Genomic DNA, 1,056,960 nt, shown 5'->3' with positions numbered 1-1,056,960 from the left:
ATTGAGGAGGTGGACTTTGTGAGCAAGATATATTATTTTTTCCCCTTTCCCTCTTTTTGTGAGTGTGTATGTGTATGCTTCTGTGTGAGATTTTGTCTGTATAGCTTTGCTTTCACCATTTGTCCTATGATTCGGTCTGTCCGTTTTTTTTTTTTTTTTTTTTACTTTGAAAATATTTTCATAATAATCATTTTTTATTTTAATAACGTTATTTTATTTTATCCTACTTTATTTGATTTTATTTTACTTTATCCTCTTTCTTTCTTTCTATTATTCCTCCTTTTTATTCTGAGCTGTGTGGATGAAAGGCTCTTGGTGCTCCAGCCAGGAGTCAGTGCTGTGCCTCTGAGGTGGGAGAGCCAACTTCAGGACACTGTTCAACAAGAGACCTTCCAGCTCCACATAATATCAAATGGTGAAAATCTCCCAGAGATCTCCATCTCAAAACCAACACCCGGCTTCACTCAATGACCAGCAAGCTACAGTGCTGGACATCCTATGCCAAACAACTACCAAGACAGGAACACAGCCCCATCCATTAGCAGAAAGGCTGCCTGAAATCATAATAAGGCCACAAACACCCCAAAACACACTACCAGACATAGACCTGCCCATCAGAAAGACAAGATCCAGCCTCATGCACCAGAACACAGGTACTAGTCCCCTCCACCAGGAAGCCTACACAACCCACTGAACCAACCTTAGGCACTGTGGACAGACACCGAAAACAACGGGAACTACGAACCTTCAGCCTGCAAAACGGAGACCCCAAACACACTAAGACAAGCAAAATGAGAAGACAGAAAGACACACAGCAGATGAAGGAACAAGGTAAAAACCTGCCAGACCTAACAAATGAAGAGGAAATAGGCAGTGTACCTGAAAAAGAATTCAGAATAATGATAGTAAAGATGATCCAAAATCTTGAAAATAGAATAGACAAAATGCAAGAAACATTTAACAAGGACCTAGAAGAACTAAAGAGGAAACAAGCAACAATGATGAACAACACAATAAATGAAATGAAAAATACTCTAGATGGGATCAATAGCAGAATAACTGAGGCAGGAGAACGGATAAGTGACCTGGAAGATAAAATAGTGGAAATAACTACTGCTGAGCAGAAAAAAGAAAAACGAATGAAAAGAACTGAGGACAGTCTCAGAGACCTCTGGGACAACATTAAATGCACTAACATTCGAATTATAGGGGTTCCAGAAGAAGAAGAGAAAAAGAAAGGGACTGAGAAAATATTTGAAGAGATTATAGTTGAAAACTTCCCTAATATGGGAAAGGAAATAGTTAATTAAGTCCAGGAAACACAGAGTCCCATACAGGATAAATTCAAGGAGAAATACGCCAAGACACATATTAATCAAACTGTCAAAAATTAAATACAAAGAAAACATATTAAAAGCAGCAAGGGAAAAACAACAAATAACACACAAGCAAATCCCCGTAAGGTTAACAGCTGATCTTTCAGCAGAAACTCTGCAAGCCAGAAGGGACTGGCAGGACATATTTAAAGTGATGAAGGAGAAAAACTTAAAACCAAGTTTACTCTACCCAGCAAGAATCTCATTCAGATTTGATGGAGAAATTAAAACCTGTACAGACAAGCAAAACCTGAGGGACTTCAGCACCACCAAACCAGCTTTAAAACAAATGCTAAAGGAACTTCTCTAGGCAAGAAACACAAGAGAAGGAAAAGACCTACAATAAGAAACACAAAACAATTAAGAAAATGGTAATAGGAACATATATATCAATAATTACCTTAAATGTAAATGGATTAAGTGCTCCCACCAAAAGACACAGACTGGCTGAATGGATACAAAAACAAGACCCGTATATATGCTGTCTACAAAAGACCCAATTCAGACCTAGGGACACATACAGACTGAAAGTGAGGGGTTGGAAAAAGATATTCCATGCAAATGGAAATCAAAAGAAAGCTGGAGGAGCAATTCTCATATCAGACAAAATAGACTTTAAAATAAAGACTGTTACACGAGACAAAGAAGGACACTACATAATGATCAAGGGATCGATCCAAGAAGAAGATAAAACAATTGTAAATATTTATGACCCAACATAGGAGCACCTCAATACATAAGGTAAATACTAACAAGGATAAAAGGGTAAATCTACAGTAACACAATCATAGTAGGGGACTTTTAACACCCCACTTTCACCAATGGACAGATCATCCAAAATGAAAATAAATAAGGAAACACAAGCTTTAAATGATACATTAAACTGGATGCACTTGATTGATTTTTATAGGACATTCCATCCAAAAACAACAGAATACACATTTTTCTCAAGTGCTCATGGAACATTCTCCAGGATAGATCATATTTTGGGTCACAAATCAAGCCTTGGTAAATTTAAGAAAATTGAAATCGTATCAAGTACCTTTTCTGACCACAATGTTATGACACTAGATATCAATTTCAGGAAAAGATCTGTAAAAAATCCAAACACATGGAGTCTAAGCAATACACTACTTAATAACCAAGAGATCACTGAAGAAATCAAACAGGAAATCAAAAAATACCTAGAAACAAATGACAATGAAAACATGATGACCAAAAACCTATGGGATGCAGCAAAAGCAGTTCTAAGAGGGAAGTTTATAGCAATACAATCCTACGTTAAGAAACAGGAAACATCTCAAATAACAAACCTAATGTTGCATCTAAAGCAGTTAGAGAAAGAAGAAAAAAAAAAAAACCCAAAGGTTGGAAGAAGGAAAGAAATCATAAAGATCACATCAGAAATAAATGAAAAAGAAATGAAGGAAATGATAGCAAAGATCAATAAAACTAAAACCTGGTTCTTTGAGAAGATAAACAAAATTGATAAACAATTAGCCAGACTCATCAAGAAAAAAAGAGAGAAGACTCAAATCAATAGAATTAGAAATGAAAAAGGAGAAGTAACAACTGATACTGCAGAAATACAAAGGATCATGAGAAATTACTACAAGCAACTCTATGCCAATAAAATGGACAAACTGGAAGAAATGGACTAATTCTTAGAAATGCACAACCTGCCGAGACTGAACCAGGAACACAAAATACGAACAGACCAATCACAAGCACTGAAAGTGAAACTATGATTAAAAATCTTCCAACAAATAAAAGCCCAGGACCAGATGGCTTCACGGGCAAATTCTATCAAATATTTAGAGAAGAGCTAACACCTATCCTTCTCAAACTCTTCCAAAAAATTGCAGAGGAAGGAACACTCCCAAACTCATTCTATGAGCCCACCATAACCCTGATACCAAAACCAGACAAAGACGTCACAAAAAAAGAAAACTACAGGCCAATATCACTGATGAACATAGAGGCAAATGTCCTCAACAAAATACTAGCAAACAGAATCCAACAGCACATTAAAAGGATCATACACCATGATCAAGTGGGGTTTATTCCAGGTATGCAAGGATTCTTCAATATATGCAAATCAATCAACGTGATACACCATATTAACAAATTGAAGAATAAAAACTATATGATTATCTCAATAGATGCAGATACAGCTTTCGACAAAATTCAACACCCATTTATGATAAAAAACCTTGCAGAAAGTAGGCATAGAGGGAAATTTCCTCAACATAATAAAGGCCATATATAACAAACCCACAGCCAACATCGTCATCAATGGTGAAAAACTGAAACCATTTCCACTAAGATCAGGAACAAGACAAGGTTGCCCACTCTCACCACTATTATTCAACATAGTTTTGGAATTTTTAGCTGCAGCAATCAGAGAAGAAAAAGAAATAAAAGGAATCCAAATCGGAAAAGAAGTAAAGCTGTCACTGTTTGCAGATGACATGATACTATACATAGAGAATCCTAAAGATGCTACCAGAAAACTACTAGTGCTAATCAATGAATTTGGTAAAGTACCAGGATACTAAATTAATGCACAGAAAACTCTGGCATTCCTATACACTAATGATGAAAAATATGAGAGTGAAATTAAGAAAGCACTCCCTTTTACCATTGTAACAAAAAGAATAAAATATCTAGAATAAACCTACCTAAGGAGACAAAAGACCTGTATGCAGAAAATTATAAGACACTGATGACAGAAATTAAAGATGACAAAAATAGATGGAGAGATATACCATGTTCTTGGATTGGAAGAATCAATATTGTGAAAATGATTCTACTACCAAAGCAATCTACAGATTCAATACAATCCCTGTCAAACTACCACTGGCATTTTTTCACAGACCTAGAACAAATAATTTCACAATTTGTATGGAACCACAAAAGATCCCGAATAGCCAAAACAATCTTGAGAAAGAAAATGGAGCTGGAGGAATCAGGCACCCTGACCTCAGACTATACTACAAAGCTACAGTATCAAGACAGTATGGTACGGGCACATAAACAAACATGTAGATCAATTGAACAGGATAGAAAGACCAGAGATAAACCCATGCACATATGAACACCTTATCTTTGATAAAGAAGGCAAGAATATACAGTGGACAAAAGAAAGCATCTTCAATAAGTGGTGCTGGGAAAACTGGACGGCTACATGTGAGAGTATGAAATTAGAACACTCCCTAGCACCATACACAAAAATAAACTCAAAATGGATTAAAAACCTAAGTGTAAGGCCAGACACTGTCAAATTCTTAGAGGAAAATATAGGCAGAATACTCTATGACATAAATCTCAGCAAGATCCTTTTTGACCCACCTCCTAGAGAAATGGAAACAAAATCAAAAATAAACAAATGGGACCTAATGAAACTTCAAAGCTTTTGCACAGCAAAGGAAACCATAAACAGGATGAAAAGACAACACACAGAATGGGAGGAAATATTTGCAAATGAAGCAAGTGACAAAGGATTAATCTCCAAAATTTATAAGGAGCTCATGCAGCTCAATATCAAAAATATAAAAAACCCAATCCAAAAATGGGCAGAAGACCTAAATGGACATTTCTCCAAAGAAGATATACAGACTGCCAACAAATACATGACAGAATGCTCAACATCATTAATCATTAGGGAAATGCAAATCAAAACTACAATGAGATATCAACTCACACCAGTCAGAATGGCCATCATCAAAAAATCTACGAACAATAAATGCTGGAGAGGGTGTGGAGAAAAGGGAACACTCCTGCACTGCTGGTGGGAATATAAATTGATACAGCCACTATGGAGAACAGTATGGAGGTTCCTTAAAAAACTAAAAATAGAATTACCATATGACCCAGCAATCCCACTACTGGGCATATATCCTGAGAAAACCATAATTCAAAAAGTACGAAAATGTTCATTGCAGCTCTATTTACATAGCCAGGACATGAAAGCAAGCTAAGTGTCCATCAACAGATGAATGGATAAAGAAGATGTGGCACATATATACAGTGGAATATTACTCAGCCATAAAAAGAAACGAAATTGAGTTATTTGTAGTGAGGTGGATGGACTTAGAGTCTGTCATACAGAGTGAAGTAAGTCAGAAAGAGAAAAACAAATACCGTATGCTAACACATATATATGGAATCTAAGAAAAGAAAAAAAAGTCACGAAGAGCCTAGTGGTAAGATGGGAATAAAGACACAGACCTACTAGAGAATGTACCTGAGGATATGGGGAGGGGGAAGGGTAAGCTGTGACAAAGTGAGAGAGAGGCATGGACATATATACACTACCAAATGTAAAATAGATAGCTAGTGGGAAGCAGCCGCATATCACAGGGAGATCAGCTCGGTTTGTGGCCACCTAGATGGGTGGGATATGGAGGGTGGGAGGGAGGGAGACGCAAGAGGGAAGAGATATGGGAACATATGTATATGTATAACTGATTCACTTTGTTATTTAGCAGAAACTAACACACCATTATAAAGCAATTATACTCCAATAATGATGTTTACAAATATACATATACATATATATATATATACACACACAACTGAAAAACAACAACAAAAAACTGAACTCAATCAAAAAACAGGCAGAAGCCCTAAATAGACATTTCTCAAAAGAAGACATACAAATGGCCAATAGGCACATGAAAAGATGCTCATCATCGCTAATTATTGGAGGAATGCAAATCAAAACTACAATGAGGTACCACTTCACACCTATCAGTATGGCCATCATTAAAAGTCTACAAATAACAAATGCTGGAGAGGGTGTGGAGAAAAGCGAATCTTTCTACACTGTTGCTGGGAATACAAATTGGTGCAGCCACTATGGTAAATAGTGTGGAGTTTCCTCAAAAAACTAAAAATGGAAGTGCTATATGGAGGAGAGGAACCAAGATGGCGGAGTAGAAGGACATGCTCTCACTCCCTCTTGCGAGAACACCAGAATCACAACTAGCTGCTGGACTATCATCAACAGAAAGACACTGGGACTCACCAAAAAAGATACCCCACATCCAAAGAAAAAGGAGAAGCCACAATGAGATGGTAGGAGGGGCGTAATCACAGTAAAATCAAATCCCATAATTGGTGGGTGGGTGACTCACAGACTGGCAAACACTTATACCACAGAAGTCCACCCCCTGGAGGGAAGGTTCTAAGCCCCACGTCAGACTTCCCACCCTGGGAGTCCGGCAACAGGAGGAGGAATTCCTAGAGAATCAGACTGTGAAGCCTAGTGGGAATTGATTGCAGGACTTCAACAGGACTGGGGGAAACAGAGATTCCACTCTTGGAGGGCACACACAAATTAGTGTGTTCATTGGGACACAGGGGAAGGAGAAGTGACCCCACGGGAGACTGAAGCAGACCTACCTGCTAGTGTTGGATGGTCTCCTGCAGAGGTCGGGGGTGGGAGGGAGGGCTGTGCTTACTGTGGGGACAGGGAACTGGTGGCAGAACCTCTGGGAAGTACTACTTGGCATGAGCCCTCCCAGATTCTGTCATTAGCCCCACCAAAGGGCCCAGGTAGTCTCCAGTGTTGGGTTGCCTCAGGCCAAACAACCAACAGGGAGGGAACCCAGCCCCACCCACCAGCAGTCAAGTGGATTAAAGTTTTACTGAGCTCTGCCCACCAGAGCAGCAGCCAGCTCTACCCACCACCAGTCCCTCCCATCAGGAAACTTGCACAAGCCTCTTAGATAGCCTCATCCACCAGAGGGCAGACAGCAGAAACAAGAAGAACTACAATACTGCAGCCTGTGGAACAAAAACCACATTCACAGAAAGAGAGAGAAGATGAAAAGACAGAGGCCTATATACCAGATGAAGGAACAAGATAAAACCCTAGAAAAACAACTAAATGGAGACAGGCAACCTTTCAGCAAAAGAACTCAGAATAATGATAGCGAAGATGATCCAGGACCTCGGAAATAGAATAGAGGCAGAGATCGAGAAGATGCAAGAAATTCTTAACAAAGACCTAGAAGAATTAAAGAACAAACAGAGATGAACAGTACAATAACTGAAAACTACACTAGAAGGAATCAATAGCAGAATAATTGAGGCAGAAGAACGTATAAGTGACCTGAAAGACAAAATAGTGGAATTCGCTGCTGTGGAACAGACAAAAGAAAAAGAATGAAAAGAAATGAAGACAGCCTAAGAGACATCTAGGACAACATTAAATGCAAAAACATTCGCATTATAGGGGTCCCAGAAAGAGAAGAGAGAGAGAAAGGACCCGAGAAAATATTTGAAGAGATTGTAGTCGAAAACTTCCATAACATGGGAAAGGAAATAGCCACCCAAGTCCAGGAAGCACAGCAAGTCCCATACAGGATAAACCCAAGGTGAAACACGCTGAGACACATAGTAATCAAACTGGCAAAAATTAAAGACAAAGAAAAATATTTGAAAGCAGCAAAAGAAAAATGACAAATAATATACAAGGGAACTCCCATAAGGTTAACAGCTGATTTCTCAGCAGAAACTCTATAAACCAGAAGGGAGTGGCATGATACACTTAAAGTGATGAAAGGGAAGAACCTACAACCAAGATTACTCTACCCAGCAAGGAACCCATTCAGATTCGATGGAGAAATCAAAAGCTTTACAGCCAAGCAAAAGCTAAGAGAATTCAGCACCACCAAAACAGCTCTACAATAAATGCTAAAGGAACTTCTCTAGGTGGGAAACACAAGAGAAGAAAAGGACCTACAAAAACAAACACAAAACAATTAAGAAAATGGTCATAGGAACATACCTATCGATAATTACCTTAAATGGGAACAGATTAAATGTTCCAACCAAAAGACACAGGCTTGCTGAATGGATACAAAAAAAAGACCCATATATATGCTGTCTACAGGAGACCCACCTTAGACCTAGGCATACACACAGATTGAAAGTGAGGGGATGGAAAAAGATATTCCATGCAAATGGAAATCAAAAGAAAGCTGGAGTAGCTATATTCATATGAGATAAAATAGACTTTAAAATAAAGAATGTTACAAGAGACAAGGAAGGACACTACATAATGATCAAGGGATCAATCCAAGAAGAAGATATAACAATTATAAATATATATGTACCCAACATAGGAGCACCTCAATACATAAGGCAACTGCTAACAGCTCTAAAAGAGGAAATCGGTAGTAACACAGTAATACTGGGGGACTTTAACACCTCACTTACACCAATGGACAGATCATCCAAAATGAAAGTAAACAAGGAAACAGAAGCTTTAAATGACACAATAGACCAGATAGATTTAATTGATATTTATAGGACATTCCATCCAAAAACAGCAGATTACGCTTTCTTCTCAAGTGCGCATGGAACATTCTCCAGGATAGATCACATCTTGGGTCACAAATCAAGCCTCAGTAAATTTAAGAAAATTGAAATCATATCAAGCATCTTTTCTGACCACAACACTATGAGATTACAAATGAATTACAGGGGAAAAAAAAAAACCAGGGCTTCCCTGGGGGAGCAGTGGTTGAGAGTCTGCCTGCTGATGCAGGGGACACGGGTTTGTGCCCCAGTCCGGGAAGATCCCACATGCTGTGGGGCGGCAGGTCCTGTAAGCTATGGCCGCTGAGCATGCCGTCCGGAGCCTGTGACCGGCAGCAGGAGAGGTCACAACAGTGAGAGGTCCGCATACCAGAAAAAAACAAAAAAAAGTAAAAAACACAGACACATGGAGGCTAAACAATACGTTACTAAATAACCAAGGGATCACTGAAGAAATAAAAGAGGAAATCAAAAAATACCTAGACACAAATGACAATGAAAACACGATGATACAACACACATGGGATGCAGCAAAAGCAGTTCTAAGAGGGAAGTTTATAGCTATACAAGCCTACCTCAAGAAACAAGAAAAATCTCAAGTAAACAATCTAACCGTACACCTAAAGACTCTAGAGAAAGAAGAACAAACAAAACCCAAAGTTAGCAGAAGGAAAGAAATTATAAAGATCAGAGTAGAAATAAATGAAATGGAAACAAAGAAAACAGTAGCAAAGATCAATAAAACTAAAAGCTGGTTCTTTGAGAAGATAAACAAAATTGATAAACCATTAGCCAGACTCATCAAGAAAAAGAGGGAGAGGACTTAAATGAATAAAATTAGAAATGAAAAAGGAGAAGTCACAACAGACACCATAGAAATACAAAGCATCCTAAGAGACTACTACAAGCAACTCTATGCCAATAAAATGGAAAACCTGGAAGAATTGGACAAATTCTTAGAAAGGTATAACCTTCCAAGACTGAACCAGGAAGAAACAGAAAATATGAACAGACCAATCACCAGTAATGAAATTGAAACTGTTATTAAAAATCTTCCAACAAACGCACGCCCAGGACCAGATGGCTTCACAAGTGAATTCTATCAAATATTTACAAAAGAGATAACACCCATCTTCTCAAACTCTTCCAAAAATTGCAGATAAAGGAACACTCCCAAACTCATTCTATGAGACCACTATCACCCTGATAGCAAAACCAAAGATACTACAAAAAAAAAAATTACAGACCAATATTACTGATGAATATCAATGCAAAAATCCTCAAAAAAATACTAGCAAACAGAATCCAACAACAGATTAAAAGGATCATACACCATGATCAAGTGGGATTTATCCCAGGGATGCAAGGATTCTTCAATATATGCAAATCAATCAACGTGATACACCATACTAACAAATTGAAGAATAAAAACCATATGATCATCTCAATAGATGCAGAAAAAGCTTTTGACAAAATTCAACACCATTTATGATAAAAGCTCTCCAGAAAGTGGGCATAGAGGGAACCTACCTCAACACAAAAAAGGTCATATACGACAAACGCACAGCAAACATCATTCTCAATGGTGAAACACCGAAAGCATTTCCTTTAAGATCAGGAAGGAGACAAGGATGTCCACTCTCACCACTATTATTCAACATAATTTTGGAAGTCCTAGCCATACCAATCAGAGAAGAAAAAGAAATAAAAGGAATACAAACTGGAAAAGAAGAAGTAAAACTGTCACTGGTTGCATATGACATGATACTATACACAGAGAGTCCTAAAAATGCCACAAGAAAACTACTAGAGCTAATCAATGAATTTGGTAAAGTTGCAGGATATAAAATTAATGCACAGAAATCTCTTGCATTCCTATACACTAATGATGAAAAAATCTGAAACAAATTATGGAAACACTCCCATTTACCACTACAATAAAAAGAATAAAATACCTAGGAATAAACCTACCTAGGGAGACAAAAGACCCGTATGCAGAAAACTATAAGACACTGATGAAAGAAATTAAAGATGATACCAACAGATGGAGAGATATACCATATTCTTGGATTGGAAGAATCAATATAGTGAAAATGACTATACTACCCAAAGCAATCTACAGATTCAATGCAATCCCTATCAGATTACCAATGGCATTTTTTACGGAACCAGAACAAATCATCTTAAAATTTGTATGGAGACACAAAAGACCCCAAATAGCCAAAGCATTCTTGAGGAAAAAACACGGAACTGGAGGAATCAGACTCCCTGACTTCAGACTATACTACAAAGCTACAGTAATCAAGACAATATGGAAAAAAAGACTAAGGACGGAGAGGGGGAAGATGGCAGAAGAGTAAGACACAGAGATCACCTTCTTCCTCACAGATACACCAGAAATACGTCTACACGTGGAACAACTCCTACAGAACACCTACTGAACGCTGGCAGAAGACCTCAGACCTCCCAAAAGGCAAGAAACTCCCCCACGTACCTGGGTAGGGCAAAAGAAAAAAGAATTAACAGAGACAAAAGAATAGGGATGGGACCTGCAACAGTGACAGGGAGCTGTGAAGGAGGAAAGGTTTCCACACACTAGGAAACCCCTTCGCGGGTGGAGACTGTGGGTGGCGGAGGGGGGAAGCTTCACAGCCGCGGAGGAGAGCACAACAGGGGTGCAGAGGGCAAAGTGGAGAGATTCCCACACAGAGGATCGGTGCCGACCAGCACTCACCAGCCTGAGAGGATTGTCTGCTCACCCGCCACGGCAGGAGGGGCTGTGACCTGAGGCTCAGGATTCGGTTGGAGCGCAGGGAGAGGACTGGGGTTGGCTGCCTGAACACAGCCTGCAGGGGGTTAGTGCACCACGGCTAGCCAGGAGGGAGTCCGCGGAAAAGTCTGGACCTGCCAAAGAGGCAAGAGACTTTTTCTTCCCTCTTTGTTTCCTGGTGTGCGAGGAGAGGGGATTAAGAGCACTGCTTAAAGGAGCTCCAGAGATGGGCGTGAGCCGCGGCTAAAAGCATGGGCCCCAGAGACGGGCATGAGACACTAAGGCTGCTCCTGCCTCCACCAAGAAGCCTGTGTGCGAGCACAGGTCACTATCCACATCTCCCTTCCGGGGAGCCTGTGCAGCCTGCCACTGCCAGGGTCCCGGGATCCAGGGACAACTTCCCCGGGAGAATGCACGGCGTGCCTCAGGCTGGTGCAATGTCATGTTGGGCTCCGCCGCCGCAGGCTCGCCCCGCATCCAAATCCCTCCCTCCCGCTGGCCTGAGTGAGCCAGAGCCCCCGAATCAGTGGCTCCTTTAACCCCGTCCTGTCTTAGCAAAGAACAGACACCCTCCGGCTCCCTACACGCAGAGGCAGGACCAAATCCAAAGCTGAGTCCTGGCAGCTGTGTGAACCAAGAAGAGAAAGGGAAATCTCTCCCAGCAGCCTCAGGAGCAGCGGATTAAAGCTCCACAATCAACTTGATGTACCCTGCAACTGTGGAATACCTGAATAGACAATGAATCATCCCAAAATGAGGAGGTGGACTTCGGGAGCAAGATTTATTATTTTTTCCCCTTTTCCTCTTTTTGTGAGTGTGTATGTGTATGCTTCTGTGTGAGATTTTGTCTGTATAACTTTGCTTTCACCATTTGGCCTAGGGTTCTATCTGTCCATGTTTTCTTTTTTCTCACTTAGAAAAATTTTTTTTCTTAATAATTATTTTTTATTTTAATAACTTTATTTTTTCTTACTTTAATTTTCTTTTATCCTCTTCCTTCCTTCCTTTCTTTCTTTTTCCTTTCTTTTCTTTCTTTCTATGTTTTCTCCCTTTTATTCTGAGCCGTGTGGATGAAAGGCTCTTGGTGCTCCAGCCAGGAGTCAGTGCTGTGCCTCTGAGGTGGGAGAGCCAACTTCAGGACACTGTTCAACAAGAGACCTTCCAGATCCACATAATATCAAATGGTGAAAATCTCCCAGAGACCTCCATCTCAACACCAACACCCAGCTTAACTCAACGACCAGCAAGCTACAGTCCTGGACAACCTATGCCAAACAACTACCAAGACAGGAACACAGCCCTACCCATTAGCAGAGAGGCTGCCTAAAACCATAATAAGGCCACAGACACTCAAAAACACACCACCAGACGTGGACCTGCCCATCAGAAAGACAAGATCCAGCCTCATCCACCAGAACACAGGTACTAGTCCCCTCCACCAGGAAACCTACATAACCCACTGAAGCAACTTTAGCCACTGGGGACAGACACCAAACACAACGGGAACTACGAACCTGCAGCCTGCAAAAAGGAGACCCCAAACACACTAAGACAAGCAAAATGAGAAGACAGAAAGACACACAGCAGATGAAGGAGCAAGATAAAAACCCACCAGACCTAACAAATAAACAGGAAATAGGCAGTCTACCTGAAAAAGAATTCAGAATAATAATAGTAAAGATGATCCAAAATCTTGGAAATAGAATAGACAAAATGCAAGAAACATTTAACAAGGACCTAGAAGAACTAAAGATGAAACAAGCAACAACGAAAAACACAATAAATGAAATTAAAAATACTCTAGATGGGATCAATAGCAGAATAACTGAGGCAGAAGAACGGATAAGTGACCTGGAAGATAAAATAGTGGAAATATCTACTGCAGAACAGAATGAAGAAAAAAGAATGAAAACAACTGAAGACAGTCTCAGAGACCTCTGGGACAACAATAAATGCACCAACATTCGAATTATAGTGGTCCCAGAAGAAGAAGAGAAAAAGATAGGGACTGAGAAAATATTTGAAGAGATTATAGTTGAAAACTTCCTTAATATGGGAAAGAAAATAGTTAATCAAGTCCAGGAAGCACAGAGAGTCCCATACAGGAGAAATCCAAGGAGAAATACGCCAAGACACATATGAATCAAACTGTCAAAAATTAAATACAAAGAAAACATATTAAAAGCAGCAAGGGAAAAACAACAAATAACACATAAGGGAATCCCCATAAGGTTAACAGCTGATCTTTCAGCAGAAACTCTGCAAGCCAGAAGGGACTGGCAGGACATATTTAAAGTGATGAAGGAGAAAAACCTGCAGCCAAGATTACTCTACCCAGCTAGGTTCTCATTCAGATTTGATGGAGAAATTAAAACCTTTACAGACAAGCAAAAGCTGAGGGACTTCAGCACCACCAAACCAGCTTTAAAACAAATGCTAAAGGATCTTCTCTAGGCAAGAAACACAAGAGAAGGAAAAGATCTACAATAACAAACACAAAACAATTAAGAAAATGGGAATAGGAAAATACATATTGATAATTACCTTAAATGTAAATGGATTAAGTGCTCCCACCAAAAGACACAGACTGGCTGAATGGATACAAAAACAAGACCCATATATATGCTGTCTACAAGTGACTCACTTCAGACCTAGGGACACATACAGACTGAAAGTGAGGGAATGGAAAAAGATATTCCATAAAATGGAAACCAAAAGAAAGCTGGAGTAGCAATTCTCATATCAGACAAAAGAGACTTTAAAATAAAGACTATTAGAAGAGACAAAGAAGGACACTACATAATGATCAAGGGATCAATCCAAGAAGAAGATATAACAATTGTAAATATTTATGACCCAACATAGGAGCACCTCAATACATAAGGCAAATGCTAACAGCCATAAAAGGGGAAATCGACAGTAACGCAACTACAGGAGGGGACTTTAACACCCCACTTTCACCAATGGACATCATCCAAAATGAAAGTAAATAAGGAAACACAAGCTTTAAATGATACATTAAACAAGATGGACTTAATTGATATTTATAGGACATTCCATCCAAAAACAACAGAATACACATTTTTCTCAAGTGCTCATGGAACATTCTCCAGCATAGATCGTATCTTGGGTCACAAATCAAGCCTTGGTAAATTTAAGAAAATTGAAATTGTATCAAGTATCTTTTCCAACCACAATGCTATGAGACTAGATATCAATTACAGGAAAAGATGTGTAAAAAATACAAACACATGGAGGCTAAACAATACACTACTTAATAATGAATTGACCACTGAAGAAATCAAAGAGGAAATCAAAAAATACCTAGAAACAAATGACAATGGAGACACGACGACCCAAAACCTATGGGATGCAGCAAAAGCAGTTCTAAGAGGGAAGTTTATAGCAATACAATCCTACCTTAAGAAACAGGAAACATCTGGAATAAACAACCTAACCTTGCACCTAAAGCATTTAGAGAAAGAAAAACAAAAAAACCCCAAAGTTAGCAGAAGGGAAGAATTCATAAAGATCAGAAATAAATGAAAAAAAAATGAAGGAAACAATAGCAAAGATCATTAAAACTAAAAGCTGGTTCTTTGAGAAGATAAACAAAATTGATAAACCATTAGCCAGAGTCATCAAGAAATAAAGGAGAAGACTCAAATTAATAGAATTAGAAATGAAAAAGGAGAAGTAACAACTGGCACTGTAGAAAACAAAAGATCATGAGCGATTACTACAAGCAACTCTATGCCAATAAAATGGACAACCTGGAAGAAATGAACAAATTCTTAGAAATGCACAACATGCCATGACTGAATCAGGAAGAAATAGGAAATATGAACAGACCAATCACAAGCACTGAAAGTGAAACTGTGATTAAAAATCTTCCAACAAACAAAAGCCCAGGACCAGATGGCTTCGCAGGTGAATTCTATCAAACATTTAGAGAAGAGCTAACACCTATCCTTGTCAAACTCTTCCAAAATATAGCAGAGGGAGGAACACTCCCAAACTCATTCTATGAGCCCACCATAACCCTGATATCAAAACCAGACAAAGACGTCACAAAAAAAGAAAACTACAGGCCAATATCACTGATGAACATAGATGTAAAAATCCTCAACAAAATACTAGCAAACATAATCCAACAGCACATTAAAAGGATCATACACCATGATCAAGTAGGGTTTATTCCACGAATGCAAGGATTCTTCAATATACACAAATTAATGTGATACACCATATTAACAAACTGAAGGAGAAAAACCATATGGTCATCTCAATAGATGCAGAGAAAGCTTTCGACAAAATTCAACACCCATTTATGATAAAAACCCTCCAGAAAGTAGGCATAGAGGGAACTTACCTCAACATAATAAAGGCCATATATTATAAACCCACAACCAACATCGTCATCAATGGTGAAAAACTGAAACCATTTCCACTAAGATCAGGAACAAGACAAGGTTGCCCACTCTCACCACTATTATTCAACATAGTTTTGGAAGTTTTAGCCACAGCAATCAGAGAAGAAAAGGAAATAAAAGGAATCCAAATCGAAAAGAAGAAGTAAAGCTGTCACTGTTTGCAGACAACATGATACTATACATAGAGTATCCTAACCATGCTACAAGAAAACTACTAGAGCTAATCAACAAATTTGGTAAAGTAGCAGGTTACAAAATTAATGCACAGAAATCTCTGGCATTCCTATACACTAATGATGAAAAATCTGAAAGTAAAATCAAGAGAACATTTGATTTACCACTTACCACTGCAACAAAAAGAATAAAATATCTAGGAATAAACCTACCTAAGGAGACAAAAGACCTTTATCTAGAAAATTATAAGACACTGATGACAGAAATTAAAGATGATACAAATAGATGGAGAGATATACCATGTTCTTGGATTGGAAGAATCAACATTGTGAAAATGACTCTACTACCCAAAGCAATCTACAGATTCAATGCAATCCCTATCAAACTACCACTGGCATTTTTCACAGAACTAGAACAAAAAATTTCACAATTTGTATGGAAACACAAAAGACCCCGAATAGCCAAAGCAATCTTGAGAAAGAAAAACGGAGCTGGAGGAATCAGACTTCCTGACTTCAGACTATACTACAAAGCTACAGTAATTAAGACAGTATGGTACTGGCAAAAAACAGAAATATAGATCAATGGAACAGGATAGAAAGCTCAGAGATAAACGCACACACATATGGTCACCTTATCTTTGATAAAGGAGGCAGGAATGTACAGTGGAGAAAGGACAGCCTCTTCAATAAGTGGTGCTGGGAAAACTGGACAGGTACATTTAGAAGTATGAGATTAGAACACTCCCTAACACCATACACAAAAATAAGCTCAAAATGGATTAAAGACCTAAATGTAAGGCCAGACACTATCAAACTCTTAGAGGAAAACATAGGCAGGACACTCTATGACATAAATCACAGCAAGGTCCTTTTTGACCCACCTCCTAGAGAAATGGAAATAAAAACAAAAATAAGCAAATGGGACCTGATGAAATTTAAATGCTTTTGCACAGCAAAGGAAACCATAAACAAGACCAAAAGACCACCCTCAGAATGGGAGGATATATTTGCAAATGAAGCAACTGACAAAGGATTAATCTCCAAAATTTACAAGCAGCTCATGCAGCTCAATAACAAAAAAACAAACAACCCAATCCAAAAATGGGCAGAAGACCTAGACATTTCTCCAAAGAAGATATACAGACTGCCAACAAACACATGAAAGAATGCTCAACATCACTAATCATTAGAGAAATGCAAATCAAAACTACAATGTGATATCATCTCACACCAGTCAGAATGGCCATCATCAAAAAATCTAGAAACAGTAAATGCTGGAGAGGTTGTGGAGAAAAGGGAACACTCTCGCACTGCTGGTCGGAATGTGAATTGGTACAGCCACTATAGAGAACGCTATGGAGTTTCCTCAAAAAACTAGAAATAGAGCTACCATATGACCCAGCAATCCCACTACTGGGCATATACCCTGAGAAAACCATAATTCAAAAAGAGTCATGTACCAAAATGTTCACTGCAGCTCTATTTACAATAGCCCGGAGATGGAAACAACCTAAGTGTTCATCATCGGATGAATGGATAAAAAAGATATGCCACATATATACAATGGAATATTACTGAGCCATAAAAGAGACGAAATTGAGTTATTTGTAGTGAGGTAGATGGACCTAGATTCTGTCATACAGAGTGAAGTAAGTCAGAAAGAGAAAGACAAATAACATATGCTAACACATATATATGGAATTTAAGAAAAAAAATGTCATGAAGAACCCAGGGGTAAGACAGGAATAAAGACACAGACCTACTAGAGAATGGACTTGAGGATATGGGGAGGGGGAAGGGTAAGCTGTGACAAAGTGAGAGAGTGGCATGGACATATATACACTACCAAACGTAAAATAGATAGCTAGTGGGAAGCAGCCACATAGCACGGGGAGATCAGCTTAGTGCTTTGTGACCACCTAGAAGGGTGGGATAGGGAGGGTGGGAGGGAGGGAGACGCGAGGGGGAAGAGATATGGGAACATATGTGTGTGGGTGACTGATGCACTTTCTTATGAAGCAGAAACTAGCACACCATTGTAAAGCAATTATACTCCAATAAAGAATTAAATAAATAAATTAATTAATTAATTAAAAAATGAAAGACAATATGCTACTGGCACAAAAACAGAAACATAAATCAATGGAACAAGATAGAAAGCCCAGAGATAAACCCACACACCTATGGTCAACTAATCTATGACAAGGGAAGCAAAGATATACAATGGAGAAAAGACAGTCTCTTCAATAAGTGGTGCTGGGAAAACTGGACATTTACATATAAAAGAATGAAATTAGAACACTCCCTAACACCATACACAAAAATAAACTCAAAATGGATTCGAGATCTAAATGTAAGACCAGACACTATAAAAATCTTAGAGGAAAACATAGGAAGAACACTCTTTGACATAAATCACGGCAAGATCTTTTTTGACCCACCTCCTACAGTAATGGAAATAAAAACAAAAATAAACAAATGGGACCTAATGAAACTTCAAAGCTTTTGCACAGCAAAGGAAACAATAAACAAGATGAGAAGACAACCCTCAGAATGGGAGAAAATACTCGCAAACGAATCAATGGACAAAGGATTAATCTCCAAAATATATAAACAGCTGATGTAGCTCAATATTGAAAAAACAAACAACCCAGTCCAAAAATGGGCAGAAGACCTAAATAGCCATCTCTCCAAAGAAGACATACAGATGGCCAAGAGGCACATGAAAAGCTGCTCAACATCACTAATTATTAGAGAAATGCAAATCAGAACTACAGTGAGGTATCACCTCACACCAGTTAGAATGGGCATCATCAGAAAATATACAAACAACAAATGCTGGAGAGGGTGTGGAGAAAAGGCAACCCTCTTGCACTGTTGGTGGGAATGTAAATTGATACAGCCTCTATGGAGAATAGTATGGAGGTTCCTTAAAAAACTAAAAATAGAATTACCATATGATCCAGCAATCCCACTACTGGGCATATACCCAGAGAAACCTATAATTCAAAAGACACACGCACCCCAATGTTCATTGCAGCACTCTTTACAATAGCCCGGTCATGGAAGCAACCTAAGTGCCCATCGACACACGAATGGATAAAGAAGATGTGGTACATATATACAATGGAATATTACTCAGCCATAAAAAGGAATGAAATTGAGTCATTTGTTGAGACGTGGAGGGATCTAGAGACTGTCATACAGAGTGAAATAAGTCAGAAAGAGAAAAACAAATATCGTATATTAACGCATTTATGTGGAACGTAGAAAAATGGTACCAATGAACCGGTTTGCAGGGCAGAAGTTGAGACACAGATGTAGAGAAGAAACGTATGAATAGCAAGGGGCGAAAACCGCGGTGGGGGTGGGGATCGTGGTGTGCTGAATTGGGCGATTGGGATTGACATGTATACACTGATGTGTATAAAATTGATGACTAATAAGAACCTGCAGTATAAAACAAACAAACAAAAAAAACAACTAATACTAAACTTTCCTTGGGTTATTTATATGGAAATATGTTAATATAAATGTTTCAGACATTACATGAAATTTCTAAAAATCTTATATGTTCTAAGTCATAATTCTAGTTATTACTCTAAAATGTGTATCTCAGAAATAACTAAATTTCCTTGTCAGTTGCATTATTATCAACTTTCATCAAATGTTTAACCGTGGTCATTTCTAAGTCTTTTGTCATTTACAGACAGTTCTGGATGTACTCTGATGCTTTTGCAAAAATTTTCCTATAAAAGGGTGTCATCTTCAAGGAATTCATGGAAAAGACTCTGACAAGTACAGGTTTCTGGTAACTGACTATACTGCTGAACTGAATGAATAAGCATTTTCAGAACTCTAATGGAAAACTGATGAATTCATAAAAGTGCTAACAATAGATCAAGATGAAAAAAATTAATTACATGGGACTGAGTGAACTGATGAGGATGATTTTAATTTTTGTGACTTTCTGTTTGAATAAAAAAAAATCCCACAAGGACTCAGAGGCAAAAGATATACAAATCAATTTTCACTGCAAAGTAAAGGAGCTGTTACAGGGGAGGATTACTGGACTGAATGTCAACATTATGACATAGTATGAGTGTGTTTCATGTTTGGTAATTGCAATCATTGCTTTTGCTGTGGTCATCCATTTACAATGCTTGGTGACAGTTTATTTATCCCTTGTAAAAATAAAATACAGTGTGTGTGTGTGTGTGTGTGTGTGCGAGAAAAAACCAAAAAACTAGTGTTTACAGAACAGAGCCCAAGAGATTGGCATGGCATTCAAGGCCCCCACGGTTTAGTTAGTGCCAAGTTCCTTAGACTCATCTCTCACTCTATGGCTGCCCCGACCCCACCCCATGTCCGTGCTGCAGCCATGCACTTGCTGTCATAAATGGTCAGGTGACCCATGGGCTCATGACCAAGGTTGGTCCTCACCAGTAGTCCTCAATGTGCCCTGAAGTTTCTGGCCTCCATGTCTTTGCCCAGGCTGTTCCCTCAACCCAGAAAGCCCTTCCCCATCTGCCACATGAAAATTCTACTCAAGCCTCCAAACATCGACTTAGAGGCCATCATTGCCAGAGAGGAATCCCTGTTCCTTGCGGGCACCCCTACAGCACCCGGCCATACTGCTCTCACCACCTCTCACGCTCCGCCTCACGTAAAGACATTGATGAGTTATGTGCACCCACCCTTCCCCAGCTCCCACTCACATCTGCTCTGGTGTGAGATCCTGAAGGCAGGGACCAACTCTTATTCATCTTTAGATCCCCTCCCAGCACTTGGCAGTGTCTGACACAGAGACGTGCTCAGTGAATATCTGTATAATCAAATGGATGCACAGATGTGTAACACCTGTCCTTATGGAAGGATTCTGTGATCACTCCAGCCAGGGTCAACAGAGAGCCTCGTACCTGCTTTGGCTGCTGTCCCATTACCTTGGGCTATAACTATGTATGTGTTGGTTCCCTACGTCCTACCTACCTACCTCAACTCCTGGCAAGAGAGTGTGAATTCCGAAGGTAGTGATGATGCCTGATTTATCTGTGTGTGCACAGCACAGACCCCAGCATGGAAATGATAAATGAATGAAGTCCATTAATGATAATAAATTAATCTATGTGGACAACTGTAAGAAAAAACAGAGTGCTATATGATCCAGCAATCCCACTCCTGGGCATATATCCAGACAAAACTATAATTCAAAAATATACGTGCACCTCTATGTTCATAGCAGCACTGTTCACAATAGCCAAGACATGGACACAACCTAAATGATATACACACACACAATGGGGTACTACTCAGCCACATAAAAGAATGAATTTATGCTATTTTCAAGAACATGGATGGATCTAGAAATTATCATACTAAGTGAAGTAAGTCAGACAGAGAAAGACAAATACCATAGGATATCACTTACATGTAGAATCTAAAATACGACACAAATGAACTAATCTTAGAAACAGACTCACAGACATAGAGAACAGACTTGTGGTTGCCAAGAAAGGGGGGGTTGGGGAAGGGATGGATTGGGAGTTTGGGATTATCAGATGCAAACAATTGATATATAGAATGGATAAACAACAAGGTCCTCCTATTGTATGGCACAGGGAACTATATTCAGTATCCTGTGATAAACCATAATGGAAAGGAATATGAAAAAGAAAATACATATATCTGTAACTGAATCACCTTGCTGTACAGCAGAAATTAAACACAACATTGTAAATCAACTATACTTCAATAAAATAAAATTTTTAAAAAACAGTCTAGTGCTTCCCTGGTGGCGCAGTAGTTGAGAGTCCGCCTGCCTATGCAGCGGACATGGGTTCGTGTCCCGGTCTGGGAAGACCCCACATGCTGCGGAGCGGCTGGACCCGTGAGCCATGGCCGCTGAGCCTGCATGTCCGGAGCCTGTGCTCCGCAACGGGAGAGGCCACAACAGTGAGAGGCCCGTGTACCGCAAAAAAACATAACAACAGTCTAGGTCAGTTAAAGGATGAAAGGGAAAAAGAAAAACATCACACCAGAATCCTCCTATCTTGTGCTTTTGCACAATTCAAGTCCCCTCTGTACCACATGCTACTGTGGACATCAGCAATGAAGGGGAGCAGAATATGCCACCTCCGTAATATGCTGCTTTGGCTTATTGATTATTTTGAATTAAAGTCACTTAAGAAACAGTCAGTGCAAGGACACTCTGACCCTCCTTTGTCCTCCTGAAAGCAGGAAATAAATCTCCCATGTCAAAGCTACCCTCCCTGTACCAGGAGGGCACAAGACATCCTTATCGCCAAAGACAGGCAATTTAGGGACAAGAAAGGCTATATAAGCAAATCTTTTATTTCGTCACTAATTTGCTAACCCCAAGCCCAAACCACTTTGTCTCGTCAATTCTTCACAAATTTGTTTCTGTGTCTAAAAGGTATAAAAGCTGCCTACTTTGGTCACTTCTTTGAGTCTCATATTTTTGTGAGTTCCTGTACATAGGAATTAAATTTGTTTTCTCTACTGTTAATCTGTCTTATGTCAATTTAATTATTAGACCAGCCGAAGAACCTAGAACGGAAGAAGGTTAAGGTTTTCCTTGCCTGTAGCATCATATAGCTGGGATTCAAAACACTGGGAGGAGATGAGGTTTATCAAGAGAAGCATGTGGACTGGGGAAAAGAAACGAGGATCTGAAACAGAGCCCTGAGACTGCCGGCATTTAAGGATTAGCAGAGGAAGAGCTTGTATGAAACAGAATGGAAAAGCAGTTGGAGAGGGAGGAGGAAGATGAGGACAGAGCAGTGTTATAAAAACCACAAGAAATGATCATTTCAAGGAAGGAGCTGTGAATAACCTGAAACCCCAAACGAGTTGGTGTCAGTGAACCTCTGGTGCACCAGAGTGTAGGTTCAGTGTAGCTCCACCTTCTAACATTTGAGAAAAGCCAGAAATCCCAGTGAAATCTTATTTTAAACAGTGTTCAAGTCAAAACAGATGTGACAACAAAAGCCTCCAGTTTGCAACCTCTGAGCTGGCAGACCCTTACCTCCACCTGTCTAGGTGGAGAGAAGACTTCATTTTCAAGGGACCATTTGCCAATATCCAGTTCTATACCTATTAGGGACCCTGAAGGCCTCCTCCAACTGTTGAGATTTTCTGATGGCTTAACGTCTCAGATGGTGATTATGTGGCTTTCCAAATACTATAGGTGATTGGCTTAATCAAGTAAGTCAGTGGAAAAATGTGCCTCATCCATTCACCTTCCTACAGTTCTAATGTCAACCATGGAGGTACCAGTTCAGACCTTGCCTCCATCAACTGCTCTGGCCAGAATGCTGACTCAGCTTCACCTCAACTTCTTCCTTCTGTTGTTCCTGGGAGTTCCCCATCTCCAGGAGCCCCCATCAGAGTCACATACCCACCTAGGATACCTTTATAAGTCTCTGCTCAGCTCAATGGTGATTCCCTCAAGTTCCAGCAACACTAAGAGAACTGATCCAGGTCAGCTTTCCTCTCACAGGCAGTGTGATGACTAATGCCCTCCTTGCAGACCTGATAATAAAAAGAACTGCCACATTTTTTTTTAGACATCTTTATTGGAGTATAATTGCTTTACAATGGTGTGTTAGTTGCTGCTGTATAACAAAGTGAATCAGCTATACATATACATATATCCCCATATCCCTTCCCTCTTGCATCTCCCTCCTACCCTCCCTATCCTACCCCTCTAGGTGGTCATAAAACACCGAGCTGATCTCCCTGTGCTGTGCAGCTGCTTCCCACTAGCTATCTGTTTTACATTTGGTAGTGTATATATGTCCATGCCACCTCCACTTTTTGAATCCTCACTAGGTATTAACATATAGTGGGCACTCAATAGAGGTGATTCCTTATCCATTTGGCAACGTTGTGAAATGTCAGTAATTTCATTTTATAGATAAGGAAAAATCAAATTCAGCAAAGTTAACTGGTTTGCCCAAAGCCCCAAAGCCAGTTAGATGGATCTGGGACTTGAGCCTAGATTAATCAGATTTCTATTACACAGGTTGCCTTTCCTATCTCTGTACAACGATCCATTTGAACCAAGTGTAATATGGCTGCCAAACAAGGCTGATTTAGAGATCCTTGTAAACAATGTTTTACTGCCAACCAGCCAGCCAGCAAAAGGATCTGGGAATTGAAGGTATTTGGCACTTACTGAAGGGGTGGGAATAGAAGAAGGCACTGCTTACAGATTCAGGCGTTATGGTCTCTGAGTTCGAGGATATTTATAAGAAACCCTTCCAAATGGTAGACAGGAGAGAGAGTTCTCCCTCTTTCCAAGGCAACTACTCGTTTCTCTAATCATTGGCTTAAACATTTTGTCTTCTCTAGTCAGAATGGCCAGAACTAGGAGACATCTATAAACCACAAAAGAAATTAATACAAGTGTGTTTCACCAGCTCATCACTGGACTGGGACCCCCTTGAGAAAACAGAAAAGTCTGGCCTATTCACCTTTGTCTCACTTACACCAGTACCTGGCTCTTGAAAGGCACTCACTAAACACTTGTGCAGAACTAAATGAAATACTTTGTCAATGAAAAAATTAATCATTCTAAGAGAAAGAAATGTAAAATTTTATTCGAGCCAAGTTGAAGATTATAACCCAGGAACAGCTCAGAAAACTCAGAGAACTGTTCTGCCCATTAGAAGTCAAAACACTGTTATATAAGTTTGAGACAGAGGGTTATCCATTAAATGGTATATTATTGACAGTTTACACAATCTAGCGGGTAGTGGGTTCTGGGTCATTGTGGCCCCTTACAAGATTAGAAGGGAATGTTATCTTCTAAGGAGTTTTCTTGTCAATGCTAGGAGAATGTTGCTCTTTATGGATGAGCAGATATTTCTGCCAGTGGGGAGGTTTGGTCAATGCATAATGCAGATACACAATGCACAGCAGAGGGGAAAGAGGAGGCCAAAGGGCAGAGAAATCGTTTTATGTTTAAATTTTTCCTGTCTTGCCATAAAATATGAATTTCACAGTCTGGTTCTGAAATAGTGAATGTGGGGTGTTTTGGTTTTTTGTTTTGGGTTTTTTTGGTGGTGTTGTTTGGTTTTGTTTTGGTCAGTTCCAAAAATCACATTTATCCTGAATGAGCTAGGATTTGCAATCACTGAGAAATGTCAAAGAAGTGATGTACCAGCTTTGAAGAGAGTTGTATAAAGATAATCCTAAAAATATTTTTTGCTGGAAGTAGACGTTGAAGAGAACAGGTAGTGGTCTCAGAGCTTTGGAGCCAAAAGATCTTTCTGATCATCACATCGCTGATTCTCATCCTTGGACAGAAAAGAAACAGAAGCCAGAGGTGGGAATTGACTTGACCAAGGTCACACATATCTAGGACTGATGTTGCCTTTAGGATGCAGGAAGGTTCTGGTTCTTCTGTTTCAATGACATTCCACATGCTTTATAGCCTCAGTATGTTCATTCCTTTGCAAGTTAACATTCAGCCGGTAAGATAATTACTAACTTCAGCTCTGCCCCTGAGGTGCCTTTGCAAAACTCCAGGGCTCCACTGAACACAGTTTGAAAACTACAAACTTAGACAATTTATCGCTGGTTATTTAAACTTTTAGCGCATTCAAGCTAAAATGTCTTTTAATTCCCTGAAAACTGGCTATTCTCATTGGCAGCATTTATTCTCTTCCTTTCCTGATGAATAAACCCATTAATGAAAGAATGTGCTGTGTACTTTCTTTTGTGCTGTTATCCATCTGAATTAACATGTGTGTGGGCAGAGCTCAAGTGGTGAGACCAAGATCCTCTGCTGGGAGGACCCTCTTGGTCTCAAAAACCCAAGGGGGCCCAAGCTTGCTTTGCGGTGATGGCAAAACGGTGCCCTTTAGACCTGAATCGCTGAGTCTGAAATTTCTAAGTTTGAAATTCTGAGTAAGACAGAGAGCTGCAGGAAAGAATGATAAACAGCCTGATTATCTCTATATTGGTAAAGCAGTGATGGAGAATTCTAGACTAATGAAGCCAGAGACATCTCATTTCAAGCCAGTATTTTCTGTAAAACTTCCTAATAGCTTGTAATAACAAGGATCATTTATTGGATGTTTACCCCATGCTTAGAATTTACACAACCATATGAGACAAGTACCATTATAATTCTCATTTTACCAATGAGAAAACTGAGGCTTAGCAGTTGGAGTTGTTAACTCAAAGAAACACACTCTGGCGAAGTAAAGTAGAGGTGGGGTGGAGAGATACTGGAGAGGAGAGATATCTTGAAGGGTTTTAGTGGTGACACCAAGGGGAGCTGGGGGAGGGAAGATTTTCTCAATCTTTATTATGTAGGATGTGGAAGTTGAGTATAGACTCTGGAGCCAGACTGCTGAGATTAGAATCCTGGCTCCACCCCTTACTCTATGTGACCTTGAACTGGGTCTCTCAGTTTCCCCATCTGTAAAGTGGGTATAATAATAGAACCTATCTCAAAGAACAGCTGTGTTTAAAAGCAGTTAGCTCAGTGCCATACTCACTGTGGGATCTCAACATGATAGTTATCATCAGCTAATGTATAAAGTGCTATGTACTGGGTTGGCCAAAAAGTTTGTTTGGGTTTTTCAAAACATCTTACAGGAAAACCTGAACAAAGTTTTTGGCCACCCCAATAAATGTGCTTTCAAGTCCCCTCCTTGCGTCAGCCTCTCTCCCAGCAGATTGCTGCCCTTGAATTCCACCTATAAACTCTAACTGTATTAATCAGTTCTGGTCATCACTAGTGGCAGCTGTGGCCCAGTGATATGTCCTTCAACCTCTGATTGGTCCAGGCAGAGATGTAGGGAGAGCATTCCACCAATGGAAACAGACCTAATCATCTCAATCTCTCAAAAAACACCAGAAAATATTCCTTGAAATCATAAGGATCTTTCAAAAGACAAGTATTTGGAGGATAAACAATAAGGAATGGCCTGGATTGTTTATACAGATCTCCTGTGACTGGAGACTGAAGTCATAAATTGAATCCTGGCATGAAACAAAGTACACACGAGGGAAGGCTTGAACTGGGGACATCAGCTTTTGTTTTCCAGTGTAGTTGCTACACCACGAATCCCCAGGAGCCGGCCTGCCAAGCAGGGACGCTCACTAGCTCTCCAACGCAGTCCCTAAGGCTGCCTCCTAATAAGTCTGGCAGAGATAAACAGGGTGACCGCCCAAGCAACTGCATTATAGGGGAGAACCTCCACCATGTAGAGAGGGTGGTATGACCACTGCCAGACTGTCTGAGCTGCAGAGTGCTGGCCTCTTTGCACAAGCTCTAAAACCAGAGAAAGAGCCCAAATTTGCCAAAGAGCTATATGGGAACAGAGGAAGAAGAGACATAAAAAAAAAAGATAATTATTCTAATAAAACACTAAATTTACAAGGAAAACAAAAACAAAGGTACTTTCCCAGGAATTCTAATCTCACCATCAAAAAAGGACTTTGCACAACTCATCTCCCCGGAAAAGGTAGGGGAAAGCATCTCCCTGGCATAACCTTGGGCCTTATAGATTCAGCTTGGGACATCATTTTTCCTTGGCTCATGAGAGATGCATCTTTTTTGTTTTTGTTCCTAAATTTCCTCTTACATCAAAGAACCAAAATTCCTTCCTGAAGCCTCTGGTTCCCAGAACTTGCTTAGGAAGAATTTGATGTTATAAATGCAGAACCACTTGCTTGCTTCATGACCTTGGCAAGTCACCAAACTTTGCTGAGACTTGGTTTCTCCTCTATAGAGTCCTGACTTTCTCTGCCCAACGTGCCTTCCTCCATTTTCTCCGTTAGGTGGGCTCCATCTCACAAACCATGGCGTTGCCGCTGTAGAAATAAAAGCTCTCTGCTGCGGTCTTGCTTCTGCAGCCTCTCTTGCAGCCATGGGTGAACTTATAGTTTAAATTCTGTGAGTTGGAGCTCTGAATTCCAGGCAGGATCTACCTGGAATCTATTCACATGAGAGTGGTGTCAGCCATTAAATTCAGTCTCTGGAGACTCAGTGACAACAACTGGGCCCAGGGATGCTGGGGAAAGTGGTGATGCTGGGAGGTCTATGCCCAGTATGTGTGTGTGTGTGTGGCGGGGGGAGCACACATTTTCTACTCCATGTGTTTCCATGGGGAGGAGCCTCCCTAAGGTAACACCGGTCTTGCCTCTCCATGTCACCAGATCACTGAATTGCGAGCCAACTTATCTATGGAAAACATGATTCCCAGTCTACTTTCTACTATGTAGTAAAAGGAGTCTAAGCCTATGAGGGGAGAGGTGTGTGGATGAAGGGAAGTCTGGGTTTTCCTGCTGTGCCAGTCCTGGGACAGGTAATTCTGCCTAATTCTGAAATGAGGTGTTAGCATTCCCGTATTAGTCCTAAAATCCATCTGCTTTTTTAAAAACTTCAATTTATTTCAGAAGGAAACTTTATATGATCACTAATGGAAAAAGATTCTTCTTAACATTAAGCATGCATAAACTTTAAATACATGACTGTTAAAAATAAATATACTTGTCTACCACTTAAAATCATCTTCAGATCAGTGGTATGTGAGTTTTATTTTGGAAAACACTCCATTATGCTATACTGCCTCTTTTTGTTTTGTTTTTTTAAATAGAGATAGGTCATTTTTGTCCTGAGGTAAGAAATGATAGACTGCACAGAAATGAGCCTTAAACAATACTTATACAGTCACACTAAATAGGTTCTTATGGCAATTATGCAAATTTCACTTTCTCTTTAATAATGTAGCTTTCTAGTTCGTGTTGGAATTAGGTAGTGTGAATCCTCCAGCTTATTTTCAAGATTGTTTTGGTTATATTAGGTCCTTTGCGTTTCCACATAAATTTTCAAATAACTTGTCACTTCAAAAAACAAGTCTGATGAGGTTTTGATTGGGATTGTACTGAATTGAGAGATGAAATTTTGGGAAAATGGACATTTTTAACATTGGGTCATCTTTTCTATGAACATGGCATATCTGCCCATTTAATTAGGTCTTTAATTTCTCTCAGCAATATTTTGTAGTTTTTAAAGTTTTTGCATTTCTTTGATTAAATTGATTCCTATTTTGTGTTTATGATATAAAATTGTCTTAAAGTTTTATTTACATTTAAAAAATTAATGTTATATATTGGTGCTAATATGTAGACATATGATTGATTTTTGTATATTGTTCTTATATCCTAGAGCCTTGTTAGATTCACCGATTAGTTCTAGTAACTTTTTGTACATTCCACAGGAATTTTTATGTAAACATTCACGCTGTCTGTGAAAAAATGACAACTTTTCCCTTTTCAATCTTGATGACTGTATTTCACTGTTTGGCCATATAAAACTGGCTAGTATCTCCAGTACAATGTTGAATAGAGGCCGTGAGAGTTGACATTATTGCCTTGTTCATGAAATTAGGGATAAAGTACTCAATATTTCATTATTATATGTGATGTTAGTTTTTTTTAAGAGAGGCCCTTTTTCAGGTTGAGTAACTTCTCTCTATTTCTAATTTGCTGAGAATTGTATTGTGAATAGTTGCTGAATTTTGTCAAATGCTTTTAATGCTATTTAAATGATCATGTGGTTTCTCTCATTATTAATGGTGAATTACATTGATTGATTTTTGAATATTAAACCAACCTTGTATTCCAGGGATAAACCTCATGTGATAATGATGTATTTTTCTTTTTGAATTTGACTTATTAATATTTTGATAAGACTTTTTGTGTCACTATTCATGAGAGATATGCTTTTTTCTCTTTTCTTGTATTGTCTTTAAAAAACTTCTGTGTTGGGATTATTTTGGCCTCAAAACAAGTTAGGAATATTCCCTCTTCTAATTTTGGAAAGAATTTAAGTTTGGTGTTATGTCTTCCTTCACTGTTTGTTTGATAGAATTTACTAGTGAAACCGTTTGGATCTGGAATCCTTTTTGTGGAAAGGTTTTAATAAAAAATTCAATTAAAATAACAGATATATGGATATTCAGAGTTTCCATTTCTTCTTTTATCAGTTTTGGTGAGTTGTTTTTCAAGGAATTTGTGCATTTTATTTAAGTTGTCGAGTTTATTGACAGTTGTGCACCATAATCCCTTATTATTCTGTTACTGTCTGTAAAATCTGTAATGATACTCCCTCTTTCATTTTCAGTATTGATAAATTGTTTCCTTTTTTTTTTTTCTATCAGTCTCACTAGGGGCTTAGCAATTTTATTAAATTTTTCAATTAACAAATTTTGGGTTTTGTTAAATTTCACAGCTTTTTTTCTGTTTGATTTCTGTTCTTATCTTGGTCTCATCTCTTCCATGTCTTTTGAGTTTAGTTTAGTTATTTTTTTAGTTTCTTAAGGTGGAAACTTAGGTTATTGGATTTAAACATTTCCGTTTCAGTTTCTGCCTGCTTTTAGTTTTTCTCTGGTGCCTTTGAAACAACTAGGTAAAATATTTTGTCCATAGTGTATAAGTGTTATCTTCAGAATAGTCATTCAGTATAAGCCCTTCTGCCACTGCTGAAACTGGAACTCAGTTTTGTTTTGTTTTTTAATTTTTGGCTGCACACGGGCTTCTTCTAGTTGCAGCGAGAAGAGGCTACTCTTCACTGCACTGCACGGGCTTCTCATTGCGGAGGCATCTCTTGTTGCCGAGCATGGGCTCTAGGTGCATAGGCTTCAGTAGTTGTGGCTCACGGGCTCTAGAGGGCAGGATCAGTAGTTGTGGTGCATGGGCTTAGTTGCTCCGTGGCATGTGGGATCTTTCCGGGCCAGGGATCGAACCTGTGGTCCCCTGCATTGGCAGGTGGATTCTTAATCACTGGGCCACTAGGGAAGTCCCTGGAACTCAGTTTTAAGCTTCATAATCTTGGGTAAATATTCTAACCCATGTGTCAACTTCCTCATCTGTAAAGTGGGGGTGATTTAACATACCTTAGAAGATTGTCATGGAAAGCAAATGAGAAGATGTATATGAAAACATTTTTGAAAGAATAAACATGATATATAAATTATATTATCATTAATGCAACATAAAGTTAATAAAAATAAACTCCCATGGCATGCACTTGTATTTCCACTAAAAGTTAAGACACAATACTAAGTCTTCTAATTTTCATAGCCTGGTAGATGAGGAAGATATTCATTTATCCTTTTCCAATATAGTCTAACTAACCTTGTAATTATATGCAGCTTCATATCCAACAGATACTAAAGGTCTATCATGTATATATTAGGCACGTTTATGTGCACTATCTTATTCAATTTCTCACAGAAATAGTGCCCTCCAATTTATCAACATGTGACAATAACCAAAAAATTTTCACACCTTGATTTTCCTCTTAAGAGTCTTAATGAAATCAGAGAAGCTACCTAGATTTATGTGCAAATTGCTTATTGCAGCTTTACCCATAACAAAAAAAGTGGAACCAAAATAAATGTGTATAAAGGATTTGTTAAATTATGATGCATACATATAATGTAATACTATTCAGCTGTGAAAAACATTCAGATTATTTTATCACATGGGAAAATGTATATAATATTAAGTGTAAAGTATAAGATTATTGTTTAAACATGATTACAATTTTGTTCAAAAATAGGGATTAGAAAAAAGTAGCCAAAAGGAAATACACCAGCAGATGCAAAAAGAACTACAATCCTGCAGCCTGTGGAAAGAAAACACATTCACAGCAAGATAGACAAGAAGAAAAGGCAGAGGCCTATATACCAGATGAAGAAACAAGATAAAACCCCAGAAAAACAACTAAATGAAGTGGAGATAGGCAACCTTACAGAAAAAGAATTCAGAATAATGATAGTGAAGATGATCCAGGCCCTCAGAAAAAGAATGGAGGCAAAGATCGAGAAGATGCAAGAAATGTTTAACAAAGATCTAGAAGAATTAAAGAACAAACAAACAGAGATGGACAATACAATACCTGAAATGAAAACAACACTAGAAGAAATCAATAGCAGAATAACTGAGGCAGAAGAACGGATAAGTGACCCGGAAGACAGAATGGTGGAATTCACTGCTGTGGAACAGAATAAAGAAAAAAGAAGGAAAAGAAGTGAAGACAGCCTAAGAGACCTCTGGGACAACATTAAATGCAACAACATTCACATTATAGGGGTCCCAGAAGGAGAAGAGAGAGAGGAAGGACCAGAGAAAAGATTTGAAGAGACTATAGTCAAAAACTTCCCTAACATGGGAAAGGAAAGAGCCACCCAAGTCCAGGAAGCACAGCGAGTCCCATACAGGAGAAACATGCTGAGACATATAGTAATCAAACTGGCAAAAATTAAAGACAAAGAAAAATTATTGAAAGCAGCAAAGGAAAAATGACAAATAATATACAAGGGAACTCCTGTAAGGTTAACAGCTGATTTCTCAGCAGAAAATCTACAAGCCAGAAGGGAGTGGCATGATATACTTAAAGTGATGAAAGGGAAGAAACTACAACCAAGTTTACTCTACCCAGCAAGGATCTCATTCAGATTCGATGGAGAAATCAAAAGTTTTACACATAAGTAAAAGCTAAGAGAATTCAGCACCACCAAACCAGCATTACAACAAATGCTAAAGGAACTTCTCTAGGTGGGAAACACAAGAGAAGAAAAGGACCTACAAAAACAAACCCAAAACAATTAAGAGAATGGTCATAGGAACATACATATCGATAATTACCTTAAACGTGAATGGATTAAATGCTCCAACCAAAACACACAGGCTTGCTGAATGGATACAAAAGAAAGACCCATATATATGCTGTCTACAAGAGACCCACTTCAGACCTAGGAACACATACAGACCGAGAGTGAGGGGATGGAAAAAGATATTCCATGCAAATGGAAATCAGAAGAAAGCTGGAGTAGCTATACTCATAGGAGATAAAATAGACTTTAAAATAAAGAATGTTATAAGAGACAAGGAAGGACACTACATAATGATCAAGGGATCAATCCAAGAAGAAGATATAACAATTATAAATATATATGCACCCAACATAGGAGCACCTCAATACATAAAAAGCAACTGCTAACAGCTATAAAATAGGAAATCAACAGTAACACAATACTAATGGGGGACTGTAACACCTCACTTACACCAATGGACAGATCACCCAAAATGAAAATAACTAAGGAAACAGAAGCTTTAAATGACACAATAGACCAGATAGATTTAATTGATATTTATAGGGCATTCCATCCAAAAACAGCAGATTACACTTTCTTCTCAAGTGTGCATGGAACATTCTCCAGGATAGATCACATCTTGGGTCACAAATCAAGCCTCAGTAAATTTAAGAAGAATGAAATCATATCAAGCATATTTTATGACCACAATGCTATGATATTAGAAATGAATTACAGGGAAAAAACCCGTAAAAACCACAAACACATGGAGGCTAAACAATAGGTTACTAAATAACCAAGAGATAGCTGAAGAAATCAAAGAGGAAATCGAAAAATACCTAGAGACAAATGACAACGAAAACACGACGATCCAAAACCTACGGGATGCAGCAAAAGCAGTTCTAAGAGGGAAGTTTATAGCTATACAAGCCTACCTCAAGAAACAAGAAAAATCTCAAGTAAACAATCTAACCGTACACCTAAAGACTCTAGAGAAAGAAGAACAAACAAAACCCAAAGTTAGCAGAAGGAAAGAAATCATAAAGATCAGAGCAGAAATAAATGGAATAGAAACAAAGAAAACAATAGCAAAGATCAATAAAACTGAAAGCTGGTTCTTTGAGAAGATAAACAAAATTGCTAAACCATTAGCCAGACTCATCAAGAAAAACAGGGAGAGGACTCAAATCAATAAAATTAGAAATGAAAAAGGAGAAGTTACAACAGACACTGCAGAAATACAAAGCATCCTAAGACACTACTACAAGCAACTCTATGCCAATAAAATGGACAATCTGGAAGAAATGGACAAATTCTTAGAAAGGTATAACCTTCCAAGACTGAACCAGGAAGAAACAGAAAATATGAACAGACCAATCACAAGTAATGAAATTGAAACTGTGATTAAAAATCTTCCAATAAACAAAAGTCCAGGACCAGATGGCTTCAGAGGTGAGTTCTATCAAACATTTAGAGAAGAGCTAACACCCATCTTCTCAAACTCTTCCAAAAAATTGCAGAGGAAGGAACACTCCCAAACTCATTCTATGAGGCCACCATCACCCTGATACCAAAACCAGACAAAGATACTACAAAACAAGAAAATTACAGACCAATATCACTGAAGAATATCGATTCAAAAACCCTCAACAAAATACTAGCAACCAGAATCCAACAACACATTAAAAGAATCGTACACCACAATCAAGTGGGATTTATCCCAGGGATGCAAGGATTCTTCAGTATACGCAAATCAATGTGATACACCATATTAACAAATTGAAGAATAAAAACCAGAAGATCATCTCAATAGATGCAGAAAAAGCTTTTGACAATATTCAACACCCATTTATGATAAAAAAAAACTCTCCAGAAAGTGGGCATAGAGGGAACCTACCTCAACATAATAAAGGCCATATACGACAAACCCACAGCAAACATCATTTTCAATGGTGAAAAACTAAAAGAATGAAAGAATGCTCAACATCATTAATCATTAGAGAAATGCAAATCAAAACCACAATGAGATATCATCTCACAACAGTCAGAATGGCCATCATCAAAAAATCTAGAAACAATAAATGCTGGAGAGTGTGTGGAGAAAAGGGAACCCTCTTGCACTGTTGGTGGGAATGTAAATTGATACAGCCACTGTGGAGAACAGTATGGAGGTTCCTTAAAAAACTACAAATAGAACTACCATATGACCCAGCAATCCCACTACTGGGCATATATCCTGAGATATATCCTTCAAAAAGAGTCATGTACCAAAATGTTCATTGCAGCTCTATTTACAATAGCCCAGAGATGGAAAAAATGTAAGTGTCCACCATCGGATGAATGGATAAAGAAGATGTGGCACATATATACAATGGAATATTACTCAGCCATAAAAAGAAACGAAATTGAGCTATTTGTAATGAGGTGGATAGACCTAGAGTCTGTCTTACAGAGTGAAGTCAGAAAGAGAAAGACAAATACCATATGCTAACACATATATATGGAATTAAAAAAAAATGTCATGAAGAACCTAAGGGTAAGACAGGAATAAAGACACAGACCTACTAGAGAATGGACCTGGGGATATGGGGAGGGGGAAGGGTAAGTTGTGACAAAGCGAGAGAGAGGCATGGACATATATACACTACCAAACGTAAGGTAGATAGCTAGTGGGAAGCAGCCACATGGCACAGGGAGATCAGCTCAGTGCTTTGTAACCACCTGGAGGGGTGGGATAGGGAGGGTGGGAGGGAGGGAGATGCAAGAGGGAAGAGATATGGGAACATATGTATATTTATAACTGATTCACTTTGTTATAAAGCAGAAAGTAACACACCATTGTAAAGCAATTATACTCCAATAAAGATGTATAAAAAAAAAGAAAAAAAGAAAAACTGAAAGAATTTCCTCTAAGATCAGGAACGAGATAAGGATGTCCACTCTCACCACTATTATTCAACATAGTTTGGAAGTCCTAGCCACAGTAATCAGAGAAGAAAAAGAAATAAAAGGAATATAAATTGGAAAAGAAGAAGTAAAACTATCACTGTTTGCATATGACATGATACTATACAGAGAATCCTAAAACTGCCACCAGAAAACTACTAGAGCTAATCAATGAATTTGGTAAAGTTGCAGGATACAAAATTAGTGCACAGAAATCTCTTGCATTCCTATACACTAATGATGAAAAATCTTAAACAGAAGTTATGGAAAGACTCCCATTTACCATTGCAACAAAAAGAATAATATACCTAGGAATAAACCCACCTAAGGAGACAAAAGACCTGTATGCAGAAAACTATGAGACACTGATGAAAGAAATTAAAGATACCAACAGATGGAGAGATATACCATGTTCTTGGATTGGAAGAATCAACATCGTGAAAATGACTATACTACCCAAAGCAATCTACAGATTCAATGCAATCCCTATCAAATTACCAATGGCATGTTTTATGGAACTAGAACAAATCATCTTAAAATTTGTATGGAGACACAAAAGACCCCGAATAGCCAATGCAGTCTTGAGGGAAAAAAGCGGAGCTGGAGGAATCAGACTCCTGACTTCAGACTCCAAAGCTACAGTAATCAAGACAATATGCTACTGGCACAAAAACAGAAACATACATCAACGGAACAAGATAGAAAGCCCAGAGATAAACCCACGCACCTATGGTCAACTAATCTACGACGAAGGAGGCAAGGATATACAATGGAGAAAAGACAGTCTCTTCAATAAGTGGTGCTGGGAAAACTGGACAGCTACATGTAAAAGAATGAAATTAGAACACTCCCTAACACCATACACAAAAATAAACTCAAAATGGATTCGAGACCTAAATGTAAGACCAGACGCTATAAATTTCTTAGAGGAAAACATAGGAAGAACACTCTATGACATAAATCACAGCAAGATCTTTTTTGACCCACCTCCTAGAGTAATGGAAATAAAAACAAAAATAAACAAATGGGACCTAATGAAACTTCAAATTTTTGCACAGCAAAGGAAACCATAAACTAGACGAAAAGACAACCCTCAGAATGGGAGAAAATATTTGCAAATGAATGAACGGACAAAGGATTAATCTCCAAAATATATAAACAGCTCATGCAGCTCAATATTAAAGAAACAAACAACCCAATCCAAAAATGGGCAGATGACCTAAATAGACATTTCTCCAAAGAAGACATACAGATGGCCAAGAAGCACATGAAAAGCTCTCATCATCACTAATTATTAGAGAAATGCAAATCAAAACTACAATGAGGTATCACCTCACACCAGTTAGAATGGGCATCATCAGAAAATATACAAACAACAAATGCTGGAGAGGGTGTGAAGAGAACCCTCTTGCACTGTTGGTGGGAATGTAAATTGATACAGCCACTATGGAGAACAGTATGGAGGTTCATTAAAAAACTAAAAATAGAATTACCATATGATCCAGCAATCCCACTACTGGGCATATACACAGAGAAAACCATAATTCAAAAAGACACATGCACCCCAGTTTTCATTGCATCAGTATTTACAGTAGCCAGGTCATGGAAGCAACCTAAATGCCCATTGACAGACGAATGGATAAAGAGGTTGTGGTACATATATACAATGGAATATTACTCGGCCATAAAAAGGAACGAAATTGAGTCATTTGTTGAGATGTGGATGGATCTAGAGACTGTCATACAGAGTGAAGTAAGTCAGAAAGAGAAAAACAAATATCGTATATTAACGCATGTATGTGGAACGTAGAAAAATGGTACCAATGAACTGGTTTGCAGGGCACAAGTTGAGACACAAATGTAGAGAAAAAATGTATGGACACCAAGGGGGAAAGCCGTAGGTGGGTGGGGATGGTGGTGTGATGAATTGGGCCATTGGGATTGACATGTATACACTGATGTGTATAAAAGTGATGACAAATAAGAACCTGAAGTATAAAAAGAAACAATCAAAAAAAGGAAATATACCAAAATGTTAATAATGATTGTCTCTGGAGTGATACAATTAGGGATGAGTCTTTCTTCCATTCCTTGCCGAGGTTCTAAATTCTTCACAGGAATGTATGAGTTTAGCTTTCAGTTTCTCTTTCGGATGCAGAGACACTCTGAATTGGGTTAATCTTAATTCAGTAAACAGTCTCCTCATTGGTCCATGCATAGCCATTATTTATTCACTTGTTTATTACAGTGTAGTAAGTACTCATATACACAATGCTAAATCTAAAAGCTAGGACTAAAATAAAAATTTGCATCTAGGTATGAATCTTCTCCTATCCCACTCACTACTTTTCTTTACTCAAGGTAACCACTTTCCCAAATCTCATAATTCCCTTCTTTTCCTTTTAATAAAGTTGTATATGGATACATGCTTTTGTAAAGCTATATAAGCCATATATTTTTTATCTTGGTGGCTTCAACTTTAAGAGCGTAGTATGTTATATATTATCTTCTAGGACTTTATTCACTTAATATTGCTGAAATTCATCTGTATTGACGTGTATGCCACTGGAGATCATTTATTTCGATTACTATGTAATATTCTATTGTGCAACTATATTCCTGTTCTTTTTGTATTTTAGGTTATTTCCAGACGTTTCCTGTTATGAACAGTACTATGGATATTCCTGTACATGTCTTCCCAGTGTCCCTGTATACCAATTTGGATATAAACCTGTGAGTGGAAATGCTTGTCATAGGGTATGTGAAACTTCAAACTGTTTTTCCAAAGTGGTCGCATCAGTCCATACATATTCCCACCAGCAGTGTATGAGATCCTAAGAATCTGTATCCTTACCAGCATTTGGTATTGCCAGATGTATTGCTTTTATATTCAGGAAAAGAAGGTTTCTAAAACAAACTAAGAACAAAAACAAAACTGCCTTGCCCTCCCTTCCCCCAAACTCCAGGAAAGATTCGGAGCACAGGAAGTGGTATATAAAACTATTCCTCCACTAACAGCTTTTCACCTTCTTCTAGCTCTAGAAACCCTCTTCTAGCAATGAGTTGGAAACAGTGTGGGGGTGTGAGAAGTAGGAAAACTGCAGAATTGTGTGTCATGAGGACTCTTTCCAGCAGATGGTGAAATTATTCTGAATAATTAGAATTAGAATTCTAATTAAAATTAGAAACCTCTTATTCTCTCTCTCTTTCTTTTTGTCTCTGTCTTTCCACCTCTTCCTCTTTCTCTCCCGAAATACAAACACTGGACCAGACATATCATTTTTATTCTCTGCAGTATGTTCCTAAAATACTCACCTTGCAATCCTCTGCAAATATCAGAGAACTGACCTGCTATCTAGTGTTTTCTTTTTTCTTGGCTACAGAGTAAGAACCTGCCGGTTACACTAAATGGGGTGAGGGGTCCCCTGAACAAGCATTGCAGAGAATGAGAAATTCAGAACCATAAGAATTGGAAAACCTATTTCAACAGCAGCACTGCTTGCCTCTCCCTTCAAAATTGAGTCCTAGTTTCTATCACTTTGCAGTAGCCTGTGACATGATACAGAACACCAGATGGACATGAGAATCTGTGATTTTGCCCATTGATTCTGAGAAAGGTAGGCAGCCCACTTTTAAATATACAGAAAAACAACCAGGATAAGCTTGAGGGCCAAACTGATTCTCAGCCTGGAATTATCATTCAGCCTAGAGGGCAGACCCCGGAGGCAGAGCTCCACAGCAATTTTACAAGGTAAATCAGCCTGCCTCAGGACAGTGGTTTTCCAACTAGGTTTAGCAGGGTCCTCTCAGCGCTCTGGAGAAAGAAGAGTCAGGGAGGCAGTTAGAAACCCACTTTGAGATAGAAATAGAGTAGCTTCAAAAAGTCTTTAACATATTTGGCCAAAATCAATTTTCTTATGAAAAAAAATTTTTTTTTTGGCCATGCAGCTTACAGGATCTTAATTCCCTGACTGAGATCAAACCCGTGCCCCCTGCAGTGGAAGCACAGAGTCCTAACCACTGGACTGCCAGGGAATTCCCAATAGTCCTCTATTTTAAAGGAAGTTCAGAGACCATTGACAATGTTTAGATCTTAAGGTCTAAGAGTAACAGAGGTAGAGATCTGAAACACTTTGGAACAGCAGAGTTATATGAGATGAAGTTAGACATGGATTCTATGTTGCAGAAGGCAGGTCCATGTGATTGCAAGACCAGCCAAGTGGGAAATAAGGCTTGACTCTTCTGATAAAAATTAAGGAGCTGAACATAAGACTCTTAATTCAACATGAGTAAAATTATTAGGGGGAAGGAATCTGTGCCACTTTTGTTCACCATTGTCTTGTGTGCCTAGCACAGTGCCTGGTACATAATCGGTGTTGAAAGACTTGAGAAAGGAAGAAAGAAGAAGGATGGAGGGAGGCATATCCTGTGGGCAGGACCAAGAGTCTTTTTATAAAATAATTAAGATTTTTCCAAAAAACACACACACACAGGAAAATCTCAAGTTTTTCACCAGAGAGCACAATGAAGAAAAATTCAGAATACTAATTAGCAAACATTTACCTCATCTACAGAAAAATTCTAACATACCTGTCACACATCTCGTTTTAAACGGCAATGGTTCCTTCCAGTAGAAATTGGTTGTGAAATTGTTACCGAGTCCAAGCTCATACTGCTCACCACATGACAGGCCAATAAATCGCAAGATAAATTGTTGGGGCAAGGCATAGTGACTTTATTCAGAAAGCCAGCAGACTGAGAAGATGGTGGACTTGTGTTCCAAAGAACCATCTTGCCTGAGCTAGAATTCAGGCTTCTTCTGTACTAAAAGGGGAGGAAGTAAAGCCAAACATTTCCTGGCCAGTCAGCCTCTGGAGGGGAAGTTTAATTTCTCTCTTCCTGCAGTCATTCACAGGAGGGCCTTGTCAGGATGTTTCATATGGGCTAAATGATGGTATTTTAGCTTATGTTGTTTTAGTCTAGGCAATCTGTTTTCCCATGTTCTTCCTCCTTATGGCAGCACATTGTTCCTTCCCCAATGGTGACTCCTCTCTCCGGGTTACTCACCTCCCGGGAATCCAATGCTGCTGCCCCGGAAGTGGCATTTCGTTTTGCATCTTCCTTCTGTCGCTGTTCCCTGTTGAACACTTTAAAAGCAACATCTACCCCATTGAGAAGGGTTCATTCCAAATGCATCATCTAATCTTTGCAACTTTCTCCTGAAAGTTTACCATTCTAATATTTTCAGGGGCCTCAGGATCTGCATTAGTATAATGTCTGTAGGCCTGATAAATCTTTTCCAAAAATTCAGAGGGGTCTTCGTTTTTTTGCTGCATTTCTTGAATTCTGTTCAAACTCTTTTGCTTTGGTTCCCCTTTTTAAAGCCCTGCCAAAGATGCACAAAGCAGCAGTGCCCTAATAGTGGTGTTCCTCCCTCCTTGGGGTCCCAATTTGGTTCAGCTGTGGGTACTGCCAAATGCGCTTCAGGTGTAGAGGATCCTCCCATAAGGAGGTTTGCGATCTTCCCAATTAAACAAGCCTGAGAAACCCAGGCGGCTGGTCATTTGCATTTAACCTCCCATGAGATAAAAACATAAAGGAAATTGCTCTGCCCCAGAGTGGCTCCTGGCCCAACCTGGGTGCCTTGTCAGGTCTTAGATGGCAATACCAGACCAAATCCCTGTAACCCAGGAGCTAACACAGGATTTTCTAATTGGTCCCTATAAGGAGGGGCAGTCCTGAGCCCCAGTGTCAGGAACTGGGGCTAGATATGAATGGAAGGTGGGGGAAGGAGTGGATATATCAGAGCGGCTAAGACTGCTAGCCCAGGTGGAGGAATTAAGGTTTGAAGCAACATATCCTCCCTTTCATTCCCTTCCTTACTTTCCTTGATGTAGTAGCACAAATGCTTGCATATAAAGGACTTCGTCATTCTTCCCCACTTCAGAAAATAGCTATAGAGTCATTCAAAAGCCACTGTAAAACCATGAATAGCAATTGATCATCTCTAACCATTAAAAGGATGCCCTTTTGCCTTGGCATCAACCAACCAGGCTGAATTCTGGGCTAGGGCTTTTGGTGATTTTAGGAACCAAGTAGAACTTTTCTCTTCTCCCTGGGAATGTCCCACAGACAGGTTTTTTCTTTTTTGTTCCTTTCCCCCATTTGGCATCAGTAAACGTTTTAAATATCACAAAACTGATTTGGTTGTACATGGAGAAACAGTACCAAACAAACTGAAATGAACAATCCAAAGAACAAAACAGAAAATCCTAAATAAACCCTCAAGTTTGGTCTTGGGGTTTTACGTATACCACAGACACAGGAGACTGCAAATGATGTAATTAACACAGCAAGGGTAGCAGTACACGGTGCACACGGTCCCAAGATAATCCTGCCTAAACCCCTCTGGAGATCCTGACAGGTACCGTGGCTACACATTGTTACAATAAAATAGCACCTACGATAAAACAGTATCTTCTCACTCATGGATTCATGGCTGTAATCAGATCACTTATGCAAAATGTGCCTCAGAGGACTTTTTAGGGATAGTTGAAATATTCCCCATTTTTTGAGACAGGAATACAAGACAAAACACAAACAGCACACACAAATGCTAGCATCCAAAGAAATGAACTGGTTCACAAATCAGGTAAAAGTCCAACAACCCTTCCCTCTTTCCAACAGGGTACCCCACTCAAATACAAAACAAACTTGCTTATTCTGGAGCAAAAGCCCCAAACAGAGAGAAAATAAAGTTTCCAGCTGCACACACCGGAGCGACTTACCCTAGTGTATGGAGCCTGTTGGTTCTTAAATGTTGATTCCTTGATCCAACTGCCAAGCTCTGGGGCAGGGGGGGGTTCTTCGACTTTGAAGGGCAGGTCCTCACGACAAGTGGTCCTGGCAGCTGCTAGAACCTTACCCCAAAATTCCCCAACTGGGGCCAGCTGCCCACCAAAAATTGTTACTGAGTCCAAGCTCACACTGCTCACCGCACAACATGCCAATAAACTGAGAGGCAAGTTGTTAGGGCAAGGAATTGCGACTTTATTCGGAAAGCCAGCAGACCGAGAAGACGGTAGGCTTGTGCCCCCATAGAACCATCTTGCCTGAGTCAGAATTCAGGCTTCTTTTATACTAAAAGGGGAGGGAGTAAAGCCAAACATTTCCTGGTTCCCGTCAGCCTCCAGAGGGCTCGTGTTAATTTCTTCCTGCCTGCAGTCATTCACAGGTGGGCCTGGTCAAGATGCTTCATGTGAGCTAAATGATGGTATTTTAGCTTAATGCTCATTACCTGGGAGGCAGGGTTCCCAGAGATGGGCCATTATGTATAATTTAAGCTTACAGGCAACATCCCTTTAGTGATTAACTTGTAATAGAGTACAAAGATTCTCTCCTACGACAAAATGAAACTCTAGGAAATTGAATGAGCTCACCTGCTATCTGGAGTTGTAAATAGATACATTATGTTTTCAAGGACATATGCCAAAAATGATCTGGGCTTAGCAGCAATTGTTGCTAAGTCATTCTACCAGAAGGTAGAGAGGTAGAGGCCGCACAATTGGTTCCTGATTACCAGTGCCCAAGAGAGCACTCTCTTTTCTGTTCTCAACAGCAGGTGGGAATGCAGCCATTCTTTGCCAGGATCATAAAGGGGCCATAAATCAGCACGTATTTTTAACAAAGGGCATAAAACATAACATTGTTCGATCTGGTACCACTCCTTGACTAAAAAAAGAAAATTGTGTGTGTTTTCCAGAAACAATATTTAACTGACTCCACCTCTGAAGGGGGTGTGAAATGCTGGTTCATTATAAGAACCAGTTATCAGGCTTCTATTTTGAATATAAGCAGCTAAATCCAAAAACTGATTTCAAGCTACAGAATGAAAGGTTGAGAAAAGTTCAACCTGGGGACAACAGACCATCTTACCTACTGTTCATGAGAGATTCCTGCACAAGTGGACCAAGAAGCTGTCAGTTCTCCATGGGCCTGGAATCAGGCCAAGCAGCCCTGGAAATTTCAAGCGGACCCTCACCAGGAAGGAAACAAGCACAGCATCTGGGTAACATGTTTAGCAAACGGATAGGACACTAATTCAAAGGGAATAAACTCCATTCATTGTACCGTCCAGTAGGTTCAGATTGGTAAGCAGGTTGCCTGGGACCCTACCTGGCAGAGCAGACCACAAACAGTCTCAGGTGGAAAGTCTTTATTCGAAGATTACTTTTTTTTTTTTAGGCTTTAAAATAAACTAAACTCTATGAGAAGACACGATCAAAATCCAACCAGAGAGGAGCCTGTGATCTACGAATTTCAAGACATTTGTGCTGAGCTCAAAGAGTTGAAAGAAGAAAGGTGTCTGTCTCGATTTAAGCTTCCGTGTTTACACTTGGCCAGTTCGTGCCTGGTTGATTATGTCCCAGGGTCTTACCTCATTCGTGGTTGTAATTGCCAAATCCTGGGCCTCCCACAAAGATTCAAGTTTTTTGGAGGCCATAATAAGTTTACATAAGATTTGAAGCTGATAAATCCTAAAGTGACCTCCTCTAAATTCTCTTAATCCATGATCTCAACAGTTTACCCAAAGTTTTTGTTATTGTTATTTCCCTTGTGTTGACAAACCAGGAACACGTGGGGACCACTTGCATCTCCCCAAACATGAAACACTCTGCACCTAATTATGAGTCCGTAGTCTGTACCAGGTGCTTTTCTAGGTCCTAGGCAAACAGCAATGAACAAAGTGAGGTTCCAACCCCCATGGAGCTTCCCTTCGTGTTTTAGTCAACAATTCACTATGGAGACCAGAGAGAAGCAGAACATCTCTTGAGGGACCAGACGTAGTTTTAAAACCCCAGAGATGATGTTTAAATGACCTTCATTCATCAAAAAGTCACCCAGAAGATTAGATCTTTCTCTAAAGACTTTCAGAAAGAAAGTCTCCTTCTGCGTACTGCTCTTCTTAACTACTCAATCTACTAGTTCAATGGTAGGCACCAATAGGCCCCAGTACAGCTTGACCAGGGCAAAGTGGAGGAGGATGTTGTTTATCTGACCCCAGATCATCTTAAGATAGATAAGTAGAGATGGGTTCATGATAATATCATGCTGAGACCACCTGTGTGATAAAAAGTTCCCTCAGAGAGTCCTCATTTTCAGATTCTCTGTATTAATAGATGATCTACAGAGGAGGGATTTTAGCTGCAGAAGTTGCAACTACGAGCAAGACATTTCCCAGGGAGAGTTTTAGATGCGACTTACAAACACCATGCCTTGTTGATGGATGGGCAAGTCATGAAAAATCTTGCCCATCAGCAGCAGCCTCCGGGAGAAGTAGGAGATACAGCAGCAAGAGGCTGTGCTCGGAGAAACGTCTCCAGCTAGAGTTAGTGGCTAACCATACAAGTGGGGTAGGGAGATCTGATAAGCTAAAACTGGGCAAGTAGTTTTTGGGCTTTGGCCAGAAGTTCATTCATGACACAGGAAACATAGTTCCAGCCAAGAGGTGGAGGAAAGGCCTGGATGCCACGGGTGGAGAAGGGAACTGATAATGAGGCAGCCAGGGAGTGGGAGTAGACTCCATGACGCGTGACTGCACTCACCTCCTCACTGGCTTCCTTGCCTCTCCTCCATCCTGCATACCACCTGCTCCTAGAATGCTCACACCCAGGCCCACGATCCTTCGATAGTGCCATCATCCCCTGTGCGATAAATGTCAAAATTCTTAGCACAGACATCCCATCCTAGCATAAACCTGGCTCACAGTTGTTTGCATAACTGCCAGTCTTTGCCACTGGGTTATTCCCTAACAGACTTTGCTCCTAAAGGAAGGTACCATTTCTTTTTTGGCATTTTATTCACCCTACCTCTACCCATTAGGAAACGGCACTCAACTCACATGGTTGAATGAATGGAAAAATAAGTGAGAGATGGAATGAATGAATGAAGGAATGATACCAGCACTGTCTTTGTAAGAATATGTCTCTGAGTCCCAATATGGAAGGTGAAGATAATCTTTGTGAAATGATTACCTTTCCTTTGTAAAATGTCTCGATGAGCTGGAAATAAAAATCTCTCTATAAATCCAACATCCCGTTGTTGCTTCGTCATTGTCAAAGCGTTTTATTTTGGTGGTTTGAGTTACCATGATGTTTCTTTATAATTAGACAAGTTCAACAGACGTGAAGATCTCCGACTGGAACAGGATTCTCTCGGCGATATGACAAGTGTGTCTGGAAGCACTACCGTTTAGCAAGACCCAACACATGTCTAGTTCTGTCAAACCTCCGAGTCGTGCATGTGGAATCAGCGGAATCACCAGGATGATAATTGACTTTACTCTGTGACTCCCCTGTTGGCACATTTATTTTAGCTCTTCTGGCAGAGCTGGAGACTTGCTCTACTATTTTTTTTAAACAAATTTTTTAAAAAATTTATTCCTTTATTTTTGGCTGCGTTGGGTCTTTGTTGCTGAGTGTGAGCTTTCTCTAGTTGAGGCGAGCGGGGGCTACTCTTCATTGTGGTGCACTGGCTTCTTACTACGGCGGCTTCTCTTGTCGCGGAGCACGGGCTCTAGGCGCGCGGGCTTCAGTACTTGTAGCACGAGGGCTCAGTAGTTGTGACTCGTGGGCTCTAGGCACGCAGGCATCAGTAGTTGTGGCACACGGGCTCAGTAATTGTGGCTCGCGGGCTCTAGAGCGCAGGCTCAGTAGTTCTTGCGCATGGGCTTAGTTGCTCCGCAGCATGTGGAATCTTCCCGGACCAGGGCTCGAACCCGTTTCCCCTGCATTGGCAGGTGGACTCTTATCCACTGCGCCACCAGGGACGTCCCAGTCTACCATTCACTATGACGTTGTTTTCTAATTAGGTGTCTTGACACAGCAGGCATTCCAGTATGAACATTTCTTTTGTTTCTTTAATGTGGCAGCAAGCTGTCTGACTTTTAGCTGCCTGATCTTTCAGAAATATTACCTGCCATATAAAATGAGATATCACCCGTAAGCCACCTAGCCCAGTGTGTGACACCTGAGGGGTCTCTGAGAATGTTCATTACATCTTCCTGTTTATCTCGGTCTTCTGACTTCTGGTGCTTTAGTTACCCTCGGAGATAAAATACTACCTTGGTAAGGCTTATGTTTTTCTTCATCCCGGAAGAGAGTCCAGTAAATCTATAAACAGAGACTACATGGATTCTGTAAATAAAACGGCCACAATTTATCGAGTGCTTTCTATGTGCCAAGTGTTCCCACATTGCATTGTTTTTCATCCTCACAGTAACACTGTGAGGTAGACATTTTTATTCTCCCTGCTTTTTCGAGGAAGGAACCTTGCCTGAGAAGCCAAGTAGCTGAGATTACAGGGCGGGCGAGCAAGAGAGGTGGGACGAGAGCCCACATCCGCGTCCCTCGCGCAGTTCTCGTCCTCAACCATCGCACACACTGCCCTCCACCTGCACCGTTTCAGTGGCCAGTGCAGTCTCGGGGACCCCGCAGGACACAGAGATGGAGAAGCCACAGCCCTGCTCTAAAGGCATTCTTCCTGGCTGAACAGAAATGTGACTGCCCCCAGGTGTGAGCGCCAACACGTCCGGGCCCGGAGAGATCCCCTTCCCACCCCCTTCCTCTGGGCAGCCCCCTTGGTGCCCCAAATGGAATGTGGAGGAAGAACTTCCTGGGGCGAGTGCACAGCTGGACCCCCTCCCTGCAAGCCCCCCCTCCAAGCCCACCCCGACCTCATCCCAGAGGAGAGAACAGCAGGTGCTCCCGCCGCCCTCGGTGTCCTGGGAGCCCATTGTCTGGTTTTGCTTAGCGTGGCCTGTTCCCTTCTAGCCCTGGGCATGTGGGCAGAGTACAAGCTAATTGGCAGGGCTGCTCCAGAGACTAAAGAGCATGGGAGCTGCCTGCTCGCTAGCGGGAGGGCGTGTTCCCAGCCAGCGCTCTGACATTTTCTGGTGCCCGGCGGGCGAGGCCACCTGCCTGAGGAAGGTGTAACAGGGAAAGGGTAAACACGGAAATTCAGGTCCTGACAGCTTGGCAGAGATTCCCCCAGAGGAAAGGACGCAGCTGAAATCCAGCTGCTCAAGATGCTTGGTCAGCAAGGAGGAGACTCGACCTGGCGAGAGAAAGGAGTTCCTAGAGGGACAGAGAGAGCTGGTCCTGTCCTCCATCCACCTGCCAGGCAGAAGGATCCTGAGCCCCCAGGTTCCTGGGAGACCACATGGCTGAAGAGAAGGCCGCTCCCAGCCACCAGCCCCCAATTCCCAGCCCTCAGCCCCCAGCCCCAGGTCCCCGGCAAACACCTTACCTCACATAGACAAAAACAGGGCCTGGTGACGGTTGGGGCTGCTATGCTGGAAGCAAGTCAAAGTTCCCTGACCTGGATGAAAATAAACAAAACCCTCACAGAGAAGAGGAGTCCTGCTGGAGAAAAGAAGTTTTGCAGAGTGGAGACTGTGGACTTTGTAGCCAGATATATCCATGTTCCAACCTCAGCGCTGCGGCAGCCTGTAGCTAAGCTAGCTAACCATCGTGCTAAGGGCTTTGAACAATATGTCATTTAATTCTCACAACAACCCTTTAAGGGAAATTATCTTTTAATCTTTATTTTATGAGAAACGGAAGCTTAGTTCAACATCTTGCCCATGGAGATGTACCCGAGAGTACCAGTGCCAGGCCTAGAACTTGATGCTGCCTGGTGGAAGGCCATGCTCTTGACCATTAGGCCTCCCATACAAAGATGCTTTCTGTGGCGACATGATATTTGAGACAACACCTGTCCTCATGGAGAATGAGTTTCTTAGTTTCATCATTTCTAACATGGGATTAACCATATTCATCTTTCAGGGTTTTTGTGAAAATTAGAGATAATATAAAGAGGGACATGGGAGAGTTACTTGAAGGTTAAGGGCTAGGGAGGGTCCCCGATACCTCCCTGGGCAGAGAACTACAGAGCCCATGCTCATTGGTGCTATTTCTTTTAAATTAAATCTCTTGCAAAAACATTACCTTAAATCAGAATGGAAAGATTTTCAAGACAGAAGAGAACAATTGTCTCAATTCATTTCTTTTTTTTTTTTTTTTTGCGGTACGCACACCTCTCACTGCTGTGGCCTCTCCTGTTGCGGAGCACAGGCTCCGGACGCGCAGGCTCAGCGGCTACGGCTCACGGGCCCAGCTACTCCGCGGCATGTGGTATCTTCCCGGACCGGGGCACGAACCTGCGTCCCCCGCATCGGCAGGCGGACTCTCAACCACTGCGCCACCAGGGAAGCCCCATTTCATTTTTATATTGTCCAAATTAAGATCATACGTATTATATTTTTCTCATTAAAATTGTAATACATGTTGATGCATTAATTATGGAAAATACAGAAACTGTAAAAAAGAAAATAAGAAAAATATTTACTTCCCACTATTCAGAGATGACTACTGTTAAGACATTTTTTCTTTTTTTCTGGTATTTCGTTTAAATATATATATATATTTTTTTTAAAAAAATAGAATTGGTATCGTATTGCATGCTACTGTACTATATCCCACACTTAAAATGCAATGTATCATGAACACTACCATGACACCAAATAATTCTAAAAATATATGAGAATGAATAGTTGCTTTCCAATTTTCTTCACAAAGTGGCTCATTACTTTTGTAATGGAAAAACATGATGCCTAAAAGAACTCATTGTGTTAAAAAATATATTTCTGAGCGGGGTGTGTTGCTTTGCCCAACAGGTGTAGTGTCCCATGTTTTACTTCTCACTCAGGCCAAGTGGAGGGTGATATTCTCCCAGCATAACCATGACACACGAAGTGGAGCTAGGGATAGTTGATTTTGTGAGGATTAAATGAGATCAGGTATGCAATGTCCCCAGGAGAGTGTGGGCCATGGTGAGGGCTCAGTAATGATAGAATTGTGTCAGTCCATGACAATGCAAGGAGAACAAGGTGGGCATTCCCTGGAGTGCCCTGGAGAACTGGAGGGCAGCCCTGCCAGTGGTGTGCTGGAGTCAGCTCTTATATGCTCTCAAAAGCCAATTGTTAAATACTCAGGAAATTTTCAGCCTGGCGGTAAAAGTTATAAAACCATTGGTTGCTTGAAATCTGTCACAAGGGGAGCATTTACACCACAGAAATTGGAAATCAGCAAAAGCTACAAATCAGGGTTATTTGTTTGTTTCTTTCCTTATGTATGTATTTTAGCAGCACACCACTGGTAGGGACGACACAAAGACAAGCTTTGCTGCTTCTCAAAGTGGTGGAGCCCTGAAGAAAATGCTTCTGAGGGCTCGTGTAGCATTAGTCGATTTTGCAAAAATGGAAAGGGATTAACATGAGCTGAGATCCTGGTCTGATTTCTCTTGCTTTAACTGCAAGGAGGAATAGGGAAGCTTAAGCAACGGGGAACCAAAAGGGCAAACCAGAAGAGCTTTGTTTATGCTCCTAAAACAGAAATAACTGGATTAGAGGATTAAAGTGCAGGAGATGGGGACACTTGTCAACTGGAGTGACAAGGACCTATTAGTGTAAGTGAATAAGAAGCTCACAGTTGGAGAGAAATCCTTGCCCAAGGAGAAGGCTGTGGGAAGGAGATGAAGAATGGATGCACACAGCAAGCTCTCTTCCAACATGTCACAAGGATCAGAGGCATAGGGTCTGTGTGCTGGAAGGATTCACAGATCACTGGCTCACCTCTAACCTCCTAGGAGGAGACAGGGGCTGGGAATTGAGTTAATCACCAGTTGCCAATGATTTAATCAATTGTGCATAAGTAATACCTCCTCCATAAAAGTCCTCAACAATGGGATCCAGGGGAATTCCCTGGCGGTCCAGTGGTTAAGCCTTGGCTTTCACTGCTGGGGCCCGGGTTCAACCCGTGGTCGGGGAACTAAGATGCCACAAGCCGTGTGGCACGGCCAAAGAAAATGGGGTTCAGAGAGCTTCTGGGTTGGAGACGCATCCACAGGCCAGGAGGGTGATACACCCCAAACTCTGTAGGGTCAGAAGAAGCTCCTTCCAGACCTTGTCCTATGTATCTCTTCATCTGATGTTCATTTGTATCCTTTATAATAGCCTTGTAATAAACTGGTAATAGTAAGTAAACTGCTTCTCTGAGTTCTGAGAGCCATTTATTACCGGCAAATTTTCAAACCCGAGGAGGAAGGGGTCATGGGAACCCGTGATTTGTGGCCACGTCAGATAGAAGTGCGGGTCACCTGGGGACCTACTAGTTGTGACTAGCATTTGAAGCAGTGGAATGGGGGGAGTCTGGTGGGACTGAGCCCTTGACCTCTGGGGTCTGCACTCACTCCAGGAAGTTAGTGTCAGAATTGAATTAAATCGGAGGATACCTTGTTGGTCTCCACAGAGAACTGGAGAATTGCTTGGTGTGGAAAACCCACACATTTGGCATCAGAAATGTTATGTGTCGAAACAGATCCTCAAGCGTGAATGCTGTTTTTATCATTTGTGTGTGTGTATATGTATATATTATATACATGTATATAATATAATACAATAAAACTAGTTTCATTTGGGAAGGGAAATCCCAACAAAAGCTCACACTGAGTGCTTACTGTGCAAGAAAAATTCTGAAAGAAAAGTCAGAAGGTGCTGAGAAGTGAAGGCTCTTATCACGTAAATAACCACATGAATTTGAGCAAATCATTTCATGTCTCTGGGCTCCAATTCCTCACATAAAATGGAGTTTTCCGCAAATGATCTCTGAGGTTCCTTTCCGTTCCAGAATTTGATGTATTGTTAGCTGTGAGAAAGTCAGCATGAGGTACAGAGGGGGGCCATAGGCTGTAGAATCAGACAGCACTGGGTTCAATACCAAGGCTGTTGTTACTGCACATCTTCGGGCTAAAGAGTTAAACTCTCAAAAAATGAGGTTCCTTGTTTGAAAAATGGGAAAATAAAAATTATATTATAAAATCATAAGAATTGACTGGAAAATAAACATAAAGGACTAAGCATACATACCAGCATTGATTTTTGAATCTAATGCGAATTAAGAGACAAGTTACTTTAATAAGCAAATTAAAATAATGGACTCCATAGTATTTTCAAAGCTCTGCTTTGTCATCTTAAGGTGAAACAGTTTAAAAATAGGATATGAAATTCAATGGGAGAAAATCAGCAAGTGATGAAACAGCAGAATATCTTTGCAGTTTTTTTCAGAGAATTCATTTCTAAACAGTTTACCAGTGGAACTTTTCTATTTTGGAGAGATTTGTCCAAGTTCACACAAACAGGTACTGCTGAATGAGACCTTCCTGGGTTTCAGCAATATTGAGAGGTTACATTTTCTTCCCTGTGCTAATGCACCACATTTTTCATAAAATTGAAAGAAATAAAAGTTATGAGCAGAATTTCATCAACCAGAACATTTTAGAAATGCAGAATCTGTGCTTTTGATTTTATACCATAAATCAAATAAAATGCAGGAAACCATGTTTTCCCAATCCTGATGCCATCATTTTGTACCTGCAGGGCCACATCTTGCCCTGGGAGGAGAGCTACTTCATTTCTTGACAATTGTAACATTTTCTCTGAGGAATTCCAGTTGCTGCTGAGAACCAGCCTGTCCGAGAATATCCTTCAATGTTAAGTCAGTGATTCAATCAGAATCTGAAATATTCAGATAAAAAAACAGTTAGAAAAAACAGAAAAAAAAAATAAACAGAAAAAAATCAGTTAGAAAGTTGCATCATGCAGACTCAATATTGGACCTTCAACTTCATTGTATCATTAAAGAAACAATTCTTTAAAAACTAAACACATTGCACAAATAGGTTTGAACTGGCCAAGAGTCATGTTTTGAGTAAAGACCAAGAAGGAAAATAAACAAACAAGGTGGAAGAATTTGGGATGTGATTTTTTTTTCATGGCATAAATTTATATTATTTATTATGTGCAGAAGACAGGAAAGTGTTGTCTGGGCCAGGATGACTCTCACCAGGTACCAGCACGAGGTGTGAAAAAGCAACACTCCTTCTACCCGGGAAGAGAGCTGTTCTGAACGCAGCAGGACAATTTTTTCCCGCTGAAGAACTGTGTCTTAGGACTGTCTGTATTGAACTTGCTGTAGTGGAATTTGGTTCTCAGCAATGAATTTCTTCTCCATCAGTGTCTTCTTTGTCTTGTACTCTGTTTTTAATTTGACCACCAGCATTTGGCATTGAATGAAAAGCCCCAAACTCACTCAACTGGAGGGTCACTGCATAGAAGAACAAATCATTGTTTGTTTTTAATTTCTTTCCTTTCCTGGCACAAATACTAAATTGAAATGATGTTGAAAGTATTGATCTGAAAAAGAAAAAGAAAGAATTCAAGGGATTTGCTCCATTTAAAAAAATATGTGTCTTTACTCTGAAGTATTAAGAGCAGTCGGGGCTGTGGGAAACCAGTTTCCAGCAGGTGACTAGGTGATAAGAAATTGTTCAGATTCAACTTCTAGTTCTGTTTTGTTCTTAATTTATAATAGTAATAGCTGATATATATCTGCCATGTCCAGTTTATAAATTGCTTTAGCATACATTAGTTACCTAATGTGATCCTCAAAGCAGCATAATGGTACAGATACCATCATTATCCCCATTTCACAGATAAGAAGACTGAGGTTCTGAGAGACTGACTCTACCCAGGTTTTTCGGTTAATGAGAGGCAGTGCTTGAAATCAAAGCTTAAGTGTTCTGATTTCAAATTCCTTGTTCCTACTGTTGCCTTTTAAAGACCTAAAACTATGGGATACTTGAGCTGAAAGGGAACTTAGAGATCTGCTGGGCCAGCCTTTGCCTGGTTCTACAGGATGTTAACACGTTTCCACAAAACAAAATTTGGGAAATGCCAACTTAAAGGATGTTAAGTGGGTTTCTTGACCACAGAGTGTCCCAGAGCCTTTATTTTGCAATGGATCTTGATGCCTTTTCTGATCTTATTTGGCGATGAATTTATTTTGGGATCCATCTACCTAAGAACCACATTGTGTCAGGGGTTTGGAAGGAGCTGTCCTCTCTTCTTTTTTACAGAAATAAATCCTCATTTGTTCTGGACTTTCTCAGAGTACGCTGTATTGTCACTCATACGCCACCTCAAGTCGACTTGGAAGAAAGTAGAAGAATTGAGCTTTTAATTGTTTTTCAACAGATTTACCGCTGGAAACAGGAAGTAGTAACAAAGTGGCAGATTTCTGCCCTCCTGATTCTTTTCACAAACAATTATTCATTGTGCACCAGATTCCAGGGACTGGGGGGGATCTGTGTGGAAAGATGAAGAGGACAGTCCCTGCCCTTAATGTATTCCCTCACATTCTAGAACAAGGTGTAAACAAAACTAGCAAATAATGACAAACATCTGATGAAAGCTGGCACGGGACGGGAGCCAGAGAGGGCGGCATCTTGTCCTGGAGGAGATTGATGGAGAGGGTGGTCTGCGCTCAAGTCCCTGCTCGTCTTCCTGGCAGGAGAAAGGCCACATCAGCCCCTTCACCTGCCCCACCTGAGGAGGGCGGTGACCGGGTACCCAACGGGCAGAAGGTGTGGATGCTCTCTGGGATCCATCCCAGCCCCAGGGCACCGGGGTCTGAGCTCCACAGCTTTCCTGACAGAAAGAAAAAAATAGATTGAAAACGTCTCAGCTCCACATGTCCTATTTTTAATTGATTTCCACACAGACTCTTCAATCACGGTATTAATATTTAATTGTCCTGTCAGGTCAGATCCTTCGCCATCAGACAGTTAAAGATGGTTTTGGACAGAGGAGGAAATGAGGTGGTGGAATGGCATGAAATGAGGAAAGTGAGACGTTTGCTCAGAGGGGATTGGATCTGAGGACCAAGGAGGGTCCTGAGAAGTACACCTTGCTCACTTTCTCTCTGTCACTGTTCCTCCATTGCACACATCTGTAATCACTGCAGCACTTGTCCAGAAGGCCACCGGGAGCCATATAAGAGCTTAGACAACACCAAGGCCTGAGGAGAAAGTAGGGGGTTTCTTCAGTAAGGAGAAGCCAAGAGGCTGGTGCCTGGGGAAGGGTCCAGAGGATGAAGCGTTCATATGCCATGTTTTCTAAGTTTGTGAGAAGCCTATTGGTGTTTTGACTCTGGGCTCCACCTCAGCCCGGGTGGAACCGGATTGAACGCACATTTCTTTGAGAAACCGGTGTCCCTCTGGGCTGCGCAGCGTCACAGCAGCCGAGAAAAATGGCCCGGGAACTATTTTAGGTGAACCCGTTCTCAGAGGTGGTGAATAAACGTCTCAAATGTGACTTGTTCCAAGAGGCTATTAATAGGCAGGAGATGAGAGGGATGGGAGCACTGAATTTCATTCAGGTTCGGACTCTGGCTTTATCTATACCTCCTTTTTCAACACAGGAACGAGGAGGGAGAGCTTGTCTTGCCGCGTTTCCAGGGGAGCAAGGAGAAAGCGGCCACTTCCTCCTCTCCCAAGTCAGAGGGAAAAGCAGCGCACTCACCGCGGGCCCCAGCACAGTCCTTTCTGACCATCGCCCGTGGCTTCGCTGAACACAAGCCTACCAAGTCCAGAGAGTCACAGAAAATCAAGATGAGGCGATGCCTCGATTCAGATTCATATTTGCTTCGACATCGCCGTCGCCTCTCTGTGCATCTTCTGGGTTTGAAGCAGTGGTTCTCATGGGGAAAGAATTGCTGGAAGGGGACCTTTGGAAATGCCCGAGTGTATTTGGCCGTCTTAACAGTGGCCTGGGATGATCTTACCATTTAGTGGGAAAGGGCAGAGATGCTGGACAGGCTGAAACGCTCTGGCTGGTGTCCCCAACCAAGAACTGCCCCTGCCCTGCATGACTACTTGGGGCCCCTCTGTGTATTCTCAGCAGAGGATGTGTTTGGAATGGTCTGAGAGTAAACATGAACTCCATTTTACTCATCAACATAGAGAGTATTTGTTTCATGTTTTAACGGTTGTGGAAAATCAAGGAAAGACAGACTTTTGTTTTGTTTGGGCCTTTACCAAGAGTTGTTCATCTTTTGGAAGAATCAGATCCCTGATGGCAATGACACTTGTGGTATTTGTTACCAAAACCACATACCTGTGCCGGTCTGCGTCTGCAGCTGTCAGATTTCCGCACGGGAGGATCTGACTACTTCCTGCTGGCTCCTGACACAGTCGCACCAAACCTTTACATATTGAAACACATCTGATGTTCTCCTAAGCGACTTTGGTTTTATTTTGCCTTTATATTCCATTAGGGCATTATACTGATTTTTAGAATGGTACGTAGGTGGATAATATTAATTTACTTTAAGGAACATAAAGGGGTTATTATAGAATATTTGTTATGGGGGAGGCATTGGGTCTAATCCAGGTCCTAAAACAGGGGTGAAATAACTGGTTTACATTTTAAAACAGGACAAACTCCTGAGAGAAGAGCCAGGCAAATGGACCATCAGCCACAGGACTCTCTGAATCATGTTCTGCTCTGAGGCGCAAACGCTTCTGCAAATGTGCCTGCGAGAATCAGGCAGTTCATGGGGAAGAGTACAGGGGCAGAAAAGCAAGAGCTCAAGGGCCATGGCAGGGGCACCAGCTCTCAGCCTCACTGGGCACCGTGGGGTCTGTGCCTGGCTGGGGCTCATGGCCTGCTGACTGTGGCCCTGCAAGATTGCAGGCATAGCGTTGCCAGATTTTCCATGCTTGCAGTGGAAGCTAGAAAGCCGGCATGCTGGAAATTGTATTAGGTGTGGTAAGCCTCCAACAAACAGAGCCAACAATACAACGGCTTAAGGACCAGGATATTGATTTCTTTTGCAGGTCATGATCAAGGCAGCGCCACAGCCACATGTGGCTGTCAGCCAGGAGAAGAGGGATGAGGGCATGGAGGAGAGCACGAGGAGCATCATTAAGGTCCAGACCCGGAAGCGGTGCACCTCCACTTTTACATGTTCCACTTTTACATGCCCTCTGATTGGTGGGGAAATGTCATCTTTAGCTGGGCAACCATCGCCTGGCTGTAACCCTGACCATCTCTGCCAGAGTACTTACTCCAAGCACTTAAACCAGTCCTCTGCAGACCATAGAGCTGAACTTGGCTCAAAGACTGCCTGTCCTGCTCTGCTGGAATTCACCATTTAGTTGTAGATTTAAGTTCCACACCAGGAAAAACCATTCCTAGGCCAGCCTAGGTGCTCCTATTCTGTGTGCCTGGCACAGCACCAATTATACTTATGGTTTTCCTTGCCTATTTTTGTCTTCCCATCTAGACTGCAATTATATTTTGCTCACTTTTATATCCCCAGGGTCTTGCAGAGTAATTAGTATAGTAGGTGCTCAACAAATCCTTGATGAACGACTGAAAAAATTCTATGAACAGTAGAAAACTAATGCATGCTTCTGAGTCAGTGCAAGGCACCATCACGGTGTTTCATTAAGACTAATCTGGTTATCACGTTCAGAAGGCCAGGGCCAGCAGGACAAAGACAGACTGGGTTTCTTGGCGAAGTACTCTGTGACTGAGGGTAGAGATGTCCTGTGGGAAGGAATGGGCTTCAAAAGGCTGATGGGTTGGGGGCGTCTGCATGAGGAGTGGAGAATTAGAAACTCTGCTTCTGGATGTTTCCGTCCAAGTCTAGTCTAGTGATAACAGAGTCAGCTGCAGTACCAGTCACCAAGGCAAGGCCTGAGTGGAGGAGACAGCGGTGAGTAGCAAACCCTTGAGGGTTCTATGTCCTATGAAACTGAATTAAAATAGAAACTATAGGAGAGGCTTCCTGGATGAGGGAGCATTTATGATGGGCTTTGAGACATGAGGAAAATGAAGGTCCTGAAAAAGCATGTCAGCTTCATTAATTTGCCAAGAATCTAGTGAGTCCAATCAATATTATTATGAAAGAAAAAATAAATTATGAAATGGACAGTTAGCTATGGTTTGTACTAGTCTCTTTGGAAGAATGAATGGGAGGACAATTGGGGGTTCTTCTCAAGTTGGAAAGTTTCTGTTGCTATATCAGGTTTTGGCCACTCAAGCCCATTGAAGAAAGCTGTGATCTTTGAGGAATAAGGTTCTGCTGGATGTGAGGGGGAAGTTCTGGGAGAAGTCAGGTCACCCCTTCCCTGAGCCAGTGATCTAGGAAACACCAAACAGGTGGCAGCCCCTGTGGTCCAGGATCGACCTGGATGCTGACCTTGCCTGTCACCCCAGCCAGCCAGCGGAAGCTTCTGCAGCCCCAGGGGCTGGCAGGCGGCCCCAGCATCCGCTGTCACATCCTCAGGGGTGTGAAAGAAAGCCACAGGTCTTCCATTGTGTGCAGGGGAGTGGGGCTGTAGATGGGGAGCCTCAGACAGAGCCGAGACACACTTCGGGGTGGGGGCAGGCTCCACAATTAAACAAAGGCTTGGCTGTTAGAAGATCCCTTGGGGAGTGAGACTTTGGATTATTAGGCTTGGGTTAAGGAAAGGGCTTTCTCTGCAAACACAACAGATGCCTGGAAGTGATGCTGCCCACTCAAGATGTTTGTGGGAGGCAAGGCTGAAAGGCCCAGCATGGCAGGTGGTCAGGGTCGCGGCGCTACTAAGCAGGTCTTGGGAGCTGAGGGTGAGGAAGGATTGGGCTTGGTTTTAAGTGTTGGAGGAGGCTCTGAATGTGGCTGGAGGTGAAGGTGAGACAGAGGAGGATCATGTTGAAGGAGAACTAGAGAGAAGTCAGAAGACTTGGGTTTTAATTTCAAGTTTTACCATCTAGCGCTTGACCGTAAGTCATTTTCCTTTTTTGGGGCCCTCTTTTCTACACCTGTCCTGCTCTGGCCCAGGTTTGGTGGGGGTGGGAGTAGGGCAGACGGATAGGCTTGGAAGAGGCACAGAGTCCCACACCACTGTGAAGCGCTGACGCATCAGTGATTTCGATTTCCTTGCACTTCGTAAGCACATGATGGATACTCAGTAAATATAACACAGCCACTGTTTCAGGCTCAGAGACCTCCCCTCCTGGAATGCTATTCTCTACCAAGGTCAAGGGGGCTCCAGATAATCTAAGGGAGCAATGATTTCCCTTCCTGCAGCTTCCAGGGTAGATTAGAAATAATAAAATGTTTGGGGCTAAGAATTAAAAATCGGGGTGGATCTAAAGTACTTCACCCCCAAATATCTCATTCTTTCAAAGATGATGATCTGAATAATCAAGATTCTGAATGAGATTGAAAAATGCTCTTTGGAAGAAGATTAGATTTCTTTGCAGAATAACAGATTAAGTTTTTTTTTTTAATGACTGACAACAACAAAGTTAAAATATCCAAAACTACCTCATGAATTAATCAACCAAGGAAACAGACATTTCCATTATTCAGATGTTAGCAAGACTCTAAGTGTAAATATCTCAGAAGTACTAGAAGGTCATATTTGCAACGGACTTTTAAAGGTGAATTTAGTCCAACATACACACTTTACGGGTGAAGAAACTGAGACCCAGAAAAGAGGTTACAGTAAGAAATGAAAAATGCACATGCAAAGTTTACCTTCTCCTACGCTGAATGAGGATATGATGTCAGCGTGTCCACCCACACATGGCACCTGGCTGCCTGGGACACCTGCAAGGCTGCCGTGGGGTGACGCGTGGTTTGATTTTCCTCAGCATCTCTTCCTTTGGGAGAACGCTTCTCTTATTTTCCTGGATCTGTCAGTCAAGGCGCTGTTCATCATGGGAGGACACTTGACCCGGGTTGGTCACCAGTCACAGGGATTGGTCTGGAGTGGGCATGTGATCCAAGCAGAATTCATCAGAGGCTTTTCCTGGGATTTTTATGTGGATGGATCCAAAGAAGCAGGCTTCCTTGACTGCAAAGAGGAAGCTATTTATAGTAGGAGAAAATGAGGCTATTCTTGAAGGAAGAAAACCCTAGATAGACAGACTCTAGATAAATGATGATAGATAAAGACAGATAGATAGATACACACACACACACACACACACACACACAGAAACATAGAAAGAACCTGCTCCTGCACTTGCTAGTTCTTTTGCTTGAGTTTAAGTTTCTGTCACTTGCAAACAAAAAAGTTGTGATCACTATAATAGAAACACAATGGCCCTGTGACTTTTTTTTTTTTTTTTTTTTGCGGTACGCGGGCCTCTCACTGTTGTGGCCTCTCCCGTTGCAGAGCACAGGCTCTGGACGCGCAGGCTCAGCGGCCATGGCTCACGGGCCCAGCTGCTCCGCGGCATGTGGGATCTTCCCGGACCGGGGCACCAACCCGTGTCCCCTGCATCGGCAGGCGGACTCTCAGCCACTGCGCCACCAGGGAAGCCCCCCTGTGACTTTTTAATGATCTAAAGCTGATAAGTTGGTGGTAGAAGGGAAAGAAATGTAAATAGAATCCCTTTCCTCACCTGGAATGTGTTCCCTGGGACTTGGTACTAGGAAGAGACTACGGGCCTTTCCTGTTTATTGCCCCCTCTTTTGTCTATTTAAAAACATTGACAAGGGCTTCCCTGGTGGCGCAGTGGTTAGGAAACTGCCTGACAGTGCAGGAGACACTGGTTTGAGCCGTGGTCCAGGAAGATCCCACATGCCACGCAGCAGCCAAGCCCATGCACCACAACTACTGAGTCTGCGCTCTAGAGCCTGCGAGCCACAACTACTGAGCCCGCATGCCGAAACTACTGAAGCTCGCATGCCTAGAGTCTGTGCTCTGCAACAATAGAAGCCACTGCAATGAGAAGCCCGCGCACCGCAATGAAGAGTAGCCCCCTCTTGCTGCAACTAGAGAAAGCCCACGCGCAACAACGAAGACCCAACGCGGCCCAAAATAAACAAATAAATAAATTTATAAAAATAAATAAAGTAGGTCTCTCCTGCATCCTGAAATCTTGTTACTCTATTTACATCAATTCAACATTTACTGAGAAAAAGGAGTACAGATTGTTCAAGGATGAGAAGAAACTAGCTCTGATTTCCTAACGATTGCAATCTAGGTGGTGGTGAGCTTTGGGTGTCAGTTCTGTGTTTCTCCCCGGGTTGCCCTACCAGCCACTGGAGTTGAGCAAGCTACCAGCACTCACAGAGCTTTTCCTCCTGCCTTCCTCACCTCAGATTGTTGGGAGGATTGTATTAGTCCACGAGGGCTGCCAAGACAAAACACACAGCCAGGGTAGCTTAAACAACAGAAATTAATTTTCCTACAATTCTGGAAGTGAGAAGTCTGAGATCATGGTGTTGGCAGGTTGCGATTCTCCTGAGGCTTTGCCTTGCAAATGGCCACCCCGTTGCTGCCTCTTCACATGGTCGTTCCTCTCTGCCCACGCAACCCTGGTGTCTCCCTGTCTGTCCAAATTTCCTCTTGTTATAAGGATACCATTCAGGTTGCATTACGGTCCACCCTAATGGCCTCATTTTAACTCAGTCCCCTCTTTAAAGGCCCCATCTCCTAGTATAGTCACATTCTGAGGTACTGGGGCTTAGGGCTTCCACATATCAATTTTGGGGGACGCAATTCAGCCCATAACAAGAACCAAATAAAATCACGTGCAAATGCCCAGCATGATGTCTGCCAGGCACACGGTAACATCCTACAAATTTGAGTTCCCCCCTCTTTCCTGCTAGTAGGATACTAAAGGTTTAAGACAACCACTTAGTTGGAGCAAGTATAAACTCTGGCTCCTGTGGGTATAAATTGTTACTAAATAGGGATAAGGGGGATCCAAATTCATGAGCTTCTATTAATCAAAACTGGTTTGGGGATTTCATTTTTTAAAAATTAGATTTATTGAGGTATAATTCTATATCATAAAATTCACCCTTTCAAAGTGTTCAATATATGTTCAAGGAGTTCTGACAAAGGTATATAGTCAGTCGTGCAACCACCATTACAATCAAAATACAGAACACTTCTATTGCTCCAAAAAGTACCCTCATGTCCCTTTGCCATTTCTCCCCTCTCCGAGCCCTTTGTAACCACTGATCTTTCTGTCTCTACAATTTTGACTTTTCCATTATGTCATATAAATGGTCATTTGATATTTAGTCATTTGTGATTGACTTTCACTTAGCATAATACTTCTGAGATTCATCCATACAGCTACATGTATCAGTTTCAGTAGTTATCCATTTATCAACTTTTTTTTTTACCAATTTATACCAAAGATACCACAATTTGTTAAACCATTCGCCAATCGATGGGCATTTGAATGGTTTCTACTTTTTGGTGATTATGAATAGAGCTTCTATGAACATTAAGAGTACATGTCTTTTCGTGGATGTATGCTTTCCTTTCTCTTGGATAAATACCTTAGAATGGGATTGCTGGGTGCTATGATACGGGGATGCTTAACTTTTTAAAAAACTGCAGACTGGGTATGATTTTGCACCCCCATTGGCTGAGTGTTTTACACGTATTTTATCACAGTCTGTGCCTTGTCTTTTCATTTTTCTTAACACTATCTTTTGAAGAGCAGGAGTTTAAAATTTTGATGAAATCTAATTTATCAATTTTTATTTTTATGATATATGATTTTTGTGTGTGTGTAGCTAAAAATCTGTATTTAATCCAAGGTCACAAAGTTTTATCCTCTATTTTTCTTCCAGAAGCTTTATAATTTTAGTTCTTGCATTTACTACTATAATCCGTTTCAAGTCAATTTTTGTATGTGGTTTGAAGTAAGGGTCAATGTTAGTTTTAGGCATATGAATGTCCAATCACATACCAACACAATGCATTAAAAAGGCATCAAATTACCCCATCAAACTACCTTGACACCTTTGTCTAAAATCAGTTGATTATACACATGTTGGCCCACATCTGGACTCATATTATTCCATTAATCTATCTTTCTATACTGTGTGCCTATGCTACGTGTGTGTGTCCAAATCCATATTGTCTTTATTTTTGTAGCTTAAAAATAGTCTTCAAATCAGGTAGTGTTAGTTTTCCAATTTCATTCTTCTTTTTCAAAATTGTTTCTGCTATCCTAGATCCTCTGCATTTCTATATAAACTTCAGAATCAGTCTGTGAAGTTTTACACAAAAGCCTATCCGGAGTTTGATGGGGATTACTTGTATCTATAAAGGAATTCATTTTGATAAATTAGATGAACACCATTCCTAATTTGGTCAAGCTTTGAAACAGGCTTTGGTATTTTAGAAAACTGTTCAGTTTTTCATTAGGTTGGATGTTGATTTCGAAGCCTGTGATTCTCACCTTCTCTTCTGAGTCTAGGATGCCATGGAAAGAGGCATCGCCCTGGTGACAGAAACACCCGGGAGTGTGTTTTGTCCTGGAGAGGAAAGGCAGTTTCCTCCTTCAGGTGAACTCTGTCTATGTCTGTGATAGGTAACATCTCACAACTCCAACCCCAGAGAAGCTGTTTCAAGGCATTGCCAAATAATCACCCTTCCCTCCTTTGTCAAGAGCAAAGTTCGTCTGATTTAGGAAAAGTGGTCTCGTTCACAGCCCAAGCACAGGCCCCAGGAGGAGCGTGTTCTGGAAAGCGATTGAGGAGAGGCCCAGAAAAAGCCAGGGCAGAGGCTTTCTGGAAGCACTGCCATCCCTAGCAGGGGGTCTTCCAGATGAACTACCCAGAGTAGGGGCTGTGACTGCCGCCCAGCCAGCTCCCCAGGGACTACCCTGAGAAACCCAGCCTGTCAGCAGCAGAATTGTTGCCCGTGCTTTATACTGGGAATTGTTAGCAGTCTCTAAATAGACCATTCATTTTTCCTTTCAGCACAGAAGGGTCTCACAACTCCAAATACCACCAGGGGCCTGAATGTTTCAAGTCAAAACATTCCCCAAACCACAGCCCTCGGGTGAGAGGCCGAGCTAGCCAAGGGTTTGGAGGAAAAACAACCACCTACCAGCCTGGAAACCACTGTGTACACAGGAGGCTGGTCGCCTTGCTCACAGAGGCTGGGAGACTGAGCATTTGCACTAGTGAGACTTAATCTGATAAAGCCACCTTTCCTACATTTCCCCTTTGCCGGAGGACCCAGTCCTGGGGCTGGAGGCTGCGCGTGGGGCGGGGCCGCCCGGGGTACCTGAGCCACCCCTGCCCCGCTTCTTCCTACCCGGTTGTGATAAAAAAAAAAAAAAAGCGAGCGAGAGAGAGAGAGAGAGAGAGAGAGAGAGAGAGAGAGAGAGAGAGAGAGAGAGAGGCTTTTGCAACAGTCCCGGTGCAGCATTTGATTCGGGGAGCAGCGGAGCGGTGTCAAATCTCTGCCAGGATGCAGCCAAGCAACTCCAGGAGCACGAGCGCGGCGGCGCTGCAGAGACGCTGGCGCGGGCACCAGCCCACCGGGGAAAGCCGGGATCTCTGGAGCTGTGGCTCCCAGGGCCCCCGACCGCCATCCAGCAGGCAAAAGAGATCCCGGAGGTCCTAGTGGAGCCGCGCGGTCGGCGGTGCTGCCTGCCGGGCCGCTTCCTGGGGGAGGGAAGTGCTTTGAGATCTCTGACAGGATGAGGACGCCAAGGAGGCGTTTGGCCGCAAGATCCTGCCTGAGTCGCGGCTGCTCAGGCCGCACCGGAAGGAGAAGATGTCCTTGGAGATGTCTATTCATTCCCCTCTCGCCCTCCAGCACGGAGTCGTAGATGCACGTGGACACGAACTTTATACTGGTGGTGCTGGGGCGCTGCCGCTGCCGAAGATTACCCTGGAGCCGCACCAGCGGAGGAAGGCGGCGACCCAGCCCGAGGTCCGCTGCTACCTGCAGCACATGGTCCTCGGCTGCCAGTACCCGCACCCAAACCAGGTTATTCACTGGGACCTCAGGCTGGGCAAACTCTTCCTGAATGACGATCTGGAGGTGAAAATAGGGGATCTGGCCCCGCAACCAAAGGTGAATATGATGGGGAGCAGAAGAAGGAAACCCTGTCTAAATACACAGCTCTTGAGGTGCTGAGCAAGAAAGGGCACCGTTTCCTGGTGGACGGGGGGCCTGTTGGGTGCATCATGTTGATATATACCTTGTCGGTGGGTAGATCACCTTTTGAGATCTCCTGCCTAAAACTGACCTACTTCTGGATCAAGAAGAATGTATGCAGGATTCCCAAGCACATCAACCCCGTGGCCACCTCCCTCTTCCAGAAGATGCTGCAGACAGGTCGCATTGCCCACCTGATCATTCATGAGCAGCTCAAGACGAGTTCTTTACTTATGGCTACATCCCAGCCCATCTCCCATTACCTGCCCCACCATTCCATCAAGGTATTCAATCGCTCTCAGAAGCCTGGATCCCAGCAACAGGAAGCCACTCACAGTCCTAAATAAAGGCCTAGAGAACTCTATGCCCAAGACTCCCTGGGGAAACTCTTTCCAGTGGTCCAGGAGACCAGAGAGTGCCACTGCACTCCCCAACCACTGCACCACCAGCTGTAGTGGCTGCATAGCGTGAGTGCCTCCAAGCCCTCTGAGAGGGGGCTGGTGAGGCAAGAGGAGGCTGAGGATCCCTCCGGCATCCCCTTCTTCTGAGTCAGCAAGTGGGGGACTATTGGGACAAGTGCAGCCTCGGGCATCAGCCGTGTTCTCCGATGATTGGACTCACCTCATCCTCTGGTGCCTTGGTGACAGTCTGTGGTTCATAGAGCATGGTGGTGCAGAGTTCTCCCTCGCCATGAGTTCCCATCCTAACTCCTCCATGAAGATCACTCTCCAAGTACTTCCAAAACCACACGAGTGAACACTTGCTGAAGGTGGGTACCCACGGGAAGGTGATGAACTAGTCCAGCAATCCTACCTGCCTACCTGATTCTGCAAGCACAGAACCATCACCCTGCATCCTGCAACGTCTTCCAGCACCACAGCAAACTCGTCCTGTGCCCAGCATGGCAGCTGTGACCTACATCGACTAGAAGCCGGATTTCCACAAGTACTGCCTGAATCTCCTGGAGGAGCACAGCCGCCCCAGGAGTCTGGCAAGTCAGCTCTTCTATGCCCACCCATGGTGGACAAGCTGCTGAGCTTTCCCTCAGCCAACAATCGCCTCAGGACCTCCTCACAGCCCCTCCCAGGACTACTGCCCGTCCTCACCCCCACCAGCCCCTTGGGCCCCTATGGGTTAGCCCCCGCTGTGCTGGGTTTTCTGTGATATGTCCCCTCACTCCGACCGGGTGGCTGGAAATAGAGCTATGTCTTCCTTGCAGGTGGGAGTTGCTATTAAGTTAATTTTGTACATGTTGGGGTGTAGGTTCTACGGCCTCTTCACCTTCCCTCTCAACCCCACCGTATGAATTGTACAGAATACTGCTATTGAATTCAGGACTGTCTTTTCCTTGGCTTTATACACATTATACACGCGCGAATCGTTTTAAAAAGGTGCGGGGAGCGCTGATTGGCTACTAGTTGTCATGTGCACTCAGTGGCCACCTGGCTCAGCCAGTTAGCGGCAAGACCTGAGTGCTCTGGAGGTGCTGTGCAGAGGTGGCTATATGGGCTACATGGAATGCCTGCTTTCATTGTCTCTTAGCCCAATAAGTCATGTAGCAATGGTAAACAAAGTCAGTGACAACACATTAAGTCCTTCACAAAGTGCCTTTGACAAAAGATGGTCGCCTGCTGAGAGCTGTGGGACCCTCTCAGCTGACAGGGCCCTGAGAATGCTATAGTGACCCTGTCATGGGGACAGGTCTGTCAGGAATGGTCTTCGGGGAAGAGGATGGAATTTATAAGACCTCCTTTGAATGGCCAGTGCCGACTCCGATGGCTCATCTAGCTGGCATGTAGAAAAGCTGGAAACGCTAGCCGAAAGCTTGGGGAGGCAGAGAGGGGGAGAGAGAGAGGAAGGGAGGAAGGAGGGAAGAAAAGCAAGGAACCCCCTGTGGTAGGCGCTGCGAGGGAAGGGCTGCCTGGGGTCCCTTTCGTGTGCTCACAGCAGCATATGTCCACTAGTGAGGAGCACTCCGTGGATTCGGTCCAGGAGAGACACATTGTTTCAGCTGAAGGAAGGGAAGGCGAGAGTACACTGGAAAGAAGTTCGAGAAGCTGGCTCAATGGTGGCCCAGGCAAAGAATATGACCAGACTGAGATGACATGGCACGCTGACCCAAGGCACGCATGTCAGTGGCACTATGGCCGAATGGTTACAAGCCAGGCCTCTGGGTCAGAGGACCTGATCCTGGTTCTACCACATACTGCTGTATGACCTTGGGCAAGTTACTCAATCTCTCTGAGGCTCAGTTTCCCCAACTGTAAAATGAGGGAACAGAACTTACTTTATAGGGGTTATCTGGAAGAGTATGTGAGAGAACATTTAGTCTCTGTTCCACATGTGGCAGTGACTATTAGGAGGATGGATCAGTTGGGGACCAGTTGATGGCTTTGATGTCGCACTTCCCCCCAATGATGTGGACTCTGCCAGTGTTTGGTAGACTCAGCTTCTGCTAAGAAGCTCATCTCATCTGGGACTTGAGGGAGGGAACTCAGCTCTGACTATGACCAAGTTTCAGTATGTGAAGAGATTTGCTTACCTAGGTCTTCCTACTTATCCCGATGACTCTATTTACTTATATTTTGGAAAATCTTCAAGCTTTTTCCTTCCACTTGTGTGCTGGGGGGAGGAGGGGTGGGAATGGGAAGATGTTTATGGGCCCTGGCAGGAGTCAAAGGGGGCCGTGGGGCACCAGAATCCTACTGCATTGGCAGGGGCACAAATCCTGGCAGATTATGTCAAAGATAAAAGAGGATTTAGGGTGACGATTTAAAGCTTCCTTTTCTCCTTTTTTGGGCAAGGGCCTGGGAAGAGGGGGTGGGAACTGAAAACAGACAGAGCCTTGTTAGTGACTTGAATTTTCACATGTAGAATGACGGGGCTTTGGAAAGGAGTTTCTCCTTGTGTGCCCCTCCCATTCCACGCCATCTAACCTGATCTTTAAATTGGCGACTCCATTTGTATTCCAGTCTGATCATGGGAGACTCATATCCCGGTGGGCCCCAGCCTTGGTTTGTAGCAGACGGGAAGTGTTCAGGGGAGCCTTCAGCTGACACAAAAGGACTGTGGGGAAACCAGCCAGCATCCCTCCCTCCCAGCAGCCTCACCCCACAGCTGGGGCCCTGGGAAGCAGGGTGGTGGCAGGTCAGCCTTTACAACTGCTTTCTATTGGATCCTGTCTGTATTGGTTGTATTCAAGGCTCTCAGTCCCAGATATGAGAGCAAACCACAAGAACCCTGCGTCAGGTCAGTGACCAAGTGCCGAGCATATCAATGACCAGAACTCCGGGAACAATTGGAGCAAGTGCTTGAAATTCCAGCCGTGAGCCCGTCTGACCCACATGGGGGGATGCATATATCTTGGGTAACATCCCAGCCGGCAATTCCCAAACTCACCAGGCATTCAACCACTGCAGCCTCAATTTTAATCATTATAACACCACCCATCACCCCACTCTAGCTCTGCCCCACGGAACGTCCTGGGTGTGTAAATCCTGTTCTTTTTATTCAGCTGAGAGATGCTGCAGAGAGGACGAGCAGCCACTGCCCTCAGTCCCTTGCAACCAGGGACCCCGCTTTTCTGGGGGTGGAATCTGCCTTCCCTGAGGTTTGTCAATTTGCGGGGAAGGAACTCATTCCCTAGACGCTGTGCTTTATCCTGAAGGCATCTCCCAGAGCCAGGGGTGTACCGAGGGCTGAGGGCAGCTGGGTGAGGAACACCACAAGGTAGGAGCAGGCTTAGGCTTCTGCCTGAGGTCAGCGATGAGAGGTAAACCTCCTGCCCAGGATGGGTGTGTTCACGAAATTCTCTTTCTTTGGAATGGCTTGAGCAAAATTGTGTCTGGACACCAGATGAACCCTTGAGGCCTTTCCCTAGCCTGAGCTCTTCGACTTCTAGGGGTTGATTCATTCTCTTGTCCCATCAACAAGAGAGACTCACCTTCATGTGTCACTGGGAGGCCTCCACATTCCCCGCCTTTCCTGTCTCACTCTCACCATCGAGATTGGTAGCAGCTTTGAGTGCTTCCTTTTCCGGGCTCTCACAGCCCCTTGGAGTGTGTGTACAGACCCACGCCCTGCTGTTCTGTAGCTCCCTGGGGGCAGGGTTTATTCTGTCCAGCTCTGTTTGCTGGTGCCCATCTCAGTGGCATGCTAGGTGGACAAGTAGCCCGGGGACCCTCCCTGTGCCTCACAGTGGCCTGGGGAGATGCTTAAAAATGCCCAGCCCCGCTCCCAGAAACCCTGACTTAAGTGACCTGAGGTCTGGACGCTGGTGGTCTGAAAAGCTCCCCACGTGACCCAATGTGAAGCCCCTGTTGAGACCCCCCCCCCAGAGTCGACCGTTAATGAAAGCTTGTCTTAGAATGAACCAATGACGCTTGTCCAAGTGATACCTTCTCTTTTATTTGTGTGTGTGTGTGTGATCCTCAAGCCCTACTCACCCCTAGCATTCATCCCGTTAACGCCATTTGTTGGAGCCATAAAACTCTTGGGGGAACCAGGTTCGAAGGAGGGCTACTGGCAGGCATTTCTCCTCTGATGTTTGGAACTGTGCTGAACAACTCACTAAGTCTTAGGAAGTTCCTGCCTCCAGCCCGCGGGATTCTCTCTCGTCCTTCAGCCTCACTCCATACCAGCTAAACCTCTTCCTCAACGTTTTCTAGACTGCAGACCACGGTTTCTGAGCCTTGTGGGAAGTGGTCGTGGGCAAGCCTGAGGGGCCATGTGTGAGGCCCCAGGTGGACCGAGCAGCCTGGAGGGAGATGCATGTGGACAGGGTGTATTATGCAAATGGGAATTACATGAAGTGATTGATAGAGTTTCATTCAGGGAGAAAATGATGAGAGAAATCAGACCACAAAATGTCTGTCGAAATACCATACGATATCACTTATATGTGGAATCTAAAATACGACACGAACCTATCTACGAAACAGAAACAGACTCACAGCTCTAGAGAATAGACTTGTGGTTACCAAAGGGGAGGGAGATGGGGGAGGGATGGATTGGGAATTTGGGATTAGCAGATGCAAACTATTTTATACAGAATGGATAAACAACAAGGTCCTACTACATGGTACAGGGAACTATATTCAATAGCCTGTGATAAACCATAATGGAAAAGAATATGAAAAAGAATGTATATATGTATAACTGAATCATGTTGCTGCACAGCAGAAATTAAGACATTGTAAATCAACTACACTTCAATAAAAAAAAAGTTTGTCCAGTCCAGTTCTATGCGCAGCTCACTGCTAGGGGCTGTGGGACTTCAGGGGATCTGCCCTCTGTATGGGAAAACCAAAGAAGAGAACCTAAATATATGAGATGAAGCACAGATTTCCAAAGCTACCAGAGCTCTGAGAGGAGTGATGTCCATTTCCTGTAAAGCTTCGGTGTCTCATCCGTGGCTGGCGGTAGCCTCTGAGTCTAAACCAGCTGCAGCTGGTCACTGGCATGAGGTCTTTTTTTGAACACACAAAAGAGTATAGGGAGTATTTTCCAAACACACACCCTATTTCCCCATATCTGCTTCAGTTAATTTTTTAAAAGACTGAGACATTGTTAACCCTCCCCTGTGCCACGTCCCGTCCTCCCTCCCTCCTCCCTTTCTTGAAATTGGTATTTGTCTTTCCCATGTATGTTTTCCTATGCACGTTACTATACACGTAGGGCATTCATGCACAATATATGATACGATTTTGAAAGCTTTCAAACTTTATATGAGGGGCATCATACTGTATCCTCTGCATGTTTTCCACTCACTGCTCTGTTTTTGAGGTTTATTCATGTTGATACAAAATTAACTAAACTATTGTTTATCCATTCTCTTTTTTTTTTTTTTTTTGTGGTATGCGGGCCTCTCACTGTTGTGGCCTCTCCCGCTCTCCCATTGGGGAGCACAGCCTCCGGACGCGCAGGCTCAGCGGCCATGGCTCACGGGCCCAGCCGCTCCACGGCATGTGGGATCTTCCCGGACCGGGGCACGAACCCATGTCCCCTGCGTCGGCAGGCGGACTCTCAACCACTGCACCACCAGGGAAGCCTGTATCCATTCTCTTTTTTGATGGGCATTAAGAGTGCATTCTGTTTTTCCGTTAGAAATAATGCTACAACATTGTTTGTAATGTATAGTTTGGTGCACATCTTCCTTCCTCCCTCCCTCCCTTCCTTTCTCTACCTGTCTTTCCTTCCTTCCTTTCTCTTCCTTTTGAAATATAGTTGATTTACAATATTGTATTGGTGTCAGGTGTACAGCATAGTGATTCAGTGTTTTTGCAGATTATACTCCATTATGTTATTACAAGATAATGGGTATAATTCCCTGTGCTGTACATTATCTCTTCGTTGCTTATTTATTTTACGCATCTCCTTGCACACAGATGCTCCACTCCACTCTCTCCCTGAATACTCCCTCCATGACCATCACAGCTTTCAGACCTGCTACCCGCCTGCTCCGGGCTCTGCCATGGGCTCACCCTTCCTCAGTACCGGCAACTCGGCTCTTAGTGTTTGAACTTGACCCGGTTTCTAGGCCTCACCTTACACTTGGAGACCTAGTCTTACACCACAACTCTCTGTGGCTCAGGCCTCTCAGGGCTTCTACCCCCCACCAACACCTGGCCTCTGCTGAAGGGAAGTTCTTTGGCAGGAAAGATTGGCATGTCTTGGGCCATAAGACGAGGTCTCATACAAGTGGGCAGTTTTAACTGGACCTCAAAGGAAGTTCAATCTTCTGTAATAAGAAGAAATGGGAGAATTTTCCTGAGGGGAGAGAAGGAACCAGAGTAGGAAAATAAACATGGCAGGGTAGTATAGGGTGAGGACCTGGCTAAGAGCAGTGGCCAATGGAAGCTGGGTTCTGTCAGAGAGTGGGTAACATGATGTGAAGCTAGTAAGTTAAAACTTCATGTTCCTCACCAGATGACTTTGAGCTTTCAGGATGGAAATGGTGGGTGGGCAGTGCCCGTGGCAGGGGTGATGGTGGCCGGGAGACCCCTGAGGAGAAGCTCCCATCCTTTACAGCCATCTGCTGGGCCAGGCTGAGTGTGAGCACTTGTGGTCTCGTTTCACTCATTTCCCTCCAATTTGTTGATGAGCCTTTATCAAATCAGTCTTCCTCTTCCCTCCATCACTCATGTGTCACTTCCCGCCACTCCCGCTTCCAAGTAAGAGAACTCCAGGCAACCACGTGCAGGCTTCAGTCCAGCTACGACCAGTGGACTGGACGCTGACATTGCTTACAAGAGCCCGGGGAGCGGACACGAGGGGCAGTCCTGCGGTCTTCTCTGCAGCTTGACCTCTCTGTGGCTTGAGATTAAAGTAAGCTCCCAAAGTTCCCAATCAGGGCTACGGGGGACCAGCATGTGTGTATGTGTGTGGGGTGCAGTCGGGAGTGAGGTGGGGTTAGGAAACCCTTCAAGCTTGGCTGGCCTTGTGATTTCAAGCGAGCTTCTGCAGGGAGAAACAGGCTTACTGTTTTCGAAAGAACAAGCTTGGGTCCCAAGTTTCCTCTGGGCAGAAGCCTGGGCTTTTGCCTTGTTTGACAACCTGTCAGAGGCGAACAGGCTGATGCTACAGGGAAGACAGAGCCAAGAGAAACTGCTTTTGGCTTCATGCTTTGAGACTAGTGTGTGTGTGTTTCTCTCTGGTAGATCCTGGAAGGCGAGCGTAGTGGGAGAATCAATTGTTTTCAGCGTCCAGAATGTGCCAGATAGTCATGGAGTTTGAGGGTGGGGAACGAGAGAAACTCTAAGGCACATACCTCATTTTTCATACTGTTCCCCCTGCATCTGACTTTGGAGAGAGGGGAATTCTTTAATTCCTCACATCCCTGACGCCCTACTTGGGAGACCCCAGTGCCCGGCATACACTGTGCAATTAACAAATGTCAGCTGGCTGAATGAGTGCCTTTGGGAAGTGGGTGGTTGTTTACTGAGCATTTACTGTGGGATCTCCTCAGATCAAACCTATGAGAAAAGTATTGTTTTCAAGTAGGTTCAGGAAGGTTAAGTAACTTGTCCAAGGTCTCACATCTAGGACTCTGTGTGTGTGTGTGTGTGTGTGTGTGTGTGTGTGTGTGGTGGGGGGAAAGGGGTGTACAAGAGATTTGAGAGGCTCATGGCATCATTTTTTGTCATTGCTCTTTTTTGCAACTTCATCAAATCTATGAATTTATGAATTTGCAGAAGCTGATGGGACTGTCCCTGAAAGCTGATGGGACAGTCCCTGAAAGCTGATGGGACAGCTGAGCAGGCTGTCCCTGAAAGTTGGAGGCAATGAAAACAAGGTTGGGGGCTTTCCAAGTGGGTGCTTGAGGTAGTACATCTCCTGTAAAAACAGAACTTGAACTTACGTACACACAGTAGGGAAGAAGACAGAAGAGTAGAGGGACAGGAAGGCCCCAAGATCTTTTGCAGACATTTATAACAGCCCCTTCCCTGAGATCCAGGGAGAAAGAAAGGCACAAAAGAGAACAAAGCCAGGTCATCTGTTAAAAATTATTTAATAGAAAGTCCAATGTCAAAATGTAACAATAAACAAAAATACACATGTATAAATATGTATATATATAATTAGACCTGTATACTTTCTCAGACCCTTTTCAAATGAAACAGAATCATCATCATATCTTGGTGGTCAAATCAAAAATAATATTCAAGCGACGTGGACCCACTGGTGCTGTGGGAAATAATAGTACTACTGAAGAACTTTGAGGGTTCAAAGAATTCCAATCATGAGAGAGCTGGGGATATTGCCAAATGTCCTTTTCTGGAGACCCAGAGAGGGAATATGAGCAACCCCATGGCTCTGTACAGTGTACCTGATCTTTTCTTAGCACCTACAGCCACTACTGCCTAGGGAGTCCGCTCTCCTGTCGGATGGGGTTTTGAATTGTTTAAGTTTATGCTATTTGAGAGTTTGCTTGCCCTGTCTCCCAGATTACAATCTCCTGGGGATTTTGCTTTAAGACCTTCCTATTCTTCAGGCCACGTGCCAGCACAGCAGTTTGGGATGGATGCCATCAAGGTGTGAGGATTTGCTCTTGAAAAGGTGGTTGGTGTCCAAAGTGGCTGTGCACATATAGGGGGCACCCAGACCCTCAGGGCTTCAGAGTGAAAATACCAGAACCTCTGTCTGTAATATTTTGTATCTTACTCCTTAAAAATTTCTATGTTGTACGCTTTAAAAAATGTGCCTAATGTTTTAGTACAGAAGTATATGAATATATACTTTAATAAACATACGGGGGGGGATGCATCTCACAAGGTTTTTGCTGACAGGCACGTGTGGTCCAAACAGATGGGCACCCACGGCTTTACAGAATTCACGTGCATGTGGAGGGCTGGGCAGGCTTCCCTGCGGGGCTCCCACGCCCACCTGAGGAAGCCTCTGCCGGTGCTCAGAAGAGCAACGCCTCAAGATCATCTCCCAGACCTGAATGAGAGCTGATGCCTCCTGATCCTGCCGCTAGATTTTCCTTGAATGTAACGCCTTATCCTAAATAAAACACAGATGCCCTTGGGAAGCGCAAATACACAGCCACTGACACCTGGCAGGGAAGCATTTTGATCTCTTCCTGGTGATGGAGAGGGAACTGGACCAGGGCAGACAATGGGGAGAGGGTGCCCTAAGGCAAACCTGGCCGTATTCCATGACCACACCCCGACCAAGGGGACCTTCCAGGACCTTCATTTTAAAGTAGGTGTATTTGAGGCCAAATATTCTGTCAGTTTCCAGCATCGTGATTACTATAGGCCGAATTCTAATGAAAACGTCTAGGCTGGTGGGATAGTCGCGTGGGAACCACAAGACACAGAATCAGAAATTGCTCAGTAAGGAGCCAGAGGAATATCTGGGAAAAGAGTAGGTGTTTGAGCGACAATCTTTCCAAGGGTACAGATGGCTAGTGAATATGCCAGGCTGCACCCAGGAGGGCAGGTGCGGAGGTCTTGCAAAATAGGTGAGCCAATAGGTGAGCCCCAAGTCGTCCTCAGGGCCCTCTGGGGTCAGGAGACCTGAGCCCCTCAGCTAGGAAAACTGCCTTCAGCCCCCAGTGCCTCCAACTTCTCAAGGAAATTATGTTACCTATTGTGGCCTTCTCTTGAGTTTCTAGCAACCATGCTGCCTCACAGCTGGTATTTTGATTCATCTAATTCTTTTTCTTCTCCTTATAAAGTTTCTAATTATTTGTCTGGGGGCAAAGGGAAGAGAAACCCAATGCTCTGAGCCCTGAATAGGTTCTTTGGCACCGCGAGCTGTCTGCACAGAGAGACTCTGTCTGCTGTCTCTGAGCCTTCCCTGCGTCACTCCCAAAGAGCGCGGGGCTCCAGGGCCCTCCCCGTCCCCACGAGGCTCACGGCAGCTGTCTAGGCTTGCGGGTATTTTCCATGTGCACACAAACCATGTGTGCTTTTTTGTTTTCGTTTTTTAATTCCCCTTTCTTTGGCAGGACACAGGTGCACACTGCAGACACAGCAGAGGCTCGGCCACCAGGTATGACCCAACCCGGGGAAAGGCTGTGCAAGGGAGGCTGCCCTTTGGTAGAATGAATGAAGACCTCACATCCCGAGTTGGGAAGCCCTAGGCGGCTTCCCGTGTATTTATCTTAGGGTGCACCCTCATCCCGGGGTCTAGGCTGGCCTGTTCCCTAGAGGTATTTTTAGCCTTGGTGGTTCTACAGCGAGCTCAGGATGACCCAGAGCTGTCCCCTGTATGTCTCTAAATCCAGCCCAGGTTAAAGCTCTTGAAATCAAACAGCTCTGGGGGAGAGGACAAAGAGCTGGGGCAGGGGTGGAGGATACACAGGAGTAAATCATCTCGGCAAGAAACTGTGTACCTCCACAGCACGGAGGGGACTTCTGGTCCTGACGGGGATCACACTTACCTCTCTGGGTGGCCTCGGCAGTGGGCTTCAGAGGGGGCAGAGCATCACCTACAGCTCTCTTTATGCCCCCTGGGCTGGGTCACTGATTGCCCTGGCCACATCCCTCTCTTCTCCCTCCTCAACTCCTAGCGCCAGCTGCTTCTCTGCACACAGGCCCTGACAACCCACACTGCCCCTCCTTTGGCTGAGTCCCATGCTGTCCCCTCAGCCTGGAAGGCCCCTTGCAATGCTCTCCCTCAGGCCTCTGACAACCTTGAGCTTTGATGTCCCCTCTTTTAGGAAGCCCCCGATTTCCAAAGCTGGGCGGCTGCCCCTCTGAGAGCCTCCCGCGGCACCCAGTAATTCCCTACAGTGCACTTCCCACACTGTCTGCCCCACTAACGGTGGGCTCCTTGAGGGCGGGAGCTGGGCTTGGGTCAACCGTGTATTGCTGGGGATTAGCTCAGTGCCTGGAGTATACTAGGTGCTCCATATAATCTGGTGAATGAGTGAGTCCCCGACACTGGAAGAGGCAATGCTAAAAATGTTACCTCTGGGCCAACCTAGACGAAGGGGCCCCAACCCCAGCCGCTGGTGTCCCAGTGGAGCTGCTGAAGTGCTACAGTCAGAGACATACTGGCTGCGTGGGAGAGTGTGTGAGAAGTGCTGGGGTATATGGCGAGACCTGGCACGTGACCTGAGGGATGGGTCCTATATGTGCCTGGGGTTGGGAAAGGCTGCCAGAGTCCAGGTTAAAACCCAGGTGAGTGAAAGATGCTATGGCAGGCATCCTGGCACAGAGAGGGCACAAGACCAGACGACCAGCAGACCTTCATCCTCCTATTCGAGTCTAATTCAAACTTTCGTGAGAGTGATCACCAGGTTTTCCTAGTTTGGTATTATTATAATCACACTAATGCTTTCCTAGGCATTATCTTAGAGATTACAATACGGCAAAATGCAGCTCTTCCTTGAAGTACTTCAATGATAAAGTAGTTATATACTTTTTCTCCATGTATCTTTCTGTGGGGTGTGTGTGTGTTAGGAAATTGATCCAAATTTAGAGTCCTATAAGGCAGCTGCCTTGTTCTGCTCTAGGAAAATAGATACAGAAAAGCTGGCTTGCAATCTACTGCGAAACTTCCCTTGCTCACTTGACTGTCAAGAGAGAACAGTCCCTGAAGATCTGGACTGAAATGCCAGAAACCAGGGGCTGTTCTATCACTTCTGGGTCTAAGCCCAGGGGTCTCCGAGGTTCTAGAGTTATTCTCAACCCTAGGGACCCTAAGGCAGTTCTGGCTGAGTTCATGGTGTTCTTTTTACTGCCTCTAAGTCTTACCCAATCAGATGCAACGCCTTGGGCTAAAAACAACCCCTGGAAAGGAAAGAAGGGAGAATTCAGAATAGAGAGGGAAGACAGTATTAGAATAGGGCCTTTGGTTTAGGGGTGAGTCTTGGTGAATTAAAGCAATTTCTCTGGCTTCGAAGAGATAAGAGCCATTTCCTACATCATCTTGAAGGAATTTGACAGCTACCATGTTAGAAAGAGGCAGGAATCTTGGCAACGGTTTTCATAAGAAAACTGGACATAGCACCCCCTTGACACAGGAAATTCTTTTGATTCTTTCAAGCTAAGTAAGTGAGGGCGGAGGCGGGTCCCCTCTAGGCAGCACCTTTACCAGTTGCCATGGAGACATGAGTCATCTTCTTTAGAGGTTGTGCCTTTAGAAGCAAAGAGAGAAACTCTGGGGAATTCTTGGGCTCTTCTGACCTTGGAACAAATTAGTTAAATGCCTATCCAAGTCACTACCTGACTATCTAAAACATTTAAGGTCTTGAAAGAGATTCACATCTAGTTTCAATGCTTAAACTAGCCTGGAAAATACAGAGGCCCCAGTCCAAAGATCAAAAAGAGATGTCAAACCCTAGCTCACAAGAAAGGATTTCAAGTTAATGGTCCAGGCATTGTCTTTCCTCCACCTTTGGAGATCAGATTCTCCTAAACTTCTCCGGAGGTTAAGGCTTTTCACCTTAAAAAGATGCATCCTGGGATGAAACAAGCTTTGGGACCCAGGAAAGAAATCAGAGTACTCAAAAGCCTGTTCTGGTCACATCTGATACCTAACTGCAGATACCAGCCTCCTTTTCCACGTGCGGGAAGGATTCCAAGGAAAGAGATATGCGCCTAAAATCCCAAAGCCGTTCCCTTCTGGGCACTAACACCCTGCTAGCCTCTCCTGGTTTGTGTGTAGCTTATCAGATATAGGAAGGCCAAGTAAAACACTCCCCATGAGGAAACCAAGCTGGTGGTGAGCCAAGGAGAGATTCTGGAAAAGGGAGATGCCCCCAAAGGGTTGTTTTCACAGTGTCGCGTTGCAAAGGGCATAGTAGTAATAAAAAAAATTAGGAAAACACTTGAGTGACATCTTTCCTTCTTTCAACATGGCCATTTATGTTGGATATATGAATTCTACACTTAAGATACACAACTTAGAACACGGGGGTAATAAATACACTTCCCAGGATTATTGTGACAAGACAATTATAAAAATGCCTAGCACAGTATCTGACACAGAGTGAGTTTAAAAAATAAATGTTAGTTCCTTTTCCTCTTTCCCCAAGATTAGATTAGATCCCAGATAAGGTACAAGAGTCTTCTGAAAAGCATGGCATAGCTAGTGAGCGAGTCCTAAGGTCTGTGACAAAAGTAAATCTGTTTACCCACAATCCTCATTTTCTTCCACAGCTTTCGACCCTCTTCCAGAGACATACAAAAAGGTGACTGAAGTCAAGGGCATTTTTCCCCCCTTGGAAAAACATGTCCATTCATTGGTAAAAGGCAATTCATAGACCTTATCCATGAAATTCCAAAGGTCTACGGCAGGGACATATTTGCAGGGTGGAAGCCAATTGCCTCACCCGGCTTTATACAAGTGCCGGGAGTGGAGGTGGGGAGGTACAGTAATCCACCCATGACATTGAGAAGCCATGTTCCTGCTTCGAGCCACCCTTTCATTATGCCCTTAAATATATAGTCCCTGTCCCCAACCAGGCCTTATTCTTCTACTAGGGTTTTAAGCAAAACTTAGCAAAAAGTTTAATTTCTGAGACGTACAAAGAAATAAAGCTCTGAGCATGTCTTCCGGGGGAAAAGCATGCAGGGCAGATTTTATGTAAAATTATAGAGTGCAATCTGATACCTTTTTTTTAATGAAGGAGTTGGGAGGAGGAAGGAGAGAGCCTTAGATACCAATTGTTTTGCCTTTCATAAAAAATATATCAGAGTCCCGGAGTCCAAGATTCAGAGTCAGTATTTTCCTAGATTAAGAATTTGATAATTTTTCTTCCTATGATACTGACAAGACCAACAGACATGGAAACGCTCTTTTAAATTCTTGCCCAGTGTCTAAGCAGGACTTGTAATCAATATGCCAACGGGCCTCATAGGCTGCTGAGGTAAACTGCATAAGAGGTATAACCTCTGTTCTTAGCAGGCTTATGGGGAGAGTGTGGCCCTAAGAGAAAATAAGTCTCAACGAGACTGTGAGGGAGACAAAGTTATAACTCAAACTGGGACCGAAAGGGGGGCGTCATCATCCCTGGACCCGCTCCCGGGGTCTGTCAGGTTGCAGCTATGGCCGCTTCTGACCCTGGGTGAGCCCCTGACACGGAGGTGCAGGAGGCTGGCACCAGCACGGAGGACTAAGGAGCCGAGGCTCCCCAATCAGGGCATCAAAGCTCCGTCTCAGACCCTGGGCACTGCAGACGGGGAGAGACCTGTCTCCCAGCAGGCTGGTGGGTGGCCGCTGCTATGTCTGAGGGCCGACCTAGTTTTCTGTCTCCAGACTTTGTACCTTCTTTGTCCTAAATAGACCGTAACACCACCCTACGCTCCAGCCTGGGGCTAGGAGGCACCGTGAGGTAAAAGCCTCTTTCAGGCTTCTCTGCCAGTAACAAACACGCATTCAATTATGACAGCAGTACTCCGTGATCCTGAATCTCTGCCAACCAAAAGAAAGCTACGCACATACTGCTGAACTTGTACAATTCTACAACTCAGAGCCCATAAGGCGTGTGTAATCTAGCTGTAAATCTTGCCTCCAGTCTGCCCCACCCACTGGCCACTAAAGCAGCTGGATTTTGAATCGCACCGGGCGCACAGCCATCGCCCTTCTCTGTCCTAAATGCTTCTCGGCCCGTTTCTCATTCTTTTTCTATACCTCCATCCGCCAGACCATTTCCCTCCCTCCTTCCTTCATCCCCCTGAGTCCTCAGAGATGACAGCCAGCAGGAGCACCAGCTTCTGGATTATTCTTTCACTGTATCTGAGACAACGGGCTTCATGTTCAGATACACAGGGGAAAAAAAAAGGCAAATGTTTTTGCATTAGACCTTTACAGAAGGCATAAAAAAATAAAGTACAAACACAGATCCCTTGACAATTTTATGATTAAAACCAACAAATGGAAAACAGACAGTTTTGAGCGTTGCTAACATAGTCAAGTATTTCACGCCAACTGGCTCCGTCACCCCATTTCTCAGATCTGTTTCTAGATGTACCGAATGTGTCTGCAGATGACATCACTTTTGCCCATCAAAGAGGTACCCCGTGTTAAACCCGGGAGACAGAACTCCAGGTGAAAAGCCACTGGCTCACGGGCACAACACTTCAGGTGTCACGAAACCCCCAAAAATCAGATTCCCCAGAGACACGTGGTTCTGTGTACACGTGTATCATGTCGAAATGTTAAACGTGACCGTCAGAAAAATGATGTGAGCCTGTTTCATCTCCACGTGGAAGGTGGTGATTTTCTGGGAAGACACTATCTGAGACACCAAATAGAGGAGCGAAATGGAAGACATTCAGTGTTTGCTTCATTCTTGCTGGATAAGAACAAGGAATCTCGGGAAAAGGTCACCCTCGGAACAGTGAACAAGTCACTGGCGCACAAGTTTAAGGTGGGGCTTGGCAGTTCGTTTACAGTTGGGAAAAACTATTTTAGTCACTTGGCCAAAAACCATAGAAAAGGAGGGGACATAAAACCCTAGGCGACTCGAACTCTCCCTGCGTTTTTTCTGCTCGAAGCTGGATAAAAAGCCTGAAATTTTGGCTGCGTCTCTATTTATGTAACAACCACAGCTGCTCCCCCAAATAGCTGCTGCTGCCGGCTGAAAGAAGGAAGGGCTTTTGTTGCTAACGTTTGAGTCCATTTTCTCTAGTGCCTGACTGAGTTTCCTTCCCCTCACTTTTGGTGTGTGCCGGGTCTAAAAGGAGATAAGGAATCTCCCCCTGAACACGGTACTGGTGCCACCAGCTCTGTGGATGGATTTTCAGGTCAAGGCTCATCTTCACAGCAAGAACACACTAAGCTTCTTATTCTATTCTGCGGCAGGTGATCTCTCAACTACCCAGAGCGTATTAACTACCCACCTTCGGAGGGTGGCAGTGTGGCTGACGCTGAGGCCTTTCGCGTCCACAACCCTGCAAACAGAGAAACACACAGTGCTTTTGCTGTGTTTCTTTTTGTGGGCCAAACCCACACCTGGACTGCTGGCGTGGCACTGAATAGGGTGCCCTCCCCTGAAAGTAACAAAGAGAACCCTCGTCAAAGCTATCGAACGTGTTAAAAAAATACAAAAGTTATTTTCTCCTTTTGATTGCTATTTACTTGTGACAACATTTGTTAAAAATATTATTTCTGTCTTTGAGAAGAGACCATTCTCTTCATAGAATTATGGAAAAATAAACTCTACCAAACCCACAGTTCATGTTCCCCACGACTGCCCGGGGCTTTGGCTTTCGCATCTCCGAGTATCATCACCAGTGTCCACGTACTATGTTTTCTAGTCGGCAAACGCTTTTCACCACACCATCCAGTGCTGCAAGTAAGAGAAAGGAAGTGGCAAGGCCCACGTGCCATTTTGAAGGGAAGTAGGGTGGTTTATTGGCTAACAGGATGAAAGCTAACAGGGTGGTTTCAGGCCCTCCTAAAAGCCGTGGGACGTCCCCTCACCTCCTCTGACCACTGTCAGCACTGCGAATGCTTGGTGGGTTATAAATGGGACGGTAGGGAGCCACTGAGGAGTCATTGCTAAGGAGGGCTCGTCTTCCGCACCCAGGATCATCATAAAACACTGAGCTGGATGAATGGGAGAAGACAAGGAAACATAAAAACAGTAAAATGTTTATTTTCTTAGAAAAAAAAGTAGGCAAGAGGGATTCAAAATGATTGTGATCACACTTCCGTCTGCATCGGAGCAAAACTGACGCTGCAAGCTTGATCTTTGATTAAGAGACCCAGGAAATGAAACCACCTGCCGTTCGCTCCTATGTCACTTCCAGGAGCCATGTCACAACATGCTTTTAATCGACAACAGCGTCTCTACTTCTTCTTCACAGAGAAACAAGGCTTTTGCCATAGCAACCGTCCCCTCTCCAAAGCGCGACACTGCCAGTGAGAAGCAAGGCTTTGGACTGCTCAGGGGAAGGCAGGGAAGGAGGAGAGAGGGAAGGAGGCGCTTGTCTTAGAAGCGGAACCGGTCTAGGACAGAAGTTGGATATCTGAGTTCACCACTACCTTATCTTATAGAAAATAGGTTGGAGAGCATCTGTAAAACCAACAGTATCTTTAAGGTGAAATTGCAGAATTTTGCTGCAGACCTGGACACTGAGAGAAGTGAAAAGTTGCAACAAGTTTTAACTAGCAGCAACAAAGAAAGTTCGATAACAGTTTTTTTTTTGTTTTGTTTTTAGCAATATTCCTTTGCAAGTTCATTAAGAAACATTGTAATTTAATGGGGCATACGATACGGAACGATCTTCTTTTGCTATAGTGCTGTTCGCTGAAGAGAACCGACCTTTGCAAAGATTTCAACGTGGGGTGTAACCTATTTACACAGTAGTAGCTCCCAGTTTGAGTGGTAGAATTGGTGCTATGTGATATCTTCTTCTTCCGAACAGTAATCTCGACCCTTGAGAGGAAAAGAAAAGAATAAGATGTGACTGAGAATCCAAAGCAAGGCTTGAGATAGTTACTTGCAATCGGTTTTCTCTCAGTATATGTCTCCCTGCAACAGGAGCCAGGCTCCGTCATTGACTACTGAGCACCAGGAAGGTTAAGTCATAAATACGTGCTGGCTGATTTATAAACTGTATATACCTCATAGCATGGAAGTTTTACCAAGCCCCCAGTAAGCCCTTATTTTGTATTGGTAAGAACTTATACTAGGCACAGGAAAGACTCAGCCTTTCACCAAGTCATTACCAAATGGAGTATCCATTCTGGAGACCAATTTGTCATGAACAGGAGAAACCAAAATGAACAGTGAACGGAGTCCCTTTCTGCTCGGGCTGTTCACATTCCACAGCTATATCTCCAAGCCCAGAACTTATTACACTTTTACAGAGGAGGATGGCATAATCTAGGGATGTCTTAGTTTTAATCCACCCTAATGTGGTGGTTTTTTTTTTTTTTTGGCCACACTGTGTGGCATGTGGGATCTTAGTTCTCCGACCAGGGACCAAACCCTCGCCCCCTGCAGTGGAAGTGCAGAGTCTTAACCACTGGACCACCAGGGAAGTCCCTTAATCCATTCTAAGTTAAAACAGGGATTAAAAAACAAAGGTTCACTGAACATGTATAACATATCTAGGACTATGTTTGGTATGTGTGGGATGCACAAGGAAGGCAAAAATGCTTTTAATGCATCCATCCCCTAACAAAACAGGTTACTTGAGGGCTTAAGAATTATATCCAGCCGTTACTTTTGAACATATTTCATCCTCTCTCCAGCAGGTTATATACTCTATGAAGGCACAGTTAGGCCTGGGATTTAAGCTCCATGTCTGACATCACCGGGCTGTCTTGGTCAAAGCACATGGCTCCTTGGTCTGTAGTCTCTCACAGAGAGCACGGAAACAAGTCCCTGTCCTGCCTGTGTCACAGATAAAGGCTTTGTGTAAAGTCATGTATTCATACTATTTATATCCTTTGACCACTTTCTTTTTTTTTTTTTTTTAAAGAAAAAAAAAAAGAGGAATGTATTGGAAAGATACAAAGGTATCCCAAAGAAGTGAAGGTTCAGTAACCAAGGTTGGAAAGGACAGATGTGGGAACAACATGGACCTTACCTCCTGAGAGTGGCTATTAATGTGCTCTAGTTCCAGTGACTTCCAGTCTCTGTGTCTGTTTGTTGTTTCAAATTTCCTGGAGTGACAATCATACTGGCTCAACTGGACTGAGCCCTCTACTCCTGGATCACACAAGTGTGAACAGGTAACATCCCACGATGCTCAAGTTTGCCGAATGCTCTCTCCATGTTGGGTACTGTGCTTAGCACTTTTCAAGTATTGCTGATTCTGCCACCACAGCCCTATGTCTTATGTACTGTTGTGTCTCCCATTCCTCAGATGAGAAAAACAAAGCCCAGAGAGGCCCAGAAGTTTTCCGAAGTCATAAAGCTTTTACCCGACATCCAATCTTTGGCATGCCATGCACATATCTTTAACTTTCTGACTAGACAGCATAGGTGGTAGTTGGAGTTGGTCTCTGCAAACATCCCATGTTAATACCTTAGGGTTTTGCATGAGTGATCAAAGTCCACATCTTCTTTCCAACAGAAGTCAGAGCCATGTCCTGACTGTCTAAAGCGCTTGGCATCTAAGCCTCCCCACAACCTAGACAAGGGCGGGAGAAACACGTGGAGAGTAGGCTTGACCATGGCTATGGGCAGGAGCAAAAACAGCTAGCTCAGCAGCAGTGGAAGGGGAGGGGGCTGACTTCTTTCTTTTTTTTCCTCGTGATTTTTTTTTTTTTTTTTTTTTGCGGTACGCGGGCCTCTCACTGTTGTGGCCTCTCCTGTTGCGGAGCACAGGCTCCGGACGCGCAAGCTCAGCGGCCATGGCTCACGGGCCCAACTGCTCCGTGGCATGTGGGATCTTCCTGGACCGGGGCACGAACCCACGTCCCCTGCATTGGCAGGCAGACTCTCAACCACTGCGCCACCAGGGCAGCCCCGACTTCTTTCTTTTTAAATACACACTACATGTTTCAATTCTGGGGGGAAAGTTCCTTTAAAAATAAAATTTTCTTTAGAACTGGGACTTATTACTAAAAGTATCTAAAACATAAAGAAAATAATAATTTCGCATACAACTATTTCTCAAATGTATGACATGTTTCTTTGTCACAGTATCTGTATATTGGAAGTAGCTCACATTCTCCTAATATTTCAGCATCATTCTAATGCATGACGGTACCACCTGGCTGGGCAGTCATCCTGGCTCTGTGACTCACTAGCTCTGGGATTTTGATCAAGTTACCTCTCTGTGTCTCACTTTCCCCATCTGTAAAACGAAGATAACAACAGTACCAACTTCATGTGGTTGCTGAAGATTAAGTGAGTTAATAGTAGTAAAGTGATTAAATCGGGCCTGGCACATAATTTTATACATGTATGTGTGTACACATGTGTACACGTGTGTCTGACAAATAAAAAAGTGCTGCCACACCAAGAAGTCTTCGGGGCCTGCAAAAACACGAGCGTGGCCCATTCCCGTGCTAACCGGCCCCAGATTGCGTGTTCTCTTTGAATGATTCACCAATTAGCAGATTTTGGTTTCTTCTGCTATCACATCGCCAACTCTCATCCCTGCTCCTTGCAGAGTTTTTGAGCCTGGTGTCATCTCCAGGCTTGTTTTACTTGCTGCAAAAAAAAGTCTCCTGGGTAGGGAAGCTGGGTGAGCAATCTTCCTGACAAGAGAAGTGTGTCCCCAATGACACCTCCCTGGTGACAGTGTCCAAGCAGATGCCAGCTGTTGCCTTGGCCCAGACCACCCAGGAGACACTCCCTGAGCCACATGGTGGAGAGCTAGAAAGGAGACCCTCGTGGACCCTGACCGTTGGGAGTTTATTCTCCATTGTGGGCAACAGGACACATCCAAACCTATCAGAAATATATCAGATGATGCTCTCCACGTATCCGCAACTCATGGGGCTCAGACAGTAGACCTGCGAGTGGCCTCTGAGCGTCTGGCTGGAGGGGAAAGGTGGGCTCATGGAGTTTACGTTAGGAAAGGAGAGGACTTCTCCAGTGTATATGTGGACACACACACTGTTGTGAGACACTGGGCAAATCTTCGGGCTTTGGTTTCCTGGGGAGAATCATGGTCTCTGTTTCATAGGGTTGTGATCAGGATTACATGGGAAAAATACCGTTTCTAGCAGGTGGTCAATAAATATTAGCTGCTGCTATTATTACTACTACTGCTATTAAACCCCCTGTTTGTCCAGGCCCTGGCAGGAGAATAAGGACCACCTTCTTTACGGCGGTTGGGCGGGTGAGAACTGTCGTCACAAATTGTACTCTGCCAGGTGTCAGGGAGCCCTTCCTTCCACCTCAGCCTTGCACCCCAGACGGGCCAGAACCCCATGTGCTCAAATAAAGCTTCTATGGCAGACACCTCAATCCCTTCCCTTCTTAAGAAGCCTCAATCAAAGCAAAGGCCTAGGTGGCCAATGTTGGGGTTCAGAGGGCATCTTATCCACAAGGAAGAACTTGGATGCAGTGACAGACAGACACACACACACATGAACTGGTGCAATCGCTGATAAAGCGGTGTCTCCAACTCTGTAAATGAGTTATAGGGTTAAACAGACCCTCCAAGTTTACTGTCACCATAGGAAGTGCCCTCTTTTGAGGGGCAAATCTCTTGTAAACGCTCTGCGTCAACCCAAACTGCAACTTCCATTTCTCAAGCATTTGCTCCTCTGAAATTATTATAATTACTATGAGAAGGAGAAGGAAAATTGCATCAGCTGCTTTGCAGACACTATTTCATTGGTTATTCACACCAACCCTGCAAAGTAGGTAGGAGTCCTGCGTCCTGTTACTTGTGGGCAAACCTCAGAGAAGCCCAGAACACAGGGCTAATCCTTGCCTCTTTTGTTATGACTGTAGTGAGTTGATAACTGAATTCAAATCAGTTTTATTTTTGTTATCACCTGTCAGCAGCTCTGAGAAGCAATTATTTTACGAACAGAAAACTTGGAAATCACAAACAAGGAGAGTAAGAGCTCCCATGTGGCCAGTGTCATTTTTAAGGGGAACCCAAGAAAACGTACTGAAGCAGCCCCATCTCAGCATCACAAGGGCCCCACCTGCACACAGGCTCTACTGGGCCAGATAGGGAGCTTGTTTCTATAATATGACTTCACGTCTCATTGAAATTTTTAAAGAACGATGCTAAAAAGAGAACCTTAAAACCTGCAGCTGTCAGACGGCAGGAAGTGGGAGTGAGCTGGGTTTGGGAGCTACACAGCAATTCTCTTAGTCCAAAGCATGCCCTTTCCCCTTAAAGGGACTACAAAATGGAAGTCTTTGTAAAGACACTGTATGCAGCCAGCATTAGGGACTGTTAGACACAATTCCACCCTTGTGCAAAGGACACACTGAAAGCTACAGAAAGCCAGGTCCCCACGAGACCCCACGTGTGGGAAGAATGGAAACACACGAGGACGCTGACAAGGAAGGGTCGTATGAAGAACCACAGAGGTGTTTTGGTGTAGACTCAAAACATCTCAAGGAGCTTTTTGCCTACCAGTTTCCCTGACCACAGCCCTACTCTGTAGAGTTTCCATGCCCTCTTCAACTGTCTGCATTATTTTCTTGGAAACTGGAAGTTTATGTCAACTCATACATTTCTGAGGTTCTAGGGTCAGGATTTTTTTGTTTGTTGAAATGTCTAGGCTTAGAATTAGCAATATTAAGGTGTAGCAAAGGAAAGGACATTGTCCTAATTCTGCTAGTTTAAAGAGGAACAGATCAAAGAGTGACTTCAAATAAAGGAATTATTCCTCCAAAGTGCCTACAGTACTTCTTCTCCTCAAGTTTACGCAGGCAAATAGTCTAGGGCTGGCTGTCCAGTTTCAGGGGTGAGTTTATCACAGGAGTCTCTAGTACTTCTCTGTAGATGTGTGTGCATCTGGCCTAATACATACACCTCAAGCATGTAAGAGTCAGCTGTGAACTGAGTATTTCCCCAATGGAGTAGACTAGAACAAGATGAAAGTTCCAGAGAGGAAGCAGTGAGCTCCAGTTTCCCCATCTGTAAAATGGGGACAGTAAGACCTAACTTGCAGTGCTGTTGGGAGACTTAGGAGTAATACACATAGGTGTTTGGCAAAGCTTGGCACATGGTACTTAATAAATTATAGCTCTTATGATGATATTGAAAAATGAGGTCAACAGATCCAACTGTTAATAAACTGACTATGTGAGAAATTGGGCCACCACTGGATTACTCATCTACATCCAGGCCCTCAAACAAGCTGGCACCTCAGGGCCTGGATGCTTGTCCTTCCTCCAACTTCCTGGCTGGCTCCTCCTGCCTGCAGCCCTCACCCCATCCATCACTTCACATTTTCTAGACCTCTGCTCAAATGTCACCTCACTGTCTTCCCTGAGCTCCTTATATACAATAGCACTTCTTACTCTGTTTCATTTTTATTTATATTACTTATCATTATCTGACATCATTAACGTATTGCTTTATTCCTTTATTGGCTGTCTTCCCCCTTGAATAGATGCATCCAGTGGGCTGAAAGTGTTTTCTGCACTGCTGCATCCCTAGGACTTAGACTAGTGCTGGCGACATATTAGATGATCACTAAATATTTGCTGAATAAACGAAAGGAGGAACAGTATCTAGAGAGTTCTGAGATTTTGGAGTTGGAAGGGGACCCAGAGGTCTTCCTCCCCTACCTTGCATCTAATGTAGAACAGACCTCCACTGACCATATTATAGGCAGGGAGCCTTCTCTTTACGACTGGAACATGTCAGATACTTTTCCAGCTACTCATGAAATTGTTCACAGCTGAGCCCAAACCCTGCCTCTCTGTAACTCCCACAGAATGGCATGGTCAGGGCCTTTGTAACCAGAGGCTAGGTCTTCCCAGACTGATAGCATCCTTCGGTCCATTACCTGTGAATAATGAGGTTTCCACCTAGGTCTTACTCCCTTGCATGTGTGTCACTTTTCTCATGTTCTTTTTAAAGTGGAGCCGTCAAAAACATCACCAGTACAGAATAAGATATCCTGGTAATATGGCCTAAGATATGTAAGAATTAAGTATTTGACAAAGAGGGTCACCAGAAATGACAGATTCCAAGAGAAATGATGTGCTAAATCTTAATAATAATACAAAACAGACCATAAAACTGAGCTTCTGTCAAAGCTCTGGAGAAGGAAATAACTCTTAGCCTCAAAGCCATAAAAAAGATCACGTAGAAAATAAAAAGATGAACATATTTCATCATGTAAAAATGAAACTTTGCATACCAAAAGAAAAAGAATAAAACAAAATAAAAAGGCAAACCTCAATGGGAAAAATACCTGCAGCATACAATGTGTAAGTGACAAGTTACATGAGAAGCTCATATCAATAAAAAAAGTTAATGTAAGAGGATTTCAACAAGAGGGAAGGGCACAGAGTGGAAATTCATTTAGAACAAATAAAATCAGCAAACACACAAATAGAAAAACGGTCTGCTTCAGTAATAAAAAAATCCAAATGAAGACAATTAGATATTATTTAAAAATAGCGATACCCAATTCTTGGGAGTGTACAATGAAGCGCAGCTCTCATACACTGCTGGCAGCCTTGTAAAGTGGTAGGGCTGCTTTGGAAAGTAATGTGGTAATATGTATTATGAGTCATAAGAACGTTCATACCCTTCTTATAGCAATCATAGACATCAATATTAATGATAAACTCCCAAATATATGTTTTTAAAAATATATGCATTTATTCCCTGGGGCTGGAGATGGGAAAGGGGATTGGCTGTATGCTGGCAGGAGGGATCTTACTGATGTGATGAAAATGTTCTAAAACTGGAATGTGGTGATAGTCATGCAGTTTGGTAAATTTACTAAAAATCATTGAATTGTACATATAAAATAAGTAAATTTTATGGCATGTAAACTATACCTTTATAAAATTCTTAGAAGTGTACAAATATTTTCATTGCAGCATTTTTATTAGGCATGGAAAAAAACCATCTAATATCCCAAAGAAAAAATGGTTAAAACATATAAAAGACGAACAAAACAACAGGATCGGTCATCCACTGTGTCCGAAACTGGCAGATCCTTCTTGTACATCCTGCATTTCCACATATATTGCTTTCTTCTCTCATACTCCCTCCTCCCCAGACTTCTCTTAGTGGTTACTTAGTCTTACGATCTTGTTCAACATCATAATTTCAAGTGAAAGCTCTAGGGAGAATTGGTCTCTTCCCCTCAGTCATCCTTCCATCCCACCACGTATTAAAAGTAATTTTAGCCAAAATGTTTGCTTCCCTTACTACAGGGGGCAGAACAGAACATGTCTCTTATTCCCCTTTGTATTTTTTTTTTTTTTTTTTTTTTTTTGCTGATAAAGCAAAAGACTTTATTGGGAAGGGGCACCCGGGTGGAGAGGAGCAGGGTAAGGGAACCCATGAGAACTGCTCTCTCCTCTTCATCTTTTTGACACTCAATGGAATCCTTGTGTGGCCCATAGAAGTGTGCTTTAATAAGGCTTATTTCTGCCCGGAAGGGTGCCCTGTTATACTCATCATACAGCAGGCTAACTGACAAATGAAGACTTCCCCCTCCTCTCCTGAACCTCTCTGGATGACTGGGAAGCTCCAAAGGTTTCTGACCTGTGCATTATTTGAATTCTCCTACCACCTGTCTGCTTCCTTTACATGATTCATCTTCCTCCTCTCTCTTCCTGTGGGCTTAGTGAGTCTGTTTCTTGACTTAGTCGCGCCTCTTTGGTAGCCTTCTACCCTGCACTGTGGGGCAGTCTGGCTTTCTGGGCACCAAAGAACATCTTGATTAATGAAACACAATTATCCCAACAGTATTTGGTACAGACACTTAATGGGCCGTCTTGCTTCTCTGCCCACCTAACATCTTTTTCCCCAAAACTTTTCCTGCATGTATCACCATCCAGCGGCAACCTCGGATCTAAGTTTCTATGGGAGCCTGAACATTTAAACTCTGTTGAACCAGGAATACAGGGGCACGAGAGCTGCATTCCACAGCTTGAGCATCTGTGAACCACCAGCCAGAATCCAGAACAAAGATGACGAGGAGGAGGCGGGAAGAGGGTGGAAAAGTGAAATGAAGGACACCCCCCAGGGGCTGCTGTTGAATCCTCCTCCTGTAGGGCTGTGGGCCAGGAGTCAGGCGCCCTCCACTGCTTCCTCGGGGCTGCAAGTGTCAGAGCCTCTTCGGTCAGGGAGTGTTTCAGCAGCATTTTCATAACAGCACAACAACAATTTATAACAAGTTCTGAGGCAATGCCGAAGAAAAGCAAAAATAATTAGCAGTGCTGTTCAAGTCTCCTCCCCTGGCTTATTTCATTAGAAAAATCAATCAAGGCATTAATGGCCAAGCCTGTTTCTAATGAGCTTTATTCTAATTAGACTTGTGCGTTATCATTTCAGTTGGAAAAAGGAATCGTTCGTAATGACCAGTAGGGGTATGAGAGCCTCTGACTGTTTTGTTGACCATGTAGAGGAATGATCACCACGATAACAACCACAGTGACAAGAACGCTAGTATACTGGCCTTCTCATTTCCAAGAGAGAATGTATTGACTAAACAGCTTTACAACTCCCATGAAGTGTTTATTATACCCAAATCCTCATTCTACTGATTCTATCCTTCTAAGAAGGATATTTTAGAAGCTTCAAGGGACCTATTTCTCAAGGTCCTGCTTTGCCTGATGTTGGCACTCAGATGACTTCGATGATGCTCCTTTCCCCACGAGGAGGCGAGCGGGAGTGAGGACAGGGAAAAGCAGGGATGGGACTTCCTTGGCGGTCCAGTGGTTAAGACTCTGTGCTTCCAGTGTAGAGGGCACAGGTTTGATCCCTGGTCGGGGAACTAAGATCTCACAAGCCACCACATGGCAAGACCAAAAAAAGAAAAGAAAAAAAAAAAAGCAGGGATACAGAATGCAGGATGCCCATGTCTCTGGGCCATATTGAACCGATGTCCTAGAGCAGGGTTGGTGACTTTCTCTGTGAAGGACCAAAGAGTAAATAATTTAGGCTTTGCATTCTAAAGGGTCTCTGTTGCAACTCAGCTCTAGCTATAAGCATGAAGGCAGCCACAGAGAAAAGTAAAAGAACGAGTATGGCTGTGTTCCAACAAAACTATATTTGTGGACCCTTAAGTTGGAATTTCACATGATTTTTCACATGTCAGAAAATATTATTTGGCCTTTTATTTCCCCCAACCATTTAAACACATAAAAACTATTCTTGTCTGGCAGGCTAGATTTGGCCCATGGGCTGTATTCTGCCCACTTTTGTCACAGAAAATACAATTACCATCTGTAGGTTCAGAGGCTAACTTTGTCACGGGTTCGGGCCCTCTTCCTAAGAGCTCACACAGCAGAGATAAATTCCACCTTGAGAGACATTTCTCTCAAGATGGGGCCAGGGTTCTTCTCCAAAAGATTGTTTTATAAAATTGTTCTTATAAACCAAAAAACCATCGATCAAAATCAAAATTAAATTAAAAAGTTTTCTTACAACCCTGTCTTGCTAATAAATTAGAAAGTTTTCAAGTTTCATTTAAATCTCTGTCCGTATGTATGTCACTTTTATACAGTTTCAATCCTATGATAGACAACAAATTTTTTAATTTTATTTTTTTTACTTGATATTACCTTATAAAAAAATTTCCCTGTTATACCCGATTCCTTATAATGATAAAGAGATACACCATAAAATTTTGCGTAATTCTTTGCAGAAGATTTCCAGGTCATTTGATGGACTTAATTCAAAGAGATGTCTTAAATTAGTCTATTCTCAGGTATAAGAGTTAAGATTTAAATACCACCCCTCACCCCTAAGCCAGGAGAACCCACTTGGTGGACTGGAGCCTCATGGGTCTCCCCTAGGATTCACTTCCTCTAGGACATGAAGCTTCATGGGTCTCCTCTAAGACTCACTTCCTTCAGGACAATGGCTTTAGCAGGCCTGGGATTTCTATCCATATGCCTCTTGACAAAGATGTGCCTTCCAGACAAACTCTTTAGAGCTCTTTGTTCTGAACTAATTGCTTATACCCTAGAATTTATTTTGAACATGGCTGGAGGTTTGGGGAGACTAAGAACACACCTCCTTTCCTTATAGTTTTTAACTGAGAACAGTCAGTCAGATGAGAATCAGCGTTCTTGCTGGATTAGAGAACCCAGCAGGCTCTCCTTATCCCCTCTCCTCCCACCCCCCTGAGGCCTTATGGATGGTGACTGACTCACCCAGTCACAGGTGGAGAGAGTAGAGAATGCTGGGTTTGCCCGTCTTAATGCTCCATGGGCTAGCCTACCAGACAGGGGAGAATGTGACAAGTTGGTTCCTTTCCCTCCTGCCTACACAGAGGAGCAACACTGTTTGCTGGACCACAGCGCTCACCTTCCCTTTCCTTCTTCTTTGCTTTCAGAATAGCAAGCACATGCATTTGGCCAGGGAGAGGACTGCAGCTACTGATGGGATGTCCCTGCCCGCAGAAGGCACAGAAGAGTGAACTAGCTAGATATGAGGGAGAAAAGGCCCAGAGAGCAGTGAGGAGTGGGTGTCCTGGGCCCATGGTTGGGGAGAACATGTCCGTTTGGCTTCCTTCCTCTTCCAGGACATGGCTAAGGTGGGCAGGCTGCACCCTAAAAAGAGGAAGAAAAGCAGGGTCCATGGGATTTCATGATGGATCCTGAGGTTTCCATTGGCCTGATGAATCTAATACATTTCCTGGGAATTAACACTTTGGGAGGATAACAACTGGGGGAGGCCCAGAGGACATATGAGAAGCTGGGCAAACAGAACTAACTGAATTTGTGGGGACTGTTTAGCCTAATAAGTTATGAAGCTCTGATTATATTAAGGCTTGTCACACATTTGATCAACTGGCCAATAAGAACAGCAATGAATAGAGGTTAACTCCATCTGCGGCCATGACTATCAGAGCCCTTGGAAATGGGAGCAGTTTCAAATGAAATTAAAACAGGAGCACTGGGCTTCCCTGGTAGTGCAGTGGTTAAGAATCCGCCTGCCAATGCAGGGGACACGGGTTCGAGCCCTGGTCCAGGAAGATCCCCGTGCTGCGGATTAACTAAGCCCAGGTGCCACAACTACTGCGCCTGCGCTCTAGAGCCCACGAGCCACAACTACTGAAGCCTGCGTGCCACAACTACTGAAGTCTGCGCACCTAGAGCCTGTGCTTCACAACAAGAGAAGCCACCGCAATGAGAAGCCCATGCACCGCAAGGAAGAGTAGCCCCCGCTCACCACAGCTAGAGAAAGCCAGCAACGAAGACCCAATGCAGCCATCAATCAATCAATCAATCAATCAAAACAACAACAACAACAACAAAAACCCAGAAGAACTTCAGGTGACTTAGAGCATGCCTTGGTGCCCGTGTATTAGTTCCTCCTGAAGGTTTTCTTCCACCAAACTGTACATATGTGGATGCAGTGGAAGGTGTGAGCAACGCCAGTGACCACTGTGTAATCTGCTTGTTTTCCACCTGACATTTTGTCATACACATATTCCTCTTTCCATAGACTTCTCTGAATTTTGAGAAATTTAAAAGATACAGAAAAGTATAATGAATGTAACAAGCACTGCATTTCAATCACAGGCATAAGAACTAGTAACATTTTGTAACATTGCTTCTAGCTGCCACTCTCTCCCTGAAGAAATGAAAAGAAATGAAACCCAGTCCCATTCCCCTTCCCCCATCCCCAGGTACAACAATGATCATGGGTTTGGTATGATCATTTTGATACTTTAATAACTGTATAATATTCGTAATATACCAAATAAACTATACATCTTCTATATGAATGTTTACGTATAAAACAGATATAAATACATGCCATTTATAAATATATCATATAAAAACGTACTATAGTAATGTGTGCACGCACACGTGTATGTATAACTGGTGTTTAATAAATATTTGTTGAATGTCCATCTAAAAACAGTGTATGGTTTTTTAATTTGTATGGTGTCATACAATTTTTTATCATTCTGCTCTATTCCTCTATTCATTTAATAATATGATTTGAGATCTATAATTGTGGAGATATATATATATATATATATATATGCGCCTGGGTCATTTCTTTTAACTGCTGCATGATACTGTACTGTGGGTCTATAAAGGATTTTATTTATTCATTCCTTTAGCGCTAGGTGCTTAAACTGCTTCCAGGTTTTAAAAATTTTTTTTGCGACTGAGCACAGTATGTATGCTTCAGTGAACTTTATTGCACACACGTAAGAGAATTTCAAGGATACAGACTCATAACTTTAATTGATGGTTTTTATTGGTTAGCATTAATAGTACTTCCTTATATATGCTGGCTACAGATCCTTTTCATGTTTTAAGTATTGCAAATATATTCCAAACTTAGTTTACTAGAAGCTCTGCGTTTGGGAATTATGAGACTTATTAATAAGATAGATACTGACCCATGATACTCACCTGACTCTCTGTGTCTATTTTAAATTTGTTAAGAACCCAGAAGGGAGGCAGAATATGATTAAACATCTCCAAACCTCCAACAACCAATTTCGATAATATGAGTTTAAAGTATTTGGTACTCCTCTTTTGACTCTATTTAGAAAAATGGGATTAAAATGAGGGCAATCTAGAAGTGTCTACCCCAACAATGCTTTCTCTAGGAATTCTCCACAGAATTTCAAAGAGAGGAATAAGTATCCCACAAATAACAAGATATATCGGAATAAACATTTCAAGAAATGTACAAAACATAATATGTTTTATAATTCCTTCCCAATTGATATAAAGGGGCATGCCTCATTCTTTGCTACAGAGGGTTCTGTTTAGTGGGAGTTTGGAAAGTTGCGGGTAAATCAGATAAGATACTCTCTGAAGTTCCTCCCAACTGAAAACTTTATGCTGCTAGATTAGAAGCTCCCTAAAGGCAAGGACCCAATTTCCTAATTCCTCATGGTGCAGCTCCATGGCCCTGGCTCATTTCTGCGTCCAGAGAACACATTCCAGATAAGCTTGTTAAATGAATCAAAGAAGTTAATCTTACTGCTTTAATGATCTTGTTAGGGATCCCCTTTCCTAACTTTTTGTTGTTGTTATAAACATTTTAAGACTAGTATTAATGAATATTTGCAAAAGCAGGTTTTAAGCAACCCACAAGAATTAAAAAAGAATGAACCCTCCAAACAGCAAAAATACAGATAGGGATTCAGCTGTACCCGGGCCACTGACTCATGGACTCATTCTGTCATCAGCTCAAAAGCTGGTACAGGTTATTTAATGGCTCTATAAATGTTCACACGAATCTAATTCCTTAACATGTTTATACCACACAGGAGGGAGGTGGGCCAGTACACCGGAAAATATCCTGTTCTAATTCTCTCTCTACAAGGAGACATCTATACCACAGGAAGGCACTTGCTCAAGCAAGGTTCAATCTGATAAGTTCTGCATGTTCAGTTTCAGTCACCACCTCCCCCAAATCCTTCCTCTACAAATGGCCTTTATGATGTGGATACAGGCAACTTCAACCAAAATAAAAGCTACCAATCACAGAGCACATACAACATATCAAACACTCTGCTACAGACTCTACATGAATTTTCTTTAATTTCCCAGACAAGTTAGTGTTACTATCCAAAATTTTGGTGAGGAAACTGAGGATCAGAAAGGTTAAACAATTAACCTGAGGTCACACAGCTACTACTGGAGTGGGTCTTCGGATTTGCCTGGGGTTTGAAGCACAGGCTCTTTCACTTGCTCCGTGCTGCCTCTTTTCTTGACTTTTCTCAGTTCTGTTTCTTGGCACTGTACCTACTACATACCTGCCATGGGGCTCCTAACTGTTAAGAGCCCCTCCTATCACGCTGAGCCCTTTGCTACAGGAGTCTGCCCCATCACATCTCCTTCCTTCGTGTGCTTCTGCTTCTGCTAAGCCCAGTGGTCTCATGTGCCCTATTCACTCCTTCAACAAATTTATTAAGCCTCTGTTCTGTCCCAGGCCCTGTGCTAGGTTCTAGGCAAACAAAGAGACCCAATTTTTATCCTTAGGGAACCGTCTGTGTAATGCTTTGAGTTCTTTTAGAGATTCTTAAATAATAAATTAGCAGTGACAGAGGCTGGTACCCTCTGTCCCCAAGGGCCCTCTGTAGGGCTAAAACAATGCCCCTGGATGCTAAGCGCGAAGAGTGGAAAGGCCATGGGGAGGAGGGGAAACAGATAGCCCAGGAAGAGGAAGGGAAGGAGAAACCGAATGGGAACAAGACAAAAAAACGACACAAGCCAGCATCACTGTCTCTCTGCTCTGAGTGGTACCTTGGGCCACCTTCTTTTGCCCAAGTACTACACCCATGGCAAAATGACACCATTCACCGATTGTGCCCCAGGTTGCTGTTGAGTTCAGAGCACTGTCGGCCTCACTGCATTCATAAAAATGGCATGGTTTTTATTTGTATTCATGTACTCCACTGTTCTGGAACCTGGACTCTTCTCCTTTGCTACTCCCTAAGGCACCAGGCTGATAGAACCTCAAGAATTCTCTGAAAATCAAGCCCTCCAGAAAAAAGAAAGTGAGAAGAGACTGGGTGTGTTGCATTCTTCTAGGTTTGCTGCCTCCTTTATTTTCCTTGGCTGCGTGACCTATGACTAGTAGCTACATGGAATGCTGGGGAACGCTAGGATCCTCAAAGTCCATGGTGTGCACGCACTTCGCCAGTGGCTCCTGCACCAATGTTATCATAGTAACTATTAAGAAGTCACCTGCATAAAGCTATGCGGTAGGGAGAGAAACAAAACAGGGCTGGGTCACAGCCTTACCCTTGTAATTACAGCTTTACTTTGACCAGCGAATGAGGAAAGGTACGTACAGGAGAGAGAGCAGGCAAGGCAGGGGGATGATGGGGAAGGAGACACAAGGCAGGGTTTGATTATTAGCAAAACTAAGGCCCTGCTGTGTTTCCCATGGAGCAAGGAGCTGTTTAATGGAATAACGGCAGCCCAGCCCAGTTCCAAAACACATGTGTCAGCAAGAGCATCTCTCTGCCAGTGCTGAAGGCCCTGGTTGTTACGGAAATTGACAAGCTAGTGGGAGGGACATGCTATGACTTCCTCCGTACACATGGAGCAGGCCAGGTGACATTCTTCAGGATCTGATACAACAGTCCCATGTTTCTCATCACTAGCGGCACTGAGGAGACCTTTAAACGCACCACCAGAAAGTAAAACCTATCATCAACTGCAGGTGCCAAATATTATATTCGATTCTATAGCAGCTCTGCAGTTAAACAGTCTACTTCAGGAAGAGTTTATATATAGAACCAAAAATCACGGCTCATAATTACACACAAGTCACTCTCTTTACCAGATGAAAAGCAAACACCTTCGGATCTCTGACACACTGATTCATACCGTAGTTCAGACTGATCTGACATAATATTAAGAAAAGGAGCCCTTGAAATAAATTTATAAATGCAGACTTACCATGTTTCTCACCAACTAGGTTAGTTCTGGGGCCAAGGAAATCAGGCCACTTCAGGAACCCAAACATTTTCTAAGTGTAAATGATTTTTCAACAGATGTAAAGGTCTATAGATAAACATATTAAAATCAGCTGATTTTAAATCCATCCGCTGCTCTTTCTAAGACATTTCCTCAAAAGGTCACATTGAATAATTCCAGTCAGCAGAGGCGGAGTCTCAAAATCGTACAGGAATATGCGAGTCATGGTGGCACGCTGATAGCTCACCCTCGGGGGGTGAAGTACTATGAGCTATTCTCAAAGAGGAGAAGGGAGCGATGAAAGGAAGGAGAATGGGTTTTCTTGGAGTTATCTGTGCTTAGTTTCCTAATTTTCTTTACAGTCAGAGATACATATGGATAAGATCAGACCCTGACGAGACTCGTGGGTGCTCATGGGTATAGTTGGGCCCTGGATCTGAGCAAAGCCCGTAAGTGAAATGCACGGGTTCTTTGCCTGGGGCCCGAGGACAGGCTCCAGACAGTTAAAAAACTCTAAAATTTTACTTAAGAATTTTGTGTATATGATATCATGTGCATTTTTATAGGGAGAGTCTTTCTAACTTTTACAACATTCCAAAAAAATGCCCATGACCCAACAGAGCTTAAGATGCTTTTCACGAGGAAAACTAACCAGATGCAACTGGCATTGCACTGAGACATTCTTTAACATTCAGGGCTCTCTCTGAGAGAGCAAAAGACTTCTCAGTTGTCAGCTGTTCTTACATCTTCCTAAAGCAAAATATAAATCCCTGCGTTTGCCTGGGAAAGACAGTATTAATGCAGATACTTAAAAAATGCATTTACTTTTTCTGCTTCTTACAAGTACACAAATATACCGTAGAAAGCATATCTTAAAATCTGATGTGATCTGTCTTTGGTATGATATTCAGAAACTCCTCCACAGGGCCAAGTTTTAATCATCTAGATCTCTTCTTTCTCCTCTAAATATAGTGAAAGACGAGAGTTTAAAATCATTACCTTGCTCTGCAGTAAACTGTCATTTTCTTTAAGCTGTAAAATTAGGCAAATGTCACCACTTCACATAAAGTTCAGGAGCCTGTGAATTGTCAGGGACAACAACTATAGATTGTAATGGAATAATGGTTAGGTATCCAAGTGAAAAAGAATGAGGTAAAGATAAATGAGGTGCTCCCATTGTTTCACAGCATTTTTTTACTCTCCAAAAGGAAAAGCAAAAGTTGATCAGAGCTTACGATGCTCTTTTGAACTCTCACTGCTCTCCTGACAAAAATCTCTCTCGTGGTCATCTCCAGATGCAGCTCAGTGTCCTGGCTTTCTTCACGCCAGCATAGTGAAACGGTGTCAAGTGTCCAAGGATGTCCCAACTGCCTGGTTCACGGACCTCAAGTTTCAGCACTTGACCCCTGAAACACCTACGTTCAATACAGGAGGATCTGACTCACGGTGATAATGGTGTAAGGGGTGATGGAAGAAGGACGCCTCCATTGGTAAAATAATTACCTTTTCAAAGAAATCTGCATTTAAAACTGAGCTCCTCAAGTCAAGGGACTCTTTCCTACTTATTCTGTATCCCTTACTTCCTATCTGTTTTTCTATCCCGAGTCACAGCATAATGCCTGGTATGCTAAATAATTAAACGATGCTAAATAATTTAGCATCGAAAGTGCTAAATACTTTGTTAATGCATTTTTGCTACTTGCTTTTCTTTGACACCAGTAACTTCTTAGAAAACTGCTTGCCCAGCTGTGGTGCAAAAGTACACTGCAGCTCAGCACCATGATCATTTTTGATTTAGAGTAGTCCACATTAAGTTTCACTGTAAGTATTAAACCACCTAGCAGTCCTTGTTTCCTTATACTAATGGTACGTTTGCATATATCTTGAGAGAGACAGAACAGAGATTTCTCTTAGTATGGAGAGGAGAGTTGAAAGGTAAATCAAACTATGCCCCGTAGACATTCAATAAATACAAAGGATGAATCAAGGAACGGCAGGTTTAAATCTCTACAGATTCACTCAATTTTGCTTCTTGCCAACTTAAGGAAGAAAAGAGGAATTCCTGGACATTTCTGAGAAAGATTATATCTCAAAACTCAAGGCCTCTCAGAATGACTCCAATTTGCAGCATGAAGCTCTGAGTTTAGTTTTTTTTTAAATCAATCCTATATAACCTAAAGAATAGATGTGAATTGCATTTATGGTTGTCTAAATATTAGTTGGACCAAAGAAATATTTAGCAATGGTAAAAAGTCAGGAAAATGATTCATAAGAATCCAACTTCCAATTTTGATTATATAAACTATGGTGAAGACTATATTAAGCTGAACACATATATTAAAAAGGAACATTTTAATTTGGGGAGGCTTAATGTTTAGATGATACATAGGATAGCATATTCACAAAATTCAGAAGGATGAACTTTAGGTAAGAGCAGAGATAGGAAAGTTTGGTTCAGAGAAGATACAAAATTCCCTTAGAAATCTGTAACTGGGCACGTATCACAGATTATATAACAGCTAATTTTTGAATATAAATGTATTCAATATATAGTGGGAACACTGTATCCTGAATCTACAAATGCTCCTTTGTCCAAGGAAAGTTTCATCCAATAAATGATCAAGTTATAAACTTTGCTTTTGTTGTGCTAAACACATCACTGTCTACATCCTGGATGCAAAGTAATAAGGGAAGTAGAATTTCAGATGGGAACAATGAATTTCAGTTTTGAGTAACAAGATGTAGAATTTCAATTATGGAAACACACCAGAAAGAGATTAGATCACTTAAAACACCTTGTCAGGGTCTGTAAATGTTGTTTAAAAAGATAACTTACAATTCAGGTCTCAATTTTTACAGACTACGTCTGACTACTAAGCAAATATTTTTATTGCCAAAAAGCTAGTGGAGGAGAAATAATCCAGAGAAAGAAAAGATATTCACCATTACAGTAGGAACAAAATATTGCTTTTTATGCTTCTCTTTACTGAAAACAAAATGTTACTGGCAAGTTGAACAGCTTTTGAACCAATATGTGAAACCTGGTAATTATTCCTAAGATGATGTTTTCAATCTAAAAAGTCATGCATAAGCTAAAATTTCACTAAAAGTAAAAAATATATATATATACTCAAATGAGAATGTAAGCATAGCCAAGGAACACTATAGATTAAACTATTACTTTAGTTCGTTACCCATTTCTATTTTTCACATTGGTAACAGATGCTGGTCTTTTAATGGTGCATTAGAAGATTATATAATGATTCTTTCAGGAGAGGTCCACCTCAGAGAGGAGTCTGTTACTGAAGTACGGATGAATTTAAGACCTCCTTCACTATCTTCCATTGACCGATATACACATAACCTAGGACTTCATGAAGAAATGCTCAAGGGCCACAAAAAGTAAAAAAAGAAGTAAAAATTAAAGTGGAAAAATTTCAAAGGTAAAATTGGCCCGTGATGCCTTAACCATAGTCGTGATATGTTCTGAATTTAGAATTTAACTCTTCTTCAGAATAAGGTTTTCAAATTATAATTCTCAGATGTATAACTTTAGTATTTAAAATTCACTCCCTGCAGTGATAAATTTAAATTCTCTAAGCACGTAAGCCTTTAATGATTACCATATTGAACCCTTCATTCAGTTAATTCTCATATGGCACTCTGAGATCATAAGTATGGGTTAAATTTCCACATGAATCAACTTTGTGTCTTACTGTCACTGTAAAAACCACACACTTTTAGAGAAGCAACCTGGAGACTCTGCTTTGGAGTCAGACAGACGTGGGCTGGAATTCCAACATGACCGCTATTAGCCTTGCAAACCTGGGTAAGTTACTCAAGCATGAGCCTCAATTTCCTTATCTGTAAAATGCAAATATTACCGGTCTCATGGCCACTTCCCTGAGGTAAGGTATTGATTGCAACATGGTTGCAACATTTGTCAATAACTCAGAGCAACATTGGGTATGTAGTAGACAGGTACTAAGGACCTCCCTGCTTGCAGTCTGAGGTCCGAGCAGGGCACCAGGTGCAGACAATACACAGTGATAGATAGCAACGCTCTGTTTCTAGGCAAAGGCTCTTACCAGTCTCTACCTGACTTTCCACGCTTTAATGAAAGATCAGCGGTAGCCCAGGATCCTGGGAAGCTCTGTTATACATTAAATATTCTCCTAGCCACGCTGTGATGTGTGGACGTTTGTTTTAACTCTAACCATCCCCTTGTAAGAAAAGCTTTGTAACAGAAACCAGAATACTGTTACTCTAACTCATGAGGCAATATTTCCCTTGAAACATGTAATTTTACTTCTTACCTTTTCAATTTTTTCATCCAGCATTCTGAAGAATTCTTGCTGGCTTTCAGAGATGTGCATGCTGAAAAACAGAGAGTAGGTAAGTGCGTATTTCAGTGTTTTCTTAAACCTAGCTCCCTCAGATGAAAAATGCCGAGTCCCTAAACTTCGGGGCAGTCATTTATTTCTTGCAGACTTTTCCACGGAAGTACTCTGAAGTCACACTAAGGATAAATGTCATTACAGTAACCCTGCAAACATTGTTTCATAACAGTCTATCAGTTCCTATGATTTAAGGAACGCAATTTCCTTTCAACGTACACGTTATTTATAGTGGTGTTACTCGGAGGTGTGTGCCCAATTTTTGTCTTGTACTTAAAACAAAAAGCACAGGCAAGCAGTACATGGCATATTTCAACCCTGTGTGTAACCATAACAAGAAAATATATCCTAGTTATTATATTAAAATGTGTATTTTACACAGGCTGTCAGCATCAGCATGGTATTCCGCTGACTGTATAGGTGTGGGCTGGCAGCAAATGAGCCGAGGACCTGACCTGAATATCTCCTGTCCTGGTGACAGCAAATGCACCTCTTTGGAACTGAAATCCACTGGAACGTGAGAGTAAGTGAGGAGGCAAGTCTGAGTAGCCCCCGCCCTGTGTGTTTACCTGTTCTTTGCTATTTAACGGCATACTTAATGAGATGGACGTGGTTGGTGAGGACAAAACTAAGAAGGTAAGGAGAGCAGAGAGGATTCACGGACAGGAGGGAAAGGGTCTTGAATGGAAGGGTGACTTATGTATTCTCAAATCCCGATGCACTAACTGAGCTCTTTCAGATAAACTGTTATCCCTGGAGGTGCAGCAGACCCTGCCAGGTGGAGCAAACGCCCACCACGGAGATCCTCCTTACCTGTGTGTTGTCTTAGAGATGGTGTAACCAGACAGCGTGAGGCTTACTCTGCTGTTCTTCATGCGCTCCTTTCAGAGAGAAGCCCTAAATCTCTTCCATAGGGACAGAGACAGAACTTTCACTCTGATGAAGTAAATTACCCCCTATCGACTGACTCCCGCCTAGGTAAACAGGGATGCCCTCCTCTCACGTGGAAACTATCAACACAGTGGCATTAATAATAGTTCTTACCTAAGAGGGTACACATCGCACTGTGAGAAACAGTCCCTAGGTAACAACTTGATTCTTAAACCCCTTCTGATGGACAAGTTGATGATTGTTGAGTGAGGGGAGGAGATGGAAAAGCATGCTGGGCTGGCTTTACTGTCTTTCTTCAAGATTTAGGATGGGATAATTGGATTGTTTCTCATTTAGTTTATAAAGTATGAATACTAAGGGCTTCACTGGTGGTGCGGTGGTTGAGAGTCCGCCTGCCGATGCAGGGGACACGGGTTCGTGCCCCGGTCCAGGAGGATCCCACGTGCTGCGGAGCCGCTAGGCCCGTGAGCCACGGCCGCTGAGCCTGCACGTCTGGAGCCTGTGCTCCCCAACGGGAGAGGCCACAACAGTGAGAGGCCCGCGTACCGCAAAACAAAACAAAACAAAACAAAAAAAGGTATGAATACTTGATGCTAAGATTAATTAGATCTAAAAATCTTTTCTAAAAGCCTGTATGTTGGGATTTAACTACTACAGCTTAACAATTTCGGCTATTCCTATTTCTCTCTAATTACTAAAATCCCACCTTGGAAAACACAATGCTCCCCTGGAACATTTCTTTTTTATTGAGGTATAGTTGATTTGCAATATTATATTAGTTTCGGGTGTACAACACAGTGACTCAAAATTTTGATAGATTATACTCCATTTATACCCTGGAGCATTCTTGTGGCTCCCAGGGGTCCCAGCAAAGCTCTTGTGAGTTAACCCTGCCATCAGAGGCTCTTCTTTCTGTGACTTGTCAGTTTCCTGAGACTAGGGTGATGATGCTATGGAATCTTAATGACAAGTAATCAAACGAAGGAAAGGTGGACAAAAGGAGCTCTAGAGCTGAAAGATACACGGCTCCCATTTTAAGTGACTTAAAAAAATAAGCTTCCAAACAATAAACACCTAAGCTGCGAAAGTATAAGAAGGCAAGGTCTTAATTCCCAAACACTTCACCTGCAAAAATGAAATTCCATTACTCCTGACAAATCTTAGCCTAAACACAGTTCTTTTTTTTTTTTTTTTTTTTTTTTGCGGTACGCGGGCCTCTCACTGTCGTAGCCTCTCCCGTTGTGGAGCACAGGCTCCGGACGCGCAGGCTCAGCGGCCATGGCTCACGGGCCCAGCCGCTCCGCGGCATGTGGGATCCTCCCGGACCGGAGCACGAACCTGCGTCCCCTGCATCGGCAGGCGGACCCTCAACCACTGCGCCACAAGGGAAGCCCCACAGTTATTTCTTCATGATCATCATTACTACTTTTCAATTGCACCTCAGGGCAGTGGGGTAATCCTAATCCTCACAGCAGGACACACCCTAGCTAGTAGTTCATGGCTCACTTTTATTTAGTTATTTTAAAAAATAACAGTATAATAAGCACCCATGAAACCAAAACAAAAAACCAAAGCTGCGATTTTTATTTATTTTTTAACATCTTTATTGGAGTATAATTGCTTTACAATGATGTGTTAGTTTCTGCTTTATAACAAAGTGAATCAGCTATACATATACATATGTTCCCATATCTCTTCCCTCTTGCATCTCCCTCCCTCCCACCCTCCCTATCCCACCCCTCTAGGTGGTCACAAAGCACCGAGCTGATCTCCCTGTGCTATGCGGCTGCTTCCCACTAGCTATCTATTTTACCTTTGGTAGTGTATATATGTCCATGCCACTCTCACTTTGTCCCAGCTTACCCTTCCCCCTCTCTGTGTTCTCAAGTCCATTCTCTAGTAGGTCTGTGTCTTTATTCCCGTCTTGCCCCTAGGTTCTTCATGACCTTTTGTTTTTAGATTCCATATATATGTGTTAGCATACGGTATTTGTTTTTCTCTTTCTGACTTACTTCACTCTGTATGACAGACTCTAGGTCCATCTACCTCACTGCAAATAACTCAATTCTGTTTCTTTTTATGGCTGAGTAATATTCCATTGTATATATGTGCCACATCTTCTTTATCCATTCATCTGTCGATGGACACTTAGGTTGCTTCCATGTCCTGGCTATTGTAAATAGAGCTGCAGTGAACATTGTGGTACATGACTCTTTTTGAATTATGGTTTTTTCAGGGTATATGTCCAGTAGTGGGTTTGCTGGGTCGTATGGTAATTCTATTTTAAGTTTTTTAAGGAACCTCCATACTGTTCTCCATAGTGGCTGTATTAATTTACATTCCCACCAACAGTGCAAGAGGGTTTCCTTTTCTCCACACCCTCTCCAGCATTTATTGTTTGTAGATTTTTTGATGATGGCCATTCTGACTGGTATGAGGTGATACCTCATTGTAGTTTTGATTTGCATTTCTCTAATGATTAGTGATGTTGAGCATCCTTTCATTTGTTTGTTGGCAATCTGTATATCTTCTTTGGAGAAATGTCTGTTTAGGTCTTCTGCCCATTTTTGGATTGGGTTTTTTTTTTTTTTTTTTTGATATTGAGCTGCATGAGCTGCTTGTAAATTTTGGAGATTAATCCTTTGTCAGTTGCTTCATTTGAAAATATTTTCTCCTATTCTGAGGGTTGTCTTTTCGTGTTGTTTATGTTTTCCTTTGCTGTGCAAAAGCTTTGAAGTTTCATTAGGTCCCATTTGTTTATTTTTGGTTTTATTTCCATTTCTCTAGGAGGTGGGTCAAAAAGGATCTTGCTGGGATTTATGTCATAGAGTGTTCTGCCTATGTTTTCCTCTAAGAGTTTGATAGTGTCTGGCCTTACATTTAAGTCTTTAATCCATTTTGAGTTTATTTTTGTGGATGGTGTTAGGAGGTGTTCTAATTTCATTCTTTTACATGTAGCTATCCAGTTTTCCCAGCACCACTTATTGAAGAGGCTGTCTTTTCCCCATTGTAAATTCTTGCCTCCTTTATCAAAAATAAGGTGACCATATGTGTGTGGGTTTATCTCTGGCCTTTCTATCCTGTTCCATTGATCTATATTTCTGTTTTTGTGCCAGTACCATACTGTCTTGATTACTGTAGCTTTGTAGTATAGTCTGAAGTCTGGGAGCCTGATTCCTCCAGCTCCGTTTTTCTTTCTCAAGATTACTTTGGCTATTCGGGGCCTTTTGTGTTTCCATAGAAATTGTGAAATTATTTGTTCTAGTTCTGTGAAAAATGCCAGTGGTAGTTTGATAGGGATCACACTGAATCTGTCGATTGCTTTGGGTAGTATAGTCATTTTCACAATGTTGATTCTTCCAATCGAAGAACATGGTATATCTCTCCATCTGTTTATATCGTCTTTAATTTCTTTCATCAATGTCTTATAGTTTTCTGCATACAGGTCTTTTGTCTCCTTAGGTTTATTCTTAGGTATTTTATTCTTTTCGTTGCAATGGTAAATGGGAGTGTTTCCATAATTTCTCTTTCAGATTTTTCATCATTAGTGTATAGGAATCCAAGAGATTTCTGTGCATTAATTTTGTATCCTACTACTTTACCAAATTTATTGATCAGCTCTAGTAGTTTTCTGGTAGCATCTTTAGGATTCTCTATGTATAGTATCATGTCATCTGTAAACTGTGACAGCTTTAATTCTTCTTTTCCAATTTGGATTCCTTTTATTTCTTTTTCTTCTCTGATTGCTGTGGCTAAAACTTCCAAAACTATGTTGAATAATAGTGGTGAGTGTGGGCAACCTTGTCTTGTTCCTGATCTTAGAGGAAATGGTTTCAGTTTTTCACCATTGAGAACAATGTTGGCTGTAGGTTTGTCATATATGGCCTTTAATATGTTGAACTTAAGTTCCCTCTACAAAGCTGCAATCTTAACAAGAACCTAGAGGTTACTTACGTCCCACCCACGTGTGTTACTCCCAACTCAAGGGAACCATCATGCCCCTGCTTTCCTTTTACATAGCTTTACTCTATTTCTCTATGTGCTTAAAAAGCAGATGATTTATTTTAGTTTTTTTTAACTTTATAGAGTGCATTATGCTCTGTGTAATGTTGCAGGACTTACTCTTTGTTCTAGTGCTATACTGCTAGGGTCCATCCAGCGTTGTGCATTGTTGCAGTGCATTCGTTTTAACTGCTAATATTCCACTGTGTGAATACAGTGTTGTTCATCTATCCAATTTCCTGTCAAAGGGCATTTGGGTTTTTTCTAATTGTTAAGGTGTTCTTACCAAGTGTCAGACACTGTGATAAGAACCGGGCATACGTTATTTCATTTAAGCCCCAGCCCTATAAGACAGGATTTTTCACCAACATTTTTCTTGGAGAAAACTGAAGCTCACAGACATAAGGTCACTGGCCTGAGATTACAAAGTCAGTAAGAATGTGCTCTACGTGGTGCATCAAATGAAGATGTGAGCATTATCTGCCTTCATTATTAATACATCTGCCATTATCAGGTATGGGATTGTCCTTCCACTCATGGGGAAAAAGCCTCATCTTATTTTATACAGCTGCATAATAAAGAATAATTTCCTGGAACCTATATTATGTCAATGAGTAGAAAAAGTAAAATCCTTCTCTTAGCCCTCCAGAAATATTTCTTAGTTGAATTCCAGAAACCCAATGATCTGACTCACAGTTTAAAATACACACACACACGCACGCACACACGAGCATTATGCTGTGTGAAGAACAGGGGATTTTCTTCATAATTTTAATGTAAACACATGAGCCAATTTAATCAACTTCTCTGAAAGCTTCAGCACATGTGTGTCTGCAAAGCATGCTATTTCAATGTGTCAAAGTTAAGTAAGTATTTGCTTTAAAGGAAAAAAGAAATTCTCAATAGTCTTTTTCTAGAAGCATTTAAAAGGAGCATATATCTAATGGCTTGGATGAAAAGATGATTTGGTAGTGTTATCAGGTATCTGCTATCCTCAGAGGCAGATAAAATTAGTGTAGATAAAAGTGATTACAAGTGAAGTGGATTAGGTAGGTTGTGATTATAGCATGACATTTACCTGAGGGTGAAAAAAATCAGTTGTCCCATTATACTGACACTGTAAATGATAAATGGATTTTAAAATGTCCAGTTTTCTTTGAAAGTAAAAAATTCAATCCCTGAGATCATTCACCACCCCTTGAAGAGTCCTAACCACCATATCACAGTAGCCATGGCTGCAGCAGTTCCAGACACTCAGCCAGGTTAAAGTGATTATGTTATTTTTGTCTCAACCTCCTGGGAAGAACCAAAGAACACAAGTTTTTCCACTTATGATATTGATTTACATATATGTCTTAGTTAAAATTATTTGGGGATGGTGGTGACTGTGTCAGATGTACTTGTGTGATCAGCACCCCTAGGGAATTTGTTCATATTTAGGCAGAACAACACAAAAGAGGTTTGCAGCCTCTGGGATTACAGCTTCTTTGAAGAAAGGGCAGGTAACTTCAAAGTCACGCAAGTGCATTTTATCACCAAGGTAGACTCAGTTTTAGAACAATATAGAAACTACTCATTATTCTCTTTAGCATTTTAATTTAGCATTTTAACTGTGAAATACTTAACACATAGAAAAGGAAACATAAAATGTTATTTGCACATTTTCAAATAATAATAATTAAAGGAACATGCATGTAACCACCACTCAGATTAAGAGATAGAACCTCTGGTCCCACTGTCTTCTATCCAGTAGAAAGAACCACTACTCTGAATTCAATGCCTCTTCATTTCCTTGCTTGCCTTTATTGTTTTACCACGTACATATATATAATATATGGCTTAGCTCTGCCTGTTTTTGCACTTTATATGCATGAAACTGTACATAGGCAGGTACTTCCACTTACCTTACTGGTACAACCTTACATTTCATGAGATTCCTCTATCTTGATCTGGGTAGCTATTGGTCATTCATTTTCACTGATATGTAGCATTCCCATCATAAGAAAATACCACAGTTTTGTTATCCATTACATGTCTGATGGACATTTGGGTTTTATTTCCAAGAGCTTTGTTTTTTTGTTTTTGTTTTTTGTTTTTGTTTTTTTGGCCATGTCACCGCCACGAGGCATGCAGCATCTTAGTTCCCCGACCAGGGATGGAACCCACGCCCTGTGCAGTGGAAGCGTGGAGTCTTAACCACTGACTGCCAGGAAAGTCCCATATCTTCAAGAGCTTTAAGAGCTCATGTAAACAGTGCTGCTATGGACATTTCAAAATATGCCTGCTGGCACACATGCACAAGAGTTTCTCTAGGGTATACACCTGAGAGTGGAGTTGTTTTCCAAAGTAATTGTACCAGTTTATATCCCTACATTCTGGTAAACATTTTAGTATCATTAGCCTTCTAAATTTTTGCCAATCTTGTGGTGTGAAATGGTATTTTTTCATATGCATTAGCTATTCATGTTTCCTCTTCAGTCAAGTGGTTGTTTACGTCTTTAGCCTGCTTTTCTATGAGTTCTGTCTTTTACTTATTGATTCATAGAATTACTTGATATATTCTGGAAACCCAAGTATTGTTAATTATACGTATTGTAAATATATTCCATCATTTTGTGGCCTTTTACTCTCCTATAGTATATTTTGATAAACAGAAGTTCTTAATTTTAATGTACTCACAAAAATTAATCATTTTTCTTAAGATTTGCATCCTTTGTGACTTATTCAAAGTTTTTCCCTACCCCACGGTTATAAAGATATTCCCCTTCATTTTCTTCTAACTGATGTGAAGTGTCAGCTCTGTCATATATTGTGGGTCTGTTTTGGGTCTCTCTATTTTGTTCCATTAGACTAAATCACACTGTCTCAATTACTGAGGCTTTATCATAAGGCTTGGTTACATGGCAAGCAAAATGGAGCTCACTCTAAAAACATCTTTAGCTTTAAAGACAATATAGGAAAATAGGAACTAGAACTTACTTTGCTCTGGGTTGATGAACTAATCCCGGAATCTCTTTATTAGTTTTCAGTCTTACATTTGAACTGGCACTTTTTTCCTGAAACACATAAACGCACATGTAAAAGACAAGATGAGAATCAGCAATTAAACAAGAGCATAAATTTTCATCAACAAAACGTTAGATTTGTTTGGGAGCCTCTGAGGTTGGGGAGGACAAAAGTCCTTACAAAGATGTCACACAGTACAAGGAGAACTGCCGAATATTTGAACAGGGAACGTTGTCATGAAAAGAGGAATTAACTTTTATAAGAGCTATGGCTCCTTTTAGAAAATAACGTGTGAGTAATATTTGATTTTTAGGTGGAGTTACTGAAAACAGTAAGAGAATCAAAGAACAGAAGATTCTAGTGAAAAAGAACAGCGGTAGTTCAACCACAGCCATTGTTTGCTTGCCCAGGTTAAGTGACTTTGTGCATTTTATTTGTGAGAGACAACTGCAGTTACTGACACATAAAGTTTGCATAAGGCCCTAGCAGTGACAGGGACAAGAACATGACTAAAAATAGCCAATATTTTGCATATATAATGAATATTGAGATTGAATTTAATTAAATTAATGAAATCAATACTAGCCTGTATTCCAGAAATACTTCTTTGGCTTTTAGCCTGATCTGATTTCTTATTCCCAGTAAACCAGCCGCATAGGAAAGAAATACTCTCAAATCTTAAAATACAAGTATATCAGTAAGCACACTGTCTCAATACTACTACTGCTTTTACATTATCTTTAAAAAAATATTTAAGGTGCTCTAAAATTTGCTCTCTAAATATACCCCCGAAAATGAAAGGAAGGACTGTTCTAAACCTACTTAACAGGTGACTATATACACTCAAGGAACCTGAGGTGTGGCAATAATTAAAGACCTGGGGTAGGTAGGGGTAAGGAATAAAAAGTCCTGTGGGCCGACCCACCATTCTCACCACAGGCAGACTGATGTGGGATGGCACATAAACAGATGGTCCCCAAATGAGCTCTTTCAAGAGCTCATTATTTCTCCTACGATAGCAGAAGCCACGTAAATCAGTGAAACTGCAACGACGTACATGCCTGGTCGTTTGCTATTTACCATCAAACATGAGCATATCTGTATAACGTCAGTCCTCCAAAATAGACAGTAATTTTGTTTGTGATCTTCCAGGAGAAGAAACAATCATTACAGTTCTTTTGCAGTCTAGCTTACCTTATTTACCTCACACTTAACTCGAGAATGTTTTCATGAAGATTTAAAAAGTATAAAATATATACTGTTCCCTCTGCTGATGTAGTCAGTGAACAACAGATGAACCACCTTATTTTTTTACAAAGAAAGTGGGAGAACAATTAGAAAACTTTAATGCACTAAGTCCAGGAGGGCGGGACCCACACCCCTTCTTTACAACTGGGACAACAGTGCCTGGCTAGGGGCCTGGCACTCCATGGGAGTCACTCATCGAATACTGGTAGAACAAATAAATGATGTCAGCACATAATTAACTTTTCTAAACATAGATAAAAATAGCTCAGCTGTAGTCTCTCTGCAGGGCTGAAGATGTAGGTTCCCTCCAAATGAGTCATTTTCTCCCTTAAACTTTATGTGTGCTTGGATTAAGCACTGAAAATGGATGTATTTGATGTGACAGAACCTTATACTTTTTCTCTATTCACATAATTTGCTAAACTCTTTGAACTTAAATGATGCATCATAATTTTAAACATTGCTAAGGCAGGAAAGAGACTTCTAATTCTAAGAATGCAAAGACATATAATTATATTCTGTTTCTATTCAATTTATTAAACTGTACCCTTCATAACTATACTGTCTCACCAAATCTTCCTTAAAAACACATTGTGTGGTTGCTAAAAAAAGAAGGAACTGCCCCAAACAGAGACTCAATAGATGGGGAGGACACTTTAGGACATCAGGCACAGACGTGCCCTTCCAGGAAGTGAGAGTACCCAAGGTGAGGAAGAGATGGGGGGGTGAGGGCATGGGGGATGGGGAGGAAGCAGCTGGGGATTTCCTGGTTACAAATATATATATAATTACATAGAGATTTCTATCTATTTTGTACTTATAATGTATTTGTTTTTACAAATTACCACTCATCAAGATCAGTAACAACTCACCACGTTATTCTAACTGGTTGCATACATCAACTCATTTTAACGTTCACAAGTACATATATATTAATTTACTTTTATGCCCACATACCTCTCTGAGATAGGTATCATTATTTTCCCCATTTTATAAATGAGGAAGCTGAGGCATGGAGAGGTGAAACACTTACTGGGATTCTACAAGTAATAAGTAATAGCGTTGGGATTTGAATCCATGCAGAATGGCCCCAGAGTTCATGCTATTAGCCACTAGGCCAGTAGTCCTCAAAGTTTTTAGTATCAAGACCTCTTACCTATATTCTGCAAATTTTGATACACTTCATTACACAATATGAAAAAAATCACATTTGTTAAAATCAGCATCAATCTCATGAGAAAAATCTTTCCTTTTTTTAATTTTAATTTTAATTTTTGGCTGCACTGCGCAGCATGCGGGATCTTAGTTCCCCAACCAGGGATCGAAACCGTGCCGCCTGCATTGGAAGTGCAGAGTCTTAACCACTGGACCGCCAGGGAAGTCCCTCACGAGAAAAGTCTTGACAAAAGGTCAAGCTCATAGTGGTGGATACAAGTTTTCCAAAATTCTAATTTTGGTTTAATATTCGAATTTTATGACCAGCAACAAACACTGACAATTGTTTTCTTTGGAGTAACGGGCTCTATTTGGTCATTTTTGAGAAACTCTTTGCCAAATACCCAAGTCTGAATATCCATAATTTGTCTGCCAGGCACTTTTTTTCTACAGTAGAGATGGTGTCCCACAAAAAAACAGCTGCAAGTTCAGCTTGCAACTCAATCAATTGCAGAAGTGCTTTTCCTTGAGATAAAGATCTTATTAAAAAATAAAAAGATATGCATCTAAGATCTAAGAGTTAAAAACTTCAATAATTTCTACTGCTTCATTAAGGACATTCTTTTTTTTAAGAATCAATTTTATTTATTTATGGTTGCGTTGGGTCTTCGTTGCTGCCCACGGGCTTTCTTTAGTTGTGGTGAGCGGGCTTCTCATTGCGGTGGCTTCTCTTGTTGCGGAGCACGGACTCTAGGGCATGTGGGCTTCAGTAGTTGTGGCTCGCAGGCTCTAGAGCGCAGGCTCAGTAGTTGTGGCGCATGGGCCTCAGTAGCTGTGGCTTGCGGGGTGTAGAGCACAAGCTCAGTAGTTGTGGCACACGGGCTTAGTTACTCCGTGGCATCTTCCTGGACCAGGGATTGAACCCGTGTCCCCTGCATTGGCAGGTGGATTCTTAACCCCTGCGCCACCAGGGAAGTCCCCATCAAGGGCATTCTTAAGTGAAAATAGAATATATTCTTCCACTATGCTTGGTGGTGGTGACTACTAATAACTACTATTAGTACTACTAATAATAGTACTACTATGACTACTAATAAGGTGTGGTGCCAATGCCTGGATTTGTGCTAAGGCACAGGCAGTTTTACCCACCATTGCTTTTGCACCATCACTACAAATGTCAACAGCTATTTGCCTTCAAAAAGGCAAATAGCTTCTTTATTATTAGGAAAATGACTTTGAAGACTCCCTGAGAATATCTCAGGAAACTCCAGGGGTCTGCAGGCCACACCTGAATTATATATAGTGCCTTTCTATTTCTTTTGCATAGAAAAGAACTTTCAATTATTTAATTGTGGCATACGCTTTAAGAAAAAATATTTAACTGCCTTATTGAGATAAAATCTATATTCCATACAATTCCCCCATTATAAATGTATGATTAAATGATTTTAGTAAATTTATAGAGCTGTGCAATTATCACCACAATCCAGTTTTAGAACAGTTAGATCAGCCCCAAAAGTTTCATCATACCCATTTGTTCTCATCTGTAGGCCCCGGCCACCACAGATCTGCTTTCTGTCTCTACAAATTTGCTTTGTCTAGATTCACATAAATGGAATCATACAATATATAGCCTTTTGCATCTGGCATTTTTCACTTGGCATAATGTTTTCGAGGTTCATCTATACTTCAGCATATTTCAGTGTTTCATTTATTTTAATTGCTAGGTAATATTCCAATGTATGGATATACTGTATTTTGTTTATCCATGCATAACTTGATGAACATATGGACTGTTTCCAGTTTGTGGCTATTATGAATAATGCTGCTATGAACATTTGTATACAAGTCTTTGTGTGAACATACATTTTCATTTCTCTTGGGTAGACTCTAAGGAGTGGAACTGCTAGATTATATGATAAGTTTATATTTGACTATTTAAGATGTCACCAAACTGTTTTCCAAAGTGGCTGTGTCATTTTACATTCCCACCAGCAGTGCATGATGGTTGCAGTTTCTCTACCTCCCTGTCAACACTTGGTATTGTCTTTTCAATTACAGTCATTCAAGTGGGTGTCTCATTGTGGGCTTTATTTATTTTACAAATTTTATTTATTTGGATTTGTTCTTATATGTCTTTCTATCAGAACACCTAGTACCTTGCTACATGGGAGCATATATATGCTTACTGGCTCGCTGTATTTACATCAAGAAGTCAGTTTTATATTTGTTTACAAACACCAATTAACTTCTGCTTTGGGTTTGTTTGTTGGGGAAGGAGAAGTTTAAAGAGACCTGTCTTTAAAAGAAGAAACAACAGGGCTTCCCTGGTGGCACAGTGGTTGGGAGTCCGCCTGCCGATGCAAGGGACACGGGTTCGTGCCCCGGGCCGGGAAGATCCCACATGCCGCGGAGCGGCTGGGCCCGTGAGCCATGGCCACTGAGCCTGCGCGTCCGGAGCCTGTGCTCCGCAACGGGAGAGGCCACGACAGTGAGAGGCCCGCGTACCGCAAAAAGAAAAAAAGAAAAAAAGAAACAACAAGCAAACAAACAAAACCAAGAAAGGCGAGAGGAAGGATGAGACTGATGGGAGTCTCAGATGGAGCAGATCCAACAGAGAGGGCTGAGAGCCATGCCACATTTGGGGTACTCCAGGAATAGAAACAGAGAACTAAATTGGGAGATGACGGAAGAGGTAACTAAGATATTATTTCCCTTGGCAAGAAAAAACTATTTTAATGGCATTTGACACTCATAAAATAAGTACTAAAATAAACTGGGACCAAGCGGGATTAAGATGAAGCCACTGAAAGGGCCCTCAGCAGGCAGTTTGTAGAGCTGTGTTTTTATGATCCATCCATATTGGTATCAGAATCATCTAGGATGCTTGTCAAAATACAGATTCCAAGGCCCTACACAATACCTCCTAAGTGTCAAATTCTGGGATTGTGCCCAGGAATCTGCATTTTAAACAAGAGTCCTAGGTGACTCTTAACTCAAAAAAGTTTGAGGACTTTTATTTCAGAGAAAAGGTACCTTTGTACCTTAGAATTCTCCCTCTTGGCCTTCCACAGAGCAGTTTTCAAACTGAGCCCTGGGGTTCTGCAGAGCTGCCTCAGGGGTCAATAACAAGGTCTCTCAGAGCAGCAATCCCTTGAACTGTACATTCAGGGGCTTTCAACTGATGCTGGACAAAAACATCCATTTCTCAAAAATGTTTGCAAACTAATGCCAGGTAGTGACAGGTTTATTTAAACAGCAAATCAAACAACTTCTCCTTTGCTTGCAATTTTATTTCTTTATGAACAGAACACACTTGTCAGTGTCTAGAGTTAACTTATCATTCTCTTCTTAGCTTCTCTCATGTTGAAGACAGTCAAACCAAAATATATTTATTCTGCTGCTTCCAATCTCGGGGGGCATTTCCTAAAGGGAAAGTCAGAATTCCAAGAGAAACTGACAGCTTCTTTACAAAGTCCTCTTGAACTTCAGCTCCTTAATTCTGAAGGAAGCAACACAACGCATTCAGGGAGTTGAAGAAAGTACCCCACTCCCTGTTGGTGAAGGAAGGAGCTTCTTTCCTCCTATCACTTCTTTGCCTGTGTCGTCCCACTGAGTCTGGGTCCTGGGAGGTTCCCAGAGTTGGTCTGGGTTGGAAGTGTGAGGAGGAATTTCTTTTTCTTTTTTCTGGGCCCAACGGCAGGAAGTTCTGTCTTATAAAGAAATCTCAGGGGCCAGATGGATGGAGGAAGCTGGAGGCCTAGAGAAAAATAGTGGGAGTTGGAGTACTAGCTTCTGGAACCTGCTAATGAGGGGCCACACAGAGAAAAGATACAAAAGCACTAAACACGAACTCTCAGTGGGTTTTCCTCTATACAAAACTCTGTGTGTGTGTGCATTTTAACCACTGCATTTCAGAAAGTACCTGAAAACGAGAAAAGGTAAATACTTTAACTAGAATTAGGAGACTTTTGGGGGGTACACACACATTTAAAAATAAGAACACGTTCAGCTATAACATAAATAATGAGTAATCATTCCAGCTTCTGGGGAGTGTCCCATACGATATACTCTCTGAGAAAACAATCTCATTTGATGTTGTACAAATTTGTGTGATTTCCTAAGTAGTATTAACACAAGTAGGACACCACCTCCTTCAAATATAAAGGAATAGTATCTTCTATCTTCAGAGAGATGGTGATTAGCTGAGCCACATTTATTCTACCAGAATTTCTGGATGCTAGCCAATGGCAAGGCCCAAGCTACACAATGCAACTGTTGACTTGGGCCCACCGGTATCATGATTACGTGAGGTCAACATAATTATAATTACCTGTCCATGGAGATTATTAGAATTATTAGTGTTTTGTTAGAATTATTTAGTAGTGATGAAATTGGCATGGGAAGTCTCAACTTCATGGAAATTCTTTCTATAAATTAAAATATAACCATGTACCTCATTTTATATCAAGTAAATGTTAAGTGGAGCAAATCAGTTGTAAAGCATCGAGTATTTTTCACATAGTTGTTTCACAAGGTAGATTGAAAACATTTAAAATAATCTTTAAAAAGTAAACAGAGTTTTAAGAAATTGCTCAGAACAGATTTGTTTACCAACAAACCTAGAACCAAGTCTTTAAGTTAATATGTCAGGAATTAAAAGAAACAAGCTACATTCACAGAAAGATAGACAAGATGAAAAGACAGAGGGCTACATACCAGATGAAGGAACAAGATAAAACCCCAGAAAAACAACTAAATGAAGTGGACATAGGCAACCTTCCAGAAAAAGAATTCAGAATAATGATAGTGAAGATGATCCAGGACCTCGGAAAAAGAATGGAGGCAAAGACTGAGAAGATGCAAGAAATGTTTAACAAAGACCTAGAAGAATTAAAGAACAAACAAACAGAGATGAACAATACAATAACTGAAATGAAAACTACACTAGAAGGAATCAATAGCAGAAAAACGGAGGCAGAAGAACGGATAAGTGACCTGGAAGACAGAATGGTGGAATTCACTGCTGTGGAACAGAATAAAGAAAAACAAATGAAAAGAAATGAAGACAGCCTAAGAGACCTCAGGGACAACATTAAACACAACAACATTCACATTATAGGGGACCCAGAAGGAGAAGAAAGAGAGAAAGGACCCGAGAAAATATCTGAAGAGATTATAGTCGAAAACTTCCCTAACATGGGAAAGGGAATAGCCACATAAGTCCAGAAACGCAGCGATCCCCATACAGGATAAACCCAAGGAGAAACATGCCAAGACACATAGTAATCAAACTGGCAAAAATTAAAGACAGAGAAAGATTATTGAAAGCAGCAAGGGAAAAACAAAAAGTAACATACAAGGGAACTCACATAAGGTTAACAGCTGATTTCTCAGCAGAAACTCTACAAGCCAGAAGGGAGTGGCATGATATACTTAAAGTGATGAAAGGGAAGAACCTACAACCAAGATAACGCTATCCAGCAAGGATCTCATTCAGATTCGATGGAGAAATCAAAAGCTTTACAGTCAAGCAAAAGCTAAGAGAATTCAGCACCAGCAAACCTGCTGTACAACAAATACTAAAGGAACTTCTCTAAGTGCGAAACACAAGAGAAGAAAAGGACCTACAAAAAAACCCCCAAAACAATTAAGAAAATGGTCATAGGAACATACATTTCGATAATTACCTTAAACGTGAATGGATTAAACGCTCCAACAGGCTTGCTGATTGGATACAAAAACAAGACCCATATATATGCTGTCTACCAGAGACCCATTTCAGACCTAGGGACACATACAGACTGAAAGTGAGGGGATGGAAAAAGATATTCCATGCAAATGGAAATCAAAAAAAGCTGGAGTAGCTATACTCATATCAGATAAAATAGACTTTAAAATAAACAATGTTACATGAGACAAGGAAGGACACTACATAATGATGAATGGATCAATCCAAGAAGATATAACAATTATAAATATATATGCACCCAACACAGGAGCACCTCAATACATAAGGCAACTGCTAACAGCTATAAAAGAGGAAATCAATAGTAACACAGTAATGGTGGGGGACTTTAGCACCTCACTTACACCAATGGACAGATCGTCCAAAATGAAAATAAATAAGGAAACAGAAGCTTTAAATGACACAATAGACCAGATAGATTTAATTGATATTTATAGAACATTCCATCCAAAAACAGCAGATTACACTTTCTTCTCAAGGGCACAAGGAACATTCTCCAGGATAGATCACATCTTGGGTCACAAATCAAGCCTCAGTAAATTTAAGAAAATTGAAATTATGTCAAGCATCTTTTCTGACCACAACGCTAAGAGATTAGAAATGAATTACAGGGGAAAAAATGTGAAAAACACAAACATAAGGAGGCTAAACAATACGTTACTAAATAACCAAGAGATCACTGAAGAAATCAAAGAGGAAATCGAAAAATACCTAGAGACAAATGACAATGAAAACACGACGATCCAAAACCTATGGGATGCAGCAAAAGCAGTTCTAAGAGGGATGTTTATAGCTATATAAGCCTACCTCGAGAAACAAGAAAAATCTCAAATAACAATCTAACGTTACACCTAAAGGAACTAGAGAAAGAAGAACAAACAAAACCCAAAGTTAGCGGAAGGAAAGAAATCATAAAGATCAGAGCAGAAATAAATGAAATAGAAACAAAGAAAACAATAGCAAAGATCAATAAAAGTAAAAGCTGGTTCTTTGAGAAGATAAACAAAATTGATAAACCATCAGCCAGATTCATCAAGAAAAAGAGGGAGAGGACTCAAATCAATAAAATTAGAAATGAAAAAGGAGAAGTTACAACAGACACCGCAGAAATACAAAGCATCCTAAGACACTACTACAAGCAACTCTATGGCAGTAAAATGGACAACGTGGAAAAAAATGGACAAATTCTTAGAAATGTATAACCTTCCAAGACTGAACAAGGAAGAAATAGAAAATGTGAACAGACCAATCACAGGTAATGAAATTGAAACTGTGATTAAAAATCTTCCAACAATAAAAGTCCAGGACCAGATGGCTTCACAGGTGAATTCTGTCAAACATTTAGAGAAGAGCTAACACCCATCCTTCTCAAATTCTTCCAAAAAATAGCAGAGGAGGGAACACTCCCTAACTCATTCTATGAGGCCACCATCACCCTGATACTAAAACCAGACCAAGAAACTACAAAAAAAGAAAATTACAGACCAATATCACTGATGAATATCGATGCAAAAATCCTCAACAAAATACTAGCAAACAGAATCCAGTAACAGATTAAAAGGATCATACACCATGATCAAGTGGGATTTATCCCAGGGATGCAAGGATTCTTCAATATATGCAAATCAATCAATGTGATACACCATATTAACAAATTGAAGAATAAAAACCATATGATCATCTCAATAGATGCAGAGAAAGCTTTTGACAAAATTCAACACCCATTTATGATAAAAACTCTCCAGAAAGTGGGCATAGAGGGAACCTACCTCAACATAATAAAGGCCATATATGACAAACCCACAGCAAACATCATTCTCAATGGTGAAAAACTGAAAGCATTTCCTTTAAGATCAGGAAGGAGACAAGGATGTCCACTCTCACCACTATTATTCAACATAGTTTTGGAAGTCCTACCCATAGCAATCAGAGAAGAAAAAGAAATAAAAGGAATACAAACTGGAAAAGAAGAAGTAAAACTGTCACTGGTTGCATATGACATGATAGTATACATAGAGAATCCTAAAAATGCCACCAGAAAACTACTAGAGCTAATCAATGAATCTGGTAAATTTGTAGGGCACAAAATTAATGCACAGAAATCTCTTGCATTCCTATACACTAATGATGAAAAAATCTGAAACAGAAATTATGGAAACACTCCCATTTACCACTACAACAAAAAGAATAAAATACTAGGAATAAACCTACCTAGGGAGACAAAATACCCGTATACAGAAAATTATAAGACACTGATGAAAGAAATTAAAGATGATACCAACAGATGGAGAGATATACCATGTTCTTCGATTGGAAGAATCAATATAGTGAAAATGACTATACTACCCAAAGCAATCTACAGATTCAATGCAATCCCTATCAAATTACCTATGGCATTTTTTATGGAAGTAGAACAAATCATCTTAAAATTTGTATGGAGACACAAAAGACCCCAAATAGCCAAAGCAGTCTCGAGAGAAAAAAACGGAGCTGAAGGAATCAAACTCCCTGACTTCAGACTATACTACAAAGCTACAGTAATCAAGACAATATGCTACGGGCACAAAAACAGAAACATAGATCAATGGAAGAAGATAGAAAGCCCAGAGATAAACCCATGCACCTATGGTCAACTAATCTATGACAAAGGAGGCAAAGATATACAATGGAGAAAAGACAGTTTCCTCAATAAGTAGTGCTGGGAAAACTGGACAGCTACATGTAAAAGAATGAAATTAGAACACTCCCTAACACCATACACAAAAATAAACTCAAAATGGATTTGAGACCTAAATGTAAGACCAGACACTATAAAATTCTTAGAGGAAAACATAGGAAGAACACTCTATGACATAAATCACAGCAAGATCTTTTTTGACCCACCTCCTAGAGTAATGGAAATAAAACCAAAAATAAACAAATGGGACCTAATGAAACTTCAAATTTTTGCACAGCAAAGGAAACCATAAACTAGACGAAAAGACAACCCTCAGAATGGGAGAAAATATTTGCAAACGAATGAACGGACAAAGGATTAATCTCCAAAATATATAAACAGCTCATGCAGCTCAATATTAAAGAAACAAACAACCCAATCCAAAAATGGGCAGACGACCTAAATAGACATTTCTCCAAAGAAGACATACAGATGGCCAAGAAGCACATGAAAAGCTGCTCAACATCACTAATTATTAGAGAAATGCGAATCAAAACTACAATGAGGTATCACCTCACACAGGTTAGATTGGACATCATCAGAAAACCTACAAACAACAAATGCTGGAGAGGGTGTGGAGAAAAGGGAACCCTCTTGCACTGTTGGTGGGAATGTAAATTGATACAGCCACTATGGAGAACAGTATGGAGGTTCCTTAAAGAACTAAAAATGGAATTACCATATGACCTGACAATCCCACTACTGGGCATATACCCAGAGAAAACCGTAATTCAAAAAGACACATGCACCCCAATGTTCATTGCAGCACTATTTAAAATAGCCAGGTCATGGAAGCAACGTAAATGCCCATCGACAGACGAATGGATAAAGAAGTTGTGGTACATATATACAATGGAATATTACTCAGCCATAAAAAGGAATGAAATTGAGTCATTTGTTGAGACGTGGCGGGATCTAGAGACTGTCATACAGAGTGAAGTAAGTCAGAAAGAGAAAAACAAATATCGTATATTAAGGCATGTATGTGGAACCTAGAAAAATGGCACAGATGAACCAGTTTGCAGGGCAGAAGTTGAGACACAGATGTAGAGAACAAACGTATGGACACCGATGGGGGGAAAACTGTGGTGGGGGTGGGGATGGTGGTGTGCTGATTTGGGTGATTGGGATTGACATGTATACACTGATGTGTATAAAAGTGATGACTAATAAGAACCTGCAGTATAAAAAAACAAAGAAACAAAAAAACAACTAATACTAAACTTTCTTTGGGTTATTTGTATGGAAATATGTTAATATAAATGTTTCAGACATTACATGAAATTTCTAAAAATCTTATATGTTCTGGTATAATGTTATAAGTCATAATTCTAGTTATTACTTTAAAATGTATATCTTAGAAATAACTAAATTTCCTTGTCAATTGCATTATTATGAACTTTCATCAAATGTTTAACCATGGTCATTTCTAAGTCTTTTGTCATTTACAGACAGTTCTGGGTGTACTCTGATGCTTTTGCAAAAATGTTCCTATAAAAAGGTTTCATCTTCAAGGAATTCATGGAAAAGACTCTGACAAGTACAGGTTTCTGGTAACTGATTTTACTGCTGAACTGAATGAGTAAGCATTTTCAGAACTCTAACGGAAAACTGATGAATTCATAAAAGTGCTAACAAAAGATCAAGATGAAAAAAGAATTAATTACATGGGACTGAGCGAACTGATGAGGATGATTATATTATTTGTGACTTTCTGTTTGAATAAAAAAAAAATCCCACAAGGACTCAGAGGCAAAAGATATACAAATCAGTTTTCACTGCAAAGTAAAGGAGCTGCTACAGTGGAGGATTACTGGACTGAATGTCAATATTATGACACAGTATGTGTGTGTTTCGTGTTTGATAATTGCAGTCGTTGTTGCTTTTGTTGTGGTCATCCATTTACAATGCTTGGTGTCAGTTTATCTCTTGTAAAAATAAAATAGAGAGTGTGTGTGTGTGTGAGTTGTGGAAAAAATAAAAAAAAACAAGCTATAATGTTATAAATCACACTGAGAATTATAAGTTAAGGATGTTTTCCACAAGATGATTTATTTCCAGGTTTTTCTAATTTCGAAGAACCGTATTCAGTTTTTGGCTAAGATGCCGAAAAGTTAGGACAGGGTAGGTTATGCTGCAGTAAAAAACAACCCCTGGTATCAGTAGTTTAATAATATACAAGTTTATGTCTTACACCTGCTACATGTCCAGTGCAGGCTGGCAGGAGAGCTCTGCTCATCCTCATCACTCAGGGACTCAGGCCAGTGGAGGCCATGTGTTCACATGTGCTCTCATAATCACCGCGGCAGGGGCGGGGAGGATAGAGTTGAGCAAGGTTAAGTGCTCATATATACTCAGCCAAAGCATGTCACAGGACCACAGTAGTCAAGAGACTGGAGAAAGTACAATCCTACTTTTTTTTTTTTTCCGGTATGCAGGCCTCTCACTGCTGTGGCCTCTCCCGTTGCGGAGCACAGGCTCCGGACGTGCAGGCCCAGAGGCCATGGCTCACGGGCCCAGCCGCTCCGCGGCATGTGGGATCTTCCCAGATCGGGGCACGAACCCACGTCCCCTGCACTGGCAGGCGGACTCTCAACCACTGCGCCACCAGGGAAGCACAATCCTACTTTTTTGATTAGAAGGAGCAGAACTGGAATATTTACCAATAGCCCTAATGATGACCATAATGCTAATTTTTTTGAAAAGTATATTTTCTTAATCAAGAACTACCTAACATTAACCATTGTGATCTTCCTTTCTCAACAGTCTCATGTGTAAATCCATCAAGTATCTTATTTGTACTAAACATGGAAAACAATTATTGCAAGTTCTTGAAATTACTGAAAGGGCCAAAATGCCATGCAGAGTTTAGATTTCAAAACAAAGCTGAAACTAGTTGGTTAGCTGACATTAATAAATTATGTTAAATGCCACCTAGACACAGTAAGACAGAATGGAGACAAAAATCTGTGGTTTATTCCCCCACTCGGAAAATTGCACCGACACCCACACCTACACCTCTCTTGATTTTTCCATTTTTCACTTCTCCTCTCCACCCATCAAATAAAACAAAACACATAGGAATGTGAATCATAATCATTGTGATCCATAATAAGAAGACCAAAGATTTTAAGAATCCAACTATCAATGGATTATGGTCCTAAAAGATTGCATTTAAGAGCTGACTAGCCCAAAATAAACATGATTTATGCTAGATTTTTCTGGTAGGTAAAAACATAGGCAGAAAAATCAAAATCAAAGTTAACAAAATCTTAGAACAAAGAACTGTATCATCCATCACGCTTTTAATATTTTAACAAATAAAAAGCCATCATTTGTGCAGAATACCTAACCTTTTCCTGTGGTAAACCAAAATCTTGCAGGTTTTCCTAAGTTGAGAAACTGTAAATGTCAAAGCTAAAAACAAAAACTTTAAATGATCCAGTTTTTCCTACAGGCATGAGCTTTTTTCTTGCATTCACTGTGCTAAGCCAGCCCCAAATCAGACTCCAGCCTTCCTGATCTAGCTGGACATACCCACAACTCTCTTTAATTCCAAATATGTCAGTGTCCAGAAAACCTGGTGTATTAACTTCCTATTGCTGCTATAGAAAATGAACCCAAATTTAGTGGCTTAAAAGAGCACAAATTTATGATCTTACATTTCTGGAGGGCAAGAGTCTAAAAACAGTTCACAGAGCTGCCTTCCTTCTGAGGCTCTAGGAAACAACCTGTTTCCTTTCCTCTTCCAGCTCCTAGACTTCACCTACATTCCTGGGCTCACGGTCCCTTCCTCCATCTTCAAAGCATCAGTGAAGCATCGTCTCTCCTCTATGACCTCTGCTTCTTACACCTTCTTTTTCTAACTCTGACACTCCTGCCTTACTCTTTTTTTTTTTTTTTTTTTGCGGTACGCGGGCCTCTCACTGCTGCGACCTCTCCCGTTGCGGAGCGCAGGCTCCGGACGCGCAGGCTCCGCGGCACGTGGGATCTTCCCGGACCGGGGCACGAACCCGTGTCCCCTGCATCGGCAGGCGTACTCTCAACCACTGCGCCACCAGGGAAGCCCTCCTGCCTTACTCTTATAAGGATCCTTGTGATTATATTGGGCCTACTCAAATAATTCAAAATAATTTTTACAGGTCAAGATCCTTAATCTCTTTTCCCATGAAGGTAATATATTTACAGGTTCCATGGATTAGGATGCAGACATCTTTGTGGGGAGGTATTATGCAGCCTACCACTGTTCCCCGTGGCTCCAAAGATTCACACCCATCCCATATGCAAAATACATTCACTCCATCCCTAGGTACCTAAGTCTCAGCCCATTACAGTATCAACTCAAGTCTCAAGTCTAACTTAAATTTCATCAGCTTAAAAGTCCCATTATGTAATTATCTCATTACCTAAATGATCTAAATTACATATGGATGACACTCTGGGTATAATCTATCCTAGGGCAGAATTCCTTTCCATCTGTGAACCTGTGGAACTCAGAACAAGATATCTGATCATAAAATACGTGGTGGGACAGACATCAAGTTACAGCTACAGGCGGTCCTATTCAAAAAGGAAGAAAATGGAAGGGAAAAGGGAATCATCAGTCCCAAGCAATGTCAAAATCCAACTGTGCGAACTTCATCAGGTTTCAAGGCCTTGGGATAATCCTCTGTGGTTTAAGACTCTGCCCTCTGGGCCTGTGGCTCCATCTTTGTAGTTTTTCTTCCTTTTTCTTGAAGGGTAGCACAGGTTTGCAGCTGAGTTGTTTTATCAGATTGTTTCCTGCCTACAGAAGTTTGGGAGTGCAACAACCTTCTTTCATTTCACCCTCTCTCTGTTCTTTTCAGTTCAGAGAAGCAGTATTTCTGTTGGTATAACTTCCTTGAGATCCTCATGGGTCTCCTGTGTATGCCATGGGTATTCACTCCATAGCACAGGATGTTCCTCCACAGATCTTTCCTGAATAATCCTATTTCTATTCCTGGCTTCTGCTAAGATGGCTGAAGGAATTCATGCCTAAATCACATGCCTAATCTATTCAAAGAGACATCTGTGTGATTAAATGCTCTGACTTTTTAATCCTTTCCAGAAACTAGCAACATATTGTTCAGCTACACTCTTGGTTTTCTTTCCAGAGCATGCTTTCCAGAGAGTGAATCTCTTAGCTTTAGTGTCTTTTGCAATCTGGGTAGGCTGAGAATTTCCCAAATCATCAAGTCCTGGTTCCTTTTTGATTAAGGAACAGCTCTTCCCTCAATTTATCTCTTTTCTTTTGCATTTTACTATAAGCAGCAAGAAGAAACTAGGCTGTGACTTGAACACTCTGCTTGGAAATCTTAGCTAAATAATCAAGTTCACTGTTTATAAATTCCGCTTGCCACAATGCTGTAGGACACAATTCAGCTAAGCTTTTTGCTAGTATATGACAGTGGCCCCCTTTCTCCAGTTTCAAATAACATCTTCCTTATTTCCTTCTGATCCCTCACCAGCAGATTCTTTTCTTTTCTTTTTTTTGTGGTACGCAGGCCTCTCACTGCTGTGGCCTCTCCCATTGCGGAGCACAGGCTCCGGACGCGCAGGCCCAGTGGCCATGGCTCACGGGCCCAGCCGCTCCATGGCATGTGGGATCTTCCCGGACCGGGGCACGAACCCGTGTCCCCTGCATCGGCAGGCGGACTCTCAACCACTGCGCCACCAGGGAAGCCCTGCAGCAGATTCTTGAATAACCATATTTCTACTAGCTGTTCCGTGCAATCTCGGCTTTTTCTATTATGCTCTTTAAAATTCTTCTAGTCTCTGTCCACTACCCAATTTCATAGTCACTTCCACATTTTTAGGTATTTATTACAGCACTGCCATGTTTCAAGGTAACAAAATCTATATTGGTTTCCTACCGCTGCTTAACAAATTACCACAGACTTTTAGATTAAAACATAAATTTGGAGGTCAAAAGTCTAAAATCGGTGTTCAAGTCTTTCTTGCTTCTGGAGGCTCTAGGAGAGTATCTGCTTTCCAGCTTCTAGAGGCTGCTTACCTTGACTCATGGCTCCTTGATCCATTTTCAAAGTCAGCAGCTTAGCATCTCTCTTCTCTGACCTCTGCTTCCATCCTTATATCTTCTTTTTCTAATGCTTATCCTCCTGCATCCCTCTTGTAAGGATCCTTGGGATAATCCAGGATAATCTCTTCACGTCAAGATCCTTAGTTTTATCAAAGTTCCTTTTCCCATGTAGGGGAACATATTCACAGGTTCCAGGGATTAGGGCGTGGCCAAATTGGGAGGTGTGTGGGGGGGTCATTATTCAGCCTGTCACATCTGCAAAACTCAGTCAGTCATCTCAGGCCAAACAAATATCAAAACCCAGGTTCATGGCTCACAATGAAAAGTCAAACAGGGATAGAAACATATATTAAAAAATACTAGTAGAAAACTATAGTAGAGAAGCCCAATGGCCCATTCTTCACTAACTCACTATTTAATGGTACCTATGTGCCAGGCTGTACTAGGGAATCAAAGGTATGATCTTCACCTACTAAAAACAAAGCGAACAGACATTTAAAAAAATAGAAGTTGAAAAGAAGATACAAGTATGCGTGGTGGAAGCACTTGCAATGACACAACCCAGAGGAGGAGATCAGGGAAGCTTCCTGCAGACGGAAAGGCAGGATTGGGTCTTGAAGAACGTATACCTGGCAGGGAGAGAAGAGAACCAGGCATGTATAGCTGTATGGAGCCCGGGAGATCCACAGAGAGCATGGGGTGCCAGGAGGCTGTGTGAAAGATAGGGTGGTGAGGTGGGCACAGGCTGACCCGTGAACGGTTCATGTTGGGCATTTAGATTTTCCTTTGACATAAGGTGGAACTACTGCAGGAGTTTATGAAGCTTCTGTCACATCAGAATTGTGTTTCAAAGATGGAATCAGAGAGGGCTCGGGGGGTGGGGGAAAATAGGGGAAGAGGATTAAGAGGTACAAACTACTAGGTGTAAAATAAGATACAAGGGTATAACGTACAGCACAGGGAACATAGCCGATATTTTATAATAGCTTTACATGGAGTATAATCTATAAAAATATTGAATCACTATGTCATACACCTGAAACTAATATAATATTGTAAATCAACTATACTCCATTGAAAAAAAGATGGGATCAGAGAGCTGGTCAGGAAGCTGTCCCTGTAAGTCAGAAGAGATTCTCTTGAGAAGCTAGCAAGACAACAGGGGACAGCACAGCAGATAACAAGAGTATGGGTTCTGCAGTCAGACTTGCTCTTCACTTTCTACTTGTGTCACCTTGAGCAGATTATGTAACCTCTGTGCTTCAGTTTCCTTACCTATGAAATGGGGATAAAAGTTGTACCTACTTCACTGGGTTGCCTGTTGTAATAGGAAGTGCATACCAAATGCTAGCTAGCTAGTGCATACCAAATGCTAGTGTTGATAAGATAGCTAATTACTCTGGGAATTAGAGACCAGGGAACAGATTTGAGAGTTATCAAGAAAATTACTGAGTGTCCACTCTGTACTAGGCACCTTGCTAGGCTTTGAGGGTAACAACAAGAAAAGACCAATGAGATCCCTGCCCTCAGGAAGCAACTGCAAATATCTGAGAAAAAACTCCAAATGCAAAACGATAATATAAGAATAGAAAAGACTTGAGGTTAATTGAGTGTATACAGGAGATGGAAGAGGAAAAGTATAGTGAAAGATGACAGCCAGATTTTTGGCTTCGCTGACAGCAGGAAATGGTGGTGACTAAATGGGAAATAAAGGAGGTTTAGGGTTACTGATTAAAAGGGTGAAATACAGATATAAACAAGTGCTTTTACTTTCTTGCTACAAATGCATAATGGGTGGGTTGACATTTCAAGTAAAGGTATCTTTTTGGGCAAGCAACGGAAAGCTGACACGTCTGTTAATGCAGAAATGATCTGGGCAGTGGTGCATTTTTCTGGAAGGGAATGAAACGGAAGCTTGAGGGCCTGTTCCTAGATGTCCTAAAGAATCAGAATAAATTAGGAGACAGTGCTGTCTTTCTGAATGGGTATATTAGAATGCAATTATTTTTCAGATAAATCCTTTACTTATTACACGTAGTCTATCCATGTGGATCCTAAGCGACATTCATGTAGGAGCAAAGGCAGATGAGAGTGGGGTCACATCTGTATCAGAGGGATGGCAGAGAAGTACTACAGACGGACAGAACACCTGTCTGAAGGCCCAGAATTTACTGGCTTACTTCACAGGGGTGAATCTGACCTCAGACCGAAAGGGATCTAGGTGGTCAAGCAATGCTCCCTCTCTCCCTGGCTCTCATCTCTGCTTACCACCTTGGTTTCATTTTTCAAGACCCTATGGCACTCTGTAATGACCTATACGAGAAAAGAATCTTAAAAAGAGTAGATATATGTATATGTATACCTGATTCACTCTGCTCTACAGCAGAAACTAACACAGCATTGTAAATCAACTATACTCCAATAAAAATTAAAAAGAAGAAAGACCCTATGGCAACCCCAGATTCAATCCTTCCAACTCTGTGACCCAACAGGCAAGAGGGACCCCTGTTAGCTCCAGTTACAAGGATCCCAAGGAAACACTGCTGAGCCTGCCTTTCCTGGGTGCCGACCACTAGGAAAGTGGGGTGGGATCTCTTAGCAGGAGTCAGGGGGCTTGCTGGGGGAAGAGAAGCAATAGAGACCACAACATCTTTTACTCTTCTGCCTATGAACTCTTTGTATGAATTTCTTTAGAATTTCAATAGAAATTCTCTGTTGCATGTATTATGACTTTTTTTGGTTTGTTTTTTGTGGTATGCAGGCCTCTCACTGTTTTGGCCTTTATGACTTTTTTAAAGTATGCTTAAAAAATCTTTTTATGTTTTCGCATACAGATGTTTTAAGTTTCTGATTGGTGGAAAAGAACTGATTTCTTTTTTTCATTTATTATCTCTTCCTTCACTTCTATGATGAATCCTGGCTAATTCTAAATTTAGCTCCCAGCCCGTACACTCTCTCCTTTACCCTTCTGTAACCTCTTTCCACCAGAAGTCAGAGGAAATGAGGGCAAGTCGTTGTTTCAATAGTACCCCCAGCTGTCTTGCTACTATAAGCATTAGTTCTGCCATGGTACGATTATTTTACAACGTGGACACAGTCACTAGATTTTTATACACAGACTTGACAGTCAATAATCAAAGCTGGTGTTCCATTAACTGACGTACTTTTAGCCCAGAGCTAGGAAAAGAATGATTGGTCGCAGCTAGCATCTGGATTGAAAAAGCTCTTTAAAATTGAAATATGGTACTTAGGGCAATAAAGAGTAATAAGCACATCCTTTTTTTTTTTTTTTCCTTTTGGAGAAATGTGCCGCTAGAAATATCTTCATTCTAAATGTCACAAATAGAATTGATCCTGAGATGCTTTAAAAAGGAGTGTGTTTGACCATGACTGTCTTTATTTGCTTATCTTCTCAGTCTTTCGGAAGCTTTCTAGAGAAGCTCTCATTTTGATCCTTCTCCACATTTGCCCTCAACTTGGGTGTCCATTCCCATCAAACGTCAGAGCCAAGCACTTGCTATTGACGTGGGACCATGATGGGACTGGGCCCCCTTCGGCAGCCTGCCACCAAGCTGGGGAGAAAAGGTAAGAACAAGCGACCTATGTCCCCAGCTGCTGTCATTTCATCTCTCTCTGAGGTTCTTTTATTATGAGGCTTTCAAATTAGGGTTTATTAATGGTGCAAATAAGCCTTAGTTTACTAAGTCTACCTTATGTAAAATGGTTTCTGAGTGTTCGATCTATTTTCTCCATTCTTCTCACTCTCTAGATCCTCCTAGGCAAATAAGTCTTTTTAAAGAAAAAAAAATTTTTTTTTTTTTTTGGCCGTGCTGCATGCGGGATCTTAGTTCCCCAACCAGGAATCGAACTCACCCCCCTTGCAGTGGAAGCGCAGAGTCTTAACCACTGGACCACCAGGGAAGTCCCACAAATAAGTCTTAAGAGCCAGTTTGCTTGTTCCCTCATTCTTAGCCTCTTATTTAGGTGAAAATCTTTCCCTATCTGAGTATTAGGGAAAAAAAGGTAACTGGCAATGGGAGAAAAATATGTTAAAATACATGTTTAAGAGCTTTAATGAACAATACAGGCCTAAATACAAGGTGATCCCCGTTCTTCCAATTAAAATATCCTCAGAAATGTGTCTTGGAAGCTTAAATTTATAATCTTTTAGGTATGTGGTTGGAACCTTCAGGTGACTACTTGTAATATATAATTTATTAATTCGGCTACACATATATATTTAAAATCACATTCTGTGTAAAAAATCATATTAATTTAGAAATACTACTTTTTTCACACTAATATCTCAGGAATTAATTTAAACTTTTCAGGTGCATCGGACATCGGTGTTTTCACAATCAGAGTCACTAACTTTTTGAGTCTTCTAATGTTTCCATCTTCACTTCTAATTTGTTTGAAATAAAATGCATTTTGAATTTTTGTACGCTGTTGCCTTGGAAATTTAATTCCAAGCCATAAATAAACATTTAGGAGTGGTGATCGCCACATTGTTCACCACTTACTGCATGGTTCTGTCAAAATCACTGTTAAAAGGTTGTTTACAGGGCTTCCCTTGGTGGCACAGTGGTTAAGAATCCGCCTGCCAATGCAGGAGACACAGGTTCGAGCCCTGGCCCAGGAAGATCCCACATGCCGTGGGGCAACTAAGCCCGTGCACCACAACTACTGAGCCTGCGCTCTAGAGCCCGCGAGCCACAACTACTGAGCCCGCATGCCTAGAGTCCGTGCTCTGCAACAAGAGAAGCCACCGCAACGGGAAGCCCGCGCACCACAACAGAGAGTAGCCCCAGCTCACTGCAACTAGAGAAAGCCCGCGTGCAGCAATGAAGACCCAACGCAGCCAAAAATAAATAAATTAAAATAAATAAATTTTAAAAGGTTGTTTACAATGACACAGTGATTTTTTTCTCACTTAGAAGCAAAACTGATTCTGTCAGAAGATCTCTAAAAGCATCTAAAGTGATCCCTAACTAATAAAGTCAAGTGTTTTAGGCTAATATGTCTCTCTCAAACTTGGCGTTTACAACAACAAGAGAGCCCTGTACCACGTGACTCAAATACAAGGTGGCATCACTTTTCTGAAGTATAATTTAAAAAACAAAACAAACAACCCTGTTTGTACCCTGGCATATACCACAGCACTGTGGAAACACCACGTGAAGGCGATTTAAAGGATATCTTTGACCAAAATCCAAGGTTTCCTGCATTAAAGACTTTATGGGATACTGACATAAAATCTCAAATGTGAACCGATATTTTATAAGTTGCCCAAGGTCAGAGTGTTATTGGCTGAAAGGGGATAAGAACTCCGCGTATACATCTTTCAATAAGTATTTCACGTTCTTAAAAAAGCCAAATCTATATGAATTAAAGAAGGTGGGAGTAACAGTAGCTCACGCAACCTCAAACTTCCCCTTTATGTTCTAATACCTAAAGATGAGACACAGGCCTGGAAGGCACATACAATTTTAAAGACATAGGCAAGAACCTTGGCAATCCTCCCACGGCCGTGACTGAGAAACAGCATCTGCACCTCCCAGACCAAAGCAAGTCAAGGCCAGGCAAGTAATGAGAGGGGAGGGAGGCCTTGAGTAAACAAGAGGGAACAGAGGGAGCAGGTACCACTGGTAAGAACAGTCATCAGTGAGTGCCTGTCCAAAGGCACTCAAACTTAAATTTTTGAAAATGGTTATTTACGCACATAATACACACATCCAGTGGTATGCTGGAGCTGGCTCTTACTAGGGAGTGCCAACTGTTAAATATTCAGGAATTCTGTGAGTGAACTGCTGGTGGTTTGAAATCAGCCTTTGTGGGTGTATTTACACTATGGAAATTCACAAATGGTATAAATCAGGACTTTTTTCACCCAGAGACCTGGTTTACCAGCACTGTGTGTGTGTATGCATGTGTGTGTATGTGTGTGTATTTTCCCCCTAAAATAAATACACTTTATATGTGGTCAAGAGGAAACCCCAATCCAGGGGAATGTTTTAGATGGACCAGACTGGAGTGTCATCATGCTACTTTTTAAAAATTGGGTTAAGAGGACCTAAATTCTTGGCTTTCTTAGGACAATGCCATGGCCCTCTCCACAGCATACGACCTCTTCCTGTACTGATGGCAGTGAGATCCTTCTCCATCCCTATCTCCCTGTTCTGTCACCTTGGGTCCCAATCTCCAATTACCACCTAAGCAAGACCCGTTTCTATCATCATGTCTTGTAGAAAGCTCTACTTGCCCTCCCCCAAATCAGGCAGCTGTCTATTCAGGAATTTTCTCTGAGAGAACACTTTAACCTGGATATGAATTAGCGCTCTCTGTTTAACCTTCTAAAGAAAAGTTCAGCTCCAACGAAATGTGAGGCGAATGACAGAATTCAGCTAATGCATGTACAATAGGACATTCAACCCTGCTCTAGAAAATTCTTACACTTGCATTCCATGACTGAGGAGGATGGAAATGCGAGACAAGTGGCAATGGGAGCTACTGCTTCCCTGTCCAAATGAATGAACCACCACCTAGTCTTCTGCTTCTGTGTCTTCCAGACAACTCCAAATCTATCTGGACACCATGAACAGGAGCTGCAGAAGCAAGTCAAGTTGCATGGTATACTGCAACAGCCTTGTGAAGAAAGGCCAAAAGGCCAAAGAAAATACCATGACGACACCCTCACCCTTCTGGGTGGAAGCACTTCCTCTCCCAGTGTTGCTGGCACAGACTTCTGTGATGGCGCCTTGGCTTACCTGTTCACACATCTCTTCTTACCACACGAGTTCTAAATGCTTCAACCTAATAGAATGTAAGCCCCTTAAAGACAGTGCTAGTGTCTTGTCTATCCTTGCATGCAGTAAGCGACAGTGGTAGGTGTTCAATAAAGGTCTGTTTTAGGAAAGAATGAATGAACATTTGTCCTCCTTTACTTGCGTGCTACACTGTTTCGCAACATTAATCCCACTCAGAATATGAGGCTGGGCCCTGAAAAGGCAGGAGGATCTCAGGAATGAACTTTGGAGCGGGGGCATGGGGCTGGGGGGACCAAAGGGAGGAAGGAATGGTGCTTTTATTGTAGTTTTCACTAAAATTGTGGTTGGGGCCCCATGGGAGAAAAGAGCAAGGGATAACACCTGTCTGAGCACATGGGCATCATCACTTTTAAGAAGCTAAGTTATAAGAACCTCAGGAGTTTCAAAACAAATAGTTCATTACTTATTTCAAAGAAGGATAAAGAGCTTAACATACGTCATTTCACTCTAAATACCTTTGAAATATTTTCACCATAAACCTTTTGGGTACCAGCACACGTCAGCTGTTACTCTCTTAATTATAATACTGATCATGTCACGTAAGACCTACAAAATGCACAGCAAACTAGAGTAGTCAAATTCATGGAGACAGAAAGCATAGGGTTGTTGCCAGGGGCTAGGGGGAGGGGAGAATGGGGAGTTAAGCGTTTAACAGGTACAGAGTTTCGGTTTTGCGAGATGAAAAAAGTTCTGGAAATAGATGATGGTGATGGTTGCACAAAAATGTGAGTGTATTTAATGCCACTGAACTGTCCACTTAAAATTAGTTAAAATAGCTAACTTTAAGTATCTTTTACCCAATTGAAAAAAATGCACAGCCAAGTTTGGAGGGAGTTCTCACCTCCAGCCGCCCCCAAACTTCTTTAAAAGATTTTCCTGTTTGCTTCATCAAATCTATTTTATGTTCTCTCCTTATTTTTATACACTTCAAAATCAACATTAAACAGAAAACAGATTTATGTACCAAGATCTGTTAAAATATTTCCTTGTACGTTTATATAGTCTGCAATCTCAAAGGGCAACTGGTATGTCACATAATCCACTGAAAAACAATGAATCTGCCAGTTTGGCCGCACTGGGAGAAACTACACATCCTATAGAAGTTCAGCTATGCAGAAATTTTAACATTGTGTTATTTCACACATGCAGAACATTTTTTCTTTGGCCACACAGTGCAGCTTGTGGGATCTTAGTTCCCCGATGACCAGGGATTGAATCTGCGCCCCCTGCAGTGGAAGTGAGGAGTCTTAACCACTGGACCACCAGGGAAGTCCCACACACAGGCAGAATATCTTAAATGCCCTTGGACTTTGAGAACTCAGAGCAAACTAACTTTTTTTTTTTGTTTTTTTTTTTGCGGTACGCGGCCTCTCACTGCTGTGGCCTCTCCCGTTGCGGAGCACAGGCTCCGGACGCGCAGGCTCAGCGGCCATGGCTCATGGGTCTAGCCGCTCGGCGGCATGTGGGATCTTCCCGGACCGGGGCACGAACCCGTGTCCTCTGCATCGGCAGGCGAACTCTCAACCACTGCGCCACCAGGGAAGCCCCGAGAGCAAACTAACTTTGTGAAAGGCCTGTAGGTCTTGATTTGTTTATGATTCCAATGCCAGTCAACTTTAGGGGGAAACATATAACTTTCCAGGGAAAGGCAATAAAGCCAGACTAAAAACTGACAGCAGTTGAGAGGGAACTAGAATGAGTGTAATGATCTTACTGGGGAAGCACGAAACAGAGTTCAGAAAAGAGGTGCATGGTGAGGTTTGGAGAACTGGGTCTCTAGATGTGGCCATATCTTCAAAATCCAGACTGTGCCACGTACTGTCTGTAAATTTTGTACGTAAAAATTCTTAGAGCCTCAGTTACTTTCTCTGCAAAATGGGGTAACAGAATGTCTTTCATAAAGCACTAGTGTCCCATGAAATGGTAGATATTGGATCATTTTTTATTACTTTTTATCTTCATGATTTAAAGTTATTTATTACTACAGATACATTTTTTTATAATTATAGTAGTATGCATGTACACTTCTGAAAAGTAACCAGGTCAGCCTCAAAGACTTGTTCTGAAACACTTTTTGGCCTGATACTGTGGGGTATTTGGGAGCAAGGAAGCCGTGTCTAAAGGTGGTCTAATCTGTCCCCTTTAGATTGGTGGTAACCATGGGCTAGAGAGATCAGAGGATTTCGTGAAGGTCATACTATTAGTGGCAGAATTAAAAACCTGTTCTTTAATCCAGGGTTTCTTCCTCTCTGCTGTGGAACTTCCACAAGTGGCAGAGTTATAAAAGCAGGTGAATGTTCAAATCATATCTTCTAATTCTGGAAGTAGGTGAAACAAGTGGAAGGTGATTTGCTCTGTCCTGTGATGGCTGAATGCGTAACGATGCCAGCTGACAGTCACTGAGTGCCAGCTAGGTATGAGGTATACCTGAAGACAAATCCAGGGGTACGCTTGGAACATGCTAGGATTGAAGCAATGAATGGATCCTAAAACCTAAACAAACATACCTAAGAGGCCTGAATGGCACGAGCAAATGATCTGCCTCATGTACACCCCACTATGATGCACCCGCGGGGGACTGTGGTCTAGGATCCCTGACTCTCTGTCCCAGTGAAGCGTGGGACGCTAGTCCGCCGACTGGAAGTCCTGTGCACACAGGCTGGGCATGTGGACTGTGGGCTTCAGGGATATGACAGGGCTTTTTAGCTCAATAACCTCCAAGGGCAGCGTCCTTGGATCTATTTACTTGGGCTGGTAGGGATCCCAGAGAAGGCGCATCTCATCTCATCTTGGAGAGTCTAAACCTCCTTGCCAGTACCCTGGGAGCCAGATAGGGGAAGACAACCAAGGACCTTGGCATTCAGAATGCAGACTTTCACTTAAAAGTCCTGATTTCATTTTGGCATCCTAGCCCTCAATAGTGCCCGGCTGGAAGGAATGTAGAAGGGGACCTGGGAATCTGCTTTTTACACTGACTTTCAATGAATCCTCTTGTTTTCAGCCCCACTTTCGCCTCCATTTCCAGAGATATCTCTGCTAGCAATTCCTGAGCCTTTTGCTCATTCTACAGTGTAACTGGCTTTCTTGGGTTTGCTAAGTCAGTTTCCTGACTTAGCTTTCCATCTTACAGAATGTTGGTATTTTTTCCTGTTCTTAGTCATAGAGGATTATTGCTATTCTGTAGAGTTCGTTAACTGTTGCTTTATCAGTGTTTCAGAAGGAAATAATGGCTAACAGCTATGATCCACCTGTCCTACCTAGTCTAACGTAGGCACCTTGCATAAGTTGTCTAATTCGACAACTCTATGAAGTAGTTGTTATTATCATGCCCACTTAGAGGTGATGAATTGAGTTTCAGCAACTTGTCCAAGGACTCTCAGAGGGTTTGAACTCAGGTCTTTCTGATGTCAGGGCCCAAACTGTAGATCATGACCACATCCAAGCATTCATGGTGAAATAATGATAACAATGACCGTCGATCATCACTGAGCACTCATTAGGAGCTAGGTTTCCAAAGTGTTTGTATTAACTGTGGCAGCTCCCTGAGACAGGTACTATTACTATTAACCCATTTTACACAGGAGGAAACTAAGTCATGGAGCGGTTAAGTAGCCTGCCCAAGATCACAAAACTCAGAGAGTCTGGCTCCAGAGGCTGTGTTCTTAACACTTACCAAAGGCAATTAAACATACTACGTCTACCTTGTGGATTTCCACGATCTGCTTTAGGAACCTCCCCCAGCTATGCTTTTCCTCCTTCCTAGATGACTGACTCCAAAAGAAAACAAAAATCTCTTTACATCAGCCAACCAAAGCAGAGACAATGAATAGAAGACAGTCACAGTTAAAGTAAAATCATTTTGAAAATATTTGCACAAGAAATTATTCTACTAGATTACACTACCCTCTGTTTATAGTTACCTTCAGACATTCAATTCAGGAATAATGTGAAGAATGCGCCAATATAACTAGACATGTGTAAAAGACATATACTTTTTAGATAGGACATGAGAACTAGAATTTGCTTCCTAGACTGACAGCCTAAAATTATATATGCTAGGGGGTGCTGCTGAACAAGTTTAGGGTTTGCGTCCATTTGGTGTTCTTAGATTTGCATGCAGTAGTGCTATGGGCTTGTAATTTCTAATTAAAGTCTGTTTAACCTCAGCCTGGTAACTGTTAACCAACACAATATTTCACTGCAGAAGAAATTTTAAAATAAGTTATATTCTTTATATGTACAGTTAGCTCTTATTCATGGCCGAAGCATTAATCACCCATTATTTTCTTTTCCATTTGTATGTCCAAGAACTCAATTAAAAGATAATGAGATGTAGGTGTTAAACCAAAAGAAGGTGGAAATGTCTCTAGGGCATTACGCATGGTGTAAAGACTTGTGTCTTGGGGTAGTTAATGGAATCTGTGAGCTAAAGGAAGCACAAGATCAAATTAGTGGAACCAAAACACTAGAAATCAGGAAATCTTAGTTCTAACTACCTTGGCTCCACAATTAAGCTAAATGAGCTAAATACTTGTTAAATAAATCATGATGCAGGAAATACACAGGATTAGGAAGGTTAGCAAGCACAGCAGTGCTTGTGCTGAACTGATACAATTTTGGCCACATGAGCTCAGGTCTAAAATAGAAAATGTGATGTAGTTAATTAAACACATAAAAGGCCAAAGAGCATGCAGAACCACCCCCAAATGCCACACAATTAGGAATTAAGCCTATGTATAGATAGATATCCTTCTCTGAACTTTCAATTGTGGTCTAAAACATTATTTATTCTAGACTTGTGCCAAGTTCTACACAAAATAATTTTAGTAGTGGATGTTTAAATTTTTTTGAATGAATAACAATTATTCATTAACTCTAGCACATCACTCCCCCTTATGGAGTAAATGAATTGTTCTGATATTTTATGCAGCTGCTAGAGCAGTGCTAGGCAAAAGGAACCCAGTGAACACTTGCTGATGGACAAATGGTATGGACAGAAATGTGGGCTAGTTCCTATGGAGTTTACCCACGTTGATGGGAGCATTCCTACAGTTCAGGGAGAGCTATTACTCTATCACTGCGGTTTAAAGTTGGCAGTGAACAGCCTAACACCCTTTTGCTAAAAGGACCATTTATTTACCATCTTGGAAATTACTAAGACAAATGTAATTTTTTTTCCTTTCGGTTCTCAAGATAATTACTGCTCCTGATCAGAAGACCTGACAGATTTTAGAGCACTGAGGCCAAGTGGTTTTTCCTGCTAGACACAAAACCACCTGAGATACTCCATGTACTAGTATTTTAAAACTATTTAGTTTGTGCTTGAAAATAGCTTCCAGCAGCATACACAACACACAGGTCCTTTTTCAGTTGGCAACTCTGAAGCTACTATTCTGGAATATAGACTAAAAAAAGAAAACTCGAAAAGGCTTTTAGTGGGTGAAAACTGATTCTAGGGTGATTTTTTAAAAAAAGAAACTGGGGGAAATACCCAAGTGTTATATTTAAAAACATCCTAAAAATATATCTATTAATAGGCAACATCGGACTTTTGGAATCAAAAGTTACTTCTCAGGGAGCAATTTCAAGAATTTAGGAGAGAAAACATTTTGAATATGATATTGGGGCTAAGACAAGTGATCTGATTATGTCCTATAACTAACTCACACCTATTGATCCCAAAATGCCAAACTGTGGCTTCATCTTGTCATGGAATGTGTGCTGTCACCTGGGTAACATCTTATCAGACCAAGGGCCTATAGTATAGCCCTGCTCAAGGTGGTCTGGCAAGGTTTACCGCGGATCTGCACTCCCTACCCCTGCAGCCATGGAAATTGGGGGGCGCACTCGTGTCTTTGAGGAGAGCAGAGGGTTGGGAGATGGAGGCAGCTCTGACTTACATGAAAGTGCCTTCTTGTTCTGCACTGGTAGACTCCCCTTGGACTAGGCAAACCCACTGCCCGGCAATGTATTCTAAATATGGTAAATGTTCTTGTCGAGATGATCTCCACTAAAATTGGATTAGTCCACAAAGGCTGGAAATGATCTCTACTTAAAAGATTTCTCACAGAGAACAAAAATAGCATTGCAAACAAGCCATGCTTAACAAAATTAGGGAAATGAACGTTTTTCAAAAGGCCCTTAAGCAAATCAGAGGGCATCGTTTACATAGACAACTGAAGCACTAATTAAAAATAATTCCCGTTTATTCATTAAAACAGGCAATGTAAAAGCTGCCCTTAGTCACCATCTCTTTAATCTACAATCAAAGATCATTCAAGGTAAAGAGAACAATTAATGTCACGGGGGCATCTTTGCCAGGAACTGGCTCCTTTTAGAGGAGTCAGGGATCACAGCATTATATTTGAGGATTCTGGAGGTCATGACTTGTTGGTCTGGGGTGTCTGGAGTTGATGGTGGGGAAGAGGTTGGTTGCACCAGCTGGGATCTCCTTTACCTGCAGAAAAGACACCTAACAAAGACTCTTTCAGCTGGATTCTCCAGAAAGGGGGGTTACTGTAATACTTGAAAGGAAAAAGCCTGAATTTCCTTAAAAGTATTCTAATCTGCCTTTTCTTTTGGCTCGCATGAACCAGTGTAGCTTTGCTATCATTGAAGAGAAATATTACTAGAAACTCTGAGCTTATACACATCAGAGAATCTTATACATTCTAATAGGTTAATGTAACAGGTTTTTCATTTCTAGGTTTGCAAAAATCTTTCACGTCCTTTCTTCGGTTCTTAGAAGCTCCAAACCTGAATTACTCTTCAATTTCATCTTTATTCTCCTTTATTTACTCCTTTGAGCAAAATACTCCAATATCTATTAGGCACTAATGTGACAAGCACAGTGCTATACTGTCTCCTAAGGCAAAGCAAACAGAACCTTCTTTTTTGGCCTCTTCAACTAAGCAGGAAATGTGACGAATCATGATTGTTTAATGTATGTCTACCCTGTATCAGGCAACTTACATGAATTCTCGCTAACCCTTTAAAGCACTTGGCATTTGACTGCCTGCCTGCTACATCAAGTACGTGCCAGGGACTCCTTATCCACATGTTACACAGAAGGAAATCCAAGCTCAGAAAATATTAAGCATGTTCACAGAACTAGGTACTGGCAGAGTCTGAGCTCTCACCAGTCAGACTGACTCTCACCCCTCCTCTCTCTGCTACTCCAGGGTTCCACCTACAGAGGCAGCATTACCCACAAGCAGTGATTGTGCACTAGCTCTTGCCAGGAACTGTCCACAGGTTTTATGTGTGTTAATTGATTTAACACACTCAACAATTCTATGAGGAAATAACTGCTATTATTACAGTCACCATTTCATATGAAGAAACAGAGAGCTTGAGATCCTGGCCTCAGCTCACACAAAGCATCTGACAACCCAGCAACCAGAGTGTACAGCCTGGTGATTGGGAGTTTTCTCCCCTCACAGGGGTGGCAGTTGGCCGCCAAAGGACCCTGTGTTGGGGGTACTGGAGAGAGGTCCCTGTACTGTAGTAGATGGTTACACTTGACCTCAGACTGTCTTCCTGCTAGATGCTTCTGTATATTTTGACTTTGGAATTCCTGGCATAGAAAATGGATGTTAAAAAAAAAAAATCCTAGTGGCTATCCCAGGAAATAAAAGAAAAAATCTACAACTTGTCACCTTGCCAAGATCAAATGTTTGGTGAGCCTGAGTGAAATTAGCAGTCATTATTCACACAAATCAGGGCCACAGAAATCATTTATCGATGAACGTTAAGGACTGTGTTCTGCGACACACGTGCTGAAAGTTTCTTATTGGTGAGTGTTGGGGAAGCTGTGAAATGGTAGCTGAAGAGGAAAACAGAAAGCTAAGGTGAAAACTGTAAGCTAAGCTTCCACTTTAATGACTGCTAATGAATTAGTGAGAAGGGAAGGAAGAGGAGACAGGAAATGGGCTGGAACGGCCTGGCCCTGAGAAAGCTGGACCTGGGCACTGCAGCCAGCGGCCCTTAGCTCTTAGCATTCCGAAAACCAAGCGGGTAAAGCAGGACATGTGTTAGATTTTGTATATAGACCTATGCCTGAATTCGTTTAACAAACGGGCTTATCCTGATGTCCTTTTAGGACAACTGCACGTTGGTGAAGTTCCACTGCCATTCCCCACTTCATGAGTGAATGGCTGGACCCAAATCACAGTGGGGTTATTGAAAACAATGTTCCTCACTCAGAACATTCTGTGGTAGTACTGCCAAGCTACTGGTGGTGGTTTTTTAAAGTTAAAACAAAATTACTTTAAAATAATCCAAACTAATATATAATCAATGAGCACCAGAATTAATCTAAATACTTCCTAAGTGGAGATTAAAACTGCATGGGAATGATGTTGCAAATGGGGCTTCTTAGGCTAACTCAATACTATAAGAACAATAATAGATCAATTCATGACCCCCAAACTGACATTCTTGAGAGTCAGGGGGCCAAGGCATTTGGTTAAGAATTCCAATTGGATAGTGCAAAGATGGGAGCAGAGGGCAGCTCATATACATGCCAAAAAAAAAAAAAATCAGTGATAATTCATAAACTGATGTAATGTTTGTCTATGAGGAGAAGCTACTGTTTGAAGCAAGAGAAAGGCTGATAGAAAAAAAAAACCACTAACATTTTTGGGAACAGAGTGGGAGGGGAGATGACAAAAGGTTAGCAAATCTTGTGATGCTCAGGCCACTTTTATCACAGTGACTCAGTTGAACAAAAAAAAGAAATAGATTTTCTAAGCCAAGACAGTCTTCCATTCATCTCTTCCTTTCTAATATTATAGTCATCCTCCTTAATAGTAAGGACCATGTTTTTACAAAGCATGGAGTATGGTTTTTCTCCATAGGAAAGGTCTGGTCCTGTTGGGCCGTGTCACTATTCCAGGATTTCTAAGGCTGGTTCTGTCTTCCCTTCCTTCATCTTCTTCAACATACTAAATTGTTTCAAAATAAAACATAATAGCCTTTTCCGGTTAAAAGCATTATATGGGTACACAAACCTGAAAAAATAGTGAGCAGTGGTCACAGTGGTGGTGATGGTGGAAGGTTCCTTCTTTCTTGTTTTCTTTAAATAAATAGGGGGTATAGCCCCCCGATTCCCTTTCTTTGGGTTGGCCTAGCCTCTGGCAGAAGGCCCCTGCCCTCCCCTCTGCCCAGATCCACGAGAGGCACCAGCCTTCTTAGAACAAAGCCTCCTTTACTAGCAGAGGCTCTGTGACTCTCTGCGCTGGAAGCTAGAACAGGTTTCTGGATACGCTTTAAGTTGCAAGACGCATGCATGGAACAAGGTCATGCCTGTCAACAGGCACTGCATGTTCCTTTCCTTAGGTCGGGAGACTCAAATCCTACCACTGTGGCTGACCTACCCCACGGCTTATCCAGCTCTCACCTGCCTTGGTTTATTTGTCCAAGAAGCCAAATAAAACTCCGTGAGAATATATACTGTGGTGAACACTGTGAATGTCTGTGTGTGTGTGTGTGTGTGTGTGTGTGTGTTGGGGAGTGAAGGAGTGGAGTGGGCAATTATTAATAAGAAATACCATCTCTTACATATCGTTCTAGAGTACAGTCCAAAATGAAGCAGAAAGGAAGCAGCTAAGCTTTATCTCCCTCTAGCAGCCGTCCTAGCCGGGGCTAAAGTGAGTTCATCTCAGGGGTCCATTGTATCCAGATGGCCTGGAGGGTCAGCGGGCCGCTCCACACAGTGACAATCTGTAGGAGGTACCACGTGGCCTGCAGGGAAGTTATTTCTCCTGCCGGAGGCTTGTTAGCTAATGCCTCAGTGTTGAAGTGGAGCTGTGATGAATTTTTCCTCACTCAGGACTTCTGATTGAGTCAAGCCTCCCACCCCGCCTCACAATAATCTCTCCCCTTAGTCCCAATCCCTGCCCTAGGGATAAAAATAGAAAGGGAGGTTTCACCAGAACCTGAAAGAATTCAGGAGCACAAGGTGGCTCTGGTCCAGAACTTTGGGATAGAAAGGTAACAGGTGTCTCTGCAATGTGGGTGTGAGTGTGTGTGTGCTCATTCCCACACCAGCAGAGAAGACTCACAGCACAGTTCCACGAAATGGTGGACTTTGGTGAGGATTCTTCCATAATGAAAGAAGCAGCCTCTGGCTGTGGACATCAGTGCCCTCCGCTTGGGCCCTGAGGGGCTGTGTAGGTGCAGGAAGCAGCAGCAGCTCATGGGGGCTTTGCCTGGCACTCATGGCTTCCTGGGTTTAGGGCTCCAGCAGCAGGTTCCACAGGAAGTCAGAGCAGAGTGAGGGGTAGGGGGAATGGTGCTGCCACATGGTAGTGTTGGGAAAAGTCACCCATCAGGTATCTCCTGGAAAGCCCTGGTACAGCTTAGAAACCTCAAAATGGTGGGGGTGGGGGGAGTCCTCTGCTCCAACATAGCAGACGGAGGCAGAGAAATTCATTCATCCATCTATTCATTCATTGATTCTGCATAAATGGAACCGAGTAGCTCTGAGCAAGTACGGGAAAAAAAAAAAGACAAAAACCTGGTGCCCTAACAGAACTTTCATTGTAGTGAAGCAAGGGGCAATGCAAATGAGCAAACACATGGATAATATCAAGTCAGGTAGTGAGAAGTAGTAAGAAGAAAATACAACAGGATAATAGAGAGTGGGGGGTTGGTGGAGAAGACTACTCTTTAGCTAGAGGTCGCAGTCTCCAGAGTTAGAAAAAATGTTTATGTTGTTCTTAGACACACACACATAACATACACTTTTGAATTTAATAGTAAACAATAAAAAAGCTTCAATTTTTGTGTCCATTTCCAACCATCACAATTTAAAGAATTTATTATAGGCCAATTTAAGTTACAAGAAATGATTAAGGGACTGTTCATAAGTTTTATTATACTTTTATTATACTTTTTTATTATACTTTTATTATATTTTTATTATAGATATTATTTTATAAATTATGATACAAAGGAAGTGGACCATAAAGTTTAAAAATCTTTGCTTTACACGGACTTCCTTGAATTGATGTGTTTTATTCATTGGATGAGTGAATAAATGAATGAATGAATGACGCATGATAGCCCGGTTAAGCAGACAGGTTCAAAGCCATCACTTATTAACTTGACTTTGAAACCTCTATTTCTGAAAAGAGGAGTAAAAACCATAAACATAGGATTGTGAGGATAAGATAGCGCCTTTAGAGTGTGTAGCACAGAGCCAGGCAAACAGTAAACGGGCACTGATTTAAGAATAAACAGCAGGATGTCATGTTTGTGAATTCTAAACTATGAATAGTTTTTTAAAATAAAAATTTATTTAAAGACAGACTGTGAAATAACTACTGAGCCTAGGATTATTAATAGAAATCCAGCAGTCATTCTCAAGAAAAAAAATGGCATTAGTTTATTTCTCTTGGATTTATTTTTAAAGTTAACTGTTCTTTCCTAACCTAAAATAATAAAATACGTCTTCCTTCATCCTGGTACCTGTGAAAAGTCACATCCAGATTGCATGAAGAATCAAGGAGACATACACAGCAGCCTTTGGGCTCTCTGCACATGTATGAATAGAGATTTGAGATCTGAATGTACAGTGGACATTTTCTAAGTACTATGATGAGTACCAGGCATGGACCTAGATCTTTAGAGATGGATTCACTAATTTAATCCTTTTAAACTAATATGCCAGGAATATATGGAAACAACTTTCCTGAACAGGTATGTCCCTTCTCTAGGCCAAATGATAAAAATGTCTATCTTACTTTTGATACAAATATCAAATACGTCATTGCTGTTGTTTTTCTGATAACCAAAGTAACATTTTCTTTTCTTTTTTTGAAATATTTCCAAATTTCAGCCCTTTATTTTTTTTCATCTTTTAATTCCTATGGGGTTCATCAATTCTTTATCAGTTAACATTCTCATTGACAAAGACCAATTTATGTTAACTATAGTTATATATAACATATCAAGGGAAAATCAGAACACAAGACTTCATCAGCTAAATAGAGTTCAACTCAGTTTGCTGTTATGGAGACAAACAAGATAAATACATTGAAGCATAAACAAAATATTAACGCTGAGAATAACAGCATTCCAGAAGAAAACGGAAAGCTGAAGATACAATAAAGGTCTCTAATTTACAATATGTATAATTATATAATTTATTAAAATCAACACAATTCATGTACAAAATATTAACATGGCAGCCATTAAGTTTGTTAAGCACTTCAAATACTGAAATGTTAAAACAGTAAAACTACACTAAGCAACTTTTGCATCAAGGGGTCTAATCTAGCTCACTAGTTCAGGCTGAACATTCACTCCGAAGTATTTCTTCAGGCATGCAAAAAACAGGGCTAACAGGTTTAATCTGTTCTTCTCCCAAAAGTGACAATCCAGCAATTCCAAATAGAGTATGAAAAGGATCTACCATATCTCCTGGCCTGTCCGCAAATCCTCCCGTTTCTTCATCTTGACATGCTAAAATGAAACTGCGCAGTTTCTCTCTGTCAATCTAATGAAGCCTTCCAATTATCTTTAGGGAAGCCAACACCCACCAAGAATAGCATACATCTGGTAACTTCTCTGGCCTTCCATTGAGTCCACCTGATGGAAGCTGTCGTTCACAAAGCCACCAACCAAGTAAATCAGAATTTACTCGAAGCAACTGACTAGTAATAGCCAGGAATCCTGCCCAGCATGGGATTCAGAACCTGGCCTGCAACCAAATCCACCATCAAAGTTCATACATGATAAAACAAACTCGATTGCCTTTTCCACATTAATAGCATCCAGCTTCCCCAATAGAGCCAAAGTTGCCACCGCACAAAAGGAGAATCTTGTGTCGATTTCTCCCTATTATATAAAAGTAGATTTTCACATCCCATGAAGCAGCTGGTCTCTCCTGCCTGCACTGTATTCAGCCCTTATCTTTTAGACTGGCCCCCTCTGTTCCAGTACTCCTGTACGCTGATATAACTAGCACAGTGCATGCTGGAACTTCCAGCAGACCATTAACTCCAGTTAGACCAGCTGCTTAGTGGGACCCCAAATATCTCCAGTGAAAGAACCATCTTCTTTCTGTAGACTCTGAACATACTCCACAACTTTATTTACATCAATAACATTACTACTATCATAGAGAGTAAGAATCTGGACAGCACTAAGAGTGTACGAAAGATGAGGATCATGTCCAACACTAGCACTTATTCCACCACACTCGTGTTGACAAGACTTAATAAATGTCAGAATTTCTTCTCTATTCATGCGAGGTAGCTGTCCCGTGAGATCCATTACAGTATAGATGCCACTCATTCTCAAATATTCAGACACACAGTATTCATAATCATCTTTCTCTGAGCCACAGGATGCTATATAATCTGCATGCTTCTCCACTAACAGGGTGTCGGGTGCATCTGACTTGATAATAACATCCTTCTGCGGTGTGCCCATGTCTGAGACCGAAAAGAGGTAACATTTTCATTGTAGGAAATAAATACCTTGCCCTACCAAGTGCCTTAACAATTTGGAATATTTTCTTTGTTGGTTTTACATCTCTTTGTTTCTGTTTTTTTCTCTCTCTCTTCTGTTTATCTACAAAATTGGAATTATGTAAATAACATTCCTTGAACAAATGATTTTTAATGGCTTACACTATTTCATTTATTTCATTATATGGATAAATTATCAAGTAACCATTAGGTAATATTGGGGATTTAGGTTATTTCCAGATTTCTACCATTACACATAATGCTACAATAGCTATCTTTATACATATCTTTGACAGCCTTCTTCTTCGAAGAATTATTTGATCAATTTGAACATGAGCACCTATTTTCATGGCTTAAAATATTTTCATCCAGAAAGGCTGTAACAATTTACACTCTCAGCAGGATATGAGTGTCTAGCCCACTCTACCCTTGCCAGAATTGACAGCATGATTTTAAAAACACACAAAAAAAAAAAGGCATAAAAAAATGTCAATTTCCTAGAGCCAAAAATGTATCTTATTGTTTTCTTAAATCTGCTCCCCTTTTTTTTTTTGCTACTAATAAGGTTCATCTTCTTTTTCCATGTATACTACACTATTTTCTTTTCTTCTGTTTTTTTTTTTTGCAAACTGTCTATTCATGTCCTCTGCCCATTTGAAAAACTGGATTGTTCAGGATATCCTTATTATCTGACAAAACCCCTTTCTATGTTAAAGATATTAATATTTTGGGGGGTAATATTTGTTGCATTTTTTTTTTTTTTTACTGGGTGGTATTTATCTTTTAAACGTTTGCTGTATTTTTTGTTCTAAGGAGTTTCAAATTTGCATATATTAGGCATGCATCATCCCTGCCCTGCTCTGAGCCCTTTTCTGTCCAACTCACATTCTCTTCTCAGAGAACTTGCTCCTGTCCAGAGAAGGCAGTGGGTCCTCCCTCCTGCTGGCCTTGGTTGGAATAGCTGGTCCAGGGTGGAACAGCTAGCCAGAAAGCAGCAGACACTGGTTGTGTAACTGAGCCCGGGTCCAGTGCTCAGATCCCTGGTCCTTCTAGAGTAGCTTCTCTGTCTTAGCCTTGGGAAGGCCCAGCCCAATCACTGTCCTTCCCTGTGGATTAATCCAAGATCCCTTTCTAGTAAACCCTCCATTTACTTGTGGTATTCTTGGTTTAGTCCCTCACTCTCATAACTATTATATCTTTAATGAAACATGGTGAAATAAAGTAATTCTTTCACTTGTGGTTTCTTCCACTGCTCTTACATTTCAAAATATGTTCCCATCCCAGTATTGGTTAAATAGTCACCTATTTTTTTCTCCTAGATTAAAAAAAAATTTTTTTTAAACCCCACATAATTCTCTATTTCTCTGGAGTGTATTTTGGTATGTGGTTTGCTGAATAATCCATTTCTTCCCCTACTGGTTTGCTGTGTTCCAAGTGATCACCAACTTTGTGTGTGTGTGTGCGTGTGTGTGTGTATCTTTCTGTGTATTTCAGGGCTATTTATTCTGTTGCATTGATTCTTATGCCTGCAGTACATTGTTTTAATTATTGCAGATTTACTATGTATTTTGATATTTGAGATACCAAGTTCCTTTTCGTTGCTCTTTTAAAATTTTTCATAGCCACCCTGTCCAGAATTATTTGGGTTATCAGAATATATCTTTTGTGGAGGGCTGTGGGGTGGCGGTAATGGGGAGATGTTGGTCAAGGGGACAAACTCTCAGAAGATGAACAAGTTCTGGGGATCTACTGTTCAGCATGGCGACTATAGTGAATACTACTATACAATAGAGTATTGTATACTCGAAATTTGCTAAGAGAGTAGTTCTTAAGTGTTCTCACTACAAAAAAAAAAGTAACTGTGAGGTGATGGATGTATTAATTAACTTGACTGTGGTATTTCACAATGGATACATATATTAAATCACCTTGTATACCTAAGTATAGACACATCAAATATACGTCAATAGAGCTGAAAAAATCCATTAAAAAATACATGTCCTGGTCTTTCGTCATGTCACTGACTAGACTAGACTATCTCAAGCTCTCAACAGCCAGTTATGGTTTAACCAAGTCCAATAAGTCCATCTTCACAAAACTAGAAGAAACTTGACTTCTGGACGGCCAGGTTTACTGCCACAAATTCTGCTCATCGGTCCTGCAGATTAAATCCAGAAGGTAGCTAAGAGAGATTTAGGTAGCAAACGTGCTGTGGGCAGCATTACAATTTGCCTCTTTTTAAAAAGTTGGGTGAAGAAAATTGGGTAGTCGACAAAATTAAAACAAATTAATGTACTTTCCTTTCAAAAGGTTTTTAAAAACAGACGTTAACATGCCTTGCAATCTGATCTAGCACAAAATGCTTTCCTTGATATTTAAATCTTTTTGATACTTAAACATCTATTTATACCATTTGTTTTTATACAACAACATACAATAGTTACTGGTACATTAAGGAAAAATAACCATTAACATCTCCAAGCAACTACTACATTTTGCTTTTTAACTATCATTCTAAAGGCACTTTCTATATATAATTAGATTTTTTGGTGACGTATATACTTATCTAAAATTAGCACTATATGAATACATAAAACAGAATAATTTTGGGACTTTACTGATAAATTTTTCATTAGAAAGAAAAGTGATGGACTAGGGAAAAAACACCTGCCAGGAACGTCCCAGAACTGCCTAGTTGGCAGTACCATCCCTGCTGCTCCACACCTGAATTTCTACACATCACAAAAGCAATCAAACAAAAAGGCCGACAAAGATACTATCTTACATGCAGAGAATGGGTAGGGAATCCAATGTTATTTCCTTAACAGAAAAAGAGAGACTAAAATATTTTAAAATGCAACAACTAAAATGGTATAAATGTTAGTATATATGATACTTTCCCTGACTTTATATATTTAATACATATGTTTAAATACAGGTTTATTATATTTTAAAACACTGCTGCTAAGAGAGAAAACAAAAGGCAAAGAAAACAGATTTGAGGATTTTAAGTGATTTCTTAGTGATTCTACTTTATCAATTTAAAAGCAGAGTACTCTAAACAAGGCCTCACACTTTTTAGTATATAACTAGAGGGAAAAGAATAAGTCCTTTCCTTAACTGAGATTTTTACCTACTTTACCTACATCATCACTATTATTAAACCATTTTGCAGATAATGAAACTGAGGCTCAGAAGTTACTATTCTAAGGTTACACAGCTAGGGGACTGAGCAGGATTTAAGCCTGGAGCTCAAGTGCTTTCCACCACATGGGGTTCAGAACCTTTTTGTGCCATGGACCCCTCTGGCAGTCTGGTAAAGCCAATGTACCTTTTCTTGGAATTGTGTTCTGAGATTCCTAAAATAAACACATGGGGTTATAAAGGACAAAAATTATAACAAAATAGAGTTATCAAAATATTTTTAGGAAAAAAATATGTGATATAGCAATATATATTCTTTATTAATGTATTAAATAAGAAGATACACTATAGGATCTGATAACTATGGTAATTTTGAAGCAGTGATGAGCATTAATATTTCAACGACTTTAACAAATAATAATATCTACAATAACTTTAAAGTACTATGCAAACATCTGATTTCTATTGTTGAAAAGTCACAGGTAGTGCTACTGGTTTGTTGCCTACGTTCATGTGTTGTTTTCCTAGACACCTTATTTCCTTCTCCAAAGGAAGGTTCCCTACCTATTTGTCCTAATCAGAAATCTAAATTTTCATCAGAGGTTAGTGAAAATAAAGATGTTAATTTGTTTCCCTCAATCATGTCATAGACTTCCTGAATTCTGTCTACAGACCCCTTAGGAACCAGTTAAGTACTCAACGTAGATTCCATGTATACAGCACGAAGACACCTACAATGAAACTGTGATGAGGGTGAGTCAAACAAATGAACGTCCCCACCAGAACACTGAGCAGGGTCAGGCAGTATAGGTTGCTGGCCCACTTCTTTCAGGGCCAATGTAACCAGCCTCGCCTTCCCGACTAGTGTGGGCTTGTGCGTGCATATGGGTGTCTGTGTGTGTGTATGTGTGTGTGTGTGTGAGTGTGTGTGTGTTGGAGATGGGAGATGTGAGTTACTACACTTCCAAAAGGCACCTTTACTGTCCTGCCTGACCAGTGTCTGGTACCTGCCGACTCTCTCCTTCACAGTGTGCAGCTGAGGTACCACCACCAGGAGGTGTCAGCAGGTCTTTGGGAAGCACACCTTATTAGGGTACCTGGAGGAGGAGGGAGGAGGGAGGAGGAGGGAGGAGGAGGGAGGGGGAGGAAGAGGAGGAGGGAGGGAGGAGGGAGGAGGGAGGAGGAGGGAGGGGGAGGAAGAGGAGGAGGGAGGGAGGAGGGAGGAGGGAGGAGGGAGGGGGATGGAAGAGGAGGGAGGAAGGAGGGAGGAGGGAGGGGGAGGAGGATGGGGGAGGATGGGGGAGGAGGGGGAGGAGGAGGGAGGAGGAGGGGGAGGAGGGGGGAGGAGGAGGGAGGTGAGGCCCAGCAGAGAGTAATGGCCTTCATAGGGCTGTAGCAACCTCCAGCAGTGGTCACGAGGGGTAGCAGTCAGTGGAGTGGGTGCCAGAGGAGGCAGCAGGGGGCAGGTATCTGTTTCCAATCACCTGATTCGCCTGCCTTGCAGCTGCATATTCTGATGCCCGAGGTCAATATTTCAGATGGTCGTCGTGAATGTCAAACAATGTCTGATATTCACCCACACCGAGTTCCTAGAGAACAGCATATTCATTTGTTCTCCTCATAACTGATAGGATATGTTCACTTAACATATTCAAGTTAAATTAATTTAAGATGTTATCTAAAAATTTAAATACCTGAAATGCTGCCAGAGTAAAACAGACAAACACATTTGGCTTTATTTTCTCGACTTGGTACGTTGCAGAGAACATTCCTGTGGTTGCGTGCATGTGTGTATGTGTGTGTGGGAGCTGGTCATGGGGGAAGGCACAGACTTTCCTCGTGATTTCCTTACATTTCCTCCTTGGGGTTCTCAGAAACCATGTGCCCAGCAGCAAGCCCAAGAACCTGCCTTGAGCATGCATGCCATTTGCAGTTCTTTGGGAGAGAAAGAAGCATTTATGTGCCTTTAATTGGCAAGGAAGGAGGATCATAAACACAAATTGATACAAGCAAAGAAGGATTATACTTAAAGACAAAAAGGAGGCAGAATAATTCAGACCCTCTGCAAATAAAAGAATGGTACTCCAGTCCAAATTTCCTAGCTTGGCATTTGGGGCCATCCTCAATTTGGGCCTCCTGACTGGTCCAGGAAGACCCTGCCCTGCGTGGTGTGGCCTTTTCTGGCTGCTCCGGCTTCGGCTCAACCTACCCTTCCGCTCACTCTCCTTCTCTAGTCTCTGTTCCTGGAATATCCTAGGCTCTCTTGTACTTTGGGGGCCTTAGCGTGCAGTTTTCTCTGCCTGGAAGGCTCTGGATTGTCTTCCTCATCACTCCGCCCCCCTCCCCTTTGTCTGGTTAACTTAGCCTTTAGGCCTTACCCAATCCTCCAGATCAGCCAGCTCCCCTTTGGTTGGGCAGACTGTGTTCGAAATAAGGGTTCCTGATAAAGGTGGGCGAGGGGAAGGCTGCTCTACTGGCCAAATCACATGCCCTGGTACTGGGCTACACACGCCTGGAAAAAATGATTCCTTTGTGTGAACTAGAAACAGGCTCCATCTGTTGCCGAACTCTGTGCCTATACGCTTGCATATACCTGAAGGAGCTGCCTTTTAATTTGTCCACAGAGAGGGGATGGCTTTTTCTAACTTGCACAAAGACACTGTATATCCTATCATTGGCTCTGCAAGTCTGCCTACTTGACATATGCAGCTGGGCTTTTCATTCATAGCACTTATCGTCAGTCTGTAGTCATCGATCTGTATGCTTAACTCGGTAGTATCGGTCACTCCCACTCAACAGTAAGGTCGGTTCGGGGAGGGGACGTGGCTTTTTGCTTACGATTCTCTCTCCAGTCCCTAACACAGTGCCCTGGCATAGATTCGAGGCTAACTGCATATTTGTGGAATGAATTAATGAAAAGGAGAGCCATGGAGATGCTGTAATGGAAGAAATAAGCAGACTCTGGGCACAATGGAAGTACCTAGCAAATTTACTTACTCTTACTGAATAAATGAGGATTTGAAAGATAGTAAGAAGCAGAAGCTGGCAGACCAAAACACTGAGTTCGTAACTGAAAGCAGAATTTTCATTGAAGCATTTCACCCCAGGGCTAGAAAGAAACATGCTGCTTCTAGAAGAAAGCAGTCAGGCCAGTCATGCCTCAAGAGCCTGCCTCCGAAGAAAAGGAGTTTTAAGGCAGGATAGCCAGCTGGGAGGAAACCTCCGTGAGACAAAAACCCAATGATTCATGAGATTCCAGGTAGACCAGGCATCTTGGAACTTGCAAAATTTGTTCGAACAAAAATTCTTGCCCAGTTGGCTGAAGACACTGAGGCAGAAAGTGTCCACGTGTCACCCAGTCCGTGCGCCACAGGAAAACGGGCTGCAAATGAACGGCCGGGGCCAGTGTAGGAACAGTCACAGCCCAGCAACTCCTGCAGCCCTCAGGGACTTGGAAAAGCAAGATCAGTGTGGGGCAGGGCTGAGGCACTGATGGTAAAGGGGCAGGACAACAGCAGTGTTAGGGCAGACGTCCGTACCCCAATTCCAAATTTTAAAAAATTACTCATTGGGAAAATGGAGAGAGGGAAAAAGAGGAAAGGTCCATCAGCAGTAACAGTTTCTCATTCTAGAAAAAAAAGTATGCTCTACCAGATCACATACATACTTTTAAAACATTCATATAAAATATATCATCCTATAAAGCTTCCTCTACGTGAATTCTGTATTTACCTAATAGCATATTTTAAAGATTTTTATAGCTACACAGAGATCTTTTTCCTTTAACACCTGCAACACATCCTACAGTATAATGTATATTGTAATTTACGTAACATAGAGACGACCATTCAGGCTGGTGATACAGTTCTAGTTTTTGTTTGTTTTAAAGTAGCCACATGTGGTTGGCAGCCTCCAAGGGGGCCCCTGAGAATCTCCACCTCCTGGTTTTCGCACCTTGCATCGCCCCCTCCCACACTGTACCAGTGTTGGTCTATGTGACCCAGAGTCTACGGCAGAAATGATGGTATGTCACTTCCAAGATTAGGTTATAAAAGACTGTGCCTTCCCTCTTGGGCTTCTCTCACATGCTCGCTCTGTTTCTCTTGGTTCATTTGTTCTGGGGGAAGCCAGCACCCATGGTAGGAAGACACTCAGGTAGCCTGTAGGGAGGCCCATGTGATGAGGAACCCAGGCCTCCAACAACCAGGAGAGTGAGCTTGGAGAAGAACCCTCCAGCCCCAGGCGAGCCCTGGGGTGACTGTAGCCCCTGCCAACAGTTTGATGGAAACGTCATGAGAGACCTTGAACCAGAACCACACAGCTAAACTGCCCCCAATTCCTGAACTCAGAAACTGTGCGAGATAATAGATGTTTGTTGTTTTAAGCTGTTAAGATTTGTGGTAATTCGTTATGCAGTAACAGATGACTAATACACCACATACAGTCAAGTCCTAGCAGTGGACTACTTAGAAAAAAGGTATATGCATTCAAAAATCTGAAAGATATTGCCAAATTGTCTATCAAAGAGTAGTAGCAATTTATAATCCGCCAACAAAGCACAAGAGTGTTGGTTTCTTCAAACCTCAGCAGCACCAGATATGGTCAAACTAAAGCAATTTTGCTAGATTAATGGGTGAAAAATGGCATCTGGTTGCTTTGTTTCCTGAATTTCAAAATTTTTTTGGACACATACCACGCATCATCAGAAATGAAAAGGAAAAGGTGCATTGCAGAGTTCTAAATGATTTCTTACAAAATGACAGAGCGAGCCACCATGCCTCAAGCTCTAAGCCACTATCTTATCATTCAAATTTCTATTAAATGATTAATTTTATAAAGGAAATAACCACTGAAGTTTGAGTCTGGCAGTAGAAGTCAACATCTCGTTTTGACTGCTTCCTCAAAAATGCACAGAACATTAAGTGATTTCAAGACGTGTGACCTTGAACCTTAAAGCTATCAGCCTTAAATCAGAAGTGATCTAAATCCAAATATTAATTCCCTTTAATGTTGCTGAACCAGAAGTTTAAAAACAAAAATAGAGTGAGTGATGGGGATCAAATGTATCTGTATTTTCCAAAACTACTTAAAGGAAACATCATAATAGTCTCAAACCAAATATGAACTCAACTAACTCCTTCCTTATTTGGCTTCAATTCCTGGGAAGAATAAATGGTTCTGGAAAAACCTCTTATCTTTTACAAAAAACTATACAGAGGACTAGAAGTCAGTGGTGCTTGAGAATAGCAAAAATAATCCTCCTTACTAGAGAAAAGCATTTGAAATCACTACAGGTCTTCCACCACCAGCAAACTTTGAGTTTCAAAATAATGAAGACAAATACATATTTAGTTATTTTTTAAAATAAACGATATTCCTGATGACATTTCACCAAATTATTAAATACATCTATCTGTTTCTACTTCCAGAAGTCATAAAAAATTTTTTTAGAAAAAAAAAAATCTACTTCTTGTAACAATACAGTGGACATACTATACCAGGGAAATTCTAGAAAGCTAGAATTTCCCTGGTACAGTATGTCTAGAGCCAAAATATCCAGGTGTCTAGAGCCAAAAACCAAGACAAATTGGTTACAGATTATATCAAATGATCACTTTAAACACATAAATGAGCAACTCAGAAGGCCCTGAATGGTTATTAAACCAACCAGTTGACTTCTCACTTAGTACATGACAAGTAAGTGACAATCTAATTTGATTATCATTGTTGCTTCCCAGGCTACACTGGTCTGAGGAAGGAAAACCCAAAGATGTGAGTAAAAACATGGCCTCCTCTCAGGAGAGGCTCTGGGACCCCCCCCCAGGACTCCTCCCAGTTTTCCTGGCAGGGAAACCCGGGGCGGGTATTAGGGCACTAAGGTCTCCTTGCTGCCCTGCCCTGTTCCGGAGTCACCTCTAATGGGCAGCCCCTGCCCCAGCTGGCCCTGACCCGGGTCAGCCTAGGTGCTCCTGCCAAGGCTGTTGGCTCCTGTGTCCGGCTCCAGCCATTCCTCCCCATCCACCACCCCCTCTGTCAGCACTCAGGTCTGTCCTTCCTGAGGTGAGGGAGGGCTCCCTCCCCAGCAGTGGTGCATCTGGGCCACTGCCCAATGGGACTTTGCTCTCTCAGTGAGCCTCAGCCCTCATCTTCAGCTCCCACAGTAAGGTGGATGCCATGCTCTCAGTCCTCCATGGTTTGGGTGGGAGAATGTTCCAGTCATACTCCGTAGCATCATCCTTAAAGCATTCTTCCCTGTTCACAGTCTAAGAGAGTTTTGGATAAGGCCATGGAACTGCAACTCTTTCTTTCCTCCCTAAGGATGCTGTGGCCGTGGAGGCTGGCAGTCTCTGAGCTCTGCAGGACCTCAGGGTCCACTACAGTGGACATTACTCCTTCTCCCCAAAGGTCTGCTGGATCCTCAGGCAAACACAAAGACCACCAGTGCTGTCTCGTCATTGCTACATGATCCACACACGTACTCTGTAGAGATTTTCTAATGAGCTACCTATGCATAAGCTCGCTAGGGCTTATACATAACTCTCTGTTATGCAACAACTCTCTGTTATTATACCCACAAAACTCCACTAACTCTGCATATAGAGGGGATAAAAGATTCTCCTACATGAAACTGTCTCATCCAATAGCAGCTCAGAATTCTGACCTGCTTGTCCGGTAAATCTATAACCTTCTGCTGATAACAAGTAACATGTTCTGCTAAAATATCTCCTTCCGTCCTCTGCATCACTATTGATCCTATACTTTACCATCCTCTAGTGAACACTACTGTGAACTGTGATTGGGTCATTTCAAGCTACTAGAGCCAAACTGCCTGGGTGTGAATCCAGGTCCAACTTTTACTGGTTGCATGACCCCAGGCAAGTTCCCTAAGTACTTAAAATTCCTTTATCCGTAAAGTAGAGACAGTAAAAGAATCTTCTCTGTAGGTTGTTATTAGTAAGAAATGAGTTAAGGCATGTAAAGTGTCTAGAACTGGGCCCGGCACACAGTATTCGCTATTAGCATTACTATATGAATCACCTTGTGCTGTACTATACCGCAGGATCCCTACGTCTGGTGAGATCTGCAGGTGAAATCATGCAGAAGGGATGGGGTTTTCACTCCATCACTTGCCTAGCTGTAAGTGGCTAAGCTGATGAGCCTCCCAACATGTTGTGACAATAACGTGCTGACAAGCTAAAGATGACTGCACCCTGTATGGAGGAGGAATTTGCCTGAAACCAAAAACAAGAGCAGAGTTCAGGCGATTAATCACCCTCATTCCTTTTCCCCCAGAACATTCAACTTTAGCAAATTCAGCAATTACTGCACAAGAGATTGTAAAAGGATGGCTGGCCACGTGGACACGCCACACTTGCCAGAAGCCACGTGGAATGCTGTCACCTTTCCACTCAAGCTCAGCCAGTTCTGACTCAGTAACTCTGCACACCAGCCTGTGACACCCGCTGGTTTCCAGATCATTAAACGGAGACACACTCCTCGGTACACCTTTCTCAAAAAGCCAACCAAGACCATGCACTTCCCAGCTGGACTGCCAAGTCTGCTATGCTTATCACGCAAAAGAAGGAATCCAGGGCCCTGCCTTTAAAGTTTTAACTGGAGAACGCGCTGAGCAATTTAGGCTCTCTGGATCTGCAGCGTCATCAGGGGACCACAATGAGATCCCTAAGTAAATATTTAAGGATCTGATATTTTCTTCCTATCATTTTTGCTAGGGTCTGAGCACAAGATTTATATCCTTATTCTGTCACCTGAAGAGATCCAGATAGGCCACCTGTAAATGTCCTAGTCTAGGACCTACTGAAGTGAAGTCATGATTCTACCTGCTGAGATGAGAAGGGCCGGCCAGATGCACAGCAGATCACCAGGTCAAGGCTTATTCTAATAACAATGGAAGCATATTCACTTAGGATGATGCTGTAAGTTAGTCCTTTAGAGAGCTTTACTTAAAATAAATGAACAAAAACCAAACAAATAAAACTAATATTTCTGGGAGGTGGGGGGTGGTGATCACATACTGGTTGTAATTGGAAATTAGGAAAGAAGTGTAATCAATATTTCATTTGCGCTGCTACTTACACAGTTGGGCAAAATCAACAATAGACAGGAGGACTTTGGGGATTCCCAACACTCCCGCCCCCAGAGGAGGCACTGTGGATATAAAGGGAGGCTCGGGGGCCAAATGACATGGGTTCAAACCAATTCCTTCACTGGCAACTACATGGGCTTCAGTAAATTTCTTAGTTTTTCTGTGCCTCAATTTTCTTACGTATAAGAGGACTGTTATGAAGATTTAAAGAGAGAATTTGTGGAATCACTTAGAATACCTGGTGGATAGTAAACATGCAATGAATGTTAGCTATTATTATTTGTTTTTGGAGTTGGCTTTCAAATAAAATAATTTTTTTAAAGTTATCTGAAAATTTACAAGTATACTTTGATACTTGTTTTAAATGGTTAAAAAATGCTAAATATTTGGGGGAAAAACTGGTATGATGGCATTTATGTTGTTCATGGCACTACCATTCACAGGTTACAAATCAAAAAGTCACCATTTCTGCTCCAAGGTACAGGGCCTCAGAACTACAAACAGAACTTTATAGCATAAAAAGCTTTTTTCCAAAACTAGATTACAAGTCTCTATAACTCAAAATACTGAAAACTGCCAGACTCAAGGATATATATACTATGTCTGTCAATTTCTTTTAAAACCTTGGTATATCATATACCCTAAAAATTGTTAAGATGAGAGTTTAGGAATTGGCATTTACTTAAAATATTGTCACTAACTACTACGAAAAGACAACTAAATTGACTTAATAATTTGAGCACTAGTTATTAGTATTTGGGTAAAAGCTTTTAGAAGGGACAAAAAGATGTGTGCATTATACACTGGATTTTTTGGGCACTTATTAACAATAATGGGTTTTTGTTTAATGATTTCACTTTCATGAATAGAGTAGTAACTGTCCCCCACCCCCATCAGAGGTGGGGGCATTTTTTAGTTTCTATTTGTATCAGCCAGGGGGTTATGCTGTGGTAACAAACATCCCCCAAACTCAGTGGCTTATAAACAAGGTTACTTTCTATTCATGCTACATGCCCTTCACAGGTCAGCAGGGGAGCTGTTCCATGTCACCATGTCATGTCCTCACTCAGGGATGCAGAGGCAAAGTGACCAGTAAGCAAGAACTTTGTCGGTCGCCATGGCAGGCAGAATAGAATATGTAGAATTCTACACTGGCTCTTAAGGTTTTCCCTTAAATGTGACACGTATCATCTCCAACTCATATTCCCTTAGGAAAGCAAGTCACATGGTCCCATGGGCAAAGAGGTGCCCCATGGACTCAGAAGGAGGAGATTTAGCGAACATCCCCAGTGGTAAACATACACAATGTTAAAAGGAGTTCTGCAGGATCCTTTTACCTTTAAAGGTTAAACATGCAGCTGTAGCTAATTCAAACATCAGCCATAACACGTCTACCTTTACAATGCCCCCTTGCTCTATCCAGCCATATCCTGGGCTGGGCAAAGGAGGAAATCAGTAATTTGTATCCAACAGAAACTAACTTGATTCTCCCTTCTAACTGGAAACAAAACTTGGATATGAAAGTAGTACGAAGAAATTAAGGTCTCAGTTAATTTGTTTCTTGTTGAGTGATAAGGGAAGTATAGAGAGGAACAAATACGTTTCTTTGTTTTCAAGTAATCAGTTTTTTTCACACAGAGAATGTGCTCCATCGGGCTACTCTCCACGGGCTTTACAATGTCACCCTCTGCTGGGCTTTTCTCAGCCTGCCTCCCCTGTTACCAGCACTTTCAAACAGGTACTTGCAGGAAACAGACATGGTCTGAATTTTTTTCACAGGCAGATGAGAAATTAGACCTGGGACTTGCACTTGTTATCACTTGTTATCATTGTTATCATTTTATTTTAAAAATGGAAAGGACCTCAAATGTCGTGCCAGGAGACCGTTAGTTGTCCTCAGACATCTGCCCCCCTCCTCCCATATGGAGAGGTATAGATGACAACTACGTGATAGGACAGCACCTCACACCTCTCACAGCTAGCTGTGACCACATGACTAGCTGGCTGAGTGGAAGCTAGATCACGCCTTTTAGATCACGCCTTTGAAGGAATGGATGCGTCTTCCCCTTGGCCCTTTCTCTCTTCTCATTGGCTGGTATGTGGACATGATGGCAGGCGCTAGGGCAGCATTTTTAACCACCAGGGTTAAAAAGCTAATGGGAAGCTGTGTGTAGAACATAGCGCAGCAACAGGAGAGAAGGACTCTGAGTCTCTGAAACTATGAAGCTTCCGTGACAGCCCTGGAGTGTGTATGCAAGGACTATATGTAAGAGAAATACATGTTTATAATAAAGTGCCAACTATTTCCATGTCAGCTGGTTCAAATCTCCTGTTTTCTGATGAAGAAACTGAGGCCAGAGAGATTAAAAGACGTGTCCATGGACATACAGCTATCCCCTCTGTAGACTGTACATTAAAATGATGGAAAATGTCTCATCTCTCATGTTAATGGCCATGAGAGTAAAATTTCTTACAATTTCTTTTCTAATGATTTAATGTCATATTCAGCAGAGGGAACAATAGAACTTAATGCTAATAACTACATCACTTCAAGTTTCCTAGGATAATCAACATGTCCTATTAATAGAAATTATTTAATTCAATGTAGATTGCCAGGGTTCAAAGCTAATGGGAAATTCTGAAGATTGAGGAAGCAGTCAAACTCTTGGAAAATATTCTCGAAATACATTTCCCAAAGTCTACCGGAACACAATCAGTGGGTTGTATTGTATTTGTCCTTCCTTCCGAGAAGGGATAGTAAGGCTTCAGATGGAATTTGAATTTGGCTTTGATCGTGTAAGCACCCAGCTTTTAGTACACATACAAGAAACCACAAACTTAATTACCTAAACTGAAGTCCACCCATTGAACCACAGTTGCTTTCAGTTAACTTTTTCATAAGAAAGGAGGAAAAAAATGGTTCTCAATTCACCATTTCTTTGACATCTCATTTGCTGTTTTAAAGTGCCACTCAACAGGAATTATGCTGTTTGACGTGGTTTGAGCATCTGATGCTGTAAAGAGTTGCGAAATGACTGGGAACTGTTTCAAAGAGCAAAATCATCTGACCTTGTTGGTTTAAGCTTTGGATAGTTTATGGAAAATGAGGATTCTTTTTCTCCTTTGGAATATACTTTTAGGAATATACTTTTAGGAATATACTTTTGGAGTTTCTTTTAGGTTCTACTTAGTTGTCCTTGTGTTTGGATGGCTGATAGTGAGTCCTAACATCACAACTAAGACCTCAGGGGACCAGCCAAAGCCATATGGTTCGATTTTATCCACTCCTCTTTCTGATCTCCCACACAGCTGTCCTGAGTCATTTTCGCTGCTAGCAGAAATGACAGCTAGTGTAAGTGGGGTTCACTTTCCCACAACAAATCATTGCTTTTTGCTTCACTTCACTTCTTGCTCTCAAAATCTCTAATTTGGAACTCAGAATTGCTAGAAGGGAACACGTTAATATCAGTTATTTTTTAAAAATCTGATGTCACATACCTGCTTTAAAAAATATCAAGTGCTCCCTGTTACCTAGAGAATGCCTGAGCTTTACCATCACAAGACCTTCAAGTCTACCCATCCTGCCTCTCAAGCCCTATCGTCCCCCATTGCTCCTCTTTGCTACAACTACCTTGGACTATTCTCCACATCAGGGACCCATCCTTCTGTACTTTCTGCCTGGGGTGATCCCCTCTGCCCCCCCACCCATTTTTTTCTCTGAGAAGTTATCTTTTTGCTTGGCCTCTCTCCTAGTTTTTCCTACCTCTACAATATCACTGGTTTACCTGTATTTTAATTATTTATGTATCTGCACCCCCTGCTAAGTTGTGAGCAACTCAAAGAGAGGAATCATATCCTAATTTTACTCCAAACATCTGGTACAGTTCTTGGCACATAGAAGATGTTCAATATATGCTTGCTGAATCAATAGATACTTGGCAATAAAAGGAACAGAAAAGTTCCTGAACTATAGAGTCTAAATCATTAAAATGAAAAAAAACCCTAAATGTGTAAAAGAAATCATAATTTATAATAGTGTCTCTTTATCCCATCTTTTATGTTGAGAGAAAGAAGCAAAAAATTTATGGAGCAGAAAAGTTGCATGAGAGGCAATGGATGTCTTTACCCTAGGAATTAGAAGGCAGAGAGTTTTTGAGTTTCAGCCCCTTAACTCTAGGCAGTTTACAGTTATAAAATTAAAATATAAATCCCACCTCATTCTAAAAAAAACACAAAGTAACTCTCAGGCAACAGTTGGCAAGGAATACTCCTCTGATATTTTCTTTTCCTTTTTAAAATCAGTTTAGAATGGAGATGAAAATACCTGCCGTACTTTCCTCACGGCATGCAAGCTTCCAATGAGCTGGTGGCCGTGAAAGCACTCTATAAACTATAGAATGAGATGTAAATGAAAGGCGTCATTATCCATAGACGGGAAAGAAAAGGAAACAAGTACCTTTCACTCAACAATCCTCTTCAGAGTGGTTACTGTGGACCAGGCAAGGTAGCAGGTATTAGGGATTCAAAGAAAATATGGAGATCAGGACTGCTCTGGCAGGTTCTCCCCCAGACAGATCTCACCTATTCTCAGGTGTACTCACTCTATAACTGATTCAGTCCCCATGGGTCTGGGTGTCATGGTCTGAGGGAAGGTCTGGATACAGCAAAGGAACAGATGCACCTCCAAGGCCAAGACATGCACCAAATACAGAAGAAAAGGCTCCACGATGAACCACCACCAAGCACCCCTCACTTCGCAATTTGAAAGGGTATAGCAGAGCTGGTCACTTCTTACTGGAACTGAGGACTGAAATAGAAATTAATTTTGCATTTTTCTAATGTGAAAGAACCAACAGCTCCAAATATCACGTTAGCACATTTTTCTAAAATTAATTAATTTATTTTTGGCTGCATTGGGTCTTCGTTGCTGCATGCGGGCTTTCTCTAGTTGTGGCAAGCAGGGACTGCTCTTCGTTGTGGTGCATGGGCTTCTCATTGTGGTGGCTTCTCTTGTTGAGGAGGACGGGCTCTAGGAACGCGGGCTTCAGTAGTTGTGGCTCGCAGGCTCTACAGAGCAGGCTCAGTAGTTGTGGCGCACGGGCTTAGTTGCTCCGTGGCATGTGGGATCTTACCGGAGCAGGGCTCGAACCCGTGTCCCCTGCACTGGCAGGCGGATTCTTAACCAATTTATTTTTAAAATTGTTTATGAAGCATTCGTTCTTCCCTCGCACCCAACCTGGCTAAGTCTTGGATCTACAGGAAGTATTAAAAATCAAAGACTTTGCCTCTTTTAGCATTATGTTAAAGATTACGTTTATTCGTTTATCCATTCATTCATCCTACCAATATTTATTTAGCACTTATAACATGCTAGGCAGTAAGTGAGGTACTGGGGAAACAGCCATTAACAACCAGAGGTGGCCTACAGCAAATATTACACAAGCAACTTTAATTACCATTGTGGTAAGCATTACAAAAGAGCTGTACGGGGTTCCAAGCGGTACAGTGAAATCTGTGGGGAGGAAGGAAAGATGGTGGAGGAGTAAGAGGATGCTTTCCTGAGGCAAGGACCTCAGGGCTGAGACAAGGGTAGGTGGAGCTGGTCAGGGTAAGTGGGAGAGAAAGCAATCAGGGGTGGGAACTGCAGGACTGCAGGCTCCGGGTGGGAAGGAGTTTGGCCAAAGTGTGTGTGGTGGGGAGGAACCCAGAGAGGCAGCGGGGGGTCAACCCCTCCTCAGGTCAGAACCTGAGAGCAACACAAAGCCATTGGAGGAAGGGCGTTAAACACTAACATGATCAGATATGCAGTAAAAAGCAAAAACAAAAGGTGACTTTCATACCTAGGAGAGTGGTAAGAAGCATAGCGAATTTGGAGAGAGTTGAGAGTCCGGAGCTATCATGGTTGCAGGACCCCTTCATTTTATGCATGAAGACACAGCCCCAAAAGTGAAGTCACTTCACCAAGAACACAGAGGGAGAGATACTGGCAGAACTTCCTTTTTATGACTCTTGGTCCAATGGGGTTTTTGTTGGTTTGTTTAATTTTCTCTATAAGAACCACCTCTACCCTTTAACTGTGAATGTGGAGTCATAGCTTTCCTACCCTTCGAGTCGCATCTACATCATCATAGCACTGACTGCTTTCTCGCCACTTTAAACGTCATGATACTACTAAAAAGAGCAGCAGTCATTTATTAGAAACCTGCCCTGTGCCAGGCAACCTGTTAGGTGCTTTCCATATTTAATTTTCATAACAATCTTGTAAGGTGGGTATGATTTTTTACTGTTTTACAGTTGAAAAAACCTGAGGTTCAGAAATATTTTTTAAATTGCCAAGGTCACACAGGTAGTTAAGTGTGATCAGGGTCCACATCCATTTTCCTCTGGCTCCAAACCAATGCTACTATGCCACACACACTCTAGACTGTATCATTATCTGATGCCCAATTCTTGTCTTTTGCGAAAAATCAGAATGGGAAGGAAAAGATTTCCTGGTATAAATTTTAAAAAGTAAAAACACCTACAGGAACTTTTCTGAAAAGTTAACTGAGTGCATAAATAAATCAAATATATACAGCTAAATACAAGGAGTAGTAAGAACTGAAAAACTTCAGAAGAAAATTTTTATTTTAAATCTACCACACTAACGGCATTTTTAAAATGCTCCATTGGCCTGTTTCAGGAGATACATATTGGCAACAACCACATGCCGGAACAAGATGAAAAGAGACCCTTCAAATGGTCTGGTCTACAGGCTCAACTAGAATTGCAACGCTGCTTATTGAATAGCAAATGGGATAATGGAGAACAAAAGAGCACCTCTGACAGACCTGATCCCAACCTCCGAACAGGTAGAAATGAAATTTAAAATTAGCTTCCTTATAGTAAACACTCCAAAAATTGAAGAGGAAGTATAAGAAAACAGGAAAAAAAAAAAAAATCTGGCCCTAATGAGAAAGCTATGTACCCAGAAAAAAAAATGAAAAACAAGAAAAGTCTTAGAAGCAATTATCAACCCCCTGAAATAAGTCTTGCACACCACGTGAGAAATTTTCAGGGAACAGCTGTTATTCATTCTCAGGGAAAGAAAAAGAAACATCCCTATAAAGAAACAGGAACGGCAGGATGCACTCACTCCATGACAGAAGCAATAAGATCATCATTGCATAAATATTAAAATCAGTGCTGCAGAAAATTGGGTTAGTCAATCAGAAATAGATAAAAGAGGTACATATATGGAGGCTTGAAAAAGTAATTAGACATTGAAAAAGAGGGTAAGAGAAGATGGCATAAAAGAGGGCATTACAAATTAGGTGACAACCCATTTCAAAAAATAAAAATAATCAAAACATGTAAAAGAATAAACTGGCCTTGGGGTATCATTTTTATTCTTAACTAAATTAGCAAGAGTTTAAAAAAATAAAACACTCATTGCTAGAGAGGTCATCAATTCTGTCCCTTTATCTCGGTGTTGAAATTGGCAGTCTCCATTCACTGCTGGTGGAAGGCACCAGGTTATGTATGTCAAAAACAATAAAACTATTCATAATGGTCAACCCAATGATCCCACCCCTGGAAACTTATGTAAGGAAATAAATCAACAGAAGAAAATGGCTGTATTTAGGGATACGCTTACAGTGGCATCAGGTACTATATGATAATGAAAAACAGGAAATAGACTAATACCCAACAGCAGGATAAAAGCTAAGGAAAATCAATTTGAAGTACTTTTACACATCCATTAAAATTTAACACGATGACTATAAAGGAAAATGGAAAATGATATGATGCTAAGAAAAAACTGGAATGCAAAGTTACACGCTGGCTATGACTCCCGCTCTGTAAAACAACTATTACTTGTACCTGAGTGAAGACAGAAAGCACCTGACAAGAATTCACAAAATTTAAAAACGTGTTGTGATGGTCAGACTTTACATCTTTTTAAATCAAATTTTAAGATGCAATTGCTATAATATGAAATGAAACACAGGTTCCGCACTTTATTAGCTGTACTACCTTAGGCAAGAAGTTTAACTTCCCTGAAATTAGCTTACTCACGTATAAAATCAGAAAACCATATTTCTATCCCTTAGCAGATTAAATTATGTAATAAACACTTACATAGCACTTACTATGATCCTGGCACTGTTCTAAGCACTTTACAAATATTACCTTTTAAAATCATCAAAACAACATTTTAAGATGAAGCAAAAAGAGGTTCAGTAATCCACAGTGACAATAGCAAGAGAACAATAACCTTCACTAGCTTTCCGATGTCCAGGGGATCAAATCCAGCAGTAAAAGCAACTGCTAACATTGACTGAGTGTCTGCTAATGTGCAATGTGTTGTGCTAAGTGCTTTCCTTGCATTGTCTTCTATAACCCTTACAACAGCCCCTTAGGTAGGTACTATAAGTGTGTCCTCAGGATATTCAGGCTCAGAGAGGTTACGTAACATGCTCGTGAGCGAGAGAGCAAAGATTTGAACATGGGTCTGTGGGAGTTCAGAGGCTTCATCACTACATGACAGTTCGTTCCTTTTTGTTATGATGGTGTACAGTCTTTCAGACCCTGAACCTTGCCACACCTACCTCACTCCAGATCTGGGAGAGTTCTGAGTTGACACCAAGACCTTTTAAGCCCCTGGCCTCTGCTCCTACTTTTCCTCACCTGGTCTTCCTCAAAACTCCTATTCATCCCTCAAGGCTCCTACCTTCCCGGACCTCCAGAGGCACAGTTAACTGTTCCCTTATCTGCTGCTCTTTCAGTTAGAAATTTATGCTTGTAAGTCACCACGTACCATATTGTTTCTACATTTCTTTACCAGCTTGTTTCTTACAGATTATGACTTTCACAAAGGCAAAGACCATGTTTTATACAATTTGGTATACATTGTATGCCTGGCTCTCAGCACAATTCCCAGAACATGACAAGGACCGAACAACCACTTGCTGAATTAACACACACTTCCGGCGCAGAGGATATTCCCAAGAATCACCTGTAACATCAAAGCACCATATGCTATGTACAAAGGATGGAGAATCAAGAGCCCATATTTCTCAATACTCTTTTTCACAGAGCTTTGATGCTGAAGGTAGTTTAGCTAAATGAGAATATAAAAGGGACGTCTCTTGATAGAAGAAGGTCTTCTTCTGGGAGGAAGACTTCCAGATGTAGTAAGTTTGGGTTCAGTGTGCATGGTACCATGTGTTTACTCATTAGACCTGTTAGCCTGCTGCTTGGAAACTGCATGTTCACTGGCTTACCTTCTCCTTCTAGACAGTAAGCTCCTCAAGGACAGAAATGTGGGTATTCCTCATAATCTCCAAATCCAAGGACAGTAACTGTCATGTAACTGACTAAGGAATATTTGTCGAGTGACTGATTGAATGAATGGGGTTGAGACATTTTCTTTCCTTAATCTTGACAAGACAGTTCAACCTGTAGCATGCTCTATTATACCAGTGCCAGACTTTAAAAAAAATCTTCAATTTCCTGATATTCCTAAAATTTTGTGAAAAAATTAAATGAACTAAAAAGGATAAACTACTTGTCCATCTATGTTGAATCTTTCTGTACTCTCTTCAATGATTGGAAAATCACTGCGAACTCTAACCCCATAAAGGATTTATTTTTTTCTCTAAAAAATGCCTCCCACTTGAACCTTCTTTAAAGACACACAAAATAAAAAGATTCATTTGGTGGACATGTTCCCTCCTTATCCTGAGATCAGTTCAGGGCTGAGGAACTATTATTGGAAAGCTCCCAGTTGAAGAAGATGCCTTCAAAAAGGAAAACAAGATGTGGGATACTGTGTGTTCAAAGCTAATTTTAATTATACAGGCTACTAGGGTTACTGCGATATGCCAAACATTTAGCTAATTAGCAGACTCTTGAGACAAGAGAGCTGCCTAGAGCTACACAGTTTTTCCTCATTATGCGTGATGACAAATTCTAGTTAAACACCCATTATAAATTCACTTTATTTGTCCTTTCTTAAATTCCAATAACATGAGCTAATTTAAACTTGAAAATTAGTCATTAAGACTAAAATGGAGATCTTCCACTTTAAACCCAATGATCCAACATCAGCCACCACATGGGAAACGTTTTTAGGAAAGTAAAAAATTATTAATGTTGATTTTGATACTAATAAGTTCAAAGACCTGAAATTGAAATTAATTAGAAAACTTCACGAAAAAATTCTATGGATGATGTTCAACAGAACAGTAAAACCTAAGTCAGTAAACACTGAAGTGCCTGGAACTCTCTAGGAGCTGGTTTTGAGGGCATATGAAGCACATAGAAAGCAGGAAGATAGAGGTAAGAGGAAAACAGCTATCTTTCGTTAAGTGCTTAATGGTGTGCTGCAGCATACTAGGTGTTTTACAAAAATCACCTAATTCCTCAAATCAACCTGGGGAAATCGTTATTCCTACTTTACAGATGAGAGACCAAGGCTCATGCGGTCTGAGGAAGGTCATCCAGTTAGAAAGTAGCCTGTCTAGGTTTGACGCCGAAGATTGCTTTTCTTAGGCTTGTTTAGATGTCATCTTATATCTGAGAAGACTTAGGAATGATGTAACTAGATACATTTAAGCCTTTGGGGTATCTGGTACTTATAGAGGTGTTTTGCTCAGGACCCAAGCATGAGGTAGATGTGTCTCTGTCAGCTTTTCTTTTAAAATAGAAAGTAGATCCAAGGACATAATCCAGGTTTCTGAAGTCAGTGGGATTTCCCACAAGGCTTTTCACATAAAGTGGTCCCTACCCATGGAAACATCTGAACAGGCTGGTGGTTGTAGCAGATGGCAGTTCCCAAAGACGGCTGCTATAGTATCTCCCATGCCCTGTGCTCCGCAATATAACCTTGCCACTCCCACATCAAGAGGCAGAGCCTATAATTTCAACCCCTTGAATCTGGGCAGGCTCTGTGACTGCCCTGACAAATAGAATTGGAAGAAGGGCCGCTGCCTCTGGGAAGCCAGTTATCTGGTGAGAAGCATGATTACCCTCAGACCACCATGCTGTGAGAAGCCCAAGCCATGTGGAAAAGTCATATATAGGTACTTGTCAACGGCCCCAGCTGACCTCACGGCCAACATCCATTGCCAGCCCTGTGACGAAGCCCAGTTGAACCTTAGGATGACTGCAACCCCAGCCAACAACTAAGTGCAAGTGCGTGAGGGACCCTAAGCAGGAACTGTCTAGCTAAACCCAGTTGCTCCACAGAACCACAAGATAATAATAACTTGCTATTTTATAGAACTACATTTTTCAGTGGTTTGTGATGCAACAATAATAGATAATCAGAACAGTGGTGGTACTGTTTTCTTCTATGGGGTGAAGCAACTATTTCTTTTAAGCAACTGGGAGTAGATATTTGGGGGTATATATTCAAATATCATACATCCCTGCCATGGTAGCTAAGCAAATTCTCCTGTTGAGGGTTATTCCTTTAAAGAATTGAGAGACTATGAAAATGTACCTATGTGAACATTCTTAAACACAGTGGGTTCACAGCAAAATTAGATATATTTTGAGTTAGTTTACCATATGGCTGCCAAACAATTCTCATTTTTTTAAAGCAGTAATCAAACACAGTTTAGTCCCTGAACAACTTCAGGATGCCAATAACCTGATTTATGCTTGTATTACCTGCCAAATTCCACCTGAGTTGATAAGAGAGAATTCAGCACTAAATGATTCTAAAGTAAAAAAATAAAATTTTGGAAACAGAGGATACTCCAAAAATACTTGTAGGTTAAGTATAAGAGAAAATAATGTTTAGATAAAAAATAAACTCTTTTCTAGGGGATGTCAGAAGGCTAGCACAGATTTAGCCAAATCTCCTCAGCCTCTGGATATATTGTTCAGTTTTTGGTGTTTTTAACAACAACCTTAAGGCCAGGGCAAGATAGTGAATCATGAAAGAAAAATTTACTAATACTCAAAATCCTGTACTTACTAACAAAAAGAGGGCAATTAAAATATATTTCAAAAAACTTTCAATAACAAGGCAAGAATAAAGGAATGATGGTGCTTGATCGATATACTCTAAACCCTGGGCAATTTGGTTAACTCAAGTTTTCTTTCATTAACTCCAACAATAAAAATTTTAAATTATTGTCACTTTGCTAAATAATGGGAATAGTTTCACAACATTACTTTCATTGGATCTTTTAAAGAATTCCTAAAAAGTAAAGCAATTTGTCCACATGGACAAATTGTTTCTCCCTTCCTAGTTTACAAAGCCCTGAAAAGTTATAGGGCTGCATTCATTCATCTACCACACCACCTATAGCAGAATGACGTTTCCACTGGTTCTCAACTGAGATGGAAATCGGATGAACGGTCCTTTTCCCTCTTCTCACAGAGATGTGCATTTCCAGGAAAAAAGCAACTAATATTTGTGGTAGCATGAATTTTGTTCTTCTGCTGTGAATCCTTGTGTTTTAAATGCTTTTTGTATAATTTCCTTTCCCTGAGTTGTAAAAGTAATAAATGTTCATTAAGGAGGAAAACAGAAAGGAATTTTTAAAAAAGAAGAATCTTCCATAACCCTGCAACCCAGAGATACACTGCCCCCATAACTTTTTTTGTTTTTGGTCAGTTGACACAAGCAAACTTCTCTTGTGGATTCTTCAGATGCATTTCATGATCTGATCACAAAATTCCTGTGTACGTCACAACACTGATATGGCTTCTGCTTACACAATCAGAACCATAAGCCAATCTTTCTTAATGCTGATATGATTTCTTGGTTTAAAAAAAAAAACACAAAATCAAATGATGGAAAAGAAAGATGTCATGAAACAAAGGAATAAAATTATGATCCAACCACACTGAAGAGTACACTGCATAAATTTTATGAAAATTTGATGACAAATTAAGATGTTACACTGGAAGTTAATTTTCCATGGAAACCAATGGTATGAAAATAATTATTATAATAACCAAAATTTATACAAAAATAAAACAAAGGAGGTGTTAATAGCTAATGTTAAGTTTAAAATAAAAGCTATTTTTTCCATTCATCTCTGCAGGTACATGTATCTTTGCCTTAAAACAAAGTAAAATATCACTGTACTACAGAAACGTAGATGCAGAATTATTTAAGGAGTAAAAAAATTCACCATTGCTCCAACTCAGAAAATACTGTTATTGTTAGCAGGTAATGTCAATGTACTCCCCAAACTGAGAGATACCTTAAGAAGTAACTTTTGAGCATATTTTCTATGACTAAGTGAGTAAGACCAATAATATCCAGTTCAAAGAGTTCATCTCAGTTCAGTTAGCGGGAATCACATAAGTTTTTGTTTGTTTGTTTTTGGTTTTTTTTGCGGTACGCGGGCCTCTCCCATCGCGGAGCACAGGCTCCAGACATGCAGGCTCAGCGGCCATGGCTCACGGGCCCAGCCGCTCCGCGGCACGCGGGATCCTCCCGGACCGGGACATGAACCCGCGTCCCCTGCATCAGCAGGCGGACCCTCAACCACTGCACCACCAGGGAAACCCCACATAAGTTTTGATTCTCTCAGTGCACAACACTGGGTAAGGGCACTCTTCTTCAGGAGTATGAAACCTATTGAATGACTTAAATCTCTCAGCAGTCAGGGAAGCGATGCTGCCTAACCATATTTGTATGTTTAATTCAGCACTACTGGAATAACTGATGAATATTTCAAACCTGTTTAAAAAATACTGCTGTCCCAGTTCTTTATCCCAATTGACTGGAAAGAGGTACAGATGGATGGGTGGATGACTGATTCTAGAAGAAGATTTTAATCTGGGATTAATTTCACCTAATGTCATGATTCCCCAAAGGTCACGATTGTTCCCATCATATGCAATGTTCTTATTGCAATAGCCAGGATCTTGGGTAAAACTCAAATGCAGAATAATAAAGGATGGGCCAACTTAACTGAATAAGATCCAAGGAGGCCATTACTTAGGAATTCCTCATGAAGATATCCAGTTTTATAGTTTCATATTCACGTGTAAGAATAAAATTAACAAATTCTTTTCTCCTGCCTTTTTACCCCTAGGGTCCAATGAAAGGAAAACGTTCAATTCCAGCAAACATGAAACATAAGAAATATGATTTATTCATTAAATGTTTATTAGTATTATTAGTATTAATATTAGGTCCTGAATAAAACAAATAGGATCTCATCCTTGTGGACCTTACATTCTAAGTTATAAACACATTTTTAAAAGTGTCAACTCATTAGTAACTAAAAAAAAGCAAATCAAAACAAAAAGATACAGGGTAGCAACAACTAAAAGTTATAAAGTTCCCCACGTGGTAAAGGGTCAAGAAAAATGGACACTCATACTTTGGTGATGGGAAGGTAAGTTGGTAAAAGATTGTTTTAGGAGAGGGGGTAATTTGGAATACATATATAAAAAAATCTCTTTGTCTCAGTCATCTTACACATAGGGATTTATGCTAAGGGAATGACTGGAGATACAAAGTATTATGAAAAATTGTTCAGACGAGAGCACTGGAATCACAAGTAAGTGCTGAACAATCATCGACAGGAAGACACTGGAACTCACCAAAAAAAGATACCCTACATCCAAAGACAAAGCAGAAGCCGCAATGAGACAGTAGAAGGGGAGCAATCACAATAAAATCAAATCCCATAACCGCTGGGTGGGTGACTCACAAACTAGAGGACACTTATACCACAGAAGTCCACCCACTGAAGGTTCTGAGCCCCACATCAGGCTTTGCAACCTGGGGGTCCGGCACTGGGAGGAGGATTTCCAGAGAATGAGACTATGAAGGCTAGTGGGATTTGATTTCAGGACTTCGACAGGACTAGGGGAAACAGAGACTCCACTCTTGGAGGGCACACACAAAGTAGTGGGTGCATCAGGACCCAGGCGGAAGGAGCAGTGACCCCATAGGAGACTGAACCAGACCTACCTGCTAGTGTTGCAGGGTCTCCTGAAGAGGCGGGGGGTGACTGTGTCTCACTGCGGGGACAAGGACCCTGGCAGCAGAAGTTCTGGGAAGTACTCCTTGGTGTGAGGCCTCCTGGAGTCCGCATTAGCCCCACCAAACAGTCTATAGGCTCCAGAGCTGGGTCACCTCAGGTCAAACAACCACCAAGGAGGGAACTCAGCCCCAACCATCAGCAGACAAGCGGATTAAAGTTGTACTGAGCTCTGCCCACCAGAGCAACACCCAGCTCTATCCACCACCAGTCCCTCCCATCAGGAAGCTTGCACAAGCCTCTTAGATAGCCTCATCCACCAGAGGGCAGATAGCAGAAACAAGAAGAATTACAATCCTGCAGCCTGTGGAGCGAAAACCACATTCACTGAAAGATAGACAAAATGAAAAGGCAGAGGACTATGTACATGATGAAGGAACAAGATACAACCCCAGAAAAACAACTAAACAAAGTGGAGCTAGGCAACCTTCCAGAAAAAGAATTCAGAATAATGATAGTGAAGATGACCCAGGACTTCAAAAAAAGAATGCAGTCAAAGATCAAGAAGATGCAAGAAATGTTTAACAAAGACCTAGAAGAATTAAAGAACAAACAAACAGAGATGAACAATACAATAACTGAAATGAAAAATACACTAGAAGGAATCAATAGCAGAATAACTGAGGCAGAAGAACAGATAAGTGACCTGGAAGACAGAATGGTGGAATTCACTGCCACAGAACAGAATAAAAAAAAAAGAATGAAAACAAAATGAAGACAGCCTAAGAGACCTCTGGGACAACATTAAACATAATACAAATGCACAAACATTCACATTATAGAGGTCCCAGAAGTAGAAGAGAGAGAAAGGACCTCAGAAAATATTTGAAGCGATTATAGTTGAAAACTTCCCTAACATGGGAAAGGAAACAGCCACCCAAGTCCAGGAAGTGCAGAAAGCCCCAGGCAGAATAAACCCAAGGAGAAACATGCCAAGACACATAGTAATCAAACGGGCAAAAATTAAAGACAAAGAAAAATTATTAAAAGCAAAAAGGGAAAAACGACAAATAACATACAAGGGCACCCCCATAAGGTTAACAGCTGATTTCTCAGCAGAAACTCTACCAGCCAGGAGGCAGTGGCAGAATATATTTAAAGTGACAAAAGGGAAGAAGCTACAACCAAGACTACTCTACCTGGCAAGGATCTCATTCAGATTCGATGAAGAAATCAAAAGCCTTACAGACAAGCAAAAGTTAAGAGAATTCAGCACCACCAAACCAGCTTTACAACAAATGCTAAAGGAACTTCTTTAGGCAGGAAACACAAGAGAAGAAAAAGACCACAAAAACAATCCTAAAACAATTAAGAAAATGGTAATAGGAACATACATAGCGATAATTACCTTAAATGTGAATGGATTAAAGGCTCCAACCAAAAGACACAGGCTTGCTGAATGGACACAAAAACAAGACTCATATATATGCTGCCTACAAGCAACCCACTTCAGACCTAGGGACACATACAGATTGAAAGTGAGGGGATGGAAAAAGATATTCCATGCAAATGGAAATCAAAAGAAAGCTGGAGTAGCTATACTCATATCAGATAAAATAGACTTTAAAATAAAGAATGTTACAAGAGACAAGGAAGGACACTAAATAATGATCAAGGAATCAATCCAAGAAGAACATATAACAATTATAAATATATATGCACACAAAATAGGAGCTCCTCCATACAAAAGGCAAATGCTAACAGCTATAAAAGAGGAAATCAACAGTAATGCAATAATAATAGGGGACTTTACCACCTCACTTACACCAATGGACAGATCATCCAGACAGTAAAGTAATAAGGAAACACAAGCCTTAAGTGACACAATAGACCAGAGAGATTTAATTGATATTTATAGGACCTTCTGTCTGAAAACAGCAGATTACACTTTCTTCTCACATGCACATGGAATATTCTCCAGGACAGATCACATCTTGGGTCAGGATACATCACATCTTGGGTCACAAATCAAGCCTCAGTATATTTAAGAAAACTGAAATCATATCAAGCATCTTTTCTGATCACAACCCTATGAGATTAGAAATAAATTACAGGGAAAAAAACATAAAAAACACAAACACATGGAGGCTGAACAATACGTTACTAAATAACCAAGAGATCACTGAAGAAATCCAAGATGAAATCAAAAATATACCTGGAGACAAATGACAATGAAAACACCACGATCCAAAACCTATGGGGTGCAGCAAAAGCAGTTCTAAGAGGGAAGTTTATAGCTATACAAGCCTACCTCAGAAACAAGAAAAATCTCAAATAAACAATCTAACCGTACACCTCAAGGAACTAGAGAAAGAAGAACAAACAACCCAAAGTTAGTAGAAGGAAAGAAATCATAAAGATCAGAACAGAAATAAATGAAATAGAAACAAAGAAAACAGTAGCAAAGATCAATAAAACTAAAAGCTGTTTTTTGAGAAGATGAACAAAATTGATAAACCTTTAGCCAGACTCATCAAGAAAAAGAGGGAGAAGACTCAAATGAATAAAATTAGAAATTAAAAGGAAGTTACAATGGACACTGCAAAGAGTAGCCCCTGCTCGCCACAACTAGAGAAAGCCCGCACACAGCAACGAAGACCCAACACAGCCAAAAAATTAAAAAAAAAAAATTTAACAAAAAGAAATGAAAAAGGAGAAGTTAAAACGGACACTGAAGAAATACAAAGCATCATAAGAGGCTACTACAAGCAACTCTATGCCAATAAAATGGACAACCTGGAAGAAATGGACAAATTTTTATAAAGGTATAAACTTCCAAGACTGAACCAGGAAGAAAGAGAAAATATGAACAGACCAATCACAAGTAATGAAATTGAAACTGATTAAAAATCTTCCAACAAAAGTCCAGGACCAGATGGAAAGCTATACCATGTTCCTGGACTGGAAGAATCAATATTGTAAAAATGACTATACTATCCAAAGCAATCTACAGATTCAGTGCAATCCCTATCAAATTACCATGACATTTTTTTTTTTACAGAACTAAACAAAAAAATCTTAAAATTTGTATGGAGACAAAAAAGACCCCGAAGAGCCAAAGCAATCTTGAGCGAAAAAAAACGGAGCTGGAGGAATCAGACTCCCAGACTTCAGACTACAGTACAAAGCTGCAGTAATCAAGGCAATATGGTACTGGCACAAAAACAGAAATACAGATCAATGGAACAGGATAGAAATCCCATAGATAAACCCACGCTCCTATGGTCAACTAATCTATGACAAAGGAGGCAAGGATATACAATGGAGAAAAGATAGTCTCTTCAATAAGTGGTGCTGGGAAAACTGGACAGTTACACGTAAAAGAATGAAATTAGAACACTCCCTAACACCATACACAGGAATAAACTCAAACTGGATTAAAGACCTAAATGTAAGACCAGACACTCTAAAACTCTTAGAGGAAAACATAGGAAGAACATTCTTTGACATAAATCACAGCAAGACCTTTTTTGAATCACCTCCTACAGTAATGGAAATAAAAAACAAAATAGACAAATGGGAGCTAATGAAACTTAAAAGTTTTTGCACAGCAAAGGAAACCATAAACAAGACGAAAAGACAAACCTCAGAATGGGAGAAAATATTTGCTAATGAATCAATGGACAAAGGATTAATCTCCAAAATATATAAACAGCTCGTGAAGCTCATTATTAAAAAAACAAACAACCTAATCAAAAAATGGGCAGAAGACCTAAATAGACATTTCTCCAAAAAAGACATACAGATGGCCAAGTAGAACATGAAAAGCTGCTCAACCTCACTAATTATTAGAGAAATGCAAATCAGAACTACAATGAGGTATCACCTCACACGGGTTAGAATGGGCATCATCAGAAAATCTACAAACAATAAATGCTGGAGAGGGTGTGGAGAAAAGGGAACCCTCTTGCACTGTTGGTGGGAATGTAAATTGATACAGCCACTATAGAGTACAGTATGGAGGTTCCTTAAAAAACTAAAAATAAGAGTTACTCTATGATGCAGCAATCCCATTACTGGGCATATACTCAGAGAAAACCATAATTCAAAAAGACACATGCACCCCCATGTTCACTGCAGCACTATTTACTACAGTTAGGTCATGGAAGTGACCTAAATGCCCATCGACAGACAAATGGATAAAGAAGATGTGGTTCATGTATACATGAAATATTACTCAGTCATAAAAAGGAACAAAACTGGGTCATTTGTAGAGACGTGGATGGACCTAGAGACTGTCATACAGAGTGAAGTAAGTCAGAAAGAGAAAAACAAATATCGTATATTAATGCATATATTTGGAATCTGGAAAAATAGTACAGATGAACCGGTTTGAAAGGCAGAAATAGAGACATATATGCAGAGAACAAACACCAGCGGGGGAAAGTGGGGGGAGGGGTGATGGTGGTGTGATGAATTCGGAGACTGGGATTGACATCTATACACTAATATAAATAAAACATAACTAATAAAAACCTGCTATATAAAAAAAATAAAATTAAAAAAATTGTTTTATAAAGTATTAGTTAAATTATGGCATATTCAAACAGTATATCCATAGTGTGTATAGGACAGGTCCATTATTTTATACTTAAATTTTATAAGTTAGAATGGTTTAATATTTACAGAGAAGTTGTGAGAATAGTAAAGAGTTCCCATATACCTTTACATCCAGTTTCCTCTACTGGTAAAATCTTAGATTAGGATGGTTCATTTGTCACAATTAATGAACCAAACATTGAAACGATATTCAGATTTCCATAGTTTTTACTTAGTGTCCTTTTCCTGTTACAGGAGTACATCCAGGACACTACATTACATTTAGTTGTCATGTCTCCTTAGGCTCCTCTCGACTGTGACAGTTTCTCAGATTATTTTTTGGTTTTGATGACCCTGAAAGTTTTGAGGAGTACTGGCCAGGGATTTTGTAGACTGTCCCTCAATTGGGATTTGTCTAATTTTTTTCTCATGATTATACTGAGGTCATGGGTATTGGGAAGGAAGACCACAGAGGTCATTCTCATCACATCATAACAAGGGTACATGCTATCAACATAAACTTAACACTGTCACTGTTAATTTTGATCACCTGGCTGGGGTAGTGTTTGTCAGTTTTCTCCACTCTAACGTTACCTTTCTTGCCCCATATTCACAATGTTCTCTCTCTAAGGAAGTCACTGCGCACAGCCCATACTTAAGAAGTGGGAAGTTACGCTCCGCCTCCTTGAGGGTAGAGTAATACATAAATGATTTGGAATTATTCTGCATAGGAGATTTATCAATTCTTCTCTATTTATTCAATCATTTATGTGTATCAGTATGGACCCATGGGTATTTATTTTTATAATTTGTATAAAGTAAATGCATTGTGCGCTATTCCACATTTATAGCACAATCTAATACTGTATGATTAATTTTCTTGCTTCAATTCTTTCAGCTTTGACCGCTCGGAGCTCTTTCAGTTGGCTCCTGTGTCCCTGTGACATACCCCATCATTGTGTGTATATATTGTTAGCACTTCCTAATTTGGGCACCACAAAATACTCTAGGATCATCTTACATATTCCCCAGCCCTATAATAGCCATTTGTCCAAAAAGTCTTGGTTCCTTTTTTTGGAGAATGGTACTGGAAACAAGATCCGGGTGCTGGGTATGTTTGTTGCTACTGGAGTGTCATTGACTCTAGGTCCTCTCAGCTGAGAGAGCAAGAAAGTGGTGTGTGTGTTTACATGCATATCTACACCTGTGCATACATATACTATAAATACAGGTATCAACACATGTATGTACATACATGTATATAAATATATGCATGCCCATACATGTGTCTATATGTTTACACGTGTGTTTACACATATCTATCAATATTTCTACATGAATCCATCTATATCTATATTTGGCTAAACATTAATTCACACTGATATCACCAACTCTATACCACTGCCACCAGATACTTCCAGCCACCTCTCGTGTGTGTCTAACCTCTCACTCCAACAGTGAGAAACCTGCCTCCACCATCCAGCATCCACAAATTCATTAATTACAGTGTTTTCAGAATTGTTAACTCTTAGCTCCACTGCAAAAAAGAGTACAGTGCTTATGTAAAGTTTCTTTTACTTTTACAGTCTCCATCCATCATTTCCAAAGTTACTTAGGTCACCCTCTTCAGTGAGGTTATTTCATATACTTGTAATACTGTTAGATTCTTTCGTCAGTCTACATTCCATCTTGGGATCCCCTGACCTCTTAAATTTTTTTTTTAAATTTACAAACATTAAAATTCACTCTCTTTGTTGTAAAGTTCTATGCATTCTAACAAATGCATAGTGCATTTTAACAAATGCATGGTGTCATGTATCTACCATTACAGTCTCATACAGAATAGTTTCACTCCCCTAAAAATTCCCCGTGTTTCTCCTATTCAGCCCTCCTTTTCCCACAAACCTTTGGAAACCACTTATCTGTTTACCATCTGGATGGTTTTGCCTTTTTCAGATGTCATATAAATAGAATCATATCGTATGTATTGTACCTTGTTGACTATATTCTTTCAGTGAGCAATGTACACTTAAGACTCATCTATGTTTTTTCATGGCTTAGTAGCTCATTTCTTTTTATCACTAAATAATACCCCATTGTATATAGTTTGTTCATTCACCAGTGAAGGACATCTTACATGCTTCCAGTTTTTTGGTGATTGTGAATAAAGCTACTATCAACACTCACATGAAGATGTTTGTGGGATCACAGTTTTTCAATATCCTAGAAGTATGGATATTGACATTTAGCTGTTGGACATATGGTAAGAAATACCATACATAGCTCTGTAAGAAATTCAGGTCCACTTCTGTTCAGAAAAAGATTATATTTCTATGTATTTAGGCATAAAACATAAACAGCTGTGATGGGATTTATGACCAATTTTATTTATTTTTTACTCACTTCTGTATTTTCCCAGGATGTTTTTAAGTAATTCAAGCAAGCAGTACATTTATAATCAGGGGAAAATTAATTTAAAACGTACAATTAAGTAAGAGAGTAACAGGAGTAAACCAAATCCAATGGCTCTGTGTTGTTTATCTTGTTTCACTAGACCACCAGCTCCTGGCCAGCAGGGATTCTCTGATACGAGCTTACGCACTGTGACTGTTAAGGCATCACACGGCCTGTGAAGCATTTCACTGTAAAGAGATTCTCTGTTCTTTGTCTACAGCTGGTGTTTCCTGACATTCGTTTTAGGCTCTGTGTTATCTCAGACTCAGGAGAAGTAATGGAACCCTGGTCAGCATTTGGGAGACCCAGATTCCTGTCAGTGTGCCTGGACTCCACTTCTAATAAGGAACGTTCTGTTTTGTTTCTATTTTTATTTATTTTTAAATTTATAAAACCTCTTAGTTTCAGGTATACAGCTAAGTGATTCAGTGATGTGTGTGTGTGTGTATATATATATATATATATATACACACACACACACACACACATTCTTTTTTAGATTCTTTTCTATTATAGGTTATTATAAGATACCAAATATATTAATAGTTCCCTGTGCTATACAGCAGGTCCTTGAATTGTTTATCTATTTTATATATAGTAGTGTGTATATTTTAATCCCAAATCCTAATTTATCCCTCCTCCCCTTTTCCCCCTTGGTAACCATAAGTTTGTTTTCTATGTCTGTGAGTCTTTTTCTGTTTTCATTTGTATCATGTTTTTAGATTGCACATATAAGTGGTATCATGTGATACTTGTCTTTCTTCTGCCTTGTTTCTGAGACCAACCTTTAAACCTCATCTTCCAGTTTTAGTCACTAGATTCCTGTCTTGTTTCTGGTCTAAGTGCCCTCAACTGTACAAATCCATAACGTATTAAAAAAAAAAAAAAAAGGTTTGCCTCCAATCAAGCAAGCCCTCAAATAATCTACTTATGAGCAGATGTTTTGTCAGTAAATGAAAATCTGCAGTATAACATCACACTCTGACATGAACAAAAAAATGAAACCAGCTCATTAAGTTTTAGACAATATATCTGTCATTATCAGTTGTTTTAATTTTCAAAGAAGGAGGAACTTTGGCACCTATTATCATAGAGTAAATAAATTAGATCTATTGTGAATGTGAAGTAGGCAGTTACAATGGCATCTTCATGTATCTATTATAATGTTGACAAGCTAAACAATACATCCCCCCCTTTCAAAGAAGATGTATGAATTTTTTATGCCTGGTTATTTATTTCTATCTTTTCGGAATGACAGGTATAGAATCCATTGTCAAAATTACCAAGAACCTTTTAGAAACAAATCATGAGGCTGTTGAGTACTATACCTCTGTTAATACTAAGTGTTAATTACTCACAAATAAAGTCTATAAGAAGAGACACTACTCAAAGCCCAGACTCTTGGAAACATTACCACAGTTTTTGATATTCTCACCTCCAGGGCATAAATTATTAATTTTGGGTGAAGCTACCTCACTGAGTTTGCGAATCGATGAGTGAAACTTATATGCTTTGGTTTTATTTTTAGCATCACAGGGGAGATAAGAGAGAAATACGAACAACCTGCAGAAAAGGCACATGACTGTGTTATTGTTCTAGATACTCTAATCGGTGGTGAGCCTTAGGTGGCCCTCTCACTTGTCACTCATTTCCCCCACTCCACTGTTGTATCTGGGCCACTTGGGTAAAAAATACCCAGGCTAAAACAGCGAGACAAATAAATCCAATATCTAAAATGACCATGTGGATCAAACAGAATCAAGGTTTGAAGAGGGCTTCTTTCCATTGTCTATTTAAATATCATGGTATGGCTCTTGGAGAAGAGGCCAAAATTTTAAATATAAGGTATACCTTATACCTTAATATTTAAATATAAGGTATAATTTTAAATATAAGGTTTGTGTTTGCTGTACTTCCCAAAGTTAAACAGGGAAGGTTCTGGAGGATAAATAAGAAGCTATGCTTTACAGGGCAGAGGAGATCAAGGGTTACTATGTTCAGCAAATTTTAGAAAACACTTTGCATCCAAGGAAGGCATATTTAAAAGCAATCACATTTTGCAACAATGATGGGAAAAGGGAAGTCATTATCAACACCCTCAACCTTTAAATTAGATGAGCAGAGATCTGTTCTATTTATTCTGTAGCTGTAAACTGGCTAAAGAATGTGGCTATCTGTATACCAGAAATTAATGTGCTCGTTTGGAAAAAAACAGCTAAAACACACTAACTACCCAATGAACACTTCACAATGTGCTCCATCAGCCTCCCCATCCACTCACTATTCATGTCACGTCTCTGTGCTTGGCTCCCACTACCCCTTCTGCTTGAAATCCCTTTCCCCTCCTCATTTGGCAATGCAAACTGCTTTCGTTCAAGGCCCTGCTGCAGTGCTAGCTCTCTGTGAATCTCCTCAGATCTCCCAATCAGGGTCCACCATTCCATTCCCATTCTCCCAAAAGACTGCATTAGACCCTCTACTGGAGACATCCTGTGTACGTATCTGTCGCCCCTTGAGTTTCCTGAGTTACACTGGTGCCTCGTTAATCCTTTTTTTCCGTCAGCACCCAGACAATACTTAGCTGACAGTGAGAACTGAGTACACTGAAATAGGAATTTATTCAAGAGATATACTGTAAAAAAAACTAAAAATAGAGTTATCACATGATCCTGCAATCCACTCCTGGGCATGCATCCGGAGAAAACTATAATTCAAAAAGATACATGTACCCCAATGCTCATAGCAGCACAGCTTACAATAGCCAAGACATGGAAGCAACCTAAATGTCCCTCAACAGATGAATGGATAGAAAGAAGATGTGGTGTGTATACCCCCCCACACACACACAATGGAATATTACTCAGCCATAGAAAAGAATGAAACAATGCCATATGCAGCAACGTGGATGGACCTAGAGATTACCATATTAAGTGAAGTAGTCAGAAAAAAACAAATATCATATGATATCACTTATATGTGGAATCTAAATTCCACAAATGAATTTATTTTATAAAACAGAAATAGATTTACAGACATGAAAGACAAACTTATGGTTACCAAAGGGGAAAGGGGAGGAGAGAGACAAATCAGGAGTTTGGGATTAACATATACAAACTACTATTTATAAAATAAACAACAAAGACCTACTGTATAGCACAGGGAACTATATTCAATATCTTATAATAACTTATAATGGAAAAGAATCTGAAAAAATATATATACATGCATATATAACTCAATCACTTTGCTGTATACCTGAAACTAACACAACATTGCAAATTAACTATACGTCAACTTAAAAAATAGTTATGGGAAAAAAGAGAGATGCTGTACCAGGACCCTAACACCGTGTTCACCTGCATAAGGTCGTGTCAGTGTATTAGCATGGAAAAGAGAAAAAGCTATTTGAAATAGGGTTTCAGTCATGTTCTGCTATGCCTAGCTTTTGGGATGATTATAGTAGTTGCTCCAAAAACCACCTTCGATTCATTGATTTCTGTATCTGTTGGGTACAGGTATCCCCTGCTTTTTCAAAGTTCGCTTTACACCACTTTGCTTTTACAAAAGAATTAGTACCTGTTTTCGCTAACCGAAAGAAATGTGAAGAGGATTTTTGCTTTTAGGAAAGAAGGCAAAAAGCGAAAATAGCATTCAGTGTTTGTTCTGCAGGAGCCATTATAAAGGCAGTGCATTCCCCCAGCAGTGAGAGTGGCACTACCACGGCTCCTTCCCCAGAAACTACACTCAGCATCTCAGCATGAAGCTGCTGTACCTGTGAACTGTGTCTGTGCTTTACCTCAATTTATTTTGTGCATCCGTTAGCAAGACGTGTCCGAAGGTAATTGCTTCTTCACTTTGCACCATTCCAGGTTACAGGAACTTTCCTAGTAACACTACTTTCGGATAGCGGGGGGAACCTGTGTACACTTTAATATTGCCCTTTCTCCGAGAGAGAATGAAGTGTGCTATGATGATATATAAGTCTTTCTTCGAGGGGACTAGGTATTAACTCTTACTTAGAACCAGAAGAATGCTGTTCCTTAACTTTGTTTCCACCATGAAATAGCAACTAATCTCAGAAACGAATCTAAGTGGCCTTTTAACTAGTGACAACAATAACCACTATAATTCGTGTTGGACTTTATGTTTACAAAGCACTTTGTGGGTATTCTTTTATTCTCATAACATTCTGTTCCTGAATTAGGAACTCTGCTTCTGTTCAACACTTAAAATTTAGAGGGTTGATTCAACAAATCCCTCCTTCTTAGTGAATTAAACTCTACTCCTGTTCTACTCTAAAATAAACTACCACAGTGCCAGGAGAAACTGTAAGACCTTGAATGTGCCTGGCTCAAGTAACACAAAAATACTAGTTGGATGAAGAATGTTTTCCAAGATCAGTGAAGAGACAGAATTCTTCCCTCCTGTTCCATCTGTGCTGCAACAAAAGAGAAAGATGCTGCCAGAACTAAAGCTCACATGCGCTGTTTTTCTCCCCAGAAACTAAACGGTTCTGGTCAGGTAGCTCGTGTCTGAGATCCTGATGCTGTTTCTCTAATTATCTGGAAGAACCCGAGGCTGGTGCCCATGTCCTATGCATGCGAGAACAGGAAATGAGAATGAGACCACTGAGTTAAAAGCAGGGAATCTTGGGGATGAGTCTTGGGCTAAAGTGATGTTTATGAAGCTGCTCTAGGAAGAGGTTTCTCTTGTCTAAAACAGATGCTCTCAGGAGCATCTTCACCCCCTATCTTCACCTTGGTTTGGGAACCCTCAACCCAAACCAAACCAGAATGTCTGCAAACCAGGAAGTAACTCCTTCAAGTCCAAATCCCACTTCTTCCCACCTCCACAATTCATTCCAGCCCCAGCCTGAGCTCAAATCCAACCTGCACCTTGAAGGAGGGAGGGGAGGGGAAAGGAGGTGCTTTGTAGAGCTTGATCCTTTGTCTGTAATATCAGCTTTACCCTTGTCAGTTTATTTTACCTTATTCTCAAGAGTGCTAGGAATGTATAAATGACTTGGGAAACTGGGACGATTCAAAGTCATGGTCTTTTGCATTATCTGGTTTCCAAAAATAATTACTTGACCTTCCATGTGAGACGAGCACTCAAAGATAAACAGTCACTCCTAAGATCACCAAGAACAACCTTTAAACCAAAAAGTCAGTTTGCTATTATATTAGTTGCTCTGCAGAGTCATAGGATAAGTAAACACGGTCGTATCTGTTAAAAAGAGTTTAAATTGACCCTTAAGAGGGTTCCTCATTAGAGAATACCTGGACGGGAATTATATATCTTAGCATAATAAACATTATTGAGTCAAAGTTTACAATGTTCATTCATATGACTTGTTCCTCACCGGCATATTCTAGAAAGAGTGATATGGTGACTGTAGTCTTGAGCACTTAGCTTTCCTACTGACCTACAGGTAATGAGTGAAATTGCAGACTGTTCTCTGGTTTGTTTCAGGCTGTCAATCACTCCAATGCTTTGGAGAACATTAGCCCCCCTCCAGGGGACTGCTTCAACCACAGCACATTCCGTGGGTCAGAATCACTTCCCAGTTTTCACCAGCTGAATGCCACTGCTCCAAAGAGAGCTCTGGTAGGTTGCTGGAAATTTTCCTCTTATCAAAGATGTCTCCTAATCTCTAAGTCTTCATTTCTGCAACTGGATGTCCTGACATTTACTGGAAATGTAATGTACCGGAGATAGGTATAGGAGCTCTCACAAACTCAACAGGCGGGAAGAGGGTGCACCTAGAGCTTGATTCATTCTCCTTTTCCACTAAAGCCCATTAGAATGCTCTATTTCTTATCTTGTCACTTGATTGTCCTCAGGAATTGGTGAGTTAGACAAGCATGTTTCAACTCAGTCTTCAACTCTCTGGATAATACTAAAATCAAAAGCTCACCCAACCATGATACGTCTCATTTGACAGAAAAGTGCCTTCTCATTTATACAAAGATATCTGGAAATAGTGAGTCAAAAACTATTATAATACGTGTAAATCTAGGAAATACATACAAAACCCCAAACTCAAACCCCAAACCCCCCCAAAACAAAAAACCAGCATCAAATGATTCATTAACTCCTAAGGGAGGACAGCTTAAGAATGACAAATGTTAATCAAGGAAAAAATGACAATGTCTTAGCGTGTAGTGAGAGGGAGCACTTCAAAACTATGTCTTTTATTTGTCTTTGGAGAGGGAAGGGGACTGAATAGTGCCAAGACTGGAGTAATTTACCCTTAAATTACTTATATGCAGAACTATTAACCTACATAAAATGAAGCTGGATGATCCTTGAGCTTCCTTGAGCTCCTTGAGCTTGCCTGCTGTTAATCAGATATCAGAGAATGGTGAAAACCTGAGGGTATTTAAGATAATGAGAAAATGACAATCCTACTTACATTACAGATCCCCAAGTATGCAAGTAGTTACTGGAGTTTTTTTATTATTATCCCCTTTAAAAATAAATTTTAAATCACACAAATAATATACTCATATTTTCCTTAAAAAATTAAAATTTTAAAATATTTTTATAAGGATTAAAAATCCCCTAACCACCACACCCAATCTAACTCCACTGTTGACAACAGCCAACATCTATCTGCATTTTCTATGCCAGAAACTGTGCTAAGAGTTTACAGGAATATCTTTTTAATTTTCACAAATTCCTGCTACAGTGGGTTCAATTATTATCCCCATTTTGCAGAAGAGGAAACTGCGGCATGGCACACTTATGTCCCCCATTAACTCAGGTGTCCACTCTTTTTTTTTTTTTTTTTTTTTTTGCGGTACGCGGGCCTCTCCCGCCGCGGAGCACAGGCCCCAGACGCACAGGCCCAGCGGCCACGGCCCACGCGACCAGCCGCTCTGCGGCATGCCGGATCCTCCCGGACCCGGGCACGAACCTACGTCCCCTGCATCGGCAGGCGGACTCCCAACCACTGCGCCACCAGGGAAGCCCCAGGTGCCCACTCTTAGTAGTTAGGGACACATCCATCCAGGCTTTTCTATGGATCCCTGTACATTTATGAGTACTCATAGCACATGTAGGGTGTTGCTGTTTTGTTTCATTAAAAAACCTTAAATGGTATCATACTATACATATCCAATCTACAATTTGCATTTCTCCCTGACAGTTCATCAATTCTAACTCATTCTTTTTAATTGCTGTCTAGTATACTACAGCTGTAGCATTCTCCTAGTGACAAGCATGAAGGTTATTTTTGATTTTTCACTTATAGAAACAATGCTGTAGTGAAAGCCTTGTGCAAGCTTTCTCATTCACAAGGGCAGCTGCTTGGGTGGATATCAAGATATGGAAGTGCTGGGTGATGCTGAGTGCATGTTTAAATTTTAATAGATACTGCTAAATTGTCCTCCAAGATATGTACCACTAGTATGTAAATACATATTTTCCTATTACCATGCCAAAATCTGATATTATCAATCTTCAAATTTTTGCCAAGCTAAGGAATCATGTTTTAATATGCATTTCCCTGATTACAATAAACGTTGTGTTAGGCAACACCATCTGGACTGGTAATTAAATGATAAAGTGAGTTAAAGTAGGGCAACATAAAAAAATGTATATATACATTAAGCGTATTATTTATTTTAAAATACATAGATGTGCATTCCCCCTCCCATCTTTTGACACAGGAACAAGGCTTCTCAAGTAAGGGATCACTGACTGGGGCTCTACATATACTTTCTGCATTAACCACATCCTTATAATATACATCTAAGATTCCCTGGTTTGGTTTCTTAAGTGAAGTGAGAACGTAAAAGCCTTGTGAAATAATCTGAGTTCAGAATTTAATCTAATTTAACCGTAAGTTTTTAGTAATTGGCTTCATCAAGATTTTCCAAGCATTTAATTTAATTTTCACAAAAACAGCTCTTTCCACACTTGTGTTTCATTGGTTTATATATTACCTAACTAAATTACATAATTACAATGACATTCATCCAGTATAAGCAGGTTTGGAAACCATCGCACTGGCGCTTGGAAAACACACATTTAACTGAGAGAGCAAAAGCACAGAGGTATTCTAGAGAGTAGCCCACCAGCCATTCTGTGAGCCCACCCTAGACTGAAGTCAGCCTCTTTCAGAGGGGTTTGGGAGAGTCTTCTAACGCAGGAGGTTGGGTAAGAGAGTAGCCACTGTACTAGTGATGTGGAACATCTTTTCATATGCTTATTACCCAATATCCTCTACTGTGAACCATCTGTTCATTTCATTTACCTATTTTTCTAGTGGATTAGCCTTTTCTTAATTATTTACAAGTGTTCTTTAGAAATCCCAGTACTAATCCTTTGTCTTTTATGTCATAAATATTTTCTCCCAGGATGTTGCCTATCTATTAACTACTTTTCTGTAGTTATTCTGTCTTGCAGAAGTACTTAATTTTGATCTAACGAAATAAACTATTTTTCTTTCTTTTTTAAATATATTTATTTATTTATTTTTGGCTGCATTGGGTCTTCGTTGCTGAGTGTGGGCTTTCTCTAGTTGCGGTGAGTGGAGACAACTCTTCGTTGCGATGCGTGGGTTTCTCATTGCAGTGGCTTCTCTTGTTGTGGAGCACGGGCTCTAGGGCGTGGGCTTCAGTAGTAGTGGCACATGGGCTCAGGAGTTGTGGCTCGTGGGCTCTAGAGCGCAGGCTCAGAAGTTCTGGCGCATGGGCTTAGCTGCTCTGCGGCATGTGGGATCTTCCTGGACCAGGGCTCGAACCCATGTCCCCTGCATTGGCAGGTGGATTCTTAACCACTGCGCCACCAGGGAAGTCCCACTATTTTTCTTTCTTCATAGCTTTTGCTTTCTATGTCTTAAGAAAGCCTCCCCTGCTTTGCTAAGATTCTAAACATATTCTCCTATGTTTTCTTCTAATACTTCAATAATTTTATAATTCCCAGATTCCAGATGAGGAACTTGAAGTTCAGAAGTTTCAGATATTTGACGAAAATTATAAAGCTAGAAATAACCCGGGATCCATATTGATATATATTTATATATAATCTCCAAAGCCAATGCTACTACTTTATACTACTTTCCTGAAGAAGGAATTAAAGTCTGAGAGAAGTAAAGTGAAATACATGGATGTCCAACAGTGGTAAAAATTGGATGAATGCACATGTTTGTACTGAGTACATAAATGGTTGACATATAAATGACTCATCAACAGCCAAAGAAAACCAGCACAACCTCTTCCACCCACAGAAACTGTGGTCAATAGAATTTAGATGTCCCAAGTGACTGGACATCTCAATACTATTGAGCAACTACCAGGTACAAAATAATAGTTGGACCTCGAGGTCCAACTTCTCTTATTCATACATTCCTCCATCCACATTCAAGCAAACAAAAATATACTGAACAACTAGCATGTCCCAGGTAACAAGCGCCACACATTCATAGATGTGGACTTTGCTAGACTCCTTCGCATGGATAGTCCGCAAGTTCCTAAAGCTTTGCTTGCTCAAAACCAACCTCTGCATTCGCAATGTACCTTGAGTTGGGGTCATTTAGGTCACATGCCTTCTATCTGCTACCAGAAAGTGAGCCCACTAGGGTGATGAGATTTACATTATGCTCCTCTGCATCCCCCAGAGCACAGAGCCCAAGGCCCTGACAGTACAGGGGTTCTGTTACTGCAGTTCCTACACTGTCGTGTGATGGACGCTTCACTTCCTCTCTTGTGGACCACATTTGATCTTTTAAGGGTGGGCAAGAATGAGTAATGAATAATGAATGAATGAACACTTTGTATTCTCATCAAACAGAGCCTTCTTAGTGATTTTACCTTTTCACTGAGGTCACTATTTATTCTCACCACTACCGGTCATCTTTCCAGGTGTCACAGTCTTGTTATTACCATTATCTCCTGAGTCCTCTGTCTTCCTTTAATACCTATAATAAGCTGTCAAATCTTGTTGCTTCTATTGCAATCTTGCTAAACCTTTTCTATTCTCCCTGCCACTACCTTGGTTCAGGTTCACTATCTCTTGCAAAAACTATTATGAATGAGCTCCCACCCAGGCTCCCCATCCTACTCCATAGTACACCTGCTGATTCCACATAAACTTTCCTGAATCATAATCTCATTCTGACAACCCCTAGCTTAAAAACTTCAAAGGCTCCCATTAATCCACTGAATTGATTTTGGACCTCTCAGCTGGACATCAAAGCTCTGTGTATGACCCCATCTACATTTTGCCTCTAATTTCCCGCTGCTCTCCTACTGATGTCTTCTCCTGACCCCTCCCGCTCCCCAATCAAACAGGACCATGTGCTTTTTATTAAATACGTGTTAGGTTTTCCATCTCTGTTACTTCAGCCTGGGGCACTCTCCCTCATTCCATCCTTTGAGGCCCATTGTAAACACCAGCTCTTTCATCCAGTAGGTCCCGATGCCACAACAGACAAGATATCTGCCTTCTTTGATATCGGCAGCTCTTTGTGTTGTCTTCTTGGAATCAATCTTGTTTTATTTATCTAACCTTGCTTTATTTATAGTCATTTGGTACATACTTTGTTTACTGCAATACAAGCGCCTTGTGGTAAGAGTCAGTGGTTTCCTTATTTTTGTGTTTATCTGCAGAGTTTGGGACACAGCCTTGTACACAGAGGCACCCAGTAAGCTACTGGTTGACCTGAACAGTTCCCTCAACTTTACTGTAAGCTCCTTAAGGACAGTGACTTTAAGTACACAGTGTCTCTCAACCCAGGTAAGGGCCTTGTGCATAACAGGTACTCAAAACATACTTGTTTAAGTAATTTCATGGTTCCAGAGCAAGATTTTTCAAAACAGATGTAACACTGGCATTAACCTAAAACATTCACTTAAATTTCTCTCACCAATTACCGTAAAAGAAAAAGAAAAGGAACACTGACTCCAATGTTCATTATTCTTTCCTTTCGTTTTATGTGATAATGCCTAACTCTTATTAGGTGCTTATCACGTACCACGCACTGCACTCAAAGTTTTACAACAATCACCTCGTGTAATCCTCCCAAGAGCACCATGATGCACTGTCTTTTTCCCCAGTGGATGGGCAGGAGGTTTAGAGAAGTGAAGTAACTTGATCCTGCAATGAGTAAGTGGCAGAGCTGAGATCTGAATCCAGGCAGTTTCTGCCTCCAAAAACCCATGGTTGTCACCATCATGCCATATGCCTTGGTTATGTTTGCCAACCCTCTTAATTTCAACAGTTTGCGTAAAAAAAACATCTTTTAAAAAGTACTTCAAGCCACATCTTAAAATCATTCTTTGAAACATAAGAACATCTTGACTCTCAGATTATTTTAATGGACGTAAAAATAAAGAATTGTTAAGGCTATCTCATCCACCTTCCAATGTAAGCTTCAAATTTAGGAGGCTGTTTTCTCAAATGGTATGCATGGTTAGTACTTGATTATGCATCCCCCCAAATGGAGGTGACAAAGGTAACATACTTCCAAATAACTGAAAATCATTTAATTTTGGAACGCAGTCTAGAAATTTCAGAACCAAAAATAACCATTTAGTCCTCATTCTCCCTGTAAGTCTTCATATACTTGAAAACTCCTCTTGGTGGCCTGGACTCTGATTTGCTGGCAGAGTAAAGGGGTGTAGGGTTGACATAGATAATCCATGAGTAAATAGGCCAGAATTTCTCTCTTTTTGAATCTCCATTCAGTCTGCATGGAAACAGTAGCACCAATTCTGACCACAGTGCTGAAAAAGAATACACTAGCATCAAGGAACTGATAGACTGTGAATCTGAGAGAGAAGGAAAAACGCTGTACTGGCCCTAAATACGATGAGAGCAACACTGAGGAAAAACTCACAAGCTGTAAGATAAAAGTCATTGCCTTCCTTAGGATTTCAGAGATACAAGCATGTGAAGTAGAGATGGACACTAGTAGTTACATCTAAGAAAGAGCCACCAGCGGACTGGTCACGAAAGTCTCTTTAGCCTCCAATGGAAATACTATTACTAAAGATGAGATTCATAACTTAAGATGAAATTATATCAAGCAAGGACAAACTCTGTTCAATAAAATACAGTAGAAAACTGACTACTGATGTTTCAACTACTCAGATCTTCTATTTATCTATTCAAAGCAAAAAAAAAATTCATGTAAAAAGTCTGATAATATTAACTTCACTATTTAGTCATAGCTACCTTTTCTGGATTTAAGTATTGATGTTAAAATATACCACAGGTATGATGAACCTCTGTGACTTAAGGGATACCTTAAAATCCAAATCCCATTTATAAAGCAAAATTTTATCAGAGTATTTTTCACTCCTTTAAAATGATCTAAAATACTCAGTTGTTGATACTTGAGTTTTTCAAGTTGTAGATCATATGTTCAGAAAAGAATAGAGGAAAAAGAGTGAGACTGTTATGTTCATTAGTGTATCATGGAAAAATGACAGCCTTAAATACTCATGAGCACTGGTGAATATTCTGCTGACTCCCTCTGCTGTAGCAGAAATCAGAAAAACAAAGCACATAACGGAAAAAGGAGTTTAAGTCAAGTGAAAATATTTTATGACATTGCAAACTTCTTAAAAATACATTCACTCAAACATGAAAAAAATAGCAAGCAATTAATCCCAAAGCAAAAGAGAAAAACAATTCTGCTCCAACATAACTGAATAAATGCATATTCTTAACAATCTGTAATCTCTTAAGAAATCAGCTAATATGATAACTTACTGTTTGTTTAAGAGTTGGAATATTAAGGTGGAACATGTATATTGATTTGTATTAGAGAAAGAGGTTCCTAATTATCTGTTTCAGATCATTAGAATTCTCACGTTAACTCAAAACCCACAATACCTTAACAGCGCGAATGTGAAGTACAAATTTGATAAAGACCTGCCTTCAAAGTACCTTATTTTCCTTTGAAAGGCAACTTCCTTAACAACACTACGAGAATAATGAAACTTAGCCATTCACTGTGATCTGGACACGAGTTAAAGGATGCAGAGAAAAAGAAAAAAGGTAATGCCCCCACCCCCATAAAACTCATTCCTACTTTATGCTTTTTCCTTTAAATTTAACCATTCTGAAATGCTAATAATTTTGCTACATTTCCCCTGAAACATTCTCTATGAAGACTAAAGAAGGGCTTGTTCAGAAACAAACAGGATACAGGAGTACTGGTACAGCTTCCAGGCAAGCTATAAATAGCAACGGCATTTTCAAGAAATCTCATGCCAGTGTGTAAGCTGCAGTTTAAACATGCAGTGAGGATTTTATTATAATGCTGTCACCAAAATTCATTGTTACACGAGAAATTCAATGCTTACCAAGTTTTCTTGGTTCCTGGCTGCTATTTTTTGCTCCTCTTCTGCCCCATTTTTCATGTATTTGACCTCTTCCACCGGTTTGATCCTATACTCATCTGAGTGCCAAAAAAGAAAAGACATTTTATAACTTTTTTCACAATGGGAGAAAAGTGTCAGTAAGAAAAGTCCAACAGCATAATTTGTTAGAGCCCTTTCCCTGCGGCCTTTCTATGTGGTTCATTTGAAACCATCTGGAAGAAGCTTCACCAGCCTCTTTTTATGAGGCGCTCTCCTCTGTCTACTGGGCAAAGCTCAGCACCACGAAGGCAGCTAATGAAAGTGGCACTGCCTGGTCCTTTCACAGAGAGCAGATGGTGGCAGCAGAAACGGAGGTTATTCCATATCTAAAGCCTATTCGGAATTTATACGCATTAGGGCATATCGCATAATGGTTTAAGGAGATTTTTCTCCTTGAGAATATTCGTTCAAAATGCCTGTGGCAGCAACGTTATGCAGTATGTTCACACCTGAATTTCTTTCTTTTGGAAAAACAAAGTAAGACTGAAGAGCTTAACTGATCAACAAATAGATATAAACAATTGGAAACTGAAATTTTCCTGTTGGTGATCCCCATATTAAATGTGGAACAGTCTGCAACGATTTCATAGGATTCATACAGACTTTAATCTCTCTGTAAAGTCACACACATGAAGAGCCATAATATCACACGGCTCTAACTGGTAGGTATATCTATCACTCAAGGCGGGACAGTATAGTGGACCATGGACGGGACCTGGACTTTGCAACAGCCAGAGAGAGAGTACAACAAACTCCAATATCAAAACACATCATAGAACAAACTTGGGAAAACTTGCAGTTAAAGTTCCTCTCCAGGGTAGAGGTTTGGTGATGCCAATGATGACATTTTCACCAGATTTCTGTCAATAGGAAATGACTTGGGCACACTAAGGTCAAAAACAGGTGTGACTTTGAGTCACCTTTAGTCCAGTGTGTAGGAAAAATCCCAGACATTATGGAATTAGAAAATTTCATCAACCAACAAACTGATGATTGCCTAGCATATGACATGGAATAATGTCTATAAAAGGCTACCTAATAGACAGATGTCTATCACTAGGAAGTTGCAATATATTTTCTTATTGCCTGTGGTTAATTTGCTACAATGACTATATGCTTATATAATTTCTTGCCTTACTATTTATAATACCATTTCCTATATAGTTTCAGGTTTCCTCATACCATCCCTTAACACGCTACCCCCAAAGATGTTTGTTACAGTTAATATTTCTTCAAGTAATTATGCTGTTCCAATGTTTCTCAAAATTATCATCCTTATGAAAGTAATACATTTGCATATATCTGAATAAAGACTCCATGTTCACAGCTGAGCCAATTGTTTTTTCCATCTGACAATTCAAGGTAGTTATTGATTCTGCTTCTTTCTAAAGAAATTAGAAAGACTGGTATGAGGTTACAGTAATGAGTCCTTTAGGAATACCACGTCCTAAATGTATTAAGTTAATCAATGGGTTCTGATCCACAATTACAAAATACAGAATTTCACATTCCAATTTGGTACTCAGAAGAGGAAAAAATAGGAGAAAATTAATAAATTTGGCACATTTAATTAAGGATTATTTACTCAGAAGTTGGAAAAGCACTTGTTAATTGAAAAAGAAAAGATACTGCCTAATTATGCCTCCCATACAATTAAACAGAGACAAAAAATAAAGGAAAAAAATAATAGCTAAAGATGGGTCTCCCTAACTTCAGTTTGGAACATTAATATTTATAAATGATGGTTCACTGGGATAATTACTAACATTTAACTGATCTAAATTGTGATCTTAATTACTTACAGTGAGTCTCTAGTTATTTAAATATAAACACACATACATACATTATTTGTTTTAAACACAATTCCAGTGGACTCTATCATTTTGTCTAGAGGACACAAAACCTCACATGATGAGATGGCGAACGCATAACATTTTAGGACCTAAGCAGAACCTTCTGAAAGAGCCTTCCAAAAGACGGTCCTTTGCCTGCAGCACAGCAAAAGGTTTCGTCTAGAGGAGACCCACCCTTGCCTTGCCCGCTGTCCTCTCCCACCCCTAAGCCACAGCCCACAGTAGACACTCTCTAAACAGCTGAGTGATATTCAATCTTCATTCTCTTTTTATCCCTACAGGAAACACAGCTGAATTCAAAGTATCAATAGTAGACAAACTATTAATATTTTTCTAATACTTTTCTTCAATGAAGAAAAGCTGCTGGCCACATGTCTTTCAAAGCAGTGTTATCCCACATACAGACTTTTTATAATATCACCAATTTAGAAAGAGGATAGGTTTTAGCGTGTCATTAACAAACACGCCTGGCTAGCCAATGCTGTCTTTGTGGAACACGCTATGACTGGATAAAAAAGAAAAACAAACAGCCACGACTGCAAAGCCAGACCTATCATTATTACTTACATAACACACTGCACAGAATCCATCGTGGTATGAAACAAAAAAGCCAGCAAGACCCTTAGATAAACCACAATTTGTATAAAGCAAATACTTAAAAACGGTCTGTCAAGTCTCTCAAAGGCTGGTGCTGGGGATGAAGATGCCCATCTGGGAACAGACAACTCGCCAACCAACGTGTCACACATTTCCATGGCGATGCAGCCGTCAGGAACGGCACTCTGTGTGGACCAATGGAGCATTTCGGGTTATGGCAGTGACACAACCACTACGGAAATCCATTTTTCCTTTTGGTGAGGGCACAGGGGAATCCGTGTGGGACTTTAGCCCCTTCATCAGATCACACACTGGAGGCAACTGCAAGTAGCAGAGCCACTGTTACAAGCCAGAGAGCCCCGCCCGGCAACAGAACCACCTGCCAACTTAATTAAGAGGAGCCACGAGCAGACTGTCTTCCTCTGGCTCCCTCACACCTGTTCACAATTTTTCTTTTCTTCCTGTTGATCTTGTCAGGTGGCTTCTTAAAATGCACGTCAGGAGCTGTAGGCTAACACCCGGTTTCGAACCTGCTCCCCTTTCTCCCTATGTAAACAGTTGCAGGCTGTGCCAGTCAAAATAGATCTGGGGTAAAAGCACTGCTGTGGTGATATTTTTAGCATTTTATTCCTCAGATTCCATCAGAAAGGGCTACACTTTCTGTGGCAGCTCTATCATGCTAAAGACACACTGTTGCCCACCAAATCTCTGCGCCTCACGTTTGACGTAAAGTGCCTCATATATACATATATAAAATTAGGTTTTTAGAACTAGAAGGTGATCAGTTGGTTGGACTTGCTTCAGATGTTATGGAATCATCCCCATTTTCAGGATCCTGTCAATTCTTCCATTGTCAACAACTCACTGGCCCCTATCCTGTCCTCCCAAGTTTTGCAGATGGAAGATCTGCTACAAGGTTACATTCATAAACAACGGAACTGACTTCAAAATGAGTGAATTAGAAGATGAGTGCCGGAGTGAGTTCATAATGCCATAACTATTAAAAGGTTAACAATTCTCATAAAAGTACATATTAGATGGGGAAGGAGGAAGACAGGCAAGAGTTCTAGAAATGCTACTCTTTGAGGTAGGAAGGGATCTTTTTTTTTTTTTTTGCGGTACGCGGGCGTCTCACCGCTGCGGCCTCTTCCGTCGCGGAGCACAGGTTCCGGACGCGCAGGCCCAGCGGCCATGGCTCACGGGCCCAGCCGCTCCGCGGCACGTGGGATCTTCCCGGATCGGGGCACGAACACGCGTCCCCTGCATCAGCAGGCGGACTCCCAACCACTGTGCCACCAGGGAAGCCCGTAGGAAGGGATCTTACAGTTCTTTCCTAGAACGGTGAAATTCGTATCTATTGATACTTTCACACTCAAGTCTTCTTCTGATCAATGACATATGTACCAGAATGAATCTTTCCCAGGACTGTTCCGATTTCAAAAACTCTGCGCTAATGTCCTCATACCAAAACAATCCAACATCTGGGCATCTTCACTGGATTGCTTCATCATCCAAATTTTGCGTGAAGATTCTCTAGTAGACTTATTATTATTATATGCTCAGGAAAATATGAGGACTTGGAACAAGAGGTAAAAGAAGTATTTATAAAAATAAACACACCAGGGCTTCCCTGGTGGCGCAGTGGTTAAGAGTCCGCCTGCCGATGCAGGGGACACGGGTGCGAGCCCCGGTCTGGGAAGATCCCACATGCCGCGGAGCGGCTGGGCCCGTGAGCCATGGCCGCTGGGCCTGCGCGTCTGGAGCCTGTGCTCCTCAACGGGAGAGGCCACAACAGTGAGAGGCCCGTGTACCGCAAAAAAAATAAATAAACAAACCAATTAAAAGACTAAACTATTCTGCATTTTAGTGTAAACTCACTTCCCTTGGGTTTCTCCCACCGAACATCCTGTCCCCCATGCTAACTAAATTCAAGTCCCCAAATCCTGGTACGACTTCAAATTCTTGCCTAGGATCTTTATTTCTTTACTTGGTGAGGTATTTTTCAAGAGGTGAGTATTCACGGTGGCTAAGAGCTTAGCCTCTAGAGCTTGAATGACTAGCCATATGGCCTTGGGCAACTTACTCATGCTTTCTGTGCCTTGGTTTCTTCATTTGTAAAATGGGAATATTTATAGTACCTAATCTCACACATAGAGTCACATGAATTAATATATGAATACACTTAAAACAGTGCCTAGCCCATAATAAATGCTCAATAAAATGTTGGTTGCTGTTTTAGAAAAACTGTGCTGGTTCTGCAGGGAACACTATCTCTAATGCACAAAATCCATCAAGGTGTAAAAACAAAAAGCATAATGTAAACATCAAAAATTAATTTAACTGAAAATTCTGACTTAACTATGCTAACAAATAAAGTGAGAAGGGAATATTATCATCCAGGATAAGCCTTTAGCATTTTTTAACTAAATGCATGTAGTGCTTTAATTAAAATAAAACATAATTTTAAAAGAACAATAAATAACTTTTATGACAGGAAAAAGAAAAGCGATCATTATTTGAGTGAAACCAGGGTTACAAGAAAATAATGTTCCTCTATCTTCCTTTATATCGTAACTCAATTATTGCCATTGGCACAGCTCCTAGTCTCGGCCTTCCTTGAGGGCACAAGAGTGAATGCGTGAGGTTCAGCAGAGTCTGAGAACCTTCCATGGGCTGGGCTCTGTTTTAAGCAATGGAGGGGGTGTGGAGGGGGGAGACAGTGCCCGGGGAAAACCACTGTCTTGGGGGGAGGCTTATGCTCTGAGAACCCTTCTGCTCCTGGAGCACGTTCCTCAGGCTAGACTGACCGCACAAGTAGGCTGACCCTGTTCCACTCCGCCACAGTCCACCAAGACAGACTAACTCTGGAAAACCTTATGCACAAAGTAGAGACTCAGCTGAAGGACCTCACAGACCAGTATCAGTTCTCTGAGTCAGGCAGTCCCTTCACGATAATTACTATATCCTCACTTGCAGAAAGTGATTTCGCCCTTTCCAATGTAATAGTTATCATTAAGCAATTTCTAGGGTAATTATGAACTGCTCGTTCTAAATGTTTTGAATATTTCTAAAATAAGGCTTTGGTGCATTTAACACAAAATGCTCTCAGTTTTTCTCAGAGTGTGTCTCAAATCAACCTAATAAAGGAAAACTAATTTCAAAATAGGATTGTCTAATACATGAAGTGCTCATGGCCTAAAAATATAAACTGTTAAAAAATAACAAGCAGGGAAATTATGTTCTCAGACTTCATATTTGTGGAAGATTAAACCCTGGCCACTGGGTTTCCACTAGGGGAATTAGGAAGATTGTACATATTTGTACATATCCCCCTTTATGATATCTCATAATTGAAAACTGTTAATATCACTAAGAGGGCAAGTTTCATATGTCTACTGTATGCTTATTCACTAGTGAAACCTAATGCTTGGATATATTTGAAAATCAGAGATAGCTAAAACATATAGTCTTGCTTCACTCATGTAAAACTCATTTCAGCACACCCTCACTAATAAGGGGTATTATGCTTTTTAAAAATATGCAATGAATTGAAGGGTGAAAATGGTATCTAATTTTTATTTTAGTTTGATGTTTCAAAATTTACTAGTGATACTGAATACTTCCCCCTGTTTTGATCATTCATGTGTGCCCTTTGTGATATATCTCTTCATATCCTTTGCCTCTTTTCTCTAATTGGAGTTGTAGCATTTTTCCTATTGACTGTGATATGAGCTCTCTGTAAACTATACCAATTTATGGACATACTTCTGGCCCCAAAAGGTCTGGGCAAAAACACCTCTTGATTTTCATTCAGACATGAGGTGGTGGAAGGATCTAGCTGCTTTCTGTCTTTGAGGCAAGTGCTGGGCTATCCCCTGCTGTCTTTTCTGTGTTTCTTTCCTTCTTCATTTCAGCAATATTCATTGAGCACCTACTGCATGCCAGAGAACGTAGTACTCAGTCCTGGGGTTATGCCTAGGGAAGGGAAGCAGATCCTGTTCTCAAGGAGCTCACAGCTAGTAGGGGAAGATTTAAGAAAATGAGCAAATAGAGTGCAGAATGTCTGCAGCCATGAAGCAGATGTGTGGGGTGACTGTAATAAGAACAGAAGGGAGGGACCTCCCTAAGCAAGGATGGGGAGAGTCTTGGAGGAGGTGACGTTATCTCACTGGAGCGCTGAGGAACACTAGTGTGTGTGTGGGAAGGACAGGTCTAGGCAAGGGGACGGTGAGTTCAACAACCAGAGAGAGCATGGCAGACAGGAACAACTGCAAGTGGTCTAGTACGGCCAACACGCAGATTCCAGGGGGCCTCGAGGGATGTAGGGAGCAGAGGCTGCCAGGGCCAGTGCAGGAAGACCTGGTATGTGAATCCCACCAGAGGCAGGCTCCATTCTGAGGGGATACGGTCTCCCCAACCAAGGCCCAGACTGAAGCCACCATTACAGGCTAAGCTTCTGTCCTCTGGCCTGTCCTCAACCATCTCCTCTGGAGAGACCCCCAACCACCGTAATCCAAGGTTTTCTCCCTCTCTCTGAAAGAAGGTGTAGCAAAGGTGGAACTTACATGGAGCAGTGGAGGTGGACCAGTCAGGTGAGGAAGGTGAGGAAGAACACACGGAGAAGACTGGCCAAGAGCCAGAGAAAGCAGCCGCAAAGAGTCTCACGAGGGTGGAGTTTTCACCTGGAGTCAGCTGGTGGGGCACTGGTGGGGCTGGAGCTTAAGACACGACATCTGCCAGAACCTGTTTCCCGCCTCCCCGACAGGTATGCCTTCAACTGCTGATGGGGAGATATCACAGCATGCAGAACAAGGAGTGGCTGGGATGGGGTGTGATCCATCCTAGGGGCAAAGAAGCTGCCACTGAACCTGATCCCAGCTCCTTCCCTTTTGGCGGGACAGCAGTGAACCACAAGGGACAGAGCACCGGCTTCAAAGGGCCTTTCTCTTCTGGACCTGGCTTGGTGACTTCCCAGCCGTGTGCCGTGGAGGCAGGGGATAGACTTCTCTGGGTGAACGGAGTGCGTTGCGATGCTTGTGCACGGCTGCTATGGCCTCTTAGCATTCTTAGGGTCTTGTCCACGCCTCCGAAGAGGACAAGCTGAGAGGTGTCCACAGCTGCAAGGATGAGAGGGTGGTAAAGCTTCCCTCATTACAGCACCCTTAATAATGAAGACTGGACCTGCAGGCCTCATTCCTGAATCATTGCATCATTTCAGAGGCCAGATAGCACATCTCCTCCATTCATCTGAGGCTCACTCAGGGACCAGGGAACTACTGGCCAGTCATTAAGGGCCCTGGAACATGCATCTTCTGACATGCTCTGACAAAAGACATGCAATCCGAGGCAAATCTAGCCTGGACTCCTTTAGGAATGCACATGCAACCAAGGCTTTCCCATGGAGAGGGGGTTTAATTTTTGTATCATACAGTAATAATTCCTAACCAAGAAAGAGAATGCGTGGCGAGCCACTCCCAGAGAGGGAGGGCATGCATGGTGGCTCTGACAGCCATTTACCCAGCTTCTCAAGAGCCCCGCTCTGACTCTTATGGAGTGCTGGTTTTCCACCAACCACAGAAAAGCTGGAGGCCAGCTAAGTCCTCTCTACTATTCTTGGTGCGGTTCCTCTTATCCTTGATAACCATTCAAGAGAAAGCCTGCCCAGCTGTCCTCTCCCCTGCTTTGATTTAATCCTCATGTCGGCCCTATGAGGCTGGTATTATAACCCATTTTCCAGTTGCAGAGATTAGTTCTTGATTGGCTGGTCAAGTGGCAGTGCTGGTTCTAACCCAGGTTGGTTGGAATCCAGGGCCAGGCTCCTAACCACGAAGCCAGTTCTTTTTTTAAACTGCAAAGCACAGGAAATAATTACTCTGAGAAATGGTACAGGCATGAAGTATGAATGGATTCAGAAAGGATTTGGACATATTTGCAAATCACAGTGACATAATTAAAAGTTATAAAGCAACTAACATTCATGGGTAACATCAGGAAAACTATCAGAGCCTCCCTTGTCAGGCGTCTGGAGCTTCTGTCGGTGGAAGATACCATCCCTGTGCTGCTTAAGTTAGGAATTAATATACCAATCAAAGTAAGGGTTGTGAGACTTTTCATTACAATGGCGATTTGACCACCACTGCATCTAATGGAAGAAAACGGAAGCTATTCTACAGTATACAGTAAATATTGCAATGTCTTTACAAAAAATTTGTATTCTGAAAGATAACTTCCTTTTAAGCCTTCTGTTATACACTACAATTTTGATATATGATCTTAGCATTAAGACCAAGCAACAAATCTAGGATGTCTTCCTTCACTGGAGGTGGAGGAAGAGGAGGAGGATGAGAGCTTTCGTTTATAGATCCCTTTTTTTTTTTTTTTTTTTTTTGCGGTACGCAGGCCTCTCCCTGTTGTGGCCTCTCCCGTTGCGGAGCACAGGCTCCGGATGCACAGGCCCAGCAGCCATGGCTCACGGGCCCAGCCGCTCCGCGGCATGTGGGATCTTCCCGGACCGGGGCACGAATCCGTGTCCCCTGCATCGGCAGGCGGACTCCCAACCACTGCGCCACCAGGGAAGCCCCCTTATAGAGCCCTTTAAATGTCCCAGATCCAGTTCAGAAAAGCTGTTATACAACAGCCCATTTAATGCTCACAGGGCTCTAAGGAAGAGAACCGTCAATGTCTCCATCCTAAGGAAATGTTCACTCATCCAGCTAGCTATACCATCCAGTAAGTGGTGGGACTGGGGCCAGGCCTTGAACCAGGCAGTCTGACTCAGATCCCAGGCTCTTACTTGACTTTCCCACAAACGTGTAGTAAAGTTAATTTCTGATAAAAACAAAAATTCTCTTTGTTTGCTGATTTCCACTACAGAACTATTAGAAAATGTTATCACAATATGGATCCTCTCCCCGAATGGAAGTCACCTTTAAGATAAAGATAAACCTTTTCAGTCAGGCATTAGAAAATGTATTATGATAAAATAAGATCTAAAATAAATGCAAACAGTTATTTTCTTTTTAGGGGTAAACTATAAGGCACTAACAGCAATTACGAACAGATACTAAGAGAGCGGCTCACATGCCTTCCTTTGTACATGAAGTCAATAAAACTCCAATGTCATTCCACTGTCAAGAGGGCTTGAAATGAGAGTTGCTTTTCTAGGACTGGCAATAAATTTCTGTTGATTCATTCACAGTTAATCCTTCACTGCTGCCCAAGATCAAGGGTCATGAATTTGCGGGATGGCTGGTCAGGATTAGGAAATTCTATGATCATTCCAGAAACTCTTCCCATTTAATGTGGCTGCAATAGAGTAAACCAAAACATTGAACAATTTGGCCAATGGTGTGTGTGTGTGTGTGTGTGTGTGTGTGTGTGTGTGTGTGTGTGTGTGTGTGTGTGTGTGTGTGTGTGTGTGTGTGTGTGTGTGTGTGTGTGTGTGTGTGTGTGTTAAGGAGGAAGGACATTTTAATGTTGATCTGATGTAATTCCTTTAACTGGGTTCTGACTTAAGTGGATTTCTGTTAAGGAAAAGATTCTCAGATAATACTCCGGATGCTTACGCATCCTAGTCCCCTCCCCCTCTCCCAAGGCACCTCACCAGCAGGCCAGACGTGCTTGTGCTCTTTTGTGATGCAGTCTGGCGATGGGGTGAGGAGGTTAGCGGGAAACTGCAGCAGCCTGGATTTACACCAGAAAGAGCAGAGCTAATGAGAAGAATTGGGCTGGAGTGGAAAGTTTTGCAGAAGATTAGAGAGGGGAGATTTTGGAGGTAGTCCAAAGAAAGACAGACAAAAAGTCACCAGAGTGGCAGAGAGCTAGAGATTCACGGGAATAGATTTCAGTACATTGTGAAGTAGGTTTATGAATGAGATGCCTCTGGGATTCTTTATTCAGTAAAAATTTAAATTGCTTTTCAGTGATCTTTGGTGATTCTTTTAATATGCCTCTGGACTGAAGCTCACTTCTGGGTGCTACAGCCATTAGAAATAATTTAGTGGCAGCAAAATCATTAGCAAGAATAGGAAGAAATTGGATAGAGTTGTTTTCAGTTAAAGTAATTCCCAAGGCTACAAGCACTGCCACTGAATTTTTAAAACGGAAAAGCACAGCTAAAATACAATTTGTGATAAAAGAGTACAGCTTCCCTACTTATAAAAAATATTCATGACTCGACGTTCACTGCGGGTCTCCTGAAGAAAGGCCCCAGAAGGCGAGGAGAGAGCTCGTTCACATGTGCATATGAGGGGCGAGGAGGGCTCTCGCCCTCTTCCTCTCTCTCCTGCCAAGTCTCTACCTCTTCTCACAAGAGATTCATTCACATAGAACAAAAGATCACTTCCAGTTGCCATGAATCGCCAAGTTAGATTCCCCTTAGAGACTAAAGTGTGTTCTGACAGCGACAAAGAATAGCTCTTTAGGGATAACGTGTCTGGGTGAGTGGGGGGAACAGCATATTCGAGGACACTATAATGGCTAGCAGCACAGTAAACAAGAACACACCATCTTCCACACCCTGGTCGGTTTGCACGAGACTATTTTAGTAACACATTCTGCTCAATTTGTTTGTAAGAGATGGCAGCTGTTTTTTATTATTTATCTTTCGGGAAGGATTCATAAGGGCATTTGAGTGGTTCAGTTAAATTCAAATTGTGCAGTATCGCAATTGTGAGGTAGGCTCTGCAGTGCGAGCCTGAGGACACAGAGCTGATGGGTAAGTGGTCTTCAGTGACCCTCACCCACCATCTATATGTAAGCTACTTAAATGTAGATTACGATAGTGAAAGTTCTCTACGGTCCATTTTGCTTCCTCAACGGGGATGTACAGTAGCAAAAAAGAACTGCTGAATCATTTCACACCTGTTAGAATGGCTATCATCAAAAAGACATAAGAAGTGTTGGCAAGGATTTGGAGAAAAGGGGACCCTCCTGCACTGTTGGTGGGATTGTAAACTGATGCGGTCACTATGGAAAGCAGTATGAAGGTTCCTCAAAAAATTAAAAGGAGAACTACCATATATATGATCCAGCAATCCCGCTTCTGGTTATACATCCGAAAAAGATGGTGTCAGGATCTCGAAGAGATATCTGCACTCCCATGCTCACTGCAGCATTATTCACAAGAGCCAAGGTATAGAAACAACCTAAATGTCCATTGATGCAGTAATGGATAAAGAAAATGTGGCACATATAGCCAATAAAATAGTATTCAGCCATGAGAAAGAAGGAATCTTGCCACTTGTGACAATATGGATGGACCTTGAGAGCACTGCGATAAGTGAACTAAGTCAGAGAAAGACAAATACTGTATAGCACTTACATATGGAATCTAAAACAGTTGAACTCATAGAAGCAGAGAGTAGAATAGTGGTTGCCAGCAACTAGAGGGTGAGGGAATATAAGAAGATGCTGGTCAAAGAGTACAAACTTGCAGTTATAAGATGAGTAAGTTCTGGGGATGTAATGTACAGCATGGTGACTCTAGACAATAATACTGTATTATATACTTGAAAGTTGCTAACGAAATGATCTTAAATGTTCTCAACATGTGCACACACACGCAAAAGATAATTAATTATGTGACGTGATGGAAGTGTTAACTAACCTTATTGTGATAATCATTTTGCAATGTATATGTACATCAAATCGTCACATTGTACACCTTCAATTATACCTTCTATGTCAATTACATGTAAATAAAGCTGGAAATAGTAAAAAAAAAAATAAATTAATTAAATTAAATAACTGCTGTAACTTCTAAGTCTTTGAATGACTTAAATCAGACATTTTCAACACATAGAAAAGTATGAAAGGCCCACACCATTCTATACAAACAGGCCAAAGGAGAATTTGGGAGGACAGTTCACACAGAGACACAGAACAGCCACAGTTCCTCAGCACATCTTCTGTACCGTATTCTTTCAGCTACCTTTCTAAGATACTGCTTGCACCCAAAGGCCTGAGTTAGGTAAAATCTCGAGAGTTCAAAGATCTTAAAGTATAATGCATGACCTGGACATGTTCCAAAGTTTCTTTTACATGGTGTAAAGAGGCTTTTAACCTGATCAAGGCCAGTGGGTGCTAAGGTTCCCCACTGCTCCTGCAGGATCTGGTAGAGGTACACCCAACGTCTGGGTGTACAAAGTATCTGCCAGACCAGAAGGGCAAGGACTGCAAGCTCACCCCTCTTACACCACCACCATGTCAGTTTCCAGAAACAGCCGACATCACCGTTTGAGGAACCTGTTTCCCGTGGATCAAGCCATGTCACCCACTCTTAAGCGTGGGTTTCAAGCCTTGAAATCCTTTTGACCTCCCTTCAACTGGGGAGGGCCTAGAAATGATTCACTTGTCTCCTTCAGGGAGCTCTCTGGGTAGACTTGGCCTTGGCCAGGTCTGACAGTCTACTCCCTACACAGCAGCCAGGGTAAGCCATAACATTAAAACCAAAGTCAGAATACATTACTCCCCCACTCCCAAAACCCTCTCCTGGCTTCTATTACATTTAGAATAGAATCCAGAGCCCACATTTGAGCTTGGGGGCAACACACAGTCTAACCCAGCGGTCCCCAACCTTTTTGGCACCAGGGACGGCTTTCGTGGAAGACAATTTTTCCACGGACTGGGGGGGTGGGGGGAGGGGGGTATGGTGCAGGCGGTAATGCCAGCGCAGTGATGGGGGAGCGGCAGATGAAGCTTCGCTCGCTAGCCTGCCACTCACCTCCTGCTGTGAGGCCCGGTACGGGTCTGCTGCCCAGAGGGTGGGGACCCCTGGTCTAACCCCAGGCTGCCTCTCTGAGTTCATCACCCACCACTCTCCCCACCTGAGGGCCTCAGACTTTTCCTGGGAACCACCAGCTGCCCCCTCTCAGGGATTTGGCCCTGGTGTTCCTCTGCCTAAAACACTGTTCCTGCATGTTCTCCTGGCCTGCTCCTTCCTTCAGGTCTCTGCTCAACAATGTCAACTGCTCAGGCAGACCTTCTCTGATCTATGAATCTAAAATAGCCACCGCGGGGCTTCCCTGGTGCACAGTGGTTAAGAATCCGCCTGCCAATGCAGGGGACACAGGTTCGAGCCCTGGTCCAAGAAGATGTCACATGTCGCGGAGCAACTAAACCTGTGCACCACAACTACTGAGCTTGCGCTCTATAGCCCGTGAGCCACAACTACTGAGCCCACATGCCACAACTACTGAAGTCTGTGTGCCTAGAGCCCGTGCTCCGCAACAAGAGAAGCCACGCAATGAGAAGCTCGCACACCGCAACGAAGAGTAGCCCCTGCTCACCGCAACTGAAGAAAGCCCACGTGCAGCAATGAAAACCCAACACAGCCCAGAAAAAAAAAAAAAAAGCCACTGTATCACTGTCTCTTGCGTTTGTTATTTTTCTCATTGTGCTCATCCCCACCTGATAGTGTATTATATGTCTTTCTGTTTACTGCCTGGGTCACTACCTAGGATGTGAACAAAATGAGGGCAGTCATTGTCTTTTTACCTGTTACGTCCCCTAGTAAAAGCCAGTTTCTAGCAATTGCTCAATAAATATTTCTTGAATGAATAACTGTGATTTTCAGAGTTTTATCTGAGCTAAAAGCATATTGCTTTTCATTTTAATGCTTGGCAACTGAACAACTGCATTAGAGGAAATAAGGCAAGGAACAAAGGAGGAAAGCCGTGGTCAAAACTCAAGACCTGAACACTTTTTTTTTTTTTTTTTTGTGGTGCGCGGGCCTCTCACTGCTGCAGTCTCTCCCGTTGCGGAGCACAGGCTCCAGACGTGCAGGCTCAGCAGCCATGGCTCACGGGCCCAGCCGCTCCGCGGCATGTGGGATCTTCCCAGACCGGGGCACGAACCCGTGTCCCCTGCATCGGCAGGCGGACTCTCAATCACCGCGTCACCAGGGAAGCCCAAGACCTAAACACTTTTAAATAAAGAGACATTTCTGGAGTGAAAGAAGGCAATGGGAAGTAAAAGATTAATGAATAAATATTGTGTTGAACAGCTGACACAATAAAGGCCAAAATGCTGGGTGCAACATTAAAAATAAAATCCTATTTCATATATAATCTGATCATTTCTTCTTTGGTTATAGATCAAAATCAACAGTGACATTTACACAGTGAAGCATGGGTGCCTGTAGCTAGAAGGGAATTTAAATGCAATTTAGCTTGGCTTGAATGTGGTTTTCAAAATGGAAATGCAACATAATGTAAATACAGATTTGTACCACTTTGGCTTTGTTTTACAATCTGAAAAAAATTCATTAGTTTCACAGATTGGTATTTTAGCACCATGCTTTTTCACTTCACCCTTAATCTTTTACCTTCAGTTCTTAATAGCCATGCACATAGCTTTTGAAAATATATTTTAAATGAAAATGTAAATATCTACTTACATTATAACTTAAGCATGGACTATTACTTTTAAGGAAGTGAACTGCATATACTTGTCCCTCTCTCCACCAATTTCCTTTCCCAGCAATGGCCCTTTTATCTAAGAAAATTTAATTAATACATTGTAATAACCTATAATAGAAACGAATCTGAAAAATATTTATAGGTATAACTGAATCACTTTGCTGTACACATGAAACTAACACAATATTGTAAATCAACTATACTTCAATAAAAACTTTAATTATGCAACCTTTATAAACCAAAGACCATTTTTATTCATTGTTTAAAACTGTATCGTTAATTATATGTTAGTAGAATATTATTTATGCATATATTTAATATAACAGCCACAAGACTATTATCTCTTTGTTACCCTTTAGAATTTGACTTTCTATAAGTTGTGACTTTCTCTTGCTTTTTTAGAGTCTGGCTGGACCAACACAGTATAGCTACGTTAAGTCAACAACAAAATCACACTCTGAAAGTGACCAGGTTAGAGTCATCAACCTGGGAAAAGTCATCAACCTGGGAAATTAAATGTTCCCTTTTGTCTAAATTTTGTTTAAAACTATGTCCTATCATACATTTTATTACCCTTTTCAAAAGTAGAACTAACATATCCCACTACTACTTCTAACAAAACTTGACAACAGAAAGTCAGCAATACAAATCTCACACTGACCAGCACCTACACTGTACCAATTCAAGCATCGCTGCATGAAAGATAAACTAATAATCAGCCAGCCAAGATGGAACCAGGGATAGATAACACCCATATTTCCAGCTTTCTTGCCTTCTACTTGTGGTAATGCTTTGAAGCTACAGAAGATATTGGGGATAATTCTCTCTAAATTTTTAGAAGAAAACAATTATAAAGCAATCAACACTTGGTCAACTTGGGACCATAAAGCTGTTATTTGTTGACCACTACCACCATCATCATTTTTCTTAAAAAAAAACTCATCAAAACAGTATCATAGGGCTTCCCTGGTGGCACAGTGGTTGAGAGTCTGCCTGCCGATGCAGGGGACACGGGTTCGTGCCCTGGTCCGGGAAGATCCCACATGCCGCGGAGCGGCTGGGCCCGTGAGCAATGGCCGCTGAGCCTGTGCGTCCGGAGCCTGTGCTCCGCAACGGGAGAGGCCACAACAGTGAGAGGCCCGCGTACCGCAAAAAAAAAAAACCAGTATCATATATAGTCTTTCCAATGGCCCCGTGGCTCGAGAGAAACTGAGACCACAGAGTCCTGTGAACCGTCCACAGTCTGGGAAGCAGGTAAAGTAGAAACTTTGAACATGAGTGCTCAACACTCTCCCACCTAAGTTCAACACTCACTCCCAAAATGTGGAACTGAGGATGACAGAGATCGCCTTGTAGCAGCCAATCTGCAGCAGCACCCAACCACACCCAAGATCTCCAGCCACTGAGTCAAGGACTTCTCTATAAACTGGGCTTCCTGGGCCACAATCATTTGTTTTGTTTGTTTTAATAAAACCTTACGCCGTATGTAGCCCACTGTGCGCTCTAAGATAGTTACTTCTGCAAAGAATTACTTACAGTAGAAAATGTGAGAAATGAGAGACTGAGAGTCAAGTCACAAAGGATTAAGGTGGCTCAATTTCGAATTAGTAATCTGTCAAGCACCACATGACTTCTCCTCTTTATGCTATGAAATGAACAGCAAGACAAGGCCCATTAGCTAAAAATAAACTTCACAGAGGGAATTATATCATACTTATTTCCTATCTTTCAATTTATTCTCAATCTTATGTGACCAATTGGGTGCAGGGCTGAAGACAGGCAGAATGAAACCGAACTGTTTAGTGTACCAGGAGTTAGGAAAGTGAGCAATTTCTTCAGAGCCCTGGAGTTCAGTGTGATGGTTCACGGTGAAGTTGGCACTGAGAAGCATGAGACAGAAGAACTTTGCTATCAGCAATAATTCCTAATGAGGGAAAGTGCTACACGTGTTGATACTTCCAGTGGCAACAGGTATATGAAAATACAGAACTTTCTTAATAAGCCAGCATCTTGACCACATTGCTTTTCATATTTTATAACCTATGCAGGTGGTAACTTTAAGTTAAAAAGGACTTGAAGATAAAATAGCATGGCATAGTGGCTGGAGGTACAGATTTGGGGACCATGCTGATAGGTTCCTATTGGAACCTACCTCATAAGGTATTCTGAGGATTAAACGAATTAATAAATAACAAAATGCTTGAAATAACGTCTGGCACATAAAAAGTACTAAATAAACTCCTTTAAGAAAGTTTTCTAGGTTATTCTTTCTTTCATAAACAGCATATTCATCTTAAACAGTAATGGTCATCATAGCATGTTTTTGAAAATAAAATTTATTTAATTTTTCAAAAAACTTCCTTTAGAAAAGAAGGAGTAGATATTTGGAAATACAACAGAAGTGCAAAGCACCGCCTAGAGATAATCATCACTCACCTTTCCTGGTAAATACCTAGAGGCTTGTTTTCAGTCCATGACATTCTATATATATGAGTTTCATAACCAGTTTTTCCCCATTTAACATCAGAGCATCTTAATACAATGAAACGAACAAACAGAAATACCCGAACAAGGAAATGAAGCAGCAACTATAGTAAACTCTACTGTCTTCCTATCCCAAAGTCTAGAGAGTTTAAGATTAATTATTTGATACACTTAGGTTTTCATTTGGTCCAAGGAACTGCAAAGCCAGACAGAGCCAGACATGAAGATGAGTTCCCAGACTCTAAAACAGAGGTGCCCTTGACCTTACTCTGGCTCAGATGTAAGTTTCCCAGACCCTAGTCAACAGGCGCTGGCTCAGAAGCAGGGTACAATAAGAGGGGGTGTTTTCCTACCAGTACTCAGTGATTGTTTGCCAGCAACAACAAAAAGAAATTCAGTGTGAAGCATGGCGCATCACATCTGTGGAGCCCTGAAGTTCACTGTCATGGGATGATCCATGGCAGTGAAGATGGCACTGAGAGGACTGGGCCAGAGGACTGCCATCAGATCACAGGGTGAGGGCCAGGACCAAAGGGCCCCACATATATCAGGGCTCCAGCAATCAGTGCTTGATGGACAGACAGCCAGGCTGAGAAAGGAAGAGGTAGGTGATCCACGGCTTTGTTCTTCCTTTAGATTGAAAGTTCCTGGAACAGAGGAACTGTATCTTGTATATTTTTTAAAATCCCTTTCTATGACTAACAGAATGCCTTCCTTGCTTCCCCTTCATAAAGCACACATTTGTTCACTTAAGTTCTGAAACCAGACACAGCCGAGTTCCCTAGGTTAACATATTACCTGTGTAAACTTAGGAAAGTTGCTTAACTTCTCACCATCTCTATCCCCTCACCTATAAGTGGGCATAACAGCCCCCGGTAAATACTAGATATCATTAATTTCAGTTCATTATTATTGAATAACTTACATAGCGGACATTATATTATGTTAGGTAAGAGCAGTGTATGATTAAATTAAAAGCATTATCTTCAAGGAGCTCAGAGTCAATGATCATGAACTAATAACGATTTACTGAAGAGTGGCTAGATCTTTCTCTAGAAGGGAAATGTCTTTATTTTCCCATCACATTTCACTCTTCTCTCTACCCCAAATGCAGGCCTACATTAATTTGTCCCATTACCCATGGTACCCAAGGATATTCTGTGCCAACAGACACTCAGTGTAGCACTTTGCTACATATTTTCAAGTTTCTATTTCTTGCTGAATATTTCCCGTGCATAAATGGTGTCTTTTCTAAAATAAGGTAACTTCTTTGAGGCAGGTCACTTGATTCTGTTTCCTGTGTATCCACCACCCACGAGCACACAGGGCCTGTTTATAAACACTGGTTCAAGTGGAGCCATTCTAACCTTGTAACTGGTCTATCAATAGCCACTGAATGAGGATTATTACCTTAGGAACACTGAATTGGATGAAGCAATTTTCCTCACTGTTTAGAATGTGTTATCAGAAACACAATTCAACTGTGACACCGATTTATGATCACAAACTACTCAACTGGAAACATTTCACAGCTGAAAGCTCAGGAAGGCCTGGTGGGTGAATGAATGCTAGACCTACTTCTGCTCTGTCCCATGGGGATGGACCTGCTATTGCTATCTCCTACTCTGTCCCAATCCTCCCCCTTTAAAATCTGGGCAAAGATTCAGGGCTCATGTGCCACAACTTCCTACAACATGCCTCTCAAGGCAGTATAACTTGTCTTTCTTATTTCACCAGATGTGAAGAATTGACACGTGACATATGACACATATAAAATCAACTTTGGAGACATCACCAGTGTGCAATAATAAATAACTGTCATGTTCTGATCCCTGCATGGGACAAATACCACACTATCATACTTTGTCTTGGCTGGTTCTGTGATGCTTTAATGATAATACAGTCTCAACATGTATGCAAGATCATGTACTGGCATTAGTATTTCAAGGTCTGTAATTATCTAACCTGATGTGAGGCTGATCATTTAAATAGCTTAAGGAATTAAGCTATTTAATCTCCTACACTATCTGTCCAGTGTTTTCTAAATGCTCGGCCAGGGCTTCCCTGGCGGCATGGTGGTTAAGAATCTGCTTGCCAATGCAGGGGACACGGGTTCAAGTCCTGGACTGGGAAGATCCCACATACAGCGCAGCAACTAAGCCCGTGCACCTAGAGCCCGTGCTCCACAACAAGAGAAGCCACTAGAATGAGAAGCCCGCGCACGGCAACGAAGAGTAGCCCCAGCTCGCCGCAACTAGAGAAAGACCACACGCAGCAATGAAGACCCAATGCAGCCAAAAATAAATAAAATAAATTTTAAAAAATAAATAAATGCTCGGCCAATTTCCAGGTAACATAATTATGGTTCCTATACTGTCAGTGTGAGGTTTTCGGTGTTTCGAAAAAAAAATTACAGTGTAAAATTTCCAAATATTAAAATACTTGCCCTAATATGAAATTTTCTAAAGTTATTTCCCCACTGGTTTGGTAAAGCTTCCCAGTCTCCCCTTGACATGCCTGATGCATAATGTACCTCTGAGCCTTTTCACTGTCTCTCAGCCTGAAACTCCTGTCACACCTCTGTTCCTTTGTCTGTTTTTCATCGTTTGAGACCCAGCTGAGGCCTTAATCATCCTCTTTTTTTTGTAACATCTTTACTGGAGTATAATTGCAATCATCCTCTTTATGAGTCTTTTCCTACTCCTAAGATAAGAGACCCTTTTGCATTATCATCATAGGACACTGACATTTTTTGTTGAGATGCCCATCTGTTGCATCATTATCAGTTCCTAAAAGAAAGGGACCAGATTTAATCCATCTTTATAGCCTCAGTGCCTCGCACCCTGTCTAAGCCACATGAGCTACTAAGCACTTCATGGACTGAACGAACTGCTAGGTTTTAAATGAAACCAACAAGCACCACTGATCAGACTCTATTTACCTGGACAAACAAGACTATCGTTCAATCCCTGTTGCCCTGGGGCTATTCCCAGTGATAGCGCTCTCTCCTGTGGGATAGAGTTCACATTACCCTGAAAGCACAACTGAAGGCCTTCAGAAGATGGGAACATAAAATTATATTTATCAAAATAAATGGCTGTATTAATGATAAATGTTAGCCACAAAAGAGTTAAATCATACAGGAAAATACAAAAAAAGGCATTAAGCATCACCTGAACCTCCACAATAGAGAGCCTGCCATTGTTAACGCTTTGGTAAACAGTCTTCCAAACACTTCTTTTATGAACTTGCACAGAATTTTACATATATTTTAAACATATAAAATTTACAAACAAGATATGCTGTGTAAAACCCTTTACCGACATGTTATAGACCTCTTTCCATCTCAATAAATAGAGTACCTTAATCCTTAATGGCTGCATTCCATATATGTTTCATCAGTGAGAAAGACCCTTGAGCATAGCCGTTTGCATGCTTGTCCAATTATCTCCTTATGATAAATTCCTAGAAGTGGGGCTGCTGGGGCAAAGGCTGCGCTCATTTAAATTTTACATATTATATATTACCATTTGGTGCCCCAGAAAAATTGTTCTGGTTTGACATTCCTAGTTACAGCACGAGACAGATGCCTATTCCCGCCAATGTGAGTGCTGACAAATGCTTTGTTTTGCTTTGGGTTTTGGTGTGGTTTGTTTGATTGCTAAGAAGTTGAATATCTTTCTGTATGTTTATTGGCCTTTTAAATTTTTTCTTTTTCAATTGCCTGGTCACAAATTTCATCTATTTTTCAATTGGAGTTATTAGTTCTTTCCTTATAGATTTTAAGGAAATTTTTAAATAGATTTTAGTCTTTTTATACTAGTTATTTTAACCCTATTTGTGTTACAGATACTACTCTCACTCACTTTGACATTTGTCTTTTAACTCAGTTCATGGCGGGTGGTGTGTTTGTTGCCATGCAGAGATTTAAAACTTTTATGTAGTCAACTATTTCTTTTAGGGCGTTGGGTTTTGTGGCATTATGAAGACATTTTGCAACCTAAGATTATAAAAACATTCATTTTTTTATAGTACTTTTATGGTTTCATATTTTACAGTTCAACCTTTAGATTCATCTGGAAAACTCTAGTATGAAGGGATGAGTTAGAAATTCAATTTTTAATATTATACTTATGAATATAAGTTCATATAAATTCTACAAAATGATTCATATTTTAAAGAATAAAATAGAGTTGAATATGAATAAAGAATAAAACATCAACTGAAATAGTATCTAATTGGTGCATCTTTTTATTTCAGTTAGCTATGAATGCATTTATCCAATGACAATCTGTGTCTGTTGCCTCTTGGCCTCTCCACAGTGCTTCACAAAGAAATGTCCTTCCTTCTATAAACATCCTCACTGTACATGATAAACCCAAGACTAGGAAAATGCTGATCACACCATATACAAAAATACAACACACACACAAATTAATGTTTGATAAATGAAAATATGTTTGCTAACTTCTATGTTAGTACTATTTTTTAAACCACACTTTTATAGTGATGAGGCATATTATATTCACCACTCTTATTCATATACTTTAGTCTTTTGATTTAAAGACACATACACACTCACATTTTACACAGAACATAAGCTGGTCTAGATCAAAACAGAGAAAGAACAAATCACAGGGACACAAATATTCTAAAATACAAAAGAAAGAGCTAAGTATTATGTAGACAATCAATAAACTTTTAAAGTTTGGAGAATGCCACATCTGCAATAGACTGGTTATGCTTATGCTTTTTCCCCAGCACAGTCAAGGGAAACTAGGGCCAGATGATGATGATGATGATGATGATAAATGGGCTTGGGATTTTCCTGGTGGTGCAGTGGTTAAGAATCTGCCTGCCAGACTTCCCTGGTGGTGCAGTGGTTAAGAATCTGCCTGCCAATGCAGGGGACATGGGTAAGAGCCCTGGTCCAGGAAGATCCCACAGGCCACTGAGCACTACTCAAGCCCACGTGCCTAAAGCCCATGCTCCGCAGCAAGAGAAGCCACTGCAATGAGAAGCCCGAGCACGGCAAGGAAGAGTAGCCCCTGCTCGTTGCAACCAGAGAAAGCCCGCTTGCAGCAACGAAGACCCAACGCAGCCAAAAATAAAATAAATTTTAAAAAAATACATTAAAAAAAAAAAAAGAATCTGCCTGCCAATTCAGGGGACTAAGGTTCGAGCCCTGGCCTGGGAAGATCCCACATACTGCAGAGCAACTAAGCCTGTGCGCCACGACTACTGAGCCTGTGCTCTAGAGCCCATGAGCCACAACTACTGAGCCTGCATGCCACAACTACTGAAGCCCGCGTGCCTAGAGCCCATGCTCCACAACAAGAGAAGCCACCACAATGAGAAGCCTGTGCACCGCAACGAAGAGTAGCCCCCGCTCACCGCAACTAGAGAAAGCCTGCATGCAGCAACAAAGACCCAATGCATCCAGATATAAATAAATAAATTTATAAAATGCTAAAAATGAATGAATAAATAAATAAATGGGCTTCACTCAGTGCATATCATGTGGCAGGTCCTAATCTAAGGGCTTTCCACTCACTGATACATTGAAGTCCTCTGAAGGCAGTAAGTACTAGTACTGTATTCTGCATACTATACAGATGGGGAAACTGAGGCAAGGAGAACCTTAGTAATTTGTCAAGACTACATGTTAGTGAGTAGCCGAGACAGGCTTTGAAACCCATTAGTCAGATTCCAGGCCTGTGCATTCACCACGAGTGAACTTCAGGTTCACTGAAAATAGCCCTAACTACCACATTAGTCTTGCAACATCCTCATGTTAAAAAAAAAAAAAAAAAAAAAAAAAAAGCTGAGGCTGAACTCGGGCAGCCAGTTAACAATTGCTTCGTAAAGACTCTTGAGCAAAAGTGGGTTAGTATTATTTTTTAATTATTTATTTATTATTTTTGGCTGTGTTGGGTCTTTGTTGCTCTGCGTGGGCTTTCTCTAGGTGTCTAGGCATGCGGGCTTCAGTAGTTGTGGCTCGCGGGCTCTAGAGCTCAAGCTCAGTAGTTGTGGTGCACGGGCTTAGTTGCTCCACGGCGTGGGGGATCTTCCCGGACCAGGGCACGAACCTGAGTCCCCTGCACTGGCAGTGGGTTCGGATTTAATGACAAAGACAGATATCTTATTCCTGAGAGTGGAATCACCCTTCTTCAAGAGTCTGCATCCTTAATTCTAGGCACAGTCCCACTTTTTCAGTTAAGTGAACTGGCGGGGCTCTTCAGTTTCCTTTTGTATCAAGTGGGGATTATAACTGCTCGTGAAAAAGCCTTATAAACTGTAAAGTGTGAGTCTGTGCTTTTGATGCCAGCTAACAATTCAGGGGCAAAGGAAACAGCCACGTTTAAGGCTCCAGGTGCAGAAGGTAGGTACTGCGCTTCTCCGTAGAGAGCTGGGGCCTAAATGAGGTCTAAGCACCAGACAGGTATGGCCAGGTGTGCACTGCAGGTGGCTGCTACCAGGTAGGTGCTACCTGGCAGGTGCTGATGGCAAAACAGGTCCTTTCTGCCGCATCAGCCAGGATTCCAGGAAGAGGACATTGTTTTGAATTTCTGAATTCTTTGACGTCATTCAGGAGAAAATAACTCTGAGGAGAAGTGTTATGGGTACAGAAACCCTCCTACCTTCTCTCTTGTGGCTGAGTCACTTTTTTAGAACTTCCCCCAGCAGAGAACAAGCCTTGCCCACAGCTCCAGTCCCCTGTGCCTTCCACTGGATGGTACCAGGCCACCGGGAGGCACCCAGCAGCATCTCTGCTGCCTTCTCCAGGGCCAAATTCAGTCCTATTTTCTGCCTGAGGAAGGGTTCCAGGCAGCTACAGAGAAGACCAGGCACCTAGAGGGGCAAGGGAGCAATTGAAGGAAACCCTCAAGACATAAAACTGAAGTGACACCACCGAGGGCCCTGCCAGCACGTCCCCGTCTATGGCATCTGAGAACTCGGACGGTCCCTCCTCTTGCAGTCAGGCTGCCTTGTAGCAATAAGCAACAGACGGGCCTACTTTTCGGCTTACCTCTGTATATAATATTAAAAGAACACGCTCACGGTACCGTTGGCAAGGGAAGGAAAAATAGCACTTGGATTTTTCTTTCTTTAAATATATAAAGTAGAGTGCATTTCGAGACTTTCTGTCATAGAAAATTTTTCCAAACAGAAATTCAGACTGACTCTACCTCAGCTCGATTAAATCCTGCATCACGTGGCATTCCAGTGCGGGCTGTTCTGAGGTGGCAAGGGGCCAAAGGGAAGAGGCTGGGCCAGGCTACTCCTGTTTACAACTCATGCTCAGCTGCTAATTACACCCGACATCTCTCTAAGTGCTTTCCGTGGTTTGATCCTCCACACAGCCCTGAGTGGTGGATACCATTATCATCGCTATACTGTAGACAAGGAAACTCAGGCACTGACGAGGCTCCTTGTCAAAGACAACACAGGAAGTGGGGAAGCTGGAAGAAACCCAGCTGGTAGGAGGGAACTCACAATCACTGCCTTACGTGCTCACGGTTTGGGCCTGTCTCCTCTTTCCTGTCAAAGTGATAAGCACCTATCAGAATGGCCCAGGAACGATCTAAAAGCAGAAAACGAAACTAAGATACTGTGAGACCTTCTCTGAGTCAGACACTGGCCTAAGCACTTTCCTGTCGGAAGTGTGAGATGGAAACTCAGGGCCAAGGTGGGCTGACTTCTATCATTTCATTAGCCCCATGTGTACTAAAAGCCTGTAAGACCTTTCTGAGGCTCAGCTCAAGACCTTGTGGAATCTGCAAAGACTAAACCCAGGGCCAGGTTCCTCACTCATCTTGACTTAAATATTTTTCAGCTTTTATGACTGGGACCCAGCTCTATCACACACCCATCAAACACTTCTCTTTTAAGGTTCTTTACCAACTCACTGAAAAAAAAAAAAGGACGGGGGGAAGGGGAAGATGTCCTCTTTGACCTTTGGGAAATAACTTCAGAAGTCAAAAGAAGCTTCTGGAGGCCAGCAGGAAAGCTACAGGGGAGGCAGCTAGAGACTACCACTAATTAGCATTGAGAGATGAGCAAGTTAGAGTTTGCTCTACCTCATCTGCCAGGCTGGCTCCCAATCTCTGTCTCGCTCATGGTCTTGCGTGCCGCATGCACCTCCCACCTGGAGAGTCAAAGCACAAAATGAGGGCTGCTGCCTCAGCTGAACCCCTCTCCTCTTCGATTCAATAATAAGTAAACTCCAAAACTGAAACTTGAAAGGGAAGGAAACTGTCAACACCAACACTACCTTCTAATGACTTAAACTAGCAGTATCCAATAGAAATATAATGTGAGTTATGTAAGTACTTGAAACATTTCCAGCAGCGACATGAAATAAGTAAAAAGAAACCAGGGAAATTAATTTTGATAATAGATTTTATTTAACTCAATATATCCAAGATATTATCCTTTCAACATGCAATCAATAGAAAATTAGTGAGCTATTTTATACTTTTTTAACATAGTAAGTCCTCAAAATCGCGTGTGACATTACAGCACATGTCAATTAGGATTAGCCTTATTTCACATGCTTAATAGTCACAAGTGGCCAGTGGCTACTGTACTGGATGGCAGAGTTAAACATTATGCTCTCTACTACTATCTCACAAACACAAACACAGATTAATTCATCTTTAATTAATCTTCACTTTACACAACCAGAAATTATTACAGGAAGAAACAGTGAATTATTACTTTGCTTCCAACTGCTTTGAATTTCTGTATAAATCTATTTTCGCATTTAATCTTCACCATAACCTGTAAAGTTGGTCCCTATAGTATTCTTTTTCCCTATAGTATTTTAGATGGGTAACAGATTGGCATAACGCCCTCTCTCTCTCTCTCTCTCTCTCGCTCTCTCTCTCTCTCTCTCTCACACACACACACACACACACACACACACACACACCCTGCTATATGTTCTCAATTTATGTAGCCAAGGACCAGATCAGAACTGAAGCCACACAGCAATATAGAGCCCAAGTGAAAGAAAGCTTTACTGCTGCTCTTTTATACACCACCATTCCAGAAGAATTTACTCTAATAATCTAAGCACTTCCACTTAAGGGGACACATACAAACAAGAGGACCGTCTTGGTCCTTAGTCAGTCAAGGCCACCTCATCATAGGGGAGCTGGCATGGTCAGGCCCCGGCTTCTGGAAGCCTGCGTCCTCTCAAGGTCAAACAGTCCCTTCCTCCAGGGGCTTTTTGCAGCTCATAAGACAAAGGACACACACACACAAATAATGAGATTAAACATATAAGCAAATAAACCAAATACATAAGTATGTAAAAATATACTCTGGGATGGCAGGAAAGAGATTCTTTCTGAAGTTATTAGGAAAGCTTTATGCAAGTTTGGAAAAAGAGCAGGATTTAAAGAGATGAACGCAGGAGAAAGGGCCCATGCCAAGCAGAGGTCATGGTGTATTTGACCTGGAGGACACAGGCGTACAAAGCAGTCACAGGGTGAGCTGTCCCTCTGGCCGAAGAACAGGGAAACATGAGGGACAGAGTATGAAACAAGGCTGCCAAGGTGGGTAAGAGGGTAAGAGCCATAGTCAGAGGTCTTGAATCTTCACTAAGGATTTAGGATTTTACTGTCTAAGAACTGAGTGCAGGAGAATTAACATCGACAAAGGAGTACTTCAGAAAAACTTGCTACCATCTGCAAGGGTGCAAAAAAATTGAGAGTTAAAAACAAAAGCAAAGAAGCGAACAAACAACAAAGAGAGCTAATGGAGCATCAGTTCAGAGGACACTGCGTTATTCTGGGTTATGGACTTATAACAACCTAAACTATGCTGGTGGTAGGAAAAGTGATGCTAGGAGAGAGTGAGATTCACAGGTCTGGGAACTGGGAGAGACAAAGGCCTCAAGTTTAAAGCCTCTGCAAGATTAAAGTCTACGTTACTGGAAGAATGATGGCGACCTTCACGCACATAGGAAAGTCAATATAACTGAAGAGTTTCCCCCCTTGGGGATGGGCAGCAGAAGACATAATGATCTCAGGTTGGATATGAAAATTTCCCTAATAAGGCCTGAATCTGTTTTGTGCACCTACTTTAATAGTCTAAGTGAATGATGGTTGAAAGAAATCCAATAAGCACCTGGCTTTTCTTAGAACTTGCCTTACTAGTTCCTGATAACTTGAGCCTGTTGGTCACTTACTTTATGCAAGCTGGTCTTGGCAATCTGCTCAGTTGTCCTCTGAATGACCTCAGCAGATATGCTGATCACTTTTCACATCTGCCCTAACCACTGAGGGAAGGAAAATTCCAATCTGGAGATGGCGCTTTCTGGCCCGGCTTTTACTTCTGAAAGGGCCACAGAAATGAGACACAACTTTAGATCTGAAACTTTTTATGCTCCTATACTTAAAATAGAAAGAAAGTCTATAGGTCAACGTCTGTGATAAAGTTCCTTGTCAATGATCTCCTGAAGTCTATGAAATCTAGGAGTCAAGATGCCCATTTGTCAGTTAATCCTCAATGGTGGAATATTCTATAGCAATTCTGTTCCACACATTTTGAGTGGTGGGTCTCTGATACCAAGCAGGGCCCTGTGGGGCTCCTGGGCACAAAGCCTTTCTGTTTCCCCCATTTCTTTGATTACAGGAAGGAGCCTTCGGTTCAGCCTCCATGACCTTCCCTGAGTCCCAGTGGGCAGATTCAAACAGTTGTTAATTAGGGAAGGGAGGGGATGCGAGACCAGGGAGAAACAAACAGTCAAGAGAAACAACAGTGCAGCCTTGGGGCAAGGTCCTGGCTCCCCATCAAGGGATACAAACAACATCTTTGAGCTGTTTTGCAAATACTGAAACCCCCTCCAGGTGGGAGAAGTTAACGATGGTAGCTACCCACAAGCATGTAGACCCCAGACAAGTTGGAACCTGAAGGTTGATGATGCTGACTCCTACTTACCTCACCACCAACCCATCAGAAGAATGTCCACAAGCTCATCATGCCCTCTTTGAACCATTACAATAAAACTTCTCACTATCCTCTCCAAGTGGGGACACATAGTTTTCCGAGGCAGGAGCCCGCTGTGTCCCCCTTTGCCTGGCAAAGTAATAAAGCGATCCTTTTCTACTTCACCCAAAAATATGTCTCTGAGGTTCAATTCAGCACCGGTGTAGAGGGAAGCTGAGCTTTTGGCATCATCTCCTAAATAACCAAAATATCACAGAGACCAAAATGCTTCATACAAATGGAAATTACTATTTGTAAAAACACACTGCTTATCAACGCTTCCCAGCATGTCCTTAGAAGCTATGAAATTAAATTAACACTTTTAGGAAAAGGATCGAATGTGTGTATGTACACACACTCAGAGACATATACTTCAGAGCTATCCCCAAATGTGCCACCTTTCACAGACTTGGTCAACTCTTCAACAACATGTGTTAATAACGTCTTTCAAGCATTAAGCTTTTGACAAGTGAATAAGGCCATTTTATTCGGTGGAAAATAGAGGCGTGATTTAGAAAGCAGAATATAACTGTCCAGGTTGGAATACAATCCAGTCATGAGTTCTCATTGCCTCTGTCAATGGGTGTGGTAACCCATCTCCAAAGACAGCTCCCAGCAGTTCTTCCCCTCCCTATAGGCACAGACTCAACAGATGCAGAGCCTTTGTGCTCCCTTGACTCTGGGTTGGTCTTGTGACTTGCTTTGCTCAACAGAACACGGCACACATAACATTCTTGTACTTTCAAACCCAGGTCTTAAGAGGCCTGGAAGCTTCTACTTCCTCTCTTGGAAGCTAGCTGCCACATGAAAATTTGACTACCCAGAGGGAGAGAGGTCTGAAGCCATCGTGGTCAGTCGAGCCCAGCTGAGCTCCCAGCTGAATGCAGCTGCATGGCTGAGCCCAGGCAAAAAAAAAAAAAAAAAAAAAAAAAAAACAGCAGATGAACCCTAGCCACCCCACAGAATTGGGAAAAATAATAAATCAGTGCTGCTAAGTTTGGAGTCCTTTGCTATGTGATAATAGATCACTGAAACAATGGGTGACAAAAGACATCAAATGGCTAAAAGTGAGCCAGATCTACCATTCATCTGTGACCATCTGTGGTTCTATTGGGATTTTGTAGACTTCTGCTTGCAAACTAATTCAAGTGGAGAAACAGATAGGACCTTCTCTTGTCATATTCAAACTCTAGCATTCAGTAACATCTAGGATACTGGTACTGACGTTCACAATGGATTCTGACAATTCTACTCCCAGAACCCTGTAGGGCTAGGAAAACTCTCCCTGGACTGGTACATGAAGCTCTCTCCCTCCCTGTATTCCTGCTTTATCTAACACAATGCCACAAACCTGCAAATGCTGATGTAAGAGAGAGTAACAAGATGACGAATGCTGGAGTGAATGAAACTTCAGTGTGAGTACCAGGAGGATGAAGAGAAGCTGGCAGAGGCCTTGAGTGCACTTTATGGCATGGAGCCACACAGACAGCAATGACTGGGCAGGCATGGGGTAGACTGAATTATTAGCCCCAATTCTTGACCCTTCTCTACATCCATACCCTTGCCATGAATGTGCTGTGGTCAGATGGACTTCTCTGCCCCTTGTCTTTGAGCCTGTTCATGTGACTTGATTTGGCTAGTAAAATGTGGGTGCAAGTGACAGTGTGCCAGGTCTAAGCCTAAGCTTAAGAGGCACCATGTGTATCACTTATAATTTTACCCTTTTGCAAAAGAAGAGCATACCCTCCACCTTGGCTCACTGGTCCCAGGAGGAAGCTGAGAGAGACATGGAGCAGAGCCAATCCAGCTGACCAAGCAACTCGTGATCAAGAAAGACATGATTATTGCTGAATGCCACTAAGATCTTGAGGCTGTCTATTACCCAGCAATAGTTGACTAATACAAGACTCCTTTATTAGATGCTAACATTTGCAAACTACACATGGTACTTTAGAACAACAGAACGCCTTCTTAGCTATAAAAGTTGTAACCATATTAGCAAATGAATGGTTAGATGGTCTCATTGACAAGCAAAATATTAATACAATATACTGAATATCACTAAGTTTTTGCTCTCACAAATCTAAGGTTACCTTTCTACAGATTGTAATTTGGTATTCCACATTCTCCATAATTTAATAACTCTAACTTAGTTTTGTACCCAGTTCCCTCTCACTTATATTTTATATTACATTCGAACTGGATTACCTGTAATTCTTGAATATGGGTCACATCACGTCTAGCCTTTCCTCATCTAGTTCCTTCCTACACCCTTCATCCGACAGGTTAAGATTCTCCAGTCCTTTAGGGCCAGGGTCAGCTGTCACCTCTATAAGAAATCTGCTCTGATCCCACCTTTTAAGGCAGTCTCTCAACCCTCTGACTCTTATCACGATGTGTATGTCTTTTCCTTTTCTGGTATTTGGCTTATTCTGCCTCATAACACTTCTTCATCCTCTTACGAACTCCTAGAAAGCAAGGTTTATCTCTGTATCCTCCATGGCATTTAGCAAAGGGCCTGACACACCGTGTACCGGCCAGTGAATACTTTTTCGCGTTAAGGAATGACTGACGGATGGGAGGCAGCAGGAAATGACATTGAGAAAGAAATGTGGACTTTGGAGTCTGAGACATCTGATTCTACCGCTTAGTAGCTGAGTAACTCTGGATCAGTTAGTCACACTGTGCTCAGCTTCCAAATCTGTAAAATTAAGATGGCACAGATTTCACAGGATTGTTATGAAAATTCAACATGAAAATGAATGTAAATGCTTCTTGGTGTCTGACATATGGTGAAGGCTCCATAAGTGGTAGCTCTAATTACAAAAATGACAATGACACAGAACCTCACATAGAAGTTAATTTAAACAAATCCCTGATATTAGATTATTTCCTCTTAAAAGTTAAGTGTTTGCGAGTAACAGTAATGACTCTAGTTCCCATTAGCTGTTTTCCCAGAAGGTGTGGTTTCAAAGAGCTGGATTCTACTTTATTAAGATGCTCATATGTCCCTCTTCTCCACAGTTCTTGTTTCTATTGGTAGTGACCACTAGAAGCAAATTTGTTCCAGGCAACAAATACATCTCCTTAAAACAAACCAAAATGAAATCTTCCTCCGTCCACATACATGAGTCCACTTGTAACAGAGCATTACCCCTTCCACATTGTTCCCAATTCTTCCCCAGGGGACTGAAACAACCAATGCAATGGATCAAAAGCTAGAGATTGAAACACAATAGAATTCCTTGACAGAGACTGAATAGTGCAACTTGAGTTGTTGACATGTAAACATCATTGCAATGAGGTTCTTTACTGAATAAGAGATGTAAAGGTGCTTTTATGAATAAAAGTACCATGAAAATGTCAAGTCTTGGGTATTATTGTTAAAGTAATTCAGCAAAAACTGCTTCATCTGCCTGGACTAACTGGAATTTTGTACAAACCCATAGCCACCCTGCATCAGGGTAATCATTGATCTTCCAAAGGACAAACTCAAGATTAGACAAACTCAAAAGGCTGTAAGTAGCCAGGCATGGAACGTCAGTGAGTGAACTGGGCCTGATGTGCGTTCACGGGGAGGGCTCAGCCGTTTACTGGAGGCCATACTCGGACTGAACTGGCAACTGCTACCCCGTTCCACCAACTGTTGCCTAAGGAAATGGAAAATCAATGTTGTCAGACCTTCTCAAGAAATTTGGGGTTTTGTGTGAAACATCCTGATTTTTAAAGGCCGCCTTGCTTTTTTATTTTAAAATTCTCTGGGGGCCAAAGAAAATATATTTGTAAACCAGATGTGGCCATGGGTTGGTCGTTTGTGACCTCTGCACTAGATAGTCTCAAGTCACTATGAATCATCACAGGATGGTTAAAAGACGATTTCTAAGTTCACTGTAATTGTGTTTTTGAAACCGAGAATTTCTAATTCACAGAAAGAGTAATTCCTTATAAACTTATAATAAACTCCAAAAAACATGTCATTCCCTCCATTATAAATCCTTGCCCGCTTTTGTACCTCCATGTGCTCAGTCCTACAGTTCTGGACCAGGACACCCTGTGGCCACTGTCCCGTGCACCTGTTTATGTCCTACTAGTTCTTCAAAGCTTGATTTAAATGTGAGCTCTGCATAAAACCTCCATGATCCTCCTCAAAGTCTTCTAGGTATAAATTATGAAAACTGTCCAATGTAAAAGATCTGCCTTGATTTTTATCATCTCTCATCAACCCTCTACCCACAACCCCCATCACCCCTGCACCCCACCCCGCCCCCCAGCAAACAGAACACAGGAACACTGCAATTGTTCACATGAAAGGCCTGGATGGAGGGGCCAAGGATGAAACTCAACTGCACTTACCACCAAACACGTCTCCATTCTGGTAGTTCTTCCCTTTCTGGGCTTCCTCTTCATTTTGAACAGTGGCAACATGCTTCGCAGAGGCACAGCCCATAGTCTCATTCGGTCAGCTTCAGCCGGGCTGAACTGCAAAGCATCTCTACAGACACGGGGACATTTTCTTCTCTTTAGACACAAGGAAAATCCACCTTCTTGCTGAGTCGGTCAAAATGTGCGCACCTGCAAGAAGAGAGCGCTAGATCAGAATATGGGACACGAAGCCAGTGTCTCAGTCTCCGTGGTGATTCCCGCCCGACCCCGCTGGACTGGGGTGCGACCAGGCGCCGAAGAAGGAAATGCAGCACGGGTCACTCTCATCTGACCCCCACTTGAAAAGCAAGGTCAGAAGGCCTGTGCCCTGCACAACACGTGGCTGGACTTTTTTTTTTTAAATCTTTATTGGAACATGATTGCTTTACAATGGTGTGTTAGTTTCTGCTGTATGACAAAGTGAATCAGCTATATGTATACGTATATCCCCATATCCCCTCCCTCTTGCGTCTCCCTCCCACCCTCCCTATCCCACCCCTCTAGGTGGTCACAAAGCACCGAACTGATCTCCCTGTGCTATGCGACTGCTTCCCATTAGCTATCGATTTTACATTCGGTAGTGTATATATGCCCATGCCACTCTCTCACTTTGTCCCAGCTTAACCTTCCCCCTCCCCGTGTCCTCAAGTCCATTCTCTATGTCGGCATCTTTATTCCTGTCCTGCCCCTAAGTTCATTAGCACCGTTTTTTTTAGATTCCATATATGTGCGTTAGCATACGGCATTTCTTTTTCTCTTTCTGACTTACTTCACTGTATGACAGACTCCAGGTCCATCTATCTCATTACAATAACTCAATCTTGTTCATTTTTATGGCTGAGTAATATTCCATTGTATGTATGTGCCACATCTTCTTTATCCATTCATCTGTCAATGGACATTTAGGTTGCTTCCATGTGCTGGCTATTGTAAATAGTGTTGCAATGAAGATTGTGGTACATCTTTTTTTTTTTTTTTTTACTTGTTTTATATACATTTATTTTATTTTTGGCTGCGTTGGGTCTTCATTGCTGTGCACGGGCTTTCTCTAGTTGTAGCGAGTGGGGGCTACTCTTCGTTGCAGTGTGCAAACTTGTCATCGTGGTGGCTTCTCTTGTTGCAGAGCACGGGTTCTAGGCGTGCAGGCTTCAGTAGTTGTGGCACGCAGGCTCAGTAGTGTGGCTCGCGGGCCCTAGAGCGCAGGCTCAGTAGTTGTGGTGCATGGGCTTGCTTGCTCCACGGCATGTGGGATCTTCCCGGACCAGGGCTCGAACCTATGTCCCCTGCATTGGCAGGCGAATTCTTAACCACTGTGCCACCAGGGAAGCCCCATCTATCTTTTTGAATTATGGTTTTCTCAGGGTATATGCCCAGCAGTGGGACTGTTGGGTCATATGGTAGTTCTATTTTTAGTTTTTTAAGGAACCTCCATACTGTTCTCCATAGTGGCTGTATCAGTTTACATTCCCACCAACAGTGCAGGAGGATTCTCTTTTCTCCACACCCTCTCCAGCATTTACTGTTTGCAGATTTTTTGATGATGACCATTCTGACCGGTTTGAGGTGATACCTCATTGTAGTCTTGCTTTGCATTTCTCTAATGATTAGTGATGTTGAGCATCTTTTCATGTGTTTTTGGCAATCGGTATGTCTACTTTGGAGAAATGTCTATTTAGGTCTTCTGCCCATTTTTGGATTGGGTTGTTTGTTTTTTTGATATTGAGCTGCATGAGCTGCTTGTATATTTTGGAGATTAATCCTTTGTCAGTTGCTTCATTTGCAAATATTTTCTCCCATTAAGAGGGTTGTCTTTCCATCTTGTTTATGGTTTCCTTTGCTGTGCAAAAGATTTTGTTTCATTAGGTCCCATTTGTTTATTTTTGATTTTATTTCCATTCCTCTAGGAGGTGGGTCAAAAAGGATCTTGCTGTGATTTATATCTTAGAGTGTTCTGTGGCTGGACTTTTTTTTTTTAACATCTTTATTGGAGTATAATTGCTTTACAATGGTGTGTTAGTTTCTGCTTTATAACAAAGTGAATCAGTTATACATATACATATGTTCCCATATCTCTTCCCTCTTGCGTCTCCCTCCCTCCCACCCTCCCTATCCCACCCCTCTAGGTGGTCACAAAGCACCGAGCTGATGTCCCTGTGCTATGCAGCTGCTTCCCACTAGCTGTCTATTTTACGTTTGGTAGTGTATATATGTCCATGCCACTCTCTCACTTCATACCAGCTTCCCCTTCCCCTTCCCCATGTCCTCAAGTCCATTTTCTATGTCTGCATCTTTATTCCTGTCCTGCCCCTAGGTTCTTCAGAACCTTTTTTTTTTTTTAGATTCCATATATATGTGTTAGCATACGGTATTTGTTTTTCTCTTGCTCATTTACTTCACTCTGTATGACAGACTCTAGGTGTGGCTGGACTTTTTGAGGAGCTAAAAAATTTCTATTTATTTATTCAAATAAATATTTGAGCACTCCTACTTGCCACACACAAACTTAATGGGCTATATAGGTTTGCTAATGTTCCGGAATCTCAAAAAGCTTCAGAGGGAGGAAAGGACATTGATGAGATCCATCGAGTTCCAGAGGCTGGGAGAAGTCCTCCAACCTCCTCATCCTGTCCTGCACACAGGCCAGCTCTTCCTAGCTCCTCAGATTTTGCCAGGAGGAGGTGGGTTGGAACATGGGCTAGCATTTCCAGTGGGTTCCATAAATGATTCAATACTTTTATTTTACTTGAGGCGATACTGTTTGGGAAGGAAGGAGATGGGGGAAAGGACTTGAATGTACTTTTTGTCAATTTTCTGCTTAGTTAGCTGAATGCTTTAAGGACTGAGCAGATGTAGGAATATGACGGGAAGAAAATGAGGTGCTCGTCCACCTCTTTCAGAGCCTTTATGCCTCTGTTTGACCTCTACTAAAGGCTGCAAGCGCATTTATGGATAAACCACAAAGGAGATAATCCCCTAGTTAACTGGAGTGAATTTACCTTCCCCTGCCCCACTCAAGGTCACCATCCAAATTCTCAAGGTGTGTCATGCTCAGGTTGCTCATTTTTATTTATTTTTTCATCATCCTTATCAAGCCGTTCCAGTCTTGTAGATGTTCACTTTGAAACATCTACCGATGCCTTCATCTCCATCCGTCCCACTGTAACACAGGCCCTTACCCCTCACATCAGCACCCATACTCCACTACTCTCCTCTCCGCTTTAGGAACAACTGACGTTTCTCAGTGTCAAGAACAGTGCTACCCAAAGGCAGCTGCAAGTTTTCTCTTCCAACAAAATTGGTTCCCCTAAGCCCTCCTTCCTAGAGCATTGACCACATCTATGGACAGAGAAATTCTATCATTTAAACCACCTAATCTCAGCAAAGGGAAATTTTCAAATTAGCCCAATACTAAAAGATAATTCTAAATCAATCTAATAAATGAACTTAGATACCACAGGTAATGATCTTACATCAAGCCAAGCAAATACAAATTTCAACATCAACTCAATGGCTATAATACTAACCACGTCTTTGTATAGTTCTCCAGACTAGTTTCTATCACTGGTTATATAAAATCATTAACAGAAAGTATAGGGTTAGTTGGTAATGTTTTACAAACAAGGATGATTTTTTTCCTAGTTAATGCTTATCAGTTTCTCAACACTATTAGGTAACCTCATGTTAACACATTTTCCCCTTTTTAAAGCTATATGGAAAACACACACACAACTATTCTGATGATAGTTAGCAGCAATGTCATTAAAGCTACAGTATTTCCACTGATGGTCTACTCATATTCGTCTATAGAGCTCCCAGGCCAGATGGGGGAGATGTGCTGACTTTTTTTTTTAACCTACACAATACAGTGTATTAAGTGCCACGATAAATGATTCACAGGAATCTATGGCAAGGTAGAATTCAAGGAAACAGATTAAATGATGACTGGGAAAAGGCAGGAATTAAAAGAAGTGATATTCTGTAGGGTCTTAACGTTTGGTAGAAACTTGCCAGGCTGAAAGGACAGTACCATCATCCAGATGTGAAGAACTGCCCGAGCTATGACACTGGAACTTGGAAGTGCGTGGCGGATGTGTGTGTGTGTGTGTGTGTGTGTGTGTCCAGAGGGGTCAAGGTCGGGGCGGGGCAGGGAAGAGGACTGCACTGCTGATGCTTGTGAAGGCCCTGGAGGAGGCCTTGCTAACTTTATCCAACTTTAAAGATAAACTATAAAACCTCCTACGATGTAGGAAGTCCGTTTGATCCAAATTTGAGCACACTTTGAGAGACATTAAATTAGTAGTGCTGATATCCACTCTGTCGACCTACTACAGTTTTTAAAGAAACAGCGCTGAAATATGAGACAAGAAGGATAGGAGACAGGAATCAGTTCTAAAGGCAGAAGGGAGAACACTCCTCTGTAAGCAGGTGGCGGCTAAGGGTTGTTGCTGCTGCCGCTTGGCCCATCTCCCTCGTTCCCTTTCAGCACCACCACGTAAGGTGACAGGTGTGGGCTCCCAGAATGAATTCCTTACTTTTCAAAAAGGAATGTGGGAAAACCACCTCACACGTACATAGTACACCGCAGAGCAACCCGAAGTGAGAGGGGAAACCTCGCCTCCCCTCCCAGTCTGTTGCCGCCTCTTCAGAATAAACAAAGTAAAAACAGGAAAGGAGAGTGGGAAACCCTAGCAAAATCCAGAAGGACAGTAGAAATCCAGAGACAGTTTACAACCCTCCTCTCTGGGCGTCCTCTTCCTTTGCTGTTCCTCATTCCTATTTCACGCTGACAGCCTCACCATCTACCCAAGAAGTTAATGTAAGAATCTAAGACGTGAATTACTCTTTGCTATTCCCGAAAAGCACTGTGCGCTGTTTCTTCTGTTCTAGAAGTTCTGCTTGTAGCAACAAATCTTACTTGAATAAAAAAAAAGTTGAAATCACATGAAAATCAAACACACTGCAGCAGGCAAACAAAAATAAAACATAAAAAACCTTTTCAAAGGACTTCTCTATTATTCAGGCATGGAAGTGAGAGGCATGTTAATAAGCAGATTAGACGCGATTCTAATTAGACACATCCAATTCAAGTGATGACTTGAGAAGTCTTCATTTAATTATATTTTTTAAAAAGCACTATCACTCGGGGCTTCCCTGGTGGCGCAGTGGTTGAGAGTCCGCCTGCCGATGCAGGGGACACGGGTTCGTGCCCCCCGTCCGGGAAGATCCCACATGCCGCGGAGCGGCTGGGCCCGTCAGCCATGGCCACTGAGCCTGCATGTCCGGAGCCTGTGCTCCGCGACGGGAGAGGCCACAACAGTGAGAGGCCCACATACCGCAAAAAAAAAAAAAAAAAAAAAGCACTATCACTCAATGTGAGTTCTCTCCAAATCACAATTAGGTGCGGGTTTTGTTTTTGAAACACACATATTATGTATTTTATAGCAGTAAGTTAATTTTAAGAGTGAGGTTTTCAAGTTTTACAACCTTGACAGAAATATATTTTAATATTTTGCCCATTTCGAAGGAGATAATTATGAAGTTATCTGAGAGGCAGAGGATCTCCAACACTCAAAATTAACCACTGGTCACTGGGGAAAGTTTTTTACTATGTCATTTGGATTCTGCACATAAACAATTGTCCATCCATTCATTCATTTAATCAACAGATATTTATTGAAAACTACTAAACCGACAGACACGTTTTTGGCAGACACTGGGTATATAGAGATAAACAGGACAAGATACAGTGTCCTCCCCAACCATCCCCATAGAATATGAACACTCAGAGAAAGGTGATCGTGAGAAAGACCAGTTTCACAACAATGTGGTACAGCAACTGCTGGATAAATATAGGATGACAGGGTAGTTCACCCCACAGGCACCTGATTCAGCCTCGAGATTGGGAATGTCAAGAAAGGTTGAGTTTGAGTCCCGAACATAGCTGAATAAACATCATTAAAACACTTCTGAACTGCATCTCTTTTATAGCCTGATGTAATGTCAAGGTTTCATTTTTACTGAAAATTCTCTTAATTAACCTCAATCTAACTGAGACCTCAAATTGAGGAGACCTTCAGAAATGTACCCCTAATTACTGCCACCATCATCTGCTCAAGCAAGTTTCCCTTCAGTTTCTACTATCCTTCACATAAATTCGAGCATATTTTTTTAGCTTCCATTTTTCCATTAGTTTTGCTCAGCTTTTCTCTCCCAACTCCCACAACATCTATTCATTCACCTCCCTGATACCAGCCCACTTAGAGAGGTAACTGAGGGTGCAAATGAGCATGCAGAGACCGAAAGCAACAAGAAGATCTGAGTCTCCTTCTCACATATTGTTATTAACAGCATGCTATTTCTGAAGTCACAGATCACAGTGTGAGAATTAAACTGAAGCATCTCTTTGATGTTTGATGGAATCTTCTAATACCAAGTCCCACTGAGGATGATTTTTTAAAACTAAATAATCTATATGATAGGATCACTGGGCACCTCAAAAACACGGGCTCCAATTAATAGCCCACGGCTTTGTGTAAAAATCTCCCCAAGTGGCTATATGGCTATATTATCCTATATCATGAAATTAGAAGCTGTAGTCCCTTCATAATGCTATGCATTAACCTCATACAGTGCCATCTTTATAGAATAATTTTCTTGCTTTGATAAAATACATTAGCACATCTGTAAATCCAATTCAAAATTTTTCCAAAAGACTAAAAAACCTTCAACTGTGCACGTTTATCCCTCCTCTCCTTACACTATGCCTCAAGACTCTGCAGACTATTTTAGATATCCTAAGGGGAATTATTGTTCCAGGACACTTCACATTATAACCTGAGGACGTTCTTTTCTGTATACAAGTAAGTCCATTACTTTTTTATGCATGTTATATATGTGTGATACATTTGCCCTTTTATAAGAAAAGATTATGGATTTATGATGGCTTTTTTCTTTTTTTCCAGTGCAGATGGGTTTCTTTTTATTGTTTCAGCTTTATTGAGGAATAACTGACAAAACTGCAATATACTATATTCAACAGGATGATTCAATATACTATATACATTGTGAAAGGATTCCCACCAAGTTAATTAATACATGTATCCCTTCACATATTTACTTTTTTTTTTGATGCATCCACAAGTTCTATTCTTTTAGCAACTTTCAATTATACAATACAGTGTTATCAACTACAGTCACCATGTTATACCTCAGACCTTATTCATCTTATAACTAAAAGTTTGTACCCTTTTACCAGCCTCTGCCTATTTTTCCCACTCCCCAGCCTCTGGCAACCACAATTCTACTCTCTGTTTCCGTAAGTTTGACTTTTTTATTTTTAAGATTCTACATATAAGATTCTGTCTAGCTTATTTCACTTAGCTTAATTCCTTCCAGGTTCATCCATACAGTTGGGAATGGCAGGATTTCTTTCATAATCAGGCTGAATAATATTCCTCTGTGTGTGTGTGTGTTGTCTCACATTTTCTTGATCCATTCATTCACTGAAGGACACTTGTTTCCATACCTTGACTACTGTGAATAATGCTGCAATGAACATGGGAGTGCAGATATCTCTTCAAGATAATAATTTCATTTCCTTTGAATATATATATCCAGAAATGGAACTGTGGATGGCTTTTTTCTTTACCTTAACTTTTTGAACTGGAAGCATAATTTCATCAAAAAACCTACTTTTATAAAACTGGGAAGGAATAAAATATGCAAAATCTGTTTTAAGAAAAATCAAAGCAATATCTGACCTTCTTAAAAAAGGCTATGGAAAATATTTCTATTTATGTAATATTATGGATAATTTCACTTTCCACCAATTAATCATGTATTTTTTAATTTTGGATGGAAAAGCCAAAAAAACTATAGACAGTTTCCTTGTCAAGAAGGACACTTCCGAAAAATGAATTAAAAGTGATAAACTCCATAAAGAAATCCTAGGCCAGAAAGAACACGAAGACACCACATGCAGCTTGGAGGGTTGGAGAAAATCGAATTCTGATTGCAATGGGTACAGAGAGCTATGAAGTCAGCAGTTAAGAAAAGGATAATAGGCACATTATTATTAGATCAGGAGCAAAGTACCCCCTTTCTTCTTTTGATTAAAAAGGGAAATCAAGACAAGGCAACATCTAAAAATTCCTTTCTTTTATTGAAGAAAGAGCCAACATCTAAGCTTCACAAAGAAAAATATATACATATAAATAACTAATCAGTCTGTTTGCCCATCTGTTCTGCTTCGCTGTAATGAGTGTTAATACAGCAGCCCACTGGGGGGAAGAAGAAAGACAGCCTGAAAGTGATTCCTAATCTTGAAGCTTTGGTATCCTTGGGCTACTGTTAACACCATTTCACATTTCATTGTGCATGTTAAAGATAATACACAAAGAGATGTCACATTTGACGTGAGGATACTCTGGAAAAGTCAAATCTTCCTATCACCCAGCAATTGCTGGCATCACAGAAGATATTTATTCCTCGTATCACACTCATTTAGTGGCATGACAATTGACAATATGCTATTAACGCCAAAGAAACAGGAATATCTGCTTCTGTTTTCTTTATGGGAAAACGCTCACTTCCACAAGTAATAATTGTACAGAGGTGTCTCTCCGAAACATAACAATAGTAAGTCCTATGCGAGATGATACATTTTTGTTGGGTCTCCGCAGTGAGGTATGAGGACAAGGAGACAAGGCGACAAGTGGAAGGAGCACTGGAAAGGGAGTGGGGATGCTGAGCCCTGGTCGCAAGGGTTACATGCCTGCCTCAGTACCAAGGCTGGGCTGCCTCTCTCTGAGTCTCTTCCTTTTTCAATTTTTTTTTTTTTTTTTTTTTTTTTTTGCAGTACGCAGGCCTCTCAGTGTTGTGGCCTCTCCCCTTGCAGAGCACAGGCTCCGGACGCGCAGGCTCAGCGGCCATGGCTCACGGGCCCAGCCGCTCTGCGGCATGTGGGATCTTCCCAGACCGGAGCACGAACCCGTGTCCCCTGCATCGGCAGGCGGACTCTCAACCACTGCGCCACCAGGGAAGCCCTGAGCCTCTTCCTTTTATTCTATGACCTACCTGAACTTATGTCCAAGTGATGCCGAGGATGAAATTACCACTTATAAAAAGGCCATTTCTCACCTAGGCTCGGTTTATTTAGAAACTTTGTTTCAGCACTTACCCAATTAGGATATACTTGCAAATTTTTTTTTTCCCAAAATATTTCAGGAAGCCCTATGAGGTCTAAAGATTTATTATGTTTTGGCCCAAGGGTGTTGATTTCAATTGTGTATCAAGTGAAAAAATGAACAAGGCTTAGCTCTCTTATTTCCTCTTTTCTATTCTGCCTTTAATGGATAAAAATAAAAATTTTAAATGTTTCTTATAGAGAGCTGGATAGAAAAAGCTTGTGGAATAATTGTTCTTCAGCTAAGGACTTAGGAGTTTGGTGCCTTTACCCTGTAGCGGAAAACTCTATTCTTGTACTACCTATATGTGTTCACACAGTTCATGCATGGCTGACACTACTTCTGTGAAGGCAAGAGACGAAAATACCAGATCTTGATTAAAGCCACCCATCCACACCAGGGTGAACCTATGCAGAAGAATTAGGCCGTTTCTGGATTTGCTCCTCTGTGATCAAGGCCAATGGCGGCTATTCATGGACTTTTTGAGTTCTCCTTCTTTTCCCACCTCCAAGACTCAGAATACCAAGGGGATTTGCGGGAAGCTGCCAACCTGCATCAGTGGGGAATCTTCTGTACCAAGACACCCATGACCAGGATCTTTTGACAGCTGTGCTGCTGGTTCAGCATGTCACTTGGGACAAATCCATGTGATTTCCTTGTCAGTATCCTAGTAGTAACGGCTGTTTTCCTTCTTTTTTTGGATTGTTTTGAAAATCTAGGTAGATTATGAAACGCTGCGCAAAGCACTTATAAAATGCAAGGTAATGTTCTGTGCATACTCTGCTCTGCCAGATGCCTGACATTACCTATCAGACTCATGGCTTTTCAGGAGCACTGGGTAGAATCAGTTTGCCCCCATATGTGGCCCTGGAGAAAACGAGAGAAAACAGTTGGAAAGGAAAAAATAAAAATCAAGAAATGACTAGAACATGTAAATAGAATAAGTATGAGTTACTTAAAAAAGCACAATTTGATTCTAATCTAAGCAGATAAGTCATGATCCTTCCTGAATGGCCAATGAAGGACATCCTGGGCGACCTGTGTGTTGAAATGCATTGTGAAGAACAGATAACGATTCCTTGCCTTTGAAGGGCCAGCATTCAGAAACGGCTAACAGATCATAAACATAATAAAGTAAAGTAAAATAAAATTCCAATGACTAATGGACATGGCAAGGAAAATAGGGATCAGAGATGTTCTTCAAAGTCATAGCATATCTCAAGCTAATTAAATTAGTGCTTGTCTCAGCTTTATTTTATGCAACAATAAATGTAGTAACATCCAGCAAATGTGCTACTCTTAGCAGACCCTTGGAAAGAGACCGTCGGGTAAGAGACCCTCATTTACCGAGGAGGAGGACAGTGAAACAGATGTCACGTCAGTCTTGAGCAGCTGATCCCCTTTAACAACATAAACTAGAACAGAACTGCAGCTGGATTAATCCCTTGGAAATCTGGATGTTACTTTCGTGGTGCTAAGGACAAGGGTTGAATGCCACTGACCTTTGTCTGATGCACACACTGGAAAAAAGACATGGGATGTTTTCCTTACTGAATTACAAAGACTCAACTTTTATACAAGGCTACTGTAGTCCACATTTCTGATTCAATTCAATCTCTAAACTTAATGCAGAAACTTGTATCTCAGCCTTAAACTGGTTACTGTGGTAGATACAAAGAAATATGACCAACAGATACAAAAGGTACAAATTACCCAAACTAACCATTAGAAGCAAACGTGAGAATTGTATAAAAACAAGAAAAGCCTGCTGCTATTTTATTTGTGGCTTCTGGTGCTAATATTTGAGTACATGTATGTTTAGTATCCTCAGAATTATAAAAACTTTGAACGAAGCAATGTAGTAACACTTTGATAAGATGCGAACACTAGAAAAAGTGTTTCTCTCAAAATATAAACGTGCATTCCTCTTTCCTCTCACAATAACCCCTTTCCTCCTTTTTTCCCCTCCCTACTAAAACAAATGAACTCATCCATCAGAGACTGCTGCAAAGTCTGGCCTAACAGTGCTTTCTTCCTCCCAGTGCTCTGCCTCAGGCCACACAATCCCAGGTCTGAGAGGAAGTCAGCAATGACCCAGTGATTGAGTAAACCCATTACTTGCCTGCTGGACTGAGAGCTGTTCACTGAAATGAGTGTCCCTAAGGGAAAGCCTTGGCCATCTGAAATTCTGCCTGCTAGAACCTTCAAGTTCCAACCAGAACAGCTCAATTTCTAGAAGTGGCCCAAAAACGTAGAGAAAGCAAACAGATAAAACCACTTTGTTGGTGAAGGACTCAGTCTCCCTCTGTTGCACACGCGCACACACACACACACACAATAAAAATTCTAGAGATGCAAAGATTACCTCCAGCATTTTGTGATTTTGTAAAGGAAAGGAGTTGTGTGGCTTTGGGCAAGTTATTGACTTCACAGGGCCTTGGGTTCTCATATACAAGATGGGATAAGACTGCATGAATTTTGAGGGGAGCAGATGAGACGATATATGTAAAGTGCTTAGCACAGCCCCTGGCAATTAGTAAAAAAAAATCAATACATGATAGTTACTGTCATTATCATCACCATCATCATGACTTAATGGGATGGTGATGAACTTTACGAAGAAAGGGGCAGAGGCAAAAGAGACTAGAAAGAAGAGATGGAAAGAGAGATGAGAGGTAAACTGTGGCAGCTTAGTTCTCCTTAGGAACTAAACCAAAGATAAGCAGGCAGGACCGAATACAGACAGAAGCCAAGAAACAGCAGCTCTGCAGCAGGAGAGGCTCATGGCCCCACTGCAGCTCCTGCACAGAGAGCCCTGAGCAGTGCCGCTGTTTCTGCAGCACTGGGGGTGGGCAGGCCAGCCTCTGTGTGGACATGCCAGGGCTGTGAAGGCAGAGGCCGCTGTGTGCAGACAAATCGAAGGTCAGTGAGCTCTCCTACACTTTGTCACAGCCTGGATGACTGTGCCACTCACATCTTCCACTCTTAGGTGTTTATGTGTCTGTCTCCTTCACCAGACAGATTTCCAAGGTCATGACCATGTCCTAATTATTCCTCTCTAGATTTCCTCTGGCACAGGTCAGGCACACAGTAGGTCTGCAATATATGGTGAGCAGATGAATTCTCTTAGAAACCTCTTTTCACAAAGAGACATGGGGGGCTCTTAAAGAAGGGAGCTCTCACATGAAAAGCTACTCAGCATCACTAATTATTAGAGAAATGCAAATCAAAACTACAATGAGGTATCACCTCACACCAGTTAGAATGGGCATCATCAGAAAATCTCCAAACAACAAATGCTGGAGAGGGTGTGGAGAAAAGGGAACCCTCTTGCACTGTTGGTGGGAATGGAGGTTCCTTAAAAAACTAAAAATAGAATTACCATATGACCCAGCAATCCCACCACTGAGCATATACCCAGAGAAAACCATAATTCAAAAAGACACAGGCACCCCAATGTTCATTGCAGCACTATTTACAATAGCCAGGTCATGGAAACAACCTAAATGCCCATCGACAGATGAATGGATAAAGAAGATGTGGTACATATATACAATGGAATATTACTCAGCCATAAAAAGGAATGAAATTGGGTCATTTGTAGAGACGTGGATGGATCTAGAGACTGTCATACAGAGTGAAGTAAGTCAGAAAGAGAAAAACAAATATCATGTATTAACACATATATGTGGAACCTAGAAAAATGGTACAGATGAACTGGTTTGCAGGGCAGAAATTGAGACACAGATGTAGAGAACAAAGGTATGGACACCAATGGGGGAAAGTGGTAGTGGTGGGGAGGTGATGAATTGGGCGATTGGGATTGACATGTGTACACTGATGTGTATATAATGGATGACTAATAAGGACCTGCTGTATAAAAAAGAAAATAAAATTCAAAAAAAAAGAAGGGATCTATCTCTCCTCCGCCTCAGGTCCTAGGTCACCTGCGTGGTCAGTGACCTCTTTAGCGTATCACCAATAGCTATAGTTAAAAATGGTCATCTGAGCCATGAAAGACAATTTAAAATTATGTTCAGTATATACTCCCTAAAAAGATAGGAAGGGAGTTATATGTAATATTATACTAGTATAATGGAATCTTGGAAGCATCTGGCACTTGTATACTTGTCCCTAATCTGCCCAAGAAAACTGTGCTATTTATTTATTTCAACAACCATTTTTTGGTAACTTGTTTAGTTCTCAACATTTCACTAGGGACCAGAGATTCCAAAATGGATAAGTCAGCCAACCTTGACTGTGCATGTCCTGACTGTCAGTTAGAGTCTAGAGCCGCGCTTCTAAAACTCAACCATCTGAAAAATCAAGGGTTTGGTTTTGTTTTTGCTGAAATTTAAATCTTTGCTAAGCTTTCCATGACAAGGAACTTTTTAAGGACGATGTCCTCAGAGGGCCAAACAAATTGAAAGTATAAATAACCATTTTCAGGTAGCACAAATCAATGTCCCTTTAAAAAACAAAACCAAAAAAAGCACTTCAGTTCTCATGCTGCTCTCAAGAAATGCATAGGACTTTTGGGAACTTCATCGATTTTGTACAGCTCAGTCAAAAAACGCATTCTGTGTGATCATCTACTTAAAGAAAACAAACGGTAAGAAGCTGAGAGAAAACAGACCTAGGAGGACAAAGCAAAATCAGGTGAGGAATAACCACTCCTCCCTAATGTACCAGCAGATGCTGTTCTGCTCCTGACGAGTTCATTCCTGACTCTGCACTGGGCAGTCTTTCCACATACCTACCATGGTTTCGGTGATGTTTAGTGGGGTTTGAGACCACAAACACATAAAGGGAGGGTAAGAAGCTTTTCCCTGGCCTTGACGTTCATCTTCAGCCATTGAAAAGCTATTGAGGAACATCTAGGATTACAGGTTATGAGTTATTAGGACCTTGTAAATGTTACCAAAATTTGCAGTCTACTCTAAAACAGTTATTTGAAATCAGCCCAAATGTTCCCCATTTGAAGTAGCGTAATTACTGAACATGGTGTTCCTTCCCGCTTGTCCAACACAAGGTACTTAGAGAAAGAGACCAGAGGGACAAGCCTGGTAGGACCCGACAATGCAGGCAGGAGCCACACGACTGGGGCCCACCAACAGGAGACCATAGCTCAGCATCCAGACAACCTGGCCAGCACCTCTTGGCATTAACACTCTCCAAGGATCCACCTTCAGTTCCAGTCTGACACATGAAGGTTTCAAGTCTTTGTCTGAAAAAGAGAACTAAATGCATGGCTTGATGGTAAACACTTCTGTTGGAGAAAGACATGGCAGAAATGGGTTACGTTTAGGGTCTGACCCCGTTCTATTCTAACAAGGCCTTTCGCCAGCTGTCATCTCTGTGGGACCTCTAGCGGGGTCCAGGCTGAGGCAGTTTTGGTCCTGGATATGACAAAGGCACATCTGGCAAGCTGCTTAGTATTCCCGTATCTGGAAGGAAGTCACGCCCATATCGTCTCTATGACATCACTGCCATTACCACCCTAGGAATGGTACTGCAAAAATAAAAGACATAAATTTTCTAACTCCAAGATCTCCCTGAAAATGTTAAGGAATTTTTACGATTCACAAATTCAATTTTGTATTTGTAAATCGTGTTCTGAACCCTTTAAACCTCTCACCATTCATGAGCATTTTCCAGGCCACAGATTTTGTGTCTCTGCTGTTTTGAGAAAGGAAAAAGTCACAAGGCAATGTCCAATGGACATCAGGATGGTCCTATTGGCAGTTTTAAAAACATCAGAACATGATTCAAATTTTTAGTAAAAAACTGTACTTCTCATAAGTTAGTAATTATCCCATTAATTTTCTACAACTAAGACAAATTAAGATGCTTATTGCATTGATTCTGTCAAGTCCTTCCCCTGGTCCAAAACCCTCCAAGACTCACTCTGCCTCTAGGGTAAAGCCCCAGATACTTGGACTTTCAAGCTAGACACGGCCTCAAGGACCACTGAGGTCAAGGTTCTTAATTTTACGTATGAGAAGACTGAAGTCTAAGGAGCTTAGGCAACTTACTCAGGGTCCCCGAGGACCCAGACCCATGGACTCACTGTTGCCTCTTGCTACTGCTCCAAGGTAACCAGCATCCTTTTCATCTCATCAGGTGGGTCTCACAGACCACCCTTCTCCCTCGATATTCTGCTCACATGCCTGCCTCTCTACTTCTGCTTAAGTCTTTACTCTTCCAGGAAGAAGACTTCACACCATTTCATGCCTTCCTTCAATCCTCTCTTTCCTAAACTCTTACTTGTAGAGTCAATTATTTGGTGTTTCTCAGGCATCTCTCTCTAAATAGACACTAAGTACTTGGAGGGCAGAAACCATCTCCTGTACGTCTCCCCTGCTCTGTTGGAGGCCCAGCTAGACAGAGTAGGAACTCAATAAACCCGCTTCAAAATAGCCAGCAGCAGGCTGGCTTTGTCTTCCCACCTCTGCACCTGCTATCCTCTGCCTTGAAGGTTCTCCCTCCTTACCTCTGCCTGGTTGAAATTCTGGTATGAGCTGTCCCTCCCCAAAGGTCTCAGAATACCTGATAGAACCCTTCGCAGCCCTCATATAGTGCAGAATATTCTTAATTCCTAACTGCCCATCTATTGGTTCCATAAGTCTAGGGTATAAACTCCTTGGGAGACACAGATTATGAGTTTCTTGCTTCCTACTGTATCCCTAGCTTCTAACGGTGCTTAGCTCAGGATATGTGCTCAGGAAATAAATAAGGAATGAAGGCCCCCAGAAGAAAGTCTGAACTCCTCATGGAAATCAAGGCTTTCCATGCACATCTCCAATCTCATCCAGCTTTCTACAGGCATATTGCTCTAGCCAGTCTAGTCTTTAGCTACTAACCCCTGAACATACTTTCATATTCTAACCCGAACTGCCTCTGGCTCATGGTCTCACCTTAGATAGAAAGCCCTCCTGTTATTCATCTCCGCCTGTTTTCAAATTCTACCCATCCTTCAAGGTCCAGAACAAGTCTTATCATCTCTAAGAAAACTTGCTCCAGGCCACGCAGATCTTCCTCTTCTCTAAATTCATCAGCATGTGTTCACATGGCTCATTCATCGCCTGTTCATGTTGCTGCAAGTCCACAGTTATCTTTCCATCTCGGTGGAACCTGGCCTATGGAATCCCCTTTCCTCTGAAGTCAGCTCTTACCTCTCCATTTAGGACGTAATTATATACATGGTCTTGGGACATCTCCTGCACCATTGTTTTATATTGTTAACTGTTGTCTTGGTATCCTAGTCTACTTATAAATTTTTCAAGGCAAGTCATGCTTTCGATGTCTTTGATCCTCTGCAATTCTTTGCACAAAGTAGGAAATTAATAAATATTCGTTACTTGACATGTTAGCTAGAAAGCAAAGATATGCAGGAGGAGAGAACTACGAAAATTATAAAAAGTAACTTTTGCCAAAAGTGAAGTTGAAGTTTCTGATTATTAGAGGCTGTCTAATAAGGTCAAATGGTGATAGTATAATTACACCATCATTTGGTAAAATTACTCTCTGAATAAAGGTTACTTTTAAATAGAAACTTTTGTCCATATGATAAAAAATTATGAATAGAAAACAACAGAAAAGGAATAAAAAAGGAAAGAAATAAAAACATATACCCAAGATTCACACACACACACACTCCCCTACCCCTACATCAGGAGGGCTGGCTGTAGCACCCACAACTGCATCAGCTGACTTTTATGACAAGGTCTAGTTCATGACTGAGTTAACATCACGGCTTTCTACAAACGCTTGCCCAACAACTCCCTGAACATGAACAAAATAATTCTTCCAGAGTTGCAGGGAGAGGAGGGAGGAGTACCAATCTCTTTTTCCTACTTGGCCATAAACATTTCCTTACAGTAATTAGTTTTTGATGGACTGTGCCTAACTATTTATTTATTTTATATCTCACCATACTCCGCCCCCCCTCCCCACGCAATGTGTACAGCAGCTGCTTTCAACCATAAATAGCAACTTTAGAATACAAATGCTGTGTTGGGGGATCAGTAATTCAGGGTTCAGTAAGCTAGCAACAGTATGTCAAGACCTCCTAATCTACACCCTCAACTACCAAATGGCCACACACCCCCAAGACACGACGGGCCTGTAAACCCACTGTTCAGATCAGGGTTGGCTAATCACAAATCGATAGTGGCCAGCAACAGAAATATCACAAAACAGAGGAGCCTCTTTGCTGGGCTCCAAAAGCCAGGGGATAAAGGGATATAAATAGGAACCTAGGAAGCACACACACGACTAGGAACTAGAGGCCACAGAGTTGCCAGTTAGGATTTGGTCCTGGGAAAATCCAAGTTAGTCAGCATCTAGAACCCTCTAACAACCCCCACCTCACATGGGTTTTATATGCCAAAGGCTGAACACACGTTTTAGTGAAAATGAATTTTAGTTCCATTACCAGGAACGTTCTCCTAGCTGAAGACAAGAAGGAGAGAAAAGGACACTTTAATTTTTTTTCTAATAAATTAATGAAAACTGAATTCTCATCTCTGAGACGTATTACCAGAAAGAAAATGAAGACTCATGCCCTCCTCCCCGTTGTTTAGTTTGGTTTTATCATCACCTCATCCATCTCGCTTTAATGGACCTGGGGTTTCTAGAGGCATTTGTAGTGAAGGGTCCTCCATTTCTTAAAAAATATACATATTTCACTGGTTTCCTTTCTCTAGCCAATAGTGAAGGTCATGATATAGGAAAGCAGCATAACAATGTGGTTTTTTTGTTTTGTTTTGTTTGCGGTACGTGGGCCTCTCAGCTGTGGCCTCTCCCGTTGCGGCTCCGGACGCGCAGGCTCAGCGGCCATGGCTCACGGGCCCAGCCGCTCCGCGGCATGTGGGATCTTCCCGGACCGGGGCACGAACTCGTGTCCCCTGCATCGGCAGGCGGACTCTCAACCACTGCGCCACCAGGGAAGCCCAACAATGTGGTTTTTTAATCAACCACTCCAGCAGTGGCAAAAAGAGATGAAATGTGGGAGGCTGTTTATTAGTATATCAAAGAGAAAGTGAAATTCCCCATAGGGTGACACGATCATTTGTTTTCCCCAAGGAAGCAAACAAATGAAATAGAAATAAAACAGGAGGCTACCCTTCATCATTCATGGTGTAATGAGCTCTTGCGATTAACCATTCTCCTTCCTTGTTACACTCACTTCCAAAAAACAGATGTGCAATGACATCAGCAAAACAGTCAAAGATCATCAATCTGTAAGACAGGAAATGCAGCAGCTAGACTTGCATCCTCTTTAAACATGAGCTGACCCCTGGCTGGTGGCTCTGGCTCTGCTGTGCGGGAAACGGGCTCACCGATAAGAGGTATTTGGGTAGCAGCAGTGAAAAGGAGGATTTACTGGTAGCAGTACCCTAGGACAGGAAGACCCAAACTTGCCACGGCTCTCCACACCAGGTGGCCGCCTATACAGTGTGCTTAAAGTCAAAAATCTTAGACTCATTGAATCCAGTAAGAAGTATGCAGTTGGTACTTCTCCCCCCTCCAACTCAACCACCTATTATTAGAAGCTGGACACCAACAACATTCTGTCAAGACTCAAGACAGAGTATGTAAGACATGGGGAAGCCCTGTCCACTGACATTAGGACAGTCTAGTAGATGGACAAGGCTACCACACTGGCATACAAGACACACCCAGTTCAAGTCCTGATTGACTGGTGCTCCGAGGTCCTAAGCAAGAGGTCTGGCCGACAGAATGGATGATGTGGGTGCTCCTGGGTCATGGGAGCAGGGCAAGGTGCTGATACTGAGAACGCTACCCCTAGCAGTGATGCTCAGATGACGGCAGGCATCAACATTTTCTGGAGAAAAAATGGAGACAAAGAAGACAGGGAAAATGGAGATGAGTTGGAGATATGGAAGGAAACTTGTCCTCAATGTCAAACAGTGATGGAGAGCTAGGGAATTCAGGGCCCCTGCTGGCATCACAGACATAAGAACAACTGATGCTTATATACCACTTTACCACGTGTGGAGCCTTTCACACACGCTGGCTCTGTCAATCTGCCAGGGTCTTCAAGCAGATGATTCAGAAGACACTGACAACGCAACCCTAGACGCCAGTAAAGTTAATCCAGATCTAGGGCACCCCTGGCTGGAGAGGTTAGAAAGGGGAAATGCTCCCTTAGGTAAAGGGGTAGTCACCCCATTTTGATTTCCTCTGCTTGAGAGTAACAGGATTTTAGTGGAAAAGCATCGATAAGAGTATCAGAGCATATTCAATGGCATTTACAGCATCACTGACCTTGTTACCTCTTGCTGGCACCTCCGCAACTCAATCTCTATTGAATGTCTACTGAAGCTGCGTTTTACTGGGGATGTAAACATCCATGAAGGATCCTGATTCTCCTGACAACGGCAGCAGTTGCTTGAAGGAGCAGAGTGAACACTTGGACTGGGGGACACACTGCGTGACTTCCCTCCACGGCTTGCTAGTCCCCCACCCCTAACCTGTTTCTATCACTACCTACCAAGATGATTGTGAATGAAATCTGTGGCTAAGATGTCTAGAGAAAAGCAATGATGGTTTCCAGCATAACAGAGAGGAAATGCATTGTTCTCTCTAGGATGCGCCCTCGCGCTCTCTGCTCTCTTGGTTGTGGAAAGGGCTGTGCAGATAGTCCCGGCACGGAAAAGTCCTGAAGAACAGAAAGAGTTGGAGAGAAATGGGGTGCAAGGAAAAGACATGCTGAGCAGCCGTCAGGGTGGAGGAGCCTGGAAGCCACCACAGGAAAAGTGAAAAATAAGGGGATGGAGGCAAAAGCTTTTACCACTGCTTTCCTCGCAGAGTCAACTCAATCCCTAGACTCCACTCTAAGTGTCGGGTTTCTAGGAAGCCTCCTGTGATCTCTGTTCCCTGCCCCCACCGCCCGGGTGCCCTCAGCTCTTCCGGCACTTCCCACACCGCGTCCACACTGCCTGCTCATGTCTGTCTCCCAAACTAGACCATGAGGGACAGAAGCACAGACTCTCTTATTCACCAAAAAAACCCAGAAAATAATAATCTATCCCCAACTCCTAGCACAGTCACTGCTGCATAGAAGGTGTTCAACACCCGTTTGCCAAACGGTATGAATCTTAAACATGGAGATGTTAATAAACAGCGGCCGTAACAATCCCAGGGCAGCTTTGGAATCTTAAACCAATACAGAGCACAACAAACTAATAAAACCCTCATGAAAAGATGCTCAACATCACTAATTGTTAGAGAAATGCAAATCAAAACTACAATGAGGTATCACCTCACTCTGGTCAGAATGGCCATCATCAAAAAATCTGCAACCAGTAAATGCTGGAGAGCAATGTGGAGAAAAGGGAACCCTCCTGCACTGTTGGTGGGAATGTAAATTGATACAGCCACTATGGAGAACAGTATGGAGGTTCCTTAAAAAACTAAAAATAAGAGCTACCATATGACCCAGCAATCCCACTACTGGGCATATACCCTGAGAAAACCGTAATTCAAAAGGACACATGTACCCCAACGTTCACTGCAGCGCTATTTACAATTGTCAGGAAATGGAAACAACCTAAATGTCCAACAACAGATGAATGGATAAATGATACATATATACGATGGAATATCACTCAGCCATAAAAGGGAACGAAATTGGGTCATTTGTAGAGATGTGGATGGACCTAGAGCCTGCCATACAGAGTGAAGTAAGCCACAAAGAGAAAAACAAATATCGTATATTAACGCATATAAGTGGAATCTAGAAAAATGGTACAGATGAACCTATTTGTAGGATGCAGGAATAGAGACGCAGACGTAGAGAACGGATATATGGACACAGCGGGGGTGGGGGAAGGGGAGGGTGGATGAACTGGGAGATTAGGTCTGACATAAATACACTACCATGTGTAAAACAGATAGCTAGTGGGAACCTGCTGTATAGCACAGGGAGCTCAGCTCGGTGCTCTGTGACAACCTAATGGGTGGGATTGGGGGATATATGTACACATATAGCTGTTTCACTTCATTGTACAGCAGAAACTAACACAACATTGTAATAGCAATTTTACTCCAATAAAAAAAAAAAGTGAAAAAAAGAAAGTCACTCAGTCACTGGGAAATAAACAAGGAGAGCTGCGTGCAGTTTATTCAGTATTCCACAAGGCCAAATGAGGCATTTTTATAACTGGCATCAATTCCCTAAGGGTACAGGTTTCACACGTTGTACTCTTTGACCTAAAAGTGTTACAAGCAAGCTTTAAAAGTGTCTGACTAACCCTTCACCTTCCCCAGGAACAACTTATATGTTAGAAAAATATAGCCCATTCTGTTAAGGTAATGAATTTCTTAAATGTCAAGCTATTTACTAAAATAAATTACTCCCCAAACCACTTTCTAATCTACCTTTCTAGTGAAGACAGTACAAGCTGATAGGAAAAGTCATCTATCATGTGAGTGTTCCCCTGCAGAAACAAAATTATCTCATAACATACAACACAACGTGATATGCAGAAAATGCAGTCAAATAATGTTTAATATGATTATTACTAAGATACCCTGCAGGTTTTTTTTAAAACATACACTTTACTCAAGGAATGGCAAAATCTTTGATAGAATTCCCTATAAAACAGAGACACATGATAAAGCTACGAATACTACTCTAATTCCTATTTAAATTTGCCACAGACTCATTTATGCAAGAGTTAAATTTCTCGCTCTCTCTGAAGTTCCAGCATTCTATGATCATTTTGTTTCCTGACACAAATTTTAAGGCCCCTTAAATTCTGAATTAGTCTAAATTTGATTCGTTTAAAATTCTTTTTATGGCATACATTTAGACATGAATTAAAATTAATTCTGTTATGAGAAATTTCCAATCGCTTGTGATAACTGGCAACAAGCCAGATTGTTGTAAAAGCCAGAGTTGGTGTAAATAAATGAAGATGTTAAATTGAAATACTTTTGGAGCTGTTTCAAATTATAGCAGAGCCAAAACCATATCCATTTACCATTCAGTACACATATGCCAAGCATAATATATAGTTTTTTATTGCTTCAAATAGTCTAGATCTAGCAGTGTATATGTTAACTCCTTTAGAGAAGATTCATTTTATCTGTTTTCCCATTGGGACCCAACACAGATGAATGAATGACTAGAAGATTGTAACAAACCTTTTCCCCCTATCAATCTTTGGTTAAATTCCCAAAGAGAAGCAAATATTAGCAGAAGATGGACAAAAGGCCAAACGCCACTGGAACAATCTGTACTCAACACCACAAAATAGTAATAGTTCTTCTACTGAGATCAGTTGGCCACACTTTAAATACTTTGGCCCCCAGCCAAAGCTCCATGAGGGCAGGACCATGAGTCTCCTAGGGCCCAAGTATCGCCCACACCTAGCACAGGACACTCGACTCCACTTACAGAGGCAGGATGGAGCAGTTTATAAGAACCCACACTTTGGAGTCAGACAGATTAGGGAAGAAACAGGATCTACTATTTACCAGCAATGAGACCCAGGGAAAGTTAATTAATCTCTTAAACTTCAGTTTCCTCTTCTATAAAATGAATATAAAACCATCTACCTTGGAGGGTAGTTCTGAGCATTTGAAGCAGTGTCTACAAAGCAACTACCATGTATGCACTTAGTAGATCCTTATAGAAGACAGCTCTCATTATAAATAAGGGAATATGTATCAGGAAGTACACGTCATTAAATGATAAAAAAGGCTACGACTGCCTAAATGATATTTACACTAAGCTTCACCCCCATAAAAATGCCTCAGGACACTCAAAACTGATGCAATCTCACTTTCCCTTTATCTGTTACAGCCTGTAACAAATCAGACCCAAGATGGGGAAGTAAGCACACTGACAGCTGGCAAGATTCCCATCAAAGAGGCACAAAAAAGAACTATCAGCAGATGCAAGAGTCCAGCCACGCAGCACAGGGACAGCGGCTTTCAGCTGACTGAGCCCCCAAACCAGTCTTCACGTGGATGATCACAAAGAGGTCCGATTGCCTGCAGCATATTGATTCCACTTCAGAAAGCAAGAGAGAATCTACGTAAAAAAAAATATTTCTATCCTACTAGTTCGCCTCTACCACCCGCAGCTGGAATCCAGGTCTCTTTCCTTCGGGTTCTCGTAGCACTTTGCTTGCTTCTCCACCACAGAGCTCCTTACGGTTTTTCTTTTTTCTTTTTTTTTTTTTTTGATTTTTTTTAACATCTTTATTGGAGTATAACTGCTTTACAATGGTGTGTTAGTTTCTGCTTTATAACAAAGTGAATCAGTTATACATATACATATGTCCCCATATCTCCTCCCTCTTGCATCTCCCTCCCTCCCACCCTCCCTATCCCACCCCTCCAAGGGGTCACAAAGCACTGAGCTGCTCTCCCTGTGCTATGTGGCTGCTTCCCACTAGCGATCTATTTTACGTTTGGTAGTGTATATATGTCCATGCCACTCTCTCACTTCGTCCCAGCTTACCCTTCCCCCTCCCCATGTCCTCAAGTCCATTATCTATGTCTGCATCTTTATTCCTGTCCTGCCCCTAGGTTCTTCATAACCATATATTTTTTTAAGATTCCATATCTATGTGTTAGCATACGGTATTTGTTTTTCTCTTTCTGACTTACTTCACTCTGTATGACAGTCTCTAGGACCATCCACCTCACTACAAATAACTCAATTTCATTTCTTTTTATGGCTGAGTAATATTCCATTGTATATATGTGCCACATCTTCTTTATCCATTCCTTACAGTCTATTTGGTGTTAGTCTACATGTCAGGAGAACATAAGCTTCTTGAAAGCAGGTAACCATTGTTATTCATCTTTGTTCAGTAAGTGTTTGCTGAATGTGCCAATTTTCCTCTCAAGATGACAGATGCAATTCTAGTAACTTCTACGTCCCCAACAAGTTCTCTCCTACGAGTAAGAAACTCAATTCGGAACACACTGTAAATATCCGCAGCTTACTGCTTTACGCAACAACACCATCTTCTTATGGAGCATTTATTTACAATTCTAACATTTTGGCAGCCATGTTATCATAATTATAAGGCAAGGCATAACATCAAACCAAATGATCAGCATCACCTCTTCCACCAAGCTGCCCCAGATAACTTCGCTTGGTTTGGTCTTCTCTCTCCTTCCAAATGCTGCGACCGTTCATTCAATTTTTCAGTCAACATTTACTGCTGCTGTGGGCCAGCACTAGATTAGGCACACCTGGACACATATATATATCTATACAGATAAAAGTATTTGCCTCCAGTGGAGCGATTGTTAGAGAGTAAAAGAGATGAGCAAGTAAGAAACTGTGATACCATGAGATGGTTGATACGGCTAGCATAAAGCCAAATAACAAAGGATGCCTGGACGGATTCAAGAAAGACTGTGCAGAAAGTGGGATCTGAGTGGACACTCGGAGACTTTCAGCAGGAAAAATATCAAATCTGGGGCTTGTGTTATCATAATTGTTTCTAAAGGGGAAGAGTGGGAATATTTTACTATGAAAGAAGATAAACATATCATAACCTTTCTGAAGATCATCAAGTTTCTATTGCAGATGTGAACTCTTCATGTTGCCTTTAAGCTGTTAGCTATGATAATGAAATTACCTAACTTGATTAATCAAAGAGGAAGTTAAACTTAAGCAGGAAGCAATGAAAAGACATCACGTGTCAACCTGACAACTCACAGCAAGTAAGAACCATGTTCCAGTGCATGCATATACACACACACACACACACACACACACACACACACTCTCTCTCTCTCTCTCTCTCTAGTATATACACAGAGAATTATGCAGCTGCTTTTTATTTTGGTTATCCTTGGAAAGTTTATTGGAAATTCAGCATAAAGGGTTTCTTACACTCTGACCTCATCTTGTACAAGCCATATTTGTGATACAGCATACCAGGTCCACTGATCTAAACACAAATGACATGATGAAAGGAGAAACAGCCCACAGAAAAACAGAACAGAATGAAAACACTCTGATTTTAGGAAAGGCTGATACAATGAGTCTTCTTCAGTCTGTAAAGGTAAAGCTCCAAAGGGGACAGAAGGGTGTAAAAGAGGGAAAAAGAACTTGAGTAACTATACACGCTACACACATCAGAGAATTACGTAGCTTCCTGATGTGTTCCCAGGGTCTATTAAAAATTTGACAGTGAGAACCCAAAATGAAGACTCATAATATCCCCAAATCTGAATGTTATACATTCATCTAATCATAACCTCTTTCAGTAGATATTTATTCAGGGCCCAGCATAGGCCAGGAGTAATTCTAGGTGCTTGAGATCTGATGGGAACAAGAAAGACATGGAGCTTTAAGTGGTCACTGTGAAAGAGATTATGGTAAATCTTGATATTAGCAACCCCAGAAAGGTAACCATTTATGGTTGTATTTTCACTGCTTTCCCCAAAGAGAGAAAATACTGGAGCAAACACAACACCATAGGGAGAATGAATAAAAAGAACATAGATATATATGTATATGTATACCCTTATCACTTTGCTGTACACCTGAAACTAACACAATATTGTAAATCAACCATACTTCAATAGAAAGAAAGAAAGAAAGAAAAAGAGAGAGAGAGAGAGAGAAAGGAACATAGAAAGGGAGAAAAGAAAGACTGATTCTAATTTGCGGGTCGGGGAGGGAAGCTGGCTATCTCACAGCTACTTTTTAAGACTTTATTTCTCAAACTGTGATCTAGGGACCAACAGGATTGGGATTCACCTGGGATCCTTTTAGGAAAACAGAATCTCAGGCTCCACCCTAGACCTCAGAATCTGCAATTCTAACAAGATCCCCAGTGACTCGTACGCACGAAGAAGTTTCATAAGCACTGTTCCAACAGGTTTTATTTACAAGCTGAATTACAAGACAGGTCACCTTACATTTGTGGCTGAAGGTGACCTCTAAGGCTCCTTCCAGCTTTGAGACAGTACAGTGACACTGGCCCCGAAAGTCTGGAGAGGGCTCACATAAGCCTTTTAAAATGTCAGGTTAGGGACAAACCTACAAATACTGTACGCTCTTTACAAAGTGGAACTTGGAGGAATACAAAATTCTGATGACAGGATAGTTATAACAGACATACACGACCCATCACACTTCATAAATTCTAATCCCTAATGTCAGAATCTAGACCGTTTTGAAATAAGGATATAATTAACTTATTAAAAATAGCCTATATAAAAGAAATATATTTACTACCCCCTAATTCCTCCAAAGAATGTCAGTATCTGAGAACAGTCTGTTACTTGCTTGGGATCAGTAATTTATAATTCTAAGGAATTTAGGGAAACTACACCATGGTACCAGACAATGTTGAGAGATCCTGTCTCTTTCATATGTTTGAGACTCATGGGTGATGTTGCCCACTGCTGTTGGATTTACCACTAAATTTACCTCTAATTTATCTGTGACTGTAATTACTGACTTGATTTACACCAACTCTGATAATAGATTATCCATACAAAATTCAAAGTTCCTAATCTACTCAACCATATCTTACTGAATGAAGTGTATCAAATATATCAAAAATATCAAAACTTGAGGGCTTCCCTGGTGGCGCAGTGGTTGAGAGTCCGCCTGCCGACGCAGGGGACACGGGTTCGTGCCCTGCTCCGGGAAGATCCCACATGGCGCGGAGCGGCTGGGACCGTGAGCCGTGGCTGCTGGGCCTGCGCGTCCGGAGCCTGTGCTCCGCAACGGGAGAGGCCACAGCAGTGAGAGGTCCGCGTACCGCAAAAAAAAAACAAAAAAAAACTTGAAATATTCCTAGCCTTTCCTTTGATTTTCAGCTTCAATTACTGTATAAGGATTATGTTTTAAATATACGCAATTCCCTACTTACGGTCTTTCCAAAAGTAAATAAAACAAAAGAAATTCACTCTCTATATGAAATTTTTAGTGTTTTCCTTATGGATCTGCTGCTATTGGTTTATGTTTAGCATAAAGCACTCGGAGTCCCCACATGATGCATGTTAGCCTTCTATTCATACAATGCTGTGTTTCTTTTTTTTTTTTTTAATAAATTTATTTATTTACTTTTGGCTGCATTGGGTCTTTGTTGCTGCGCACAGGCTTCCTCTAGTTGCGGCGAGCGGGGGCTACTCTTCCTTGCAGTGCGTGGGCTCCTCCTCATCATGGTGGCTTCTCTTGTTGCGGAGCACGGGCTCTAGGTGCACGGGCTCAGTAGTTGTGGCGCACGGGCTTAGTTGCTCTGCAGCATGTGGGATCTTCCCAGACCAAGGCTTGAACTCGTGTCCCCTCAATTGGCAGGCAGACTCCCAACCACTACGCCACCAGGGAAGTCCCAATGCTGTGTTTCTTGTTTTTCAAGTTGAGAAAGAAATTTCAATCCATCTCTCCAACCACCAGAAAGAAAGATTAAATATAACCTTCTCTTCTCTTTCGGAGTTGACTTTTCAAAATTGCAATTTAAAAACCCATTCTGGGGGAAGCTGGAGAGCAGCCTCCTTAAACTCTAACTGAGGTAGACAAAAGCTGTAACATATCGGGCACTCGCTGTCCCTTAATCCCTGAAGTTTCACACATAAAACTAACAGCTATTTCTTGAACAGCAAGTCAAACACGGCAGCTCTGAACAAATAACCTAATAAAAAAAGAGTTTGGGTTGGGATTTCTTTAGCGATTAAAGACTAAAATAGGTGGCGATGTCAAAGAAAGTCAAGGCTTTGGAACAAAAGGGGATATTAACATCGGTAGGTTCAGCAAAAGACGGAAAAGACAAAACACTGAAACACAGACCTGTGTTTACACTGGGTTGTCTCCTTTAGGAAAACGAGACAGTAGTTTCATGAGAAACGCGGATCTAGCAAAAACGTGTTCCTTTGAAATCTTATGGAAAGCAAAGAAAGAATTGCAAAACAAAAGCAAAGCACAGGCAAAGGCATGGCTTTGGGCTCTACCTGCACTTACGGCAATGCTGCATTTACCTGGGGCTCCATGGGTGCCAGCTGAGTTCTCCCCTCTGCTCATAGAATCTCTGGAGGACCGAATGGGGCTCAGTTCTTCCAGATGAGTTTGGCTACAACACAACTCTGGCATCCTCTCCCCGAAGTGATGTGGGCTGTGGCCCTCACCACTTAAGAGACATTTCATAGTATGCTTCCCAGCTCTAAGATTTTTCTAGAAACAGGCTGTGGCTCCTCGTGAGGCAGCTTGTTTACCACTGAGGAGGGAAATGATCCTAGCCGAATAGACACCAGTGGTCCCTGGAACACAGCAATCCTCTCAGCAAAGGGCTTTATACTTCCTTCTGACTGAAAGTTTTCCACTCACTAGGCCAGGGAAAGGCCAGCCACAAACAATAGAGGTGAGGCAAAACTACTAAATTTTTAAAAGGCTTTCAAAATTGCTCATCAACTAGAGCAGTTTATAGTAAAACTGTGCTGGGCCACAAGAAAGACAGAGAGAGCTCAAGAGGGGACAGGCGGAATCAACAAGCAAGATACAGATTGTGTTCCTACCTCTTAGAACCCGAGCAATCCCACCCATCTAGTGTGACACCGCAAACAAAGTGATTCACAGACATTCTTATGTGTTATTGAGCTAGGAAAAGGCCAACCCAAGTTTGTTCTGAGCCACCAGGCACACAAACAGGTCCGTGAAAAGGAATACAAATCACAGCCCGGCTACGTGCAAACAACACATGTGGTGGTTACACCCTCTTCTGCCACCAGTCCACGCTGGGGTGAGGCTGATAATACACAAGGCAAGTATGACCTTATTTCCCAAGCAGAAAACCACAGAGCTTACTTTGGGGCAACCCTTAATGTTGCTGCTTCTGATAAACACAACATTATCCAGTGACCCACATCCGACGGTGACCCCACCAATGATGTGAGAAGTGCCGTCTCCCTTTGGACTGGTAAGACCACAATTGCAAAGATGGGGAATTTTGCTCTGCACTAGGCTTTGGGGATTCTAGAAACCAAAATCTTTCTAAAGGGGATAAGCCTTTCATAGGAGACACAGTGGTGATACCATCACTCCTGCCAACCGAACCTTCTACCTTTTGTTAATGAGAAGTAAGTTCCCTCCAAGAAGCAGTCCATAAAATTTTCACCAGGAACACTTCTGTATCACACACACACGTCTAGGCGTTTAAGATGCATTCTGTACACTACCCAGAGGGGAATTTCATTTAAGGAGTCGGCTTCGACTTCTGATTTCAATGTCACGAAATATTTCACCTTCCAGGGAAAGCAAAAGATCACTTGGGGATTGGCTGGCACTTTTATTCATCTCCAGTAACAAACTAACATTAACATCTATTTCTAAAAATGAAATTATTTATAAAGGATGTAATCACTCAATGGAGCATGTGCTCCTGAAGTTTATAAACATGGAAAACTTCCGCTTTCAGATGCTTATCATTTGCTAATGCCCTTTTTGTGAACCTGGAGAAGAGGCTTCCAGCGCTTGCAAGATACTCACTTGTGGGGTAAAATCAGCTGCTAACTTTTAATTCATTTGTTTTTGAACATACTGTGTACCCATGCCTAAGTTTTTAGAGAAGTGTGTGTGTGTGTGTGTGTGTGTGTATAGAGTTTTTTAGAGCCTCAAAGCACAATATTACAACTGTTGATGAGCAGATTGAGATTAAAACCAATGTCCCCAAATTGGGTAAAAATAAAAAATTTTAAAAAGAAAAGGGCATGGCGATTATTTTTGTGTCCTTCATTTTTTCAAATCACAGCTTTAATAAGCAATTTTTATGCTAGTGAATTCAGAAGTCAACTGACACTTCTTTTTTCTCCATCCTCACTTCTGATTTTAAAGAATAAAAGAACTCATTAGCACAGAAAAATGAGTTAGATTTTCTTCCTGACCTTTATAAAGCCTTTCATCCAGATGAAATTTAATTAAGTTCAATACTGATATGGACACAGCAGAGAGCAGGAAAGTTAAAGAAAAGGACAGGCAATTTGGTTATATGTTTATGTTGGTAACCTTTATCTAGCTATGTGTGTTTGCGTGTGTGCGCGCGTGTACACCTTTTGGGCATGCCACAACCTACCAGGTAGGTACCTCACCTCTGCTGCTTGTCACCATAAAACTCACAGATTTCTTATTCTTTGTATTAAAGCATTGTTGATATCCATTAAAATGCACATACTGTTGGGCTAACAACATATTCTACCATTAACCCTTCCCTGATTTAGTGCTCCAGGTTAACTGGTTAGACACCTAGCAAGTTCTGACTGGGGGCAGGGGGAGTCCGGGAAAGGGCGGCGATGAGCACCCTGCCTGGGGAGCATTGGGCTTGGAGGGTCCCAGAGAGGCCTGCACACCGTGTGGAGGCCGTGCTCTGCATTTCAATGACCCCAGGGAATCAAGTAAAGGGGTGCTTCTCTGATGGAACCCTGGGCAACGAAACTTGCATGCAACCTCTGTGCACCATCCCCTCAATGAATGTACCAGGCATCCACCTACGACCTCACTGTGCTGTCTTCTAAACAAGTGACTCATACGCCTGGAATCAAAGACACCACACACCCTGATCCTACCATAAAGATACCTCCCTCCATCTTGTGTTCTGTCTCACCCACACCCCACACACCAGACAGAAAGACTTTTATGTGATGTCCCAAATTCAGTGTAAGCCTTGCTTTCCTATCATGACTAAGGGCTAGCAGATCCTGCCTTCTCCACCATGGACCTGGCAGGATGAGGTTACTAAACACTGAAGGAAAACTATATGGAGATAACACAGTTAGATATAAACTCACAGCTGCTAATATGTAGGCTTATAAAAATATAAGCAATAGAGATCTTAATTTTGAGATAATGTTGTGATCATGGACAAAGCCTTTTCTGACTAAAACTGCTCTCAGAATACTTAATTAATAATTTTCTGGGAAAACGGCTCCACTATCAATATTGAGTTCAGTGGCTCCTGGGTAGTAAGATAGTTAAACTCCAATTTTCATTGCTAAAAATACTACAAAATAAGTTGAAAATAAAATTCAATCACCCTAATTCATTTTAAAAATACTTCAAAATAAGTTGAAAACAAAATTCAATCACCCTAATTCATTTAAAAAATACGTATATGTAGGCAAGATGTTTAGGAAGAGAGTAGTCTTATTTCAAACCCTTTACTCATATTTTAAAGGGGTCACTAGGAAATGGGAGGGAACAGGAATCTAGCCAATATTTTATAACAACTATAAAAGGAGTATATAACCTTTAAAAACTGTGAATCACTATATTGTACACCTGTAACATATAATATTGTACAGTAACTATACTTCAATTTTAAAAAAGGAGAAAAGAAATGGGAGAGAACAGAGGAACCTAGAAAGAGAGGGAAATAATCAAGTCACCAAAGAAAAACTTGTGCTGGAAAACAGTCTCCTACCTACCTCTCCCAGTGGCCACTCAGGACACCTCTCTCTTCAGGAAATGGGATCCAAGAGGAAAAGGAGCCCTGCGGTCTCCCTGCCAATATCTCCTTGAAAGAGCTCAAGGTGGCACCCACATGAAGGAAAGAAGGTCTCTGGGGACCAAGGCCATGCAATCAGCAATCACTTACTGAACACTCATGCCCTCATGACTGGGCAAAAGCTAGAGTCTCAAAGATGCTACAAAGGTAATAACGGGTTAGCTTATAGCCTGTAAACAATTACAAGGCAATTAAAAACAACACCACTTAATGGTAGTTTGTGCAAATGGCAGAGTGAGCATTTGAACAGCTCCCAAGTGCTCTAAGAGGAACATCTGGGATGCCTCTGAGAGAGGAGTTATCCTAACAGCTTGAAGGGTAAAGCCGTACTTCCCATGTTGATGAGTAAGGTAGGCTGGTGGAAGGGGTGTTGACCTCCAGGCAGAGTGAATATGTAAGCAAAGCCCAGGAGATCTGACGACTATGTCATGCTCTAAATATGTCTGAAGAGGAGTGTCAGGAAATCAGGCTGCTTAGGGAGAGAGGGGCTGGATAATGAAGGGCCTTGTAAGACCTTGTAAGCCACTGATGTCAACAGAGAGGTGAAACGATCAGATTTTTGTGTTAGCAACATCATTTCTGGGAACAGAAGGGATTGGGCTGAGGGCAAGAAGGTTAGTAACAAGGATTCCAATGGTAGTCTAATAGCCGGATGAGAGATGGTGCATGTCCAAATCAAAACACTGTACGGAATCTAAAGAAACAAAAGGTTCTGGGCTTCCCTGGTGGTGCAGTGGTTGAGAGTCCACCTGCCGATGCAGGGGACACGGGTTCGTGCCCCGGTCCGAGAAGATCCCACATGCCGTGGAGCGGCTGGGCCCGTGAGCCATGGCCGCTGAGCCTGCGCGTCCGGAGCCTGTGCTCCGCAACGGGAGAGGCCACAACAGTGAGAGGCCCGCATACCGAAAAAAAAAAAAAAAAAAAAAGGTTCTGAAGAACGTAGGGGCAGGACAGGAATAAAGACACAGACGTAGAGAATGAACTTGAAGACACGGGGAGGGGGAAGGGTAAGCTGGGACGAAGTGAGAGCGTGGCATGGACATATACACACTACCAAATGTAAAACAGAGAACTAGTGGGAAGCAGCCGCATAGCACAGGGAGATCAGCTCAGTGCTTTGTGACCACCTAGAGAGGTAGGATAGGGAGGGTGGGAGTGAGATGCAAGAGGGAGAAGATTTGAGGATATATATGTATGTATGGCTGATTCACTTTGTTATACAGCAGAAACTAACACACCGTTGTAAACCAATTATACTCCAATAAAGATGTTTAAAAAAACAAAACCAAAAAAAAACACTGTACCAAATAAGAAAAGGACACACACAAAAAATATCATTTAAGAGGTAATATAATAGGAGCTTGATGATTATTTAGGTGCAGATGTTCATGTAAGGAAGAAAGTGAAATCTAGGCTACTTCAGAGGTATCTGGCATGAAGAACAACTGGGTAAATCGTAAAACTATCACCCAACATGCTATCTTTGAGGTGTTAGTGGAGATAAAGAGCGGACAAATGAATGGACAGGACTGAAGCACAGGACAGAGTTGTGGACCAGTGATCAGATCCAAGCTGCGAAATGCGCAAGTAGAAGACGACTACATGAATGTGACTGTGGAGCACAGCGGCCAGTGGGGTGGTTGTTAACCTTCTAGAATCATATGGACCCTTAAAACCCTGGTCCATGCCAAGCCTAACCCCTAAAACATGCACATTTGCAAATACAGAAAAGGCACCATATTTTAGAGGAAGTTCATCTATGAACTCACAGATTAAGTATTCCTAGTATAAAGCAAGAAGAGAAGAGGGCTTAGATGGAGACAGTTAAGAAACGGGGCACAGAAGAAGAAACTGCAAGAGCTGTCAAGAAAAATTATGCCTCTGCAGTGACTGCAGATCACTCTTTCTAGAAATGTCCATGAAATAACAGGTTGTATACACAGACAGAACTGGGCTTCAAAGTAGAGTTTTAGTTTGGTGTTTTTTTTTTTTAAAGAGTTTTTATAGAAAATTTCGAACATATTCAAAATAGAGAACCGTAGAATGGGGCCCCTTGTAACCTAAGTCTGAACTTCGAGAATTATAAACTCATATCATTTCATTCCTAAATATCAGTATCTATCTATAAAAGACCACACTAGAAAAGCATAACTGTGGGCTTCCCTGGTGGCTCAGTGGTTGAGAGTCCACCTGCCGATGCAGGGGACGCGGGTTCGTGCCCCGGTCCAGGAGGATCCCACATGCCGCAGAGCGGCTGGGCCTGTGAGCCATGGCCCTGAGCCTGCGCGTCCCGAGCCTGTGCTCCGCGACGGGAGGGGCCGCAACAGTGAGAGGCTGGGCCGCGTACCACCAAAAAAAAAAAAAAACGCACATAACCATGCCAACACTATCACATCTTAAAAAATACTAATAAATCCTTAAAATCAAGTATCCAGTTAGTGTTCAACTTTCCCTAATTGCCTCATATTTTTTTCAGTTTGTTTAAATCAAGATCCAAATAAGGTCTACACATTGTAACTAGCTGACGAATCTCTTTTCATCTATAGGTTCTATGAATGTCTTTCTTCTTTTTTTTTTTTCTACCCCTTTGGTCATTTATTTTGTAAAGTTGTTTTGTTTAATTTTGCTGATTGCATCCTTGACAGATCATTTAACATTCGCTTTATTCCTCTGTGTCCTATATATTGGTACTCGAATATAGAGGTTTGATTAATTCAGGGTCGATATTTTGGCAAGCATACTTCCTAAGGGGGTGTTGAGTTCCAACAGGAGATCTACAAGCAGGATTTTGTAAAAGGTGGAGCTGACAAATCATGCTTATCTGCTCTGGCACAGAAGCCAGTGCAAAAGGTGAGGTTGAGGCACAGTAAAAAGCACAGCAAAGAAGACAGTGGATGATGAAAAAAGAAACAGAAAAATATAAAAAGCAACTGCTTCCTCTACTCATCAAGCACCACGCTCTCGGACCACTTCAAGCCGCCCTGAGCATCTCTCCAGAGCATCAAGGTAATAACTGGCACTCATCACAGTAATCCTAAAGTCATAAAGAAGAAAAGACTACATTATTTTGCATTTACTTTGATGAAAAGTGTGAAGCGTTTCCTGATTTTTAAAACGTCTATCATTAAAATTTTCAGAATTAGAAGTTTCTATGCTTAAAGAATTAATCTCTCAAGAAAATTCATGGAAGAGGGAGCTCTACCATATAACTCATATGGGTAACTATTTTTGTCTTATAAACACAAAGTCCATATAATGACATCCCTCAACCCCACAAGGGAAATATTTAGCCGATAATATAACACTGATGTAATTATTACAGTAAAACAGTAATACGGAGCAAGATCTAAGGTTATGTATACCCTTTTAATTAATTTTCACCATGATCCTCACATGACATTCTTTTCTAGGGACCAAAACTTTCATTTTACAAAATGCACCCGTAAGAAACAGATCTCCATTAACTGATGCCCCCTAAGGGACACATTCATTCTGTCAACCTGCCCTCTGGAAAATCTGTCTCATTGTCTGTGACTTTTCTCCTGTCCCTGCCTCAAAAGAACAAATTCTATTTGAACATCTATAGCAAGTATGTTCCCATTCACTGAGTGTTCCTGTGCACTATAATTACCCTGCCATTAGGAACAAATGCCAGGCCTAAATAAAAACAAAGCATGGTTTAATTTAAAGTGCAGTAGTATCAGGTTAAAAAAAGGGCCTCATATAAATTAAGAGGTTTTTCATTATAAAATTTTATATTCTGAAAACTTTCATCTGAAAACAAGCCTGCTCAAAACATTTATAAACACATTGGTGAGATTATTTTATTAGGATTAATGGACAAGTTAAAAATCAAGGAGTGCTTCTCAGATGCCAGTCCAGAGACCCGTGACAGCCCACAGTGAAATGCAAAAATACCTGGGCAACATATTAAATTCTTCATAAAACTTCACTCATCCATCATGGCTTCACTCAAACATTATCTCTGCTGGGAGGTCTTTCCGCACCTATGGTAGTACTCATCTGCCATCTTGCTATCGTCCCATATGGAGTCACATATAATATTAGAGCACAAAGCACACTACACATGACCACTGAACAAATACTGTAACCATACTAGGTGTTTACACACTGAGGATATGACAGGTGAGACGGAATCTTCTCTGCTTGGAAGAGTGCTCTCTTTATCTCCCCAGATAGGGAACCATATTACACCTTTGTACAATACTAGCATAAACCACTACTCGGTGTTCATCGTGTGTTTGTCAAATGCTTGGATGAAGCACTATCCTTAGTTTCCTCCTAACAACGTTGCGAGGTGGACGGTAGGAATGTAGACTACCTATTCATTTCTACATGAGGAAATCAGGTTCAAAAGTAATGTTCCCTAAAGTCTCACAGCTAGTAAGTGGGCCCCTGGAACCCAGTCCATTTTGAGAGTAGATAATCAAGAGGACAGATGGATGGAGGTAAAAGATTCAGAATCCTCCTTTGCAGAGACTGTGCCGACTGGGCCCTGGCATCTCTTTCCAGGACTCCCTCACTGGGAAGCAGAGCCCTCCAAAGGGATACAAGTTAAACAAATTGGGATGGAAGGTATTTTAGGAGGTTGAACCCAGGCACTTCAGGCACTGCTTGGATTTCAGTGCCTGATACCCCCATTTCAGGGACTCCAGACCAGTGGGAACCCATCCCTTCTGCAGCTCTGGGAAAGGGGGATAGTTAAAGGGTCATGATGGAATAGACAAGTACTAGGGACTTAAGTACTGTCCCTCCAAGGAAACATGAATGGTGGGAAGGAGAGATGTGTACCCCAGAGGAATAAATGTCCAACAGTGTAATTCGCAGGGAAAATAACTTGGGGTGAAGAATCCTCCCAATTGCTCCTGAAAAAACACCAAGCAGTCAAATTGTCTTTTACAGGTACGGTGTTTATAAAGGAAATCTTGCTTTGAGGGCTCCAGGAGCCCACCACTGGGTATATACTCATGATGATCGCTACTGGAGATGAAGTCTCCTTCTGAGACAGAAGGGAGGAAAGTTAACATGGTATTTATAGACTTGTTAGCCGGTGGAATATAAAATCTGGCATCCAGTGTCGAAAACAACTTTGGATTTTAAAACCAGATAACTATTCACATCAGAACAGCTATTGCACTCTCAGTTCCAAAACATTGAAAAGCAGGTTAGGTAAGATCTAACATTACACATAATAATCTCACCCAGAGCTATTTATGCAGGGCACACAGGAACAGCCCAGAGAAATCAAATAAATTTGCACGTAAGGAGTAGAAACGTTAAGTATATGATTAAGGGATTTTGCACCTAAACCTTAGGGAAGATCCTGCAAGCAGGGGAACTCCGTTCAGGAAAATGCTTTATTTAGCTGGTTTATTCATGTTTTCTTCACATTCAAAGCCCAGCATACTATTGTTATTAACTGACTTCAAACTATAGCGCTTCATATGAAGGTAGACAGAAAGGGAGAACGGAGCAGAGATCAAATAAATTAAAATGTCACACTCAGCATTGAATTATTTAAAATGTTGATCTCCATGTTAAATTCTGAGTCACAGGCAACAACCACACAGAGCACTCAATGATCCAATCCACTGATACGCTGCCTGTCACATTCCTCTGCTTTAGAACTTTTTCTTTTTCATGTACACAAATATTTTTGTTCAGCACAGAATGTATCCAGGAAGATGGAGATAAAGATCAACTGCAGAAGAATAAGAGTTTTAATGTTAACAATCAAGCAAGTGGGTTTAGGGTCCTAACAATATTTCTAGATCTAATCAAAATCATGACCCAGAGAGCAAAAATCACTTTCCCAATCAGATCATGGGATTAGAGCCAAACTGGCAAATGTCACAGGGAAACTAAGGTTCAGTGTTAGTAAAGCTCTAACAATTGTAGCTAGAGCTGCCCTGTCCCCACAGGTTAGCGGCTTAAACGAAGGAGGTCATCACCCTTTATGAGGGTTAATTAGTGCTAAACACTTTACAGATGTCACATTTCATATAATCTTTATCATAATCCCGTTAAATATTATCTCCGTTGTACAGATGAGGAAATAGAAACTCACAGAGGCTAGTGACTTGGCTATCGTCACTGCTAGTAGAAGGAGAACTGGTACTAAGTCCATCTGACCCTAAGATCCTTCTCAACTCAGAGATTCTATTGTATGATTATGACAATTATTATTCACAACTGCCATTATACTGAATATTATGTGCAAGGCTCTAAGCAATTTATGTACATTTTCCCATTTAATTTAATCATCACCATAGCAATATGAGGTATTATTATTCCCATTTACACATGAATATATTGAGGTTAGAAGGGGTGAGTAACTTGCAAGGTCATCCAAGAGCAGGGGAAAAGTTGGGATTCTATTTGACCTAAAAATCCATGGTGCCCTCTACTAGGACTGTTCCATCCATCGACCACAATATAACTGAATGGAGTACAAGAGTTTGGCTGTGACATTCACTGATTATCTACTCATAATATTACTAACGATTATCGACCCCTATAAACATCAGTACCTGCTGGACATGAAGCATTGCAAAATGGGCCTATACATTTCTTTTATTATTGCCAAATGCTTTAACAGCTTCTAAACCGAGTCAAAAAACTGAACATTATCTTGGGTTTATAGCAGCTTTAACTACACAAATAAATTTCCAACTAGCTCAGAATTGTGCCTTTACTAGACAGTATAAGCACAGTGGTTAAGATAACTAGCTCTGCCTACTCATCTATAAAATGGGGATGATATCACTTATCATAAATGAAGTCATGAATGTGCACAGCATTGGCACATAATCAGCTCACAACATTGCTACCGCCCTCTTACTTTTTAATTGGGTCTTTTAGGTCGAGTAAGAATAACAATCTAAGAAAAGAGTGAATAAATTCAAATTGTGTTATAAGACACACAAATATAAGCCTGGAATCAAACACCTGGTTTGGGGCAGGTCTGATACCTCATTTCTAGACAAACCAGATATTTCCCTCTTTTTCAAAAGGAACATAAAAAAATTAAAATATTCCTCAGTGTGTGAAGGGTTTAAGAAAAGAACTGAGGGAATTAATTAATGGAGAAAGAGAAGTAAAAGATGCAGCATAGTTAAGCAGGGAATGAGAAGAAGCATGGTAACTCACTAAAAATAACTCAATCACAAAACCAAGAGGAAGCGGCATTGAGGTAAAAAATGAATACGTATCCTGGGAATGGAAATTTCCACCAACCAAAAGAAGCAGCTTTCTTCTATCAGAAGACTTATAATTTTAAGGAGGTACTTCTCCCCTGACACTCTCCAAAGGGAGTAGGTGGAATTTCAGTTTACCCAGGATGTTGGGTCCAACCAAAAAAACATCAGATAGAACCCTTCAGTTCAAATTACAGGGAGAACTTGGTAAGATTTTCCCCCAGTATCTTTGATGTATCTCTGGCACCAACATTCAAAAGGAAATGCAACATTTCTAGGACTTGATTTTCTTGCAAAATGTAGAATCTGGCTGGTCTCTCAGCCAGGCTCCTTTAATTGAGAAAGGTAATTTTTTTTTAAACATAAATGCTTAATGCATAACTTAATACATACTTTTAAGGGACATACACTTCACAAACTTTACAAAGCACTCCCCTCTCCTTCATATATATATTTAAATATGTCTGTGTGTGTGTGTATTTGTTGTTCATATTATAGCCTTTAAAGTGTCAGAAATGTTTTCCCAAACTTACTATATTAGAATGTTTGTTCAACTTCTTAGTAAACTTCTTTCAAAGAAGCTTTTAGAATCATCAGATTTCCTCAGGGCAAATATTTAGACAGTTTCCTCTAATACTAAAAAAAGAAAATAAGGAAATTGACATAGTTTCTGGGGCTATTCATCTTAAGGCAAGTCTCAATCATGCTAATTTCTACCAAAGCAAGCAATATCTATTGTGGAGAAATCAGATATCACTTCCCACTGTCCTCTCCCAACAACCATTTTAAATCCAGCACAGTGGACCCTCACTCATGAGACTCAGCCCCAATCAAAACTGGGAAAGTAGAAGCAAGAAACAAGTCTAATATTATTTGGGGGGAAGGGGGGGTTCTTTAGATAAATTGATTTGTAACCAAGCTGAATTCTTACTTTATTTTCATTTCTTCTAAGTTAACAACCACAAAAATCTTAAGAAATCATCAGGCTCACTTCTCCTACTTTTTCAGAACATCTTTATTTTGACCACCTTTGTAACTCTAAAACATAATATTATGCCCAATAATGCATTGATATGATGACTCTCAACTGCTTTACAAATCCAGGCATTATTGGACAATATCTATTTTAACTAACCCACAAAATCTTTCCCCCAAAAATGCAACCTCTGACTTTTCCAGCGTCTTCTAAATGTGTTTGTGTTAATAAAAGAGTGACTTAGAGCAAGGGCTTTTAAGTCAGATAGTTCTAGGGTAGGGTCTGGACTCTGTCACATACCAAATAGTGTTATGCTCATTGCACAGATGAGGAAATGCCCTTGAGAGATAAAGCAATCTGCTTAGGATGGAACAGCCAATGAGTGGCAGAACTGGAACTCCAACCTGAGCAGTGTGACTCCAGGCAGCCCAAAGATGTAACTTATCAATGAGACTTATCAAGAATTCTCTGTGGTTATTTCTCACCGAAGAGATCCTTGTTGCAACCATATTCCTGGGCTCTCTCCCAGTTGTAAAGGACTTTTCAAGGGCCTAAAGTATTCAACAACTAAACACAGCCTACTTGTTAAGGGGCCCGCAATCTAGTAAAGGACTACAGTCTACCAGGAGTGTTTCCTAAAAAGATACCACCAATGGATTCTACATGTGCCAAGATACAAACCCCCTGCTCTGCGCATCCGCCCCAACCCAGGCTCCCCTTCCCATCTCTAGCCTTGAGCAACCTTGTCTATGAACCCCAATTTGCCTTGCCCAGATGATCATTTTCTACGGGTCCCGTGAAGTAGAAAAAGATCGGGAAGCAGTGCACTATGGTACTAGAGGGGCCAGTCTGCTCTCCCTGCACCAAGTCAACCAGACAAAGCACTGCCACAGAAGGAGAAACAAGGGACCGCCCTGGGTGACCTAGACAAGCTCCAAGATCCCTTCTGGCTCTCAAATCCCTGAAGGGGAAATATAATTGGCAAATGAAATTTTTTCTTGGAATGGTACCTGCTCAGGACTTCCAGGGCAACCCTGGGTTGGGAATTAAGCTAAGTTCTCTACGATATTTGTCAGAAATGAGGAGGAGAGTCAATTCTGAGAGTGCCTAAGAACGCGACCTCTTTTAGCCTTCCTGGTTTGTTTTCCTTTCCCCTACTGGAAAAGGTCCGTATAGTGACGTTATGGCTGCAAATGGAACCTAAGTTCCTCTGGGTCCCACCCAACAAGCACACAGACAACCTGGTACCTCCAGCCTTCCAGCCCACCTTCACCCTCAGCTGCGGCTATCTTTCCATCCAGGGTGTGACACCAGGGAGAAAAAGTGAAAAAGATCCTCAGGTAAGATAGGAATCAAACATACCGAGTTAAGATAGGAGGAAAAACCGAGCCAAGGGAAGGTCTGGATGAAACTTATTAGAGAAAGATTTCCTTATTTATTGTTCTTTGCTTGCCTTACTGAAACAAGAGCTTTGAAGAGAGAAGGAGGGAGAAGCGAGAGATTTCTTCCATGATGGGATTGAAACATTTTAACAATCACCTGAACAAAAATGTCAAGAGGGTTTCCTCACCCCATGCTAACACTCACTCCCACAGGATTGCTCTTTCATCTAGTCTCCTCTTCCCCACAAGGCACAGAAGATGCCCTCACCACCACCGCCAGCTTTTTCCTGCCCTTCAGGTCTCAACTCCAAGATCCTGTCCTCAGAGGGACCTTCTGAAGTTCCTTCCCCTCTCACGCCCCAGTCACTCAAGCTCACTGTCTCAGTTTACTGACTTTACGGCACTTGGTATCTGAAAGTATTGTGTGCAATTGTTGTTCCTTGATGATGGATGCTACCCCTTCTTAGAACAGTTGTTCCAGGGCCGTCATCTGCCTTGTTCACAGCTGAATTCCCAGCACACAGACCAATGCCTCCTGCTGCTGAGTGATCAATGAACGACCAAGGGAGAGCTAGAGGGGTAACGGAGTGGGAGAAGGCCCAGGAAGGGCAAAGGGGAGGAAAGGGCAGCATGTGTTCTAACAAGTCAATTCAGTGGGGCACGGAGCGGTATGGCACAGATCAGATCGATTTTTTGACCTTCAGGGAAGCGTGTTGCTAAGTCATGGGCTCCTGGGAGGTGGGTTCCAATGCCACTCTGCCTCAGACCACGCGAGTGATGACTTCTCCTTACGCTGAGCATTTCTAACGGGAAGCCAACTTTGCCACGCGCTCCCTTATGCTCCCTGTGTCTGTGCACTTGCCAACTCTCCACACTGACCACTCCCACTGCTTCAAATCTCAGATTTCCCCCGCTGCTCTCAGCTGATATTTATTACACGCATAATAAAGAAAACAGGTGCCATGAAAAGAGAATTACCCCGTCTTTCCGATGATAACGCCACCAACTTCGCTGCATCTATTCCACATACTCTGCCTTCCGGCCGGTGGCCATGCAAGTAGTATTCCTTCTGCTAATGCCAACCTCCCCTCCCTTTCTCACCTGACCAAGGCTGTCTCTCTTGCATCATCCTCTTTCTCCTGCATCATCAGCACCTCCCTTTCTGTTGGATCATCCTCGTCTTCACATCCTACTTTCTTCTCCTCATAGCCCTGTTGGGCCTTGGTCCCCAATATGCTGCTATCCTTAGATGTTTACAGTTCTTCCCATAGGTAATGGGAGCCACTGGAAGCATCTATGTAGGCAAGTATTAATAGTATGTTCAGATCTACACTTTACAAAGATAAGGGACATCACATATGCACTGTATATTTTAAATCAGTCCTTTCTCAGTCCCTTGCAAAGAGGGAATTGGGAAAGAAAGCCTTCTGCATACCTACCCTTCTCTCTGCTGGTCCAGCACTACTCTTGGTAGCCTGAGCAGAGAGAAAAAGGGTTTTCCACGGCTATGGCTTTGGACCAGAGCAGGGAAGATCCAGGATGAATACCATGCACACACATCTTACCCCAACCCACCTCCCCCTGCAAACAGGCAAAGGGCTGCCATATCTGCTGTACCACTGGAGGCCAAGAGGAGATGGTCATGCACTGCTGCCTTGGGCTGTGGCAGACATCTACCTGCCTAAGCAATGGCCAGAGTGAGGATGAATCCATGGCTCTGAAGAAAGTTCACCCACCTACGTCTGGGGACAGCTCAAAAACAGAGCACTACATATGGTTCCTCACTCTACAAACTTGAGAGAACAAAAGCATGTGCCTCTTGGGTCTGACTTGGATACCACTGATCCTGAACTTTAGTGCCAAAATTCCATGACTGAATTAAGGTTTAAAAAATATATTCTGAAACTTTTCTTGATATCAAATACAATAATGAAAACCAGCAAATTCATTATTCCATATTCTCTTTTCCTTCACTAAAATCAGGAAAAGCAAAGCAGAAGAGTCCCTAATAATCTTAAGGATTTTGCAAAACTCTCATGTTCTCCATTTATCTTCACCAAATATCTTAACTCACCAAAAGCCTATAAATTTTGCAAGAATGTAGAGCTGTAAATTTCCTTCTTCCTTGCAGAGGCACCAGATCTCAAAAGAAAGGATGATGAATGGGTATAGTTATAAATACTTCAAGGCTAATGAGAACCAAAGATGAACTGTAGAAAAATCTGGTATTTGGGGATATAGCTCCTGGCGTGTGCTTGAATTAAAAGGTCCCAACCTCACGTAAATTCCAGAGCTATTTTATCAGATAAGAAAAACAAAGCCCAAAAGTACTCATAAATTACTGTACATTGAAATTTCACCAAATATTATTTAGTCAAGAGAAGCCTATTTTTCAAAATGTAAGTAACTGACTGCTAATTGAAATATAAATTACATTTATGGACATTTTAAGGATTTTATTAGAATGGTTGTTTGTCACTTCATTAGTAGTGCAGGAAAGAGAAACATTCATCCAAGCTCCACAAACAGTAAAATGTGAGGAGGGACTGAGAGTGCAGAACATTCAGTGGAACATGAGGCAGACTTGACTGACTGAAAACTTTCTTACTATCTGATAGATACTTTTGTGCAGTATTACCTGTACCAAAATGTTCCCAAGATCACAGATTATAGGTGGATGCTGCCAGGGCTGCCAGATTTAGGCCGAAAAAAAAAAAAAAATCACCAGTTAAATTTGCATTTCAGATAAACAACAGCTCATTTTTTAGTATAAGTACGTCCCAAAGTATTCCACATGTGATATACTTACACTAAAAAAATTATTCATATGTTTTAATATACTGTATTTTATCTGGCAGGTGGTCTGCTAAGGTGCTAGGACATTTCAACTGAATATTGGAAGGACAGCAGATCCCCCTAAGTACCTTGAGTTGCCCTCAGACCAAAATCCAGTCACTCTTTCATGCCAGATGGCACCAAATGTGACTAAGCAGACATCTCAACACAACATCCATGGCAACACGTTCAGAAACTGTCTGCCTGCTTTCCTAATTTAAGTTAGAATCATACAATTACAGAATTTTAGAATTGGAGACTTGCACAGATTCCTTTTTTTTTTTTTAAAGAAAAAAATTATGTCATTCCCAAGTGCAAAGAACTTTCCTACAACCAATTACCAACGTGGGAGTGAGGAGAGTGATGTGAGCACCATATTTAACCACAGGAGAGCCAAGAAGATTCCGGTGCCTCTCCACTCCCAGAATTTATTTATTTTCCCAGTGTCAGCAACTTATTAAGGGCCCTTTTCACAACTGGTGATATAAGCCGAGGAGAACTGGACTGTGAACTCTTTGAGGACAGGATGGGTATTGAATTCATCTGTGTAATCCCAGAGTTTGGCACTTGGTGGGCACTCAGTGAATGTCTGATGAATGAATGCGTGATGGTGGATACGGTCTTGAGTCACCGAGACCAAATGTGTGTTGGTTGGGAGAGAGAGTGAGGTGGGGAAAAGCAACGCGTAGGGAAGCCTGACCGCAGGGTGATGGAAGAAGGCAGGATGACCACAGCTCCTGCCCCAAGTCCATCTTCCTAACCAAATCCCTTTGATTGTAATTCCCCCAATAATGGTGCAAAGATGTCATCACTCCCTGCATGTGGGTTTTCAGGAAGGCAACCTGATCTCAGCCCAGTGTCTGCTCAGAGCCAGCTGCCTGCCCTCTCTAGGACCACCTCATCCACCACAAGCACAGGTAGTGGCCCATAGGCTCTCACCGAACTACAGAAACATCTGCAACGAGGGGGAAAAACACTGACTCCAGAACACAAAAGGAAATTAGAACTACCAAAATTAGCAAATGTTTGCTTAAATGTCTACAAAATATTACTTTAAGGCAACAATCAAATGCTCACACAGTTAAATATAAAGGATATTTAATATAAGATATGGGTACATGTTATGAATTAGGATACACTGTGACGTATGACCAGCCCTGTCCATGCTCCTTCCTCCCTCCCATCTGAAGCTATTCTAATGTCAATGACCTGGTAGAGCACGTAGAGCAGGTCCCACAACGTTTGGAAAAAGAATCATTTCTCCTGGTCCCTCCTTGCCTCCTATCCTCTTCCTCCTCAAAGCTGCTCGCTGCAGAAATGCCCTGATTTTAAATGCTGCTTCATGCAGCACATCTGTTTACCTGTAGAGTTTTATACAGTCTTCTACAGCGAGGTGCCCTACGGGACAGCTAAAGAATTCAGTGTTAAGTTTGCTGGGAAAAGTTCTAATGGTTGAAGCACAAAAAGAGGCACAAATATTGAAAATGGCTCTTAAGGAGTGCTCCCCACGTGTAAAGTACTGTGTTCCGGGAGGGTACTGACGCCTCGCGACACCCGCTGAAGTGGGTGGGACCAATGGTCATCTTCACTGTACAGCCTAGGAAACTGGGACCTAGAGGAGGCTAAGTACCTTGCCAGAGGCCACACGCCGAGCCAGGATGTAAACTTGGAAAACCTGGTCCTGTTTTAGATACGTCATGGATTGCTCCAGTCCTGGAGTCAAGTGGACAAAGGGTCATTGCCCAAGAATGATTCAAACCTGTAAAAATGTTAGGATGGCCATGCCCAAAATGAGCGAAGTCTGGGGGGAGGCGGGGAGAAAAGAAAGACAACCAAAGAGATTTTTCCAAGCAAAGAAGATGGGAAAGATAGAAAATGTAAGATGCACACTTCCCAAACTGAAGGCAGAGCTATTGCACCTATTATTTGGGAACTGGAGGATCACTGTATTAGAAAGGAAAGCTTCCGAACGCCAGGAGCCAGAGGGAGACACCAAGTTCATTCATTTCAAACCACCCCCACACCCCGCAATTTAAAACAATGGGAAGCCAAAGCCAAGAAAGGTTAAATAACTTGTTCAAGATGGCCCAACTGAAGAGTATTCCTGCCTTCAGACTCCACTCCAGGGTTCCTTTCCCCCAACTAACTCCCTGGGCCTGCTGGTGAGAAGTGAAAGGCCAAATAACTTTAAAAAAAAAAGCAATCCAGGACCCATAGAAGATCCTGACCTCAGAGCCTCTCTAGGGAAATCTTTGGGGATCCCCAAAGACTAAGGAAAGGAGATAGAGGTGTTTTTTTTTTTTTCAAATAGGGTAGATCCAGGAAACTAAACCATAGAAAGACTCCTGTCCAAGCCATAAAGGAGTTTTAGCAGATTTTTGCAAACACTACACACTAATAATTCACTAAGAGTATCACGTCAAGTTAACTTTATATACGGTGTTTGACAGAGTTCTTGGTGAGCAGGAAAAGTCTGGTCCACTTAAGGTGTCAAGATTTAGGCAAGCTACGTGGCAGTCTGATACCTGGAGTTGAAAATGGCAAAATATGGGCTGGATTCAGCTCAAACATAACCTTCTCAAGACACCTTCGCCAGCCCCACCGCAGACCTGGAAACCCCACCCTCTCCACTCTCAGAGGCCTGTACACTCACTCTGTGAGCAAAGGTGACATCTTCCTGTGGCTTGTTTACCTGGTTGAAACCCCTAGGTGGTCTGTGAGTTGATGGATCCAAGGCCCCTGCACACAGGAGAATCCGGAGAATATCAGTCCAGTGAATGAATTCATACTTCTGTTTACAGAGCCGTGATCTATTGAGCGCCTGCAGTGTGTCAGGCATTGTGCTAAGTACCCAGTGTGCCTTGCTTAACAAGACACACAAGGTCCCTGTCCTCAGGGAACTTAAGAGTCTTGTGGGAGGGATAGGCATAAAGCAAATAATTATACAAATAATTATCAGAGTTACTAAGGGAAAGTACCAGATGCTTCGTGAGGGTGCACTTCTCTGAGGAATGACATTTAAGCTAAGAATCAAGATAGGAACTAGCAAATTAAAAGTTATGGGGAGGAACATTTCTAGAAGAAAAAAAGAGCCCTTTCCCTCTATCCCCCATAAAATCCCCAAGGTAGGAAGATACAGGGTGCTTTCAGAGAACTGAAAAAAAGGCCTGTGGGAATAAGGAAGAGTGCACAGGGCCAAGCATGAGGGGCAGGCAGGTCCCATTGAAGATTCCTGCCCAGAGAGCAAAGAGGCATGTCACTGAAGGGCTTACAGCAGGGGAGCAACATGATCAGACAGGCTTTTTTAAAAGACCACTCTGGCTATGTGTGCAGAATAAACTGAAGGGGAAAGTTGGAAGGAGACCAGCTAGGAGGCTCCTGCACTAATCCTGGCCAGTTTTGAAAGGACAGACAAATTGACAAGAGCACTGTTCTGAGGAGTCACCATTATATAACAATAACCCAAGAGTTCATTCAAGCTTGGGCAACAACTTGAAGGAAGATCTTCATCACACAGGGCCACAATATCTCCTTAGCTCCACTCCATCCATCCTTTCCAACATCTTTATCTTGATGGGAATAAGGTCAGAAGGGAAACTAGCAAAGCTGCTAGTACATAAATCTAGGAGGAATGGCTATGAACTACTATTTGACTCTCTTGTAGGCTCAGGGAAAGAGAAGGTTCATAAAGATGAGAACTATAAGGTCTCCATTCTCAAGGAGCTCTCAGGAGGCTAGTAGGGATATCTGAGCAAAACAAATATTAATACAAGGCCAACTGAGATGAGGGCTATAATGATGCTATAAACAAAGTTGTATGGGGACTTCCCTGGTGGTCCAGCGGTTAAGACTCCACGCTTCCACTGCAGGGGGCACGGGTTCGATCCCTGGTCAGGGAACTAAGATTCTCACATGCCACACAGTGCGGCTGGAAAAAAAAAAAAGAAAGAAAGAAAGGAAAAAGAAAAAGTTGTATGAACACACACTGGCAATAAAAAGTTAATTCTGGCAGGGAAGTGAGGGAAGTTTTTTTCCCCAAAATTTGCTTTTGACTTTGGCCTTCAGGGCTGAGTAACATTTTGAGGGGTTGGAGGAGGGCAGGGAGGGAGGTATTCCTGGGAGCAGGAAAAACCTGCAAGAACAGAGAGGAGCAAGTTTGCTAGAGCCCAGGGGCAAGGCAGGCCCCAATCCACGTTCTAAAAAAATCAGGATTAGCATGAACTTGCGGTTTACAATGCCCTTCCACATATACTGTCTAATTTGATCTCACATCCACACCGAGGTCAGTAGGACTGGTTGTGATTGACATCTGAGAATACTGACGCTCCACTGACCCAACCACGTGGGATAGAGCCAGCAGTCACAGCCAAGTGTTCCGGCCCCATGCATGAGCCTTGTTCCACTCTTAACCAATGAGGCCAGATAAGACCAACAGTGCAACATTTAATAGAAAGAAAAATAAAGACCACAATAAATTTTTATAAAATTTCAGAAATGCAAGGTGACCACATGCTCACAAATACTACGCTTCAGCCAATGCAAGCTTCTTTAAGATACATATATCATTAAGAAATCATTTAATAATGGCCCTTCTATGACCATGAAGTCAGAGAGCCCTCACTTTGATTTCCAGCGCTTGCACTTACGAGCTGTATGGCCATGGAGTGGAAATTACTTCCCTCTTAAGTGCAGTTCCCCCGTCTTCAAATTGAAGTACTAAACCCATCCTGTAAGGATTATTGGGAGACTGAATGGGAAAATGCAGGTAATGAGGCTGGCACGAAGCCTGGCACATTCTGTTAATGTTGGCCTTTATTAACTCTCATTACAGCTCTCTCCCAAGGTCGGAACACATTTGAGACACCTCACTCAACTTCTGGTTCCACATTCTGTGAGAGATAGTGAAAATTTATAGAATGTTTGGGAAGGGTTATCAGCAGAGAAGGTTTGAGAGGGCACTACCCTTGCAAGTATGGACACCTAAAGCCTGAGTTCTTGTCCCAGTTTAGCCACTACCTAGCTCTGTGATCTTAGGCAAGTCACAACTTAACCTGTGACTCAGATCTTACCTGTAAAATGATGAAGGTTAAGCTATAAATTCTAATTGACTTCTAAAGTCCCATTCATGTCCAAAAGTCCTTAAATTTTATAAATCCTGCCTTACGAGGACCTTTTAAAGGAAGTAGATTTTCCAAAAGAAGAGAGAAGAAGCTGCATGATAGTTTTTAAAATAATAAAAGCAGTCACATAAAAGAAGAGCACACTTAGTGTGTTTTAGAAGAAATAAGGAGAAAAGTACGACCAGTAGGAGAGAGGCTCAAAAGCAAGCAGCTTTTGGCTTAGGCTAAGGAGAAAGGAACTTCCCAACAATAAAAATTATTCAATAATGGACATTGATTATTCAGTAATGGACATGTGATCATTCAAGACTGGAGATCCTCAACGGCAGAACAATATTGCATTCACCTTGCACTCTCGTCACCTAGCCCAGTAAGAGGCACAAAGGAAACCCTTAAGAAAGGATGGATGGATGGGTAGATGGGAGGGTAGGTGGGTGGGTGGATGGGCGGGTAGATGAGTGAATAGGTGGGTGGATGGATGGGAGGAACGGAAGGAAGGAGGGGATGAAAGAGGATAGAAGGAAAGAAGGAGCTGCCTTAAGAGATAGTGAACTTCCCCTTGCTGGGTGTGTTCCAGCAGAGCTGGATGACCATCTATCTGTAAGGGGTGCTGCAGAATAGATTTCTATCCCGTGTGGGAGGTTCCACTGAAGGTCTATGTGATATTTACTTCCTCACTTTTCTCCCCACTAACTCATCCTACATATTTTTGTCAGATTAATCTTCCTAAAAGACAGTTCTGTTGATGTCACCCTCCTACTCAAAAAATTTACTGGCTCCCCATTGCTTATTCAATTAGGTCCACAATCCTGATATCTGAGGGCTTCGTTTGACTTTGCCTTAAGGACTTCTACTCATTTTTCAAAACCCAACTTGGATATATCCTCCGTCAAGAAAATGACCACTCTTCACCTTTCCCCCACAGTTTATCTGAATCGTGTCATTGTTGTATACTATTGCACACAATTATAATGCATTTGGTGACAGTTCTCTTCTATGAGGCTGTGAAGCTCCTGTGTGGGGGAGGAATCTTCACCTCTGTACTCCAACAAATAGCACAGAACCTGCCTTTCAGCAGTTATTCAATAATAGTAAAATAGGAATTAGTTATCTGAAACCAGGAATTCTGTTAAATTCAAGATATGCAATATCTTCCCTGGATCTTTATAACAACTCTATTGGCCCCATTAAATAAACAGGGAAGTGGAGACTGAAGGGAAGATAAATAATTTGCACAAGACACAAAGCAAGTAGATGGCAGGGGCTAGATTCAAACCTGGTACTGCACACCCTAAATTCCTGGATAGGAACCACTCTACAGTGCTGCTTTCTGGGCAGCAAGACCATCCATGATAGCCCAAACATGTTATCCATTTACTCATTCAACAAGCATTTACTGAGCCATTAGCGGGGGACAGGTTCTCTATGTAGGGGTCCTGCCCTCAAGAAGCTTACAGTTCAATGTGTGAAACAGACAAATCGACAATTATGGCGCAGTGCAATAATGCTATCAGAGAGGTATGTACAAAAAGAAAAACATTTCAATCAAATTGGGAAGACAGGAAATACTAATTATAGCAATGATTTCCAATTAACAAGCACCCACTGCATGCTAAACAAGGGTGCTGAAAATCACATCACAAGGCTTTACAAATAAATAAGCTGTGGCCCAGCAAGGTTACGGTGCATTTAGCGTTGAGACAATAGTTTCTGGTGTCCAAGTGCCATTGTTCTACCCTCAGTACTGTTACTTTCTAGCTGTGTGCCCTTCAGCAAGTTACTCACGCTTTTTGCCCCTTAGTTCCCCCATCTGTAAAATGGGAAGAATAGTAGTTCCTATCTCAGAGGGATGCTGTAGTGTTTAAAGACTAAACCTATGCAAGGCATTAAAAATGCCTCCTGGTATATAGTGTTACATAAATTTCACTTATTATTACAAAACTGACCAAGAGCATTGCACGTAAATGTCTGATGCCAGTACTCACATCCATTTCACACAAAGCCTGCCTCCAGAATGCACCTAAGACAAGGTGATGCTTGAGCTGGGCTTTGAAAGGCAAATGAAGGGATAAGAGCAGGGAAGGGTACGATCAGCTTTGGGGACAGCCAACATTCCACAACGCCTTATTGCTGCACTACTGCTCATTCTTTTCTCTGCCTGTCCTTCTCCAACAACCCTGACCCACTGAAATCCTATCCATCAGCCAACAAAGCCATCATATTAGACTTCTTTGATGAATGTGCCCCTGATCTCCTTCCCATGCACTTGGTTGATACCTCTCTGGTCAGGGTTAGTCTTATGTATGCGGTTGTATTTATACACTTTCATCTACACAAGTATGCACACACATGTATGCATATAAACAGAAATCTTCAAGGCTTCCAGAATGCCTCACATTCATGGAGCAGGTACTTTATAAAGCCCCACAGATAATGTTCTCAGCTCCAGTTCAGAGATATTTGTTTTACTAATTACCATTCCAGAGCTGAATTTAGAAACTACCCCCAACCTGCAGACAGCTCCACTGTAAACAAGATTCCCTAATCATCCTAACTCATCATGAATATCTCACTGATGGGGGAGGTAAACTGTGATTTATTATTTAAAACTGTGACTCCATCTAAATAGTTTAAAAAATGGACAAGGAGAACTTGAAACTAAAGAAACTTCTCTCAAATACACATTTATCTGAAATTGTCACATTTGCTTTCTTGGCTTCCTTGTAAGCTGGGGTGGAAAAAAGCAGGAAGGAATTTTATATTAAAAATTATCAGAAGCATAATAAAAATTTCCTAATGACAGTCTATGTCAAATGTTGTTTTATTTTAAAGACTGAAGGAATTTTATTTTTCTCACGGCCAACTTTCTCACCGCTGTGGCCTCTCCCGCTGCGGAGCACAGGCTCCGGACGCGCAGGCCCAGCGGCCATGGCTCACGGGCCCAGCCGCTCCGCGGCATGTGGGATCTTCCCGAACCGGGGCACAAACCCGTGTCCCCCGCATCGGCAGGCGGACTCCCAACCACTGTGCCACCAGGGAAGCCCCTCATGGCCAACTTTTGATCAAACACCTCAAGAATGCAATCAAACCAAAGTATAATAGCAGGTCAGAGGGAAAGTGCAACAAAAATGGTGAAACTGTGTAGTTAATGGATGAAATGGACAAATATGAATTTCATCTCTTTTCCCTCTTTCAGTCTAATTATAGGAGTAGGCAGATTTGTGATCACAATATAGTCAAAATAACAGAAAAGTAGTAGAAAGTTCAAGAAGATCCAAAATTAGATAATCAGCTCTCCTTCAAAGAATTAACTTGGCCTCTCAGCATTGATTAATCTCTATTTATTACAGTTTCCTTATTTAAAAAAAAATCATGGTCTTAAAAATACTTAGAAAATTAAAATTGAAGAATTTTTTTTTTTTTGCTTTGGGTTTGGTTTTTTTTAAGGCATTAGCTTATTTTTAACAACTTCAGTTTAAGCAAAAGGGAGGATAAAAGTACATTTTGATGCAAAATAAGACATATTGAGGGCTCTCCAAAGGAGAAAGACTGGGGGGGATGGAATATTGACCAAGGTTAAAAATAAAAAGGCCTAACAGGAAGGCAAGTCTACCAAACTAAGTTATTTTTTCCTCCTAACAGTCTAAAATTAGCTACCTCAGCGATGCTTGCTGTCTTTAGGTAAAAACGGTATCACAAACCTCCCTTTTTAACAGCACTGAAGTATTTTGGTTCCCCAACTTCTTGTCAGCTAACTTCACAGCTAACCAGAACTAGAGAATTTAAGTCTAATAAAATGTCACAGCCAACCTAATGAAATCTCATCTCTTATCTGAAGTATCCAATCTATAAACCCAAAGCTCTGTGGACAAACACCCCAAAAGTAATTTTAGGCTACAAAAATGCCTCAGCTTTCTATCCCCCAAAGACACATTGTTAGTAAAACAATGGAATCAGCATTTTTCTCCCCTTCTTGCACAGCCTAAAGCCTGGTTCTCAGGCAGTAACAGGATATTTGGAAGATTTCCTTCCCTTGGGGATCTCTGACACCCATGGTGGTGCAGCAGCAGACCCAGATTCAAAGGCTGAATCCAAATTCTATTCTAACATGAAGGGGTTAAAGGTGACCCCCAAGATCTATGCTTTTCATCTCCACTGCTCTCTGAGCAGCAGCCAGAGTGATGCCATTGAACCTAAGTCAGATACTGTCAGTCCTGTCCTCAAAACTCTCCCTTCACCTTCCCTATCAGAGTAAAACCAAAGCCCTACCATTGGCCTCCAGGCCACTACATATTCTGGCCCCTGTGCCCTCACCTCCTGCCCTTCCCTTTGCTACCTACTCCAGACACACTGGTCTCTCCCTGCACTGGCTGTCCACACCCCTGCCACCTGGAATGTTCTTCCCCCAAATATCTGCATGGCTAACCCTGTCACCTTCAGATATTTGATTAAATGTATCCCTTCCAATTAGATTCATTTAAAATCACATGGCTGGGCTTCCCTGGTGGCATAGTGGTTAAGAATCCACCTGCCAATGCAAGGGACAAGGTTCAAGCCCTGGTCCGGGAAGATCCCACATGCCACGAAGCAACTAAGCCTGTGCACCACAACTACTGAGCCTGCGCTCTAGAGCCCTCGAGCCACAGCTACTGAGCCCGCGTGCCACAACTACTGAAGCCCGCGCACGTAGAGCCCGTGCTCCGCAACAAGAGAAGCCACTGCAATGAGAAGCCCACGCACCGCAACAAATAGTAGCCCCCGCTCGCCGCAACTAGAGAAAGCCCATGTGCAGCAACGAAGACCCAATGCAGCCAAAAATAAATAAATTATAAAATCACATGGCCTTTAAGCTCTATTTTTTTTTCTTTTTTGCATGGTACATCACGTTCCAACAAATGACACAACTGACTTATTTATTGTTTCTTATTTATTGTCTGTTTCCCCCAGCTGAAGTAAACACTCCTTGAGGGCACGGATTTGCCTTGTTGTTCAGTGATGTATCTCATGAGCCTAGTATGTAGTAGGTCTTCAATAAATATTTGCAGAATGAACGAATAAGATCTTTTCTTGCTCTTACTGCTTACGATTCCATGAAGTATCCAGTACTTCCTGCTTGGTAAGCTGGTAACCAGTTATCTCCCCACAGAAGCCAAGCCATGAGACGGAGTCAGTACAGTCGAAAAACACTGGATTAGTTGCACCACGTATTGAGAATTTGCCATGGGCCTGATACCTTGTTTTACATGTATTTTTCTCATTTAATCTTCACCAAAAGCCAGTTAGAAAGACATTCCGTTCCTCCCTATTGTCTTATAGAGCCTAAGGAAATTCAGGCTCAGAAAGATTAAGTAACCGAAGACCATGCTGCTATGAGAGCCTCTGTTGGCCTTTCTACAGACCCAGGACAGTCTGACACCCCATTCTTCCTCCTTCGTTTTAAGATGGATTCACTTCTTCAATAGCAGCAGATAACAGAGAGACCCCACAGACGTGTTATAGAAAGAATCCAGAGTGCAGTTAATTACACAGAGAAAACCTGGACTAAAAAAAAAATGCAATAAAATTTTGTGAAAGAAACTGTACTTTTATAATAAGACAGTCACTCCTATGAAATCATTCTGTTACTGTTACAATCAAACCCACAGTAACAGAAAAAGAAAGGGAGATGGCATGACCTACTAACTTCAGCACTGGTCTCCCTGAAGACTTGTTGTGTGACCAGGATGAACTGACCCCTTCACTAAGCCTCAACTAACTGGCGTGAAGCCACCCCAGCCTAGGTACTGCCTGCAGATTTTGAAACACGATGACAAAAATCCATCTGCAGAATGAATGAATTTACAAAAGAAAAGCACTCTGTAAGTTCAATTATCTCCTGATCACCATTTCTGAGGTTGGTAGTAGTCGGTTGAGAGCCATTACCCAAGGCCAACAGAGCAAAACCTACGTCAACTCAGGCAGCTAAGTCCAGCAGCCCCCAGACAGTGGCAGAAATAGAGTAACTCTAACGGAGGCTCTTTTCTCTGAATCATCTCAGTGGTGGACCAAAGTCTTAGTTGCCACCAAGCCACAAAGGAGACAGGGTCCATAAGCAAAAGTTTCTGTTAGGGTCAGCTTCTTTTCAGGCAGAGGAGGAAGCAGTCCAAACCCACTTCTATGGCTCAGCGTAGGCTGTGTGGTTAGACAAGGCCGGAATGTCCTCCCCAAGCTACTGTCACCACCTTAACCAACTTCTGAAGTACAGACACTGGGAGGAATGGGGAGAAAGATCAACCGAGGGTTCTGCTGATTCCCACACACAGAGCATGACAATGTTTTGTCCCCAGCGAGACCTGGCCTTATTCCAACACAGTTCATTAGACCTTCTACACAGATTCGCCTGGTGGCTTCTCAGACATTCCATAAGAAAATATCTGCTTTCACCTTTCCCTAGATGTGAGGTGGCAACCTCAGTGACTAGGGACAGAAGTAAAAGGAGGATCTAGCAGACGCTGATGTTGGAAATTGTCTCATCCACATGAAATGTCTGAAACTTCAACGTATCCTATGGATAACTGAAGTTTTTCTTTCACTTGACAATTCCAAATTGTGAGCTCAAATATCTAAAATTAGGTTACACATATAAATGCCAAGAATTCCTTTAGTGATAACTGTTAAAAATCCCAAATTTAAAATGCCTGCTTAAACTGTTTTAATCAAGATGGCAATCCTTAAGTCTTAATTTTTGAAGTCTCTTATTTGCAGACTTTTTTACTTTATTAGTAATGTAAAATAAACACGCCTTCCCTAGGAAAAAAAATTTAATTAAAAGCCTTCACAAGTATTCCACAACTACTCTGAGAGCTGTCTTGACGCATGGATGTCTTTGGGGGAGGGGAGTACTTAGGCTCTAACTGTACTTGAAAAATAGCATTGTCGCTATGGAAGCAGCTCAAAATTTTGGCTGTTTTTTCTTACGCTAGCAAAGGCCATATTCTTTATATGCAATTCTTTTCACTGCAAAGGGCTTTGACAGTAATCCACCTAGTTTGTAGCAAGCCCTGCCTTGCCTAGGCAGTCACCCTTCCCTCTTACTGTTCAAGCACCACTCTTTTAGCTGAGCCACAAACATGCAGGTAGAGTACAGATGAACCGGAATATGAGCATTCACCAGCAAAAGAAAAAGGTGACTTTCATTCATCAATCATTCGTTCCTTGGAGGAATCACAGACAAGGCCTATTCAGGTTCCTGTCACTGGTGAAACTGGCCTAACTTCCAACCATTCCTTGGGTCTTTTTGGACCCATCATTGGCAACTTGTCAATCAAAATGGAGTAAGCGTGACCAAGTTTTGTTTTAAAACAAATGCTTCAAAAATGTTACATTTAAGAGTATCAGCCTTTTGGAGTGGTCACCTTTAGAAACTAGTATTTCTTCCAGTGACATGACGAAGAGGGTTGCTCAAATATGTTTTGAACTCCCATTTCAATAGCTCAGTGACAGTACACTGTCATTCTCTGAAGATGTCTTTGGGACGCAATCAACAGGCATTCCGAGCCACGCTTGTCAAATAAGGTAGGTTATCATGTTGAGTAATACTGTTTTTCATAAAAACGAGGTGTGACTGTAAAAGTGATAAAACTGGTTTTCTTATGAGGATCATAACTAGATTCTGAAGGCAAATACAAAAAATAAAGAGTTCAAATCGTGTTAGTTGATAGATATTCTTGTTTTTAAGCAGTGGCAAGATCTTTGGAATTAGTACAAAATCACCAAAGCTACTTTGAAGACAGTGTTTCCCATTCGGACACACATATATGAGTATATATAATAAGTTAAATTAAATGATTAATTTCTGCCAACTGCCTCCAAATTTAACATTTTGATTATTTTCCCAAAACTTAATTTTTTTCCCACTATCTTTCTCATAAGTTAAAATCATTCACTGACAGAAAAAAAAATTAAAGTATATGATTCTTTCAAGGAACAAGTGGATTGAATGAATAAAGAAAAGTCTTATTTAGCATCTTAGAATTGAAATGGCTCTAGAAAGCATTCACCCAAAAGATACTTACTGAGCAAATACTACCAAAGAGAGAGATGTTCAGTTTTCCGGGAATAACCATCGAGAGCTCCTTTCAGTAAATCCTCTCTTAAGGAAGATGATTTTGCTGCTGTGAGTTTGTCCCTGGCATTATTTTTGGCCTGGGACTATTATTTCCATGTTATCCAAGTTGTTTTCAATAAGTGAAAGGGAGCAGGGCTTCTTATTATATTCATGAGGAGAAGACTCAGGAAGGATCTACTTACTCTGTTATGATACTGAGGGAGTTTCCCCTGCGATGGTGAGATCAACACTTCTATCCTAGGGCAGGTCGGGTGGTACTGTCAATATTAAAACCCCTATTCCATATAAATTCACCTTCTTGAAATAATTAGTGCTCCAGGAATAAGATGAATTCCAAATCTATTTGCACAGTCAAATCAATTGGCAGAGAGCAGGCTTAATAGTTTTCTAGATTCCTGGAAGTAGGGTGCTGCTGTAACAAACACCCAAAAATGTACATAATGGCTTTCTAATTTTATTTATCTTTGCTCTACAATGCCTCTGATAATTTCTCCACTCTTCTATTTCATTTTTAAAAGCTTTTCAAAATCTACTAAATTGATTTCATGACGCATTAATGGGGCACCTCCCATGGTTTGAAAAACAATGATCTACACCAGGTGTTTCTGACAGTGTGACCCACAGACCACTTCCATCAGAACAGAATATGAAGAAACAAAAAAATTTCTGGGCTCCATCCCATACCTACTGCAACAGATTATCTGTTGTTAAAGCCCAGGACCTGTCATTTTCATAAGCTTTCTAGGTGATTCTGATGTGCAATGAAATTTAGAAACTCATCTAGACCCCAATCCAGTCATGAGTTATAAGGCAAATAGGTCCAAAGAGGCTTCATGATTTTTCAAGGTCACATTGCTAATTAGTAGTGAAGCCAACAGTGGGGATCCTTGTCAGCTGTATTCCTGGGTAGTGTTCTTTACGTACATAAAGACCACTCATGCCCATCTGTGATCCAGTGTCCCACAACTTTACTCGATGGTCACGCTCACTGCTGTATCTCCAATGCCTAGCACAGTGCCAGGTGTGGGTGGAGATAAGGAAGAACCACAGAAATGTATGTCGTATCATTTTGAAAATTAAAGTTCAAAGAACACAAGAGTGCAAAATCACACATATGGCCAATCCAACAACCAGCACATTGTTTAATAAGTACTGATCCTCATCAAATGCACCTCTGACTTACAAAACAAATTATCTCCAAAATTGAAAAATGAAATAATGGAGGCAAAAGTGCTATGCTTTCCCTCCATAGAAGTAAAAAGAAAACTTTACATAAATGATAGAACAGTGGCCAAAAGAAGCAAAAAAATGAGTAATGAGAAGCATCACTTTTACTTCCTAAATCACAAAACTTACAAATGGTTTTCTCAGATTTTAACAAAGGAACAGTATCAACAAAAAGCAAGTCAATCTAGCACACTAAAGCTATATGTAAGAGAATAAAAATAGACCATGGAATTGGAAGGTTTACTGCCAAATCCATGGTTTGGTTAGGCTTTGTGATTTTGCCTTTCTAAAATCAAATTTTCCATCTGAAGGGCTCCTCCAGTTAGTTCAGGTTTACATGGGTCAAGCTTTAGTCACAGCCACAGGAATACCTATGGCATGACCAGCGATCTCCGAGGATTCCACCGAGTAATGTTTGCTCCCTCTTCCAAAAACAGCCCAAGGATGGTTTTCCCAGAGTCTAAAATCATATTAATCCAATATGCATTTATTGAGCAACTATTAACTTCTGGGTCTAGTGTTAGGCTTTTGGAGAGTGGGAGGAGATACAACCAGACTCTGCAGCTCTCAGGTCACATATTCTATTACAAAGATTTCCCAGTGTCTGCATAAGTGTAAGGTTATTATTAATAATCACTCAAGCAGGTACACAATGGCCAACGGATTTACCTGGAAGAAAGAAGGAAGCAGCTGCAATGTGCACACAAGGGGACCTTTTTTTCCCTGGGAAATATTCAAATGTGAGGCCGAGTGACCTTCCCTTGCCCTTCCTCTCTTTCCTTCCAACTTCTCTGTCAAACTATAGGTGAAAAAAGAGGTTTGAAGATGTCCCCACCACACATACACTCATACACACAGGCCATATTTCAAGGGCAGAGAGAATTCTTCACAAGGCTCTAGGGATCAGGGCAAAGCTGACACACACTCTCACTTCATTTCCTGCGTCCCTCTCCAAGATTCCCTGCAGTCTTCTCTGTAAACTCGTGGTCGGTGAGACAGCCAACACCAGCTACAGACTCAATGACTCCCGTTACTGAGCGTTTTTCAGAAACATACTCTTCTGATAACTCAGGTCTGACCAGAACTCCTTCAGGGACTTACTGGCAAGCTCTGCAACTGGTCAAAACCACAAAGAGGGCTTCCCTGGTGGCGCAGTGGTTGAGAGTCCACCTGCCGATGCAGGGGACACGGGTTCGTGCCCCGGTCCGGGAAGATCCCACATGCCGCGGAGCGGCTGGGCCCGTGAGCCATGGCCGCTGGGCCTGCGCGTCCGGAGCCTGTGCTCCGCAACGGGAGAGGCCACAACAGTGAGAGGCCCGCGTACCGCAAAAAAAAAAAATCACTGTAATTCATTTTAATTTACGGAAATATATTCACTTGGAAATGGACTGGCTTTCCATGTTGTTTCAACACTGCACACCAAATCACAGGTTGAATCTAAGACATTTCTTGTGCCATTACAAATTTGGTCAAAATCATTCAACATGTTCAAAAGTTATGACTAAAGTATGAAATCCAAGATATCCACCTGAAAAAATCCTTAATCTTAGTATAACCCTTCCTCCCAAGACAAATTCTAATGTCCTGAAACATTTTTAACTATCCGGACACAGGCATAATTATCAGGTCACTGCTTCCAAAGCCATATTTCCTAGATAAACAAACTATTCACAGACCTTTTATCTATTACAGTTCTTTTTTTCCTTTTGCTGACCAGTACAATAAATTCTTTAAAAAGAACAATCTTGAAGCATATTATTTATTTATCATTTTAAAATTTAAGAACAGATGCTTTATTTCTATTATATTGAAAAAATAAATTTCCTACTGTCCCTACGCTTTCTTCACCATAGTCTATCACTTTTAATTCTCATAAGTTTGCCAATTTTTTATACTTTATCCTTATTCTGCTATAAGTCTTTCCCTTCCATTATACAAATTTATATAAATGGTTTGATCCCCTTGTTGATAGCTAACTCTGCAGTGCTGCTTGAGAAAGGGCATAAATAAGAATAAAGCCAACTGAGAGTACAGTTTAGAACAGTAAAATATTACTCAGAAACCCACAGAGAAGGGAAATGAAACAATGAATACCCAGAGCCCCTGGAGTCACCATAACATTTAATTCAATTCCGCATGTATTTCTCGAGGCCTGCAGTTAACCAGGCAACGTGTTAGGTAGACAGTCAGCTTACAAATTTGTGGTGGGCCAGGTGGACTGAAACCCTCACTCTGCAGAGAGTTATTAATGGGTCTGTAAAGAGCTGTTAATTCATGACTAAGAGAGTTATTTTACTTTGTTATAGATCACTTTCTTGCTCTTTCTGTTTTAATTCACCAAAATCCATTACGAATTCCTTTATTCCAATAGAAGACCTGAAAAATCTATCTGCAGTCATTTCCTGCAGTCCTCCCATCCCCCATCTCAAGCCCACATTGCACACCCCACATACATTCCATTACTACCTCATTTCATTTACTTCTTCCCCAATACTGGGAGGTAATTTCTTTCTTCAAAGGCTGAAGATCAGAATCAATTCCAACACAAGAGCCCACTCACTGAAAAGTACAAAGAGAGCAGCTTCCTGATCCCTCAGCTGTAACTCACCTGGACCAAGCAGAAACTACAGCAAGTAGTTTACCCAACTGCTGGCCTGAGGTCATCCCTACACTACAAACACCAATGGAAACTTTCTTTGAAAATTGAGTAAGAATGAAAAAAAAAGTGCTGAATAGATGGAAACTACCCATATTTCACCTTCTCAACTGAAATAACTCTTGGTAGTCTTGTACTGAAAGAACACTGACATTCAAACCCATTAGTTCACTGTGAGAATAGCCCTGTGACTAAGGAACAGACTTTGTTCTAAAATTTTCTGGTGGGTCATTGTCAGAATTAAATAAAGGATCCCAATTCACCATTTTTGTTATGCATGAGACTTCATCAGATTGGGATGCAAGAGAAAAGGTGGTGAAATCTGACCACAACAGCTTTTTCAAAGGTCATACTATCCCCAAAGGATGGTTAAAGCCTTCAGGGGAATGTGCCTTCACATTCTATCTATTTAGCAGTTCAGTGACTATTCCTATTTCTAAGCGCTTATCAGGGATTTCTCATTCCTCACAAATACCTAACATAGACAAAACATTTTAACCTACAGCTGAATTTAGCAACGCTCCGGGCCCTAGCAAATGACCCAAATAATAACCCTTTGTTGAGCTGGATTCAAAATAATGAATAATGAATTTTAAAAATCAAGGTAAGAAAAAGCCCAGTGGAGTAGTGTTTTCTCACCAATACAATGGGTCCCACTGTTGAGACACAGAAGTCTCTTTGGGGGCAGGGTTTTGCCAAGAAGCACAAACCCTCCACACCCAGGGCTTCTGCTGCTGTAGAATAAACTCACTCACCTTCTCTGTTCATTCAGCTGTCTGTCTAGTTGATGAAAAGTAATGTTTCAGTTCAGGCTTTATGTTTGATTTGGAAATAAACTACCACCAACAAAAATAAACCATTCCTGACTGTGATGTTACAATATTAGCATACATTTTCCAGTTTTAATAGAGCAATTCTAAGGTATTACCAAGTGCATCGAGTTATCTACCTACTCAGCAAGGAAATAATGAATTGCTATGATTTCTATTTAGGACATGTTTCTCATTCTTAGCTGCCCCATCTCAGTATTAATATCACTGAGTTATTAATTCTCCAACTGCTCTTTCTTGTGTTGACCGTAGGTAACAAAAGGTAGAGCCAGTCTAGTAAAAAGTGAAAACAAGAACTCTGACTTCTTGTGGCCCACTTGACGGTTTCTAAAACCCTGATAATGGAAGGTTACGGCTCCTTTCCTCACCTGATACCCGTTAGCTCGTCTGCTATGGAATCCCTGTGCCCATGCAGTACAAAAACCAGACCCTGAGTCCTCTTCATCATGACGGCCTTATCATGACTTATCAGTGCAAGGAAGACACAGAACTTTTTATTTTAGACTTCTTTACACTGGATAAAAAAGATAAATGGCCATATCAAATACAATGTTCATTGGGCATCATGAATGATTTGCTAGAGACCTGGTATACTTCCTTAAATGCCCCAGTCTTACCTCCGACCCTAAAAAAAAATGGCAATATACTTCAAAGGTAAGAGGTTTATTAGAGCTATCAAAATAACCCAAGATGATGTATTTTATTTACTTCAGAGAGAAAACGGTGTTTGTCGATTTCTGAACTACTGTGCATGCGTTTGTTTAGCAGATGCATTCATGGCACTAAGTGGAGGAGGCAGAGCACAGGATGTGACCCGTGGGGAAAGTTCTGTTCAGCTTAGAAAGAAGATCTTACCTGAGAGGTTATCTGAGTTTTTCATATTAAATGTTATCAAATGTAGCTGTAGTCATTCAATTATGGGAAATACCATTTAGGTACCTATTTAATTTTTGCGCACTCATTTTTAGACATGTAAAATGTTACAGCCACTGTTAGTTCCACATCAAAGACTCAATTCCATAGAGAAATGGGGGTGAGGGGGCAGTGTAGAAAGGAGGAAAAACCCCACTTAATCTCACGAATGCATCCAAATTTAGACCACAGCCTCTCAGAGTTTCTCTTACTCTTTCACATGCAAGCAGCTGGCCCATTAAAGCACAATGTAACAGAGTGAGAGGCTCAAGTCCTTCCGGAAGAGTCCTTTAAAGGAGCAATCAGGAAAATACAGTCTGAATGTGTTTCTGTAAATTACAAGGTTATCTTCAGGCTAGGTGGGCAAGCAGTGCTATCTGAACCGAATTTCCCTCGTAATTCTGACCCTCTTTGCCACTTAACAAATAACCTGCTACAAGTTCTAATAGAAATGTTATTTTCCAAAGAACCACACTTGATCATAAACACCACTGCTCTTTTTATTCTCTTCCAAGGCCATTTCTCCCTCACCCTCACTCTAATGCCACCTTTGTAACTGACATCTAAGATCCAAAGAAGAGCCCTCAAAAATCATTATTATAGGATCTAACCAAGTACTAGAAAACCAGTATAAATCTCACAGGCATTTCATTTTCTGGTTATACTCATTTTACTTCCTTCCTAATCATAGGAGTTTATTTAATTTTATTTGATTCCTTTTTAACTTTGTTAGTCTTAGCTATTATGCTTTTTAAAAAGTGAAATATCAAAACACATGCAAGGGATTTTATCTTCACACAGAATACCGTAGAGCTCTCATTTGAGATTATACAAAGGGCAAGTCTATTTCTTGACATTAAAACCTAAAGCAAACTTGATGCGAGTTCAAATATAATGAAAATAGAAGAAAGATACAAGGATGGCTTCAGTATCATTATAAAAACCATCCTCCTAAGGCTCAGAAAGGCACATACACATCCACAGATCACAAGATGTGATGGGGATTCACCATCTTCCCTTGTACACTGACCTTCTCATTTTTATTAAAAAAATGTTTTTTACCACATACGTTCCCTTGAAACAGCGAGTCTAATAGCCCCCAGAGAAAGAGGCTGCGTACATTTAGAAGCTACTGTCATCTCCAAAGTGAACGCACAGTAATCTAAAGAGGAATGTGCCATTGGACAGAGATTCCAAATAGCTCTGCATTTAATTTCTACATAACTTTAGGAAGTCACAAATCCTGAGTAAGCCAGGTTACCTAGCAACCAAATGCTCATTTGAATGCTCCTTCCCACCCTATCCCCTTCATCAGCTGTGTTCTCTCCTGAAAATACCAGTGGAAAGAAGGGGTAGGAATGGGGGAACTTTGAAGCCAAACATGATGTAACTTCAAAGCATAACAACAATTATTAGTGCTGGGTCTGATAATGATATGCCAAATAACGACTCAGATAAAAGACCAGGAATACGTTTCATTTGTTGATATCACAATTTGGGATACGTAAGGTAATTCTTGAAGAACCAAGAATAAAAAAAGGTTTTAAAATTTTGACAAGCTGGAGAAAGAGATGCAAACAATCTTAATGCCAGAAGGGGAAATGGGCTGCAAAGGTTTTGCACAGGCATGGTCAAGAGTGGTTTTAGGGTTCAGGCTAATCTTGGGGATGGAAAATTAGGAAAGGCTTCAAATCAGAAAACCAGCAGAAACCCTGGCAGTTCTCCCACTGCCCAGCCAATCAAATTCTTTAAGACCACCAAGTGGATAAGAGGACCGACCTATCACACAGAGGGGTAGAGAGCAACTGCTTAATGCTATTGAAGACAGCAAACTTAAAACTGATGTTAAAAATTCACAGAGGGCTTCCCTGGTGGCGCAGTGGTTGAGAGTCCGCCTGCCGATGCAGGGGACACGGCTTCGTGCCCCGGGCTGGGAAGATCCCACATGCCGCGGGGCGGCTGGGCCCGTGCGCCATAGCCGCTGAGCCTGTGCATCCGGAGCCTGTGCTCCGCAACGGGAGAGGCCACAGCAGTGAGAGGCCCGCGTACCGCCAAAAAAAAAAAAAAAAATTCACAGACATTGTGAAGAACTGCCACACTAGAATCAGGGATTTCCTTCTCCGAAATGTTAAGGCTAGAAATACAAACTTTCTGGGACAGGCCTCCACTGAGCAAAGGATAGATCAGTTCCTGAAGTTCTTAAAAAGATATTCTGGAATATAAATTGGGAACTATGGGATTTGGGGTCAGACAAGCTTTCATGAAAATCCCATCATGTATTTCCTGTGTTGACTTTCTGACAACATGTATTCCCTGTGTGGCTTCACATGGGACTATTATCTAGATTACATGAGTTAATGTACGTGTTGCATCTGGTGTATAGCATATGCTTCATAAATGTTTGCTATTTATGATGCTGTCCCTTCAAAAATATTCTCTCTGAATAAAGTTTAAAACTGGCCATGATTATATTTTGCAAAAATGGTACCCAAAATAATTGCCTGGTACCAAAAAAAAACCTGCTTCAGTGTCAAAGAACCCATGCCTCTACCCATAGTTGTACCTGGTGATGTGACAGTCACTTGTGTGTGTATAACACACAGTAACATATTTCTTGCTGCCCGACCGAGACACTAAAAGCAAACCTGTCTTCAACTGTTATTCCAGCCACTTAAAAAGTCATTGTCACTAAATGAGACATGGTAAGAGCCAAGTGTTTCACATCTAACAGAAGTTTTTGTTGAGCATAAATTTAATTATTTGAGTTTTGGTTAGCCTACTCCTGAGTCTGGATTTTTGTTGTTGTTTTGCTATGAAATAATCACATAACACATGTACAATATAATGTATATTAAAAAAATGCTTATGTAGCTACCTGCAGAACCTTACAAGCACCTTGGAAGTTCTGTGTGTAGCCCTTCCTAACCACACCCTCCCCTTTGCCCCCAGAAGTAACTACTATCTTCCTGCATTTTACGATAATAGTTCCCTTGCTTTTCTTTAGTCTTCCCATACATGAATCAATCCTTAAACAATGTATTGCTTTGGTTTAGCACTTTTTTTTGAATTTTACATAAATGGAATCACACTGTATTATTCTTCTACCTTGCCTCTCCACTCATCGTGTGCTTGTGAGATTCATCCTTATGGATACACACAGTTGTAGGTTACTCCCACGACTGTTCATCATAAATGTACCACAATTTCTTTATTCAGTATACTGCTGATTGACGTATAGGTTGTTTCCAGTGTTTTGCTGTTATGAATAGGGTTACTATGAGCATTCTTGCACATGTGTAAGTTTCTCTAAGGCACTGCCCTCCCAACCTTTTTCACCATCCAATTTATATAGAAAATGATAATATTAGAATGGCAAACTGAAGTTATTAGACAAAACTGCTCCCACTCCAGGCTTGGATCTGCTCTGCTACCTTGCTCTGCTACGCTGAAGGCTAACGGGGTCAGGGGACCATCTCACAAGGCATTCCAAATGTCTTTCAAAAATCATATACTAATTTATACTGTCATCACCATTGTATGTATATTCCCTTTGCTCCACATTCTTGCCCAATGCTTGATGTTGACAGACATTTACCAATCTACTAGGTATGAAATGGTATCTCAACATGGTTTTAATGTTAAAACATATTTATACTGCCTCTATGATTAAAACTGTAGGGTACTGGAACATGAAGTGACAAACCAATAGAAGAGAATAGAAAATGCAGAAATATAGCTAATTAATTACTTATAGCAATTAACTATAGGATAGGGGCACATCCCAAATCAGTGGGGAAAAGATGAACTTTTTAATAAGTAAGTGGCTTGTGATTTCCAAATAGCCATGTTAAAAAAAAAAAAGAGAGAAAATTGGGTCCATTCCCCAGACCATACAGCAAAATAAATTCCAATGGTCACAGATTTAAATGTTAATTGATAAAACCACACAAGTGCTAAAAGAAAATATGAGTGACTATCCTATAACTGTGCTGTCCAAAATGAGAGTCATTACCCATACATGGCTACCAAGTACCTGAAATGTGGCTAGGAACTGAATTTGAAGTTTTAATTTATTTTGAATAATTTAAATTGAAATTAAAAAACTGACACTCAACTCAGTTATTAGAAAACTTTTACGTACACTTAGAACAACTTGGTTATGTGAATTTACTTTTTCAACTGTAAATTTTATAGTCTAAATACAGATTAAGTATTTACAACGAAAATTTAGTGACCACATTGAGATGTGCTAAGTATAAAATACACATCAGGGCTTCCCTGGTGGCGCAGTGGTTGAGAGTCCGCCTGCCGATGCGGGGGACACGGGTTCGTGCCCCGGTCCGGAAAGATCCCACATGCCGCGGAGCGGCTGGGCCCGTGAGCCATGGCCGCTGAGCCTGCGCGTCCGGAGCCTGTGCTCCGCAACGGGAGAGGCCACAACAGTGAGAGGCCCGTGTACCGCAAAAAAAAATAAAATAAAATAAAAATAAATAAATAAAATACACATCAGTTCTCAAAAATTTAGCATAAAAAAATGTAAAATATCTCATTAGTAATTAAAAATGCTGATTACTTGTTGAAATAACAATATTTTTGATATATTGGCTTCAATAAAATGTTATTAATTTCACCTCTTTCTACTTCTTTTATTGTGGCTGTTAAAAATTTACATATGTGGTTCCTATTATGTTTTTATTGGATAGTGCTGCTCTACAGTCTAGAAGAAAAGTTTTTCCACATCCTGATTCAAATCCAAGAGGCAATAAAGAAAAAGACTGATATAACTAAATCAAGGAAAAACAATTTACACTAAAAAAACCATAATCAGAGGAAAAAGACAAATGATAAACCAGGGGAAAATTGTCAAATGTTAGGGATAATATCCCTAGTATATAATATTCCTAATACATAAAAAGCTTCATAAAATAAAGGGGAAAAAAAGACCTAAAATCCTATAACAATCGGCAAAAAATATGAAAAGGCAGTTGACAGAAAAAGAAATGCAAGTGGCCCCAAAACATATGAAAAAGAACGCAAGCTAGCTCATAATAAAAGAAATGCAAATTATAATCACACTAAAGTATCATTTAAATGGCAATGACCCAAAGGTTTTTACAACATGTCTACTGGTAAGACTGTGGAGTAAGAAGGCACTCTCATTACCTCTGGTGGGAATGCAAAATTGTGTAGCACCCACAGAAGGGACTTCGGCAATATTGAACAGAACTGCAAATCTATTCATCCTTTGACCCAGCAATCCCACTTCCAGGGATCTATCTAAAGATAAACGGGCAAGAATACGTACATAAATATTCACAAGGCTATTCACTGCAGCACTGTTCATTCAGCTGTCCACTGAGCTACGGAAAAATAATGTTTCCGTTCAGGCTTTATGTCTGATTTGCAAATAAAACCCCACCACCAAAAACAAATCATTCCCAATACAATGTAAGAGCAAAAGACTGAAAATAGCTATATATCCAAATGAACAAAGTTTGGTTTATTTACACAGTGGAGTCTCTGAAGTTGTAAAAGGCACTAAGAAATGTTCATATATGGCTTCTGAGTGATCTCTGAAAAACACCATTAAGTGCAAAAGGCAAAGTGTGTAACTATAGTAATGCAACCTTTTTTCTAAAAGGAAAAAATAGAGATATGTTTGCTTACATTAAATAGAAACAATATGCACATATGTATATATACATATGTCATACATACACCATGTACATACAAAAACATATCCATACACAAACATATGTATATATCTATATCTCAGTAGCTAGATATACATACTTATATATTTTTCTAACTTTGTCCACTTGAACAGACCTAGGAACAATGACCAGCCCAGAGGCAATGAAAACTACTAACACCCGTATTGTGGTATCTAAATACCATTTACCAATAAAAAGATCTGGGACAGGAAAAGTACTAGATCAGCCTGAAATACCTTGTTGTACCACAAAGTAAAGACGTCCTCAAAGACCACGAGAGTCATATCAAAATGATTCAGAAGCCAATTTAAAGAGTCTCCTACAGGCCAAAGATAATTTGAACTTCAAAAGAAATAACTTCAAAGGACTATAAACACATGAATTGTGCTAAAATCTATGAGCTCATAATGACACTTTTAAAAAAACCTCATTGGTCTTCTTTGGAAGATGTTAGAAAGTCAACTCATAATTCTGAACATTATTTAAAACAGAGGGAACAAAACTGAGCATTAATTTTCCTATATCCCGAGGTAACCAAGTAATTGATGTGGAAAATTTCTTCTTAATAGAAAAACGCCAGCTAACAAATGCAGAAGGGATGATAGAATATCATCATTTTTCAACTGTTTCTGAAATAATACATCTAAGCAATGGCCAAAGTGGTTTTTGAAGGGCCTGGGGAAGCTTTAGAATGGAAAGGTCAGGCTGACAACACCTAAATCCACCAATTAGTCTTAACCTCACAAATAAAGAAACAAGAAGGCCTCCTGATGTGATATAAGAGGAAGTACAGAAGAACACTTTCTATGAGGTACTCTTGCCAAACTACCTGATCAAGCTTCCAGTCTAGATCAAACTACAGGAAATATTGGAAACTGAAGAATACAGTGAAGAACACTAAGAAAGAAGATGCAATCAGCGAACTACAGAATGCAGGGAATCCTATAGATTAAATCCCTGTTTCTTTAACAAATAAACTGCTAGGGGAGAAAAAGAAGAGGGAAAAATAGAGAAAGGAAGCCTATAAAGAAAGACGGGGACTTCCCTGGTGGTGCGGTGGTTAAGAATCCACCTGCCAATGCAGGGGACACGGGTTCGAGCCCCGGTCCGGGAAGATCCCACCTGCTGCAGAGCAACTAAACCCGCAAGGCACAACTACCGAGCCCACACACCACAACTACAGAAGCCCGCGCACCTAGAGCCTGTGCTCCGCAACAAGAGAAGCCACCACAATGAGAAGCCCGCTCACCGCAATGAGGAGTAGCCCCTGCTCGCCGCAACTACAGAAAGCCCGCACAGCAATGAAGACCCAACGCAGCCAAAAAAATAAAAACATAAAAATAAATTAAAATAACATAAAAAAAAGAAAGACGGATCCATCTCTCAAGTGTGAAACAAAATCATTAAAAAAATGTTTGGCCCCACCAGGAAAATTTGGTTACTGACTGCATACTTGATATTAAGAAATTATCGTTAAAAGTTTTTAGGAATGATAATGATATTGTGGTTATGTTAAAAGGAAAAAAAGCTGCTATCATTTAGAGATATAATCTAGTATACACAGACAAGATGACATAGTGTCTGTGATCTGCTTCAAAGAGAAGCAGTAGGTGAGGGGAAAGGAATGTGTGTGTGGTGGGAAGGGCAGCGGGAATGGCGAAAAGACAACTGCCCAGAAGTGAATAATTAAAAGCCTGACTTTAGAGTCAGAAGGCCTGGATTCCAGTCTCAGCACTACCACTTGCTGGCTACAAGACCTTGGTCAAGGTCCCAGAGACCCTAAGCCTCAGTTCTTCTTTATCCATAAAGTAGAGGTAACAGTCGTAGGTTCTTCATAAGGTTGTCGCAAGCATTAAAGACAATGCACGTGAGGTACTTAGCACAGCACCTGGGTACAGAGTAAGCACTCAATACATGTTAGCTTTTATTGTTACTACTGTCAATTATTACCACTGATATTCAAGATCACGAAGCTAGAGTTAGGAGGTGGTGGAAAAGGGATAAAATTTGCTGAATCCAAAGCCCACACTCTTTCCAATACATTTATGATGCTGCCCCCATCTCCATCCAGGGTCTCTCAGTGGAGACGGAGGACAAGTAACAATTCACTCTGCAACAAGAGTCTCTATTTCTACCACAAACCTTTAATGACATTGCTACTCAGCCTGGCTTCTGCAACTAGCCGTCCTTTGTCACAATGTTGTCACTCAACGTGTCCTTACTGTGGATGGCTCCTCATCTGGTGCAATGTAAACACCCAAGTGTTTTAACCCCTTTATAAATCACTATGCATAATCATAAATTCACAATGATTAAACACTGTGTTATTTCATCATCCTCCCAAAACATGGCCTCAGGTTTTTACTGCACCAGGTACTGGCATAAATTATATAAGGCAAACCTCAGAATCCCGACATATAAAACTAACAAAGTGATAAAACTTCAAACTTTGCATTCAGCATGAATATAATAATAATACTAAGTACCTATATCTTGTTATCTCCCATAAGGTAAATATTTCCACTTCTATTTAATAATAGAATTACAAACTCTGAGAAAAACTCTTCAATGCCATTTTACTTCTTCATGGAACAATTCTAAGCACACACCAATTCTTGATCCGTCCTCTCTTCCTGACACCACCTGCCTGGTTCTCTTGCCTCAGTGAGGAGCCTGCACTTTTCAGTCTTCTTCACTATCCTTTCCATCCACAGCCCATAAGAGCTGGTGTTCCCTGGAACTCATGGTTCAGTGTTTTCCTTCTATAATATTTACTTTCCCTGGGCAATCTCATACAAAACCATGTAGCTTCAACTACCACAGATTCAAAAACTCTCTCTCATTCATTCATTCAACAAATATGTGCTGGGCCCCAATTGTGTGGTAGGTGTCCTGGGGACACTCTCTGTTCCCCTCCAGTCTTTTACCCACACTCACAAAGGAACCATCTATCATGCAAATTATATGCTGAACAAATTATCTCTCCCCTGTTTACAATCTCTCAATGCCTCTTATTTTGGGCAATGAGTCCAAACTATGTACTGTGAAGCCTTGCATGGTTGATCAGTCTTCTCTTGCATCGTGCTGCAAGATGCAGCAGCTCCAGCCACAATGGCCCACATCCACGTTTCTCCACATCACCGTGTGTCCTCTGCTGGAGTGCCCTACTTCATCTTCCATCTGCCCCCAAATCCCTTTATCCACAAATGCCAGTCTGTGAATTAGTCTACGAATCCATAGTAAATGAGGAAAAACAGTTAGCAAACCAATGCTGGTCCCCCAGTATTTTTGGATATGTCAGCAATACCCTAGGGGACCCTTGTGCAGCTTTCGAGTGTCATCCAGAATACCTCCTTCTCTGTGAAGCCGTCTATGACTTCTTTATGTTGGGGAATCGTATAATTCATTGTCCAAACTGGGAGACTTTTGAGGGCAAAGGGGGTGCATTAATAACTATGTTGAACAATGGGCACAGACCAGGACTGTCCCAGGGAGACAGGGTGCCGGGTCAGCCTACCTCTAGACAGAGTTGGCTGCTTTCTCCCCTCAACTTCCAAAGCACCTTGACTGTTTGTTTACGACATACCATGTGCTTGCCGATTCCCACACCTGTCTGAGAAGTCCACAAAGTCAGGGCCAGGCCTTCTTATCTGTATCTCCAGCATCTCTCCAGTGCCAGGCACAGAGATGACACAAAGTGTCATCAACAAAAGTAAATGTTTGTTTAATATATTATCTAAGAGACTAAGAGAGATTAGATGCTTTAACCTTGGGCAACAAAGGAATTAAACAATTCCCACTATCTTTTCTCACTCCTGAGAAGCTCCACTTCCTCATTTGGTTAAAGAGTTTTAAATGAGAGCAAGGTCTTCATAAAGAAAAATTCTAAGCCTCAGACCAATGACCAGCTGTCAATCAACCAACAGCTACTTATTCAGCATGTTATACTCTTAAGGCCCAGTGGGCACGACAGAAGAGCTGATAATTCGGTGGGGTGACAAATAAACATAAATGAAGACCAAAACTAATAATGAAATAAAATAAACAACAAATAAGTGTTGCAGGAGTTCGTGGAAGCCAAGGGAGAAACCACTCTGATGGTCAGAGAAGACGCTCCCTGAAGGAGAAGGGATTTGAACTGAGACTCGAGAAATGGCTTGGACCCCAAGAGGAGCCACTGAGGGAGGAAAGCTCAAGGTCGGGCAGGGGTGGGTGTTCGGACGGCCACCAAGGGTAAGCAGAGCGTTTGTTTTGGGAGCTGTACCTAGACTGTCATGGACTCCTGGCATAGAAACCAGAACACCTGAATTTTCAGTAGATGTTAAACAACTCAAAGAGGTTCCTGGATTCTCACCTCCTTCCTCAAAATAGTAATAGTATCCGCCTGAGACAGAGTTAGATATTATGTAGCTTATTCCTTTATAACCTTTTAATTGTAAGAACTGTTACAAAATTATCTTAGGAAAATTGCTTTTGGCAGAACTTTCAGATAGAGCTGCTGAAGTCACCCCTTGGCATGTATTAATTATCTGTGTCTTTGAAAAGTTCTCTGCAAACCTCAGCCTGAGCCTGCAGCATCTCCTTACTCTACATCTGGCCTTTCAATCCTCTCCTGAAAGAAACTGTAGTGTTGATATAGGCTCTCCCCTGCACTGTCAACGACATGTGTAGATCTCCTTGTCAACTGTGGGGTTCAGGGAGAAGCTTTTAGCTGTGCCTGTGATGATACACACTGCATCTACTGGATGGTTGAGTGGGTGTCACCTACTCCACCGGCATCTGTGATGATGGGTATGAAAAATGCCCTCACAACCCAGCAAAGACCATCAACCTCTCATTCTCCTCCTTTACCTGCTCAGGGAAAAACATGTCACCAAGTAAGGTAGAAAACGTCCTAATATCTGGTGTAACAATAAGCTGAAACTACTGCAAAAACCACTGCACTCAAATAAAACACAGATCCATCAAAGAAAGGGAATTCTTACTTAAAAACAATTGTCCTCGTTTAAAGCACCTTCTTCCAAAAGCCCTGGAGCACTCAGGATATTGCGTAACTAGTGCTGGATCTGCTTCTGAAGTACCGTTTTGTAAAAAGACCAATCTAAGTACGTATGCAATGAGTCAATAGGCTGTGTTTTTCCAGTAGCAGTCCTCTTTCTCCCACTGACCCTACTGGTAGGGCCAACAAAGGTTATAAATTTATAAGGGAAAGCAACAATGTTAGGTCTTAGCTAAAGAATCCTTGCTTGGTAGAAATGTGTCAAGTGAGCTTATAAAATGTTCATGGAGAGCAGAAACCACCACAAATGAGAAAAAATTTGGTTCAAATTACAGTAATGTTTATTTAACCAACATTCATTTAACCAACATTTATTTAACCAAAGGAGAAAAAAATAAGGTACTGAGGATGAAATTAAACAAACCATTCTACTTCTGTGATTAGTAAGTAGATTTGGGTGTACAGGAAAGCCTTTCAATGGTGCCATATTCTCAAGATATGTTGTCTAATCTTTAAAAATAACAATAGTCGCCTAGATATTCCTTTATCTATTATCCAACATAGGCTGTAATAGCTAAGTGAAGTGAAGAAGCAAGTGCTTCTGCTACGATTAAAGGGCTTAAGAGCCTTTAAAAGTCAAAAACATTGTGCAATCAAAAGTGAAAACAAAAGCAGAAAGATCCCCCAGCTTGGGGGTGTTCTAACTCCATTCTTCTAAAGGTACAAAGCATGTATGCGGACTTCAACTCATGAATGCTAAACACATCTGCTGAGGTGGCGTGAGCCTGTGAAACAGGCAGAGGCAGGCATGTGCTGGAAGATCTGAGGGCTTGATGGAGAGAAGTGGGTGGAAGGAGTAAGGGAGGTGTAGGGGGCAAAGTAGGGCAAGGCAGAGGGGCCCTGAGGGTAGAAAGGAGAAGTGGCTGGAAGCAGAAAGTCTACACTGGAGCAGAGAGGTGGGAGGAGTCAGAGGGAAAGCGGGCCTGGAGATGCGGTTCAAGTACTGGAAAACGTCATTCTGAAACACACAACCCAAGTCTTGCAGGCAAAAGTAAGGTGGTGGGAGAAGAAGCAGGAGAGCCTATGGATGAAAATCTGTGGGACAGAAAAACATGGCAACACTTCAGAAAGGATAGGTAGATGAAAGGGACGCTTGGCAAAGGGGCAAGGTAAAAGGCAGCCCAAGGAGAGCGAACAGATGTAGGGGCAGAGCCACAGAATGAATGCTGGCAGGTTGAGTGTGCTCGCTGCATGAGACAAGTCTCAACTTTGCTTGTTTTATTTTAGAGGGACCAGCAGCGAATAGCAATTACGGCTCCCTTGAGAAAATCCAGTAACCAAGAGGTGGGGCTACCTGTGAGCTTCCCCAGGACCTTTCCCCGACTCCCTGACGCAGGCATCTTCTGGGAGAGACCCCAGCATGGAAAGCCCTGAGTGCTATGGCTGCAGTACAATGCCAAGTAAGACAAGGGTACATGCAAGAACTCTGAAAACCATAAAGCACCCTATAAATAGGAAGCATTGTTATTCACTGAATGCCTCGGACAAAAAAAGAAAGACCACAGTCACAATCAGGAGTGAAGAAATATTTGTCAACTACGGATATTATCTATATTCCAAATCAAGATGACCCTAACAAGAAATTCCTATTTGAGAAGACATTATGCTTGGTATGTTTACTTTCCTGTCCAATACTTCTCAACATTTAAAAACCCGACCTGAGGCATAATATGGAGCTCTTGATAAACTATCCTACTGATTTATTAAAATGGAAATCCGCATCTAATGCATTTCCAAGGAGGTTTTTGACACATCACAGATCTTAACTAATTAGGTTAATTCCATTCAATTCAATCACTCATTGAGTTATTCCAAGTGCAAGGTAGTGTACAAGCCGCCATGGGGGTTGCAGAGATGAGCAAAACAGTCTGCCTCTAACTACCTAGTTCGGTTAGTTAATCTTCTCAGTTTCCATTCAGATTGGGGCAGCTGCATCTCCTCTCACAAGTATAGAGAGAAAGCAATCTTGACATTATGTGACTACCCTACAAACTAGGAAATGCATTTTCCAGGAACACAATGAATTAAAAAGGAAAAAAAAAAAAGGACTTCTTTTTTTTAATTAATTTATTTATTTTTGGCTGTGTTGGGTCTTCGTTTCTGTGCGAGGGCTTTCTCTAGTTGTGGCAAGCGAGGGCCACTCTTCATCGCGGTGTGCGGGCCTCTCACTATCACGGCCTCTCTTGTTGCGGAGCACAGGCTCCAGACGCGCAGGCTCAGTACTTGTGGCTCACGGGCCTAGTTGCTCCGCGACATGTGGGATCCTCCCAGTCCAGGGCTCGAACCCGTGTCCCCTGCATTAGCACGCAGATTCTCAACCACTGCGTCACCAGGGAAGCCCAAACAAGGGACTTCTTAATACCTGGTGACTGCGGACACTGCTGTGTGTTCATTTCCATGTTCATCCTAGCCCAGTTTACGTGCAACCACTCTTGCCCTGATTGCATAACCACAGCATGTCAAGTTGTTTCTTGTTGCAATTGTAACTTGTAAAATTAAACTTCATAACTAAGGGAGTCAAGCAAAATAATTGCCTACTTTAAAAATATGTATGTATATAATTTACATGTCACTTTAGATAAGCTCTTGATTTACGATCTCTTAAAGTCACAACTGTCACCAACTTTAAAATACAGTTTCAGTGTACAATTCTCCCTGCACACAGGCCCTATCCCTGTCTTCTCAGTTTTCCAAGTATTATATATTGATCTATTGCAATCTGCCTTTCATGGTTTTTTTTTTTTTTTTTTTTTTTTTTTTTTTTGCGGTACGCGGGCCTCTCACTGTTGTGGCCTCTCCTGTTGCGACGCGCAGGCTCAGCGGCCATGGCTCACGGGCCCAGCCGCTCCGCGGCATGTGGGATCCTCCCGGACCGAGGCACGAACCCGTGTCCCCTGCATCGGCAGGCGGACTCTCAACCACTGCGCCACCAGGGAAGCCCCTGCCTTTCATGTTTTAATGAGAGCCTAAGTAATCACAGCTTTTACTTCTTCTCCCAAGCTCCAAGCCTTCTAAAATTCCAAAGATGTCCAAAAATGCACTTGCTTGTGCCTCACAGGGTTCCAAATTCTATCGATAAGTTCACGTGAAGCTGGTGATACTTATCACACTTAAGACCCTCTGTGAATAATCTCCTGCCCTCTCCTTTTCTAATGGGTGGTACCATGATTCTTTCTCTCCAACCTGGGGCATCTCATTCCCTGACAGAAAATAGCTAGAAGAAAGGGGCCACAAGGAGCCTGGAGCAAGCCACTCAGGATGTGACAGTCAAGTCTTGCCTGGTCAAAAATCCAACACAGTGCTGAGGCACCATCAACCTGGAAATGATATTCACAATGGGACACACTACCTTCCTCCTGGGTAGAGTTTCTGCATCAGTCACAGCAAATAGTGCCAATTAATGAACAAGCTTTTGATGTGTACCCTGTGATTCTTCAAGAAGCTCAAACCACTTCAGCTGTGGCCTATTAATTCCCAGAAATCCATGCTAGATGATAAAGTGAGATCAGGGGTGAGAGGGTAAAGGGTAAATTACTAGCCAATAAAACAAAATTATCAGCTCTCTCAACCACTGAAACTGAGTCAGCTGAAAAGGGAAGCTAGAACCTCAGGATCCTTCTAGGATGAACTTTTCCTCCCTATCAACCAAGTCCAGTTTTTCTTGGGAAAAATGCCCGAATGGAGATAAGCTTGACAACAGAAGCACCCCACTCCTTCGCAGGCATCTGCTCATCCAAGTGCTGAGTCCGCTTGTCTTTGTCGCTTTTCCGAGTAGCCCTCTGGAGCTGCTGGTTCTCTGAACCCAGTTTGCACAGCAGGAAACACTAAGGGAGGTTACATTTCAATGCTGCATTTCTGATCCGTGAACTGCTAGTTTAATGCAGAGATAAATACACTCAGCTGTCCTATCACTGGCACTTACTACTTTATAAGCAGCAAAAGAAAAATAGATAATTAAGTCTAAATTAATTTCCATGCCTGATCAATGGCATTTCCAAACAGCCAACACAGAGCATGTTCTATTGATCCTACAATCCAGCTCTAGAAGTATGAAAAAGGGGGGGAAACCCCCAGATTGAGCATCTTGAACTTAAAGACCCTTCAGAAACATCACCTTCTCCCCCCAAGAAAGCTAGAGTAGCCCAGGCCCACTCTACCCATAATTTTTTTCGATCCTGGTACATCCCAATTCTACCAACTGAAAGCTTATTCCATTAGGTGGAAGGTGAGCCCAGCCCATGAAGTAAGGAAGTGTTCATAAGATCTGTCTGTGTAATGAACGTGTCATTTCCCCAAACTGCCCAACTGTTTCCTTAAAAAAAAAAAAAAAAAAAACTATTACATGGAATGTATGGTGTCAGTCCCCTTCCCAAAGTCTGAGTCAGAGTATATGTGTCTTTAGTGAAGTTCTGGGTGACCTGGGTGTATCACTTTCAGACTTGCTCCAATAGCTGAACTTAGGGCCGTCTTCCAGCCACGGTACAAAATAAGCAACTATCTATTTTAAAACAATTTTCCTACCTCACATGCGATGGGAGATACCTCATACATAGGTCGTCAACTTCCTACTGGAAAACAATCACTTCTATCGCAAACTGTGTTTGTCACCTCCCAGGATTAATGCGTGTTTATGTGTATATATTTTTATCCTTGACCGTGCAACTCTTGGAGCAGAGAAAGCCACCCCAATTTTTACCGTCGTGCCTGAGACAATTCAGAGCTTTATAAGAGGGATGAATGGGAGATGAAAGGCTCTAAGCCCATGGGCTTCTCTCACACAAACAGTAAGTAGAAAAAAAAAAATTCCCTCCGACGAGGGGGTGGGGGCAGGGTGGAAGACCGGCGAAGGACGTCAGGCAACAAACCAGAGGCAGCTGCGGCGGCCGCACTTCGCGAACTGCCTGCAGAAGGGAGTGAAATCTTTCCCCAGTACAATAACCAGGCACCCTCTGGCTGCCTCGCATGGGCACGAATAATAAATACATCGAGGTGGGCAAATCGCTGCATCGAGACAAGTCACCCCAAAAAGGTCAAAACTTCAGAAATCCCGGGGATCACGGCACCCACACAAACACATCAATCAGCCGGAGCGGGAGAAGAGACTCGGAGATTTAGCAGAGAATTCTGAATTTTGCTTTTTCTTTCAAGCTCTGGCTTGCAAAGTACGGCGGCTACAGGCAAAGCTCGAGAGGAGCAGGAAAGGCTGAGGGCGGCGGGGAGTGCGGATGGGAAGGGAGGGGAGTCGAATCCCAGACACCCAGGCCTCAATGTGACGAAAGTCGTCAGCAGCCCCAACCGCATCCCAACCCCTCCGCCCCGGCCAGCAGACGCCCCCAGCAGCTCCCCCCAACCCCAGCTTCCGTCCCCGCCAGCCCCGCAAAGGCAGCGGCGGCGGCGGCAGCGGCAGGAGCAGCAGCAGCAGCAGTAGCAGCAGCAGCCCCGGCCCGGGCCGCGCGCGCCGGCAGCGCCACGACCGCGGCTCCCATCCCCGCCGCGCGGCAGGCACCCCGCAGGCCTCCCTCACAGCCCACCCGGGCGCGCCCGGAGCGGAACCCGGGCGGGCTGCGCCGCCAACTCCCCCCGCCCCAGGTCGGCGTGGGCTCACGCTTACCTTGGGCGCTCGCGGGGGGGGCTGAAGGTGGTAAGCCTCCCGCCCCCCGCCCGGATCCTCCTCGCTTGTTTTCTTCCTCCCTTCTCCTCCTCTTCCTCCTCCTCCCCACAGTGAGTCCGGGTCTCCCCCTCCTCCCAGACGCCGGGAGTAAGAGCCGAAACCCCCGAAGCCCGGCCCGCGTGCGTGCGTGCGGGAGGCGGCGGCGCGCGGCCAGCTCTTCAGTATCTGAGCGCGGCGCGCGGCTCCTAACTAAAGTGTGAAAGAAGCGGCGGCCGCTGCACGGAACGTCCCCGTGGGAGTGGGCAGGGAGCAAGCCGGAGCTGGTGGGGAGCGAGCGAGCGAGGGAGGGGACCTGGAAAAAGGGAGGGGGAGGGAGGGAGGGGACCTCCTCGCCCAGTCACTCACTCGAGGGGCGGGGGCAGCCAGACACTCCCCCACCGCCGGCCCCTCCCCGCGCCCGGCTCCCGCGCGCGTCCAGCACCCAGCCTCGCCCCTGGGAACGGCCTGCGGAGGCCGCGAGGGTGCCGCGCACCCCGGAGAAAGGGACCAGGAGAGCGGGTCTGCCAGGGCTGCAGAGAGGGAAGGAGGGTGAGGACGGGCGTGTGTGTGTGAAAGCTGCGTCCTGGGCCTGACACCCGGGCGGTGGCGTGGAAGCCACGGGGCAGCTCGGAGGCCGGGGCGGCCCAGCTTTGCGGGAAACCCAAGCCAGCCCTTGGGCCCAGCCGCGGGGCTGCGCCTGCTGGAAGCAGAGGGAGGGAAGGCCGGGCATCCTCGCCGCGCCGCGCGGCCCCTCCCTTCGCTGGACCGGCGGGCGTTGCCCAGCAGCCCCGGCCCCTGCCCCGCTACCCTGCCCTGGAGCCGCGGCGCCTGCAAGATGAATGAAGCGTCGGCCACTGGGCAGAAGCTGCACTGGGGAGGGGAAGGAGACACCGCCTGAGACTTCGCGCCCTGCGCCCTCTCTTTGCCTCTCCGGCCTCTTGGGACTAAAGGGCGGAGGCCGCGCCTGCAAGGCGCGTTTGGGATGATTGGGGATCCACAAAGATCGCCGCCCACCATTTTACCTGCTCAGTTTTTTGTGGACACTCACAAGAGGTCAACCAGTTTCTCACCCTCTGGGAGAAGGTATTTTTTCTTCTTTTCCTGGGCATACTGGGTGTTTCGTGTGCGCCCTGAATTGATCTTTCAACATTGATAGTGGTTGGATGTCTTTTGTGTGGCTTCCCCGCGCTTCGCTGCTCCTGCATTGCCCTAGACACGTGAGGAATGCCAGGCCTCCAGAGTGAGGACACCCAAGAAAACAAAAGGGGCAAAAGATCCTCCCTGGGTCCCGTGGATTACACACAAACCGAATCATTTCTTACTTTGAGCCAAGATGAAGTTGGAAAACAGGAAAGGACACATCGGAGCTGTGACAGTGATGAGACACTTACTTGAAAAGCAAATTCATAATTTAGTTTAATGAAATGAGTTAATAACCCACCCATAATGTCTAGGAAGTTGGCCTTTTTGAGCAAAAAGAAAAAAGAAAATGGTTTTCCAGTGTTTTTACTTTTTTAATTTGAAAGGCTGGTATCACATTGTTTTTGAAACTCCTTTGTATTCCATTTTTTTTTAATTATCCATATTCTGGTTTATTTTTCTCTTTGGAACCAGAATTCTTTGTAATCTGGCCTCCCGAAGAGGAGTGGTTTAGAAGGGCTGGTGGGCCAATTAGGATTCCAGTCAGGCACTGCAGCCACCATCTCTGTTACCTTAGGTGACTTGTTATTTCTTTCAGCCTTCCTTCCCTCATCCGTAAAATGGGATTGGTGATACTAGTTCCTATCTCATAGGCATGTTGTCAAAATAAAAGGAAAATAAAATGAGGTGGCAATGCATATAAAAAACTTTGCATAATGCCTGACACATGGTAAGAACTCAATAAATATGAGCTGTTCTTTCAAATATATAGTTTAATCCCAGATTTGGTAATTTGGTAGACTTTTTTTTTTTCTCTCTTTGCATTCCTTCTTAAAGTTGGGAGTGAAAATCCATCTGCTGGGTTTATCCAAATGTAGTCAACATTTCTCTGGGGTTTTTAGGCCACTCCTAAAAACCTCCTATGGTAAGATGAAAGAAGTATATCACTAAGATGTGTGTGTGTGTGTGTTTATTTACATATAATTCTATATAAAAGAATGCTTGAGGATAACCAGGTTTTTCTCTTTCCCCAATTCTCTCCTTCCCTCACTACCACCTGAATAGACCAAGCTCTATAAATGTTGACCTGTGTTGTAATCTATCTTTTCAGGGCTCAGAACAGCGACTGGCACCATAGATTTCTTGAGAGCAAGGCAATGTAGGTCTCCTCTGAATTGATAACCTCAGAAGTACAGAAGGCCACAGAGCAAGCACTCCATAAATGTATAAGTTTACAAAATCCATACTATGAACTTTTAAAGCAAGTTTTTAATTATTCAAAATAATACATGTTCACTGTGGAAAAATTTCAGAAACTCAGCCAGGTATGAAGGAAATAAAAATCACCATAATCCTACCCTCCAGAGAGAAGTACTCAGTAAGTGCTTCAAGTATATCCATTTTCCCTTCATTTATTTCATTATTATTCAATCAGCAAACATTTGTTAAGAACCTAGTTTAGGGACCAGACATCTTCCCAGGGCTGAGAACAGGTGGTATGTTGTGTTAATTCTCACTAGAAACTACTCCTTAGAAGCAACATTTTATGTGGTAGTAAGGTTCTCAGGATAGTCACAAAAGTCCATGAAAGGAATCCCATAATTAACCTATAATGCTGACCAGAAACAATCCAGGTTTTGTAGGGTTTGAATCACTTACAATTTGGGGAGCCACTTTCCAGATAAGGAAGCTAAAAGTGCAAAAGCCCCCCGGGAAAGGCTCATGTGAATAAGGTGTCGTGGAAGTTAAACCCTTTTTGCCTCTCAGTAAACCCTGTTTGGTGCTGGTATTTCTGTAGAAATTAACTGCTCTGATAAACATTTTTTTTAATGTGAACATTCATTTCTCATTTACCTGGGATCCCTGGGGCACCTTTCCTTTCTCCCCCAAATGTGGAGGACATGGGAGTGGAGATTCCCATCACCACCACAACCATGACACACACACATTTTCTTTCTTTTTTTTGTTTTTTGGGCCTTGCCAGGGCGCATGCAGGATCTTAGTTCCGAGACCAGGGATTGAACCCTGCAGTGGAAGCTTGGCGTCTTAACCACTGGACCACCAGGGAAGTCCCCTGCACACACATTTTCTTGCACGTAGCCACAGCAGGGGCAGTGGGACCATGGTGATTCGGGTAAGGACTGCAGAAGAGAGGGTAGGAAGGGTACAGTGGGAGGCGGGGTGCAGACAGGATGGGCCTCTGAGGTGCTGCAGAGGCTTAGGTATGTACCCTAAACCAGTGGTCCTCAACCTTTGTGGTACCAGGGACTGGTTTTGTGGAAGACAGTTTTTCTGGGGGGGGGGTTGGGCAGTGAGGCAAGCAATGGGGAGCAACGGGGAGTGGCAGATGAAGCCTCAATCACTCGCCAGCCACTCACCTCCTGCTGTGCGGCCCTGTTCCTAACAGGCCGAGGATCGGTACCAGTCCATGGACCGGGGGTTGGGGACCCCTGCCCTAAACCACATAGCAGGAGTTGCCTGCACAGCTGTTTGGTCAGCACAATCTCAATCTACTATACATTTGTATTAGACTGTGCTAATTACTTCACCCCTCTGTGCTTATGTATCTTCAAACACTCTAAATACAATTTTCAAAAAAAAAAAAAATCTCTTTTGCCCAGAAAAGTTAAGTTTTAACCTTCAAAAGCACTTCTTTCATAACTGATTTTCTTTTATTTCTAAAGCTTTAACTTATAAATATTTGGCTCTATAGAACCATTTATAACACATAAGTTTGAAATTTTTGTTTATGTTTCTTTTAAGTACAGCGTTATGGATTGAATGTTTGTATCCCCGAATTCATACGTTGGAGCCTTAATCCCCGATGCTGGTGGTATTAGGAGGAGGTAGGCCTTTGGGAGATGAGGTCATGGTGGGGAGCAGGAGGCCTCATGGTGAGATTAGTGCTCTTATAAGAAGAACCCAGAGAGCTCTCCTCCACTCCGCCTCTCCCCACCCAGAACACAAGCAAACCGGGAAAAGGGCCCTTACCAAGAACTTGACCATGCTAGCACTTTGATCTCAGACTTCCAGCCTCTAGAACTGTGAGAAGTAGATATATCTTGTTTAAGTTACCCAGCCTGCGGTATTTTGTTTTAGCAGCCCAAACTGACTAAGACATATAGGGTCCCTTTATCACTGACTGTAAAAAAAGAAACCAATGAAAGTACAGGTTGATTGAATAAAAGATAGTAAAATCTATACACTGCTGCCTCCTATAATTTCTCATATGAATTTAAATGAATTCAATTTATGTGATTTCTTTTTTCTTTTTTTTTTTTTTTGCGGTACACGGGCCTCTCACTGTTGTGGCCTCTCCCGTTGAGGAGCACAGGCTCCGGACACACAGGCTCAGTGGCCATGGCTCACGGGCCCAGCCGCTCCGCGGCATGTGGGATCTTCCCAGACCAGGGCACGAACCCGTGTCCCCTGCATCGGCAGGCAGACTCTCAACCACTGTGCCACCAGGGAAGCCCTATGTGATTTATTTTAAAAAAGCTTCCAATCTGGTTAATTTTTCTGAATAATCAAGTCAAAAGTAGCTTTGGCAGGATTATTCAGAAACAAGTGATCCTAAAATAAGTACTACTCTGAAATGTGCTTTCTTTGTACTTGCTCCGTGCAATAACAGCTAACACTGATTGTCTGCTGTGTGGTAAGCATGGTATTATGTAATTCATAATGTACATGAGCTAACTCACTTCATCTTCCCGGCAAAGCAATCAGAGAGATATGAATATTATCATCATTCCCATGCAGATGTGGAAATGGAAGCACAGAGGGGTGAGTTAATTAGCACAAGGCCAAGATTGATTTTCATCAGTCAAATGCCAGAGCCCACATTCTTAACTGTTGGAAACATGTTTTCTCTTCAACCTCTCCCACTTTTATACCTCAGTCTAACTCCTACAATGGCTGAAGAACCCCAGCCTCTGAGTTTCTGAACCTTTGGAAAATCCATAGTTGCTCTCACTTGCTGAAATTTTACAGACTTATACTACTGGGGTCCTTCCATATCTTTATGGTGGCATCAAGATCAGTAGCTATTGATTTGAGACTAGATAGTTGTGTGTGTGTGTGTGTGTGTGTTTAAATGTTTAAATCTTCTTTGGGGGTACCACAATGCACATTACCCAGGTAATGGACCCAAAGCAGTTGTGGATTGAGTGTTGTTTTTGTATTTTTCTTATAATGGTTAATTCTAGTGACACCACACAGCTCCTTCTGAATGGTTGGGGCTACATCAGAGCAGGGAGTTTAAAGTCAGTGCTAACAACTTGCTAATGGTTCTAACTGGTCTCTCAACTATGTGTGAAGTACTTTGAGTAACCTGATTTTCTAGATAGGAAAATTATGATTCTTACATCTGTTTTTTTTTTTCTTCCTCTGGTTTCTCCTTAGGGTATGTATTTTCTTTATTTCATTTTCAAAATTGGAGTAGATGAAAACATGGAACATAGTCACTTGGAGCAAGAAGTGTTAGGAATCCATGACCAAGGAGTGAGATTCAGCCACAGGTCAAAGAGAAGAATGGAGCAGAGGGAGGGGAACTCCCGGTACCTGGGAGGGGTCGGCCAACCACCACCCCCCACCCCCGCCCCCAGGCTGTCTGCTTCCTCTCCTTGTTTCATGGCCTTCTCCACATAGCGGAAGTTCGCTTTCCAGCTTGGAGCCCCTTTTCTCAGGTCACACAACAGCTCCACCACTGTGGGTGTAACAGATGAATCTCCAGACGCTGAAGTCATTGGTTCTTACTGGTATCCACTAGAGTCCTATCTTGCTTCCAGCTTATATGTGCTAATAGTATTGTTATTTCACGTGTTGGTCTTGTCTCTCCAATCAACTGTAAGCTCTGTGAGAACTGAAGACCTTGATGTTCCTATAGCACTCGAGCCAGGCAGTGGGAACTCTATACAGCCTCAGGAGTAAGGGTTGCTATTAACTTATTAAGTCACTATGTGGGCTCCTCTTAGTGACAATGGAAATGAAATATTGACATCCAGAAACTTCAGCAACTGTGATATAACCAAAGGAATGTGGCTAAAGTAGAAAAGGAAATTGTGTGCGTGTGTGTGCGTAAGTGTGGGCGTGTGTGTGAAAAAGAGAGAGTAAAAACAGAAACAAACAAAAATTTTTCATCTCCGTCTCAACTTTCCCTCTTTGAAAACCCCCTCTCCTTCCCCTACTCCCTTTCAGAAAGTGAAACAATATTGAGGAGGTAAACATAAAAAGTTGCAGCTTCCTTCACCATAATTAACCAAGAACCCCTAAAAAAGCTAATAAGTCATTACCTCTCATTACACTGCAGTTCAAAAGCTATACTGGTTCTGATGTTATGGACTGATTTCAGATTCAATTATTGAGAATTAAAGTTTTTATTTTATTTTATTTTTCTGTTACAAAGTGTTAGTTTCTTTTTTATTTTCAGTTGAGATATAATTGGAGAATTAAAGTTTTTACAAGTTAATGGAAAATATTGCTGTCATTGAGATATCAACAACCTACTCTTTTCAGATCATATTCTTAAAGGAAGGAACTGAAAAATTCCAAAACAAGTGTTTCAAGTGGTTTTTGGGTGTTAGTGTATATCAAGCAGTTTTCTAATCTCCCCCACATGTTTTAACTGATTTAAGCCCCCCTGCAATGCTATAAAGGAATAAAGTTATTAGGAATATCTCCATTTTCTAGAGGCGAGATCTGAGGAACAGCAAGGTTAAGTAATATGGCCAACACCAAGCTTACCCCAACTAATAAGTGACAGAGCTGGGGTTTGCTCTTAGATCTGCTGCTTAGACTACACGTTGACGGTGGCCACTGGGCACAGAAAAGAACAATTTTATCTTCTGGAATCTGCTAGATGATAGGTAGCCTCAGTACACTTTCCGTCTTCTCCAGAGTGGTCTTTATCACTTGCGAGGGGCCAGAACAAGAAAAAAGGATTAACCCTGTCAGGCCGTGACACCTGCTGGCTAATCAGAAGCTTCCTGTGGGTTCTTCTAGCCAGAAGACTATTGACAGAGGTAGGAGATTACAGCGCAAAGGTGGCTAGAAGGCTTGAGACATGATGACATTTCTATGCTTCAGCATTCAGTTTAATTAAATCAGTCCTTGGTCCAAAATACCTCTGTCGATGAACAGCTGTGCCTTATTCAGAACGCTCAGTGTCGATGTAAGGTAAGCATTAGCATGAACATTTAAAATGCTTTCACCAGTTTGAAATGGTGGCTTTATTCTTTTCCTCCTTTCCTCCTTGCTTAGTTCTGCAACCCCAGTCCGGGCCTCAGTCCCTCTCTGCTGGACTCTTAGTCAGTCACCTTGGCTTCAGACCCTCTGGTTGAACACTATCCTTGTTGCTGTCAGAGTCCCTTCTCTAAGGCACAGATCCATTTAGCTTACATGCCTCCAGCTCTTTGATGGTCCAGAATGAATTCTAAACTTCTCCATCACGACACAAGACCTTCCATAATTTGGCCTCTGCTTACCTTTCCAGGCCGATTTTCAGTTCCAATCGCTAACTGGATGGATGATGGCCCAGCTACCCAGCTGATTTGCTGTTTCCCATTCCATATTGTGCTGTGTTCTACCCCTGTGCCCTTGCTCATGTCCCTCTGTGTAGACTACTCAAACCCCTACACATATCAAGAGCTTGCCGCTCAGCTGATCCCAGTGTTCTCTGCCACTCACTAGCTCTGTCATGTGGGGAAGACATCTTGACCACTGAACCTCAGGTTCTTCATCTGCAGCAGAGTGACCATACTATGTATATAGAGAATTAGAAATAAAGGCTGGTGTTTGGCACACTTAGCTATTTGTAGATGGCTACTGTATTATCACTTGTTCTCTGCGGTATGGCTTAGAAGTCACTCGTTCTGGGAAGCTTTCCAAAGTCCCCCTTGTCAGAATTGAGCTCTTCCTCCCCCACTTCCTATTGAAGTTTTAGGGTTCTTTTAAAGGCCTTTGAGATTTCGTTTATTTGTTATAGTACTTAACCCATTCTGACTAATACATGTCGAATACGTGTCTTGCAAATTGTACAATTCAGTCGTTCTCAGTATATCGACATGACTGGGCAACCGTCACCACTCTGTAATTCTGGAACATTTTCACCACCTCAAAGAATAGGAGGGTTCCAATTTCTCCACATCTTCCCAGACGCTTGTTATTGCCTGCTTTTTTTCTTCTAGCTGTCCTAGTGCGTGTGAAGTTGTACCTCATTGTAGGCTTGATTTGCATTTCCCTAATGACTAATCATGCTGAACACCTTTTCATGTGCTCTTCTCGTGAAGCTTGCTTATAATGGCAATTGCTATAGCCAGCACCTGGTTACCCTTTACATTTCCTACAACCCTTTGCTGAAAGCTTTGTAAATGGTGGGGCTCAAATTGTGTTTCATGAATGAGTTATTTATTCCTAAAATCACCCACTAGGTATCCTAATATGAACTGACTGTGGAGAGAAGAGAGAGAACAAAGAATGTATGGAGAGGGCTTCCCTGGTGGCGCAGTGGTTGAGAGTCCGCCTGCCGATACCGGGGACACGGGTTCGTGCCCCGGTTTGGGAAGATCCCACATGCCGCGGAGCGGCTGGGCCCGTGAGCCATGGCCGCTGAGCCTGCGCGTCCGGAGCCTGTTGCTCCGCAACGGGAGAGGCCACAACAGTGAGAGGCCCGCGTACGGCAAAAAAAAAAAAAAAAAGAATGTGTGGAGAAAAGAATAGAGCAAAAACCCCCAAAGAATACAGTGCCTATTATTCTGAGAGTATCCAAATTACATGTTAAATAATACTTTACAGCTATTAAAGATAGCCTGATATTTCTACCAGGTGATTTGCTTTCATTGCATTTTCCCCTCGATTAGTTGGGCAGATTCAATAAGGAGGTATTATGTAAAAATTAAAACTTTTTGGTTTTAAGTGAGAGAAAAAAAGAATTAAACTGGAAAATGTAATTTTCAACTCATGATAATAATTGAGCACAAGGGCTTAACTCCTTCCTGCTCCTTCAAAGGAATTTTTAAAAATAGGAGGAAATCTGTAACTATCTGAGAAACTCAATTAAGATGCTACCACAATCCAGAAAAATCTAAAAAATATTTGTTAGATACTTTCTTTAAACGAAGTGAGACCCATTTGAAAGAATAATAAAGGCAACCCTCAATCTGCTAAATGCAAAAGCAAGACCCAAGGAACTAGAAGAAGGAGTTTGTGATGGAATCTCACTGTCACCCATGCAGAGAGGCTGGAGCTAGACTTGCCAGGGAGTAGTGAATCATCCCTACAAACCTCTTGGAAGTGTACCAAACAGCCAAGGGCAGAGTCAGATCCCACTGCAGTAGTGCTCAGGGCCAGGTGGTAAGGGAGATACTGGAGAGAGAGCCTAGCCCAGGCAATGGTGGGCTACCCCACAACAGGCAAACTCCGCCCCCCAGTAGAAGGCTCCCACTCACCAGGGCTGCCTGCCTTCCTTAGAGATCCATGCTTGAGTTTCATGTCCACCTTGTCAGGTTACTGCTCTGATGGGTATAAACTGCTCCCTTCTTCCTGTGCTGAAGAAAGTGGTGGTGTTTTAGTTAGGCTTTGTTCATTGTAAGGAATAGAAGCTTAATCATACTAGCTTGAGTTGGAGGGACTAGGAAGAATTACTGTAAGACTTTAGAAAGCATCATAGGAAGCAGAGTCCTTCTGGAAATTCACGAACAGGAACCCTATAATGATTAGGCCTCGTGGACACCAGGGTAAGGAGCAAAAGCAGGAACCCACAACTGATAGGGTTCCATACTGCTCCTACATGTCTGCCCCACTGTAAAGAATTGTCATGCCTCCTAGGAATTCTCATCACAAGGAAAATATTTTTTTTCTTTTCTTTTCTTTTCTTTTTTTTGGTATCTCTGTGAGATGATGGATGTTAACTAAATTTATTGAGGAAATCATTTCACAGTATATGTAAGTCGAGTCATTACACTCTGTACCTTAAACTTATACAGTGTTATATATGTCAGTAAAACTGAGGAAAAAACAATTGTAATGCCACTGAATGAGAATGATATTATTATTGGTGATATATCAAATAGACTCTAATTCATATGTACGCCAATCACAAATTTAAATATTTTATGAGTAGTAGCAATTTACTTTTCAAAATACCACACAGTAGTTCACAGTGGCTGAGATCCACTGTGGTCAGCAAAAGAGAAAGGCTGGTATATTTCCCAAAGTAGAGAAATGTATAGGCCACATTCTTTGATGGCAGTGCAGTAAAACTGGAAATGAATCAAAAGGAGATTTTTTAAACCCACAAAAATTTAAAAATTCTATCCTTGTGTGTAATAAAGATGAAAATTCAAATAAATGGGAAAGGCTAGATTATGCTATAAATAGTGTTGGAACAAACTGGTAACAATTTACAAAATGACAAAATTAGATTCTTACCTTGAGAAATATATAAAAATAAATCCCAGATGGCTGACATTTTTAAATGTGAAAAGTAAAGTCACTTTTATATTCTTTTCAGTAGAAAAATAAATAAATCATAGGTAAATTTTTATGTAATCTTGAAATAGGTAAGGCTTATCTAAGCAGAAATCATAAATGAAAAGATCACTAGTTTTGAATGCATGAAACAATTGTACATTAGAAAAACATCATAAACAAAATTAAAAAGTAAATGACACATGGGTAATATTTGTGATATATTTGATAGATAAATGGTTAGGTCATTAATATGTAAAGAGTCCTGTAAACCAATAATAAAAATGCACAAATTTGATAGAAAACTGGTCAAGGATGTGAAGAAATAATTCATCAAAGATGAACTATAAATTACTAATAAAATAAATAGTTAAATATTACTAGTGTTTAAAGGAAATAAATTAAAAACATGATGCCATTTTTTCCCTAACTGACAAGGGTTTTTTTTTTTAAATACTGTCTTTAGAGTTAAGGAAGGTTTAGGGAAACAGGTACCCTTATATGCCACTGATAAAGTAATTTATCAATATAGATCAAAAGCATTAGAAGGTTGCATGCCCTTTGCCTTAGCAATTACTAGCCTTCTAGGAATTTATCATAAGGAAATATTCAGAGATGTATGCTAATACATACCGTGCTAAGGAGTTTTTAATGATATGGGGAAATGTTTGATACATTATACTATAAAAAAAGGATATCAAATTATATGTTAGCAAGATCATAAAAAAGTTAAAAGATATACACATATGCTCTGAAAAATATTAAAATGTTAATGATTTCTGTGATAGAATTTGGGGTGATTGATTTTAAAATATATTTCTTCATTTTTCAAAGAGCACATTTTACTTTTATAGTTAGAGAAAAAGGGTATTGAAAACAGTCTACTCCTTTAAGAATCTTTCCCTAAGAACAATTAAAGAAGTATAGCTATTGGGACTGAAAATGACCTTTAAGATTTTTAGTTCAAACCCCCATTCTGCTCACTGCAAACTCATTTAGCATTTATACTATAATTAATACGTTTTGAGATTGCTCTTTTTTCTTTAGGTACATACACATATACATTCATATATATGTATATATATGTATTTGTTTATCTAGAGTTTTCAGAGGAGTGTCGTACAAATACAAGACCTTAGTGGACAGGTAAAGAGACAGTGTTCTAAGGATGTAAGGATGAGAGGAAGGAGTGGCTGGCTATTTTAAGTCTTTGCTCCCTGGCAGGGAATATTCTGGGCATCCTTTTTTTAGGTTGATTAACGGCCTGTTAGATACCGTCTACCCGGAGATGGCTTCAGTGGCAGACATTGGGATGCACTTGCAGACCTCCAACCAGAGAGAGCTCAATTGACCAATGCCCCAGCTGTTGCACACTGAAACCCATGGCTGAGTCTGTGCAGAAGTCATACTTCCCAGTGTCTGTGCCCAGCCAATGGCTGAGGGCAGCAGGGATACTAGCAGACCCATTCCTGGGAGACACAGGACTCCTCTGACAGCCAGCTTTGCCCCCAGGACTCTCCACTCTTTGCTGAACCCTCCTCAGACTGCTCGGCAGCCTAGAACACTTCAACCCAACTTTCCCTTCCTCTCTCCTTCACTGCTGCTCAGACTTGCCCTCCCAGCCTTCTCTGGGCTTCTCCCTATTTTTTCCTCATAGAAGCATTTTCCCTAATAAAATTTTTGCATATTTAATCCCATCTTGGCGTTTGCTTTGTCAGAGGACCAAGCAAACATAACTTCCCAGCAGTTTTGAAACCCTGAATATTGCTGCCCTCCCCAATCTTTAATGTCAGCAATTAATTCAAATTTGAAATGTGTATGGGTCAGTGCTAGCTTGTGGAATACACGTGTTTGTGACTAGCACTCTCCACTGTATTTAACTCCTTTGAAGGTAGACAAAATACACTGACAAGCTAATTCGCATTAAGAGAATTAAACAAAAAAATCATAAAAGCTGCCATTTAGCCCTTTTTTTGTAGGGGGAGGGGTGGTGTCACATATTCTCCAGAGCTTGGGTTAGCCTGTGTTAGAAATATTAAAATCATGTGGTTTCAGACTATGGTTTCTTAATCTCTCTTTGTACACGTATAGTTGCATCTTTCCTTAACATTTCCCTGTAGAAATATAGCTCGATGGGGTACAACACCTTTAAATGCTTGACATAACCATTGCTAACTGAACCCATGGGGCAGAAAATGCTTATTTAAATGCAGTCATTTCAAAGTCCTTCGCACTCTCAGCTATGAAACAGCTGCAACCTTTTGTTGGCAGAGATAGCCTGTCAGGAAGTCACCTTGTGATGCACTGTTACAGCTAGACGGCTGTAACCCACACTCCTGAGGTTCAGAAGTGGCCAACAAGCTGGGGACTGAGCTCTCCATGGTGTCACTTCCCCTGAGGGTGGGGGAAGATGCACCTTATAGGTGATAATGATCAGTGGGCTTTGATACACAATATGTGCTAGTTCTCTTACCCAGCACCATAAACATTCTGAAGTGCAATCCTGTGTACCATCCAGGTTGACCACCATATTCCTATAGGTAGGGGATTCAACTCTAGATCTGGGCTCCAAGTGAGAGAAGCTGCCATTTCTACTGGATGTCATGCCTCTGAAGACAGACAAAACACAGTGACAAATTTCTGTGAGAAGCGACCAGTGTTCCCTTCACCACTGGGACTGACCTGCTGTCACCCCCTCTTGAGTCTTAAGGAGAACAGCTTAACATAAAGCTAGTCAACAGAAGATTCAAGATTTCAACCCACGATTTTCTGATTCCAAGGGTATGATTCTTTCACAATACTCACTGGATGAAGAGCCAGAGGCTCTGGCCTGCACAGATTGCCTGCACTGCTCACTGCTGTGCCACAGCCTTCAAGCTGTTTTAGATCCAACTGGGCTTGGCCATCGGATATGGGGGTGGAAGAGCAAAGACTGCAGCAGCTTATATGTATTGAGGTTTCCTGTGTCCAGGCCCAGTGCTAAGGGTTTGATCTGAATTATTTCCGTTTGATCCTCACAGCATCTGCATGGGGAAGGTGCCATTAAAATACAGACTTATATTCATTAATATAAATTATATTATATTTAACAAACATGGAAGCACACAGAAGCTTATGGAGTTTAGGTCCTTATTCAAAGTCACAAAGCTCCAGATTACAATATGGGCTTATGTTTTTTACATTTATTTATTCCATACCCTCCCAAAAAAGGATTCGAGGTTGATAAATCATGTCATAGTGATCAATCATAGAAGATATTTTTACAAGGAGAAATGACTTTAGTGGAAAGTGAGGGAAGGATGATTCAGGGCAGGCTCCAGTAAACCCGGCTACTACAGGAACCAACACATCTAGGCTAGTCTGTGTCAGAGACTAATTTAATTTAGGTTGTTAACTGTAAATTACGGTCATATTTTACTGGATTGCCCATGCTTGGGGTTATTCATCACTCCTCCCTTTCTCACACCTGTCCAATCATTTGGAACTTAATCTCCTCAAATGTGGCCCCTTCTCTGCTCTCATCAATGTTCCCTTTTCAGGTTCTCATCATCTCTTGCTGAATATGGAAGTAGTTTCCCAACACTTTTTCCTCCCTCTGTCCCTTTTTTTCTCTACACTATCACCAGAATCCTGTTGCCTTTGCTTCCTAAATGTCTACCTTTCAAGTTTTTCTCTGTTTCAACTCAGAACCTACCATGTCTTGCCGGGATAGTGTGGCTATTTAATCTGTTTCCCTGCCTTTTGACCTCACTCCACTCCAATCCACCCTTTACATACCAACTGGGAAATATCAATTCTCTGCTTAAAATTATTTAGTCCCCTTTGGTGCATCAAAGGGCACTATCAAAAAAGTGAAAAGGCAACGCACGGAATGGGAGAAAATATTTGCAAATCATATATCTGCTAAGCAATTAATATCCAGAATTCATAAAGAACTCTTACAATCCTACAACAAAAAAGGCAAACAACACAATTAAAAAGGCAAAGGATTTGAATAGACTTTTCTCCAAAGGTGATAGGCAAATAGCTCATAAGCACATGAAAAGATACTCAACATCAGTCCTTAGGGAAATGCAACTCAAAACCACAATGAGACACAACTTCACACCCTTTAGGATAGCTACTATCAAAAAACCCGCGAAATAACAAGTGTTGGGGAGGATATGGAGAAACTGGAATCCTTGTTTATTGCTGGTAAGAATGTAAAATGGTATAGCTGCTGTGAAAAACTGTTTGATGATTCCTCAAAAAGTTAAACATAGAATTACCATATGATCCAACAATTTTACTTCTAGGCATATACCTCCCAAATTAAAATCAGGAACTGAAACAGATACTTGTACACCAATGTTCAGAGTAGCGTTATTCACAATAGCCAAAAGGTAGAAAAAAACCAGATGCCATCAACAGATGAGTGAATTAACAAAATGTATGTATGGTTAGATAGATAGATAGACAGATAGATAGATAATAGATAGATAGGAAGAAAATTCAGGCTTAAAAATGAACTTCTGATACATGCTACAAATGGGTGAACCTTGAAAACATTATGTGATGTGGACTGGCACAAAAGGACAAATACTGCATGATTCCACCTATATGAGGTTCCTAGAATAGGCAAATTCATAGAGATTGAAAGTAAAGTAGTGGTTGAAAGTAGAAAAGAGTCTGGGGATAGGAGCGGGAAAGTGGGGGAATGTATGTTTAATGAGAAGAGTTTCTGTTTGGGATGAGGGTGTAAAGTTCTGTAAAAGGATGAGGGTGATGTACATACAACATTGTGAATGTACTTAATGCCACTGAATTGCACACTTAAAAATGATTAAAACGTTAAATTTTATGTTATGTATATTTTACCACAATAAAAATATTATTTACTGTCAGGGCTTCCCTGGTGGCGCAGTGATTAAGAATCCACCTGCCAGTGCAGGAGACACGGGTTTGAGTCCTGGTCCGGGAAGATCCCACATGCCGCGGAGCAACTAAGCCCACATGCCACAACTACTGAAGCCTACGCTCAAGAGCCTGTGAGCCACAACTACGGAAGCGCAAGCGCCTAGAGCCTGTGCTCCGCAACAAGAGAAGCCACCGCTATGAGAAACCCGTGCACCGCAATGAAGAGCAGCCCCTGCTCGCTGCAACTAGAGAAAAGCCACACAGAGCAACGAAGACCCAACGCAGCCAAAAATAAATAAATGAATTTATTTTAAAAATATATATATACGTTATTTACTGTCAACAGGATAAAGTCTAGACTACTTAGCATGGCCAGTAAGACCTTTCATGTCCTCACCTCTGTCAATACCTCCAGGTTCCTCTCCCACATGTCTCCCTGACTATGATAAGGTACTTGAACTATGTTCCTTTCACCGTGGGTTTCCATGCCATCCTCCTTCCTTCAAATCTCAGCTCAGACTTCCTCCTCCAGGAAGTCCCCCCCTTGACTCGTCATGTTTAACTCAGCTCCCCATATCTGCACTTTCCATATTACTTAAACAAACTTCTACTCATCCCTCAGGATGGAAATTCACTGTAGTCCCTCTGTGAAGCTCTCCTTCCCTTTCTCAGACAGGGTTGCTTCTCCCAGGGTTGCTTCTCATGGTGTTTTCCCTGAGTGTATGTCTGTCTTCAAATTTCCCCTTTTTATAAGGACACCAGTCATGTTGTATTAGGGGCTCACCCTATTTCAGTATGACCTCATCTTAACTAATTATATCTGCAAGAACCCTATTTCCAAATCAGGTCACATTCTGAGGCTCTGGGGGTTAGGACTTCAACTTATGAATGTGGAGGTCACAATTCAACCCATAACACCACCTCATTTATCCCTCCCAACAGCTCATTTAAAAATTTGTCATTATTTCCATTTCACAGAGGATGAAATTGAGGGCTGGGGAGGTTAAGCAATGAACTCAAAGTAGAACAACCAGTGGGTTGCAAAGCTCAGATTCGAAACATGGCCTGTCTGATTCCAAATTCCAGACTCTTCTCATTATATAAGCAAAATACCTCTATTTACAGTCTCTGCCTTATTTCTTCTAGGCTTAGTAAATACCTGTCAACTATATTGAGCCTGGGCCTTTTCACTATTACATAATGAGTTAGTTCCACTTCCAAATATTTACTGAGTGTCTGCTACTGTAAGTATTTCAGGCACTGAGTTCAAAGATGACTTGAAACGTGGACCAGGTTTCAAGGCACTTAAAATTTAATGGGAGAGACAGACATATAAGCAAGTCACTGTTTCATAAGGAAATATTAAGTATTAGGTTGAGATTCAAGCAACTCTGCTGTGGAAGTATTAATACTAATTAATGGGATTCAGCCAATAATTTTTGTGTCGTCGCACAGGTGACAAGGGACTGCAGGAAGCACCTTTAACCTGCAGGTTTCCTTTGCTCCAGCACGTTGTCCTCCTTCATGGGACTATTGGAGAAGCGCTATCCACTGAGGAATTAATTTCTGAAGCAGAATGAGCTTCAGAGAAGCCTGATCTTAGCGTGATGCTCCTTTCTCTCCTTTGAGGTCATTCTACCTTTCTCAGGGAGAAGGATCTGGTTCTGGAGACATTTAATCTTAGTATGAAGTGACTCACTTCTCTGAGACAGATGATGAAGTTTCCACAATAAAACAGGAAGACATTTTCTTCCTTGCCCAGGCTCACCCTGAATGTCACAAATCTGCCCTTCCCTGGGGGAAAGTACACTGGATGTTGAACAAAGCCAATCTTTACCCCAGATCCCAAAGTCAGTCTGCTGGATGAAATATTTCTGACAAAGACACTTCTTCAAAGCACTGTTATATACAGTCCCTTGCCTTTAAGTCATCCAGTAAACTAATTACTATAGAACTGACATGACCGCATAGCCCTCTTAAAATGCACACAGACACACACACACACACACACACACACACACCCCTATGCATCAGAAACTCTTAATGAGCAATGATGGAATTCTTTGGGCTTCAAAGAAAGATCTGCTTGCAGACATGAAAATATCTGCTTTTAAAAAAATATTCACAGGATCAGATCACTTAAATTCTGAAATTTCCAGAGAGAGAGAAAGCACGAGAATCGGAGCAAGAGAGGAGAGAGGGGGCACCTCATTCTTAAAAAGGGAGGGGCACTACTTAACACTCGCTGCTTTTAACTAGATGTGGCAGAAAAAGAATAGTTAGTATTTGGGTTTCTATCTCAAAAATGGAGCCTCAAATATCTCCAAGTCTCTAAATCCTTCTTGACATGCTATTTGCAAATATAGTTTATTCATGCATTCATCCAACAAACATTTATTGAACATCTATTATGTGTAGAACACGTAGAGAAGGTTTTGACAGACTGATGGTTATGGTAATGCTCAATGTCAATGTTAACAACAACAACAACAACAGATAAAAAAATGCCCGCAGTGGCTTGTTATGGCCCATCTTTCCTTGTACCTGTGTCTGGTGTAAATGGCACTACCATTCTGTTTTATGTTGATGAAATATCAAAGTCAGTGGCTCACTCAGGTCTTCGTGAATAACAGTGGTAAAGTACTTAGGGAGACATAGTCTGGTGTTGGAGACAAGCTATGTCTGTAAGGGAAGAAACTAAGAAAGGAATGAGTAAAAACATTTTTCTCCCAACAGAAAATTCCCCAGTACTAAGATGCATGTTTTTGGAGTAAGCAACCACTTACTACAAGATTCTTCCACATCTGTTTATATGGCTAACACAGATGTATTAGTTGGGATGCGTTTGGCTGTAAGAACAGCTAATCCACCCAAAGTGGCTTAGATAAGAAGGACATTTATAATCTCACATAACAATGAAATATGGAGGTCAGGTGGTATCCGTGTCTTTAATTCAGCAGCTCAGTGAGTTCATGGGGGAATGAACTCATGGGGGAATTCATGGGGGAATACAGATTCTTTCTCTCTTTCTATTACACCATTTTCACTGTGTTGGCTTTTGGTTCCAGACATATTCTCTCATGGTTGCAAGATAATTACAGCAGTGCTAAGCATCATATTTTCACAAATCTATATCCAGTGGCCTAATGAGAAACATCTTCCTTTGTGTTCCTTTTGAACAGCAAGAACTTCCCAGAAGCTCCCTCTACTCTCATAATTGTCCAGAATTATGAGTCACATGCTTATTCCTAAACCAATCACTGGCAAAGGAAATTGAATTACCACAATTTATCTAAACCGACAAGATTGAACCCTGGGGACTTCCCTGGTGGCACAGTGGTTAAGAATCTGCCTGCCAATGCAGGGGACACGGGTTCGAGCCCTGACCCAGGAAGATCCCACATGCTGTGGAGCAACTAAGCCCGTGCGCCACAACTACCAAGCCTGCGCTCTAGAGTCCGCGAACCACAACTACTGAGCCCGCATGCCACAGCTACTGAAGCCCGTGCACCTAGAGCCTGTGCTCCGCAACAAGAGAAGCCACCGCAATGAGAAGCCCGTGCACCGCAACAAAGAGTAGTCTCCTCTCACCGCAACTAGAGGAAGCCCACACGCAGCAACAAAGACCCAACGCAGTCAAAAATAAATAAATAAATTTAGTAAAAAAAAAGGCTGATGAGGAAACCCTTTTTTAAAAAAAAAAAAAAGATTGGACGCTGTGGGAGCTGGAAAGGAGGCCAGCATCCCCTGAAGAATATGGCTATCTGATTCCTGAACAAAATGGATATACCTATAGCAAAGAACACAAGGCAGTAATTGGTGGTGGGAGGGAATGGGTATAAGGTATGCAACCAGAGGGACCACCACAGAGTTTCAAAGCAGAAGTACCTACAGGCAAGGAGAAATTCCATTAAGCGAACCTTCTCTGATGAACACTGGGCTCGACCTTGCCTCACAGATGAGCTTCTCTTACAGGAATGAGTTTTGCTGATCTTTAGGTTGGCTGCTAAGGACACCCTGTGCTGTATATTCTGCTGGTTCATATTACACCACCTTGACCTGAAGCCAAGTTATGCATAAGAGTTCTAAAATGGTTTATGGCTAGGGTAGGCTAGCTGATGTCATTTGTCAAATGTGGCACTCTAGAATTATCTTACCACTATAAAACCATGCAAAGGCTTTTCCACAGAATATTTATAGGAAAATGTGTTTTTGAAACAAGAATGAAACACCCTAGAACTTACTCCACGTGGAATAATGGAGTAACGGACCCAGCCCACTGTAGTAGTGGTAAGGGGAGTGAGGAAATAGCGACCAGTGACCAGGTTTAAACCCAGTGAAAAAGGAAATATGGGTGGTGATTCTTGAGTTGGTCCTTCCTTGTAAAACTGAAATTATGAGCTTCTTTGAAATGGACAAGTTTGCTTTTCATATGCAAATTACTCAAAGGTAGATGGGACCTATTAATATACTTTAAAAAATATTCCTAGTATACCTAACATAGTGCTTTACATGTAGTATGAATAGCTATCTTTTGATCAGTGGATTGCAGTGAGATTCCTTCATAAAATTTTCAAAACAGGAAGAGACCCAAATTTACTGGCTACCTTGGCAATATCATTAGTATTAAAGCTTACTTTACAGGTGCAAAACCTATCCCCCAAGTTTATACCAGTGGTTCCCAACTCTGGCTATACATTGAATCACCTGTAGGTGATTTCAGCACCTATGCCTTGGTTGCATCCAACAGTCTTTCATCCAACAGCTGAACAACTATTAACCCCCTACTATGTGCTAGGAGAATGACATAATTTCACTTATCCCGACAACAATGCTATTATTATCACTCCCATTTTATAGCTCAGGAAATTGAAGGTCAAGAGATATTAACTTACTAGTATATAAAGCTAAGAGATGATAGAACTATGAATCAAAGATTTCTATCAACTACACTGTGTCCTAGAAAAGCTTAGAATTCTGTTTAGAAATGGATGTCTCCCAGAGTGAGTCTAAAAATATAATAAGCACTAAAAACATCTATTTTTCCCCCCAGTGGTTCAATTCAATTTGTTATTGACTGTGTTTCAGGCTCTGTGCTACAAAAATACATGCTCTATTATCCCTGCCCTCAGGGAACTTACAGTCTAGTGAGAGAAACAGACATGGGATGAAACCCATACAAAGTCAGAGGAGGGCCTAGAGACCAGAGTAGTCAGGCCAGACTTCAGAGTAGAGGTCCTTTAAGGATTCTAGTGTCCCAGATGGACAAGGCTTGGGAAGGTTTGCAAGCAGAGCAGACAGCACTGATATTCCAGCATAGGCAAGTCCCAAATGGAAGGATTTTACTGGTTTGCAGAATCTTCCTGCAGACCGCAGAGCTCACTGTCGCCTTGGCCTCTGCTGTACAAATGAGACAACTGGGCAGCTAACAGAAAAGAGGCCCCTGGCTCAACAGGCCAGGAACAGCCAGTGACCACAGCAGTTAGTGTATAACAGGAAATGTTGGTCCAATTTCAGTGAAATGAGAAACTTTCAACTCTAGTTCATGGTTTTAGGCAGTCATTTCCAAGCAAAGTCATTAAAAGAAGGGGTTATTTAAATTAATGATTAGTGTGTTGGATGGAGAGAGTTGTAAGTGAACATGAGATAATGATGTAAGGCTTGGGTTTCATAGAGCCGCTTTGGGCCAGAACAATCCGAAACCACCAATTTTATATATGTCTGATTTGCCATGTGGAGTTGAGGAAGCAGGCAGGATTCAACGTCGTTCCCTGATCTTAGTTTCAAGAAACTACTATTTTCACTTATCATTTGAATTTGTTTTTAAGGGTCGAGGTGCAGGTGAAAGCACTAGGCAAGAAATGCTTTCCTGATTGACCACTACTGTGTTCTGAGGCTACAGAGATGAGTCAAACAGAGATTTGCGACACGGAATTCTCAGCCTGGGCCGGGAGGGGAGAAGGGCACACGAATAGATGATCTCAGTACAAGGAATTAAATGCTGATGCCAGGTCAGGACAACACGAGAAGCCAGAAGAGGAACCCCTAACCCTCCAGCGGGATTCAAGGAAGGCTCCTGGGAGGGACAGAAAGCTTGCTCCTGAAGTCTGACGGGGATCCCTTTGATTATCTCTTTGTGACTGTCTGTCTGCTTTTCTTACTGCAAACAACACATCTGGCTTGACCTGGCTTTTAGTAACTTAGGTATATAGTCTTAGAGAAATTTTATCATCCATCACTGAAGTGCACCTGCACCTGGGGAGGTAAGTTGAGAACAGCTTCAGGGCATAAAACACCAGAACCCAGAGAACAACAGAGCCCAGAGAATGTACGCACCTAGAAAGAGCTGAGGGGTTATAGGGAAGCATTCTAGAATTTTTCATTTAGATCAGGCATTCCATTTTTTATTCCATATGGTACCTTTTAAAACTTGGGAGATGGTAAGGCAGGAATAAAGACACAGACCTACTAGAATGGACTTGAGGAATGGGAAGGGGGAAGGGTAAGCTGTGACAAAGCGAGAGAGAGGCATGGACATATATACACTACCAAACGTAAGGTAGATAGCTAGTGGGAAGCAGCCGCATAGCACAGGGAGATCAGCTCGGTGCTTTGTGACAGCCTGGAGGGGTGGGAGGGAGGGAGACGCAAGAGGGAGGAGATATGGGGATATATGTATATGTATAACTGATTCACTTTGTTATAAAACAGAAACTAACACACCATTGTAAAGCAATTATACGCCAATAAAGATGTAAAAAAAAAAAAAGAACTTCTCAAAAATAAATAAATAAATAAAACCTGGGAGAATAATACATGAGCTTTGGCGAAAATTTTGGAAAATGAAGGAAAAGTACAAAGAAGAAAAAATCACTTATATTAATACAACACAGAATTAATCTTTTGGTATATTTTCTTCTAAACTGTTTCTATGCATATACAGATATATAGGTTCTAGATAACTGAAATGACACTGTATGTATATCTATACACGGTTTCTTTCTGATCATTTAATATTACTTCATATGAATTTTCTCATGATTTCACAATTTCATCAAAATTTTTTCCCATGACATGGTTTAATTTAACCATTCCCTTTCTCTTTAGATATCTAGATTTCTTTCCTAGTTTTTGGCCATTGTAAATAACATGATAAAAAATAACATCATACATACAACCTTGCCCTGGTTTGCCCAGGAACTTTAAAGGTTTGGGGCACATATTGCCAAAATGCTTTCCGGAAAATCTATACCTTTGCCAGTATTAAGTATTATTATCCTTGAATTTGTACTAAAGTGATAGGTCAGATTGAGTATGTCATTTTAATTTCCATGTATTACTGTAGTGCTGACCACTTTTAAATGTTTTTCATAGCTATTTTTACTTTTTCTTCTTAAAATTGTCAATGTCTTTTGCCAATCTTTCCATTGAGAAATTACTTTTCTTGTTGATTGTATGAATGCTTTGTAAATGAAGGCTAGTAAACCTTTACATATTAATGAAAATATAGTCTTACTTTTTGTTTGTCTTTGGGTTGTTTATGTGCAGAAGAGTTTAACTTTTACACAATAAAATCTAATTTTTTCTTAATGTTTTAATGCTTAGATTCCTTTCTTAAATGTGGGCAAGATAAATACTATTCATCTAAATTTTCTTTTAGTTTTTTTAATTAAAACTTTTTTTTTTTTTTTTCTGTACGCGGGCCTCTCACTGTTGTGGCCTCTCCCGTTGCGGACGCACAGGCTCAGCGGCCATGGCTCACGGGCCCAGCCGCTCCGCGGCATGTGGGATCTTCCCAGACCGGGGCACAAACCCATGTCCCCTGTATCGGCAGGCGGACTCTCAACCACTGCGCCACCAGGGAAGCCCAAAACATTTTTTTTTAAGTTTCTACATTTATCTCTTAAATCACTCTGGAATTTTTTTTTTTTTTTTTTTTTTAGTATATATTTGGCTGTGCCAGGTCTTAGTTGTGGCATGCGGATTCTAGTTCCCTGACCGGGGATCGAATCTGGGTCCCCTGAATTGGGAGCGCAGCATCTTAACCACTGGACCACCAGGGAAGTCCCCTGCCTCTGGAATTTAGTTTTGTTTATGGTATGCGGTAAGTATCATGCACATATTATTGAGAGAAGATTCAAAACGAAGGCAATGTTCCAAAACAGGAAGGGTCTTTCATTCTCTGTAAGTGAAATTCAGTAAGAATCAAACAGCACAAAAAATCGGAATTAACAGGGCCAAAGTTATGTCATGCTGATCTGAAAATGCAAATTCATTATTTTTCAAATGCAAATTGTTTACTAGACAAACTCTTTCAAAACCTAGAGCATGTGGGAGAAAATAATATAAGAGGGCCCTTGATATTTATTTATCTATTTTTTCCTTGATATTTATTTATTCAATGTATATTTATTGAGCACTTAGGTGTACCAGGAACTGTTCTTGATTGGGAAGTGACTGACATTACAACTGCTATGTTTGAGAACACAGTACCAGTATGTGCTACTCTATGGAGTAGAAAAACATTGTCAATTTAATATGTTTCATATGTTTGCAAGATGCAATTCTTCTAAAATATAACTAATTCAGAAATATCTTATTATAGGGCATAGCAATGGTATGAGGGAATGCAATGACAGAAGTTTCTGGCAAACTCTAAAAATTACTTAAAAGGGAGAAAGGAAGAGTAATATTTTATCAGGTCTTACCCAAGGATGATAATATTTTTTGGTATTATGATCATTAGAAAGTGATACTATGTAGTGGGTTGGCAAAGTTGTACTATATAGTGGGTTGGCAAAGTTGTACTATATAGTGGGTTGGCAAAGTTGTACTGTATAGTGGGTTGGCAGTAGTTTCCCAAACGTAGAAAATATTCTGCAAAACCATCAAATTCCCTTTGGGATTATCCACCCACACTTCTCAGTAGTCTAGGTTCTTTTTTGGGTATCAAATTAGAACACATTATCTTGACCCACTATGAAACTGCCTTCCTTGAATTCTGCCTATGGCTTATGCCCTTGGCATTTACTGAGGGATAGCCTTAAGAGGTTCATTGCTGCATGTGTCACAGAAATAAGGACACTGTCTAACAACTCACTCATCCCTCGTGTGACAATCCATCCAAAAACATCCTCCCTCCCTCCCTCCCTTCCCTACTCCCTTCTTTCATTTCCTTTCTTCTTAACTTCTGAATACAGTTAATTTATATCAAGTTCTAATGACATTAACTACATAAAGCCATGCCCCTCCTCTCGTCTTGACTTCCTACTCTATAATTCCTTAGTTCTAATTTATTTTCACTTGTGTTATTTTATTTCCTAAATTTTTTTTTGTAATAGGTCATTTGCTCTGGTTCCATTCTTACCAAATAATATTCTGATAAATTATTACTTCCTAGGTATTTTGATTTTAGGAAGAATAGCCATGGCAGAAAGGTTTTATCTTGCATACCAGTCCAGAGCAATGGCAACGGTTTCCTGGAGCACTGTGTTAAGAAGGAAAGGATGCTTGCTTAATTAGCAATGTCTGCTGTGAGCATACTAGGAGAAATTGTTGACACTTCTACCAGGTATGTGACATCTATGTCTTAAACAGAATACGTGAATATTCTAATAACAAGCAAGCATAAACAAATTAATAAATGTCTTTCTGATTTATAAACCAGTGATTTGTAAGTATCATTAGCCCAAATCCATTCCCCAAAGCATGACCATAGCTATGTAAAATGAAAAAAAATTGCATTCCTAAACTTCATATAGAAATGGGCTTCTTTTCATAAATCTTACTAGCACTGGCTTCCTGAACAGGTAAAATGGGATTCTTCCTAGAAGGAGAGATTTAAGGAACCTGGTCCCTAAATCTCTCTCCCACTGGCTTTTCAATATATGAAAGTGTACAATTTAGAGATACATTTATTTAGAGTCTAAAAGCTAGCTCTTAAGGACTCCTGTTCTAAAAGAAAAGTAGTCCTATAGAAGGGTAATACTGTAGCTCTTACCAGCTAATTGATTGGTTGACTGACAGTTAAGAAGAAGATGGGAGAGTGGGGTTAGGGGGATATTTTAGGAGAGTATGAGTAGCCAGAAGAAGGAGGGACATCAGAGCTAGATTTTGCTTATTTCACCGTCTTGCCTGGTTTGTCCAACAGCTCACTTGAGATGAGCAACGAGTAAGCTTATAGATGCATCATTATTGGCCCTAAACAATGAGGCATGCAGTAATTCTCTAACAAGGAGTTAAAAGGAATATACAGGTAACCATTAATGATCAAATAATAACTTGTCATGTGCAGATGGAGAATTCTTAAGCTTTTTAGTAGATAATTTGTTATTCAACTTCTCTCAAATCCAACAGACATATTTCTGAGAGGAGCTGCTTTTTAAATTGAATAATAGGAAAAATGGACACTACCACTCATTTATTCATTCCTTCACTGCATTCTGTGAATAAGTTGATCATTGTTCCTTCCGTGCTTACAGGGGTCTGGTACAGTGCAATGCTATTCAGGATGCAAAAGTAATGGAAGACACAGTTCCTGCCTCTGAGAAGGTTACATCTGGGTTGGGAGATGAGTGATTTGTACATGAAACAACTGGCGAAAAATACCGGGCCGGATAAAATCAAGTGTTAGGGTGCTGGGTTCAGATTGCAAGCGCTACAGAAATTCAGAAGCAAGAAAGATCACAGTAGGAGAGAAATCAAAGAGCAGTCACTCTGAAAGAGATTGCAAGAAGCCACTCTTCCTGTCTCAGATGTCAGCAGTAAACTCAGCGGCTCTTATCACCCTGGGAAAGACTGAAATCAAGACTGTGTGATATTCCACACCTGCCCTGGACAATTCCAGCACACCCCACTCTGAGAACAGCATGCTAACCACCCAAAGAAGGAAATCAACCACCAACTATTAAAAGCTCAAAAATAATTCAAAAATGAAAAAAAGAAAACAATTTCTATTTCTTGGTGTGTAAGTTCTTTGTGATGAATTATGAACTTCACTATTCTGTTCTGTGAATTAAGATTTGTATCTACCACACCCACAAAGTCAGGTTCATTTTTGTTCAAATTTAGGAAACTGTTGCTACAGTTCCAAAATCTAAAATGCAGTCCATATCTGAAGGTATAAGCCAGCTGTTTGGTAGAATGTCCCTCGATTTGAGTTTTACCAATTGTTTCCTCGTAATTAGTCGTTTCGTGTTTTAGAACTCAATTTCTACTTTATGCCTCCATCAGGCCCGTCCCTTGGGTAGGGTAACTGAGGCAGTCATTTCAGGTCCAAGCTTGAAGGGTTTATCATGAGGTGCTACACTTTACTCCTGTTGACTCAGCATCATTGGAATTAAATTTTCAAAATCCCTATCTTTAAGGACGTGGGGGGGAAGGGGAGGGTGGGATGAACTGGGAGATTAGGTTTGACATAAACACACTACCATGGGTAAAATAGATAGCTAGTGGGAATCTGCTGTATAGCACAGGGAGCTCAGCTCAGTGCTCTGTGATGGCCTAGATGGGTGGGATGGGAGGGGAGGGAGGTCCAAGAGGGAGGGGCTCTATGTACACACATAGCTGATTCACTTTATTGTACAGCAGAAACTAACGCAACATTGTAAAGCAATTATACTCCAAAAAAAGAGAGTATCTCAGAGAGGCTATGAGAGGTGCTAACAGAATGGACCCTTTCAAATATACTCTCTTGGTTATACCCTGACCCCCGCTTCCTTCACCCTTTTAGGGATGGTGTCGGTCCTGTCACTACGTGGTGGTGAAGACACTCTAAGTCCATTTGGAAATGTCACCACTTTTCCCCAGTTCATGAGTGAGTTCTGGAGGCTTCTGGAGGAGCTAGGTAGTCAGGGTCTGAGGAGAGGGATCTGCTCTACAAACTGATTTCTCCCCGTAGGTGTCTACTGACCTGTCACCACCATGGTTGGTCCTTGATGCTTGGTTCATGCAGGCCACTTTGAAGATTGTCTCCTTGGTCCTTTCTGGACTGCTGGCTTTCTACTACTTTCCTATCTCTCTCACACACGGACAGCAGAAAACTTGGTGAGTGAAACTAAACCCCTGACTTCCAAGGCCTTGCTGCCTCCCTAGAGCCCAAAGCAGGCCGAGCCTTTCTCTTTATAAATCACTGACACGTGTGTGCAGTGATCACTTCTCTTCCCACCCCACACCGACCCCAACTCCTCAGTCCAGAAAATCCTTTTTTAACCTGGAGCCAAGGAAGTCTTGCACTTACTCACCTTTTTTGTGTAGACCAGTGGTTCTCAAAGTGTGGTCTCTGGACCAGCTGCAACAATAACATCTAGGAACTTGTTAGCATGCAAAGCATCTTCCCCCCTACCCAGCCCTACTTAATCAGGAACTCTTAGAGTAGGGTCCATTGATCCTTGTTTTAATAAGCTCTCCAGGTGATTCTGATGCTAGTGAAACCTTGAAAACTATTGATCTATACCTTGAGTTCTTTTTCTTCCCCTAGTGTACTGGTTCTCAAATTTTAACGTACATCAGAATGGATGGCTTGTGCAAACAGATTGTTGGGCCCCACCCACAAAATTTCTGACTCACTAGGTCTGAAGAGAGGCCTGAGAATTTGCATTTCTAACAAGTTTCCAGGTGATGCTGAAGCTGCTGGTCTGGGGACCACATTTCAGAGAACCATTGTTCCATAAGAGGTTTTAGCTCCATAATTGTCAATTCCCTTCCTTCCATCTCTCCCAATAAGATCCATCTAGTTATTACTGCTAATGTGTTAATCAAATACATTCTCTAGAAATCTACTTACATGTAGTTATTTCTAATCCAGAACCATCTATCACAAATTTGACAAGGGCTTATGCTAACATTTTTGAAAGCCAAGAGCTGATGTTAGGTCAGCAGGGCTTAAGCTTTTTCATCCCAGGTTCCTCTCCAGTTCAAGGGCTCCCATAGCTAGTCCATCTGTAGGACATCCCACAAGACTCAGAAACAGAACAAAAAGCCCGTTGTTCACCTTGTAAGATCTGTTTTACAAATAGCAGGTCAGAGCTTCATTGGTTTCTTCCCAGAACCCAGAGACTGAGAAGAATATGGCTGCTGGGTGAATACAGAGGAGACAGAGAAAAGGGAATGGACAGGAAGATAAGGGGGGGGGGGTAAATGAATGAGTAAATGCTTTGAGAGTCATTTACCAGTTCTTTGAGGTGAAGGCTTTTTGTCATGATTTGGGGCAGACAGGAGGAGCAATTTAACCTCATGAAATCTTGCAGTTTAATTTTTGGTCCCAATACTCCCAGATTTAAGGAGAATAAAGAGTGGCCACCAACTCCCTTTCCTGCTTAGTTGTATTGAAATCCATTTCCTTGCCTGCAGCATCATCAGGGTCCCCAAAGCCCCTTGATCCCATTTATTTTTTACCTGGCCTCCTGAAGAGACACAAAGTCTTTTTTGGCTTAATTACCACAGAAGAGTGATCAATATTTTTAACCTGCTGGGTACAGGCACACTCCTAGCTAGGCACACATTCCTAGCTAGGCAAGGAACCACTCCAGAGAAGTGTTTATCCTACATTTGGTCTTTTTTTTCATGAAACTCTATTTTGTTAAGTGGCCCACATGGTTCTGAAAGTACCGACCAAAAAACCTACTGAATATTAGTTACCATAATTATTTAGACGGTTCAGCATCATTTATTAATAATTCCAAGCACTGTTATTATTAGGATAGTTCTGAGGGTTCCCAGAACAGAAACTGGACTATTTCGCTTAAGGCAAAGTTGCAAAGACTTTTCTGCTGAAACAACAGTCTTATCGCCACTATAGTGATAGATGTGGATTTCTTTCTTTTCACTTGTGTTCCAAAAGAATGGGATTACTTGTGTTTTTCAGACGCTTGCTATGGGTTTCTACCTCTATCTTTTTACTCTCCTTGGCATTAAACACAGACCCTTTTTCCTCCCGGCACGCAATATTTATTGAGTTGAATTGCATTAAAATAAACTGTTGAGACTTCCAATTAAAGATTTGAATCAACGTTTCTCTTTTACTCTGCTCGATGAAACCAACAATACCAAAACAACAATAGCAAACCACAGAGAAGAATATGAAATAAGGAAGGAGCAAAGCCAGGGAACAACAGTCTATGAGGAGTAGCTGTCAATATAGTAATATGTGGACCAAATAATGGGACCCAGCAAGGGTGGGCACATACCTTGACAGACTTGGGAAGCACATGCTTTTTTTCAAAGTAGGCCATGCTGAGAGCCAAACCATTATTTACTTTCTTGTATCAGTAGATCTAGCAGGGTAGAGGTGGAGTTGTGGGAGTATCCCAAACCTGACTTAACACCAGAGAGAGGCAAGAGATGAGGGGTTGAATGATAATCTGAGTTGACCTGCCATTTCTACAAGAATAAGCTGTCAGTTTGATAGGGTAGATGAGTGAACAAGCATAAGTGACAATCAGTTCAGCTACTGATGATAATAAAATAACGAGGAACAATAATTACTAAATCATCATTTAAATAAAAAACATTGCATACTGGAGACAAGTGAACTTTCTGCTTACCCCCAAAGTGGTCCAGAACATTAAACTTTGAGAACAGGCAGTGTTGGCACGTACATGGTAGGAAAGTGTGAGAAAGTCCTAAGCCCAAGCTGCCTTCTGTCTCTATTCAGTTCATGAACCATTCCTGCACAAGCTTTTGTAAGTAATTGCTCCAGGAGGAACTGGTCTCATTCAAAGTTGAGTAATAACCAAAAAGCAGCCACAAAGAAAAAAGTACATGACAAGCAAAAATCAGGTAAAGGATATTCACCATGTGAAGACTTATGCCACAGAATGTTTCCTCCTGATCACAATTAAATTTAAAAAATGTGGTTCCTAGAAGTAAGAAACTAAAGAGGAGATAAAAGTATTCAAGTATAAGGTGAAAGGAGATGAAGAGTGAGTAGTCAAAGTTTTGGAAAGGATGAAAGAGTAAAATAAAACCATTATAGATGTAGAAGCCACAAGAGAAGCAGCAAAAGGAATCAATAATAAGGGAAGGGCTTCCCTGGTGGCGCAGTGGTTGAGAGTCCGCCTGCCGATGCAGGGGACACGGGTTCGTGTCCCGGTCTGGGAAGATCCCACATGCCGCAGAGCGGCTAGGCCCGTGAGCCATGGCCGCTGAGCCTGCGTGTCCGGAGCCTGTGCTCCGCAACGGGAGAGGCCACAACAGTGAGAGGCCCGCGTACCACACACAAAAAAAATAAATAATAATAATAATAATAATAATAAGGGAAAAGAAGACAGGAGAGAGACAAGTACAAAAGAACATAATTAAACAGACTCTGAGACAAGAAGGAACATACAGAAGATAATGGAAAACTATCCTTACTGTATTAAAGGAAAAGAACAGGTTAAGTAGGAAAAGGTGCTAAAAGTATAATAGAAAAAGCTTTGGAGGATGATGAAGACTTGAATCTCCTGACCTCACCTTCTTTAGGACTTTGCTCAAATCTCACCTTATCAGTAAGATTTTCCCTGATGGCCGTATTTCAAATACCCACCTGGCTTCTATCTCCCTTCCCTACTTTATTTTCCTCCATGCAATACCTGAAATGAAAACCACACTGAATGGGATTAACAGTAGCTTAGACACCACAGGAAAAAGACATAACTTCAAATAAAAGGCAGAAGGGGAAAAAAAAAAAACTGAGGGCAAATTGAACAAAACATCACTGTAGTGAGGCAATACCAAGCAGTCTAAAATTTGTGTAATTGGAATCCTAGAATGGAGGAGGAGAAAAAAAAAATTTGAAGTAGTAATGGCTGAAAAATGTCTAAATTTGATCAATATTCTAAAGTTGCACATATAGGAAACTCAATGAGCCACAGATTAAATACAAAGAAAGTCACACCCAGGCACATCATGACCAAATTGTCGATAAGTAGAAAACTGTAAATGCAGACAGGGGCCTGGGGGACCACAATATAGAGAGAAGAACAAAGATAAGGAAGACAACAGACTTCTTGTCAGAGCCAGAGGACAATAAAGTGGTATTTTTAAATTGTCAAAGGAAAAAAGTGTCAACCTAGAATTCTATAAACTACAAACCTCTCTTTCAAAAATGAAAGTTAAATACAAGTTTTTTAAAGGTGAGTAAAAACTGAGAATATTTATTTCCTGCAGGCTTATGCTATAAACAATGTTAAAAGAAGTTCTTCAGAGAGAAGAATATAATCCTAGAAGAAGTTTGGATCTACACAAAAGAATAGAAAGCACTGAAAATGTTAAATATGTGGTTAAACAGAGATACATTTCTCTCACGTTTAAAATCTCTTTAAAAGATAATTGACTGTTTAAAGAAAATAAGCATGTATTGTGAGGTTTATAACATATGCAGAACTAAAATATATGACAAAAATGTGTTTGAGGGGAGAAGTAGGAGTATACTGTTGTAAGGTTCTTAAAATATGTAGGAAGTGTTAGAAAATTATTGGAAGGTAGAAGATAAGAAAGATGTATGTTATAAACTGTAGAGCAACTGCTACAAAAGAAGTATATCAATAAGTCAATGGTGGATAAAATGGAATACTAAAATTTTTTTTTTAATGTAAGAAAGAGAGAAAAAAGGAGCAAAGGATAGACGGAACAGATAGAAAAAAATTGCAAAAGGGTATATTTAAACCCAACCATATTACTAATTGCATTACATGTAAATGACATGAGATTTCTACAAGAAGTCCACATTGCATAGAAAGATACAAAGAGAATAAAAATAGAAAAGAAAAAAAAAACTGATCTGAAGAATGCTGGAGTGATTATATTAATATCAGACAAAAGAGATTTCACAACAAGGAATGTAACCAGGAGTAAATAATACTTTTAAATTTGTTTTATGCTTTGGTTAATTTCTAGAGTTTGAAGTGATTGTTTTTGACAATTTTGTTAAGTTTTATTATTGTTTTGGGGGGATAGTATTTTCTGAGCTTCTCACTCAGGCCTTCTGGAAGTTCCACCCCCTACCTGGAGTGTTATAGGAATGATTGTTGAATTTATTAAATGCCTTCTTTGCGTCTTTGATATGATCAAATTTTTCCCTTTTTGCTCTAACAAATTACTTTGATAGACTTCCTAATGTGCAACAACCTTTGCATTTTTTGAATAAATCCTATTTGTGTTGTTTTATTCTTTAGTTATCCTGCTAGATTCTATTTGCTTTTTTAAAAAAGATTTTTTTGCATTTATATACATAAGTGAGATTACAGTCATCTATTTCTTCTTCAAAGTTTTGGTGTTAAAGTTGTGCAGGCTTTGTAAAATGTATCAGGAACCTCTGTATTTTTTTCTATGGCCTGGAATCATTTAAAAGATATAGGAACTAGCTGTTCTTTAAGGGTTAGATAGATTTCAGCTATGAAACCAGTAGGTAACGTTTTCAGTGGAAGATCTTTTTGACCTTTCCAATGTCTTCTGTGGTAATTGGTCTATTCAAAATTTTTCGTGCCTTCCTCTTGGGTTAATTTTGGTCATTTTTATTTTACTGAGAAATTATCCATTTCCTCTAGATTTGCAAATTTGTTGCCATGGAGTTTCATGTAATTCTGTCTCATAATTTTTAAAAAACTCTCTTACATTGTAATTTGTCTCTTTTTTCATCCCTAATTGTTCATATTTTTACTTTCTCTTTTATTTTCTTTATCAAGTTTGCAATAGGTTGTGTATTTTATTGGTTCTTTTGAAATACCAGCATTTGGCTTCATTAATCATTCTACTAAATTTTGTTTCTTATTTTGTTAGGTTCAATTTTTTTCTCTATAAATTCTCTCTTCCTAAATTGCAAAAAAAAGTTTTAATAATCTTTTAAAATTTCCTAGACAGCAAATTTTTCTTCATCTTTTATTTTTCTTACTTAAAATAATAAAGGCATTGTGACTATGCATGATTATTTTTTAACTCTGAATACATCTTTGTGTACCATAAGTTCATGTATGAAGTGTTTTCCTTTTCTATTGCTTTCTATAGAGTTTATCATTTTAGCTTTGAGATCTTCTTGACCTAATGGCTATTTAAAAATATGTTTTTACTTTCCAAGTAGTTAATATTTTCTACTTTGGCTCAACATTTCATTATTTATTCTTAATTTTATGGGTTATTAATAAACTTAATTTATACTGTTTTTGGATATTTATATTATTGATTTCTGTAAATATTTAATGGTATATGAAGACTGTATATTTCTACTTGAGATTTCCAAATTTATTCTAAAGATTTATTAATTTGAATTTGTTGATATACTGTTCAGTCTCTCCTTGTCTTTGAGTACCAGATTCTCTGATTCCGAAAGAAGTGTGCTGACTTCTCCCTCTCTAACTGCATTTTAAAAAAAATTATTTATTTTATTTATTTATTTACTTTAATTTTGGCTGCATTGGGTCTTTGTTGCTGCGTGCAGGCTTTCTCTAGTTGTGTCAAGCGGGGGCTACTCTTCGTTGCGGTGCACAGGCTTCTCATTGGGTGGCTTCTCTTGTTGCAGAGCACGGGCTCTAGGCATGCGGGCTTCAGTAGTTGTGGCTTGTGGGCTCCAGAGCAGAGGCTCAGTAGTTGTGGCACACAGGCTTAGCTGCTCCGTAGCATGTGGGATCTTCCCGGACCAGGGCTTGAACCCACGTCCTCTGCATTGGCAGGCAGACTCGCAACCACTGCGCCACCAGGGAAGCCCTCTAATTGCCTTTTAAGTAGGTTCTAGAAGACTTGCTTTATGTATGTAGCTATTTTATTAGGTGTAAGAAAGCTTTTGACCATCATGACTTCTTGATAAATATTGTGCTTTTTAACCATCACATTATATTCATCTGTATCCCGTGCAGTACTTTTAACCTTATTTTCCACCTTGCCTAATTTTAATATTACCACTCCTTTTGTTTGTTTGCTTATTTGTATGCATTTGTCTTGTAACTCTGCCAAGTCTTTATTTTTAACCTCTTGAAATCGCTTTTTTGAAACGTTCTTACCATGGGTGGGTTCCTCCTAGGGTTTGTAATTGCTCCACTGTGACAGTCGGTGTCTCTTTTGTAAATATTTTATTAAAGTATATTATATACATAGAAAAGTGCATAAATCATAAGTACATGTATTTCACAGAATTTTTACAAAGTGAACACATCTGTGACTACTACCCAGATCACAGCATAGAACAATATCAACACCCCAGATCCCTCCCTGAAGCCCCTCCCAGTCCCTGACCACACAAAGTTAACCATTGTTCTGACCCCCAAAACCAGAATTTACTTTTGCCTATTTTGAATTTTATATAAATGAGATCATATTGTATATCCCCACTTGTATCTGGTTTCTTTGGTCCAACATTATGTTTGTGTATTTTTCCATGTTTTTGTGTGTGGTAGTGGTTTATATTTTTTATTGCTGCATAGTATTCCATGATGTAAACATACTAATGTTTCTTTATCTAGCCTATCATTGATGACCATTTAGGTTATTTTAACTTTTGGCAGTTACAAATTATATTGCTATAATAATTTTTGTACCTGTGTTTTTGTGTACATATGTATGCTTGATCCACCATTTCTATTCCAAAATATATGCCTCACAAAAATTCATAGGGCTACACACCTATGATATAGAGTTTTCTGTGTGTATGTTATACTTCAGTAAAATATTCACTTAATAAAAGGTAAAAGAGAGAGAATGCAAATAAGAATCAAAATTAAAAAGCAGAAATAAGGTCAGTCTCAAGAAAGATTTAAAAAAATAAGAAAAGAGTATTATAGCATTTGAAAACCTATATGTAATAGACAAATGCCAAGAAATTACAAGATGTCAAAATTGGCACAAGAAGAAATGGATAACTTAGATATACCAGTTAAATATCAATAGTACCTAATACTTAAATATCAATAACTACTAGCTAAAAGGGTGTCTAAAAGACAAACCATCCCCTCAGATCTCAAGTACAGATGATTTTTTACATTAGTATTAGCAACATTTGGAGGAACAGTCAATTTCTATCTTATATAAGTACTTAAAGAACATAGGAAATGAATTGAGCAGATCATTCTGTGACGCCAGTGTAATGACTTTGGAAGTAGATAGGAATAAGACAAAAAAAATACACATAAGAAAATGATAGGTCTGTTTTACTTATGATCATAAATGTCAAACTCTACATAAAAGATTAGTTATCCTTCTTATCCCTGGAATGAAGGGATGGTTTAACATGAGAAAAGTTTATCAACATAATTCACCACATGAGTAGACTAACGTAAAACATTTATAATTGTTTATTAAAATATTATTAATCTCAATTGATGTAGAAAAATCATTTGATAAAACATAAATAAGTCAATACCTGTTTATGGTCAGTCTATCAGAAGAAAAGGAACTGTAGGGACTCACTTTAACTGAAAACTCACAACAAAAATTATACTTGTGGAAAAACTGAAGATGCAGTTACTTTAAAACTGGGAACAAGAAAAAAATGCTATTATTGCTACTATGTAACATAAACTGGAGGGCTTTTGCAAGCAATAAGAAATGGGAAAAAAGAGCTGCAAGCCCTGGAAGGGAAAAACAAAAAGCCTTATTACCTGCATCTTGGTGGTGAGAAAGGACTTTCTAAAAATATTCAGAAACATAAATCATGAAGGAAAGAAAGGTGAATTCAATTTTATCAAAGCCAAAAATTGCTACTTAACAAGAAATAACATTGATAAAGTTAACAGACAGATGATACTTTGGGAGAAAATATTTTCATTGTCTAACATCATTCAGCGAATTATATCCAGCATTAGAAGGGAGCTTTTGCAAAAATCAGCAAGAAAAACACATAATCCTAGTGGGAAAAATAGGCAAAGGCCATGAACAGGCAATTTCCATAAGAGGAGACCTAAAGTGCTATGATACATACAAGATGCTCAAAGTCATTAGCTATCATAAACTTTCCATTATTTGAGTGATGAAATTCAGAAAGTGGGATAATGCCTAGGTTGGCAGGAACACTGGGTCAGGGATTATGGTGCTGTTATGCATTGCTGGGGGGGGGGGACATAGGCTGTAGCCTTCTGGAGAGCAATTTGGGAGTATATTTTCAAATTAAATATACAAGATTACCCAGCCACTCCACTCTGAAATATATTGCAAAGCAATTCTCACATAAGTCCACAATAATGGGATGCTTATTGTTTGTGGTCGTCCAGAGTGGGAGCCAGGCTAACCTGGGTGTCCACTCCCCAGGGGACAGATAGTCAAAAAGTCATGGATGGACCAGAGAGTAATATACAGCAATGAGAAGATAGACTAGAGGCAACATGCAACATGCAGCATAAACGTATCTTCAAAACACAGCACTGGATTTGAAAAGAAGGAGAATGTGATTTATTACACAGTATCATTTACATAAATTAGAAATATATGTACACAAAACATCAATACACAATTTATAATAAGACATAAAAATGAAACACATTAGGAAGAGGAAGTGCAAGTGGGGAATTTGGACAAAAGGAAATAAGCCAACCAACTAACAAACAAGTGAGGGATCTATGTTGATCAAAGATGATAATACACCATGTATTAAGGAGTATGATTGACACAGCTCTCAGTTTTTGAGTTCCCCTTCCCAAACAACAGCAGCAACAATAACAAAAAAAGACAATAACAAGCAATGAGAGGTTGAAAACTGGCAGGGATGCCAGATCAAGTGATTTTGGAGGCTATAGAGAGGAGTTTAGCTCTCATTCTACGTGCAGTGGGAAGAAAGCATGGGAGGGTCTTAAGGAGTGAGCGGTACCTCTTCATAGAGACCATTATGGCCACTGCAGGATGACCAAATGAGAGGATGCAGGGCAGCCAGGCAGGAGACTCTCATCTCAGGTAGGAGGTTGAAGATGGCTCAGATTAGGCTTGTAGCAATGGAGATGAGAGAAGTAGGCAGATTCAGGTTACATTTTGGATAGAAACCTAACAGGAGCTGCTGAGAAATTGGATGTTGGTGTTGAGGGAAGGAGAGAAATGAAAAATGACACGTAAGCTTTTGTCTTTGGCAACTGGGTGGTGCCACTGACTGAGGCTGGGAAGATGGGGATAAAAAGGGGAAACCAAAACTTCGCTTTTTCTTTTTTTTGTTCCATGTGCTTTTTTCTTTAATTGAAGTATAGTTGATTTACAATACTGTGTTGGTTTCAGGTGTACATCTAAGTGATAATAAGGGTTTTTTTTGCAGATTATATTTCATTATAGGTTATTACAAAATATTGGGTGTAATTCTCTGTGCTACAAAATAAATCCTTGTGTTTATCTATTTTATGTATAGTAGTTTGTGTGTGTTAATTCTATACTCCTAATTTGTCCCTCTCCCCGCTCCTTTGGTAATCACAAGTTTTTCTCCTATGTCTGTGAGTCTGTTTCTGTCTTGTATATACATTCATTTGTATTATTTTTTAGATTCCATATGTAAGTGATATTATATAGTATTTGTCTGATTTATTTCACTAAGCATAATATTCTCTAGGTCCATCCACGTTGCTTCAAATGGAAATATTTCATTTCTTTTTATGGCTGAGTCATATTCCATTATATGTGTGTACCATTATATGGTACATATATGTGTGTGTACCATTATATGCCACACATTATATGTGTGTATCTTCCTTGTCTATTCATCTGTTGATGGACACTTGGGTTGCTTCCGTATCTTGACAATTGTAAATAGTGCTGCTGTGAACATTGGGGAATATGTATCTTTCCAAATTAGTGTTTTCATTTTTTCTGGGTATGTACCCAGGAGTGGAATTGCTGGATCATATGGTAGTTCTATTTTTAATTTTTTGAGGAACCTCCATAATGTTTTCCACAGGGGCCGCACCAATTTACATTCCCACCAGCAGTATACAAGGGTTCCCTTTTTCTCCACATCCCTGCCAACACAAAATTTCTGAGTTGGATCACTTAGCACGTTAAGTTTGAGACGTCTATTAGACATTCAAGTGGCGAGATCAATAAGGCAGTTTGATATATGGTCTGAATTCAAGGAAGATACACACTTGGGGATTGAATCAGTCTATAGAGAGTTAAATATCTGGCTCTAACTCCCAATATTTATGTCACCTTGGCCAAGATACACAATTTCTAGGTTTTAGTTTGTTTATCTGTAACATTGCAATAGGATCTGCTTCCCAGGGCTGTTATGAATATTAAATCAGATAATACATCTAAAGAACTTGCCACAGAACCTGGCACATAATAAGTGCTTAATAAAGGCCTCTGTAACTAGAGAACAGGGAAGGGAAAGACAACGTCAGATGAAAGAGGTTGGCAGTAGGGAGACCATGTCAGAATTTTTCAGCTGTGGTAAGTAGCTTTCAGTTAGTGGCTCGTAGGGGCTTTTATGCCAGGAGGGACGTGACCTGGCATTACTAATAGTAGTGGCAGATCATTTAAGCATTAGCATTCAATATTGTTTTTTCAGACTGTAGATAAAGAGTCTGGGTTGTTGTATACACACACACACACACAACCAAACAACTGAATTTAAAACTTTGATTTCAGGAGAATACACTCAGAAATTATAACAAGTGGAAGCATTTTTAGCTGAATGGCATTAGCATAGTCCGGACAATTCTTGCATCTGCAGTACCCACAAGGGCTCCTCTGCCAGTTTGGGCACAGGTCTATTCTTTACACTGAGTGTTCTTGAGTGGCAAGTGATTGGTGCTTAGGGACAGCTGGCATTTTATAGCTAAGCCCGTAGAGTGAAGCCTCAGTACTTTCTATTTATCACACTGCATTAGCACAGAGGCTGAAGTCACACATCGCCCAATATTTCAGAAAATAATCTTCATTCTGCTGCATCCAATGGCTTCTCTGTATCCAGTAAATGATGCAGTGTTTCAGAAAAGGTCACCTTTCATAGAACAATTATATAAGTATCTAGTTACTGTACAAAAGCTTGAAGTTGTTTAATTTTGGGGTTAGGAGTGCTACAGATCACCTATACCTTACCGTAAATAGAATGAAGAACCATCAGTAGCCCTAATGCGGTAGCTGAGCAGGGCGTCCTGGTGGTTCTAATTTCACATTTCTCTTTATTTATAGACTTGCTGTAACAAGTGATGATGGACCTCCATAATTCAGCTGTTCATCCTTTATTGAGCCTATGAGTAGGACAATTATAGTAGCACATCTGGAATGCTAGAGAGAGAGGTTTCCATGAAGCACTGAAAACCCCCAGCAGCAACAAAAAGGGAATAATGCCCTTCGATCAGTTTTCCAGTTAACTGCTGCACAACAGTGTACCCAAAACTTAATGTTTAAAACAATAGCTTCTGAGTTATATCTCATGATTCTGTGCGTCAGGAATTCAAGCAGGGCTCAGCTGGGCAATTCTACTGCCCCATATGATGTTGTGTGGGGTCATTCAGTAGTACTCATGCAGGGGTTGTCTGGCCTGGAGGGTCTAAGACATTTTCACTCATATACTTTGTGTCTTTTGGAGAATGGCAGGAAGCTGGGCTCGGCTGGAGCCCTCTCCCACTCTATGAAGTTTCAGGGCTCTGAGCCATGTAGGCTCTCAAGCAGGGTATTTTGGCCTCTTGTAAGGCATCTCAGAGTTCTAAGAGACCAATGTAGAAGCTGCCAGCCTCTTAAAGGGTATCTCAGAACTGGAATAGTGCCATTTCTGCTTTACTCTATTGGTCAAGGTGCTCACAGGCCAGCCCACATTCACAGGAAGGAGAACTAGACTCCATCTCTTGGTGGGAGGAGTGTCAAGGAATTTTAATTCACACAGTTAGGGACAATTGTTTGCGTTGATGGTACCTGAATAGCCCTGAGAGGCAGTATTATCTAGTGGTGAGAGCACAGACTCTAGAGTTGGACGGCCTGGTTTCAAATCCAAGCCTTATGACTTTAGCTGTGTGGCTCTGTAAATTGTTTAAAAATCAATTTTATTGAGGTATAATTTATATGCAGTGAAGTGTTCTCATTTTAAGGGTTAATTTCTACAAATTTTGTCAAATTTATATACCTGTATAACTACCAACACTATCAAGATAAAGAACATTTCCATCACCCTAAAATGCTTCCTTGTACTGCTTTCCAGTTAACCTGGAAACCTCCAACCCAAGCAATCATTGATCTGCTTTCCTATCACTATAGATTAGATTTGTCTCTTCTAGAGTAAATGGAATCATACAGTATGTACTCTTTTGTATCTGACTTCTTTTACTTAGCATGTTTCTGAGATTCATGCATGTTTTGCGTGTTTCACTATTCCTGTTCATTGTTCAGAAGTATTCCATTACATGGATATACCAGAATTTGTCCACTCATCTATTGATGGACTTATGAGTTATTTCCAATCTAAGTTATTGTGAAAAAAGCTCCTAGGAACTTTTGTTTTGTGTATTTAATAATAATAAAATAACAAATATCCGTGCGGACATATGTTTTTATTTCTCTTCAGTAAATTCCTAGGAGTGGGAATGCTGGGTGTCACTAAGTATATGCTTACCATACAAGAAATTGTGAAAATGTTTTCATAGTGATTTTTATCATATTACACCCCATATCAATAATATATAAGAGCACCAGTTGCTCAATAGCCTTGTCAACACTTAATATTGTCTTTAGCCATTCTAATGCATATGTAGGTACCTTACTATTATTTTAATTTGCATTTTTCTGATGACCAGGGTGCTGAGGATCTTTTTATATGCCCACTGACACTTTAATATTCTTTTGTAGAGTGTATACTCATGTTTCTTGGTCATGCTTTTAATATTTTCCATGCCACAGTTTGCTCATCAGAAAAATAAGATAATTGTAAGGTAATGTATTCACAGGTTCTGGGTATTGGGATGTGGAAGTTTTGAGAAGGCTATTATCCAGCCTTCCATACCAGCGAAACCATTGTAAACTGAGGTCTCACTCGTGGAGAAGCAGCCAGAAAGGGCCCTGTCAAGTAGAAAGTGGGAAATTGATTTGGAGAATTTCTGAACCTTCCAAGCCTTAGTTTTCTAAGCTAAGTTTAGTTTGGTAAATGGACAAACATGTTATTTACTGTACATTTTTTTGGCATGGGGGAATAAAATAAGAAAAATGTTTACCTATCCTACTCAAATTTCTACCCAGCACCCTTAATGCTCTTAGCAGACCACGGGCAAAGCTTGTAGCTGCAAATTTTAGTCCTGACATGTCTTTGAAGTCTCATCTGAGAAATTCATGTGAATTATGCATTATACTTAAAATAGATGTGTATTTGTTTTAATACAAAATAACATTTTAAATGTCTTACCAGCAGGAAAAATAAATTGATGCTCTTTATTCTTTGATCTTCTATTCCCCCATGACATCTATGATTAGCTCTGTTTGAGAAACAATGTTATATAAAAGGAAGCGCATTGTAAACTATAATGGGCAATGAAAATTCATATTATTAGATTCACATATCAAATATTAGATTCACATATCAAATTCACATATCAAATATTGAAAGCATCACATTCGTCTTAGCTCCACATAGTGAATCCAAGGAGAAAAATAAAAGGTATTTTCTTTAAAGTTAGGGAAAGCAGAACTCTACAAAAGTACATGATTCCTGGAATTTACTTTGTATTAATACAGTATGACATATTCTTCAAAGTATGGTGCAGTAGGCTTTTTCAGTTTGGCTGATTGCCAGGGAGGTGGGAGGTTCATTATTAAGGAGAAATATGTAAAGAGGAAGAAAAGCCAGTGTATGCAAGTGTGGGAGATACTGGGGTCTCTAGTCCCCCCATAATCTCCATAAACCTCTTAAAAATCATTTTTTGAGATGGTCAACTGATGTTTTCTCAGTCTTCTTTGAAATTTGTGCAGCTTCAAAAAGTGTCACTTTCCTTATCCAGAGCACCACTTTCTTTAGAAATTCCAGTGCCATCAGTTTTAAATCAATAAGACCAGTATTCACAAGGGCACCATGAAAGGAAGATCAGTGTTCCCTGAGACTTCTGGGTAATGGCAAAGAACTAGATGATTCTGGATGTTGGAAGCCCTTTAGAGATTTGTGGAAGACCTGGGCTGTGTTTCCTTTGCTCAACTCTTAAAGTGGCCTTAGCTCTATTAACCCTTCTAGGCAGGAAAGCGAGGGAAAAAAAGCTTTCATCAGGGGCCCCAGAATTCATTTCCATAATTAACACCACTGGGGGAATAGCTCATCCACTTACAATTTCTTTTCATCTCCTTTATTTCTGTTAGAGAGTGTAATACAGACTTGGTATGTGGCTCCTTCTCAAGAAATCCTTAAAGAAAATAACACTCCTCCCGTCCAATAATTTTTCAAATGCGTGCTAATATTGTTGTTAAAAGAATATTGTTTTAACATGTAGAAATTGTGGAGCTGTGTCACAACAACTGTATCTTTTATTGAAAAAGTTACCATATAATTTTGGCAAATAGATGAGCTAGATAATATTCTAAAATGTGTAGTCAGGGTTTAAATGGCTGAAAAATTGAAGTCTAATGAAGATTTGTTATTGAAGGAAAGGAGGAGCCTGGGGAGTGCACACAGAATTGCTAACAGCGCAGTGTCAAAACAAGCATTCATGAAGGCTGATTGAGAATCTGTAGAATGAAACAAGCAGACACAGGCTTTTGTGGGTTCATGTGATTTAACAGCGATAGGGGGATCGTCTGGTGTAAGAGACAAAGACTGCTTCAGAAGGTAAAAATGAATAGCTTAAAGCAGAAATTTAAAAATAATATTCCTGCCAAATAACCCTTGGTGATTTTTCAAAATAAGAAAAATGTTGCATGTTTGTATTCATGTCATGTGAGAAGTAAAATTCCAATTCTTTTGTCTTCTATTTTCTACTAAATCATCAGTTTGCTTTTGTTTCCTTTTGGAAAAATGAACAAGTCCTCAAATGCTATGAACTCCATCCTGATTCAAACTCTATTCGCAAACAAAAGAACCTCCTTCACTCTTTGTCCTCCAATAACCTGACCCATCTGCTATTTTTACCTCTTAACCCTGATATGACTTTAGCTCTTAATTTGAATTTTTCTCACTTTGTACATGTTTTAAGTAAACTTGGAGATGTCTGCGTTTGGTTCACTAGTCACAGTATAATTCTGGTGACCCCTTTGAGCCTCACCTCAAATTTCCATTTATTCATACATCGAATTGCTTCTAGGGGTATGACATTTTGGACGTGATTAGAAGGCCAAGTGAAAAATATTTAATGATGTCACATGACAAGGCCACTTGGACAAAAAGACTTTGTACATGTGACTTCACACAATGGGAAATCATGAACTTTTCTCACCGTGTAAGTGGCATTGTGCCAGAGCACACTAAACTTCTAAACTTAGAAGCTACCCTCTGGCACGGTTCAGGAAACCTTTTCAGTTCTGATATCTGGGGGTTTTATACAAAAATATAAATTAACATTGGGAATAATTCATTATTTTTCATGGATTAAAACCAAATCCTGTTCAAGAACACGACTCTCTTGTAGGCTATAAATCTCATTCATTATTAACATTTTCTTTGTTTACATAATATTTTGTCACATATGGGAATATATGTAAAAGATAAGAGCATACCAGAGCAATAAGAATGGGAAAAAACAAGAGAGTAGGTTTCAACTTATTGTTCATTTAAGTTAATATTGTTCTTTCAGAAAACAACCTTTTTTTTTTTTTTTTAAACTTAAAAATGTATTTCTGAGAGCCCCACGGTATGCTCTGAACTGCGCTGGTGTTATGGAGCATATAGGGCACTGACACAACACAGAACATACTTTCAAGGAGGTTGGTCTTGTAGAAAGAGACAGTGTAATAAAATTAAGAAAGAATGGAAACCTGCAGTTAAATTTCGTACGTCCGGTATTTTATGTACTTTATCTCTTACCTTCACAACAATCTTGCAAAGAAGATATTATCCTTCCCAATTTATGCATAAAGAAAAAGTGGTTCAGGATGGTGAAGCAATTTGCTTGGGGTCACTCAGCTAGTAAATTCCCAAAGCAGGATTCACAGTCAGGTGTTTCTAACTTTAGAGAACCAAGTGTTTTCCACTGTGCCCAGCTACCTCCTATTTCTAGTTTGTTTCCTAGAATGAGTCACTCAATCACTCCATGCATTAGTTTCCTATACTATAAAATACAGAGGTTTCTTTCCTGGAGTGGAATTTCACTCGATATCATCTTTAGACCAACCCATGAGGCACTGGAAGAGCAATCCCAGACAGACGTCTAGGCGGGGTCACGAGCCTCCACACTCAGGACCAGGGCCATCAGAGTGCCCTACATTCAATGGGGCACACACTGATCAAAGCATCTGGGTCCTGGAGGAAAGAAGAATTTGGATGGGCACAGAGGACACGGAGGGTTTTGTAGACTGAGAGGGTAGCCAGAGCAGAAGCATGGAGCCAGAGTCAGGAGGGATGCTGGCATGTTTGCTGGGTAGTGAGGGGATGGAGAGATTGGAGTGTGAGGGGCCTGTGTGCAGTGTGCGGAGGGGGTTTGTTGGGTCAAGATGAAGGAGAACCTTGAATGCTAGGTGTTTATGGTCCGCTTGAAAGGCTCAGAGAGCCATTTCAAGACTTTTGCCACATCCCTGTGCCACTACTTATGGCTTTAGATCTTGAACTTGATATGTCAGCTGGCTGAGGTGCTCAGACCCTGTAATAGAAAACAGAACTCTTGGAGTCAGAAGTATTAATGATTGGGTAGTGCCTGGCAAATAAAAAAGCTCACAAATTCATGGTAAATGAGTGAATAATGTCTGAGAGGCATGCAGATTTATTCAATTTTCCTGGAGGGTTAATGGATTTGCCCTGAGCTACTAATATCACCTGGTTCTCTTAGGCAAACTCTCTTAGACCCGTACGTGGGAGAGAGGGGCCTGGATGAGGGCACCTTGTGTGATTGTGAATGTCTTTCATCTGTGAGAAGTGACTGACCCATTTAGGGGCTCAGTCCGGGGCGGGCCTGATGACGGCCATGCTCTAGCCAGCCAGGCCAAAGGACCCGCAGGTGGGCATAATTGCTCAGTAGCATAAAGTGCCCAGTCAGAAAGCTGTGGAGGAGAACTAAATGTGGACCCCTTTGTTCTTTGGGATTCCCACAATACAAGGGAATATTTGAGACCAGAAGCCACAAAGACTGGAAAGCAAAAGCAAAATATTTATGTTGATGAGTTACAATGTAACTGAACAGTAGTTATCCAAGGCAACATTGAAACACAACTGTGGAGGAAATGGATCAAATCACTGCCCTCATGGAGTTTCCTTTGCAGTGGGAAAAGACAGATAATAAATAAACAAATAAAAATAATTTTTCAAAATATAAGGTCAGTTATCTCAGCATGTTATATCCTTTGCCTACTGTTTTGAAAGCCTCCTCTGTCATATATCAAGTTTCCATATATGTGCAGGTCTATAAATAAAATATCTATTCTGTTTCCTGGTTCTATTTGCCTAGCTCCGCCTACATTCTTGATTACTATAGCTTTAGAGTAAACTTTGATATATGATATAGCAAGGTTCCCAAATTAGTTTTCTGCAAAAGTGCTTTAGCTATCTTTATTCCATGTTCCCCAATTAGAATCAGTTTGTCAAATCCCATGAAAACTCCCTATTGGCTTCTGATTGGAATTACACTGCATTTATAGATCAGTTTGGGAAGAAACGACACCTCAATGACAATGAATCTTCTCATACAGGATTATTGTAAATTTCTCTGTTCTTATGTCTTTAATATCTTTCATTACATTTTTGTAATTTTCTTCCTAAAGCCCTTGCATATCTTTTATTAGATTTATTCTTTCTAATTTTTATTGCTATCATTCATGTTATTTATTTAAAAATTACATTTTCTAAAGGTTTATTACTGCTATATAGAAATGTAATTTATTTTAATATTGATATTTTTAATCTATCAGCTAACTTTGCTGAATTCAAATATTAATTCTGATACTTTTTGAGCAGATTCACTTGTGTTTTGTATGTGGACAATCTTCTCACCTTAGAGCAGTGGTTCACTCGGTGATTTTGTTCACAAGGGGACAGTTGGCCATGTCTGGAGACATTTCTGTTTGTCACAACTGAGAGTGTCAAAATTTTGTAGTCATTTACTAAGTAATTATTTAGTGAAGTCATACTTCACTAAATAATTAGGCCCTGTTTGAGAAGCTGAGTATTCAGTGGTAATCAAAACAAATATGTTCCTACCCACTGCGAAATTTAGAGTTTAGTTTATACCTTGCAAACAGAAAATATAACTTCTTTCGTAGTATTCATGGAAATACAGAAAGCACAGAAAGTAATCATATAATAGAACAGAATGAAAACAAAGCTCGAAAAGGCAAAAGTTATATAAAATTACTCTTTTACCACTATGCTATAAACATAGAACTCAATAATAAATGTTTAAACATTTAAACAAACAACTCCTTGCCAACTGGAGATATGTATCCTTAAATGATTTATGTATTTTTAGAAAAAGAATAAAAATAAGTCAACCTAAGACTTAAGAAGTTAGAAAAAGAAAAAAAGGAGCCACAAGCATAACAGAAGTAATTAATCAACATAAAGGAGACATTAATTACTTATAAAACAAAAAAACAGTGGAACTGACAAATTTTAAAAGCTCCTTATTTTAAAAACACTAAACAAAGGAAGGAAAAAGAGTAACTTTATGGTAGAGAAACTGACAAACACTACTTCAGCCAGATGATCAAGGTCAACAGCAACAATGATGGGTCATGTTGTCAATATGTATCCTTGAATGATGTGATGAGAGTGGCACTTTATCTCTGTGGTCCTTGTCCCCAAAACTCATAATCCCAGGCTAGTCATGAGAAAAACAGCTGTTAAATCCCAACTGAGGGGCATGCTAAATAATACCTGATCAGTATTCTTCAGACTGTCAAGGTCATTCAAAACATGGTCTGTCTGAGAAACTGTCACAGCCAAGAGCAGCCAAAGGAGACGCGACAACTAAACGTAAGGTGGTATCCTGGATGCGCTCCTGGAACAGAAAAAGGACACTAAGTAAAAAACTAAAGAAATCTGAAAAAAGTATGGACTTTAGTTAATAAGGTATCAACATTAATTGCGACAAATGTACCATCCTAATGTAAGATAGTAACAATAGGGGAAAATTGGATGGGGCATATGGAAATTCTGTAGTATCTTTGCCACTTTTCTGTTAATCTAAAACTTTGTGTTAGTGTCCTATTGCTACTGTAACAAATTATCACAGATTTATTGGCTTAAAATAATGCAAATTTAAGAAGTTTTGGAGGTCAGAAGTCCAAAATGAGTTTTAGGGGGGCTAAAATCAAGGAGCCGGCAGGGTTGGTTCCTTCTGGAGGCCCCAGAGGCAATTCTGTTCCTTGTCTTTCCTGGCTTTGAGAGACTGCCAGCATTCATTTACTTGTGGCTGCATCACTCCAAACTCTTCTTCTGTTGTCATGTTGCCTTCTCCTCTGTCTGATCTTCCTGGGCCGCTCTTTTAAGAACCCTGTGATCACACAGGGCGCACTCAGATAATCCAGAATAACCTCCTCATCATAAAATCCTTAATTTAATCATATCCGCAAAGTTGTATGATTGCCCTATAAGATAACATTCACAGGTTCTGGAGATTAGGACATTGACATCTTTGTGGGGCTCTTATTCAGCTTACTGCACTACTCTAAAATTAAAAGTTTATTTAATAAAAACAACAGACAAATACTTAGAAAATCTAGCTGAGACAAAAAGGGAGCACACAATTAAATACCAAAGACCAACAGGAATATAACAAAAGATATGGAGATTTTAAGACCATAAGAGAGTAGTACCTATGACGATGAAAAAATACATTTCATTATCCAGATGAAATAAATGATCTTGGGGCAACAGGGTGTTATAGAAAAAAAATATTAGGAAAAGACCCAGGCATAAATGAAAATGTTGTCATAGAAGGCTTACGGACAAGATGTTTTTATAATGACCATAGTTTCTATTTATTGAGTGCTAAGTGATGGACAGAGCTGGAATTCAAACCAGCATTTATCTGGTTTCAAAGCCCAAGCACTTTCACAGCATCATTTTGCCTCCTGTACACATATGGATCGCTCTTTTCATGCTTTCAAGGAACAGATTTTTCCTATTCTATGTAGTCTATTCCAGAGCATGGAAAGCTACCTAACTCATTTTTAACTCTTCAAAACTAAGGAGCACAGCCTGGAGAGGCAGGCTCCTCCCTCGAGCTGTATGATCTTAGCCTCAGTTCCTTATCTGCAAAATGTAGATAATGCTGTATCTCATTGGTAAATGTTGTAAGAAAATATAGGAGAAAATGTAGTGTTTGGAACATGGTATGAGCTTACAAATTTATCACAACTGCCATTATTATTATTAATAATAAAACCTAACAAAGACAGGATAAAAAGAAAAGAACTTATATATTTAAAAATTCTAGGGCTTCCCTGGTGGTGCAGTGGTTGAGAGTCCGCCTGCCGATGCAGGGGACACGGGTTCGAGCCCTGGTCTGGGAAGATCCCACACGCCACGGAGCAAGTAAGCTCATGAGCCACAACTACTGAGCCCTCGTGCTACAGGTACTGAAACCTGCATGCCTAGAGCCCGTGCTCCGCAATAAGAGAAGCCACCGCAATGAGAAGCCCGCGCACCACAAGGAAGAGAGTAGCCCCCATTCGACGCAACTAGAGAAAGCCCACGCACAGCAATGAAGACCCAATGCAGCCAAAAATAAATAAATAAAATAAAATTAAATTTAAAAAAATTCTAAATACTAGCCACTGGGACTAAAAAGAAATATTTGAAAAGAATAATCTACCATGACCAAGTAGAAACTATCAGTTTAGTTTAATATTATAATATTTATTGTTATATCATACTGAGAGGTCAAATAAAAAAACATATGATCATTAAATTTTGAAAGGCATTAGTAAAGTATTAAAATCATTTCTGATGGGAAAAATATTTTTGTTATTTATGAATAAAGGAATAATTCCTTAACACATTAAAAAATGTTTTACACTGACAGCTCATATAATTTATTGCAAAAATACCAATGGAGACATTTCCATTAACATCAGGAACAAACCAAGAATGTCTGCTATTCTCCCTACAGTTAATTATTATTTTATAAGTTTTGGTCGCAGCAAAACAAAAATAAGAAGTGTGATTACTAGAAAAAAGAGAACAAAGTTATCATTGTTTGTAGATGATATCATCATATACCTAGAAAACCCTAGAGAATCAGCTAAAAAATAATTAGCAGTGAGTTCAGCAAGATGAATGACTATGTGTCGATGGATTTCAAACGCACCAGACACAATCAGAAAATATAATGAGGGAAAAATCTCTTTTACAATAGTAACAGGAATATAAAACACCCAGAAATATAAGCTTAATAAAAAGATATGTCAGACCTTTGTCTGACATACCACAGAATTAGACAAACATAAAGTAAGGCTTAAATAAACAGGAAGCCATAGAGTGTGTCTGTGTGGACTATTATAAATATATCAAGTTTATCCACATTAAATTTTAGGTTTAATGCAACTCAATACATTCTCAATGGGATTTTCCTTTGGGAGTTTTTCTGGAAGAATAAATACATAAGAATAGCAATGAAAATTTGGAAAGGAAAGCTAATGAGGCAGGGTGCAACTTGTCCTACCAGATAGAAGATATATTGCAAAGCTACGGTAAAGAGTGGTACTTGCATAAGTATGGATCAATAAAAGACACTAGCCCTCAAAAAAGAAAGCTCCCTATTATGTACAATGGCTTGAGATGCTATAAAGTTGACCTCAAAACAAAGGAAGGGATGTCAATAAATGGAAGTCAATAAATGGAATATGGAAAATATTAGTCTAAGTCCTTACCTTATCCCATATGTCACACACAATAATCAATACCAGTGATGTCTATATAAAACAATGTATATAGCAAATAAAACAACTCAAATATTAGAAGCAAATAAAAATGACCCTCAGGAGGAAGAAACTTTCACCAAAGGACAGAATCAATAGAATCGGTGACAAAGTTTTAAATGCTGTCTATTAAAACTATCATTTCTTAAACAAAAAAGAAAAATAACATGGGAAATAATAAAATGACAAAGTTGGAAAAATGTTTGCCACTGATGATAGACAAAGAGGTAATATTTGTTTCTAGAGTTTTTATAAATCTGTAAGAAAATTACTGACACTTCCATAGAAATAATGGATAAAAAGACAAGGGTAATTTATGGAGGAATTATGAATGGTCAGTAAAGATAGGGGAAAGTTCAACTTTCCTGATAATCTCACAAATCTAAACATCATTTTATTTTAAAAAGTTTTATTGGAGTATAGTTGATTTACAATATTATGTCAGTTTCAGGTATACAGCAAAGTGAATCAGTTATACATATATGTATATCCATTCTTTTTTTTAGATTATTTCCCATATAGGTCATTACAGAGTATTGGGTAGAGTTCGCTGTGCTATTAGTTTTCTATTTTATTAAACATCATTTTACCTATTTAATTGCCAACTCAGGGTGAGAGATGGTCAGGTGGTGGATACTGTTAGGTAACCTGGAAGGAATGTCTAGTGTTACCATCTTCCTGGGGATGTATTTGGCAGTATGTTTCAGGAGCCCAAAAACCTCTGGTCACTTGGCCCAGGAATTCTTCTAGAATTCTGTCATTAGAAATGAAAAAGAGATGTGGACAATGCTTTTTGCACAGCGATATTCTTTACTTTCTATTTATAATGTCAAAAACTGGAAATAAGTTCAACAAAAATTGTATTGGAATGGTAGACTATGGTATATTGATGATTCTGAAAAATTCTGGTTTTGAAGAACTTTAATTATATGTAAATGTTCACAATATAATTTGTTTGTTTATCTTCTTTTCGGCCACACAGCATGTGGGATCTTAGTTCCCCAACCAGGGATTGAACCAGTGCCCCCTGCATTGGAAGGGCGGAGTCTTAACCGCTGGACCACCAGGGAAATCCCTGACAATATAATTTTAAAGTAAAAGTGTAGAATTCAAAAGTGCATCCAAGAGAAGTTATATCTAGAATTTAGGGTAGGCTATTTCAGTTGGAATCTTTATTTGCATTTTTAATACTTCTTGTTTTCTATAATAAGATGCATTGCTTCCATAATAAAAAAAATAGCATATGTGGGTCTATGTGTATTTAAGGTACAATATGGGTAGTCAGTATCCTCTTCAAGAAATTAATCAAACTTTGGAAATTAGAAGTAGATTTTGTTGATATTTCCAGACGTTTTTTCTTTTATTTTGAAACATACACCCTTCTCTCTCTCTTTCCAAACTTGTTCTGCTTTCACCAAGAAACATAGTCATATATGCAGTCCCTTATACTTATCCCCACTCCCCATTTTATTCTTTAAGAGAAAGGAATATATTTAAGTTTGGCTTTGATTTTTACAAGTTTGTTAACAGAGTTTAAGATTTCATTTTGCTAAAAATGAAAAGATGTTAGTGACAGAATCATGCTTTGTTGCCTAGGTAGCAAAAATGATAACAACTGTATCAAATATAGACCTATGCCTAAATTAAAGTGGTATTTCCAAATGGTTAAAGAATTAAAAGACATGGAAAAAACTGAAGAGAATCAGGTAGTAACTTGGAATGAAGAGGAAGTACTGAATAGATACTGACATGAACAGTTAATATCATACAGAAATCATAGGGATAATCCTCACTAGAGCATCTTGTAAACACAGTTTGTTAATTTTTATATATTTCTATAATACATAGAAAATCGGAAAAATATTGGAGAATACAGAGATAAAAAATGATCACCAATAATCCTACTATCTATTTAAGTGGAGTTACTTCTGATTTCTATTCTCTCTTTCTCTACCTGCAGCCTCCCCCCAGCATGTTATTTTTTATTTTTTTTATTATTATTATTTTTTTTAACATCTTTATTGGGGTATAATTGCTTTACAATGGTGTGTTAGTTTCTGCTTTATAACAAAGTGAATCAGTCATACATAAACATATGTTCCCATATGTCTTCCCTGTTGCGTCTCCCTCCCTCCCACCCTCCCCATCCCACCCCTCCAGGCTCTCACAAAGCACCGAGCCAATATCCCTGTGCCATGCGGCTGCTTCCCACTAGCTATCTACCTTACTGCATTTGTTAGTGTGTATATGCCCATGACTCTCTCTCGCCCTGTCACAGCTCACCCTTCCCCCTCCCCATAACCTCAAGTCCGTTCTCTAAGAGGTCTGCGTCTTTATTCCTGCCTTACCCCTAGGTTCTTCATGACATTTTTTTCTTAAATTCCATATATATGTGTTAGCATACGGTATTTGTCTTTTTCTTTCTGACTTACTTCACTCTGTATGACAGACTCTAGGTCTATCCACCTCATTACAAATAGCTCAATTTCGTTTCTTTTTATGGCTGAGTAATATTCCATTGTATATATGTGCCACATCTTCTTTATCCATTCATCCGATGACGGGCACTTAGGTTGTTTCCATCTCCGGGCTATTGTAAATAGAGCTGCAATGAACATTTTGGTACATGACTCTTTTTGAATTTTGGTTTTCTCAGGGTATATGCCCAGTAGTGGGATTGCTGGGTCATATGGTAGTTCTATTTGTAGTTTTTTAAGGAACCTCCATACTGTTCTCCATAGTGGCTGAACCAATTCACATTCCCACCAGCAGTGCAAGAGTGTTCCCTTTTCTCCACATCCTCTCCAGCATTTATTGTTTCTAGATTTTTTGATGATGGCCATTCTGACTGGTGTGAGATGATATCTCATTGTAGTTTTGATTTGCATTTCTCTAATGATTAATGATGTTGAGCATTCTTTCATGTGTTTGTTGGCAGTCTGTATATCTTCTTTGGAGAAATGTCTATTTAGGTCTTCTGCCCATTTTTGGATTGGGTTGTTTGTTTTCTTGTTATTGAGCTGCATGAGCTGCTTGTAAATTTTGGAGATTAATCCTTTGTAGGTTGCTTCATCAGCATGTTATTTTTAAAGATACTTATTCAATACTCTAAATAAAATTTTTTACCACAATTGCTTTTCAGAATGAACTCTCTGGAAATAACTTTGGTGTTTGCACCCTAGTGTAAATTCTTCTCCAGTCTCTCATCTGAGAATTCCCAGTGTAATCGTTGGCTCTCCGCATGGTCAGCTGCCCATTCACTCAATCTGAACGTGAATGTGAAGCAAGTCAGAAAGAGAAAAACAAATATCGTATAGTAACGTATACATGTGGAATCTAGAAAAATGGTACAGACGAACCAGTTTGCCAGGCAGAAATAGAGACACAGATGTAGAGAACAAACGTATGGACACCAAGGGGGGGAAGCGGGGGGATGGTGGTGGTGGTGTGATGAATTGGGAGACTGGGATTGACATGTATACACTGATGTGCATAAAATGGATGACTAATAAGAACCTGCTGTATAAAAAGTAAAATACAATTAAAAAAGAAAGTGAAGTCTGCCTGTTGACAAGACCTACATATGCAGATGTGGCTTTTATTGCTCCTTTCTTAAATATGAAACAAAGATTTACTTAACAAGTATTTATTAAATACCCACTTGATGCTGGGCACAGTTCTTGGCATGCAATAGTGATCAAAAAAGACCAAAATTCCTGCCCTGTTGGAGCTTACATTCTAGTGATGGAAGAGGAAAAATAGGAAATTATTCCATATTTTAGAGATTGATATGTGCTACGGACAAAAACATTTGGGTGTCAGATGGTGACATTTGAGACACTAGAGAATCACAAATTTCCTATAAAAAAAGAGCCTACTGGATGCCAAGAAGAGTTAGTGGATGATGATACACACCTAGACTTACCTGTGTGAAATTCTGGATGTGAGGTCATAAGGTTTCCCGCAGCAGGGGCAGGAACAAAGCGGTAGGAGAGAGGGCACACACAAATGGGTAGAGCCAGATTGGCATCAAAATTTTCAACAATAACAGTGTTGCTAAAGTAAAATGAATCAATGTCTTTGAAGTAGGAGGGAAATTTTTTTTTCAATCTAGAGCAGAATTCTCAACCAAATGATCAGTCCAATAATAAAACATATTCAAATATACCACTATATTGGAAGTCTACCTCTCATGTACCTTTCTTAGGAAGTTACTTGAAGATGTGCTCCTCAACAAATTGAGGGCATAAACTAAGAAAGAATACTGATGGAAAAATAAGTTTAGATGTATCCAATAGAGGAAATATAAACCTGTATGTGTGTGTGTGTGTGTGTGTGTGTATATATATATATATATATATAGGCATGCAGTGATTAAATTCGCTAAAGTGTTACGGCGCTGTGACAGAAATATGTTCAGTGTCCAGAAAGGACACCAAGGAAGAAGTGGTTCATTCTGCTTGTGGAAAGTTAAATTCCACAAACAGGAATTTACCTGATAGATAGAGTGAGATTTCTGCTGCCTTGAAGAGGAGTTGATCTTTGTATGTTCGAAAATACAATTATTCTCTTGTATGTCCAGCCTAAGGAAGTAATCTTAAATAAAAAGAATTAAGCAAAAAACAAAACAAAGAAAACAAACAAAAATCTTTTTTGGCGAATCAACTTTGAAAATATCTTACAGCATTTCTACAGCACCCCAAATTCATCACTAATATCAAATAACTCTTGAACTAGTGCGATTTTTTCATCAGTATATTGGAGGTAATAATGCCTATTTTAAGGATTATAGTGAGAATCAGAAATAGAAATAGAAATAATTCTTAGCCTACTCTCTGAAACTTACTGGATGATTATGATGGTGATGAAAATTTGTGTATAAATCTTTCCACTGGTACAGAAAATTCAAGAGTGAATCCAATACTCTGTACACAGATGACACTCCATACATGGGGAATCACAGGAGCCCAGAAAGCTGGAGCTGGCATGTGCCCTAGAGACCAGCCTCGCCTTTTCACGTTATTGTGGAGGAAACTGAGACACGCAGAAGTTAAACGATTTGCCAGAGAAGTCTGCCTGGAGCCTCAGAACCTTACATGTAAGACGCTGAAAAGAGATTTGTGTGCCTTGAGGCCAGGGACGCTGGTGAATTTGAGAGCCCTTCACTTTTCCTAACTTATTTAAATAATGTGTCAGCAAAGGCCTGCTTACAAATCAGACACAGGGTGCTTCAGGGGTCTTTTCTCTTCTCCTGAAATGAGTTATTAGGCCAACTGGTCGTAGCACCCATTGCTCTAGGAGCTGAAATCAGAATAACCAAAACTCACACCTTGGGGTACAAACACTGCTTGGATCAAAGTGATGTTTTTCTTCTTTTTAGCATTATATATTGGCATTAGGCCATTTCCTCCTATGTTTCTATAATGTACTATGCACTGCAATTGGTGAGGGGTTCACGGAGACATTAGTGGTATACTAGAACTTGTAGAAAGGAAAATATTATAAATCCTACTATCACCTTTTCTCTCGCCATATCTGACAAAGAAGGAGGAAATTAATTTCAGTCAGTATTAATTCAGGGTCTTTGAACTCATGGGCATGGCTATGATGTCATTACAGTACTGTAGTCAAAGGTAGAAGCATTCAATAAGTGTGGGTCTGCACACACATCCTCTCTGCCTTTCTCTCACCCTGTGTCCCCTTCAAGAGGAATTCTGCCTCTTGTATCACTGCCTCCTTTCTCCAATGTGCTAGAATTACTTGAGTTTACATTCTTTGAACTTGAACTTCTTCAACTCTAAGTGTGGGATATTAATATCTTCATTAGTGGTTTGCTGGGATAATTCAATTAGTTAATCTAAACAGTAAAAGCTCTTGGCCCAAAATAACGTATATAACATGTAATAAATACTATTTACCTTCCTGTCCCTCTTTCCTTCCTTCCTCCCTCTCTCTCCCTTTCTTTCCTCCACCTTCATGCCGTCCAAATACACTGATCCTACTCCTAGCATCCTACAGCGATCATGGGTCACACAAGCCACAGTTCCTACTCTTATGGCGCTACCTCTTCCATTCTGTAAACTAGAAGAGAAGCTTCCATTTAGAGGTTTGGACCAAGATCCTTCCATCTCTAAAATTCTACAATTCTTTTTATGGCTTCAAACCATTCAGTGTTTGTGGTAGACGTGTTTCTAGGGACAGTTTGATTATAAAAAGTTTTGCTTTGGGAGTTGGGCTTTAAAGACCTTCTGATCAAAATCACTCATTCCCTTTTTTAAAGAGAGAATTAGAGAGCTGCCTAGGTTGGGAAGAACACGCATTTCCCACAGTGATTTTTCACAGTGTTCTGAAGGCAAGAAACTAAGATTGATTTATATCACTGCATTTTCTAAAGAGGAAGATGGATGTTCTGTGTGCTCTTTTTACCTACAGCAGGTTTGGGGTTGAAACAATTCTTTTTTTTTTTTTTTTGCGGTACGCGGGCCTCTCACTGCTGTGGCCTCTCCCGTTGCGGAGCACAGGCTCCGGATGCGCAGGCTCAGCGGCCACGGCCCACGGGCCCAGCTGCTCCACGGCACGTGGGATCCTCCGGGACCGGGGCACGAACCCGCATCCCCTGCATTGGCAGGCGGACTCTCAACCACTGCGCCACCAGGGAAACCCGAAACAATTCTTTAAAAAGATATATGTCTTGAGGACAAACCTGGAAGTTTGGCGTAAGTGGATTGTATTTGTACCAGATTTTCCATTATTTCAAATTCCCATTAAACTATACAACATCGTTCAGCGGTATTTAGCATTTCACTATTCTCTTCCTCCTAAGATTTGGAGATCTAGAGATACAAAATGAAATGAACAAAAAAGGGAGAATTTCTTAGGAATATCTTTTTAACTAGAAAATTATTTAGTTAGGCTACTACTATGTTTCTTTGCAGCCATTTCAGGGAAAGAACATAGACTCAAATGTATCATGATAGCAAAACAAATATCTTGAAGGTGGGAAACGAAAGGGGGCAAGGGAGAGAAAGATAGAGAGGAAGGAGAGAAGGGAGACAGAGAAACCAATGAATGAAAAAGGGTTCTTTCCTAATCTCACAGCCATAAAAATCCTGAGCCATCGATAGCCAAAGCTTTGTTTCAGGAAGACTTTTAAACTCACAGTAAATATTATTTACCTTGTCCTCACAACGGGTGACTCCCTAAGTTAGTGTCGGAATAAAAGCGTGAGCTTAGGGTTTGGGTTAGACGATTGCTCTTTTCTTTTAAATTGAAGTATAGTTGATTTACAATGTCAGTTTCAGGTGTACTGCACAGTGATTCAGTTATATAGATATTCTTTTTCAGACTCTTTTCCCTTATAGGTTATTACAAAACATTGAGTATTGTTCCCTGTGCTATGCAGTAGGTCCTTGTTGGTTATCTCTTTTATATTTAGTAGTGTGTATACGTTAATCCTATCCTCCTAATTTAGGCTGTTGCTATTTAAATGATGCAAAAAATACAGAGCCAGGAAAGGATAATAAACAAAAAGTACTGAATAGTAAGAGGAGAAAGTGAGGGGGAGATGCTGAGGGCAATCCACCCCACACTAGTTTTCCTGGGCAGGGGGTCCTCTCTTCTCAAACTCTCCAACCCCCAGAATGAGCTATATACATCTTTTCTGAAAGAAGATGGTCTCCATCACATTTTTTCTGCCCAAGCATCCGTACGATCAAAATTATCAGTCCAGACGAATGTATAAGGAGAACGTGGTACATATATACAATGGAATATTATTCAGCCCTAAGAAGGAAGGAAATTCTCACACATGCTACACCATGAATGAAGCTTGAGGACATTGTGCTGAGGGAAATAAGGAATACTGTGAGATTCCACTTACATGAGGTACCAGGAGTAGTCAGACTTGCAGAGACAAAAAGTAGAATGATGACTGCCAGTGGCTGAGGGGAGAAAGAAATGGGGAGTTGCTGTGTAGTGGGTACAGAGGTTCAGTGTGGGAAGATGAAAAAGTTCTGGAGGCGGATGGTGGTGATCGTATAACGACGTGAATGTACTAAATACCACTGAACTGTAGACTTAAAAATTGTTAAAATAGCAAATTTCAGGTTATGTGTGTTTCACCATCACCACCATCACCACCACCACCATCACCACAATAATAATAATAAAAACACCTGTCCAGGCCAGAAAGAACAGCAGTGGAGAAAATTGCTTCATAGAAAATGAGCCACCTCGAGATGAACTAACACAGGCAAATGGAGTAATTTTTACAGTAAAGGGGTCCTGCTATCTCAGATATTAAGTTAATGTCATCTCATTCAGCAAAAACTCTGTAGGGCAAAGGTCATCAGGAAACCAAGGCACAGAGGTCGCTAGCTTGCCTATTCTTACAGTCTACTCTTCTTCATCATGTAAAGAATTTGATGTCGAGTCTGTCTGTGACAAAGCCCACTTTCTCTTCTACACGGTACTTTCTTTAAAGGGCTAGTTTTCACTGAGTTTGAAATACTCCTACCTCCATACGTAGGAACATCTAAGAAAAAGCAAACACTGCTCAGCTGTGGGAAGAGGAAGCAGGAAGAAACGGTCCCTAACAAAACAAGGGAGATGGATAATCTATGGTAGGCTAAGGGAGTTTCTGTTAGCTTCCAGAGATCATTTTGGGTTTCTTACTTCCTTTGACTTCTGAATTTGAAAGCTCAAGAGCAGATATGCTTAATTTATTCTTAAAGTGACAAAAGGTGAAACAGAAGCCTAAGCCAGCCTTTTCTGAATATCTAATGATAATGGAGCATTTGGCATTAGTTTTGATTTTTAATAGAAGAAGAGGTCCAATTCAAATAAAAGACAGTATAGCTCAAAATTGTGCTAAAAACTTAGGGATAAGGGCATCACCTTAGTAATATCAACTCTCTTTCTGATTGTCTTCATAAAGCAAGCCAAATACTCTGATAGAGCATTGGCACTGGCATCATGGAATGAGGTTTGAATTGTAGTTAGCTGCTTTCAGTTGTGTCACTTTGAACTCCTCTCTTAACCTCTGTGAGCCTCAGTTTCCTAACACATAAAATGGAAATAATAATGCCTAATTTACAAGATAATTGAAGGATTGAATTACATTAAAGAAGATGATGTCTGTTAGAGTGCCTGGCACACTTTGATTTAATATAAAATGATTGGTAACTTATCATGAAAAAGATGCTCACACTGTTCTCCTGTGTGAGAACAAGGGTAGGCAGGTTCAGGCCTATCTAGATCTCAAATAAAGTTACTGCGGAAGGGGAAAGTTTAATAAAAAAATTAAGCCTTTCCATGCTTTGAAGTGAAAGAGTAACTGGAATAATATTAACACCAAATGGAGATCCAATGAAGAAAATAAGATGGTGCCCTGTCATCATACCACACTTTAGGCTGGTTGTATTTTTTTTTTTTTTTTACATCTCCCTGTCTCAAATCTTTAGGAAAACTGATGGATCTTAGCTAATCATATTTATAAGAGAAATACTTTGTAGGACAAATATTTTATTTACTAGCATTCTGCATGCATAACAAGGGAAACAGTTCACTTGGCTGAAGCCAACGGGTAGTTGGGCAGATTCAGAGCACATCTGCTGAAAGTGAGATTAATAATTAAAATATATAGCCACCACTTCTTTTTAAGCTACAATTATTGGCTTCAGTGGCATGAAAATTCTCTGAGTAACTGGCCTTTATGATCTCTCATCAATTGCTTGTCAATAAATGAGGGTGGGTTAAAAATCTAGCTTTGACAGCCACATAGCACAGGGAGATCAGCTGGGTGCTTTGTGACCACCTAGAGGGGTGGGATAGGGAGGGTGGGAGGGAGACGCAAGAGGGAGGAGATATGGGGATATATGTATATGTGTAGCTGATTCACTTTGTTATAAAGCAGAAACTAGCACACCATTGTAAAGCAATGATACTCCGATAAAGATGTTAAAAAAGAAAAACTAGCTTTGAACTCCTGGTCAGAGCTGGTCCGTCAGTGTCACTTGGCTGGAGTGAGCTGGAGAATGGAAAAGTTGATGCATTTTTTTCTGCTAAAATGTGCTATATTGGTATTCCTAATTTGTACATGACCATTAAGACAGGCAGAATTGCAGATTCTGTGCAGTACTGACAGGCAGTCCCCCAGATCATTAATTATCTATCTTATTTCACGGAGGGGGAATCATGGTTGGGTTGGAAAATCATACCAAACCTGCAGAGATATGAGAGAATGGATACCTAGTTCCATAAATGCATAGCTGTTTGCATGCTTACAACCATGGAAATCATTAGCTGTTTACTGGCAATATGTTTTGTTTTGCTGCACTCTTGGAAGAAAATAACACTAGAGTATTGAAATTGTGAGGTGAAGTCAGCATTTTTAAGAAAGAAAAAGCAGGGCACAGCCCTGTATATCAATGCAAAAGTTTAGACACTTTGGACCTCTGTGTTAGAAAGTGCATTAACATTCCTAAAAGATAAAATAGCAGAATAATTTATTTTTTCTCCTTCTTCAATGAACATTTAGTATTAGTGCCAATTATAGGGGATGAACAGAAGTGGTAAATGTCCTTCTCTATGGATTACGGTGAAATTGTGATTTTTTTGTTTATTGATAACATCACTTAAGATCACCTGGAAATTTGGTAACATAGCACTGGTTATTTTTTATGGAAATATCTCAGTTGCTTTGAGTTTTGACATTCATACTTCTAGGAGTCATAGGGAGAGAAGAAAGCAAGCAAGAAGTAAAAACTGTGGGCATTTTTTTCCTGATATCTAATTTTAATATGTCAAAATGTTCTTGATAAAATCAGCCCCTCTCTTTTCCCCTCACTCCCTGACTGCTTCATGTCCAGAGGTTGATGGTAACGGTTCAGGACCTGAGTTAAATGTGATTTCTTAACTTGATCATCTAGTCATTTGGAATCTGCTGACTGCCAAAATTCCAGTGATAATTTGGCTTGTGTTAAAAAGCCACTAAATAAGGAAATAATTTCGTCTACTTCTTATTCTCCCCTTTTGCTTAACTAGCTACTCAACTAGTGGTTTGCTCATCTGTTCCCTTCTAAGACCCAAGAGCCACACCTTAACCCCACCTCTCTGAGATCTCTCATTCCCTTTTCTAGTTTATTTTCCATTTAAACAGACTTCAATGAATCCCCTTTTAGTCTCTGAAAGAATTTGTGCTTTTTTTCTTTAACATCTTTATTGAAGTATAATTGCTTTACAATGTTGTGTTAATTTCTGCTGTATAACAAACTGAATCAGCTACACGTATACATATATTCCCATATCCCCTCCCTCTTGCGTCTCCCTCCACCCTCCCTATCACACCCCTCTAGGTGGTCACAAAGCACCCAGCTGATTTCCCTGTGCTATGCGGCTGCTTCCCATTTATTAGTGAGGTGGAAGGACCTAGTGCGTCATACAGAGTAAAGTAAGTCAGAAAGAGAAAAACAAATATCGTATGCTAACACATATATATGGAATCTAAAAAAACAAACAAACGAGGGCTTCCCTGGTGGCGCAAGTGGTTAAGAGCCCGCCTGCCGAGTCAGGAGACACGGGTTCGTGCCGCGGTCCGGGAAGATCCCGCATGCCGCGGGGAGGCTGGGCCCGTGAGCCATGGCCACTGAGCCTGCGCGTCCGGAGCCTGTGCTCCGCAACGGGAGAGGCCACAGCAGTGAGAGGCCCGCGTACCGCAAAAAACAAACAAACAAAAAAACGGTTCTCACGAACCTAGGGGCAGGACAGGAATAAAGATGCAGACGTAGAGAATGGACTTGAGGACACGGGGAGGGGGAAGGGTAAGATGGGATGAAGTGAGAGAATTTGTGCTTTTAACTTGATGCCAAACGATGAAACTTAATGTCACCAGCTTTTTTTTTAATGTTAACTGCTCATTCCTTATTGTAGTTTGATATTGTTATTCAACTACTGTAAATAAATGCTAATTAACAAAATGTCAATTGACTTTCAAAGCGGCTGCAGATGGCTTTTACTTTTCAAAACATAGTTTCACTTTTATCAGCAACAGATGAAGAACCACCATATCTGACAACACAGTGATCCATTATGGCTCCAACATATGCATTTTAAATGAGGCTCAATACAATGTCTATTGAATGATATATTTTAATTGATTTAATAATGACTTATGGAATGGATTCTAAATATAGTTAAAAGGTATTTTTTAAAAGAGTCACAAAAAAAAAGGGAGAATAGCAATGGGCATTTGAACAGATTTACATAGAATTGTCTCATATTTTCCTCCTTTTGAGGCATTTTGTAATGCAAGTATAGGCTCAAAAACAAAGGACCAAGAAATAATTGGGACCAAGTAAATGTTTGCAGAATAAATGAGGAAACTCCATCTCTACACAACAGGAAGAAACTCACTAAATTAGAGAAATTTAGAAGTTAGCAGAGATTAACATGAAGCTTGATAACAAAGATTAGGAAACTATGTCTTCCCAGACATTGAACTAGAAGCCCACATCTCAAGAAACACGTGACAGATACATTCTCTTATTGAAGGTCTGGGCATATTCAGAAGCATCAACAACGTAGGGTTAACCCTAAAGTAATGAAGGCATAAGACATTTAAGTGGTATTGGAAGAAGATTCTAATGTATCGAGAAGGAATCTGGAGCCTAATTTTCTTGTACCGACAAAAGAAGAAAGATGAAAGCAGAGAAATAAAAATTTTATGTTTCTATTATAGGAAGCTTATCCTACTTCTGACTATAATGGAGTATCTCACAACAGATCAAGTCTCCTGTTGAAAACACCTAGAAAGTCCACAGAAAAGCACAAAATACACATTTTTATAAGACATCAAAGAGCAGCCAAAATACCCAGGACTCGGGGAGTCAAGATCCCAGAAGGAGAGAAACTCACTAAGGTAAGGCCAACATTCTCTGTGCCACGTTCAGGGAATTTGCCAATTTTTGGCACAGAAGGAAAAGCTGAGGATTGGACAGAAGGTAGAGGCTAAGAGGCAGCGAATCCATCTGAGCTTTCAGCAGTCTTACGCAACCAGGGAGACAAACGGTGGAGTTCAGGACTACCTGGGGAGACGGCACCTGAGGCCAAGATCTCCTGAGATAAGAGAGGTGTAGAGGATCCTCTGGTGTTCATCTAGAGGCATTGGTCACATTCTTAAGGTGTACAAGTCAAGCAGAAAGCAGGTTAAAAACAAAAAGGAGTTTGGAGCAGTCTCAGGAGGGTGAGGAGATAAAAACTGAAGCTCAGGGTCTGCTCAGGAGGACTTCTCATGTTCCAGAACCAGGCTCATCTGCCTGACGTGCAGCAAGCCAAAAGCTGAGATGCTGAGGTTTGCAACAGAGAAAAGGTTTCTTCACGAGGCAGCCAAGTGAGGAGACAGGAGAACAAACCTAAAATCTGCCTCCCTGAAGGTGAGGGGCTTGGAATATTTATGTGATGAAGAAGCAGGGTGGTCTGAGGCGTGCTGAGGAAAGGTGACTGCAGGGAAGAAAAAGGTGAGGTAATCATTCTGTGCAGGCACAGCGAAGACACATGCTTCTTCACGGGATGCATATTCAGGAAATGGCAGTGTTAGCATGTTCTGAGGGTGAAGTTTTGGTCCCTCTGACACCGAAAGGTCATGAATCGGATACTCACACATGCCCAGTTGACGGGTTGGTGGTCCCAACCCATCTTAACCAGCTGGAGCTTGAACTGGACACAGCTGACTCCAAGTTCTTGAAAAACAACTTGGGCAAACATCTTATTGTTTAGGCTGCGTGACGCTTGGAGGATATGTAAGTTTTTGTAAAAACAATTGCAGCGAGCTTGAAAATTGAAGGCAGGTTACAGTTTATTATTTATTAAGCAAGTTATAGTTTAATGGATCTAACTGATTATTACCCTCGGTTTCACCAGTAAATACCCTAGGTTCTCAGTTGATATGCCAGAGGCACGTAAAGACTAACAGAGACTACAAGTTGCTTGCTACTATAGCTGTCTGCCAGAGGACAGGATAAATTTCCTTTGGAGAAAGATAACATCATTCTGAACATCTACAATTTTTCATAAACAATGTTGTACAGTCAATAAAATATAACTAGACGTACCAAGAAACGGAATTCTAAACAAAATCTGACAATAGAAACAGATCTATAGTTAACCTAGATATTAGGATTATGAGACATAGATTTTTTAAAAACCTGATTAATATATTCAAGAAAAATAGATGTCAAGAGGGAGAATTTCATTAAAGAATTAAAGTCTATAAAAGCATCAATGGAATTTCTACAACTGAAGAACGTAATAACTGAAATTAGGATCTAAATAGGAGGTTTAATCATACATTGGACATAACAAAGGAGGATTTGTTAATTGGATGATAAATCAGTTAAAACATTCAGATTGAAGGACGGAGAGCAAAAGGTTGAAAAATGAAGAAAGTCACATAAGAGATATGTAGAACATGGAGAAAAGATCCAACGTACATAAAACGAGTCACAGAAGAAATGGAGAGAGATAATAGTGCAGAAGCAATATATGAAAAAAATAATAGCTGAGATTTTTTCCCCAAAACTAATGAAAGATATCAAAGAAGTGCTACTAATTCCAAGCTGGATAAGAACAAAAGAACTCACAATTAGGCTCATGATTGTAAAATTTCTGCAAACCAAAGTCTTAAGAACATCCAGAGAAAACTGACTCATTACCTTTAAAGGAACATCAATCAGACTTATAACTATTTTCTCAAAAGAGAAATAAAAGCCAGAAGACAATGCAACAATGTCTCCAAAGGGCAAAGGAAAAAACAAAGATGTCAACCAGGGAATTGATTACCCCGTGAAAATATTTTTCAAATGTGAAAGTGAAATAAATGTTTTTCTAGACAAATAAAAACACAGAATTCATCACCGGGAGACCCACACTAAGAGAAATGCTAAAGGGAATTCTTTGGACAGGAAGAAAGTTATACCAGAAATCCCAAAAGGAACGAACAGCAATAGGTAGAACAGATGGTAAATACAATGCATATTGACAGTTTTGTGGGGCTTAAAATATACAGAGAATTACAATTCATGAAAACTATAATACAAAATTAGGACAGGGGTATCGTTTGGACTGTAGTCTATTATTAGAAGCCAAAAAACTTAATCCTATTGATTTGGTCAAGTCTCTGTGATCCCTGGGAAGGTATCTGGGCAGAGTTCAGCCACAGTGAAGTGAGTTACAGAAGGGGTCAGAGGACCTTGGGAGCATCAGGCTAAGGGCAGTGTCCAGGGCAGTTTGACTACAGGATTACATAGCCCTCTCTCTAAGCAGTGGGACTTCCAGTGGATCGAACACTCTCATGGATAGATTTTTAAATAATTTTAGATGAAGAAATATTACATTAACACTTTTTTCATTGCTTTTTTCTCAATTACCAAATTTGTTTATGTTTGATTATTAAACACAAGGGCCCTTTGATGGGTAGCAGGCTGTCCTTTATTCATTTCATTATCTAGAACAAACTGAAACTAAAGGTAAGAACTTGAATTCCATTGTGGCAGATCAAGTGAATTTGATCACAAGACCAAAATTCCTAGGACAAAGGGATCAATGTTTTGGTGACCCAATGGGGAGTTTGTTGTTACTAGGCAGAATGGGGCTCCAAAACTGGATTGAAAATTAACAGTTTAAGGTGGGCAAGAGAAGAAGATGAGGTTTCCTCTCTCCCTTAGCAATATAACTACGTATTACTACAAAGTTGGCCACGTACTGAAAAGTTAGTGGGACTTCCAATCCAAGAAAATAAACATCACTGTTGAACACTTGCTAATTGTGGGATATTGGGCACCTCTTTTTCAAATATGGGGCTACTAATATCTGATTCTTTCTTTTAGTATGTCTAATCTGTTATTAAAAACTTCTATTAAGTTTTAAATTTTTGGTTGTTTCACTTTCCCTTTTTAGATATTCAATTGGTTCTTTAAAGAAAAATTTATGCTGTCATTTCTACGGTTTTCTGGTATCAAGCCTGCTCTTTTTTTTTTTGCTTTAAAAACAGTAAATATCCTTGCTTTCTAACCTGTCTCTGATAACTCTAATAGCTAAAGTCTTGGCAAATCTGTTTTTAGTTGACATCCTGATGCTTTAATTGTTAGCTAGTTTTCTTGACTATATGCTAGGTTCTTGTGCTTGGAAAACAGTTTGTAGGAGTAATTCAAGGCCCAGGATAAATTACATGTACCTTCTTCCAGATATGATTTATATTTTCTTCGGAAAGATGTCTGGAGGAACTATCACCTTAAACCAAGTTTGATGCTTGAGGGTCCTAGATCTACCTGAGGATGTGAAAACTACCTGCTTACTTGCAGGAAGGGTGCTTCACTTCTGGCTTTCTCTTACCCCAGAGGTTATTCCTTTGAGGTTCAAGTTTACTGTAGTGGTGATTTCTTAGTAGATTTTCTAGCTTGTACAGGCCCGAGGCTTTGATTTCTGTCCTTATCACCCCATGAAGTCACCAAAAGGAAAGTTCAATTTTGCCAGGATCAGCACATGTTATCAGGGCAAAATTTGTTTCTGTGTTTGCTTAATATTTTGTCTCCATTTAGGTCTGGTAGTCGCTTCCTACTTTGTTAGCTCTTGGGTGCTTTTAGGTTGATGCCTTTTGTATTTTCAGTTGTTTTCCATAGGATAATTGGTCTGGATAACCTATCTGCTATTCCCAGAAACTGGAAGTCCAAGATAATAAATAATCTGCATTATGTTGATATTACCTCACAGAATTTGCAGTTCAAGTAGATAACATGTACTTTCTAAGCTGAAAATAGCTGTTAAATTGTCAGTTATTAATTGTTAGAAAGTAAAAGGAAGAAACACAGTTATTGTGTGCTGGCTACCATCTCATGTGGGGATGTGTCATCCCCTCAAAACAGCTTTGGTTTTGCAAGCTCCCACTCACTGTTTAGCCAAAGAAGAAAATTTATTAGGGCTTTGCTATGAAGCAGAGGTCAGCAAACTATGACCTATGGGCCAAATCTGGTCTGTGGTTTGTTTTTAAAAATAAAGTTTTATTGGAACACAGACATGCTCGTTTATTCATGTATTGGGTATGGCTGCTTCTGTGTTAACAAGGGCAGAGTTGAACAGTTGAAACAGAACCTGCATGGCCCATGAAACATACAATATTTACTCTCTGGCCCCTACAGAAAACACACATAGCCAACCACTGCCATAAAGTATTATTCTGCCCAGGTCTTGCCTGACTAGTTTATGTGCTGGGAGCAACCCAATTATTTTCCGCATTATTTTCATGCATTTTTTAAATACAAGAAGCTTGGACTTGGTATGATAGACTCCTCAGTCACACTGAAAAATTTAAATGGGAAATAGCAATAATGAGCAAAATAAGAATATCTTTAAGTAGCAACATGGTCATTAAATCATTACTCTTAAACAGCTCAGAAAAACTTTTCTTTTTCCTGCACAGATATTAGTTCACTTAGTTTCTGCTTTTTTAGAGAATGTTTCACTTATAAAGTCAAGCTCTTCATTTTTTCATTAACCTGTGCTTCTTGGGGCTATGTGATGGAGAGAAGGCTTAGAGGAAATGGAAATTCACAAGCAGCAAAGAAAGATGAATCCAGGCACTGATCATTTGCAATGGAGGGGGATTTAGTAGATACACAGCTCTCTCCCTCTACACTGGACTAGTAGGGTTTGTGGGACAGAGTTGAACCAGCAGGGGTTGATGCCAAAGAGCAGTATACTTTCTGAGATAATTCCTGCTTCTCAGGAGTAATGATAGAGACCTTAGCACAAAAATCAGAGAAAAAGAAACTGGAAGAGGAAGTTACGTTCAAAGCTCAGTACGTGTCTTTTTGCTCAGCACCAGCTCTAATTAACAGATCCCCTGTTTCTGTGTGTGATGTCAGTTAAGCTACTGTTCTGGCTCCCAACTGCGCATGGGCTTTCTTTACGCAAATGGCGATGCTGCCATTCATGCTATCTTGTTAAGACTGCATCATTGTCACTCTGCAGAATTTTGGTTTAACAGCAAAATACCACTGAGTCTAGAAGCTGGCCAGGTTGAAATGCATCTTTCTGAGATGAATCAGGAGTCATGAAAAACGCACTAGTCCCATCGTGGAAGTGTGTTGCCAAATTAAAAACAAGGAACACAGTAATTTCCCCTGACCCAGAGCCCTGTTGGACAGATGTCTTCCAAGATGTGAAGGAGAACATGTAACAAGCATGGGATCCAGGAGTGAGGAATAAAGAAATAATGAAATCATTTCCTTATAGAAAATCGGCTGCCTTACGTGCATGCCATTTTGCTTATTAATCCATCTGAAATTCCCTGGGGCTCTGGAGCTGGCTCTTTGCCTACGGATGAATCTGTAACTCTGTGACAATTAACTGTAATAAGCATGAGAAAGGCCCTTCTAAATAACCGCCAATGTCCTGGGCTGCCAAAAGCCGCCTGCACCTGGGTGGCTGGCTAACAGCACCCCCATTTTACTCCGTTTTTCGTGTGGAATCCACTGCTCTCTGTCTTCGCTGGGGCGCCAAGACGGCTCTAAATTCCCTTCTGTGATGTGGCGTGATAGGAGAGGAGAAGCCGCAGCCACAGAAGTGGGGTATGTGGGAAAAGCTAAGGGGGTCTCTTCTCTAAGACCAGGACACAAAAAGCCCCTCTGTTCCCGACCACCTGGGCTCACCATGCTCGTTATGTGAGAACGCGAGGGTTGACTGGACAGTCAGAGGACCCAGGAGGGTCAGAGAAGGGAGCTCCTCTGTGGTCAGTTCCTGGTGGCCCGGTGGGAACTGTGTGAGTCTGCTGGTAATTTTCCGGGCTCTCAGCATGCTCCACGGTGACCCTCGCACAAGCACAATGGCCACGTGGCCGGGGAGCCAGGTGGGCTCTATTCTAGGCAAAGGCAAGAAGGGATGACAGAATCTGGATTTGCTTGGCCCCTTAGTCTTGCTGCTGGCCTCTGTCTTCCAGTGCCGGATTTACCTTTCAGCGGTCCTCAAAGGGAGGGCTCATCCCAGCTGGGTCCCCTGGAAGCTGTAGATTTGCTGATTTGCACCCTTCTTGTGCATATTTTTATGTGGGCTGGGAAAACAGATGGCTCCATCCAAGTTGCTGAAAACCCAGATGGTTATTGCTGCACTAGAATGACCTGAGTTTGGGGATCTGAGTTTTCCCTGCCAGAGCCTTGGGCAAGTTAGGAAATATGCCAGTCTTTGAATTCGAATACAGACGGATGAGGTCTGAATCGCTGTACCCCACCCTCTCCTGTGTGCTATGGGGAATACAGGCATAGTGACATTCAGCATAGTACATGACAGCTGGCACCCCTGCTCCCTTACATCCTTTTTTTTGAATTAGGCAGGTTAAAAATAAATTCAAACAGGGCTTCCCTGGTGGCGCAGTGGTTGAGTGAGAGGCCCGAGTACCGCAAAAAAAAAATAAATAAAAAAAAATAAATTCAAACAAACAAGTAAACAAACCAACAGCAGAGTCATCTTTTCTTCTCTCCCACTTTTTAAATCAACTCTGCACCCTGCCCCACATTCTAGGTAATGATGAAATAGACTTTCATAAAGGAAATTCAGAAATAATTTCAAGCCAACATTTATTGAGCACCTATTTTATTCCAGCTAGGTGTTGGAAATACCACATTGAATAATACATTTTTTTGTTTGTTTTTTGCTTTTTGTTTTTTTGCGGTAGGCGGGCCTCTCACTGTTGCGGTTTCTCCTGTTGCGGAGCACAGGCTCCGGACGCGCAGGCTCAGCGGCCGTGGCTCACGGGCCCAGCCGCTCCGCGGCATGTGGGATCTTCCCGGACCGGGGCACGAACCCGTGTCCCCTGCATCGGCAGGCAGACTCTCAACCACTGCGCCACCAGGGAAGCCCAAATACATGGTTTTTTTGATCACAGAGCTCCTAGTCCGCCTGGAAGAGATATGTGTAATACGTGTAAAAAGAAGATACCTGTAAAAAGGAGAAGGATGAAGAGGAGGAGGATGGGGGTGTAAGTGCTGCAATAGAGGTAGGTACAGAGTGGCGTGGAAACATAAAGAGGGACGGGTTTGTTTTCCTTAAGAAGAGCAGGACTCAGCCCTGGAGTGGTGATACTTGAGGGAAAGTAAGACTTTCCCTGGGGCAGAGGTGGGAAGGACAGTCCCAGCTGTGAAATATGGAGGCCTGTGTAGGACACTGGTGGTTACTACACAGTGTCTGGTCCCCTCGGTTCTCCCTTCCCAACCTCCATTTATTCCAGTGTCTACCCCTGCTCACATGACTCTGGGGAAGTCACCCCCATCCCCAGCTCCAGGGGTAGATCCCAATGGGTCTAAGATAATCATGGCAGTCACATTCCTGTGAAGGTTGGGTTTAGAAATGGGTACATGACTGTATTTTGGCCAATGAGACAGGAAGTCTTCTGTGGAATATCTAGGACATCTTCCTCCCTCCTGAGAAAACAACACATGAAGAAAGGTTGCCCTTTCTCTCACAGATGTTGCCCTGTCTCTTCTAAGCAAAGGGAGGGTGTAGAGCAGGGAAGAGATATGGTTTGATTGTGGGGTTAAGTGTAGCCAGAGCAGGAAGCATCACCGGGAGGTGGCTGGAAATATCTGCTAAAGGACCTTGGGTGCATCAGAGGTTCTGCTTCCCAAAGTAGGTGATGGGGTTATTCCTGCAGTCATGGCCGTGGCACGGCAACAGCGAAGCATCTTGACTCAAGGTGACCTTGGGCTGGGATTTTGAAAACAGTGCAGGCAGTTGAGGTGATGCAGCTCTAAAAACAGAGTTGTCTCCTTTATAGCAAAGATTGTGCCAAAAGGAAACCCTCTGTAGAAACCCTTAAGGTGCACATTTGCCTTTTCAGCCACTTTCATTATAATCACTCACCATTGAAATAATATGTGTAAGGTGCTAAGTAGAGTATCACAAACATGGCGAGTGCTCAATACACGTTAGTTACCAGCATTGTCACCGATAGCAAAAGATCCTTTTTGGATGCCAAGGATAGCAGAATAATCTACAAAAATAATCCAGAGGGGATCTTTCTCCCCATCTCTGCCAGTTGGGAGGTTGATTTGCCTTGTTGTATTATTACTTCATTTATAACTCTTATCTTCTTCTGCCAGTTTTTCCTCGTACCATTGGGCCCATTGGCGTGGTAATGCTGGCAGGGTCCTGGCTGCAGGCTGCATCTGGCTTTACTGGTCCAAATCCTCAAATTTAGATCGCTGATCCCACAAGTGTGAACCTCTTGGCTCCACGTCTGGGTCTCTCTACTTGCAGTTAGACAGGAAACCAAGGCTGGGCAATCCTCCAAGTTTTCAGATAGGCCTTCTGTTCAGATAAGCTTCCAAGGATGTTTCTGCTTGGGAACAGTAACAGCTCAAGTTCTTTCCTGGGTTTTAACTTGTGCCTCTGTGACATACCAACAGATTTAGAACTGACGTTATAATTGGAGTCAAAATGCCCACATGTGACTTGAATTAAACAGACCTCCATGGATCAGAGATGCAAGGCTAACTAATCTCAGGGTGTTAGGCTGAAATTTTCTGGGAGGCACCAAGCAATCTACCCTGTGAGAGATAAGTCTTTGGCCTCTGTGCTTATTTTTAACGGAGTTCGGTTCATGTTGGGGTACAAAGCAGTTTCCTCAGGTCTTAGAGAAGTAGCACAGTAGGGTAGGAAAATGGGCTTTAGCTTCATTCTGTCCTGAGTTCAAACCCCTTCTCCATCCCCTAGTAGATGCGACCAAGTCATTTAACTTCTCTGATCCTCAGTTTCCGGCACGTTTCTCATAGGGTTACTGTGAGGGTCAAATGAGGTCTGTGCTGAACGACCAGAACACAATCAATGCTCCATAGATGGTGGATATTATTTCTAAAGCCACAAGGAGAGGAGATTGCTATGGTACAAATTTATTTTAGAAGTTCAAAAAAAAATAATGTTAATAAAAATAATGAAATTATTAGGAATAGGCTGGTTTGCTCAAGAGAACAAATTCTTTCAGACATTCTCATTATACTTGATTCTTTCCAGATCTTTCATGTTGGTTACCCAGGCTTAAGAATTTGCCAGTGTCCCCTAGAAGCGATATATTAGGGAAAAGTTCTCCCAAGTGTCGGTAAAATTAGTAATAGTGTTTTCCAGCTCAATTTGGAAGAATGAATGAAGCCCTGGGGAAAGGAAGTTCTCATTTTACCTTTGCAATCAACTCAGATTTATCAAAAACATGGGAAAAAACCAACGTTCAAAAAAGAGATAACTACTATGCACAAAACAAAGAGAGACATTCAGCCTTTGCGTCCTTTGAAAACAGGGCAGGGATCCTCAGCAGACACGGAGCTCTCTTCATTCAGGTTTAGCTTCACTTAAATGTGTGAGGTTGAAGTATCTATGCAGATGTGTTCAGCGAAGGATCTTTGAGCACCTGCTACGTGCACACCATTGAAGGGTGATCACACAGAAAGAGGGTGTGTCTCAGGTCAGGTTTGAACTTGAGGGGCTGTAAAGTGAGGCATTTACAGCTAAGAATCTGAAAGTCAAGATTCAAAATTGCTCCATTCCTAGAAGCCCTGCATGCCCAGACCCTTTGGGCTGGTTCTCTCCAAAATGTGCCCTTGGGTCGTCTCTCACCCATTCTTTTTTTTTTCTTTTTTTTCTTTTTTTGCGGTACGCGTGCCTCTCACCGTTGTGGCCTCTCCCGTTGCGGAGCACAGGCTCCGGACACGCAGGCTCAGCGGCCATGGCTCACGGGCCCAGCCGCTCTGCGGCACGTGGGATCCTCCCGGACCGGGGCACGAACCCGTGTCCCCTGCATCGGCAGGCGGACTCCCAACCACTGCGCCATCAGGGAAGCCCCTCTCACCCATTCTTTCACCTCTCCTTGCCTTATTAGAGTTCTTCAATTTGATTTTCATTGATCAGTTATCTGAGAAATGGCCCTCACGATATAATTCATGGGATTCCGATCGGTAACACCAGTTCCTTAAAGTTTAAATGTTCGTACTTGAAGTCGGACAATAACAATACATTTTCTCCAGATATAATCGCTTGCTTGATCCTATGCTTTCAAATCCCATGCAATTTGCTCCTTGAAGCATTATTAATCTACTCCACCTCTTTCCTCATTCCCCAATACTCTACAAGGTCCTACCTCTTCCTGTCAAAATTTTGTATCTTGTCTTAAGCCCCTGATTTTAGGAGTATTACCATAAACCATAGCTAAAATAAACTTTTAAAAATTTATTAAACTATTACTCTATTCTCCCCACCAGTTTAGCTGAGGTGTTGAAATGCTTTTGAGGGAGAGCAGTTGTATGACTGCATCCTTTCCTGGTCAAATCTGTCTGAGGGTGGAAACTACTAAGAACCACTTGTCTAATCCCCTCCATCTGTCAAGATTGTCTTTAGTAACTGTAATCAAATGAGCTTCCGTGAAATGCACAGGGGAGCTGTGATGCAATTATCACTAATCGAGTTGTTCTAGTTGATATCTGGGCACGGCTGGCTTTGTTTATGGCTCAGATGAGCACATTTTAATGATCCAAAGAAAATGAACACAAGTTTCCACTTCCAGCAAATATTAAGTCTGAATAAATAAATGCAAATGAAATTTTCAGTGAAAGTGAATTCCTTTTGACTTCAGCCTCCCTGATGTACTTTTCCACTAGTGGGACCCTCTTGCTAAAGATTGAAAGAATGTTTTGTGTTGCAGATGGTGGCCGCCATTCAACTCCAATCACTTCAACTCTGGAAGGTACAAGTCGACCCCAGTTTGGGCTCCAGATATCCAACCCTCCAAGTGAAAGTACATCCTGTCCTAGCCAGGAAACACCACAGGAGAGCTACATTCTCAAAAACATGCCATTTGCTTCTATGACAACGCTGGAAACATGCAAATATTATACATTTAGCAAAATCCCACACATTAGAGAGCAAACTCCTGGCTCTCTGAGATGTTCGACAGTTTTCAGCTCTATGTGACATATTTCTTTCAAGTCTAGCATTTCAAGCAAAAAGGAAATTGGTTGCAATAGGCCAAGATTTTACTTCTCCAACATCATAAAGGGAATTATGCCACAGAATTCTGCAAGAATTTGCAATCAGGACTTTGCTCAAAACCTTTCAATGGCTTCTTTTTTCTTATAGGAAAAGTCCAAACTCTTGACGCCCAAAAATCCTGGTACAAATGAAACTTTTTACCTTTCCGATTTTCTGCCACTCCCTCCCTTTTCCCAATACCTTATGCTCCAACTAAATGGCATATAATCAACCATTTTCTAAAAACTGTTTTCCTGCACTTTCAAATTCCATTCAGTTTGCTCCTCTTAGCACTCTTACCTTACTTCACTCTTCCCCTCAGCCCCCTAGCCCCCTACTATCCTGTGAGGTTCTACCTCTTCCTTTAAAATTCCTACATCCTATATCAATGCCCTGAGTCCAAGAGCTTTTCCATAAACTATAAACCAAAATATGCTTAAAATTTTTTAAACCACTATTATAATTTTACCCATAGTCTACCTAGTGTTGTTATTACCTGCCTACAGTTTATTCATTTTGGGAACCTCTAGCTCTACCTCACCACAATGCTGGCACGTGGAACATACTCATTAAATGCTGTCATGTGTGTTCAATCAAATTGAAATAATGGTTACAGTTTACTAGGATGATGATTATTAGCATCATCTAAATAGTTGGCCTAATATGTGTCTTAATTACATAAAAAATAATCTACATGGACCAACTTTATTTTCCCCACACAAGTTCAGAGTTTGTTTCTTGGCGTTTGATAACCTTTCGACCAGACCTCTCCTAACATTCCCATCAGTCACAATGACTAAGAGATTATAACCATCAACAAGTCTGCCGGATCCATTGTGACAGGCAAAGGGAAGAACACCAAAGAAATGTTATGTATGATCTCAGAGATTAAAATGAAGTAGGGGAAAAGATACTAAAACATATGTAATATTTTGGGAACTCTAAGCAGTCATGGTACCAGCTAATAACGTAAAAGGAAACCAGGGAGAGAAGAGATGAGTGGGGACTGGAGTGATGAGGGCGGGTGTCCTGGAAGAGAGGGGGTATGGTTGAGCCTTGAAGGTAGGTGGGCTCTCAGGCATAGAGTGGAGGTGAGGGCATTGCCTGCTGAGTGAGGAACTGAACAGAGCTCCACAGCAGGCTGGTCAGAGTGAGCAGAGTAGGAGGGCGCTGGACATGCCGATGGGAGGGGATGGAAAACAACCCACTGAACTGGAGTGGACGATCTATGTTGGGTGGGTGCAAGAAGGAGAGGAGCAAATAGGTTTAGGATAAGTAGTTTGAATGAAGTCAGACAAGGAATAAAAGAAGCATTTTAGGGAAAAACAAACACAAATAGGGAGCCATCATAGGTTCTTGAGCAAAGCGCAAAGCAAAAGGAAGCCTTTCCCTTTGTGAAGATTAGATGAGAGCTGATTGCAACACTGGGTGGGGGTGAGAGAGACCTACCAAGAGGGGAGGCAAGTGAGGAGGCAATACTGAACGGAGCTGCACGAGGAAGGCGAGGAGGTCACGGCCGAGGCTCGGGGGGCATCATGTGGCGAGTCGGGGGCTACAGGGCATATTCCAAAGAAACGATGGACTTGCTATGGGAAGAGAAGCGAATCAAAGAGGAACCACCATTCCAGCCTGGGAACTTGTGTAGCAAAGAACAGTGACTTGTTTTTATTTTTAGGAGATAGAAAATGTTTTTTCTTAGAAGACTGTAGTTTTGGACGATGGCTGGACAATTATATGTTGAGTGTACATATTAATTAAAAACTTATCAAATGTCTAAAATCTGCTAAATGCTGTGAATTCAGAAGTGAATAAGCACGATATCTGTCCTCAAGGAGCTCAAATTCAGTGGTAGGTTGGTCCTATAGGGAGCAATGGTAGATATTACCAGGATAAAGCCTCCTGAGGAAGGCTTTCTGAGAGGAGGTACCTTGAAGAATGACCAGGAGATGATGAGGCAAAGAGGGTGGTTGTGAACGAAGCCTTTCAAGAGACAGAAGCTCGAACAAAGATGAATAGGGCTGAGAAACAGAGGTTTGAAGTGGGTACCGATGGTTGGCATAATAGATTTTGCAATCTGTATGCCAGCAGAATGCTTTGATAGATTGTACTCCTGCCCCATCCATCATCTAGCACCTATAGGAGAGCTGCAAAGGAATGTTAAATAACAACAACAGCAACAAAAACCCAGGTTTAAGGGGAATCAAAGATTCTGGCTCTGAAATTTGCCATCAACAGCAAGAAAGATTGCTATTTATCTCTTCTGCAATTAATCTTGAACTATTTAATGATGCATATACAGACAAGGTGAAAATATCCTGCAGTGAGAGTACAAATGGAAGCCCTTTATCTGACAGATGAGATAGGGCAGGAAAACTGTAGATGGAAATAAATTCTGTAAATCTACACTATAGCCAGTAGCCCCTATGGATATGAAATATTGATTTAGTGCTACCATCATTCTAAGTTCTGAATAAATTATCCTAATAGCATCTAAGCATCCAGTGAGCTGAAATTTTCAGGGCCAAGATCAAGAATTGCCCATCAGTTATCAAAAACATACCGAGTTCCTACTAAGTGCCAGGCACTATGACAAAATCACATTAGTTGGGAGAAAGAGCAATAAAGTGGCTATTGGGCTTCCCTGGTGGCACAGTGGTTGAGAGTCCGCCTGCCGATGCAGGGGACACGGGTTTGTGCCCCGGTCTGGGAGGATCCCACATGCCGCGGAGAGGCTGGGCCCGTGAGCCATGGCCGCTAAGCCTGCGCATCCGGAGCCTGTGCTCTGCAAGGGGAGAGGCCACAACAGTGAGAGGCCTGCGTGCTGCAAAAAAATAAAAAAAAAAAAGTGGCTATTAAGACTGACCTGCAACCAAGTTTTTTGCAGACAACTCGTTGGGGCAGATGTTCCTCAGGTACATCAGATAATTAAAGCTAATAAAAGCGTACTGAGTAAAAGCATGCTTATCATAGGCGTAACAAACATAGCATCTCCACAAGAAGAGGATTTTTTAAGGCGTGTTATATATGTTAGGGATAGGATATGATAAACGGGATTTTCTATTCCTCTGTGATTCTTCTGATGTTCTGTGTGTTTTAAGTTCATTTGCCAGTGGAAGCATATAGTGGTTCATGGTCCAGTCTATAGTGTAAGGAAATTCCTCCTGAAATCCAAGAGATCTTGATTTAATTCATCTCAGATGAAGCCTCGGCATCAGTATTCTTTTTAAAGCGCCTCAGCTGATTGCAAAATGCAGCCCAGGCTGGGAACCATTCTGACCGAGAGTACTACCAGCACTTGGACGCTGGGTGTTCACCCAGGTCAGTGTGACCATGATGCTGGGCTCCACACTCCATGCGACATGGCCCTGCGCCTTTGGATCAGACTGAGTCCCTCACACCCCAGGCAGTGATGAGTGGGAACCATAGGCTCTAGAGTTTAGTTTTCCAGCTACTGTCTCAGATTGTTCCATGTGTCTCCTACTCTTGCTCCCCAATCCATGGCTCCTCTGGAGAGAAGGAAGCAGAGCCTGGGGGCAGAATTCTAAGGCTGGTGCCATGAGGGGCAAGTCACCCTTTTGGGCTTCCTCTCCACTGCGTGCTGAAAGCAGGTAGCAGGCAGTCTCTGACTATGGGAACGTCATTAAAGGAAGGGCGAGGCTTTCCTGTAGGTGCTTCTCTCCTCTCGCTTTTACATGGATTTTGTACCCTACAAAAAAGTAATCTGTAGGCACAGATTACTGGCATCTCTTTGGGAGCAAGTAAATGACCATTCCCATCTCACCTCACCCAAGCGGAGGAAACCAGAAGCTCTCATGGCAGCATGGATTGGGTAAGGGGAAAGGGCTCCATGTGAGAGAGCTGGCTTACAATTTCTGAAGACGTGAGAACTGAAATGTTATTTTAAACAAAAACTTCAAAGGTTAGCTCTATTTAATTTTCTGAATTCTGCCCTGTTTGGGAAAAGCCCTCTACTGCATCACTTTTACTTCAACAAAATATCTGAATCTATAGTCTCAACCTTTATTCTCTTATTCTGTCTCCAGTAAGGAAGAAGATGGAGATGTGTAACAGATAGGCATATAATTAAAATGAATGAGAAAGTTATTGCCTAGCTTTCTCTCTTTCTGGACTACAAATGTACTGTGAAACCCAGGCGGTCCTGAGCGCTCAGTCAGGCCACCATTCTCATTTCATAGAAGAGGGAATGGAACTCCTCAGAGTTGAAGTGACTCGTCTAAAATGGCACAGCTAGTTGGTGCCAGACCTGTCTCCCTTATCGTTTCTGGTAGGTATTATTTCCAGCCCTTCAATCATCTTGACAACTGTCCTCTGAAGCCTGTCCAATTTCTGCCGCCCTTTCTCAACTGAAGCTCCTGGAGTTAGACACGTGACCCCAGAGGGGTCTGATGTTACCTGAGCATAAATAGAAGATTGCTTTGGTGTTCCTACATTCTAGGTATCCATTCCAATGCCATGCTTGCTCTGGGGGTTATTTCTGATGATGACTCTCTGGTCTATTTCTGACATGCTGGAACACGTTCTCCCATCTCACGTGTCTCGGGTCTGGTTTTCTTCCCCAAGTGTAATGATGCCCTTACTGAGCACACCCTGCGAAGGATAAAACCTCAGATGTTCAAAACATCTTTCTTTCTGGAAACACAAAGCACCTTTCTAAGAATACCGGCCTCCTAGATGCTTCTGGAGGAGTGGGTAACCTGCCAAATTCCAACTTTGTGGTTAGACAGATTAGTGCCCAAAGTTTAATTGATTTAGCCTGAATCACCTATGAAGACGGGCGAAGGTTATTCTGGCGGGCGGAGAGGTGACTTTATCCCTAGTCAGCACTGAGCCCGTTAGTCCACATTTAGGGCACCCCTCCCCCAACCTCTCACAACTGCCAGCCAATGCCTCCTTTTATTTACTGGTGCAGCAGTTCCTCCATATTCATTGTTCACATGCTTTCAACTCCATGGCAGCTAAGATACAAAGCAAATTCAAGATGCTTAAGCTTTGCCCTTGCAGGAGTTTGTGAGTCAGCATGTTTTAAATCCTTGGGGGAATCTGTTTATTTTCTAGATCCTACCAAGCTACCTTCCTGTAAGGCCCTCCACTGTGCTCCCTGAGCATTTTGTTCACCGTCACTGCATGTATCCCATTGTCTCATACCCACGTACCTGTCTCACCTGCTGCCCTCCTCCTCCCCAAGCCAGGCTCCAGGCTGGGAGCTCCAGAGCCTGCAGGGGGTGCCTACGGGGATGGTGCTTGCTTGTTTGCGGAATGGATGTACTCCCCGAGAAAGCCCCCTCTGCCGGCCCCTGCCTCCACCTCTGGGTGCCTCAACTCTGCTTTCCTGGGGGTGCCTCCTAGGAAAACAGAAAAGCACTGTCTGTGTGGAACTTGTGGGTTCTGCTGAGGAGTTTGGATTCTGCTTCATCCTCAAGCTCATGAATCGGCGATTGACTCTTTCAGGGAGCAGCCATCTCAGACATTTATGGCTGGAGTCTGTCCCCGCTGTCTCATGTCAGAGCGATGGGGTATAAGCAACTGTGACCACAGAGTGGAAGAGGGAGTAAGTCGGCACCGAGCTGACGCTAAGGACTGGACACCCAGCAAACTGCCGTCGACAAAGTCAGTGCCTGTTGGTGATTGTGGCGATGGTCTCCTCATGCCCTCCCTAGAAACCCTCCAAGGAAGGTTCCCATCTGCTGCTGCAATTTATCTTGTCTTGTAAGGTCTGAGACCAGACTGCTGAGGACACAGCGTTTTAAACACTGAGCTCTCTTGGGATGGTGCCCAGAGCAAGGTTCCAGGAACACAAAATATCTCTACAATCCCTGGGGTGAATCTACTGATGGAAGCAGCCGAGGTGAAATCTCAGCAGGGGGCTTGTGATTCCCCAACCTTCTACCTCTTCCCTTCCAGCAGGAATATAAGTCAAGCCAGTGGCCAGCCATCTGGAGGTCCTCCTCAGATGGACCGACGGTTCTTATTGTTGACCAAGGCCATGACCCAGTGCTCAGAACTGCCACCAGTTCATCCGTGGGAAGACAATGTTGTTAAAGTGAGCCTACGACTAGCTAACACTCATCGAGCCTTTGTTACGAGCCAGGCCCATTGCATGGGTTATCTTATTTAAGACAACACTATGAAGTAGGTACTTTTATGTCTGAGTTACAGATGAAGAGGGTTACATGGATTTCCCAGTGTCAGCCAGTTTAAGAAATTTCAGAATTGGGAATTCTAACCCAGCATAGACCAGAGGTCCACAGGCCATCCTGTTTCTCTTTCACGGCACTGCCTCTCTGACGGTTGGCAAGGGAGCTTTGGAAGAATCATGTCCAAAGGAATCACCAAGGCAGCAGGATGGAAAAGTGGCAGAGAGGCAAGAGTTTATTTGGAGGAAATTGGAACATGAATGCTTTATCCAACAGAGGCACCCGCTCCAACTCGGTGATGTGATACCAATTAAGTTTCGTAAACAAAAAAATTTCCTTGGGGAGAACCATGGGTGGGCTGCCCAGCCCTGGCGGGCTCTCCAAGAATCTGAGATGCATGTGCACGCACACACACACATTAACACAAACACACACGCCATGAAACAGACATGCAGACGCACACGATGAAGCAGAGTTCGCTGACATCAAAGGCACAGACAGCTTTCTGTTCCCTTCTGTTTTCTGGATTTCCAACAGTCTGCAACGTGTCCCAGACAGAAGAATTCAAGAGACTGAAATCGCAAAACTAGTCAATGGCAACACCCAGGGAGGAAGCTTCAAATGAGAAAATATCTGCTTTTTTCCTGGAAAGTACCTCAAGAGAAGAAACATCTTTCTTAAGCCATCTGAACCAAAATCAGAGCCAGTGGACAACCTAACAATACAAAACATTAAATATGAGAAAGGATTTTGACAACTGTCAAGAGCCTACCTGCTCCGTCTTAGAACTGACCACTCCCATCTTGGTCTAAACTGCAGCTTATAGATTCTTTTCACATGATTCCTATAATACTTTTTTGCACATATTTGTTCATATCCATCTCTCTCCTTTCAGACCATAATCTACCTAATGGGTGAGTTTGTACCTCCAGTCCTTCACGTGGTAACTACAAACATAGGAACTCAGTAGTCATTGGCTGAATTAATTTTTTTTTTTTTTGCCTTCTATTTACCAGGGCAGGTAGGACAGAGGACCTCTTCCCATACCTGAAACCTGTATTTCAGTCATCATGAACCTGAACCAGCATGAACCTAGAAGCTCTTCTTTCAAGGTGGTCATAAAATGAGCCCAGGTCTGGAAGACAGCCAATGCTTGGTTGGGGTTTGAGTCTTGGCTCTATCACTCACCTAAGGTTACTTGATTTTTCCACTCTCCAGCTAATTTGTAAGATGGGAATTCTAGAAACCTCAGAGAACTATTGCCGGGTGGAGTATTATTTTCAGCACAAGAACTATTACAGTTCTGTAAAAATATACCTTAGACCATGTCAATTGTCTGCTCAGATCTCTCCAGTGATTTATCAATTCATTCATAGTAGAAGTCAAATTCCTCCCACTGGCCTGCAAGGCCCTACAGGATCTGGCCCATTGTACTGCTCTCCTCTGCCCAGACACACTGGCCTCCTTGCTGTTCATTGGACACGCCAAGCATCCTTTCCATTGGCCATTCCCTCTGCATGGAGTCCTATTCTATTCATATGGCCAGCCTCTTCAACTGCTGCAAGTTGAAGGTGCTCGTTCTCAGTAAAGTCTGCTGCCACAAACACTAATATCGACAGCTGATTTTTTTTCTTTTTTTTTTTTTTTGCGGTACGCGGGCCTCTCACTGCTGTGGCCTCTCCCTTTGCGGAGCACAGGCTCCGGACGCGCAGGCTCAGTGGCCATTGCTCACGGGCCTAGCCGCTCTGCGGCATGTGGGATCTTCCCAGACCGGGGCACGAACCCGTGTCCCCTGCATCGGCAGGCGGACTCTTAACCACTGTGCCACCAGGGAAGCCCCGGACAGCTGATTTTAAATTGTAATTTGAACCCCACACGTAAAATCTTGGTCCATTGTACTCTGATCTGTTATTTTTCTAAAGTACTTTTCCCCTCCTAACATATTCTCTAGCTCCCTATATATATGTATATTGCCTGGAAATCCCCAGTGCCACTCTCACCCCCCAATATAGCTTCACAACAGCCAGGATTTTTGTGTGTTTTGTACGCTGATATATCTCAAGTGTCTAAAACAGTACCTGGCACACAGTGTGGGCACTCAATAAGTGAATAACAGTCCAGTGAAGATAGTTTAGTGCCTGGCACAAAGAAAGTCTTAATAATTGTAGCCATCACCACCACCATGGTCATTGTCAACATCTTCATCATCATTGGGACACTAGTGGCCCTCTTATAGGGCCCTGAGGAGAATAAAAGAGTTAAGGTATATAATACATCTAGCACAGGGCTGGTGTATATTAAGTACTTGGTAAATGTTATTTCCTTTCCTCTTCTCTTTTGTGGCTTTTTTATATTGCTCGTTGTTTATGGAGGACCCTTAGGACATAGCTGTGAAGCAAAACAAACTACCCAGCCTACATGTAAGTGTCACATAGGGCCATTTACAGAACACTTTGGAATTGCTGATTAATTATTACTACTACCATTAGCTGAGTATCAAACCTGAATTTATGTGACTTTGCATTCTCTTGATCTCGATTTTCACTATTAAGCACACTTTCTGCTGCTTTTTCTACAACTCATGAGGAAGAAAAAGGAGGAGGAAGAGGAGGAGGAGAAGAAATAAAAATGTATATTTGCTTTTATAATGCCTGGGTTTACACATATACCAGGGGGAAATATACCTGTAGGAAAAGAACATTACATTACCAGTTTAAAGTTAAGCATTCTCTAGAAAATTCTATAAGCATAAAAATGATATTGAGGGTTACAAAGGTAGATATTTCCATGCTAGTGGCTAGAAATGCCAGGCTATAAATGTTTCCATGTTAGCAGAAATATTCACTTTTTAAAAAACCTTTTCTTTTCTCTTTCCTATGTCAATGTAAAGGGAATTATTTCGAATGTTAAGCATGTGCCAGGTGCACAAATTCTGCCTCTTGATAGTTAACATAAAACACGATAATGACACCTCATTTTTCCTGCCTCTTGGAAATGCAGAGAATGCACAGAATACAGAGACCTTGGGTAGGACCAAGCATCAGGACAAGTTACTTCTGGTTGTCAAATTCAGTGTGCACCTTAGGCTGGAAATGCACCCCCATTGCCCTTCTTTCCTTAGTGCTCCAGGCAATACTATGGCTCTTTCATCTTCATAATTTTACGTAGTTTTTAAAAAATTATTTGTTTTTGGTGGGTTTTTTTGCGGTACAAGGGCTTCTCACTGTTGCGGTCTCTCCCGTTGCGGAGCACAGGCTCCGGACGCGCAGGCTCAGTGGCCATGGCTCACAGGCCCAGCCGCTCCGCGGCCTGTGGGATCTTCCCGGACCGGGGCACCAACCTGCGCCCCCTGCTTCGGCAGGCGGACTCCCAACCACTGCGCCACCAGGGAAGCCCAAATTATTTGTTATTTGAATCAAGCAGTTCTTGAATGCTGCATGGAACAGCTCCAGTCGTTATTGACAGAATTCCCTTTACTGTCAACCTGGTGTTGTGCCATTCTGTTTTTCTGTAAAGTGATTTTACAAGGAGACATGCTTATCATTAGAAAGTCAAATGACTCTTTTATAAATTCTATACTTGTTTGGAAATCATGCCCAGATGCCAACTCTCTTATTGTGCCAATAAATATATTTTCTGCATAAAATGTGAATCATCTTGACTTCCCACCTGCCACCCCCTCCCCCAATGTAGGGGATGGTCAGGGTTGGTGTAGCCACTGTGATAAAGTGTGATTTGTCAGGGGTGATTTCCTGGGACAAAGCTAGGGTGGGATTCATACCCAAGTTTAAGTACAATCAAGGTTCAAATAGTAAACAAATGCAAACATTAGTCCTACAGCTCAGAGGTAAGGCTGAAATTAGGAGCCTAAAGCCAGGAGTGGGACTTATATGCGAACAACAGTGAACCAAAGAAAAAGGGTGTAGTCCGAAGGGGTAATTATCTAAAAAACTAGAGAATATAAAAGCCAATGAGTGGGTCAGTCGATCTAGAAGGGCCAGAAGCAGGGCAGAGGTGAAAGTTGGGCAGTGTTTAAGACTGAGACGGAACAGACTTCAGTTTGTTTTTTTAAAGAAACTTATTATCATCATACAAAATGGAATAAAGACAAGCAGAAGACCTGAACCTGTTATTCTTCAGAGAAAACATAAGGGGAAAACTTCAAGACATTGCATTTGCATTTATAAACCATAAAAGCAAATATAGTCAAGTGAGATTACATCAAATTAAAAGTTTCTGAACAGCACAGGAAACAATTAACAGAGTGAAAAGGCAACCTATGGAATGGGAGAAAATATCTGCAAGTCATATATCTGATAAAGGGTTATGATCTAAAATTTACAAGTAACTACTTCCATTCAAAAGCATAAAAATAACCCTGTTTTAAAAATGAGCAAAAGACTTGAATAGATACTTTTCCAAAGAAGGCATACAAGTGGCCAATAGGTATGTGAAAAGATGCTCAACATCACTAATCATCAGGAAAATGCAAATTAATACCGCAATGAGATATCACTTCACACCTATCAGGATGGCTATTATCAACAAAACAAAACAAAACAAAACAAAAACTAAAGATAACAAGTGTTGATGAGGATGTGGAGAACTGGTAACCCTTGTACATTGTTGTTGTTGGGAATGTGAAATGGTGCAGCCACTATGGAAAACAGTATGGAAGTCCCTAAAAGAATTAAAATAAAAGTACCATATGATTCAGCAACCCCATTTCTGAGTATTTATCTAAAATAATTGAAATCAGAATCTTGAAGAAATAGTTGCACTCTCATGTTCATTGCAGTATTGTTCACAATAGCCAATATGTGGAAACAACTTAAATGTCCATCAACAAATGAATGGATAAAGAAAATGTGGTATATATATACAATGAAATATTATTCAGCCTTAAAAAAGAAGGAAATTCTGTCTATGCAACAACATGGAGGTACCTTGAGGACATTATGATGAGTGAAATAAGCCAATCACAAAAGGACAAATACTGCATGATTCCACTTACATGTGATACCTAAAATAGTCAAACATATAGAAACAGATAGTAGAATGGTGGTTGCCAGAGCTGAGGGTAGGGGGAAAGAGGAATTGCTATTCAATGAGTATAAAGTTTCAGCTTTGCAAGATAATTAAGTTCTAGGGATCTGCTGTATAATATACTATACTGTATTGTACATTTAAAAATGTGTTTAGAGGGTAGATCTCATGTTAAGTGTTCTTATCACTATAAAAAAATTGATTTTTTTCATTAAACCAGCATGATCTTAATAGTAAATCTGGAAAATATTTTAAGCACAGCAAAGAAAATAAAAATCATCCACAAATCTATCAATAATTCCAATCACTGGAGAGAGCCACACATACCAACTGAAAAATGATATACCTCTAGAGAGCAGCATTATCATGAGCATCATCGTGATTTATTGAACACCTACTATGTGCTGGACACTGATTTCATGGCTTTACATGTAATTACTTCATTGCATTCTCAAAACACTCCTGTGAGGTAGAAACTATTATTAACTCCCCTTTTGCTCACAAGAAAACTCAGGCGCTGAATTTAGGTAACATTACGACACTGGCCAGTAACAGTTGGTGGAGTCTGGAATCAAACCTAGGTTGGCTGGCTCTAGGGCACCCATGCCACATAATTTAATTCTAGAATAAATGATACATTCACATAAGTCAAAAGAATGTAGAAGGTGTATAATAAAAGGTCTTGTTCCCACCTCCATCCCCATCTGTTTCATGCCCCCCCGTCATAAGTAACCACTTTTATTAGTTTTGGGGGTACCTTCAAGAGTTTCTCATGCAAATACAACCAGACACAAATATACTCTGTATTTTGTTTGCTTATTTTTCTGCTTACCTTTTTTTTTTTTTAGTAGTTTTAGGTTCATAACACAATTGAGTGGAGAATACAGAGTTCCCACATAACCCGTCCACCCACGTGCACAGCCTCCTCCATCATCAATATCCCCCACCACAGTGGTACAGTAGTTGCAACAGATGAATCAACATTGACACATCATTATTAACCAAAGTCCATAGTTTATATTAGGGTTCACTCTTAGTGTTGAACATTCTGTAGGTTTGAACAAAGCTATAATGACATGTATCCACGATTCTAGTACCCTACAAAATTTCACTGCTCTAGAAATCTCCTGTGCCCTGCTTATTCATTCCTCCCTTCCCCTAACCCCTGGTAACCACTGATATTTTTACCTTCTCCATAGTTTCCCTTTTTCTAGAATTTAATATAGTTGAGATCATATGGTATGCAGCCTTTTCATATCAGTTTCTTTCACTTAGTTATATGCATTTAAGGTTTCTCCATGTCTATTCATGGCTTGAGAGCTCATTTATTTTTAGTGCTGAATAATATTCCATTGTCTGGATGTACCACAAATTTATTTATAGATTCACCTATGGAAAGACATCTTGGTTGCTTTCAAATTTTGGCAATTATGATAAGCTGCTATAAACATTTGTGTGCAGGTTTTTGGTGTGAACATTAGTTTTCAGCTCATTTGGGTAAATGCCAAAGAGGGAAATTGCTGGATCATATGGTAAGAGCATGTTTAGTTTTGAAAGAAACTGCCAAGTTATCTTCCAAAGTAGCTGTCCCATTTTACATTCCCACCAGCAATGAATGAGGATTGTTATTGCTCCATATCCTTGCCAGCATTTGGTGTTGTCAGTGTTTTGGATTTTGGCCATTCTAATAGGTGTGTAGTGGTATCTCATTATTTATTTATTTATTTATTTATTTATTTATTTATTTATTTATTTATTTATGTTTTTACTAGTCAGATGCTGAGGGAGAACAGCAAAGAGAAAAAACTCCTATAGGAAATACATTCATAGCATATCTCGTTTTTAAAATATGATGTTTACTACAAAATCTTACTTCTAATTCCTTGTGGAAATCTACTTCTCGTACTTTTAGCATCTTAATTTTTTACACGATTCTGTTAATTATTGTTTTAATTTGCGATTCCCTGCTGACATATGACATTAAAAATCTTTTCATATGCTTACTTGCCATCTGTATATATATGTTGATGATGTGTTTGTGCAGATCTTTTGCTCATTTTTAAATTGAATTCCTCATTTTCTTATTGTTGAATTTTTTTAGTTCTTTATATTTTAGATAACAGTCCTTTTTCAGATATGTCTTTTGCAAAGATTTTCTCCCAGTCTGTGGCTGGTGTTCTTATTCTTGTGAACATTCTTTACTTTTTATCTTTTAAAATATAAGTGGTGGCACTTGGTACACATTTTTCTGGATCTTACCTTTTCACTTAATATGAAATGTTGGACATCTTTTCATTTGAGTGTGTAGAGAGTTTATCATTCTTTTTTTCAGTTGCATACTATTCCATTGTGTGGCCATATCTTGATTTATTAACCAGTCCCTTACTGACTGGTTGTTTCCATCTGGCTAAGACAGACAAGGCTGCAGTGAGTAAGCTCGTGTGCACATTGTTTGGTATGAGTGCAGGTGTGTCTGTGGCAGAGGGTCCATGTTTCACCACCATGCTGTGCTGTGGCACCTTGGCAAGTGGCTCATTATTTATGTGTACTTAATATTGTGCAGGTGTTCATAACTGAGGTTTGCTCTCTGTGGTCATGGAAGTCTCTGTTCTTCATTGACTGCCTGTGGACCCCAGAAGAAGAACCTCAGATGCTTCTCTGAAGACACACTGACTTTCTGGTTCCTTTTCACCTCTGGGCTTTCACACAGGCCAGACTTCTTGTCTCTCACTCTTTCCCTGGCTAACTCAGCTCCCCTCAGCCTAAATGCCACCTTCTCAGAGATTTCCCTGTCTCCCCTAAGCACTATTGCTTCCCTCTGTTACTCATTCCCAAAGCTCCCTAGACCTTGCCCTTGTAGGACCTAGAGTAACCCCAATTCACGTCTGTTTATATGATGATCTGTCTGCTGTTGCCCCATGATGGCAGTGACCAGGTCTGTCTTATTCCACCGTATCCCTGGTATCCAGCCCACTGCCTTAAAAGGGGTGAGCAACTGATAAATATTTATAGAATGAATGAACTTCAGATCATTAGGCAACTGTCTCTTTGTCCCTCAGATAAATTCCATCTTTCATAAAAATGTTTTAAATTTTTAAAATCTTGCTGGCATTGTCAGGTTTGGGAAAAAGCAACCTGATTAGCTCTAGATTAGGGGACGTGATACCTTCAAACAGACAAGCGAAACATCAGCAACTGGAGTTGAGAGAGCATTAGTGTATATGTTGTCCATGGACCCTTAGATTGGCCACAACTGAACTAGTACCCGGACACTAGCCAGCCTTAGTTTCCAAACATCCTTTGCGTACCAGTCCCTTGTCCAAGTCATGGCTCAATTCTAAAGACTGGGATCACCACTTCATATTCTGGGGTTATGACTGCTAATCTCTGATAACTTCTGAAGGGATGAGTTAAGGGAGGTGAATACACATGTTATGGTATTATGGGCTGGTGCTAACAAAGATTAGGAGGAAAAAGAAAGCAATTTTGCCTCCAAATAACTACATAACTCCAGGAGGAGGAGAGGAGTCCCATATTCAATTCTTGGGCAAATCCCAACCTTCTAATAAACAGCAGAATGCAAAGCTGTAACTGTCATGACAAGCAACCTTTGATAAGCTATGTATGACGCACAAAGGAATTCCAAGAACAAAAAGGATGACTTTTTTTTTAAAAGTTCATATTTTATATTGGGAAAAAAGACCAAAAAAGTTGCTGACAAATCTCCTGTGCATATTTTCTGTATAAACTCATTTATTCTGATTCTGGACCAATGACATTTTCTTTTTCCTAAAACCTTTGTTTCGTATAAAGAAAACTGACTCATTAACTACTCCAGAAGAGGTTAATGGTTTGGTTTAATTACTTCTCCAGGGGCATGAGGAGACGCTCAGATAAGTAAAGAGATGGTTTTCTATAAGAGACTGTGTTCTGCATATGTTAACACATTACCTCTCCTCCCACAGAGGCCCTGCATGACAGAAGAGGGAAAATAAAAGACTTGTTATGTTCTGCCTTCTAATCAGCATCTGTATTTCAAAGATTAAAAAAGTGACATTATTAGAGCTCCATGGGATCACGGAACTTCAAATGAAACAAGATTTGATATTGATAAACAGTGTACTTCTTCCCCAGAAGATCATTTCAAAATGTATGAGGCTTCCTTAGCTTTGCACATGTATTCCTTCCCCATCACAAGTCTATCGAGGACGTATTACCTGACATTAAATGATGTTTTGATGACCTATTTGTGTGTACAGCTGAAGCTATTGAGTGTCCTCTATGTGCTGGGCACAGGCAGAGTCAGTGCATGGATGTGACTGAGAGCAAAGATCCTGGGGGCAGGGGGCAGGTGTGTGTCTCCTCCTGACTGGGGGAACTCGGGTCACTTATATAACCTGTCCGAGATTTAGTGTATCCCTTTGCAAAATTGCATTGTTTGCGTGGATTAAGTGAAACAAGGGCTGTAAAGTATTTACCACCATATCTGGTAAGGTAAGGTGGTAAATACTTCAGCATACAACAAACAGCAATTATTACTGTTGCTATTACAGGCCACTGAAGAGAAGACAAGGTCCCTGCCCTCAACAATCCTAAAATCCGGTAGCAAGACAAGGCATGGGCAAGTACTAGGATAAGCAGAAGTGCAAGGCACTGTGTGATTCCTGCTGAGGATTATTTGAATGAGGTAGCAGCATACCGTGCCATGAAATCTGAAAATTTTATGGAGTAGCAGATGGAACAGAACCATACTTTCATATACTATTGTACCCCCTTCTTTTTTTGATGTGTTGCTGGCATCGCTTTTTCCTAGTTAATTTCAGTTTACTGTGGTGTGGTTTGAGCCTACTAGGTAAAATGCACTCTGTTAGATGTATTGGGCATTATAAGAATAAGTTAAATATATTCAGAGAGGTGTGAGAAGATAGTATATTCATAAAGCAAGACTAGGATGCTCTGCCAGCTTCAGTCCTCAGAGAAACAGAAGCCAAGAAAAAGTAAGAAGTATAACGATGTATTGGGGGTAATGCTTATGAAAGATAAACAGGGGAGGGAACAGGAGTAGACAGAGAGAACCTTCAGTCTGTGATGTAGGTCTAACAACTTTGAAAGGAGACGGGGAAGGAAAAAGGATTGGAAAGGAAGGGCTTCCTTTCCAGACTGCAGTGCAGTCTGAGAAGGTCTCAGCCAGCCCACTGGGGCGAATGACCACCCAGGCTCTAGTCCCCACTGTGCTCAGTCGTTGCCTGGGAGCTTCCCAGGAAGTGGGGCTCGGGTTGAATGCTACAGTGGAGCCCAACAGTACTGCACCTGGAGGCGCTCAGTCAACTGCACTCCTTCCAGCAGGTTCTCCTTGAAGGGATATCTGAGCAGGGCACCTCCATAGTTGCCACAGATTGTCTACAAAATGGAACAATCAAAGAAGAAGAAAGAGCTCTCAGATATTAAATGTGATTAACGACATTAGGCATTCAACTGAAGGATTGAAAATTAAAGTTGAGAAAATATCTCAAAATGTAGAATAAGTCAAAGAGATATAAAATATTAAATATACGAAAATTTAAAATGAGACATTAGAAGAGCAATCCAAGAAAGCCATTGTCCTGTTAATAAGAGCTTCAGAAAAAGGGAGGTGAGATAAGGAAGAAAATTCTATTACAAAGACAAGAGAAATTCCTAGAACTGAAAACTGAGCACGTTCAGCACAATGAATTAAAAAAGACCTACACCTGGATACCTCTTCGTAAAATCACCGAACACTAAAAAGAGAAGATCCCCAGAGCTTTCAGAAAGAAACAACAGTTCATGTGCAATGGAATGAGAATCAGACTGTCACTGGTCTCCTAAAGAGCAGCTGGATGCTAGAAAACAAAAGTTGCGGTGCTTTAAAGATGTTAAAGAAAATTATTTTCATCCTAAAATTCTCTATCTGGCCAACAAAGGGAGAAGATTAAAGCATGAAAACACTCAGAAAATGTAATTTGTAAGCAACTTGTCTTAGTTACTGGAGGACGTACTCCAACATAATTAGAATAAAAAAGAAAAGGGAAGATATATGATTCAAGAAACAGTCAGTTCAACCAAGTAAAACAAGATGGGAATTTCAGGATATCTGCAGCAGATCTAGAGAGCTCTAGTCCTGATTGGAGGAAGAGACAAGACAGGACCAGGAGGGAAGAGGCAATGGAATAAAACATGTGATCGAGATAATTGAGGATATAATAAAAGGCTGAAATGCCCCCTCCTATCAAATAAGAGGGGGGCAAAAAGGACTCTGGGAGAAACAAAAACTCTGTAAGAAAAGTGTGGTGAAATAAGAAGTAAACCAAAATGTGGTGTCGATTTAGGCAAATGACATAGTGGAAAAAAGGAAAATCTATTTGGCTTTGATGCTAGGGACAACCTCTTGAAAGCAGCTCAACCCTGGAATTACAGAACCTATAGAAAATGAAAAGTAATCCTAATATACTACTTGGCCAAGCAGTAAACAATATTTACATTGCTATACTAATGTAAACACTAATTTTTCATTTTCAAATTTCAGAGTCAATCCATGGACACAACAGGAATATTGGTGAAATTTTAAGACAACATGTAATTGTCAAAAAACATTTGACCATGAAAAATAATATATAGCTGGTGGAAGGTGGACTGCAGGGTCCAGGGAGGTATGCAGAAGAAGGGTAAGGTCATTTTTCAAATTGGAATGACCCCATAGAAGGTTGATGGAAACAAATATGTAATCATATTATTTAATGTTACAAAAGTAACTAATAGAAGAATTAAAAATAATACAGTGCTAAATATTGGGAAGATGATGGGAAAGAAGTTACTGTGAGATAAATTTTCATTTCTCATGAGTTGATGACTATAAATGATAATCAGGGTATATATTTATGATTATAGTAACAATACTTGTGGAAATTACTAGCCAAAGAACTAAGTACAGAAACAATTAAAAGAGATGAGACTATATCCAGAGCTGGCTGGGAAACTACCAGTGTTTGTGAGTTTTTCTGTATTATTTGATTTTTACCAAGTACAAGTGTTGTTTTGATAAAAAAAAAAACAAAACTAAAATTAAAAACAAAAGAAAAGCCTTAAACTTGTATTGTTTAAGGCGATAGGGGTTGCCATAGCAATTTAATAACATGTAGTTCCTAGAAGAGTAGATTTTAAATTTTTTAGGTTCTTTGTCCCTTCAGTGAGGCAGAAGGTTGACTGACTCACATTCAACTCTTCCCCTGCTGCACCCTCCTCCTCCCTCTCCCTCTCTCTCAATCTCTGTCTGTCTCCCTCTCTCTCTCTCACAAACACACACTATATGCCAGAATGGATAAGAAAATTGTCAGGTTTCTTAAGGAGACACAAATATAGCAGTCAGTTTTTTCACATTCCAACTTAATTTAAACTGGACACTAAGTCTCAGCACATGTGCATCTTCTCACCTCCTTCATGTTGCTATTGTCTCAATTGCATCTTTATACATTTTGTATTTATTAAACTAGATTTATATATATATATATATTATGCATGTTTTAAAAAATCGTATAGTAATAAATGGGAAGCCACAAACAAAAAGAATGCTATTATTCTACATACCATTGTACAGTATAAAGTTATATATATTAGACAGTCTATTATGATGATTCTCATATTTAGCTAGGTAACTACCATTACCACTGTTGCTTATTTCCATGTATGTGTTTTTTCATATCATTGTACTAAATATATTATTTATTTTTCTTTTTATTACCCTTGATTTATTACTTTATTTTTAAAATTCAATGTATTTAAACTAAAAAAAAGTTCACCCATTTCTCCAACCCCCCCCCAGCCCCCCCCAATCTGTTGTCTGTATTTATGACCTTGGTTATCTACCTATCTATCTACCTATCTATCATCTAATCTATCTATCTAGCAATCTATCTCTTTGATTTCACATATGAGAGAGATCATATGGTATTTGTCTTTCTCTGTCTGATGTATTTCACTTAGCATAATGCCCTTGAGGTCATCCATGTTGTCACAAATGGCAAGATTTCATTCACTTTTGTGGCTGAATAATATTCCATTGTATATATATACCACATCTTCTTTATCCATTCATCCATTGATGGATACTTACATTGTTTCCATATCTTGGTTATTGTAAATAATGCTGCAATGAACATGGTGGTGAGTATAGCTTTTCAAGTTAGAGTTTTCTTTTTCTTTGGATAAATACCCCAAAGTGGAATTGCTGGATCATATGGTGGTTCTATTTTCAATTTTTTGAGGAACCTCCATACTGTTTTTCATAGTGCCTGCACCAACTTAAATTCCCACCAACAGGGCACAAAGGTCCCCTTTTCTCCACATCCTTGCCCACACTTGTTATTTCTCTTCTTTTTGATAATAGCCATTTGAACAGGTGTGAGGTGATATCTCATTGTGGTTTTGATTTGCATTTCCCTGATGATTAATGGTGTAGAGCATCTTTTCATGTACCTGTTGGCCATCTGTATGTCTTCTTTGGAAAAATATCTGTTGAGATCTTCTGTCTATTTTTTAATTAGATTTTTTTGCTATTGAGTTGTATGTGTTCTTTATATATTTCAAATATTACCCACTTATCAGATATATGATTGAGAAATATTTTCTCCCATTCAGTAGGTTGCCTTTTCATTTTATTGATGGTTTCCATTGCTGTGCAGAATCTTTGTAGTATAATGTACTCTCATTCATTTTTGCTTTTGTTGCTTTCGCTGTCAAATTAAAAAAATCATCACCAAGACCTATGTAAGGAGGTTACTGCCTATATTTTTCTTCAAGGAGTTTTACGGTTTCAGGTCTTATGTTCAAGTCTTTCATCTTTTTTGAATTATTTTTTGTATTTAGTGTAAAATAGTGGCCCAGTTTCATACTTTTGTATGTGGTATCCAATTTTCCCAACAACATTTATTGAAGAAACTTTTCTTTCCCCATTGTATATTCTGGCCTACTTCATCATAAATTAATTGGCCATAAATGTATGGGTTTATTTCTGCACTCTCTATTCTGTTCCATTGATCTATGTGTCTGTTTTTATGCCAATACCATACTGTGTTGATTACTATAGCTTTGTAATATAGTTTGAAATCAGGGCATGTCATGCCTCCATGTTTGTTTTTCTTTCTCAAGATTGTTTTGGCTATTTGGAGTCTTTTATGGTTTCACACAAATTTTGGGATTGTTTGTTTTATTTCTGTGAAAAATGCCATTGAAATTTTGATAGGGATTGCATGAATCTGTATATTGCTTTGGGTTATATGGACATTTTAACAATATTAATTCTTCCAATCCATGAGCATGTAATATCTTTTCATTTATTTGTGTCTTCTTCAATTTCACTACTGTCTTGTAGATTTTAATAGACAGATCTTTCACCTCCTTGTTAACCAAACCATTTATTTCTAGGTATTTTATTCTTTTTGATGCAATGATAAATGGAGTTATTTTCTTAATTTCTCTTTCTGATAGTTCATTATTTGCATATAGAAATGCAACAGATTTTTGCACATTGATTTTGTATCCTGTAACTTTAGTGAATTCATTTATCCTCAAGAGTGTTTTTTTTTTGTGTGTGGTACGCGGGCCTCTCACTGTTGTGGCCTCTCCCATTGCAGAGCACAGGCTCCGGACGCACAGGCTCAGTGGCCATGGCTCACAGGCCCAGCCGCTCTGTGGCATGTGGGATCTTCCCAGACTGGGGCACGAACCCATGTCCCCTGCATCAGCAGGCAGACTCTCAACAACTGCGCCACCAGGGAAGCCCCTCAAGAGTGCTTTGATGTAATCTTTAGGGTTTTCTATATATAATGTTATCTACAAATAGTGACAGTTTTACTTCTTCCTTTCCAATTTTGATGGCTTTTATTTCTTTTTCTTGCCTAATTGCTCTGGATAGAATTTCTAATACTATGTTGAGTGAAAGTGGAGAGACTGGACAGAACATCTTTGTTTTGTTCCTGATCTTAGAGGAAAAGTTTTCAGCTTTTCACCATTGAGAATGACATTAGCTGTGGTCTTGTCATATATGGCCTTTATTATGTTGAATTACGTTCCTTCTATATCTGCTTTGTTGAGAGTTTTTATCATAAACAGATGTTGAATTTGTCAAATGCTTTTTCTGCATCTATTGAGATGATCATATGATTTTCATCCTTCATTTTGTTACTGTGGTGTATCACATTGCCTGATTTGTGGATGTTGAACCATCTTTGCATTCCTGGAATAAATCCCACTTGATCATGATGTGTGATCCTGTTAATATATGGTTAAATTCAGTTTGCTAATATTTCACTGAGGATTCTGCATCTATGTTCATCAGGGATACTGGCCTGTAATTTTATTTGCTTGTGGCATCCTAGTGTGGCTTTGGTATTAAGGTAATACTGGGCTTATAAAATGAGTTTGCAAGAGTTCCCTCCTCTTTTATTTTTTAGAAGAGTTTGAGGAGGATTGGTATTATATATTCTTTGAAGAGTCAGTAGAATTTACCAGTAAAGTGGTCTGGGCCTGGAGTTTTGTTTGTTGGGAAGTTTTTGATTGCTGATTCAATCTCCTTACTAGTAGCTGATCTATTTAGATTACTGAACAGAAAATGGTAGTCACCATTTTTAATTGCCTGTCATAATTAAATTATTATTTCATGTCTGAAATAAAAATGTGCAGACATTGTGAGCATTAAGTTTGTAGTGACATAACAATTAGAAGAGCATTCTAATTGAAGATGCCACTGATCTAGACAAAATTCAGGTCTCAAGCTTATTCCTTTCCCTAATCCTCAACTCAGGGTTTTCAGGACTCAGGAAAAAAATATAAAATTTTTATCTCACTTTTGGTTCAATAGTCAACTTGGGTAGGGAAATGGCTGCTATTCTTATCATCATCATAGCACATAAAGACCATTTTCCTGTTATTCAGAAGAAGTTCACCTTGCTCCAGCTTCCTTCTGCAGCATAAATGGTTGGATCCCAGAAAATCTAGAGTATAAGATTCCCTCTGGGGCATTTGGGCTACTTGAAGCTTGACAAGCACAATGACAGAAATCTTTTCCATATCTCTTGACTTTCTAGAAGTTTGTAGAAGCCAGAAAGAAAATCCTTTGCCACACTCTGTACCAAGATTTAATCTATTAAAAGGATACTGGTCATTTTATTTTAGTCTACTGTTAAGGAATGTGTCTAAGTGCCATGCATTATGTTAGGCAATTTGCATGTATTATCTCTTTTAATTTTCACAATAATTCTAGGAGGCAAGGGCTATTACTAGATCTATTTTTCAAACATGATACTGAGACTTAGAGAAGTCAAATAGGTATTAAGCAATAAAACCAGGATTTAAAACCTATCTGCCTGGTTCCAAATCCTGGACTAAAAACAACTGTCCAGTCTACTGTCAGCCTTATTGTTTATCATCGTTCTTCTCCTGCTCTGTATTATTTAATATAAAAGATCTCTACCTCAGCAGATACTTTATCAAATGTACTGCTCTTCTCTGTTTATATCACCTTGTTTAATTCCTATAGGCTCAACTTTTCAAAAAAAATTTAGTAGAAATGACCAAAATAACATCACAGACATAGTTGGTACCATTGTTTTGTGTACTGAGACTATATCTCTTCTGTTTTTTTCTAGCACATTACTGATCATTAATTTTACATCATAAACCTCAAACAGAATTTGCCTTCATCTACAGCTAAAGCATTCCTTTGGAAGGGAAGAACTAATTGCAAACAATTATAGCTGTTAAGTAATTTAAAGCATTTTACTCCCACATGAAGTACCTTAAATTTGTCTGCATTGGATAAAATTCTCAGCATATGTTTAAAAAATGAGATGAAAGATTACATCACATTAAAAATACTGGCATTTTAATTTTTTAAATAATTCCATGAGAAACAAAATGGCAAATTATAAACACATGTTGTTTTTATAGCACTTTCATATTCATTTGTAATGTATGAATATTTTAAAAGTAAAATTTTATTTAATCTGCATTTTAACATATAGTAACAGTAATATACATAATATCCAATGGATATATGCGGAAACCAAGGCATTCTATTAAGAGATTCAATATTCAATGACAGGAGAAAAAGAGTAGTAGGGTGAATTTTGTGTGAGCGAACTTGACTAGGCTGAGGTCTGCTACTTAATAAGGAGAAAAAGGCAAATAACATATGTCATTTGAGTGTTGACAATTTTCATCTGTGGTCTAGCTCATTCTTTTACAGAAAGCAACAAAACCCAGATTTATATGAATAAAAATATAGAGACTAAAGCCATGAAAATAAGACAGAAAATAATCAAGTTAGGGTGTTTGAAGTGTTAAGTGTTACCTCCAGTGTTGTGAGTCAAATTTACATAGAAATAATTTCCATATGATAAAATATACACATTTTAAGTGAGTTTTGACAAATGCATGTGGTGTGATGAGTTTTGACAAATGCATTTAACTACCCTTACAATCAGTGCATTTCTATTATTATGAAAGTTCCCTTGTACTCCTTTCCACTCAATCTTCTCCCACCACTCCCAGCCCCAGGGAAACAATGGTCTGTTTTCTAACACTATTCGTTAGATTTGGGAGTTTTTTCTTCACATATCATACCCAGTAGTTTGATCGTGATGTGTCTAAGTGTGGTTTTCTTTATAGTCTGCCTGCTTGGAATTTATTGTGCTTCTGGGATCTGTAAGTCAATGTTAATCATAAAATCTGGGAAAATTCATGCTATTACTTCTACAAATTATTTTTTATGCACCTTTCTCACTTTCTTCTTCTTCTTTGATTTCAATTACACATATGTCAGACTGTTTTAAATTATCCTATACACCCCTGAGACTAGTGTTCTTTAATATTTTCACTTAATATTCTTAATATTTGATAACTTCTGTTAATATGTCTTCAAGTTCACTGATTATTTCTTCTGCCATCTCCGCTCAGTTATGAATCTTTTCCAGTGAACTTTTTATTTCAGGGTATTGTACATTTTAGTTCTAGAATTTTTATCTTTCTTAATAGTTTTTACTTTTCTGTTGAGATTCCCTAACTGATCACTCATTAAGACCATAGTTTATTTTAAATCTTTGAAAATATTTATGATTGCTGCTTTAGGTCTTTGTCTGCAAATCAAATATTTGAACTATCTTTTAATCAATTTTTATTGATTACTTTTTTCCTCAACTATGATTTACATTTTCCTATTTCTTTGCATTTTAAGTAATTTTTAATTGTATAATAGACATTGTGGGCAATATTGTAGATTCTTGGGATTCTGTAATATTCCTCTGAAGAGCATGATTTTTGTTCCAGAAGGTAGCTCAATTATTAGCTGAACACCTTGAATCTATATGGACTTGTTTTATGCTTTGTTATGGCAGATATGTGGAAAGTGCTAGGTGTTTTCTAAAACTCTCTAAGCTGGGTAGAGTCAACTTCCAAACTCTGTTGCCCCTACAGATCTGTTTAAGTCTTATTTTTAGGTTTTGTTAGGGTGGGTCTATTGTAGGCCTTTCTGTAGCATGGTCCTTACATCTAAAGCATGGCCTTCCTGGTGTCTCAGCTGGATACCCATGGTATTAATGAGGTCTCTACACTCTGGCTGGAGCAGCCCTCTAATATTTCCCAGCACTGCTTGATCTCTAATATTCCTTTCTCCTCTCAACCCCATAGCAACCACTCTCTGGTAAACCTAGCGTGATCTCACCTGGAACATGCACAGCCTAGTCCTTAGCCAAGGTCTCACCCAGACTTTTTTTTTTTTTTTTTTTGCGGTACGCAGGCCTCTCACTGCTGTGGCCTCTCCCATTGCGGAGCACAGGCTCCGGACGCACAGGCTCAGCAGCCATGGCTCACAGGCCCAGCCACTCCGCAGCATGTGGGATCCTCCCGGACTGGGGCTCCTAAAATGTGTGTCTATGTGTATATATGCATATATGTATACACACATACAGGTAGTTATCGATAGATACAGATATGGAAAGAGAGAGAGAGAATGGAAGGGGGAGATAGAGGGAGGGAAAGAGAGAAAAAGAAAGACAAGAAGAAAACTTTTACTTTTAAATTTATATTTTTCTGTACTGCTTAAATGTTTTTGAATAATAAGCATGAATTGTTCTTAACATCTTTTAGAAAATCAAGGGCGGGAGGTTACTTTGGCTTCAATTACCCAGACTTCAGTTACTGTATGTCTAAATGCTCTCACTATTTCTTTACCAATGAAATTGTTCTGTAGGTATATGCAGTGCAGAGCCTTGGGAAGTGTAATTCTTCCCTGAACTTCACTTTGAATAAGAAGAGCAATTGCTCTAAGGTCCTTCCCTTCTAAACACCCTGGAGGTAGGAATTTATAGACTTCTATGGTTTGAGGAAGGAAAAAGAATTTCTTCTGCATTTTTTCCCTGAAAAATTTTCTCATTTACCCAAAGGCTCTTTCCTCTGTGACAGACAACTGTGTCTGTCTCATACTGGAAACCTCTTCAACTGTGAAAAAAACTCTTTTCTCTGAGCAGTATTTAGCCAAGTTGGTATTTTTTTTGTTTGGTTTGTTTGTAAGTTTTTCATGCATGTGGCATGTGAGTGACTGACAAACACTCATTAATTTCCTTGCATTCCCTGTTTTTTGGACCTATACTTGCATCGCAGTTATTGGAAAATATGGCTTGATGTGTCTGGGGTAACCAAGGCAAGATGAAAAAGCGATATATAACTTGCATGCGTTGACAGACTAGTATTTTGTTCTGAATGTGATGACCACCATTATGTTTATTTACAAAGTCCTGGTGAAATGGCAGGAAAATTATGGTTCCTTCATGGCTACACCCTTTGAATCACTGCTGTCATCACTGTGATGGAATGAAATCCTTGCAAGTCCATATATTTCTATGTCTATATGGTACTTCTTTATTTTTATTAGTTGTAGATGTACACATTATGTAGTGTGACTGGATAGGACTTGCTTTAGGCCTTGCGGCTCAAAAACATTTCTCCATAGAATGTAAATTGATGCAGCCACTATGGAAAACAGTATGAAGGTTCCTCAAAAAACTAAAAGTAGAGTTGCCATATGACCCAGCAATCCCACTCTCAGGCATATATCCAGACAAAACCATAATGTGAAAAGATACATGTACCCCAATGTTCATAGCAGCATTGTTTACAATAGCCAAGACATGGAAACAACCTAAATGTCCATTGACAGATGAATGGATAAAGAAGGTGTGATAGACTCTAGGTCCATCCACCTCACTACAAATAACTCAATTTAGTTTCCTTTTATGGCTGAGTAATATTCCATTGTATACACGTGCCACATCTTCTTTATCCATTCATCTGTCAGTGGACACTTAGGTTGCTTCCATGTCCTGGCTATTGTAAATAGTGAGTAGCATCGACATATATACACTACAGATGTGAGGTAGATAGCTGATGGGAGACGGCTGCACAGCACAGGGAGATCAGCTCGGTGCTTTGCGGCCACCTAGAGGGGTGGGATGGGGAGGGTGGTGGGGGGAGATGCGGGAGGGAAGGGATGTGGGGATGTATGTGTGCATATGGGTGATTCACCTTTTTGTGCAGTGGAGACTGGCACAACACTGTAAAGCAATCTTACTCCAATAAAGATGTAAAAAAAAAAAAAAGAGCTCTCATGCATTGAGAAGTAAATGAAAAAACAACTTGAAAAAAAACTTATAAAAAAAGATGTGATACACACACACACACACACACACACACACACAATGGAATACTACTCAGGCATAAAAAAGAATGAAATAATGCCATTTGGAGCAACATGGATGGACCTAGAGAGTATCATACTAAGTGAAGTAAGCCAGAAATACCATATGATATCACTTATATGTGAAATCTAAAATATGACACAAATGAACGATACAGAGAACAGACTTGTGGTTGACAAGGGGGAGAGGAGGTGTGGGTGGGATGGACTGGGAGTTTGAGATTAGCAGATCAAACCATTATATATAGAATGGATAAACAACAAGGACCCAGTATAGTTCCCTGTACAGAACAGGGAACAATATTCAATATCCTGTGATAAACCATAACGGAAAAAAATACAAAAAAGAATATATATGTATAGCTGACTCACTTTGCTGTACAGCAGAAATGAATACAACATTATAAATCAACTATACTTCAATAAAATAAAAAAATATTTCCCCATAAATTCCACTTGTTGTTTAATTTGGTCTAAGCTGGCTATTTTAAAATACAAATGCCCTGCTGCGCAGTAGGTCCCATTCATACTCTTGTAAGAATTATGTAACTAAATAATATGCGCATTATAGTCTGTCTGTCCCTGCAGGCCAGTTATTTAGCCTTCTCCACCTGCTTCGTGTCTTGGGATGTTGACTTTATTGGCTACATCAACCCAGGTCCCTTGCCTTCTGGCTTGGGCAGATTTGGCCAGCTAGCAACACTGGCCAGTGGGGGGAGATCAAAGGGTGGGAGGAGAGAGAGGGCAAGGTATTTATTCCCCTAGTTCCTTCCCGGCTGGACCCTGGTTTGACACTGGCTGTCTTTCTTTACCTAAAACCACAGCCCTCACCTGGTTCTGGTAATTGCTTCCCCCAGTCTTTGCCCTTTTCTGCTGTTACTGTCTTTAGTGTTCTTTCTCATCCTTTGTTGATTCCTTTAATCCTGCCCACAACTTTATAAACTGTCCCTCCATTAAATGTTCTCCAATCATCTCTTTAGAATATGCCACCTGTTTTCTGAGAGGACCCAGAATGATACAGTAATATTGCTATGAATGGCCTCAGGAGACGGACCTCCAAGATTGTACATCGAGGTTGTATCGAGCAGTAGGCAGAACAATGGCTTCCCAAAGATGTCCACACCTTAATCCCTGGAATCTTTGAATACGTTATATTATATGGCAAAAGAGAACTAAGGTTGCAGATGGAATTAAGGTTGCTAATCAACTGACCTAAAGATAGGGAGGTTATCCTGGATTATCCAAGTTGGCCCAATGTAATCACGAGGGCCCTGAAAAGTGGAAGAAGAAAGCAGAAGAATCAGTGTCAGAGTGATGTGATGTGAGAAAGACAGACCAGCCATTTCTGACTTAGAACATGGAAGGGGCCCTGAGCCACAGAATGCATGCAGACTCTAGAGATGGAAAAGTCAAGGACACACGTTCTCCCATGGAGTCTCCAATAAGAATGCAGCCCTGCTGACACCTTGATTTTAGCCCAGTGAGACCCATATCAGACTTCTGACCTACAGAGCTGTAAGATAATAAATCTGTTGTTTTAAGCCAGTAAGATTGTGGTAATTTGTTATAGCAGCAATAGGAATCTGATACAGATTGCTAACATGTTTGGTGGGAACATAGAACCTTCTTGATGAAGGAAAATAAAATATGTATAATCCATTGTATGTTATTCAAATTATTACAAGTAACGAAGGTTGGGATGCAGTGTAGGTGGAGGGCAAGGTGTTGAAAGATCAATTAGCAATGGTCCTTAGTTGCTATGGTGACAATGGTAATTATTAAGATAGTGGTGTGAGCTGGTTCTTTCTGTCAGCTTTAAATAATGTGCACAGATAAAAGTACTAATTAAAAGCTTTTAAGGTCCAGTCAGAGCCAAGTAGAAAACCTCTCTGGCAGCTTGAAAAACGTTGCTTATCCTCTTCAGCACGTTTGATATGAGTGAGGATCAATCCAGAATCTGAGAATTGCAACATCAAAATCTGATTTGCTGAGGACTTGGGTTGTGGGATGGGAACGTTTGACAGACACAGGCAAGACCAAGAACTTTGAGCCTCCCAATTCTCTTAAAACTTTCTTGCATATAATCCCCCCAACCCAGTAGAGGGGCTGGAGAACATGGGGTTGGTGGTAAATGAAGGAAGCTATGCTTATCAACTTAGTCCTCATGACCAGCCTCAGAAGCAGGACTGTGCAGCTATGTTTTATATTAATCATTTCTTTTTTCGACTTTATTTCCCTGCTACCTTACATAAAAGGCACTGGTAGTGGCTAACATTTTAGGTGTAGGGGAGATTTTGACTGAATTCGTATCACCTACAATGAATGGTAGCTGGGGGTGCTCTGTGTTGGGGACACATGTTTTTTCACGCAGATAAAAGGATGCTCACGTGAAGCGTGTCTCCACCTTTCTCCACCCGGCTTTGTGTCCTGAGACATTGACCTCTATGGACCACATCAACCACGCTTCCTCATCCTCTGGCTTCTAGCTGGGTTTGGCCCATTCGAGGCACTGGCAAGAGACTAGAGGGTAAGCTGAGAGGAAAAGGGCAGGGTATTTATTTTCCTGACTCCCTCTTTGTGAGGCTACATTTGACTGTGTCTGCCACACCCACTATTTTAGAAACATAGCTGGAGATCCCAGCCTACGTTGGGTAGCCCTCCTTTACAGCTTGCTGAGGTTCTTCTCCTAACCCTTAACCCTGCCCCCACTTTTCTAAATAGACTCTTCATTTAACTCTCTTCAAATACTCCCTTTTCCTTGCCAGAACCCTGACTGATACCATCATCATTATCATTGTCATTATCATTATAGTAACTAACATTGCTTAGCTCTTTTTATGTCCCAGGCACCTTACATGAATTAGCTTATTTTATCTTTATCACGACTATATGAGATGCATGACTATTGTTACTCCATTTTAGAGATCAAGAAATTGACATTTACAAATTGGCACATAGCTTTCCCAAACTTACCCAGCTAGTAAGTGGCGAAGATGAGATTTAAAATAGAGCTACCATATGATCCAGCAATACCACTCCTGGGCATATGTATGGAGAAAACCATAATTTGAAAAGATACATGCACTCCAATGTTCATTGCAGCACTATTTACAATGGCCAAGACATGGAAGCAACCTAAGTGCCCACTGATAGTCCAATGGATAAAGAAGATGTGGTGTATATATGCCACATCTGAGTGGAATATTACTCAGCCATAAAAAAGAATGAAATAATGCCATCTGCAGCAACATGGATGGACCTGGAGATTATTATACTAAGTGAAGTAAGCCAGACAGAGAAAGACAAATATCATGTGATATCACTTACATGTGGAATCTGAAAAAAAAATGATAAAAATGAACTTACTTACAAAACAGAAACAGACTCACAGACATAGACAACAAACTTAGGGTTACCAAAGGGAAAGTAGGGAGGGATAAATTAGGAGTTTGGGATTAACATATACACACTACTATACATAAAACAGATAAACAACAAGGACCTACTGTATAGCACAGGGAACTATACTCAATATTTTGTAATAACCTATAAGGGAAAAGAATCTGAAAAAGAATAGATATATATGTATAACTGAATCACTTTGCTGTACACCTGAAACTAACACAACATTGTAAATTAGCTATACTTCAATAAAAAAAGAGTACAGAGAAAAAAGTAATGGTAGGTTTCAAATATGTATGGAAAGATATTGCAATATACAGCAGGACCTCTTTACGAGCGTGTGTCCATCTCTCATTTTAAGAAGAGCTTTTGCATATGAGGACATTGTCGATGCACTTTGAAAACCCCAACCACAATTTAAAAAATAAATATTTAACAAAGCAAGGGGAAAGATGTAGCATTTGAGGGAGCATAGCAAAATAAGTATAGAAGAAGACAGGTTTTGAAGTCAGAGAGAGACTTGGCTACAGATATCAATGGTGACCTGAGCCAAAACACTTAATCCCTCTGATCATAGGTTTCCTTATTGCTGAAATGGAAATTACATTGCCTCTGCCAGTTAGAGAGTCTTTGTTTGCAAGCAACAGAAACAACACTGCCCAAAATGACAGGAATCCAGAGAGTTCTAAAGGATCCAGATAGCAGCAATTAATGAATGCACTCTTCAAGGCTCCTATGTTGTCAGCTCCAACCATCTTCCATTCATGGTTGACTGTGCTCAAGACTCAAATTCCCTAGAGATGGGGCTTCCCTGGCCTCACTTGCTCATGTTACTTGTCCACAACTTTAACCAGATAAGATAGGGCACCGGGTCTGCATTCAGTGATCGAGCATTAGTTTCCCAAAGAAGATCCCTGTGATTTTACCTAGAAAGTGGGTAAGGGATGAAGGGAGGCTGTGAAGGCAAAAAGCAACTAAGCAAACACTTTAAAACCTGTTTTCATGCATACAGCAAAAAGCAAAGGAGATAATTTAGGCAGAGCGCTTGACACAGGGAGCAGGGCTTTCTCTTCCCTCCTGCCTGAGCATTCAGAAACGGGGAATTTAATAGTAGCGAGAGGAGTATATTGGAGGGAATTTATCCTCTACTAGCTGTATCTATTGTCTGCCTTCTGATAGCCTCTCGCAGGAATCTTTGATGTTTTCTTCCTCTTGTTCTGCCTAGTGACTGCCAACCCCAGTCCATAATGCCTGTGCTTATATAGATTTCCCACGCCCCACCATTGCCTGTAGGCTTCTTCCAACAGTCTGTCCGTGTACTGCCTCACCCTCATCTGGTTCATCTCATTGTTGTTCAAGGCCCTGTTTTTCTCCAACATTTCATTTAAAAAAATTTCAAACATATAGAAAAACTGAAAATAGACAGTGAACACCCATAAATGCATCATCTAGATTCTATCATTAATCTTTTAGGTTATTTGGTTTATGGCATACCTATCCATCCATGTATCCACTCACGTATTCATTCGAGCCCCTTTTTGACAACACTGTAACTTAATGGATTAATACAGATTTTTTTTTTTTTTTTACAATGAACCCAAAGCTTTGATATCAATGTTAACAAAGAACCAGCTGACAGAGATCTCAGCAACAACTGGGGATGCGTCAGTCTCTCTTGGTTAATTCTTTGAATAGAAGTTTTTAAAGGATTTGTTTCTCACAGAAAGTAACCATCTGTTCTTTTTGATGGGTTCCTTGATTCCTATCATTTCTAACTATGCGTCTAAAATAGATTTTTCGGAGAACTGCTTTTGGAATAATGGGGAAGAGTTCTTAGGGAAAATTCACTGACTGAAGTGACCCCAAACCAGAGAAGTATGTGGATGAACAATTCATAGATAATAAGAATAATAGGTTTTGAAAAATGTCCAAAATCTAATTCACAATTACCACAGAGATTTTCACATCTGATCACCAAATCTTGGAGGAGACTAAGACCCTAAGTAGGATACCTTCCATCTTGAGAAATGGATAAGCATCTCAACTCTTGAGGGCTATTTGAATACCAAAGTAATTTACATATCCCAAGTTGCATTCCATTATTACTGACTAGATTTCACTGTGAGATTTATGATTCTGGTTCAAGTCCCGGAACTTAAGATTTGGGTTCTTGTTGATTTGCTCACTTGTTGAAAAGATGTTGAGCCAGGGCTGGTCAAATTTTAGGTGCAAACGTAATGAAGTAGAAGAAACGTAACATAGCCATTTTGGAAGTATAAATACAGTTTACATCCAACTCTAAAATATGGGACATCTACTCTTGGTGCCATTTGTCTGGGTTCTGGCATGATGTTATTTCTGCATCACATCTTAATGGGTAAGTAGGGATGGAAGAGTGTGTTTTGGGATTCCTAGGGAAGGTGGGATTAGCAGGTAGCTGGAAAACTTGCTGAAAAAAAAAAAGAGATTGAGGAATAATCCTGCCAGTAGGGGAGAGAAGGTCTAATCTCTACTGCAAAAAGTAGTGGAAAATAAACAGAACCCTAGGACATGTCAAAGAAGAGGAAGTAAAGATGAAAAGTAGGTAACAGTATAGGAGAGAAGTGTGAGCAACACCTAATAAACTGAATGGAGAAGAAACATCGCTGAGTTCAGCTGGGAAATTTTTAGAAAGTAACCAGGTATGATATGAGAAGGCTTGGCCTCGGATGATAGGATATGATTGGAAAAGAGATGAGTACTAGGGACAGGTAACTACCTCAGGAGAAACTGATCTGACTCACAGCGCCAGGGATGGGTTCTCCTTAGCTTAAGCTGATCAGCATAGCCCATAACCCTAGCCACAGCCACTGGTTCAGAGACAGCCACGTGGCCTTTGTTGAAATGCTTGGAAAGAGAAGGACTCTTTCCTGGATGGTGTGCTTTATGGATTTGAAGCTTGGAACTGCAGCAACCATGTTGACACCATGAGAGAAAAGAGCCTTATGACAATGCTTACCTGAGGAAGGCAAGAAAAGCAGCTCATCAAGGACAACACAGAGCCACTGGATTAACCTCCTCTGAAGTTCAAACATTCCCCAGATTTACCAAATTCGACCTCATCATGAAATAGCTGCAAACTGATAATGGTGTTGGTGTAGCTCAGAAGGCCTTACTAGCAGAGTTAATTGTGCAAATTTTATCCCCTTATTCGAAAATGATCTCCTACCACATCCTCAGGCACATAGACAATACCCAGTTAAAATACAGGATGGAGGGGAATAAACGCATTTCATCCAATACATACTGTTGCTAAAAAACCAAGGTTAGAAGCAAAGGTAACAATGTCATGTGTTTGTGTCTGCAGAGTGGTGGTTTGGGGGATGAGGCTAGGTGACCATTAGAGGTGAGGAGTTGAAGTAAAAAGTTATATGGGTTTTTTTTCCCTCCCATTCACCCTCTGTGACAGAGATAAAGCATCTGAAGAGGTAGAAGCAGTATTCAGCAAGCAGGTTTTCTCAGCAGCTCTTTCAAATTCTATTTCTGACAGCCAGCAGGTCACAAGAGGGAGAAGATAGTATAATTCTAATTTTTCAGGGCAGAGGGTGCTACCTAAAAGGGAAAATAATATCCAGTAGTGTAATATTAGAGCTCAGTTCTGATATTGACTTTTCTAAGGAGTCACTGTATCCTAAATTGTTGCTTTCTACTATTGGTAAGAATGCTCCCTTTTCCAAAGTGGGGATAATAAACTAACACAGTCTTGCAAAGATGTTTGGAAAATTTGCACATATAAACTACTTGAGTACTCAGGTACTAACTGGTTAGAGACAAGAAATTATGGCCTAGAAGAAATAAAAACTGTGTTTTCCTTAGTCTTTATATCCAGGGTGTGTGTGCAAGGCTAGTGTATAAAGTGTCAGTGAGGGACACCCAGCAGCCCTTTCCTAATGATCCTAAACAAATTTCAGAGATCAAACAAAGCATCATTCTCGCTAATAAACGAGGTCATAAAGTGAATACTCCAATTTCCAAGCTACCTTTGTGCGTGGGGAGTGTTTTTCTTTATGAATGAAACACATTAACTTTTTTTTTTTAAACATCTTTATTGGAGTATAATTGCTTTACAGTTAGATAGCCTCATCCACCAGAGGGCAGACAGCAGAAGCAAGAAGAACTACAATCCTGCAGCCTGTGGAACAAAAACCACATTCACAGAAAGACAGACAAGATGAAAAGGCAGAGGGCTATGTACCAGATGAAAGAACAAGATAAAACGCCAGAAAAGCAACTAAATGAAGTGGAGATAGGCAACCTTCCAGAAAAAGAATTCAGAATAATGATAGTGAGATGATCTAGGACCTCAGAAAGAGAATGGAGGCAAAGATCGAGAAGATGCAAGAAATGTTTAACAAAGACCTAGAAGAATTAAAGAACAAACAAACAGAGATGAACAATACAATAAGTGAAATGAAAAATACACTAGAAGGAATCAATAGCAGAATAACTGAGGCAGAAGAACGGATAAGTGACCTGGAAGACAGAATAGTGGAATTCACTGCTGCAGAACAGAATGAATAAAAAAAGAATGAAAAGAAATGAAGACAGCCTAAGAGACCTCTGGGACAACATTAAACACAACAACATTCGCATTATAGGGGTCCCAGAAGGAGAAGAGAGAGAGAAAGGACCCAAGAAAATATTTGAAGAGATTATAGTCGAAAACTTCCCTAACATGGGAGAGGAAATACCCACCCAAGTCCAGGAAGCGCAGCGAGTCCCACACAGGATAAATCCAAGGAGAAACATACTGAGACACATAGTAATCAAATTGGCAAATATCAAAGAAAAGAAAAATTATTGAAAGCAGCAAGGGAAAAATGACAAATGACATACATGGGAACTCCCATAAGGTTAACAGCTGATTTCTCAGCAGAAACTCTACAAGCCAGAAGGGAATGGCATGATATATTTAAAGTGATGAAAGGGAAGAACCTACAACCAAGATTACTCTACCCAGCAAGGATCTCATTCAGACTCGATGGAGAAATCTAAAGATTTACAGAAAAGCAAAAGCTAAGAGAATTCAGCACCACCAAACCAGCTCTACGACAAATGCTAAAGGAACTTCTCTAAGTAGGAAACACAAGAGAAGAAAAGGACCTACAAAAACAAACCCAAAACAATTAAGAAAGTGGTAATAGGAATATACATATCAATAATTACCTTAAACGTGAATGTATTAAATGCTCCAACCAAAAGACACAGGCTTGCTGAATGGATACAAAAACAAGACCTATATACATGCTGTGTACAAGAGACCTACTTCAGATCAAGGGACACATACAGACTGAAAGTGAGGGGATGGTAAAAGATATTCCATGCAAATGGAAATCGAAAGAAAGCTGGAGTAGCAATACTCATATCAGATAACATGGACTTTAAAATAAAGAATGTTACAAGAGACAAGGAAGGACACTACATAATGATCAAGGGATCAATCCAAGAAGAAGATATAACAATTATAAATATATATTCCCCCAACATAGGAGCACCTCAATACATAAGGCAACTGCTAACAGCTATAAAAGAGGAAATCGACAGTAACACAATAATAGAGGGGGACTTTAACACCTCACTTACAACAATGGACAGATCATCCAAACAGAAAATTAATAAGGAAACAGAAGCTTTAAATGACACAATAGACCAGATAGATTTAATTGATATTTATAGGACATTCCATCCAAAAACAGCAGGTTACACTTTCTTCTCAAGTGCTCATGGAACATTCTCCAGAATAGATCACATCTTGGTCACGAATCAAGCCTCAGTAAATTTAAGAAAACTGAAATTATATCAAGCATCTTTTCTGACCACAATGTTATGAAAGTAGAAATGAATTACAGGGATAAAAAAGGTAAAAAACACAAACACATGGAGGCTAAACAATACGTTAGTAAATAACCAAGAGATCACTGAAGAAATCAAAGAGGAAATTTAAAAATACCTAGAGACAAATGACAATGAAAACACGACGATCCAAAACCTATGGGATGCAGCAAAAGCAGTTCTAAGAGGGAAGTTTATAGCTATACAAGCCTACCTCAAGAAACAAGAAAAATCTCAAATAAAGAATCTAACCTTGCACGTAAAGGAACTAGAGAAAGAAGAACAAACAAAACCCACAGTTAGCAGAAGGAAAGAAATCATAAAGATTAGAGCAGAAATAAATGAAATAGAAACAAAGAAAACAATAGCAAAGATCAATAAAACTAAAAGCTGGTTCTTTGAGAAGATAAACAAAATTGATAAACCATTAGCCAGACTCATCAAGAAAAAGAAGGAGAGGACTCAAATCAATAAAATTAGAGATGAAAAGAAGAAGTTACAACAGACACTGCAGAAATACAAAGCATCCTAAGACACTACTACAAGCAACTCTATGCCAATAAAATGGACAAACTGGAAGAAATGGACAAATTCTTAGAAAGATATAACCTTCCAACACTGAACTAGGAAGAAATAGAAAATATGAACAGACCAATCACAAGTAATGAAATTGAAACTGTGACTAAAAGTCTTCCAACAGGGCTTCCCTGGTGGTGCAGTGGTTGAGAGTACGTGTGCTGATGCAGGGGACACGAGTTCGTGCCCCGGTCCGGGAGGATTCCACATGCCGCAGAGCGGCTGGGCCCATGAGCCATGGCCACTGAGCCTGTGCGTCCGGAGCCTGTGCTCCGCAAAGAGAGAGGCCACAACAGTGAGAGGCCCGCGTAACGCAAAAAAAAAAAAAGTTCCAACAAACAAATGTCCAGGACCAGATGGCTTCACAGGTGAATTCTATCAAACATTTAGAGAAGAGCTAACACCCATCCTTCTCAAACTCTTCCAAAAAATTGCAGAGGAAGGAATATTCCCAAACTCATTCTATGAGGCCATCATCACCCTGATATCAAAACCAGACAAAGATACTACAAAAAAAGAAAATTACAGACTAAAATCACTGATGGATATAGATGCAAAAATCCTCAACAAAATACTAGCAAACAGAACCCAACAACACATTCAAAGGATCATACACCATGATCAAGTGGGATTTAACCCAGGGATGTACCCAGGGATGGGTACCCAGGGATGTACCCAGGGATGTAACCCAGGGATGGATTCTTCAATATACAAAATCAATCAATGTGATACACCATATTAACAAATGGAAGAATAAAAATCATATGATCGGGCTTCCCTGGTGGCGCAGTGGTTGAGAGCCTGCCTGCCGATGCAGGGGACATGGGTTTGTGCACCGGTCCGGGAAGATCCCATATGCTGCGGAGCAGCTGGGTCCATGAGCCATGGCTGCTGAGCCTGTGCGTCCGGAGCCTGTGCTCCACAACGGGAGAGGCCACAACAGTGAGAGGCCCACGTGTAGCAAAAAAAAAAAAAAATCATATGATCATTTCAATAGATGCAGAAAAAGCTTTTGACAAAATTCAACACCTATTTATGATAAAAACTCTCCAGAAAGTGGGCATAGAGCGAACTACTTCAACATAATAAAGGCCACATATGACAAACCCACAGCAAACATCATTTTCAATGGTGAAAAACTGAAAGCATTTCCTCTAAGATCAGGAACGAGACAAGGATGTCCACTCTCACCACTATTATTCAACATAGTTTTGGAAGTCCTAGCCATGGCAATCAGAGAAGAAAAAGAAATAAAAGGAATACAAATTGGAAAAGAAGAAGTAAAACTGTCACTGTTTGCACATGACATGATACTATACATAGAGAATCCTAAAGATGCCACCAGAAAACTACTAGAGCTAATCAACGAATTTGGTAAAGTAGTGGGATACGAAATTAATGCACAGAAATCTCTTGCATTCCTATACACTAATGGTGAAAAATCTGAAAGAGAAATTAAGGAGACACTCCCATTTACCATTGGAAGAAAAAGAATAAAAGACCTAGGAATAAACCTACCTAAGGAGACAAAAGACCTGTATGCAGAAACTATGACACTGATGAAAGAAATTAAAGGTGATACCAACTGATGGAGAGATACACCATGCTCTTGGATTGGAAGAATCAATATTGTGAAAATGACTCTACTACCCAAAGCAATCTACAGATTCAATGCAATTCTTATCTAATTACCAATGGCACTTTTTACAGAACTAGAATAAAAAATATTAAAATTTGTATGGAGACACAAAAGACCCCGAATACCCATAGCAGTCTTGAGGGAAAAAAACGGAGTTGGAGGAATCAGACTCCCTGACTTCAAACTATACTACAAAGCTACAGTAATCAAGGCAGTATGGTGCTGGCACAAAAACAGAAATACAGATCAATGGAAGAAGATAGAAAGCCCAGAGATAAACCCACGCACTTATGGTCAACTAATCTATGACAAAGGAGGCAAGGACATACAATGGAGAAAAGACAGTCTCTTCAATAAGTGGTGCTGGGAAAACTGGACAGCTACATGTAAAAGAATGAAATTAGAACACTCCCTAACACCATACACCAAAATAAACTCAAAATGGATTAGAGACCTAAATATAAGACTGGATACTATAAAACTCTTAGAGGAAAACATAGGAAGAACACTCTTTGACATAAATCACAGCAAGATATTTTTTGATCCACCTTCTAGAGTAATGGAAATAAAAACAACAATAAACAAATGGGACCTAATGAAATTTAAAAGCTTTTGCACAGCAAAGGAAACCATAAACAAGATGAAAAGACAACCCTCAGATTGGGAGAAAATATTTGCAAACAAAGCAACTGACAAAGGATTAGTCTCCAAAATATACAAGCAGCACATGCAGCTCAATATCAAAAAAACAAACAACCCAATCCAAAAATGGGCAGATCTAAATAGACATTTCTCCAAAGGAGACATAGAGATTGCCAACAAACACATGAAAAGATGCTCAACATCACTAATCATTAGAGAAATGCAAATCAAAACTACAATGAGGTTATCACTTCACACTAGTCAGAATGGCCATCATCAAAAAATCTACAAACAATAAATGCTGGAGAGGGTGTGGAGAAAGGGGAACCCTCTTGCACTGTTGGTGGGAATGTAAATTGATACAGCCACTATGGAGAACAGTATGGAGCTTCCTTAAAAAACTACAAATAGAATTACCATAGGACCCAGCAATCCCACCACTGGGCATATACCCAGAGAAAATCATAATTCAAAAAGACACATGTTGGCTTCCCTCGTGGTGCAGTGGCTGAGAGTCCGCCTGCCGATGCAGGGGACACGGGTTCATGCCCTGGTCTGGGAAGATCCTACAAGCTGCGGAGCGGCTGGGCCCGTGAGCCATGGCTGCTGAGCCTGTGTGTCCATAGCTTGTGCTCCGCAACGGGAGAGGTCATAGCAGTAAGAGGCCCGTGTACCGCAAAAAAAAAAAAAAAAAAAAAAAAGACACATGCACCCCAATGTTCATTGCAGCACTGTTTACAATAGCCAGGTCATGGAAGCATCCTAAATGCCCATCGACAGACGAATGGATAAAGAAGCTGTGGTACATATATATAATGGAATATTACTCAGCCATAAAAAGGAACGAAATTGGGTCATTTGTAGAGATGCGGATGCATCTAGAGACTGTCATACAGAGTGAAGTAAGTCAGAAAGAGAAAAACAAATATCTTATGTTAACACATATACATGGAACCTAGAAAATGGTACCAATGAACTGGTTTGCAAGGCAGAAATTGAGACACAGATGTAGAGAACAAACGTATGGACACCAAGGGGGGAAAGTGGCAGGGTGAGGGAGTGGTGGTGTGATGAACTGGGAGATTGGGATTGACATGTATACACTGATGTGTATAAAACTGATGACTAATAAGAACGTGCTGTATAAAAAAATAAATAAATATAATTGAAAAATAATTGCTTTACAATGGTGTGTTAGTTTCTGCTGTATAACAAAGTGAATCAGCTATAATATACATACATCCCCATATTCCCTCTTTCTTGCGTCTCCCTCCCACCCTCCCTATCCCACCCCTCTAGGTGGTCACAAAGCACCGAGCTGATCTCCCTGTGCTCTGCGGCTGCTTCCCACAGCTATCTATTTTACATTTGGTAGTGTACATATGTCCATGCCATTCTCTCACTTCGTCCCAGCTTCCCCCTCCCCCTCCCCGTGTCCTCAAGTCAATTCTGGGCATATACCCTGAGAAAACACATTAACTTTTACGGCGGCTGATTTCCTTCTGAGAGCCTGTGGTGTATCCCACTTATCAACTGGTGTGTACCTGGAGGTGTGTGTGTTATGTTACTAGGAAGCAGAGTTAATAAGTACAGTGCAAATTTTTTAAAGCAGCTCATGTGTGGGGAGGAATAAATGAGATAAACGGGGTGATTAAAGCAAGGAAGCAGGTTACTCAGTGCCTGTGTGCCCTGCTACAAGGAGGCGTGAGTGTAAACAGCAGAGAGGACAGAGATGAGCCCCTAAGTAAATATTGGCGACCTCTGGGGCTTAGCCCAGGAGAACTCAGGTCAAGGCTATCAGTGAAGAAATGTATACACAGGGTACATAAACAGGTAGCTGAGTCTCTGCCCTCCTGAGATTTGCACTCTGTTTAGGAAAAGGGATCACGCCCATGGAAATATGCTCGAGCATGCTCAATATTGACACTTCAGGGCTATCGGAGTTACAGTCCTGATGCTGCAGGAGCTCAGAGAATTGCTGCGGGCTTGAGTAGCTGGGGAGGAAGAGGTGCTTTTGAGCTGGGCTTTGCAGAGTAGTGCTGAATGCTTGGGTGGATGAAGATGGGTGTGAAGAGAAGTCACAGAGGTAGAGGGACAAGACAGCCGAGGTGGCCCCTGCTGATTCTGGGACATCCACAGACCCCCTGCGTGCCCTCAAATTATTCCCTCCTCTCCCTTTCAAACAACAATGTTAAAGGAAGATGATGTGAACGAAAAGCAAAAGGAGACCAAGTGCCGGCCTTCTAGAAACCCTTAAAAAGAATTCTATGGTAGTGCTAGCTTTCAATTACTTCTAGTGTATACTTGCTATGTCAATGCAGAAGACACGAAGAGAGGAAAAATGTAGGCTTTAATAATTATAGTAGCTCACTAAAGCAGCAGTAATAGCAGTCCCTTCCAAGAATTTAAGAATAGCAGTAGCATCATCACCTGAGATTTGAATTTACTTCAGGCACAAAATAAAATAGTTTTAAAAGAATTTTCTGAACATCTGCTTAGGAGGAGCTTTCAGGTCAGAAGTTACATTAAGGAATTAGGCATTAAGCACGGGGACAAATCCATTCACATGTCAATCTTTGTGGTCACCTGACATATTGCCAACACAGGCCTCACTATCGTCATGTGGACAGAAGGGAAAAGTGATAATATGGGAAATGATGACGACATCTTCTTAAGTGTCAAAGATCCTGGAGATCTTTCCTGGAATCGCTGAATGGTTTCCATCTCCTTTATGAGCAACACTTCCTTAGGAAGGCAGTAGTTGATGTCATCTGTGCGTAGCATCCTATTAAAGATGAGTTCACCATCAACTCATCTGCCTTTTAAGGAACTCTTCTCTTCATTTGAAATGTCCATGTGCACAAAATTTAAGTCATGATCTTATCCTTTTTATTTCTTCCCTCACCCATAGAGCAACCTCTACTAACCTCCCATCTTGGAGAACGGCACAGCCATCTATCCAGTGACCTAAGCCAATAGCCCAGACTCCTGTGTTGTTTCCTCCCTGTAGTTCCTGCTTCTCTCATTTCTACTCCCTTAGCATTTCTCCTGTCTGTCCCTTCCACTGCATCCCTACTGCTACCGCCATCGATCAGGTTCTCACCATTGCACAAGTGGAATATTACAACAGTCTCCTAACTGGTCTCCTTTGCTCTCCTGTAACCCCTTCTCCATGATGAATCAGGAGTTGTCATTCAAACACAGTTCTGTTCATGTTCCTCCCCTAGTTGAAATCTTTTACTGCTTCTAGAATAGGGTTCAAACAATTCAATGGGCATAGAAAAATCTTCATGATCTGACCCCTGCCTGCCTTGTGAACTTTCTCTCTTACCACATCCTTCATTTCTTATCCCACAGTCCAGCCAGGCTGAATTATTTTCATGAACTCTGAAGGCACCCTCCTCCTTCCCGCTCCTATGTCTTTGTTCAGGCTACTCTTGTGTAGAATGTTCTCTTGAGTGACCAGAACTGCCTGGCTCACCTTTAAAGGCTCAGTTCAGGAATTATCTGTGAAGTCTTTCCTATCTGCTCCCTTGAAAGTAATCATTTCTAATTCAGTGCTCCCTTCAAAGCTGTTCAGTTGTCTGGTATCACATATACAGTATTGTGCTTTCTGGTTTCCACGTCTCCCTTCCCTTCTAGGCTGAAGATGAGGGATGACACCATGTTCATCCTTGTATTCTGTTCATGTTTGTATTGCAACTAGTTCCGTGTTAGGCTCTGCCAAAGGGAAGGGACTTGCTGCTTGCTGGCCTCATGTCTGCTTCTTATTCCTGTGAGGAACAGTCCAGACATGCTTCTTCACTTTTCTGCAGTAGCAGCTGAGTCCAGTTTGCAATTTCTCCAACCCTTATGGAACCAGCCTCCTTGTGTCCCCAAAGAGACACCAGTGTGGGCCAGCACCCTCTCCTCAGAGGTCTGGGTCCCAGCCCCTAGGACCCCTGCTCCCCAGCTTCTAAGTTTTAATAATTCCAACCTTTTTCCTGGTCCCCGCATAGAAGCTGCTTCCTGCAGTTTCTACCTCCATGATACTATAGAGTTCTCCTTTTTACACTTTTAGTTACCTAGTTAACAACATATCTGGTTAACAATTCTTTTTACTAAATTTACTGTTAAAATTTTCTGATCTCACCCTGACTGATACAGTCACTGAACCAAAGAAATCCTTTAGCATAAGGGTTTCTAATTCAGAGTTCTTATAAAAACACTGATGGATTAAAAAACATGTTACAAATGTGGCACCTTCACATAAAAGCTTCCCTCCAAAACATGCACTGAATTTCCAATGTTTTTGCCCTTAACTTTATTCAGTATCCCTTCATTCACTAGGCCTTAAATGTGACATGATTGTTTCAGAGAACCCTGGCTGATTTATGTTGGTCACTTCCTGCAGGGCCTAGATCAAACTCTTTGTGACTAGTCCCACCCTGGACCAACTGGGCTCTCACTTCTCATTCCAGTCCCGTTGTGACTGGGCCCACCATCTCGAGAGTCTGACCATATTCGCTACTGGTTTTTCATTTCTAGATGTTTTCTGCCCTTTCCTCCCCAAGACTGAGAGTGGGATCGTTTCGTCTGTTCCTGTGAATCTCCCGCAGCCCAGTAAGTGCTACACAAACAAACAAATTAAGGAATAAAGTGAAAAATCAGGCAAAGACAAAATCCACTTTGCACTTGATAAATATTGCCGATTGACTGATTCACCAGTATAGCTCACGACCCCAGTTTCTCGTGAGTGATTCTGTTTTGCTATTGTTATTTGGACCTAAATCTCTTATAGGAAACATTATTTTAATTTCTATTGTTGGTGACAGAGGCAGTCATAACAGGAAGAGCATGAGTTTGGAGTCAGAAAAACCTAGGTTTAAATTCTGAATCTGCCACTCATTACCTGTATGAATTCAGGTAAGTTACTTAACCTCTCAGAGCCTTAATATCCTCATCTGTAAATTGGAGTTATAACAGTCAACACTTATTAATTGTAATATGCCAGATATGTTCTAAGTGTCATACACATATTAACTAATTTACTCTCACAATAAACTTCTGAGGTATTAACTGTTCTTACAAACAAGAAGACCAATCTCAGACAGGATAAATAGCTTGCCTAAGATCACCAGCAAAGAATTCTTGAGGTTCAGGTGTAGACCCAGGTAGTCTGGCCCCAGAACCCAGTTTTCTAACCGTCTTCTCTATTGCCGCTTTCCTTTCGTGATTACCAAGAATCTCATTCAATGAGCTAACATATGTTAAGGGCATAGTCATACGAGTGCTGCATAAATGACTCTATTCTGGCGCCTTGGAAGGGAATTCAGAAAGAGCGTGGAGTCAACAGCTTAGGTGCAGATTAGATTTACCATTGAAACGACCAGGCTAGTATGAATGGTTATTTTTGTTAGGAGCAATTTGGCCAAAACCTCTGCCTCAAATAGTAGCAGAATATTTTCCTGCCATCCTTAGTGGTCAACTTGGCAGAAGGTATTTGGTTCTGTAATGTTTACTCTGTGTTCTGTTGCTAAGGAAAAGGTGATGTAGTCAGATAGAAAGGCATGGGGATGAAAGCTGAGCCGTGTAAAGGAGGCTTCCTGAGTAAGCCATCCCTAAAAGAGCACACGCTGTCCCTTTAGCCTGCTTCATGTGTCTTCCCAGTACCTGTCACTACCTGACAAAATATATTTATTTGTTTATGTGTTGTCTGCCCTCCCAGAAATATACAGCCTCCACAGGGCAAGAACTTTACCTGTGTGGTTCCCTACTGCACGATCTTTGCCTAAAACAGTGTCCTGCTGAGAGTGGGTTCTCAGTAAGTACTTGTTGAATGAACAATGGACAGTGTCCAGTTTTCCTGTAAATACAGAAAGATTCTTCATGTGTTATTGTTCATACCCATTTCTGACAGGAACTGAGGATACAGTCTTAAGTCGTAACTAAGGGAAAGCAGGTCCAGACACAGTGCAGAATCAGAGAGTTGTATCTCCTTTAGCACTTGAGTGCAGGGTGCAGATTCATATGGGACAGCCAGAAGATGCAACGTTTGAGGACAGACAGGGATGAAATATGAAGGCAGTGTTGCCATTAATATCACGAATAAGGTCCAATTTGAGAAATCCCTTTCGGAATTTAGTACCAGGAAAAAGGTTGTCTCTCCTAAAACGCAATGAGGACAAAATAGCTGTGTGCTGTACTTTTTGCTTTGGCTGCGTGGAAGCTGAGAACCGAACTTAATACTCAGTAATAGTAGTGATGTTGGCCTAGGCTGTGGTTTTAGAATCTCTCTGCCTCTTTCTGATATATATATTTAATGTAGCTCTCTGATATATACCTAATCTGTTTCTATTTTAATAAATTTATTATAAGAAGATGTGATACGCAGACACACACACATAAACACACACACACACACACACACACACACACACAATAGAATACTACTCAGCCATAAAAGAGAATGAAATATTGCCATTTGCAGCAACATGGATGGACCTAGAGATTATCATACTAACTGAAGTAAGTCAGAAAGAGAAAGACAAATACCATATGATATGACTTGTATGTGGAATCTGAAAAAAAATACAAATGAACTTATTTACAAAACAGAAATAGGCCCACAGACATAGAAAACAAACTTCTGGTTACCAAAGGGGAAAGGGAAGGGGGAGGGATAAATTAGGAGTATGGGATTAACAGATACACGTTACTATATGTAAAACAGACAACAAGGATTTACTGTATAGCACAGGGAACTGTATTCAATACCTTGTGATAACCTATAATGGAAAAGAATCTGAAAAAAATATATATATAATGGAATCACTTTTCTGTACACCTGAAACTAACACAGTGTTGTAAACTAACTATACTTCAATAAAAATTTTTTAAAATTTTAATTAAAAAATAAAACAAAAATTTATTATATATGTTTCTTGTATTGCAAACCATTTCAAATTTAGAAAGTAGGATATAAATGTAAATACTCAAATAAAGAAAGAAAGCAGAGAAGTCCTAGAGAAAACCAGGCACAGCAGGTCAGTCTGGTGACCCTGAAAGAACCTCTCCATTTCCTAGTCCCCTGCATGACATGCATCTCTGCCGTCCTGTCTCTGGCTCTGGGTTGGCAAGCAGTGGTGTCCTTCAGCACATTTATCACCTTTCACCTCTTCTTCTATGTCACGCATACAAGCCACACATCCAGAAATCTGATCCTGAGCTCTTCTATTTAAACTTCTTCAGGAATCCCCACTGCCCAGCAGAGAAAAATCCATAGAGCTGTAGAAACTCTCAAGCCACATTCCATGTCATGTTCCACTCCACATTTAGGTTTAGCCAATGTAATTCTGTTTATCAAAATGTACTGCATGCCTACTACATGCCTGGCACTGTGTCCTGGGTTTGTAGAGCTGTCAAGCTTAGCTCTCTCTGTGAAGTCCCCTGGATGTCCTCTAGTTTATCATATCTCCCGATATCCTACCCTATGTACTGCATCTATTTCTCTATTATCAATATTTTGCTCCAATTCACACTGTTGGACAGGGACTGGCTTGGGTTTATGGTTTACTTCCTCTGCTTGACTCTGGGTTCATGGAAAGCAGGAGACCTCATTCATTCATCTCTGTATCTTCAGAGTGCAGAGGCCGGCACATAGTGGGTGTTGAGATATATATATACACAAACATATACATATATAAATATTTTGCATGTGTATATTTTTAATTGAGGAGATTAAGGACATGAGAAGCAGAAAGAATGGGCCTTTTCACATAGTATGTGCTCAATAAATATTTGTTTATTGGAAGAGAAAATGAGGTTCAGAGATACCCAGTAACTGCATAAGGGAAAGGGAAATGTTTTAGATGGTCTGCATAAGCATTAAACATATGTGTGTGAGAATCATGTGCTTTGGAAGAAGATGCAGTGACTGAACCTTTGAATGTGTGTATTTAGTTTGATTCAAGATGTTTCTTGAACATAGACTATAAATAGGAGAGCTGACTGAGCAGCTGAGGTTTGGGCAGCAAAGCGTGCGGGATGCATCCTTGTGAAGCACTGCTGCATTAATGATGTGGACTCTGGAACCAGATGAGTCCTGGGTTCAAGTCCCAGTCTCAGCTCCACCACTTATCAACTGTATAACTTTGGTCAAGTTAATGAACTTTTCTGAGCCTCGGTTTCCTATATAAAATAAGAATAAAAATTACCTAATTCACAGGTTTCATGAGTTTGAAATGAGACAAACCATGTGGTGTGTACGGTACACAGAAAGGATGCTACACATGTTAGACATCAGTACCAGTGGCCAAATAAGATACCAAAAATATGCTCCAGACTTATCTTCTTCCTCAGGAAGAGCCACATTAACTTTTCACGTAAACATAAAAATGTTTGCCAAACCCCAAAATGTTTAAGTTGAACCATGTGAAACAATCAATATTCAACTGGTTTTGACTTATTAAAATGGCAGGGCTTGCCTGGTGGCGCAGTGGTTAAGAACCCGCCTGCCAATGCAGGGGACACGGGTTTGATCCCTGGACCGGGAAGATCCCACATGCTGCGGAGCAACTAAGCCCGTGTGCCACAACTAGTGAGCCTGTGCTCTAGAGCCCGCGAGCCACAACTACCGAAGCCCGCGTGCCTAGAGCCCGTGCTCCGCAACAAGAGAAGCCACCACAATGGGAAGACTGCGCCCCGCAAGAGTAGCCCCCGCTTGCTGCAACTAGAGAAAGCCCGTGTGCAGCAATGAAGACCCAACGTAGCCGAACATAAACAAATACAATAAATAAATTAAAAAATAAAAGAAATAAATAAAATGGCAGTAACTTTTCATGGCCCAATACTGCCTGTCTGGTACAGTTGGTCAGTGACCACTCAGAGGCAAGTTCCTTAGATTTCCTCTGTTCACTCCGACCTCTTTCCTCTCAGCCAGCTTGTTCATTTATGCTTGTTTATAATGCATGCTCTGCTTTCTTCCAAAAAGGACCCAAGGAGGCTCCGCTCCTGTAACAACGAGGCTGTCTGTGCAGTTCATTTGGCAATTAATCACCAGCTGCCTTATGACAAATCCTCTGTTGCCTTGAACTGTTATGTAAATCTTTTCTTGGTCTCAGCTTTTGCAGGCCAAATGCTATTAACAGGGATAGAGAACAACCAGGCCACCTCTGAAGCAGAGTGGGGAAAGTATACGTGTGTTGTGGCGCACTGGCTTAAGAAGCTGGGAACAGGGGCTGGTGAGGAGGAGACGCAAGAGCCATGGTCAGTGACCTGTCACCGGCAGCCGGACGACGGGCCTGAGGAAGAGAAAGGACTTGTTCTATTCAAAATCAAGATGAAAGAAATAGGATCCACAGAGAGAATCTTAAGCGAGAGGGTGAGAGGTCTCTTGACCTAAGAGAAACCTGAGGCACGTTTTTGTTCCGCACCTCTGTTAAGAAGACAAGAGAGACTTTGTGATATTCAGGGGACAGCACTGCAGATCGATATAAAATGTACTTTCTGGACACTTAGGTGACCAGAAGGACATGGTGCTTCTAAAATGTTGAATACTGCTGGGCCAGAAGATGCTATATTTCCAACTCTTGCCTTGTTGTCTAGTTTCTAGACTGTTCATTCTCTAGGGGGAGGGATTGTGTTCAGTCTGTTCTTCTATCCTCCACAAGGTCTACCTAGTGATAAAAACACTGTAAGTGCTTAAAAAAGTCTGCTGGGGTCACAGATTGGCACATCCCAGTCTTTCTAGCTGACAGGGCATAATGATACAAGAAGGGCAGCAAATCCTCAGAGTTATGATAATTATGGATAATCACAGTAGCTGGGTGCCTAAGGGGTCCTGTGTCTCTTAACTTCAGCTTAAGACTTTAAGGGTATACCTGACATAGCTGATATAAAAGCACTGTCACCATCATTCATATTTGTGGAGCACGCTTTCTATACAATACTCAGTATCTCCTTGGACCCTGCATCATAGATGAGATGGTATTACCATTCTCATTTTAAGGAGGACTCAGAGGCTCAGAGAGGTTAAGGAACTTGCCTAAGGCCACACAGCTAGCAAGGGGCAGGCAGCAGTCAGCAATGGGGCCTCGGACTTCTGTCCCTGGCTTTGGATAACTTTCCTCTCATGAACACTCACAGAAAGCCATGTCCACAGAGGGGAGGAGGAGATGGGGGCGGGGAACGGGGGTGTGACTCGTCTCACCATTCAGCAGCATTTCCAGGTGAGTGCATTGCCCCCAGACTGCTCTGCGCATGCGTCCTTGCTCCCCCACCCGTCTCACAGGGCTATGGAGCAGAGGACAAGAAGGTGACCTCCGCCCAGGAAGCTTCTGATGGGATAGGAACCCAGCCGGGCTGCAAAGGGGAGTAGCAAGGAGCAGAAAGGCAGGCAAGATGATGTTACTGATTTAGTCTCAGCATCTGACCCTAGGATCTGTCTCCTTAAACCTTGAGCAAATCTCTGTTTAGCTCCGTCTTCACTCCCTCCTGTGTGGCTGCCATAGACACACATGGCCCAGAAATGCTACATATGCTCCTCCTAATTAATATGTGATGTGGTGTTTCACAGCACTTTCCAGGCTGTTTCTCTGTACAGTGAAAGGCAGATGACAAGGGAGCTTTTTGTCTTTCATACGCTATCTAGACTCTGACATGCCCCAACGGACAACCAGGCAGCAGTGGGTCTCTCCCTTCAGTGAGAGATGTGACATGTGTCAGGAAAATGAGCTGGCTTCCTCTTCATTTCAGAAGCTTGCTCCTTGTGCGAGTCCTGGAGAGTTACCAGGTGGCTCATTTCGTGTGATGAGTGGACCAAGGTGAGGCAACCCCCCCAAAGCTGACCCAGGGCAGCAGCCCTTCTCAGCGAGGTAACAGGATATTAAAGGTTTGAGCCTCCCAGTCTCAGCCTGACAGAAGATTTACCCCCTGGCCTTAAGCAAGTTGCCAAACGTCTCATACCTCTGCTTCCTCAAATATAACGTAAGTGTTAATAGTTTAGTCTGTTAATAGTTTAGTTTGTTAATAGTCCTGGGGAAGAGTTTATAAAATGAGCTGTGATCCACACCAATAAATATTAATCAAAGCTGACACTGATGGTGTTTTTGCAAATATAAAAGTGTCCTAGGAAAAGCTTGTCTGATTCTTCTGAGTGATTTCCATAAAGTTGGGCTGGCTCCCAGATAATATTATGGAACTGTTACACAAAGAAAGTGATATTTGCATTTTATTCTCTTAGCTCATCCTGCTTCATTTATATATAGATGGCTGTCTAAGGGGACACCATCAATATACCATCAGTCACAACTGTGAAAAAGGCATCTCTGTGTCAGGGCATGCCATTAATCTGCAGCATTAGTGTTGTAGCGGTATCAGCAGGGCATGCCAGCTAGGATGTCAGAGGAATGGACTTCATCCCACTGTACAATGCAGCAGATCACAAACAAGATCAGGAGCTTTCCAGTCCAAGATTCTGGGAAATCCCAGAGGCTGAATACAGCTTCTGACAACTTAAAGCAGAGATATGCTCCTTGAGGAGACACATGCACAAAATGTTCAAAGCCTTTTGTCCTCAGCTTTCTTAAAGTTCAAGGAAGCCTACTGCTTCTGACTTTCAATTAAGGAATTTTTTTCCAAGACTGAAGTTATTCGTGCATTCAGTGATCTTTTGCTCAGCACGTCCTATGCATCGTGAGCACCTCTGTCCTTAGCACTGAAGATGTTAAGGATGAAAAAGACATGATGCTTGAATTAAAGAGCTTATAGTCCAGTCAGACAAAAGATAGACAATCTAAGTATGTGCTGTGCAGATGTAAGTCCAGGGTGTGGCCCAGGTCCAGGGAGACAGACAAGGGGCCTCTATCATGGTGGAAGGAATGGCTTCTGGTTAAAGATGATTGGTCAGCCCCACGTGGTTAACTTCCCTTTCTCTCTTAAGAGATCATAACCAATATTGTAATAGAGTACAAATGAGTATAAACCCACAATGATGTAGAATGGGGAGAAATACCTTCAGACAAGAGACTTTTAGCCCATCAACGGGAGAGACAAAGTGGATGGAGGAGAGGTCCTGGGAAAGAAAGGTGGAGGTTGCAGCTGCCCAGAGCACCAGAGGTGGCTGCTGAGAGAGGGACAGGAGGGGAGGATATGACTGTGCAGTAAGGCTCAGGAAGGCTCGGAAGGTAGAGCTCAGGCCTGACAGAGTTGAGTGCTAGAGTAGGACAGGCGGCAGGAAGCGGGAGGATGGATCTAAAGCCTTTATGAGAGAGGCTCTCCATGAGACCACCTCACTCCCCACAGCAATTCAGCAGTTGAGTGTCAATCTCCAAAGTCAGTTAGGGCGTACTTCAAAGCACTGAGTGGCCCAGAGAACAGACCTGCACGTGTTGTGTTTAGAAGTCCTTCTGAGGAAGGCAGGCCTTCTCCTCCATCACCCAAATGCAGTGGTTCCCAACCGTGACTATGTCGCTCCCCAGGGGGCGTTTGGCAGTGGCTGGAGAAGATGTTTTTGGTTGTCTGGGAGGACAACCAACTTGGGACAGGGGCTACTGGCATCTGGAGGGTGGAAGCCAGCGATGCTGCTGAACACCCTACAACGCATAGGAGAGACCCACACGGCAAAGAATTATCTGGCCCCAAATGTCAATCAGGCCAAGTTTGAGAAACCCTGCTCTGACATAACACCCTCCAGTTTATAAAGCCCACACCCAAGCAGTGTTCCGTAGCCCGTTCAGCAATGTCCCCTTCCAGTCACCAGGGCCAACTTGACCAAGTGCCTGGCCAGTGCTGGACACCATGGCGGATGCTTTATGGCACATAAGGAGACAGTCATTGGTAGCATGGGGAGGGGAGGTGTTTCAGTGTTACTTGCAAAATTCTGAGTGTACAACCACATTTTTTTAAAAGAAGGAAAAGAAAACATGAGAATTGGGAAAGAGCAAAGAAAGAGCTCCTGTTCCATGCCAGGCGTGACAAAGGGTTGATCACAGTACCCACTGACGGCCAGCAGAGGGCAGCTGGGGCAACAGAGCAGGAGTAGGGGCACTTCTGCCCTTCAGGGAGGCGATTCCGTTGATGAGGATTCAACACCAAAAGTCAGGAGTTCAACTGGAAGTAACAGCAGGAAAAAGAGAAGGCAGTTGCTCACTGACTCCAGGACAACACAGATTTCACGTGGCTGAGAGATGAGACCGTGGAAGAACTGGGAACCCAGGGATGATAGGCCAGGGCGGGCATGGGGCTCTGGGTGGAGAGCCAGATCCATTGCCAGGTACTGTGCTCACAACAGAGCTAGAGGGAATCAGCCTCGGAAATGCCTTCAAGTAGCAGCTGGGTTCCGGCAGTGTTCACCTCCTCCTCTCAGCCTTCACTTTGCTTCCTATGGGTCCAGTGCCTACTATAGCAATCAGAGGACAGCTGCAAGGACTGAGCTGCAGGGCATGCAGTGATGTAAGACGTGAAATTCAGAGCTGGTGGGAAAGTGGAAACCTGGCTTTGGTTAGAAGCAGACTATTCTATGTGTGAGTTCCTGCCAAGCAGTCCCAGGATGGCCCTGCAAACCCAGCATCACACTCTGGTGCGTTTTGACTATACAAACCTCCTTTACAAGTCACCCTATAGGAACTCTTTGTTTTGTAGAAATAAAGCAAAGAAGAAGATACCTCTAAGGGTGTTTACAGGAAGGGCCTGGAGGTATTCTGGTACAACAAAGGTGAAATTCTGATGATCAACAAACAAACAGGGCCACCTCCTAAAAGTCATTTTTATTATTACTGATGACAGTTGCTTACTCATTCTCCAAGTTTATTTCATGGATATCTAAAATAGAAATAAGTCTGAATATCTCAGAAATCTCCCTTATTTATGGTATATGATGAGGAGAAGATTGAATACCCAGGTACTTGGGCTGGAGCTCTACCATGCTAAGTGGAGTACAAACGCTGACCTATTCTAGAAACCCAATAACACTGCAACACAAAATTCAAGTGTGCAACATTCTGGTTTCTTTGCTGCTTTAAAAATACTTTTTGCCTGTTATCTATCAGAACCAGAAATAACCTTCCAACACCAAAAATGTGGGGAAATGAACTACATGTTATCTGAGTGCTGGCCATTGTCCTAAGTACTTTATTCTGACGTTTAATCCTGAGAACAGCCTCTACCATGCTAAGTGGAGTACAACCTCTACGATGCTAAGTGGAGTACAAACGCTGACCTATTCTAGAAACCTCTACCATGCTAAGTGGAGTACAAACGCTGACTTATTCTAGAAACCCAATAACACTGCAACACAAAATTCAAGTGTGCAACATTCTGGTTTCTTTGCTGCTTTAAAAATACTTTTTGCCTGTTATCTATCAGAACCAGAAATAACCTTCCAACACCAAAAATGTGGGGAAATGAACTACATGTTATCTGAGTGCTGGCCATTGTCCTAAGTACTTTATTCTGACGTTTAATCCTGAGAACAGCCATTTGAGTTAGTATTATTACACCACTTCACAATGAAGAAACCAAGGTTCTAAGATATTACTATAATAACCTAACAAATTTTCATTAAGTGCCTTCTATATCAGGAACTGAGCTATACTCTGGGGGAAACAGATGAAGTAACACAGTCTCTCCCTTGCCTGTAGGATTTGCTATGCACACTGACAATTATGTATTAGAAATACTATAATGGAAGTGGGAGCTCCTGGGATCTGCCTGAAGGAGCCAGGGACAATTTCATAGTGAGGTGACACCCTCTGACTCCTGAAGGAATAGGGGTTTTCCAGTCCTCCCGCCTACCTGATGGTGCACCCTTGTGCTGTTGCAAAGTGATCTCTCCAATTTCCACGGAAACTCCCTGAAGGCTAATTAAAGCCCAGTTTATAAATTTAAAATAGGTAGAGCTTGATATTCTCTGATACACGCCAATGTCTACCCCTGCCAGTAGGATTCTGTGGCTCATCAAGAACCTTTTGGGGAATCCTCAGGATGAGAAAAGACTGTTAAAGTAGCTTACCAGCTGGCTGTTACCACCCTTTCTTTTTATCCTGCAGCTACATTCACCTGAAATACCAAATGGACAGTGGAGCCACCTAGCTCTTCCACTTGCCCTAAACTGCCACTACTTTGGGAGCTGCAGTGCCCTGTGCGCCTTCACTGGTGGTTCTCAGACCAGCCCTGGCCAGCCCACCAGTGGTCTTGTTTGAGCTTGCTCACTGGAGTCCATTTCAAGAGGACAGTCAAGGAAGAGAGGCTAACATTAGTGGAAAAGTGGGCTGGTCCTTGATGGCAAGACCTCTGCTAAGATTTCTCCAGTGATCAACATTCCCTTTCAACCATCAGTTGAAGCTAAAGGGAAAAGTCAGGGCCGTATGCGAGCAATCAGATTTTAGTCCTGGATCTTATGTGGAGACGACTGCTACCATCACAGAGCCAGATCACTACTGTGTTATTTGCCAGAAGAATATTTATTGTCACAGTTCATCTCAAGGATATTAAAGCATGCTTCTCATTCCACTGGATTACATTGAAGAAACTGTTAATTCCTAATATGTGCTCTAATTTCTTTTAAAGGCTTTGTCAAGCATTGTTGGGAAGAAGTCAGTACATGGGCAGCAGGTATGTAGTTAAAGGGGTTCATGGACTCTGGCTCCACAGAAAGAAGAAAAGGATAAAACCTCCTTGGCCTGTTTGGAGACACCTTACAGAATATTAATGTAATGAGTTCATAACAGGCAATATAGTTCGTTTTAATTAGGATTCTACAACCCTAGAAATTAAGTTGAAAAAGCTCTATTAGGTCATCTGGCCTATCACCTTCCCATCCCCTCTTCAATGCAGGATTGTTCCCTGGGGTCTGCTCACAAATGTATGGTTCAATCAAATTTAAATGACTGCAGCTATGAGGTTTACATCATTTCCCTTGGGAAACTATTATACCGTCTAATGGATTTTACCATGATTACTTTTTTCCCAGAGATTCAGCCCAAATTTCTCTTTACTTGAGTCTGTCACATTTTTCCTCATTATGTATCCTCAGATTCAGAAAAATGACAGTAAGAAAGACCAGGACTCTATTTTCTACTCTTTAGCAATAAAGATGGGAATCTCGGCCCAGGCCACTTTCTCAGTTCCACATTTGTAAGTGAGCTAGGACGTCACTAATTGGTTTTACCCACGTAAGGTACTCTCCTTTTCTCATAAAAGGAATCCACAGACTCACCAGGGTGAGGTCAATTTTGAGTTCCACTGGTGGTGGTACATTTGCCATGATTCATGCCGTCCTGCCTTGTCCGGCCCTACTCTCACATAAACAACTCTACATTTGCCAGTGTTTGAGATGCTCTCTGTGTCTGTTGAACAGAGTTCATCATTCTGGCTTTGGGGGATGGAACCTAAGACTTTACCTTCATTAGCACCCTTACCAACCAATTAAGCTACCTGGTCCATATTACATTTCCTTGGATGACACCCAAAGAATCTAAGATTTCCAAGCTGGCTGAGTGAGTAAAGAGGTTTGGATCTTCTTGATGTCACACATTTCACACGTGTGCATGTGCATGTACAGACTGAAGCACCAGGACAAGGCAATGAAGGAGAAACAGCAGCAGGGCTTCTTTTGAAAGTACACCCCACATTGATAATCTTCTATTTATAAAGGAGAATTGAGTCCCATGCATGGTGGGACTGTGACTCATTAGAACGCCTTAATTAAAGAGGAAGGCCTCCCTGGTGATGTTACTTCCTTGGGTTTATTTTGGTTATTATTATTGTTATAGTATGAGAAAGACAGTAGTGACCCGCTCTGAGAGAGGATCATTTTTCTGAGCACCACACGCTGCCGAAAAAACACTAAAATGAATTCGGAGCACAGACAGGACTGAATTGCAGCTCCTTGCTGTCCTGCAAGAAATGGTCCCTAAATGTAATTCCCCTGAATTATTATACTAGATGGCAACTCAGGCTGAGTGAGATGGATGGGGAGGAAATGACTCTCCAAGTGTGATTTAATGATAGAAGGGGCACAGCGTACGTGTGACCAGGCATACTGTATTTCCAAACACAGGCCCATTCATCCATTCATTCTTTCCATCTTCATTTATTGTATGCTCTTTTGGACCTGGGCACTGTGCTAGGTACTAGGGATAGTTGTCCTAGGCCATTGGAAGGATGTGGCAGGTCATACATCAGCACTGTAACAGCAAACCATTATACTTTCATCTTCCTTTGTGTTGGAAGTAAAAGCCAATTTTAAATCTTTTACAGTGGATTACAAAATTCTGTAAAGATGCACAAAGTGAGAGAAAATAACATAATGAACACTTGTCTGCCCACTATCTACTTCTATCAAATCTTAACATTTTAAGTGATTTGCTTTACTTTTCTTTTTTTTTTTAAATAAAAGATTACAACTATAATTGAAACCTTCCCTACAGGGAGCCATCATCATAAATTTGATGGTTATCATTCCCATTCGTGTTTTTTTTTTTTTTTTTCTTTGCAGTACGCGGGCCTCTCACTGCTGTGGCCTCTCCCGTTGCGGAGCACAGGTTCCGGACGCGCAGGCTCAGCGGCCATGGCCCACGGGCCCAGCCGCTCCGCGGCATGTGGGATCATCCCGGACCAGGGCACAAACCCGTATCCCCTGCATCGGCAGGCGGACTCTCAACCACTGCGCCATCACGGAAGCCCCCATTCGTGTTTTATATTACTCTCCACAGTATGTGTCTCATGTGTGAATCCATAAGTAACTGGTAGCACTGTTTCATATGCTTTCAAACTTTATATAAATGGTACCTTATAACACCTATTCTGTAATTTGCTTTTTGTCATTCCACATTATGTTTTTGAGATGTATCCATGTTAATGCATGTAATTCTAGTCTATTAATTTCAATTCTTATGTAATATTTCGTTGTATTATTATCCCATAACTTACCTATCCACTCTTGATGGTCATTTAGGTAGTTTCCTCTTATTTTATTCTGTTACTAACAATGTTGTAATCAGTGCTCTTCTACAAATCTCCCATTTCGTTATATACCTTTATTGTTTCATTAGATTGTATGCCTAGAAGTGCAGTCTCTGGCTCAAAGTGATTGCAACCAGTAACAAAGCAGTGTGGGAGAATTTTCATCTATCCATATCCTTGCTTACACTTTTTATGATAAGACTTCTAAAATTTTGGTCAACTTGATGAGTGAGTAATGGTATCTTTTGGTTGTTTTAATTTGTATTTTGTTAGGGGGGACCTTGAGCATCTTTTCATGTGTTTATTGGCAATTAATGACTATCATCTTACATTTTGCCTGTTTTCTTTTTTTTTTTCTTATTGAGTTGTAGTTCTTTTAAAATTCTGTATACTAGGCCTTTAACAATTATCTGTGTTTCCAATATTTTCTGCATGTCTTGGGCTTACCTTTAATCTTTGGTTATGGTGTCTTTTGTTAAAAAGAAGTTTTAGATTTAATGTTAATGTAGTCAAATCTGTCACTATTTTTCTATATTGTTTTTATTTTTTATTTATCGTCTAAGAAATCAGTCCCTAGCTCTTAAGTCAAAGATGCTTTCCCTACATTTCCTTCTAAAAATATTATGTTTTTGTAAAACATGACACCATGAAACTCATAGAAGAGAATATAGGCAAAACATTCTCTGACATAAATCGTACTAGTGTTTTCTTAGATAAGTCACCGAAGGCAATAGAAATAAAAGCAAAAATAAACAAATGGGACCTAATCAAACTTACCAGCTTTTGTACAGCAAAGGAAACCATAAACAAAAAGAAAAGACAACCTACGGACTGGGAGGAAATATTTGCAAATGATGTGACTGAAAAAGGCTTAATTTCCAAAATGCACAAACAGCTCATACAACTCAACAACAACAAAAACAAACAACCCAATCAAGAAAATGGGCAGAAGACCTAAACGGACATTTCTCCAAAGAAGACATATGGATGGTCAATAGGCACATGAAAAGGTGCTCAACATCGCTAATTATTCAAGAAATGAAAATCAAAACTACAATGAGGTACCATCTCTCACCATTCAGAATGGCCATCATTAAGAAGTCTACAAATAACAAATGCTGGAGAGGGCATGGAGAAAAGGGAACCCTCCTACATTGTTGGTGGGAATGTAAATTGGTGCAGCCACTATGGAAAGCAGTATGGAGGTTCCTCAAAAAACTAGAGTTGCCATAAGATCCAGCAATCCCACTCCTGGGCATATATCTGGACAAAACTATGATTTAAAAAGATACATGCACCGCTATGTTCATAGCAGCACTATTCACAATAGCCAGGATATGGAAACAACCTAAAAGTCCATCAACAGATGAATAAAGAAGATGTGGTACATACAGACAATGGGATACTACTCAGACATAAAAAACCTGACATAATGCCATTTGCAGCAACATGGGTGGACCTAGGAGTTATCATAATAAGTGAAGTCAGAAAGAGAAAGACAAATACCATATGATATCACTTATATGTGGAGTCTAAAATATGACACAAATGAACCTATCTATGAAATAGAAACAGACTCACAGACATAGAAAACACACTTGTGATTGCCAAGGGGGAGGGGATGTGGGAGAGGGATGGAGTGGGAGTTTGGGGTTAGCAGATGCAAACCATTATGTATAGAATAGATAAACAACAAGGTCTTACTGTATAGCACAGGGAACTATATTCAATATTCTGTGATACACCATAATGAAAAAGAATAAAAAATTATGTGTAACTGAATCACTTTGCTGTACAGCAGAAATTAACAGAACATTGTAAATCAACTACCTTTCAGTTAAAAAAAAGAAAGAAAAAATGGTATTTATCATTAAGCACATGTGGCCCATCAGTAAGAATCAAGCCAGGTGCTAGCTTAGAACCACCTATGAAACTTCAAGGAACTAATCCTAAGAAAATAATTCCAGATTTATGCAAAGATCAAGGTACACTGATGATCACCACAGTATTTTTATAAATGTTATAATTAAAATTACAAAACAAAGAGTGCTTGAATAAATTATGGTTCTTCCTCAAAAAAAAAAAAGTATTACGTTTTTGCTTTCATGTAGAGCTTTATCATGCACTTGGAATTGATTTTTGGGTGTGTGATCTGTTTTTATTCTTCTCCATATGGATAACCAGTTTCCCATCCTTTTCCTGCTTTCTCGTATCAAATCTTCACTTTGTGTGGTCTTCTGTTGCTCTCTATTCCAGTGGTCTATTCTTCTATTCCTGTACCAGTATCTGCACCATTGCTATAAACTATAAAAGTCTTGCTCTCTGGCAAGGGAAATCTCCCATTTTGTTCTTTTTTCAAAACTACCACTTATAATCCTTTGTCTTTGATCTTCCATATATATTTCAATATTAGCTTGTCAAGTACCATGAGGCAATGGATAGACTAGACCCATCACTCTAGACACCAGAGCTACTTCATCTTTGCTCTGACTGCTATTACTATAGTGAGCACTAAAGAAGTGCCAGGCACATGCTAAGTGCTATACATTGACTCATTGAAACCTAATAACAACTCTGTGAGGTAGGTACTAATTATTATTCTCTTGTTCTAGTTGAAGTAACTGAGGATGGGTAAGATTAAGTCATTTGGCCAAAGTTCCAGGGTTATAATGAGGCATAGCCAGAGCACACCCCCTTTAACCCATTCTAACCATATGCCAGGGCTTACCTGGACATTCAAAAACTTAAATAGCTACTATTAGTAGCTACTATTATGGTGAATAAAACTATAAATAGGGCTTCCCTGGTGGCGCAGTGGTTGAGAGTCTGCCTGCCAATGCAGGGGACACGGGTTCGATCCCTGGACTGGGGGGATCCCACATGCCGCGGAGCAACTGGGCCCGTGAGCCACAACTACTGAGCCTGCGCGTCTGGAGCTTGTGCTCCGCGACAAGAGAGGCTGCGACAGTGAGAGGCCCGCGCACCACGATGAAGAGGGGCCCCCGCTCGCCGCAACTGGAGAAAGCTCTCGCGCAGAAATGAAGACCCAACACAGCCAAAAACAAATAAATAAAAACCAAAAACAAACAAACAAAAAACTATAAATATTGTGACCAGAGATAAAGTCAGAAGTCAAAGCCAAAATTAAAGAGAGGAAAACCTTTCTTTTTTTCTCCTTTCCTTTCAATCCCCTCCTGCTAGAGGAAGGTAAGGACAGAGGGAACCACATTGCTTGGAGAAGAAATGCAGAGAGGCTGAGGCACAGGTGCATAAACACGCACAATAATTACCTCATTAAAATCAAAACCAGTAGGAAACAGGCTCATTCCAGATGGCAGGACCGGGCCAGTCTCCTTCCTGAGGCCTCCAGCCAGCATTGCAATCCCTCTGAGGTGTGGGCCTGGTTTGCAATCTTCCTCCAGCTCCTACAGCTCTGGAGGAGTAGGCAAGACCACCAGAGAGCCCCCATCTAATCTCTCCTGCATTCACCACCTTCCTCTAATCACTTTAGGTGCTGACTTAATGGTGCCTCATGTTAGCCTTAACAGCTGTGGCCCCATTTTAGGACCAGCAGGGCTATAATCCTACCTTAGAGACGAAGGACTAACATGTGGGGAAATTACATGATTTGCCAAAGCTTTTTTGCAATACTGGACAGTGAAAGAAAAGCAGTGAGAAGAGATCAAGTTCTCAGGCATACAAACTGTCCTTGGAGGAATCCAGAGTACACTTAGTTTATTTTGTGACTCCTTTCCACTGCCCTCCTCACCTCCTCACGTCCAGCCTTCAGGAAGCTTAGATGTCCCCAAACCCCTAGCAGGGCAAAAGCCCTCTAATAGGCTTGTGCTCTTTCTTCCAGACCACACTGATTCTCTTCCCTTAGTGAAAGCCCCCATGGGCCTCCTCTCACACAGGGCAAGTCTGCAGGAGCAGATTACATGGAAAGTAAGTAAATAAGAAAACATTGGTTAGGAGCTGTGAAGGGAGCCAAGGAGCAAAGCATGTTCTAAAAACATACTCATCAACCCAGGCTGGTGGTTGGAGGATAGACCCTATCAACAGCAGCTTTTGGTATCAATCTTGACTTGGCCAAGATTGCTTGCCAGTGTGCTTGGTGACTTGGAGCGTACTCCAGATAGCCTGGAGGTCTCTGCTCCCTTCTGTGTGAGAGGAGAACCTCTAGCCTCACTCCTTCCATCTGCAACAGATCTTCCCTGTTCTCCTTGACCCCTGGGAAACATCTCCAAGACCTGGTGGTTGCTGACCTGCCTCCTTCTGATCCAGTGCACTCGTTTTTAAAAAACAAATCAATTTTAAGTCAATGGGAAAGATGTCTATTACCCAGTGGGGCCACATCATAAGCCTACTCTCCATAAAGTAGTTTGAAGTCAGGGAGGAACACAGGGAATGGAAGTTATCATTAAAAATGTACCATGGTTCCAAAGCAAGGACCAGTCCACATAGCCTGGCTGCCCTCAAATCCTGAGCAACTGACATGGCATTCCCAAATCCTTGAGGATTCCAGAGGGCAATATGCAGCAGTAGACTCCTGGGATCCTGACAGCAGAGGAAATCTAACCAGTGACCCAGCTTCTGCCCCAAAGCAGCATCCCCTAAAAGGGGGATGTATCCGCTAGCACTAGGTAGGTCCCTGTCCTTCAGAGCGCTCTGGCCACCCATGGGACATTACACGGAGGTGCCTCCCAAATGGGTCAAAATGCCCTTGATGTCCAAAAGGATGACCTAGAGTTGTAACAGTAAACACAGTCCAAAATTACTGGATGATACCAAACTATACAAATCCCAACTCTTGGTATTTAACTTTGTACGTTATTTTCAAACTAACATTATCCATGTGCAAATTAAATCTTGACTATCTTAAATAAAAACAACTACCATGCCTACCACTAGATGGTTCAGAGGATGACCAGGTTAATCAAGGATTGAAAGGGGCTGGTGAATATTTACATTATAAACTGAAAGTATAAATTAGAAGCAACACTATAGGCCAAAGGAGGTAGGAGGGAGATATGGAAGTAGATCTTGACATTAATTAGGTTTTGACTATTTCCAAGAAATCAGCCCAGGCCAAATCTCATTATAACTGACACCATTAGACTAGAAATCTGTGTATTAGCCTAAGTGTTCAAAAGTTCTCCGTTGACCCTCTTTCTGTGTAAGACACAGGACAGACTCCTGGTGGTCTGGAGACGGGGTGATAAACTGGCTCTCCCTCAATGCTCCGCTTAACTAGCTCAAGTCCCTTCCCTGCTTGCTGCGTCAGTATTTACATCTGTCAAATGGGGACAGTACTGCTTGACCTGCCTCCTAATAAAATGAGAAAAAGACGTCACATCACTAGAAACCTAGTAAGAACTAGAATCTGTAATCACTCAATATTGATAAAGGATTTTCAGATACTTTACGCCATTTGATCCTCACAATAAGGCAGTGGTTAAAACTCTATCAGATGCTAGGCACCCTTTATAGAACAAATATTTTGTAATGTCCTCTTACTATCACAAAATGATATTAACTACAAATACAACTTTAATACGTGTAAGATTTTAAAAGATAATTCTCTATAATAAAAGGAAAATTATTAAAATTTTTATAACATGGTCATTAAACGTGGGTTCAGGGACTCAACCCAGTTCTTCTGATGCCACTGCCGTGATCTTTCCAGAATCCTCTAAAATTATTTTTAAATTAAAGACAATTAAAATTAATGTTTAAGAATTCCCTAATGCCATCATTTTTCTCTCCTCAGAAAATAGGAAAACATTGTTTTTTCATCACAGTACCCTTTCATAGTAAGCCTAGTCTTGCTGTATTGGTCAGTTCTACTGCAGTAACAGACAATCCCCAATTCTCAGTGGCATACAGTGACATTTATTGTTCACTCACATTACTGAAGGCCGAGGGTTGGCTGCCGCTCTGTTCCAGTGTGTGGCTCAGCTCCACGCTGGAAGTTGGCTGCTGGGCTGCACTTTCTGGGATCCAGGCTGAAGGATCATGAGGTGTGCTATTCCCACGGCAGAGGGAAAGAGCCAGAGAGCCGGTGATAATCCATGATGCCTCTTAAAACCACTGCTTGAATGATCCACACACAGAGTCACAAGGCAACGGTCAGGGATGTCTAATCCTCACAAGGAAGGGGAGGTGGATAATTGCCAACCGCAGTGCAATCTACCATAACAGATCAGATCCATTACGGTACTCCAGGCAGTCCTACTAGCAGACTTGAGGCAGCACACAGAAAAACTTGTTCGCCATCTTTCTCGAGACCAAGGGTCACAGGTGCAAGCACTCATAGCAAGTGGTAGGAACTGTGAAAAAGCAAACAGCCAATCCTTCACTTAAAGGAGCAGCTACTATAAGCCCCAGTAAGTGCTGCAATGAGCAAATGAAAGCCCAAGTCCTCCGATTTCTCAAGAGAAGTCAGAAAATTGGATATTTCTGTAAAACCTCCTACTTTAAAAAATGTTGACAACTATTTTCATTTTTTAAAAATAACAGTACCCTGCAGGCCAAACAAAACATCCAAAATCCAAATTTGAACCTTAACTTAATTTTTTTGTCCTTTGCTTTAGGGAAATTTTAGGGATGTGGCTAATGGGGCAGGGGCATTGCTATCCCAGTAAGGAGGGAACAGATTTTTTTCCCTATTGTGTTTCAGTAACTCAGAGAGTCAGCGTTCACCCAGCTTAGCGTCACTCAGGCTCCATGAATTGACTCGGGACTCAGGTCACGGTCTCACTCGTGGCCTTCAGTTTTCTTGTCCTGGGCTTGGCTCTATGAGCTGTTCCATCTCCCAAGAGATGCCTATCAGGCTGATTGACTTAGAGCTCAGATGGCAAAAGAAGAGGGTAATAATAGGACAAGAGATTGCACTCCTTTGCCTCTTTAAATTTTCATATGGAGTGCGATTTGTTAACAAGGGAGAGGTCCCGAGGTAGTGAGGGGCATCAATAATTCAGCAGAGGCTGTCAAGCTGCAAATAGCCCCATGGTGCCCAGCTGATGCTCCTGGTTGTGACACTGGCTACTCTCTCAAGCTCTAAGACAAAAGGTCACATTTCCGTCACCCAGCCCATTTCAGTCCTATCTTTCCTCAGCTCCCACTTCCTAATGGTACTGGAGACCATTGTACTTGAGTCTGTGACCATGTTTGGAGCCTGAGGCTAACCTGATCACAGGTGAAACAGGAAAGTTCCTTGAGAACAATGATGAATGCAGGAGCTCCCTCCCTGGTAGGATCTTTACTGTCAATATTACCTCCCAATCAGATGCATGTAGTGCCCAGGATTTAATAAACTCTTACCCCCATCCCCAAAACAAATGTCACTCTTTCCTGTTTGCAAGATCTCATTTCTCTACATCTTCAAAACCAAACTCAATACTCACCTGGACCTGGTCACTGACTTTCCTGGATTATGGCATGCTTTGGTCTCGGCAGAGGGATATAATGGCATCCAGCCTAAATATTGGAACATTTAGGCCTAGAATCACATAAATCTATATACCTCTTCCCACCAAGATGTATGACTTTGGGAAAGTTTCTGAAGTCTTTGAGCCTGTTTTCTCATCTTTAAAATAAGGATAAAAATACCTACCTCACTTAAGAATCAAATAAGACAGGATGTGTAAATGTATTATGATTATTTTTACAGTTTCTGAATGGATTTCCAGTTGGTTCCCTCCTCACCCTCTACATGTTGCCATTTAATAAGGCCAGATGTCTCATGGGTGAGACTGGACATCTTCATGCCAAAGCACCAATGACTCAGCTTCTGTTTTTCACCATGAGAAACAGAAATAGATGAAATTAGTGTCAGCCAAATGGTACTAGGAGCTGCCTCAGGCCTTTGTCCTAGAAAAATGGGTGATAACCAAACTCACAGTGTCGACAAACTCAGCCTTCTTTGGAAGTCCCAGCAAACGTCAGCCCCAAAGCGCAACGGGCAGCTTCAGGGTGGCATTCCTTTTCCATCACTGTTGCCAGGCAGACACAGAGCTTTGGATCCTACAGAGCCTCTTCACATAGCAGGACAAGCCCAACAATGTGAGAGAGCAGGAAAGGGGGCCAGTGTTAACCCAGTGGGTTCTGCTTAATACACCACATTGGCTGAGATGGATTTCATAAAACATTCGCAGTTGAGGCTATTAGCCAGCAGTAGGCCTGGGAAATGCTGTTCAATATCTTTTTCCATTTCTGAATGAAACAGAGAGCCGAGAGAATAATACTGTGTGATAAGGAAAGCTTTACTCCTGGCAGAGGGCGTGTCCTGTCCCCCCATGTTGTCCAGTCACTTGCTTGGGAAGAGGAAACAGAAGCAGAGCTGGGGATGAGGGTGGAGAGGAGGGAAGCTCTTGTCCCTTAAAGCAAGGTAAAAATATTAGTTTATAGTTTTAATTGTTTGCTCTTCTACTGTAATTCCCTTTGACTAGTTTAATGTCACAGTAAAGTGTAAAGTCCCTATATCACTTTGAGAAGTGATGTCATGTAGAATAAAGGGATGGGAAAATATCAGAAAAATTTTTTTCTTTCTTGTTCACACCTTCACTGGCCCTTTGGAAGCCGACTCTTATCCACTGGTCCAGGATCTGTAGGTAGTGAAAGGCAGTGAGGTGAATGGTTGCCAATAGCAGGGCTGAGAATGGTAGAAATCTCAGGAAAGATGGGCAATAAGCCCTATTCTTTCCTGACCCATCCATGGGAAGATAATCAACAAAGAATAAGAGGGGTAGGCAGACAGGCTGAGCTTGTGTTATACAACATAGTCACGTAAAGACAATCAAAATACAAAGGAAAAAGTACGCACGGTCCAAATATATAATGACTTTGCACTTTAAAAATAGTGACTTTTATTTCTCTCTGGAAAGTCTTCTCTGTTCAGAAATATCTCTATTGCCTGCGGTTCTATTATTAAGTTGATTCTTTTAGTTTATAAAGAACTTCTACTTGGAAAAATGTGACATGTTATTCTTGACCCACAACTAATATGAGTGGTGGAAAAGGTGGACACAAATCTCTCAATCTGTCCAGCGTGTGCATCTCCTCTGCCACTACTTTATTTTCACTCTTGCCATCTCCTTCCTAGGTTAGTACGATGGCCTCCTTCCTCACTGACCTCCTTGCCTCTGATTACACTCTCTTTTAGTCCCGTCTCCACCGAACAGCCAAAATGGTCTCTATTAAATGCTGGTCCATATCTCACTCCCCTGCTTCAAACTTCAAAGGCTTCCTAGTGTCCTTAGGAAAAAGGCTAAACTGAATGACATTGGCAGCAACAGTCTCTGCCTATCTATCCAGACTCATAACTCACCACTATCATCACCCCATTCTGTGACCTGTTGGTAGGTCGACTCTCTTGCTCCCAAGCCTCTGTACCCGCACCTTTGTCTGCCCAGCATCCTGTTCTCCTACCTTACCTGGACCAACCCTACAAAACCTCCCGGTCTGGACGTGGGGCTCTTCCCACTGATTCCCATGGAATTTTGCACAAACTCTATCACAGGACATGTATTCTCTGTTGTTATTATTATGGTCGCTTAATCATCCATACCTCCCATGAGACTGTCTATTCCTTGAATGTTGTATTCACTTATGTCTTGCTAGCATCTAGGCATGGCATAAAGTGGTTCACAGTAAATAATGTTTGAATGAATACGTTTGTTACTTTAATAAGAAAATTAATGCTCAAGGGAGTGTTGGACTTACTGAAAGTCACTCAAGCTGTTTATTAATTGGGTCAGATAGGCATCTGCAGTTTTTCTAGTAAAGATGTATCTTTTCTTTCTAAAGAAGACACAAAACCCATAGTCATGAAGGAAATGTTTGTCTACAGGACAAGATACCATTTTTGGAGTTAATATAGATGTGATGAACTGGGAGAAAACATTTGAACATAGAGGACAGGCAAAGGACTAAAAGTCATAATACCTAAAAAAAAGCACTTATGAGTCAATAAGAAAAAAATATCATCAAACTTGTTTAAAAATAGGAAAGACAAATATTCCATCTGTCAATAGGGAAGTAAGCACATAAAAAGAACTTCAATCTCAACAACAAAGCAATAATAATTTTTCACCCAATTAAATTACTAAAAATACAAAAGGTTGATAAAATGTAGTGATGGTGAAGGTATTAGGAAATGGGCTTTCTCTTATACTGGTGAAAGAATTGTCAATTGAAGATGCTATATTTGGTGAAGGCCATTTTCATTATTCATCAAATTTTTAAATATGTATTTCCTAGGACCCAGTATGTTAGTTTTCTGTGGCTGCTGTTTCAAATTACTACCAATTTAGTGGCTTAAAGCAACTCAAATTTATTATCTTACGGTCTGTAGTTCAGAAGAATGACATGGGTCTCACGGACCTAAAATCCAGGTATTGGCAGGATTACGTTCCTCACTGGAGTCTCTAGGGAGAATCTGTTTCCTTGTCCTTTCCAGCTTTTAGAGAGCACCCACATTCCTCAGCTTGTGAGCCTCTTCCTCCACCTTCAAAGACAGCAACTTCGGGCTAGTCCATCTCACACTGTGATCTTTCTGATTCTGTCTTTTGATCTCTTCTTCCACTTTTAAGGACCCTTGACCCTTGGCATTAGGCCCACTTGGCTAACTCAGGATGATCTCCCTATTGTAAAGTCAGCTGATTAGGAATCTTAATTCCATCTGCAACATTAGTTTCCCTTTGCCATGTAACCTGACATATTCACAGGTCCCAGGGATTAGGACATAGACATTTTTGTCAGGGGAGGTCATTAGTCTTCCTACCACTTCCAGAAATTCCACTTCTAGGAATATACCCTACAGAATTGCGCACACACACGTGCCACAAAATGTATGATCAAAGATTTTTATTTCAGTAGTGTTTCTAATAGAAAGAAAGAAGAAAGAAAGAAAGAGGGAAAGAAAGAATCTAAATATCATCAAAAGTAGAATAATTACATAACTCCATGTAATGGTCAATTACATGTGTCAATTTGACTGGACCACGAGTTACACAGATATTTGGTCAAACATTATTCTAGGTGCCTCTGTGAGGGTGTTTTTGGATACAATTAATATCTGAATTGGTAGACCGAATAAAGCAGGTTGCCCTTCCTGATGTGGGTGGACCTCATCCAATCCGTTGAAGGCTTGAATAAAATAAAAAGCCTAACCCTCCCCCTAGTAAGAGACAATTCTTCCTGCCTGATGGCCTTCCACCTGGCACATCGGTTTTTTCCTTCCTCTGGACTCAAACTGAAACATCAGCTTTTCCTGGATCTTGAGCCCGTAGGCCTTCAGACTGGAACTAAAGCATTGACTCTCCTGGGCCTCCAGCTGCGACTCACCCTGAACATCTCGGGACTTGCCAGCCTTCACAATCACATGAACTAATTTCTTATAATAAATCTCTCTCTCTCTTTCTGTCTCTCTAATATATACATCCTATTGGTTCTGTTTCTCTGGAGGACACTGACTAATACCTCCTCCAGAAAAAGTGCAGCCCTAAGAAACAAGAAGACAGAGTTCTGTGGACCAATGTAGAAGGATCCTCATGGGATAGAGTCATGGGAAATAGGGAAATGTATAGTATGATCTAATTTGTATAAAAATCAAAAGGGACACATAAATCTGCACATATCTCTCTATAAATGCATAGAAAAGGGACTGAAGGCTGCATATTGGACTTGTAACAATGATTATCTCTGAGACTGGAAGTGGGATGGGGGCCTCGTGGTGAAAGGGGCTTTCATGTATATTTATTTCAATTGTTTGAATCTCTTATAATGAGAACGTATATATAAATTATTTGTGCTATTTAAAAAAAAATCCATTGTATACAGGGAATTTTTTCTAAGAAACTGGCTTACAAGTTGCAATACCAATGTGTGAATTTACAAGAAAGAAGGTTTCTTTCTAGTGACTGTCAGTAACACAGGAATAATACTCAATGTCTGACACCTTACAGGATATTTTCCTAATAAAAGAATAGGTAAGAAACCAAATTATTGAACAGAAAGGACGTGTTAAGCATGAAATCAGAGCACAGAAAATCAGATGTCCTTGAGGGATGTTTTATCTTAGCTGAGGTTTTAACTCCAGTGAATTATCCAATTGACCCTGACACTTGGGCCTCTAGACACAGCCTCTCTTTCTGATAATAGTTGTGTCTCTCTGCTCTGAAGAGTCACTTGAGAATTACTAGCAAACTCTCACTCTCCCACTGTCATTTTGAGAATCTACATTAAATCTACCTTTCCTATTTGCACAAAGCACTGCACGGTGTCCACTCCCTCTCTTTTTTTTTTTAACAGATTCTGAGATTATCTTCCATCTCTTTTGGCATTTTCAGTTTCCTGGCAGAGGACAGAGGTCTTTTGCAGCCCCCAGTAAACACAGAATAGAGTGGGAAGCCTCAGGGGCATTTTCTGCTAGACAACTGAGTCCATTCATGGTGGGGCTCTTTCTTTGCTTTCCCGACCTTGTCTCTGGGTCTATGATTTCAACTTACTTTGGGGAACTGAACTCTTATTGACTATACTGAATTATCTTCCAAGGCTGTGTGACCTTGGGTTATGTCATTATTCTTCGTCATGATTGTTTCTTTCTTTTATCTAAGATAAGGAAGTCAGGCAGTTACACAGGAATAATACTCAATTTCTGCCACCTTACAGGACCATGGAGAGGTTAAAATAAGGAAACATTTACCCATTCAACAAATGTTTGCTGAGGTCCTTTACTCTGCCCAGCTCCATGACAGGTTCTGGAGACACAAAAAAAGAATAAGACAGTCCCTGCCTTCACAGCACTCACAGTCTTATGGGAAAGACACACAAACAATTATAATACAGAATAACAAATGCTAACATAGTGTGTTATGTTACACCCTGGAGGAAGTAGGGTTAAGTAAGATTTGGGGAGATATTATAACTCTTGAGCAGAATCTTGAAGAAAGAGCAGGAAACAGGACGAGGTGAGAAAAGCATTCAAGACCGAAGGGACAGCATGTAAAAATGCACAGAAGTAGGGAGAGGACTGCAAGAGTTGGATTGGAATAGAGTGTAATAGATTGAAGATAGCCCTGAATTCTTTGATACTCCCCCTTAAGAGGTGGGGTTTATGTTTGAATCTGGGTGGGCTCTGTTTGACCGATACAATACAGTAGAAGTGGCACTCTGCCAGTTTTCAGGCCCAGGCCTTAAGAGACCTGTATATTCTACTTCTTGTCTCTTGGAACCCAGCCACCATGCTGTGAGGAAGCCCAAGGAGCCTCAGGAAGAGACCCAAATGGAGAGGAACTCAGATTCCCTGGGTGAATTCCCTGCTGATGACCAGCACCATCTTGCCAGCCATGTGAGTGAGGTGTCATTAAGTCACTAAGTTTTACATTAAAAATTAGCAGTAATTACTGAAACATGGAGGTAAAAAGAGGGGAGAATCAGGATCAGACCCCCAGGTCTCCAGGTATAGGTAACACGATGGAGATTCCTTTCTCAAAGATAAGATTTAGAGGTAGAGCAGGCTTGGAGAGTGGAGGAGGTGAGAGGGGCATTGGAGGGTGATGATAAGTTCAGTTGGGGACCTACAGAGTTTGAGAAGCAAGGGGTTATCTGGTAGAGATAGATGGTACAGTTGGACATACAGGTATCTGCAACTGGAGAGAGATCTGGACTAGAGGTATGCGAATGATATTTACGGAGGGAGACTGCATGACTGCGGATACAAACACCTATGGGGAATATACATAAGTAAGAAGAGAAGAGAGCTCAAGAGGAACAATCACAATGGGTAGCAGAAAAAAGTCCATGAAGAAGCCGCCAAAGAAGTGAGAGCAGGGAAGTAGGGCAGAGAGTTTACCCTTTCTGCTCCTGGTGAGCAGTGCTTCTGATCACAGAGTGGAGGCTGTATTCAAGGCTTCACACTGAACCCGATTCAAGGTCAGGGAAGCATCCTTGATAGGCAAGCCGTGGTTCCCTGTGCCCTGCTCTGTTGCTTATGGGCAAAAATAAACTCAGGCTGAAACTGGGAGCGTGACAACCAACAAGCCAACCTCATGAAGGCTTTCACCCTTCCCTCTCGCTATTTTGGCCTTTCCTCACCTAGGTGCTGGGGTTTCTCCTGGTCCAGGAGTCCAGGAAGACAGCCCTGACTTTGCCTTTGAAAAAAAAAAACAAAACTAAGAAGTGCATTGGTGTTCTGTCTCTGAGCTAAACACGAAAAGAGGACTCTTTTCCATTTTGTGTGAAGCTTTTCTTCCCCAAGCTGCACACCTAGACAGATGGGGGAGCAATGGTTTATTGATGCAGTGGAGCAGTGACTAGGAGAGTGGATGAATATTTTATGGGCACCAGTAGCAGTTAATAAATCATGAGGCGCTGCAGACAAGTGGGTCGCTCACTCCACCCTGGACAATGGCTGCTGAGCTCTAGTCAAGTGGAATCTCCTTTTCTGGCATCTCCAATCTGTCCTGAGTGCTGTAGGGAAGCTGGCATGACATTTCTGTGGGTCTTGATTTCTCAATTCAGTATATGCAGAGGAAAGTTAGTACTTCTGTTTTTAGCTATTGCCAACTAGATGAAGCTCTTATTAGGCAGATTCAGAGGAAATTAACCTAGGAATCAAAAGATTTGGCTTCTGGTCCCAACTCTGCTGATGGCTAGCTGTGTGGCATTGGACAATATACTTAACCTCTCTGAATAATAGTTTCCCATCTCTAAAACAAAGAGATGGATGGATTGGTAATCTTGAAGCTTCCGGTCAGTCTTACGATTTTCTGAGTCAATGAGTTTCTTGAAATGACAATAAATGACTCGTGATGCTGAGTGATCTGTTTCATAAATGATCCTTAATAAAAGTTTCTGTGCTGTATGCTTTGTTTGTAAGGAGCATTGACAACCTCCCTTCCATGTCTAAGGACAAGGGTGCCTAATTTTTAGAAAAGAGAAAAAGAGAAGAAAAGCAAAAACATAGACCTACTCAATAATTAGCTTTGGAAATAAGTACAGAAATGATGAGTACCATTTTGCCAGACTCAATATTTGAGGTTGGTTTATTTATCTATTTATGATTTACAACTTTAACTATATCCGAAAGGAATTTTAGCTGATTACACCAGTAATGAAAACAGCAATGGCTGGTTATATAAACAGAAGTTTCAGCACTATTAAAATTGCCAATTTTAATAATAAAAATAATATGACCACTATTGAATGTTTACTCTGTGCTAATCCCTATATGGAGTATTTTACAAACATTATTCTAGTTATTCCTCATTAGTCCCAAAATAATGGCACACTGATAAGAAAACTGGGCTGAGAAAGATAAATTTCCTTGCCCAAGGTCACCCAATTAGTGAGTGGCTGAGATGAGATTCAAAACCAAGCCTGTCTGATTCTAAATACACTATTATTGTAATAATAAATGATAGCTAAAACTTGCATTGAACTTACTATGAACTAGAAACTAGTCTAAGCAGCTCACCCATCTGGATTCTCTCCATCTTTCCCTGCCTTTGAGCTATTTTATAACCCTGTAAATTGTAAAACACAGATAATAATACAAATTATTCATATCCATAGAAATGCAAATTAATTGATTATTGCCCTGTGGGTGGACACATCTTGCATCTATTAGTAAATTCATTTCTGAAGTCCTTATGCTCTATTTCTGTATGGTTCTTGGAATTCTTTAAACCAGTCGTAATGCCTTATTGGTTCATTCGTTTACTGAATTAAACACAATATTTGACACGTGTTCATTTTATATTTGTAGGACAGCATGATTTTACCCTTTTTAAAAAATATATCCTTCATCAGTGTATCATGCACATTCATGTGTTCTCAGAGAGGGAGAGAGTGACACAGCTCTGCAGCATGGCTGCTGCCGCTGGTGTGTGTGAGCACAGCAGGAGATGAGGCCAGGCCAGGCCAGTGCACCAGCCTTCTCTGCCTCTCACATCTGTGATGTGGTGGTCGCGCCTGCTGCTAACTAAGCTGGTTGCAATCACTGGCTTGGCTGCTCTACCCTCTGGGTGGCCTAATGACTGCTCCTACACCTCTCACTGCTGCAGCTGCTGCCAGAGCATTGCCCAGCTGCCTCCTATTTTGCAGAGTCTTTTTAGGGTCTGTCTATAGACTTCCAGAGCCCTGCTTTCCCCAACAGTGCTAAAGACAAGGGCAGTAGAGACTGAAGGACAGAACTAACCAGCTTTCCGGAGCCATCCCTCTTCTTTTCTGAAATTGCCTTTTAAACGTAAAGATAATGGGGTCCCGTTCGGTGAGCATAGTATTGTGCACCATCACAATCAAACCACTAGGATAGTGTTTCTCATACTGCGTGCCAGGGAACACGGGTGTTCCGTGAATAACTTGTAGATGTGCTGTGATAAATGGAAAAATACTTTCAAGTCTTATGATAACCATTTTATCATGATAGTGATAATTATCGAAGCAATTTTATTTCCTTACCTTTCAAGATCAAATCACTTTGTTTTTACCTTATATAACTTTGGGGATTTTGTTGTTGTCCTAAGAAAACAGTTTTTACAGAAACATCTTATATGCCTATTCATAAAAATATTATCAGTGGGGTTTCGTGATATCAAAACTTTAATAGATGTTCTGTTACAGACCTGGAACCTTCATCCTGTAACACAAAAAGTATAAGAGTTGAGGACTTTTGAAAAAAGATGGAGGTCTTTTTAGCAGCACAAAATCTAGACTTTTTTCTTACCTTTAGGTTTGGGAGCCATGAAAACCCTCCTGCCCCCTCCACTACTACAGGGCAGACCAGTGTAGGAGATCCCAAGTGCCAGTTATCAGGGGGCTGTGACATTCCACACACAATAGGTTTAACAGAGAAAAACTATGTTCCAAACAGATCTCCACAGTGGTTGAAAATAGTTGTTGAAGATGCTGTGCTCAAAATCAGAATTTTAAACAATTATAAACAGAAACACAGAATTCTCTGCAGTTGGCATTAAAATCTTGAAATGAGAGAATTACCATTCTGATGCAAACCAGCTTGAAAACAGAAGAGAAAAAACATGAAAGGGATCGACTGTTATATGTTGGTGATCTCTAAGAATCCGGAATTACTCCTCTTCTCTTTGTGGTGTGTATATTCTCTCTCGCTGACCTTCATTCACTCCCTGGACTTCAGCCACCTCCTCTGTGGAACAGAATCCCAGGTCCCACCTTAGCCCGGAGTTCTTGCCTGAGCTCCTGACCCTACTGGGGCAACTCTGTTTGGATATCTCTCACAGACACTGATGTGTTTTCTTCATCCTCCCACCTCACGCACCCACCCCTCCATCAGCTCTTTCCCTTACACTCTTTGCTGTGGAGAATGACACCATCATCCACTAAAAACATGGGAATTATTCTTACGTCTTCCTTATTCACACATGTCCAATCCATTGCTAAATCCCATCTATTCTATCTCCTAATTATGTCTCCATTGTCTTCTTTCTCTTCATCCTCTCTTGCCATTATATCAAATCAGGGCCTCAAAATCTCTTTCTTGGTTCCTGAAAGCTCATTTTAACTGGTTTACCTGCCTTTTAGTCAATTCTCACCAATGGTAGATTGATCTCTGTACAGTGTAAATTTGATAATGTCACTCTCTTTTACAAAAAATCCTTCTGTGTCTTTCCATGGCTTTTCATTATCTGAGCCCAGTTTACCAGTTCAATCCCATATTTTACCAGGCTCCCATCCTACCATAAATTTTATGCCAGCCACGCTAAATTGCTACAGATCCCCAAATATGACATATTCTCCGTTATGGCCATAGCTCTTTGTTGTGCTACTGTCTCTGCCTCTTGAACTCACTTATCCACTTAGCTAATTTCTTCCCCCACAAGGCCTTCCTGGAACCTCCCAGTTAGCCTTCAGTGCCCCTCTCTTGTGTGCTCATGACATCCTATGGGTCCACTCGGTCAAAACCTTTACTGAGCCCACTCTACCGAAATTGCCAATATAGAGAGAAAGCATTTAGGAAAAAAAACCCTATACTTCTTTCTCTAGTATTTTCTTTTTTTTTTTGAACTTTAGAATTTTATTTATTTTTTATACAGCAGGTTCCTATTAGTTATCTATTTTATACGTATTAGTGTATATATGTCAATCCCAACCTCCCAATTCATCCCACCACCCCCGCCACTTTCCCCCCTTGGTGTCCATACGTTTGGTCTCTACATCTGCGCCTCTATTTCTGCTGATACCCCTGTCCTTTCTTCCATTTAGATCAGATGGGCAGTCTCTACTCAATACCCTTCAGAGTAAGGCCACTAAGTGAAAAATTCAAAGAGCAAGAAATCAGTTAATATTAGCTTTTTGAGTTTCCGCAAGTAGACTCAAGTTGGCCGTTCATTGTTTAAAGGAGAATATTTTAAAAGATCAAAAGCCTAGGTCAGGAATGTTTTACAGCACAAAGTTCATTCTGATTTGGAAGATTTTATGGACTGGCGCCAGAGAAAAAGGAAGCAGAAGCAAGAGTGAGTAAGCCACTGGCGAGTGACTCTGAGGGTGGGTAAGGGTGGCCCAGGAAGGGAGGAGAGCTGTTTTTTCTTTTTTCTTCTTTAACTTTTTGTTTTATATTGGAGTATAGCCAACTAACAATGTTGTGATAGTTTCAGATGCACAGCAAAGCGACTCGGCCATACATACACATGTATCCATTCTCCCCCAGACTCCCCTCCCATCCAGGCTGCCACCTAACATTGAGCAGAGTTCCCTGTGCTATACAGCAGGTCCTTGTTGGTTACGCATTTTAAATATAGGGGAGGAGAGCTTCTAAGAGTTTCACTTCCCACATCCAAGAAGCAAACCGAAGGAGCTGGGAGTAAGTCGGTGGCTCTGAAGGGAACTTTCAGTGGGGAGTGAGAGGGTACAGTGTGTCCTGCATGAATTGGTCACTGAAAGTCAGATGTGAGCCCAGACCCCAGAGCAGATGCCCACACATGTTAGACAATGGTGTTCCTCCCACTGATGTGGAGCCAATGGAGTCTGAATGTAGTCCCGAGGACGAAGGGCAAGGGGAAAACCTCGAATTGTCTATCATTCTGAACTGGCTAGAAGTAAACTTCTCACTATAAGCATAATGAGAGACCAAGATAGAAATTTAATGTCGTCGTAGAAAAGGCTGTTATAATTCGTGCTGTCTTGAATCTGTGACTTAGAATTACTACTTGTGGCTCCTGTTTAATAGTCAGCTTTCTCCACTGGATTGTGGGCTCCTGGAGGACAGGGACTATTTGTATTCATCTTTGTAACCCCAGTCCAGTCATAGTGCAGAGACTCAGTAAATGCTGTCAGATGGAAAACAATGAATAAATAAGCAAACCTGGATGACGAAGGATGAGGATCCAGACAGAAGCAGGGCAGGGTAATTTCCCTTGGTCAGATGTGATTTTCCTTAATGGAATTAGAGCTGAATATCAGAAATAAAGTGTATATTATTTGTTCTTCTGTCTGTTAAGATAAGCTTGTTCAAATTAACTAGTAATTAGCTGTATTTATTTTTCACTAAGTGTGAACTTAGTCATTCTCATTTAATCTTCTTGTTGAGATTATTATGATAACTCAATTGAAGATTTGTTACATTGTCCACTTGGATGATGTCTAAAATTTACTTGAAAGTACTTTAGCTTAGTACTGTGATATAAATGTGTGTGTGTGTGTGTGTGTGTGTGTGTGTGTGTGTGTTGGTTTTACTCTACATGCTAGGGGTAGGTGATTAACATCCTAACCTGGAATTAGCTGTCCAGATGTGCTTAGTTAGATTTTAAAAGTCACACTGAGGAGTCCACACTCCAGAGTACTTTGAGTGCTTCCATTATCGCTATCTCCATCAGTAGTGAAAGGGTTATTCAGTAGCATTTAGCGGAGTTAGAAATAATTTTCAAAGACAATTTGAGTAGTGTCCAATTGTGACTAGCAAGGTACAGACATCTCCACCTGTGCATGAATCTGTCCCACTCAGCATCCTAATACCCCTCAGTGTGATGCCCCAGCCTAGAAGTCCCATTTGGTCCTGTGTCCCATCTCTAACCAGAGGATTTACTGTCGGATTCTGACTCGATGGCTAGCTGATCCCCCCAAGATAATATTTCTGTATCTGCCACTAGTGAAATTGTCCTACAGGGGGCCTAGCAGAGGAACCAAGGCAGGGAGCCAATAAGAGCACATTGTATGACTCCTTGTGTCTGTGTGCTGATAAATGTTTGTGTGTGCGTTGCAGGATTTGTTTTCTTTGTAATGGACCACTTGGTAGCAAGTTTCTTGGGAATGAGACCTAGACACTTCCTCTACCTTTAGCATTGGAGGCCACCATTATTTGCCAAAAGAACCCAACAGTTGTGAATGACTAAATTGGCTTAGATGAGCTGACAACACAGCACTTAATACAACGCACATTATCATTGCTTTTTCCTGACATTTCAGATTTCTGTAGATAAAGATATAAATACATACATCACAATGAAAAAATTTCCACATTATTTCTCTCCTTAATATCCTGACTCTAATATTTTCATAGCATGGTTGACCCTTGCATGTATCATCCACTGGAATGTCACTGCTCTCTTCATCTGAATTTCTTTCTGGCTTGTACTTTATCCTATTTATCTTGGATGCCCCTCTGAGCCTACTATAATATCTCGCCAGGAAGAATCCCTCATCATTAAATGTTTGCTGGCTGGAATGTCATGAAACAAGCTAGATGACAGTGGTATCAGAGTCGTCCTCATTGCAAAGCCCTACCACCCTCTGAGGTCACAGCTGATACTCCAAGAAGAGAAAGGAAAAAGCAGTATTGTCACGAAGGGCTGGGCCCACACCCAAAGCTGTTGGGGACAAAAGTACAGAACCCATGTGGCCATGAAGACGGAGAGAGGGCAGACCCTGATCTGATTGTAGGTTGCCTTCCCATCACTGGGTAGGCAGCAGACTGAGAAAAGTATTGTCCAGCTTTGCTGGGAGGAAGGAGACCACCATGGAGAGGGGATGAGTAGCCCAAGAGAACATCTTTACAACAACTAGATTTTTCAACCCAGTAGCCACGTCTGTCAATAAAATATGAGATTGAAGCATTACTGTTTTACTTGCCACAGATAAGACTTGTGCACAAAGCATGTCAGTCTGTCATCACTAGACTGGGGTTGCTGAGGAGAAGCTCTGACCCAGCATGAGCCCCTTAAGAAGGCAGAATAGGCTCTGAGAGAATGAATCTGACCGCAGAGTCTGGCCCAGAGGCCCAGAGGAGCGTAGGGAGGTGCAGCTTAGTCACGGGTCACTAAATGGCCGGCAGCTGGTGGCAGGGCATTGTTTTGACTAAGGCCACTTGGGTTACCAACCTACCCAGACAGCCTTAAAGCACGGAGGCAATTTGTGGGAAAGATATTGGTAGGAACTTCAGCCAGGCTACAAGAGAACACCAGGAACGGCTGTTCCGATAAGCAGCTGCTCTTTCCTTTACCGAGGGTCCCATGGCAGTTCACCTGGCATTGCTGGTGTCTGCCCAAGAGCTTCACTGTTCACTTTTGCACTATTCACTCTCTCCAGACTGGCTTGGCTTTGCTTTCTCAAACACCATGGGAATGGTTGGACACAGACTCTCATACCTGAAGGGGATGTTAGAGAGCTAAAGATGGGCCCTTGACCCAAGTCACTCTCTGGATCATTCAAACCTCCCTAATCACCACCCAACCCCATTACTGTCGCCACCACCACCAGCAGCAATCACGTCACTGGCCAGTCATTCTACAGCAGCATTCCTATACTTGCCAGCCGGACAGTCATCTGGGGCTACTTATTAAAAATACACATCCTGGGACTTGCCTGGTGGTCCAGTGGTTAAGAATCCACCTTCCAATGCAGAGGTCACAGGTTCGCTCCCTGGTCTGGAAACTAAGATCCCATGTGCCATGGGCAACTAAGCCCATGCGCCCTAGAGCCCGTGTGCCCTAGAGCCCGCATGCCACAACTAGAGAGAAGCCTGTGCGCCACAACAAAAGATCCTGCATGCCACAACGAAGATCCCTAGTGCCACAACTAAGACCTGATGCAGCTAAATAAATAAATAAATATAAAACATATATATACATCCTCAGGCTCCTCTATTGGAAACGCTGGGGTGGGGCTCAGGAAGCTCTACTTCTATTAAGTACCCCCCACTAGAATTGGGCAAGCTTGAAAACTGCACTGGAGCAGTTCTAGAATTTTATTTATTTAGCATCAGAATAGCCTGGGTGCTTATTATTAATACAAATGCAGAGTTCTACCCCAGAAGCCCACAAAAGATTCTACTTCGAAAGCCGAAAGCCCTGGCACAAGACCCTAGGGATTGCAATTAATAAACATTCCTAGGTGATTCTGATAGAGAGGTCCATGGGCCTCACAGTGAGAAGCATTATTTTAGAGAGAAGTCCCATCTAACTTCACACTCTCAGTCTCTAGCCAGTATGATTTGGGAGAAGCCATGTTCTACTCCATTCTGTGATGGGTGGGTCGAAGGAGGACTCTGGCACTTGGGGGACTCCCAGAGCCAGAGGACCAAAACCACTGGTCAGGAGGGGCAATGAGCAGAATGGTTAAGGAGATATGTCACAGCAATAAAGGTAGATCTCACAGTTAAATGAAACAGAAAAAGCTGCATTTATTTATTTTTTTAAAATTTATTTATTTAGGCTGTGCTGGGTCTTAGTTGTGGCATGCGGGATCTTCACTGCAGCATGTGGGATCTTTCGTTGCAGCATGGGGACCTTTTTTTTTTAGTTGCAGCCTGCGGACTTCTTAGTTGCAGCATGTGAACTCTTAGTTGTGGCATGCGTGCAGGATCTAGTTCCCCGATCAGGGATTGAACCCCGGCCCCCTGCATTGGGAGCACGGATTCTTACCCACTGGACCACCAGGGAAGTCTCAAAAAAGCTGCATTTAAATAAGATGTGGGTAAACCAACCTTTATGTATAAATATTCTAATAACAAAAAGACTAAGAATTGCTCACTAATATATCGAACACTTATTATGCCCTGAGCGCCTGAGGTATGCTATCTCATTTAATACGTGCAAAAATTTTAATGTTGTATTTGTGTGCCAATAAGAAACTTATCCAAACACATAGGAAGTAAGTGGCAGAGCCTAGTCTCAAATCTAGGTCTTGTTGAAATGAAAGAACATGGTTTTAATCACCAAGGTGTACTTTAGCTAGAAACGCAGATTACTTCTGAAATCAGGAAAAAGAAACCCACAAATGTAGTGTTATATATAATAAGAGAATTATGGATTAATAAAAGGGACTCTGATCACAAGACCCTTTGGTGGTAGAAAAAATAATCCATCCCCATAATTTACCAATTTTGTAAGCTCAGATTTTAATGAATTGTGTTTTATTAAAATTACACACCTGTAAGGTTGAGGACCCTAGAACTCCCCAAATGTGCCAACAATCGAAAGAGGCAGAAATGATGTAAAAGGAAACCACCTAAGGATCAGAGACTAAATCATTCCCGAGTCCTGTGGAAACGCTGCCTCAGAAATAAATCAGAGGCAGAGGCTCTGTGGGCCTCTGCCTCAGTCAGCATCACGTTCTGGAGCCTCCCGTGTTCATTGTTCAGTGTAGAGGAGGCCTCTCACCCAGGTGTCACACTGTCCCAAAGCCCCAGGGTTCAGGACTGTGTTCCCTGGTTCAGGCCTGCAATCTTAGCCAGGCCCTGGCTGTGTAGACTCCTCTCGAGCAGCAAGAAGAGACAGGGTCTAACCTCTATTTTCTGCCAACGTGCTGTGTGCTGAGAACCAATAGCTATAATCAAAATGCCTCCTGTTGACTCTGCAAAGCCTTGGAGGAGCTTACAAGTGCTAAACACATGTTTCCAAATCCTCATCTCTGAAGCAGTCCTTTAAGACATAAAGGTGCAGGGGCCTGTGAGGGGGAATGGAAGAACAAACAATGTAGCAAGGTGTGGTGGCTAAGGGGCAGAGGGAGACAAAAATAGAGGTGGATCTCCAGCCCCACTTCCTGCCCTGCCCTCCCTCCTCCACCATCCCCTCCCAGAGGATCCTTGTCACAAAAAGAGCTTGGGATACCTGGGAAAGGCCTTTATTTTGCCTATGGTCTAATCCAATCATTTGCACAGATGAGAAATAAGTGCTCTCAGGAGCTCTGAGTGTTTCCTTAAACTCTTTGAAAATGGATGAAAAAATGATAACATATAAGTAATCCCCAAACCACCGATAACCCCAAACCTTCCTACCATTAGGGAGCAGCCTGAATAATTGGTTCCTAAACAATTAAACTCTCTGGTTCTTTCATCAGTCACTTTATTAATAAGTATTTATGGGCTACCCTCTGTAAACCCATCACTGAACTGAGCAAGAATCGGAAACACAGGACCTGGAAGTGACTTCAAGAAGCTCTTTGTTTAATAGGCAAAACATTCTCTGACATAAATCGTACCAATGTTTTCTTAGGTCAGTCTCCCAAGGCAATAGAAATAAAAGCAAAAATAGACCTAATCAAACTTACAAGCTTCTTTACAGCAAAGGAAACCATAAACAAAATGAAAAGACAATCTATGGACTGGGAGAAAATATTTGCAAATGATGCAACTGACAAGGGCTTAATTTCCAAAATATACAAACAGCTCACACAACTCAACAACAACACAAACCAAACAACCCAATCAAAAAATGGGTAGAAGACCTAAATAGACATTTCTCCAAAGAAGACATACAAATGGCCAACAGGCACATAAAAAGATGCTTAACATTGCGAATTCTTAGAGAAATGCAAATCAAAACTACAGTGAAGTACCACCTCACATGGGTCAGAATGGCCATCATTAAAAAACCTACAAATAACAAATACCGGAGAGGATGTGAAGAAAAGGGAACTCTCCTGCACTCTTGGTGGGAATGTAATTTGATGCAGCCCTTATGGAAAACAGTATGGAGTTTCCTCAAAAAACCTAAAAATAGAGTTGCCATATGATCCAGCAAAATCCCACTCCTGAGCATATATCCACATAAAACTATAATTCAAAAAGAGACATGTACCCCTATGTTATAGCAGCACTATACACAATAGCCAAGGCATGGAAACAGCCTAAATGTCCATTGACAGATGGATGGATAAAGAATATGTGGTACATATATACAATGGAATACTACTCAGCCACAGAAAAGAATGAAATAATGCCATTTGCAGCAACATGAATGGAACTAGAGATTATCATACAAAGTAAAGTAAGTCAGAAAGAGAAAGACAAATACCATATGATGTCACTTATATGTGGAATCTAAAATATGATGCAGATGAACTTATCTACAAAACAGAAACAGACTTACAGATATAGAGAGCAGACTTGTGGTTGCCAAGGGGGAGGGGCAGGTGGGGGAGGGATGGAGTGGGAGTTTGGGATTAACATATGCAAACTAGTATATATAGGATGGATAAACAACAAGATCCTACTGTATAGCACAAGAAACTATTCAATATCCTGTGATAAACTATAATGGAAAAGAATTATGAAAAAGAATGTATATACATATAACTGAATCACTTCACTATACAGCAGAAATTAATACAACACTGTAAATCAACTATACTTCAACAAAATAATAAATAAAAGAAATGCATTGCTTAGAGAGAAGGTCAGATTGATAATTAGGGGACAATGCAAGGCAGTAAGATCTGAGTGCTACCTTGAGGAGAACTAGAGATATGGGCTTTTCCTTCAGAAAAAGGAAAAAAGATTAAGGTGGACCGGAGGTATCAAGGGAAGCTTCATGGAGGAGGCCGGCTTTGAACTTACTAGGATTTGGAGAGCAAAAGAGAGAAGTTCTGAGGGCATTCCAGTGGTGGAGAAGTGGATGAAAGTCCTCCCATCTTTCCGCCTATCAAAATCTTTTCAGGTCAGCTCAGGTCTGGCTTGCCCTTGTAGTCTTCCACCATGAGAACTGTGAAGATTAATGCCTGCAGGTATCTTTGAGTCTTCAGAGAAAACAAGTATATACACAGAGTTACAAAAAAGCATCAGTGGGGTTGCATTACATCAGTTGCAATTAAAGTATTCTGGACTTAAAAAAAGGTAACATCCTATATTCCTAATAGCATGGAATTAGAAAAACTAACCATCAAATACCTTTTACACATCTCTTTGCTTGGACACGTTTAAAATGTTAACTTCTAGAGGAAAACATTAATTGGATGGATAAGAGCAAACACTCCTTTCTATATGTGGTGATTTATTTCCTCCACACTGTATAAACCAAACAGCTGCATTTAGAGCAGATACATAAGATTCAATTATAGTTACAGACATTACTAACCTGCCATTTTTCTAAACATTTTGAAACACTGAAAATGTAGTTGAAAAGACAGCTTGCATCATGTTTGATCATGGAGAAGCAGCATTCCATGATGTTAGGTGAAAGCTATATCGAAATCCTACACCTGCTTGCAAATAGAATTTTAACTGGCAATTTGGCTTCTAGGTAATGTATTATGACATAAAATAAATTAATCTTTTTTCTTTCATACAGAACACAAGGCCACAATCAGTGCCAAGTCTGTTCCCTAGAATTGCTTGGCAGTGTTCCCAGATGTTCCAACAGTCTTGTAGCAGAAGCTTTGCAACCCGTTTGCTAGGCAGAGCTTTTATTTTTTTTCCTTCCATTTAACAGACTGCAATATGTCCCACCCTTCCTGGTATCACTGGATAATCGTATTTTCAATTCTTCCTTATGTCTTATTTTCCCAAACCTAAGGTCTTTCTGAAACTGACCTTGTTATTCTAGTCTGTTATTCTCTTCAAGCCTATACGGCTATATTACCCTCTTAAACAGGCAAATCCAAGCCCAAGGGGATTCAGATTCAACTTAAAACGTGTTCCCCAGAATGTCAAGTTTCTCAAGATGTTAATAGATATTCCACGAGATAAAGTGATGTCAAATAATAAAAAGAAACGCTGCAAACCTTCTAAATCTCTAGGGATTTATAAAGCACATTACTTGAGAAAAAACAGAAATCAAGCAGGAAATATATTTAACTTGGTTAAACAAAACTGATTTGACTACAGAATTCTTTCTCTCTCTTTCTCCCTCTCTCTTTCTCTTTTTTTCTATAATACTACTGGAATATAATAATTATAATCATAATAACAATAATAATAATAAAAATAGCTAACATTTATAGCTATCTCTACTCCTTTAGTGATAGTCATGGAAATTTTAACATACATAATTAACAGAGTTCAATATTAATAATTATAATCTTCTTCTGAATCATATAAGAATACTAGAATACTGTCATGCCAGTCATCACCCTCCCTAAGTTATGTTATTCTCTCTTGATATTTAGCCTCATACATTAGACATTAATTTTACCATTATACACAGTCAATATTTATCCTTTCCATTTTCATGTATTGCAAATCTTCCTTTTGACATGAAGTATCTTCATTAGAAGTTCCTTATGTGAAGATGTGTTGGTAGTAAGTCCTCAGGTTTGTGTCTGAAAATGTCTTTTTTTGCCTTGATTTTTGATAGATTGTATTAATAAATATTCAATTCTAGGTTGAGAGTTATTTTCTTACAGTACTTTGAAAATTCGTTTTCAATTCTTTTGAGTTCCACTCTCATTTCTGAGAAGTCACCTATCAGTTAGTCATTGCAGATGTGTCTCCACCCACTCCACCCCAACTTTTCCCTGTTTGGCTGCATCTGTTACTTTCTCTTTGTTTTTATTATTCTGAATTTTTCACTCTGTTATGTATTTCTTTTTACTTCTGTTGTTTGGCACTTGGGGAACTTCCTTAATCTGAAGATTGATGGTCTTCTGGAAAACACTCACTCATGTCGTTTAACACTGAATGTCCCCAATTGTCATTTCTTCTTAGAACTCAGATTATATGTATGTTGGACCTGCTAAGTCTTTCTTCCATATTTCTTAATCTCTTTTTCATATTTCTCTTTGCTTTGTCTCTGTCTCATGTTATGTGTAACTTCTTCAACTTTACCTTCCAAATAACTGTTTCTTTAACTGTGTTTAATATAATGGTAAATCCATTCATCCAGATTCTACTTTCAACTATTATAATTTTTATTTCTACAGATTCATCCAGAACCCCTTTTTCAGTTCTATATCTCTCTCTATATTAATTTATACATATTTATTTTTATTGTATGTTTGGTATCTGATAATCATAATATCATCAGTCTTTATAAGTCTGATTCTGTGTTTTGCTGTTTTTTTGAATCTTATTCATAGTTGTATGCTTTGTATGTGTGTAGAGGTATTTTGGTGAGTATATGGAACATGGAACTTTAACTATGGTATTTCTTTGGGGCTTGCTTGTCAAGTTTACTTATTTGGAAACAATTTGCATTTGTTTCTTGTAGCCAGAGACACTTGCCCTATTAGATATGATACTTATTATAAAGCTATAGTAATTAAGATCATGTAGGGTTTGGCATAAGACTAGACTAACAGAGCTGAGAAACAGATGCTCACATATATGGAAAGTTGATATATGATAGAGGTAGCACTGAGACACTGGGAAAAAGATGGTTTATTCAATAAATGGTGCATGATAATAAATAAAGAGATCCAAGTGGGACTGCACCAGGAAAATGTATCTTAATCACATCTGTTTCTTGATGAAGAGAGATTGTAAGAGAGCTAAATGAATGGCAGTCATTCTTACACTGAGACCCATATATCAGCTTCAGGACAGATATGAACCCAGATGGTATATGAAAAGGTTGCATGTATATGCATAAAAAATTGTAGGGAAAATAGGATTCTATATGCAAAAAATTTAAACTGTTTTTTAGTAATAATAATTGGTGGTGATAGTATTAGCATTGCCTTTTTGTGACTGTTATGTGTCATATGAGATAAAGCAAATGAATAACTGTGGGATGTTCTAATTGTATTTTCCCTTGTATTGTTGAGAATAAGGATTCTCAATGTGGAAGAAAGGAGATAGAGATGTAATCCAGAAGAGGTTAAATGCAAATCCTGTATTTCTGAATTTAATTGGAAATATCAGAATAAATATCATAAACATGCAACATATTCTTTCTTTGTATCAATCTACTTACTTATCTATCATCTATGTATCTGTGTATCTATCTATTTATCTACCTATCATCTATCTAATATATATATTAGATATATTATATCCACTTAAAAGGCCTTGAAGCAATGACTAACCAGTGATATCCTGAAAAACTGTATTCAGAATGTGGTCTTGAAATGCCATTTCCTATTAAAAGAAATAACATATTCTTCATATGTTTCAACATATCAGATATCAAGGAAACTATTAAAGACCACTAGGGTTATGTCAAAAGGACTCAGAAGCCAATTTAAAGAGGCTCCCACTTTATTCTATTCAATTCCATTCCATTCCATTCCTGTATTCTACTTCCAAAGATAAGACAATTTGAATTTCAACAAGGATAAGAATTGTAATGGGTTGAAACCATCAAATATTTTAAGTCCATGCATTTCTAGAGATATTTTAAAAATTGGATGATAAGCAATTGAATCATCTTGAAAACAGATTAAATAAAAGGAAAAAATCAAACATTTATCCTTGCTTTCCTTTGAGAACTGTACCACTGGAAAAACTGAATAGCAAATGAAGAGACTCTTCTCTTTATAAAATTATTCAGGCCAGTAAAATGAGAGAATTAGAATATTACCATTTTGCTAATGTCATAAAAGAACAATAACCAGATATTACGTGTTTGTTGATGAAAGAACATGCCATCCTTTGATTCAAAATACATCAAACCTGAATCTGATCAAGCCCCTGGATCCAGCTTCCAATTTGCAGAAATATATGGGTCTTGTTGAACTGCACTATGGGTAGGCAATCCAAATTATGGGAAACTACAGTTCAAATGACATAGATAAAAAGATGGCATAGATTCTTCAACAGAGGGATGGAGAAGTAACCTGTAGATTAAAAGACATTCAAAGCATATACCAAGTTTCAAAAAGAAATCAGATGTTCATTTTTGTGTCTTGCTTCTTTCACTCAGAATAATGTTTTTGAGATTTATCTATGCTGCTGTGCATTATTTACAATAGCCAAGACATGGAAAAAACCTAGTGTCCATTGATGGGTGAATGGATAAAGAAGTTGTGGTGTATATATACAATGGAATATTATTCAGCCATGAAAAGGAAGAAATCCTACCATTTGTGACAATGTGGATGGACCTTGAGGGCCTTATGTTAAGTGAAATAAGTCAGAGAGAGAAAGACAAATACTGTACGATCTCACTTATATGTGGAATAAAAAAAAAGTCAAAAAACAAACAAACAAAACCCCCAAACTCATAGAAAAAGAGATCTGACTTGTAGTTACCAGAGGCAGAGAGTAGGGGGATGGCGAATTGGAGGAAGGTGGTCAAAAGTTACAAACTTCTAGTTATAAGATAAATAAATACTAGGGATGTACGTACAACATGAAGACTATAGTTAACATTGCTGTGTGATATATAGAAAAGTTGGTAAGAGTAAATCCTAAGTGTTCTCATCACAAGGAGAAAAATATTTTCCTATTTTTTTCTTTCTTTTCTTTTTATTGTATTTATATGAGAAGATAGATGTTAGCTAAACCTATCATGGTAATCATTTCACAATACATGTAGATCAAACCATCGTGCTGTCTGCCTTAAACTTACACAGTGATGTATGTCAATTATTTCTCCATAAAATGTATATATTGAGATATACACACTGATATATCTCAGATATATACTGATATATATACACTGATATATACACTGATATATCTCAGATATATACACTCAGATATATATACTGATATACCTCAGATGAAAAAATTGATATTCATTACTATCTTTACCATCTATGCTGCTGTATATATCAATAGTTCATTCTTGTTTGCTACTGAGTAGTATTCCATTGTGCAAATATATCACAATTTGTTTATACATTCACTTGTTGATGGGTATTTTGGGTGGTTTCTAGGTTTAGGCTATTATGAATATAGTTGCCATGAAAATTTGTGTACATTGTGTACATCTGTATATTGTGAATCACGTTTTCATTTCTCTTAAGGAAATATCTAGAAATAGAATTGTTGGTTTGTGTGATAGCGTATATTTAAGTTATATGAAACTGCCAAACTGCTTTCCAACGTGGTTGTGCCATTTTACTTTCCCACCAGCAGTACAAGAATTATAGTTGCTCTACATTTGCACCAACACTTGTCAGTATTTTGGATCATTTTAGTGGATTTGTAGTGGTATCACATTGTGGTTTTAATTTTAATTTTCCTCTTTACTATTGGTGTTAAGCATTTTTCATGTGCTTATTGAGGACTGTTGCATCATTTTGATATGTGTGAAGTGACTTCAAATCTTGCTCCATTTTAAAGTTATTTTCTTCCTACTGAATGATTTTGAAAAAGTTTGTTCTTTACATATTCTGGATATAAATCTTTTGTCAGATATATGCATTGTAAATCTTTCCTCCCTGTCTGAGGCTTGCCTTTTCATTTTCTTAATCGTGTCTTTGAAAGAAGTTTTTTTTTATTCTGATAAAGTACACTTTATCATTTTTTCTTTTATGGTTTACATGTTTTGAACTATCTGAAAAATCTTTGATTATCTGAAGGCTATGAAGATTTTCTCTTATATTTCCTTCTAAAAAGTTTTTTGTTGTTATCCTTTTAGTATCTGAAGGATCTGTAGTGATGTCTCCTCTTGTGATTTCCCCCCCCTTTTTTTAATCGTGATATATCGAGCTGGAGGTTTATCAATTTTATTGATTATTTTAAGGAACTTCCTTTTGATCTCATTTTCTCTAGTTTTCTTGTATTTTCCATAACTCATTTCAATTTACTATGCTTTTTCTAGATTTTCACATTGAAAGCTCAAATAATTTATTTTTGCCATTTCACCTTTTTAAATACAAGCTTTTAAAGCTTTAAATTTTTCTCCAAGAGTGATTTACAAACTAAACAGCTAAGTGTTTTAGCTGTGTCAAATTTTGACATGTTGTATTTTCATTTTTATTCAATTTAAAATATTTTCTAAATTCTCTTGTGATTTCTTTTCTGACCCATGGATTATTTAGAAATATTTACTTTATTTTCCAATATCTAAATACTTTCTTCCTGTGATTTCTGATTTAATTCTATTTTGGACACAAAACATGGTTTGTATGATTTCTTTGCTTTTTAACTTTATTGAGATTTGTTTTATGGCCCAGAAAATGGCTTATTTTAATAAATGTTCCAAATGCACTAGAAAAGAATGTGTATTCTACTGTTATTAGGTGGAGTATTCTATAAATGTTGATCAGGTCAAGTTAATTGACAAAGTTGCTCTGGACTTTAATATCTTTATTAATTTTTATATACTTGCTCTCTCAATTACTGAGAAATTTTGAAATCTCCAACCATATTTGTGGATTTTCCTATTTCTCTTTCAGTTTGGTTGACTTTTGCTTCATGTATTTTGGAGCTCTATTTTTAGGTGCAAATGCATTAGGATTGTTATATCTTCATGGTAAATTGACTCATTATCATTATAAAATGTCTCACTTTATCCCTGGTAATATTTTTTCTGAAGTCTGCTTCAGCTTCCTTTTATTGGTTCTTGCTTGACATAACTTTTCCCATCATTTTTCTTTTTTTAAATAACAGCTTTGTTGACATATAATTTACATGCCATACAATTAATTCATTTTAAAATGTACAATTCAGTATTTTTTGGCATAGTCACAGTTGTGCAACCATCCCCACCATGTTAGAGCATTTTCATCACCTTATAAAGAAACCACATATCCTCTGGCAGTCACCCCCATTTTCCCTACCCATCCAACCCTTGGCAACAACTAATTTACTTTCTGTCTCTATGGATTTTCCTATTATGCACATTTCATACAAATGGAATAATACAATATGTAGGCTTTTGTGTCTGACTCCTTTAGCATATTATAAAGGTTCATTCATGTTGTAGCATGTATCACTATTTCATTCCCTTTGATTGCCAAATAATCTTCCACTATATGGATTTCTCACATTTTACTTATCCATTCATTAGCTGATAGATAGTTGAGTTGTTTTCACTTTGGCTATTATAAATAATGTTGTTACGAATAGTTATGTACAGGTTTTAGTGTGGATATATGTTTTCATTTCTCTTGCATATACACCTAGGGGTAGAACTGCTGATTCATATAGTAACTCAATGTCTAACATTTTGAGGAACTGCCAGATTGTTTTCCAGAGTAGCTGGACCATTTTACATTCCCACCAGCAGTGTATGGGGGTTCCAATTTCTCTGTGTTCTCATCAACACTTGTTATTATCTGTCTTTTTTATTCCAGCCATGCTGGTGGGAGTGATATGGTATCTCATTGCAGTTTTGATTTGCGTTTCCCTGATGGCTAATGATGTGGAACATCTTTTTGTGTGCTTATTGGCCATTTCTGTAACTTCTTTGGAGAAATGTCTATTCAGATCCTTTAATCATTTAAAAATTGGATTATTTATCTTTTATTATTTAGTTGTAACAGTTATTTATATATTCTCAATATAAGTCCCTTATAAGATATACAATTTGCAAATATTTGTCCCATGTTGTGGGTTGTCTTTTCACATTCATGCTGGTGTCCTTTGAAGCAGAAAAATTTAAATTTTGCTGAAGTCCAATTTATCTATTTTTTCTTCTGTTTCTTGTATCAAACCTTCTATTATTTTCCTTTAACCTAGCTGTGCCCTTATATGTAAAATGGGTTTCTTATAGATAGCATATAGTTGGATATTGCTTTTTATTCAATCTGAGAGTCTTTTAATTAAGGCATTTGGACAATTTACATTGAATGAAATATTCAGTATGTTTGGGTTAAAACTTAAAATTTTGTTATTCTTTTCTATTCACCCATCCACCACTTACTTATTTACTTACTTGCTCTCTTTCTGTCTTTTTTGTATTAATTCATGGTGTTTTAGCATTCAAACATCCAGTATATGCCCAGTAGTGGGATTGCTGGGTCGTATGGTAGTTCTATTTTTAGTTTTTTTTTTTTTTTTTTTTTTGCGGTACGCGGGCCTCTCACTGTTGTGGCCTCTCCCGTTGCGGAGCACAGGCTTTGGACGCACAGGCTCAGCGGCCACGGCTCACGGGCCCAGCCGCTCCGCGGCATGTGGGATCCTCCCGGACCGGGGCACGAACCCGCGTCCCCTGCATCTGCAGGCGGACCCTCAACCACTGTGCCACCAGGGAAGCCCTATTTTTAAGGGCTGTTCTCCATACTGTTCTCCATAGTGGTTGTATCAATTTACATTCTGTTCTCCATAGTGGTTGTATCAATTTACATTCCCACCAACAGTGCAAGAGGGTTCCCTTTTCTCCACACCCGCTCCAGCATTTATTGTTTGTAGATTTTTTGATGATGGCCGTTCTAACTGGTGTGAGGTGGCACCTCATTGTAGTTCTGATTTGCATTTCTCTAATGATTAGTGATGTTGAGCATCCTTTCATGTGTTTGTTGGCAATCTGTATATCTTCTTTGGAGAAATGTCTATTTAGATCTGCCCATTATTGGATTGGGTTATTTGTTTTTTTGTTATTGAGCTGCATGAGCTGCTTATATATTTTGGAGACAAATCCTTTGTCAGTTGCTTTGTTTGAAAATATTTTCTCCCATTCTGAGGGTTGTCTTTTCATCTTGTTTATGGTTTCCTTTGCTGCGCAAAATCTTTTAAGTTTCATTAGGTCCCATTTGTTTATTTTTGTTTTTATTTCCATTTGTCTAGGAGGTGGGTCAAAAAGGATCTTGCTGTGATTTATGTCATATAGTGTTCTACCTATGTTTTCCTCTAAGAGTTTGATAGTGTCTGGCCTTACATTTAGGTTTTTAATCAATTTTGAGTTTATTTTTGTGTTAGGGAGTGTTCTAATTTCATTCTTTTACATGTAGCTGTCCAGTTTTCCCAGTACCACTTATTGAGGAGGCTGTCTTTTCTCCATTTTATATTCTTGCCTCCTTTATCAAAGATAAGGTGACCATATGTGCGTGGGTTTATCTCTGGTCTTTCTATTCTGTTCCATTGATCTATATTTCTGTTTTTGTGCCAGTGCTATACTGTCTTAATTACTGTAGCTTTGTAGTATAGTGTGAAGTCCGGGAGCCTGATTCCTCCAGCTCCATTTTTCTTTCTCAAGTTTGCTTTCACTATTCAGGGTCTTTTGTGTTTCCATACAAATTGTGAAATTTTTTGTTCTAGTTCTGTGAAAAAATGCCATTGGTAGTTTGATAGGGATTGCACTGAATCTGTAGATTGCTTTGGGTAGTATAGTCATTTTCACAATGTTGATTCTTCCAATCCAAGAACATGGTATATCTCTCCATCTGTTTGTATCATCTTTAATTTCTTTCATCAGTGTCTTATAGTTTTCCGCATACAGGTCTTTTATCTCCTTAGGTAGCTTTATTCATAGGTATTTTCTTCTTTTTGTTGCAATGGTAAATGGGAGTGTTTCCTTCATTTCTCTGTCAGAGTTTTCATCATTAGTGTATAGGAATGCAAGAGATTTCTGTGCATTAATTTTGTATCCTGCTACTTTACCAAATTTATTGATTATGAGCAAGATTTTTAAAAACATTTCTTGTAATATAGATCTCCTGATGAATTGTCATAGCTTTTGTTTGTCTGAAAATTTTTTTTACCATATTTCTGAAGAATATATTAGTTGCATATGGATTTTTGCCCTTTTAGTATTTTGAAGATGTTAGTTCATTTTCTTCTGGTTTACACAGTTTCTGCCCAGAGGTATACAATAATTCTTATTTGTTTCTCTCTATAAACTATCTTTGTTCTTTGGTGTCTGCTAAGATTTTTCTTTTTTAATCACTGGTTTTCAGCACTTTATAATGTGCCTTGTGTGACCCTGTATGTGGGTATTTGTATGTGTGTGTGATATTTTGTTTGATGTTCTCTGAGCTCACTGGATCTGTGAGTTTATAGTTTTAATCAAATTTGGAGATGTTTCAACCTTGAGTCTTCTAATATGTTTGCTTTCCCTACCTCTTACTCTTCTTATTCTGGGACTCCAATTACATGCATCTTGGACTTCTTGATATTGTCTCACAGGTCACTGAGGTTTTGTTTATTTTTAAAGTCATTGTTCTCTGTTTCTTTTTGGATAGATTCTATCGCTATGTCTTCAAAGTCATTAGCCTTTTCTTTTGCAGTGTGACATCTGTTGTTAATCCCCTCCAGTGAATTCATTTCAAATATTTTATTTTTCCACTCCAGAATTTCATTCTCATTGATTCTTTTTTATATGTTCTATTTCTCTTCTCACTACGTTTATGTCTTTCTTTATATACTTGAATATTACATTAATAACTGTTCTATCACCCTGTAATTTCTGGCATCACTGTAATTTATGGATCTGTTTTTACTGATTGTCTTTACTCCTGGTTAGAGGACACGTTTTCCATTTTCTTGTCACATCTAGTTTAAAAAAAAACTTATTGGTTCTGGACTTTGTAAATCTTACATTGTTAAGTGTCTGGATTTCATTGTGTTCTTTTAAAGAGGGTTGGGTTTTATATTTGTAGACACTTAAGTCACTATCAGATCAAAATAATCTTTTTTTAAAAAAAATTTGTTTTACTTGTTGATTTTTGGCTGCGTTGGGTCTTCGTTGCTGTGTGCGGACTTTCTCTAGTTGCGGCGAGCGGGGGCTACTCTTCGTTGTGGTGCGTGGGCTTCTCATTGTGGTGGCTTCTCTTGTTGCGGAGCACGGGCTCTAGGCATGTGGCCTTCAGTAGTTGTGGCTCGCGAGCTCTAGAGCTCAGGCTCAGTAGTTGTGGCACACGGGCTTAGTTGCTCCATGGCATGTGGGATCCTCCCGGACCAGGGCTCGAACCCATGTCCCCTGCATTGGCAGATGGATTCTTAACCACTGTGCCACCAGGGAAGCCCCAAATAATCTTCTTGATAACTCTTTTTAAGCTTTTGTAAGTAGTGCTAAAGTAGTTTTTACTCCAGGAATATTTCATACTTACTTCTAAGGTGTGACCTCTCAGGAATCCCCACTAAATGCCCCAGGTGATCCCAATGATCCTCCACTGTGGATGATCAGAGTTTGAACACATTCATCCCTGTGCAAGCTTACAGCTCCCTACCATTCTTTGAACAGCTTTGTATAATTTCACTCTGTGCATGTGTAGGTCAGTACTTAGCAAAGATTCAAAGGGACCTTAATATAGATTTCTGGAGGGTTTCTTTTGAAAAGCTTCCTCATTTCTGGAGCTTCCTAAACATGTTTTTTAAATTCAATAAATTAAATTCATAAATGATTATCATTTCTTAAACATGCATAACAAACATACAATGTAACTATTACAGACAACTAATAATAAACCATAACAAACAACTAACTGATCATCAAATGATAACATGCATTACTATGTTATTCATATTGATAACTTACACCTGTATGCTTAAGTCAATAAAGTAAGTGAAGAAATGAGTATCATTTCTTTGGTATTTACTAACCAAGTAATTTTATTATTATCCAAGTGATAAAATATATTACCAGACTCAGCCTTGCCATATAGCTTCACACAGCTCAGTGACAATGTCTAGGTGGCAGCAGCAGCTGCTAGTTCAGACACTGTAGCTCCAGGTGCTTATTCTCCTCAAGAGCAAGCTTCAGCCCAAGCCATTTCAGGTAACAAAATATGCCTCTATCTCAGTTTGTATTCCCCAAAATCAGAATCTGAAAGAAGAATTTCAGTACAAGTAATTTACTTGGGAGGTGATTACAGGATGGACATTGAGAGAATAAGAAATTGAGTCATAAAGGGGATAAAGACAATAAATTGTGAGTTAATGAATTGTGGGTGACTGGGGCTTAATACTACTGGGGACATTCTAAGAAAATGGATGGAACATACCTGAGAACTATTCCTCAGGAGTAGGAGGAATAGAAAGCTGAATACTTTATTCACCTACTCCCATCCCTCATTGGCCGAGTGCTGCACCTGGGGCATCGGCCCTCAGCACTGTTGGCCACTCCATTCCTTAGAGCATAAGAGAGCACGGCCAAGCTTAGTCCTGCAGCTAGACAAAGCCATCAGGCAGAGTCACAGGAATTCATCAGAGTGTGTGGGAACCACAGGCAGTTGACCTCCAGGGTAAGTGGAGGGGATATGGGTGAGGCATCAAGAGATCCTCCTTTCCTTGGAAACAGGAACTCATTCAAATCTCCTGTTCTGTTTACTCTAATCAAGCCCAACCATATTAACATCAAAAAAGAAGAAGGGTAATATAAGTCAGGTGCTCTCTAATGGAAGCTTGACCCTGCACAATACTGTGGGGTGAGGAGAGAGACAAAACAGTTACTAACAGTTGCTGAATGGGCAAAGGTTAAAAAAACAGTCCACAAGCAAACCAAACTTTTGGCCTCTTCAGCAGATTCCTTCTTTTAACCTTCTGTTCATCTGGCATGAGGTCTGTGATGCAGCTGGATCTCCATGGCAGTCAGACTCATGGTTATTGTATTTACATTGGGAGTGGGTATGTGTGGTGTGCTTTTCAAAGGAAGGGACACAGTCCTAAGTCTGTTCTCAGAGAATAGCTGTGGCCATTGTACTTTCAGTTCTTCAGGTTTTTCCCCAAAGGATGTGGAGGGGAAAAAAAAAAGACTTCCCACAGCACATAGGTGGCACAAGGACTCAAGCCAAGCCAGTGGCCATAATGATGAACTCATTTTAATGCCTGAAAGAACCCTGCCCAAACTTATGCAATACAGTTACCCTTTTATCATTCATTTTAATTTTGAAGTGAATTCTTAGAGAAAACAGTACTCAGGATAGATCCATATGACGGCAGAGTTGGAGACCGCAAAAAGATAATTTCATGGATACATCCACCCTCACCGTATTTAAATCATGAAGTTCCTTGAGAGGAGAGATGCATTTATTTTTGCAATGAGAGATAAATCTTAATTGCAAGTACGCCTGCGATAGGTAACAGTCTGATTCAACATCATTCATTCATTCATTAATAGTGTCAAGCACTGTTTGAGGTGCTGGGGATATTATAGTGAACGAAACAACCGAAGTCCCTGCCTTCATGTGGCTGATAATTAATTGGGTGAGACCAACAATAAACAATTAAACATATAATAATCAAGTGGTCATAACTGCCAAGGCTCACAATAAATCAAAAGAAAGGGTATCAGGAATGCAGAAGTTCTGGATTGTTATTTATAGTAGGTGCCTTCTGTAATAAGGTGATTTTGAGCACAGTGAAAAGTAAGTAAAGTAAGAGTGGATGCCGACCATATATGTAAGAGTGTTCCAGACTGAGAGATAGCATGTGCAAAGACCCTGAGGTAGGGGCATGACTCATAATTCAAGAACAGCAAGGAAACCAAGAACAAGTGAGATAAGAGAAGTTCTAGGAGAGAGGTATTTGGGTGGGATCAGGACACTTGCAAAGCACACAGAGCCGATGAACTAGTGAAGAAATTTGGTCATTGCTTTGAGTGACATATGAAGCCATTATACTTTTAAAAGAGCCCTCTGGCTGCCCTAGTAGGGCAGGAGTGGAGGAGTAGAGTAGTTAGGATGCCATTATAACAAATCAGGCAAGATGGTAGAGGCTTGGATCAGACCAGTACAATAGTTGTGGAGATGGTGAGAACTGGAGATATATTGATATTGAACTATATTGATATCGTTGATAGTAGAGACACAGGGTTTGTTCATTTGAATATGGGATAAAGAGAGGAGCCAAGGATGACTTCAAGATTCTTGACTTAAGCAACTGGAAGGGTGGAGTTACCATTTACCAATGTGGAGAAAAGTGTATGAGAAGCAGGTTTGATAGGGGAAACCACACCTTTGGTTTTGGTCCTAGTAAGTTTGAGATGTCTCTTAGACATCCAAGTGGAGATGTTAAGTAGGCAACTGAATATGTGTCTGGACTTCTGGGACAGAGTCCTGACTGCAAGTATAAATTGAGGAATCATATTTAAAGCCACATGACTAGAAGTAATCACGAAGGGAGTGAGTGTAGTTATGGAAGAGAAGCGGTCCAATGATGAAGCCTCCAGCTTAGAGTCAGGGAAAAGAAAAGGAACCAGTAAAAGAGACAGTGAAGTAGCAGCCACTGAGGTAGAAGGAAATTCAAGAGAGAATAGTGTACCAGAAGCCAAAGGAAGAAAAGATTTCCGAGGAGGAAGGGAAAGAGTGATCAATTATGTCAAATCCTGCTGATGGGACAAGCAAAAGGAAGATGGAGAATTTAACACTGGATTTGGCTCACATCATTTGGATGTCAGTGATCTTGACAAGTAAGGGCTGATAAAGGATCTTTCCATGAAAATAGTCTTCTTTACTTATAAAAGGGGTAATTGAGCCTCTGAAATGGAGTAAAGAGGAAGAAGATGAAGAATTTATGAAGAAGGAAGTCTGAAGGCAAATAAAACCAACCTCAGTAACTATATACAAGATCCCTCACCTCACTTGGCCGCAGTATTGAGAAGGGCCAAAAGAAAGAATTGGTCTCTACCCTCAGTTTTCTCTTCTGTATGATGGGAATGTTTATTGTACTTACCTTATAGGGTTATGGTTGGGATTCAGTGATTTAAAACATGTGAAGTATTTAGAATACTTCCTGGACATAATCAGGTCTTAATGAATGTTTGCTCTAATTACTGTATCACTGTCATCATGTTTAATATTCTTATTTTCACTTCAGCTTGGAAATTTCATGACTCTATGTCATCATTATCATCTTGCTAAGAACCAACCATCCCTGATGGCTAGTTCTAGTGTTGTACTGCCACGGTAGGGTGTATCTGCTTCCTGCCCAAATATTAGTCATGGCTTCCGTGTCGACTTCTCTGTAAGAGTCCATTTTCGATCAGAGTAAAGTAGGCTAAAAAAAGGAGTTGGGAATGCTCTTTCCTTGGATGAGTGGTCCTTTATTGATACTATGGACTGGTAGATACAACAGGCTTTAATCTTAGGGCTTTAGTATTAGGTCCACTTGGCTTGAGATAAAACATTCTCTTGGAAAACTGGTCCCTGAGTTTGCTGTGGCTTTGGAAGTGGCTGCTCTCCACAGTTTATATTTTTTTGCCTGGGTGTTTTTGAAGTGTTTACACTGCTCTTTCTAGCTAAAATTGCTAGGCTGACTTTGTTTCATCTGGACTTTATATTACACTATAATGATTAATCCACTTGGTCTGGCTAAAGTAAGCTAGCAACTAAGTACCACTTGTAATTTCCACAACAAATGATGTAATTCATCCTAGTCTGGAGTTTGTACTTGATAAGTGTCCAATCCTTGTCTACAGTGAACCTGGAACCTTGGGTATAACATCATGATGGAGATTTTAAATTTCTTCCTCTTTTTCATCCCTCTTTTTGAAATTTGAGGGAGGGGATTTATGGACATGGGACTGAGACTGATAAAACTCAGACGGAAAGAAAGGGCCAAGAGAGGGTGACAATTAGTTGATCTCTCACTGAATTTGATCTGTCTTCCCTCCTCGAGGCAAGGATGGCAGCAAGGAGCTACCTCCATGCCAAAGCAGTCAATCAGTGAGGTGAAGCTGCTGCGGAGGAGGGGGTGGGAGCCTTTGGCCACCACTGTCCTGCTTCCTCAGGACACTTTCCAGAGTCTTTGAGGATGGGGTATGTGTGTATGTTTTGAGTCAGATATCTTTATTTGTATTTTCCAGATGTGGACAGTGAAGTTCACAGAGAATGTAGTACCTCATTAAAGTCACACAACCAGTAAGTAGTAAAGCCAGGATTTGAACGCAGGTCAGCCTAATTTCAAAATCTATATCCTTAAACCTTATTCAATATTGCCTCCTGATCCAATCTTACTTTTTTAAGCGTACAGTTCAGTTATGTTTAGTACATTTGAGTTGTACGAACATCACCAAAACCAATTTGGTAATATTTTCATCACCAAATAGAAACCCTGTATACTTTAGCCATCAACTCCTAAACCTACCATTCTGCCAGCCTTAGGCAACCACTATCCTACTTTCTGTCTATAGATTTGCTTATACTGGATAATTCATATAAAGGGAATCATACAATATTGGTCTTTTGTGACTGGCTTTTTTCAGTTAACATAATTTTTTTTAAAAAATTACTTTAATTAATTTATTTTTTATATAGTAGGTTAAGCATAATTTTTAAAGAAAGACTTTTTTGAGCAGTCTTAGGTTCAGAGCAAAATTAAGAAGAAGGTACGAAAATTTTCCATATGCCTCCAAACCCCACCCATAGCCTCCCCCGTTATCAACATCCTGCACCAGTGTGGTACACTTGTTACAACTGATGCCCCTACAATGACACATCACAGTTACCCAAAGTCCACAGTTCCTTTATGGTTCACTCTTGGTGTTGTACATTCTTTGGATTTGGACAAATGTATAATAATATATATCCATCGTTATAGTACCATAGAGTATTTTTACTGGCCTTAAAATCCTCTGTGCTCCACCTATTCATCCCTCCCTCCTTGCCCCCAACTCCTGGCAACCATTGATTTTTTTACTATCTTCATAATTTTGCTTCTTGAAATAATGATTTGAGAATTTATTCCAGAAAGATAAAGAAAAGAGAAAAACAAGCAATTCAAATAGCAATTGACTAAACTCAGCTGCTCGATACAAAGTAAATCTGGAAAAAAACAAAAACAAATCCCTGCAATAAACAGAACAACACCGCTCCCTTCCTGGAGTAAAATGACATTGAAAACTAAGCCTCAAAAGTTAGCAACCCAAGTTGGATTAGCAAGTCAGGAGGCTCTGGAAAGAAGAGCTTCAAGAAGAAAATAAATTTCCTCTAAAGTGTTGCAGATTCTAGATTATTATCTTAGTGAGAAAGTGAAGGCATATGACAATAATACATTATAAAAATTCAGCACCTTGCTTCCTCTACTTCTTCCCTCTTCCTCCCAGTTTAGGTATGTGCATTTCTTTTTCTACTGGCAAGGTTATATGCCATAGAATTTCTTCACTTTTTCTATGAGTCCAAACATACGTTAAAATGTAAGCTCTATGAAGGCAGGGATACTTTGTCTGTTTTCTTCATTGATCTATCCCTAGCACTTAGAATGGTGCTGGCCCAGAGTATGTAATCAATAAATATTTTTTTATTTGAATAGAATGAAATTTACCAAATAATGACTAATATTCATTTAATTAAAATAAGTCCTGGTTATTTTTAAACTTAATAAACAGCCAAAATGCAGAAGAATTAATTATATAAGAAAGTATAAATTCTATAAGTTTTGACAATGTAAAATTAACTATATGATGAACTGAAGCTGTGACATTGGGGGTAGCCATGAGGGGAGGAGGGGAACACAGGGCTATTAAATCTCTCGTCTTAGAGGGAAGTCAAGAGATACCGTCTGAAATTGATGGATCAAGAAATGGAGGGATGTACTGGGTAAAGCTATAGAAGTATGTAACAGAATAATAAAAAATGAAATACATCTGGCAGTGGTTGTTGAAGTGTAAATGAGCAAAGATCTTCATCTTTCATGAGGGGACCCATCAGATGTACTTTGAAGTTGATACATCGAAGATAAAAGGCTAATAAATTATTATTGTGGGTGTTGGTCTCAGAAGGATTAAAGTTAGAGCAATTTTAAGCTGTTACCTCTGGGGAATGCCACGGAAAAAGACCTGTACTTTCTTTTTTTTTCAAATTACTCTCCATTACCAACTGAATTGTTATCGCCAGGTAGCCATATTTTAAAAGTGATATTTTTAATTTAAAAATAGTTTCTAGAAAAGAGAAGAATTTTTAGGGCAGAAAAAACATTGCAACAGTTTGCAATTACATACTGTCTACCATCAAGGACTGTCAAACATTTTGCAAACATTATCTGATGGTGAGTGTCAGAATCTACATTTGCCAGATGGAGAAATTCAGACAAAGATGGAAGTGACTTGCGCATTTTTCAGTGCATCTGTGACCAAGCCAGTGATAAAACCCAGGCTTCCTGGATTCTGAGTCCAAAGACAGATTTGGATTGATTTCTTCTTAGAAAAACCACTGGTGTGACAATAGTTTAGGAAGAAATCCAAACGAATAGATGACATGCTCTGTGTTTAGAGCTTGGAAAATGCCTGTATTTTTCCATCCAATAATTTGGTGCCAAAATGCACATTGTCTGTCAAGAGAAAGACCAGTGCTTCTCTGAAGCACCTGATGGGAATATATATATCATTTCAAGGAGTTGTGCCTACAAAAATAAAAAATGACAATCCCTATAACAACCATAATTCATTTTTAAGTCTCACTGTATATATAAAGATTTCTGCCATTTTATGGCCAATTAGGAAACTAAATATGGCTAATTAGCTTGATAAATAATTATGATTATTCTGCCATATGCCTCTAATATTAATTCAGACTGCTAGCATAGGTGGAAAGGATAAAAAAACTTTTACTGATCTGGCATCATTTTACCTATTGATTTTACTCTTGATGTGAGTGTGTGTGTGTGTGTGTGTGTGTATCTTTTGCCTGACTTCCCCATTTGATTAAAACTCTGGAGGGGAGTCTTTAAATGATTATAGTGGATTCCTCTTGTTTTGTCAGTAAAGTTCCCTCCTCATTTATCCTACCCCCAAAACGACAAATAAACACTTCTGAAAACAGGTCTATAGCAGATAATACTGGCCCAAATAACCAAAGTGGGCATTGGACCAAAGCTGCTGCTTTGGAAGAACTTCCAGGAGAATTTGGAAGAGGACATGGTGAGAGTCCAGACTCAGTCTGGCTGGTTTCTTGACACAAGGAGAGCTGTTTTAGGTGAGGAGCTGTTGGTGGCCATGTTTTTAGTGTGTGGACTGAGAAACAGTGAAAGGAAGAAGAAAGTGGATGTATGGAGAGGAGCAAAAGTGAGGCATGAATATAGTAACCATGAATTAATCTTTCTAAAAATTGTAGTAGAATATACATAATAGAAAACTTACCATTTTAACCCTTTTTGAGTGAACAATTCAGTGGTATTAATATTAAGTACATTCACATTGTTGTACAGCCATCACCACCATCCATCTCCAGAATTTTTTATCTTCCCAGACTGAAACTCTGTACCCATTAGACAATAATTCTCTGTTTCCCCATTCTCCTAGCCCCTGCTAACTACCATTCTGCTCTCCTTCTCTATGAATCTGACAAGCCTGGGAATTAATCATTCTTACCAGGGTACTGTTGAAATTTGTGCCAGTTAGCAATTTATTGTCACTCACATCCGAATTCACCCTTCAAGGCGTGCTCTGCAATGATAGATGGAATTCCTTTAAGCATTTCTCCTTTACAAAGAGCACTTGTTAAGCTTTCTCAGTAGAGGTCACTCAAGGGAGAAGGCAGGAGGAAGGGGCCCTCCTGCTGTTTCTGGCAGCTCCATTATCAGCTGGTGGTACTCTGACCCAGTTCTGGCACAGGCCCCAAAGTCATGGTCCCTTGGTGTCCTTGCAGCCTTGGCCTGCCCTAACAATCCCCTTCCTGTGGGCTTCCTGACATGGACACCATATGCTCCAGGCCTCCCATCTGCAATGGCACTTGTACTCGCTCTGCACGCCCATGTGTCAGGCCACTGGATGTGGTTTTTCTACACCCCACTATGTCTCAGAGAGTTGCTTCCTGCTTGCCCAGTGACTGCAGACCAGCTCTGGACCGGGTGGATCAGCAGACCTCTCTGCTGCCCAGTGGTTGCAATCCCAGCCTCGGGAAGGGAGTCCTCTTTTGCTGTTGTTCCTCCTTGGGTATTCGCCCTCAGCTTTAGGGTACCACATAGAGTTCCCTTATATCTTATAATTGCTCTTTTATCAGAAAATTTAAAATATTTACATGAAATTTCTCCTATTTAAGTCACCTTGAGGTTTCTGCCTCTTGATTGGACCGAGACTGACATACAGTGATTGTGGGCAGAGTGAAAGAGTAAACCCAGGATGTTCCTACAGAAACTGAAATGTATGGTCGCCTCCTCTAGAGACGGGAGGGAAGGTCCTGACTGCATTTGAGGCTCTGGCTCTAGTTTATTTCTAGAGTACACTAGCTACCTGCCCCTGGGTTCGGAGATAAACCTGTCTCTAAAGTAAACTCTAGGGGCTTCTCTGGTGGTGCAGTGGTTAAGAATCTGCCTGCCAATGCAGGGGACATGGGTTCGAGCCCTGGTCCAGGAAGATCCCACATGCCGCGGAGCAACTAAGCCCGTGTGCCACAACTACTGAGCCTGTGCTCTACAGCCCGCAAGCCACAACTACTGAGCCCGTGTGCCACAACTACTAAAGCCTGAGAGCCTAGAGCCCGTGCTCCGCAACAAGAGAAGCCGCCGCAATGAGAAGGCCGCGCACCACAACGAAGAGTAGCCCCCGCTCGGCGCAACTAGAGAAAGCCTGCGCACAGCAACGAAGACCCAATGCAGCCAAAAATAAATAAATAAATTTGTGAAAAATAAAATAAGCTCTATCTCTTGTCTTTAAGAGAGCTCACGTGTGTTTCTGTTAGTTGAAACCAATAATAAACATGCAATTTCACATTCTCTCAAATGTGGTTCAGAAAAAAGGATGGAGGCATAAAGAAGGACTATTCCAGAAGTGCAAAAAAAAAAAAAAAAAGGGAGAGGAAGGAAGACTATGCTGAAGATAAACATGAGAGCAACTTCCAGTTTTTTAAGAATCTCAGTTGGGTTTGCTGTTGATGTTGAGGATTCAGGGTCTAGGACTCACCTCACTTATCACCAGTGGGGACTCACACAAATGGAGCTGAGTAGGGCACTGGCTCAGGGATTCTGAATGCAAGGCAGCATGGCTGGGGCCGAGTGAGTCCTCCTACTCCCATCACAGCCAGACTTTGGGATCTGGTCAGCCAGTGTATCTGAGAAAGGGGTTGGGTGTGCAGAGCCAAGCCAGGTTCACTCAGCAGCCGGCGGTAAGGAACAGAGCTGCGTCACTGCTCCAACCACAAGGTGGCAGAGTCGGAGCCTGCTCCCTGGGACAGAGAACGCTCAGGTGAAGGGAACGCACTGAACTGGTTTTGCTCAGCAGACGAAAGTCCCTGCCCATTAGGAAAGCGTGGCTTAGTACATGTCAGATTTTCACCCATCGGATTTGCCATTTTTGTCTGAGGCGGAGTAAGCAATGAGGAGCGGAGAGAGGTGGAACCTCCCGTTCCTGCACTTCTCCCCGCCCCCGTGAAGACAGCACTAAAATGTTGGTGTCAGTTGCCCCCTCCATGAGCCAAGACGGAACTTAGGGAGACAAGGAACACAAACACTCCTCCCTTCCAATAGTAACTTTCCTTACCTATCCAAGTAGGGGGTTTTTAAGACTGCACAGAGTATTCGACGCTTTATACTGATCACACAGAATCATGATTATCTTTCAAAGTGCCTTTTTTTTTAACAGAAAAAAATCATATGTCAATCCTCAATAGAGTGTGAAACCTGAGATGCTTTTGCTATGAATGGAGTGAATCTAAGTGAATCCATCCACCCTCTTCCATCTGGAAGTACAAAGTTGGATGAGATACGGTCCCTGCCTTTTAGAAAGTAGAGCACTTCCACCCATATTTTACCTCTCCTGGTTCTGCCAAGGAGAAAGAAAATTAAACTGGGCTCCAACCAATCAAAATGGAGGGTGAAACAAGAGTGGATTCTACAACCAATCAGAGCAGATGCCGCAACCAACGTCAGAAATGCTGGCTGTAAACAACTGGTCAGGCTGTACAGCATAGTACGTCCCAGTGGCCGCCAGCTCTGGATCTGTGAGAACCAGTGTCTAAGGTCAAGGGAAGGACTGTAGGAGAGCCCCTGGCTGCTCTGACTGAAGTCATATCTTCTGGTCTAACTTAATTGCATCTCAAGGTACTGAAAGAAACTGTCAGGCAGTTAAGGATTTTTGAAAAATATTTCCTCTGAAATTTACTCTTCCCATAACCTTAATCATCTCAGTACACTGCAACACAGTTTTTCTAGAGTAACTAACTGGCCAGTGCTTTGGAGTCATCTGTTTTTCTTCTTTCGTTCTATATCCTACATTTGCATTGTAGGCAAATCCTGGCCATTCCCCCTTCAAATTATGTCCATTACCTGACTACTTGTCAGCACTTCTGTGACTACTTTCCTGGCCAAGTCGCCATCGTTTCTTGCCTGGTTCACTGCAGTAGCCTCCACACTGGTCTCCTTCCCTTCTTCAGTCTACTCTCAACCTGACAGCCTGAGTGATTCCATTAAAATACAAGTCAGGCTGTGTTACTCCTCTACTGGCACCCCTCCAATGGCTTCTCACCTCAGAGTAAAAGCCAAAAGACTTACACTGGTCTGCAAGGCCCTATACCACCTCGATTCCCATTACCTCTCTGGCCTTATCTCCTACCAGCTCAATGTGGTAGATTCACGGCAAAAACCGGTCCTAATTTTCCACCCCTCCCTATTTTCACATCCTTTGCAATGTGACTTCAAGGCTCTCCCCGTGAAGAAGTGAAGTTTGTTCCCGACCCCTTGAAACTAAGCTGGTCTTATGAATTGCTCTGGCCAACAGAATGCGGCGGAAGTACCGTTGTTTCAGTTCTGAGCCCAGGGCTCAAGAGGTCTTGTGTACATGCACGCTCTCTCTTTTCTTCCCTCTCCCCACCCTGTTTCTCTCTCTCTTTCTCTCCATCCCCTCTCTCCCTTTCCTCCTGTTACGGTCTCTCCCGCTCTTCTTTCTTTCTCTCCTCACCTTTCTCCCCACCCTCCCTGCTAGGCATGAGAACAGAATATCATCTTACTGGAGGATGAGAGACACACAGGTATGTGGAGCAGAGCTAAGTCAACCCAGTTGTCTTATCCAAGTCTCAACACATGTGAGAGAGCCCAAGATCAGAGCTATGCTGGCTTGCCACTGACTGCAGAGGCATGAATGAGCCCTGCTAAGCTCAGCTCAGCTCAGCAGAAACACCCAGGTGATCTTCAGACTCATGAGTAAAACTAAGTGTTTACTATGATACAACACTGGGGTCTGAGGTAGCTTGTTACTTAGCATTATTGTGGAATAGATAACTGATACATTTTTCAGTCATAGTAGCCTTCTGGAAAAGACTAGTCACATCTCTACCTCAGAGTTTTTGTACTTGCTGTTCCCTCTGACTAGAATACTCTTCCTTGACCCAGCCCCCCCAATATCTGCACATCTTAATCCCTAACCTCCCTCAGATCTTTACTCAAATATAACCTTCTAAACTTTTTTTTCTTAAAATCTAGTTTTGCTTTGCTGACATGATTTCAGCTGGGGTAACAAAGACAAATTCATCAACAATATCTTCCAAAAGAAATTTGACGTTCATATGTATCATAGCATTTAAAATTTGAGTCTAGAATTTAGTTGTAGAATATAGGGGAGTATGAAACAGTGGACATAGTATTGACTTTGGATTCATTTTACTTGAATTTGAATGCTAATTTCTCTACTTCCACAGTGCTGAGGAAGTTGAGTTAATTTCTTTCAGTCTAAGTTTCCTCATCTGCAAAACTGGAATAATGTTTTTATTGCAGCATTTTTGTAACAATTCAATGAGGTAAAGCAATGGCTTTCAAATTTTTAAAATTGTGATCCACATTAAAAAAAAAACACCTTTTTAATCATCATTTGGAACACACACACTATGTCTATGTATACAAATATGAAAATTAAAAATTCATAGAATGATACTTATCTTTCCTATGAGAAATCATATATTTACATCAAAATGTTAATTTCAATTTACATTAAAAAATTTTACATGACCTGTCTTCTTGACCAATAGTGGGTAAAGGTTTTATTTTATTTTATTTCATTCTATCTTTTAATATTTTAATTTTATTAGAGAATAGTTGATTTATAATGTTGTGTTAGTTTCAGGTTAGTTTCACAACAAAGTGATTCAGCTATACATACACATATAGTCATTCTCTTTAAGATTCTTTTCTCATATAGGTTATCACAGAATATTTTTAAAAATTTAATTTAATTTTATTTTTAACATCTTTATTGGAGTATAATTGCTTTACAATGGTGTGTTAGTTTCTGCTTTATAACAAAGTGAATCAGCTATACATATACCTATATCCCCAAATCTCCTCCATCTTGCATCTCCCTCCCATCCTCCTTATTCCACCCCTATAGGTGGTCACAAAGCACTGAGCTGATCTCCCTGTATCACAGAATACTGGGTAGAGTTCCCTGTGCTATACAGTAGGTCCCCATTGGTCATCTGTCTTATATATAGTAGTGTGCGTGTGTTCATCCCAAGCTCCTGATTTATCCCTCCCCCTGACATTTTCTCTTTGGTAACCATAAGTTTGTTTTTGATATCTATAAGTCTGCTTCTGTTTTATAAATAAGTTCATTTGTATCTTTTTTTAAAAATTAGATTCCACATCCACATATGAGTGATATCATATGATACTTGTCTTTCTCTGTTACTTCACTTAGTATGATAATCTCTAGGTCCATCCATGTTGCTCCAAATGGCATTATTTCATTCTTTTTTATGGCTGAGTAATATTCCATTGCATATATGTACCACAACTTCTTTATCCATTCCTCTGTCGATAGATATTTAGGTTGCTTCCATGTCTTGGCTATTGTAAATAGTGCTGCAATGAACATTGGGGTGCATGCATCCTTTCGAATTATGGTTTTCTCTGGATATATGCCCAGGAGTGAGATTGCTGGATCATATGGTAGTTCTATTTTAAGTTTTTTAAGGAACCTCCATACTGTTCTCCATAGTGGTTGTACCAATTTACATTCCCACCAACAGTGTAGGATATCACCTTCTAAACTTATGGTTACCAAAGGGGAAAGGATAAATTAGGAGGTTGGTATTAACATTTACACACTACTATATATAAAATAGATAACCAACAAGGAACTATTGTATAGCACAAGGAACTATATTCAAAATTTTGTAATAACCTATAAGGGAAAAGAATCTGAAAAGAATATCTATATCTATATGTATATCTACATGTACAACTGAATTACTGTACTGTACACCTGAAACTAACACAACATTGTAAATCAAGCTATACTTCGATTACAAAAAAGTTTAATCAAGATAGGAAAAAAAACATCATCTTCTTAGTGAGATCTTGTCTGGCCATATATAATACAATCTTATTCTAACACTTCCTATTTCCCTCTTTTAATTTTAACTTTCTCCTTAGCATTTTTTGCTAACAAATATATTTTATATGTTCCTTATCTTTCTTGCTTATGATCTAAATCCCTTGCAAGCTCCTTGGGAACGGGGATTTTTGCCTGTTTTATTCATTACTATATCACCATGCTTAGAACAGTGCCTGGCACATAAAAATAACACAATACATATTTATCAAATAAGTAAGTGAATGAATGTGAATTCTTCAAAATGGTAGGGTGGACTGAAAACGTTTTCTTAATTTTTAAAACTGGCAAAGTTAAGGCTCCCCAAATTAGATTAGTTTTATCTAACTTCTCTCCTTGTCCACATAATGATCTCTGTCACAGCCACCCTGAACTCCTGTCTGGATAGTTGCAATTGCTTCCCAACTAGTATTTTCACATCTGTCTTTCTCCCTACGATCCCTTCCCTCCATCCCAGCTGGGGTGCTCTCTTAAAAGGGAAAGCCTGACTGAGACTGAAATCCTTAGCAAAGCCTAACAGGACCTGCAAGATCTAGCTCTGCTCCCTCCCCACCTTCGACTCACACACACTCTTCTCCTCATTCTCCTTGCTACTTCACTAGTCTTGCCGTTTCTTAAACTGGCCATGACCTCTCCTGCCTCAGGGACTTTACACGAGCTGTTCCCTGTGATGAAGAGCATCTTTATCATCCCTTGGCCGAGTTACCTCCTATTCATCCTCCTGGTCTCCTGGCAAGGATCATCTCCTCAAGAAAAGCCTTCCCTGAACCTCCAGGCTCAAGTTTCTCTGATACTTCGTTATTCTTTAAGGCACACCATACAGTTTATACTCCTATGTTCGTGCAATTACTTGTTTAATATCTGCCTTTCCCAACATGCTGCAAGCTCAGTGAGGACCTAAAAACTCTTCAACAGATCATTTGGCTACGTTTGGTCTATGGTGCAGAGAAGGCCTTGGTAGGTGAGAAACTTGTAGTGTCAAAAGGAAGCCTCTGAAGAAAAGGACTTTCACATAATAAGTCAAGTCTTCCAGGAAAGACTCAGTTCTGATGATATTTGTGTGCCTTTCTAAAGCCACAGAGGTCGATAAGCCACTCCTCCCCGTGACCATCACCAGCCCATTAGCAGAAGACAGTCAGAGCGAATACTTCCCGTCTAAGGGGGGTGTGTTGAAGAAAAGCACCTCTTGCCATTCTTGCAATGTCATGATTTAAGCAGCGAGGTACTGCTGCAGATGACAGCAATTAGGAACAGAACCTGACACAGCAAGAACAATAGCAGTAGTGTTGATTAACTCTAGGTAGGATATTAGTCTTCTATTGCTGTGAACAAATTACCACAAACTAAGTGGATTAAAACAACACAAACTTATTATCTTACGTTTTCCATGGATCAGAAGTCTGAGCACAGCTTTGCTGGATCCCTGCTCAGGGGATCACACGGCTGCAGTTAGGGCACCGGCCAGGCTGAGTTCTCATCTGAGGTGTGGGGTCCCCTTCCAAGCTCAGTCGGGTTGTTGGCAGAATTCAGTTTCTCATGACCTCGTAGGAATACGTTCCCCGTTTCCTTGCTAGCTGTCATCTGGGGATCACACTCAGCTCCCAGAGGACATCGGTATTCCTTGCCATGTGGTCCCCATGCTATTCACAGCATGGATGTTTACTTTCTTCCAGGCCAGCAGGAGCCCACTTCTAGGATTTCTCACCTGTGACCAGCGGAGAAAGCTCTGTGCTTTTAACCTGACTAGGTCAGGTCCACCCCATGACCTCCCTTTTGCCATATTACGTACCACAGCCATGGGAGTGGTCGCTCGTCATATTCGCAGGCTCCGCTTTGCCCAAGGATGTTAAACAGGGCATCACACCAGGGCATCCTGCCTAGCACCAGCAGCCGGGACAGCTGATGTTAATAACCATGAACCCTTGAGTGCGTATTCCTCGCCTGCACTGTGCTAGGTGCTTTTCAGCATTTAATCTTTAAAATAATCTATGAGGAAAATTCCATTGCTTTCCCTGTTTTACCTGGTTTACAGGTGACTGTCCAGTTTTATACAATCACTAGGAAGCGTAACTACATTTTAAGCTCCAGTCTTTTGATTCTAGAATCCATTCTTACACACCTTACCTCAAGACAGCTGTTTCTCCTGTAACTAGGGGAATGATGATTATTACTGTTTTATGGATGTAAACACTGGTTTGGGGAGATCAAGTAACACGCTCAAGGCCACCTGGTTGGTAAGTGATAGAGCAGCCATCAATCTAATCTTCTCTTTCTCAGCCCCAGGCTGTTGGCATCCCATGTAATAGGGGGACATTCAAATCGCTTGTCAGCGAGAAGGAACTCAGTAATGAACCCTCCCCCAGGGACCAGAAGAACCAGCATGCCTTCAGGCTCCAACACTTGATTGAATGACATGACACACGTTATCAGTGCTATTTCTTTTAACGTGCAGTGAGTGAAAGCAGGGGTGTTTTATTCCCAAGCTGAGGAAACTTACCTGAGCTAAGGGCACCTGGAATCATTCCCTCAGAAGTTTCCTGATACTTAGCACCAGAAGTCGCTCCTCCCAAGATGGTAAAAGGTTAGTGATCATTAACTTCTCTCTTCTGTGCATTTACACGTTTGAATGAAAAGTGTCCGGGGGCTGAAACAAACAATTATTCAGGAGTGAGGATGTATTTCCCTGGGACTAACATCGTCTTGTTTTCATTGCTTCCTGCAGGGAGACAACACAGCTTTGGCCCCGACCTGCTGACAAATACAATTATCCTTTGTAAATGTGATACCTCCCCCCCACATACACTCTGTGCTTTGGCAACCAGAGGTCAACCTCCACCTGAGAGCGCTGTCCACTTTGTTTCTCTTGATAGCTCTCAATACCAATAGTCAGCTTGGTGCAGAAACAGCTATTCAAAGGACATACATGCCTCCAGCACCTCAACTGTAACCCCCTGTCCTGCTACTGTGCTTCAGGTAAGAAGCAGAAAATAAAGTTGTCAGAAAAGTTTCATTTCATCTGAGTGCCCTGCCAGGTGAAGGTCTGGATTATAACTGCATTCCTCTGTCAGCAGCCACTCCTCCCGGTGGGCAGCTCTCCTCCCAGGGCTGCAGCTTGCCCAGCACCAGGAGTACCACTTTCTTCTCCTGCCCCTTCAGGACCAGGGCTGGTAACAGCTGCCCACCTGGCACTCATCACCCACCCCTTGATGGCCCACACCTCAGTGTATAGCTCCATCCTAAAAATGTTCTTAATTAACCTTTAATTAATTGGAGTGTGGCATCCATATCCTACCAAGAACCCTGGCTGATAATCACTTTAAACTCTTAATGGAATTATTGACTTATGCAGTGAGTATAAACTGGTGATAGAAAGCATTAGGCATATGGCTGATGGGGCACTGGACATTTGTATATTGCCAAAATAACATCGCATCATTTACTTGCTAGTCACATGGGGAAAACATCATGCTACAATGGAAGGATGAGACTACCTTTTGCCTTAATTGATGGTTCAATGCTAGGATCCTCAGTGGTGAGTCAACCAGAACATATGTATCTTCTGATGAAATGCAATATAAAGTCCACATCTATGACATAATCTAGGTAACAAGATTTAAATTGAATCATCATGCCTTTGCTTTTTCCTTCCAGTTTATAAAAAAATAAGTGGGTTAGAGAAACAAGCTAAATGATATTGCAAAGAAGCACCTAGTCAAATCCAGAAGATGGGATGTTCTGTAGATAACTGGCCAAATCCGTTTAACAAGCATGCTATCATGTCTATACTTGCTCTTTTTTAAAAAAGGACTTAAAATTGGATATGTGATGTACATGCTCTAATTGGCTCCTCATTGAACAAACTAGCTAGAAAGGACATTTGGGGGATGATTTAGATAATCAAATATGGACTGGTTATTATTAAGATGTATTGACATGGAAAGTTTCAGATCATTAACTGGGAGTAAATGCAACTGTCCAGGGAAGGGACTGTGAAGAATAAAAAAAGGCCTGAGGACATAGCCTTCAGAAACATCAAGATTTCAGAGAGAACACTGGAGGTGGAGAGCTGGTCGGGGACTGACGAGGAGCCAGGAGACAACAGAAGAAGCAGGAAGGCCAGGGGAGAAGGGTGTTTCCAGAAGGAGGGAAAAGTCAGGTGTATCATACGCTACAGACAGGCGAGCGGGAGGATGAAAAGGAGGCCACTGATATTACAGTAGGAAGTCCTCGGAGACTTCTGCACGTGGAAAGGCAAGTAACAGAGATGGCTCTTGTAAGAATGGTATTAGAAGGAAGGAAGAACACAGGACAGTAACTGGAGGGAAGCAACGGTGTCCATCTTTGCACGAGGAGGTGGAAGAGGAGGAGTTGCATTCAGGTTGTATCCTGGGTAAATGAAACTCCTCGAAACTACTCCTGTACCCAGAATACAGTGTGGGTGGCGCCCCCTGGAGGACGCAAAGGGAAGGGCTTATGAAGCAGGCAGAGTACACAGAGTTGTTTGGAAATGGAGAGTTAAGCAATTTGTAGACTAATTGGAAAAGGTCAGTAGGGATGCAGAGATTGAAAATCTAAGAAGAGAAGGAAGGATCACTTATGGCACAGGATGCAGAAGTTCACAGAGCAGGGAATAACGTGGCGAGCAGCAGACAAGGCCGATGAGCCTTGTGGAGGATCTCTGAATCAGCAGGAAGAGAGCCAGGACCCAAACCATGGAATTCTCACCTTCTGTGGAAGTCACCAAGCTGGTGATGATGAGCAACGATAAGCATACTTTGAGAGCAGGTTTTCCAAGTGGCAGTGTTTTGGAGTTCTGCAAAGCCACATCAGCGGTCACTAGATTATGGGGGCCTCACACTTACTGGGGCAGGGGATTGTCAATGTGATGGGACTTGAGGGGTGGACCCATCACCCCAGGAAAATCTCCCCAAAGCTTTTCATAACGACACTGTGATGGAATGAATAAACAATAAAAGGTTTTGAGTCAGCAGACGAGTTTTTGGCCCTTCTCTTCTGTCACGTACACTTTTTGAACTTCAGCTTGACTTGCTTCAATGAACTTTTACTCAATACAGGGCACAAAGGACACTGTTCTTAGTACAGCCCGTGACATTCTATTCAATCAAGAATCTGTTTGGAGAAGGGGCGGAATATTTTTGGCCTGAAATGAGAAATATAAAACGGTTCTCCATGTGCCTGGAACAGAGAACAGCCTCCCTAAAAAGTTAAGACTGATAGAAGAGGAACTAAGGTGCACTGTTTACTATGACCATTTCTTTTCTCTTTCTGTACTCTCTTCCCATCACTCCATCACTGAACCAGAAAGGGCCGATGTCTTCTGGCCTCTACTGCCCCACGGAGTCCTGCTTTGTGGCTACTGACCACACAGCAAACTATCCCCTGGTCAGCAGGTCTCAGACGTGCATGCAACGCTCCTAACCAGGGCTCTGAGGAGACCACAGCTGCCTTCCAGGGGATTCAGCAGCTGCTCAAGGTCCAGCAGCTCAGAGGCCATTAGTCAAAGGTTGCTATTGCCAACTGCTCTGCTCGCTATGTCATATGGATCTGGGACAAGCTCTTGGTCAGAGGGTTTTCTCCCTGGTGCCTCTTCGTAGATGCTCATCTTCCCAATTTATCCTCCAAACAATATCTTCCCTCACAGCTTTAGAAACTCTGGGGCTTTGCACAAATGTGTACAAAGTGTGGAGACTCCAGCCAAGAGATGAGAGTGGGAAGGAAAACTGCAAAGGGAGGGAGAGCTGAAAGGTGCCGGGCCATTAATTCCAGCTCAGTGGGGATGGGGAAGGAAACAGTAACTCAGAACGGAGCTCCAGAGCTAAAGCAAACAGGAAGGTTTTAATGAGAAAGTCCTTGAGGGGAAATGACTCAGTGGTTTGGAAAGAGTGGGTTCCGGCAGGGCTGGAGGTACCACTTGGAGCTTCATCCTTGGGGAGGGAGGGTAGCCAGTCTGGAGGAGGCCCACCAGGGAAGGGCAGGACTTTCTTTTTGGTGCCAAGACAGAGCAACCTCATCCTCCACTGGGGTTCCCCCCACCACACACATTTCCCTGGAACGGGGGTTGGGAAGGGGATCCTCAAGCAGGAGCAGCTGTTCCATCTGCTACAGGATTGAGAAAAGCATCTTAACTCTTAGTATGGAGCGGGAGGCTGAGACTGCGTGGTCAAGAATCTGTTTGGAGAAGGGGCTGGGATATTCTGGTGCTGCACCTGCAATGAGGGATACACAACAGTTCTTCCAGTGCCTGGAACAGAGAACTTAAAAATAAAAAATGCTGCTAAAAGGAAAACTAAGCCACGATGATTACCACGATGATGATAAGACATGGTGCAGAGCTTGGGGAGGGGATGCATTTTCTGATCCAAAAATCAGGGCATGGCATCTAACAAAAACAGTTTTCCTCTGGTTTCTGAATTTGCATACAGGAGATGCCTTAAAATGGTATAAAGTGAAATCATACTTAGTCATAAATGTAACAAAATGAACTTATCAGAAAAGGTGACTTTGCATGAAATTGGAAGTATGCTGGAGACTCTGGCAGGAACCCAAACTGTGTTTGAACTGAAGTGTACCTGAGAAGAGCTGGCGAATGAAACTTTACAAATCCTGACTTTATTATAATTTCTGCATGAATCAGCGACGGGTCGGGAGAGAGGGAGCGCAGGCTCCCTTCTGCGAATGTGGGTGTCAGGGGAGAAGCCAAAGTCCCTCCCGCGTATTCAAGTGAAAAGCGCTTGGGCTCTGGGGCCCGGGACCTAGAATTGAGTCCTGACTCTCTGACACCCTAGCTGTGTCTCTGGTGAATCTGGGGTCCCTGATCTGCCGAGTGAAGACAGAACTGAGCCTGCCAGGTGGCTGTGAGAATTCCAGCTAATGTCCATTGGGTCCCTGGTCCAATGTCTGGCGTGGATGGTTACGCATGATGTCAATTCCTTCCCCCTCTCCGACCCATCTCATTGAGGTAGGGAAAGATGCACCAGCTCTGGAAAGGTACCCAGTCACTGAAAACACCCTGCAATTTATCAGACGTTTGGGGACTCCTCCAGAAGCACAAGGAGGCCCTGTCCATCCCCCCCACCCCAAGCAAGTGGGTGAGGAGAGAACACGCTCAGGTCAAGCTGCCTGCTGCTCAGTGGGTGCCCACCACAAACCCACCATAAACCCGCCGCAAACCAGTAAGGGCCAGGCTTCCACTGGCTGGAAAACTGCATGGAGAGGAAGCTGTAAACAGTCTGGGGGGAAAGAAAGTTTCCTGTTGAAATAGGGGCAGCAAGAGCCTGGTGATTTGGGGTGAGCAGAAGAACAAGGACAGCAAAGAGGGGAAAATGTAAACACAGATGAACCGTGAGCCCCCGGTGCATTTTATCTGACCCGAGGAGCAGCTGGGGCAGAAAGAATGTGGGAACCTCAGTTATGCTGCAGATGATCACGAGGAACTTCCCAGCCTTAGCTGATCCCCCTGACGGCTCCTTCAGCGACTTAAAAGGGCATTTAAAAAGCCATTCTCCAAGGCCCTCCTGCAAGGGGAATGGGGAAGATTTGTCATTTCCACCCAGCTTGCAATGCTGTCACTTCTGTGCACCCTGGCTTTTTCTAAAAAGGTCTCTGCCTTTTAAATTTCATCATTTACACCACTTGCTTCAATGACTCTAAACCTGGCATGCTGCTCCATGGTTCTGCTGCTCTCTGAATCACATGCTTTTGCGTTCATTACGTAGTAGGGCTTGGAGTCCAACCTTAGAAGGAAGTTGCCAAAGCTTCCCATTCCTTTACCAAGGCTGCTGGTGGTGCCTTTCTGGAGTCGTCAGAAACCCACTCTCTTCCTCAAGGTCTTTTTTCTAATTCTAAGTTAACCTTGAAGAAAGATCCCAGGCTGGGCCATGACTACCTAAGAGCTCGAGCCAATTCTGATTAATAAATATTTAGGCACCTACTATGTGCCAGGCATGATGGGGATTCTCAGGTAGGGATCCTTAGTTTCTACTCTGCAGGGCCTTGCTGCCTGTAAAGGAGAAACATACAGGGTCTATGTCGGGTCTATAGTGGAGTCCAGCTCCTGTGGGGCTGTGAGTAGAGGCAACTGGCACAATGGAAACAGTTCACTGTTATTGTATTCATTCAAAAGATATTTGCTGAGTACTGATTACGTACCACACACTTTTCAATACCTTGGGGATACAGTGAAGAATAAGAGTGTGGGATCTGAGGTCAGGCAGAACTGAATCAAAGCCCTACTTCCAATGCAACCCAAGTCTCAAACTCACTGAGCTCCAGATTTTTCATTTTTAAACTGGTACCATAACAAGAATAATAATATCTACTTTGCAGAGTTCTTGTGAAGTCTCGAGTGGTTATGATACATGCTTAATGTGGCTGATTGGTTGTTCTAGAATAGATGAATAAATAAGGATGATGATTGGATACGCAAACAGGGGAGGTAAAGAAAATTAATTTTATTTCTTGGGCATGACCGAATGCACGGGTATGGCAGAAGGAGAAATAATAGCACATACAGAGATGCAGCATTCCAGATGAGGCTATGCCTAAAACAGTGTTGTTCCTCAAGGGGCCACAAATTTTCTAAGAGAATGTTTTACTTTTTTATTTTAAAACTAAAACTTGACGATTATTTCATGTACATAAATGCATATGTATACATACATATATATCATGTATATATAATAAATATGATATATATTCTTATAAGCACACATATTCTAAATAATCTGAATATCCAACGTATAATCCACAGTCACTGCATGACTGCAGCCTCCAGTTTGTGTCTGGGATCACGTTAATGCCAAGTAAAGCCACTTCATTTATTTTCCTCTAATGAGGAATAGAGAGAGGTGGGCTTAACATATAAATGTGTTTGCATCTGCTGGAAGCTAATAAACAGCAGGGTGCATTTTATCCAAAAGTAGGTTTAGAGGTGGTAGGAAGAGAGAAAAGCTGTGTGCAAGAGAGGATGCCTGCACTTGGTCCAGGATAATACAGATGGGCTGACTGGGAAAGAGCTGGGCTTGGACAGTTAGGACCACACTGTGCTGGGAATACAGACTTGGTTTTAGGAAAACAATATGATGTCACATTTCATTAATGTTATTAATGCTCATTTTACTGGTTTTGTGACTTTTTTGGTGTTTAGATCATAAATTTGTTTTAGTCTTATATGAGCACTAAGGTAACATGGGTTAATACTACCTAGTTTTTTGATGTACAGATTTAAATAATATATTAATAGGGCTTCCCTGGTGGTGCAGTGGTTGAGATTCCGCCTGCCGATGCAGGGGACACGGGTTCGTGCCCCGGTCCGGGAAGACCCCACATGCCGCGGAGCGGCTGGGCCCATGAGCCATGGCCGCTGAGCCTGTGCGTCCGGAGCCTGTGCTCCGCAACGGGAGAGGCCACAACAGTGAGAGGCCCGCGTACCGCAAAAATAAAAATAAAAAAAATATATATATATATTAATAAACCTAATTTAAGTCTAACCCAAGGGTCCACTAGATCTCTGAAGGGCGGAGCATTGTCCTAGGTTAAGGAGCAGCTGGGACACTCCATCCCGGTGTAGGCGGAGGAGGGGCTGACCGGAAGTGCCACTTTCTGGGTGAGGGCCTGAGTCCACAGCTTCCTGGGAACTATGAGCAGGTTCCCGGGAAAGGTGAGGTCATCACAGAAGGGCTTGGAAGGGTGCAGAGGAGCATGTGCTACGGAGAACAGATCCTCTTTCCCCAACTTTCTCCTGGCTTAACCTCCGGACTTACAGAAACCTCACCGGTTGCCTTCTCTCAACTTCCTTCACTTACTGCTGCAGATCTGCCACGTTTCAGCTCCTGTGCTGGGCGCAGGGATACAGTGTGCATGAGATGAACACAGCCCCCTACCCCCACGGAGCTTACAGTGAGAGGGACCATTGAATTCATACTTATTCTCCACTCTCACTGCTTGTCCTTTCCTATAAACTTAGTCTTTAGAATCCTACACATAATTCCCGCCCCACTTCTACAAAGAAATAATCAAACTTCATTTGATTTATTCAACTACATATCCGGAAAGGGGCAGGTACCAGGGACGATAGCAGCATTTTCTCCTGTTTTTTTCTTGGCGCTGAGTCTAGCCCAAGAACATGCAAAAAAGCGAGGGCTACGTTTTATAGAGAGTTAGAAGAGGCAACAAGGAAATGGCATGATTGGCTAGCAGGTCCGGTATTAAGGCTAGCAGGTCTTGTTTTCCAGGGTGAGGGGAGCCAGCTAAAGCTGAGTTGGAGGACTGTGACTGGTGTATGTTAGGTGTCCTTGACAGTGAGGCATTTCTTGTAAGTGGGAACTGACTTTCATTTAGATCTGTGATGTGGACCCCCGCCGCTCGGGCAGCCTCCATTTTGTGGGTCCCGATATTTGAATTAATTTTTTATTACATCTTAGGTTGGGCTCTGTGGAAGTACTGCCAGAGGTAGGGGTTTGGGAACACGTGATTTATTCAGGAAAAACTTGTAAGGGAAGAAGGGAAGCAGAAAAGTGAAGGGAAAAGAGTAAAGCGAGGAAGAAGTTGATCCCCAGAGGACTCTGGAGCATCACAGAAATGTCCCCACCATGAGGCAAGAGGGCCAGACTTTTGTGGTTGGGAGGGTGTGTGTGTGTGTGTGTGTGTGTGCGCGCGCGCCCGCTGAGCGAGGAGGTGGTCGGTGGCATAACCTCAAAGCTGAGGCAGCCCCCATCAGCTGTAAGGGTAATTTCTAGAGAAAGGGGGGAGCTGGGAGCTGTTAGTTCACCACCTCTGTGGACGGGTGCACCAGCCCAGTAAAGGGGAACTGAGTGAGGCACCAAATGAATCTGCCTCATGTAGCTTCAAATGCAGGGTTCACCTTCACAAGTTAGCATGACCGTTATATGAGGTGATCATGAAAAGCACCTGCTGCAGTAACTGTCCCTTCCTCTCCTTTCTGGCATTAGAGGCAGAAGTTCTTGACAGACAAGCCTAATCAGAAAAATCTACCTGATTCATACTCGAGGTAAGCAAGAAGCTTAAACCCATCACTGAAACCTTATTCCTCTGCCCCCCCACCCTGCGCCAACCACGCGGAGGAATCCAACCTCACCTGGTCTTGTGCTCGCCCAGTGCTTTGGCTGTTGCAACAGCCCCTCAAGAAATAGTTTCTTTCCTGTCAAGAATCAACCCTCTGGATACCTCTACCACAGGGCTTCCCAAACTCCATTGCATTAAACTCTAGTTTAATGGGGTTGGGGAATGAAGGTTGTGGTAGGGAATGACTCTCCCAAAGATGTCCACACTCTAATCCATGGAACATGTGACTGTGTTGCCTTACATGGTAAATGGAACTTTGCCGATGTGACTAAGGGCATGGATCTTCAGGTGGAAAGAACACCCTGGATTATCCAGGTGGGCCCAGTCTAATCACATGAGTTCTTAAAAGTTAAAAGTCTTCCCTGGCTGTGGTCAGAGAGAGATGAGACAGAAGAAGATGGAGGAGAGATTCAAGGTGTGAGAGTTATTCGACCTGCCATTGCTGGCTTTGAAGATAGAGGACGGAGCCATGAGCTAAGGAATTTGGGCAGCCTTTAGAAGCTGGGAATGGCCCTCAGCCAGCAAGAAAATGGAGACCTTGGTCCTATAACCACAAGGAATTCAATTCTGCCAAGAACTAGAATGACCAAGGAAATGGACCTTCCCCTTGAGCCTCAAGAAAAGGACATAGCCCTGCTGACACTGTCATTTTAGCCTGTAGAGACCCACATCAGACTTCTGATCTACAGACTGTAAGATAATACATTTGTGTTTTTTGAGCTGTTAAGTTTGTGGTGATTTGTTACAGCAGCAACAGAAAACTTGATCAAATAAATTTGGGAAATGACGTTACAGATTATAGGACATGTTAATCATTTTGTTATGAGAGAGTCATAGTAAAAACAAAGTGAGTAAAAAAACATTAATTGAATCAAATAGCAGATAACTTGTTCACTACAAAGAGAGAGGCCGACATTACCCTGATTCACAGTTCTGTGTTCCCACAGCATCATGTGTGCAAATAGAGGGCTGCTGCACAGCCACAGCATCAGCATCATGCTCCGTTGTCATAGTTACCCTCTGAAAAGGAAGATGCCCTGACAAAGACCAGATTGACTGTGGTAAGTGGTGGGAAGTTACCCTGAGGGCGGCCAGATGCTTCTACATTCATGTCAGAGATGTTTTCTGAAATTCGTATTCAGTCAGCTCTGCCCCAAATGGAAACATGGTCATTTATGTTTAGAAAACAGGAAGCCTATATTCATGATGGATACTTTCTAATGAGGAGGATTTGTTCTACCATCCTAACACCGAGGGAACCAAACACCAGCAAAAGCAATGTTTTGTGATAGATTTTGCCCCAACTACTGGTAACTTCTTATACCTCATTTCCTACCCTTCTCCAACTTAATCCCTAAATGCTAGTCACAGGGCTTCCTGTTATACCTTGAATACTCAAGTTTATCCTTCTGTAGGGACTTTGCCCTTGCTCCTCCCCAGGCTGGAATGCCTTTCCTCCAGATGTTTGCATGCTTCACTCCGTCCATTTAAGTCTCTGCTCAAATGTCCCCACCTCAGAGAGGTCATCCCTAAGCTCTTTACCTAAAATAGACACCCTGCCCCAATATTACTAGTCTTCTTACCCAACTTTATAGTTCCTCGTGGCACTTCCGTATTTATTTGAGCAGTTGTTCATCGCATCCCCACCAGACTCTAAATTACATGAAAGCTGCTGGAGCCTTGTCTCTTGTCACTGCTGTATCCCCAGTTTCTGGCACCTCATAAGTACCCAGTAAACACTTGTTGAATGTAGGAAGGAATTGCTTGGAGTCTTGATTCTCCACTGCCCTTCCAGCCCTCGGCACTTAATACTGGCTATAGTACCTCGTCCAATTTCTCCCAAATCCAAGTTGTTCCCTAGTCCATTGTCATTGGTATGGATGATTGTATCTTTCAAAGACGGCCACCACAATATATATCCCATCTCACATGCTCCTCTTACAAATGTTGATTCTCCTTCCTTTGAGGAATGTGTCTATATTCTCTCCTCTTGAATCTGGCCTGGCCTGCGACCACAATGGGAGTATGCTATGACACTACGTGACTTCTAAGGCTAGATCATAAAAGGTGATATAGTGTTTGCCTCATTCTCTTGGGTCTCTCCCTCTGGGAACACAGCTCTCTTCCTATGGGGACAGTCAGGCCCATGGAGAGATGATGTACAGCTGTCCTGACACACAGCCGAGCTGAGGTCCCAGTTCACAGCCAGCACCAACTTCCAGATACATGAAGAAGCCTTTGAAATGACTCCAGCCCCAACCATTGTCCAGCTGCAACTGAAGGAGAGACCCCAGTGAGAACCACCTAGCCAGACAGCCACCCACCAACATCCATGGGAGGTAATAATAAAATGATTGTTTTTGTTTTAAGCCACTAAGTTTAAGGGTGGCTTGGTATATAGGAATAAACAACTGAAACAGATGGGATATGGAGTTGTCTGTTAAAAGCTCTGATTTCTAATCTCTATTCTGTACCACTCACTCTACTTCCCAAGGACTCAGTTTCCAACCTACAACACCAGAGCATGCATGTAACCACCTCTTCTAACTTTCATCCTAGGGTGATTGGTCATCCTCAGGAATTGTGCTTAGAAAAAAGTACACATATATTTTGATATTTTCCTATTATAACAGTTCAGAATTTGCCTGGATTCAGCCACTCTGAAGAGAAATAAGTCACCCAGGACAGCTGGGTTAATGAACTGCACTCCACTGTCAGTCTTCTCAGCTCCGGCCCCACGCCAGTCCCTGGTAGCATTTCCTTTTCCAGCAGCTCTTGCCATCTACAAGGACGAATTCCATACATCTCTATGCACCTCTATGCAGCTGGGGCAGGCTCTCATAAGGCTGTTCAACTGCTTCCTCCAAGCAGTTCTTACTCAAGGCTGAGGGCAAAACCAAGAGCCCCCCACCTCACTGGGCTGTTTCTGGGCCCAGTCTGGGAGGGGTTTTTAGGGAAGTCAACACAGTCACAGTGGGGCTTGATAACAAACCTATGGTCAGAACCTCTCAAATACAGTTAAGCATTGATTCTGGAAAATAAGCTGCAGGTGGAAATAATATGCAAAAAATACAGTGTCTATTGCAGAGAGACTGATTGGGTAGGGGATTTAGAACTGGTCAGTATGATAACAATAGTTAAGATCATGGTCTGGCTTCAGAGAGCCCGAGCTCAGATTCTAACTCTGCAAGTCCCTAAGCCTCTCCAAGCCTCAGTTTCCTTGGCTGTAAGGTGGAACTAAGACTAGAACCTCCCTCATAAGGATGTCATATGGACGAGTTGAACTGATGCTTGTACAAGCCAACACTGAAAACTGAAGCCCTCTGTAAACGGGAGCCCTTGTCTTTCCCTGAGATGGATCACAAAGGCTGCACAGGGTTGGTTAAGGCTGGAAGAGTTTGCCCAGTGATTTATGGAGCTGGAATGGGGAGCTCTGAAATGGGAAAGGCCAGCATGTTGCCTCAGGGATGCTGTATAAAAGCCTTGGGCTTTTTACGTTTCCTCCCCCAATCCAGAACCCCCCCCCCCCCCGCCTCCTCGGCAGCTGCCACCCCTGGATCGCTTTTGAGCCCCTACAAGTGTGGACCCCTGGGACTAACACCCTGGGAAAACCCTCCCTCCATCCTCTCCCTTGTTTCATTGGAAGGTTGCCTGAAGGGCCGACTCACAACACTTAACATAAAGAGCAGAAACTCCCTATCCCACCAATGCCCTTGGTTTCCCACGAACTAGTGGTGGAGCAGTCGCATTTGCACGAAATGGCATGTACTAAAATAGGCAGTTTGAAATATTCTTGGCATATGGTGTTAAATATAGACACAGCGACAGATTGGCCCCTCAGTGCAGCTCTTCTGAGCGTTAAGAACATGCTGCAGCCAAGAAGCTTCTCTTTTCCGGAAGACTGTGGCAACAGCCCCAGGATCTCGCCATGCCAGAGAACTGCTAAGATTTAGAGAAGGGAGGTACCTCAGAGAGTGAACACTGGTACCATGGTAAGAGGTTCCCAAATTCCACAAGTGCTGGAATGAAAAAAAAACAAAGGTGCAGAGAAGTTCTGATGAACTGGAATTATTTATCTTCCTTCTGAAGGATCAACTACTCTCTCAAGAGATGTCTTCCATGAGCAAAAATTGAAATAGAAATAGAGGCAGTAGAGTACAGTGGTTAAGGTTGGAGGTTTGTGGCTAGAGTCTCAGGTTTGAACCCTGGTTTTGCCCCTTACTAGTTATGTGAGCTTGGCCAAATTATTTAACCTTTTGCTGCCTCAGTTTCTTCATATGCAAAATGGGATAACAATAATACTCTCCTGTGACGATTAAGTAATGTAATGTAGGTAAAGGCCATGCCCAGTGCCTTGTACAGAATAACTGTTGCTTGGATGGTGGCTATTTTATTTAATGGACTAGGAAGGAGAGAGAGGTACTTATTGTAAAATGGCTGAAGAGCATTAAGGCTTGGAGGAACATTTCGGATAAAAACCAAGCCAAAATTAAAAATAAAGTCAGGTTGCAAATTCTTAAGTAGTTCCTATATCCACCGAGATTGTATTTGGAATGGGCGATGCCATAAATAGCTACCCAGTGGAAAGCCATCACCGTGGGAAGGGTGCTGGTGTGTGAAAGGCTGGCTGCTGGGAGAGGAAGGAGACAATCTGGAGGGGCTCGGTCATTATCTTAAAAGGGAAGGCAAATCTATCTTTTCCTAAGGACTAGGACTTCGAACATCGTGAAATTTGCTATCTGACTTCCACGCAGTAAAACTTTTTAAAAGCCAGGAGGATTTTCTCTTAAATTGTAATGACAATACCTGCCAGTCTGTGGCAAGTGCCATTAAGGGACCTAGCAGGTGGTCCTGTGCTCTGGTTCTCTGCATGCGTGTCATGCTCCACTGTGGCTGTGCCTCTGGTTTCCTTCTATCCAATCCCATTGTCTCCAAATTCTGAAGTGAGAATTTCCGTGTATTTCACACTCTGTGTGCTGCTAGGACCATGTCCCACTGACCAAGAGAAATGTTCGCTTTGAACTGTCCTTGCAGGACTAGAATACTCCTGACAGCCTAAGTACTGCCCCCTGGAGCTAGAAGAGTCTTTTCTACAGAATTTTGTCAGGGGGATTATGGTAAAGGCAACCTCTGCAGGAGAATTATGGGACTATGTTCAGGACTCTGGCTCCAGAAATAATAGGTAGTGCATGGTCTCATGGTACAGACTTGCCCGTATTCTTACATCCTGTATTAAAGTAGGCTAACTGCTGTTACAGACTAACCCCAATGCTTCAGAGCCTTAACAGGGTGAAGGGTTGTTTTTCTCTCAAGCAAAGTCCATTGGCATTGGGATGGGGAGGAGTGGGGGTGGGATGTCCCTGCTCCATACAGTCATTTAAGAACCCAGGCTGACAGAAGCCCTGCAGTTTTCAATTTGTGGCTTTCAAGTTTGCCTGGGTGTCATCATCCCGTAGACAGAAAGGGGCATGGAGAACCACAGTGGGAAGTTTTTATGGGTCAAGCCTAGAAGAGGTCTATCTATCTATCTATCTATCTATCTATCTATCTATCTATCTATCACACATAACTTCCACTCATATTCCATTGGCTATAACTTAGTATATGACCATATAGAGAATGTAAAGGAGGCTCGGACGTGTAGTTTACCTGTGTTCCCAGGAAAGAGAGGAAAATCAAGAATTTTGGGGATCAGCAGCCACCATATTGAGCTTCTTGAAGCTATTTCAAGAGACCAGGAGACATTTTGAATTGACATTTGGAAAAAATTCTAGAATTTTTTTCAAATTTCCTGTGCTGTTTTCACTCAATTTTGAATCAGACTTGTTAAATAGTTGCTTCTAACCTACATCTCTTCCTATTAAATCTTGTAGTCAAGGAACATCACAGCTTCCCTACAATAAAAGTGGAGTTGATCCATCCCTCACAGCCTAAGTTTCTTTGTGAATGGCACAGTAACTGAGTGCCTCCTCTTAAGAAGAAAACACCAATTATTCTTTAAAAGAAAGCTTATTTTCCTCAATGCAAGACTCAGAGTTTTGCACTTTGCATTATTGTGAGTGTTTTAGAAACTGCTGATACTCCTCTAATGCTGTTCGTACCAACTGGCTGCAAAAGAGCCCAGTAGACAAAGGAATAAAAGAAAAGGAAAGAACCCTTTCATTTATAACAGGACCAGTCCTATAATGGCCACAGAATATGCTCTCCAGCATTTAAGTAAGAACTGCCAGATGCTTTCCTCATTCCTACTAAAGGAAGTTGTATGCATGGATATAATGATATTCGTATGTTTACAGCATGCTCTTACCTTTATGATCAGTTATAAGGACATTAAAATTTTCTGCAATATTAATGAAAATAAACATATTGCTAAGGCTTTAAAGACCAAACAAAAATTCCACTATAGCTGAAAATTTGCAATAATATTGTTGAGTGTACAGTCTACTGCTATAGGAAGATACAAATATAATAAAATTTAATATACACTCTACCCCATGTATACTTCTATCTGACACCTCTTACATTTTAGTATATTTAAGTTTTCACTATAAATGTTTTTACATAGAACAATAGTTCTAAAACTTTGTTGTGCACCAGAATCACACAGAGAGCTTGTTAAATATAGATTCCCAGAAACGACCCTGGACTGAATATGAGGGGGTATAGTAATATCTCATTTTGGTATTTACCTAATTTTGTATTTACCTCATTTTTGTAAATACATATGCATTGGGGCATATGTATTTTTCACAAGTTTTCCAGGTGGTTCCAATGCATACCAAAGCTTGAAAATCATGCCTGACGTGTCTTAACGCTCCCAGTGTCTGGCATATAGTAGGCACTTAACATACATTTGATGTATGAATGAGCAAAATAAATTTGTTGCTGAGTCTAAAGCAATAAAAATTCATTGGGAATTTACTGCCACTAGCATTAAACACAAAAATAAGAAATAACCTCATTCCCAGGAATGCTGCAATAATAATTCAACTTTATTTGTACAGTGTTTATCATCAAGTTTCACTGACATCAAATATTCAAATTTACTACTAGAATGCCAAAAAGCCATAGATGAATAATAGGGTAACTGGAAAGGATATGCCACACTCAGAGGGGGAATGCAAGAATTGGAATAAACTAATTTTGATGAAGACACAACATCTTAATAATGCAAAAATCTACATCCTTCCAGTGTTGCAGGTACATCTGAATGAGAACTATTTATCTAGTGTCAAGCGCAATTTCAGGACCACCTGCTTAATGATAATTTTTAATTAAATGACAGGTACTTTATTAGGAGTTAGACTCCCCCAAAGCAAAGTGTGTTATGAGAATTGCAAGCTTTCAGACAGCTGACACATACCTTCCTGTGTGTAACATCCTCCCAGTGTTCCTGTGACCTCTCTGGGTGCTCCTTCTCTGCCTTTTCAGGCTCATCATCTTCTACTCAACCATTAAAAATTAAATTCCTCAAAGTTTTGAGCTAGGCTCTCTCCTTTTATCACTCTCCAGAGCATATGATCTATCCCTATACCTTTAATTATCATACATTTATACATGATACCCAAATTGTTGTCTCTAGCTCAGACCACTCCTCTGAGCTCTAGTTGGTTATGCACACCACACAAGAACAGTTTATAAGACTTAGACCTAACTTTAATGAGTACAAGAAAAATATTAGTCAGTCTTTTATTTTTAACTGATTAAGCATATAGATATATAAAGTATCCAATACACTTCATAAATGTGAAAAATCTTGATATCATATGCCAAGGACTCAGTAAATGTTACATGCTGGGGTATTATTTTTTCTGATGTTGTTATATATAATATAGCCCTCCAAAGCAGGATAAACATAAAATTTCAAAGCTACATCAAGATGTACATCTGAGTAGATAGTGTCAATTGTGCTGAGATGGAATGATGTTTGGCTGGAATTTTGAACACCCAATCTTGGACCAGCCCCCTATGGCTAGCTGTCTCAGGTTCAGGAGGAAAAAGTGTAGGTGCAGGGGAAAGCTGCTCTGTTTGTTACTGTGAAGTTTTAGCCCCTCCTTGTCCTCTCCACTTGGAAATTAATCCCCACTGAGCTGCACAGGGCCACCTGATGCCAGGGGGATTCCTTTGCCTGGAGAAGGCCACCAAACAGCCTGGATCTCAATCAAACACAGTGGCCTAGTTCCTCAAGATCTACATCCAGTCCTGGTCCTCAAGTCCTACTACTCTGATGACTAGAAAATATAAGGAGAGAGAAACCCTAAGGAAAAACATGAGGGAGAAGGGAGAGTTTCCACCTATGGCCACTCCCTCTCAGTATTCCACTGGTATTGATCCATCACGGTTATCCTCCAGATGGTAGGGTAAGGAGTTTTGTACTTGTCCAAGAGAATAGTGGGTGCCATTTGTTCAGTGATGAGTTTATTCATCCAACAAATATTTGTGAGTGACATATGTGTCAGGCACTCTTACTGGTACTATGGTTACAGGAGCAATGAAAAATGACAAAATCCCTGCCATAATAGGACCTATATATTCTAACATATAAGTAAAATATATACAAGGTCAGATGATGATAAGTCCTATTGAAAAAAATAAAGCAGGGAGGGTGGACAGGGAGTGCTAAGCTATTACAATAACATTAGCAAGAGATGATAGTGTTCAAAAATCACAGTTGGAGATCCTAGTACTCCACTTTAAATTGATAGAACAGCTAGGCAGAAAGTCAGCAAGTATAGAGAAGACTTAAAAACACTTGCCCTCACTGATATTTATAAAACATTCCACTCAATGACAGCAGAATACACATTCTTTTCAAACATGCATGGAACATTGTCTGGAGTGGACCATATGTCAGGCTATAAAACAAGTTTCAATAAATTTAAAAGGTCCAAAATCATACAAAGTGTGTTGTCTAACTATAATACAATTAAATTAGAAATCAACAACAGAAGGAAATTGGGGGAATTACTAAATACTTGGAAATTAAACAAAACACTTCTAAATAAACCATTTGTCAAAGAAAAACACCATAAGGAAATTTTAAAAAATATTTTGAGCTGAGTAAAAATAAAATTCAACATATCAAAATTTATGGGATGCAGCTAATTCAGTAATTAGAGGGAAATATATAGCTATAAATGTCTACACTAGAACAGAAGACAGTTATTAAATCAATAACTTAAACATCAACCATAAGAAACTAGTAATAGAGGGACTAAATCCAAAACAAGAAAGAGAAAGGAAATAATGAAGAGGAGAGTAGAAAACAGAGAAGTAGAAAACAGAGAAATAGGAAACAGAAAAATAGTAGCGAAAAATCAATGAAACCAAAAGTTGTTTCCTTGAAAAGACCAACAAAATTGATAAATCTTTAGCTAGACTAACCAGGAAATAAAAAGAGGAGACATAAATTACCACCCCCCCCAAAAAAGAGGGGCAATCCTTTCCATTCTTGCAAAAAATTAAAGGATTATAAGTGAATATTATAAACTACTACTTTATATCAAATTAGACAACTTATGTAAAAATTTCTAGAAAGACATGTTACCTAAACTGACTCAAGAAGAAATAGAAAATCTGAATTGATATATAGTAAGGTAAAAACTGATTTGTAATTTGAAATCTTCCCACAATGACAAAGTCACGCCCAAATGGATTCACTGACAAAAGTTTTCCCACTAAGACTAGGAATATGGCAAGCATACCTACTCTTACTCCTTCTACTCAACATTGTACCAAAGTTCTAGTCAGTTTAATAGGGCAAGAAAAAAATTAAAAGCATACCAATTGGAATGGAAGAAGTAAAACTGCCTTTATTCACAGGCAACATGATCTTGTATGTAGAAAATCTTGAGAAATGCTCACATTAAAAGATATATTCGAGTTAATAAACACGTTTGGAAAGGTCACAAGGTACAGGATCAATGCACAAAAATCAATTATATTTCTACATGTTAGCAAGGAACAGTCCAAAATCAAGATTAAGAAATGGGGCTTCCCTGGTGGTGGAGTGGTTGAGGGTCCGCCTGCCAATGCAGGGGATGCGGGTTCGTGCCCCAGTCTGGGAAGATCCCACATGTCGTGGAGCGGCTGGGCCCGTGAGCCATGGCCGCTGAGCCTGCCTGTCCGGAGCCTGTGCTCCGCAACGGGAGAGGCCACAACAGTGAGAGGTCTGCATACCGCAAAAAAAAAAAAAAAAAGATTAAGAAATGACTTCCATTCACAACAGCGTCAAAAAGAATAAATTATTTAGGAATCAAGTTAACAAAAGAAGTGCAAGATAGGGCTTGTACATTGAAAACCACAAAGCATTGCTAAATAAATGGAGTTACATTCCATGTTCATAAACTGAAGACTCAATTTTATTAAGATGGCAATTCTCCCCAGAATGATCTATAGATCTAACACAATCCATATAAAATTGCCATCAGGATTTTTTATAGAAATTGACAAGTTTACTCAACAATGCATGTGAAAGTGCAAAGAACCTACAGTAGCTGAAACAGTCTTGAAAAAAAAGAGAAAAGAATTTATATTGCCCAATTACAAACTTAACCATAAAGCTACAGTAAGCAAGACAATGTGGTACTGGCATAGGATAATCAATAGATCAATGGAACAGAGGTGAGAGTCCAGAAACAAACTCTCACATTTATGGTCAGCTGATTTTTGACAAATATGCTAAGGCAATTCAATAGGGGAAAGGTAGTCTTTCCAACAAACAGGGCTGAGACAATTGGCACTTATATGCAAAAAAAATTGAAAATAAAAAGAATGTAGATAGTAACTTCACACCATACACAAATTAACTCAAAATGGATCATAGACTTAATGTAGAAGTGAAATTACAAGACTTCTAGAAGAAAACATAAGAAAAAAAAATGTAGTGACATTTAGATGTAGCGTTCTTATATATGATATCAAAAACAAGAAAAAAATTGATAAATTGGACATTATAAAAATTAAGACTTTTGCTCTTCTAAAAGGCACCATTAGAAAAATGAAAGGGGGAAGGCACAAACTGGGAGAAACGGTTTGTAAATCATACGTCTGATAAAGAACTTGTATCCAGATTATATAAACAACTCATATGACTCAATAATAAGACAAGCAATTCAATTTTTAAATAGTCAAAATATTTGAATAGACATTTCACCAAAGAAAATATAAGAAGAGCTAATGAGCACATGAAAAGATGCTTGACATCAATAAATCATTAAGAGATGCAGTTTAAAACCAAAATGAGGTATTACTATACCCCCACTAGAATGGCTATAATCAAAAAGACAGACAACAACAAGTATTGGTGAGGATGTGGAGAAATTAGAACCCTTATACCTGTGGGAATGAAAAACGATAGACCCACTTTGGAAAACAGTTTGGCGGCTTCTTATAAAGTTAAATATATTTTTACAACCCAGCAATTCCACATCTAGATATCTACATAAGAGAAATACAAACATACGTCCACAGAAAGACTTAAAGTTCAGAGAAGACTTACTCACAATAGCCAAAAAACTTGAAACAATCCAAATGTTGACTAACTAATGAAAAGATAAACAAATGTGGTATGTCCATGCAATGAAATACTATTCAGCAGTGAAAAGGAGCAAACTACCAGTGCATGCTACAACATAGATGAACCTCAAAGACATTATGCTAAATGAAAGAAGCCACACAAAAAACCACTACATATTGTATGATTCCATTTATATGAAGTGTCCAGAAAAGGCAAATCTATAGATACAGAAAACAGAGCAGTGCTTGGCAAATCTACAGATATAGAAAGCAGAGCAGTGGTGGCCAGGGATTGAAAGTGGGAGCAGAAATGACTGCAAATAGGCACAAAGAAATGTTTTGGGGTGATGGAGATGTTCTAAAACTGTGATGATGGTTACACAATTCTATTACTAAATGACTACTAAAAATCGTTGAATTATACATTTACAATAGGTGACTTTTATAGTATGTAATTACACCTCAATAAAAAAAGAGAGGTGATGGTGGCTTGGTTATGGGGTCTCAGAGGGTAGGTGATGAGAAGTGCTACCAGCAGATGGTAGAAGACAACATTATACTACAGGTGAGCATAATGGGGAGACCAGGGTCTTGATCCAGGTCAGATTTCTTCAGAGACATCGAACCAATAGAATATATATATATATATATATATATATATGTATCTTTAAGAGGAAATTTATTATAGGAATTGGCTCACACAATTATGGAGGACAAGTCCCACTACCTGCCATCTTCAAGTTGGAGAAGGGAAGCCAGTGGTATAATTCAATCCACCTCTGAAGATCTGAGGACCAGGGCAGCTGATGGTGTAAGTCCTGGTCTGAGTCTGAAGTTCAGGAGCACTGATGGCTGAGGGCAGGGGAAGATGGTGTACCAACTCAAGCAAAGACAGCAAATTTGCCCATCCTTCACCTTTTTGATCTATTTAGGCCCTCACTAGACTGGACGATGCCCACCCAAAGTGGTATGGGCAATCTTCTTTATTTCTTCCTTATTCAGCCTACTGATTCAAATGCTAATCTCTTCCAGAAACACCCTCACAGACACACCAAGAAATAATAGTTTACCAGTTATCTGGGCATCTGTTAGTCCAGTCAAGTTGATGCATAAAATTAACCATCACAGTCACTTAACAGATCAACATGTAGATTAAAAACAATACTTGTGCTTCATTTTCCCACCATGTACTGTTTGGGGTTTTTTAACATAAATTTATTTATTTTTGGCTGCATTGGGTCTTCGTTGCTGTGTGCCGGCTTTCTCTGGTTGCATTGAGCAGGGGCTACTCTTTGCTGCTGTGCGCAGGCTTCTCACTGCGGTGGCTTCTCTTGTTGTGGAGCATGGGCTCTAGGTGTGTGGGCTTCAGTAATTGTGGCTCGCAGGCTCTAGAGTGCAGGCTCAGTAGTTGTGGCGCACGGGCTTAGTTGCTCCGCGGCATGTGGGATCTCCCCGGACCAGGGTTCGAATCCGTGTCCCCTGCATTGGCAGGCAGATTCTTAACAACTGTACCACCAGGGAAGTCCCTGTGATGAACTTTTAATCTAGTGAGTAAACTGGTTTCCTGAGTCCTGTGTACGGTTCTAGAAAATTAATCAGACCCAAGGAAAGGGTTGAGGAAATCTCTGATTTATAGCCAGCTGGTCAGAAATATAGGTGACAACCTGGACTTGCAATTGACATCAGAAGTAGAGGGACATCTTGTGGGACTGAGCCCTTAACTTGTGGAATCTGATGCCATCTGGGTAGATAGTCAAAATTGAGCTGAACTGTAGGATACCCAGCTGGTGTCCAAGAATTGCTTGGTGGTGTGGGTAGAACGCCCACCCTGCCCTGCCCCCTGCACCCGCCCCAAACACACACAATGGAATTGGTTGCAGAACCTTTTCATAGGCAATAAAAATCATGGAGAAATTTTGAGCTCAAGAATGATATGGTTTCAATTTCCCAGAGCCACTGTAGGAAGAAGCCACAGGATGAACAAAGGAAGACAACATTAGCTTCCAGAGTGTGGTCCAGATACCACGAGGTGAAAAGGGATCTGCACTGTGGTACTGACAGTGATGAGAGTGTTGGAAGAATAAAATCAGAACAGAGAGAATTTGTGAATTTCTCTCACGGATGACTATCTAGGGAGGGTGCATTCAAAGATGGCTGTGGTTCTGAGCCTGGACTGGGAGAACAGTGTCATCAGGAACAGAAACAGTTTCATCTGGAGAAGAGAGACTTGGTGGAGAACATGATAGATTCAGTTTGGGATATGTTTGGAGGAAGGGATTCTGGCAGAGCAATCAAATGGAACATTCTAGCAGTCAGGCACTTAGAAATGTAGGCCTGGAACTCTGGAGCTCCGAAATTTTAAGCAATGATCAGCCACCTTCAACGTTCTTTAAATCATGGTACATGGATAATTAAACCAGGAAAGAGCGTTTTTAAACAAACATTCAAGTACTACCTCCTCTCTGGGCTGGCCTGTTTGTCTCAGTAACTACGCCCAGTTAAGAGGGTCTTCCAAGTCTCCTGCCTCTTTGCTCTTCTTAACCAAGGAAAAGGGAAAAAATCCAAAGAATTCTTTCGTAACAGAGAGTAAATGTAGGGTTCAGTGAGTTTACCCTTATTCTTAATAGGCTCTAATTAAATGAGCTAACTGGCCATAGATGGTTAGCATTATACTTTAATTAGTAGAGGCTTACAAACTCCTCCTTCTGTAAACCTGGTAGGCAAGTATGAGGCCTGCAGCATTTCAACAGGACTCCATCAAAGAGAAAGTTGGTTGGGAGAAGAGCAACTTCTGCATTAGAGGCCGGGGCCCTATGAATAAAGCTGTAACTATTGGGGTTTCATGGTCCCCAATCTCAATGTTTGGATCCTGTGAAACAGATTCTACGGTGAGCAGTTTTCCCCAAGCTCCATCCCTACTGTAAGTTACCAGGCTGGCATGAATTTTAATATTAGAATCAGGCTATATTGCTAGAGCTATAGGAGTAATGACTCTCCCTCTGGGTGGGATTTGAACAATCTATCCCTTTCCTAGAAAGTTCTTCTGAGATATTAACATTTTTACATTTTACTGTGAAACCAAGACATGAACTCACAGGTGCTAGGATCTTCTTAAGCAATCTGTGCCTCCGTTACTCCATTTAAAAAATGGATGAGGGCTTCCCTGGTGGCGCAGTGGTTGAGAGTCCGCCTGCCGATGCAGGGGACACGGGTTCGTGCCCCAGTCCGGGAAGATCCCACATGCCACGGAGCGGCTAGGCCCGTGAGCCATGGCCGCTGAGCCTGCGCATCCGGAGCCTGTGCTCCGCAACGGGAGAGGCCACAACAGTGAGAGGCCCGTGTACCACAAAAAAAAAAAAAAAAGGATGAAATATTATTGTATATCTCATGGGATCATGGTGAGGATGGAAGGAGTTAATTTACATATGGCATATTAGGTATTATAGTAATTTATGTATAGAAGAGTGCCTGTTTCATAGTAAGTGCTCAATAAATATTAGATTTTTAATTTTTATCATAGTAACTCTCATTCAGGGCCCTTCTCTTCTACATTTTTTCCCTGAAAATGTTAATTTTACATTACCTGCATTGTTACTTAAGAGTTCGTTTGAATGCACAGTTCTGGGCCCCAAACTATACCAATGGGATCTCTCTATCCCTGGGAATGGAGCCCAGAAATCTGCCTTTGAACAAGTTTTCTAAGGGATTTTAGTCTCGCTGGAGTTTGAGACCCACCAGTCTACTGGGATTATATGAAGTACGGATGACATTTCTGCCTTGCCTTCACGTCCTGCTGCCTGGATCAGCTATGGAAGTATTCCATCATCTAGAAACCCAAGACTGAGATGTAATTGTTCAAGGCACGGCAGAGCCTGAGTCAGTATAACGTCAGCAAGATCACTGTGAAGAGCCCCTGAGTCTTGTAAAAATTTCCCTCATGATCTGTTATGATCAATTCCTGGCCTGCAGTCTCTGGAGGGAGCCTCCCACAGACATCAGCTTCCCTAGAAGGAGATCTGTTTAGGGAGCCTGGTGATGCTTTGAATACATCTGTCACCACATCAATCAAGTCAGATCCACAACGTTCATGATTCCTGCTGCTTCCTGGCTGTGAATTATCTGATTCCCTGGCATGTCAGCATATCAAATGATTCATTTTGAATCTCAACCTCACTGGATGTGACATTCGAATTTGACTCCTCTGCGAATCTTTACCCCAGAGCAGCTACCATGTCTCATATGAGAATCTTGCCACATCATCATAGTGATCACAATACAAAATAATGTCCTATTGTTATGACTTTATGGTTGACTGTCCAAAAACTTTCACAGCTATTATCTGACAAGCCTTCGCAATGGGAGTTAGAAAAAACAGGAGTCCCTTCTGCTTCACAGGAAGCAAAACCTCAGGGAGTTTATGTGACTTACCTAAACTCACCTAACAGATTAGAGGCTAACATGACCAGCAATTCTCCATGCTCGCAGCATGGTCTTGTCCTGCTACCCTACATGGCCTCCAGCCATTGTGTCCTCAGGGTAGAGAAGAAGTGAGGAGCAGTGAATCGGAGTCCATCACTCACTGCTTTGTGATCTTGACAAAACCCACCTCACAGTGGTGAGATAAGGATACAGTGTCAAGCATAAAACTCCATAGGTGCTGCAGGTTAATATCCTTGCCAGTATGAATAACTACAGACATCACTGACAGTAAGTGATGGTGGTCCTGACCAAAATGGCTGAGAGTCCATCAGGATCCTGTCTCCCCTCTTACATATTCTTTTTGAGAAAGAGGATAATTGGTTATTATGTTCCATTTTTGTCTTCTTTTGCTTTGATAAGGTAGAGAAAACTTTTGGAACGTATTCCCCAGTTTTCAACAACTGTACACTAAATTATTAAGTGTCTTCAGGCTGAATCTTATTGCTTTCTTTCATCAATGATTGTTCTAGTTCTTGTTTCGGGTTTTAGGTTTTTTCTTTCCTAATCCCCATAGTTTTCTTATCATCCAACTCTCAGCTTATCATCTCTCAGTGAGATTTCATTGACCAATCCTGCTAAAATAGCTTGTCCAGCCTCCCACTCTTTATTACAAAGTCGAAACACCTTGGCATGACACACACAACTGCCACAGATTGGCCCCAATTTTCTCCTCCGGAACCTAGTAAACAGTCAATGAATATTTGTTGATTGAATTTATAAATAAATACAATTTATTAAAAGTTCTTTTGATTCTGTCACAGAAACCCTAGAATTGTGCTGTCCAATATGGTAGTCAATAGCCACATATAGCTATTTAAATTTAAATTAAAAGTTCAGTTCCTCAGTCTCACTGGCCACCTTTCAAGTATTCAATGCTGTATGTGGCTAGTGGCTAGTGTAACGGACAGTGCAGAATAAAACATGTCCATCATTGCAGAAAGTTCTACTGGGGAGTGCTGGTCTAAATTCTGGCCCTTTCTCTCCAACCCTACCGTGATTCCTCACCTGGATTCTTATAACAGTCTCCTAAGTGGCCTGAGAGTAGCCTCCTCCCGTGCTAGTCCATTCTCCACTCTGCCTCATTCATTTAGTTCATTTATTCATGCAGCAAATATTTAAGGAGGACCTTATACATGCCAGGTCTTCACAGGAGACCAAGCAGGGCATGAGTCAGACCTAGTCCTGCCTCTGTGAACTTACAGGCTGGAGATAATGTGTGTATGTCTTTCTCACGCTTCAAAACTAATGTTGGGTCCTCTACCAAAGTACTCTACAGTGTTGTTCCTAGAATTCTGGGCTCTGGGGGATACAGCAGACAGAGTCAACTCTGCTCTCAAGAGGGGGTTAACTGATAGAGAGGTTCCTGTGTGTGTGTGCGTGTGTGTGTGTGCATGTGTGTGTGTGTGTAAAATGGCAGGAGGGCCCATGGGCTGCACTTCTGCCTTCTAGCCCTTGAGTTGGAGGACAAATGGCCTCTTTGTGCACTAAGGTCTCAGTTTCAGCTCTCCCTTATCACTGCTCCTGCGTGTTCTGTACCTGGTCCTCTACCATATTGCTCTAATGCTGTCCCCTGTCCTCTGCATACCCTTCTCTCAGTGGGATTTTATTTCTCTTACCCTGAACTCTCATTCATCCTACCAAACCCACGTCAAGTATCATTTTCTGTGAACTCCTTCCCGGCAATCCCAGATAAGCGAGGGGATCTTTGTCCTGTGTGCCCATAGCTACTTCTTATTCATCATCATAGCCTCAATGCCTGAAATATAATAAGTCCCCAATAAATGATTTTGGACAGATGATTAATGAATGATGATTGGACGAATACATAAGTGAATAAATGTATGAATATTATGAAAGTGCCTGGCCTGTCTGCAGTTCCCTGGGAAGGATGCATTGGTTCTCAAACTTCAAAGTGGAATAAAAAGAGCATAACTATCTACTTACTCTTTTCAAAGAGAAAATGTTATTTTTCTTAACATTCATACTTTTAACCTGCTCTAAATATCCCTTCTGCTCTTTTTTCCTAGAGAAGATTTTTTTTTGTCCCTGCGAGCCTTCCTTTGTGACTACCCAAAACTCAAGGATCAAATACTTCATTTCTAAATGCCATGTGTCACAGGCAGCTCTTTCTTCTGATTGGGGAATGACCTCAGTGCTGCTAGAGTGCTTGCCATTCCTCCCAACTTTCATGTTTACGACCGCTGTCAAAACTGTCATGCGTAAGATATAAAATTTCTTCATTAAGCATTAGTACACCACTATGTGAGGGTTTTATAAACCAATCTGAAGCAGGCCTAAAATTTCTTAATTTTTCTCAGACCTTTAAAAACACAATCAAACCAAAGAGAAACCTCATGAAATAATCCCACAGAGGTTCCCTCCAGGTGCCCTAGGGTGACCCTCTGATCACCCAACCATTATTGTTATTTCTATGGTTTCTATGAAACCCCTCAACAAGCCACTTCAACAAACCAGATATTAATTAACCTTCAGTTAGCTTGCAAACATTCTGAGATTCAAATTGTTTTTCTTGATACTTCAGGATATTTTAAGCGAGCAGATTAATCTTCCTCACATCTGCCCCTCCACATGACTCTGCAGACACGTCATCTGAGATGGGAACCTGGGTGTCTTCACCAAAAGTACACAACCCCAGCTGCTTCTCACTTTCCCTAGCGGCCTGAGCTCTGTTTCTTTCATTATAGGCTGGGGAAGAAAAACTGAGTTGGAAATACATCTATAATTACCATTTCTTGGAATTACTTCAGTTAAATTTGTTAGTATCAATTACACAGGAGCAATATTTCATCCTTAGAAAATCCTAGTTGCTAAAATCTTCTACTAGTCACTTAATCAGCAATACTCAGAGAAAAAGCCACATCCAGCCCTTGCACATCTAAGATTTTGGTACACAAAATTATAATCCTTGAGTTTTTTAGATTACTTTCTGGTAAACTCCTGTTCTGATTTTATCAATAGAAATGATCCAGTAATGTGCATTGCTGCGATCAAGGCTGAGTAAAGGGGGTCAGGTGTGCGCGCGTGTGTGTGTGTGTGTGTGTGTGTGTGTGTGTGTGTGTGTGTCTGTGTGTGCTATCCTCAGGGTATCAGTACATATCACACCAGATCAATAAAGGAGTTTTTGCAAAAAATAAAGGCTTGCCAGAGGCTCTGGAATTCCCAACTATGACTTACAACAGAGGAATTCCTTCCCAGATTGTGAAAACTTTGTTGACTTTTAACTACTAAAAAGAACTGATCTTAATGTGAGGGAAATGTTATGGGTTTCTTAGGAAAAACTGTTGTGTAAATATAGTGGTTCTGTCTTATTATCTTGGCTTAGCCTGGAAAAGCAGAAGCTAACAAAGATGCATTAACCTTTCTCAAGTATAGACAGAGGTTTAATGAGGACACTGGACGTTTGCTGTCCATTTCAAGGAAGATCAAATAAGAAAAAATGGACTTAAGTTTCAACCAGAGAGAGTATGATCAGGCTTAAGCGAGAGCTTGTTGATTAGACAGCTGGTTTATGCAGCTTCTCTAAAGAGGAGCAGGGGATTTAACAAGTACTTACTGGGTGTCTATTGCATAGAAGGCTTAGGTTGTGGAGGATGAAAAGAAAAGCAAGGTACGTTCAGTCTCTGCCCTTTAGGAGGTCACAATCTAGTTGGAGAGAGGAGAGAATTACTCACAAAATGACGGGTAATATAGAATAATAATGCAAGATATGGCTTGAGACAGTATACACAAGGGCCAAGGGAGTACGGGAGTTGAGCACTCTGAGCATTCTGAGTCCAGGATAGGGAGAGATCCCCACGGGCTGAAGCAACTGGAAAATCTTGGTATTAAGCCTTGGAGGATGGAAAGGGTTTTGCGAAGAGGAGAGAAGGAGGAGAAGCAGGAAGGGTATTTCCAGAGAGGTTATCAGATATTTTGAAAATAAGCTTGAAGAACAAATACATAATTGTACTTATATAAGGTACCTAGAGTAGCCAAATTTAAAAAAGGCAAAAAGTAGAATGATGGTTGCCTGGGGGAGGGCAAAGTGGGGAATTTATTCTTTAATGGGTACAGAATTTCAGTATGGGAAAATGAAGTCTTTCTAGAGATAGAAGATGACTGCACAACAATGAATGTACTTAATGACACTGAACTGCATGCTTAAAATGGTTAAAATGGTAAATTTATATTATACCCATTTTACCACAATTTTTAAAAATTGAGATAGATTTTTAGATAGATTTTTGAGAGGATGAGTTTATATTGAACTTGTGAGGTCTCTTCTTTTATGACTCCATGTTAACTGTATGTGTGGCCCATGTGACAGCAAGTGTGAAATTATTAAATATAATCCATCCCTGGGCTGTTGCACTTTAAAGGTATTTGATGGTTGTGGTCATCTTGGTCTGTTGAGGTTGCTGTAACAGAGTATCATAGACTGGATGGCTAACAGAAATGCATTTCCCACAGTTCTGGAGGCTGAAAGACTGAGGTCAGGGCACCAGCGTGATCGGGTCCTCTTCTGGTTTCAGACTTTTCCTTGTATCCTCACATGGCAGAAAGAGAGGAAGCAAGCTCTCTCTTGAGTCTCATAAGGGCACTAATCTCATTTGTGAGGGCTCCATCCTTGTGACCTCATCTAATCCTAATTACCTCCCAAAGGCCCCACACCATCTTCTGATATCCTCACACTGGGGTATAGGTTTTCAACATATGAATTCAGTCCATAACAGTGGTTGACTACCTAGCAGCTTTTCCCCTCCTTCTTCTTTACACACAGAAGTCCACTTCCACTAGAGAGGCCAGTTACTTTCCCAGCTTCACCATAGGTAGAACATAGGCATGTGACCCTATCCTGACCCTTGATACTAAGGAGAAATCTGCCAGGGGGTAAAATTTTGGAAAAAATTTTCCTCCCTATTTAAAAAAGAGATAAAACTCGAATGGTGTGCACTTTCTCCCTGTCTTCCTTTGGATATTTTTGTGAAGACATAATGCTTAATGCTAGATGGCTAACCTACATCCATATGGGAAAGCCTAAAGAATGACAGATAAGTCAATATGGAATCTTTACTACCTTGTTACTATATTAATCACCCTCATAAAATAGATTCCTCCTTGTTTAAGTTAATATTAGTTATTTGTTTATTTGCAGCCAAGATGATTCCAATGGACTATGGTATTACAAAGACAGCCCTACAACACATTGCAGGAAATTCGTATTCAGCTGGAGATTGTTCTTCCCTTTAAAAATTATAATTTTCTTCCATTACATGACAGGCAAAATAAAGAACATAAAGAGCAGGACAAAAAGAATAGCTAGTGCTGGGTTTGGAAAGGCATAGGACCATCAGCAAATAAGCTGGTAGTAAACAAAGTAAATAGCCAGTATTTTGCCACACACTGGAAAGAATAACATTCTCCTTTGTAACTGAGAAAGGTTGTATTTAAAGGGAACATTGGGTAAAAGTATAAACAAAGACTGAGAACTCTCTGAAAACAGTAAGGGTCTAGAAGCAAGAAAGCAATAACCCAGTGCAGATCAGAGCAGGATACTAACAGTGTAGCCTAAGAAGAGGGTCAGTGGAATCCAGAAGACAAACCTAAGGTCTGCATCAGACCACTGTCTTCTCTCAGCTCAGCTCCATAGGTTTCAGTAATTCTCAACTAAGCTTTCTGCTTTTCTTAGTAAGACCCAAGTTAAAGTGCCCCTCAACATACTGCTACATATAGATACAAGGTCTGCATGGGTCTGCTCTGATTTGAAATAAAGATTCTGACACTCTTTTGTCAGATTTTTCTACCAAGATGAACATCTTCCTGGGGGTACTGCAATTTAGGTATTTATTAAGCACTTTTATTAGCTGGTGGTATTATAGCTACTTCCAAAGTTGATTAAACAGACACAGCCAAGGAAGGGAGGATGGCTCCATCTGTCCATTAATGATGCTGGCAGCCCTGAGCAAGAGATCCAGGCATGGGGCAATCTGTCACATCCCAGTTATGAATGTCCTGTGGTGCTTTTAACGGGAACCAAGGTGCTGCACTAGGCAGCTGTCCCCTAAGAATAAGACTCCTTGATCTGAGGCAACTAGAATTAAACCACTTACTTCTCCAGAAAAAAAGAAGTGGACTCCATGATATGGTCTACCTCCTTTCCCATTGTTCACACACTAGTTTTTTAAAAAGGGAAACTTGAGTTCCCCGAAAGGAAGCTGATCCTAATGTTTGGCAAAGCATTGTTTAAAGAAAAACCCACAAAACTCAGAGCTGTGAATGAATGACACAAATGTCCTCAGAAAACTGCAGCCCATGTGAAATATGGCTGATCCAACACATCAGGAATTAGCGAGTCTTCCCACAAGGCCCAGCTTGCTCTAAGGCTAAAAATGGAATGAGAAACACCAACTCATATCATCTAATCTGATCAAGGGCAGAGTCTTTGGGCTATTCTCTCAGCATTCAAGGAATGTGCTATTATTCCCCTGATAGCACACAAACTCTCCATGAGTTGCAGAGTCCCAGTGGAGATGTAAGTGTTTTGCCTCTGGTGAAAATGAACTTCCATGGAAAATGTGACACAAACACTACCTTTTGGGTCTCAAATGAATCAGATCTTATGCCAGAAAGACTTTTCTCATTAAAACTGTACTTTGGGGAAGTGGTTCTCAAAGGGCTTGTGGGGCTTCCTGATGGTCCTCCAGGGCAGGAGTGGCCCAGGAGTCCTCAACTCCTGGGCCACAGACCGGTACTGGGCCACAGCCTGGTAGGAACCGGGCTGCAGAGCAGAAGGTCAGTGGCAGGGCAGTGAGCAAAGCTTCATCTGCCGCTCCCCCATCGCTGGCACTACCACCTGAAACACCCTCCCCACCCACCCCGGTCCGTGGAAAAATTGTCTTCCATGAAACCGGTCCCCAGTGTCAAAAAGGTTGGGGACTGCTGCCCTAGGGCCTGACTGCTCCCCCAACCCCTACCCCGTGACCTGTTCTGTTTTACTCAGGTTTAAAACGGGGGAAATATAGAGCAGTGGGAAGAGTAAGGTCTGGGGAGTCAGATCTGTGATTAAATTTTAAGCTTGCTACTTCCTCACTGTGTGATATTGGACACATTCACTAATTCCTCTGAGCATCTTAGAGGGTTGATGTGAGCCAATATATGTAACGTACCTAAGAAAACACAAAGGATCAGATTGTTAAAGCATACTCATAAGAATAGATCTTACCCAGTGTCAAGCTTTACTAATAACATCAGTGAAACAGGTCATTGCAAGGTTCAGATAAAGCAATGAGTGGTCTGAGACTAATGCAGCCGCCCAGGCCCTTTTATGCCACATCAAGATATTCTCTTGCCCAGATGAACATAGAAAACCTTTAAGCCATATATACGGCCACATCACCTACACGGAAAAGAGTCATTGGGAAGTACCTTCATATTTATATTCAGATAGTTACCTAATTTACTTTACTTTTTCCCAGAAACCATGCTCAACGTATCCATAGGTTCTAGATTTGTAACAAATGAGCAACCCAGGCAGATCAGGTAGCTCCTTATAAAAGCATTTCATAGATAAGGATCCTGCAACTAGCAAATATCATTAGTATGCTTAGTTGGATGTCTATCATTAGCATGCTTACATGAAGATTTGACTGAGTTACCTTCCTTCTGTCTTTCCCATGGGCTTCCCCCCGGTAAAGAGGGAGGATGGGTTGTAGGCCTATTGTTAAACACTTCCTGCCTAGAACCTAACCCAGACTGGAACTTGACAGATAGTAGCTTTTATCACATTATGAAGAATAATAACTACAATATGACTGTGCTTACTGTACTTCTATTTCTTCCCGACTTTCCAGGTCTCGCCTAATTCAGCCTCTCTCTTTCATCTAGGCCTCACCTGTCCAATTGTGTGCAATTCTCACCTCAGCCTTTTCTCCCCTTATTCCATTCTACTGGCTCTACCCATCTTTCAAGGACAGTCAAGAGCCCCTTCCTCCTGAAAACATCCATGTCTACTTCTGCCCTCTGATCTCACCCTTTCTACCATCTCTAATCCACGACCTAACACTGAGTTTAGAGTGTCTTACATCATTCTGTTTCTTACTTTCGTATGTATGACAGTTTTCTTTCTCTAAATAGGTTATAAATCCTAGGAGAGCTGAGAACTCTAACTTGCTCTGAGTCACTTATACCAGGAAACATTGCTTGATCCACCTCCCCAACAGACGTGGTCCCACGTTATTGACCCCATCAACACCCCACTTCCCATACTGTGAGGTTATCATAATTTCTTGTAATTCCAGATTTAATTGTTTCTCTTTAAGGGCAACAAGCTCCTGGAAGACAGGGTCATGTCTCTTTTGCTCACTCTTATAAACCTAGTGCCGGATACAGCACCTGGCAAGGAGGAGGTAATTAATAAGTATTTGTTGAAGAACCTGGTTTTCTAGTGGTAGAACTAGGTGGAGCAAGGAGGTCCATTAATGTATACAGTGAACATATTGAGCACCTACTCTGGATACTCAGGGTGCAGAGATGAATAAGACATGATTTCAGTCATCTAATGTCTGGCCTGAGAAAGTCTGAGTCAACTTCTTTACCACCACTATCTGGGTCTATAGATATGTAAAAAAATGTTAAGCAGATAAAGTCAAAACCAAATCCCATTAGTTAAGCCCAATGAGTTAATGGGAAGAAAGTAGAAAAAATAGGGGAATGTAGCTCTAGAGGGGTGTGGGTGCTCTCAGGAAGACTTCCTGCTCCCACTGCCTCTTCTTCCTCCCCAATGGCCATCGTACAAGTTTTACCACTGGCCTCAATTCATGTGAAATCCTTACAGCAATCCTTAAATTGAGCTTTAACTTAGTACATAGACAGTTGTGTAGGTATACGCCAGGGCACCTTTCTGGATACCTTTTTTTTAGAATGACACAATCTGAATAGCATTCCGACTTGTTTATAGCAGATTTTGGCCACCAACGTAAAGCTACATGCTAATTAACTATATTGTTCAAACCAGATAATAATATATACTTCATTTTGTCCATCTTAATATCACCCTATGTAGTAAAAGACATCATCTTATCGTTGCTTTTCCTAAATCAACAACTTTCATAGGTTTGGTACAGGGTCAGTCCATTCCTTAGTCTTCTGAGAAATAAGGGAATCAATGAATTTGGCATTTGTTAGTTGTATCTTATGAAAGTTAAAGAGAAACTCCAGTGGACCAATCTCTCAACTCCTCCTGGGAAGAGGGGTTGGGATTATGGAATGGTGGCAAATGGATTCATATGATATTTTCTCAAGTATGTAAGGTGATTCCCTTCCTCCCTCCCTCTTTTCCATTCTGAGCCAAGTGATTACGCAGTGCTGCTCAATATGAGAAAGTTCCTTCCACTCAGGCTTTCACCTTCCGAGGCTGCTTCTTGGTGCCCAAGCTAAAGCCGTCTGCAGTCTACACCGACATCCCTAGCTGCCTTCAGCCGTATATTAAAAAGATTGATTCTTTCACAAGCAATCAGCTGGCTGCTGCTTTTTCCCCATTACATTTGCCCTCCCACTAAGGGGCTTCTCTTCTTCTTCCCTCCTGGAAGGTGAGCTCCATATCCCTTGGTACTCTCTTCAAAGCCTTTTTCCATGCTCCGTCCTCCTCTTCCACAATGTGTTAGTAATTATTTCTCTGCTCTCCCACTAAACTGGAGCTCTTTGAAGGCAGGATCTGTGTCTCATTTGCCTTAGCATATCCAGTGCCTTCAAGAGGGCCTAGCACATGGTGAGTGTTGAGTAAATGTTTGGATTTAATGAATACATTGAATCAACGTTGAATCAGAGAACAAATACTTAGCATCTGGGAGATACAAAAAGCAGTAGGTTTAATGATTCATATTCGAGTACTTCATCCATCTGTGACAGAGGAATAAATGGCAAGGGATCCTATAGGCTACAACACCCTTCTGGGTGAAGCCAGGGTCGGTGGAGAGGCAGTAGCAAGAAAGAACAATAGAAATTTGATCTGTGTCTTTTGTAGTTTCTGGGGACAGCAGGACAACACTGATTTAAAGAGAAATTTGAGGGGGGAAAAAAAAAACCCAGACAAAAGAACCCCTTCAACTGGTTTCAATTTAGCCAATGTAACCCCCTTCCCATTTATCAGGACTCAGCACTTTTTTTTTTTTCTCTTTCCACACCACTTAGAACTCTGACCAATGATCTCAGATGGTTCTTTTTTCCCACATAGATTTTAGTACCATCTCTAATGCATTCATTTGGATTAAAAATAAAGACAAAAAGAATTACAGTTGCTTAAGAGGCCTCTTCTGTCCCCTCCCCGATCTGTCCATAGGAGGTCCGAAGCCCAGAAGTCTACTTGGAGGGCCCTGGTGGAGGCGTCCTGAGGAATGTAAACAGCATTATGAAACCAGAACCTCAGAGTTTTGGTGAGAGAATGGAGTTTTGGGAGGTCCCTCTCCCTGACGTGTCCATGAGTCAGAGTTAGCTATGCTTCTAAGAGACAGAACAGCCATTAGTCAAGGCCAACTTGAAGGAAAATATGTCTTGTACTGTAAGCTCAACCCCACAATTCCTAAAATGGACCAGTCTGGCCTGCTTCCAGACTGCACAACCTAAACTAAAGAGAGAGTGGAACAAATGCAATTATCATATTTTATTAGTGCCCCCCTGTGCACTGTCCTGGTCTCAGGCACCTGGCCATCGAAGACATTCTCTTAGCTCAGCCTCAGGATGCAGACATTTGCCTGATGGATAAGTAGTTGGCAAAAGCACATTAAGTTCCTCAGAGGAAAGATGCACTCATATTATTTGACCCAAATCATTATGACTTATATACAGAAATAGGATTGGAAGATTTCAGGGAGTGTGGTTTGCTTTCTTTCTGACATCCTCAATTTCTCACTGGAAGCTTAATATGGATTTGCAACTGTTTGGTACAGGATTTCTAGAATTCTCTTTCTCTCCTAGAAGGGTGGGTATTTTATTAGAAGCAATAGTAACAGCAATAGCTACACTTAATGACTCTTCACCTTGTGTCAGGTGCCACAGCAAAGCCCTTTATGTGAGTTACTTCTGTATTAGTTTGCTAGGGCTTCCATAACAAAATCTACAGCCTGTGGGGCTTAAATAACAGAAATTAATTTTCTCACAGTTCTGGAAGCTAGAAGTCCAAGACCAAGCTGCCAGAAAATTTAGTTTCTGGTGAGGCCTCTCTTCCTGGCTTGCAGATGGTACTTTCTCACTGTGTCCTCACATGCCTTTTTTCTGTGCACACAAGGAGAGACAGAGAAAGATCCCTGTGTCTCTTCCTCTTCTTATAAGGACATTAGTCCTATTGAATTATGACCTCATTTTAATCTGATTACCTCCTATGACCTCATTTTAATGTGATTACCTCCTTATAGGGCCTAACTCCAAATACAGTCACACCAGGGCTTAGAGCTTCAACATATGAATTTTGGCGGAACACAATTCAGTTCATAATAACCTCACTGAGTCCTCTCCACAAGCTTGGGAAGTCAGGGGCATTCTCTACCTTCTATTGCTAAATAAACTGAGGGTTAAGTAATTTGCCCAAAGTCTCACTGCCAATAAGTAACTTGTTGGTGTTGGTGTTGCTTGTTTTTATAGAAGGAGAAGTGGAAATACACAGAGCTCATTGGTATGAATGTAGGGTTGCTAGTAGAAAAGTCAGAAAGGAACTGGCAGGTGGAAGCAAGAGCAAAGCACTGAATTCACTGGGATAGAGCCTTTCGCTTCAAGGCTCTGTAAGAGCAAGAAGCTAGGCCATAGGAAAGGCCAGACATGGCCTCCAGTGCTGCAGAAACTGAAGAAGGGATTAAGAACTTGGCGTCCAGCAGATCACCGCCTGAAAGGAGAATGTAAAGTGTGTGAGAAGCCTGGTGGTTCAACTGCGTGAACATGAAGACCAGGAGAGTCTCGACTGGGGTCGGTTCCAAAATACTGCTTTCCCCTGCATTCATAGGGGTTTCATAGGCTCAGGTATACACAGCACAAGGAGAAAATATATTTTAAAATGAAATATTTCTTTCTGGGAAAAAAAGAAAGATGAGTTTAGTTAGACGAGTCACTGGTCATTGTGTCTGAGCTCCGAATACTAAGACAAGAAGATGTGGTCACTATCTTCCGGGCACTCACAGTCTCGGCAGCGGTGAAGGGAGTCTTCCTTTCCGGGCCCCCTGATCTGGATACAACTGGGAAGTAGGAAATTTTCCCTTTGGGCTCCTTCCTTCTCTGAGTCACACTTTTGGGTCCCCCATTGGTGCCACTCTCCTCAGAGGCCACCTTTTCCATGTCTACCTCCAATCTGGCAGCTGGCACCCCTGATTATCCAGGGTCTTCGCTGGTGATGACTCACCCCATCAGAAATCTCTTGATATTTCTTCCACTAAAACATCTTTGATCCAAGTCCCTCTCCCTTGAGGCAAGTCTGGCTAGGAAAGGAAAGGTCATAGCTCATTTGTTCCTTCTCTTGGGTAACATCCTGACGTTTTATTGGTGGCCTCTGGAGACTGGCAACAATTTCAGGCACCACAGCAGGCAGTATGGTGGGAATTTTTTGAGGGTAGTTGAGTCTGTCAATGGGCATCAAACCCACGGTGGATGAGACATCATTCATCCTGGGCTTTTCACAAATAAGGCTATTCCTGCTACTACACAGAACTGGGCTAAAGGGTGTGTACCAGCCCCTGTCAGTGCTTCACTCCTATCTCCCAGACTTCATATTCCAGAATGAAGACGGCCATGCTGCTTCTGGTTGTCTGCCAAGGACGTCCCTGGGAGTAACCCTCAACCAATGACTCTCCAGGGATGGGGTATAAATAACTCAGCTCCCTCATCCCTTGGGTGGGATCACTTTGAGGCATATGTTTTACACTGTGACCTCACGTTTCCCTGTGGAGTTTCAGTTACTCGCAGTAGAAAATGAATAATAATATACCTATTATTGGCTGCTTCCCCTTCCCTTCTTCACTGCCAAATGGCAAATGGTGTTTCCTGTGTTTCACAAATCAACTACTTGCACTGAAGCCCTTTTCTCAGTGTCATCTTCCAGAGGGAAGCAAACTGAGAAAGGGTGGCCATCAGAGAAATGGACAGAGGCGTGCAGCAGGACAGTGTACAGGCCAGGCTCTCTCATCATGCTGTGTCATTGGCAGTCCCCTGTGGGGAGCCTTACCAGCACCCCTACTCTTCCCTCCTCTGCATGGCCATGAGAAGAGGGTGGGGAGCCCACGTCAGAGCTGGTCTCCCTGCGGAGATGTTTGGAAAGGGCAGCCCCAGCTGACGGTGTTTCCTAACTTCTCTGAGTGGAAACTTAATTGGGACTAATTCTGCCAGGGCAAGTGCAGGGCTCTGGGAATAAATCTTTCAATAGGATGCATGGGATTTGGTGTCAGAAATGTCTTGTTTGGATTCTAGGTCTACCACATATGAGCCATCTGGCTGCTTAATGTCTCTATATCCTATTGTCCTCATCTATAAAATGGGATGATAATTGTTCCTCAAAGAATTGTTCCAAGGATGACAATAATAGCCAATAGGATTCCCAGAGGCTTACATGAAGTTAATGTAGCTCAAAACAGCCTTATGAGGGTGTGTCATGGGTCACTTACCCAAAATCCTTAGAGCCAGATGAGTTTTGAAATTCAGAATTCAGATTTAATAAAGATACCATGGCACATGTAACATATATTACAGAACCCCCTCAGGGTCTTGGGGAGTCTCCTAGACTCAATCACAATATTTCTGTACAAAACTAGGAAGATTTATGCAAAGTGGGTTAAAGCTCATAAAAAATCTCATTTTGGAATTGCAGATAAAGGACTGTGTCCCAGAGAAGTTAAGCAACTTGCTTAAGATCACACCCCAGGATTTGAGCCCCAAAGATTCATGCCACAGCCCCCGCTCTAACCACTACACAGCACTGCCTCCAGCAATGAAACCCTCTCCCCAGAATGAATGAAGGTAGTTAGAGACTTGTATTTGATTCATATGGTAGATAAGAGCTGCTTTTTGTTATGATCAAGAATAAACTTATATAATTTCCCCAGAAACAAAATTGAAAATATGGTCACATTTGAAACATTAATGCTATAAAATACCAGCCTACAAAAAGTAATAGCTACCATTTCTTGAAAATGTGTTGAATAGTTTACATATATTCACCTCATCTAACCCCTATAAGGGCCCTAAGAGATAGGTCTTATTAGTACCACCCATTTTATAGATGAGCTTAAGTAATTTATTCAGGGTCACCCGTAAATAAGGAGCTGGGCAGGAGATCCAATCTGGGTCTGCTGAAGCCTGCGCCCCTTCCACTACACTGCCCTTCCTCCAAAGGACAGGTGTGTGCTGCTACCGTCATTGTGTGGTTCGCCCAAGGTCACAGGAGAGCCAGCCCAGAGCACTAACTACCTTGGCCCCGCTACCTCGGAAAGCCTTGCAGTCACTGACTTCTACTTTGGAAAGCTCCACAATTCAATATCGTTTCTTTTTTGCTGCCCACTCTTGCCACTCTGACAAAAGAACAGTACCTGGTGTTCACTAGAAGATGCAAGGGAATTGATTGGAAAGAAAATGTTATTTTATTCCAGTCCTTTCCATAGTGGTGTACCTTTCTATATTTAGATAAGTGCTCTCTGCAGCCAAAGAGGCAATAAAAGCAAGATAAAAATGTACTAGGCCCATGCCAGGAAACACTAAGAAGCTGTAAGTTCTTATTCTTTGCCCAAAGATGATTATTAAAAAAACAAGAGAGACAGGAATAAAGACACAGACCTACTAGAGAACGGACTTGAGGATATGGGGAGGGGGAAGGGTGATCTGTGACAAAGCGAGAGAGAGGCATGGACATATATACACTACCAAATGTCAGGTAGATAGCTAGTGGGAAGCAGCCGCATAGCACAGGGAGATCAGCTCGGTGCTTTGTGACCGCCTGGAGGGGTGGGATAGGGAGGGTGGGAGGGAGGGAGACGCAAGAGGGAAGAGATATGGGGACATGTGTACATGTATAACTGATTCACTTTGTTATACAGCAGAAACTAACACACCATTGTAAAGCAATTATACTCTAAAGATGTAAAAAAACAAAAAACAAGAGACAGTAAAAACAAGCAATCTCTGCAAACACACAGTGCTTTAAGATCTGGACCATCTCATAGCCTCGGGGCAGTTGAGGAGGGATGAGGATAGCAGGGTCCTCTTCTACCTTTACAGAAATGAGGCCCTAAGGAGGCAAGCTGAGCAGATCTCAGCCTGAACTACTTGTGAAGTCAGGGAAGAATGTCAATAGGGAAGTCATGGGCTGCCTGGAAGGATCCTCCAGTGCGCCAGGTATCAGCTGCTACTCCACAGACCAAACTTGAACTCTAATATCTCGAAAAGGTAAAGATGAATTTGAAAGATGAACTGAGGTTCATTCATTCATGATTCTGAGGGCTTGATGGGTAAACAAGGCCCAAGCTTCCTTGCACCCTTGAGAACCCCTTCTCTGGGCTCCCGCAGGAGGGTTGTAATTCCTCCATTATTCATAGCAACAAATATTTCAATCATTAACTGTGTCCACTACAGTCACTTGTACAATGTTTTATCCTTTTTTGTAAATTGCACTTTTGTAAATTGCCCTCTTCGAGGGCAGAGAACAGTCCCTAGTTATTTTATAACCTCTATAGAAGCTAGCATGGCATCTAGTAAATTGAGATTTTTAAATGCACCTCTTGTTCAAGCCTTTTTTCAGTCGCATCTTCTACTGGTTTGAGCCAATAAGTAGTTTTCCCTTCCAGTCCTGTGAAGCCTCAAATTTCTGGCCTCTATCTGGTCCCTTTCATTTCTGCTGTCATACAAACCAGTTCTTGCTTGAGCAGCATCTCTCTATCTTGTGATACTTTGTTAAACGCAATAAGTGATAAGCTATCTCTCACTTGGAGAAAAAGGCTTGTAAGGCACTTGGCCTGCCTTTGAAATTATCAGTAACAACAGATTTACCAAATGCTTTGCCATCACTTCCACTGGTCTCCATCTTCCCAGCCTTCACTATCAGTGTCTGTGCCACCCACCATCCAACTGCTGAGTCAATGCAACATATTTTAGGTTTTTCTTACATTCACCCTCACTTCAAAGTGCCCATTTCTAAATTCACTAAGGTAATTAACACAAGCTGCTATAATAAATAAACCCCAGAATTTCAGGGACCCAACACAAAATAAGCTTGTTTCTTCCTTATACAGTCCAACGCAGGTGTTACTGGGCGACAGACAGCTTTCTTCCAGGTGGTGATTTAAGGACCCCAAGCTCCATCTATCTTGTGGTCCCACCATCTCCTATGGTCCCTTTGTTTTCTGCTTCTAGCCAATGGAAAGGAAAAGAGAGGGGAGAAGGGACACCCTCTTCTAAAATCCTTGCCCCTGGAGTGACACACAGCACTCACATTCCATTTTCTCCATGCCATATGTCCACACCCAGATGCAAGAACAGCCTGTGAGCTGTTTCTGCCACCAGTGTCTAATAATAATAGCTAGAATATATTATTCATCTTCACTTTGCAAATTGTGTACTTTAATTATTTCATACAGTATATAAAACAGCCTAAAAAGTAGGAATTATCATTGCCATTTCAGAAATGAAAAGAACACGTAAATATGTGTATCAATCTCTAAACCTCAGTGACTATATATATATAGTGGCAGATCAAGTGGCAGGTCAAGATGTGAACTCAGACTTGTATGACACTCAAGGCCCTGTCTCTTCTTTTGCACGATGTAGCAAGAAATACACAGATCTGCTTTGAGACCAGGGGGTGGAAAGGATTAGGGACAATGACCCAAGCTGGATTTTTAAAAAATAAGTATCTGACAAGCCCAGAGAGGTATTAAGACTGGAGAATGACGTTCCTGCTTGAAGCAATATGTGCAAAGGCAGTGAGGCCTGAATAAGCATGGTATGCCTGTGGAAGACTTATTTTAAAAAGAATTATGATGTTTAGATAGTATTTATCCAAGTGTTTTAGGATTACCAAAATCATGTCCTAAACCTCAGCCATCTTTCTCCGAAACGTCCCTGAGGGAGCTATATACCCAAAGAACAATGGTAAAGGAAAGTAAGTGTCCCATTCTCAGCTAAAGTTGGGCTCTTACCCCAGCACAGAGGCTTTGTAAGCTGGGCTGGAGCACATGAGCAAGTCTGAGGGCTTAGAGACGGAACACCTTTTCTCCCTGTAAGTCCAAACCCAACTTCAGGATTTTACCACACCTCACCTGCCAAAAATGAAGACCGAAAACCAAACAAATGAAAAGGCTTCATGATGCAAGATAAGAGCAAAAGGTTAGCTGGGCATGTTCTAAGCAGGAAGGCCCTGACTTTTCCCTCATTCAAGTCACATGGAAGCAGAAAGGTGAGCTAAATCTATTGACAGTTTCTGCAGCACAGGTGAAAGAGGTACAGGAGAGCACCAGAGAGAACTCTATCTTTATTCAGGACCTCTTTGTTTAAATCAAGTGTATGGAGGTATACTTTACATAAAATAACATATACCCATTTGAAGTGTAAGTGTGACGAGTTTTGAAACTATAATCACACATGTAACCACCACAACAATCAAGATATAATCATTTCCATCATCCCTTCTGAAAATTCCTTCACGCTCTTTTGTATTACATGCCCCCCACCGCAAGCACCAAGCAACCACTGATCTGTTTTCTGTCCCTATAAATGAGATTTGCCTCTCTAGAGCTTTACATAAATTGAATTATACAGTATGAACTCTTTGGGTTCTGACTTCTCTTGTTCAACACAATGTTTTATGAATTATATATATATAAAATATATAAAAGTAGTTTGTTCCTTTTTATTGCTCAGTATCCAGTCACCTACTGATGGACATTTAAGTTGTTTCTAGTTTGGGCTATTATGAATAAAGCTGCTATGAACATATGTGTATAAGTCTTTTTGTGGACATTGTGCACAATCTTTTAATGGACAGTCCATGATCTTTTTTTTTTTTTTTTTGCGGTACGCGGGCCTCTCACTGTCGTGGCCTCTCCCGTTGCCGAGCACAGGCTCCGGACACGCAGGCTCAGCGGCCATGGCTCACAGGCCCAGCCGCTCCGCGGCATGTGGGATCCTCCTGGACCGGGGCACGAACCCGCGTCCCCTGCATCGGCAGGCGGTCTCGCAACCACTGCGCCACCAGGGAAGCCCAGTCCATGATCTTTTAATGCACCTACTGGCAAACACAGTCCAGTGTCCTAGAATCTTGCCAATCTGTAGCAACTCTGCCCCATAGGATAGGAAAGAAGGAAGAGGAATAAGGAGCACGGTAAGAGAAGCATTGTTTCTCTTCTGTAAATCTAAGGCATATAGCTCCATATCCATGGGTAATGCATGTTATGTCCATTTTATCCCATGTATTTCTCTCCTATTTTCCCTCACTAGTTTTCTTCTTGTATTTTCTCTTACCTCATTCTTCATTCAACTTAAAAAATATATATATATTTAGCCTTGAGCACTGGAAAGAGTGTTTTTTCATCATGAGACCTAATACCTTCATGAATGACTCTGATGTTTCATCCCGCTATTAAACACAGGATCTACTTTAAATAATCTGTGACCTTATTAGAGGAGTTATCACCAAGACACGGCCAAGTGCATTTTGGCTACTCCTCTCCCACCCCAATTGTGAGGCCGAAATCTGCCAGAGGAATATGCCGTTTTCTGTGTGGTCTGCTGTTTCAGGTTCCGAAAAGACTGAAGGGCCTCATTACCCCACATAGTTCTGTCCAGTTTCCAGAAATCAGGTTAATCAACAAATAGGGTCTGACCCATTATATTTTTTCTTAGAGAATCAAAACAAAAAAGCAAACACACAAAAGCAACCCACACAAAATTGGTGGTTACAGTAGGAAACATAAGTAGAAAAACACAATTAAGCGTGATATATAGACACAAAAAAGGTGTTCAGACTAATGTCAAATGCTGGTGGACTATGGGCTAGTTGGAGCCTGAAGACATGTTTTATTTGGTTTTTGGGTTTTAAATAAAATTTATCCGACATTTAAAAGTGTGAAAACTTCACACAAAAAACTCACACACACAAAAATAAGAATATCTGGCAACTAGGTCCATGTTGCCACTTCACAAAAATCTCCAGGAGGTGAGAGGCAACTGCTCCCTTTGGCCGAGTGTGTCACGCTCTCTCTGCACTTACTTCACTCCTGCATGTTGTCTACCTTGTAGGTACTTTGGTTTGCAACTCTGGCATCAAAGCATCACATCTAGCAATGAAAAGAAGTGGCTGGACACACTTCACTGACAGGAAACGTACTGTCAGAGGTGGAGACAACATACGAGGTGAACAACCACACTCCAGGACAGGAATTCTTAGCTTCTAATATCTTATCCAGACACTTTCCTTCTCCTTTTCCCCCTCAATGGGAGGCTGAGGGGTTCCTGCCTCTCTCTAAGATGACCACTTAGTGTGGCTCCTGTGGCATCTCTCTTGCTCCCAAGGAACCAGGTCAATGGGCCAGGAAAGCAGGCCCCCCAGGCCTATCCTGAGGGGCTCTGCTCCTTCCTCCTCAGCTTATTCTGCCTCCACCGTAAGCAAGTGAGAAGACTGGAACTTTCTACAGTGTTTCACAGTGGTGTTATATAGAAGGAAGAAGCGTTGTGATGATTCTACTTGAAGTTAGTTTTCTCTGCTAAGCCCGAGATCCACCCATGCAACTGTCCACGGTTATCTCCACCTCTGTCCTCCACAATTATCTCAATCAAAACTTTTCCAAATCTACATTTGTAATCTTCCCTTGCCATCCTCCCAGAACAAAATATGTTCTGTGTCCAGTATTTCCTTTTCGTATCCTCTCAATCACCTAAGCCATAAACCTTGGAATCATTCTAGGCTTCTCTGTTTTCTGACCACCTACTTTTCCACATCCAAGAACAACCCACCTCCTTGCTATCCGTATGACCAGGCCACCCAAGACGGCTGTTCTCTTGCTCTGTGTACATCCCCTGCTTGACCCGTCCTACACCCTACTCACCTGACTGACCTTCCCTCCAAATCATAGAGCCTAATCAGTAAATGCCTATGTACTTGGCCCTGGCCCCAGCCAGCTCTAATCTTTAGATCAGAACTATCTCCACTGTGATAGTTTGTCAAAGGAGTGGTGAGGGGCACGCCCACCTGCTGGTTTCCCTGGCAACGGATGAGCCAAACTCAATTCCCCCTATAAGTGGTAACTTCCCCCTCCCACCAGGAGCAGAGACTGCTGTGAGGTCCTGCCTGCTTCTGCTGCCACAGTTGGGGAGGGGGAGGTGTCACTCCAGGACCTTGCTTCAGATATGTAAGCTCCCCCTAGCCATTAAACCACTGATGTCTCCGTCACTGACTCTGGGCTCTTTCTTCAGTATTGAGGCTGGGTAAGTACTGGGCTTGCAGGCCTGTGGGGCACAGCCTAGCACTATCTTTCTTACATGCCATCTTCTCTATCATTTGTGTAACCAATCTAGTTCAATCTTTTACACAGAATATTCTAGCAGTCTCTCTACATCCAGTCCTACCTACTCCATCCCTCTAGGTTCTAACCATAGCACAGTCAGAGTGATTTCTAAAACAGACGTCTGTTCCCGTTCCTCTTCAGCTTAAACCCTTTAATGGGCCCACTGTTTGCATCATGGATTCCACCCAAGGTTCTCAATGACCTGTTCCTGGCCTGCTCTCTAGACCTGACTGTCCACTATGGTGACCACAAGCCACATATGGCTACTGAGCACTTGAAACAGGGCTGGTCCAAACTGAGGCTGTAAGTGTAAAACATACACCAGATTTCAATTAGTAGAGAGAAAAAAGAATGTAAACCGTTTCAGTAATAACTTTTGTATTGAATATGTACATGTTGAAATAAAAATATTTTGCATATATGGGGTTAAAAATATATTATTAAAATTAATTGTACTTGTTTGTACCTCTATGAATGTGGCTTCTAGAAAACTTAAACATACATATGTGGCTTGCATTATGTTCTAGATGTTTTTCTTACCCTTTATGTTTTCCATCTCATACTCTGCTAAACACCAGGCATGCTCAGTGACTAACAAAGCAAGCTATGGTATTTTATAATCTTATACAGCACACTTTAAATGAAAATTAGAATGCCCTTGAACTATCATACCCTATTCCTCCTGTGATGGCTTTAAAATATAGGCACAGATCCCTTGACACTCCTCCTTTTAAAAGGTAGACTCTAATTCCCCTCTCCTAGAGTGTGGACTGGACTTAGTGACTAAGTAAATAAATAGAATAAAGCAGAAATATCAGTGTGTCATAAAAAGTGTTGGAATTTCCTCCTCCTCTCCCCCTCCCCCACCCACCTCTCTTAGCGATGATTCACTCTGAGTGAAGCCAGCTGCCTTATCATTAAGAGATTCAATGAATCAGCCCTATGGGGAGCTCCACATGACAAGGTACTGACACCTCCTGACAACAGCCATGTGAATGAGCCATCTTGGAAGTGGATCCTTCAGCCCCAGTCAAGCCTTGAGATGACTACAGCTCTAGCCAGTGTCTTCACTGTAACTTCATGAGAAAACATGAGCCAGAATCACCCAGCTAAGCTGCTCTCAAATTTCTGAACCACAGAAACTGTGAGATAATGTTTGTTGTTTTCAGCAGCTGAGTTTTGGGATAATCTGTTACATAGCAATAGATAACTAGTACACCACTCATGCCCTAAATCCCTCCACATTTCCACCCGAGGATAGGAAAAGAAGAGAGAAGAGAAGTTGCTAAGAGCTCAAACTTAGGTTTCACTTACTTAGACATCAAGATTCACTTCAAAACCATCCCCTCTATGAAACTTTTTCTAACAAACCCCAGTAGATTCCCATATGTCTATAAAAAATTTTTTAATTAGAAATGTTTTCACACATTTTGAATTCAGTGTCTTATCCAAAAACATTTCCTGTTTTAAAATTAACTTTTTAGAAATAAAAAGTTTTCTGATAAATACACACAGAAATGTTGGAACAATCTAAAAAGAAGGGAATTTAAATCACCTGACATGTGACCTCACTGAGGAAAACATTACTGATATTTTTAATATCCATTTCACATATAATTTTACATAATAATATTATCTTGCATATGCAGTTTTTCATCTTCTTTTTCTCATGCAATGACCTTGCCTCTCAGTTCCTTGACCTCCTCACATCAGCTACAGACTCCATGGTCAGGCTCTAGACCAAACCTTTGCTCCTCAAAGTGTGGTCCACGGACCAGCTGCATCAGCATTGCCTGAAAGCTTGTTGAATATGCAAAATCTAAGACCCCATCATGCTCTCACCTCAAAACATTTGTACTTGCTGTTTCCTTTGCCTGCAAAGCTAGTCCTTGTATGACTAATCCTTGCAAGACTCATTCCCTCACTGCATTCTGGTCTCTGTTCCAAGGTCACCTGCAGAGAAAAGCCATTCCTGACCTCTCTAACTAGAGTTGCATTCCTGTTGCATTCTATCCTCTCACCCTGCTTTACTTTCTTCATAACATTTATTACCACTTGACATTATTTTAGATGTATTCATTTGTTTACTTCCTTCCACAAATATTTAGGGAACACCCACTATATGTCAGGCACAGTTCTAAGGTCTGGGGACACAGAGGAAAACGAAATAAAGTCCCTATGTCCCCCACACTAATGTAAGCAGGCTCTACAAATACAGTTTGTTAGTTATTATATCATGTTTCTTTACTTATTCATTCCTTCAAGAAGAGGCCCAATCCCTACCATCAACAGAGGGCTCCATGCCAGGGCCCATGACTTAAACCCACCCTGAACATTCCAGCTTCTATTTTGAGGGAATTTTTCAATGTGTTTTTGTGCTGTGCTGAGCTAAGTTTAACTCAGTTGTTTTCAATCCCAGTGAATTATCCCAGTACAGCTTCCCTGTAGTGGAAATTTCCCTTACTTGATGTAAGCCGCCAACTACATAGCTAGTAGTTGTCTTATTCTTGTGCAGTTTATCTGACTTCAAAGGGTTCCCCAAAATGGGACCAAAAACTTTTATCACCATCATCATCATCACCAACAGCAGCAGCAGCAGCAGGGTTAGGCCTGATAAAGTTGACAGGAGCCAAGTTTATCTTTGGTGTCCTCCTGCATCCTCTTCCTACCCTAGTGGGCACCTAGGGCCCATTCCTTGGAGGCCTGGCTCCCAGCGATTTACATGTATTCCCTCCTAAGGTGGCAACTTGCACATCAATGGGAAGTGCTTAGAGACTGCAAAGGAATGGCATACGGATAGCTCATTATGTGCAAGGCTTTGTTTATCCCCGCACAGTCATTTCATCATGCAAGGAAAATACAACCTAGAAGGACACATTTTGTCCGTCATTTTACAGATGGGAAGCTGAGGCTCAAAGAGATTACCTACCTCTCCCATGTCACTCTGGATGGTCTGAAGTCAAAGCTCTGCCCTTCAAGCCTCCTGAGCTTCAAAACTTCAAATTAGCACATTTCTCATGGTAGATTATCAAAGCCCATGATTGGAAGAACTTTTTTTTTTTTATACAGTGGTGGAGGTGAGAAGAAGTGATGAAAGTGTTGATGAAAAGGGAAGGTTTATGCAGCAAGATCTTTCAATTACAGGTGGACCAACATTTAAGACAGAATGGATCTCAGACTGTCTGCACAAACCCCTTCATTTTACAGAAGTGGAACAGTAAGGCCCAAAGTGGGTGAATTATACTCATTTAAACCTAAATTTAATTTAATAATTATGAGTAGGGAATTGCCATTTCTAAGTAGAGTTTCCAAATTTAGCAACGTTTTCATGTCTACATTCCCTCCAAAAACTGTTGGATAAGTAAAAATGCACAGGTTTGGCATAGGAAAGAATGTGTAATATTAAGTTTTAAAGAATGTGTAATATTAATAAATATTAATAAAAATATTAAGTGGATATATTTTGTTTAGAAACCTCTGTCTTGATTTCTCAAAACTACTAAGGGAAAGGATCAAAATATAATGTATCTCACAGCATAAGCATGTTTACAAGAGCATATAGCATCTTTCTTGTGGCCCATGGAACATGGGGCTCCCCTTTCTACAGGCAGTTGACGGGGCAGAAAGGCAGTTTTATCCCCTAGAATGGCAGGGATAGGACTGGGTAAGGAGCAGTCCATTTATAAACTCGAATGTGATCAAAGAAAACGTTTATTGAGCTCTTACTCTGTGCCAAGTGTTTTTTTGTACTGTTTTTGTTTTGTTTTGTTTTGGCCATGCCTGGTGGCTTGCGGGATCTTAGTTCCCCCACCAGGGATTGAACCTGGGCCCCAGCAGTGAAAGTGTTGAGTCCTAACCACTGGACTGCCAGGGAATTCCTGTGCCAAGTACTATATTGCCAATAGGTAGGGTACGGTCTGATTGGTAAGATATGATATACACTAAGGAAATTATGTAGTTCTTGTGAGTATAAATATACATGTTAACAATAATTAACACCTTCTGTTGGCAAATGTAGAAGGATAATATTTTGATGTATTAACTGAAATGTTTTCCCTTCTCAGTAATTCTTGTTACCTGTGAACCTCTTCCCATACAGTCTTTCTTGGCACACTGCGTTGGGGATGGGATTATACTACAGAACAAAAGAGGAAAATTCTTGCCTTTTGAGTTTCAAAACGTGAAATCTTGGCAAAAACAATATGTTTGGAAGAAAAATAGATCTGGGAATGGTCATAGTATTTTCCTACTCCTAAAATAAGATAAAACTAGGAAAAAAAGAAAAAAAAACTGGTGGCGGGGAGACGTGAGAGCAAAAGCAGAAGAGCTAGACCCTTGACTGGGTCACTAAGCAGAGGCCTGTACTCCATTCCCTCTGCCCTGACCCCCTCTGGCTGAGTTCCCACTGCAGAGGAGAAACAGTAGACACTCCAGGGGAAATCCTCTCATTCAAGATGAGAATCTGTGGCCAGCAGCCGTCCCCCAGCCACCCGCTGCTGCCTCCAGGCTCGGGTGAAACCTCACAGACCCCAGACGCTTATGGTCGTTCACCTAGCATTTTACTGAGACAGCAGAGAAGAAGGTCTGGCTAGGAAAGCATATCGGGATGGAGAGGACCCGAGATGGCTGAAAAGCTCCCCCCACGTGCCATGGAGTTCAGGGAAAGAACGAAATATTTTCTAAGTGCCCGAGCGTATTGAAAGAGTACTGAAAGATCTTGTGGCCAGAGATCAGGACACAGCGGTGACTGAGGTGGAATGGAAGCACTGCGGGATGATACTCAATTCAGCCAGTGCCAGCATGGACTGATGGGAATCCCTGGACTGGTGTCTACTCCCAACTTTCTCTCCCTAGCCCATGCTAACACACTCTGAAAGCCCCCTAGATCTACATGAATACCCCAGGTTTGTGATCTCATTAGATAATAATCCAGCCCCCGAAAAAAGCCCCCAGTTCCTCACAAACCCAGTCCCATCCACGCATCCATATTTAACCAGCTTCCTTCAGAAATATTCTTGCAGGGTTCAACTAAATCCCCCATGCTACCAGCACAAATACTTCCCCCCATTCCCCCATTCTTAGGAAGTAAAGACCAGACAACATAGTCTGTGCAACAGCCCATGGTGCATCAGAAGAGAGAGAAGAGTAAGGTCTACAGTGATCCTGGGTTCCTGCTACATAAAAGATCTCCCTTTGGAGCTCAGCTATTAAATCTAGAACCTGACAATAAAAGCGGGGGAAGTTTCTCTTCCAAACTCCCCTCTGCCCCTCAGCCCCTAGGTCGGCCCTTTTCCCACCTCTGTGTCTCTCTTATAAAGTCCTCTCACTATCTCCCCATTGCAACCTGAAACCCATTCACATATAAGTAAGTGACTCGGAATAGTCTGAGGTTTAACTTCCGCTCCTTCTTTGCTCCCACAGCTAATCAGTTGTTAAATTTACCTCCTTGCTACCTTTCCTCTGTTTTTCATTATCTGGGAGTGCTGTTCTCTGACTATTCCCTCTTCTCAGTCCAGGAACACAGTGGACTTGCACTTCCTCTTTCTTGAAGTTCATCATGGCCAGCCATGTGACTCGCTTTGGCCAAAAAAATGTGGGCAGGGATGACATGCTGCTTCTCCTGGAAGTATTCAATTGCTGTATGTGACACTACAGCACTTTCTTCTTCCGACCATTGGAACCAGCAACATTCTAGCTGTTGGAGGTTCTGTTGATCTGATTCCCAGTTTCCAAGTCTATGTACAAGGACTTGTAATGTGAGCAAGAAATAAACATAAGTTTAACTAATTCACTGGTTTTTACTGAATCTGTTGGAAAAGATTACAAGAGGACACGACCCCCCGTTGACCCACGAGCTGGACCAGGGCAATTGGAGGCTTCTCACCCCTCCCCCGTCCTTATAACGTATGCTCTGCCCACAGTTCCCACAGTGGGAGCCATTTTCAAGGATGCAGCCTTGAGATAGTAATGTGTTGTTGAGACCATCTGGACTGAATACATGACTGAATCCAGTTAAGGCCTCTATATAAACTTTTAAGATCCTGGAGGGTGGGTAAAGAGATCTACTTATCTTGCGGCTGCCCAAGATAAGCCTTGTATGTAAGTTCCCTTGCTTATTAAAACTGCCACCTACCAATAGAAGTGGCCTGCCTCTTTCTTCAGTCTCTCCTTGCTCTCTCTACAGGAGCCAGTTGCAGATTTCACCTGGGAAATTCCTTAGGTTGTAAACCAGCAGCATCATAATCTTGCCCATCCTAACATACCTGGGCTACTGTTGGGTTTCAGGCTCTCATCACTTCTCATCTGAGCTCTAACACAGGCTACTCAAAGTGTGGTCTGTATACAGGTGTCAATCCACAAGATATCGCTGGTCTGCAATTAGGCAAGTACAGAAATTGAGAATAAACATTTAGAAATTCATATAACAATTCAACTGAATCTGTTGACTCTCTAATAATAAATATTTGGGCTTGTAGTCCCCCCAAATCTTAGCACTGGGCCTTTCCATGGGGTCCTGCAAAAATGCTTCTCAAATTAAATTGGATCAAGGCTTCATGATTAAGAAATCGAATTACGGTAGGATTCTAAGCAATAGCAAGCATATCTGGGGGATATTTATGGTGTAAGACCCTTCCTCATTGAGTGTGAAATCATCATTTAAAAATTCCCTGAGTCTACTCTTTGTACCAGCACAAAATTTAGCTCCAACAAGCAAAGAAACTTTCTGAGCTCTTTCTCATTTAACATTAATTATTGTTTTAGGTTTGCCTACATAACAGCATTCAGATGATCGTATTTATTCTTTGGAATAAAACTTATAAATATATTGCCTATGAATATGATTTTCCAAATTATCTGCACACAGCTTGACATTTTGATACATTTGTTCAAGAGTCCAAGAGGATAATGTAACTGATCCCTAAATCACTAAAAAACTCCCTCCATGGGCTTCCCTGGTGGCGCAGTGGTTGAGAGTCCGCCTGCCGATGCAGGTCCCGGTCCGGGAAGATCCCACATGCCGCAGAGCGGCTGGGCCCATGAGCCATGGCCACTGAGCCTGCTCATCCGGAGCCTGTGCTCCGCAACGGGAGAGGCCGCAGCAGTGAGAGGCCCACGTACCGCTAAAAAAAACAAAAACCAAAAAAAACTCCCTCCAGGACTAAGTAGAGCTAATTTTTTTCTTCCCAAAGCCTGTTTGACACACATTAATATATTTCTCTGCACCATACAAGACTCTGAAAAGAACAGGGGGCTAGATATTAAGAGACCTGGCTCTAGTCCTCATTACCCACTCACTTGCTACTACATGAAGCTGTTGCTTAACCACTTGGTGCCCTAATTTCTCCACCTACTGAATAAGCATAATAAATTAATAATAGCAAGTAAATAATATAAGCTCTGTTGTGAGAATCAAGAGTACTGAAGTACTTGGTAGTGAATAAATTGCTTTACAACTATCATTTAGCATTTATATGTAATACTGCCTTGTAACATTCTCAGTTATCTTGTACACATAGATTTTCTCCTTTTAAGCCAGAAAATAAGTCTTTGAGAGGTACACTGTGTAATATTTCTCTGTAACTTGTACACATAGATTTTCTCCTTTTAAGCCAGAAAATAAGTCTTTGAGAGGTGCACTGTGTAATATTTCTCTGTATGTTCAGTCCTATGGGACAAATAATATACATACAATGATTGTTTGAAAATTGTTTAATTTACCAAAAGTTGTTGAACCCCTTCACCATTAAGTAAACCGCATAAACTTCAGACTTCATACACTGCATGATGGGTATTCCTCACTCACATTGGCAACAGTCTTTTAGAGTTTGGCTAGGAGAGTTGTAATTGGCTATCTGAGCTCCTTGAGAGCACAGGTCATATCTCATTCACCTTTGTTACTTCAGCACTTACCACAGTCATCTAAGCACAGTTAATGTCTGAAGATAAATTAGCATGTTAATAAATTAATGAACTTTAATTAAATACTTCCTTAATAGTACCTCCATTTAGTACTCTGCAATCTAAAAAGCCAATCTTTGTTTGATTTTAGTTAAACTGATTTTTAATCTTCCAGAATCATCTAAACATTTTAAAAGCAGACCTGTCCAATAAGTCACGTGATTTCCCCACACTCTTCCCTTAGTTAGCCCAAGCAAATTCTTACTCAAAGATCATTAAGCCGATTAGGCTGCTGGAGTGTCGGTGGTAAGGAATGGGACAGCTCTTGGTCTGAAAGGAGGGAAAATTGTACTGATTGTTCAGAATACGACACTACTCTGCATATGTGAACAGTCAAGGTAAAATACAGCAGATGAGTAAAGTGCTTCTGTCTAGAAGAACTATAAACTTTGGCAGGAACCACTGTGCTGCAGCAGTGAAAGGCCTCCTGCTGGGGCTGCAATGGAAAAAGTGACCTCAGAGAGGAATTCAGAACTAAAATGCTCAGAAAGATGAAATATCACGAAGTTTTGGTTAAGTCACTTGGTTCCAGGAATATAAAAGTGTAAAGCTGTTTCAGTTTTTTAAAAAACCACAGATTACATGAACTTTGTAGATTATTATTCTATTCTAGTTGTAGCTTAGAATTCCAAAGTGCCTCCACCCTCATGTTCTTCACAAGAGACCTGTGGTGTTTAGGAACACATTCTCCTAGAGGGGCCCAGGCAAGGAAGCAAAATAAGTCAGTCTGGAGTCATTGGACCTAGATCACTCAGCGTTCTACTAAGCCATCCCAGCGCAGAGGGTGCACTCACTAGGGACCCCAAAATACACAGGCAAAGGCAGCACTAGAGAGGAATCATTGCATACCCTTTCCCCCACCCTGCTCCCATCTAGAGAGGGGCTTCCCTTTAACGGAAAAGTTTATAGGTATAACAGCAGCAGTTTATGTCTCTCACCACTGGGATTTAGCCAGTTCAATGAGTGTTTCAGAGCTGGGATCTGTTGCTAGGTGATCTGCTCTTGAAATTTTATCTAATATATTGGGCTTTTGCAAGGAAAAAATGAAATGCATCATGGCATATGGATATGAACAAAACCATAATCTAGGAAAAAACACCCACCCTGGCCCCAAACAAGCTTTGATTTTTTATTTATTTATTTTTTTGTGGTACACGGGCCTCTCACTGTTGTGGCCTTTCCCGTTGCAGAGCACAGGCTCCGGACGGGCCGCTCCGCGGCATGTGGGATCTTCCCGGACCGGGGCACGAACCCATGTCCCCTGCATCAGCAGGCGGACTCTCAACCACTGCACCACCAGGGAAGCCCCAAGCTTTGATTTTTAAATATAGATTTATATTTTGAGTAAAGCATGAATCAAGTCACATATTTAATGTCAGTAGACAGCGTAATTTTAGAGTCATGCCAGAAAGAAAAAGGGAGGGGGGTATGAGCACATAAAACTTATTTATATTTTTATTTATGCTATTTCCCACAGATTGAAAATAAACTTTCAAGAGCACCACTTCTCAAGTTAATTCATTCCTGAAGTCTGAAAATTTTGTGCTTATTTAGCAGTGCCCTCTGGTGTCCAAATGGATCATTTTAGTTTGCCTTCAGGCAAAAAGTAAACCATTAAACAAGTCTACAATCAGCATTCATTCATTCACCAAATATTTATTGAGCACTTTGTATATGCCAGTTTGTGGAAGGTGGTGGGATACACAGATGTATAAAAAAAGACATAGTTTGTTATGACTTATATGTGGAATCTAAAAAATAAAATGAACTAGTGAATATAACAAAACAGAAACAGACTCAGAGATACAGAGAACAGAATAGTGGTTACCAGTGGGGAGAGGGAAGGAGGGAGGGGCAAAACAGGGGTAGGGGATTAATAAAATAAATATGTAAAATAAATATGCAACAAGGATACATGTACAGCACAAGGAAATATAGCCATCATGCTGTAATAACTTTAAATGGAGTATAATCTATAAAAATATTGAATCACTATGTTGTATACCTGAAACTACTGATAAAATATAATACTGCAAATCAACTATACTTCAATTAAAAAAATTTTTTAAAGATACAGTTCTTTGTTCTGTTCTTAAGGAGCCCATAGCCTAACAAGAAAGACAAGTGTAAATGCAATTACAAAGTTACTTGATCAGGCAAAAGAAATCACTTTACCTATTTTTCACTAAAATGAGACTGACAGAGGCGGGTCATCTCCATTTCCAAACTGTCCTGGACCATTACTCACACTAGCAGGTATCTGGCTGGCTTTGGACAGAACAACTTCGGTCAAGTACACAGGGAACATTCTGAAAAAGAGTAGACATCCCAGGACATACAGTGAGATTAAGACCTAGTTTTAAAGATTTCTGTAAGAAAGCTCCTTTCACAGTCAAGACACTTCTGGTCTTGTAGTTACATAGGGGCCCACTGGTCACCAGATCTGACACACCAATCTAACATTCATTAAGCCTTACATTTCTTTCTGAAAATGCAGACTGTTTTTCTAGCACTGTAATGAAAGCCCTCAAAAGGAATCAAATGGCAGAGATGCTAAGAACTGATCATAAACTGTTTTAGGATCCTTAGATCTGCAAATTGCTGACTAGGGTTACAGAAACCCATATTGTTCTGAATTGGTGCATCTTTGGGCCTTCTGGGGAAGCAGAGGGAGTCTGGAGTTGCTAAGACCTTCCATCAAGAAGGAAAGTAAAATTCAAAACATATCAAAGGAAAGGAGTTCAGGAACTACTATAGATCAAGAATGATGCTTTATACAATTTTGTAATTTTCCTACTTTTGGTCATTTTTCCATTCTTGTAATTGTTGTTTCCCAGCGTAATTAGCCATGACTTGCTCCTAACCAACAGAATATGGCAAAGGTGACAGGATGTACATGACTACATTACATGATATTAGGAGGTCCATCCTGCTGACTCTCTCTCCCTCACTGGCTTTGAGGAAACAACCAGTTGTGCTGGCAAGGCTCATGTGGCAAAGAGCGTGGCCTCTTACCAACACCCCACTAAGCTGAAGTCCTCAGTACAAGTGCCCACAGAGAACAGAAAGCTGCTATCAACCACATGAGTGAAAAAGCAGGTTTTTCCCCAGTGAAGCCTCAGATGACACTGCAGCCCTGGCCAACACCTTGACTGCAACCTTACAAAGGACCCAAATTTGAGATATTAAATGTGTGCTATTTTAAGTTGCTAAGTTTGTGGTGATATTAGTATGCAACAACAGATAACTAATATAGATCTCAGGACACTTTTTTATTTTAAAACATTTTTATTATAAAAGTAATACAAATAGAGAAAAACTAAAATATTGAAGAAAGACAAAGTCATCCATTTCCTGCCCTGCCATCCTATTATAACCAGTTAGTAATTTATTTTGTCATCTTTTTATTATATACTTGGTGTGTTATTTATAGCCACAGTCATACACATTCATATACTTTTGTATCTTGCTTTTTGTTACTAAATATTTTCTCATGTTTTCCGGTAATTACTAATTTTTAATGGGTACATAACACACCATTCATTAGCTATATATGTTCACTGACTATCTCCCCAGACCAGTGGTTGGCAAACTGTGGCCCTGCATTTGCAAACAACTTTTATTGGAATACAGCCATATCCATTCATTTAGATACTGTCTATGGTTATTTTTGTCCTACAAACAGCAGAGCTGAGAAGTTGTGAGAAAGCCTATATGACCTGAAAAGCCTAAAATATTTCCTTTCTGACCTTTTCCAGAAAAATTTTGCTGACCCTTGCCTTAAACTTTTAAGTCATTTATAATTTGGATTATTATATGCCCCAAAATGTCACTTGAAACATCTTTGTGCATATAATTGTTTATACCTTAGGCAACTTAATTGGGAGGTATTAACAAAAGTGGAAAAACTGGGTCTACTTAAGAAAGATGTTTTTAAGGTTAACACTGTCCCCTACTATCTCTCTTATAATATTCTAGCTTATGATACAGTACAGGTGGTGGTAATAAGAACAGAAGAAAAAGACCCAGTACTCTTGTAGGTAGCAATTCTCTGGTCCCTATTAATCTAGACATGTAATTTTACACTCTGGATGAGCATATTTTTAGTTTTGATTTAAAGTCAACCAAAGAGGGAAGTGACAGTAATTGCAACATGAAAAAACCAATTGAAAGAATACTTTCTATTGGGGATGAAAAAGCAGACTAAAGTAAACTCTCCAGGTGTCAAGGTGTACCTGAAATGCCATTCCAGGCTAGCTGTAGTGACCAAAAGGCACTGAGAGGGTTGAGTAAGGGAAAGAGGTGGCAGTCTCAACAATGTTCTACCCTTCTGAACACACCCTAGGCATAAACTTGTATACAACTATAATTAAACTGTCTCCAGATGAGAAAGTTCTAGAGCAACTACCCTATATTTCTGAATAAAATAAATTCTTCTATCTGGGAAAGTTTTATTCTTCAAAAAGAAAACTTATGGAATGGGACCAGCTAAGTCAACCCTGACTATCTCTGAGATAAAAGATGAATCAGGCTGATGGGTCTCAATCCAATCTTGTGTGAATAAAGCAAGCATCGGGAAGTATAGGTGTCATCTTCTAAGGGAAATATTCTGCAACATAAAAAAAAAAAAAAAAAAGATAAGGATGGACCTTTTCCCCAATAGATAATGTAATTTAAAAGCAAAACTAGGAAGACATGTAATGTGATTATGCCAATTATGCCAACAATATATGTAAAGAAATCATATAAAACACATTTACTTATTAAATTGTTCCTGTCAAAATGTCAACCAATTTAACATTTCCTTAAAGAAGTGTTTAAGTGTTCTCAGAACTATTACTATTATAAGCCTTTACATTCCATCCCAGTTACTCATCAAATCATTAAATGCATCATGACTTCATGAAGTACTCTGGGAAACTATGAAATTTTCTGTAGAGTAGGGAAGTCAAATTATTTTTGTGAAAACAGCTAGGAACATGTTACTTTGAACAGAACATAGCCATTTCTGAGGTATGAAAAACCAAGTCATTTTTTTTTCCTTGAATGTTCATATTGCAAAAGAAGTGATGTTTCTGTGAATGGACTGATTCACACTTAAAATCATGTCATAACTTTCTTCTTTTTTCAATGTTTACTGATAGTTGCCCCAAAACTGACCTGAGGATCTGGCAGCATAAATCCATCAGTAAGTTTGTAATAGACTATTGTGGAGTCAGACTCCACTATGGCCAAAGTAAAAGACATCGGCAAATCTGGATCACCTTGCAATTTTCGAGATGCCTTCAAGATCTCCCTTATCCTGAAAATAAAGTCACAACACATTTAGCATTCACAATCACGCAATTAATAATAAGATCAAATACTGTAAAATCTTGGAGAAGAGGTAGGCAATAACATTATTTCCATAATGCGGACTCAGGAAATGTATGAAGGCTCAAATATAAACATTTAAAGTTGTCTTCTTATACAGAAGATCTTGCAAATAAGAGCCATCTACTGACTTTCAGTCCTTCTCTTTTGTATTCACCCATCTCTCCTGATCATCATACCTGAGAGAATCAAAACTGCATTTAGGAACCAACAGAATGGGACACTAACAGTATTTAGGGCATCTAAATTAGCTAAAGATCCCGGTTACTCATTTTTCCATTTTCCAACTTGGTATCTTACAGTGGAACAATTTGGTATTCAGGTTTGTTTCTTTAAAAATAGATTATAGTAAACATTTCCCCATGTTTCTACTGGTGTTAATAATTACAACCTTTATATGGCTACATAATATTCTATTGCTTCATAATTTATCCAATCATTCCCCTATTGCTGTAAAGTCCTTTCAGGTTTTTTGTGAGGAGGAGGGTGCTAATAAAGGTAAGCTGTAATAATCATCTTTCTGCAGGTAGTTGTTTCTTTTTAAATAATTCTGTTGGGTCTTTCCAGGTATCAGAATTATTAGATACGAATATAGATATTTTTGCAGCTCTCAATATGTATTCTGTTACTTAATAAAAGCTAAAAGAAAAATATAGAGAGAAAAAACTTTTTTGTAAAATTATATATCAAACATCAATGTTATAAAGGATTTCACCTTGCTTGCTGTGGAAAATAATCTACTAAATCCAATATCTAGGTCTTCAAAACACTATTAGCTTTTGTTTACCACAAAATAAAAATCCTTATTACCTACTCAATAAAACCTGTATTCAATAATTCAGTAAAATATAATCTCCAGAGGAGCTTTCTTAAAAAGGCAAATTAAAAAATGATCAGTTGTTTTTTCATGAAGGTAACCAATTTTTCAGGAATTAGAAAAAGATTTACTAGCATATTAACATGCTACAACTGAATACATAAATAACTCAACACTATATTCTCTTTAACAAAAGTCTGATTTGTCCCTTTAAATTCTACTCCCAACCCTAAGTAAAAATTCTTGTGATTCTTCACCCAACCTACTAGCTACTGAATCTATAAAGTATCTAAAAAGAAAAGTCTCTGCTTTGAAATATTCTTCCTATAGTAATTATAATGCTTTTTTAAAAACCTGTGGTGGAGACAAGATTTTAAAAGTGATTTAAAACAGCAATAAACTTCTAGAAAAGCTGAAATTAAATTGTTCTTGCTAAACCATCATTTAGTCACTACATGTTACAGAGTGATAACTGGTTTCTTAAAACAGTCACAAAAAGCTGCTTACCTACTATCATTTAAATTTCACAGGTATGTAATCAGATAAGGAGAGAATGAGTTTCTAAGTTTGTTTCTTCATAGTCAAACCATTTCTAAAATGATCTTGAAAGAGTCAATTCAACAATATGGTAATACTGGATAAATAAAATGTTTACCTGACAAAATCTTAATTCCTTTTCAAGAGTCAGCAAAGCATCATATTCTCTCTGAAGTCTTCCCTGCCACCTTTCCCCAACCCTACAGAGGCACCTTGTGCAAACCTACATTACTGCAATCACTACCTTGTATTTATATTTACATCTAAGTGTCTGTTTTCCACTGGATTGTACCCATTTTGAGGGTCAAAGCTTTTTTATAAAAATTGTTAATGCTCAATATATAGTAGAATACTTGGGTAGAATGAATGCGGCTTTTTTTTTCCTTATAATATTTATTTATTTACTTCATTTATTTTGTCTGTGCCGGGTCTTAGTTGCGGCATGTGGACTCTTAGTTGCGGCACGCATGTGAGATCTAGTTCCCCAACCAGGGATCGAACCTGGGGCCCCCTGCATTGGGAGAGCGAAGTCTTACCCACTGGCCCACCAGGGAAGTCTCTGAATGAGGCTTTTTGAATGAAGGTTTCCATATGGCTACAACTAACTCTTCAGGCATATAAACTTTAAAATATTTCTGATAAACATTTTTCTAAAATTTATTATGCAATTCAATTACACTAAATAAAAGTTAAACGTGTCTTGACAGGTCAGGATCATCATTTTTGGTACTTATTATTGTAGATGACAGTGGTAGATGGTGTACCAAAGAAGTCCTTAGAATTTAATTTCTTAAAAGTTTCTGGGGCTTCCCTGGTGGCACAGTGGTTGAGAGTCCGCCTGCCGATGCAGGGCACATGGGTTCGTGCCCCGGTCCGGGGGCATCCCACATGCTGCGGAGCAGCTGGGCCCGTGAGCCATGGCCGCTGAGCCTGTGCGTACGGAGCCTGTGCTCCGCAGCGGGAGAAGCCACAACAGTGAGAGGCCCGCGTACCGCGAAAAAAAAAAAGTATCTGATATTTGCTTGCTTTTAGTTCATCAAAACAGTCAAATTGTTTTATCATTTGTCTCTATACCAGGGCCTGGCAAACTATGGTGACCTGTTTTCTATGGCTCATGAGCTAAGAATAATCTTTACTACATCTTTAAATGGTACCTTTTGAATGGTCATATAAATACCTACATAATAGCCTCGATTTTGCCACTCTGTCCGCAAAGCCCAACATATTTACTATCTAGCCCTTTAAGAAAAGGTTTGCTGACCCCTACTCTACATTATGAAAAAGGTTAAGGGGGCTTCCCTGGTGGCACAGTGGTTAAGAATCTGCCTGCCAATGCAGGGGACATGGGTTTGAGCCCTGGTCTGGGAAGACCCCACATGCCACGGAGCAACTAAGCCCCTGTGCCACAACTACTGAGCCCGTGCTCTAGAGCCCTCGAACCACAACTACTGAGCCCGCATGCCACAACTACTGAAGCCTGCACGCCTAGGGCCCATGCTCCGCAACAAGAGAAGCCACCGCAATGAGAAGCCTGCGCACCACAACTAAGAGTAGCTCCCGCTCACCGCAACTAGAGAAAGCCTGCGCACGGCAACGAAGACCCAATGCAGCCAAAAATAAAAATAAATTTATTTATTAAAAAAAAAAGGTTAAGAATAAAAATGGTAAGATATGATCACCAAGGCAGTGTTCCCTTTTTTTTCAATACTATTTATTCAAGAGTCAGCACAGAAGTTTTCACTTCTAATGAGGATATAAAAGATCTCAAAAGACCACCATTCCTATGATAATAAAGAGAAAACACCTGATTTGCTTAACAATATGCCATTTTTCTTTAATGCCATAAAAGAGAGGTAAACACAAAGAAGTTTAAAGGAACTAAATTCCAATGAGCAATGAGCCCTGCCAGGGTAGAGACCAAGACACGGCCATTTCCATCCCTGAGGGCAACTGCCAAGTCTGGCCACAGTGGCTGGAAGAGTAAGCCAGTCACACACAAGCAACTTCATTGGGACCAGGAGAAAAAAGCACTACTTGTAAAAATGGCACGTGAACTGGCATGGTGGAATGGAATCTTAAAAGCCACCAATCCCTCCAGTTCACCAACTCTCACTCATGGCACTTTTGCTGTGTTTAAGCAACAGCATGAGAAGCTGGGGAAGGGACTGGAAAATGGCAAGTAAGCCCTAATCACTAAGCCCTGCTGAAGAGAGAGGGCTGATCCCATTCTTAAGACATTTGAAACCAAGAAGAGAACTGAGATAACTGAAGCTGCAATTCAGCCATGATTCCTCTTGACTTCTGATTTGACTAAACTAGACACTAACTCTACCTGCCAGATAGAGGAAAGGATGAGCTCTTTGGAGGCGGGGAGTAGAATCGACATCCGTCTATCAACATCAGTCTTTTCTTCATACACAATGTCCAGCATCCAGTGAAAAACTCTAAGCTACGCGAAGAAGCAGGAAAATATATCTAATAATCAAGAGCAAAAAGTCAATACAAGATGGCTGTCAGAAAACTAAGGCTGTTGAAAAACAGATGTTGGAATTAGTAAAGACTCTAAAATAACTATAATAAATGTTATAGCATTGAGGAAAAAGACAGACAAAATGAGTGACAAGATGAAAAATATAAGCAAAAAAACGAAAATTCTAAAGAAAATGAACATTCTAGAATTTAAAAATGTATTTTCAAAGTATAGACTAGGCTTAATGGTAGATTAGACACAGCAGAAGAAAGGATTTAGTGAACCTGAAAACAGGTCACAAGAAACTTAACTGAAGTACAAAGAGAAATTTTTTTTCTTTAAATAAAACATCAGAGGCCTTTGATGCAGTATCAGTTTAACATATGTGTAAATAGAATTACAGAGGAAAATAAGGAGAGAATGGTGTGTGTCTTAGTCCGTTCAGGCTGCTATAACAAAATATCACAGAACCAGGCAGCTTATAAACAACAGATATTTATTTCTTAGGGTTCTGGAGGCTGGAAAGTCCCAGATCAAGGCACCAGCATGGTCTCATTCTGGTGGAGGTCCTCTTTGTGGCTCATAGCCAGCACCTTCTTACTGTGTCCTCACAGGGTAAAAGGGGCAAGGGATCTCTGTAAGGTCTCTCTCTCGCTCTCTCTTTTTAATAAGGCCCGCCCGGATAATCCAGGCAAATCTCCCAATCATAAGATCCTTAATCTCATCTGCAAAGTCTCTTTTGCCATAACATATTCACAGATTTCTGGTATTAGGCTGTGGGCGCTGTCAACTACAAACTGGCATTGCCATTAGCACTTGCCATCTCCCTCTACAAGGATTAAGTCATGTGCTGCTGCAGCTGCTGACTTTCGACACCCCCTGAAAGGAGTTCAGTGTGGAGAGCAGAAATGAGGCGCCCTGTGCTCTGGGAAAAACTGGCAGAACAGGTCTTCCGATAGTTAGATATTTTCAGGAGCTGATCTTATGAGCCCAATTCTTGTGTCTCCTCATATCTAGAAAAGCACTAAAATCCTTTGTGGTGACGTCTGCTCCTCGTGACTAGCAGAAACCTTCTGCAAAAAATGTGTGCTTAATTGCAGGTACTCCCCCTTCACCAAAATCACATATATATACTGACCTTTCCCCCCTACCTCTTTGGAGCAGTTTCTCAGAGCTATCTGAAATGTGAGGTCTTTTTTTAAGGCACTCATTCCATTTATGAAGGCTCCACCATCACGGCTTAAGCACCTCCAGAAGTCCCACCTCCTAATACTCAGGGTTTAGGATTTCAACATATGAAACATAGGGGATACATTCAGACTATAGCAGTATAGAAGAAACAGCTGAGACTTTTCCAAAATTGTTGTCTCTGAATGTAAAGTGTCTCTTTTACAGACAGCATGTAGTTGGATCTTGTTTTTACATACAGTCTTATAATTTCTGTCCTTTGACTGGAGTGTTTAATCCATTCACATTTAAAATTAATACTGATATTGTTGGATTTATATCTGCCATTTTGCTGTTTGTTTTCTATATATCACATGTCTTTTTTGTTCCTCTGTTCCTCCTTTACCACCTTCTTTTGTAATAAATTGATGTTTTCTAGTGTACCATTGTAATTTTAATTTGTGTTGACCCCTGAACAACACAGATTTGAATTATGCAGGTCCAATTATATGTGGATTTTTTTCAATAAATATGTACTATAGTACTACATGATCCCTGGTTGGTTAAATCTGCGGATGCAGAACTGCAGATACAGAGAGTCAACTGTAAAGTTACACTTGGACTTCCAACTGTGCAGAGGACTGGCACCTCTAACCCCTGCATTGTTCAAAGGTCAACTGTACTTTTTCGAGTTTCTTAGTGGTGGTTCTAGAGATCACTATAATATATTAGTATCTTAATTTTTCACAATTTACCTCAGATTAATACTAATTCAATTCTAAAACAAATATAGAAACTCCAGTATAACTTTCATTCCTTTCTTCCTCCTTTGTGCTATCATTGTCATATATATTATGCCTATATATTATAAACTCAATACAGTGTTATATTATTGCTTTATACAATCTTATGTCTTTTTAAAAAGTTAAGAGGAAAAAGGATAAAAAATATATTAACCTACATATTTAATATTTCTGATACTATTCATTTCTTCAAGTTAGTCTCTGTTATCTCTGATATCATTTCCTTGCTTCAATATAGCCCCATCCTTTGTGTTAATATTGTCATAAGTATTACTTCTTAATATGCTATAAGTGTGATCAGTTGATTTTTGACAAAGGCAATTCAATGGAGAAAGTCTTTTTAACAAATGGTGCTGTAATCTGAAGATAGTATACCTCTATGTCTACAAATAGGATTTTTTTAAGAATCAATGAGGTGGCATACATGAAAAGGCTTTGCAAACTGTCAAGTAGTCACTGAATACAGTATTATTATATATAGTATCTATACCAGATTTGCATTCTTGCAAAGGTAGTGTAACCACTACCTTCCCCTTAAAAAATAATTTCCACCTATGCTGAATTGTATGACAATTGGCTAGATTACTGTTCATATCAGAGGTTTACTTTAGAAAGATATAAAGCAACCATAAATATTAATCAGAAACCTTATTACACAGCACTGATGGAAAGTAACACTCTGAAGCCACTGTAATACACATAACTTAAAAATAAGTTTCTTTAAATATACCTAACTGGCAGAGTATGACGAAGACGGGACACAGACGGAAAGGGAAATAAAACCTATTAAGACAACTTTTACGTATTTTCTTTTTCTCAAGATAGGACGTGGTTTAAATCAGAAATGTACATACATACGTGTGTGCGTGTGCATGGTTGTTTTCCTAATGTAAACTGTGTGGGAACTCTAGACCATATACTAAAATTTAGGATAGAAATTTCCATCTCATTCATATTTGTTTCCAGAGTTCTTTGATATAAATAGCAAAACATTTTCAGACTTACTCAAAACACCCATGTGGGAAATGCTAACATTTGAAAATTAGCTCAGAGTTGTAAAGGGGGTATTGTCTTTGGAGTTGAGGGAAATCACTGTCCAAATGAAATAGAAGTTCCCCTCTCAGAGCTCTGTTTATCCTACTTGGTAGCGTAGGGGAAAATTACCAATGAATCCTCGCAGTAATAACAGAATAAAATAGTTTATCTGCCTCTGTTACCCAAAGCACACTTGGGAAGTCTTACAAAGATTCTTGTTCAGGATCTCTTCTAGTCAATTTTTAACATATGTTTAAAGTAATGCCATCATCTTTGCCCATTTGAGATCTGTCCTGTATGTTTCCTTTATGGGATACTAATAAACTCCTAAAAATGTTTACCTTGCCTTTAAGTCAACAGAGTGCACAATCTCAATGTAACAACAACAGGTTCCAAAGTTCTATTTTAAAAACCACACATGGTTGTAAAGATGCTGAGGACACTGAAGCATCACTAAAATACAATAGTCTCACTTAACCTCTAACAAGCTTACAGCTTGAAATCTTAATTTAGAAACCACAGAACAAAGCTTCCTTATACGCATATTTTTTAAAAGCTCAGTTCTTTGCAAAAATATTGTAGAGAAGTTTCATCACACAAATCTAAAATAATAATTTAGATAATAAAACCCTTTATGGTTCATATGTGATAGTAATACACATATGTAAAACATAACCTATGTATTAATAATAAAAATTTCAGGTTCTGAGTTCATTATATTTTAAGGGAAAAAATCCCATCTAAAGAAAGAGATAAATCAGTAATAATCATAGTTGTTCATGAACAGCAACAGAATTTGATGTTTATAACAGGTTTTTCTTTCTCGTAATTGTTCAGAGAGGGGCTCAGCATACTGAAAACAGAGTGGCTCCCAAGTTTAACAAAGCTAACTTGAGAATGTGCCAGAGGCAAACACATAGGGAACATTATTTGACTACTGCCCTTTCTCCAAGCTATTCAAATGCTTTCCATAAACCTTAGCATTCATTTTTTGGGTAACAATCCTACAATAGAGACTAAGTAATCTCTGGAGATTTGCACAGAGGACAAGAAAGTTAAAGACAACATTAATTTTAACCTCAATGTTGTCAAACTAGAATGCATCATGGGTTAAAATTATTATTAATTTCAATCCACAGAAAGCAATATCTCCTCCTGTCCTCTTCAACGTAGCCAAACTGATACACACTGTAGCTTCATCAATAAAAGACATTAACTCCCTGATCTGCCTCATTATGATATATTGAAACGACACGCAATAATGCAACTCTGAAACACAATGCAAAATTAAATTGGTGCCCACGGTGCCTTATTCATCCACAGGCTCAGTCCTGAAGAAAGTTTCAAGAATAACAGACCACCTCCTTAGCAATCATGCCGATGCCTTCCTCCTAAAAAATCAAGGCAGCTAAAAGCCCAAGGGGGTTTATTGAACAATTAAGTGCCTGTGTGGCTATTCACCCCAGTGGGAAGCCATTCTAAAATAAACTGCAAGCTTTTTTTGAGGGTAAGAAAAAAATGCTATGTCAGTTGAAAGAAGCTGCCAGAATTGGGGGTTTCACCAGAAACAGATTTCCAACAGAGGTAGTATGAGGACACACATCCTGATATGCAGGGAAGCCAAATGACAAATCGTTTTACTAGTTATTAGACTTCAGGCCTCATATAAAATAATGATCATTTAATGAATTTGTAATAAAGAATATACTTTTGGAGAGAGGAATATTTTTGATTACAGGGAAATAATAATGGAGTATCATTCAAAAAATATGTAGCTTTTCAGAGTTAGATTTCATAACTTTAAACATGTTCTAAAGAAGGAACTCAGTTCTATTAACCCTTTACTGCACCATTAATACAAGTTCTTTTTCCAAGGCACTAAGGAAAACTAAGGGTTGAAGTGGGGGTGGGCATGTTGAGGAGGGGAAGATATGGATGAAAACGAATTTAACTAAAAGGTAAGGAGACTATTCATAGCATTGGCAGAGTGACTCTCCAGATCTGTGATTGTTCTCTCTTCAGATGTATACCAGTTAGAGTTACAGTGTAAAGTGTGGGAAATAGTGATGAATTTTGCAGACATTCTAATTTTTTAGAAACTCTTGGAAGGTTGCTTGTAGCACCCTTATGGTCTTTAAGATATTATTTAGCAAGTCTCTGTTGCAGGAACTGAGTAGTCTGAGTGAGTTCACTCATACAACAAATACATATTTAACCCCAAATACCAGGTACCAGGCTAGGCACAGGGGAAACAGCAACGAATAGAACAAAGTTCCTGCTTCCATGGAGGAAGTGGGGGAAGAAGAGAGTAAACAAACAAACAAACAAACAAAAAATAACCAATATATAGTATATTGAGTAGTGACAAATGTTGTGTTATTAAAGGAAGCCCACTTCTCAGGATGCAATAGTACAGAGAGTGAGATAATAGTAGCTTACACCAGAGTGACAGAGTATTGCAGAAGCGGTGAGAAATGGTCAGATTTTGGATATACTTTTAAGGGAGAACTGACAGAATTTGTTAACAAATTAATTTGGAGGTCTGAGAACTGGGTAGACTAAAACCAATAAGAGACATAGCAAGGTTAATATATGAAAGTCAATGTTTTCCTACATACCAGCAATGAACAATTGGAATTTCAAATGAAAAACATAACACCATTTACATTAGCATCAAAAAAGTGAAGTATTTAGGTATAAACCTAACAAAAATATGTACAGCATCTGTATAAGGAAAACCATAAAACTCTGATGAAAGAAATCACAGGAGATCTAAATAAATGGAGAAACAGTCCATATTCCTGGAGAGGAAGGCTCAATACTGTTAACATGACAATTCTTCCCACTGTGATCTATAAATTAAGCAAAATCCCAACCAAAACCCTAGAAAGTTATTTTGTAGATACTGACAAATTGATTCTAAAGTTTATATGAAAAGGCAAAAGACCTAGAATAGCCAACACAATACCGAAAAGAACAAAGTGAGAGGACTGACATTACCTGTCTTCAAGACTTACTATAAAGCTACAGTAATTAAGACCATGTGGTATTGGTGAAGGAATGGACAAATAGGTTAATGAATTAGAATAGAGGGCCCAGGACTGACCCCACATAAATACAGTCAACTGATCTTTGACAAAGGAGCAAAAGCAACTCAATGAAGAAGCTGTTTTGTCGACAAATGGTGCTGGACAACTGACATTAACATGCAAAAAAATGACTCTAGACACACATCTTACATCTTTCACAAAAATTAAACTCAAAATGGATCATAGAACTAAATGTAAAACACAAAATTATAAAACTTTTAGAAGACAACATAGGAAAAAATCTAGATGACTTTGGGTTTGATGATGAGCCTTTAGATACAACACCAAAAGCATGATCTGTAAGAGAAATAATTAAGATGCACGCTATTAAAATTAAAACCTTCTCTTCCCCAAAAGACTCTATTAAAAGAATGAAAAGAGAAGCCACAGACTGGGAGGAAATATGTGCCAAACACATATCTGATAAAGGACTTGTATCCAAAATACATAAAGAATTCTCAAAATTCAACAAAAAGAAAACAAACAGCCCAAATAAAAAATAGGCAAAGGATCCAAACAGATACCTCATCAAAGAAGATACACAGATGGCACATAACCATATGAAAAACTTCTCAACATCATAGGTCATTAGGAAATCGCAAATTAAAAAAAAAAAGAGACATTACTATGCATGAATTAGAATAGCTAAAATTCAAAAAACTAACAGTACCATGGTGGCCAGGACGTGTATTGCTAAGTGAAAGAAGACAATCTGCAAAGGTTACATATTGTATGATTTCAAATATACCATTCTGGAAAACGTAAAACTACAGAGAAAGTTAAACGTTCAGTGGCTGCCAGCACTTCAGGGTCGGGGCAAAGGGATGAATCTATGGAGCACAGGGGATTTTTAGGGCGGGAAATCTATTCTGTGTGTAATGGTGGATACATGACATTATGCACTTGTTAAAATCAATAGAATTGTACAATAAAAAGAGTGAATCCTAATGTAAACTATGGACTTTACTTAACAATAATATATCAATATTGGTTCATTATTTGCAACAAATGTACCATACTAAGACAAGACAATAGTAACAACTAATAAACACTGTGCTGGACTGAAGCTTATATGCAAAACCTCTGTACTATCTGCTCAATTTTTCTGTAAATCTAAAATTGTTCTAAAAAATAAAGTATAGATAGATAGATAGAGAGAGATAACTCTCTCCAAGGTTTTGGGCCTGAGCCTCAGAATGAACAGAGTTGCCATTTACTGAAAGTAGGAGCCGTTTAGGGGACAAATACAGAATTCTTTTTTCTTTTTTTTTAACATGTAGTATTCTTTTTCAAATTCTTTTCCCATTTAGGTTGTTACATAATATTGAACAGAGTTCAATGGGAAAAGAATTTGAAAAAGAATAGATACATGTATATGTATAACTGAATCACTTTGCTGTACACCTGAAACTAACACAACATTGTTAATCAACTATACTCCAATATAAAACAAAAATTTTTTTAAAATAAGAAAAATTTTGAGCAGAGTTCCCTGTGCTATACAGTAGGTCCTTGTGGGTTATCCAATTTAAATATAGCAGTGTGTACATGTCAATCCCAAACTCCCTAACTATTGCTCCCCCCCGACCCATTCCCCCCAGTAACCATCAGTTTATCTTCTAAACTCAAAAGCTTTTGCACAGCAAAGGAAACCATACACAAAACGAAAAGATAACCCACAGAATGGGAGAAAATGTTTGCAAAGGATGCGACCAACAAGGGATTAGTCTCCAAAATTTACAAACAGCTCATGTGGCTTAATATCATAAAAACAAACAACCCGATCAAAAAATGGGCAGAAGACCTAAATAGACATTTCTCCAAAGAAGACATACAGATGGCCAAGAGGCACATGAAAAGATGTTCAACATCACTAATTATTAGACAAATGAAAATCAAAACTACAATGAGATAACATCTCACACCAGTCAGAATGGCCATCAACAAAAAATCTACAAACAATAAATGCTGGAGAAAGTGTGGAGAGAAGGGAATCCTCCGACACTGTTGGTGGAAATGTAAATTGGTACAGCCACTGTGGAGAACAGTATGGAGATTTCTTAAAAAACTAAAAACATAGCTACCATATGATCCTGCAATCCCACTACTGGGCATATATCCAGAGAAAAAGATGGTCTGAAAGGATACATGCACTCCAATGTTCATTGCAGCACTGTTTACAATAGCCAGGACAAGGAAGCAACCTAAATGTCCATGGACAGGTGAATAGATGAAGAAGATGTGGTACATATATACAGTGGAATATTACTCAGACATTAAAAATAATGAAATAATGCCATTTGCAGCAACATGGATGGACCTAGAGATTCTCATACTGAGTGAAGTAAGTCAGACAGAAAAAGACAAATATCATATGATATGGCTTACATGCAGAATCTAAAAAAAAATGGTACAAATGAACTTATTTACAAAACAGAAAGAGTTCTTTTTGGACATGGCAATTTGAGATGCCATTTAGATCTCAGTGGAGATGTCAAGTAGACAGTTAAATATGAGTCTTAGATTCATAGAAGAGGCAGAGGAAGAGACATAAATTTGGAAGTCATCAGTATATCAATGATATTTAAAACCATGGAACCAGATGAAGCTACCTAAGAAGAGAAAAGCCTAAGTTCTAGGCCTAAGCCCTAGAACATTTTAACATTTTGAGGCCAGGAACTTGAAAAGGTTCAACAAAGGAAGCTTGTGAAATAGCAAGAGATGGAGGGAGTTACTTAATCTCCTCAAATCCCTAAAATTTGGTTTTGCACTAACTGCTGGTCATTTCCTATATCCTTGCAGATTTGTATATTTTAATTGGTATCTTTAGAGAAAATGGAAACAAGCATTACAATTCCTAATACTCTGATTCAAATAATTTTCCTCCCTTTTTTTTTTTCAGGATATACCAGCATCTCCCAAAGTGGCAAAACACTTGATTTAACTTTCTCTTATCTTTGAATTCCCTAACCCCTTCAGCCTCTCCTGATGTATTGCTTACCAGGAGAAGGGGTACTTTTTCCATATTTTCTATCTCTGTCTCTCTTTCCTTCCCTCCCTCCTCCTTCTCCCATTCCCATCTCTCTCACATCAACACACACACACACCCCTAACCCAGGGCTTTCTCACCAGTTGCAGGCACGCCCTCCCTCTGCCATTACTAATACCCCGTTTTAAGGAACGATTTGCAGTTTCCATGCCCTCTCAGACCTCAATACCTTGCTCATGTTATTACTTCTGTTAGGAACATCCATTCCCAACTCCATTCCACATGGAATGCCTACACATATTTCAAATAGCTCGTCCTGCAGGAAGCTTTCTCAGCCTCCCGCACCTCCTGTACCACCAGCCAAGTTCTATCTCCTCCCTCTGCAATCCTCCTCAGTGCCTCGTACACGTCTCTCATTACATTCATCACGATGGCTATAAATGTCTGTCCGTCTCAGCTAAAGACTGTGAGCATCTTGTGATGTTTTGGATCCCTTGAGTCCAGCACACAACAGATGCCTAGTAAATGAATGAGCAAACTAGAAAATGCTGGAGTAATATGCAATTTACTTTTTTTATAATTTCCCCCCAAACCAAAACATGCTTCTTTGACTCTAGATAGTCTATAATTATATTAATATTCATTTATATTCATTACATTTAATGCTTAAAGAAAAAGTATAATTATATACGTTCATAGTATTTTTACTGAAAGTTATATTATTTTAGTATAAGAACAATAAATAAAATTTTAATTTTTCCTACACATCTCAGTGTTTTAAAATATGAGTTCTTCTTCTTCTCCCCATAAAAACAATGGTACAATGAATTTAAAAATAAACAGTTGGTCTATTTTATTACCTGGGTTACTGCTGTGATAACACATAAACAGCTAATAAAATATTTTAAAAATAATCATGACCTTTAAGAAAAGAGAAATTACTATTTACAGTCTTTAAAAACTGTATTTAGGGGTTCCCTGGTGGCGCAGTGGTTGGGAGTCCGCCTGCCGATGCAGGGGACGCGGGTTCGTGCCCTGGTCAGGGAGGATCCCGCGTGCCGCGGAGCGGCTGGGCCCGTGAGCCGTGGCCACTGGGCCTGCGCGTCCGGAGCCTGCGCTCCGCAACGGGAGAGGCCGCAGCAGTGGGAGGCCCGCGTACCGCAGAAAAAAAAAAAAAGAGTGAGCATTGAAAGACCAGTAAGAGCAGGTAGATGAGCAAGAGCATTCCTGGACTCACTTTAAAAAAAAAAAAAAAAAATCACAGGCTAGAAATCCTAACTTTGGCTCTGAATGAATTGTCTTCAGTTCTCTTAAAGCATAAATTGTACAAGAATCTTGCCAAAAGAGTTCTGATCAAACCAAATGACAAAAGTTCTTAGACTTTTAGCCTTATGGCTGCTGAACTAGCAGATGACCAATTTGGTATATGGAATGTTGAAGGCTTTTTTTTCTAAATTTCTAGAGTATTATTCAGACTGGAAGATGCTAAGAAAGAGAATATTTGGAAAAATTGCCTCTCAGATAAACTGGCTGAAGGTAACTCTTTTAGAGAGGTTATCAATCACCACACATCAAAAGAAATGTCACAAATTTGTGGAAGTGGGGTGGATAAAATGGTCATTAGACAGGCTCCATCTTCACATAAACTGTCCACTATCCTTCTCTGGCACTGAGAGAAGACAGCCATTTATAATTTAGTTGGGTTTAAAAAGATGAATGATTCACTGATATTACTAAGCAAAGTACTATGGTCCTTTGTAACAAAGGAGATTTATAGAGCATTTCAAAAAACAGTATCTTAACTGTCCCTGAATCTCATGATTGTAGAAAACACTTTGCTAAGTTTTTTTTTAAAAAACTTATGTATAAAAGCAGATAAGCTTAAAATATGGCAACTGGGGTTTCAGTTTTCAGCACATCTCTCATATTTTACCGAAGAAACTAAATTGACATTGAAACTGGAAGACAACATAAGTTCTATCAGAAAACAAACAAACAAAAAACCCCAAAACCGATAGCTAAAAAACAGAAAAACATTTTTTTTCCTCACAATTTGGTATGGGTCCTTGTGTCAGTTTATTAAGATATTTTCCCATTTGTAACTACCTATAATACTAATAATTACAGAAGCCTGTAAAACTATTATCCTAACTTTGTTGTAATATACTTCACACATTTAGGGACACTCAACAAATATCAATGGCAGGATGGTCCAAAGAGAAGCTAATTAAGCCATGTGAACATAAATTTGACTTCATTTGCTTCCTTAGCTCTGAAAAAGGCCCTTGTCTTTCATTAGCATTCCTCTGGTTGTCTCATTTTTAAATTCATCAGATCTCTCTGACCTCTGTGAATTTATTACTATGATTTTATACCATCACGAAGTCTGGGCAAACTGTAGTCATACTTCTACCGTCACTGACCAAACCTGCTACATGGATTCTTAGATTCACTTTAGTGAGAAACAATCTAGAGTACTTTCCGTATGCCATCCGAATACATAACTTACTATTTTAAAATGTAAGCTAAAGATTATTTTACATTAGCTTTAGGAAGTATTTTTAGATGAGAGAAAAAGGAGCTGTGTCTTTCCCTTCAAGAAACACAAACAACTTCACACTCCATCAACATAATTTTCCCACTAGGTATCAGATATAGGCATTTTACCAATTCTATTCTGCCACTGGAGATCAGCAAGTAGTATTAAATCAATATTTTCACAAGGGACCAGTATACATAAGACCTTCTGAGCCTTGAAAAATACGCCAAAGTGTTTTAACTATGAGCAAATATTATGCATAACTGCTTTACAGAAAACACCAATCATAAACTGTACTTTTGCTCAAAGTAATGCATTCACTCACTGCTATTCAAATACACATTTGCTCTGTAATGGAATCTGTCTGTACTCTTGCCAGAAACTATGTACATAAAATCACTAGGTCCAAAGCCTGGGAAGATAAATAGGAAATGGATACAAAAACTGTTTGGGCATTCTTAGAAACTGACGCAGATATAACATTAAATGTTGTCTAGATTTGTTACCTTTTAAGGAGTCACCAAATACATATACACCATAAAATAAACAATGGAAAGCATAAGCCTTGCAAATATATATGCCACTCTGCCGCTCAGCAGGCAAGCAGCAAGGTAGCTACTGCTGTAACTTTAAGAGCTACAGTGAGATTATTTATTGTTATCACTGGGGAAATATTTTATAACTAAGTTGTAGTTAACTATGTAAATGACAAGAGTGTGGTCCAGTATTACAAACAACAGACTCCAAAACTTGGGACTTCAATAAAGAAGACAGCTATCATGCCTTAATGTGTAATATGCCCTTTGTAGATAACATGAAGTTGCACCCGCAGCAGCTGCCAGCTCCTCTGGCTCTCAGGCTTTGTATACTACCCAGATTCCCTAGTAATAAAAACGTCATTTTAAAGTTTTTGAGGAATAAAGAGCATTAAAAAAAAAAAAAGCACTATAATCAAGCAGCTAAGCAACACAGTCTAGGACAGTGATGTACGGCTGGTTTGCTCAGGTTGGTTGTGCAGTGCGTAGAAAGTAATTTGTTTCTAACAACAAAGCATCAAAGTTGGCAGGTCATATTTTAATATAAAATTAATATTCCCCATAATATATCATCATTCTCACCTACACCCATTCTACTGTGCTTTCTTGAGTGAAAGTCAAAGGGGGAAGTCAGCACTAAGAGGTCCTGGGAACAATATATGAACCAAAGCTCTACTGTATCTGTGCTGCAGTTCAAGGGAAGTGGACTAGAATCATAGGTCAGAACAACAAGGACAACAAAGGTTAAAACCACCAGTCAAAGCTAGGCATTAAGCATCAATGCTACTAAGGTCACACAGAGAGGTAACCAGACATTATATGTTGCCTGATGAAAGAACAGACTACCAGCTATAGTCTTACTAACATGATCCAATTGCATCTAACCAAGCTGCTGGTTTCAGCCGCTAATTTGCAGAAAATACAGAGGACAGGGAGACACGCTGAAATGCACCGTGAGTAACTGACAAACCCAGATTATGGGAGAGTATGCATGTCAAACAGCCCAGGTTCTTTAACAGAAAAATTGTAAGGAAAAGAGAAGGATAGAGGCAAAACCCACAGATCAGGAGTTGGTAAACCAACGGTCTATGGGCCAAATCTGGACTGCCCTCTGTTCTTGTAAATAAAGTTATAAAAACCACACCATTTGCTTATGTATTGTCTAACGCTGCTTTCACCATAACATCGCAGAGCTAAGGAGCTGCAATAGAGCCCAAATGGCCTGCAAATCCCAAAATATTTACTATCTAGAGCTTTACGGAAAGAGTTTGCTGGACTCTACTGCAGATCAACAGAGATTTACAGGATATAACCAAAAACGTTTTTTAATGGGAAAAATTTGAGATGTAAATAAAGAAGTGCTTTATTTGTAGAAATTAAGTTGATTTTAAAATGTATATAAAAAGTAAAAGGGGCTTCCCTGGTGGCGCAGTGGCTGAGAGTCTGCCTGCCGATGCAGGGGACACGGCTTCGTGACCCGGTCCGGGAAGATCCCACATGCCGCGGAGCGGCTGGGCCCGTGAGCCATGGCCACTGAGCCTGCGTGTCCGGAGCCTGTGCTCCGCAACGGGAGAGGCCACAACAGTGAGAGGCCCGCGTACCGCAAAAAAAAAAAAAAAAAAAAAGTAAAAGGACGTTACATGCCTCCTGACCAAAGTACAGACCACCAGCTACAGTCTTATTAATATAATATAATCAAGGCCCTGGTTCCAGTTGCCAATTTTCAGAAAATACAGAAGACAGGGAAACGTTGAAATGTACCATGAGTACACCATAAAATAGTATAGCCAAAATAAAAGTTATTATTATAAAAGTAAGAATAACGGGAAAGGAAAAGGTAATGCTTAGGACAGGGCACACTCAAGTGGTTCTGGGATGGCTAGAAAAGTTCTATTTCTTGACTTGGTGGGTTACAACTGTTCAAAATGTTTGCCTTGTAACTCGATCTATGCATTTATATTATGTAGTTTTCTGTATCTGGTTTTATTCTACAGTAAAAGATTTTAAAATCACCAACAAAGTAAGAAGAACTATAGCTATGAGACTTTGTTATCTACTATGAGATCTTGACGCAACTCATTTAATCCTTTATTATCTTTTGGAAACAGTAGAGCATAAATAAAACCACATTTTTAATCTAAGCTTTTTATATGTGAAATTAGGATAAAACAAGTACCCTATATACCACTAAGGATTTTAGAGCTGATGAAACGAGAGTATACATGTGAAGGTACTTTGAAATTCTGTACCTTCTCTACAAATGCAAAATACTCTTATAACCACATGGAATAACCTACAGCATCACTCCCCTGCTTAAAGCCCTTCAATAACACCATCCATGTACCAGCAACTTTTAGAGTTCCTTCTGGAAACCTAGGACTCAACAGACATGCTTCAGGGGTAAGGAATCATGTATATTGTACAGACTGTGCCTTGCACAAGGATGCCAGGTACAAGTGCGTCTGAAATCTGATTTATGGTGCTTGCCAAACCTTGAATCCTGGTGAAGAGACTTTTTCTGTATGTCCAGAGAGAGTCCCTTTTTCTAATTCGCTCCAAGGCATGTTATGAGCTAGCTATAGCCCTGTTCAAAGATACCCCCATGTCTTCTTTTTGTCAAACAATAACAACATAAACTGTCTGAAAACTTCTGCATCATCAAGATAAACATGAACAAGCACGTCTTATATTTGTATTTCCCTGATTACAAATAGATTTGAGCATTTCAGTTCCTCTTCTATGAACTGCCTGTTCACATTCTTTGCCCATGTTTTTCATTTGGGTTGTTTTTTTCCTTGAGGCAGAGAAGTTATTTACACATTCTGAATTAATCTTTGTCAGCTATATGTCAGTAAATCTCTTCTAGTCTATGGAAACTTATATATTGTCAGTGGGATCATAAACTGATAACCTTCTGGAGAGCAAGTTAGTAATAACCAGTAAAGATGAAGGTATAAATGCTGTATGTCCCAGCCATTTCACCTCTAGGTTTCTATATTAGAGAAACGCTCATACATGAGAACAAGGATATATTTACAAGGCTATTCATTACAGTACAATTTGTAACAGCAAAAAAGTGAAAACAGTGATGGCCTTCGTGATGTAGGTAACTCTTCCAGCCTCATTTCCCATCCTTCCCTTCTTTTCTCATGAGTTCTATACATTCATTTGTTCATTAGCGGCCTTAATCAATGCCATTAATCACCTACTCTGAACTAGATTCCATGCTAGGCAGGCAGGCACATTTAACTACTTGCACTTGTCCTACTAAAACATGGTGTCTTACAACTTTCAGGAGGCTTTTTCTGTCCTTCTTTTGGGTCCTGACACAACCTAGTGTAAAGTACTTATCAGTACTCCACTACCCTTGTTATTCAATTACCTAACAATAAAATAAGTGGAGGTGGTCCCAAATTACAGTTAATTAAATCTCTGAACAAAGGACAATTCTGTTTTTACCAGATCTCATCTAACAATTACCAAAAAATGAAATAAAATTTATTTTCCAGCCAACATTTAGTGCTAGAACATTACTTTCAACAGAATGTCTTAAATACCACATGCAGATGTGGAATCACACACACACACAAAATTCATAAATACAGAGAACAGAATGGTGGGTGCCAGAGGCAGTGGGTGAAATGGGTGAAAAGAGTCAAAAGGTATAAACTTCCAGTTATAAAATACATAAGTCATGGGAATGTAGTGTACAGCATAGTGATTACAGTTAATAACACTATTGCATATTTGAAAGTGGCTAAGAAAGTAGATCTTAAGAGTTCTCATCATAAGAAAAAAATTCTGTTACTATGTATGGTGATGAATGTTAACTAGACTCATTGTGGTGATCATTTCCCAATACATGAAATATCAAATCATCATGTTTTATACCTGAAACTAATATAATGTTGCCTGTCAATTATACCTCAAAAAAAGAAAGAGGCTGTCTTGATCAACACGGTATTCCTAGCACTTAGACCACTTCCTGACACATAATTGTCTATAAATATTTGCTAAACTAAAAAGTCCAAGCAATATTATCTGACAGTAATGATATTCAAAAGTGAACACAGAGTTATTTATTTTCGTAGGTGATTTATTATCAGATAAATTAAGAGCTGTTTGTTCCCTTAAATTTTAAAAAAATGTATTTTTTTTAAGGTGAGCTACCTTCATAAATTCCTACCCAAATACTTTTAGGACTTGGCTTAATGAATTTCTTCCCTATACAAGGCTGCCAAAGCTTCAAAGTCAATAATTTTCTTTGTGTTATTAATGAAGGAAAATTCCTACATTAACAACAAACGTCTGAAATTGCAGCATCTCTGTTAGATATGTAACATTTTACATACAAAGTACACATAGAAGTAAAAATAGATAAAAGTTTGCCTACTACCTAAAAATATCACTCCTGTTAAAAACTGAGGAATGAAATCAAACAAACACACACAAATCTTTGCTAAAAGGTTATTTGCATACTTTGAGTTGAGAAAATTTCATGCCATAAAAGGCATAATAAATCTAATGTGTACTGGGCCTCATTTGTGCTATTTTGTATATTATTATTCCACTGCATAATATAATTATGAATATTTATATAAAAACAAAACACATAGACTTAAGCCCTCTGAGTTATTAAATGCAAGAGTATAAAAATGGATTACTAAGTTAACCTTCCAACTAATTCTATTTAAAGAAGAAAACGGGGCTTCCGGGAAGATGGCGGAAGAGTAAGACACGGAGATCACCTTCCTCCCCACAGATACACCAGAAATACATCTACATGTGGAACAACTTCTACAGAACACCTACTGAACGCTGGCAGAAGACCTCAGACCTCCGAAAAGACAAGAAACCCCCCCACCCACGTACCTCGGTAGGGCAAAAAAAAGAATAAACAGAGACAAAAGGATAGGGACGGGACCTGTACCTCTGGGAGAGAGCTGTGAAGGAGGAAAGCTTTCCACACACTAGGAAGGCCCATCGCGGGTGGAGACTGCGGGCGGCGGAGTGGGAAAGCTTCGGAGCCGCGGAGGAGACCACGGTAACAGGGGTGCGGAGGGCAAAGCGGTGAGATTCCCGCACAGAGGATCAGGGCCGACCGGCACTCACCAGCCCGAGAGGCTTGTCTGCTCACCCGCCCGGGCGGGCGGGGCTGGGAGTTGAGGCTTGGACTTGGCGGCGTGAACATAGCCTGAAGGGGCTAGTGCGCCACGGATAGCCGGGAGGGAGTCCGGGGAAAAGTCTGGACCTGCCGAAGAGGCAAGGGACTTTTTCTTCCCTCTTTGTTTCCTGGTGCGCGAGGAGAGGGGATTAAGAGCGCTGCTTAAAGGAGCTCCAGAGACGGGCGCGAGCCGCGGCTAAAAGCGCGGACCACAGAGACGGGCATGAGACGCTAAGGCTGCTGCTGCCGCCACCAAGAAGCCTGTGCGCGAGCACAGGTCACTATCCACACCCCGCCACTGCCAGGGTCCTGGGATACAGGGAGAACTTACCCGGGAGAACGCACACGCGCCTCAGGGTGGTGCAACGCCATGTTGGCCTCTGCCGCCGCAGGCCCGCCCCGCACTCCGTGCCCCTCCCACCCCCGGCCTGAGTGAGCCAGAGCCCCCGAATCAGCGGCTCCTTTAACCCCGTCCTGTCTGAGGGAAGAACAGACGCCCTCCACCGACCTACACGCAGAGGCGGGGCCAAATCCAAAGCTGAGCCCCTGGGAGCTGTGAGAACAAAGAAGAGAAAGGGAAATCTCTCCCAACAGCCTCAGAAGCAGCGGATTAAAGCTCCACAATCAACTTGATGTACCCTGCAGCTGTGGAATACATGAATAGACAATGAATCATCCCAAATTGAGGAGGTGGACTTTGAGAGCAAGATTTATGATTTTTTCCCCTTTTCCTCTTTTTGTGAGTGTGTATGTGTATGCTTCTGTGTGAGACTTTGTCTGTAAAGCTTTGCTTCCACCATTTGTCCTAGGGTTCTATCCGTGCGGTTTTTGTTTTGTTTTGTTTTTAATTTTTTTATTATTATTTTATTTTAATAACTTTATATTTTATCTTACTTTATATTATTTTACTTTATTTTCTTTCTTCTTTCCTTCTTTCCCTGCTTCCTCCCTCCCTCTCTCCTTTCTTTCTTTTTCTTTCTTCCTTTTCTTTCTTTCTTTCTTCCTTCCTTCCTTCCTTTCCTCCTTTCCTCCTTTCTTCCTTTCTTCCTTTCTTCCTACTTCTACTAATTCTTTCTATTTATTCTCTATTTTATTCTGAACCGTGTGGATGAAAGGCTCTTGGTGCTGCAGCCAGGAGTCAGTGCTGTGCCTCTGAGGTGGGAGAGCCAACTTCAGGACACTGGTCCACAAGAGATCTCCCAGCTCCACATAATATCAAATGGCAAAAATCTCCCAGAGATCTCCATCTCAACACCAGCACCCAGCTTCACTCAACAACCAGCAAGCTACAGTGCTGGACATCCTATGCCAAACAACTAGCAAACAACTAGCACAACCCCACCCATTATCAGAGAGGCTGCCTAAAATCATAAAAAGTCCACATACACCCCAAAACACACCACCAGACGTGGACCTGCCCACCAGAAAGACAAGATCCAGCCTCATCCACCAGAACACAGGCACTAGTCCCCTCCACCAGGAAGCCTACACAACCCACTGAACCAACCTTAGCCACTGGGGACACACACCAAAAACAACGGGAACTACGAACTGGCAGCCTGCAAAAAGGAGACCCCAAACACAGTTAAGATAAGCAAAATGAGAAGACAGAAAAACACACAGCAGATGAAGGAGCAAGATAAAAACCCACCAGACCTAACAAATGAAGAGGAAATAGGCAGTGTACCTGAAAAAGAATTCAGAATAATGATAGTAAAGATGATCCAAAATCTTGAAAATAGAATAGACAAAATGCAAGAAACATTTAACAAGGACCTAGAAGAACTAAAGATGAAACAGACAACGATGAACAACACAAAAAATGAAATGAAAAATACTTTAGATGGGATCAATAACAGAATAACTGAGGCAGAAGAACGGATAAGTGACCTGGAAGATAAAATAGTGGAAATATCTACTGCAGAGCAGAATAAAGAAAAAAGAATGAAAAGAACTGAGGATAGTCTTAGAGACCTCTGGGACAACATTAAATGCATCAATATTCGAATTATAGGGGTTCCAGAAGAAGAAGAGAAAAATAAAGGGACTGAAAAACTATTTGAACAGATTATAGTTGAAAACTTCCCTAATATGGGAAAAGAAATAGTTAATCAAGTCCAGGAAGCACAGAGAGTCCCATAGAGGATAAATCCAAGGAGAAATAACGCCAAGACACATATTAATCAAACTGTCAAAAATTAAGTACAAAGAAAACATATTAAAAGCAGCAAGGGAAAAACAACAAATAACACACAAGGGAATCCCCATAAGGTTAACAGCTGATCTTTCAGCAGAAACTCTGCAAGCCAGAAGGGAGTGGCAGGACATATTTAAAGTGATGAAGGGGAAAAACCTGCAACCAAGATTACTCTACCCAGCAAGGATCTCATTCAGATTTGATGGAGAAGTTAAAACCTTTAAAACAAGCAAAAGCTGAGAGAGTTCAGCACCACCAAACCAGCTTTACAACAACTGCTAAAGGAACTTCTCTAGGCAAGAAACACAAGAGAAGGAAAAGACCTACAATAACGAACCCAAAACAATTAAGAAAATGGGAATAGGAACATACATATCGATAATTACCTTCAATGTAAATGGACTAAATGCTCCCACCAAAAGACACAGATTGGCTGAATGGATACAAAAACAAGACCCATATATTTCCTGTCTACAAGAGACCCACTTCAAACCTAGAGACACATACAGACTGAAAGTAAGGGGATGGAAAAAGATATTTCATGCAAATGGAAACCAAAAGAAAGCTGGAGTAGCAGTTCTCATATCAGACAAAATGACTTTAAAATAAAGACTATTAGAAGAGACAAAGAAGGACACTACATAATGATCAAGGGATCGATCCAAGAAGAAGATATAACACTTGTAAATATTTATGCACCCAACATAGGAGCACCTCAATACATAAGGCAAATACTAACAGCCATAAAAGGAGAAATCGACAGTAACAGATTTATAGTAGGGGACTTTAACACCCCACTTTCACCAATGGACAGGTCATCCAAAATGAAAATAAATAAGGAAACACAAGCTTTAAATGATACATTAAACAAGATGGACTTAATTGATATTTATAGGACATTCCATCCAAAAACAACAGAATACACATTTTTCTCAAGTGCTCATGGAACATTCTCCAGGATAGATCATATCTTGAGTCACAAATCAAGCCTTGGTAAATTTAAGAAAATTGAAAGTGTATCAAGTATCTTTTCCGACCACAACGCTATGAGGCTAGATATCAATTACAGGAAAAGATCTGTAAAAAATACAAACACATGGAGGCTAAACAATACACTACTTAATAACAAAGTGATCACTGAAGAAATCAAAGAGGAAATAAAAAAATACCTAGAAACAAATGACAATGGAGACACAACGACCCAAAACCTATGGGATGCAGCAAAAGCAGTTCTAAGGGGGAAGTTTATAGCAATACAATCCTACCTTAAGAAACAGGAAACATCTCGAATAAACAACCTAACCTTGCACCTAAAGCAATTAGATAAAGAACAACAAAAAAACCCCAAAGTTAGCAGAAGGAAAGAAATCATAAAAATCAGATCAGAAATAAATGAAAAAGAAATGAAGGAAACGATAGCAAAGATCAATAAAACTAAAAGATAGTTCTTTGAGAAGATAAACAAAATTGATAAACCATTAGCCAGACTCATCAAGAAAAAAAGGGAGAAGACTCAAATCAATAGAATTAGAAATGAAAAAGGAGAAGTAACAACTGACACTGCAAAAATACAAAAGATCATGAGAGATTACTACAAACAACTCTATGGCAATAAAATGGACAACCTGGAAGAAATGGACAAATTCTTAGAAATGCACAACCTGCCAAGACTGAATCAGGAAGAAATAGAAAAGATGAACAGACGAATCACAAGCACTGAAATTGAAACTGTGATTAAAAATCTTCCAACAAACAAAAGCCCAGGACCAGATGGCTTCACAGGCGAATTCTATCAAACATTTAGAGAAGAGCTAACACCTATCCTTCTCAAACTCTTCCAAAATATAGCAGAGGGAGGAACACTCCCCAACTCATTCTAGGAGGCCACCATCCCCGATACCAAAACCAGACAAGGATGTCACAAAGAAAGAAAGCTACAGGCCAATATCACTGATGAACATAGATGCAAAAATCCTCAACAAAATACTAGCAAACAGAATCCAACAGCACATTAAATGGATCATACACCATGACCAAGTGGGGTTTATTCCAGGAATGCAAGGATTCTTCAATATACGCAAATCAATCAACGAGATACACCATATTAGCAAATTGAAGGAGAAAAACCATATGATCATCTCAATAGAAGCAGAGAAAGCTTTTGACAAAATTCAACACCCATTTATGATAAAAACCCTGCAGAATGTAGGCATAGAGGGAACTTTCCTCAACATAATAAAGGCCATATATGACAAACCCACAGCCAACATCGTCCTCAATGGTGAAAAACTGAAAGCATTTCCACTAAGATTAGGAACAAGACAAGGTTGCCCACTCTCACCACTCTTATTCAACATAGTTTTGGAAGTTTTAGCCACAGCAATCAGAGAAGAAAAGGAAATAAAAGGAATCCAATTCGGAAAAGAAGAAGTAAAGCTGTCACTCTTTGCAGATGACATGATACTACACATACAGAATCCTAAAGATGCTACCAGAAAACTACTAGAGCTAATCAATGAATTTGGTAAAGTAGCAGGATACAAAATTAATGCACAGAAATCTCTGGCATTCCTATACACTAATGATGAAAAATCTGAAAGTGAAATCAAGAAAACACTCCCATTTACCATTGCAACAAAAAGAATAAAATATCTAGGAATAAACCTACCGAAGGAGACAAAAGATGTGTATGCAGAAAATTATAAGACAAATGATGAAAGAAATTAAAGATGATACAAATAGATGGAGAGATATACCATGTTCTTGCATTGGAAGAATCAAGATTGTGAAAATGACTCTACTACCCAAAGCAATCTACAGATTCAATGCAATCCCTATCAAATTACCACTGGCATTTTTCACAGAAGTAGAACAAAAAATTTCACAATTTGTATGGAAACACAAAAGACCCCGAATAGCCAAAGCAATCTTGAGAACGAAAAACGGAGCTGGAGGAATCAGGCTCCGTGACTTCAGACTATACTACAAAGCTACAGTAATCGAGACAGTATGGTACTGGCACAAAAACAGAAAGATAGATCAATGGAAGAGGATAGAAAACCCAGAGATAAACCCACACACATATGGTCACCTTATCTTTGATAAAGGAGGCAGGAATGTACCGTGGAGAAAGGACAGCCTCTTCAATAAATGGTGCTGGGAAAACTGGATAGGTACATGTAAAAGATGAGATTAGATCACTCCCTAACACCATACACAAAATAAGCTCAAAATGGATTAAAGACCTAAATGTAAGGCCAGAAACTATCAAACTCTTAGAGGAAAACATAGGCAGAACACTCTATGACATAAATCACAGCAAGATCCTTTTTGACCCACCTCCTAGAGAAATGGAAATAAAAACAAAAATAAATGGGACCTAATGAAAGTTCAAAGCTTTTGCACAGCAAAGGAAACCATAAACAAGACCAAAAGACAACTCTCAGAATGGGAGAAAATATTTGAAAATGAAGCAACTGACAAAGGATTAATCTCCAAAATTTATAAGCAGCTCGTGCAGCTCAATAACAAAAAACCAAATAACCCAATCCAAAAATGGGCAGAAGACCTAAACAGACATTTCTGCAAAGAAGATATGCAGACTGCCAACAAACACATGAAAGAATGCTCAACATCATTAATCATTAGAGAAATGCAAATCAAAACTACAATGAGATATCATCTCACACCAGTCAGAATGGCCATCATCAAAAAAATCTAGAAACAATAAATGCTGGAGAGGGTGTGGAGAAAAGGGAACCCTCTTGCACCGTTGGTGGGAATTTAAATTGATACAGCCACTGTGGAGAACAGTATGGAGGTTCCTTAAAAAACTACAAATAGAACTACCATATGACCCAGCAATCCCACTACTAGGCACATACCCTGCGAAAACCATAATTCAAAAAGAGTCATGTATGAAAATGTTCATTGCAGCTCTATTTACAATAGCCCGGAGATGGAAACAACCTAAGTGTCCATCATTGGATGAATGGATAAAGAAGATGTGGCACATATATACAATGGAATATTACTCAACCATAAAAAGAAATGAAATTGAGCTATTTGTAATGAGGTGGATAGACCTAGAGTCTGTCATACAGAGTGAAGTAAGTCAGAAAGAGAAAGACAAATACCGTATGTTAACACATATATATGCAATTTAAGAAAAAAAAATGTCATGAAGAACCTAGGGGTAAGATAGGAATAAAGACTGTGTCCTACTAGACCTACTAGAGAATGGACTTGAGGATATGGGGAGGGAGAAGAGTAAGGTGTGACAAAGCGAGAGAGAGGCATGGACATATATACACTACCAAACGTAAGGTAGATAGCTAGTAGGAAGCAGCCGCATAGCAAAGGGAGATCAGCTCGGTGTTTTGTGACCACCTGGAGTGGTGGGATAGGGAGGGTGGGAGGGAGGGAGATGCAAGAGGGAAGAGATATGGGAACATATGTATATGTATAACTGATTCACTTTGTTATAAAAAAAAAAAAAAAGAAGAAGAAAACAAACTTAAAAAGCTAGAAAAGCAATAATCACCAGTTGGGAAAAACTAGAAATAAATAGGACACAAATTTATTCTAGACTTATGAAATGATTTGATTCAAACAGGCTATTGATTTTATTTTTTAGGATTAAATTCAGGTAAACTCTAAATGGTAGTTCCTTCTCCAAACAAATAATATATTAATAATACTAGGTAGGATGATATTTGTTAGAGTAATTAAAAGACACAAATGGAGAGATTTAAGGAGTGAATTATTAAGTCTTTTAGACAGAAGCATTATTGGAAATAATGCTAGTAAAATTGTGTGTTGATATTCAAACACACAGAAAAATCTCAGAGTAAGGAGCCTCTCAAAGAAGGGTATAAATAGCCTGATATATCAAAAAACAATTCTCATAACAAATCACACATACAAAAAATATTTAATAGAAATCTAAAAATTTAATTTTATGCAATACACACAATGAAAATAACCAATTATGGTTATTTTCCTTTGATTGATTTGGAAGGGATCTTACATGTTATCTACTGATAATCTATATCCCTCAATAAAAGACTCAGAAACTCAGAAACTCAGAAAAATTAGGTGTGTCTCCAATCATCAAAGAAAATGTTGTGTCAGTGTCAAGACCAGAACTTAGGTCTTATGGCTTTGGTCCAGTGGTCTTTCTACTAAATCAATATGCATTTATCACAGAGAATTAGGACAGGAATAGGTGTTTATCAAAGTGCTTCATGTTAGAATTTACGGTGCTCTGTCCTCTTCCCTGCGTGTAAACCCACTCAGATACACCTATGTCTTCCTCTGTCCTTTCTACCTGCCCCACAGCCTCAGTGGTTCAGGTGTTCCTCCTCTAGCTCAATATTAATCTCTTCAACTAGTCTCTTGAATCCACCACTCCCCACCTCTCAAGAATCTTGCTCCATCAGTAATTACCTTTACTCCTCTATGTTCAGACTTTCTCCAGGACAGTTCACAGGGCAGCTGGCTTCCCTCAGAACAAGCAAGTCAGAGAGAGTGCCTGACAGAAACCATAGTCTTTTTTTTTTCTTGAAGTATAGTTGTTTACTCCATATATATATATATATATATATATATATATATATATATCACTTTGCTGTATACCTGAAAAAAATATATATGTGTGGACATATATATTCTTTTTCAGATTCTTTTCCATTATAGGTTATTACAAGATATTAAATATAGTGAGTGTCCTGTGCTATATAGTAGGTCCTGTTGTTTATTTTACATATAGTAGTGTATATCTGTTAATCCCAAATTCCAAATTTGTCCCTCCCCTCTTTCCCCTTTGGTAACCATAAGTTTGTTTTCTATGTCTGTGAGTCTATTTGTTTAGTAAATAAGTTCATTTGTATCATTTTTTTAGACTCCACATATAAGTGATATCATATGATATTTGTCTATCTCTATCTGACTTACTTCACTTAATAGGATAATCTGCAGGTCCATCCATATTGCTGCAAATGGCATTATTTCATTCTTTTTTATGGCTGAGTAATATTCCATTGTGTGTGTGTGTGTGTGTGTGTGTGTGTGTGTGTACACACACACACACATATATATAACATCTTCTTTATCCATTCATCTGTCAATGAACATTTAAGTTGCTTCCATGTCTTGGGTACTGTAAATAGTGCTGCTATGAACACTGGGGTGCATTATCTTTCAGAATTAGAGTTTTCTCTGGATATATACCCAGAAGTGCGATTGCTGTATCATATGGCAACTCTATTTTTAGTTTTTTAAGGAACCTCCATACTGTTCTCCATAGTGGCTGCACCAATTTACATTCCCACCAACAGCGTAGGAGGGTTCTCTTTTCTCCACAACCTCTCTAGCATTTATTATTTGTAGGCTTTTTGATGATGGCTATTTTGACCAGTGTAAGGTGGTACCTCATTGTAGTTTTGACTTGCATTTCTCTAATAATTAGCGATGCTGAGCATCTTTTCATGTGCCTATTGGACATCTGTATGTCTTCTTTGGAGAAATGTCTATTTAGGTTTTCTGCCCATTTTTTGATTGGGTTGTTTGTTTTTTGGATATTGAGCTGTATGAGCTGTTTGTATATTTTGGAAATTAAGCCCTTGTTGGTCGCAATGTTTGCAGATATTTTCTCCCATTTCATAAGTTGTCTTTTCGTTTTGTTTATGGTTTCCTTTGCTATGCAAAAGCTTGTAAGTTTAATTAGGTCCCATTTGCTTATTTTTGCTTTTGTTTCCGTTACTCTATGAGATGGATCAAAAAAAAGAATGCTGAGATTTATGTCAAAGAGTGTCCTGCCTATGTTTTCCTCTAGGAGTTTTATAGTATCCAGGCTCACATTTAGGTCTTTAATCCATTTTGAGTTTATTGTTGTATAGGGTATTAAAGAATGTTCTAATTTCATTCTTTTATACATAGCTGTCCAGTTTCCCCAGCACTGCTTATTGAAGAGGCTGTCTTTTCTCCATTGTATATTTTTGGCTCCTTTGTGGTAGATTAATTGACCATAAGTGTGTAGGTTTATTTCTGGGCTTTCTATCCTGTCCCATTGATCTATGTAGCTGTTTTTGTGCCACTACCATACTGTTTTGATTACTGTAGCTTTGTAGCATAGTCTGAAGTCAGGAAGACCCGTATTCTGAAAACTGTAAGATGCTGATGGAAGAAATTGAAGATGACACAAACAGAAGGAATGATATACTGTGCTCTTGGATTGGAAGAATTGATATTGTTAAAATGACTATACTACCCAAGGCAATCTACAGATTCAGTGCAATCCCTATCAAATTACCAATGGCATTTTTCACAGAACTAGAGCAAAAAATTTTCAAATTTGTATGGAAACACAAAAGACCCCAAATAGCCATAGTCTTTTATAATCTAATCTTAGAAGTAACATTCCATCATTTTTGCCAAATTTTATTTACTGAAAGCAAGTCACTAACTCCAGACCACACTCCAGGGAACAGAAATACACAAGAGTGTGACCATCAGAAGGCTGGATTATAAGAAGCCATCTTAGAGGCTGCCTGCCACAGCTTCTAAAGAAGAAAAGCAAAAAGGGAGACTTGTTAACCAGATACCAGGACTTCCTATGAAGTTACCAATTAGGAAAATGTGGTATTGGCACAAGGATAAATATATTGACTAATGGAATATAAAGAGAGCCCAGAAACAAATCAGTGCATAGAGGGAGCTTTGGAAAATGACAGAGATGATATGTAGGACAATAAGGAAAGGAGGGAATATTCTGTAAACGGAGGTGGAGAAAAATGGTTATCCAAATGAAAATAGGGTTCCTAGCCTTCCTCTCATACCATTAAAAAAAGCAAACTTTAAAACTCTTAGGAAAATATAGGTGAACTTCTTAGACCTTTAGACAGGAAATAGTTCTTAAATTAGATACAAAGATATTGATTATTGAAAATGGATAAACAGGATTATATTCAAATTAAGAACTGTGTTCATCAAAAGATACCTGAAAGACAGATTTTAAAGCTCAGAAACACAACCCAAAGGATTATTATCAAGAATATATAAAGAACTCCTAGAAGTCAATGAGAAAACTATAAGCAATCCCGTAGGCAAAGGATATGAAAATACATTTCTCAAGAGAGGAAATACTAAATATAGATATAAATGTTCAATATCAGAGAACTGCAAATTAAGACCACAATGAGATAAGCCATTCAACTGACAAAAATTTCAAAGTCTGAGAATACTAAATATAAGAGACCACACAGCTTCCAAAGATCTTGTTTACATTGCAGGGGAAAGTAAATTGAGGCAACCACTTTGGAAAACAGTTTGAAATTACCCCCTGAAGTTGAACATTAGCAACACTCCATCATCAAGAGAGTAGGTGTGAAAACTGTGGTACAATCACACGATGGAATGCTATATGGCAGCTCCCCACCTCCAAAATACACAATAGATCAATGTTAGCAGTATGACATTAAGTACATAAAGTGAGCCTCAAACGATTACATGCCTTTTTATAAAGTTAAAAAGATCTAAAATGAAACAATTCCCAATGAACATGAAAAATACAGTAATACTTTACAGTAAATGAATACTTGTTAAATACTCATATTTAACTTATTCCTCAAATAACCAAAAGTAAAGCAATGATCCCTGTACCCCAAATTCCTTTTTTTTTTTTTTTTTGCAGTACGCAGGCCTCTCACTGCTGTGGCCTCTCCCGTTGCGGAGCATAGGCTCTGGACACGCAGGCTTAGCGGCCATGGCTCACGGGCCCAGCCGCTCCGCGGCATGTGGGATCTTCCCAGACCGGGGCACGAACCCGTGTTCCCTGCATGCGCAGGCGGACTCTCAACCACTGCGCCACCAGGGAAGCCCCCCAAATTCCTTTTAAAATATATTACTACTTCTACAAATGCTTTGAGAGGAAAGGAACAAAACCTCCAAATTTTTACAGTCATCGAACAGCGGATTATCTGAAAATGTTAACAATATGTGGCATTGTGAGAGGGAAAAATCAAGATTTTCAACCACATTCCTTGTTTCAAAACTTTCCAATGTCTGTCTCTACAGAATCTCTGTCATTAATTAAAACCAACCTGTTGAAGCATCTGTGATATGTCAATATTAGACAGACTATTAAGATATTTTATTTTCAAAGGAAAAGTGTAAATGACAAATGCTCTGTTTGTATCTGTATGTAAGTGTACATTGCTGTGACCTGGAGTTAACTAAAAAAGTGGAATATAAAATTTTACAAAATGTATACAAATACTATATATATATTACTACCTCTAATTTAATGATTCCTAGCACTTTATTCAGGAAAGGGACTAACCTGTTAAACAAAGATCAAAATCACCTGCCCACCTGTTATGGCTGAGGGAAGCACTGACGGGTGTAGGTACCACAGTCTGTAACCCTTCTCCTTCTATCTCAGTACCAAGAAGGCAGATGAGCTGGAGATCTGGTAATCCCACACAGTTTACTTCATGCCAACTCTTACCTGAAAGTGCATCATTGAATGGACAATAATGTTTATCAAAAATAAAAGATAAAAATTCCAAACATCTACCTAATACTCAGCTGAGCAAACATCACTTATAAAGCTATGTCTCCTTATCATTCTAGTATTTTCTGTTACCCAGTAATTCCCAATGTAAAGGAATAAAGAAATCACAACAGTGACAACATTAATAGGAAATGTATAAATGCTATATGCCAACCCAACTCCTCATCCCCCCACCACCGCCCTAATAACAAAACAATAATAAAACAAATACTTACTCTCCATGAGGTCCAGGTAAACCAAGAATGCTATATACACTTGGGTGGCATCTCCTATATCTAATTCCATCATTTCTAAATACTGAAAATCAAAATGTAATTGTCAAATAGAGAAGGAAGAATCTCTTAATATTTTCTTTCAATCAACAACTATTCATTAAATAGATAATATATAAGACTCTCTTATAGGTATAGTGGGAGTTACATGGCAATTAAGCCCTGATCCCTATCAATAAAAAACTTATGGATTGTTAGGGTAAACACACGCACACCTGCAATTGTAGGTAAATAAAAATACATGACAGTAAGTGACTAAAAACCAAGTGAGTGGAATAAAAAAACATGAAACGGGTCAAAGGAGCTCCACTCAGGTGGCTTGGTTGGTGAATGTTTCCTGGCAGAAGTGGGATGCAAATTGGGCCCTGAAGGACTTGTCGTGTATGATTTGAATAAATAGAGAAGGTAGAGTAACAGTGTGAGTAATCACACAAAGGTGGGAATAAGCAACACATATTCAAGGGCCTATAAAGAAACATATCTGCCAGGAGTAGAGACATTTTTTAATAGAACTTTTATTGGCGCATGTTAGTCGGAGCCTCTATTTCCCTGGTCTCTTATTTGCCTGTGGAGAAAGTCTGCAAGAAGACCATTCCTGGCCTCTATCCCCACCCCTGCTCACTCAAGAGTAGGGAGTTATTTAATTGTTGGTTTTTAAAGGACCAAACAAGCTGCTGCTGCTTTCAGACTTGTTGGTCAGCACTGAGCAAACATTCTTCAGGAGCCTGCCCCTGCAAGAGAAGCCTGAGGTATTCGAGCTATGTCAGTGACTAGGTGGGGAAGCAGGGACAAAGCAGAAGTGAGGCGCCAGCAGACCTGCCTGGGTGCAGATCTGAAGTCACACTTCCCCATCGGAGTCCTCCTAAGTGTGCAGGAAAAGAGGGGTGTTATTAACTGTCCTCCTCCAACCTTAAACGTGTTTGAAAATGACACTGAAAAGGCAATTGGGGACCAGGTGGCAAGGTCTTGATGGTCAGGCTAATAGTTTGAATTTTACCCATAAGGAAATTCTCTAAGCATGGGAATAATATAATCAAAATGGTGCTTGAGGATGATAAATCTGATACTGTGTTACTGGATCGACCTAAGTAATTTTCAAACTGAATAATACAAATGCAGAACTGAAAAATCAAACAACCAATATAAATAGTAACATGAAATCTAGAAGAAGTTTTTAAAATTTGTTACTGTTGTTCCACTTATTAAACACTTAGGTAATGTTTACTATATGTCAAGTGCTTTACCAATATTAACTGATTTAATCCTGTAACAACCCTATAAGGTTAGTACTATTCTTATCCCCATTTTACAGATGAGAAAACTGAGAAACAATGAGATAAAACAGCTTGCACCAAAAAAAAAAAAAAAAAAAAATCACAAAGCTGGTGACAGAACCAGGATTCAAACCCAGGCAGTCTAACTTTGAGTTCATGCTCCTAACCACCATGTTTTGGTTCTTTTACGGCACTGAATAACACCTCCATGCTAGTGTTTGTTTTTCTCACCTTGAGGGGAAATAAGGGGATCAGAGCAGGAGGATAAAATCAAGCAAGAGAAGATGAAAAGATCTTCAAATTGTTCCTTTTCTGGACTGTTTTTAGATTATTATCTATGAAATATTGCTCTCCAGCAGAAGACTGCAATTCTACTAAAGTTACTAGACCAAAGTATCTAGTCCCTGATATTCCTACAAAAACCCTTATATCCATTCACTATCCGCTCATTGTTTGGGCCATGACTGGTACAGGGCAGCAATTTGCCAAGCACAGGCAAATGAGGATTGTGCGTAAACCTTAATCATTGTAGACTACTACATCTTATCCATGGCCCACAAACTGTTTTGCTTGGTTACTGTGAGTATTAAATGAGACCATCCCCAGAACGAGCCCTAGACAGCAAAACTCAGATTAGTGGAGTGGTTACTATCTGGCCTTGAGGGGCAATGTATTCAATGTTGTTCCCTCCAGCTAAGAATTGTCTGAGGGAGGGGGAAGGGGGCGGTGTCAGAACAAGAGTTCAACTCATTTAAACAAACAAAAACAAGGTTGCCTGCAGCGAGCAGTGAGCATAAAGGATCCCCTTCGGTGAGGTTCGCGCGTAAACGGCGATCCCATGCGGTTGGGAGTCAAGGGACCAAAGGGGAGCACGGCCCGTGGGTTCCGCCTGGGGTAGAGGCCTGGACCGGCGCCCTGCTCCTCTCACGCCTCCTGACCTTAGGGTGCGTGCCCATCCAGGCGTCCTCGGGGGCCCATGAGAGGGCGCCGCCGCCGCGATCGCCGGTCGGGCGCACATCGCTGCAGCCCGCGGTCGGCTGGGACTCGCCGCTCTCCTCCATGCCCTGCTGTGCGGTGCGCCCGTGGTGCACCGCGCTGCGCTCTCCGCGCCCGGCCAGAAGCAGAGACGCGCGCGTTTGGGTTCCGCTTCCCAGTCGTCCGCTGCGCTGGCGCGGGAGAGCTCAGATGCTGGGAGGACAGTTCTCTCAGACCCATCTTCAGACAAACATAGCTAGAACCTGGGCAAACGCACTCAGCTTTCGGTCTGCGCTTATTCAAATCTGGGCAGATGCTAGCGAGAAGAAGATTCAAGGATACCCCGAGTCCAGAAGCCCTTAATTCTTCTTACGTCAGCGCTGTTTGCAACTCTGCTGAGAAAGTGGGGGAAACTTAAGGCTTCTTTGCCCTGACATGTAAGCTTAAAGTGTAGAAGTGGATAAGATCTCCAGAGAAGAAAGTGGAAAGGAGAAAGACCAGACTGCCAAGGACCTTATGTTTAGGGTGGACCGACCTTTCAGGATTAGAGGAGCAAGAGTAAACACGAGTTGTTGAAAGTAAACAGGAGCGGTCAGAAAAGTAGGATGCAAACCAGCATAGCGTAAGCATGAGACGTGGAAGTCAAGGCCGAGGAGTTTCAATCAGGCAGAGTAGGACATTTTAAGCATTTACCTAAATCCCTAAAGTGAAATGGGGGGACGCTAGAAGTTGCTCTTACGCTTTCACAGCATCCCTCTTCCTGAAGTGTTGAGAATAGACCTTAGGGGTCAAGGGTGGAAGCAGGGGCTGGTTAGGGGGTATTGCATTAACCAAGGCAAAAAGTGACTCTCCAGAGTCAAAGTACCAGGCAGGGATAGAACTTCTGCTTCCAAATATGACAGACTAAGACCCTACTGGACTATCCCCCAGCAGAAAACATCTAGAAAAATGGGACATAATACAAAAAGCAACTACCAGAATGCCCTGGAATGCGAACAGAAGCATGACTCTGGTGGGGAGGGCAAGCTTGCTTGGAGAAGGGCAGTTGAGGAACCATAAACGAAAGTTGCCCTTTCCTTGGAGTTTAGCTTGGAGCTAAGTGCAGTCCAGGAGGCAGGCTCTTTGGCAGCAGGGGTGCATGTGGGAAAACTCCCAGTTTTTCTTTTCTGGAGAACCAAAAATGTGAAGCCAGGAAACTTTGAATGCTGAAGAAATTAAGAAATCCCAAAAGGGCAGGAGCCAGAGAGAGGATCCCCTAACTCTGCTCACATCTCTGACAGATTCTGAACCACCTGAAACAGAATTAAAAAACAAAAGATCTGAACTGAGACTAGGGTTATCCTCAAAGAAACAGAGTTTACAGTTCAAATTTAGCCAAGAAAATAACCTGCTAATGCAAAGGAAATAACACTCATCATAGAAAAGTAATAGAATCCAGAACCTCCACAACTTATTATTCATAAAGTCCAAGATATGATTCAAAACTACTGACAAATGAAAATCAAGAAAGTGGATCACATTTTGTAAAATCTGACCCTGAGATGAATCAGATGTTGAAACTGACAGATAAAGATTTTAAAGTAACTATTATAACTATCCTCAATGAAGTAAAACAAAACATATTTTCAGTGAATGAAACTCTCAGGAGACAAAAAAAAAATCTCATCAGAGAAAAAGAAAAAAGAATCACATGGAAATTCTGGACCTAAAAATTAAAGTTTCAGAAATAAAAAAAATTTCACTGGTTGGATTTAACAGCCAAATGGAAATTACAGAGGAAAAAATTAAACGAAATTGAAGGTAGAGCAGTCATCCAAGAAATCATCCAAGATGAACAAGGAAAAAAATGATTTTTTAAAAATAAACAGAGCCTCAGAGACCTGCCACATGATATCAGTCAATCCAACATACATGTAAATGAAATACCAGAAAGAGAAAAGAAATAGAATGGGACGGAAAAAAATGGAAGAAATTAAAAATTCCCCAGATTTGATGAAAGAAATTTGCAGGTACAAAATGCTAAATGAATACCAAGTAAAATAAACACAATGAAGTCCATGCTGAAGTCAAACTGTTTAAAACCAGATAAAAAGCTTGAATGCATTTTTAAAAATGCATTACATATAAGGAGAAGTGCATGAAGATTCGTAAATTGCCCTAGAATGTATTACATTTGAATGAAGTCATTAACCTTTGCTTCTACAAGCAGCTGCTAAGCCCTAAAGAAGCAAATGACACTGAAATTAGTAGGCTCCTTGAAGCACTGAGCACTGACACTAATTCAAATAATCAGAGGTAAGTAGATCTTTCTCTCTCACCTAAAGATCCCAATCAGTTCAGGCGATGGTACTTATAGAAGCATTTAAGAGTGTTCTGTTCCTCATATGAGGAAAGGGGAAATTTTATAAATCAGTAAGGAGATCCAGTGGAATTAGGTACTATGTGAACAAAGCTCAGACATCTTCAAGGGAAGATTTTCAACTTCAGAAAAAAAAAAAAAAAAAAGGTATATGGGGCAGGGAGGTTAGGGAATCCCAAAAGTATACAGAAAGAACCATAAACTGAAAAAAAAAAAAAACAAAAAAACAGGCTAATGCTATCCTTTGGTAAATAGATGAAGTTCTATTACCTAGAAAAAGCATGGTATATTTAAGCATAAATATTAAATTCTTCTGACTTTTGATGTCATCATCTATTATAAAGAGTTGAAGAATGAAAATAAAATGTCTTTTGCCATTCGTACTAAACAATGGAAACATAAATAAGTCTTGGTGATTGGAAATGGTTAAGAAAGAAAACAAAATATTTAGGAACACTTAACCTAGTATTTAAAGTATAGTCAAAATGTCTGTTGTGACTATCTAGAGTAAAATCCACCAAGGACAAGTTAGAGTTTCAGCTTCTGATAGACTGAAGAATTTCTCCTTTTATAAATGCTTCAATGGTTCACTATATCAGAGAACCAAAGTGGTTAGGAAAAAAGCTAGGTAAGTAACAAGTAAAATTCCCCCTGAGTATACTGGGTGAAATCAAATTCAGTGTAATCTGGCACTTGCTCTACTGATTTCCCATGTTGATATCTGAACCAGACCATTTTATTCCTACCAAAAAGTCTGTAAGGTTTAGGCAGAGACATTAATTCAGTTAGAGTCTTCAGAGGAAAAATGAACTTTGAATTGTGATACGAATGTTTAGTGTGTGAAAAAGAAAAAGCTTTGACACAGTATTGTGTAAGACAATGATCTCAAGCTGAAAAATGTAGGCTAGCATTCTGGATCAGCTTTTAATTCACTGATTGTAAGAATGTTCTTATATATCTCGTTCCTTCTTTTGTACACAAAGCATACAATTCCCCATTCTCTGTGTTTCCAGGAGAATAGGTGAGATGCTGATACTTAAAGTAAAGTATTTAGAATGCTATGATATTTTACTATTCATATGTATGAGCATGAATGAAGAATCTCATACATATAGAAAAGAATTCAGAATAATCAAAATATGTTCTCTCCAATTTCTCATAAATTTAAGAGTGCAATCTAAATTCCCCGTTTAAAAAATCAGAATATAGTATATTTAATTTTTTTAAAATACTGCTTACCTTTGGAAAAAAACCAACAAAAATAAGGTACCTAGAATAAAAATGAGCAAACCCTTTATGGAGAACATTATAAATGTTATTGAAGCTCATTAGAGAAGTATATCTGTCCATTAATTTAGGTCTTCTCTAATGAGCTTCAATAACATTTATTGGTCAGTTTGGGGCAAATTGCCATCTTTATAATACTGATCTATAAATTGTATAAACTGTAAATTTCAATCACAGTCCCAACAGGGATTTTCTAATACTCGATAAACTGATTCTGAAATGTGGGCATAAAGGGCCCAAAATAACCAAGACCCTTCTGATGAACAAACTGAGGGAACTTATAAAGGTCTGTAATTAAGAGTATGTGAGGGCTTCCCTGGTGGCGCAGTGGTTGAGAGTCCGCCTGCCGATGCAAGGGGCACGGCTTCGTGCCCCGGTCCGGGAGGATCCCACATGCCGCGGAGCGGCTGGGCCCGTGAGCCATGGTCGCTGGGCCTGCGCGTCCGGAGCCTGTGCTCTGCAACGGGAGAGGCCACAACAGTGAGAGGCCCGCGTACCGGAAAAAAAAAAAAAAAAAGGGTATGTGATATTTCTACAGGGGTAGATAAACCGACAGAATCAAGTAGAGAGTCATACAAATATGGACAGAGATGACATTGCAGACACAATGCAGGGTTGAGGCAATGAATACATATAAGTATACATATACATAATATATATGTACATGTATATTCATATATATTCATATACATATACATGTATGTATAAAAAGAAATTGGATCCCTAATTGCACCATAAACAAAATCTGATTTCTTCTTTTTTTTCCACTCTTTTTAAATTGAGGTATCGCTTGATTTACAATTTTGCATTAGTTTCAGATGTACAGCATAATGATTCAATATTTTTATACATTATACTCCATTTAAAATTATTATAAAATAATGGCTATATTTCCCTGTGCTGTACAATATGTCCTTGTGCTTATTTATTTCATGCATAGTAGTTTGTATCTCTAAATCTCATACCCCTATCGTACCCCTACCCCCTTCCCTCTCCCCACTGACAACCACTACTTTGTTCTCTATATCTGTGAGTCTGTTTCTGTTTTGTTATATTCATTTGTTGGTTTTATTTTTTAGATTCCAAATATAAGTGATAACATATAGTATTCATCTTTCTCTGTCTGGTTTATTTCACTAAGCATAATACCCTCTAGGTCCATCCATGTTGTTGCAAATGGCAAAATTTTATTCTTTTATACGGCTGAGTAATATTCCATTGTATATATATGCCACATCTTCTTTATCCATTCATCTGTTAATGGATGCTTAGGTTGCTTCCATATCTTGGCTATTGTAAATTATGTTGCTATGAACATTGGGGCGAATGTACCTTTTTGAATTAGTGTTTTTGTTTTCTTCAGATATATATCCAGGAGTGAGATTGTCCCATTATATGGTAGTTCTGTTTTTAGTTTTTTGAGAAACCTCCGTACTGTTTTCCACAGTGGCTGCACCAATTCACATTCCCACCAACAGTGTACTAGGGTTCCCTTTTCTCCACATCCTTGCCAATATTTGTAATTTGTAGACTTTTTGATAGCCATACTGACAGGTGTAAGGTGATATCTCATTGTGGTTTTGATTTACACTTCTCTGGTAATTAGCAATGTTGAGCATCTTTTCGTGTGCCTATTGGCCATTTGTATGTCTTTTTTGGAAAGATGTCTATTCAGGTCTTCTGCCCATTTTTTAATCAGGTTGGTTTTTTCTTTTATATTAAGCTGTTTATATATTTTGGATTTTAACCCCTTATTGGTCATATCATTTGCAAATCTTTTCTCCCATTCAGCAGGTTGTCTTTTCACTTTGTCAGTGGTTTCCTTTGCTATGCAAAAGCTTTTAAGTTTAATCAGGTCCATTTGTTTATTTTTGCTTTTGTTTTCTTTGCCTCAGGCAATGTATCCTGAAATAAATAAACAACAACAAAAAAGAAATAAACCCACACACCTATGGTCAATTTAATCTACAAGAAAGGAGGCAAGAATATCCAATGGAGAATTAGAAAATGTTCTAATTTCATTCTTTTACATGTAGCTGTCCAGTTTTCCCAGCACCACTTATTGAAGAGACTGTCTTTTCTCCATTGTGTATTCTTGCCTCCTCCGTTGTAGGTTAAATTGACCATAGGTGCGTGGGTTTATTTCTGGGCTCTCTATGTGTCTTTTTTTGTGCCAGTACCATACTGTTTTGATTACTGTAGCTTTGTAGTATAGCCTGAAGTCAGGGAGTGTGATACCTCCACCTCTGGTTTTCTTTCTCGAGATTTTTTTGGCTATTTAGGGCCTTTTGTGGTTTCCATACAAATTCTAAAGTTATGTGTTCTAGTTCTGTGAAAAATGCCATTGGTATTTTAATAGGGATTGCATTGAATCTATAGATTGCCTTTGGAAGATTTGGAAGATTGTACCTTTTTTCTTTCTTTGGATGATGGTAACTTTTGACCACCTTCACCCATTTACCCCATCCCCTGCCCCAGCAGCCACCAATCTACTCTTTGTTTCTATGAGTTTGGCTTTTCAGGTTCCAGCTAGAAGAGATCATACAGTATTAACCTTTTTTCTATCTGATTTATTTCACTTAGCATAATGCCCTCAAATTTCATCCATGTTGTCACAAATGGAAGGATTTCCTTCTTTTTTATGACTGATATATATATAACATCATACACACACACACATATAGAAATTGCTGGATCATATGGTAGTTCTATTTTAAATTGTTTGAGAAACGTCCATGCTGTTTTCTGTAGTGACTGTACCAATTTTTATTCCCACCAACAGTGTACAAGTGTTCTCTTTTCTCCACATCCTTGCCAGCACTTATCTCTTGTCTCTTTGATAATAGTCATTCTAATAGATGTGAGGTGATATGTCAGTGTGGTTTTGATTTGCATTTTGCTGATGAGTAGTGATGTTGAGCACCTTTTCATGTACCTGTTGGCCATTGTATATCTTCTTTGGGAAAATATCTATTCAGGTTTTTTGCCCATTTTTAATAGGGTTATTTGGTTTTGTTGTTGGTGTTGGTGGTTGGGTTTTTTGTTTGTTGTCTGTGTTTTTTTGCTATTGCATTGCATGAATTCCTTATTTATTTTGGGTATTAACCCCTTATCAAATATATGGTTTGCAAATATTTTCTCCATTCTGTAGGTTGCCTTTCCATCTTGTTGATCATTTCTTTTGCTGTGTAGAGGCTTTTTAGTTTGATGTAGTCCCACTTGTTTATTTTTTGTTTTGTTGCCTGTGCTTTTGGTGTCATATCCAAAAAAAATCATTGCCAAGATAAATGTCAAGGAGCTTTTCCCCTATGTTCTCTTGTAGAAGTTTTACATTTTGGGGTCTTACATTTAAGTCCATTTTGACTTAATTTTTCAAGTGGTCTAAGATAAGGGTCCAAGTTCATTCTTTTGCATGTGAATACTATTTAGATTTCCCAACACCATTTATTGAAGAGAATATCCTTTTCCCCATTGAGTATTTGTGGCTCCCTTGTCAAATGTTAATTGGCATATTTCTGGGCTCTAAATTCTGCTCTATTGGTCTATGTGTCTGTTTTTAATGCCAGTACCTTACTGTTTTGACTACTATAGCTTTGTAATATAGTTTGAAATCAGGAAGTATGATGCCTCCAGCTTTGTTCTTTCTCAAGATTGCTTTGGTTATTCAAGGTCTTTTATGGTTTCATATGAATTTTATGAATTTTTTTCTATTTCTATAAAAAATGCCATAGGGATTGCATGGAATCTATAGATGGCTTTGAGTAGTATGGACATTTTAACAATATTAAGTCTTTTAATCCATAAAGATTTATAGTTCCATTTATTTGTGTCTTCTTCTGTTTCATTAATGTCTTATAGTTTACAGATCTTTTACTTTCTTGGTTAAATTTATTTCTAAATTTTTTATTGTTTTTGATGCTGCTGTAAATTAGATTATTTTCTTTATTTCTTTTTCAGATAGTTTGTGTTTAGTGTATAAAATGGCAACTGATTTTTGCATATTAATTTTGTATCCTGCAACTTTACTGAATTCATTTATTAGTTACCCCAGCAGATAAAAGAGTTTTGCAAAGACTGTGTAATCTACTCCACTGTGGAACAACTTCTGCACCAAGCTTTATCTACAGACTAATTAAATCTGCACTACATCTCATACGTATAAATTTCTGTTTTCATTTTTTTGCGGTATGTGGGCCTCTCACTGTTGTGGCCTCTCCCATTGCAGAGCACAGGCTCCGGACGCGCAGGCTCAACGGCCATGGCTCACAGGCCTAGCCGCTCCGCAGCATGTGGGATCTTCCTGGACCAGGGCACGAACCCGTGTCCCCTGCATCGGCAGGCGGACTCTCAACCACTGCGCCACCAGGGAAGCCCTGTTTTCATATTTTATACATGCAGTTATGATTAATAAAATATACATTCTGTTAGTATTTTTTAATTCAAGTATAGTTGATTTAAAATGTTGTGTTAATTCTGTTAATATGTTTTAGAACCTGCCAAGATCAGGGGAAATTCCATTCTCTTTGCCAGGCCATAATTAATTAACAGGCTCTTTTTGTAAATCAGTAAGGAGAACATTCAGAAAACTAAAATACACTCAAGAACACCAGCAACTGTCCATCAATCCCATCTCACCCCAGAGAAAAGGCAACGTCAAAAAGTCCCTATGGCCTATGCAGGGTAGTCCAAGAGACTCCTTGCACACAGTGGCTGAGGCCAGAGCAGATCATGCCATTAGGTACTTTTGGTGGTTACCAAAAATACAACTACTGTCATGTGCAAGGTCTTATCTTCTTTTTCTTTATATTCGAAAAAGGGTCTTCATTCTAAAAAGTATTAGGAACTATTGTTTTAGATAATAAAATGAAGAACTAAATGCTTTTATATGCTCGTAAGATGTTTTTATATGTTGAAAATAGAATGGTTTTTATCTGTTTAAAATAAGATATTTAACCATGTAAATTCAAAATTACTGAGTTTGAAAATTTGTATATTTAAACTAAAATTTTGGTTTTGATACTTTAATCACCTGAAACCTGCAACTGCCATATGATTGTGACCATTCAGTATCTTTAAAAACAGATGAACATTTGAAAGCACTATGTAGGCTAACTATACATCAGCTATTTAGCTCATTTTTTTCCATTTTTAACTGAATTTTTGCTTTTCTAGAAATGATTGTCTATATATGATAATTATATAAAAATCATGTAATATTCCAGATTTCTCTCTTCCCACTTCCTATCCTACCCTCCAGTCATGCTGTACTCATTGTGATTTCTCATGTGCTATGTTCTCTCATTCTTTTGCTTTTATAGTTCCATCTGCCTGAATTTCCAACCTCTCCCTACACTCTGCCCACTGGCATAAAACATGCTCCTCATTTTTCAATACTTAGTTCAAAGGCATTTCTTTAATACGGCATTTCCCAACCACCTTCACTCTCTTCCTTTTCCACCATAAGATGTATACCACTTTATTACATTTATTCGTTCATTGGATGTATCTTAATTATCCATGCATTTCCAGCACCTGTGCCTTGACACAGCAGGCAGTGAGGAAACCCTGAAACAAATAAGTGAATACAACTTAAGAAACATATCTAGTCTTTTCAAATGAGATAAAGGCATGTATTTTAAATTTGTGTAAATGTGTTTGGAATTGAAAAACATTTTCCTATGGTGACTATTATATCATTCTTGGATGCAGGCCAGAGCTTAGACAAAACTTTGAAAGTGGAACAGTTTAATTTTAGCCCTTTCCACCTTGGTCATGGCTCTTTTCCTCCCTCTACCTTCCCATATCCTTTCCCCCTCTTGGACTTGGAGGCCTCAAGCCCACATATCAGAAATCCACAGGATTTGCTTTGTCATCAAAGGGTTCCGTGCTCCAAATGAGGATCCCGTTCTGTTCCCTTCATCAAAGCTTCTTATAGTGCACCTCAGTTTAGGTACTGAGATTACGAACTCTGATTTAATTCACACAAATGTAGGAATGACAGAAACTATTGCCTAAGATTCTTCTCTCAAGTGTTTTTGTGTTGAAATTGGCATCATTGTCAATTCAGATAAATGTTTACATTGTAGGATTTTAGGCAGGTTAAGAAAAGGGAATAAAAGATCCAAGTAGTAAAAAAAAAAAAAGGTATTTCGGTGCAGGAAAAACTATCCCTGTTGATTCATCCAAGAGACTCCCTTCTCCAACTCTGACCCAGCAGGACACCAGGGCAGGACACCTTCTGCCCCTTTCTCTAGAGAAGAAGGATTCAAACACTCAACACCCAAATGATTGACACTTAGTAATTTCATAAATGTTTGTGGAATGAAGAAATAAGGCAAGCATTTAAAAATGTTTTTACATAGAGAGAAACTGATGTCCAGAGAGGTCAAGTCTCCAAAGTCACACACATAATAAGTGACGCATGTGAGACAAAAATTTAGCTCCAACTCTAAGCATCCTTTTCTCTTTCTAGTGTTACTTCTGCCCCGAAGTCATTTATTTCTTCCTCTTCTTGGCTGCTGGAGCCACAGACACCTCAAGACTCTTTCCTGCAAGAAGCCCTCTGTCCACCTCAGAGGCCCTGCCCCTGCCACAGCTGTGCTGAGAATGAGAGGCAAAGAGGTTTTTTTGTCCCTGGGGAAAGACTCAGAGGGAAGTTCCCTGGGCTGGCACGGTGTGGAGAGGGGAGGTGAGCATAAGTGCTTACTTCTAACATGCATGCAAGAACTATGGGGGACAGTCTGTTAGCAGCAGAGACAAGGAGATGCGCGTGGCTTTCAATTCAACAAGTTTTCCATGGAAAGAGCATTATAAGTGATGAATATTTTGAAGCATAGTTAGCTTTTATTTTTAAATTAGTTTTTACAAATTAACTGTTTTATAACATTGATTGTATGAGGAAAGAAAATCATCCAAGACTTGCATCACTGATTTCTAAAGAACTTGTGGCATAAATCCGTTAATAAGATGAGGACGCAACTTTCCCGGAGCTTCCCCTCTTCGCTCCCCACCCCTCAACCCCCATCTTTAAAATGATCCACTGTTACCTACCCTATCATGCCCTCAATATCCTCAGTGACTAAATGAACACTCTAAATTGACTAAAAGTTTTAAATAGGTGTTTTTCAAGGTGCATGGCTGTGAAACTTGATTTTATCTGTAGACCAGGCCGTAATTATTTTAGAACTCTGTGCAGCTGATTTTCATTAAAATGTCATTAGAGGTCATACAGGGCGCAGCACCAGTGTAGTTTTGGTGCCTCATTTCATTTTTCAAAAAAACATGGATTTGGATAAGCTTTGGTAACAGAAGTGAAATAAGACAGAAACATGGTTCCCTAGCTTTAATGCCCTGCATTTACAAATGCAGGGCATTAAACCAAGTTTTGCTGGAGTGGGGATCTTAGTCTTGAAAGATGAGGGAAACAGGCCAAGAAAGGGAAAGAAGGAAGACAGAACAACATGGAGATGGTCTCCATGGAACCTTTCGAATAGTCCCTCCAGCAACATGTCCCCTGCATAAGTGGCTGTGCCTTTGTCTGTGCCTCCAATGTGGCTGGCGTACATGCCTGTCAGGACACCTCTGACAGGTGTTTAACTCTCAGCCTGCCCTACAAAACTGAGAGTGAGGGCAATTCCTGTAGGAGGATGGAGCAGAAGGAAATGTCTGCAGGCCATTAAACATAAACGTATGAATGTTAGCAAAGAGGTTAGAGCAGGAGACAGAGATTTGGAGGCTGCAATCACCCTGGGAGAATATGTAGGGCTAGAAGAGTAGTACACGGTGAAGGGGCTTGCACCCAAGTAGACTCAGAGGAGACCAAGGAGGAGAGATGACACAACAAATCCAGGAAGGTGAGAACTGAGGATAGTTCACTGAACCTTCCAATACTGAGGTCATCTATGGCTTTGCCAGAACAACCTCAGTAAAAAACTGGGAAACCACATGCACTGTGGTAGGAGAGAAGGAAAATGAAGAAGTGGAGAAAGCAAGTGTAGAGCTCTCTTTCAAAGGGACTTGGCCAAGAGAGGGGATTGCTAGAAAGAGAGCCAAGATTTTTTGTTTTTTAATTCTTTAAGGATAGAAGATGACTGATTGAGTTTTTATTTCTTTTTTTAGTTTTCTTTCTTTTCTTTTTATTGATTGATTGATTGATGCATTGGGTCCTCATTGCTGCACGCAGGCTTTTTCTAGTTGCGGCAAGCAGGGGCTACTCTTCGTTGCCATGCGCAGGCTTCTCACTGCAGTGGCTTCTCTTGTTGCGGAGCACAGGCTCTAGGCACATGGGCTTCAGTAGTTGTGGCACACAGGCTCAGTAGTTGTGGCACATGGGCTTAGTTGCTCCACGGCATGTGGGATCTTCTTGGATCAGGGCTCGAACCCATGTCCCCTGCATTGGCAGGCAGATTCTTAACCACTGTGCCACCGGGGAAGTCCCCTGATTGAGTTTTTAGCTTGAGGGAAAAGAGCTGATGGAAAGGGACAAGTTGAAGGTTCAGTAGAGTGGAGATAAATGGAGAAAAGTCCTGGACTAGAAGGGAGAGGATGGGATCAAAAGCTCTGTCATGAATAGGCACCTGCAAGTAAGCAGTGCATTGATAGGGATATTAATTAGAGACAGGGGCATTTAGGGAGTTCAGTAAAGGAGGTGATATTCTTCTGAGGAAGGGAGGGGGTGGAAGGAGAGTGAAGAAGGTGTCTAATAGTTGTGGAGAAGTTTGGATACAACTAGTAAAAAGACCGTGTAGGGCAAGCTGGGATTGGAGGTCATCAATCCATCCTGCACACAGATAAATTAAAGTCTACACAATTCCACAGAGAAAGAACTCCAGATTTTTAAACTAGCTTTCCTCCATTATGTTCAAGATTAAATATCCTTCGATAGTGTATCCTAGCAATTTCACTTTATCTGCTAATTTACCTTCCCTCTTCCTTCCTTCTTCCTTATACTTCTCCTCCAGCATGTACAGATTTTCCCTCTCTTTGTCAGTTTGGGTCATTAAGGAGAAAGAAAACCATCTAAGCGAATCTCCTCCTTAACATGCCACCCTGTCAGGAAGCTCAGGACCCTGAGTTGGCAGGTAGAGGACCTGGCCCCCAAGGGGCTTTCTTTAATTTCAAGGGTTCGATCTGGCTCTAAAATTCTCCAAGTCTTCCAACTTGATCTCATTGGGGGTCTACTCAGTCAAGAATGAATTTAAAGAGCACTTGAGTGTGAGGAAATGCAAACATTCTGCCTTTGTGGAAGTTAAAAAACTGTTCATCATAGTAGTGAATCATTAGGTGACTTTCCATTTTAGAGCTCTACCATTTAGTCAATAAGTGCATTATGAAAAACTGGATACATTGCATCACTGTGAAGGACTTTAGACTGCGGTTTGCAAAAGCAGAATAAATTTTCTTGGAGTCGTACCGTTATGTACACACGCTCGCGCGCGCGCGCGCGCACACACACACACACACGCATTCACACGCCCATTGGCAGACACGGCCACACCTCACGGCTCTGGGGGAAGCCACAGACCTCAGCTGTACAAGCTGAGCCTGGAGTAGAGGAACTTTCCGCGGGACTCGGGACAAACAGCCGCACCGACACGACTGTCTGCGAGCCTGAGTCCCAGACGAGCGCCGGCGGCGGCAGGTACTCCGAGCCCCTGCGGCAGGGCCTGAGCAGTGCAGCTGGGGCGGCGGCGGCGGCGGCGGCGGCGGCGGGAGGGTCCCGGGCTGCCGAGGTCTTGCCAGTGCGCGCGCGCCAGCCGCCTCCCCTCCGCCCCTCGCTGCCGGCCTCGGGCATCCACGGCCGGTGGTCCAGCCGCCCGCCACGGCCCTGAACATGGCCGCAAGCCCCGCTGCCCCCCTGGCCTGGGCGCTGCTACTCCTCTCGTGGGCTCTGCTCCGCGGCGGCTGCCGGGCGCGCTTCGCTGCCGAGCCGGACTCCGAAGACGACGAAGGGGAGGCGGTAGTATTCTCCGAGTCGCCCCTGCAGAGACCCACGGTGATGGTGGCCGTCCTCGCGCGTAACGCTGCGCACACGCTGCCTCACTTCCTCGGCTGCCTGGAGCGGCTGGACTACCCCAAGAGCAGGATGGCCATCTGGTGAGCTGGCTGCGCCGGGCCGGCGGCGGGGGCGGCGCCCGAAGTGTCGCTGAGGGGAGAGGGGGCCGCTCGGGGCACGCGGAGACGAGGTGCGCACACCCCTCACAGCCGGCGTGGGTCCTGGGCGGATCAGCGGTCGGGGTGGGGAAGGACGCGCGCGTCTGCGTGCGCACCGGCTGCTAACCAGGATAAGCAGCCCGCCGCGAGCTCCCGTGGGGACAGTATGGAGCGGGGTGACCTCGTCGCTCTCCCGAACAGGACTGGGGAGACCCCGCAGGAGTGCTACCTTCTCCCCCCTTAACACTCGCGAAGATTCCTTTTCCCCCACCTCATATCCCTCGCCTCGGAGTGCGGGAATAAGGTTGCCCGTTGCCGCCTACTCGTCCGGACGCGACATGGACCAAAACTGCGGCTGGGGGCCCGGGGGGGGGGAGGGCCCTCCGGAGTGGCTGGAGTGCGCTGTCCTGGCTTCCCGGTGCCAGGTTCCTGCTCCCAACTCAGAGGCTGGAAAAGCGGCTCAAGGTTCTCCCTGGGTGTGGGGAGGAAGGGGAGAAGGGATCAGAACCCAGAGTTTGAGGCTAGTTGGGGCCAGCTGTGTCTTCCTAACTACGTCACCTGTCTCCTCTGAGCGCTCCATGCTGTCCCGGCCCTGCATCCTCCCGGGACCCCGCCGCAGATGCAAACGGCGCGGGGTGCCTTGGGGTGCCGGCGTCCTGGGGACCGAGCCGCCCCGGGAAGGCAAACAGCTAAGTTTTGTTGCACTTAGGGTAGAGACCCGGGCCTAGGCCCTGTGCTTGCTGTGGAGGTGGCTGCCCACTTCAACTTTCCCACTTGGTTCTGTCTCCACATCTTTTTATAAAAGCAGGTATCAGAGGGTGAGAAGTTGGTGGCCAGGTGAGCCGCTAAGGGGCCTGTGGAGGAGGAGGTGGGCACTGGCCAGGGGAGATAGGCCACCAGATACATGGACAAGAGGCCTCTGGTCTCTTGAGGAAGACAGAGCCCAGGTCACTCTGGAGCAATTTCTGTCTTGTGTTGATAAAGGGAGCTGTCCACAGACAAGACATCCTTAAAGCCACGGTTGGGCATAAAGGGAAAAGGAAGGATAAAGCAGTAGCTGGAGCTGGCAGCCTAATGGTACCTGGTGGGAAAGGTGCAGAGGTGAGAAAGCAAACATGAGATATAGTGCAGCACTGTGCTATACACTGCTTTACTATATACCCTGTTATACGTGACGTTTGCCACGGAGAAGGGCATGTTATGTGGAAAGTAGGAACGTTGGTGCAGTCAGATTTTAAACCAGAAAGATTTTTTTTAACCATTTCAATACCAAAAGAAAATTTTACAAATGTCAGTTCTTAGATGCTTTCTTCAAAAGAGATGCATTACAATATAGTCTTGGTCTTTATGCATTGTTTAGTTTTAAAGAACATCACAATAGTTGCTATAGGAAATTAGTGAGGGGGGAAGTGAGTACCAGGCACAGGTTTTGCTACCTGATGTACAGACATTACCCCTTTTATCATATAGTAAACTTTTAAAAGATACTATCATCCTTATTTCACAAACGAAGAAATTGAGGCTTGGATCAGTTCAATAACTCAGTCACAGAATTAATAAATGGTTAAACTGAAATTTGAACACAGGTTTGTTTCTAAAGACCACCCCAGAAAGGATAAAGGGAACATGATACAGTATAAGCAAAATGTACATAAAGCTACAAATAAGGAGACTTGAGTTGTTTTGTCACTAGCTTGACATGTAGTTTTGGGCCAGTGGCTTGGGATCCATAGACCTCAGTTTTCTCATCAGTAAAATAAGGGAATAGGAACAAGTGATTTCAAAACTCCTTTCCAGCTCTTGAATTTCATAGATTTTGTGATATGATCAGAATCACTCAGCAATGATTGTACATCCGAGTTCCCTGGATGTTCCAGATTCTATGGATGTTCTATGGATGGGTAGTATTCTCAATTCTGCTTAGACCTTAGGGATCTCTTTTCCCTTACCCTTATTCATAGTCCCTGTGACTGTACCTTTATGGTCTGTGTTGGAAAGTAAAGGAAGAAACCCAAGGCTTGGGTAAGGCCTTGGGCAGCCCCTACATTAACCAGCCACTAAAGACTCTTCTTTGAGTTCTGGCTTAGAAATCTTATATAATTTATTAGGTAATAATAATAAAATGCCAGTTTTTAAATAGTCCTTTACAGCTTTCAAAGTACTTTCATCAACTAGTTATCTCATTTGATCTTAACTACCATCCTTTAAAGAAACAAGATTATCTCCATTTCATAGAAGATATTGTGTCTAAAGTAACTAACTTACTGAAGATTATATTTACTTGTTAATTTTACAAATTTAATAATAATATTTAATAATAAGAGCTCACAGTTCTTCTAAGCACTCTACATTCATTTTCTGGTTTCCTCTTCACAATAACCCTATCAGTTATGTCTTATTATTTATACCCTTTTATAGATGAGAAAACTGAGGCACAGAGAGGTTGTGCAAGTAATGACCTTCTTTTGTGAGAATCAGGCACTATGCCAGGTTCAGGCTGGAAAAGGTTGAATAAGATGTGGCTCCTCACAGATAAGTATGGCTTTTTAAAACTAGGCAGTGTAAGGTGATCTGAATGGCATTTATAGCATTTGGGAGAGTGACAAAAGACTTCTATATAAATCAGATTGGGGCAGTTGTGTGGTCATGAAAGTTTTTTTGAGGAGAGTTGACACTTAGTTTGAACTCAGTTTTGAAGGACAAATAGGAATCCACAAAAACCTGGGAAGGAAGGAGGGTTCCAGAAAGAGGGAGAAGCATGGAAAATAAAAAGGTACTGGAACATTAACCAGAGCTTCCTATCAGGGGAGATAAAGTGAGTGGCAGGTCTAAGTTTTGCAAATCTCCAAACTCATTGCACTGTACCCTGGAGCTGCTGACTTGATGACTAGTGCTAGAGGAGTATTTGCGGGGAAGGTGATGGGTTATAACCCTCCAGGAGAGGCAGTACCTCAGTTTAGGATTCTGCAGTTTTGAGGGGCTTCTGCCAATGACTTACTCTAGTCTCTCAGTCCCAAGCTCTCCTCAACATTCCGAGATGCCAAACTGGCTAGTCTCCACTCTGCAAGGCTCGCACGTGCTGAGGTCAAAAATGGTCAGTGTCAAAAATGGCCAGAACTTCATAAAACAGAACCACGTTGGGTATAGAGACTGGGCTGCCAGCTTCCATTTCATCTTATTTTAGTAACTCTGTGCAGACTCTCCTTATTCATCTGCTTACTTCTAACGATGGCTGGAGGAGCATCTGATAAGACTTCTTTCCTGTATGAGTAATTGAGACCCTGGTTCAATGATCGTATTCAGATTTCCCGGTGGTGTGATTTTTTTTTCCCCTCACCTAAAGTTCTGGACCAGATCTGCACTGAGTGCCAACAAATTGACCTGAAAACTTTTTCAGAGGTTGAGTGCAGTTATCTCAGTATCAAGTTTATTTGGATTCAGTTGAATTAAGGAAAGTTTATATTTTAGAGATATTTTGTACCGGCATAAGGGAAAACTTATCACATTTACCTATCTGATCTCAAAACCCCACCAAACTAATTGTTTTCCTTCAGATATCACAGTTCTGTGATAAGGAACTGAGATAATCCTTGTGTTGTAATTAAAACCAGCACTGGGTTAATGGGGATCACTGCTGTGCTGAGATGAAGGGGACAGGTTGGCATTGTAACATGCGGCAGTGCGCTTGAGTGGGTTCTCTTTAATTCAGTGGAGCCATGAATAGTGGCCTTAGCAGTAGAGGGAAGGCTGACCTCATCCCCCTTCCCAAGCCTATGATTAAGGGGGGCAGTGGCAAGTAACATGATGATGGAAAATGGAGCAGGGCACAAGGAAAAACATTTGACCCAAAAGATACATTAAGTTTGTCTTTTGGAGAGCCTGCTGTTCTGTGTGGGAAGACGGTTGGGATTCATGGAGTCTGTGCAGTCACAAGGCAGTAACTATCGTGTAATTACAGAACAATTTGGGCATTTCATTTGGTAGAGTTTTGAAAAGTAATATGTATGCTAAATTGAAAACCGTCATATGGCTTTTAAATAAAGAGATGTTTCTGTTGACATAAACATTAACAATGATGAACTTCTACTTGTTCTGGGGTACGGACCCTGACATTTTGCACACAACTTTGTGGGGTGTTTGGGGATTAGCTTGGATTTATCTCTACGTTTTAATGCCCAATCAGGAGCATTTTGGTGAATGTTTAACTTGATACACTAATATAAGTGTGTTTACAAAATGTTCCAAGATACTAGTAATGCTAGTTTTCATCAGTGGTGAGAATGATGTCACATTTTATCATTACAATCTTGACATTAAGTGTTTATGTTTTCCCTCTAGTTGCAGCTCATGGCTGAAAATGTATATGGTACTTTGGTCTGCTTCTCTCCATTAGTTTATTTCTCTCACCTTACCCCCTCCTTCTCCTTATTTTTCCCAGCCTGGCAGTTTATTACGGAGGGCAGAGTATGAAGCTTACAGTCAGATAGACTAGGGCTCAAATCTCCTGTGTAATCATGGGCACATCATGAAGCTCTAAGCTGAGCTGCCTCATCTGGAGATGACTAATAATAACACCTACCTCAAAGAGTTGTTATAACAAGCAGATGAGATAAAGTATTACAATGTCTTTTACACACATGCTACTAAATAGATAATAGTTGCTATTTCCTATACATCTTTTCCTTTTTGTCTCATCTCCATTACCTTTCTCTTCACAAATGAAACTTTTAAAAAAGAAAATATGTTCAAAAGAAGCTCTGTTTATTTTCTTCCTTCCAACAAAAAGTTGTCAGCATAATGGAAACTAACATTCATGGAGGGGCTGTTCTAAACACTTCGGTGTGATAACTGATTTACTCCTGACGGCAACCCTAGGTGAGAAGTGTCATTACGCTCTTCACTTTACACAGGAGGAAACTGAGGCACAGAGAATTTACATAACTTGTCTAAGGTCACAAGCCTAGTGCACGGTGGAGCCAGGATGTGACTCAGGCAGCTAACGTCGCAGACTGAGTACAGATGCTCTGTTTAAGATCAAGAAAAGACCAGTTAGTTCTAGCTTTTGCTTCTGTCAGTTGACCCACCTTAGGAAGATAAGAGTGCCAGTGTTTTCTTTCAGAGAAGAATGGCTCCTTCTGCTTGAATGACACAAGGGACTCAGTGGCTCCCTTCCACTGTCTTGATGATTTTGTCACTTAGGCCCTTTCTAGTTACTAAACTCTGTTCTGTGTTGGTAGATTTCACAGGAACAGAACGAGACTAAATATGTGGGTTGTACTTAAATATGCAGGTCACTTGTCATGATCACAGCTATATAGCAACGGAAAGAAATTTATCACGTATTGTTAGTGACAAACGAATAAGGCCGCATTATTCATATGCATGGTGGCTGCAGCATTTTGGTAAGACAGAGGGTCAGTTTTTCAGCCTTTTTAATTAGTGGTCTTGGATTTGGTTGACATGTAAACTCAACTTTCTTCCAAATAGTCGGAGACAACTATCAATCCTCCCTCCACTGTACAATTTTAAAACACAATTGGACCTCAGAATTATATATTTCCTTTGGGTAAATACTGAAGTCACCTATCCTCTTGCTCTAGTTTAGACAAATCACTTGCGAGTTAGAATGGATGCCTAAATTGTCCTGGATCTATTTTATTAATTGACTTCCATAGGTGGGGAAACCAAAGCACAGGGCAGTTAAGGGATGTTCCCACAGTATATTACATAATAAATAAGTGTCGGAGTGAGATAACAGATTTCTAGATTTTAAACCCTATATGGCTGTTTTAATGTTGAGTATTTTATAAGGAATATAGCTCATGACTAAAGGAGCATACCAGTTATTCTAAGCAGGGTTTGGCTTTACGTACTTGTCTTCAACTCCTTTCTCCAGGTGATTCTATAGCTAGTGCGTGGTGCACGCTTATGACTCCAGGTACGTAAGCGTGCTTCCCACGGCCTTCTCCCTTGACTGTCTCGGTGGTCGTAGGAATGAACAATGAAAGCTTTGTAACCTGAAAGGCTGTTGGTTGTGCCTCGTTCCTTTTTCCAACACTTAAATGTCCTCATGGGTCCTCTCACGGTGTGGCACTGTCTTCAAGTCTAAGGCATACTATAGTAGGACCATTATAAGGCTTATATAGGGACTATAGTAGGACTATTATAAGGCTTATATAGGGACTATAGTAGGACTATTATAAGGCTCGTTTCTGCACATTTCTTCAAATAACATAACAATATACATTCGAGTTAAAGTTTGAGAGAAAATGATTAGCCTGTAGTTTGGTTCTTAGTTCTATTCCCCAGTTACCATATTATGAAGAGGTTTCACTATATGTGTTTAAAGCATAGCTATTATTCATCAGGAATTACAAAGTGTGTGTATTGTATACGTTTTGACGTTTCTGTTCTCAAAGGAATGATCTGTTCATTTTATTGCATTTACATCGTTAGCATATCAAAAATTGCCGTAAAAGAAGTTAAATCCGTCAGAGTCCTTGTAGGTTTATAGTAATTTAATTATTTTAGGCATTTTCTTTCCTGACGTTTTCTTTTTAAAATTGAAAAAATAATACTCTCCCATAATAAAACTCCAAAAAGTGTGAATGGGAATACAAAAAAAAGTTAATCTCCCTTCCACTCCATACCACCTGCCAGGGGCAACCATTGTTAACAGTTTCTTGTGTATCATTTAGAAACTTTCTGTGCATATACATATATCCTTTTAAGTGTTAACCCAAATATTGGTTGGCCAAAAAGTACATTTGGTTAATGCATATGTTGTTCAATAAAGTTCTTGGTGGAAACGAGTCTTTCATTTTTACTTAAAACAGAAAAAACTTTTTGGCCAACCTAATAGAAGTGTTTGATATCTCCTATTCTGCACAAATGTGATGTTTTTAAGTCAATCTCTCTATCCCAGGTTTTTTAAACTCTGCCATGCCACCTGTACCTATGTCCTGGCTGGCACAGTGAAAGCCAGCTTCACACAACACCTGTTCTAGGTAGTTACTCTGAACCCTCCCTGATTATACCCATCTTGCTCTCTTGTTCTTGTGTCTCTGGCCCCCAGAAATGTGGCCCTTAGCCCATTAAAAAAAAAACTTTTTTAAGAAGCATAACACACATCCAAAAAGTGCATCCATCATAAATGTATAAGTAGATAACTTTTCACAAACTGAGCATGCCAGAGTGAGCAGCACCTGCCCCACCAGGCCTGCATCTGTCCACAGCAACAAATGGTTAGCCTAGGAGCTGCTGTCCCCCGGACTTCCGTCCCATCAGGCCCACCCTCTGTGCACTTGTGACTGGTCCCTGCTGTCTGGCCCCTGTAGGCATTTGGGTGGTGACCTTTGCTCCCTGCTCAGGCTCCTCAGGAACCTTAGGACTCGAGTAGTAACTGCTTTCTAGAACCAGCAGGCTTGGCAAGCTGCCAGTGAGTGACCTAGTAGTAAAGTGATCAGGATTGTATTACTTTTCCCTCGGCTCTCCATCCCTATGGTTGGAAAGCTATGCGTTAATGTCCATAAAGGTAAAAACCATCTCATTATAGGTAGTAATTGAAAAGCCATGTAGAATATAAATAGAGTGGCTGTAATTAATTCACTGGAACTTGCTGCCGTCCAGAGCCATGAAAACGCAGCATTTGTGGTTGGTGACATTAGCGACGTCTCTTGTATGAATTAAACCTTAGATTTGGCTGCAGGGCATTTCTTTTCCTCTCTAGGAGCACTGGACAGAAATCGTTTCGGACTTAGACTTCCCGTAATAGCCTCATGACATCCTACCAGGGCTGAATTTATGATATCATAACACACTTCATTTAATCGAGGCAGTCATTGTTATTATTTAGTTGTTTGTCAAGTTCAGCAAGCTGAAACCTGTCCCTGACTTAATTGGTTTAGCTGATGAGATCGTGTTCCTCTGCAAACATAGTGCAAAGTAATCCTCTTCGCCCCAGAATTTTTTTTTTTTTTTTTTTTTTTTTGCAGTACACGGGCCTCTCACTGTTGTGGCCTCTCCCATTGCGGAGCACAGGCTCCAGACGCACAGGCTCAGCGGCCATGGCTCACGGGCCCAGCCGCTCCGTGGCATGTGGGATCTTCCCGGACCAGGGCACGAACCCGTGTCCCCTGCATCGGCAGGTGGACTCTCAACCACTGCGCCACCAGGGAAGCCCCCGCCCAAGAATTTTTGATTAATGTTTCAACACCCCTTAGAAGACGTGCATTTCAAAAACATAAATGATAACTTAAGTGATGATCCTAGACTACACACCCCTAAGAAGATGGCAGAAGGCTGTGTGTGGAACCAGGCCACTCTGATGAAGCAGCCTCATGAGTACTTGATTTAAGTGATAAATTGCCTACATTGGAAGAATTCTTTACCTCCTAGGTTTGATCACTTCAAAGTCTATTGAGGCACATGTCAGGCTGGAGAGAGGAAGTTCCTCAAATGGAGCTTTCCCCATCCACCACCCTCCCGGCAAAATTCATGTGTTGAAATTCTAATCCCTAAAGATGATGATATTAGGAGGTGGGGGGTCTTTGGGAGGTGCTTAAGTCATGGGAGTGGAGCGCTCACGAATGGGATTAGTGTTCTTATAAAAGAAGCTCCAGAGAGATCCCTCACCCCTTCCACCATGTGAGGACACAGCAGGAAGTCTACAACCCAGAAGAGGCTCTTCACCAGAACCTGACCATGCTGCCATCCTCATCTTGGACTTCTAGCTTCCAGAACTGTAAGAAATAAATTTCTGTTGTTGATAAGCTACCCAGCCTGTAGTATTTTGTTATAGCAGCCCAAATAGACTAAGATAGCTGTCAAGCCCAAGGAAACCATGAAGGTGGCCCAAAGTGCCTACCTTTTAGGCAGTAAAGAAGTAGAACTCTTACTTTCCATCCCCTTTCCTTTTTGAGACTGACTGTATACATTTTGGAGGTGGGGAGGGCAGCGGGCCACGTCAAGCTTTCCTGTTCTCACAGGGCGAGAGATGATTCTGAGAAAGGGGAATACATGGATGTATGTTGATAGACATTCTCCCTAAAAGTCATATTAAGTGAGAAATTGCCACTTTGCAGGGCCTTGGGAAAGGCAGGATTTTCTGGAGACTAACAGTGGAACTTAAATTCCTGGGCTGTCCATGAGAAATATGGTCATGGGCATTTGGGGCTATGGCATTTCCAACACAGAGTCCCTTGCTGGACTGCTGGACTGCTTTTTAGTTTCTTGGATTCCAGCCAGCCCCATAATCTGTCCAAGCTCCACACACCACAGTGATTATGGCTGAAAACCGCCAAGATACTGGAAGGTTGCTGCCAGGTGGAATCAGGATTTTTCATGTCATCACTGCAACATCGAACAGTAAGCTTATATGAAGCTCCTACATTGCTGCATTCCCTCTGCTAGAAGCAGGTGGGGTGGGAGTGCATTCAGACAGTCAGACCGTGTCTTATGTTTCAGATGGATTTTGTGGAGTTGGCCTTTAAGGCTCAGCATACTAAAATGTTTTAGAAAATTACAAATCTCCTTTATGCCTTCCCTCAATCTTGTTAGACTTTAAGATTTACTGGACACATTGATTTCTATCCTAGAAAATTCTCTTTAGCAAGATAAACTATGAATTTCTAAAGCAGCAGACTAAAAAAAATTATATGCCTCCTTTTATTTATTTGACCATCATGGATTGTCTAGGTGGATAAATTCAGGTAATCATGTTGAAATTAGTAGTTGAGGTGGCCTCAGAGCAACTCAACCCCATTGGTCGAGTTCATTGGCCATGAGTGGACGTGGCCCTCATCACTCTTCTGCTGACCTTTTGCTATAAGGCTGCTGGGCTTCTACTAGTGGTTCCTAAATACTGGTTCATGGGCCAGCTGTATCACAACACCTAGGACATTTGTTAGTTACATAGATTTCTGTGCCCCGTTTCAGCCACATTCAATCAGATGGCCTGTGGAAGGGGCCTGGGAATCTGTGTCTTAAACATGTGCACAAGTAATTTGTATACACTTCTGGGTCTGGGAACTGCAGGAGATGAGCTCCCAGAAGCCCCCATGAAAAATAGGGGGCCCTCATGGAAGGACTGAAAGCTGTATATGTGTCTGAAGTACAGGCCGTGGGATTTTCAAAGCTTGGTAATTTGGCACACACTGGAATCTTCTAAACCCCAGGTTCCAGATGCGTAAGCAATCAGGAAGGCCAAGGGGTTTCTTATTAAGAGAAGTAGTAATGTACAGGATTACAAAGAAGAGGCTCTGCCAGACAGACAGCATCTGTGTTTTTTATTGAGTCAAGCACATGTGTTTTCCCGCCTTTCAATAGCGGCTATTTAAAAAAAATAATATATATATTTTTTAAGGCCGTGCTCCAGATTACCCATTGTAGGAAGTGCCTTGCACTGGGGCTCAGTATAATGTGACACTCCCTCAAACCCTTTTCTTTGCTCAGGTATCTCACATCATGAGCTCGTTAAGCATGTAGGTTTGTAGAAGGAAGGATAGCTATTGATGAACATCTCTTAATAGACTGGAGGGAAATCAAACCAGTGCATTTCCTCCAAATAAATAGTAGTCGTGTGAACCACTTCAGTCTCCATATCCCCTCATCTTGATTCTTTTGTTGCTGGTATTTAATTTTCTTACCTTTGATTTTCTCTCTGGCGTGCCCTTAAAAACTCCTCCCCTCATTTGGGAGAAGAATAAACAGTCTACTAAATGAGCTTAGTTGAAGTTCAGCCTTAACTACATGATATTACAAAGTCTCTAACCTAGTGTCTTCACCGGTTATGAATCCAAAATAGAACTTTTGGGAAATTTTCACTATTCGAGTCCGCTGTACAAAAGATTTTTCTGAGTTTGTCGCTGCTGCACGGAGGTATGTTCAGAGTTATTGATATAGTAGCATTATTATAAGCTTACCAACAGGCAGCCTTCTCTGGGGATGATCACTGCTCCATTGATAAATCTCATACAGTCCCACACCCTCGCTTTATTGTGTCCTTTAGGTGACCGGTCTATCACAGATTCCACTGTAAATGTCCTCAACTTTATGTGTCCCATTTTCTTTTTTTTTTTTTTTTTTCGTTTTCTTTTTTTGCGGTAGGCGGGCCTCTCACTGTTGTGGCCTATCCCGTTGCGAAGCACAGGCTCTGGACGCGCAGGCGCAGCGGCCATGGCTCACGGGCCCAGCCGCTCCGTGGCATGTGGGATCTTCCCAGACCAGGGCACGAAGAACCTGTGTCCCCTGCATCGGCAGGCGGACTCTCAACCACTGCGCCACCAGGGAAGCCCCTCCCGTTTTCTTTTTAAGTCCTTTTCCTTCCCTGAAATGTGAGCTGCATTCTACTGCTAAATGCGTCCTGCCAGGGAGATAATGATCACCTGGGAAGGAAGATGAGGCCAGGTTCCCCGGCGGGGCGGGGGGGTGGGGGTGGGGGTGTCTCCGGAACTGTTCCCTCCAGCCAAAACCAGCCGCCTCCATTTTCCCCCCAGTATGCAAATGCCCTCATTTTGTTATTTATGTTGTCTTGTGAAAGGACTGGGAGGCATTGTTCATTTGCTCGTGCTGTGTCACTTAGAACAAACCCCTTATTCCCTCTGGGCCTCAGTTTCCTCTCCATAACATCAGGGAGATGTGCCAGAGTTGTGGCTCTCAAATGTGGCTGCTTATGAGAATCATTTGATGAGGTTTAAAAAAGTACTGATGCCTGGGCCCCACCCCCAGACCACTTAGGTCTGAATCTATGGGGTAGGACTAGGGCAAGTGACATATTTTGAAAACTTCCCAGGGGGTGATAATGCGGAGCTAAACTTGAGAACCTGTGGATGAGACAGATGTTCTCTCGGGTCCCTTCCCCGTCTGACATCAGTACCCCCTTCACGGAGTGAGTGGATCTAAAGAATTGTCATGAATCATAACTCTGCACGATTGATGTTTCCTGGACCCTCAGCCCAATTTTAGATCTTTTTCGGAGATCTAAAACAAAATATCTAAGTTTTCTCGGAAGCTCATTTGTAGATCACCCTGCTGTGTACTGTGCCCAGAGGTGTGCCCTAATAGTGTCGTCTCCTGTGGAAGGCCTGCGCCACATGATGACTGAACTGCCAAGGGGACCACGTGGCAGCAGGAGGGCTGGCCTTGAGGGCACAAATTGGAACTTCTCAGGAAAGGGCTGCGTGCACCAGGTGTAGAGCAGCTGTGGCCGAGGGCTTCCTTCCTGCGGTACACAGAGGCTGCCCCTTGGCTAAGGAGCTGCGGACATCAAGGCCTCTAAGCACATCCAGCCGGGCTGTGGCCGTTCAGGATTGCTCCCCAGTGTGTGTTTTGGTGTGTTGCCCAGCCTCACTTTCAGGCGTTCTGTTTCATACTGGTGTAGGGCCTCTAATCACCTCTGGGTATTGGATTTCTGATGTTACTTTTAATGGCTTTGGATTCTAGCTTCTTTTGTTTCTAAATTTGCATAAACAGTGCTGCCTTTGTCCTGTGGTCTTGACACAGCTTCAAAGCCTTGACTGGGCATCAAAGATGCACTGGATCCTCATTTCTTAGGCATCAGATTGCAGCAATGCCAGAAGGTGACTGAAGGTTACAGCCCCACTTCTGGGCCAGTTTTCTGTCTCCCAAAGATTAGATGCTGCCAAGTCCCCTTTGATAATGGTGCTGAATCTTAATAGCTTTTCCCAAAGCCTGGGCAAATACTAGTGAACTAAAGGGACACTGCTGGCATTTGTCTGTGGAGGAAAGGACAGTAACTCACTAATATTTACCGAACTCCCCTACCCCATGAGAGGCAGATTATTGAGTCCCACTGGGAAGCATGAAGTCCCAGACCCATTGGCCAGTCTTTGCTGATGTTGGCATGGTGACGGCCAAACTCTCATTTTCCCATGAGTCTTATCAAAATAAAGGCAGTATTTGAACTCTCAGTTATCCATGCATGGATTGTCTGTCTTTTGGATATACAGAGGCCAGCTTTTGATAATGGACCAGTTTGGTCCAACCATCCAGCACCCCCTTGAGCGCTCTCTCTCTCTCTCTCTCTCTCTCTCTCTCTCTCTCTCTCTCTCTCTCCCTCTCCTCTCTCTCTCTCTCTCTCTCTCCCTGTCCTCTCTCTCTCTCTCTCTCTCTCTCTCTCTCTGTGCCGCCCAATAGTCGTGTGTTTAGACAATGGAGAGTGATTTTTATCTCAGTAACGTTCCACATAAGGCATTCCAGTATGAGTTTTATCTGGTTTCTTAGCTGTTGGCTCTTCTGCACCATCTATGCCATGCCCCACCATATTTTTGGATTTTCTTGAATTCTCTACCTTGCCTTGGTCTCCTTAGCTATACCATGAGTACTGCATAGGCTGATCTTTAAAGAATTTTCTAGCCATAGCATGCTGTGAATTTGCAGTTCCACCACCGATACCATGAATAAAACAGCTTACTCTGTTGCCACATTATTTAAAATGCCACTTGGGACTTTGTTTCTTTATTTGTACTTAGATGTAACTTTTCAGTAGTTTTGCCTTATCCTTGTCTCATATCCTTGGTGAATAGACTGATGGTTCATATCTACATCAAATTATAAAAATTAAAACATTTTTTTGCCCTTTGGGATGGTTAATTTTATGTGCCAGTTGGGCTGAGCATGGTGCCTGGATATGTGGTCAAGCATTATTCTGGGTGTTTCTCTGAGGGTTTCTGAGATTTATATTTAAATCAGTGGACTTTGAGTAAAGCTTTCCATAACGTGGGTGGGCCTCGTTTAATCAGTCGAAGGCCTGAATAAAACAAAGGACTGACCTCCTCGAGCGACAAGAAAATGTGTCGTCGCACTGCCTTTGGACTTGAATTGCAACATTAGCTCTTCTCTGAGTCTCCAGCCTTCTGGGCTACCCTACAAACTCTGAACTTGCCAACCTCCATAAATGCACAAACTAATTCCTTAAAATCATTCCACCTCTCTCTCAATAGATAGATATGAAGTAGATATATTATATTGAGGTATATATTATATATATATATATAGATAGATAGATAGATAGATAGATTCATTCTCTCTCTCTCTCTCTCTGGCTCTCTAGCTATCTGTTCTATTGGTTCTGTTTCTCCAGAGAACCTTGACTAATATAACCTCTAACCTGAAAGAAAATACCATCTCTTTCATGAACAACAACAGCCAAAAGAAGGGCTGTGCTGAGAAGAAAAAGAACGCAGAGAATTATGTCAGAGGAGATAGTTCCAGATCTGAAAGCTAGGAAAACCATTGCTGTGGGCACCAGGGATGGAATAGTTGTGGCATGAGTGCATATATTGACTTTTCTCATGCGTGCAAAATAAGTAAGTGCAGGTCTTCCCTAGAAGGTCCCCCTTTTTTTTGAAGAGGCAGAAATAGGAGTTGGACATTTGCCATTGTGATGGGAAACAACATATGTGTTTGTTCTTTGCAAAAGCTGCTGGCCAGCGTGCAGACCTGTGTATTTTGCTCAGTCTACCGTGTGAGGGAATTAGCTTGCATGTGCACTTTGGGGTTAGGAGAACCTGGCAATAGAAGTCACGTTTCAGCAGGCTAATGGGCTATTGCACTGAACTGATAGCTCCTCCCCAGGGAGAGGCTTTACTTCACAGCGGTGTCATTTACCGTAGAGATGCTGAAGATTGGTCCGCACTGACACCTTCAGAGGCCAGGAGCATGAGTGCCTGTGAAAGGTCCTTGTAACATGGAGCTGGTTGGGGCCGTGTCCTTCTTTGCTGAGGCTTTAATGTAGGAGCAGAAGAAAAAGTTGAGTTTTTGTATATAGGCTCTAGAAAGATAAAATCAGGAGGGCAACAATTTTCTTTCCAAAGAGAGTTCTCATTGGTGTCTCCGACTTATATTCCTGGGGTTCAGCCTCTAAAATCAAATTCTTCCTTTTTTGAGCTCAGTAAAAAAGCAGTCCTGCTGGATCAGAATTATCCTGAGAAAGCACTGCTCTTTGGCTGCCTCTCTCAGCTCGCTCTGATCTTGGCTACTCAGCTGATACTCTCAAGCTGCAAGCTAGCTGCCTGCTTTCCCAACAATCTAGCGCCAGCTGTTTTGAGTTTCTGAAGTAAGATTTTTCTAGGATGCTTTCATTACCCCGGGGTTCAGGCATGGTAGCATAAAATGTGCTAATGAGCTTTTCCTCTGATATAACAGTAAATGTGATTTAAGGCACAGAAGGTCAATTTCTGCCTTGTAGTGAAGTGGATTTTGAAGCTTTTCCTCTCTTCTGTGTAACAAGGTGTCTGAGATTTGGTGTTGCTTCCCCTAATCTGTGTATCATCTGTCAAGTTTTAGATAGTAAATTGCACTGACATTCTGTAGCTTTGAGCTAGAAAGCAAAGAGTTTCTCTAAAAGGAGCACTTCATCTTTTTGATGTCAAAGGAGAAGCAGATAAATAAACCACAGTCTGTGTTTCACCTTCTGAAATCATTTCTCCGTAGCAGATTTTTGGGGTTCTAGTTAAATCTAGTTAGCTAGAATCTAGTTTGAGATTCCAGTTAAATCTCACTACTTTTACTCCTATTCTTACTAACATCATAGATTTGTCTCCATTTTCTCTTTTCCAATCCTTTCTTTTTCAGTTTTTCAAAGCAGCATTTTTCTAGGTAGGTCTTAGTTAGTTTACTGATGGATTGATCTGTTTATTTAAATATAGAATTAGCAGTACTAGAAATGCAAGTGTCTTATCTGAAATAATTAGGAGAAGCTATTCTTCGCATCACCTTGTAAAAAATGATTATGAATTTGAAAAATCCAGACAGATAATTCTTGTTTTCAGCAACTTAAAAAAAACCGTGTTTGCCTTCCTTGGCCTTTGATCCCTAAGAAGACCAAGGTTACCACATGGCTATGGTCTGTAGTTAATTTCACCCTGGGTGGTAAAATAATACACTGTGGTTTCCAGACCCCTGAACAATCAACTGGTAACAAGTGAGGTCATTTTTGGTTGAAGGATTGCATATGTCATTGTCTCAAAAGACACATGGGCTGCAGATCCTGTCTGGGGACCTGCTTCCAAATACTTGTGTGAACTCCTCCCAGCTCAGCTTGCACTTGGCCTTAATCTTACTTTTACACTTCAAAGAGCTTGAGTGCTGCATATCCCCAACTAAGTAGATAGTAAAACAAAACCAGCAACCTATTGTTAAATGAAAAATGAAAGGGACAACAGTAGTCATTTTATGATTCTTTTCATCTAATTCTGTTACTAAGAAGAAATTCATATATTTTTTCAGGCTCCATAGAAAAGTAGACAGCTTTTTTTTTTTTTTTTTTTTTTTTGGTACGCGGGCCTCTCACTGTTGTGGCCTCCGGACGCACAGGCTCCGGACGCACAGGCTCAGCAGCCATGGCTCACAGGCCCAGCCGCTCCGCAGCATGTGAGATCTTCCCAGACCGGGGCACGAACCCGTGTCCCCTGCATCGGCAGGCGGACTCTCAACCACTGCGCCGCCAGGGAAGCCCAAGTAGACAGCTTTGATTATTTCTTTTAAAGTGTTTTAAATATTGAAGTAATATGTAAAAATATAAGGTGTATGGGTATTTTCTTGCCTTACATTAAAGGCCTGCTTTTTTAATAGTGAACTAACTGTAACCAGTGGTATGGTAACCAACCTCCATGGTGGCCCCCAAGGGTCCTTGCCTTCTGGTACTCACTCTCCCAGTCTCCTCCCACGCTGACTCACATGGCCAGTGGCATGGGTGGAAGTGAGAGTGAGTGACTTTCGAGGTCAAATCATAAAAGGCATTGCAGTTTCTGCCCCAGTCTCGTGGATTGCTTGTCCTGAGGGATGTCCCCCATGCCATGAAGACATCAAAACAATCCCAAGGAGAGGTCCATGTGGGAAGGAACTAAGGCCAGCAACCAACAGCCAGCATCACCTTGCTGCCATATGAGGAATCCACCTAGGAAGTCAGTCTTCCAGCCTAGTGCGGCTTTCAGGTGACATCTATTTACAAGCTCATGAGAAACTTCAAGCGCAAGTGTCCTAAACACCTGGCCTACACATCTACGAACATAAGCAATGTCATTGTGTGAGATGCTGGGTGTACAGATATAGGCTCTGCATCCAGGGAGCTTCTGTTTTACTGGGGGAGAGCAGTGACAGACAAAAAATAAACAAACCAGATGATTTTAAAAGATGTGTTAAGGAGAAAGTAAAACAGGATAATGGGGTATAGATAAAGTGCTTGGACAGAAGAATACTTCATATATAAGGTGGTCAGAGAAGGGCTTTTTGAGAAGGTGATACTTGAGGCAAGCCCTGAATGATGAGAAGGAGCCACCTTGGCAACAGAGGGTAAGACGGGAGAAGAGAAGGGGAACCAGGCAGATTCCTAAATCAGAGAAAGATTACACTTGTTGGAAGGAAAGAAGAAGGCTGGTGTGGCTGATCTGTCTTGGACTTAGGTCAGATTTGCCCTCTAAATTGCATACCATTCTTCTTTGGGCTTCTTTTGGGGAAAATATGGTCAGTTTTCAATATCATCAATAATAGTATAAAGTTTTTATTTTAATTCTTCTCAACCTGTGTAACTTATACAATTATAAGTTAGTGGAAATAAATGTGCTGTTAGTGGAAATAAATGTGCTGTAAACCTTTGAGTATTACGTCAGCAAATTCTCTACTTTTTCCCTGCATCCTGATTACACGGTGGAATGTTCTCAAAAGACTTTTTTTTTCTTTTTTTCTGTATGTCACCAATGGCAATGCCATTACTAATAGGATTCCGGGGGCCGTATTCATAAAAAAATTAAAGTGCTTTGTTTTAAAATGACAAAATAAAACTAAACACAACATATAACCCCAGCAATAAATGAAGACATTCTACACAGCCATCCAAAGAGTCTAAAAAAACAAGTGAATGCTGGACATCGCCAGTTCTGCATATAACTGTTTCTTAAACCACAGATTAGGAGTGTTGAAAGAATGCACTAAGCTTAGGGCATGCATCACTGAGTGTTAGTTGCATACTATTTGCTGTACTTTGTTTTCTTGAGGCATGAAGCACAATTTTGCAAAAACACAGATCGGTGTTTTAGATCCTTCTCTGTATCTTTCCGTGGAAATCATCTGAACACAGTCCACTTTTGGTGTCCTTGGTCCCTCTGTTAACATCACAGCATATCTCATCTTGATTATAAAGAACATTTCTCAGGTCAGCTCTAGGCTAAACAGAGCAATTTGTTTTGGGTTTGCTTCAGTCTGTGCTTAATTTCTGAGTTACAACTGTGGAATATTAAACCCCTTAAAAACTGTTCTGTCCGTTTCAAATGTTTGAGGCTTTGATTTCTTTATCTCCTAAAACAGGAATGAGACCACCAAACATAAAGAATGTGAATTAAAAACAATCTGCTTTTGTTGAATATTTATTCTCTTTTTATTCTTCTACTTTGTCAATTAATGTAACCGAGAGCTATGTCAGGCTCAAGTACAGACAAAGGCTACTGATTACTGATTTAAAAAGAAAAACTCTGCAAATCAATATTTGAGTTATGTTTTCTGCATAAAGCCATTAGTTCTGTGCTGGAGAAAAGTCTCAATGGGTAATTATTTCAGACCAGTGAGCTCATAGCTGTCTGCTTGGCAAAGCTCAGCTCTGGTTTCTTCATGAAAAATAAGATAACTGCCAGGATTTTTCTGTCTCGTACCTGAGTCCTCACAAGTGCTGCCTGTCACCCCTTAAGATTTAGCTTCTTAAGTCGATGACATTTCCTCTGCCTCTCATACAGTGTAACCACGAAGTGAGTTGATACTGAGAAGCCAAAAATCAGAGCAGAGAGCAATGATTTAATTATTTCAGAAGCGAGAGGCACATTTATGGGGACTGTGAGAAAGGACTTGAGCCGTTCAAATTCAAATGTTCAAATTTAAGACGTTTCAAAATCTAATCTCTAATAAAGTAATAATTATAATCTGGTTTACTTTAAGCAGATATATGGTTCCACAGAGATCTCTTCTGTTTTTTGAAAGCTTCCCTATCTCCCCTACATTTGACATTCTTACTGCTTGCCTCTGGCAGAAAATATTTCTTCCTTCTCAGTTTATTCTGGTCCTGCTGTCTGGAGCATCTTCCAGCATAATAATTTATGACTTTGAAAGATCCCATATTTGGTTTTATAGGGGCCTCTGTGTCAAATTTGGCTTTAAAATATCTTAAGCTTTTTCACTTGGGTAATTTATGCAGTAATTCTATGTATATTTTATTAAATATCTAGACTTTGAAGGTAAAGTGAAGAATGTGTGTAGTCTGAAAAAGGATTATACTGTTCCTTGATTTTATTAGCAATGAGAAGTTTCCTATGAATGAAACCATTGTTAAGATTTGTTTTCCATTTTGTTTACTTTGCTTCTGAAGATGTCTTGAAACCTTGATTTCTGGGACTGGAATTCTTTATATGCTTCCTAGGAAAGGAAATATAACATGCCATTTAGAATAATGAATACCAGAAAAGCAACATCCTTCTTGCCCCTATAATACTTTAGTGGAACAAATCACCCATCCCCCCAGCTCAAACATAATGAGATGGGAAGAAGAGGTGTTCATTTTGTACAAGTTAAATCTCTCAGATACAATTTTTAAAAGCAGTTTTATTGTTCTCAAATACATATGGTAATTAGGGTAATTCTATTGCTATCCTTAGAGAAATCGTTAAATTAATATATGGCACTTGTCTGCTTAATATCTTTATTGATGGTATATGAATTAGTTTTCTAAATAGTTTATTATCTTATATAGTACTCTGCAATATAGTACCCTTCACTTAATCGTGAGAGCTAATATTAATTGGATACTTACGGTGTACTGAGCATTAAGATAACACTTTCCATGAGTTAACTCATTCAGAGCTCACAACAACCCCATGAAACACCTATTATTAGCCGTAGCCTCATCTGACAAAGGGGAAACTGAATTGAGACAAACTAAGATTTTTCCAGAGCCATAGACTTAGTGGCAGAGAGTGACCTGACCCAGGCCAGAGGCAGATTGACTTGGAAGTTAAGCAAGCTTAAGCTTCAGTCCCCCTGCTGGGGTCCCATTGCAAAGTATTCCCATCTGTTTTGGTAAAACATACAAAGGGAAAATATTTCATCAGCAATGGGCTAAGACCACGGAGCCAACTTGCCCTCCATCCCTCTTCCCCTTATTTCGGGTGGTGATAGAGTGGCAATGGTTGTATCTGGGATCTGGTTAAGAGGAGGTTGACTTGGGGATACACTTAGTTTGGGGATAGTGGGAAAAATGTGGTTCATAGTCACTTCCATGTATAGTTTATTACTCTTGTGGTCCACTTGACACACAGGTGAAGGACCGAGGGTTCTGCTGCGTAGCTGGTCTCAGAAGTAACAGAGGTGCAGAGGAGCAACAATAATCGAAACTTGTCTGTGGAAAATACTTCCAGTCATCAGACATGAAAATTTTTAAGTGGATGATTTAGTTCTCTCATAAATTCCTGGGCAAAACAAAACTTCTATTAGAAACATACTTGGTAATATAGTGAATACAATTGAATATAATAGTGTCCGAAGCTATTGGACACTTCCTTTTTTCTATGGGAATCACATGGAACAGAATATATCAGAATTGCTCTCTGAAGAGCACAACCAGAGGCATTGTGTCTGAGTACATGGAAGTTTTCTGCATCCCAACACCTCAGCTTGTGTTCTAGCAGACCGAAGGCATCTTGGCTTCACAAAGTCTGGCAGATCCATTTGAAATGGCATTCAAAACTGTTAGCAACACAGTGAAATGGCTTGAAAGCTTTCTACATTATTAATAATAAAAAGAAAATTCCAGCCAACCTTAGTTGAGGAAAGACTAAATTATATTTCTCTTGTCTTTATACATGAGATACTGTAAAATAATTGCCATATGAAGAGGTGATCAGAGTTTTTTTTAATTTTTATTAAATTTTTTTATTGAAGTATAGTTGATTTACAATGTGTTAGTTTCAGGTGTACAGCACAGTGATTTGGTTATATATATTCTTTTTCAGCTTCTTTTCCCTGATACAAAATATTGAGTATAGCTCTCTGTGCTATACGGTAGGTCCTTGTTGGTTATCTATTCTATATATAGTAGAGTATGTTAATCCCAAACTCCCAATTTATCCCTCCCCGTCCCTTCCCCTTTGGTAACCATAAGTTTGTCCTCTATGTCTGTGGGTCTATTTCTCTTTTGTAAATAAGTTATTTGTAATTTTTTTCAGATTCCATATATAAGCGATATCATATGATGTTTGTCTTTCTCTGTCTGACTTACTTCACTTAGTATGATAATCTCTAGGTCCATTCATATTGCTGCAAATGACGTTATTTCATTCTTTTTCATGGCCGAGTAATATTCCATTCTGTATATGTGCCACCTCTTCTGTATCCATTCCTCTGTCAGTGGACATTTAGATTGCTTCCATGTCTTGGCTATTGTAAATAGTGCTGCACTGAACATTGGGGTGCATGTGTCTTTTCAAAGTAGAGTTTTCTCTGGATATATGCCCAGGAGTGGAATCACTAGATCATACGGTAACTCTATTTTTAGTCTTTTAAGGAACCTCCATACTGTACTCCATAGTGGCTGTATCAATTTACATTCCCACCAATAGTATAAGAGGGTTCCACACCCTCTTCAGCATTTATTATTTGTAGATTGTTTGATGATGGCCATTTTAACAAAATCTAAGAAAGTAAGTTTATAGAAGTATGTCAGGTAGTTAATAAAATGTTTTTTTCTGGATTTTGGATGTTTGTGGCATTTCTCAGCCTTTGAAAATTTCTTATAATGACTTGATTATAAAACAAGTTTATTAATGTATTATAATTATTTATACAGTAATTTTCTCATTCTAAGTAAATATTCACTTTCATACTTAATTTTACATTTGGAATCTTGTATTCCTTTTCTTAAAATGGGTTCCCCCAAGTTATATAAGCTCCAAGCCCCATAAAACCTTGATTCAATCCTGCTGAAGCCCTGAGATTTCAAACCCAACTGCTGCCCTTCTGCGCACCTCTACCACTTGAGTGGTACAAATTGTCCCTTTCAAACCTTGCTTTTACTTTTGGTTGTCTCACAAACCAGCTGTTCTTTCAATTAAATTTTCATGTTAGGGCTTTCTGAATTAATGAAGTTTATCCTTATTTAACACTGAAATCTCACTACTGAAAAAAAAAATCCCCAAACTTGGAGTTATAAATAGTATTTCAACACCCATCTTCATGTCCCACAGTAAAATGCTTTGAAAACATTCTGTCCGGCTGCTTTGCCACACAGCATGGCAATTTGCAGGACGACTCACCCTACTCCAGGCTTGCTATATAATTCCCTCCTGGATCTTTGGTGTAATTCAGGGAATGATAAAAATTTTAGTGACTGATAATTTATAATCACAGTGGAAATTTTTAAATCATCTTGACTCTGAGATAAATGTAGTACCTAAGGGTTATTGAGTCCATAAAAAAACCATTTTGTCACATTTTATTAACTGTATATGACCTCAGAAACCACCATGTGCCTATAAATAAAGCCACCCATGACAATATGAGGTTTGGAGTAAGAATTCATTTTCATAGCATCACCTTTGACATCTTAAGATCTTCAGCATATTCACTGAAGTTCATATGTTGTCAAGAAATGATAATGAGTTAGAATTTCTGTTTGACTTTCACATACATCTATGATGTCTGCATCTGGGACTCAGGATATTTTCATAGTTTCACATAAATAGCCTTTTACTTAATTCACCAAATCCTCTACACACTCAGAAGGTGCCCTGAAAACAGTGTGACTTGTCATCTGCCACCGAAGCCTCACTTCTTCACATCAGCCACATGGTTTCTTCTTCAGCTTGTTTTCTAACTTTCAATATAATGACTTCACGGCCCAGGGGCGGGGACTTGCTCTGTGGATTTCAGAACTAAGAATGTTCCACATGTACCTGTGCAGGGAAAATGAGCAAAATAGTCTGCATTTCACCAAATTAGAAGATATGCAAATACATGGAGGTATACTTTTATCTCTTCATTCACCAAAGATGTCAATAATCTTTCTAATGGCAGGAATTCTGTTCTGAAAGTGAGTAAAATACTGCCTCTCTCTACTGTTTAGAAGCCCAGCATCACAAGAGAAGCCCAGGGGGTTCAGAAACAAGGCAGTGTTCTGAGGGCCTGGAGGGGCACTGAGACGGAGCTGGAGAGTTCGGTTATGGCTCCGTGTTAACGGCCATCCAGAAAAGCGCCAGGATTAGATGTGTATTTACCTTGCATTTACATAGGATGTCCTGCTCTAAGGAGCCTTCAACTCTCACTCTGTCATGCCCTCTACAATCTTATCTTTGTCCTCTGTAAGACCTCATTGATCCTACTTGCTACCAAAGTCCCTTTTGTTCTTCAGTTCCTTCTAGCCTGGCCCAGTTGCAGATACCTTAGATTTCCCTTGTCTTTTTTGTTTTACTCACCTAGAAAAAAACCAATCCCAGATCAGTCTTCCTGCAGTCTCTACTTCGGGGTCTGGTTCATCCCCCTCCTCATTCCCCTAACACACACTCATGCTAATTTTGCCACACGAGTTGAGCTCTCTACCCTCAAGTGGGCCCAGTGATCCTTCTGTTTCCCAGTTAGTTGTTCTTGTTCTGTTCTCCACTCTTGTAAGTCTACTTACTCCATCATCTCCACTGACATTTTCAGCATATCACCTTGCTTCTGAATTCAGCAAGAAAATGGAAGCCATTTGATGACCATGGTTTCAATTTCCTTGCCTCCTTTAATCCTACTGGATGGAAGAGAGATTTCATCTTGCCTAAAGTAAACTTCTCAGTTTCTTCTCTGGATCCCATCCTCTTCCTTGACTTTATCGTCCCAGTAGCCTTTATCTCATCTTCTTCCCCTTAATTTAGCATTAATTCAGTGGATGTTTATTTCTCACTTGTTATGTTTTAGACCTGGGGATACAATAGTGTTAGCTCTCAAGGACTTAGAGTCAAGCTGTTTGAGAGAATGGTCTACATTTGCCACTTTTGCATTCTCACCTGCATTCATTCCTCCTCTGGTTTCTGTAATCTGGTTTCCCTAACCTCCTCTCCATTGAAAGTTTCCTCGCCAAGGTCACCAGCATTTCCAGTCATTACATCCAGTGGCACTTTGACAACTTCTGTACAGTGATCTTTCTGCTGCATTCCATCATGTGGACCACACTTTCCTTTTTTATAAGAGTGTCTTCACTTGGATCCATAATTCCTCTCTCTTAAGAATTCCTCTTAATTCTAACTCATTATAATTTCTTGACAACATATTAACTTCCGTGAATATGCTGAGGTAATTTTCTTCTTACCTTGTTGTCTTCTCTTTGGCTTACTTCTTTCTCACTTCATAATCCTTAAAAGTGATGTTTCCCAGGGAATCTAGATTGGACCTTCTTTTCATTGGACAACCTCACCCTAAATGGTCTTGTCCATTCCTGTAGCTTCAGTTACCATATGTGTGCAGATGACTCCCAACTCTTAATTCTACCCCTGATTGTTTCTCCAGAGCTCCACACCTAGTGGCCTCCTAGACATCTTCATGTGGATGGTCCAGAGATTCCTCTAATTTGTAAATCTCACACTGAACTCACTACCTTCTCTTCCCTTTTCTCAGCCAGCTGCATCTCCCATGTTCCTACCACCATGAACCATTCCCTCAAAACAGAAACATGGACCTCTCTGCTACCATTCATATCAAGTTATTATTTAAATTCTGTCAAATCTTCTTTCTTAATCCTCCAGAGTTTTTTGGCTTTTCCCTATCCTCTCTGCCGTGTCCTTAGTTCAGGTCACTGTACTCTCCCATCTCCTAATGGATTGCTCTGCCCTCAATCTCAACCCCCAATAATCCATGACCCACATAGTAACCATCTTTCTTTAAATAAAATCAGGCTTTGCTACTTCTAAACTTCTGATGGCCTTTGAAGGTAAAGTCTATACATCTTGAAATGGCACACAATGCCCTTCAAGATAAAGGGCTTCTGCTAGTTCTCCAGCCCTATTTGTCCTCCCTCCTCCTTTATGCCCCATGCTGTAATCATGTTGAGCTGCCTTCCAGGGGACCACAACTCTCTCTGATATCTGGGTCCTTGTTAATGCTCTTTGCTAGATCCAGATTGCCTCTCTACTCTTACTTGCCTGTTTTTCAAAGTTTGTAACAGACCTTACCCTCTTCCAGTAGGGTCTCCTGGGGGCTGTGATCTGGGCAAGACCTCTTTGGTATGGTTTCATGCGTCTTCCATAGCTTTCTTGTAAAGGTTTTTAAATTACCTCTTTGCTAACAGGGCCTGTCTTCTGATCGTATCCTCGGATTCTGGCACTGAAGTGCCTAGTAGGAAGGGGCTCAATAAATATTCAGGAAAGGGTAAATAAGTTATTTTAATAGATTCTCTCATCAATATCGACTTTATTTATTTACATTTTATGATAAAACTGAGGCCCCCGAAGATAACTAATGGTTTCCTCCCAGTTCCTCAGGGGCTTATCTGGTTACAGAGTCGGGACCCCAAACTGAGACCTTATGCTTCTTTTCCCAGAAGCAGGGGAATTGGAATTCTCCTCTGTAGGATCCCGTCTCTTATTTTGCTTATGTGATGATGGAAATGGAGTGCATTTTAAAGTACACAGTGAGGATGAATTTCACGTTTATTAGAATCCCACAGCCACACTGAAAACATACAGTTTTTTTGTCATGACACTAAGTTCAATAAAACAGTGATTCATTGTTTCAAAGAGTAATCCACCCTCATTATGCAAATTAGATTCAATCTTTTTTTCTCTCTCTTAAGAAAAAGAATTTTGAAATATAATCCACTATGGTGTTTTCATTTTTCTCCTCTGATAACCCTAGATGCTGTAGGATACCACATACACAGTTTCATTTAGATTTCGTGACTATCAAAATCTCTAACGAAATAGTTTCTTTTCTTTGTTTGTATTAGCAGATAACATTTTTCAATGGTTCTAATCACTTATAAAGACATCTGCACAAAAATGCTTGTAAGGATAATGGATTAAAAATCATTTGTACTCACCATCCTAAAGAAGGAGGCAGCAGAAATGTTGTAAGCTGTGGATGTGATGGGATTCAGGAGAGATTTGGGGGAATCTCTGCTCTCTTTCTTTTCTTTGTTATTCTATTTTTCTTTCTTCTTTTTGGGGAAGAGGGTTCTGAGAAATGTGTTTTCAGAAGGCATAAGGAAGGACAAAGAAATATAATTCTTTCTCTGCCCTTTTCCTTCTCTTACATCCTTCTTGGAGATAACAGTATTCTGAATTATAATAAAGTATTTTATAATAAGAGCCAGGGTAAGTGCAGGGAATTTGTACAATTTGCATTTCCTGCCAAACTATAGTGGTCAGGTCACTTCATTATTGGTTTATATAACAATCTGGGAGCATATTGACCAACAGATCAGACTGCTGCCCACTTGTGTCTCACATATGGATTTTACACATAGGGTTTACACATTCTAAAAGTGAGACAAGACAGACAGCTCAGAGAATTGCATAAAGATACTATATAATTACATTGAGAGCTAAGGGGAGGTGTAAGATTGTGATGCCTTGGATTACTAAGAGTGGTCTCTGACCTTGTGTCAAATATCATGTCAGCCAATTGGAATGAGGAAGTTGGTTTTGCACGTACTGGCTGGCACCTTAAATAAGAGCTGATAGTAGAGATGGAGTCTGCCTAGGTTTCTGTGCAGCAGACAGCTTTGAAGGTCACTGGAGGTTGGAAAGAGACAGGAGCTTGTGAATAGCAGAATGGTCTCCAGTTTGCTGTCTCTTTCTGGATACTTTCTCTTTCCCAGTTAAGCCATCAGGGGAGCTATGTTGGAGAAGGGTGCTAAAATGAAAGCTTTACTGGCCCAGATTCCAGCTTTCAGTTAAATAGGTTCTCAAAACAAACCATGTGGCCAACACTTGTGTAGCTAACATTAACTTAAGAAGTGTTTACAAGTGTCTCTGTGTTCAGCTCTAGGTCAGAACGTGCACTAAGGAGGGAGGTGAAATATAGGTGGTATTGTTCTGACCATGGTTTGAATTGTTTCTTGAAAAGGCTGCAGTAGCTCTTGGATCTCCACTAGCTTCCACGGTAGGTTGCCGCCACTGGTGATTATATGTCAAGCAATGACCTTCTCCCAACTCGCAGCCCTTCACTGAGCTGCCATATGGTGCCACTGAGAATTAAAACCAGACCTTCCTTCCCCACTGGTCTGTTGTCTTTGCTTCCCCTGGCTGTAAGGCACCACTGGCTCCCTGCTTGGTGGCTGTGATTCATCTCCTCGAAGTTGATGATCATTTGTTTCAGTTGCCCCAAATCTGGCCAGGAGTTCTGTTGGTGCCTCTGTGACAGGTGGCCAGTACTTTTGGAGCAAAGACTGGCCCAGTTCCAAAGGAATCTTGAAGTTCTTTCCTCCAGGAGTTGGTCAAAAGCAGGGCGTTTGGCAACTCTAGCCTCAGATTTTTAGTTGCCCTGTCATTTTCCTTTCTATCCTTACATAACCACTATTCTTATGAACTAGAGTACATGAGCAAGAGTGGAATGGATATAAATTATGTCCAAAAAGTAGGGAGAGGAGTCATACTTTAAGTCACCAAAATAAACACAAATTTTAAATTTAAGCCAAAATCTTTTTTGTTTTTTACCTTTGTCACTGTTGACTTCATGGGATGTCACCACCAGTGTTCTGGGCGTTCAGAGATTGGAAAAACGTTGTGTCATCTTCTGTCAACCATACAAATATAATCCCCAAGATGATCGACTCATAAATCTCCATGTAAAGTCTGAAAGAAACACAAAAACTGATGTTTCGATGTTTAGAGAAAGGAAGGGGGATTCATATGGAGGGCAGAGTGTAAGACAAGTTGACTGAAGAATTGCCATTTTCAGTTCCTTTAGAGGTTTCTGGAATAATTGGCTAATGCAATGCATGTGGCTGAGAAAGAGACCAAGATAAGAATCACACATCTGTTAATTTACTTATACTTCACCTGTTTCCAAAAAGGATTTGAGGGAATTATGTTGATTATGAAAATGCCAATCTCTTAATAAAATGTAATCCTAGGAATGTTGAAACAGAGGGGAATTTTTTTTTTTGCTCTTAATTCACATTTAATTATGTTTAATTCTGACAACTCCCTCTCTGATCTTGACTTCATTCAGGTTCATTTCTCAGGATCTGGAGGTTAATGTGTTAGAACTCTTAACCCCAGGTTTGCAAGTTTACTTGTCTGTACCTCTCATTGGATTTTTTTTTTAGTTTAAGAATAGAGTTCTCTTTCTTTAAAGTTTAATTTATTCAAGTATGATTGATTTACAGTGTTTTGCTAACTTCTGCTGTACAGCAAAGTGATTCAGTTATACACATATTATACATTCTTTTTCATATTCTTTTCCATTATGGTTTATCACAGGATATTGAATATAGTTCCCTATGCTGTATAGTAGGACCTTGTTGTTTATCCATCCTATATATAATAGTTTGCATCTGCTAATCCCAAACTCCCAATCCATCCCCTCCCCCTTTGGCAACCACAAGTCTGTTCTCTATGTCTGTGAGTCTGTTTCGTAGATAAGTTCATTTGTGTCATGTTTTGATTCCACATATAAGTGATATCATACGGTATTTGTCTTTCTCTTTCTGACTTACTTCGCTTAGTATGAGAATCTCTAGGTCCATCCACGTTTCTGCAAATGGTATTATTTCATTCACTTTTATTGTTGAGTAGTATTCCGTGGTATATTTGTACCACATCTTCTTTATCCATTCATCTGTCGATGGACATTTAGGTTGTTTCCATGTCTTGGCTATTGTGAATAGTGCTGCGATGAACGTAGGGGTGCATGTGTCTTTTTGAAATAGAGTTTTGTCTGGATATATGCCCAGGAGTGGGATTGCTGGATCATGTGGCAACTAAGAATAGAGTTCTTTTTAATTGTGCTACAACCTTACAAGTATATGCAAAAGACTTTCATGGGGATTATCTGTTTTTTACTTTTTATTTTGAAGTAAGTTAAAGCATTACAGGAAAGTTGCAAGAATAATACAAAGAATTTTTTATACCAACATTTTGTCATATTTGCATTATCATTCTCTTTTTCTATATGTGTGTATATATGTATTATTATTTTTTGAGCTGTTTTAAGATAGTTTGCATACCTCATGACTCTGTATTTTTCCTAGGAACAAGAATATTTTCTTACGTATCTGCAGCAGTTCAGTTATCAAATTCAGGAAATTTAACACTGATACAATACTAGTTGAATTTACAATCTACATTTCCACTTCCTGAATTGTTCTAATAATGCCTTTACAGAATTTTCTTTCTTCCTTCTTCCTTTCTTTTTAAGAACAGGCTCCAGCCCAGGATCATTTATTGCATTAAGTCATTCCATCCCTTTCATCTCCTTTAATCTGAATAAATATTTAATTTCAGCCTTTCTTTATCTTTCACACCACTGAACCACTGACCTTTAAAAAACTCTACAGGCCAGTCATTTATAAGATGTCCCTCAGTTTGGTTTCTCTGATGTTTCCTCATGATTAGCTTCTGTTTAGGCATTTGGGCTGGAATCCTAAGTCAGATGTCTTTGGGATCCATCTGGAGGCTGATGTCTGCTCCTTTCTGGTGATGTTAATTTTGATCAACATGTTAACACAGGTTAATGTGTTTCCAGTTTCTCCATTGTAGAGTAGTTTTTTCCTTTTGAAATTAGTAATTTGTCTCAGTAGATTTTAAGTTCCTCGTTAGCAAGAAACATTCTGTGTTCCCCAGTGTATCTTCATTGTGGACCTTGGGACCTGGTAAGTGCAGGTACGGAGTATTTGTTAGATAAAATGGATCTGGGTATATATTCTACTTTAGTAGGTCTCAGAGATTTTGGGGGGAAAGACGAGCTAACTTTGGTAAAGGAAAGATGAAAGAAGACTAGCCGGGTGCGGCTGTTTTCAAGATATTTGTTTGAGGACCCAGGGAGTGTGTGTCCCTGGGGACCTGTCTCACAGAACTCCACACCAAATGGAGCTGTGGTCTTATTTCTCAGAAGAACCACAGTCCCAAGTAAACGAGCTTCTGTTCTTACTCTTCTTCAAGAGTGACAACAGATTAGGAAGGAAAGACCTATAAGCAGTTTAAAATAGGAGGCACGTGATTTGTTGCAAGTATGAAATATATTAAAAATTGCTTCAGTTGCTGTTAATTTAAAATACGGTATTGTATCAAATCCAAGATACACCATGATTTTATATATTCTAAGAGAAAGAAAGGAAAGCTGCAAGTTAAACTAAAACATACAGTTTTCTTATCACTTAGAATTTTTATACCATCACATTGGAGGCTAGGATGTCAACATACGAATTTAGGGGGAGCGCAAACATTCAGTCCATGACAATAGGCCTGGTGGAGGAGAAGTCCGGTGATTCATACCAGGAGTCTCCTGGGAAGTAATTCAAGTTAATATCAGCACACGGGGACCAGATCTGCATGGCGTGCACCAGCTGGGTGGGGTGGAGATAGCAAGGCAGAGTGTGGGTGGGCTGTGCAGGATGCCGAGAAAGCCTCTGAGAGAAAAATTATCCCATCAGACTTATTCCAGGCAGGAAGGGCAGGGGGGTGGAAATTCTGAGTATGACACGCCTGGTCATTTGGCAATCAACAAAGAAGTGCTATGGGCAGGGAGTGACTAAGCGGCTAGGAGAGATTAAGACGACCAGCTCACGTGGGGTTATGGGGGTCGGGGGAGCTCTACAGGAGCTAGAGGTCCTTGCAAGAAGGTGAAGGATCAAGTCAGGTAGTTGGGGGACCTGATGCTTATTGATGAGTTTGTGTCTTCAGGGAAGGCTGAAGAGGTTTGGGGCTTCCTTGATAGTCATTCATTCATGCATTCATTCAGAAAATCTTTCTGGAGCCCCCACTTTGTGCTCCTTCATGTTTTGCTATAGATCTGCCCTGGTTACAGGCAAAGGGGGTGCTGAGCACAAGCTAGCACTTTGCAGCAGCTTGCATGGGGCCCACTGTTTTTAGGTGCCTCCTGCCCTCAGTGTGGGAAATCCTTTCTTCTTAGTAGAAAAAAAAAAACTTCCTTTGGGTGGAAAATATGAATTATTCCCAATTATTTTCATGAACCTCATTATATGAGGAAGTCTTTTAATGATATTCAGAATCAATCCCTGGACTAACCACTGATCCCAACCTCAGTGAGCGACTCCCACCCCCATCCCCTTCCCGGATACATGGCTTCCTGTTGCTCTGTACTGAGATTGTTTTGTAATAGAGCAAAGTAAAATGATTTTTCTACAGAAATTCCCAGAACTAATGTTCTCTAAATGTCCAAAAAGGGCCAGTCTGTCCCTCAGGATGTTTGTAAAGCATCCATTATTCCTATTTAGAAGTTATGGAATTAGAAAATTCTGTATCATGTACTGTTTAGTTGCTGAGTAATTTTTATAGAGAACTGGTTGTCTCTTGCTACAACTCCTCCTAAAAGAGTTTTGTAAATTTAAGGAAATGGGAGGATACTTTAAAATGCTTAAGGAAGTTGTTGTAGAACATGATTAAGTACTTTAGTTGTTTTGGTTTATCATTTCTATTCCTATTTCCTAGTATTGTTTGGAATAAGTCCTCTGAGTTAATGGTTACATCCCCTTTTCTCCATTAACTTTACAGTCTGGCAAAGAGGATGGGTAAGGGTGTTTCTGTTTCTTTTCCTGTCATTACCAGATTTCAGAGCACTTGTATGAATTCTAAGGACACATGCTTTCCTGCAGTGATTGGGGAAGATGGACTTTCTACCTTTCTCATTTTAGGTTCTCACCTGACTGCCCAATGCCTCCCTTGCTTACACGGGACAGGGGCTTAAGCCCGTGGCCGGCTTGCTGTTTGGAAGATGTAAAGTGAAAGTTGTGTTCAATGTGCACCTTAATCTATGATTGAAATAATGCCATTTTAGATCCTAGGCACTAGGCTAGATGGTGGTAATTTTTTTAAATTAATAATTCATTGTGGAAAAGAAAGTGATAGAGATTTATCATAGTGAGATACTATACTTGATGAAGTTGGTAACATGTTCCCTAATTTTAAAAACTGGAATGCCTGTAATATTATCTTCATCTTCTTTGGACTTTTTAGCACATGCGCTCAATGGGGATTCGGGCTTTTAGAGTCATGCCGCTAGTGGGAGCTGGCAGGCCTGCTTGACTCTGGTCACATCTTCCTAATAAATGTCCTTTTTTATACATACTTGAAAGGTGCAATAATACATGCACATAATAAAAGAAAAATCGAAATGTTATGAAATAGCACACAGTGAAAGCTAAGTCTTTTCCCCACTCTAGATCTCCTGTCTCACTCTCCAGAAACAATCAAGGTTAAAGGCTTTATTGTAAACTCTTCTTGAAAATTTTTATACACACACAAAAAACATGCCATTACTGTGCAACCCCAAGCTTCATGACATAAAAAGACAACCATTTTCCTACGCTCACCAACTCTGTGACTCAGAGACTCAGAAAGGGCACAGCAGGGATGACTTTCTTCTGCTCTGTGATATCTGGATCCTCAGTTCAAAAGACTTGAAGGCTAGAATCATCGAAGGCTCATTCACTCCCATGTCTGGTGCCTGGACTGGGTGGCGTTGAAGACTGAGACTGCTGAGCAGAGCACCTACTTATGGCCCCTCCACGTGCTGTGGTTTCCTCACACCATTCCTCACACATGGTGACTTTGGGCTCTGGGCTTGAGCCTTCTGGTCAACAAGGAGAAAGCTGCCTCACCTTTCTGACTTAGCCCTGGAGGTCACGCAGTGTCATTTCTGCTACCCAGATTCAAGAGAAGGAGACCAGCCCCCATATCTTGATGGGAAGAGTATCAAGGTCACATCACGAGATGGGAGATATTGTTTCAGCTATCTTTGGAAAACAAAGTACATAATCTTTTTTCCCCCAAATGGGAATTTACTCCACTTGAAGATTATTCCATATAGATTCCTCAAGCTAACAGCTGCATAAAAATGTACCACTTGAGTACAAGTCATTTGCTTAACCAATCTCCTACTGTTGAACATTTAGTTTGTTTCCAGTCTTTTGATATCACAATGATGCAGTACATATTTTTGATTATATATTTTATGTACATATCTCAGTACATTTATAAGATATATTTTTAAAAGTGGGATTCTGGGTCAAAAAAATGTGGAATTTTGGTCGATAGGAAGCCTAATTTTTTGCATCAGAATTGTTTGGTTGAATGTGATTTAAAACAGAAACTCAAAATAATATTGACTTAAACACACGAGAAAATTCTTTTTCCCCGTAAAGGAATTTGGAGATAAAGAGCCCAAGGCCAGTATGGTGATTCCATAGTATCATTAGGAGCCCAGTGTTCTTCCAACTCTTTACTCTGAATCTCTACTTTCACTTAACTCAGAGACAAATGTATCCTTTGTCTTCCTAGTCCTAAATGGTTACTGGCCATATCATCTAACTTCCAGGAAGTAAGAAGGAACAAAGTCCACCCAATCCCCTTGTTTTAAGAGCACTTCATGGGAATCACGTGCAACATTTCTTATATATCATTGTATATTATTATTATATATATATATATCCCAATCTTATACATTCATAGGTGTGTTACTTAAAGGAGTGTATCCTTTTCTCTGAGTGGGGATGTGCCCAGATAAAATCATAGTTCTTATTACCAGGAAAGAAGGGGAAAATGGATACCAGGAGGTAACTCGTAATTTCTATATCATTTCTTTATATGTATCATCTCTGATTTTCATAGAGACATAGTTATAATTATGCCCATTGTTCAAATAAGAGAACTGGAGCTTAGAAATGGTAAAATGTTTGCCAGTGGGCCCCAAAATAGAAAGTGTGGAACAAGAATTCAGACCCAAGTCCTTTTTCTACTATTCTAAACTAGAAGAGGACTTCAAGTTACAAACTCAACATTTACTCAGCCTGTTCTATATTACTGCTTTTCTCTGAGATCCTAGTAAGGTGCTTTAGTACTGTTTTGTTATGTGGTGTTTGCATGGTGTACACAAAGATTAACCTTCCCACGTGATGATTATTCCTTACGTGGAGCATTCTCTTCCTGTTGCTACAGAGCAGCAGCAGCCTCTAACAGCTTCCTTTGCACCTTGATTTCAATGACTTAATCATCTCCGCAGCTTTCCTGTGCTGTTCCTTCTTTCAGATCGTCTAGCCTCCTGCTCCTCACACACAGTGAATCCTTTCATGAAGAACGGCTGAGTCATGAAAGGGAATGCAGATGGCCACGAGTTTATTTGCAGGCCTGGAGTCCAACCCAGGTTTCTCCTTGCAGCCTGCAGGGCAGTTACCTGACAGCTGTCCACTCCAGGCCCAGCGGACGATGTTCGCTGTCGGGCTCAGGGTCTCAAACGCTTGGTGGTAGGAGCACCACCTGTGGAGCTTGGGACTGGCACGCAGTGAGCACTGGGCTTCCATCCCAAAATGCTGGTGGAGGAGTGTGTGCTTCCTGCAGCAGCAAAATGGGAAAATCGTAGTCTTCAAAATGGAGTGAGGAGGAGCAAAAAGGAGCATGGGGTAGCATAGCTAGAGAGTTTAAACTTTGTCATTCAAAATCTCCAGTTGAAAGACCCTTATAAAGAAATGAGATTTTTGTACCAGAGGAGCATAAAGCCCCAAACTGCAGGCCTGTGGAATATTCCCGACTATAACTAAGGGTTTAGACTTCTGACTTGACCTAAAAAGATTGTAAAGACTGGGATTCAGGGGTAAGAAGGCTCTGGAGCAGGGCATTTCATGGGGTTTTATAAATGAGACAGACTATTTCTATGTGATTCCAGCCGACTTTCCTAATAACAAAGAGACTCATATACTAAGTTCAATAATAGCTTAATTAAAAATAACGTGAATTGAATTGGCCTGTAATAAAAGTGCTTTGGAAAAATGTGATTCTCTGTATATATGAAACTCTGAAATAGGGATGTGTGAGTCATTTGTAGAAATGAAAAAAATATGATGCTTTAACTTAGAAATGCAGACAGTATAAGAGCAGATTAATAAACTGGAATATAGAGTTGAAGATTTATCCTTAATTCGGTATAGAAAATCAAAGAGATGGAAAATATGAAGGAGAGGTTTAGACATGTGGTGGAAGGGATGAGAAGACTTAATATATGCTTGTTGGAATTCCAGGAGTAGATTTGAAAGAGAATAGGGGAGAGGCAGTATTTGGACAGAATATGGCTGAGAATTTTCAAGAATCTGTAAATGATACCAGTCTTCAGATATAGATTCCAATGAATCCCAAGCAGGGTAAGTAAAAAGAAATTCACTTGATACATCATAGTTAAACTGCAAAATATATATATATATATATATATATATGTATATTTTGTTTGTTTGTTTTTTTGTTTTTTTGGCGGTACGCGGGCCTCTCACTGTTGTGGCCTCTCCCGTTGCGGAGCACAGGCTCCGGATGCGCAGGCTGAGCGGCCATGGCTCACGGGCCCAGCCGCTCCGCAGCATGTGGGATCTTCCCGGACCGGGGCACGAACCCGTGTGCCCTGCATCAGCAGGCGGACTCTCAACCACTGCGCCACCAGGGAAGCCCTGCAAAATATATATTTTTAGAATTATGAGACCATAAAAACAACAGAGAGAAAGGATAGATCACTAAAAAAGAACAACATACTACAGCTGAGTTTTCAAGAGTGAAATCAAAGCCAGAATATCTTTAAAGTGCTGAAATAAAACTCCCCTCCTAAAATTCTTTAACTGGCAAAACTTCCTTTCAACAAGGTGAGTCAATGGAGACATTTTCAGACAAACAAAAACTGAGAGAATTTTCTACAAGCAGATACCTACTAAAGAAGCATCTAAGTTTCTGTACTTCAAGGAGAAGGAAAATGATACCAGAAAGAAGATTTAAGATGCAGAAAGCAGTGGTGAACAAGGAAAATGTTAAACATGTGGGTGAATCTTAAAAAATTATTGGCCTTGTAAAATGGTAACAATGTCTAAAGAATTAGAAAATCAAGATAGAACTAAAATATAGTATAACAATAACATTTAGTTTGGGATGTGACGTGACTGAGTTAAATCATTCTGAGGTCCTTGTATTGGTTTGCAGAGAGTAAAAATGTTTGCTAAATTAAAACTTTGTTAAGTTATATACATATATTCCAATGACAACTAATAACTATTGGAGGAGAAATTAATGAAATGAGAGGAAAATATCTCAATCTAAAATAAGTTAGGAGAGGAAAAATTAAAAACAAAAAAGAACTACTGTAGCTGCAGAACACATATTCTTCCTCAGGCACACATGGAATAGTTACAAAAATTAAACCCATATAGGATATAAAGCAAGCCTCAAAACATTTAACAGTATGGTATCATACAGACTGCATTCTCAGATTATAGCACAACTAGACAGATATCAACAACAAAAAGGTAACTCAAAAATTGCCATATATTTTGAAAATAAAAATCACAATTATAAATAACTCAAGGGCCAAGAAAGAAATAATAATGGAAATTTAGAAGACATTGAAGGTTGCATACTATTAAATAAGCTAAGCGGCGAAATTAAGTCACTAGGGAAAAAAATAGAATAAACCCAACAAGAGATGAAGGAACAAAGTAATACAAATAATATAGAAATTAATAAAATAAAAACTGAAGTAAAAAGAATAAATAAATCCAATATTTAATTCTCCTAAAATATTCTAAAAATCAATAAAATCTGGTAAGACTGATCATGCAAACACTATAAGAAATGAAAAAGAGAATATATAAATAATGATAAAACTAATGTTAAGAACATAAAAATACTATAAATGTTTATACTAATAAATTTGAGAAATTAGGTAAAATATTAAAAAATCTTAGGGAAAAGATACAACAATCTGATTCATGAAGAAAGAGAAATCCTGTATGTTCCTAGAACCATTAAAGAAATTTAGTCAGTAGTTAAAAAATCTTTCCACAAAGAAACCATTAGGCCTAGAAGATTTTCTAGATTAGTTCTACCGCCTATTTAATGAACAGAAAATTCCAACATTCTGTATACTCTTTGAGCTATTAGAAAAACAGCAAGTACTTTCCAACTTGTTTTATGAGGTTAACATAACTGAATACTAAAATCTTAGAAGGGCAATACAAGGAAGGAAAATACTGGCAAATCTTACCCATGTTTTCATAGATGTAAAAATTCTAGGCAAAGTACTAGCAAACTGAATCCAGCAATGTTAAAGAGATATTTTATCCTGTCTAAGTTGGGTTTATACCAAGAGTGGAAAATTAGTTCAACATTAGAAAAATCTATAAATGTATTTTATCACAATAACATATTAATGGAGGAAAACCATGTGTTCATTTCAATAGATGCAAAAAAATTTTGTAATATTTCACCATCTAGGAAAGCAAGAAAACTTTCTCAACCCAATGAATGCTACCCACAAACCAAAATTAAGCAACAAGAAAAACCAAACACCAAAGCAGACTGTAACAAACATGATATTTGATAGTGAAATGCTAAAGCATTTCCTTTAAAATTAGAAACAAGACAAGGGTGCCACTGTCATCACTTTTATTTAGCTTTGTTCTAGAGATTCTGGCCTCAGCAGTAGAAGTAAAAGAAGAAATAAAAGGTTAAGGATTAAAAAGGAAGAAATAAGACACCATCATTCCCATATGATATGACTGCATAGAAAACCCAATAGAATTTGCAGGTAAGTTATGAGAATTTATAGAAAAATTTAGCAAAATCCATATACAAAAGTCTGGATTTCTATTTACCACCAAGTAACAGAAAATCCATTTAAGAAAAGATATTATTTATAACAGCTACCAAAAATGTAAGATACAGAGGAACAAATCTAACAAAAATAGGTAACGGTTTTATAAAGAAATTCTAAAACTTTATTAAAATCATAAAGAAGACAATGTGGAGAAAGAGATGTTCATGGATAGGAAACTCATTAAAGATATTAGTTCTCTCCAAGCTGATCTATAGATTTAATGCAATTCCAATCAAAATCCCAAGAGGATTTTTCATGAACCTTGAAGAGCTGTGATTATAAGATTTATTTGAAATACCAAAGAACCAAGAATACCTAAGTCATTCCTAAAGCAAAAGAACTAATTGGTGGGGGGCAGGGGGGCAGACTTTTTTTTAATCAGAAAACACCAAAAAAATATTGGGAAATTATTTTTGCACCTGACAGAGGAATAGTATTGAGAATAAACAAAGAACTCCTATGAATAAATAAGAATAATCAAAGAACTCAATAGAAACAGGGGCAAAAATCATAAACAGATATTCACAAAAAAGGAAGCATGAATGACCATAAATATATGAAACTTTGTACTACCTGATCAGTAATAAAGGAAATGCAGATAAATGCCACAATTAAATATCATTTCTTACCAGCCAGGTGGGCCAAAATTTTGAAGCCTGACAACACCAAGTATTGCTGGAAATACAACAGGAGCTCACATATACTACTGCTGGGAGTATGGTTCTCTGCAACTACTTAGAAAACAGTTTGGCATTTCCTTGTAAAAGTGAATATTCTCAGTCCTCTGACCCAGGAATTCTACTCCTAAATACACTATTGGCCATGCATATCAGAGAATACATACAACAAAGGTCATAGCAACATGGTTCTAATAGCAAAACCTGGAAACACCCTAAATGTGCATTGACAGTCAATAGATCACTGAATTACAGCATTAACAATGAATTAACTATAGATATAAACATCAACATATGTGAATTTTAAAGTCAAAGGTAAGGCCACAGAAAACACACATACTATGAATTTATTTATATAAAGTTCAAAAACAGTCCAAAATAAAGTATTCATTGTGTAGGGTTACATACATTTGTGGTGAACATGTAAAGAAAAGCAAAGGAATTAATAACCAAAAATTCACACTAGAGATTACTGGCTGAGACGGAGGAGGAGTGACTAGGAAGGACACATAGGGGACTTCAAAGGTATTGATAATACTTCTTAATATTTCTTAAGCAAGGTGGAGAGTGGCACATAGGTACATTTACCACTCTTTTACACGTATGTTGTATTCACTTTTGTGTGATGTAGTTTACAGTAAGAAATATGACAATTTATAATTTCTTAGCTTTATGTAATGCTGTCCCATGAAACTTTATTTTATATTTATCTTCATAACACCTCTGTTAATCCTACAGAAAACAAATCTGGAATATAAATGTATTTGCTTGAAATTCCATACGAGGCTGGCTGGGGCCAGATCCTAAGTCTCTTGTTCTATAGAGAGATTTCTGCTGCTCGCCATTTCCCATGCCATTAATTTATTGTTCATGTATTTCCTTGTCCACCCATACATTCACTGAATAAACTGTCTCCCTTTTTGACTCAGGCACTGTACTTTTAAAATTCTCTCAAGGAGATAAAAGTCAAGAATATAAAAAGCTTAAGTACTTACTATTTTGATTATCTGAGTGCCAGTGGCCTCTGGGTGCATATTCACCCAGGTGCACAGCATTATAGTTCAACATGTGTACACACTACACAGTGATCACCACCACCACCCCCATCCATCACCATACAGTCGACCCACTTCACCCATTTAGCTCACCCCCCAATCCCCTTCCCCTGTGGTAACCACTGATCTGATCCCTGTATCTATAAATATGTTTTTGTTTTATTTTGTTTATTTATTTTGTTTTTTAGATCCCACATATGAGTGAAATCACATGGTATTTTTCTTTCTCCATCGAACTTATTTCACCTAGTATAGTATCTTCAAGGTCCAGCCATGTTGTCACAAATGGCAGAATTTCATTCATTTTTATAGCTGAGTGGTATGCCATTGTGTATATATACCATATCTTCTTTATCTCTTCATCCATCAGTGAACGCTTAGGTTGTATCTATACCTTGGCTATTGTAAATAATGCTGCAGTGAACATAGGGGTGGATATACCTTTTCAAATTAGTGGTTTTGTGCTCTTTGGATAAATAACCAGAAGCAGAATAGCTGGGTCATATGGTAGTTCTATTACTAATTTTTTGAGTTTTCCATGGTGACTGCACCAATTCACATTCCCACCAACAGTGTATGAGGTTTCCCTTTTCTTCACATCCTCTCCAACATTTGTTATTTCTTGTTTTTTTGATAATAGCTATTCTAACAGGTGTGAGGTGATATCTCATTGTGGTTTTGATTTGCATTTCCCTAATAATTAGTGATGATGAACATCTTTTCATGTGCCTGTTGGCCATCTGCATGTTTTTTTGGAAAAATGTCTGTCCAGATCCCATCTTTTAATTGCGTTGTTTGTTTATTTGTTTTTTTGCTCTGTTGAGTTGTATGAGTTGTTTATATATTTTGAATATTAACCCCTTATCAGATATATGATTTGCGAATATTTTCTCCCATTCTGTAGGTTCCCTTTTCATTTTGATGATGGTTTCCTTTGCTGTGCAGAAGCTTTTAAGTTTGATGCAGTTCCATTTGTTTATTTGTGCTTTTGTTTCCCTTGCCTTTGGAGTCAGATCCACAAAAACATCGCTAAGACTGATGTTTTTAACGTAGCGAAAACTAAGGGATACAGAAAAAGCAGTTCTAAGAGGGAAGTTCATAGCAATACAGGCTTACCTCAAGAAACAAGAAAAATCCCAAATAAACAATCTTACTTTACACCCAAAGAAACTAGAAAAAGAAGAACAAATGAGTCCAAAAATAGTAGAAGGAAGGAAATAATAAAGATCAGAATGGAAGTAAATGGAATAGAGACGATAAAAACAATAGAAAAGATCAACGAAACTAAACTGGTTCTTCGGAAAGATAAGCAAAGTCAACAAACCTTTAGCTAGACTCACCAAGAAAAAAAGAGAGAGGACTCAAATAAATAAAATCAAAAAGGAAAGAGAAGTTACACCAGATACCACAGAAATACGAAGGATCATAAGAAACTACTATGAAAAATTATATGCCAACAAATTGGACAACCTAGAAGAATGGATAAATTCCTCGAAACATGCAATCTTCCAAGACTGAATCATGAAGATATAGAATATCTGAATCGATGATTACTAGTAAGGATAATCAAAAAATCTCCCAACAAACAGAAGCACAGGTCCAGATGGCTTCACTCACATATTTCTACTAGGTCATGTCCTTCAGCCTTGCACATATTTGCTTTCTTCAGGATCTCAGACACCTTCTGTGTGTCCTAACCCATCCTTCAATTTCTCTCAGCAGGTAAGCTGCAGTCTTCTCCAGTTAACACCCTTGCCTGTGTTTAAAGAACACTGGTGCCCTGAGGTTTTAGGGCAGATAAACAGCACTCAGCTGACAGGTCCTGACCTCCAGGCAGGCCAGCCTTTGTTCGCAAGGTGGAGGATTCAGTGAGCCTGCAGGGCTGTCAAAACATTTATTCTTGTCTACGGAGAGAAAACTTGGCAGAAAATATCCTGCCTTTCTCGGAGTTCCAGAGTCCGAGGTTTGAGCTAGGTCTCCTTATTGCAACTTCATAGTTTTCTCTTCACTTGTCTCATTGGTCCTGAGTTTTGGGGTTTCTTTATTGAACACGGAAACCTAATCACTCTCTATACCTTTAAATCATTTTATGATTAGGTGGATTTATTCAGCTTCTAGTGACTTCTAAACATTACCAACTTGAACTTTCTGCATTCTGTTCCTCATATAGGTTTTCTTTCATTAGCTCAAAAGGATCACATATGTCTTTCATGGGCCCAGCACTGTATTGGGCGTTGGAGTGTCAAACTAGTTAGGATGGGGCTGAAAAGAATACTATAAGATTTAAAATAAAGGAAACCTAAGATTTGTTTCATTAGATAACACATAGATAGCTAAAAGAGCAAAACATATACGCATGTATTATAGTTGGGATTGAAGATTAAGGACAAGAAATAAGAGTAAATAATGAATAAAAAGGGTTATACTTTTTAAAGAATCATAAAGAGATTAGGGAAAGATGGTAAATTAGAAAACCCCATAAAAATACAATTAAGAGTATAAATGAAGACAATGTACTTAAATATATTAAGGTAATTGGGATATTTTTAAGTAAATTGAGATATTAAGAGAAAAAAAATTGTGACGAAAACCCAAAAGGTTTCCTTAGAAAAACAAATCGTCAGACCAAAAACAAAAAAAGAAAAAAACCAACACACCAGCTGGCAGCAAGGCAGTGATACATGAAGTCTTTGAGCACTTGCTGGCCTGACGTGGCTCTTCTCCCCTGGCCTCAGGGTCCTCACATCCTGAAGAGGGTGCCTGGGGATATCCCCCGCCCCTCTCCCCACCTTCCCCACTAGCACAAGTGAATAGTTCTTTTTCTGAGTTCTACACATTCATTGTATTCTATTTTGCTAAGGTTTTATTCAAGATTTTTTTCATCTCTGTTCATATATATTTGGAATTGTTCATTATAGATTTGGGATCCCCAAATCATTTTTGTGAATACATTAGTTTTTTTAAAGATTCTTTGGTTATTTGGAGGATTTTTTTTCCCCACTGAATCAGGGCCAAATGCCTTTTATTGGATTACACTGTTTATGTCTTTTATATACTGTATATATATACAATGTATACATCCAATTACAATGTCTTGCTACGTGTTTGGAAATTTTGTATATTCAAAAAATGACTATTGAAGTTATGCATCAGTACTATTATTTCTCTCCATTTTGTTTCTTTCTGTTAAGTTTATTCTTTCTGTATGTTGTGTCTTAGTCTTTATAACAATACAGATGAACCTACAGCTTAGAGATGTTAGGTAAGTTAGTCAGAATTAATAACTGAAAGATACCAGAAGCTACTTCAGTCAGTACACAGCTTCCTGGACAGGATGGAATCTATCTGTAGATAGTATAATCCGATACACTTGACTTTATTTTCTATTTTTTAAAAATGTGACCAAATATAAAATTCTTGATATAATGCCTGGTATTTTGTTATTCCTGCCCCTGAGATGTTACCACAAGGAAATCTCTTCTTCTATTGCTTTTGAAAAGTCATCTTTAATTTGCAGGTTAATTAGTCTTGAATCCTGCGTCCATCACCTACTAGCTTTGTGGCTGTTTTCTCATTCATAAAGTGGGGAGAATACCTATTTCCTAGGATGTTGTGAGGATTAAATGAAAAAATACATGTGATTCATTTTACCAGATCCTCATCTTGAGTGCTACCTTGCACAAAAGAGCTCCTGTTATGTCTTCGTACAAGTAGTAGTCCAGAGAAAAATTCGGTTCTTCTCAGGCTATGCTCTGCTGAAGAAACTTGGGTCAGTTTCTTCAAATCTGGCTCTAGGAATGCCTAAGTCTCTCTCTAAACATCAGCTATGTGGGAATGAAAATGAGAATGTCACCAGTGACATGTTATGAGGTAATTTACAGAAAAATTGAACTGAAAAATTGGTTAGGAGATTCTGGGGGAGTGAATTTGAAGGTTGGACCTTGTTGGCTTCCTTCCCATGATGCCACCAGGGGAATGTGGCTGCAGCTGAAGACTAAAGCTTGCCTTAGACCAGGCCTGACCTGAGGCTAGGGAAGGAAGGGCAGTGAGAGCTACCGTTGGGCTGCGTGGTCCTGGAGAAGCCACTGCACCCTCTTGTAGGTCTGAAAGGGAAGTTGCAGCCTTCTCCCTGCATCGACTGGATCTGAACTCTGTTTATGACAGTGGGTGCCAAGTCCTTTTGCTGGTTTTCTAATTCGGTTTGAGGGACACACCCTAATGAAAGCCGGGAAGAGTGATTCACCTGTTGTCATATTTACCATGACCACATTCCATTTGCTTGAACTCTTCCCTGGCCAAATGTCTCCAGGGATTGCCTTCAAAGCAACTGATGACACCTGCCCCCCTACTTCCTCCCGAACAGGCTATTGGGCTCATTGAGAGCCTTTCAACAGCTCAATACCCAATAGCATCTGACCCCAGCCTGTTTCCAGGGCCCACTTGAAAGTCAGACTTTCCAGATAAGGATTATGAAGCAGACAGGAAGTGCTCTAAAAGATATTTCCCCAATCTTGTCTGATTGTGTGTTTCATTTTTACAGTAAAGTATCCACATTTTAAATGTTTAGTGATTAAAAAGGAAGGTGGGGACACCAATCTTGCATTCAGTTATTCAGTTAGCATCCCTTTACTCAGTGCCAGTGCCAGCTGCTGTCCTGGGCTTGAAGATACAAGGACGGGCAAAGACAAACACATCTCTGCCCTCAGCTTATAGACCAGACACGAGAAATAAATTACCCAATACTATAGAAATAAATATAAAATTGCAACTCTGATAAGTACTAGAAAGAAGAGATGCATGGTACCCAAAGAACTTATAACCAGGGGATTTGACCCACGTGGGGAGGTCAGGGAAGACCTTGGAAGCCTCAGATCTGGGATCTTTGTCCTACTTTCCAAAGTCACAGGATGAAATTTGGGGCAGGCTTTTAAAAAGCTTGTGTCTCCATTGTCTTTTCTCTAAATCCTGGTGTCTCCATTCACAACAAGGGCAAAGATCCTTAAGCCTATCCATTAGAGAGGAGATAACCAAGTTAACATAAAGCTTTGAGAAACATTAAAGAGAGAAATCAATTAGCCATTGTTAAGTGCCACTTGCTCCTCAAGGCATTATTCAAAATTGTAAGCACTTGAAGATAAGAGGCCAGTGACCTCTGGGGCTCTAAAATAACATATATGCCCATGGCTACAGCCATTTTACTAATCACATAACATCTGTTGGTATATCTAGCACTTTGAAGACAAAGCTGCAATATACTCTCTACCTTTTAAAAAGTATTTCCTTCTGTTTTAAATTTTACTCCAAGTACAATTTCAAAAAAAGACTTAGGTGTTAACAAGACAATCATCTGAGTCCTGTTGTGTGACTTCAAGTCTGGCTCTCTTACTGAGTCTTGGGGCATGATGTGTCCCCTCTTGGACCTGATTTTCCTCATCTGTAAAATAGGTTGATAAGAATACTGCCTCATAGGGTTGTTGTGAGGTTTAAATGAGATGTTACAACTACAGCGTTCTGGTTCAGTGCCTGTCTGGTAGTGAGCGCTCAGCTGAGGCTGCTCCCTTCCCTGCAGAAGTGTAGCAAGTAATAAAGGTAGCAGAGACCCATTGAGACCCTATGTATTTGTGCATGCCCCCCTCCCCAGTAGCGTGTTACAAAGCCATGTGGATCCTGGAAATGTTGGGAACACAGAGTGTTCCTTCTTTCTGCGTTAGTTTTCCATAATAGAGGTTGGAAAAAATACCATCAGAATAGCCTCCTGTTTGCCTCTGACACCAGGAATAAGAGTAAAATACCTTGAAATGGCTCAAAAATTTGTCTTGGTACTCTTCAATTTGCATGAGTGAGTACAGAATAAGAACGTGGATCTAACACCTGCCAAACAGTAGTCCCTGCCTCCCACCCCTCCCGGGAAAGAAACCCCAAATGAAGTGATGTGGGGAGGCCAGACTTAGAACTTTTCAAAGCAGGTAACTTCAAGGCAAACATTTCCTCTTCTCCCTCCTGAGCTGGCCGGGTGTGTTATTACTGGAGCCAAGACAACAGGTATTGGGTAACAGCGAAGGATTGGATGGAAATTTTTCACCAGCTGGAGGCAAGTTCTCATTCTAGGTGACTCTGTGGGAAAAAAACAGCCTTGAAGTCAATTTACATATTGGACACTTTCTGTCTGTTCATGTTTCTAGCCCAACTTTTTCAAATGGGGAAACAAGTGCTATAAAGGAAAAAGTTTGATAGCTTTTGAAAAAATCAAAATGCTTTGTATGAGTTTCATATTATTCTATTTGCTGCTTTTTCTGCCTGCGTGATAGACCCTTAATAAATACAGAGACCTGTTTTTTGATTTTGTCATCAATTTATGTGAACATTTATTTATTCTCTTAGTCATTCAACAAGCACATGCTAAATGTTTATTATGCACCGGGCACAGTTTTTGAGTGAGAAATTTGGATACATGGTCTGAGGAATATAAATGAATTTATGAAGAAAATGGGTCAGCGTGTTAGACATCACTCCTTCCCCAAAAGCCCATCATATATGGCTGCCAAACCTGTGTATGAAAATGGAATAAAGTGGGCTAGCACTTCGTATGTATTTTGAGCATTTCCTTTGAGGAATTCAAAGAACAGATTTATCCTAAAGGCAATACCTGTCACAATCTAGCAAAATATATTATTTCGGATAATTATTCATTGGTTTATTTTTCCTAGTAGGGCAAGATGCCGAGGACCCAGGAAAGCGGGACACACATCTTCACTGCTTCCCACGCTTACCCCTTTCCTGAGGGACGGCTGTGTCATCCCTGACCTTCAGCAGCCACCTCACCATGTGACCTATAAGTCCTAGACCAACAAAATTACATGTAGTTCTGAAAACACATCATACTGTTTCATACCTCTCTGTCTCCACACTTACTCTTCCTCCTTCTGCAGTATTCTATCTACTGTCCACCTCCCTCTAGATATCTGCTCGTTCTTCAAATCCCAGTTCAGGCTTCTCATTATTTGCCCCCTCCCACACTTTCCCAGCCACTCTCTCCTCTCTGGTACTTGGAGACCTTGCTATACATCCACCATTGCAAATATCACACTAAATTACAGCTGTTTATTTATACAGACCTTCCCTGATTTATGATGGGATTACATCCCGATAAACTCATCGTAGATTGAAAATATCAGAAGTCGAAAATTCAGTTCACACACTTAACCTACTGAACATGATGGCTGAGCCTAGCCTACCTTCAGCATGCTCAGAACACTTACGTGAGCCACAGCTGGGCAAAATCATCTAATACAAAGCCTATTTGATAATAAAATGTTGAATATCTCATGTAATTTATTGAATGCTGTACTGAAAGGGAAAAACAGCAAGGTTGTCTGAGTACAGAATGGTTGTCAGTGTATCGGTTGTTTCCCCTTGTGATCCAGTGGCTGATGGGGAACTGCGGCTACTGACCCTGCCCAGCATCACAAGAGAGTATCTTACTGCTTATCACTAGCCCAGGAAGAGATCAAAATTCAGAATTTGAAGTATGGTTTCTACTGAACGCAAATTGCTTTAGCACCATCGTAAAACGGAGCCATCGTTAGGTCAGGGACCATCTGCACACCTGTATTTTCCATTAAACTGTGTTCTCCAGCAGGTGCTGTGGTGCCTGGCACAGAGGAAGTGCATAGGAGATGCACAGGTGTCTGTTGGACTGAGAGCACTGTACAGGTATTTTTACAGTTCTTATTAGAAGTTTTATGGGAAAGGAAACATCCAACAAATATTTGTTGAGCACCTACTGTGTGCCAGGCACTCTTTGAAATGCTAGGCATAGAGCAGTGACCAGAACAGACAAATGTCCTGCTGTCATGGTGCTTACAATCTACTCCTTAAAGCTGTTGGTCATGGGTTCAACTAAAAATTCTATTACTAGGGAAGAAGAGGAAAAACTGATATTGAGACAACTAGCAGTCTTTGCCACACTGTTCTTTCCCTTTCTCTGTGTTTAAATGGGCACGTGGCTTTTTTATTCTTAAATAATGGTAGACTGTGATAATTCTGCTTTCTCTGACTTAAATGCGTGTGTTGAATTTTGTTTATCATGCATCTTAAGAGCCTATTTAATAGGCTGTCTTATTTCTTATTTGAGGCTGTGTGTGTGTGTGTTGGGGACAGCTAGAGAGAGCCCCGTTTTCAAAGTAAGTTATCAAAAACTCCTTCACATGCCGTTGTCTCCTCACAATAGCCCAGTGAGCTAGGCATGAACAACAGTGTTATTACTCCACTTTACAGGTGGGAAAATTAGGCACAGAGAGTTCAAGTAAATTAAGATTAGAGAGCTAATTGTCAGAAGAGCTGAGTCTCCCGACTTGATACTTTTTTATTTGGTTAAGGATGTGGTTAGTTATATAATAGTGTCAAGTAACTCAGGCTCACTGGGTGACTGAAATATTTACTGTTGTTTTTAACTGCAGTTTTCTCTAGAAATGAGTGAATCAAAGTAAATCTTTCTGTATAGAACACAGACACTTCTTTCACCTTTCTTCTGATCCTCCACCCAAATGCCCACCTTTTCTTTACATTTTTAGCCCAGATAGCCAGTTTTCTTCTTCACACAGAGATTGGATCCTAGTGGTGAGTTCTCCCATCGTGCTTCATTTAGCCAGCCCGGTCCTTGGGCTGTGACTTTCTCGGTGGGGACCCTGGCCCCAGTTCATCATGACCTGTTGTTTAATGCTCTGTGTTTGGCCAGGGCATTGCCCTGCCAGGCCTGAGGACCAACTGTTTACATCGGTAGCCTTTCCCAGCTTCTCTGCTGAGAACTTGCATGCTTGTTGACTGCCGCATGTTCCTGGGTTGCATCTCTTCCTATCATATACAGTCAAGACATTCATATAGCTGAGTAAAGGGGCCCTTTTTGTTGCATTGGAACAGAAAACTGCAAGTTTCAGAAATTAAGAAAAATACTTATCAGAGATGAAGTAGAAGTGAAAAGAGAACAAGCTTTGGGAGAGAGTCTCTAAGCCTCAGATTTCTCACCTGTAAAATGAGGATAATAACACCTACCTTGAGAATTACTATAAGGGTTAGAGATATAGCTGGAAAATGCCGAGCTTAGTGCCCAGAACATAGTGGATTCCCCATAAACGGGAGAGAATAAAATAAAATCTATTTTGTTGACTTTCCGTAATATTTAAAATTTGGGCAACAATCCCAAGGGAAATGAAAATGCAGGTTGACACAAAAACTTGTACATGAATGTTCATAGCATTGTTCATAATAACTAAAAAGTGAAACAACAAACCTCTAATAACTGATCAATGGGTGAACAAAATGCGGTCTATCCATACAATGGACTATTATTCAGCCATAAAAAGAAATGAAGTACTGATACATGCTACAACGTGGATGGACCTTGAAAACATTATGCTAAGGTGAAAGAAGTCGGACACAAAAGGCAACAGTTGAATGATTTCATTTATATGCAATGTCCAGAAAAGTCAAATCCATGGAGACAGACAGAAAGTAGAAGAGTGGTTACCAGGGGCTAGACAGAGGGGAGGATGGGAAGTGGCTGCTAACAGGTACAGGGCTTCTTTTGGGGCTGACAAAAATGTTCTGAAATTAGATCATAGTAATGGCTGCACAGCTCTATGGATATGCTAAAAACCACTGAATTATACACTTTAAAAGGATGATGTTAGGTGTGTGCCTTGTATCTCAATAAAGCTCTTATTTAAAAATGGGGGCAACAGTAATTAGGCCTTAGTTGCTCTGCAAAGAGCTGTTACATATGGCATTTGTGGGAAGTGTACCCGTATGGTCAGCCCATGCCTGTATCATTGTTTTTACTTTTCTCTAATAGCAACTCTATTGCTATTAGACTGACTGAAAGAATTATTTAGACCTTGCTCAACATGTGCATGTCAATCTTTCTTTGTCATTGAAGATGCTTTCTGGGTATGTGAAAGCAGGGCAGTGATATTACTGCTATCCTCCCAACCATATATGAAATATTGAATTACTGAAACGTGTGCCCTGAACATGTGCGGATGGATGGGCAGTGGCTATTAAGAGGTGAAATAATGTGGTCTTTGTGTTGGGTCCCTGGTTTCCAGAGAGCCGCTGTCATGCTGGAATATATTCGTGGCGTTTCAGCCTAATAGGTTATAAACAGACTTTTATCTCTAAAACCTGGATATCTGGCTTCTCTTGAAACGATAGGAAAGTCTAGCATTTCTGGGCACACATTCTAGCATGGCAGCAATCAGATGGGGCCTGCGTGTGTCTATTCTTAACAGTCCTTCTCTCACACTGTCAGCTCACTCCTTTATGTTATCTGTGCTCAGCCTTTGTAGGCATTTGGGTTGAACTGGGGAAAGTCCTCTTGAAATTGTTCATTCATTCACTCATCAAGCCCGTGATTAGTGCCTGTTTTACACAATAATCTGTTAGGTGCTGGAATAGTCCTGTCCTCAGGGAAGAGAGTCAGGTAATGGAGAAAGACATAGAACCAGTTAATTATATTACAGGAGCAGGTTCAATGTTGGGAGTATGGGCAGGGAATTGATGTGTAGTTACAGGTGTGGGGGTGGGAGGTTCAGGGCTCCTGGAGAATAACACCTTTCTGGATCCTGTGGTGTTCTCTCTCTAGTATTGGTGCTTTAGTCGTTGGCCGTGCAGGAGAACATTTCACCAGTAACTCCATTTCTTCAGGGCACACCCACAAATTTAAAAACTTAATAGAATTGGAAAATCCAGCAAGGAAGAGAAAAGAGGAAATGAGGAGTGGGTGAAAAGGAGTGGGAAGAAGAATAAACAAAGGACAAAGGAGAAGAAAAACAGGAAAAAGTACGTAGGCAAACAAGAAACATACTTATCTTGTCTCAGACACTGCCACTGATGTTTTCATGGAATTCCAAGGATTTTGACTCCAAGGAAAATTATGCTGAAGGGAACTTCAACACAGCTTAAAGGGAACTAATGAATCTTCCCATTTTTCTTATTTTATTTCCTCCCATCCATTCACACTGAGATGATCCCATTGGTCATGGTGATTAACGTCTTTAACGATGCAGAGAATTCCTTCCAGTTTGACAGGTGGGCATCCACTCTCTGTGGGTGAGTGCGGTGGGGAGGGTCTGAGCTAGGGTTGGGAGAGGCACCAGAAGGCCTGAAGGAAGAGTCCAGGCTCTAACCCCCACCATTTGTGTGGCTTGAGCAAGACATAACCTCTCATCCTCAGCCTTCTCACCTATAACATGGGGAGATAAAAAGAATGCCTACCTAGCTAATCATGAGGCTCAAAATGGGACAGTGCAAGACATACAGGTGAGGGGTTCTTAACACCAAGAGAGGAAAACTAGAGCTCACAATCAAAAGTAGCAAGAAATGGCTTATTTGTAATATGTTTAATTAAGTTCATCCTGATTTTATTAAGATGATATTGGGCTTTGGAATTGACTGTTAATGGGTCAGTCGGTAAATTTTAACCACTTCTCTTTCCTGCCCTTTAGGAATGAAATTGATTACTTGGTTGATTGTATTTTCAGAATTAACATTTCTTTTTACATCACTTTTACCCAGTCTTCAGGTGTGTAACGCCTATGATTGTTTCTGGGATTAAATGGTACATACTGAGGAAGGATACTGAGAGAGTATAAATATTTATTTGTTGGTGAGGACGGTTTCATGAGAAGTGAGTTTTCCTGATTTCTTAGTTCATTAGGAAGAATTGCTACTAAGTGACTTGGTAGGACCTAGGAGAAGGCTTTTGTTGGGAGAGATCCCCAGCCCCCAGTTCGTATTTGTATCCTGAACCGTATCTATAGCTAGTTTCCACCCAACAGAAGGATTCTAGTTCTTTAAACAACTCTGCACAGTAGCCAAGAGGCAAGAGTCTATCGTCACATTTTGCCAAGTGGCCAAGCATCTCTCTTCCCACCTTGGCAGAGCAGCTGCTGGTGAAGCTTTCCGTGAGAGCAGAGACAGAGGACTTGATGACATTCCCTTCCTTGAAGATGAATTTCACTAGTTGCTTCCAAAAGTGAAATTTTATTTTGAGGTGGAACTCTCTCAAGTTGGAAATTTCATTTTTTGCCAGATCATTGGTCATGGTGTGAATCTTCCAGGTGGTGACTTTGTTGTTCATTCCGTCACAGTTCCCTTGAGCCTCTTGGAAGCATATTTTGTAGGTTCTAAGGCAGCAAAGATCAATCGCTGCACAATATTGCTTTCCTCCTGCCCCACTGACTGCAGTCCTGTTGTTCTGTAGCATCAGAAGTCTAGACTTTCTGGGGTGGCAGGGAAGCTAAGAACATTCCCTGAGAGTCAGTACAGATGGAGGTGATCAGAAGTACCATGTCATCAGTATCTGTGTTCCACCTGCTGAGACATCCAGCCTGGATCTTTTTTTTTTTTTAACATCTTTATTGGAGTATAATTGCTTTACAGTGTTGAGTTAGTTTCTGCTGTATAACAAAGTGAATCAGCTATATGCATACGCATATCCCCATACCCACTCCCTCTTGCGTCTCCCTACCACCCTCCTTATCCCACCCCTCTAGGTAGTCGCAAAGCACCAAGCTGATCTCCCTGTGCTATGCAGCTGCTTCCCACTAGCTATCTATTTTACATTTGGTAGTATATATATATATATATGTCAATGCTACTCTCTCACTTTGTCCCAGCTTCCCCTTCCCCTTCCCTGTGTCCTCAAGTCCATTCTCTACGTCTGTGTCTTTATTCCTTTCCTGACCCTAGGTTCATCAGAACCACTTTTTTTTTTTTTAGATCCCATATATATGTGTTAGCAGACTATTTGTTTTTCTCTTTCTGACTTACTTCATTCTGTATGACAGACTCTAGGTCCATCCACCTCACTACAAATAACTCAATTTCATTTCTTTTTATGGCTGAGTGATATTCCATTGTATATATGTGCCACATCTTCTTTATCCATTCATCTGTCGATGGACACTTAGGTTGCTTCCATGTCCTGGCTATTGTAAATAGAGCTGCAATGAACATTGTGGTACATGATTCTTTTGAATTATTGTTTTCTGAAGGTATATGCCCAGTAGTGGGATTGCTGGGTCATGTGGTAGTTCTATTTTTAGTTTATTAAAGAACCTCCATACTGTTCTCCATAGTGGCTGTATCAGTTTACATTCTCAACAGTGCAAGAGGGTTCCCTTTTCTCCACACCCTCTCCAGCATTTGTTTTTGTAGATTTTTTGATGATGGCCATTCTGATCGGTGTGAGGTGATACCTCATTGTAGTTTTGATTTGCATTTCTCTGATGATTAGTGATGTTGAGCATCCTTTCATGTGTTTGTTGGCAATCTGTATATCTTCTTTGGAGAAATGTCTGTTTAGGTCTTCTGCCCATTTTTGGATTGGGTTGTTTGTTGTTTTGATATTGGGCTGCATGAGCTGCTTGTATATTTTGGAGATTAATCCTTTGTCTGTTGCTTCGTTTGCAAATATTTTCTCCCATTCTGAGGGTTGTCTTTTCATCTTGTTTATTGTTTCCTTTGCTGTGCAAAAGCTTTTAAGTTTCATTAGGTCCCATTTGTTTATTTTTGTTTTTATTTCCATTTCTCTAGGAGGTGGGTCAAAAAGGATATTGCTGTGATTTATGTAATAGAGTATTCTGCCTATGTTTTCCTCTATGAGTTTGATAGTGTCTGGCCTTACATTCAGGTCTTTAATCCATTTTGAGTTTATTTTTGTGTATGCTGCTAGGGAGAGTTCTAATTTCATTCTTTTACCTGTAGCTACCCAGTTTTCCCAGCACCGCTTATTGAAGAGGCTGTCTTTTCTCCATTGTATATTCTTGTCTCCTTTATCAAAAATAAGGTGACTATATGTGCATGGGTTTATCTCTGGGCTTTCTATCCTGTTCCATTGATCTATATTTCTGTGTTTCTGCCAGTACCATACTGTCTTGATTACTGTAGCTTTGTAGTATATTCTGACATCCGGGAGCCTGATTCTTCCAGCTCCGTTTTTCTTTCTCAAGATTGCTTTGGCTGTTCTTGGTCTTTTGTGTTTCCATACAAATTGTGAAATTTTTTATTCTAGTCTGTGAAAAATGCCAATGGTAGTTTGATAGGGATTGCATTGAATCTGTAGATTGCTTTGGGTAGTATAGTCATTTTCACAATGTTGATTCTTCCAATCCAAGAACATAGTATATCCCTCCATCTGTTTGTATCATCTTTAATTTCTTTCATCAGTGTCTTATAGTTTTCTGCATACAGGTCTTTTGTCTTCTTAGCTCAGTTTATTCCTAGGTGTTTTATCCTTTTTGTTGCAGTAGTAAACGGGAGTGTTTCCTTAATTTCTCTTTCAGATTTTTCATCATTAGTGTATAGGAATGCAAGAGATTCTATGCATTAATTTTGTTTCCTGCTACTCTACCAAATTCATTGATTAGCTCTAGTAGTTTTCTAGTAGCATCTTTAGGATTCTGTATGTGTAGTATCATGTCATCTGCAAACAGTAAGAGTTTTACTTCTTCTTTTCTGATTTGGATTCCTTTAATTTCTTTTTCTTCTCTGATTACTGTGGTTAAACTTCCAAAACTATGTTGAATAATAGTGGTGAGAGTAGGCAACCTTGTCTTGTTCCTGATCTTAGAGAAAATGGGTTCAGTTTTTCACCATTGAGAATGATGTTGGCTGTGGGTTTGTCATATATGGACTTTATTATGTTGAGGTAGCTTCCCTCTATGCCTACTTTCTGGAGAGGGTTTATCATAAATAAGTGTTGAATTTTGTGAAAAGCTTTTTCTGCATCTATTGAGATGATCATATGGTTTTTATCCTTTAGTTTGTTAGTATGGTTTATCACATTGATTGATTTGCGTATATTGAAGAATCCTTGCATTCCTCGGATAAACCCCACTTGATCATGCTGTATAATCCTTTTAATGTGCTATTAGATTCTGTTTGCTAATATTGTGTTGAGGATTTTTGCATCTATGTTCATCAGAGATATTGGCCTGTAGTTTTCTTTTTTTGTGACATCTTTGTCTGGTTTTGGTATCAGGGGGATGGTGGCCTCGTAGAATGAGTTTCAGAGTGTTCTTCCCTCTGCTATATTTTGGAAGAGTTTGAGAAGGATAGGTGTTAGCTCTTCTCTAAATGTTTGATAGAATTTGCCTGTGAAGCCATCTGGTCCTGGGCTTTTGTTTCTTGGAAGATTTTTTAATCACAGTCTCAATTTCAGTGCTTGTGATTGGTTTGTTTATATTTTCTATTTCTTCCTGGTTCAGTCTAAGAAGGTTGTGCTTTTCTAAGAATTTGTCTATTTCTTCCAGGTTGTCCATTTTATTGGCATAGAGTTGCTTGTAGTAATCTGTCATGATCCTTTGTATTTCTGTAGTGTCAGTTATTACTTCTCCTTTTTCATTTCTAATTCTATTGATTTGAGTCTTCTCCCTTTTTTTCTTGATGAGTCTAGCTAATGGTTTATCACTTCTGTTTATCCTCTCAAGTTGCTGGCTTTTAGTTTTATTGATCTTTGCTATCATTTCCTTTATTTCTTTTTCATTTATTTGAATCTGATCTTTATGTTTCTTTCCTTCTGCTAACTTTGGGGGTTTTTTGGTTGTTGTTGTTGTTCTTCGTTCTCTAATTGCTTTAGGTGTAAGGTTAGGTTGTTTATTTGAGATGTTTCTTTTTGTTTTGTTTTGTTTTTGCGGTACACGGCCCTCTCACTGTTGTGACCTCTCCCGTTGTGGAGCACAGGCTCCAGATGCGCAGGCTCAGCGGCCATGACTCACTCGCCCAACTGCTCCACGGCTTGTGGGATCTTCCCAGACTGGGGCATGAACCCATGTCCCCTGCATTGGCAGGCAGACTCTCAACCACTGCACCACCAGGGAAGCCCTGAGATGTTTCTTGTTTCTTGAGGTAGGATTGTATTGCTATAAAGTTCCCTCTTAGAACTGCTTTAGCTGCATCCCATAGGTTTTGGGTCATTGTGTTTTCATTGTCATTTGTTTCGAGGGATTTTTTGATTTCCTCTTTGATTTCTTCAGTGATCTCTTGGTTGGTTAGTAGCATATTGTTTAGCCTCCATGTGTTCGTATTTTTTACAGATTTTTTCCTGTAATTGATATCTAATCTCATAGCGTTGTGGTTAGAAAAGATACTTGATACAATTTCATTTTTCTTAAATTTACCAAGGCTTGATTTGTGACCCAAGATATGGTCTGTCCTAGAGAATGTTCCATGAGCACTTGAGAAGAAAGTGTATTCTGTTGTTTTTGGATGGAATGTCCTATAAATATCAATTAAGTCCATCCTGTTTAATGTATCAGTTAAAGCTTGTATTTCTTTATTTATTTTCATTTTTGATGATCTGTCCATTGGTGAAAGTGGGGTGTTAAAGTCCCCTACTATGATTGTGTTACTGTCGATTTCCCCTTTTATGGCTGTTAGCATTTGCTTTATTTATTGAGGTGTGCCTATGTTGGGTGCATAAATATTTACAAGTGTTATATCCTCTTCTTGGATCGATCCCTTGATCATTATGTAGTGTCCTTCTTTGTCTCTTGTAATAGCCTTTATTTTTAAAGTCTATTTTGTCTGATATGAGAATTGCTACTCCAGCCTTCTTTTGATTTCCATTTGCATGGAATATCGTTTTTCATCCCCTCACTTTCAGTCTTTATGTGGCCCTAGGTCTGAAGTGGGTCTCTTGTAGATAGCATATATACGGGTCTTGTTTTTGTATCCATTTCAGCCAGTCTATGTCTTTTGGTTGGAGCATTTAATCCATTTACATTTAAGGTAGTTATCGATATGTATGTTCCTTTTACCATTTTATTAATCGTTTTGGGTTTGTTATTGCAGGTCATTTCCTTCTCTTGTTTTTCCTGCCTAGAGAAGTTCCTTTAGCATTTTTTGTAAGTTGATTTGGTGGTGCTGATTCATTTAACTTTTGCTTATCTGTAAAGGTTTTAATTTCTCTTCAAATTTGAATGAGATCCTTGCTGGGTAGAGTAATCTTGGTTGTAGGCTTTTCCCTTTCATCACTTTAAATATGTCCTGCCCTCTCTTCAGGTTTACAGAGTTTCTGCTGAAAAATCAGCTGTTAACCTTATGGGGATTCCCTTGTATGTTATTTGTTGTTTTTCCCTTGCTGCTTTTAATATTTTTTCTTTGTATTTAATTTTTGATAGTTTGATTAATATGTGTCTCAGCATGTTTCTCTTTGGGTTTTTCCTGTATGATACTCTCTGTGCTTCCTGGGCTTGATTGACTATTTCCTTTCCCATTTTAGGGAAGTTTTCAACTATAATTTCTTCAAATATTTTCTCAGACCCTTTCTTTTTCTCTTCTTCCTCTGGGACCCCTATAATTCAAATGTTGGTGTGTGTAATGTTGTCCCAGACGTCTCTGAGACTGTCCTCAATTATTTTCATTCTTTTTTCTTTATTCTGCTTCCTGGCAGTTATTTCCACCATTTTATCTTCCAGCTCACTTATCCATTCTTCTGCCTCAGTTATTCTGTTACTGATTCCTTCTGGAGTATTTTTAATTTCAGTTATTGTGTTGTTCATCACCATTTGTTTGCTCTTTAGTTCTTCTATATCTTTGTTAAATGTTTCTTGTATTTTCTCCATTCTATTTCTGAGATTTTGAATCATCTTTACTATTACTACTCTGAATTTTTTTTCAGGTAGGTTGTCTATTTCGTGTTCATTTATTTGGTCTTGTAGGTTTTTACCTTGCTCCTTCATCTGTAACATATTTTTTTGTCGTTTCTTTTTTTTTTTTTTTTTTTGATGGGTGGTGCTGTATTCCTGCCTTACTGGTTGTTTGGCCTGAGACATCCAGTACTGGAGTTTTCAGGCAGTTGGATAGAGCTGGGTCTTGGTGCTGAGATGAGGACTTCTGGGAGGCTTCACTCCAATTGATATTCCCTGGGGTCTGAGGTTCTCTGTTAGTACAGCGGTTTGGACTCGGAGCTCCCACCACAGGAGCTCGGGCCCGACCTCCAGCCTGGGAACCAAGATCCTGCAAGCTTCATGGCGCAGTAAAAAAAAGGAAAGAAAAAAAAAAGGAATAAAGAAAAAAAGGACTAGTACAATATCAAAGAATAAAAAACAAAATAGAATTAGAAAGATACAAATAATATTAGGAAAAATAAAACCATAATCGTAACAACTGCAACAAGTTAAAATAAAACCACAACAGAAGAAAAAAAAAAAAGTTTGTGAGTGGGGGAAACAAGCCAAAAGGAGAGAACAGTAACAAAGTATAAAGAATAAAATAAAATTAGAAGAATAAAAGATTTATTAGGAAAAATAAAAATTATAAAAGAATCAACAATAGTGAATCAACAAGGTAAAACAGAACCCCAGTCTAAAAGAGGAAAAAGGGAAAAAGAAAAAAAAAAAAAAGACTTGGCTATGGGGACGGAGTTTAGGTAGGGTTGGAAACTAGGCAGGCGAGGGGCTTAGGGTGGGGCAGGACCTAGGCGGGTCGGGGGTGATGTTTGAGCCTGCGGCGTGGTCTAGGCGGGGCGACGTTCAAGCCTGGGGTGGGGCCTCTGCTTAGCACATGGCCAGAAGGCGAGAGGCAGCAGGTGGAAAGGAGGGCCTCTGGAATGTGGAGTTCTGGAGTTGGGAGTTAGGGTCCTGAGTGAGGGTGTGTGGTGGGGCTTAGGCCAAGCTCATTGGAGAGGGTCTCCCTAGAGGTAGGGCCCTGGGTGGGGGTGTAGGGGCGGGGCTCGGGCTCTGTGCGGCAGGAGGGAGGCTCCAAGGGCAGAGGATTAGGCCCGGGAGCCCAACAGGCGCCCCAGTGCCTAAGTGGACAGGGAAGGAGCTGACCGCGTTCCCTTCTGTTTCTTTGCAGCCCTCCCCACTGTCTCCCCCAGGGTCTCCCCCATCCCCTTTGGACCCCTAACCGTGGGTGGGTCCTGCTGGGTGTAGGAACTCCTCCCCTCCCCCAGCCATCCCTCAGGGGTGTGGGTCCTGAGGTCCGGCCTTTACTTTTGCTCCCCCTTCCCTCCCTCCCACTCCCTCAGGACCCGCATGGCTGGAGGGGACCTAGGTGGGCAGAGGATCAGGCCTGGGATCTCAGCAGGTTCCTGGGGGCCCAAGTGGGCAGGGGAAACCTGGCCACGCTCCCTTTTGATCCTCTTCCCTCCCGGTGGTTCCCCAATTTCCCCCTTCGGGCGTGAGATCCCTTCCCCTCCCCCAGCCACCCCTCAGGGCCGCCAGTCCCATCCCGCCTCCACTTCTCCTCCCCCTTCACTCCCCCCATATCCCACATCCTACCCGGTCGCTGGGGGTCCCCCACCGGTGTCTGGTAGGTGCCCTAGTTGTGAGAAGACACGAATTCTGTGTCCTCCTAGTCCGCCATCTTGACTCCCAAGGCACCAGCCTGCATCTTTAATATGGCTCCAGTGGCCCCACACTTACCAGTGTGAGTTTAGCCCTCACAACCTCAGTAGTTCTTGTAAAAGGAAATGAGTCAGTTGTAATTATTTCAAATTGGCTATTAGTTTAGGAGCCAAGGCTGAGGAATGAAAACTGACCTTCTAAAACAGGGAGAAATGTCAGAGTGTTTAGACGTTGCCAAAGAAACCTCTATTTTATTTTTGGCCACAGCCAAGTAGGAAAGCTCTGTCATCCTGCAAACATGTTTATCTACTGGTCTGCTCCAGGGTCTCTTGCTTTCCCCTGTAACAGTGACAATGCACCTGCTGGCCTGAGAACTTCATGAGCCAAGGAGATCCCTGTACATGCTGTTGATTGTATTTGCAGTATGTGTTTACCCCTGTCCTAATGTGACTTTGAATCAGAGACTCATGGGCCTTTGCTGCCTTGCACAGCTAGGGAAGAGGAAGAGGCAAGAGGAACTAGAAGCAAAATCAGAGAGAAAGCAGATGTGCAGCTTTATGGTAAGAAGTGGCCTAGCCTCCCCCCTAAGGCCATGTGGATGTTGCACCTGTATCTGCCACCTCTTCCATTTCAGGTACTAGCTCCAAAGAAAGCCAGCAAAGACTATTGGACAAAGAGGGGACCAACCATGAGCCTCACAGCCGTATCAGGGCCACAGCTCTCCTGAGGGTGGAGGAGGGAGACCTCTTAGTGGCTGGCAGGTCCTGGTGCTCCTTAGAGATAAAGCAAAGTCGCTGTCCCGATGGGGCCTTCAAAGAAAATTAATTATGTGATGATTGGCACAGCTCAAGATCTGAGCTCTCCTTACTATGTCAGCCGGAGCCAGAGGTTTAATGTGATTTAATGTGATTCTACTCTGGTTGGGACAATTGAAGCAAAGTTTGAACAGGCTTAGCCTCCCAGGAGCCTGGTCCTCTGGCCAGTGCTTGCTTGTGCTTTCACAAACACTGGTTTTCCAGTTTGATTAGTGAAATCACTAATCACTGTAAATCACTTGTAAATCACCTCTCCAGATGTATCTTCACTTCATTTGTTTCCTTCAAGGAATCCTTTAGCAATGTCCGTTACCTCTCTGGGTGCCTTTCCTGATCTGATTGGGAGAAGGATGGCAGACTCATTTTCCACGGGAGTGGAGGGAGCTGTCAGTTTGGGAGAGAGCCCTCGGCTTCTCCTGAAGGGGTTCACACCTGCTGTGTCCTCAGCGTCCTAGCTTGATGGAAATATCCATCTTAGCCACAAAGATTTTATTTTATTTTTTTTAAACATCTTTATTGGAGTATAATTGCCTTACAATGGTTAGTTTCTGCTTTATAGCAAAGTGAAACAGCTATACATATACATATATCCCCATATCTCTTCCCTCTTGCGTCTCCCTCCCTCCCACCCTCCCTATCCCACCCCTCTAGGTGGTCACAAAGCACTGAGCTGATCTCCCTGTGCTATGTGGCTGCTTCCCACTAGCTATCTGTTTTACATTTGGTAGTGTATATATGTCCATGCCACTCTCTCACTTTGTCACAGCTTCCCCTTCCCCCTCCCCGTGTCCTCAAGTCCATTCTCTAGTAGGTCTGCGTCTTTATTCCCATCCTGCCCCTAGGTTCTTCATGACCTTTTTTTTTTTTTAGATTGCATATATATGTGTTAGCATACGGTATTTGTTTTTCTATTTCTGACTTACTTCACTCTGTATGACAGACTCTAGGTCCATCCACCTCACTACAAATAACTCAATTTCATTTCTTTTTATGGCTGAGTAATATTCCATTGTATATATGTGCCACATCTACTTTATCCATTCATCTGTTGATAGGCATTTAGGTTGCTTCCATGTCTTGGCTATTGTAAATAGTGCTGCAGTGAACATTGTGGTACGACTCTTTTTGAATTATGGTTTTCTCAGGGTATATGCCCAGTAGCGGGATTGCTGGGTCATGTGGTAGTTCTATTTTTAGTTTATTAAGGAACCTCCATACTGTTCTCCATAGTGGCTGTATCAATTTACATTCCAACCAACAGTGCAAGAGGGTTCCGTTTTCTCCACACCCTCTCCAGCATTTATTGTTTGTAGATTTTTTGATGATGGCCATTCTGATCGGTGTGAGGTGATACCTTATTGTAGTTTTGACGTGCATTTCTCTAATGATTAGTGATGTTGAGCATCCTTTCATGTGTTTGTTGGCCATCTGTATATCTTCTTTGGAGAAATGTCTGTTTAGGTCTTCTGCCCATTTTTGGATTGGGTTGTTTGTTTTTTTGATATTGAGCTGCATGAGCTGCTTGTAAATTTTGGAGATTAATCCTTTGTCAGTTGCTTCGTTTGCCAATATATTCTCCCATTCTGAGGGTTGTCTTTTCATCTTGTTTATTGTTTCCTTTGCTGTGCAAAAGCTTTTAAGTTTCATTAGGTCCCATTTATTTATTTTTGTTTTTATTTCCATTTCTCTAGGAGGTGAGTCAAAAAAGATCTTGCTGTGATTTATGTCATAGAGTGTTCTTCCTATGTTTTCCTCTAAGAGTTTGATAGTGTCTGGCCTTACATTCAGGTCTTTAATCCATTTTGAGTTTATTTTTGTGTGTGGTGTTAGGGAGTGTTCTAATTTCATTCTTTTACACGTGGCTGTCCAGTTTTCCCAGCACCACTTATTGAAGAGGCTGTCTTTTCTCCATTGTATATTCTTGCCTCCTTTATCAAAAATAAGGTGACCACATGTGCATGGGTTTATCTCTGGGCTTTCTATCCTGTTCCATTTATCTATCTTTCTGTTTTTGTGCCAGTACCATACTGTCTTGATTACTCTAGCTTTGTAGTATACTCTGAAATCAGGGAGCCTGATTCCTCCAGCTCCGTTTTTCTTTCTCAAGATTGCTTTGGCCATTTGGGGTCTTTTAGGTTTCCATACAAATTGTGAAATATTTTGTTCAAGTTCTGTGAAAAATGCCTTTGGTAGTTTGATAGGGATTGCATTGAATCTGTAGATTGCTTTGGGTAGTTGAGTCATTTTCACAGTGTTGATTCTTCCAATCCAAGAGCATGGGATATCTCTCCAACTGTTTGTATCTTCTTTAATTTCTTTCATCAGTGTCTTATAGTTTTCTGCATACAGGTCTTTTGTCTCCTTAGGTAGGTTTATTCCTAGGTATTTTATTCTTTTTGTTGCAATGGTAAATGGGAGTGTTTCCTTAATTTTTCTTTCAGGTTTTTCATCATTAATATATAGGAATGCAAGAGATTTCTGTGCATTAATTTTGTATCCTGCTACTTTACCAAATTCATTGATTTGCTCTAGTAGTTTTCTGGTGGCATCTTTAGGATTCTCTATGTATAGGATCATGTCTTTGTGTCCTGTTGCTTGTGGAGCCTCACAGCAGGTCAGGCACTGCACTGTTACATTTTCTACAGGACTCTGAAAATAGAACCTTTAACTAAAGCCTCATGTTTCCTCCAGGGAGCCTGCATCTGGGCCTTTTCTATATCTCTTTCTCCAACCCTCTGAAGAGACAAGCGCCTGCATGTTTTCATGATTACATATTCAAATGGAAACACACTTTCATAAGAGGGATTAAAAGGCAGCAGTTAGAATTATCTGCCTGGATTTCTGTTTATTTGCCTTTGCCAGGGGAGTGGAGAGGCAGGGCAGTTGGTCTTGAGGGGGGAATGTAAGCCTTCCTCAGTGGGCTGGTGTTCTCTGGGACAGTGCAGGAGACTGGCCCTGCTCATAAAAGGCCAGAGTGGATGAACCTGTGACCACAGCTGGAGGATTTGCTCATTTCCTCAGAAGCCTGAGAACAAAGAGAATCTTAACAATTTGGGGAAGTATCTGTACAGGAAATTTTTTAACTCCATCAGGACAGTATTTAAAATCTCTGCCTCTACTTTTAATTAGAGACATCTATCTTTGCATACACCAGGCAGCTAATTTCTCTGGATGTTTGTCAGTAGTGGATACTTAGGCAGAGTTTGGAGTTGTTTAGTCTGTACTCCAGGAAAGTAAATTTCATACAATGAGACCTTTGTTAAATTTAACTTTGTTAAAATGATTAGGAGGAAATGCATCAACGTCTATGGAGGACAAAGAGAATATAAATCCTGTGTAATGAAGAAACAACAGTCAAGGAAAGAAGTAGATGCTATCTAAATTTTCCTACACTATTTATAAGTAATTTGGGAATAATTTAGAATTCCTAAAACTTTTGGCTAACACTATCGTCAAGATTTTTTTGTTTTAACATACTCTTACTCATAGTACTTTGAGTGAAGAATAATGTGCATTGGAGTGGATTCCCAGTTTCAGGAATTGCTCTACACATGCTTCATACTGTGAGATGAGTGGTTTGACAATTCTAGTGCCCTTCCTGGCTATGATGCTGGCCATCATGCTGGACATTAGTGGCTTGTGGCAGTGTGTGAGAGTGGATGTGATTTTTGCTGACATGCTACACTTCTCGGCACAGTTGCAAACTGGATGGAGCCCGTGTCTCTCTCCCACATTGCTTCCTGGCCCACTTTCTCACCTCCTTGTACACCCCCATCTCTGTCCCAACGTACTTACCTGGTATCCCCCAATACCGTCAGCTACACACATCACCTCTCTTCCCTCCAGATAATGGAATGTCTGGGTGGGCCTGTGGGTCTCTCTCCCTCCTAGACCTTGTTTTGAAGAAAGGAGCTGATTCTAATCTGATTTCCAGAAAAGACTTGAAAGTAGATCAAGTGGCCATCGGCATCACCTCTTGATCTTCTGTTTTTTGAATAATGTTTTAAAGAAGGATAGTTTTCGTTCAAATATCCATTTTATGAAATAAGATTTTCAGATATTAGTCATAGACCTCTATCCTTCATTTTTCTATACCTTGTGACTTAAGTGCATACCTTCACGTTACTTGGTGTTTTATAGAAATTTATTCCCTACGTAGCATGGAGTTTCACCATGCTTTGCTTAACAATGTTTTTTCTCTTGAACATTCCTAAATATTCTCTCTCTTAAAGATTTCATTTTTTACTTTTGGAGCAGCAGTGACCACCAAAAGCTCAAGTAGGAAAAACAAAAACCATTATAGATTGGGTTTAACAAAATCCTATTTACTGAAATTGACATAAATGGAGGACATGACCACTTTTCACATCTCTTCATTTGCTCTTATCAAGGCTCTCAGGGAACCACTGCTGCTGATAATGCCAATAGCTTTCCCTCCCCGGAGGAACTGCTGAATTGCCAATAAAGTATAAGCCTTTTAAGAGTCTCAGACACCTCTATCTTCCCATGACTCTTTCTTTCCTGTTTGCCTGCCCTCCCTCCCTTCCTGTTTTAATTTTATTCAGTGTGGTTTTAAAAAACCAAGAATAGGTGTTGAATTTTGTTAAAGACCTGTTTAGCATTTACAGAGATAATCATATGATTTTTCTTCAGGTCTATTAATATAGTGAATTATATTAATGAATTTCCTTTATATTGCACAATCTTAGGCTATGATATATCATATTTTCTTAATAGGATATTGGATTCTCTTTGCTCATACTTTAGGATTTTTGCAGCATATTCATTGAAAAATATTGGCCTGTAGTTGTGTGTGTGTATCTTTATTAGGTTTAGATATCAATATTGTACTTGCATTATTAAAAGGACTTGGATTTTTTTTTTTTTTTTTTGGCCATGAGGCTTATGGGATCTTAGTTCCCCAACCAGGGATTGAACCCACGCCCCTCAGCAGTGAAAGCACCGAGCCCTAATCATTGGACTGCCAGGGAAGTCCCCTTTTTTTTTTTTTTAATGCTCTGGAGAACAAGCTACATAACATTGGAAATATCTAATCTATTAAGATATCTGGTAGAATTCCCCTATGAAACCACCTGGGCCAGTGTTTTCGTTTTTCTCTTTATTTCTTCCAAGAAAATTGTTCTGTTTAAGTTTTGTCTCTCTAATGGAGTCAGTTTTGCTAACATGCATCTTGCTAGGAAGTCTTCTATTATATCTAGTTTTTAAAATTATTTTTCATTGAGTTGCACAAAGTGACCACTTATGATATTTTTAAAAAATTCCTTCCATATCAGTCATATTCCCCTCATCTTTGTCATTTCTTATTTGTAATTTTTGTGTTGTCTTGGTTAGATTAACTAGTGATTGTCTTTTGTTGATTTTGTTCTCAAAAAAAGTAACATTTCTTTTGTTTATTAGTTCTGCTCTTTTTCTGTTTTCTACCTCATGACTTTGTCTTTATTTCTTTATGCTTGTTTGTGTTGTTGCTCTTTTTCTAGCTTTTTGAGTAGGAGTTCAACTCATTTATTTTTATTGATTTAAGGATAAAAAAACTGAATTTTTCTCTGACCACTGCTTTAATTGTATCCCCCAGCTCTGATATCTAGTGTTTTCATTATTTATATTTAGAAGTTATAAAGTTGATTTGTAGCTCTTATTTCACTCAATAGTTGTTTAATAGAGAGTTTTTAATGGAATTTTGGGGGTTTTATTTTATTACTAATTTCTAGTTTTATGACATTGTGATCAGAGAATGCTGTTTATATTATTCCAATTTATAGAGACTTTCTTCATAATGTAATTGTTGGTCAGTTTTTGTGAATGTTCCATGTGCACTTGAGAAAAAAGTATAACCTCTATTATTGTGTTCTGTAGATCCTCTATATATTTACTTTTTTCCCATTTGCACTTTCTTCAACTGAAAATGGTATATTAACATCTCTTATTATTGGTGCTTGTTTTTCCTTGCAGTTTCTATACTTTCTGCTAAATCAGGGGTTGACAAACTACAACCAGCAGACTAGTTGCCTACTTTTGTAAATAAAGCTTTATTGGAGTACAGCAATGCTCATTCATTCATGTATTGTGTATGACTGCTTTACTGCTACAATGACAGAGTTAAGTAGTTGCAACAGAGAGTGTATGGTCTGCAAGCCTAAAATAGTCACTATCTGGTTCTTAAAGAAAAGTTTGCCAACCCCTGTGCTATATGAAGGTACATGGATATTCACATTTATTATATCTTTGATGTGAATTATATCCTTTAGCATTATTAGTAGAATTACAATTTTGCTTTGTCATGTTTAATATTTTTTGGCCTGAATTCTACCTTATTTGATGTCAAGTTTACAATCCCTGCTTTCCTTCTTTCTTTTCCAATTGACTGGAATATCGGTTCATTTTTAGGTGTTCTGAATAACTTTGTTTTAGATGTATATCTTATACTCAGCATGCGTTTGCTTTGTGATAAAATTTGAAAATACTTTTGTTTTAATAAGTGAGTTAAGCTCCTTTTGAAGTGGATCAGTTTATTAAACTGTCAAGGTAGAACAGAAACAAGTTTTGTGAACATTGTTTGAAGACTTTTGAAGGTACTCTATGGTGTATAAGTGATGGTAGAGTTAATCCAAAATAGATAGGTGAAGATACCTTGGATTTTGAATTTTATACTGGGAACTGTTATTGTGACCTTCCCCTCTAGTGCATACGATTAAAGCAGCACTGGCTAAAATTTTTGTTGGACTTGAAATGAAAATGCAACTCTGAATAATTGCTTAAATTGAGGGTTGTTGTTATGTAAGTTAAAAGATAGAGTTTACATCTTGGATAACTAAAAATTCAAACAAACAAGAAACTTTCCAAGAATATTAGTTACCTAACTCTACTTTAATTCATTTTAAGTATATACTATTTTAGTACAACCACTTATTGATTCTATTGGCCAAGTCCTGCTTAAGGATCTAATGACACAGAGATGGTTTAAAGCAACATCTCTCACTTCAGAAATTCATTGTCTAGTTTGGACCATGAGGGAGTCATTTTCATACACACAATGTCTAGAACTGGCCATTCTCCTTTCAGTTAATCTGGGGTCTTTTGGTTTTCCCCCTCTTTCTTTGGATGACATAATAACTGAAATGTGTTGTGCTTTCTTTCATGCAGGGCAGCCACTGATCACAATGTGGATAATACAACAGAAATACTCAGGGAGTGGTTGAAAAATGTCCAGAGAGCCTATCACTATGTGGAGTGGAGGCCTATGGATGAACCTGAGTGAGTAGCAAGAGAACATTTTGTGAACTCATTATTCACCCTTCCCCCCTTAACCAGTCTTCCAGCCGTGTTAGGCTTCCAATCTTGGGGGCACATGTGACTTTCCCTTGTCTTTCATCTCTGTGTCTAGTAAGTTACAAAGACCTGCCATTTCTTCCTTTGACAAATCTTCATGTCTCTCTTCCTCTTTACTCCTGCAGCTACTGGCCAAGTTCAGGTTCTCATTAGTTCTCAAGTAAATTACCACAGCAGCATATATTTTTAAATATTGATATTATTTATTCATACTTTGAGGATAACCCTTTTATCCTTGAGGGAGCATAGTGAAAACTTTGTATACTTCTGACATACACCTTGCTTTTTCACTCATCATATCTTGGTAATCATTCCAAAGCAGTAGTTAAGGAGTGTCTTCCATTATTTTTATGACTGCAGAGTATCATTGTGTGGATGTATCATAATTGTTTAATCAACCTCCTACTGATGGACATTTACGTTATTTCCAGTCTGTACCATAGCAATTTCTTAGTAGCCTCCATCTTCAAATCATTCTCTATACCACACTGTCAAATCAGTCTACCTAAAATACTAGCGATATGCTGTCATTTCTCTATTTAAAAAGACTTCAGTGACTCTCTAGTACCTACAGAATGAAGTTCAAATACCTGATTTATATTTTTAAAAGATTTCATAAATTTAGCATCCCTGCGTATACACCAATATTTCCTAAAAGAAAACTGCTTCATCTGGATGTTGCTACCAGTTAACTGCTACCAAAAGCTGTTGCTAATCATTCCAGTTACAAAGATGTACCTTCTCTCAACACTTGTATTGCTTATGTCCTATATCTTCTTCTTTGACACAACAATAAACTTAACTAACATTAACTATCTGATTCATGCATTTTTTTTCTAAGTATTTTTTTAATTTCTTTGGCAGGGGCTAAAATATACAAATACTTTATATTTCACTCAGTGCTATGTTCTTGGTGGGCACTAAATTTATACTTGTTGGATGAACAAATAAGTAAATGAGAACATGAATAAATATATTTAAACTTACTACTCGAAATGTTTCCAAGGCTACTACAATTCTAGCTTAAGAAATTGTAGAAATAGGATGAATTAAGCTGCTGAAATTTTGCCCAGCATAAGTCATTTATTGGAAGCCAAATATGTATTATCATAATAAGAAGTGCTATTCCAGAACAAATTTTTGTTCTTCTAGTCTCTCTTTATATAATATTTTTATTATGTGTATGTATGTACGTATCTACATATATATCTCAAATCTCAGTATATGGTCCATATATGGAGCAAAATTTAACAACCAAGTTTGAACACTGTAAAAAATTTTGAACAATCTTTTGGAGTTCCTTGTAATGGAATTTGGCCTAATTAGAGTAGCCCAGAAAGACTCTATGTACCTCTCTTGCATCCTAGTAATTTTCTCCATTGCCAGATTTTGACTAAATATATTGTATGCCAAGGTCATTGTGAGAAATACCAGAGATGGCGTTTTTGGGGGCAACATATTCAGAAAAACAGAAATTCCACTGATTTTTGTAGAAACAGTAATTGAGGAAGGCATTCCAGAGACTTCCTGTGCAAAAATAGTTTTATTAATTTTATTTGTATGGTTACAGTCTCATTATTTTTTGCGGTTTCTCATTCACTGAGGGAAATGTACTGCCAGTGCAGCATTAAGAACTTGAAGTGGTGGCCAGTTTGGGGTGGGGCTACTGCGACTTTATCAATGACCGTACCAGTTGGGAGCTTTCAGAAAGGTTCTTGAGGGTGTGCTAACCCACCTGCCTCCATGGCCGTGGACGAGTCCTGGCCTGGCTGCTTTGTGGATGTTGATAGAGAGCCCAGCATTATGCATCCGCTCCATGATCTCACTCCATCTGGGGCAGATCAACGTGTTAGACTCTGTGGAATCGTTTACTCAGACTTGACCATGTAAGGTAAACCTTTGTTTTTCCTGGGAAACTCATATTTTGATGCTGTAACATTTCCAAATTTATTTGATGTCTAAATGTATAAGACTGTGTCTAGGAACATGAGCGTTGGGGTTATGCCTGGATTCAAATTCTGACAGTACCCCTTATTAACTGCATAATGTTAAGCAAATGATTTAACCACTCTAACCAATTTCCTCAGCTCTGAAATGGGGAGAGTGGTAGCACTTACATCACAAGGACTCAGTGAGTTCTAATGAGAACCCACTGAAATATTTCATGTAAAGAGTCATGTGTATGGGAAGCAGCAAATTACTTAATCTCTCCTTGCTCCAGTTTCTTATTGGTAATAATGGAATAATGATAGCCATAACAGTATCGACTTCCTAGGGTTACTACTGGAAGATTAAATGAATTAGTACATAGTGCCTGGAATATATAGGCACTCAATAATTATTAGCTATTATTATTATTAATATTATTGCTATCATTACTATAGGTCTTATCCTGATGAAATTGGACCAAAGCACTGGCCTGGCTCCCGTTTTGCCCATGTGATGAAACTACGACAGGCAGCCCTTCGAACTGCGAGGGAAAAATGGTCAGACTACATTCTGGTAAAAAACAGACGTTTAATTTCTTGACAACTGTTATCTAGAATGTTTCCAAATCAATTGTTGATAATGTAGGACTGTGGGAACAATCAAAACAAACCTTTTTTAGATATCTCCTCCTCAACGTTTTAATAAAGGCACAAGAAAAAATCTGGAGAACTTAATATCGGGATACCTGGATTTCATCTCAGACTCATTCCTGGTATTTTTAGTGAATAAGCAAATAAGCTCCTGAATTATTCAATCTCTTTATTGTAGTAGGCATAAGAAACTCTAATACTTTTTAGTTCATAGAGAATGCTATGGGTACAGCAATATAAAAGGTCTTGACTTTTTAGAAGAGTTTTGGGGATATGAGAAATTGATTACATAAAAAGAGATTCAAATTAACAGTTCTGAAATGCTATTATTCACTTTTGTTCCCGAGTGTCTGGAGAATGGTATCTCTTGCTTGGCTTCCTGGTTGCTCCAAATTATGCTGGACTCTCGTGGAGAATTTCTCTCCGTGAAGAGGTTCCATTACTTCCCTCAGAACTTCGAGAGTGGTCCAGAAAAATGCTGGACTTGACAATTAAGAATCAATGTTATCCTTATCCTCCAGGAACCTGTCTCAGTTGGAAAGGACAGCTCCCTAATCAGCAAGAAGCTACAGTCCCTATTCCCTTTGGAAAATTGACACAGGCTTTTCTCCCCCAAAATTTATGGGAACAAAGTTCTTCCTCTGTGGCCCCCAAAATCCATTTAATTCTTTTGGCAAACATTTTCCAGTACAACACTACAAATAATGCCAGTAAAGCAAAGCCAGTGTTGTTTCATTAAACTTATGGACGTCTGTTCTCTGTCACTAGACTCTGATTCCTAAAGGGAATACTGTTGACCTGTGTCCATCCTCAGCCTCTCAACCACAACAAAAATCAGCCCAATAGTTTATCACACACATAATTTCAATACAAATAATTTCATAGAAGTTTCAAATTGTGCTGATATTTAACGTTGTATAGCTGTTTAAATGTCATTGAAGTGTACAAGTGCTGAACCACAAAATTTTTGGTAAAGAGATTGACTATCAAAGAATGAAAGCTTCTGATTATTTACTTTGTGTGTTGCCGGGGGGAGATATACATAACATAAAATCTACCATTTTAATTTTTTTAAGTGTACAGTTCAGTGTGATTATTTTATATGATAGAAACTGTTGCTATACTGTCCCTGTAAATGAATCAGTGTTAACATGGATTTCTGGTAAGCATGGGAAATAGCTTCATTGGTTAGCATGGGTTGCTATAATGTACTTTAAACAAAAATTCTAATTGTAACATTAAGATAGCATTTATGGATCGGTTTGGGGCCATTTTGGCTTTACTATAGACAACCTGAATAGGTGTGTTCAGTTGTACCTAGAGTGGGCACTCAGTGAGTGTGAATAAGTCCTTATTTAAGGGCTTGAGAGCCATTAGTAGCTTATACTTAAACCACTAACCAAGGTGTAGGTTAGGTCCTCATTGAGTATGTGCCCAATTCATTGCTCAGTGCCTTATGCAGAGCTAAACATGTGGAAGTTAGACTAAATGTATTTTGCCTGAATGAAAGCCATCCAGCTGCAAGGGGTTTCCATAAGGAAAACACGGATAACATGGATAGCTGGTTCCATCTGTCATGAGCAAGTTTCCATGATCCTTTGCCAAGTGTTGGGTTACTCTTGTACCCGTTACTGAAAAGCACCTTTTCATGCGACGTTATCCTTTTCTTTTCCTAGTTCATAGATGTTGACAACTTCCTGACTAATCCACAGACCCTCAATCTACTGATTGCAGAAAACAAAACCGTTGTGGCCCCCATGCTGGAGTCTCGGGGCCTGTACTCTAATTTCTGGTGCGGAATCACACCTCAGGCAAGTCTTTTGGGTAATGAATTAAGGTTATGAGTTTTAACAAGGAAACCACCTGTCAACAGCCCCATCAATCTTTTTCTGATTTTCTCCCTTGAAACATGCCTGTCATTGTGTTGTTGGAGCAAGCATTTTTAGGAAAGGTGGTAAATCCAGGTCCAATGCCACAACCCCATGAGCTCTTCTGTATTGATGACTTATGAAGAAATTATTCTAATGAACTTAGCATTAGAAGCTTTCAATTCACCACCATAGCTTGCTGAAATTTGTACTTTTTTTCTCCCTGATTCAGAGATTTTCAAAAAATTAAACATTTTTTTTGCTCATCAAAACTAACATAAGAACACTATAAAAAACTGGGAAGAGAAAACCGTTTTTTAAAGAACCATTTTAATCCCTACCACTCTAACATCATAGATGACAGCTTGCATGTTTTTAACTATATCATCAAGTGGCTATAATGCAATTTACTTAACCTTTCTCTTAGTTTAAAAACATTTAAGCTAACTTTTTTTTTTTTTCGGTATACGGGCCTCTCACTGTTGTGGCCTCTCCCGTTGCGGAGCACAGGCTCCGGATGCGCAGGCTCAGCAGCCATGGCTCACGGGCCTAGCTGCTCCGCGGCATGTGGAATCTTCCCAGACCGGGCCACGAACCCGCGTCCCCCGCATCGGCAGGCGGACTCTCAACCACTGCGCCACCAGGGAAGCCCTATTTGCAACTTTTAACTATTATAATGACCATCATAATTAATATAAAATTTTCCATATTTAATATTATTTCCTTGGGACAGCTTCTGAGAGCTGGAATTAGTGAGTCAAAGAGTATTAAATATTTTAATGACCTTTGATATGTTGCCAAAATATTTCCAAAGAGATCTAATAATTAGAACTGCCATGGTAGATGTTTTTACAAAATTCGAGTTAAAAAAAATTTCAAATTTCCATCATCTCTCTTTTCCATTGTAAAATATTCGAAGTCTGGAGATCCGTTGCAGTGAATGTTTATGGCTGATTATAGTTTTTATTCTTTAGTTAATAAAATAGAGAGATAAACTGATCAATGTAGTACATATCAATGTAGGATAAAGATTCTTTAAGGGAAAAATTATATGTTAAGTGTGTTCTCATGCTCAAAGAGCTAAATTTTCAGTCCCTCTTTTATATTTGGTTTGGTTTTAGATGAAGAATGAGGCCAGTGGTGTGCTGATAAATATATAATGACTGGTTCTCTGTGGGGGAAAACCCTTGATTGGTAGCATTTACCAGTTTTCATGGTATAAGTACTTCTACCATGCAAATGTTGTTTAAGCTGAGGGAAAGGTTAAGTAAATCGCGGTACAGTCACTTGATGATATAATTATTACAAATATGCAAAGCTTGCTGTCTATGGTTTATTTACAATGGTGGGGATTAACGTGATTTTTGATTTTATGGATTTTAAGCTACCAACGTGTCAACTGACTTGCAAACTTCCTGGCTGTAGCACGCTGCTGGATGCAGCGGTACTCTTTCGTTACAGTTATCTCCCGTAGCTCCAAGAGATTTTGAATGCATGTTATCCACATCTCTTTTAGGGACAGATTAAGTTCATATTTATAAAAGCCAGTCAGTTCCTTGGGGAGAAGCTGTTATATTAAATTGAAGTTCATACACTCTCAGTTAATAATCTGCAGTGCTTCACATGGCAGAATCACCCTGGGGTGTTTTTAATGAGTTGTACATTGACACCAGCATCAAGAGTGGATTATCTTAGTAACCGCAGCCTCCCAGTTTCTGTTGTCTTATTTGCTTGAATATTAACAGCTCACTTACTCTGCACAGTGAAAGTAAAATCTAAGCAATTTAGAGGCAATTCTAATTTGTTTCTGTTTCTGGCTCTCTATCATCCCCAGTGAGGCTTCTGCTAGGGCAGGAACAGAAACAGCCGATGACTTTATAAGCTTGAGGCAGGCCTTGGTTTCCAGAGCCTTTAAACACATCCAAAACCAAATGACCTCAGTTTTATCTGGTCAATGAACCAGAATCATTACCGACAACATTCAGTTTATGTGGAAAAAATGACACATCTATTGCCTCTGCCTGTCTGCAGGAAGCATATTAAGTCTCTTTCTCTCTTTCTTTCCTTCTCTGCTTCCTTCCTCCCTGCCCCCAGGATATTCAGTGATTCATTATCGTCATGAATTTTCCAAGCTTCTCATTCTGACAATATTGTCCTAAGTAGTCTAGAACCTTGTATTTGACATGTGTTCTTAGGCAGTCCTCTGAAGAACCAGTTTTCCCTTTGTCCCTTGGAAGAATATTGATAAGTTGAAGGATGTTAAGTGATCCTTAAGTTTAAGGCTTATAATAAAATTGTAGGAATAATACTACTTCATATAATGCATTACAGTTTCCAAAATATCTTCACAGACCGTATCCCATGTGATCCCTTCTACAACCCTGCGAGATAGACAAACCAGCTTTTACCCCATTTTTTCAGGAGAAGAAACTTAGGCTCAAAGAGGTTAAGCATGGGCCTAAGATCAATCAGCTAGATGGTAAAGATGACTCTAAGACGCACATCTTCTAAGTCTTAATTTGTGATCCTTCTTCCTTACCACGTGGTCAGTGTGAGCATTAGCTCAGCTAGAACACTAGTTGAGACCCTGAAAGAAATGTCAGAGACGAGGCTGCAGTGCCTAATGTGTGGGTACTGACACCACTGCAGAAAGTGTGACCGTAAGGGAATGTGACTGATTAATGAATATGAGAGAACTTTTGCAACTACTGAGTATTGTGCCCTTCAGAGTGCTGGCCCTGTGAAATTTTACACTCATTCCATGAGCCTGCCGTTGCCTAAAATGTTTTTGGAAATGCCTTTCCAAGCTTCACATGCTTTTAAGTATGTTTTGTCAAGACACATCTTCATCTTCTCTGGAATGGGTTTGAGCTTTGGCAATAGTCAAGTTATAACTGGTGCCACTGGAGTATAAAGCTCCAGTGGTTTCTGCACCCCATGAGGGCTAATAACACTGGGGTTGTCAATTTACTGCTAAGCCTCCAGCATCTAACACAGCCTGGATTACAGTAGGCACTCAGTAGATGTTTGTTGAATGAACAGTTGAGTTTGGAGGAAAAACAAGCTGGGTTGCTCCAAACCAGTGTGTTCAAAAACCACAAAGTAAGGGCACTGGTTGTCCTGTGTGCTTGCCCAGAGGGAACTTTCAAAAGGGGAATCCCCCCAAAAGTGTGGAGCAGTGGCAGCTCCACCAGGATAGTGAATAAGTAATTGCATTGAAAAAAGACCCCATTTATATGTTTAAGTACTGCATGTTTAGTTAAAAATATCAGCCAATGTAATGTAGTCATTTTAATAATAGCCAATATTTATTGATGCTTTCTTGGTGCTAGGTACTGCTCTAAGCACTTTTCAGGTTTACCTTCCTTAATTGTTACAGACAACCCCATGGAGTAGATAGCGCCATCATTCCTATTTTACAGATGAGGAAATAGGCACAGCAAGGTTGAGTAACGTGACCAATACCTACAGACAGTAAGTAGCTGAGGTGTGATTTAACCTCAGAGAGCCAGATCCCAGAACATGTGTTCTTAACTGCTCTGCTCTACCACCTCTGATAACTCATGTCATATTCAATCATTAGTCAACACAAAGTATACTTTTATGAAACTATTAAATCAAGAGATATGCTGAAGCCAAAATTATTTCTGGTAACAGGACACTTTTAGTATTGTTTTATATGTAAATAGCATTTCCTGAGCTCAGCTGGAAATCCTTAGGCCAAGATAAGAAGAGAGAAGGTGACTTTGCTTGGGGACTTGTACTTAACCCGTGATGACTTAGGAGTCAGCCTAACAGAAGATTGGGAAAGAGGAAGCCCTCAGATCAGTGAACATAACCCAGCCATTTGTTCCTTACAGGGCTTCTATAAACGGACCCCAGACTATCTTCAGATTAGAGAATGGAAGAGGTTGGGCTGCTTTCCGGTCCCCATGGTCCACTCCACATTCCTAATTGACCTCAGGAAGGAAGCCTCTGACAAGCTGGTGTTCTACCCTCCGCACCAGGACTACACCTGGACCTTTGATGACATCATCGTCTTTGCCTTCTCCAGCAGGCAAGCAGGTACTTGTTTGTATGTGGTTGTACTGCCACCATGGAAACACTGCAAATAACCAGCTCCTTTGTTTTGTGCATTTTATTAAAAAAACACTCTTAATAAGGAAATAGGCTTCCTATTCAAGTAGTGTTAGAGGCAATTAATTGTCTGCAGTAACCATACCAGCACCCTCTGTGTTGCTGTCCCTGTGAGCACCAATGACCAAGAGCCAGGACTGGTCCCTACCCAAGAATCCACTCTCTTTTTAAAAAAATAAAAGGTGGTGGTGGTTGCCGTGGGCCTGTGATTCGTTCTTTACGGTGCTATTGCATTGCTTTGTTCAATATAGGAGTCCTTTACTTAATTAGAAAACTGTGGCAGAGGGCCAAAAGTACACTGGGGAAGACCCAGGCTTAAAAAATGGAAGTTTATTTCTTCTCAAAAAAAAAATCAGAACTAGTACAGTGGCTCTGTTCCACAAAGTTTTCAGAGACCCAGGCTCCTTCTCTATTGCTTCTCCACCTTCCATGAGGTATTGTCCTTAATCCTATGATCCAACATGTCTCATCAGTATAGATGCATTTCAGCTGTTGAGTGAAAACCATAGAGGGGAGGGCACTCTCCGGCCCTTTAAGGGTACCATCCAGGAGTTGAACACATCACTGCCATGCATAGCCCATTAGCCAGACTTAGGACATAGGACAACACCTAGCTCAGAATGTTGGGAGGCTCAAAATGTTGTCTTTATTCTATGCAGTCTAGAGCCCCAATTCTCTCTCTGGGAGGAGAAAACAAATTTTGGGAGGTAACCAGCAGTCTCTGCCACAGTCCCCCTGGAAGGAAAGGCAAAACCAGACTTCACTCTTTCATGAACCATTGTAGACTTTTAGAGGACGACAAGTCAGTAGGAAAGTAGGTTATTACTCTTGTGTCACTTGCACATGCAGTCAGGGAGGATATAATTCACTAAAGTGGTTCAACATGAAGATACACAACATTCCTAAAGCAAGGCTTTCTTCTCAGGATCATTCAGACCTTCCTGACAGAGGCCAGGTCCCATTATCAATGAGCCAGAAATGTGCCACTTAACCACTAGCAAAAGTGAGTTTAGAAACCGGGCAGATGGTGTATAAATTCATGTGGCTGTATAGTCAGGGTGGATGAGATCATGCACAGACCCCAGACAGTTGAGGCAGGTTGCTGGCAGCTGCGAATATTAATAAAATTCAAGCTACAACTTACACATCAGGCCATCCTAGAAGCCTTAGGTATCCCACTTATCAGTTGTAGATTTGGTAGGAATGGGAATATTTGGTGGAAATGTGGAGAGCTGATTATTATTTCCCTTGGCAGCTAGAACCATTTAGACCCTTTGGCCAGGTGTAGACATGTTTTAGGTCTGTGTCAGGGCAAAAGCAAGGTTGTCATACTCATGTGGATTGGAAGTTTTCATGAAGGTCCTTGTGTCAGCGTTAATGGTAACTGCTTCTTTCCACTTGGTCTGTGATTGGCTCTGATCTCTCCAGGATGGGAAGCAGACTCAGGGCCTTCCCAGTCCTTCAACTTGTGCCAGTCCTTTTGCTTAAGAGCTTGAAGTAAAGATGCTCCAAGAAATTGAGCTATTAACAATTACAATAATGATCTTTGCCTAACAAAGGCCTCCTTGATAGACATTGCGCAAGGCATTATTGTGACCCAGTCACTAAATTATTATGATATAGTTTTTAAAACCAAGAATTGGATTTGGGGCTGGAAGAATGACATGAGCTAGATAGGAATTTTTCAGCTATGCCCCCTTGCTTGGCCTGTTCACTTTGACTTCATTCTTTATTGGTCAGATTCCCGTAGGCCTACCCAGGACATTGAAAGCAGGTGCAAAGGCTCAGAGCTGTTTGATGATTCCGCTGGGAGGAGAGAGGCAGAAAAGCAAGGAGAGAGGGTCAGTCCTGTAGTCTCACCTCCCGCTGTGGCCAGTGATCTGGGCTGTGTGTCACGGCCACAGTAACCACCTCTGGCACCAGCCAGTCATCCTCCACATATCTGCCGTGAGTCAAAAGAGGAAGAGATGTGGGTGACGGGCAGGCAGAGCTTCCTCCTGCACGTCACGGGGAGTGCTTGAAAGTGCCTCCCATGCGCGGGGATGGCAATCCAGAGTGTTTACTGGTTTTGAGACTCGGTTTCCAAATCCTGGGTGGGTAGAGAGATACTTGACGTTGGCTCTTTAGGGGCAGACGTTTGGCACTAATGGCTCTTTAGCGACAGAGGTGTGACCTTGGGCAAATCACAGCTTCTCAAACTCTGAGCTTCCATCACCAAGGATAAAGGTAGGTAGATCAATCTTGCAATGTTAGGGTACTAAGTGAGTGCAAGAAAATGTTTGCTCTCTTCATAAAAGAAGTACAGGCCTTCAAGGTATAGTATCCTTCACCATTCTTTTTCAAAGAGAAAATTATTTGCCCCAGAAGTAGCTTTCACTGAGTGCCAAGTTCCTTCATAGATTTTATCTAATTACCAACACATTTTCTTTTAAATTTTTATCCAATTATCCAGGTAGATAGTTGAATCAATTCGAATAGTCCCCCACAGTTTATTATAAAATCAGAAGTCCACTGGGTGTCACCTCCCTGTACCATTTCCTTCTTTTAGAAGACAAGCACTTTTAACTCTTCTAGATGATGGTACAAGTGTAATAGTCACATCCATGTTTCTAAGTAGCATGTTTATAATACTGCTTCTTGATTTTCTGGTTTTGCTTTAGGCAAATACCTATTGACTCACTAGTGAAGAGGAGGAGTTAGTCCTCTCCCCTCCCTCTGCCACGTTCACGCAAACGCATTCTTCCCGTCACCCTGTCCTCTTGATGTAGTTACGTGGTACTTTAAGAAAGAGCCATGGTCAGTGTTTTTGCTCTTATAATCATGTGAACCTAATTCCATTTATGGACTATGGCTAGTTTTCCTTTCATATCTGACCTTTTATATTTGCTTAGTTTTATTATTACTAATGCCATCCAAAACTAATCCCTGACTGTCTAAAACTCCTCTTAGAATGGTCAGATTCAGCAGATGTTCTTTGTGTGTGTGTGTAAAGATGTCTGTCCCGGAGCCTCCTGTTGTTCTCTAACGTGAGAGGTGCCACAGCTGCGGAGCTGCAACTCCCTCCTCTTCTCTTCTGTATTGACTCTCCTGTTCACTATGTCCTGCATATTCCCTGTTTTTTGTTTTTTGGTTTTTTTGTAATCTTCCCCCTGCCCCTCTTTCTTCTCCTTCTTCTTCCACATCATCCAGTCACTGTCTGAGGAAGTGTGATGGCAAGTAAATATGACCTTGCACGTCTGAAAATGCCTTTCTTCTCCCCTCACACTTGATGGATAGCTTGGCTACGTCTCACCTCCCCTTTTTACTGAAGCTTTGGAAAATTGAATGGTAAAATTATTTACCTAATTAGGGTAGAGAGGCAACCTAAACATTAAATCATTTCCCTTCTGTTTCCTGAATTCATCACGACTTTGCAAGAGGGTCTGTTTGGATTTGAAGTTTCTCAGAAGCATTCATGTCGGCAAACAGTAGAGCTAGTGAGTCCTGTTGGTGAAGGCAAGAGAAGTGACAGTGCTTGCTGGACCAGCCCTGGTGGGAGCCGGATTCAGTAAAGGGGAGGATAAGAGCTCTTTTCTTTGTTCGTTCTTCTCTGTTAATGCCACAAGACAGCTCCACCTGATTTGGCAGGTGATGCAGCTGACTGGAGGAAATTTCATCTGCACAAAATAGAGAAGTCCCTGTGCAGGTAATTTCTCTGTCTGCAAAGCATAGGTGATTATAGAAATTAACAGATCAGAAGCTTGGACACATGGACCGGAGCTTGGCAGACTCATCCTTTTACCTAAGCAGTCTTTTCATTAGTCAGGACTGTCAGTTGCTGGATCTCTCTGAGACCCTCTGATTCCAATATTCATAGCTACCTGGTTGAACACAGGTGCTATATATAACTCTTGGAGTTAGCCAGCTGGGGCTGTGAAGACGGGTTTTGAAAACAAGAGGGCTGTGCTATGTCTCTGGTATTGTCATACTGAAGGTTCTTAACAGGACTTGAAATGCAGACTTTCTTTTGTCCCTTTCTGACTCTTTTATGGAAGTTTCATGTCTGTTGGTTGACTCCAAATCCATGCATACTAAGAGAAGAAATCAAACCATGGAGAATCATGGAAATTTTTAAGTTTCCTTTGTTTTTTATTTTTTGTTCTACATATGCTTAGAGTTAGCTTTAATAATCTGTCAGCCTTACAGGATTTTCCTGTTTGCTTTCATATCAAATGTGGCTTTTATTCCTCATTTTCTCTTTATTTCCTGTAGGTGGATTACAGTGTTCCATTCTGTTCTCTGGAGCGGGAATTCCTTGCCTCCTTTTTTGATCCCGTCATGCCTTTAGTGTTCATTTCAGGCCACAAGGATGCTTTCTCTTCAGAGAGAAAAAAATCAATTTCCTCTGAGCCGAAGAATGGCCCAGGGTTTCTATTTGCCCCAAATTCTGGTTACACTTTCTTAATAAAGGAGCATTTTTGAGGTCTACACAACCTGCCCGGAACAACTACTTGTTCAATTTCAGTGCCCAACTCAGCTTTGGCCACAGCCTAGTCTCTTTTTTCTTAGTTGTCACTGTAGAACTAAGAAGTGTATTTTCTGATTGGCCAGTTTTGTCCCTCTCTTGTGTCCTCAGGCATCCAGATGCACCTCTGCAACAGAGAGCACTACGGCTACCTGCCCATCCCCCTGAAGCCCCATCAGACCCTACAGGAGGACATTGAGAACCTCATCCACGTGCAGATAGAAGCAATGAGTGAGTGACCCAGGGGCCTGGTAGTGGCTCATGTTCCATTGCCACCGTGAACATACCAGCCACTTTTTCCCTCTCCCAGGACTGGAATCTCACAGCCATCAGTCAGCCAAGGCTGAAACATAGTTGTTCATTTGTTCATTCATTCTCAAACTTTTCCTATGTGAAATACGAATATGACAAAGTCTTAGCCTTCAGGGAGCTTCCCTTCCACGTGGAGAGCTGGGTACCCAGTAAATACATTTCACACAGTGTCCTAAGGGCTATAATGGTATTTTGTCTATGGATTTAAAATCTAACTTTGTTGCTTTCTAATTATATGACTTTGGGCAAGTAATCTAACCTCCTTAGTTGTGAAATGAAGATAAACCATCTAGGGTTTGGGGGCAAATTCCCCATGATATATGTAAAAAGTATACTAGCAAAAACAATAATTATGACTTCAACTTAATAATAGCTTATGGTGTAACAGATACCATAATAAACATGTTTTGTACTTTGTCTCGTTAATCCGTACAACAACTCAATGAAAGGTTTTATTATTGCTCATATTAAAGATGAAGAAATTGGGATGTAGAGAGTTTAAGTATCTTGCTGTAGATCATTCTGCTAAATAAATGATACATTGGGATTTGAACCAACCTTGCTATCTCCAAAGCTCAGATTCTTAAACACTGTATCATATTGCCTCTGGGTCTGGCATGATGTCAGAACTGGTAAATGCTCAATGATCAGGGACTACACTAATTATTATGTGTAATGAGCAGTGGTGTCCAAAGGAGAAAGTAACAAAAGCACTCTGCCTAAGGGAGGATGCTGGAAATGGCTACCCAAAGGAGGGAATATTTGCAATGAATTTTCATGCAGTATCTGAGAAACTCTGTTATTCATCACTAGAGCATAGGATGTGTGTATGTTGGCAGTCGGGGTGACTGGGGAGGCACAATGGGAAGCAGGGCTAGGAAGTAGGCAGGAGCCCAGTTAGAAGGACCTCTAATATATAAGAAGGTGTTTGGACTTTTCCTGAAGGGAAGGGAGATTTTAAAGAGATTTTAGCAGCGAAATGTCAGGTTAAAAGGTTGAAAGGTTGAAATGTCGGGATTTAGAAAGGTCACTCATGGTAAGAGAAACACGGCTGAAGCAGCATGGGGCAATGGGTGCTGGCCTTAGGTCAGAGGTGAAGAGACCGTTTTGGACATTACATGGTAAACTAGGCAAAAGATGGTGAGGATCTGAGCTAGGGCAGGAGCAGTGGGAATGGAGATAAACTTATGACATAGACTTGAAAGGACTTAGCCAAGAATTTGTGGATGAACAAAAGGGAGGCAGAGGAAACCTTGTAAGTTCTGACTTGAATGTCTGGAATGACTGCAGGAATTTTAAATGCATGTAGTTTAAAGGAGACATTTGCAAAGAAAAATCATGAGTTCATTTTTAGACGCATTGAGTTGCTTGTGAATATCTATTTCCTGCTTCTCACCCCCAGACAATAAATTCCTTGTTCATGTTAGTCTCAAGACATAGCCCATTCCCTGCCACCCAGTAGGCACCCAGTAAATATTTGTTGAATGAATGAATGAGTTGCCCAGTGGATAGATGGAGAGATGAATCTGAAACTTAAGTTCTATCAGGTCTAAAGATGTTGAGTTGGGATTCATCAACAAGATAATGTGATATCACAGAATTTTAAGAAAACAGGAGCATGAGATATGGAAGGAAGTTCAAGTAAGATAAGGACTGAAAAAGAGTCCAGTGGGTTTTTTTCAGCTAATTTCCATAACAAGAATGGCTTCAGAAAAGGCTGACTCAGAATTTAAAGTGTTTGAGAAGTAATTAAAAAGCAAGGACATAGAGAGAAAGCAGAATTTTTTCTTTTAAGAAGCATGGTTAGGACCAGAAGGTAAGACAATAATAATTATAAAGGTTCATCAGAAGATTCCTTTAAATAGCAAGCTCTCCTACTGTTTTTACACAGGATTGTGTTTGCAAAACATCAGTCAGCCCAGTATACCAGGGACATATTGGTGGTGACGAGCAAAGCATATCTGTAGACTATACCTGGGATGGAGAGCAAAGCATCCCTGACATTACAGCCTTTGTTGCTGATGCGCATGATAGTTTGCAAGCCACTTGGTCTTTCCCGGTCTCAATGTCCCTGAGTTTGAAAACAGAAACAAGAGAGCACTACTATTCTCTATGAGTACAGAGAATAATAGAGATAATGGAGAAATAATAGAGTATTAATGGTAGTATTAATACTCTATTAATAATAGAGTAGAATAATAGAATAATAGAGTATTCTTGGGGAGAATGAGGATTGAATAATCAGCTGGTTCACTGGGATAGTATGTCTAGGACCAGCCCTTAGGAATTTCTTTTGTGAATTTCTTTAATACATAGTGTCTCTGCCTCTTCTCTATGTTGTAGACACAGAGGCCAAGGGCAGTATCTTATTGCCTTCTATCCCAATCACCTAGCACAGTGCCTGACATATAATTCGTAACAAACAAATATTTGCTGAATGCATGACCAGACAAGTGAATGAAAGAATGAGCAAATGAATAAAAACTGTGTTGCAAAGAACATGCAACATGAAGCCAGAATAATGGACTTGAACCCAGGCTCTATCATGTAAGAAGGGAGAATCAGCCTCTCAGAGCTTTAGTTCCTTTATCTGTGGAGTGAGGATAATAACACTGACTTTGCTGGGCTGAGAGGAGCAAATAAAAGAATATACATCAACTCCATAAAACAAAGAGGTGTTGCTATTATTAGGACTCCATTTAATGCTTGGTAATGTGTGTCTCCTTATCATCCCCATGCCATGGCTTTCAATCTTGACTCCAAGTAGATGTCCCCTCAGAGAGGCTGACCAGAGCCTTGCCTTCTCTTCTTTTCCCCCACAGAACTGAGAGCATAGAAAGTTCCCTGTACACAGAAACACACACACTGTCAAAATCAATTTTAATGATTACAAATATGTACAACACTATGCTAGGCAGGTAGATTTCATTTGGGAAGAACCTGTAATTTATAGCTGTCGTTATTGATCCCCCGTACACTCCAACTCTAGTGAGAGGCACTTTATATATGGCGTTTTATTTAATTCTTGTATTTACCTTCTCTAGTTATAATTTTGTTAAAATTTTAGACCCTAAATTTTAAAAGACAGAACATAATTGGGATAATAAAATAATTGGAAAATAAACTTTTGAGGGTAATAATGCAGAAACACACACTGAAGGCCTATGTAGGATTAAGAAGAGGCTGGTGATGATGAAATCATAACTGTCAAGTGTCCTCAGGAAAGATGAACTAGACGCTAAACGCACTAGTTCATCTGGAACCCAATGGGCAGTTAATAAATGGCTGCTAATAGACTGTACAACTGAAGCATTAGAAGAGGCATAAAATTTATGTACAAACACCGAATGCCTACCTACAATGTGTGAGTCACTCTATGAGGGTACTGGGGATTCACAACATTTTACAACCAATTCTGTTTTGGGTGTTTATATTTAACTAGGGAGACAGGACAGACATTTTAAAAAGACCCCAATGATGCAGTATATTGCTTTGTGAAAGGAGCAGTTATAAGGGCAGTAGGAATTTGGAGTAAGGAGAGATTGCTGTGGGCTGGTATGATCTAGGAGAGCCTGGCAGTTCTTAAGCTGGGCTTTGATAGAAGTGTGGAGTTTAAACAAACGGAGTGTTATAGTGAGGGCACTATACATAGAGGAAACAGACTGAACAAAGGCATTGTTCGAAAAGCATTCACACCCTGGAAGAGAGCAGGCTTTAAACAGTAGAAGGCAATAAAGTTTGAGTGTTGGAGTGGTTTAATCGTTATGATTCTTGAATGCTCAGCTAAAGTACAATGCCCATTCTAAAAGCAGTAAGGATGCAAGGAAAGCTTTAGAAGAGAGCATCAGGCTATAAGTATTTATTAAACACATACTATGTTCCATGGATTGTTCATATGCTGGGGATGCAGCAGTCGACAAAACCAGCAGAAGCTCTGCCATCAAGGAATTTATATTCCAACACAGAGAAATATACAATATATCAAGGAAGTAGCCACGTGAATATGTGGGAGAAGAGTGTTTCAAGCAGAAAGAACAGCACATGCAAAGGCTGTTAGGAAACAGCCTGGGGTACTCCAAGAACAACAGGCCAGTGTGTTTGGCATGTACAGGATGAGAAGTTGAGTAGGAGATGGGGTTATGGTGGAAGAACTGTCCAGATCATGCAGAGCCTTGTGGCCACAATAAGGAATTTGGACTTTATTCTTTGGGTAACAGGATTCTATGTGGGTGGGGCAGGGAGAGTGGCATGATGTGACTTATGTATTTAGGTAAATCACTCAGGCTGGGGTGTGGATACTAGAGTGTAAAGGGACCAGTACATCTCTCCTGGTGAGAGATGATGGTGGTTGGAATGCAAATTGTAGTAGGAAGGTGATGAGAAGCAGGTGGATTTGGGATATATTTTGGGGGTTGAGCCAACAGGACATACAGAGACCTGGATGCAGCCCATGAAGGAAAGAAAGGAATCAGTAATGACTCCAGGATTTTGGCCTAGTATACCATTTAATGAAATGGGAATGGCTTTACAGGAAAAGACTTAGGGAGGGAAGTTGTGGTCATATAAGCTTAAGATAATTATTAGACATCTAAATTGAAAGGTTAGGAGATATTTGGATATATGAATCTGGAGTTCAGGGAAGAGACTCCAGTTGGAAACAGACATTTGAGAGTCATCAGCATTAAAAGGATATTTGAAGCCATGGAATAGTGTGAACTTGTTTTGTAGGAGAACGTAGAAAAGAAGAGGAGAGAGTGGAGGACAGATCCCTGGAGGACACAAACAGGCAGAAAGCTGGAAGGCAGAATTAAGAAGTGATTCAAAAAGGAACCAGATGCTGTTGAGAAGTGAAGTCAAATGAGGATACAGAACTGATCACTGGTTCTCTCAAGGTAGAGATCTGTGATGACCTTGATAAGAACCACGTCAGTGCAAACGATTGGAATAAAGCCCACTGGAGTGGGCTGAAGAGAGGGCCATGGGGAGATGAGAAAGTGGACTCTTGTTGGCACGGGAATAGAGAAGTAGGGTAGTGGCTGTAAGAGAGTGACAAATCAAGGGAGAGGTTGTTTGGTTTTGTCTTTTATGCTGTTTGTGGGGTTTTTTTAGGTAGGGTTTTAGCATGTTTGTATGCTGATGAGAAAAATCCAAAATATAGGGAGAATTTAATGATGTAGCAAAAAGATAATTTAAGATCCTTGAGAAAACAAGTTCTAGATAGAACAGGGATGCTATCGCAGATGGGAAGGCAGCATGCGTAGGCAGAGATGCAGCTGGGTCTGTAGACTTGAGGTGGAAGGAAAAGGTAGGTCTAGTTTGGCTTTAAACATTTTCTCTATGACATATATAGTCCAGTCAACAGCTCAAGAGAGACGTTGAAGATTCCAGGAGCGAGAACAAGACATAAAATAGACCTCTCAGGGAATGGGAAAATAAATTTACTAGGGAAGTACAGCTGCATCATTTGGCAGTATCGAGTGCCAATTTGACATCTGTGGCTATAATTTTGAAGTGACTCAGTATACGCAGTTGTGTGAATTTCTTTCATAGTGTTCTTCTTGGTGCTAAGAGGACAGTCAGGTTTAACTAGGATTGGGGTTTTGCCAAGCAAGATCAGTAAAGGGAATCAAGGGTCTTACAAGGGATGAACTATGAAGTCTAGGTTGGGTACTGATGAGAGTGAGAACAAGAAGGGTGTGATGGAGGCAGACATGGTAGTGGGTCACTGAGAGAATGATTGTTGGTTCTAGATTGTTGGTTGTTGGATGGATCACCATGTGGATGCTGAGGTTTGAAAGAACGATGGCAGGGACACTGAACCTGTGAGCCGGAGGTTGGAGTCATCAGTGGCTGAGGGAACATGATTAGGAGGTACAGAGTGCTAAAATATGCTTCAAAGAAGCCAGTTTTTGAAGGATGAAAGAGAAACAGTTTGCAGTGAGTTGGGGGACATGAGAAAAATCACCGTTCACTCTGACAGCTGAAAGGGAGGCAGTGTCCTCAAAGGAAAGCCAAGTTTTAGTCAAAACAAAAAGGCAAAGAGACATTAAGAAAAAGTGAAGGGACTGAAAATATCAGGGAGTTTATGAATTTCAGACTGGAGTTTCTGAGATCAGAGAAGAGTTTGGGCTGGGTGGAGATGGGGTATAACAACAATGGCTAACACTTTTTTTTTTTTTTAACATCTTTATTGGAGTATAATTGCTTTACAATGGTGTGTTAGTTTCTGCTGTATAATAAAGTGAATCAGCTATACATATACATATATCCCCATATCTCCTCCCTCTTGCATCTCCCTCCCACCCTCCCTATCCCACCCCGCCTCTAGGTGGTCATAAAGCACCGAGCTGATCTCCCTGAGCTATGCAGCTGCTTCCCAGTAGCTATCTATTTTACGTTTGGTAGTGTATATATGCCCATGCCACTCTCTCACTTCGTCCCAGCTTACCCTTCTCCCTCCCCGTGCCCTCAAGTCCATTCTGTACGTCTGCGTTTTTATTCCTGTCTGGCCCCTAGTTTCTTCAGAACCTTTTTTTTTTTTTTTTGAGATTCCGTATATATGTGTTAGCATACGGTATTTGTTTTTCTCTTTCTGACTTACTTCACTCGGTGTGACAGTTTCTAGGTCCATCCACCTCACTACAAATAACTCAATTTCATTTCTTTTTATGGCTGAGTAATATTCCATTGTATATATGTGCCACATCTTCTTTATCCATTCATCTGTCGTTGGACACTTAGGTTGCTTCCATGTCCTGGCTACTGTAAATAGAGCTGCAATGAATATTGTGGTACATGACTTTTTTGTTTGTTTTTGCGGTACGCGGGCCTCTCACTGTTGTGGCCTCTCCCGTTGCGGAGCACAGGCTCCAGACGCGCAGGCTCAGCGGCCATGGCTCACGGACCTAGCCGCTTCACGGCATGTGGGATCTTCCTGGAACGGGGCACGAACCTGGGTCCCCTGCATCGGCAGGTGGACTCTCAACCACTGCACCACCAGGGAAGCCCCCCGACTGTTTGAATTAATGTTTTCTCAGGGTATATGCAGAGTAGTGGGATTGCTGAGTCGTGTGGTAGTTCTATTTTTAGTTTTTTAAGGAATCTCCATACTGTTCTCCTTAGTGGCTGTATCAATTTAAATTCCCACCAATAGTACAAGAGGGTTCCCTTTTCTCCATACCCTCTCCAGCATTTATTGTTTGTAGATTTTTTTTTTTTTTTTTTTTGCGGTACGTGGGCCTCTCACTGTTGTGGCCTTTCCCGTTGCAGAGCACAGGCTCCAGATGCGCAGGCTCAGCGGCCATGGCTCACGGGCCCAGCCTCTTCACGGCATGTGGGATCTTCCCGGACCGGGGCACGAACCCGTGTCCCCTGCATCGGCAGGCAGACTCTCAACCACTGCACCACCAGGGAAGTCCTGTTTGTAGATTTTTTGATGATGGCCATTCTGACCACTGTGAGGTGATACCTCATTGGAGTTTTGAGTTTCATTTCTCTAATGATCAGTGATGTTGAGCATCCTATAATGTGTTTGTTGGCAATCTGTATATCTTCTTTGGAGAAATGTGTATTTAGGTCTTCTGCCCATTTTTGGACTGGTTTGTTTGTTTTTTAATATTGAGCTGCATGAGCTGCTTGTATATTTTGGAGATTAATCCTTTGTCAGTTGCTTCGTTTGCAAATATATTCTCCCATTCTGAGGGTTGTCTTTTCATCTTGTTTAGCGTTTCCTTTGCTATGCAAAAGCTTTTAGTTTCATTTTGCCCAACTTGTTTATTTTTGTTTTTATTTCCATTTGTCTAGGAGGTGGGGCAAAAAGGATCTTACTGTGATTTATGTCATAGAGTGTTCTTCCTATGTTTTCCTCTAAGAGTTTTATAGTGTCTGGCCTTACATTTAGGTCTTTAATCCATTTTGAGTTTATTTTTGTGTATGGTGTTAGGGAATGTTCTAATTTCATTCTTTTATATGTAGCTGTCCAGTTTTCCCAGCACCAGTTATTGAAGAGGCTGTCTTTTCTCCATTATATATTCTTGCCTCCTTTAACAAAGTTAAGGTGACCATATGTGAATGGGTTTATCTCTAGGTTTTCTATCCTGTTCCATTGATCTATATTTCTGTGTTTGTGCAAGCACCATATTGTCTTGATTACTGTAGCTTTGTAGTGTAGTCTGAAATCAGGGAGCCTGATTCCTGCAGCTTTGTTTTCCTTTCTCAAGATTGCTTTGGCTATTCAGGGTCTTTTGTGTTTCCATACAAAGTGAAATTTTTTGTTCTACTTCTGTGAAAAATGCCAGTGGTAGTTTGATAGGGATTGCATTGAATCTGTAGATTGCTTTGGGTAGTAGAGTCATTTTCACAATGTTGATTCTTCCAATTCAAGAACACAGTATACTCTCCATCTGTTGGTATCATCTTTAATTTCTTTCATCAGTGTCTTATAGTTTTGTGCATACAGGTATTTTGTCTCCTTAGGTAGGTTTATACCTAGGTATTTTATTCTTTTTGTTGCAGTGGTAAATGGGAGTGTTTTCTTAATTTCTCTTTCAGAATTTTCATCATTAGTGTATAGGAATGCCAGAGATTTCTGTGCATTAATTTTGTATCCTGCTACTTTACCAAATCCATTGATTAGCTCTAGTAGTTTTCTGGTAGCATCTTTAGGATTCTGTATGTATAACATCATGTCATCTGCAAACAGTGACAGTTTTACTTATTCTTTTCCGATCTGGAAATCTTTTATTTCTTTTTGCTGTGGCTAAAACTTCCAAAACTATGTTGAATAAGAGTGGTGAGAGTGGGCAACCTTGTCTTGTTCCTGATCTTAGTGGAAACGGTTTCAGTTTTTCACCATTGAGAACGATGTTGGCTGTGGGTTTGTCTTATATGGCTTTATTATGTTGAGGTAAGTTCCCTCTATGCCTACTTTCTGCAGGGTTTTTTTTTTTATCATAAATGAGTGTTGAATTTTGTCAAAAGCTTTTTCTGCATCTATTTAGATGATCATATGGTTTTTCTCCTTAAATTTGTTAATATGGTGTATCACATTGATTGATTTGCATATATTGAAGAATCCTTGCATTCCTGGGATAAACCCCACTTGGTCATGGTGTATGATCCTTTTAATGTGCTGTTGGATTCTGTTTGCTAGTATTTTGTTGAGGATTTTTGCATCTATGTTCCTCAGTGATATCGGCCTGTAGTTTTCTTTCTTGTCTGGTTTTGGTTTCAGGGTGATGGTGGCTTTGTACAATGAGTTTGGGAGTGTTCCTCCCTCTGCTATATTTTGGAAGAGTTTGAGAAGGATGGGTGTTAGCTCTTCTCTAAATGTGTGATAGAATTCACCTGTGAAGCCATCTGGTCCTGGGCTTTTGTTCGTTGGAAGATTTTTAATCACAGTCTGAATTTCAGTGCTTGTGATTGGTCTGTTTATATTTTCTATTTCTTCTTGGTTCAGTCTCGGAAGGTTGTGCTTTTCTAAGTATTTGTCCGTTTCTTCCAGGTTGTCCATTTCATTGGCATAGAGTTGCCTATAGTAATCTCTTATGATCCTTTGTATTTCTGCAGTGTCAGTTGTTACTTCTCCTTTTTCATTTCTAATTCTATTGATTTGTTGAATCAAAGTCTTCTCCCCTGTTTTCTTGATGAGTCTGGCTGATGGTTTATCAATTTTGTTTATCTTCTCAAAGAACCAGCTTTTAGTTTTATTGATGTTTGCTATTATTTCCTTCATTTCCTTTCCATTTATTTCTGATCTGATCTTTATGATTTGTTTCCTTCTGCTAACTTCGGGGGTTTTTTGTTCTTCTTTCTCTATTTGCTTTAGGTGTAAGGTTAGGTTGTTTATTTGAGATGTTTCTTGTTCTTGAGGTAGGATTGTATTCCTATAAAGTTCCCTCTTAGAACTTCTTTAGCTGCATCCCATAGGTTTTGGGTCATCGTGTTTTCATTGTCATTTGTTTCTAGGTATTTTTTTGATTTCCTCTTTGATTTCTTCAGTGATCTCTTGGTTATTTAGCAGTGTATTGTTTAGCCTCCCTGTGTTTGTATTTTTTACAGATTTTTTCCTGTAATTGATATCTAGTCTTGTAGCGTTGTGGTCGGAAGAGATACTTGATACGATTTCAATTTTCTTAAATTTACCAAGGCTTGATTTGTGACCCAAGACGTGATCTATCCTGGAGAAGGTTCCATGAGCACTTGAGAAGAAAGTGTATTCTGTTGTTTTTCGATGGAATGTCCTATAAATATCAATTAAGTTCATCTTGTTTAATGTATAATTTAAAGCTTGTGCTTCCTTATTTATTTTCATTTTGGATGATCTGTCCATTGGTGAAAGTGGGGTTAAAGTCCCCTACTGTTATTGTGTTACTGTCAATTTCCCCTTTTATGGTTGTTAGCATTTGTGTTATGTATTGAGGTGCTCCTATGTTGGGTCCATAAACATTTACAATTGTTATATCTTCTTCTTGGATTGATCCCTTGATCATTATGTAGTGTCCCTCTTTGTCTCTTGTAATAGTCTTTATTTTAAAGTCTATTTTGTCTGATATGAGAATTGCTACTCCAGCTTTCTTTTGATTTCCACTTGCATGGAATATCTTTTTCCATCCCCTCACTTTCAGTCTGAATGTGTCCATAGGTCTAAAGTGGGTCTCTTGTAGACAGCATATATACATGTCTTGTTTTTGTATCCATTCAGCCAGTCTGTGTCTTTTGGATGGAGCATTTAATCCATTTACAGTTAAGGTAGTTATCGATATGTATGTTTCTATTACCATTTTCTTAATTGTTTTAGGTTTGTTATTGTAGGTCTTTTCCTTGTCTTGTGTTTCCTGCCTAGAGAAGTTCCTTTAGCATTTGTTGTAAAGCTGGTTTGGTGGTGCTGAATTCTCTTAGCCTTTGCTTGTCCGTAAAGATTTTAATTTCTCTGTTGAATCTGAATGAGATCCTTGCCAGGTAGAGTAATCTTGGTTGTAGGTTTTTCCCTTTCATCACTTTAAATATGTCCTGCCAGTCCCTTCTGGCTTGCAGAGTTTCTGCTGAAAGATCAGCTGTTAACGTTATGGGGATTCCCTTGTATGTTATTTGTTGTTTTTCCCTTGCTGCTTTTAATATTTTGTTTTTGTATTTAATTTTTGATAGTTTGATTAATATGTGTTTTGATGTGTTTCTCCTTGGATTTATCCTCTATGGGACTCTCTGTGCTTCCTGGACTTGACTATTTACTTTTCCATATTAGGGAAGTTTTCAACTATAATCTGTTCAAATATTTTCTTAGCCCCTTTCTTTTTCTCTTCTTCTTCTGGGACCCCTGTAAATCGAATGTTGGTGTGTTTAATGTTGTCCCAGAGGTCTCTGAGACTATCCTCAATTCTTCTCATTCTTTTTTCTTTATTCTGCTCTGTGGTAGTTATTTCCACTATTATATCTTCCAGGTCACTTATCTGTTCTTCTGCCTCAGGTTTTCTGCTATTGATCCCTTCTAGAGAATTTTTAATTTCATTTATTGTGTTGTTCATCATTGTTTGTTTGCTCTTTAGTTCCTCTAGGTCCTTATTAAACGTTTTTTGTATTTTCTCCATTCTATTTCCACGATTTTGGATCACCTTTACTATCATTACTCTGAATTCTTTTTCATGTAGACTGTGTATATCCTCTTCATTTGTTTGGTCTGGTGGGTTTTTACCTTGCTCCTTCAACTGCTATGTATTTCTCTGTCTTCTCATTTGCTTAACTTACTGTGTTTGGGGTCTCCTTTTCACAGGCTGCAGGTTCATAGTTCCTGTTGTTTTTGGTGGCTGTCCCCAGGGCTAAGGTTGGTTCAGTGGGCTGTGTTGGCTTCCTGATGGAGCAGACTGGTGCCTGTGTTCTGGCGGATGAGGCTGGATCTTGTCTTTCTGGTGGGCAGTACCGTGTCCAGTGGTGTGTTTTGGGGTGGCTCTGAACTTGTTATGATTTTAGGCAGCCTGTCTGCTAATGGGTGGGGTTGTGTTCCTGTCTTGCTAGTTGTTTGGCATGGGGTGTCCAGCACTGTAGCTTGCTGGTCATTGAGTGGAGCTGGGTCTTAGCGTTGAGATGGAGATCTCTGTGAGAGCTCTCTCTGATTGATATTATGTGGGGCTGGTAGGTCTCTGGTGGACCAATGTCCTGAACTCGGCTCTCCCACCTAAGAGGCTCAGGCCTGACACCCAACCAGAGCACCAAGACTCTGTCAGCCACTCGGCTCAGTAGAAAAGGGAGAAAAAAAAAAGAAAGAAAGAAGAAAAAAATAAAAGAAAGTTATTACAATAAAAAAGAAATATTATTTAAAATTAAAAAGTAAAAATGTAATAATAAAAAAAAGATAGGTGGAAAGAAGAGAGCAACCAAACCAGAAAACAAATCCACCAATGATAACAAGCACTAAAAATGATACAAAAAAAAAAACCCCCAAACTGGACAGACAGAATGCTAGGACAAATGGTAAAAGCAAAGCTATACAGACAAAATCACACAAAGAAGCATACACATACACACTCACAAAAAGAGGAAAAGGAAAAAATATATTTAAAAAGGGCTTCCCTGGTGGCGCAGTGGTTGGGAGTCCGCCTGCCGATGCAGGGGACATGGGTTCGTGCCCCGATCCGGGAGGATCCCACATGCCGCGGAGCGGCTGGGCCCGTGAGCCATGGCCGCTGAGCCTGCGCGTCCGGAGCCTGTGCTCCACAACGGGAGAGGCCACAACAGTGAGAGGCCCGCGTACCACAAAAAAAATATATATATATATTTAAAAAAAAAGAAGAGAGCAACCAAATCAATAAACAAATCTACCAATGATAATAAGCTCTAAATACTAAACTAAGATAAACATAAAACCAGAAACAAATTAGATGCAGAAACCAAACCCCAAGTCTACAGTTGCTCCCAAAGTCCACCACCTCAATTTTGGGGTGATTTGTTTTCTATTCATGTATTCCACAGATGTAGGGTACATCAAGTTGATTGTGGAGATTTAATCCACTGCTCCTGAGGCTGCTGGGAGAGATTTCCCTTTCTCTTCTTTGTTCGCACAGCTCCTGGGGTTCAGCTTTGGATTCGGCCCTGCCTCTGCATGTAGGTCACCTGAGGGCATCTGTTCTTCGCTCAGAAAGGATGGGCTTAAAGTAGCAGCTGATCAGGGGGCTCTGGCTCACTCAGGCTGGGGGTAGGGAGGGGTACGGAATGCGGGGTGAGCCTGCAGTGGCAGAGGCTGGTGTGACGTTACAACAGCCTGAGGCGTGGCGTGTGTTCTCCCCGGGAACTTGTCCCTGGATCACGGGACCCTGGCAGTGGCGGGCTGCACAGTCTCCTGGGAGGGGAGGTGTAGATAGTGACCTGTGCTTGCACACAGGCTTCTTGGTGGCTGCAGCAGCAGCCTTAGCATTTCACGACTGTCTCTGGGGTCTGCGCTGATAGCCGCAGCTCGCGCCCATCTCTGGAGCTTGTGTAGGTGGTGTTCTGAATCTCCTCTCCTCGTGCACCCCGAAACAATGGTCTCTTGCCTCTTAGGCAGTTCCATACTTTTCCCCAGACTCCCTTCTGGCTAGCTGTGGCACACTAGCCCCCTTCAGGCTGTGTTCACACAGCCAACCCTAGTCCTCTCCCTGCGATCTGACCTCCGAAGTCCGAGCCTCAGCTCCCAGCCCACACCCGTCCTGGTGGGTGAGCAGACAAGCCTCTTGGGCTGGTGAGTGCCTGTCGGCCCTGATCCTCTGTGCAGGAATCTCTTCGCTTTGCCCTCTGCATCCCTGTTGCTGCGCTCTCCCCTGTGGCTCTGAAGCTTTCCCCCCGCCACCCCCCATCTCCGCCAGTGAAGGGGCTTCCTAGTGCGTGGAAACTGTTCCTCCTTCACAGCTCCCTCCTAGAGGTGCAGGTTGCATCCCTATTCTTTTGTCTCTGTTTATTCTTTTTTCTTTTGCCCTACCCAGGTATGTGGGGAGTTTCTTGCCTTTTTGGAAGTCCGAGGTCTTCTGCAAGCGTTCAGTAGGTGTTCTCTAGGAGTTGTTCCACATGTAGATGTATTTTTCATGTATTTGTGGGGAGGAAGGTGATCTCCGCATCTTACTCCTCTGCCATCTTGAAGGTCCTCCTGTCTGAAATGAGTCTTTTATGTTTATTTACCTATGTTTACATCGTCAGGACCCATGTAATATTTCTGGCATATAATACATGGTCAGTGTGCAAAAGTGGGGAAATTGGAGCCAAGGCACTTCCACTTCCCTCCAGGTGAGGAGAAAAGACCTCTCCAAGTTCCGGCTGTGGCTCCTGTGGCAGCTGGCGCGGTGGCACTGGCTAACACTTTTAAAAGCACTCTTCATGTACTTGCTCATTGAGTACATTAGGAGCTGTACGGAAAATTGGGAGATGAATGACAGGAGGCTAGATCTTGTAAAGGTGATAGTAGTAAATGGGTTGTGAGGCATGAGGAGATTGGTTGTGCAAATCAGAGCATGAGGCAATGGGAAATCTTAGGTACCTCTTCTCAGTGATGACATTTTGAGGCAACAGAATGTCATGTAAAGTTCATTAGGAATATTGGATCTGAAGTCAGATCTAAAACTGAGTTCCAGCTCTGCCAATCACTCACTATTTGACCTTGGCAAGACTACATCTGGGTTGGTCTCAATTTCTGTATCTATAAAAACAAACAATACCACCCCCCCCCAAAAAAATAAAAGTGAAGATAAAATGACATGGTGACTATGAAATCAGTTAACAAATTGTAAAACACTTAAGTGCCAAGTGTGACTGTTATGGTCAAGAATAGAGCTGTGCCTAAGGAAGAAGGTTATTTTGGCGACAGTGTGCATAATCAGTTATAACGAGGCAAGACGAAGAGCATACAAGTGTTTGAAAAATATTAAAATGGCCCAAGCATGTGAGTGAGGGAGGACCTGAGCTAGGGTGGTGGCTGCAGCCATGGAAGAAGTCCAGGAGAAACTATAGACAAGTGTTAGGATTCGCTCCAAGCACAGTCCCTCCAATATATTTCTGGGCGTGACTGGGCTGGTACATTGTACACTGGATGGGTGTGCACCAGTGTAGACCCCAGAAAGAGCAACAAAGGAGCGAGGACTTACCTAACTGAGCTACTGTGAACCCAGCCCAGTTGCCCAAGGCCAACTTGATGCTAATGGCTACCAAGGTCTAGCTTTGGGGGTAGAGGAGAGTGGGGGTTAAGGGTTCAGGTGCAGGAGTTAGACCTAGGTTCAAATACCAGCTCTATGAGCTCTGTGATCTTGGGCATGTTATTTAAGTCTTTGTTTCCTTATCTGTAAAAATAGGGATACTCAGATCTATCCTGTGGTACATGTTATGAAGATTAAATAAATGTAATTACATACGTCAAGAGTGTAGCCCGGAGTGCAGTGAGTAGTAAGATCTCTATACCAATAGTTATTATTATTCCTAGATCTTGAAACTATCCTGGAGCCAATGAAGCACATCCCAATTGGTGGTACAGTGAGGGACATGTATGGAGAGGGATTCAAAGAGGAACTGAATTAATTATGAATGATGGAGTCAGAAATGATCCCAAACAAAAGCTGGGATGTACCTAATCTTCAAGTCTGATGTCAGCAAAGATGCATCCCTTCTCCCCACATAGTAAGCTTCTTAAGTCTAATTAATATCATCTCCTGTTTTTCCCTATGGCTTAGCTCTACCTTCAGCGACAAAACCCAGGCCTGTGTCTCATATTTCTGCTCAACGGTGGTTTTCAGGACCAGCCACTTGTGGCTTTTGGGGGGATACTTGCCGTGTGAACACAATGACTACCCATGTTTGATGGAAGCAAAGTGGCTAAAAGCAGACTCTTTGGCTGAACTGTTAAAGCCAGGCAGCCCATGTGAGTGCCGAACAGAGACCAACAGGGTGGAAAGGGTAACCCGAAATATACCCCCCTCCCAAGTCTAAGGCCCCATGAGAGAGGGCCAGACAGCTCTTCAAACAACATGAACAGGAAGGAGTTGGTATGTTAAGATTTTTTCTCGTAAAAACCTAACACTGTACATGGTGACCCCACAATCAACATTTGTTGATTTTAAAAGAAATTAATGGAGTGGGGTGGAGCAGGGAGGACCAAAATATTCTGGGTTGCTGAGGGAAACAGAAACACACACACTGTGTGCTCATAGAAATGTGACGGTTAGGATCAAGATTGAAATAATAAGACCAACTCTTGTGTTTGGCTTAGGAAACCTGTTTCACTACTTTCTACGGTTTCACATCATTTGATCATAAGTGAAACTGGACGTTGTGGTTTCTCTTTAATGTACCAGTGGAGGGTAAGTTAAACAAATAATACCCTTTGGACAGGATCTCAATCAGGACAGGTGATGTTATGCTGGAATATCAAAGAATGCTGAAATCTCGTGGGCTTCATACAACAATGGCTCGTTTCTTGTAATGCAAAGTCTACAGTGGTCCTCGTATGTTTCCTGGGCAGCTGTCCTCCACATGTTGGCACATCATTCTAGGCTGCTTCAATGTTTTGGCTTCTCCATATCAACATAGGCTGCTAAGATCATTGAGGTGGGGCTGGGGCAGGGGTGGGAGGAGGGTTTGGAGAGTTGAGTGGCAGCAACTCATGTGGCCATGACTAACCTGAAGGTGGAAAAGCCCCTCTCATATGCCTGAAATAGAGGGGAATGGATACCGGTGAACAGTAGCAATGGCCATCAACTATAGTTCTTCAAACAACCCAGTTACCAGCTCTCACTTAACATTTTCCTTGTATTATGTCTTCAAGGAAAACCAAGTGAGTACTTTGAGTTTGTGAAATACTAAAATTTTCAAGACCTTCTCAGGTTCTTTAATCAATATTACTTTCAACCTTTAAAATATATAGTTTATAAAGAAAGCTTTTTTAGAGTATGAAATAAATAAAACTTTTATTACTTGAGATGCAACACCCCTCCCATCTGGAAACTTCCTTGTTAGCCCTGTACCAAGTTCTGGGATGTGGGCTGGGCCTTGGAGGTGAGTTTGCGTTAAAATAAAGGACCTTTTGAGTACCTGTAGCTAAACCTGCCTGGATGGGATCTTAAAATAAAATAGTCCCAGAGTTTTGCAATCTTAAACATATAGAAAAAAAGCATTCTTTAGAAAACAGTCCAGCCTATTTCTGAGCTCTTTCATCATGGGCCACTGTGAGTAGTAGCTAGGGGTTATTGAGCATTTACCGTGTTCATCTACTGTGGCTAATGCTTTGCATGTAGGTCTCATTTAAATTTTATAACTCTAAGAGATACACTTTTATTATCCTGATTTTACACACAAAGAAACAGGCTTAGAGAGGTCACCTATCTGCTCCAGACCTTCCTAGACCAAAGTTTGGACCCAGGTCATCTGACTTTAGAGCCCTCACCCTAAATCATTACCCTAGACTACCTTTCAAATGCTCTTAAAATAGCTCTTGAGGGAAATGGAGCAAATACTGCAGTCTGCATATAAACAGGTGCTCTCAAAACCAGCGTTGTGACCATCTGGGGTTCTTATATAGCCACTCAGTCCTAGAAAACTGCAGTTATCCCCTGCCCTGAACATGCAGGCTGTGTTTCTAGAGGTCAGACCTGTGGTTGGAATGCTGTTCTCTGAGCTTCTCACTAACAAAGCACTCTGTGTGTTTCTCGTGTCTTCCAGTTGACCATCCTCCAATGGAACCTTCCCAGTTCGTCTCAGTTGTCCCTAAATATCCAGACAAGATGGGATTCAATGAGGTAGGAAAGGTGTCTGTGTGTATGTGCACGTGCACCTGTGCACCTGTGTACGTCATGCTTATATGTTTGTATCAGAACACAAGTCTGACACATGTCTGGGAGCCAGCCAGACCAGCTTGGCTGCTGAAAAGAAACCAAGGTCTTGGAAAAGGTTCTCAGTTTTTGTTGTGCCTCAGTTCACTTATCTTAAAAAAGGAGCATCATGGTAAAAGTAAATTAATGATTGAGTCAGAAGGATGTTACTATTTAGTCATGAAAGTGATATTTTCTAGGAGCAGATATTGCCATATTTTATCAAGCTTCAAGGGTAAGGTAAGGAAGATATATATTTTAGGTATTGGAGGACTTTAACTTTATTCTGAGTAAGTGGAAACCATTCTGGAACATTCTTTGCTTTATTTTCTGTCTGCTGTTTTTCCATGGGAAAAGACTGGAGGGCAGAGTTTAGAGGACAAAGAAAAAGTGAAAAAAGAAAACTATTCTAAAATTCTCCCTTCAGCAGGCAAGAACTTCATAATAGTGCTCTGAGAGTCATATTTATTATTAAGTTTCAGTTGTATAAAGAATGAAGTAGAAATATAAAGAGATGCCTGTCTTAGTAATATGCACAGCAGATACTTGGTGGGACCAGAATTGTGACTCCAAGTCACTGAATCCTTCATGGGTCCCTCATGTCACATAACTGCTGATCAGTGTTCAGGAGCTTGGTGGTCTAGAAGCTAGGACAGTGCCTCAGGAATCCACAAACCGAGACAGAACTTTTCTGTGAATTTTGGATATGTTATAAGCCAAGCTTTGTGCTGCATGCTCATTGCCATTGATTAATTGAAAGAAAATGCCCTGTTTCTCCCCCTGTACTATGTCATACAGGTCCCCAAAGTACAGCCATCTTAAATTGCTGCTGGAACTGGAAATTGGAATTTATTCTATAAAATGTATTTGCAGGCAGACTTCAGGAATGGAAAGGAGTATTTCATGAATATTAAGTGGAAAGGAATTAGCAGCTATTATGCTATTTCCACAGAGGGCAGGATGAGACAAGATGACTTTAAGTGTGGTAGAGAAGAATTAGACTAAAGTGTACATAGTTTTATAAACAATCAGGGCTGCAGAAAAGTTGGACCACCCAGGCACTGAACCCACTTCCACCTATTACTACAACTTTCCTTCCCTGCAGCTCTCACCAGCTCTCAGGTCTCCAGGTAAAAGAACTCAAGGGTCTTTACATATATTCGTTTTTCCCTTTATAAACACATTCCAACAAGGATCAAATCAGAGCAGATACAATGGTACAAAAGCAGGATCTAGCTCTGGTCTTCCATTTGGAAGGACTGGGTCACTCTTAGAAGCCTTCTGGAAAAGGCCAGCTCTGTAAAGGATGCAGATAGGGGGACTCTACTCTCCTGAACCCTGGTAGTCATCTCTGTGTTTGGAACAGAGATAGGATAGTGGAAAAAGGGATTTTCAGGGGCCTTTTCAACCTTCCCAGTACTCTGTGACCTTGTTGGTGGTGTCTGGGCTGCATTCGGCTGTGTGGCTTTTTTGTTTGTTTACTATTCACTAAGTATGAGCGAGCCGTCTGTGTTTTTCCTTCATGGCTGCAATTTTTATTGCACTTGTCCTGGCAGGTTTGTTATTTACTAAAGTCTGCCCAGACTAGAGGTCTTGGATCTGTGGGGACTTTTTGTTGTATTTCTGTCAATTTTTTGTTTTTTGTTTTGTCTTGCTCTCCTGGAGTGACCTCAGGTAGCTCCGTGTGAACACATGAGGAAATGCCCATTCCTTTCCATAGCCATAAAATTGGGAGATGGAATATGGCCCATCACAGTATGATTCTAAACAGGAAGAAAATGAAATATAAATGAACATGACTCATTAAGTTTTAAAATCCCAGGTAACAAGGCAAATACAGTCACCACAGAAATTGTTTTTTAAAAAATAATTGCCCAGTTATAGGGGTAAGACAGGAATAAAGACACAGACCTACTAGAGAACGTACTTGAGGATATGGGGAGGGGGAAGGGTGAGCTGTGACAAAGCGAGAGAGAGGCATGGACATATAGACGCTACCAAACGTAAGGTAGATAGCTAGTGGGAAGCAGCCGCATAGCACAGGGAGATCAGCTCCGTGCTTTGTGACTGCCTGGAGGGGTGGGATAGGGAGGGTGGGAGGGAGGGAGACGCAAGAGGGAAGAGATATGGGAACATATGTATATGTATAACTGATTCACTTTGTTATAAAGCAGAAACTAACACACCATTGTAAAGCAATTATACCCCAATAAAGATTTAAAAAAACAAACAAATAATAATTGCCCAGTTAGATAAACAACCGAGGTAATGAAATCATGACGTACCTAATCCACTTTGCTCTGATTCAGATGGATGATTTCTTCAAAGAGGACATCTTGCTCCCCCATCAGTTCTTTGCCCAGAGCTGTATAAATGGATAGAAGTGAGAATATTTTGTAAGGAAGAGTTGAAATTTTAGTTAATTTAGCTTTTGATCCGGTAAAACATATAGCAACTCGATGATTACATTCAGAACGACTGTGTGAACCACAGCTTAACCCCCAGTAAAGTCTGAACTCCAGCCTGCTTGTAAGACATAGTTTCTTCCTTATTCTAGACAGCATAATGCAAACTTTATCATAAACCACATATCATAGACATTTTAATCTGTACTGGTCTTGAGAGATGAGGTTGTTCAACTCCCTCTTTTTACAAACAAGGGAACTGGACCCTGGAACATTAAACGTCTTCCTCAAAGTCATCTAGATGGGTCGTTAGGATGAAGCCAATGTCATCCGTCTTATTCCTGGAGGGTTCTCCTTTCCCATGCTATTCAGTATTTCTTACTGGTAGCTGAAGTCTCCCTCTTTTGCAGGACTAGTTTAATGGACAAAGTGAGTTTATTACTGCTCGTAGAAAAGAACCTTATTAAAGCACATAGATATCTGTAATAACATTCATGAGCCTTTGGGTATTTATTTGGCTCCTTAAATCTGGGAATAATCAGGCCAGCCTCATTATCTGTGTAACTCCCTGTAGTAGCCTCAGGATATGTGTGTGTTTAGTGCAGTCATTGGGAATTTAGGGGCTAAGGTGAGGGGCTGCAGGAAGACCCAGTCCTCATGCGGGACAATCTGAATGCACATTTTGGGGACTTCATGGACCAGTATGTGTCCCCTCTATAAGGTTTCCCTCAGATCCACGTGATGTGGAAATGATGCCTTTTCCCAAAGGGCTACCACCAAGTGCAGGACCCTTTCTCTCTCTACTTCTTTCAGAAAAATTCTAAGGGAGTTGAAAACTTCTGGTAAAGAAGCTACTCAAATTAAGACCTTGGTAATTCAATTTGGAACCTTTGGAACTAAAAGGAATTTGTTAAGACTAGATTTTTCTTATTCTTTGAATGACTTTAAATTTTTCTACAGTGGATATAAATGATAAGAATAGCTAATGTTTTGTACCCAGGTGACAGGACCAGTATTATCTCAGTTTTACAGATGATGAAACTGACGCATAGGAACTGGTCCAAGGCAAACACTTAGTAAACTTAGGTCTGCTGATGAATCTAACCATTTGCCAAACTGCTTCCTACCCCCTTCATCTCATATGTTTTAGGTTTGATTTACCTTTGGCCTCCTGAAGAATAACTTTTTGACCTGATATGAAATATAAAGAAATCTTCACCACAGTTTTCCCTGTCTTTTCCAATCCTTATTCCAAAACTTGGTTCATTACATTTACTTTACTTTTCAAATAGCCTAGAAAAAGAGTTGACTCATCTGTGTTTCTTTTCCTGTTTTCTTCCTGCATTAGATTTTCATGATAAACCTGAAGCGTAGAAAGGACAGGCGGGACCGGATGTTACGTACCCTGTACGAGCAGGAGATTGAAGTCAAGATTGTCGAGGCTGTGGATGGAAAGTGAGTCGGGGTTTTTCCTCGAGCCCTTGCAGATGTGGTTGGAGTGGGGATGCACCCTCTCTGACAGAGGTTTAGTCTTGGTGGGAGGAATCTGCACTCATTGCAAGATAGACACGTCTTCACAGTGCAGCCTACTTTGGGAAAACTTTATGACTCATAGCAGCTTATATATGTTAATTTCACCGAGTAGAGCAGAAATCCACTCGCCATCCAGTGCTCTCTGATCTTCATTATGCTGGAGGTTTGCACTGGTTGTGATTTTCCACTGTCTCTGGGGGTTCTTCCAGTGGTTGTGGTGGTTTCCAGCCCTGTAGTGCATTGGAAGGTATGCGATCAGAGTTGCATTCAGAGCCTGATTTAGAGCAAAGCGTCTAACCTTGGGTGACCTGCAGAAAATAAATGGAAAAACTGCATAACAGTCTGTGTCTCCTGTTGCATGAGATGCTTGCCACAGTCTGCCTGGGCTGATCACTTTTCCCAGGAACACGTCAGGAAAGTCACATAGGGTACCCAGTTAGATTCCTTCAAGGGTTTTTGTTATTAATGTTGTTTTGCTTTGCTTTGCTTTTTTATTTGACACTGTTATTTCAACGCATAGATGTTTGCAAAACCTGCAATTCCATGTTATATGTGAATTTGGAATATGAATGGCTCTAAGGAGTATGACTAGAAGCTTTTGTGGAAGTTTTTATGACTCCTTTAGAGAATCTCATCAGTGTTTCTCAAAGTGTGGCCTAGACACCCATGTCAGAGTCCCTAGGGGCTGGTTAAGAGGGCAGCTTCCTGAGTCCCCGAGCCGCTGAATTATGATCTGTAGGGAATCTGCATTTAAGAAGTCTCAAGGTGATTCTTTGGTAAGGTTGCCACATAAAATACAGGATACCCAGTTAAATTTGTCTCAAACATTGCACGGGTCTTATTTATACTAAAAAATTACTGTTTATCCAAAATATAAATTTGACTGGACATTCTGTGTTTTACTTGCTAAATCTGGCAACCCTATTCTTGGATGCACTAGAGTTTGGGAACCACTGTTTCAAATACCTCTAATAGCCCCCATCTCCTTCATAGGCCACACGGACCAAGGAAAACTAGTTGAATTGTGAGAGTTTTTTATATACTCTGGATATAAGCCTCTTGTCAGATATATCATTTGCAAATATTTTCTCCCATTTTATGTCATCTTTTCACTTTCATGATGGTGTCCATTGAAACACAAAAGTTTTTAATTTGATGAAGTCCAATTTATATTTTTGTTGTTGCTTGTGCTTTTGGTGTCGTATCTAAGAATCCATTGTCAAATCCAAAGCCACAAGGACTTGGTTCTGTGTTTTCTTCTAAGAGTTTTATCTTTTATATGTATCTCTTACACATTAGATCTTTGATACATTTTGAGTTAGTTTTTTATATGGTGTAAGGTAGGGGTCCAATTCATTCTTCTGTACATGGTTATCTAGTCCCTGCACCATTTGTTAAAAGACTATTCTTTTCCTTTACTGAATTGTCTTGGCAACCTTGTCAAAAAATAATTAACTCTAACTATAAGGGTTTATTGCTGGATTCTCAATTCTGTTCCACTGATGTGTACACCAGTCCCTATGCCTCACAGTAGCTTCTTATGTAAGGAAGTATGAGTCCTTCAACTTTGTTATTGTTTTTCAAGATTGTTTAGGCTATTCTAGGTCCCTCGGATTTCCATATGAATTTTAGCATTAGCTTGTCATTTTCCACACAAAAAAAGACAGTTTGGATTTTAATAGGAATTGCATTGAAGCTGTAGATCAATTGAGGGGAGAATTTCTATCTCAACGATATGAAGTCTTCTGATTCATGATCATGGGATATCTTTCCATTTATTTAGAGCTTTAATTCTTTGATGCTTTGTAGTTTTTAGTGTGCAAGTCTTGCATTAATTTTGTTAAATTTATTCTTAAGTATTTAACTCTTTTTGATGCTATGGTAAGTGGAATTGTTTCCTTAATTTCATTTTTAGATTGCAAATTGCTAAGTGCATAGAAATACAGTTGATTTTTGTATACTGATCTTATATCCTACAACCTTGCTGAGCTCATTTATTCGTTCTAATAGTGTGTGTGTGTGTGTGTGTGTGTGTGTGTGTGTGTGTGTGTGTATGGTCAGGCCATTCAAGATGGCTCTTCTCTTGCTCTTTGTACATCTGCTTTACCAGCCTCTGCTTCACTCACATGACTATCCAATCCCCTTAATTATAGGGCTTAATCAGTAACTGCCTGCATGTTTGCCCCTGCCCCAGCTGCTGGTTTCCCTGGTAACTGATGAGAAAGCGTGATGTTAATTCCCCCTATAAATGGTAAACTCCTTCTCCCTGGAGTAGCGGAGATTTCTGCGGTGTCCTGCCTGTTGTCTGCCGCACACAGTGGAGTGATGTTCCAGGACTGTTGGCTTCAGACTTGTAAGATCCCCCTGTCTGGTAAACCACTGATGTCTTTGTGGCTGTGTCTGGGCTCTTTCTTCAGTCTTGAGGCTGGATAATTATAAAGCTTGCAGACCTACGGGGTGCAGTTCAACAATTGTCGAGCTAGCCAGGAGGCTGAGGAAACTCCTGTGAGCACCAAAATGTTGGGAAATAAGGACAGGTAACGAAAAGTTGCGGGGGTAATCCTGAGGTGGCTGTCCACTAGCACATGGGGCCCTGTGGCTGCTGTCCTTGATGAATGGGGGCTGTCAAGGGAGCCTGGATGGTCAAATTGGGACCCCAAGGTGTGGTATCCTACCAAGAGTGATGGAGGAGAGGAAGAAGATTGGGACGAGGTCAGAGGTCCCTTGTCCCACAGGATACAGATGGAGAGCAGCTCCTTTCCCCAGACTGGAGGCAACTGACCACCCTGAGAGATGTCTTTCTCTTCCATTATACTGATGATGTCCTGTTAACCTCAGAGTCTCTGACCAGTTTAGAAACATCAGCCCCATGCTCATGGCTCATCTGACTGCACAGGGATGGCTAGTGAATACAAACGCTTTGTTTAGTCTGCAACATGTTACAGCAGGTGGAAGACATTACAAAAGGCCTACCAGAGTCCTGGAGCAACACAAAAAACCACCCTGCAGGATCTAGAACAGCCGTGCACGACATACAGGAACCCCATGGACATCGATGGAGACCAATGAACCCACTTTACCGGCCATGAAGTTGAGAAATGGGCTGATAAAAGTGACATACACTGGTATTTCCACCTGCCCTACAACCCCACTGCTGCCAGGCTAATCGAAAGGATAAATGGACCATTTAAACAGCAACTGAGATGGGAAACTTGCCCTCTCAAGTTTCCAGGAGGCTAATTCAAGCCCTACAAACTAAAACTGAACATCCCAGGAGCTATCATCCCAGTGCCTACGCCATGTTAACCCTGAGGCAACTAGTCAACACCATCCAAGTTCAGCTGTTGACCACCAACGGACCATTGCCAACTATCGGTCAGGACAATAACTCACTTTTGCCCTTCCACAGGATCTACCCTCAGGGAAACACATTATAAAATGGCCCTGGGACTGGCAGATAAGTCCCCGGTGGTTTGGATCTGCCGCCCTGTGGGCAGTAGGATTGGAAAGATTTCACCTAGCTTCTACCCGGCCCCACCTGAGACTACTAAGGTAATTAATCAGGACGCCCTACTGGAAAAAGGCACCATTATATTATTCTTGTGCTCTGTTGTTATACCATCTCTGTAATTCAGCAGCAGCTGGGCTGTGGGGACTGAAGGTGGACAGGCTGTATGGTACAGCAGGCCAGGCAAAAAACCACAGGCGAGGGTATGATCTCAGAATGCTGTTACTGCTTATAATTTGCTTAATGGTCATAATCTCCCCTGTATTGTGCCTGTTGAAACATCACATTCCATCCCTAGCCTCAGTGGAGGGAATCTGTTTGAGGACTGGGCAAAAACAGTGGCCTTACTGCAAACTGAGTCGGATTACTGGGTCTGCAGTAAGATGCCAGAGAAAGCTGACCTCGTTAATGTGACCACGCTGGGGACGACTGCAGACTCTCACCTTCTTCCTGTCCTGCGAGCCAAGCCCCTGGCTTACTCTTGGTACTCCTTAGCTGCTGTTGTTTGTGTTGCATTTGTGGTGCTTGTTTGCAGTGCACCTCTGCATACCTGAGCCCAGGGATATCTCAGAAGAGGGGCAGACCAAGACTGTAAGGGTCGTGCAGGGTACTTAGGGGTGGAGTGTATGGTCAGGCCTCTCCAGATGGCTGTTCTCTTGCTCTGTGTATATTCTCTGCTTAACCAGTGCCGGCTTCATTCACATGACTATCCAATTATCTTAATTATAGGGCTTAATCAGTAACTTGCCCCCTGCCCCAGCCACTGGTTTCCCTGGTAACTGATGAGCTCACCTGACGTCAATTCCCCCTATAAATGGTAGCCTCTTTCCTCTCCTAGGTAGCAAAGATTGCTGCTGTGTCTTGCCTGTTGTCTGCCATACACGGTGGAGTGTTTCTCCAGGACCTTTCGTTTCAACTTGTAAGATCCCCTGGCCAATAAACCATTGGTGTTGCTGTCTCTGTCTCTGGGCTCTTCCCTCTTTCTTGAGACCAGGCAATTACGAGGCTTGAAGGCCTTCAAGGTGCAGCCCAACAGTGTGTGTTTTCCTTTGGATTTTCTCTATACAAGGCTATGTCATCTGCAAATGTAGATAGTGTTACTTCCTCTTTTCCAACCTGAATATCGTTTTATTTTGTTTACCCAGTTAAGTTACCCTGGCTAGATCCTCAAGTACAATGTTGGATAGAAGTGATAAGAGTGGACAGCCTTGACTTGTTCCTGATACTAGGGAGAAGCATTCAGTCTTTCACCATTAAATACAATCTTAGCTGTGGAGTTTTCACAGATGGCCTTGATTGGGTTGTGTGTTTTTTATCATGGAAGGGTGTTGGTATCTTAGTTTGGGCAGCTGTAACAAGTTACCATAGACCAGGTGGCTCAGATAACATTTATTTCTCGAAATTCCAGAGGCGGGGAAGTCCTAGAGAAGGGTGCCAGCATGGCTGGATTACAGTGACAGACCCCTTCCTGGTCTGTAGGTGGCTATCCTCTTGTGCCTTCATACAGCAAAGAGAGGAGAGAAAGCAAGCTCTTCTTATAAGGGCACTAATCTCATTTATGAGCATTGCACCCTCATGACCTAAGTCCCCACCTCCTAATAACATCAACTTGTGAACTTGGGGGGAATATAAACATTTAATCCATATACAGTTGGATTTTTGTCAAGTTTTATGTCTATTGAGATGATCATGTGATTTTTGTCTGTTAATAATTAACAGACAAACATCACATGACTTTTTTTCACATGTTAAATGAACCTTGCAATTCTGGGATAAATCCCACTTGTCAGGATGTATAATGCCTTTTATGTGATCCTGGATTCTGTTTACTTGTATTTTCTTGAGGACTTTTCTATTTATAGTAATAAGGGATATTGGTCTGTAGTCTTCTTGTGATGGCTTTTTCTGGTTTTGGTATCAAGATAATACTTCATAGAATGAGTTGGGAGGTGCTCCCTCTTCTATTTTTGGTAAGAGTTTATCAAAGATTGGTGTTAATTCTTTAAATGTTTGGCAGAATTCTTTAGTGAAGCTCTCTGGTTCTGGACTGTATTGTGGGACATTTTGTTTTACTAATTCAACCTCTTTACTTTGTTATAGGTATATTTAGAATTTCTATTTCTTGAGTCAGTTTGTATCTTTCTAGCAATGTGTCCATTTTATTCAGGTTATCTAATTTGTTGGTGTATAATTATTCATAGTATTTTCTTATCCTCTTTACTTCCATAAGGTCAGTAGGGATTGCCCCCTCTTTCTTTCTTCATTTTAATAATTTGAGTTTACTGTCTTTTATTTGGCTAAAGGATTATCAATTTTGTTCTTTCCAAAGAACCAACTTTTGGTCTTATTTTTTCTCTTTTTCTATTCTCTATTTCATTTATTTCCACTTTAGTCTTTGTTTCCTTCCTTTTGCTTGCTTTGGGTTTACTTTGCTCTTTTTCTAGTTTCTTAAAATGGAAAAGCAGATTATTTGAGATTTTTTTTTTTTTTAATCATAGGCGTTTGTAGCTGTAACTAGCCCTCTAAGTACTACATTAGGTGCCTCCTGTAAGCCTTGGTATACTATGTTTTCATTTTGATCTGTCTCAAAATATTTTCTCATTTCCTTTGTGGTTTCTTTAACTCATTGGCTGTTAAGGAGTGTGTTGTTTAATTTCATATATTTGAATTTTCCAAGTTCCTATCAATTTTTAATTTCATCATGATTGTGGAACATATTTTATATGATTTCAGTCATCGTTTTAAGTGTACTGAGGCTTTATGGTCTGTATAGTCTTTATGGTCTAACATGGTCTTAGAGAATGTTACACGTACAGTTGAAGAATGTGTATTTTGCTGCTTCTGGGTAGAGTGTTCTATAAATGTTAGGTCTAATTGGTTCTGTTTCCTGGCTAGTTCTATACATTACTGAAAATGGGGTATTAAAGTCTCCCACTATTTTTGAATTTTCTGTTTCTCCTTTTAGTTAGGTCGGTTTGTTTCATGTTTTTGGTCTATTGTAAGATGCATATGTATTTATAATTATGTCTTCCTGATGGATTGACTCTTACCATTATAAAATATTCTCCTTTGGTAATTTTGTCTAAATTTTTTTGTCAGATATTACAGCAGTATAGCTCCTCCAGCTCTCTTGTGGTTGCTGTTTACATGGTATATCTCTCTCTATCCTTTTACTTTAGACCTATTTGCCTTTGAATCTAAAGTCTGTCTCTTGTAGATAGCACATAGTTGGATCGTCTTTCTAAAAACTCATTCTGCTAAGCTCTGTCTTTGATTACAGGGTTTAATCCATTCACATTTAATGTGATTACTGATAAGGTAGGATTTACACCTGCTGTTTTCTATTTGTTTTTGATACATCTTATGTATTATTTGTTCCTCTATGCCTCCATTCTTATGAGGCATAAGAATGTCCATTCTTTTATGTTTAAAAGATATTTTCTACTTTAACATTTTAATTCCTTTGTTTCTTTTCCTATATATATTTTTAGTTATTTTCTCAGTGATTGCCCTGAGGATTACAATTAACATCTTAATTTATAGCAATCTAGTTCATATTAATACCAACTTCCTAGAAGAAAACGGGGGAATAAACTCCTTGACACGGGCTTAGGTGATGAGTTTTTGGATTTGACACCAAAAGCAAAGGTGACAACAACAAAAAATTAAACAAGTAGGACTGTATCAAACTAAAAAGCTTCTGCACAGCAGAGGAAACCATCAAAATAAAAAGGCAGGCTACCAAATGGGAGAAAATATTTGCAAGTCATATATCTGATAAGGGTTTAACTTTCAAAATATATAAAGAACTCGTACAACTCAACAGCAAAAAAAAAAATCTGATTTAAAAATGGGAAGAGGATCTGAATAGAGATTTTCCCAAAGAACACATACAGAAAACCAACAGGTATTGATACATGAAAAGTTGAGCAACATCACTCATCATCAGAGAAATGCAAATCAAAACCACGAGATCTCCCCTCCCACTTATTGGACTGTCTGTTATCAAATAGACAAGAAATAACAAGTATTGGGAAGGATGTGGAGAAAAGGGAACCCTTGTTCACTGTTGGGAATAAATTGGTGCAGCCACTGTGGAAAACAGATGTTCTTCAAAAAAAATAAACTACCATGTGATCCAGCAATTCCACTTCTGGGTATTTATCCAAAGGAAATTTAAAAACTAACTCAAAGATATATGCACCCCCGTGTTCATTTCAGCAATATTTATAATAGCCAAGACATGGAAGTAACATAGTGTTTGACAGTAGATGAATGGATAAAGAAAATATGTGTGTATCTATACAATGGAATATTATTTGGCCATGAAAAAGAAGGAAGTCATGCCATTTGTGACATCATGGATGGACCTTGAGGGCATTATGCTAAGTGAAATAAGTCAGAGAAATACAAATATGATATCACTTATATGTGGAATCTAAAAGCACACAAAACAAAACTTGTAGAGAACAGATTCATTGCCACAGGTGGGATTGGGAGGTGAATGAAATAGGTGAAGGGGTAAAATGTATAAACTTTTTAATAAAATAAGTCATGAGATATACAATGTGGTGACTACAGTTAATAATACTGTGTGGCATACTTGAAAGTTGCTAAGGATAAATCTTAAGTTCTCATCACAAGAAAAATTTGTAGCTATGTAGTGATGAATGCTAACTATACTTATCATGGGATCATTTTACAAAATATTGAATCCTTATGTTGTACACCTGAAACTAATGTTATACGTCAACTAAACCTCAATAAAAAAAATACCAACTTAACTTCAATACTATATAAAAACTTAGCTACTATATAGCTTCATTCCTTCCCCGCTCCTTTGTTCTATTGTTACACAAATTATTTCTTTATACATTATTTGCTCTTATTGCTTTATGCAGCTATAATTTAAATCAGATAAGGGGAAAGTTATAAACAAAAGAACACATACATTATTTGTATTTATTGATACCTATGCAGTTATATTTACCAGTGCTTTTCTTTCTTTATGTGGATTTGAGTTATTGTCTAGTTTCCTTTCATGTCAGCCTAAGGGATTCCCTTTAGTATTTCTTGTAGAGCAGATCTACTAGTGACACTCTTTTTGTTTATCTGGGAATATCTTAATTTTTCCATTTTTGAAGGCTATCTTGACTAGACATAGAATTCTTGGTTGACGGTCTCTTTCAGTCAGCACTTTGAATATATCAATCTTCTGCCTCCTGGCTTCCACGGTTTCTGATGAGAATCAGCTATTAATCTTACTGAGAATACTTTGTATGTAGTGAGTCACTTCTCTCTTGCTTACAAGATTCTCTCTGCATTTTTATCTTTAACCTTTTTTTATGTCCAAAGGAAAGATGTACACATACACACAATTTCTCTTGTGATTCCTTCCTGTCCTCATCCCTTCCAGTGTTTAACAGTATTTAAGCTTTCTGTTAGCCACTCTCCTTCACTAGGAAAATACCTTTTCAAAGTTGTCAATAGTGATGACACTTAAGAACTGTGTCGGGCATTGCGAGGGGTATATAAAGTGTAAGACTCTTTCTTGTCCTCACAAAGCTCATTATGCTACCACACACATTAACCCTGAGGAGCTTGTAAGGAATAATGGGAAACATGAGGAGTCCTTCTCAGTGTGTAGAAAGGCTCCAGGGAATATGCAGAACTCTTCCTTCTGGCTTCTGTGGTGGGGACCTCTCAACCTGTTAATTTTGGGGCATGTTCTGTCTTGCAGGGCACTCAACACAAGCCAGCTGAAGGCCCTGAATATTGAAATGCTGCCAGGATATCGAGATCCCTACTCCTCCAGGCCTCTAACTAGGGGTGAAATTGGCTGCTTCCTTAGCCACTACTCTGTCTGGAAAGAGGTAAATAACGCTTCATTTCAATGTGCAGTTCTTTAATGAGGAGGAGGGAGAGTGGGACCTTGTAGGTGAACTCGGGCCAGATATAAAGTGAACCCATAACTGTTCTGGGAGTGTGCTTGGAAGCTGTCATTGCCTTATGTCTCCCTCTGACACAAGGCCAGTGACAAACAAGGAAGGGTAGCCTTGGTGCCACTTGGGATGATGATAGGGGAAGACACCCACGTTCTGGGGACCACACGCCTAGTGATGCATCCTCATCCTCAGTAGGAATGCCTTGTGTTTATCTAGCATGTCATCATTTATCAAGTGACTCAGTATAAGAAATCACCCGGAAGTCATGTGAGATGGGTTAGGAGAGATGGGCCCATTTTACCCAAGAGAAAATAGTTATCTTGTTCAGGCAAGAAGGGGCAGAGCCAGGACTTGAACCCCTGTCTTACAGATCAGACATTGATAGGGGTGGTATTAAAGTGTGGGGTTCTTAGTTAAGGGTCAGTTCCCACAAGAAAAGAGAGTCCCCAAAGAAAGTCCTCTTGAAAGGGCCTTCTCCCTTTTAATGATCCAGTCTATGCCTATCTTGTTTTGTTCAAGAAACTTTGTTTTATAGATAAACTTTAAATTTTATAGGAAAAAATATGTAGATCATAAGATACTGGCCAACGACATTTCACAAATTAAATAATACAGCCAGGTTAACCAGCACCTACATCAAGAAACTGGTTACCAGCACCCCAGAAGCACAGCCCTTCTCTGAATTTTTTCCTAGCCGTCAGTTCCCCAAGGGTGACCATTCTCCTGACTTCTAACAGCACAGAATAATTTTGTCTACATGTTTCCTTTTATTATGTGTACACACCGTATGGTTCCATTCAATCTCTCAACATTACCTTTGTGAGATTCACCCATAACTTTGCATTTAACTGTAGATCATTTACACTCATTGCTGTAAATACACCACAGTTTATTTATCCATTTTACTGTTGATGGACTTCTGCTTAGATTCCAGTTATGAGCTACTACATGTTGTGCTACTATACTTTTGACTTTTTGATACCTATTTTTTATTAGATAAATAAGTATCAACTTTTCATAAGGTATCTTCCCACTGGCCTTTACAGGTAATTGACCGAGAGCTGGAGAAGACTCTCGTTATTGAGGATGATGTGCGTTTTGAACATCAGTTTAAGAAGAAGCTCATGAAGCTGATGGATGATATTGATCGAGTCCAGCTGGATTGGGAACTGATGTGAGTGACAAGATGACAAGCTGTTCAAAGAGTACTGAGAGGCTTTCAGTTCTTTCCAAGGGGCAGAGAGCCCCAGCTCGTAGGAGATGCAGCTCAAGCTTCCATTTACCTGGTTTTCTCTCCATAAATGTTCCCAGAAACAAGAAGTGAGTAGGGGATAACCATTAGATTTTGCATCTCTATGCTCCTCAGGGTGAGAAAGAAACTTTGGGAGATTCCTTGAGACCTGGAGTCTACCTGCAGATCAGGGGCCTTCAGACTGAGTGTTCACCTGGGAACACAGCAGAAATCCACTCATGAACCAGTGTGGTACATGGAGGGAGTATGTAGAGGGAGGACCCATTCAAGGGCAAGGTTCCTGTGTCACACTTGAGCCTCAGCTCCCAGGAGAACAGGTTTCCTCTGTAGCCTCTGATGGTGTGGGAGGTTTGGAAGGTCAGTGGGAGAGCTCCTGTTGGGGAGGGAAGCTGTGCAAACAGGGAGAACACTGAAGTTGGGCTTAGTGGAGGCTCAGAGGCTGTCTTAGAAAAACCAGGCTCATCAAGGGAGTACTGGCTCCAAACTGACAATTTAGTTAATGCTCGTTGCCTGCTACCTCTGGGAATTGAACTCTCTCTTTTTCTTTTTATGCTAAGATGACACTTTTTACTTCCCTCCAATGAGGCAGAAAGTTCCCACGCATTATGTTCACTTCCCAGCTGTGTGTCAAAGGCAGTTTCATCAAATCAGAGGCTGTTCCTTTGGAGCAGCTGCAGCAGACAAGCTGTCCCTGCTCCTCCCATCCTTGGAGGGAAACTTAACTATGGGCCCGGGTGGAATACTTGTTCTCTTAGAAAATGTACCATTCTGAGCTCAAAAGAAACCCAGTAATGGCTCAAGTAACCTGTGGGAAATAGACCCAGGACTATGTAATAAAGAGACTGGCACCCTGTCATGTGATTAGATTCTGCACTGTCTCTTCAGATCATTGTTCCTAAAATCCTCCAGAAGTCCCCGCACCTCAGCCTTTCTGAATCTATGGCTCTGTAGCCTGTGGTTAAGGCCCCACAGGCATGGAGCCCGAAAGCTATTTTATGCTTACATGACATGTGCAAAGGTGATTTTCACTTAAGCCTTGGAACCACAGAGGACTGGACTTGGGCAGTCTAAGGCTTAGAGGTGACATACATCCCAGTTCACTTCCAATTTGGTTGATGCGTTTCTCAGGACAAAGTACCAACAGATCCAAGAAAGAAAAGTTATTGTCCTGGTAAGGCTACAGGAAAAAAAGATGTTTCCTAAATTTCCCGGACTGATCAAGTCAAAATATTTCATTGAAATCTATTATGTAATCATAAATAATTAGTGGTTTCAAATTTTTCACATCTCATTTTCTGAAATGAATAAAGCAAATGTTATTTGAACTCAAAACATGAAACCAGATAGACTGTCTGTGACTGCAGTATTAAGTTTCTCCAGAAAAAGAAAATAGTAAGTGGGAGGAATAAAACAAGCCATTGAAATCGTCTAGGGCAGCATGTCAGTAGAAATATAATGTGAAAAACATCGTTTAAAGTTTTCTAGTAATCATATTAAAAAGATAAAAATAGGTGAAATTAACTTTAATAATACATTTTATTGAATCCAACATATCAAATATTATTTTAACGTATAATCAATATTTTAAACGTATTAATGAGATAGTCTATATTCTTTTTTCATACTGTCTTCAAAATCCAGTATGTATTTCATGCATATAACACATCTCAATACAGCTGCTAAATTTTCAACTGTTGAAGTAAACTGTAGTCCTACTGAAATAATACATTTTGTCTAACAGAAAATATTATTTTACACATCTTCAATTTTTTAATTACAATTTGAATCTAGTAAAATTAATAAATTGAGCACAAACTCAGTTCCTCAGTCACTCTGGCCACATCTCAAGCGCTCAGTAGGATTTTCTCTTCCACTTGGTACATGAGAGAAATTCAGGCTCTTTGCTCTGAAGAGACATTGGCTGAGAGACAGGTATATTTGTCCTCAGAAGAACTGAAGGTGAACATAGACTTATTCTACAAATCCTAGGATGTTTCAGTAAGTGGGATCCCTTGAATGTTGAAAGAGATAGTTTTAGGGCAAAATAGAGCAAGTCAGCTTTACCTAGCAGGTAGGAAGCCGGACCTCCTCAACTTGGTCCAGGCAAGTGGAAACAACTAGGCTCCAGACAAAAGTAATGGATCACAGATGCATGAGTAGACTGGGGAAGGTAGGAATGGCTGAGGGTACATCCTGTGTTGCAGGAGTTGTTCATGGAAGACAGGACCCAGGAGGAAGCATAGGCAGAGCTGGGTGAGAGGGAGAAAGCCGGGCAGGTGTTGTCATTCATTCTCTCCTGGAGGAAACCCCCTTGGGGCTACTCTTGGCTTCCTAGGTCTTTTACTGTGGACTGTATCTTTCCCAAAGCATTTTCTGTCTTGTGTTTACCACCAGAATTTGGAGAACTGTGCAGAAAATATCAAGTCCCCAGGCTGAAACTCTGGTGACTTGAAAGCAAACTCAGGATTCTCACATCTGGCCTTTGTTGTCCCCTTCCAACCACTATAAACACAGCTAGAAATCCTATACCATCTTTGGGAAATGATCTGAAAGACGTTTTTTGTCTGAAATGTTTTTTATTTTTATTTTATATTGGAGTATAATGGACTTACAATGTTGTGTTAGTTTCATGTGTATAGCAAAGTGATTAAGTTATAATTTTCAGATTCTTTTCCCATATATGTTATTACAAAATATTGAGTATATTTATTTCCCTGCGCTATACAGTAGGTCCTTGCTGATTATCTATTTTATATATAGTAGTGTGTGTGTGTTAATCCCAACTTCCTAATTTATCCTTCCCCTCCACCTTACCCTTTTGGTAACCATAAGTTTGTTTTCTAAATCTGTGAGTCTGTTTCTATTTTGTAAATAAGTTCGTTTGTATCATTTTTTTGGATTCCACATATAAGTGGCATCGTATGATATTTGTCTTTCTCTGTCTTAGTTCACTTACTATGATAATCTCTAGGTCCATCCATGTGGCTGCAAATGGCATTATTTCATTCTTTTTTTATGACTGAGTAATATTACATTGTATATGTGTACCACATCTTCTTTATCCATTCCTTTGTCAATGGACATTTAGGTTGCTTCCATGTCTTGGCTATTGTAAATAGTGCTGCTCTGAACATTGGCTGCATGTACATTTTTGAATTACAGTTTTCTCCAGATTATATGCCCAGGAATGGGGTTGCTAGATCATATGTAGATCTATTTTTAGATTTTTAAGTAACCTCCATGCTGTCCTCCATAGTGGTTGTACCAATTTACATTCCCACCAACAGTGTAGAAGGGTTCCCTTTTCTCCCCACCCTCTTTAGCGTTTATTGTTTGTAGACTTTTTGATGATGGACATTCTGACCAGTGTCAGTTGATACCTTATTGTAGTTCTGATTTGCATTTCTCTAATAATTAGTGATGTTGAGCAACTTTTCATGTGCTTTTGGCCACCTGTATGTATTTTTTAGAGAAATGTCTATTTAGATCTTCTGCCCATTTTTTGATTGGGTGGTTTGTTTTTTGATATTGAGCTGCATGAGCTGTTTGTATATTTTGGAGATTAATCCCTTGTAGTTCACATCGTTTGCAAATATTTTCTCCCATTCTGTACATTGTCTTTTTATTTTGTTTATGGTTTCCTTCACTGTGCAAAAGTTTCTAAGTTTAACTAGGTCCCGTGTGTCTATTTTTGTCTTTATTTTCATTACTTTAGGAGGTGGAACCAAAGAGACATTGCTATGATTTATGTCCAAAAGTGTTCTGCCTGTTTTCCTCTGTTTTATAGTATCTGGTCTTACATTTAGGTCTTTAATACATTTTGAGTTTATTTTTGTGTATGGTATTAGAGAATGTTCTAGTTTCATTCTTTAACATGTGGCTGTCCAGTTTTCCCAGCACCACTTATGGAAGGGACATCTTTTCTCCATTGTATATTCTTGCCTGCTTTGTTGTAGATTAATTGACCATAGGTGTGTGGGTTTATTTCTGGGCTTTCTGTCCTGTTCCATTGATCTATGTCTGTCTTTGTGCCAGTAGCATACTTTATAGTATAGCTGGAAGTCAGGGAGCCTGATCCCTCCAGCTCCGTTTTTCTTTCTCAAGATTGCTTTGGCTATTTAGGGTCTTTTGTGTTTCCATACAAATTTTAAGATTTTTTATTCTAAATCTGTAAAACATGCCATTGGTAATTTGATAGGGATTGCATTAAATCTGAAAATTGCCTTGGGTAGTATAGTCATTTTGACAGTATTGCTTCTTCCAATCCAAGAACATGGTATATCTTGTCATCTTCGATTTCTTTCATCAGTGTCTTAAGTTTTTGGAGTTACAGGTCTTTTGCATTCCTAGGTAGGTTTATTTCTAGGTATTTTATTCTTCTTGAGGCGATGATAAATGGGATTGTAACCTTAATTTCTCTTTCTGACCTTCTGTTGTTAGTGTATAGAAATGCAACAGATTTCTGTGTATTAATTTTGTATCCTGTCACTTTACAGAATTCACTGATGAGCTCTAGTAGTTTTCTGGTAACATCTTTAGGGTTTTCTATGTATAGAGTCATGTCATCTGCAAACAGTGACAGTTTTTTTTTTTACTTCTGCTTTTCCAATTCGGATTCCTTTTATTTCTTTTACTTCTCTGATTGCTGTGGAGGACTTCCAAAACTATGTTGAATAAAAGTGGCAAGAGTGAAAATCCTTGTCTTGTTCCTGATCTTAGAGGAAATGTTTTCAGCTTTTCACCATTAAGTATGATGTTAGCTGTGAGTTTGTCATATATAGCCCTTATTATGTTGAGGTAGGTTCCCTCTATGCCCACTTTCTGGAGAGTTTTTATCATAAATGGATGTGGAATTTTATCAAAAGCTTTTTCTGCATCTATCGAGATGATCATAATGGTTTTTATTCTTCAGTTTGTGAATGTGGTGTATCACACTGATTTGTGGATACTGAAAAATCCTTGTATCCCTGGGATAAATCCCACTCGATCATAGTATATGATCCTGTTAATGTCTTGTTGGATTTTGTTTGCTAATATTTTGTTGAGGATTTTTGTGTCTATGTTCATCAGTGATAATTGGCTTGTAATTTTCTTTTTTTGTAGTATACTTGTCTGGTTTTGGTATCGGGTTGATGGTGGCCTCATAGAATGAGTTTGGGAGTGTTCCTTCCTTTGCAATTTTTGGAACAGTTTCAGAAGGTGTTAACTCTTCTCTAAATATTTGATAGAATTCGCCTGTGAAGCTGTCTGGTCTGGGATTTTTGTTTGGGAGTTTTTAAATCACAGTTTCAATTTCAGTACTTGTGATTGGTCTGTTCATATTTTCTATTTCTTCCTGGTTTAGTCTTAGGAGATTGTACCTTTCTAAGAATTTGTCCATTTCTTCTAGGCTGTCCATTTTATTGGCATATAGTTGATAGTAGTAATCTCTTGTGATCCTTTGTATTTCTGCGGAGTTGGTTGTAACTTTTCCTTTTTCATTCCTGATTTTATTGATTTGAGGCTTCTCCCTTTTTTTTCTTGTTGAGTCTGGCTGACGTTTTATCAATTTTATCTTTTCAAGGAACCAGCTTTTAGTTTCATTTACCTTTTCTATTGTTTTCTTTGTCTCTATTTCATTTATTTCTGCTCTGAGGTTTATGATTTCTTTCCTTCTACTAACTTTGGGCTTTGTTTGTTCTTCTTTCTCTAGTTGCTTTAGGTGTAATGTTAGGTTGTTTGAGATTTCTCTTGTTCCCTGAGGTAGGGTTGTATTGCTATAAACTTCCCTCTTAGGACTGCTTTTTCTTCATCTCATAGGTTTTTGATCAATGCGTTTTCATTTTCATTTGTCTCTAGGTATTTTTTGATTTCCTCTTTGATTTCTTCAGTGATCTATTGGTTGCTTAGTAGCACATTGTTTAGCCTCCATGCGTTGTGTGTTTTGTTTTAGTTTTTTTTTTTCTTGAAGTTGATTTCTAATCTCATAGCATTGTGGTCAGAAGAGATGCTTGATATGATTTCAATTTTCTTAAATTTACTGAGGCTTGCTTTGTGGCACAGCATGTGATCTATCCTGGAGAATGTTCCATGTGCACGTGAAAAGAATGTGTCTTCTGCTTTAGGACAGAATGCTCTATAAATATCAATTAAGTCTATCTGGTCTATTGTGTCATTTAAGGCCTGTGTTCCTTACTGATTTTCTGTGTGGGTGATCTGTCCATCGATGTAAGTGGAGTGTTAAAGTCCCCCACTATTATTGTGTTACTATTGATTTCTCCTGTTATGGCTGTTAGCATTTGCCTTATGTATTGAGGTGTTCCTATGTTGGGTGCATATATATTTACAATTGTTATATCTTCTTCTTGGATTGATCCCTTGATCATTATGTAGTGTCCTTCTTTGTCTCTTGTAATAGTCTTTATTTTAAAGTCTATTTTTTCTGATATGAGAATTGCTACTCCAGCTCTCTTGATTTCCATTTGTATGGAATATCTTTTTCCAGCCCCTCACTTTCAGTCTGTATGTGTCCCTAGGTCTGAAGTGGGTCTCCTGTAGACAGCATATATATGGGTCTTGTTTTCGTATCCATTCAGCCCATCTATGTCTTTTGGTTGGAGCATTTAATCCGTGTACGTTTAAGGTAATTATATGTATGTTCTTGTTGCCAGTTTGTTAATTGTTTTGGATTTGTTTTTGTAGGTCTTCGTTCTTTCCTCTTTTGTTCTCTTGTGATTTGATGACTATCTTTAGTGTTTTATTTGGATTCCTTTTTCTTTTTTTTTTTCCAAAAGGATGAGAATGTGGTTACATGTGTACATTTCCAAAGCCGGCTTCAGTTTGCAGCTTTTGCCTGGGGCTCAGGCAGGGATGATGCAACTGCAGGGGAAGCTGAGGGAAGCCTCAAACCCAATGGCAGGTGGCATCCGTTTGGAGTGAAGGCAGCTGCAGATTTTGCATCCTAGGCCACTGATAGCCATGGCCCTGAGGTCCCTTCCCTTACCCACTTGCTGCCCCAGGTTCAGGTGCTCAGCCTCTGTGCTCTTCCTCCTGCTCCCAGCTGGGCTGCCTCATGAGAGCTGGCCCTTAAGGGGGCCAACACCTGGCCCCAGACCTTCTTCTCCCCATCTCCCAGCATTACCTACTTATCCCTACCCGTGCACAGAGCACTGCAAACTTTTCTCTACTATGTGGAATATCAATGACTTTAAATGACATTTATTAGACAGGACTTTAATGTCCAGGGGTATCTGTAATGGTGAGGTTTCAGACACTGGAAAGGTCAATGAGAATGCTCACCAGAATGGAAAATCCTCAAGGTTATCACCACAGCATCCCTACCAACTGGGTGTTCAATACCTCCAGTGATGGAGAACTCACTGCTTTACAAGCAGATCCTTTCCTTCTTGATAGTTTTTTTTTTCATTTTAACATCTTTATTGGAGTATAATTGCTTTACAATGGTGTGTTAGTTTCAGCTTCACAACTAAATGAATCAGTTATATATATACATATGTTCCCATATCTCTTCCCGCTTGCGTCTCCCTCCCTCCCACCCTCCCTATCCCACCCCTCCAGGCGGTCACAGAGCACCGAGCTGATCTCCCTGTGCTATGCGGCTGCTTCCCACTAGCTATCTACCTTACGTTTGGTAGTGTATATAGGTCCATGCCTCTCTCTCGCTTTGTCACTGTTTACCTTTCCCCTCTCCATAGCCTCAAGTCCATTCTCTAGTAAGTCTGTGTCTTTATTCCTGTTTCACCCCTAGGTTTTTCATGACATTTTTTTTCTTAAATTCCATATATATGTGTTAGCATACGGTATTTGTCTCTCTCTTTCTGACTTACTTCACTCTGTATGACAGACTCTAGGTCTATCCACCTTATTACAAATAGCTCAATTTCGTTTCTTTTTATGGCTGAGTAATATTCCATTGTATATATGTGCCACATCTTCTTTATCCATTCATCCGATGTTGGACACTTAGATTGTTTCCATCTCTGGGCTATTGTAAATAGAGCTGCAATGAACATTTTGGTACATGACTCTTTTGAATTATGGTTTTCTCAGCGTATATGCCCAGTAGTGGGATTGCTGGGTCATATGGTAGTTCTATTTGTAGTTTTTTAAGGAACCTCCATACTGTTCTCCACAGTGGCTGTATCAATTTACATTCCCACCAACAGTGTAAGAGGGTTCCCTTTTCTCCACACCCTCTCCAGCATTTATTGTTTCTAGATTTTTTGATGATGGCCATTCTGACTGGTGTGAGATGATATCTCATTGTAGTTTTGATTTGCATTTCTCTAATGATTAGTGATGTTGAGCATTCTTTCATGTGTTTGTTGGCACTCTGTATATGTTCTTTGGAGAAATGTCTATTTAGGTCTTCTGCCCATTTTTGGATTGGGTTGTTTTTTTTTTTTTGTTATTAAGCTGCATGAGCTGCTTAAAAATTTTGGAGATTAATCCTTTGTCAGTTGCTTCATTTGCAAATATTTTCTCCCATTCTGAGGGTTGTCTTTTGGTCTTCTTTATGGTTTCCTTTGCTGCGCAAAAGCTTTTAAGTTTCATTAGGTCCCATTTGTTTACTTTTGTTTTTATTTCCATTTCTCTAGGAGGTGGGTCAAAAAGGACCTTGCTGTGACTTATGTCATAGAGTGTCCTGCCTATGTTTTCCTCTAAGAGTTTGATAGTTTCTGGCCTTACATTTAGGTCTTTAATCCATTTTGAGCTTATTTTTGTGTATGGTGTTAGGGAGTAATCTAATCTCATACTTTTACATGTAGCTGTCCAGTTTTCCCAGCACCACTTATTGAATAGGCTGTCCTTTCTCCACTGTACATTCCTGCCTCCTATGTCAAAGATAAGGTGACCATATGTGCGTGGGTTTATCTCTGGGCTTTCTATCCTGTTCCATTGATCTATATTTCTGTTTTTGTGCCAGTACCATACTGTCTTGATTACTGTAGCTTTGTAGTATAGTCTGAAGTCAGGAAGCCTGATTCCTCCAGCTCCGTTTTTCGTTCTCAAGATTGCTTTGGCTATTCGGGGTCTTTTGTGTTTCCATACAAATTGTGAATTTTTTGTTCTAGTTCTGTGAAAAATGCCAGTGGTAGTTTGATAGGGATTGCATTGAATCTGTAGATTGCTTTGGGTAGTAGAGTCATTTTCACAATGTTGATTCTTCCAATCCAAGAACATGGTATATCTCTCCATCTATTTGTATCATCTTTAATTTCTTTCATCAGTGTCTTATAGTTTTCTGCATACAGGTATTTTGTCTCCTTCGGTAGGTTTATTCCTAGATATTTTATTCTTTTTGTTGCAATGGTAAATGGGAGTGTTTTCCTGATTTCACTTTCAGATTTTTCATCATTAGTGTATAGGAATGCCAGAGATTTCTGTGCATTAATTTTGTATCCTGCTACTTTACCAAATTCATTGATTAGCTCTAGTAGTTTTCTGGTAGCATCTTTAGGATTCTCTATGTATAATATCATGTCATCTGCAAAGAGTGACAGCTTTACTTCTTCTTTTCCGAATTGGATTCCTTTTATTTCCTTTTCTTCTCTGATTGCTGTGGCTAAAACTTCCAAAACTATGTTGAATAAGAGTGGTGAGAGTGGGCAACCTTGTCTTATTCCTGATCTTAGTGGAAATGCTTTGTTTTTCACCATTGAGGATGATGTTGGCTGTGGGTTTGTCATATATGGCCTTTATTATGTTGAGGAAAGTTCCCTCTATGCCTACTTTCTGCAGGGTTTTTATCATAAATGGGTGTTGAATTTTGTCAAAAGCTTTCTCTGCATCTATTGAGATGATCATATGGTTTTTCTCCTTCAATTTGTTAATATGGTGTATCACGTTGATTGATTTGTGTATATTGAAGAATCCTTGCATTCCTGGAATAAACCCCACTTGATCATGGTGTATGATCCGTTTAATGTGCTGTTGGATTCTGTTTGCTAGTATTTTGTTGAGGATTTTTGCATCTATGTTCATCAGTGATATTGGCCTGTAGTTTTCTTTCTTTGTGACATCCTTGTCTGGTTTTAGTATCAGGGTGATGGTGGCCTCGTAGAATGAGTTTGGGAGTGTTCCTCCCTCTGCTATATTTTGGAAGAGTTTGAGAAGGATAGGTGATAGCTCTTCTCTAAATGTTTGATAGAATTCACCTGTGAAGCCATCTGGTCCTGGGCTTTTGCTTGTTGGAAGATTTTTAATCACAGTCTCAATTTCAGTGCTTGTGATTGGTCTGTTCATATTTTCTATTTCTTCCTGATTCAGTCTTGGCAGGTTGTGCCTTTCTAAGAATTTGTCCATTTCTTCCAGGTTGTCCATTTCATTGCCATAGAGTTGCTTGTAGTAATCTCTCATGATCTTTTGTATTTCTGCAGTGTCAGTTGTTACTTCTCCTTTTTCATTTCTAATTCTATTGATTTGAGTCTTCTCCCTTTTTTTCTTGATGAGTCTGGCTAATGGTTTATCAATTTTGTTTATCCTTTCAAAGAACTAGCTTTTAGTTTTATTGATCTTTGCTATCGTTTCCTTCATTTCTTTTTCATTTATTTCTGATCTGATTTTTATGATTTCTTTCCTTCTGCTAACTTTGGGGTTTTTTTGTTCTTCTTTCTCTAATTGCTTTACGTGCAAGGTTAGGTTGTTTATTCGAGATGTTTCCTGTTTCTTAAGGTAGGATTGTATTGCTATAAACTTCCCTCTTAGAACTGCTTTTGCTGCATCCCATAGATTTTGAGTCGTCGTGTCTCCATTGTCATTTGTTTCTAGGTATTTTTTGATTTCCTCTTTCATTTCTTCAGTGATCACTTCGTTATTAAGTAGTGTATTGTTTAGCCTCCATGTGTTTGTATTTTTTACAGATCTTTTCCTGTAATTGATATCTAGTCTCATAGCGTTGTGGTCGGAAAAGATACTTGATACAATTTCAGTTTTTTTAAATTTACCAAGGCTTGATTTGTGACCCAAGATATGATCTATCCTGGAGAATGTTCCATGAGCACTTGAGAAAAATGTGTATTCTGTTGTTTTTGGATGGAATGTCCTATAAATATCAATTAACTACATCTCGTTTAATGTATCATTTAAAGCTTGTGTTTCCTTATTTATTTTCATTTTGGATGATCTGTCCATTGGTGAGAGTGGGGTGTTAAAGTCCCCTACTATGAATGTGTTACTGTCGATTTCCCCTTTTATGGCTGTTAGTATTTGCCTTATGTATTGAGGTGCTCCTATGTTGGGTGCATAAATATTTACAAGTGTTATATCTTCTTCTTGGATCGATCCCTTGATCATTATGTAGTGTCCTTCTTTGTCTCTTCTAATAGTCTTTGTTTTAAAGTCTATTTTGTCTGATATGAGAACTGCTACTCCAGCTTTCTTTTGGTTTCCATTTGCATGAAATAACTTTTTCTATCCCCTTACTTTCAGTCTGTATGTGTCTCTAGGTCTGAAGTGGGTCTCTTGTAGACAGCAAACATATGCGTCTTGTTTTTGTATCCATTCAGCCAATCTGTGTCTTTAGGTGGGAGCATTTAGTCCATTTAAATTTAAGGTAATTATTGATATGTGTGTTCCCATTCCCATTTTCTTAATTGTTTTGGGTTCGTTATTGTAGGTCTTTTCCTTCTTCTGTGTTTCTTGCCTAGAGAAGTTCCTTTAGCAGTTGTTGTAGAGCTGGTTTGGTGGTGCTGAACTCTCTCAGCTTTTGCTTGTCTGTAAAGGTTTTAACTTCTCCATCAAATCTGAATGAGATCCTTGCTGGGTAGAGTAATCTTTGTTGCAGGTTTTTCCTTCAACACTTTCAATATGTCCTGCCACTCCCTTCTGGCTTGCAGAGTTTCTGCTGAAAGATCAGCTGTTAACCTTATGGGGATTCCCTTGTGTGTTATTTGTTGTTTTTCCCTTGCTGCTTTTAATATGTTTTCTTTGTATTTAATTTTTGACAGTTTGTTTAATATGTGTCTTGGTGTATTTCTCCTTGGATTTATCCTGTATGGGACTCTCTGTGCTTCCTGGACTTGATTAACTATTTCCTTTCCCATATTAGGGAAGTTTTCAACTATAATCTCTTCAAATATTTTCTCAGCCCCTTTCTTTTTCTCTTCTTCTTCTGGAACCCCTATAATTCAAATGTTGGTGCGTTTAATGTCCCAGAGGTCTCTGAGACTGTCTCAGTTCTTTTCATTCTTTTTTCTTTATTCTGCTCTGCAGTAGTTATTTCCACTATTTTATCTTCCAGGTCACTTATCCGTTCTTCTGCCTCAGTTATTCTGCTATTGATCCCATCTAGAGTATTTTTCATTTCATTTTTTGTGTTGTTCATCATTGTTTGTTTCATCTTTAGTTCTTCTAGGTCCTTGTTAATTGATTCTTGCATTTTGTCTATTCTATTTCCAAGATTTTGGATCATCTTTACTATCATTATTCTGAATTCTTTTTCAGGTAGACTGCCTATTTCCTCTTCATTTGTTAGGTCTGGTGGGTTTTTATCTTGCTCCTTCATCTGCTGTGTGTTTTTCTGTCTTTTCATTTTGCTTATCTTACTGTGTTTGGGGTCTCCTTTTTGCAGGCTGAAGGTTCGTAGTTCGTGTTGTTTTTTGTGTCTGTCCCCAGTGGCTAAGGTTGGTTCAGTGGGTTGTGTAGGCTTCCTGGTGGAGGGTACTAGTGCCTGTGTTCTGGTGGATGAGGCTGGATCTTGTCTTTCTGGTGGGCAGGTCCATGTCTGGTGGTGTGTTTTGGGGTGTCTGTAGACTTATTATGATTTTGGGCAGCCTCTCTGCTAATGGGTGGGGTTGTGTTCCTGTCTTGCTAGTTGTTTGGCATAGGATGTCCAGCACTGTAGCTTGCTGGTCGTTGAGTGAAGCTGGGTGCTGGCGTTGAGATGGAGATCTCTGGGAGATTTTCACCGTTTGATATTATGTGGAGCTGGGAGGCCTCTTGTGGACCAGTGTCCTGAAGTTGGCTCTCCCACCTCAGAGGCACAGCACTGACTCCTGGCTGCAGTACCAAGAACCTTTCATCCACAGGGCTCCTTAATTTGGGATGATTCGTTGTCTATTCATGTATTCCACAGATGCAGGGTACATCAAGTTGATTGTGGAGCTTTAATCTGCTGCTTCTGAGGCTGCTGGAAGAGATTTCCCTTTCTCTTCTTTGTTCTCACAGCTCCCAGGGGCTCAGCTTTGGATTTGGCCCCGCCTCTGCGTGTAGGTCGCCGGAGGGCGTCTGTTCTTTGCTCAGACAGGACGGGGTTAAAGGAGCCGCTGATTCGGAGGCTCTGGCTCACTCAGGCCGGGGTTGGCGTAGGGAGGGTCACGGAGTGTGGGGCGGGCCTGCGGCGGCAGAGGCCGGCATGAGTTGCTAGCCTGAGGCGCACCGTGCGTTTTCCCAGGCGAGTTGTCCCTGGATCCCGGGACCCTGGCAGTGGCGGGCTGCACAGGCTCTCCGGAAGGGGGTGTGGATAGTGACCTGTGTTCGCACATAGGCTTCTTGGTGGCGGCAGCAGCGGCCTTAGCGTCTCATGTCTGTCTCTGGGCTCCGCACTTTTAGCCGCGGCTCACGCCCGTCTCTGGAGCTCTCTTAAGCAGCGTTCTTAATCCCCTCTCCTCGTGCACCAGGAAACAAAGAGGGAAGAAAAAGTCTCTTGCCTCTTCGGCAGGTCCAGAATTTTGCCCGGACTCCCTCCCGAGTAGCTGCGGTGCACTAACGCCCTGCAGGCTGTGTTCACGCCGCCAACCTCAGTCCTCTCCCGGTGCTCCAACAGAAGCTGGAGCCTCAGCTCCCAGCCCCGCCCGCCCCGGCGGGCGAGCAGACAAGCCTCTCGGTTGGTGAGTGCCGGTCGGCACCGACCCTCTGCGCTGGAATCTCTGCGCTTTGCCCTCCACACCCCTGTTGCTGTGCTCTCCTCCGCGTCTCCCAAGCTCCCCCACTCTGCCACCCGCAGTCTCCGCCTCCGAAGCTCCCCCACTCCGCCACCCGACGTCTCCGCCCGCGAAGGGGCTTCCTAGTGTGTGGACACTTTTCCTCCTTCACAGCTCTCTCCCGCTGGTGCAGGACCCGTCCCTATCCTTTTGTCTCTGTTTATTTTTTTCTTTTGCCCTAACCTGGTACGTGGGGGGTTCCTTGCCTTTTGGGAGGTCTGAGGTCTTCTGCCAGCGTTCAGTAGGTGCTCCGTAGGAGTTGTTCCATGCGTAGATGTATTTCTGGTGTATCTGTGGGGAGGAAGGTGATCTCCGCGTCTTACTCTTCCGCCATCTTCCCGGAAGTCCCCAAAGCTCATTTTCCGCCCGAACAGGGCCATGAACCCTGGATCCTCAGGTTAAAAGTCTGATACTCTACCCACTGAGCTACCCGGGCCCACCCTTTTTCTTATTTGTGTGTATATCTATTGTAGATTTTTTTTTGTTTGTGGTTACAATGATATAGCAGTCTATATAAATACAAGATTGTTTTAAGTTGCTGGTCTCTTAATTTCAAGTACATTTCATATGTCCTGTATTTGTACTCTCCTCTTCTCATGATTGCTGGTTTTAATACCATATTTGTGTGTGGATGATTTCCTACCTTTATTGTATGTTTGCCTTTACTGGTGAGCTTTCCCATTCATACTTTTCTTGTTTCTAGTTGTGGCCTTTTCTTTTCCACCTAGAGAAGTTCCTTTAGTATCTGTTGTAAAGCTGGTTTGGTGCTGGTGAATTCTCTTAGCTTTTGCTTGTCTGTAAAGCTTTTAATTTGTCCATCAAATCTGAATGAGAGCCTTGCTGGGTAGAGTATGTTTGGTTGTACCTTTTTCCCTTTCATTACTTTAAGTATATCATGCCACTAATGGCCTGCAGAGTTTCTCCTGAAAAATCAGGTGATAACCTTATGGGGATTCCCTGTATGTTATTTGTTGCTTTTCCCTCATTGCTTTTAATATTTTATCTTTGTTTTTAATTTTTCTCAATTTGACTATTATGTGTCTTGGCATGTTCCTCCTTGGGTTTATCCTCTATGTACTCTCTGCACTTCCTGGACTTGGGTGACTGCTTCCTTTCCCATGTTAAGGAAGCTTTCAGCTATTATCTTTTCAAATATTTTCTCAGGCCCTTTCTCTCTCTCTTCTCCGTTTGGGACCACTATAATGTGAATGTTTATGAGTTTAATGTTGTCCCAGAGGCCTCTTAAACTGTCCTCATTTCTTTTCATTCTTTTTTCTTTATTCTGTTCCGCAGCAGTGATTTCCAATAGTCTGTCTTCCAGCTCACTTATCCTTTCTTCTGCCTCATTCATTCTGCTATTGATTGCTTCTAGTCTATTTTTCATTTCAGTTATTGTATTGTTCAACTTTGTTCTTTATATCTTCAGTCCTTTGTTAAATATTTCTTGTATCTTCTCAGTCTGTGCCTCCATTCCTTTTCTGAGATTTTGTATCCTCTTTACTATCATTACTCTGAATTCTTTTTCAGGTAGATTGCCTATCTCCACTTCACTTTGTTGCTCTTCTGGGGTTTTATCTTGTTCCTTCATCTGGAACATACTCCTCTGCCATCTCATTTTGTCTAACATTTTGTGCAGTCTGTCTTCCGCAGGCTGCAGGATTATAGTTCCTCTTGCTTCTGGTGTCTGCCCCCTGTTGGGCAAGGCTGGTCTAGAGGCTTGTTCAGGCTTCCTGGTGGCAGGGACTGTACCTGCCCACTGGTGGGTGGAGCTGGGTCTTGTCTCTCTGGTGGGCAGGGTTGTGTCAAGGGGTGTGTTTGGAGGCAACTGTGGGCTCAGGAAGACTTTAGGCCTACAGGCTCTTGTGTGGGGCCAGTTCTTGGTCTCAAAATGGAAGCCTCCAGGAGAGCTCATACCAATGAATACTCCCCAGTACCTCCACCACCAGTGTCCTTGTCACCACAGTGAGCCACAGCCTCTTTCCTGCCTACTCAGGAGACCCTCCAAGACCATCAGGTAGCTCTGCCTCAGGCTCCTCTGAAGTCATTGCTTTCACCCTAGGTCCCACTGTGCATGAGACCTTGTGTGCATCCTCCAAGAGTGGAGGTTCTGTTTCTCCCAGTCCTGTGGAGTTTCTGTAATCAAGCCCTGCTGGCCTTCAAAGCCAAATGCTGTGGGGGCTCTTCCTCCTAATGTCAGAGCACCCAGAACAGGGAGCCTGATGTGGGGCTCATAACTCTCACTCCTGTGGGAGAACAACTGCAATATAATTATTTTCCAGTCTGTGGGTCACCCACCCAGTGGGTATGGGATTTGATTGTATCACAGATGCGCCCCTCCTACCATCTTGCTGTGGCTTCTTCTTTATCTTTGGATGTAGAATATGTTTTTTGGTAGGTTCCAGTCTTTTTTGTTGGTGGTTGTTCAGCAGTTAGTTGTGATTTTGTGAGAGGAGGTGAGCTCAAGTCCTTCTATTCTGCCATCTTGTCTCGAACCTCTGAAAGATCTTTTAATCTCTACATCTCAACTTTCACGCTTCAGCAGTCTGCTAGGCAAGAATAGTTGGGATGTTGATAAGTGGAGCCACAGAAATGGCCCCATTGATGGGAGATGACAGCCATGGTTGATGTGATGTGCCTTGTTGTGTGATACATTTAAATAAGACACACTTGGTCCAAGCTTTCAAAAGTCTGCAGAGCTGTGCTCCATTCTTATGGATGTCTAATACTAAAATTGGAATTTTCTCCTCCACCCATTTCCTTTTAGTTATATTGGCAGGAAGAGGATGCAACTAAAAGAGCCAGAGAAAGCTGTGCCCAATGTGGTAAATCTGGTCGAAGCTGACTATTCTTACTGGACTCTGGGCTATGTCATCTCTCTGGAAGGAGCACAGAAGCTTGTTGGAGCCAATCCTTTTGGGAAGATGCTACCAGTGGATGAGTTTCTGCCAATCATGTACAACAAGCATCCTGTGTGAGTTACCCTGAACTGCCTGCCTATCCCTTGAGCAAAATCCATTCATGAATTATGCTACTTGGTTTCTGGGTAATACTTAATATATTTTAAGGGGTACTACTTTCCTAAGTGATCTGTCCATAATCATGACCCAGAGAGGCCGATTTGAGTGATTATCCCCTTTTACAGATGGGGAAGATGAGGCAGAAATGGTGAGTCTTGCATAGGAGTCCTCTTTAATACCCAGCGGGTAGTTTAACTGGACGTAATCTGCTCAGTCCTCTCATCTCTGATTTTCTTACTTCCATAAACCCATATACACCTCAAGGTGAAGGTCATCTTCCTAAACACCTCAGAGTTTTCTGTTCATTTCTTAGTTCATTGAGTGTACTGTTGGCCAGGCAGTAGCTCACAGGCTAGTCGGGAACCCAGACTCTAGAACAGTCATTGTGATATATTGTGATACCTGCAATCACAGAGATGTGTTAGAGGCTCAGAGAGAGTGGAGGTGGCCTCTGAGCAAGGTGTCCATAGAAGAAGGCAGTGTGATGCTAGAGTTCCTGTAGCCTGGGAGTTCACTCTGACCTAGTGCTTATCAAGGGCATGGTAAATTATGGGTTTATGTGTCAGTCTCCCCAATAACCTATGAGCCCCTGAGGCAGGAACCATCCTTTATCTCTGTGTCCTTAGAGCCTAGTCCAAACTCTATACATAATAGCTGCTTGATCAGTGCTTCCTTAAATTCATTACTGGAGCAGAAGACCAGGTTCTAACCTTGGCTTCTTCTCTCAGTTGCTGGGTGATTCCTCCCTAGATGGTCTTCATGTTAGCAGTTGAGTGTTCTTGTCCTGCATCTTGCTCATTTTGTCTCCTGTCTTCAGTAAAGATGGACAACATGTCGGAGACTGATTTTTATCTCTGCTTCCCAACATAAACATGGAGGTCAATCATCATCCCCTCAACAGAAAGGAAATTGAGACCTAGCAGCCAAGCAGATGTCACCTCATGTAATCTGCACAGGAGCCCTGGGAGGGAGGGCAAGTCATCCCTCCACTTTACACTCACTTGTCGCTGGAATGCAAAGCCACGCTGGTGTGCCTCCAAGCCTACACCACATCACTCAACCCTTCATTGCCATCCAGCTCCCAGCCGTCTAATTTATTAATCCGGGAACAGAGCATTTTTATACAAAGTGATCACATTTATTTATTATTATGGTCCAACAGAGCTTAATCCTTAATTTTCAGAATAAGACCTGAAATTCATTTTTAAACTAGTCTATCCAAATACAACAGAAACATCCTGACCTTTTTCTTTGTGCATTTGTTTAGACCATCTGAAAGCTTTTAAAGAAAACTGTATTGTGTTCGTAGACTAAAATTTTCCACACAGGACACAACTTGAAAAATAATCAAATGAATCTATGAGAATTTAAGAGATAACAAGTGGGGCTCTTTTCCCCTGTTCTGTAAGTGTCCTGCTCCCTCACCCACCTGTACACCTCTTGTTTTCAGTGCTGAGTACATGGAGCATTACGAATCCAGGGACTTGAAAGCCTTCTCTGCAGAACCCTTGCTCATCTACCCAACACACTACACAGGCCAGCCAGGGTATCTGAGTGACACGGAGACCTCAACCATCTGGGACAATGAGACAGTGGCCACTGACTGGGACAGGACACATGCCTGGAAGTCCAGGAAGCAAGGTCACATCTACCGCAATGCCAAGAACACAGAGGCCCTGCCACTGCCAACCTCCCTGGACACTGTGCCTTCAAGAGATGAGTTATGAGGGCTCCATGGGGGGGTTACTGCCCTTTGGTTTTCCTAATGGGCTGTTGATATGTTTGTTCCAGTTTCTTTTCATGGTCACGATCATCTAACCAAAGTGGTCTAATGTGATTGATCAAAATTAGTATGTTTTTGACAGGGGAAGAGAATAGGGAAACTAAACCCAAATTTCCTAGATGGCTAGAAAATAGGCTTTATGGAAACCATTAAGATGAACTTCAATCCAGACACCTTGTCCCTCAGTTCATTACCCATATGATACTGGTTCTCACACTGAGGTTGAACAGCATGGCTCAGAGATTCGTACAAGGGAAAGGTGATCACCACACTATCACGTCAATAAATGGGTAGGCCTGGCAGCCAAGTCAACTGGACCACATCTATTGGTCTAGTGGGCCCATTTTATGTCATAGATGTGACCTTGAAAACTTGAGTATGTTTCAAGTTCGGGGTGTGGGGGAGGGGGAATCAGATCATTTAAAATCAAATTAATTGGGCTTTTTCTTTACAGGCATTTGCCATGAGCCTTATTGCAAAGTGACTTTTTCATCTTAGTCCCCGTAATCCAACAGGGATGGGTATTTGGGTCTGTGTGTAACTTGGCATTTGACTATCATGGCAATTGAAGCTCCCATGAAGAGGTGTCCATTTTGCCATGAGCATATAGTTTCCTAGATATTTGAGGGTTTGTGTAGATATTTGAGGAAAGCACTCAAACTTTGGCCTTCTTTATTATGGTCGCTTGAGTTGGGATGCTCTATTTATGAAGATAAATTTAATATATAAGGGGCTGGGACTGGTGTGTAATTGCTGTCCCGGGGGTTCATGTGCTGCCCCAGCACGTCAGACTGTCCTCTCCACCCTGAGCCTGGGAGTGAGTTGCAGGTGTGAGTTTTATGAGTCACTGTTAAGAGGCAGAGCACATCTTTAGGCCAGAAACTGTCCTTGCCTGGGATTTTCATTCTATTTTGAATTATTTATTTTACAAAATGTGGGGGAAGTGTCTGTAGGATAAGGCAGAGAAACATATGTGTTAGGCTTTTATTGCCCCCTGGGAAGTGGTGAGTGTAGACACGTTGGTTCCAGAATCTGGTTCTTCTGCATTTCCCAGCCTGACTCTTACAAGGAGGCCTGTTGAGTGGGAGATTCTAACCTTCTGGAAACAAATGATTCTCCACCTCAGGCGAGAGACCTTGGTTAGAAACAATGGACTGATCAACTGATTTAGACCAACAACCAGGGAAGCCTTGGAGTCAGGATCCTGGGCAGACCACCTCTCTGCTTTCTTCATAAATGGATTTTATGTAAAATGCAGAGTTGGACTACATCATCTGTTTCAGCTCCACAATCTGTGATCCTTGGATATCTCATGATGGTTTGTTTTAGGTTTCTGTTCTCATGCCTGCAAGCAGTAAAACTTGGTCTCCAGAAATCCCCTCCCCAGGCATCCTGTCCACACACGCTCCTCTCTCCGTGTCCTGGGTGTTGACTCTGAGCTTCATGCTTTGGAGCAGAACCCGTTGGTGGCCTTGCTGGGTGCACCAAGCTTCCTGCTCCCCATGAGGGCGCCAGGCTGCAGGACAACCCGGCAGCTTCCTTCCACAGAACACCAACCTTGGCCTTCCCTCTTGACTTATGGTTGGTTCTTCTGCATTGACCAATAAGCCAGGAGACTGAGGGAAGGGATCTCAGCTGCCTGATTTTTACTGCTTAGACATAGCTATCAGAGCTTGACTCTTTGTCTAGAAAAACAGAGCATCTGGGGAGCTAGTGAAAAACCCTTAGGCGATTCCTAAGGTTTCCTTGGGTATGCTGTACTTCGTTTGCGTATTTGAGTGTGTGCAGATGTGCGTGAATTTCATGTTTTGTTTTTTTTTTTAAAGGGGTGGGCGGAGGCTGAGGTATTGGGAGTAGAGGAAGATTTAATTAATTTTTGTGTGGTTATGTTTCATAGAGAACATTGGTGGGTTTTTTTTTTTTTTTTCTTTTTCCCTGTCAGCTGGTCTGGTGGGTTTATGAATTCCCATTCTTTTTTTTTTTTTTTTTGAATTCTCATTCTTAAAAGACATTGTTCATAAATTCTAGAATTTTAGATTAGGACTGTTTTACTGTGAATAAAATTCTGGCTCTGTTAGCCCAGCCGTTGCTTTTCTCCACTCAGGTCTAGAATCCCAAGCAGTGTTCTTTCATTGTGAACATTGTGAGCTGCAGACGCAGCTTTTCTTTAGAAGGTCATCTCTTCAGCAATCCAGGGATTCCTTGACCTCATTATTCTTTCCTGCCTCCCGTCTAGCCTTAAGTCAAGACATTAGACCTTTGCGGTGTCAGAGGACTTTGCCTCCGTCATGGCACCTGCTGTCTGCCTCTGGAAGTTAAACCCTCTCTGGATCTTGAGATCCAAGGTGTAATCTTCTGGATGGCCGGCCCTGACTTCAGCAGTGCTGGTGCTGCTAAGTGTAGACTGAGTGTGTACAATATGCAGACGACACACTGCACGGGCCTTGCTTTGTTCACTGGGGCCTGCTCCAGGAACTCTGGAAAACAAGAGCCAGCATCCCAGCATCCTACACTGTCTGTCATGCTCTGTCATTTCAGGGTGGGGAAGTGATAAACTACTTGCCTTCTAGAGCACTTGGTGAAAAATTAAAAAACGTGCAACTCTATGATTGTTCATTGGTTCCTCCAACGCTGGTCAACAGCCAACACTGCTGGAATTTCCAGGTCTGCACCGGCCAAGGATGTCAGAGGCCAAAGGTAATCATCACTGCTGTGCAATCCCTGTGGCAAAGAACAGAGGGTGGTCACCAGCCTTCCTGTCCAGTGGGACATGTTTTAGACTGCTGGAGAGGTGGGTAAGCCAAAAAGATTCCAGGCCTCCAGTGGGAGGGTGATTGACGGAGGATTCATTTTGCATTTCTGTGCTATTGGTCAGCCTATCTATCCATTCATCAAAAGATACTGAAATGCTTGTCCCAGGCCTAAGAGATTTATTTTGGGGCAAAAAAAGGAGAACCCATGTTGGCCTCAATGACCCCCTGTATTTCAGCTCAGGCTCCCCCAAAACCTCAAAAACCAGGTGTGAGCGCTCCCTTGTTTCAGGCCCTGTGCTGGGCACTGAGATGCTCAGAGGTCTAGAAAAGGTCCCTACTGCTGTGGCGTCTGTGGTCCAAGGGAGAAGCCATGTAAGCAGGATGGCTTTCTTTCAGAGGCTGGAACAAAAGGGGCCATAGGACCCAGGGGACCTGCTTCTGCTGAGGAGGGGGCCATTGGGGGCAGCTTTGCTGGGAATGTGACAGTTGTGTTGGGTTTGGGGCTGTGGAAGGGCCTACTAGGGAGTGATGGGGAGCTGGGTAGGACCGAAGAGTCAGCTGTGTGTTGGGGTTATTGACAGGAAACAGTCTTGAGACCCGATCATGATGGCAAGGCGGCTACCCTCCTGCTCCAGACTATTCTCACGAATGCAGAGGCCGTTGTTTCTGGGGGGAATTCTAAGTTTGGTTGCTCTCCTGACAGACAATGCAGAGATTTCCGGTAAAATGCTGGTGTCGGAAACAAAATTCCCATTCAGCTACACACATGGGAATATTTTCACTTACAGTTGGAACAAATCCATCTAATTAGTAACTAAGATAAAGATGAGTTTTCCCAAGAGGCTTCTACAATGTGCTTTCAAGACATTCTTTCCAAGTAAGTGATCTTTATGACTGACAAGAAATTAATTCAGTGAGGATTTAACTAATGACAAAGTGAGAGTTAAAGTGAGGCTGGTCATTTGATAAAATAGCATGTCATGGATGGTCTGTTCAGAAACCTCAGCACAGGCAGCCTTGGAAATAATCATTTCACCCACATTTTATGTTTTGTGGGGATGTTTGTTATCTCAGAGAGAACCTTCCTTCCCTGGAGACTTCCTGATTAAATGTGTCAGTGGGAGGGGAGCCAGGAGGAGAGAGCAGTGACATGGGAGGGGACTCCCTGTGAGTGGGCTGATGGCATTCCCTAAATCGAGCAGGGTGGCTGAGACAAGGGTGAAGAGTCTGGCCAGTGGTGGCCAGTATGTTGTTTTTGGTTTTGTTTTTGCCTGCTTGGAAAAGAGAGAAATGATAGGTTTCAGTACATTGTGTTAACAGATTACATAGAAAATGGTGCCTTCTCTTTAATTTTTAATTAAAAAAATTTTTTTAGTTGAAATATAGTTGATTTACAATGTTATGTTAGTTTCAATGTACAGTGAAGTGATTCAATTATATATGTGTATATGTATGTGAATATATACTTTTTTTACCTTCTCTTCCATTATCGGTTATTATAAGATATTGAGTATAGTTCCCTGTGCTATACAGTAGGTCCTTTTCGGTCGTCTATTTTATATAGAGTAGTATGTATATGTTAATCCCAAACTCCTAATTTATCCCCGCCTCTCCTTTTGGTAACTGTAAGTTTGTTTTCCATATCTGTGAGTCTATTTGTTTTGTAAATAAGTTCATTTGTATCATTTTTTTTTGATTCCACATATAAGCGCTATCATATGATATTTGTCTTTCTGTCTGGATTACTTAGTATGATAATCTCTAGGTCCATCTGTGTTACTGCAGATGGCATTATTTCATTCTTTTTAATGACAGAGTAATATCCCATTGTGTAATATATGTGTATATCATATATATACACATTATATATGTGTATATGTGCCACATCTTCTTTATCCATTCATCTGTTGATGGACACTTAGGTTGCTTCCATGTCCTGGCCATTGTAAATACTGCTGCTATGAACACTGGGGTGCATGTATCTTTTCCAATTATGGTTTTCTCCAGGTATATGCCCAGGAGTGGGAATGCTGAATCACATGGTAGCTCTATTTTTAGATTTTTAAGGAACCTCCATACTCTTCTCCATAGTGGCTGTACCAATTTATATTCCCAGCAACAATGTAGGAGGATTCTTTTTCTCCATACCCTCTCTAGCATTTATTATTTGTAGACTTTTTGATGATGGTCATTCTGAACAGTGTGAGGTGGTACCTCATTATAGTTTTGATTTTCATTTCTCTAATAATTAGTGATGTTGAGCATCTTTTCATGTGCTTTTGGTCATCTGTATGTATTTTTTTGAGAAATGTCTATGTAGATCTTCTGCCCATTTTTTGATTGGGTTGTTTGCTTTTTTGATATTGAGCTGTATGAACTGTTTATATATTTTGGAGATTAATCCCTTGTCAGTAGCATCATTTGCAAATATTTTCTCCCATTCTGTAGGCTGTCTTTTTGTTTATGGTTTCCTTTGCTGTGCAGAAGATTTTAAGTCTAATTAGGTCCCATTTGTTTTTGATTGTTCCTGATTTTAGAGGAAATCTTTTCAGCTTTTAGCATTACGTATGATGTTAGCTGTGGGTTTGTCATATATGGCCTATATTATGTTGAGGTAGGTTCCCTCTGTGCCCACTTTCTGGCGAGTTTTTATTGTAAATGGATGTGGAATTTTATCAAGCTTTTTCTGCATCTATTGAGATGATCATATGGTTTTTATTCTTCAATTCGTTAATGTGGGGTATCACACTGATTGATTTGCAGATATTGAAAAATCCTTGCATTCCTGGGATAAATCCCACTAGATCATTGTATGTGATCCTTTTAATGTCTTTCTGGATTCTGTTTGCTAATATTTTGTTGAGGATTTTTGTGTCTATGTTCATCAGTGATAATTGGCTTGTAATTTTCTTTTTTTGTAGTATCCTTGTCTGGTTTTGGTATCAGAGTGATGGTGGCCTCATTGAGTTTGGAAATGTTCCTTCCTCTGCAATTTTTTGAAATAGTTTCAGAAGGATAGGTATTAACTCTTCTCTAAATGTTTGACAGAATTTCCCTGTGAAGCCATCTGGTCCTGGACTTTTGTTTGTTGGGAGTTTTTAAATCAGTTTCAATTTCAGCACTTGTGATTGGTCTGTTCATATATTCTATTTCTTCCTGGCTAAGTCTTGGGAGATTGTACCTTTTTAAGAATTTGTCCATTTTTCAAGGTTGTCTATTTTATTGGCATATAGTTGACAGCAGTAGTTTCTCATGAACCTTTGTATTTCTGTGGTGTCAGTTGTAACTTCTTTTTCATTTCTAATTTTATTGATTTGGAGCCCTCTCCTTTTTCTTGATGAGTCTGGCTAAAGGTTTATCAATTTTGTTTATCTTTTCAAAGAATCAGCTTTTAGGGCTTCCCTGGTGGTGCAGTGGTTGAGAGTCCGCCTGCCGATGCAGGGGACATGGGTTCGTGCCCCGGTCCAGGAAGATCCCACATGCCGCGGAGCGGCTGCGCCCGTGAGCCATGGCCGCTGAGCCTGTGCGTCTGGAGCCTGTGCTCTGCAACGGGAGAGGCCACAATGGTGAGAGGCCCACGTATCACAAAAAAAAAAAAAAAAAAAAAGAATCAGCTTTTAGTTGCATTGATTTTTTTCTATGGTTTTTTAGTCTCTATTTTATTTATGTCTGCTCTGAGCTTTATGATTTCTTTTCTTCTAACTTTGGGATTTGTTTGTTCTTCTTTCTCTAGTTGCTTTAGGTGTAAGTTTAGGTTGTTTATTTGAGGTTTTTCTTGTTTCCTGAGGTAAGTTTGTATAGCTATAAACTTCCCTCTTAGAACTGCTTTTGCTGTGTCCCATTGGTTTTGGATCATTATGTTTTCATTTTTATTTGTCTCTAGGTATTTTTTTTTATTTCCTCTTTGACTTCTTTAGTGACCCATTAGTTGTTTAGTAGCATATTGTTTTGGTTGTTTAGTAGCAGGTTGGTTAGCCTCCAGGTGTTTGTGTGTGTGGGGGGGGGCGGTTTGCAGTTTTTTTCTTGTAGTTGATTTCTAATCTTATAACATTGTGGTTGGAAAAGATGCTTGATACAATTTCAATTTTCTTAAGTTTACTGAAGCTTGCTTTGTGACCCAGCATGAGATGTATTCTGGAGAATGTTCCATGTGCGCTTGAAAAGAATGTGTATTCTGCTACTTTGGGATGGAATGCTCTATAAATATCAATTAAGTCTATCCAGTCTAATGTGTCACTTAAGGCCTGTGTTTCCTTACTGAGTTTTCTGTCTGGATGTTCTGTCCATTGATGTAAGTGGGGTGTTAAAGTCTCCCACTATTATTGTGTTACTGTTGATTTCGCCTTTTATGGCTGTTCGCATTTGCCTTATATATATTGAGTTGCTCCTATGTTGGGTGCATATATATTTACAATTGTCATATTTTCTTCTTGGATTGATTCCTGGATCATTATGTAGTGTCCTTCTTTGTCTCTTGTAACAGTCTTAATTTAAAGTCTATTTTGTCTGATATGAGTACTGCTACTCCAGCTTTCTTTTGATTTCCATTTGCATGGAATACCTTTTTCCATCCCCTCGCTTTCAGTCTGTATGTGTCTCTAGATCTGAAGTGGGTCTCTTGTAGACAGCATATATACAGGTCTTATTTTTGTATCCATTCAGCCTATCTGTCTTTTGGTTGGAGTATTTAATCCATGTACATATCTATATGTATGTTCTTATTGCCATTTTATTAATTGTTTTGGATTTGTTTTTGCAGGTCTTTTTTCTTCCCTTCCTCTTTTGTTCTCTCCTCTTGTATTTTGACGACTATCTTTAGTGTTGTGTTTGGATTCTGTTTACTTATTTGTGTGTATATCTATTAATACATTTTTGGTTTACCATTACCATGAGGTTTTGATACATGTATGTTTTGATATTTGTGTATATATATGATTGTTTTAAGTTGCTGGTCTTTTCATTTCAAATGCATTTCAAGATTCTGCATTTGTACTCTCATCCTCTCACAATTATTGGTTTAGATAATCATATTTGTGTGTGGATGACTTCCTACATTTACTGTATGTTTGCCTTTACCAGTGAGCTTTCCCATCTTGTAATTTTCTTGTACCTAGTTGTGGCCTTTTCTTTTCCACCTAAAGAAGTTCCTTTAGCATTTGTTGTAAAGCTGGTTTGGTGGTGCTGAATTCTTTTAGCTTTTGCTTGTCTGTAAAGCTTTTGATTTCTCCATCAAATCTGAATGGGAGCCTTTCTGGGTAGAGTATTCTTGGTTGTAGGTTTTTCCCTTTCATCACTTTAAATATATCATGCCACTCCCTTCTGGCCTGCAGAGTTTCTTCTAAAAAATAAGCTGATAACCTTATGAGGATTCTCTTGTATATTATTTGTTGTTTTTCCCTTAGTTGATTTTAATATGTTCTCTTTATTTTTAATTTTTGTCAATTTGATTACTGTGTGTCCTGGTGTGTTCCTCCTTGTATTGATCCTGTATGGGACTCTCTGTGCTTCCTGGACTTTGGTGATTGTTTCCTTTTCCATGTTAGGGAAGTTTTCAGCTATTATCTTTTCACATATCTTCTCAGGCTCTTTCTCTTATTCTTCTTCTGGGACCCCTATAATGTGAATGTTGGTGCGTTTGATATTGTCCCAGAGGTCTCTCAGACTGTGCTTTTTTCTTTTTATTCTTTTTTCTTTATTTTATCCCGTGACAGTGATTTCCACCACTCTGTCTTCCAGCTCACTTATCTGTTCTTCTGCCTCATTTATTCTGCTATTGATTCCTTCTTGTGTTTTTCATTTCAGTTATTGTATTCTTCAACTCTGTTTGGTTGTTCTTTATTTTTTCTAACTCTTTGTTAAAAACATCTTGTAACTTCTGTGCTCTGTGTGCATCCATTCTTTTCCTGAGTTCTTGGGTCATCTTTACCATCATTACTCTGAATGCTTTCTCAGGTAGATAGCCTATCTCCACATCACTTAGTTAATCCTTCTGGGGTTTTATCTTGTTCCTTCATCTGGAACTTATTCCTCTGCCATCTCATTTTGTCTAAACTTCTATTTGTATTTTTATATGTGTGGAAGGTTAGTTACATTTCTTGACCTTGGCAACCCAAGCCCTTAAAATGACTATTTTATCCTTGCAAACCTGCAACAACAGGAGAGGCTGAGGTGGCAGTGAGCTGGACAGCATGCAAAGGAATAATTGGGATGCCCAGGGCCCCCAGTGCCTGTGGAACAGCAACAATTCACTGTCCTGCACGTGAGTCATCCCTGGGCAGAGGGAGAGTCAGAGCAGAGAGCCCCATTCTGCAGGGAAAGAAAGATACAGGTCTGGGAGAACAGGGGAATGGGGGCTCAGCTTCTGGTGAGAGACCTGTCCCCCCCTGACCACAGAAGGAATCCAAAGAAGGTGGGGACCCTGACAGGAATCACCTGAGGCTCTGGGAGGGGGATGCTCCAGCTCAGGGCCGTTTCACACGGGCCAGTGGCTTCCTTCTGAGTCCGCCCAGTGTGTGTCCCTGTGCAGCCTCAGCCCCGCCAGGAGGCACTGTGGTCAGGGCTGCGCTGGGCCCACACTCCCCTCTCCCCAGCCTCTTTGGAGCGGGTCTGTGGAGCAAGCTGCAGGAGCCCTGGCTGCCCTCCCGCTTTGTGAGTCAATCTTTCCCCAAAGCAGCAGCAGGCTCAGTTTTCCCAGGGTGCTGTTCAAGCATCTGAAGTCCCATGTCTGAGTGTCACATCTGCCCTGTGTCATTGCTTATTAGGGAAGGAGGCTGGAGGGCTTCTAAGAAGACAGCACGCCGCCCCCTTAGGCCACGAGCTTCCCGGGAATAACAGCAGTGAACTCTTAAAGTAAGCACCAGAGGGAAGTGCTTTCTTTACATGTGCTGTGTAATGTAATATACTACATGAACCTCCAGAAGTAGGAACTATTTTCAATCCCCACTTTTTAGATGAAGCAATAGCTAAATGACTTGCCTAAGATAGTAAGTGGGCTGGGAGTCAAGAGCTAGGCAGTCAGATCCCACCCACACCAAACTGCAACCATGCAAAGCTTCTAGAGAGAGAGTTTGCCTCATTTCTTGTTTCCTCACTAACATCTAATGTTTCTGTCGCTCTCTCTCTCATACACACACAGCCTGATGTATAAAGAAGCTCGGCAACCCCATCCCCTGTTTACTTCTCATCTATGAAATCTCACATATTAATTTTTTTTTTAGCTGATTAGACCAATTCGCTGGCTTGCTGGAGGCTTGGGTGTCAGATGTTATATAAACGAGGATCATCAGAAGTAGACATCTGGGGGCAAGGTATTATTTAGAATGCTTCTCCCATTTAGAATGCTTCTCTCCCATTTTGAAACTGGTGCCCTGGTAGTGGGCTGGCCAAAAAGTTCGTTCGGGTTTTTTCCAGGAGCTGGTATGAAAAGCCCGAACGAACTTTTTGGCCAGCCCATCTTTTTTTAAAAACGGCTGGAGCAATCTAGAAACAGTTTAAATCATTTACTTTTCTTCTTTTTTCAACTTGACTTACCGGTACCCTTTGTGTGGGAGAGTGTGACTGCAGCACAAAATGTTGCTCTGAGTTGAGACAATCGTAGTAATAAAAATGATTTCTTTTGAGGAAACTGTGACAAAGTACTCGATACTGATCACTGGTGTTCGCTCCTTTAACTCCTCATTCAGTTGGTGCTTTTCACCCACCCCACGGGTTCATCATGCATCCTAGGTGGGCGTTAACTCGCAATGCCATCCTGGTCCTTACGGCCCCGTCTCCCCATCTGCAAGATGAAATGATGCTCAGGATATCAGGCAGCAGTTCTCCGACCAGCAGCAGATCTCTCCTTGGAGACTTGACAGAACCAACCCGATGCACATCTAACCAAGGTAGCCTGTGGAAATTCACATGTAGCTTTTGGAAATTCACATGGTTGGAAGGCTGGGGATAGAGCCAACAGACCCCAGGCATCCTGTCCAGCTCCAGCAGGCTGTAGAGGAGCATCTGTCAGGAAAGCCCAGTCCACTGTGACACCCGCATAGCAGGGTTTGGTCATTCAGAGCCCTGCGCTTGACCTTTGGCAAGTGACATAACTGCTCTGGGCCTCAGCCCCGGGATCTGTAATACAAGGGCGAGGACTACGTGATTTTTGTAAGATTCCTTCCAACCCTTAAGAAAATGTTAAATACCTCAAACTGTTAAATAAGTGAATTGCCTCCACACAGTTTTCTGGGTAGAGATGTTGAGAAACCACACCAAGTGGTGGTTTTCTAATTCAGAGTCTTAAATGAACTAAATTTGGCTTCTATTTGAATCTCACAGTTTATGTGGAAACACTTTAAATTTCCTAGATTTTTTAAAATTTGACATACAACTACGTCTGTAAAGTAGCTCCTAGTTTAAAGTAGGGACCACATGAGAAGCATGTAAATTGGTGGCGACCGCATGTTAGGAATAAATTCTATAAGGCTAATTCTAAACAAAATTAAATTACTCTTGTTTTTTCTCCTCCTTTGAGCACCTCTCTTTCTTCAACCCTTCCTTTGCTCTGTGCAGCCCCCATCTCAAGTCCTCACTGCCATCTCCTCCAAACACTTTTCGGAGAATGTGGGAAGATGAACAAAGCCATGCACCCTAGTGAGAAGACAGAACTCCTTTTTGCGGGGACGGAAATGCTCGTCTACTCCAGGTGCCCTCCTACATTTCCCCACCTCCCCTGCGTTTAGATTGGGGCCATAGACTGGCCAATGGACTGTGAATGGAAGTGATGTGGTCCCTTTCGTCTAAGGCAGTCAGGAAGAGTTGTGAGTTCTCTCTACCATCACTGGGAGTTGAAAGAAAAATCTGAGATGGCGGAGTTGCAAGACGGAAGCTGCCTGGACCCTTGGAGCCGCTAAGGAGAGCTGCCCGATTTGCAATACCTAGTTCAGTTTTCAACGTGTCATATCTTAAGTTACTGAGATTTCATGGTTTGTTACTTTAGCCTAGGCTAGCCTAATAATCCCTTCCAGAATTATTTCATTTTAACAGAGATCCTAGGGGAAATGGTAACTCAAAACAGGACAGAAATAACTTTTCATAGTGGAACTGTGGATACAGGTTGTAACTGGTGCCGTTGCGGCAGCCCTGTAGAAAAAGAGGGTTGACGTCGGGGCAACTTCTCGATACCACTAAAAATAAATACTGTATGCCTCTAATGGTCCTGTGCTGCGTGGCAAATTTGAAAAGGCTCCAAAGAAGGAAATTTTAAGACATTATTCCTTCAGGCAAAATCTCACCAAGCTGCTTCTACAGGGAGGCAAAACAAGGGAACCCATTTTCCCAAATGATCTTGAAAACATAGTCACCTAGTGCCAGACATAGAAATCCCTTTTTTTCCTGCCCATATTATCGATTATTAAAACACCTACTTGGCTTTCTCCACTATCCCACAAGGACCCAGAAAACTTGATAATTTGGATCCATTTAGGAATCCCTTTTTTTTTTTGGAAACAATGTGACGGAATGACAACATGCATCTGTTGAATGAAGCTGCCTTTTGGGAAGACCTTGTTTCCTTCCTTCCACAGAGGCCCTCCCGGCTTCCGGAGCACCGTGGACGGTTTCAAGAATTGTGCAGATGGTAGCAATTGGAGACTCAGGAAAGGCTGTCAAAAAGAAGGCAAAGTACTGCCTTGGATCCCAACTCTAAGTTTGATTTTATACAAGGTGTCCCCAGCCAAACTACTCCTAAGAATGCTGTCCAGCAAGGCATCACATCTGATGGCAGTCTCCTAAGACGTCATTCTTTCCCCTAAATGCGCATGACACTTACCAGTGGAGAGGGTCCCTCCTAACTGTGCCACTGGCTTTCCCTCTGCTCCCTCCAACTGAACCAGCATGGGCTTCCAAAATGCTCCTTGACATACCTGGAACCCAGATCCACCAGATTAATACTCCAGATACAATCCCTTTGGGTCTGGCCGCACATGCCAACCAAGTCCCAAGCCAGTTTATTAATTTGACCGAAAGGTAAACAGATGATGGAGATGCAGAAAGACAAGCATATGCGAGCAGCTAAAAGTATTAACCCGGCTGTCCACCAGGAAACAAATTTAAGACATTTAAAGTGGCATTAAATAAATGAGGCTATGTTTTATCTACTTGTAACTTCCATTGTCTTTTTTAAAAAAGGAAAAAAAATATATATATATTTTACATTGCAGTATAGAAATCTAGACTCTACACGTACAGTATAAATACACAAGGCGAGCACGTGGGCACAACACGTATGTCTTGGTAGCCGCGCCCTAAACCAGGCCAACAGTTCTACATTTTCTTTTTGACCTTCCAACCAAGAAATTCAGGCTGAGGCTATGTTTCCTTCAGTCCCCATGACGTCTAGCACCCTGGCCATCCCTCCTCCACGCACAGAAGCACAAATCGAACCAGCCTCGCAAACACAGAACAAAAAGTGCTTTCCAACTAGTTGAAACCAGTCGGTCTTTACAATGCGGTCTGATCTAGAAAGACCTAAAGGAAATCTGAGGCCTTCTGGCTCATTCTCGTTCTTGGGTCCACCGCCACAAATCTCTAGCCTTTCCCTGGTGTTTCTTGCGGATTTCATATGGCTATTTATGTAACATAGATCACACATAACCTTTGGGAGCTGTCTTACAGGATAGGAGAAAAAAAAAAGCTCCACGTTACAATCTGCACTTCATATCTGGGTTCATTCTTTATTTTTGGAATAAAAACCTGGTATTTTGAGAATTTTCTTCTTAAAAAGGACAACATTCTGAAAGTGCTTCTTAAACGTGTCAACATCCCACGTATGGCTTTGTAGTTCAAACCCCAGCCACAGCTCAGATTTGGAAGGGAGAGGATGATGGTGGTACTGGAGACAAAAGTGTCACTTAACAGTGATACTGTGATACCAAGTGTGGAAACCTGAAAAAAAAAAAAAAGTTATTGATTCCATCTGGAAGAATGTACCTCTTTAGAAACGAGTTGGATAATATACGGAGCCCCATTTCTTTCCCCATGACTAGGCACAGGAAGGCTATAAAAGTTAATAAGTAAAACAGGACACTGCTCTCAGCAGTGAACATCTTCCGAGGGGCTAATCACAGAGCAATCGCTGTTCAGAAGTCGTTCACAGGCTCAAAATCATCAGTTATAGTCAATCGCAGTAGGAATTTCTACACCTGAGGAACAAATTGCACGTAATATAGAGGTACTGCGATCCAGATGGCAAAAGACTGCAGACATGTAGTTTCACATGCAAAAGGCAATCAGAAAAAAACAATGAAGTAGTGGCATTCCGAGACAGATCAGAGTCCACATGAGTCATCCTCCTTTTGTGCTTTCCTTTCTGGCTGATAAGTTACCAAAGAACACGGCTGTATGTGCAAGAATGACTGTGATATGTTCTTTAGGGGGGGGGGAAACAAACAATGAAGTTGCCAGAAATCAAAATGGGCTTGTGTTGCCTCCAGAGGTGTCACAACGGCTGGACCAGTGGCTCAGACAGTCCTCCAAAGCTGCTCCTAGCCCTCCCTGGGGTAGCAGAAATTGGCCGATGCAAGCAGAGGTCAAAGCCACTGGCTCATCCAAAGCCTTTCCGAGGAGGCCTTTCATTCAGCCCGTGGCAGTTCCCGCCTCTGCGGTTGTTCTTTTCTGGTGGCACTTGATCGAGAAAGTAATCCTCTCCCTTTATAAAAATAGTTTGGACTGCTTATAATACTGGCATAAAGGACACTCTGTATTCCTAGGGTTGATTCCGTTTACTTGGAAGGTATGAGACGAGGTTCTCAGTTCCTTCTAGTTCCCTGTAAAAAGTGACCTCGACTTCCCAGGCCATTGTGCAAATTTGTTTCTCCATAGTCCAGAATATCCCATAAGTCCCTCATATTTATATATATACACACACATACCAAATATGTGTACATACATATATATTTATAAATGTGGGTAATTTTGCATTTCGGTCTCAGGTCAAAGAGAATCATCCTTTTCGTGTCAAGTTCATCTCCGATTTCCCCACGACGCCTGTCATAGTGCCTTGCACACCAGAGGTACTCAATAAATATCTGTCCACCTCACCAATGATCCTCTAACACTGGGTGGTAGCTGCAATCACCACGGCCTGTTCTCAGCCCCACCCTGCCTTTGGCAAGCAAGGGGCCACTGGTCTCTCCTTTCAGAGGGTGATTTTGCTGTGTCTGTTGCTCCAGCAGCCCCGTTTGGCTGTCCTGGGCAACGTCAGGCTGGTCCGGCTACGCAGTTTTACTTGCTCTTCCACAGAATTCTTTTTGCGTAAGATGAAGTCAAAGTTCACTTGGCTGTTCATGGCATAGAAGACATTTGCCGAGTCTGGGATCACGAGTTCTAAAAAAGATGAGGAAAGAGAAGGTAGTCAGCTCGTGTAGGTCAGCCCAGCACTGACCGTGGCAGGTGGAAATTCTGCTCAGACACACGGCTGGGACTATGGCCCTTTGTCCCTGGAATGCAAACGGAACCAGACAGTGACCACCACTCCCTCCCCGCAAATCGGTTCCAACAATTTCCCAATCCCAAGTTAAAAAACCTAAGTGCGAATCCAATCTTAGAAATTCAAGCCACGAACCAAATGCGCAAATGCAGGATGTTTTAGCTGGAAGGAAGTGCAGTAGGAAGCAGAGGCCTACAGGAGTTAAAAGACATTCCCAAGAGCACAGCTCGTCAGGGGCAGAACTGGGACCCAAACCCGGGTTTCCAGCCTCCCGCAGGCCATTTTCCACTCCACTATGCAGTTTTTCACAGAGACTAAGCGAATCCAATAACACGGGAAAAAGGCAGAAAATCTACACCGTTTTCCAGAACTCTTTACTTGGAAAATCAAAATATTTTTTTAATTAATCCCAAATCAAACCAGTATGTTACACCATTTGAGGCCTTGCTTCCTTAAGAACTTGCATTTTAATATTAAAGGGCAACCAAATAAGACAGTATCTATCTCTTAACATTTAAACCATTGCCTACTGCAGTGACTCCCACCTATATAGATAGCTGCAATTTTTGAACAAGGATTATTCCAAGCATAATATGAAGTTACTGAGCAAAGTGATCTGAATTCATTTTTATTTTTAAAAGAAGCTATTACTCTTTAGCACTCAGGGGTAATGGATAGCTTAAAAAACCAACAGGGAATAAAAAAGGTAAAATGTGCAAGTCTTGCTTTGTGGCACTGGAGTGACGGAGGCAACCAGGACAGGTGTCTGCCTGCAGAACTGGGTTAAGTCGACCTTACGTTAACTTCGACCACTGAGATTCCACAGCACGACTGATGCAATCAGGTTCTGCGTGACTCCGCTACATTTTGCACAAATGTTCCATAAAGGATAACTCCCTTCAAGTGTCCCCAGTCTCCTGCCCACATATTCCTGGGTCAGTAACAACCTACCTCACAGCTATATATCAACATATCTCCAATACGGTACACTTTGGGGTGCGTTATTTCCTGTCACAATCACCCATGATGCACAAGGAACCAGTAGGGTATTGTCGCCATTTAACTAATTAAGGACCAAGGCCCAGGGAGGTCAAGCAGCCCACCTGCCACCACACAGCTGGTGAAGCTGGGCCCCAGCTGCATTCCGGGACTCCTGGACCTTCACACCCACTGGCTTCACCTTGGCGTGTTGGTTTGTGGACGACACGGTAAAACCCAAGAGACCACTTTTCAGGCTTGGACTTTTAACAGTAACTACATTAAAAGATGAAACTGAGAAAGGTTTGCCCCACGACCTTGGGCTCAGCTGGATGAAAGAAAACTTCCAAGAATTTTCTCAGAGGCTATAGTTTTTCATCGCTAAGAAAAGGTACGACTCCAACTTCGCCTACTCTCGTCGGGGCCCGAGATCTAGCCCTGGGTGATTTGTTGGTCAAATGGAGTATGAATAACTGCTCCCTTCCATCATCCCCGCCTTGTATAATTCTTCTTTTCCTTTCTAGGGGGAATGCTTGTTGGGGAACAGCCCTCCCTTGAGACACTTGCATTGGTCTGTGCTGGGTCTGTCAGCAGACAGGGTTGGCCTCAGTCAACAGTATTGGCTGTTCCTTGTGCACTTGGAAAAGAGACTCAGTCTGCCTGCGTCTCCTTCTTGGATGTGACACGGCATAGAGGAGTTACCTACCAGCTCGCCTCCTACCCCTCAACAAATACAACCCCAATTCAGATTAGCAAATCGATACATGCAGGGGGATTATGTGCCTGGAGTTTTCATAAAAGGGATTTCTTCAACTAATGGACTCCTAGGCAAACTGGAGCATTTCATAATCACCAGTTCTTTGCCTCAGTAAGTGTGAGGTAAAGAACCTTCCAATCCTGGCGCTGGAAGCTTTTGCCGCTTGAAGATCAATCATGAATAAAGATAACTGAAGGACAGACTCTCATAAGTGGTTAACTGAAACCATGAGAAACTATCGCAGGAACTGCGACCTTTCTGGACACACACTATTGGTTAATGGAGGTGCGTGGCCGTCTGCAAAGAGCCAACAGACCCCGTCCATCCCCCAACTCCTGACACAGGGAGCGACCTCTTTCTACAGGAAGGCTTGAGGAGAAGTTTACAGAGAACGGGCGGGAGGAACGCTCAGCAAAACCGCAGAAAGCAACAAGGGTTGCTGGGGGACCAGCCTGAGACGCTTGATTCTACAAGCGAGGTGATGGCATATGGCTCCCGGCAGCTCCACCCTAGCGTGATTAAAAACCCTCACTTGGGCTTCCCTGGTGGCGCAGTGGTTGAGAGTCCGCCTGCCGATGCAGGGGACGCGGGTTCGTGCCCCGGTCCGGGAAGATCCCACATGCCGCGGAGCGGCTGGGCCCGTGAGCCATGGCCGCTGAGCCTGCGCGTCCGGAGCCTGTGCTCCGCAACGGGAGAGGCCACAACAGTGAGAGGCCCGCGTACCGAAAAAAACAACAACCCTCACTTGGTTCCACTTAAGAAAGACATTGTGTCCACTTCCCGTCTTCTCACACTGGGGCAATCTGCCTTGAGAAGGAACACGCGCCTACCTTTGTCCTCCGAGATGACCTGTACCAGCTCGTACCCCTCAGCCGGGTCCGAGTCCAGATTGTGCTTCAACATCGCCCTCTGGATCACGGCGGGAGTTTTATCCTGGCTCGTCAACTGGAAAGACAATGAAAGGGTGTGTAAAGCATTTAGCTTCATGTCTCCTGGAAGAGTTGTGCTGACCTTCTTATTCTTGCTGTCTTGTGCCTTCCTGGGAGAAATGGCCAGGTGGAATGAGAAAGGACCAAGAGCCAGCACTCCTAAGTTCCAGTCCTGGCTCCATCCTCAGATAACAGGTCATCTTTTCTCTCGGTCACCTGCTCTCTCAGAGCCACAGTGTCTTAACCCCATCAAAACAGAGAGACTGGGTGCCTTGCCAGTTCCAATGGAGGTTCCGGTGGAAGAATATATATGAGGGAATTGTGAAAAATGCACAGCGTTTGCAGTCCTGGGCCAAAATTATCCTCACCTGTTGAGCACTGGTTACAACCTGTGGGTCAGAACGGCCACGGTTCTGCACACTGACCATTTCAAAAAGCACAAGTGGCTCTACAACCCAGGAATCCCACCCCTAGGTATCTACCAAGAAAAATAAAAGCATTATGTCCACGAAAGGACTTGTACACAAACGTTCATAGCAGATTTATTCGTAACAGCCCCAAAGTGGAATCAACCTGCATCTCCATCAATAGGAGAACAGGGGAGGATAAAGACAGTGTAGTGCGTTCACGATAAGAGCACGACTCAGCAGCTAGAGGGAGCTGAGAACTGAAACATGCAACAATGTGATGCATCTCACAAACATCACGGGTGAGCCAGAGAAAGCAGACGCAGAAGATGACACGCTGCAGGAGTCTGTTCTTTCGAAAACAGGCCAAATTAACCTGTGGGGTTAGAAAACTAGCTAACCCTATCTTCAACTAAGGTTAAAGCAGGATTGAAGGGGCATAAGGGAATTTTGGACGGGGCGGATAAAAAATGTTATTTATCTAGACTTGGGGTGGTGGTTATATAACAGAAGTATACATATGTAACTATATGTATACATATATATGGTTATAGTTATAAAAACCCAAAGAACTGAACACTTCAGATCTATGTATGTAATTACATGTAAATTACGCTTCAATAAAAATGAGCTTCTAAGTGTTTAAAAATAATAAATCTAACATTTTTTAAAGTGCAAGTTAAGCCTCCTCTCACCCCAATTCTCCCCTTCATCTCTGCCCATCAGCCAGCTATTCTCAGGGTGCTCAGAGCAACAGGAAAAGGGGGCTGACTTATGTACTATCCCTTGGGTGATTTCTTTAAATTTGAAAGAAAGCAAAATGAAACACACATTATTCTTACTTAAAAATAAAAGCTGGGCTTCCCTGGTGGTGCAGTGGTTGAGAGTCCGCCTGCCGATGCAGGGGACACGGGTTCGTGCCCCGGTCCGGGAGGATCCCACATGCCGCAGAGTGGCTGGGCCCGTGAGCCATGGCCGCTGGGCCTGCGTGTCCGGAGCCTGTGCTCCACAACGGGAGAGGCCTCAGCGGTGAGAGGCCCGTGTATCACAAAAGAAAAAAAAAAAAAAAAAAATCTGTTCTCACCAAGAGGTAAGAGAGAGACAGCCAAAAAAAAGAAGAGATGACGACATAGTAGTCTGATTTTTTCCAAGAAACTGTTATCGTGAGCCCAAGGATGTCTGGGCCCACAGGCCTCCCTCCAATCTGGGGCAGCAGCTGTATTTGTGATTCAGTAAACAATATGCATTACAATGGGGTCCCTATAAGTGACAAAGACCGTGCTCAAGGGTCTGTTACCAAAACATCTGGCACCTCCTTACACAAGGGAGAAAGAGATGCATACAAAATTCTAAAGGAGAAAAATAAATTTTTTATAGTCTAAAGGAAGTACTCCTGCAGCTGGATCAAACTGGTCCAGGAGCATAAAAAGCCAGAGGAGAAAGGACACCGACTTGGGGGATGGTTGTTGGGTTAAGGTGGTTAATGTTAAGTTATCAGCTTTAAACCTACCTAAGGAGAAAACCAGGCTACGCTTGTTTTACCTTAAACCTCCCCAGGTGTGTCCAAACAAGGATGGGCTGGCCGAGGGCTTTCCTTGAGAGTCTGTCACTTTGTACCATAAACGCTACTGCGGGGAAATGATGATCACAGACAATACTAACAGCTCAGCCGTGCAGCCTTACGCTGATATCCTGAACCAGCACTGGCCAGTAGATACATATAATTCGAGTCTCATCTGTAATTTAATTTATTTATTTTATTTTATTTTTATTTATTTTTTTAGTTTTTTTTTAATGTGGACCATTTTTAAAGTCTTTATGGAATTTGTTACAATATTGCTTCTGTTTTATGTTTTTTCCGGCTGCGAGGCACGTGGGATCTCAGCTCCCCGACCAGGGATCGAACCCACACCCCCTGCGTTGGAAGGCAAAGTCTTAACCACTGGACCGCCAGGGAAGTCCCTCATCCGTGATTTTAAATACCTAGTAGCCACATTTAAATTTTTTTCAAAAGGGAAATTTTAATATTTTACTTAACCCAATATGTGCAAAATATTGTATCAGCATAAAATCAATACAAAATTGTTAATAAGATATTTTACGTTCTCATTATTGTTATTTTTTGTACCAAGCCTTCAAATACCTGGTGTGTATTTCACACAGCATATCTCAATTTGGACTTTGCCCATTTCAAATGCTCGGCCACCACCTGTGGCTAGTGCTTGGGTGTCACCCTCATACACCTTAAATAGGAATGCGAAACATCCCCTGTGCCCTCCCCGGAGCTTAGTTTTCTAACGCCACAGGTTGGGCCTGCTTTTGAAAGATCAGACTCCGGCAGGATGCGGGATATCTGATTTCTTTGGCTCAACGTGGTGTTTTAGAGATTCATCCACATCGCTGCGTGTTCAGCTCTCGGTTCCTTTTAGTTCAGAGACACCGTAGTTACCCAGCTGGCACTTACTCCCCTGGTTGGCGTATGTGAGAGAAGCCATGTGAGTAAACCACCCTGAAGATACAATAATACGACTGATGACCTCAGCTGCCTGGTGGCGCCCCTCCCTCACTACCACGTGGGTTCCGCCTCAGCCCTTCCTCACTCGCTGCTGCATGACCGCATCCAGCCGGTGGAGCTGGACAACTCCCAGCGTTAGACCCCAGCACCACCAGCCTTGCACCAACCTGTGTTTCTCACCATCTACTAGCTGATGCCATTTGGATGTCCTGTGGTGACCTTGGATTAAGTGCACCCCAAACCCCCTGCTCCAGTAGTTACACTGCACTGGACGGGACCACCAACCATCCGGCTGCCTGGACAACCTTTCGTCCTCCCTCTTCCACTCCCCCAGAACAGTAACCAAAAAGTTCATAACTAAATGGATGAATTCCATAATTCTAACTTAGAAAAATCTTGCAAAAATCCATACCATCTCCAGCCACATGACCATCATTCAAACCCTTAACACGTCCTACATGGAATATAATGGCAGCTTCTAACTCGCTCCGCCACCTCCAATCTACTCCCCCTGCACTTCTGAATCAGGTCTCCACAATGCCAGCTACTTCTCTAAAGAACAAATCTGATCGCCACCTAAAAGCCTGCCATAAGACTCTACTGCAAGATTAACACAAACTCCTTCATGAGGCCCGCAGGCCCTTTACAATCTGATCTGACCTCTATTAAAGTATTTAATACGTTTTGAAAAATGCTTTATGATCTCCTTTTTGATTATAAGTTCCTCAAAGACAGAAATGTCTCATTCATCTCCCTGTTCCCAAAGCCTGGTCCAATGACTAGTACACAACTAATGTTCAAGAAATATTTTGTTGATTCAGTGAATGCTTTAGTAAAGCTTTTCTTCAGATGTTAAAAGACAGTGACTCCTTATCACTTACATCATATTCAAAGCTGAGCTTATAAGCAGTCAGTGTGGCTCGAAGAAGGCAAGTCATGAAGATGCGGAGAGATGCGAGATTTGCATTTTACTGTGGGGTTTTACTGCAAAGGAGAGTCTGCTTTTCAATACATGATACATCCTTTAAGATAAGGAGTCTATTCTTGTAATAAACACACCAGACCTTACACACCCAACATTATTACCAGGAGAGGCTCTGTACGTTTTCCAAAAAGACTGCCATGATTCAACACATTTTTGGGACTGTGCTCAGAAACAGTTTTTACAGGAAGCTCAAGAAGGTGTCTCATTTATAAGCATAGCTCCTCGTGGACGCAAACTGTATGTCCAGCTTGATCACCCACTTTACTAAGTCTGAGTCCAAGTGACTAAAGGAGAAAACTTTGCCACCACCGAGGAGATTGCTAAGAATGCACAGCAATTCAGTGATAAACGCAGACACGTTAATCCCCAGGAAGACCTGCAAGGAGGCGTGCAGCAGTGGCATCTTCCCTGGGATGCATTTATGTAGTCATCTCAACCGAGAGTTTTGAAGAGGGTGATACTGACCCGGATGAATAAGGTTTAGCAACTTTTAAGACGTAAAAATTATATCCTATACGCACTGCTGATATGCAGATTTTATACATCATTAGTCTATATCCAGGGAGATTTTGGCATTGATGCACGTGGCACATACTCATTTTGTGTGAACGCACGTATATGTGCTGACACGGCACGTGAGTACTCGGGTGTCGGTCTGAGAGCCTTACCATGATGCTCTTGTACATGTTGCCATTGTTGTCCTCTATGCTGATGCGGATTATGCAGGTGTCTTCGTTCTGTTGGTTGTAAACGGGGGGCAGCACTGTCGAGGTAATGGATGTCACAGAGACAGAGCGCTTGTGGATTTTCGGGTTGTTGTTGCAGGGCGGAGGGGAGGAGAGGGGGTTCATCAAGGACGACATCCCTGAGGAAGCTGTGTCCATAGAGTGGATGGAGGAACATGAGGAAGAGGACTCGGAGAGCTGGAAGGGTAAACACAGCCCAGAAGGAAACAGAACTGTTAGGAACCCTGGCCAACAGTGTGCTTCCCAAGTTTCAAAGCAGAGGTCGAGGTTGAGACTAATAAACGTCCGTTATTTCCTCCACAGCGGCCCACAGCACACGTGCGTCTTATTTCTGGTGGAAGCACCCCCGTGGCAGATGCCTGTCAGTGACTCAGTGCTCAGCCGAATCACTCTGCATCATGGGAGGCAAGGTGGTCCTCTCATTTCCAGAGCTTTTAGCTGCTCTGAAGGAGGGTAACCAGCAGGTGGCAGCAAATACCAGAAACTAGAGGCAATATGGGCTTGTGAAGGAACCCCGAAGCTCACCGGGCAGAAAGCCCAGTCCTACTGCCTCGAGCAGGAAGGACGCTTGACCTGCCCCCAGAGATCCTTTCTACTGTGATTCCGTTTCACCGTCAGATTTTGGAGCAGGAGAGAAATGGCTATATTTTTAGAAGTCTCTAAGATGAGGACCACAGATTATCCAGCTCTGCAGGGAACATGAGCCCTGGAAAGGCACCTGGAGATGGCCTGGCCCCAATCCCTCTCTACTGCTGAGGAACCTGAGGCCACAGCTGTTGACAGCACCGTCAGGCTGTGCTCTCAAGTTTCCTGACTTCCATGGCCAGGTTCGCGGAGCAAGGGTGTAGTCGGTGAGAATGTGGTGAGTGAACACAGCACACCACTGCCCCAGGGATTCCCAGCACTGTGAGGCTGTGAGGTGTGTGATGAGCTTTCAGACATCTTATCTCATTTTGGTCTCCCAACTATCTTGTGAACAAAATTCAGAGCATTAGAAATATGAGGGAAACACGATTCAGAGAAAGAGAGTGACTTGCCCAAGGGAACACAGCCTATGAGAGGCTCCACCACTCAACCACATTTGCTTCCAGAACCAACTGTACACATTTTCATGTTGTATACCAAGGATGATTGAAGAATGAGGTACTAGAGTTAATGTGTTTTTCTGATTAACGACAGGGTTCTTATATGTGCAACACCAAATACCAAAGAAATAGGATGCCCCCAACTCATTAGGTGGTGGTCCAAAAAAATGTCATTAATTGAATCATTTGAAATAGCAATTCTTTTTATAGAAACTTACAAATAATTTCTCAAAATGAGCTGAGCTAAATTATACCACATTAATCCAATAAAATAATCTGGAAGTCATTTAAAAAATAAATAACTTACTAATTTCTTTCATACCCATCTACCTTCCCATGGAAACAAAGTACAGAAATGTAGCTTTCTGATTCTCTGGCTTCCAAGTAAAATGGAGTCTCCTCTATTTTATTTCCTATGACTTCCCTTTCCTGTGGCATAACTGTACATCAGATAACCATACATTCAATTCGACTGCATCATTAGTTTAATAGAGCCAGCAAGATGATGTGACAACTCTAGTAATGCAGGAGTCTAACTGAGGCTTTATCATAACATTGTTTAGTTACTTTTTTTTTTTCTTAGCTTCCCAAGTGAATCAACTTAGTGGCTCAGTTTGAGGGCTAACTGGTGGTGGATAATTTTAACAGCCTGACTTTGCTTGCAGGTATACTACACAGTAGCCAAGAGGGTCCCCTTTCCAATTACTGGTTCAATTTTTTCCCCTTCCCTTTCCTCCACATAAATGCTTTTTCTTTTGTTAGATTTTTTTCCATGATTTTAATGACATTTAAGATAAAGCCTTGAAGATGCCTGGGTTATATAGCACCATTAAACAGACCACCTCTTGAGCCCAAATTCTTACTGGGAATTTAAGTAGTGTGGAGCAAGTGTGAAATAAATGTTTAGAAACCAGGATCAGGGGAATGAAGAAAAAGGAATGCAAATTACACTTTACTCAAAAGAGGGACCTCACAGTGTGGCCAGTGGGAAAGGCAGGGTGGGCGGGGAGGGCTGCAGGACCTCAGGGTAGGGAGGAGCTGTGAAGGTCTCTGGGGCCAGCCAAGCACTGAGCAGAACTGAGGCCTTTCCAGTTAACATTCGGGGCTTCTGCAGCCCAGCAACTACTTGCGTCCAATTCAATTACTCATTTTTAAACCCACAGAAATTCGTGACTCTGAAAACCGTTCATCCAAAGAATTAAAATTCATGACTTGCGCAAGAAACTGAAGAGCCGGTGTCATAAGGGGGGAGACAAAAAGGATGCAGCAAGGGGTGTGCACAGGACACATGCAGGGCTTCTGCATAGCTTTAAAAGGGATGACCCCGACCTGTGTGCACGTCCACTGCATCAACAGATGCAAATGTGATTCTACCTCCTTCCTGGACAGGGAGAAATCCCACAAAGATGTGGGCAATAGCTTAGTTGTCACTGTTGTACAATGTCCCTCATCAGAAATGGGGCCTAAAAAGCTTCAGAACCTGTCAAAAGGTGAATGATGGGGCCTCACTCCAGATTTTGACAAAGTCAATGCTGAGTGTCAAGTCACGGAGAATGATTCCGTCCCTGATTAAGGAGATATGCCTGAGAGAACAGCCAGTCCCTGGGTGTTCGCAGAGCTTTCCTTCAATATTTGGAGCATTAAAGATGTGTCTCCAGATTTCAAAGCAAAAAGGTGAGAAATCCCGCTAGGGCAGCATCTGAGTCATCTCAGGTCTAATGAGCCCTTCCTGGATTGGCTATTTTGTGACAAGGCCGCCTGAGGGTTCCCAGGTTGCTGCTGGTGCTTAGAACGCAATGTGAAACAGCACACGCATCCCCTTGCAGAATGGCAGATACAAATGAAAGGAAGGAATTGTTACCAACACCCTACCTCACTGGCCTAAGCATAAGCTAAGGGGCCACAAGTCACTTACACAGCAGGTCTGGCCACAGCCAAGATCCTCCCCCAAATGGTGCAAGTCCTATAGTCACATCAAAGTTAACATTTCTGACCCAAGCTCCTTGACCAACAGACTGAAACAGGTGTGTATAGAAGATGAAGGTGGATCTTTTGTTTCCTTTTCACTTATTTATGCAGCTATGGAGAATAAAAACTCTCTCTGGGAATTCCTTTATCACCTCTCATCACTTTCCCTTTTGGCGGACACAGTAGATTATACCCTTATTACCAATTCCTCAACCTCCCCTGCATCCGTGCCCTTTGCCCTGAGACTCCACAGTTCCTCCCATGAGAAGTGGCATGTAGTTCCCCACCTCATTCATTTATGTGGGATTTGGCCACATGATTTGCTTTGGACAACAAATTTTGGGAGACAGAACCCAACTGAAGCCTTGTTACGCGCTTGCAGGACTGGGACTGCCCTCTTGCTTATCCAATGTAGCGCGATAAGAGCATGCCCTGGGTGGCTCCTAACTCCAAAAATAACGAGAGGCAGGTAGAGCAGACCTGGACCAAACCCATGGCCTAGGGCCAAGCACAATCCAACCTGCAGATGCAGGACAGAGGATAAATGGTTGCTGTTTGAGGTCACTAAGTTTTGGAGTGGTTTGCCCTGCGCCATTATTGTGGTGAAACCTTGGCTGAGACAAGGTATGACACCGAGAGACTGACACATCTTTGGTTCTTGACTTTTTGCTCCAAGAAAATTCTCCATCTCCTGAATAAAGTGTAGCTCATGTTACAAGTCACAGTCCTTCAGTTGCCTCTGGATGTGGGAATGGAACAATATTTCAAAGGCTCAATGAATGTCGCTTCTAGACATGTTTCTATAAGGAATGAGTCCTCAGGTTGAACTCTGCTTTTAACACCTCTTAAAAACATGACTTGCAAAATGCTGTAGAGTGATCAACTGGAAAACAGACACCCCTCGTGTGGCAAACACTAGGTCAGGTGCCCGCATTAGGAATTACGGAAAAGGGTTAAGTATATACCTTTTTTTGAGCCTCATCAGGTGTGTCCATGGGAGTGATGGAGCCCTCCTCCGCCTCTGAGTGATTTGACTCACAGGATGACACACTGACAGAGTCCATGCTCTCACCAGAGCTCCCGCTGGCAGTGGACTTGGGCTGTTCTTTGGTGGGAGTGCTACTGGTGATAATGTCCGACCCCAGAAACAGTCTGCAGAAAACATAATGCCAGGCATTCAGGCTCTTACAAATCTGGAATCCATGATTAAGCAAATATTTTTGTGTTAATTGAATCCTTGATGTTTTCTCAGTCTTGTGTACCCTGTCATTATTATTTTAGGGAAACATTTGCTACAAAGTTTCTAACAGATCACAGTAAACATCTTGTCCCAATTGATCATTCCCAATCTCAAAGAACACACAGATTGCTTAGCTGAATGAAAGGCCATATTAATCTGAGGTCTTTCTGGGTCAATGGTTCTCCATTTTTTGAGAGTTCTGTACCACTTTGGCAGGATCAAATTGTCGTGGCCACACCCCTATCACTTCCCACCATAAAATAAAATCCAGGAGGCAGAAGAAGGAGGCTGGCACTGCGCTGGACAAGAAACCAAGAAGGAAGACTTCTTTCCTAACAATCTAGTGAACTAAAATAACCTAAACTCCTTCACTATAAAACAACTAGATGAGAAACATTAAAAATTCTTTTTAAAGTTGGGCTTGCAAGACAGTAAGAAAAGTCCCTGCAGGCCAGAGATGAAAAGTGCACTGAAAACCAGAACATGCAAACTAATTCTGCTCTGGATGGGGAGTGGAGGTACCAACCCTGGCAAACTAGGCACATGGGTTTCAACACGTACAAAGGATCCAAAGATGAGGGCTTCTGTCTATGTAAGGTGGGCAGTGAGTACTGACATCCTTTACAAAGAGCCAGGATCCTCAGAGGGCTGTACCCTTAGTAAAAAGATGGGCTAAAAGAAAAATCTTCTTACTGACATAGGAAGACAGCAGTGAAACTTACCTGTTGGCCTGAGCTTGGGCAGGAGAAAAGTGTCTCCCCTGATCATGTGTGATTTTAGCCAGCACCTCACTCAGATCTGCTATTACTTAGCTGATCTAGGAACTAGGAACTCTCAGGCCAGTGATCCTTCTGAAGAAACTAGCATTTAAAAAACAACAGCAACAACAACAAACTTCCTGGAGGAGTACACCTTCAACATAGGCTGCAGAGAATTCCCTGATAAAGATAAGCTCACAATACAAAGTTACAAAATACACACAAGGAAATAACCCACCCAAAGAGAGAGTCAACCGGCATAACAAAACAGCAAATCTAGGCTCCTGAGAACTTTAGATTACAAGAACTGTCAGAAAAAAAGTAATAATTTATTCATTCATTCATTCAACAAATATTTGAGTATCTACCATGAGCCAAGCTATAAAACAAGTATGTTGAAAAACATTAAAGATGTACAAGAAGAAACTGAAAATGGGAGTTAAGAGCGAGATGCTCTGACGAAAGGACAGGAAGATAATTTGCAAAAACAATTTCACTTCTAGAGTGAAAAAGGTAGTGACTTAAATTTAAAAACTCAGTGGAAGGATTAAATAAATGTGGAAGAGAAAAACTGTGAACTAGATGATATGTCTGAAGAAAATCCTCAGAGACCAGCATCAAAATATAAAGACAGGAATGATAAGAGAGGGTAAAAGACACAGAGAATGGAATAAGAAACGCCTGCATGTATGCAGGGAGAATTCCAAAAGAGGACAAATGAGAGAATGGAAAAGGGACCACATCTGAAGAGACAGTGGCTGAGGAGATTCCAGAACTAATGAATCACATGAATCCTCAGATCCAGGAACCACATCTTGAATAGGATAAATAAGACTAAATCCCCACTTAACCTGCACAGTGGTACATCAAAGACAAAAGAAGTTCTTAAAAGCAACAGGGCAGGGGGCATAATGCAAAGGAACAGAATTCAACAGACATCTCAAAAGCAACAACAGAAGTCAGAAGACATGGAATAATATCTTCAAAGTGCTGAGTGAAAGTAACAGTAATCCTTGAACTCCATACCCATCTAATATAATTCCAAGAGTGAGGGCAAAATAAAGACTTTCTCAGACGATGACTGTTTACCATTAACAGACAGCAAGGAAGGAAGTTGTAAGATGCAAGAAGGAATGGCACGTAAAGAAACTAGCAGACAGGCCCAAACCCAAACAAGCACTGGCTATATAAAATAACAGAAACATTGAAGATGGGTTTGATTTTTTTTTATTAAATAATTTTGGGAATTACAAGCTCAAATTCCAAGACCTAAAGCATATCTTTGTTCTGTCTCATTTCCACCCCACCATCTCTTGCCCCATTTTCCATGTCACTTCCTTTCTTGGACCTCCAAGCACTACTGGGGCTTTGGGAAAAAAGCTAAACTGACCACAATTCACAGAAGAGAAAATAATGCTACTGTCTTACTTCTCCATGAATTACAAGGTAGACCTTTGAAGGCTGTGAATTAGTGGTCCTTAGCCCATTAACTGAGAGTCTCTAACTTAGAACTAAATTGTTCAAAGACTAAAGGTTCTTCCATTGGTACAATTCCATGAGGTCATTCTGCTTTGCAAAGATTAATTCTAGCACAACATTAAGCATCTCTGACCTTCAAATGAGGCACCTCTTCCCCTAAGGCTCCAAAATTCTCTCCAATCTCTTTGGATGATGGGTGATTAAATGTGGGGAGAGGAAAAAATACATTTTCAACACGTGTAAAAAATGCTAAGATCATAAAACTTTTTGAAAATGAACAAACACCTTTACATGTACAAGGAATAAGATGGGGGACATGTGACCTGTGCTATTCATAATAAATGTTCAAACTCAACTGCAGATACCAAGGGTTAAACTCAAGCATATCGGCAAGATTTCACTAACGAGAGAGATGTATGGAGTGTCCACCACACTTTGTGCAGGACTCTGCACGCTGACAGTGCTGCCTCTCCTGGATGTCACATGAATATCCTCACAAAGGCTGCACGGTGCCAGAGTGGGTGCTGGAAGGGGACCCCGAGCTGCTAGAGCACCCAGCACAGTAAATACAGATACTCGGAGTCAAGGGAAGCAGTTATATAAAAATGAGCATGCAGTGGCCACTTCCAGGCACAGGGTCTAATTAGACTGACATCAGTCTTCCTTTCCTTCCTTCCTCCTGAGCCTTTCTCTCCTCCTACTTTTCTTCCTTCCCTCCCTCATCTTCTCCCCTCCTCCACTTCTTACTTCCCATTCCATCTTTCCTTCCCCTCTTCCTTCAGAAAGTATTTCTCCACTAGGAAGACGGTAAAAGAGTTATAACCTTGGCTCTAGAGCTAAATCTTGGATTTGAGCCCAGATCCTACAATAACTAGCATACTACTTACCTTGTCTGTGCCTTACTTTCCTGGTTTATAAAGTTGGTATAATAGCAGGACCTACTAGGTTATTTTGCGGATTGGACGAGAAATACATGTATTGTTTTCTCAGAACAGTGTTGGCACACGGCTCAATGTATTCATTCAATAAATATCTATTAATCATCTATGTGTCGGGCACCAGTCTAGGTTCCGGGGTTAGCAATGAATAAAAAACAGACATAAATGCCCGTCTTCATAGAGTTTGCATTCTAGATAATAAACAGACACATACAACATAGAGCACGTCAGCCAGAGGGAAACGCAATGGAGAAATCCAAAGCAGCTGAGGGTGAGACAGTGTGCCACGGGTAGGCAACGTGGACAGGCTGTAGTATTAAATAAGGTGGTCAGGGAAGGCTACGAGAAGGTGAGAAAGATCTGGGGGAAGTGAGGGAGTGAGCCATTTGGCTATCTGGGGAACAGTGCTCTAAGCAGAAGAAACAGCAAATAAAAATGAGTGTGACTTGTGTGCTCAGGGTGGCCTGGGGGGCCGGAGTGCACGGAGTAGAGTGAGAGGGAAAGGTGAGAGGACAGACGGGGATGGGACGGGCAGATGGGGTTCGGTTGGTACTGCAGGTCTTGAAGGGTCTTGAGGGCCACTGTAAAGACTGGATTGTACTCAAAGGGAGACAAGGTGTTACGAAGTTAGCTACGCCTGGCACTGAGCTGGGCAAACAGCCATGGGTATGGTGCACAAGGTTCCTGCTCTCAGGTGGCTTACATTCCAACGAAGGTGACAGCCGGTATGATTGGGACTGACTGGGCAGACAGCAACATTAGACAGGATGCTCTCTCGGGAGGTAATGGTTTTGCCGACATCTGAAAGGAGCGAGCCCCAGAGAGAGCACACGCCAGGCCACAGGGACACCTAGTGCAAACACCTGGTGCATCTAGCACAGAGCGAGCCTGGTGTGGTTGAAGGATGGCTGGGAGACAGGTAAGCCTGGATCCTGGTGAACAAGGGGGCGTGTCGGACAAGAGGAAGGTGGTAAGAAGAGTAGGGGAAAATCACGCTGCACCTAGTGAAACAGGATAAGGAGTTCAGGGCTACCTTAAAATAAGACCATCAGAAGTTGTAAAGCAAGGAAGCGATGTAATCTGGTATACATTTTAACACATGACCAGACTACTGGGTGGAGAACAGATTGCTGGAGCAAGGGTGGGGCCGGAAGCCAGTACTGATGTTGCTGGAGTGCTCCAGGCAGGAGATGATGGTGGTTCAGACCAGAGGGAACACTGGGGAAGAATGAGTGGATTTAGAAAACCTATTGAATTCATGACAGAAAGATAAACTATTTAGTGAGTGAACTGGCTCAGGGGAACTTTGTTGAATACCCTTCCCCTCCCGACTCAGACGGGACCCCCTTGGGGCCCCGGGACCCCAGGGTGGCACTCACAGGCTGAGCCTCTTCACCATGCTCTTCCGAGGCTTGGGAGAGGTGGCACTGGCATCGGCAGCCGCTTCGATCTCACAGGAGAGGGCGTAGCTGGGGGAGAGAAGGGAGCGCATGAGGGCGGAGCTAGGGAGGCGAACAGATTTAAATCCACACGATTTACTGGCTTCCTTTTAGAGGCGGGCTCTGAGTATTCAAAGTAAAGATATGTACCATGTTGTTCTATGGCGAATGTCAGAGGGTACTGACTTAATGACCAGACTGTACAGATTGGCACATCCCTCCTCAAAGCCCTGCTGGTGCACAGTGAGGCTGTTTAGTTTCGCAGGCGTCAGACACATGAATTTGCCTGCTCTGGCAGCATCAAAAGCTGACTCCCTTCTGTTTTCCTGATTGTTCTCAACCCTCTGCTGGGCCAGGGGAAGAATCATTTCTTCTCTCCCACCTCCCTCCCATTGCTGTGTGTGTGTGTGTGTGTGTGTGTGTGTGCTCGCGCGCCCATGCACGTGCTCAACTTACTGTTTATCTAAGGGAAGTGAAAGAAGAGACATTTGTAAATGATCTAATCTTCAGTAAATAGACATAGGCAGTTATATTATTGATAAAAATATATAAATATGATTTCTAATTGACAAAACCTCCTAAATTAAAAATGCTCCAGATTCAGACGTCTATATGCCAGGCAGATATAACTTCCACAGGCACAAGAAGAATTTATATCTGCCTTGAAATGTCTTTTATGAAAGCTTGTAGCTCTAGCTAGAAGATGTACTTGATTCTCGGTAGGCGAGGAAGGCTAAGTGGTGAATATTAGCTTGGGAAGTTGCTTATTATGTGTACTTTTTTTAAACCTAAAGATGTATCCAGGTAGTTGATCAAGCAGAAGTATTCATTGAGATGGGAATTATTCAAATATTAACTTAAGCCGTAGGGGTTTTATAAACAGCAAGAAAAAAATGGGATGTGTTTAACAAGATTCCTTTAATCATTAAAAAGTCAATTCCACAGCTGATATTCTGAGTCTGAACTCTCTGATCCAAACCACCAGCCATGGTGTGTATGTTCCATATGTGAGAAGGATATCCACAGAGGAAGTTCATACACACTGATCATCAGACCAGAAAATGTAAAGAGAGGCAGCAACTGTTTTGTTTTCTACATAGCAAAGAAAAAGTCTCATTAACTGATGAGTACTCTGAATTAAAGGTTGTTTTTTTTTTTCTTGAGTCAAAGGTTTTAATGTAACAGGACCAACCCATTCTGAGATTTAAAAGGACCTCAGAAATCATCTGGCTTTCAAATGAGGAAACAGGCTTCCAGGGTTTACATGACCTGTCCAACATTATATAACCACCTTCAGAGCTTAGGCTTAGAGTCAGGCAGACCTGAGTTTGATTCCAAACTCTATCACTGACCAGTAATAACACTTCTCTAAACCTCAATTTCCTCATTGGCAAAATACTTATTTTGCTGTCAACTTCACCCTCCCTGTTGATAAACTTTCAAGGAAATCCCCTAGTCTACAGCAAAAGTCAGCAAATATTTTCTGTACAGGGCGAGTCGCTGTTGCAACTACTCAATTCTGTCTTTAAAGCACGAAAGCAGCCATAAATAAGAGGGAAATGAATGGGTTGTGTTCCAGTACAACTTTATTAATGGATATTAAAATTTTAATTTCAAATAACTGCCTCACGTCACAACATTCCTCTTCTTTTGTTTCTTTTTCAACCATTTAAAAATGTAAAAACAGGAGGTAGGCTGGGTATGGCCTGTGAACTCTAATCCTCTGAACTACAGGGCAAAGGCTACACACCCCTCCCTGCTGGGCCAACATTCAAGGCACTGGAGTTAATGTACCTTTCCAAGCTCGTCAACCTCTATTTTGACACCCATCCCTTGTGAACCAACCAGAGTCCAATTGTTCTTCCAAATGCCAAGCTGGTCAGGCCACCAGGTCTTTGCTCACGTTCTCCTCTCTGTCTGGAATGTTCTTCTCCAGTTCTCCTGGTGAAATCTTTTCTTTCTTTCACAGCCCAGCCCAAATGTTAATGCCTTCATGTTATCTTCCCTTTTTCCCCCCCTTCCTTGGCCAAGTGAACTGTTCCTGCCTATGGGTCCTGCAGCACTGTGACTATCCATTGTATTTCAATTCTTCATGAGTCTGTCTCTCCTCCCCACTTGAAAGCTCCCTCAAAGCTAGTACCAATTACTAATAGTGACAAACATGGTAACGATGCTGTCTCAAATATGATTACATTTAATCTTCTCAAAGAAACATTTTAGAGTAAGCATCCTGAAGATCAGGAAGAAGAAGTGACTTGTTCAAGGTGACAAAGATAAATAAATGGTAGAGCAAGAATCTGAAAGCACATTTTCTGATGCCATCAGTTCAATTCTTCCTGCTATACCATTAACCTTTGAAAACCGAGGATCTGGAACCTTGGAGCTGCTCACTAAATAGTTGTTGAATAAACGGCCAAATGAGGAACCAGATGCAGTATCCCTCTGGCCAACACCACAGCTCTGCCCTGATGGGCAATGTGTCCTCCTACCTCTCCTCCTCTGTTAGGAGCTGCTGCCTCTGGAACCACTGGATGAACTTTGGGTCTGGGGTCATACAATAGCTGTTGCAGGCAGACTGTAAGAGCTTGATTTGGGCAATCACTTCAAATTCCTAGAGCAGACAGAGCACCAAAGAGAAAGAGTGAATTAAAAGGCCAACCAAATATACATCTTTTCAACATGAAAACACACCACAGTAGATAAATGATGGACAAATGCATCTAGGAGGATTCTAAAGTGCTGCTTGTAACTCTGACTCACTGGTGTCCTTACATGCTTTAGTGGTCAATCCTTCTTTCTCCTTGAAAAAAGCAATTTATGTGAATAAAACAAGCTACCAAAGTGACCCAAACTAGGTACTACCTAAAGTCATAGTGACTTCCTTTTTCTCTTTTCCATCTCCATTCTTGAGACAGAAAAGTTACTTTTTAAGCCTGAGTCCTTCTAAAATGTATTTAAAAATTCTACTTCCTAAAAGATAAGGAAAATAATTACTCTAAGTCAGGAAGCACACAAGTTTCCCACCCCCATCTTCTTCAACCCTTACCCCTCAATAAATAAGTTTTGGTAGGGCTGAATATCTAAACAGTCTAGGACCTCATAAACTTGAATGTTTAGATTTCCTGAATCCTTGGGGTATTACTACTCCAGTAAATCATTTAACTCAGTCTTTTAAAGCTCACAAGAGAAGCAAGTGTATAATTATGTCCAAAATTATTTATATTTCTTTAGATGTTTCAATAAAGATGTTTTTAAAGTCAGCAATGGAAATAAGCTTTAGCTTTAGGTTTTACACTCAAACTTTCCCAAAGTTTAACACGCTAGTCTTAAAAAGAAAGAGATTACCATCCAGGGTTATTCTGAAAGGAAAGGACAGAGACGGGTAACTGTGGAGGCAATAACTGAATTTGTTTTAATGTTACAGGACAGAAGCAGCCCAACAACTGGCAGATTCCGTAGGTGTCAACTTCCCATCCAGTGACCTCCACCCTTGGTCTCAGTATCCAAGGAACATTTATCATCAAACGCTACCAGGGACAGAAGGCTTACATTCGTCTAGGGCAGTATATCTTGTTACTGATGAGTTCAGCCTGGTCAGCTCCTAAAACTTTGGTTTTAACTGCAATGTCATTTCCTCCTGGAAGTTTCTCTGACCCCACAAGTTGGGGCTAGATGCCCCTCCCATGTGCTCCTATAATACCCACTACTTCTGCTCACAAGCCCTTATCAGGCTGCATTGTAACTGCCTGTTTGTCTACTTTCCTCCTTGACTGTGAACTTTATGAGGGCAGGGAGCTCTGGGCTTTTTCTGCTGCAATCCCTAAACCTACCACACTGCCCGACCCCTGTTAGGTCTGCAGTCAACGTTTGTGGGATGAAAGAATGAAAGAATAAGTAAAGAACAATGAGAGTTACTAAGGGGTGAAGTTATTATTTTGCTCACTCATATTCCTTGGAATTGTTTAAATATACGATTTTAAAAAACACTAAACCCATAGCGAATTTTCAAAGCTCTGTTTTATCTTTTTTCATGCAGTGTGGAACTCTTCTACTCTCCACAGAAAAATTTCAAATTGATGTTGCACACCCCTTCCTATGCTGACAGGAAAGGAAAAGAATAATTATCCACATGTTAACAATGAAGACCGTTTCCTTTCCTCTCTTCAGTAGGCCTACAGGAGTTAACCATCTTTATTAACCCTTCCATAACATATACTCTTATGAAACCCTTTCTCCTTAATAGAATGGACCTGTTATTGCTGAAGCTGATTGTAAAGAAGGAGATGATGAGGGGGTAAAGGAAGAACTGCAGGCTCAGGAGAGACAGGACAGCATTTGAACCCTGGCTGTGCTACCCGGTGACTCTAGTCAAGTTACTTCATTTCTCTGCGTCCTGGTTTCCTCACCCTTGAATTGAGGATGATAAAACCTACCCCACAGGGCTCTTGGGCAATACCACATAACAACATGTCAAGGACAATGACACCTGATAAATTTTCAATAAATGCTAATTTTTTTCTGCCTCTGCAAAAAATTTAAGTCTCCACTCCTCTAATTTTTTTCGTGCCCAGATGAAGTAAAATGGAAAACCACAGCCAAGACCCCTACTTACCCTTCTCCTCTTCTCAAAGTTTATCAGCCCACCCTGAAAGAAATTTTTTTAAATGAATGACAAACCAAGCTACTTTGAAAACTCAGCCTTATTTGTTCTAGGTTTTTGTTAAAATAGCTCAAAGGGATAATAAAGTCACAATTATTCATGACACTGTAATTATGGCTACAATGGAGGAAAAGAAACATCATTCACTTAAAAGAAAAACATTCTTTTAATTATAATAGGACAGGATTGGCAGACGGCCTTCTCTTAAGATGTCTGAAACCAACTAAAACAGTCATGATAAAGGATTTACAACACAGAATCCAAATACATTTGCAGAGACAGTAAAGACAAAAGCTTGAGTGAATGTTCTGTTACACTTTTTTTTCTTTACCAAAAGCAACAAAAACAGATGGTCATTGACTCATACTGGAAACCACACTGTCAATGTTTTATCAAAAGAAGTTTATCAAACTTCTACACAACATCATCACCGAACACCGAAGTTAAGTTTCAATTCTCCATCGTCCCAGCTCCTATTCTCAGTAGGCTGAATTTAACTTCTAAATCATTGGTCACTCCCCCCAAATTCCCCAACACTGATGAGTGTTTCCTGAGATAAGCTGAGGCAGAGGATGTGAAGAGACGCGGAGCATCTCTCTCTGAGGGAGCATGTCCACAACGTTTACGACGACCTTGGAGGTGGGAATTTGCAAGATAACTGCTACTCCTTCTAATTATGATAGAGTAAAAGCAGACTGACTGACTGCATGTGATAACCAGGAAGGTGAGATAAACTTAAATATACAGGAAATCCTTAAATTTCATTTCAAATATCCAGTCTCTTCTCCATGTAATATTCTACTGTATTACTGTTACTAACAAGTAGCTTGTTTCACTTCTTTCCCCATTCTGAGAGAGAGAGAGAAGGTAATAATCTGAAACCATAAAGCGATACTTAAAAATCCACGAGCTTGACTGACTCCCTACCCCAGCAGGTAGAATGTGAGGGTACACTATCCCCCCAGCTCCAGCTGCCAAAGTCCCACCCAGCACCTCGGTCTTTGCTCAAACCCACTCCTTCCTAAGGATCTGCCATGACCTCCCCTCACAGGGAATGGATGGTGGCCTGTCCTCTTCTCTCTTTGCATTTCTGTTTGAATTCTTACTATTTCTGTCCATCACTGCCTGCTCTGATATATCCCTTCCACTGGATTGTGAGCCACTGCTGGTGTCACTCATCTTCGTATTCCTCAGAGCATCTAGCACAATGCCACGTTCATAAAAAGCCCTCGATAGGTACAAACAAAGGTGTATTTCTCTCTTGGGTAACCAACGAGAAGGCTGCCGATCCACCTGCACCATCAGCCTGGAACTCACCTCAATGTAGTCCTGAAGGGCAGTGTCAAGCATGGTCAGGTCAGTCAGGAAGGTGCCCAGGTAGGGCACAGTTCCCTGCATCACACCCTGAAGAACAAGCACAGTAAAACGACCTTCGCTGTTATTGAAAGTTCAGGGTTTCAATAACCTCCACACTGGACCAAATGGACCTGTGGCCCGCTACAGTCAGCAACGTGCCCATTTGCAGATGGAAGCAGCAGTCTTCGAATGGCTAGGTGATCCTCGACAGCATTTGGAGAATAATTAAGGACCATTCAAGGCCTAATCTAAGGCCACTAGTGCTAACCTACATGAATGAGATTTTTAAAAATCCCTACACAAATAGGTCAGGAACTCTGTCACCAAGGTAACTTTCAAAGTCATGAAAACCAACCCTCAAAGCCAGGGGATGGTTCAAGTGTGTTCACAGTGGGGTTTACACATCGCGCAGGCTCAGGTCAGAGGGACCTCTGTTCTCTTTCACAGCATGTGGACACTCCCGGTGGTTCAGAATGGCCCTGGGAGGGATGGTCTCACCATTGGTAGAGGATTGGGCTGCTGCCCACTGGAGAAGTGTGACCACAGGAGGACGGGGAGTCACTAGTAAAGTGGCTTCGTGACTCGGTTCTGAAGAATACAGGAGGGAAAGGGAAAAACAGTCCCTTTAAAGTAGAAAACCTGCCAAACTCTACCTTAACCAAGTGATGATGGCTAATATCACCAGTGACATCAGATGTCATTCACTCCTTGATACGATGAGAAGACACTTCACATCTGTGATATTCTTCCCCAAACCCGTGACCTCAGTCTAGTCACTAGAAAAACAACAGACACCCCCTGGTTGTGGGACATTCTAAGGATACTAGAACAGTCTTCCTGAAGACCGTCAGGTAATGACAAACAAGGGAAGACTCAGAAACGGTCACACAGCAGAGGGTACTAGGGTGGCAACTAAATGCAGTGGGGTGCCCTGGGTTGGATCCTGGAACAGAACCAGGATGCTCATGGAAAACTGGTGAAATCCAAGTCAAGTCTGGGTTTCAGTTAACAGCAGTATGCCCATGTCGGTTTCTTAGCATTGACAGATATGCCACGGTTACAGAAAATGTCAACGGGTGGGGAGGTGGGGAGGTGGGGAGGTGGGGAGGTGGAAGGGGGATGGGGGAGGGATTCACAGAAACTCTATGTATTATCTGGAACTCTTCTCTAAATTCTAAAATTAAAAGTTTATTTAAAAAGAAATTTCCCTGGGCTTCCCTGGTGACACAGTGGTTGAGAGTCCGCCTGCTGATGCAGGGGACACGAGTTCGTGCCCCGGTCCAGGAAGATCCCACATGCCGCGGAGCAGCTAGGCCCGTGAGCCATGGCCACTGAGCCTGCGCGTCCGGAGCCTGTTCTCCGCAACGGGAGAGGCCACAACACTGAGAGGCCCACGTACCGCAAAAAAAAAGAGAAAAAAGAAATTTCCTTCAGAAATAAAGGTAGAAGCACTTCCACTGCAGGTATATACATATTATATTAATTTCACCAAATTTCCTTTGAAATCATCCCTATTCTCCACAAGGCCACAGAGGCACTAACCATTCTGAAGAGAAAATAAAAAGGGGCTTCCATGGACACCTTATCCTACAGTCCATTAAGGCACTTATGGAAATTCTGGCCAGAAAACAGTCTCCACCAGGGCAGGACAAGGCTGCCTGATGTGTGTGCAGCTGGCTGTTTCCTCAGCCAGAGCTGCTTCTTGAGGTTCGCTCCAGGCAGGGCTTTGTCCTTCAGGAACTCTGTGTCAGCTGCAGTATGTCCTTCCCTATCATGTGTACAAGGTCTCATCCTGAACTGAAATAATCTCTTTTTTTAACGGCTATTTTTAACTTGTCTTTGAACCACCAAAAAGGTCTGAAGTGCTGTGAATGCCTTACAGGCTTTATGTTACAGAGACTCCCATCACTCAAAACCAACATTTCTGATTTATGCCCAGCTTTCCAAAGAAGGAGAAAATCTTCTCAACGCAGGGGTGAGAGTATTTTGAGTTTGTCAGTCTCCATTCTCCTCTCTCTGGTTTTCCCCTTCTATGCTAAAAGTTAGGAGGGTGTTAAAAATAAAGCCAATGATGTCAAGGACTACCTTCCAGTCTTGAACAGGGAGGTATCACGTTCCTTTGAGTACTGAAAAACTAGAAAGATTTGGCTAGTACTTGGGGTTAGTGACGAGAGCCAGAAAATGACTAGAGGATTTGGAACAAATGAAAAGGTCTCCGAGTACAAGGACCAAGTCCTCCTGGGAGCTGACACTCTCTCTCCCCGGCACCCAGGTACTGGGCCACCGTGTGTTCCAAGCTGGCTACAGTAGGCATTCCCGTCGGGGAACTGAAGCCCAGGGGTCTCAAGGCCAAGGTCGCGGTAGCTCCTAAGTGCAGGAGTGGATAAAGAAGACAGCAAAAGGGACAGAAATCTACCTGCCGCAGATTTTCCCTCACTTCCAGAAAATAAAAATGTTCCAGAAAACAATGTGATTTGCGACTTTCAGTGTTTATTTCCTGCTGGGTCCAGTGGGAATGAAAATAGGTTCAGACCTCCCAGGGCTGCTGAGAACAGATGAGGTAAAGAACGGAGAACTTCTTTGGGGGCAGGGGCACCCTGCAGACTAAAGGGTCCAGGGCCATGCAGGAGCCCAGCCCCTGACATAGGGCTGCTCTCTGGTGGGCCCTCAGGGAGACCCAGGGCCTTACATACCATGTCCTTCTGGAGCTGAAGCCGCCTCTGAGTGCGCTTCTGGTTTTCCTTCACGCTGCTGTCCAGGTTTGCAAATTTTGAGGTTCCTTCCTAAGAAACAGAAGCACACACAGAGGAAAGTGATACAGGGGCAAGTGAAGGGGCACCTAGTTTCTGGGGCGGAACCTCTGCACAACTATCTGGACGCCATGCAAAGTGAAGAGGCCCCCAGCAGGCTCTGGACTATTATGCAAACACTTGGCTGGCTACTGGCTGAGCCATCTATTCTTGAGGGTGCCTGGTGGCCATGGCTTATCCCGTTTCCCCGCCCCCCTATTTTGTAAGAAGAGCCCCTGATTTGGTTATAAAATCAATCATTAATACAAGGCAGGCAATTCCTGGAACTGGAGACAATTTTTACACATCCCAAATTTCACTTGAAGTAATCACACATCCTGGAAATGAAGATCTCTTCCTCTGTAAATTTTATGATTTCTTGATCTTGGCCTGAAAGGCCTGTGCCAGCATTCTGTGAAAGAAAAGGGACTATTTCTGTGGTATTTCTTAGCTAAATGAAACTTTTTATACCGGAAGTTTTCTGAGGAAGTCCAGCACTGATCTATGAAAGCCAGACCTTCATACATTTTTCTCCCCTTTTTCTCCCCCAGTCCATCCTCCCAACTTGCCTCTCAGGTTTGGAACTCCTACAAATCAATCTTTCCTCCTGGCGCCTGAGAACAGATGGCTACCCTTTCTCTCCTCCCATCTGTTGCGACAACAAACTCTTCTACATAATGACTAATCTCCAGTTTTGCTGACTGAACATAAAGTGTTTTTGGTTTTGTGGTTTGGGGGGTCTTGTTAAGTTCTCATTTTCCAGGAACTGCATGAATGGGAGGCAAATTTCACAATTCAGTAGTGCATAATTGCATTGTTTTTCCATTAGTCAGTTCTCCCTGGGTTTATCATATGACCACAGCATGTGACTTTTCACTACTGTACGACTACGAGGGAATCTTTTCCAGTGACTTAGCCTTTCCAATGACAGGGCGACATCAATGTCTTGTATCATTCACCAGCCTTTACCCAGGTCCAGGTACATCACTGGGGACAGAATCCATAGTGACTCATTACCAATTTTCAGTCTCCCTATTACAAGTGATAATAAGAAGAGGTATCATTTAATGATTCCCTGCTTACAGTTTTTCCTGGGGATGAATGAAAGTGTCCTGAAATGTGCCACTTCCTGTGCTGGGTGGTTGAGTCCTCCCAAACTATTGATAATTTTTTTTTGAATTTTATTTTTTTTATACAGCAGGTTCTTATTAGTTACCTATTTTATACATATTAGTGTATACATGTCAATCCCAATCTCCCAATTCATCACACCACCACCACACCCCCACCACCAGCTTCCCTCCCTTGGTGTCCATACATTTGTTCTCTAAGTCTGTGTCTCTATTTCTGCTTTGTAAATAAGATCATCGATACCATTTTTCTAGATTCCACATATATGAATTAATATACAATATTTGTTTTTCTCTTTCTGACTTACTTCACTCTGGATGACAGTCTCTAGGTCCACCCACATCTCTACAAATGACCCAACTTCGTTCCTTTTTATGGTTGAGTAATATTCCATTGTATATTTGTGCCACATCTTCTTTATTCATTCATCTGTTGATTGATATTTAGGTTGGTTCCATGTCCTGGCTATTGTAAATAGTGCTGTGATGAACACTGGGGTGCATGGGTCCTTTTGAATTATGGTTTTCTCTGGGTATATGCCCAGTAGTGGGATTGCTGGGTCATACGGTAATGCTACTTTTAGTTTTTTAAGGAACCTCCATACTGTTCTCCATAGGGGCTGTATCAATTTACATTCCCATCAACAGTGCAGGAGGGTTCCCTTTTCTCCACATGCTCTCCAGCATTTGTTCTTTGCAGATTTTCTGATGATGCCCATTCTAACCAGTGTGAGGTGATACCTCATTGTAGTTCTGATTTGCATTTCTCTAATAATTAGTGATGTTGAGCAGCTTTTCATGTGCCTCTTGGCCATCTTTATGTCTTCTTTGGAGAAATGTCTATTTAGGTTTTCTGCCCATTTTTTGATTGGGTTGTTTCTTTAATATTGAGTTGCATGAGCTGTTTATATATTTTGGAGATTAATCCTTTGTCCATTTATTCATTTGCAAATTCTGAGGGTTGTCTTTTCGCCTTGTTTACAGTTTCCTTTGCTGTGTCAAAGCTTTTAAGTTTCATTAGGTCCCATTTGTTTAGTTTTGTTTTTATTTCCATTACTCTAGGAGGTGGGTCAGAAAAGACCTTGCTGTTGATTTACATCAAAGACTGTTCTGCCTATGTTTTCCTCTAAGAGTTTTATAGTGTCTGGTCTTACATTTAGGTCTCTAATCCATTTTGAGTTTATTTTTGTGTATGGTGTTAGGGAGTGTTCTAATTTCATTATTTTACATGTAGCTACCCAGTTTTCCCAGCACCACTTATTGAAGAGATTGTCTTTTCTCCATTGAATATCCTTGCCTCCTTTGTCACAGATTAGTTGACCACAGGTGCATGGGTTTATCTCTGAGATTTCTATCCTGTTCCATTGATCTATATTTCTGTTTTTGTGCCAGTACCATATTATCTTGATTACTGTAGCTTTGTAGTATAGTCTGAAGTCAGGGAGTCTGATTCCTCCAGCTCCATTTTTTTCACTCAAGATTGCTTTGCCATTTGGGGTCTTTTGTGTCTCCATACAAATTTTGAGATTTTTTTGTTCTAGTTCTGTAAAAAATGCCATTGGTAATTTGATAGGGATTGCATTGAATCTGTAGATTGCTTTGGGTAGTATAGTCATTTTCACAATACTGATTTTTCCAATCCAAGAACATGGTATATCTCTCCATCTGTTTATGTCATCTTTGATTTATTTCATCAGTGTCTTATAGTTTTCTGAGCACAGGTCTTTTTACCTCCTTAGGTAGGTTTATTCCTAGGTATTTTATTCATTTTGTTGCAATGGTGAGTGGGATTGTTCCCTTAATTTCTCTTTCTGATCTTTTGTTGTTAGTGTATAGGAATATGAGAGATTTCTGTGCATTAATTTTGTATCCTGCAACTTTACCAAATTCACTGATTAGCTCTAGTAGTTTTCTGGTGGCATCTTTAGGATTTTCTATGTATAGCATCATGTCATCTGCAAACAGTGACAGTTTTACTCCTTCTTTTCCCATTTGTATTTCTTTTTCTTCTCTGATTGCCATGGCTAGGACTTCCAAAACTATGTTGAATAATAGTGGTGAGAGTGGACATCCTTGTCGTGTTCCTGATCTTAGAGGAAATGCTTTCAGTTCTTCACCACTGAGAATGATGTTTGCTGTGGATTTGTCATATATGGCCTTTATTATGTTGAGGTAGGTTCCCTCTATGTCCACTTTTCTGGAGAGTTCTTATCATAAATGGGTGTTGAATTTTGTCAAAAGCTTTTCCTGCAACTATTGAGATGATCATATGGTTTTTATTCTTCAGCTTGTTAATATGGTGTATCACGTTGATTGATTTGCATATAGTGAAGAATCCTTGCATCCCTGGGATAAATCCCACTTGATCATAGTATATGATCCTTTTAATGTGTTGTTGGATTCTGTTTGCTAGTATTTTGTTGAGGGCTTTTGCATCTATATTTGTCAGTGATATTGGTCTCTAATTTTCTTTTTTTGTAGTATCTTTGTCTGGTTTTGGTATCAGGATGATGGTGGCCTCGTAGAATGAGTTTGGGAGTGTTCCTTCCTCTGCATTTTTTTGGAAGAGCTTGAGAAGGATGGGTGTTAGCTCTTCTCTAAATGTTTGATAGAATTCACCTGTGAAGCCATCTGGTCCTGGACTTTTGTTTGTTGGGAGATTTTTGTACTTTTTTCTTTTTTTTTTTTTTGCAGTACACGGGCCTCTCACTCTTGTGGCCTCTCCCATTGTGGAGCACAGGCTCCTGACACGCTGGCTCAGCGGCCATGGCTCACAGGCCTAGTCACTCCGTGGCATGTGGGATCTTCCTGGACCGGGCCACGAACCTGTGTCCCCTGCATTGGCGGGCGGACTCTCAACCACTGCGCCACCAGGGAAGCCCTTTCGGGAGATTTTTAATCACAGTTTCGATTTCATTACCTGTGATTGGTCTGTTCATATTTTCTATTTCTTCCTGGTTCAGTATTGGAAGGTTATATCTTTCTAAGAATTTGTCCATTTCTTCCAGGTTGTCCATTTTATTGACACAGAGTTGCTTGCAGTAGTATCTTAGGATGCTTTGTATTTCTGTGGTATCCATTGTAACTTCTCCTTTTTCATTTATAATTTTATTGATTTGAGTCCTCTCCCTCTTTTTCTTGATGAGTCTGGCTAAAGGTTTATCAATTTTGTTTATCTTCTCAAAGAACCAGCTTTTAGTTTTATTGATCTTTGCCATTGTGTTCTTTATTTCTATTTCAGTTATTTCTGCTCCGATCTTTATGATTTCTTTCCTTCTACTAACTTTGTGTTTTGTTTGTTCTTCTTTCTCTAGTTCCTTCAGGTGTAAGGTTAGATTGTTTATTTGAGATTTTTCTTGTTTCTTGAGGTAGGATTGTATTGCTATAAATTTCCCTCTTAGAACTGCTTTTGCTGCATCCCACAGGTTTTGGATCATCGTGTATTCATTGTCATTTGTCTCTAGGTATTTTCTAATTTCCTCTTTGACTTCTTCAGTGATCTCTTGATTATTTAGTAATGTACTGTTTAGCCTCCAGGTGTTTGTGTTTTTTACGTTTTTTTCCCTGTAATTTATTTCTAATCTCATAGCGCTGTGGTTGGAAAAAGATGCTTGATATGATTTCAATTTTCTTAAATTTACTGAATCTTGATTTGTGACCCAAGATGTGATCTATCCTGAAGAATGTTCTGTGTGCACTTGAGAAGAAGGTGTAGTATGCTATTTTTGGATGAAATGTCCAATAAATATCAATTAAGTCTATCTGACCTATTGTGTCATTAAAAGCTTGTTTTTCCTTATTAATTTTCTGTGTGGATGATCTGTCCATTGGTGTGAGGTGTTCAAGTCCTCCACTATTATTGTGTTACTATTGTTTTTTCCTTTTATAGCTGTTAGCATTTGCCTTACATATTGAGGTGCTCCTATGTTGGGTGCATATATATTTATAATTGTTATATCTTCTTCTTGGATTAATCCCTTGATCATTATGTAGTGTCCTTCCTTGTCTCTTGTAATATTCTTTATTTTAAAGTCTATCTTATCTGATATGAGTATTGCTACTCCAGCTTTCTTTTGATTTCCATTTGCATGGGATATCTTTTTCCATCCCCTCACTTTCCATCTGTATGTGTCCCTAGGTCTGAAGTGGGTCTCTTATAGACAGCATATACACGGGTCTTGTTTTTGTATCCATTCAGCCAGTCTATGTCTTTTCGTTGGAGCATTTAATCCATTTATATTTAAGGTAGTTATCGATATGTGTTTTCCTGTTGCCATTTTCTTAATTGTTTTGGGTTTGTTATTGTAGGTCTTTTCCTTGTCTTGTGTTTCCTGCCTAGAGAAGTTCCTTTAGCATTTGTTGTAAAGCTGGTTTGGTGGTGCTGAATTCTCTTAGCTTTTGCTTGTCTGTAAAGGTTTTAATTTCTCCATCGAATCTGAATGAGATCCTTGCCTGGTAGAGTAATCTTGGTTGTAGTTTCTTCCCTTTCATCACTTTAAATATATTATGCCACTCCCTTGTGGCTTGTAGAGTTTCTGCTGAGAAATCAGCTGTTAACCTTAAGGGAGTTCCCTTGTATGTTATTTGTTGTTTTTCCCTTGTTGCTTTTAATAATTTTTCTTTGTGTTTAATTTTTGTCAATTTCATTACTATGTGTCTTGGCATGATTCTCCTTGGGTTTATCCTGCCTGAGACTCTCTGTGCTTCCTGGACTTGGACGGCTATTTCCTTTCCCATGTTAAGGAATTTTCAACTATAATCTCTTCAAATATTTTCTCGGGTCCTCTCTCTCTCTTCTCCTTCTGGGACCCCTATAATGCGAATGTTGGTGTGTTTAATGTTGTCCCAGAGGTCTCTTAGGCCATCTTCATTTCTTTTCATTCTTTTTACTTTATTCTGTTCCGCAGCAGTGAATTCCACCATTCTGTCTTCCAGGTCACTTATCCGTTCTTCTGCCTCAGTTATTCTGCTATTGATTCCTTCTAGTGTGTTTTTCATTTCAGTTATTGTATTGTTCATCTCTGTTTGTTTGTTCTTTAATTCTTCTAGGTGTTTGCTCTTTAATTCTTCTAGGTCTTTGTTAAACATTTCTTGCATCTTCTCAATCTTTGCCTCCATTCTTTTTCCAAGGTCCTGGATCATCTTCACTATCATTATTCTGAATTCTTTTTCTGGAAGTTGCCTATCTCCACTTCATTTAGTTGTTTTTCTGGGGTTTTATCTTGTTCCTTCATCTGGTACATAGTTCTCTGCCCTTTTCATTTTGTCTATCTCTCTGAGAAAGTAGTTTTTGTTCCATAGGCTGCAGGACTGTAGTTCTTCTTGCTTCTGCTGCCTGCCTTCTGGTGGATGAGGCTATCTAAGAGGAAACTCTTGAGAATTTTCTTGGAGTGAGAAATCAATTCTTTCTGACTTGAATGCAATGTCCACCTCTTTCCAGGGAGTAGGTTATTCTGGTTCCCTTTCAGTTTCTCAATCACTGACAGACATTTAATGTATGGACATTATTGCAGGTATACTTAAAATTATTAAGAAGGATTTCTGAAAATTTAAGAGGCTCCTGAGAATCACAGAAGTAGGATCCTAAAGGAGCACTTAGGAAAACCTCCTCATTGGGAGGACAAAGATCTGGGATGAGGAGCTGGAAGGTTTGCTGATTTCATGACTTCATGAGAGCGAGATTCCACTCCTGGATAGATAACTAAAAAAAGACTGACTAGTAGTGCCAGCTCTTCCAGGTGAGGTGTCAACTGAAATCCCCTATGTGCCACATCCAACCATGTTTTGGATGTGGAAGTGTTTTCCTTCCTCGGCCCTAAATCCTTTGCCCTGCAAGGTCTCACAACACCAATCCCTTGAAACTTCTTGAGACTCTTCACAGGATTTGTGATTGCATTGCTCTGGGTCCCTCCTCTGGCCTCCTTTTGCTGCCTGTGTTCACTCTCTCTTAATGACTCTTCTTTCTGACAAAGTCATCTTGTTTTTCACTCTACTCAGGTATTTGGAAATACTATCCAGTCCTGTGACCTCAATCATCACCCATGTTTGGATGAATTCCAAATCTTGCCCTCCATCAACCTTCCACTCTCCTCTTGTCTCCTCTCCTCTCTGTCCTTCTTTCTCTCTCTCTAGTGCAAACTTCTCACCTGAGTCTTGCTTTCTCTCTATCTCCATCTGTGGCAAAGGACAGCTGCCCTCATCCATCCTGTTCCTGGGCCTCAGAGGGGCCTCTTCTACTTGGGTGCTACACAGACATTTGGATCCCTCTCCATACATGTTGATTAAATGACAGCTCAGCAGTTAAGGGTAATTATGTGAATAGGCCTTCCCAGCCCTACGGGCTTCTACCCCAGCTCTGACTTCAGTGTGCTTGGAGCTTCACTAAACAGACATCTCCACCAGAGCCTGGGCCTTTCTAGCATTTGTTTCTAGCAATGTAACCCAGAAGAGTTCTCACCAAGAATCCCAAGAAACAAGAAGATTTGGTGAGATTCTGCCTTCCTGTTCGTTTGAAATGTGCAGACTCCATAGAAAACCTGCTTGGAATGATCCAAGTTTTGGAAATCCTAAGACAGTAACAGGTTTAAGATAATCTCCGAGTAAAATAAAAACATTTGTCTCCAACAATTAAAAGGAAAACCACAGATTTTTGCTAATTCTGATGTTGCCTCAGCCGTAGTATTATAGAGGTAGCACCTTACATCTGTCCAGAAGCAGAAGAGAAGAGAGGTCATTCACGACTAGGATTACCCAACCACAAATCAGTTTTAAGTCCAGGAGTGGCATATTAAAAACAGAGACCAGCCATGGTTCTTCTGAAAACCAAAGTACCTTCATTTCGTTACAACTGTGCTGAGAATTCATATCCAGAATTATATACTTAGTATGAAGAATAATAAACAAAGATGACTGGAAAGGGACCCACAGAGACGTATGACCTGCCCCAAACATTCCACTATCATTCACGATAATGCGCAGGCCCCATGAGTTCATAGCCAAGTTTTTCATCTTTGGGATTCCAGCCACGTACAAGAAATTTAACCTAGAGCACCGAGGTAAACTTCTACATTTCAGAAAGTTTTATGGGACCTTTAATGTCTAGATATAGCTCTGCTTCTAAGGTTTCAGCCAGAACACGGCCACCAGGCAATGGGCTGCACAGTATTCAATTTATCTGCTTTGGAAGGATGACTCAGAGCTACTGGGATTTGAATGTGTGGCTCCAATTAGTCCAGCTTTGTATTACTGACAGGGAGACCACTAAGCCATCTCCTTCCAGCCAGATGAGTTTCCATTTAAAGTCTGCAAATCCAAGGGGATGTGAAGCGGGGAGTAACACGACCTCAGCAAGCCAAGCATTGTTTAGTGTGCAGTGCATCAGGTGAGCCTAATCCAAAGTCAGACAGCAGACACCCTGCCCTGCTCACATCATCTACACCAGGAAGGGCTAAGAGTGGGCAAGTTGTTAAAGTCCTGTGAATGAGGAGGTCCATCAATGGATGTCAGTTTCTGAACACTTGCTACATGCCCAGTGTGTTAGGCATTAGAGACAAAACAGTGAAAAAGGCCCTGCCTGCAAGAGGCTTACAGGCCAGCAGGGAGACAGGTGAAATGCACAAGCGATTCTAATGGAGCATATGATAAGTGTTAGGACAGAGGAATGACGGGCTTCTGGAGGACAAGGGAAGGGGCCTAATCAGACCTGAGGGTGTCAAGGAAGGATTCAAGCAGAAATGTAGTCCTCACTGAGACATGAAGGAAGAGAAGCAGGACTTAGGAGAACAGTCAAGAAGACCGTAACAGATGCTCTTACAGGAACGACTAACCTAACAGTTATCAACTGATGCCTTTTCTAAGTAACCCCATCCCCACTTGACTCTCATTCCTACTCCAAGTGTCTACTGTAAGCTTACATGTATCACTTATACTTTCTTCATTTTCATTTGTTATGCATACTTTGGTTTCACATGTAGATAGCTTGTGAAATACTACAAAAAACTGACATTTGCACATGGCTTTCAAATATTTCCTTAGTCAATCTTCAAAACAATTCCATGAGATCAGTAGACTAAATAGTACTATTATCATCTCCAATTCACAGAAGAGGAGACTAAGGACAAGGGTCCTCTGTTCTAACAGCCCAGTTCAGGGCTTCCCCCTATGGTAGCACATATCATAGTTTTTTTGTTTTTTATTTTTGGTTTGGGGTTTTTTTTTCATAATTGCCCACTTCGCCTCCCCCATGAGACTGCAGTCTCCTTAAGATTGGAGGCTGCCTTCAGAATGGCTGTACCTCCCTCACCCAGCACACAGTGAATGCCCAATCAGGATTAACTGAATTACCAACTTATTTTCCTTCTCCATGAAGTTTCACATGACATACCCTGCCTCCTACTCCCAAGTGGTCAAAAGAAATAGTTTTATGCCTAAGTGATGAAAGCACTGGCTTTACAGTCCCACCAGGCCAGACTCACATTCTAGCTCCACCACCTACCAGGTGTGGGACTTAGGGTTTGTTCCTTACCTCTCTGAGGCTTGGCTAGCTGCAAAATAAGGAGGATAAAATCTACTTTATAGAGAGGCCGTGAAGATAACATCTGGTCTATGTTCCCCTCTGATGATTGCTCACAACCTATCTTTGTACCTTTCTTTGACTACTCGTTCTTGTTTAGTGTCTATATCCACCCACCAGCAGGTAAGTTCCTGAAAACAGAGTCTGTGTTCGTCTTCTTCATACTCCCAGCGGCCGGTCAAATGCTTTACAAATATTAGATGTTTAACAAACATCTAGAGAAAGAAAATGAACCAAGCTGTAGCTTTACCTAGCCTGCCGTTCAGAAGCCAGCACTCATCTGGTGTTCAATAAATACTGCTGACGGACTGGCTGCGCAATTCAGTGCAAATAAAGGATGTAGAATTGCAGGCTTGGTCCCTGTCCTTCTAGAAGCTGTTTTGCTGAGAAGGATATTCCAGGCTCTCTCACCCACCTCACTGCCAGCACTCAGTGTTTCCAGGGCAGCTTGTTGAGGAGCTACAGGCAGCAACGCAGGTTTCACAATCTGGTTGCGTCGCAGTGAAGCTGAGGAGCTGGACTTTGAATTTTCTCAGCCTCAGGCTTCTTCGATTTGGCATAAAAACCAAAAGTCCTGCCTTCCAGTCCCTGTAGCCTCTCTCAAGGGACTGCAGGCATCCAAGGAGCCCTCAAGCTACCCTTCCGTTGAACGGATGCCAGAGCGGTCAGCACAGTACAACCCAGCGCCCTCACCTTCATCAGTAGCTCCCGGCTGGTCAGGTGGTTATTATGGTCTGAGAAGATGTCTGAAAGTTCTTCAAACATCAGCATTCGGTCCCTACAAAAGGGATGAAGAAAACATTAACAAATGAAGATTAGTAAAAGTCCCACACCTTGGGCCCAGGTGCCCTCAGTACCTCTGGCTACAGAGGGGAGGGCTACGTGAGCACAGACAAAGCCAATGACCTTTCTCATGCAGGGTGGCTTTTTTTTTTTTTTTTTTTTTTACAGGTAGACATGATCACCTGTGTGAAGAGAGGGATATTTTCTAAACATGCATGTTATAATCATAAAAAAAGATCGTTAACCTGGGGTATTAAGTTGTCTAATTGGGACATGTTCTCTTCGGCAAGTTAAAAAAAATTCTCTCTTAGCAACACACCCACAGCCCTACAGGACCTGAGAACTCTTCTTGGCCAGTCCCCTCGTTGGAGAGATGAAGATGCCAGGGTTGGGGATTGGTCTGAGCTTCCACTACTCACTGCTGAGAGCTGCAGTACAGAACCCAAATTTCCTGAACCTCTTAGAGTCAGAGTAGATGGTGGAACCAGAACGGGCTCTGGAGTCAGAGGTGGTGGGTTCCAATCCCAACGCGGCCACTCACTCCCTAAGTGATCTTAGACAAGTTGCTCAACTTTCCTGAGCTTCAGTTTTCTTCTCTGCACTAGGGAAACAGTGACAGCCCCCTCGCAGGATGGCCGTGAAGGTCACCACGATCACATATGTGAAGCACCTACTCCTCCCTTGCCCCTCCCTGGTACACTACGTCTCCACGGGCCTCGCGCTTTTCTCTACACCCCTCCAGGGTTACTGAGAGGATGATCCGAAGGCAAAGAATTAACAGAGCCAATGTCATTCTAAACGCAACACTTTCATTATTATGAGAAAGCCATTACTAAGAACTTATGTGTCTTACAATGAGTGTAGTATTACTCTTAGAATTAAGAAAACCATTAAAGCTATTTATATTTTGGAAAAAATCATTAAGAACTTAATTGCATGTGGGCCTAAATAAACAGAAAGAAATAGATGTCTTCTCTGTCCACTGAAAGTTATTAACATAAAGGGTTATCAGGAAAGTGATAACTGAATAAAATCTCTTAACCCTGTTCCTTGAATTTAGCAATAGAAACTATCTAGAGCTGATATGCAAGTGGCTTCTCTCGGGAACTGTGATACTTCTCCAGCAGCCCTGCTAAAATATGAACCCACCAACCAATGAAGACACAAACCAGACACCCATGTTGTAAAGAATAGGGCTTTGAGGTTTGTTTTGTGGTGTTTCTTAAATACAAAAGCCAGCTGGTATTTGTAATGAGGTGGATAGACCTAGAGTCTCTCATACAGAGTGAAGTAAGTCAGAAAGAGAAAGACTAATACCGTATGCTAACACATATATATGGAATTTAAGGGAAAAAAATGTCATGAAGAACCTAGGGGTAAGACAGGAATAAAGACACAGACCTATTAGAGAATGGACTTGAGGATATGGGGAGGGGGAAGGATATGCTGTGACAAAGCGAGAGAGAGGCATGGACATATATACACTACCAAACGTAAGGTAGATAGCTAGTGGGAAGCAGCCGCATAGCACAGGGAGATCAGCTCCGTGCTTTGTGACCGCCTGGAGGGGTGGGATAGGGAGGGTGGGAGGGAGGGAGACGCAACAGGGAGGAGATATGGGAACATATGTATATGTATAACTGATTCACTTTGTTATAAAGCAGAAACTAACACACCATTGTAAAGCAATTATACTCTAATAAAGATGTAAAAAAAGCCAGCTGGAAGAATGGACCTTCTCATATGGTAACCAAGGAGATGAAGAAACAAGTCCACTAATTTTTTTACTTGTGTTTTAGCCTCAGATTTGCTATGGTAGAAATCTTTGCCTGGCTAAGTGACTTTCTAGAGTGTTCTACTTACCAACCACCAAGGAAAGATAGGATTACCTTTCACTGCCACCAGAGAAGGGTGCAGTGGGGCAAGTCTTCATTTTAGCCCCTGACCGTCCCGTTGTTGCTGCTACCACAGCTGAGGAGCAGTGATGAGAGGAAGGAGTGGGGCTGGGGTGCTGAGGATGGGGACGCTGTACGCATCTGATTTTCCCATCATATTTCGCCAGGGCCTAACATCTAAATGATTTTATATGATCCTTATCTTTCCTAAGACTCCTGTGCAAAGGAAAATCAATTAACTAATCTCTCACACAGAGTCACCTTCTTCATTCAGACTAATGAAGAGGAGAAAGAACCCAGGAAAAGAGTGGTAATCGAGAAAATTGCACTGGACTTTGAAAAGCCTGTCTGCCACTTTTTCTCCTGAGAGATAACAGAACACGAGCTCTGGAGTCCAAGTGGCTGAGGCGTCTGCAGATGTATAACACCAGGCAATAAGATCACCTGCTTCAAAACCCATCAAAGAATTATATAATAACTAACGTGACTTCCCCTGAGCAGACTTTCCTCTGATAGAGAATGTGAGCTCATCAGTAGGTTGAACTCTCTGGCACCCCTTTTTCAGCATAAATCTATGAAACTCTCGTTTACCAATCTGGATCTCTGTTGGGTTTGGGTAGTGTCAGTCCCTTCAGGCTTAAGCAGCTCTGAGTGAGTTGATGAAACTGAATACCTAGACCTTCCACTCTAAGGACAGAGCCCACCAAATGCACGAGGCAGGCCTGCCTGGGGAGCAAGCTGGCCTGGCTCCCGACTGGAACTGACAGTGCCTCACATGGCACAGACTGCACTGCACACAGTATAGACTGTGCTGCATACAATACAGGTTATAAACAGTTCACGCATCCTTCCCTGTTATGGCCTGACTTCTTGATTCGTGCAAACCGAGAGAGACTTTGTTGAAAGTAGCTGACCTAGTTTGTAGTCACGACACATGCCCCAGCATCTAAATCTGTACTCATGGGGGACCAGAACTGCCTCCTTACTCACTCTTCCCTCCTTTGCAAAAAGCCCTCTGGTCTAGAGTTCAGTGAAGCTCTGGACATGGGGGCGAGAGCGACAGTGAAACAATAAGGAAGGACACAATTGTTCATTGTTCGAAAGGTTACGGCAAGAAATATGAAGAAAAACACAATACAGGATGTGGGCGGTTAATCATTTTTAGTCAGGTACCTAGGAAGGAATACCTAGAGGTTTTTAATATCATTAAGATAGTTTTTAATAGGCGGAAGCAGAAACAAACTAAGTGGATTCTTGTTGAATAGCAAGAACTAATGTCCTATCTGCACACACTATCCCTCACAGCTTGGAACAGCTTAGGGCTTTGGAATGTGGCTGAAAAATAACCAGAACTAATGGCAAATTGCTGTAACTTCATCACTCCACAACCTTATCCCTCAAAGCCCAGATAATATGCACATCCTTAAAATGATCCCCAAAGCCAATCATCTTGGCTTTGGCACCCTTTGAGAATGAGTTTGATTTCTGCAGCAGCCCTGCCTCAAAACTCATTCATGATGATGTGTAAAACACACCCTGCCTGGAACACACAGAGGCTTTCAAAGATGTTTCTCTAGTTATATAATATGAGCTTTGAAAATGAGGACCCACACCACTTATGCAGCCACGAATCAGCCCAGCCAAAGAAAGCAGAGCAGAACACTTGGGAACTTACTTTGGGACCGCGGCCCAAGTCTTTTTTAACCGATAGATGGAATTGGACTGCAGTGCCGAAACGATGGCCCTCAAGGAGGAGAAATTCTTCAGGATTCTACATTCCTGTAGGGAGAGTGATTAAAACATACAAGGCATTTAAATATCAATAAAACAGTGAGTTGGTGGTTTCCTGTTTTAGAGGTATCACAGCTGCCATGAACTCTTACCACGAAATAGGCGGCTGTATAAATACTGAACATCAAAAAGTGGCTCCTTTGCTCCCACCCCAGTCACTGAAACACTTTACAGATTTTGGCCCTGAACGCCTGTTTTTCTCCCTTTAATATATTTTCTGTGTTGTTGTTACAGTTTTATAGTTTCCAGCTTTCCCAGTAAAAACACGAGTGGAGGTGAGTCTACAGAGCTTTGCTAGAGAAAGCAAACTTTCTTCTGAAGAAAGCACACATATACCCTAAAAATACACATGAAAGATGACTGTATCCTTCAGACCCACAAAGTGAACCGGGCAGCAGCTGCTTCGAGGTCAGATGCTATCAAACATCTCATGACCAACCCTTGTCCAGAGAGGGGTATATAACTTGGCAATAAAAACTCACCACAAGTTGAACTTTGGCTTTTATGTTCTTAGCCAAGAGGGAATATTTTTATACACATCCATTCGGTTTCAAATGGGCTTGTGCCGCAATCATAAACATTCAGAAACACCTTGGTACTTACAATGGTTCCAAAATAACTTGGGCTTTTAAAATACAATTCCCTTTGGCAGCGTTTTCAAACAAAATAGAAAGAGAACAGGAAACATTCTGGACGTCATTTTCTGGGGAAGGAGAAAGACTGCCTGATCCTGGAACTTCAGCTACCATTCAGTCTGTAGCATCAGCAGGCAGCGACCCTGAAGTCAAAGTCCTGCTGAACGAATGGCAGGGGACGGCGAAACAGTCAGGGAGAGGGTCCCATTTGCGGCCGGAATGGGGAAGGTGGCAGCCTCGAGAGAGTGGACTGTGCCTTATGCCCAAGGAGATGCTCCGTGTGCAGGCGTATGGGGGAGGGTACTACACCCACTGTTGACTATCGAGTGCACTGCGTGAGCATGGGCTTGGCTTCGTGCAGAACATCTGAGGCAAGAGGTCCCAGGGTGGTTGGGCATAAATGCACGCCGCTTGAAAGATCACTTCATGAAGTCACGCGGGTCCTGACTGTGAAGGAAGAGTGGCATTCTGACTTGGCACCCCCAAATCTGGCTACTTAACATTACTATGCCAAACAAACCCCACAACATTTTCTTAGAGTAAATGCCAAAGTTCTTTGCAAAAGTCATGCCCACGCTTTTTAAACGCCTCAATGCTTTCCCTTTATTTAAAAAGAAAGAGAGAGAAAGCTAAGGAGAGAGAGAAAGCTCGCGCTCTGAATTACAGTCAGTCTGGAAACCAAGCCCATGACAGCATGGTTCAACGAAGGTTCAGAATCCAAAAGTTATGTTCTAAAAATCAGGAAACTTGCAATAAATAAAGGGACTCGGGCCCAGATATTTCATGCAAATTGTGATAAACATATGGAACACATTATTCAGAAAGAGGCTTAAGCTAAGGGTTTAAAGGAGCACAAGGGGCATCTGGCCCCATTTCTAGAAAAGGAATGATCTTTGAGGAGAGGTGATACAAAAGTAAAAATGTAGCAGTAAGGCCAGTCCAAGAAAATACAGTCATGTTAGGTCAGAAATATTTTCTGCATGTAAAATTATCAGTTTTTCAAACATCCTCTCAATAGAAAATGACTGTGATTAATGCAGGAAAAGTTAAATAAATCTTGGCTGGAAACCACCTGTGAGTCTTGTTATTTTATTAAGTTACCTACACAATTTCAAGGGACACAGCGTGCTCCACACTGGGAAACTGCATCACCAAGAGTTAAGGACCCTTGGCTTTTAAGCACGTGCTATGGGATTTGGAATATATCTCAAATTATACAACTTGTATTTCTTATTATCCCATAAACACACGATTGATATTTATATGGGCCAAAGTCATTGTTTGAGTCACGCTGTCACATATACAGATGCTACATGCTTGCTACAGATTTTCTAAGCAGTTGAATAGATTAAAAGTAGATAGACTATTTTCTTTTGAGACATGTAGATGACTATAAATGATATGGCGTTTGTGGCCAAAAAATATTTTTTCTTTTCATTCTAAGAAGACAGAGAAATTCCATGCTCTATCAGAACTTCTTTTGTAGCTCTTACTTGTTGATAAATAACCTCAATTCAGAATAGGAGAAGTGAAAGTTGCATAAGATATTTTTTTGTTTTTTCCATATAGTATTTTTCAATGTACTAAAAAGTCTGTGGTATTAGACCACCTACAGACTCAAAATAAAGCAAATTCTCTGGCACAATTATGGCTTTGCTATTTAATCAAAGACCACAAAAGAGAATGTGAAAAAAAAAAAAAGAGCAAAAATGTGTAAGTTTAAGCCTTATGCCCACAGATAGGGGCTTAATGAGAAAAATATATAATGGGGTAGAAAACAAAATGTGTTTTGGTTAGGATTGACCCATATAGCCCAGAACAGAGTATATTTACATAATAATTATTTGTCAAAATTGTTGTTAACTACATAGCTCTTGCAGATGTAATTTCTTCTTTTGAGAAAAAAAAAATCTTCCCAAATCTTCAAATACCCAAAATCCTATCAATTATTCAAAGTTAAATTCAAATGTCATCCTACCCATGAAACCTTCCTGGATCACCCCAGTCAGAAGTGATTTCTCGCTCCTCCACTTTTGCAGCACTTATGTCATACGGCCCTACTCCTCTTCAGCCCAGGCTGAGATAATTCCAGTATATCTTAGCTTCCTTGTTTGACCATAGGCTCCTGTAGGATCAAATTAATTGTGTTTAGCTTATCTATGTCCGCAAAGGACATAAAATTGTAGCTCTGAAGCATTTAGGGGCTCATGAAATATGTGGTGACTGACTGAATACTGTTCACCTTTCCTCACTCATGAAATAAGATGCTGGTAAATGAAGGTCAAGGTCATATGGCATGGAAGGAGTTGATCCGATAGACTGGACTGACACCCAGGAGAATGTAATTCAGGTCTAGGAATAGACTCTGCCCCTCCAACTTCAGATATAAAGCCCTCAGGAAAGCCCTTGATTAATGTGAAATCTGTATATTTCAGTCTTTTAGAAAAGAGATTCGAGATCCTAAGAAGGTATTGGCTCTTCAAGTCTGCAGAAAATAGAATGCTCCCAGGCACTGGAAGGGTGGGAGATAACCCTTCTGCATTGTCAGAGCAGTCCATTTGACACTGAGGCCACCAGTTGATATTTACTGAACACGGCGCAGAACCAACACTCAGGCTGTGAAAAAGCAGACATTCCATGGCACCCGGAAGGGGCCCATGAGCAGAAAGAAGTGAGCAAGGGACGAATTTTTTTAAAGAGGAAAAATAAATAAACTCCCACGTTAAGAAAGGCAACTTTTTTCTTACCTTGGAAGGACAACAAAAACTATACTAAAATAGTATAAAACTATACTAAAAACTACACTAAAAATAAATGGTTCTGAAAAACCTAGGGGCAGGACAGGAATAAAGACACAGACGTAGAGAATGGACTTGAGGACACAGGGAGGGGGAAGGGTAAGCTGGGACTAAAGGAGAGAGTGGCATGGACATATATACACTACCAAACGTAAGGTAGATAGCTAGTGGGAAGCAGCCGCATAGCACGGGGAGGTCAGCTCGGTGCTTTGTGACCACCTAGAGGGGTGGGATAGGGAGGGTGGGAGGGAGGGAGACATAAGAGGGAGGAGATATGGGGATGTATGTATACGTATAGCTGATTCACTTTGTTATAAAGCAGAAACTAACAAACCATTGTAAAGCAATTATATTCCAATAAAGATGTTAAAAAAAAACAAAACCCATGGGCCCTCACATATGGTCTTTTGACTGCTTTTCAACCAAATGGAAACATCAGAGTGATGGCAGCATAATCTCCCATATCTACTAAACCCAAAGAATATTTTTAAAAAGACAATTACATGAGCAATGTTAATCCACTTCTCGATGATTTTGGCTCTCTGCTGAGTTTTGAGTTCTTTGCCCCCCAGAATGGTGCTGACAACGCATTTGGTGAGGGTATTAAACTGAGAGATGGTAGCACGGATCGTAGGAGCCAAGTGTTTGTTTTCCTTCTTGTCCCTTCGAGACCAAATGCAGCCCAGGCAGTGGTGAGGCACTACTTTCTTGAATAGTTGCTAGAATAAAAGAGGAATTGACTTTAAGGACAACACACACATTTCACATGGCAAAGCAGGTCTTCTGTAAGTTGGTACTTTGTGAATGGACAAATAACCCTTTCCTACTTGATTTGCCTCATGGTGTTCATTTCAATAGAAAAAAGTAAATAATTAATACATTAACTGATCAGAAAAGCCCACGTGTTCCTTCTACATCTGCTCAACTGAACCAATGGAACACGATGACCAAAAGAAAATTTAAATGTCCAAAAACATTCTGACTTTTCTGTCTTGGAAGGAAAGCCAGGTAAAAATCTGTACTACTAATCTAAAAGAAGTGGTTAAGATTATGTTGACCTCAAAATCATATCCATGGTACGTCCTGGACACTCAGGATCATGAACTGTATATAATGCATATGAATGACCACCTGAAAAGTGATTCACAGAAGTACAGTACTTGTGACACTCATCAATGTCACTATTCTATTTCCCATTATTTAAAATGAAGAAACTAAGAAACATACAAAAGGAAAAACTATTCAACATCACACAGTAAAAGGAAGAAAGAGGGATTTAAAGCCTGGTTTCCAGGTCTTTGCCTAAAAGTCATAGCCAATGAAGTCTTCCATCTTTCTCTTCTGCTATCAGTGTGTGAAACAACAACAAATTTGTTGAACAAATCTGATTCTCATTTGTACAACAATTTCAATACAAGACGTGTAAGACAGAGAACACCAGGATTTACTTTATATAGACTATCTGATTTACTTCTGAGAATCTACTTGCATGTTAACTAGATGGAAACTCTATGCTGCTTCCTCTAAAGTGCTAAGTGTGGAAGAGCTAAAAACCATTGTGATCACTGATAACAGCCCTTTTTTCTTTAACCAGCTAGCACTGAGCTATGAAACGTGGCTGATGAAACCAAATATGTACAGCTAACAAAAATATCCAAACTTCAAAAGACCAGGAAGCACACGTGGAAATGAGCTGCCAGATATAGTCACATGTGGATTCAGTGAATTTATTTTATCCTAACTTATACTTTGACCCCTTTACAATCCTCCAAATAAACAGTTTGGATCTTGAAATATTCATGAGTCTAAAGGGAGAGAAATACCCATGGAACAGGATAGATTTTTGTTTTCCTAGAATTAGAATTCTTATTTCCCTCTGGGTATTGAGTGCCAAGTAAAAAGCACCTTCTCCCAGAATTGTAAGAAGAGCTTAGGCCTGAATTATTCATATGATAGATTCAAATCACATCTTCACTCTGCATTTACAGGCACAGCCTCTCTCGGGGATTTGGAAAGGCTTAAATCATGTGACCCGGGGCCACCAGTACTGTCACTCCCCACATTCTAAGTAGAAGCACATCGGAGGCACAAAGAGAAGACGTACTGCATCCATGTAGGTCAGCTGCTCAGCCACGAGATCTTCTGAGAAGCACGTGAACTCTGCAGACCCGCCACCCTCCAGTTCCTCTTCCTCTTCCAGGCTGAAGGAGATGGTGCTGGGAAACCCATCTGTTCACAGGTGGAAAAAAATTAGTAATTTGGTGCTGCTGTATACAACCTTGTTTACAGAGTCCAACTGGACTTTTTTAATTTAGGAAGAAAAGAGCTGCTCCTTTACAAAACCCACAGGGAGAGAACAGCAAGGACAATAAACCTGAGTGAAATGGAGGTTTTCCCAGTCTCTGCTTGTTCCTCGCTGCGTTATTAAGTTCAGAGGCCTCATGTTGTCACCTGGACAAACCACTGGTTCCTTGGTCAAGGACAGAGCCAGGTTAGGCAAAGTCTAGAGAAACAAAGCTGGGCTACATTCATGGGGCCACCCTCATTTGGGGGCTCCCTCAAACCCTCTGATCAGCTCAAGCACTGATCCAACTACTTCCTAAACCCCAACTATGCAGTTCTTAATTACTGGGCCATTTATAATCAGAAGCCTGGAAGGAATGGACATGAAGGCAGGCCAGGCTCTGGGGAGTAGAACAGGCCATTCTGGTGTCAGAAATGTTGATGAAGTCCTCAGAATTCTCGAGAAGTACTTAGAATCCTCAAAATGTTAGGATTAGCTTTCAACTTCCACCTAAAATTAAGTATGCATGAGACTACTACAAGCAATTCTATGCCAATGAAATGGACAATCTGGAAGAAATGGACAAATTCTTAGAAAGGTATAACCTTCCAAGACTGAACAAGGAAGAAACAGAAAACATGAACAGACCAATCACAAGTAATGAAATTGAAACTGTGATTAAAAATCTTCCAACAAACAAAAGCCCAGATGGCTTCACAGGTGAATTCTATCAAACATTTAGAGAAGAGCTAACACCCATCCTTCTCAAACTCTTCCAAAAAATTGCAGAGGAAGGAACACTCCCAAACTCATTCTATGAGGCCACCATCACCCTGATACCAAAACCAGACAATGATACTACACAAAAAGAAAATTAGAGACCAATATCACTGATGAATACAGATGCAAAAATCCTCAACAAAATACTAGCAAACAGAATCCAACAACCCATTAAAAGGATCATACACCATGATCTAGTGGGATTTATCCCAGGGATGCAAGAGATTCTTCAATATATGCAAATCAATCAATGTGATACACCATATTAACAAATTGAAGAATAAAAACCATATGATCATCTCAATAGATGCAGAAAAAGCTTCTGACAAAATTCAACACCCATTTATGATAAGAACTCTCCAGAAAGTGGGCACAGAGGGAAACTACCTCAACATAATAAAGGCCATATACGACAAACCCACAGCAAACATCATTCTCAATGGTGAAAAACTGAAAGCATTTCCTCTAAAATCAGGGACAAGAAAAGGATGTCCACTCTCACCACTATTATTCAACATAGTTTTGGAAGTCCTAGCCATGGCAATCAGAGAAGAAAAAGAAATAAAAGGAATACAAATTGGAAAAGAAGAAGTAAAACTGTCACTGTTTGTAGATGACATGATACTATACATAGAGAATCCTAAAAATGCCACCAGAAAACTACTAGAGCTAATCAATGAATTTGGTAAAGTTGCAGGATACAAAATTAATCCACAGAAATCTCTTGCATTCCTATACACTAATGATGAAAAATATGAAAGAGAAATTAAGGGAACAATCCCACTCACCATTGCAACAAAATGAATAAAATACCTAGGAATAAACCTACCTAGGGAGACAAAAGACCTGTATGCAGAAAACTATAAGACACTGATGAAAGAAATTAAAGATGATACCAACAGATGGAGAGATATAACATGTTCTTGGATTGGAAGAATCAATATTGTGAAAATGACTATACTACCCAAAGCCATCTACAGATTCAATGCAATCCCTATCAAACTACCAATGGCATTTTTTACAGAACTAGAACAAAAAATCTTAAAATCTGTATGCAGACACAAAAGACCCTGAATAGGCAAAGCAGTCTTGAGGGAACAAAACGGGGCTGGAGGAATCAGACTCCCTGACTTCAGACTATACTACAAAGCTACAGTAATCAAGACAATATGGTATTGGCACAAAAACAGAAATATAGATCAATGGAACAAGATAGAAAGCCCAGAGATAAACCCATGCACCTATGGTCAACTAATCTAAGAGAAAGGAGGCAAGGATATACAATGGAGAAAAGACAGTCTCTTCAACAAGTGGTGCTGGGAAAACTGGATAGCTACATGTAAAAGAATGAAATTAGAACACTCCCTAACACCATACACAAAAATAAACTCAAAACGGATTAGAGACCTAAATGTAAGACTGGACACTATAAACCTCTTAGAGGAAAACATAGGAAGAACACTCTTTGACATAAATCACAGCAAGACCTTTTTTGATCCATCTCCTAGAGTAATGGAAATAAAAACAAAAATAAGCAAATGGGACCTAATGAAACTTAAAAGCTTTGACACAGCAAAGGAAACTAAACAAGACGAAAAGACAACCCTCAGAATTTGCAAATGAATAAATGGACAAAGGATTAATCTCCAAAATATATAAACAGCTCATGCAGCTCAATATTAAAGAAACAAACAACCCAATCAAAAAATGGGCAGAAGACCCAAATAGACATTTCTCCAAAGAAGACATAAAGGTGGCCAAGAGGCACATGAAAAGCTGCTCAACATCACTAATTATTAGAGAAATGCAAATCAGAACTACAATGAGGTATCACCTCACATTGGTTAGAATGGGCATCATCAGAAAATCTGCAAAGAACAAATGCTGGAGAGGGTATGGAGAAAAGGGAAGCCTCCTGCACTGTTGGTGGGAATGTAAATGGATACAGCCCCTATGGAGAACAGTATGGAGGTTCCTTAAAAAACCAAAAATAGACTTACCGTATGACCCAGCAATCCCACTACTGGGCATATACCCAGAGAAAACCATAATTCAAAATGACACGTGCACCCCAATGTTCATTGCAGCACTATTTACAATAGCCAGGTCTTGGAAGCAACTTAGATGCCCAGTGACAGACGAATGGATAAAGAAGATGTGGTACATATATACAATGGAATATTACTCAGCCATAAAAAGGAACGAAATTGGGTCATTTGTAGAGATGTGGATGGATCTAGAGACTGTCATACAGAGTGAAGTAAGTCAGAAAGAGAAAAACAAATATCATATATTAACGCATGTATGTGGAACCTAGAAAAATGGTACAGGTGAAGAACCGGTTTCCAGGGCAGAAATTGAGACACAGATGTAGAGAACAAATGTATGGACACTCAGCGGGGAAAGCGGCGGGGGTGTGTGGGGGTGTGTGTGATGAATTGGGAGATTGGGATTGACATGTATACATTGATGTGCATAAAATGGATAACTAATAAGAAAAAAAAAGTATGCAAGAAGCAGTAGGATAGCCTTAAGCTAAATTCACCTGAGCCTTATTAGAGATAAGATCATCGATTAGCAAATTAATCGGATACAGACTGAAGAAGTAGGAAAAAATAAATTTTTTCTACCTAGGGCTCCAAATCAAAAGCATAAGTGCTCAGCACATGGAACAGGACCTCCGGTCTCCACTGTGAAAGACTGTGGACCTGGAAGACGTTTACCTTGGGTCCCTAGCCTCTCTTCCGGGGAAACCTTCCCCAATTCCTGGGTTGTTCCCCAACCTCATCCCCCTTCACACTCCTTGCTCTTCTGCCTGTGAAATCCATTCTCAAGAAGAAAAATCTAGCTGCATTCAGTTATATCTTAGCAGACATTTAAATCAGGGCATTACTACTCCCCCAGAATGTTTACATTGTAAGCCTTTGCAGAATAAAAGACTTTTAGGCATCTTGGATCAAGTTGGGGTGGCCGTTTCTTAGTTTCCGAGGGGAAAAGGGGCGCTGAGTGGATCCTACATCACCTCCCCTGTCAGAGCACCACGTGGGTATCTGCCAACTTTGGTGACAGGTATGTGATTTAAGACTGGCCGCCTCACCCTGGAGTTGAAGGTACTGATGTGAACGGGGTTGGTTACAACCAGGTAAGGAAGGAGGGGATCTCTGCCTGCCTCTGGAGTCTGAGACACAAACAAGCATGAGGTAAAGAAAGCTAAAACCCCATGATTTCACCACTTTTCCTCCACACAATTCTGGTCCTCTCTCACTGGGTAGAGGAATAAGACATTTGAAATCCCAAAGGTTCAGAATGGGCCTCTCAACCCTCTTGCTAACCACTGTGCATAAATCTGTCCCAGTCGCTCTGCAATGCAGAGGCTGGCCCACTTCAGCCAAGGAGTATATGTGCTAAGGCTTGATCTCATTCACCCAACACTCCACAGCAGCCTGATATGTGCCTTGGATCAACGCTGCTGTATCTGAAGATTACATGGTCCTTTCTCTCCGGGGTCTAGTCCATGCTTTCACTGTTTCTGCTTTTGATTCTTTTCCAGTGGTAAGTAGGTAAAAACTCGAAGCAAGATTTCACTTTTGGAAAACATGTAGGAGAGCTTGTTTGCTTTTGCCGGCATGAAACTGGGTAAAAAAAAAGCACATGGGAACCAAGCTCCTAAAACTCTTTTTCGGTAATGATTCCTGTACTTAATAAACAGAGAGTTTAGAGAGTTCTTGATTAAAAATTTCCAAACACAGAAAAAATTCATTTCTGGGATTGCCTAAAAGCTTTACCAAAGTCAGGCCATCTCGTTCTCCCCTGCCTCAGCCTGCCAAATGAGCTGGCCTTCCAGTCCCGGTTGGAAACAATGAACCACTGGTCCCACCAGTTCCCCAATTAGGCCGGAAGCCAGGGGCAGCTCCCGTGGGGACAGCTGGCTCTAATGGTGTATCCACTCCAGCACGAAGACAGGAGGGGAGGCCCTGAAGGGAGTTGAGGTCCGGCAGCTGGAGGAGTGCCCCTGGTATTCAAACATTCCCGGCAAATGAAGTCATCAGAGATACCGAGGACTTGGCAGTCAGCTTTTAATGATGCAATTGCATTTTCCCCTCTCTGGTCCCCCACACGTAAAAAATTCAACAGGTCCTGTTTGGAATTTAAGGGTATTTTCTTTGGCGCTGATGCAGCTTCCCTTATCGGTGTTGAGGAACCATTTCCTTTCCCTCACTGAGGAAATCAGGCGTCACTTCAGGGAAGTGCCTGTCAGAAGCTCCAAGTGGGTCAGCTGTCATGGCAACCATCCCCCAGCAGCCAGTGAGGGGATAAAACGTCACACTGAAAGACCGCCCTAGCCTCTTTCTGACTTTCTTCAAAGCCTGATGGTTCCAAGCCACCCGTGACCTGCAGTGGTGGCCCTTCCTCTGTCCTTGAAAATAGGCAGTCAATTCCTCAGATAGGAAAAAACAGCCACAGAAACTTCCTTTGGATGAGGCCATCAGAGATGCGAAATGATGGTAATCTGCCCCAGTAGGGGACAGATTACAGGGATGCTTTCCGGCTGAAGGAGAAACATCTTTTCTGAGCTTTTCAAGCTTTTGTGAGGACAGGAGCAGAACTGGATTTAATTCCTCGCCTGCTGAATGGGGGTGGTGGTTTGTGAGGCGTTTTCATTTGCTAGAAGGAGAAACCAATTAGGCAGATAATGAAGAGCAAATTCAAGTTCAGCGGGGTGTGTGATGACAAGGAAAGGTAAAAGACCATCAAGGAGATCGGCCTCTTTATGGTATTAAAGGAAACCCTGAGAAATCACTTCACCTCTGAGCCACGGTTTCCTCCCGTAGAAAATGAGGGAGTTGGACTAGGTGATCTTGAATATCCCCTTCTCTGCTCTAAAATGCTATATAGGTCCTGTAATTAGTACTTCAATAACCTTGAGAATTTTACCACAGTCCCCAATCCCCCAGCAGCCTGTCCTGCAAGAAACCAAGGCCTCCTATTCAACAAGTACAGGGAGAACATTTCCTCACTGTGGAGGTTTGCAGGATCAGAATCTAGCTTCTTCCCTGGAATCAAACAAGTAAGTACTCACTGTCAGTTTCTACTTCTTGCTTGTGAAACTGCTCAAGAAGATTCTGTGCTCTTCTCTCTGGGTCAGAGCCTGGCATCATCTGCTTGAGATAATCCAGCAGCTTCTGTAAGCAAGGGAAGTGAGGGGGCTCCCGGAAGTCCTCTGCGCACTGGTCAAGCCAGGCCCTCAGGATGGAGGCGATTGCACTGAGAAAGAGAAAACAGAACGTCACTGCACTCAACTGGCTCTGGAGACGCAAAACCAGCCCTGGACGCCAGAGCCTGTCCCAGCCATGCCTCAGGAAACCTTGGGCAAGTGATCAATGGATAGTTCCCTACAAGTTCCCAGCAATGTCAGTGAAGTTAAAGCATCTGAAAACAGCCTGACTACCTTGTATTATTTTAAGTGGTGGTTGGGGAGCTGGGGAAAGACTGGTAAGTTAAAAAAAGAACAACAAAAACAGGACCATAACCTTTGGAAAAACCCACACAGGGCAAAAAAAAGACACGGAAGAGAAGATTTAGTGAGTCCTGAAGCAACTTCAAAGTAACCTGTATACAACAAGATTATGTGTTTCCAATTCTGGATTCATTCAAGTCAGAGACCACAAAATCTACTGTGATAACATTTTAGGAAATAACAGACAGTGGGCCAGAACTTTGATGGGTGGAAGGGCCTAGGTTTAGGAAAGATAATGTGTAAATTTAATTTTACAAAGATCACCAGGGTTTCAGCATAGCACCAAAAACGTCCTCACAAAATTATCCTTTCACTTTTCAAATTACCAGAGGACAATGTGTTTCCAGCGGGAGAAACAGTATGAGTAGAAAGTTAGGTTTTGAAAAGTAAAGGAGAAAAACTTGATAAGCAAAGCCATTCATTGAGAGGGCGACTTCTTCTGATGGCTCAGCTGAGTCCACCTTGGGTGAAACAAGGACCAGGGCACAAAAAGAGACCGGGTCATCATGGGGGCACATTTCCCTCCTTTCATGTTACTAATAACACAAGCTTGTTCTCTTTAAGGTAGGTGCAGCCCCTCACTCAATGGAAGAGACAAACAGCTGACAAAAAGGACAACTTTGGAGTGTTATTGTCCTACGCTTCATATTCAAAGAAGGCTTTACAGCCACTCCTGAGTCGGGCACTTGCTGGGCTGTGTCCCATGCACATGGTACTTCGCCTCACTAATGACCAGCCAGCCCCAGGAACAAGGTGCAGCCATTGACGATGGCCGGAGAAGATGACAGGGACTATAAATGAATCCAAGCATGTTTTATTGACAGAGCTGGGACACTTTGTTTTAGCGAAAGACCTAATTAAAATTTTTTCAGCTGAAAAAAAATGTCTAGCAGATTTTAAAATTACCATCTGATTAGACTTCAAACAAATTGTTCGCTTACTTAACGAACTGCAAAGAAACGAAAAGATATAATGATCCATATATATGAAACCGCCGCCTGGACTTTCATAGGTGTGTCTAAACTTCACAGGTCTCAAGTTCATAGCAGAGAGCTAGACTGTGATCAAGGCAGAAATGCAGCTAAAGCCAATCTAATGCTGAACTTTTGGAACTGACGTACAAACACAGAAGGGAAAGAAATTAACTGTTTTCACTGCTGTGGAGATCACTGTTTCACCAATATGGACATGAAGACATTTGGAACGATAATATTCACATAGCTACAGCAGAAATAGATGACATAAAACCATTAATTAAGGTTGGCATTTAAAACCATAGAAATAATTCAGTATTTTCTAAATCTTCAGTGCAGATTCAAAAAAGAGAGAAACAAAAGTTTCATTCCCTCACAGAAAGCTAGAAGAAATTAATCTGGGCTCTGGGATTAATTGAAAGAACGAGCAAAATGAAATTAATGAACTTCTAGTCAGTGAACCTTCAATATTCGGGTCACTTGTCACATCATCTGTTATTTATGAATGTTTATGGCCCCCCAAATTCATATGGTGAAGCCCTAACTCCCCCTGAAATGATGGACTTCAATTATTTTGAGAGCCCACACACGGCACTCATTATTTCTCCTTTCTTCACCAAAACCAAATATCATGAATTGAAGAAGATAATGATGAGACGGCATCCTAATATTTCATTTTTATAAGGAAGATGACTTTTTCTGTGAATAATTTCCCCTCTTTGCTCACGAGCATTGAGTCCAGAACTGGGGTAGGCGCATAGGTGGGGTGATGGCACAGAACTCAGGAAAACCTGACGTTTGCATACATTATGGTGACTCCTACAGTACGGTTTTGCACTTCTCAAAAGAAGGGTGATTTAATTTAATTAGTACTATCACTCACTTAATATTTTTTAATATTTCAATGAGGGAATACTCTTTCGATGACAGTGATTAAAAGACAGATATGGAGGGATGATAATTCACATCACTAAATTAAAAATCTAAAAGAGCATCCAACCAACAATGAGACCAGCAACTCAATGACCCTGATAACACCTCAAAAGTTCATAACCTAAAAGAAACCCAGGTAGAAATCCAAAATTATAGTAAAAGACAGATGTTAAAACATATCAATATGTCATTTACTCATTTACCCCCCATAATTGCTAGTTTTAAAATTACAAAACAATTTACTGAAAAAAGTAAATATTACAAATACACAAATATCTATAAATTAAAACAACAAAATATCTACCCCCCTTCATTCTAATCTTATTACCATGACCTTGTGTGAACAGTTTGGAGTATATCCTTCTAGACTTTTCTATGGATATGTTTACATATTTAAGTAGATGTCATATGTATAAACCATGGATTTTTTTCCCCCATGAATAGTATGTCATAGACACCTCTCCATCCACGCCAGGACCTCTAGCTCTCACTGTTTCTCAGGGTTACGTAGTATCCATTGCATGCACACACCATAATTAATATAGGTATTCTACTAGTGCACAGGTAGTTAAGTTATTGTTAGGTTCTCACACTTACAACTACAAAATGAATATCCTTGTTTACATCTCTGTGTACTTGTATATTTCTACGGGGCACGTTGTATAGGACTTCCTTCCATGGAAAGCTGCAGCCTTGGAAAGTCCAGGGGAATTCTGAAGGGGGACCTTAATCCATACTGGACTCACCTTTAGGTACACATTTTGTCCTCCTCAGACTGGTATTTTCTACTAGCGTTGTTAATCGACTCATTTTACTCTTTGTGACAGTGCCCTTCCCACAGCTTAGCGCAAGAGGGCTTTGAAAAGTCACTACAAACCCAGACATTGAATTAAAAAGCATTTTCAGACAAAAGAGAAATGAAGGCAGAGGAGGAAGAATAAAGAGAAGAAGGAAAAGACACATACAGACAACACAATACAACACGAGGCAGACCCCTGCCCTCTTATTAGCAGAGTTTTATCAGCATCCCAGGGAGGCAGGCTTTCTGGAAAGGCCTGGACGTGTGCCCAAGCTCAGAGCAGCTTTATGTTTGCCAGTCCTGGGAAGAAACTTTTGTTCTTGATAGGCTAAGAAGCAGATAAAATGTGAAACGTTTGAAATTTCAGAAGGGAAAGCAACATCACAAAATCATGACAGAGACAACAGGATTACTGGCCAGTGATTTTTCCATCTTACCTTTCCTGGCTCCACTCCTAAGATCTAAGGTACATTCTAACCAGAACTGGTTAGTTGGAAGGTGTAAAGAACCTTAATAACGAAGGGAAGCCCTCGTTAAAAGTCACAACCTTACAGGAAAGGTGTGACTGTTAAACTAGAGAAGCTACTTGGCTCTATGCACAGAACAAGAAATGAGGTTCCAGAGGAAAACCTGGTTCCCATCCTCACTGTGCCACCTGTGAACAATGGGAGTGGGACAGATCACTTAGCTCCACTGACCCTTATCTGGAGAAGAGACATAATAATACCTGCCTTCATCTACCTGACACTGATCAGTTGAATTTCAAATGACATAATGTCAATAAGGATATTGAGGTATCTGGAGAGAAACATAACTGTTGGCAGTCTTAAGACTACTTGCCGTAAGTCACAAAAGGAAGGGATTAAAAAAGGTATGGCTCAGTGAACATCAATCAGCACTCATGGAAAGAACTCAAGGAAACTGCCACGTAAAATACAGTGCTACAGGATACAAAGCATGCTCCTGCAACACTTGTGGCTCCAGGCCTGCTGGAGGAAGGCAAACACTGTGAACAAATACCACCCCCCCCACACAGACACCACACACTCACACACACCACACACGCACCACACACACACCCCACACATACACTCACACCACACAGACACACCACACACACACACATACACACCACACACACACCACACACCACACACACACCACACACACCACACACTCACACACACCACACACACACCACACACACACACCACACACTCACACATTCACACACACACCACACACACACCACACCACACACACGCCACACACACTCACACACCACACACACACACACCACATGCCACACATACACCACATACACACAACACACACACATACACACTCACACACACCACACACACCCCACACATACACTCACACACACCACACACACACTCACACACACCACACACACACACACACCACACACACACACACACCACACACTCACACACACACCCCTGAGTTAGCCCCCCTCAGGACAGACCAATTCAGGAACATCAAAGTGTAATAGAGGGACTTCCCTGATGGTGCAGTGGTTAGGAACTCGCCTGCCAATGCAGGGGACATGGGTTCAAGCCCTGGTCCGGGAAGATCCCACATGCTGCGGAGCTACTAAGCCCGTGCACCACAACTACTGAGCCTGTGCTCTAGAGCCCGCGAGCCACAACTAGTGAAGCCCACGTGCCTAGAGCCCATGCTTTGCAACAAAAGCAGCCACGGCGATGAGAAGCCTGCACACCATAACAAAGAGTAGCTCCCACTCACCACAACTAGAGAAAGCCCACGCACGGCAACAAAGATCTAACACAGCCAAAAATAAATGATAAATTAAAAAATTAAAAAGAAAAACTTGTGAAGACTGAAGAAGTAATTTCTGAAGCCAAATGGAAAGATTAAGATTGTGACATAATCTAAACTCAGTAAGGAGAAAAGCCAGCACTCCTCACTCCCAAGGGAACGTGTGTGTCTGATTAAGAATGACTGGATGGGGGGTGGGGAGAGCAGGGGCAAGACCCAAATCTGATGGCAGAGCAGACAACCAGCATTGCTTTCTCTACCTCAGACATCCTTGGCAAGGTGCAAGTTCTTGCAGTATGTGAAGGAAGGAAGTCGTGTCCAGACCCAGATGCGGTTTCTAAGACTTTTACTGGTAATAGAACAGACCCCTGGGGAAAATGAATTCACTAATCCAACTAATATTTATTGAGTACCCTTTATTTTCCATATTCACAAAAACTATTTATGTGATGAATGTCACAGTAGAGGAGTCTAGGGTATTTACCTTCAGAGAGAGTAAACCTGGTCAGGGCTCCATGGAGTGCTTCCCTGAGGAAATGACGTTAAAGCTGAGATCTTAAGGATAAGGGAGAATTAGCAGGGTGAAGACTCTGGGGTAACAGCGTAAGCAAAGGTCCTGAGGTGAGAGAAAGCAAGACACTTTTAAGAGACATAGGAAGAACTGTTTAAAGAATAGGAAAAGAGGGGAGAAATGGAGCATGATGAGATTTGCTATGCTCATTTGATTTCTTAGCCAAACAGAAATCACACTTAAGAATACCTGGTTGGAAGACATCAGACAGATGTCTTAGCTGAGAGGTATAAGGAAATAGTACAAAACTTCTAATCACTCTCAGGGACCTTCAGGCGTGCAATGCAGAGTAAGAGGGCTGACTGAGGTGAGCATTAGGCTATTATGCTCAAACCACAGATTTTTAATACATACAGGGATTTTAAGATAAATGCATTAAATCATGTTAAAATTGCATAGGTAGTAAAATACTCTAGAATTGGTAAAAGGTTTAATAAAAAAAAAACCTTCCAGTATGAGGTCATCGCTCCCATGATGTATAACTTCCAAGCCAAGAAATAGGATTATTATGACAAAAAGAATAACTCTGTCCATTTAGAGCTTTCTCTCCCCAGAAATCTATTTGAGGTAATTTTTTTTTTTTTTTTTTTTTTTTTTTTTTGCGGTATGCGGGCCTCTCACTGTTGTGGCCTCTCCTGTTGCGGAGCACAGGCTCCGAACGCTCAGGCTCAGCGGCCATGGCTCACAGGCCCAGCTGCTCCACAGCATGTGGGATCTTCCCGGACCGGGGCACAAACCCGTGTCCCCTGCATTGGCAGGCGGACTCTCAACCACTGTGCCACCAGGGAAGCCCTGAGGTAATAATTTATCGTTACTTAATCATCAGCAGAAGATTAGACATGGAAACATTTTTTAAAAGCAGCAAAACATTTTTTTCTATTTTAGGATACTCTCCAAGAATTGGATCTTTCCCTAATATAGATAATGAAAAGGTAAAAAGATCTATGTAGAGGGTGGCCTTTGAAGCAGTGTAGCACAGGACACTGCCAGGCCCTCTGGGTGGGAGCCAATGCACTTTGCCCTTCAGGGAAAGAAAGCAAAGTAACCTTGACACTGACTCTGAGCTAGACCCTCCACCTTGTTCTCCTAGTCACAGAATGATTTTCTGCTGTTTCTGGGAAGGCTGCCAGTTACAGTCTGCCTCTAAGCCCCCTGGCTAGATGGTTTTCTTGATGAGAAAGAACAAAGGGAGATGCAGAGATTTTTTTTTTCCTTTTTTTTGCCTGTAAAAGCATGTAAAGGATGGAAACATTATCTAGACTCGTCAAGGTAATCTTGCAATGCTTTCTTGTACATTTTCCATTGTACATTTTGGTACTGGTGGTGAGTAGACGTTAGAACGCTGGGAGGGAAAGTAAAAGAGGAATTAAGAGAGATCCAGGGAAATAAATGTAAACAAAGCCAGAGTAGGGACTAAGCACCAGAAGGCAATATAGGGCAGAAAAGCCAGTGAAGGGCCATGGGCAGTTAAAGAAGAGGAAAACCTCCAAGGCAAGAAGGAGGAAGAAAAAGATTGGGATAGGAAAGGACACGCAGTAGAAAGAGTAAATATGGGTGGGAAAGGGTCAAGGGAAGGAGGAGATGAGCTCAAAACCAATAACTCAAAATCAAGTGTTTACACACCTGTCTTTCATTCCCAAACTACATGTGCAGACCCTGGCAACTGAATGTAAATTTACAGAAATTGAAGAGAATTGTTGTGCAGAGACTTAATCCTATATTACCAAACCTTACTCAGTATGTCAGTGACTGCACTCCATTAGAAAAGGAACAAAACTAAGAGGTCCCCTAAATGCCTGTTTTTCATGAGCGGTAGAGCCAATGTGGTTACACACATTCTCCGGAGTCAGACTGACTCTCTGGTTAGTCAGACAAACCCAACCTCTTTATGCCTCTGCTTCCTCATCTGTAAAATGCATACAGTAATAGATCCCTCCTCACAGAGTTCTTGTGAGGCCTAAAAGAGATAATATATCTGAAGTATTTAGAATAGTCCCTAAGACATAGTCAGTGCTCAAAAACATTAGCTATTTTCATTATTTTAAAAAAGAAGAATTACAATCTATAAGATTAAGGACTAAAGGCAAAAGGAACTACACATCAACACTGGACTCTGGTTGAGAAAGTTGTTTCCCTCGGGGGTACGAGTTAACGATTCTGATACAGCTGTACATATATACTGAAACTGAACAATTAAGTAAATGGAAGGCAGAGGGTAGAAGCCGGTTTTCTCACTGCTGGAGAGGATACTCACAAATAAGCAAGGGGAGGAAGCTAGAATGGTCCATGTGGTAAGGATTAGAGTTGCAGGCATCAGTGAAAATTCATATTTAATATAATGTATAGATGGTTATACATAGAAATATTTATAGGTATACGTATTTACACATATATTTCCTAGCCATGTCAGCTGACAGGGCCAGAAGAAATGACACCCCAGTAGCGATGAGCACACCTAGCACCCAGATCTTGGTTTCTAATATCATTCTCCAATAAAAAGAACCAGGTCAGGCTTCCCTGGTGGCGCACTGGTTGAGAATCTGCCTGCCAATGCAGGGGACATGGGTTCGAGCCCTGGTCCGGGAGGATCCCACATGCCGCGGAGCGGCTGGGCCTGTGAGCCACAACTACTGAGCCTGCACGTCTGGAGCCTGTGCTCCGCAACAAGAGAGGCCGCGACAGTGAGAGGCCCACGCACCGCGATGAAGAGTGGCCCCCGCTTGCCGCAACTAGAGAAAGCACTCGCACAGAAACGAAGACCCAACACAGCCAAAAATAAATATTAAAAAAAACAAAACTTTAAGGTCTCCTGAAAATCTAAAAAAAAAAAAAAAAAAAGAACCAGGTCTCCTTGAAGAAATGGCTGATTCTAAGACTGGGATGGGAAATATACAAGATGAGTCTAGAACGTCTTGTAGTGCCATAAAGTAAGGAAGGGCTCAAATACAATAATAGGGATGTGTGAAAGTGACACAGGAGTCAACCAGAAGAGTTCCCAATGGCCAAAGCTGGAATAATCTGAGCAATAAAATACATAAAGTAGCACTGCATTATATCCCACAGTATAAATAAATTTCCATGAGTCCATACTGATATAAATGAAAGACTGAATAAATTAATAAATGGGTGAGACAAATCTCCCATGCAGAAGTTTTCCAAATAAATTAGGTAGATACTTTACCCTAAAAGAAGGGAAGCAAACCAAAGGGGTTGTGCATAGTGACTTCCTTCCAAACAATATAGTATGGAAAGGAAGGGGGAAAAAAGACATATGTCATGAAGAAACCTGAAAAATAACAACTTCATCCAGGCGATCAAGGCCAACATCAACAGTCGTAAACCATGTTGAAAGTATGTGATGAGAATGGTATTTTATCTCTGTGATATTTCTCTCAAACCTCATAAGTTCAGTCTAACTATGAGGAAAAATATCTAATTACAAGAAAAATTCTAATAAAGGGGTGTCCTAAAATATATCTGGATCAGTACTCCTCAACACTGTCAAGGTCATCAGAAACAAGAAAAGTCAAAAACTGTCACAGCCAATAGGAACCTAGAGAGATATCCCAACTAAATGTAATGCAGTGTCCTGGATGGGATCCTGGAACAGAACAGGGCCATTACGTAAAAATAAAAATAAGGAACTCTGACTAAACTATGAACTTTAGTTAACAATGCATTGATTCATTAATTATAACAAATATGTATATTCGTGTTAGAAGTTAATAATAGGGGAAACTGTGGGGAAGGTATATGGGAACTCTGTATTATTGGCTCAATTTTTATATAAATGTAAAACTGTTGTTTAAAATGTCCTAAGGGGGAAAAAGAGATGAACAAGAGGGTCCAACCTAAGTACTTAAGAGAAATAGTCTCATTTTTATCACAGGGAAAGAAGTAGAGACCACACAGTGTTGAGGTTAAAGCCTGGGTTAAATTCCACTCTCTCATTTATTCACTGTATGACCTTGGACATGTTCCTTAACCTCTCTATGTCGCAGACTCGTCATCTGTAAAACAGGAATAATAACACATAGAGTTATTATAAGGGTATTAAAAGGATACTCAGTACTTAACACAGGGACTATTCCTACGAAGCAGCCAATGAACTCTAGCCATTATTATTAGAAAGAGACACCGCCGCTCACCAGTTATTTTTCAGGGACCTCAGTAACTCATTATTCTCCAATTCCTCACAGTCCGAGAAGGGAGTTTTTATGCTATAAATAGGTCTCTAATGAAAAAATTGCTGAGGCGTTCTACAGTTTTCACCATTAGAATGGAGTTTCCGTTGGGGATGACAGATGCTACGAGAACCAAGAACAGGAAGCAGGCGCTCAGATTGATGGGCCTGACCAATCTGGTCTTCCTTCTTCTTTACTCACATCCTCCAACCCATCTCCTTCCCCAGGAAACAAGCCTAACTTCCACATTTCTAACAGCTGTTTGGGGACCTTGCTTGGGGTGTTCATTTCATTAAAAAGCCAGGCAAAACAACACAGGCTAAAGGAAATAATCCCAAACTGTACAATCTCAGAATGCTAACAAGCTAAAGCACTAGTCACAACGGTGAGACTATACCCTAGTTCCTCATGTACTTCTCTCTGCAGCCCTTTTACTGTCATATAGACAAATATGGCGGCAGGGGTGAGGGGGCAGGGGGAATTTATGAGCACCAGAGATCCCAACGTTATTTTTGAAATAACAGGCCTGAGAGCAAAACGGTGAGAAATCCAAGTCCTGGAGTCAATTGGACCTAAGATCAAATATCAGACCTGTCATTAACCAGTTGCTTGATCTTAGTCAAAGCACGTAACTTTTCCGGAGCCTCAGTTTACACACCTATAAAATCAGGACAATATCTCACAGCATGTCTGTGATGGTAAAAGAAGGTACAAAATGCCTAGCAGAAAGCCTTGCACTAAGGTAAGTACACCCCAAACTGTAGCCAGTGGTGGTGGTCGGAGAGGTGACAGTGGTATCATCATTTCCATCATCTCTGCCGCTGCAGGGTGATCAAGGGACAGAGTCTGGTTGTGATGTCTCTTTACCTTTCTCTAACATGTAGAGGACCTTAGGAGATTCTCAGGCGGCCATTTATTCTTCTCTCTGAATCAATGATTATCGATGTTGTTTCATTTCTCCATTATTAGAAAAGTAATTTCTGCTTGGGAGCCTGCACTCTTCCCTTAAATGCATAATTTTGATTCAAGATTTCAATGAGTTTTTTAAAACTATACTTTGTTTTTCTTTGTCCAGTATGGATGTTTTAAAGACAATACCAGGCTCTTTTATGTGGTTTATTGCATCTCCATTTCTACTTTTGTTTTACTTTTTAAAAATATTCCTTTCACATTATAGCCTTTAATTCTTCTAAATTTGGAGTTTAAAATCTTATTTTTGCTCTGTTCTTTACTCTTCTTTCTTTGCCCCAGTTTTGTTACAATCACTCAGATTGATTTCAATTGCCTTCTTAGGTTATTTGAATTTGATGGAATGAATATTGATCGCAAACTCACTGGGAAGACTTGTTAATACCTTCCACTGTAAAGTTTCCCAGATATTAAAGAATTACAGCCAACTTCCTTTAACTCATCTCCCTTTTCTTTAAAATGTTTCCAATATCTTGGATACTAATATTTATAGGACTCTTTACCACTGGCTAAAACCTGGTGTCACTATTTACAACTTCTGGGAAAAGATTACAAGAATGACTTTTATATCATCTGAATGTCTGGAGATGAAAGCAGTATGATTTCAGTGGTTTAAACCACTGCTATGGTAAAGAGTTTGAGAAAACAAAACATGGCATTCCAGAAGGGAAGTGATGAGAGTCAATTAAAGAAAAAAAACTGAAATTATTTCAACATTACAATAGTAATTTTTTAAAAGGAATAAAAAAGCGTAATTCCTGAATAGTTTTAAACATCTTTAAATAAAGTTCTGTGTGTGTGTGTGTGTGTATATATATATGTATATATATGATATTCTAATCTCAAATACATTTCAGAGAGTGAAGATTCACGGTGTCTAGGCTCTGTATGGTTAATATCCCTTCTTCATGTTCTCTTCACTTCTGAATTCAATGACTGTAATAAATCTGCACTAAGGAAAGTCTCCTTTTCCCATCTGGTTCAGATTTTATTATTCTAAATAGATAGCATTTTCTCATGTAAAAGTGTCGGCAGGAAGGAGGAAAGGGGCGCAGGTAGAATGAATGTTGGCAGAGATGTCTTCTTCTGTCATAGGAAGTGAGTTCCCTGATTTCCCAACAGTGACAAGTTTAGGGCTTGTAGAAACAAACATGGCATGACTTATTATTTACATCAGTCTAGTGCTAACATCAGAAATCACTGTGTGGCAAAGATTCCAACATCTAAAATCCTTGCAAGTTGAATTCCCTGCAACTGAAGGAATTCTTACTTTAGCCAGATAACTTTAAAGGTCCTGATATCACACAAAGCCTGAACCGGGCATACTCGGGACTGGAATTACAAGTGAGAGTCACAGCACAATCAGATACTTTTTGAAATTCATGAAGAACACTAGCCAGTTGTGGTCCAAGACACCAGAAACCAATCTTTCATCTTGACTGTTTCATCTGTTATTTGCACATTTCTGCCTTCTTTTAAGTTCTTTTATCCTTTAAAAGGTTCATTAGATCCATATTCAGAAATACAGGAAAGACTGTTACCTTGGGACTTGGGAGCCTGTATCAAATGTAAGCCTTGTTCTATGCTTTACAACAAAAACTGAAAAACCAAACAATAGTTGAGCATTTTCCTTTTCATAGTTAAACCCAGTAGTGATTCCCCACCTCCACCCCCCATATCCCTGGGCTGCAAAATTGAAGGCATCTGTCCTAAAACAGGATGTTTACTCCTTAGAATGTCACTGAATTCCTGCCGTCTGTTTCCCACCTGAAATCACAAGAACACAGATTTGCAGCAAAGGAAAACAATGGGCATTTTCCTGCTCCTTGCCTGACCCCACAATACAATGCTTTAGTCCATCTCTTTATTTATGATCCTAGCCAGCAGTTCTGATGTCACGATTAATAATAAGGAAATCAAAGAAGCTGTGTATTTTTTCTTTCCTATTTTATCAAAACTGGTTACCCAGTCTTTCCAACCGAGACAAGCAGTAAAGGGCACCTCTCAAACGATCAATATAATATTTGGACCATATCTCTGCTTCTGATATTCATTTTTAAGAAGATGAAAAGAGGGATTCCCTGGTGGCGCAGTGGTTGGGGGTCCGCCAGCCAATGCAGGGGACACGGGTTCATGCCCCGGTCCGGGAAGATCCCACATGCCGCAGAGCGGCTGGGCCCGTGAGCCATGGCCGCTGAGCCTGCGCGTCCGGAGCCTGTGCTCCGCACCGGGAGAGGCCACAACAGTGAGAGGCCCGCGTACCACAAAAAAAAAAGAAGATTTAAAGAAAGCTAAATAAATTTTATCCTAGGCATCCTTAAACTTGAAAGGAGCTCAGAGCACTCATTTGTCAGGAAAAGAGACTGAAACCGAGAGAGGTGAAGTGACAGTGGTGGAGGAGGAGCTTGAGTGTGAGTTCTCCAGCCTCGTTTCCCAGGGTCTGTCACCTTCCATGAGGCTGGCTCCATGGCCACCTCAGCATTGGATTCGCCTAATTATAAGAAGGGGCATAAATAAATAAATTTCCAAGTAAGTATGGTATTATTTTTACATATATTTAGATGTTCATAAATAAAGACAGTTTTCACTTGAGCACTGCAGCAGCCTCATCACCATCCAGCAGGGTTTCTTACCTAGGCACTATTGATATTTAGGGTCAGGTAATTCTTTGTTGCAGCGGGGAGAGGGGCCGGTCTTGCACATGGCAGAATGTTTTGCAGCAATCCTGGCCTCTGCCCACTAGATGCCAGAGCACCTCCCCACCAAGTTGAAACAACCCAAAATTCTCCAGATCTTGCCAAATGTCCTCTGGGGGCAGAACTCCCCCACTGAGAACTGGCATATAGCCATATCTCCTACACATCTATCGGCCATCAGGAGGCCTTCAGTCACTGCTACAAGTCAGCTGCTGCAGCTCTGAGATGATCGAGGAACTTTCCATGTGTTACATGTGGAATGGACAAGGTGCTTCCCTGATTTCCTCCAAAAACAGACAAAGCAGTGACCCTATCAAGTCACAGAAATGATCAGAAGGGTAACTTGTGAAAAAGAGAATGCTCAAGTGAGATGAAAAATAATAAAAGGAGAAGTGGAGGGAAAAAACCCCAACAAGACAGAAGAAAGGGAAATGGAAAGAAGAAAGAGGTCAGCAGAGAGAAGGGATTTTAGCATTCCAGTATCTGTAGGACAGAGTGACCCATTATACGATAAAGTGGCATATTTTCATCAGGCATAATTTTTTAAAAAGGCAACTCAGTCTGAGGAAAAGGGTCAAGAACTTTCTACCAATTCACTGTGAGGCTTTAGGAAAGGACCATTGTCCTCAGATGATGGACCCCTCAGGGGAGTTCTATGTGAAGCTCTTTGTTAAGGCCTCATATGCTTAAAACTGTAAAGCCCTTTAAAACAGCTTATCCTGGAGCCTCACCCACGTTACTGTTCCTGGTGTACAATTCATTTGAATGAAGTTTTAGAACAGGCCTTTGAAAGAATGAGCATGACTCTTCACGTCCAGAGTACAAAGCAATTTGCTTTAACTGCTACTTCCCAGAAAACTATTTAACCTCAAAACACCCCCTGGGAAACAGCAAAGCTCTCGATAGTTTTCATACTGTTACTCTCCTCAGGGTGTTCAGGTGACTGGTTGAATGGTAGCTCTAGATGTGACGCAATTCCAAAATATGTAGATGACAACATGCTTATTGCTGCATCTGGTCACAGATCGAGGTTACATTTGACAAGCTGGCCACTCAATTCGTAGAGTATCTCTTCTTTGACATATGTTTTAAAATTCATTCTAAAAAGGTTCTTTTTTTAAAAAAATTATTATTTCTGTAAGTTTTCATGGATACACAAAACTAACAACAACAAAACTCCTCTAATCCTACGATTCTCAAACTTTAATATGCATAGGAATCACTTGAGGATCTTGTTAAAATGCAGATTCTAATCTAGGTCTGGGGCGGGCCTGAGACTCTGCATTCCTAACAAGTTCCCAGGCGATGCTGATGTGGCATTTATGGGCTAGGCAGCGGCATCTGGATTGGGCACAACAATGAGATAATAAAGAACCACAAGAAAAAAAAAAAAGGTTGTAAGTCTAATCCATTCCCTCAAATTACCTATCTGATTATACGGCTTCCCTCCTGCAAAAACTTTTTAGGGCTGACTGCCCACTGCTTACCAGGGAAAGTCCAAACCCTCTTGAATTTGTGAGAAATTCAAACCTTTCACGATAACTTCAGCTCCACTAGCTGCCCTCACCCAACATGTACACAGTGAAGCAGCTGCCCCAATTCTGTGCTGTTCTCCCAAATATCATATACTCTGCACTTCCCTGATTTGATCCCACTGTCCCCTCTTCCTAAACGGCTCTACCATCCAAACCTTCACACTCCTTCAAAGCCTGCTTCAGATGTCACCTCTTCCAAGAAGCCTCCCTAAAGCCCTCTAGGAATAAGGTATCTCTTCCACTCACCACACCTTGCACTTGGAATTCAAATATCTACACTGGTGTGTTTAGTTTTCTGGAAGGTTATGGCCCATCCAATAAAATTATGAAACTACCTGACAACTAACTCAGGAGTTAAAAAGATACCTAGTTTTCTCATCTTTATATCCCTGGCTCCTGGAGAAAGGAGTCCATCAGCCAATTGCCTGAACAGTTAAAAATTCCATAGGATTACCTCCCTGAACTTTTGATCCCAAAATGAAACCACGAGTGGTTTCAAGCACCCTAGTATATAACCTATCTACTCAAGAACCTCACTCTTTCAGCAGCCTGTACCCCTACATCGTGGATTTCTTCTTCACTGACTGCTGGATCAAATTCATCAGCATAAACTACCTCCCATTAAAAAAAAAAAAGGCACAATGAAAAGACCATCCCTTGCCCTCATCCTCCACCTCATTTCTGTTTCCCTTTACAACATAACTCTTCCAAAGAGTCGTTAAACTTGTCGTCCCCACTTCCTCCCCTTCTAACCTCTCTTAACCCACATCTGCATCCACCAAAACTGCGCTTGCCACGGGTGCCAAAGACGAAAGTGTGGCAGAATTAGGAGTCACTCCCCAGACCCCTCTCACTTGATGTCTGGACAGCATCAGACAGAGTCGGTCACGCCCCCTCCAAAACCCCTTCTCCGCTTGTCTTCTGGAACACAGCTTCTTTCTTCTCCTTCCCCCTGCCTGCTCTGTTCCAGTCTCCTCTGCTGGACCGTCTGCTTTCCTAACTCTCAGTACTGGAGGGAACCAAGGCTCAGTCTTTGGACCTTTGCCTTCTAGATCCACCCTTCGTCCACAGGAGGTCACATCCATTCCCATAGCTTTAAACACCATGTATAAACTAAGGATGCCCAAATGTATACTTCCAGCCTAGACTTCTCCCTGGAATCTACACTCACCCAATTACCTCAAAATTAACACATCTAAGATGAAATTATTGACACGTGCTCCCCACCAAACTTTCTTATCGCATAAAGCCGGGGCTCCATTCTATCGCTCGCTCACACACAACCCTTGGAGGCATCCTTGCCTCTTCTTTGTCTCACATGCCGCACCCACTGCATCGGTACATCCTGTCAGCAACACCTTCAGGACTTCTGCAGAAGCTGTCCCTACGACAAGCTACTACTTCTTGTTACCACTCCTATAATGACGATGTTGACAACTACTATTACTACTCACGTCCGTGCTGCCATCACCCCTTGCCTGGACCCACGTAAGGGCCCTAACCGGGCTCCTTGCTGCCACCCTTGCCCCTGTCCCCAGTGTCATGGTCTATTTTCCACACAGAGCCAGAGTAGGCCTTTTAAATATAAACCAGGCCATAGCGCTATTCTCCTAAAGGCCTGTTAAGTGTTTCTTATCTTTCTCAGAATAAAATTCAGCATCCTTCCCAAAGCCTCCATGTGATGAGGGGCCCTTACAGGCCTCATGCCCCAGTACCTGCCACTTCATTCACTTGGCTGCAGCCTCATTCACGCCTCTACTGTTTCTCAAACACTGTTCCTGCCGCAGAGCTTTTTCCATATTCTCCCTGCCTGGACATTCACAAGGCCTCACCTGCACCACTTGCAGGTTTCTGCTCCAATGTCTCCAGATGAGGTCAGAAAGCCTATGTAAATCAACGTCTCCATCAGGATCTAGCCCCCCTGCCCTCCTTCATTCTTTTCTGCCTGGATTCTTTGTCTCTCTCTCTCTCTCTACTAAAATATAAACTTCATAAGAGCTTGGACTTACTTATTTTGTTCATAGCTGTATCCCTTAGCACAGGGCCTGGCCAAGAGTGTGTGATCAATACATGTTTACTGAATGAATAAATGAATAGCATTAGATGGTCAAAAAATACTTCTATGACTTTATCTGTATTATGGAAAAAACCATGGCAACATTCCAAAGGAGATTAAAAACTCCACTAAATTACATTCTTTTAAGATAATAAGTCTTGACTGAGAGCTTGTAATGCAGAGAAGAGGCAGACTCACTTCCTGATCACCGTCTTAGACTCTGATGAACTTTGGCCTCCAACTTCTTCACAGTTTGGGCTTGTCAGGTTCCCATACCTTTATAGATAAAAACAAACAAACAGAAAATGCAATGAGTAGTGTTGGAGAGCAACTCTTTTCCATTTCAAGCACAACAGTTATACTTTTCAGGAGTATTTAAGGAAAGTAATATCTGTGAAATAACATCAAAAATGATACTATATTATTGATATTTATTTAATGGGTAAACATATATATGTGTGTGAATATATACGTGTGTGTGTGTGTATGTATCAATATACGGTCTACAAGGAAAGTGATTTAGCAATGAATCACATTACTTAAAACTTTCTCTTAATATTTAACATTTCTTTGGATTTTTTTCGATGAAATTACTCTTTTCCTCTTAGCAGGAGAATCAGGCGTTATGGGATGCACAGGTGGGAGATTCCTCATGAACTCCGGAGCATCAACCCCTCTGTGTAGCTACTGAAGGAAGATGTGGCTTTGCTTGCACAACCTTCACGCCTGTGCCACACATGGGCGCAAGATGACGACTCCATGCTCTGCTTATGAGTCTGGTCTCCTTGAGGATAGGTCCTACTGGAGGAAGGTGATGGAAATAATTCCAAACCCTCAAGTAAAGGCTGAGATAGAGACAAGGACTGAAGAACAGAATCGTCGTGTCTCAGCAACCAAGAGAGCAGCAGTGTGTACACCGAGGTCAGGCTGATCTAGGCTTCCCCAGCCACTGGGGAAGGGGGGCAAAGGGCAACAACAGTTTAGAAAGCAATAGGTGCCTAAACTTTAAAATTTCTCTCATTACAAACTCAAAACTTATTAAAACATTGATCAGGGGCTTCCCTGGTGGCTCAGTGGTTGAGAGTCCGCCTGCCGATGCAGGGGACACGGGTTCGTGCCCCGGTCCGGGAAGATCCCACATGTCACGGAGCGGCTGGGCCCGTGAGCCATGGCCACTGAGCCTGCACGCCCGGAGCCTGTGCTCCGCAACGGGAGAGGCCACAACAGTGAGAGGCCCGCGTACCGCAAAAAACAAACAAACAAACAAAAACATTGATCAGTCCCCGGTTACACTGTTAGATGTCCTTCCAACTCCATAGGTAAGCAAGTCTATTTCATACAAATATATCATGTTTTGTTTGGTTCAGAATGTTCATTTAGTAAATTCACTTTAGACTCCTAAGGAGGAGCCTTTATATTAACTTATAATGCCTAGACTATTTCTGCAGTTTCTCTTCCCATCAGTGGAGAATTCAGAGATTCCTTGGAGTTTCACAAGCTGGTAATCTGTCCCAAAGTTTCGATAATAGAAATTCTATAACTGGTGGGGTTTACATTTTTAAAGAGAACACTTCTGTCTTCTACTAATAGGATTAAGAACCCCAGTACCCTTATGGTTCCTTGTTCCTAGGATTTACAAGCCCTTTTAAAAATAAAAGCCCACCATCTGGTTTGACAGAATGCCAGTCCATCTGGTCTCCCCATCGCCCTATCCCGGCAGGTCCTAGTTTACGCCCACAGGCATCAGCCCCCTCCCCCATCCACGTGCTCCTTCTCAAGCTCATCAGCTTTACGGACTCCTTGGCCTCCCAGAGGTATTTTCCACTGGCCTCCACCCTCCCTGTTCCTCTTCATTATGTCCTGCACCTGCTATTTAGAGGCTTCCAGGGCTACCCTTTGCTTTCCCTGAGATAAGAACTCAGTCAGATTAAGATTTATGCAGCCCCATGTGGGCAAGGCAGGGCTGGGAAATGAGATTCCTAGTAAATAAATAGAGTGGGATTTCTTGGCTCTCTCTTCGGCCACCGTCATAGCGAACCCTGTCCTCATGTTCCCTCACAACAGACTCTGGTTTATTTAAGTAGGAAAGATGGGGTAAGTACAGTGAAGAGGGAGGCCACTGTGCCTGCTGCCCATCTGACTTGAGTGATCCATAAACTCCCGCCTGCCAGCCCTCAATGACTAAATGTGGGACTTAACCTTCGTTTGGGTCACATTCTGTGTTCCTTCATTAATTCTCTTTCTGGCTATCCCGGAAATATTGCATCTTTTATCTTCCAACTGGAACCTCTGAGAGGTCGAAATAAAAGCGAAAAAGCTTCACGAGGGAAAGATACACATTTTACTGCACCTGATATTTTTCTTTCCAGAGACGTTCATACTAAAAATCCCCTGGTCTTCCTATTCCTTGTCTTTACTTTTGCTTCTCACACTCTGCTGCTCTTTCTCTGCATTTTTCAGACTCAGAGCTGAGATGCTGGCCGGGATGACATGAACACCCGTCACAGTTCTGCTCCCAGAATGTGATGCCACGGTGCAGTCAGACCATGTCACAAAGCGCTAAGTAACTTACACTGGTGAGTGAGCAAAGTTCTCTCTCCTTAATGAACCCGGTACCATCTGCTCAGAAGACCACATGGATACTTCTCCCGGCCAGCAGAGTATTATGAGTAGAGGCTCATAGTCAGGACCAGCATGACTGGTTGGTAATAACTTGGAGACAAATCAGAACCATCAATAACAAGGCATGTGTGTGGTGGCGCACACGGTCCAGGCACTCAGGCTCAAAGGCTGCAGCATCCCTAACTCTTTCTTTTTTTTTTTTTAAGATGTTGGGGGTAGGAGTTTATTAATTAATTAATTTATTTTTGCTGTGTTGGGTCTTCGTTTCTGTGCGAGGGCTTTCTCTAGTTGTGGCGAGCGGGGACCACTTTTCATCGCGGCGCGTGGGCCTCTCACTATCGCGGCCTCTCTTGTTGCGGAGCACAGGCTCCAGACACGCAGGCTCAATAGTTGTGGCTCACGGGCCCAGTCGCTCTGCAGCATGTGGGATCCTCCCAGACCAGGGCTCGAACCCGTGTCCCCTGCATTAACAGGCAGACTCTCAACCACTGCGCCACCAGGGAAGCCCCCCCTAACTCTTTCTTCTCTGCCCGATCCACTAGGAACATCTTTTGGCTCTGCCTTTATGACATATCCTGAATCCCAGCACTTCTCGTCACTCTGCCCTGGCTCACACTGCCCCCATCTTTGGCTGGATCCGTGCAACAGGCGCTTAACGCCTCTCCTGGCAGGTCTGCCTCAAGCCGCAGCGATGCTGTTCATGCCGCTGCTCTGCTCAAAACCCTCCCCCAGCTCCCACTCTTCTCCACTCTTCGGAAAGGCCAACATCTTACCCATCTCCTGAGGCCCTAAGTGACATGCCCCTCATATCTCTGACCACGTCTCCTACACTCACTCACTTCCCCTCAGCCTCACTGGCTTCCTTGCTGCTTCCACACACACACACACACACACACACACACACACACACACACACACACACACACACACACACACACACACACACACACACACACACACACACACACACACACACACACACACGCCAGGCATCCTCCTGCCTCAGAATCTCTGCACACTCACTGCCACCGCCTCCCACGCCCACACCGATGGTGCACTCCTGGGGCTCCTGCAGGTCTTTGCTCCAATGTCACTTTATCAGTGAGGCCTTCCCTGACCATCCTATGTAAACCAACACTAACACCACTGTTTTATTCTCCTCCACAGCCTTTAACACATTCTAGTACACTGTGCAATTCATACAGCTATTGTCCATTAGAACACAAACCCCATGAGAGCGGGACTTCTGTCTCTTTTGCTCATTACTCTTTAGAGCTTAGAGCAAGGGCGGCACCCAGCAGGCATGCGGATGGCTATTTGCTGGGAGCAAATGAGTGTTCTAGTGGGGTTCCCTAGGCAGACGTGGAAATGAACCTCCCAACGACTAGGTTCATATTTGTGTCTATAAAGGCATTCTTTGGCTTTTTGCTTATACAAGTGTCTTAACCTGTCTGTGCCTTCATTTCTAATGATCTAGGAGCATAAAAAAGCTTTAGGATAGCTGCGATCGTTACAAAAATCTAAAATTAAAATGCGAAAGGAACTTTTAAGATCCTAGAGCTGAGACCTTGAAGGTGTAAGTAGTATAAAAATACAAAAAAAAATGTATATACAGTTTTACAAAGGAGACCTTTAGAAGCAAGATAAAATTAAAAAGCCTATAACCCTCTGGAATTTCATGGACTGGGGAGGGGACGATTATTTGCCCCTGCACTTTTCTTACCATTAAGGAGAATTAAAGCCTTACAGAAAAGAAACTAGACCAGCACTGGAATCAAGAACTCTTTAACGCTCAAGCTAGGTCGTTTGAGAGTTAAGAGTTAGTTTTATGAGATTAAGAGTGTTTCTTTGATGTTTCCTGGACCCTCTCATAGCTTCCCATCAAAAACCAAAGTCAAGTTCAATTCATTTACTCCAGGGGAGTAAATAAAGGGTGTGTATGTGTTTAATTAATGAGTGGCTACAGACAAACCTGTCAACAATGTCACCTCCAATTTCTGCAAAACCTCCCTAGAGTTTAAGATCAAAGCTCGAACCTCTTAAGAAGGCTTTACCAGACTGCCCTTCTTTAAAGGCAATTCATAAACCTTAAAATACAAATTATCAGAATGACTTCTGACATGGTTTTCTCTGTATCACAAGGCAAAAGAAAGATTTACAAATGTCTCCTAAAGTACAGCCTTGCGCAATTTTTTACTGCAGCCTAAAATTTACTAGAAAAAGAAAAAAAAAAAACCTCAATATAACGTTTAACTGGTTGCTAATATTTAAACAGGAAACAGTTATTTCCAGGGGGGATGGATGTATTGTTTGGCGCCTATCCGGGCAGATAAAACGTTTAATATGTGTTTGAAGGGACGACCAGGGATACTTGTGGTTCAAAGAAATCTTAAGATGAAGTTATCCCCAGGGACAGTACTTCTGGTGATGGGGGGTGGGGGGGTGCTTTCTAACCTTTACTCTCTAACAGAAAAGTCTCGGCAACATCAGACCAGGATGGGGATAATCCCGAAGAACCTTTCAGGCTCCACTTGTTTATGGCAGGTGATCCCATGATAACGACAGTTAATAATTATTGCGAGCTCACTATATACCAGGCACTGTGCTAAGCACTCTACATGGATTGTTTCATTTAATTCTCACCATAATCCTAGATGGTGGTATTATTATTCTTCCTATTTAATGGATGAGAAAATGAGGCCCAGAGAGCTTAAGTAATTTGCCCTCAAAGACACAGCTAGTAAGTAAAGGAGGGATTTGAACCTTGACAGTCAGACTCTAGAGCCCAGTCTCTGAGTCAACACCCGATCACACAAACCATAGTTATTTTGTTTATTTATTTTATGTCTCCCTCCACCAAATGATAAGTTCTTTGAGGTTAGAAGCCTTGGGCTTTTCACTTACTCGGTCATTCATTCTTTCACTCATTTAGTCCTCATTCAATGAGTATTTATTAAAGCCTATTTTCAGGTACTATTCTGTGCACTGAGGATACAGCAGTGAACTGAGCAAAGCCCCTGTTTTCATGGAGCACAATGTAGTGGGGGGAGATAAGCAATAAACTAGTAATTAGTTAATATATACTAGTCAGATGGTGAAAAGTGCAATGGAGAAAAATAAAGTAGCCAAGGGCACTCAGACATGATTGGAGGGCCTGAGGTAGCTGCTTCACATGAGTGCCCAGGAAAGGCCTGACGTGAATGTGACAATGAACTAAAATCCTCCAGAAGGCAAGGGAATGGGCCACACATATCTCTAGGAGGAGAGCCTTCCAAGCGGAGGGGAGACCCAGGGCAAAGGCCTTGGGACCGTGGCAGGATGGTGCGCTTGAGAAACGTCAAGAAGACCAGTGAGGAAGGAGCAGAACAGATGAAGCTGAGACAGAGAAGGAGGTGAGCATGCAGGTGGCAGGGGCAGATCACGAGGGCCTGGCCGGCCATGGTCAGGGCTTTGCTTTCACCCTTTTACCTCGCTTACTGCTATATGCCCTGAGCCTGGAGTAGAGCCTGCGCTTAGCGGACACTCACTAAACACGTGCCAAATGAATTCATCAATGCCCTCTACTATCACGAATAGTTGAGGATGGGGAGGGGAGGGAAGGGAAGAAGCTACTTATTGGGGATGATGAAAGAACAGAGAGGAGGAAGTTAAGGCAGGAGAGACCTCACATGAAGCTGCTGACTCAAGGACCTCTGGGAGCCTTTGCTTTTCTAATCAAGCCCAGCCTGTGAACATCTGAAGCATTTTTTCTTTAACTGACCCACAAGAACACAGGTCAGGTATGAGGAAAATGTTCAGAAGCTGACCTTGACTCAGAAGAATGACACAGTGAAATAGCCTGCAGATGTCGGGAACACCAAGTGAGGCCTTGATTAAGACTGCAGACCGTACACCACAGAGCAGCCCAGGGGCTTGTTTTTAATCGCTCCGAATAATACCCTCCACGGCAGGCACCTCTCCACCCAAGTGTGACCTGACAACTGGGTCACGGCCACCAAGCCTACCTTGGAAAGGTCTTGCTACCACCATGGAGCCAGTTATTCAAGGAGAAGACAAAGGTCAGAGACAACAGGCAAAAACTCCTTGTTCTCTTGCAAGAAAGGAAGGGGTCAATGATGCCAAACAGAGAACCAGGCAGTGTGCTTTCACTCACGAGGGCTGGTTCTCTAGGCAAAGTTCTCCCATGATCAGAAAAAAAGTCAAAAAACCCAGAAGGAGCCTCAGTCCTCCCCTCCAGGCCTTTGCTGTGAAGGGCCCTCCACCTTCCTTGCCCTTCAATTCGTCACATTATCTCCATATTATTGATGATGGTAGCAGGAACATTAATGTTCCCTTAACCATCTCCCTGATAGTTAAGGGAACATTAATAGCCAAAGTACCTAGTATTTCTGTTCCACTCGATGGTTTCAAAACACTATAAGATTTCCCTTGACAACACTATCTCCACCTCCAGCCCCAACCTACAACTGTCTGAGAGGGAGACCAAGAAAAGGACAAATACTTTACAGTCACTATTCAGCCAGGGAAAGAAAATGAAAAGGCGTCTCTTGCTATAACTTGTTTCTCATTCACATTTAAAGTTTTTTCTCAAGTCTGATGGCCTTCATGCCCTTGCTGTCAGGTTTCTTCTGTTTTCTACTGCAGGTCCTTGTCACCCATCTCTCTTCTCTGGCCTGTTTACTGCCCCCAAGAGCTTGGTGGCTCATCGGTGCCTCCTTCTTCCACCTGTAATTGGTAACAATTCTAAACCATCAGCTGCGAATCTGTCTTGTTAGCATGCTACAGCCGCTGCAGACACAACGAAGGTCAGAAGGTCGACGGAAGAAACAGGTTACAACTGGGGGCAGGGAGCACGCAGCACCCTGACAACCACAGAATCTGTCTACAAGTTGGGATTTTCCTTAGGTTTAAGATGAATTAATACATTATTAACAAGTCAGTGCGAGCCTGTGGCTCAGTTTTCCCCAACCACAAAAAGATGCTCTTGCAGAGCTCATCAAGAATCTTCTCGGACTTACCTGGTTGTGCAGTGGTTAAGAATCCGCCTGCCAATGCAGGGGACATGGGTTCATGCCCCGGTCCTGGAAGATCCCACATGTCGCGGAGCAACTAAGCCCGTGCGCCACAACTACTGAGCCCACGTGCCACAACTACTGAAGCCCGTGCACCTAGAGCCCATGCTCCGCAACAGGAGCTACCACATTAAGCCTGCGCACCACAACAAATAGTAGCCCCCGCTCAACGCAACTAGAGGAAGCCTGTGTGCAGCAATAAAGACCCAACGCAGCCAAAAAATTTAAAAAAAAAAAGAATCTTATGAAAATTGCTACGTAAAATCAAATACAATGACAATGAATTTAGTATCATGGTATCCCATCAGTTTGGAGACTACTTTTCTCTCCTGTGCTCACAAAACTCAATATAACATCCATTTATCTAAATTGGTACTTGCTAGCAACTTCAGTAGAGACCAAAGGCAAAAGAATTACGTTTCCCAGGACTAGGAGCTTGAAGTCATTCTCCAGGGCTAATTCACTCCACAAAAGGTTAAAAAAAAGAAACGTCAGGGCTTCCCTGGTGGCGCAGTGGTTGAAAGTCCGCCTGCCGAGGCAGGGGACACGGGTTTGTGCCCCGGTCCGGGAAGATCCCACATGCCGCGGAGCGGCTGGGCCCGTGAGCCATGGCCACTGAGCCTGCACGTTCGGAGCCTGTGCTCCACAACGGGAGAGGCCACAACAGTGAGAGGCCTGCGTACCACAAAAAAAAAAAAATGTCAAATAAGAGAAAAGTGATTAAAAAAATAAATAAATAAAATTAACTCAAAAACAGCCAGTCCCCTTTTCCTTTTAAAGTTTCAGAGATATACCTTTTTAAAAAAAAAAAAAACCACTGCATTTACTTTAATGAAATTAATGAATTTACTTTTCAGAACCATACTCATACTAGGAGCAGTGCCCTCCTCTGACTCCTAATGGCCACCTACAGGGTCCTGTCACTCATGCTAGGAAACCTTTGCCTGGAGAGTCACAACCTAGGGTCCCTGGATGAACTTAGGGAAGTTTGGGAATCCCTAAGCCATAAGCCAAATTTGGTGATGTGTTTTTTGTTTTGTTTTGTTTTGTTTTGCTAGAGAGGGTCCATAGTTTTTAGCAGATTCTTAAAGGGGTTTGTGATCAATCCCTCCCACCAACTGCTAGAAAATGGTCAAAACCATAGCTTTAGGTTATCAAAGGTGAATTGAAAACTTTCTGATAATCACTCAGAATGTATGTACCTTGCCTTCCAGTTTTTTTTGTCAGTTTTGCTTTGTAGTTTCCAAACATAAGCACATTTTTTAAAAACCTGCTGGGCAATTTGGTATTGTTTTCTAAAAAAGAAAGACAACTGCATGTGCTGCCTCCCTTTGCCAAGTGAAATTTTTTTTTTCAAAAAAGAGCTACTTGAGAGAAACATTTTTCTTTCATTTCCAGAAAAGAAAGCTAGCCTGGTGAAGCTCTGAGGCTCAGTCCTTGACAGCAACCTTTTAGTGTTTATTCTAGCAGAACCATCACTACCATCCAGATTCTGCTGTCCAGCCACATGTTCCCATGGAGAATCCCCACTGTGATGCTGGGTGAGAGTTGGGTCCTTTTGACAAAAATAAAGATTTACCAAAGACAAGCAACCCAGCAGTGAAGAGAATTTATTTCCATTTTCCCTCGTGTGATTACAGTTGGATGTAATTCTATAACAGTACCAAATTAAACTTTTCTGGCTAACCCAAAGCAGAGCCACAGGTACAGGGAAGAAAGAGGAACAATGCTTGTAGGTAGTGGCTAAGCCCTGTCCTTTGTTTCAGGCCATGCTTCCAGAGCTGAGTGTGTGGGCCACGCTGAACAGGGCATGAGGGCCTGAACAGAACAAGGTGAAGGTGAGCGAACACTTGACCTTCAACTTCCCTAAGCCCACAAGCACTAGATTTTTAGAGTCAATCTCTCTGACAAGAATTCCTTGTTTCCTATCAAGTCATGAACAACTTCCCTTTTTCCCTAACAAGACCAAAAGTTTTGTTGATGTTATATTCGTTTTCTATCGCTGCTGCGTCAAAGGACCACAAACAAATTACACAAAATTACTATTTTATAGTTGTGTAGGTCAGAAGTCCAACACAAGTCTCCTTGGGCTAAAATCAGCTGTTCCCCATCGCTCACATTACTGCCTGAGCTCCGCCTCTTGTGAGGTCAGTGGCGGCATTAGATTCTCACAGGAGCATGAACCCTACTGTGAACTGTGCACACGAGGGATCCAGGTTGCGCGTTCCTTATGAGAATCTAATGCCTGATGATCTGAGGTGGACCTTCGGGTGTCACTGTCTCCCATCACCTCCAGATGGGACCATCTAGTTGCAGGAAAACAAGCTCAGGGCTCCCACTGATTCTGCATTATGGTGAGTTGTATAATTATTTCATTATATATTACAATGTAATCATAATAGAAATAAAGTGCACAAGAAATGTAATGCGTTTGAATCATCCTGAAGCCATCCCCTGCCCCACCCCCACCCAGGTCCGTGGAAAAATTGTCTTCCACGAAACTGGTCCCTGGGGCCAAAAAGGTTAGGGACCGCTGCTATAGGAGACAATCCATTTAACTGTTTTTTCTAGCTTCTAGAGGCTGCCTGCATTCTTGGGCTCAGGGTCCCCTTCCTCTATCTTCAAAGCCAGCAACATAGTATCTCTCTGATCTTGTTTCCATCCTCACATCTTTTTCTCTGACTCTCTCTTTTGCCTCCACCTTTCACTTTTAAGGACCCTTGTGATTACACTGGTCCTAACCAAATAAGCCAAGTTAACTACCTTATTTAAAAGGTCAGCTGATTAGCAACCTTAATTCTGCTTGGCCATGTAACCCAATATATTCATAGGTTCCAGGGATTAAGACTGGACATCTTTGGGGTGGGAGGCATTATTCTGCCTGCCACAGTTGGGAGTGTAAATTATTATAAATGTTGTATCTTCTATGGTTTAATGAAATAAACCCTCTTTCTCCCCCTGATAAAGCATGAGCCAGCAAGAGCATGGGACCCTTCACAAAGCATGTGCCCTACAAAAGTTTTCAACGTTCTTTTCGATGTTAGCAGCATTTCGATACCCAAAGATTCTCATAGCCCTTGTTAGAATCCTCTTTTCTATCCGCAGTACTTTCATCGTCCTAATAGCCACAGGAAATAAGATCTGAGTTCAATTTACCTTTAAGCAATCTGTCTTTTTTAAAAAACCTATAACATGTACACAGACTGAGGGTTTTCTTGCCTATGTGGTCATCAACACTCAAACCTGGACAAAATCTATTCAAACTCATCTGCTATAACAAAAATCTTAAGAAATGGCCTTCATTTTTAAATAAATTCTCACCCTCGTCAGGATATCCAGTGTATCTGTATTTAAAGCTAAAAAAGGAAACAAAGCAATGTTAGGATTTCCTGAAAGCTTTCCCACTCTATAAATGGGATGAGCATCCTGGAATCAACTGACCAATAAATCTCAACTTTTTCATGCACGGTGGGACAAAAGATTCAATGGATGAACCAACCACTCTGTTTGTTTCCACTTGATTTTGTTGAGAGTTATGGAGGGAAGTTACTAAAATAAATGAAGAGAATGGCATGGTATTGAAAAACTTTCCTACATAAGTGATAGAAGTTAGACATAAATCACTCTGAGACAAAAGTGTAGAAAAACTGTACTATGAGTTTAATAGTAACATTTAATATAAGTGTTACTGTTATAAAGAGACAAGCACCTGGAAGTGACTTATGGTCGTCACTAGTATAAGATGCTGTGAGGCCCTCTAAGTAGGTTAGATTCCAATACCTGCTCCCTAAGTGCTCTCTGCTCATAACCCCCTCTCTTAGGACCTGGAAGAACAAAGGGAAGATATTAGTAAACCTTGCTCCTACCAAAAGAGAAGGGAGTTAGGGAATCCAATGCATGGCAGCATGAATCTAGGAATATTTGGCAAGTGCCTAGTCTAATTACAGAACTAATTTTCTTTTAAAGCTTAATTATTTTTAAGTGAGGTTTCACAAAAAGTAATTTGGAACATTTCTGTGTGCAATTCAAAAAGGCTTACCCAGCTTCTTATGCTAAGGAAGCATTTAAGAGCTGAATGGATCTGTGTTATGAGCTTTTAAAAGGAGGTTCGCTACAACCACCTCACAGTTCCCGGGGTGGTGGTGGGGGTAGGGTGCGGCGGGGGGGGGTTCTTAAGTACACATTCAATCGAGAAACTGATAAGATAAGCCACAGACAGGGAGAAAATATTTGCAAAAGGCATAACTGATAAAGAACTGTTATCCAAAATGTACAAAAACTCTTAAAACTCAACAATAAGAAAATGAACAACTTGATGAAAAAATGGGCAGAAGAGGACTTCCAGTTTCCAGTCCAGCACGTAAGGAGCTTAGGAGTCACCACTTCATCCTAACAACACGTGAAAAGCTGAACAAGCTGGAAAATCAACAACTCTTCTTAGATCCATCAGAGAAGTGTGGTCACAAGGCAAACCCGTGCCCACTAAAACTGAAGAGACCGTCAGACAGTTACAGAAAACCACAACAGAGCAGAGCAGAAATCTCCATGGGAAACAAACGCTGAACTGTAATTCATGAATTGCTGCAGACTTAGTGTGGACAAGTCTGAGGGATAAAAACTCCAGGGGGACCCAGTCGTAGACACAGCACCACATTTCTATGAGTTTTACCTCCAGGAACTTGACCAGGTTATCATAGTTAATATAGGAGAAAAACCTCCTCATGCTTCCAGCAAGGGAAGGGGAAAAGGAACCATTTTGAAATACACTAGAGCACTCTGTTCTTCTTAACAACACCTGCCCTCAGGACAAAAAATTTTACCAGAGTCTAACCTGCTGGGGCTTTGTCAGAGCTTCACCTACCTTGGGTAAGGAAAATACCTAACTCTAGTCTTCTCTAGCCTTCCACATGGGGGAAAGGAAATACCCGTCTCCAGGCCCTTATAGCCACCCTTTCCCTAAGGGAGGAAATAAAAACAACAGAGAAGCACTGATGAAGTTCACAGTCCAGGGGCACAGGCTAACCAGAAGACTGAAAGCTAATCACAGGACTACAGAATGCCTTCCTGTCCCCCACCCCCGTACATTACAACTACGTTACTGAATGCCATTTCCTTCCACCTGGTACATCATATCCACCTTTTATTCAAAAATTACAAGGCATGCTAAAAGGGAAAAAAGCACATTTTGAAGAGACTAAAGAAACATCAGAACAAGAGTCAGATATAGCAGGAATGGTAGAATTATTAGACCAGAAATTTATAAAGACCACGATTAACACGCTAAGAAATTTAATCAGAAAAGTAGACAACATATAAGAGCAGATGGATAATATAAGCAAAGAGATGGACATTCTAAGGAAGAATCAAAAAGAAATGTTAGAGATCAAAAACACTGTAACAGAAATGAAGAATGCCTTCTAGGGGCTCATTAATAGGCTGGGCACGGCTGAAGAAAGAATCTCTGAGCTTGAGGATAAGAAAATAGTTCTAAAACTGAAAAGCAAGCAGACAAACAAATAAACTAAAAAAAAAAAGAAAGAAAGAGAGAGAGAGAAAAGAAAAAACCAGAACAGAATACCAAGTACCATGGGACAACTACAAAAGGCATAACATATGTGTAATGGGAACACTAGAAGGAGAAGGAAGAGAATGGAATAGAAGCAGTATTTGAAGGAATAATGACTGGGAATTTCCCCCAAATTAGCATCAGACACAAAACACAGATCCAGGAAGCTCAAAGAACACCAAGCAGTATAAATGCCCAAAACACTACATATTCGAACTTCAGAAAATCAAAGATAAATAAAAAATCTTGAAAGAAGCCAGAGCAAAAAACAAACCTTAACTTTAACTAAAAAGGAGCAAATATAAGAATTATATATGCCATCTCCTCAGAAAGCAAGAAAAGAAATATTTAAAGTGTTGAGAGGAAAAAAAAATACCAACCTAGAATTCTTTACTCTGCAAAATTACTCTTTAAAAGTGAAAGAGAAATAAAGACTTTCTCAATCAAAAACTGAGGGAATTTGTTGCCAGTAGGCCTGCCTTGCAAGAAATATGAAAAGAAATTCTTCAAGGAGTAGGAAAGTGATATAGGTCAGAAATTCATATCTACATAAAACTCACACAAGAAGAAACAGACAATCAGAATAGACCTGTATTATTAAAGAAATTTAATCAATAATCAATAGCCTTCCAAAACAGAAAGCACCATATCCAGATGGGGTTCACTGATGAATTCTTCCAAACATTTAATAAAGAAACTTTACCAATTCTCTACAATCTCTTCCAGAAGACAGGATCAGAGGGACTGCTACATAACTCATTCTATGAGGCCAGCTTTACCCTAATACCAAAACCAGGCAAAGACATTATAAGAAAACTATGGACCAAGATCTCTCATGAACACAGATGCAACAATCCTTAAAATATTCGCAAACTGAATCAAACAAGGCACAACCAAGAGGGATTTATTCCAAGTATGCAAAGGTGGTTCAACATTTGAAAATCAGTTAATGTAATCCACCATATCAACAGGCTAAAGAAGAAAAATTACATGATCATATCAATAGATGAGAAACAGCATATGACAAAATCCAACATCCATTCATGATAAAACTCTCAGCAGACTAGGAATAGTAAGAAATTTCCTCGACTTGATAAATAACATCTACATAAATATAGCTAACATCATACTTAACACTGAGAAATGCAAAGCTTTCCCACTAAGCAAGGATGTCCCCTCTCACACTGCTTTTAAACATTGCACAGGAAGTCTTTGCTGATGCAAAGAGAAAAGAAAAGGAAATAAAAGGTATATATCAATAGATTGGGAAGGAAGAGATAACAGATGACATGATTGTCTATATAGAAAATCCAAAAGAATCAACCAAAAGCTTTTGGAACTAGTATGTAAGATTGCAGAATACAAGGTTAACATGCAATCACTTTCCTATATACCAGCAATAAACAAGTGGAATTTGAAATTAAAAACATATTACCCTTCATTTGCAGCAACACGGATCGACCTAGAGATTATCATACTGAGTGAAGTAAGTCAGACAGAGAAAGACAAATATCATATGATATCACTTGTATGTGGAATCTAAAAAAAAAAAGGCTACAAATGAACTTATTTACAAAACAGAAATAGAGTTACAGATGTAGAAAATAAACTAATGGTTACAGGGGGGCGGGGGGTAAGCGGCAGGGGAGGGATAAATTGGAAGACTGGGATTGACACATACACACTACTATATATAGATAACTAATTAGGACCTACTGTATAACATAGGGAAATCTACTCAATACTCTGTAATGGCCTATATGGGAAAAGAATCTAAAAAAGAGTGAATATATGTATATGTATAACTGGCTCACTTTGCTGTACACTTGAAACTAACACAACACTGTAAACCAACTATACCCCAATAAAATTTTTTTAAAAAAACTATTACCCTTTACATCAGCACCCTCCCCCCCAAATTAAAATATTTAGGTATAAATCTAGTATATATATATATACACATATATATATATGTGTATATATATATGTATATATATATACACAAGATCTATATAAGGAAAACTACAGAACTCTGATGAAAGATATCAAAGAAGAACTAAATAAAGGGAGAGAGACTCCATGTTCATGGATAGGAAGACTCAATATTGTCAAGTCAGTTCTTCCCAATTTGATCTGTAGATTCAATGCAATCACAATCAAAATCCCAGCAAGTTATTCTGTGGATTTTGACAAACTGATTCTAAAGTATATACGGAGAGGCAAACGAACCAGAATAGCCAAAAATCCAAAACACTGACAATACCGAATGATCACAAGGATGTGGAGCAACAGGAACGCTCATTCACTGCTGGTGGGAAAACAAAATGGTACAGCCACTTTGGAAGAGAGTTTAACAATTTCTTACAAAACTAAACATACTTTTCCCATATGATCCAAAATTCTTGCTCCTTGGTATTTACCCAAAAGAGCTGAAAATGTATGTCTACACAAAAACCTGCACATGAATGTTTACAGCACCTTTATTCATAACTGCCAAAACTTGGACACAGCCAAGATGTTCTTCAGTAGGTGAGTGGGTAAATAAACTATGGTCCATTCAGACAATGGAATGTTATTCAGCACTAAAAAGAAATGAGCTATCAAGCTTTGAAAAAACATGAAGGACCCTTAACTGCATGTTACTAAGTGAAAGAAGCCATTCTGAAAAGGCTACATACTGTATGATTCCAACAATAAAACATTCTGGAAAAGGCAAAACTATAGAGACAGTCAAAATATCAGTGATTGACAGGGACTAGGGTAGGGTAGGGAGGGATGCAGAGGCAGAGCACAGAGGATTTTTAGTGAAGCAAGACTATTCTGTATGGTACTATGATGATGGACACGTGTCATTATACGTTTGTCCAAACCCATAGAATGTACAACACCAAGAGTGAATCCTAATGTAAACTACGGACTTTGGGTGATAATAATGTGTCAATGATTATAATAAGTGTACTATTCTGGTGGGGGAATGTTGATAGTGGGGGTATGATTGGGTGCAGGAGTTATATGGGAAGTCTCTGTACTTTCCACTTAATTTTGTTGTGAACCTAAAACTTCTCTTAAAAATAGTCTATTTTTTTATTGAATTATAGTTGATTTACAATGTTATGCCAACCTCTGCTATACAGCAAAGTGATTCAGTTTTACACATACCTACATTCTTTTTTTTTTTTTTTTTTGCGGTATGTGGGCCTCTCACTGTTGTGGCCTCTCCCGTTGCGGAGCACAGGCTCCGGACGCGCAGGCTCAGCGGCCATGGCTCACGGGCCCAGCCGCTCCGCGGCATGTGGGATCTTCCCGGACCGGGGCACGAACCCGTGTCCCCTGCATCGGCAGGCGGACGCCCAACCACTGCGCCACCAGGGAAGCCCCTTACACTCTTTTTTTAATATTCTTTTCCATTATGGTTTATCCCAGGAGATTGCATATATTTCCCTGGGCTATACAGTAGGACCTTGTCATTTATCCATTCTAAATGTAATAGTTTGCATCTACCAACTCCAAATTCCCAGTCCATCCTTCTCCCTCCCTGCCCCCAGAAACCACAAGTCTGATCTCTATGTCTGTGAGTCTGTTTCTGTTTTGTAGACAGGTTCATTTGTGCCATATTTTAGATTCCACATATAAGTGATATCATACGGCATTTGTCTTTCTCTTTCTGACTTACTTCACTTAGTATGATAATCTCTAGCTGCATCCCTGTTGCTGCAAATGGAATTATTTTGTTCCTTTTTATGGCCGAGTAGTATTCCATTGTATATATGTACCACATTGTTTTCTTTTATCCATTCATCTGTTGGACATTTAGGTTGTTTTCATGTTTTAGCTATTGTGAGTAGTGCTGCTATGAACATAGGGGTACATGTATCTTTTTGAATTATAGTTTTGTCAGGGTATATGCCCAGGAGTGGGATTGCCTGATCATATGGTAATTCTGAAAACAGTCTATTTTTTTAAAAACACACATTGAGCCCTAACTGCCTTAACAGTAACAGTATGAGTCTATAGATTTATTTGTCTGTCCCACTAAATGTAGGCAGAAGCTGTGTAATGTTCACTGTTGTATCTTCCCGTGCACCTGCTCATAATAGGCATGAATAATAGTGATTACTTATTTGTTAGACAAATAGTTCCTAAGCATCTACTGCCAGATACCATTCCTCTCTAAGGTTACGGCAATGAAATAAACAGACATGGTCTCTGCATAGGGGCAGCTATCAGGAAATAAGCAAGGTAAACAAGAAAGGTACTTTCAGGGATTTCCCTAGTGGTCCAGTGGTTAAGAATCCGTCTTGCAATACAGAGGATGCTAGTTCGAGCCCTGATCAGGGAGCTAAGATCCCACATGCTGTGGGGCAACTAAGCCCGCATGCCACAACTAGAGAGAAGCCAGTGCACTGCAACTAGAGAGAAGCCCACATGCTGCTATGAAGATCCCTTGTGCCGCAAGTAAGACCCGACACAGCTAATAAATAAATAAATAAATGTTTTTTTTAAATTTCTATTAAAAAAATAAGAAAGGTACTTTCAAATAGTGATAAGTGCCATGAAGAAAGGAAAACAAGGTAATGGTAATCTCTTAAGCACTTAATATTTGCCAGCCACTATAATAAGAATTTTATATTATCAAGCTTAACCCTCATAATAGCCCTATAACTTAGGTTATTTTTCACTCATTTTATAGATAAGAAAATGAAGCTAGTAAGATAAAGCAACCTGCCCAGTGCCGCAGAGCAAGTAAGAAGTGCAAAACCAGAATCAAATTCATTTTCTGACTCCCAAGCCCATGCTCTTAACCATCACTATACCTCAGGCATAAATCTCATGACTAAAACAAAGACAGGAAAACTGCTTTTCCCATAAAATATCTTCAGACTCTGAAAGGAAGGGGAAGCATATTCGGCACTTATGACAAAATCTATGGAAATAAATAAAATGTTTTCAAGTTTTATATTTGATCGCTTTCTCTCTGCTGTGGAGGAACTGGCTTCACTGGCAAGGGCAGCTCCATTCTTGCTGGTTATTGGTGGTGTACCAGCTTTTACACATGATGGTGTTACTACTCCAGGTGTCATGAAATATGGATTTAAGATGACTATCCCCATGGTGGTAATATATCTGCATAAATCCTCCCAAGCTTCTTCACTGGCTATCTCCCTACCCTCCAAGAAGAGTTCTCTTTGGGAAGTAGTACATTCAGGTCAGGGGATTTGGTCTGAGTACATCAAACAAACAGAAACACTCCAGACCCTTGGACCCAGCAGGGACCTTGATGGCCCATGACCTATCTAACCATCTAATATCACTGGCCAACATCCAGTTTTGTTTTGATAATATCCTCCTCCCCCACGCAATCCTCTCTTATTGTCTCTGTCATAGAACCTAGCTCTTACCTCCCAAGGATTGTATCGATTTCAATTACACACATTTGTTTGTATGCTTATTTAATGTTACTCTCAGTCATTAAGCATGAAGAGGGCAGGAGTCATGACCAGTCTGTTTACCATTATATGCACAGCACCTTGCACAATACATGGTAGATATTAAACACCTGGTAAATATCATTTCAATGGATGGATGAATAGGAGCACTGATGTTCAAATGACCTGCTCACAACTGTGTGAAGGGAGTATTCCTCAGGAAATCCAGTTTCCAAGGAAAATCAGTTGAGGTATCAGAGAAAAGGATAGCTGAGTGGGATAACCAAGTCATCCCTTTCTTTAAAAATAACACTAACATGGGGGCTTCTCTGGTGGCGTAGTGGTTAAGAATCCGCCTGCCAATGCAGGGGACACGGGTTCAAACCCTGGTCCAGGACGATCCCACATGCCGCAGAGCAACTAAGCCCCTGCGCCACAACTACTGAGCCTGCGCTCTAGAGCCCGCAAGTCACAACTACTGAGACCGGGTGCCACAACTACCGAGCCCGTGTGCCACAACTACTGAAGCCCGCGTGCCTAGAGCCCATGCTCTCTTTAATTAATTTTTTTAAAGTAACATTTTTAAATGACTTTTTAAAAAATATTTATTTATTTGGCTGCGCCGGGTCTTAGCTGCAGTACATGGGATCTTCATTGTGGCATGCGGGATGTTTAGTTGCCGCATATGAACACTTAGCTGCATGTGGAATCGAGTTCCCTGACCAGGGATCGAACCCGGGCACCCTGCATTGGTAGCGCGGAGCCTTAGCCACTGGACCACCAGGGAAGTCCCTTAAATGACACTTTAAATGACATGGGAGGTGATTTGGTGTGCTTGAAAAGAGCTTCCAAGTCGGAAAGAGATAGGTTTTAATTCCAACTCTGCCTCTTACTGACTGAATGTTTCTGAGCCTCAATTTTCTTATCTGTAAACATGCAGGTAATGATAAATGAACTAAATGAGATAAAAGTCTGTGAAAATGCATGGCAATCCAACATGGGAATAAGAAATAAGTTCAAAGACCCACTGAATCAGTCTCCTCTCTACGACCTAAAGCAAGCAAATTCAAGTCTGATTGGTCTGAAAAGCATAGTGTTTATGGGATGGCTTCAACCTTTAGTCTCTAAAAGTCCTGCACTGGGAGACTTCACTCAAAATAAAGGGGCAATTCAGATTATTACTCAGTTCCTTCCAAACTGTGACCTGAGTGCCATTAGCGGCTTAGCAAAAGTTTCTAGAGATTTCGTTCACCCCATTACGTTTGTCCTTGGCAGTTCTGCTCATTCCTGATATCAGAGAAAGAGAGAATGACCAACAAAGAGCCCAAAAGTAGCTTATATGACAGCTATCTGAAGAAAAATCTAGATATTTGTATAGACACTTCATGGTTCTCAGTCAGGGTCACTAGCTGAAGTAGGTTTCTCCCTACATTTGAGGTTGGGTATTTTCAGTGGTATCCAATTTCCTCACTCTTTTTTTTTTTTAATGGTATGGTGGGAAGAATATATTTTTAAGTGAAATGTATGTTTAAAGTTAGAAAAAATAAAATCTCGAAGCCCCAACACAGCTAAACCACAACTCAAACTTTCTCTTAGGATAAAAGGAAGCCAATGAGCCCTAGAATTAACTCTGAGCCACAGTGAGAAGCACAGAAAACAGGATTTCTTGTTAACTGCTGATCGCCCCCAAGTAAGGGATAAAGCAAACACAAGGAATTAGCCATATATGACTTCAAACCACTGTCCACTGGTCAATCACAAAGGCTCATATTAGCAAAATGAAAGGAACTATTAAAAATATTTTTAAATCACAGAAAGCAAACAGTTCCATATGAGAAAAGCCACACGATTGGAAGTCTTAAGAAAAATCAAAGCTTGATTTCAAATATACTTTTCTCTGGAGGGAAATAAATGCCACAGCATCTGCCTTCAATTCATTCATGACTGGTTAGGATTAGCACATCCCGTAATAACTTCTCGGTGTTAATTTCACAAAGGATAAGTAATCTACTATTAAGAATCCAAGAGAAATCATTTTAAAAATAACATCAGAACACCAGAGACCCAAAAACAAGTCTACCACAATTTACTAATAATAAAATAGAGTATCTAGCTTATTTCCAGAAAAGGCAAGTTCATGCAGCTTTACTGCTTACCTCCCAATTACAGACATTAAAACCCCCGACAACCAATTTAAGAACCGAGTGTTTCACAGAATCTGTATTCTGGTTAAAATCAAAGATTAACATTTGGCCATAGGATATAAGAGAGAGTAGGAAATGGAATGGGGAAGAAATATTTATAATGAAGTTTGTACATATATGGACAAATCCAAATTTCTGCAGAGGAAGCATAATAAGTGGGATTTATTCCTCTGAACTTCTGTAGAACATGTCAGAGTTTCACTATTACACCATTTTAAGTAGTTGTCTACTTGTTTTCTGCACGTAATTATCTTCTGCAGTAAAATATTAAGTTGTCAGGGTGGATCCATGTTTTGTGGGGCCAGCATAGGTAATCTGAGGGGTCCTCTCTAAGAAAAAGAATATAAAATTATGACTATAAATTACGTAGAGTGTGCTGCAAGTGAGGGCCCCTGGAGGTTAAATACCAGCAGCTTCACAGTAAATTCATCACAAGGGTGAGAACTTACCGAGTCTCAAATTTCTGCTTCGTCCACATGGTGTCTTGCAGAGCACTGGGTATTTTATAGACATTCAGTACGTGTTGATTCCACTCATGTCAGAATCAAAGGATCTGACTATGAGATTAAATTCAAGGTCAAGCCTTGGCCTACCTAAACAGTTCAAGATATATCTTAACCCTTCATTCAGTTATACATTAAATGTAATTTGAATTCATGTTGATTCTGTCATTTAACAATTGTCATCTAGTAATATTTTAACAATCCAAAAATGTCTACCCACCGTGATAGGAGAACAAACCGATGTTTTTAAATCATCAAATAAAAGCTGGATGTACATGGGCCACAGACTAAACACTCTAGTTCCTGTGTGTAGGCCCACTATTTATGATGAGCAGCTGGAATTCACGTGTACTCTTTTACTGACTATGGACATCTGTGGCCTATTATCAATGGAGTTACCCCATAAGCAGAAGAGGTTACCAATTCCAAAGAAAACTTGTAGGAGTTTTTGATGTGTTGACCTATTTCCTCATACTGCCTGCCAACAGTTAGCATACTGCATCCTTTTTATAAATATGAAACAGTGGAAAGAAAATTCATATAATTCTTCAGGTTCTATTTATAGGTGTGAGGTATTATACAAGCAAACAAACTATGAAAGAAATGACTCACTAATCCCATAGGTTTATACTCCAGGCTTAATATTTTAAGTACTGCTATGTGAAAAAAAAACTACAGAACTTCCCACCTATGTCGAAGTCCAGAGTTATCTTAACCGGATCACTGCATAATAAAGTATAGACGTTTTGTGAATGTTCCTGAATTTGAACATATCAATAACCATTGGTCCAAACGATTTCACTCTATATGCATCTATGAGGAAAATATCTTGAGAAAAACTCACTGTTATCAATAACCTTATTCACATCATAACAGAATTAGATTATTAAAGGCCTTTCTTAAGACTGATAAACATGACTGCATAAAAAGAATTTTTAATGTCTTCATAAAAAAGAATATTTGTAAACAACTTTTAAAACCAAGGGACAAATTAGAAAAAAATATTTCCAACATATGATAGGCAAAAAAACCTAATTTTGATAATATACAAAGAGTTATAATTATAACTATAATTTATTATAGTTATATATATATAACTAAAATAGTTATATAATTATTATAACTATAATTATAATTATAATTAGATGATCAACAATTAGATAACAAAATAAAAATAAAGATATGAACAGAGAGTGCACAAAAAACACAAATGACCAATAAGTATTTTAAAACATGCTATACCTCACTCATAAATGTAAGAAACATAAATATAAAAACAATGAGCTACTTTTCAATGGACAGATGATAGCAGAGATGGTTTCAGTTGCAGACATGAAAATACAGCTGGCAAGAGTGTAGGGAAAGCAAAGGGACACTCTCATTTTCTATGGACAGGAGAGTGGTTGGTACAGCTTTCTGGAGGGCAGTCTAGCAACATCTTTCACATTTTAAAATGCTTATAAGTTTTGACCCATCAGTTGCTCTTCTATGAAATTATCCTATAGAGTTCTCAACAAATACTTAGAAAATATATACTCAAAGACACTCTTTGCAACATTGTTTAAAAACAAATTAAACTGGAGAGAGCTTAACTGTCCATCCATAGAATATTCCATTCAATAAGTACTGTAAAGCCACTAAAAAGAATATAGTAAATCTATCTATATGTGCTGACTTTAAAATAACAATAACTTACATTTCTTGAGCTTTCACTATGCCAGCCGCTGTTCTAAGCCCTTTACACATGTTGAAGAACTTACTGAGTAAAAACATCTCCAAGATAAACATAAGGGAAAAAAGCAAGGTGCAGAACACACTGTGTACTATGATTTCTATTTCTATCGTAAATATATATGATAAATATCATACATAAATAAAAATATATAAACACACATTTCTATACACCCAGAAAAACTTGGGAATAATACAGAAGGAATAATTTACAGTTATTATCCAGGAAGAATGGGACTGGAAATGGGACTTGGGGAAATAGGAATGTTTTCTTCTTATTTCTTACTTTTTTTCCATAATTTTCTGAATTGTTTGAACTTTATATACATGGATTACTTCTATTTTTAAAATGTTAATATGTGTTACCTGCCTAATTAGGTTACAGTCTGTGTCTATTTTTTTTTCCCTACTTCCACGTATTTTAAAAAACCTAATAAATGTTATTTAGGAAAAAGTAGTAATATGAGAAAACATTAACGTTTCTCTTTATACCCTTCTATGGTATAAGAATTTTTAACACGAGCATCTATTACTTTCAAAATTTAAAAAATCTAGTTAAAAATCAATATTCACTAAGTCAAACAGAACACCCTATCTTCCTTCCTTCCTTCCTTCCTTATGCAGGAAACCCCAGAATACAAGGATGTGGATGAGGACTCTCATGATCCTAAAGCAATCGTTTAGCTGACAGTTTTCTTCTTCCCAATACCAAGTCAATTTAATAATAATTTTTAAAAGATCAAGCTTAGGGCTTCCCTGGTGGTGCAGTGGTTGAGAGTCCGCCTGCCGAGGCAGGGGACACGGGTTCGTGCCCCGGTCCGGGAAGATCCCACATGCCGCGGAGCGGCTGGGCCCGTGAGCCATGGCCGCTGAGCCTGCGCGTCCGGAGCCTGTGCTCCGCAACGGGAGAGGCCGCAACAGTGAGAGGTCCGCGTACCGCAAAAAAAAAAAAAAAAGATCAAGCTTAATTATATAAATAAAACAAAAATAATGGGGGGAAATACAGCTATCAATTATCAATGTGTGAATTATAATGCACACTGCTCTATTTATTCTATGTAACATATGACTTAACAACATAGATCAAGGACGATATGTCTGTGCATACCCGTAAAGCAGCCAATACATGGTGATTGTTAATAGTACATTTAGAATTTTTAATTCTCACAACAACCCAATAAGATTCCTGGTTAATTGACTAAGCTAGAAAATTATGAAAACATGGAGAAAGTTTTAGAGTGGCAAATGATAACTGAATTCTATAAACAATTGAATCTACCTTTATGATAGGCACTCCTAACTCTTTTATAGATGTTTTTGTGAGATATTTTTACCAGAAATGGACCATGAAGAAGCTCCTGAATAATCTCCATGCCCTTTGTTCCAAAGGTCCTTCCTTCCAGGTAACCCTTCCTCACGCGTCTCTCTCTCAGCATACCAAGTGCAGGCGATTCAGAACCTCATGCCTTCACTCTGCAAACAGCCTGACCTTTCTGTCGCCTCTCACACCCCTTCAGATTCTTACCTGTCCAGCAGCAGCTCCAGCACTTCTTTAGTAGAGGCAAAGCCTCTGTACGTTGACAGGAAGATGCTGATGTAGGTAAAGTCATTGTCCCCAAAAGCTGTCAGCAGGTTCTCCACGAGCTTCTCCAACGTGCCAGCTTTTATGGTCCTGATCTTACACGTCTCATACTGACTGACTGTATGCCCCGGAGGCAGCTGGTCGCCTTCAACCTGTACAATAAATTCATGATTTTGATCAGGAGGAATGACTCCCTAAGGTAAAACTGAAAACATTGAAGTAGTGGAAGCATGTTTTCCCTTACTCTTAATTTCCCTACAGGAAAGTCAGGTAAGGCAATCCTCTCACCTGTGAGTGTAGTAGAGCGGGATGGGCGAGCGGGGGCGCGTAGGGGTGGTATGTGCATTCCCTTCCTCTCTAGAAGCAGAGGTATTACTTCGTAGAGATTACATGTGCTTCTACTTACTTCCCTATCAAGATCTAGGTTGCTGGCATATTCTGTCGAGAATGCTTTCTATGACCCCCAGGATCAAGTTTAGCAAATCTTTATCAATCACTCCATTTGTACTGTTCCACGGTAAGTTTTCAAACTCATTCTCGAAGACAGCTCCTACAATGGCGTGCCGGAACCGATCGTGCTGACTTTGGAGAGCTGATTGTCAAATTTTTAGATTTGTGTGAGCCAGATGACATCATGCTGATAGCTGGAAAAAATCAGCCATGGGAGGAATATGTTCTCCACAGACATCTAGGGAGATCTGACCGCAATCTGATGTTCTTTAGTTCATGGGAGGCGATAGACTTTCTGATTCAGTATCACTGGCAATCAACAGAGTTGGCTGAGAAGTGTCTGTACGGAGCAGACCTCGGCTAATCGCTGACGAGTAATGGAAAGGGTAGGTGGGTGCGTGACCCCTGCCTCCTGGAGACTTGCAATGTACAAGAGAAGACGTTTCCTTCTGAAAAGTAGCTATCACATGAGAATGAAACTGTGAATAGTATTGGTAGGTATAACTGCACCTTGGAGACATAAACCATAATACTAAAGAACTGATTAGTGATAATATCTGTAAATCTTCAAAACTGAGCATGAGGGAAGTGAAATAAACTGAAGAAAAATACAGGTGTGCCTTACATTCTACAATAAACCGGTGCCTAACAAATTATACAGCGACGTGATTTTCAAAGTTTAACCTGTCCTTCATAGGCATAGGGGAAGATGCCCTACAGAGAGGAACTTTTTCTAAGCAAATAATCATTCTAAGTGATGCAAACAATCACCAGGCGATGTCTCTGAATTTGAAGTGTGAATTGTTTTATATCAGATTTTCCTAAATTGAAATCATCAGACATGTGAAAATTAAAGAAAAGGGGCAAAAAAGAGAACCGAACCTCTAAATGATGATATTGCGCTTATTAAGTCACATGTTTGCTATTTCTTCACCTGGCCTGTCAAAAGTTAAACCACTGGAAGGAAATTAAAAGGCAAGATTGCCTTCTGTAAGACCAAAGCCAAGGCCATCACTTTTAGGAGGGGCTTCGAATAGCTTAATGTCATCACAGCTAACTGCTAGCAGGAGTTAATATTAAGACTCCAGCATATGCGGTGGATGACTTGATTTCTTTATTTAATTTTTGAAAGATACTTTTACTTTACCAAGGAAAGGGTTCTGGTTCAGTCAAAATACCAAATGTTTCTTTAGGCCTCTTAGGCCTGTTGACTCAGATCATGGCCTTACAATCATTCTTTATCACACTGTATGTAGTTTTAGCATAGGCCTAATAGTATCCATCTGTCTTCCAGGAGCTTCAGTTAACTTTAACTAGAAACAACAAATGAAGAATATATATGGTTTCAAAGTCTAATTATGTTCTTAATTACTTGGTACAGTGTTGTCCTAAGTGTGTGCTGTAAAACAAACGCTAGTTCCAAAACAAAAGGTCCTGCAGTCAAGTTTGGAAACTATAGAGTTAAACGAAGTCCAGTATACTTCTTTGTTGTAGAATTTCTTAAAGTTTTTAACATGTTAACATGGTATGAAACTCCAAAAGAAGGATATGGTATATGACATTTTCTAATGGATTTCCCTTTAGTCTCACAGCATCTTGCAGAACATCAGAATGAACATACTTTGGAAAATGTTAGCTTAGTAAGTCACTGTGACGCATTTCAAACTTAAATCACATATGCCACTTTTTACTTAAAAAAAAGAAAAATCAAGACACTATAAAATAAAATGTTAATTTTTATCTTCGAACATCTATGTTCCAAACTTACGGTTACCAAGTGGGAAAGAGGGGGATGGGATGACTGGGAGATTGGGACTGACATACATACACTACCATGTACAAAATAGATAACTAATGAGAACCTACTATATAGCACAGGGAACTCTACTCAGTGCTCTGTGGTGACCTAAATGGGAAGGAAATCTAAAAACAGGTGTATATATGTATACGTATGACTGATTCGCTTTGCTGTACAGCAAGAAACTAACACAACCTTGTAAAGCAACTACACTCCAATAAAAATTAATGTAAAACAAAAATCTATGTTCCTTTGATCTCTTTCTTACTACCCAAATTTAGGGATATTTTGTGTTTTTTACTTTGTCACCTCAAAAGATCTGGCCAACATAATGATCAGTCTGATAATATTAAAAAGTAGTAGTTAAAAAACATACCTCAATTTCAAATGTTAACAACAACAAAAGGAATGGCTTCTCAGTTTCTACAGATATTCAAGCTCTAATCCTAAATCAAGTTTCCTTACCTTGTGACAATGTCAGGGTTCCCTCACCAATTTTATAATTTGATGATTCTTATTTTACTCACAATGCAAATTCCACTTTAAATCTTTTCTTATTAGAAGTAATAACTATTTAAAAGAACTGATTTTTCCCTAAGCAGTGATGTCGCCAAAAAATTCAAACACAGAAAAATGCTTGTCAAAGACCCTGATGAAGTGGGTCCCTCTTCCTGCCAGAAAGCAGATTTGGCAGGAAGCCAAGTTTCTCCCTTGGGAATGGAATCATGTTACTCCTTAACCCAGTCGCCTCCCTTCACTCCTCCTTTGACTCTGAAAAAAATCTCAGTATGCATGCTTGATTCCCATAAGTCCCTTTAATGGTTTCTGTTCCTCAGTGTTTTTATCTGTACATTAGGAAGAACCACGATTGAGCTCACAGAATGGCTAATAGAATATTCTGCAATATTTAGATTTAAAAAATCATTCTCTCATTGCAACAGGTGAGCATCAATGGCAATATCATAAAATGAAGTACAGGAATTGCTCTGATGCCTAAAGTCATTCTCACAAAAATTAACAATGCAATTTAAGATGGCAGAGCACTTGCTTACTCTCATTTTCTGCACATTTGCTAAGTACCCTAATATCTCTTTGCTATAGCAGGGGGAAGGCCAGATTTTCGAAGATGAGTTTTAATTTACCAACATTCAGATAAAGTACATTTTTATGAAATAAAAATTCTGTAATTATCTGCTTGTTACTGGAATTGAAATAAAATTATACAAAAGTGAAACACACAAAAATACACCACGCCTATGGTTAGAATGGAGAAGCTAAAATTGTAGTTTCATTTTTGCAGTAAAATATTCAATAGCTACATGACCCTTAAGAGACTTTAGGGTCTGTTTTTGTTTGTAATATCTCAATACCTTTAAATTCTAGTTTAAAAGAATAGTTGGGAGAGGCGGCGGGGAGAGCCTTGGCAGACAAGTGTTTAAAAACCCAGACTTAGAGAGCAAGACATGGAGAGCTGAGCATGCCCTCTGGGTTAGCACGCTAACAGGAAACAGCTCAATCTGGATTTAATCAGAGACCATCGCTTTACTGACAAGATCATGATACTGAGGCCACAAGAATGTTTCATAATTGTTTTTTTGGCCAATCCTTCTGCCATTAGAATTCAGCTTTTCCTAAGAGAACATGCCTGACTCCTATGGGGTAAATATCTAAAACCCTGCCCAACTGTCCTAGCCATGGAATTTCCATAATTACCAATTTTGACATAAGGGGAACAAGAGAAAGAGAATGTGAGAGATGAAATGTGCCATGTTTCAACCGTGTTTCCAGTCATTGAGAAATATACTCTTTCGCATTCTAAAATGTAAACTGTTCACAACTTGGGTGTTTCTAATTTTAAAAAAATTGTCTTCAATCAATATAATCCTTTAGTCATCTGATACTTTAACAGGGAACGTGTTAAGTAAACAACCTCATTAGACTGGAGACAGTATGAAGTCCTTCTCCAAGCCATGCTTAATCTTCAGTACATCAGTTCTCAGGCAGCCTGGCTTGAGCAGAAACGTAAATAGTGAGCACTCTTCCAGTCACACATAACTCCCTAAGAAAATCTAAATCCCAGAGCCAAGGTTTTACAGAACTTTAAGAATAGCACATTGCTCTCTGTACGCTCATCCCAGAACACCAAGGGTCCATTTTGTAACATCTATTCAAATGCTCTGTAACCACCACCCAGAAACAATAAGAAACCACCACAGTATAGGAAATGCTGTGAGATGACTCACAAACTGATCATTTGTCCATATTGCCCAAATACGTATAGATTAAACGTCCTTGCCATGCAAAGAAAAAACATGTGTATGTAATGGCACAAAGCAGAACGTTATGGAGAGGCCAGTGCATCTGAGTATAGAGATCTATTTACACGTGGGACGTTCAGAGACGTAAGGCATAGTCTATACGAAACTTAAGGCATGTGACGTCAAGCTCAGTGTGAGCTTCTGCATCGTGTGAACTTCTACTCTGGGTGTCAACTAACTTCTTTTGCTAGGTTAGGGTTGCTAGGATGCCCAGCTAAATTTTAATTTCAGAAAAATAATAAATGAGTAATTTGGGAGCGTAAGTATGTCTCATGCAGTATCTAGGACCTACTCATACTGAAAAATGATTTGTTGTTTATCTGAATTTCCGAATGAACCTGGCATCCTGTATTTTTGTTTCCTAAGTCTGGCAATTCGCTGCTAAGTGCATACAAAGGGTACGGAACGGATCTCTCATTTATTCATCTACTTATTCAGGCACACATTAACCAAACGGTACTATGTGCCAGGCACTGTGCGAGACAGTAGAGATACAAAGGTAAAGAGCATGCAGTTCAGACACCCAGGATGTTCAGTCTGAAGGAGGAAACAGACACAAAGAAACCATTATAATGCAATATGAGTAAAATGGTGGACAGATAGGCAGATACCATGGAAGAACCAGGAGCAACTCTACATAGAGGCAGCATCTGAAAGTGACTGGAAAGATAAGGATACCACCCACATGAAAGAAAACTGAGAAAGAGAAGCCAGATTCTTGTGAGGCAGAGGCACTGAATTCCACTTTAGTCATGTAAAACTTGGGAATTCCCTGGCGGTCCAATGGTTAGGACTCTGCACTTCCACTGCAGGGGGCACTGGTTCGAACCCAGGTCGGGGAACTAAGATCCCACATGTCACACAGCATGGCCAAAAAAAGGGGGAAAAAAAGAAAAGTAAAATGTGAAGTATCTTTGGGATTTTCCAATGGTACCGTGCAACAGGCAGTCAGAATCCAAAAGCTGGGGGATAGGTCTAAGATGGAAATATATAGAAGTCACATCAATTAAAACAGCTTCACCCTCCAGGCAGAGTGAACAGAAAAAAAGGACTAGAGGGCAGAGGATGGCATCTAGAAGAATACCCAAATTAAGAGGGTTCCAAGAGCAAAGATGTCAAGCACCAGAAGAAGCACCTGCACATATGGCCAATTTGCACTCATCTGATCTGTGGTAGCACTTCTGGACAGAGAATCCAGGAGTGATCTTCACTGCCAGGTTCATATAGATGCCAACATACGCACCTTCCACCTAATTACACAAACATACCGAGGTCTAGCCAGCAGCATGCTGGAGCCAGCCCGTCTCGCTTGCAAGAGCTGATTGTAGACATTCCTCAATCCTATGTTCCATGACATCATGTTGGTATTGTGAATCTGGTCATGGTGGAAATATCTACACCATGGAAATTGGCAAACTGGCTACAAATCGGGGCTTTGGGTCTGGAGAGTTGATTTATCAGCACACCACTGCCTAGAAGTCCCCCTCAGATTATGCCAATGGCAAATTCAGGAGAGACTTCATTCTGGTAGAACATTTTTCTCTTTCTGTGTCCACTCCAGTTAAGGCATGTGTGTTGTCACCATGACCTCTGACCTCACAGAAGATAGAAAATTATGCCTCTGAACTAAGAAAAAAGGAGAAGAGGTAGAGGAGCATGTGCCAGACAAATTAACGTGCTCTTAAAAAAATTACAAGATCCCCAAGAGCTGACTTTGCTTGAAGCCACACACGTTAGAATGTGGTCAGATTTCTACGATGAGTACGCTTCATCCTCAGGAAAATGCTAAGAGAGCTGTAATAACAAACAAGGGCCAGTGTTTTGTCAGACAGAAATCCCAGTCCCTTCCGCCATCCTGTCTCAGCAGAGTTTCCTAGATCATCCCAAAGAGTCCAGGAACTCTCCAAGGGGAAACAGGAAGTTGTGTTTTCCATCTCCTAAAAAATGGTCATCCTCCTGGCTGTGAATCTGTTCTGCCCGGTGTTAACCCATAACAGACTGGATCTTCTCTCACACAAACCCCTACTGCTGGCATTCTGGTCCTCCTCCTTTAAGGATTTAAGGAGTCTCTAAGGAGGCAGATTCAAAAATAAAGCGGATTTAAAGGGAGTTTGCTGACTCTGTTTCTCAAATAAAATAATTTTACTTTTATATGCTACTCTGCTGCTTGAAACTCAGAACGCTAATGATTAAGATGATTAAACGGCTTCCCTTTCCATCTCTGAGGCCAATTTACTATGGTACCTAGGGCAATAACTTAAAGTTTCAATGTCTCGGTCATTGGCTTAGCAAAATGAAGAAATCACATGCTATTTTGAGAAGTTCAAGGATTTACAAATATGGGGGGAGGGAGGTTTGAACTAAAATAGTCACCGCTGCACGTGCCAAATTACATCACAAATTGTCACACAGGATTTTTAGCGTCCAGAGTGAACTTGCAAAATTCACAGCTCCCTCCTGTCTCACACATTCAGACCTCAAATGCCCAAGGTCTTCCTATGCTGAGGTCATAGGTTAACAGGCGCCCTGGCTTTCTGGAACTCATTCTGTTTTTGTGCAACCGAGCCAACCTCTGTCTGAAAAGGTCAGCAGGGAGTAGTGAGCTTCTGTGGGACCTAATATTCTCTGTGAATGAAGCCTGCTTTGAATGGAAAGGCTTCCTCACAGCCCAACAGCTTTCCCAGCCCTCCATAAATCCCACTGACAGTTCCACGGGGCTTCATCTCCTGTTGAGATGTAAAGTGTTCCTTCACCAGGCTTTGCGGGAGCAGAGGGTGGCAGTTGCCTGATGTTTCCTAACTGAATCATTAGCTTGATTCTTCTTCTGCACACCACATTAAGGAATCTCTTATCCTCCCCACTTTCCTATGGGATAAATTCAGTTTTAAGCAAAGTAAACATTCAGTTCCCACTATTATTATCACCTATTACGATACAAGCATAAAAATCAAGCCCCATTATCAAAACGCCAGCAAAATCATTATTCCCCTGGGTTTCAGATTTTGAGGAATGACTATCCAGCTTCCTCCTTTTCTGCTCCAAAAATGAATCTTTCAAGCCTATGTGAGCTTATGAATTCAAATGTACAGTTGCACTTTACAGCTCCCACAAAGCTCTGGGACACAGAGTCCCTGGCAAGCACTTTACCCTCAGCGCTGCATTTGGCACAGGTAGTATTCCGAGATCATGCACGGGCTTGTAGAACTAGCTACCTACAGAGTGACAAGGTATCTTTCAAGCATCCTATCAGGTGATCCAATCTAGGGCAAAGTATGAAGACCGATTTAGTTTATCTTGACTTCTCTCTGAAAGATACACCGAAGTAAACTGACTTTTTTAAAAACAGGTTTTCCTATTCATAAGCTGCAAATTAATTCTAAGAGAATCATCCTTATGCCCTGAATAAAAAGGAAGAGAGAGTTAACAGATATTTATTGAGCCTTTATGGGTTAGATGCTGAATCCTTGTAACAATCCTTGGGTATAGGAATTACTCTTACTTGACTTGAGGACACTGAGGTTTGGAGAAGTGAGCTGTCTCACCCGGTTAGCCAGCCAATTAGCATAACTGACAGAGTCAGAATATAAAACTAGCCCTGTCTTTCTACTACAGCGTGTTGCATTAAAATGCAAAGTGAGGGCTTCCCTGGTGGCGCAGTGGTTGAGGGTCCGCCTGTCGATGCAGGGGCCGCGGGTTCGAGCCCCGGTCCAGGAAGATCCCACATGCCGTGGAGTGGCTGGGCCCGTGAGCCATGGCCGCTGAGCCTGCGCGTCCGGAGCCTGTGCTCCGCAACAGGAGAGGCCACAACAGTGAGAGGCCCGTGTACCGCAAAAAAAAAAAAAAAAAACGCAAAGTGACACAGTATTAGGTATTCAGTCTCCTTATTTGTACACCTAAGACTAGAATCTCCATACTTCACAGCACTGTTGTAAGAAAGAGATAAAATTAGATAATAGATCTGAAAGCATGTTGAACGGTTACAAGAACTATTCAGGATTCTACAGGTAAAAGAAAATATTGTATGTCATACTAAAATCCCTCTCTTTTCATTTTCTTTCCCCTACCCCAATTACTTTCACCAAAATTAGGTCTTATGACAGCAAATATTCTCTGGCATTATCCCTCTTACTTCCTGACATTGACTGAGATCTTTAACACCTAAAGATTTTTTTAAAAAATACTGTTTTTGTGTTAAACACCCTCTTTGGAGGAAAATGAAACTTCCCCTTCATTATTGTGGTTTCTTAAATGGGTAAATTAAGTCCAAGAAAGATGAATGACTTCGCTCAAGGGCTCCAAAAGATGCCAGGAGAACAAGGTCAGTAAGTTGCATGAGAAGTTACTGGATAACACAGTGTAGGATCCCTGGGGGTTGCAGGAGGACTCATTAATAATCTAATTTCCAGATTATTAATTAGTTTTCCTACCTGCTAGGTTTATAAATCTCTCTAGTCATGAGACAATTGCCTCATATTTTTAGAAAGAAAGGAAAATGAAAGCAAAATGACAATATGATTGGTTATGTGATATAGCCAGACAAAGTGGCGCTGACACTTAATAAAAATAGATAGAGGAGAGGGCAGAGGATAGAGAGAATTGATACCTGGCAAAAACACAGATCCAATTTCCCCAAGCAAACAGAAACTTTTGAGAAGAGAACAATGTTGTCCACTAGACTTTAATGTGTCGAAAGTATATGTAAAAAAGTAGGCATGTCAGTCGTAAAGAAAATATTTATCTTCCTAATAACATGCTCATCATTCCCATGGCTCATGACCCACTCTTGATGTCAGTTAGGAAAAAGAGTATTAAAAGAGCTCCCATTATGCAAAGAATCCAAATGAGGGGCTAAGGGAATCTACAAAAGCAATGAAAGACTATACTCTAAAAACTTAACAGTAGAGGTTATATGAATGTGAATTTTTTCATTTAATGGGATGGAAGGAACGATGTGTAGAGCTTAACATCAGTGAATATTTAATAAATGAAATAAATGCCAGGTAAATAAGCAGTGGCCTTACAGAGAGAATTTCAGCACTGATGGGGATAAAGGTCTCTTGCAACCCTGAGCTTCCACTTCCATGCCTTCATAAGGAAGGCATGGAACTAGATTCTTTTTCTAGTTCCAGGTCAATTAATCTTCCAATATTTGTTAGTGCCCTCTGTTTGTCTCAGCAGTGAGCTAGAATAACTCCTTCTAATTTAATTGCTTTTGTTATTTCCTAAATACACTTGAGAGGATCCATTCATTCAACATCTATTTGTTGAGTTCCTACTCATGTGACTGCTGAAAGCCAAGGTAACAACAGAGAACCCAACAAGATGTTGACTTGCACAGAAAAGTCCCCTTCCTCTGCAACTAAAGGAGAAGAAAGCAGATGGATGAGCCGTCATGACTGGATCTGGGCTTGGTCTTATGAAGCCCATTCCCTAGAGTCAGAGTCTTCAAATTACCCAGTCCTGAGAGTTTAAAGCTACTCCGCAAGGAATACCACAGAGAGATATGGCTGATTTTACCATGACACGCAAATAGATAGAAGCTATGACTATAAAGAGAGCGACTCTTTCTAATCAATGCTATAGAACTGTAAATAGTAATGGGAGATGGAACCACTGGCCAAATTAAATATATACAGTCCTCAGCCATAGCTTCTCTGCGACACCTCCAGCCATGCTCTGGTAACAGACCAATGGACTGCGTCATTCATTTGTATAGATCGAATCAGTTTTATTTTTAACCAAAGGCACTACTCAACTTCATAAAGACTGTATGTTCAGAAAAGCTTCTAAAGTTTTAGTTATAGTCGTTTGAGTTTCTGAATATAAGATATTTTAAGATCTTTTTGGTAAAAGATGTCACTAAAAACAATGCACATCTTGGAATTTGTCTGTTTCCTTGAACACACTAAGCAGTTTTCAAGAGGATCGCTTGAGATGCTGGATAAAATCAGATTCCTGAGTCCATATTCCAGAGATTCTGATCAGTAGACTTAAAATAAAGCCAAGGGATCTGCATTTTAGCCAGCATCCCAGATAATTTTAAATGCAGAAGATCTACTGACTACCCTTTGAGAAATACTGTACTTGACAATGCAAAAACCAAGATGAGTAAGGTTTATTGATGGGATAAAGGAGAAGTTGATTAACCAATATAAAGCTTAGACAAAGTCGTGTGGCCTCTCTTAGTCTTAGTTTCCTCATTTGTAAAGTGGGAACAGGTTTACCTTTACCTTCCTTTACTCACCTTGATGTTGCATGGATGATTCCCAAAAAATGTGGGATAAGCTTTGAACCGCTTGAGATAAAAGAACTACATAGTAAACTAAGGTATTATTGACACTTATTCAATGGCCTGAGATGCTTTCAAGCAAACCAAGTGATCTTTCTTATGTGTTTATCTTATGAAATTCAATGTGTTTTCCCACAAGAAGGGAAGGTATTACATGGGCCTACAGAGTTTACTTCTGCCCTCATTACTCCTCCACCTGGTTGTCGATCCCATGGAAATGCTTCCTGCAGAACTGGCACTGTAGATTCCCACCTGAAACTGTCTGCCCCTTGTGCTTACAAACATCACCTTCTCAACAACAACAATCATTCTACAATAATTCTAAGTGCTTTCTATGTGTCCCATAATAACCTTAGAGAGCAGATAAATTTCTTATCCCCATTTTACAGATATGTTACAGAAAAGTGAGGCCCAGAGAGGCTAAGTGACTTGTCCCAGGGCACACAGCTAAAAAGTGGCCAAAGCCAGGATTCAAGTCCAAGTGGTATGGACCCACAGTCACACTTAACCAGAATTCTATTTCATCTCCTTCAAGGGTCTCCTGTGATACTACAGGTGGGTCACTAGTTCTTGGTCCTTCACTTACCATCAGTATGGAAACATTCCCAACCTCAAGCCTCTTTCCTTCTTAGTCTATACTCTCTTTCTGGCCATTCCATACATACTACACACTGCCCCCGCCCCCCGTTTCACCTAACACAAATATTATACTAACTCCCAAATCTTTAACTCCAGTTCTTACTTTCCTTCTAAATTCTAGACATGAATTTCCAATTACTACACATCCACCTGGATGATCCATAAGGAACTCTAACTCAACGTGTACAAAAAGAAACTCATTTTACTCCTCTAAAATCTCACCCCTTCTCTAGCTCTGACTTCGTTAACGGTCCAAGTCATAAACCTACAAATCATCTTTATTCCCGACTTATCTCCCCCTCACCTCCAAAATCCAACCTGTCCCATTCCCTAAATATCTCTCCATTCTATTCTTCTCCCCCATCCTCCCTGTCTTACCCTAATTTAGACCTCATTTCTTAACTGGGTATGTATAACAAGCACTTAAATTGTTTCACTTGCCTCTAGTCTTGCTAAAATCATCTTTCTAAAGCACAAATCCTAGTTTCAGAATAAAGTCCAAGTACCTGCCAAAGCTAAACATGCCTATCCTATAACTCAGCAATTCCATTCCTAAAAGATACGAGTATTATGCCCACTGAAAGACAGGGACAGAAACATTTATAGCAGCTTCATTTATAATAGCCAAACACACTTTCCATAGTATGTTGTAAGCATTTGTTTACTGACAGGCATCCTCCGCTAGACCCTAAAATTGTTAAAGGCAAAGTCTAGTCATGTGAATATTTATAGCTCCAGAAATTAGCCTATAACCACATCAATAAGTACTTCAAGAATCTTAAATAAATATGTTTTTAAGATAAAAATGAGTTTTTCATCTAACAAATCTATCTAATGATACTATGTTCCCTAAGTAACGTTTTTCTTGATTCTTCTAAATTCAGTCAAATAAAAAAATATGTACATACACACAAGAAAAGTCTGTCCATACACAATAAAAGTATACAATGCTCGCTCATCACCTCTGAGTTGGACTGCTAAGGTAAATACCCTTTCAAATTGTTTTTACGGCATCCCTAGTAATCTTTTAAAGACACAAATCAGATCATGTCACTCCCCTGCTTAAAGCCTCTCGCTGGCTTCCCATGACACTTGGAATAATAGGCAGACTCTACCATGGCCCACAGGCCCTTCCTGCCTACCTCCCTGACTCCACCACCAAAATCATCTCCCTCCCTCCCTAAGCCCCAGCCATACCAGTCTTCTTTCGCTTCTTCAAACACAGCAAGCTCGTTCACACCTAAGGATTTTTTTGTGTTTGTTCCTTCTGCCTAACACGCTGCTCAGCCTGATTTTCTCCTGGTGGGTCCTTCCCCTCATTCACTGCTTTTGATCAAGCGGTATCTCCTCAGATACACCACCTGGACCATCCCTCCGGTGTCCCACTACCCATCTTCCCCAGCCAGGCCAGATCATGTTATCTAGGTTAACTGCCTTATAGCCCTGACTTGTTTGCATGTTTACTGTCTGTAAATTCTGCAACAGCAGAGCTCTTATCTATCTTGTTCACTACTATATCCCTGGGGTATAGAATAATGTCTAACACACAAGTGCTCAGTAGATGTTTGTTGTAATGAGTGAAAAACAATGTTGTAATTAAATGGCAAATCATTTAAAAATCTGAATGAAAGGCTGATTATACTCCATAGATCTATTGAAGAATGCCAAACTCTCCTCGGAACTAAAAAATCTTAGGTAAACAAAGTTAACTGTTTCTATCTCTTCACAGCAGTTGAGAACTACAGTGAATTCTCAAAATGACTATTTGGAGCTTTTTTTGAGTCTCCATTAATTCCATACTTGGTTATCATGATTATAAAAATTACTGAAGGGTAATTTTTCCCTGGTGGCGCAGTGGTTGAGAGTCCGCCTGCCGATGCAGGGGACACGGGTTCGTGCCCCGGTCCGGGAGGATCCCACATGCCGCAGAGCGGCTGGGCCCGTGAGCCATGGCCGCAGAGCCTGCACGCCCGGAGCCTGTGCTCCGCAACGGGAGAGGCCACAACAGTGAGAGGCCCGCGTACAGCAAAAAAAAAATTACTGAAGTCATGGGGGTTTTTTTCTCCAGAATTCATCAAGATCGAGTCCCTGAATCAAACTACACATCACAAGGATCTCTCGTTCTCTGAGGCTGACACTGTCCTCACTGTTCTGTCAGATGTAAATGCCACTGAACCAATTTCTTGCTTTGAAAACAAAGAGTGGGAATATGCTCTTGTTTTGACTTCTTGCAGCCCCAACTGGGAGTATCTGAGGAAATGAATACACAAGCTAATCAACCAGCTACATAATGTAAGTATAAATACACTACAAGTTTACTTATGAGGTGTTGGACTACCAAGAAGCTTCCAATACTTTCTGCATGAAAGACATGGTATAAAGTAAGTAAGGAGTTTATTTGAAGCCTTTTACCGTCCCCTTTCTTCTGTGCCAGGTTCTAAGCCTTGAACACTAAGAACGCTGTTTGAGGTCCCTGAATTTATAGTAAGTTTGTATTACTGAAACAAATAAGTGCTCTAACGTCGCATTCTAGAATGCTAAGTAAGGGTGCTTTCCTCCTTATAACAAGGCTAACTTGCTATCCCAGGCATTAAACCCTCTTCAGTGGAGGTCTAGAGGACTGCAGCTTTACCACAAATCCTACTTTCATTCATTCATTTATTCCGAAATACTTTTGTTTGTTTGGTTGGTTTTTTTTGTTTGTTTGTTTTTTCGGTACGCGGACCTCTCACTGTTGTGGCCTCTCCCGTTGCGGAGCACAGGCTCTGGACGCGCAGGCTCAGCGGCCATGGCTCACGGGCGCAGCCGCTCCGCGGCATGTGGGATCTTCCCAGACCGGGGTACGAACCCGTGTCCCCTGCATCGGCAGGCGGACTCTCAACCACTGTGCCACCAGGGAAGCCCTATTCCGAAATATTTAGTGAGCTTTTACTATGCTTAAGTTGCTATATTATAAGACACTGCAGATACAGAAGTGAACACAGACATGGTCTCTATCTGCATGAAGCCAACATTCAAGCAGAGAAGACAAATACTAAACAGATAATTTAACAATTAACTATCTAATGCCAAGAGAGATCACAGCTCTCCATAAAAAGATGCTAAAAGAATATAAGGTAAAGGGATCAGACTGTGTCCTGGTGATCAGGGAAAGTTTCACCGAGGAAACAGAGATCAGAATAATCAGCAGGTGTTCACCAGGCAAAGGTTGAGAGAGAGAATATTTCAGGTGAAGGAACTGCATGCAAATGCCCTGAAGGAGGAAAGAAACCTGGCATCCTGGAGGATAAAGAGAAGCTGACGTGGCCAAAGGAGAGGGAGCCAGGGTAGGTAGGGTGGCAGGAGACAAGCTTAGCCAGGAGAAGAACGGGAATCCACTAAAAGATTTTAAGCAGGGAAGTATACCATGATCAAATATAACATGGATCTACAAGAAGAATGAACTGCAGGAAATAAGAAAGGATTCAATTAAAAGACTACTAAAGAATGCAAAGGTTTCTCAAAATGTGGAATGTGATCCACTTGCATCAGAATCACCTGAGGTACTTGTCAAAAGCAGATTCATGGAGCCAACCTCCAACCTACAAAATGCAGCTCCCTGTAACTGGGAAATCAGCAGTTAGTCCTAGATTATTATAATAAACTTCAATGATTAAGAAACACAGTAATAATGCCAGAGGAATTCCAATGATCATCAAATGAAACAAACCAGGATTGAAGTAAAATCCTCTGCTTTTACTTGGGCATGAGTTCCCTCTTCTAAAATTTTGGTGGTACCACTCTCCTCTCCAGCTCCCTTTCTCCCTTACCTATAGCAAGGGACCAATTTTATTCTTTCTCCATAGTCATCAACTGATATTAGTTTTATTCAGAGCAGAAGCATACACTTACTTTGACTTGTTCCTGACAGGAGCAGATCAGAGTAAATGAACGCATAAGTTAATCAGTGCTACTATACAAGTCCATTTCTGACTAGAAAAGCTCAGACTGGGAATAATGTTATCTTGCGTTTGTGTGGCCCTAATATTCAAAGCTCTTGTATATACACAATCTCATTTGATTCTCACAATAATCCCAATTTATAGATGAGGACACTGAAGGCTCAAGGGGCTAAGTAACTGACCCAGTCACATTCCTAGAAATTGACAGAGGCCAGAGTCCAGCCCGGACCCTTCAGACTCCAAAGCCACTTTCAAGGAGCAGTGCCACGTGGCTCCAGCAGGTCGGACCCCCAGGTGCTCATGGAAGGTCCCCCATGTACTGCCCTCTGCCCCTCATGCCACACACGTCAAATAGTGAGAGCCGACTGACTCCACGTCAGGTTCTGTGAATGAATCACCAACTCTCAGGTCCTATACTCAACAGCAAGTCAAAATTCCCTCTATGGGGTACTGGGAGGGAAAAGACGCCACCGTAGACAAATTACGACATAGCTGTTCCAAGTCGCCAAAACTACTTGAACATAAATATTTAGATTTCGTATTAACACGACAGAGGTCACGGGGCTCTGGGAAATTATAACTGTCTTAATCAAACAAAACATAAACTTCTCTTGTCAAACAGGTGTAATGGTCATGTTGCCAGTAGTAATTGTATGTTTGGATTTTCAAAAATGCATTCTCCTCTCCCATTTAAAAGAAAAAAAAAGCTGCAACATTTCCCTTTCCAGGAATGTGATTTAACTTAATAGCTAAGCTAATAATCACTAGCTGCTTATTTGGTGCAAACAAAGAAAGCACTGTCTCTGCAAGTGGGCACAATCGTTCTGAATGTGAGATGGATTTAAGTATCTGGTTGTGAGCGACCATTACGTTATGTAACGAACGGAGCTGCATGAATACCTATTACATAACTCCATACTGCCTGGGCACGCTAATTAAAGTGGGGGGACTTTCCCATCACATGAAAAAGCTCTCCTGAGTCACTTCTATAACTTGTAAGGTTAAGAAACTTAAATTATACTGAGCCAGGGAAATTGTGTACACAGCTGTTGTGTCCAAAATAAACCATGAAAGAGGGGAATAAGAAAAAAAATGTTTCTGTAGGGACTAGAAGGTAACTGTCCTGGAAGAGGTAGAAGGTGGCCAGGCTGGAACTGAACTGAAGAGCTATGCTTTGTAGCTCTAACTGGGGAGAAATGTAGCATTTTTCAAATATACTTATGTAATCTGATGGACACCCAGCACTTAGTTGGAAGCACATAAAGTCGTCCCTCGGTAGGTATCCGCGGGTGATTGGTTCCAGGACCCTTGAGAATGACAAAGTCCACAGATGCTCAAGTCCCTTACATAAGATGGTGCAGTACTGTCACACAACCCACACACATCCCCATATACTTTAAATCATCTCTAGATTACATATAATAGCTAATACAACGTAAATACTACTTAAATAGTTGTAATAACAATGTAAATGCTATGTAGATAGTTGCCGAAGTGGCAGATTCAAGTTTTGCTTTTGGGAACTTTCTGAAGTTTTTTTTCCCGAGTATTTTCTAACCACAGTTGCATCTGCAGGTGGGGAACCCGTGGATACAGGGGGCCAACTGTATCGATTCATTTTGTCAAAAAGGCACGAGAGGCACAAGATGTCATATGAGAAAGCAGTAGTCAGTGTGGAGGCAAAACCAGTGAGGGTTTCTAATTTATTCATTTGTAAGTTTAGCCACCACATACTTCTCTGTAGCTCCAGCATCTAACTAATTCCACACCTTCTGAGACTGGGAAGGAAGGAGGCAGTACCTTTAACATTTCCTTCCAGTAGCCCTGGAAGGAAGCTGTTCAGGGTGCAAACGAGGCCAAGGAAAAAATCAAAGTTTTAACAAACCAGTACAATTTAAATCACGTAACAGTGATCCTTCATGGGGAAATTTAATGTTCAACCTAGAAAGAGCTGTTTTCTCAGTGAGGAACCTTTTAAACAGCAACATTCTAAAAGTTTTATCAATTCGATGGAAATGTCTCTGTTCTTCTGCCTTCAGAAGTAGAATATCCTGAGCATGATTTAAACCTTCATTCAGAGCTCCATGAGCCATCAGCGCTACAAGGGATTGTACATGTGTCCCCCAGAGACAATGACAGAGAGCAGTGCTTAGTCCAAAGCGAAATGATCCCATACGGTTCAATGCCTGCTATCTAATCATCATCACTTTCTCACATTCATTTATTCAACAAATAAATATTCATTGCATCTTCTGTCTGCGAGGTACTATTCTAGACTCTGGGGAAGAAAGGACCAAAACCCACGTCCTCTTGGAACTCACCTTCTAATGCAGGAGAGAGGCAATCAATCTGTCTGTCAATTACAAAACAAAAACAGTACCTTACACAGTAGTTAAGTGGCAAGGAGGGTGAAGCTGAAATGGAGGTCGGTGAGTTCCAGGCTGGGGGAGGGCTGCAATTTAAGTGAGTGGCTAAGAGTAGGCCTCACTGAGACAGTGACATATGAACGCAGCCTTCCATTGGATGGTCCATGTCTGTTATTATGAGCATGTCTACCTCTAAAAGCCCCACTCTCTTCAAATTTGCCATATCCATTATGACTATACATAAATAACCAACTTTGTTATGTATTAGGAATTAACGTGGTATATATTAAGAATGATGGCCTTTCCTACGGGGTGAGAGCTATTTGGGCTACTCAGAGAATTTTTTCAATAACTTTCCGTTTTTAAGTATGCTCTGGAAAGCTGAAATAACCAAAACTGAGAGAGTGTTACTCTGCTGTTTTCTAGAGGACGTAAGCCTCTAACTCCGGCGCCGCCGTCCCCTGCGCTAATGAACTAGCCTGCTTCTCCCCCTTACCGCTCCAGCTACGCTTCTCCTGACTCCTAGACCAGCTGCTCTCTGCCTTCTTGCCTCCTGAATATGACATCACCCAAGGCCCTCACCCGTGTTCTATTTTCCGTATCGTCCATTCTTACTGCTTCACTCGTCGCTGAGTGAGCGATACCCAAATGTATTCCTCTAATCCCAAACCTCTTCTAACTGGAAAACTTCTCCAGGGTGCGATGTCTAAAATTAAAATGGCCATGGAACCCCCTTCCCATCAGCACCACAAAGAAGCTCTTCTTCCCGAAATCCCATTTCTGCCAATGGCATCACTATCCTCTCAGCTCAACTGCACCGAAAATCTTAGACTCATCTTTGACTCCGCACTGCGGTCACCAGGGAAACAGCTGCTGATGCTTTCTTCTAGGTTTTTATCTGCTCCGCTGATAGGAGGGAATGAAAACAATAATTTGAAGATGTAGTTGTGATCACTAACAAAGAGTTACTGCTGCAGGATTTACAGGAACCTTGGGAGAAAGTGATTATGTTCCCCTACAGGTGTCAGACAGAATCCCAAACGTTAGGAAAACACTGTTTTTTAGGGATAAGTTGGGAGATTAGGATTAACATATTCACACTACTATACATAAAATAGATAACTAATAAGGACCTACTGTATAGCACAGGGAACTCTACTCTGTAATGACCTACATGGGAAAAGAATCTAAAAAAGAGTGGATATATGTGTATGTATAATTGCTTCTCTTTGCTGTACAGCAGAAAGTAACACAACACTGTAAATCAACTGTACTCCAATAAAAAATTTTAAAAAATAAAAAATAAAATTAGCATAAACCTTCTGTTACACGGAAGAGGATTCAAGAAAGGTAGGGCAAATATTCCAAATACAAAATAAAAGTTTTAAGAAACCAAGGAGGTTGTACAGGTTTCCCAAATTATTTTTTAATTTATTTCTTTTTGGCTGCGTTGGGTCTTCGTTGCTGCGCGCAGGTTTTCTCTAGTTGCGGCGAGCGGGGGCTACTCTTTGTTGCGGTGCGCGGGCTTCTCATTGCAGAGGCTTGTCTTGTTGCAGAGCACAGGCTCTAAGCACGAGGGCTTCAGTAGCTGTGGCACACAGGCTCAGTAGTTGTGGCTCGCGGGCTCTAGAGCACAGGCTCAGTAGTTGTGGCTTAGCTGCTCCGCGGCATCTGGGATCTTCCTGGACCGGAGCTCAAACCTGTGTCCCCTGCATTGGCAGGCAGATTCTTAACCACTGCGCCTCCAGGGAAGCCCTCCCAAGTTATTAGCGACAGAAAGAAGGCCCCATAATTAAGGCTATATACCTAGGGTCTAAAAGCATGGTAACATGGAAGTTAACAGTCATAACGAACTGAGTCTTATGAATATGTGAAGGTCAAGTTAAAGAGCTCTCTTCAGCTATATTAGGAGCAAAATGAGGAAAGGAGCTGCTCATTGCTGATAGTTGGGGTAATGTCAACTGATAAGAGAGAAAAGAGAACTACTTCACTCCCCTTAAGCTTCTATCTCCACTATCAAGGAAAATGATCTTCAAACTGGAAAAAGGGTAGGACCAGCATGATGAAGAGGAAACTAGAGCCCAAGATAGAGAAGGCAATATTAAGAAAGCTCTTAGCCCTTTAAGTGACTTCATGTCTCTGGATCCAGAGAAATAGCTTGAAGGGCACTGAAAGAACCAGAAGATGTGATCATAATATTGATGAATGGAATCTTCACAGAAGCAGAGAATCATACAAGTGTCTGAAGCCTGGCAACAAGAAAACAGCGATTTTCAGACAGGAATTTAAGGTGGACTAGAAACAACGGACTGATTTGCCTACAAACCGCTTTCGCCAATATCCCAGATGGTTTGTAAGCAATGAACACTTGGAGCTAACATGAAATCACTGATAAAAAAAAATCAGATCAAACTAACTTTCCATCCTATTCTGACCCTAGACAAGAAAAAAGGAGTACTACAGACATGATGTCTCACACATTCAAAAAAACCATTCCACCAACTCTCTCCTTAGATCTTTTTTTTTTTTAACATCTTTATTGGAGTATAATTGCTTTACAATGGTGTGTTAGTTTCTGCTTTATAACAAAGTGAATCAGCTATACATATACATATATCCCCATATCCCCTCCCTCTTGCATCTCCTTCCCACCCTCCCTATCCCACCCTTCTAGGTGGTCACAAAGCACTGAGCTGATCTCCCTGTGCTATGCGGCTGCTTCCCACTAGCTATCAGTTTTACATTTGGTAGTGTATATATGTCCATGCCACTCTCTCACTTCGTCCCAGCTTACCCTTCCCCCTCCCCGTGTTATCAAGTCCATTCTCTAGTAGGTCTGCGTCTTTATTCCTGTCCTGCCCCTAGGTTCTTCATGACCTTTTTTTTTTTTTTAGATTGCATATATATGTGTTAGCATACGGTATTTGTTTTTCTTCCTCTGACTTACTTCACTCTGTATGGTAGACTCTAGGTCCATCCACCTCACTACAAATAACTCAATTGCGTGTCTTTTTATGGCTGAGTAATATTCCATTGTATATATGTGCCACATCTTCTTTATCTTTATGGATCTGATAGAGCCCTAGGGGTTCAACGGTTGTAGAGTTGTATTCCAGTCAAATACAGTAAGTCCCCTACATACGAACCTTCAAGTTGCGAGCTTTCAAAGATGTGAACATCCAATCATGTAAGTTAGTTCACGTGGCTGGTGTACATTGTCACTTGTGTGCATCCTCTACAAGTGGTTGTACTTTTGTGTACTTTACTGTACATTACTGTATAGAGTACAGTAGTACAGTACCTTTATTTCAAGCCCAGGATGTCTGGAAGCAAGCATAAAAGCAGCGGTACATAGCCAATTGTGTTAGTTGGGTACCCAGGCTAACTTTGTTGGACTTATGAACAAATTGGAATCCGCATGCGCTCTCCGAACTGAACTCATTCGTAGGTAGGGGACTCGCTGTAGTCAGGGAATGCTGAATGGTAAAGCAATGTCAACTAGTGAGTACGGCTAGGAGCAGGGAATGTCTCTAGTAATATAACAAAGAGTTTTGTCTTTGGCCACGTTGATTAAATCATTTTAACAAATGAAGCAGACAATTATATAGAACCTTTATTAAACTGAATTGAAAGTTATATCTGGTACGTTGACTTATGGAATCAGAATTTTAGAAGACTTTTTTTTAAACCAGGAATATTGGGCTTCCCTGGTGGCGCAGTGGTTGAGAGTCCGCCTGCCGATGCAGGGCACACGGGTTCGTGCCCCGGTCCGGGAAGATCCCACATACCGCGGAGCGGCTGGGCCCGTGAGCCATGGCCGCTGAGCCTGCGCGTCCGGAGCCTATGCTCCGCAACGGGAGAGGCCACAGCAGTGAGAGGCCCACGTACCGCAAAAAAAACCCCAACAACAACAACAACAAAAATCAGGAATATTAGCTAAGACTAATAAAATTAGATTTCATAAAAATAAATATTTTCTACAACTAGACCTTTTTAAAATCAACTCTCCAACTACAGGCTAAATGAGACTTAGTTTCATAAAAATTAATATTACAAAAATTTAAAAGACCAAGGAATCTTAGGTAAACATGAGTCATGAGTGTAGTACATGTGTAAAAAGACCTAATTTAAGTTCCATACATGAACACTAATATTAAAAAGAATATAAAATTGCCAATATTCAACCATTTTTAACTTACTGATATGGCAATCTCATACGGTTCAACCTAATACGATTACATGTGAATCACAAGAGAAGTACAAAGTGCTACAGAACTCAGAAAAGGATAATTTACCACCATTTGGGAAACCGAAGTGGATTTGTGAAAGAAATGGCATGTGAGCTGGAATCTGGGTGATGGCTGGGATTTGCACAGGAGATTAGGGGGAAGGGGGACATTTCAGACAGCGGCAACAGTTGGGGAAAAAGACCCTGGGACAGGAAAGTAGCGTAGTTAGGTTAAAGTGTGGAATATGTAAAAGTGAGACACAGGAAATAACACTAGAGAGGGAGAGACTGGAACTGAACTTTGGAGGCCCTCAAATCCACTGTAATAAAAGTGCTCAAAAGCCTACAGAGACCAAGAACAGTACTGGGCACATAGCAGGAGTCAAATTTGAATGAATAAGTGAATCAATGAAAGAAAGAGTGAATTATTTGTGATGGGTACAGAACAAGAAGAGGTCAACATAAACACAGCTCCTGCTTGCCAATCCACTACATCACCGACATCATAGTACTTTCCATCTACAAGGGATCTTGGAGATCATTTCGTCTGACTCCCTCAAAGATTCTGGGTAACTACCAACAGGACTGGAAATACTCAAGCAAAAGAGGCGAAAGGCTGCCTGGCCCTCTGCCAGTTCCTAGGGTAATCTGATTCACCACAGCAAAATCTCCAAAGAAGATTTCAGTTCAATAACTCCTAAATATTGTGTTTTGGACTCTTTACTGAAAATGAATGCCATCTAAGTCTACAAGTTTCGGAAACAAATGTTTGGTGGCTTTTGTGGGCAACTGTTTTTAAAACATCAAGCATGTCTAAGGTATAATTTTAAAGAATCTGGCTCCAGGAGAAAAAGCTGAGGCATTAGTCACATGTTTTACATTTCTTACTCTTGCCTGCCAGATTTTTTTTTTTTTTAATTAAGAAAGGAAAAATGGGTCAGCCCAAAAGAATTTTTACAACTGTCAGAATAAACACAAGGCCCAAGCAACCCCATAAACTTCATTTTTGGAGGCTTATCTCCGCCTCTCTCTGTGGCTTTAAGTGTCCTTTGTTTAGAGCCCAGCCAAAGACACAGCCCTGGTGACTCCCCCTACATCTTGCATACTGTAAGGACATGTTTTCTTTCTGTCAAGAGGGAAGAGGACTGGTGTGAGCCTAGATGACAGTACAGCCTCTTCTGATTTCAACAGGACACGGTGGGTGGAGGATCTAAGGGTCAAAGAGAACCCTTGTCTAACCCAGCTTGACTCCAAGGTCCTTAAGAAACCACTCTCCTTCTTAGAAAGAATCACTACCCATGAGGCAATTTTGAAGACATCTTCAAGAAGCAACTCATCAGATAAAAGAAAGTCTCTCCTGGGCTTAAGGAACACTTTAGTGCTGAGCACACGTGTCCAGACTTCGGTCGCCAAAGCTATAACCATTCTTAGTCCACCCTTCACTCTGGGAGTCCCCTGAGGAGCTACTGCTTTTAGGATGAGCACCAACGCTCAGGTTTACTTTCCTGCAGGGTCTGGTTTGGTTGAATTGTTCCAGAAGAGCTTCTACCAACCAGACCTAACATTTATATGGTGTTGCCGGTAGCAACCTGCCCTCTTACAAAGCAGACCAGGCCTCCTGGTGATGCGTTGATTAAGCTGGACCACACTAGAGCAGTGAGTTTCAAACTTCTTAACCATGATTTACAGTAAAAAGAAAAGATGCCTTTTACACATGACTCAGTACCTACTTGCACATATTTAAAACAAGTTTCACAACAATGTTATTCTAATATTTTTTATCTCATTCTGTTCCAATTTTGAAATATTGATTTTTTAACCCACTAAATTGATTTCAGAGCCCACTCTTAAGCTATACCCTGCATTTTGAAAGGCAAGGCCCTGGAGCAATACTGTCCAATAGAAAGATACTGCCAGCCACAGTACGATATTTTAAAGTTGCTAGTAGCCACATTAAAAAAAAAAAAAAGTAAATAGAAACAGGTGAAACTCATTTTGACAATATATTTTATTTAACCTGTTATATCAAAATATTATCATTTCAACATGTGACTGCTATAGAAAATGACTGAGCTATTTTACAGTATTTTATCATACAAAGTCTTCGAAATCTGGCGTGGACTTTGCACGCACAGAACGTTTCAATTCAGACTAGCCACATTTCAGGTGCTCCATAGGCACATGAGGCTAGTAGCTGCCATACTGAACAGTGCAGCCCTCAGAGCTCTGGTCCCACATCCCCCAGAGCAGCAGGACCCACGAAGGTGCCCAACAGAAGGGAGGGGAGCCATCCACCCCTGCTGAACTGCACTGCATATTTGCTCACACGTCCTCATCTCACACCGTACTCTCAGGCTCCTAGTGAAAGCTCACAGCCTGGATAAAGGATAGGAGATTTCACAAGGAAGAAGAACAGAAATGAGGCTTGTTAACTAATAACAAGCAGTATCGCTCTGAAACTCCTCCAAGTCCAAATGCATTCTTTTGTCTGTGACATCAGAAATATAACAAATGCACATAAGATTCAAACCAGAGAGTAACTTTTAGAGAATTTGTTCTGAAAAATATATCTTACTGATTAAAAGAACTGAATAAATAGCACGATTGCAACTATGTTAAAACGTGCGCCTGTGAACGAAGATTGGAAGATAAAAAGCAAAAGTTTAAAGAACTGTGTTACTGTGGTAGAATTATGGGTGATTTTTTCCTCTTCTTGTAAAAATAACGTGTACAATGTTGTGGCATCACTCTTTTAAGAATAATATTGTTTTGAAAAGGTTCTTCCCTCTTTTCCAAAGCAAACATGTATGCCATTGAATCCCTATAAAAAGAAAAGGGTAAGGATAACAGGTTTGGATAAAAGGCAAGAAGGACCAGAAGCAGTCAGAAAACTTGACCTTGACAGAGCCAATTACACTGGGACAGTCTGACGGGAAACACCTAACGACAGCTGGACTGCCAAAAACTTCTAGCGTAGGCTTTTTGTTTTGTTTTGAAGTCGAAATTTAAGAGTTAAGAATGTAAGACCACGTAGCAGAGGAAACTCTGAGAGGGTAAGAGAGCAAAAGCAGCTGAATTTTACTAACGAAAACTGAAAAGTCTACAGATACTACTGTGTTATACAATAGAGTATCATTTATGTCACTTTTTAAAAAATCCCCTCTTGCCAATGAATTCTGGTAAGAGGAGCACACCCCAGAAGGTGCCGTTCACAACAAGCCTGCCCCCCAAATCTCAGAGAAGCAGCTTCATCATTATGTGCATGACCCTAGTGGTTATGAGCATAAAGGGTGTCAGATCCCTTTACAAAAATGTGTTCTACAGAACAAAGCCAAAGTGCTTTGATACTGGGTTAATACAAGCTTGAAGCAAATTGCAGCCCTCAGATAAGAGACCAAATAAAATATGTGAAACCCCTAAGTAAAACAACTTTGGAATCCAAAGCAGAATTGGGTTCTCAGAGGTCTATCCTTGACTCATGATTCAAACCTGTATGTCACCAAGAAGCTTATGGATTAACTTTAAATACCACGCTATTCTACCTATAGAGGCCACCATCATAGTTAAACCAATTTTCATAAGATCATGAAATGTGTAGAAAAAAGCAACGATGACAAAAATGAGGCAAAAGCAGCATTTTTCCTTTTTTGTCTTGTGTCATCAGTTGAAGTATAAAATACAAATTAGATTTCGCTTATTTATTCAATACTTTCCTTTTTGTTTCAAAGAATGCGATTTACGTTACCAAATGGCCCAAAAAAAAAAAGTCATGAAGACACATGTTTTATAATAGAGATTAGGTCAAACAACGTGTAAGATTCTTACTGAATACTGACTATGGCTTGGACATGGTTCCAAGTGATGGGAATATGAAGATTGATTAAAGATGGTCCCACCCCCTGCCCTTGAGAAGCTCAAATGAACAGGGCAAAGTGAAACATTTTTTTAAAAAAAGGATACAATGTGACAAGTGCTGTAATAGAGCTTTTCCTAAAGTGCTAAGATGACCCAGATAAAAGGATAATTATTCCCAAAGAGGGATCAGGGAAAGTAGAAGAGTACAGATGACATTTGAGCTGGGACTTGAAAGGTAAGTAGTTTATCAGTCAATCAGTGAACAGAAAAGCACTGCAAGCTGATACAATAGCATATGCAGTGACAGGAGGAGCAGAGAGCTGCATATAAACGTGGACTTCACTGTGGATGATGAAATCTACAACTCTATATTCTCAACTAAGAATAGGGCTAGTTCTTTCAATGAAGACATAACCACATAGGGAGCTGGAGGGTCAGAGAGATGGAAGGAAAACTTTTAAGCTTTCATCTGCCACATAGGAGAGTATCATCAACCCTGTTGCTGTAACTCTTGGCAAAATAGGGAGTTCAGGTTAGGGATGGGGGCTGAAATCAGAGCTGCTGCCATCAGCGCTTTGCGGCCCAGTCATCTAAAGTTTTACAAGGCTTTATCCCTCGAGCAGACACTCATTTGTGGATTGTCTAGGTCAACAATGGATAGAAAGTCATTTTTGTAAAGAATATCATAATCCTTCAAAGCTAAACAAAGAATGTTCACGAAGAAACACTTGAATCAACTTTAGCTCCCTGAGAAACACTTGTGTGGGAGCGAAGCGGCAGCAGGACCGTCCAGGATACCCACAGCAGCGTGATGGGTGAAAGCTGGTCCTGGGCCCAGCGGATCCCGGCCCCGCTGCTTTGCACATAGATGATGTTACACAAGCACCTTGAGTCAGTGTGTAAGGTCCCTTCTCCTTTTGTTCCACGTACAGAGTCAGCACACGCAGGGAGGATTCAGTGTCTGTCAGTAACACTTAACGTGAGCAAATCACTTATTCAGCATCTTTGTGCAAGAGATTTAATTTTTCAATTACAGCTCAGAGTACGGGGGTCAGTTAGCCCCACAAGTCAGCTGAGAACAGGCGTAAATAACAGAGAATGGATGCAGGAGTCTGAGTATCCTGAGAGAATAGGAAAGGATCTTACGATACTCAGGGGGGACCCTATATGAATAGAAGAAAGGCCAAGTTCGTGGGCAAGCAGCCAGAGACCCCGGAGACTATTTTTAATCCAGAAGAAGGACAGGAAGGAACAGGAACAAAACAAGGAACTCACACAGGAGAAATGGAAAGCAAGAAGGAAGCAACTGTAATAAGCAAATGGAAAGACGGTGAGAAAAATAGATCATAAAACTAAAATTGTATTCCTAACAGGGAAGCCAGGAACGCCATAAGAAAAGGCTGCAAGAGAGAAGAGAACCCAAAAAGCAACAAGAGGACTGACTACTCAAAGGAAGTATTTTAAATGCCTGCATCTTATGAGGGTCAGTGTGGGCTGGTTGGTAACATTTTGCCTATGGCATTAGGTCATGAGTTCAAGTCCCACATCAGGGTTTGGCCTAAAACCAAGTGCTGATTTTCCAGCAGCTCTGAAAGGCTGGAAGCACTTTCCATTCCTGGGCACATTAACTTTACTATCCTTCTCTGCAACAAATTAAAAGTACTCCAAAGAAAGGGAGAATCAAAGAGAATCAACAGCCATTACCTCAAAACAAAACAAAATCATACTGGAGAGGGAATAAGAAAATAAAGACAAAGTAGGAAGTGTTCATATGCAAGATATTTACTGCATTTGTCTTTAGAATCCTGTGAGTATGGGATATTTGTTCCCACATCCCACCTATTGAGAGAAGCCATCTCTGCACTTTCAATGCACCAAGCATACTACTAGTAACAGTGGTCATGACAGAGGAAACACTACTGCTTGCTGAGCATGAAGATATCATTAGGTAATCAGCAAATAGGAAGAAAAAAATATAGAAACGATTCCCACTGGGATGAGGGAAGAAAGGCAGGACTAATGAACAGACCATATGCCAATCACGCACTTTGGTGGTGAGAAGAAAAAAAAAAAAAACGGCCTTACGGTTAAATAACAATAAGAATATCCTTGGGGCTTCCCTGGTGGCGCAGTGGTTGAGAGTCCGCCTGCCGATGCAGGGGACACGGGTTCGTGCCCCGGTCCGGGGAGATCCCACATGCCGCGGAGCGGCTGGGCCCGTGAGCCATGGCCGCTGAGCCTGCGCGTCCGGAGCCTGTGCTCCGCAACGGGAGAGGCCACAACGGTGAGAGGCCCGCGTACCGCAAAAAAAAAAAAAAAAAAAAAAAAAAAAATCCTTGTATTTGTATAATAATTTACATATTAAAAAGTACTTTTATATACATTAACTCATATGATCCTCACAAAACCCACGGGCAGAACGATTATCCCCATTTCACAGATGATGAAAGTGAAGATTTAGAAAGTCCTGTGACATTGTGAAAGCCACAACCTCGGGAGCAATTCAGCACAGACCTAGTTTGGGGCTCAAGTACTGCATTAGCTAATCAACATGCAGCCCAATGAGAAATTTTACCTTTACTTTAACTTGTGAAAACACAATTTACTCACATCCTAAATTATGCCCAACGAAGAATGATTAGCATAATGCTTGCCAAGCAATTTTTAGAAAAATTGTTTCCTACCTTCCCATTTTTCAGGCAGAAATGGCAAATACAGGAGACAGAATACAGCCCGTTGTTAACTAGTACAATATTTTTAAAGCATAAAAATCAGAACACCGACAAATTAACTACACAGGAAAACTGAAGGAATTTGAAATGCGAAATACTGGAGCCCAGGCAATAATCATCTTTCACTGTACAGGCAGCCAGACAGAGAAAACACGACAACAGATATTACTTCTAATAAACAAGGATTACTAAACCCTGCCACGGCCCTTCCTCCCAGACGTGCAAAATGAGAAAGGGATGTCAGGAACATGAAGCCTCACTAAGACCGTGTTTCAATCAAGCGGTCTGGATGCTACACAACCACAAGCGTCCAGGGCAGAACCACGCCTCTGCAAGTTTCCACCATGGGGTTCAAAGAGGACCCAGATGGTGGGGTCCCGATGAGAGCCCCACCACTCAGTGAGGGAGGGCAGACCATACCCTAGGTTCTGCGCCAAGCACCTTACACACACAACTCACTCCTCACAGTAACTCTGTCCAGAGAGGACTGCTCATCTCCTCCCTTTCCACGTGAGGAACTCGGGCTGAGAGAGGTTAAGTAACTTCAGAGCCCTACTTCACATAGCCGCACATGGGGCGGAGGCCAGCTCTGGATTCACACCTGTCTGGCTCCAAAGCATAGGTTACCTCCCTCAACTGGCACTCCTGCTGGAAACACCCGTGAAAAGAAAGAGCAAATACAAAGGCCCCCAGCCAGGAGAAAGAACCCCAGCCACGCCCTGATGGCTCTGGGCCCTGTTAATTCTTGGTTAGGTTGCAAAACAGATATGCTCATCAGATATGCTCATTGTGTTGTGTCATTAGGAGAAGTCAGCATTTGGATAGAAAACAGCAAATGTTTTCCCTGTGCTCCACAAACTAACCCAATGCTTCCAATTTCCTGAATTTTCTATTTGGGAGTATCAGTCACCTCAACAAAGAATTTCAAGTATTGCAATTTTAATTCGAAAAGTCATGACTGTAAAGCATTTTATTTTTAGCCAATGTCTAACCCAGTTTCAATTATTTTTACCTATATCCATTACATGTACTTTTGTTAGACAGAAACTGTCCACAGATTCTAGCTCTGTCACCAGCAGTGACAGCATGAGAACAGCATCTGACTAGAAAAGAGCTGCTGCTAAGAAAGTTGCCAAGAGCCTCAGTTGATATCACCTACCAAAGACATCCTACTTTTAGCAGAAACACTTTGTTTCTGGCCTTCAAATTATCTTTAGAATGATGAAGCTGGAAGGACTCAGCCTTGGCTTTGCTTTTATAAAAGATGAAAATGGGTACTAAAATCGGCAGGAAACAAAATAAAGGGGGAAAGTTGAATTGCTCAATTCCTTGCCGAAAGAGCAAACAAACAGAGAATGTCTGGGGGAGTTAACATGGGATGAGATTAACTGTGTGGAAATGAATTCAAATGAATGGACCACAGATGGCACAAACAATTATACTAGAAAATGTAGGGTAATGAGTCTGTGAGTGTGGAAGGATATACAGAACCAACAACAACACGCCATCCCACTCCCAACCACCACCGTTATTATCCTTGGAAGTCAGTCATACACGGCATGACATAAAGGAGAAGACGGCTTTGAGGAACCAAGCTAGGCAGAAACCCCATTTATCAGACCACAATACACAGCCACACTGGTGAAAAGGCACAGGTATTTCTACAGTGTTAAGCCCAGAGGATCAGTGGTAAATGACATGCCTCTCTCTCTGCACAAGACTAACTGGGCTTCCTCCAAGAAGGTGTCTTCTACCTAATGTAGTCTTGTCCTACCTTTATTCTTTCATTCCTCCCTCTATTTGTATCCTTTTATACACTGAAGACAGTTCCTAAACAGAAGAAAGTTAGTCAATCACAATAATGACACAAGGGCAACCAAGCAAAAAATAACAAAGTCAGACTTTGATGAGTTATATAGAAGAGGTCATGAGATGACATTAGAAAGACGCACCAAACCCTAAAAAACGTGACATGAAAAGACATTTTAATTTATGGTGTACGTGTGTCTATGTGTGTGTGCAAGAGAGAAAGACTGAAATTGTGGAAGCGGTAAACTAAGGAAGAATTCGATCTTATCAAATTTTTTCTTCTGTACAAGTGGAGTCAGCAATCAGAGTGAGCCTCTAAGAGCACCAATGCCAGCACCCGGGATAAACAGTTTCAGAAAGGGTTTAAAGACGTTGAGGAGGAAGAGGAAAAAAGACCAGGACACCTAACCATAAAATTTCTTGCGTCCCTAACAACACAATTATAAGTGTAACCGCTGTTGTCTAAAATACAACTCTGTAATCATAGTCCTGTGGGTTCCATATTTATTCTCTCTCCATGGCATACAGATTCAATCTGTTTAGTTTGTAAGGAAACAGAAGACTTTAGAAGGAAAAGAAAAAAAAACAAAAAACAAAACCAGAAACCACCAGCTCTCCAAAGTGCTCTGGAATCTGAGAAGCAAGCAGTGCTTGCTGCCCCGTTCATGAGCCTGAACTGAGATTCGTCTCTGGACAGGACACAGCAGGCATGCCTGGGTCTGCTCTGCAGGGCCTGCTGACAGGAAAGGAGGCATTTGCTAGTGTTTACGTGGAGCAAGGCTGCCTTGAAGTCCCCAGGACATTTCATCCAATAAGAAGAGGATGGCGCTGACCCCAGAAAGCCAGAAGGCTTTTGACCTGCTCTTTGAAACCAGGGTGGTTAAGAGCCACACCTGCCAGGCCTCCTCTCGTCACCCTCCACTCCCACCACTGTCCCGCCTCTCCCTGCACTCTCCCCCGTCCACCCTCTTTGTTCCGCTGCCCCAGTTTCATCTGGATCCTCATTCCTTTCCTCACTTCATGACCACTTTTGCCTCCTCCCCTAGTCCGGCTCCTTCCCGATGCATCCACCCGTCAGCTGTCAGTCATCTTTCTCAAATGCAAATCTGATCACCCCACTCAGCTGAAGCCCCTTTAGTGCTGACTATAGAGTATTCAGGACAAAGCAGGTTCTACAGCTTAGCACAGACATGGCTCCAGTCTTGCTCTCTGGCCTCCTTTCCCATCAGTCCTCCAGCAGGGGCCCTTCCCCCTTCCCCCTTCCCCCTTCCCCAGGCTGAGCCTCACACAGGGCTCTCATCTCTGGCCCCCATGCTTTTCCCCATGCTGTGCTCTCTGACTGGAATGCCTGTCTCTTGTGCCCCACACACCCTCATTTAACTCCTATCATCCGTCAACTCTCCACTAAAGGGCCCTTCTTCCGTGCAGCCTTCCCGGAGTCCCCACTCCCATCTGATTTATATGCCGCCCTTTGGGGTTCCCCTAACACCCAGTGCAGATCTCTCACGCAGCACTGATCACACCTACCGCAGTATATGGTAATCAGCTTCCGTTCCTGTCTCCCCTACTACCTGAAATTTCCTTAAGAACAAGGGGTGTCTTGCTTTACTTTGGATTCCCAAGATGTAACGTGGTGTCTGGCATAAAGTAGGCTGTTGATAAATGAATCCTATCGAAGGTGAGGTTAGCAGACTCAAATGCAGATGACAGAACCATACAGAGATAGGCCACAGCAGTCAGGGAGTTCACAGTGGCTGTTTCACTAGCAAACAACCCAGAAACTGCCCCAAACTCCAGATTCCAAATCGACTCTGTGGGGATAACCACACCCATCAGCAATCCAGACACGAGCTAAGCTGAGCTTCTCTCACAGAATAAAGCTACATTCCTCATCTCCCCCCATTTAACCAATACTTGCCTTGCTTCGTTTACAGAAATCTTTTTTTTTTTTCTGTAAAAAGTATATCTTGGTAGAAACTTAAACGTTTTATTTATGTCAGCTTATTACTGCATATTTTAATGTAAAATGTATAAGACAGTCACTACAAGATTCTGATTACGTAGAAGGGGGATACGTACAAGGATATGCACGCCACGGACAAAGGAAACTAAAATTAGTGGGATGGGGCAGTGGTGAATTCCAGCTAAAGGGGAAAAGGTACAGTATCGACTTTATTGCTCTACTTTTCTTTCTAAATTTAAAACTCCAGGAAAGTTTCCTTTATGCTTTTACAGAAATAACAATGAAATATGCTTACAATATTAATTTAACAGCATGTATGCTTTAAGCATAAGGAATTAATGTGACTCATAATTACACTGTCATGTATTTGCTGGGGGCAGACATGTATCTTGCACTCAGCTGAGTGGCCCCAGGATTGCTGAACTGAAATGGATGTTCTTGGGTTACATGCTAAATATTCCTTACAAAGACCCCCAGAGATTCTGAAAGCAGTGAAAGGACTTAACATAATAACGATAGCTCAGGCAATTGAGACTGACCGTATTTTCTTGATTGGTGTACACCACATGCTGTACTATTGGATTATTTTAGAAACGTGTTCCCAAGGTCAAAATGAAAAATGTATCAGTTGCTTCATTTACAGATGGTTGCTAAATTTTGGAATTTACTTTCTAAAGCCTAAATTAAACACTCCGATAGACAGGAATAATGCAACCCAAGGGCCTGTATTCCTAGATGAAAACAAGGATGACAGACTGTAAACTGAGGGCTCCTCTAGGGCTTATCTCCTTACAGTTCTAAAACCCTCGCTCCTGAGCCCTCTGACCATACATAATGGTAACGCTTGCCAACACTAACTTGTGCATTGCCCTTCTTTCTTCAACGTTCAATACTATCCGACCGCTCGCCTTTAAAAGGCACTGGGGGATTGTCTAGTTAATTCACTGCCATGATTTTTTTGTTGTTGTTAAAATGAATAATCACTACCTTTGTTTGTGCCCTGCTTTGTTACAGAAAGGATGTAAGATAGCTGTAATCATTAGCTAATTAGTTTTTCTCACTCCCATGCACCCCTCCTTTTCTTTATAAGCTAACATCTTCATGCTGATTTGGGTTTAAATGAGGAGCAACCATACATTCATATTTATCAAGACAATATTTGCCTCGCAGAAAGGCATGAAGCTTGATCCGCTCATTCAACAAACACTTACTGAGTGTCTGCCAACTAGATGGCCATAGTTCTCACTTCACGGAGCTTACAGTCTAATGGGAAATACAAATAAACAGGCAATTACAACAGAGTGAGGTAAACGCATCAGAGAGAGATAGAGAATGCTTCTGGAACGCGCAGAAGGGGTACCTCCTCCACACTCGGGAGATCGGAGAAGCTTCCCAGAAGTGAAGTTCGCCGAAACTCAGGGAACTGTGTGCCATTTAAAGGCAACATGGAGAGCAATGCCACGGAAACACCAGGTAGAGTCAGTCCAAATACTGCATCAAAGTGAGGTCAAACTTCTCCATTCAGATGTGACAAGTGGTTATCTTACCATTGCACTCATATAACCCACTGGGTTCTATAACAGATTTCCAGTTCCTTTTATTTCTAAATGCATTCTTTTTTCTCCTGTCCTATTTTACTATCTTTACCAGCCTCCCAGCTATCAAGTATTTCAATTCAAACCAACAAGGGCCTCTGTGGGAGATAGTGTGATAAATACAGGACGCAGGGCAGGGAGGCACTGGGGCCTCCCCACAAGGACCACGCAGCCACAGAAGCGCAGAACTGAGAAAACCACTTGACTATCCGCTGACCATTCCACTCCCCACAAACCTTGCAGAGGTGACCTGGCACTACCAATCGTGCTTGTGAAACAAATATCCCCACTTTGACTTTATCTTGGGTTTGATACATTTTTCTGAACCCTGAGGCTGCCATATTCCGAAGACAGCAAAATGGGCTCTTGACACTGAAGCCCCTTCCCTAACAGTGGGATCCTTTTCCTCTGTCCATTTGAGTATTCCTCCTAAAATGGGACATTTCCTGCTTCCAGAGAATACTGATATTTTCTTAAATTGTTTCTACACATCATTGTCAATGTACAGTCACAATGCTGGGACCAAAGAAAAATAACTTTTCACCATTTGCTCTTCCAAAAATTACTTGAAAATTTTCTACAAGCTAATTGAATGGTTGGATAAAATTACTTTTTTTTTTAAATGTTGGGGGTAGGAGTTTATTAATTTATTTACTTATTTTTGCTGTGTTGGGTCTTCATTTCTGTGCGGGGGCTTTCTCTAGTTGTGGCAAGCGGGGGCCACTCTTCATCGCGGTGTACAGGCCTCTCACTATCGCGGCCTCTCTTGTTGCGGAGCACAGGCTCCAGACACGCAGGCTCAGTACTTGTGGCTCACAGGCCCAGCCGCTCCGTGGCATGTGGGATCCTCCCAGACCAGGGCTCGAACCCGTGTCCCCTGCATTAGCAGGCAGATTCTCAACCACTGCGCCACCAGGGAAGCCCTGATAAAATTACTTTTTAATGTCTCTTCCAGTCCTGAGATTTTATGATTCTCTGACATAATCAGAACCATTTTTCCTTGACGGCTATAGTTGGGTAAAATTATCCCAGTCTAAGATGTTATTGTAAAGGAAAAATTGGGTCAGTGTTTCAATAATATTTAGTTTTTCAAAGTTGCCCAAAATAACCTCACAAAGATGCAGCTGCTGTACCAGTAAGTCCAGCCTGGTAGTTGGTTGAATATTTTATGACCAAAGACAGAGGGTTTTTCTTCAAAAGATCAACTGAACACAAAATCTCACAAAGAAAACAAAAAAGAATGTCCCAAATGTTTTTGGATTGTATGATACTTCACATCTAAGGATGTGCAATTATTTTGCTATCATTCCCAAACTGGATCTTAATTCTGTTTTGTGATCTGAGTACTAGAAACTACAAACATCGTACTCAGTCACTTAGGCTTTTTGACATGTAGTGAGAGTCGTGCCCACCCTCAGGTGCTACATAAGCTCACACGTCTTTGGTGTATGACCCTTTATACACTCAAGATGGAGAGCTTATCATAAGATACACATCTTCACAACAAATATCTCAATTTGCAGCTCAAGTTATCATTCAAAACATAAAGAAAAGAAAGGTGTGTTGCTCAAGTCTTGCACCAGCTGCAATATCTAGGGGGGAAAGTACATCATAAGCAGCCTTGTTCTTCTGAGTTGAAGTTCTCTTCCACCACTATGGAAACAGCCTTAGGGTCCCAGGCAGCTCCCAGCAGCAAGGAACTAAACATCTGGGTTCAAATCCAGCCTCTACCACTTCCTAGCTGTGTGACCCTGGCAAGCAATTTAATCTCTCTGGACCTTTATTCCTAATGTGGAAAGAAAGAGATCATCACAATACTACCTTCCTCAGAAACTGTTGTCATATTTCGATATACCCTCACCTCACTTCAGTCTCTAGTTCACTCTAAAACCAGTTGCTCTGACGTGAGGAATATGGTCAACAATATTGCAATAACTTTGTATGGGGACAAATGGTTACTAGGCTTATCATGGCGATCACTTCACAGCGAATGCAAATGTCAGATCATTATGCAGTACACCTGAAACTAACATCAGAGTGAACGTCAACTATATTTCAATAATAAGTCACTAAATAAAATGGTTGCTTTGAAGAATTTTGAAAGGGTTACTGGAAAAACAAATATAGAGAAGCCACTCACGGCCTAAAGAGAAAGGCTTTGTAATTGCTATGGCTCGATTGGTTGAGTCACATTTAATTAAATCTGGAATTTCCAAGGACAAAAACAGTGCTTCCCAACAGGACACCTAAGATAAGAAAACAAGGGGGATCTGGGTTGGAGAGTCCCTAGGAATCGGCTTCTGAGGACAGATTCCTCCATCAACTAGAAGCAATCTTTTTACATATTTCCCTCTTGATATTTTAGCTCTACCGCTAAATCCAGGGTGAACCAACTCTGAACTCTGTATAAATATGAGAACTCTGGGAGAGGGGGAGAGAAGAGGAGTCCAGTGAACGGAACAGTCAGTGAGAATAACTAAACAACTGGGAACATCTAAATGAACCATACTTCGTGTGTTTGGGACCTCCAGAGTTAACCCCTCCATTTCTCCATGACTTACTCATTCACCGCTATTGTGTTTGGCCAAAAACTTAAAACTGTCGCCCAAGCAACATCAGTCTTACTATAAAAGAGGAACAACCTGGCATCAGAAAATGTAATGACCTTTTTGAAGGCAGCTGCTTCAGAACTTGTGAATCATTTTGAAATACTCAGGCCAAACCACATCAATACCACATTTAAATAAAATGCAATAAACACAACCACCAAAAACAAAGCGATGACTTGTCAGAACTCTAGTTCTGCTTTTCCTATCAGGTCTGCTGGTGATACACCTAATTAATTTCAAAATCATATTCCAAGTAAGGTACCTACTGGATAAGTGAAGACCTCAGGTTTTCAAAGGAAAGGTTCCGACCTCTCCAGAGCACACCTGCAGATGCCACTAACAATTTACTGCCCTAGTGGGCGGTACCTCAACCCCCAGTACGGAGCATGAAGGGCCTGACTTGAAACAGCTGGGGAAGCCCAAAGCAGTGAACGCCTGTGTCAGCAGCCCAGCAGACCCATGGCAGAGGAAATCACTGCTGCTGGCCATCCTGCCTTAAACTCCAGGAATTGCAAGTCACGTGCTGCCTCTAGTCTTAACACAAAGTCCTGGGTAGTTTTGTTTCCTGTCCTCCTTCACACCCGACCTTTGATTTCTGCTCAAAAAACTGAATTTTCTGAAACCTAAAGCCAGTAAAGATTGGATGCCAGTGCATAATCTTCATTGCTCTCAAGCCCATCAGCTGTGAAGCCTCAATATGGCCAAAATAAGGCCAGGTGAAACCACACTCCATCCTCTCTGTTCGCCTAGGCTTTTTGCGTCATCTGTCACTGCTCTCTGGTGATTACTTCTACCTCCAGATGAAGAATTCCTTCGTTCTTCCACATGATGATGTTTGCCCAAGCAGCACTGTTTGCCCGAGCTTTCCATTCCTCACATCCCCTTTAGCTGGGATATGTTGAAGGATCCATTAGGAGATAATGAAAAACTCACATGATCTCACCCATCACTTTAAAATCTCAGTGGAAAAAAATCTCGTTTATGGAAGCTGTGTTTCTCCAAAGACCCAGCCCTCTACGCGTTCTACTCATGAAGTCGTGGGCACTAAGCATGCATTTGCCTCCTCGTAGGCTCTGGAAAGGATGAACAGTGGGAAATCTGCCATCCCTCATAGGAGGCAGATTTGGAATGTCAGGTCCCCTGAGCACACTGGGTACTTGGTAAAGGTACAGGAGTAGGAGAGGGGCTGTCAGCATCAAGAGTGGAGAAGACAGAGAGAGAAAAGGATGCCATCTGGGCAAAATGGCTCTCGTCTAACACAAGTGCTATTTTTTGGTCCTGTTACTCTGTGTCGCTTTCTGCCACTCCACTCCCACTTTATTTGTCAAATACCTCAAGATGTTTCTAAGAGGTTCTGAATTATTGATAAACCTAAGGGAGATGCTTTGGAAAACAGTAAGTACAAAAAGAGACCGGTACTGCTAGTGCAAGCACTTGGTCATTGGTGGTTTCCTTTTTAAGGCCAAAAGAGAAGAGAAAAAAAAAAAAAAAGCCTGTCTCTGCTAAATAATAATGATATTCACAGAACAAGAGACACTGCAAGTCCAAAGTTCACAATCTCTCCAGCTTTACTCACCCCTAGCCATCTTGCTCCTTTATTGGCAGCCTGTTGAATCTGGACTCTTTTGAGGGTGACATGGTACACAGCTCCTTCCTCTACCTCTTCACCCCAGTCCTGAATCGAGCTCTGCCAGGAGATGGGACAAAGAGAAAGAAAAAGAGTATTTTTTTTTTCCTCTCCGCTAAGCACAATCTATCCCAGCTGCTTTGCTGCTTACAACAGCACTCAGGGCATAAGATGGGCTGTTCAAAATAAATATTACAATCAGAGGAACACAAGACACATTGCGATAGAGGGAATGCTGAGATTTTCTTGGCCCCCAGCCCTTTCCTGATATCAGGATCCCCGGGCTTTTCCATTTAGTTATTTTTCCTAGACTCACTCACATATCTTAAATAGTTTTTTAAAGTCTTTTTTTTCTTCTTCTTCTTAAAGAAAGTGGGGTTTAGTCCTGATTAACTTTTCCTCCTCAAGTGAGAGGAAAAATAATTCATTTGCAGAAAAAGGTTGTCCTTTTATAAGTGGCTCCGTTATTCGAGCAAACTACATTTTAAACTCTGCCACAAACAAGTGTTTAAAATGCCAAGAGTGCTCGCTCCTTTGGAGTGAAATGCTTCGCATGTCTTTTTCTCCTCTTATTGTTTTGGAACCCACAAAGTTAGCGGGAGGTAGAAAGTTTTCATTTCCGTCAAATAATCTGGCATGTGCAGAAAAAGCAACACGTCAACTGTGTGCAGCGACCCCCTGGGTTTCCCTAAACTCGAAGTTTGTGTTGTTTAAAGAGCCGCTGGGACACAGAAGCGCTCCGCGGTTCACCCAGACTCACAGTCCTTTTGCCTTAAAAGTTTTCCTTTGCTGACACACATCTGCCCAGACACACCAAAGGCAACTGCTGAGAAAGTATGGCTTAAAGGGAGAAGACACGCAGAGAGGAAGGCCGAGGGAGAAAGCTTTAGCTCTCAAGTCTGGAATCGGATTGCTCCGTTCACTCCGAGTGAGTCCAAAACCCGCCCAGAGAAAGCGGGAGGAGATTCCCCACCAGAGCAGCCTCGGGAGAAGGCAGAGAGTTCTCGTTACCATTTTAGCTTGCCAAAGCAATTTCATTCTCAGTTTTCTCTCCGGTGTGTGGACGCGGCATGATGCGCCCTGCTCCCAGGCGAACGCAGTCCCCGCCCGGCTCAGCCACGGCGCCTCCAGCCCCGGCCCCGCGCGGCCGCCGCGCACCCAGCACAGACACGCGCCCGCCGCCGCCGGTGCGCGCGACTCGTCCACAAAGGGAGCGCGGCGAGCGAGCGAGCGAGGGCGCCGCAGACTCCTCCCCACGCCACTCCGCCGCTCCGTGATGTCAGGCTTTCCTGTTTGTGCTTAGGAGCACACTCTCCATCTCTGAAATCCCATGGATAAAGTTAGCTTAGCGCGCAGTGATTTCTCCAGCTCTGATAGTGATCGGCAGACAACTACCCTTTCAAGTGGATCAGGTTTTCCTGATTGGCCACCAGGTGCCAAAAAAGATCTGGGTGTGGTATGAGGAATCAAGTGTGTTTCTCCTTTCCTTCGCTCAAAGAAATAAAGGGGGAAGGGGAGGTGCAAAAAAGGATGGGAGGAGGCGGTCAGAAAAACGTCTATTATCTGCCTGTTACCTATTGAATTTAGATTCAATCAGGGCGACCCCAATGAGAGTGGCAATACTAGAAGCCCAGAAGTTTTTCATTAGGACAAGAAAAGAATTGGTCAGAGAGTATTCCAAAACCCATGCCCAAGCGCTGCCCCTGTCCTGCATCAGCACACCATCAACAGGAAATGGCTCTGGACTTCTTTCTACCACCCATATGATAAGGCTCATCCAACTGTAACTGGCCACAGTGGGAGGGAAAGGGACAAAGCAGGAAAGGGTTTTGCTGAGACTGACAGCTTGGAAATGGGGCCACCAGTGGCCCCGGAGGTTCTGTGAGTCTTTGTGACCCATCACCATGGGTTGAGTTGTCTGTACTATAGGGACACAGTGGGATAATAACTGCAGGGAAAGAGCCATTCATGAGGAGACTGCCAGAGGGAGTTTTGTCCTAACAGAAAGTAAATCAACAGCAAGATACCAGATGATAATATAATCAAACTTTGGCACGTGACAATTCCATGCCAATTGCAAAAACGTTTAGGGCTCATGTCTTTTATACTATTCAGCCCTAAATGAATTTAGTCGCCTTTAAATTTTTTTTAAAGAAAGGCCTCTCACTAATTGCCATGCTAAGGCATAAGGCTGGGCTTTGGTTAATAATAAATACATTACGAACTGAAAAGCTAGAGAATCAAGTGTACTGATGTACCCAGGAGAGCAAAATAAATGACAGGCCATATCAAGGAAAAAAAAATTTGGACACTTGAACATCTTCAAGTCACTCAGCAAAGTTCCCCGCATACAACCAGAACCTACGGGGCTCAGTAACTGTGGAGAGACAGGACACTCTTTTTATAAAACGGAAGTGATCATTTCTATTTAAAAAAAAACGCATAAACTAGACCCTTCTGTGACCACCAGGATAGAGTGTCCCCAGTGTCCAGAGGAAATGGTGTGGAAGACTTACCTCCCTGCTTCTTAAGCCATCCTCAGCTCCCAGGACCACCCCTATTCAGTGATCTTGAAGTACACAAGATGCACCTGGGGACAGTTAAGGAACCCATAAGATTAATTTCACCACTATTTTAACCTGATTTTTAAGGCAGAGAGTTCTCGTTACCATTTTAGCTTGCCAAAGCAATTTCATTCTCAGTTTTCCACTCCAGGGATATCGAGAAGTTTCTTCAACCACGCCCCCCCGGGAAGCCCTCCTAGACAGGGCAGCTTATAACTCACAAGGCTCCACTCAGGTTTCATATCTCCTCAGCCTCCTCTCTACTCCACCAATTCCCAGGCTGGTCACCTGGTGTGTAAGGGGAAAACAGGCTTCCAGCAGATGCAACTTCAAATCCTGGTTTTACATTAAGAGTGAACTTGGGTGCTACTTCCCTGGGCTTTCATTTCCTTATCTGTAAAATGGGACAAACATCGATCTCATAGAGTTTGAAAAAGGATTAAATGGAACTTATATACAAAACACCTAGCACATGATCAGAAAAAGCTCCATTCCCTCATTATTACTGCACTTCCTCCCAAACTGCATTTTCCCAGACTCACTGAAAAGTTGTACGTATACAATGTGGGGAAATCTAAAATGATGTCTTCTTGCTGAATAATTTCAGAGAGGTTTTCTCTGAATGACTACTTGTATTTATACCTGATAATGTACGTGATTTTATCCAAATGTTGATCCTCAAAGAAAGGTTGGTTTTAGATACAGCAATCAAGTGTTGCAGTTTATAATTTTTAAATATTTATTTTAAAATATTCCACATGCAGGCAGCTCAAGTCAGTATTACCTTATTACACATACTTTTGGGTTAAAATACTTCTGGTCAATATGTGGGAAGGATAAACCAGTAAGCCATTTATAACTAAGTTTGAATTTAGTTACCAGATTAATCTACCCATGATCTAGCATGGCCCTTAGAGAACAGGTCAAGTTTTGTTAAAAGGATATCAGCAATGTTTCATACTTTTCAGCATACAAGTCTTTGAACTCCTTGGTTAAGTTTATTCCTAGGCATTTTATTCTTTTCAATGCTATTGTAAGTGGGACTGTTTTCTTAATTTCATTTTCAGATTATTCATTATTAGTGTATATAAATGCAACTGATTTTTATATATTGATTTTAAATGTTGCAACTTTACTCAATGCATTTATTAGTTCTGACAAGTTTCAACACACAGTGCTGGGAAAACTGGATATCCACATGCAAAAGAACGAAATTGAACGCTTATCTTACACCATATACAAAAGTCAACTCAAAATAAACTAAAGACTTAAACATAAGACTTGACACTATAAAACTCCTAGAAGAATACATAGGGGAAAAGCTTCATAGCATTGGTGTCTGCAATGATTTCATGGATATGACATCAAAAGCATGGATATGACATCAAAATCATGTAGTGAGACTACATGAAACTACAAAGCTTCTGCAGAGCAAACAATTATAACAGAGTGAAAAGGCAACCTATGGTATGGGAGAAAATATCTGCAAATAACATATCTGATAAAGAGTTAATATCCGTAATATATATCCATAATATATAAGGAGCTCCTACACTCAATACCAAATAATAATAATAATAATAACTGAATTTTAAGATGGGCAAAGGACCTAAAAAAAATTTCTCCAAAGCTGTACAAATGGTAACATTATGTGAAAAGAGGCTCAACATGACTAATCATCAGGGAAATGCAAATCAAAACCACAATAAGATATCAGCTCACACCTCTTAGGATGGCCATTACTTTAAAAAGCAAAACAACAACAACAACAAAAAAAACCAAAGACAAAAAAAACCCCACAAGTGTTGACCAGGATGTAGAGAAAAGGAAACTCTTGGTAAGAATGTTAATTGGTACAGCCATTACAGAAAACAATGTGGAAGTTCCTCAATAAATTAAGAATAGAACTACCATATGATCCAGCAATCCCACTACTGGGTATTTATCCAAAAGAATTTAAGTCAAGATCTCAAAGAGACCTGAGTGCTCCCACATTCGTTGTAACACTATGCATAATAGCCAAGATGTGGAAACAAACTAAATGTCCATCAATGGATGAATGGGTAAAGAAGATGTGGTACATATATACAATGAAATATTACTCAGCCATAAACAGAACGAAATTGTGCCATTTGCAAAGATGTGGATGGACCTAGAGACTGTCATACAGAGTGAAGAAAGACAGAAAAACAAATACCATATAATATCACTTATATGTGGAATCTAGAAAAATGGTACAGATGAACTTATTTGCAAAGCAGAAATAGAGACACAGATGTAGAGAACAAACGTGTGGATACCAGGGGGGAAGGAGGGGATGAATTGGGAGATTGAGATTGACATATATACACTACTATGTATAAAAAAGATAACTAATGAGAGCCTACTGTATAGCACAGGGAACTCTACTCAATGCTCTGTGGTGACCTAAATGGGAAGGAAATCCAAAAAAGAGGGGATATGTGTATACATATAGCTGATTCACTTTGCTGTACAGCAGAAACTAACACAACATTGTAAAGCAACTATACTCCAATAAAAGTTAATATAAAAAAAACAAAAATGAAGATGTGGTATATACAGACAATGGAATATTATTCAGCCTTAAAAAAAGGAGGACATCCTGTATGTGTGAGAACACAGATGAACCTGGAGGACATTATGCTAAGTAAAATAAGCCAGTCACAGAAGGACAAATACTGCATGATTCCACTTAGATGAGGCATCTAAAGTAATCAAAGTGGCAGAAGCAGAAAGTAGAAAGGTGGTTGCCAGGGGGGTGGGGGAGGGAGAAATAAGGAACTGCTTTTCAATATGTATCGAGTTTCAGTTACGCAAGATTAAAAAGTGCTAGATAAAGGTTTTGTTGCATGGTAGCAAAAAAAAAAAAAAAGGGCTAGAGATCTACTGTACAATATTGTGCTTATAGTTCACAGTAATGTACTGTACACTTGAAAATTTGTTAAAGTTGAGGGGGAGATGAAGGAGATCGGAAAAGATCTATACTTAAAGCATTAGGATGTTGCTAGGAATAGTTTTATGTTGCCATATTTGGTGATGACTGACAGTCAGTAGCAATAGAAGATTCTTAGGATATAACAGGAAAAAGGAAGAGGTGTGGAAGAATCCCAAACTAAAGGAAAAAAAAAAAAAGCTTTCTTGCTCTACAGTTTCAGCAGAGCCGATAAATAGAGAACTTGTAAGAGCAAACGTAAGAAGCTGGTGTGCAGATTCTTTAAGAGAATCTATCTAGAAGTGGAAATACGTAGTTTACGTACTCCATTTATTCATTTATTTATTCATTGGCTTCTATGATACCATACTTTTCTGGATTTTATTCTACATCTCTGGCTGCAAGAAAAAAATGAAAAATATAAAAATTATGACAGTATACTTATGCATGTAGGTTGACATGTAGTAATACTTATGTGTCTGGGTAAATGGTGAGACATTTGGCATCGAAGAGCCAGGATTTGAATCCCAGCTCTAGACAATGTGTCAACCAAGAGTTTGACCCTCACTTCTCACAGGTTTGGTGTCCTTATCTGTTTCCTTTCATGCTTATCATGAGTGTTAAAAAAAAGTATCCTATATAAAGTATCTAACAGAATAAACTATGCTATATAAAGCACCTAATGGAGTGCTTGGAACATAGGGGGCCTTGAATAAAAATATATCTCCTGCCCTCCCTAACCCCACACTCTTTCCCTTTAATGTAATTCTGTATTCATTTACTGCATTTGGTTTGCAATCTGCATGTTCTTTAGGTATCTGCTTAGGTAATAGATTGTACTGCATGACAGAGAAGTAAGAGCAGTGCAAGTATAACAGACACTGGACTTGAAAATAAGTAGTTAAGAACTTGCCTTAAAGATGGCAATATCAGCATAAGATGGTATGAAATGGGAAGGCCATGGCTTTGTCCTCAAACTCAATGCCAGCCTATGATATCCTGCTCCCAGTTAAAAGTATAGAGGAAAACAGTCCTAAGAGAGCACTAGTAATAATAATAACAACAACAGCTAAGTGAAAAAAGCTAAATAATTGAGAGGTCAGGATTCTCCTTCCATGTGTTAGGACGGCTGAGTGCATATTGCTTCTACTTCCTTAAAGACCTCACCTAAACAGATAAGTTTGAAAACCTTTCCCACTTTTGAATGGAATTGACAATAGCCATTTTGCAACATTTTATTCACAAACTATACCTTTAGCTGTTTGTAGGTCCCCAAAAAAAGTTTGGTGGAGGACGTAAGCAAATAAGTTACTTATTTGCTTCTCAACTCCTTCCCCCAACAATATCAAAGGTTTGTCAAAATGCAAACTGCTTAATCCTCCCAGCGACCCTATGAAATGCTTCTCCCTACTCTTAAGGCTTATAGGCTGTGTTGCTCATTAACTTTCCATCTTCAGCTTCCCGCTATCAGTCAGGCATCGTGCTATGGTTGTTTCTAGCTCTGCTAACTGGGGTTGCCCCCATTCACCTACTCTTTGCTTGAACTTTCAACCTTGCTTTGCAAAAAGTAAGGAGCCAGCCATGCTTGTTTACAGATGGCCAGTCCTCCAAACACTCTTAAAGCAGTAGACAGTTGCTTCTATCTTCTGAGAGCCCAAAGTGATTTTTACTAATTATCACAGAGATACTATGAAGTATAAGTTAAAAATTTTCAATTCTCTATTAGGGGTTTTTTATTTAGGCAAGCAAATGACAAGTCAATTTTAGTTGGACCTACTACAACTAGAGTAGAGGCTGCCCTAGGGGGCAGAAAATGGAGACAGAAGAAACATAAATAGCACTCAACAGATGGCAGGCCAAAGGCACAGGACTCCTCTGGCCATGATGACAAACACTTTTCAACTAATAGTTTACCAATTGTTGGTGGTTACTCCTTTTTTTCAACTTGAAGATATATTTTTTTAATCTTTATTGGAGTATAATTGCTTTACAATGGTGTGTTAGTTTCTGCTTTATAACAAACTGAATCAGCCACACATATACATATATCTCCATAACTCCTCCCTCTTGCATCTCCCTCCCACCCTCCTTATCCCATCCCTCTAGGTGGTACCAGAGCACCGAGTTTATCTCCATGTGCTATGCGGCTGCTTCCCACTAGCTATCGATTTGACATTTGGTAGTGTATATATATCCATGCCATGCTCTCACTTTGTCCCAGCTTACCCTTCCCCGTCCCCGTGTCCTCAAGTCCATTCTCTACGTCTGCATCTTTATCCCTGCCCTGCCCCTAGGTTCTTCCGAACCGTTTTTTTTGGTTTGTTTCTTTTTAGATTCCATATATATGTGTTAGCATACAGTATTTGCTTTTCTCTTCCTGACTTACTTCACTCTGTATGACAGACTCTAGGTCCATCCACCTCACTACAAATAACTCAATTTCCTTTCTTTTTATGGCTGAGTAATATTCCATTCTATATATGTGCCACATCTTCTTTATCCGTTCATTTGTTGATGGACACTTAGGTTGCTTCCATGTCCTGGCGATTGTAAATAGAGCTGCAATGAATATTGTGGTACATGACTCTTTTTGAATTATGATTTTCTCAGGGTATATGCCCAGTAGTGGGATTGCTGGGTCATATAGTAGTTCTATTTTTAGTTTTTTAAGGAATCTCCATACTGTTCTCCTTAGTAGCGGTATCAATTTACATTCCCACCAACAGTGCAAGAGGGTTCCCTTTTCTCCACACCCTCTCCAGCATTTATTGTTTGTAGATTTTTTGATGATAGCCATTCAGACCAGTGTGAGGTGATAATTCATTGTAGTTTTGATTTGCATTTCTCTAATGATTAGTGATGTTGAGCATCCTTTCATGTGTTTGTTGGCAATCTGTACATCTTCTTTGGAAAAATGTCTATTTAGGTCTTCTGCCCATTTTTTGGAGTGGATTCTTTGCTTTTTGATATTGAGCTGTACAAGCTGCTTATAAATTTTGGAGATTAATCCTTTGTCTGTGGCTTCATTTACAAATATTTTCTCCCATTCTGAGGGTTGTCTTTTTGTCTTGTTTATGGTTTCCTTTGCTCTGCAAAATCTTCTAAGTTTCATTTGGTCCCATTTGCTTATTTTTTGGTTTATTTCCATTTGTCTAGGAGGTGGGTCAAAAACGATCTTGCTGTGATTTATGTCATAGAGTGTTCTGCCTATGTTTTCCTCTAAGAGTTTGATAGTGTCTGGCCTTACATTTAGGTCTTTAATCCATTTTGAGTTTATTTTTGTGTATGGTGTTAGGGAGTGTTCTAATTTCATTCTTTTACATGTAGCTGTCCAGTTTTCCCAGCACAACTTACTGAACAGGCTGTCTTTTCTCCATTGTATATTCTTGCCTCCTTTATCAAAAATAAGGTGACCATATGTGTGTTGGTTTATCTCTGGGCTTTCTATCCTGTTCCATTGATATATCTTTCTGTTTTTGTGCCAGTACCATACTGTCTTGATTACTGTAGCTTTGTATTATAGTCTGAAGTCCAGGAGCCTGATTCCTCCAGCTCCGTTTTTCTCTCTCAAGATTCCTTTGGCTATTCGGGGTCTCTTGTGTTTCCATACAAATTGTGAAATTTTTTGTTCTAGTTCTGTGAAAAATGCCATTGGTAGTCTGATAGGGATTGCATTGAATCTGGAGATTGCTTTTGGTAGTATAGTCATTTTCACAATGTTGATTCTTCCAATCGAAGAACATAGGATATCTCTCCATCTGTTGGTATCATCTTTAATTTCTTTCATCAGTGTCTTATAGTTTTCTGCATACAGGTCTTTTTTCTCCCCAGGTAGGTTTATTCCTAGGTATTTTATTCTTTTTGTTGCAGTGGTAAATGGGAGTGTTTCCTTCATTTCTCTTTCAGATTTTTCATCATTAACATATAGGAATGCAAGAGATTTCTGTGCATTAATTTTGTATCCTGCTATTTTACCAAATTCATTGATTAGCTCTAGTAGTTTTCTGGTAGTATCGTTAGGATTCTCTGTGTATAGTATCGTGTCATCTGCAAACAGTGACAGCTTTACTTCTTCTTTTCCGATTTGGATTCCTTTTATTCCTTTTTCTCTCTGATTGCTGTGGCTAACACTTCCAAAATTATGTTGAATAAGAGTGGTGAGAGTGGGCAACCTTGTCTTGTTCCTGATCTTAGAGAAAATGGGTTCAGTTTTTCACCATTGAGAATGATGTTCACTGTGGGTTTGTCATATATGACCTTTATTATGTTGAGGTAAGTTCCCTCCATGCCTACTTTCTGGAGGGTTTTTATCATAAATGGGTGTTGAATTTTGTCAAATGCTCTTTCTGCATCTATTGAGATGATCATATGGTTTTTCTCCTGCAATTTGTTAATATGGTTTATCACACTGATTGATTTGAGTATACTGAAGAATCCTTGCATTCCTGGGATAAACCCCACTTGATCATGGTGTATGATCCTTTTAATGTGCGGTTGGATTCTGTTTGCTAGTATTTTGTTGAGGATTTTTACATCTATGTTCATCAGTGATATTGGCCTGTAGTTTTCTTTTTTGTGACATCTTTGTCTGGTTTTGGTATCAGGGTGATGGTGGCCTCGGAGAATGAGTTTGGGAGTGTTCCTCCCTCTGCTATATTTTGGAAGAGTTTGAGAAGGATAGGTGTTGGTTCTTCTCTAAATGTTTGATAGAATTCGCATGTGAAGCCATGTGGTCCTGGGCTTTTGTTTGCTGGAAGATTTTTAATCACAGTCTTAAACTCAGTGCTTGTGATTGGTCTGTTTATATTTTCTATTTCTTCCTGGTTCAATCACAGAAGGTTATGCTTTTCTAAGAATTTGTCTATTTCTTCCAGGTTGTCCATTTTATTGGCACAGAGTTGCTTGTAGTAATCGTTCATGATCCTTTGTATTTCTGAAGTGTCAGTTGTTACTTCCCCTTTTTCATTTCTAATTCTATTGATTTGAGTCTTCTCCCTTTTTTTCTTGATGAGTCTGGCTAATGGTTTATCAATTTTGTTTATCTTCTCAAAGAACCAGCTTTAAGTTTTATTGATCTTTGCTATTGTTTCCTTCATTTCTTTTTCATTCATTTCTAATCTTTATGATTTCTTTCCTTCTGCTAACTTTGGGGTTTTTTTGTTCTTCTTTATCTAATTGCTTTAGGCGTAAGGTTAGGTTGTTTATTTGAGATGTTTCTTGTTTCTTGAGGTAGGTTTGTATTGCTATAAACTTCCCTCTTAGAACTGCTTTTGCTGCATCCCATAAGTTTTGGGTTGTGTTTTCATTGTCATTTGTTTCTAGGTATTTTTTGATTTCCTCTTTGATTTTTTCAGTGATCTCTTGGTTATTTAGTAGTGTATTGTTTAGCCTCCATGTGTCTGTATTTTTTACAGATTTTCCTGTAATTGATATCTAGTCTTATAGCACTGTGGTCAGAAAAGATACTTGATGAGTTCAATTTTCTTAAATTTACCAAGGCTTGATTTGTGACCCAGGATATGATCTCTCCTGGTGAATGTTCCATAAGCACTTGAGAAGAAAGTGTATTCTGTTGTTTTTGGATGGAATGTCCTATAAATATCAATTAAGTCCATCTTGTTTAATGTATCATTTAAAGCTTGTGTTTCCTTATTTGTTTTCATTTTGGATAATCTGTCTATTTGTGAAAGTGGAGTGTCAAAGTCCCATACTAATATTGTGTTACTGTCGATTTCCCTTTTTATGGCTGTTAGCATTTGCCTTATGTATTGAGGTGCATAAATATTTACAATTGTTGTATCTTCTTCTTGGATTGATCCCTTGATCATTATGTAGTGCCCTTCTTTGTGTCTTGTAATAGTCTTTATTTTATTTTTTTCTTGCTGTACGTGGGCCTCTCACTGTTGTGGCTTCTCCTATTGTGGAGCACGGGCTCTGGACGTGCAGACTCAGTGGCCATGGCTCACGGGCCTAGCTGCTCCGCAGCATCTTCCCAGACCGGGGCACGAACCCGTGTCCCCTGCATCAGCAGGTGGACTAAACCACTGCGCCAGCGGGGAAGCCCATAGTCTTTATTTTAAATTCTATTTTGTCTGATATGAGAATTGCTACTCCAGCTTTCTTTTCATTTCCACTTGCATGGAATATCTTTTTCCATCCCCTCACTTTCAGTCTGTACATGTCCCTAGGTCTGAAGTGGGTCTCTTGTAGACATTATATATACAGATCTTGTTTTTGTATCCATTCAACCAGTCTATGTCTTTTGGTTGGAGCATTTAATCCATTTGCATTTAAGGTAGTTATCGATATGTATGTTCCTATTACCATTTTCTTAATTGTTTGGGGTTTGTTATTGTAGGTCTTTTCCTTCTCTTGGGTTTCCTGCCTAGAGAAATTCTTTTAGCATTTGTTGTAAAGCTGATTTTGTGGTGCTGAATTCTCTTAGCTTTTGCTTGTCTGTAAAGGTTTTAATTTCTCCATCGAATCTGAATTAGATCCTTGCTGGGCGGAGTAATCTTGGTTGTAGGTTGTTCTCTTTCATCACTTTAAATATGTCCTGCCACTCCCTTCTGGCTTGCAGAGTTTCTTCTGAAAGATCAGCTGTTAACCTTTTGGGGATTCCCTTGTATATTATTTGTTGTTTTTCCCTTGCTGCTTTTAATAATTTTTCTTTGCATTTAATTTTTGATAGTTTGATTAATGTGTGTCTTGGCATGTTTCTCCATGGATTTATCCTGTATGGTACTCTCTGCACTTCCTGGAGATGACTGACTATTTCCTTTCCCATATTAAGGAGGTTTTCAACTAAAATCTCTTCAAATATTTTTTCAGTCCCTTTCTTTTTCTCTTTTTCTTCTGGGACCCCTAAAATTCAAATGTTGGCATGTTTAATGTTGTCCCAGAGGTCTCTGAGACTGTCCTCAATTCTTTTCATTCTTTTTTCTTTATTCTGCTCTGAGGTAGTTATTTCCACTATTTTATCTTCTGTCTCAGTTATTCTGCTATTGGTCCCATCTAGGGTATTTTTAATTTCATTTATTGTGTTGTTCATCATTGCTTGTTTCATCTTTAGTTCTTCTAGGTCCTCGTTAAATGTTTCTTGCATTTTCTCTATTCTATTTCCAAGATTTTGGATCATCTTGACTATCATTATTCTGAATTCTTTTTCAGGTAGACTGCCTATTTCCTCTTCATTTGTTAGGTCTGGTGGGTTTTTATCTTGCTCCTTCATCTGCTGTGTGTTTTTCTGTCTTCTCATTTTGCTTAACTTACTGTGTTTGGGGTCTCCTTTTCACAGGCTGCAGGTTTGTAGTTCCCGTTGTTTTTGGTGTCTGTCCCCAGTGGCTAAGGTTGGTTGAGTGGGTTGTGTAGTCTTCCTGGTGGAGGTGACTGGTGCCTGTGTTCTGGTGGATGAGGCTGGATGTTTTCTTTTTGGTGGGCAGGACCACGTTTTGTGGTGTGCTTTGGGGTGTCTGTGACCTTATTATGATATTAGGCAGCCTCTCTGCTAATGGGTGGGGTTGTGTTCCTGTCTTGCTAGTTGTTTGGCGTAGGGTGTCTAGCACTGTAGCTTGCTGGTAGTTGAGTGGATCTGGGTCTTAGTGTTGAGATGGAGATCTCTGAGAGAGCTTTCGCCATTTGATATTACATGGAAGCTGGAGGTCTCTGATGGACCAATGTCCTGAATTCAGCTCTCCCACCTCAGAGGCACAGGCCTGACACCCAGCTGGAGCACCAAGACCCTGTCAGCCACCCGGCTCAGAAGCAAAGGTAGAAAAAAAGAAAGAAAGAAAATAAATAAATAAAATAAAGTTATTAAAGTAAAAACAATTTTTAATTATGAAAAATAGAAAAAACTTTTAAGTAATAATATAAAGAAAGAAAGAATACAGCAACCAAACCAAAAACAAATCCACCGATGATAACAAGCGCTAAAACTATACTAAAAGAAAAACCCTAAAAAACAGACAGAAAGAACCCTAGGACAAATGGTAAAAGCAAAGCTATACAGACAAACTCACACAAAGAAGCATACACATACACATGGACAAAAAAGAGAAAAAGGAAAAAATATATATATATATCTTTGGGGAAGTCTGAGGTCTTCGGCCAGCGTTCAGTAGGTGTTCCGTAGGAGTTGTTCCACATGTAGATTTATTTCTGATGTATTTGTGGGGAGGAAGGTGATCTCCACGTCTAACTCCTCTGCCATCTTGAAGGTCTCCTTTGTGGTTACTCTTAATTGTTGATGATGCTTTCCTGAGGAGGAAGTTGGTTACTGGAATACTATTTGTAACTTGGGCTAATAAGCATTATAAGCTCATCTAATTATAGATTTCTGTAAAGAAAAAAGGACATCCAGAAATGTGTTCACATGGTTGAAAAGATCAAAACAGAGAACAATCAGCTCGGACATAATGCCAGGTCTCTGTGACATACAATAAAACATTCTACAAAATGGGAGACAGGTGACCTGATGCCATGAAGGGCTTTAGCCAAGATTCTGGAAGGAGTTACTGTGCAATTAGCCAAATCATATCTTGTTTCAGGGCTAAAGGAACCTCCTTTTTCCATAATAATGGTATTGAAGTAGTATTGAAAACCTCACTAAATTAGACCTGTTAGAACACAGTAGCTAGAATGACGACTATGTAGTCAGAGACACCTAGATTTGAGTCCTGATCCATCACTTCTCTCTGAGGCAAGATCTCATCTCTAAGTCTATAAAAAATAGGGATATAAACACCTTCTTCATTAGCTCATAGTGAGGGTTAAATGAAATAATCCACATCAAGCCTTTGGCACCATAGTTAACAATGTTGATGACGATGATGATGGTGTCAAGTTAACATATTGCAAAGGCTACAAGAGATGGACTACTTTAAAAATCAGACCTATAGATTGAGTAGTTGAAGATTTTGCAGCCTGAAGCTAAAACTTCATGTTACAAAGAACCATAAGCCCCACAAACTGGTTAGTCAATGAGCAACATTTACTGAGTTGCTACATGGCACAGAAAAATACTGTGCTCTGTATCCTTTCCCACCTCAAACTACCTCCACACAGGGATCAGAGTAATCTTTTCCAATCACCATACCATCACCTCCTATCCTTAAATCCCTCCAGTAGCTCCCCATTGTTAAGGATAAAAACCTAAATCCTTTTCATAGTCTATAAGGCCTTGCCCAGGTGGGCCCCTTCCACTTTACTTTATGTACATTCTCTGGACTCAGTGACCCCAGTCTTCTTTCAATGTCTTGAACATATCTGGCTCCCCACATCACAGAGCCTTTACTCATGTGATTCCCTCTTTTGGGGAACATCCCTCCCTCTTCTCCTCTCCCACTTGGGCTAAATCCCCCTCTTATGTGCTCTCATGGCACCATGTTTCTCCCTTTGTAGCTCTATCACAGCTGTAATTTTTCACGACTTGTATGATTATTTGATAAATATCGATTTCCCCCAAACTCTATGAAGGTACAGGTAATGTTAGTTTTTTTCTCATCTCTGTACTCTAGCACCTCACACAGTGCCTAGCACATAGTAGATGCTCAATAAATAACTATTTGATTTACTGATAGATACATAGATGAATGTCATGCTGTAAATTCAGCAAATGCTTAGTAATTGTTGCTGAGTAATATAAATAAATCTTAGATATTACCTCTATCTTAAAGTTGCTTATACTCTAAAAGCAGAAAAAGAACAAAGGGAATAAATGAAAAATGACTTTACGAAGCCACAGACCAGCAGGTACAGATTTAGAGAACAGGGCACACTGAGCAATGTGTCTCTGAGAGGACACTGAGAAAATTAGCCACGTGGTGAGCACCCTTAAAGGACTTGCAGATAATTACGGTTTTTATTAAGACTGTGTTAACCACTAGCTTTGAAGAAAAAGAAAAATATGAACTGGAAGGAAGAAAGGAAGATCTTCCTGTAGAGAGCATGAAAGCTTCAAAAGATAACATTTGCTTGGAAAAGTGGCTCATGTAGTCCAGGGAAACGAGGTTTGGATAAAGAAGGTAGTTGGTGGAGATTCCTGAATTGTTCTTAAGAGGAAATTGAAATTATAAAAGAGTGTGAACAAGATGATTCTAATACTTGTCCAAAGGATAGCTTAGAGGGAAGAAAGCAGAGAGGTAGAGCCATCTGATAGGAAGCTATTATAGTCATGTATGTGCCAAATAATTAACACCTAGGCTGAGATAAGGGTTTTGAAATAAAGAAATGAGTCTGAGTGATATTTTGGAAAAATAAATGTTGCAACTTGAGGATAGGCAGCATGTTGCAAGTACATGAGGAGGGAAAGAAAAGAAAAAAAAAAAAACCTGCAGGGTTTTAAGACTGGGACGCTGGGATTGTGGTGGAGACGTGAAAATAAAGAGAAAATGGGAAGGACATTCTCCTATGGGGGAAAATATGATCAGTTCAGTTCTGGGGAGAAAGAAAATAGAGATATTGAAGTGATAGGAAGGAAAGATAAAGACTAGAAATGAAGGAAGCGAGTTGCAAGTTAGTACTTACAGGAAGTTGTTTGAAACCATGAACGCACATGATTTTTCCTCAGTGGAAGAGACGCAGAGTCTAAACTGTCTCAAAATGTACCCACAGCTGAAGACGACCAATCAAAAGTAACAAGAGACAAGAGCAAGGGGGAAAGGAAAACTGGGAGAGCTTGGGTTATGGAAACTAACGCTGAAAGGAAAACTTACTGCCACTAATAATTCTCAAACACACTAAAATCAGTCTTGGAATACAGTTCAGTGTGCTTTAGAATACCTCAAATGACAAAAGATTTACCTTCTCTCATTATCACAAGACGATACACACATTTAAAAGGATTTTCCCTGTTTAAAAACATCTAAAAGTTTTTTTTTAATTATCACCAGTTATTCTATTCTGTGACACTCTTCAGTAAAATGTAACCAAAGTTAATTGAACCTCTTAGTGTGGTCAGTTACATAACATCAGAATTGCTGAATAGCTTAAATGTGGTGTTTTCCCAGAAATATTTGTCTTTTGGATGAAACCAAGAATGGAAAGTTTCTGCCTTAAAGGAGAACTTTTGAGAAGGCAGAAAGAAAAGAAAAACATATATAATGGAAATACAACTTTCACAATAATTAACCAAAATCCTGCAAATACAGTAACTACTCACACAGAGATACACAAAAACACAAAGAAAAGTGAATTTTACCACTTTAGAGAGCTACTTGTGGATTGTGTATCAATTAGATAATATCTTTTTAAAAATAAAAAATATCTCAAATATTGCCTTTGCCAGGAACAAATTTAGACAGATCTTTGGTTCTTGTTATTTTCCTGTTAAATTGGCTGAATCAACTCATACTAACCCATACTGATCCTGTTTTGTCTAGGACACGAAGTAAGGTCCATAGAATGAAACTGTGTTTAGTTCAGGGCAGGAGAAGGGGAGGAGTCATAACCTTGGTTTATTCGGCTTCTTATAGATAGAAGAACAGCTGATGCTCTAGAAAGCTGTCTACCTTGGTTTTTCTCCCCTTTTCATCCAGAGATTTTGTGTGTGTATGTGTGTGGGGGGGTGTCTGTCTGAACTGAGTGTGTGTATGTATTATGGGATAAGGGAATTGATAGAGTAGGTTGGCCTTAATCTTGAACCTTAATCATAAAATCTAGTGATTTCTCTCCAGAATAACATAAGCCCAACAGAAAGGCGCTATAAAGAAATGACGGTGCAACTGTAAGTTATACAGCAGACTTAGAACAAAATAAGTAACATACTTTTACTTATAGCCAAATAGATAATGTATTTAACGTTATTCAAAGGAATTCCTCTCCTTAACTTACCGGGATGCCCTGCTGCGAAGTCAGTGTGTCCTCAGCCTCAGGAAACCACACCCCCCTTGGTTGAGGCTCATGACCAGGAGGACCAGCTGGCTTTCCTGGCATACGACTCGGGCTAAGTTCTTGGTCTTTGCCCCCTGAAAAGGCTCGGGGGTAAAGGGAACATTGGGCAAGCGGTGGGAAATCCCTCAATTTGATTAGCCCTGTAAATCCATACCAGACTCAAGCTGCCCAAAGAGGATCCAGAAGGTCCTAGAATCAGTTCCAGTACCAAAAAGAAACTAACTTCACTGTGGGTATAGGTGCCCAGGATTCCAGGACCAAATTGGACTTCCTAGGATTTTGTTGTGACCATGAACCACGTGAAGGGTATCATCCTAGGATGGTGGAGCAGCAAGACAGAAGAAGCCCAGCTGTACCATCTCATAGAACAGAGCTGCCATCACAGTCCTGGATGGCCTATCTCCGGACTGTTTCGTGGGAGAGAAATAGAATTCCTTCTTGTTTAAACTACTGTAAATTTGACTCCCTGTTACAAGCTGTCAAAGCTACATCTTAATATACCTGTTAAATAGAGCAGAAATCATTAGAGGTAAGAAAGTCACTTAGCCAAAGGCTAGATCATAATATTCTGAGATTGACTCTCGTGCACTCTGGTTCTGACATTGTTCTGGGCTCTGAAAGGGATTCTTTGACCTATTTATGAACTCCCGTGCGATGAATATCGACTAAGTGTTCACTACACCACAGGCACTGTGCTAGGCATTGCAGAAATAACTTTCAACAAGACAGTTGTGGTACCCGCCTCCTGGTGCTAACGGATTAGAGGGAGAAACAGAACAAACCATGTACATTACAGTACGACAGATGCGGAGAGAAGGGTTGCTACTGGAGTATAGAGGCTGAGCCTATAGGATTCAGGGATCACTTCCCGGAGAAAATGATCTCTAAGCTGAGCTCTGAAAGATGAGATGGACTTAGAAGTAGTAGAAGAAGTGGATGGGGGAGGAGGAGAGAGCAATCCAGGCAGAGGGAACAGAATAGGGGACGACCCGGGACTTAGAGGGATCACAGACCAAATAGAATCCTAGGCATGGCCCCGTAGTTCACAAAACATGCCAAATATTTTGTACCAAATGGTACTACACATTTTTCCTAAAAAAGAAGTAGCACTATAGCTTCACTTTCTGAGCACTAATTTGGCGTAATAGTATAATATACTAACTGGATGTATGTCCCTTGGAAACATGAAGCATGTCTTGTTTTATTTTATTTTATATAATCACATAATCCCTCAAATAATCCTCTGTGAAGGGTCAGGTAAATAAATAACTATTTTAATGACTTTAACAGAGCACACACTATGTGTAAGGTGCTGATTGCACACCCTGGTCCTGGGTCTAAGTAAGGAAGGCAAACAAGGGAATGACCTAAGTAAGCAGGCAAGAGGGAAGGGCATGACTGTGGGCTTCTGTGGAACTGTATAGACTCCAAATTCCAAATCAGAATGCTAGTGCTGCAGTTTGTTCCGCTTAGAACAGCCATCCTAGCACATCCCAGGTAAGAGTTTGACCCCTGTCTGGGGGCAGGAATACAGGCTGGATGGAAGGACCTCTTGCAAGCCCACCTTGGAAATACTCGATGTCGGTGCTACCCCTGATCATTGAATGAGAGAAAAGAGTGGGATCTCTTTTGAGGGAAGAAAAAGAAATTTAGAGAGCGTGAATGCTGTGAGCCTCCTGAAGGAGGCTTGAAGTAGGAATAGAATTTCTAGGTGGCAGGGAGGGGGTTTAAGGGAAGTAGGGCAGGAACGAAGGAGAGAGCAGTCCGAGCAGAAGGAAAAGTATGAGTCCAAGTTTAGAGTCAAATGTGAGGTCATGACAGACCAGGCAGAGGGAAGGAGGCCACCCAGCCCTGCCACACCACCTGGGCACATGTGCCCACTGCCCCTCTGGCTCACTCTCTCACCAGAGCACTCCATGAGTCATATTGATAGAAATGTGTAACTTCACCCAGCGTAGGCTGTCCAAGTTCCTCCGTGCTCTGGTGGTTTGTTTGAGATTCACATCCCTTCTTGGGGTAGGTCAGAATTTTGTACCATTTAGTTACTACAGCATGATTGTCACCTGTTTGCAGGTACGAATACCTTTGCATTGGTAATCACTAACATTTTCTGTCACTTTGCAGTTTACAAAGTGATTCTACATGCATCAGTTCCCTTAATCCTCACAACAACTCCCAAAAGTAGAGGTATTACTATCGCCACTTTATGACGTAAGAAACAGAAATGTCAAGACTACAAAGACAACGTACATGCTTGGAGCCAGGCCTTTCAACTCCAAATACCACGCTACTTTCCAAAGAATACATTTTGGGTTTTAGAATATTTGTCTGCATCTTTGCTTGTATTTTTTTTTTAGGACTTACAGCACCTCATGAAGTACCTTAGTTTTTCATACCCATTAATTAGTAGAGGTGCATCCACGCAGTTGCCAGCAGTCAAGAATTATGTCCTTTCTGGCTCTTTCATGAGTGTCTTGTCCTTCTCATTTCCAGTGCCACTATCCTGGTTCAGGTTCGTACTGCCTGGCACGATGGCTCCATTCGTTCATTCATACAATCAGGCGTGCTCCAGGTACAGTGCTAGATGCTGGGTGTGCTGGGGGATCAATACAGAGCCCCTGCTTTCAAAGGACTTACAGTCTAGGGTGGAGAGAGACAAGTAAATAGGACCTTGCAAAGAACGTGAGAATGCTTCATGGAGGGAGCACATAGCAGGGCCCCTAGCATCAAGAAGAGGCACTGAATCCAGAGTCAGGGAGTTAGGGATGCCTAAAGCTGAGACGTCAATGGGAAGCAAAAATGAGCAGATGGAAAGGGGGAGAAATGCTTAGTTCAGGAAAAGGAATGACATGAGCAAGAGCATGGATGCTGATGAGAAGAAAGTAATTTCTCAGACAGAAATGAATATAGTTTGATAGCCTGAAGGATGAGTGCAATGGGAAGGGGCTGTTGAGAGATGCCATAAGAGTCAGATTACGAAGAGTTTGGGAGCCACATTAAAGAATCTGGACTTTATCCTGGAGCTATGGAGACCATCGAAAGCTATCACACAGTAAAGTGATTTCTTTAACCCACAGTACTAGAAAGAGGTATGGAGAGAAGTGAACACATTGGAGAAGTATTAAGGAAGGGGAATAGCAGAAATTTGTTACAGGTGAGAACTTACTTTAGTTCATGTTTTACACTAGGATCAAGCTAATCTTCCCGAAATACAGCTCTAATTAGGATATTCCCATGTCTTCATTGTTCCATTTCTCGCCTTTTGCCTACCAAATAAAGCCCAGACTCTTTAGCCAGCAGTGGACGCTGCCTTTCCTCCAGCATGGGCATCCTCCCCTCCACACAGCTGGGCCTCTTCGCTCCCTTCTCTAGACCTGGTGTCTAAGACCAGTCGTAACCTTATGCAGAAGGAATGAAAAGACCTTGGCTCAGCACTCTGGAATGGAGCATCAAACCATTCCTCCTTCAAGTCAGGCCCCGTGTTCCAGGTCTGACTCCTGGCTTGGAAGTCTGCCTGGTCCCTTGGGGGCGGGGGCCCCGCTTCTCGCTCTCCATTCCACGCTTTCCTCCTTCCAGAGCTTGGGAGTCTGCCTGTGAACCTGAGCTTAGCGACACGAGCCTGCTAACTGCTGACAGACTTTCTTATTTCCTTATTCTTGACTACAGTTCTCAGTGCCACCTGTTGCTAGATATTCCAGTACCAGCACCTCCCAGCCTCAAGACTTGTCACCCACCTCCCAATGCCAACTCTACTCACCCAGGCAAGTAGAGTGACCGCCTTTGTCATCTGTTGCCATACTCCTCTGCCTATCCCTTCCAACACCTTGTCTTCCAGCCTAGACTTCTCTCGCAGCTCCTGCTCCATCCCCATGGGCAGATCTAGTCTCTGCCAGTTCGCTCTATCTTTGGCAGTGAACCAGGCCATTTCTAACAATGTCTTGAGCTATAACAATTAACCTTCAAGGCCCTGAAGATTAGGGCCCACCCACCACTGAACTTTCTTTCTCACTATGTTTGTGTACCCTTTACTCCAGTCAAAATAATCTCATTATCGTTTGCCTTTTGTGCCCCATGCTTACTGACCCCTGATTCATTCCACCCAACCACTCAGCCTGGAAAGGGCTTTCTCCCATTTCATCCCCATTTTCTGAGGAATTCTTAATAAATTTTTTTTTTTTTTTTTTGCGGTACGCGGGCCTCTCACTGTTGTGGCCTCTCCCGTTGCGGAGCACAGGCAGGCTCAGCGGCCATGGCTCACGGGCCCAGACGCTCTGCGGCATGTGGGATCTTCCCGGACCGGGGCACGAACCCGTGTCCCCTGCATCGGCAGGCGGACTCTCCACCACTGCGCCACCAGGGAAGCCCCCTTAATAAATATTAAGTCCCCAAATATGACAAGTCATACTCTCCTCCCCATCCTGACTGCAAATTACATCTCCCTCCTCTGAACTCCTACAGCTCATTATCTGGACTTCCATTATGGACTTTATTACATTCTTCCTTATTTTAAATGTCTTATCTCCCTAAGAATATAAATAAACATCTTGGGAATAAGATCCACGTCTGATTACTTAGCAAAGCAAAATAGCTAGGGGAGAGGGGAGAAGGGAAAGAGAGACTTGGCTCAATTTCACAAAATGAGTAATGGTCCACCAAGGATTATAAGTGAACAAGCTCACACTGTCAAGTGCCTGCTTAGCATCCTTAAGTCATTCCTGAAACATGGGGGTTAAGGGCCCCTATCCCTATAGACTTCAAGGAAATTCACTGAGAGCCCCTTAAGTAATAATACATTATTATTCTATATAGCCTCTCTATTTAGAGTTATTTCTTTGCATCTCCACCCCAACCCCAAATGCATCTGGAAGCCCCCATCCCCACCCAAAGTTTTGATGGTTCCCCGAACAGAGCTGAAATAAATTCAGTTACCCAGTTTAGATCCCTTCAGTTCCCCTTTTGGCACCTACTAGGTCCACAGGTGTGACAAAAGGGGGCACAGCAGCTTTCCCCAGTGATAGAAGGAAACTCATGGACCCAGGGGACACAGCTCTTCCCCCTAGCATGAGTAGGAAAACGAGACTGACAAGAGTGGGTGTTTATGTTTATTATTAAAATGGGCAAAGTTAGTTCTTGAACGCTGAATGATACTCAGCCTCTTGTTCACTCTACAGCAGTGCGTTCTGGACACGGAGATTGTTTTGCCAAACGTCTATGCCACAGTGTAATGGGGGAGAGTTAAGCTCATGGTGCATCACTATTTTGCACTCATTTTCCAGCTTTCCTCTTAGGAGCTCCAGATTCTTACAAAGCATGACAACTATCTCACCAAATCCAGGTATGTTAGGTAGAGGACATTACCAAGAAAAATAAAATGCTTATAATCCGCCCACCACAAGGTCTGCTCTACCTGTGTTATTCTGTAATATTAGACATCTGAGTGGCTTTCATGTCTAACGTTCCCATTCAACTATAAAAATATACAGTGCCAGATCCTAGGCCAGGAGATCTAAAGGCCCAATGGTCAGGAATCCTATGATGCCAGACAGACATCAAAATGCCAGGTTTTATGAAGAAGTATTTAACTGTGAGTAAACATGCTTCAAAGCCTTTCAAGTGGTTAGTCATTCCTCCCTGCTTCCCTGTCTGAGCAATGAGCTCCAATCCCTGATGAAGCTAAAAGTGCTGAGTATACTTTAGACACATTAAAGAAGATTCTCTCTTGCCTCACGAACTTGATGAAGCAGCAGAGTTGGTGGTGACTTCTCAAAACCTCATGTGTCTGGTGTGAGATAAAATGGTCAAGCCCTATCTTTTAGATGCTTTACCTGGAATCGAAGCAGGTGTCCTTGTGGCAGGTACCCTGCAGACAGAATTCCATCACAGTGGACAGTCCTCATAATTAGAACCCACATCCTCTTCTGGCCCAACACAGGTTGAAAATTAACTTTTATGCTTTGGCACAAGAATTACTCTATTGATTGGCTTTAGAGCGTGACGATGCTCAAGGGAGGCAGGAAGGAGAGAGCTGATGTGAGCTTTATTTATTTATGTATCAGATTCCAGAAGCGAAAACACAGAAAGCACTTTAAGAATAAAAACAGAAATCAGCTACACAAGTCTGAGAAAACATTATTTTTCTTTCTACTCAAAATAGATTTTATAATCTTGAGAGTGTAAACGGGCATAACCTTTTTAAAGCACAATTTGGTAATATCTATCAATATTAACAACACGCTTTCCCTTTGAACAAGTAATGTCACCACTAGGAATTTACCTGATGGATATACATGGAACACTTCAACAAAACATATGTCCAAGGATGGTCACTGAAGCATTATTTGTCATGATTTTAAAAAATACATCAAAATGTCCATCAGTATAGGGACTGGTTAAATAAAAATGGCATATCCGTATCGTGGATTAGTTCAAAGAATGAGATGGATCTGGGTGTGCCAATATGGAAGGATTTCCATGACACATCACTAAGGGAAAAAAGCCAAGTGCAGAACAGTATGTATAGTGTGATCCCTAAGTGTTAAAATACACATAAGTATGTGGAGAGGAGCACATCATTACATTCAGGCATGTGCATAAAAGCATCTCAGGAAATGGTTAGCAGTGATGAACTTTGAGTAAAGGACCTGAGATGGGTGGAGGACCAGCTTAATAGGGCAGGGTGGCATTTGGGAGAGAGATCAGGGACCAGTGAAGGTTTCTTATTTGTACTACCCATTATTAAAAATACTAATAGGGGCTTCCCTGGTGGCACAGTGGTTGAGAGTCCGCCTGCTGATGCAGGGGACACGGGTTCCTGCCCTGGTCCGGGAAGATCCCACATGCTGTGGAACGGCTGAGCCCGTGAGCCATGGCCGCTGAGCCTGCGTGTCCGGAACCTGTGCTCTGCAATGGGAGAGGCCACAGCAATGAGAAGCCCGCGTACCGCAAAAAAAACCAACAACAACAACAAACTAATAAATATTCTGTTATTATTTAAATGGTTTCTAAGTTAGTGTCTTCAAGAGAAATTGGGTATGTGGCCAAAGAGGGAAGAAAAAAAGAGATTCTTGGCTGAGAGATCGATAATGCCCTCAGCCAGCTCAGCTAAAGAGGAAGTATTCCAGTCCACAGAGAGGGGGAAGACGGCCTCTGCAAAAACTGTTCACTGTGTATTAGGGTGGAGGGGGAAGTGGAAAGAAGAAGAAGAATTGCCTCATGTGGGATTTTAATTGAATTTAATTTTTTCTACTTGTTTTACTTCGGAAAGACTTTGATAAGAGGAACTAGCCCTTGCCCAAGAGTATGAGGGGCCAAAACGTTGTCTTAGCTACCTAGAAAGACTCGGAAGGAACACTCATCCCTTCTCCACCCCACTGGCCAATCGGAAGACTAAAAGAGGTGTTCAGAGGGAATGTTGACAAAGGGTAGACCTTGAAGTAGGAGGACTGTAAACCAGCCTCAGCGGACAGAACTTTCGGAGTTGCTGGTGACTCCCTTTCTACTGAACAGCATGACTCTTTTGTGTTCTTGGACTTGGGGAAGAACCGAAGTTTCATTAATCCATTTCACAGTCCAGGCTGCTGTGGCATTTGCCATTGTCCACCCAGACAGAGTGAAGAGAGAAGACAAGACTGAGATTCAATGGAGTCCACTGCACTGAAAGACTCGCCTGCCACACGACTCTTGTTTGTGATACACATGGAGGCTTTCTATTGGCCAAAACCAACCTCAGTGACTTTCATTATGCAGCGAGATTGTCAATATTTATCTGAGTGAAATATCCACGGCATTAGTCTAGATACAAATCCTATAAAATAAGCACAACTTTAACATTATTTTCTACGTGATGGTGATCCCAGGACCACCAGTCCCAGGGTCAGCACAGAATGTTCCCCTCTTTCACTCACCATCCAGTTATTCCTCACCAGGGCAGAGGAGGGTGGTCATTATAAGCCTCGTTGGATAATTTCTAAATGCTGGAGCATCTTCAGGGAAGTGGACTTTCCCCCAGGCCAGGCTACTTCAGCCAGTTACAGCACAGGGCTAATAAGGCCAAGGTCATGATCTTATTTACCCTGAGGGCCAATTAGCTTTGATCTGTTTCATGGCCATATCCTGTATCCCTCAACCCAAACAGCTGTTTCAAAAATGGATGCCCTTGATGACAAGGGGGACTGGTCCAAAGTAACATAGATGTATGAGTTCAAGATCGTGCTCATGCTCATGAGCTCATGCTCCTGGAAAAATGACACACAGCATATTAAAAATATTGAAATTACATCACCTGATCTTTGTTCCAAAGAGATCAGGAATAATAACACCAAGCAGATCTCAAAGATCTACACAACTGCGAGATTGGTCATCAGGCAGAAAACAGCTACATGTTCATAACAGCTCACTTTTGTTTTAAAAAGAAGGCTATCATACCATGAACCCATTTTTCCATTAAAATAATTCTTTAGAGAAAGTTACTTTGTTTAGTATATAAAGAATTTTCTACTTGTTTACAGGTAGTCCCTCAGGGAGGAAACTGAAATCAAGATGAGTTTTATAAAATTCTTTGCCCTTTATATCTCATTAAGTATTTTATATAAAAAGTAAACTAAATGAACATTTTGGTCACTGTTTGATCTGAGCGTTTTTCACACTAATTACATACTCATTTTTTTTCTTTTATAAATTGATAGTTCTTCCAATTGCCCTAGTTCTTTCGTCACAAATATGTTCTTCACCCATATACTAAGCATAAAATACCTTCTTTTTTTCAACTGGTCCACAGAACCCAATACTTATGCTTTTCCACCATTCATAAAAAGAAACAAATTTCCAAACTGTCTTTTCTCACACTTCTATCTAGCTCCTTGTTTCTGAAGTTCCCAACACAATCCACAAACATAATCAATATCTGAAATACCATGTGCACCAGTATCTGAAGCACATATAAAGACCTAGAATTAACCTTGGGGATTGTCTCACACACTCACTTTGACCCAGAATTAATGTTGAGGGCCTCCTTACATGCTTCGAAATCTGAGTGCATCTGCAACTGTAAACTCTCTGACCTCAAGATAATAAAAGTTTGCAATACTACAAATAAGAATCACCGTTTGTAATCCCTGATCCCAGAAAACGGGCAGCTACACTGCTCCCTTACTGGTAGGAATCTGTCCTCTGGGGGAGGAGGGAGTCTTGCTTTCTCTGTTTTCCTTCCAGCCACCTATAGATGTCCCTTGAAAGACTGAGAAAAGAGTCTACAGAGGCTCCCAGATCCAAGAGTGACAAGCGTAAAATTCTGCCGGGGGTGGAGGTAAGGGGCTGGAATGAGACCTTCTCTTTCAGAAACTCCTCCATTTACCACTGCTCACTTGCCTTCAGAGGAGCCTGAAGCCAGCCCTCAAGGAAAGATACAGCTAATTCTGTGGAGGTTGGTAGTGATCTGAGAAAGTATGTCACCCTACTCAGAGAGACTTACGCTGACTATCTTGATCTAAAACCTAAGGCTTGTGGCTGAGCCATGGATGACATATATCAAATCGGGCTGAGGACACAGAATCTGGGATATGGAATCCACACCTTTTTCCATCCTAGAATTTCTATGCTTCCCAGCTTCTTTCAAGAGCCTCTCCCAGTTCTCCACGGGCTATCGAGCTATCCCATATTCCCCTGTTTACCCTGATAAAGGACAGGAACATATTTTAAAATAAGGTGCCCCCAATTCCTGCAAACCATGGAGGACGGTATATGAACATCATTTTACTCAGTAGAACTGTACACAGTGTATATAGTTTCCTCCTCACTACTTATCTATGAGGTCACTAGGAAAACTGCTACTCTTCTAATGTCTTCCCTCTCCTGTTTACCTTTGATATCCCTCTTCTCCCTCCCTAGCTTCTCCCTTCTTCTCTATCCTGTAGTACAGAGCCTCTTTTCTTCACTACTATATAATTCTAAACACAGGCTCTGCCAATAACCCTAAGCTATTGCTGCATCATGCTGATTTGCACCAGCTGTGCCTTACGGCGGTTAACCCACACTTATAACAGAGCCTCCTTAGATCTTCCTCTGAGAACAAGATTCCACATATACATCTAAAAGTCATAACCAGTGGGGTGGAAACTGAGCCAAGAATAAATAGGTCCTGCTTTGAACTACTGATTACATTAAGTAAGAAAAATAACACAACTGGAGGAAAGAAAAATGCTACCCAGAGGTGTAGCTTAAAGATTTTCTTGGACATGTACAACAAACTATTAGATGATCTGCCCCCTCAAACATCCCACTCCCAAATTTAAGGTCAATTTTCTCAATGAAAGGAAGATGCAGGTCAGGGCAGGGAGTGAAGAAAGGAAAGACTTCATTATGAAGAACTCAAGTGACAATAAAAAGTATACTCCCAAATGAGAGCATCCAGGAACTTTACCATGTAACAAGAGTTTGCAAAGCTTAGAGTTTTTGAGACCCTTAAGCAGTTGGGAAATACCAAATGCACGGAGTTGGGAATTAGAGTATAATGACGTTATTCAGCAACTTTGGGCAAATCACAATCTCAGATCATCAGTTTTCCTATCAACTCCCTCCTGAGGAGTCACTGGCAAGGTCACTAGCTGGTTTGTGTATACTGAATTGTCTGGCCCATTTATTTTCCATTATGAAACCATGTGTAACGGTCCTGTGTCTGAACATGATCAGATAATGTGAATGACTATCATTAGAATGTAATCATCCTTCTTTGTCTCTGTCCCAGTGCGACTGTGTTCCAGATTCTTCAAACTCCATTCTTCCTAGTTCCATAGTATAATAGACAAATACCATTCTTTTTATTAAAAGAAAAATCTTCCAGATTGTAAAATTATTTATTAGTTTCAAAAACTCTGGCTAACTTCAAGATCAGGGACACAAACATGATCCATCTGACGCAAGAGGACATCAGCAGTCTAAGAAAAATATGATAAAACTAGCTTTTTATTACAAAGCTCATCTGCTTACAGATCAGGTTCCCAAAGGCTACATTCAAGTTTGTTTCACTGTAAGTCCAGGAGGATATTAAACAAGTCACTGCTAACCATCTCCTGTTGATGGCAGGCAGAAATGGTGTACAGGACACCATTTCAGAACAGCTTCAAGCCATCTATGAAAGTTCTTAGGTTGGAAATATGTAGGAGACAGAACTTCTATACTCTATACACTTTATTCACTTGGAGTAAAGTTTTCTGTCCACTAAAAATAGCAACATAATTTCAGGCTCCCCAGAAAACACGGCATTCCATTAGTCTTTAAGCACTGAATTATCAGTTCCTAACCACCAACAACATTGGTACAAAAATGGAGACCCACCCCCCAACAGTGGCAGACAGGGGTCTTGACGTTTGGAGGACAAACTCTCCCCCAGAGTCACAACGCTTTCATGGCCCTTCATGATCTGACCCCTGCCCTCCTTTCAAGCCTCATGTCTCCCAACACCTCCTGCTTTAAACCCTATCTTCCATCCATATTGAACTACTCTCTATTCCTCCATCCCCTCTAACCTCTATGCCTTTGCACATGCTTTTCCCTCTGCACATGCAAAGGACTTCCTTCCCCACCTCATCCCTTGGTGTAGTTTACCCTAGTCATTCTCCATGTCTCATATTATATATCACTAACTCCTACACATTATTAATTACTCTTAGCTTTTCCAAACCTCCCAAATTTAGGTAAAAATATACCTCACATATCCTCCCTTAAAACCTGTATTTCCTTTTAATTGCCGTGATCACATGTACGGTGCATTAAAAAAAAAAATCTGTATCGCTCATTGGACTGTAAGCTCCCTGAGGCAGGGGTTATATGAGTCCTATTCATAGTAGGTACTCGACAAATATTTATTGAGTCAATGACTCAATTTCACTATTCTATATTTACTAAGGTAGGGATTAATTTATTTTAGATGTTTTCTTTATTTAATGACAGCAGTCATTTTATTTAACCGTTTTGTTTTGACATGTTTAATTTTTAGAATTGTAAAAGAGAAATACAAATGGATAATCGTGTTCGTATTACCACCATCTGGAATTGACAAATGTTAATGGTTTTGCATGGTACTTCCGGTCTAGTCAAGACTATTTTCAAAGGGCCAAACCTCAGGTGATTTTGTGATCAGTCCTGATTTAACTAGAGAGAAAAAAAATGGAAACAGTATTAAGCACTAGCTACATGCTAATCATTGTCCTAGGTTTATATATACTCCATATTCAACCGTCCTAAGAGAATATTATTATCCACACTTTATGGATGGAGACACTAAGACTTAGACGATTAAGCCTCAGAGAATAAACCCAGTAAACGTTACCACCACGTTCAAACCAAATTCTAACTAAATCCAAATCCACGGGGCTTTGCCCCTTATTGTCTAGATCCTCAAATCCTATCCTTATCTGGAAGGCACTTGCACGTTTTGAGCCAGAGAATGTACTTTCACATATGTTATTCATCTATTCATTTAAAAAACATCAATTAAGTGCCTACTAAGGGTGTGTGCTGTTACCTCATAAATGCGCAGAAAATTAAGTTAATCAGGGCATGGCATTCACAAGCATTTTGAATAATTTAGCTGTGAATAAATTAAGTGGTGATATAATGCCGTGGAAGTTTCTCCAATGCAAAAGAAACATGCAACCATCAAGGCAATGAGAAAATAGCATTAAAAGGCTGAATAGATTTCCTCCCACCCCCACTTCACACAGGTTAAGGATGAAAAATGACAAGCTACATTCACATTAGATGGCCCCTGAAAGTTTATCCTGGTCCTACAAGGACTATAATGTTGTAGTTCTGGTATGAAAAGACTTTACAAGGTGGTTAGATATTCAAGAGTCATATTTAAAACTCGGTTGTCACTTATGATTTCTGCAGTGTCCTATACTTTTGTCTTAACAGTTAAGCATATGAAACCCAGGGATAAATAATTTGGCTTTCTCAGTATATCTTCTAGGCTCTCAGTTCAAATTCTTACGGTTGTTTAACAGTCGGCATGTGTGTGGCCCTATAGTTCACGTAGGGTACGGTTAAGCCCCTGCACTTTCTCTCTTGTGTTCCCTGTCTCCCTTCAGATAATGGATGACACCTTGTTCCCTGCCCCCAGAGAAACTGCCTGTCCCTGTGTGTATACTTTGTATCAAAGGGCTGGCTATATTGCTTCCAGTAAGTCCTGAGTGTTTGGGAATCACTCACTTTTTTGTGACAGTGCTGTCAGCAGTTTGGACTTCTCTTAGTAAGTTATAATACTTCTGGACTCCCATTTGAAATCCTGGCTCTTTCTTGCTTTCCCATGTCTACCACCCTCCATGATTCCTTAAAAATAACTTCTCCTACCTTGATTGATAGAGCATGATTCTTCCATCTTAGTGTTTCAAGTCTTTTTGCCATTCTTAGCTTCCTTGATCAACATTTTTACTTTGAAACAATTCAGATTTGTCCTTGTATTGCATCCATCCTACTTAAAATGAATGTTCTGAAGCAACAAGTTAGTTTGTAAGCATGGTTTGACCATAAGGGTAAACAAGAGTGGGTGGAGAGGTTATTTTGCTTACTGAGGACTCTTTTCATCAGGCTATATGTTTTTATTGTCACTGTATTTTTTTCTATACACAAATGGTGTTGATTTCTCGGAAATCCAGTAAAATTCTAATGGTTCCTATTATTGGCAAGTACACGCCACGGAATAAATCATATGGTTCTGGGCCTTGGGTCTGTCCTTTTATGATGTCAGAGAAAACACCACTAACCCCTAGAAATTCTGTCACTTGGGTGTTCTCAGAGTAAGCATTAACACATGAGATAGTTGTTTATCCGTCCATTCCTTTGTTCATGCATGCATTCATTCATTCATTCAACAAATGTCTCAACAGGTAGTGATGTAACTTTGAATAAAGCAGACACAGTTCCTCATGTTAGGAGCTCATAGTATACTGGAAAAGAATATAAAATAAGTGATTGCCATATAATGTGATAAATGTATATAAAGGAACCACAGGGTACTTTAAAAAAAAGTTAAGAAAAAAATGACAAGGGCATACAACATAGTCTGTGGAGATCAGGGGAAATTGCCAGGGTCTGAAGGATGAATAGGAATTAGCTAGGCAAAGTGGAAGGAAGGGTACCCTAAACAGAGATGACAGCATGATGTGCAAATGCACTGGGGCTACCAATATCCTGATATCAGAGTGCAATTTTTTAAAGAATGCTAACCCTTTCCTACCAGTGACCACCCCTAAATCTCTACCTTTCTGAAATGTCCTCCATCTATAAAGTTTCCTGGGGAATTCCCTAGCGGTCCAGTGGTTAGAACTCCGTGCTCTCACTGCTGAGGATCTGGGTTCAATCCCTGTTCGGGGAACTAAGATCCCACAGGCTGCACGGTGCGGCCAAAAAAAAAAAAAAAATTTTATAAAGTTTCCTCAGATTCCTAGACCCAGGTTTTTCATCAAGTAAAGCAGGTACATTTCTCAGATGCCAGGTCATAAGAGAAGAGTTTATAGTGAAAGTTTTCAACTATTTCCTCTTCTGGGCCCCTGAAAGAGAGTGAGCCTTTGAACTAGCTACTCACTGCTGTGGGAAGGAACTGAATCTCTCCCAAATACCCAACATTTGTAATCCAAGGGCAAGTTTAAATAATGTCATTTCTTTCTCATATTTGTCCCCTCGAAGAAGAGATAAGCCTAAAGGACAGAAGACACTTCTTTCCCTTTCATGGGCACTATTTCAGTGTGTAAGCTCCTCTCCTCCCATCATTTGCCTCTTTATTGCCTCATGCCAAGCTTGTCCTGACGCCATGGAGTTTTCAAGGGAATAAAAAGAGACCCTGAGGTTTACAACGAACACATTTTGGAAAACAATGAGCTGAAACAGAACTGCTTTGCAAACTTTTTCTTGGAGACCTAAGACCCACATGAATGCAAGCCCCATGAAGGAATGATTTCCAGGCCCTCAAGAAAATGGTCTTTTTCTTCCTTCCTTCCTTCCTTCCTTCCTTCCTTCCTTCCTTCCTTCCTTCCTTCCTTCCTTCCTTCCTCCCTCCCTCCCTCCCTCCCTTCCTTCCTCCCCTCCCTCCCTCCCTTCCTTCCTAAATTCACCTGGAGTTTCCTTTACTCTCTGTAGCAAAATGCAAAGAAATGTTCATGTCTGATACCGTGAAGGCGCGGTGCATTCTAGGACTGGGAGGCAAACAGAACAGGCTAAATTGGTTGCAAATGTCTAAGAGAGTTCTACAGGAGAAAGCTCTCTACATAACAATTTTATCCTCCTAAAAGGGCTTGGCCTTTTCGCACTCAAATGGTCACCTGAGCAACTGAGTCAGCAGCTAGGATAACACAAGGTTTAGAACCCAGCCTGCCTACTCCTTTTCAGGAAGAGGCCCTTGAGGAGCACACTGCTGGCTCAAGTGTCATCCCTCCTCACCAACGGGGGAGAGAGGGAGGAGCTGAGTGGTTCGGAAACCCCCCTATCTGGCCACTCCCCGGAATTATCTGTATATCTCAACACAGTGCTGTTTAGTTGGGGTTGTCTTCCTCCTGGAAAGATCACCCATAGGAACCTTGGTGGTGGCAGTCTCATTGGAGCCAGGCAGCTGTGTCTCCAGTTCAAACCCTGTAGTAATTTTAAAACATAAAAAGGATCCCCGGGCTTCCGCAGAGCGGCTGGGCCCGTGAGCCATGGCCGCTGAGCCTGCGCGTCCGGAGCCTATGCTCCGCAGCGCGAGGCCACAACAGTGAGAGGCCCGCGTACCGGAAAAAAAAAAAAAAAAAAAAGGATCCTGGAGTGTGAGGCCTTCCAGAACATGGGGGCAATCTTGAGCTTAGACGGCATGGGTCAGAAGCAACTATTGTAAAATTAGTAGGCCAGTATGGTGTAACATTTTGTACTCTTCCCCCCTCACTGATTCATTCAATAATAATAAAAGTCTGCATCTATTGCTTGTTATGTAGGACCACTGTTCTAAGCATTTTGCATAATATCACTCAGTTAATTCTCACAACCTATTAGTATACACGTTTTACAGATGAGGAAACTGAAATACAGAGAGATTAAGAAATTTAACAAGGTCACACAGCAAGTCTAGCTCCAGAGTCCACGCTCTTAATTCCTCTATATATTTTCTGTATTTGGTAAATACTTCTTAAGCACCTACTAAGTGCCAAACACTGTGCATAATATTGGCATATACAGATGAATATGACAGAGGCCCTGCCCTTGAGAAGCTTACATTCTAGTTTGAGAGACAGCAATACATAAACATACAAGTACCATTCATGTGATGAGTCTTATGAGATAGATAAGCAGAGGTAGGACCACACGGTAGGGTCACTAACCCTGACCAGAGGGGTCAAGGATGTCTTCCTTGAAGAGGTGGTACTCGAGCACCTTCTAACACCAACACTGAAAAGTAACCAATATGAAACGTTTGATATCAGGGGGTCTCCCCCTTTAGTTTAGACTATGAAGCTTATTGGAAACCTCACGCCATAACTCAAATGGTCTTACATGGGGCTACTTGGGACTCTGGCAGCAAGAGCCGAGGGGTAAAAATATGAAGATACAAGGTGGGTAGATTGGAGCTAGAGAGACTTCCCTGATGGTAGGTCTGTGCCCCGTGGTGATAGCAGACTGTTTGGTGAGCAGTCTCTCAAGGGCATAGGAAAACTCTGTTATGATTCTGGCAGGCTTTAATGTCCAAGGAAGCAACAGGAGTTCAGGGAATGGGTGAAAATACCCAGGTTCCAAACAATCAGACTGTTCACGCAATTGGACTCCAGTCAATAGCTTCGAGTATGCGGAGCAGTATTCAGTTATGCAGAGAAAAGAGCTATAAAGAGCTTAGCAGAGGTTTAGGGCCCCATTTAAATGGGATGGAGTTAAGGGCAGGGTGCAGTCTCCATGAGATACCTGGATACTACATGGGAAAACTGAGATGGAAACGCAGTCACATACTTGGACAACACTTTGAGGAATGAGGGAGAGTTATGACTCAGTGGGCACGCTGGTGTTTATTCCCACAAGACACCGCTGAGCCAAGCCCTAGGAGAGCAAGACTGATACCATTTATTGTGCTGAGGATGCTGCCCTGGCCAGGATTCAGCTGAAGTCTGGGCAGGGAAGCCAAATGTAGAATCAGGTCGATTTAAACAATTTTGGTAGACAGCTTCATGAGGAGGTAAGAGTATAAATGAAGAGAGACAAGCTTGAGTTTGAATCTTACTCTGCCACTTACCAGCTATGTATCTTTGAGCATGTGCCTTAACTTCTAATCTTCAAAATCCTTATCAAAAATGTCCCTATGGCTGTGACAATTAAATATATTGATGAATATAAAAGTGCCAAGGACAGTTCTTGACACAGAGTAGGTGCTCAATAAATGATATTTTCCCTCCCTTACAGATCCCGATTGAATATTATTCGGTCTCAATATTCCATTTCTCACTATTGATGATAATGCCTACTTTGCTCATCTCAGTAAAAATACTTCAAAGCATGTTTATATATTAATAAGGTCCTAGGCAGGAAATGTCTATCCCTTTGCCTCATGTTAAAATTTGTGGCAGAGAGAAGGAGTCATTCAGAATCACAAAGAAGAAGCCTAGCGCTGTCATCGAACCATAGCCTTTAAGTTCAGCAAAGAGCTGACTCTTCAGAGATGAATACAATGCACACCCATTGCTTGTCCAAATTGTCATCCAGTTTTTCTTTTTCTTTTTAATTCTCTCTCTTCCCATCCCTCAGATGAGTATGATTTAATCTCCAAAGTATGCATGATGAACACATACTATTTCCTCCTCCAAGAATGTGATGTTACAATGTGGGCCCACATTCCAGAACTGGATTGAGAGAGATAGTCTCCATACAGGCGTTCACTAGTTTAATTTCACACAGAGAACATCTCTGTTTCACAGCCTCAGAGAATATTGCTTATCTTGGCAGCCTTCTCACAAATGTAAGACATTGAGCACAGATAAGTCCAGTGCATAATGAATGAGTTGATGCAATTTCAATCAGTAACAACACCAACAACAAAAAAAACACCACCACTTAGTGCTATACAATGGTGAATCAAATGAATCACCTTTGTACCCAGAGATGGCAGCATTTTGGTTGATGTTAAAATTTAGAGAAACAACATATTACTATGAAATCATGATTACATGATTACAGAATCACTATGAAAATGATTCATCAATCAACCATCAGGTATTTATTTCAACTTGTGTCCAGCAGTATGCCAGTGCGTTAGGGTTTCTAAGCGAAGTAGAGTTAAAACTAATGGACACGGTCTCAAGGACTGACAGCCTAGCTGGAAAGACAGAACTCCCATCATGAAAAAAAGAACCACCCCAAATAATCCCTAGCATAGCATGGACAGAGAAGAAGGACACCGAAGTGGCCAAGAGCGGTTTTGAAGTGTTCTAGGCCACCCTTCACATGTCTGACAGAGCAGCATTTCTAAAAAACAAATCTGACCATGTCACTACCCCTGCCTGAAACCCTTTACCGACTCCCCAAGGTCCACAGGACAATTTCTGAATAGCCAAGTGAAGCATAGAAGACTTTTCGTTATTTGGTCCTTCTCAGCAGCTTCATCTCTTGCCATTTCTCTTCTGCTACAGATGCTCCAAACTGCAGGATGTCCTCTCTAATACTGCCCTTTTGTACAATTTTCCCTCTTCCAGGAATATTTGCTCTGGTTCCCCTTCTAAAACCCCATTTTCTGGGCTAACTTCTACTTTTCTTTTAAGAATGAACTCAAGTCTTACCTCTCTGGGAAGCTTTCTTTCCCTGACACCCACACCTACATAAGCTTACCCACACCTATGCTGGACTACAGCTCCCTGCTATAGGCTCTGAAAATACCTGTTGATGTATTTATTACAGCACTCATCACACTGCATTTCAATTATTGATTTATTTAATGCTGTTCCCCCAACCTATTGCCCATTTTTAAGATCAACTTTATTGAGGCATAATTGACATATAATAAAATGTATCAATTTTAAGTACATAGTTCAGTTAGTTTTGAAAAATATGTATATTCATGTAACCACCATGACAATCAAAGAACAGAACGTTTGCATCTCCACAAAAATATGTCCAACCTCCTCATTGCTCCCTTGCTCATTTAAAAAAATAAAAGATACTGAGATTTTATAAAAATGGTACAAATGCACTTATTTACAAAACAGAAATAGAGCCACAGATGTAGAAAACAAACATATGGTTCCTGGGGGGAAGGAATAAATTGGGGGATTGGGATTGACATATACATACTACTATATATAAAATAGATAACTAATAAGGACCTACTGTATAACACAGGGAACTCTACTCAATACTCTGTAATGACCTATATGGGAAAAGAATCTTTAAAAGAGTGGAGATATATACATATATATATATATATATATATATATATATATATATATATATATATATGTATAATTGATTCACTTTGCTGTATACCTGAAACTAACACAACATTGTAAATCAACTATACTCCAATAAAAATTGAAAAAAAAAGATACGGAGATTTTATAAAGACATTTATTTTTCATGCTTGATCATTCATCAAAAACTTCATTATTTTCTGCTATATGCGGGTATTATTTATCATTTAACAATTAAATATTTATATTTAATGGTACATTTAGAATAGTTAAAATTAATCAATACATTAAAGATGGACTTGAGGATATGGGGAGCGGGAAGGGTAAGCTGTGACAAAGCGAGAGAGAGTCATGGACATATATACACTACCAAACGTAAGGTAGATAGCTAGTGGGAAGCAGCCGCATAGCACAGGGAGATCAACTCGGTGCTTTGTGACCGCCTGGAGGGGTGGGATAGGGAGGGTGGGAGGGAGGGAGACGCAAGAGGGAAGAGAGATGGGAACATATGTATATGTATAACTGATTCACTTTGTTATGAAGCAGAAACTAACACACCATTGTAAAGCAATTATACTCCAATAAAGATGTTAAAAAAAAAGAAAGAATATTTTAAATTCAAATATATTTGACAAACTGATTTGTGCCTACATAAAATTTATAAATGATTCTAAGAAGTCAGTTATAAATACTGTGTAAGAAGGTACTTAACTAAATGTGGCCAAAAATAATAAAGATTCAACATTATCTAGATGATATTTTCTGACCAAGTGAAATACTTTTTTAAAAATAAGTTTAAAAAGCATATATTTTTAAGACACACTTTAACTCACGAAAGAGTGTAGGACTCACATGTCCAGCAGTATTGTGGACTGAATACTGTAATTAACTCTCTCCCTAAGAACAACTAAAAAATGCTTGATAAAATAAAACTAAAATGCCTTTTTCAATATATTGATAGGCTGACAAAAAATTAAGAACTCTTAAAAGCCAAACCTATATGAAAGAAGAACCTACAGAGATAAGCACTGAAGTCAGCCTCCATTTTGAGGGCATTGGCTTAACCAGGTAAACTTAAGCTTTGTTTTTTGCTAGACGCTTATTTAACTGCCCGCCAAAATTCAATTTGTGCTTCCCTTTCCAGAGTACTGAGTCATCACTAGGAAGTGGTTGCCCAGCCAGAGATTATATTTCCCCACCTCACCTCCCTCATATCCACATAGGACAGTGGGATTAGTTCTCAGTGATGATAGAATGTAAAGTGATGTGACGTATGTCACTCTGGTCCAAGAAAGTTAAGAACTGGGTGTGTCTTCTTCAATCTCATTTTTTGCTAATTGCTATCTGAACTTAGAAGATTCCTAGGCCCCAGAGGATGGTGGAGCTGCAAGAATAAAGTAATCTGTGACCCTGAATCATCATATGGAGAAAAGCTTCATTCTCATCAGAAACACCTACATTGGGTTATTATGTGATTGAGAAATAAACTCTTATTGCATTAAACCACATGCCCTCCATGACAACACAAGGAAAATTGCTTATCTTGAAATATGGTGCTGGATAGGGGCAGGGAGAGGGGAGTCATTTCCCCCTAGAATTAATTACCACAAGCATACATATCTATAGGTTTCCAGCCTATATTCACATTGAGTGGTCTGAAAAACCTCAAGCTAAGAATTTATTTTAAAGTGCCTTCCAGTTGATAGTGCTCCCAGAAGTAAATGCAATTTCTCTCCAGAGAAAACTCCTTTCATTCCAAGAAAAATGAACCCACTTTCAAAAATCATAAAACACACAAAGAACAAAAACACCAAGTGCAAGAGCCAAAAGAAAAAACAGATAGTTGAATAAGACTCACAGCTATCAGAATTGCCAATTTAGAATATAAAACCATTATACTTAATGTTGTTCAGAAACACTCCTCCATGAGTCTCTCTTGTTCCTGCATGTCTTGCTTTGTATACAAAAAAACAAAAACAAAAACAAAAAAACAAAACAAAACGAGAAAACCAAGGCTCTAGCTGATCTTTACCTGGACCATTTTTCAGGTCTGTGTTTGCAGTGAGTATCCTTCAAGGATAAAATAATGTCTCACTAGGAGAAAGTGTAGGCTTTCTTACTGTCTACTATAAACTGGCAAGTTCCCCAAGGTCAGTGATCCTCTCCTGTGCAAGCAGCTATCTAGGCCTATCTGTGTCATTCCTGTAGGAACTGGGACATAGGGAACCAAAACAAACATGCTGACACTCTGGCTACTGCTTCTTCTGTGACTAATAAAGTCTTTTGTCTCTGAGACAAGTCTCGTGTCTTCTTTCAGCTAATTTGCAAACAGTGTAAAATCTCATACTCTTCAAATGTCTTGACATATAGTCTTTAGAAATAAAAATATGAACAGGAAGGAAGAAACTAAAGTAATGACTGGAAGATTTTAAGAGAAGAAAACTGAACTTCTAGAAGTAAAAAATAGAATAACTGAAATTTAAAACTCAATGATTAAAGGGCAAATTAGATACAACTGAAGAGAGAATTAGTGAATTGGAGGATAGATTTAAAATTAATCAGAATACAGTACAGAGAGGAAAAAAGATAGTAACTCTGAAAGAGAGGTTAAGGGACATGAGCAAAGTGTAAGAAAAATGAGCATAAACCTTGGAGTTGCAGAAGGAAAATGAAGCAAAAGCAATTATTAGAGAAGAAAATTACAGAGATGTTTCCACACTGATGAAAGACACCAATCCATATATTTGGGAAGCCCTATGACTTCCAAGAGGTTAAACAAAAGAAACCCACACCTAAACACAGAAGAGTAAAACTGCAAAACAGCAAAGATGTAGAGAATACCTAAGCAATTAGAGAGAAAAGACATCACAGATGGCCCCCCACTTAAAATGGTTCAACTTACATTTTTTCAACTTTACAAAGGTGCAAAAGTGATACGCACTCAGTAGAAATCATACTTCAAATTTTGAATTTTGATCTTTCCCCAGGCTAGCAATAGGCAATACAATACTTTCTCATGATGCTGGGCAATGGCAGGAAACCACAGCCCCCAGTCAGCCACGCAATCACAAAGGTGAATCAATACACCTACAACCATTCTGTACTCATAAAACCATTCTGTTTTTTCACTTTCAGTACAGTATTCAGTAAATTACATGAGATATTCAACACTTTATTATAAAATAAGCTTTGCATTTAGATGATTTTAGGCTAAGGCAAGTTTTCTGAGCACATTTAAGGTAGGCTAGGGTAAACTGTAATGTTTGGTAGATTAGGTGTATTAAATGCATTTTTGACTTATGATACTTTCAACTTATGATGGGATTATCAGGATGTAACCCCATTGTAAGTCAAGGAAGATCTGTATATTCAAAGAAATAAAACTTAGACTTTCAGCTAGTTTACAATGGAAACAATGGAAAGCAGAAGACAGTGGAATACTTTCAATGTACTGAGATAAAGTAACCTGAAATTCTATATCCATCTAAACTATCATTCTAAAACTGCACTTAAAATAAAGACATCTTCAAACCAAATAATAATAATAATAAAACACACAAAGACTTTTGCCAAAGTTAGACCCTCAGAAAAGTAAACTCTAAAAGAAAAAGAAAAATTATCAGAGATGGGGTTGAGATGCAAGAAGGAAATGAGGAAAGAATGAGATTCTATTTTATACAAACTAGACTGGAAAAATTAAGAAATCTGACAATTCCAAAACTTGGCAAGGATATGGAATAGGGTGAAATTTATGCACTGCTGGTGGGAGTGTAAACTGGTACCACTTTGGAAAACAATGTGGCAATAACTTGCAAGATGGAAGTTGCACATAACAGGTATTAACCTAGAAATTAGGGATATTCTTATACAGGGGCATAAGACATGTATAAGCATGTTCACAGTAGCATTGTTCATAATGAAAAAAAAACTAAATAATTGAAATGTTCATCAACATAACTATGAATAAATAAGTCATGGTATAACCACATAATGGCATATTATTCAACACTAAAAATTAATGAATTACTACTACATGTATTAATGTTGTAAGTCTTGAAAATCTTAGAAACAGGTTGAGTGAAAGAAATAAGTCACCAAAGAAATCAGATGTATATCACACACATATATGACTATATAAATAGCTTATATGACTAAACAATATTTTGGGGGAATACATATGTATGTAATAAAACTGTTTAAAAGCCAAAGAATGATTGATTAAAAACAGATTTCAAGAACATGGTTACCTTTGTAAGGAAAGGAATCCAGGGGAAAGGATGTGAAGGATTACACATATGGATTCAACAAATCAGTAAAATTCTAGTTCTTAAGTTGGTTGTGAGCTCACAAGTGTTTGTTTTAATATTATACACTATAAGTTACATGTATATTATTTTGTAGGTATCAAATATTATAATGTAAAGAAATTAACATTTAGCACAAAAGGAAAAGGAATAGAAGGAGCTTCCTTAACCTTCGTTATAAAAATCTTACAGCAAAATGGTATAGGATAAAATATTGGTGAAATATTGAGGGTGAAATATTGAAGCATGCCTTTTAAAGTCAACAATGAGACAAGATATTCACTGAATCATAAATATGTTGATACTCCCCCAAATTAATCAACAAACTTATTGCAATCCATATCAAATTCCCAGCAGACTTTGTTGTTTCTTCATATTTGCAGTACTTAATAAGGTCATCCTAAATTCATATTGAAAATCTAAGTTCCAAAAACAGCCAAGACAATTTTGAAGAGCAATAACTCAGTGAAGGGACATGCCCTACCGGATATCCAGGTTTCCTTCAAAGCTAGAATAGTTGAAGGAGTACCACATCAGCAGAGAGAGTATGTAAAGAAACATGATACACGAAATATAGCATTACAAGCTAAAGAAGAAATGATGGACATTCAAAAATGGTATGAGGATAATTGATTATCCATATGGAAAAAATTCATGTTAAAACAAGAAAGCCCCATTTCAAAATAATCAGATTAACCAATATTTAAAGGTCTGATGATATCAATAACTGGGAGAATGTAGAGTAGGGAAAATTCTCATAGGCTGTTAGTGGGGATATAAACTCATGTCCCCATCTTGGAGACAAATCTGCTAATAACTAGTAAAACTGAAGGCTTTCATACTTTATAATCCAGCATGCCACTTCTAGGTGTCTATGCTAGAAACATGTATAACACTGCCTTGTATTGAAAAAAACAAAGTTAATCAACAAGAAAATGGATAAATTTGACCTTATTAATCAATAGAGTATAAAAAGCAGTTAAAATGAATAAACTAGAACTACATGTATCATCATGGAAAACAGATAAAATAGAAACAAAATGTTAAGTAAAAAAAGCAAGGTGTAGAAGTAGATATACAGTATAAAGCTTATGTAAAACTTAACAGACGTAAATCAATACTATATATTGGAGATACAGATAACACGTATGCAGTATACATATTGAAATATGCATAAGGATGATAGACGTCAAATTCAAGATAGTGATTACCTTTGGGTAAGGAGGGAGGGGAATAAAATTGGGTGCCAGGACTAGTGTGAGGCAAACAAGTCATCTAGCATGCAAAACATCAGGACTCATTAACTTTCAAGTTTGTGCAAGTGCAGGACACAAACCTAAGAGTGAGCGCCTCCTTAAATTTTGTACCCTCAGCACCTCCCTTATCTGATCCTAGTCTTGGCCCTGTTAGGTAAGATACAAAGACTTCAAGAGCTCTCTGCAGAGTTTTATTGCTTAAAAAAAAAATCAGTTGTGCATTTCCATAGAAAGTGTTTCCATAGAAAGTGTTTACAATTTCTTTGGCTGGATTTCACACGTTTAAGACTGTAGTTGTTATGTTAGTTTCTGAGATTGGAATTGTCACAACATGCAGGTATTAGAGATTTGGACACCAAACACAAGTGCTCTGAGGACTTGGTACAATGATTTCTCATGAGATTCCTTTTCTCTTTACAGAATAACCAACAGAAAGACATGTGACTAAGCTTGGCAGTGACTCCCTCACTCCCATGGCTTTGCATCTTGAGCAGAGAAATGTGAGAATGAGGAGAGGGTAGAGACCAGTTTGGAATTTATACCAGGGGTAGGCCTCTGAGTAGTTCCTGCTGACTTGGTTCCTGTCCTGTTTCCAAACATAGTTCTCCAAACTTCCCATCAATTCTGTGAGCCTCCCAATATCCTCCAATAATTTCCCATTTTCTTTAAATTAGTCAGAGTCAATTTCTGTTGCTCGCAACTGGAGAGACCTAACGATACTTAGCCTCGTGCTGTCAAGGAATGAATTTATATAATTCCACACGTGTTAGTTGATCCTTAGGAATCAACTTTTTCACCACGATTTGATTTCCCATTTAGGTTTGGTAGGATTCTACAAGGACAATGTCTACTTGTATATTTTAAGCCCTATCGGTCGGGGCTAACTCCCTTGGCTGAATCACTGTGGAGTATTATTAATGTCCAAGGGACACACCCCTGACTTCTTATTCTCCAGCTGTGGTTGTGCCTATGGCCCCAGAATAAAAAATTGCCAAGCTGGCCTATGATAATGGCTACACTAAGAATGATAATTTCAAGTCTAAGAAAATACATCACTGCGTCAACTGTGTCACTTAAGAGTTGTCTTACCTCCTCTGTCTTTAAAACTTCCCATATCCGAGCGTGATCTTCCACCAGCCAGTGTCCTGCGCTTTCTACCTTGGTGGAAAGTTTGAGTTTAGACACCACATGAGCAGGCTCTCCCACGGGCTTCCCCTCCATCTTGAAAGAGCCAGGCAGGAGGCATTACGGATCTGTTTGGAAGAATAAAGTGAGATCCAGGTTAAAACACTGACTAACACAAAAAGAGATAGGAAAGCAAATGATCACGCTTGATTTGTGGATAATGAGACCATCAACAACAGTATCACAACAGGCACCAACTTTTATGGCTACTTTTTATGTTTTAGATATTCATGATTGGTATTTTAATGCAGGAATCTGGAGGCAGGGATGCATTCTGATAATGGATGAAGTGATAAAAATTGTAAAGCAAAGTAAAAAGCATCCTCTGCCTGTTCTATCTGCTTGTCACTTTGCTCTGGTCCCTCAGTAGGAGAAATGGAAATGGGTGGATGTAAGACAAGCCTGAGCGATGTTTTCGTATTTCCATGCCATGCAGTGCATGAGGAAGAAGCACTGGCTCTGGGGTCAGGAGTTTTACTCTTCAAACATCTATTAAACACTTATTTATTCGAGGCTCCATGCAAGGCATACACAAATAATTTGGTAGTTTGGTCCTTCACCTTAAAAAGCTTACTGTCTCAGGGCAGAAAGTGCCATAAACAAGCAATCACAACACAGTGTATTACAGCATAATGTGTGGAACACCTCAGTAATCATGTTTCCAAACTGTAGTGGAAGCACAGAGGAAGGTTCTCTTCAATATTTATTGGCTGTGTTCCTTTCCTGAGTCTCCATTTCATCAGCAGTTGCTGCAGAGACAGTATCTAAAAATTGATAACAATTCTATAAAGTCTACTTCCTTGACATCAATCTACCTGCCATTGGCTTGTTCAGAATCACGTCATGCCTGCCCAGCACCATACTGCCCTAAGGAATCTCCTTACCTCCATTCACGTCCCCCGGGTCTATCCTTCTCAGGGTAATTTTTCTAAAAAGCAATTCTGATAATGATGTTCTACCTACCAAAAACTCTGCCAGGAGAATGAAATCCAAACTCCTTAACACAGCATCCAAGGCCTCCTCTGCCTCTCTTCTCCCACCGTGCCCGGCTGCCTCCTCTGTTATTCTGTTTCAGTCCTTTGAAAGTGCTTATGGGGCTTCCCTGGTGGCACAGTGGTTGGGAATCCGCCTGCCAATGCAGGGGACACAGGTTCGAGCCCTGGTCCGGGAAGATCCCACATTCCACAGAGCAACTGAGCCCATGTGCCACAACTACTGAGCCTGCGCTCTACAGCCTGCGAGCCACAACTACTGAGCCCATGTGCCACAACTACTGAAGCCTGTGCACCTAGAGCCCGTGCTCTGCAACAGGAGAGGCCACCGCAGTGAGAGGCCTGCACACCGCAATGAGGAGTGGGCCCTGCTCACCGCAACTAGGGAGAGCCCACGTGCAGCAGCGAAGACCCAACGCAGCCAAAAATAAATAAATTTATTTTTTTAAAAAAAAGAAAGTGCTTATGGATCTCAGATACATCTAGGAACTTTAAGTCTTTGTTTGTGTCACCTCCCCTTCACCCACCACGCCAAGAGAATAAAGGCCCCTCCTCCTTTGTTAGTCTCTATATATACTCTGGACAGATCTCTATCATGTCACCTAAAACACTTTATTATAATTATTTGTTTTCAACTTTATTTCTACTTTCTGGTCTTTCAAGCATCTTAACACTAGAGATGACGTCATGTACAGAGTAAGTACTAAATGAATGTTTGATGGATTAGTTAATTCAGTAATCATGAGACTCCAGTAAAAATAAGGCAGCAAATCTAATATATTCAAATAACAGATTAAAAGCCAAATTATTCCTTCACTTCAACTTTTTTTGACTTAGTGGGCTGTAAGCTCTTCATAAGAAAGGGTCAAGTCTAACATTCATCCTGCACCCCCAGACAGCTAATTCTGCAAGCAGCAATTGCTCATTAGTTAACAACAGAGTAGTTTTCTTGGAAATGTCTTCAAGGAACTGAGCATGTCTGCAAAAAGCAGGTCTTATGCTCACATAACCTACTGCCCAAATAAAAGTAAATGGAAATCGGTGTTGATAAGCTGGGCAGGGGTGATAGGTCAGAAGATTCGAGAGAAGGGTGTTCTGCAGCCAAGTTACTTCTCTGCCTCACATGCTCCACCTGTAAGCCATGGAGAGCAAGGAGTCTGCTGGCAGAGAGCAATGATGAGGAAACTGTTAACCAAAACCATTGTGAAGTACTTAGAAGCATGGAGCACTTAATACACTCTCCTAGGAACCAGGAAACAGAACCTTTATAATTAATGAACAAAGTTCTTCTGAGTGGACATAAATGATGCTGACACATACATGCAAGGAAATAAACAGAGGAGAGTCATGTGGAGGTTTCAGTCCAAAAAAAGGAAATTAAAATAAACAGGCAAAATGGAAACAGGCCAAATTAGTAGGGAAGGAAATTCCATTGTTGTTATTGGAGATAATACTGTAAACCACAAATAATAAATCAAAACAAAGTGGAAAAACTACATAAAATGGTTTTGGCTGTATCCTCTGTATATCATGGAGACGTAGCTGGATAAAATAGACAAACTGCAGCATCTCAGGGTGAACAATGGAACATCTGTAAGTGTAATACAGCCCAGTGACCCCTTGGGTCTTCCTCTACTGTCTGCCCACAGCTGCTTTCTCATCTCCACGGTGTGGGTGAAAGTTGGCAAATTTTCAGTGTTAGAGACTGAACTCTACTGTGTATTGACTTCCTACAGATTGTTCCTTACCCTGTTTGGGAGACGATGCAATTCTGAGCTTTAAACCATTCCAAAGTACTTGGGAACTTAGGATGTATGCAGAGAGGCAGCCAGCTCTTATGAGGCCCTTCAAGCATTTTGAGATCCTCCACCCTACCTGAGACTTGAGGCCTTTTCACCCATATTCAGTACATTTCCTCACTCACACACACGAAAAGGCCATATGCATAATATTATTGAGCTCCCATTGCATCCCAGTCACTGCGCTAGGTATTTTCCACATTATGTCAAGTCCATATGATAATGCTTCAAGGTAAATGTCACAGTTTTACAGCGATGAAAAAGTTGACTCAGAGAGATTAAGTAACTGCTAGAAAGTTGTAGGGTTCCCAAGTTCACGCTCTCTCTACCTGGTCTTTCAAGCATCTTAACACTAGAGATGACATCATGTACAGAGTAAGTACTAAATGAATGTTTGATGGATTAGTTAATTCAGTAATCATGAGACTCCAGTAAAAATAAGGCAGCCTACCCTTTATCTCTACCCTCTACCTACCCTTTGTCTCATCACTGGTGGAATGAGACCTCCCTCTCGTGCCGCTTCCCCCATGGACTAGAGTTAAAGTGTCACCATCTTAGGTAACTGGCATAACAGTGCCCCTTGGGAGATGGTCACATCTGATGAATCATAGGTAAGAGTGAGATAGATAGAGGGAGGGAAATTTCATTTAAAAAATGGATCATTCCTTTTCCTCTTTACTCCCATCTTAACTTCTGACCAGGGCAGGCTTTATGGGTGTGACCTGCACAATCACACATGGCCTTTGCTAAGAAGGGCCCTAAGCATGGTAGAATGCTCTGCTGTCACTGTCTTAAAATTCCTAATATTTCAACAAGGGCACCCTGCATTTTCATTTTGTTCTGGGCCCCAAAATTATATAGCCAGTCCTGCTGCTGGCCCATGCATTATAAGTTTCATTATACCTTCATGCATTATAGGCTTCTTATTTTCCTAAAATGAACTAGAAGTCTATACAGTGGAGCCATTTTTTTGGTGGAATTAAAACATGAGGCATATGTCGACCTTCTTCTACCTCTGAGAGGCTGCATGCCTTAAATCTGAACTACTGCATTCTTTCTTAAAGCACACGGTCAAGGCTTACAAGCCGACTTCCAGGCACATATGAGCCCACTCAAAAGATAAGTAATCACTGTAAACCTAAAAGGCAAAACCTTCAACTCTACTTAATAATTAGTCTAAAATATCATAGTCCTTATAAGCTCTTTGGGAAATCAGTTTTGAAGAACTGTCATCCTAAAACACCTGATAACCAAAGCAGAATTTTTTTTAACCACAGAATGATGAGGACATCCTTAAGTTGGAGGTGGGGTGTAGAAAGGAACTGTATGTCTATAAAGGCAAGTATCTGATCAGAGAACACAGAAACAAAGTTTTGCTCAAAAATTTAAAAAGAAGTCGCTTGAGAGCTGGTTTTTGGTTTTTGGTTTTTTTCTAATTGTAAAAGAGTTGTTATTATACATTGTCTCTACTGTCTGAAACAGAGAAGTCAGATAAGAACAGGGAAGACAAGTCTGGTGAAATAGAAGAAAGATGCTTTCAATTGACACAGAGAAACAATTTGCAGACGAGAAAAGCCATGTAAAGGTTTTTGAGGTTACTGCACTCAAGTCCTAGAGCCCTAACATTCCCACCAAAGCTGAAAGGTTTTGCTTTATTTTGTTTTTTAAGTTAGGTTAAATCCAAAGACCATTCTAGTCAATATTTATAAAGCCTAGCTGTCTTATGAGAAATTGATAGCTGTTAGAAATTTGTGAAAATAATAATTTATGATTATATAAGTAATCAAAAAATTATGATTATTATCAATGTGAAAGTATGTATTTCCTTAAAATTTTTAATTTCTTTAAAGTTTGTGTTTTTAAGATGTGCATTTTCTTTTTAAAATATTTACTACATTTTGCTTATGATATAAAATACATAATAACAACATTTCTCCCATTACTTCAAAAATAATCATTGATTGGAGGTCATAACATTTTCTATGGTGATGACAAAAGACATGTTTGAGAGCTTCATATCCTAAATGATCATTAAGTATCAAAAGTAAATAATCAACTTCTCAGGGGCTAATCTTAAAAACGTAAGTATTAAGTGACAATCTAAGAACATAAAAATTTGCCATTACTAGTGTCTGTTCCTACGATTTGATAAATATTATCCATAATGCCCATGAATAATATTTTTGAAATATTGTTTTAAAAGTAAGTGCTAGGGCACAATTTCACTGAACTCTGTATTTATTTTATTAATCCCCATGCTGGACTTTGATAAATCAATCGGTACTTTATTAAATTTGACTTTCCTTCTATGATAGTAAATAATACATGAGACATCCCTCTAAATCAAATTTAAAATCAAATTTTTGATTTTAAAAATCAAATTTAAAATCAAATTTTTTCTCCTACCTCTCCTCTTTACATATTTTTGGAAGGAAAAAAAGTGTTTAATTTTCAGAATGTTACGGGAGTGTTGTGGCGTTTCTTGTCTTTATCTATTAGGTCCATGCTTTTCTTCAGCCCTTGCAGATTCCATCATTCGTATTAATGATACAGTATTTCTGCTTTATTCCCTTTAGACACATAAACTCTTGCTTCTGCCTAAAGAAATCCTTTGATTTTTTTAACTCAACTCAGATTTCTTCTAATCTTGAAAAAGCCTGGCATTGCCCTGTCCCGGTCTCTTCTAGGATCACTTGTCTTGCTGCCATTTCTTTCCTCCTACCTTCTCTCTTCCTCATTCTTCTTCCTAATGAGCTGAGGTCCTGTCCAGATAAGACAGGTTTGTTTATCTCTATCTCCTATTATCTACAACTCTTCCACCTAAAAAGTCTATCTATCAAGACGAGTCTTTGCATCTTAGTTTTACTCAAAGGTTTAGAATAGCATCATACAAAGAGCAGTGAAATTCCAGTCAGGAGACCTGGGTTCAAATCATGTGGCCATAATAATTTCTCTATGTAAGCCTTGAGCAAACCATTTCACTTTTCAGCCTCAGTTTCCCCCTCTTTAAAATAAATAGATAAACTACAAGGCTGCTGAGACCCCTTACAGGGATAAAACACTCATCTCCCCTCAAATGTAGAAAGCAAAATATGCATTAAATTTGTTTCCAGTAGAGCTGAGGGATCTACACTACTAAACAAAACAGCAAAAAGGTTGTGATTTCTGTGGGTCACTCACATATTGTATTTATTCCCATATTATGCATGCATTCACTATTCAGAAGCCAAACGAACAGCATGAATAGCCCCTTGGAATTGATAGATATAACCTCTGAGTTTTGACTATTCAGGAACAGCCCCAAATTTTCGGTCATGTAGTCAATTGTAAGTCGGCTGAGGCTTTGTAAAGTTGGTGTTTAGGGGTGCTCACCAATCCTTAGCATCCAAATCTAAGGGTGGTTGGGTGGTAGATGTCTCTAATCATGATTGCTATTGCAGTGCTTACAAATTGGGGGATCCAAGAAGGTATTAAGATGTAGCCTCCCCAATTGTGGGAGTGCGTCACAGTGGTCTCACCAGTGTATTCCATCTGAAAAGAGAGAAAGAAGCAGCTGTCTGGAAGCAAGGATTCCTGGTGGGAAATGGAGACTGGGACACAGACAGATAATCAGACAGAAAGAACTCCAGGAAGCCATGACACCGAGAGAGATTTCTAGGTCTGGGAAAGGGGGCATGTCAAGTCATCTTACAGCAATATTAAAGTTATTTGTGTTTGAAGTGACAGCATGTGTCCATGTATTAGAAGGTAAACAGATCTTCATTACCTCTTCCCCTTTGGAATCTCAACAGCATTCTAGTCTGTATAAGGCAATTCACTTATATTCTGCATGTTGCTTTCTTTTGCTTTCCTCAGCTCTGGTCTCCCCCGCTGGACTGCCAGCTCTTTGAGAGCAAGACTGGACATAAATTTATTATACTGCTTCAATTTTTTCAAAAAGCTCAATCACTTTTTTTTTAATCTTCATTTTATTTTCTTTCCATTAAAAAAAAAATTCACTGGAGTCCAAGATAACACATTTACCATTACGATGTATTTTGGAACAAATGTCAATCACGGGGCAACCATTTCCAAAGGAATTTTAATTATGTACTGTCTCACTGAACACTGAACAAAGTTGCACAATAGTCTGTGGAGTTAGAAGTGACTTTCTCTGAAAGCAACTGTCTCCCGTTAAAAGTAGAAAATTAAAGAAGTGCAAGGCATTCCATTCCTTCTTCATTCAAGTTGATACTTTTTTAAAGGCTGGTCCAACTGCACTTCAGACTTTGTGTACTTTTCCCCCCTCACTGATAGTATTTGGCAGAAGTTTTTAATAATAATTCAAAAAAAAAGAAAAGAAAGAAAAATCCAGACTGAGTTTGTACTACCCTTGTGAACCTCCCTGGAGAAATGCTGCTCTTTGCTCAGCAATTCCTGCTTGAAACAGAGAGCCAACACAAGGAAAACAGCTGGGCTCCCTTCCTGGTCTCCATTCAGAGCGGCCAGTCTGGAAACAAATCTGCAAAGGCAGACGCGGGGGAGGGAGAGGACACCTAAACAGAACAGAGGCTGAGATCACGAAGAATCCTTCAGTGTTCTAAGAGAGATAGAATTCTAAGGGACTGACTACTTTATGGCCTGCATCTTTATTATAATAAAAAGCTTAGCGATTATGTTGTTTGAAAACTTAAAATGAGATGAAACTGTAGATCACATGACTGTCCCAGGCTCAATATTTCACAGTTCTGTGGACTCCAGCTTTAACTGGCTGGATGAGGGCAAAATACGAAAACCACTAGGGGAGCATCACCCAGTTCACTAGTCCCAGGCTAATTTTTATCTTCCAGTTGAAGACAGTTGAGCTGATTCAGGTCAGAGACATCTTTTAAGTCCCAACAATAGCAACATCAATAGGGATAACATGCCCCTCACCTCCACCCCAGTGAATTCAGCATTCACCGTGCCAGGCACTGGACCTGCACTGCGCAAGCATCAATTCCTCCTCAGAACAGCCTCAGGAGAAGCTCAGATCAAGAGAGGTGAAGGAACCGGTCCTGGAGTTTCTCTCAAGCCATCCTGACCCCAGAGCTGTGCCCTCACCGCTGTACTACACTGCTACTACCCTTTAACAGTCAATGCTCCACTTACAACATGACACCATGTAAATGCTGAAAAATCGGAATTCCCAGGAATCTGAGCTCTTGAAAAGATTCAGAAGAGGGCTTCTCATGGGAGGAATGTGAAATTTTTTAAATGTTAGGTTCAGGGAAGGAAATCTGTTGGGTTTATCAGTTAATGCACAAAATCATTTAACTTCCAAATAGATTGGCCCTCCCACATCTCAGGTTAAAGAGCAGTCTGTTCTCAATCTTTTACTTTACCAAAAACAGAAGTCTAATCTATTTAATTACAGTCACTTTTACTAGGCCATAGGATAATGGCAGGTCCCAAGGCAGGGAAATCTCTTTCAAGAAAACACTTCTGGGAGAGGCGTCTACAGTGAGCTGGCACTAGATCAATCCTTTTCCTCTTAGTCTCTAAGCAGCAAGGACACCATGAGTTTTGCATATAACATGTATTCTTTTTTTTTTTTTTGCGGTACGTGGGCCTCTCACTGTTGTGGCCTCTCCCGTTGCGGAGCACAGGCTCCGGACGCGCAGGCTCAGCGCCACGGCTCACGGGCCCAGCCGCTCCGCGGCATGTGGGATCTTCCCGGACGGGGGCACGAACCCCCGTCCCCTGCATCGGCAGGCGGACTCTCAACCACTGCGCCACCAGGGAAGCCTATGTAGTCTTAATTACAATTCCTCTTTCGTTAGATCAGATAACACCTTGCCCCACTCTGATTAATTTCACATAGTAGTGATTAAATCCAGTCACTCCTGCTGAATACCCCAGACACCAGTTTGCCAGACTAAGTGCAGGAAGCTTTATATTCAGAGTAGCATCTTCATTTCCATCTAACTGTGTTGTTCCTTCCTTGATCTTGACCTCTGAAATAGAAACAAACGCCCATACGTGGTGCTAAGGCCAAAAGAAGGGGCCCAATATTCATCCAGCATGGGGGAGGGAGGGATCTGTGTACCTTGTGTCAGGATGACTTTTACCACTGGTTCACATTTTTTACTTTCTTCTCAGCTTCTTTGGCCTGCACCCGTGATGTAACATGACGGACCTAACCCATGTGGTCAAAAACTCAATGACCCCAATGAACACAGGAACACTAAGAGACAATGAAACAAGAAGGAGAAACCACTAGAGATGCTGCTTCCCAACTCTGACACTTGCATAGACCTTGTGGGCTTATCCCCAGGTGACCTGTGCACCCACAGCGAACACAACAGAAGGTCAAAACCATATCTTACGGAATTGGACACAACCTTCCCAAAGGCTGGCACGCTGTAGCACAATGACATTTTCATCAGTAAATGCAGTTACGGTGGTCATGTTCCACGTGTATTGGAAAAGATGCAATCGTTATTTTTGAATGATTTTCAATATTTCCGATTGTTTCAAAGTCTTTTCGTGAACTTTATAAAGACACTCCAACTTCTTTTATTTCTTCTATTCCTTTCTTGTCTTTCACATCAAGCTCTATGAGGGTGTATCATAGAGGATGCATCCTGCATTCATGTGTATATTAGATAAGAGGAAGCTTTTGAATTTACCCTCCATAGTCCATGAAGGATAGAACCCTCACATTATTTTGGATTGAACCAAAAGATCTTAAGCCAAAAGGAGGCCACTGAAAACCAAATTCTACTCTCAAATCTCAAACAGGTTTCCAAAGCATATTGGAAAACTGCTTTGCATAGCAACAGAGTCAGGAATGTTTTCAGCTCAGCCTGGAGGGAGGACCGTGCTGGGATATATGAAATAGTTACTGACTTAGAACCTACTTTTTGTTTAAGATTGCAAATATTCCTAGCAGGGCCAAGCCTGGATTTCTCATTAGGCCTTCAGAAAGCAGCAGCCATCCGTCACAGTCTTTTCAAAGGCTGCATTAAATGGCTTGTGTACATCTGCAGGGTTTCTGTGTTTGATCCTAGATTATGTTTTCACTAAGGTTAAGGGTTAGAGTTTTGACAGATGTGGCTGTAGTCTAAACGGCCCACGTTATCTGCCCCTTTTCCACACACATACAGTATGCGATAGCCAAGTTTGTGACATGTCTCAACTTTGATACCAGCAAACGAGGGGCGGATGGAATGTGGGCTTGAATACTTAGTTAGGTTTGGGTTTTAGTTTCAGAGTCAGTATGAAGTCCAGTGCGGCATCTGAGGGGAAATAGGATTATGTCATTCTGTCACTGTTTCATTCCAACTAGGTTGCAGTTTCTTTTCTCTTTCTTTTATTTTCCCCTCCTCTAACTTTTACAGGACTTTCCACTTTCTCCATTTTTTTTTCATTGCCACAGCTTGACCTTGCTATTTCCAATAAACCAAAGTGGAAACTGAATGAGAGTGTGTCTCGGATTCAGACCTCTTCGTGTGAATAGCTATTGTGCAAATATATGATTTAGCATCCCTGGCTTCCTCATTGAGGAGGTCAGTGGGCCAATGTGACTTAACTGCAACAAGATGGCAAACTTCCAGGGACATGACAGTTATGTTGTTTAACCTAAATTAAGTTACCAGCACCACACTATGCACAGGAGGGATGTGCAAGTCCCTAACATTTTACTTATTTAGCCTAATCAGTGTGCCAGGTGTGTATGAGGCAAGGAGGAATAAAGATAAATAAGCACGTGTCCTCCTTTAATCGGCCTACCTGCTGGGAGTTCTTAATCTGAACCACTGGGAAGTCCACAATTATGTGAAGAGAAAGAGATATATTTCAAAATGATAGGATAAGTGTTAGAAGACAGATATGCACAAGGGCATTACATTGAGAGCTCGGTGAGGAAAGTGTGAATCCCCCAGTCACTGAAGCTCTGAGAAGTTAAGTGAATCGCCCAAGGTCACATAGCAGAACACAAATTTGAAACAGATCCGTCTGATTCAGAACAAAGCTTCCCTTTCCATTCTATAATGGCTTTTCACAATTTTCACAGAATTGTGGCTATGTTAATTTGGCTTTGTAACATTAATGGTTAAAGAGAAGCACTAACTCTTTGCACTCAGGTAGACGAGGAAAGGCCAAGAGGGTTATCTGAAATCTGTGCTTCCTTATCTGTGCTTCCTTATCTACCAAAGCTGAGAGCCCGCTTCTTCCTACGGCCTTTCACATCCCACTGTGCCAGCTCCTCTCCAATCCTGGGTGCCTATCACCCTTCCCCAGGCCTGCCCTTCCAGAGCTAAATAAACAATTATGCCACTATTGCTAAAAAGTGGCAGAAAACAGAAGCAAAAATTGACATTGTCGGTTCTCTCACTTCTCAGTCCCATATGGACATTTTTGCTACAAAACTATGGTGATCTGAAAGCCTAATTATTTTTTAAGACTTTCTTTAAAACAATATATGGACCCTATTACAGTACTCACTGACTTCTTCACTCTGCCTCTGCTCTGGCGGTTGGTGAGTTTATGATTTACAGCTCAAGTGAATGCTGTGCTCAGGTTCATTGCTCCAATGTGATTATAGCTGACAGTGGTTCTGGATACCAGAGCGATTTTAACGATTATTAACTTCACTGTGGGCTGAAAAATGACTTACACGCTAGTGAAGCTTAAGTAGGCTCAGCATCACAGCTTCTGTGCACTTTACTCCATTTCTCCACTTTAGTCTGGACACAAAGAAAGTGTGGGGGTTTATTTTTTTTATCCTTTTGTGTGTCCTAAAAAGGAATTCCAGGCTAGTTGCTTTGGACGTATAATATCGTCCAGAGGATGAACTACCATGAAATCAGGTCCAAGTAGTTTTGAGGTCTTACCTGAGAAATAAGGGCACTGACTAAGTCAGCCTAGACATCTGTCAAGAGGCTGCCTGGGTGAAAGTTGATTGAGTCTCTCTCCCTCTCTGTTTCCTTGCTGTAGACCTCCAGAGTTGTTTAGATTTACTCCAGTTCCTACTGGACCAATTAGTCAAAAATAAGTTCTGTATTCTCCCAATTAAAATCTGGAAACACTCACCTTCCATGTACAATGGGCTGTCCTGGCTGGTCTCACACAGCCAAAAAGGAACTTAAAATAGAAAGGCAGGACTCTCAGTACATTTGAGTAGCACATGGAGTGTCACATCAGTTTTAAACGTTAAGTGTCCCCATTGCTTTAGTCTGAGCTCTTGAGCCAAACTAATACCCTCACTCTCCTTTTCCATCATCTTGGGGAGACGAGGTAGTGGAATGAGTTAAAACTCCTTAGCTGATCTTCTCTGCTGGGCCAAACCATGCAAGCACCATCCTTTGGGTCCAGTTTGGGACTTTTATGAGAGAACCTCTCTGTCTCTTGGTCTTAGCCAGTATTTAGGGAGTAAGTGCTATATATCATAGCCAAAGTTTGTGCCAAAATAGTTAAATCTTTCTTCATTTGAACTACAAGGAACTCCTAGGGCGATGCACTACAGATGTAAAGAAAGTTTGACAAATATTGGTCAGAGCGAGTAATGACTTGCATACCTATTCCAGGGGGAAAAAAAAAAAAGATCTAGAAAAAAGAATAAGAAGAAAGGAAGGGTCAGTAAGACTTCCCCAAGGTGAAGAAAATCTATCACCTCTCTATTCCATAATCCTGCAAATGGGCCTGACAATGGCTTTCATACCCCAGTGAGTCTGAAGTAGGTTGCACACCCCTGACTTGGTACCCAAGACTGTACACTGGAAGGCAGAGAAAAATTACAACTTTGATTTGTATGCTTATTTCATCTCATCTGTTTTATTTCTATTTGTTATATTTTATAGTACATATAAATGTTAGAATAATGGTGTATGTATACAATTTAAAAATAATTGTATGTATATTGGAGGACACTCCAAAAAAATTGAAGTGAGAAGAATGTTCAACCAAAACACTTTCAAAATCACTGCTTTCCACAAATAAAGCACCCATGGCTCATACTTTTTAACTCACTACAGAATCCTTCTCTTCCTCATGGATTTCCTGAATCCTCTAATGGCGAGATACAAACTTTATTTAGGTGATACAAACGAAATTTAACACGTCATGAACTGGACAGTCTCCTGTCAGAGAACTACAAAGTGAGGCAGAAGGCAAGAAACTTTTATAGGATAAAGAATAAGGAACAAGGAAGAGACAAATAGGAAATATCAGATAGTCAACGTTGTTTGTGGTGAGAAGGCCCGGAGTGGGCTTGGCGCGTTTGGGGACTGGATGACTGAACACAATTATACTGCACTTTTGGTCAGGCAGAGTTTTTACAAGGATACAAAGTTATCTAAGTTTCAGTTTGATGACATGACACCCCAGGCAAGAGTGGCTCCATCTTGGGCCTAGAGATTTATTTCAACACCATCCACTCGGATACGCAAGCTAGCAATCTCAGACTCATTCTCAAGTGGTCCCTGTTACTAAGCTCCTTATCCGAGGGATCACAAAGTCCTATTGATTACTTCTTTGAAGGCATCTCAGATCAGAGCCTTTTCTATATTCCAGCCACCACCTTGATACATACTTTCATTATCTCTCGGTTGAACTACTCCAATAGCCAAGTTACTAGACTCTCTGCCCTTGACTCTTCTAGTCATTCTCCATACCATCACCAGAGTAGCCTTTCTAAAAACCTTTCATTAGATCACTGGCTTCCTTAGGAACTTGCAATAGGAATGCACCATCACAGGATAGAGTTCAAGGTTCTTAACACAATATGTCATGGTCTGACTACGTCCTGACCTACAAGTCATATACTCCTCTCTGCTGTGCTCCAATTCTCCAACTCTCTCACATTGCTGGACTTCTCACCGTTCTCCAAACAGTGCGTTCATGCCTTTGTTTATGGACTACTCCTACCCAAAATACTCTTCTTCCCCTCACCTTTTCTTTGTCTTTGTTAGAGCAGCTTAGCCTATGCCCTCCCTAATACAACAGCTATGACCTGCTTGAGCATATACATGTCTGGTACTGTAATACATTATCTCATAGCACCCTATTTTGATTCTCATTTGACATAAGGAGTAAGTAGCAGAGCCAGGATTCCAATCTATATCCGTGTGGTTCCAAAGCATATGACATTAATCACTGGGCATTAAATTTTAAAAGCAAATGCAAATGTCACCGCCTGGTGACAAACCCATTGAGGAGTTAATTGCTCTCCCCAAGTAAGTTGTTCCTATTTCTCTCACAGCATTTATAATACTGTGCTTTAGTTTGCATCGTAGTAGACTGTGAGCTCTTACAGGTCAAGGACTATTTATACTCACCTTTACATGTAGGGTACCTAGGACACGCTGACACATACAAGATGGTCAGTAAATATTTGTTGAATAAATCAACTCACAGATGTTCTGTCCTTCCTTCTTATTTTTTTTCCTCGACTCACTATGTTCCATCCCATCTTTAATATAAATGCAAAGGTGTCAAGAATGCCTGACACAGTACCCCATACAGAAAAGGCTTTATACAGCAGAGAAATTGTCAACACCTTTACAAAGTTTCCCTACACTGACTCCAAGACCTTGCCTCAAAAACAGAGCGACTACTACACACAACGACAATTTTAATGAGATATAATTTACTTATCTCACCTTAAGTGTATATTCAATGGCTTTGGACAAATGTATTCACTCAGGTTATCAACACTAAAATAAAAATAATGAACATCACCCCAAAAGGTTATTTGCTCAGTCCTCTTCCCAGTTGATCTCACCCCATAACTGTGTTCAGGGAGCCAGGGATCTGCTTTCTGTAAATACATGGGGCATTTTTCTTTTCTAGAGTTTCGTTACACTGAATATCATACAATACCTACACTTTGTGTCTGAATTCTTTCACTTACCATACTTATTCTGAGATTGATCCATGCTGTCATGTCTTAGTGCATTCATTTTTACTGCTGAATAGTATTCCATTGTTAAATATTGTATTTATACATTCACCTGTTGATGGACATTTGTGTTGTTCTCAGTTTGGATTCCATTAAATAAAAGAGCATTTGTGAACAACTCTTTATGTGCACATATGCCTTCATTTCTCTTGGATAAGTACCTAAGAGTGAATTGCTTTATCATATGGTAGATATATGTTTAACTTTATGAGAAACTGCCAAAACTCTTTTCCAAAGTGGCTGTAAAATTTTACATTCCCATCAGTAGTGTATGAGAGTGCCAGGTGCATCATATCCTCACCAACAGCTGGTGTTGTCACTCATTTTAACTGTACCCACTCTAATGTTCTAATGATGTGTAGTGATATCACGTTATGGTTTTAATTTTCATTTCCTTAATGATGAATGACAGTGAAGATCTTTTCATGAATATATTGGCTGTCTATCATCTTTGGTGAAGAGTTTGTTCAAATTTGTCCATTTTTTGTGTAGACTTTTTATTGGTTCTTTTAGTGAGTCATAGGAGTTTTTTTTAATGTATTCTGGAAAGCCGTCTTTTGTCAGATATATATTGATAATATTTTCTCACAGTCTGAGGCTTGCCTTTTCATTTGCATTTTCTTGCTGGTATATTATGAGGAACAGAAGTTTTAAATTTTAATGTAGCCAAATTCAAACATCTTATATTCATGCTTTTGTGTCCTATCTAAGAAATTTTTGTCTACCTGAAGGTTACAAAGTTTATTCTAAAAGTTTTATAGTTTTAGCATTTACATTTAGGGCTATGATCCATCTCACGTTAATTTTAGTGTGTGATAAAGTAAGGGTTGAGGTTCATTTTTTCTATGTCGATAATAAGTTTTTCCAGACCATTTGCTGAAAAAGTAATCCTTTCCATATTGAATTACCTTGGCATCTTTGTTGAAAATCAATTGACCTTACATATGCAGGCCTATTTTTGGACTCTCTATTATGTTTCATTGATCTATGTGTCTGAACTTATGCCAATAACACACTGTCTTGATTACTGTAGCTTTACAGTAAATGTTGAGATCAGTAAGTTTTCTAACTTTACTCTTCTTTTTCAAAAAATTTTTGTTTTTTCCAGGCACTCAGATATCCATATAAATTTTTGAATCAGCTTGAAACTTTCTACAACAAAGACTTCTGGGATTTTTATCGGGATTTTACTGAATCTATAAATCATTTTGGAGAGAAGTGACATTTTAATAATACTGACTCATAACAATATTGATTTTATTGAGATTTCATTGAATCGAGAAATTAATTTGGAAAGGGTTGAAATTATAGCAATATTCAGTCTTCCAAGCTATCAACATGGTAAATCAATCCATTTATTCATTAATTTCTCATAGAAATATTTCTATTTTTCAGAGTAGGGTGCTCCGGACGTGCAGGCTCAGCGGCCATGGCTCACGGGCCCAGCCGCTCCGCGGCATGTGGGATCTTCCCAGACCGGGACAAGAACCCATGTCCCCTGCATCGGCAGGCGGACTCTCAACCACTGCGCCACCAGGGAAGCCCAGAGTAGAGGTTTTATGTATTTCATGTTTGGGGATGCTATTGCAAATAATATTGTCGTAGTTATTATTCTCATTTCTATTTGTTTATTGCTAATATATAGAAATACAATTGATTTTTGCATACTAATTTTTTTTTCTTCTGGTACGCGGGCCTCTCACTGCTGCGGCCTCTCCCGTTGCGGAGCACAGGCTCCAGATGCGCAGGCCCAGCGGCCATGGCTCACGGGCTCAGCCGCTCCGCGGCATGCAGGATCCTCCCGGACCGGGGCACGAACCCACGTCCCCTGCACCGGCAGGCGGACCCTCAACCACTGCGCCACCAGGGAAGCCCTATACTAATTTTGTATCCTGAAATCTTACTAAAATAACTTACTACTTCTACCAGGTTATTTTGTTTTTTGGGTTTTTTTTGGTAGATTTGTGAGGATTTACAGCATATTTGATCATGTCATCTGTGAAAAAAGGTGGTTTTACTTGTGGCTTTCTAATTTGTATACCTTTTATTTCTTTTCCTTATTACACTGGTAAGAATGTCCAGTAGATTGTTGAACAGAAGTGGAAAGGGTGAACATCTTCATCTTATTCTTAATCTTAGGGCAAAAGGATTCAGGTTTCACCATTAAGTGATTTGATAGTAATAGGTTTTTCTAAATAACTTTATTGAGATATAATTCACATGCCACAAAATTCAACCATTTAAAGTGCACAATTCACTGACTAGTATATTCATAGAAATGTGCAATCATCAGCCTTTTATCAGATTGAGGAGGTTCCCTTCAATTCTTGGTTTCCTGGGAGATTATTATAATGGATGTATGTTGAATTTTTTCAGATGCTTTTCTTACATCAACTGAAATGACCATATAGTTTTTCTCCTCTATTGTAATAAGATGAACTACATTAACTGATTTTTAATGTTAATCAACCTTCTAGTCCTGGGATAAACACCACTTGGTCATGGTATATTATGCTTTTTATATATCTCATTGTTGGTTTGCTAATATTTTGCTAAAAAATTTTGACCCATGTTCATGAAGGATATTGGTCTGTAGTTTTCTTTTCTTGTATTATTTTGTCTGGCTTTAATATCAGGATACTGCTGGCCTTGTAAAATGAGATTAGAAGTGTTTCTTCTGCTATATTTTCAAAATGAGTTTATGTTGGGTTGGTGGTATTTCTGCCTTGAATGTTTCATACAATTCACCAGTTAAGCAATCTCGATCCACAAGTTTCTTTGTAGGAAGGCTACTAATTATGAATTAATGTCTTTAATTGATATTCAGGTTTTCTATCAATTTTTGGAATAGTTTTGATTGTCTTTCAAGGAAATTTTCCGTTTCATACAGGTTGTTGAGTTCACTGGCATCAAGCTGTTTATAATATCCTGTTAGTTACCCTTATAATATGTGCAGGATCATAGAGATATTTCCTTTTTCATTATTGATATTGGTAATATTTATATCCTTTTTGTTTTTTCATCAATATAGCCAGAGGTTTATTTATTATATTGATCTTTTCAAAGAATCAGCTTTCGATTTCATTGATGTTCTTTATTTTTTTTTTCTGTACTTTATTTCATTGATTTATTATTTGTTTCCTACTGATTTGGGGTTTAATTTGCTCCTGTATTTCTAGCTTAAGGTAGATCTCTAATGATTATATTGGTTAGGTTTTTTTTTTTAACATCTTTATTGCAGTATGATTGCTTTACAATGGTGTGTTAGTTTCTGCTTTATAAAAAAGTGAATCAGCTATACATAAACATATATCCCCAAATCCTCTCCCTCTTGCATCTCCCTCCCACACTCCCTACCCCACCCCTCTAGGTGGTCACAAACCACCAAGCTGATCTCCCGGTGCTATGCAGCTGCTTCCCACTAGCTATCTATTTTATATTTGGTAGTATATGTAAGTTCATGCCACTCTCTCACTTCGTCCAAGCTTACCCTTCCTACTCTCCATGTCCTGAAGTCCATTCTACACGTCTGCGTCTTTATTCCTGTCCTGCCCACAGGTTCTACAGAACATTTTTTTTTTTTTTAGATTCCATATATATGTGTTAGCATATGGTATTTGTTTTTCTCTTTCTGACTTACTTCACTCTGTATAACAGGCTCTAGGTCCATCCACCTCACTAAAAATAACTTAATTTCGTTTCTTTTAACGGCTGAGTAATATTCCATTGTATATATGTGGCACATCTTCTTTATCCATTCATTTGTCAATGGACACTTAGGTCGCTTCCATGTCCTGGCGATTGTAAATAGAGCTGCAATGAACATTGTGGTACATGACTCTTCTTGAATTATGGTTTTCTCAGGGTATATGCCCAGTAATGGGATTGCTGGGTCGTAAGGTAGTTCTATTTTTAGTTTTTTAAGGAACCTCCATACTGTTCTCCACAGTGGCTGTATCAATTTACATTCCCACCAACAGTGCAAGAGGGTTCCCTTTTCTCCACACCCTCTCCAGTATTTGTTGTTTATAGATTTTCTGATGATGCCCATTCTAACTGGTGTGAGGTGATACCTCATTGTAGTTTTGATTTGCATTTCTCTAATGATTAGTGATGTTGAGCATCCTTTCATGTGTTTGTTGGCAATCTGTATATCTTCTTCGGAGAAATGTCTATTTAGGTCTTCTGCCCATTTTTGGAGTGGGTTTTTTGTTTTTTTGATATTGAGCTACATGAGCTGCTTGTAAATTTTGGAGATTAATCCTTTATCAGTTCCTTCATTTGCAAACATTTTATCCCATTCTGAGGGTTGTCTTTTCATCTTGTTTATGTTTTCCTTGCTGTGAAAAAGCTTTTAAGTTTCATTAGATCCCATTTGTTTATTTCTGTTTTTATTTCTATTTCTCTAGGAGGTGGGTCACAAAGGATCTTGCTATGTCATAGAGTGTTCTCCCTATGTTTTTCTCTAAGAGTTTTATAGTGTCTGGCCTTACATTTAGGTCTTTAATCCATTTTGAGTTTATTTTTGTGTGTGGTGTTAGGGGGTGTTCTAATTTCATTCTTTTACATGTAGTTGTCCAGTTTCCCCAGCACCACTTATTGAAGAGGGTGTCTTTTCTCCATTGTATATTCTTGCCTTCTTTATCAAAAATAAGGTGACCACATGTGCGTGGGTTTATCTCTGGGATTTCTATCCTGTTCCATTGATGTATGTTTCTGTTTTTGTGCCAGTACCATGCTGTATTGATTACTATAGCTTTGTAATATAGTTTGAAGTCCAGAAGCCTGATTCCTCCAGCTCTGTTTTTCTTTTTCAAGATTGTTTTGACTATTCAGGCTCTTTTGTGTTTCCATACAAATTGTGAAATGTTTTGTTCTAGTTCTGTGAAAAATGCTATTGGTAGCTTGATAGGGATTGCACTGAATCTGTAGATTGCTTTGCATAGTACAGTCACTTTCAAAATGTTGAATCTTCCAATCCAAGAACATAGTATATCTCTCCATCTGTTTGTATCATCCTTAATTTCTTTCATCAGTGTCTTATAGTTTTCTGCATACAGGTCTTTTGCCTCCTTAGGTAGGTTTATTTCTAGGTATTTTATTCTTTTTGTTGCAATGGTAAATGGGAGTGTTTCCTTAATTTCTCTTTCAGATTTTTCATCATTAGTGTATGCAAATGCAAGAGATTTCTGTGCATTAATATTGTATACTGCTACTTTACCAAATTCACTGATTAGCTCTAGCAGTTTTTAGGTAGCATTATTAGGATTCTCTATGTATAGTATCATGTCATCTGCAAACAGTGACAGCTTTACTTCTTTTCCGATTTGCATTCCTTTTATTTCTTTTTATTCTCTGATTGCCATGGCTAGAACTTCCAAAACTATGTTGAATAATAGTGGTGAGATGGGCAAGCTTGTCTTCTTCCTGATCTTAGAGGAAAAGGTTTCAGTTTTTCTCCATTGAGAATGATGTTGGCTGTGGGTTTGTCATATATGGCCTTTATTATGTTGAGGTAATTTGCCTCTATGACTACTTTCTGCAGGGTTTTTATCATAAATGGGTGTTGAATTTTGTTGAAAGCTTTTTCTGTATCTATTGAGATGATCATATGGTTTTTATTCTTCAATTTGATAATATGGTTTCTCACACTGATTGATTTGCATATACTGAAGAATCCTTGCAGTCCTGAGATAAACCCCACTTGATCATGGTGTATGATCCTTTTAATGTGCTGTTGGATTCTGTTTGCTGGTATTTTGTTGAGGATTTTTGCATCTATGTTCATCAGAGATATTGGCCTGTAGTTTTCTTTCTTTGTGACATCTTTGTCTGGTTTTGCTATTAGGGTGATGGTGGCCTCATAGAATGTGTTTGGGAGTGTTCCTCCCTCTGCTATATTTTGGAAGAGTTTGAGAAGGATAGGTGTTGGTTCTCCTCTAAATGTTTGATAGAATTCGCATGTGAAGCCATCTGGTCCTGGGCTTTTGTTTGTTGGAAGATTTTTAATCACAGTCTCAAATTCAGTGTTTGTGATTGATCTGTTTATATTTTCTATTTCTTCCTGGTTCAGTCACAGAAGGCCATGCTTTTCTAAGAATTTGTCTATTTCTTCCAGGTTGTCCATTTTATTGGCACAGTGTTGCTTGTAGTAATCGCTCATGATCCTTTGTATTTCTGCAGTGTCAGTTGTTACCTCCCCTTTTTCATTTCTAATTCTATTGATTTGAGTCTTCTCCCTTTTTTTTCTGGATGAGTCTGGCTAATGGTTTATCAATTTTGTTTATCTTCTCAAAGAACCAGCTTTTAGTTTTATTGACTTTTGCTACTGTTTCCTTCATTTCTTTTTCATTTTCTAATCGCTATGATTTCTTTCCTTCTGCTAACTTTGGGGTATTTTTGTTCTTCTTTCTCTAACTGCTTTAGGTGTAAGGTTAAGTTGTTTATTTGAGATGTTTCTTGTTTCTTCAGGTATGATCCTACTGCTATAAACTTCCCTCTTAGAACTTAGAACTTGCTGCATCCTCTTAGAACTATGATCGTACTGCTTGCTTCCCTCTTAGAACTGCTTGCTGTTTTGGATTGTTGTGTTTTCATTGTCATTTGTTTCTAGGTAATTTTTGATTTCCTCTTCGATTTCTTGAGTGGTCTCTTGGTTATTTAGTAGTGTATTGTTTAGCCTTCATGTGCTTGTATTTTTTACAGATTTTTCCTGTAATTGATATCTAGTCTCACAGCGCTGTGGTTGGAAAAGATACTTGTTGATTTCAACTTTCTTAAATGTACCAAGGCTTGATTTGTGACCCAAGATATGATCTATCCTGGAGAATGTTCCATGAGCACTTGAGAAGAAAGTGTATTCTGTTGTTTTGGGATGGAATGTCCTATAAATATCAATTAAGTCCACCTTGTTTAATGTATCATTTAAAGCTTGTGTTTCCCTTATTTATTTTCATTTTGGATGATCTGTCCATTGGTGAAAGTGGGGTGTCAAATCCCCCACTATGTTTGTGTTACTGGCAATTTCCCCTTTTATGGCTGTTAGCATTTGCCTGGTATATTGAGGTGCTCCTATGTTGGGTGCATAAATATTTACAATTGTTATATCTTTTTCTTGGATTGATCCCTTGGTCATTATGTAGTGTCCTTCTTTGTCTCTTGTAATAGTCTTTACTTTAAAGTCTGTTTTGTCTGATATGAGAATTGCTACTCCAGGTGTCTTTTTATTTCCATTTGCATGGAATATCTTTTTCCATCCCCTCACTTTCAGTCTGTATGTGTCCCTAGGTTTGAAGTTGGTCTCTTGTAGACAGCATACATACAGGTCTTGTTTTTGTATCCATTCAGCCAGTCTATGACTTTTGGTTGGAGTATTTAATCCATTTACATTTAAGGTAGTTATCGATATGTATGTTCCTACTACCATTTTCTTAATTGTTTTGGGTTTGTTATTGTAGGTCTTTTCCTTGTCTTGTGTTTCCTGCCTAGAGAATTTCCTTTAGCATTTGTTGTAAAGCTGGTTTGGTGGTACTGAATTCTCTTAGCTTTTGCTTGTCTGTAAAGGTTTTAATTTCTCCGTCGAATCTGAATTAGATCCTTGCTGGGTGGAGTAATCTTGGTTGTAGGTTGTTCCCTTTCATCACTTTAAATATATCCTGCCACTTCCTTCTGGCTTGCAGAGTTTCTGCTGAAGATCAGCTGTTAACCTTTTGGGGATTCCCTTGTATGTTATTTGCTGCTTTTCCCTTGCTGCTTTTAATATTTTCTCTTCGTATTTAATTTTTGATAGCTTGATTAATATGTATCTTGGCATGTTTCTCCTTGGATATATCCTGTATGGGACTCCCTATGCTTCTTGGACTTGATTGACTATTTCCTTCCCCATATTAGAGAAGTTTTCAACTATAATCTCTTCAAATATTTTCTCAATCCCTTTCTTTTTCTCTTCTTCTTCTGAGACCCCTATAATTCGAATGTTGGTGCATTTAATGTTGTCCCAGAGGTCTCTGAGACTGTCTTCAATTCTTTTCATTCTTTTTTCTTTATTCCACTCTGCAGTAGTTATTTCCACTATTTTATCTTCCAGGTCACTTATCCATTCTCCTGCCTCTGTTATTCTGCTATTGATTCCTTCTAGAGAATTTTTAATTTCATTTACTGTGTTGTTCATCATTTTTGTTTGCTCCTTAGTTCTTCTAGGTCCTTGTTAAATGTTTCTTGTATTTTCTCCATTCTATTTCCAAGATTTTGGATCATCTGTACTATCATTACTCTGAATTCTTTTTCAGGTAGCTGCCTATGTCCTCTTCATTTGTTTGGTCTGGTGGGTTTTTGCCTTGCTCCTTCATCTGCTGTGTATTTCTCTGTCTTTTCATTTTGCTTAATTTACTGTGTTTGGGGTCTCCTTTTCGCAGGCTGCAGGTTTGTAGTTCCCGTTGTTTTTGGTGTCTGCCCCCAGTGGCTAAGGTTTGTTCAGTGGGTGTGTAGGCTTCCTGATGGAGGTGACTGGTGCCTGTGTTCTGGTGGATGAGGCTGGATTTTGTCTTTCTGGTGGACAGGACTGTGTCCGGTGGTGTGTTTTGGGGTGTTTGTGACCTTATTATGATTTCAGGCAGCCTTTCTGCTAATGGGTGGGGTTGTGCTCCTGTCTTGGTAGTTGTTTGGCATAGGGTATCCAGCACTGTAGCTTGCTGGTCGTTGAGTGGAGCTGGGTCTTAGCGTTGATATGGAGATCTCTGGGAAAGCTTTCATTGTTTGATATTATATGGAGCTGAGAGTTCTCTGGTGGACCAATGTCCTTAACTCAGCTCTCCCACCTCAGAGGCACAGGCCTGATACCCTCTCTTCTTTCTTTCTTTTTTTTATGACAGGCCAGGTGTCAGGCCTGTGCCTCTGAGGTGGGAGAGCTGAGTTCAGGACATTGGTCCACCAGAGATGTCCTGGTCAGAGCACCAGAACCCTATCAGCCACATGGCCCAGAAGAAAAGGGAGGGAAAAAAAAAGAAAAAAAATAATAAAATAAAATAAAGTTATTAAAATAAAAAAGTATATTAAAAATTAAAAAGTCATAAAAAAGGAGAGAAAGAAGAGAGCAACTGAACCAATAAACAAATTCACCAATGATAACATGCGCTAAAACTATACTAAAAAACAAACAAAAAAATACGGACTGATAGAACCCTAGGACAAATGGTAATAGCAAAGCTATACAGACAAAATCACACAAAATAGCATACACGTACACACTCACAAAAAGAGAAAAAGGAAAAAATATATATATATCTATATATAAAAAAAGGAAGAGAAACCAAATCAATAAACAAATCTACCAATGATAATAAACTCTAAATACTAAACTAAGATAAACATAAAACCAGAAACAAATTAGATGCAGAAAGCAAATCCCAAGTCTACAGTTGCTCCCAAAATCCATCGCCTCAATTGTGGGATGATTCATTGTCTATTCATGTATTCCACAGATGCAGGGTACATCAAGTTGATTGTGGAGATTTAATCTGCTGCTCCTGAGGCTGCTGGGAGGGATTTCCCTTTCTCTTCTTTGTTTGCACAGCTCCTGGGGTTCAGCTTTGGATTTGGCCCCACCTCTGTGTGTAGGTCACCTGAGGGCGTCTGTTCTTCACTTAGACAGAACAGGGTTAAAGTAGCAGCTGATTAGGGGGCTCTGGCTCATTCAGGCAGGAGGGAGGGAGGGGTACGGAATGCGGGGCAAGCCTGCAGCGGCAGAGGCCAGCATGACATTGCACCAGCCTGAAGCACGCTGTGTGTTCTCCCGGGGAAGTTGTCCCTGGAACGCAGAACCCTGGCAGTGGCAGGCTGCACAGCCTACGGGGAGGGGAGGAGTGGATAGTGACCTGTGCTCGCACAAAGGCTTCTTGGTGGCTGCAGCAGCAGCCTTAGCGTCTCATGGCGCCTCTGGGGTCCACACTGATAGCTGCGGCTCACGCCTGTCTCTGGAGCTCATTTAGGCAGTGCTCTGAATCCCCTCTCCTTGCGCACCCCAAAACAATGGTCTCTTGCCTCTTAGGCAGGTCCAGACTTTTCCCCGGACTCCCTCCCGGCTAGCTGTGGTGCACTAGCCCCCTTTAGGCTATGTTCACGCAGCCAACCCCAGTCCTCTCCCTGGGATCTGACTTCCGAAGGCCGAGCCTCAGCTTCCAGCTCCCACCCATCCCGGTGGGAGAGCAGACAAGCCTCTGAGGCTGGGGAGTGCTGGTTGGCACCGATCCTCTGTGCGGGAATCTCTCCACTTTGCCCTCTGCACCCTTGCTGCTACACTCTCCTCCGTGGCTCCAAAGCATCCCCCGTGCCACCACCCAACGCCCCCCCCACAACCGTCTCCACCAGTGAAGGGGCTTCCTAGTGTGTGGAAACTTTTCCTTCTTCACAGCTCCCTCCCCGAGGTGCAGGTCCTGTCCCTATTCTTTTGTCTCTTTTTTCTTTTTTCTTTTGCCCTATCCAGGTACATGGGGGGAGTTTCTTGCCTTTTGGGAGGTCTGAGGTCGTCTGCCAGCATTCAGTAGGTGTTCTGTAGGAGTTGTTCCACATGTAGATGTATTTGTGGGGAGGAAGGTGATCTCCACGTCTTACTCCTCTGCCATCTTGAAGGTCTCCTCCATACGAATTCTTTAAAACACATAAACAAGCCTTGAAGAAAGAAGCTCCCAGCTGTTATAATCTGTCTCATCCATTGCTCTCTTATAGAACCAGCCTTTGTTCCTTTTTTTCAGTGCCAGGGACTTGCTGTGTTTCACCTGATGTAATTTGTCCAGGCATTAATAATGCATCTTCAAGATGCAAGATGCATCAATTTCTTTAGTAACAGATCTGCTGGCAGAGGGCTATATTGTATTGTGCAGCTTTGCTTTTTTTTTCCTTTGTGCTTAGTCTAGTTTCACTGGCTCAGAGGATGCTGCATGCAGAGGCCTCGCACCTGTCCCTTCAGACTAGAGTTCCTCATGCAAAATGCAGGAGTTTATATTGTTGCTTGTAGAGTTTTATCCTTTTCTAATGTAAGCTTTTAAACCTATAAATTTCCTTTTAAGTTACATTTCACAAATTTTGTGAAATAATATGAGTTTTCTTTTCATTCAGCCCAAAATATTTTCTAACTTTCATGTGATATCTTCTTTGAATCGTGCATTATTTAGAAGTATGCTGCTTAATTTCCAAATGTTTCGGGATTTTCCAGGTATTTTTCCATTACTTATTTCTAATTTAATTGCTTTTTATCAGAGAACACACTACATATGATTTCAATCATTTTAAATTTCTAGAGAGTTATTTAACAGCTGGACATATGTTTTATCTTGGTAAATGTTCCCTGTGTACTAGAAAAGAATGTGTATTTTGCATATGTCAAGTGGAGTGTTCAACAAATGTCAGTTTGTCCAAGCTGGCTGAAATGTTTAAATCTTCCATATCCCTAGTATTTTCTGTCTGCTTGATCTATCAATTACTGAAAGGAGTGCTGATATCTGCAACTATGAAAATAAATTTGTCTTTTTCTCTTTTCAGATCTGTTGGGTGCTTCATGCATTTTGAAAGTCAGTTAACAGGTGGACACACACTTAGGATTATTATGCCTTCTTGATTTATTGACCCCTTTTATCATGGTGAAATATCCCTGTTTATCCTTGATAATATGTCTTATTCTGAAGTCTATTGTTTTCTACTGTTAATATAGCTAAAACAGCCTTATCTTTTCCCAACATTGCCTTTTTGTGTCTTTGTATTTAAATAGGATTTTTTATAGACCACATATTGTAGGGGTTTTTACTATCCTGTCTAACAATCTCTTACCTTTTATTATAGAGTTGATACCATTCATATTTAATGAAATTATTGATATGATTATATTTAAATCTACCATTTTGCTACTGTTTTGATATTTGTCTCATCTATTCTTTGTGGGGTTTTTTCCTATTTTTTGACTTTCTTTTGGATTAATTGAGTATTTTTTAATTCCATTTTATCACCACTATTGGCTTGTTAGCTATAATATCTTTTTATATTTTAAATGCTCATCTAGGGTTTATAATATGCATCTTTATCTTATTTATGTTTACCTTGAAATAACATTATATACTACCTCACATATAATGTAAGAATATTACAATAATATCCTTCCATTCCCTTATCCTGTCCTTTGTGCTATTGTTGTCATATATTTTGCTTTTTCATGTTAAAATTCCCACAACATATTATTATTTTTGCTTTAAGCAATCAATTATATTTTAAGAAATTTTTAAATTATAAAAGAAAATCCTTGATGTTTATCCACATATTTACCATTTTTAGAGCTCTTCATTCCTTTGTACAGATCCATATTTTCATCAGGTATCATTTTCCTTCTGCCTGAAAAACTACATCCTTGTAGTGCAGGTCTGCTGGCCACAAACTCCCACAGCTTTTCTTTGTCTGAAAACTGTTTTTATTTTATCTTCATGTTTGAAAGGTATTTTTACTGGGTATAGAATTCTAGGTTGACAAACTTTTTCCCCCACACTTTAAAGATATACTACTGTCTTCGACTCAACGTAGTTTCTGAAGAAAATTCAGTTGTAATTCTTATCTTTTGTTCTCTGTGCATAATGTGCCTTTCCCCCCTATATTTACATTTAAGATTTTTCTCAGAATCAGTAGCTTGCTGTGGTTTGATTGTGAGGTTCTTGGAGAGGTTTTCTTAGTATGTTTCCTGCTTCTGTGTGTTCATAGAGCTCCTTAGATCTTAGTTGGTATATTTTGTAAAATTTGGAAAATATTTGGTCATTATTTCTTCAAATATTATTTTTGTTCTCTTTTTTTTCTCTCTTCTCCTTCCAAAGACTCCAGTTTACTTGTTAGTCAATATGACATTTTACCACAGGTCTGTTTATTTTTCTTAATTTTTAAAATCTCTGTGTGTAAGCTTCATTATGGTTAGGTCCTACTGCAATGTCTTCAAGAGGTTCTACTGCTTTATCCTCAACATTATCTATTTTTTATGTCATGTCTATTCTGCTATTAATCCCTTTATCAAGTGAATTTTTCATTTCAGATAGAAGTTCTCTTTGCTTTCTTTTTATGTTTCCCTTTTCTCTCCTCATCATGTCCATATTTTCCATTTAATAACTGATCATATTGAGTGTAGTTATAATACCTGTTTACATGTCTTTGTCTGATAGTTTTATAATCTCTGTCATTTGGGGGCTTATTGGGGTTGACTGGTTGTTCTCCTGGCTTTGGATCACATTTTCCTGCTCTTTTTCATGTCTTGTCATTTTTTATTAGATGCCAAACATTGGGAATTTTTCATTGTTAAGTGTTAGATTTTGTTTAATTCCTTTTAAAAATGTTGGACATTGCTCTGACAGAAAATTAAATCTTTTGCAGATTAGTGTGATTTGTTTGATGCTTATTTTTAAGCTTTTTGATGTGGGTCTGGATTATCCTTTACCCTACGGCTATTTTAGCGCTACCACTAACACCCTAGTCTTACAAGGTCTTTACTAAATGTTCCATGTGTGGAATGGGATCTCTCTACTCTAACTGGTAAAAACTCAGATTATTCTTGGTTCTATGTGACCTCTAGTAATTGTTCAATTTACATGTACATAAAAAATTTTCTTTGCCAGAAATCTCACCTACAGTTATGCAGATTTCTATTCAACCAAGGACTCAAATGGACCCATAGGCAGATTTCTGGTGCTCTTTCTTAGCATAACTCCCTCCTTTCCAATACTCTGTTTCACAAATTCTAGCTGCCTCAGCTCACCTAAATTCTAATCTCTGTCTTCTCAATTCATCAAAATGCAGGGTTCTGTTTGGTTCCCTCTCCCTGTATCATGGTCCAGAAACTGTCTGGAGGGAGAAGGCCAGGGCAATCACTGGATTCACATCATTTGTTTCCCCTCTCAGAAATCATAGTGCTATGCTGCCTGATGTCTGAAAACATATGTTTTTTCCAATTTTCTAGTTGTTTTTGGTGGTAGGTTAAATGGGGACCTTACTCTCCCCCATGGCTGGAAGTGAAAAGGTATGTAAATGCTTTTGTTTGAAAAAAAACACTATATTTTAAGTACATATTATTTGTATAGCAACTCCATATAACATAAGACAGTTCCAAAAATACAACTGCTAACCTGTAAATCAAATGAAGAATGATATAAATCACCTAATATTTGAAGAAATTGTAAAAATCTTTGAACATGTAATAAATGAGGAGTTAGTATGTTATTCCCAAAACGTAATGGAAGCTTGTCAAGAAATCTAAGAATCATTTGCATCTGAATAATACAATAACTAGTTTTAAGGAAATAAGCAAATTTTTTTCAGCACTTCATCTGATAGTATTCAACTACCTAATGTTTTTTGCTCTTAGGAAAATTTTCTGACCAAATAACCTCGGCTCTTTTTGGTTGTTTCCACTTCTCCAGGATGTAAAGATAGTTTTCATACTAGGGTACTATATAGAAGATTGCCTATGACACTGGATATCTCTCTAGAAAATAAAGACTCCTCCAAATTTCAAGACTCACAATTATTAAGAAAAAACGTTCTACACTACATCTTTATTTTTATTGGGGATTGAGATTATTCTTCCCAATCCTCTATGCCCCACAATCCTTCAACAAGACCATTACCACCACTACCAAACAACTAGTCCCAGCTTACACGTAGGTTAATTTACAAACTCTTTTTTATACCACTAGTTGCTTGGAATGCATTTTTACACAGGTTAGAGACTTTCTGACATGCTGTGGTATATGTTAGAGATTCTGTACAAGATCCACACCAACTTAGAGAGAAATCTTTTTTAGAAAGAAAATAGCTAAGCATGTTCACAGCACAACTTAATGACTATGGAGTTCACCTGTCCTCTGTTTTCCACAAATATTGATGTACCACCTCATGAGCATAAAGATTGGATTAGTCCTGGCCTTGGTACTAAGGCTTGGATTAAAAGTGGCATCTCAGCAAATTGCTGGCGAATTGGTCCATAAGTTGGCCAAAGGGCAAAAGCACAAGCCAAATTTTCCATTAATTCTGCTCAACATCCCTGCCATACTCAATGAACTTCTTTCAGTGCTGCAGGCTCATTGGTGCCTAGCACCTGATTGCCCCGAGGATGTAAAACATATATTTCACTGTTGTCTCAGAAGCTTAAAAGAAATTCCCTGCCAGAATAATTGGGTACTATGAAGGGGAAGAAACTCTTGTCAAGTTTCTAACTTAAAAATTTCATTATTGGGACTTCCCTGGCGGTCCAGTGGTTAAGACTCCATGCTTCCACTGCAGGGGGCGCGGGTTTGATCCCTGGTTGGGGAAATAAGATCCCACATGCCGTGCGGCCAAACATAAATAAATAAATAAATAAATAAGGAAGATTCCTTAAAAAAAAACATCTCATTACTGATTATTGACTATGTGTCACTTTATGTAATCCTCACAAATCTGCAAGGCAGTTATTTGTATTCCTACATTTTGGATAAGGAAAGTAAGCCTTAGAAAGGTTAAATAAGGTGCCCAAGGTCACATGAGAAGTTGTAGAGGTAGAGCCAAAATTCAAACCCAGATTCATATGACAGCCAAAATTGTGTTCTTAATCACAGAGTTACTTTGCAAGTCCATGTTTGGCTTTTCACAGGTACAACTCTACAACATCCATAATCCTTTCAAGTGAAACTAAACTCTCAAAAGAGAATGAATGCAAGGCTGGGTAAAACAGGAATAAAACTAACCCTGCAATCCAAGTTCATCCTGGGTTCATAAGTTCTTTCTCTCCTTTCTTTCCCTTCCCTTCCTTCCCCTTCCTCCCTCCCTCCCTTCCTTCCAGCCTTCTTTTTTCAATTGAGGTATAATTGACATATAACATTATATTAGTTTCAACATAATAATGGTTTGATATTTATATATATGGCAAAATGATCACAATAAGTCTAGTTAACATCTGTCACCACACATAGTTACAAATTATTTTCTCTTATGATTAGAACTTTTAAGATCTATTCTCTTACAGCTTTCAAAGATGCAATACAGTATTACTAACTATACTCACCATGCTGTACATTACATCCCCATGACTTAACTTATTCCACAACTGGAAGTTTGTACCTTTTGATCCCCTTCATCCATTTCACCCACCCACCCCCCAACCCCCACTTCTGGCAACCATCAATCTGTTATCTGTATCTATGAGCTCGTTTTTGTTTTGTTTTCAGATTCCACAAATTAGTGAGGTTATACGGTATTTCTGTCTTTGTCTGATTTATTTCACTTAGCATAATGCCCTCAAGGTCCATCCATGTTGTTGTAAATGGCAAGATTCCCTTCTCTTTTATGGCTAATATATATTCATCCATTAATGGACATTTAGGTTGTTTCCATATGTTGGCTATTATAAATAATGCTATAGTGAACATGGGAGTTTATATGTCTTTTCAAGTTAGTATTTTCATTTTCTTCAAATACCCAGAGGTGGAATTGTTGGATCATATGGTAATTCTACTTATTTTTGTGGAACCTCCATACTATTTTCCATTTTGGCTGCACCAATTTACATCCCCACCAACAGTGCACAAGGGTTCCCTTTTCTCCACATCCTTGCCAACACTTGTTATTTCTTGTCTTTTTTATAATAGCCATTCTAAAGTGTGAAGTGATAGCTCATTGTGGTTTTGATTTGCATTTCCCTGATGATTAGTGATGTTGAGCATCTTTTCATGGTGGCAATCTGCATGTCTTCTTTGGGAAAATGTCTATGCAGACCCTCTACCCATTTTTTAATCTGATTTTTTTTTGTTTTGTTATTGAGTTGTTTTGCTATTTTGGACATTAAGTCTTTATCAAATACATGATTTGCAAATATTTTCTCCCATTCAGTAGGTTGCCATTTCATTGTGCTGATGGTTTCCTTTGCTGTACAGAAGCCTTTTAGTTTGATGTAGTCCCACTTGTTTATTTTTGCTTCTGTTCCCTTTGCTTTTGGTTTCAGATTTTTAAAAATCATCACCAAGACCAATGTCAAGGAGCTTACCACCTATGTTTTCTTCTAGGAATTGTATGGTTTTAGGTTTACATTCAAGTCTCTAATCCACTTCAAGTTAATTTTTCTGTGTGATGTAAGATAGTGGTCCAGTTTCATTATTTTGCATGTGGCTGTCCAGTTTTCCCAACACCATTTATTGAAGAGACTGTCCTTCTCCCATCATATATTCTTGGCTCCTTTGCCATAGATTAATTGTGTGGGTTTATTTCTAGGCTCTCTATTCTGTCCCATTGATCTATTTGTCTGTTTTAATGCCACTACCATACTGTTTTATTACAGCTTTGTAATACAGTTTGAAACCAAGGTGCATAATAACCCCAGCTTTGTTCTTTCTCAAGATTGCTTTGGTTATTCATGGTCTTTTGTGGTTCCATATAAATTTTAGAATTGTTTGTTCTATGTCTGTAAAAAAAAGTCATTGGAAATTTGATAGGGATTGCATTAGTCTTTAGATTGCTTTGGGTAGTATGGACATTTTAACAAAATTAATTCTTCCAATCCATGAGCATGAAGTATCTTTCCATTTATTCATGTCTGCTTCAGTTTCTTTCATTAATGTCTTACAGTTGTTAGTGCACAGGTCTTTCACATCCTTGGTTAAGTTTATTCCTAGGTATTTTATTCTTTTTGATGCAATTGTGAGCAGAATTGTTTTCTTAATTTTTCTCTTGATAGTTCATTATTAATGTATAGAAACACAACAGATTTTTGCATATTGATTTTATATCCTGCAACTTTACTGAATTTGTTTATTAGTTCTAACCGTTTTTGGGGATTTTTTGGTTTGTTTCTTTTTTTTTGGTGGAGTCTTTAAGGTTTTCTATATATAATATCATATCTTCTGCAAATAGTGACAGTTTTACTTCTTCCTTTCTGAGTTAGATGCCTTTTATTCCTTTTTCTTGCCTAATTGCTCAGGCTAGGACTTCCAATACTATGTTAAAAGTGGCAAGAGTGGGCATCTTTGTCTTGTTCCTGATCTTAGAGGAAAGGCTTTCAGCTTTTCACCATTGAGTAGGGTTAGCTGTGGGCCTGTTATATATGGCCTTTTTCATGTTGAGGTACATTCCCTCTATACTCATTTTGTTGAGAGTTTTTATCATAAATGGATATTGACTTTTGTCAAATGCTTTTTCTGCATCTATTGAGATGCATCTATTTTTAACCTTAATTTTGTTAATGTGGTGTATCACATTGATTGATTTGTGGAGGTTGAACCATTTTTGCACCCTTGGAATAAATTCCACTTGATCACAGTGTCATCATCTTTCTATAAGAAAGAATGGTTGAGCTTGCTACCTCCTTCATAAAGTTACAGGAATCACAGTGCAGAAATTCCCTTGGCATCTTATCTGCTTCCTAACCTACAAACACCTCTACACGCACATTGTTCTTATCTTTCAAATTTTTAATTCATTTATTGCATACCCCACCCTCACAAGCAAATACATTCCTCCTCTTAATCAAAGCTTATTTCTGTACACATTTCAAAACACTCCATAACATCTGTGAAACTCTCCTATCTCTTGCTTATATATTCAACTCCATCTTTACTTACTCCTTCCTACAATTTATAAACATTTTATAAAATCCCTTTTCAATTCTATATTGTCTTCTAACTACCTCCATGAATCTTTCTCCTTCAATTCAGAGATAAGCTTTTAAAAGCTTATCTCACAACATGCATTCATTGTCTCCACTTTCCACCTCTCATAACTCAACTCCCTAAAAACTGGCTTCCAGCCCCACCACTCGATCAAAATTACTTCCATTATAATCTCCTAAGACTTTCTAGATAACAAATTAATTAATGCTCTTGAGTATTTATTTTTGTGGATTTTTACAGCATTTGGTCCTACCCCATTCATTATTCCCTCCATGAAATTTTCTTCATCACTGGTTTCCACGACACTGTTCTGCCCTGTTCTTTTACCTTCTGCAGTGCTCTTTCTTAGACTTCTTGATGGGGTCTGCTTTCATGTCCACCCCCTTAAATATTGCTGTTCCCCAGTGTTCTGTCTTGGCTGTCTTTTCTCACTCTTAATTCTCTCTTTGAATGATTTCATCTATATCCATTCCTTCAACTGCAACCACAGGGGCTGAAATCACAATGGTAAACAGCCCTGTTCCTATGAACCTTATGATCTAGTGAGAGAAACAGTCATTAAATGAATAATCACATAAGTAATACCACCACCATTGTGATAATTGCCTTGAAGGAAAAGAAGGCTCTTTGAGAGTGAAAGCAGGGGAACTAAATTAAACTGCAGGCACAGTGGAGGTTTCTATGAGGCCAGATTCAGCTGACCAAAGAGCAAGGTGGGAGGGACATATTCCAAGCTGAGAAAATACCATGCAAGGTGGCCTGAGGTGGAGAAAGTTCATTCTGAAGCTAGGAAACAACATATGTAAGGCTGCAAAAGTTAGCAAGTATCACACATTCAGATAAAAGCAGGTTATCCAAAGCGGTGGAGGAGCTGAGTGGGAGAGGGAAGAGATAAGATTGATATATGCAGAGGCCAGAGGGGAAGGGCATTTTCTGACATACTATGGAGTTTAAAACCTATGGTTATTGTTGGTGAGGAGCCTTTGAAAGTTTTCATCTGGTGGCAGCAAGGAAGTATACTTGAAGTTGAGGAACTTAGTGTCAGAGAGACACTAAGCTATTAAAGCTATTAAAATAGCAGGAGTAAAATGAGCATCTGTAAAACAGTGGCAGTCGAAATGAAAATGAGAGAATAGAGTTAAGAAATGTGCAAATCAAAGAGACTAACACAGTGTGGGCGGATTGGATTTGCAGGTCAGGGAGAGACAGAGGAAGGGGGAAAAGATCATTCCCACTGAATGACTGGGATAATAGGGAGAGCACTGAGCTTTGGGGGAAGATAAATTGAATTTTAGACATGTTGAGTGTGAGCGGCCTCTGGCTCTTCCAGGGGAAAGTGTCCAGTCAGCAGCTGGAAGTAGAGATCTGGGATCAGGAGAAAGGTCAGGTCTAGAGAACTGAGGGCAAGGGGACCTGGATCTGAGCTCCATATATGTAACTGCCCACTCAACCTCTCCACTTGGGTTTCTCAGGGCTTTTATCTCCCTCCTAACCTCTTCTCCAGTGTCCTCTGTTCTAGACAATTATACCACCGCCCTTCCAGAGCTCTGTCCAGATCATCCTTGACACCTCCACCTTGTTCTACCCACATCCAATCAATCGCTGAGTCCTGCTCTGTCATCACAACATGTCTCCAAAAGGTCTCAAACAGACACTTCCCTAGGCTGCAGCTTCCAACTCCCTGAATCCAGCCACCTTTAACTCTCACCAAGTCTGCTTCTTACCTGGTATCTGTGCATAAACACCTACTCCCTCCCTATCCATCTCCACACACTCAGTACTGGGGGATTAATGAATAATCACATGAATAAAGGGGGACTATCAATCAGACACTTGTACTATGGATGAGTCAGTAGTATGACAGGAGAAATGGGCAACGTAAGCAAATTTTGCCAACAGAAGGAAGCCCAAAGATGCAGACCTTGGCATACTGGCAGCACCTCTGGGTCAGTTCTTACAGGTGCATAAACGGTTTGGGCCAGTGAGAATGAAATAAAAGAATAGCAACTAAACCTGTGTTTGAAGTGGGAGTACAGGGTGGTATGAAAGACTTCATTTCAGGGCACACGTGCTTGTGTGGGTGCCAGAGGCAATAGAGCTGGCTCTTCTGTGGTACTTTTTATAAGCCAGACATAGGCAAGCCCTGTACACGCAAGCATTTTTTTACTCTCATATTTTAGCATTAAATTTTCCATGAATGATTTTTAAGGTCCTTGCAATATCTCCCTGGTGATTTATCAGCTGTATTTTTTTCCCTTATTTCATTTCACATTTTTCCTACTGCTATATATCTTAGGGAATCCTTCCTTTTCATTTTGGCAGACTCTATTCTGTTTAAGGCTAATTTTTCTACCATACTTTAGATTCATCTTCCAGTTTCTTTCCTCACTCCTTCCCTCAGGTCATTCTCAGTCCTCTCTTGTAATGCCAGCTTCACTTGGCTTCTCTTCACCCCATCAGACCATGTGAACTTGCTGCTAACATCTCCTTTCCTTTGAAACATTTACTTCTTCCCTCTAACCCCCAGGTGTGTCACATTAAGCCCCCATGGCCTTTAGAAAACAAAAGATAACGCCCTATCAGGGCATCGGGAGATAGAGCCCTCAGCTTCTCCTCAGGGAGAGGCCACTCTCTTCAGGATTGTATCTCATTACTCTCTACAAAGAGATACAAGTGCATTGGAGGAGACGGAATGAAAAAATCTCAGATTTCCTCAGCAAGGCTTCTCTTTATACCTACGAGAAGAGGTCACACATAAGTGAGAGCAAGACCCACAGAGACGTGCAGGCCTCCTCAGCAAGTGTCTCAAAATATAATCTGCTTGGACGGTCAATCAATGAACACTAACTCCTGGGTCAGGAGCACTAGCATTTAGAATAGAAGCAATATGGCCCTTGACCTCAGATCTCAGGGTAGAGAAGCACATGTCATGCAGAGGCAGTGTCATATACTGATAAAAGAATGACTTTGTCCCTTATAAAGACCTGAGCTGTAATTCCAGCTCCAGCCATTTCAAGCTCTACCTTTATTAGCTGAGTGACCTTGGATAGGCTATTCAACCTTCTGAATATCAGCCTCCATATCAGTGAAACAGGGAAAATGGTAACTTGCATTGGATTGTTGTGACACATGAAGCGATTAGGGAAGAATCACATGAATAGTGTGCTTCAAGGTTTGCCTCTGGGTGCTAGCCCAGGTCAGCAGAGGGCTGGATTTGACAATGTACCTTTCAGCTTGCTCTGCAGCCATGAGCGACAACAGAGTTGAATCAGCCCTATACAGTTGAGAGTAAAGCTATAATATTGATAATATAGATAATATTTATTGAGCCCTTTTTTTGAGCTAAGCACTTTACATGCATTATCTCAGTTAAACTTCAAATTTTCCTCTATGCAAAGTACTGTTTTATAGATGTGGACACTGTAGCTCACAGAACTGATGCATCATTACCCAACCAGGATTCCAACCCCAGGGGCCTAAACTCAAAGCCCATATTCTAAGCCACTACATAAAGGTCTTGAAAGTTCTTTGCTCATGTATCCCTCAAAGAATTTTGATCAGCTATTTGGCACTTGTACACTTTAGGTTAGAATCAAAATTTTTCATGATAAGTTTAAATAGTTGCAAATGACATCATTTCTGGTATATGGTAGCTACTGAAACACTTGAAATATTTAAAAATAAACATATCACTCTTAAATATACCCAGCGGAATTTAAATACCACAGCAATTTGATCCCCATTATTATCCATTTAAAATATATGTAGGGCTTCCCTGGTGGCGCAGTGGTTGAGAGTCCGTCTGCCGATGCAGGGGACATGGGTTCATGCCCCGGTCCGGGAGGATCCCACATGCCGCGGAGCAGCTGGGCCCGTGAGCCATGGCCGCTGAGACTGTGCGTCCGGAGCCTGTGCTCCGCAACGGGAGAGGCCACAACAGTGAGAGGCCCGCATACCACACACACACACACAAAAATATATATATATATTTATTTATATTTATATATATATATATATATATATATATATATGAGAACGCAATCTTCTTTAACAGAAATAAGTTCTGCTCCCCTTCCCAAGCTCTCCTTGCCCCCAACTGGGGGGGGATGTATTTGTTCAAAAGGAGAGACCCCCTCTTTTGTGCCCACACCATATGTCACCTCCTCTGAGGCTTTCCTTGGCCCAGTTTACTTTCTTCATGGCATCTATCATGATATGAAATTATCTTGCACATTTACTAACTTATTCATCTACATTCTGTCTCTCCTAAGTAGTACATTAATCCATGAGGACAGAGTCTGTCTCAGTCATCACTATATCCCGAGCACACAATCGTTGCTTTAACTCCATGAAATTGTATTTCTGTTCCACCTGTGCTATACAATTTTTTTTTTTTTTTTTTTTTGCGGTACGCGGGCCTCTCACCGCTGTGGCCTCTCCTGTCGCGGAGCACAGGCTCTGGACGTGCAGGCTCAGCGGCCATGGCTCACGGGCCCAGCCGCTCTGCGGCATGTGGGATCCTCCTGGACGGGGCAGGAACCCGTGTCCCCTGCATCAGCAGGTGGACTCTCAACCACTGTGCCACCAGGGAAACCCTGCTATACAATTTTATTGTAATAAAAACTAACTTTAAATTTGAACATATTTTGTAGCTAAATAAAAAATAATTTTTAAAATTTCTGTGACTATAAGGCTATAAGTTAAATAATGTCTTCTTTGTTGTATTTTCAATTATTAGTAGTATATAATTGGTCAAAGTGAAACCATGCACCTCACATTGGACTTGAACCCACGCAGCCAGGACTCGAACCCAGCCAAAACCCACAGTCTTCCAACTGAGATCACACACCTGGTTTCAGGACCTAATGAAGCTCAGGTTCTTGATGTCTCATTGCAGAAAGAATTCAGTGAGAGACAAAGTGATAAGTAAGAAGTGGATCTATTTAGAGAGAAACACACTCCACAGTAAGAGTGTGGGCCATCTCAGAAGGTGAGAAGGGCACCAGGGTATGGGGTTGTCAGTTTTTATAGGGGTGGGTAATTTCACAGGCTAATGAGTGGGAGGAGTATTCCAGCTATTTTAGGAAGGGGCGGGGATTTCCAGGAATTGGGCCACTGCCCACTTTTTGATCTTTCTGGTCGGTCTTGGAACTGTCATGGCGCCTGTGGGTGTGTCATTTAGCTTGCTGATGTGAGTGTGTATTGAGGCTCAAGTTCTTGTGGAAAAAGTCTACTTGTCTGCCATCTTGGACCCATTTGGTTCTAATCAGTTTATGTCATGTCCTCGGGCTTATGTCATTCTTTCAAAGGTTGTGCCCAGCCCCCTTCCCTCCTGCTTCAAAAGCAACATAAATACACACATTTTCATAACTAATTACTAAACATATAAAGATTTTATTGGAAATGTGTCTCTTAATGAGATAAAGTATTTTTAATACCTTGAATATGTGATGCCAATTATTTCAAAAAAACATTTTGTTTGGTGCCCTTAAGGTTTTTACACTTGGAACAATGAACTATGTCAGAGTCTGGATGAGTAAGCAGTAGATCTTCCTTTGTAAAAGGGGGAGAAAGGAGAACTGGCAAAACTCCTTAACTGTATGTTAAGTGGGTCTGTGTAGACTAGCAAAGCAGAAGTAGGTTGGAATAGGTTCTCTCTCTGATCTTTCACACTAAAGTGGTCCTTAGTTTAAAAAAGAGTAAGATAAACCACCTTTCAAAAACTGCACATGGCCATCAGAAAGCTGAATAGTATTGTTCTCTGGCATAGGGTTAGTGTGACTCACATGCAGAAAAAAAAAACAAAAAACCAGTAGTTAGGTTAAGTTAAACATCACAGGGGACATCTGAATGACACAGTAAATGAAGAAAGAAAATAAATGAGTGTCTGCCCCAAAAGAGGAAAAATCCCCCACCCATGATATGCATTCATTCAAGAAATATTTACAGAAAGCAGGAGGGGAAAACTTTGGGTAGTCTTTTCACAGAAAATCACTCCATATTCCTTGTGGCTTAAGATTTTAGCACTTAGGATACCACAGAGGTAACTCCAAAGGGCAAGAACTAACCGAGACCCAGAGGTCATGCCCAATGGGAGGCCATATCGCTTTTTCTGATTGATTCATTCGTTAAATAAATATTTGTTGAGCACCTTCTATATACCAGGCTCAGTTCCAGGACCTGGGGATACAGTGTGAATAAAATATGCAAAATCCTCGCATTCATGGAAATCACATTCTAGTGGCTAATTTGCCTCTTGTCCTGGAATTTGTAAGGTAAGGTTTCAGCTAAAAGCTCATTTTAAAATGGGGCACTACACTTCTATATTTAAAAAAAAAAAAAAAAAAAAAGGGCTTCCCTGGTGGCGCAGTGGTTGAGAGTCTGCCTGCCGATGTAGGGGACACGGGTTAGTGCCCCGGTCCGGGAAGATCCCACATGCCGCAGAGTGGCTGGGCCCATGAGCCATGGACGCTGAGCCTGCACATCCGGAGCCTGTGCTCCGCAACGGGAGAGGCCCCAGCGGTGAGAGGCCCGCGTACCGCAAAAAAAAAAAAAAGATAAAAATTAAGAAAAAAAAAAGCAATAAAGTTTCTTTTTATTGTAAAACCTCCATCCACCCCATCGGCATCCAATCCAAGGCAGAGGAAGGCCACACAAGTCACGGCTGCACTGCAGACTGTTCAATGCCAACTGATAAAAATTACCTCCTCACAGTTGGTTTGTTTAACAGGGGCAAACATCTCTAAGGCTTGGAGCCTGCGATCTTCATAATTTGCAGTGGCAGAATTAAGGCTCAGCAGGGACTTCCCAATTTGTTCCTCTTATAAGAATGACACACAACATTTCTTTATTGTAACACTAAAAAACTTGACTTCCACAACTCCATTCTACTGTAAGAATTGGGATTAAAGTCCGTATCAGAATGTCATCCTCCATTGCCCTTGCTACCAACCAACCCCTGCAACAATGAGACATCAATGAAATTATTATGTGACTGTGTTAACTTCTTTGTCCAAAACCCAGATCATCCTAGTAAAATTTGCTTAATACCAAGCCTCAGAAACCTATGAAGAAGATGGCCCGCTGGTAATCACAAAGTAAGTGAACAGGAATTGTTCATGTGAATGCACGCGCACACACAGACACACTCACTCAAGCATGCACAGAGAGTTCCAAAATCACAGTATTAAATCACCAGCAGGAGTTATTGTAGCTGAACTAAAAATGAACCATTCACAACCCGAGGCTGTCCTTCTAGGCACTGACATCTTCCTCCTGAAAGAGTTGACAATGGCAGGCTGTCAAGTAAATACCTCACGGCCTCCTCCCGCTGTCCCAGGCCTCACACCGCAGCTTTACAAAGATAAAATAATAACTAATGCGTCAGTCAGGCCCTCTGTGCAATGTCTGTCAAGGCCCCTCCCAGGCCAGTCCCTGCCAGGAAATTATCACTGCCCCAGGAACGGCTGACAGTTCAAGTACAGCCCCTCCCTGGGTCTCTTGGTAAGTATGCTTCCCATTTCCACAACTCTTCAAAGTTGAAAATTACTTTAGAAACATTTTAATTACATGATTTAGGGTACTTTAATCCTCAGAACAGCCCTGCCATGTAAATCTATGCTGCTATTCTGGTATTATAGATGGGAGAACCTAGAGACTTACACAAGACCACGTAGCAGTTTACATCTGTGACCAACCATTCGGTTCCTGGGTAGATAAAGCGACTTGTAAAGGTACCTATTTGCTATCAGAGATGTCCACTATGAATGTCCTCTGCTTCTCCTCTGTCTCTTTCCACCCCCTCCCTATTCCCAGCATTATGGGAACATGGTAGATACCTGAGAAATACTTAATGAGTTACCTGGCATAGCACCCCGGGGCAAAGATGTTGTTGAATCCACTGAGCACCACAGGTTCAACTGAACATAGCGCAGGATTTCCCAGATAATTATAACAGGGGAATGGATTGCCTTCCTAGTCTTGCCGAGAGGAAGCCAAAGGAATCCCTAGACGTTCACCATTCTGCCTTAGTGACCACAAGAGGGAGCTAGAGAGACCCAGTAAAAGTGGGCTACAACACTTCACTCCTCTCTGTGGTGTTCCTCTGTCACTCCCACACACATACCTAGCCACCCATTAAGTGCACTGGGGGATGGGGGCTAGCTGGAGGGCTCCCAGAAAAGTGCTCACTGAGGCTGGGAGTGACTGCAGACATCACTGACAAATGTTCACTGAACTGAATCCAGGGACAGTTCATGGGAGAAACTGATGGATGTCCCCTGCAATCTGGTTGTCTGTGGACACAGAGCCTGGGCCTGCTTGCCATTGAAGAGGTTGAGTGGAGCCAATGGGCAAAAGCAGAGTGCAGGGGGAGGGTGGCAGGCTACACTCTCAACAGGAAGATGCTGGAGTTTCCTAGGATTCAAGTGGACACTGTGGGACATCTTGAGGGGACCCTGTCTGAAACGGCTGACTCAGTAACAGGTTGTGAGGTCAACCTTCAGAAACAGGAGCTCAGGGAGTAGTCAAAGAACACTAAGGCAGAGAGGTTCCCAGGGAAAGGTCTCCAAAGAAGCCAGAAGCGCAGCCCACAAGAGAGAAGACACGTGTAAGCACGTCAACCATGGAGAGCAACAAGGACCAAGAGAGAGCTGGATAAGCAGCACCCAGATAAGCAAAAGGATTTTGCTTTCCTTCTAGTCACCTACTTCCACCACTGATCCTAGAAACAAACAAACAGGAATAAAACAGGAGGTGGAAAAATGAACAGCAAGAGTGTAACATTGGGCTTCCCTGGTGGCACAGTGGTTGGGAGTCCACCTGCCGATACAGGGGACGCAGGTTTGTGCCCCGGTCCGGGAGGATCCCACATGACACGGAGCGGCTGGGCCCATGAGCCATGGCCGCTGGGACTGCGCGGCCGGAGCCTGTGCTCCGCAACGGGAGAGGCCACAACAGTGAGAGGCCCGCGTACAGCAAAAAAAAAAAAAAAAAGAGTGTAACATTATTGAAGGCAATAGTGGGGAGGGGGCAGGAAACTGATCCCTACCTTAACCTCACTGATTTGTGTCCATTTACTAAACCTGGTTGCATAATAGATTAAGATAAATCTTGAGGTCCTTCCTGATAGATCATACCCCAGTCCTGCTCTGTCACTCCATTTCTTCCAATCATATGATATGGGGTGAGAAAGCAAAGTAGGGAAATGGAGCACACCTTCTATTCTCTTGTGAACTTCATCATGAGCACCTCAAAAACGAGGGTTCACACTAATAACCACGTGATCTCCAAGGTCAGATCCAGGCCAGCTCTAATGTTAAGTAACTTTAAGACTTCAGAGAACTAAACATCATCCTTTCTTGGTCAAAAGGTTGGGAGGCCCTGGTTTAGTGGACTGGTAGTCCTCAAAACCAAAATCTAGAATCTGTTCAACAAATCCCTGTGTGACTTCAGGGGTGACAGTTCATTAATGCAAGTTTCAGTTTCCTCATCTGTTGCCTAAGATTCTTTTCATTTTTTTAATTTTTTTTTAAATTTATTTTTGGCTGCATTGGGTCTTCGTTGCTGCATGTGGGCTTTCTCTGGTTGCAGTGAGCGAGGGCTACTCGGTTGTGGCACACGGGCTTCTCATTGCGGTAGCTTCTCCTGTTGCGGACCACAGGCTCTAGGAGCATGGACTTCAGTAGTTGTGGCATGCGGGCTCAGTAGTTGTGGCACACGGGCTTAGTTGCTTTGCAGCATGTGGGATCTTCCCGGACCAGGGCTCGAACCTGTGTCCCCTGCCTTGGCAGGCGGATTCTTAACCACTGTGCCACCAGGGAAGTCCCTGCCTAAGATTCTTGAAATCTGCTTTCTGTCCATTTTCCTGGGACATGGGAAGACTTCATATGAGACCCATGTTAATAGTATTATATAGATGCTCCCAATGTAATACTACAAAGTTGAAACCTGGCCAAAATGCTTCCCTCAGGGGCTGGACCCAGTGGTACTAACTTGACAAAGCCACCATCAGAGGCTTGCAATTCCTTTCTTCTCATATAGCTACTCTTCATAACAGAAAAGGCCAGTGGTTAGTGGTGCAGTTTGGTTTATCAGTGGGCTTAACTACATGGGCAGTTTCCTATTATTTCGTTCATGTCCGAGCAGGTTGGGGATGGGAGCAGGAAGAGGGATCAGAACATAGAATTAGTCTGGTCACAGCCTGGGAGAACAGGTATCATTCCATGCAATAAAAGGCGGCTCAGTGTGGCAGGCAAAGCACATCCAACAGACATATAATGGTCCAGACAGCAGTGGCAAAGGCAAAGGGGATGGAGTGGTACTGTCTCAACAGGTGGGCACAACACAACAGCAGAGAATAGTCAGATAGACACTCCAGAGAAGGTCTGGAAGGCAGACCATAGGCTTCAAGAAAGTCTCTCAACAGATGGTAGATCCCAGACTTCAGGTTGGAATTTGGGGCAGATCTTTAGGCCTTAGGAATAGGATAAGTAAAAACAAGGAAGGAACAGATGAATAGGCAGGTAAATTAGAACCAAGAGGAAGGAATGAAGGTGGTCAGAGGGCCAGTTATTAAAAAACAGAGTACAGGGATTGCATATGAGAACAAAGCAAACACTCAAACATTCAAACCAGGGCTAAATGGTAGAGGCAGACCATCAGCAGTGAGGGGAATGAAACAGAGGAAGCCTGTACATAAGATCCCATGGCTCCAGCTGGGGAGAGGAGGAACGTTGGACAGGGAAAACCAGGTTGGACCTAACACAATTTATGTCAGACTTGAGCAGAATCTGAAGATGATGAGATAATACTAAAATCAAGGTATCTCTCACATTATAGTTCCTTACTTGCTCCACTCAGAATAAAATATGTTGATCTAGACAGAAAGATGGGCTGTCTAGAATACTTCTTGGATACTTTGTAAGGTGGGCATAGAGATAAAAGATGGAGTTACAATCCAAGTCCATGGCCTGGAGCAAGTTTGGAACAGGCCCTGATGCCGTACCATAGATGAGATGACAATATATTGATATTTTCAAGGATGCTTCATCAGTCTGGAGCAGTAGCATTCAAATAGTGAAAATGAATTCTAAAACATCATTCAGGGAAAATCACAGCAGCACATGTGAGGGAAACACAGCGAGTGAATTCTGGGCTACTGACCCTGAAGTGAGTGTATGAGATGACAGGGTTGCCTTGCCTCAAAAATATTAGTACCACTGGCCAGACATCACAGTGCACAGTATCCAAAAATGGGCACACAACATATGTGATGAATAAGAAGGCTAAAATCTTTACAATTCAACTAAGCAAGAGTATGGACGTTATACCTCTTCCTGTTCCAAAGCAAGGCAACGGTACAAATATTTCAGATGAGACCACTTTTGTTTTGCATTGCTGCTAAAGATCTTCTCTGAGTTCACTCAAACACAGCATGGTTACTCTAGCTACTTTATCAGTCAGAGTACAGGAAAACAGAAATCACTTCCTGTTTGTACAAGGGAAGCAATTTAGTGCAGGGAATTCCTTACAAAAGGGATCGAGGAACTGAGTCCTAAACAGCTTCTGACACAGGAGTGTGATCCAGAGATCAGTGACGGCTGGAACACTGCCCACTGCTAGACTGGAGGGATAAAAGGAGAAGGGGCTGTCACCAGAGCCCACCGGCTGGGCCCATAGGAGTATGCTGGTAAATGTTTCACAATGACTCTCGGTCGGAAGGAAGTTTGCCATTTTGAGGTGTAGATGCTCCCACCAAGGCCTAAGTCATCAACGTGATATCACTAAACACGGAGGTAGGAGAAAATGAACCAAATTGTCCCTCGTTAGCACGTACGAGCTGGTTCCAGGGCAATCCTAGGCTAGAGTCACTTGATGGAAGCTGTAGACCCCCGTGGACGCGGCTGCTGCCAGTGCAGCCGACAGAAGCAGAGAGGGAAGGGGAATATACCCCATCATCTACTAGCGCCTCTTACTGACCCAACCCAGCCAGGAAGATGCCCAAGCAGGGTCCCCCTACAACACAGAGCAGAGTGAGGAAAGGAGAGAATGGATCTGGAATACTTGTAATCTTGCTGATACTTTTCACTACTCAATTAGATTAATTTGGCAATGCAGGGTTGAAATGCATGGGGCTTAGGGCTGCAGATGCAGTATCAGCATGCAACTACAAGTTCAAATTTGGCCTCAACATACAAAACAAATGACAGTTTTGAAACTCTGAGTAAATATTTAAGAGATGGGCTTTGAGGTATTTGAGATTTTTTAAATGACATTATTGAACATCTCATAATACCATAAGATACATTTAAGAGGTATTTTGTGTACTACAAGGAGAATTTCAAGTGACCAAAATTCCAGTCATCACATATTTTTCTCATCAAACACTCGCCATCATTCATTCAGCAACCATTTCTTGAGCACCCACTCTGTGTAGACTCTGTTCCAGACACTCGGCAAACAGCAATGGACAGAACGGACAAAATCCCTACCTTCAAGGAGCCTACACACTAGTAGGGGAACTAGACAATAAAAATAAACAAGCCAACCACATAGAATATTAGAAACTGATAAGCACGATGGAGTGGGAAAAGGCAATAAAATAGGGATAGGGAGTGATGAGGGGGTTCACAATTTTTAAAAGATTGGTCAGGAAAGGCCTCACTGAGAAGGTGTCATCTGAGCAAAGACTTGAAAGAAGCAAGAGAATACACCATGGAGATGGGGTGGGGTTGGGGGAAGAGCCCTCTAGGAAGAGGGAAGTGTCCCCAGGGTGGAAGTTGCCTAATATATTATAGGAACAACAAGAAGATTGGGGCAGAGTCAGGGAAAGGGGCAATACAGATCATGTAGTCCGTTGTAAGGTCTTTAGACTTTGCCTTGAGTGAAATGGGGAGCCATTGAAGGTTTTGAGCAGAGGACTAACATCACAAGAATCATTCTGGCGGCTATGTTTAGAGTAAATAGTAGGGGTCCAACAGTAAAAGCAGGGAGGCCAGTTAGGAAACTACTGACATATTTCCAGCTCTCAGGAGATGATGTGGCTTAGGTCAGGGTGGCAGAAGTAGAAGTTGGAAGCATTGGTCAGATTGGGGATGTATTTGGAAGGAAGACACAATAGGATTTGCAGAAGGATTGGCTGTAAGGTATGAGAGTCAGAGAGAAGTTCAGGGATGACTAATTTGGGGCCTGATAGACAACTATGAGTGGATTAGCTTTAGGGAGAAAAACCAGGTTTTGTGTTTGAACATGCTAAGTTTGAGATGTCAGATATTTAAGACAAGGTGTTGAATAGGTGTTGGACAGAACACTCTACCTTGTGTTCAGGTAGAGGTCTAGGTTGGAGGTATAAATTTGGGAGTTGTCATCAGGTAGATGGAATTTAAGGCCCTGAAATTGGATCAGATACCTAACACCTGTGGACTGAGCCTGACAACCCTTCTGACCTGAGGTTCTGTAAAATTATTTTTAAGGCCGGACAAGAAAAATTTAACATAAAAGTTTCTCTGCTATTTGAACCACGATCTCCTCCCTTTCAGTGTGTGTTGTGCATCTGCATTATACATTAACTACATCCCCTTAGAAGACACTGAAATGCCTACTTGCCAAAAAAAAAAAAGAGAGAGAGAAAGAAAAGGCAATTTTCTCCTAGTGCCAGCAAGGTAACTCTTTAGGAGATAACATTCCTTTCTCAATCCTGTAGGGGGTCACAATGACCCACTACTCCCCTTTTTGGACTATGTAAACAGTTAATATGTTACTTTGGTGTATAACCCTTTGTCTCAAAAACTTATATAACTGTGCTTTGGCATCTAACTGGTGGAACAGTCCTCAGAGCTTTCTGAAAGACTGTCTTTTGGGTTATAATCCTCGAGTTGGCGTGAATAAAATTTTCCATTTCTTTCTTGGATTGACTAATGATTAGGTTTTTTCATCAACAGATATTTAAGGCAAGATGTTGAATAGTTGTTGGATGGAACACTATCTTCAGTGTTCAGGTAGAGGTCTAGGCTGGTGGTGTAAATTTGAGAGTCACCAACATGTATATGGAATTTAAGGCCATGGAACTGGATCAGATACCTAACATGTGTAGACTGAGTCCGGCAACCCTTCTGAGCTGAGGTTCTCTGAAAAACTTAAGATAATTCCCTAAGGCACCCATTGTATGCAACAAATTAATTTCCCTCCTATGCATCTAGAACAGTACTAGTTACTTCCCTTGGGAAAATTGAGAAAATGGTCATTCAAATTGCTTTCTGTGTTGTGTGGTTCAGATGAGAAACCATCATTGGGAGAGGCTGATTAGGGTACTCTAAAATACAGGGCAAAGAAGAGGAGGGAGCAGAAAGAAAACTGAGAAGTGGCCACTGAGGTAGGAAGAAATCCAGGGAGAGTGGAGACCTGGAAGGTAAGTGTAGGTAGTGATCAAGGGTATCAAATGCAGCTGATGCATTCCACAAGGTGAGCACCAAGAATTTATGGACAAATTTGGCTACACAGAGGTCTAGGGACCTTGAGAAGTGCAATTTCAGTAGATAGGTTTGGACTGGTTTTCAGAGAGAATGGGAAGAGTGAGCCTTCCTTAGATTAGAGTTATACAGTGATTTGAACTGGATCAAAACTTCCTATTAATAATTTTTCAAGCTTCTGTGCCAATCTGATTGAAGATTATTCTGAGTGGGCTTAGCTGTTTAGAAAATTATACCCATTTGCAGAAATTTATCTCTTAATCAGATTATTTTTTGATGCTGGACAATCAACAAAACAAAAATATATCAGGTATTGAGGCTCCATGTGATTACACAAATCCAGATTTTAAATATTTGTGTTCATCATAGTCTGTTAGAGTCACTGGTTAACTTGAAAGAAGGTAGTTATTAGAAAACTGAACTTTTAAGAGAAATTCATGCTAATAAAATTGAACCTGTAGCTCAACATATTGGACTTTCGTATAAGTTTCATTTGCCAAAAACATTTAAATGTCACTGATACAATCCAATCATTCCTATTGTTTCAAATTTCCTTAGACACATCACCTATATGGAGAGCTTCAACCACTTGAAAGTTGACAGCTAACAATATAACATATACTGTTCTATAGTTCTCATGATCCAGTGATCTGTTTATGTGATTTGCACAAATCACATAAATTCTCTAAACCCTAGTTTCTTTTTCTATAGGCCAAAAATGATAATACTGGAAGGATTCATTTAAAATGTTTTAAAATATAGTTTCTCAGTAATGAAAGTAAGTGACATATTAACACTGGAGTAACTGGACCAACTAGAAAGTTTGAGATGTTTACTGACCTCGACAGATGGCCCAGCTGACTCAAGTGAATGGAACAAAAAGGATCTGAAATAACAGAAGGTAGAAATATCGTGTGCAGAGCTCTTATAAAGGACTTTCCAGCATGCTTGCTATAGAACCAATGTGCTCTGCCGCTTTCAGGTGCCATTAGCACGATGTCATATCTGAAAGAGCAACTTCCACACATGCACTACGTCACCCACACCTTCACTTACGTGGCATCAACTCCTTCCCTCTTAGATCATCCAAAAGCTTCGGTGACTGGGGTATAGATGCTTGAGATCCTGTGGACTACTTGTTTTTCATTTTCGAGACTTTCTGAAGACAACTGCAGAAATACCAAGACCTTTGGAAAAAGGGCTGATCTTACTACATTTGGAGCCAGACTGCAAACCAAGAGAAATGGAAATATTATAAGACTATTTTCCTGAAATCCCTGTCAGAGCTGCTCCAGCAATTTCTTGGCTTTACGCTTGACCTCAAAACAGGACAATCTCGTCTTCCAAATCCATCTGTTTTTTTAGCTTTAGCTCTAGCCTTATACTTAAATATGCAATTAAGTCAGGCACAGGGCTGGTAGTACCCAGACTGGCAAATCTGAATGATAATATGACCACTAGATATATAAATCAGGTGGTAAACTCAAATCACAAATCCTATACCACAACATTCAACTCTAAGGAATCTAGTACCAGCAATGTACTGCCGTATATTTTCAGACTATCTAAAAGACCCATGCTTCATGTTTAAATGATCCTAAGTCAGGGTTGTGGCTCAGGTTAGCAAATGTCAAGAATTGCAGTTGACGTTATCTCATAGCTAGAGTTTTAAAGTCCTGAATAACTTAGAGGAAAGTCTGAAAGAAAAAGTGGTTACCAGTGTTTAACGTAAAGACTGCAAGTTGAGAACTTCAGACTAATCTTCTAGTCCATCAGTCTGGTATTAGCAGACTCAGGAAGCTGTTGTAAACAGTTGGCACTGCGCAGCTCACTCCTGCCGCCGTGGAGCTACATGCTCCGGCCACAGCTTCCCCACTGCACTCTCCCGAGGACGGCTGTGTCCAAGAATTCACGCAGCCAGTGCTCTTGGAAATAAAATGTAACCTTTCCCTTCGCAAGAGATATAAAACACTATCCTATGGTCCCTCATCCAGAGCCGTTTCCTGGGCAGATGACCAGAGGAACATCCATTCAGAAAACCAGAAATCAGGTTGCCAAGCAAATGAGAAGTTAAAGAGACAATACTGAGGGAAGAACCCATGTCGTCCTGATCCTTGCTTAATAGCCCTTCAAAATCTCTAGAAGATTGGTTTCAATTTGTTCCAGGCCCAAGACACAAATTTATTCCTTCAAAGGGACAGAAAGATAGTTTTGGACAAGAGTAATCCCGGGAGGTCTAACCCAAAGAACACTAAAAGGTCAAGATCAACTTAAGTCCTACTCCAAGGGGCCTCTCGTCAGTTCCGGACCGCAGCCAACTTCTGGAGCCTGGCGCAATTCCAACTCAAACCACATGCTCGGCTCCAGAGCAACGTTTAGTATTGTCTGAACCGGAGAGGCCTCCAGGTTGCGTCGGATGTCATAGGTGCGTTCTGGTGAGCAGCAGTGCTTCCAGTTTGATTTTATTCTGGCTCAACTGTCCACCCTCACGTTTGAAGCAGAACTGGACCATCTTCTCATCCCCTCTCTTTTCATACCTCTTCCATGTAATCAAGGGTGCCACTTTATCATGTCAGATAGCATAAGCTTAATTCAAGAAAGAAAGAGAAGGAGGAGGGAAGGAAGAAAGTAAGGAAGGGAGAGAGGGTGGGATGGAGGGAGGGAGGAAAGTCTATTAAAAGAGAGGGAGAAAGATAAAAGAAAATCTAGTGGGGAAAGAATTTTAGGCCTCCATGTAACAACTTTGAAGTGTGCCCTCCACCAACCTACAGAGCTAAGAAACATGCAAACCATACACCCCTAGGACCCTTGCTTTCCATGGCTTTCTAGGACTGCTCTGGTATAATTTGCTCCATCGTTTGCCTCTTGTATAGCAAAAAGATCGTTTGATTTCCCTGCTAGCATTTTGTGCTTTGTTTTTTTTTTTTTTTTTAATTATCAGGAAGTAAAATGGACTTTATTGGTGTACAGTTCTATGAATTTTAACACATATATAGATTTGTGTAAACACCACCATCTGTCAGGATACAGAACAGTACCGTGAAGGAACTTCCTGGTGCTATTCCTCTGCAGTAACACCCTCCCCAGACTCCTAACTCAGCAACCACTGACCTGTTCTTCATAAATAGATTGTTAACAGTTTCTTTGGTCCACATTCCCAAACTAGAAATTCTACTATTTATAGCTTGAAAGTTAAGCATCTTGTTATGGCAGTAATTTTAATTCATATTAAAATGTATTCAAAATAAAATGTAAATTTATGTTAATAAGCATGCGATTATAAAAGGTGAGCCATCTGAATCTGTACCTTTAATTCCAGCCAACATCAACCTGGGATCAGGCAGCCCAGAAAACCCAACGCTGTTTATGAAGGCCTGGACCTTCTCTCTTGCCCCTGTGAACTTGCATTCACCCTGCTCTTGAATGCCCTTTAATCAGCCTCACATTCAGAATTGACGATGTATATAGTTTGTCTAGTTCTGACCTGCTGCTCCCTCTTGGACATGGACTGCACTCACTCCTGCACACGCTGCACTTCCGGATTCTCTAATTATTTTACCTGGGCCACCTCCAGCCTTTAAGCTCCAAGCCCGAGGAGTGGCCCATTAGACCAATATACTTTCTTGGTCCAACATGCTCTCAAGCAAGGGACAAGTTCTGAAGTTACTACATTCCCCAGCTTGCTGTACAATTATCCGAAATGTAAACCACATATACAACTTTTCTGAAAATACAAGATATTAAGAAATCAAAATGTATATTATACATCACTATATTATAACCTATAATATATTATATAATATTAAAATGTATATTATATGATTCTAACATTATATATAATGTGTATACAAATATATTACTACAGATTTTAAAAATGGGTTTAGACTACCATAGAAATGATAATACATTTTGAACATTCACTGAAGTGGCCCTTTATGTTGAATCTTTATGGGTTGAACAGTCTATTTCTTATAAAATTATATGATCTGAGAATTTACACAATATATCTTTCTTAATACTTTACTTTAAGGCTATTAAAATCCAACATTATTAAATTAACATTAGTTATGCATTTTTTAGGTTTATAAATCTGAATCAACAAGTTCCTACCATCATCAAATTGCTCAGCTCTTTGGATTAAATGGAATTCTATGTAAAAATATGGCTTACTGATGATTTAGATATCACTGAGGTTTATATGTCTACTCCCTCTCTCAGCAGCACTATCTTCTTTGACTATTGTCAAATTAGTTAATTTCCTAATGACAACCAGAGAAAAATCTCCTGTTGCACTATTTCTTTTCGTAAACTTACAGCTTGTTTGCTCCTCCATTACTGAGCTCTTATCAATCCCATAAACCCATAATTATGAAACACTTCTTCATTGCAGTCCTTTTGGGAACAAGCCAAAGAACAAATGAACAGACATTTTTTTCATGTGTCTCTTTCCTCCTCACTAACTCACACTTGTGACATGACTAAGCTATCATTTCAAAGCATGTTTGTGACAGTGAAATGCTCACTAAACCCGAAGTATAAATCCATCATTCCTATCCCTGACATGTTAGTATGTTAACCTCTAGTTGGCAATAGCTGAAAAAGAGCTCCAGTCTCAATGTTTTCTCTATACATTGAGCATCTAATATTAAAAGAATCTGCATCTATGGCAAATAACCAAGTCAAGTTCATTACGTTCAATTTGTATAAAGAAATACAGATTTTTATATTAAGAGAAAAATTCAAAAGGTTAAATACAATACAAAGTTAACATACAAAAATGAGTTTCTATTCACTAACAACAAATTTTCTGAAAAAAAGAAATAAAGAAATCTATCCCATTTATCAAAAACAATAAAATACTGATGAATAAATTTAACTAAGGAGGTGACATATCTCTATACTGAAAACTATAAGACATTGAAAAAACTCAAATAAATGGAAAGGTACCCCACATTCATGAATTGGAAGACATGCTACTGTTAAAATGTCAATACTACCAAAGCCACCTATAGATTCAATGCAATCCCTATCAAAATTCAAATGGCATTTTAAATAGAAGTAGAGAAAACACTCCTAAAATTTATATAGAACCACAAATGACCCCAAATAGCCAAAGATATCTCCAGAAAGCAGAACAGAGCAGGAAGCATCACACGTCTGATTTCAAGCTATACTTTAAAGCTATAGTCATCAAAGGAGTATGGTACTGGAGTAAAAGCAGACAAACAGACCAATGAAACAGAATCAATAGTTCAGGAACAAAATCGATAGCCCAGAAACAAACCCAAACATATGTGATCAACTAATATTTGACAAACAAGCCAAGAATACTCAATGAAGAGAAAACTGTCTCTTCAATAAATGGTGCTGGGATAACTGGATATCCACATGGGAAAGAATGAAACTGGGCCCATATCTTACACCACTCACAAAAATTAACTCAAACTGGATTAAAGACTTTAATGTAAGACATAAAACCATGAAACTCCTAGAAGAAAACATAAGAATAAAACTCCTTGACATAGGTCTTGGTAATGATTTTTTGGATATGACACCTAAACAAGTGGGACTATATCAAACTAAAAAGCTTCTGCACAGGAAAAAAAACCATCAACAAAGTGCAAAGACAATCTACAAAATGGGAAAAATATTTGCAAACGATACATCTGATAAGGGATTATATTCAAAATACATAAAGAACTCATACAACTCAATAGCAAAAATAATAATAACAATCACCCAATTCAAAAATGGGCAAAGGACTTGAATAGACATTTCAGATACATGCAAGAACAACAGATACAGGAAAGGATGCTCAACATCACTAGTCACTAGGGAAATGCAAATTAAAAGCACAATGAGATATCATCTCATGCCTATTAGAATAGCCATCATCAAAAAAGGCAAGAGATAACAAATACTGTCATGGATATAGAGACAAGGGAACACTTGTGCACTGTTGATGGGACTGTAAATTGGTGCAGCCACTATGGAAAACAGTATGGAAGTTCCTCAAAATATTAAAAACAGAACTGCCACATGATCCAGCAATTCCACTTCTGAGAATATATCCAAAGGAAATGAAAACACTAACTCAAAAAGAGATCTGCACCCCCGTGTTCATAGCAGCATTATTTACCAATAGCCAAGACACGGAAACACCCTAAGCGTCCATTGACGGGTGAATGGATTAAAAAATTGTGAAAAATTATATATATATAATTCAGCCAAAAAAAAGAGGAAATCCTACCATTTGCAACAAAACGGATGTACCTTGAAGGCACTACATTATGTGAAATAAGTCAGACAGAGAAAGACAAATACTGGAAGGTTTCACTTTCACTTATATGTGGAATCTTAAAAAAAAACAAAGAACTACAAATTCATAGAAAAAGAAATCGTGTTTGAAGTTATCAAAGACAGAGGGTGGGGGAGGGGGAATTGGAGGAATGTGGTCAAAAAGTACAAACTTCTAGTTATAAGTTAAATAAGTACTAGGCATGTAATGCACAACACAATGACTATAGCTAACACTGCTGTATGATATTTAGGGAAGTTGTTAAGAGTAATTCTTGAGTTCTCATAACAAGAAGAAAACTTTTTTTCCTTTTCTTTCTTTTCCTTTTAATGTATCTGTATGAGAAAATGGATATTAGGTGAACCTATTGTGGTAATCATTTCACAATACATGTAAATCAAGCCATCATCCTGTACACCTTTAACGTATACAGTGATATATGTCAATAATGTCCCAATAAAACTGGGAATAAGGGTTAAATAGAATAATCCTTTAAAAAAATAGTTGATGAAATTAAAGACCCTGACAAATAAAACCAAAAAATCTCGGCCAAGGGGCTTCCCTGGTGGCGCAGTGGTTGAGAGTCCACCTGCCAATGCAGGGGACACGGGTTCGTGCCCCGGTCCGGGAAGATCCCACATGCCACGGAGCGTCTAGGCCCGTGAGCCATGGCTGCTGAGCCTGCATGTCTGGAGCCTGTGCTCTGCAACGGGAGAGGCCACAACAGTGAGAGGCACGCGTACCGCAAGCAAAAAAAAAAAAAAAAATCTCGGCCAAGTCTATAACATTGTCTGCCTTTGAATTTAGTATATGTTCATTTGGATAACAATGGGATAAATTTTCATTCACAGTATTCAGTAGTAGTTCAGTACTTGGTTTCTCTCAAATAAGCAGTGTTGGCCCCAGAAGTCTGGCCTTCAATGCTTAGATGATCTCTCTTGATAATCAGCTAAAGATGCCTCATGGTTACTGATAAACTTTTGGGGAAATGTCGTAAATAAATATTAACACCTATATTGTTATTTTGCCTCTTCAAACATTAGCACAAATCTTCTTCCTCTCTCTCTTTCTCTCCCCTCCCCTGTCCCTGAATTCTTCTTTTCCCCCTCTCTTTAGGACCTCATGAAAATACAAATGGTTAAAATGTTACCTATTCTTGATTAACATTACAAAATTTAGCATTCTTTTAGAATTCTACATCCACATCTTTAAAAGCTGAACATTATCACTGTTAAACTGCCCGTATACACATACAAACAACATTTTGCAAGTATTTCCAGGGGTTCAAAACCCCTCTAAAGCCTATCCATGGATATACAAAGGGTCTATAGTCCCCGGAGTAAACCCTGCTCCACAAGTTCATTCCCACACAGTCAACCATTCAACTCTCCCCTATCCCAAGTCTTGCCAACTCCTCAGCCCTTCCTTCGGGCAATACTGCTGAACTCAAATTAACTTGTGACTGCCCTAACTTTCCCAACTCTTTCAACCCACAAGGCTTTCTACCTTTTCTGGCTTCCTTGTAATTCAGCATTCAATTTCCCTCTAAATGATTCATCTAGGTAAGTTATACCTCTAAATCTAACTGGTAAATCCCTGAGAGCAGATACAGTGTACCTTACATCTCTGCAATTTCCCCTGCAGCACTTGAAATAATGCCAGAAGCCCAATGAATATTTATTGAATAATCAACCCACCCATCTGCTTATCCTTTAGGTAGCCTCTGACCTACCACCACTACTTTGCCCAAGGAGAAGGATGGGGCCAAGAACGGCATCTTTTTGAGCAGTACCTAGGTTATGCAGAGTTCAGGCACTATCACTCACCATTTTGTTCATTCATTTGAATGTACATTGCAAACAGGTATTAAGTTCTTACTATGTGTCAGGCACTGAGCTAGGCACTGGCGATACAAAAAATGACAGAAATGTAAGCAAATATTTTATGGTGTGCTACATGCAATAACAGAGGCACACACAAGGCAGCAGTAGAAATGGAGTAGGAAACTATCTATCGAGAGGTGTTAATATAAGTCATCACTGAGAACAGGATGCTCGAAATGGATGTTGAAAGAATTAGTAAGAATTTAACAGATGAGGTAGAATGGGAAAGGCCCCCAGGAGACTAACAGCAACTGCAAAGCAACAAACACATGGAAATAGCATGCCTTTTTAAATCCCCTCCTCACTTTCCTTAGTCAGCCAACTTAACTTTCACATTCACTCACGTTTCAATAAGGCCAACTCACTTCACCTTCAGGATTATTTACTTGAACTTAATGGGGATTTACTTTTAAAGATTGACTAAGGTATATTGGCTAGCAAATATGAATATCAAAATACTAAATAAATTTAGAACTTTGGACTTGAAAATCCAATCCAAATCCAAATTACGGATTTGGAAAAAAATACATGTGACTGACTCAATATTCATATTATTAGGTTACATATTTTTATAGAGAAAATGTTTAATACAATGTTAATTTTAATGATCTGCCTGTCTTCAAGGGATAAAAGAACATCCAAAAAATGGTTTTAAAGTTATTTATTCAATATTTCCATTCCTGCATCATTCAGTTCTCCAAGTCAGTTTCAGTTTCTCTGTCTGCTGGCTTTATTAACCTCTCTTTGGGCTTCAATAACCATGGAATCACTTTTACTGTGAAGTTTAATATCCTGCTTTAAAATCCAAATATGATTCACATATTGCATCTTTAGTGTTTCTAAAACAAAACAATCTGCTTGGACTTAAAAAAAATTACTTTTCTCCAAAACACTTAAAAACATGCTTTCCAATATCTGGGAATGGGATTCATTTAAACACATGCGAAACTATAACCCTGCAGCCTGTGGAACAAAAATCACATTCACAGAAAGATAGACAAGATGAAAAGGCAGAGGGCTATGTACAAGATGAAGGAACAAGATAAAACCCCAGAAAAACAACTAAATGACGTGCAGATAGGCAACCTTCCAGAAAAAGAATTCAGAATAATGATAGTGAAGATGATCCAGGACCTTGGAAAAAGAATGGAGGCAAAGATCGAGAAGATGCAAGAAATGTTTAACAAAGATCTAGAAGAATTAAAGAACAAACAAACAGAGATGAACAATACAATAACTGAAATGAAAAATACACTAGAAGGAATCAATAGCAGAATAACTGAGGCAGAAGAACGGATAAGTGACCTGGAAGACAGAAAGCTGGAATTCACTGCTGCAGAAGAGAATAGAGAAAAAAGAATGAAAAGAAATGAAGACAGCCTAACAGACTTCTAGGACAACATTAAATGCAATAACATTTGCATTATAGGGGTCCCAGAAGGAGAAGAGAGAGAGAAAGGACCTGAGAAAATATTTGAAGAGATTATAGTCAAAAACTTCCCTAACGTGGGAAAGGAAATAGCCACCCAAGTCCAGGAAGTGCAGAGAGTCCCATACAGAATAAATCCAATGAGAAACACACCGAGACACATAGTAATGAAATTGGCAAAAATTAAAGACAAAGAAAAATTATTGAAAGCAGCAAGGGAAACATGACAAATAACATACAAGGGAACTCCCATAAGGTTAACAGCTCATTTCTCAGCTGAAACTCTACAAGCAAGAAGGGAGTGGCATGATAAATTTAAAGTGATGAAAGGGAAGAACCTACAACCAAGATTACTCTACCCAGCAAGGATCTCATTCAGATTCAATGGAGAAATCAAAAACTTTACAGACAAGCAAAAACTAAGAGAATTCAGCACCACCAAACCAGCTCTACAACAAATGCTACAGGAACTTCTCTAAATGGGTGACACAAGAGAAGAAGAGGACCTACAAAAACAAACCCAAAACAATTAAGAAAATGGTAGCAGGAACATACCTATCGATAATTACCTTAAACGTGAATGCATTAAATGCTCCAACCAAAAGACACAGGCTTGCTGAATGGATAAAAAAACAAGATCCATATATACAGTGTCTACAAGAGACCCACTTCAGACCTAGGGACACATACAGACTGAAAGTGAAGGGATGGAAAAGGATATTCCATGCAAATGGAAATCAAAAGAAAGCTAGAGTAGCAATACTCATATCAGATAAAATAGACTTTAAAATAAAGAATGTTACAAGAGACAAGGAAGGACACTACATACTGATCGAGGGATCAATCCAAAAAGAAGATATAACAATTATAAGTATATATGCACCCAACATCGGAGCACCTCAATACATAAGGCAACTGCTAACAGCTATAAAAGAGGAAATCGACAGTAACACAGTAACAGAGGGGGACTTTAACACCTCTATTACACCAATCGACAGATCATCCAAACAGAAAATTAATAAGGAAACACAAGCTTTAAGTGACACAATAGACCAGATAGATTTAATTCATATTTATAGGACATTCCATCCAAAAACAGCAGATTACACGTTCTTCTCAAGTGTGCACAGAACATTCGGCAGGATAGATCACATCTTGGGTCACAAATCAAGCCTCAATAAATTTAAGAAAATTGAAATCATATCAAGCATCTTTTCTGACCACAACTCTATGAGATTAGAAATCAATTACGGGAAAAAAAACGTAAAAAACACAAACACATGGAGGCTAAAAAATACGTTACTAAATAACCAAGAGATCATTGAAGAAGTCAAAGAGGAAATCAAAAAATACCTAGAGACAAATGACAATGAAAACACAACAATCCAAAACCTATGGGATGCAGCAAAAGCAGTTCTAAGAGGGACGTTTAGAGCTATAAAAGCCTACCTCAAGAAACAAGAAAAATCTCAAATAAACAATCTAACCTTACACCTAAAGGAACTAGAGAAAGAAGAACAAACAAAACCCAAAGTTAGCAGAAGGAAAGAAATCATAAAGATCAGAGCAGAAATAAATGAAATAGAAACAAAGAAGACAATAGCAAAGATCAATAAAACTAAAAGCTGGTTCTTTGAGAAGATAAACAAAATTGATAAACCATTAGCCAGACTCATCAAGAAAAAGAGGGAGAGGACTCAAATCAATAAAATTAGAACTGAAAAAGAAGAAGTTACAACAGACACCGCAGAAATACAAAACATCTTAAGAGACTACTACAAGCGACTCTATGCGAATAAAATGGACAACCTGGAAGAAATGGACAAATTCTTAGAAAGGTATAACCTTCCAAGACTGAACCCGGAAGAAATAGAAAATATGAACAGACCAATCACAAGTAATGAAATTGAAACTGTGATTAAAAATCTTCCAACAAACAAAAGTCCAGGACCAGACGGCTTCACAGGTGAATTCTATCAAACATTTAGAGAAGAGCTAACACCCATCCTTCTCAAACTCTTCCAAAAAATTGCAGAGGAAGGAACACTCCCAAACTCATTCTATGAGGCCACCATCACCCTGATACCAAAACCAGACAAAGATACTACGAAAAAAGAAAATTACAGACCAATATCACTGATGAATATAGATGCAAAAATCCTCAACAAAATACTAGCAAACAGAATCCAACAGCACATTAAAAGGATCATACACCATGATCAAGTGGGATTTATCCCAGGGATGCAAGGATTCTTCAATATATGCAAATCAATCAATGTGATACACCATATTAACAAGTTGAAGAATAAAAACCATATGATCATCTCAATAGACGCAGAAAAAGCTTTTGACAGAATTCAACATCGATTTATGATAAAAACTCTCCAGAAAGTGGGCATAGAGGGAAACTACCTCAACATAATAAAGGCCATATATGACAAACCCACAGCAAACATCATTCTCAATGGTGAAAACCTGAAAGCATTTCTTCTAAGATCAGGAACAAGACAGGGATGTCAACTCTCACCACTATTATTCAACACAGTTTTGGAAGTCCTAGCCACGGCCATCAGAGAAGAAAAAGAAATAAAAGGAATACAAATCGGAAAAGAAGAAGTAAAACTGTCACTGCTTGCAGATGACATGATATTATACATAGAGAATCCTAAAGATGCTACCAGAAAACTACTAGAGCTAATCAATGAATTTGATAAAGTTGCAGGGTACAAAAGTAATGCACAGAAATCTCTTGCATTCTTATGCACTAATGATGAAAAATCTGAGAGAGAAATTAAAGAAACACTCCCATTTACCATTGCAACAAAAAGAATAAAATATCTAGGAATAAACCTACCTAGGGAGACAAAAGACCTGTATGCAGAAAACTGTAAGACACTGATGAAAAAAATTAAAGATGATACCAACAGATGGAGAGATATACCATGTTCTTGGATTGGAAGAATCAATATTGTGAAAATGACTATACTACCAAAAGCAATTTACAGATTCAATGCAATCCCTATCAAATTACCAATGGCATTTTTTACAGAACTAGAACAAAAATTCTTAAAATTTGTATGGAGACACAAAAGACCCCGAATAGCCACAGAAGTCTTGAGGGAAAAAAAATGGAGCTGGAGGAATCAGAATTCCTGATTTCAGACTACACTACAAAGCTCCAGTAATCAAGACAATATGGTACTGGCACAAAAACAGAAGTATACATCAATGGAACAAGGTAGAAAGCCCAGAGATAAACCCACGCACCTATGGTCAACTAATCTAAGAGAAAGGAGACAAGGATATACAATGGAGAAAAGACAGTCTCTTCAATAAGTGGTGCTGGGAAAACTGGACAGCTACATGGAAAAGAATGAAATTAGAATATTCCCTAACACCATACACAGAAATAAGCTCAAAATGGATTAGAGACCTAAATGTAAGACCGGACACTCTAAAACTCTTACAGGAAAACATAGGAAGAACATTCTTTGACATAAATCACAGCAAGATCTTTTTGATCCACCTCCTAGAGTAATGAAAATAAAAACAAAAATAAACAAATGGGACTTAATGAAACTTCAAAGCTTTTGCACAGCAAAGGAGACCATAAACAAGACAAAAAGACAACACTCAAAATGGGAGAAAATATTTGCAAGCCAATCAATGGATAAAGGATTAATTGCCAAAATATATAAACAGCTCATGCAGCTCAATATTAAAAAAACAAACAACCCAATCCAAAAATGGGCAGAAGACCTAAATAGACATTTCTCCAAAGAAGACATACAGATGGCCAAGAAGCACATGAAAAGCTGCTCAACATCACTAATTATTAGAGAAATGCAAATCAAAACTACAATGAGGTATCACCTCACACCAGTTAGAATGGGCATCATCAGAAAATCTACAAACAACAAATGCTGGAGAGGGTGTGGAGAAAAGGGAACCCTCTTGCACTGTTGGTGGGAATGTAAATTGATACAGCCGCTATGGAGAACAGTACGGAGGTTCCTTAAAAAACTAAATCTAGAATTACCATATGATCTAGCAATCCCACTACTGGGCATATACCCAGAGAAAACCATAATTCAGAAAGACACATGCACCCCATTGTTCACTTCAGCACTATTTACAATAGCCAGGTCACGGAAGCAACCTAAATGCCCATCGACAGACGAATGGATAAAGAAGATGTGGTACATATATACAATGGAATATTACTCAGCCATAAAAAAGAAAGAAATTGGGTCATTTGTAGAGACGTGGATGGATCTAGAGACTGTCATACAGAGTGAAGTAAGTCAGAAAGAGAAAAACAAATATCGTATATTAACGCATATATGTGGAACCTAGAAAAATGGTACAGATGAACCGGTTTGCAGGGCAGAAATTGAGACACAGATGTAGAGAACAAATGCATGGACACCAAGGGGGGAATGTGGTGGGGGGGGTGTGGTGTGATGAATTGGAAGATTGGGATTGACGTGTATACACTGATGTGTATAAAATGGATAACTAATAAGAACCTGATGTATAAAAAGAATAAATGAAATAAAATTCAAAACAATATATAAAATAAAATAAACAAATGCAATAGTACTGCTTCAGGATCATTTTCCTACCATTTTAAGAAGAAAAATTAATAACACTGCTAAACTAAGAAATAGGTACTAATGGCATTCAAATGCATCAGTAGTCTGGCTTTTAAAAAGTTTTTTTTTTTAAAGTGAAGAACAAATGGTAGCAGAGGTGCCATTCCTGGCACTTAATCCTTTTTCAGACACCTGAACCTATAATTGCTTTTAAAGACATGAAAACCTTCATTCTTTCTCCCCTGATATATCCAAAGAACACTTCTGAGATATCTGACATCCTAGAGGATGGTCAGCAATTTATAAGAAGAACATAAAGCCTCACTGATGGTGCTACATAAAAGGTGTTTTCGTTGCTGTTGTTAATTTCAGATACACATAAACAATCAGTTAAACAAGCAAGCAAAAATTTCCCAGAAAACTCATTTCAAACTATTTTAAGTCGTTTCATGAAACTCTGAGCTCAGATCTTGGCATCTTCATAGCTAGGACCCCAAAGTTGAAAACAGCAAGAGAATGAAAACCTGGATCCTCATACTAGAAGGGTGAGATAATGATAATAAAAATAAAACTAGAACTACCAGATGATCCAGCAATATTCCACTCCTAGGTATTTATCTGAAGAAAATAAAAACACTAATTAGAAAAGACATATGCACCCCTATGTTCACTGCACAATTATTTACCATAGCCAAGATATGGAATCGAGCCAAGTGCCATCACGGACGAATGGATAAAGCAGTGCGGTATATACATATACAATGGAATATTACTCAGCCATACAAAAGAATGAATTCTTGTCATTTGCAACAACATGGATGGACCTAGAAGGTATTACACTAAGTGAAATAAGTCAGACAGAGACAAATACTGTATGATTTCACTTATATGTGGAATTTAAAAATTAAAACAAATGAACAAACGTAACAAAATTGAAACAGAGTTATAGATACAGAGAACAAATAGGTGGTCACCAGAGGGGAGGGAGGTAGAGGAAGGAAAGAAATAGGTGAGGGCAAGGGCTTCCCTGGTGGCACAGTGGTTAAGAACCTGCCTGCTAATGCAGGGGACACGGGTACAAGCCCTGATCTGGGAAGCTCCCACATGACGCGGAACAACTAAGCCCGTGTGCAATAGCTACTGAGCCTGCGCTCTAGAGCCCGTGAGCCACAACTACTGAGCCTGTGCACCACAACTACTGAAGCCCACGCGCCTAGAGCCCGTGTTCCGAAGCAAGAGAAGACACCGCAATGAGAAGCCCGCGCACCACAACAAAGAGTAGCCCCCACTCGCCGCAACTAGAGAAAGCCCGCGTGCAGCAACGAAGACCCAACGCGGCCAAAAATAAAATAAATAGAAATAAAATAAATAAATTTATTTTTAAAAAAAGAAGAAATTGGTGAGGGTTATTAAGAGGCTCAAACTTCCAGCTGCAAAATAAATGAGTTATGAGTATGAAATGTCCAGTGTGTGGGAATACAGTCAATAACTATGTAATATTTTTGTAGGGTGACATATCATAGCTAGACCTACTATGTGATCATTTGGAAATGTATAGAAATATCAAATCATGATGTTCTGTAATGACAGTGTGGTAGGTCAATTACACCTCAAAAACAAACAAACTCATAGGAAAAGAGATTAGATCTGTGATTGCCAGTTGTGGGTGTGGAGGGGGCTGAAGCGGGAACTGGACGAAGGCAGTCAAAAGGGACAAACTCCCTTTACAAGTTACAAGATAAATGAGGCCTGGGATGCATAACATGATTAATATGGTTAACACTGCTGTACGTTACCTATGAAAGTTGTTAAGACAGTAAACCCTAAGAGTTCTCAGCACAAGGAAGAATATTGCTTCTTTTTTCTAATTCTTTCATGTTGTATGTATGCAACTTGATGGATGTTCACTAAACTGTGGTAATCATTTGATGATGGATGCAAGTCAAATCACTATGCTGCACACCTTAAACCGATACAGTGCTGTATGTCAATTATATGTGGAAGGGAAAAGAGTTTTTTAAACTCTTTTTTTAAAAAATCTGTGCCTTTTAGAGCTTATAAATTATATCTCAACAAAGCATTGTTAGCATTACAAAATAATAATACTACATTGTATTTGTATCATACTTCATACTATTAAGAATTCTTTCCCGAGATTCAGCTCATGTGATCACCCTAAACCGCCAACAGAGATAACAAACCTAGATTCCAGAAGCGATGTGCCCAAGGACGTGGGGCCGGCTAGCGGCAAGATTCGAATCAGAGCCCAGATCTTGCTGGTTCAAGAAAAATATTTTCCATTACACCAAATACAGAATAACCAATCAATCTCTCTCCCTACCTTTCCCTCATTTTGTTTTGCATTTCTTAATAGAGTCATTGATTTTTTTTAAATATAGTATTTCAGAATCCTTAGACCTTCGTTTTAAGTTTCCAGCTTTAAAAATTTATTAATCAACCCCATATCAATTGCCTCTTTATTCAAAGTTAACCTTACTGGAAGAAGGGCAATGCAAAGCAAATAGAGATGTTTTGCATTCACTTCTCTTTTCTTCTCTTTTAAATCACTGTTGAAGTGTATACTGAATGCCTCTCTCAACCAGCAACAGTTTCTTCCCATTCATTTATTGGGCCAGGCCTTTCCCAGAAAACAGTATAATTGGTTTCATTTTTAGGTTTCCACAGAAAATCTCTCAGAAATATCTCAGGGAGCACAAGATGCATGCAACAAGTCTCAAATGATACCATATATTTGCGATTATAAAGCTCTAATACCAAGCTCAAGAACATATTATTAAATAAAAGTCTCTCAACACTTTACAAAAGAGTCCTAATAAAACCAGCAAAGGAGGGGCTTCCCTGGTGGCGCAGCGGTTGAGAATCTGCCTGCTAATGCAGGGGACACGGGTTCAAACCCTGGTCTGGGAAGATCCCACATGCCGCGGAGCAACTGGGCCCATGAGCCACAACTACTGAGCCTGCGCGTCTGGAGCCTGTGCTCTGCAACGGGAGAGGCCACGACAGTGAGAGGCCCGCACACCACGATGAAGAGTGGCCCCCGCTTGCCACAACTAGAGAAAGCCCTTGCACAGAAACAAAGACCCAACACAGCCGAAAATAAATACATTAATTAATTTCCTGAATCCCCAACTACTGAAAAAGCACCAGATTTCTTCCTTTCATTCATTCATTTGCTCATTCATTCGCTCATTCATTCATTCAACATGAAATTCACTATTGCCAGCAGTGTTCTAGGCCCTGGGGATTCAGTGGTAACAAGACAGGTTTCTGCCTTGTAGTGCTTACATTCTAGAGGGAGCAAGACAGGCAAGAAATCCATAACAAATAATATCCTATATGGTTAAGTACAATGAAAAATGAAACAAGGTAATGGGGAACAGAGTAGAAGCAGGGAAACCAATTGGGATGTGACTATGGTAGCCCAAGTAAAAGATGAAAGTAGGTTGGTGAAAAATAGTTAGGTTTAGCACTTGCTGATGGATTTGATGTTGATGCCGAAACTCTGCCTCTGAGCAATGGTGCCAAATTGAGTCTCAGAGACAGAGTTTTGGATGATGTAGAAAAGAATAGCTTTATTGCTTTGCCAGGCAAAGGGGGACACAGCGGGCTCCTGTCCTTGAAAACTGTGTGTCCCAACCCGGGAGGATTTAGTGAGGAGTTTTATAGCAATGGTTCAAGGGTGGGGTTGCCGATAAGATTAGGGTGTGTGCAGGGCCTGCACCCCTTTAATCTGGTCTCAGGTGGTCTCCTAATCTTGATGAGCTTCTCTGGTTCCTTTAATCTGGAATGAAGAATACTAACACCTTTCATTTGTTGGGGGTGTTTTAGTTCTATAAAGAGCTCAAAGATATTGTTATGTGTGTCCCTTGAGGCGAACCAGGACCTGCCCCAAGGCTGCACTAGTGTTTCTTGGCTGTGGCCGCTCCTCCCTTGTCTCTGCATCCCCTCCCCTCTCTGATTAGCAACTGTTCAAATCTGCCCTTTGGAACTCAGGAAATGTCATGGAGGCTGGAGTCTGTTCGCTATCAAAAAGAAATGGGGGACACAGAAGGGCTTCCATGCCCAGGAGCCCCATGGGGTCCTACTCAGTTTCAATGTCAAGCTTGAGAAAGAGAGAAGCTGAGTATTACTTCATGATTTTGCCTGAGCAAATGACTGGATAATGATGCCATTAGCTAAGATGGAAAAGACCTTGAGAGAAACCGGATGGGGTGGGGACATCAAGGATCCTCTTTATTGTGAAATCAAGTTTGAGATACCATCAACGTGGACAAGAAGAAGGAGGAGAAGGAGAAGAAAGGGCAGGGAGAGCAGGAGGGGGAAGGAGAGAGGAGAGGGAGGACGGGGAAAAGGAGACAACAAGAGTTGGATATACAAGTCTGAAGCTCAGGCGAGAAGTCAGGGCTGGAAATACAAATCTGAGAATCATCAGAATTCAGACAGCATTTAAAGTCATGGGACCAGACGAGTTCACCTCAGGACATGTGCAATCAGAAGGTATTCAAATCATGGCTTTGCCACATGTGAGCCAACTTGGGAAAAGTCTTTAACCTTTCTATAACCTTTCTGTCCGGGGTTGATATATATCTGAACAGGCCAGGAAATATGCATAGCGCTACACAAATACATGTTGCTGTCAAGCGCGTAAGAAATTAAATGCCACAAAAAGGTAGAAACAGTAAAACTGGGAATGAAAGTGCAAATTTCCTGACCACGGTAATAAATTACCAGTTACCTTAGCAGAAAAAATTACCAGCAAATTCCCTGGAAGAAAGCACCACTGAGGAAAGTGAAAATAGGGTTGCCCCTACCTTTGGTCCACTGGAGAGAGAAAAGATTTTCATTAACAAATACAGCAATTGAAAATAGCACACCAAGCTATTAACAGTGAATATTTCCAGGGGCTGAGTTTATAAAGAATGATTGATACCTGAAATTTTATCATGAACACATATTACTAACTGTCATGACATATACTACTAATGGGGAAAAAAACAGTAACTTATGAGCTATTGTCAAGAAGCTTCCAATGTGAGACGCTGCCAATATGAAACTTGGAATTACCAAAGGACTATTAAAACTGGTCTCGATGGTGATTCTTGCTAAACTGTAAACTAATGTGTGTTGGTAAAGTAAAAAGCAAAATAAGAACCAAATGAATACTCTTACAAGTGCTAAGGTTTTAAAATATAATTATTCTAGAAATTTCAAAGATCCCATACACTCACCTATTATAAACTTAAAACTAATGAATAGGCAGACTTTTTTTTTCGGATTGAACCCATCAATATTTGTTCATCTTTGGAAAGCATTTTTTAAAGTAGCAGATAAATTAAGGATTGCAAAAGTACTGTCTTACCATACAGTAAGTATGGAGGAAGCAAGATTATTACCTGATTATATTCCTGCCATGCTTTTGCTTACTTATATATGCTTACCCTATTTATGTTATAGATTTTTTTCAATTTAACCTATACTCCACGGTTTTATTAGAACATCTTAGAGAGCTGCTACTCAGAAAAGACTTCATGTGATCTTTATGAAATTATAATTGCTGTTTTTAATGTCACTGTATGTTTTTAAAAATTCAGCACTAAGGGGGCCTTAAAGAAAACTGTAGTCTTTGCTGGTTTGAATTAAAAGGAAGACCCCTTCTAATCAGATAAACCTAAAGTCTTAACATGGTGAGAAATACTTTTCATGCTCTAAGTAAATCACTGAACAGAGAGCAGAATTTCTTAGTCTCTCGTAATTCAAGGTAGTAAGCACTAGATGGCACTGCTGATTCTTAACCACGCAGTTGATTTTCCAGGTTTTATGCCAAATTTAAGAATCCTATTAACAACATTCAAGTTCTTGGATAATTAAAGAAATTTTACACATTTCAAAGGGGGAAAAAACCCTTAAGCCAGTTTAGCATGTTCTCTACTATAATCCTTTCCTAATTGCTATTACTCTAAATCAAGTTCTCTAGATGAGGTTTTAAATATATAACTTTGTATAAATATAACTATAAATGTAAATATTAAAATTTTTAAATCAAATATTGGTGTACTTTCAGATGATAATTATAATTTAAGTGGAAAGAAATAAGTTTCTCCAAAGGAAAGACTCAGTTTTCAGCTTTGTTAAGCAACTTGCCACTAACATCCTAAGAGCAGGAGGGGCAAGGAGCAAATTATGGGTTTAGCTTCTCATCTCTATGATGGTCTTAGGACCTTTATATAAAGACTCTTCTGTCCACTTTGGGACTGAAGTCTCCTGGTCTGTCCACTTAAAAACTAGAAGTGTCAATATGGCCAGTGCCCCACGCTGGCAGCGTCTGTACCTATTCTGGGCGTGTCAAGAGGGACTGACGGGACAGTGAGAGGGCTCTTGCCTCACCCTTGCACATGCTCTCCTCAACTCCTCCCGTCGTTCAGATAAACAGCCAGGGCCGGGACTAGATCTTCACCAAGCTAATAAAACTGCTCCAAAATCAAAAGCCTTGGAAAGTAATCTTACGTTTTGAAACATCACAACTTTTTTTTTTAAGAATGTTTCTCTTTTACAAAGAGATACAAAGTAGCTTCTCAACTCACCACCAACAAAAGAAATACAAGTGATGCTGAAAATCTCTTAAAGCTAACACAGAGTGCCATTCACCAATTCATTCATTTATTCAATTAATGTGGCCATGTGCCTTGGATGGTGCTCAGAGCTAGTAACGTACCAGTGAACAAAAGAGATGTGGGTCCCGGTCTGTATAAGGCCTACTATTTAGTAATAGATATTGTTAGTCACACAGTAATAATATTTTTATTGTTGCTTATAAGTCAACAGACACTGTCATCACCTCAAATCCTTTTTGGAAGTAAGCCTGATATAAACCAATGAAAATTTAACTCACTGATCATGGTATCATGGCAGGAAAGAACATGGATCTACGGAGAGTGAGAAAATAATTCAAAAGAAGGCGCTTTGGTCTTTGGTGCCCCAATCTGTTCCATGGAAAATAAACTGCCTAGGTGGTCACACACAGCTGCACATACTCTTTGCTTCGTTTTTATGAAGAAAAGCAAACAAACAGACACTGTAGATGCTTTACGAGAAAACAAATTGGGTGGTCTTCCTCAAATTGTTACTCCTTTCCTCCCAAAGTTCCACGTCATCTACATCTGCTTTAATAACTTCATCTTTATGGAAGTAAAATATTAACATTTTAAATATGGACTATGAATCATCAACGAAATGATAAATTACAAATGCAAACAATTCTATCACATTAGAAGAAAGGCTTCCATTTTAGAAGGCTATTTTATCAAGAACCTCTTTCCTCAATTTTAGTCCTGAGGGTACACCATTCTCCAGTCATTCTGTCATGACAGACTGGTTTTAAGTCCCCGCTCTACACCTCACTCCCTGTGTGATCCTGTATTCCTCATCTCTCAGACAGAGATAATTCCGATGTCACGGTGATACAACACAACTAAGGGAGATCAGTGTGGAAAATGCTTGCAACAGTGCTTTGTACATAGTGAGGGCTTGATAACAACAACTGTCACAGTGTCCAAATTTCAGTGAAGAATTCCATTCATATATTCATAACAGGAATAGAAACGAATGATGAGTAAGATTTTAAGAGAGAAAAGCATCTAGCTTCTGTAAAGATCAAGTCTCCTGGCTTGACCATACTATTTTCTAGGATAGGGGAAAAATTTAGCAAATCAGATCACTGAGCCAACGGCGGGCATCTTTAAGGAACCTTAGCAAACAAGAGATGAAACTGGCAGAAAGAAGAAGAGTCCCAATTTTCAAAATGACAGAGAATGCAAGTTCTGCAGACTACTAACCCACAACAGCATTCTAAGCAGACTATTAAAATATGCGGTTACTTAAAGAATACCATGGGGCCACCACTAAGGTTCAGTGAGTCCAAACAACACCATTTCCTTCTTTCACAGCAGACTAATACATCTAGGAAATATGACAGATATGATGTAGCAAGAAAAAAAAGCCTTTGACAGTAGGTTTATACTATCCTTTGGATAAGAAGAAGAAATACAAATTGAGTGATAATACACAGACTCATTATCTGCTAAATGACTGCCAAATGCTACTTTTAATGGATACGTAATTTCAATCCAGAAGGAAGTATCTAGTGACCAGTCTCAGGGCTTTATGTCAGTCCTATTCTGGTAACCCCAGTTTACTTGAATTAAGCCACAAAGCAGCCCTTAATGTATGTCAGTTCCCCTAAGAGAAGGGACGTGTCAGCTGGTCCTTTGCTCCATCCCGGCTCCTAGAACAGGACATGGCATCCCGTGGGAGTTCATTAAATACTTGTTTGAATGAATTAAAAATGTGTCACTAATATGAAGTTAAGGGGATTAATAAATATCAGCAATGACTTAATCAGAAACCAAAAGGTCTTCACAGAGCAGAATGATGGCAATAGACCCAGGTAACTGCACGCAGAGGGAAAAGCCTAGCCTTTGTTGTTAGGTGAACCCTGGTTTCAACCTCGGTTCTGCCACTTGTCAAGGAGGGAAAGAGGGGTAGTGGGCAGAGAATTGAGGTGAACTTTCAATAGAAAGAGAAAAAAGGTCTTCCACATAAATCCAAAATTGATCACGTACTTAGTGAGAGAAGGTGCAGTTTTTAGCTAGGGTGGCATGTAACTGGGGAAAATATTAATTCCTACTCCAAGAATATAGTTTAGAATAATCAGACATGAGGTTCTATCTGGGCCACTTTTGAGAGTAAAAGCGGTCACTGTTAATTATGCTAGGACAACAGGTGCAAATTGGGGCTGCCCTTGGCAAACTGGGACGTACGATTGCAGTATTTACAGCACACATCAAAAGCTCTAGACATTTGAGTTGATAAAAAGTTAAATGGATCAACGATTTGCTGTAATTGCTTTAAAAATATATTAGTTTGGGCTTCCCTGGTGGCGCAGTGGTTGAGAGTCCGCCTGCCGATGCAGGGGACACGGGTTCGTGCCCTGGCCTGGGAAGATCCCACATGCCACGGAGCGGCTGGGCCCGTGAGCCATGGCCGCTGAGCCTGCACGTCCGGAGCCTGTGCTCCGCAACGGGAGAGGCCACAACAGTGAGAGACCCGCGTACCACACACACACAAAATTATATATATATATATATATATATATATATATATATATATATATAAGTTCACTGAGTGCTTACTATATGCCTGGCACTAAGTCCTTTACATGTATTGACTCATTTAATATTCACAAAAATATTACGGAATATCATTATCTTATATGCAGATGAAGAAATGGAGTCACAGAGAGGTTAAATAACTTGCTCAAGGTTACTATTCAGCTTACCCTAAGGTTTACAGTAGCTGAAGAATTGGACTCCAAAGCCAGTGGCCCCTGGGTGTGGGCATTTAACCACTACAATATATAACCTTGGGCTCCACCAAAATGCATTGAATCAGGCAAAGGATAGTCCTGCTTGCCTCTGTTTCCATCAGAGCACAGCTAGGGACATTGTTTTGATTCCAGGTCCAGGGTTTTCAAACTAGGTATATGAGCATGTATTAAAGATGGCAAGGAGATGTGAGATGATGATACATATGGATGAGTAGAAGGAAATACTTAGCTTAGGGAAGAAAAGAGTTGGTAGGTCATGAGAATGGCGCAGCTATAGGATGGTCATAGGAAAGAAAAGTTAGACACAGTCTATTTTTTTTTAGACACATTCTTCTCATCAGCTTACAAACTTCTTTTAGCCATTGGGATCCAGTTCACATATGTAGTTAATTATATAATTAAATAATCATTCAATCAAGACAAAAGTTTCATGAAAACCTTACTACTTGTGATACACTCTGATATTTTCTATTCTATTCTACTCCATTTCTTCTCCTCCTCCTCTTTTAATGCTGGTCATAGCCATCTAAAATTATTTTACAACCCTGGAGTTTAGCCTAAAATTTGAAAAATACTGCTGTATATGGTCCCAAGGCAAGAAACTAAAGAGCAGTGGACAGATGTTACATGAAAGTATGTTTTAACTCAACATAAACAATAACTAAATACCTGCCAGAGCAGTTCAAAGTTGTAATGGGCTATTTCAGAACAAGGAGAGCTCCCCATCACTGTAGGTGATGTAGGTATCCCATCATAGGCTACAAATAGAGTAGAGGGGATTCAAGTATTAGTTAAATGGCTGGGATTCAAGTATTAGTTAAACGGCTGGAATAGAAAAATATTAGGTTTTCTTTCCAAACCTGAGATCTCATTATTCTGAACCACATTTTTGTAACAGAAATAATATTTTCCCTTCAACAATGTCCATTTTCAAAAATACTTAGATATGTACCAAGCTACCAAGATGTAACGAAAGAAGGAAAGTTGTAAGGAGACAAGAAAAGAAAGAAGGGAGGCAAGAAAGGGAGGAAGGGAGGAAGGAGGAAGGAGGAAGGGAAGAAAGGGAAGGAAAGGAAAGAAGGAAGAGAAGGAGGGAGGGAGGGAGGAAGAGAAAAAGAGAGGAAGGGAGGGAAAAACAGAAAAAAAGAGAACAGAGAGAGAGAAGAGAAATAAAACTAAATAGAATTTAAGCGTTTCCTAAGTAAATTAACGAGTTTTGCCTTCAAAATAAAGTCTAAAATCCCACTTTCCCAATCTCAACAAAAATGTAAATTGGGTTCACCAAGAGTGCGAGATTCCTAAGTACCCTGCATGAGAAAAAGAAGAAAAAAAGGCATCTGAAAATTACTCTGGGCTCTATAATTAGCTCTCATGGTTTTCTTTCAGATCATTCTGGATGATCAGATCAGAACAGAAGAGTGGAGACTGGCTCAGGACTTGATGTGTAAAATAGCTTTCAACAGGGTTCGGGCAATCCTTTTTGACAGGTATACACATTGCAACAATCCTCAAAGGCCACTTCTGGGAGACCCTCCTGACTCCTTTTGAAGATACTGCCAAGAAAGAGAAGAGAGAAAGTAGGAAGAGAAATCTAAACAGGAACAAAACAATTGAAAGGAAGACACTAACGCAAACCCCAAAGGATACGATTGATAAAGATTAAAAATTCTATTAGACTTGACCAACCATACAACTCACGATTCCTGTGGGCTTATTACTAGCACACAGTGCTCTCTCGCCACCAGGTATCTTGTTTAATCCTTAGAGCCGTGTTCATGATCAAATGCTAACACCATTGGTACAGGGCTACGGGTTGCTTTCTGAGTAAGACTGAGGTTTCAGTGGTGATCTCCACAGGGCTTCCTAAAGGAAATAAGAAAGTCCAAACTGGGGTAAATGATCTCTCCAATACTGTCAAGAGCTCACTGGATGCTGTTCACCAAACTCAGTTTCCTCACAAGGTCTCAGAGGACAAGGGCGCATGGACCAGAACAGCTACAATCCAGCCACAGCTGGTTTTATTTGGTATTACAGGGAGATGGCTACACATAAATTAAACAAATAAAAGTAAATAAAAAGATATCCTCAACTGTAAACTCCTCTTTCTGACAAAATGAAAAATTCAGTATTTACCCTCAATTAATACTATAGGTACATGTACTACCAACATGTAATAGAAAGTCTTTGAAATTTACATACTCAAGCTAAGTGGTTTTGAAATGAAGTGGAAAGTAAGAAGCTTTTTGCTAAGACCATCTGGGCATCTTAGAAACCTGAATCCTGAGTTGGACCCATTCCCACATTGCTATAAACCACACTACAAACTCTCAAATCAGGGACAGAGTCCTTTGTGGAAAGATGAGTTCAGGAAATAAACTGAAACCAGACTTAAGTTTGACAAGTCAATGAAGGCAGAGATTTGGAAGCAGAAGAAAAAGAATAAAGGTTGACATAATTCAGGTAGGGTGGAATTCGAAGCATGATGGGACCTTGGCAACACAGACCAGCTGGATCAAGATGAAGACAAGACCAGGCCAGGCACTGTCTAGGGAAACACATACAAGATCCAGAGGTCTGTCTACCAGGTGGACGCTTGCAAACCCAATGTGCCATGGCCAAAGACACAGCAAGTTCACACTTGATGCAGGCAGACTTTGGGAACAGGAGAATGAATTCAAGGACAAGGTATGGCCCTGAGGTACAGATTCACAGTCAGAGCAAGACTTCTATTTCCAGCAATGTTGTGATCTAAGTCCACAAAAAACAAAACAAAACAAAAAAAACAACCTAGAAGTGCTGGATAAAATATGAGTCACAGGGAAGTGAGGGAAATTCTAGAAATTTGGGAAATTCTTCCTAAAACCAGGGAAGAACATAAACATAGATGTGTTATATTGGCACTGACATTTAGGCTGTCCAGAGAGTACTTGTTGATACGGGTAAGTAGGAAGCTTGGGTTTTCACAGCCATGTGGAAATAGATGATAAAGCCTCGGGTTTGTTCAATGTGAAGAAGTGGAACAGAGCCCCTCCTTGCCCCTATAAGCCCTCAAAGGGCTACTTTCTCAGTAAAAAGAGATGACAAGGAAACTGTCTATCTCGGCATAGACGTCTGGGGCCGGGGGAGCTTCCCAAAACACAAGGATCAAATTTTACTACCTAATTTGAAAGGAAGGAACACTTCCAAACTCATTTTAGGAGGCTGGCATTACCCTGATACTGAAGCCAGGTGAAGATGCTACAAGAAAAGAAAATTACAGGCCAATATCCCTGATAAACATAGATGTGGTGAACATTCTCAACAAAATACTAACAAACTGACTTCAACAGCACAGTAAAAGGGTCATATATCATGATCAAGTGAGATTTATCCCTGGGATTCAAGGATGGTTCAACATACACAGATCAATAAATGTAATACACACCACATTAACAGAATGATAATTTCATTAGATGCAGAAAAAGCATTTGACAAAATTCACATCCCCTCAAGATAAAACTCTCAACAAATTAGTTATAGAAGCAATACACCCCAACATAATAAAAGCCATATATGACAAGCCCACAGCTAACACCTTACTCAATGGTGAAAAGTTAAAAGCCTTTCGTCTAAGATCAGGAAAAAAACAAGCATGCCCACTCTCACCACTTCTGTTCAACATATACTACTGTAAATCCTAGCCACAGCAATTAGGCAAGAAAGATAACTAAAAGGTATCCAAATTAGAAATTAAGAAGTAAAATTAATCCCTGTTTGCAGATGAGATGATCTTAGATATGAAAACCCCTAAAGACTCCATCAAAAAAACCTGTTACAACTAATAAATGAAATCAGCAAAGTTGCAGGATAAAAAATCAATATAGAAAAATCAATTGTGCTTCTATACACTAACAATGTGCTATCTGAAAGAAATTTTAAAAGCAATTTCATTTACAGTAACATCAAAAACAACAATATACTTAGGAATAAATTTAACCAAGGAGGTGAAATATCTGTACACTGAAACCAATAAGGCACTGATGAAAGAAATTGAAGAAAACACAAACTAATACTGGAAATCCAGTGTTCTTGGATTGGAAGAATTAATATTGTTAAAATGTTTATACCACCCAAAGAGATCTACAAATTCAGTGCCATCCCTATCAAAATTCTACTGTCATTTTTCACAGAAATAGAAAAACTATACTAAAATTTGTATGGAACCACAAAAGACCTTGAATAGCCAAAGCAATCTTGTGAATGAATAAAGCTGGAGACATCATACATTCTGATTTCAAACTATACTACAAAGCTATGGTAATCAGAAGAGTATGGTACTGGCACATAGACCAATGGAACAGACTAGAAAGCTCAGAAATAAACCTTTGTATATAGAGTCAACTAAACTCAGAAAAGGACACCAAGAACACATAATAGGAAAGGGCAGTCTCTTCAACAAATGGTGCTGAGAAAACTGGATATTCACATGCAAAAGAATGGAATGACTGGACCCCCCATCTTACACCACTCATAAAAGTTAATGTGAAATGTATTAAAGACTTAGATGTAAAACCTGAAACCATAAAACTTCTAGAAGAAAACATAGGGGAAAAGCTCCTTGACATTGGTCTTTGCAGTGATTTTTTTGGATAAGAGACCAAGAGCACAAAAGCCGAAATAAACAAGTGGGACTACATCAAACTAAAAAGCTTCTGCAGAGCAAAAGCAACAATCAATAACTTGAAAAGGCAACTTACAGAAATAGAGAAAATATTTGCAAACCACATATCTGATAAGGGGTTAATATCCAAAAAAAATATAAAGATCTCACACAACTAAGTGGCGAAAAAAAGCAAATAATCCAATTAAAAATAGGTAAAGGACCTGAACAGACATTTTTCCAAATGGCCAAAAGGCACATGAAAAGGTGTTCAACATCACTAATCATTAGGGAAATGCAAATTAAAACCATGATGAGATACCATCTCACACCTGTTAAGATAGCTATTATCAAAATGACAAACGTTAACCAACATTGGTGAGAATGTGGAGAAAAGTGAATCATTATACACTATTGGTGGAAATGTTAACTGTTACAACCATTATAAAAACCTCATAGTGGTTCCTCAAAAATTAGAACTACCATATGATCCAACAATCCCACTTCTAGGTATATAACCAAAGGAAATGAAATTGGTAACTGGAAGATATATCTGCACTCCCATGTTCATTGCAGCACTATTCACAACAGCCAAAATATGGAAACAACTTAAATGTCCATCAACAGATGAATGGATAAAGAAAATGTGGTATATCTATATAGTAGAATATTATTCAGCCATAAAAAAGGAAATACTGCCATTTGCAACAACGTGGATGAACCTGGAAGGCATTACACTAAGTGAAAGAAGCTAGACAGCACAGAAAGACAAATACTGTATGGTATTACAAGTGGAACCTGAACAAAACAAAACAAACCTGACTTCATAGAAAGAGAGTAAAATGGTGGTTACCAAGAGTTAGGAGGAGAAGTAAATGGGAAGATGTAGGTCAAAGGGCCAACTTTCAGTTATAAGTTTTAAGAATCTAATTTACAGCAAGGTGACTATAGTTAATACTATGCTATTATATACTTATATACTTGAAAGCTGCTGAGAGTAGATCTTAAGCATTCTCACCACAAGAAAAAAAAAAAGAGTTAACTACATGAGGGGATGATGTGTTAATTAGCTTGATCTTGCATAATCGTTCTACAGTGTATACATATATAAAATCATCACCTTTTATACCTTGAATACATACAATTACATTTGTCCATTATTCCTCAATGAAATTAGAAAACAGAACAGAACAAAACAATCAAAAAGAATCAAATTGGTATACTGATATTCCCTATTAAAAATGTCTTTCTACTGTTAAAAAGAATTATCCTACCTATGTAATTCAGGAACCTAGAACTGAGAAATTAATATTAAAGTAATTCAGGAACCCAGAGCTGAGAAATTAATATTAAAGTGATCAAGGGTGGGAAACACACTCGCAGTACCTGTAAAAATGAAAGGCAAACTCCCTCTGGAGCAGTGGTTCTCAACCTTGATGGTGGAACTTTAAAAACTTGGAGGCTTCAGTCTCACATTCAGAGTATCTGAGTTAACTCGTCTGGTGTTCAACCTGCCATCCTAATTTTAAAGGCTCACTAGGTGATTCCAATGTGTAGCAAAAACTAAGAACCACTGCTCTGGAGAGATATACCTTCAGTGCAGGCCACACAGGATCTCCACCAAGCATGACTGAGAAAACAAAATTTTACAACACCCAAAGGAGCAATCCACCATAAGCAAGAATAGGCAGAAATAACAAAAAACAGAGTTAAACCCACAAGAACTTTAGAGATAATTGAATTATTTGTTACAGACTATATAATAAGAACATATAAAATAAAGATGAAAAACCCAAAAATATAAAACTGGAGAAAAATACAAGCATAAAATAAAATTAGAAATGATACACTCATTGATTTTAAATACTCAATAAGTGAGTTAAACTTATTTAACTGTAGAAAAGAGTGGAGGCCTAGATGACCGATCTGGAGAAAATACCTGGAATGTGACACTGAAAGATGAATAACTGGAATCGCAACAGACAAATTGAGTCATGCAGGATAAATGAGAAGGTTCAACATATACCTAATCCATGTTCCAAAAGAAGAGAAAATGGAGGAGAGGAATATTTAAAGAGATAATGAATGACATAAAATAGTTCAGAAAAAAATACAGAGAGAGAGAGAGAGACAGGGAGAGAGAACAAAGGAGATGTCAAGAAGCACAAATGACAAAGCAAATGATGTAAATGTTAACAGTAAGTGAATCCGGATAAAAGGTCTAGGAGTGTTCCTTGTTACTATGTTTACTTTTGCAACTTTCTTCTAAGTTTGAAACTATTTACAAATAAAATGTTTTTTTTAAAAAAAATTTTTTTTGGCCACACTGCTTGCAGGATCTTAGTTCCCTGACCAGGGATTGAACCCGGGCCCTTGGCAGTGAAAGCACAGAGTCCTAACCACTGGACCTCCAGGGAATTCCCTATTAAAATTTTTTAAGAGATAATGGCTATTTTCCAGAATTAATGAGAAATAAGGATTACCAAATTTGAGTTTCAAGCAGGATAAATAAAACTAAATCCACAACTTAAGCACATTACATTGGAAACTATAAAATATGAAAGACAAAGAAAGTGTCTTAAAAGTTATCAGAGAAAACATAAATTATCTATAAAGAGCAAAAGAAAATCACAATGAGACTATGTCTCACACATGTTAGAATGGCTATTATTGAAAAGACAAGGAATAACTAACGTTGGAGAGGATATGAAGAAAAGGGAATCCTACACTGTTGGTGGGACTGTAAATTGGTATAGTCACTATGGAAAACAGTATGGAGATCCCTCAAAGAACTAAGACTAGAACTATTATATGACCCACCTATTCCACTTCCTGGTACTTACCTGAAGAGCACAAAAACACTAATTCAAAAAGATATATGCACCCCTATGTTCACTGCAGCATCATATACGATAGCTAGGATATGGAAACAACCTAAATGTCTATCAGTGGATAAATGGATAAAGAAGATGTAGCGTATATACACATTAGAATACTATTCAGCCATAAAAAAGAATGAAACCCTGCCATGTGTGACACCATAGATGGACCTTGAAGGTGTTAGGCTAAGTGAAATAAGTCAGATATGATTTCATTTATATGTGAAGCCTAAAAAAACAAAACAAATGAGCAAACAAAATAAAACAAAAACAAACTCGTAGATACAGAGATCAGATTAGTGACCTCCAGACGGGAAGGGTGCTGAGGGTGCGTGAAATGGGTGAAGGGGGTCAACTGTATGTTGATGGATGGTAACTAGACTTGTGGTAGTGACCACTTTGTAGTGTACACAGATGTTGAATTACAATGCTATATATCTGAATCTTACACAGTAATCAAAACAGTATTATAGGCCTAAAAAAATATATCTATAGTGAAACAACAATTAGACTCAATAGACTTCTTAACAGCAACCACTTGGAGGATTTTCAGAGCTCACCTTATCTTCTACTGAGTCTATGATCATAATATTTTCTCTCAGCTGCCACATATTCTGTCCTAATTGAGGGAGAAGACTGAACTGAGCTCAACTCAGCACTATCAAGGACTTCAATTGGAAGAGATTGGGACAAGAGGAGCTGAAAGTAGTGATAAGCTAAATATCAATAAGTATGGTGCCCTTGGAGATTTATTGAGCATTAGCAATCCAAATGAAGAAACAGAAGTACTGCAGAATCTCATCCACTATTCACTCCCTTCCAGCCAAATGACAAGCTTAAAAGAAACTCGTCTTTCTAAATTGATATGTTAAATACTTCCTTTCACTGACAATATCAAATGTTGGCAAGGATATGGAATAACTGGAATGCTCATATGTTGCTAGTGGGAATATAAAGTAATAAACCACTTTGGAAAACAGTTTGGCAGTTCTTAGAAAGTTGAGATGCATTTATCATACAACCTAGCAATTCCACTCTTAAGTATTTGCCCAAAAGAAAGAAACACATGTCCCCACAAACACTTGGACATGAATGTTCAGAGCAGCTTTTTTTATAATCACTCAAAACTAGAAACAATACAAATGTTCATCAACAGATGAATAGATGAATTATAGTATATCTATACAATGGAATATTACTCAGTATTAAAAAGGAACAAACTACCGCTATACATAATTACACGATGACTCTCAAAAACATTATGCTAAGCAATAGGCTAAAGACCCAGAGTTCATAATTCATGAGTCCATTTATGTGAAACTTTGGAAAACACAAATCTAATCTATAGTAACAGCTAATAGATGAAACTTCCCTAGAGCCATGGGAGATGGTGATTAATAGGGAAGGCAGCGACACAGGGGAAATTTGGGACTGATAGAAATGTTCTCTATTTTTATTGTAATGATGGTAACATGAGTACATATATTTGTCAAAACTAATAAAACTGTACACTTGAGATGGATGCATTTTATTATATGTAAATGATACCTCAATAAAGTTCATTTTTAAAATTTCCTCTTGCCACAAACATTTTCAGCTGTTTTCCCACACATACTTATCATTTCATCATGATATACTTTTCCTACATTTTCTTCTCTTTGTTGTCTTTATCATTGTCTCACTTTTGAAATATAATTTTTCCCATTCATCTTAGGCTAGGTCATTAATTTGAAATTGTTTTCTTTTTGCTCTAAAAAGTAGGATATGATGGAGAGATCCTGGTGTAAAGAAAAGAGTTGTAGAGTGCTCAAATCCCAGCTTTACCGATTACTGGCTATGTTACCTTGAGCATTAGTTAAACACTCTGAACCTCAGTTTCTTTATCTGTAAAATGGAAATTGTAATAACACCACCTCTTAAGGATGTAAGGCATGTAAAAATTTTGGCAGAGTAGGCATTCAGTAAATGTTCATCTCAGTTCAACAAACGATATTTTCATTTAAATTCTTTATCGTTTATATTATAAGCTAGACAGAGGAATTAACCTAAATAAAATTCAGTGAACTTAGTTAAGTAGACTCACTACCCAATAGTGACTTAAGTGGGACTGAAGAAGTACATGAAAGCAGTATCACTCATAGCTGAATCTGTGAACCAGTGCCCATCCATAAACTGCTACCAGTGTGAACAAGATAAGTAGAGAAACTGAAAGTATTTAGAAAACTTTAGAGAAATTTGATATGACCCTGTACGATCTATATCAGTAAATGTGATTCCGAGTTTAAATCTTGTATAGGAGAAGGTTCTAGAGTAATTGCTCAGATTAAGGAGTTTGAGTCAAAATGTAAAGCGACACATTTCTTCTTTCATCAAGAAAATCTTACTATGAAAAAAAGTCAGCCAAACTAAATAATGTGCTTAGTGACATAGTAAAAATTATGAATTACATAAAAGCTAATGCATTCCATTTGAGAGTATTCTCTTTATGTGATAATATGGAAGCTGATCACAAACAACTGCAATTGTATACCAGGTACAGTGGTTATCTAGGAGAAAAGTTCTGTAGAGAATGTTTGGACGTTGAATAAATTCAGAGTTACTGATAAATAAGAAACCAGTTTGGGCTCAACTTTTTTTTTTTTTTTTTTTCTTTTTTGCGGTATGCGGGCCTCTCACTGCTGTGGCCTCTCCTGTTGCGGAGCACAGGCTCCGGACGCGCAGGCTCAGCGGCCATGGCTCACGGACCCAGCTGCTCCGCAGCATGTGGGATCCTCCCGGACCGGGACACGAACCCGTGTCCCCTGCATTGGCAGACGGACTCTCAACCACTGCGCCACCAGGGAAGCCCTGGGCTCAACTTTTTAAAGATATGTATTAGACAACCAGACTCGCCTATTTTTCTGAAATCTTTATGTTAATAATCTTAATATTTCCAAACAAGGAAGAAATGTAACATGTTTTCCAGTAGCAGATGACTGAAAAGTCAAAATAAACATTAGAAGCATGGAAGAACAGTTTTCACAGATTGTTATGTCATGTTTCATAGTTTAACAACAATTATCCATGCAGCAGGTAATGATTTTGATATTGCACATCTGCACAAAATGATTACCAAACACCTGACAGAATTGATAGAATGTTTAAAATTTTTATACTCCATCAAAAGAAGATCCATGCTTAGGAAATTCATGGAACCATAAACTCATTCATTGAAACATAATTTAAATTTAATATAACTTTACAGGATAAATTGTTGGAACTGGCCACTGATGCAGCATTGACAATGAATTTTGAAAATACTACATCACTTGCTTTGTTTTTAAAAAACATTAAAAATGAATATCTTCAGCTGGTGAAATTGCTTTAAAATCTCTTCCTCTATTCCTATCAGCATACCTCTTGAAACTGGCTTTCTCTATTATGATGCTATTAAAACAAACATAGAAACAGTCTGGATATACATTATATGCTGCAAATAGTGTTATCATCAATTGAACCTGGACTGGATAAAGTAACAAGCAAGAAGCAAGTTAATCACAATAAAAATTTTTAAATGGATATACATGATGTCCATAAAATGTACATATATAGGACATTGAATATAGAGATTTACTATATCCTTCATAAATGTTTTGTTTAATATAATTGTAGAATATAGTAATAGTAATCTCTGTAATAATCATCTATACATATACTTTCAATAAACAATGTAAATAGTTTTGGTAACTCTTTTCTCTTTTTATTCTGTGTTATGTTTGTTCTGTTTATATTTACATAAAGACAGACATATAGGTCACTGAGACAGAATAGAAAGCCCAGAAACAAACCACACACATACAGTCAAATGATCTTTTGACAAGGGTGCCAAGATTACACAATGGGGAAGAGACAGTCTTTTCAACAAACGGTGTTAGGAAAACTGGATATCCACATGCAAAAGAATGAAACTGGACCCTATCTTAAACCATACATACACACACATATGAAACCCTCAAAATAGATTAAAGACCTGAAACTATAAAATTTCTAGAAGGAAACATAGAGGGAAAGCTTCATGACATTGGTCTTGGCAATGATTTCTTGGATATGACATCAAAAGCTCGGGCAAAAATAGTAAAAATAGACAAGTTCTGCTTATATTTATTAAAATGTAATTAAAAATTTTTTATGTTCATCTGATTATATCTGTTGAACTACTTATTTTAAAAATAAGCTTATGGGCTTCCCTGGTGGCGCAGTGGTTGGGAGTCCGCCTGCCTATGCAGGGGACCGGGTTCGTGCCCCGGTCTGGGAGGATCCCACGTGCCGCGGAGCAGCTAGGCCCGTGAGCCATGGCCGCTGAGCCTGCGCGTCTGGAGCCTGTGCTCCGCGACGGGGGAGGCCACAACACTGAGAGGCCCGCGTACAGCAAAAATAAATAAATAAATAAGCTTATGATTTCAATGTCTTTTTGTTCATTTTTAATACAATCATTTTCATCGAAATTTTACAAAATCATTAGTGTATGATGATTTGGTAACTTAAGTTGGTCCTTCCTCACAGATTGTATTAAAATTGTATTTCAAAAGTTTGAAACCTTTTTTAGAGCATCTATACAGAATCTGGGAGTAACGATAGTGCCTTATGCTGCATTTTTCCTCAGTTTAAGTTTTAGGAGTGACCTTTGATTCTGAACATCTGTTGGTGTTTCCCTAGGATAATGGGGAAAACCAACATGGAGGAATTCTGAGGAAAAAAATGTGGTTTTACAAGGACCTACTGTATAGCACAGGGAACTCTGCTCAATATTATGTAACAACCTAAATGGGGAAAGAATTTGAAAAAGAATAGATATTTGTATATGTATAATTGAATCACTTTGCTGTACACCTGAAACTAACACAACATAACTCCAACATGATTGGAGTAATCAACCATACTCCAATATAAAATTAAAAGTTTTAAAAAAATAAAGGGATAAAATAACACAACATAACTCCAACATGATTGGAGTAATCAACCATATCCAATATAAAATAAAAAGTTTAAAAAAAATAAAGGGATAAAATAAACTGTTGGGACACACACACACACACACACACACACACACACACACACACACACACACAGTGGTTTTAGCAAACTAAGGGTGGTCCAACAGAAAGTTTCTCGCTTTTAAGACTGTGCTGCCACCCTGTGGCCATTCTTCTTATGACCCCAAGCTAGAAGATGCATCCTCAGCTATTTATCTCCCTTTCCTCTCAACCCTAACACTTATCTCATCTTTCCCACCTAATTCTGTAGTGAAATTCATGAAGCCTACTGAACTCTCTGCTCTTCTTTATTTCATGCTTGCTTTTTTTCTTCAGTTTCTTTTTTGAAGTAGTTTGTTACTGCTACATGAATGTGGACATCATTATTCAGTGTCAACCAAACTGCAATGAAAGCAATGAATTATATAATTAATTGTGCACAGTACATACAAATAAAAGTGAAATATTTTAGCAATAACATAGAAATTATTTTACTTTTTTCCACCCAAAGTGAAAGTCACCTTATATAAAGCAACTAGCAACACACAAGCCATCTTGGATATATCTCAAATTGGGATGCCAGAACATAGATTAGAAACAAATTTTAGTTTACAACTAAACTAAGTAAAGGTCTTTTAGAAACATATATCAGTGTAGAAGAATTTGGCCTTTATAAGCTTCTTCATTATAATTTCATATACTTTTATATAGATAATATATATCATAACTCATCTGACTAAAGATGAAACATGGCAAGTTAACAAAGGAAGACAGAAGAAAGAAGTCTGTTTGGGAATCTAGATGTTTCTTCAACCCTTCTCCCTTCCTGTAAATGTCAACTCAGCAATAATAATTGTGAGCAGGAAGCCCATGATCAAGGTCCTTTGTTTCTCTGTGATTAAATTCAGCTTTAAAAGTCATTCTGTGCAACCTAAAGGAAGCTTTGCAAAGTCAGTCTCCTTTAGAGTTTTCAAAACTAACAGATGTAAAAAAAAAAAAAAAAAGTAGCTTAAAAAATGGTGGCTCATGCAAAAGAATGAAATTGGATTAAAGACTTACCCGTAAAAGCTTAAACTGTAAAACTACTAGAAGAAAAAATAGGGGTAAAGCTTCTTGACATTGATCTTGGTGATGATTTTTTTGAATATGACACCAAAAGTGCAGGCATCAAAAGTAAAAATAGACAAGTGGGACTGCATCAAACTAAAAAGCTGCTGCACAACAAAAGAAACTTAGAGTAAAATGGCATCCTACAGAATGGCAAGCAATATTTGCAAACAACATACTCGATATGGGGTTAATGTCCAAAATGTATAAGGAACTCATACAACTCAACAACAAAAACAAAACAATCTGACTTAAAAAAGGGCAAAGGACCTGAACAGACATTTCTCACAAGACAAACAAATGACCAACAGGTATATGAAAAGGTGCTCAAACACTATTAATCATCATGGAGATGCAAATCAAAACCACAACGAGATATCACCTCGCACCTGTTAGGATGGCTATTATCAAAATGACAAAAGATAACAAGTGTTGGCGAAGATGGGGAAAAGAGAATCATTGCGCATTGCTGGCGGGAATGTAATTTGGTACAGCCATTATGGGAAACAGTATAGTGGTTCCTCAAAAAATTAAAAATAGAACTGCCATATCATCCAGCAATCCCACTTCTGGGTATTTATCCAAAAGGATTGGAATCAGGATCTCAAAGAGATATCTGCACTCCCTTACTCATTGCAGAATTATTCACAACAGTGATGATACGGAAACAACCTAAATGTCCCTTGACAGATGAATGGTTAAAGAATGTGGTATATACATACAATGGAATATTATTCAGCCTTTCAAAAGGACATCCTGCCATTTGCAACAACATGGATGAACCTGGAGGGCATTCTGTTAAGTGAAATGAACCAAATACAGAAAGACAAATACTGCATGATCTCTTACACATATGAGGTGATTAAAATGTTAATTAGCTTTATTGTTATGATCATTTCACAACATACAAATACATCAAAAGATCAAATTATACACAGTAAATATATACAATTTTATTTGTCAGTTACATCTCAATAGAGCTGTTTTAAAAACTGGCTGGCTACTTGGGATTGCCTATCTCTAAAATTACCTTAAAATGCAATTGGTAAATATACTAGTGGATAGAGGCTCATTATTAAGGTAATATTTTTAAGTGGAATATCATTTGTTAAGGTCAAATAAAAGGTGAAATTTGAGGATCAACTTTTGGTTTTATATTTACCAGTTCACTGAGTTAGCAGACGAAAACGGAGGCAAGAAGTAGGGACAGAAAGGCATGACCAGTGGCCAGAGGTGGGGAAGGAATGGGATGCAATAGAGTGAGCAAGCACCAAAGAAGGAAAATGTCACTGAAAATTAGCTATTAGCTGAGGAGGTAATGAATACACTTGAGACCCGTAAAAGGCACAAAGATCAACCTAAAATATTGACGTTAGAAGAAGCCTCCGAGAGGAGAAGGGAAAGGGCTGTTGCTATTGTGGAGACTGGAAGTTTGACTATGAGAAACAAAACTGAGTGGTGACGCTGCTGCAAGAAGCCTTCTAGGTGCTTCCACCATCCCTGATGGATTGTTTTTAGAGGAGTATATATGCTTAAGAACTTCGGGTGGTAACCAATGGAAACACATACTAGTGATCACCACGCACTCCTTCAAGTGGGCTGAGGAAGAGGAGAGCGGGAATGAGGGTGAGCACAATGAATCATGATTATCAACACGTCGAGTGCCCTTAGGAGACGGTGTGGAGACGAAGGGGGCAGGGGGAAAGCATGCAGAAGGGTGAGTGGCTCTTCCGTCAGCCACAGAGGAAGGGCCACAGCTGATACAGGGGCAAAGCTTGTCTTAAACTGGAGGGAACCACACACATAATAGCAAGAGTCTCCCAGGGAATGTGCAAGATGAGGGAAATTGCTAGCATGTAGTAACCCAGGTTTGGACAAAATAAAGAGCTCCCCCCCCCCCGCCGCCCCGCCCTGGCTTCAGGGACTGTGGAGCTACTAGTAGAAAGTGCCTCCCTTTGGGGAAGTCTAGTCTCTGCTCCTTTTGCAGGGGCCTCCCTCTCACAGAAGGGTGAGCCTCCAAAGGAGGGGCCCTGGCACCTCCACAGGTAACAGGACCAACAAATCTTGTTCACACCCCAAGCTGGGCACCTACTCTAGATCAGAACAAAGGTGCTGAGCTCAGGACTTGATTCTCGCAGCCAGAGGGAGAAAAACCCCAACACGTTCACTTAAACAGTAAGATATTACACTTTTATCCAGAATGGAATATGCATTCATGTATATTTTCATCTCTGGAACAGGTGGTTTGAAATGCAAATAAAGTAATAAGTGTCAGAGCCGTATCCTAGCAGTAGCTACTTTGCAAACGTTACCATGGCACCAATTCAACAGCGTTCTTAGAGGCAGCCACACCTCAGCAAGGTCTTTCTAACTCAGGACGGCCAAGTTCAAAGGAACTGACAGACGCAAACTGCAAAAGAGTCCTGAACCGATACAGGAGGTGAATTTTACAACACAATTGCCCGCTGAATCTACTTGAAACAGGGTATGGGACTTAAACGGGGAAAAAAAGGGAATGGACCAACTCCTAGGACACCTGGAACGTGATCCAAGCCTGGAGACAAAATGATGGTAATTATAACTGCTAACATTTGTTTTTAGTTGCTAACAGATTGCGCACAGATTGGGAAAGGCAAACTCCATTTTCCAAGTACTCCAGTGCAAACCGTGCTTTACCAGTACTCACTAATCCTAGTTGAGTGAAAAGAAAGCAGATTGTCCTCATGTATGGATCATTTGTGTTAAACTAAGGAAGGCTGTCCTCTCACAGCCGCAGCCCAGGGGGCCACTCACAGGGAGTAGATGCCAGCAGCTGGGTTCTGCAGCTCTCTACTTCCTACTGCCAGTAGATCTGCTTGACTGAGGGCAACATGCATTTCCCAAGCACAGACAAAGCAGAAGGAAAAGGACTAGGTGGTAGGGACACAGGACGGTGGGGAAACAAGTCTTAGCCAACCCGGCCTGTGAACCAATCAAGGTTCCTGAGGTAGTCCCTGGGCTAAACAGGACATGTCTCAGCCTGATTAGGAGAGAACGAAAGGTCAGATACCAAAAGTTAACAAGACAAGACAGTCTGTCGTAAATGGCAAATTGATGATATAAACTACAAATTCTGTAAGTGTTCAAAGGAGGCAGGAATTCTTTCCTGCTTCCCCTTCAGATGAGGGTGATTAAAATCTTCTGAAAAAGTGAAGACCTGCCAATACGGAACCGCCGTTGGCTGACCTTAAAAAGCCATCAACAAGAAGGAAACTCCAGAACTCCCATCATCACATATAAAAGCCACTAGTCCTCAAGATCTCCTTTAAGACAGTAATGATGCATCATTCATGGCCAAAATAGCTATAGGAGAGGGAGGCAAAGGAAGGCGTGCTTAGAAAAGCAATCAGGACTTTCCATACTGCCTTTATCTTGAAAACACGAAGACTTCTCCTTCCCAGAAGGATAATTCTGGGACTATTACATACAGTTATCTCTGCACACCCCACTCCAAAGAAAAAGTAAAGGCAGAAAAGGGCCTCTTGGTACTGCTTCCATAACATTTTAACCAAATCAATCTGTAAATTTCCTATGGATATCAGGTATGCCGTCCAGTGGCAGACCACATTCAGGGCACAATATTCAAAAGAAAGTGAGACTTTGGTCTTGGTTTCAGCAAGTTTTGATATTCAGAGAGATCCAGTTTCAGGAGTAAGGCTGAGAGAGGAGCAGATCCAAGGAGAAAACAACACTCAGGATCAAGCAGGAGATGCTGTCGGGTTCTAGGTGATCAGCCCACTGCCAAGGGTTAAGAAGGAAAAGAGTCCAGGATCCCATGGAAAATCTATGCAAGGTGTAAGAAGCCTCAGGGAAGGAAAATACAGCACTAAGGAGCCAACTGCGGTAAATACCCAATTCTATGGACTAAGTTGACATGTCAGAGATTACATGAAATCTGGAATTTGATGGGTATGCAGTGTCCAGAGTTACTGAAGAGATATCAGCCATTAGGATAATGGTGACATGGGTAAAGTTATATCCCATCAACAGCTGGACTGAAGCTCCTAAAATATTTTCTTCCCAGGACAGGATTAGCAAAGGAACGCTGCAGGTTTCAGCCTGGAGATCAGGCTGTATCAAATACAAATACTGAGGTGATCTGGGTTGAGGAAGACAGAAGTTGATCAAAGAGCTTCCATATGAGAGGCTGTAATAAATACTTTTGAAGTGATAAATTAGATTTCGAAAAGTGAGAAATTAATTTTGTTGCAATGGTCAGTTTATCCCTTTAAAATTTTCTGCTTTATTCATTTTGCTGCCTGGACAAAGAGTTTAATGTACAAACAATACACACTAGAAGAAAATAACGGGGAATACTTAAACTCTTTGATGGGAAGTCTTTTCTAAATACAGTAGTAAAAAATAAATCATAATGGTAATTAGACCACATAAAATGTAAAATTTGGCTCACTTAAAAATACCATCAGCATAATTGGGCTTCCCTGGTGGCGCAGTGGTTGAGAGTCCGTCTGCCGATGCAGGGGACGTGGGTTCGTGCCCCGGTCCGGGAAGATCCCACATGCCGCGGAGCGGCTGCGCCCGTGAGCCATGGCCGCTGAGCCTGCGCGTCCGGAGCCTGTGCTCCGCAACGGGAGAGGCCACAACAGTGAGAGGCCCACGTACCGCAAAAAGCGAACAAAAAAAATACCATCAGCATAATTACAAGGCTCTATAAACCAGGTAAGATATTTGCAACAAATATGACAGCTAATGTTCTTGATACATAAGGAGTTATTGCAAATCAATCAGAAAAGCCTCAAACAAACAAAAAAAATGGTAAGGGATCATATATCTTTCACAGAAGAATAAATACTACAGACCAATAAGCGTGTAAAAAGGTATACTTTGTACCTTTTCACCAGGAATTGAAAAGGTACAAAGTATAACCATAAAGAGATACTGAAGCTCACTTCTCAAATTGACAAAGGGCATAATAAACAACACTGGGAGACAGTGACAAAATTGGTACATCATCCTAGGAAGCAATCTGACACAGCTTGGTCTAATAATACAACTTTTAGTACTCTACGTTAAAGAATTGGAGACAGGAACGATTTCTTTACAGAAATGTTCATCAAAGTATTATTTATAATAATGATAAGAGGAAAGAACCTGTTATAGTTTTGTGATAAAATAGCCATGAACATTGTGGTTTTTGAAGAAAACCCTCATGACATAATACAAAGTGAAAAAACAAAGTATAAAACATGGTTTAATTATGTTGTGCATTGCAAACATACACAGCAAAAAGACGGGGGGGAATAGACCTGTTAACAGTGATGGGAATGTAAACTGATACAAAGTGGTATGAGGGTTTTTTTTATGCACCAGCATTTTTAAAAATATTCTACAAAAGAAACACGTAATACTTGTAAAATAAAAAGTTACTTTAAAATGTTTCTAAAACTATATTATAATGCCCTTGGCTGCTGCTTAGGAACAATGATACTGAAGGGATATTTTTGTAAAGGAAAAATCATTACTTAAAATCTTAACTTTGGGGGCTTAATGTCCAAGAAGCTATTTATTTGGAATATCCTGAAGAATCATCTTTGCTTTCCAGAATAGTAAAGTTTCCAAAATGCTCTAATAAGACCCACCCACTGGAAATAAAACTCTCAAATGTCAATGAATGAGGGTCCACAACCCAAAGAATACTTAAGTGGCACTTCTCCAAGAAGTCTTTACCATTAAGCAAAATAGACCCTAAGATTCTATTCCCCAAAAGAAAACCACCTCCAACTTATTGCCAGTGATTTGAAGAAATAGCTGATTTTAAATGCAAGCACACTCAAAACCTCCGCACAATATATTAGATACTTTCATATTCAGAAAAGAATCAAAGGAAGAATATTATGAACAAAATGCAAAACCCCTGTTTATTTCTCTGTACTGTCATAAACCGGAATCATGATAACCTGGGGGATTTATACTGTTACTACTGAGAGCTAATATGTATCGAGTCCTTAATATGTGTCAGGCACATAATAAAGCATTTTATATTTATTCCATCATTCAATCCTCGACATAATCTTGTGAGATAGGTTCTATTCTTATCCTCATTTTACAGAGAAGGAAGCTGTGGCTCCCAGACATTCTATAACTTGCCAAAAGTCACAAAGCTGGTAAGCAGCAGAGCCTAGATTTGAAACAAGACAGTCTGTTTCTAGAACTTGCACTGTTAACCCATTTGCTCTACTGCCTCAGAATCTATGGAATAGGTAAAAGTGTATTGTGCCTTTCTTTTTTGTCTCCTACCCAGGATCTATCTAATCCTCAGGATTAGAATCCAGAACTTTCTAATCTATGGCTATAAATCACTATCTTTTAGAATCAAAGATGCTACCATAGGGCTTCCCTGGTGGTGCAGTGGTTGAGAGTCCGCCTGCCGATGCAGGGGACACGGGTTCGTGCCCCGGTCCAGGAAGATCCCACATGCCGCGGAGCGGCTGGGCCTGTGAGCCATGGCCTGTGCTCCGCAACAGGAGAGGCCACAGCAGTGAGAGGCCCACGTACCGCAAAAAAAAAAAAAAAAAAAAAAAAAGGATGCTACCATAGTTGCTAGGCTAATTCCTTTAAAGAAAAGTATGGCTCAATAGATTCATGCATTGTCTTTCATTTTCCCTGCATTGGTTTTATATATAATTTCTCTTCCTTGTTTAGGGTTGCAGCTAGAAGACAATAAAACGAGTAATGGAGCCCTTATATGAGGAATACCTAGCCAATCGTGGAACAATAGTAAAACCTTATTACTGGCTGAGATTCTCTCTCGATTGCTCTAATTGTCCTTACCATATTCGGACAGGTGAAGAAGCAAGAGTTCCCTACACAGAATTTTGTCAGATTTTTGGATTCCCTTATGGACCAACATATCCTCAAACAAAACACCTCACATTCTATGAACTAAAAACTTCTTCTGGAAGCCTGGTGCAAAAGGGCCATGCTAGCAGTTGCACTGGGAATGATACCCATCCGGAATCAATGTTATTTGAGATGAATGGTTACTTTGACTCCGCCATACACAATAACGATGGCATCAGGCATATCATTCTGTATTCCAGCAACTCCCCTTGCAATGAAGCTAACCATTGCTGCATCAGCAAAATGTACAATTTCCTGGTAATGTATCCAGACGTCACTCTTAGTATTTACTTTTCTCAGCTCTATCATACCGAGGCTGAATTTCCTGCCTCGGCGTGGAACCGTGAAGCTCTCCGGAGCCTGGCCAGTTTATGGCCACAGGTCACTTTGAGCCCAATAAGTGGTGGGATTTGGCATTCTCTCCTCAACAACTTTGTGAGTGGTATGTCTGGAGCGACTGTTTTCCAGCCCATTTTAACCGGGAGAGCACTGGCAGACAGGCACAATGCATATGAAATCAATGCCATAACAGGGGTGAAACCCTATTTCACCGATATTCTTCCCCAGGCAAAAGAGAATCAGAACATAAGAGCTCAGGCAGCTTTAGAGGGCTACCACTTAAACAACGTCTTTCCCAGACAGTCTTTTCAAGTGACAAGTGGACAACTGCAACCCAATCTGACCCTAGACCCCAGGGTTCCTGTCATTTTTGTACTGGTGCCTTTCAGAAACCTACCACCAATCCATGTAGGACAAAACCTACATAATAAACCCAGGAATATCGTAAAGCACTTAAATATGCCTCAAATATCATTCCAGGAAAACAATGATCTCAGAATGCCTCCCGTTGTAATGCCAGTGGAGAGAGTAGAAATCACCGAACAGTTTGCTAGTAGCAAAGAGGCAGATAAAAAGAAGAAGAAGAAAGGGAAAAATTAAAATTGGCATTCCTACAACAAGAGACCAAACTACTACCAGAGGACTTGATTAGATAGGCAACAGAAATCTGGGAACTTTCTCTCTTAGGTCTGATCCAAGATGGAGATAAACTGATACACTAAAAGCAAAACCTGAATTATTTATTATCTCAACTATTATAAAGCAACACTGTTTTTAACATAATCCACAATGTTTCCGTAAGCAACTTGATCTCTCTCCTGTATTTTAAAAGTGACGGTATCAAAATGGAGCCATTAGTAACTTGCTAATATTCTGATGTGGATAAGAAAATGTCATTACTCTACACTACCCACATCACCTTTCGACCAAAGAAGCCCATGGACTAAATAGCTTCCTAAATTGGTTTTGGTATAAAAATTTACTGCAAAATTGGAAAACAGCCTGAGTTACTGACATTAAGTGCTGCCTGCAAAGGCAAATCAGTGATTTTCCATTAATTGTTAACCGTGGACAGATTTTAGGCAGCTCTTTTTTTTTTTTTTTTCTAAAATGGTTCAAAATAGTTTGTGTGGAGAAAAGCTCTTTTTGCTAATTGATTAGATATAGCTGCCAAAATTGATTTTTGAAACCAGCCACCTGCTCAGTTTGATCTTTCCCTCTTGAGCAGATAATAGAGGCAGGATAATACATGAAAGTCTCCAAAACGCCTTCCATCACACACCACATAAAAATCCAAGCCACTTTTACTGGCCTTTAAGGTTCCTCCTCTACCTTCCTGTTGCTCTGTCTTACCAGCAGGAGTGTAGGTTCCTGTAGATCAAGCACTGTCTCTCTCTCCTCTTTGGTTTTCCCTTAGGGTCTGGCACAGTAGCCAGGCAAAACGTGGGTAGCAAGACTGTGAATCTACAGCTCAATAACTTTACCAATCGCCACTCCCCAACATTCCTTTTCCATTCCAGCCAAGTGCCTGCTTAATCATACTGCAATGAACATCTTTTTTTGTTAGGATCCATTCCCCCCTTTTCTGATATAGCTTCCCAATGCATAATTTGTTTTACTTCCCTTTTATTCTGACACCTTTCTTTTTTACCAGTGCACATCTATACCGTCTCTTAACATCTTGTTCAAAACACACTTCTAAGAAGTGCTCCTTGACTAACCCTTTGAGCATGTACATTAAAGCACCTTGTTTACGTTTAACTGTTTGCTGCCTCACTCCCCTCTTAGAAATATGTAAAAATGCATTACAAGAAAAATGTGTATTCATCTGTAACTTGCTACTAAATATTTTCTTAATATGTGTAAAAATGAATGCTAAGCTAATAAGATAGTTTTGCCATTAGAAGAAAAAACTTAAAGCGCATAATACTCCATGCAGAAGGAGCAGGAGGCGGAGGAGGGAGAGGTAGAAGTGGGGGCAGGGGAGAAAAGAAAAATGTTGCGCTTCCCTGGTGGTGCAGTAGTTGAGAGTCCGCATGCCGATGCAGGGGACACGGGTTTGTGCCCCGGTCCGGGAAGATCCCACATGCCGCGGAGCGGCTGGGCCCATGAGCCATGGCCGCTGGGCCTGCGCATCTGGGGCCTGTGCTCCGCAACGGGAGAGGCCACAACAGTGAGAGGCCCGCGTACCGCCAAAAAAAAAAAAAAAAGTTTACAATAGAAATTTCTATTGTGATTAAAATAAACACGAATAAAATTTTAAAAGGAATTTCTATTGTTAACCTGAAATTTTTTATAGATTTATTAGAATATAATTATATTGTGGGTATACAGTAATTATTATTTAAAGAGGTACTGTTGAAGTTTATTATTGGATCATGAAATCATGTGTCTACAACTTGGGATGTAGAGTTTTTTTTAAAAAAAGACCCTAAGATGACAAAATCAGGATCTCTGATCATCGTAAAAGTAGACAGATCCAGGTGGGTGACTCAGCTAATAGCGTCAGCAAGTCGGAGGGGCCTGGGGAGCCAGCTCTGAAACTTCTTGCCTTGTGGGCTCCTCAAAAAAAAAAAAAAAAAAAAAAGTACATCCAATTAGATAATATGAGATGTGTCTCCAAAGTGGTCAAAAAGACCACAGTATCATTCAAGATACAAAGGATCCAGATAGAAATATAGTGTGAAATCTATGACGAATTTGTATTTCAAATATATTTCAAATGTAAGCCTGGATATCAGCGGGTGTATAACAAAGGGAGAAATGTTGCCAAAACAATAGGAAAGAAAAGTGCTTTTGACAGTTAAATTTTTGTACTGGTTAGATAAGACTGGGGCTAGGAAGAAGAATGTTACTGATAGATCATGAGTCCAGGCCAATAAAGTCAAGCTTTAGACAAGAGACTGTTAAAAGAGCATAAAGATATATGACCCTAGGCAAGTAGTCTCTATTTCCTCACCTGTAAAACAAGAGATATGAGCTACCTCATCTTTAAGGTTCCCTTGAGCTCTTTTGCTCTAAGATGACACATATCAAAGCAATAGTTCCATGGAGTGAGCTCTTACGTCGCAAGGATCAGGTCTTTCTGCTCACCATGCAACGGATTCTTGTTTGTGTCAAGCTGGCCCAGGGATTTAGGGAAGAGTAGAAATTGGAATGCTCCACCTTTCCTCAGCAAACTGGCAATGGTGATAGCAAAGAATTATAACTGCCACCACATATATGGTAATTCCAATAAGGAAAATACAAGCCAATAAATTAAAGGAGCTAGTGGTGTGCTGATATAAAAAAGGCAGGGGAGTAGGTCCCAAGAAACTGATGAGAGTCTGGGGGAGGGGAACATTTCCTTGGTGAATCAAACACGGTGCAGGGTTTGGGTCTCACCGTTGAAGGCTCCACCACATACTTAGTCATTATAGAGAAAATGGATTTATAAATCACAGGCAGACCAGATTAACAAAACTCCCAAGATTTACATATAAAAGCAGAAAGCTAATTGATTTCCAGTGAGACTTACAACTGGATATGAAACCAGATGTTCAAGTTGTCCAGCCTATACAGTCTCTCCATGTAGATAAGCTACATGAAAAGCCAAACTATAATAAGAGGGCTGCTCTGTGGATTAGAGGAGTTCATAATGTGATTCTAATGTTTAGTGCTGTCAGACTCTGTTTACCAGGGACAGACATCTGCCACTTGGAATGAAATGATGAGATACGCACAAGGGCACCTGCCCCCTGGACAGTGTTTAGGTGGGCCAAGGTTGTGAGAAAAAACATAAACCTCTATAACCATTTCCTATCATGACTAGTATTGATTTTCTATAGATGTTAATATTTCATCAAGCTACAATCTAATCCTGGTAGCCTGGGAGCAAATCTTATCTCTTTAAAATGATATTAGGTATCTTTTCTTGATTCATAGTGCATGCAATCCAAAAAGTTTAACTCCCACAATGGAATGTTATTTATCTTGTTTCCAAGGGTTTTAAGGAAAGCCAAATGGTAACCTATACTAATTAAAAATAATATTATTACTACTTAACATTTAGTGAGAGCTATAGGTCAGGCATTTTTCTAAGTACTTAAATTATTAACTCATTTAATCCTCCCAATAATTCTATGAAGTAGTTATTATTATAGTACCTATTTTACAAATAAGGAAAACTTAAGTAATTGCTCAAATAGTAAAGGTGATCTGAGAGTCAAATCTAGGAGGTCTAGCTCCAGAACCCATGCTCTTAATCACAATGCTTTAATGCCTCTCAAGATAATAATAATGTGGACTCACTATAAAGGCTGGAAAAATCAATATCTATTTAGTACCAGTCCTGTGGCTTTTCTGTGATCCTGCTCAAACTAGTGTACCAATGGGCATCCTCTAGACTCTGGCAGCTAGGTAGGCTGAGTGGGCTGGGGTGGAGAACTTAAGTAGGTTCTAGACCCCAGAGTTTTGGTACTTTCCCCATGCCCATTCCTTGTTACCCAGGACCTCAAAACAAACATAAGTCCTGAGATTGCCTTACCTTGGATGTCCTTGACTCTCAGGGATATACCAAATCAGAGGCCTTAGGCTTGGGAACATTGCTTTATTACCCTATTTAAATAATTAAGTAGAACTGGTTCCTTAAAAAACAAAAACAAAAAAATGATCCAGCAATTCCACTTCTGGGTATAAACCCAAAAGAATTGAAAATTGGGTCTCAGAAAAATATATGTACACACATATTCAAAGCAGCAATATTCACATTAGTCAAAAGGTGGAAGTAACCCAACTGTCCACTGGTGGATGAATGGGTAAAGTGTGGCATATTCATACAATGTAATATTATTCAGCCTTAAAAAGGAAGGAAATTCTGACACATGCTACAACGTAGATGAATCTTGAGGACATCAAGCCAAGTGAAATAAGCCAGTCACAAAAAGACAAATGCTGTATTATTCCACTCACATAGGGTACCTAGAGTCATCAAATTTATCATCTCAGAAAGTAAAATGGTGGTTGCCAGGGGCTGGGGCGAGGGTGGAATGAAGAATTAGTGTTTAATGGATACAGAGTCTCAGTATTGCAAGACAAAAAGAGGTCTGGAGATGGATGGTGGTGATGGTTGTACAACAATGGGATGTACTTAATACTACTTAACTGTATACTTTAAAATGGTTAAGATAGTAAATTGTATGTTATGTGTATTTTGCCACAATTTTAAAAAAATTAAGTGGAATTACTAACTGACACCTACTGATCTCTCCATACACACACACACACACACACAAAAAGGTCATCTTTTGTGGCGGACTAAACATTAGGTAACAAGCTCTATGTCTAGTCTCAAAATACTGAGATAAGGTGTGGAAGGCTCACAGGAATATCTGAAAACCAAATATATTTTTTAAAAATCGTTATAAGTTTTTTAAAGCTCACAATTTATAGTTTATTTCAAGCTATTGTGTGCGTTTATTTAGACTCTCAGTACTTAGCTATACCCTTATTTTTAGCAAAAGGTAAGTAGTAGAATTGGGAATTAAGAGACTTACTGAAAGTAGACATAATTCCCATACGAATCTGCCACTTGCTAGTTGAGCATCATTGGCTGAGTTACACAACCTCCCTGAGCCTTAGTTTCCTCATCCGTAATATGGGAACACTAATTCCTAGGCCCTAGATTAAATAAAATAAGTAAAGAGCTTATTTACCAAGTGTCTAGAACACAGTAAACACTCATTAAGTGGTTGTTATTATTCATAAAATATTAACAGAATAAGGATAGACAGTAGAAAGGGATAGAAAATGTAGGATCTTTCAAATTTTATCAACCCTATAAGTCTGAGATAGCTACTTTCTATAGGAAGTAAAGATATGTTACTAGAACTCGTGATAATCAGGTTGGGGGGAAGAAGAAAAATATGTTGATTTTAATATTTTGCTTAGTTAATAGTAGCAATGAGAAAAGCAATATGTCTGTGATCATGGAAGATATTAAAATAATTGTACGAAATATTTTGTGGAACTTCTTGCCAATAAATTGGCAATCTAGATGAAATGCATGATTTACTAAGAAAAACATAAATTCTAAAATTGACTCAAAAGGAGAAAAAAAACCAAACAAGTCAATAACCACAGAATATAAAGATGATCAAAGATCTACCTCTAAAAATCTGAGCAAGCCCAGATAATTTTGTAAGCACATTCTAAAACTTTCAAAGAAAAAACCGCATGGTAATTTTCTATTATTCAAACTATTCCAGAGCATAGAAAAAATGATGAAATCTTCCCAATTCATCTTACAAAGTTAGACTAATCCTAATATCAAAACTGGATAAAGATAGCACAAAGAAATGAAACTGTGGACCAATCTTATACATATAGATTCTGAAATCGTGTAAACAAAATATAAACTAACCAAATCTAAGAAGTAATTAAAATAGTCAAATAGAGTTTATTCAAGAAATGTAGGAATGACTTAATGCAGAAAAAATATAATTCATCACATTCACAAATTAAAAGATCCAAATCTATAAGATTTTAGCATTAGATTCCCCAAAAAAGCATTTGATAAGTTCAGCATTCCTAAAAATCATAAAGAAATAGGAAATAAAAACTGGTAAAATAACAAAGACATTTCCATTAAAATAGAAACAAAGAAGAGAAGCCTACTATCCAATTTTTCAACACTGTTTTTGAGCATCTAGCTAATGCAACAAGATAAGAAAAATAAATAAATGTAATATAAATATTGGAAAAGATGTAAATTAACATTACTTCAAATACTATGATTTATATTGTGACAATACATGTAGCTTTAAAACAACAGTTAGCATTAATAAGAGATCCCAGGAATGGGAAAGAATATAGAATAAGTAAATTTTTAAACCCATAGCTTTCCTTTATATTATCATAAACAGGTAAAAAAATTTTTAAATAGAAAGATTCCCATTCACAAGGATGTTTAAAAAACAAGGTTTATTCTTTGATTGAGCTCTAAACTTTTTTCCTGAGATAAAAGTACAGATTTAAAATTTTTTTTTAATCTTTGAAGAATAAAGGTCCTATCATAAAATAGTTCACCCTATCTGCTCTACCTCAGTGTGTAATCATGAAGTTATGTAAAGCTAAAATTAATCACAAAGAAAACCCCAAAGATTTGAAGGTTAGTGTATCAACACTGAACCAGTTCATTTGGATATTAAGTACAAGCATTAAACCATAGCATAGTCTATGGATAACATGCATTTTTATATTGTAATAATTATGTTGCTAGAGAACAGTGGTATTAAATTATCATTACCAGAACTGAAAATTGTTTATTTTATATTTATAATACTTTTGACATGTTTGATTGAGTTCACTTCCACTTCAAATAATAAAAACAATAGTGCACAGGATTCAATGTTTTGGTTTGTTAATTAATAAATATTGACAAATTTGGGGAAAAGAGCACATAGTAGGTAAAGTACTTGGTTTAAAATATCTGAAAAAAGAGATCTATTACAGGATAGTTTCATTAAAATCCTTTCTAGGGCTTCCCTGGTGGCGCAGTGGTTGAGAGTCCGCATGCCGATTCAGGAGACACGGGTTCATGCCCCGGTCCGGGAAGATCCCACATTCCGCGGAGCAGCTAGGCCCGTGAGCCATGGCCGCTGAGCCTGCGCGTCCGGAGCCTGTGCTCCACAACGGGAGAGGCCACAACAGTGAGAGGCCCGCGTACCGCAAAAAAAAAAAAAAAAAAAATCCTTTCTAACTAAGAAGATCCTTCACTCTTTGCATCATCACAGAAAATCAGAAAGAGGTACATATTACCATTGCAGCATTAACCTTGAGAAAATTCAGATTCTGCATTACTTTAGTAACCAAACCAGGTTACTTGCACAATAAATAAAATGTCTTAAAACCATATGGATCCTTTATTTCAGGGATAAGCACTCATTTGAAAAATTAAAATAGGAAAAATAATACTACTTAAAATGAGTTAAGTGCCATGATCAACATAAAAATTTGGAATTTGCAAGAAAGTAGAAGAATGTATATTTTCTAATTAAAAGATTAATAAGGACTGCTTTCTTCACACACACACACACACACACACAGAAATTTCCCTAAAGGTTTATATAGAGTTAACTATTAGCTAATGAGGGTAGGGAGACAATTAATGTATCCATTAAAAAAAGCTCTATCTCTAAATATGATTCCAAAATTAACTTGTCAGGTTAATTCATTGGATGGAAAGGTGTTGAGTACCCACTGGGCACTAGGTACTTACCACTGTGAGACAATAAAAAATACTGCATTGGAAAAGGACATTTTTAACATGATTACATCTCAAACGTAATATGCTTTATGTGGCTAAGAAGTAATTAATTATATTTAACACATTCAACATACAGAGCAAAATTCTGAGCAATCAAAACAATTATACACTTGAACAACTGATTTTTAAAATTCCACTCACTATTCCCTTAAGTTGATTTCTACTCTGGTGCTCTTTCCCAGTTCTAAAAAAAGAGAATAAAGAAATTTCCTAAATACGCCCTAATACAAAAGAACAGAAATGTAAGAGAAGGGATGTATTAGCTCTTGAATCCTTGTTTCCATTTGTTCTCAAATGTGCTTCTAATGTTCAATTTTCTCTTCAAAGAAAATCTTGATTTAGAAGAACAAAAAGTACAATCATCTTTAGCATTTAAACAAGTATATTGTTTAGCTCTTACTAGAGTTAGCAAAAGACTGAAACTGAGAAAAAAATATTATAACAAATCTTTATTCTAAGTTATATAATGCCATTCACCATAGTAATGATCTGATACTTTGGTATACGACTTTTTAAAATAAATATTACCAACAGGTAGAAAATTTTCCTTTGCTGTCTTAAGACAGCCCTTGGGGGAGTTTTTAGCAGCGTGTTTGCTCGTAACTTGAGTGTTGACTTAAATAAATGTCACTTCTGTCACTTAAATGATATTCTTATAGAAGGGTAATTTAATTGAGAAAAGAAAAATGCCATACTGCTTCTTCCTCCCAAGAAAAAAGGATGCATTCCATTCCTGAAGGGTCTCTAGCTATCTACCTATCTATCTATGTATACATATATACATATTGATATAGATACAGATACATATACACATATGTATGTATATATGCCCAACAAAGGTTGACTTTGAGATCTCTCTTCCTCTTCTTTCTGATTCATTATTCTCAGTGTGACCCTCAAGCTGTACTGCCTATCACATTTATTCATTCATCAATGAATAATTGAGTACCTGAATGTATTGAGTACCTTCTGCATGCTTAGCTTTATGTCAGATGTAAAGGAAGATACAATATATACGTATAACTGAATCACTGCTGTACACCAGAAACTAACACAACATTGTAAATCAACTATACTTCAATTTAAAAAAAAAAAGAAAAGAAATATAAGACAGTCTCTGCCCTCTAGAATCTATCTCTTCCAGCCGCAAGATAAAACACAATATATTATTAAGTAATTTATAAGACTAGTGCCAAAATCAGTGGTACAGATAATATGCAATTTATATTTATGCAGAATTTTAGAGTTTCAAACACTTTCTTGTATTTAATCCTCAGAACAATCTTGTTAAGTACACATTATTAGCCCCACTTTTGCAGTGAGGAACATGACGTTCAGAATTTTAAGTGGTGTGCCTCAGTCAATAGATTATGAGTGGAAGGAAGAGTCAAGACACGAGCCAGGGTTTTCTGATTCTAAGCCCAGTTCTCTTTTCAATTACAGCACAGGAAACCAAGGACTGAGGTACTTAGGGCAGCAGCCAGCCTTCTGCTAGACGTGAAATTAAACTGAACCTGACAAACGTCCAAATTAATTTTATTCTGCAGATATTTGTATTTCAGTGTTACACACACAATCCAACTACCATTTCCTCAGTTTTAATGCTTTTTACCTGCTCAATAAGAGCTTTGCTCTCATAAATGGAGATGTCAAATACAATAAAAATCTGGCCTAGTGGGATCGTATAAATCTTAGACCATAAAAATAAATCTTAAAGGTCTGGTTTCAACTAATCCTTACACATTTTGTTTCCCCTCAGCGCCAGAGAGTGTAACTCGCCCCTACCCTTTTCTACCATTCCTGCTCCAAACAACCACCTATTTTAAGATGTCAATGACTGACCCTACCCCAAATTCCACAGGTTCACCCCAGTCTTACCACCGGACCCCAGCCCCTACCCAGACACCTCCCCCTCCTTCCCAATGGTTACGATACCTAATTCGAGTTCTGCAGGTGCAGCCGCTATGCTGTTACACAGCACTGACAAAAGATATGACCTTTCGATTCCGTCCTTGGGGACCTCCCGCTGGCCGCGCAGCGTAGGTCCAACCCCGAGAAAGGGGCTCCCGGCTCGGGAACGAAGCCACGGGCAGCACACAGTCCGAAGCGATGCCTCTGACAACTAGAACGATGCTGGGCGGCTGGGCGTGCATCACTCCGCCTCATACTCCTGCCAACTGCAGGGGACTTGGTCCGGCAACCAGTCCATCCCACCTCACAGGTAAGTCCGTGCCAGCCGGGCCTTACGCAGGACCCTGATGACAGGTCCTTGACGGCGACGGCTGAAGCAAAGCCAAGGCCTCCCGCCCCCAGTGCCCATCGCAGCCAACCTAAGACCCCCTAGACTGGACCGCAGAGAAGCGTTTCTATGGAAACCCCCTAGTGATCACGTGACGCACTAGGAGGACCAATCGCCTTTTACCTCTGCCCGCCGCACCGCTTTCCGCCCTCCCTCCTGCCCCGCCCCCTCCCGCCCCCGCCTCCTTCGCCCCGCCCCGCCCCTTTCTTGCAGAGAGGCCGCACCTGCGCACTGCGTCCAGCGCGCTCCCTCCCTGGTACGCTCCCCTTGGAGGAGAGCAGGGGCGGCGTAGGAGGCTCAAGAAGAGCGTGAGCCTGAGGAGGAAGGAGCTCGGCCAGCGCGCAGGCCCAGAACCACCCGAGCCGCGACTGCCCGCGACGCCTCTGAGCGGAAGAGGGAAGTGAAGGCGCCAGTCTGTGGGTTCCAGCTGGGCTGGGCTTGCTAAGGTAGAGACAGCACCGAGAGGAGGCCTTGGCCACCGATCCGGATCGGGATGTCGAAGAACACGGTGTCGTCGGCCCGGTTCCGGAAGGTGGACGTGGATGAGTATGACGAGAACAAGTTCGTGGACGAGGAAGACGGGGGCGACGGGCAGGCCGGGCCCGACGAGGGCGAGGTGGACTCCTGCCTGCGGCAATATCCTTCTGTTCGCCGGCCTCCCCACCCCACCCGACCCAGCCCCTCTTACGGGCCCCGGCTGCGGGCAGGGCGTGAGGGCGGCGGTCCCCGGCCGGGCACCGGGTTTGGAGCTGCCCCTAGCACCCCCGTCTCTTTGGGTCCCCGGTTCTGAGAGGGCAGGGGGCTCTCCCATTTCTACCGAGTTGCCCCGAGACCCCAGGGTCCCGCCCTCGGAAAGTTGCCCTTCCTGGCGCGCCGTCCACGCCCCCGATTCCTCAGGTTGCTCCCGGAGTTCTCGCCTCCCGGGAACCCGCGGTGCAGGCCGCGCCCTCGCGGCGCTGGTGCTGGACAGTCGGGCTGTTGCTGAAGTTGTCCTTCCAGAACCGTATTTACCGGAGTCTCATTATCACCCATGTCTGATTGGGAGGAACGGGCATCTTTCTTCAGTGATGTTCTTTTCATTGTGGTGTAGTTTTGTTTTGGCCCCGTTAGGATAGTTTACTTCATGCTGGGAGAGATGGGGTGGTTTGCAGAATTGAGGCCCCTCTGTCCGTGCCCTTTTTTTTTTTTTTCATAAGAGAAAGGGATTTGGCAAAATATAGATTGCACAGAATTTGTTAACCGGGGGAAAGGTAGTGAGTACAAAACCACCAAAACTGCCCAGAAGGAAGCTGGGAGCCTTTCACCTGTTAAGCAAAGGGCAATAGAAAGAAAACACGGAATGCATGTAGAGAATCCTTGGAAATATTTAAAATAAACCCCAGTGAATAAAATAGAAAGCGAATCATTTGTACAAAACAGAATCATTTTGTAATGCTGGAGTCGTTTCCATTTAGTTAAAATGTGGCTGTCAGTTCCTGGTTGTTGTTTCTGCATATTTAAATATTCATTACTTTGAGGATGCATTTGCATCAGATCTCTTTTAGTAAAATGTAAATGTTGCAATAACCAAAGCTGTAGTTTTAGAGATTCTCAATTGCTGAATTCACTCCTTTCTAATTATTCTTGGATGTATTCATAAGATTAGTAAGCCTTGTTAGACTCTTTCCTCATCAGTGTCCTATTAAATTAAATGGGGAAATGTATGAGTGAAAATATTTGGTAGCAGCCATAGCTGGTCTTAGAAGTACCTAAAATACAGCATTAGACATTTATCAACATACAGATGTTTCTTTGGTTTCCATGACTTTCCCAATCAGCTGTTGCTGTTTTGCATTATTTAAATACTTAAGTGTTTGAGGTCTTATAAATGAGCCAGTCTGCAAAAGGCATGCTTCTCTAGAAATCCATTAAGCCTTGAAAATAACAGCCTACCACCAACCATGGGTTTTTTTGGTCAGACCTTTTTCTTCAGAACATAAGTGGTGAAGATTATTCTGTGTAAAAACATTCTTGGTGATGCATAAATGATGTTTTGTGAGACTTAACTTACTTTAGGTGACATGTGATGACTCTTAAATGGTACTGCTCTATCCATATAGTGAATCTTCTTTTTAATCAATTCATCTTAAAATATAAAGATATTGTCTCTTCTACTCTTGTTACAAGAAGAGACAAGCCCTGTTCAGGCACTACAGATGGAGGAACAAGTGAACTCTGTGGTTTTCCTTTTAGGGGAATGCCTGTGTGTTCTGACGGTCTAATTGGCCTTCTGTTTCTCATACTTGCTAACTCACTGGTGCTTTCTAAGTGAGACTGAATCTACTAGGTGTGGCCTAAGACAGTTTGAATGATATCTATTGAAATATGAGAGAAAATATCCAAAACAGAAAAATTAAGCTGCCACCTAAGTGTCATTGAATTATATCTTCTATAATGCCTCTTTTCATCCATATTGAGAGATTGCTCATGTGTATCATTCAGATTGCTAGAGTAATCTGCCCGTACTTTCTACCAGCATTGCAGTTAATATAGAATATAATTCTAGAGTTTGGTCTTTATTTTTCCACTTAGAATCACATAAAAAGATGTATTTTGGTTGAGGATAGGCTATTTCATTTTGGTGCCTAATAATTCTGATATATATTTTAGAATTTTAAAAAATATCATTCTGGATAGTGTTTGCATATGTGTCTAACTGGAAAATGAAAGGTTATCAAGGTGTTCAGTTACTAATTAGAACAAAGGATGAAACAGTTTTTGCTTTATTTTTTAAAAATTGAGTGTTCTCTTTTGTTTTCAGTATTTTACCTATGATGGACATCCTTGAAACCAACATGTTGAATTTTCCAGTATTGAACATAGCAATCATACTAATTTTTCTTTCTATGCATAATGTCAACTCTTAAGAACCAGTGGTTCCTGGGAGTTACAGCGCTTTCCTGAAGGCTGCCCGTTTTGCTATCCCCTTAACCACCATCACAGGAAACATGACAGCTGCCCTACAGGCAGCTCTGAAAAACCCCCCTATCAACACCAAGAGCCAGGCAGTGAAGGTGAGTCACAGACAACACGCGTTCTCTGCTGATATCTGAGCATTCTTCCCGAAATCCTCTGAAGCGTCACACAATCAACAAATATTTTAACTATTTACTATCTTTGACATAGAAGAGCTTACAATGTAGTTTGATAGGTAGAAAATTTATATATGAAAAAATAGCACTCTAACATTGAGTTGTGACAATCCTGCATGGTAGACACACTAAGTTCAAACATTGGAGAGATCTGTGTGTTTTTAAATTTGCTTAAATTCAGGTTGAATTTAAGCAAAGCCTTGAAGAATAAAACTTTCACAAAATAAAGAGTTTCTACTTGCTTTTTAAAGATTTTTTTTTAATTCTACCATTTTCATAGAATTAAATTCTAATATTTAATTCTGTTAAATATTATAGAAAACTCAGAAATGTGAGGGAATAAAAAAGTAATCATCCATAATCCCACCGCTGACCATAGATAATGATTACTTTTTGGTGTTGCTATATGCTTATAGAGTTTTTCTATGAGTGTTTTTTTTTTTTTAATGAAAATGGAATTTTATAACCATTTTCAACTGCATAGCAGCATACATGAACGTCTTTACTTGGAAATAAGTTTGTTTCTGCAATATCTTTTTTAATGGCTGCATATAGATAATGCTGCAGTTTAGTTATATATAATCTTTTGTCATATATTTAGATAATTGACCTTTTTTTCTGTCATAAACAGTACTGAAATGAACAGTTTTTGGTAAATTCTTAATTGTTTCCTTTGAATAAATTTCTAGAAGTGAATGCCTGCATTTTAGACTGCACATTTTTTTAAGGCTTTGGTACATATGGTATTGGCAAATTGCCCTTCAGAAAAGTTGTGTAATTATATTCCCTGTAGCAGTCTTTCAGTAATTCTTAAGAACCTATTTACTTATTTATTGTTTAAAATGAAGCCCAGAGCATTGACCCCACTGTCCATAGCTATTCATACATCCTAGGAGCCCCAAGAATCTCCTTAGTTGAATACTAGTAAGTAATAACTTAGGTAAATGCATAATAATTATCTAGGCCACATAATCTTTTATAAGGGGAAATATTTCCTTGGTTTTTAAAAGTGAGTAATGTCATTGAAATTTCAGTTTTACCCCCTTCTGCTTTTATATGGGTGGTTTTTTATCATAGCTTTGGATGGGAGGTTATAGCTCTGGGTGCAAGGATATTTTTCTAAATAGGCTAATTGCATAGTCTTTAAGCTGAAGATAACAACAGGTGGTAGAAACATACTGTAAAATCTGACCAGTTGGAATGCTGAAGGTATCACTTTGTGTTGAATAGAAAGAGAAACGTTGAAAGGGGAAATGAAGTGTTCCCTGTGCTTGGCTTGAAGGGTAAAAAAATAACTTTGCTGTTGGAGCAGCCTTTTATCAAAGAAAAAAGATCATTATGAATGAAGATCACTATATCATATCTACAGTCAAGTGACTATAGATATGAAACAAAATAAGTTTTAAAAACTTAAATTTTTGTTTATTAATAACTTATTTCTGAAGGATGGTTGATGGTAGAACTGCAATTTAGTTTCCTCTTTTTTTGTTTTGTATTTTTTTTTAAGATCAAGAAGTGAAATATATTGATTTAATAAATTGATAACTTATCACATCTGTCTGTAAGCAAATCCTTTCGGCTCTACCCTCAAATATATCAAGCATCTGTCCACTTCTGACCACCTCCACTGCTACCATGCTAGCCAAAACCGGCCTGTCTTATTGCAGTAACTTCCAGACTGGTCTCCCTGCTTCTGCATCTGCCTTGTCTCCTGCTCTCCCCGCCCTCCTCCAACCCCACTGCCCCCGGCTTATTCTCAACATGGCAGCCAACTGGTCATGTTAAAGTGTAAGTCAGATTATATCCCTGTTCTTCTCAGAACCTCCCAGCATCTTCTCATCTCTCCGACAGGAAGCCAAAGTCCTCACAAGGGCCTGCAGGGCTTACGTGCTCTGTCTTCCCACTACCTATCTGACTTCCTGTCCTCCACTCTGCTCCAGCCACCTTGGGTCTTCTTGCTCTTCCTTGAACACACCGAACACACACTAACAGCAGTTATCCTTTTCTCTGTCTGAAATACTTTCCTCAAGTACGCCACAATTTCCTCTTTCCTTCAGGTCTTTACTCAAATGTCACATTCTCAGTGTGGCCTTTCTAAAACTGTAACCCCACACACAAAAATGAGTCTAAATGATGTTACTTATTTACCCTCAGGATCGAGCAGGCAGCATTGTCTTGAAGGTGCTCATCTCTTTTAAAGCTAATGATATTGAAAAGGCAGTTCAATCCCTGGACAAGAATGGTGTGGATCTCCTAATGAAGTATATTTATAAAGGCTTTGAGAGCCCCTCTGACAATAGCAGTGCTATGTTATTGCAGTGGCATGAAAAGGTAAGTTATGAATTATACACTTATATGACTGATTCCTTTGTAATAGAGAATAACAATGACAGCCTCTCACCTAAATAACTATTTTGACTTTTTGGTTATACATCTTTGCTATTACAAATAAATGCATGAAAATGAAAGTTAGGATTTATGCTTACTAGCCTTGGTCTTAAGAGACGCTGATATGCAACACTTAAGTTTATTCAGTAATGATTATTATTTATTAAACACAATCTTGAACTTCGAACTAAATCAAAACTTTGAAAAGAAAATAAGTAATAAAATCAAGAATTCTTTAACAATGGCCAAAAGGTGGAAACAACACAAGTGCCCATCAACAGATGAACAGATAAACAAAATGTGACACATACATACAATGGAATATTATTTGACCAAAAAAAGGAAGTTCTGATACATGTTACAGCATGCATGAACCATGAAAACATGCAAAGTAAAATATGCCAGACACAAAAGGACAAATACTGTGTGATTCCACTTATATGAAATATCTAGAATAGACAAATTCATAGAGACCAGAAGTAGATTAGAGATTACCAGGGGCTGGGGAGAAGGGAGAATAGAGAGTTATTGCTTAATGGGTACAGAGTTTCTATTTGGAGAGCTGAAAAAGTATTGTAAGTAGATAGCAGTGATGGCTGTACAATATTTTGAATGTAATTAATGCCACTGAATTTTACATTTAAAGATGGCTAATGTGGCAAATTTTATGTTATATTTTACCACAGTTTAAAAAAATGAAATCGGAGGTGGGATCAAGAATTCTTACTTTTTTTTTCTCTTTTCATGCATTTTGTTTTGCAATGTAAGCAGATGCTAGTATACTATCTAACCCCCGCCCCCCAAAAAATAATGGCTAAGGGGAATTTTTAGCTTCAGGTAAAAAGTTGGTAAGGTAATCTTTAATACCCAACTCTTATATTATATTGGTATAGATATAAGCAGTGTAACATTCAAATAGAACCAACCACAGGTAAGGTGTATATTCGCTAACATCTTACAGTTACCAAAACTCAGTTTTTCAGAAGCTATTATCTTGGTATCTGAGTAAAAACACACATGTAAGCTATGAATAGGTAGCAAAACTTGCTGTTTTACCTGGATCAAGTCACTTTATTCCTCATACACTGTCAGATATAAAGAGCTAACATTTATGGATAGGATTATCATACCTCCCAGTTTTCCCAAGACAGCCCCAGTTTATGCCTGTTGTCCCAACATAATTATGAATAGTTCCCTTTTACTCTACAGTGTATCAGTTTGGAGAATAATTGATATAGTCATCCTATTCATGGAATACTTTTTATTCACCAGCTGCTGTACTTTTGGTTTATGTTTCATGTGATCCTTACAACAGCCCTATGAAATATATAAATATCTTTATCATCCTCAATTTACAGATGAAGAGCCAGCATTAAAACCTATCAGCCTAGTTTCAGTATAGTTTCAGGATTATAGCAAACATTGAGCAGTTACTGTATTCTAAGCACTTTATAAATATTAACTCATTTAATCCTCATAAAAATGCTAGGACGGAATGCTTGCTATTCCCCTTTTGTAGACTGGAAAACTGAGGCATGTGTTAAGTCTTCATTTCTTCCTAACAGTCACCAGTTTTTGACAGTCTTACCTCCTACATACTTCTCAGATCATCCACTCAACCATCTCTAACATTTTGTTGCTATAGTTTCCTAAACTGGTCTCTTGGCTACAAGATTTGCCTCCCTCAAATCTGTTCTCCACCCAGTTGCCAGAATGCTGTCTCTAACTTCCAGATCTACCCTTGTGAATCACCTGCAGAATCAACTCCAAGTTCCAGGTCGAGCCTCATCTTCCATGTTGTTCTTCCCCTTATGCTCCATCAGTAAGCATAATAATGTGTTTTCCCTGAACACACCATAATGTTTCACACCTCTATGCCTTTGCTCATGATTTTCTCTCTGCCCCAGTGCCTCTTTACCCTTTATGTCAGTCTGTCACCTACTTATCCATTTAATGTATCGTTTTCTCCAGGAAGCCTTCCCTCACCATTTCACATTCCTCTATGCCCTCAGGTTGGGTATATGCCCCTCCTTGTGCTTTTATAGCACCCAAAGCATAGCTCTGTCATTTCATGTGTTATATTGTATTTAAATGATTTGTTTATATTGTCTGTCTCTTCTCAGTAGACTCGAATGCTGTATTTGTTCACTTTTGTACCCCCAGCGTCTAGCACAGTACCCAGTACACAAAGGTATTCAGTGTTTCCGACTACAAATAAACCAGGGCTTCAGATTCCTAATTCTTAGTCATGACTTCCAATTTTCCAAGGCAAAGTCAAAGTTCCTAAGTTCTTAGCTATTAAATAGTATTTTCTTAACTTGCAAAAAGAAAAATCTGACAAACTGACTAGTCTAAACGGAACTTAAAATGGTTGATCCCAGTTTGAATTTCTTCCTGACACTGCTGAGAGCAGAACGAATGTCCTAAATTTATATTTGAGCACCTGTTTGCGGCAAAAACATCATGCTGCAGATCTTTAAGAACATATTATTATTTGAAAACAACACACTAGAATGTAAACTAGGATCTCACTAGAATGTAAGCACCTGAGGGCAGGAACTCTGAAGGTTTTTTTTTTTTTTAATTACTGTATCCCCATTGCTAAGAACAGTGACTGGCCCATGATAGGTGCTCAAGAAATACTTGTGAAAATTAGTGAATCCAAAATCAATTGCTGCACACATTCTTCCTTTAAGAAAAATATTTTTGGAAGCAACCTAAGGGTCCATCATCAGATGAATGGATAAAGATGATGTGGCACATGTGTACAATGGAATTTTACTCAGCCATAAAAGGAAACGAAATTGAGTTATTTGTAGCAAGGTGGATGGACCTAGAGACTGTCATACAGAGTGAAGTAAGTCAGAAAGAGAAAAACAAATACCGTATGCTAACACATATATATGAAATCTAAAAAAAAAAAAAAGAAGGTTCTGAAGAACCTAGGGGCAGGACAGGAATAAAGACGCAGACATAGAGAATGGACTTGAGGACACAGGGAGGGGGAAGGGGAAGCTGGGACAAAGTGAGAGAGTGGCATGGACATATATACGCTACCAAACATAAAATAGCTAGCTAGTGGGAAGCAGCCGCATAGCACAGGGAGATCAGCTCGGTGCTTTGTGACCACCTAGAGGGGTGGGGTAGGGAGGGTGGGAGGGAGATGCAAGAGGGAGGAGATATGGGGATATATGTATACGTATAGCTGATTCACTTTGTTATACAGCAGAAACTAACCATTGTAAAGCAATTATACTCCAATAAAGATGTTAAAAAAATAAAAGTAGAAAGAAAAATGTTTTGCTTGGTGTGAGAATTGAGCCTTTATGATTCTGCCAACATTGACACTTTGGTTTGTGTTTAGGCACTTGCTGCTGGAGGAGTGGGGTCCATTGTTCGAGTCTTGACTGCAAGGAAAACCGTGTAGGCCGGCGGGAACGGATATCTCCCATGGGGTGGGAGTTGCTGGTACAAAGACCAAAACAACCAAATGCCACCGCTGCCCTTTGGGTAGCATCTGTTTCTCTCAGCTTTGCCTTCTTGTTTCCTTTTCATATCTATAAAGAAGAAAATTACATATCAGTTTTTCTTTAATGAAATTGGGATAAAGTAGAAGAAATGTTTCAACAGGAATGTCTCATTCTCTCAAAATGATTTCAGTGATGTGTATACCAGTCTGTACATAGAGTAATTTACATTCAAGTTTAATTGTGCAATTGTTAACCCCTATTGGCTGGTGTGGGGGGTTTTTTTGTTGTTTGGTTTTTGGGAGCTGTTTTTTGGTTTTGTTTTTGACTAATAGTGAGAAATTTAATCAGAATATGAGGCCGGTTTCCTAACTCATTGCTAGCCAGGAAATGATCTTTATAAAAAATTTTTGAGAGACTGGCAGCTATTAACATTGCAAAACTGGACTATACCCTTATTTAAACAAAATGTGTTTCTGGAACAAGTGGTGGCTGAACACCACAACCACGTTCCAACTCTGTTTCTGCTTGCCTCCAGATTCTGTGAGTTTAAGTACGCTTCTTCCTCTCAGCATCCAGCAGTCGTGGCCTCTTGATTTCTTTGTGGTCACCCAGGGTACAGAGCAAGGAATCTTGCTCTACACGACTGTATCTGTAAAATGCCAGACCCTGTTTGGCATGAGCATACAATTTTTTTTCTAATAATATGGCCCTATTTGGGGAAACTACTCCAAATCAGGAAGGATGTGGAAACTATGATGTAGTTGAAACTCTGGGCAGCCTCTGAATGAAATGCTATTTTCTTTAGAATTATAGTAGCTGCCTTCGACATTATGAGGTATATAACTAGTATTTAATATGTCCTATAAATGTCTTCAGTGTTTTTCAGGGTAATTATTGGGATCTCAAAAGATTTGGTTAGGATCCAGACACATACACATTCTGTATTTTAGCTCAATGTTTTTTTTAAAAAAAGAAAATGCCACACATCAAAAAGTATTCACTTTGTTGGACAGACCAAATTGGTTCTCAAAAAATGACCGGTGCTTATGTAAAAATAATTATTCGGTAGCTCTAAAACAAATCACCTGAATGCTTATGACCATGAGGGAAATCAGACTGTATCTAGTATTTACATTAGACACCAGTGTCATAATCACTGACTTGTGTGGAAACTGGTGCAGAAATTCTGTAAACTCTTTGCTGTTTTTGATACCTGCTTTTTGTTCTGTTTTGTAAAAATGATAAACTTCAGAAAATAAAATGTCAGTGTTGAATAATTTATTTTTCTCTTACTTTAAAACTTATGAATGCATAGTTAATGAAGAGGAAAGAGTTCCTGTTTTACCACCAGGTTATTATACTCTTTGACAACTAATTTTGTGTAGAAGGTTTATAAAACTACTTTATTCAAACATAAGGTAGTAGAGAAGAGGAGAGAGTCATTAATAAATATTAATAATGAAGCCTCTGCAGTGATTCCGTAGCCCTCTGGATGTCCGCTGAACACCTGTAGTGTCACTGCTCAGAGACCTAGACTAGATTGTGCAGATGAGTCCAGCAGCTGCAGTCGTTTATTCCCAGCTTCTGAACTCTTTCTTACACCTCACATCTACTGTCCTTACCTACTCAAGGCAACCTCCGATTGCCTTCCCACTGCACCTGGCTAGATTCCCACTTTAAAGCTTTAGAAACTTGCAGGCAATTCAGAGGGCTATGAGTAAGAAAAGCTAAGCTATAGGTATTAGAGGTGGTCAAATAGGTATAACATAACCACATACAAACTTTAAAATGAAAACAGAAGTGATATTGTAGTACTTTTTCATAAAATTCGTCTTAACATCACTTTCATGACTATAGTGTTGGGGAAAATTCCGGAATTCCATATTTTATAGTCACAGGAATGGGTGTATTCGAAATTTGCCAACAGCTTTACTCAACGGAGATAATTAAAATATGTAACAGAACAGCACAGGGGCTGAGTCAGAACGGACACCAGCTGGAAACAAGTGGCTCAACTGATGCATCTCGGCTAAATGTCAGCCCAGGTGATACTAACTGTGACACCGCACCCGTCGTGGTGGAGAGAGGGGGTATAGTCGGCATGAATTGTGGAAAACAGATGTAAATGCTAAGGGACACTCTGGACACCCATTCCCTTCTACTTGAATCTCAGTGGTTTGTTTTTGCCACTTTTAAAGGGGAAAAAATGGCACACGTACCCTTTGTTGGTCATTCAATAACAGTACCGTTTAGGTAACTGTTATCGAATGTCATACTTGATACTTGATAGTAAGTTTGATGATGTGTTACAGCATTCCGTCAACACACAGGTGAAATTCATCTGTATATGGGACAATTTAACTGAATATTTTTTAAGCATGAACTGTGTTCCCCATGATCACAAAGGACATAGTGGAAAAGTAACTTTGATCTTGCTCACAAGTTGCTTTCAGCCTAATTGCGAAGTAATTAGTATTTGTAAGTGCAGTTAATCAGTGTTGAGGCAGTAGTGAGATCAGGGTGGACTGGAATAAACTGAGACAGATCAGTCAGAACTAGGTTGTGCACAGGCAGAAGGGGCAGGTCCAACTGAAATGGACAGAGTAGAAAGAGGAGAAAGTCGAAGTAGGTTTTTGGTTTTTTTTTTTTTAGCGGTACGCGGGCCTCTCACTGTTGTGGCCTCTCCCGTCGCCGAGCAAGGCTCCGGACGCGCAGGCTCAGCGGCCATGGCTCACGGGCCCAGCAGCTCCGCGGCATGTGGGATCTTCCCGGACCGGGGCACGAACCCGTGTCCCCTGCATCGGCAGGCAGACTCTCAACCACTGCGCCACCAGGGGAGCCCCAAAGTAGGTTTAATTGTCACTGTCCTTATGGTTTTAATGTTTTTAACAAAGTTATAGACAGTGAAATTTATTAAGAGGATTAGGTTGTGGTAAAGTATCTCCAAGGGACATTCAAGAAAGTCATGAGTTTTTTGATAAAAATTTTTAGCTGAAATAGACATTGATGGTCACTGAGTCTCACCCCTTTTACAGTAGTAAAAGAATGGGAAATTTAAATTTTATAAGAAAGTAATAAAGAGCTTCACTTATAAAAAATGGATATGAATAATTTTATCCTTTAAGTATTTTTGATCATTTCTTAAAACATCAGTTATGTTTAGTGTTCATTTAAAAGTAGTCTGAAACATTGAAACAATATCAGGAGTCCTGCATAGGTCCATGTGGCCCAGAGTCACCCAAGCTTATGAGATATAACACAAATAAATATAACACAAATAGCAGGAAACCAAAGGCATAGTACCCCCAGCGTGTGGTAGTAATAATGGCTTTTAATTTCCGAAGCAAGATTCTGAGTGAGAGTAGGTGGACTAAAACACGAAAGCCACCCTTTATTGAGTACTTAACTATGTGTCAGTCTTATCATACTTTATCTTCAGAACTGAAGCTTAGAGAATATGCATAAGACACACAGTTTGCAGGAAATGAATTCCAACTCACATCTGCCCGACTCCAAGGTTGTACCACACTTGTCTCTCAACTCTGGTGCTTGGGGAACACAGGTGTTTCCAGGACAGATGAGCACTGGGCTTTCTCTAGGAATCTCTAATCTTGATGCTTGGGCGTTACTCTTGAGAGGTAAAATCCACTCCGGAGCGCTTAAACGAAGCAAAAGTTGACAAGCAGAGAAGTCAAAAGAAAGATTTGGAGAAGTGCTGCTACGCTAGAGGCATACTCAGTAGCACACAAAGCGTAGCGTTGCTATTTTTATATCATGAGTTTTACTTGCCTTTTGATGGTTACTAAAGAGTAAGGTAGAGGCCAATTCCCAAAACATACATAACTCCACTACAAGAAAGTGACTGAGGGTTGGGTTTCTCAAAGCATGCAGTTTCTCTTGTGTCTTGCGCTTTACCCAGTATTTTTAATAGGTTCCTCTTTTCCATGTTTTCATAGATGATGTCTTTTAACTAATGAAGTTCTGTTTTCATTAGTTTTTGTCATAATTCCATTTAGCAAGAACCAGAGCTGCAATCTCTCATTTCATTAGCCAAGTTAAAGAGTTTATTGGTCATAAACTAAAAATTATTTGCTTAATTGATCCTAGGAATCACTTTGGCCACCTTCAATATGATTGCCTGGTGTTCCATTTTGGAGGTACCCCAAATTGGAAGCTTATTTCTGTCCACGCTTCTGGAGTGCTCTCACATTCCAGTTTCAAAGCCAGTTGAAGATTAGTTTTGAGGAGAAATCCTGGGAAATGGGAAATTCCTGAGATAACTCTGGGTGTGAGGAAATCAGGATCAAAATCACAGACTGCATGGATAAGGAACCAACCCACCATTCACCAGGCACCAACCCAACAGCAAATATTTGACTGTGTTCCTCGTGCATGGCGCCATCACATGTTGGCCAGCCTTGGGTTGGGTTTGGATAAATTCTAACCTGCCATTGTCTTCTCCACCCTTCCCACTTCTTGTTTTCATTTGCCCTGTATCCTTTCCTTTCCCTAATTCTTTTCTTCTCTATTTTATTTTTCTCTTTCTTCAGTCCCTGCATCTACTGCCTTCCCTCTCTTTCCTCTCTCTACCCTCCTGCCTCATTTTTCCAATTAGTTTGTCTTACGCTCATGCTCAGGCACTCAGAATCATTTCTACTAATTAAATATGTGGTTCTCAGGCAGATTAAGTAATGCCCTCCCACAATTCCCCAAATGACTCAAAATATTTGAATTGCTTATTTCTAAACTGCAAAAATGCTGATTTTTATTTCCATAGATTGCTTTGGCCAGCCGTTGAGCAAATAACCCGAAATCTAGGACCAATTTTTAAATACGTTATTTTCCCTTTCGATTTACGAATAACTTAACCTTATAGACAAAAGGAGTACAAAAGAGCACCAAAGTGATTAGGAATGGGAAGGTAAGCCCAATTAAAAAACAAATTAAATGAGCTCAGAACATTTTAGAAACGAGTGCTCTAAAAGAAGGCTTCTTTTGTCCGTATTCCTGCCATGGATTTTTGCCCCACCCCCACCCCGCCTCTCCACCTCAGCCCAACATCACTGACAGAATAGGTGAAAACCCCAGCATTAAAATGTTCTGTGTACTAAAATGGAGTTGCCTCTTATACCAGCCCGTCAAGCTACAGAAGCCTGGGACGCACAGAAATACAGCATCTCATCGGCCTCAAGGTGGTGCTACTTCCCCACATTGATGACCCACAAGCACCAGAGGATTCAGAGTTCACACTTACATTTCCGTTTTCCTTCATCATTTATGTTACTTGTATGTTTAAAGAGAATAAGCATAAATTATCTATGTTTTCATCTCTTTCACTATGAGACAGTTGCGTAAAGGCCGGATACATGAAATACAAATTGAATGGTATGTGACTCACCTACTGAATTCCACAGTCCAGCTTTCTAAGACTTAACACATTTTCCAGCCGAGCATTTAGCTAATGTTCCCCAGGACACCCTCTTGACCTTCCTATGAGTCTTCCAGAAGACTCTATGGCCTTCCTGGAGTCATAGTAGCCATGTCTTACTCATTCTCCACAATCCCTTGACATAGTTGATGCTCAGCAGATATCTGTTAGTTGCAAAATATTGATTGAGCCAAATCATCTGACTAAGATATCTCCAAGTTCTATGGACAGGTCCTAGGATGCCTGAATAGGAGAACATATTAGAAGCAAAAGTTTGAGAGCTATGCAGAGAGTAAAATCCTCCTTAGGTTCAAATAGCCTAGATCCAATCAAGTTTAGTCACAAATTCAATTCACTTCAATGTGGACATTTAGGCAGAAAATTTATCAGCCTCAGGTGGAAATTAGAGCCATGGTGGGTAACATGTGCAGCTGTTATAGTGTGTGGCTCTGCAAGTTACCAGAGAAGGTGACCGAAGGACAGAATTCCAGCTCACATCTGACTGCCAGTGGCATCAAGGGAATTTACAATGGACCAGCTTTCGTTATTCTGTGGCATCACCTTCTAAGATCGGAGATGTGTCCCAATGCTTTTTGTTTTCCTTAAAGGTAAAAATGATTAAATAGCATCCATGAACTTATAACCACCTTTCCTGACTATTTATACTTAAGATTTTCCAATCATGTCCACTCTTAGGGTCCTGAATGCTGTAAATGGACAATGCCACTGAATAACACCATGCCTCCTTTTGTTTATCCAAAAATTGAACCAAGATTCCAGAAGAACCTCTAAATTAAGCTTTTCTTCTATTTGATGACTGAGTTAAAAGTCAGTGTATTTTATCTTTTTTAAAATTTTAATTTACTTATTTATTTTCAAATAAATTGGTTTGTATTGTTCAATATCCAAAAGACAAAAAAGATGTACTGTGGTTATTTTCCCCTCCCCCACCAGTTCCCCTTTTAACAACCAACTAATATTACTAAATTCTTGGGTATCCTTACAGATATAGTGTATGCATTTATAAGCAAATGCCTATATATTTCCCCCTTTGTTTATATAAATACTAGCATACTATAAATAGTGTTCTGCACCTTGCTTTTTCGTTTAGTTTGGCAATAATTTCCTGTCAGTACCTAAAGAACTCCCTTATTCCCTTTTATGACTGTAATATTCTATTGTATAAATAAATGTACCATAAGTTACCTAACCATTTCCCTACTGATTTAGGTGGTTTCTGATCTTTTGTAATTATAAATGATGCTACGATGAATTAACGTTTAACAACATTGCATAAACCATTTTACATATGTTCAAACCTATTTACAGATAAATGTCTAAAAGTGAAATTTTAGGTCAAAGCATACGTATTTATAATTTTGATAGATTGCCTTCCTTAGAACACCAATGACACTTCCTCTGGTGATGTAGGAGAACGTTTGTTCCCCTCCGCCCATCTTCCCTATGTGTTTGTAATCAGACATTTATATCTTTGCAAATCTCATAGGTTAAAAAAAATGATATCATATATTTGCATTTCTTTTCATGTAAATGAGGTTAAGCATCTTTTCATATGTTTTAAGAGCCAGTTTTCTTTTCTATTTCTATATTTCCTTTGCCCAATTTGATGGGGTTTTTTCTTATCGATTTGTGGGAGCTCTTTTTATCATAGGGATATAAGCCTTTTATTTGTCATAGAAATATCAAATATTTTCTTGCAGTTTGTCTTTTGACTTTATGATGGTTTTTATTATGAAGAAAAAAGTTATTTCCTTTTTCTATAATTGAGTTTATTAATCTTTTCATTCATAGTTTTTAGTGCTCAAGTCATACTTAGAAAGGTTTTCCCAGCTCCAAAATTAAAAATTTTCTAAAGTTTCCTTTATTGTTTTTATGATCTTCAATTTTAGATTTTTTTATTTGAAAACATTGATTTTTTTTTTCCTTCTCAATAATTACAGTTCCAAATTTAAGGATCCCAGTGATTAGTTGGTCCTCAGGCAGAAGTCCCACAGAGTTCCTAATTGACTAGCTTGCTTGCCTTTTTCAGGACTTGAGGGTAGTTTTCTTAAGATGGACAGCTAACCCTACCCTAAGTATTTCACATGTTAAGGTACAATTCACTGTCATTCAATCAAGTATCCATTGGGTTGGCCAGAAAGTTCGTTCGGATTTTTCCATAAGATGTTACAGAAAAACCCAAATCAACCTTTTGGCCAACCCAATACAAACCAGGGGCTACTTGGTGTATGTAAGATTCAATCCTTATTTTTCAGGTATTAAAACAAGTTAATTAACTGATATCATGGTATCACTAAGTGATTGAACATTGGTTCCAATTTTCTTAGTCCTCAAACAAAAAGCAAAAGATTTCCTTAATTTGGATATAATCCCCAGTGTTTGTTCTAGCTAGAGGGAAAAACATCTGCTGCTGAGACAAAGCCATTTATGAATGACATGCTACAGCTGTTGGATCAGGAAGTATATAGGCAAGGCACATGCTGCTTAATGGTGACTGGAGTGCTGTGCTGAGTAGGACATGTTGGGAGCCAGCAGGAAGGCGAACCATGATCATTAGTGATGTCTGCACTGGGTTTTAGAGGGGTGAAGTGACAGTACGCGTGCCATTCAATTATATTCAATACCTGAGTTATTTGGTCCTGGCCTTTATCTACAGCCCCATCTCCAACTAAAAATAGGACTGTCTAATATCACAACTCCCGGGGACCCCATTCATTGGGGTTGCGTTCTAAGGCGTGCCACTCATAGGAAATCAGCGTAAATGGTGCTACCCAATGCTGTAGAAGATGATATTAACTAAAGCTTTGCTTAACCTTATGTGCCTACTACCTAAAACTGATACCTACATTTCTCTGCAGGTCTGCTCCATTCTTATTTTTATTACCAACCAGCTTCCTCTCATTTACCAGTCAAGTGACAAAACGTGTCCATCAGAAGCCCCCCAAGTTTTCCATCTTGAAGTTCAAGCACCCAGACCAAGACTGACTTCTCTTTCTCAGTTCAACTTCCAAAGTCCCAGAGAAGGTTTCTGATTGGCCCAGCTTGAGTCTAGAACCAACCTCTGGACCAATCAACTGTGAGTAGTCGTCTGGATCTCACTTTACTAACATGCGAAGTATCACAGTAACTCCGTGGATGGAACATAAAAGAGAAAAGTTTCAGAAACAGGGGATTCTTCTTCCAGAAAACAATAAATATGTGTTTCATAAATAGATTCTTCTAAGGCAGAGTCCATGGATTATTTATCTCTGGTCACTTTATAAAACTTGCATGTAATTGGGCTCCCTCATATATGTTATTGAAGGACAAGGCACCTTTTGTTGAATGATGAATGCATGAATATTGGTATAGTCCCCATTTTAATGAAGTTAGCTTGGAGAATTATATCGCCTAGAGAAATATATACATTACAGTGATCAATTAGAATTTAAGAGTTTGGTTATAAACAAAACTTTTTCCACTACATGAAGGACTTCAAATGGAATATTATAAGAAATACAGGTGATATGGTGGAATAAAACAAGCTTTTACTTTGGAACAAACAGACCACACAAGCTATGTGATCTCTGTTAATTTGCTTAACCTTTCTGAGCCTGTGTATTCATCTGTAAATACAATGTCATCTGCAGCATAAAGTTGTTATGGGGCATAAATCAATAAGGAGTGTCAAATGTCTAACATATCTATTGGATTTTCAAGAAATGTTAGTTATATTTTCTTTCTGTACTAATTGACTGATTGATCTCGGTCTTTGCTGGAGTTACTTCTCAATTTTCCAGCTATCTTATATGTCTGCATGTCATCCCATTTGACCCTACCATTGCTGATTTTTTACACGATAGGCTCCGAGAGGCCAAAAATTATGTCTATATAACTCACTCTTTGTAAAGAATAAGAAGAAGAAACCTGACTGTGCTTGGGAATTGTAAACATGCTATTTGATGGTAACAGTACCTGGATTACTGAAACAACCTTCTCACTGAGGATCACTGATCTCCTCACAGATCACTCCTCACAGATGCCTTTCAATCCATTCTCTACACAGTCAGATTTAAATAAAAGATTTTAAAATCAAAATCATATTATATTTCTCTACTTCTTAAAAGGTTTCAAAGGCTTCCCATTGGTCTTAGTATGAATCCAAACTCCTTAACATGGCCACAAAACTCTGTGTGTATTAGCCTCTGTCTCTGAGCCTCATTGCTCCTCCTCAATCTCTGAGCCCCAGCCACAGGGCCTTTGCACATGCTGCTTCCTCTGCCTGGAATGCTCTTCTCTTCCCCTTCCCATTCACCTAACTCACTCCTCATTCAGTTTAGTTCCTCAGGAAAACTTTTCCTAACTCCATCTGATCTAAATTAGGTCCCCTTCATAGCCCTGAGTAGCTATAGCCCTTTTCTTGTGTAGCACTTGACACTATTGTAATTTACATGAATTTATATGATTATCTGATTATCTTTGTCACTACTAAATGGTCCACTCCATGAAAACAGGCATTACGTCTGTTTTTGCTCACCATATTTCTCCCCTGTCTAGCAGTTACCCAATATATAGCAGATGTGCAGAAAATGTTGGTTGAATAAATGAATGTTAAACAATAAAGATGACCAAGAATGTAGTTACTTATTGCCACATAACAAATTAAAACACAGTAGCTAAAACCAACAATAATCATTTTAAAAATTCTCCATTATGGTTTATTACAGTATACTGAACATAATTTCCTGTGCTATACAGTAGGCCCTGGTTGTTCATCAATTTTATATACAGTAGTGTGTATCTGTTAATCCCAAACTCTTAATATATCCTTCCCCCACCCCCTTTCCCCTTTGGTAACCACAAGTTTGTTTTCTATGTTTATGAGTCTGTTTCTGCTTTGTAAATAAGTTCATTTGTATCATATTCTAGATTCTACATATAAGTGATATCTATGGTATTTGTCTTTCTCTTTCTGACTTATTTCACTTAGTATGATAATCTCTAGCTCCAACCATGTTGTTGCAAATGGCATTATTTAATTCTTTTTTATGGCTGAGTAATATTCCATTGAGTATGTATACCACATCTTCTTTATCCATTCATCTGTCGATAGACATTTAGGTTGTCTCCACGTCTTGGCTATTGTGAATAGTGCTGCTATGAACATTGGGGTGCATGTATCTTTTCGAATTATGGTTTTACCCAGATATATGCCCAAGAGTGGAAAGGCAGGATCATATGGTGGTTCTATTTTTAGTTTTCGGAGGAACCTCCACACTGTTTTCCACAGTGGCTGCACCACCTTACATTCCCACCAACAGTGTAGGAAGGTTCCCGTTTCTCCACACACCCTCAAGCATTTATTATTTGTAGACTTTTTAATGATGGCCATTCTGACTGGTGTGAGGTGGTATCTCATTGTAGTTTTGATTTGCATTTCTCTAATAATTAGCGATGTTGAGCATCTACTCATGTCCCTATTGGCCATCTGTATGTCTTCTTTGGAGAAATGTCTATTTAGGTCTTCTGCCCATTTTTGATTGGGTTGTTTGTTTTTAAAACTATAATAATCATTTATTATCTTTCACAATTCATGTGGGTGAGGAATTTGGTGGTGGCTTATTGAGTATATGTATATATATATATTTTTTGCAGTACGCGGGCCTCTCACTGTTGTGGCCTCTCCTGTTGTGGAGCACAGGCTCTGGACGCGCAGGCTCAGCGGCCATGGCTCACGAGCCCAGCCGCTCCGCGGCATATGGGATTTTCCTGGACCAGGGCACGAACCCGCGTCCCATGAATCGGCAGGCGGACTCTCAACCACTGCACCACCAGGGAAGCCCTATTGAGTATATTTTGCTTTGAGTCTTTTATGAAGTTGTAGTCAAATATAAGCAGTGCTACAGTCATCTGAAGGATTGTCTGTGGCTGGAGATCTGCTTCCAAGGTGGCTCCCTCACAAGGCTGGCAAGTTTTTGTTGACTCTTGGCAAGAAGCCTCAGTTCTTCTCCATATGGACCTCAGAGCAGGGCTTCTTGAGTGTCCTCATGACATGGCAGCTGGTTTCCACCAGAGAAAACTGTCCAAGTGTGCAAGGCAAGAGCTGCAATTTTATGACCTAACATTGGAAGTCACATACAGTCATGCCCTCTGGTGGTCTCACGGGTCAGCTCTGACTCATTGTGAGGCTGCACGAGGACGTGAATACCAGGAGGTTTGGAGGATTGGAAGCCATCTTGGGGGCTGGTTACCACAAATACTTCTTTCCAACATTCACATTTGAAGACCCCCGATGTATGAAACATTTGTACAAAGAGGCGGAGCATCATTCCCCAAGGCATCTCTACCTTCCCTGGAAATACCCTTGTTTTCCAAATTCAGAAACGCCAGTGAAAGTCTTAAAAGGTGACCTTCTCACACAGGTAGAGTAAATTAACAAGGTACTGCCCCCTCCCCCAAAGACTCCGCCCCATTTGAGTGAGTAGGAGGTCACGTTCGTTTCCCTACTCTATCACTTCAAAACTTATCACAAAACTGAGAGGCTGAAAACGGCACACATTTATCATCTCGCAGTTGCTGTGGGTCGAGAATTTGGACACAACTTAGCTGGGTCCTCTGGCTCAGGGTCTTTCTCAAGGCGTAGGGCTTGGAGGTGCCCTCAGCTCAAAGTTCAACTAAGAGGGGGATCGGTTTTGCACATGTTGTTGGATTAAGGGCCTCAGTTTCTCACGGGCTGTTGCCCAGCGGCTGTCCTTTTGGCCACACTGGTCTCTCAGTCATGTAGCTCACAACATGGCAGCCGACTTCATGAGAGTGGGTGAGTGAGAGAGGATGAGACAGTGCTAGCAAGACGGAAACACAGCCTCTGTCACCTAATCTTGGACAGGACATCCCATCACTTTTGTGGTATTCTTTTTTTTTCTTTTCATGTTTTTTCAGTTTTTTAAAATTTTTTTATTCCTCCTTTTTATTTTAGTTATTACTGGCTTATTTTATTTGCTGTGTTCTGTTCACTAGAAGCAAGCCAGTAGGTCCAGCACACATTCAGGGAGAGAGGATTGCACAGGGGTGTGAACACCAGGAAGCCGGGATCATGGGGGTCACTGGCTGCTTCCTACACCCACCAGCTCCCTGAGTGAAGGAGAGTCTCTGGGCCCAGCAGAGACTTTCATTGCACACTCCACCCCAGTTTTACTATTTCCCTCCCCTTGGGACCCGTTCTGTAGATAGACTAACCTGGAGTTTCTGGAAGCAGTCATGGGAAAAATTCTGTCCTCTCACCAGTATTAAGACTTCTTCCTTTTTCTTAAAAGAACAAAACACATAGTTTTTCATATTTCAAAAGTAATACAAGCTCATTGTGAAATTACAACAATCCCAAAATATAAAAGCTATAAATAAAAGTCCCCTAGCATTTCTCCCATATCCCAGAGATAACCAGTGTTAATCCTGCAAGTCTCTCCCTTTTTCCAATACATGTGCTAATATCATATTCTTATTAATTTATCAAAAAGGTATGAAACTCTTCTGTAGGTTTTTGTTTTGTTTGTGTTGCTTTATTTGTAGTAGCTTGGCCATCTTTCAATAGCAGCACATGTAGATAGACCTCATTCTATTCCTGTGCACATATATCATAATTTACCTAAACACCTCCCTGTTGGTGGTGGCGTAGCTTTAAAAAAATTCTTACCTATTATACTCATTATAAACATTGCTGCAATGTGTATATGTGCTGCGGGGGAAGGGTGTATTTGCACATTTGCATATTTCAGCAGAACAGATTTCTTGAAGTGGAATGCCGAATAAAAGTGTATCACAAGCATATCCCAAGGTGCTCTCCAGAAAGGTTGTACCAATGTCAACTTTTCCAGAGCTGACCGTGAGCATCTTTCAGAGTAAAGTCCCTGGAGGAATTGGTCTGTTGCCTTATGAGGGGACCCAAGATCCTGTTAATTGTGGGAACATCTAAAAGCAGTAGAGAAAACTTATCAAAGATCATGGATGAAATCAAAAAACCTCAGATCTATTCTCAGCTGATAGCCTAGTCCTGATTCTGCTTCGTGGCTCTGTGCTAGTACTTGACCAGGGAATGCAGCTGTGTGGGCCTCCCCCACAGCTCAGCCCACACCACAAGCAGGGTGACGCTGAGATGCTCCCAGAAGACGTAGTTCCTCATCCTGGGCAAGACATTCACATGACTGATGAGTCTAGAATAGACCCACTGATTCTCCCATCTGGGGCTTTGCACAGGTCAGTCGGTGACAAGTTCCTTCCCCAGCAGGTCGAGAGGACCCTGCAGGGCCTCTGGGTTGGGAAGTTTCTTTGATGGAGCATTTCTGACCCAGCAATCTGAGCTGGGGTGGAAGGAACTGAGGAATTCAAAAGCCACAAACCCCTATAAACAGCTGGCACCCAAAGTCAGACCATTCTGTGCACAAATTCAGGCTGTATTTGTCCCAGTTGCACGACTACACTCATGATCTCCCATGAAAAGGAAGCAGCACTCTGGTGGTGATGGCACACACAGGTAATCATTCACTTAGCTATACACTTAGCATGTGTGCATTTGACTACTTGTAAATTATAGTTCAAAAAGAGAGAAGGGAAGGAAGGAGGGAGGGAGCATAAAAGAGAAAGAAGAAAGGGAAGAGAAGGGAAGGGAGGGACAATAGGGGACAGGGTCCCACATCTGCCCATCCAAGCACACCTTGCCTCAGGTTGCTGGGAGAGCGAGGACCTGTGAGCCCTGTGCCCTGAGTTCCAGCCTGGACTGAATGAGAATGAGCCGCTGGCGTGGCCCTGAGCCCTTTGCTCAACAATGGGGCATCCACTGTTGAGAGTCAATAGTAGAAGGGGTGGAGCTTTAAAGAAGAGCTTCTCCGCAATAACAACTGCGATGATGATGATGTAATAGTGTGAAGTGTTAATGGAGGATATGTCCCTCACCCTCCCTGTCATTTTGTGACCTTCCCCCAGATTCTTGTGGAGAAATAGGAGGCTGCCATTTGTCTCAGAGGAGAATTGTCATGGTGGAGCCAGAGAAGAAAGACAACAAATTTTTGGCTTTTAAATTCAAAAGCAATGGTCCTAAGTAACACTGAAAAATAGGGTGGAGAGATGGAGAATGTTTGCAGCGGTGGTCTCCTCTGCTCTCCACCGTCCTCCCCTTTCCAAACCCTCTCCCCTGCTACCACTCTCCCCACCCCTGAAAAGATAAAAAAGGGAGAGAGACCAGCTGGATGGGTACCGATAAGAGAGACGCTGAAGGCCAAGTAACCCAGAAGTAGCTAGTTTCAAAAAGGAGGGAATGACAGATGCCTAGAAAAGTTTGGAAATTTCAGAGTAGGGAAATTTGAGTAGGTTTAAACTTGAAGTGTTTGAGTATGCCTGGAACTGAATGAGATTATGTTTTCTGCCACCAGAAGAAAAAGAGGGCTAAAAATAGAAAGTTTGGAAAAATATAGACTTTTTTGGCATATCCCTATTGGTGGGAAAATGAATATTTGCCACAAAAGTACAGCTTTTTGGAGTGAACGTTTTTGCTTGTCTTCTGCATCACCCTTATCGCAAAGATGCATTTTCCAAGCCTAGAAATCACATATGTGCCCTAACTAGGACAGATAAGAAGAGAAAAGGAAAAAAAAGAAAAAAGAAAGGATAGTTACAGCTCAGCTCTTGTCCTCTGGAGATTTTCATCCAGAATGTCAGTTCAGACACCGAATGGGAAAATAGAAGGCACTAGATTTCCCTTCTACCCTTGCCAAGAAATATATGTTTCCCAGGCCCCTGTGCCCAGGCCTGCCAGACCAAATTAGGAAAAGAGAACCACATGACAATGAGCCTCATTTCACAGCCCCTTTTACTTCCTCATTCCTGAATATGACTCAAGAGACACCCAGGAACTGGGTGAGGGAGAAAGGGTTCGGGTTATTGAGAACTGCCTGATGGCCAGCTATGGGTCAAGCAAAAAGAGATACTATGAATAATGGCTTCTGCAGCCTGGATCCATCACCTGGACATGTGGACCCCCCTCCCCCTCCTCTCCCCACATCCCAGCCTAACACCGGCCTCCAATAGAAGTGGAAACATCCCCCTCATTCACCCTTGACATGGGGGTTTCAGTCCTAAGAGTTAAACTGGAGGACCAATTGGCTAAACGTAACAGGTGAGCCTTTTTCAAGTTCACAGGGAGCAAAAGAACCTAAGATTCTATGGTTTTATCTCCCCAAATGGGTTCTTGGTGAACAGAAGCATGGAGTGCAGCTGAAGTGCAGAAACCCCACCTTGGGTGCTTAAATGATTGGGAAATAGTTTCTGAAGCAAGAGCAATAATGATAACCAATCAAACACTGGCTCGAGATTTTGCAAACTGGGCCCAGAGGAATCATTTGAGGTCTAGACAGGTGTTGTAGTTTCACACGTTATAAAAAGCACAGAGTATCTTATTGAAAGCCAGGTGGCTGAAAGACAGCCAAAAGAGAAACAGGAATCCCTTTTGTTCATGGGAGATGGCACGTCAGAACAACCAATCTACTGAAACACTTGAATTCTGGAGGAAAGAAGAATTAATTTGAATACATTTGTTCAAAGTCCTAAGAACTTAAGCATAAGCCATTTCCATCTTCTGGGAATGGCTTCCAGCCCACACACCGTAGAGCATATTTTCAGCTGAACTGGTATTGTCCCTATTGTTTTACTCTGGCTCGTCTTATCAGCCCCAATCACATGTAGGGTTTTTTAGGACAAGGACCTTGAGTCAGACTTTGCTTAGGAGGGCACTAGCGTATGCAGATTGGGAAGCTTGATATCAACCTTGGATTTCAATTCTCCATTTCTTTTTCACAGTTAAAACGACAAGTATGAAGATTGATAAGAAAATGATCACAATGTAGTTTAGAAAACAGCTAATTCAGGGGTGTGACGTTTGCCTGAACAAAATGAAAGTGAATTGCTGGTCCTTGAATTGCTAAATTTAAAACGTGAACATTTGACTTAAAAACATAACCGAGAGCCAATTTGTTAATCATTGTCCTGGAATTGAGCAAAAGAATCTGATTTTTAAAGCTAACTTCATGGTCAACTAAACACATTTTATTATTCCTCAGAACTCATCTTGAAAGAAAAAAAAAAAAACCTCTGCAAAAGGAGACTTCCTGTTTGTCACCTGTTCAGTGCTTTTCCTCAGACCTGGTAAGCAGGGCCCTGCTGGATTTCAGGTCTTCCAGCTGGTACCCAGGTTGCTATGGAGATCCAAGGAGCAGAATCCAGAGTGAGAGGTTATCCGAAGAGTCCCTGCTTGGGGTCTGAAAACAGCTCAGTGGGAGCTTCAGCAGATGACACAGATTTCTCCAGAGTTAAAATGAAAGCCCTGGGGAGCAAGGATTCACCTGCTTCTTTCCCCAGGCAGAGAAAATCTAGTTGTTTAAGAGTCTGTCTCAAGAGATAAGCATTGGTGAGAGGATGGAAAAAAAGGGAACCCTTGTGCACTGTTGGTGGGGATATAAATAGTTTAGCCACTATGGAAAAACTGTAGAGATTGCTCAAAATATTAAATATAGGACCATATGCTGCAGCAATACCACGTCCTGGTATACAGCAAAAGGAAATAAAAACAAGGTATCAAAAAAAAAAAAAGAGTCTGTCTCCATTTGACTTTAGCAAATGACCTCAGCAGTCCTTTATTTGTAGTTTCACAAATCACCTCAGGAAAGCTAGGCGTCACCAAATCTCCAGTCCCGCCAGCAGGGACAATCTGCTTCCCACCCACCTCTCTGTCAAGGTGCCCCAGCCGGAGCCAGAGAAGAATTCTAGACCATTCAAGGGGCCCCTGTGGGATCAGAGAAGGCACCTGGGCCCAGGGCAATGGCTAAGGGAATAGACGGAGTTGCAGGCCCGGTTTCCTTCAGCTAAAATGTGCTCGAGGCTGAGGCCCACAGGGCCAGGTCCCTGGGGGGCACAAGCACCGCGAGGAAGAGCACAGGACTCTGCCAGGGAGTCCAAATTCCAGATTTCTCAGACATTTGTTAAATTTCTGGCTATTTTTGTATTTGTTTTGATATTCATTTACCTTTATAGAAATTTGTTTGAGGTCACAGAGGAAACATTTCCAGTATATTTAGGCTTTTAAGCAGCTAGAAAGTCAAGGCCATGTTGCAGAATCCCCTGGTGGCCCGTGTGCTGATGGGAGACCCCGCCTCTCCCACTCCCAGCCTCCTCTTGCCCAGCTGCTGAGATGTTGATGGGGATCTCAGATTTATGCCTTGCAGAGACAACATGGCCAGAAGCATCCTTTGAGACTTATTTGTACAAAGCTATGGGAGCGGATGGATGACCTCTCCATCTCCTCCATTTCCTGCAGCAGCCACTGGTGCCACCGGCCTCCCAGCCACTCTGGCTAGAAACACCAGGGACTTCTTTTTTTTTTTTTTTTTTTTTTAGCGGTACGCGGGCCTCTCACTGTTGTGGCCTCTCCCGTTGCGGAGCACAGGCTCTGGACACACAGGCTCAGTGGCCATGGCTCACGGGCCCAGCCGCTCCACGGCATGTGGGATCTTCCCGGACTAGGGCACGAACCCGTGTCCCCTGCATCGGCAGGCGGACTCTCAACCACTGCGCCACCAGGGAAGCCCCACCAAGGGCTTCTTTATCTTTGATTCCTCTTCCTCTTTATCTCCATGTTATTTTTTTGCTAAACTTTATCTTCAGTTATTGACAAGGTTTTAGGGATCATACTCACAAAATCTTTCAGCTCCTGGGACTTAATGAATCTGGATTAAATAACTGGAATTTCCTTAGAGCAGCTATCAGCTTCCTCACCATCCTCAGTCTGGGTCTTCATTCCCTGTGTAACACGGGAACGAAGCAGAAGCTGAGGAGTTCTGCTTTTGGACATCTGTGGATGTGACACCGTCTGCACCGAACAGCGACCCTCCCTGCTCTTCCTCTGACACTGAGAGCTCTTTGTGTTGTCCTTGGTGTTTTGTGCGGCCTCAGCTCACTCTGGGCTTCAGCTTTCCCTGTACTCTGCCTTTGATCTCTGCCCAGCCTGTGGATTCCTTCTTGGTCAGGAGCCACATCTTCTATCATTTGTGCGTGTCTGGCCCCCTGAGAGAATTCCCTGGGGGGGTCCCGCTGCCTCTCCATTTCCTTTATCTCTAGGATCCCTGTGTCCCAGGTGGCCGTGTTCACCTCTGAGAATCTCCCATCTCTCTTTAGCAATCTGTTGTTTTAGAGTCCTGGGCTGGGGCACACATCTAGTTTTCATTGTTTATCGGCCAAGGCTCTTTTTAGTTTTCATTTTAAAAAAATGTTTGATATGCAACAAAACTAAGTAGAGCAAACTGAAGCAAACCCTGAAATTTAGTATAAGGGCCTACAAATGTCCCTCAGAGGATAAGGGTGGGAATTCAGATGGGCCTCAGGAAAAGCTGGAATCAGAGGCTGGAAGGTCACTGAGTTTCACTGTCTCTGTGTCCCTAAAGAAGGAGGGGGAAGAGCACAGCCTAATAGGGATTTACTCCCCATTCATTCATTCAGCAAATATTTATCATATGTCTGGACACCGTTTTAGTTGTTAGAGACACTTACAGGGGAAGCAAAAGAGAATCTTTAAGAATTATATTTTGCTAAATGGGAGGTACATTTCTAACTCTCCCGTACCCCTCCCCTTTTTTTGTATTATGAGGTGGTCAGTTTCTAAACCTTCTACACCAGTCACTGTCTTGCTTAGAACAGCATTTCCCCTTAAACACTTACTGACTTAGGAATATGCTTACCTGCAGGGAATATGCTGAAGAAACACATAAATGAATTATCCAGAGACCTGACCTTCCTGGAGAGAAAGACCCATGGAGTATTTAAGCACATCCAGGAAAGATGCAAACCACATTCCTGGCTCTGTGGCTAGATCACATTTAGTGATGGATACTGTGGAAAGAAGACACAGGACTGAAAAGGCCAATTGCATCCAAAAAGAGAAAGTTACAAGATGTGTAGGACAAGAATTAAATCAGATTAGCCATAATTATTTTTTTAATTTTAGATCAGTGCATATTGATTAAGTTTTTGATGTAAGATGTTAGATGCTCGGTTCTGTGGAAAACGTAAAGAAATGGAAAGCATACTCCATGCTTTCAAAGAGCTTACAGGGCTTCCCTGGTGGCGCAGTGGTTGAGAATCCGCCTGCCGATGCAGGGGACACGGGTTCGTGCCCCGGTCTGGGAAGATCCCACATGCCGCGGAGCCGGTGGGCCCGTGAGCCATGGCCGCTGAGCCTGGGCCTCCGGAGCCTGTGCTCCGCAACGGGAGAGGCCACAACAGTGAGAGACCCGCGTACCGCAAAAAAAAAAAAAAAAAAAGAGCTTACAGCTAGCTGAAAAGATGAGGTAGAAAACAGATAATGTAACATAAAGTGCTTGTGTTTTGACGTTTGATTATAAACGCTATAGGAATTCAGAAAAATGAAAATTGTTGAGATTAAATTAGGTGAGGAAAGGCTTCATGTAGAAGAGTCTAAGCTCGGCTTTTAAAGAAGGGCAGGATGCATATGTGCAGAAAAAGTCAAAGAGCCATTTTATAGTGAGGAGCCAATGTCTTTACTTGTCCTACTCAGGGTTCAGAGCTTCAGTCATTATGTGTTCCTTCATTAATTCATTCATCAAACTTTTACTGAGTGCCCAGCAATGTAGGTGCTAGATATATTGTGTATAAGGATTCATGTAACCAACCAAACTAAATCGTTACAATGACTTTAAAAGCACCTTCCACACCATTGATATTTAGCACATATTTTGAGAGTCTACCATGTGATAGGCACAAAAGATAAGACTGGAAAAATCAGATGTAGGTCCTGTACTCCTGGAGCTTACAGTCTAGTTGGGAAACAGTCACTTAAACGAGTAATTACAATCATGTGCAGTTGAACACGTGGTTGGAGAGGTGGAGAGAGGCTGCTCTGAGGGCACAGGGCAGGAGTAAATAACCTCACTGGTGGGTCAGGGAAGGAGAAGACTGTAACCCTGTAGTTGTGGTAGGCAGAATCCTAAGACGACCCTCGGTCCTAAGATGCCCTTGTGTAATCCCCTCCCCTTGTGTGGGCAGGAACTGTGACTTGCTTCTCACCCACAGACTATGGCAAGAGTGAAAGGACTTTGCAGAAGTAATCGAGATCCCTAAACAGCTGATTTTAATCAAAAGAGAGATTACTTTGGGTGGGCCTCACCTAATCAAGCAGGCCCTTTAAAAAAGGGTCTAGAGACTCAGTGAAGTAGAGACCCTCCCTCCATTGCTGGTCTTGAAGAAGTAAGCTTCATAAACTCGATAGCTACAAGGCAACCATTCTGCCAACAACATGAGGGAGCTTAGGAGAAGGTTCTTCCCCAGTCAGGCTTCCAGGTGAGATACAGCCTAGCCAACACCTTGATCTCAGCCTCCTGAGACCCTGAGCAGAGGACCCAGCTGGGCCATGCCTGGACTCCTGCCCCACAAAAACTGTCAGAGTAAACGTGTATTATTTGAAGCCACTAGGTTTGTGGTGATTTGTTATGCAGCAATAGAAAACGAACACAATGGTAGACTAGACAGGACTAACTTATGATGTCTTCCTGGAGAAGGAAGGCCTTTAGCACTGAGGTTTTCAACTAGCATTGCTGAATAAGGAGACCCATGCTGAGTTTTCTGCATCCTCCCTGTGAAATCCAGGCCCAGTTTATATGTAATAAACAAGGTCTCCCTGCCCACTTCCTGAGCATTTCCTGTCTGGTACTCTTGAGGACACAGAAAGTATTCCCGGCTATTATAAAGGTACCTCACTTTATGCAAATAAGGTGATACTGCCAAACTCCATAACATTCTATTTTTTTCAAGTAGGGTTGTATTTGCTTAATTTTTGTTCATTTGCTCAATTAACAAGGGTCTACAGAGCACCTGTCATGTGCCTAGAACATGAAAGAATGGGGGAAAACTGAGACCTGGTCCCACCCTTTGAGGAGCTTGAGAGAGAAGCTTCATGTAGTAGAAGAAGTTAAAGAATGATGAAACGCTGAGCTCTAAAAGTGGGGAGGAGGACGTTATTGCCGAGTGCCAAGGAATAATGAGAATAATAAATGATTTCACAGGCTCCTCCCTCAGAAAAAGGAAAGCATTAAGAATGTTCTTAGCTTCCCGCTGAATGAACGCATCCAACAGGGGCTTGTGATCTGTTAGCAAAGCAAACGTAAATCTTGCTTATACAGAATTTTGAAATAATTTTGAAGGCTTTGAGATATCCAACCAGTGTCTTAACAAAATTTATTCAATAAATATTTTCTGGGGGACTTCCCTGGTGGTCCAGTGGCTAAGACTCTGCCCTCCCAGTCCAGGGTACCTGGGTTTGATCCCTGGTCAGGGAACTAGATCCCACATGGTGCAACTAAGAGATCTCTCATGCTGCAACTAAAGATCCTGCTCGTGGCAACGAAGATCCTGTGTGCCGCAACTAAGACCCAGCACAGACAAATAAATAAATATTAAAAATAAATTTTAAAAAAGTTTTTTGTTTATTTATTTATGTCTCTTATTAGTCAACCATTTTACACACATCAGTGTATACATGTCAATCCCAATCTCCCATAAAATGTTTTCTGAACACCTACTATATCAAGTGCTTTGCCAGGAATTGAGAATACAGTGGTATATCTGTTAGAATGTTTTAAACGATAAAGAAAACACTATTCAAACGGCTTAAACAATAAACGGATTGATTATTTCGTCAACAAAGAAAACCTGAGTAGATTAGCTCCAAGATTGGTTAATTTAGGAGCTCATCAACATAATTAAGGATCCAGGCTCTTCTTAGTTTTTTCTTCTCTTTTCCTTAAGACAATGGCTTGCTCTTAGCTGGCTCTCCTGATGGTCATAAGATAGCTGCCACTGTTCCAGACACATCTTCACACTACTGTCTAGGAGAGAAACAAGTACTGTTTCTTCCCATGTGTCCTTTTTTATCAGTAAGGAAAAAAATCTTTCCCAGAGATCCTCAGCAGACGTCCCCTGATGTCTTATTAACTAGAATTCTATCTCACACCTGTGGCTAAACCAGTCCGAACCCCACTCCCTGGGGCAGTGTTGGGAGTTCACCTCTCCTGAAGCACATGGCCTCCAGAGAGCAGAGACTTGAACAAAATGGGGGTTCTACCAAAGGAAAAAAGGGGAATGAAGAGGTCCTGAGAAGGTCATCTACTAACAGTATCAATGACTGTTGTAATCAAAGACAGCAGTACTGACTGTTTCTGTATTGGGGTGCAGAAACAATCTCACAGATGATATACAGTTACAAATTGTGACAAATGTCATGAGCTGAGAGAACCGTGTGTTGTGAGGGAGAAAGCAGAGTGAGCACAGGGAGGTCATGGGTCAAGAAAGGGCGTCCAGGGCTTCCCTGGTGGCGCAGTGGCTGGGAATCTGCCTGCCAATACAGGAGATGCAGGTTCGTGCCCCGGTCCGGGAAGATCCCACAAGCCGCGGAGCGGCTGGGCCCGTGAGCCATGGCCGCTGAGCCTGCGCGTCCGGAGCCTGTGCTCCGCAACGGGAGAGGCCACAACAGTGAGAGGCCCGTGTACCGCAAAAAATAAAAATAAAAAGAAAGGGCATCCAGAGGAGCTGAAAGATGAGTAGGAACCAGCTGGGCAGAGGGTTGGGGGAAAAGCATTCCAGGCAGAGGAAACCATCTGAGAACATGAAAGGAGACTGGTGCCCAGGAGCACTGGAGGGACAGATGGGAAAAGGCGTGGCATGGGGCTGGGGCGTGGAGAGGGTCCTTCCTGAACCATAGGAAAGAATTTGGATTGTATCCTAAGAGCAATGCTAAGACACTGAAGGTTTTAAAACAGGGGCATGATGTGATCCAACCACTGTTTTTAAAAAATTCGTCTGGCTACTCTGTGGGAATAGATGGATGAGTGAGCAGAGGTTAGGAGACTATACGTTCACCCACAAGTTGATGGTGGCTTGGGGACGGGAGGGAAAGTGGACAGAAATGTGTGAACGCCATTGCTGGGTCTCTGGGGGATACAAGGATGGGGTAGTCCTAGGACATCCCCCCATCCCAGGCAAACAGTCTGTTCGAGGGGCTAAGACACACGTGCACGCTTTAGTGAGAGTGATTAAGTGTCACGTGGGAGTTCAGGAGAAAGTAAGATCACGGGTTTGGAGGCTTGAGGCTAGGCCTGATTTCAGCATAGCTTCCAGAGGAAGGTGATATTCGAGCAGGACCGAAGGGCGTGCAAGGTGAGTTTGAAGGTGCACACATGGGAAGGGCAGCCCAGGGAGAGGAACCAGCATGAACCAAAGCAGAGAGGCAGGAAATGAAGGCCTAGGGGGAGAGGACAAAGCAGTCGAGTTTGTAGGGAGTTATGAAGGACATTCTTGGAAATAAGGCTGGAATAGTCATGGACATCAGCTTAAGGAGTGTTCTCTCTGGCAGACTCTGATAATAAAATAAAAAGGGGACTAGACTTAAGTAAAGTCTATGTTAGCTACAAAACCACTTGGTTTTCCTAGGAATACTCACTGTGCTAATTGAGTTTTAATTTTTTTTTTTTAACACAAGCAAATAGTCCCTTTCCTCAATAACTGAAGTCTTTTTTTTTTTTTAATTTATTTCTTTATTTGGCTGTGTTGGGTCTTGGTTACGCGCAGGCTTTCTCTAGTTGCAGCGAGCAGGGGCTACTTGTTGTGGCACACAGCCTTCTCATTGCGATGGCTTCTCTTGTTGCGGAGCACGGGCTCTATGTGCACAGGCTTCAGTAGTTGTGGCACACGGGTTCAGTAGTTGGGGCTCGCAGGGTCTAGAGCGCAGGCTCAGTAGTTGTGGTGCACAGGCTTAGTTGCTCCGTGGCATGTGGGATCTTCCTGGACCAGGGCTCGAACTCCTGTCCCCTGCATCGGCAGGCGGATTCTTAACCACTGCACCATCAGGGAAGTCCTGAGTTTTAATTATTTATTCACTGGATGGAATCGCACTATCTCTTCCTGCCATCCCTGCTACCTGCAGGTCATTTGCCAATTTCTAACTTCTTTTTAGAATATATGCCTTCATCATTTATTGAGTACTGGTGCTGGGGATCCTAGAATTAAAAGGCACGGGCCCAGCTCTCAAGGAGTCTAGGAGTTTGGGCAGATGAAAAGAGAAATGGCAACAAATATAATTGTTTGGGAAGAGGTGGTACAAAGGAGTGAGAAATTCTCTCTACTACCGGGAGTGTGGAACTAGATTTCAGACAGGTGGTGATATTTAATTCGGCCTTAAGGGATGAGTAGGAGTTTGCCAAAGAAGTGAGGT

The 1,056,960-nt window shown here is 40.7% G+C and overlaps 6 protein-coding genes, 3 long non-coding RNA genes and 2 pseudogenes across 22 annotated transcripts; 5 read left to right on the top strand and 6 right to left on the bottom strand.

Annotated features, from left to right (window-relative positions):
- Positions 1 to 59,189: 59,189 nt before the first annotated feature.
- C2H1orf21 (chromosome 2 C1orf21 homolog) lies at positions 59,190 to 306,556 on the bottom strand. Of its 3 annotated transcripts, none has more exons than XM_067728901.1 (6): positions 306,267 to 306,556; positions 226,859 to 227,077; positions 194,098 to 194,192; positions 110,269 to 110,345; positions 102,316 to 102,376; positions 59,190 to 59,478 (listed from the first exon to the last, which is right to left on the bottom strand). In XM_067728901.1, the coding sequence occupies exons 2-6, from the start codon at positions 226,950 to 226,952 to the stop codon at positions 59,443 to 59,445; spliced, it is 363 nt and encodes a 120-aa protein (XP_067585002.1). In that variant the 5' UTR covers positions 226,953 to 227,077; positions 306,267 to 306,556; the 3' UTR covers positions 59,190 to 59,442. The 3 variants fall into 3 exon arrangements, with proteins under 3 accessions (XP_067585002.1, XP_067585001.1, XP_067585003.1); XM_067728900.1 differs by lacking the exon at positions 59,190 to 59,478 and adding an exon at positions 81,594 to 82,396; XM_067728902.1 differs by lacking the exon at positions 59,190 to 59,478 and adding an exon at positions 82,851 to 90,765.
- Positions 63,843 to 65,961, top strand: LOC137219804 (serine/threonine-protein kinase PLK1 pseudogene; annotated as a pseudogene).
- Positions 144,983 to 150,282, bottom strand: LOC137219802 (geranylgeranyl transferase type-2 subunit beta-like; annotated as a pseudogene).
- A 45-nt stretch (positions 306,557 to 306,601) lies between the features above and the next one.
- Positions 306,602 to 322,087, top strand: LOC137219806 (uncharacterized). Its single transcript, XR_010941253.1, has 3 exons — positions 306,602 to 307,388; positions 308,557 to 309,579; positions 321,795 to 322,087. It is a non-coding gene; the product is annotated as an uncharacterized lncRNA (long non-coding RNA).
- An 18,760-nt stretch (positions 322,088 to 340,847) lies between these two features.
- Positions 340,848 to 450,508, bottom strand: LOC137219801 (uncharacterized). Its single transcript, XR_010941252.1, has 4 exons — positions 443,722 to 450,508; positions 353,674 to 353,797; positions 348,079 to 348,148; positions 340,848 to 345,937 (listed from the first exon to the last, which is right to left on the bottom strand). It is a non-coding gene; the product is annotated as an uncharacterized lncRNA (long non-coding RNA).
- Positions 450,509 to 452,870: 2,362 nt separating this feature from the next.
- Positions 452,871 to 585,539, bottom strand: TSEN15 (tRNA splicing endonuclease subunit 15). Of its 6 annotated transcripts, XM_067728895.1 has the most exons (11): positions 585,381 to 585,539; positions 583,112 to 583,193; positions 582,695 to 582,830; positions 549,767 to 549,908; positions 546,782 to 546,915; positions 542,911 to 543,019; positions 491,524 to 491,670; positions 490,407 to 490,731; positions 475,416 to 475,598; positions 463,625 to 463,803; positions 452,871 to 454,981 (listed from the first exon to the last, which is right to left on the bottom strand). In XM_067728895.1, exons 1-5 carry the CDS (start codon positions 585,501 to 585,503, stop codon positions 546,856 to 546,858), a joined length of 543 nt encoding a protein of 180 aa, XP_067584996.1. In that variant the 5' UTR covers positions 585,504 to 585,539; the 3' UTR covers positions 452,871 to 454,981; positions 463,625 to 463,803; positions 475,416 to 475,598; positions 490,407 to 490,731; positions 491,524 to 491,670; positions 542,911 to 543,019; positions 546,782 to 546,855. The 6 variants fall into 6 exon arrangements, with proteins under 6 accessions (XP_067584996.1, XP_067584995.1, XP_067584997.1 ...); XM_067728894.1 differs by lacking the exon at positions 452,871 to 454,981 and having other exon boundaries at positions 455,768 to 463,803; XM_067728898.1 differs by lacking the exons at positions 452,871 to 454,981; positions 463,625 to 463,803 and adding an exon at positions 467,405 to 467,778.
- A 13,001-nt stretch (positions 585,540 to 598,540) lies between these two features.
- On the top strand, positions 598,541 to 743,755 carry COLGALT2 (collagen beta(1-O)galactosyltransferase 2). Of its 4 annotated transcripts, XM_067728891.1 has the most exons (17): positions 598,541 to 599,158; positions 666,103 to 666,213; positions 668,673 to 668,790; positions 670,544 to 670,678; positions 674,596 to 674,800; positions 679,488 to 679,607; positions 697,353 to 697,429; positions 701,255 to 701,361; positions 710,688 to 710,820; positions 711,939 to 712,066; positions 728,831 to 729,037; positions 730,534 to 733,563; positions 734,323 to 734,496; positions 737,002 to 737,185; positions 740,837 to 740,926; positions 741,302 to 741,502; positions 742,170 to 743,755. In XM_067728891.1, the coding sequence occupies exons 1-12, from the start codon at positions 598,896 to 598,898 to the stop codon at positions 730,808 to 730,810; spliced, it is 1,881 nt and encodes a 626-aa protein (XP_067584992.1). In that variant the 5' UTR covers positions 598,541 to 598,895; the 3' UTR covers positions 730,811 to 733,563; positions 734,323 to 734,496; positions 737,002 to 737,185; positions 740,837 to 740,926; positions 741,302 to 741,502; positions 742,170 to 743,755. The 4 variants fall into 4 exon arrangements, with proteins under 4 accessions (XP_067584992.1, XP_067584991.1, XP_067584994.1 ...); XM_067728890.1 differs by having other exon boundaries at positions 740,837 to 741,502; XM_067728893.1 differs by lacking the exon at positions 679,488 to 679,607 and having other exon boundaries at positions 740,837 to 741,502.
- Positions 743,756 to 744,306: 551 nt separating this feature from the next.
- Positions 744,307 to 1,023,321, bottom strand: RGL1 (ral guanine nucleotide dissociation stimulator like 1). Of its 4 annotated transcripts, none has more exons than XM_067728886.1 (19): positions 1,022,862 to 1,023,319; positions 920,210 to 920,373; positions 876,695 to 876,805; positions 838,470 to 838,678; positions 814,019 to 814,096; positions 796,863 to 797,047; positions 790,823 to 790,947; positions 789,222 to 789,437; positions 785,170 to 785,273; positions 781,510 to 781,594; positions 771,019 to 771,108; positions 768,287 to 768,373; positions 766,922 to 766,954; positions 764,799 to 764,920; positions 762,250 to 762,339; positions 757,421 to 757,607; positions 753,325 to 753,579; positions 748,651 to 748,765; positions 744,307 to 745,982 (listed from the first exon to the last, which is right to left on the bottom strand). In XM_067728886.1, exons 2-19 carry the CDS (start codon positions 920,339 to 920,341, stop codon positions 745,795 to 745,797), a joined length of 2,412 nt encoding a protein of 803 aa, XP_067584987.1. In that variant the 5' UTR covers positions 920,342 to 920,373; positions 1,022,862 to 1,023,319; the 3' UTR covers positions 744,307 to 745,794. The 4 variants fall into 4 exon arrangements, with proteins under 4 accessions (XP_067584987.1, XP_067584988.1, XP_067584990.1 ...); XM_067728887.1 differs by lacking the exon at positions 1,022,862 to 1,023,319 and adding an exon at positions 928,038 to 928,174; XM_067728889.1 differs by lacking the exon at positions 876,695 to 876,805 and having other exon boundaries at positions 1,022,862 to 1,023,321.
- Positions 1,012,115 to 1,013,221, top strand: APOBEC4 (apolipoprotein B mRNA editing enzyme catalytic polypeptide like 4). The gene has a single exon (XM_067714589.1). It carries the CDS (start codon positions 1,012,115 to 1,012,117, stop codon positions 1,013,219 to 1,013,221), a length of 1,107 nt encoding a protein of 368 aa, XP_067570690.1.
- A 153-nt stretch (positions 1,023,322 to 1,023,474) lies between the features above and the next one.
- Positions 1,023,475 to 1,033,491, top strand: ARPC5 (actin related protein 2/3 complex subunit 5). Its single transcript, XM_067728885.1, has 4 exons — positions 1,023,475 to 1,023,862; positions 1,026,207 to 1,026,278; positions 1,028,511 to 1,028,687; positions 1,032,109 to 1,033,491. Exons 1-4 carry the CDS (start codon positions 1,023,719 to 1,023,721, stop codon positions 1,032,169 to 1,032,171), a joined length of 456 nt encoding a protein of 151 aa, XP_067584986.1. The 5' UTR covers positions 1,023,475 to 1,023,718; the 3' UTR covers positions 1,032,172 to 1,033,491.
- Positions 1,033,492 to 1,035,724: 2,233 nt separating this feature from the next.
- Positions 1,035,725 to 1,050,491, bottom strand: LOC137211872 (uncharacterized). The gene is made up of 3 exons (XR_010937260.1): positions 1,050,379 to 1,050,491; positions 1,044,879 to 1,044,947; positions 1,035,725 to 1,035,872 (listed from the first exon to the last, which is right to left on the bottom strand). It is a non-coding gene; the product is annotated as an uncharacterized lncRNA (long non-coding RNA).
- Positions 1,050,492 to 1,056,960: the final 6,469 nt, after the last annotated feature.

This window comes from Pseudorca crassidens, chromosome 2 (genome assembly GCF_039906515.1).
Source record: "Pseudorca crassidens isolate mPseCra1 chromosome 2, mPseCra1.hap1, whole genome shotgun sequence".
Taxonomy (NCBI): domain Eukaryota; kingdom Metazoa; phylum Chordata; class Mammalia; order Artiodactyla; family Delphinidae; genus Pseudorca; species Pseudorca crassidens.
The sequence above is the reverse complement of the archived record's forward strand: the minus strand, read 5'-3'. Positions and strand labels throughout refer to the sequence as shown.

Excerpts from the sequence above, each read along its gene's own strand:
- C2H1orf21 (XM_067728900.1), bottom strand. The coding sequence starts at position 226,952 with ATGGGCTGTGCCTCTGCGAAGCATGTTGCCACTGTTCAAAATGAAGAG. Across the intron at positions 194,193-226,858 it reads GAATGGAGACGTGTTTGGTG|ATGAGTATAGGATCAAACCG; the intron begins GTAAGTGCAGTT and ends TTTGGCACTCAG. Across the intron at positions 82,397-102,315 it reads TGGATGAAAAAATTGAAAAG|GGTCGAGATTACTGTTCGGA; the intron begins GTAAGAAGTAAA and ends TTTCCTCTCAAG.
- TSEN15 (XM_067728895.1), bottom strand. The coding sequence starts at position 585,503 with ATGGAGGAGAGCGGCGAGTCCCAGCCGACCGCGGGCTGCAGCGATGTG. Across the intron at positions 583,194-585,380 it reads GGATGGGCACGCACCCTAAG|TATTTAGAAATGATGGAATT; the intron begins GTCAGGAGGCGT and ends TTTGATTTTCAG. Across the intron at positions 582,831-583,111 it reads TTACCTGGACCTCATGGAGA|GTAAGAGTTGGCATGAAGTA; the intron begins GTAAGTATTTGT and ends ATGCACTTTCAG.
- COLGALT2 (XM_067728892.1), top strand. The coding sequence starts at position 598,896 with ATGGCCGCAAGCCCCGCTGCCCCCCTGGCCTGGGCGCTGCTACTCCTC. Across the intron at positions 697,430-701,254 it reads ACAAGATGGGATTCAATGAG|ATTTTCATGATAAACCTGAA; the intron begins GTAGGAAAGGTG and ends TTCCTGCATTAG. Across the intron at positions 701,362-710,687 it reads GTCGAGGCTGTGGATGGAAA|GGCACTCAACACAAGCCAGC; the intron begins GTGAGTCGGGGT and ends TCTGTCTTGCAG.
- RGL1 (XM_067728886.1), bottom strand. The coding sequence starts at position 920,341 with ATGGAGGGGAAGCCCGTGGGAGAGCCTGCTCATGTGGTGTCTAAACTC. Across the intron at positions 789,438-790,822 it reads AGCTGACCTACATGGATGCA|CAACTATTCAAGAAAGTAGT; the intron begins GTACGTCTTCTC and ends CTTTTATTCTAG. Across the intron at positions 748,766-753,324 it reads ACATGTACAAGAGCATCATG|TTGACGAGCCAGGATAAAAC; the intron begins GTAAGGCTCTCA and ends TTGTCTTTCCAG.
- APOBEC4 (XM_067714589.1), top strand. The coding sequence starts at position 1,012,115 with ATGGAGCCCTTATATGAGGAATACCTAGCCAATCGTGGAACAATAGTA.
- ARPC5 (XM_067728885.1), top strand. The coding sequence starts at position 1,023,719 with ATGTCGAAGAACACGGTGTCGTCGGCCCGGTTCCGGAAGGTGGACGTG. Across the intron at positions 1,023,863-1,026,206 it reads TGGACTCCTGCCTGCGGCAA|GGAAACATGACAGCTGCCCT; the intron begins TATCCTTCTGTT and ends ACCACCATCACA. Across the intron at positions 1,028,688-1,032,108 it reads TATTGCAGTGGCATGAAAAG|GCACTTGCTGCTGGAGGAGT; the intron begins GTAAGTTATGAA and ends GTTTGTGTTTAG.